Source organism: Dendrobates tinctorius, unplaced genomic scaffold, assembly GCF_039654945.1.
Source record: "Dendrobates tinctorius isolate UK_male_01 unplaced genomic scaffold, ASM3965494v1 ptg000147l, whole genome shotgun sequence".
NCBI classification, from domain to species: Eukaryota; Metazoa; Chordata; class Amphibia; order Anura; family Dendrobatidae; genus Dendrobates; species Dendrobates tinctorius.
Window position 1 is genome coordinate 8,750,001 of NW_027361814.1, and position 980,000 is coordinate 9,730,000.

The window sequence follows — 980,000 nt, forward strand, 5'->3', positions numbered from 1 at the left end:
TTTTTGGTTCTTACCGTAAAATCTTTCTTGGAGCCTTCATTGGGGGACACAGATTACTATGGGTCTATGCTGCTGCTAGGAGGCTGACACTATGCAAAACAAGAAAATTAGCTCCTCCCCAGCAGTATACACCCACCTACAGGCACCAAGTACCTCAGTTGGTGAGAAAGCAGTAGGAGAAGCATTGAAAACACTTAAGATATGTACCAACCCAACAAGGGACTCAAAGACCCAACACGGTACAACTTAAACAGGGAGGGTGCTGTGTCCCCCAATGAAGGCTCCAAGAAAGATTTTACGGTAAGAACCAAAAATCCATCTTTCTTTATCGCCTTATTGCGGGACACAGATTACCATGGGACGTTCCAAAGCAGTCCAAGGGCGGGCACTGCAATAAAGGAACGAAAAACCAGGAAGGGCTTAGGTCGGTCGGTGCGCCACCGCCGCCTGCAGAACCTTCCTACCAACAACTGCATCAGTCGAGGCTTGGGTATAAACCCTGTAGAACCTCGCAAAAGTGTGCAAAGACGACCAGGTCGCGGCCCTACAAATTTGTAAAGCCGAAGCCTGGTGACGAACGGCCCACGAAGCTGCCACAGCCTGGGTGGAATGAGCTCTCACTCCTGGAGGGGGACGTTTTTCCTGAAGTCGGTACGCTTCCAGAATGGTAGAACGAATGCAGCGAGCTATCGTGGATTTGGATGCCGGAAGCCCTTTCCGGCGAACTTCATAGATGACCAGCAAGGAATCGGACTGACGAAGTGAAGCGGTCCTGGCGAGATAGACACGCAAGGCTCTAACTACAGTTTGTGGAGAGACTTTTCAAGTGGGTTAGAAGGAGCAGGACAAAAAGATGGGAGAACGATCTCCTCATTGATGTGGAAAGAGCATACCATCTTTGGAAGAAAAGAAGGAACGGGCCTGAGGACGACCTTGTCCTGATGGAGAATCAGGTAAGGGGAACGACCTAAGGCCTCCAACTCAGAAACTCTTCTGATGGATGTAATGGCAATCAAGAAGGTTACCTTCCATGAGAGAAGGGATAAAGGAATGTCCTGGATAGGCTTGAACGGCGCCGTTTGGAGAGCGCTAAGAACAAGATTGAGATCCCACGGGTCTATTGGCGAACGATGAAGAGGAGCGACATGGGCGACCCCCTTGGAGAAAAGTCTTAACCTGCGGTAAGGAAGCAAGCTCTCTATGGAAGAGGACATTGGAAAGACTTTATCGTCGCACCAACGGAAAAAAGCCTTCCAGTACCTATTGTAAATGCGGGAAGAGGCTGGTTTTCTGGCTCTGATTATAGTCTGAATCACCTGGTTGGACAAACCTGATTCCCTCAGGATCGCGGCCTCAACGGCCATGCCGTTAAACTCAGAGACTGAGAATTCTCGTGGTAAAGGGGGCCTTGCGAGAGAAGGTCTGGAAGCCTCCAGGGCACGTCCGCGAGCATGTTCACCAGCTCCGCGTACCAAGGCCGTCTTGGCCAGTCTGGAGCCACTAGAATCACTGGGACGCCTTCCGATTTTTTTATCTTCTTGACAACTCTTGGGATCAAGGCAAGAGGCGGAAACAGATACAGAAGTTGGAACTGGGACCACGGAATTACTAGGGCGTCGCAAGCGACGGCTAGGGGGTCCCTGGACCTGGCTACGAAACGCGGAACCTTGTGGTTCATCCGAGCCCAGCGCAGTATCTTTGCCACTTCTGACATTACTTGCCTGCTGCACGTGACCCCTGATGGTTTATGTACGCCACAGCAAGGAAGATTGCTCTGATCTCCAGAAGATTGATAGGGAGGAGAGCTTCCTGTGCATTCCAGCGTCCTTAGGCCATTTTCTGATGGAAAACTGCTCCCCACCCTAGAAGGCTGGCATCGGTGGTGATGACTTGCCACTGAAGCGGAAGAAAGGATCTCCCTTGTAGAACTGACGCTGGCATTGTGCACCAAGTCAGGGATTGCCTCACTCTGAGAGGGAGGAGAATGGGGCGGTCCAAGTACAACGTGGTCTTGTCCCAGGCTGAAAGAAGGGACAGCTGGAGGGGGCGAAGATGAAATTGTGCGAAGGGCACTGCTTCCATGGAGGCTACCATTTTCCCCAGAACCCTCAAGCAGGATCGAAGGAGAATGGGCGTTGGCCGTTTGAGGCTTCGGATTCCCTTGGAAAGAGCCGCAAATTTTTACCCTCGGAAGAAACACCCGGGCTAGATTCGTGTCGAATTCCATGCCCAGAAAGGTCAGACGCTGAGTGGGGCTCAGAATGGACTTCTTGTTGACTATCCATCCGAGGCGGCAGAGAGGATCCAGGGTTATGCGAAGACTCTGAAGACAGTCTTGACGGGATGAGCCCTTGATCAAGAGATCATCCAGATGGATGATGAGGATCCCCCTGGAGCAAAGGATGGCCAAGACTGTCGCTATCACCTTCGTGAAAACACGGGGAGCGGAGGCTAGGCCGAAGGGAAGAAGCCGTGAACTAGTAGTGATTTTTCCTGAATCGCAAAACGAAGATATTTCTGATGTTGCAAACAAACAGGGATGTGGAGATATGCATCCCGTATGTCCACAGAGCAGAGAAATTCTCTGGGTTCCATTGAGGCTATCACTGTTCGAAGTGACTCCATTTTGAAATGGAGAATCTTCACGTGGCGATTGAGCAATTTGAGGTCCAGGATTGGACGAAAGGAACTGTCTTTCTTCGGGACTACAAAGAGATTTGAATAGAACCCTGAAAACCGTTCGTTTGGGGGGAACGGGAACGATCACTCCGGTGGAAAGAAGGAAGGAGACGGCCTGAAAGAACCCTGGAATCTGGGACCGCTGTCTTGGAGGTCGAGACAGGAAAAACCGTCTGTTTGGGGGGTAAGCAAATTCGATCTTGTATCCGGATGCGACGATTTCCCTGACCCAAGCGTCGTCGACAACAGACAGCCAAGCGTCCACGAGAAAGGAAAGTCTGCCTCCCACCCTGGAAGAGCTTCCAGATGGGGGTGACCCGTCACTTGGAGGAAAACCTACTGCAACGGGCCCCTGAGGACCTGGAGTATTGTCCTCTAGATCTCCAGCGGGGAGCGGGTTTGTAAGATGGTCTCTTCTGCTCCTGCTCCCTAGAGGCGTAAGGCCGTTCTTGCTAGGTAGATCTCTCTGTGGATGAGAAGGGACGAAAAGGCCTAAACGGCCGAAAACCCTTTTTGTTAAAGCGTTTTGGTCGAGACTGGGGAAGAGAAGTGCTTTTACCACCAGTGGCATCGGAAATTATCTGATCCAGCTTGGCTCCAAAAAGCTTAGAACCATGGAATGGCAGGTTGGTAAGCGACTTTTTAGAAGTGGTATCCGCATTCCATGACTTTAGCCAAAGGACTCGGCGTATGGCTACTATGTTGCTGTTAGCCCTTCCTACACACCCGACCGCATCCAAGGAGGCGGCCAACAGGTATTTACCTGCATGATTAATTAGATCTGCCAGCTCATCTTGCGGGGCTGCCGCTAAGATGCCCTTGCGAAGAACTTTTGCCCAAGCCGAAATGACTTTCGCCACCCAGACGGATGCGAAAATAGGACAGAGAGAGGTGCCGGAAGCCTCAAAATTGATTTGGCAAGCGATTCTGTCTGTTGGATCTTTAAGCGATGCCCCGTCTGGAAGGGATAGAACCGTTTTAGAGGCTATCCGGGAAACTGGGGGATCCACCTCGGGAGCCTTGGTCCACTTTGTGAGCAGGTCCGCATCAAAGGGGTACAGCACATCTAAGTACCTGCGGCCTGAGAAACGTTGCTCAGGGTGCTCCTAGTGTTTCGATAGAGTAGTATCGAACTCTGTGATTGGGAAAGGTTCGAGATGGAGGCCGAGCTCGTTTAAAGAGGACAGAACATTCCTGAGGGGGCTCTATATTCTGCTTAATTTTGAGTGTTTCGAAGATAGTCTAATTTCGGCTATCGACCGTGTCCCGTGTTTTAGATACGTTGTCTGCTTCTGAGTCAGATCCCGATTGGGAATCATTGTCTGACCTAAGGTCGTCTTCTGAGGAAGGAACCGACGAAGGACTTTGCGAGCTGGAAGATGAGCCAGACAGAGCCCGCTTCCTAGAATTCCTACTCGGTCTGTCCCTCTGAAGGTCGCAGTCAGGAGCGGACAACTCGCCGTGAGAGGCGGTCGGCGCACCGGTGGCTGTAGATAGCTGCGGCAAACGTTCTAAGACCTGGACCAGGGACTGAGAGACTTTAGTCAGATCAGAAACCGACTGAGACATTGCCACGGCCCACTGTGGTGGAGGTGGAGAGCTATTTTGGGCTTCGGTGTGCTCCTGAGGGGCCGACATAATGGAAGGACTGCAGGATGGGCAGAAGGGAGTCGACTGACCTGATGCCCACTTCTTTTTGCAATGCGCACAGGCGTAGTGAATGGCTGTGGGTCTAGAACAGAGAGCCCTTGCAGGGTTGGGCATATGTATAGAGTGTGACAGAATGTCGCATGAACTGGGGTGAAACTGCCGCAGGGAGCTAATTGCAGCCTTAGGAAGAAATCAGAGCAGAGCCTACCCAGGTTCAGAAGTGCAGCCAGGAACGCCGCTGTGTCCCCCAAGCAGAGATCCGAAGGAGAGGGAGAAACTCTCTTCCAGGCAGACAGAACGGCGATAGCGGTGGGCGGAGCTTAGCGGCTGAGCCACGTGATTGGAAGAAGCTGCGGGGGGTGGCGGCTAAGCTTGAGACTGGTAGCGCGGAGGTGAAAATAGCCCTGTAATGGGTAAAGAGCGCGCGCAGAGCAAGGAGGAGGCTTTCAAAGAGAAAGTTACCAGTTACCCCCCGAGTCTTATGTCCTACGGTGCACCGGGAACCTGTGCTGTTAAAGATAATGAAAACCCAGGGCCAATCGTGCCTGCGCAACTCACTGCTGAACCCCATGGAGGTGAGCAATGAGGAAAGAAGGGTGGGAAATTCAAACAGGGACCGATGTAAATGCTACCAGAGTCGCCTGTAGTGGTCACTGTCAGACTAGGGAGGTCTGCTTCTATCTATTTGAATGCCGGACTGGAGGGGCATTTATCCAGCTTACCTTAAATACACAGGGGCCCACAGGTAGGGAGCAGGCCGCTCGGAGAAAAGGTCCCCTGTTCCCGCACCATGTCCACTTGGTGCAGAAGACGGCGCCAACTAGAATATGGGAATGTCACCGCCGTCTTCCTCTCAGCCCTGTCGTGGGAGAGGGATGAGGAGGGGAATCGGCAGGACCGGCCACCTGTATCCGCCCATAGCACCCGACGGTGATATGGGAAAAGGTCCTGCCTGCGGTCCTGAGAGTTGCAATGTGGGTAACACCACATTGCTCGCTCAGCCGCCCAATATTGGAAAGCAGGATGAACTTACACCCTGTTTCCTGATGCTGAATCTGAAAAATTGAAAAGAGAGATTAATACACACAATTAAGCCCTAAAAAAAATAAGTGGTTAATTGTGGAACTGGGGAGATACCGGTCCGCCTCCTACAGACATTAAGCACAAACTGAGGTACTTGGTGCCTGTCGGTGGGTGTATACTGCCGGGGAGGAGCTAATCTTCTTGTTTTGCATAATGTCAGCCTCCTAGCAGCAGCAGCATACACCCATGGTAATCTGTGTCCCCCAATTAGGTGACAAAGAAAATGGCTTAAGTGGCTCCATAATACCACCATTGTCATACTTCTGTAAGGTTCTGTAGTGTTTCTGTCCACTACATGTCTGAAGAGTGACATGTAATAAGTTGCACCAGTTTGGGGGCATTGTACATTAACTCCATGACCTGTATTTTTCTGTCAATATAGATGTATGAGGGCTTGTCTGTGTGGTTTTTTTTTTTTGTTTGTTTTTTTTGTGGGACAAGTTGTACTCTTGAATGACACCATTGATTGAAAAGTGCAATTCCACAATTGTGTTTTGTGTAGTTTATTTACCATGTTCACTATATGGTAAAACCGACCTGGCAGTTTTATTCTCCAGGTCAGTACGAGTATGCAGATACCAAACGTGTAGGTTTTTTGTTTTTCTCCACGTGGTGAAAAAAATTTCCAACATTTGTAAGAAAAATATATTTTGCTAATGTCGCCATTTTCTGAAACCCCTAGCGGTTTCATTTTTTGGGATCTGGTCCTAGGTGAGGGCTTACTTTTTGCTCTGAGCGGACTCCTTTTTTTATTTTTTTCTTCTTGGGGTAGGGTATATTTTTTTTGATCGCCTCTTTTTTTATTGCCATGTTGCTGCAGCCAAAAAATCTTAATTCTGCAGTTTTTGATCACTTTTTTTTCTCGTTACTCAGTTTAACTGGATTAATTTCATATTTTAATAAGATATTTCTAAATGCAAAGATACCAAGCGTGATGTTCATTTTTTTATTTTTTTTTATTTTATTTTCAATGGGGCAAAAAGGAGGCAAATTAAACTTTTGTTGGTTTTTCATATTCTTAAATATTTTTTCTCTGTATTCCGTGACTTGAAGCATCTCTAGTCCAATTGCATGTGCTACACATAGCAGGGCTTCAGTTATGCCATGTATAACAGAAATATCATGATCTATGAAGTATTGCATAGAAACTTTTTTTTTTTTTTTATGCATATAAGTTTTTATCATCTTGGGTCTTCAATTTTTCTCAAATAGGAAGGAAAAAAAAACAACCCAGGTTCACAAGCATCCAATCATTGAAAAACAGACCACATTTAAGATGCAATATAGATGGCATCTATGTGCTTTATTTTGTTTATTTCATTCACTTGAATGTGCAAGGTTTGTATTGTTCATCAGTCTTGCTAGAAAGACACATGAAAAGCCCCATAGACTAGAATGTGACAGTGTGGCTTCCCTTAAAAGAATGGACAGGACACCTTAGGCCTCATTTGGACGTCTATATTGCACATGCGTGTTTTGTTAGTGTTTTTCATGGCTAGAACACGTGCCAATTCTAATCGGTGGGCCTGTACACATGTCCTTGTTTTATTGCGGACTGTCTATCTGTGCAAAAACCGAAGACGTGGATATATATATATAATTTTTTTTTTTTTTTTCGGTAGCCCAGATCAAGAAAGCCAATACAAAGTATATGGGTCCATGAAAATCACGGATTGCATCCGTGTGCTGTGAATTATTGACACAGCAGTGAGCAAGAGAATTTAATACAATTTTTATAGCGTCAACATATTCCACAGCAGTTTACAATTTAAGCGTTACAATTTATCTATGCTTGAAAAAATGGATGATGCTTATAACCAAAACCCTGATGCCTCATCATTTTTTCATGTACGTGTTTAACAAACGGGCCTTGTACAGAGTTTTGATCAGAGTGCTCCGTTTTAGTTCTCTGTTCTCACTGACACCAGTCCTAAGATAGTCTCTGAAGATATGAAAGAATGCGACTGCGTGGAGAGCTTTTCTTCCCATCACCATGATGGCAAATGATTTGAAAACTGCAATTCTCTTCTGAATGTATTCTCAAATTTGTCCGCAACCTGCGGCCCTCCCTACCGTTGAACTACAATTCTATAGAATTCATTTTCCCTTCACCCATTGCAGCACCCGTACATTCAGGTGTGCTGTCGTGGGTTCTGGTAAAACCGGCTAACGGTAAGTAACCTTGGTGTTTACACAACCGCTTGATTGAAGCAGTTGCTGACCTCCAGCTTAAAATAAGTCTCAAGCTACAAAAAGTCTCCTTGCTGCCCCGGCCTAAATTGAGCTTGCGTGACTTTAAGTAATGATTTGGGTTTTTGTTTTTTTCCTCCCCAGCGCGATTATGACCGGCTCTTACAACAACTTCTTCAGAATGTTTGACAGAAACACACGTCGGGATGTCACCTTGGAAGCATCGAGGGAGAGCAGCAAACCACGTGCCATTTTAAAGCCAAGGAAAGTCTGTACCGGTGGTAAGAGGAAGAAAGACGAGATCAACGTCGACAGCCTAGATTTCAACAAAAAGATTCTACATACTGCATGGCACCCAAAAGAGAATATTATCGCTGTTGCTGCCACCAATAATTTGTATATATTTCAGGACAAAGTTAATTAAAGATGGCAGTTTCTTTTTTTGTTTTTTGTTTTTTTTTTTTTTCAATTTTTTTTTTTTTTTTTTTTTATTTTTTCCCGAGGACAAAGTCTTGTTCTTGCATAGTAAGACATTGGACCCTCACTGTCCTTCCGGTAAAGAACGTGGATGCAATTCCCTCCATAGAAAATAAAACAAAAAAAAAAAGAAAATAACTAGAATGCTGGCCTGGGATTTATTTCAGGCCAGCACTCTGTTATGAATGGTGTGGAAGAGAAGGGCCCTACATCTATATCCCAAAATACACATCTGGTATGAGCTTATCTGACGGAGGCTGGTGCTCAACATGTCATTTGTAGCCTTACTTCCATTTCATAGACCAAAACAGTTACCGCAGGGAAATCAGATTTTCTTTTCCACAACTTTATCTGCTTTGCATTAATTGGATGTCCTAAATACAAGATGCATTTTGTAATTGCCTGCAACATTCCTTCTCTGGCCTTTTAGCTTTGAGCAAATTGATTCTCAAGACCCTGGTCCAGCGGCTACCAGGCAGACGTCCTACAAACATCCATACCTTCCGGAATCCCCAGCACTGCTTCTGATTCTCAGGCCCACTTCTAAGTCATCGTTGCGATATGACGTAGCGCCAGACTGGCTAATCTAAAGAGGAGCTGGGCAATGCCATGAGGCGGTTTGCAGGGATCCCATATGGCAGTAATGATACAATGACCTGTCTGCTGGACTGAGGTCATGCGAATACATTCAATCATCTCTTCTGGCCTCTTAGATAATTTTACACTTTGGCACATGCAAACTGGGCTTAAGTGTGAACCGATTTTGGATTTCATTTTTTTTCCCCGCCCATGTTTATTTACTGTATCAATAACCACATTTCATTGTGGCAAGCACTTAATAAAATAACAAGGTAAAGTGTTTTTAAATTTGATCTTGCGTACTCAGTCTTTTCATTTTATTTTTTAATTCTTTGCACACTCCATGATCACTGCTAGACACTTGCACTTATTGGTGCAGTACAATTTTCTAGGTTTTTATTTATTTTTGCATGATGTATTGTATTCCAAGTATGATGGAAAGTTCAGTCCTACACTGGCTCTAAAAGAATATTTTGGGAAATTCTTTTTTTTTTTTTTTTTGCATCAAATTTAGATGAAAGACCTTTTTATTTATCTTTTTTAAACTTTCTGTAGACAACCTAATGGTTATGCCTGTGAACTTGGGCCCCGATAAATGAGAAATATGGGGATTTTTGCACAGTATTATGCAGAACGGTTATAACGTGACCATAATTGACTAATCATACCTAATGTGCATTATTTTATGATTTATATATTTTTCTAGGTTTTTATATATGTTTTCATGTTGTTTTTTTCTGTCACTGCACTTCGACTCAATGTTTTTGTTTCTTGTTTTTTTTTTTTTAATTTGCAAATGCCAAACTTTTTTTTCTCTCTCTTCTCTTTCTTTTATTTCTTTAAAACATCAAAAGGTAGCCTCAATGAACAAATGGGTTTGATTAGGAAAATGCTTAACTCTCAATTCTGTTTCCTAAAGCGGAGTCCTAAATACAGTTTAGCTGTAGGAAACATGGACTGGTACCAACTTCGATGATTTTGTGCCTCCATGATGACAAGATGATGGGTTGACCTGCAGTCCTTGTAATAGAATCAATGGTCGGTTATGGTAATATGCAAGAACAAAATATGTACCTCATCCCTAATTATTGTCAATAGAGTGCCACTCGTCACTAAAACCTGAAATTCATCCTTTAAGGTATGATTTGATGGGGGGGGGTTAAAATCTTGTATATTGGTTGTCGCCATTTCCAAATGCAAAATTGTGGAATTTTTTTTTTTCTTTTTGGCTGTAAAATTTGACCACATACATTAAAAAACGCAAATAGGCCTATACAACAGGATTGTATATACTTGTTCAATTATTTTGACCAAAAAAAAGTTTAATAAATTTTAAATGTTTACCTGAATTTACTTTTATGTGGTAACTTTATTAATAGTTTAGCACAAGTGTAAAATTTCATGTATTAAATTTACTAATTAGAATGCTTGAAGAGAATAGGTTACGGAAAATGTCCATTTGTTTAAGCGATACACTTAATAACTAGAGATGAGCGACCTTTCTCGTGTGCTAATAGTGTTTGAGCACGCCGAAGATACTGTATGTTCGAGTCCCTGCGGCTGCATGTCTCGCAGCTGTTTGACAGGCGCAACCCATGCAGGAATTGCCTAACAGACAGGCAATCCCTGCATGTGTGGCAGCTGTTGACCTGCTGCCACGGGGACTCGGACATAGTATTCAAGCACGCTTAAGATACTAGCACACGAGCATGCTCACTCATCACTGTAACAAAAAAAAAGTCTTGAAACTTTCACATCAGCCCTTAAACTGAATATTAGGCTCATACTTCCTGTTCTGTTCAGATATTTTCAGCAGCCACTTAGACAAAGACAGCCGACTCACTGACTTGGATAGTAGTGTTTTCTAGGCATGCTCTGCCTGGGCAAAAGTCATGATGAAGGGAGGGGGAGAATGTAAGCTGTGATGCTGTGAATGGCTGGGGGTCCTGTGTTAGCTGTCATAATACCATCTGTGATGAAAATGAGACTGCTGAGAAGTGATCTGTATGGCACTGGATTGGTGGCCAGTGTGAAAACTGGAAGACTTACTTGTTTGGGACAGTTTTAACTGGGTGTAAGAACGCAGTTTGTCCAAAACTGTGAAGGCATCAACTGTTTTAACAGCTAATATCAAAAGGCTGACTGTCCCTTCCAAACAGAGAGAACAGTGAACAGGTGCACGCTAAGAGAGACGCTCTATATGTAACAAATTAAAGCTGCACTTTAAAATGCTATAAGTTTGTAAAATAAGTTAAAACATTAAGGTACTTAACTCATTAACTGGCTAATTCATGTGTGCCCAACAGCCAGCGCAAAGGTGTGTACCCCCTCTGTTGGGACCCTAACCTCACATGATACCTCACTTAGGACCCTAACCTCTCCTGGGCTAAAAGGTATGTTTTGTCGCTGACACTCCAGGGACCCTTACTTCTCCTGGGATAAAAGGTATCGTGAGGTTAGGGTCCCAACAGAGGGGATATGCCTTGTCGCTGACTGTTGGGTACATGTGAATTAGCCATTCTTGCATTCATATATTTTTTTTTTTTTTTTTTTTCTAGAGCAGTAATGCAATTCCAATTTCATATAGTCAATGTTTATGCGCTATAGCGTTTCAGAGTGCAGCTTTAATTTGTTAGTCGCATTTCTAGGCACAACTTCTTGCTGTGAAAATTAGCGACTCGGCCCACTTAGGATCATGGGTGGTTCCATACATCAAGACTCCGACCAATTATACTGTCATTGCATTTCCTAGTGACTGTTGCATATAATATCAGCGATACATGATCTGACACTTTATTTAAAAGATCATACTTTCTAATAATGCAAAGATGATTGCGGCCACTTAAAACAAGATGGCCTCTTGACAGCGCCAAGTATGAAAAGAACGCAGCCGATCAGCATTAGTAGGAACACAAGAAACTCTCACCCATGACAGCACCACGGAGAGAGGGGATCTGCCCTTCAGGGACAGGAACCTACAGATAAAAAGGGCGGTACCTCTCCTCCGCCTTCAGTTGGGTTCATGTCCCTGACGGAGGGACCCACAGTACGGCGTACCTGTGCGAAGGAGTCAGGGGCCGGCCTGTCCGGTAATCAGCAGCGGGGAGGCCCCTGTCGCGGCAGGTGCGGTGCCCAAAGCCGCCACCGCTGGGGTTGATGCGGGCTGCCAGGTGAGCGGGGGGGGGGAGACGCCGGAGTCGCCGCCGCTCCAGAAAGGAGATCGGGGCTCAGCGGGACCCGGCGGAGCGTGGGCAGCGCCATGGTACGGAGAGTACCAAGATGGCCGCTGCCCCGGAAGTAGAGAGAGAAGACCACCAAGGGAACAAAAGTGGGATGACAAAAGAAGAGAGGCTTCTTTAATAGCTCTCCCCAGGACAAAAAGCCCTCCAAGTGACAGTACTCCCAGGGTGGGGGGGGGAAGGTTATCCTTTTTTCCTTCCAGCCTGGAGGAGAATTTCAACAAACCCATGGATAATAAACCTAATGCAGGAGGGCCTAAGAATAGACTTTCTCTCCCGCCTCAAAAATATGTAACAACGCCGCTGAGATCCAGTATGCGAGGTCCTAGGCCTAGTAAAAAAAAGAGTCCTCCAGGAGGTTCCCCTGCAGGATATGGGCAGGGGGTTCTACTCCCCTCTTTTTCTAGTGACCAAACCGGACTGCACCTTTCGTACAATTATAAATCTGAGAAAGCTAAACAAATACGTCAAGAATCAAAGCTTCAAAATGGAGTTGATCAAATCTACCACCAAAGTCCTGTTCCCAAACTGCTACATGACGGTGTTGGACCTCAGCGACGCTTATTATCACGTCCCTATCCACAAAGACTCCAGGAAATATTTAAGGTTAGCCGTCTCAATAAAGGGCAAGGTGAAAGAATTCCAGTACAGAGCCCTGCCGTTCGGAATATCGATAGCCCCGCGAGTATTCACCAAAATAACAGCGGAAATGATGGCTCATATAAGGGAACAAGACATAATAATAATCCCGTATCTAGACGATTTCCTAATAGCAGGCAGCTCGGCTCAAAAATGCAGAGAACAGAGGGACAGGGTGATGGACACTCTACAAGGCCTAGGCTGGCTTCTAAATCTAAAAAAATCAAGATTGGAGCCCAGCAGGGTACAAGAATTCTTGGGCCTAACACTAGACTCAAACATTGAGGAGTGTCACCTCCCAGACCACAAGAAGGAGAAAATCGCTCAAATCACAGCAAGAACAATCCAAAATCCCTCCATGACACTAAGGAAGGCTATGTCACTGTTGGGTTCCCTATCCGCCTGCCTGCCAGCAGTTCAATGGGCTCAGTTACACAAAAGAGATCTCCAGTGGGACGTATTGGCCAACCAGGCAGTAATAGGGGGACACCTAGAGGGTCGCATTACCCTAAATTCAAGCACTATTCATTCCCTAGCTTGGTGAAAAAACCAGGAGAATCTGTCCAAAGGGATCCCCGGGGCAACAAAGATAACACACATAGTGACAACGGATGCCAGTCCCACAGGATGGGGAGCGCACATGAACAACGAGCGTATGGGGAAATCAAGAACTAAAAGCCTCCTCAAATCAAAAAGAGCTTCTAGCAGTAGGCTATGCCCTAACACACTTCCTACCCCTACTCCAGAATCACCATGTCCGCATTCTTTCAGACAATCGAGTCACAGTGGCCTATATAAATCACCAGGGAGGAACCAGGTCCCGAGCCCTAATGGACACATCCGCCAAAATCCTCAAACTGGCGGAGGCAAACCTGCGATCTCTGACAGCCCTACACATCCGCGGTACAGAGAATCAAAGGGCAGACTTTCTGAGCCGCACCCAATTACGACAGGGGGAATGGGTACTAAAGCGGTCCATTTTTCGGCAGATTGTAAAAATGTGGGGGATCCCAGACAGATCTGTTTGCCAACTTCAAAAACAAAAAAAAGTAGACGCCTTCTGCTCCCTTAGATCCCAGGGTGAATCCTCTAACTCTGGACGCGTTTATGCTCCCATGGACACAGAGTCTAACATATGCCTTTCCCCCAATCATGCTCATTCCAGCGGTCCTAAAGAAAGTCAGGGAGGACAGGGCAAGAATGATACTGATAGCCCCCTTCTGGCCCAAAAGAACCTGGTTTTCCTGGCTAAGAATGCTCTCAGTAACCGACCCATGGATCCTACCAGATCTCCCGGACCTGCTATCGCAAGGCCCAGTGCTACATCCTCGGGCACCGAACCTCCATTTAACAGCATGGAATTTGAAAGGGCACTGATGAGGGACAGGGGATTTTCAGAGAACCTGATAACTACACTACAGAAAAGTAGGAAACCGGTTACCATGAGAGCTTACGGCAGAACATGGAAAAAATTTCTATCCGCCTCTAGGGCAAAGGTTCAGGACGGGGTTCCGATTGATAAGATCCTAAAATTTCTACAAAAGGGCCTAGAACAGGGTCTGGCGGTCAACACATTAAAAGTACAAATAGCGGCATTAGGCGCCCTCTATAACCATGATGTGGCAGGTGACCCCTGGGTAGCATGGTTTATTAAAGCCGCAACCAGATCTAGGCCAATAGCCAGTCAAAGATTACCGTCATGGGAAATGAATCTTGTACTTTCAACACTGACAGGCCCTCCGTTTGAACCAATTCACTCGGCACCCCTAAAAATCCTATCACTTAAAACTGTGCTTCTGGTGGCACTAACATCAGCCCGAAGAGTGAGCGATATTCAAGCCTTGTCAGCAGGGCCTCCTTTTACAAAAATTCTAGAGGATAGAGTCATCCTAAAACCTGACCCAGCCTATTTACCTAAAGTGTCATCACATTTCCACAGGTACCAGGAGGTAGTCCTTCCTTCCTTCCTTCTGCCCAAATCCAAAAAATAAGGGGGAAGAAAAATTCCACACTTTAGATGTTAAAAGGTGCCTAGTACAGTACAAAGAGGCCACCAAAAAGTGTAGGAAGGAAGGCTCTCTCTTTGTGTGTTTCCAGGGTCCTCGGAAGGGGCTCAAAGCATCCAAGAGTACCCTGGCAAGGTGGATAAGGGATGCGATTGCCCTGGCATATTCATCCAGCGGGAATACCATCCCAGAGGGGCTGAGAGCTCATTCCACAAGGGCAATGGCGACCTCATGGGCTGAAAAATCTGAGGTATCAATAGAACAAATCTGTAAGGTGGCCACCTGGTCATCACCTTCGACCTTTTTTAGGCACTATAGATTAGATCTAGCCTCTACATCTGACCTGACCTTCGGTAGAAGGGTCCTTCAGGCGGTGGTCCCTCCCTAAGCTACCAATCTCTGTAATTCTCTCCATAGTGCTGTCATGGGTGAGAGAGAATAGCTTAGTTACTCACCGATAACGGTGTTTCTCGGAACCCATGACAGCACCCGCTTATTCCCCTCCCCTTCACGAGTATGGTGAGCACATTTTTACTGTTAGTAGAGTGTTTCCATTTAGGCACGGTGCTTTGATAAGTAAGCAGTATTATAATATTGTGTATATATTTCTGTTGTCTAACCTGGAGACCCTCTGATGCTCTGTAACCAATTGAAGGCGGAGGAGAGAGGTACCACCCTTTTTATCTGTAGGTTCCTGTCCCTGAAGGGCGGATCCCCTCTCTCCGTGGTGCTGTCATGGGTTCCGAGAAACACCGTTATCGGTGAGTAACTAAGCTATTATTTGTCTACCTGAAGAACATTCACGGTTTACGGAAATACACAATTGTTCTTCACTGGCAATTAAATAAAGGAAATAACCAGAATCTTAACATAATTGCAGGTAAAGTCTCATGATAAATACAGCATTACTATAAAGCAGTGCAACATGATATGGAAAATGGCATTTAATCACCTACATAATCTGTCCACTCTGCTGACAAGTTGATTTTAGCAGTTACTTGCATTAAATAATTGGGGAGTACCTGTGATGTTTTTGTTAGGCTGCATTCACATGGTGAGGCTTTTTATTTTTTCCATGACTTGGGGGAGGAAGCAACCACACAACCAAAATACAATGTACTTAGATAATCGAGATCCGTTGGATGCCCTGCTTAAAACCAGGCATGTGGGTAGAATTATGTCCTGAGTCAAGGGAGTGAAATTAACAGCTTGTCACAATGCAATTCAGCATTATGGTGCTGAAGTCTCTCCGAATGGCACCATATTCTGCCCTAGCACGGTTTCTCCAAATACAGCATGCAAATAAAGACCCCTGTATGAAGTCAGAGGCATAAAGATCTGTCGTGTGGCCCCACCGAGTGATTTCCATGCTGTATTATGGATTCTGAACAATCGGAGGGTTTGCAGAGCTGCAATATGAACAGCTAACATAAGAAAAAATGTAAAAAAAAAAAACTTACATACGAAAGGTAGACTCACCAAATCCTGACTGCTGCACTAGCAGGGTGCAGCAGGCCTCCATTGATAAAGGCTTAGGGCAGCACAGGTGCAACCCACTGATGAAGACAGCCAGTATCCAAGAGAAAAAGAGGAGCTGGCTGCCTAGTGGGAAAAATGCACACAGATAAGGCTTGCATGGGACATCAGTCACACTGCGGTGCAAAGTGTCTGAACAGCCTATTGATCACGTCCATAGTATTAGCAGGTGGGCTGTTCTGCACTATATACATGCATCACACAGAAAAAACCAAGCCAACATAAAGAGGCCTAGCTGCATCCTGCAAAAAAGATTAAAAGTGCAAAAAGATAAAAATAAACATACATGGGGTATTAGTTACTATTTTGGCCAAGACAGATAAGCTCGCAATCCAAACGTCAAGGATCCCCAGATTTTGCGGGTCCCTAACACTAAATCTGAACAGCTAACAATATGCTAGAGCTGCAATATGCCAGTGTTCCATGATAACTTCCTCCACCTATGGAGAAGAGATGTGACATCCATATGATTTCAGAATAAACAGAAAATGTTTTCTTCCTATGGAATCCTGTAGACTGGATGCTTCTTGGAATTTTATGGATCAGCTTTAATAGAGTATAGAATAGATGACTGATGCTGAAGGAAGCCTTCTCCGGTGACAGTCTCTTTAGGAGGACTTTGGCTTCAAAAATGGAATACAAACTTTGCGGAATAGAACATTTCTACACTTATTTACAATATACTGTATGTATATATAGAGAGATCAATTGCTACAGAATATGATCACACTTGTGTAATTACAATAAAAATCTCTTTTTCTACAATGTGTAGGATAGTTTCCTAGACGGTAAGGTATTTCTTTCCAGGAATTTCTGTGCAAATTCCAATTTGTTTCTGCTTTAGCACTAGATCACTACAGGCAATGCAGAGCTCAGCTTGTCATTTGCCTTAGGGCATGATAATATCAGGCAGTACCTTAAAGCAGTGGTTCCCAAACTCCAGTCCTCCTGGACCCCAACGGGTCATGTTTTCAGGATTTCCATAGTGTTACACATGTGAGAGAATTCCTGATGTCTTGATGATACTTCCATCACCTGTGAATACTAAGGAAATCCTGAAAACATGACATGTTGGGGCCACGAGGACTGGAGTTCGGGAAACGCTGCCTTAAAGGAACACTCCATGAAAACTGTGGTGAGCATCCTACAGGGCCCGAGAGGAACATTGCAGAACTTACGACCTTCCTTGCAGAATCTGGATTATTCGTCTTGTTCAGAGTGTTTTGGGATGCACAAATATTCAATCAATCAAATTTATTATCGCCAAGTACATATTACATATATACTAGGAATTCTTTGTGGCAAAGAGGCAACATAATATATAACAACAGATACAACAAGTAACATCTAACAAGACAGATACAGTATATAGTCTACACATGACGATTTAATTGTTGAACAGAGAGTGGATAGAAGCTGTTCATATGGCGGTTGGTGCTGCATTTGGGGACTCTGAGCGACATCCTGAAGGGAGTAGTTGGAATGAGGAGTGTCCCGGGTGAGAGGGATCGGATGAAATTTTCAATGCGTGGGATCGAATACTCTTATCATAAAGATCCTGGATTTTAGGCAGGGGGGAACCTATAATTCTCTCTGCTGTTCTGAAAGTCCTTTGTAAGCGGAGTTTGTCATGCGCAGTGGCTCCCCCATACCAGACTATCAGAGAGGAACAAATCACAGATCTGATGACAGCATTAAAGAATAAGATCAGCAGATTCTTAGACAAACCATATCTTTTCAGCTGACGCAGGAAGAACATCCTCTGTTGTGCTTCTCTTATAACAGCATCCATGTTTTTCCCCCCATTTAAGATCATGAGAGATAACACCAAGGAATCTGGTCTCTGTGACCCTAAGAACCACTTCGTCATGGATGTAGATTGGAAGTATCTCATGTTGATATTTCCTAAAATCCACAACCATCTCAGCAGTTTTTTTAGTGTTGAGTACAAGATTATTGGCTTTACACCAGTCACATATTCTTTTCACCTCCCTCAGATACAAGTCTTCAGCATTTCCCCTGATGAGACCAATCAGTGTCATATCATCGGCAAATTTCAAGATTTTTACTGAGTCTGCTGAAGAGATGCAATCATTCGTATAGAGAGAAAACAGTAACGGGGACAAAACACACCCCTGAGGTGCCCCGATGTTTGTGACCAAGGTGTCCGAAGTGAATGGTCCAACATTTACACTCTGTATCCTGGCTGTCAGGAAGTTATAAATCCACAAGCATAAGCATTGCTACCCTAATTCAGCTCTGCTATATGTGTAGGTGGCATTGCAGTGAGACTTTGCCGGTATGGTAACAGGGTTAGGCTACTTTTACATTTGCCGGGGTTTTTTTGCAGCCCTTGGATCGCTGTTCCCTGTTATAACAAATATCTGGGTAAAAAACGGCGATCCACAAATACGGTGTAGCCCAAAAACAACTTAATGTTTTTGCAGTACCATTGATTTAAATGGAGTCCTTGAGCCATGAAAAATATTGAGCAAGCTCGATGTTTTTTCAGGGCCATATACACGTCACTCCGATGTATTTTTGCGGCCCCATAGAAATCTATTGGGGTCGCAAAAACAGCCTGGAAAAACACGGCAAGTGTAAAAGCAGCCCTTATCACACTGCATACGTGTATCGACCAATACAGGATTGTCAGGTTAAGAGAAGAGCTGAATTAGTACATATCATTTTTTTATTGCGGTCCTCATTCCCTGGTGCCCGTTGTATCCCAGTGAATACAGCGAGCGTAACTAGACGGCTCATTATGGGAGGTATGCCTCCATACAGCCGTGAGCTACTTAGGTGCCCATCCTCGTTCCTTGTAGTCCGTCCACGTCACCATGTCTGCTTTTACAAATCCAGAGCAAAGTGAGTTTTAGACAGGATGCCCACACTACGCTTACACTGTACGGCATCAGAGCTGCAGTACGCAGGCGCGACATCTCCACTGATATAGCGCTGTGACACTGCAAAAGAAATGCAGTGGATACGGCGCAACTCTCCTCTGCTGTCACTAGAAGTACATTCATTTAGAGGGCACAGCTGCGGGCGGGGGCTCTGACACTACACTGGACAGCAGCTAATGAAAAGCTTTTTGAGCCCATTATAGGGGACAGCGAGTGAGTTGTGAAAAAGAATATCAAGGCAACAACCATCGCTGGACGCGGAAGCGGTTTTTGTACCATTAAACCAAAAACTGAAGAGTGATTCCTAAAAATGACAAACTATTGACAGGTCACGTGTTCTAGACAATAACTACATTGCCACTGTTCTGTACGAGCTCCCCAGGCTGTCAATCTGAAGACGCAAAATAAAATTTGGGCCTAGTTTATAAAAACTGTCTCACAGGAAAACTGAGTGTTACCCATAGCAACCAATCAGAACTCTGCTTTCAATTGTTAAACTGCTTTGGAAAAACGAAAGGTGAGTGCTGATTGGTCGCTACGGACAACAAAGACTTGGAGGGTAAATGTCCATACGACATCTTTTATACGCAGATGAAGGCGATGAAGTTTTTCAAACAGGAGATGTTTCGGGAACTGGAGTATCTTTTTTTTTTTTTTGTCATTTCAGCATTTTCCCCCTTTTTTGTTTTTTTTTCTTTTTAAGGGTTTTCCCATAGATTTTGTGAAGTCTTTTTTTTCACGGTCATTTTTTTCACTCTTCTGAATGATGAAGAAACCGCTAGCAATTTCTTAAGCAAAAATAATGGCAAAACACAACGTTGTCTATTGTAAAGTAGGGAGTGTCTCCTGAGCGGAAATAACCAGAAAAATGGACACATCCCTCCTTTTAACCACTTGGCATTATTAAAAACATGAAGCAGTAAAATTTGCTAAAAGAGACCCCAAAAACTGCAGCAAGTTGTTTTTACGTAGAATTGAAGTTTTTGTAAAATGACGTCATGTGGACATACCCTTAAGGTACTGTCACACTTAGTGATGTACCAGCGATCCCAACCAGCGATATGACGCGGTCAGGATCGCTGGTACATCGCTAACTGGTCACTAGTGAGCTGCCACACAGGCAGATCTCACCAGCGACTTCGCAGGGGTCGGGGGTCGCTACTTACCTGTCAAGACGCGGCGATCCTGACGTCCTCCCGCCCGGCTCCACGCTCGTCGCTCGTCTCGCCACAGGAAGCGCCACAGGAAGCTGACAACGAGAAACAGTCCAGGACGTTCTCGCGCAATCAGCGATAACCAGCGGGGGAGCGGGTTGTAGGTAAGTATCAGACAGCGATATCGCTTAGTGTGACAGTACCTTTAGGGCCTATGCATACGTTGCAGACTTGTAGCGGTTCTGTCGCATTTTTTTTTTTATCTGTGCTGAATTATGTCCTAGTCCCAACAAAGTGAGTGCGAATCCTCACGTCTCAGGCACACATTGTTTATTTTTTTTACTTGCAGAATTAAATCTGCTGCGTGTCCATTGTTTCAGGGGTTTTGCTGCAGATTTCACTCTGACTAATGAGTGGGGAAAAATCTTCATACAAAAAATGCAACCAATTTTATGCAGCGTTTTTCCTGGAAAGAGATGCAGAAATGATTCATAAATATCTGCAGCGAATACTTAATGTGTGAACATACCCTTAGACAATTTTCAGAATTGAGGCCCATTCCTTTGGGGCTGACTTAAAACTTTCTACTACATACAATACTCTGCTCACTAAACCCCTTTATCCAAGAATGAGTCCGAAATTTTCTGCACACCTGTTATATTAAAACTTCTGTCGGTGGCGCTGTCTCATCAGTACTTTCCGTGTGAGGTTGTTGTCTCCCCGGTCACTGCCGCGCAGGTTTGAACATGTTACATCAGTTCATTTATGACCACGGTGCGAAAAACAATGGCTGCCCCACTTGTGATTTGCACTAAAGCAGTGGTTCCCAAACTCCAGTCCTCACGGCCCCCAACAGGTCATGTTTTCAGGATTTCCTTAGTGTTTCACAGGCGATGGAAGTATCATCAAGGCATCAGGAATTCTCTCACATGTGTAACATGATGGAAATCCTGAAAACATGACCTGTTGGGGTCTACAAGGAACCACTGCACTAAGGCCGGTTTCACATTTGCGCTTCAGGGCGCAGCGATGGCCTGCGCACGGCCGTCGCTAAGCCCCGCCCCCTGCTGTGCCTCAGTCGATAGCTCCGCCTCCGGGCGCATGACGCTGCATGCGTCATGCGTCCCCTATCTTTATCACTGAGGACGCAGGCCGTGCGCAGTATGCGTTTGGCGGCGCCTGCGTCCTTTTGACGATGCGCCGAGTGCAACCAAATTGCAACAGGTTGCATTTGGCGCTGGTCGGCGCACCGTCAAAAGGACGCAGGCGCCGCAAAAATGCATACTGCGCACGGCCTGCGTCCTCAGTGATAAAGATAGGGGACGCATGCAGAGTCATGCGCCTGGAGGCGGAGCTAACGGTGGAGGCGCAGCAGGGGGCGGGGCTTAGCGGCGGCCGTGCGCAGGCCGTCGCTGCGCCCTGAAGCGCAAATGTGAAACCGGCCTAAAGGATGGCAGCATGAAGGGATTCAGGTTTTTTTTTTTTGTTGTCAGATATTGATTGAAGACTTTCTGCAAAGTATAAAGAAAGTGTTTTGTCGTGAAGACGTGTGTATGAATAGATGAAAATAGCACAAGTGTCAGCCATGGAGAAAGAGCAGGATGCCGGTCCACGACGGATGACGACTTTGAGTGGGAACGGATTCTTTTAGATAGACGAGTGAAAGTAGATTACGTCTCCTGAAAGAAGCCCTGCGAGGACGAAGATTCACGTCTGATGAAGAGGTAAAGACAGAGATGCATTTCTGGATCACAGATCAGCGGAAAATATTTTTAATGAGGGAATACCAAAGATGGTGGACAGATGAAACAATGCGTATCGAAAGCAGGGAAATGATGCTGAGAATAGAAGGAAATATCTTTTTCTGAAAGTTGATTGAAATAAATGTTACAGTCAGAGTGCAGATAAGTTCTGACTCACCCTTGTGTATGTGGGTCGGTGGGCGTATATACATATATATATATACACACACACACACACACACACACACACACACACATATATATATAAATGTGTATATATACATATCATATATGGCCGCTGCCATAACTTACCATGCTTAAATTAATGTCTCACATTTCATTTTATTGCATACAAAGGGCCATTTACTTTACAGGATCAGGATACAAAACCAACAAAGTTTTTTTGCCCCAGAGCTCACAAACTTGGCCTCAGCTTTCAGTGCTTTTTGATAAGTCTCAAAGGGCCAAAATAGATCGGCTGGTTGGGGGTATTTAAAACATTGTTAGGTGTACAGCTCTGGCAGTAATAATTCTTTTAATTTTTAAGGATTATATGAAAACTTTCATGCGAAAAGGGTTCAGCTGCAATACCACGAACAGCCTACGGGCTCATACTCACATGCAAGAAACTCGGATGAGTCTCGCACGTCAATACCCGGCATTCGGGACCGGAGTGTGCGGCTGCATGTATTTCTATGCAGCTGAACGCTCCGATCCGAATGCCAGGTATTGACGTGCGAGACTCGTCCGAGTTTCTCGCCTGTGAGTATGAGCCCTAAGGAGAAAAGTGGCGCTGCTTCTGGATTAAACCTTCCATTCTACTCTTACGGGTACCCTTTTAAAAACTAAGCGTTGACTAAAGGCACCGTCTGCTTATATCTCTGACGGTACTATTCACAGCCTATGTGAAAACCCAACTTTTTGCACGTGGCCGGTTGAGCCCTTTGACTCCTTCTTTGGCCGCAGACCTCCCCTTTTCCCTTACATTCTTTAGTGCTGTCTCACATCCCTACTAAAGCGGGATACATTTCTTGTACCCATATTGGACAATGGCGATAACTGCATGACATTTGGTTTTACATGTAAATTAAAAATTCTTCTATTAGAAAAAAATAACTAATTCATTATAGAATTTAAGCCAATAGTAAAAAAAAAAAAAGGACAAACCATATGTGCTATACAATAGACTGGCCATCAAAGTACAAGCATAACTATAGGCAGGGCTATTAGGGTCTGTGTCCATGGTGTTGGGTGCCAGGAGGAGGAATAAAAATTAAAAAATAGGCACCTATAACAAACTTTTCCTTGGCCAGGCAAGTTAGAAAGAATTAGGGCAATGAACTGAATTCTTTCTATGCCTCTGCTTTATACAAAGGCATTTGTTTGAATGGGATATACTGCCAGTATAATGGGAACATAGATCTAGTAATGAAATTGTAATTTTTTTTTTTATTTATTCTGGCAACGATCTGGGCCAGAAAAGTCATCTATTGAAAATAGGCACTGGGAGTTTTTAACTTTTTACATGGTATCGACCAATACTTAAAAGCAACTACAATTCACAGTTGATGAAAATCTACTTGAAACATGCCCACTGAATGAAATGGGATCTCTTAGTTACAGAGACTACTACCCCCCATTCTAAGGAGGATAGGCCCGTTATATAACATTCAACAGAAGTAGATATAAGTAGATATAGTGGACGACCAACGGTCCAGGTGTCTTCTCACTTGTGATGCTCTCTCTGAACTAAAACGTCCCTGTAGACGTTGTCAGGCGTCTTCCAATATAAACTCTAGAAGAGACAAACGCAAATATGGATATTAAAGAAAATATTAAAAACGCATCTATCGCTTACTTCTTTTCAATCCATGACAAGTTTAAAGATTAAATTTATAATAAAATCAGAGCTGTTTTTTCTGTTACACAGCTCCATATCTCCGGCTTCCCTACACATACTCACAGAGTTAAAGAGGACCAGTCACCAGGTGAAAAGTGCCAAATGTTTGCTCTTATTTTATTGACGCTTCCCCTGAATATTATATTTTTTGCTTTTTTTTTTATGCTCCCAAACATATAGGCTTTTTTATCTAGTGCTAATTTCTATGGTTATTACTAGTGATGAGCGAACATGCTGGGACAAGGTGTTATCTATCAGAGCATGCTCAGGTGCTATCCGAGTCCCCGCGCCTGCATGTTTCGTGGCTGCTCGACAGTCGCAACACATGCATGGATTGCCTGTTTGATAGTCAATCTCTGGATGTGTTGCGGCTGTCGAAAAGCCACGGGGACTCAAACATGTTATTCGAGCATGACGAAGACACTCTGTTAGCACCCGAGTGTCAGGAAAATATGAGTTATTTTCTAACATCCTAGGATACCAAGCTCCTGCTGCCCCACCCCCATTTGGTTTGTGCAGTGTAACACTGAGCTTCACAATGCAGCCACGCAGCTGCAAGTCACTGCTTCTGCCTCTGTGAAATTCTATCCCCCCTCCCCCCAGCAGTTGGTCACTTTTATTACCTAGTGCGGTTTCTCCTTCCAAGATGTATATTTCCTTTGTCTATGCCAGGTTGAATTTAATAACAGACAATAATCCAAGAGACAGGAAAAATATATTTTCAGAATCGGTATAATTAAAGCTATGCCCGGAAGCGTTTTGCAGCCGGTAGGGCCCTCAGAAACCGGAAAGATAGGATCTGTGCCCCAGTAGCCCACAGACATGGCATATTTGGTCTCAAAAGAGATAATTTTTTGAGGGTGTTCAGACCTGGGGAGGACAGCGAACATCCATGCTGTGGACTGAATCTTTTCTTTGGGAACTCCCCTCCCCTCATCAATACGTCATACCAGTGACTGAGATGTAGTAAGTTACATATTTTAATCGCTTTTATTTTAAAGCTGTCTGTATATACTGTATTTTGTCTCCTTTTGTAATAACTTTAGTACTTTTGTAAACCCTGCATATATATTTTGAAGTAAACTCATAAATTTACTAGTTTCGTTTTCCTTGCTCTATGATCGTACTGACACATACTCCACACCAAATCACGCTACCTGTGGGTTGGTTCCTGACCAGATATAGGCTTTTAGCATCGAACGAGGGACTGGTGGCAGCATAGCATCCCTGGTGGTATTGGAAAACTCTGGCAGTGACGGATCGGAGGTTTCTGTGTGTATTTTCAACCTGGGACTGATGATATACACCCCGCCCTCACTGCAGAGTGCCCGATAGCCAGTACGCAACAAGGCAGCCTTTCCGGCAACTACTTAACCTAGGTGCAGTTCCCTGACTGACCTGAGGGTAAGGGGGGCCCCAGAGAGCTGCAAGTTCCTAGCTGGAACTGAAAGTGGAAACAAAAAGTTCCTGGGTTATATATATATATATATATATAACAATTTGTGACACCGAGCATGCTGGGATAACACCTTATCAGATAACATTCGCTCATCACTAGTTATTATTTAGGGGGCGTACTCACAGATCCTCTACAGCGTGTCTTTAGGCTGCTCTGCATTATTATCTTGTGCACACCGTCCTCTTGGTAGACACAATAAACATTAAAGAAAAAGGCCCAAATCTCAAGAATCGTATGGCAGATTTGGAAAAAAATATATATAGAATATTAGAGAGGGAATTTAAAATAAAATAAGGGCAAAAACCGGCTACTTTTGACCTGCTGACAAGTCTTCCTTAAATGGTAGATCTATACTGCAACCATTTTTTTTTTGCTTCACTTCATCTAAAAAACAATGTGAAGGAACTCTTCTTAATTAAAAAGATCCTACATATTTTTTTTGCCTCCAGCTCCTATGCAGTTCTAGGTGTCTCCGTGGTTACAGACTACAAACAAACTCTATGTAGTCTGATCATAAAGTTATACTGCCTGCCATCCCATGCTTATAAACATACTAAATGTACTGTATATTAGCAAGGAGAAGGGGACAGATAGAAGCGAATGATTGTGTGTAGTCTGATCCTACAGAGTTTCTATTAATCTAGAAACCATGGAAGAGATATAGAAACAAAACTGAGGGTTATTTTTCATAAAAATGAGTTTTACATGCATTGGTAAAATAAAAATATAAAATATCCTTGAACGCTCCGGAACCTCAATTCTAGGGATCTATTCATATACATGTGCTTCTCACTAAATTAGAATATCATCAAAAAGTTAATTTATCTATGGGGTATTGTCAAGAGGAAGATGAGAGACACCATACCACACAATGCAGACGAGCTGAAGTCTGCAATCAAAGCAACCTGGGCTTCCAGAACCCCTCAGCAGTGCCACAGGCTGTTCGCCTCCATGCCACGCTGCATTGATGCAGTAATTGATGCAAAAGGAGCCCCGACCATGTATTGAGTGCATTTACTGAACATACATTTCAGTAGGCCAACATTTCGGATTTTAAAATCATTTTTCAAGCTGGTGTTATAAAGTATTCTAATTTACTGAGATAATGACTTTTGGGTTTTCATTGGCTGTAAGCCATAATCATCAACATTAACAGAAATAAACACGTGAAATAGATCACTCTGTAATGACTCTATATAATATAGGAGATTCACTTTTTGCACTGAAGAACTGAAATAAATTAACTTTTTGATGATATTCTAATTTTGTGAGTTCTACTTGTCACAAGGTTTTTTTAACGACAATCCAGTGAACAGAGCAATCAAAGAGGTAGGGTTTATGCAAAACCCAAGCCAAAATGGACATTCTGCAGTCTCAAGGTCAGTACTTAAGTGTCCTAATTTGGGGCATTAAAATGTTTTTAAAGGGAATCTGTCAGCAGGATTTCATCCCCCAAACAATTTATATGTGCATGTAGCTCTTTCAAAGATTAGTCCAGCAATACCTTTACATGGCTAGTCTGTTCCTCCATTACTGAGAAATCAGCATTTCTACTGATATGCAAATTGGGCTGAAGAGCTATGGTAGATCTGAAGGGTTGGGTTAGGGTCACACCACCATATTTTGTCTGATCTCAGACAATTGGGCCAATTGTGCCAATCACACTCTGATCTAACTCTTGATCAGAGTGTGATCCAGTTTTCACGGATGTGGAGAAGAGGGAAACAATTTTATCCTCTTCTCCCTTCTGTCAGTCTGCCCGAGTGCGGTTCAATGTTTTCCACAGACTCATTGACTTGCAGATGAAGGGCGGGAAGAAAAAAAAAATACTTCTATTGGGCTCAGCAGGATAGTTGTGAATCCAACACTGGGACGAGATAAAACATTTATTAGAGAGCATGAGTACCATCTGCCTGTGTGTCTCAGCCTCTTTCATCCACCAACGCCCTCCTGGTATCACTCTCTACTCTATAAAGTTCAACCGGTAGCTGTAATCTGATACTTCAGTGAGCGGACGGTCCTTCTTGTTTTGAGCAAGATGGATTTGAGTCATTTTTTCAGAGTGAATAATGAGTTCAGGAGGCAGTGCAGGGGAGAAGAGACTCATAAATGGAGAAAGAAGCATATTTCTCTGATTGTAATATATTACAAAGTTTCTTATACCTGCTATGTTTTTATAATGCAAAGATTGTTGAAATGACAGCAACTATCTAACCCCTGCAGATAGAGTAACTGACAGCAGTGCTAGGAAAGGGACGTGCTACTTTATGTCCTGTTGATATTATCGTCTTCTCTGGGCACTTCCATTATAACCCACTACAGTCATTATAGTCAAATGAACTCTTCATTCCAGTGATTGGTAAGGTGAGGATGAAGAAAATTTACAGATCAGACTTTGGCAACAACCAGAATATATTTTAAAATAATAATAATAGCAATAATAAAATAAAATATTTATAAGTTAAATCTATAAACTAGTTAATTCTTTAAAAGAATGATGAAAGAGATGCTGCAATCCACCCCCAGATATAAAGTCCCAGACAGCAGGAAGATGCCAACAGTTGCTAAAGTTAAAGTGTCCCGGGTACATATTGTTTTAGAAGGACGTTGAACAACAAAAAGGAATGTATTGAAATGATATGTACCATGTGGAGAGATGAGCGAACCTGAACTGGAAAGCCAGGTCTGTACAGGCGCTGGACTCCGAAAACGGACTTCTCCTATAAGTCAGTTTTATAGTTCAGGGAGAGGAGAGAGATACTTTTCAGCCCAAAAATGTGGGTCTCCATTGATTTCTATGGCATTTGGGTTCAGATTAAAGTTCTGGTTCTGGTACCCAAACCGAACTTTGGACTAAGGTTCGGTCGAACTCGACGAACACAAACTTCCACATGTCCCCTTTATCCCTAACCATGTGTGAAAGATAAATGACAGTTGTGCCTGACACAAGGAATTCCCTAGTGCTCTATACCGGGCTATCACATTAAAGCACCTAGCCTATATCCTGGAACCCTAATAATGAAGGTGTGAGTAGTTAAAAGGAGTTTTCTTTGGGGTTTTAATCCCTTCAATTTTTAAATTTTTGCTCTTTTATTTTTTTTCACTCCAGTTTATCCCAGCAACACCAAATTAGGGCTAAAGTACAGTGGCGAGATGCCACAGCTCATCTGTTTTATGACGATTTGCCGCGTACCTTACACCAGGAATCTAACGCTATGTTCACATTAGTGTCTCTGTGCACAGGGTATCATCTGCATGTGCAAACGCATGCCAAAACGCTTTCGAGCGTATGGTTAAGCTGCATTTTTTATCCGCATCAGCTTAAGCATGACGCCAAAAAAACGCTGCATTTTTGCATGCGTTTGCGCTTTTTCAGCGCATGCGTTCGAATTTTCAACAAATTTTGTAATGAGGCAAAAGCTGTTCCATGAGAATTTCCTTGACAAAAGCCACACCCAATGGGCGTGTCTCCTGGGGAATCTGTGTATATAGACCCAGCAGGGATTTTGCAGGTGGTGAAATCATTTCCTGGACAAGATTAGTGTGAAGAACGCATGCGTATGCAAGTCCTTACATACCAATGCGTTCCTATAGACAGTAATGCGTTGTTTTGACGCACTCATCCGCATGCGTATGTCTGCGCAAAATTGACGTCTCAAAAAAAATGCAACATGCTGCGTTCACCGCATATTGCGAAACGACGCATGCGTACACATCCGCATGCAGACGCATGTCCCATTAAGAAGTGTGGGCATCTTAATAAATCAGGAACTTCTGACTCCAACATGCCCCCTCATCCAGATTGGCATGGATTCTAGATGAATAAATGTTTTTATTGCATTTTGGGGGATGGGGAAGGTGTGGTGACCGACAAAAGCAGCATTTTGATTATTTTTATGTTACTGCGTTAACTGGCTTATGGGATAAATACTTTTATATTTTCTTAGGTTGGACTTTGGCAGACAAGGTGGGGGCAATGGAACTATCATGTTATGCGATTGCCACTTACATCACATATTGGGAAAGTGTTACAAAGCAGCCCACCAAAAAAGCTAAATTAAAGGGGTTGGCCACTTTACTTTTATATTAAGAAATGTATTAGGGATATTATTTTGGGTCATTTATTAATATAAAAGTAATACAAGTTATACTCCTGTACTTGTTAGAGTAACCTTCCTAACAGACTACACTGAACTTCCGTCCCTTACCAAAGCCCTAATACACACATCGCCAAAAAGTATGCAAAGAAAAAAGTTCTAGTTTTCCTCTCCAACAGTAGGGAGCTATGGCCAGCTGACTCCATCTTGGAATGAATAAAAATAGGGTAAAGGGCTGCAATCAGGGAATCCCTGCCTTTACTGTTATCCCCCCCCTCTTGTGCTTACACTCACTGGGCCCCAGATATAATAATGTAATGTGAGCCGGCATGCCGAAATAGTTGGTGCACATCTCAGTGCGTGGCGCCTTCCTTGGATCTCCACCGAACAGCCATGCAGGTCCAAGGGAGTCCCTCCACCTCTCCTGTGACGCTCTGATGGCATTACTGCTGGCTTGCACTCTCGTCGCTCGTCACTTGCCACGGGGACACCAGAAGTGTTTTTTTTAATAAAATGAATTAAATTTGCTTGGGTGGAGAGCAAATGATAATGAATTAAGGGTGGTGGTGAATTGTTGATAATCAATAGTGGGTGAAAGTGGGAGATAGAGAGGACATGACATAATGAATTGGAGCAGAAGGGGGGCATGTAAATATAATGAATCGGGGGAGCGGGAGGTTCAGAATGGGGGGCACTGAGAAAGCAGGAGTGTGACTAATAATAAATTGGGGAAACAGTTACAGGTTCTAAATTATAAATTTACTGGATGGGGAAAGTGGTTACTTATAGTTAGTGGGGGGCACAGTGCTGGATTACAATTTATATTTGGAATGGTGGGTTGCATAATAACTATATATATATTAAAGGAGGGTGCACGTCTCTATTTAGCTGTATAGTGTAGAAGTTGGGGGGAAAATGTTTTCTGGAAGCGGGGCTCTAGGTAACTTATTTTCTGCAGAGATAAGTTCTGACTGGAAGAAGTGATGGCAGCTTGTGCTGTATGAAGAAGAAAAGCGAAGATGAAGGATTTCAACTAGTGACATCACTGGTGAGTCAGTGTGCTACCTGTACACTGACACTATATACAAAGCTCATGTGTATAATGTCACCAGTGATCACTGTATTACCTGTATGCTATATACTACATACAGAGCTCCTGTGTATAATGTCACTGGTGATCACTGTATCACCTGTATGCTATATACTACATACAGAGCTCCTGTGTATAATGTCACTGGTGATCACTGTATCACCTGTACACAGACACTATATACAGAGCTCCTATATATAATGTCACTGGTGATCACTGTATTACCTGTACGCTGACACTATATACAGAGCTCCTGTGTATACTGTCACTGGTGATCACTGTAGAATCATAGAAAAAGGCTGTGTTCACACGTAGCGGTTTTGCGGCAATTTTAAACGCGCGATTTTGCCGAGAAAACGCAAAAAAAGCATGCCATGCATCCCCTGTGATTCCACACATGCTGTGCTAATGCTGCGGATTTTTCTGCGGCGGAATTGCATCGCTGAAAAATACACAGCATGTTCTTTCATTGTGCGGAATCGCGGGAAAATCCGCACACATAGGAATGCATTGTTCTGCTTACTTTCTGCATGTGGCTGTGCCCACCATGTGAAAAGTAAGCAGAACATTTGCGGATGGTACCCAAGGTCTGGAGGAGAGGAGATTCTCCTCCGGGCTCTGGGTACCATATCCCTGTTAAAAATAGAATGAAAATAAAAATATCGTCATATTCTCACCCTCCGACGTCCCTCGCAGCATCACCAGGCCTCAGCGATGCTCCCGGCAAGTCCCGTTCCCAGGGATGCCTTGCGACAATGACCTTTGATGAAGTCGCGGTCTCGCGTCAAAGGTCATTGTCACAGGGCATCCCTGGGAACGGGACTTGCCGGGAGCATCGCGATGATCGGGAACGCTCCGTGGGACGCCGGAAGGTGAGAAAAACACGATTTTTTTATTATTATTATTTTTAACATTAGATCTTTTTACTACTGATGCCGCATAGGCAGCTTCAATAGTAAAAAGTTGGTAACACTCGTCAAACACTATGTTTGACGAGTGTGACCAACCTGTCAATCAGCTTTCCAAGAGATGCTACAGATCGCTTGGAAAATGCTAGCATTCTGCAAGCTAATTACGCTTGCAAATCGCTAGTTTTTCCGCGGGAAATAGGTGGGAATTTAAAATGCGTTTTTCTTGCATATTTCCCGCGGAATGGAATTCCGGATTTCCCGCAGAAATTTCTGCAGGAATTCCACACGTGTGCACATAGCCTAAAGAAAAATAAATAAAAATATACATAGTTATTGGGTATTTTAATAAAAAATGTTTAAAAGGTCAGAGTAGAGTAGGGCCCTGCCAAAAGAGTCTACTTTGCCGTGGTGGCGGCTTAAAAAATATTTTGGCCAAAACAAAAGCTGATGGTGATGTATGTGATATGATGTTAGATGGGAACTGTTAATGCATGATCGGTGAGGACGTGGTGCAGCAGTGGAGTTTATCCAAGAGAGGGCAGTGGGACTGTGGAAGGTTTGAGGGGTGAAGGCAGAGCTGGGGTGGAGCCTGAGTAGAGTCTCAAGGGGGCGAGAAAATTTTGCCAGTATGGGGCCCTGAATTTCCTGGTGGCAGGCCTAACAGGGTAAATTAGTAAAAGCCAACCACACTTAAGTGTGTGGACACGAACATCTTTCCAATACCTTGGACAGAATTTGAATGTTTGATCCATGGGGGTCCCGACTGGTGTCCCCCTATTTGCATGAAGAAGTGGTCATCCATTCGGACTACCCCTTCTTTCCCTGTCCATGTATATAGAATTAGGATATGTGAATGTGTTTGTTTTTTTTCCAGCAGAAAAATCTGCTGCAAATACTAGAGTGCATAAAGTAAGTGCGTTTTTTAGTGCTTTTTTTTTTTTTTATATGTTTTTACTTTTTTCCCCCATTCATTTGAATGGGTCAAAAACACAAATGATTGACATACTGCAGATTTGAAATAAGCTTGAAGATGCAAATCAGCAAAGAAACCATAAGCAGCGTGTGCAGGAGATTTCAGATATCTTATTTACGCTGCTATTATTCTTACTGTAAAACGCTTAGTTTTTTTGCAGCAGAAAAAATGTGCAGCAAAAACACAACGTGTGAAGAATGTTCATAATTGAGTGCTGCGCCTTGCTTTCCATGTCAATCCAATAAAAAATGAATGGACCAAATTTTATTTTTCAGTAACCTATTGCACAGCAATTTATATTGCTACATTGGATTCGATAAAAAAAGGTTATACTGTATATAGAGTTGTCTCTTTTTAGTGAAATCAACTGTTTAGTACTCTACTTTCTTTGTTTATATACATTATGTGATTCTAAAAATGTTAATAAAAATATTTTAAATAAAAAATAAATGTTGCATTAATGTTCATGGGTGACCGCCATGGGGGAACACAGGACCCCGCTTCTTGTGATCATATATATATTCTATGGCTAGGTGCTAAATGTTGTTCACAGTCCCACCCTTTTAACTTCTCTTTCCAATGATGTTACAGAATACAATTTACTGTTAGCATATTTCTGAATAGTGACTGGACGACTGTAGTGTAACACCAAAGATCTGGTTTATTAGGACACTGGATACTGTGCATATACTGGCATCTGTAAGCGGCCTGTGAGTCACGTACTATAAATGGTGCTTACGATACAGATTATATTGTGCAGTTTTATTGCAGCAGCGAAGAACTTGGTGTATAGTGTACACAGCACAGATGTGATATATACAGCGCAGGTTATCGATTGACCAGATATCAATTACAGCTTGCTATGGTCAATATGTATATATAGATATATGTGTATATATATTTTTCTCTAATGTGCTGATACTAATTAGCAAGACTCCATACAACCATATTGTGTACACAGTGGAGGAAGCACTTGACATTGGCATATGCGCATGGAAGGTGATTGCCAGATCTTCTGTAAATAAAGTTTGAAGGGTTATTCTCATATTTGAAAGTTATAACCTATGAAAAAGAGTTGATACAGTGCAGATCAGTAGGGGGTCTAATTGCTGAGTCACTCATTGGTCCAGGCATGCATGCCTCCTCTCTGTTCATTTTCTATGAGACTGCTTGAGACTGATGAGTACAGAGCTCTGGAAGTTCTAAGAGTATAAAAAAGTCAAGAGATTCATCCAGAAAGGTTGGACAATTTGTTTCTCACTTATCATTCGTTTACAAACATTTTTTACATTTACAGTTTCCTATGTTACAGGATGGTAATGTATCCATAAAACTCCTCTACTGTGGCTCCATACATACTGTTTTTTCTTTTTACACACCAATGTACTTAAATAGATGAGTCTCATCCAATTATCAGAGTGAAATCACAGTGAATAACATTGGTCGAAGCGTTATCCGTTTTTTTCACGGACAGCACTCTGACCGAAAATACAGTATGCAAGTTATCACTTAAACTGTAAATAAGAATTTTATTAAACTACTTGATGTATACTTTGGGGGACACAGACAGAAAAATTATAGGGTTTTGCGATGCACGAACTGCCCAAGATGTACTAAATCTATTAAGCGTACAATGCCTCTTGAGTATAAGAATGGCGTATGAAACGTCCATCTTAAGGAGAATCTGTCAGCACAAAATGACTGTTCAAAGCAAGCACTGTTGCTCAGTGCAACCATGACGTGCCTGCACAGCACACTGCACCTTTCCACCTACTTAACGAGGCGTTTGGTGTGTTGTTCTGAAGACTGTTGGTGGGAGTTGTCTGCAGCTAACCCTCATCCTCTCCCGTTTTATTTTCCCTTCCTTCACTCACCGGTGTTCCCCTCTGTTGTCTGTGAGTGCATATTTGTGTGACTGGTATTTTCATTTATCCCTGTATGTATTCCCTTGTTATTTTGGGTTGTGTATTCTTATATGCTACTACTCCCCATTTCCATGGGTGGGGGAGGGGGACATTTTAAGGCTGATGTAGCAGCTCAGCAAAGTATGTGGTCCCGGCATCTTCACCATCAGAAGTAATCCGGAGAGCAGCAATAGCTAGAGCGCCCCATAGCTTTAGGGATAAGGAAGGATTCCCTGGACCTGGGATATCTGAGCCGTGACACATATTCAGGAATGGAGAGGTGCAGGACCAAAAAAATAACAATGCCAGATTCAGGAGACCAGTGACATTTATACAAGGTAAAAAAAAAAAAAAAACATATTTATGGCAAGGTCCTTTTTTAAAATAAACACTAGAAACATACCCTAGTCCAATCGCGAGAAGGTGAGACAGCAGCAAGGATGGAAGGAAAACCTTTAAAAATTCTGCCGAGAAAATTCCACCTTTTTTCATGACACTTGTGTTCCTCATACTCAACGCAGCGCTTCGCTTCGGATGTCTGAATGCAAATTCCCTATTTGAGAAAAAGTCTGCGATGAGAATTTGGAAGATATATAGAGAATCTCATGCACAATGCACAACTTACTTGCAATCAATTCCATTTAATACACAGTGATATGATACATATAAATCATATGACATTCACCCATGGCATCAGAGTCCAACAACTTCCCATGGTGCGAGCACATCTTATTTATCAGTTCTCGATTTTTCTTACATTTTATTCAGCGCTCAACAAATATGCAAACAATTAAATACATTATATCGCCACTTATACCATATTTTACAGAAAAAAGTCTACTCGTATTACGGAGTATAACTTTTGTACTAATTTGGAATCTTTATATATCATAATTTGTATCAATAGATTTTTGAAAGACTAAGGCTGTGTGCACACGCTGCGGATTTTGCTGCGGTTCCGCAGCGGTTTTGGCCGCTGCGGACCCGCAGCAGTTTCTGCTGCGGTGTACAGTACCTTGATTCCCTATGGGAATCAAAAACCGCAGTGCAGACGGTGCGGAATTTTCCGCGCGGATTATCTGCGGTTTTCAATCCGCAGAAAGAATTGACATGTCAATTCTTTCTGCGGATTCTCCTGCGGTTTGCCATCTCCTCCATTGAGGAGATGAAAAACCGCAGGGCAAAACCGCAGAGCAATCCGCAGGTAAAACCGCAGGTCTTTTGACCTGCGGTTTCACCTGCGGATTTTACAAAATCCGCGCGGATGAATCCGCACCTAATCCGCAGCGTGTGCACACAGCCTAATGGCCACCATTACTGGGACAGAGACAAGTTACTCTTACAGGAACTTTTATGACATCCCTTTCTAAATCCATTGGCATTAATATCGAGTTAGTCGCTCCTTTGCACCAGTGATTTACACCACTCTGACACTTGGCATTGTGCTTGGTGATGTAAGGCTAATTTCACATTAGCGTTTTTTTGCGCAGTGCATCGTGCACAATAGAAACGCATGCAAAAACGCATCATGCGGTTTTGCATGCATTTGTGGTTTTTTATGCGCATTCGTTCTCTAGGGGTTAAAACCAGTGTCTACACATTTTTACGCCAAAAATGCAGATGAACGTATGTCCATGCACACGCCTGCATTCACATAGACTGTAATGCGTTTTGTCGCATTCCGTGCGCATGCGTTTTTTTACGCCTTTCAGTGGACCCAAAAATGCAACAGGTTGCGTCTGGCGCGCCTAGGCGCACACCTTGAAAAATCGCATGCATACGAACGTGTGCAAACGCAAGACCATGCGCACGCCATGCTAAACATAGCTACGCATGATGCATGCGCATGGACGTGCACGATGTGCTGCGCAAAAAAACGCTAATGTGAAACCAGCCTAAGGCTTACATGCAGCTGTTCAACCATGGAAATACATGTCATGAAGGTCTTGTGCTAATGTTAATACACGCAAGAGGTTTGGACTCTGCAGTTATGGGGTCAGCAGAGCGTTGGTGATTCTTTCTGCCCTCTGCTCCTCAGCACTCGGTAATCCCGCTTTGTAACGTTACGGGGTCCCACTTCATAGCGGACTTGCCACGGTTCCTTGCACTTGTCAATAATAGCACTCAAAGGTGTTGGGGGAATGTTTAGGTTGAAGAAATGTCAAAGTGACTTGTTACACTGATGGCTCCTGTTAAGGCCTCGTTACATTTAGCGATGCACCAGCGATCCCGACCACGATTCGACCCGGTCAGGATCGCTGGTGCATCGCTAAATGGTTGCTAGTGAGCTGCCACACAGGCAGATCTCACCAGCGATCCATCAGCGGTCGGCGGTCGATACTCACCTGTCAGATGCGGCGATGATGACGTCTTCCGCCCGCGTCCATGGCTCGCTCGTCGGTGCCAGCAGGAAGCCGACGACGAGAAATGGACCAGGCCGATCTCGCGCGATCAGCGATATCCAGCGGGGAGTCGGGTCGGAGGTGAGTGTCACATGTAGCGATATCGCTAGCGATAACGGTGACGCTTTAGCGATATCACTAGCGATATTGCAATGTGTAAAGCCCCCTTTACAGGATGGCGGCGGTATCAGTGATCTCTTTAGAATGATTCATTATTTCACACATGTTAGAAAAGGCAGATGGCATGATGAAAGGGCCCAGATGTGACTGAATGAGAAACCTGACTTCAATGTGTGACGCTGGTCTCTACTAACGGACAAGCCGTGAGGCAGGGTAGTCAAACGTTTCAGGGTCAGATACCGAGAGAGCAGGTAGTAAGCTAAAGTGGAAAGACAAAGGCAAAGTCAGGTCACAGTCTGAGACAGGAATACCAGGAAGATAGTGGAACAGAGCACAAGGGCTAGGCAAATGGATGGCCAGAAAGAGGTCCAAAGTGAGGGAGCCATAAATCAACAAACAGAGCGCGGGAATACAAAGCAAACAGCTCCACCGAGCACATGCTACGACTGGCAGAGATCTGGGACTGACAGCTTAGCTAAGCAGCTGAGTAATCACTTAGAACTGGGAACATCATAGTTATAGTACATGTGAGCTGGGTTAACACAGAAGGAGGGTGAGACTTTATCAGGCCCTCTAAGGCTACGTTCCCACAATGAGGTTTTGGGGAGTTTCTGATGTTGCATATTTTTGAAAAAATGCAAGTAACCTATCGTACGTAATGGGTGTGAAAAATCCGCAACATCAAAAACTCACCAAAAAACTCATCATGGGAATGTTGCCGTAGCCAGTTTTTGGCATACGGAAGTTACAAAGATTTACGCAAGAGATTCTGCGCAAAAATTTGAGACTTCTTGCTGGTCCTGTTACTTTTCATACCTAAAAATGAGGGTCACATTGGGTGGAATTTTTCCCTTGTATCTTGTGTTTTTTTTTGTTTTTTTTTTAACTTTTTTACACCAGAGTTAGCATGAAACCATTCACAGGTCCCGATTGGCCACATCAGTATCCACGGGATAGAAGCCCTAACAATTACTTCCTGCCCACCAGGATCCGCGGGTCTTCTTTTTCTTAGCCGGCCTGATGAGACATGGCACACATATGATGTTGCACCAGGCTGGCTAATCCAAAGAGCCACGGAAGTCGTCAGGTCGTCAGGTGTGAAGCGGTTCTCATGGCTCCCATCCAGAGGCCACTAATTACTGATGTGGCTAGTGGACCGAGTCCACACCTTTACTGGCTAAGGGTCCATACTCATTGCCCTAATACCCAAGTAGTTAGTCTACAACTGGCTGGATACAGAACTCCATGTGACTCAAAATCAAGGCGAATATTTGCAAACAAACTCAAACATTAGCTTTTATTTTATCTGTGACTAGATGTAAATGATAAATGTCACACAACAGTGATTTATTTTTCTATATTCCATATGATTTGTGTTAAACGTGGCCAAATACTGGCAAAGTATAAAGATAATATATTACAGTGCAATCGTAATGGAAATTACTTCTACTCTGCTAAAGCAGCAATACAGAAGTGAACTTTGCACCATATTCAGACACAGGATATAGATACAGCATACAAACGGGCGTAACTACCGAGGTTGCAGGGGTCGCAGCTGCGACGGGGCACGGAGTGCTTAGGGGCCCGCCCAGTCCAGAATAGAAGCAGCCAGCGTCTCCATTCATTAACGGTCCTATGCATTGTGGGGGAGTATTGGGTGAACTCGCCAGCTTCAAAATGTGCAGTGCACATACTCCAGAGCCGACCAGTACACCGGAGCTACGCTATGTAACTGTATCGGCGAGCACAGCATGCCGATGCAGTTACATTCTGTGGCAGTGCAGGGAGAATCAATCTCCCTGCTCTGCCACCCGACCGTGGTGGGGGGCCCTCTGCCAGCGGTGGGCCCCCTCACCCGTCATTGCAGGGTCAACTGAATCGGCTAGATGCCGATACAGCTGACCGCATTGATGAGTAAGGAGGATGCGTTACGCTCCCTCTCCCATCGTCCCCCTCTCAGCGTCTGACATCACTGACACAGACACTGACAGGGGTTGCGATGACGTCAGTACTCGGCACCCGCGGTCCGAACATGTGAGGGTGCTCAGAGCACCGCAGGAACAAGGAGGAGAGCAGAGGTGACGGTAAGTATAGTATAGTATGATACTATACAGGCCTATGGGGAATGCATGATAGTATACAGGCCTATGGGGAATGCATGATACTATACAGGCCTATGGGGAGTGCCTTATACTATACAGGCCTATGGTGAATGCATGATACTATACAGGCCTATGGGGAGTGCATGATACTATACAGGCCTATGGTGAATACATGATACTATACAGGCCTATGGGGAGTGCATGATACTATACAGGCCTATGGGGGATGCATGATACTATACAGGCCTGTGGGGGATGCATGATACTATCTATACAGGCCTATGGGGAATGCATGATACTATACAGGCCTGTGGGGGATGCATGATACTATCTATACAGGCCTATGGGGGATGCATGATACTATACAGGCCTATGGGGAGGGCATTATACTATACAGGTCTATGATGAATGCATTATACTATACATGCCTATGGGGAATGCATGATACTATACAGGCCTATGGGGAGTGCATGATACTATACAGGCCTATGGGGAGTGCATGATACTATACAGGCCTATGGGGAATGCATGATACTATACAGACCTATGGGGAATGCATGATACTATCTATACAGGCCTATGGGGAATGCATGATACTATACAGGCCTATGGTGAATGCATGATACTATTCAGGCCTATGGTGAATGCATGATACTATACAGGCCTATGGGGAGTGCATGATACTATACAGGCCTATGGGGAGTGCATGATACTATACAGGCCTATGGGGAATGCATGATACTATACAGGCCTATGGGGGATGCATGATACTATACAGGCCTATGGGGGATGCATGATACTATACAGGCCTATGGGGAGTGCATTATACTATACAGGTCTATGATGAATGCATGATACTATACAGGCCTATGGGGAATGCATGATACTATACAGGCCTATGGGGAATGCATGATACTATACAGGCATATGGGGAATGCATGATACTATACAGGCCTATGGGGAATGCATGATACTATACAGGCCTATGGGGAGTGTATGATACTATACAGGCCTATGGGGAGTGCATGAAACTATACAGGCATATGGGGAATGCATGATACTATACAGGCATATGGGGAATTCATGATACTATACAGGCCTATGGGGAGTGCATGATACTATCTATACAGGCCTATGGGGAATGCATGATACTATACAGGCCTATGGGGAATGCATGATACTATACAGGCCTATGGGGAATGCCTGATACTATACAGGCCTATGGGGAATGCATGATACTATACAGGCCTATGGGGAATGCATGATACTATACAGGCCTATGGGGAGTGCATTATACTATACAGGCCTATGGGGAATGCATGATACTATACAGGCCTATGGGGAATGCATGATACTATACAGGCCTATGGGGAGTGCATTATACTATACAGGCCTATGGAGAATGCATTATACTATACAGGCCCCATTTGAAAGTTCACACCGGGGCCTATAACTTTGTAGTTATGCCACTGAGTATACAGGTATAAATAAACAATGATTTGTCCCAACTGATATCTCGTTCCACTGATGGAAACATTTATTGAACCTTCTTATTTATGGCCAACGTTCGTTATGTGCAATAGATGGATTGAAAGGTGAAATAAATTGCTGAATGAATTGTGAACAAAGTTTATATTGTCTCACACAGGACAGCAAAAAAAAAAAATCTACTGTACTTATTTCCAAATATCTTACTTTGGAGGAATATTTTCTGGCCTGCTAGACCAATCCCAGATCCAGTCTGAGTTTTTCTTCAATAGGTTTTCTAATTCTTTCCTCCGTTCAATATAATCTTCATCTGACTGTATGGTAGAAGAGAACAGACAGAGTTTTATTTTACAGACATGGTTTTAAATAAAAGGGAAACATGTCCTCAGGATTTACACCCGCAAACTGCCTCCAAACTGGACCCTGATATTTTTTTCCATAGAGTAACCATAATTTTAATTTTTATTTCGGAAATCAATAGTACACATGAAACGTTTTAATATATGGTATCAGAGAAATCTGCTTCTTCCTTCTGGATTGATTTTTCACTCTCAAATTTATAGTTAAAATTTGTAAAAATCTGTATACAGTGAAAACAAATTTTCCTATTACCGAGATAAGAGATGACTGTTGGAGCTTATAAAATTCTATGGAGGAGGGAGGAGCTAGAAGCCGACCCAGACATTCTGCTACAGTTCTCCATAGAACTTTATAGGCACCAACTGTCATCTCCTATCTCAGTAATGGGAAAGTCTGTATTTACTGAAATCAGATTTCACATGTGAATTGAAAATTCTGAGAAAGAATGGTAAGTCCAGGAGAAGAAGTAAATGGAATTTTTCTAAAAACATATATGACAAAAGTTTCTTATTTTTAAGCGTCCGATTGATTTCTGAAAAAAAATAAATAAGACAATGGTGACTATTTAAGAACGTAAGGGAGAGAACTTTGAAAGGCTTTTTTAAAATGGCAGTAAGTAATTATGGGGTGAGGCCGCCCTCCTGAACAGTGAAGATGGCTGAATCATTCCTGAATCATGTTTCCACAAGCTAAAGTGCGCAGATAAACTGAGCTCAGAACACCACCCTCCGAAGTACATGTTCCAAAGGCAGCTTGACCCATCTGTCCCGAGAGCCGTCAATCAAACTAGGAGGAGGACGGGCCATCTTGACCGTCTGGGAAACGTTGTCACTCCCGGGAATTATTATTGCCATTTCAATATTGTTATCAAACTTATTTTTCTACTTTTTGCAGAATATACCAGATGACAAAAGATCGTCACTGCAAACCTGGTTATTGGTGGATAGATGGGGAAATTCTCCTGAAAAGTAAAGTTATTCCATAAAAATATTGTGCAGAATTTACGTTTTTCAACTGTGCTTCCAAACAAAGTGAACACTAACCACAAAAAGCAAGCAATCTAATTTTGGGGATGAAGAAACCAATACACTTCCTCCTTCAGGAACGCATCTCCTGAAGGGCAGGCTCTGTGTGGGCACAACATGGAAAAGAGGTCAGATCTAGTGCCCTGTACAACATGGTCTCGCAGGGATATCCTCCATGATCTGACATCCGGTGGAACATGCCACCATTAGTGATAGCTTACTTGAAATTAAAAAAAAATCTTTTCCATGTCCTATAACGCTCATGGGTCAATCAGATGATTAATAATACACCAATGTTTGTTTGATATGGTCTGATATTTTAAAAGCATTGCTCTTAGGGGATAATATGGCGCCTCAAGGAAATTGCAAAGTGCAGTATATGAAGTGACTGCGGTAGCGGAAGGTTGCACAGAATGCATTTACATGGCTTCATCAAGAGACGTAACGATCATGGTCACAGAGGATGACAGGCCTGCTGAAGCCAGTGCAAACTTCAACTGGATGTGCATCCTCAAACGTACATTCTGCTGAAGTGTATCGCGCTGCAGAGACCCGCTGGCACCTGACGTCGGCGTGCACGTGACTGGGGGTGCATAGCAGTGAAGTCATGCTCTCCTGTCAATTGCACACTGAAGTCAGCTGCCAGAATCAGAAGAGGACGTCGCGCGGCGGGGGAGCGGAAGGAAGGTGAGTGAGTATAATTGGGGTTTTTTCTATGCAATAAAAAACAGTGGCAGAACAGGATGCATACACCAGGATTGGAAACATATATACCAGAATGGGGAACATACATACCAGAATGGGGGACATACATACCAGGATGGGGGACATACATACCAGGATGGGGGACATACATACCAGGATGGGGGATATATACAGCTCTGGCAAAAATTAGGAGACCACTGCAAAATTTTCAGTTTGTCTGATTTTTCTCTTTATAGGTATATTTTTGAGCAAAATGTAAATTGCTCTTTTATTCTATAAACTACTGACAACATGTCTCCGAATTTTCAAGTACTAAATTTTGTATTTATTTTCAGAAAATGAGAAATGGTCAAAATAACAAAAAAAAAAAATGCAGTGCTTGCAGACCTCAAATAATGCTAAGAAAACAAGTTCCTAATCATTTAGAAACAAAAATACTAATGTTTTAACTCAGGAAGAGTTCAGAAATCAATATTTTGTGGAATAACCATGATTGTTAATCACAGTTTTCATGCGTCTTGGCTGCTTTCCACCAGTCTTTCACACTGCTTTTGGGTGACCTTATGCCACTTCTGGTACAAAAATGTAAGCAGTTCTTCTTTGTTTGATGGCTTGTGATTATCCATCTTCCTCTTGATTACATTCTAGAGGTTTTCAATGGGGTTCAGGTCTGGAGATTGGTCTGGCCATGACAGGGATTTGATGTGGTGGTCCTTCATCCACACATTGATTGACCTAGCTGTGTGGCATGACGCATTGTCCTGCTGGAAAAACCAGTCCTCAGAGTTGGGGAACATTGCCTGAGCAGAAGGAATCAACTGTTTTTCCAGGATAGACTTGTATGCGGCTTGATTCATACGTCCTTCGCAAAGATTAATCTGCCCAATTCCAGCCTTGCTGAAGCATCCCCAGAACATTGTCGTAGCTGTTTTCGTTCTGACCAAAGTCAGTTCGCCAGATCACCAGTGAGTCCAAATTGTGAGGTTTTTCGCCCTTTTTGTTGCAAGCGCTTGGAGACAAAGAGACTTCAAACACACAAGTCGTGGTCAAATCACCGATCCTCCAACAAATTTCACAGTGGGTGCAAGACACTGTGGCTTGAACGCCTCCCCAGTTCTCCGTCTAACCATTAGATGACCAGGTGTTGGGCAAAGCTGAAAATTAGACTCATCAGAGAAGACTACCTTACTGCAGTCCTCTATGGTCCAATCCTTATGGTCTTTGGCAAACTTCAGCCTGGCTCTCCTTTGCTTCTCATTGATGAAATTCTTTTTTCTAGCTTTACATGACTGGAGCCTGTTACGAACTGTTCGTGCCGTGCCCTTCACCCCAGCTGCCATTTCCTATTCCTTTTGTAGGTCACTTGATGTCATCCTGTGATTGCTGAGTGACATTCAAATAAGATGACTGTCATCCCGGTCAGTGGAGAGTCGTTTTCGCCCCCTGCCAGTCTGTAGCTTTGCTGTCCCCAATGTCTGCTGCTTGACCTTGTTGTAATGGACTACCGTCTTAGAAATTTTAAGGATGGCGGCAACATGACGCTCACTGTATCCATGTGCTAGTAAAGCCAGAATAGATCCCTTCTTTTCCCCACTCAAGACTGTTCTTTTCAACTCCTTTGGCATGGTTAAAAGTTATTTTATCATTCTTATTACTTTTGGGATATTACTAGCACTTGTTTTGCCATCCAGCTTGTCCTGTTGCAAGAGGATTGTGAACACCACAACAGGGTTTTTTCTATACTTTCCTTCGTTAAATAAGATTTGGTTCAGGTGATCACCTAATCAGAAGCACATCTATATATATAATCATCTTATCATGTCTGTCTGTAACCGAAATCGCGGGTCGTTGACTGGTTGCGGCCACGAGGCCGCAACCAATCAGCGACAGGCGCAGCTGTTTGTAACGGTAAGCAGTTGTTGTAGAGATGTGTCTGCTGCGAGAACTCAGTGTGGCATTGAACTGGTCTCTAATCTAAGCTGCTGTTAACCTGCGATTTCTGAGGCTGGTGACTCGGATGAACTTATCCTCCGCAGCAGAGGTGACTCTTGGTTTTCCTTTCCTGGGGCGGTCCTCATGTGAGCCAGTTTCTTTGTAGCGCTTGATGGTTTTTGCCACTGCACTTGGGGACACTTACAAAGTTTTCCCAATTTTCGGACTGACTGACCTTCATTTTTTAAAGTAATGATGCCACTCGTTTTTCTTTACTTAGAAATTGTATTATGGCAAGAAAAAAGCAGCTAAGTACTAGAACCCAATCGAGATGGTTTGGGGTGAGCTGGACTGCAGCGTGAAGGCAAAAGGGCCAACAAGTACTAAGCATCTCTGGGAACTCCTGCAAGACTGGTGGCAGACCATTTCCGGTGACTACCTCTTGAAGCTCATCAAGAGAATGGCAAGAGTGTGCAAAGCAGTAATCAAAGCAAGAGGTGGCTACTTTGAAGAACCTAGAATATATGACATACAGTACTTTCAGTTGTTTCACACTTTTTTGTTAATTATATAATTCCACATGTGTTAATTCATAGTTTTGATGCCTTCAGAGTGAATCTACAATTTTCATAGTCATGAAAATAAAGAAAACTCTTTGAATGAGAAGGTGTGTCCAAACTTTTGGTCTGTACTGTATACACTGTGATAAAACACTCCGGGATCGCCTTTGCTGGGGTCAAAGGTCACGTGCGTTCAACATGAAACTCAGGCGCAGAGCTGGGATTCGGGTATAACTGACACTGGGTCAGGTTTATTAACGGTGAAAGCAATGCATAAAGAAATAAAACATAAAACAAATCCTTGCCTGTCCGGCACTAACTAAACAATGGACAACCTAACTACCAACTGGCGGGCTTCTCCAGTCCAGCCAAACCACAGTTGCAGTGGGCACTGCTTTCACTCACGAGTGTCTCTCACACAGACAGACTCTCTGTGTTCCCAGGCTGAGACACTCACACAACCACCTGGCATCCTTTTATATCCACCTCCCACTATCCATTAGTAAGCAGGTGCGATACTGACCAGACTAGGCCACATAGGAAAGGAATCTGGGCGAGATATACCTGCCCTCATCCACTATTCCCACATGATTCTCACATATCCCCCCCTCTGCTCAGACCACTCCGGTCGAGCAATGACACCCCCCCAAACAGTGCACTCGGGACAGGGCATCTGCATTCCCCATCTGTACCCCTGGGCAGTGCTCCACCGTAAAAGTGTAGGCCTGCAGGGCAAGGAACCACCGGGTCACCCGGCTATTCCGTTCCTTGTTCAAGTGCATCCACTTGAGAGGGGCATGGTCAGTGATCAGCCTGAACTTTCGGTCCACCAGGTAATATTTGAGGGCCTCTAGAGCCCACTTAATGGCGAGGCACTCTTTTTCTATGACTGCATACCTTTGCTCGTGTTTATTCAGCTTCCTGCTGAGATAGAGGACTGGGTGTTCCACTCCGTCCCTCACTTGTGAGAGTACGGCCCCGATACCGGTATCAGAGGCATCCGTTTGTACCACAAACTCGCTGCGGAAGTCCGGAGTCACCAGTACGGGCTGAGAGCAAAGTGCCCGTTTTAGGCTATGGAAGGCTTCTTCAGCCGCTAAACTCCATTTAATCATGACGGAGTCTTTCCCTTTTGTAAGATCCGTCAGGGGGGTAGCGATGGCTGCAAAATTGGGTATGAACCGGCGATAATAGCCGACGATCCCCAGGAAGGCTTGCACCTGCTTCTTGTTGACAGGTTGTGGCCAGTCCTGAACCGCCTGAATCTTATCAACCTGGGGTTTAACAACACCCCTCCCAATTACATACCCCAAATACCGGGCTTCTTCTAGCCCGATATGACATTTCTTGGGGTTCGCGGTTAGACCTGCCTCCCACAGGTCGTCAATCACAGCTTGTACTTTCTGAAGATGAGTCTCCCAGTCCAAGCTGTAAATGACAATGTCATCCAAATAGGCCGAAGCGTACTGCCTATGCGGCCTCAGGACTCGATCCATCAGTCTCTGGAAGGTCGCCGGTGCTCCGTGCAATCCAAACGGCATATACACATACTGAAATAGACCTTCCGGCGTAGCAAATGCCGTCTTTTCTCTGGCAGCCTCAGCCAAAGGGATCTGCCAATACCCCTTTGTTAGGTCTAGGGTCATAATATACCGGGCTTTTCCTAACCGATCTATTAACTCGTCGACCCGGGGCATAGGATAGGCATCAAATTTTGAGACCGCATTCAGTTTCCTGAAGTCATTGCAGAACCGGATTGTGCCGTCCGGTTTAGGAATTAACACAATCGGGCTGGACCAAGCACTGTGCGATTCCTCAATGACACCTAACTCTAACATTGCCTTCACTTCTCGGGAAACGGCTTCACGGCGCGCTTCCGGAATTCTGTAGGGTTTCACGTGAACAGTGACACCAGGTTCCGTTACGATGTCATGTTTCATTAGTGTAGTCTGCCCGGGTTTTTCTGAGAAAAACTTTTGGTTGTGAAGTAGAAACTGCCTGACCTCAGTCTTTTGCCGCTCCGAGAGAGTCTCTGCAACCCGTACCTCCGGTACGGTATGCGAGCAGACGGGACGGGCCAGCTCCGCTGACAAGGCAGACCGATCTTTCCAGGGTTTTATCAGATTTACATGATAAATCTGTTCAGGTTTCCGTTTACCTGCCTGGTATACTTTGTAGTTTACTTCACCAACTCTTTCCTTAATCTCAAAGGGGCCCTGCCACTTTGCCAGGAACTTACTGTCCACCGTGGGGACCAGGATCAACACCCTATCTCTGGGTGCAAACGTACGGATCTTGGCGCCCCTATCATAGATTCTTTTTTGGGCTCCTTGAGCCTGCATCATGTGTTCTTTGACGATAGGCATAACAGCCGCAATACGGTCCTGCATTTGTGTGACGTGATCTATCACCGTTTTAAACGGAGTGACCTGACCCTCCCAGGTTTCTTTTGCAACGTCTAACAGTCCGCGAGGACGTCGGGCGTACAATAACTCGAAAGGCGAGAACCCCGTGGAAGACTGGGGCACTTCCCTGATGGCAAAAAGAAAATACGGAAGTAAATAGTCCCAGTTCTTCCCATCCTTGTCTATCGCCTTTCTCAGCATCTGCTTCAGACTTTTATTGAACCGTTCGACCAACCCGTCTGTTTGAGGGTGATACACGGATGTGCGTAACGGTTCGATTTGCAACAATCGGTAGAGCTCCTTCATTACCCTGGACATAAAGGGGGTCCCCTGGTCGGTTAGTATCTGTTTTGGTATACCGACCCGACTAAACACATGCACCAGTTCCTTGGCAATCGTCTTGGTGGCAGTGTTACGCAAAGGTATGGCCTCCGGGTAACGAGTGGCATAATCCAAGATGACCAGGATATGTTGGTGTCCACGTGCAGACCGTGGAAGGGGCCCAACTAAATCCATCCCAATCCTCTCAAACGGGACTTCAATAATAGGTAGGGGTACCAAAGAGCTACAGAACCGGGGCTTAGGTGCAGAGGCTTGGCAGTCAGGACAAGACTCACAATATACACGAACATCGTGATGCATGCCTGGCCAAACAAAACAGTGTAATATCCTTTCGGTGGTTTTCTGGACACCCAGGTGACCTCCCATCACATGTCCGTGGGCCAGGTCCAGCACCTGCCGGCGGTAGGGTTTTGGCACGACTAATAGTTGCACCGGGTCTTCCCCCTTTTTCTCTATCTGATAGAGTAAATCATTCTCCAGAACCATGTAAGGATATGCCAGCCTAGAGCCAAGTTCTACGGGTACCCCATTTATCACTTTTACATTTGTCCTAGCCTGAGAAAGGGTAGGATCCTTTATTTGCTCGCTTTGGAAGTCATCTTTCTGAACTTCTAAATCCGGCAAACGGGGAGGTGGACGGCTGTCGGCCTCCTCCTCTTCCCCGGTCTCCTCCGTATCACCCGCCATGACTGAAAACGGGAACTGTAGGTCATTTCCAGCAGACTCTTCCCCCAAGTCTTCCGGGGAGACCTCTTCCAGGAGTTCGGGACCCACACGCGCCCGGGGAGAAGAATCATGTACATTATTACCCTGGGGTATCAACTGATTCTCCCACAATTGCCAGAAGTGGGAAAAATCCCGGCCCAGGATAACATCATGCAATAACGCCGGGACGAGTCCCACTTTATGTTGCACAGACCCATAGGAAGTAGTAATGCATATGACCGTGGTGAGGTACGAACAGGTGTCTCCATGCACACACGTTACAGAAAATTTGTCTGATGGTCCAGTCGGGGCTGACACCAGACTGGCCTTCACCAGAGTCACCACACTTCCCGAGTCTAACAATGCCACCACATTTTTGCCATCAACAGTTAAATCACACAAGTGTTTTTCCACCTCCTTTTGACCAGCATTCACACTCACTACCCGTGCAACCATAGACATGCAGTTTTTAGAGGCTGTGACGTCGCACTGCATGGGTTCAGTAGTGAGCGGACAGTTCGCAACAATGTGTCCCATCTCTTGGCAGCGGAAACACCTAACAGGCCCCTTGCTTAGACCATAGTTCGTTACTCTCGGCCTCGCAGTGCGGGCAGTCCCGTTTTCCTCCCCCACTGTCTTAGGGATTTTTCCATCTCCCCTACTCCCTGGAACAGTCTTACCGGTTCCACATGGAGACGATGAAGAACGAGGTGGGGTAGCGTCGTCTCGGAGTCCTTCCGCCACGGAGTAACGTTCCACCAGATCCACCAGTTGATCTGCCGTCGTAGGATTTCCATGGCTTACCCACTTCCTCAGGGCTGGCGGTAGAGCTCTCAGGTACTTGTCCATGACGACTCTCTGGATTATCTCTGGCGCTCTCAGCACCTCGGGTTGTAGCCACTTCTTCGTCACGTGGATCAGGTCGAACATCTGTGACCGCGGTGGTTTATCCGGCTGATAAGTCCATTGATGCACTCTCTGTGCACGGACAGCGGTCGTCACTCCCAGCCGGGCCAAGATCTCGGCTTTCAATTTGTCAAAGTCCTGCGCAGCTTCAGGCTCTAAGTCATAATACGCCATTTGGGCCTCACCGGAAAGAAACGGGGCAATGAGGCCGGCCCATCGTGCCTTCGGCCATTTTTCTCGCACCGCCGTCCGTTCAAACGTGGTCAGGTATGCCTCGACGTCATCTTCGGTCGTCATCTTCTGCCAGTACCGACTCACGTGAATCACTCTCGACTCGGCTTCCAGGTTAACCTCATGTAGGCTTGCCAGGCGCTGCGCCACCTGCTGGAGAAGCGAACGATCGGTAGCTGTCATGTCCACCATCTCCTTCAGCTGGGCCATCATCACCCGATTAGCTTCTTGCTGGACGGCGGTGGAATGTACCAGCGCTTTCACCACGTCCTCCATGCTCATGCTTGCAACGTGTTGCCCGCGTTCTCCACCACAATGTGATAAAACACTCCGGGATCGCCTTTGCTGGGGTCAAAGGTCACGTGCGTTCAGCATGAAACTCAGGCGCAGAGCTGGGATTCGGGTATAACCGACACTGGGTCAGGTTTATTAACGGTGAAAGCAATGCATAAAGAAATAAAACATAAAACAAATCCTTGCCTGTCCGGCACTAACTAAACAATGGACAACCTAACTACCAACTGGCGGGCTTCTCCCGTCCAGCCAAACCACAGTTGCAGTGGGCACTGCTTTCACTCACGAGTGTCTCTCACACAGACAGACTCTCTGTGTTCCCAGGCTGAGACACTCACACAACCACCTGGCATCCTTTTATATCCACCTCCCACTATCCATTAGTAAGCAGGTGCGATACTGACCAGACTAGGCCACATAGGAAAGGAATCTGGGCGAGATATACCTGCCCTCATCCACTATTCCCACATGATTCTCACAACACATACACATATATATATATGTCCTCCATCCTGGTGTATATGTTCCCCTTCCTGGCCCCATCCTGCTATACATATCCCCCATGCGGTTATATATGTCCGTTATCCTGGGCCCGATCCTGGTATATGTATATTCCCCACCCTAGTATATATACAGTGGGTACGGAAAATATTCAGACAACTTTAATTTTTCACTGTGTTTCATTGCAGCCATTTGGTAAATTCAAAAAAGTCCATTTTTTTTTCTCATTAATGTACACTCTGCACCTGATCTTAATGGAAAAAAAGAGAAATGTAGACATTTTTGGAAATTTATTAAAAAAGAAAAACTGAGATATCACATGGTCATAAGTATTCAGACCCTTTGCTCAGTATTGAGTAGAAGCACCCAGTTGGGCTAGTACAGCCATGCGTCTTCTTGGGAATGATGCAACAAGTTTTTCACACCTGGATTTGGGGATCCTCTGCCATTCTTCCTTGCAGATCCTCTCCAGTTCCGTCAGATTGGATGGTAAACGATGGTGGACAGCCATTTTCAGGTCTCTCCAGAGATGCTCAATTGGGTTTAGGTCAGGGCTCTGGCTGGGCCAGTCAAGAATGGTCACAGAGTTGTTCTGAAGCCACTTCTTTGTTATTTTAGCTGTGTGCTTAGGGTCCTTATCTTGTTGGAAGGTGAACCATCAGCCAAGTCTGAGGTCCAGATCACTCTGGAAGAGGTTTTCATCCAGGATATCTCTGTACTTGGCCGCATTCATGTTTCCTTCAATTGCAACCAGTTGTCCTGTCCCTGCAGCTGAAAAACACCCCCACAGCATGATGGTGCCACCACCATGTTTCACTGATGGGATTATATTGGGCAGGTGATGAGGAGTGCCTGGTTTTCTCCACACATACCGCTTAGAGAATTATCACCAAAAAGTTCTATCTTCGTCTCATCAGACCAGAGAATCTTATTTCTAATAGTCTGGGAGTCCTTCATGTGTTTTTTTAGCAAACTCTATGAGGGCTTTCTTATGTATGGCACTGAAGAGAGGCTTCCATCGGGCCACTGCCATAAAGGCTCGACTGGTGGAGGGCTGCAGTGATAGTTGACTTTGTAGAACTTTCTCCCATCTCCATACTGCATCTGTGGAGCTCAGCCACAGTGATCTTGGGGTTCTTATTTACCTCTCTCACCAAGGCTTTTCTCCCACGATTGCTCAGTTTGGCTGGACGGCCAGGTCTAGGAAGACTTCTGGTGGTCCCAAACTTCTACCATTTAAGGATTATGGAGGCCACTGTGCTCTTAGGAACCTTGAGTACTGCAGAAATTCTTTTGTAACCTTGGCCAGATTTGTGCCTTGCCACAATTCTGTCTCTGAGCGCCTTGGCCAGTACCTTTGACCTCATGATTCTCATTTGGTCTGACATGCACTGTGAGCTCTTACAGTGCCTACAAGTAGTATTCAACCCCCTGCAGATTTAGCAGGTTTGATAAGATGTAAATAAGTTAGAGCCTTCAAACTTCACACAAGAGCAGGATTTATTAACAGATGCATAAATCTTACAAACCAAAAAGTTATGTTGCTCAGTTAAATTTTAATAAATTTTAAACATACAAGTGTGGGGCAATTATTATGCAACCCCTAGGTTTAATATTTTGTGGAATAACCCTTGTTTGCAATTACAGCTAATAATCGTCTTTTATAAGACCTGATTAGGCCGGCACAGGTCTCTGGAGTTATCTTGGCCCACTCCTCCATGCAGATCTTCTCCAAGTTATCTAGGTTCTTTGGGTGTCTCATGTGGACTTTAATCTTGAGCTCCTTCCACAAGTTTTCAATTGGGTTAAGGTCAGGAGACTGACTAGGCCACTCCAACACCTTGATTTTTTGCCTCTTGAACCAGGCCTTGGTTTTCTTGGCTGTGTGCTTTGGGTCGTTGTCTTGTTGAAAGATGAAATGACGACCCATCTTAAGATCCTTGATGGAGGAGTGGAGGTTCTTTGCCAAAATCTCCAGGTAGGCCGTGCTATCCATCTTCCCATGGATGCGGACCAGATGGCCAGGCCCCTTGGCTGAGAAACAGCCCCACAGCATGATGCTGCCACCACCATGCTTGACTGTAGGGATGGTATTCTTGGGGTCGTATGCAGTGCCATCCAGTCTCCAAACGTCACGTGTGTGGTTGGCACCAAAGATCTCGATCTTGGTCTCATCAGACCAGAGAACCTTGAACCAGTCTGTCTCAGAGTCCTCCAAGTGATCATGAGCAAACTGTAGATGAGCCTTGACATGACGCTTTGAAAGTAAAGGTACCTTACGGGCTCGTCTGGAACGGAGACCATTGCGGTGGAGTACGTTACTTATAGTATTGACTGAAACCAATGTCCCCACTGCCATGAGATCTTCCCGGAGCTCCTTCCTTGTTGTCCTTGGGTTAGCCTTGACTCTTCGGATAAGCCTGGCCTCGGCACGGGAGGAAACTTTCAAAGGCTGTCCAGGCCGTGGAAGGCTAACAGTAGTTCCATAAACCTTCCACTTCCGGATGATGCTCCCAACAGTGGAGACAGGTAGGCCCAACTCCTTGGAAAGGGTTTTGTACCCCTTGCCAGCCTTGTGACCCTCCACGATCTTGTCTCTGATGGCCTTGGAATGATCCTTTGTCTTTCCCATGTTGAACATGTATGAGTGCTGTTCACAAGTTTGGGGAGGGTCTTAAATAGTCAGAAAAGGCTGGAAAAAGAGATAATTAATCCAAACATGTGAAGCTCATTGTTCTTTGTGCCTGAAATACTTCTTAATACTTTAGGGGAACCAAACAGAATTCTGGTGGTTTGAGGGGTTGAATAATAAATGACCCTCTGAATAAACTTTTCACAATTTAAAAAAAAATTAAACAAAGAAATAACATTCTTTTTTGCTGCAGTGCATTTCACACTTCCAGGCTGATCTACAGTCCAAATGTCACAATGCCAAGTTAATTCCGAATGTGTAACCCTGCTAAATCTGCAGGGGGTTGAATACTACTTGTAGGCACTGTATATAGACAGGTGTGTGTCTTTACAAATCAAGTCCTATCAGTTTAATTAAACACAGCTGGACTCCAATGAAGGAGTAGAACCATCGCAAGGAGGATCACAAGGAAATGGACAGCATGTGACTTAAATATGAGTGTCTGAGCAAAGGGTCTGAATACTTATGACCATGTGATAGTTCAGTTTTTCTTTTTTATCACAAGGTCATAAGTATTCAGATCCCCAAATCCAGGTGTGAAAAACTTGTTGCATCATTCCCAAGAAGACGCATGGCTGTACTAGCTCAAAAGGTACTTCTACTCAATACTGAGCAAAGGGTCTGAATACTTATGACCATGTGATATCTCAGTTTTTATTTTTTAATAAATTTGCAAAAATTTCTACATTTCGTTTTTTCCCATCAAGATGGGGTGCAGAGTGTATATTAATGAGAAAAAAAATGAACTTTTTTGAATTTACCAAATGGCTGCAATGAACAAAGAGTGAAAAATGTAAAGGGGTCTGAATACTTTCCATACCCACTGTATATTTCCCATCCTGGTATATATACACACATACACCAGAACAGGGCCAGGATGGGGGACACATATACTAGGAAAGAGTCTAAGATGGGGAACATTACTACATAATGGGGGAGGAGGTGCAACTCGTATGTCCTTATAGGATTTAGAATGCTACAAGGGCTCATTTATCTGACCTATATGCAGGGGACGTGTGTGTCTGTGTATCGGGGGGCATCCACATCTTGCACTGGGGCCCATCGGTCTCTAGTTACACCACTGGCTTCATCACTTTGTTTCTCATAACTGCTGCTGCTGCCTGAATTTACAGGATAAGGCTGCAACATCTCTGCTCCTGTAGCGATTGTTGTGATAGTTCAGAGTCATCATATGGATCTGAAAGGAGATGTCCACATTTGGGAACAACTTTATATTTTATTAAAAGCATGTATTTGGAGTTAAAAACAACAAAAAACTTTTTTGCAATTGGGTTCCATTAATATTTCTGCACTATTTACCTTTTATAACATTTGTTCTACACTGTCTACTGTTGTCTAAGGAATACGTTAAAGGCTTTTTCAGATTTCCGGCACAATCAACTTTGATGTGGTCATAAATCAGCTGAGAGAAGTTCAGAAAAAGAGAGAAAAAATGAGCTCACTGACGGAGTTTCAGTTTACCCAGTCTTCAGAGAACAATAAACAGTGTAAAGAGGTTATAGAAGGGAAAGAGTGTAACATTTTTAACACCCAAATTAAAAAAAAGACTTTTGTCCCCAAAAATAGATCTGTAAGCCAACTCAGTCCTTCACACAGGTAAGCGAATATTTAACTCCAACAAGATGTCGGGTAATGATTTGGAAGGTAAAATAATAAAACGAATGAATAAATAAAAAGAACCACCTGTTCTAGATTACTTCTGGTAGTTTTCCATTAGAGATCATTTGCTTTTCTACATAACATTATGTTGAGTAAATGAAATGAAAAGCATAAAAATAAAAAGATAAAGGCGATTAAGAGCTTCGGATTAAAGTAGGACGCATTATAATCAAAATCCAGGGAACGGACAGAGCGGAAAGCCGCATGGTCATAGTATAAAAATATAGAGGCATGAAAAAGTATCTAAGACTGCAGTGAAGCCGTTATATAAAGCCTTCGCTAACATTACAGGGAGTGTATACCATGAGGAAAAGATGGAGAATTTACCTGAGAACTGCTCTTCTCCTTACTCCCATGGGTGTCACTGTCGCTCAGTCTTTGAATGCTCTGAGGTGTCTGAGATCGTGGCGGGCTTCAAAAGTCAAGAGAGAAACATAAGAAAATTAGATAAATACTTTATAAAGTCTCATGAATGGTCCCTGATGATTCTTACAGTATAAATGCGCTTTTCCAAAACTTTTCACACGTTATATAGGCATGTCAGAAGTTTTTATCAGTTGGGATCTGGATGCTGAGATCTCAAAAACTCTCTAAAACGAAGGAGCACAAACATGCTGCTTTCCATCAAGACTTAGGACGGGCTCTCCAGACCTTCTATTGAGAGCAGTGCTTGACTGAGCGCTTCTGCCACACAGTTTTAGCAATTTTGGTGTTCTCAGCACCAAGACCCCCACTAGTCAATACATATTTTTAGGACGTATCAAAAGTTTTTACACTTTAGGCCAGATATGCAGCTTTATACGAAGTCTCGTTAAATGAGAAATTTTGAATAGAGTCTTGGTTCTTGAAATCAAACTGGATCATCCAAACTGGTGGACCAACACCTAAATTATATTTAAAGGGAATTTGTCATGATCCCACCACTCAAGGTGTCCTCATGATGCCCCTGACTGACAGCTTAGCCGCCCTATAGGGTCAAGGGTGTGCTAGGCTTTCAGTATTGTCATTGACAGCCCATTCATCCAATCTGATGCAGGGGCGTGTTCGGCTGTAAGTATTGTGAATGACAATCCAGCTGTCCAACCTGGCAAGGCATTTAGGGTTTCCTCCAGGTGTCACCCGATCAGGGTGATTACCTGGCTATTTAGCTGTATGGCAGTGATCAGAACATTGCCAGTTGTAGCCTTGCTCTGTGGTGTGTTTCTTCTGTGTTCAAATTTTCTGATCTTTGCTGCCAGACTTTGGATTTACCTTTTGAATATTCGTTTGTATCAACCCTTTTGCCTTGAAACACTCTAACCTTAGTTACCTGACCCCGGAATTTGCCTCTGACTATCCATTTGTCTTACCCCTTGTCTTTGACGTACCATCCTGGGTTTTGACCTCAGACTCCTTGATTTCTCCGCTTCATGGTTGTCCATGAGAAGTGACTCAGCGTCACAGAATTGACTATTTTGAGCAACGTTTTTCCATAAGCTTTATTAGGACACAAGGAGGTAATATAAAAAGGTTCTTTATCTACAAAAAGGATGTTCTCATCTCTCCCACAGGATGTAGTATAAATGTATTATGAATGAAGGTTCCATCTCTGGGAACTGCATCATCGGTTGGGTCCTTTCTTTCTTTTCCTCTTTGTTCAACTTACCTTGCGATATGTCACAAGACATGAACAGCTTTAAAAAACAAACAAACAGGATTTTGTGATACTCTGTTATGAGATGTTTATGCTATACGTGCATGTTTGGCCATCCAGTGGTTGTGATGTAAGTTACGGCCTTTCGAAGTTTTAGTAGCACATCACAATAACGTATCGAATTTGTATCAAGAGAAATTTTACAAGTCTGTAGAGAGTTTCTCGAAAGATAACAGTGGACACATGTTAATGTGGAGATTGGTTGTCTTTTTCTTACTCTGCTTCCACAGCAGTTTATGAAACACGATCCTCACCAGGTGGGAAGGAGGTCAGGAGACCCTTATTCTCAACATAGATGAAGGTCCTACAGGTAGACTGAGATGCCAATGCTCCTTAAACATATCTACCTACAATAAAGTCCATATGTTGACATATCGTAAGGAGAAATGTTACTTCTTGGATCCAGCTCTTTATACAGTATATAAGGGTAAGCCATAACAAGAAGTCAACTTGAACCAAACATTCCCTAATGCAAGTAAAGAGCAGAACACAACAGAAGGCGCTGTCCTAAGCATAGGTCATCGTTGTATGATTGCTGGGGTCCAGACATCCCCAATTAGTGAGCACGACAGCCCATTACAGTGAACAGGGCTGAGCTGTAACCAGAGGCAGCCACATCCATACGGACGATGCGGTCCTTGAATAAAGAATTAGCCATCTTTTTCAGTCTGTTGATTCGCGGAGTCCCACATTTTCCGTAATGCCACTTAAGTAAGTTTCACATTATTGTTTCTTCTCGTTCCGTCAAGGTTCTGAAGTTTCTTTTAGCAAAGTAATATATTCCATTGGGCAATTCTTGACATAAATAACTCCACCAACGCCAAATGGACTCCATTAAAACAAAATTTAGCGAGTGGAAATATCCAAGGACATTATAACAACTAGATCTTAGCTTTCACCATTGAATGCTACATATGACATCGTACCTATCACAGTGGGAACTCTCTCTGGAGCTACTTCTTCCAGATTCATGTTGTGCATCCAACAATATCTTTTCCATGTCCCCATTGTGAATAGAGATTGAGGCTGGGACCTGTTCTTGTCCTCCTACTGTGGGCACGCCACCATGACCATTGTTGGTAAAATGCAGTTCTACCCAGGAACCTGGACACAAGAGCACAAGGAAACTTGTTAGAGAAGTCATACTTCAAAATTATGATTTATTCTTAACCTAAGCTGGATATATAAGGCAATTTGTTTTTATCCACCATCATTTCCTAGATATAGACAGGTGCCTGCACTGTCAGCAGGTGCCGTAATAAACTGGACAAATGTATGATACTGGTCGTCCTTGCGGGGACCATAGAGTGTCGCTCACCTACCAATGCAGAAATGAATGATGCCAGAGAAACCCTTTAAAGAACCCTTTTTTTAAAGGATATTTTCTTTGATATCAGCTCTCTTCATGTACGCGCTATTACATTAGATTTTTCTGTTTAAAAGAAAAAGATGAGGAATAATACTGCGCTACCTTTTTCTTTGAAAAAAAAGATACATCTTGATTATTTTAACATTTTAGTCAAAGAAATTTCATAAACAAGCAAAATGTCTTTTCATTGTAGCCATTATTTATTTAGTCATACGGTTCCATTAAATGAAATTGTGCCTGATCAGAGGGTAAATAGAGCTCTATCCATTAGAAGTAAAGCATAATGATGGATGTACAACACAAACAAACAGCAGCGCCGCTTTCCTAACTTTGATGGATTGTTTGTTTCAACTTGTGTTTGGGACTTTTTCCAATAACAAAAAAAGGATTTATTAAAAATGTAGTAGCCCAACACAGATGGGAACCTAATTAATTCAGACCTGGTAGTATTGACAGAACTACATTCATTTCCTAAATATACCATAATAAAATGCAAAATAAATTAGTTAATTCTGCTGAAAATGAGTTCAGTTACGTTTACACTAGAGTTTGAAACTTTTGACAAATTGGTAAATTCAGTCCTGGCAATCATCAGTAAAAGATGTGACATGGATCTCTGTTCTTCATAGAAAATAAATGTGGCCCAAATCTGAGAATCCATAATACGATGCCAACAGTCCACACCTCTATTCTCCTTATAGTCTGTGTTAGGCCGGGATCACACATGCGAGAAACTCGGATGAGTCTCGCATGTTAATACCCGACACTGCCGCCGGCACTTGGGAGCGCAGCGTGCGGCCGCATAGAAATGTCATGATCCAGGCTGGATCTGACAGTTTAAATGAACAAATTGAACTTTTTTTCCTTTGGCTTGGTGCCAAAGTGGGTTGATTGCCCCCGGTGGCCATTAGAATTATTACACGTGGTGTTTCATTCTAAGTTGCCCGGTGGTGGTGAGTGGTATCGCACCTTAGTTTTAGGGTTAATGTGCACGCAATTACAAATCAAGTGTTAGGCTCTATAAAAGGGAGCCAGGTGGGTTCAATCACTGTTGGTGATATTGTGTGTTAGTCATTCACAAGGAAGCCTGGGTGAATGAAGGAGCTGAACATGAGTCCTGCGCAGCCCAGCCAGAGGGGACGAGTGGCAGCTAGGTGGTCTGCAAGAAGGGCTGGCATGGCATGGTGGAGTCACAGTTTATGGTGTTGGCAGGAAGTGCTAGCATGGCTTGGTGGAGTGATGACTATGGACAGAGTTGCACTCAGCATGTGGGACTTGGTTGCTGAGAGCTGGACTCAAGCATGCTGGACTTCTTGGGCAGGAGCTGAACTCATCTTTGGGACTCTGTTACTGGACAGCTGCAACTGGTGGTGGACTCTGCTCCAAGGCTGCACTATGGTGAAGGATCCAGTTATGGTGATGGATCTGGGTGGAGGAGAAGATGCACACAGGTGGTGGGCTCTGTTGCTAGGAGCGTACGCAACAGAGCAAAGCTAAGTGGTTTTTCCCCTGTTTTGTCATCTTTCCTCATGTGTGTTTTAGTGCAGTGGTGGGATTAGTTTCCGCACCGACCAATTCTCTAGTGAGGGTTTAGGTCAGGGCGAGCTAGGATTTTTACGTTCCTGTTGCGCGCCAGGTGCGGAACCGGCATAGGGAACGTTAGGAGTGCAGGGACACTGGCTCAGGGGAGCTCAGGAGGTCTCCACTTCCCTATTCCCTATCGCAGGGCCCACCATTGTTAATGTTTCCCAGGTTTCCCTTATTGTTTAAATTCGCCTTACTGGAGGCGGGGTTTCCAGACTTGTATATACGTGTAATGTCTAAATTCGCCAGTTGGAGGCGGTGTATCCAGCTGCACGTGTTTATTATTTAAATTCGCCCCACTGGAGGTGGTGTATCCAGGGTCACGTGCGTCACATGGGTTCGCCTTGCGGTACTCACTGCGTCCAGACATGCGTGACCGTGACAAGAAATACATGCAGCTGAAAATAAGAAAGAATTACCATTTCTCAAAAGGTCAAAAAGTCACGGTCTCTAGGAGTGCTGTCAGCACATCTGTCTAAATCTATGCAAGACATATTTAACCAAGTGTTCCAGACTAGCAGATTAATATAATAACTCTATCAGTCCGTAAACTGAAGAGATCGATACTGACTGACGGTATTGTAGGGAGAATATCAATCTGTTATATGGATCCAAACTCAATGGGGTTGGAACAAATGGAGCAATTCCAGTAAACACAATGGGCTCGGTTCATTAAAGAGGCTGTCCACTAGTGAAGCCGGCGCTGATTGGTTGCAGGGCTCGTGTGACGTCATGTGAGCCCCGGCGAGTGCCGACACTGCTGGAATGGCACCGGTACGGGAGGTGAGTAAAGGTATTTTTATTTTAACGGGGCCAAACATGGGAAATGAGTAGGAGTTGCCCTAGTAGTGGACGACTCCTTTAAGACAGGGGTTTTGCACGGCATTCTTAATGATGGAACTGCTGGAGTAAGATACGTCTTAAGTCAGCAGCATGATTCTGGCAAAATTTATGCCACTAAAGTGGTGTAAATGTTGATAAATTTGCCGGGTGGGTTCCACCGTGCTCTGTCCCGCCACAAGGGCCGTCCATTTTGTTGAAGCTGGATGGGATTGGCATAAAAACACTAAAAGTCAGACTTGTTTTTAGTCTAAATTTTGCAATATTTCAAGGTGTTTTTACACCAAAAAAGGGATAAACACACATTGATGAATTAAGCTCTTAAAAACGCAGCACGTGTCGAAGACGATGAAACTTTTCTTTGTAGTAAGATAATTATTGCAAGTTCTACACTACAGATAAACAGGTGGATTAAGGTGACTCGGGTTCGGGTCTGAGGACAATCAACGCCAGTTTTATTATTAACCTACAAAACAGTGACAATATTTACCAGGAGCACTGGGAACATAGTTCACGTCACCGGCCACATAACTTGTGTTATCAAACATCTTTCCACTCCATGTAAACACTCTGTACAGTATGTGGCAATCATCGGACCGCCAGTCACATGCCATTTGTTTTCACCATACACCGGAGGTGAGGGAACAAAAGTTCACGTATAATTAGCAATATAATATGTCCTTAGCTGTTACTAGAAAACCAACCGCCACCCAGCGAGCCGGACATCTAGAGATCTTTAACCCATTTGTTAGCTCATGAAAGGGATGGAACTGGTCGCTTAGTGCATTGCTGAAGGTTGTGTTGCTTTAACAGCCCAGAGAAAAACTTGGCTGCCCGCCGTGTTTATGCCACGGAGGCTCAGGGAGTGCCAGCAGTGCCAACGCTTCCTTGTTTACTATCTTGTTCTTAATGTAACAAATGGACAGTTTAATCCAAAGGAATAGAATGTCCTGGGATCGAATACATCTACCGTTATATATTATGAGCGCCCATCCTATTCATTTTTAAATCACGGGGCACTGAGACAGTATTTGGACAGGAGGTTTGGAGCCCCTCTGACACTGGTATTATAATAACACATGGTGGCTACAGATTTTGTATTGGGACCCAGGAACTTTAAGATACACCAATGTTTGAAAATGAAAAAAAAGACACAACGATCACTTCCCACTATAGATGCCATCCAGCGAAAAGAAGTTATCAACTATCCATAGGATAGGTCATAGGTCAGAAGGGGGCCGAAAACTGGACACCCACCCACCAACAGAGGGCACTCATCCCTGTTAGAATGGAGCGACAGTGCACATGCTCGACCGGTGCTACACTCATTTTGCATGGGAATGCTACTCGACTTTTTTTTGGCAGCCCCATAGGGCATGAATAGCGCAGCGGTCGAGCATCTGCACTGTTGCGCCATTCTAGCAGAGATAAAAGTGCCCGGTTCTGTTGATCTTGGGGTCCAAGCAGTCAGACCCCTGTTGGCAGATGATTACTTCTCCCAACACCCCTTTCAGTGTCTGTCTGGTGACCCCCCCAAAATACCTGCAACACAGGCTCCCATTTTAGCATGAACTACCCCCATAGATTTCCTGCCAGGGTCTCTTCAATGCATCTGACACCAAAAAGATCCAGATGCTATTATAGGAGCAGTATTATGTCAGCACTAGGCAGCATTAATAATCCAGATCGGATTAGGATTTTGTCTTTGCTTTTGTGCCGAAAGCTGAATCAAAACCACCTCCAAAAATATACATAGATCTTTTTTCCACATCCTAGAAAAAGAGGAGGAAGAATAAGTGTCCCGCCACTTATTCTCACAGATTTGACTTTGTGTGGATTAACCCACATGAACTTGGCCAATGCTTATGTGGTTCCGTGGAACAACACATTACATCTCCGTGCCAGAGTTTCGCCATGGATTTGTTAGTTACTTTTACAATTCACTTTCCATCCAAACTATTGTGCAAATTACAAGAGAAAGGTCTTTTTTAGATCTCAATGTGGCCGTACACATTAGACATACAGTATGCCGCTATGGAAGCTTCACACAGTCTTGGCAGTTTTGCAGAACACAAAGGGATGATACTTTGACCTGGATACATAGATGATGCAATATTGCCGAGATCTTGCTACAATTGTTGCTCTTTCAACATCACAGTGCGGTCAGTGTTGTATCAAACAAGGAGAAGTAAGAAAGTCACTCTCCATTCGGAAAGTCTATAAACCATAGTCTTCTGTCCAGCCGCTGACAATTATATCTTCATTTACTTATACCTGGATCTGGGTGATCACCCTTATGATGGCTGCTAATACCAAATAGAAAAACTTTGCACTTTTATTTTGGATTATTTCTGATACTTCCGGCTGCAGCCAGATATATATATATACTGTATTCATTGTTCCTCTCTTCCTGGACATTGCCACTTTTTTAGCCTGCAGGGTTGTCCTGGCTAATGATACTGATGACCTATCATTTTGGTAGATCATCTATATTACATTGGTGGGGGTCCGACAACCGCCAGGCGCCCCCATCAATAATCTGTGATTAGCACCATTCAGTGTAGGGCAGTGTACTTATTCTTATTCCCTGTTCGCCGACTATGTCCGGCCGTTGCTGATAACAGCTGCTCGTTGGCAGTGGCGGGAGTCAAACCCCCATTGGTGCCATTAGGTCAGACAACTCGTTTATGGGCGTATTTTTGGTCATCTGAGAAAAATCGATTCAATTATGCAAACTACACTCTGATCAGAGTTTGATCAGCGTCAGTATAATGCGATCCGATTCTCTCAGCAGAGGGGAAGATAGAGAAAAAAAAATGTCTCCATCTTCACTATTCTGTCAGTCTATGGAAAGCAGACTGCACTCAGATGTCATCCGAGTGCAGTCTGACGGTTTCCACGGACTCATCGACTTGGATGGCTGAGAATGATCGAAGGAAAAAAATGAACATGCGCACAGTCCCATAGCATAACATTGCTCCGGGTGCGATCGGCTGTTTTGTCAGATTGCACTCGGGCAGATAACATGGTCATGTGCACGAGCACTAATGAATGTTTTCATCCTGGCACATTTTGATTCTAATTTATCAATTTGGCATATGATGTATGATAAACTTTGCACAATGGACATCAGATTGGGCTCCATAAAAAAGTACTCAATGCTGGGGATTTTACATCAACCTTGCCAATGTAGTTTGCTGCGTGATAGTCACATTCATCTGATGGTTAAAAGTAATGAACAGCATAATAAAAGGCAAAAATAATCTTATTACAACTTCAAAGTGTATCTGTCACCAGATTTCACAATGCAAACTGCCTATGTTATTACAAACATCTCTTAGATCTGATTTGGCTGGTGTACTTACCTTGAAAATAAATGTCAGAATGACTGCATTGTGTCATCCTAATATTAAAATAAGCTTTTATGAGTCCAATTAAAGAATGAAATAGCTCAGTCTGATCACATATCCCTACTGACATCTGCAGCTTGTACTCAGCTGTGTGAGAGCTCAGCAGCAGTAGCAGGATGGACGGACAGTGAAAAGCTGTCAATCATAGTAGGTGGGCAGATATTCTGCATTAGCAGAGAGGAGGAACACTGAGGGGCTGTAAATAATCAAGCTGGCTGGGCAGAGATTCAGCAGCAGGGAGGAGGGACACTGAGGAGATGTCAAAGTAGGTGGGCAGATATTCTGCAGCTACAGAGAGGAGGGACACTGAGGGGCTCTCAATACTCAGGCTGGCTGGACAGAGATTCAGCAGCAGAGAGGAGGAACACTGAGGGGCTGTGAATAATCAAGCTCGCTGGGCAGAGATTCAGCAGCAGGGAGGAGGGACACTGAGGAGCTGTCAATCATAGTAGGTGGGCAGATATTCAGCAGCTACAGAGAGGAGGGACACTAAGGGGGCTCTCAATACTCAGGCTGGCTGGGCAGAGAATCAGCAGCAGCAGAGAGGAGGGACACTGAGGGGCTCTCAATACTCAAGCTAGCTTGGCAGAAATTCAGCAGCAGCAGAGAAGAGGGACAGTGAGGAGCAGCTAATCAAGCTAGGTTGGAAGAGATACAGTTTACATTTCAAAGAGGATTATACAGCAATTCTCATGGATTTTCAAAGTAAGTACCCTGGCCTCATCATATCTAAGAGATCTAGTTAATAACGAATACAGCTTTTATTGTGAAATCTGGTGAGAGATCATCGTTAATGCTCGGGCCCAGACTACCCCTGCAGAATGCTATCCAGAAATAGTGCTGCTGTATTAATAACTGCATTTATAAAATGTATCTAAAGGGTTAAAACAAAGTATTGTGGACATGGAAAACCCCTGTACACAGAGCAAATATCACTGCGCACAGAGGTTGGAAATACTCCACTGGATTTTGATGCATTTGTGTACACAGTCCTATATACAGCTTGTCACAATTAGACGGAGTGACGCACAAAGGGGTTTCATTTGGAGGCGCCACTTCCATGGAAAACGAGGCACACCACTTAACTCAGGGAAAATGGAAATGGCAAGATCCAAGTAGTTCCTTGCATTTTCTAGTAAAGGCTGGCTGTATACAGTATCGAGTGTCATGGAGCTCTGTGGACGCGTCTGTGCGTGACAAGCGGTGACATTACAGCGAGTGGGGGGGATTCTCCGGCTCCCTCTGTCCGAAAGTGGAAAACCTGGTTCAAAGTATTCTGCGATCAAAACTTTCCTTCCCAAGCACCATGCTGTCCGGAGCAGGCTCGTCATATTACAGAGGCAGAACGCCAACAGCTCCAGGTTAAAATAGCCGTCTGCTGGAGTCCTCCAGGCGGTGGTCATGGGGGGCTCCCTCCTGATATTTATAGCTTACAACCCTGCCCGTGGTGCCAATCAACTTATTAGAGGCCTACACTCCCAACTGATCACCGCTGGCTCGGATCCATGACTCTGGACGCTGATGATCCATCCTTAAATTGCCTAAATATTAAGGGTTAATTCTCATCTAAGGCTCTGTTCACACGTCCAGTAATCACAGAAATCCGTTGGAAAAAAAGGTTGTGCACACTCAACTTCTTTGTCCGCCTAAAAAAAAAAAAAAACTAATTTCAACTGGATCCGTTTTATGTTAACATTGAAGTCTATGGCAAACAAAGCCGTTATACAGCCATCCGTTTTTTACTTACCAGTACTGGATCCATCAAATGGAAGAAAATGGAGGGAGATTTAACAGATATGTTTTCCATAGACTTCGATGGTAAAAGAAAAAAAAAAAACGGATCCAGTTGAAATCATTTTTTAAAAAAAGGACAAAAAAATGTGTCTGGACACGTCTTTTGCCATGGAGATGTTCTGACGGATCATTACTGGACATGTGAGCGCAGCCTTAGGTGATGGACTATCGCCCCTGCACACCATTACTGTAGGGTACTTTATCATCTCTGTTTCTTTTTTATGAGGCCATCCCTCTGAACACCCTGATAACACTCTAGTTTACAGCGTAGAGACGTGACAAGCTGCAGAACCCCCGGAAAAGGCAACGAGAACAGTCACAGCCCACAGCAAGAAAACATTAGAAAGAATCTTAATACAATTACTTTGGAAGTAATCTTCACTTGGGTAATCCTTTGGGTGAGATAACCCTCACAATGCTGTGTTATCCCTCCACCATGCTTTACTAATAGTGTTGAGAATAGGTAGCTTTATATCAGAGGAGCAAAGGAGCTCAGATTCTGGCTGGGTAGCAGGGCAGCCCTTACAAGCTGTATTGCAAACAGCTTGTTAGCGTAGCGCTCCTTGCCTAGGAGATCGGCCACCGGCCACGGAATAGGCGATTACTTGTTCAACTGTTGGAACCCGAACTAAACGGGGAATGTTTCCCTCCCCCATTACAAAAAGGAGCGACAGATCAGACACCTGCCCGCCACTCTGCTGGAAGATGCCTCACAGGGAATGAATGAAGCGGCGGTCCAGCATGTGCTCTGCTGCTCCAGCCTATCGGGGTTCTACCAATCATTGTGGGTCCCTGCGATCGGACCCCCACAGATCAGTAAGGTATCACCTATCCTGGCGATAAGGAATAACGTGTTTTCACCGGACAACCTCTTTGTAGGGTTATTCCCAAGATAGTGAGCGATCACTTACTGTTTGTTGGGGTCCAACTGCTGGGACCCCCAGTGATCCCAATAATGGAGCTCTGGAGCCCGAGACGCAGGATAAGTTACTATCTCGGAAAAAAAAACAATATCATACAACCATGAACAAGAGATAATAAGCCGGGACAAAGCTTTCCCTGTGAAATCAGCTGTTCTCCATGGTTGGAGAAACCAGGCCCAGGGGAAAGGGGCTTCCTTGTAGAAGGACCCCTCTAAGATAATCCATATAATAACAGATATTACAAGTTAGTTTTAAGTTTCTGGGGAAATGGCCATGTTTTGGTTTGAGAAATATTCTTTCTACTATTCTTTTTTATTCATCTTATTCTTATTATTTATTCCAATTCTTAATAATAATAATAATTATTATTATTATGTATTTATTATTATGTATTTATTATTAAGTTTTATTATTATATTATTATTGATTCATTTTAATTATTTATTTTCTTATGATTAATTATTCTAAACTCACGGTCTAAATATTAGAGTAAATTAACCAAAAATCCTATTTTTTAAAATGTATAAATGGTTCCTGCAACAACCTATGATTCTCCAGCTGTGACGGAACTACAACTCCAATCATGTCAGGAGAATAATGGGGGGTCTGTCGCTGTATATTGTGTCCTTTGCAAAACAACCAGAAAACTCTTCCCTGATATGCAGGAGAAATATCTTGTAACCACAGGTCGCACACAACAATGGACTTTTCAGGAAAAATGCAAAAACAGCAGAGCTGAGCTCACAGTCCTCGTGGAGTCAGCGGAAGCCAACACATAGCACAGATGTAGCAGAGCTGACTGGGTCATTCTCCTGTTTCTCTTATACAAGTAGGATTACCTACTAAATAACAACCAATCCTCTGCAACATAGACAATCTCAGCTCTGCTACATCATTAGATTTATTTCCTGTTGGATCTATTGGGGCCAATTTTAGGAGCAGGCTACGTCACCGCTGTCAGGAATCCATCTATGCTGATGCTGACTATTAGGAAACACTGACTCCATTGCTCTAGTCTATGTCATGTCAACAAACCCTTGGGAAAAACAATCACACCTCATGGGGACTGTTGACAATTGCCAGGAAACAGAGCTGATGAATGACAAATGCAAACTGAAAAAATGGTGCTGAGAAAGCAAATAAGGCTCAATAAACACCATGCAATCTGCTATCACTGCACACATGTAGCAGAGCTGATCACACATGTAGCAGAGCTGAACACACATGTAGCAGAGCTGAACACACATGTAGCAGAGCTGATCACACACGTAGCAGAGCTGATCATACATGTAGTAGAGCTGAACACACATGTAGCAGAGCTGATGATACATGTAGCAGAGCTGAACACACATGTAGCAGAGCTGATGACATGTAGCAGAGCTGAACACACATGTAGCAGAGCTGAAGACACATGTAGCAGAGCTGAAGACACATGTAGCAGAGCTGACCACACATGTAGCAGAGCTGACCACACATGTAGCAGAGCTGACCACACATGTAGCAGAGCTGATGACATGTAGCAGAGCTGACCACACATGTAGCAGAGCTGACCACACATGTAGCAGAGCTGACCAGACATGTAGCAGAGCTGAACACACATGTAGCAGAGCTGATCACACATGTAGTAGAGCTGAACACACATGTAGCAGAGCTGAAGACACATGTAGCAGAGCTGAACACACATGTAGCAGAGCTGAACACACATGTAGCAGAGCTGACCACACATGTAGCAGAGCTGACCACACATGTAGCAGAGCTGAACACACATGTAGCAGAGCTGATGACATGTAGCAGAGCTGACCACACATGTAGCAGAGCTGACCACATATGTAGCAGAGCTGATCATACATGTAGTAGAGCTGATCACACATGTAGCAGAGCTGATCAGACATGTAGTAGAGCTGAACACACATGTAGCAGAGCTGATGATACATGTAGCAGAGCTGACGACATGTAGCAGAGCTGAACACACATGTAGCAGTGCTGACCAGACATGTAGCAGAGCTGAACACACATGTAGCAGAGCTGATCACACATGTAGTAGAGCTGAACACACATGTAGCAGAGCTGAACACACGTAGCAGAGCTGAACACACATGTAGCAGAGCTGAACACACATGTAGCAGAGCTGATCATACATGTAGTAGAGCTGAACACACATGTAGCAGAGCTGATGATACATGTAGCAGAGCTGACCACACATGTAGCAGAGCTGACCACACATGTAGCAGAGCTGAACACACATGTAGCAGAGCTGAACACACATGTAGTAGAGCTGATCACAAATGTAGCAGAGCTGACCACACATGTAGCAGAGCTGATCATACATGTAGCAGAGCTGATCATACATGTAGCAGAGCTGATGACATGTAGCAGAGCTGAACACACATGTAGCAGAGCTGATCACACATGTAGCAGAGCTGATGATACATGTAGCAGAGCTGAACACACATGTAGCAGAGCTGATGACATGTAGCAGAGCTGAAGACACATGTAGCAGAGCTGAAGACACATGTAGCAGAGCTGAACACACATGTAGCAGAGCTGACCACACATGTAGCAGAGCTGACCACACATGTAGCAGAGCTGATGACATGTAGCAGAGCTGACCACACATGTAGCAGAGCTGACCACACATGTAGCAGAGCTGACCAGACATGTAGCAGAGCTGAACACACATGTAGCAGAGCTGATCACACATGTAGTAGAGCTGAACACACATGTAGCAGAGCTGAAGACACATGTAGCAGAGCTGAACACACATGTAGCAGAGCTGAACACACATGTAGCAGAGCTGACCACACATGTAGCAGAGCTGACCACACATGTAGCAGAGCTGAACACACATGTAGCAGAGCTGATGACATGTAGCAGAGCTGACCACACATGTAGCAGAGCTGACCACATATGTAGCAGAGCTGATCATACATGTAGTAGAGCTGATCACACATGTAGCAGAGCTGATCAGACATGTAGTAGAGCTGAACACACATGTAGCAGAGCTGATGATACATGTAGCAGAGCTGACGACATGTAGCAGAGCTGAACACACATGTAGCAGTGCTGACCAGACATGTAGCAGAGCTGAACACACATGTAGCAGAGCTGATCACACATGTAGTAGAGCTGAACACACATGTAGCAGAGCTGAACACACGTAGCAGAGCTGAACACACATGTAGCAGAGCTGAACACACATGTAGCAGAGCTGATCATACATGTAGTAGAGCTGAACACACATGTAGCAGAGCTGATGATACATGTAGCAGAGCTGACCACACATGTAGCAGAGCTGACCACACATGTAGCAGAGCTGAACACACATGTAGCAGAGCTGAACACACATGTAGTAGAGCTGATCACAAATGTAGCAGAGCTGACCACACATGTAGCAGAGCTGATCATACATGTAGCAGAGCTGATCATACATGTAGCAGAGCTGATGACATGTAGCAGAGCTGAACACACATGTAGCAGAGCTGATCACACATGTAGCAGAGCTGATCACACATGTAGCAGAGCTGATGACATGTAGCAGAGCTGAACACACATGTAGCAGAGCTGAACACACATGTAGCAGAGCTGAACACACATGTAGCACAGATGATTTGATCCACATGTCATCATAATATCCTCATCTGTGAGTGTATATAGGACTGTCTGCAGATGCTGTAATACTCAAACCAGGTACCAAACTCAGCTCTGCTACATCAGTCTAATGCTTGCAGCTGTCAGGCTGCTGCTCACCCTGCAGGGGCTCCTCCTGGACGCTGTGCCCGCCGTCACTGTGGGACATGGTGCTCCGTGCTCGGCCACAGCTGCCGCAGCTGCTCCGGGCTCCGTCGCTGGCTTGTTATTGTTATTGCTCTAAGCTCCAGGATGACGTAAGCACGGAGGCGGCAGCTGATTGGCTGAATGCAGCTCCCTCCCCCTGTGCTGAGGCCCGGCCTCCCACACTGCACGGCGGCACAGGCGGCACTCTGCGCCCACTGACCGCTGCCCGGGCACCGCCGCCCCACAGCATTGTCCTCCGGCTTCTATTCTGGGCTCTGGACGGTGACACTGCAGAAATGGCGCCTGCTGGTGCTAGGTGTGCAGTCAGCTGCCGAGGAGGGGAGAGAAAGACATCATTACAGCTAGAAAAAACCTCATCATAATAATCATCTGCACAGTGCAGACAGAACTGGAACGATAATACAAGAATTATTGATCATAGCAAAAATAATAACAACATAGGAAGAGCAATAATAATACTAAAAATCACAAACTATAGCAATAATAATAATAACATGCTGCAACACAAGGATCGTAATCAGGAATAATAATGACAGCTAAAACAATAGAGACGACAAGGAAAAATAGCCATAATAATAACACGATTACTGATAATAATCAGAGAAATAACTAAAAAGTGAGAAACAATAATAATGATACAATGCTAAAACATGATAAGGGTTAACAGAAGCCATATTAATAGCGAGAACAGTAAAATATGATGATAGTGATGATAAGAAAATAATAGAGACGATGATGATATTAGCGAGAGCGACTACAATCAGCAATAATAATGACAACAGAAGCATTAATAGCAGCAAGAGAAAAGCAGGGAATAATATGGATGATGTTGTTGGTGATGATGATTACAAAAAAACCCCTGAAAAATAATAACAATGAATTATCCATCAGTCAGACATCTGGGACTGGTATTACCTTTTCCTAGAAGGCTCTGACCTTCCATCATTCACATCAGATGCAGTTTTGTAACTGTGTTGTCCCTGCCAGGGGAAGAAATGGCAGAGGCCTGCGCCAGAAGTAGCAGAGTATATGAACCCCTTACTATTTAACCCCTGCTTGTTTGGAGATCACCATAGAGCATTGCTGTCATGACTCTCTGGAAATTCGCAAGTGCGTCAGTCTTACCCGGTAAGGATTTGTTCAGATATGTTGGAAACGCTGCAGATTTTCTGTCTCTCATTGCAGATTAAGGCCATGTGCACACGATGCAGATATCCAGCGGATCCGCAGCAGATTTTTCCACGCAGAAACGCTGCATATCCACATTGTGATGTACAGTAGCGTGTTAGTCAATAGAAAAAAACAAACGCTGTGCAGACGCTGCGGATTTTGCCGCGTGGTTTTCTTGTGGTTCAAAATATGCAGCATGTCACTTCTTTTGTGCGGTTTTCCACCTGCTCCATTCTCCAAATCCGCAGGGGAAAACCACACAAAAACCGCAAGAAAACAGGAAGAAATCCGGAGGAAAAATGCAGGTCATTCAACCTGCGGATTTCTTCCATTCTGAGCGGAAAAATCCGCAGGGCTAAAAAGTCCGTCTGCACTCAGCCTAAAAGTCCACGGTGTATAAGGCTGAGTGCAGACGGACTTTTTAGCCCTGCGGATTTTTCCGCGCAGAATGGAAGAAATCCGCAGGTTAAATGACCTGCATTTTTCCTGCGGATTTCTTCCATTTTTCATGCAGTTTTCTTGCGGTTTTTGTGCGGTTTTCCCCCTGCGGATTTGGTGACAGGGGAGATGGAAAACCGCACAAAAGAAGTAACATGCTGCGGATTTTGTACCGCGGGAAAACCGTGCGGAAAAATCCGCAGCGTCTGCACAGCGTTTTTTTTTTTACATTGATTTTAAGGCTACTGTACATCACAATGCGGATATGCAACGTTTCTGCACGGTAAAATCCACTGCGGAACCGCTGCAAATCTGCATCGTGTGCACACAGCCTTACAGTAGCAGCAAAGTGAATGAGATTTTGCCCAAACTGTCTACATGCTGCACAGAAAAAAATCCCTCCTGAAATTGGCAACCTATGTTGTTAATTTTCACTGTGGACATAGACCCTGCAAAGCGTGAAATCCACATCAAATCTTCAACAAAATCTACATGGGAAACATTTTGTGTATTTGCATCAACATATGCTAGGGACTTACCCTTAGACTATGTTAACGCATTGCTTTTTTGTGCCGTTTTTTTCCACAGGCAAAACCTGCTCTGCTTTTTTTTGGTATCTTTTTGGTGCAGATGATAATGTGTGATCACTCTACAAAACATATTTAATAATGTAAGCTTAATTTGCAAAAAAAAAAAAATCAGTAAAAACACAAGGCTGCATTTTTTGAACTTTCTCATTGCTTTCTATAGTTAAAAACTGTTGCAAACGCATTGAAAGAAGAGACTTGCTGCAGTTTTCAAAAAAGCATCAGATTTCCAATTCAGTCAGGAAAAAAAAAAGTGTGCGCAAGATGTCTGACATCTCAGGGTAAAATCTGCACCAAATCTGCACCTGAGGTCACATTTTTGATGCGTTTTTTTCATGCGCATTGTATGCGTTTTTGTAAACTAAATAAAGATATATTAAAGTATTTAGCAAAAAAAAAAAAGATGTGTGATGTCATTTCTGGTCCAACCTCTTTTACTTTAGTCCAACCCATACTCCATTACACACACAGATAGACAGATAAATAGACAGATGGATGGATAAATAGATAGATAATAGATAGATGGAATGAGATAGATAGACAGATAGATAGAAAGATCGATAGATAGATTAGATAGATAGATAGATACATAGATATATATCTGTGTATCTATAGACATATCTAACTGGCTATTAAAATAGGATGGGCCCAAACAAAAAATTACGTGGGCTCAGAGAGGGAAAACCGACGGCCGGGGGCCAATATTTGTAGCCTGGGAAGGGGGTAATACCCTTGGATCTTCCCAGGCTATGAATATCAGCCCGCAGCTGTCTACATAGCCTTTACTGGCTATTAAAATAGGGGGACCCCCCAAAAATGATGTGGGGTTCCCCTATAATTAATAGCCAGAAAGGCTACACAGACAGCTGCGGGCTGATATTAATAGCCTAGAGAGGGTCCATGGATATTGAACCCCCCCCGGCTATAAACACCAGCCCGCAGCCGCCCCAGAAATGGCGCATCTCTAAGATGCGCCAATTTCGGCACTTAGCCTCTCTCTACCCACTGCCGTTTGGCGGTGGCAGCAGCATCAAACCCGCAGCGTTTCCTGACCATGGAAACACTCTCATAGCTTTTGCTGGAAGCAGCTTTTCATTTGCATAAAAAAAGGCTGCAAAAAGGCAACATGTGAATATACTCTTAGGGTATGTTTCCATGATCCGTAATCAGCAGCGATTTGGACGCAGCACATGTCCACTGCCAGCGTCGGACTGGAACACCTTGGGCCCACCAGAGAAAATCATTCTTGGGGCCCACTAAGTAGCTGCATAGAGTTAAATACCAGACCACCAATTATGCGGTAAAACACGCTAATATCCGGGTATAAGGTTGTACATGTCTTAATTATGTAGCAGGAGTTGGGGTAGCCCCCTCATAGAATATAAAGCAGCCCCCTCACATAGTATAATGCAGCCATCTCATAGAATATAAGGCAGCCATCTCATAGAATATAATACTGCCCCCCTCATAGGGTATAATACTGCCCCCCTCATAGGGAATAATGCACCCCCTCATAGGGTATAATGCACCCCCTCATAGGGTATAATGCACCCCCTCATAGGGTATAATACTGCCCCCCTCATAGGGAATAATGCACCCCCTCATAGGGTATAATGCTGCCCCCTCATAGGGTATAATCCTGCCCCCTCATAGGGTATAATGCTGCCCCCTCATAGGGTATAATACTGCCCCCCTCATAGGGAATAATGCACCCCCTCATAGGGTATAATGCTGCCTCCTCATAGGGTATAATACTGCCCCCCTCATAGGGTATAATACTGCCCCCCTCATAGGGAATAATGCACCCCCTCATAGGGTATAATGCTGCCCCCTCATAGGGTATAATGTTGCCCCCTCATAGGGTATAATACTGCCCCCCTCATAGGGAATAATGCACCCCCTCATAGGGTATAATGCACCCCCTCATAGGGTATAATGCACCCCCTCATAGGGTATAATACTGCCCCCCTCATAGGGAATAATGCACCCCCTCATAGGGTATAATGCTGCCCCCTCATAGGGTATAATGCTGCCCCCTCATAGGGTATAATACTGCCCCCCTCATAGGGAATAATGCACCCCCTCATAGGGTATAATGCTGCCTCCTCATAGGGTATAATACTGCCCCCCTCATAGGGTATAATACTGCCCCCCTCATAGGGAATAATGCACCCCCTCATAGGGTATAATGCTGCCCTCCTCATAGGGTATAATGCTGCCTCCTCATAGGGTATAATACTGCCCCCTCATAGGATATAATAATGCCCCCCTCATAGGGAATAATGCTGCCTCCTCATAGGGTATAATGCTATATAGATATATAGATATAGAGTTAGATAGATATAGATAGAAAGATAGATGTAGAAATAGATAGATATAGAGATAGAAAGTAGATAATGGATAGATATAGATAGAAAGATTCATAGAGATAGATAGAGATAGATAGAGATAGATATAAAGATAGATATAGAAAGAAATATAGATAGATAGATCGATAGGTAGATAGATATAGAGATAGATAGAAAATAGATAATGGATAGATAGATAGATAGATAGATAGATGTAGAGATAGATGTCTATAGATAGAAAGATATAGGGATAGATAGATATATAGATAGAGATAGATAATAGATATAGATAATAGATAGAGATATACAGATATAATAATAATAATAATATAGACATAGATAGATATAGAGATAAATATATATAGATAGATGGCTATAAATAAAAATAGATATAGAGATATATAGAGATAGATATAGAGATAGATATAGAGACAGATAGATATAGAGATAGATATAGAGATAATAGCTAGATATAGAGATATGTATAGAGATAGATAGATATAGAGTTAGATAGATATAGAGAGATATAGAGATAGATAGAGATAGCTAGATAGATAGATGGATAGATAGATAGAGATAATAGAGATAATAGATAGATATAATAGATAGATATAGAGATAGATATAGAGATAGATGGATAGATCAATAGATAGATAGATAAAGAGCGAGAGATAGAGATTGATAGATAATGAGATATAGAGATAGATATAGAGATATAGTGTTAGATAGAAAGATAGATATGGATATAGAGAACAGATATAGAGATAGATAGATATAGAGATAGATAGATAGATATAGAGATAATATATAGATAGATAGCTATAGAGATAATATATAGATAGCTATAGAGAGAGAGATATAGAGATAGATATAGAGAGAAACAGATATATATATAGAGATAGATATAGAGATAGATAGGTAGATAGATATAGAGATAATAGATATAGAGATAGATAGAGATAGAGAGAGCGATAGATATAGAGAGAGATAGATACAGAGAACGATTAATAGATAGATAGATAGATATAGATAATAGATAGAGATAGATAGATAAAGATAGATAATAAATATAGTGATAACAGATAGATATAGAGTAAGATAGAAAGATATAGAGATAGGTAGATATAGATAATAGAGATAGCTAGATAGATAGACATAATAGAAAGACAGATAAAGAGATAGAGCGATAGATAGATATACAGAGATATAGATATAGAGATAGATAGAGATATATAGATAGATAGCTATAGAGATAGATATAGAGAGAAATAGAGATAGATATAGAGATAGATAGAGATAGATTTATAGATATAGATATAAAGATAGATATAGAGATAGATATAGAGATAGAGCGATAGATAGCGAGAGATATAGATATAGAGATAGATAGATACAGAGAAAAGATATAGAGATAGATAACGGATAGATAAATAGATAGATAGGTATAGAGATAGATAGATATAGATATTAGATAGAGATATATATAGATAAAGATAGATAGATATAGATGGTAGCTAGATAGATAATAAATATAGAGATAATAGATATAGAGATAGATAGAGTAAGATAGATAGATATAGAGATAGATAGATAGACATAATAGATAGATATAGAGATATATATAGATAGATATAGAGATAGATGTAGAGATAGAAAGATAGATATAAAGATAGAGCGATAGAGATAGATATAGATATAGATAGATATAGATAATAGATAGAGATAGATATAGATGTAGATAATAGATAGAGATAGATAGATATAGATAATAGATAGAGATAGATATAAGAGAGATAGAGAGAGAGATATATAGAGAAATAGAGATAGATAGAGAGTGAGAGAGATATAAAAAAACAAACAAAACACAATACTCACCTCTCCTCCTCGCTCCCACGCTGCTCCCGGCCTCAGTGTCAGGAGCTGCCCCCTTTGCCAGACACACAGCGGGTGCGCGATGTAGTGACGTCATCGCGCACTGGCTGTGAGTCAGGAGCAGAGAGGACTGAGGGCGGCGCCGGCCCTGATTTACAGCTGTAGTCTGCAGAGCAGCTTACTGGGCTGGGGGCGGGGCCTCTGGGGGTGGAGACCTGAAATGATATTCACTACTTCGCAGTGAATATTCATTTCTCTTTAGCAGCGGGGACAGGGGCTCCTGCCTCCTGACACCCCCTGCTGCTCCACTGGCAGGGGCCCCCATAGCAGCTGCATGGTGTGCGACACACCACTGGCTGGGGGCCCCTGGAGCAGCGGGGGCCCTAGGCAACTGCTGGCCCTGTATGCCTGCAGGTGCCAGGGCCCACCAGATGCCAGGGCCCACCGGAGAATCCTCCGGTTCCCCGGTGGGCCAGTCCCACGCTGTCCACTGCGTACAAAGCGCCGCCAGATTTTGTACACGTGGTGATTCCGCATGTGTTCATTGAACACATGCAGAATCACCGCATCCTATACATTGGACTGTGATATTTATCTAGCGGAGACTGAGCGCCTCCGCAAGATAAATAGACATGCTGCAGTCTAGAAAGACGTGCCACATGTCCGGTTACACAGGGAAGTCAGTGGCAGAGGCGTAGCTAGGGTTTTGGTTTGGGGGGGGGGCAAAACTTCTGAGTGGGCCCCTAACCAGGTAACTTTGATTACAACTCGGTGACGCACCCTAAGGCTGGAGTCACACACAACCATTAAAAAAAAATCGGTCAGATTTTTACGGTACGAAATCGCACAAAGATTTCTTGTCCAGGGATCCGTCTGTCATCCGAATTTCTGGCGATGAACCGATTTTATTCGCATCTAAGCATCCGTTTGACATCCAATACCAATGCCTGATGCTCTTTCCTGTTGACCTGGAGAAGTCTTGCGATTTTATCACAAGTCACACTTGTGGCCCGTTTGTAATCCGATTTTTAATCGCACCCATAGACTTGCAGGCTGGAGTCACACTAGCGAAAAAAATCGAACGAATGCGATAAAAAATCGCATTGCATTCGTCCCAATGTTATTCTATGGTGCAGCTCCCATCATCCGATTTTTTTCCTTGGACCGAGACAATCGCAGCATGCTGCAAATGTCACCGATTTTCGGATCGGACTCGCCAATGCAAGTCTATGGGTGCGATTAAAAATCGGATTACAAACGGACCACAAGTGTGACTTGCGATAAAATCCAGGTCAACAGGAAAATCGACCGATTTTTTCGGTAGTGTGACTCCAGCCTAATAATAGTGGATGTAGGAGACGACTGAGCCGTTACTGAAAATAATCCCTATATAAAGACCAATATTGATATTACCACCATATGGGCAGTGGTAAATACCAGTCCTACAAAACATATAAGTGATTACTGCACAGTTACAGTTGGTGTCTTACCGCTGACGATCTTTCTGATGGAATCGTTCACTTTTCACGTCTTTTCCATCGTCTTTTCCAATGACAACTCCTCCAGCCAGGACTCGGCTACAGAGAATACAACAAAGACACGTTTCACTTCTCATATTCCAGCCCCATCACCATGTATCCCCAACCTGCACAAACCCCTCATCCTGCTGATACTCTAATGCTGAGCCGCTGCTTCCGTATGTGTCCCTATTACTGCACCTGTTGTGTGGTTCTGTGTGACCTCAATTCTAAAGCATCCCTCTACAATATAGTGATGCCGGGTGCACGTGCCCAAAAAACAGTGCCCACATTTTGTCCCCTAGAGTGTAATAATTCCCTCTGTGTGCCCCTTTGACAGTCACAGTAATCTGAGTGCCCCTATAACAATAAGTACCCACTTTACATTTAATAATGTCCTGAGTCTCCCCCCGTACAGCTCCCCTATGCACAACATAATGCCCCCTCACTGTATATATACTGACCCCTTAGTATCCCCCAATGATTTTTCCCACACTGTATGATGGCCCCCTCACTGTAATCTCCACATTGTATGATGGCCCCCTTACTGTAATCTCCACATAGTGTGATGGCCCCCTAGATAGCCTCCATATAGTATAATACACCAGATCGTCCTCAATATAGTATAATGCAGCCCCCATAGGCAGACGCTACAGTATAATGCAGCCCACCATAGGCAGACTCAATAGTATATTGCAGCCCCCAATAAGCAGACTGTTAAGTAAGGCAGCACTCCCCTATAGGCAGACTGTAATATAAGGCAGCACTCCCCCCATAAGCAGACTGTAGTATAAGGCAGCTCCCATCCCCTATAGGCAGACTGTAGTATAAGGCAGCCCCCCCTATAGGCAGACTGTAGTATAATGCACCCCAATAAAAAAATCCAATACTCACCTCTCTTGCTCCCGGCTCCTGCGCTGCTCACTGCTCCCACTCATCTCCTGACAGTGGGTGCCAGGCAGTGACGTCATTGTGCCCGCTGTCAGCGAGAGGATGATGGGAGTCTAGGAGGTCAGCTGTATCGGCAGCTGAACCTGCAATCGATGACAGGTGGGGGGCCCACTGCTGGCACCGGGCCCCCCTGCCTGCTCAGGGGCCCATAGCGGCCGGGCGGCAGAGCAGGAAGATCGATTCTCACTACTCTGCCGCAGAATGTAACTGTATCGGTGCGCTGCGCATGCCGATACAGTTACAGTAGCATAGCTTCGGGTGAGCCCCCTCAGAGAGCGGGGCCCGGGGCCACCGCCCCCTCTGCCCCCCAGGTAACTATACTACTGCATAGTTGAGATGGGATTTCATGAAATCCCATCCACTATGCTGTAACATCTGGCCGCTGCGGATTGGACGCTGCAGCTGTACCCAGCGTCCAATCCGCAGCTATTACTGACCATGGAAAGATACTATTACTATGCTCAATGGGGATCGTGAGCACAGATTTTTGCAATGTCATAGAATTAGGAAGTAATCTTTTCATTCCTTTAATATGTCATTGGGCCGCTGTAGAGCTGCACATATGACATGTCTACACTAGTTACAGCATTCTGAAAATTCACACATATGTGGATATGCCGTTATATAACAAAAACCTTCTGTACTACAATATATTATGTTGCACTTAATGTCTATTTTTACAGAAGTGACATCACAAAAAAGAACAGTTTTTTGTTATAAAGTAAGAGAACGCTTACAAAAAGGAACAATAGTACAGAAAACCAGTGTAACTGTCAAAAACAGATGGAAGCTGTAAGCTTACTGGAAATCAGATTGTGCTCATCTGCTGAAAAAAAAAACAAGAGAAAAGTTGATGAATAGTAAAACGCAAGAAATTGAACTTTAAAGAGAATCTGTCAGAATCAACCACCACCTCAAACTGATTTTCTGGTCATATTGCTCTCTTTAAAATAATGTCATCCACACTTTTACTTATGTAATACAAGACCAACACAATGTTTCTAGTACCTTTGTGTCTTTTTTTCATCTCCTTCTGTCCCTCTGTGATTCTGGCTTCAAAATCCTGAATGGACAGTCCTATTCTTATATATTAAATCTACACATTCCCAGCAGCACCCTGCCTCTCCTCAGTGCTGCAGGTCCCTCACTCACATACGGTATTCTGTGTGCTACTTGATAGGTATAGCGTAATTGTTATTTATATGCATGAGGCAGCTATTGATTGCTTTGAATGTAATGACTGTGACCCATTATTTGACCAATGTTCATTACTATTTACAAAAATGTTATTGCTAGTTCATGAGCGTTTTCAGTTAATGATCAAGTTCAATTATACATGCATAGTAGAGCTGAACATAGCTTAGCCGAGATGTGCTGTCATGACTGTCAGGGCAATGAGGATGTCGTGAGAGAGTCTATGTTTAATTAGACAGGGTAATAAGTGCATGTGTTTTTCATGAATTAGACAAGATTATTAGATGTAAATGCGGCAGATATGAGTGCGATCTTTGAAGCCGAGCATGGCTGAACGGTGCTACATCCTGGCTGTCAGCTGTTTTATTAGACAGGGTCATTAGGAGCATCTGATCATGCTCGACCATCACCATTAAGAACTACTTTACCAACTGATCCCCTGGATTTCTACACTTCCTAAAATAAATAATAGGGATGTGTGAGCGCCTTCTATGCTATCTATTCTAGATTATCGGTTTCATTTGCTGTTGACAGGCAGGATTACTGGTGTCATGCTGATTGACAGCCACCTTCCCCCAATTAGGCAGCTGGGAGCCGGCTGTCAATCAGCATGACACCAGTAGTCCTGCACTGTCAACAGGAAAAGAAATGGTCGCTCTGTTGACATGACATCAGCGGAAGTCTGTGATCGCTCTGTGCGGGCGGAGAACGGTGCCAGGCACAACAGGTAGCTTTTACCTGCCTGTAAGTGCTTAGTCACTTTTTTAAGTGTTGGATAGCCCTTCTAATTCATTTTCCATTTCAAAGCTATTGACAGACAGAACATCCTAGCAGAGTCAGTAGCTGCACGGAGATCGTGAAGCTGCAGGAGTGGAAAAGCCAGCGATCAGAGACAGACTCCTTATAAAGAAGGCAGAGATGGTTTATTGCTAAGGATGAACGGACCCGTGGAAGTTCAGGTTCTGGTACCTGACCCGAACTTTATTCCAAAGTTTGGTTGGGTACCAGAAATGTATCCGAACTTGAACCTGAACTCAAACCCCACTGAAAGCAATGGAGACCCAGAGTTTTGAACTGGAAAATTCATTGTCTCTCTCCAACGAACTTCATCTGGAGCTCCAAGCATTGCAGTGGACTTCCGGAGAAAGTTTGTGTTCGGCGTTTAGCATCGGAGTAACTGTCCGGTAAGACCGCCGAACTTTAAAGTTCAGATCTGCTCATCCCTATGTATTACGAACATTGCTTCTTTGACCGGGGTCAGACTTGCGTGTGCAAGCGAGAAACTCTTGAGAGTCTCTTGCCTCAGTACCCGGCACTGCCGCCGGCACTTGGGACCAGAGTGTGTGGCTGCATGTATTTCTACGCAGCCGCACACTTCGGTCCTGAGTGCCGGCGGCAGTACCGGGTATTGATGCAAGAGACTCGCGTGAGTTTCTCGCATCACACTCGCAAGTGTGACCCCGGCCTTCCTCCCATCCTAACGATCATGTGATTGCTGGATACCAGGAGGGAGCTGGAGCTGCTAGCACTTAGCAGACCTAGATCAGCCATTCTTGATGCTGTACTTTTCCTGAAAATGGATTATTATGCCAGCCCAATTTACAAGAGAAATCAGAAATAACAAAAAAAAAAAGCAATTTAATGTTTAAACGCAACCGGAGCGGTTCTTTACGACCTACAAAAAAAAGAAAAAATTTCAAAATAGGAAAACCACTGCCCGTCCAGAAAAACAAACAAATGTTTTTCCTAGTTATGAAAATAATGGTAACACTAATTAAAATGGCTTTCTGGTCTTAAATTTATTTATGTTTTTAAATGTAAAATATATTTTATTTTCTCTTCCCATTTACCCGTGATATTGTCAAAAAGGATTAAAAAAATGCATATATAAAAAAGGCATAGGTTCTCTGTATCATGAAAAAAAGAGGAAGAAATTATTTGAGTAACACGATGAGAAAACATTTATTCTAAAAAAAATAGGAAGATAAGAACAGTCTCTTAAATATTTAAAACTAAATGCATCTTACCCTACTAAAAAAACAAAGACTCCTATCACTGCCCTATATACAAAAGATCTCCCATGAAGAAGAAGAGATCGTATTTGTACAGTCTATGTGTCGATGGTCTCTGTCAGCGCATTGTATGTATCCAGGATTGTTCTGCACCCCTGGAAACAAGTGTATCCCAATATGACTTGAACAGAGTCTATTCTCAGGGTATGAGTCAGTGATAAAGATTAAAGGATCACACCGCCGGCCAAGTGTACGAGAGGATCTCATCATACTGATGTGGCATGTTACCTCCACTCATTATTATGTCTGACGCAGGTTACAGGTTCACGGCTCTTGCCGATTACTTTATTCTACTACATTTTAGTACTACATTACATTCTACAGGTGCTTCTCACAAAATTAGAATATCATCAAAAAGTTAATTATTTTTAGCTCTTCAATGCAAAAAGTGAAACTCATATACAGTGCCTTGCGAAAGTATTTGGCCCCCTGGAACTTTTCAACCTTTTCCCACATATCATGCTTCAAACATAAAGATACCAAATGTAAATTTTTGGTTAAGGATCGACAGTGGGACACAATTGTGAAGTTGAATGAAATTTATTGGTTATTTTACATTTTTGTGGAAATTCAAAAACTGAAAAGTGGGGCGTGCAATATTATTCGGCCCCTTTAACTTAATACTTTGTTGCGCCACCTTTTGCTGCAATTACAGCTGCAAGTCGCTTGCGGTATGTCTCTATCAGTTTTGTACATCGAGAGACTGAAATTCTTGCCCTTTCTTCCTTGGCAAACAGCTCGAGCTCAGTGAGGTTTGATGGAGATCGTTTGTGAACAGCAGTTTTCAGCTCTTTCCACAGATTCTCGATTGGATTCAGGTCTGGACTTTGACTTGGCCATTCTAACACCTGGATACGTTTATTTGTGAACCATTCCATTGTAGATTTTGCTTTACATTTGGGATCATTGTCTTGTTGGAAGACAAATCTCCGTCCCAGCCTCAGGTCTTTTGCAGACTCCAACAGGTTTTCTTCAAGAATGGACCTGTATTTGGCTCCATCCATCTTCCCATCAATTTTAACCATCTTCCCTGTCCCTGCTGAAGAAAAGCAGGCCCAAACCATGATGCTGCCACCACCATGTTTGACAGTGGGGATGGTGTGTTCAGGGTGATGAGCTGTGTTGCCTTTACGCCAAACATATCGTTTGGCATTGTTGCCATAAAGTTCGATTTTGGTTTCATCTGACCAGAGCACCTTCTTCCACATGTTTGGTGTGTTTCCCAGGTGGCTTGTTGCAAACTTTAAGCAACACTTTTTATGGATATCTTTGAGAAATGGCTTTCTTCTTGCCACTCTTCCATAAAGGCTAGATTTGTGCAGTGTACAACTGATTGTTGTCCTATGGACAGACTCTCCCACCTCAGCTGTAGATCTCTGCAGTTCATCCAGAGGGATCATGGGCCCCTTGGCTACATCTCTGAATCAGTCTTCTCCTTGTTTGAGATGAAAGTTTAGAGGGACGGCCGGGTCTTGGTAGATTTACAGTGGTATGATTCTCCTTCCATTTCAATATGATCGCTTGCACAGTGCTCCTTGGGATGTTTAAAGTTTTGGAAATCATTTTGTATCCAAATCCGGCTTTAAACTTCTCCACAACAGTATCACGGACCTGCCTGTTGTGTTCCTTGGTCTTCATGTCACAGCAGGTGCATTTATATGGAGACTTGATTACACACAGGTGGATTATATTTATCATCATTAGTCATTTAGGACAACATTGGATCATTCAGAGATCCACTTTTCAGCTTTTGAATTTCCAAAAAAAGTTTAAAACAACCAATAAATTACATTCAACTTCACAATTGTGTCCCACTCTTTGTTGATTCTTCACCAAAAATTTACATTTGGTATCTTTATGTTTGAAGCATGATATGTGGGTAAAGGTTGAAAAGTTCCAGGGGGCCAAATACTTTCGCAAGGAACTGTATTATATAGAGTCATTACAAACAGTGATCTATTTCAAGTGTTCATTTCTGTTAATGTTGATGATTATGGCTTACAGCCAATGAAAACCCAAAAGTCATTATCTCAGTAAATTAGAATAATTAACGAAATAACCTGCACAGGCTTCCTAAGTGTTTAAAAAGGTCCCTTATTATGTTTCTGTAGCTCCACAATCATGGGGAAGACTGCTGACTTGACAGATGTCCAGAAGGTAGTCATTGGCATACTCCACAAGGAGGGTAAGCCACAAAAGGTCATCGCTAAAGAAGCTGGCTGTTCACAGAGTGCTGTATCCAAGAATATTAATGGGAAGCTGAGTGGAAGGAAAAAGTGTGCTAGAAAAAGGTGCACAAGCAACCGGGATAACCGCAACCTTGAAAGGATTGTTAATAAAAGGCCATTCAAAAATTTTGGGGAGATTCACAAGGAGTGAACTGCTGCTGGAGTCATTGCTTCAAGAGCCACCACACACAGACGTATCCAGGACATGGGTTACAAGTGTCGCATTCCTTGTGTCATCCACTCATGACCAATAGACAACGCCAGAAGCGTCTTACCTGGGTCAAGGAAAAATAGAACTGGACTGTTGTCAGTGGTCCAAGGTGTTGTTTTCAGATGAAAGGAAATTTTGCATTACATTTGGAAATCAAGGTCCCAGAGTCTGGAGGAAGAGTGGAGAGGTCACAATCCAAGCTGCATGGGGTCTACTGTGAAGTTTCCACAATCAGTGATGGTTTGGGGAGCCATCTCATCTGCTGGTGTAGGTCCACTGTGTGTTTATCCCGTGGTTGTTCCTTCCCGGGGAAAGACCTGGCTAGTCATTGCTTGCGTTGAGAAACATGATGGTGTCTCCGCGGCTTGTGTTTTGCATGTTTTTACATATTTCCCATAAGGGATGGGGGCATTGCTCTAGAATCACTGTGCTGAGAAACATGTGATGGTGTCTCCGCAGTGTTGGATGTTGATCTCCAAGGGTTCATTCATCCTCATTTTTCACTGTGTTTTATCAAGAAGACCAAAGTCTGCGCAGCCATCTAACAGGAAATGTTAGACCACTTCATGCTTCCCTCTGCCGACAAGCTTTTTGGAGATGGAAATTTCATTCTCCAGCAGGACTTGGCACCTGTCCACACTGCAAAATGTACAAATACCTGGTTTAGAAACAACAGTATCACTGTGCTTGATTGGTCAGCAAACGCCTGATCTTAACCCCTTAGAGAATCTATTGGGTATTGTAAAGAGGAAGATGAGAGACACCAGACCCAACAATGCAGACAAGCTGAAGGCTGCTATCAAAGCAACCTGGGCTTCCATAACCCCTCAGCAGTGCCACAGGCTGATCACTTCCATTCCATGGAGCATTGGTGCAGTAATTGATGCAAAAGGTGCCTTGACCAAGTATTGAGTGCATTTACTGAACATACATATCAGTAGCCCAGCATTTTGGATTTTAAAATAATTTTTCAAGCTGGTGTTATAAAGTATTCTAATTTACTGAGATAATGACTTTTGGGTTTTCATTGGCTGTAAAGCTAGTTTAACAGGAGGGCTGTGGATGGCAGCCTACTTCCTCCTTGTTCCCTCCGTGAAGCTCCACCTACGCTCCGCCTACTGCGGCATGTGCCCAGCGTTTCCCTGCATACCTATCTTTAACATTGGGTACGCAGGGACATGCATTGTATGCGGATGCGTCCTCATGCGGCGATTTGACGTGTGCGGCGACCGCATGTAAACGCAAAATTCATTATAGACAAGTCATTATAGACAAGCCCATTAAAGTGGTGGTCTGAAACTAACATCGACTTAATCCTATATGTCTGTTTAATGTAATAATCTAATACGCTTCAATTAAAAGTCCCGACCCTACCATTCACCCTGTCCTCGATCTAAGCGCTTTTTGTTTTTTTACCAACTTCTTGTGTTCAAGTACATGCTGGGATACACAAATGAGATGCCATTAAGCGGCAGAGGCTGCAGTCACTGCTACTCTGCCTTCACCCTGAAACTAAGCGTCATCATCAGTGATTTCTGTTTCATGGGCTGGCTAGTCTCTGCTGCATTAAGCATGCATCGGTTTTCAATTCTGAAAAAACGCTTGCTAATGAAAAAAATATTGCCATTTTTAAAGTGTTTCTTAAACATCACAAATCAGCAAATAACATGGACTTATTTGGTGTCCCTGTAATCGTAATGACCTGCACAACACAGCGATCGAGCTGTGATCCGATAGCTGCTACTGCACAAGCGCTGGCGGCATCATCTTACTGGAGAAGAAAAAAAATTCCTCCTCCAAGATGGCGCTGTCCGCACCTGTGTGGTAGCAGCTCTCGGCTATCTCTCCAATCTGCTACTGCGCAGGTGCGGGCGGCGCCATTGTCAAATTGATTAACCTGAATAAAATTTATTTTTAGCACACAAAACATGCGATTTTGCTGCAGAGTGTTTTTTTTTAAGTATATACAGATATTCATTATGCAAACTAGGGGGCAGGTCAGTGAGGGATCAGTGACCTGTCAGCAGCCTGCATTATGAATATCTAATCAGAGCCCCACATACACCAGCCCCGCCTTAGGGCACGAGAATCTCATTAACTACAAAGTGAAAATAAAGATTAAAGAACAACCATAAGATGGATTTCATCAACCAATGTATCATTTTAATCAGTATAACGGCGCCGACCTGACACTGTCTGTAGGTTACTGTGCACAATCCTGCTGACAGGTTCCCTTTAATGGTTGCACCCAGAGTATATATATTTTAGTCACCTATACTTTGGATAGTTGATAAATTTTGACATGAGAAAACCTATTTTTTTCTTTTAATCATTATAAAAAACTAAAATCTTAGAATCATAGAATCGTAGATTTGGAAAGGACCTCCTGGGCCATCTGGTCCAACCCCCTGCTCAAAGCAGGATTCGCTAAATCATCCCAGACAGATGTCTGTCCAGCCTCTGTTTGAAGACTTCTAGTGAAGGAGAACTCACCATCTCTCGTGGCAGCCTGTTCCACTCATCTTCAGTGCCCCTTATCATTTTTGTAGCTCATCTACCCTCCTAACTCTAGGTCATTCTTCCTGGTGGCCAAAACTGAACTGCACTTTCTATAACAGGAAAGATCTTTGAACAAATTATTAAACAGCATGTATGTAAGTACTTGGATAAGAATACAGTAATTCACCAGAGCCAGCATGGGTTTGTAGCAAACAATTTATGCCAAACTTATCTAATTTCCTTCTATGATGGAATCACTGACTGGGTGTATCAGGGAAATGAAGATAAAGTGTATCTCGACTTCAGGAAAGCATTTGATAAAATATCTCATACTATCCTTATTGAAAAAATGACCAAGTATGGGATTGACAAGGCTACGGTTAGGTGGATTCATAACTGACTCAGTGATCGTAGTCAGAGTGGTAATAATTGGTTGCACATCATATTGGAAAAGTGTTTGAATTGGGGTAGCACAAGGCTTTGTCTTGGTACCAGTGTTGTTCAATATTTTTATAAATGATCTAGATAAGGAAACTGAAGGTAAATTGATCAAATTTGCAGACTTGCAAAGCTAGGAGGGATAGCTAAGGCCTCTTTCACACATCAGGTTTTCGCCGTCAGGCGCGATCCGGCGCTTTTGACAGAAACCGGATCCGGCGAAATGCAATGCCGGATCCGGTTTCCCCCCCATTGACTTGCATTTGTGCCGGATCGCGCCGGATGGCCATGCGTTTCATCCGGTTTTCGCCGGATCCGGCAATGTGTCGCGATCCGGCGTCTGGAAAAAACGGCTACTGTAACGTTTTTTGTCTCCGGCGAAAAAGCCGGACACGCCGGATCCGGCACGTCCGGCTTTTTCACACAATGAAAGCCTATGAGCGCCGCAATGCGCCTGATCCGGCGAAAGCCGGATCCGGTGGCCGGATCCGGTTTTTTTGGTCTGAGCATGCTCAGTAGCTCTGCCCACAAGACATATATAAAAGCAAGACAGTGGGACCCACAGCCACACCCAACATGCCACCCAAGAAAGCAACCAAGCGCAGCAGGAGAAGGCAGGAGACCACTGCAGCACCATCAGCACCACCACCACCCCAAATGGAGCAGCAAATGGAACATGCTGAGGAGGGGAGGCCAGCAGCAGATGAGAGACGGTAATTATCAAATCCCCCATTCCTCCAAACTAGGGCTATTGAATATCAAGATATTCATTGGCCCTTTGTTTCTCTTTATTCAACAGCCGCCCAATAGATGCAGCAGCAGCAGCAGCAGCAATGGCAGCAGCTGGAACACCACCCACAGCCATGGAGTCTGGCCATGAGGAAGACAGCACATCTTCTGGGAGCCCTCCCTCGCATCGTCAGCGTTTGACGGTAAGTTTTTATTTCCAAAATCCATCATCTCTGTAATATATGTGTATTCATTGCCTTTTATTTCAAAACAGGAATCACAAGATGAAGAGGAGCTCCCAGAAGAAGAAGGAAGGGGTGGACAGACACCTGGAGTGGGCTCACAATTGGTAAGTTTTTTGCATCAAACGCAGAAACACAACATCACACTACACACAACACATAGAAAACAATGTTCTGCAGACCACACACAGCAAACAAATGCCTACATCCAAAGACATAACATTTTTTGTTTTCTTCTCTAGTCTTCCCAATCTGGTGCTCGGCCAAGAGGTCCTCGCAGTGCCTCCCAGGGTCGTCGGCGACAGCAACGCGGCGGTCACCAGCGTGTAAGTATAAATATTTTTGCTTTGTTTTTTTTGCACTTTTTATTTCATTTCTTTTGTGGAGGCTAATTATGTTATTTTTGTCTTTTTCTTTAACAGCCTTCACAGCGTGCTCCCGACTCTGACGGTGAGGATGGAGGGATTGATGTCGACCGCCTCATCGATCTCGTCAGAGAAAGGGAGCCGCTCTGGAATATGGCTGACCGACGCCACGCTGACCTGATCGTTACCCGACGACTCTGGGAGGAAATCTGTTCGCTCCTTGTGGACCGCTGGGAGGACCTCGAAGCTCGGGCCCAGATTAAAGAGCGTAAGTATATACAGTACCGGTTGCTTGATTTAAACCAGTGTTTCCCGAACTCCAGTCCTCGTGGTCCCCACGGATCATGTGTTCAGGATTTCTATTTACTTTGGAAATCCTGAAAACATGACCCCTGGGGACCATGAGGACTGGAGTTTGGGAAACACTGATGTTGTATACTAACCACTTTGTCCTTTCTCGTTTCAGGGGAGAGAATTGTGAAGCGGTGGCGTTCTGTGAGGGATCGTTTCAAGAAGGAGTTCAATAAAGAGATGCGGGCCCCGAGTGGATCTGGAGGACGCAGGAGCAAGTACAAGTACGCACGAGCCCTGTCGTTCCTCCGGGAGACAATGTTCACCAGAAGGTAAATATTACACACCACATGTGACAAAAAAATGTTTAGATGTAACTTTTTTTTTTCAGCCAGGGCCATACCATGTCACTATTTTAATTGTTTTTTTTTCTCTTTATTCCACAGCACGGTGAGCAGCACTCGGGAGCCTGCACGATTGGACCCTTCTGAGGCGATCCCTGAGGAGACCGGCACCGAGGGAGACTTCGACCGCCCCGGTACATCTGCACCTTCCCAGCCTTCCCACACATTCGACCCATCAGTCCCATCCACCAGCACAGGAGCATCGTGGCCGCCTACATTACATGAAGCTGCTGGTGAGGAGATCGCTTTCCCTTTACCCCACCCTTCTGCCCCTGCCACCTCTAGTACACCTGCGGGTACTTGGCGGCAGCGGCAGAGGGGTCAGGAAAAGACTTATGCGCCAGAGTTCTTGCATCTGAATGCATCTTTCCAGAACTGTCTAAAAGTCTTGTCAGAGCAAATCTCCGCAGGCTATCAGCAGATCAACTCCAGCATTCTGGAGGTGAAGACACTTCTGCAAACCATGCATTCAGAAGCAAGATCTTCGCCAAACCACACCTTTTTCAGGTCTGTTGTGGAGCGCATGGAAACGCTCTCTCCTGCCCAGCAGATGCATGTAATGCATTCATGCCACGCTGCTCTCCAGCAAGTTATCTCCCAACCTCCTCCTCCCACCACAGTAGTTCCTCCACCTGCACCCCCTCCAGCCACTTTCCATCCTCCCCCTCCTATTACATCTACACCCCCTCCAGCCACTTTCCATCCTCCCCCTCCTATTACATCTACACCCCCTCCAGCCACTTTCCATCCTCCCCCTCCTATTACATCTACACCCCCTCCAGCCACTTTCCATCCTCCCCCTCCTATTACATACCATCCACCTCCCCAGCACCATCCACCTCCCCAGCACCATCCACCTCCCCAGCACCATCAACCTCCACAGCACCAGCAACCTCCCCAGTACCAGCAACCTCCCCAGTACCAGCAACCTCCCCAGTACCAGCAACCTCCCCAGTACCTGCAAACTCCCCAGTACCAGCAACCTCCCCAGTACCAGACATCTCCCCACTTCCAGCAACCTGCCCCGTACCAGACATCTCCCCACTTCCAGCAACCTGCCCCGTACCAGACATCTCCCCATTTCCAGCAACCTGCCCCGTACCAGACATCTCCCCACTTCCAGCAACCTGCCCCGTACCAAACTCCTTCCCCATACAACTTGCCATCAACATCATCTGCTCCTACAGTCCCTGCCCAACCCTCCACTCCACCACCCACCACCTCTTCTGCTTCCCACATGTCCACCCATTCTGTAGTTTTTTCCACACCTTCACCTCTAACTGTTCCTTCCCCACCACGATCCCAGTCCTCTCTCCACACTCCCAGTGTCGAAGTGTCCCGCAGCCCCTGTAGGGAAGGTGACCTGATGGACGGACGGACTAGTCAGAGTGAAGAAAGATAGGTTTGCACAGTGTAGGTAGGAGTCAGTGATTACAGTGGGGAAACAACTAGGAAAGTGTAGTGGACGTGCAGTACCTTGGGATGACCATTAGATGGCAGGGTGGAATGTGAGCAAAGGACTTTACAGCAGCTTAGGGCTTTAGAAACCGTTGGTCATGGGGGGCGTGGTGACAGTTAGAGTGACTGTTTCGAGGAACCGGGAGAGTTATAAAGACTGAGGGAGGGTTCCAGAAGGTTCCAGTCCCCAGGGGGAGCCCAGGTGACAGGAGGACCACGCCAGTCTGTGTTCCCTGAGGAGAATCCGACCAAGGGGACTGAGGAGAGGAAACGTCAGGGGGGTGGTCCTGACAGGAAAGGACCGCAGCAGAGACAAGGCTCTGGGTGGAAGACACCGTATGTGTAACGACGAAACTGACCAGTAAAGTGCTGATGGTGTACGGGCCTAAGGCGGCCACAGTAACCGAGCTGTCAGGATTGTCACAATGTGAGACGAGACGTACGTATAAATACGTCCCTAGTGTAACGTACGGTGTTGAAGCGGCCCTGGACACGGAGGGCAGAGAGAGAGATATCGCGGTGTACCGCGAGGACCTTCAGTCGGACGGTGAGCAATAAACTTGGACCTGTTGCACCCAGAATCTGCCTCATCGTGTCTCTGTTATCATCTCTGCGCGGTAAGAAGTGGGACCACCCCCTATCATCCCCCAGCTCGGCACCCCACCACCGACACTACATTTGGCGTAGTCGGCAGGATCGCCGCCGCTAATACGCTATCTTCTGTGGCAGGCCTGCAACTGAAGGACTGAGGAAAACTTGGACTGCTCTATTTCGGATTATAAATACCTGTGGACTACCAATTACTGACCTGTGGATTACAAATTGGGACGCTGTGTCGGATCTGTGTTGCTTGCAGAGGATCCAAGGCAGTAGCTGATTCTGCCCAAGATGGCGGTATTACTTCAGCGCAGAGGAGAGGTCCGGGTGTTTGCAGTTGTTCAGAATGGACTGGGACCCCCTCCAACGTACCCCAAAAGGAAGCAATATATGCCCGGAGACCGACGTTTCCATATATTGGACCCTGGCAGATGGATGGAAAGGTCTGCCAACGCCCCACCCAGCAGGAGGAGTGGCACAGAAGAAAAACTTGGCTGCGGCTGTCTGACGCCATTCGAGTGCTGCCCAACGGACGGTATGAGATGCTGCGGGTGTCGGGGCATCGGCCGCCTAGAGTGGCAATGGCGGCGAGAGATGGAGCTGCACCAGAAGTCATCTTCAGATTTACGGGCAGGCAGCGGGATGCTGAGCCGGGGAGCGGAGCCTGAGGGGAGTCAGCGAGAACGGCTGCCACCAATACCAGCAGAGGACTTCTCAGCGGAGCCCCCGAGTCCGGAGGGAAGGCCCGCAGGACAGTGGAGCAAGGAACGGAGGCTGCGGGGGAAACTGCGTGATGATGGAACGGAGGCCGCAGCGCCGGGGAAGGTGAGAGTACCCCCGGCCCTACCAGTGCCTCCGCAAGCGGCCCCCACCATTCTGCTGCAGCACGCGGCCCCCTGCGCACCGGAAGGCCTAGTTACCACGGACCCCGTGGTGTATGCAGAGCTGAGCGAGGCCCCCGCTCATGTCCCCGAACTACCCCGCCCGGAGTCACCAGTGCAGAGCTCACCCAAAGAAGACGCTGCTGCGCTTTCCCTGCTAATAGCAGCTGCATCGTTGAAATCGGCCGTTACTCCAGCTCCGTTGGAAGTAGTGGATGCGGCCTGTCCTGAGGCCGCGGTTATGCCGCTGCTGGAGTCGGCTGCGGCCAACTTAGCGGGCCCTGTGATTCCAGCCCCCGAGGACCCGGTTGTCCCCATTTGCCACCTGACCCCAGCGGCTGCTGGGCCACAGAAATCTTCGTCCGTTTCTGTCTTGCGGTCTTTTTCAGCGGAGTCCCGCCCACCGGACTCCAGGGCCCGTGCTGTTCCCTCCGTGTGGGTAGCGGAGGTGATCAGGAAGAAGGCCCGGGAGCAGGAAGTGTGGAACCTGCTCCACACTTAAGGAGAGGCTGGCATGGCGGTGGAAAGATCCCGGGGGCGGCTGGTGTACACCAATGTGGCCCGGGGGTATGGCTTCATACGAGATCAGACTGGTCAGAAGGTATACGTGAACGTAGCCTCCATACGCCACGGCCGTGCCCTGGAAATAGGGGACTTTGTCTCTTATTATAAAGAATACTGCCCCCGCGGGTATTATGCGGTGGCGGTACTGGCGGTACCTGAGGAACGCGAACCCCCGTAAAGAGGACTGTATTGGACACTCCCTTCACCCCAGGAGTTCCACGGCTGTGGGCCCCTTGCTACGGCCATTAGGAGATGGCCTGGACTGTCAGAGTTTGAAAGAACAGTTCTAGTTTTTTTTTTTTTTTTTTTTTAAATGTTTTATGTGATTAAGCTGTTTTTTTTTAGAATGTTCCTCTTACAGGATGTTATTTTACTGATTTGGAAACTTGACAGAACGGGGATACGAAGACAAGAGGGAGTGTTCATGTCCAAGGAAGGGGGAGGGAAAAGGAGTACTGGCGATGTTTATTGTTGAACGTTGAGTTTTAAAGCAAAAGAAAATGAAAAAAAAAAATTATAAAAATGGGGTACTTGTGCTATTATAAAGTTGTATGATGTATAATATGCAAAGTAAAATGCAACAGGTCCGGGTTAAGGGAAGGTCTGCGGGACCAAAGGAAAGTGTGAGATCCGGTAGGGATCTAAGAGTTGAGGTCTGGGAGACCGGGACGCCGACCATGACATGTAATTGAAAGAAGGAAAATGAGTGGGAAGACGTGAGAAAGACAGCCGTCCTAGGTCAGGTCCCCAACACCACGGACACCCCTGAAGAAGGAAAGGCGGGCGCCGGCAATGATCTGGTAGGTGAGTGGCCTCGATCATGGCGTACCGGATAGTGAAAGGTAACAGTAGGGGAGAGTAGGGGAAAGATACACGCCGTAGAGAGAATACGGGTGTACCTTGCCCAATTTGAAAGACGTTGTCATGTGGCGTGCGCGCTGGTGAGTAGCAGTAGGCTGCTCAGAGCATAGTGCTCCCAGTATGGTTCGGCCCCCGCAGATAGTGGGTTTGGCTCAACTTCTGGTCCGACAACAGAATGTAGGTGTAGATTCAGAATGACGAAGGCAGGGATGACGATTGTCGAGGACGACAATGGACAAAGGAAGGGGGAGTGTAGGGAAGGTGACCTGATGGACGGACGGACTAGTCAGAGTGAAGAAAGATAGGTTTGCACAGTGTAGGTAGGAGTCAGTGATTACAGTGGGGAAACAACTAGGAAAGTGTAGTGGACGTGCAGTACCTTGGGATGACCATTAGATGGCAGGGTGGAGTGTGAGCAAAGGACTTTACAGCAGCTTAGGGCTTTAGAAACCGTTGGTCATGGGGGGCGTGGTGACAGTTAGAGTGACTGTTTCGAGGAACCGGGAGAGTTATAAAGACTGAGGGAGGGTTCCAGAAGGTTCCAGTCCCCAGGGGGAGCCCAGGTGACAGGAGGACCACGCCAGTCTGTGTTCCCTGAGGAGAATCCGACCAAGGGGACTGAGGAGAGGAAACGTCAGGGGGGTGGTCCTGACAGGAAAGGACCGCAGCAGAGACAAGGCTCTGGGTGGAAGACACCGTATGTGTAACGACGAAACTGACCAGTAAAGTGCTGATGGTGTACGGGCCTAAGGCGGCCACAGTAACCGAGCTGTCAGGATTGTCACAATGTGAGACGAGACGTACGTATAAATACGTCCCTAGTGTAACGTACGGTGTTGAAGCGGCCCTGGACACGGAGGGCAGAGAGAGAGATATCGCGGTGTACCGCGAGGACCGTCAGTCGGACGGTGAGCAATAAACTTGGACCTGTTGCACCCAGAATCTGCCTCATCGTGTCTCTGTTATCATCTCTGCGCGGTAAGAAGTGGGACCACCCCCTATCATCCCCCAGCTCGGCACCCCACCACCGACACTACACCCCTACAGCAGTATTTCCACCACACACTACACAGATTTATAATGTGTGTATTTAAATAAAAATGACCAGTTTTATGGTTTCAGTTTTATAGTTTCAAAGCTTTATTAAACAAGTTTATTAAAATTTTAAAAAAGTTTACTAAAAAAAACATTTTTCAATAAAAGTTAAATTATTTTACACTGGTTGTCTGTCATTTCTTTCTGCGGCGAAAAAGGTTAAATACAGGGTATTTAAAAGGTGAAATGGTATTCAAAACTAGGTATATAACTGTGGGTAAATTTTAGCTTTTTGCCACAGTTGTGTTCCTGGTTGTGTTTGAAGCAAAGTATTTCACCTAAAAAGTTGTGTTTATTGTTGGTGATTTCCTAACAATGTACACAACTTTTGTTAAAAGGTGAAATACTTTGCATAAAACACAACCAGGTACACACCTGTGGCCTAAAGCTAAAAATAGAGACCATGACAAGATAGCCAACTTTGGTTGGCAAAGGTATATACTGTTGGTACAGAAGGTACACAAGTTTGGTTGGGCACAAATCTTTCACACTCTGTCATCCTGCCAGTGTACTCTGCCTTGAGGTGACATAAAGTATAGTGCAAAATTGTCCCTCATTACTGAAACCGTCACAGAACTTCTAGTGGTAATGTCATGGTAATCTTGCAAGGTGGTTTCTTCAGAGGTGTCCTCAATGGAAATGGGTTACTTGCAGATAACAAAATTGTGGAGTACCACGCACGCTTTGATCACCTCGTCCACAGTTTCTGTCTTGAGGTTGATCGCAGTCAATAGGACCCGCCATTTGGCTGTCAGAATACCAAAGGTACATTCAACCATTCTTCTTGCTCTTGTGAGGCGGTAATTAAAAATGCGTTTTGGTCTTGTCAATCCTCTGCTAGAGTACGGTTTCAAAAGGTGTTCTGACAGCTGGAAGGCTTCATCCCCTACACAGACAAATGGCATAGGTGGACCAGATGTTTGCGGCAGCGGTCTAGGTGGTGGGAACTGGAAGGTGTTTCCATACAGTTTACGCCCCATGGCAGACAGTTTGAAAACTTGAGAGTCATTGGAGCGGCCATAGGCCCCAATATCAACCGCAATAAATTTGTATTCCGCATCAGCGATGGCCATGAGGACAATTGAAAAATATTTCTTGTAATTGAAATATTCCGATCCCGATCCAGCTGGCTTTACAATGCGGATATGTTTCCCGTCCACAGCGCCCAAGCAGTTGGGAAACTGACATATCTGTTGAAACTTGTCAGCAATTTCAATCCACCTCTCTGTTGTGGGCTCTGGTAAAAACTCTTCAGCTAAGGAGTCCCACAGTGCACGGCATGTGTACTTCACAATTCCAGATATGGTGGAAATCCCGAGTCTGTACTGGAAATGCAGTGACGAAAGGGATTCTCCAGTTGCAAGAAATCTGTGGGGAATTAAAAAACAATCAATTAGTTTTAAGTCACAGCATTACATACCAAAACTCAGCTATAACACTTGGAGATACAAACTACCACCAACAAGATTGCAGTGAAAGTGTGCTCTGATGCGATCACATCCAATAAATGTGGCTTACCTTAAAGTCACCATCAGATGCTCTGTGGGTGAAACAGAGAAGCGGCAATAGGTGTCCGCTTTTCTTATGAGGTGTGCAATGCGCTCCACCAAGTAATCAAAATTCTCCATTTTCATCCTAACATATCCAAAAAATTTATCCGGGTTTCGTCGAAGGTCCATGCAGAGTGTAGAATAGACCCCACGCGTCATTCTCTTGGCTGTGATGGGGTGGATCCACAAACGTCGTCTACGATGCCTGATGCGCTGCTGTCTCGCTCTCTCCTTCTCCAGAACAATCACCCTCAAACGATTCGCCTCCGCTATAAAATCCGCCAAATTCTTCAAAATATTTCCAATGACAACATCCATCTTCGCCAATAACTTGCTCTTCTCTCCAACCTGCACTTTCTCCTCTACAACCTGTCAAAGAAGGGCTGTAGGAACATGCTATATATAGTTTTCCAGTAGCCAATCCCGTTCGGAAGGCCACAAGGGTCAATTTTAAAAACCGGATCCGGCGTAATCCGTCGAAAAACGGATAGAAAAACGGATGAACCGGATGAGACAGATCCGGTTTTGTCTGTCAAGAAAAAGACGGATCCGGCAGAAAAACGGATCCGTCACATCCGGTTTTACTAAACATTTGCCGGATCCGGCGTTCCGGCACGACGCCGGATCGCGCCTGACGCCGAAAACCTGAAGTGTGAAAGTAGCCTAACACTAGAGAAGACAATTTCTCGCTTCCCCCCTTTTATTAAAAAATAATAATAATAAAATAAATAATAATCCACCGGGTCGGCCATAATCCATAATATGGAGGTCACATGATGATCCCAATCTTCTTTTTCCAGTCTATGGAACTCTGTTCAGAAGACACAGCTCCACAGACTGGAGCAGCAGCCAGGGAGCCTTTAAAGGAGACTTTAAAGTTACTGGAATTTACAGCTGTTGGAACACTTGGAGGCTGTGAACTCTGGTAAGCTTAGTTCACAGCTTCCAGTTGTTCCAGTAGCTGGAAATTCCAGTAACCTTAGTCTCCCTTAAATGCTGACTTAAGGTTTCTGGGCCTCACCACTGCTGGGAGACCCGGTGGCTGTGAACTCTGAATTCACAGTCACAAGGTCTCTTGGCAGCTTGAGTGCCGGACTAATGAGTGCCGGATTATGCTGCCCGCACGTTAATTTAGATAACCTTACTGACCTCACTTCCGTTCACAGCAGCCAGGTCTTGAAGAGCACAGCGCAAGACCCAGCAGTCGCTGCTGCTCCAGACCATGGAGATGCATTGTCTGAGCAGAGCTCCATAGATCAGATGAAGAAGACTGAAATTGTTATGGGACCTCCATATTATGTGTTACGGAGGACCCTGTGGATTATTATCTTTTTTTAATAAATGGGGAGAGAAGGGAAATTGTTGTCGAGTTTTTTTTATACTAAAAAATTTTTTTCAAATAAAGATTTTTTTTCTTGGTGCGTTTTCTTCTCTTTTTACTTATTGAGTTAGTAATAGGGGTGTCTGATAGATGCCTCTCCATTACTAACCCATGGGCTTGATGTCAGCAAACATTACACAGCTGATATCAACCTCACAATCCCTTTACCCCAATTGCCACTGCACCAAGGCAATAGGAAGACACCAGGTAAGTGCCAGAATTCGAGCATCTAATGGATGGGGCGGCTGTGGGCTGGTCTTATGAGGCTGGAAAGGGGTCAATATCCATGGCCCTTTCCAGCCTATTAATATTAGCCTCAAGCTGTCTGCTTTGCCTTAACTGGTTATTAAAAAGAGGGGGACCCTATGTCAATATTTTTAGGCTCGCCCCTGTGAAGCGAGTCACTATAATAAATATTAGTCCCAGAAGTGGAGAAAAAGACCACAATACCAGATAGTAAAAATATATACTACTTACAGAATAAGTAAAGGGAGGTCAAACAATCCGAGATCAGATCCAGGAAATGGCGCAGTACAACAAGGGGAAGTCAGAGACGAAATCCAATTTACGAGCCTAGGTCAGGAAAGCCAGAAAGACAAAACAGTTTTCAGGGAGCAGGCACAAGAGAGGTCAGGTCACAAGCAGAGAGTCTAAGTCCAGGAAGAGAATCAAGTCAAGCTGGGTCAGGCACAGAGCACAAAGGGATCAGTCTTACACAGGTAGCAGCAAGTGTACAATTGACACAGGATGGAGGAGCTAGCATGCTTAAGTAGAAGACTAGTCAAGGAAAAGTGAACACAGATGATTGCAGCACAGACCCAGCACAACCAAAACAGGCTGACAGCCCCTACACAAAGTAACATATCAGACAGGAACAGAGTGGAGAATGTGACAGCCCCATTTTTAATAACTAGCAAAGCAAAGTAGACAGCTGGGGGCTAATAATAATAGTTTGAGAAGGTCCATGGATATTAGCCCCTTCCCAGAATAAGACCAACTCACAGCTATTTGCTTTCCCTTAGCTTGTTATAAAAAATAGGGGGAATCCCATGTCGTTTTTTTTTTTATTTATTAGCATTATTAATTTATTTATTAGTAATAAATAAATGAAAAACACAACAGCCTGGTGTCCCCCCTAATTTTAATAACCAGCTAAAAGCTAACAGAAAGCAGACAGCTGGTGGCTGATATTAATAGGCTGCAAATGCCCATGGTTATTGGGCCATTCCCAACCTACAAATATCAGCCTGCAGCCACCCCAGAAGTGGCGGCGCATCATACTTGATGAGCCAATTCTGGCGTTTAGCCTCAGCTTTTCCCGATTGCTCTGGTGGGGTGGCAATCTGGGTAATTGTTTTGGGGTTGATGTCAGCAACTGGATGACATCAAGCCCAGGAGATAGTAATGGAGAGGTGTCAGTCAGACACCCACATTACTAACCTAGTAGTAAAAATAAATAAAGTAATTTTTTCCGTGCATTTATTTGAATAAAGTCTCCCCCACACTCACTTGTTTACCCATTTATTACTTAAAAATAAATCCAGATGATTCCAACAGTAATCCAATAGTGAAATGTCCCACAATGCCCATTGAATCCTATAGAGTCTCGTTACGAGGAAGATCTCAGAATCTCAGAGCAAGACTTCACAGTTCACTCGCGGTCAGCAGCAGGCACCGAAATTCTCACGCTCTTGCCTGCCACTGACCGCGAGTAACCCTCCTTAGCATCGCTCTGAGAATGTTCTCAGAGCAAAACTCTATAGGGTTACTTGTGGTCAATGGCAGGCATGGAAATTTTCATGTTTGAGCCAGCGGATGACCGCGAGTAACCCCATTGAACCTCGTTCTCAGAATGTTCTCAGAGTAAGGCTCAACAGAGTTACTTGCAGTCAGCAGCAGGCAGGAGCGCGAGAATTTCCGTGACTGCCACTGACAACGAGTAACCCACTAGTGAACTATGAAGTCTCGTTCTGAGAATTTTCTCACAACAAGACTCCATAGAATTCAATGGACATAGTGGGACATTTCACTGTTGGATTACGGTCGCAACTGCCTGGATTTATTTTTAATTAATAAATGGGTAAATGAGAGCGTGTGGAGTGTTTATTAAATATGTATTTTTTTCCTTTATGTCTGTGTTTTTTTAACTAATCACAGACACCCCCAGGTTAGTAATGGGGGTGTCTGACTTCGCCCCATTACTAACCTTTGGGCTTGATGTGAGCGGACATTACCAAGCTGACATCAACCCCAAGTATTACGCCACTTACCAATGCACGTGGGCAAGCGGGAAGAGCCGGGCACAGCACCAGAATTGGCTCATCTAATACATGCGCCATTTCTGGGATGGCTGCAGGCTGCTATTTTAGGCTGCAGAGTGCCAAATGTCCTTCCCAGCCTGAGAATACCAGCCCCAGTCTGTCTGTTTTACTTTGGCTGGTTATCAAAAATGGGGGAGGAATCCACACCATTTTTCTAATTATATTAAATAAAAACAAAAATGGCATGGGGGTCTTTCTGTTTTTGAGAAACAGCCAAGATAAACAGACAACCCACAGCTGTCTGCTTTACCTATGCTTGTTATCAAAAATAATGGGGACCCCACGTCTTTTTTTTATTATTTTTTTTCTAACATGGTTTCTGAGATGGTGCCAGAAGTGCCCATACTGGAAAAGCCTGTTGATTGGCTGCGCTGCAGCCTATGCGCAAGCTTTATTATTCTGCCGAAACCAAACAGGAAACCATACGTACAGCAAGAAGTCCATGTTCGGTATCAGACACTAGGTACCAGACACTAGATGTTCAGTACGAGCCTGAACTTTACATTTCGAGTTCACTCATCCCTAGCTATGTTCTCTTGGCTTAAAGTGGTTGCCTGGTTAAGTAAATCCAATTTCAAATATTTAAGTGTCACTAAACCAAGAAATTAATGTTAAACCCTTTTACCCCCGAGGGTGGTTTGCATGTTGATGACCAGGCCAATTTTTACAATTCTGACCACTGTCCCTTTATGAGGTAATAACTCTGGAACGCTTCCATGGATCCCGGTGATTCTAACTTTGTTTTCTCTTGACATATTGTATTGTATGTTAGTGGTAAAATTTATTTGACATGACTTGCGTTTATTTGTGAAAAAAATGGAAATTTGGTGAAAACTTTGAAAATTTCACAATTTTCCAAATTTGAATTTTCATGCCCTTAAATCACAGAGATATGTCACATAAAATACTTAATAAGTAACATTTCCCTCAAGTTTTCTTTACATGAGCACAATTTTGCAACCAAATTTTTTTTTGTTAAGAAGTTATAAAGGTTAAAAGTTAAACAGCGATTTCACAATTTTACAACACCATTTCTTTTTTTCAGCGACCACATCCCCATTTGAAGTCACTTTGATAGAAAATACCAAAAGGTGACACCATTCTAAAAACTGCACCCCTCTAGGTGCTCAAAACCACATTCAAGACATTTATTAACCCTTCAGGTGCTTCACAGGAATTTTTAGACAGCTTAAAAAAATGAACATTTAACTTTTTTCACAAAAAATTTACTTCAGATCCAATTTTTTTTATTTTACTAAGGGTAACAGGAGAAATTGGAACCCAAAAGTTGTTGTACAATTTGTCCTGAGTACGCTGAAACCCCATAAATGCAGGTAAACCACTGTTTGGCCGCATGGCAGAGCCCGGAAGGGAAGTAGCACCGTTTGACTTTTCAATGCAAAATTGGCTGGAATTCAGAACGGAAGCTGTTGTGAATTCTCTTGCTCAGAGTTCTGAGCCAAAGCTCCCTCTGCTCCCTCTGGTGGTTGCTGAGAGTAGTGGAACTGGCCAGGTGGATGGAAGTTCCCCACCTGACGACGATAATTGGAAACCTGGGATTACTGGCTGGAAGCATATAATTGAGCTGGCTGCTCTTGGAGGTTGCTGGTGATTTCCTGGTGTGCATTTGGAGCTCTTTTGTCCCCTGCCTGATCTGCATGGTTCAGCTAAGTGATTGTTTTGCTAATCCTTTGCATCTAATCTGGTTGTGTCTTTTTTTTGCTTTCTGTGTTGCTGCTAGGGTTCAGCGTGCTCCCTGCTGGGGGCAGCGCTGGGCCCTGCTTCATATGTTGCAGCTTGTTCAGTCCCCTGTTATGTTAGTATATTTTTGCTTTGCTGCCAGTTTATACCAGAGTGCTGATCTAGCGGGGGTGAGTTTTTTTGTATATCAGTAGTGTTGGACTTTTTCAGGGTTTTGTGCATGATTGCAGACAGTATCTTTTCTATCCTGTCCTGTCTAGACAGCTCGGGCCCCACCGTTTGCTCAGTCTGTTCCCTGACTGGGTTTGTGTCTCATCTTGTCTCACCGACAATATATGTTTGGGGGCTGTCTATTCCTTTGGGGATCTGCTCTGGGGAAGTTGAGATTTCATCTTTCTGTCTTTAGGCTTAGTTAGTCCTCTGGCTGTGACGAAGCGTCTAGGGCATAGTAGGAACGCTCAGCGGCTACTGCTAGTTGTGCGGATAGGATCAGGGGTCTGCAATCCGCTTAGTTACCAACCTATCTGGTCTTCTGGTGGCTTAGCCTGTCCCAGCCATCCTCCTTGGTGACCCATTCATAACAGGAAGCCATGTCACGTTTGGAGAGTCCCTGATGTGCCTAAACAGTGGAAACCCCCCACAAGTGACACCATTTTGGAAAGTAGACCCCCGAAGGAACTTACTTCGATGTGTGGTAAGAACTTTGAACCCCCAAGTGCTTCACAGAAGTTTATAACGTAGAGCTGTAAAAATAACAAATCATATTTTCTTACAAAAATGATCTTTTTGCCACCAATTTTTTTATTTTCCCAAGAGTAACAGGAGAAATTGGAACCCAAAAGTTGTTGTACAATTTGTCCTGAGTATGCTTATACCCCATATATGCAGTTAAACCACTGTTTGGGTGCATGGCAGAGCTTGGAACGGAAGGAGCGCTGTTTGACTTTTCAATGCAAAATTGGCTGAAATTGAGATTGGATGCCATGTCGTGTTTGGAGAGCCCCTGATGTGCCTAAAAAGTGAAAACCCCCCACATGGGACACCATTTTGGAAAGTAGACCCCATAATGACCTTATCTAGATGTGTGGTGAGCATTTTAAACCCCCAAGTGCTTCACAGAAGTTTATAACGTAGAGCAGTAAAAATAAAAATTTTTTTTTCACAACAATGATATTTTTGCCCACAAGTATTTATTTTCACAAGGGTAACAGCAGGAATTGGTCCCCAAAATTTGTTTTCCAATTTGTCCTGAGTACGCCGATGCCCCATATGTGTGAGTAAATCACTGTTTGGGCGCACAGCAGATCTCGGAAGGGAAGGAGCACCGTTTGACTGGAAACTCCCCAATTCTAACTCAAACCCTAACCCTAAACACCCCTAACCTTAATCCCAACCCTAACCATAACTCTAACCACAAACCTAACCCTAACACACCCCTAACCCTAATCCCAACCCTAACCCTAACTTTTGCCCCAACCCTAACCCTAACTTTAGCCCAACTCACTTTAGCCCAACTCTAACCCTAATGGGAAAATGGAAATACATTTTTTTAATTTTATTATTTTTCCCTAAATAACGGGGTGATAAAGGGGAGTTTGATTTACTATTTTTTTATTTTGATCACTGTGATAGGGTATATCACAGTGATCAAAATTAACCAATAGGAAAAAATCTCCTATTGTTGACGGATGCCATTAAAAAGTGGCGCTGTGGTTTAATTACCCTTAACTGCCGCCGTTCAAAGGCGTATCAGCGGTCGTTAAGGGATTAAATGTAGCTTATCATTCTCCCCTGCTTGCACTGATCACCAGCAGAGCAGGGGAGAATGATGAGAGCCGTGTTCAGCACCCGGCGCCGGGGACAGCGCTTACTGTAACACTTCTTCCCTGGCGCCCTTCCGTGTGGTACTGATGCTGCACACACATGCCACACGTTTGCTGCAAGTATTACACACACAGACATCTCTGGCACCGGAAAAATCAGGACGTGTGAAAGAGGCGTTATAGCGGGTTTTTATGCTCGTCAGCTGTCACATGCTAAAAGACGCTTTTTATTGCAAAAAATAGTTTTTTCATCACCACATTTTGAGAGCTATAATTTTTCCATATTTTGGCCCACAGAGTCATGTGAGGTCTTATTTTTTTGCAGGTCAAGCTGACATTTTTATTGGTACCATTTCGGGCACGTGACATTTTTTGATCGCTTTTTATTCTGATTTTTGGGAGGCAGAATGAACAAAAACCAGCATTTCATGAATTTCTTTGGGGGGGGAGTGATTACACTGCTCTGCGTTTGATAAAATTGATAAGGCAGTTTTATTCTTCGGGTCAGTATGATTACAGTGATGCCAATTGTTTATGTTTTGGCACTTTTATATAATGAAAACTATTTTATAGAAAAAATAATAACTTTTACATTGCTTTATTTTTTTATTTTTTCGCTGATGACGCTGCATGGCAGCTCGTTTTTTGTGGGACAAGATGACGTTTTCAGCGGTCCCACGTTTATTTATATCCATCTTTTTGATCGCATGTTATTCCACATTTTGTTTGGCGGTATGATGATAAAGCATTGTTTTGTGCCTGTTTTTTTAATTTTTTTATGGAGTTCACTAAAGGGGTTAACTAGTGGGACAGTTTTATAGGTCGGGATCCCAAATATGTGTACTTTTTCTGTTTAGATTTTTTGTATTCAAATATTGATTTAATGATAGAATATATATTGATTTTTTAGTTATTATATAAAAAAATATTTTTACAATTATTTTAATTTTTTTTTATTTCATTCTGTCTTTTACACTTTTTCCCTCTATGGGACAATCATTTTGTGAAGGCTGATCACTTCTATGGCATGCTAGTCTGCATGATGTAGAGGCTGTCAGCACTTCAGTTTCTATACACTGACCTGAGAGACATCCTGACATGCACAGCGCATGACAGGAAGTCTCTCAGCTCTGGAGGCCCGGATGTTGTCATGACGACATCGGGTCTCCATAGAAGCGATCGGGACCCTGCATCATGCCGCGGGGTCTCCGATCCAAAGGCAGAGGGGCTGTCAGAGTTGACAGCCCCTCTGCCTGCTCCCGGAATGCTGTGATCGTGTTCAATTGCAGCATTTCGGGGGTTAAAGTGAGGGAGCAGTCTGTGACTGCTCCTGGCACTTAGTGCCCGGTGTCAGCTGTGAGAATGAGCTGACACCTGGCCGCGATCGGCCACACACCACCCGTGACTGCGGCCGATCACTATGACATACTATTGATGCGCCCCAGAGCCCGTGGGATACTCGGCGCCGAGCCCGTTAACTTCAATGGGAAATGCCACAGGGGCTGTGACCCTGTCTGTGGCCTCAGGTGGTCATGTAAAAAGGGTAGAATTGATTAGGGATAAACTTTATGTAGTGATTCGTGACGCCAGTTGGAGTGTTCGACTGTAGTATAGCCGGCACTGCAGATGATCCCTGGGGGAGTAGATGGTGATGGCAGTGCAGATGCTTAACCCTCTCCAACCAGGGCAGACCCCCATAGATTGTGATGGAAGTAGAAGGCATGGAGTAATAAGGCAGGAGACAAGGAAAGTCACTTTATCATTTACTGTAGTTCAGGTGCAGTTCAGAGGAGATATTACAACTCTCACCAGGTTACAGTCTTCACTCTGCTTGTGGCTCAGTGTAAGTGATGGAGTCAGCGACTTTATGCTCCGTCACAACTCTTAATAGTAAGGGTATCTTGAGAACACTGTTAACAACAAATCAGACATGGCGGCCCACGACCAGACAGGCCCTTCTGGCATTTGCCAGAATAGCAAGGTGGCCAGTCCGGCCCTGGACGTGACGTCTGAATGCGGCCGACCGAATTGTTAGAAAACCCTTGTAATGAAAAAGCATTGGCCAAAGCAAATAAACCACATGTAAAAGATACAATATTTTTTTGTTATTGACCACTTTCTTTCCTTCCAGAATAAGGTAATGACATTTATTTACCCTTACTTCCACACAATAGAAAAAAAAAAGTAATTATCAGAAATTTCAGCAGAATCCTGACCCTGCAAACCTATCCAAGGACCTATTCATGATGTCCAGTGGTTTTGATCCATTTCCATTAGGAGCCTAGAAATGTCTCCAATAATCAATTGACTTTCTAGCACCCCAGTATAATTGGCATTTCAGTCTCTATAAACCTTGTGAATGGTAATTTCTTCGCCACTTTTTTTCTCATCTCCGGTCATTTCCCAAGCGCCATTTCTTTAATATTCAGATCTTGGCAGAAATCGCTCAGTATTACTATTTTTTCATTATCTTGCCATCCTGCGGTGGAATCGGAGAGGTTAATATTATCCTACATGACAGAAGGGACATCGGGGTAATTACATTTGCATGGCGAGGCGGACGTCTCTGTCAGTAATGGGCATGGGGTGGCTTACTGGGCATCGTTCCTAGGGGCATTTTCTCTTCTGGCTGCAGTGAGGAAGGCTTTGCAGTTTTAGAAGTGTTCGCTTGATGACGTTCTTGCACTGAAATGCTAGCTGCAATGACACTGCAAAGCCTGATAGGAGGCTGGTGAATGCTGGCAATGAGCTCATTCTCCCAGGAGGGCGCACAAGTCTCTGTGCATCACTGGGAAACAGCATCTTCCCTGAGAAATCCATCCTCAGCATCCTCTATGCTTCACTTTGTGGGTGTGATTATATGGTGAGCAGCTTTCCTCCATTTGCTACATGTAGATTTTTTTTTTTGCTTTCATCCTCTCCCTGCACATTATGGAAATGCATTGACTTCAGTGTGTGGACTGTAGGACCTGCTGCTCTTAGGGATGATTTGTGCAGCCTTCCCTACAGGTAACCGAGCAGGGATCCAGGGATCTGTTATAAGGTCGGTCTCTTTTTCTGTAATCCTATATTCGTGCATGCTGTTTTATATTTCCATTTAGGATCTTGGCCGAGAAATCCTGGAATGAAGTGTTGCAATGTGTAAGGCCTGTTGTATTTTGGTGCTTTGCAGCCGTTCCACCCATAATTTGCAGCTGAATTCACCCTACATTAGTGATTTCTGTATTGCAAACGATATCCTCCTGGACCGACGATGCGATGCATTATAAACGCTTTCTTACGGGTTGTACTATACACATGTTGCGTAGATGTAACAACATTGGTTTTGATATTTTAGTATTTGCAGAATATATACATGTAGTGTTATGTAAAACTGCAGATCCCAATGGTATGAGTTGTGCCAAACGACAAACTCAGCTCTGCTACATCCTATAAGTACATAGGAAGGAGATGCTGAGCACATGATGTACAGCACTTTGACATGCAATATATATATTGTATTGGAATGCATTAATTGCGCGCATTAGTTACTTGCTGTAAAAACAGATTTGCGTGCCGCAGCTTTGTTTTTTTAGAAACTAAAAAAAAGGCCGTTATGTCATAATAATAATGTCCATATAATCCCGCCACCATACAAAATGATGTCTTGATTGCTGATTGCCACAAGCAACACTTATCCATGTCTGCAGGATTTATTTGTTCTTTCTTTTATGCGACTTCTTGATGTTTTATTATATTTACCTTGTTTGTGTATAGACCTTAAAAGATTAAGCAGTGTTTTGTCAGTGGCCCTATTATTGAGTTTACACAATTTACCCTGGACTTAGTGTTGACATTGTAGCCTTGTGTTAATCACCAATGTATATACGGATGACTGGACCGGTAGAAGTTCCAGTTCTGGTTCTGGTACCTGACACGAACTTTTTAGAATGTTCAGTTACCAGAACAGTACCCGAACTTCCACTGGAACCCGAACCTACATTGAAAGTATGGATATCCGAACTCCCCCTTTTCCCACACCACCACGGACTTACCCCCGAACACTTCTCTAGACTTCAGCATAAAGTCCGTGCTCAGTGTTCAGGCCCAAACAGTCACTGTCCGGTATGAATGCTAAACATTCCTGATCAAGTTCTCCCATCTCTAATACTGATCATTCTCTAAAGAATGTCCCATGAGGATAAGTTCTCACCACATACTCTATTATGCAGGGACCCACTGTTATTAGCCGGCCACTAAGCATCCATGTGCTACCACGTTTCACCTGCAGAGGCCACTGCAGGGGGAATGTTTAGCTGTACAATTGTATGATCAGCTGATCTGATAAAACAGAATTCATCATCTTTCCCCCATCTCACGTGACCCCCCCAACTGACCTATCCATTAAAGTAAATGGCTGCCCACTCTGTCGAGTCCCACAAGCTTGCTGCCTTGGGGTTATCCTTGACACTGACCTCTCTTTCAAATCACATATCTGAGCCCTCTCCACTTCCTGCCGACTTCAACTCACAAATATTTCACGGATCCATACATTCCTCAACCAAGAATCTGCAAAAATCCTAGTCCATGCCCACATCATCTCCCGCCTTGACTACTGCAACCTCCTGCTCTGTTGCCTCCCCTCTAACACTCTCGCACCCCTCCAATCTATTCTAAACTCTGCTGCCTGATTAATCCACCTGTCCCCACACTATTCCCCGGCCTCTCCCCTCTGTCAATCCCTGCACTGGCTCCCCATTGCCAAAAGACTCCAGTTCAAAACCCTAACCATGACATACTAAGCCTTCCACAACCTGCCTCCTTCATACATCTGTGACCTTGTCTCCCGGTACTTACCTGCACGCAACCTCTGATCCTCACAAGATCTCCATCTGTACGCCCCTCTTATCTCCTCTTCCCACAATCACATACAAGATTTCTCCCGCGCATCCCCCTTACTCTGGAACTCTCTATCCCAACATATCAGACTCTCGCCTACCATGGAAACCTTCAAAAGAACCTGAAGACCTACCTCTTCCGACAAGCCTACAACCTGCAGTAACCACCGATCCACCAAACCGCTGCACGACCAGCTCTACCCTCACCTACTGTATCCTCACCCATCCTGTTGTAGATTGTGAGCCCTCGCGGGCAGGGTCCTCTCTCCTCCTGTACCAGTCGTGACTTGTATCGTTTAAGATTACTGTACTTGTATGTATTATGTATACCCCTCCCCACATTTAAAGCGCCATGGAATAAATGGCGCTATAATAATAAATAATAATAAAATCGGTGCAGCTGCTTCCATATTGAAGGAGTTGTCTGTGATGAGGATAAGCTATAGAAGCAGCAATGCAAGAATTGGGACGTCTGGGCAGCACGGTGGCTCTGTGGTTAGCACTGTTGTTTTGCAGCCCTGGGATCCGGATTCAAATCCCACCAAGAACAACATCTGAAAGGAGTTTGTATGTTTTCCCCGAGTTTGTGTGTGGTTCTTCAGTTTCCTTCCACACTCCAAAAGACATACTGATAGGGAATCTAGATTGTGAGCCCCAAAGTGATGATAATGTCTGTAAAGTGCTGCGGAATATTCTGGCGTTATATAAGCAAAATATAATAAATAATAAAACGCCATATAGTATGCAGATTGAGGTTTCAGACAGTTACGTTCTTGGTGCATTGACAAGGAAACATGCCACCATAATACTTTGGGCCAAAAATGTATTGAGTGTTCACTGAAAGAAACTGTGTTATTACTGGGCACGGGGGAACATACAAACTCCTTGCAGATGTTGTCCTTAGTGGGATTTGAACATTACGATTTAAAAAGAGAAAACACAGTAGTTTGACAATAAATGGCTTCACCCGACCACTAACCAAGAGTTGAGAAAAAGTTTTGGTGTTATCATTCATATTCTCTGAAAAAAGGCCAAGAAAGCAAAAATTCTGTGTGTAAACTTTTGAACACAACTGTACATATCACAAAGGTTAAAGCATACCGACGCGTTTCGGCATTCAAGTCTTAGTCTTGGCTTGAACGCCGAAACACGCCGGTCTGCTCTAACCTCTGTGATATGTCAGTCACAATTTTTTAAAAAATGCAATAAAAGTGAAGTTTTGTGCCTACCTTTTTTATCACTGCAATATTCCTATTTCCAAGGTTTTCTGATAGCTGCTTATCTCTATCTCCGTATACATAAAAATGCGCACTCAATGATTTTTTTGAACTGCTAGCTTGTTTTGAGGAGGAGCGGAGGAATCTTGGAAGTAGCTGTCCATGGCCCCTTTCGTTGCGCTTACATATTATAAAGTTACTGTTTTTGTGAAATGGCGCGGGACGGTTATTGGGATTCTGGAGAACTGTTTGATTGGTGAGATACAAATTCTGGGGACCACGATAAAGGGGCCGCGGCGCCCAAAGTAAATAAGAGATTCAGTATGGCATTGTACAGATCAAGAATTTTCCTGCACTCCACTGTCAAATATGGGAGTGCCACCCTCAGCGCTTTATAGTCGCAGCTCAGAGCCCCTTTAAAACAATTCAAAAGGACCCCTGCATGGCAATAGCGTCTGTTCTGACTATTCATTGTATTTCTGTGTTTCACTGCGAGAAAAAAAAAAATGTATAAAAACAAAGGGAGCATGAGGGGACATCACAGACGCTGGGGGAAATCTGCCCCTCCACATCATCCGTATGTTGTATCTCTCAGAACAGGAGCAGCTTTGTCCGTCTGTCATTATATGGCGTCATTATACCGGTTTATTATAACCCAAGTCTGGTGAGCCTTCATGTCCTGCAGGAATCCATCCACAGGCTCGCACCATTATACAACCTATATATTTATACCACAGCTGTGTTCTTTTTGCCAAGGACCCCATCCCCTTTCCAGTTATGGATACATAAGGCTGAGTGCAGACGGACTTTTTGGCCCTGCGGATTTTTCCGCGCAGAATTGAAGAAATCCGCAGGTCAATTGACCTGCGTTTTTCCTGCGGATTTCTTCCATTTTTAATGCGGTTTTCTTGCGGTTTTTGTGCGGTTTTCCATGGCGGTTTTCCCCCTGCAGATTTGGAGACTGGGGAGGTGGAAAACCGCACAAAAGAAGTAACATGCTACGGATTTTGTACCGCAGGAAAATCGCGCAGAAAAATCTGCAGCATCTGCACAGCGTTTTTTTTTTTAAATTGACTTACATGCTACTGTCCATCACAATGCGGATATGCAACGTTTCTGCGCGGTAAAATCCGCTGCGGATCCGTTGGATATCTGCATCGTGTGCACACAGCCTAAGGCTACTTTCACACATCAGTTTTTTGCCGTCAGGCAGGATCCGGCTATTTTTAGAAAAAATGGATCCGGCGTAAATGTTGGACAACTGTAGAAACGGCTCAGTTTTTCTGCTGGATCCGTCTAGCAGGTTATTTCTGTTTCCTGGGGGCTGGCCAATTGGATCTAAGCATGCGCAGACTTAAAAAAACGGATCCGATGGCTGGATCCGTCTTGTTCTGGATCCGGCGCATTCCGGCGCCCATAGACTTTCATTGTGGCAAAAAGCCGGAAGCGTCGGATCCGGCGCTTCCGGCTTTTTCGCCGGAGACAAAAAACGTTACAGTAGCCGTTTTTTTCCAGACGCCGGAATGAGACAAATAGCCGGATCCGGCAAAAAACGGACGAACCGCAATGCCATCCGGCGCTAATACAAGTCAATGGGGAAAAACCGGATCCGGCATTGCATTTCGCCGGATCCGGTTTTACAAAAAAAGCCGGATCTCGCCTGACGGCGCAAAACGGATGTGTGAAAGAGGCCTAAGACCATCCATTTCTAAATAATATATATGTATGGAACTCCTTCATTTACATAAATAAACCTTTCATTGGTTTTAGTCCATCAGGCCATTGGCTAACGGGATGACCGTTCCATAAAATTATGGGAGGACCGTCCGCATCGCAACTTCAGTGTAGCCCTAAGGAAAACAAGATTGGGATTGTTGCAAAAATTATGGCCCCATTCAAATAAATCAGGCTCAGGTGCAACAACGGCACGAAAAGGTGAATCGGAGAATGATTCCCAATAGGTATCTGAAAAATAATTGACCTAGAATGAAAAGCAATAGATGACCCAGAAATAGAGAGAAAAACTAAATATCTCAAGTAAAATGACATTATATAACCGTACGCTTTCAGTAGCAATTAATCATGGTTTACAACATCTTCACTAACGAGCTGTGCAATTGTGTCTCCCATCAGCGACCGGAACCGATTTTATCTATTGAAGTCAAATAATGGAGGTTCCTATTAAGTGACAGCAAGCAGAGATATTGAAGATTAAAATAAGAATGTATATTGGAAAACATAACTTTATAGGAGCTATTAGGACATTATCAGCCTAGAGCAGTTACAAGGAGCATCGGTCACTGATTTTAATGGGGACTGTGTAATGCTCATTTCCCCCTGTGGTGGCGCTATAGAGGGAGATACTACTTGTTTCCAGGTTCCATTGTAGATTGCAGCTCATATCTAGGAAATAATGTAACATACAATAGTCCGGGATCAAATTATTTTTAATATTTCAACCAAGCTTTTGAATTAATGGTGATATTTAGGGTCACACGAAAGTATTTCCTCTAATTTGAGAGAATCGGACCAATTTCGCTAATGGCACTCTGTTCAGAGTTTAATCAGAGTGTGATCTCATTTTCTAGGGAAGAGAAGATGGAAAAAAAAATGTCTCCGTTATCTCCATTCTGTCAGTCCATGAAATCTGGACTGCACTCAGATGTCACCCGAGGGCAGTCCGATGGTTTTTTTCCACGGACTCATTGACTTGTATGGCCGAGTATGATCTGACTTGAGGAAAAAAAATTGGACAAGTGCACTGTCTCTTAGAATCACATTGGTCCGGGTGCGATCTGATGCTTTGCCGGATTGCTTTTGGACCAAAAATACAGTCCCATGCATGCATCGTATTCTGGGTGGATCGTTCACCCTTGTTAGTATACGTACACACAGGCAGATTCGGCCCAGAATGTCCCTGAAAGCGTCCCATAAAATAAATCTAATGCACAGCAATGTGAAAGCGACATTGCTGTGCACATGATCCGTCATATGTCACTTCTTTCTCCCACATCGGGGATTAGAAACCCTTAAGGTTCAAGAGGTGACAAGATTATTCTTCGGGCGGTTTACACCAGCGTCTACATGACACTGAACACATGTGCCATAATGGGCGTCCTGGTATCTTCTGCTACTATCAGTGACAATGATTATCACATACGATAAGAGCAGCAAACATTTACTACTATCATAGGTATCGTCCACCTTGGGTAAACACGTCTTTTTTTTTAACTTATTATTGCATGTATTTGGCTCCAAAAGCCTTCTTTGCCATTGGGTTTCATTAAAAATGTTGCACCTTTTGGCTTTTTACAAGTTTTTTTTTATTTCCCTGCACATTCAGCATTGATGTGATCTGTGATTACAAATCAGCTGAGAGGAGCTAAAAGAAAGACACATAAGAGCGTTACAAACCCTGGCATTGGACCATCAGAAGGAGCTCACTGATGGATGCTCAGTTAACCCATTCTGCAGCCAGGAATAAGCAGTGCAACCTAGAAGCTAAAGGAGGAAATCCATGCAATTTTTTTTTTTTTATTGAAATTCGGTTACAAAATAATTTTTTAGCCAAAAATATATGCATTTACATAATAAAAGAAAATTGTCCATTGATATATACAATGCAGTTATTTCATGGCAATTATGCTTACCGTGCGGGTGCTTTCAGACTCCGCGTAGCGCTTACTAACAGCTTATTGTGCCATATTAGGGATTAATAGATCTAGATTGCAAAAATGTAGAAAGAATGGCACTCACCGGGTAAAGTAGTCAAGCAGGGCCGGCCCGAGAGATTACGGCGCCCTAGGCGAAACTATTTTGTTGCACCCCTACTATTCTTGGCAGTAGATGAAAACTTGGGATATAAATTTAGGAGCAAAATAAACCACAACAACAATGATTAATTAACTCTCTCCTAACTCTTTAATCTTCTGAGAAGTTGTATAGGACAAATATATACAAAGTAATCAATAACACAAAACAAAAACGACCATAGGTAATTAAAATGTTTGTTTCCTTGCCTTTTTTTTTTTAAAAGGATGACACTAAGTCACCGAGATTAATTTGTTTAGCAACTTCAGATTCTATCGAAATTGTTGCCAACCCAACCAACCTCTCTTGCGTCATATTTGCCCTTAAATATGTACACTTTTCTTTCCATCCCTAAAACTTTTTGCCTTTTGAAAAGATTTTTTATAATTTTTTCTATTTTTTCTCTGGCGCCCCCTTTGGGTCGGCGCCCTAGGCGGCCGCCTAGTTCGCCTATACGTTTGGGCCGGCCTTGTAGTCAAGGCTTTATTGTAAAAGCATGTTAACGGGAGAGTGGGTGCTGAAAGGAAGTAACTTCTCCCGTTAACATGCATTATTTTTTGCAATCTGGATTTGCCTGTTTTTCATGAATGTGCACCTAAGGGTTAACAGTTAATTGCTGGCTGCATCTCTCACACACACTAAGTGCGGTTCGGAGGTGTGGATCTATGTGACGGTGCCCGCCTTCTATCCTTGGATTTTGCATTAATATACCTAGTCAGGCAGTTTTCTCATGTACCATTATGGCGCCTGTTACCTCTCCTCCTTCCCCCATCCATCCTTATTACTTTACTGCAGCAGTAAATCCATTACTGTCGACAGCTGGAAAACTCTTGTATTGTTGGTGCCGCAGGATCCATTTCATCCCGAACGTTCAGGCTCCTGGGCGGAAAGCGAATAGTAAAATGGTCTCTTGAGTGGATTAGTTAGAAACCATGTGGACTACTTACACGTAGAGAAGGGCCGGGATGCCATTAGATACACAAGCGACGTATAGTAAAGTGGAGAAGCCCACCTCTACTTCTACGTTCCCCAGCTTTCTAAAATCATCGGACCATCGTTCTGTCGGCAGCTATCTCGCTCGACTCCCATACCTATGAGTGCCTGCTCTATGAGAGAGCCGCTGCCGGACATCTCTGGCTACAGATTATGTCTTAGAGAACAAAAGCATCTGCAGTCCGATATCAGACATGCCGAAGACTTATCTCACCCGACTATCATCTGTCGGGGGCCCCATACACATTACACTCGTGAACACAGACAGAAAAGGGGCCCATGTGCAAGAACAACATATGGGCCCTTTGCAGCCCAAGAGCTCCTAAAAAGGCAAAATTGCACCTGCTTTGGAGGTAGAAAGGGCCTCCCTTACCTCTTGGGCCCCTGTGCGGCCACACAATTAATCAAAGATATGTAGATATCGAAGATCCTGCCTGACATTAATCTAATGTGTTTTGGAGCCTTAAGAATTTGGGCAGAAACATTAATTGCGTAACAGGTCCCTTTTTTGGCACAGTTCTAAAACTCTCTTCTACCCCTGAATACGGCTGTGAAAGATGGCTTCAATTGTTGGGGATTATTGGCCATCATGTAGTCATTGAATGGATGAGGAGCACCCAGACATCTATTGCTGCTGCCAATACATTTCCCCAAAAAATGCAAATGAAAAACCACCCTGTTGGAATATGTTTGGTGCAACAACTCCATTTCTGTCTATGAGTGTTCAGTTGCTAGATTTGTATGCTGTTTGTAAAGTTTTAAAAAACTCCCAGAGGCTCACACGGAGAGCATGTGTCTGTACTTCCTGTTTTCCTGTGTCTGTGTATGAGAAGCAGCCTGCTGTAGATGCTGCACAGAGAGAGACACACAAATGATTTATTCCAGATCTATTAAGCTTATCATATATTGTTCCTGTTTGTTCCTGAATAAAGAAGCTCTGTTATCACACGCTTGAAGAGTATCCTGAATAATCCACAGCCAAGACACCCTTTGTAGATTGGTGGCATATGGAGAAGCACTAGGGTCTGTGACACTATGTAGTGAATTTTGGGAACATGCAGAGGATTTTCTGTTAGGTATTCACTTGTGGAAATTCTGCTGCATTTTCCTGTCCAAGGGTAATGCATGAGATTTTCAAAGGAACTTGATAGCTGATATGCAGTGCCCAATCTATGGGCATCATGTATCAGACCACGGCTGCATAATCTCAGCCACAAATGATTAACTCTGAAACCTGCGAAGTTTCAGAGGAAAACATATACGGCTGTATTTTGGGGCTTTCTAATACTATGAAATAAAGATCTAACTTTTTTAAGGATTATCATCTGGGTCCTCGGGATTATTGGATATTCTGGTGTCCATTGAGTGTTAGATGTGGCAATGCCCAAATAATGTGTAATTGTAGTATTTGGGCATTACATTGTACACTATAGAGAGAAGGTTAATAGAACAACATACTTACCAATATTTGTGTTGGGGAGATAAGGACTTTTAAAGAGGTTGTCCACTACTTTTATGTTAATGCCCTATCCTTAGGATAGGGCATCAATGTCTGATCGGTCAGGGTCCGGCACTCGGTATCCTGTTGATCAGATGTTAACAGTGCTAGTGCCGGCATGAAGTACTTACCGTACTTGCGGAGCTTGGCCATCTACTTGTAGTTCACCAGGGCTTGTTACTGCACATTCACCTCCTATTGAATTGAATAAGAGGCGGATGTGTATTACCCCGCGGCAGCCATAACAAGTAGATGGCCAAGCTCCGCAAGTAAGTATATTCGGCCGGAAGCCGCTGGCACCGATAACAGCTGATCGACGGGGTGTCGAGTGCCAGACCCCAACCAGTCAGACATTGATGTCCTATCCTGATGATGTAAAAGTAGTGGACAACCTCTTTAAGTCCAGTCCCCAGTGTCTTCCAGTAATGGTGCTGACCTACCCCCAAATTTGCTGGCACTATATCTAGAAATTCCGGTCAATCGTGGCAAAGTCCAGACAGTTGACAAGTATGGAACAAGCTACAAACCACAGCAGCCGTCCCAAGACCGGCCCAACATATATGTAATCTATAAGTGAGTGAAACAATTCATGATATTTTACCAATGTAAACATCAATTGCAAATTGATCAGATGAAAAAAGTGATGTTTTAGCTGCAGCCAAGATTGGATTTCATAACAGAGCTCTAATGATGATTAAGCCGGCGGTGCTGGAAGCGCGACAGCCGGCGGCGGCTACGGCAATTTGTGTTTGTGAACAATATAGATTAACAACTTAATTTCTTGCTTTTAACATATAAATTATCGACAGAGAATCTATAGAAATTGTGACAGTCATAGACAATACCGGTCCGTTCTGCTACTTGTGGCTCGGCATTGTCATTTCCATTATAGGTTTATTCTTTCAGGATTACTGATAAGTTTCCACCTCCAATCATAGAAAATAAATAAAATATTAAACAGAATTTTAAGACTTTAAGGGTCTAGTTATTATTCCTTTTATTGCACTTTTTAATGTCTTTTATACCTTTTTGTTTGTTATTGTTTGTTTTTTTGTGTGTGTTGCAAATATAACATTCTTTTGCACCATTTTTCTTTTAATCGGCCTCTAAACCAACAATTCAATTTTTTTATTGGCGGAAGTTTTTTTTATTGGTCTGCATTGCCACATGTTTTAGATGCAATAATGACTTGCATGAACGCTGCTCCCTGGGTGGTGTAGGTGACAGAATCGGAAGATATTTCTTTCTTATCATTTGCATTTTTCTCTGCACTTAAGGGTGTTTTTAAGTTCATTTAATTTTTTAAAAAATTTTCCCTGTATTCCGAAAGTCAATTTTTTTTATACAGTATTAATTATAATAACCCATTTGGGTCGATCTCTCCCGACAAGTTCTTACAAATCTATTTAGCCATTTTATATTTATAGTATTTTATGGGAAAATGAAGCATCTATGGAAATGAGGTCTTTAGCCCCGCTATAGTCTTGTTTTTGTTTTTAAAAAATATATCATGACCTCTAGGACAATCTTCCATTTTTTAAACTATCCCCCAGACCTAGACCAGGTTTTTTTTAATGGTTTTCAAATTCAGTTGAACCCATGGAAATCAGCTGAAATGGTCTTAGCTCTCCATAGGGATCCATTACTGGCCATACACCTTAGATAGCTGACCTATCCATGTACTGTTTCATGAGTGGTGATCATAGTTTTTGATGGTGGAGGTTTTGATCAATCTGCATAGTGAAGGTTAATTCATGCTGACAGGAGCGTCATGGCTCCATCATTTCATTGATTTTGCGGGATTTTTGGAGGACAGTTACCACTGATTAATGCACTCTCTTAAGCTTACCGTACACAACTTTTGTGCCGGACTATATTTTGGCCGATTGTTCGGCCAGCAGCCATCTCAGCTTGTTCGCCTATTTCTGATGAGTGCTCCTGTGTTCGCTATGAGGGAGACACCTTCAGACATTTCTGGTGGCAGCTTATCTCAAGGAGAACAAAAGGATAGGCAGACCAAAATTGGAGATGCATCCTTAACTCACCTGACAATTAATTGTGTGGAACACAATAGATGACTATCAGCCGGACGATGGTTTTTACCGGTAGCCATCTCAGACGGCTCTCCCATCTCTGCCGAGCACTCTTGTGTTCTTTATGAGAGATCTGCCTTCAGACATCACTGGTGGAGGCTTATCTCCAAGATAATAAAAGGAACAGACCAAAATAGGACATGCCAGATCCTTAATTTCTCCAACATGGAGTCCCCAAATACATTAGATGACTGTCAGCCGGTCAATGGTTTTTGCCATCTCTTTTGAGTATTCTTGTGTTCTCTATGAAAGAGTTGACATCTCTGTTGGCAGCTTATCTACAAGAGAACAAAAGGATCGACAGACAAAAAAGACATGCCGGATCCTTAACTCTTCCAATAATTACTTGTAAATACCAAAAACCAAGCAGTCAAAAATCCATAAAATTACAATATTTATTAAGTAATACTCATAAAATATGGACATACAGTACATGGAATGGGAGGATAAACAGATGGACAAGCACAGTGATCATAGGGCCAACCACACTGCAAACACAACGCCTGGAAAAATAGTATGCAAAAATGGATGCAAAAAAGACTTTTAACAGGTCAGTGACACATAATTGTGGATAATATATCAAAAAGTATTTTGAACCATCATCATATAGCGCGTTTCGGAGCCAAAAAGCTCCTTCCTCAGGGGGCGCCCCCTGAGGAAGGAGCTTTTTGGCTCCGAAACGCACGTCGGGGACAGGACTGACCTCACTGTCTTCACTGCTTCCAGGTAAATTATTGCAGCCAATAGGATCTAATTGTCACGGTGTTTTTTGAGCACCAGCTTTGCAATGGCCTTGTGTCTTTATTGTGTCAGGGAATCCTGCCAGCCAAATCAGAGGCAATAGCACTTGCTATATGATGATGGTTCAAAATACTTTTTGATATATTATCCACAATTATGTGTCCCTGACCTGTTAAAAGTCTTTTTTGCATCCATTTTTGCATACTATTTTTCCTGGCGTTGTGTTTGCAGTGTGGTTGGCCCTATGATCACTGTGCTTGTCCATCTGTTTATCCTCCCATTCCATGTACTGTATGTCCATATTTTATGAGTATTACTTAATAAATATTGTAATTTTATGGATTTTTGACTGCTTGTTTTTAAGGTATTTTCTAATAAATGTGCAATTTTCCTGCGTTGTCCTGTTTCAATTGTGTGGATCATGATATACAATACATATTATTGATCATCATTTTTTGGCCATTGAAATTATATCTTTCTGGCCTCCACATATAATATGTCTATCACCTGCTTAATAAATAATTACTTGACCAGAGTCCCTCAGATACATTAGACTGTTGGCCGAACCCTCGCTACAGGTGGGTTGAGCCGACATTAGTTAGATGTGTTTACGTGGAGGCTTTAATCATAGGTTATCAATGCTTAAGTTCTGGCAAACCTTTTAATGCGTAAACCAGTTTCTGGTGCTTCTGTGAAATTGTTCTGATGCTTAAGGATTTTACTTTCATCTATCCATACTATGCATTTGGCTGTATACATGGATGATAATATAAACCAAAATTACCCATATATATATAATACAGAAAGTAGCATCACTGGTAACACTGATTCCTAAGAGCGCGGATAACATAATGACGCCCTCAGTCTGTCTGGATATTGATTTGTTCCAGCAGTAATAACATTACAACGTTGCAAATAATAGTAATATATGCACGGTTCAGATCCGGTGTACGGTCAATGCAGAAAGGAAGAAAGGTGTGCAAAATGGAGAATACACAGGTGGGACTGGCAACCAGAAAAGAGGCTGTCACTCCTTGTGAGACAGAAATGTGGTTGGCGCAGTTGTCACTTCCCTTCCCTCTCCTTTTGCCAGTTTATACTAAGAAGGGGACTAACAATCAACACAGGAACCTCCTCCAAGGTGTGTGGGGCAACACGGGTAAGGTGGAGGAGGTGCCAACAAGCCACTTTGCCTTGGCATGGATATTTAGATACATGTCACTAAAAGAAAGTGGGAATTAAATGATTCGTGGTTGGGGAAGGTACGACCCCTGTAAACACCAATCTTAAGAAAATAGGTGGTACATTTCTCATTTTACACTATTTGTTGCAATTTCTGAAAGTGATATTTTAAGGTGTGTGGTCTTGGTGTAAGGGGCTTTCTGAAGGCCTCCATGTCAACCATGACGGTGCTCCTCTGAAACCCAGCCTGGGGCTTGGAGTGACTTTCTATGTATACCTGGCGTCCCACTTGCCGTATGAAAAATCGGTCTGATTTTCTCGGCCGAGAACCGCAGGAGTGTTCTCCATATGGTGATCCGTATGTAATCCATTTGCAATGCAATGATGCGATTTCCTCACATCTAGTATCCGTATGACATCTATATGCAATCTGTATGCAATGCGATTTTAACATGAGCTTTTACATACAGCAGTTCTCTTTCATTGACACATCATTTTAGAACGAAAGATACTTCAAAACACATATACAGTGTGTGTGTGTATATATATATATATATATATAAATATTAGATTGATAGATAGCGATATAGATTACCACCCGGCAAATGATCTGCCGCATATTGTATAATCACAGAGTGACAGGTTAGAATAGAATAGATATATACACATAGAACATAGAATGGGTGTGTGTGTATATGTGTATATATATATATATATATATATATATATATATATATATATATATATATATAATATGTCAGTGACACACACACATATACACTCACTGGCCACTTTATTAGGTACACCTGTCCAACTGTGTGTTAAGACTTAATTTCTAATCAGCCAATCACATGGCGGCAACTCAGTGCATTTAGGCATGTAGACATGGTCAAGACAATCTCCTGCAGTTCAAACCGAGCATCAGTATGGGGAAGAAAGGTGATTTGAGTGCCTTTGAACGTGGCATGATTGTTGGTGCCAGAAGGGCTGGTCTGAGTATTTCAGAAACTGCTGATCTACTGGGATTTTCACGCACAACCATCTCTAGGGTTTACAGAGAATGGTCCGAAAAAGAAAAAAAATCCAGTGAGCGGCAGTTCTGTGGCCGGAAATGCCTTGTTGATGCCAGAGGTCAGAGGAGAATGGGCAGACTGGTTCGAGCTGATAGAAAGGCAACAGTGACTCAAATTGCCACCCGTTACAACCAAGGTAGGCAGAAGAGCATCTCTGAACGCACAGTGCGTCGAACTTTGAGGCAGATGGGCTACAGCAGCAGAAGACCACACTGGGTACCACTCCTCTCAGCTAAGAACAGGAAACTGAGGCTACAATTTGCACAAGCTCATCGAAATTGGACAGTAGAAGATTGGAAAAACGTTGCCTGGTCTGATGAGTCTCGATTTCTGCTGCGACATTCGGATGGTAGGGTCAGAATTTGGCGTAAACAACATGAAAGCATGGATCCATCCTGCCTTGTATCAACGGTTCAGGCTGGTGGTGGTGGTGTCATGGTGTGGGGAATTTTTTCTGGGCACTCTTTGGGCCCCTTGGTACCAATTGAGCATCGTTGCAACGCCACAGCCTACCTGAGTATTGTTGCTGACCATGTCCATCCCTTTATGACCACAATGTACCCAACATCTGATGGCTACTTTCAGCAGGATAATGCGCCATGTCATAAAGCTCGAATCATCTCAGATTGGTTTCTTGAACATGACAATGAGTTTACTGTACTCAAATGGCCTCCTCAGTCACCAGATCTCAATCCAATAGAGCATCTTTGGGATGTGGTGGAACGGGAGATTCGCATCAGGGATGTGCAGCCGACAAATCTGCGCCAACTGTGTGATGCCATCATGTCAATATGGTCCAAAATCTCTGAGGAATGCTTCCAGCACCTTGTTGAATCTCTGCCACGAAGAATTGAGGCAGTTCTGAAGGCAAAAGGGGGTCCAACCCCTTACTAGCATGGTGTACCTAATAAAGTGGCCAGTGAGTGTATATGTATCTATATTGCAGAGAGATAGATAGAAGAATAGCCGGTAATTCATTTGTTGGCTTCTGTAAAATCACTGTAGGAGCCAACAGGATAGGAGAGATGGATTACATACAGTAAATTCATATAGAATAGGTAGATATATAGATTTCAGTGACCAATACAATTAGTGTAGTGTGTGTGCAAAATACTGGACATGTATTTAATGAATAAAAGATTCTTTTATGGAAAAAAATGGCGTGGGGTCCCCCTATAATTAATAGCCAGCAATGGCTATGCAGACAGCTGAGGGCTGATGTTAATAGCCTAGAAAGGGACCATGGACCCTGGCCCCCCTGGCTAAAAACATCAGCTCTCAGCCGCCCCAGAAAATTGTGGCACATAGCCTTGCTCTTCCAACTGCCCTGTAGAAGTGGCATATGGGGTAATAGTTGGGGGGTTGATGTCATCGTAGAGATGTGCCTTTTCTGGGGCGGCTGAGAGCTGATGTTTTTAGCTGGGGGGGGCACTATCCATGGTCCCGTCTTTGGCTATTAACATCAGCCCTCAGCTGTCTGCATTCCAAACAACAACTTAGGTCTTTTTCACACTTCAGTTTTTTGTGATCAGCTGAAATACACCAAAAATGCAAAAAACGGATCCGTTTCAGTTTTGGTTCATACGGATGTCAGCGGACTGTTTTTTGGACGGATCCGCTGAAGTTGCAAAGGCCAGGAAATTTAAAGAAACCGCTGTCTGGAAAAGGAGAGAGAGAGAGAGATTTTTACGCCGCTTCCAGAATGCTATTGAGGGTTAAAATGCATGCCAGAGTAAATCTTCCGGGCATGCGCACTTGACAATGACAGTCCGCCGCTACAAAAAAACGTTATATAGTCTGTCTGCTCCACCCGGGAGACGCTACAATTCTAACGGATCCGTCAAAAACGGATGCAACGGACGACCCTCAGTCAAAATCCCCCGCTAATGCAAGTCTATGGGAAAAAAAAACGGATCCGCCAAAAAAGGGGCGGATCTGTTTTTTTCTAAAACTGGCAGATTTCGACTGACGTCAAAAAAATGAAGTTTGAAACGGACGTTAGTCTCATATGGCTATATGAATGGAAAAATAAAAAAGTTATGGCTTTTGAAAGAAGGGGAGGAAAAAAACAAAAACGCAAGAATTTTTTTTTTCTGTGGCTGAAAGGGGTTTAAGTTGGGCCCTAAATTGTCATATTTATGGGGAATAGAAGTGTGTCTTAAAACAGACCTGTTAGGAGAGCGGACTGGTCCTCTGTAAAGCCCATCTCTCCCACTGCAGCCTTGAGTCCACATGCAGTGTTTGCAAAGATTACTTCCCTGATAATGGATTATCCTCCTCTGAAATCCCGGCCTCCAAAAAGGAAAGCTCTGTCTGGTGAAACATGTAACGTAGGCAAGTTTCAAAGCAGGAATAAATTGACATCTGCTGCTATATAACTCCGCAGCATTCATAAAAGGAGAAAATACGCCATTTACCAAGTGTTCCTAATGCACACAGTAATGTCTCGTAGGTTCATTCAGAACACTGCATAATATACAGTCTAAATGCTAAATTACCTTACATTATTTAGGACCTTCCTCAATGTACTGCATCATCTCTCTCCATAAGCCTGCCTTATATTGAATGGTACATGTGCCATTGTTTCTACTAAACCTGTTTATATTTTACCATATTGTGCCTAAAATATAACATCATACACAGTGAAATAACATTGTCATAATAGATAACGATGCCAGAGAGTAACAGAAATAACAATTTCATATTATATCATATAGTATAGCGCAGACAATCATGAAGGACAATTATATCCTGTATAAAAGCTGAGGCAGGGAATGCAGCTGCCATTTTAGGGTAATTTAGTTGGAATAGTGAGAGGATGTCAGAGGTCACAGCTCAGAAATAGAGATAGGAAGCGAAAGCCATAAATTGTTAGACAAATACTACAGACAATGATGAGTTTTAGAGCTCGCTCACACTAGTGTATAACTCGGACGAGTGTTATCCAATATTTTATCTGGTAACAGTCAGCTCAATGTTATTTCGTGGGGCAGTTCAAATCTGCGTCTTTTTCTAATGCCGATTCTGAATGAGAAAAAAAATCATAGCATGCTGATAGTGGCACTGCAAGTCATACCATTTCCACCCATTCAAGTCTATGGGTGCGTGTAAAACACGGACTGCACTTACATGTCATCTGAGTAAAGTCCAAAATACACATACACAAACCATGGAGAAGACGGAGAAATGAAGATCTCCATTTTTCCTGCACCTGTGTTATGAATCTCTCACGTGAGAGACTCAGATCACAGTAAACTGACACTCGGCTCAAACTCAGATCAGAATTTGAGCCAAGTGTCATTACCATAATCAATCTGATTCTCTCAGAAGAGGGAATTTTCGCTCGTGTGAGCACGCCCTAATACAGTTATTTATTTTATAAAGGAGAGAGAGAGATAGCAGAGATGCCAGCAGTAGTAGTGTAGACTTAAGCTAGGATCACAGGTCAAGAATTCATCCGCTAGAACGGATCCAGCAACAATTCGTTGACAAAAAAGTTGAGCAGACACAACTTTTTTGTCCAGCTCAATATACTGGATCCATTTTTTTTAACATTGATTTCTATGTAAAACGGATTCATTAAGTAACCATCTGCTTTTCTCCCACTTGAAAAGGATCCATTTTTTTGCTAATTGGAGATGGAAAACAAAATATTTAACATATAGTACTGGACATGGGAACTTTCAAGTAATCATCTATTTGAAAGTGATCCAGTAAGCAAAAAATCCTTTTCAAATGGGAGAAAAATGTTCCACAATATAAGGGATCCATTTTTCGTAGACTTCAATTTTAAAATCAGGCAGACAAAAAAGTTGTGTCTGCACAACTTTTTTTTCACCGAATTGCTGTTGGTTCCGTTTTAACTGATGAATACTGGCCATGTGAACATAGCCTTAGTGTGATTGATCAGTGACATGGTGTATCTGACATCTGTCTTTCCTGCATTTGAATTACTATTGCATATTTTCTTTATTCATCTTAATGCACTAGAAAGCAGCAGCAAGCCTGCACCACATTTCTTAAAGAAAAGATAAATAAAATCAGTGTCCATCAGAGATGCTGTACTTGAATATCATAAGCGACTGTACAAAGTTTTTGCATTTCTTAGCCTAGTTTCACACTAGCATTCTTGGGTGCAGAGCAGGGCCGCCACTAAGCCCCGCCCCCGGCTGTGCCCCCTCCGGTCAGTTCCTCCTCTGATCGTGCACTGGTCTGATTTTGCTGCACAAAAACGCGCTGTGTTGCGTTTTTGTGCTCTGGGCGCAGTGCCAGCAAAATCAGACCAGCACACGATCAGCGTATCCAACGCTAAATATAGGATACGCTGATAGTATGTAGCCTCATGCAATCAGAGATTGAACTGACCGGAGGGGGCGTGGCTCAGGGCGGGGCTTAGCGGCAGCCCTGCGATGCGCCCAAGAACGCTAGTGTGAAACTAGCATTTGTTTTTGTGAAGGGGGATATATTTGTATTTTAAATATATAAATGAAAACTGCCCAAAATCCAGATATTTAACCTTTGATTGTTTACCTCCCAGAGTGTGCTTATCACAAAATTTTACATTCATACACACTAAATCAATACAGTGCCCTGTTTTAGGTGTAGGCTTTTTGGACCTAGCATTTCTTATGTATTTTTTGGGGAAGGGGGTTCAATTTTGTTTAAAGAATAAAAAATTAAATAAAAAAGTATACATTTTTTTCTGCATGCCTATTTTTTTACACACTTGTTTTACTAGTCCAATTTGCAAATGCCATATCTATGCAGCGGTCGGCTGCCACATATTGCTTTCTGTACGTCTAACTACCTACCTAGCATTTCTCGTTATGTCCTTTTTTAAAGGATTGAATGTTTGAGGCTGAAAAGATTGTCAAAAGTTAGTTATAGTGCTGTACAAAGTGTATTGAAAAAAAAGTGATTATAGCCATAGACAAACTTTTATAAAAGTAAAAGCCCTATTCCATGGCTAAGAATGTGGAATCCGCTAGCAGAAGCACCACAGCTGGCACCAGTAATTCAGGCAATAGTACTACTAAACGCAGATCACAATTGGTCTCTTTTGCATTTGGTATGTGTATTCGTGTGAAAGAAGTGGTATATATGGCACACCACTTGTCTCAGTCACAGAAGGATGATGTTACCTCTGACAGCAACACCATCAGTTTGAATCAGTGGTCTGCACAGAACGGCCTCCCTGATCAGAAATGACTAGCCTGTTTCACACTTCCGTTTTTTCAAATCCGTCAAAATCCGTTGTTTTCCGTAAAAAAACGGATCCGCCATTTTTTGCAGGATCCGTTTTTTTGTCCCATAGACTTCCATTACGGTTACCGCGGATCCGTCAAAAAAACGGATCCGTTTTTAAAAAAACGGATCCGTTTGCATCAGTTTCCGTCAAAAAAACGGAAACGGATCCGTTTGGCGGACACAAAAACGGAAGTGTGAAACAGGCCTAAGAGGAATAATGTTTTGACTGTTTCTTAATTTAAATAAAATGAATGAAAGTTTATCAGTGCGCTGTGTTGTTAAATGAGCTGTTGGTCATTACCAAGTTACCATCTGTTTCTATGAGGAGGTCAGTTTGACATTACTAAAGCTGTATTTATGTGAAAGAGCAATTAAGGAATTTTTTAAAGTCCTAGGTGACGTCAGAGACCTACACGTCTTTTTAGGGCAATTTGCGGCTTTGCAATTTGCAGTAAATTGATTAGCTGAAAATTAAATTTGAAAAAAAAAAAAATCATCGTACTTGGAGAATTTGCAATTAAAAACATTTGATATTCTCTTCAAATAATTTTTCAAAGCTCCAGACAAAGTGTTGGATTGTACAATCTGTAAGCCGAAGCCTCCAGCGCCAGTGGTGCCACCTTCAGTAGTAACATGTGATGCACCCTAAGACTATCTTTCCATGTTGGTCTGTGTATCATAGAGATATAGTCTCCTGTACAGCAGATGGAAACCCTTGTGACTACTTCTGTAAGGCTACTTTCAGACATCAGTTTTTTAGCATCAGGCGCGATGAGGCGAAAAATGTAAAAGCCGGATCCGGTGCCGGTTGTCACCGGATCCGGCTTTTATCCCATAGACTAGCATTATCGCCGCATTGCGCCTGATGGCCATGCGGCGCATCTGGCTTTTGCCGGATACGGCAAAAAATGCCTGTCCGGCGTCAACGGTTTTTTGCAATGTTTTTTGCAACTTTTTTTGCAGCGCCGGGACGGCTTTTTACACAGCGCATGCTCGGACACTATGAGTGTAAACCCCACAAGTGCCCGGCAAGAGAGCTCTCTCTCACCCGGACACTTGTGAGAGATCTCTCTGGCCGGGCACTTGTGGGTTAACACTCAGTGTCCAGGCGAGAGAGATCTCTCTCTGTCTCTCCTGGCACTTGTGGGGTTAACCCCACAAGTGCCCGGAGAGAGAGAGATCTCTCTCTCTGTCGCCCGGACACTGAGTGTTAACCCCACATGTGTGTCTCTCTAAACGCCACCCCTTCCCCTCCCCTCCCCCATACCCTTCCGCGGCTGTCTCTCTCGTCCCCGATGTATCTTCCTCCAGCGGCTCCTTTAAATCCTGTCCGAGCCGTATCAGACGCCGCATACACATCCGGTGTCACCGCTGCGGGCCGGATCCGGCGGCTCGGCTTTTTGCCGCCGCCGGACCCCACACACCGGATGTCTGAAAGTAGCCTAATAGAGATGAATCATATAAAAGCTCCATTTACTGGTTGAACAGGTGTGAGCTGCTAATGCAGAGGGCTAATGCTCAGTAATCCAAATAGTCTGGTAGTTTTCTATCTTCTGGAGGATTTTTGTACTTACCAGAAATATATACTGTACCTAGTAAAGGGGAGAGAGAAAAGGAAGCGGCAAAAGCACTGGAGTGTACAAAATCTGCTTCTCTAACTCAAGGACGGTCCTGCCAAATGGAAGGTACAACGTAGCCGCACATTGGATGAAAACTGGATCCAGAATATTGATGAAAAATACACTTTTCTTCCTTGTATGCAAGAAAAAAAAATACAACAATGTGAATGCGGTGGTACATTCAACTATTTAGTTTGCTGAATAATACAGATAACTCTGCGGTGACGCTACACGTTTCTCAAGGACCTTTTCCCATAATTGCCTATACGTTATAGCATGGTGGACAGCGTTTGTTTGTATTCTAGGCATCTAATATTTAGTCACATCGCATGACAGATATAGTAATATCACAAGTCCCAATAAAAGGTGTGCTCACTCCCCCCAAACAAATTATCACACTGCTATACATTTCATCGCCTTTTTCAATATTTATTCTTATCTTTTGGACACATATTTTTTTTTTTTCACTATAAATGTTAATTTGCTCTTCAGATTATAAAGTCATTATGACATTCTTATCACCAATAAATGCTGATTATCCGCTACATCTATTTTGGCAGAAGACAGAGTGAAACGTAGATGAAAAGACTTTGTATTCTGTTGACTTTGATAAAAAGTAGGAAACAGGTTCACATTAATAAAAATCAGGACGTGGGGAGTGATTAAGGTGATTAATGAGGTGTACTTAGGTCATATTGGTCGGATTTACACACCATTACATTAATTTCTAGTATAGACCCCAGTACACTAAGTCACCGCTCAGCCCTTCTGCTTAGTGACACAGTCACATGTAACAGACACAGGAACAGTGTAAACAGAGTGCTACAAAGTAACAGGAAAAGATATCAACTTGTGTATTGCAACCTTTTATTCTGAAGTATATCTCCTACATTACATCAGGGAAGAAATGCTGCTGCTTCCTAGACTTGTAAACCTCGGATGTCATCCAATACTGGTACAAGTCAATCACACTGGAGACTAGTGCAGGAGGAACATGCCAGACTACTAGTAGTTATGGTAAATAATAAGGGTAAGTTCACATTACGCTGGTTTTTTTTCAGCAGCGAAACCTGATCTTTTGGCAGGAAAGAAGCTGCAGAAAAAAAGCATGTTTTCTTTGTTTTTTCTCGCATTTTCTTTGCTGCGTTTTTTGTGTGCTTTTTGCGGCGGTTTTGGCATGCTAGATTTGCTGATAATGTTTAAAGTTGAAAAAAAATATATATCCTATTCTATAGAATCAGATTTGTGGCACAAAAACGCAGCAAAACCTGATACTTAAATTTTTGGTACTTTTTTTCAGCATTTTTTTCGCCACCCATTCATTTTAATGGGTGAAAAATGCTGAAAGAAGTGACCTGCTTCATTGTGCAACAAAAAAAACAAAAAAAAAAACATGAAAAGCATAAAATACTGATGACAAAAAAACAAGCTGTGTGCATGAGCTTTCTGAAATCTCGTAGGTAGAGTTGAGCGAAACGGGTCGAAAAAATTCAAAAGTCGCCGACTTTCGCCAAAGTCGTGTTTCATGAAACGAAACCCGACCTTAGCGTGAGGTCGGCCACGAGGTTGGCGACCATCGTGCCAAAGTTGCTTTTCAAAAGATGCTTTTGCGCCCTTTTTCAGCCAATCAGGAAGAACGGACACTGTGGGCAACGTGATGACATAGGCAGCGGTTACCACCATGTTTGTGAAGGGCATGCAAGTGATTGGCTTGCTTTGTGTGGCATCACAGGGGGTATAAAAGGGCGTGCACGCCGACCGCCATGTTACTCATGCTGATCTCAGAATAGGGAGAGCTGCTGCTGATTCTGTAGGGAGAGCGTTAGGTGTAATGTATAATAATTAGATCTGTCTCTTTAAGCAAGCCAGACTTATGGGACTTGGGGGGTGGAGACAAGAGGGATGAGAAGGGAAGGTTCAGTTTCACTTCTGGGTAGCATGGTAATGCAACTGTTATGCTGTGTGCTGGAAGACGAAGAATAAAACATATCTAAAGTTAATACCTTGAATTCTTCATAACGTGTGGATATTACAACTGGCGACGAGGATGGGATATAATCACCTACTGCTGTGAGTACGGACTCTATTTTACCGCTTCACACGCCAGCACCACTGAGAGACTCTATCATGGCTGACTACTTGCACACATTCCCACAATTTGATATGACTGATGTCATTAATCTCTCCCATAACTGGAGAAAATGGCTAAACAGATTTGAGAATTTCCTAGAAGCCATGGACATAAAGGAGGAGAAAAGAAAGAGAGCTTTGCTCCTGCATTGTGCAGGCACAGGAGTCTATGACATATACAGTACGTTACCTGCAGCAGAAACAGACACATACAGCAACTGCACTAAAGCTCTCACTGGCTATTTCAACCCCAAACAGAACATCAAATATGAAAGATATAAATTCAGGATTGCCAAGCAGCTTCCAGAAGAGTCCATAGACACTTATGTCACACGGCTGAAAGAGTTAGCACATGGATGTGCCTTTACAGATGTAGATGATGAAATCCTAACTCAAATAATTGTCACCTGCTCGTCTAATAACCTAAGGCGTAAGGCTCTGCAGCAGGATATCTCTCTACATGATTTGCTCAAAATGGCCCGTGCTATAGAAATAGCAGATCATCAGGCTACCGTAATGGAGAATGGGGATAAATTACATGTGCATAATCTCAAACAGAAAAATTTACCAGACAAACAAGCCCAGAAACAGAAGAAATGTTATAGATGTGGACAGGATTTCCCTCACCACCAGAACAAATGTCCAGCTATGGGACAAACCTGCAGTAAATGTGGAAAAGGGAATCATTTTGCAGCTGTTTGCAAATCAGCGCACTACAAGCCTCCGCTGCCTATGACAAAATCTGCAGATGTAAAAGTGATAAATCAGGACACAGAAGAAATGTCTGCGACTGAGAACTATGTGTTCACTACCTCTGTCACTGGTTCAGTACAGTCTCCCTGTGTTACACTCTCAATCTGCAACACTGACATTACCTTTACAATAGATACAGGAGCTTCAGTGGATATCATAGATGGCACTACATATGAACAATTGAAAACAAGGCCAGTCTTACAACAAGTGCAGACCAAAATCTTTCCTTATGGATCTAAAACACCTCTAGCTATAATGGGACAATTTGATGCTGAAATTAGATATAAAGAAAACAGGCAGAAAACCACTTTCCACACATTACAAGGATCGGGAGGCTGTCTTCTCAGCTATCACACTGCCTTGGAGCTAGGGCTCATCCAGATTATTCATACCATAACTGACCCTGCGGATATGGATGTACAAACTATGGTGAACAGTTTTCCCTCCTTATTTAGTGGTTTGGGAAAACTAAAGGACTCTCAAGTACACCTTCATGTGGATGACAATGTTCGTCCAGTAGCCCAGCCTCACAGGCGTATTCCATTTCACCTGAGACAGAAGGTAGAAAAGGAACTCCAATTGCTCATGGATGAGGACGCTATTGAAACTGTTACTGGTCCCACTCCGTGGGTATCTCCACTTGTGGTAGTTCCAAAACCAAAGACTCCTGATCAAGTGAGACTGTGTGTTGACATGCGCCTGCCCAACACCGCTATCCAGAGGGAAAGACATATCTCACCTACGATTGATGACATTATTCATTTATTAAATGGAGCCACCGTCTTCTAAAAGCTCGACCTCAATAAGGGATATCATCAACTAGAACTGAGTCCAGAGTCCCGATATTTGACCACATTTTCCACCCATGTGGGCCTCAGAAGATACAAAAGATTGACTTTTGGAGTCTGCTCAGCAGCAGAAATTTTTCAGGGTGCAATAAGGAGTGTCATTCAACACATCCCAAATGCCTTTAATTACAGTGATGACATATTGGTTTTTGGTAAAACTCAAGCTGAGCATAATCGTGCTCTATATGCTATCTTCGAATGTCTGCTTTCTGCTGGACTCACTTTAAACAAAGAGAAGTGCGAGTTTGACAAGGGCTCATTAGAATTCTATGGTCACATCTTCTCGGCAAAAGGAGTACAACCAGACCCCAAGAAAGTGGAAGCTATCAGAACAGCCTCAATTCCACAGGATGCCAGTGAAGTGCGTTCTTTCCTTAGAATGGCAAGTTACTGTGCTAGATATATTCCGAATTTTTCAACAATCAGCAATCCACTACGGGAACTTACAAAACAAAGTTGTATTTTTCAATGGTCTCAAGACTGTCAGGCTTCTTTTGAAACAATTAAAAATGAACTCTGCTCGACGACCACTATGGCTTATTTTGATCCAGCTCTTCGAACTGAACTGATTGTGGACGCCAGTCCCGTGGAACTGGGTGCTATTCTAGTGCAGTACAAGGATAACAATCAAAATCCTCACATCATTTCTTATGCAAGTAAGAGCTTAACAAACACTGAAAGAAAATATTCTCAACCTGAAAAAGAAAACTTGGCAGTTGTCTGGGGATGTGAACACTTTCACTTATTTCTCTATGGAGCTCCCTTCACCATTGTCACAGATCATCAAGCACTTCTTACAATTTTTGGAAATCCTAGAGCTAAAATGCCTGCACGAATTGAACGATGGGGCCTACGTCTACAGGACTACAACTATAACATTGTTCACAAACCTGGAAAATACAGCAATCCGGCTGATTATCTTTCAAGACATCCTACTAATGATGATATACCTGTGCATTCCTCCATTGAAGAATACCTACGTTTTGTTACAGATCATGCCGTGCCAAAAGCACTTTCTCTTGATCAATTTATAAATGAAACAACAAAAGACAAGACACTCTGTGCCCTAATACAAATCATCCAAAATCGAAGGTGGCATGAAATTCAAAAGGAAAAATTTCCTGATTCTGAGATTGATCTGAAAGAGTTAAAACTATTCTCAAACGTACGTGAGGAATGATCAGTCACTGAAGAACACCTCATTCTTCGAGGTACCAAACTAGTTGTACCTAAGACTTTGCGTAACTTAGTCATACAGATAGCACATGAAGGTCATTTAGGAATTGTTGGCACAAAGAAGTTACTCAGAGAAAAAGTGTGGTTCCCAAATATGGATCACTTGGTGGAAGAAAAGATTAGACGCTGTTCTACTTGTCAATTAATCACTCCATCATCAAACTTAGAGCCATTACAAATGTCTCCGTTACCCACTGCTGTCTGGGAGGAAGTGGCAGTCGATATATATGGACCATTGCCAAATGGCCAATACATTCTTGTAACAATTGATGAATATTCTCGATACCCTGTCATTTCATTTATCTCTTCAACATCTGCTAATAATGTCATACCAGAGCTGGACGACATTTTCTCGGCATATGGTATTCCAAGAGTGGTCAAAACAGACAATGGACCTCCATTCAATGGACATGTGTTTACACAATTTTCTGAATACTTGGGATTCAATCACAGGAAAATCACACCTTGCTGGCCACAAGCCAATGGAATTGTGGAACGTTTTATGCGCACTCTGGGGAAACGCATCAAGGCAGCGAGTCTGGAGCACATCCCACTGAAACAGTCATTATACAAATTCATGCGTAATTACCGCAATACGCCACACTCCACTACTAATGCTGCTCCAGCTCATTTAATGTTCAGCAGAACCCTGCGTATACGTCTCCCTGATGTGACCAGCCATCCCCGACCGAGTGACTCCTCAGTGAGATCCACAGATTTCTCCAACAAACAAGCCATGAAATGTTATGCAGACAGAAGGCGAAGGACACAGTCAAGTGCCATCGAAAGAGGGGATGTCGTGGTGGTACGTCAAAGACCAACCAACAAGACCTCACCTGTATATGGTCCTGCAAAATATTATGTTACTAAAAGGAAAGGCAGCATGATCACAGCTGAACGAGATGGACACTCCATAACGCGAAATTCTTCATATTTTAAAGTCATACCGCAGAATGATGACAATGAACTCTCTTTGGTGGAAGATTTGGTATCCGATGGTGGAGAGGATCAACAAGAGGTAGCTGGTCCATCAATAATGAACCCTCTCAATGAGCCCAGACGTTATCCTACACGAGAGAGAAGAGCTCCATCGAGGCTTATTGAAGAAGTGTAACTACAGTTTTTTTTTTTTTTTTTTTTTTGTTTCTCTGGTTTTGGAATTGAACAAATAAGACAAAACGGACACATGATTTCTTTGGACGTTTTCATGTTGTTGCATTTATCAGTAATATGGGTTATTTATAGTAAAAAAAAAAAAAAAAAAGGGGATGATGTAATGTATAATAATTAGATCTGTCTCTTTAAGCAAGCCAGACTTATGGGACTTGGGGGGTGGAGACAAGAGTGATGAGAAGGGAAGGTTCAGTTTCACTTCTGTGTAGCATGGTAATGCAACTGTTATGCTGTGTGCTGGAAGAAGAAGAATAAAACATATCTAAAGTTAGTACCTTGAATTCTTCATAACGTGTGGATATTACAGTTAGGCAGGGAAGAAGATACCAAAAACTACTTCTGCTGCTAGCAATTTTGCCTGTACAACACACCAGTCACTGTGCAGTGCAAGGGGAGGCTATATTTTGGTGCATCAGCTCTGTTGGTTATTAGGCTGCCTTTTAAGGCTCCCTGATAGCGGCATTGCTGTTTTCATACTGCTGAGCAAACTGCTTTTTTCAAAGCAATCCAGATTTTATTGTTTTGTCCTGGTGAGTTACTGAGCGTTCATTTTTTCACACACCGTACAGCGGTGTACGCTCCTCACACAGTACCGTGTACCGGCTGTTATCACGGCCAAATTGAAGCTATCTGTGTGTGACTCTGTAAGGAAAAGCCGAGGAGTTTGTCGTTCTTACAGACCTACACTCTAGGGAGATTCCAATTCTGCCCAATTCTATATACACCTTGTATTTAGTCATACACTAGGCAATTTCTGCCTGTCACATTGCGGTGTAATCTCTACTGAGCCTGAGACAATAGTTCAGCGTCCTCGAATCTACAGTGAGCTTCAAATTCTCACCAATACTCTATACAGCTTCTGCCTTCTCATACACCAGCCAATTTCTGCCTGTCACATTGCGGTGTAATCTCTACTAGGCCTGAGACAATAGTTCAGCGTCCTCCAATCTACAGTGAGATTCAAATTCTCACCAATCCTATATACAGCTTCTGCCGTCTCATACACCAGCCAATTTCTGCCTGTCACATTGCGGTGTAATCTCTACTGGGCTTGAGACAATAGTTCAGCGTCCTCAAATCTACAGTGAGCTTCAAATTCTCACCAATCCTATATACAGCTTCTGCTGTCTCATACACCAGCCAATTTCTGCCTGTCACATTGCGGTGTAATCTCTACTGGGCTTGAGACAATAGTTCAGCATCCTCCAATCTACAGTGAGCTTCAAATTCTCACCAATACTATATACAGCTTCTGCCTTCTCATACACCAGCCAATTTCTGCCTGTCACATTGCGGTGTAATCTCTACTAGGCCTGAGACAATAGTTCAGCGTCCTCCAATCTACAGTGAGCTTCAAATTCTCACCAATACTATATACAGCTTCTGCCTTCTCATACACTAGCCAATTTCTGCCTGTCACATTGCGGTGTAATCTCTACTGGGCCTGAGAGAATAGTTCAGCGTCCTCGAAACTACAGTGAGCTTCAAATTCTCACCAATACTCTATAGACCCTTTACCTTGTTTTACAGTACCATATAGCTGTTGTTATTTTGGGTACCTTTTTCCAAAAAATGAAGTATGGTGGAAGAGGCCGTGGAAGTGGGCGGGGGTTGCCAGCTGGTCCTGATGGTGGTGTTGGTGGTGGTGCTTCTGCTGGTTGTGGCAAAAGCACAATAGCACCTAAGGCAGGTGGTGGTGAGCCGGCGTCATTGTCTGGCTCCACAAGGCCTCGTAGGCTCCCTTTTCTGGGAGTAGGTAAACCGCTTTTAAAGCTGGAGCTTCAGGAACAAGTTTTGGCTTACATTGCTGACACAACCTCCAGCTCTATCGCCTCCTCTTCTGAAGTTTCAAAAAATAAAAGCACTGCGTAGTTACTGGAGGCTTCTGGTCAGGAACAACACCTTTCCTTGTGTCCTTCACCCCTACCAAAAGGGAAGGCTGTGTCAGGCCACACTACAGATTACTCCATGGAGCTCTTTTCTCATACCATGCCTGGGTTATCAAGTCAAATTGTGAGTTCCCCAGTCCAAGATGAATCTGACATGGAGTGCACTGATGCACAGCCACTGTTAGATTTATCTGCTGGTACATTCACTCAGAGCACTACATTGTCCTTGCAGTGTACTGAGACAGAATCTGACCCTGATGAAACTCAGGTGCCCCTTCCCGCATACTATACCACCATACACGGTGACACAGAGGAAGGTGCACATGACATTGAAGAAGAGGTGATGGATGACCCAGTTGTTGACCCAGATTGGCATCCATTGGGGGAAGAGGGTGCTGCTGCCAATAGCTCAGAAGAAGAGGAGCATCCGCAGCAGGCATCGACATCGCAACAGCTGTTATCTGGCAGGCCCGGAGCAGTCCAAAACGGGTTACAAAAACCAAAAGAGTTGCAGAACAGCTTGGCCAGATGGTCAAAATAGCACAGCGTGCAAGGCCTCAAAATGTATTCCATAGTAGGAAGAGTGCAGTGTGGCACTTTTTTGAACAAAATCCTAATGATCAGGCAAAGGTTATCTGTAAGAAGTGCGCAGACATTTAGCCGAGGGAAAAATCTGAGAAATTTGAATACCAGTTGCATGCTTAGACATTTAACCACCATGCACTTGCAAGCGTGGACGGACTACCAAACCTCACGTACCACATGTGCAACTGCTCCCAAAGAAGGTAGTCAGCAACGCTACATTGTTTCCCCCACTGTAAGCCCACCGGTTAGCACACCACCAGCAGCAAATGTTGAGGTGTCGTCGCAAGGCCAAAGCAGTCAGGGAATCACAATGTTATATCAACGAAAGACTGAATCTAGGCCATCAGAAAGAACACCAACTCCATCACCATCATCAACCCTCTCTCAGTCCGCCATGTCCACCGCTAGTTCCACCATATGCAGCTCTCAAGTCCAGCTCACCTTACCAGAGACTATGAGTAGGACAAGAAAGTACTCATCCTCTCATCCGCGTACACTGGGTTTGAACACCCACATTGCCAAACTAATCTCGTTACAGATGATGCCCTACCGGTTGGTTGAAAGCGCAGCTTTCCGCGAACTCATGGCCTACGCAGTACCACGCTATGACCTACCCAGTCGCCACTTCTTTTCTCGCAAAGCCATCCCAGCCCTCCACCTTCATATGAAAGACCGCATTGCTTGAGTGCATGGACAATCAGTGAGTGGAAAGGTGCACCTCACAACTGATGCATGGTCCAGTAGGCATGGCTAGGGCCGTTACGTGTCCATCACTGCGCAATGGGTTAATGTGGTGGATGCAGGGTCCACAGGGGACAGCGGTGGTGGTACAGTGCTGCCTAGCCCAAGGTATAGGAAACAGTTGGCTGTAGGCGTTCGACCCCCCTCCTCCTCCAGAAGCGAAAGCTCGTCCACAGAGCGCAGTCGCACGAGCACTCCATCCGCAGCTGCCAGTGTTGCACACGAGGTGTCCCCCTATCGATCAGCTAATGGAAAGCATCAGCAGGCTGTGTTTCAGATGATGTGTTTGGGCGACAGACACACCGCGGAGGTACTGGCCGACTACTTTCAGCGACAAACTGAGTCATGGCTGGGCAGTCTACATCTTGAGGCAGGCAAAGTAGTTACTGATAACGGCTGGAATTTTGTGGCAGCCATAGCCCTTTCAAAACTCAGACACATACCTTGCTTGGCTCACACCTTGAACCTGGTGGTGCAGTGCTTCCTCAATAATTATCCGGAGTTAACAGGCCTGCTCCATAAGGTTCGAAGACTGTGCTCGCACATCCGCCGGTCGCCGGTACACTCCAGTCGTATGCAGAAGCTGCAGCGATTGCTCCACCTTCCCAAGCACCACCTAATTATCGACATTGCAACAAGGTGGTACTCCACCCTGCACATGGTTGAGCGGCTGTGCGAACAGAGGCAGGCCGTAATGCATTTGTGGGAGGATACACGGACAGGCACTTTGAGGGCAGACATGGAGTTGACAGGTGTGCAGTGGTCGAAGCTGAAAGACCTCTGTAAAGTCCTTCAGTGTTTTGAGGAATGCACACGGCTGGTAAGCGCAGACGATGCCATCATAAGCAGGAGCATCCCACTTATGCGTCTGCTCATGCAAACTTTGACGCACATTAAGGAGCAGGCGTCTGCAGCCGAGGTAGATGAGGAGGAAGAGGAGGAGGGAAGCCTTGATGACAGTCAGCCATTGTCTGCTCTGGGACCTCTCCTGGATGAGGTGGAGGAAGAAGAGGAGGAGGAGGAGGATGATGATGGGGATGATTATTTAGGGGAGGAGGATGCTTCTCGTGGGGCAAGAGAAAATGTTGGCATGGCAAGGTCTGGTACAGGGTTTGTGCGTGACTGGAGGGATGTGGATTTGCCAGAAAGTGCTCCTCCACCCAGCACTCGCAGTGCATCATTGACACCGGGAACATTGGCCCACATGTCAGATTATGCCTTGCAGATCCTAAAAAGGCACCCCCGCATTGCCAAAATGATGAACGATGATGACTACTGGTTGGCCAGCATCCTGGATTCACGCTATAAAGGCAAATTCCAAAACATAATGCCACAGGAGAACCTTGACCTAATATTGGCTAACAAACAAGCAACTCTGGTAAACCGGTTGGTTGAGGCATTCCCAGCACACAGCAGCGGTGATGCTTCTCACACGAGCCGTAGGGGCCAGGGGCAGCTTGGAAGAGGTGTTCGTGGTGCATACATCAGAAGTGGCGTTGGAGACAGGGGTTTCATGACCATGTTGTGGACTGATTTTTCAGGTCCCGCTCACACGACTGGTAATACTGCATCGATTGAAAGTGACAGGAGACAGCAGTTGTCAACTATGGTTACAAACTAATTCTCATCCCATATCGATGTTCTCCCTCACAGGTCATTCCCATTTGACTATTGGGCCGCTAAACTGGACACCTGGCTTGAATTGGCACAATATGCCTTACAGGAGTTCGCTTGCCCAGCTGCAAGTGTGCTATCAGAAAGAGTCTTCAGTGCAGCTGGATCAATCCTGACAGAAAAAAGGACCCGTCTGTCGACCCAAAATGTGGATGATCTAACCTTCATTAAAATTAACCATGCATGGGTTTCCAAGGATTTTGTCCCACCTTACCCTGATGACACATAGGTTGCCAGAAAAATGGCTTGCTTTGGTCCTCCTCTTCCTCGGACTTGACCAATTTCGCCTTTAGCAGCAGCTGAATGTCCAAGATCAACATATGCCATTTTGTAAACCTCCCTAACTGGGCTGCACCCCCCCATGGCCGGGGTCACCACCTAGCGCACAAATCCGTGGGAGTGCCGTTGCCCTGGACAGGTGGGTAGGCTGACTCTTGGGCGCGGGCACTGGCACAGGGTCCCTCATAGTGCAATCAAGTGTCTTTGACGGTGGAGGTGCACACCCGCCGTCAGACACACCGCCGTACTATGAGGGGCCCAGTGCCAGTACCGACACCCACGAGTGTGCCCCCCTTGCTTGGGCAGGGCCACAGCATTTGCAATGTTTACCTCTCCCTGCTCCTCCGCTGTGTAGTCTGGGCTGTCAAATCCTTCACTGGGACTACCACTACAAATTTGTTGAACTAATAGGTGATGGTTAAGACGTAGCTATGCCCTGTCCCGCTGGCCGGGCTCTAGCTTCAGATGATCAATGGCTTCCATTTCTTATGGACGTCGACTCACAATGACATGCAGTGGTGGTTTCTCATCAGCTTTCACAGTTTTCCTACTCACAGACGTGTGACATTCCGGCGCACATTTTTAAATGTGCCCTCTCATGCCAATCCCATAGAATCGCCTACGGCCTGTGGCTTCTGTCTTTTGCACTCCAAAGTTACGTGACAGATCATGATAGGCAGTGAGCACCATGTTTACATCTCTCCCTATGATCAAAATTTGATGAAGATGAGTAACACTGATGGGATCAACGGTACTGCGATACAGCAACACTTTCTTCACAAAGTTATGTTTTCGCTGTCTCCACACACAAATTAATTGAGGGTCAGCATCGCCCTGAGAATTGTGACGGAAGTTTTTCCCGTGATTATTAATTCCTAGATTTCTGCAATCACTAGACTTTATGTCAGTAATTGTATGCATCTCATTTCCTATTGCGGAGAGGCTGGACTGTCTTACTGAGACAGAAATATATATGAAGATTTAAAAATACCACCAAACGTGTATACTGGTGGATGCTTCAAAAACATTTCCTTTTTTCTACTTTTTAGATTGCTGTCTAATCCATACTGAGAACACGGAGATTTTAAATGTTTAAACTATGCTATATATACCTGCTATCCAGTGATACTGTACCCTTTCTCACCTTTGTCCAATCACGTCTAATCCATACCAGGCCTGAGACCGTCTGAGCCTGCCTCCTGATCTATAGACATAGGTTTTTAATGTGTAAACTATGCTACATATATACGTGCTACCCGGTGAAACTGTACCCTTTATCAACTTTCTACAATGTTGTCGAATCCATACTGGGCCTGAGAACGGCTGCCGAGCTGTTAAGCAAGCTACAGCACCTGTGGTTTGGACACGTAAGTTTTTCATTTTGTCAGGAATGCTGGTTAGGCCTAATTCAGGAATTGCGGTTGACCTGCACTTACTGGGAAATCATCGTTCGCGGGGAATAATAGGAATCCCAGATCCCCATCACTAACGGTGTTCAGCTGGTTATCAGCACCAGTAAGCGACAAAAGCTGGTCCTTTCAGTGTAGCGCGCATGCAGCACCGGACATGTAAGGGCATGATAGACCTGTTATTGCTCGATCTCGCGTGCCAGAGCCTCACGTATCCCTCTAGTAAGCTCGACATGTACCGCGGGGGCATGCCGGAGTCTCGGTCGTTAACAGAATAAAGCTGAGAAATCGCTAGCACAACTACAAACGGACATACCACACCACACACAGAATCGACAAAGCTTGCAATCTGTCCATCTTTTCTGTAGCTTGTATGGTTGTGGTTTCCCAGGTGGAGTCCAATTAAGACACAGGCTCCACTCCTGGTGGTGCCCTTTTGGACATTCCTTTAAGGTTCAACTTTGCAATCATACAGCCCCCGGAAACCAAACACTTTGCCTTCATGGACGCAGTTTGGAGGTTCGTGGGAATAAAGCCACCCCATTGGCAGTTGGCATAATTTATTGGTGGGAAGTCCGACGGTATATGATCGTGTTCGATTTCAGAATTTTTTTTTTTTTTGGTTTGTATTTTACATTTTTATTCCAGCCTTTCTTGACTTCATAAGGGCATGACAAGCCTATATCTGTGTCTCCTCCACCTCCTCCTTTTACTCTTCCACCTCTTTTCTAAATGTAGTTGCCCTTTTCCATATGTTATTTTTGTCTACTGAGCATTTTCTCTGCTTTGGGACACCTTTAAAGGTGTTTTGTAATTGTTTTCTTTGTGTTTGTATGTGTTTGTGTTTGCCTGCCATTGTTTTCAATGGGGTTCGACGGTGTTCTTCGAACGTTCGACGTACATTCGATGAACTTGCCTCCTGTGCAACGAACCAAAACACTAGCGGGGTGGCTCAACACTACTCCTGATATATAGAAGTACATTGTTAATGTTTAAACTATGCTATATATACCTGGTATCTGGTGATACTTTACCCTTTCTGCCAGGAAGTCCACCTCCAACCAACACTCTAAGTGTATCATTGCACATGGAACATTGTCTCACATGTGTGATTATTTCTTGTGGATCTTCTTGTTATATTGTGGTGTGATCCATCATGAGCGTGTGAGTGTCTATGGGTTACTCCTGCAATTTAGATGTACATTTAAAAATTACCCCAACACTGTATACAGCTCTACGCTTGGGATACATTACACATTTACTGCTTGTTATATTATGGTCTAATCCAAACTGACCAAGTAAGAGTTATTTTCTGACTGTGGAAATAAATACTGAAATTGACAACAATGACACCAACACTGTGTACTGCTGTACTCTTGAGATCCATTACCGTTTTACGGCTTTTTAGATTGTGTTGTAATCCAATACTGAGCCTGAGAGTGTCTGTGTGTGCCTCCTCAAATATCTATGGAGATTTAAAATGTTTAAACTATACTATATATCTGTAGCGCTTATCTGAGGTACTCGCAGTGCTGAGTTCAATGAAGTTGCCCCTGTTGACTCTCTTTTGGAACTTTCTCGTATGGCAGGCAGCCGTACCCTTTTCCTTCTGGCTCCCACACGTCGATGCTGGGGCCTCCGAGCCTTAGTTGGGTACAGAGCATTTACAGCTGCTACTTCCTCCGGTTTCTGCTGCAGGAATGTCAGTGTCCCTACAAACTCGGAGACCGGAATCCAGACCATGCGCTCCAGCTAGGAGTGAGCCTTAACTCTGCACATCCTCCAGCTCCCCTTCTCACGTCCACACACTTCCCCTTCCCTGCACAGAGTGCCCTAACTTACCTCCTCCCGACCACAGAGAGCAGCTCCTCAGCAGTCAGGTTCAGAGGTCTCCCTGCTGGCCTGGAATGGGAAATGTGTTGTGTGTTGCTTGAACTGCTAGAGAGATCCTTCGTTGCTCCCAAGCATGACATCACACTCCCTAGGAGGAAGGTAATGCCACTGTGGCGACCGTACTCCTGGGGACGCCACAAGTGCACTGATGCCTAGCCACTGCTAGATGATTCTGCTGGTACATTGACCCAGACCACTACATTCCCCTCACACTCTACACAGCCAGAATATGACCCTGAGAAAACTCAGGTTCCCCTTCCCGCATACTATACCACCTTACAAGGTGACAAAGAGGAAGGTGCAGATGAAAGTGCAGGTTCCTTGAGCAGGTGGGGGGCATACTCATGGGCGACGACACTGGCACAGGGCCCCTCATAGTACGCAAAAGTGTCTCACCCGCTGTCAGACACACCGCCACACACCGCCGTACTATGAGGGGCCCTGTGCCAGTGCCGTCGCCAATGAGTGGGCCCCCCCTGCTTGCACCGGATCACAGCACTTGCAAAGTTGAAATACTTACCTCTCCTTGCTCCACCGCCATGACGTCTTCTGCGTGTCCTGAGTGATATTCTGATCAGAGAGCGCAATGACATCACGTCTGTACGCCCTCTGCCTAAACAGCCAAGTGCAGTGAGATGGAAGATGGGGACGACGAGGAGTCCAGACTAGTACAGGGATTCCCTAGCGAGGAGACTTGTTTATTTGTTTTCAATGTTGGGACAGCAATTTTTGGTGAGCACTATACTCTGGAGAATGATATATGGGGCCCACCATACACTGGAACATTCCAAAGGTGGACATCAGACACTGGAGCAGCATTTACAGGACCCATTATACACTGGAGCATTAGAAATGGGGCCCAACATATATGGAGCATTATTTGGGCCCATAAGACAGTGGAGCTTCATCCATGGGGACCAACATATACTGTAGCATTATGTGGAGCTCATCATATACTGTTTCAAACATTATATGGGACCAATGACTCTGTATGGAGAAATATATGGGCCTCATTACTCTGTATAGCGCACTATGCGGTGTCCATAATACTGTATGGAGTAATATACTGTCCGTTTTTGGATCTATTGGAGAATTTAAAATCGATATCAGTCAGGAGATGTAAAAAGTGAAGTATTTTTCATTGTACTATACCACTATTTCTCTACCGTATCGGAGCATCATGAGTTGTGGTATGTGTTAAAGGGGCGCTCTTTGGCCCAGGGCACATGAAAACCTGGAGCCAGCCCTACCCCTCCACAACTTTAGCCAAATAACCTCCAGTTTTCAGTGCGTAACTATTATTATGAAGTAAATTAAGGTTGACAAGCTTCAGTAATCAGAATTGATGTTTTTGGCATTCAAAAGGGCACTGTAGGTGTGTTTCATGTCCTCCACTCCCTACTGACTTTGCTTCCCCATTGACTTGCATTGGGTTTCGTGTTTCAGTCGGCCTTCAACTTTTCACGATAATCGGCCGATTTCGTTCTACCCGACTTTTGAGAAAGTCGGGTTTCATGAAACCTGACTCGACCCGAAAAAAGGCAAAGTCGCTGATCTCTACTCGTAGGCTTTGATGGTACTGTAAAACGCAGCTGAATATTTGCATAAAAAAGCCTGCAAAAACGCCCAGTGTAAACTTGGCCTAAAATGCATGCCATGGCCAGCGAGTAGATGTTCCTTCAAGCTGATCTACATGGTAGGTGTCACATGCAGCAGATTTTGTGATGTTACTCTGTAACAGGGACAAGTTCTGGTGAAGGCAACATTTGGGTATTTGAAAGTATTTTGGAGAACCATTAGTAGCAGCAGTGATTGACATCGGTGCCCAGTTTGTGATGCAAAGTCCAGTTTATGATATGAAAGAACTACTGCTACAAGTCCATCCTATGTGCATTCACCCTTAAGATTTTATTGTTAAGGTTCCGTTCAGTTCCACTTTGCAAGAAGATTCAAACGGAAGCAAAATGCCTATTTCCGTCCCACCAGTTGGCGAGATGAGAGGATCTGCAATGTCCACAGTTCACTTTGTGTTTATGAATAAATTATAATTGCAGCGTCTCTAATGGATTGTCTCTGGATACATGATACCGGTGTTTAAAAAGCTGAGATTGTTGGTGCTTCTGTCCCTAAACAGAACATTGTTAAGCAGAAACATGGATAAATGACACCAATTGCTTAAACAGAAGGTCATCAAAGCGGCAGGGAATGGAGTTCATGCTGTGGCTGATAAATAATGGATGTTGGCTAGCATGACATGATACGTATATTTTATATACTGCAGCGCTATAATAATATCATGGCGCATTATTTTGGACATTTCAACTGTCTTTTGGTCCCTGATTGATCTTTTTAATTGATCTGCAAATATCGATTTTTGAAATTCTGCTAAGAATCATATTAAGATCTTAACTTAACCCCTTCACGACATGATGCACAGTTACTTGTCCCTGCCTTTGATTGTGGACTTGTGAGGGAGGGCCAGGGCTGTAGTCATGGCTGAGGGCACCTGGGCTTCTAGGCCCTGGCCTCCCATCACATGAAAGTAATGTCCATTAGTCAGCATACCTGTGACTTCAGGTCCAGCATCATCAGGATCTCTTCTGCGCCACTGAAGGCTGTCTGCAAACGATTTTGCATGGATTTCAACTTGCAACTGAAAAACTTTACTGTTTTCATTTCTCAGCACATCCAAATATTTCACAGCATTAGTCACATGTCCAAAATTACACATTTCTTCCTCTTTTCCTGTACTCCTCTCACTGTCATACAGCACGTTCCCGGGTCAGACCACATCATGCGGTTCCTCAGCGTCCTCCGTGTTTAGCTCTGCCACAGTTAGACAATCCTCTGCCTGTTTAACTCGAGACATCAATCATCTGTTCCCGAAGTCAGTTGCTACATGGCAAGTGACCTGCCCTTCTGTACTGTCATAGCTTCTCCTGTGGTACTTCCTATGACCTCCAGTAGATTACAGGTACATTACAGGGACCTAGCACCTTTAACGGCAACGCAGCATCCTCTCTGCTTACACTCACTGCAGTTGGGGATTCCCTCAGCCGTTTTGCCCCAGATCTGAGGGCATTAGCCCATGCGATATGTTGCCACATCATGGAGTCTCCTACGTCCCTGTACTCTCCTGGCCTTTCCTTCTGCTCTTGCACCACACTGCTGTAGCCCACTGTATTTCTGTCTTGCTGCTTTCCTGGCCTGTTACTGCAGATAGCTGGGCTCCTCACTTATCAAAACATTGCGTGGTTACTGCTATGACTCTGGACACTTAAGTCCGTGCTATAATCCTGGGTACTGAAGCCCGTGCAGGCGGTTTGGGCACCGTGGCCAATCTGACTGTAATCAGGAAATCCCTTCTTTCTTAACTGCAGTTGACACCTCCTATGTTTTTAACTGTTAACTATAAATACTATGTGAGATTCCTATCTGAACCGCTATAGCCTAAAATGCTTCATCTAGTGGCTGAATTTAAGTACTACACTTTCCCTAGGAAAACTAGCAGCAATAATAAACTGTACATATAATAAAACATTATACTATATATATGCACCAATATGAACAATTTAAAGGGATGAACTTTACATCCCCCTACAGACTCATAAGTCGAGCCCTCATTTTTCCCAGCAGATGATGGAGAATAGTCCAATGCAGTTCCCAGCCGACTTATACTTTTCCCTCACCCAATGACTTACAGTCGCTCTCATGTATGTACATAGGGAGATATCTGCCAATCAACTGGAGTGTGGCAGGGACAAGCCACCGCAGACATCATCAGTCTAGTCAGATCGCCTCCTACAGTCCCTATGTTTTATCTGAATCATTGCAGCATTTCAGAGTAAAACATACCTGGCTGCAGTCATGCACCCAGGCTCTGATTTCTGCAGCCCACGGTTCGGGTAACGATGGGTTCCCTTTAAGGCATAAATTCAGCCAACACAAATGTCAAAATAACCATTATTGAATACCCAGAATGACACTTTTGCTTATAAAAGGAGAGGTGCAACTCACCGACCCGATGAGAACAAGAAGAGGAACATCAGAGAATTCTTTCCTTCTCTTTGCTGGAAAGTATTCCATCTGATAAAGACCCTCGGGGGCAGGTCTGCGTAGGACAAACTCATAAACTGGGCACAATTAGGTTGAATGAGAATCGCTCGACTGTTAAAAACTTTTCCGACAGTATGGGCAAGACCACATTGGAGGGGAACAGAGATACTAACAAAAAGAAGGGTAAAACTGGTGTGGCAAAATATTTTTTTGGAGACAGGACATTGTGGAGAGTATTACAGGAGATTGGAGGAAAAACAAGGAGGAGGTGAAAAACCATCTGCTTCAAAGAGAAATTTACTGGATTTTCACTACGAACGTCGTAGTCACAAAAGAGTTCAATGGACAAATTATTCTTAATGTTTTCATAGTTACACAATTCTAAGGTTGAAAAAAGACACATCCATCAAATTACAGGAAATCTGTCGGTACGGAATGACTGTTCAAACCAAGAACAGGCGGTCAGTAAACCCTTGGTGTGGCCAAACAATTCAGTGCCCCTTCCCACCAACTTATTTTCTCTCTATCTCCTTCACCTTCTATTTTGATTGACAGCTATGGCTTTATAGATCCAGAGAAGGGAAGAAAAAGATGGAAAAACAAGCAGGAAGGTGCCTTGAACGGTTTTAGCAACACCAAGGGTGCACCGAACACCTGTGCTTGGTTTGCACAGTCATTCTGTGCTGACAGATTACCTTTAAGAAGTATTGTCCTTTGAAATATTCAGGGTGCCATAGGTGAATGTATTTTACATGTTACCTTCTTTAGCGCTATGCAGCAGGTGGGAATAGATTATTTCACCTTGGATTTTGGCTAGTATTTCTGTGCGTAATTATTTATAGGCTTATGCTTATTAGATGATAAGGTTTATTCATGTTGTATTCATCATTGCCTGTATTGCTCTGTTGTGTTAACTGTACAGTTGTTATATACTGTATGTATCTTTAGCACTTTTGTATATTATGTGTCTGTGTTTGGTGGGGGATGTTGAATTTGCGATATTTCCCTCTTCTTATCACAGGCTTGTGCTGGCATGACGCGATTGGAAACACAGCTGAATAGAGGTGCTGCGGCGTTCACCTTCATGCTGTCTCTCAGTAAATGTCTGCCGCGTGCACTGATTATATGGAGTTTGTGGCTAGACTCCATGTTTGATGAATATGGTTTCCTCCACACATCCATATAAAACACGAACGTCAAAAACCGGGAAAAGTGTCATCCGTGTGTCCGTTTTTACCATCAGTCATCTGTGTTTTTCCAGTATGGATAAAGAAAGACATAAATTACCAAGCTTCTCCTGTACTTTGCCATGTAAAAGGGAACCTGTCACCCCCCAGGCATTTTTAAGTAAAAGAGCCACCTTGTGCAGCACTAATGCTGCATTCTGTCGAGGTGGCTCTGTTACTTAGCTTCCGTTCCACCGCAGAAATAATATTTTATAAAATTGTTCAAAAATACCAGAAATTTGACAGGGGGACAGGTCTTTCCCCCTCTGACAGACGCCTCGCATCCATCACTCATTTCGTATTTGGCGCTGCCTCCTCAGTGTTCCTTTGAAATGCTGGCGCCTGCGCTGTACTATAGTTTCGTGGGCATGCGCAGTCAGCGCTGCCCGACATGCCCGTGCTCTCAGATCATATCGCCCGGCCACAGATCCCTCCCCACAGTCGCTTATGATTTATTCACACTGCGGGACTGGGAAACTTGGACATGAGAGCCGCAGAGAACTAATGCTACTGGAGAAAGTCCTGCACCTCCCAGTCACAGATTGGACAGCTGAGCTTTCAATCAAGGCACCGACAGCCCAGCAAACCCATCACAGGATTGGACAGCCGAGCTGTCAATAAAGATACAGGCAACTCAGCAAGACAGTTTCCATAAAAAAGCACAGCAATGACTCACAAGGAATCGTGACACCTGTGAGGAGACTTTGCCGAGACAGAACGCCTGCTGTGGTGAACAGACGATGTGAGCCGGGCCGTCACTTCCAACACTGAGGAGCCATGCAGGGGTTGGCCTGGGCTAAGACCGCTAACAAGGCGGTGGTCAATTGAAGCGAAGGAAGCCCAACGTGCTTTGGTAGACTTTCTCAGGAGGTTTTGCGGCCTAGTGGGAAGAACTAGGGATAAGGTCATGTCTCCAGGATGAGCCAATACATTAGCTCTCACGGGAATGAGTATTTCACCCCCTTAGAGGGACATAAGCATAACCTCCAAGAAGCCTCCCTAACGTTTAAAGTGATCTTTAAGACTCATCATTTATTCCGTATTGTATAATTTACATGTGATTATCCTATTTCATATTGTTTAATAGTTTCCATAGCTGTTGCAATCTTCCGCCTTTTCGGAGGAAATAGTTTATTGGCTATCTCCGCTTTGTGTCTCTCTGTATGTTGCATCCTGTCACCTACTTTACAAATCTGCAGACGTATGGCTTTTGCCCACATCTATACATTAAAAATATATGCACACATGTGCTATACATTGACCCACCTGAGTCAATGTATTATGTGTGTACTACATGAGTAGCGACTAGCGTCACAACAATTGAATGTAATACATTTTTATAAGCAAAATATACTTTTTTTTCTCCAGCTATGAGCTACTTCTTCACCTCCTGAACTCACCATTTACTCTGAAATATTGCCCCAAATTGTTTTTAGAGATGAGATAAACTTTCAGTTCATGTAAAGAGTCAGGTAGGTTGCATGCTGCCCACAGAGGGGAGAGAAAGAGCATAGAGCAAGAGAGAGGCTCAGATATACTACTGTTGCTTTCTAGTAAGTGTTTAACCCCAGTGCCAGATTCACAGTTACACTGCTCAGTATTGCTACATAATGTCTTCAATAGTGCATCTGCTTCTGAGGGTAGGCTACAAAGTGATAGGGGAGCAGGATCTCCTCTTCTTCCTTTTGTCTTCTGTGTGTGGGAAACATCAATGATGACCTCAATGGTGCTCAATGATAACCTAAAATTAGAGACTGAGCTACAAGAGGGTAAAATTGATGAAGATCCAGAATTCAAGTCATATAATGGCCATAAACAGTTTTATTCCTCCTCTGCACTCTCAATCCACCTGAAACAAAACAGATCCAGTGACCGTATTTTACACCTGTACATTGCAAGCGCTATTACATTGTTACATCTGACAAAGCTGATCACATTACTGAATTAGGACCCAGTAATTGTGTTTGGCTTCAGGAGTAGCTTACGGAAAACATAAAGTAATTGGATGACTGGATTCAACTTCTCTTCTACTAGTGACCTTCGAAGCAAAAGTGATCCGAGACTAGATGTTCTACACAGGGAGGTGAACGTTATCAGTGGTGATATCGTGCCTGAAATACGGCTGCTTTCCTTCCCATGAGCGAGCTGCATGAAAATTGACAGATTTCCACCAACCGTGACACCTTAGGAATGATAAAGATCCTGGTTATCGATCTGTTGATGACTCTAAATGATCTCTGTGCTATGCCTGGAATATTAACTAGAAGAAGCCATCAATAAATGCATGTTACAAATGCATGAACAATCCATGTATGGGGGATGAAGCCCTATGTCCCACTGATTTCATAGGTGTTCTGTATATTGTGTAAAAAATGGGCTTCAGATAAGAGCAGTGATGATGGCATCCCGAACTCTTCTTCTGCGTGCGTTATATCAGATGGGCAATTTGGTTGAAGCTTCTGTGAACATGAGTGCGTATGAGATAATGGCCTCCTGTAAAGAGTTATTCTCTTTTCAGACAGAAAAAAAACTCCATCCAAGCTTCAACCACTGGAGGTGGAACATTGGAAAGAGCCAAGAGCGTCTGAACTAAGCGGTTAATGTAACTCTCATCCATTTCTAGAGCAGTTATGGAAACTCCGTAACTCAGCCGCTCCGGGCTTTTTTCCGTAGTTCCATCATTTGTGGTTGAAGCCACGAAAGGCTGAAATGGGAATAACCCTTTAGGGAGTTCAAGTAAAGAATACCAGGCACAACCTTTACAAAAAATAAAAAAGGGACATTTTTTAACCTATACAATCCTTGTAAACCAGACTTTCATTAAAGGGGTTTTCCTGAAATTGCAATTTTGCCCCCTATCTATGAGCCTGGGGTCCGACCAGTGGACTCTGCAGAGAAATGGAGCACAGGTGCACACGCTTGACCTCTGCTTCATTAATTGTCTATAGGAATAGATAGGGGATAAGTCTTTCGATGGTGGTGAATCCCATCTAATTAACCCCTTAACCCCAGGCCATTTTCCGTCTTTGCGTTCACGCTTTTTGCTCCCCTTCTTCCCAGAGCCGTAACTATTTTATTTTTTGGTCAATATGGCCGTGTGAGGGCTTGTTTTTTGCAGGATGAGTTGTACTTTTGAATTACACCATTGGTGAAAACATATCATGTACTGGAAAACGGGGAAAAAATACAAAGTGCGGTGAAATTGCAAAAACACTGCAATTACACATTTGTTTTTTGTTTTTGTTTTTTTACCATGTTCACTAAATGCAAAAACTGCCCTGCCATTACGATTCTCCAGGTCATTACGAGTTCATAGACACCAAACACATCTAGGTTCTTTTTTATTTAAGTGGTGAAAAAAATCCAAACTTTGATTAAAAAAAAATGGCGCCATTTTCCGAGACCTGTAGCGTCTCCATTTTTCGTGATTATTTTTTGTGCGCCAAGCTGACATTTTTATTCATACCACTTTGGTGTAGATATGATCTTTATTGCATTTTATTGCAATATAGCGGTAGCCATAAAAACGTAATTCTGGAGTTTTGACCTTTTTTCTCAATGCACTGTTTAGTGATCAGGTTATTTATTTTTTTACATTGATAGATCGGGCGATTCTGGAAGCGGCGATACCAAATATGTGCATGTTTGATTTTTTTATTGTTTTATTTTGAATGGGGCGAAAGGGCGGTGATTTCAACATATATACAGTATATCTACATATATAATATATTTTTAAAAACCTTTTTGTTTTACTTTTTGCATGCTTCAATAGTCTCCATGGGATACTAGAAGCTGCAGTTGTCCGATCATCTCTGCTACATACAGGCGATAATCAGAATAATCAGATTGACTGTATGTAGCAGAAATGGTCTCTTGCTAAGAGCGCCAACCACCAGACAGCACTCATAGCAATCCGGCTCTGACAAACAGAGGTCTGCTGGAGACCTCAGGTTGTCATGCCAACTCATCGGTGACCCGCGATTTCGTGACGGGTGGAATTTCCGGCGCGCTTCCCGGAAGCGCAAGTTAAGTGCCGCTGTCAGATACTGACAGCGACATTTAACTGGTTAATAGTCGTGGGTGGATCGCGATTCCACCCACGGCTGTTAGAGGCACATGTCAGCTGTTCAAAACAGCTGACATGTGCTGGGAAAGATGTGGTTTACCGCCGGAGTCCACATCAAAGGGAGGGAGTCCGACTTGGGCGTATTATTACGCTCAACGTCTGAAATGGGTTAAAGGGGTGGTTAGAAATTAATATTGATTTTCATTCTAAATGTCTCTTTATTTGTTTTAATATTAATTTTTTTAATATGGTTTAATTAAAAAGTCCCTAGCCTTGACTCTCTAATATTACTTCTTTATATTATTTTTTGCCTAGTTATGTTTTGATGATACTTCGTTTGATAATCCCCAGTCACTGCTGCAGCCACTGTCCCCACTCTTTAACAAAGTGTCATCAGTGACTCCCATTCTGGGGCATGCATCAGCTGTTAATATCGACACCTTACTTACACATTGACAGTGCGCTCTGTTTCCAGCTCATCACTTCTAATTAGAGCTGACAAAGGAGCGCACTGTGACAGTGCATTAAAAGGAATATTACACAGTGACAAGGGAACTCATACTTAGTATACGTTGGAATTGGCAATGGACACATGCTCAGCAGAGCAGGGACTAGCCCAGCCCCTAAAACGGATGTGACTGATGATGCCTCGTTTCACGGTGGAGGCAGAGGTTGTGGCAGTGCCTGATGACGTATCATTTGAGTACGCTAACATGAACTGAGGATTCTCAAACGAAGCGTCATCAAAACAGACATAGGTAATGAAATAAAATAAAGAAGTTACATTAGAGAGGGAAAAAGAGGGACTTTTTAATGAAACTGTATTAGAAAAACTATTATATTATTGAAAAAAATAGACATTTAGGATAAAAATCAATATTAGTTTTGGACCACCACTTTAAGTTGAATGTGGTATAACACTGATATAACCAGTTTCAAAAGAAAGCAAAAATAAGTACTACACCCCCTACACACATATGACCAAGTAGCCTCTCTGGCTTTATTACAGACCCTTGTAGTCTTCTATGGACACATACCTTAACTCTATGTCCCACTGATTTCATAGGTGTTCTGTATATTGTGTAAAAAAGTGTAACAGGCCAGAATATACCCCGTCCCAGACTATGCCCGACGGGGTATATTCTGGCCTGTTACACCGGGTCCATGCACAGAGCTTTGCCATGGGAAAGGACCCAAAACAAGAGATTTATTGATTTTGTATTGATTAATTTGACACTAAGGATTTTATACTGTAATATCACGACCTGTATGGGGCATGTATATATTTTTTGTAGAATAAAATTTAGTAAAAAATTTGCATTGACTTTATTTATGTTTCCAGAAACAGATCAGGGCTTTACTCACAAAGGGTTTCCAGCTGATTCCAGAATCCAGGTCACAGCTCATTTCTGGCCCAGCGGCTGCAGTTTGTTAATCCCATAGATGGTTTTCAGCAGATTTGGAAAGGAAGAGGTAGGGTGATTGTTCTAAATAATATTTGATTTGTAGAAAATACGTCCTGAGAATATTATGTCCTGCGCGGCGTTACGGCTGCACGATATCATATATTATGTATTAGTGTGACTGGTGGTACAATGTGCGCTGGAATCTAATGTAGCGGGTAAGCGTGGCGCGTTACATCATCTAATATAACTTGTTTTCAGAAGCAGATGACGGCTAAGTAGATTATTTTGAAGATCGTTCTGTGCATTTTTATTCCTCACTCAAGGAAGCCTAGAAAGTAAATCTTTTATATAGTGGTGTTTTTTTCACGGATTTATAAGGAATTTATGAGAAAAAATACTGAATTTATACTTATGTGTCTCAATGTTTACAGCATACCAAATATCTGTGTGGCTGCAGACTTGTGAATCTGCACAGTGTGTACAGTGCACACTGTCAGGATTGTTAGATGGCGGCTCTGGCAGTGGATTTCGCATACATGCGTTCATGTGCCGACTAGACCTGCGCTGCCTCATTCAATGCAAGTGAATTGAGCAAGGTTGGTTAAGTCTAGTCAGAATGTGGCTGAAAGTATGCGACTTGCATACTTGTGACCATATGACCCCCTGCTCCTGGGGCCGACATTGGAAAATCCTGACAGCGCACACTGTGCGCGTTGTGAGAATTCACAAGTCTGTGAGCACATAGACTGACTGCAGGCTTGAGCCCTAAGTCTGGACAAGCCCTTTAAATCTAGTTCTAGAGTATTTTTAAAAAAAAACCTTTATACAATTAAGACAACAAAATGAAAATATATCATAATAAGCAGATTAATAGGTTTCATAAGTCTCCCTTTTAATTTTTTTCTTATTGATTTGCATTATGTGCTTGGTTTGGATTTGTTCCGATTATGTGATTGTGTTTAGACCCGGATCGTCTTTGTAATTTGGCAAAGAATTTGCTTACATATGGCCAGGAGCTTAGGCTTTACTGCACTATATCATTGGGCTTGGACATGGATCTTCTTTGGAAGTTAGCTAGGACGTGGCTTTGCTATATGTCAGGGCTTAAAAAGTAAGCGTCGCTATAATTTTTATGTCAAATAATTAGTGCTCATGAAATTAAACAACTTTGCAATATATCTTAGCAGAGAGATTTGCTGTTTTCTCTTGGTGGACTCATCTTTCACTATCAATTCATGGGTAAAATACTTAAAATGTGTATTCAGTGAAGATGACAGTTGGTGCTTTTAAAATTCTATGGTGAGAAGAGGGGGAGGATATAGAGGCAGACACAGACTTTCTGCAGCAAATTCTCCATAGAACTTTATGAGCACTGACTGTCATTTCCTATTTCAATAATGGAAAAGTCTATATTCACTTAAGACAGATTTTACCCATGAATTAAAAATGAATAATCAGTTCAGGAGGAGAAAGAAGCAGATTTTTCTGATAAGGTATATTGCAAAGTTTTTTTTATTTCCACGTGTACTATTGATTTAGGAAAAAAAAAAGTTAAAAGGACGGTTATTCTTTAGCACCACTGTGTAATTGCAACTAAAGGATCTTCAAAAAGTAAAGAAGAGTGGGCATAGATATCTAAAAGTAATAATAACTGCAATATTTAATGTGGCGATGCAGTGGATATCTGCTCATCTTAGTATTGGTGCAAATGAATGACCACAACTCCATAGAATGCAAAACTGAGAAGACAGAAACAGAATCCTCCAGTCTGAACTCCGTCTTCCCACAAAACAATACACAAATAGCAAAACAAGTGCACAAATCAGAGTGGGAATGGCGCTGTCGAGTAGATGCGATAAAAGAAGGCCCTCTTCTCAATACAAGAATGCTATCATAGAACCATAGAATGTTAGAGTTGGAAGGGACCTCCAGTGTCGTGTCCAACCCCCGGCTCAATGCAGGATTCACTAAACCATCTCAGACAGATGTCTGTCCAGCCTCTGTTTGATGACTTCCCTTGAAAGAGAACTTTTAGAGGGTGGTTTATCCTTTCCCTTATTTTGGTTTCGTGTACAACGTGTTTTGGCTCATTATTTCAGCCTTCATCAGGTTTATTATCTCCGTAATTGAATATTTGCTATTCTAATAATTTGGTCAGAACCTGGCTTCAGTATGGTATTGTTAGTCTGTGTCTGTGGATTTAGTTCTTCTTTATGATTTGGTCGGCCTCTATAAATCGTCTTTATTGTTATTGGAGTGTAAAAGAATTGAAGCTTCATTGGGTATTTTGACAATTATATTCTAAAGTCAATCAGAATTTGCCACGCACATTTTACTGAATACATATGATGGAGTTATCGACTAGGAACCAGATCATAGACCACTTTATGTGCCATGAAAATGTATCTCCGTAATCCATAGCTCTATGGGGACTCAGATTCCCTGGAGTGTGTGTGAACAATGGTCCGACGATAAATGTGTATGGAGAAAAGCTTTACATTGCAGTAACCCAATGTATTCAACTTATTGGTCTTTGTATTTCTCTATATGTAGAGTTTTATTAATTGGGTCTAATTTCATTGATTTCACATGAATGAGGTAATAGCTAATGTGCAGTGTATAGCAGTCTCCTTATAATAAGTCATATAAGGCGCCGTCTATAATTGTGGTCACAAATTCAATCAGGCTTGATTCTAATTGCGCTATTTGCAGCCCTTTTCTTTCCGCCAATGGCTAATTCTAATGGACCCATTTGTAAGTCAATCAGATCCGTCGGGCAGCAGTTGTTTCCAAAACTTTCATCAATGCCAAGACTTTGGCAATTCAAGTCTAGAAAACAATAAGCTTTTGTAAAAAGTAATTCTTGCTATACCAAAATTAAGACTTAAGTGAAACTGATCTTTCAAAAAAAGGTTTGACATGTTACAGTGACTGATGAGAAGTCATGATTAGTGAAAGTCTGGACGCTGAGCCACCCACCATCAAAGAAATGGAGGGGCAGGGCTGGGCTCTATAGAAAGTTTGTGAACCCGGTTTATCATTTGCTTTTTTTTAAGTTATTTTTCTTTTTTTTATCTAGTGTTATTCTAATGTTTTTTTTACACAATATATGAGTTTTGCATAGAGTAAAAAATTACCTTTTTTCATCTTTAACTCTTTTTGCAACTTTTTAGAGCAGAGTCACATGATTTCTAAAATGTTGCAAAAGTTGCTAAAAAAAAACTTGAAAAATCTCTAAGGCGGGCAACTAGAGTAGATTTGGGACAAACTTTGCAACTTTTTTAAAAGTCACAAACATAGTCTATACAGCTCTGGCAAAATTTAAGAGACCACTTCCAAATGTTCAGTTTGTCTGATTTTTCTCTTTATAGGTAGATTTTTGAGTAAAATGTAAAGTTTTCTTTTAGTCTATAAACTTCTGACAACATGTCTCCAAATTTCGAAGCAATAAATTTTGTATTTTTTTCTGACAAAGAAAAATGGTCAAAATTTAAAAAAAAACAAAAAACCAGTGCTTTCAGACCTCAAATAATGCAAAGAAAACAAGTTCATAACCATTTAGAAACAACAACACTAATGTTTTAACTCAGGAAGAGTTCTGAAATCAATATTTTGTGGAATAACCATGATTTTTAAAAACATATTTCATGCACCAGTCTTTCACACTGTTCTAGTGCTAAAGTGTAAGCAGTTCTTCTTTGTTTGATGGCTTGTGACTATCTATCATCTTCTTGATTACATTCCAGAGGTTTTCAATGGGGTTCAGGTCTGGAGATTGGGCTGGCCATGACAGGGTTTTGATGTGGTTGTTTCTTAATCTTTGCCAGAGCTGTATACAGTGGGTACGGAAAGTATTCAGACCTCTTTAAATTTTTCACTCTTTGTTTCATTGCCATTTCATAAATTCAAAAAAGTTCATACACTATATATACATATAGATGTGCCAGTAGAAAATATAAAACACAGTAGTTTGACAATAAATGGCTTCACCCAACCACTAACCATGAGTGGAGAAAATGTTTTGGTGTTATCATCAATATTCTCTGAAAAAAGGCCAAGAAAGCAAAAATTCTGCCGGGGTATGTACAATTGTATATATATTGTGTGTGTGTGTATATATATATATATATATATATATATATTGTGAGGGATCAGCTCTGCGGTAGACACTGGTCCCCACGTTCAGTTTGTCAGTTCAAAAACAAGCGGGTGGAATATTAAATGTCCATAAACTGTCTGGCTTAACCAAATAAAACAGCCTCTTCTGGATATAATAAAATATAACAGAACAAAAATTGAAAATAACCAGTCCATGTAAAGCATGGGCTCACTGTAAATCTTCACGCTCAGACTCGAGCAGGGCTTGAGCAGCACATATAAGGCCTCCTCACCTAGCTCACACCCAGACACAGTGAGACAGTCCCAGTTGCCTTAAATCGCTATCCCAAGACCTGGATAACCCAGCTGCATAATCCAGGCTCATAAAAACACCTCTCAGCACTATATGTGCTGGAGCCTGCTTCTCGAGATCCTACATCACTGAGGCTTGGCACCTCGGGGACACATACCTCTCGTTCAAGACCTGTCCAGCTGCCACCTTACTATATATATTGTATTGTATATATATATTGCAGTTGCTTGACTTAATCAGTTTCTTAAAGATTAAGACACAGGAACTTTTTCTTTTCAAACTAAGTCTGGTTTTTCCGCAATCCTCATAAACCACTTCACCAGAAAACATAAATACAGCCTCTGTCCAGCACAAAGTAAAACAAAAAGTAACAAGTCCATACAATAGTGTTGGTTAGCCTGGCTTAGAGTCCAGCTTATTAGTCCTTTTAGCAAAGGCATTCAATCCAGGAGATCTGCAACCTCCACACACCCAGCCCTGTGTGAGAGAAATAGCTCTCAATTTACAAAGTGAACCCCACCCAGGGGTGGAGATATGGTGAGCATGCTTCTCTCCAAACTCATCAGCTGCTGGCAATCAATCTGTCATGTCCGATTAACCCCTCCCAGCACTTAGTGTGCTGGAGCATATTTCTATATGTACTAAAGCATTATTTCAAGTTTATCTCCCAACCACTAGGTATCCGACAGCCACCTTACAATGCAAACAAAAAAGGCGCAAAACACCAAAAATGCAACAAAAAAAGTTACAAATGCAATATTGGAACTCTCCCCACGAGTCTGTCTCAGGTAAAAGCAGTGCTTGTTTTAGTACTTTTGCTACTTTGCTCAGCATCAGAACCCCCCTTCTGATATTTCACTATATGTTAAAGGTTTTTTCAATTCACAGCTAAACCCTAGTCGTCCGTTAGTTGAAAGAGTATCTTTTACAAGTTTGCCATGTATAAATTCTCACTAACACATCTGAATTAAGTTGTTGGTCCTGTAAATTAATTTTGGCAAGTTCCATTTAGAGTTATAAGACAGTTGTAGAACTTTTTGTAATGTTGGGGTTACCTTTCTGATTGTTGGGGTTTGACCCATAGGACCTCATTCATTCTAAAGAATTAGGCTGTGCAGAGCTCCTTTCTCTGGATTGCTGGGGGTCAATAAGGGAGGTTCCCTATTCTAAGCCCCCCTATAAAAGCCAGTGAGGACAGCAGTTGCTAATGGAAGATTCTACTCTGGAGGACTCTACATAAATTTGAGCCTTTTAATACCACATTTCCCCAGCAGTGGCCACTGCAGGAAAACATCATAGCTGCCATTGTATCTATGTAAGCTTCTGATCACCTGCTGGTCCTCATAGGCCCATCCCTATAGTAATATCAATAAAGATGAAATGGTTGAATTGATACTAATGATCTAATGTGCACTAATGTGACTTTTTTTTACAGATAACAAGAAAAATGTAGACAATGAATAATAGGCACTTGACTCTGTGAAGCAGAGAGGCCCCCTCTCAGATCCAGTCTGCACCCTTCAAGTCACTCCACCTCACAATGTCAAAGAAGGGCACCAGCAGCAGAGTTAAGGCAGAGAGACCTGATACACTAGCTTCCTTACAGGCTGCCAATGAAGACCTGAGAGCTAAACTCACAGATATTCAAATAGAACTCCAGCAGGAAAAGAGTAAGGTGAGCACTTTCGTATGTGGCTGGATATGTGCGCAATGTGTTTGGATGAAACTGTATAGCACTTCATGTTTATTTTGACATTTGTGAAGATTCTAATATGATAATTACTTCATCTCTGACTTAAAGTCTATCTATCCTTTCTCGCCAGACAAAAAGAAAAGTATAACCTTGCTGCCCTTATTCTTTACAAGTCAAATTTGCTTTTGCTTTACATGCCAGTCTATAATGTTAAAACAACAGCCCTGAATAACATAATTTTTATAACTTGCTATCTGCTCTTTTTCAGTGAGTTACACTTCAATAGCATTCTGCCAGCACTGTAGAAGCTGGAGCTTTCTGTCCCTTACTTCCCAGCCTGCATTGTGCTTATCATTTTCTAATGACTTATCAGCAAAGAACTGAAAAGCCTACCTTTCTGATAAGCGTATATGCAGTATGACAGGGGAGTAGGAGCAGATAAAAAAAGACACTCCCCCATTTCCTGTAAAGAAACAAAAACCCACCCCCACTTCCTTTAGAGCAACAAATAACAGCCCTCACTTCCTGTGGAGAGACAAAGACCAGCCTGCTCTTTCTCTGGAGAAATAAAGACAGGACCCTCAATTTCTGTAGTGAAACTAAGACCAGCCCTTACTTCCTTTATAGAGCCAAAACCTACTCCCAACTCATGTAGAAAGACAAAGACAATTCTCACTTCCTGTAGAGTGAAAAAGACCCATGCCCACCTTCTGTAGAGAAAGAGACCTGCCTCCACTTTCTGAAGAAGGAGAAAGACCTGGACCCACTTCCTGTACAGAGATAAAGACCCATTCCTGCCTCTTTCACTTGCTGTAGAGAGCCAAAGATCTGCCCCCATTTCCTTTAGAGAGGCAAATACTAGCCCTAATTTCCTGTAGAATGACAAGGACCAGCCCTCACTTCTTGTAAAGAGACAAAGACCAGCCCTCACTTCCTGTAGAGAAGCAAAGACCAGCCCCCACTTCCTGAAGAGAGACAAAGACCAGCCCTCACTTCCTGTAAAGAGACAAAGACAAATCCTCACTTGCTGTGGAGAGACAAACACCAGCCTGCTCTTTCTCTGGAGAAATAAAGACAGGACCTTCAATTTCTGTAGTGAAACAAAGACCAGCCCTTACTTCCTTTATAGAGCCAAAACCTACTCCCAACTCATGTAGAGAGACAAAGACAATTCTCACTTCCTGTAGAGTGAAAAAGACCCACGCCCACCTTCTGTAGAGAAAAAGAGACCTGCCTCCACTTTCTGAAGAAGGAGAAAGACCTGGACCCACTTCCTGTACTGAGATAAAGACCCGCTCCTGCCCCTTATAGAGAGACAAAGACAACCCTCACTTGCTGTAGAGACACAAATATCTGTCCCCATTTCCTGTAGAGAGGCAAATACTAGCCCTAATTTCCTGTAGAATGACAAGGACCAACCCTCACTTCTTGTAAAGAGACAAAGACCAGCCCTCACTTCCTGTAGAGAAGCAAAGACTAGCCCCTACTTCCTGTAGAGAGAGACAAAGACCAGCCGTCACTTCCTGTAACGAGACATAGACATGTCCTCACTTCCTAGAGTGAGACAAAGACCAGCCCTCATTTCTTGTAGAGAGATTAAGACCTGCTCCCATCTCCTGTAGAGAGGCAAAGACAACTCTCACTTCCTGTAGAGAGATAAATACCTGGAGGCACTTCCTGTACACAAAGACCCGCCCGCACTTTCCGGAATTCATCTCGACATCTTTTCTGCTGTATACAAATAACATTGAACAACAGGTGTAGAAGCTAAAGAATTCATTTAGCTTGGAATATTTTAAGGCTTTGTTATTTACTCTGTACATATATCTTAGAAACTGAACTAAAGTGACCTATTATCTGCATGGATTTTATTAAATATTGTAAAATTTCTTACAGATTCAATGAGTCCATTTTATAAATAGATACCAGTGGAGAGATGTCAATATGATATATTGCATTGCGTATTTAATTATCAGTTTAGTAAATCAAGGTTTTGCATTTCCAAGCAGTAACATCCATTAACCCTAGCATGTGTATTGGGGGCCTTTTAAGCCCCCATGCTTACTTTTTTGCTATTATCTGCAAAATTACTTAAGTTACAATTTTGAAACTCCAGGCAATCCTCAAGTATGTTGTTGTTGGTAATATCTAGTTGTTCATATAATTTCTTTCATAGGCATTTCGGTGTAACGATGCTTTTTTGGTGAAAACCACATCTGTGCGGATTGGGGCCCTTTTAGGCCACCATGTATTTTTTATCATGTTCTCAGTAGTGTTTGTGTCTCAAGTTACTTTATTTGTACTCAGTAAAGCCTGTATTTATAGGAAGATAGGAACCAAAATGTGATTGGATGTAATTAAAATCACAGCCTGAGGAAGGGCGGAGTGCTCAGTCAGAAAGCACCTATTCAGACTAGTTCTAGATGTGCCGTAGTTTTTCTGTCATTTGTATATTAGCTTTCTGACTGAGCACTCCGCTCTTCATCAGGCTGTGATTTTAATTACATCCAACCACATTTTGGTTCCTATCTTCCTATAAATACAGGCTTTACCATGTTATTAGCCAGAGGTTAGTTCACACTATGCAGTTAGAATAGGGACCCGTTCAATGAGATCACCTTGACGTTGGTGAATGGGCTCACATCTTTTAACCAAATTTTGTGCTAAGTATCTCATATATTTTTTCTAGATTACAAAAGCCATTATGCTATTCGTATTTCACATATTTCATATTTGATATGCCTTAATGCAATTGAGTGCAACCATTTCTTTATTTGATATGTAAGCTGTTTTTTGGTATGCACCTATTCAGACTAGTTCTATATGTGCCGTCAGTTTTTTCTGTCATCTTTAGCATAGGGTGCGCAGACCGTGCACTAGTAGAATTTTGCATGCGCTGCGCCCTTTTGACGGTGCGCCGAACGCACCTTGTTGCATTTTGGTGCGCTCGGAGCACCGTCAAAAGGGCGCAGTACACGCAAAATTCTGTGTGTATGAAGTGTACAGAGCGGAGCCATGTGTGTACGAGGTGTACGGAGCGGAGCCGTGTGTGTACGAGGTGTACGGAGCAGAGCCGTGTGTGTACGAGGTGTACGGAGCAGAGCCGTGTGTACGAGGTGTACGGAGCGGAGCCACATCTTGAATATGGATCCAGTTTTAATCTCCATTTTGTAAAAAGGATATAATAGAGATAGAGAGGGTATAACAATGGGCAACTAACATGATGGAAGATCTCTCTTATATTGAGAGGTTAGAAAAGTTGGGCTTCTTCATTTCCATGTATAAACATGTTAGGTCAATATAAAGGACTCACACATGATTTATTCCATCTTAGGCTAGTTTCACACTTGCGCCGTTTTGTGCAGTGTTTCGAGCGCACATAAAATGCATGCAAAAAACGCAAAAGCTGGCAAACGCTGTAATATTTCTTCGCATCAGTGTGCGCATTACATCAAAAAACGCAGCGTTTTTATGCGTTTACAAGCGTTTTTCCATGCGTTTGTGTTTTTTATGTGCATGGGTTGTCTCGGTGTCACATTTCACAGGAGTAAAATCCTTGCAAAATTCTTGCAACAGACTCCACCAATGGAACACCAGTGGGCGTGTGTCATGGGAATTCTCTATATAGACCCCGTCTACAGCCGAATTCTTCACATTTTCTTGCATTTTCCTTTGTGAACATGGATCTGCGCTGGAAGAGTTTTCACTTCAACTTGGATCTGGACATCGCGATGGCTCAGGCTTATACAGTTGCGTGCCATCAACAAAGGGAGAGAGAGACAGCGAAGACGGCAGCGGCGGCGTTTGTGGATACATCTGATTATTGAACTCCGGGAGAGCCGTGGAGTGTACCATACCATCTACAGCGAGCTCCAGGCAAACCCAGAGAAATTTATGGATTATACCCGGATGTCCCAAGAAAGCTTCAGGGATTTGCTTGATCGTGTCCAAGAATCCATCCGGAGACAGGACACACAGCTCCGTTGTGCGATTCCTCCGGAGGAATGGCTCCTGGTCACATTACGGTATGTAATATTGCTAAACCAATGCTTGCATAATTTTCTTTGTTGTGACATGTACTATTCCAAAGCTGGCAGAATTATTGTTCTGCCATGTAGTAAACAAAGACCTGCAGAATTATTTTTATGCCATGTACTAATATTTTCTTTTTCTTTTAAAGTTTAAAAAAAAAAACATATACAATAATATTTTTTGTTCTTTCTTTGTGTCGCAGATTCCTTGCTACTGGAGAGAGCCTATCTTCACTCCACTTCCAGTACCGGATTGGAATCTCCACCTTGTTGGGAATTGTTGCGGACACCTGCCGGGCTTTGTGGAACATTCTTTGTCAAGATTTTATGCCCCTGCCCACCACTGAGAAGTGGTTTGAAATAGCAGAAAAATTCTGGACAGTCTGCAATTTCCCAAACTGTTTGGGAGCGGTTGATGCGAAACACATCCAGATAATCAAACCCAAAAGAACAGGCTCTGATTACTATAACTACAACAAAGTACTTTTCAACAGTACTCATGGCCATTTCGGATGCAGACTGTATGTTTGTTGCAGTGGACATTGGGACATTTTTAAGAACGCGGACATGGGCCGGAGGTTGTATGGCAACCATTTCAATTTCCCTATGCCACGACCTCTTCCCAACACTGAAGGTCCGCCACAGCCATTTGTAATGGTTGGGTATGAGGCATTCCAGATGTGCCAAAACCTGCTCAAACCCTACTCCAGCCGGGACTTGGACCACACCAAAAAGATTTTTAATTACAGGCTGACCAGGGCCAGAACAGTAGAGTGTGCCTTTGGTATACTTGTCTCCAGATGGCGCATTCTCAGCTCAGCCATTACTCTGAAACTGGAAACAGTGGATGAGGTGGTGAAGGCGTGTGTGGTAATTTTGTGATGGCTAAAGAGCACCCGACCTTTGAACTCGATGATGCAGCTCCTAACCCATTGCCTGAATTCACTCAGCACCCTCTCAGGTCATCTGTTGAAGTTGGCCAAATGAGGGACCAATTTGCGGCCTACTTCATCTCAGATGTAGGACGGGTAGAATGGCAAGATCAAATGGTGTAAAAAAATTTCATTGTGTGTATGTTAATAAAAAACCTGTTTTGATACCTGTACCCCGAGTGCACTCTGTCTTTTTACACTCCAATACAGTAATCAACTAGCCAGGTGTACCGGTGAATTCATGATGCTGTGTTTTGTGCATCATGAATTTACTAGCACTCCTGACCAGGTGACTATATGCACACACAAGCTGTATGACCTTTATCATCTCTACATTTTGAGTTCAATTTGTAGCGACGGTGGAGATAATACAAATAATATTTGTGTCACCTGGCCTGATGTGACAAATAGTGATTTAAGGATGCACTAGCATCCGTCACTCTTTATGACGCCTGACCATGTGACTATAAATATTATTTGTAGGATCACCACTGTGGCTTGTGTTTGAACACAGACTGGAGAGATAATAAAGTTTATACAACTTCTACAATCCCCAGGCCTGGTGTCATGCTGAAGTGAGGACGCCCAAAATAACGCATCCTGACTTCAGAATGTTATCACACATGGGCAGGTGAATACACATATGAGTTAAACTGCCGCATCGCTACAGTCTGCGTGAAATAGATATGCAGACTGAAGCAACGCTGCAGGTTAACTCATGTGTATTCACCTGCTCAGGTGTGATAACATTCTAAAGTTAGGATGCTTTAGTTTGGGTATCCTCACTTCAGCAAAACACAGGGCCTGGGTATTGTAGAAGTTGTACAACCTTTATAATCAATACCAGTCTGCGTTCAAACTCAAGCCACAATAGTGATCCTAAAAATAATGGGATCACTACTGTGTCTTGAGTTTGAACACAGACTGGAGAGATTATAAAGGTTGTACAACTTCTACAATACCCAGGCCTGGTGTCTTGCTGAAGTGAGGACACCCAAACTAACACATCCTAACTTCAGAATGTTATCACACCTGGGCAGGTGAATACACATATGAGTTAACCTGCAGCATCGCTACAGTCTGAGTGAAATAGATATGCAGATTGAAGCAGCGCTGCAGGTTAAACCTCATATGTGTATTCACCTGCCCAGGTGTCATAGTCATGATAACAGGCCTGGGTATTGTACATATCCCGTGTATTTTCCCCATCATCTCCTCAGTTCATTCCCCACACACTGAATAGAGGATGTGGTTAATTACAAGGTATATCTAGAATCACCTGGCCTTGTGTCACAAAAAGTCAATTGATGATGGTAAAAACACACCGTCATCAATTAACTTTTTATGATACCTGGCAAGATAACAATAGATATGCCTTGCAATCAACACCACCCTCTATTCAGTCTGTGCAATATTAGCAAACTGAAGACAGTAATGGTTGTGAAAATACAAGTCATATACTTGTGTTTTTGACTACACATCTCCAGGAATGACACAAGAAACATATGTCTCTAATGGAGCTATGTGTGGGCAAAAACGCAAAGTGTACGGTGCAGTGTGTGTACGGCGCAGTGTGTGTAGGCGGCGAAAGACACAATAATCAATCCGTATTTGGTGAAAGCAGAATTTCATATTTATTTAAAAAAAACAAAAAATAACATTTATTGTGAAGGACATTTGGGGGAAGATTGTGTTACTTTGGAGGTGTGGATAGACGAGGAACGGCTGGTAGGCGAGGAAGGGGTTCTAGGGGAAGTTGCGACAAAATTACTGGGGGAAGGGAGATCAGGGATGGAACGAGTGGCAGTTTGAGACACACTGGTAGGTGAGGGGGAGGCACACTCAAAGTTCTCTTTTTTTTCAGTTTGTGGGTCCAGCCTGGACCTCTTCGAGCTGCCTAACCGCCTTCCACTTTCTGACCGCCTGGAGCTGGGTGACCTTTGCTGCGTTGCATGAAGCAGAGAGTGTAGGTCCCCCTGTTGCTGTGGCTGCTGATGTTGGTGCAGCTGCTGATGGGTGGTGTCGGTGCCAGGGCTGGTTCTGTCCTGTGGAGTGGGGCGGCAGTGCTGGTCCAGGCTGTAGGATTCGGGGCGGTGGTGGTGCTTCAAGCAGGTGTGGTGGTGGGGGTGGTGTTCCAGACAGGAGCAGCGCTTGCCATAGTGGTGGTGGTGGTGGAGTGTCCAGCAGCACTCGGACTTGGGGTGGTGTAGTGGTGTCCGGCTTGGCTTGGAATGCAGGTTGGCATGCAGTGGTATGCAGCAGAAGTCGGTAGTGAGGTGTAGTGAGTCAGTGGTGGCACAGTTGGAAATGACACCACTGACTGCTGCACGTACCGATTCTGCTGCATAGCCTGCAAGTAAGCAGTGTTGCAGGCCTGCAACACACTCAGCTGTTGCTCAGGACTAAGGTGTTCCGCCATGCCCGGTTCAATTTTACTGAAAAAATGGTGCGCTGGTCTGTTGAGGTCGGCCTCCAGCCGGTCAAAGCGCTGGTCGACAGAGTGGAAGCTGTGTTCCATGTAGGTAAAACCACGTTCCATGAGTGAAAAACCGCTTTCCACTCTGTCTGACAGCACCATGAAGCTGGCATGAAAGGCCTCACTCAAGTGCATGAACTCGGGCAAGACAGGCCTGTCCGAGGCCCTCTGCCGCTGGTGAGAAGTGCCCGCATAACCAGTGGCAGAGACCTGGGACAGGGGAACACCTGATTTACCAGCTTCCTGGTCACCAGCTGTCTGTGTTGCTGACCAGCAAGCTGCTTCCTGGCTGTCGGATGGCTGGGACAGGTCCGAGGTCATCCGATGAAGGACCGCTCAAGGGACAGGTTGCAGGGTGCTGCTCCAGGTGCTGTGGAAAGAAAAGAAAAACATTCCTATCATGCATTTACAAGAAGCATCAGCTGTGGAATAGAAAAGCACAGATTTAAGTAATAATTAAATAAATAAATAAATAAATTAAATACTTACGCTCTGCTGGCAAGGACTGGTCTCAGGAGCGCCAATTTGCGATAATAACAATATTTTGTTTTGGTCCTTGCCGCTGAACCACTGCGAACCTGTCTCTCAGCACGAACATGAGTGTTGAAGTGGTCCTTCATCGAGTGCCAACATGTGCGGACTTTGTTCACTGCTGGAAAAACAAAGAAAAAACGTTATACAATGCACTGATGGCAATTATCATCATTATCAGCACACACACCTGAGTGAACTTTGCAAACAGTCAATGCGGCATCACAAAATAATTCAATACACAATGCAGTCACTGTTGATGCTGATGATACTGTTGTGTTTCCTGCTAGAATATATCTAGCAAGAAACACAACAGTACCATCAGGAACAATAGTCAATGTGGCACAATACAGCAAAACAATACACAATGCAGTCACTTTTGATCTGATGACACTGTTGTGTTTCCTGCTAGAATATATCTAGCAGGAAACACAACAGCGGCTTCAGGAAAACAATCAATGTGGCACAATACAGCAATACAATACACAATGCAGTCACTGTTGATCCTGATGACACTGTGTTTCCTGCTAGAATATATCTAGCAGGAAACACAACAGTACCATCAGAAACAAGAGTCAAAGCAGGAACAATACAGCAATACAATACACAATGCAGTCACTGTTGATCCTGATGATACTGTTGTGTTTCCTGCTAGATATATTCTAGCAGGAAACACAACAGTGTCATCAGGAAAAACAGTCACTGCAGCATCACAGAGCATGGAAATACTTACTAAACGCCTTTTTGGAAGTTGGAGAGGCGCTATCCCAGCCATCCATCAACGCTGCGGCCACCTCATTCCAGAGCTGCCGGGTCACCACTGTGTCCTTGTACTGCTGGTCACGGCTGTCCCACAACGGGATATGCTCCTCAACGAGGCGGATCAGGTGCTCGTTGTCGATGTATATGTCTTCTTCATCCCGTTGTGGAACCTAGAAAAAAAAATTATAATCTTGGAAATTTTTTAGAAGGAGAAAGAAAGAAAAATGGAAAGAAAAGAAGCAAGATAGAAGATGAAAAACAGGACAGAAAAAAAGGAAGAGAAAAAATAAATTAAAAAAAACGGACATTCAAAGACTTACAATCCGTCTCCTCGCCGGGACTTGGCTAGGCTGCTCCCGCTGTTCGGCCTCACTTGCCATGTCCGATGTCTGAAAAAGAACAAAAATCAAAAATTATTAGACATTTTTAGATGCAGCAGCTATACTTACCCAAAGGCAGGAAGACACTCACATCTCGATCTGCTTGTTCCAGTTCTTGCTGCGACGGGTTGTATTCATCCTCAGAAGACATGCTACAAGTAAAAAAAATACAAAGCATTAGTACATAATACATTTGAAAGGACAGGCAGACATATAGATTTAAGAATACTCACATTATTGCTGTGATGCAGCTTGGATCCAAATTTTCTTCAAGACAATTGCAGGCTGTCTTGCAGGATGTCTGTGGAGTAGTGGTCAGCCACTGCAGACACCTTCCTTTTATCTAGACTCCTCTCAAACAATGTTGCTTGTGTAGGAGGTGGTTCAAACCAGTGTCTAGACATTGTTTACTCAAAAATCGCATGCGCTGACAAGCACAGACATGTGCACGTCCATGCGCACGCCAGCGACCCCATAGACTGGAATGTTAATTTTTTGCGCATTCCGTGTGCACACGTGTGCATGAGCTTTTTTAACGAGGTTGGGCAGAACAAAAAATGCAACATGTAGCATCTAGCGCGTCTGGGCACACACCTGGAAAATGCGCAGCGCACGAAAACGCTGATGAACGCGTGCAAGCACTAGACCCTGCACCCGCCATTTTAAAGATAGGAGAGCATTGCGAATGCGACCGATAGCGCACGATGCGCTGCGCGATAAAATGCTAGTGTGAAACCAGCCTAAGGACCTTAAAAAGGACCAGGGGACATTCATGACGTGGAGAAAAAGGCGAATCCAGCATCTAAATAGGAAATAATTCTTTAGAGTTAGAGGAGTCAAACTATGAATGCCCTACCTTAAGAAGTAGTAATGGCAGATTTTATGTTACTATTTATAAAATGGCTGGATAATCATAGGGGTATTCCATTAATAATGCTAATAATTACGAAATGTAGAAGGTATCACCTATCTATAGGATAGGTGATGACTTCTTGATCGGTTGGGGTCTGATGGCCGGAACATAGGGCAGTTTTATCTCAGTTGAAATGGAATTAGAATGGAGAGACAATGAGCATGCGCCACCATTCTTTCTCCAGAAAGCCACATAGATGGCTTCTTCTCTGGAGAAAGCCAAATAGATGGCTGTGGCAGTCCCGTAGAGAATGAATGGATAGGAGGTCGAGCATGTGCACTGCCATTCCATTCTAAGAGTGCCTAATTCTGGTATTCGGAAGGAGTCCCAGCAGTCAGAGTCCCACCAATCCAGAAGTTATCTAACCAGAATATCCCTTTAAATAATAAAAAATGGTATGGATATAAAAAGTCTAGCACTGAATGAGTTTGATAAGTTGAACTTTAAGGACTTGTGTCTTTTTTTCCAACAGACATAACTATGTAAAAGTAATTGCTGTGTCTTGGAAACACCTTATAATTTCTGTCTAGTAGTACGATTATAACAGTCTCTTTCCTATAGCTGATATATTTTGATGACTTGCCAAACATCTATTTTTGTCTTGGTTATTTCATCTCCAGGTAAACAAACTTGAAAGAGAAAAGAACCAAGAAATCCGCCAAATTCGAGAACACGAACAGCATAAAAATATTGTTCTTGTGACCGAACTAAAGGCCAAATTACATGAGGAGAAAATGAAGGAGCTCCAAGCCGTCCGGGAAGCCCTACTGAGGCAGCACGAGTCCGAACTGATCCGGATAATTAAAATTAAAGATAGCGAGAATCAGAGGCTGCAGGCCGTGGTGAACGCTCTAAGAGACGCCGCCCCGGACAAAGTAAAGACCGTTCTTTATAACGAGGCAAAGGAAGAAGCCAAAAAAAGTTTCGAGTTTGAGAAAAGCAAAATGCAACAGGAGATTTTTGAGCTTAAAGGAGCCAAAAGACAAGTAGAAGAGGCATTGACTGTTGTTATACACGCTGATAAAATGAAGGCTGCGGAAATTAGGAGTGTGTATCACTTGCATCAAGAGGAGATCTTCAAAATAAAAAAGGAATGCGAGAGGGAAATCAGGAGATTGGTATGTGCAGAATATAATATTTAAAAGCACAATTTCTTTTTTGGTTTTTGCTTTTTTATACATTTGGTTAATTTTTTTTAATCAATTTTGAGATATAAAAGATTAATTTTAACTGTGTTGTTTTAGTACAGACATAAAATATAAATACATACATTATCTAAAAATATGGATCAATTTGTAATGAAAATATAATACACTGCAATAAGCATTTCTGCCTCTTGGTGGTGCCATAGAAAACTTCACATCCTCCTGAGTGTGTAGATCCTAAACAGCACACCGTGTGGCTAGTCATGGAATTGCAAGCAATATTTTTCAGTCGCTAGATATAATGTATACACACAATTTCTTGTGCCTTACAAGTCAACTGGTTAATGGACCTATAAAACTGTAATAAAATGTCCTAGAGAAAACAGAAAATAGGATAATGACCTATGCATAGAAGGAAACATAAAACATATCTTCAATAATTGTTGGGACTGGTGTACAGGAAAATTGCAGATCTTTGCAGATCATAGCCTGGATATTTGAAGAGGTAAGTGAAATTGGTTATAAAGATGTTTTACTTATGTAAGGTCAGATTTGGTGTAGGACATTATTAGTGCACTAACGAAGTGACAGGGTCCCATAAAGGGACTATTAGCATTATTGGGTGTCATGTCCGGCATGTCTGTCATGTCTGTTTTGCCTCGTGACCCCTGGAGCGGTGTGCACGCGCATCTCATGTCTGCTATCCTGCATGTTCCCTAGAGCCGTGTGCACACTCACCTCATGACTGTTGAGCTGCGGGATGCCTGCATTTCTGCTCTGCCTTCTGTGATCGTCTCGTCATGTCTAGAACCCCTGATCATGTGTCCTACCTATGTTACATCAGATGCTGTTTCTGCATTCATCTCTGCATGTCTGGAACTCTGATCATGTGACCTGCCTAGGTTTCAGCACTGGTTCTGCAATCATCTCTGCATGTCTGGAACTCTGATCATGTGACCTGCCTAGGTTTCAGTACTGGTTCTGCAATCATCCCTGCATGTCTGGAATCCTGATCATGTGACTGCTCCCTGTGATCCTGGAGGAACTGAACTGGAAGTTCTCCCCTGGTCCTGACCCAGAAGTGGAGGTGCTATGCCCTATATCAGACTGCCCCTTCCCATGCTCAGGGCCTGAGTATTGTGTTGCTTCCCTGCATGGCTGCTTGGTCTGCTGGGTCGCTCCCTCTTTTCTGTGCCCCTGCACATTGCTCTGTCGTGCGTCTCTGCACACGCTCCGTGCTTGTACTCAGTCTCTTGTACCGTGCCATGTCTTATGTTGTCTCTCGTGCCATGTTTGTCCATGTCTTGCTTTGCCTTGTAGTCCTTCCTTGCTCTGATTCCGTTCTGTGCTCCTGTCTAGCTTCCGTTCCTTGTTCCGTACATTGCCTTGCTCTGCCTTGTTCCTCCCTATGGTCTCTGTCTTTGCTTGCTCTGCCTCGCTCTCTCCTATGGTGCTCTGTAGTGCTCCCTGGCACACGCGCCATTCCTCCTCTCTTACTTTTGGTGCTCTTTTCCATGTCTAGTCCCAAGGCTCTGCCTTGGCCTGGCTCTGGGCTTCGGCCTACGCTCCGCTGCTAGACTCTTTCCTATTGTGCTGTCTTACACGTTTCTAGGCTAGTTCCAAGCCTCTGCCTTGGCCCGGCTCTGGACTTCGGCCTACACTCCGCTGCTTGTTCTGGTCTTGCTCTGACCTGATTCCGTGTTTCTGCCTATGCTTTCGTCCCTGGTTCCGTACTCTGCCTAAGCTCTGTCTTGCTTCTCGTCTTGCCTTGCCTTGTTGCTTCGTGTGCTCTTTGCATGCGCCTGGCCTTCCTAGCCTCCTGTTTGTGCCTCAGCCATGCCCGCCCTAGCCGTGCCTGCCTGCTTGTGCCTCAGCCGTGCTCGTCGGTCAGTGACAGCTGTGTCGCCTGCCATGCCTCAGCCAGGTTCGCTGGAGTCTTGCCCGTCTGTCAGTCCCGCAGCCCGATCAGTTAGCCAGTGCACCAGCCGTGCTCTCTGTGCTCCCTTGCACCTCACGCTGTTTCTGCACTGCGCTCTACGTGCTCTCTAAAGCACGCGCAGGCCCTCGCCTGCCCCTTGGCATACCTCCCCGTGCTTCTGTAAAAATACGCGCAGGTCTTGCCATGTACCCTGTCATGCCCTCTTGCACGTACAGGCCCTAACCTTCAACCCTGACCCTGGCGTGCCTCTCTGCACGCGCAGGACTCTGCCTTGCCTGACCCTGGCGTGCCTCTCTGCACACGCAGGACCCTGCCTCGCCTGACCCCGGCGTGCCTCTTCTGACCCTGGTGTGCCTCTCTGCACGCACAGGACTCTGTCCTTGTACTTGTCCCTGGCGTGTCCCTCTACACGCGCAGGCCTCCATCCTTGTACCTGTCCCTGGCGTGTCACCTATCACGCACCCTGCCCCGAATCCTGGTTTGCCTGCCGGATTCCTGAAACCTGCCGACCGCTGCCAGAGGTCCGGAACCAGATGACTGCGGCCTGATGTCTGGAGCTGATGTCCGCAGCCTGATGTCTGGATCCTGTCGGTCGTTGCCAGTAGTCCTGAGTCCGATGCCATCTTACCCTGCCTTGGACCCTGGCGTGTCTCTTAAGCACGCACCCTGTCTTGGACTCTGGCGTGTCCTAGCACGCATCCCTCCTAGGAACTCTGGTGTGATCCCTAACACGTACCCTGCCCTGGACCCTGGTATGTTTTCTGCACGTGTTATGACTGGAACATTTGGCGTGCCCTTGCACGCACCTTGCCGTGTTTCACTGCTTGTACCCTGCACCCGATTCCCTGTTTATGCCGTGCACCTGAATAAAGTGTGAAACCACGTTTGCTGAAGAAACTCTGTGACTTCGCTTTATGTTTGGTATCCTGTCCGTCCTGTTGCCAGACTCTCAATAGTGTCTCCTTGAGCCGGCTGTCTGGTCCAGCTGCCGTGGTGGCTCACCCCCTTGGTCTTGCCCCTGACACTCCCTGTATAGGGGGTGGCTCCTCACTAGGTCAGCTCGCCCTAGGTGGGTGGGTGCCACGGCCCAGAGGGTCCACTCATTCAAGAAAAGCGACTCAGCGTAAGCTGACGCTCGTCACAATAGGGCTGTTTATATGAGACATCTTCTTCATATGTCACCTCTATGTCCAAGTGCAGAATATTTGAGGTTTTCACCCATCACTGACAGCAGGATGATGCCAACTCTTCAGCTGAATACATCAGTTAAATACATTTCCATTCATCCATTCTCATCCATGACCCGTCCATAAGCTCATCTGCAGAATTCATGATATTCACAGCTGTTGGAACCCCCCCTACCCTTTGTACTATTCAATAAAATCCCCATTCTTTGTATACAAACCACGAAGCGGAATGGATGGCGTGGATAAGAATGCGACCCTGACCCAGTTAAGTATCCGTATAACTGTCCTTGTGTTTACACACCGATATACAGGAGATTGGCGAAAGGTCTACAGTTTTATATTAATATTGTTTTTCAGATGTCAGAAAATAAGAAATTGCAAAAAAAGAATAACCAAGGAAGAAGGGTGAGACTGATTTATCTCCTTACGCGGCATGTCAGTGGATCAAAAGAAAAAGAAGATGATTTACTGAAAATGAGAAAAAAAAACCTTACAAATTCATGTTGCGTACTATATATATTGTAAATTCAATTCACCGTAGGAAAAAATTCTATTGCTAAAGGTGTAGAAAAGAAATGCATCCAAAAATTTCCATAGCCAAACACTGAATTTTACAGATTTTATTTGTAGTTATTCTAAGGCTTTTTCCATATAGTGATCCTTTTCCTGCCCTGCAGTGAGTGGCATTTGCACAGTGCCTGTGACATGCATGGTGCGACACAAAGCACAGTTAGTCACCTCTTCTATACCTTAAAGGCCCCTTTACATTTAGCGATGCACCAGCGATCCCGACCACGATACGACCCGGTCAGGATCGCTGGTGCATCGCTAAATGGTCGATATTGAGCTGCCACACAGGCAGATCTCACAGCGATGCAACAGCGATACAGCGGTCGTTACCTTTCAGACGAGGCGATCCTGACGTCCTCCTGTCCGCGTCCACGCGTCGCTCGTCGGCGCCAGCAGGAAGCGCCTGATCTCGCGCAATCAGTAACAGACAGCGGGGGAGCCGGTCGGAGGTAAGTATCACACATAGCGATATCGCTAGCGATATCGCTGCTGCGTCACCAAATCGGTGATGCTTTAGCGATATTGCTAGCGATATCACTATGTGTAAAAAACCCTTAAGACTCAGGCTGCCCAACATCCAACTTAACAATAGAGCATGATCTATAGCTTCTGATCACACCTGTGTTTGTCAATGTACATGAAAATGATCTTATATCTGATTTGGTAATTAGCTGCCAGAGCACCTTTGGTGGTCTGGTGCACCTTCTATTCGTCTCCTTGGGTGGTCTGGTGCACCTTCTATTCGTCTCCTTGGGTGGTCTGGTGCACCTTCTATTCTTCTTGATTGGTCTAGTGCACTTTCTATTCTTCTCCTTGGGTGCACTAGTGCACCTTCTATTCTTCTCCTTGAATGGACAAGTGCACCTTCTATTTTTCTTCTGGGATTGTCTGCTGCACTTTATATTCTTCTTGTTGAGTGGTCTGGGGCATCTTATATTCTTCTTCTAGGGTGGTCTGGTGTACCTTTGATTCTTCTTCTTCTTGGGTGGTCTGGTGCTCATTCTATTCTTCTTCTTGGGTGGTCTAGTGCACCATTGATCCTTTTTAGATGGTCTGGTGCACCTTCGATTCTTCTTCTTAGATGGTCTGGTGCACCTTTTATTCTTATTCTTGGGTGGTCTGGCACCTTCAGTTCTTCTTCTCGGGTGCTCTGGTGCACCTTCTATTCTTCTTTTTGGGTGGTCTGTGCACCTCATATACTTCTTTTTGGGTGGTCTGGGTCACCTTCTAGTCGTCCTGCCTTTCAATCTTCTACTGTTCAGTGGTTGACAGCACTGGCTTTAGATGGATCAGAGCTGTCTGACGTGAATAGCTCTGTATTGTGGGATGTGCTTATCAGGTTTACTCCTTAAGTTTAGGTCCCCATACACATTGCACAAAGGTCACTGCACTGACCATCTAATGTGAATGGGAGCCTGCTGTCACTTTTGCAATAAATGATATCAGGAAAGAGATGGTTGTGACCTTTTGAAATTCAACGATGAATGCTTTTCTTCGGCATGGAGATAAGTTGCTGATAGAGGAGTCTGGAAGCGGATCTCCCATAGAAAAAGAAGGAGCTCTCGGTCGAATTGACCTTTCCTGTGTATTAAGGGAGTCGGGAGAGAAAGCTGTTGGTCAGTTTAATGAAACACTCCCATGAAAGTTTGTATCCTCGTAATATTTTCCAATCATCATATTATGAAGCACTGTGTACTTACAATTGCTCATTTTGCCTTTCTACCCAGTTAATTATTCTCTTTTCTCTGCTCTATGTAAAAACAAGAAGTCTCTTGTCCTTACATTTATCATCCCTATCTTCAACTCTTGACCAAGCTACTCCACCCCCCTCCGCTATTGACTTTTGCAGTGATTCATGATTTGTGCAGAGAAAATTGACCTCTTGTTTCTACATAGAGCCTATTCAGCTAGTCAGGTTTTAATCAAGTGATTAAAAACTGACTAGAGAAGAATTAACTGGCTAGAAAGGCAAAATGAGCAAATGGAAGTACACAGTGCTATATAATATGATGACTGCAATATATTAAGAGGATAAAATTTTTGAAGGGAGGAGGGCTTTACTCTGCACAAGTATGAACACAGTTCCTGACAGTGCATGCATGGGATTTCAAGCAAACAGAAGACAGCGCTGTCAATCATTAAAGGGGGGAGAGCTAGGTGGGCACATTTTGCATAGAGCAGAAGCTAAGTAGTAAATCAAAGAAATGCAGACCAAATATTTTGGTAATTCAGGTACGATTCTTCTCAGCGCAAGATGGCCCACATGGACCTGGAATGCATTATCCAGGACGATTTGATTAATTCTCAATACCCACAGTTTTAAGTGTGACCTAAAAATGCACTTCTTTATACTGCTGTGACGCGAGTCACTATAGTAAAATATTAGTCCCAGAAGTGAAGAAAAAGACTACAATAATAGATAGTATATATTTTTACTACTTACAGAATAAGTAAAGGGAGGTTCAACAATCCAAGGTCAGGTCCAGGAAATTGTGCAGTACAACAAGGGGAAGTCAGAGACGAAATCCATTTCACGAGCCGAGGTCAGGAAAACCAGAAAGACAAGACAGAGGGAGCAGGCAAAAGAGAAGTCTGATAATAAGCAAAGAGTCTAAGTCCGGGAAGAGAATAAAGTCAGGCTGGGTCAGGCACAGAGCACAGAGGGATCAGTCTTACCTAGGCAGCAGCAAGTCTACGATTGACATTGGATGGAGGAGTTAGCATGCTTAAGTAGAAGATTAATCAAGGAAAGTGAACACAGATGATTGCAGCACAGACCCAGCACAACCAAAACAGGCTGACAGCCCCTACACAAAGTAACATATCAGACAGGAACAGAGTGGAGATTGTGACAAGTGCCATATTGCCTCACCTCACCTATCCTGTTTTGGCCTTGCAAAATTTTCTTCCAAATCTAGTACCTATCATCTGGTCTCTCAGCCTCCACGCACTTAATAGTCTTCTGTGTTTGTACTGTGCACACACCGGCTGGTGACCGATTCATGCAGCGTTATCTGAATCCCCTATTTATTATATTGATGGCCAGACCTTACTGCAAAAGCACCTTTTACCATTCACCTTTCGTGTTCCCCCTATTTCCTCACAGATTATAAGCTTGCGAGCAGCAGGACCCTCACTCCTATTGGTATCTGTTGAATTGTGTTACTCTGTAATGTCCTTATTATCTGTAGAAGTCCCTTCTATAATGTAAAGTGCTTCAGAATATGTTGGCGCTATAGAAATAAAATTATTATTATTTTTATTATGCTGATGTGCTTAGTTCAGACCGGATTTTCGCCCTGTCAGACTCCCTTTTATTTCAGCAGACAGTGACGGTAAATGTGCGCCACCATTCCAATGGAAATGTGAAAGGGACCAGCTACGTCTCAGAAGTGGTAAAGGTCCCAGCTGCTGGATCTCCACTATTCTGACAAGAAGGACTTATGGACATGTCATAACAATGTTTAAGGGAGTCATCGACCTTGATTGAAAATAGCAAGTAGAATAGAGTGGAATCCTAAGAAGACCATTTCTTACTGTTGCATCGGATAATTGTGCAATATTGAAGATAGTTTATGAGTTGGCAGGAGGATTTACGATGTTTATTGCTTTTCCTAGAAATCCCCCAGGTTCCATCCTGTAGCCACAAAGCCATATTTTATGTTTAATCTCAAGACTTCAAGTTGCTGAGATAACAAATTAAGCCATCTAAGATTCACATAAGTCTCCCACTCAGGGAGCATGGACAGCTCCCCAGGCGGCTAAAAAATGGTAGCTGTACCATAGGGCTAGTGAAATAAATCACTGATGTTGATTTGGCTGTCAAAGGGTACAAACTCCAAATAACAACCTGCCTTGTTATTTGCTTCTTTCGAAAACCTTTGAGAATTTCATTTCGTTCTTGTTAGGCGTAACTTGCTAATCAATAGATCACAGCTACAAACCTACAATCACATCGGTTGGGTTTCTAGGAATTTTGTCTTGTTTCTTTTACATAATCAATGAGCTTAATAAACCTTCAAGAAATGTCAACCCCAGATGTATAGAGCTATAGAGGTAGAGTCTTGTGGAATAAAGTATCCATTACGGTTTACGATGTGTACATGCCTTATTGTGATGCACTACAATAAATATTTCATTGTATAGAAAGCATGGAAATTTATTGAAATTAGTCAAGTATTGGCTGTATAATGCCAAGAGTTATAAAATAGCAAATACTCACCAGCATTGCTTCAACCATGTGTATGGATTTAGCTCGTTGGTAGTTGACAGCGTTCATACAGGCACTCAGTTTCTTGTCCAAACAGGAATGTTTATTAACGCCATAAACTTCCAGCAGAAAGTAATAACCAAACAAGGAGTCCATACAGCAGTATGAGAAAGAGAGCAGGTCAGCTGCTCAATATTCAAATTTCAATACTTGGCCTCTTGCAGAATCTAAGCGAGTAACCTAGGTCCTCCACCTTGCATACATAGACCCAAAGGTGTTTGCACCTCTACTCCCACACAAGAAATGAACAGTTCAGCTGCCCATTTAAACCATCTGCACCTCTTAGATTGGATGGTGGGAATTACTAGTTCTGCCCATCTCATCTAATCATTCCTAACAAACCTGGACCAATATATTGGTCCTTTTAACCCTCTCAGCACCTCCTATTCAGGATTCTGCCAGCTGCTTATTTACATCTGTCCAAAACAGAGGGCTGGGTACCTTAACCCAACCAATCATGAACCCCATCCACCAGGGCTTGACCAAGCTGATATGACATACCTGGTGGGGCTTCCTTTTTGTTGGTTGGTAAACTTTATAGTAGCCCTCACAACCCTTTCCAATACTTTAAAGGGTCCTCACCACATGGAGAGGAATTTGTTTACCACAGTGGGTACCAACACTTGCACCTCATCCCCAGGTTTAAATTGCTTCACTTGAGTCAACGAACTTTACCCCCTGGATCGTGCCTTGAGGAGGCACTCTTTTGCCTGGCCCGTCAACTTGATTCCTTTACAGATTTAATTTAAATGAATAATACACAAGTTTTACTGAACCTTTTCCAACAAACAGACATATTTTTTCTCTGTTCACTAATGGATGACAGTTCTAAAAAACAAACAAAAAAAAACAACTTTAATGAAAAATGTTAAGAAAATTTTTTTTTCTATTCTTGGAAAAACTGAGGGTCAGTCTCTGGTCTAGTATGCAGATGTCTCACTTTCTGTAAACTACAAAAGTATAATTTGTATCTGTTGTAAATAACATGAAATTGCAACATTGTGATGTGCAACCAATCTTACAAAAATAAAATGTCAAGTTTAACAATTTTCTAATTGTGTTATTGACACATACATGTAAAAAACTAACCCTCAGTATGTGTGCAAGGGCATCACACAATGACCCATCTCAAACTTTGATGCTATACATGATGTGGTCAGAATGTCCTGATCTGTAATGACATTAAACTAATAAAATACTCCCACTGAAGCTCTTGCTCCCTGTAAAAAAGGAAAATAATAAACCACCATATACCTCACCTGTCTGACATACTATCCTACACCGTAATCCATCTCAGTGATAAATGCGTTACAATCTGGATGGTGCCCAGGTGTGACCATGTAAATTGAAGAGCAGGATACAGTGATGTGCTGCGTGTGCAGATTTAATGATGGGCGGTGATGTCATGGAGATCACTGACGCTCATTACAGCTGTTGTGTTCCCACACTTCACTGTGAGCAGCCTGATGAACTGCGGTGACCTCAAGGAGATCACTGAGAGCACAGAGTTTTCTCACAGTGATCTCAGAGCGAGGAGGAGACAAAGATGAAAGCTGCTTTCAACAGCTGCCGGCTCCTGGGATCAGCGCAAATTATACTGCTTATACCCAGGCGCTTGTACCTGTCACATGAACGGCACATGCAGGTAACACACGAACATACAGACAGCAAATATGGACGGCACGCGGACTACACAAGGATGTCGCATATGTACACACAAACATGGACCATGGATCTCAGCAGTACTGGTTTTTCCTGTACAGGAATCTCCAGGACGTGTGATGGGTCCCTTACCTGTAGCATCATAAAACGTATGGGCTGCTCTCATGAACCTTTTCCATCATTTCAAGAATTGTTCTAATTTTTCTTGTACATTTGAATTTCCCGAAATCTCAACCAGTTATTGGATTTTTGTAGTCATCTCCATTTTCTATAGTTTTTTTTTTTATAGCGTCTGAACTTCAAGCTTGCTATTGTATGGTTGTAAGAAATCTGCCTTGTAAAGTTTCTCAATTGGTGGTACGAGAAAAGAGATTTCCCAGCTAATGTACTGCAAGAAAGGAAGGAACATTGGAAGAAACAAAGGCATTACCGGATTGTGTCCAATCTCAATGACTGGCCTAAAAAGTCTGACCCTCATCCGAATTTCCGAAATATCGCATCCAGAAAATAAATTACATTTAGGCCACGGTCACATGTTCAGTATTTGGTCAGTATCTTACAGTATTTGTAAGCCAAAACCAGGAGTGGGTGATATACCTGTCTCCTTCATACATCTGTGACCTCGTCTCCCGGTACTTTCCTGCACGCAACCTCCGATCCTCACAAGATCTCCTTCTCTACTCCCCTCTTATCTCCTCTTCCCACAATCGCATCACCCCTACTCTGGAACTCTCTACCACAACATATCAGACTCTCACCTACCATCGAAACCTTCAAAAAGAGCCTGAAGACCCACCTCTTCCGACAAGCCTATAACCTGCAGTAACCACCGATCGACCAAACTGCTGCATGACCAGCTCTACCCTCGCCTACTGTATTCTCACCCATCCCTTGTAGATTGTGAGCCTTCGCGGGCAGGGTCCTCTATCCTCCTGTACCACATATGACTTGTATTGTTTAACATTATTGTACTTGTTTTAATTATGTATACCCCTCCTTACATGTAAAGCGCCATGGAATAAATGGCGCTATAACAATAATAATAATAATAATAATAATATTATATACAGAAGTGGTGACGTGCTTCTATTCTACTTTTCCTCTGATTGTTCCACTCCTGGTTTTGGCTTACAAATACTGATATAAAATACTGACCAAATACTGAATGTGTGATCGTAGCCTCTTGGAAGGCTCAATGTGCAAAAACTGAGAATTGGTTTTTCGTTAAGATGGCTTTGCATCCTCGGAAATTTACATGGCGGTAACTTTACTGCTTCATTTTGGAGAAGAATAAAAAGATAATATTAGTGACTGTCAAAATCTTAAACATTGAAAGAAATTTGGATCATGAACATTAGGTCGAAAATAGAAGGAATTCCAGAGAGAAACTTCCACCAAATGGATCACTTGGAAGGATAGATAACATAGATGTTTTATTTCTGAAAAATGGAAAGTTCTTTTAATCGTTCTACTTTGGATTCTTAATTTCTGTGATTTTCTATTCAAAATTATAGAAGGATGCGGAGTCTTATTTCTTCACATGCATTGTTGGCTGCTTCGGCTGCATCTTCTCCAATGTCTCTGCTTTCAGCTGTTCCATATTTCTGTAGGCAACATACTACATCACGGTCAGAGACAGATTTCGAATAACTCGAGCACCCTGCCCCAATCCTGCATTTCTGTTCCATTTTTCAGAGCTAAGCTGCTTAATGCTGTAACTTCACCATGATCTCAGTGTGACCCCAGAAGTATTTAATATGCCTGAAAAGGGATTGTATTAAGCAGAGCTAAGATACATTATGTGCATTCTGTAAAGCTTTGCATGGTGCCTCTGTGATTACAATGTATTTTACCGTATTAGCAGACACTTTATCATTAATGCAGCCATTATGTGGAGCACACTATGGGACTTCATGTGTAGATGATGACATTTATATATATTTATTATGTCTGTACACATATGGAAGCGACCTGTCAATCAACTAAAGCTACCTAGGGTTGAGGCAGCGCCGGACTTGTCTCATCTCTCCCTATAATCCCTGGATGGATCTTTAAACCATGTTTTTTTCTCAAATGCTGGAACAGTCCTGAACTCGGCTCCTGTTCCTGTTCTGACACCACCGGCGGGAAACTGCCCATCGCTTTGCACATTTGTTTCTTTGTTGCGCCCCCTGCTTCCAGGTCACGAGGTCTGTCCGGTCCCCTATTCTTTCCCCCGAACAACCTGGGACGCAGCCTCGACAGTTCTGGACCCAGAGCAGTACAGTTGCCCACAGTCCGACCTTCTCCTTACACTCCTCTTCTCCTTTAGCTCGCCATTCCATGGGCGATAGTTCCTGTAGTAAACGTTGGCATTCTTCTCTTCCTCTTTGGTCAGACCTCATCTGTAATATTGTGTCCAGTTTTGGGCACCACATTTTAAAAAAGACATCAACAAACTGGAGCAAGTTCAGAAAAGAGCAACCAGAATGGTGACCGGTCTGCAAACCCTGTCTTATGAGGAAAGGTTGCAGGATTTGGGATTGTTTAGTTTGCAAAAGAGAAGACTGAGAGGAGACTTAATAGCTGTCTACAAATATCTAAAGGGCTGTCACATTGTAGAAGGATCAACTTTATTCTCATTTGCACAAGGAAAGACTAGAAGCAATGGGATGAAACTGAATGGGAGGAGACACAGATTAGATATTAGAAAAAACTTTTTGACAGTTAGAGTGATCAATGAGTGGAACAAGCTGCCACGAGAAGTGTTGAGTTCTCCTTCAATGGATGTCTTCAAACAGAGGCTGGACAGACATCTGACTGGGATGATTTAGCTAATCCTGCTTTGAGCAGGGGGTTTGACCAGATGGCCCAGGAGGTTCCTTCCAACTCTACGATTCTATGATTCTATGATCCCTTGAATGATTCGATGCCAAATAAATTCGTCTTGTTCATATCGAGTAGGGGGTATTCCAGCTGTCATCCGCTTGGTACGACGTAACTCGGGTTGAGTGGTAGAATGGGGTTGGGGTCTGGAGGACGGTGGTTTGCCTGAGTTCTCTGGAGCAGCCATCTCTGGAGTTTCAGGCCCGTATACTTCCTCTGGACAGATGGTCACTGAGCTATCCCTCTCAGTTAATGACACAACTTTGTCCTCTTCATCACAATCAGGAACCGTAGGGGTGAGCGTTGCGGGAACACTTTGTACTTTCTCTCCTGCTTCGGGGTCTTGAGACAGGCAAGGCCGCAACATACTTCGGTGGACTATTCGGGTTGGTGCCCCCTCTTCCCCTTCGGGTTGAACTTCATAGACAGGACCATTGGACCTAACATGGTGTTTTACCCAATAAGGAGTCTTCTCCCAGTGGTGTTCTAACTTGCCTCGGGCTTGCTTATCTTGGACCAACACATGGTCTCCGGCCTTGAGAACTGTCCCTCGAAGAGGTGCCGTTTCATGATGCTGAAGCTCTCAAAACCTGGTCTGCACCAGCCGATGAAGGGTCTGCAACCGGTGTTGATATTCTCGGACCCAGGAAGACACCCCCGCCCGTGGGTAGTCCTTTGCTGGATCGAATTCCAACTCCGTAATCTCCCATCCTTTTTGCCCGAACAGCAGGGTATACGAGGTGTATCTGGTCGTACTGTGCACCCGATTGTTGTACACCCAGACCAGCTCAGCCACATACTCAGGCCAGTGGACTTTCCTGTCTTCTTCCAACGTTCTCAACATTTGGATCAGTGTCCGGTTGAAGCGCTCACAGGCTCCACTCCCTTGAGGATGATAGGGCATTGTCCGGGACTTCTCAATCTGGTACAGGCGGTGCAGTTTTTCCATCACTCGGGCTTGGAAACACATACCATGATGAGAATGAATCCGCTTCAGACAGTCGTACACCCGGATGAAGTCTTGACAAATGGCCTGTGCAGCCGAATCAGCAGTCTATTCTCGGATGGGAGTCACTACAGCAAATTTGGTAAAGTGGTCATCATCACTAAGCAATGTTCATATCCCAGATGAGCTGGGCTCACGGTCAAGTAGTCAATCATCAGTAACTCTAAGGGAGCAGACGTCACGATGGTCTGTGTGGGAGCTCTCTGTTCGAGAGACTTAACCAGTTCACAGCTTTGATGTGGCTGGCAGGTTTCTTCTACTGCAGTCTTCAACCAGAGGTGGTGGATTAACTTCTGCAGCCACTGAAATGTCTTCTCCGGGCCAAAGTGAACCCCTCTCTCATAAGCCTCTGTAGCTACCATGCTGATCAACTTCTCCAGGAGTAACACTTGCCAGTAGTGATGAGCGAGTATACTCATTACTCAGGTTTCCCCAAGCATGCTCCGGTGGTCTCTGAGTATTTTGGCATTCTTGGAGATTTAGTTTGTGTTGCCGTAGCTGCACGATTTGCGGCTGATAGACAGGCTGAATACATGTGGGGGATAGGGAGTCATTTCAAGGCCACCCACTGTCTCAACTGGGCAAGTTCCCTATCTTTCTGCTGGAGCTACACCCAGTCGTCTCGAGGTCGTCCCAGCACTCATTCTCCCGATGCCTCTCCGATCTGTCCCTGCATCGCCACCAATGTCCTGGCGAGGCCCCAGAACCCAGCAATCTCTTCTGCCTCCAGCTCTTCATCTCGGTCATGTCAAGGGCGGTCATGAGTCACTTCTGACAGGGCATCAGCATGTGTGTTCTTGGCCCCCTTTCAGTACGCTATATTATACCGGTACTTTGGCATGCGGGCCACCCATCTCTGCTCCAAGGCCTCCAATTTTGCGTTTTCCAGGTGGACCTGGGGGTTGTTGTCGGTGCGCCTCCAGACCTCAGACCCAGACAGGTATTTGGTGAATTTCTCAGTCATCGCCAACACCAGGGCCAGCAATTCTAACATGAAAGAGCTATAGTTATCTGGGTTTTGTTCTGAGTCATTAAGGGACTGGCTCGCGTATGCAATCACTTGCTCCTTCCCATCCTTCAGTTGTGACAGGACAGCTCCTAGGCCATGTAGGCTCCCATCGGTGTGAAGGATTAAGGGCTGGGAGAAGTCCGCATAGGTCAATATTGGGGGCTCAGTCAAAGCCATCTTCAAAGCTCGGAAGGCTTCTTCCTGGCTATCGCCCCACTGGATGGTCTGATTCTTTGCACCAGACGGCACTCCCTTTAATAACTCCAGCAGCAGATTAGAAATTTGGGTGAAGTTCTTCACAAACCTTTGGTAGTACCCAGTGAGTCCCAGAAAGGCCCAAACATCCTTCACTGACTTCGGAGTGGGCAAATCCTGCACTGCCGCTATTTTCTCTCGGGCTGGTCTCACTCCATCAGCAGATACGACATGTCCCAAGTATTCAATTTGTTTTCGAAAAAGGTGACACTTTAGAAGCTTCACTTTTAGGCCATGCTTCTGTAAACGACTCCACACTTGCTGCAGCCGTCGGAGATGCTCTTCAAAGGTGGCTGCATAGACAATGATGTTGTCCAGGTAGATGAGAGTAGCTTCAAAGTTCAGATCTCCCAAGCATCTTTCCATTAAATCGCTGAAATGTGCCAGGAGCTTTAGTCAGGCTGAAAAGCATTCGATTGAATTCACATAATGCCATGGGCAGTACAAATGCTGTCTTCGGCCGGTCATGCTCGGCCATGGGCACCTGCCAATATCCACTGGCCAGATCTAGGGATGAGAAGTATTTCGCTTTTCCCAAGGCAGGCAATGAATCCTCAATCCTTGGTAGGGGACAAGAATCCCGCACCGTGCATAATTTCAGCTGCTTATAATCGACATAATAACACAGAGTTCCATCTTTCTTTCGAACTAGGACGATGGGGGCTGCCCACGGGTTCTGGCTCTCCCAAATAACTCCACTCCGCAGCATTTGGGCCAAAATCTCCTTTACTACTTGGTACATTTGAGATGAGATCTGCTGATCTCTCTCATGGATTGGGGCAGCACTTCCTGTAGGTATCTCATGAGATATGGCTGTGGTACAAAGACGTCCTGGTAACTCTCCAGCACAGCGTCCTGTTGCACCTGTTGGGGGGAGAGCACCATCAGTTCAGCCTGCATCTGCTCCAGTATTTGACACCCCTCTTCCAGACAACTGTTCTGGGGTCATGGTAACCGCCACAGTTAATGGATCACCTTGTTTTTCTGTCAACTGGACTGCCTCCCATTGCATCAGTTCTTCCGGCATTCCCAGCACCTGCGCCACTTCACTCTCAGGCGGGAGAGTAAGATTATACTCTCCCAGGTTGCCGCACTGCACTACAACATTACCATCATGGACAATAGCTAAGGTCCAAGCAATGAGGAGTCCAGCGGGTATCTGATCCATTGCGGTTGGCTCGATCAGGACTTCCACTCCTTTGAGGGGCATACAAGCTCGTACGGGCAACATGAGCTCAGTCTGTGCAGGCGGGAAGACTAGTTTTGCAGCTGTGGGGACTATCACTTTTCCTAGAACTTTCCCTTCACTCGACGTTTCCTGGGCCTGGGTGACCCGTATCAACTGTTGAAACACCTTCCTCTGGGGAATTCGTGGGCTCCATCGGTTCAGAAAAGCGTCCGGGACTCACAGATTAAGAGGGTCTCAAGTTCTTTCAACACATTCATCCCCAGAGTCACTTTCTCCAGCACTCAACACGACTCTTTTCCGGCCCACATCTTTGCTGCACATGGTAATCTGCATCCAGACCACCCCTGCAAGCGGGATGGGCAATTGAGTTGCCACGGTTAACCTAATCACCGGACCCCATTCGGGCCGCATCGCTTCAGAGAAGTGACGTTGGAAATAGGTTTCTGGCATGGTGGTTACCCGAGAACCAGTATCAACTAGACAGTGGCCTTTCGGGGGGCTGTGCCGGCCTGCCAGGGGGTCTGTGCAGGCTCCGGTGGTCTGTGCCGGCCTGCCGGGGGGCTGTGCCGGCCTGCCGGTGGTCTGTGCAGGCTCCGGTGGGCTGTGCCGGCCTGCCGGGGGGCTGTGCCGGCCTGCCGGGGGGCTGTGCAGGCTCCGGTGGGCTGTGCCGGCCTGCCGGGGGGCTGTGCCGGCCTGCCGGGGGGCTGTGCAGGCTCCGGGGGGCTGTGCCGGCCTGCCGGGGGGCTGTGCCGGCCTGCCGGTGGTCTGTGCAGGCTCCGGGGGGCTGTGCCGGCCTGCCGGGGGGCTGTGCCGGCCTGCCGGGGGGCTGTGCTGGCCTGCCGGTGGTCTGTGCAGGCATCGTCCGATGGGACTACAAGTCCCATCGGGCGATGCCTGCTACCATGACAGTGATTGACACATTAGCCAATGATGGGACAGTAATAGTCCTATCATCCGGCTAATGTGTTGAATGTAAAAAAAAAAAAAAAAAAATTACATGCTACATACATACAACATGCATACTACATACATGCTACATTCATACTACATACTACATACATGCTACATACATGCTACATTCATACTACATACTACATACATGCTACATACATGCTACATTCATACTACATAAATACTACATGCAACATACATACTACATATATACTACATACATACTACATATACACTACATGCATGCTACATACATACTACATGCTACATACATACTACATGCTACATACATACTACATGCTACATACATACCACATGCTACATACATACCACATATATACTACATACATACTACATACATACTACATGCATGCTACATGCATGCTACATGCTACATACATAACACATATATACTACATGCATGCTACATACATAGTACATGCTACATGCATGCTACATACATACTACATGCTACATACTACATATATACTACATGCATGCTACATACATACTACATGCTACATACTACATATATACTACATGCATGCTACATACATACTACATGCTACATACATACTACATATATACTACATGCATGCTACATACATACTACATGCTACATACATACTACATATATACTACATGCATGCTACATACATACTACATGCTACATACATACTACGTATATACTACATGCATGCTACATACATACTACATGCTACATACATACCACATACATACTACATACATGCTACATGCTACATATATACTACATATATACTACATGCATGCTACATACATACTACATGCTACATATATACTACATACATACTACATACATACTACATGCTACATACATACTACATATATACTACATGCATGCTACATACATACTACATGCTACATACATACCACATACATACTACATACATGCTACATGCTACATATATACTACATATATACTACATGCATGCTACATACATACTACATGCTACATACATACTACATATATACTACATACATACTACATACATACTACATGCTACATACATACTACATATATACTACATGCATGCTACATACATACTACATGCTACATACTACATATATACTACATGCATGCTACATACATACTACATGCTACATACATACTACATATATACTACATGCATGCTACATACATACTACATGCTACATACATACTACATATATACTACATGCATGCTACATACATACTACATGCTACATACATACTACGTATATACTACATGCATGCTACATACATACTACATGCTACATACATACCACATACATACTACATACATGCTACATGCTACATATATACTACATATATACTACATGCATGCTACATACATACTACATGCTACATATATACTACATACATACTACATACATACTACATGCTACATACATACTACATATATACTACATGCATGCTACATACATACTACATGCTACATACATACCACATACATACTACATAAATGCTACATGCTACATATATACTACATATATACTACATGCATGCTACATACATACTACATGCTACATACATACTACATATATACTACATACATACTACATACATACTACATGCATGCTACATACATACTACATACATACTACATGCTACATACATACCACATACATACTACATACATACTACATGCTACATACATTCATACATATATACTACATGCATGCTACATACATACTACATATATACTACATGCAAAAAGTCCCTAGTCTCACTTTATGCCATTGCTGTGTGGGAATTTCCCACACAGCAATGGCATAAAGTGAGACTAGGGACTTTTTTTTTTTTAAGTGGCGGAGGAATACAGTGCGGAAGGATACCTACCTTCCGTCATTGGATTCCTGCAGCCCGTAGAGAACGGCAGCATCATCTGATGCTGCCGTTCTCTACCCAAGATCGTCGTGGGACACACTCGTGGACTGCTTCGGATCGTGGGTGAGTATTTTTGTGGTTTGTTATGTTAATATTTATTCCGGAAAAGACAATGGCTTCGGGGAACAATGTGACAAGTATTGGTAAGTATGTTACTCTATGTTATATGTACTGTATGTCTATGTATGTATTGTATCAATGTATTGTATGTATGTAGTATATATGTGGTATGTATGTAGCATGTAGTATGTATGTAGTATGTATGTAGCATGCATGTAGTATATATGTAGTATGTATGTAGCATGCATGTAGTATATATGTAGTATGTATGTAGCATGCATGTAGTATATATGTAGTATGTATGTAGCATGTATGTAGTATGTATGTGGTATGTATGTAGCATGTAGTATGTATGTAGCATGCATGTAGTATATATGTAGTATGTATGTAGCATGTAGTATGTATGTAGTATGTATGTAGTATGTATGTGGTATGTATGTAGCATGTAGTATGTATGTAGCATGCATGTAGTATGTATGTAGTATGTATGTAGTATATATGTAGTATGTATGTAGCATGTATGTGGTATGTATGTAGCATGTAGTATGTATGTAGCATGTAGTATGTATGTAGCATGCATGTAGTATATATGTAGTATGTAGTATGTATGTAGTATGTATGTAGCATGTAGTATGTATGTAGCATGCATGTAGTATGTATGTAGCATGCATGTAGTATGCATGTAGTATGCATGTAGTATGTATGTAGTATGTATGTAGTATGTATGTAGTATATATGTAGCATGTATGTGGTATGTATGTAGCATGTAGTATGTATGTAGCATGCATGTAGTATATATGTAGTATGTAGTATGTATGTAGTATGTATGTGGTATGTATGTAGCATGCATGTAGTATGTATGTAGCATGCATGTAGTATGTATGTAGCATGCATGTAGTATGTATGTAGCATGCATGTATGTATGTAGCATGCATGTAGCATGCATGTAGTATGTATGTAGTATGTATGTAGTATGTATGTAGCATGCAGCATGTATGTAGCATGTATGTAGCATGTATGTAGTATGTATGTAGTATATATGTAGTATATATGTAGTATGTATGTAGCATGTAGTATGTATGTAGCATGTAGTATGTATGTAGTATTTTTTTTTTTTAACATTTAACACATTAGCCGGATGATGGGACTACTACTGTCCCATCATTGGCTAATGTGTCAATCACTGTCATGGTAGCAGGCATCGCCAGATGGGACTTGTAGTCCCATCGGACGATGCTTGCACAGACCCCCGGACATCAGCACAGCCCCCCGGCAGGCCGGCACAGCCCCCCGGCAGGACGGTACAGACCCCCACAGGGTGCACAGACCACCGGCAGGCCGGCACAGCCCCCCGGCAGGCCGGTACAGACCCCCACAGGGTGCACAGACCACCGGCAGGCCGGCACAGCCCCCCGGCAGGCCGGTACAGACCCCGGGCAGTCCACACAGCCCCCCGGCAGGCCGGCACAGCCCCCCGGCAGGCCGGCAGAGACCCCCGGAAGGCCCGAAATGACGGCGCATCATGATGCGCACACACCGCGCATCATGATGACGTCAGGCTGTCAATCAACTGAACTTCCGATTCCGATGCCGAATTCCGATATTGAAAAAATATCGGAAGTCGGTATCGGAATTCCGATACCGCAAGTATCGGCCGATACCCGATACTTGCGGTATCGGAATGCTCAACACTAGTCATGATTAAGTAAGAATGACACCACTGGACACTTTAAAAGGAGGCTGGTGCTTGGCATCATTGTTTCTCTTCTGTTAACCATGGTTATCTCTAAAGAAACACGTGCATTCATCATTGCACTGCACAAAAATGGCCTAACAGGGAAGAGTACCACAGCTAGAAAGATTGCACCTCAGTCAACAATCTATCGCATCATCAAGAACTTCAAGGAGAGAGGTTCCCTTGTTGCCAAAAAGGCTCCAGGGCGCCCAAGAAAGACCAGCAAGCGCCAGGACCGTCTCTTAAAAGTGTTTCAGCTGCGGATCGGGCTACCAGCAGTGCAGAGCTTGCTCAGGAATTGCAGCAGGCAGGTGTGAGTGCATCTGCACGCACTGTGAGGCGGAGACTCTTGGAGCAAGGCCTAGTCTCAAGGAGGGCAGCAAAGAAGCCACTTCTCTCCAGAAAAAACATCATGGACAGACTGATATACTGCAAGAGGTACAGGGAGTGGACTGCTGAGGACTGGGGTAAAGTTATTTTCTCTGATGAATCCCCTTTTCGATTGTTTGGGACATCTGGAAAACTGCTTATTCGGAGAAGACCAGGTGAGCGCTACCACCAGTCTTGTCTCATGCCAACTGTCAAGCATCCTGAAACCATTCATGTGTGGGGTTGCTTCTCAGCCAAGGGAATGGGCTCTCTCTCAGTCTTGCCTAAAAACACAGCCATGAATAAAGAATGGTACCAGAATGTCCTCCAAGAGCAACTTCTCCCAACCGTCCAAGAGCAGTTTGGCGATCAACAATGCCTTTTTCAACATGATGGAGCACCTTGCCATAAAGCAAAGGTGATAACTAAATGGCTCAGGGAACAAAACATAGAGATTTTGGGACCATGGCCTGGAAACTCCCCAGATCTTAATCCCATTGAGAACTTGTGGTCAATAATCAAGAGACGGGTGGACAAACAAAAACCTTCAAATTCAGACAAAATAAAAGCATTGATTTTGCAAGAATGGACTGCTATCAGTCAGGATTTGATCCAGAAGTTGATTGAGAGCATGCCAGGGAGAATTGCTGAGGTCCTGAAGAAGAAGGGTCAACACTGCAAATATTGACTTGCTGCATTAACTCATTCTAACTGTCAATATAACCTTTTGTTACTCATAATATGATTGCAATTATATTTCTGTATGTGATAAAAACATCTGACAAACACACATAAAAACCAGAGGCCAGCAGATCATGTGAAAATATAATATTTGTGTCATTCTCAAAACTTTTGGCCATGACTGTACACACTCTGCACATACACACGTTATATACACACACTGCACATACACACATTTATATACACACACTGCACATACACATCTATATACACACACTGCACATACACACATTATATACACACGTTATATACACACACTGCACATACACATGTATATACACACACTGCACATACACACGTTATATACACACACTGCACATACACATCTATACACACACACTGCACATACACACATTATATACACACGTTATATACACACACTGCACATACACATGTCTATACACACACTGCACATACACATCTATATACACACACTGCACATACACACATTATATACACACGTTACATACACACACTGCACATACACATGTCTATACACACACTGCACATACACATCTATATACACACACTGCACATACACACGTTATATACACACGTTATATACACACACTGAACATACACATGTATATACACACACTGCACATACACATCTATACACACACACTGCACATACACACGTTATATACACACGTTATATACACACACTGCACATACACACGTTATATACACACACTGCACATACACATCTATATACACACACTGCACATACACACGTTATATACAGATGTTATATACACACACTGCACACACATGCTATATACACACACTGCACATACACACGTTATATACACACACTGCACATACACATCTATATACACACACTGCACATACACACGTTATATACACACGTTATATACACACACTGCACATACACACGTTATATACACACACTGCACATACACACGTTATATACACACGTTATATACACACACTGCACATACACATGTTATATACACACACTGCACATACACATGTTATATACACACACTGCACATACACACGTTATATACACACACTGCACATACATGTTGTATACACACACTGCAAAAACACATGTATATACACACACTGCACATACACATCTGTATACACACACTGCACATACACATCTGTATACACACACTGCACATACACATGTTATATACACACACTGCACATACACATGTTATATACACACAGAACATACACATGTTATATACACACACTGCACATACACATGCTATATACACACACTGCACATACACACGTTATATACACACACTGCACATACACATGTTATATACACACACTGCACATACACATGCTATATACACACACTGCACATACACACGTTATATACACACACTGCACATACACATGTATATACACACACTGCACATACACATGTATATACACACTGCACATACACGTTATATACACACACTAAACATACACATGTTATATACACACACAGAACATACACATGTATATACACACACTGCACATACACATCTATATACACACACTGCACATACACACGTTATATACACGCACTGCACATACACATGTACATACACACTGCAAATACACATCTATATATACACACTGCACATACACACGTTATATACACACACTGCACATACACACACACTGCGCATACACATGTATATACACACACTGCACATACATTTGTTATATACACACACTGCACATACACATGTATATACACACTGCACATATACATGTATATACACACACTGCACATACATTTGTTATATACACACTGCACATACACATGTATATACACACACTGCACATACACATGTTATATACACACACTGCACATACACATGTATATACACACACTGCACATACACACGTTATATACACACACTGCACATACACATGTTATATATACACACTGCACATACACACGTTATATGCACACACTGCACATACACATCTATATACACACACTGCACATACACACATTATTTACAAACGTTATATACACACACTGCACATACACATGCATATACACACACTGCACATACACACGTTATATACACACACTGCACATACACACGTTATATACACACACTGCACATACACATCTATATACACACACTGCACATACACACGTTATATACACACGTTATATACACACACTGCACATACACATCTATATACACACACTGCACATACACACGTTATATACACACACTGCACATACACATGTATATACACACACTGCACATACACACGATATATACACACACTGCACATACACATGTATATACACACTGCACATACACGTTATATACACACACTAAACATACACATGTTATATACACACAAAGCACATACACATGTATATACACACACTGCACATACACATCTATATACACACACTGCACATACACACGTTATATACACACACTGCACATACACATGTTATATACACACACTGCACATACACATGCTATATACACACACTGCACATACACACGTTATATACACACACTGCACATACACATGTATATACACACACTGCACATACACATGTATATACACACTGCACATACACGTTATATACACACACTAAACATACACATGTTATATACACACACAGCACATACACATGTATATACACACACTGCACATACACATCTATATACACACACTGCACATACACACGTTATATACACGCACTGCACATACACATGTACATACACACTGCACATACACATCTATATATACACACTGCACATACACACGTTATATACACACACTGCACATACACACACACTGCGCATACACATGTATATACACACACTACACATACATTTGTTATATACACACACTGCACATACACATGTATATACACACACACTGCACATATACATGTATATACACACACTGCACATACATTTGTTATATACACACTGCACATACACATGTATATACACACACTGCACATACACACGTTATATACACACACTGCACATACAAATGTATATACACACACTGCACATACACATGTTATATATACACACTGCACATACACACGTTATATGCACACACTGCACATACACATCTATATACACACTGCACATACACACATTATATACAAACGTTATATACACACACTGCACATACACATGTATATACACACACTGCACATACACACGTTATATACACACACTGCACATACACACATTTATATACACACACTGCACATACACATCTATATGCACACACTGCACATACACACGTTATATACACACGTTATATACACACACTGCACATACACATGTATATACACACACTGCACATACACACGTTATATACACACACTGCACATACACACGTTATATACACACACTGCACATACACATGTATATACACACTGCACATACACATGTATATATACACACTGCACATACATGTTATATACACACACTGCACAAACACATGTATATACACACACTGCACATACAAATCTGTATACACACACTGCACATACACACGTTATATACACACACTGCACATACACATGTATATACACACACTGCACATACACACGTTATATACACACACTGCACATACACATGTATATACACACTGCACTTACACATGTATATACACACACTGCACATACATGTTATATACACACACTGCACAAACACATGTATATACACACACTGCACATACACATCTGTATACACACACTGCACATACACATCTGTATACACACACTGCACATACACATGTTATATACACACACTGCACATACACATGTTATATACACATACAGCACATACACATGTATATACACACACAGCACATACACATGTTATATACACACACTGAACATGCATATGTTATATACACACTGAACATACACATTTATATACACACACTGCACATACACACGTTATATACACACACTGCACTTACACGTTATATACACACACTGCACATACACACGTTATATACACACACTGCACATACACATCTATACACACACACTGCACATACACACGTTATATACACACATTATATACACACTGCACATACACACGTTACATACACACACTGCACATACACATGTCTATACACACACTGCACATACACATCTATATACACACACTGCACATACACACGTTATATACACACACTGCACATACACACGTTATATACACACACTGCACATACACATCTATATACACACACTGCACATACACACGTTATATACAGATGTTATATACACACACTGCACACACATGTTATATACACACTGCACATACACACGTTATATACACACACTGCACATACACATCTGTATACACACACTGCACATACACACGTTATATACACACGTTATATACACAAACTGCACATACACACGTTATATACACACACTGCACATACACATCTATATACACACACACTGCACACACACACGTTATATACACACGTTATATACACACACTGCACATACACATGTTATATACACACACTGCACATACACACGTTATATTCACACACTGCACATACACATGTATATACACACACTGCTCATACACATGTATATACACACTGCACATACACATGTATATACACACACTGCACATACATGTTATATACACACACTGCACAAACACATGTATATACACACACTGCACATACACATCTGTATACACACACTGCACATACACATCTGTATACAAACACTGCACATACACATGTTATATACACACACTGCACATACACATGTTATATACACACAGAACATACACATGTATATACACACAGCACATACACATGTTATATGCAAACAATGAACATACACATGTTATATACACACACTGCACATACACATGCTATATACACACACTGCACATACACACGTTATATACACACACTGCACATACACACATTATATACACACACTGCACAAACAAGTTATATACACACACTGAACATGCATATGTTATATACACACTGAACATACACATTTATATACACACACTGCACATACACGTTATATACACACACTGCACATACACACGTTATATACACACACTGCACATACACACGTTATATACACACACTGCACATACACATGTTATATACACACACTGCACATACACACGTTATATACACACACTGCACATACACATGTATATACACACACTGCACATACACACGTTATATACACACACTGCACATACACACGTTATATACACACACTGCACATACACATCTATATGCACACACTGCACATACACACGTTATATACACATGTTATATACACACACTGCACATGCACACGTTATATACACACACTGCACATACACATCTATATACACACACTGCACATACACACGTTATATACACATGTTATATACACACACTGCACATACACATGTTATATACACACACTGCACATACACATGTTATATACACACACTGCACAAACACATGTATATACACACACTGCACATACACATCTGTATACACACACTGCACATACACATCTGTATACACACACTGCACATACACATCTGTATACACACATTGCACATACACACGTTATATACACACACTGCACATACACACGTTATATACACACACTGCACATACACACGTTATATACACACACTGCACATACACGTTATATACACACACTGCACATACACACATTATATACACACACTGCACAAACAAGTTATATACACACACTGAACATGCATATGTTATATACACACTGAACATACACATTTATATACACACACTGCACATACACACGTTATATACACACACTGCACATACACACGTTATATACACACACTGCACATACACATGTTATATACACACACTGCACATACACATGTTATATACACACACTGCACATACACACATTATACACACACTGCACAAACAAGTTATATACACACACTGAACATGCATATGTTATATACACACTGAACATTCACATTTATATACACACACTGCACATACACGTTATATACACACACTGCACATACACACGTTATATACACACACTGCACATACACATCTATATACACACACTGCACATAAACATCTCTATACACACACTGCACATACACACGTTATATACACACATCATATACACACACTGCACATACACACGTTATATACACACACTGCACATACACATCTATATACACACACTGCACATACACACGTTATTTACACACACTGCACATACACACACTGCACAAACAAGTTATATACACACACTGAACATGCATATGTTATATACACACTGAACATACACATTTATATACACACACTGCACATACACACGTTATATACACACACAGCACATACACATCTATATACACAAACTGCACATACAAGTTATATACACACACTGAACATGCATATGTTATATACACACAATGCACATACACATGTTATATACACACTGAACATACACATTTATATACACACACTGCACATACACATGTATATACACACACTGCACATACACGTTATATACACACACTGCACATACACGTTATATACACACACTGCACATACACATTATATACACACTGCACATTCATTTGTTATATACACACACTGCACATACACATGTATATACACACACTGCACATACATGTTATATACACATATTGAACATACATGTTATATACACACACTGCACATACACGTTATATACACACACTGCACATACACGTTATATACACACACTGCACATACACATTATATACACACTGCACATTCATTTGTTATATACACACACTGCACATACATTTGTTATATACACACACTGCACATACACATGTATATACACACACTGCACATACATGTTATATACACATATTGAACATACATGTTATATACACACACTGCACATACACGTTATATACACACACTGCACATACACATGTATATACACACACTGCACATACACACATTATATACACACACTGCACATACACATGTATATACACACTCTGCACATACACATTTATATTCAGATCCTCTAGACTCCTGCAGCTAAAGTACCTTTGGTTACGTCATGACCTCATCAATCATGTCACCAAAGGTTTATAAGCAGTCTTAACTTCAGAATAGAAATGCTGGGTATCACTAAGAGAGTTGGGGTCCTGAGAAATTGTCCAGTTTGCCTCCCCTCACCCTTAAGACCGACCTGCATTCCAACCTATTTCCTCTTTATTTACTCTACATTCCTGCAGTTAAAGGTCTTTTAAGAGAGTGGGGACCCCGGGAAATTGACCAGTTTTCCCTCCCCCCAAATGCCGGTCCTGACTGTAACTAGGACTTACTATATGAACAGGGCTTATATTTCAAACATGCTATAAAAATCATGTAAAATCATGCAAGAGAAAGTTATGAAACTTGGCAAATCCCTTAATTAGGAAATTTGTCTTCATTCCTGTAAAAAAATAGCATGTAAATGATTTCCAAACCCTCCTTTTTCCCAGTGAATTTACCGCCTTCAGCTACATTTATATCAGAATTATCGCATTTGGAGTACAGATGATTGCAGTGATAGGTCAGCTCAGCACTTGTGTCTCACTAACTCTGGGGATGAGCTGACCCATCACTACCATCATCTGTACTCTTAAAGGCAGGCCAATATACTGGGAAAAGCTGAGCTTTGGAAGTTGCTTACATGCATTTTTTACAGGAATGAAGAAAAATCCTCTAGTAAAGCGATTTGCAAAGTTTAATAACTTTCCATGCCGGACAAAATGATTAAATATAAAGATTAATGAATCTTTAATTAAGACGTTGGATTGCATTGTGACTTTTATCAACCTGGCTAGTTTAGTAGACTATTATCAGATTAGTTTTTTCCTACATGGACATATATGGTCTTCATTTTATTACACATATGTAATATTTATTCCTCATCTTTCTTAAAGGGAATCTGTCAGTAGTATCAACCCTCCTAAGCCATCTCTATGGGCGTGTAGGTCGAAGAAAGTTAAATAAAATGATACCTTAATAACTGCGATTCGATGTCTTATTCCAGAAAAACATCCATATTTTTCTTATATGTAAATGAGCTATAATAACCTCTCTTAAGAGGTTATTATAAATGAAAAGGGAGTTACCATTGTGAAACATTTAGATCAGGAGAGCGGACTGTCAGTTAGTACATGTCTCACACTGGTAACTCTTCCTTTCATTTAAAATAATCTCTGGAGGCAGATTCTCTGGGAGATCTATGTCCGGCCCATAGTTCTTAACAGCTCATTTACATAATAAGAAAAATGTGGATTTCTCTGGAATAGGACATCGGATCACAGATATCATGGTATTATTTTATTCAACTTCCATGCCCATATAGACAGCTCAGGAGGGTTCATCCTACTGACAGATTCCCTTAAAAGCACATCCTTGAAGTAGAATCTGTGATAGTTGCTGTATCTTTCCGATCATGCCAAGCTTTTCTCTCTGCTTCAGTATTGTGTGTTTTTCACCTCTTTTTTGCCCATGGTATCAATCAGTAGTTCATGACTTTCTCTATACTTCTTTAAGTTGCTCATATAACCTTCAGAGTCGTCAATTCTCTCTTTTTTTTATTTTTTGTTTTTTGCTTTTCTTTGCTTAGCAACCTGATTTTTATGGTTGTTGACCCAAGTCTCTCCTGCACCAGTTGTATGATGAAATCGGTTACAGTCTTGGAGCTGCAATACCAATCTTGACCCTCTTACGGGTCATGTAGGTGCGTAGCCAGAATGCATATCTGGTTTCATGTTCCTTTACAGTGGAGTGAATGGGTAGAGGGGGTGCCCGGTAGGTCTCTCGGGCAGCTGTATTTGGTGATACAATCATTTTGCTGTTGCAGAATAGAAAAGCCTTTGGGTGAGTAAAGTGCTGAATATGTATCGTACATCTGGTTAAACACCGGCAGAAAATGTTCCCTTGTTTCATGTGATGTCTGTGGCTTCTTTGTGCTTTCATACACTTACAATACATTTTCCTAATGTGTCCTGCTTCATTATTGTCATTTGCACCGCAATGGTGTGATCTTTCTGGGGTCTCAGTGACTTTTGGTGTACATTGTCCTCACTGATAAGTCTTATCAATATTTCAATTTCCAGTTATTTGCAGTGGATCTTTGTTTCAGGAACAGCAGTTGGAGGAAAAGGATGCACGCCGCTTTCAGCTAAAAATTGCAGAATTAAGTTCGATTATTCGGAAGCTGGAAGACCGCAATGCTTTGCTTTCGGAAGAGAGGAATGAACTGGTAGGTGTTTCTGGTTTCTGTGTGTATCCTCTGTTGGGATTCACTCTCTCAGTAAGTCATTAGGTAGTGTTCACACATGTAATGCGGTTTGGTCCAAACAGGTGCAGTGTTATTGCTTTCTTAAAACTCCATGGGCTTCAAAACCCAAAGCAGCCTTTTCTGGGCACAAATATGTCAGTGCTGGTTCACCCGAACAGATTACAGTCCTTTCTCCCAAAGCAAACTTCTAACACAGAAGAGGCACAAGCCCATCAGTCTCAGAATCACCTTTAGCCTGAGCTCTAGCAGCTTCCAGCGGCAAACAGAAGTGTTCAACTCCAGGCACAGTTCACAGTTCTCTGCAGCTCCAACACACAGACTGCTCAGCTTTCCTATCTGACCCATGCAGCCTCCATTCAGAGAAAGACCCTGGCTTGTCTTCCCCTACTACAGCTCACATTTTGGCTGGTCACTCACCAGCAGCACACTCAATTCTGTTTCATCCAGCAGATTGGACTGAACTAGTGAGCACAGGCCCTGGTTCATAACTAAAACTATCCATGTGCATCTAATCAAGACCTATAGTGCTATGATTTAACCCTAGTCTACCTGGCTTGGCTATACCAATAATTTGGGTTTTTACTTTATGTAGAAGCTTCTAAATAAATGTAACTTCAGTGGATGCAAATTTGACCCTGACTTTCCATTCATGGAATTTGGGATTTTTTTTTATTACAAACCATTATCTGGGATTGGCATTATTTCATTTGCATTTTGGGGACTTTTCCATGTTACGCTTATTATACTGTTACAATATGTATATATAGTTTCCAAAACAAGTTGCACATGGCTTTTTCAAGACTTGGAGCTTAATACAGCACCAATCAAGGTCTACAGGGTCCTACAGTATCATATGCTTAAACGTTGTGCAACGCTCCCCTGTCTTAATATTTGTGTTCAGAGCTGTAGGGACTGTGCTGCTGTACAGGCACCTAGTTGTATAAAGGCAAAAAATAGTTTGTACGTGGTCTATTGAGGTGAATGAATTTGGTCTCATATGCCAGATAACATCTCACTTGCCTAAAAGATATGGGCATCTTCTGGAGTAATTTTTTTTTAATTTGTCAAAATTAGCTAAAAATAATTTTTGGAATAAGGTTTCATTAAAACTTTTCAGACTATGTATCACAGTACATAGCAGAATTCAGTTAACAATGATTCTGGCAGTGAACTCTTTCTGACAGCAGAACCTTATCTTTCTTCTCCTAACCCATCTTCTAAGCTGACTAACAGTTGATAGTTGAACTTTGCACATAAATCAGCTTAGAAGATAGCTTAGGAGGAGAGAGACAATGGTTGCAAATTGTGCCATTAGAGCGAGCTAAGAAAAAGATTTACTGGTAACTCACTCTGTAGTCTATGTACAGTGATACATAGAGGCTGTAGAAACAATCCAAAATTATTAACGAATCCCTAATGCAAAAATGATTTTTAGTCAACGATGCATACATTGAAGTAAAAAATTTCCCTGGCGTTGTTCATGTCTTTTAAGTAATATGATGTAAAAATTATTATAATCTACATGGCTGTGATGTGTACCTTAAGATAGCTTCTTTATAGAAGTATGAGTTTTTGGGTGATTATAAGGAACCTTGGGAATTCTTGAGCTTTTGATGTACAAATTGAACCGATCATGACATTCAGATATTTGTATTGGTGTAACTGGTCTGAAATCATTGTATGCACACCCGTCCCAAGGCCAGAATCACAAGAGCGTAGATTCTCTCATATGAGAGAATCAGATCAATTATGTAAATGACACTCAGACCAAACTCTGATCGGAGTATATTCTGAGTGTCAGCTTAGTGTGAACTGATTCTCTCAGATGAGAGATTACTAACACAGGTGATGAGAAGATGGAGAACAAGATTTCTCCATCTACTCTATTCTGTGAGTCCACGGATGTCATCCGAGTGCAATCTGATGTTTTCCACGCACCCATAGACTTGTATGGGTGTGCGTAATCCGATTTGCGCAGCATGCTGCGATTCAAAACGTTATGAGAAAACAAAAACTCTGATCAGCATTGACCCATAGTATAACATTGGTCCGAGTGCTATCCAATAAAACATGCAATGTACATGATCGCGTGAGCGAACCCCAATGCTAGCCCTAGAATTTAACAGTTGGAAAGAAGAAGAGCATTCTTCCTGTAAAAGTCTGAAATGGATCAAACCTCAGGCAAATAAATATTTATCTGAATGACCTCCATCCATATTTCTCCTTTGTATTAATGGGAAGTTACACTGTGTTCTTTCTCTTTTACAACATCTGTACTCTTCTGTTCCAGCTCAAACGCCTCCGAGAAGCAGAAAGTCAATACAAACCAATTCTAGACAAAAATAAACGCCTTAGCCGGAAAAATGAGGAAATGTCCCATTCACTCCGAAGGATGGAAAACAAATTAAAGTTTTTAACGCAAGAAAATATAGAAATGGTGAGTAATGTTCAAACTCGAATAATAGGTCTAAAACTACATACTAGTCGGGTTTAGCCCCAAACCTGGGTGTGAATTCAGTTTACCTAAATATCTCATACCCCGTTCTTTACTGACTGCGTCATAATGATATCAGACTACAATCAAGTCCTATAGCGTCTGGTCCTGAATCCTCTATCTTCTACTGTATTTCTTGTGAGGAAAGAGCAGGAGTAACATATAAGGGAGCGTGACTGAAGGGTCAGACTACATTCAGTGTTTGTAGTCTGTTAGTGTGGAAACGGATACATTTGCATTGGTGGAACATTTTTAATGAAAATTACTTTTAAAGTTGCTTCATTTTTTTTGCACTGAACCAAAAAAAAATATATTTGGCTGCAAAACTGTAATTATCTTTATATCTGTGGTCATCTGTGTTTAGGCTGTAGTTAGTTATATTTTTGTTCATACATTTATGTGTATGATTTGATGTTTTCTATCTATATTTTACTTTTTAGAGACAAAAGGTTGGCACGATAAGAAGGCCAAGCTCTTTAAATGATCTTGACCAAAGTCGCGAAGAGAGAGAGGTTGACTTTCTAAGACTTCAAATCAATGAGCAGCAAATAATTATTGATGAACTTTCCAAGGTAAAACATATTAAAGGATTAAAGAATTATTCTCAGGTTTGAAAGTTACCATATATCATCCTATAGCTTTCAAGTTTCTGTTAATTGGGGGGTCTGTCACGGGGTCCTTTTCCGATATCACACAATCAACAGAGCGAGGGAAGTGTGAACAATCCCAAGACCTTTATTATAGGCAAAACTAAAAGGTCCATAAGCAATCCACCACACTGAGGATACAATAGTCCAGAACATGGATGCAGTTCAGTAACAGGATGAATGTCCAAGGAGATGGGAGTCCAATAATCCAGCCGACAGAGGATAAAATGGGTCCATATGCTACCCCTTCTCTCTGACGTGCTGTCTTCACACGATCAACACCACACAGGGTCTGACTTCCCCCCTCCTGTCCTTCCCAGTCCCCTCCCTATGTCCAGGAGTAGTCAGACGGGTAGTGGTGGTTTTCAGGCCTCCCAGACCTGACAAAGGTGCCTTGGGGATTAAGGCACTACAGGGGATTCATCAAGAGACATAGATAAAGTCAGACGGCAGACAGTAAGTGACCTAATTCAATTATCAGCCTTTTGGAAGGTAATTTAGACTCTAGACAATATGGGGAATACACGGAATGATACAGGGCAACAGGAGAACATTATGAAAATCAGTGAAATAGAAATATACACAAAATGATACCCACATAGCATATCCCACCATCACAGGGTCCGACTCCGTGGACCCCTCACCAATCTAGATAACGTAGTTCTGAATTCCATTAATTCTCCATGGGACCGGTGGAAAATCCCAAGTGTTGTATTGGCTTTCTCTGACAGTCTCATGGAGAGTGGTACAAATGTGTCACCACAGATCCATTACAGGGTCACCAATTTCCAGGACAATCCATAAGAATAGAGCACTTTTTTGCCCTGACCATATATTTTTTAAGACGTTTGTAATTTTTTTGAGGCTGAAGAAACTTATGCAGATTCATTTGATTGTAATTATCATCTTTTTACAATTTTAAAAGAATTACAGTTGATGTCTTTGTATCAGAATTATGGGCTGTAGACATGTATCACACAAATTCAGAATAATTTATTATAGTTTTCCAATGTGTCCATGAAAAATTTTGTCTGCCAGTGATTTTTTGATAAACTGGAGAAAAAAAGAAAAAGTCACGTTGACAACCCTAATCCATTCCATTGAGGCATTTCAGAGTTCTCTTCTTGGGACCGGTAGGGATCCCAGTGATCAGTCCCCTACCTGTAACCACATTGACTTTCAATTATTAACCATTTGGTTTCTTCACAGTTCAATAAATGACCATGTAACATTTGTGGCAGCCAAAGTCGTAGGGTAACCCTAACATGAAGCTTTTCCATCTTGACATTATTTCTGCAGTGACAGGGCAACCAGATAGTCTCTTAATGTAAATGCATGCTCTGTGCTGTATGTGTTGTGTGCACTTTTGGGGGCAGAGGGGAGGAATAATACTATGATAATAAAAATTATTTATTATTAAGTGCAAGTGCATTAAACTTATTATTAATGTGCAAGTGCAGAATTTTAATTTCCCCCAATCCGAAATCTGTAGCTCTTCATCCTTTAATTCTCAGCTTGTCATCAGCCATTCAATTAGACAATGGAGCTGTTTGCTTAAAGGTCATGTAAAATTGCAAATCTAATATCGCAACTGGTTTGATACCATCTGCTTCTTTCTCTCTAGACATTAGAAACTGCAGGATATGTAAAGAGTGTGATTGTAAGTATTATAGGCATTTTACTTATCGCATACAGAGATACAAGAATGACTTTTAAAGTGGATCTGTCCCGCAGCATATATATTATTATATAGATGTCTTAGACCTGGTAAGGATGGTGTATTTTTTATGAAAAGCCTTGTCAAAATGGCTGTAAAATCCTGTTTTTTCAGATGAGCATTTTATGAATTCAATTCGAGTTGTATTGATAAAATGCTGTTTTTAATAGTAGGCAAGAAATCTTTGAAAAAGGATTTTGGCTTGGATTTCTATAGTAAGTACACCAACATCACCAAGTCTGTGAGATCTATTTATTAGTGTAAACAGTTTGTATTGTGAAAACTGGTGACAGATTCTCTATAAAGGGAATGTGTCACCAGCAAATGGTGGTTTTGAGTTTCATATATTTTATTTTTAAATGGCATTTTTTTAAATTCCATATCACAATCTATAAAAATAAAATAGTAATCCTGCAATTTTCACCACCTTGGCCACTGGGGCTTTTTTTGAACTCATGCGTACTATTCCCTTCCATAACAGAAAAGTTTTCAGCAGTTTCCTTATCATCAGAGGCAGGACTATTAACACTTCTATATACACAGCTGATAACACAGGATCTGCCAGTCACAGTAGGTGATGCCACAGCTGTCCCTGCTCCCCCTCCATTCACAATAACCAATGCTCTTTAGGTGCTTCATTGAAAAAGATCAGGTCTGATTCTGTTCATTGTGACTATGTACATGTATTGTTTCCTGAAACAACAGGAAGTTAGAATATAAAAAAGCCCTAGTGTTCAGTATGAAAATTGCAGGATTTTTGTTTTTTAATTTTAATAAAAGTGATTCCTTGTGATTTGTAAGATCACTGCTTGCAGTCATAAAATAGAAATTAACATTATATGACTCATTACAACTTTGATCACCAAATTGTAGCGAGTCCTAAACTTATGGTATGTGATCATCAAATGACGAGAACAAATTTATATCCCCTGAAACTCCATGATGAAGGTCCCTTACTACATTGTAAATGTTGCATTACTCATTTTATGTTAATTCCGGGTTGCAGTTTATATTATGCTCCAGAGCTGCATTCGCAATTCTTGAAAGCATAAAATCTCCAAACAATCCCTGCTGGCTCAAGGTCTGCGTAGAGATTGCTGAAGATAAACCTTAATCCCAGTTTAGTATTTGATCAGTATTTTTCATCAGATGCTTAATCCCAGAATATTTTCTAAATGCAGAAAAAATATATATAATGCATTTGCTTCTTCTCTTCGAAATTCCTGACCTTGGCTTTGAAAGAACTAATGAAAAACAATGATCAAAGACTGACATAAGAACAAGGCCTAAATTGCTTCTTGGTAGAAGTCATCTTTATACTAAGCAACATTTAGTGATTTAATGGAAGAAAAGATTAACCCGTCCTCAGCACTTCTGGGAACAGGGGTGACAAGCAAGCTCGCTGACTGTTTCCAGTTCATTCAAGCAGAATTGTGAATGCAGCTCCGGACAACTATAAGACAGGCTATAACTTTGCAGTAATACAAGCAGTGTTTCCAATGATGAACAGTAGCTTTAAGCTATAGCACAATCCAAAGTAAAAATTGTCTGGCTCAACGAATGTTTATTTAATGCGTTATTCCAAAATGTTTAAAACGGGTTCAGCAAATCCATAAAAAAATCCATACCACCAATGCATTTCATGTACACTTGATCCCAAAAATGCGTCGGTGTAATTTTTTTAAATCAATTTGCTGTACCGGTTTTAAACATTTTGGAATAAAGATTAAATACACTTTAATAACTATTGAGCCGGATAATTTTTCTTTCCATGTAGAAGGTGCGCCCGGACAGTGGCGAGGTTCCGAGAATCTATATATGGTGAGCCGGCTGTTTTCATCTTTAGAAGCTATAGTATAGTAATGCTTAGTGGCGGACATATATGTAAAGGGATTAACCCAACTTGTCAAGTTACCACCTAGCCACAGAATAGAACCTGCTGATCATTGGGGATGATACAACTGAGACCCCCACCAATTCCAAGTGCAAGAACCTGAAAGATCCCGTTAGAATGTCCATCAGCGCGCCATTCATTGTCTCCAGGACTATTAAAGAGAGCCGCCCTGTACTATTATTCAGCACCTTGTGATTAAGATCGTAGTGGCCCAAATGACTGCACCCTTAGGCTATGTGCACACGCTGCAGATTCACCTGCTGGTTTTTTCCGGCGGAACCGCAGGTAAAACCGCAGGTAAAGTGACCTGCGGTTTTGCTTGCGGTTTTGCCCTGCGGTTTCACATCTCTACTATGTTAAAGGTGTGAAACCGCAGCGGAATCTGCAGAAACAATTGACATGCTGCGGTCTATAAACCGCAGCAAAACCGCATGGAAAAAAACGCAGCGTGAGCACTGCGATTTTGAAAACCCATAGGGTTACATGGTACTGTAATAGAAAAAGAAAAAAGCCAGCTCACCAGTAACGCTTGCAGAAACACGGAGCTCCGTCCGGACCAACATCAGAGATACAAAGAAAAAAGATTGGCTCCAGCTGCGTAAAATTCTTCTTTATTTCAAATGCTTAAAATAGGACATAATACATGATGAAAACTCTCCCAGTAACTACACCAGAACAGGATCGTGCAAGGCTGCGCATTTCGACCTACATGGTCTTTGTCAAAGCCATACTGAATTGCTGACTGAATTTGGCTATATACATGAAACTGACCAATGAAAATGCATACATGTATCACATGATAATCAATAAGGTCCTGTGTAAAGGAAAAAAATATAACAAAAACATATATTTACAACAATTTAAAAAACAACTATTAATGATAGTGCAACATCAAATCATGTCTCTTATTAAGGCCATTTGGATACCTTGTATTTAAGTGATAAATCCAAAAAGCCTCCCTTGTAAGGAGGCGCCGCCTAATGTCTCCTCCCTGAGATGACGACCTCACTTGTTCAATTCCCTGTATTTTAAAATGGGACGTATTTCTACCGTGACATTGAATAAAATGTTTCGAAGCTGCAGATGTGTTTCTCTCAAAATTATTTAAATTAGTGATATCGTGAAGATGCTCCCTGATACGGACTTTTAATTGTCTGGTTGTACATCCAACATAGAACAAACTACATGCATCACAATTGATTTTATACACTATATTTTTAGAATTACAATTTATATAATTATTAATCTTGAGTTTTAAAGTGTCATCACTATTGCTAAATTCTTTTGATATCAAAACTTGTTTGCACATTTTGCAGCAATTGGCGCCGCATCTATAAAAACCCCTATTTATGAGCCAATTATCCCTGGGTTTTTTATGTGATACAAACATACTTGGGGATAATAAATTACCCAGAGAAGAAGCTCTGCGTGACACTACATTAACACCAGATAGCAAAATTTTTTCCAATTTGTCGTCTTCATACAAAATAGGTAAATATTTATTTACAATCTTTTTGATACTTGAAAATTGCGGGCTATATTGAAAACAAATATAGGGGTTTTTTTATATATATTTTCTTTTTTATTATTATTTCTCCTTCCTACAGTTGGTGGCAGAATTAATTCCTCCCGTTTTTTCATTTGCACTATCTGCTGCGCTCTATTCAATGTCCAAATAGGATACTGACGATTTTTTAATTTATTGGTGACATGTTCCAATTCGTTTTTTAAAACATCTTCCGAACTACAATTGCGTTTAATACGCGTATACTCCCCTACTGGGATGGATTTGATTGTCTGTTTATCATGACTACTTGATGCATGCAAGATGGTATTTCCACTCAGCGGTTTGTGATGCGTTTTTGTATGGATAATGTCGCCATCCACACCCATCAGATCCAAATCAAAAAATGAAATACTCTTGGGATCACATTTGTAGGTGAATTGAATATTTATACCTATTGGAATTTAAATATTCTACAAATATCGATATGGCAGATATATCTACACCCCAAATAATTAGGGTATCATCGATATATCTGCCATACCAAATTAGACTTTCCAGTAAAGGATTGGATGTGGAATACACAAATTCATACTCCCAAAAGGACATAACTAAATTTGCGAGGGAGGGTGAGAACTTGGCGCCCATCGCCACTCCTTTTAATTGCAAAAAAAATTCACGACAAATTGGAAAAAATTTTGCTATCTGGTGTTAATGTAGTGTCACGCAGAGCTCCTTCTCTGGGTAATTTATTATCCCCAAGTATGTTTGTATCACATAAAAAACCCAGGGATAATTGGCTCATAAATAGGGGTTTTTATAGATGCGGCGCCAATTGCTGCAAAATGTGCAAACAGGTTTTGATATCAAAAGAATTTAGCAATAGTGATGACACTTTAAAACTCAAGATTAATAATTATATAAATTGTAATTCTAAAAATATAGTGTATAAAATCAATTGTGATGCATGTAGTTTGTTCTATGTTGGATGTACAACCAGACATTTAAAAGTACATATCAGGGAGCATCTTCACGATATCACTAATTTAAATAATTTTGAGAGAAACACATCTGCAGCTTCTAAACATTTTATTCAATGTCACGGTAGAAATACGTCCCATTTTAAAATACAAGGAATTGAACAAGTGAGGTCGTCATCTCGGGGAGGAGACATTAGGCGGCGCCTCCTTACAAGGGAGGCTTTTTGGATTTATCACTTAAATACAAGGTATCCAAATGGCCTTAATAAGAGACATGATTTGATGTTGCACTATCATTAATAGTTGTTTTTTAAATTGTTGTAAATATATGTTTTCGTTATATTTTTTTCCTTTACACAGGACCTTACCGATTATCATGTGATACATGTATGCATTTTCATTGGTCAGTTTCATGTATATAGCCAAATTCAGTCAGCAATTCAGTATGGCTTTGACAAAGACCATGTAGGTCGAAATGCGTAGCCTTGCACGATCCTGTTCTGGTGTAGTTACTGGGAGAGTTTTCATCATGTATTATGTCCTATTTTAAGCATTTGAAATAAAGAAGAATTTTACACAGCTGAAGCCAATCTTTTTTCTTTGTACATGGTACTGTACTATGTCTGCGGAACTGCTGCAGTTCCGCAGGGCCAAAACCGCAGCGGAACCGCAGCAAAAACCGCAGCGTGTGCACATAGCCTAAGTGATCAACAAGTTATAACCTATTTTGAAGATAGGTGAAAAATTTTCCAAATTAGGATAACCACATTAAAGGTATGTTCATACAGGGCAGATACGCTGCAAATTTTCTGTTCAGATTTTCCAAAAAGGGATTGTCCGTCCCGTGAATGTCTGGCAGCTGGATCTTGCACCAATCAGCAGAATGGGGCACTTTTATCCTCATTAGAATGGAGCCGCAATGGGCATCGTCAACCCACCAATCCATTCATTGCCTATGGAAGTGCCAAGCGATACATTCAACTTTCCGGCAGCCCCATAGAGAATGAACGAAACAAAGGTTAGCTGTCCAACTTGCCGCTCAATTTTGTAATTGGAATAAAACTGTCCCTTAAGGACAAATTCTATTGATATGTGTGGGTCCCTGAGGTCAAAGACCCACTGGTCAGTAAGTTCTCACCTATCCGGTAGAAAGGTGATAATTTGTTCTTCCAGACAAGCCCCTTTAAGTGGTAAATCTAAACTGTATGTTAGTGTGTGAAATAGCATAATCCAGCTAACAGATATTGTACAAATGTTAGATCTTCCCATTATTTGGCCAATGGCACAGTATACGCTGGTAGACGTAAAACAGCCGATATTTACAGGGAAGCAGCGGGAGGTATAAATTCCCAATGGCTTCCCCATTATAGGTAGTAATTTGCAGCCTTCAAAACATCATTCTTAATATACTTTTTATATTTCTTCTGCCAGTTACATACTGGAAAACTACTTATAACTGTGCAATAAATTTTCATCTGCAGGACCGAGAAAAGCTTTTAAGATTTAGGAAGCAACGGAAAAAAATGACGAAACTCCCTAAGGTAAAATACTTCTCCTTTCGTGAAGATTTCGGGTGATTTAACACAAACTGTTCAGTCTCTAAGAAAATAACACGGCATCGCTTGTAATTTGTCATTTTTTTTAGGTGCCACATTTGATGACTCTGAAGAGTTAGCCCTTTGACTTGTGTTAACATTGGAATCAGTCATTTATAGGTGTTACCCACCTTTGGGGATTTTTTTTATATATACATAAAATGCACGTAATTCCAGGCTAAAAATCATTTTTGCAACTGGGTCTCTCTAAAAAAAATTGCATCTGTCTTTTTTCTGAACTTCACTCGACTGATTTAGGACCGAAGACCTCATCAAAGTTGAATGTGCAAGGACACAAACAGTTTGAAAAGCCAAACGTTGCAAACTTTTTAATAAGACCCAATTGTAAAAGTGATTTTTAGCCCAAAGTACTCGCATTAAAAGAAAAAAAAAAATAACACCAAAATTTAACTCCTTTAACTCTCTAGTAAAATAGAAATGAGGGAATTTGTGTGGATTTGCATTGCTGATGGTTGAATTAACTTCTGACATACCACTAGATTAGCCATCACGTCCTATCAGAGACCCTCAGACCGCTGGGCTTCTGATTGTTCCTGGGAGCAATTGGCTTCATGTTGATCCCCATTAACAACTTTTCCGTAAACTGCGGAGCCCTCGGCTACACACTGAACTAGGAACTGCAATCAAGTGAATGGGCTCGCCACAATCCCCTGTTGTCCGAAGTGTCCCTGTGCAAGGAAAAACTTTGAAGAGGGAGTAGAGCTAAACCAGCGCCGTGGACCCAAATTCTTAAGATTATTGAGGGTCTTAGCATTCAGACTCACACTGAACAATGGCATATTACTAGAGATGAGGGAAGCCAAATTTTAAAATTCGGGGTTCGTATTCGACAGTTAGTGTCCGGTGCTAAACGCCGAACACAGACTTCTCCCGGAAGTCCCCTGCAATGTTCAGAGTTCCGGGGAGAGAGATTTTCCAGCTCAAAAGTTTGGGTCCCCATTGTTTTCGATGAGGTTCGGGTTCTGGTTCCAGTTTGGGTATAATTCTGGTACAAGACAAGTTGTAATTTTGAATGACACAATTCCTTTTTGCCATACAAAGCACTTCAAAACAAAAAAAAGAATCGAAGAGAGATGAAATGGTGCAAAAAATACAATTATGCCTTTGTTTTTAGACTTTACTTTTGTGGCATTTATTGTACACTTATGCAGATATCAAAGTTGCATAGGTTTTCTTTTCTTTAGTGGTGAAAAATAATTTAAAAATTTGTAAAAGAAAAAAATCTGGTTTGTGTCATCATTTTCTGATGCCCGTTATTTTTTTACGTTTTGGTAATAGAGCTGTGGGCGGGTTGTTTTCTGCACACTGAACTGTGGGCGGGTTGTTTTCTGCACACCGAACAGTACTTTTTATTGGTATCATTTTGAGGTACATATGATGTTTTCATCGCTTTGTGTTACATTTTTATTGGTATCATTTTGAGGTACATATGATGTTTTCATCGCTTTGTGTTACATTTTTCGGGGGAGGTCCAGCGATACAAAAATTGGAAAGTTTGGCGTTTAATTTTTGTCTTTACAATTAGATTAAATAATTTTATATTTTCATATGTTCAGTATTGCAGTATATAGTGCTGTCCGTTCCTCATGAATCTCTATACTTACTGATCCAGCCTGATGGGCATGTAACTGCTGCAACCAATCATTTTAACTACAATTTTCAGTAAGTGGAGGGTCAACAGGTTTGTGTTCTTGACCTGTAATTTGGGGAATTTCCTATTTTTCTTTATAAATAATGTAAAAGTTTTAATGACCTATCAAATTATAGGGACATATCGTGTAATAAACTCTGCCAATAATGCAATTTCCATTTCTGCCCTATAGCCGGTGGTGGAAACATTTTTTGGTTACGACGAAGAAGCATCTCTGGATTCTGATGGTTCCTCAATCTCCTACCAAACAGACCGCACTCCTTGCACTCCAGATGAGGATGTGGAAGAGGTGATCTAATTTAATTTATTATTTATTTCATAGAATTAACCCACAGACAATTTTGACTTTTAGGAAGCAGAAATTTTTTTTTCCCCCCATTTTTGCTTTGCCGTCATGTGTTTCATTATCATGTTGAATTAGCGGTATAAGGGGCTGGTTTTTACAGCACAGGTTGTGATTTTCACAATTATAAAGTATACAGCAGTTAGTATTGACTTCCTATAAATATTTTACGCCTATCATTATGCGGTATAAGCGATGCGTTACATTTATTTAGTGTAACCACATTACAATTTAATAGCTTAAAAAGGTGCATTATTTATATTTAAGTAATGTGAACTTTTTTTACACTAATTTTGTAAATTTAATTTCTTAGAATAGGCCATTATTATGAGATCAGTGGCGGTCCAGCTCTCAACTGTTTGGTGAAGTTGTAGCACTGGTGTGAATGCTGCCATCTCTTTAATGCAGAAATCAGTTCTCCGGGCGTTTGGTATTGATTACTTATCATCTGGATAGGACATCGATACAAGATCGGTGGGAGTACGACACCTGGGACCCCCATCGATCAACTGTTAATAGCTGTTAATAGCTCTGTGGCGGCCCATGGTAAGCAATGAACGTTGCTGCACTGCACAGATCCATTCAATGTGTAGCATCCGCTGTTGAGTACTGCAGAACAGGTTCTATTCTTATACATTGGAGCTAGTGTCTAATACTCGGCAATGACCATTACATCTTGACTGGATCTAACAGATAGAAGAGGGTCCTATGCAAGAACAATACATGGGCACTTTTTAGTCTAATAGCTCATCATAATGCACAATTCCACCTGCTTACCTCTTGGGCCTCAGGTTGCATCAATGATATGTCCGCCCCTGCTGGATCTGCACGTTCAGTTTTTATCTCCGGAGCTGCTTTCAGCTGATTGGAGAGAGGGCCAGGTGTCGGATCCCCGCTGATCCGATATGGATGACCTATCCTATAAAAATGCCTGGAGAATGTAGGTAAATAAGGCTCTATTGTGTCAGTGCCCAACTGATAATATTGATGACCTATCTTTACACCTTTAACATTAATGCATTCAAGTACTCCTGTTATGGATGAGTCACCGAAGGAGGAAAAAACAAAAATAATAGCTAAGTCCAGAAAACCAGAGAAGTTGGAAGCTATCGGATTGCAGACCCCTGAACCTATCCATAACAACTAGCAGTAGCTGTGGGGGGTTCCTACGGTGCCCTAGACCCCTCAATCACAGCCGGAGAACTAAATTAGCCTAAAGACAGAAAGGGGAAATCTAAGCTGCCCCAGAGCAGACCCCAAAGCAATAGGCAGCTGCCAACGTATAATGACTGTGAAGCAAGATGAAAAACACTAACACAGATAGAAAGATAGGTTGAGCAAATGATGGGGCCCACGCTAACTAAATAGGACAGGATAGAAAAGCTGCTGTCTGCAATCCGCAAAAACCCTATCCAAAAATGAACCAACAGACTGATAGGAAAAACAGGCCCTGAAGTCGCTAGGCTTCAAAACGACTATATCAGCACTCAGGTATATTCTGAAGACAAAGCCAGAGATCAACAGATCAGAGACAAAAATGGAATTCAGCTCACCCCCGGCCGGGGATGGCTGAACTCCAAAAAACAAGGCAAACAAAACCAGAACTAAAGTGTACAAAAGGCAGAGCAAAACTTAGCTTTGAGAAGCAGAAATCAGACTGGTCTCCAAGAATCCAGCAGGAAAATCGCCGGCAAGGCAGCAGGGCGTCAGCTGCCTTATATCCGGTCATCAGTTCCTGTGACCCAGTCATCATCTACCTGCTCAGCTGTTTGGTAATCAGCCTCACTACCTTCCTTCGCCAGAAGAGGGAGTTCATCAGACCTCACTGGTGAAGGGAAAAATGAACTCACAACATACTCCATTCCTTACATCCCACCGGTGATGGTACACGCACAGGTCAAGAGCCATCATCACTTGTTATGAATGGGTCACCGAGGAGGATAGCAGGCCCAGGCTAAGCCACAGAAAACCAGAGAGGTTGGTAACTAAGCGGATTGCAGACCCCTGATCCTGTCCACACAACTAGCCGTAGCCGTGGAGCGTACCTACGATGATCCTAGACGCCTCGGCACAGCCGGAGAGCTAACTAAGCCTAAAGAAAGAAAGGGGAAATCTAAACTACCCCAGAGCAGACCCCAAAGGAATAGATAGCCCCCAAACATATATTGTCAGGGAGACAAGATGAAAACACAAACGCAGGCAGAAAAATAGACTGAGCAAACGATGGGGCCCACACTGACTTGACAGGACAGAAAAGGAAAGACACTGCAATCACGCAAAAACCCTGCAAAAAGTCCAAAACGTCTGATGCACAAAAACACTGAAGTCGCACGACTTCGCCCCCACTATATCAGCACTCTGGTATATTCTGAAAGCAAAGCAAAAAGAGACCAATATAACAGGGGACAAAACAAACTGGCACATGCAATAACATATGGGCGGTGATTCAGCACAGCCCCAGCTGGAGCTGGCTGACCCACACAAAGCAGAGATAGACAAAACCAGATCAAATGCAAACAGAATAGCAAATGAACCACTTAGATGAACATGCAGGGAAAGAGCAGGACATATCAGACCTCAGGAGGCACAGGAAGAAAATCTCCAGCAGGGATAGAGGGAGTCAGCTGTCTTAAATCCCAATCAGAAACCCCGGATCTCCAATCGTCTTCCTCATTATCAGGTGGCAAGCCTCTGTCAATCAGATCAGCTCCATTACCTCCAGTAACCACCAGGGGGTGCCCAGAAAGAGAACTCTCAATCTGACCAGCTCCACTATCTTCAGTAATCACCAGAGGGAAGCCAGAGAGAGATTTCACAACAATGACTGTACTGTACATGAAAAACACGTTGTGGAAAATACTATATGTACAGCACTGAGTTAGAAGGGTTAAAGGCAACTTAAGTTTTTTTTTATGTCATAAAATAATTAATGCCATAATTACATATTACAAAATGATTATTTATTCTTTAAAAAGAAAAATAATCCCTTTTTTACCAATTAATAAGGCAGTATTTCATCCGTATAGGGCATGGCTAAGGAAGAGACAGAATTGAGATTCCGCCAGTTGACCATGGAGTACCAGGCTCTGCAGCGCGCATATGCACTTTTACAGGAACAAGTTGGTGGAACCCTTGATGCCGAACGAGAAGTTAAGGTATCTACTTTTCTATCTTATTCCATTTAATTAAATATACATTGTCATCTAATTAGAAGGCTACACAAAACAAAGAAGATTTGACAGTAACGCAATCGCTGTCAGTTCTTTTACTCCAAACGATGTTTTTTCTCTCTACTTTATGACAGGGTCACTGGTGCCGTACGTGAGGGGAGATGTGTCGCAAAGGTTGCTTTCCTGCGTGATGTGATAGCCATAAGTGTTTTCCCCAGCATGATATGTGCTGAGAGCAATCCTGTTAGGCGTCGGGTTCCTGCAACTGCACAGCAGGAATCCAGAGCCTTGCATTCAGCGGTCTCCCATTCTCCACTGACCGCACAGGAGCCTGCACAGCAGTCCCGGCGTTCCAGACGCTCTGCTCAGACCAGCTCTGTGGGTCTGGCTGTTGCTGCCACCTCTGGGCCAGCAATAGCAACGCAGGATGCTCAGCAGCAAGCCACTCCAGAGGCTAAGTCCTCCCATCGCTCTACTGGGCATGCTCACGAGACGATCTCCCATTGGAGATCGGGAGTCACATGCTCAGGTCCTTCTCGTGACCTGATTGGTCCATCTCAGGGATCTGGAAGCTTCCGGAAGATCCCGGCTATAAAAGGTTTGCATGGCTGGTCGGCCATGCGCTAGTACAGACTCTAGTTACTATCTGTGTGAATGATGATGGATGCATGAACCTGCGAATGATTCATTAAGATCCCCTCCCTCTGATATTACGTGTGTGGATAGGGACTTAGTTATAGAGTCAGCGCCAGTCAGTGGCACGCTATAGGCCACAGTGCATATCTCCACAGAACTAGCGTCCGACAGTGCGCCCCCTCTTGGGCATTGTCGTATAGCGGCTGTGTCAGTCGCCGCACTGCAGTCAGCAGCACTTGTTGGTGTCCGCGGTAGCGTGCACACCGCTGAGACCTGTGAGGTCAACAGGCTCGGCATTTATGTTTATGCCTTAGGCACCTCTGTGAATTTAACAGAGCTCGCCAGTGCACACCGGATGACGTTCAGCCCGCTTGTGCTATACCGCCATATTGTGTGTCTGCCTTTACATAGCAGCAGTTTAACACCTCTGCACGGTGGACCCCAGGCGGCGAATGCACTTTCTATTATTTTACATTTAGTGCGTTCCGCCGTCCCTAACAAATCCAGTCATTATATGGGCATGGCTTTCATGGTGGGTAGGTCAGAGATGGGCGGGACACCTACCCACCATATCTCCACCTCCTGGGTGTGGATGGACGGAGTTAAATGTCCAACTATTTTTTTTCCTCTGTCTGTATTGTGTGGAGGAAAGGAAGCCTCCATACTGAAGCTCCTGCGAGAGCTGCCACTTGTGATGTCCCAGAATTACTGGACAGGACAGTGTATGAACTTTTTACTTTCCTTTGAGCCAGAAAGGCTGTTTTTCTGCTACCAGTTTGGGTTTTTGGTTTATGAAGTAATAACCCACCCAGAGACTTTATCCAAACGTGGTCATGTGTCTACCTCGAGGATCAGCTAAGTGAGCCGACCTTCCACAACATCTATCAGTCAAATGATATAACTTCCTATCACTGTGATCTCAAGGTCTAATATCCCAACAAACCTATTGGTTGTGCCAACAGATTTATAAGCAAGAGTAGAAGCAAATTTTTTTGGCGTTCAGTAGGCACTAAAGTAATATTTGCTATCTTAATACTGATTTAGCATTACGTTCCCGTATTACTGTATGTTATTCTTTTTGCTCTGAATCCGTATCTAATATTAATACAATGGACATTAACAGGTTAACGTCAATATATCATTTTAAATTAATTTTATAAAAAAAAATTGCATTTGCCCTTCTATTTCACATTAGTGACGATGAGTTAAACTTTTCAACTATTTTCTTTGAAAACATTGTTAAGCAAATTTCCTATTCCAGAGATAGATTTTCTATTTGCATATAACATAATATAGAGTGAAATATTTATAGCCAAACTTCTATTTCGACCTGGAAACATGGCTGCAGAAATGGAAATTTGCTCACATTCCAGGGAACACAGTTGAAGCAAAGTTTTATCTCTATCCCCGTTACTTGACGTTTGTGTTGAATTGTTAGAACCGTTGTGAGGTTCTGATAAGTTGCATCGTTTTACTTTTCTGTGTCGGATATGCTCATATTCTGCAGACTCGAGAGCAGCTGCAAGCTGATATCTATCACTACCAAACAAGAATAGAAGATCTTGAGAAAGCGATGTCTGAGCAGGGTCAGGTGAGACATGGGCTTCATGCATCTTTAGATTGACCATTATTCCATCATACTTTGTCATCATCACGGATTCTATTTTCATTGCATCCCAAAATATTATGGGGGGGGGGGGGGCAGTGATCTTGGATGAACCGCTGCCCGAAACAGAAGATGCAGAGACCTGAAATAAGGAAATCATTTAGCAATTTACTATCTGAGTGCATGCATGTCAATGGTGTCGTAAGAGTCCTAGCAAGGCTTTCCTTACCAGATACCCTAGCCTTGTAGCTACAATCCCTGGATGGAAAGCATGGCCTATCATCACCCTCTGGGCACCAGCACCACATGCCCTGCCAGTCAGCCACAAGTTTAGCAAGTTTTGTGACGCAACAGCAATCTCACCAGCGAGATCGCTGTATGTGACACTGACCAGCGACCGGCCCCCCGCCGGTTATCGCTGATCGTCCTTAAATGGACAGGACATTTTTTGATCGCTGGTCTCCCGCTGGCCAGCACGCATCTTTGCGTGTGACAGGCGGGAGACCAGCGATCAGCGAGCTGGTAACTAAGGTAAACGCAGGGTTTCTAAGCAGCTCCCGCTTAGGGTCGCTGGGGAAGCTGCCTGTTTGGCTGCTCACCAGCGATCATGTAGCGACTCACCAGCGATCCTGACAAGTTGATATCACTGTCGGGATCGCTGGTGCGTCGCTATGTGTGACGGGGGCCTTAGATATGCCTCTGGATGTGATCCTGTGCAACATACCACCAGCCTTATAAATCTGCTAACTTTCATTATTCTCTTGCCCTCCAATGATGTGTCTGCTGCCCCTGCGGCACCGTACACAGCACAAGTGAAAAGCGAGGCTATATGTGTTGTCCAGAACTTTTTAGGTCAAGTATTAGATTTAATTTCTAGTGTGTCCAAGTCATTTCTTCCAATGAATAAAACGCAGCAGATAATAAAATGAATTGTGTTACTAACAGGAAATTATAAGATTTAAAGTCACCAGGTTTCCTCCTTAGTAAAAGTACTGTACTATGCATACACGGGAAAAGGGCAAAGAGCGCCAATGACCTGTAGGTAAGGCCAGCGCATGGCCTCTACAGTACCTTGCACTCAGCATGTCTGCGCAGAAGCACGATGAGGGATACGTCATCCACATGAAACAGGAAAGGACAATGATTGTAGGAAGTGAGTAGGTGCCAGATCAAGACCACAGACGCCCATCAGACCGGACCGTGACGTCTGTGACTGTAATAAGTCTTTTTTGTGAGTTACAGAGAGTATTGAGTATAGACATACATCATACTAGATTGCTATAACAGAGGGCTTACAGGTGCTGGCCATACGCTATATGGGGAAAATCTGGTGACAGGCTCCCTTTAACAGAAGAAAACAAAATGACTACAGATTTGTGAACCTTGGTTTTTATATCTTTTATATTTATTTATTTTTTCCTTTTATGCTTTCTTTTATTATACTGCATTTCTTGGTTTCTCATTTTGTTATTATTTGTCCTATTAGTTAAGATCAATAGTGGCTAATAATATGTCAGGGTTTTTTTTTTCCCTTTACATAAAAAGTTAGAAAAAAAGAATAATACAATATTTTAAACTTAAAGGGCTTCTGTAGGGACAAGCTATGGACGACATTTCCTTAGGTCATCAGTATGTGATTGGTATGGGATCCGATACCTGGCACTCCCACTGATCAGCTGCAAGCAGGTCCAGTGGCCACCGAGTGCAAGCATTATGCCAAGGTCAGACTTGCGAGTACAATGCGAGAAACTAGCGCGAGTCTCTCGCATCAATACGCGGCACTGCCACCGGCACTCAGGACCAGTGGCAGTGCCGGGTATTGAATCGCGAGTCTCTCGCATCACACTCGCAAGTGTGACCCCTGCCTTAAGCAGAGCTGCACTCCTCTGTTCTGCAGCACTCGGTCAGCAGGTGGCAGCTGTTTAATGGGGAGGTCGAGGTGTCCATAGGATAGGTCATCAATATCTTATGACTGAAAAACTTAATTCATACATTGGACCATTTTCCGATCGGTAGGGCTAAAAAGACCTTTGAAGACATTTTTGTATATCATCTTTTACAATAGAGTAATAAATGACAATACTTTTATGCCCTAATTGCTATCATATTGCTCTTCCCATTCCTATATTGGAGAACCGCAATCATTTTCTCTCTGATTCTCTGCGTTTGTTGATCAAACTACAGATCTACAAAGGCGGCGTGCCTAAATTACTGCACCGATGTGGCTTTCACATTACAGCGATCAGACTGAGACAAGAATGATGATCAAAAGCTTTCCACATTAATCTTCTGTGATAAAGACTTTGCTTTCTAGAACAAGATAATACAATTACAGAGCAGACAAGCCCAGCAGGTAAAGTGCGGAGGGCGGCAGACAAAGGAAATCCACTGGCATCCCCATATGGGGTGCAAAAGGTTGCAATTGCATCCATGTCCTTATGTCTAGGTCCATTCTGGTAGCATAACAGCAGTTTGATAGATATGCTAAGTGTACAATGATAAGATCTTAGGCTCTGTTCACATGTCCAGTGGTCATCTGATTGTAATGGATCCAGTATTAAAAAAATGGATCCATTACAAACAGAAGCACACTTTGGATTCCATTTTGCCTCCATTTTTGATTCCCTAATCTGTTTTTAGGTTGAGCTCACATGTCCGGTAATCATCCGTGCAGACATAACTATTTTTGTCCAGCTAAAAAAGTAGATTGTAACTGGATCCATTTACCCATTTACGTAAATAAACTGGAGCAAATTTAGGGAAGAGCTACCAGGATGGTGGGTGGACTGCAAAGTATAGTCGTGTAGAGGGATCATCAATATTCTCATTTGCACATGGAAAAACGAGAAGCCATGGAATGAAACTGAAAGGGAGAAGATACAGATTAGATATTAGAAAAAACTTTTTGACTTGACAGTGAGGGTGATCAATGAGTGGAATAGGCTGCCACGAGAGGTGGTGAGTTCTCCTCCAATGGAAGTCTTCAGACAGAGGCTGGACAGACATCTGTCTGAGATGGTTTAGTGAATCTTGCACTGAGCAGGGGGTTGGACACGACACTGGAGGTCCCTTCCAACTCAAACATTCTATGATTTTATTTTAACATTAAAGTCTATATAAAATGGATCCAATAAGCAGCCATCCGCTTTTCTTTTATTTGAAAAGGATCCTTTTTTTTATGCTTTCAAATGGATGATTACTAGACATGTAAACGCAACCTTACTGGAGGGGTTGGCCTCCACCGCTATGCACGCCACTTCTTCCAGCAGATCTTGGCAGCGATGCATTTCAGGAAAACAGTTCCAGTGATGTCATAGAATCATAGAATCATAGAGTTGGAAGGGACCTCCTGGGCCATCTGGTCCAACCCCCTGCTCAAAGCAGGATTCGCTAAATCATCCCAGTCAGATGTCTGTCCAGCCTCTGTTTGAAGACTTCCATTGAAGGAGAACTCACCACTTCTCGTGGCAGCCTGTTCCACTCATTGATCACTCTAACTGTCAAAAAGTTTTTTCTAATATCTAATCTGTGTCTCTTCCCATTCAGTTTCATCCCATTGCTTCTAGTCTTTCCTTGTGCAAATGAGAATAAAGTTGATCCTTCTACAATGTGACAGCCCATTAGATATTTGTAGACAGCTATTAAGTCTCCTCTCAGTCTTCTCTTTTGCAAACTAAACATTCCCAAATCCTGCAACCTTTCCTCATAAGACAGGGTTTGCAGACCGGTCACCATTCTGGTCGCTCTTTTCTGAACTTGCTCCAGTTTGTTGATGTCTTTTTTAAAATGTGGTGCCCAAAACTGGACACAATATTCCAGATGAGGTCTGACCAAAGAGGAGTAGAGGGAAATAATGATTTCACGTGATCTAGAATGTATGCTTCTGTTAATACATCCTAGAATTGCATTTGCCTTTTTTGCTGCTGCATCACACTGTTGACTCATATTCAGTCTGTGATCTATTAGTATACCCAAGTCTTTTTCACATGTGCTGTCACTTAGCCCTATTCCTCCCATTCTATATATGCTTTTTTCATTTTTATTGCCCAGATGTAGTACTTTGCATTTCTCCCTGTTAAAAACCATTCTGTTAGTTGCTGACCACTTCTCCAGTTTATTTAAATCTTTTTGAATCCTCTCTCTCTCCTCTCTAGTATTAGCTATCCCTCCTAGCTTTGTGTCATCAGCAAATTTAATCAGTTTACCCTCAATTCCTTCATCTAAATCGTTGATAAAGATGTTGAACAATACAGGGCCCAGGACAGAGCCCTGTGGTACCCCACTTGAGACATTCTTCCAACTGGATGTGCAGCCATTTACGACCACTCTTTGGGTCCGATCACTAAGCCAGTTATGAATCCACCTAACAGTTGCCTTGTCCATTCCATACTTAGTCATTTTTTCAATAAGGATTGTATGAGAGACTTTGTCAAATGCTTTGCTGAAGTCAAGATATACTATATCTACAGCATTTCCTTGATCCACCCAATCAGTGATACCATCATAGAAGGAAATTAAGTTAGTCTGACATGACTTAACAGTTACAAACCCATGCTGACTCTGTTTAATCACTTCATTCTTATCCAGGTATTGACATACATGTTGTTTAATAATTTGTTCAAAGATCTTTCCTGGTATAGAAGTCAGACTCACCGGCCTATAGTTGCCTGGGTCCACCTTCTTCCCCTTTTTGAAGATAGGAACAACATTTGCTCTTCTCCAGTCTTCTGGCACTTCTCCTGTTCTCCAAGAATTTTCAAAGATTATGGAGAGGGGTTCAAAAATTTCTTCTGCTATCTCCTTCAGTACTCTGGGGTGTAATTCATCTGGACCTGGAGACTTGAATTCATTTAGGTTAGCTAAGTGTTTCCTCACTATCTTTCTGTTTATAGATATCCTGGATTCTTCTATTCCCTTAATAGGACAGTGAATAACAGTTGATGTTGCATTTCCTTTCTGAGAGAAAACAGATGCAAAATAGGAATTTAAAAGTTCAGCCTTCTCAACATCCTGTCTTACCATTTCATCATTTTCATCCTGTAAAAATACTATAGCATCTTTGACTTTTCTTTTACTTTTGACATATCCCCAAAATCCTTTATTATTGCTTTTGACATCTCTTGCAAGCCTCAGTTCATTTTCAACTTTAGATAATCTGATTTGTGCCCTGCAGGTTCTGCAGACAGCATTATATTCTTCTTTAGATATGCCTCCCTCTTTCCATTTTATAAACATTTTTTTCTTCCTTTTTAGCATGTGCTTAAGTTCTGTGTTCATCCATCCTGGTTTCCTTAAATGCTTCCTATTCTTCCCTCTTTTCGGAATTGTTAACAACTGTGCATTGAGAATTTCATTTTTCAAGATTTCCCATCCTTCCTGGACATTTTTGTCTTTAAGGATATCCAGCCATTGGATCCCTCCAATTCTCTTTCTGAATCCCTTAAAATCTGCCTTTCTGAAATCTAACCTTGACGTCTGAGTCTTCACAGGTCTTCCACCTCTAGTTATCCAAAATTCTAAAATAGCATGGTCGCTACCTCCTAGGGTCCCAGCCACTTTTACCTCCTCAACCATTTCCTCCCTGTTTATAAGGATTAGATCCAAGGTAGCAGTTCCCCTTGTTTTCTCCCTTACCTTTTGGAAGATAAAGTTGTCAGCAACAGAGGATAAGAATTTCCTTGACCTGTTAGTTTTGCCTGAGAGAGATTCCCAACAAATGTCTGGATAGTTGAAATCTCCCATGACAACCATGTCATATTTTTTGGAGAACTTGGCCATCTGATGCATGTCAAGTGACATGCATCGCTATGCCCACAAGTGCACATTAAATGCGGCGTTCATCTCATTGACCTGATGAGAGAGGCATTAGGTGTATATATACCTCACCTTACACACGCAATATATTTCTCCACCCTCGACTAAGCCAACACGAAACGCGCGTCAGGGCTTTTTTGACGCGCACAGGCACACTTGCACTTTATGGCTAAGAACCACTCTCTCCTTTTTATGTTACTACAGTTCACTGACCATTGTTTTTCCAATAGACTGGGTGATTCATGTGATGCACCCGTGGTGCACATGTAGCAGCCTTGTCACACAGGAATTTTCCTGTTCTTACTATTACCATGGTGTGTTATTTGTGCAACACATTGTTATGCCACCTAACCTATATTTGGTAACATTGCATCAGTCTAAACATTTTTTTTTTCTATTTTTTTCTGCTTTTTTCTTCCCCAGGCATGTTCATACTTATCAGATACAATAAATGTCATCTTAGTATATACATAGGTTTACTTATTGAACTGCCTTTATACTAAAATCCATTAATTGCCTGTGCTGTTGTCTTCACAAACTGTGTCCTTACCAGCCTGATTGTCTACTATTATTGTGATTTTTGCATAATTATGACCTATTTTTTTAAAACATTATTTCAATAAAACATTAGTATTTTACTGTACGTAGGTTTCTGGACTATTTTTCCACCATCTTGGGGTATATACACTCCATCTGTTCTTTTCCATTGTTACGAAATAGAAATTGCAGCCGTTCGTTCAGATGTGAGAAGCAGCAGGATGGCATTTGCGTTTGGCACTAAGTTTAACTCGCACATTTTTCAAGGGGAATATATAATCAGAAAATTAATTAATCTATTGAAATCATTTTTTTTTTCATATAACAATTTGTATTAGTTATTTTGCAGTTTTCACACTGGTCCCTGGGGTTCTATTAGACTCATACTTTCTGTTGTTTAGAGAAGAGTTTTCAGCAGACTCATTATCATCACAGACACATAACGCCTCTATACACAGATGATAAAAGGACCCACCATTCACAATCGTGGTGTCAAAAGTGACCTTTCCTCCTCCCTTCATTATGACATCTGCACACCTTTATGCCCCTAATGTACAGGCGGAGTTCCTGAAAGAATAGTAAATTTGAGAATAGAATTAGCACTAAAAGTAGACTGCTAAGAAAAGACTTGAAGAATTTGATTTATAAGCCAGAGTCCTTTGGGAATGAAAATCTCTTTTTTTTGCATTTGGATAAAAGGAAATGTCACTGTCTATAATTTTGCACGTACAAAAAATATTATTTATTCCCAGTAACAAAATCTCCCAGGATTGTGCTCAATAGCCCCCTCTAGAGGACTTCCTATCTATTGATTTCACATATTTATTCTATGCATTTCTTTTTTTTCATTTTTTTTTATTTACAAGGACATGAAATGGATAGAGGAGAAGCAAGCACTTTATAGACGAAACCAGGAACTTGTTGATAAAGTAAGATGTCTCATTTCATTACTATGTTCTTGGTTTCTAAATAACTACTACTTAATTTTTACTGTTTAATGTTATAGTCAATAATTTCTGTAACTAGTTTATTATTCTTTATACCCTAAAATGGACAACGTTACAATAATAAGGGGCCATAGCGTGCGTGAGTCTGCAAAAATATATTGTGATTTACTCTTTTTATTCCATCGTAGATTAAACAAATGGAGACGGATGAAGCCAAGCTCAAACATGATGTGCAAGATGCAAAAGACCAGAATGAACTTCTGGAGTTCAGGATCCTGGAGCTTGAAGTGAGAACTCTAGAAATGTGTTTACTTATTTTACATTTATTACAGTATGTATCAGTAGAGGTTTTATTTTATTTTTTTCTTGGATTAAGCTTAAGGCTATGTTCACATTAGGCGTTTTTTCAGCGGTTTTTTTTTCTGCAGCAAAACCTGCACTCTTGGCATAATAGAAGCAGCGTCAAAAATGCAAGTTCTGTTTTTTCCTGCGTTTTTCAGGATTTCGGAGTTCAGTTTTGCTTCCACCACAGAAACATGAACACAGGTAATCAGTGCAAGACATATACGTTCATGAAAAAATACACAAAGAAATGTAGCAGCGGGGGGAGGTAAATTGGTCTGGAATAATTTACCTAGGACACTGGCAGTGCATTAAGTTTGTAGGACACTGTTTACTTTCACACTTTTGCTCTGCCATTGAGTTGCTCCGGCCTTGTTCAATCTCACACCTTGGTCAGCCACAGGCATTGTCCAATCTCACACCTTGGTCAACCACAGGCATTGTTCAATGTCACACCTTTGTCAGCCACAGGCATTGTTCAATCTCACACCTTGGTCAGCCACAGGTATTGTTCAATCTCACACCTTAGTCAGCCACAGGCATTGTTCACTCTCACACCTTGGTCAGCCACAGGCATTTTTCCATTTCACACATTGGTTGGCCAAAGTTTACTCTGTTCACATCACTATTTTAATTAAACTGTACTAATCCCTACTGCCATTTGAGGTGACCAAGACAAGATGGTAGACATGGGAAAATCACAAAAATGAATGGGTTTCACATACTGATGTACCGTACTTGCTTTTGTTCACAAAGAACGCAGCAAAATCTTATGCTTGCATTTTTTCATCGTTTTTTTCACACCCCCCCCATTATTTTAATAGGTAAAAAAATGCTGAAAAAACACTGAAAGAAGTGACATGCTCTATTGTGCAAAAAAAACATGCAATAACTGTGATGGTTACGTGTGACTGGACACACCGCCTCCAGCAGGGTGAATTTCTCTGACACATGTGACCCTGGGTACACTGCCTCCAGTAGGACGAATTTAAATAATATAACGCACAGCCGGATACACCACCTCCAGCAGGCGAATTTCAGAATTACACGTGTATCTGGATACACCGGCTCCAGCAGGGCGAATTTAAATAATAAAGGGAAACGCCAGGGAAACCGATACACTGGAGGGCCCTGCGATAGGGAACGGGGATGTGGAGACCTCCTACACTCCCCTGAGTCAGTGTCTCTACACTCCTGACAGTCCCTATGCAGGTTCTGCACCTGGCGCTGAGCAGGATACCTAAAAACCCTAGCTCGCCCTGCACCTAGCCCTTTCTAGTGAAAAGGACGGTGCAGAAACTAATCCCACCACTGCACTGAAACACACAAAAGGAAAGGTACAAACAGGAAAAACACGACTTAGCTTTGCTCTGTTGCTATTGCTCCAAGCAACAGAGTACGACACCAAAGTTCAGCTTCACCCCTGAAGCTCGACACCTGAATTCAGCTTCCACCTGAAGCTATAACACCAGAGCTCCCCTGAGCTGCCAGGAACTCCTCTCTGTAGTTCCTTCCTCCACCAGACTTGGTTGGAAATGAGCAATATCACCAAAAGTGATTGCAACACCTGACACTCTTTTATAGGTCAGAGCCAGAGCAATCACACCTGCTTTATAATCACATGCACTAAAGTAACCAGAGTGCAATGACCCTAACGGCCACCGGGGGCAAAACTAGAACTGAAACCACCACAGTGCAATGACCCTAATTGCCACCCGGGGCAAAACTAACTTTAAGCACACAGCTTAAGGAAAAAAAAAAGGTTACTTTTGCATTTATCTATCATAATCCAACCTGGATCATGACAATAACAAAGCGTTTTTGCTGCAGGAAAAATCTGCTTGAAGATGCAACAAAAAAGCAGATTTTGCTGCAGTTTTTTTGATGCGTATTTATTACAGTTTTTCCTGCATTTTGTGCATGCTGATAAAGTTTACTGCCCCCCAACAAAAAAATTCATGATGCAACTTCCTTAAGATTTTTGAACCAAAAACACAGCAAAAACTGATACCTGGCTTTTTTGCTGCATTTTTGCAGCGTTTTTGCACTTACCCATTGTTTCCTATAGGTGAAAAAACACTGCAAATATGCAAAAAGAAAAGCTGAAAAAAGTGACATGCTGCATTTTTCCAAATTAGTCAGGAAAATAAAACCATTGTGTTAAGCACCAAGTTTCCCCCACTGCACAGGTGGAATCTCAAGCCATGTCCTCTGCAGCCACAGAGATTCCTGCTCAGCAAAGACGTTGGTCCAGATGTCTTGGCCAGGCTGATGCTAGGCGTCAGGTTGCTACTTCTGGCTCTGCTATAACTCCATCCTTGAGTCAGCAGCAAGTAGATGCTTCTGGGACTAAGTCCTGTATTTTGGGTACTGAGCATGCCCATGGGACGACCTCTCCTTGGAGGCCGGAGATCACATGCGCAGGTCCCATTCCTGCTCGGATTGGTCCACTACTGGGAAGGTCCCGGAAGGACGCCGCTATAAAAGAACCACATGGCCGCTAGGCCATGCGCTAGTATAGACTCTTATTGTATGAGTGATGATGGTTGCATGTATCTGGTGACTGACTCATTATGACTCCCCTCCCTTGGATACGCATGGTCTACGGCTATAGAGTTAGAGTCAGCGCCTACTAGTGCCTTGCTCTACGCCACAGTGCTTCCACATCTCAGCACCTCACTCAGTGCCATATGGTGCCGTCCAGAGCTGGGCACCTTCAGGGCCGCAATAAGCGGCTGCATCCGCCAGTGCGACGCTGTGCGCCAGTCTAGCGCTTTCCTCTATTGCTCCGGGTGGTTAGTGGCATCCGCCAGAGTGGTGAAGTTCACACATAGTGCGCTTTAGTTGTTTAATTTGTTTTGTCTTGGCACCACTGTTGCGGTGCCGAGCACTAGTGTGACTAGAGGGACTCTAACCCAGTGTCTCAGGGGTAGAGTCCTGTGTCTATACACCAGTGCTCACATTGCAGAGCTCTGTGAGCATAAACAGGCATTTGTGTTTGGCGGTCGGGCGGCTCTCTGAGGTAACAGAGTCTGCCTCTATACACACTAGGTGGAGTTAACCCCGTGTGTTCCTCTATTGTACCTCCATATAACGTCCGCCATTACCGAGCAGCAGTTTGTCATCTCTGCACGGTGGACTCCGGGTTGTGATCGCAGTTTATTATATTTTATATTTAGCACAATCCGCAACCCTAACACAATGTCTCATAGACTTTGCTGGTATGGCAAAATGCAGCTGAAAATTTGCATTAAAAAATGCAAAAAAAAAGGTTGCAAAAGAGCAACGTGTGAACATAGCCTAAGTTTCCTTTTTCCAGTCTTACCAAATTCTGGATTTTTTACATTATTTGTAGAAGTCTTGGCCGAAATATCAATACTTCTAATGGTTAAGTGACTTGTAGCTTCAGCAGTCACTTTCCATGGTTATGTTTATATCAGTCTTTGGTGTTGAATTTTATCAACACATTTTATTTTGAGGTTACATAAACAGATGCTATGAAGGTAACATCTTTTTGAAGGGTGTTCCAGGGGTGACCTTCTTCCTAAATATTGCTAATGTAGCAGTTACTGGATGGCGAAACGTTACCCCTTGGATCCCGGTCAGACGCCTCTCACCCAGCCAAACCAGATCTCACACTTTGCACTGATGAGGGGGAGTACCCCGACATAGTGTCTGCAAATTGAGATTCTGGTTTGGCTTTTATCCTAAGTCATGTGACAAGGCTCGTTGGAGGGTCTATATTGATTTTTAGGATTTCTAGTTGATACTTCCTATAGGTGGCACTAGAGTTCTAGTCCTCTTCCTCTCTGAAGAGACAGTTTGCATGTTGGGGAAATGTAACATTACATTATGGCCATTAAAATGAATGGATTTCCAAAAACTGTAAAATGATAGTTGCTAGAAGATGGCAACTTGGACCTATACTGCTTAAAAGGCCATCAAGTGCTTCATGTTCCTCTGGAGGGTAGAGCAGGGTGCAAATTACCTACAGAAAGGAAAGTGTGCTGAAAAAAAGGAAAGATCACAGAGTGAGTAGAATAAACCACAAAATACAAAATAAAGTATAAAGTATGTACTATTATATAGTATGTCACCTACTTCCTAAAAAAAAAACGGAAGATAGGTGCAGAGTAAAGTACAGAAACAACAAAAAGAAAAACTTTAACTGGAATTTCACAGAATGTCTGAACATCCAAATAAAACTATCACTAGCAGAAAATACCAACAGGGAGAAGAGAAATAATATAAAGCTGCACCCGAAAGGTGATAGGCCAGACAAATAGAAGCACAAGTGGTATGCTTAACAGACAGCAGACATAATAGCAGAACCTAAACAATTGGAGAAAAGGTGTATCTGTTGTGGCTCGGTGGAAAGAGAAGCCGACTACAAGACAGAAGCTTAAGGTTTTGAACCCAGGAGCATGCCAGGTTCCTAAGAACCATGCTATATAAAGTCAATATCTCTCAGTAAGACAAATGGATTAGACTGGTCTCTCTCAGACAAGAGCTCTAAAGTGATTGAACATCTATTGATCTTTAGACTATCATCAAATACTTGGTCAACTTAAGATAGGTTCCAATTTTTTTTAGGAAAACTTGCTTTAAAATAAGCCTTTGGCCATTTCTGTACAACCATGCAAAGTATTAAATGAGTTTTCAAGTTTCAGCAAATTATAAGATCATCTATATAAAATCATTATAGGACCACAAGAGTGTTGTCATCCTCTATAACTAAACAATGAATAAACAGTTCAACAACTGTCCTTAGACATCTCAAAAGCCAAAATACACAAAATATACAAAAAAATTGCAGAAGCTTCCTTTTTTAAAGGGAAAGTACTGTGTTTGTAGATCATTAATAAATCAATGTAATGTAGCATATCATGCTGTTATAACCAAGTTTTGATTGCATTTGAAACATATTGTGTGTGTTATAGGAGTTTAAAGAAGGCACTGGGGGGCTGACATTTTGCTTTCACAGTAGTAGCACGACATTTTCAGTGTCATAATACGGCAGCCCATGGTCATAGGAGATAACAGACAGATGCCGACCATATCTATTATAATAGAGATGTCACTGCTGTGAACTGGACATGGGCTGCACAATTCACAGTAGTGGGAGTGTTCCGCTGCCATTTTCATGGAGCCCTGGGATCTGCTAACATAAGCAGTACTGCTTCCAACAGAACAGGTTCTAGATTGACAGGAGTAAAATGTGCGAGAAAAGCTCGGGCAGAGTATCAGAGACTGCAAAGACATCAAGGAGGAACAGTGTAGCATCAGCATTATCTAAGCAGGAGCTGTCAGGCAGGATCTGTGACTCATCCCTCAGTAAGATAAGATAAGGAGCTGCAGGTCTGCAGTGAATGGCCAGGCATTGTCGAGGGGGTGAGAGATACATGTAGTCTGGGTGAGAGAGACATATGAAGACTGATGAGTGAGAGAGTATCTGCTGGTGATGGCAGAACACAGGGCAGTCACCCACAAAATAGCGCTGCCCTGTGATGCTACTCTTCATGCTGCTTGAGGTCTAAAATGGAAAAAGCTCCCCTTAATGGTAATTATATTTGTAAAAAAAATATATCATTTTTTTGGTATAGAAATGTTTGCAAACATTGCAGTAATACATTTTAATTACTATTTTAAGCTTAATTTCACAAAAAAACAAACTGCAAGAAAACAGGTGGCACCTTCCATTTAGAAAATCTGAAATACCCCTTTAACATGTACAGTATGCATTTGTTTCAATGGCAAAGTAAAATGCTTTCTTTTACTTTTAGGAGAGAGAAAGAAGGTCACCTAACATTAATTTCCACCTTATTCCCTTTCCTGAAGGGAAGAGCCCCCTCCAGGTTTATTGTGAAGCTGAAGGGGTGACGGTAAGTAACGGCTCAGGTGTAATCTTACTATGTATGTAATTTTGCTATGAATATCCTTGATGGCCGTGTCCACTTCCTCTTAGGACATCATTGTTTCGGAGCTGATGAAGAAATTGGACATTCTGGGGGATAACGCCGTAAGTGTATGTCCACTTTCTAAATTGCTGTCTCTTTTGTCACAATGGCAGGTGGGCACACCAAATATCATCAGAGGGGGCTTCTAATAATTAGTTCAGTCATATAAGTAAGGTGCCTGGATGAGGCTATGGGGGAGGGACTGATCTGGGTTAGCCGTCCATGTAATACAAGCAAAGGCCAGGGTCCACCAAAGCAGAATCTGCTCATTGGTAGTGGCTGTCTGTTCTTTTTAAAATAGGGGGATTTGTTAGGTTTTATTTTATAAATCAATAGTACACATTAGAGAAATCTGCTTCTTTCTCCTCCTGGACTGATCTTTCATTCTTAAAATTCTTAATTCATGGGTAAAATCTATATTCAGTGAATAGAAACTTTCCCATTACTGAGATAGATGACAGTTGGTGCTAATAAAATTCTATGGAGAAGTGCACCTGTCATTTCAGGGGAACATGCAGCAGAATGTCTGTGTGTTCCTCTAGCTCCTGTCTAGAATGTGTGTGTTTCTGTAGCTCCTCCTTAGAATGTATGTGTGTTCCTCTAGCTCCTCCCTAGAATGTCTGTGTGTTCCTCTAACTCCTCCCTAGAATGTCAGTGTGTTCCTCTAGCTCCTCCCTAGAATGTCTGTGTGTTTCTGTAGCTCCTCCCTAGAATGTGTGTGTGTTCCTCTAGCTCCTCCTTAGAATGTCTGTGTTCCTCTTGCTCCTCCCTAGAATGTCTGTGTGTTTCTGTAGCTCCTCCCTAGAATGTGTGTGTGTTCCTCTAGCTCCTCCCTAGAATGTCTGTGTTCCTCTTGCTCCTCCCTAGAATGTCTGTGTGTTTCTGTAGCTCCTCCCTAGAATGTCTGTGTGTTCCTCTAGCTCCTCCCTAGAATGTCTGTGTGTTCCTCTAGCTCCTCCCTAGAATGTCTGTTGTTGTGAGTTCATTTTCCCCTTCGTCACTGAGGTCTGGTGAACTCCCTATTCTGGTGAAGGAAGGTAATGAGCTTTATTATCAGGCACCTGAACCTGATGAGGATGACTGGCTGAGTGGAGTCACGGACTGGATATAAGGCTGGCGACGCCCTTCTGCCCTGCGGGTGATTTCTCTGTGGACTTCTAGGACACCAGTCTGATTCCTGCTCCTCTAAGCTAAGTTTTTCTGCTTTGCCTGTTTGCATTAGTGTTTTGTTTTTGTTTTCCTTGCTTTTCTGGATTCTGCCATTCCCTGCTGGGGTGAGCTGAATCTCCTTTTGCCTGTAGCTCTGTCTTCAGAATATTCCTGAGTACTGACATAGCTTTTTGAAGCCTAGCGTCTTCAGGGCCTTTTTCACTGTCAGTCTGTTGGCTCTTATTTTCATAGGGTTTTTCACGGATTGCAGACAGAAGCCTTCCTGTCCTTTTCTATCTAGCTAGATTGGGCCCTGTCTTTGCTCAGTCTTTCTGCCTGTGTTAGTGTTTTCATCTTGCTTCACCGTCATTATATGTTGGGGGCTGCCTATTGCTTTGGGGTCTGCTCTGGGGCAGTTTAGTTTTCCCCTTTCTTTCTTTAGGCCTAGCTATTTCTCCGGCTGTGATCGAGGGGTCTAGGGCATCGTAGGAACCCCCCACGGCTACTGCTAGTTGTGTTGATAGGTTCAGGGGTCTGCAATCCGATAGCTGCCAACTTCTCTGGTTTTCTGGACTTAGCTAGCATTTCTGTTTTTTGCCTCCTACGGTGACTCAATCATAACAGAATCACCCGCCATACTGCAGATTCCAGGGTACTCAATAGCAGGAAAGAATTGTGTTTTAAAATAAAAAAAAAAGGTGTGTGTATATTCTTTCCTCTATATCTCTGAGGCCGTAGGGGGAATTTTTTTTTCTCTCAATGGAGATAAAGCAATTGTCTGATCGTGTGGAGCAGCTCGCTGCGGAAGTGCGGGGAATTTCCTCCTACCTTGCTCGTTCGCATGCTGTTGAACCAAAGATCCCTACACCTGATGTATTTTTTGGGGATCGATCTAAATTTTTGAGTTTCAAAAATAATTGTAAATTATTTTTTGCCTTGAAGCCTAACTCGTCAGGGAGCTCTAAAATTGTCATCTCTTTGCTGCGTGGCGATCCCCAGGATTGGGCGTTTTCTTTGAAACCAGATGATCCTATTCTGACTAATGTGAACGCATTCTTTCAAGCTTTGGGGTTGTTGTATGACGAACCTAATGCTATTGATCAGGCTGAAAAGACCCTGTTGGCATTGAACCAGGGTCGAGAATCTGCAGAGTTGTACTGTCAAAAGTTCCGAAAGTGGGCGGTCCTTACTACCTGGAATGATAATGCCTTGGCTGCTCTCTTTCGGAAGGGTTTGTCAGAAGCCGTAAAAGATACTATGGTGGGATTTCCTGTTCCCTCTGGTCTGGACGATTCTATGTCATTAGCCATTCAGGTTGATCGGCGTTTACGTGAACTCAGGATTGCACGAGAGGTGTTCCCACCGGTTGAACAGGCGTCTGAACCTATGCAATGTGATAGAGTTTTGTCTAAGGCGCAACGTCAGGAGTTCAGAAGGCGTAATAAGCTGTGTTTTTTCTGTGGAGATGCCTCGCATATTATTTCTGTTTGTCCTAAACGAGAGAAACACTTTGCACACACGTTTTCTGTTGGTGGTGTTCAACCTAAGTTTCTTCTGGCAATTACTCTGATCTGCTCCTTGTCCACATTTTCCGCCAAGGCTTTTGTGGATTCGGGAGCAGCGCTAAACCTAATGGACTTGGATTTTGCTAAACGTTGTGGATTTCCGATGACACCTCTGCAGACGCCTATCCCTTTGAGAGGGATTGATGCTACTCCTTTGGCTAAAAATAAACCTCAGTTTTGGACCCAGGTGGTCATGCGGGTCGCCCCAGACCATCAAGAAAATTGCAGATTTTTGGTGTTGCATGGTCTGCATGATGCCGTTGTTCTGGGGTTTCCCTGGTTGCAAATTCATAATCCAGTTTTGGATTGGAAATCTGTGTCTGTGGTGAGTTTGGGTTGTCGGTGTACCTTTAGTGAGGCTCCGGTTTTTTCCACCTCTCCTCAGTCGCATGATGTTCCTTACTATTTGGCGGACTTTTATGATGTATTTAGTGAGAATGAGTCTGCGTCCTTGCCTCCTCATAGGAGTTATGACTGTGCAATTGAACTAAGCCCGGGGTGTAAATTTCCCACGGGTCGGCTCTTCAATTTATCTGTACCCGAGCACGAGGCTATGCGGTCCTATATTAAGGAGGCGTTGGAGAAGGGTCATATTAGACCATCCTCTTCACCCTTAGGTGCTGGGTTTTTTTTGTGGCCAAAAAGGATGGTTCTTTAAGGCCTTGTATTGATTATCGTGCCCTCAATAAAATTACTATTAAATATCAGTATCCGTTACCCCTGATTTCGGATCTATTCTCTAGAGTTAGAGGTGCTTGCTGGTTTACCAAGCTTGACCTCAGGGGGGCGTATAATCTTATCCGCATTAAGCAGGGGGATGAATGGAAGACGGCGTTTAATACTCCGGAGGGACATTTTGAGTACCTGGTGATGCCTTTTGGGCTCACTAATGCCCCTTCTGTCTTCCTGTGCTTCATGAACGATATTTTCCGAGACTTTGTCGATAAATTTTTGATTATCTATCTGGATGATATTTTGATCTTCTCCAAGGATTGGGATTCTCATGTGGAACATATTCGGACTGTGTTCCGGATCTTGAGGGAGAATTCCCTGTATGTCAAAGGATCGAAATGCCTTTTTGGAGTACAGAGGATTTCATTTTTGGGATTTATTTTGTCTCCGTCAACTATTGAAATGGACCCGGCCAAGGTACAGGCCATTTATGATTGGGTCCAGCCCACTTCTTTGAAGGCCCTCCAGAAGTTTTTGGGTTTTGCTAATTTTTATCGGAAATTTATAGCAAAATTTTCTCGTATTGCCAAGCCATTGACTGATCTGACTAAGAAGGGTGCTGATGTGTTGAATTGGTCTCCGGAGGCTGTTTCTTCCTTTCAGGAGCTGAAGCGAAGATTCACTTCTGCCCCGGTTTTGCGGCAACCTGATGTCTCACTCCCGTTCCAGGTAGAGGTGGACGCTTCTGAGATTGGTGCAGGAGCTGTTTTGTCCCAAAAGGATCCTGTAACAGCTAAAATGAATCCCTGTGCTTTCTTTTCCCGAAAGTTCTCTCCATCTGAACGTAACTATGATGTGGGGAATCGGGAACTGTTGGCCATGAAATGGGCATTTGAGGAGTGGAGACATTGGTTGGAGGGAGCTACACATCAAGTTGTGGTCCTCACTGACCACAAGAATTTGATTTACCTACAGTTGGCTAAACGGCTAGACAGGCTAGGTGGGCCTTGTTTTTTACACGTTTTGATTTTGTGGTCTCTTTTCTTCCTGGAACTAAGAATGTCAAGGCAGACGCCCTCTCTAGGAGTTTCTTTGCTGATTCTCCTGTGGTGACCAAGCCTGCTACCATCTTAGGCGAAGGGGTAGTTCTTTCTGCCATCTCGCCCGATTTGAGACTTGCTCTGCAAGAGTTCCAGGAGGACAAACCTGAGCGTTGTCCCAGTGGAAAGTTGTATGTTCCTGACCAGTGGAAGAAGAGAGTGATGTCTGAAGTTCATTGCTCTGCATTGGCTGGTCATCCAGGTATTTTTGGTACTAGAGACCTGGTGAGTCGCTCTTTTTGGTGGCCCACCTTGTCTCATGATGTCAGGAATTTTGTGCAGTCCTGTGGGACTTGCTCCCGGTCTAAATCTTGTTCTCGCTCTAGTGGGTTGTTGATGCCTTTGCCTGTCCCCAGGAGGCCATGGACCCATATTTCAATGGATTTCATCTCTGATATGCCGGTCTCTCAAAGAATGACTGTTATTTGGGTGATTTGTGATAGGTTCTCTAAGATGGTTCATCTTGTACCACTTCCTAAGTTGCCATCTTCCTCTGAGTTGGTGCCCCTGTTTTTGCAACAGGTGGTTCGCTTACACGGGATTCCTGAGAACATTGTATCTGACAGAGGAGTTCAGTTTGTGTCTAGATTTTGGAGGACTTTCTGTTCCAAGCTGGGAATTCAGTTGTCCTTCTCCTCTGCTTTTCACCCTCAGACCAATGGGCAGACAGAGAGAACAAACCAGACCTTGGAGTCGTATTTGAGATGTTTTATTTCCGCTGATCAGAATGATTGGGTTTCATTTTTGCCCTTGGCCGAATTTGCTTTAAATAATAGAGCTAGTTCTGCCACTTTGATGTCACCTTTTTTTGTAACTTTGGGTTTCATCCTCGATTTTCTTCAGGGCAGGTGGTGCCTTCTGCCTGCCCAGGTGTTGACACTGTGGTGGAGAGAATGCACCAGATCTGGGACCAAGTGGTGGATAAGTTATCTCTCTCCCAGGAAAAGGCCCAGCGGTTTTCCAATCGACATAGGACCATTGGTCCCCAGTTTAAGATTGGTGATATGGTGTGGTTATCATCAAAAAATATTGCTATGAAGGTGGCTTCTCCTAAGTTTAAGCCTAGATTTATTGGACCTTACAAGATTTTGGAGATTATTAATCCGGTCTCTTTCCGTTTGGCTCTTCCTGTCACATTTAAAATCCATAATGTGCTCCATAAGTCCTTGTTGAAGAGGTTTGTTGAACCAGTTGTTCCTGGGGTGGCACCTCCGGACCCTGTATTGGTTGAAGGTAACATGGAATATGAGGTAGAGAAAATACTGGATTCCCGTCTGGCTAGACGGAGACTCCAGTATTTGGTTAAGGGGAAGGGTTATGGTCAGGAGGATAATTCCTGGGTCTCTGCCTCTGATATTCATGCCAAAAGATTGGTGCGTGCCTTTCATCGGGCTCACCCTGATCGCCCTGGTGGCGTGGTTGAGGGTTCGGTGACCCCTCCTCAAGGGGGAAGTACTGTTGTGAGTTCATTTTCCCCTTCGTCACTGAGGTCTGGTGAACTCCCTATTCTGGTGAAGGAAGGTAATGAGCTTGATTATCAGGCACCTGAACCTGATGAGGATGACTGGCTGAGTGGAGTCACGGACTGGATATAAGGATGGCGACGCCCTTCTGCCCTGCGGGTGATTTCTCTGTGGACTTCTAGGACACCAGTCTGATTCCTGCTCCTCTAAGCTAAGTTTTTCTGCTTTGCCTGTTTGCATTAGTGTTTTGTTTTTGTTTTCCTTGCTTTTCTGGATTCTGCCATTCCCTGCTGGGGTGAGCTGAATCTCCTTTTGCCTGTAGCTCTGTCTTCAGAATATTCCTGAGTACTGACATAGCTTTTTTGAAGCCTAGCGTCTTCAGGGCCTTTTTCACTGTCAGTCTGTTGGCTCTTATTTTCATAGGGTTTTTCACGGATTGCAGACAGCAGCCTTCCTGTCCTTTTCTATCTAGCTAGATTGGGCCCCGTCTTTGCTCAGTCTATCTTTCTGCCTGTGTTAGTGTTTTCATCTTGCTTCACCGTCATTATATGTTGGGGGCTGCCTATTGCTTTGGGGTCTGCTCTGGGGCAGTTTAGTTTTCCCCTTTCTTTCTTTAGACCTAGCTATTTCTCCGGCTGTGATCAAGGGGTCTTGGGCATCGTAGGAACCCCCCACGGCTACTGCTAGTTGTGTTGATAGGTTCAGGGGTCTGCAATCCGATAGCTGCCAACTTCTCTGGTTTTCTGGACTTACCTAGCATTTCTGTTTTTGCCTCCTACGGTGACTCAATCATAACAGTCTGTGTTCCTCTAGTTGCTCCCTAGAATGTCGGTGTGTTTCTGTAGCTCCTCCCTAGAATGTGTGTGTGTTCCTCTAGCTCCTCTCTAGAATGTGTGTGTTTCTGTAGCTCCTCCCTAGAATGTGTGTGTTCCTCTAGCTCCTCCCTAGAATGTCTGTGTGTTACTCTAGCTCCTCCCTAGAATGTCTGTATTCCTCTAGCTCCTCCCTAGAATGTCTGTGTTTCTGTAGCTCCTCCCTAGAATGTGTGTGTTCCTCTAGCTCCTCTCTAGAATGTGTGTTTCTGTAGCTCCTCCCTAGAATGTTTGTGTTTTCCTCTAGCTCCTCCCTAAAATGTGTGTGTTCCTCTAGCTCTTCGCTAGAATGTGTGTGTGTTCCTTTAGCTCCTCTCTAGAATGTGTTTTTCTGTAGCTCCTCCCTAGAATGCATGTGTGTTCCTCTAGCTCCTCCCTAGAATGTCTGTGTGTTCCTCTAGCTCCTCCCTAGAATGTCTGTATTCCTCTAGCTCCTCCCTAGAATGTCTGTGTGTTTCTGTAGCTCCTCCCTAGAATGTCTGTGTGTTCCTCTAGCTCCTCCCTAGAATGTGTGTGTTCCTCTAGCTCCTCCCTAGAATGTCTGTGTTCCTCTAGCTGCTCCCTAGAATGTCGGTGTGTTTGTCTAGCTCCTCTCTAGAATGTGTGTTTCTGTAGCTCCTCCCTAGAATGTTTGTGTGTTCCTCTAGCTCCTCCCTAGAATGTGTGTGTTCCTCTAGCTCCTCCCTAGAATGTGTGTGTGTGTTCCTCTAGCTCCTCCCTAGAATGTCTGTGTTCCTCTAGCTCCTCCCTAGAATGTCTGTGTTTCTGTAGCTCCTCCCCTCTCCATAACATTTTAAAAGCACCAACTGTATTTTTTTAATCTCAGTATTAGGAGAATCTATCTTCATTAAATGCAGATATAACAGATTTTCTACCCCTGAATTGAGAATAAATGATCAGTCCAGGAGGTTAAAGTAGTAGATTTCTCTGATATAAGATATATTACAAAGTTGCTTATCTTTATGTATATTATTCATTTATGAAATAAAAATTAAAACACTTTAAGCTAAAATTCTACCCAACATGAGCAAATGTAATTCCTGGTGGCATTCAATGATTTAATTCTAATATGTTTAGAGCTATCATTTTTGCTTTTCAGAGATTTAAGTAGAACTTTTAGCAAAAAAATGACATAAAACACATTTATCACATACAAAAACCACATTGAATCATTGAAAATAATAATAGTTCTGCATAATAGTCCATCAGGTAAAAGCATTTTTCCTTGATCTCCACTGAATGGGGTTGTCAAGGATTAGAAATACAAAAAATATATATACGGTACTTTTCTGATAATGTAATACATTTTCTTGATACAGGTTGAGTTCCAATACCGAACACAATCCATATAGAAAGTGTTGCCGTTACTGGAAAAATAAAATACAGACTTTTACTTTTTCCTAGCTCAGGACAACCCCTAATCTAGGTGGCGTGATTTTTTTAAAAATTTTTTTCTACATGTCTCTAACTAATGTCATGTATTTTGGCTACAGGGATTAACCAATGAAGAGCAAGTGGTTGTCATTCAGGCTAGAACGGTCCTAAACTTGGCTGAAAAGGTAAATTATTTACTACTTTTTTTCTTGCTCAAGTTGAACGGGGGTTAAATGACTATCTTAAAGAAAAACATGATATTTCAGCCTCCTACTGACAGTCGTTTATGCTATATGTGTCTATGGTGTGGCCACCTAGTGGTGATGACGTGAATTGCAGTCTGTCAAAACTTTTCCTATAGCTTGTCATGATATTATATTTATATGGGGAGAAAGTGAAATTTGTAAATTGATTCGGAACGGACACTGTCTTGTTTTCTGGCTGTAAAATGTATCCTCGTCTTCTAGTGGCTCCAGCAAATAGAGGTGACGGAGTCTGCTCTGCAGCAGAAGATGGTGGACCTGGAGAATGAGAAAGTAAGAGGCGTCACTCAGAACTGCAGATATGTTAGGACGCGGATGATTTCTTCTTCTACCGTCTCATTATTACTTTCCAACACAGGAGCTGTTTACTAGACAGAAGGGATATTTGGATGAAGAACTCGACTTCAGGAAGAAATCATTGGATCAGGCTCACAAGGTGACTGCTACATCGTACGATTATATTTTCTTTTGCCAATGTTTGATGTAAACTTATATAACAGTGGATAATACAATTGCTATAGTGATCTATTGGTTTAAAGAAGTTTAAAATTTGACGTCATTTTCTTACTATTTATTGAGCTTTATGAGCTCCAATTCTCTAATTCTAAATATTATTATTATGTATACATGTTATGTAGTAAGTTCTTCTCTGTATCTACTGTTAATGCTGCCCCCCCTCCCCCCCGGTATTGAGGAATATCACCAAGTGCCGCCCTTTATAGTTTGCCGCCCTAGGCACCGGCCCTGGTGCATATATACAGCAAGGCTAAATTCTGCATGAAGAAATACATCCAATCTCCTATTAATATAAAACCAAAATAATTATCACATAATCCTAGACTTAAACTTGATATGATGTGGTCTACAAGCAAAAAAAAAAAAAAAGAAAAAAGAAAAGTGATAAAAAATAAATGATTTACCGCATTTAGTTTTAACTGACAATTAGGTGTATTTTCATGCAAATGACAATATCAAAGCACTATTAAATATCATTACATACTTAATACTTGAAATAAGGAGAACCCGCAGAGTTTTTCCACCGATAGAGGTTACAGGAATGCTTATTCGGCATAAGAAAAACCTCAGCGTGCCTCTGATGATTGTAACACGAGCACCCATACAAGTCAATAGGTGCGTGTGAAACATTGGACTGCACTCAGATGTCATCCGAGTGCAGTCCGACATCCGTGGACACAGATAATGGAGGAGATGGAGAAATGAAGTTCTTCGTCTTCTTTGCCCCTGTGATACGATCACACTGAGATGACACTAGCATTGACATTAGCATAATCAGCCCGATTCTCTCGCACGAGAGATCATAAAGCCGTTTTTTTTTTTTTTGTCATTACTAGAACATCTTGGAGCTGGAAGCCATGCTCTACGATGCCTTGCAGCAAGAGGCTGGAGCCAAGATGTCTCAGCTTCTTTCTGACGAAGAACAGGAGAAGCTGAAGTGCGCGGTGGAGCAGTGGAAGCGACAGGTGATGAGCGAGCTCCGGGAAAGAGACGCCCAGATCCTGCGGGAGCGAATGGAGATCATTCAACACGCACAGCAGGTATAAAGATGGAAATGGTGCAGCAAGCAGATACAGAATCATGGTAACCTATGAAGGTCACGTAGAACACGTGCACGGACCCAAGGGCTGTTAGTATTCATTTCAAGTCTGGAAAACTCTCTAATGTTTCAGAAAGAAAAATAGTACGATGAGCCAGAAAAAAAAAGGGCTATCTGCAGATTGCATCATTATTACACATTGGCAATAAATAACATTGGTCCGGGCCATTCAATACCATGGCTAGGAGTCCTGTAATACTGTAAGGAATAAAAATATGTGCAATAAAATCGTACTAATGTTTTTAGAAAAAAATCCAAATTAAGAAAAAAAACCAAGTTTTTCGACCTGTATTACAAAATTATGCAGAATAAATAATATTGTTTGAAAAGTTGTGTTTTGCCCATACCCATTCCAAAAGTCACACCATGTTCACACATTCAGTATTTCTCGTTCGCCTTATTGGGGGACACAGAGACCATGGGTGTATGCTGCTGCCACTAGGAGGCTGACACTATGCACAAAAAAAGGTTAGCTCCTCCTCCGCAGTGTACACCCCACCGACCGGCAGGAAGTTCCTCAGTTTAGCTTAGTGTCAGTAGGAGGTGGACACGGGTCTTTCATTAGACCCATATCTACCTCGATGTGCGTCGTTCCTTTTCAGGTTCCAGGAGGGATACAGTGTGAAGAGTCACAACTGTACTCCCACAAAGAGGCTATGAGTACGGCGTGTACTGCCACCCCGTATCCTCTTAGTTCTCCGGGCGGACCACAGGCTGAGCACAGGTGTCGTGCCAGCGAAAACAGATGGTCCTTGCCCCCCGCCTCCCACCCACTCGCCCACCAGAGCCTGTCGGTTGGACGAGGCGCAAATATGTAGAAGATGAGCAGACAGCGTGGGATACAGAAGGTACCTTTATTGGAGCACCGGAACATAAAGCCACAAGATGACCCGGGAGCGGCGCCAAAGTAGTGCCGCAGATTCTCGCACTGCTCGCGCCGTCCGACGGTCGTCGCATCCCTTTTTGGCCCCGGCGGCGGTGCGGGCCTTCTTCACCCCACCGCCGGTATTCTTGTGAGGGTTGCGTCTGGGAGCAGGGCTATGGCGGCGTCTCCTTTAGGGGCGGACGCGGCTGCGTCGCAATTCTTCCGCGCCGCCCTGTGCTGACAGGCGGCCGCCGTTTCAAATTTAGTCCCCGGCTTCAGTTTGGGCCTTTGCACCCGTCGCGGCCACGCCCCCCGTTCATTATCATAGGCCGGCTGCGCTCCCGCCCGTTCCTAAGCCCTCCCACCGCCTCTCTAGTCTTGTGGCTGGGAAGGGGGAGGAGGCGGTTCTTCCCTCTGGTGCAGGCGGCTAGCTCCGCCTTTCTTCTTACACAAAGACCGCGCTTTTTGATTCCTCACATCAGGCTGCCGCCATCTTTGCAGCCTGACAGCCGGAGACTACAGCAGATGCCATCTTTCGGGGACACCGGACCGTGAGTAGTTCTGCAACTGCAGACTGACACCCTACCCTGCCTTGCTGTCCCCCAACCCTCCAGCACTTCCGCAGATTTTTTTCGCATGCTCCTCTTGCAATCGCAAATTCCCCTCTGCAATCCCGTTCAGCAGGATGCCGTCCAGGAGCCATCTACTGCGCCACGTGAAATCGAACCCCCCATTCCTGGCTGGGCCTCGTCCCTTTCACAATCTGTGGCAGACCTCACCAGGGTGTCTCAGTCCCTAGTTGGCCGTTCTTGATAAGTTGCCCCTGGACACTTCTGCAGGGTCCAGCAGGTCGCAAGACGTTCCATCTGAGCCAGCTAGCAGATGCCGCGAAAGGCCCAGGCAGGATCCACGGCTGGAATCCTCTCCTGGTCTCTCATCGGCACCTAGTCCTTCCCAGCAGTCGCCCTCCCGTGCCTCCTCACCCGAGTCAGGTGAAGCGTTCTCGGATATGTCCTCTGAAGGGATTTTAGAGCTGGATTCTGACCAGGACGCGGACATGAAGGTTACGGTACAGAACCTCATTGCTGCGATTAACCACACCTTCGAAATATCTGACTCCCCTGCAAAATCCTCAGATCAGGAGGTTTCGTTCAGACGGGCACAAACACCATCCAGGGTATTCGCCTTCCACTCTGAGTTTGGCAAGATCCTTGCCAGGGAAAGAGAAAATCCGTCCAGGCGATTTCAAAGAGGGAAGCGTCTCGGCGTGCTGTATCCGTTGGCTAAAGAGCTCTCTGACAACTGGTCTGCTTCCCTGTCGGTGGACGCACCCGTGTCCAGACTTTCTAATAACACGGTTCTCCCGCTTTCAGGTGTAGCGTCACTAAAGGATTCTAATGATAGAATTATAGAATCCTTGGCAAAGTCAGCATTCGCGGCGGCTGCAGCGGCGCTATGTCCAGTCTTTGCCTCATCTTGGGTGGCAAAGGCCATAGCCACTTGGGCAGAGGATCTCCGTAAGGGCATCCTAGATAAGGCCCAACCAGAGCAATTGACCGATCTGGCCAACCAGATTTCCCATGCAGGGGATTATCTGCTTTCTGCTTCCTTGGATGCCGCGTCTCGCGCTGTTCAGGCGTCAAGCAACGTTGTGGCAATCCGACGTACAATTTTGCTCAAGGCTTGGCAGGCGGACTTGTCTGCTAAAAAGTCTCTTACCAATCTGCCTATTCATGGAGCGTGTCTCTTTGGGTCCCAGCTGGACCAGATTATTAAGGACGCCACTGGAGGCACGAGTTCTCTCCTCCATAAGTCCAAACCTCGCAGACCCCCGCCAAGGCGTCAGTTTCGGCCCTTTCGGGCTTACCGCCGCTTCAATACGGCAGAGAACTTCTCTAACCAACAAAGACCACAGGTACGCCAGGATAGAAAGACGGTGTCCTTCAGACCCACTCCCTCCTGGCGATCTCACTCCTCCCAGGGCAGACCCTCCAGGTCCAGATCTGGACGGTCCACGCCAGCATGACTGTCAACGAACTCCCGAGGGTCCCTCCCAATTGGGAGGTCGACTCCGTTTCTTCAGGGATACCTGGCTGGCCTCAGTAGAGGACGCTTGGGTCAGGGAGCTTGTATCTTCAGAGTACAAGATAGTTCATTTCTCGTCCACGGGATCGCTTCTTCGAGTCCCGTCCTCCAAAAGATCCAGCCTTAGTTCCGGGGTTCTTGCATCCATCGCCTCTCTCCTCAGTTCCGGGATGATTGTGCCCGTTCCCGAATCAGAACGTTTCACAGGGTTTTCTTCAAACCTGTTCGTGGTGCCGAACAAAGGCGGGACAGTTCGCCCCATCTTCGACCTCAAATTACTCAACAGGAGAGCCCGACTGCGTCATTTCCGAATGGAGTTTCTTCGGTTAATCGCTTCCATGGAGACGCAGGAGTTCATGTGTTCAATAGACATTCAAGATGCCTATCTACATGTTCCCATATTCTCCGGGCATCAGAAATTCCTGCGATTCGCCAGGAACATTATCAATTTTGTGCACTGCCGTTCGGTCTTGCCACCGCACCCAGAGCATTTACAGAGATCATGGCGGCGTTGATGGCCTGGTGGAGAATCAGAGGTCTCGTTCTTTTTCCGTACCTCGACGACATTCTGATCAATGCTCCATCCTTTCGTCAAGCTCGCCAAAGTCTTACCTGACCAATTTCGGGTGGCTCATCAACGAAAAGAAGTCTTGTCTTGTCCCGACATAACGTCTTGTGTTTCTGGGTCTATTGTTCGACACTCGTCGATCGAGGGTTTTTCTCCCTCAAGAGAAAATTGGCTCCCTGCAACGGGATGTACGATCACGGCCGCTCATGAGACTTCCATCTCTCCGGACGACCATCAAAGTCCTGGGAAAGATGGTGGCGGCAACAGAGGCGGTCCCCTTTGCCCAATTTCACTCCAGACCTCTCCAACTCGCCATCCTATCCCGGTGGAACAGGTCTGTCCTTTCTCTGGATCGCCCATTTCGTCTTTCAAACCATGTCAAGCAGTCCCTCAATTGGTGGCTGACGTCTCCTCTCATCTCCCTAGGACGGTCATTCCTCCCCTTTCACTGGCAGATTGTGACAACGGATGCCACCCTCCTCGGCTGGGGGGGCAGTGTTCCGCAATCACACTGTTCAGGGTCGTTGGTCAACTCAGGAGTCAGCCCTGCCATTCAACGTCCTCGAGATACAAGCGATTTATCTGTCTCTCGTTCACTGGGTGAGACTTCTCAGGGGACTGCCTATCCGGATTCAGACAGACAATGCCATGGTGGTGGCATATGTCACACGCCAGGGAGGGATGCGGAGTGTCTCAGCCCTGGCAGAAATGTCCAAGATTCTTCATTGGGCGGAGGCTTCAGTCCCGGCAATATCCGCGGTACACATTCCCGGCGTGGACAATTGGGCCGCCGATTTCTCAGCCGCGAGGATCTCGCGGCGGGAGAGTGGTCCCTACATCCGGAAGTATTTCTTCAACTTGCCGTCGTGGGGAACCCCGGACGTAGATCTGCTAGCTTCTCGCCTCAACAGAAAAGTTCCACAGTTTGTATCCAGGGCTCGAGATCCTCTCGTGGTGGGCGCCAATGCTCTGGCCATTCCTTGGTCACAGTTCGAGCTCCCCTACCGGTTTCCTCCCCTGCCTCTTCTTCCCAGGCGGCTAAAGAAAATCAAGGCGGAAGGAATTTCAGTCCTCCTCTTCGTCCCGAAGGGATTGGTTCGCGGACATCGCCAACCTTCTCGCGGACGCCCTCTGGAAGCTTCCAGACTGAGCAGATCTGCTGTCTCAAGGTCCGATTTGCCACCCCAATTCTCGGCCGCTCAATTTAACGGCGTGGCTGTTGAGGCCGAGGTTTTGCAACGATCAGGATTTTCCGATCGAGTTATTCATACCATGATCTGAGCCAGGAAGCCATCGTCTTCCAAGATTTATTGCCGTTCTTGGAAGAACTAGTTCACTTGGTGCGAGATCAATGACATTCCGCCCATGTGTTTTTTCGCTCCCTTCTGTCCTGGCGTTCCTTCAAGCGGGGCTGGATGCGGGTCTTGCCCTCAGCTCTTTAAAGGGTCAAGTGTCGGCGCTGTCCATTTTATTTCGGAAGACGGCTCCCGTCCTCAGGTTAAAACCTTCCGTCAAGGTGTGGCTCACATGGTTCCTCCGTACCGAGCGCCCGTAGATCCATGGGATCTTAATCTGGTTCTCGAGGTTCTGCAAGGTCCTTCCTTTAAACCTCTCTGGGATGTTTCCCTTTCTCTCCTTTCGTGGAAAGTAGCCTTTCTGGCAGCCATCACCTCCATCCGGCGCGCGTCGGAATTGGCGGCCCTCTCTTGCCGCTCTCTTTGTATTCTACCAGGACAAGGTAGTTCTGCGGCCTCCGCCCTCTTTCCTTCCTAAGATTGTGTCCACTTTCCACCTGAATGAGGACATTGTTCTCCCGTCCTTTTGTCCGGGTCCAGCTCACCCTCGGGAGCGGTCCTTGAACAAGCTGGACTTGGTCAGGGAGATGAATGTCTACCTAACTAGGATGACTTCTTGCGGAAGACAGATTCTTTCTTCATCATTCCAGATGGGGCGCGGAAAGGTCACCCGGCCTCCAAAGCTACTATTGCTCGCTGGATCAGATCGGCAATTTTGGAGGCCTACCGGGTCAAACAACGAGTGGTTCTTCCGGGAATTAGAGCGCACTCTACCCGGGCAGTGGGTGCCTCCTAGGTGGTACGTCACAGAGCTTCCGCGCTGCAGCTTTACGAAGCTGCAACCTGGTCATCGGTTCACACGTTTGTAAAATTCTACAAGGTCCATACCTACGCTTCGGCAGATGCCAGTCTAGGTAGAAGGATCCTTCAGGCTGCGGTAGTGAGTCCGCTGGCCTGATGGAAGTTTGTTTTTCCCACCCCAGGGACTGCTTTGGGACGTCCCATGGTCTCTGTGTCCCCCAATAAGGCGAACGAGAAAACAGGATTTTTGGGTTGCTTACCGTAAAATCTGTTTCTCGGAGCCTTCATTGGGGGACACAGCACCCTCCCATGTTCTACAACTCTTGTTATTATGTTGGTTGGTTTGAGTTGTCTGTTCTGTTTTCAATCTATTCTGTTACTTCTCCTACTGCTTTCTCACTAACTGAGGAACTTCCTGCCGGTCGGTGGGGTGTACACTGCGGAGGAGGAGCTAACCTTTTTTTGTGCATAGTGTCAGCCTCCTAGTGGCAGCAGCATACACCCATGGTCTCTGTGTCCCCCAATGAAGGCTCCGAGAAACAGATTTTACGGTAAGCAACCCAAAAATCCTGTTTTGGTCAGTATTCTACACCACTTCTGTATTTTTCACCCCCTCCTGATTTTGGCTTACAAACACTGAACGTGTGAACGTGGCCTTAGTAAATACAGTTTTTCCTACAAAAAAAACCCAGGCGCATTGTTAAATATAACAATGAAAAAATAAAAATTTGCTTTTCAGAGTGAGGATGAAAAACTGATAAAAAAAAAGTTGGATTTTTAAGGGGTTAATTCAGCAAACCCAATCATCTAAATCGTTTAGTGTGGTTGCCCAGAATTGCAAAAATGTGTCTGTAATTTGTTCAGCAGACACACCTCTCTTGTCCTTGAACTCTATTCACTTCAGTCTGGAAGAGATGTAGTACCAGACATGGCCTGTGGACAAGAGTGGCGCTGTTTCAGGACAGAAAGCGCACCCTGGCTTAAAAGGGAATCTGTCACTAAGTTTTTGCTACCTTATCTGAGCGCAGCATAATGTAGGAAGAGATCCTGATTCCAGCGATGTATGACTTAGGCTGGTTTCACACTTGCGTTTTTTTGCGCTGTTTTTTCGTGCAAAAAAATGCATGCGTTTTTTTTTCCTATTTTTAACATGGGTGCGCATACACATTCGTTTGTACGCGTTTGTATGCGCATGCGTTTTTTTGTAGTGTGCGCTCGGGTGCACAAAATGCACTCTTGCCCCCCAAAAAACGCAAGCACACACAATGCCTTTTTTTCACCCAACCACCCATTATAGTCTATGGGTGCGCTGTCAATGCAAAAAAAAATGCGTTTTTTTTTTAAAAACGCGCACAAAACCGCAAAAAATGCACAAAATCGCATGATGCGTTTTTTATGTGCGTTTGCACTGCACACGGTGCGCAGCGCAAAAAGCGCAAGTGTGAAAGTAGCCTTAGCTAACTGGGTGCAGCCGTTGTGATGTAGCATGTAGCAGAGCTTAGAAAGCTGTTCCTGCCCAAACCACGGTTTTCTGATGCCAATAAGTGCTGGAGGTGGAGTTGGACCAGGACTAATAATCTTCTGCTGATAGAACACTCATTGCATTGAGACAACAGCACACAAGTGGCACATCGCCGGAATCAAGATTGCATAGAAAATACCTGTTGACAAATTCCCTTTAATGACTGCTCAAGAACGTAGCAGCTTTTAAAACCCAATAAACTGAGAAATCTTTAATATGTTCCGATAGTAAAAATAGTTTCAAACATGGAAAAAAGTAACGTACAAGCTCTGTAGACTTCTAGGTCTCCCACAGAGTCCTCTCACTATATTACATTTCTTTTTCAGAGAATAAAGGAGCTCGAGGAAAGATTAGAATTTCAAAAGCGACAAATAAAGGAATTAGAAGAAAAGGTAAAAACGAAGAGTGAAACTTTCTACAGCTTTCGTATCAAAATGGCGACATTGTTATTGACCTTTGGGTGTCACTGTGGGTGGGAAATGTCATTTTCCAAAGTCGCCCATATACCTTAGATCCCTGTCATCTTGATGGTTTGTTGGGCTGATGGCTATTGCTCCCGTTTCCCCCATACACATGCACACTTGTTTTTTCCGAGCGTGCATGCCTTGTTGATTTAGAACGTGAAGTAAGCCGCTGCTAGACTCCTCTGATTGCAACTTACCCAGGCATGAAAGGATCTTGTATTAATAAAATTTGCCACCAACTTGAGATATCTTACTAACAAAACAAATTTCTCTTTTTCTCTCTTCCCTCTTATTCCAGTTTTTATTTTTGTTTTTATTTTTCTCTTTAGCTTTTATATTATGGTCTTAGATCTTCCGCACTTTGTACAAGGTAAGAGTCCGAGCGAACGAGAGAGATATTAAAAAGAGATGCAAACAAATTATTATGTATGAAAAATGATGAATTTATGATTGGAAGCATTGCTTTTAAAGGGAATCTATCACCCAGGTTTTTGCCAACCCATCTAAGAAGAGCATGATGTAGGGGCAGAGACCTTGATTCTAGTGATGATTCAATTATTTGGCTGCTTGCTGCAGTTTTGATCAAATCTGTGTTTTCTCTGCTGAAGACACAGCGGTGCTCTGAATGCAGAGCTCTGTATGACCCCGTCCATACCTAATGTAGAGACTGAGACGCTGATTCCAGCGATATGTCACTTACTGGGCTGCTTTCTGCTAAGCGCATGCTACCTAATTAATTTTTTTTTCTTTTTCTAAGTGGCATGCGACTCCATGAGTCCCCTTGGGACAGACACTGGAGTAGCATTTCGGCCATGCAAAACACCGGCAGTTTGGATGAATTGGACGTTGTTCTCGTTCACTCACCACCACGTCCCGGGCCCCTTTCCAGTTCCAACCATATTGGCGGAGTTGATTCAAACTGGTGTAAAAACGCGAAAAGTCTCAAATATTTTGTGACTTTTCAAAGGTTTTCCGACACTTTTGTGGCACAAAAGCTTTGATGAATTGGCCCTTATAGGTCTACAGAGAGTTATGGAGTTCAGTATAAGTAATTACATACAAAGCATTTCTGTTGATCTGTAAATATTTGAAGGCATCCCCCTCTTTTTGTCTTCTGTCTCTTCTCATTTAGGGTCATCCTACCTCGGTACGACACCTTTACAGAATGGACCAGACAGCAAATGAAGCTTAATGAACTGAATGCATTATATAGCAAAGCCAAAATGTATTTTTCTTGACTCCGGCTGCAGTGGTGCTCTGCTGGCTTTTACAGCAGTAAATAAGAAGACACAGCAAAAGCTTTGCCTGGGAAATACTCAACTGATTCACGACAAATGGATCCACTTAGGTTTCCTGCTAAGCAGGTATTAAATTGCTTCTGTAAAGAAGTCCGCTCGTCTTTTACATCCATTCTCGTCCATGTGCTTCAGAGAGGGGGATAAAAAGAGAAGGAGCGTGCGTTCTGCTCTGTGACTGGTGTCGTTTCTGAAAGTGAAGTTCTGGTTGTGGTGTCTACAAAGCATCCTGGACCCATTTATCTTGGACGGTTCAATCTTGCAGCGCTCTAACCAATCGCTCGTCTTTTACATCCATTCTCGTTTCATGTGCACCAGAGAGGGGAACAGAAGGAGAAGGAGCGTACGTTCTGCCCTGTGGTTGATATTTTTTCTCAAGATGAAGTTCTGGTTGTGGTGTCAACGAAGCTTCCTGGACCCATTTATCTTGGACTGTTCAATCTAGCACCGCTCTAACCAATTGCTCGTCTGTTACATTCATTCTTGTCCATGTGCACTAGAGAGGGGGATAAATGGAGAAGGAGCGTACGTTCTGCTCTGTGACTGCTCCTTTCTGAAAGTGAAGTTCTGGTTGTGGCATCTACAAAGCATCCTTGACCTATTTACCTTGAACTGTTTAATATAGCAGCGCCCAAACCAATTCCTCGTTTTTTACATCCATTCCCATCCATGTGCTCCAGAGAGGGGGATAGAAAGGAGAAGGAGCGTATGTTCTGCTTTGTGGCTGATGTTGTTTCTGAAGATAAAGTTCTGGATGTGGTGTCTTCAAAGCTTCCTGGATCCATTTATCTTGGACAGTTCAATCTATCAGCGCTCTAACCAATTCCTCGTCTTTTACATCCATTCTCGTCCATGTGCACCAGAGAGGGGGGACAGAAAGAGAAGGAGCGTACGTTCTGCTCTATGGTTCATGTAGTTTCTAAAGGTGAAGTTCTGGTTGTGGTGTCTACAAAGCATCCTGGACCCATTTATCTTGGACAGTTCAATCTATCCAATTGCTATCATTTCTAACAGTATATAATCCGTATACATTCATTATAGAGAAAAGCACAAACACTTCACTTGTGTCCGTCCCCTACAATCTATCTTGAAGTTTCATACTGTTTTATTTTACTTTCAAGTCATCATTGCTACAGCAAACCTAAAGCATCTACTTCTACGAAACTGCAAAGCGAGAGAAGCATAAGATGTCCGAAAACCGAAAAAAAGACATATTTTCCAGATGTATTATGTTTTAAAGGTAAGAAATATTAAGTGGCTTCTACTGTGATGACGGCAGAGCTGTACGGTCGAATGCACGAGAGGGGGTTCGCATGGTGCAGAGCATCGAAACCGGAGGTGTAGAGATTGCAAACGCCCATGTGGCCTAATGCCTACCTCGTCCCAATGACCCCTCTGCCACTTAGAATGATTGCGGTATTTTAATAGTGATATGATAATTAGTGATGAGCGCAAGTGCTCATTACTCGAGTTTGTCTAGGGTGCTCGGGTATGGACCGAGAATCGCGGGTGCTCGAGAGACGTTTGAGTCCCCGCGGCCGCATGTTTCGTGGCTGTTAGACAGTGACCAAACATGTAGGGATTGCCGGTGTATGTCAGTCAATCCCTGCATGTTTTGTGGCTGCCTAACAGCTGTGAAACATGCGGTCGCGGGGACTCGAGTTCCCGCGAAACTCGGTCCACACCCGAGCACCCTAGGCAGACTCGAGTAACGAGCACTTGCGCTCATCACTAAAGATAATTTGAAGACCTGGTATGAAACTTGAGATTTGACCCAGGTACATCTAAAGGTCTGACTTTGGTGACATTGCATTGACATGTTGAGTTAGCCTGAAATTGCAGCATTTTTTGGAAAAACGACGCAAAAGAAGGGAAGAAAACTAAGGCAAAAGCTGGGAATTATTCATTTTCTTTTACCCATTGTGTTACTGAGCAAAATAGCAGATTTATCAAAATTGGATTGTTTCAGCCGTTTTGGCTGAAACTGATTCACAGATTGTGTTTTATTACCCTCTATACCTGTTCTTAGCAGAGTGAATTTTGTAAAAACCCTTTACTGTATTAGCTGCTAGAAAATAAGTAAGTTCCGTCTAATTAAAGGGGCTGTCCACATTTTTCATTTAGTTTAAGTGCTTGTAATTGGGGCTGAAAATCATTTTAGCAGTTGAGGTTCATTAAAAATGTTGCACCGTTTGCTTTCTTACAGCCTCTGAGTTGCATTGTCTGTTGCTAGCTGCAGAACAGGTTAACTAAGAATTCATCAGTCAGCTGCTATGGCAGTGTAATGGCAGAGTTTGTAACTTTTTATTTGGCTTTTCCTGAGCTCCTGTCAGCTGATTTCTGACCACATCAAAGTTGAATGTACCAGAAAGCAAAGAGTCTATAAAAGCAAAATGGTGCAAGAAACTCAATTGCAAAAATAATATTTACCTCCAAATACATGCAATGAAATAAAAAAAAGTCCTCAAAAGTAGACTGCCCCTTTAAGAGTTCATCTTCAACATAAAATAAACAAACTCCATAGCTCCTACAAGTTTAGAGAATGCATGAAAATGGAGCTACAGTTCCATCCTAAAAGTATCCAAAAAGGTTAAATCTTTTATTTAAAGGGGTTGTCCAGGAGTTGTTTTTTTACTATGGGTCTCAAAACTAGCTACTACCTACCTGTTCTTCCCAATGGTGGCAGAGAGCGGTCAATGATGATTCAGCTGCTCCACATCAACACAGCAGCTCTTACTCTTCCATTCTGCTCTGTCGACAGGGCATGACTGACGACATTATGCTGATTGACAGCCGGCTCCCTGCAGTTAGTGCTGGCTGTCAATCAGCATGACATCGAAACACCCCATCGACGGAGCAGAGCAGAAAAAAAGCCGCTGCTCTGTTGATGTGAGTTCAACGGAAGCTGGGGACTCACCGACAGGACTGGTCAGTGACCCCGCTGTGCCAGCAGGGATCCACAACTGGTAGAACAAGCAGGTAGTTAACAAATACCTGCCTGCTAGTTCTTAGCCCATGTAGAAAAGCAGGTGGTAAAATCTTAAATGGAAGGTATATGTCACCAAGGTGGCTGGCCTCAGTGATTTAGATCCTGGAACGAAGGCTCCAATAATGACAGGTTGCTCATAGGTTTTTTTTTTCTTGGACCGGATTTTAGGTCAAGAATTTAGGAACGGCCAAAGAGCCAGGGTGGGAATGGTCACTCCCATACCTTTATTCCGACTTTTGCAGCTCCTATAAGAGACTGATAAATTGGCTCTGTGTGGTGTTGGAGAAACAGTCAGTCTCGCTGCTGATCCAAAGGAGAGAATAGCAGGGAAGTGTCACTGCGAGGGTGAGATGCTGGGTGCTTAATTTGCTTACCCACTTAATCACAACCGTGTTTAAAGGTCCTTAAACCTGCCACAGGTGACTATTGATGTTATTGAAGGTGCTTTACAATCTAGTTGTTTGGAATGGTCGTATTCTGGCACTTGGATTTCTAGCTGCAATTTTATATATACAGGTGCATCTCACAAAATTAGAATATCATCAAAAAGTTAATTTATTTCAGTTCTTCAATACAAAAAGTGAATATTCTATAGAGTCATTACACACAGAGTGATCAATTTCACATGTTTATTTCTGTTAATGTTGATGATTATGGCTTACAGCCAATGAGAACACAAGAGTCATTATATCAGTAAATTAGAATACTTTATAACACCGGCTTGAAAAAATGATTTTAATATCCGAAATGTTGGCCTGCTGAAATGTATGTTCAGTAAATGCACTCAGTACTGTATATATCGGCACAGACCATTGTATTTTTCAAAAACATCCATTAATGATCCATTACTGGAGTGGAGACATTTGTCATGAGAAGCACACCATTTTAATATATATGTTGAAATTGGTAAGGTACATACGTGCACAGCCATGTATAATGCACAACAACCTCAAGAGGGCAGTATAATCAAAAGAACTTCACATTCGTAATACACAGGTCTGGTTTTTATACCAAGATCGTAAAGTTTTTTTTTATATATCAATTCAAATCATGGTACAAATCATTGTAAAAATACAAGGAGAATATAAGCAAGAGGTCATAATATAAGATGGTACTCTTATAGGGCCGTTTGCAGGTCCCTGTTCATTTGTGGACCAAGTGGCAGCAAAAGAACAAACAAAAAAAAAAGGAGACATGTCACGGAAAAATAAATGATGCTTATTCATGAATGCTGGATCAGATTTTCATCCATTTTTTGGTCCGTATGTGCAAGGGGGCTTTCACATTGTGTTTCTGCACTTGTTTGGTGGCTCCGTTGTTGGGGCTTACGTTTGAGCTCCCCGCAAAATGGAATTTGGACATATTTATTTATTTATTTTTTGGCGGTGTCATAGACTATAATGGTGCCGGTAGAGCGAATGTGCGCCCTGACGTGCATCACTGTCAGGTGGAGGAGGACACTCAGACGCAGTCTAATACACCTGAACAGCACAAGAACAGAAAACAGATCGAAAAAATGTTAATGTGAAATTATTCGACCGCACTCAGAAGAGGGTCAAAATGTATGCAAACACTGAAAATATGTATGTAATAAATGAAATTTTGGTAAGTACAGCATTGCCATATTATCCTGTCTGACCTGGAGAGGTACGTCCCAAATCCTTTGGTCCAGATAAGCAGATACAATGCAGCATGGACCGATGATGATGATGATGATGCAGCAGCGAGGAGAGGAGCCGAAGCAATGGAGGTTGGAAAGCTGGATGACGGCTGGAGGAACGGTGGCTGTGAAGGCAGAACGTCAGCTGCAGGAAGGAAGAGCTGAAAATGATTGACGGCATCCTGGTCATGGAATAGCAGAGCTGAGTATGTAGACAGATATCTTGGAAGAATAGAGAAAAGTTTATGTAGCAGTGTAATAACCTGCAGGAACGCAGGATGCAGTCATGCACGGGGAGGCAGAGCAAGGGTTAAACAGGTTTATTTACAGGGGGATGTACTCCACGCAGGGAGTGAGGGACTGTAGGGTGACGGTAAGGAATGGGGCAGAACTAGAAGGTTGGCAGGGTAGGTGAGGGACGAACAAGAGTTCAGTAATAAAGAGGTTAAACTTACCGGACTGTAGTCTTCTGTTGTGAGGAAGTTCAGGGTTCCAATGGTGGCACCGGCAACAATGGCGTGGGTCATCTTGATGCAGTCTCTGACAGGCGGGAATCCAACGGTGGCACCGACAACAGCGGCGCAGGTCATCTTGTTGCAGTCTCTGTATGGCAGGCAGATTTCCCGTAACTAAACGATGTCTGGCACGGTATTGAGTCCAACGTTAGATACTGCCGGAACGAGACCTCACTCCGCGGCGTACACAAGTCCTTAGTAGTCAGGCTCTGACCTAGCCGTCCATCTCTCTCTGAATCGCACACTCAGTGCAGTCTCTGCCTTCAACTAGGGTTACCTCCTAGCGTGGAGGGTAGCAGGGAGCTGGCAGTCGGTTGTCCACAAAAGATGGACCTGAATGCAGGGTTCTGTCAAGTATGCAGTCACTCTCGGGCAGAGCGGGTGCGGTGCTCTCTGTTTCATAGAGTACGGCACCTGGCTTAACTCCGCACACTCCGCTCTGCTGGCACGGCTCTGCACAGCTCTTCACTGCTGGCATGCTAATCCCCCCAGCACTACAGCTCCTATACTGGACAGCAGCAGCACGGCCTGTCACAGGGCCAGCATTCTCTGGTGGGGGAAGCAGACTGTGCTCTTCTCTGCTCTGCACTTACTTGGCGCCAACTTCTCCTGCAGCGCGCGCTTTTTCTTCTTACACCCCTGTGTCAGAGTGCTCTCCTTAGGCTCTCCCCGCCCCCTTCTGACAGCAGGAAACCCGGTCTCTCTTCTCCTTCCCTCCTGCAGCAGGGGAAGGTCTGCCTCACTCAGGCATCCCCCCGGAAGCAGAGGATGCAGCCTTCCTAGTTCAGGAACAGGCATGCAGGTACCCACGGTCCAATTAACCTCCTTACAGCAGAATTGGGTAGGTGAGGAGACACTCAATCTAGATGTAGAAGGGCCAAACATGTGGAGCAAATGTGGATTTGTCAGCAGACAGACTGTCCAGCTGTAGCCCAGCCCAGGATACGTAGCAGAGCTGGATGTGTAAGAAGACACACTGTCCAGATTGAAGATAAGCCCTGATTGTGATTGTGGTGGGTTTGTCAGGAGACACACTATCTGGCTTTAGCAAAGGCCATCATGTAAAGCAGAGCTTAGTTTGTCAGAAGACCAGATGTAACAGAGTCCAGCATGTCCCTGCTACTACATGTGGGGACAAATGACACTGCAAGAAACGACCTGGAAACCATCTGCAGAGACTTTGAAGACTTAGGCAAGAAAGTGAAAGAACTGGGAGCGCAGGTGGTCTTCTCTTCCATCCTCCCAGTGGATGGCCATGGAACAAGGAGGTGGAATAAGATTCTGCAGGTGAACAACTGGCTACGTCGATGGTGCTGTCAGCAACGATTTGGATTTCTGGATCACGGAGTGAACTACTTATACGATGGACTACTTGCTAGAGATGGGGTGCACCTTACGAAGACTGGTAAGCATGTATTTGGAAGTCGCCTTGCTACACTTGTAAGGAGAGCTTTAAACTAGAACAACATGGGAAGGGAAGCGAAAGACCAGAAAAAGCCATACACCTGACAAATGCTATTGAGAACTCTGCTATTAGAAGTGGAAAGGAAGAACAAAGACGAAAGAATCTAATTAATAAAAATATTGGAGAAAGAGAAACCAATCACAAACTAAAATGTTTCTATACTAATGCACAAAGCATGGGCAACAAACAAGGAGAATTGGAACTACTAACACAGGAAAAGAAATATGATGTCATTGGAATCACTGAAACTTGGTGGGACAATACACATGATTGGAATACAAGACTAGAAGGATACAACTTATTTGCAAGAAACAGACTTGATAAACGAGGAGGGGGTGTCGCATTGTATGTTAGAAACGCGTATATCTGCACAGAGATTGAAGCTTCAGAGACTGGGAGTTCTGTGGAAACTGTTTGGGTAAGAATACAAGGACAGAACAATGGAAAGGACACCATTGTAGGCATTTACTACAGGCCGCCTGTGCAAGCTGAAGCTATGGGTGAACTCTTTATGCATCAAATAGCCAAGTTCTCCAAAAAATATGACATAGTTGTCATGGGAGATTTCAACTATCCAGACATTTGTTGGGAATCTCTCTCAGGCAAAACTAACAGGTCAAGGAAATTCTTATCCTCTCTTGCTGACAACTTTATCTTCCAAAAGGTAAGGGAGAAAACAAGGGGAACTGCTACCTTGGATCTAATCCTTATAAACAGGGAGGAAATGGTTGAGGAGGTAAAAGTGGCTGGGACCCTAGGAGGTAGCGACCATGCTATTTTAGAATTTTGGATAACTAGAGGCGGAAGACCTGTGAAGACTCAGACGTCAAGGTTAGATTTCAGAAAGGCAGATTTTAAGGGATTCAGAAAGAGAATTGGAGGGATCCAATGGCTGGATATCCTTAAAGACAAAAATGTCCAGGAAGGATGGGAAATCTTGAAAAATGAAATTCTCAAAGCACAGTTGTTAACAATTCCGAAAAGAGGGAAGAATAGGAAGCAGTTAAGGAAACCAGGATGGATGAACACAGAACTTAAGCACATGCTAAAAAGGAAGAAAAAAATGTTTATAAAATGGAAAGAGGGAGGCATATCTAAAGAAGAATATAATGCTGTCTGCAGAACCTGCAGGGCACAAATCAGATTATCTAAAGCTGAAAATGAATTGAGGCTTGCAAGAGATGTCAAAAGCAATAATAAAGGATTTTGGGGATATGTCAAAAGTAAAAGAAAAGTCAAAGATGCTATAGGATTTTTACAGGATGAAAATGATGAAATGGTAAGACAGGATGTTGAGAAGGCTGAACTTTTAAATTCCTATTTTGCATCTGTTTTCTCTCAGAAAGGAAATGTAACATCAACTGTTATTCACTGTCCTATTAAGGGAATAGAAGAATCCAGGATATCTATAAACAGAAAGATAGTGAGGAAACACTTAGCTAGCCTAAATGAATTCAAGTCTCCAGGTCCAGATGAATTACACCCCAGAGTACTGAAGGAGATAGCAGAAGAAATTTTTGAACCCCTCTCTATAATCTTTGAAAATTCTTGGAGAACAGGAGAAGTGCCAGAAGACTGGAGAAGAGCAAATGTTGTTCCTATCTTCAAAAAGGGGAAGAAGGTGGACCCAGGTAACTATAGGCCGGTGAGTCTGACTTCTATACCAGGAAAGATCTTTGAACAAATTATTAAACAACATGTATGTCAATACCTGGATAAGAATGAAGTGATTAAACAGAGTCAGCATGGGTTTGTAACTAATAAGTCATGTCAGACTAACTTAATTTCCTTCTATGACGGTATCACTGATTGGGTGGATCAAGGAAATGCTGTAGATATAGTATATCTTGACTTCAGCAAAGCATTTGACAAAGTCTCTCATACAATCCTTATTGAAAAAATGATTAAGTATGGAATGGACAAGGCAACTGTTAGGTGGATTCATAACTGGCTTAGTGATCGGACCCAAAGAGTGGTCGTAAATGGCTGCACATCCAGTTGGAAGAATGTCTCAAGTGGGGTACCACAGGGCTCTGTCCTGGGCCCTGTATTGTTCAACATCTTTATCAACGATTTAGATGAAGGAATTGAGGGTAAACTGATTAAATTTGCTGATGACACAAAGCTAGGAGGGATAGCTAATACTAGAAAAGAGAGAGAGAGGATTCAAAAAGATTTAAATAAACTGGAGAAGTGGGCAGCAACTAACAGAATGGTTTTTAACAGGGAGAAATGCAAAGTACTACATCTGGGCAATAAAAATGGAAAAAGCATATATAGAATGGGAGGAATAGGGCTAAGTGACAGCACATGTGAAAAAGACTTGGGTATACTAATAGATCACAGACTGAATATGAGTCAACAGTGTGATGCAGCAGCAAAAAAGGCAAATGCAATTCTAGGATGTATTAACAGAAGCATACAGTCTAGATCACGTGAAGTCATTATTTCCCTCTACTCCTCTTTGGTCAGACCTCATCTGGAATATTGTGTCCAGTTTTGGGCACCACATTTTAAAAAAGACATCAACAAACTGGAGCAAGTTCAGAAAAGAGCGACCAGAATGGTGACCGGTCTGCAAACCCTGTCTTATGAGGAAAGGTTGCAGGATTTGGGAATGTTTAGTTTGCAAAAGAGAAGACTGAGAGGAGACTTAATAGCTGTCTACAAATATCTAAAGGGCTGTCACATTGTAGAAGGATCAACTTTATTCTCATTTGCACAAGGAAAGACTAGAAGCAATGGGATGAAACTGAATGGGAGGAGACAGATTAAATATTAGAAAAAACTTTTTGACAGTTAGAGTGATCAATGAGTGGAACAGGCTGCCACGAGAAGTGGTGAGTTCTCCTTCAATGGAAGTCTTCAAACAGAGGCTGGACAGACATCTGACTGGGATGATTTAGCGAATCCTGCTTTGAGCAGGGGGTTGGACCAGATGGCCCAGGAGGTCCCTTCCAACTCTACGATTCTATGATTCTATGATTCTATGTAAAGTAGTGGTGTGGGTACCAACTACCTGAATACTCAGGCGGCATCCAGAAGCCTGAGCAGTCCTGTGAGGCCAGGGAGCGACACGCAGAAGAACAGAGGGAAATGGCCATGGCAAGATGGAAGTCTGTCGCTGTATTCAGAGAAGTAACACATATTCCAGCAATATTCTATCAGCTTATGAGATGATATCGGCCGTTGCAACCTATAATGGCAGTGTAAACTATAAACATCTGAATAAACAGCTGGAGGTGCTGTAGGAGGAGAGGCCTCTGCCGAGTACCCGGGCCGGAACCGAGGGGACTGTCTTCCAGGTTCCTGGGGTATCTGTTTCCAGGGAGCAGAGCTAGGGGATGGACTGCTGAGACTGACAGGGCCGTTGGGGGAGGAGTCCAGAGAAGAGGGGCGGAGAGGGCCAGACTGTGTGAGTCAGCAGAATGAGGGAGAAGGAGGTGGAGACTTGGGGAGGGCCAGAGAGTGAGAGTCATGAGCAGCTTCCAGAGATGAGGACAGCGACAGGAGGGAGGCTCTCGGTGGACCACAGGGAGACGGCGCCGAGCTTACCGACAAAAGAAGACTGCTGCCTCACTCTAGCTCTCGGCTGCGGCCTACTCGCAGCCGTCCACGGCCGACGCCGCCTCACTCCAGCTCACGGCTGCGGCCTCCTCGCTGCTGCCCGCAGCCACCACCGCTTCACTCCTGACCGCGGCGGTGACCCCTCCTTTGCCACCCGCAGCTGCCACCACCCCGCTCCAGTCCGCGGTAGAGACTGGGCCAGTGCCCGCTGCGGATCCTCTAGTGTGGCCTCAGACTGCGCCTGTGGCCTATCAACCGCCACTTATCATCGCCGCTGCCAGTCCCTGTCAGGGAATTGCGGCCTCCACTCTCCCACTCCCAGGCGGTATCCCGCTGCCTCCGCTGGGGGACATCCTGCCAAAGAACTCTCCGCGGGCCTGTTGTGCCCCTACTCCTCCTTGGCGTCAGAACGCCCGAAGACTACGCCATATCTTCAGCGGCTGGGCCCAGTTGCTGTGACATAGACACACCGTGGAACAGAACGCCAAGGGACGTCAGGACGGATAAGTGATACATAGTGACTAAGGACCCATAGTTGGCCACTCCGCGGCCATATAGTGACCGGTCTTTGCCGGATTAGTCGTGTTCTCCCAATCCTTGTTTATGTGTATTGACTCCCTGCGAGGACAACTACTGTTATTCTGTTGGTTGTGTAACAATAGCCCTAACGGCATTTATCTATAAAAGTTAACGTTTAAAGTCATTTCTGTCTCGCGTCTCGTCACTGCATCCTGCGTACCTGCTATTACCACATTTGGCATAGTCGGCAGGATGCAGTCTCCGAGCGTGGACAGTGGCACCCCAGGCCAGAGCAGGGCCATAGACACAGCAAGCAACCAGGGACCCCGGTCTAGCATTTCTCTGGGTGCTATGCTAAACAACCTGGGTTCTCAGGCTCCAAAACCATGCTGTGGAGCTGGGCAGAGCGAATATGAGGCCTCTTCCGAATGCATCCGATGAACCCTGACCTGGAAGCCGAGGTAGCTCTCATGGCATTAGAAGGGGAGGCCCGAGATTCAGTAATGTTGAGGCCCCCGGGACACCGCAACACCTTTGCTAGGGTCTTGCGGATACTGGAAGAGACCCATGGGGATCCGACAGATGTGGGAGAGTTGAGGACCCGGTTGTTCACTCGAATGCAGGGAGAGGGGGAGACTATCACCCAGTATATGAATGTCCTCCAAGAGTTATACACGGCCATCGAGCGGAAGGACGGCGTAGGTGTAGGACCCATCGACATTACCCTACGCGACTGGACTCTGAGACCCGTTGATAAAGCAGGCACTACGGGGGCAGGTCCGAGTGAACCCACATTTAGCTTTCTCTGAGGTGGGGAGTCAGGCGCGTGCACGAGAGCAGGAGCAGGGAATGACGGTCCCTGTAGGGAAGGTCCGGAGTGTGGAGGCCGCTGTGACTGCTGTCGGAGAGCCCCAATGGATAGAAGAGATGAAACAAGAGCTGAAGAACATCAGAGACGAGTTGACCGAAGTGAAGAGAAGAACCAAGGTCACGTCTGGGCGGCCTAGTTTCAATCCCGGGCCCTGAGGGTCTCGCAATGCTTGGAGCAGCCGGTCCTCACAGCCCCAGTGCTATGAGTGCGGGAAGCTGGGCCACTTCGCAAAAGAGTGTCCACGGCATGGGAGGCGCCCACCCTGGCCGCCGTTAAACTAGAGGGCTCTGGGCTGGGGAGGCGCCGCTCGGTGCCAGAAGCCACGACATGGGGTGGTGGAAGTCCCGAAGATCTGGTTGCAAAGTGTCCGGTGGTATGGGAAGAAGTCGAGGGCCGTGCCGTACGGTGCCTAGTGGACACAGGGTCGCAAGTAATGACCATGCCTGCAACTTACTTTCGGCAGCATTTCCCTTACTTTCGACAGTGAGACCCCAGTGGGGACCCATGATAAAACTGGTAGTCGTCAATCAATTACCGGTCCCTGTCACCGGGGTGGTTTGGGTGCAGATGACGCTGTGTGGCAAATCCCTCGGACGCCAGGGAGTGGTCCTGACTCATGGAGAAACCAATGACAAACATCCAGTTATCCTGGGCATGATCATCCTGCGAGAGTTTGGCAATTTACTCCTCAATGACCCGACGCAAGAGACTCTGAACCAGTGGGGTTCCCGCATGGCCCAAGGGCAGGTCTTCCAGCAGTTGGTGCGGGAGACGCGAGTTCTCCAGGACTGCCAGGAGGGCGAGATACTGGGCAAAGTCATTGCGCCAACGGCTCCCCGCTCATACTGCCTCCCGGGCAGACAGTGGTGGCCCTGCCCATCCGGGCCCCGGTGCCTTTGGAGGGCGTGGAGATGCAGCTGGAGCCATGCTACTCAGAACGCCTGCCTCCTAGCATACTGGTGGCCCGCTCCCTGGCCACTGTGCGGAGAGGGATCGTCCTGGTGCACTGTGTCAACCTAGAAGACCAAGACATCGTCTTAAGGCCCCGGGTCGAGGTGGCCAAGCTGGTGAGGCCGTTGGAAGAGGTGCTGCCAGCCCCTACAGTCCAATTAAAGGGAAACCCGAGGACCCTTGGGCAGTGACTATTCGAACTCTGCAGGCTGCCGAGTCCTCGACTCAGAAAAAGGGCCAAAACATCCTGGAAAGAATGCAGGCTGAACTCTCTGGCCTGGCTCCCGCCCAACTTCTCCAGGTAGAAACACTACTGGGACAGTATCACGGGGTATTCGCTAGCCATGAGGATGATTTTGGATGCACCACAGCCATCACGCACGGAATTCCCATGGCAGGAATGGCCCCCATACAGGAACGATAAAGACAAATTCCCCAACAACTATACCAGGAGGTAGAAACTTTGCTGGCCCAAATGCTGCGGAAGGGGGTCATATGAGAGAGCCAGAGCCCATGGGCGGCTCCCATCATGTTGGTCCGCAAAAACGATGGCAATGTGGTGCTAGCAGGTACGGAGGATGCAGCGTCGAGTCACGAGACAACTACGGTGCTTTTTTAAGATTCGTTTATGGGACTTGAGGGGACTTCCCTCAGTCACGGCCTGATCACCAAAACAGGGGTAACACAGGTTGCCCACGCAGGGGGCTCTAAACAAGCAAACACGGAAATGTAGAACACGACTACTCCTGGCAATGGCCGGTCACTATAGGGCCGCGGTGTGCACGACTACGGGTCCTTAAGTCTAAAGTCTACTTAGCTGTCCCGACGTCCCTCGCCGTTCTGCTGACCTTTCGACGGAAGAGTTGCTGGGCCCAGTTGTTGAGGCGTTGACGAAAGCTTCGCGCGTTCCGGCACATTGATGACACGGGGGCCCCGCGGGCCTTGGTGGAGTCCTTGGCTGGATAGGCCGCAGTCCCCGGACTGGGGCAAGCGGCGGCGGTGAGGGGTGGAAAATGGCAGGCCACCTGCACAGCTAACGGCTGCGACGGGGAGTTTGCGACCAGCAGAGGACCGACCCCTGGTGTGGACCGGGGCGGGGCAGTGGCCGCCAACAGCACTGCACCAGCTGCGGCCACTGGTGGGAGCGGGGCGGCTGCAGTGGGCTGGAGCGTAGAGGCAGCGGCCGCGGGTGACCGCGGGTAGGCTGCAGCCGCTGGCTGAAGTGGGGAGGCGGCAGCGGCCACGGGCTGGAGCATGGAGGCAGGTCTCAGCTGCTTGTCTTGGTGCCGTCCCCCTGAAGTCCTCAGTAAGCGTCTCGTCTCTCCCTGGTAATCTACACTTGCCCACAGTCGCTCCCACTGTCTCCAGCTGCCTCTGTGTCTGTCTGCTGACTCATTGTCCCGGGAATTCCCCTTCTGGGTTCCTATCTCTAAGTTGCTGTTGAGTCCTGAACTACTCCCCCCTGCCATCTTGTGGTTATTTCTAGGTACTACATCCTCTTGTCTATCTTTCCCAGCTATTACCCTTCTGTCCCTGACAATCTCCATCCCTAGTGCACCAACCGCCGACCCGGACACTCGACTGGGACCCTCTCTCCCACAGCACCCTGCGGTTCTGCGTGAACTATAAAAAGCTGAATGCCTGTACCATCAAAGACTTGTACCCGTTGCCTCGTATAGAAGAATCCCTGTCTGCCTTGGGGAAGGCGAAGCACTTTTCAACGTTAGATCTGGCCAGCGTGTATTGGCAGGTGCCGATGTCGGAAGAAGACAGGGCTAAGACGGTGTTCATTCTTCCTATGGGACTGTTCTAATTCAATCGAATGCCGTTCGGGCTGGCCAATGCCCCGGGGACCTTTCAGTGGCTGATGGAGCGGTGTCTGGGGGATCTCAACTTCGAGGCCACGCTGATATACCTGGACGACATAATCATCTATGCCGCCACGTTTGAGGACCACCTGCGGCGGTGGGGCAGGTGCTCGGCCAGCTGCAGAAGTACGGGTTGAAGGTGAAGCCCCAGAAATGCCACCTGTTTCGCACCCAGATTGAATATCTGGAGCATGTCGTCTCTGCCGAGGGTGTTAGACCGTCCCTGGAAAAGGTTGCTGCCATTCAGGGATGGCCTACCACCGAGACGATAAAAGACGTGCGGGCCTTCCTGGGGCTGGCTGGATACTATCGTCGTTTCGTAAAGAATTTTGCACACCGGGCCCGAGCCCTGCAGGACCTGCTAAAGGGGGCTCCTGCCGGGGCAAATGGACGGAAAATCCAGTGACAACAACCTGCTGGCCCACCTGGAAAATGCCAAATTAGGGGCTCTGGAGCAGCAATGGGTGGCCCGGATGGCCAAGTTCAACTACAAGATCATCTACAAAAGAGGAGTACAAAATGTGCACGCGGATGCCCTCTCCAGGATCCGGCACACAACGCCAGGGAAAAGTCGAGATGACGAATTGGAAGGAGAAGAGAAACCGTATGCCCTCACCGCCGCCGTGCTCACGGCTGCCACACAAGAAGGACCCCCAAGGGGTGTGCTGGAGCAATCACGTGACAGATGCATCCAACAGCAGCAAGAAGATGAAGAAATTGGGCTCCTACGCCGATGGGTGACCACCGGCAAACTACCCACCGACGCCCAGAGACAGACTTCGTCTCAGGATATGTTGCTGATGCTACGCCAATGGGAGAAACTAGTCATCAAGAAAGGACTGTTGTATCGTAAGACAGTATCACGGGCGGCATCTGCAACAACTTGGCAGGTAGTCGTGCCCAGAACCCAACTCAGTGAACTGGCACGGGAAGCCCACGAAAAGGGGGCTCACTTCGGAGTCCAGAAAACCTTGCAATGGTTGCAGCAGATAGTTTACCATCCGCGCTTGCACACTGCTGTGGAAGAAACTTGTCGGGCCTGCCGCCTATGCGGGCTAGCTAAACCACCCACGCAACGGGCCCCGGTGCAAACGATTGTGACATCAGCACCCCTCGAGCTCTTCACGGTGGACTATGTGACCATTGGCCCTGCATACCAGGGGTATGAGCATTGTCTCGTCATGGTGGATCACTTCACCAAATTTGCCATGGTAAGCCCCACCCGAGATCAAACTGCGGAGTCAGCCTCCTATGCAATCTGCAAGAACTTTATCCAAGTGTACGGCTGCCCTCAACGGATACATTCAGATCAGGGAGCATGTTTCCTGGGGAAGGTCAAGGAGGAGCTACATCATCTCTATGGTATCAATAAATCTCGGACCAAACCATACCACCCACAGGGAAACGGAGCCTGTGAGCGCTTTAATCAGACACTAATTAAAATGTTGCGTACCCTGGAGAGTGACCGGAAGGCCCGCTGGCCTGATTATGTCCCTGAACTAGTGTGTGTCTATAACAACCGGGTGCACCAAGTTACCGGCTATACCCCCTACTCACTGCTATTCGGGCGAGAAGGCAAAGGGATCACGGAGGTAGAACTAAACCCGGAGGAACCCCAACCCTGGTCTGGAGTGTCGTCATGGGTCCGAAACCACCGACACCGGCTACAGACACTTCACCGCATCGTCCAGACAAAACTCCAGGACCTAGAGCACCCAGGGAGGACTTTACCTCCACCCACCGACTTTCAGACTGGGGATCGAGTACTCGTACTAGACCAGCGCCCCCAGAACAAGCTAGAACCCCGGTGGGAAGAGAGTCCTTACCGAGTATTGCGCCGAATAAGCCCCGATAGGCCTGTGTACAAGATACAACTTGAAAGTAACGGGACACTTCCCACTTGTACTGTGCACTGTAAAATGTTGCGGCCCTGTACATCCAATTATCCCGTGCAACCCGAACCCACTCCTCAGGCCCCCGAACCAATGCCCACGGTCTAGGACCTAGATGACGAAGAAGATAGCCCAACGGTACAAGCGGGCCATCCAAGGAACAATATCTCAGCAAGTCACGCCAGCCCACCAGTATCGGCCAGTCCAACACTGGCCACCACCCCAGAAAGCTCCACCACAGTCGAACTAAGACGCTCCGAGCGGTCAACAGCCAGCAAACCCCCCGAACGCTACGAACAGGATCAGTTCGTAAGGCAACAGGAACTTTTGTCTCAAAAGGCCAACCCGAGCCTACCAAGACCCTCGCCCGAGGACTGGTGAGCATACAGGATTGGGGAGTGTAGGAGGAGAGGCCTCTGCCGAGTTCCCGGGACGGAACCGAGGGGACCGTCTTCCAAGTTCCTGGGGTTTATCTGTCTCCAGGGTGCAGAGCTTGGGGATGGACTGCTGAGACTGACAGGGCAGTTGGGGGAGGAGTCCAGAGAAGAGGGGCGGAGAGGGCCAGACTGTGCGAGTCAGCAGAACGAGGGAGGAGGTGGAGACTTGGGGAGGGCCAGAAAGCGAGAGCCACGAGCAGCTTCCAGAGAGGACAGCGACAGGAGGGAGACTCTTGGTGGACCTCAGGGAGACGGCGCCGAGCTTACCGACAAAAGAAGACTGCTACCTCACTCCAGCTCTCGGCTGCGGCCTACTCGCAGCCGTCCGCGGCTGACGCCGCCTCACTCCAGCTCGCGGCTGTGGCCTCTTTGCTGCTGCCTGCAGCCTCCGCCGCTTCACTCCTGACAATGGCGGTGACCCCTCCTTTGCCACCCGCAGCTGCCACCACCCCGCTCCATTCCGCGGTAGAGACTGGGCCTGTGCCTGCTGCGGATCCTCCAGTGCGGCCTCAGACTGCGCCTGTGGCCTATCAACCGCCACTTATCACCGCCGCTGCCAGTCCCTGTCAGGGAGTTGCGGCCTCCACTCTCCCACTCCCAGGCGGTATCCCGCTGCCTCCGCTGGGGGACATCCCACCAAAGAACTCTCCGCGGGCCTGTTGTGCCCCTACTCCTCCTGGGCATCAGAACGCCCGAAGACTACGCCAGATCTTCAGCGGCTGGGCCCAGTGGCTGCGACGCAGACACACCGTGGAACAGAACGCCGTCGGACGTCAGGACGGATAAGTGATACATAGTGACTAAGGACCCTTAGTTAGCAATTCCGCGGTCCTATAGTGACCGGTCTTTGCCGGATTAGTCGTGTTCTCCCAATCCTTGTTTATGTGTATTGGCTCCTGCGAGGACAACTACTGTTATTCTGTTGGTTGCGTAATAATAGCCCTAACGGCATTTATCTATAAAAGTTAACGTTTAAAGTCATTTCTGTCTCGCGTCTCGTCACTGCATCCTGCGTACCTGCTATTACCACAGTCCAATATGGGCTCATACATTTCTGTGACTGCCATATTCATGGAAAATGACAAAATGTCTTTTTTTGCTACAATCACTGATTTCTGTGTGAGAATGGAAAGAATTTCTGCACCTTTTCTTATAAAAATACACATGTAAAACCCGGATTGCAGTTTTTACAAAGAAGAAGAGTGACATTCCGCAGAACATCGCAGCCCGAGTGCCGGCATTGTGCCTCTGACATGCAGTCATTGGTGCCAGTTGCTGAGCAGTTTTTATTTTTTCCTTTGTGGGACTTCATAGATGTCGCTCAGCATAATGTCAGAATTGCCGCTGTCTCGATCCGTTCATCTGGAAACGCTTGTAGCGAAATACTTGTTAGTCTGTGACAGAACTTTCTCAACCTCTTTACGCGGTCATGTGTGGCAGGTGAGGACGCGGCTTTGTTCTCTGAGTGCCGGACTATATCTGCAATTTACTTGTGGAGACCAGGACAATTACACTAAAGTACCGGAATCACAGCAGTGTCCACAACGACCCGCTGCTGTCCTGGAGAGGCCTTTCCTGTATCATCCTATAGTCCAAGAATCCACCGCCGCCATTACCCAGTATTGCAGCATCGCACTCAGCCAAGCAAATCAGTGAGTCAGTGGAAACGATCAGACTGCACTCAGACGACATCTGAGTGCAGTCCGACTTCCACAGACTGACAGTATGCAGAATGGAGAAGATGGAGAATTTTTTTTTCCATCTTCTTTGATCAGAATGTGATTTTCATAATTGACCCAATTCTCTCAGATGAGAGACGTCACTGTCGTCTGCACCTGCCGTAAAGGCTCACTCTGTCATCTGATTTTTGTGTACGAGCGCTACCCATCATTTTCACAGATTGCACTCGTACCTGTGATAGGACATGTGAATGGCCCCATAGACCATTTTTTTTTTCCTCAGACCATGTAGTCAGTGGAAAATATTGGAGACACGTCCGATTTTTATTCAAGTGTCAGATGAAAATCGGCCATGCAGGTCAATGGGTCAGTGAAAAAATTGGACAGCACTCGGATGACATCTGAGTGCGGTCCGAATTTCCTGAACTATCAGAGATGGGAAGGTGAAGAAATTTTTTTTTTTTTTTTTTTTTTTTAAATTTCTCCAAAAATCTAATGATGCTCATACCACAGTGTGATCAAACTCTGACCAAAGTCTGATCAGAATAATTATACACCCGTATGCGAAAAATCAGACGTCTGAATGAGCGCCTATAGTACGGATTCATCACGGCCGTGATTTTTCTTGTTCCCAAAAATCTTTTCCTCGGTATTTTGGATCAGACTTTCTTCAGTTTGGTCAGAAATGTGAACAGCGACGTAGACAATAATAGGTAAAAGTTCTATCTGTGAAAAAATGGAAAGAACTTGTATGTGGACTACGAAAACGATGGCCTAATTCTCTCCTCCATGACATATGGTCGCATACTGTAACAGGTCTCCACGCCCCAGGAGCAGTACATCGCCTGCCAAAAGACCGCATAAATGTACCTGCAGATGAAGACCCCATTCAAACATACAATGTTTTCACATATGAGAAAATTGGACCAATTATACTGATCACAGTGTGGTATGAGTGTTATCCGATTTTCTCATGCATGGAGAAATTCAGAAAAAAAAAATTCTCCCGCCATTGCCTTTCTGACAGTCTGAAAATCGGATACACTCAGATGTCATCCAAATGCAGTCCGGTTTGTTCATGGACCCATAGACTTGCATTGCTGATTTTGATCTGACTCTCCAATCAATATCAGACATGTCTCCAATATTTATCTCAACATGGACATGGAATGGACATATGAATGGCCCCGTAGACTATCCTAGGTATGAGCGCTGAAAAACACGGATAGCACTCGTACGCAAAAATCAGATGTCTGAATGAGGCCTTATCTCATTCAAGCCGCAGCACCGACAGATTGGAGTATAACTATTATATGTTAGGGTAGCAAATACGGATGACAATGTCCACAGCCACTCATTGAGCTTGCTCCCTTGTTGCGGTCTATCTGGCTTCTGCTGGAGATTGGTTCCATATTGAAGCACCATATGGCGGCAGGTGGAGGAGGAGTATGGAGACGCAGGAATTCTGCCACTCAACAGCTTAGGTTTGAGAGATCTTTTATAAATAGGACTATTAAAAGGAACACATCACCTTTTGTTATCTTATCATAATTGTAACCTGATGTTCATGCAGACACTTTTTCTTTTTCTCTTCTGTTTTTATTTTCTGATTTTTATTTTAGGAGCACAATTATGGAGGCTGCCGTCTTACCCGAGCTTCTGTTAGCAGTCACAGCCACGCTTTCCAGCAGCCACATAGATATTACAAATGATTACTATGAGAGGGCAACGTGGGTATGCTCTGTGATCTGTGCAATGAATGATGGATCATGTTCTATTTACCCATTGGCATTACCTCTCCTGTCATTGTAATCCTGCCTGTGATGATAATGAGATGGCTGTTGGGAAGTGATCTCTGCAGAACAGGCAGTGTCAGTGGATTATGAGAAAACTGCAAGATGTCAGTATTGTTTCAGGAGAGTGAAATTAAAAAAAATGTTATGCTACACTAATTTTTTTCATATATATATAATATTTATACAGTATATAGATATACAGGGTGGGCCATTTATATGGATACACCTAAATAAAATGGGAATGGTTGGTGATATCAACTTCCTGTTTGTGGCACATTAGTATATGGGAGGGGGGAAACTTTTCAAGATGGGTGACGACTATGGCGGCCATAATGAATGAAGTCGGCCATTTTGGATCCAACTTTATTTTTTCCAATGAGAAGAGGGTCATGTGACACATCAAACTTACTGAGAACTTCACAATGGTGTGCTTGGTTTTAATGTAACTTTATTCTTTCATGAGTTATTTACAAGTTTATGACCACTTATAAAATGTGTTCATAGTGCTGCCCATTGTGTTGGATTGTCAATGCAACCCTCTTCTCCCACTCTTCAAAACCACCGCTATTGGTCTGACATTATCCCACAGTGGATAGATCCCTCCAAGACTGTTGGATCTCAAAAATTGATGGTATGGTGTGGTATATGGGGTAAAGATAGTGGGGCCATTCTTCATCAATGGAAACCTCAATGCCACTGGATGTCTGAAATTGCTGCATGATGATGTGTTGCCCTCTTTATGCACTGAAGATGGCACGTTCCCCGAGTTTTTCCAGCAAGATGGTGCACCACCACATTATGGGTGTCAGGTCCGAGCATTCCTACATGAACAGTTTCCTGGAAAGTGGATTGGTCATTGTGGGCCAGTTGAATGGCCACCGAGGTCTCCCGATCTGACCCCCTTAGACTTTTATCTTTGGGGTCATCTGGAGGCAATTGTCTATGCTGTGAAGATGAGATGTGCAGCATGTGAAACAACGGATACTGGAAGCCTGTGCTAGCATTTCTTCTGCGGTGTTTCTATCAGTGTGTCAAGAGTGGGAGAAGAGGGTTGCATTGACAATCCAACAATGGGCAGCACTCAACACATTTTATAAGTGGTCATAAACTTGTAAATAACTCATGAAAGAGTAAAGTTACGTTAAAACCAAGCACACCATTGTTTTTCTTGTGAAATTCTCAATAAGTTTGATGTGTCACATGACCCTCTTCCCATTGGAAAAAATAAAGTTGGATCCAAAATGACCGACTTCAAAATGACCACCATGGTCACCACCCATCCTGAAAAGTTTCCTCCCCTCCCATATACTAATGTGCCACAAACAGGAAGTTATCACCAACCATTCCCTTTTTATTTAGGTGTATCCATATAAATGGCCCACCCTGTGTGCATATATAAATATGTGTATATATATACATATCACCAACTTTTAAAAAAAAATTGTTTACCAATTACCATAAATCTTGATGTTAAAAAATAGGTAATTTTCGGATGACACATTTCCATCACGATCTCTGTTTCTTGGTCTTAGACCAGTAGTATATAATGTTTGTGTCTGATATATAAACTCGGTTTTGCATTTGTCACCGCTCCATCTGCCCCGGTTCTCTGTTAAAGAATTATATGTAGTGGCTGACAACTTGCACATTATTATGTTGCTGCCAAGCATAAAGTATAACAAAGGCCATTGATGGGGCTTTTGGGACAGATACCCACAACATCTGCACAGCCCATCAATCACTGCTAACATAACCAACGCTCAGCAAATGGAAGGATTCTGATTTCTAAAGAATGACGCCCCCGTAGATCACAACGCTCCTTGTACCAGGGTAACAAAACTCAGTAGATAATGGTTTCTAGTTTACCTTTAAGCATTAAAAAAAATAATTAGCTAATTAAAAATAAATATTATAAATATTATTTTGATTTGTGTAGTGCTGCTAGGGAGATGGCAGCATAGTTCCCCCAGAAGTAAAAATCCCACTGCCTGCATGAACGAATATTACAGATGGCTGTGATTGTATTGATGGAAAATAATCCGCCCATGGAAAATAAAGTTTCTGTGGAACTTTGTGAGATAAAATATTTACTATAAAATTAGCACTAATGTTTTTGACAGGATAATTGTGAGCATCTATCTATCTATCTATCTATCTATCTATCTATCTATCTATCATCTAAAATAGTAGAAGAACAGCACAGATATGAATAGGGTGCAAAGACTCACAGGTACATACCAGTCCTAGTAAATAAAATCAAAAAAGATGGAGGCAGCACACCATATTAAAATTGAAAAAAGTGCTCTTTTAATGGCCCATATGGCGATGTTTTGGTCATAAGGCCGGGATCACACTTGCGATTTAAACGGCCGAGTCTCACATGGTAATACACGGCGCTGCCGCCGGGACTCAGGAGCGGGGCGTGAGGCTGCATAGCAATACATGGAGCTGCACACCCCGCTCCTGAGTCCCGGCGGCAGCGCCGTGTATTACCATGTGAGACTCGGCCGTTTAAATCGCAAGTGTGATCCCGGCCTAAGCATGGAGTTTGCTTGTGAAACGTCCACACTTAGGACCAAAACGTCGCCGTATGGGCCATTAAAAGAGCACTTTCTTAATATGGTGTGCTGCCTCAATCTTTTTTGATTTTATCTATCACTAGCTGAACTGCCCGGCGTTACCCGGGCATAGTAACTAAATGGTTAGTTATAAAAAATTATAATGATTATCCTCCATCCCATAGTCCCGTGCCCATATACCCATCATACATATCCTCCATCCCATAGTCCCGTGCCCATATACCCATCATACATATCCTCCATCCCATAGTCCCGTGCCCATATACCCATCATACATATCCTCCATCCCCTAGTCCCATGCCCATATACCCATCATACATATCCTCCATCCCATAGTCCCGTGCCCATATACCCATCATACATATCCTCCATCCCCTAGTCCCATGCCCATATACCCATCATACATATCCTCCATCCCATAGTCCCGTGCCCATATACCCATCACACATCCTCCATCCCATAGTCCCGTGCCCATATACCCATCACATCCTCCATCCCATAGTCCCGTGCCCATATACCCATCATACATATCCTCCATCCCATAGTCCCGTGCCCATATACCCTTCATACATATCCTCCATCCCATAGTCCCGTGCCCATATACCCATCATACATATCCTCCATCCCATAGTCCCGTGCCCATATACCCATCATACATATTCTCCATCCCATAGTCGAGTGCCCATATACCCATCATACATCCTCCATCCCATAGTCCCATGCCCATATACCCATCATACATATTCTCCATCCCATAGTCGAGTGCCCATATACCCATCATACATCCTCCATCCCATAGTCCCATGCCCATATACCCATCATACATATTCTCCATCCCATAGTCGAGTGCCCATATACCCATCATACATATCCTCCATCCCATAGTCCCGTGCCCATATACCCATCATACATATTCTCCATCCCATAGTCGAGTGCCCATATACCCATCATACATCCTCCATCCCATAGTCCCATGCCCATATACCCATCATACATATTCTCCATCCCATAGTCGAGTGCCCATATACCCATCATACATATTCTCCATCCCATAGTCGAGTGCCCATATACCCATCATATATATCCTCCTTCCCCTAGTCCTGTGCCCATATACCCATTATAGGTATCCTCCATCCCATAGTCCCGAACTGTGTGGTGCTGAGCAGGAAGTTCCTGGACATGTGCTGTTATGTAACTTGGCAGTGCGGCTCTGTGCGCGGCCGCTGATGATGCGTTTTTCTATGCTGGTAACAATAGAGTGCGGCAGTAATAGAGGAGGGGGTGATTCATTTCTGTCATGTGCTCTCTGCTCCTTTCTGGGGGGTAGACAATGGCTGGGAGCTTATGTTCCCGGGGATGCTAGATTTCTCCCACCCGGTCAGTGTCTACTGAGGTGTTGTGGAGTGGGAAAACTGTTGCTCATAGCAACCAATCACATCTCAGCTTTCATCTTTTAAACAGCTCTGGTGAAATGAAAGATGCTTAGTGATTGGTTGCTATGGGCAACACAAGCAAGTGTAACCTGTTGTGGTCAAGAATATGTGCCTATGAAATATACAGTGGGGCAAAAAAGTATTTAGTCAGTCAGCAATAGTGCAAGTTCCACCACTTAAAAAGATGAGAGGCGTCTGTAATTTACATCATAGGTAGACCTCAACTATGGGAGACAAACTGAGAAAAAAAAATCCAGAAAATCACATTGTCTGTTTTTTTTTCATTTTATTTGCATATTATGGTGGAAAATAAGTATTTGGTCAGAAACAAGCAATCAAGATTTCTGGCTCTCACAGACCTGTAACTTCTTCTTTAAGAGTCTCCTCTTTCCTCCACTCATTACCTGTAGTAATGGCACCTGTTTAAACTTGTTATCAGTATAAAAAGACACCTGTGCACACCCTCAATCAGTCTGACTCCAAACTCCACTATGGTGAAGACCAAAGAGCTGTCAAAGGACACCAGAAACAAAATTGTAGCCCTGCACCAGGCTGGGAAGACTGAATCTGCAATAGCCAACCAGCTTGGAGTGAAGAAATCAACTGTGGGAGCAATAATTAGAAAATGGAAGACATACAAGACCACTGATAATCTCCCTCAATCTGGTGCTCCACGCAAAATCCCACCCCGTGGGGTCAGAATGATCACAAGAACGGTGAGCAAAAATCCCAGAACCACGTGGAGGGACCTAGTGAATGAACTGCAGAGAGCTGGGACCAATGTAACAAGGCCTACCATAAGTAACACAATACGTCACCATGGACTCAGATCCTGCAGTGCCAGACGTGTCCCACTGCTTAAGCCTGTACATGTCCGGGCCCGTCTAGAGAGCATTTGGATGATCCAGAGGAGTTTTGGGAGAATGTCCTATGGTCTGATGAAACCAAACTGGAACTGTTTGGTAGAAACACAACTTGTTGTGTTTGGAGGAAAAAGAATACTGAGTTGCATCCATCAAACACCATACCTACTGTAAAGCATGGTGGTGGAAACATCATGCTTTGGGGCTGTTTCTCTGCAAAGGGGCCAGGACGACTGATCCGGGTACATGAAAGAATGAATGGGGCCATGTATCGTGAGATTTTGAGTGCAAACCTCCTTCCATCAGCAAGGGCATTGAATATGAAACGTGGCTGGGTCTTTCAACATGACAATGATCCAAAGCACACCGCCAGGGCAACGAAGGAGTGGCTTCGTAAGAAGCATTTCAAGGTCCTGGAGTGGCCTAGCCAGTCTCCAGATCTCAACCCTATAGAAAACCTTTGGAGGGAGTTGAAAGTCCGTGTTGCCAAGCGAAAAGCCAAAAACATCACTGCTCTAGAGGAGATCTGCATGGAGGAATGGGCCAACATACCAACAACAGTGTGTGGCAACCTTGTGAAGACTTAAAGAAAACGTTTGACCTCTGTCATTGCCAACAAAGGATATATCACAAAGTATTGAGATGAAATTTTGTTTCTGACCAAATACTTATTTTCCACCATAATATGCAAATAAAATGAAAAAAAAACAGACAATGTGATTTTCTGGATTTTTTTTTCTCAGTTTGTCTCCCATAGTTGAGGTCTACCTATGATGTAAATTACAGACGCCTCTCATCTTTTTAAGTGGTGGAACTTGCACTATTGCTGACTGACTAAATACTTTTTTGCCCCACTGTATATATTAGATATTTATTTTATATATATATTAGATATTTATTATATATATATATATATTAGATATTATACGGGGCTTTGTGTGGGAGTGTGTGTGGCTATGTGGAGTGGGCATGGCTTGATAAACACACACGTACATACATACATACATGCACTCATATTTATACATAGAGATCTATCTATCTCTCTGCTGTCGCCACATAAGGTGGGACGTTCTGAGATGTTTGGTCTGCTACAAATTAAATTGTAAAATTCAAATACATGCACGGAAGAGCTATGCTAATACATTGAGCATAAAAGCAAATCTCTTTATTACATCATTCGGTCAGTCTTTATATAGGTTATTAGTATTCATGCATCGTATCAATAATTGGCTCAGCTTATCTCTAAATATGTGCTGGCATTAGCATACACACTTCTAACTGGCTAAAGGGCCTGTCACACTAAGAGATATCGCTAGCAATATCGCTATAACTAGTGACGTTATAGCGATATTGCTAGCGATATCGCTGTGTCTGATACTTACCTACGACTGGCTCCCCCGCTGGTTATCGCTGATCGCGCGAGAACAGGCTGGACTGTTTCTCGTCGTCAGCTTCCTGCTGTGAGGACGAGCGACGCGTGGAGCCGGGCGGGAGGACGCAGGATCGCCGGGTGTGACAGGTAAGTAGCGACCCCCGTCCCTAGCGATGTCGCTGGTGAGATCTGCCTGTGTGGCAGCTCACTAGCGACCACCTAGCGATGCACCAGCGATCCTGACCGCGTCATATCACTGGTCGGAATCGCTGGTACATCGCTAAGTGTGACAGTACCTTTAGTTAATATTATTGACAACCAGCTTTTGGGTCTAGGTGTTCTACTATCCCCCATAGTTTCGCTTTTCTCTGTTTTCTCTATGTCCAGGATCCAGAGGAGTCCACCACTGATGTCATAGCGTCGACACAATCACAAGTTGTCAGAGTGCTAGCGTGAAATCTGACATACTGTGCATGCGCCATCACTTCGGGAACTGAATCAAGCTGCAAAAAGTGACCAGCTGCCTATAGAACGGGTAGTAGAGGCAGATCATGTCACGCCAGTACAGTTAAGGGTAACAGCAGCTCCGGATGGGCCCCTCTGAGCCCCCTTTGCTCCCCCGGTAGCTACGCTACTGGACATAATAGATCCATGTGCGGTTCATGTCTTTTCTACAGTGTGAGGCAGTGACCCCTGTTACAGCTAGGGGGCACTGTGTGTTCTCCCCAGGATGTGCATGGAGGCGTATAAAGGACATAGGTGTGCATGGCAGTCACGGGCGTAGCTGTGACTGGAATGCAGACTGATAATAAAAGTGTTAGTCTTGGATATGTTAGTGTCCAAGACAGAGGTACGGAAAACCTGCTCTGGATGTTGTGTTTGAAGCAGACTGCAGGATTGTAAGTTGTGCAGTCTGTTCCATTCCGGACCCAGGTTTTACAGGTTTCTGTGATAAAAGCCTTGCAGGAAAGGATTAGTGAGTGCTGAGTAAGTCTGAGGAGTGTCAGGGCCAGAGTGAGTTGGTGCTTGTTGCTGTGCAGAGCACAGGACAGAGTGGGGCCCATCGGCCTGGCACCCACAGCATACAGAGTGGTGCTGCCATCCATGGTGACTGGAAGCGGAGGCATATATCCTGTGCCCGAGTAAAGGACTAGCATGTTTAATGGCTGCAACCAGGTGAATATTGTGCCCGGTTGCGACCCGGAGGATATCGAGGACTGGGTACGGCTGTGAGTAGAGACTGTGATACAGAGGTGCAGGACACCCACAGGAACTAGTCAGTGGAGGACTAGCGTGGGTAGTGACTGCAATCTAAAGGATGCCATGTACTATATAGTGCTATGAACTGGTGTGAAGTGAACACTGATAATATGCACTGAAGTTATTTGCATTTGTGTGGATCGGAACCTTTTCTGTGTGAAGATAACACATTAAAGAGACTTTTATGTTTGAACTTTGTGGGTCACTGTGTGCGGTGCTACCGCTGCCTTACAGCAGTAAAGCATATTTTTTAATCCAAGAAACTGCTGGAATACTCGTCTATATTTCCTTAACTATAGTGTGAACAGACCCTTTATATACTGTAGGACTAAATAAATATAAACCAACCTAATGAAGCTCAGTGATCAATCCAGCACTGCCACATTGGTATCAAGCCATCATAATACAGTTAAGCCTGTTAATTAGGAACATAAGGCCTCCATATACTCATCAGTCAAGTCTTTGACATTTCTAATTGACACACAATGTCGTCTGCTTTGTACATCATTTAATTCCTGCTCCGTCCACATCCATGAATCAGATTATATGTGGAGTAGTGGTGTAGCCAGTTGGGTGCATAAACCCCTATATTAGCATGAGAAAGACCCCTCTCTGTAGAGATCTCCCACAGCTGCTGCGGAGTTTACAGGTTCAGCCTAGAAGTCACCATCTGCCGGCTGTCAGCCTCCTCACTTACACATCTTATCTGCCTTTTACTCAGTCCTTTACCTCCTGGGATAATGATGACCTCATACTGGTGGGGTTACTTAAATCGACCTTCTCCTTTAAGAAAATGTGCCTAAAATTAAAGGGAAGCAAAGATCAGAAAATTACCTATTGTTTAAACCTGGTTTTTAAGTTACTTTTATTTTTTTAATCTGCCAATATTTTTTTGTTTTCCATATCACGATCTTCATTTAAAAAAAATAAAATAAAATTGGTAATCTTGCCATTTTCACAGCGGCCACTGGGGCTTCTGATCGTGGCATGTGACCTCAATTGCAACTTCATATTTTCCCTTGGTTTACTAAGCAATCTTTTGGTATTGACCCTGGAACGTCTGACTGCGCTTATTCACAGCCTAGCCGTGGGTTGTGACTAGCGTCACATTTATGATCATGCTCCCGGAGCTGGCATCGGAGAATCCTGACATCGCGCACGCTGCGTGCTCTGAGTATTCACAAATCTGCAGTCATATAGAGTGACTGCAGGCTTGAACCCCAAGCCTGGTCAGCCCCTTTATCTATAGAATTTTTACAAATATGTGGGGATACTTTCTGCCTTACACTGTATTGATGCCAAGCTTGCTTTTATAGCTTGGATAGAATATACAGATACAGGGCAAAGACAACGCCAGGCCAAGTGAAGTCTGTCTATTGCATGGGCTGCCATTACAGAACTTGCATCCCAACACTCATTACTCTCTTGTAACATTCTCCAGTTCCCCAACATAACATCTTTTGGACTCCATAGCGGTGACTAATTTAGAGTTTAGCAAAAAGCTTTCCAGGACCTTGTTCTGGCATCCACATTATTACTCCATAGTAGGTGGACCTTGGAAGTATGAATTTTCATGATGTCATTGGGACCTAGTAATCTCAAGTTCCTGCTTTGGAGTATCAAAGTGGATTTCAGACCAGGATCTTGACTAACTACAACTGACCTCTAAGTGGATATAGTTGTCCTGGCTATATGGGCCCACCAAATGCCAAATCCAGGCCCAGTCTACAGAAAGCCAGACACTGAGCTAAAGGTGTGGTCAACTACTTAGATATTGATGACCTATCCTTTCGAAAGGTTATCAATATCAGATCATTGGGGATCTGACAAACTATCACCCATATGGATCCGATGCTTGCAGCTCCACTCTGATTCAATTTAATAGGAGCTGAGCTACAGTACCTGAGAACAGCCACTGTGCAGTGTTTTGTGCTGTTTTGCCCTGGTTCTGTACACTTACATTACTGCTGCAATCAACTGATCGGTGGTAATGCTGGACATTGGACCCCCAACCATCTGATATTCATGATATATCCTAAGAACAGGTCATCAGAATCCAGGTAGTGCACAACCCTGTTAGTTGTCCTCAGGGAGGAACACAAAAAATAGATCACCGTTTTCCTGGTTAGAGTACATAAACCGGTATAGGATTTGCAGTCATTTCCTTTTTGCTGTTTTACAAGTCTAAAGATCTATACTCGGCAGTATATGGGTTTATGGACCAAAGCCATCTGGTCCTTATAGAAGATACAATCCAGCCATGAATATTTCATGCAAATGTTTCTGCAGACGTCACTATCTGGATGTGGAAGGTTTTTATGATAAATTATTTATTGTTACATAATTACTGACACCGTCCAGTGTAAGGTTTATAATCTGCCCTGAAAGCAAACTGCGTACAATGTATTATAAGTCATGTAATAAACCTAGTAACTAAGATTGAAACAAGTACCAGAGGTCCTGGAAGCCCCAGGAAGACCTGAGACTTCCTGGTAGTTGCAGGTGGACAGGAGACCAGCAGAGATCCTGGAAGACCGGGAACAAGAGGCAGAGGTCCTGAAAGATCTATAGCCAGGTAGCAGAGGTCCTGGAAGACCAGGAACAGGTAGCAGAGGTCCTGGAAGACCAGAAACAGGTAGCAGAGGTCCTGGAAGCCACAGGCAGACGTGAGACTTCCTGGAAGCTGCAGGTGGACAGGAGAGCAGCAGAGATCCTGGAAGACCAGGAACAAGAGGCAGAGGTCCTGGAAGACATGCAGCAGAGTAACAGAGGTCCTGGAAGACCAAGAACAGGTAGCAGTGGTCCTGGGAGACCAGAAACAGGTAGCAGTCAGAACTCTGGAGCAACTAGAACATCTTAATACCAAGACACAGGTGTGGAGCACAACAGAATTCAGCTGACCAGGGTGAAGGTGTAGGGTACGGTCAGGCAGGGATAACAATTGGGTGGTGGTGGTGCTGCTGGTGTTAGTGCAGAAAGGCGGTGGAGGTGTGCTGTACTCACAGGAATGGGGGGGGGTGACCCGCTTCTTGGCATCGACAGGCACGAGACAGAGACATGAGATGTATTCAACAGGTTCTGCTTTTATTGGCCGCCCTTACGACGACCAGCACAATGCATGACAGGACTTTTACACTGTTCTCTCTTGCAGACAGGACCGAGTACCTTCGCTTATTGACTTTCACCGTCGAAGTGTACTTTGGCTCTTCCACCATGGCTGCCCTAGGCCAATCCACCACGGCCTTTCCCCCCGACAAAGTCCACCAAATTACAGGTCCTCACAGACCGCCGCTGCCTGTGACCAACGTCCTTAAGGGTCACCCCCCCCCCCCCCCCCGTAACCGCATCTGCTGTCCAAACTCTCTGAGGGGTCTCCTCTGTATAACAGGCCCTCCTTCCTCGTGAGCTCCCCAGACTGACTGAAGCTTCTAGAAGCTTACCTCAGTATTTATCCAGTCAGTCCAGGTAGCCCTGCCCACTGTCACCTGACTGTCACTTTTGCCCAATCAGAGTCACCTTGACCTCTGACAGTTATGTAACGCTCGCATGGCAGTTACATAACCACTGTCGTCGGTGCTCTCTAGTGACCTCTAATGGACAGACTGCCACATGACACCTTCTTTTCCTACCTCTCTGTCTTGTACTACAGACAGAGCTGTACTCAGCTCAACCTCCCCACAAAGGGAGAAAAGCCCAAATCCGAGACATAATACATTCAAGTGCTATAGCCCCTTCGTTATGCAGATTGAGGTTGAACCCTGGGGTAGGTCAAGGCTGATCATACCATTTTCGACCACCAATTTAAAATCCTCGGCAACCCCCTTTAAGATCTGATTTGCTATATTGTGGGCAGTCCATGGCCTGCTGCAGAAGAGATGCTCACGTTGCATTGTACCCTATTTTCCATTAGATTTTCCTAGAGTAGGTTATTGATATCAATAGGGATCCAACTCTCAGCACCCCTTCTGATCAGCTGATTGAAGGAGTCAAAGTGGTAGAGGGAGCGCAGGTCTACATTGTTTGCCTGGTATTGTAGCTCAGTCCTAATTACTTGAATAGGGCTCAGGACTTGAGTTGTAATTCCAGGTAGCAGTACAGAGCTGTGCTGAGTAAACAATAGAGATGCTCCACTTGCAAATCCATTAATCAGTGAATGTGATGGGCCCAGAGTCAGTTGCCCACTGATGACCTATCATTTAGCTAGGCTATGAGTTAAATAATTCTGGAAAATCCCCATAAAAGAGGTATCCTGTGTCTCTCAGTTCTGCATGAGAAATGGGAATAACAGCTGGCAGGAAGGCTGGTGGCTTGCAAGGAGTCAACAAGTGTCAGCATGAGATGTCACATCCATGTCATGACTGTGCACTCTTTTTCTGCTTCTGTCGCCGTGTGGCTTCTCACCTTTGCTGCAGGCGACATGGGTTGATAATGTAGCAGTACTTTGAAATTCTCTGGGATTTGATGTGCTGTCCAAGGAGCTTACAGCTAAACTTCTATCTCTGGTTTGTGTTAGCTCCCTACTGAATGCCCTGGGTAGGGCTGATGGCTTTTTAAGTTCCTTTATCCTTATTAAAAACTGCCAGTTATAAAGTTCTGCTTGACCTGGTTTACATCCCTGCTCTCTGCTCTTGTGGTGCTATTTTGATTATTCTGTTTCTGACCTTGGGTTGTATTTTGACCACCCACTTGCATACGATTCTATCCCTGATTTTTAACCTCCTCGTAATGACCCCTTCTTTCCTTACTCCATTGCCTCAATGCAGGGGCTGCTGTGAAATTTTAGATCCCGGTACAGAGGTTAAAGGATGAAGGTCAGGGCACTCCATGGGATCTGCCATGGAAAGTGGCTAGCGTTAAGCCTGTCCGTGAAAGCCTTATTAAGAGCTGCTAGGCTAGGAATCATAGTCCACGTGTCAATATTGTGCACATGTTTTAATTACTTTCCATGTGTGCATGAAACCTTTAACTATCTACAGGAAGTGGGGCTTTGACTTTCTGCTCTTCTGTCTGTTAAGCTGCATATAGGTATAGCAGAGGGTTGGACTTTGAGTTCAGAACATTGGGTAATGACGGTGGCAATTCTGGCTGAGAAGTGGATGTAAGGATGTTCCAGTACCTATTGTACAACAGAAAACTGATGAAGAGAAACTGCCCACCAGTGTCGGACTGGCCCACCAGAGAACCGGAGGATTCTCCGGTGGGCCCTGGCTCTGACACCTGCTGGCATATTGGCCAGCAGCTGCCTAGGGCCCCCACTGCTCCAGGGGCCCCCAGCCAGTGGTGTGTTGCTAATAGCGGCACACCCAGTTGCTATGGGGCCCCTGAGTCAAGGGGGGCCCTCCCGCTGCCAGGAGCAGCAGCTGGAGTCCCACACAAAAAGAACAGATGGTAATTCACAAAGCATGATAATCTGGACAGTTTGCGGACATATTACACTGGTATGTGCACCTATAACGCTTGTTATACGGGATGAAGACAGCAAGACCATTCTTTTCTACAGGTATATGTGAAAGGACTGGAACGCTTAGATGGAGTTTGTAGTGAAAATATATATATGTATGACCAGCAGTAAAATAACATCTGTCCTTAGACTGCAGCCAGGGCCGGACTGGGACTAAAATTCAGCCCTGGCATTTGACGGTACACAGGCCACTAGTCACATAGTGAATATATATTTTTGCACATATAGATTACAAGACGTGAGGCGAGTGTAACACGATTAACATAGTCACAGACAGCCCATTATTACAGCTCCGTCCTATTTATTGCTCTAAGGCCGAGGTCATACGAGCGTATAACACGACTGAGTGCTATGTGATAAAATATAGCATAGCACTCGGACCAGTGTTACGCTATGGAGCAGCTCAGATCTGCGATTATTTTCTCATGTCGATTCAGCATGAGAGAACAATAGCTGCATGCTGCGATTGGCAGCGACACTCGACTCACTCACACCCACACAAGTCTATGGATGCATGTGAAACATCGGACTGCACTCGGATGTCACCCCAGTGCAGTCCAATATATGCAGAGACCGGTAATGGAGAAGATGGAGAAATAACTCTGAGTCCTCCGCAGCCTTGCTCTGATCCTGTCATGCGAGAGGCTCGGAGCACAGCGCCCTGACATTCGCATCATGCGTGCAGCAGAGCTGGAGACGAGGGTCATTGGCATATGACATCCAGCGCTCTCATATCTGATGTTATGCGCTCGTGTGATTCCAGCCTTAGCTGCAGGACCAAGACATGTTGCTACTTTACACACAGAGCTTATGATCTTCATTATATAGATAATGAAGATGATGCTGCCCTCTCCATAGTGCTGCGGCTTGGTCCAAAGTGACCACGTTACCTATATTTTGATTCTATGGGAAAAATGTGGACAGAAAATTTAGCATATCTGCAAGAAAAATTGACATGTAGCAAATTTGAAGCACGCACCGCAGGTCAGATTACACTGCATAAAAAAGCCCAGTGGGCAGGAGGTTTTTATACGGTAAATCCCTTCCACATTGCTGAACTGTAAGACGCTGAGGCAACAAAAATATGTAGCGCCAAAAACTCACCAAAATCTCATTGTGGACGCAGAGCCCAAGGCTGGAGTCACACAAGTGTATAGCATCGGTTGCAGTATGCTATCGATACTCAGCTCCTGCTCTGCTGCGAGCGTGATCCGAGTGTCGGTGCTCTGTACTCCAATACTCGGGCATCACAGCACAGAAGCGGAGGAGATGGAGAAAGGAATTTCTCAGTCTCCTCCATGGCCTAACTTGGTGTATATCAGACTGCACTGGGGTGACATCCGAGTGCAGTGTGAAGTTTCACTCGGTTCACTAAGACCCATAGGCTTGTAAAGGTGTGAGTGAGCGGAGCGCTGCCAGTCACAGCATGCTGCCATTGTTCTCTCATGCCGACTTGGCATGAGAAAATAATTGCTGAACTGCTCTGCCCCATAAACTAGCACTGGGCTGAGTGCTAGCTGATAAAACATCACATGGCACTACCCCCCACGTTGTGTGATTGAAAAACAACCTGTGCTTTATCCACACTGCGCAGATCCAGTGTCTACAGTTCTGATGTCTCGTCAATGGTGCTGCGGGAGCTCAGCAGCTCATTCTCTGGAGTGAAATTGACGTGACGTCAGAAATGCAGACAATAATAGCTGTTGGGCGCAGCAGGAAGAAAATTGTCCATCAGTGGGAGCGGATGGAGGAAGCCGCGTGTGTACGGGGTGTATGGAGTGGAGCGGAGCCGCGTGTGTACGGGGTGTGTGGAGTGGAGCGGAGCCGCGTGTGTACGGGGTGTGTGGAGTGGAGCGGAGCCGCGTGTGTACGGGGTGTGTGGAGTGGAGCGGAGCCGCGTGTGTACGGGGTGTGTGGAGTGGAGCCGAGCCGCGTGTGTACGGGGTGTGTGGAGTGGAGCCGAGCCGCGTGTGTACGGGGTGTGTGGAGTGGAGCCGAGCCGCGTGTGTACGGGGTGTGTGGAGTGGAGCCGAGCCGCGTGTGTACGGGGTGTGTGGAGTGGAGCCGAGCCGCGTGTGTACGGGGTGTGTGGAGTGGAGCCGAGCCGCGTGTGTACGGGGTGTGTGGAGTGGAGCCGAGCCGCGTGTGTACGGGGTGTGTGGAGTGGAGCCGAGCCGCGTGTGTACGGGGTGTGTGGAGTGGAGCCGAGCCGCGTGTGTACGGGGTGTGTGGAGTGGAGCCGAGCCGCGTGTGTACGGGGAGTGTGGAGTGGAGCGGAGCCGCGTGTGTACGGGGTGTATGGAGCGGAGCCGCGTGTGTAGCGAGTGGAGATGTGCGTGTACGGGGTGTAGGGAGTGGAGATGTGCGTGTACGGGGTGTAGGGAGTGGAGATGTGCGTGTACGGGGTGTAGGGAGTGGAGATGTGCGTGTATTTCGGCATGGGGGGGCCCCATTTGAAAGTTCACACCGGGGCCCATAACTTTGTAGTTATGCCACTGCATGGTTGACTCTTATCCTTACGCCTTTGAGGAGAACTATAACTCCCAGCATGTACAGCAGCTCCTATGGCATGCTGGGAGTTATAGTTCACCACAGAAATGGTGATTTTCTTTTGCGTAAGTGGCATGTTAGCAGAGTGGACATAGCTTTTTTTTTTTTTTTTTTTTCTTCTTCTCTATTAATGCTTGCCTCTAAGGCTATGTGCACACATTGCAGATTCCGCTGCGGGTTTTTCCGCGCGGAAACGCAGGTAAAACCGCAGGTAAAGTGACCTGTGGTTTCACACCTCTACTATGTTAAAGGTGTGAAACCGCTGCGGAAACCGCACAAACAATTGACATGCTACAGTTTGTAAACCGCAGCAAAACCGCGCGGAAAAAAACACACCGTGAGCACAGCGTTTTTGAAACCCCATAGGCTTTCATTGTACTGTACCATGTCAGCGGAACTGCTGCGTTTCCGCAGGGCCAAAACCGCTGCGGAAACGCAGCAGAATCCGCAACGTGTGCACATAGCCTTAGCTTCTTTGCTTCTTGGGCTTCTGCTCGTGCACTGTCTCACACTCGGACGCTGCTAAATCCCTTCTGGCCCCATAGACAGGAGGAAGTGGGCAGTCCGATGTCCTGATCATGAGCTGCAGTGAAGCAGGGCTGGAGCAGGACAGAAAGGCTCCCCCTCCCGCTGCCTTGTCTCTATGTTACCTCACTGCAGCTCCTGATCAGGAGTCAGGACATCTGAGCGCGGCCACCAACTTCATCTTGTGTAGCGCGGCAGCACTGATTCTACCATAACAGCATGAAGTGGGTGACTGATCGAGCGGCCCTTTACAGGGACCGGCCATTCTAGCATTTGCCAGAAATGCCCGATGGCCAGTCCGGCCCTGACTGCAGCTCTCCACACAGGTCATGACCTATGTTATCCTGAGAAGGCAGTCACCAGTCTCACTAGGGGGCTTTACTTAGAACCACAAAGTTGAAACATTTCACACCTTCCAACTCTTTTGAAGAGAGATGCCAATTGAAGAATGACACTATCTATCTATGAGAACGGTTACACAAAGAGTTTCAGAGAAAAATAATGTATTCATTGGTAAAATAGCCATGGTTCAGTTACAAACCAGCAATTAGAATATTAACATGAGAGGCTGGTCTAGAAATTGGATCTCCATGTCAAATCTATAAATTAAGCCTTTACACAAAGAAAGATGTTATTATCACAGTGAGGGGCAGCTTAGCTGATGTGCTCCATTTCATATTCCCACCCTCCCTCGGGGACAGAATACCCGACGGCAAAGTTCGATATTTCTGTAAGTTTATATGTCACTTTTTATTTCCATTGTTATATCCTTTTATTGTAAGCACGGTACCTTTTATATTAAAGCTTAAAACTTTAATAAATCTGAACCTTGTTGCTCTAAAGAATCCATAGCCTTAGAGTTTGTGCTCCTGGTGATTGGCACCTGTGTCGGACTGGGGTGCCAAGGGCCCACCAGTAACACTGACTTTGAGGGGCCCACTTTTCACTTGCATACGAATATTACACTCCCCTCCTTCACAAATTTACCTATATCTCTACATAATAATAAACTGGGTAGTTTGGTTAATGAATGATGAGATGCTGCTTTTTCTCTACAGAGTAAATTATGCCAAGTACTGCCCATATAGTGAGGATGGGGGCCCAGAGTGCACAGGGGCCCACCGGGAGATTCCCCTGTTACCCTGTGGCCAGTCCGAGCCTGATTGGCACATAGTAGTACTTCCGGGACTCATCGCCTGTGTGTTCGGTGAGTGGTGGCAGCATGAACAAGTATGAGCGGAGTGTGTGGTCTGTGTCGGGGTGTGATTTATGCTCCTACTGCAGCATAGAACAGAGGTTGAATGCTGGACTGAGTGAGAGGAGGTAGATTAACCCTTGCAGGCGCAACCCTGAGAAGCAGGTACGTGACAAATTGGTGGCAGCGGTGGGATATACGAATATATCCTCCCTGGTAAAATCATGACAGAGTTGTATTGTTTTTACATTTTAAACTCATTTTACTGAATTCATGCTATCGGTAATATATAAAGTCAAAATTGCAGTCGTTGTGCCCCTGTGTATAAAACCGTGCACCTCACATCCTTTTACAAGCACGACTCTGCAGAGGGGATGTTTAACTACCTGACATGATTTATTACAAAATGTAATTTGGTCTCATTTTGGTAATGGAAACTTCTATCTTAGAACTTGGCATATTGTAAACTTTCTGATTGACTGTAAACTGTAACTGTTCTGTATGTTGTGTTTTATAGGAGACACCAGACATCTGTATTAACCCCCCCAGAGCTGCCATTCTCTAAACCCACCGGACTCCACTGGGACCAGAAATCAGTGTTTTCAATCATCGGATTCCAGAACTGACAGATCCGTAATCAACTCATCATTCTACTTCCCATTTACAAAAAGTTCACCCTCCTTTAAAAGAAAGTTCCGCTGAAGATGGAAGCTAAGGTTGAGATGTAGCAGAGCTGAGTTTCTAGCCAGATTATCATTCTGCCGGACATTTGCCTCCTTCTTTACACTGATCTTACTGGAATCACGCAGTGCCATCTTGACCTCTCAGTGGCTAATGTGTGTGTTTTTTATCCACTAAGCCAGGGGTGCAGAATCATTTTTCTGCCAAGGGCCATTTGGATATTTATACCATCCTTCGGGGGCCATACAAACGCCACCCACAAGTTACATCCTGACTCTGGCACTGGTGTCAGGACGTAATCTTTCATTGCATGCCCTTCAGTATTCATTAGTGAACATTGGTGTGTGCTAACAGAGCAAGAAGAAATTAAAGAGTTTGTGGCAATCAAAATACAGCTCCTTGCCCCAGAATGCTTTCCCTGAGAATCTGCCCGAGGGCCTGATAAAAGGTCATCGAGGGCCGTAAATGGCCCTGGGGCTTGAGGTTCCCCACCCCTGCACTAAGCCATCACTGTGCTTAAAGCGGAAAGCTAAATGACAAATTCAGCTCTGCTACATCTGTGACTCCATCGCCTACCTGTGAAACATGCTGCCACTCGGTGAACATAAAATGGGACTAAAATGTGTAACCTGGCCAAAGGTTTGTGTGTTGCATCTAATAGTGGTGGGAAAATGTCAGATACTGAGATGTCACTTATTAATAGAGACATGACATAGAAATAACGGGTCGGCCATGCCGAGTTCACGTCCACACAGGACACGCAAGCAGCAGATTTTATGCAGCTGATTAGTGCCTGGAAAATCCATGGTGTTTTACAGCGCCAGTATTAGGGATATGATTTTCTTATATCCTAAACTGAGAAAATCTGCAGCAGAAGTTGATCTTCAGTGTTGATTACAAATCTGCAACATAAGGTTCGAAAGAATTGATCACTTTTAATATCAGCATGGCATCCATTTTTCTCATCTGTAAAAAAAAAAGTTATTCCTACAATTAAACAGTAAAAAAGTGCAGCAAAAAGGAAATAACAGCCCCATAGACTATAATGGGGACGTGTTCTGTCCATGATAACTCCCATAGAACGCGCACATGGAGAATAGACATCAAGATGTGGTTTTATGCCACAGATTTCATCCTTGTCAGTAGGGATCGTGCACACAACCGTATTTTCGGTCTGAGGCCGATCCAATAAAAACATTGGATCACACTTAGACCAATGTTATTCTATGGGGCTGTGCACATCTCTGATTTTTTTTCCTCAGACCGAGCCGATCTGAGGAAAAATTGCAACATGTCAGAGCTTGATCAGATACTTGGATCACACTCGGCCATGCAAGTCAGTGAATCTGTGGAAACCATTGGACTGAAGTCGGATGACATCTGAGTGCAGTCCGACTTCTGCACACTCGCACAATGGAGAAGATGGAGAAATTTGATTCTCCATCTTCTCCAACGAGAGAATTGGATCACACTGTGCTGATCAGAGTTTGAACAGAGTGTGTTATGGATAATCAGCCCAATGCTCTTGGTTGAGATAATCTACAGAATTCTGACCCCAGCCTAAAGAGCTGAAAGGATAAATGGAGTATATAGTCCAAAGTAGAATACAAAAAAAATTTAATTCATGATTGTACAGTATATACAAGGCAATACATAATAAAAACATATCAGTGAAAAAGTTGTTCACAGCAAAGACCAGGTAAAGAAAAGAGAGGAGCGTAGCACCACAAATATCAGGGAGAGCATAATGAAAAAATTAATATCAATATAAAGGGACAGTGCTACATGTTCCGCATAAAATACTGCGGGTGCATGAGACCATATCTAAGGAGTTACAATTATATTACATGTGGTGAAATCCTGAGTCTCATTACCAACCTTAAAAATGGCAAAATGCACCTGACTGTTAATAGCTCTCACCCATGTTCTTATCTGTGGTGCCATGCGCACAGCCCCGACGCGCGTTTCAAGTTGGATTCCTCAGGGGGCCGTAGGGAAGAAATCCGCACTATTGTATTACACTCTGAATGCATCCTTGATAGGAGTGTCCATACTTATTGTCCGTAACAGTCCTGATACGTAGGCTTAGGACTGTGTTTTCAATATTGAACTATTATGGTTTCTGTTTTGATGATATTGTATTATAAAGCACCTAAAGGGTTCATCCACACAGGACTAATCTGCTGGGGACTTTTCACTGCAGAAAATGTGCAGTGAAATTCAAAGCAACAAAACTGCGGAAAATTTAATTGTGGAAACACTGTGGATTTCACCCTTTGCATTGCTAAAATGTTTCCAAATCGCACCCAAAGTAGTACCCCAATCAGCAACGGAAAATCCGCTATATATGTCCCATGTGGATGTTCCCTCACAGGTTCTGAGTAGAAAACGATTTGTCTGGTATCAAGAAACGGATTTAAAAATGGAACGTTTCTCCAAAAATCCAATGTGGGAGATCGCCCTCGATATAATGAAAGTGAGCCTGTGAAAAACAAACGCCATTAACAGGCAGATATGGGGTTAATCTGCTGGTTAATTGTGCTCTCAGCCTGCCTGGTGCTAGCACCGATTCAGGTTCAGTCACCGCTCTGTGTGTAGAGAGTGGTGGCTATAACTGCGCCCCGGCACTGACTGTCAGCAGCTCGCTCAGGGCTGGCTATCAGTCAGTGCCGGCTGTCAGTCAGTGCCGGGGGCACGATTACAGCTATTGCTCTCCACACACAGAGCGGTGACTGAACCAGCGCCTCCCTGTGACTAAAACCAAAACGCTACCGGGAGAAATAGTTAATTTCCTCCCGGCATCGATGCTCTAGATGCAGGCACTGTGCAGGTTCAGAACACTATTAACCTGCAGATTAACCCCATATGTGCAGGCTAATAGCACTTTTTTCACGTGACAGGGTTCTTTTAAGATATGTTATAGTATTTGTTACATTTCATCCTTGTTTTTGCTGCTTTTCACAGACTCTGTTCTTACATGCTTTTTATTTATGAATTTTTCCCTATTAATGTCACTGAGGAAAAACAATGTATCAATGATGTGACGGTTTAGGAGTCAGGGACGGCAAGAACTTGTCCATGGCAATTTATACCAAGATTTGATTTACACTGCTAAAACATCCGAAAAACACAATATACAGTATAATCTGAGCCTCTTCAGTCCGACACTTCATCCATCGGGGAGTGGCACTGTCTTTGGAAAAAAGCAGCAACGATTTGTTTTTGTTTATTTTTTTTTTTTTCCGGCAGCTCTAAACTTAGATTTTTTTTTTGCCCATCAAACAAATCTGCATTGGTCGGTCCAGGAGAATTCCCAAAATATAAGTAATCAAATTTCTTCCTTTCTGGATTATGTTGCATTTTCCTAAGATGACGACACCGCAATGTCGCCTGCAAAGCGTATTATATAGACCTCAATGCACATAGGGTTAATGTCAGCTGGACTCTCAGCAGTCTAAAGGTACTGACTGATGCACCAGCGGTCAGGATCGCTGGTGCATCGCTAAGTGGTCGCTAGTGAGCTGCCACACAGGCAGATCTCACCAGCGACATAACGGCGGTCGCTACTTACCTGTCAGACGAGGCGATCCTGAGGTCCTCCCTCCCGCGTCCACGCGTCGCTCGTCAGCGCCACAGGAAACTGACGAGAAACGGTCCAGGACGTTCTCGCGCAATCAGCGATAACCAGCGGGGGAGCCGGTCGGAGGTAAGTATCAGACACAGCGATATCGCTATAAAAACCAGTGACGTTATAGCGATATTGCTAGCGATATCGCTTAGTGTGACAGGCCCTTAATATTTATGGTCCCCCCCCCTCCCCTCCGGACAACTGATAGTTTGGAGAGATGTCGATTGGGCATGTCCCAGTTTTGGAACTTCCAATCGTTTTGTTCTTTCGGAGACGAGCCGCCGGCAGAGATGTCTGGCAGCAGCTTTCTCATGGAAAACACTTGAGCTCTCGGCCGTCACTGCCCTTTTGCACTAGCTAGATTAATGAGCCAAGACCAAATTTTATGATACATTTTCATGTCTTCTTACCAGACCTAAGTGGTATGTTTGGGAGAAAAGCGCTTTACTGATAAATGGTGCTATACTGTATAAGTAACAGACAGTGGTTAGGACATGGTGTCAGATGCATGGCCACTTCACTTGCCAACTCCTGGCAGTCCGTGGTCTTGTGATTGTGGTGGAATGGGGAGCATAACTAAGTTTTGCAATTGGGTTTCATTAAAAATTTTGCACCATTTGTCTCTTTTTCACCCTTTTGCATTTAGCTGGCTGTGGCATGAGCTAACGGAGAGTCTGTTAGCGAGCTTGTTCTGATAGAGAGTTTGTAGCTCATATTGTATTTTGCTGCATGTGTTCAAAGCTCTGCCCACGGTGATGCCCAATGGTCACACAAGTTTAAAAACAAATAATGTGATCATTGAACATCATGGCGGGCAGAATTTCAGATTTATTATTTATTTATATAGCACCATTGATACATGCCGCTGGACATCACCCAAACCTTTTTATCGGTCTTTTACTGAATGCCTCTGTGCTGATTTATGATGACACACTACATCAAAGTGTAACTGAACATTGCTAGGGTCATAAATCAGCTAAGAGAGTTCAGAAACAGGCAGCTTGAACCGTTACAAATTCCCTATTAGTACACGCTCACTGAAGGATTCTCAGTCAACTCATTCTGCATTAGTACACGCTCACTGAAGGATTCTCAGTCAACTCATTCTGCATTAGTACACGCTCACTGAAGGATTCTCGATCAACTCATTCTGCAGTTAGAAATGTGCAGGGAAACAAAGAATCTGCAAAAAATCTAAACAATGCAAAATTTTTAATGAAACCCAATGTTGAAATTTATTTTTTACCCTAAAATACATGGCATTTAAGTAAAAAAAATAAAAAAAAATCCTTTAAAAATCTAAGTCCTCCAAGATTGAGGTTTTTTTTTTTTGAAACGTTCAGATACTAAAAGGTAATCCAAACACTCTGTGAGGCCGTTTCCGATGTTGTGTCATGGCGGAGTCTTCGGAAACACTAGTATCTTGGGTTTAGGAATGGAAATAGATTCCTGGAGCGGCACATATCACTCACTCCATCAGTCCCCTGTATATACAACTGCACAGCAATTACCGCGCATTAAACCGGAAATCTTCTTATAAACCCGCCATGCATTGTGTAATGTATGTAGCTTTTCTTAATCATCCACATAGACATTTCCTAATGAAAGTCCCGCTTTTTGCCTTTTACAGTCACTTTATACTCATGGAATTTCAGAAACCCCAGCGCATGTAAAGTATAAACTAGGGTAAAAGGACAGTCATGGTGTACCATCATCCCTTTAGGGTTCTTCTGTCATTATATAAAACACTCGTAAAGACATTTCTAAGAAGCCCATAAAGGAAGATTTACCTATGCTGCTTGCAAGATAAGATCTTGGGCTTGTATGCTATGCCTGGCATCTGGCTGAAAAGGACTTTTGGGAGGGGCATTGCGAACGGCCAATCAGAGCCAGACCTCTTATCACGAAACTCCTCCCAAATATTGTTTTCAGCTTGATGCCAGGCTAGGCACAGGTTACAACACCACAATATCAGGTCCCGGCTTATTTTAAGTACACTGATTTCACTTAAAGAATAACCATTATTTTAATTTTTCATAGACTACAAAATATTCATATTCTTATTGGCAAAACCCTCATCTTTGTCTTCCTGAACTCATCGTTCAATCTCAAAATTCTCAATTTAGGGGTAAAATGTGTCTTCAGTGAATACAGACAATCCCATTACTGGAGACAGGAGATGACAGTTGGTGCTCATAAAGTTCTATGGAGAATTGTAACTGTCATTTCAGGAGCCTTGCAGCAGAATGTCCATATCTGCCTCTAGCTCCTCCTTCCCCTTCTCCATAGAGTTTGATAAGCACCAACTGTCAATGGCAAAATCTATAGTCACTCATTATACATTTTACAGATTTCACCTATGACTTGAGAATGAAAGACCAGTCTGGGAGGAGAAAAAAGCTATTTTTGTCTGATAAGATATTTAACAAAGTTTTTTTATTTTCATGTGAATTATTGATTTATGAAATAAAAATTAAAACCACAGTTAGTGCTTAAACCTCCTTGGGCCTCTCTTATGCCAGGTTTACACTACCCAGCTGGCGGCATTAAACGACTGCTGATCGGTTCTATGTTTGCCAGTCAGCAGTCGTTTAATTGCCTGTTTAGACAGGCAAACTGTGCTACAACAATCTGCGCTGAACAATCTGTAATAGTCTAATAGATCATTTAGTGTGCATAGGCTGCCATTGTTCTCGGCAGCACAAGTTATGGCCTGCAAATATGTGGTTTTCATACATGCAGTCACATGCCAACTAGACGTGCATGGCCTTACCCAATACAAGTAAAATGAGTGAGACAGTACACGTCTAGTCGGAATGTGGCAGAAATTATACAAATTGCATTCTTGCCGTCATGCACTCACTGACTGCACAGTGACTGCAGACTTATACCCCAGGGCTGGACAACCCCTTTAAAAGTCTTCTAATTCATGGTGAAGATGCTTTAAAGGTGTCCTTTTCTGGCTTCAACCTTGTTGCATATTTTTGACCTGACAGAAGGGATGATTACTGATCACCCTTTCTCGATTTGTCCATCATTTGCATCACGATTCTATATTTACGCTACAGTTTTTTTTTATTTTGAGATTGTTGCCCATCTTTTTCACATCACACATAGATACGCGAGTTTAATTGCCGGCGACATAAAGAGACACAAGTGTAGAATGAACGTCTATACAATCTTCCAATAACACCATTGTGATTCGTGTACGCCATATGTCCGACCGGTCATCATTATAGTAGTATAGGGTTACTAGAGGATTTTTGGTTTTCTCGCCATTTACAGCATGAAGAATACCCAGCTCTTTCCTGCAGTGCGAACACCGACTTCTGTGGGTATTTTCCCACATTTTGCCATTTCCACTAAGTAGCCATATCTACTTTATAGCAAGTAATCGAATGTATAGTAATGCAGATCTGAAGATCTGTGGTTCTCCAACCCCAAAATGTGCCCATTGCCGTGTGGCTGGCTCTGCTTCACTTCACCTCGCTCTCATAAGCATGCGTGCTAGGATCAGAGAGCGGTAAATATTTGTCTGGCACCTCTTATCTGTAAGAAAGGAAGGGTTCAAATCCAACAATGCAGTTCTGTGTTTAATAGCTCATGCACATAACCCAATTTCTTGGACGAGTGCCGTTTGTGGTTTTCAAAGATCGCACTCGTACCCATGATACTCTATGGGGCTGTGCACATGTCCGGTTCTTTCCTCAGACCAAGTGATCCATGGAAAAGATCAGCGAGGTGTCCGATTTGGTGATGAATGTTGGATCAAAATCGGCGATGCAAGTCTATTGGTCCGTAAAAAAAAAATCGGATGACATCTGAGTGTGATCTGATTTTCACGGACTGTCGGAATGGAGAATATTTTTTTTTCTCTCCACGCCCGACAAAAACTGATCCTACTCCGATCAAACTTTGATCAGACTCTGATCAGAATAATCAGACACCATTTTTCTAGGTTGTGGGGAAAACGTTTATGTGACCAAAACCCTAATTCAGGAGTAGATGTCAGCAGATGGTTTGGCTCAGGCTTGGACTGGCCCAGAGGAGAGCAGGAGAATCTTCTGGTGGGCCGCTGTGCAGGAGTGAACCACCACCCTCTTCTATGAGCAGTACTTGGCACAATATACTTGTGCACTGGGCCGCCATCCATAGTCAGATCAAGAAATGCCGCAGGTAATGATTTCTTGGTCTGGGACCAATCCGGTACAGCGACTAATGGATGAACCCAAAATGATGGGATCAGTTTTGGCATCGGTTTCCTTCTGACATTTCTGAACTGGGGAGAACGCACCAGATAATTGGAAACGACGTCTTACATGAGATCTGATATTGGAGAGATGTTAATAGCATCACTGACATATACTAGGTAGTGGCACGTCTTACTATGGTGGCCACGGAAGATACAGAAAAGATTCCACATGTGAACTTCCGCCAGTGACAATGATTGGAAAGCTTCTAGTAACCCACGCGGGAACATACACTTGGAATCCTAATTTGTCATCTAAATTAGCATAACAAAAAATTGAAGAGAATTGAATGAGCGTATTTTTAAAAATGTTTTTGATTGTATTTTTTGTATCTATTTTTTTCCTTTAAACCTCCCTTCTGGCAAGTAAATTGTATTTTACCCCATTCCTTAAAGCATCTTACGACTAAAATCCACTCTGCCCAATGCCAGTAATCCACTTGTGATGCGCGATTATTTGGTGTCATCTTTGGCACAATTATTATCATAATATATAATTTTTTTTTTTTAAACAAAACTTTATTTGTCACCGTTTTCCATACTTGCCTGCTAATACCTGTCCCCGCTCTTCATTCTTCACCCGCCGTCATCCATTTATGTGCCATCTACATTAATAATTAACAATTTGACCCTTTTCCCTAACCCTTCCCAAGTTTTGGGAATCTAGAATTCCCTGGACCTATAGTCTGGGAATAGTGATGTTAGCATGGCTGACACAGCATAATGGGGTTATCCACCCACGGGATCGATATTATTTTTTTTTTTTTTTCTCCTCCTTAAATTCATGTCTTTAGGGCTAAAAATCACTTTTGCCATTGTGTTTCATTACGAATTTTGCACGGTTTTACTTTAATATTCACTCAGCTTTGATGTGGTCTATGGTCATAAATCAGCTGAGAGGAGCTCAGAAAAAGACAGATAGCTGAGCGACAAAATCTTTTATCAGACCGCCAGAAAGAACTCACTGATGGATTCTCAGTTAACCCATTGTGCAGAGAGTGCAACGTAGAAGTTGTAAAAAGCAAACGGTGCAACTTTTTTTTTTTTAATAAAGTCCAGTTGAAAAAAAAACCTAATTTTGGTCAAAAATACATTTAAGTAAGAAAAAAAAATTCTATTCCCCTAAGGTGGAAAAACCCTTTTCCCTTTGCCATTCTGTCTGATCTGCAAGCAGCCTCTTATAGAACACGATTACATGAACCGATTGGAATATGTTTATGTAGGATCGGGTTATTCGGTATAACTTTTAATTTACGGTATTCATTTGAGCTCATTCCGGGCTTAGGAGTCAAGTGGGCGGGCTTAATCATTGATTAACATCTCTGTATTACATTTTTTTGCCATCCTGAACCATTTTTATCAAGCATATGCTGTCTAAATAGTATTATAAGAAACTGTTTTATCTTCCATGTTTCTTTATGTCAAAGTTTCCATAAAGGTTACGTGGCATGGTCAGTATGTATTTATATTAGGGATCATTTCTTTCCTGCTTCTTACGTAATGGGAGCGCTGCTGTTATCATTTATGTCTAAACTAAACATCACATAAAGGGGTTGTCCAGGATTAATATTAATTTTTGTATTATAGACAGCGCCCCTCCTGGCTGTGTCTGGCATTGCAGCTATCCCTATTCAAATGTGGATGAGCTGCAGTACCTAACGCAGCCTCTAAACAAAAAAATGGCGCTGTTTCCGAAAATAAAATGAGACCCTGTTTCTCCAGTCCTGGACAACCCCTTTAAGGTACAGCTTCCATCGCTGGCCCTATAGGAACACACAATATATGAAGCGTATACAGTGCACATTGTATATATACTCTGGCTGTTGTTGTAAATGTTCCATTCCAACTTTCTGTAGCCTTCGGTACAACCCCGAGTGCCTTACACTGTTGTAAACTGAACTCTTGTTCTAAGATATCCGATCCTGTTTTACTTGGGGGTTGTATATTGATGCCAAATGGGGTCCTATAGCAGTTCCACCATTAGTACCTTAATGTGGCTGGTGTGTTTTAGCACAGTTTTTCGGTTTAGTTTAGACTCAGGGAATTGTATGGATGGAAGAATATATGTATTGTACATTTTATCTGCTGTAAAAAAAAAAAGAAGTCCTATGTAAATCATGTAAAAAAACTATATTTATTGTATGGCCAAAGGCGCCCGAACCGCGTGCTTTCTCCGGATTACTATATCTTCTATCTGTAATGTTTGGTTTAGTGCTGAAACTGTAACTTTAGGTCTTCAAATGGGACTTTTTTTGTTTGCCAGTTACAAATTTTACACATATTTTTGTAACGTGATCTGATAAATATATATTAAATACTTTATATTTATTTGTAAAGTCATTCCTTTATTGTCAACCTTTATAATAAAATTGCCTCAAACTGCTGCAAATTATTTTTTTTATGCAATGAATGGAAAATTCACCATTTAGGTGGAAATGAGATAATTTCTTTCGATTTTCCAGAAAAGAACGTCTCTTAAGACCAAGTCTGTCAATGCATTTACAAAGACGTCCCGCTGTAATACTGCAGGTGTCCTGTGGTAGCGCTGCAGGGAAATTGAACATGTTTGCTGATGGATTAGAGCTAATGACTGGGGATTCTAGCAGTTGGGTAACTTATCACATGGGAACCCCTCCAGCAAGGACCCAAGGTTTCCCATCAGAAAACTATCCACTGTGTGTTATAGCAGCTTTTTATCTTAGCCTGCAATGCTTCATGTCACCAGTGATGGCGCTGCAAGGAAATTGAGCACAAGTTTTCTCATCACTTGGAATCCTAGCAGTGGGAAATCCTGTTTGTAACTTAAAGGGTCTGTCCGTCTTTGAGGCCTCTTTTCTTAAGTGCATGTAATCAAGATTAAAAATATTTTTTTTGCAATTGGGTATCATTATAAAATTTGCAAAATTTGCCGTCCTGTAAGTTGCTTGGTCCTGCCTCCATGGATCAGACTTGACTTTCTATCTGATCCAACAGAACAACAATTGGATTTGGAGCTGGAGAATTTTGGAAACCAAATCATCACCTTGACCTCTTTGCTTCAGGATCAATATTTGTAGCACTTTCGGGCGGCATTATCCTGAAGAAAGAGGTCACTTCCATTAGAGAATAATGTTACCATCAAGGTGGGTCCTTGGTATGTACCAGGGACGGACTGGGAGTAAAATTCAGCCCTGGCATTTGAAATCACATAGGCCCGTGTTGTTCCTCTCCCCTGATGCTCCGTCTCAACTGCACCCTGAGGAGCAGACAATGCGGCCCACGACTGGTCCAGCCTATCTGGCATTTCCCAGAATTGCCAGATGCCCAGTCGGGCCCGGGTATGTACAATAATTAGGTAAGTGGTAGGAGTCACATTCACATGAGTTCTAGGGTCTCACAGAAGAACATTGCCCAGAGCATAAGAATCTCTCTTTCTCCTTCGTCCCATAATGCGTTTCTTGCCTAGGTTAGTGCCCACACTTGCTCCTGGACCCCCTCAAGGTGTGAAAGAGAAAGTGATTCATCATCAGACCAGACCACCTTCCTTCATTGCTCCACTGCCCAGTTCGGAAGCTCGGGTCCTCATTGTAGGCACCACATGAGATGGGCAGGGGGATGCATTTGCTATATGGCCCAATGCACCAAACTGCAGCGCTCTGCAAGTCCTGACGCCCTTTTTATATAGCCAGCATTACATTTTTCAGAAATTTGTGCAGGCGCGGCTTTTTGTGGTTCTAGACCAAGCCGACTTACGTTGGTGTCCTTTGATTGTCCATTCCCCTATCACCAGTTGACTTGACTTGGACCACTTTCAGTAGGTGCTAACCACCTCGTACCCTAAGATCTGCCATTTTGGAGATGTTCTGGCCCAGTCAACCTGGTTATTGCAATGTATCTCTTGTCACAGTCACTCATATTCCTACAATTTCCCATTTTTGCTTTCAACATGCGAACTTCAAGAACTGACTGTACAGTTGACTGACAGGTGCCATCGTGACAAGATATTGTATCTCCTTCACCAGTCAATGAGAAAAGATACAACTAATTCCATGTTCGTTGCTGATTATGATGTAAAATCCAGACTCCAGGGTTTAAGACCCATTTTCTGCGCGAGTCTTTGTATCAGTCTCCATAGTATCCTGCATTGACAGAGAGACAGAAGGTAGAAATCAATACTTGTGTAAGGATCGTTGATCCCCATGGAGTAAAATGGTCGGTGAGCAAAGAGGAAAGATGACAAAGGACGGAATGTCGGGAAGTAGAACCTAACCTTCTGTCCATTAGATTCTGCAAGCAAATAGAAAATAAACATTCTTCCAAGCCAGTATATTATTGCAAGGAGCCATTATAGGAGGCGAGAGTTTCTGTCCTATGGAGGAATATTGTGGGGTTTTTTTTGCTGCTGGATTCAATATAGATCTGATGAATTAAAATGTGTGTTATGCTCCACCAGATGCAAAGTGCACAAGGTATAACTCTGTAGGTTTGCTCCATACATATCAATATTGCATGTATGCAGCCAAGGAAAGCTGCCTGTCTCTGCACTCGGGAGTTATATAGGCTCAGGATACAAACCATATTAATCAGGATTAGACAGGGACTACCGGGCGCAGTTCAGTTTGTTTATATGATTACGCTTTATGTTATTTTATTAATTGTCTGATGTGTTTGTTTTTTTTGTTTGTGAGACAGTAAATTGGAAGAAAGACTGTCAGAAAAGAGACATACACGTACTCCCAAGCCTTAGGCTATGGCCATTTAGTCATTCTAGGCATTAGAATAGTAGGATCTGTCTGTCTCCTTGGACATGACACTGATGCATCCTGTGTGATGTGACACTCGCCTCCAGCAGAGCTCTATACAATGGTGGGAGGTGGGGGTCTCTCACTGCAGTCAGGGTTTATGAAAACTGTCATAAACAGAGACTGGTCACAGAGCTACCTCTACACTGTACTGAATATTTCATTTATCTTTGTAATGGTGGAGAAATATGACCTATGAATACATCCATTAGCCGTGATCAGAGCAAGTTTGGACTAGACAACTCCCAAGGGTAAGACCATAGGGCGACACACTAGATTAGATTCTCTATTTGGTCCATACCTTACTAAATACATGGTTTTCTTTAACATGATTTCCACTCAAAATTGAAATTGGTCATATCTATTAATATATGAGAAATCAACAGACCCTCTGGTCAGGACAGGTATTGTGATGTGAGCGCGGTCTACAGTTCACAGATGTGCCCATTTGGCTTTCAAATTATTTTGTTATGTATATAAATATTTATTTCTGTGGAGCTATGTACAGCAACACATAGTATCTATATATCCTCAATTCACACTATGTCTACCAGAGACATACATAAAAATCATAGGGCCCCATAGCATAAGTTCTAATTGGGTTCTCCCCCCAAAAAAAACAAACAAACAAAAAAGACCCCTTAATATTCGGCCAGGTCACAGAAGAGTATATCTCACAACGTTGCAGCGATTACAAAGTCATTTTCCTCCGATACTCCTAGATTGCCCTTTCAATAACCCCTTAAAGTATGATGTCAAGTGTCACCTCGAAACATAGTATGATACCCCACAGTGAATTTTTCCACAGTACCCTCCGCATAAACAGTATGCTGACCCTACTGTAGCCTCATCCCCCCAGCAAAGTATGGTGACCCCCAACACAGTGTGATGCCCCAATTGTGATCGCCCCACAGCCCTCCATACAGTATAATGGCCCCCATGCCCCTCCACTCAGTATGATGTCCCCTATACAACAATTCACACACTGTATGATGGCCCCCACTAGCTCCCCAAATAGTATAATGTCCACAGTCAGCCTTCTAGTCAGCATAGTGACCCACAAACAATCCTCTACACAGTGTTATGGACCCAACAAAAACCTTCACACTGTATAATTGCTTGCATTCAATGGTTCCCGCAAAGCACTCCATACAGTATTATGGGCACCACATTGTCCTCCATACAGTTTTATGGGCCCGACATAGCACTCCATACAGTATTATGGGCCCCACATAGCACTTCATACAGTATTATGGGCCCCACATAGCACTCCATACAGTATTATGGGCCCCACATAGCACTCCATACAGTATTATGGGCCCCACATAGCACTCCATACAGTATTATGGGCACCACATAGTCCTCCATACAGCATTATGGGCCCCACATAGTCCTCCATACAATATATTGGGTGTCATATAGTGCTCCATTCAGTATTATTGGCCCCATATAGTGCTCCATACATAAAAAATAAGTAAATACAAACTCTCTTCTCCCCATTCCCCTGCTGCTCCAGTCTCTGCAGAGCGTCTTTTGACCCTCTACACTGCTCATCACAGAAGGTGCGCTGTCTTGATGTCATCACGCCCACTGCACTGAGACATCACAGAACTCCGTCGCCAAGGGGGAATGATGGGAGAGGCAGCTCAGCTGACAGCTCTGTCTCTCCCATCATTATTTTCAACTATATCGACATCCTGGACCAGGGTGCTGATACAATTGATAGTACATTGCAGGGGGGGGTCCCTGTCCCAGACCTGTCCCCAGGCCGCCACCGAATCACGAGCCCCAGAGCAGCAGCGTGGTCTGCCGCCATTGGTGGCATGCCACTGATGTCTACAATACCATGATCTGTTCCCTTAAAAAAGTTATTGTTGCTGACAGCATCTTACAGTACTTTATACTTATGAGATGATCGGGTGTTCCCTTTACCTATTATTGTAGCTACAGATTCATGACATTCATGTCACAGCAGTTATTCAATCTATTTATTTTTACATTCCCTATCAGTATTTCTTTGGAGTGTAGAAGGAAACCGGAGAACCCGGAGGAAACCCATGAAAACATGGGGAGAACATACAAACTGCTCGCAGATATGAACCCAGGACCCCGGCAAAGCTGCAGTGATACCCACTGAGCCACCATGCTGCCCTTATCAATAATTCTATCAATCTATAACTATCTATCCTCTCTTGATTTTATTATCTATCTGACATGTATCTATCTATATATTATCTATCTATCTATCTATCTATCTATCTATCTATCTATCATCTATCTATGTATCTACTGTATCTATCTATCTATCTATCTGACATATATCTATTATCTATCTATATATTATCTATTATCTATCTATCTATTATCTATCTATATATCCATCTATTATCTATCTATCTATTATCTATCTGACATCTATCTATCTAATCTATCTATCATCTATCTATCTATCTATCTATCTATCTATCTATTATCTATAAGACATCTATCTATTATCCATCTATCTATCTATGTATCTATCTGTCTATCTATTATCTATCTGACATCTATCTATTATCCATCTATCTCTATTCTATCTTTCTATGATCTATCTCTTTCTATCCTCAGTCCCTTGCTGAGCTCCAGTCTCTGGTTGCAGACAGGGTCTTTCAGCACCACACCCTTGGACAGCTCAGGCAGCCTCTACAAGTAGCTGCCATCTGGGTGTATCCTCAGGGGGTTATGTGACACGTTGTAGACACTGTCCCTTCCTCAAATTGAGCCTGGCAGACCAAGAAGAGACTTCACTCCGGATTATCCTGCAGTCACACATCCAGCAGCGATGGCAGAGAGGAGCAGGACTGAGGAAGGAGATCATGGAGGTGTCCCCGGGTACTTTTCCAAGCTGGGTTCTGGCAGCCCCAAGCCCAGGCAGAAGTATGGGGGCATGTTCTGCAGTGTGGAGGGGGCATTCGAGAATAAAACTATTAACTTTGATTCCCTGAGTGTCGCGAAGAAAAGTGTCCACAGGAAAGTAGAGGGGTCCGGATCTAGGGGCAGCTCAGGGGGGCTCAGCGAGTCCGGGAGTGAGTGCAGCAGTGTGGATGGGCCAGGCTCAGCGGAGGAGGAGGACAGAAGAGGTGGAAGAGGACAGGAGAAGACATCACTATGGAGTCCTCAGGTAAAGGTGCTGGAGAAGCTTCATGTACTGCACCAAAAGGATCGGATCTATCCATCTATCTATCTATCTATCTATCTATTATCTATCCATCTATCAATCTATCTATCTATCTATCTATCAATCTATCTATCTATCTATCTATCATCTATCCATCTATCATCTATCTATTATCTATCTATTATCTATCCATCTATCAATCTATCTATCTATCTATTATCTATCTATCTATTATCTATCTATCTATTATCTATCTATCTATTATCTATCATCTATCTATTATCTATCTATCATCTATCTATCATCTATATATTATCTATTATCTATCTATCTATCTATCTATCTATTATCCATCTATCTATCTATCTATCTATCAATCTATCTATTATCTGTGTATCTATCACATATTTATTTATCTGTCAGTCTATTATATCATCTCACTCTTCCATATTTCTATCTATAATATACATATAATAGTGTAGTATTATATTCTATCGAATATCTATCTAAAAAATAAGCAAGCTGAACGTTGCCACATGGCTTAATTAAAGTGCACTTTTTCTTTAGCATCTTTTTGCTGTGCTGCCTTTCTTTCTTTCTTTCTTTCTTTCTTTCTTTCTTTCTTTCTTTCTTCCTTCCTTAATACACCTGTTTATCCATCTAAATTCGCCCCTTCTATCTGTATAATTATCTTTTTCATGCACTGTATATTCTACATATCCATTATCTCCAATGTATCATATATAATATATTTATTTTTCATGTCTTTTATTTTTGTACATCCTAATAATTGTGTGTCGCTTGGTCGATGTTGCCATATTTGACTCCCAAACTTTTGTAAAGTCGTGTCAGAAAACTGTAAGGAGCTGTTTGGTGTCCCAGTGTCCAGAAAGCTTCTGTTGGGATTGTGCAGGTGTCTCCCCATGATGTCAGGGTGTCCCTGCAGACACAGGAGCAGGTGATGGGTGCATTCACCCCCTGACTGCCAGGCTGGGAGGATGGCATGTGGCAGTGAGATAGTTAAGGCCAGCATTGCAGTGAGTGCTGTGCACTGTCCCTGTGTGACCGCTGGGGGACGCTGTGGCTCCAGGGTCATCATCATCCTCCATGACAGCCCTGCCTTTTGTTTGCCCTCTGGTGGGGGGAGGTGGGCTGGCTTCAGGCCCTAGGAGAGGCCCATGGCTGGAGCTCGGAGGATGAGGCTGGCATTGTAATTGCTGCTTCCAGGGCAGGGGGAGCCACAGAGCCCTGCACAACAAAAAGGGACACATCCCCCACCCATCGGACTGGCAGCAGCAGCACAGCACCTAGGAGCTGAGCCTTGCATCAGGGACCCCACATCACAGCACCCAGGAGCAGAGCCTTGCAGCGGGGACCCCACATCACAGCACCTAGGAGCAGAGCCTTGCATCAGGGACCCCACATCACAGCACCCAGGAGCTGAGCCTTGCACCGGAGACCCCTCATCACAGCACCCAGGAGCTGAGCCTTGCACCGGGGACCCCACATCACAGCACCCAGGAGCTGAGCCTTGCACCGGGGACCCCACATCACAGCACCCAGGAGCTGAGCCTTCCACTGGCGGGGACCCCACATCACAGCACCCAGGAGCTGAGCCTTGCACCGGGGACCCCACATCACAGCACCCAGGAGCTGAGCCTTCCACTAGCGGGGACCCCACATCACAGCACCCAGGAGCTGAGCCTTGCACCGGGGGCCCCACATCACCGCACCCAGGAGCTGAGCCTTGCACCGGGGACCCCACATCACAGCACCCAGGAGCTGAGCCTTGCACCGGGGACCCCACATCACAGCACCCAGGAGCTGAGCCTTCCACTGGCGGGGACCCCTCATCTGCTGGGAGCAGCCAGGATGTCTTACCAAGGAAAGAAGAACATCCCCAGGATCAGTGTAAGCTGCAGGGAGGGGGCAGGTGGGATCACGCAGACAGCCATGAGAAGTGAGGAGTCAGTGCCACAAGGCCCCTTTACTAAAATGCAATATACCCAGGGACCCCCCAACATGGCTTTATAGGGTCTCATGTCTGTGCATGCCATATACTGGTGGGGGGGGGCATCACTCCCCTGTGCCTACAGATGGGCTGCCTGGGCCATAGGGGGAGCGCTCTGGCTTGTGTCCCTGTTAGTGTGGTCATTATTGCAGCATTTCCCAGGGTCTCCTATCTCCTATGTGAGTCCAGGCCTCAGACATCACTGATGAGCCAGTATGGAATCTGGGTCACATTATTTCCTTCTGATGAATGCAAATAAATCTGTTCAGTCTGCACTGCAGGACGAGGAGACAACAGATTATTTGGCAATTATGTCATTACATACAGTATATTGCAGCCAGAAAGCTAATAATAAGGAGAGAAGGACCAGAGGGTGATGGATGGACAGGACTGTACTGGGGGGGAGTATGGACCCTGAGGATACAGAGATGACTCCAGGCTGAGGCTCCATCTCCAGGAGGGAAGGAATGTTTACCTCCATGTATCACATTGTATCTCTGCCATCACTGGATTCTGGAGGTTGTGTCCATCCCTGACCTTCCTCCCTGTGTTTATCCGCTGATCTGACTTTATATTTAGATTGCTTTGTGCTTTTATGCTAAAAATGTATTGTTTCAGATCAGAGGAAAGGTTACATGATGTGGGAGTGTGAGCTAGATAGAAAACAGATGCCGTAGATAAAAATAGATAGAAAATAGATAGGTGATACATAGATAATAGATAGATAATAGATAGAAAGATAATAGATAGATAGATAGATAGATAATACAATTAGATGGTAGATAATACTGATACAGGGGGCCAGGGCCCATGTCTACCTTTAAAGTAGCAAGCAGATTTTGTCACAAATACATAAAGTGGTGTTTTAAGATGAACTATTGGGCGGCAAAGGAACCTTCCGTTGTTCTTGCACAGGGGCGCTGTTCTGTGTCCTCCTCTGTTCAAGATAGATAATAAAAAAGATCAAAACACAGATTTAAGACATGAGAGGCATTAGATAGAAATATATTTAGATAGATATGAGATGATAAAGAAAAATAGATACAAGGGAAGGTGCAGATAACTTGTATTATAGATCACAGTGCGGCCCGACAAAACATCAGATCACTGTTATTCTACGGAGCCGCAAACACACTGCATGTCACAGCATGGCCGCGTTTGTTGTGACATTCGGATTGCACTCAGCCATGCACGTCAGTGAGCCTGTGGAAAACATTGGACTGCACTCGGATGACATTTAGAATCATAGAATCGTAGAGTTGGAAGGGACTTCCTGGGCCATCTGGTCCAACCCCCTGCCCAAAGCAGGATTTGCTAAATCATCCCAGTCAGATGTCTGTCCAGCCTCTGTTTATAGACTTTCATTGAAGGAGAACTCACCACTTCTCGTGGCAGCTTGTTCCACTCATTGATCACTCTAACTGTCAAAAAGTTTTTTCTAATATCTAATCTGTGTCTCCTCCCATTCAGTTTCATCCCATTGCTTCTAGTCTTTCCTTGTGCAAATGAGAATAAAGTTGATCCTTCTACAATGTGACAGCCCTTTAGATATTTGTAGACAGCTATTAAGTCTCCTCTCAGTCTTCTCTTTTGCAAATTAAACAATCCCAAATCCTGCAACCTTTCCTCATAAGACAGGGTTTGCAGTCCGGTCACCACTCTGGTTGCTCTTTTCTGAATTTGCTCCAGTTTGTTGATGTCTTTTTTAAAATGTGGTGCCCAAAACTGGACAGAATATTCCAGATGAGGTCTGACCAAAGAGGAGTAGAGGGAAATAATCACTTCACGTGATCTAGACTGTATGCTTCTGTTAATACATCCTAGAATTGCATTTGCCTTTTTTGCTGCTGCATAACACTGTTGACTCATATTCAGTCTGTGATCTATTAGTATACCCAAGTCTTTTTCACATGTGCTGTTGCTTAGTCCTATTCCTCCCATTCTGTATATGCTTTTTTCATTTTTATTGCCCAGATGTAGTACTTTGCATTTTTCCCTGTTAAAAACCATTCTGTTAGTTGCTGCCCACTGCTCCAGTTTATTTAAATCTTATTGAATCCTCTCTCTCTCTTCTCTAGTATTAGCTATCCCTCCTAGCTTTGTGTCATCAACAAATTTAATCAGTTTACCCTCAATTCCTTCATCTAAATCATTGATAAAGATGTTGAACAATACAGGGCTCAGGACAATCCAACTGGATGTGCAGCCATTTACGACCACTCTTTGGGTCCGATCACTAAGCCAGTTATGAATTCACCTAACAGTTGCCTTGTCCATTCAATACTTAGTCATTTTTTCAATAAGGATTGTATGAGAGACTTTGTCAAATGCTTTGCTGAAGTCAAGATATACTATATCTACAGCATTTCCTTGATCCACCCAATCAGTGATTTCGTCATAGAAGGAAATTAAGTTAGTCTGACATGACTTATTAGTTACAAACCCATGCTGACTCTGTTTAATCACTTCATTCTTATCCAGGTACTGACATACATGTTGTTTAATAATTTGTTCAAAGATCTTTCCTGGTATAGAAGTCAGACTCACCGGCCTCTAGTTGCCTGGGTCCACCTTCTTCCCCTTTTTGAAGATAGGAACAACATTTGCTTTTCTCCAGTCTTCTGGGACTTCTCCTGTTCTCCAAGAATTTTCAAAGATTATGGAGAGGGGTTCAAAAATTTCTTCTACTATCTCCTTCAGTACTCTGGGGTGTAATTCATCTGGACCTGGAGACTTGAATTCATTTAGGTTAGCTAAGTGTTTCCTCACTATCTTTCTGTTTATAGATATCCTGGATTCTTCTATTCCCTTAATAGGACAGTGAAGAACAGTTGATGTCACATTTCCTTTCTGAGAGAAAACAGATGCAAAATAGGAATTTAAAAGTTCGGCCTTCTCAACATCCTGTCTTACCATTTCATCATTTTCATCCTGTAAAAATCCTATAGCATCTTTGACTTTTCTTTTACTATTGACATATCCCCCAAATCCTTTATTATTGCTTTTGACGTCTCTTGCAAGCCTCAATTCATTGTCAGCTTTGCTAATCTGATTTGTGCCCTGCAGGTTCTGCAGACAGCATTATATTCTTCTTTAGATATGCCTCCCTCTTTCCATTTTATAAAAATTTTTTTCTTCCTTTTTAGCATGTGCTTAAGTTCTGTGTTCATCCATCCTGGTTTCCTTAAATGCTTCCTATTCTTCCCTCTTTTCGGAATTGTTAACAATTGTGCTTTGAGAATTTCATTTTTCAAGATTTCCCATCCTTCCTGGACATTTTTGTCTTTAAGGATATTCAGCCTTTGGATCCCTCCAATTCTCTCTCTGAATCCCTTAAAATCTGCCTTTCTGCAGTCTGACTTCCGTGCACTGACTCAATGGAAAAGATGAAGACATTTTTTCCTCCATTTTCTCACATTCAAGATAATCAGATGTCGACACTTGTAATCAGAGTGTGAGTTGCATAATCAGCCCGATTCTTTCGGATGAGAGAATCCATGTTAGGCCGGGGTCACACTTGCGACTGCAATGTGAGAAACTCGCGCTTCAATACCTGGCACTGCCGCCGGCACTCGGGACCGGAGCAGAGAAAAACATGCAGTCGCACACTCCGGTCCCGAATGCCGGGTATTGAGGCGAGAGACTCGCCCAAGTTTCTTGCATTGCAATTGTGTGACCCCGGCCTTAGCGTGACCCTAGTCTAAAATGAATAGGTAGATAACACATAAATACATAGATGCAGGGGCGGACATATCAATAGTGCAGCCGTACAGGGGCCCGAGCATTAAGGGCTATTGGACTGCAAAGGGCCCTCCACTGTTCTTATACTTGGGCCCTTTTCTATCTGTGTCCGCTTCTGCATAGGTGATCGATATGACAGAAAAATAGATCCATAGATGACAGATAGATAATAAATATACAAAACAAAAGACAAAGCACAAATCCAGTATCTAGTGATTGCCTGCACTTGATGGATTATTTATAGATGGATACATAGACATTTGATAAGATATGTGCGCTACACTATAAATACATATATACTGGTATACGTATACAGCTTTAAGGGAAAGCAAGCAAAGAGAAGCACGTGATATACACAGGGAGGCAGTTTCTGTGCAGGAACACCACAAAGTTGTATTATCCACGGCCACTCGGATGGGACATTGAAAGCCATGGGCCCATGGCATTATAGGGAATCTGTCCCCAGGTTTTTGCCACCTAAACTGAGACTGCTTGTTGTAGTTTTGTTAAATGAAAATCACAGTTTTATCAGCAGGAGATTATCACCAGAGGACTAGTAAACCTGCTGCTGATTAGTCCACCCCCTCCACTACCACTGACTGGTTTCTTTCTGCCTATGCACAGTGTACACACCTGGTGACAGATTCCTTCTTACTTTTATAATATGATTTTTGACCTGTGCCCTGATGATCGCATGCTCATTAAAGGGGCTGTTCCGTTTCACATAATGTTGGGCCCCAATTGCACTTTATTTAAAAAAAAAAAAAAAAAAATAACAAACTACGCCGCCGTACTCACCTTCCCCGAGTTGACGGGTGAGTCTCGGTCACTGCTCCAGGTGTCTGGCACTTGCTGCAACACTCAGATCATTCAGTGAGCTCAGCAGCTCTGCCAGTGTAGATGGACCAACCCCATCAGAGGCGCTGAGCTCACTGATTGCCTCCTGTGAGGTCGATGAGATGTCGGCTCCGCAGCCAGTGCAGGACACCAGGAGCAGCAGTGCATTCTCTTTAAATACATCAGTATAATTCAGTAGGGTGGCTGCTAATATCCACATGCCCGGCATGAAGTAGACAGCTAATATTAGTCCTAGTGACTTTTTATTTTGTTTCTTTATAGATGGAAAGTTGTATGGAAAAAAAACCCTAAATATTTAAATCATGCAATTATGATAAATCCTAATTTAAGCAATAGGTCATCATTATCTTATTTATTTAGTCCCTTTAAATGGCATTATCTGCAAATGAGCATTTTGTTCCACAAGTGGGAATTGTGCAACCGGAGACCCTTGTGTAGTCGGGAAGAGGAACTCGTGCTCGTATGTTTGTAGGAAATGTTAATATATAAAGAAATGGAAGTTATAGTAAACATGTAAATTGTAAGATTGTGCCCCATCAGCACCCTTGTACCTACACCACAGGTTAGGGTAACTTCAGGGTATCAGAGTTGATGATTTGTGACTGGCAATCTTTGGGTATGTGCACACGGTGCAGATTCGTGTGTCGATTGTTCCGCGCGGAATCTGCTGAATCCGCAGGTCAAAATGCAGCGTTTTACCTGCGGGTTTACTGTGGATTTCTAGCGGATTTAGTGCGGATTCCTGTAATGGAATGGGTGTAAAAACGCAGCGGAATCCGCACAAAGAATTGACATGCTGCTGAAAATAAACCGCTGCGTTTCCGCGCTGAACTTTCCGCAGCATGTGCACAGCGGTTTTTATTTTCCATTGACTAACATTGTACTGTACATCACTTGCGAATCTGCAGGGCCAAATCCGCTGCTGATCCGCACACGAATCCGCAACGTGTGCACTAGGGTGACCGGATCTCATATGGGGGGGAAAAATTTCGGAATTTTGTCCGTCTGGACCCCACAAAACGATTCCCCTTTCCAGATATTGAGATAGCCAAAATTTGAGCTCGATCAAACGACATTAACCCGTGCCGCTCGTCGCTCAAAGTTTGAAAAAAATCCAAATTGAGGTATTTTAAGATTTAGGTATTTTGCATAGTCTGTTAGACTATAACGAATGTGACAACAACATTGCAGAAATAGCCCTGACCAAATTTTCGAACCATTTGTGGTATTTGAATGCAGAGTTGGTGGGATTATCGTTTTTTGATCCCACCATTACAGACAATGAAAAGTTGTTAATGGCTAATAAATTGCTCAGTAGCACAGATGAACCATCAGAGCACGCTAACCTACATGAGTTGATAATTTTACATAGTTATCTAATCTATTCTAGAGCTTTTGTTAAAGTAGTTTTTGAAACGTCAGAATATAATGCTCGGCATTTGCTTACAACTTGCAGGACATATTGCTTTGTTCTTCATCTTTTGTCAGAAGGTCGTTAAAGTCGGTTACTTCCTACCTCTTTTAATTTTTCTTTCCTAACTTTTGGATTTACAACCCTAGCGTGCTCTGATGGTTCATCTAGCTAAATGCCCCTATCAATTTCTGACTGCGGAATTTAACTCGCACTTCCCGGAAGGGCATTACTAATCCCGCACATCGGTGACCAGAGGTCTCCAGCAGACCTCTATGGTTGTCAGTGCTGGATTGCGAAGAGCACCACCCCATTGTCGGCACTCTTTGCAAGTGATCATTTCTGCTACACACAGGCATCTGATCATCGCCTGTGTGTAGCAGAGGTGATCAGACAACTGCAACTTCTTTTCTCCTATGGAGAATACTGAAGCATGCAAAATGTAAAGAAAAAGTTTTTAAAAATATTAAAATATTTAAAAAAATATAAAAGTTCAAATCACCCCCCTTTCGCCCCATTCAAAATAAAACAATAAAAAAATCAAATATACAACATATTTGGTATCGCCATGTTCAGAATCGCCCGATCTATCAATATAAAAAAATAATTAATTTGATCGCCAAACGACGTAACAATAAAAAAATTCAAAATGCCAGAATTACATTTTTTGGGGTAGCCCTCACATTGCAATAAAATGCAATAACGGGCGATCATAAGATCGTATCTACATCAAAGTGGTATCACTAAAAACGTTAGCTCGGCGCACAAAAAATAAGCCCTCACCCAATCCGATATCACAAAAAATGCAGACGCTACGGGTCTTGGAAAATTGCACCTTTTTTTTTTTTACCAAACTTTGGATATTTTTTCACCACTTTAATGAAAAAAAAAATAGACATATTTGGTGTCTATGAACTCGTAATGACCTGGAGAATCATAATGGCAGGTCAGTTTTAGCATTTAGTGAACATGGTAAAAAACAAAAAAGCAAATGTTTAATTACACTTTTTGCAATTTCACTGCTCTTGGAATTTTTTTCCCCTTTTCCAGTACTTGATATGGTAAAACCAATGGTGTCTTTCAAAAGTTCCCGCAAAAAACAAGCCCTCACACGGCCATAAAAAAAAAAAAGTTATGATTCTGGGAAGAAGGGGAGCGAAAATGGAAATACCTCTGGTCGTGAAGGGGTTAACCCTGTTTTTGACCTGATGTTCCTGACTCATGTAATGTGATAGATTTTCCTAACATAGTTTCTATTACCTGTGTAAAAGTTTTTTGCAATCCACATATTATGTGTGTGTGTTCCACTCTCGGAATGTTGGACTGGGCGACCTCCTGTATATTATGTTTGGCTTTTCTTCTGCAGAGCGACAGACTTCTGATCAGAGGAGGGAAGATTGTAAATGACGACCAGTCATTCTGTGCAGATATATACATTGAAGATGGCTTAATAAAGTAAGCTTTGCTATGCTGAGTAAGGTTTGTCTTTATTGCAGTATTTTTCCAAAGCAAATATGAAAGTCACCGTTATATTTTTTTTCTTTTTATTTGCTTAAATGCATGTGATTTGATCTAAAATTCATTTTTGCAATTGTGTTTCATTAAATATTTTGCAGCGCTTGCCTTGTAAAGTCTTTGAGCTGCAATGTGTGCTACTGGCTGCAGAATGAGTTAACTGAGAATCCGACAGTGAGCTTGTTCTGACAGTCTCATTGAAAGTTTCTAGCTGACTTATTATCTATCTTTTTTTCAAGCGTTTATTAACTGATTTATGATCACAGGCTACATCAATGTTGAATGGAGACCAAAGGACTGTATTAGCCACATGGTGCTGAATTTTCAGTTAAACCCAATTGCAAAAATTATTTTTAACCCCAAATATACACAAGAAAGTTTACAAAAGTGGACAATCCCTTTAAAAAAATGAAAGCTGTGATGATTTAGATGACAACCGCCCACTTCTCGTTTATAAAGAATCACTCCTATCAAAAGTTTAAGCTCTTAATACACTGCTCAATAACACATCCTAGATCTGAATGAATTAAAAATTCTCATTGAATACTTTGTTCTGTACAAAGTTGAATGTGCTGACAACAAAATCACACAAAAATCATAAATGGAAATCATATTTATTATCCAATGGAGGCCTGGATTTGGAGTCACACACAAAATTAAAGTGGAATGTAATGTCCTTAAAACAAGTCAAAATGATGCTCAGTAGTGTGTGTGGCCTCCACGTGCCTGTATGACCTCCCTACAACGCCTGGGCATGCTCCTGATGAGGCAGCGGATGGTCTACGAAGGGATCTCCTCCCAGACCTGGACTAAAGCATCCCCCAGCTCCTGGACAGTCTGTGGTGCAACGTGACGTTGGTGGATGGAACGAGACACGTTGTCCCAGATGTGCTCAATCGGATTAAGGTCTGGGGAATGGGCGGGTCAGTCCATAGCTTCAATGCTTTCATCTTGCAGGAACTGCTGACACACTCCAGCCACATGAGGTCTGGCATTGTCCTGCATTAGGAGGAACCCAGGGCCAACCGAACCAGCATATGGTCTCACAAGGGGTCTGAGGATCTCATCTCGGTACCTAATGGCAGTCAGGCTACCTCTGGCGAGCACATGGAGGGCTGTGCGGCCATCCAAAGAAATGCCACCTCACACTATAACTGACCCACTGCCAAATCGGTCACGCTGAAGGATGTTGTAGGCAGCAGATCGCTCTCCGCGACGTCTGTCACATGTGCTCAGGGTGAACCTGCTTTCATCTGTGAAGAGCACAGGGCACCAGAGGCGAATTTGCCAATCCTGCTGTTCTGTGGCAAATGCCAAGCGTCCTTCATGGTGTTGGGCTGTGAGCACAACCTCCATCTATGAACATCGTCCCTCAGACCATCCTCATGGAGTCGGTTTCTAACCGTTTGTGCAGACACATGCACATTTGTAGCCTGCTGGAGGTCAATTTGCAGGGTTCTGGCAGTGCTCCTCCTGTTCCTCCTTGCACAAAGGCAGAGGTAGTGGTCCTGCTGCTGGGTTGTTGCCCACCTACGGCCCCCTCCACATCTCCTGGTGTACTGGCCTGTCTCTGGGTAGCGCCTCCAGCCTCTGGACACTACGTTGACAGATGCAGCAAACCTTCTTGCCACAGCTCACATTGATGTGGCATCCTGGATGAGCTGCACTACCTGAGCCACTTGTGTGAGTCCATCTCATGCTACCATGAGTGTGAAAGCACAACCAACATTCAAAAGTGACCAAAACATCAGCCAGAAAGCATTGGTACTGAGATGTGGTCTGTGGCCCCACCTGCAGAACCACTCCTTTATTGAGGGTGTCTTGATAATTACCAATAATTTCCATCTGTTGTCTATTCCATTTGCACAACAGCATGTGAAATTGATTGTCAATCAGTGTTGCTCCCTAAGTGGTCAGTTTAATTTCACAGAAGTTTGATCTACTTGGAGTTATATTCTGTTGTTTAAGTGTTCCCTTTAGTTTTTTGAGCAGTGTATATTGCAATCATCATATTATAGTACCCTGTGTACTTACAGTTGCTCATTTTACCCTTCTACCCAGCTAATTCTTCTCTTTTCTATTAGATCTATGACACCATGTGATTAAAAACTTACTAGCTGAATCCTTCTAAGCTCTTTGTAGAAACCGGAGGTCAATTTTCCCTGTATGAGTCATAGGTCACTGCAAAAGTCCCTAGCGGGGGATCGGGGGGAGGAGGGAGCAGCTGGGTCAAGAGGTGAAGAGGAGGATGATAAATGCAATAAATGCAGGTATAAGAGACTTCCTGTTTCTACATAGAGCAGAGATAAGAGAAGAACCAACTGGGTAGAAAGGCAAAATGAGCAATTGTAATTACACAGTGCTGTATAATATGATGACTGCACTATATTAAGAGGATATAAACTTTGATGGGAAGAGGAGGAGGGCTTCTTTAAGTCACTTCGGAATAAGGTCTTAATCACAAAAGTCCAATTTTATCTGTAGTATCACCCTAATTAGTGCTTGTGGATGTTATTGCATCTTAGACCTCATTCAGATGTCCAATCTTCTCATACGAGTGATATCCGTATTTTTCACGGACAGCACACATATCCATGATAGTCTATGGTGCCATTCGCATGTCCATGATTTTTCGCTGACTGAATGGTTCACGGAAAAACACGAATTCACGAATTGATATGAGGGGTGGATCAAAATTGATAACGCACTCTGTGCAAAAATTGTACCGCACTGAGATGACATCAGAGGGAGGTCCAATTTTCACGGACTGTCAGAAAGGAGACGATAGAGAAACTTTTTTTGTTATTTTTCTTCACGTACGAGAAAAACTGATCAAACACTCTGATCAAACTCTGATTAAAAAAATCGGTCCGTTTTTCATAATACGTGAGAAAAATGGATGTCTGAATGAGTTGCAAGCCCATAGGTAGGAAGAATTGGAATGGAACATGTACCCTGGAATGTAGCACGGTCGAGCGCCGTTCCAATAAAGTCTAAGGCGCTGACAGAAATTGCTGAAACTTATGCTCTACAACTAGCAAATACTCGTCATAAAGCCATTCCATCTCCAACACTGGATATCTGATGAAGGCCACAAAGGCCAAATTGGATTATTTCTTATAAATAATGATTGATGTCAATTCTATCTGCATTATATCCTTCATTATTATCTTGACTGATACAGTAGAAGACTGGAAATAGGAAAAAGTTCTAGAAACTCAACTATGGTCATAGAAAATCATGTTCGTGGTTTTCAATAAACAACAACCTTTTTGCTTTTGGAATCTTTTTAGTTGTCAGTTTTTTTTTATACAGGCAAATTGGAGAAAATTTGATTGTTCCTGGTGGAGTGAAGAACATCGATGCTCACGGTTTGCTGGTTATACCTGGAGGAATAGATGTCCACACAAGACTGCAGATGCCAGTTTTGGGAATGACAGGTGCTGATGACTTCTTCCAAGGAACGAAAGCGGCTTTGTCAGGAGGCACAACGATGATAAGTAAGTACACGGCAGAAGCGTATATGGATGGCCAATTATTTTTCTATGTGTATAAAGGTGATCATAAAATCCAAAGCATGGGCCATTTTTGGTCCACGAAGCAAAATATTCTCTCCTGGAAATATGGCATTAAATAAAAAATGTAAATATTATAAATAGAAAACTAATGCATCTATTTTGTATATACATATTGTTCTAGTTGACCATGTCTTCCCTGATGTTGGAATCAACTTAGTTTCTGCTTACGATCAATGGAGAGAATGGGCGGATGGGAAGGTGTGCTGCGATTACTCTCTCCATGTAGACATCACCTACTGGCATGAGAGTCTGAAAGAAGAGATGGAGGCATTAGTAAAGGACAAAGGTGCGTATGAAGGCCAAATATTGAGTGCCGATAGTCAGACCTCAATCTAGCAGTGGGTTCATGTGAAGGGTCATCGGAGGAGGAGATGGACAATCCAGAGTCTTTCTCTTCTTGGACATGTAAGCCCTATGGCCCAATTCATCTTTTTGTTTTAAGTCCCTTTTTTTCTTTGACTTGCGGTTTTGGCTGATGCCTTTTTGATGGCGCACATCAAATCTGGAATCTGTCACCTATTTTTTCGACCTCTCTGACCTTTCCCGGCGCCTGCACGCTGCAGTACTCTGCTCTGCCCTCAACAGGGCAGAGCAGTGCGCCTGCGCAGGAGCCGCGACAGGAAGCAAAGAAGAGGACGTCACCGTTAGAAGATGGGAGGCGCCGTACCGGACCGCGACACCCATCGGACCAAAACCGGACCTGGTCCGCCCCTGGGAGAGTATAATTGTCATGTCTGTCATGTCCGCCTTGTCTGTTATGCCGCAAGTTGCCTGGAGCAGTGTGCACGCGCGCCTTACCTCATGGCTGCACGCTGTTGCTGGGTAACCATCCGTCTCTGTCTGACTCTGCAATCCGCTGTACTCCTGGAACCCTGTTCAGTGATCTTTCCTATGTTCCAGCCCTGCTCTGGTTCTGCAATCCGTTGTATTCCTGGAACTCCTGATCATGTGACCTGCTCTATGGTTCTACCCAGGCTGTTCTAGCGATGCTCTCTATGATCCTGGAGGATCTGAACCCAAAGTTCTCCGCTGGTCTTGACCCGGAAGTACTGGTGCTATGGTGCTATATCAGACCACCCCTCCCTATGGTCAGGGCCTGATTATTGTGTTGCTTCCTTGCATGGCTGCTTTGTCTGCTCGGTCGCTCCCTCTATTATGTGCCGTGCGTCTCTGCACATGCTCTGTGCTTGTACCCTGCCTCTTGTCTCATGCCATGTCTTGTGTTGTCTCTCGTGCCATGTTTGTCCTTGCCTTGCTTTGCCTTGTAGTACTTCTACTGTTCTCTGCCTTAGCCTGTTTCGCAATGTCTGGTCTTTGCTTTTCTGAGCCTTGTAGTACTTCTCATGTTTCTTGTCTCTGCCTGGTTTTCCATACTCTGCCCTTTGGTGCTCTCTTGCACATTTCTATGTCTAGTCCCAAGGCTCTGCCTTGGCCCGGCTCTGGGCTTCGGCCTATGCTCCGCTGCTAGACTCTGTCCTATCGTGCTCTCTTGCACATTTCCACGCTAGTCCCAAGGCTCTGCCTTGGCCCGGCTCTGGGCTTCGGCCTACGCTCCGCTGCTAGCTCTGTTCTCTCTCTGACCTGGCTCTGTGTTTCTGCCTATGTTCCGCTCCGTGTTCCGTATCTTGTCTTGCCTTGTTTCTTGCCTAGTCTTGCCTTATTTCTCGCCTAGCCTTGCCTTGTTTCTCGCCTAGCCTTGCCTTGTGTCTCGCCTAGCCTTGCCTTGTTTCTTCGTGTGCCCTTTGCATGCGCCTGGCCTTCCTAGCCTCCTGCTTGTGCCTCAGCCGTGCCCGCCCTAGCCGTGCCCGCCTGCTTGTGCCTCAGCCGTGCTCGTCGGTCAGTGACAGCTGTGTCACCTGCTATGCCCCAGTCGGGTTCACTGGAGTCTTGCCCGCCTGTTTGTGCTGCAGCCCGTCCAGCTTGCCAGTGCCCCAGCCATGCTCTCTGTGCTTCCTTGCACTCACGCTGTCTCTGCACTGTGCTCTCCGTGCTTCTCTTAGCACGCGCAGGCCCTCGCCTGCCCCGTGATATACCTCCCCGTGCTTCTGTAAAAGTAGTGCAGGTCTTGCCATGTCCCCTATCGTGCCCTCTCGCACGCACAGGTCCTAGCCTGTACTCTGTCCCTGGTGTGTCCTCTGCACGCGCAGGACTCTGCCTTTAACCCTGACCCTGGCATGTCTCTCTCTGCGCGTGCAGGACTCTGCCTTGAACCCTGACCCTGGCATGTCTCTCTGCACGCGCAGGACCCTGCCTTGTACCTTGTGCCTTGGCGTGTCTCTACACACGCACCCTATCTTGTTTGTTGAACTTTGAACCCTGGCGTGTCCCCTACACAAGCACCTTGCCTTGCACCTTACTTTGTACCCTGGCGTGTCCCCTACACACACACCCTGCCTTGCAACTTGCCCTGGACCCTGGTTTTCCCCCCTAGCACGCACCCTGCCTGGAATCCTCCCTTGGACCTTGTTTCCTCACACGCACCATGCCTGAGATCTGTCGTGCCTCCTTGCCTGAACCCTGGTTTGCCTGCCGGATGCCCGGAACCTGCCGATTGCTGCCAGAGATCGTAAGCCTGATGACTGCGGCCTGATGTCCGGAGCTGATGTCCGCAGCCTGATGCCCTGATCATGTCGATCGTTGCCAGCTGTCTGGAGTCCGATGCCATTGTGCCTTTGCCTGTACCCTGGCGTGCTACCTGGCACGTACCATGCTATGGATCTTGGCGTGCCCACGCACGCACCTTGCCGTGTTTGCTTGTTCTTACGTTTTTGCACTGCATGTTATCCTGAAGTTGTCTTAATGAAGATACCTTGAACTTACGTCTTGTCTTATCTTGCTTCCTGCTCGTCCTTGTCGTCAGACACTCATATCTAGTGTCTACTTGAGCCGGCTGTCTAGTGCCAGCAGTCGTGGTGGCTCACCACCTTGGTCTTGCCCCTTACACTCCCTGTATAGGGAGTGGTTCCTCATAAGGTCAGCTTGCCCTAGGTGGGTGGGTGCCACGACCCAAAGGGTCCACTCTAAAGAAAAACGACTCAGCGTAAGCTGACCTCGTCACAATAATATAACTCGTTTTTCTTCTCTTACAGGTTACATCGGGGGCTAATCTACAGCATTACAGAATGCTGTAGATAAGCCCTGATGGCGGTGCTGAGAGCTGATAGTCGAAAAAAGTAGGTGACAGATTCCCTTTAAAAAAAAACTATCGGAAATGCAATGATGAATTGGGGCCATATGCTCAACGTATACTATAAATGTCTTCTGTGTGGAGTCTTACCTTTGGGAACCCCACATATTTTAAGGGCCGTGGCAGACACATCTAGGATGACGGATTCATTGAAGTCTATGGAAGTTACAAAGAGACCCAAGATACTTTGCTCTGAGACTTCAGCATTTCCAGGTTCTGTTGATGTCAGATCAGTGCACTTTTTCTATACTTGACACTTTATAATTATTAAATCCTCATTCACTTTTTCTGAAGGTGTGAATTCCTTTCTTGTCTTTATGGCGTACAAGGACAGATACCAGTGCACTGATGCTCAGGTACAGTTTCGTCAAACCATTAACGTAGCTGACATATTTTGTGCCTTCTCAGCAGTCTGAATGTCATGTTTGCTCTCTTCACAGATGTATGAGATTTTCAGCATTATTCGTGATCTAGGAGCCATAGCGCAGGTTCATGCTGAGAACGGGGACATTATTGAAGAGGTACTGTAATCCATGGGGATCTAATGTAGGAACCTCTGGTATCATCTGTAGTATGGAGACGTAAGCCTTGGGGCAGACTTTTTGGGGTGGGTGAGGGGCCAGATGTTATACACTGGGGGCGAGGGGCTGGATGTTATACAATGGGGGTGAGGGGCTGGATGTTATACAATGGAGGTGAGGTGTTGTAAGCAGGTACAGAGATGCAGTAACGCAGGGAATGCAGAACAAGGATTAACAACGGTGCGATTTAATTTGGAACAATAATGAACTCCTTGCAGGGAGAGAACAGATAATTAACAGTGAAATTATTCTATAACACAACAGTCTTATTAAACTTCACTTATCGTGACTTCTCTGTTCCTTATGACAGAAAAAACTGATGGCACATCCTAGTCTGAATAGGTGCATACCAAAAAACAGCTTACATATCAAAATAAGGAAATGATTGCACTCAATTGCATTAAGCCATATCAAATATGAAATATATGAAATGTGAATAGCATAATGGCTTTTAGAATTTAGAAAAAACATATGAGATACTTAGCACAAAATTTGGCCAAAAGATGTGAGCCCATTCACCAAAGTCAAGGTTCCTATCTTCCTATAAATATAGGCTTTATCTTGTGATTAGCCAGTAGTTCACATGAGGCAGTTAGAATAGGGACCCGTTCAATGAGATCACCTTGACGCAGAACGCGGTGCACCCCTGCTTTCCCTCCCTGCCGGCGGGAACCTTCTGCCTTTTCCTGCGCCTGCTCCTGCTCTCCCCCGGGTCTCGCCACACCCATTCTCACCAGGTCAAGGGTCCTGTCCGGTTCCCGATTCTTTTTCCCCGGCAGCATTGGACACAGCCACGACAGTTCCGGACCCTGCATTGCGCAGTTACCCGCAGCCCGGTCTTCCTCCTTACAGTGTCAAGCATTATACACCGGGGGCGAGGGCCCGGATGTTATATACCAGGAGCGAGGCGCAGGATGTTATACACTGAGGGTGAGGGGACTGAAGGAAAAACCTGAATTTTCCTGTTCTTTTGTCCGTATAATGTAGGTATGTTCTTATGAGGCTGCTCAGGATTCTTGGTAATGTCATGACTTTACACACATCCCAGCATAAGCACACAGGAGCCTTATATTGGGACTCTTCCGCATTGCCAGTATACACTGGCTTTCTGCTTGTATCTAAGGGGGTTACCTCATCTGTGATTCCAAAAATGGGTCAGCCATGATGCTATTCCGTGGTATTGCAGCTCATTCTCCTTGCAATGAAGGGGGCTGACTTCAGTTAGATATACAGCCCATAGACAAAAAAGCATGACCTATTTATTCCCCGTATAAAGGAGGCTGTATGGCAGCATATTTCCTGCTATAGGATGCTATGGGCTCCCCGTGCTTCGCTGTGTTTTGCTCCGTGCAGAGCCATATTGTCCTGGGGTTGTAGACAAATTGTGGGCAAAATTCATAGAGGGGTTCCAAACCATGAAATACTGCGCCAGTAACACAGAATTAAATCTTTACTATAATTAACAAAACTCATTGATACCTTCTGTCACCCATCTGGATCTAGCACAGGTTGCTCCTAGGTCTGCATCGGAACCGGAAGCGATTATATCATATTTTACCATACTACGATGCAGTCTTTAAGTAAAGTGACCACTGCAGCCAATCACATGCCACACTGTGGCTGGTAAACAGTGATGTTGCTAATTCCGGTGCTGCTTCAGACCTCGGAGAAGCATGTGCTGGATCCAAGATGATCGCAGTAGATGAGAAGGATTTATTGTTTGCTTGTTTTTTTAGTGAATCCAAGTCACTGAGTAACTTTATGCAGCAGAACGTGTGCGTTTTCACTGACACTGTGACTGGTCCCTCTGCCCAGTTTGCCCCTTCCCTAACACCGTCGAGGGATAGACTGGGACTGAAATTTAGCCCTGGCGTATGAAAGCACACAGACCCATGCTGTACCCGCGCTTAACCAGATGGGGATATCTATTAATTACTAATATTACCCTACCTAGAGAAAATCAAGGTTTACTGCAAGACCAATATTTCTAATAATACCACTATATAAGATTGAATACTAACAGTATGATGGTCCACCCAACAGCCCCACCGTATAGTATGATGGTCTCTCAACAGCCCTCCATATAGTATGATGGTCCCACCCCAACAGCCCCCTTTATAATGTAATGGTCCAGTCCACAGCCCCTCATATAGTACGATGGTCCCACCCCAGCAGTCCCCTTTATGGTGTAATTGTCCACCCCACAGCACCCTAGATAGTATGATGGTCCACCCAAGAGCCCCCCATATAGTATGATGGCTCCCATATAATGTGATGGTCCACCCAACAGCCCCCCCGTATAGTATGATGGTCTCCCAATAGCCCTCCATATAGTATGATAGTCCTGCCCTAATAGTTTTAAGGTTAATGGTCCATCCCACAGAACCCTATATAGTATGATGGTCGCCACAACAGCACATAGTATGGTCCGACCCACAGCCCCTATACAGAATGATAGTTCCACCAACACACTATTATGGTCCCTTCACAGCCCCCCAAAATGAAAAATTCTTATCCTCACCTAGTCCAGACTCCTCATCCTCCACTGTTTCCGTCTTGTCTTCTATCCGGTGTCGCAGTGGACGCTGGCAGTGCGATGCAGTGAAGTCTTCGTGCAGCCGATATCCCCTTAGTGGAACTGGCCTCTGGCAGGCTGCAGACATGAAGGAAGCCTGTGGACTGCCAAATTAGTAAGCGATGGAGCCGGTAGCTCTGTACTCCGTCACAACTATGATTGGTATCGGTGTCCTGAGAACGTCGATACTGTTAAAAGCGTTTCAAACATTGTGGCCCACAGTCGGCCCAGCCCATCTGATATTTGCCAGAATTGCCAGGTGGCCAGGCCGGACCTGACGCTGTCCCTGCATGGAGGAGTATATGGCTCTTTAATATGACTTATAAAAGGTTGATGCTTTGCTTTTATTTAAGTTGAATTTAATAGGGCTGTATAGAAATTTATGGGCGTCCATATGAATAATCAATGTGCACTTTAACATTAGGGCTGATATCACAGCAGTCTGTTTTATCATTTATGATATGTAGGAACAAAAGCGTCTGCTAGAACTTGGAGTCACGGGACCCGAAGGCCATGTCCTCAGCCACTCGGAGGAGGTACTGAGCTTATTTCACACTTATGTAAACTTTGCTATGCTTTTACATATAAAGAATAGATCTAGATGACATGAATCCGGTTCCTCCAGGTGGAAGAGGAGGCAGCTTACCGTGCAATAACCATCGCGAAGCAAGCCAACTGCCCCCTGTACATCACCAAGGTTATGAGCAAAGGGGCTGCTGATGTGATCGCTCAAGCAAAAAGGAAAGGTACGTAAAATGTATAGTCTTCAAAAATGTACAGTCTCCATTAGGCTATGTGTACACGTTGCGGATTCTGCTGCGTTTCCGCAGCGGTTTTGGCCCTGCGGAAACGCAGCAGTTCCGCTGACATGGTACAGTACCATGAAAGCCTATGGGTTTTCAAAAACGCTGTGCTCTCACTGCGTTTTTTTCCGCGCGGTTTTGCTGCGGTTTACAAACCGCGGCATGTCAATTGTTTGGGCGGTTTCCGCAGCGGTTTCACACCTTTAACATAGTAGAGGTGTGAAACCACAGGGCAAATCCACAGACCAAACCGCAGGAAAACCGCAGGTCACTTTACCTGCGGTTTTACCTGCGTTTCCGTGCGGAAAAACCCGCAGCGGAATCCGCAACGTGTGCACATAGCCTTAGCGACTTTTTGAGAAACCTTTTCTAATGTGCTATTTTCTAAGCTCCTTGTAGCAGAAAATGTAATTTTCTTGTGGTTGCGGAAATAATTATTCATTCATAATTATTGTTTCTGGAAGGTGTTCAAGAGTAAGTTGTCACTGAACATGCGTAAAAGACTTGTATTTTGTTGTTTGACATTGCACACCAGCATATTATGGCTCCGTGCAAGTTTCAAGATGTGCGGCCCTGTAATGTCCCCTTTATGTAGTAATGTCCCCCATCCTGGCCCTTTTCAGTAATATTGTCCGACGTCCTGTCCCTTTTCATGACTGGCATGACGACATCAGCTGCCGGCCTCTGAGTCGCTGGCGGCTTGTACTGCAGTACACGTCCAGCTGATGTAGGCGCCAGTTTCAGAGACCACCCATCCCGCACGGGCCTGGTCGTCGTCGCAACAGCGATCGTTATACCTGTGTTTGCTGATCAGCTTCAGCTTAGCTCCGAAGACCAACAACATTAGGCCTCAGGGTGAGACTTAGTACCGTTTTGTATTACCACAGATAGGGCAGTGGGGAGAGGCTTCTGCTGCAGGCACTGTCACACACATGACAGTGAAGCAGAAGAGGGGGACATAACTGATCTCCAGAGAAGAACTCCTTACATATTTTTGAGTTAATAATACGAAACAAAGTGGGATCACAGAAGAGTAGTGATGGGTGAACCCGTGGATGTCCGGGTCCAGCAGGTTCGGACGAACAGTTAAAAAAAAGTCTGGTTCTTGTACAATAACAGTAGTACTCCTATCCGACGCCTGTGACCGGAGGTAAACTTTTTACCACCAGTCACAGCTGCTGGCTCATGCTGTCATCTGACAGAGTGGGAGCCGCAGTGCTCTTACCAGCGGTAATAATCTTATCGCCGATCAGAGATGCCGAGGTTTCTTGCTGTCATGCAGCGTGGGAAACACCCAATGTTCGGGGTGCCGAACCCAATTAGTAATGCAGACTTCCTGGAGAAATCTGTGTTCAGGGTCCATGACCGAACAGAAGGTGTTCGTTACGGAGCCCGAATTTTACTGTTCGGGTTCACCAATCACTACAGAAGATGAATAATTTAGGAGAGGAAGATCTGGGAAATTTATACATTTTTTCTGGATTTTCTGTGTGCTTTTTTGTTACTTTAAATGTGTTTTCCACTTTGGATAACCCCTATTCCCTGGCTACAATTTGTTTGAACAAAAAAAAAAACATGAAGTGGATAACCGCAGCGCTCAATGTGCAATCAAGGAGAATTTTTTTTTAAAAAAATCCGTTTTTTAATATCTATATAAACAGAAAAGGCCAACGCTTAGGTCCAATCCTGACCTTGGTCACGTCTTGTTTCTTTATAGCGCTATATGTGTTACAGCTGAGGTCACTATATAATCACTAAATTATGCTGCAAAGCAGTGGATTGGTAAAAGATTGTCTGAATACTGACAAATATCCAATATAATATAGTGACTGCACAATAATTGAAAACGTAGCTGAGCATGATATACAATGAAGGAAATAAGTATTTGGTCCCTTGCTGATTTTGTAAGTTTGCCCACTGACAAAGACGTGAACAGTCTATAATATTATGGGTAGGTTAATTTTAACATTGAGAGATAGAATATCAAAAATAAAATCCAGAAAATCACATTGTATAAATTATATACATTTATTTGCATTTTGCAGTGAGAAATAAGTATTTAATCCCTCTGGAAAAAAGACCATACATAGTGGTACGGCCCTGCAACAGCTCAGCTAATATTCCTCAGACTTGGCCGGTTTCACATTTGCGCTTTATAACGCTGCGACGGCCTGCGCACGGCCGCCACTATGCCCCGCCCCCTGCTGGCTCCCTGCCCGCCCCATCCGGTCATCGCCGCCTACTAGCGCACATGGGCGCTTGCGATCTGCGCACCCTATCTTTAGCATAGGGGGCGCAGATCGTGCGCTGGCCGTGCGCTAGCAGGATTTTGCCGTGCGCTGCGCACTTTTGAAGGTGCGCCCGTGTGCGCCAAACGCAGCATGTTGCATTTTGGCGCGCACGGCGTACCTTTAAAAGTGCACAGCGCACGGCAAAATCCTGCTAGCGCACGGCCAGCGCACGATCTGCGCACCCTATGCTAAAGATAGGGTGCGCAGATCGCAAGCGCCCATGTGCGCTAGTAGGCGGCAATGACCGGATGGGGCGGGCAAGGAGCCGGCAGGGGGCGGGGCTTAGCGGCGGCCGTGCGCAGGCCGTCGCAGCGCTATAAAGTGCAAATGTGAAACCGGCCTAATACACATACGAGGATGAGCATTGTAGTACTGCACATGCATTAGAGGATGACGAGACGGATATACCCCATATTCCAAATTATTATGCAAATGATATTTTTCTATGATTTTCCTAAGTGGTCGGTGCAAATGACAGTCAGTCTAATAAAAGTCATCACCCGTTAGAGTATACATCAAATTTTATTGAAGAAACCTCCCAATGATAACAGTATGATCTCCAAAATGAATAAAACCTCAAAATGCACTGTTCCAAATTATTAGGCACAGTAGAATTTCTAAACATTTGATATGTTTTAAAGAACTGAAAATGCTCATTTGAACAAAAAAGCTATTTAACTCCAAAACATCCTAACAGGCCAAGTTACATGTTAACATAGGAACCCTTCTTTGATATAACCTCACAGTTCTTGCATCCATTGAACTTGTGAGTTTTTGGAGAGTTTCTGCTTGTATTTCTTTGCATGAAGTCAGAATAGCCTCCCAGAGCTGCTGTTTTGATGTGAACTGCCTCCCACCCCCATAGATCTTTTGCTTGATGATACTCCAAAGGTTATAGGGTTGGGGTCAGGGGAAGATGGTGGCCACACTATGAGTTTATCTTCTTTTATGCCCATAGCAGCCAATGACTCAGAAGTATTCTTTGCAGCATGAGATGGTGCATTGTCATGCATGGAGATAATTTTGCTCCTGAAGGCATGATTCTTCTTCTTATACCGTGGTAGAAAGTTGTCAGTCAGAAACTCGATATACTTTGCAGAGGTCATTTTCACACCTTCAGGAACCTTAAAGGGCCCTACCAGCTGTTTCCCCCCGATACCGGCGCAAAACATGACTCCTCCATCTCCTTGCTGATGTCGCAGCCTTGTTGGGACATGGTGGCCATCCACCAACCATCCACTACTCCACCCATCTGGACCATCCAGGGTTGCTCGACACTCATCAGTAAACAAGACTGTTTGAAAATAAGTCTTCAGGTATGTCTGGGCCCACTGCAACCATTTCTGCTTTTGAGCACTGTTTAGGGGTGACCAAATAGTAGGTTTATGCACCACAGCAAGCCTTTGAAGGATCCTACACCTTGAGGTTCAAGGGACTGCACCAGCAGCTTCAAATATCTGTTTGCTGGTTTGTAATGGCTGTTTAGCAGCTGCTCTCTTAATCCGAGGAACTTGCCTGGCAGAAACCTTCCTCATTCTGCCTTTATCAGCTCGAACACGTCTGTGCTCAGAATCAGTCACAAATCTTAACAGTACGATGATCACGCTTACGTTTTCGGGAAATATTTAATGTTTTCATCCCTTGACCGAGGCATTGCACTATTTGATGCTTTTCAGCAGCAGAGAGATCCTTTTTCTTTCCCATGTTACTTGAAAACTGTGGCCTGCTCAATAGTGTGGAACATCCAGTTTTCCTTTTATTGGGCTCACATGGCAAACTAATTATCACAGGTATCTGAGATTGATTTCAGTGATCCAAAGAACCCTGAGATACAATACCATCAATGGGTTTCACTGAAAAAAAAAAAACCCTGTGACACTTAAAACCAATTTGCATAATAATTTGGTACATGGTGTAAGTCCTTTTTCATTTGCACTGTCTATGTATAAATACCTTGTATTGTACAGTATTGTTCATTGATGTCATATATATTTTAGGATCCCTTTCTCCATGTTTTAGGATCTCTCCATCACAGATATTTAGCACGTAGTGAACGGAGGAGAATATATAGAGACTAATATTATTTTATTTTTCATATGTGCATAATGCCTTTTAATATATTTAAAGGGAACATCCCAAAATGCTATTAACCTGCAGATATGGGGATCTGGGATTAATCTGCAGGTTAATAGAGACATAAAGCTGTGCGCATGCAGCACTGAAAGCCCCTCTGCTGGGAGAAAGTGAATTTTATTCCTCCCGGCAGATTCGAGCATAGGAGCGCGGTCAGACCAGCTTCAGCCACTGCTCAGAATACTATGAGTGACAGCTGTCACCGCACCCTGGCACTGACTGACAGCCGTTGCTGCACTGGTGTGCTGCAGATCCTGCAATCAGTCAGTGCCGGGGCGCGATTACAGCCTTTACGCGCTGGATACTGAGCAGCGATTTAAGTCTCACTGGCCGCGCCTCTATGGCGGGAATCCGGGGGCTGCCGGGTAGGATAAAATTAATTTCTTCCTAGCAGCCGGGCTTCCAAAGTGGCGGCTGCGCAGTCATTACACCTGCAAATTGACCCCATATCTGCAGGTTAATAGTGTTTTTTGACATGTCAGGTTCCCTTTTACTGTGTCACACTTTACGTTTATTCTCTGTATTATACAATTCCCATTGAGACTCGTCCATGTTGGGTCCTACAGAGAGACAGACAGTTTGCAGCCACTTTTCACTGATAAATAAGGGTCCTAACAGAGAGCCCCCTTCTCCATGAACTCTCAGCTCAGCAGATCGCTGCCTACATTTTATGATTTCCGTTGAGCTATTGAATGTCATGTACCATCCTAAAACCAAGTAGATTGTATTTGATTCTTCTGCCCCCATGTTTGGAGCAGCGGACTGGAATAGAATTCAGAATTATTGCAAAATTAGGTCATTTCCTGGATCATCATCAGCTGCTGCCGCTGCCTCCTCGGGCCATTCTGCATGGTACAACAATGACTACATTGTGGATGTTTCTGTTATTTTGTATCAGTGCAGTCATTTACTCCACGACGCATGAGATGGTAGAATGGTGTTATCATATGGTGATGAAATCTGTCAGTCTCTTTACATTTTGCTTTAGTCTTAATGACATTTGATGCAGGGCCTGGACAACATTTTATTCCCTGAGGCCAAACATTGAATGATAGCAAGCAGATACCTAGAAAACAGCGAGGAATAGATACAGAAATGTCAATTTTCTTTTGAATATGCAACCTATAAGAATTTGCTGAAAGTGTAATCAGTGGGTAAGTGCCACCAGTGCCAGGAGCAAGGCAAATATTGCACCCATTACCCCAATAGCAATGCACCCTGTATTCTTCCTTTAGAAAGTATTAAGGCCCCTATACAAAAAAAGCAATAATGCTACCTTTGTGCCAACCCCTAAAAAAAAATAAAGTTTATACTCACCAATTCTAAGCGACCAAGTCATCTTCTCAGTGGCACACCGAGCAGACGGGCACAGGTGGCAGTGACACCTGGACACTGACATCCAACTGTCTGAGCGTCATGTTTCCGCCAATACAGTTCAAAGTGGTGATTGTTTAGAGATCACACCAGAAGTCAGGGGTTTCGCACTGCCCTGGATGTTCGGCGCTAGCAACACCACTGCTGCTTTCTTTTTCCTTTCCTTATCTTTTCCCATCGTCGCCCATTTCCTTCCTTCTCTCCTTCATTTATTATATAGATTTGAATGAGCACAGTGTAATGCTTCATTTCCCCTGTAGGGGTGCTATAGGGATGTGATCACCTGCTGCCAGGTTCCTGCAGAGATCACACTTGATCACTAGGGTTCCTATGATTAAAGGATTACTTTAACAAAAAGATTTTGTCCTAAGCAAACATATGACTGATACCAAAGCAGAGTGTAGTGCTGTCAATCAAAGCCTTTTATTTAATCAAACATTTGGACAGGTGAGATATCAGTGAATACCTGCCTTGTGTACACAATAGTGACATTTTTGTTTTAGTAGGATGTTTTTTTTTCCTTTCTGTTTTTACAGGTACAGTGGTATATGGAGAGACTATAACAGCCGCTTTGGGCACTGACGGCTCCCACTACTGGAGCAAAAACTGGGCAAAAGCTGCAGCTTTCATCACATCACCACCTATTAGTCCGGACCCTACAACTCCTGAGTATCTCAGCTCTTTACTATCCTGGTATGTAATGACTACCGTACTTCTGACTGTGCAATCTGCTCCACGAGTTTTCATTGTTAAGTTTTTGTATTTATTGTCATTTCTTAGAATGTTAGATTTGGAAGGGACCTCCAGGGTCATCATGTCCAACCCCTTGCTCAATGCAGGAGTCACTAAACCAGCTCAGACAGATGTCTGTCCAGCCTCTGTTTGACGACTTCCATTGCAGGAGAACTCACCACCTCTGGTGGCAGCCTGTTCAAAAATTATCTCTTTGGTCGTATCGGTTAAAGAAATGTGCCTTCAACCACAGACAATAATTTTATCCATACATGATCCCATCAGGAGATGAGGAGCTGGCATATTATTATGTGTATGTAAATATATTGTCCAAAAAAATAAAGGGAACACTAAAAGTTGGATCAGCCTGTAATTTGTTCCCTTTATTTTTTTGAGCAGTACTGTATACAGTGCCTTGCGAAAGTATTTGGCCCCTTGGAACTTTGATTTTGGTTTCATCTGACCAGAGCACCTTCTTCCACATGTTTGGTGTGTCTCCCAGGTGGCTTGTTACAAACTTTAAATGACCCTTTTTATGGATATCTTTGAGAAATGGCTTTCTTCTTGCCACTATTCCATAAAGGCCAGATTTGTTTAGTGTACGTCTGATTGTTGTCCTATGGACAGACTGTGCCACCTCAGCTGTAGATCTCTGCAGTTCATCTAGAGTGATCATGGGCCTCTTGGCTGCATCTCTGATCAGTGTTCTCCTTGTTTGAGATGAAAGTTTAGAGGGACGGCCGGGTCTTGGTATATTTGTAGTGGTATGATACTCCTTCCATTTCAATATCATCGCTTGCACAGTGCTCCTTGGGATGTTTAAAGCTTTGGAAATCATTTTGTATCCCAATCCGGCTTTAAACTTCTCCACAACAGTATCACGGACCTGCCTGTTGTGTTCCTTGGTCTTCATTGGGCTCTCTGCGCATCAAACAGAACCCTGAGACTATCACAGAGCAGGTGCATTTATACGGAGACTTGATTACACACAGGTGGATTATATTTATCATCATTAGTCATTTAGGACAACATTGGATCATTCAGAGATCCACAATGAACTTCTGGAGTGAGTTTGCTGCACTGAAAGTAAAGGGGCCGAATAATATTTTCAGTTTTTGAATTTGCACAAAAATTTAAAATAACTAATAAATTTCATTCACATTCACAATTGTGTTCTACTTGTTGTTGATTCTTTACCAAAAATTTATATTTGGTATCTTTATGTTTGAAGCATGATATGTGGGAAAAGGTTGAAAACTTCCAGGGGACCGAATACTTTCACAAGGCACTGTATACAGTTGTGGCCAAAAGTATTGACACCCCTGCATTTCTGTCAGATAATACTTAGTTTCTTCCTGAAAATGATTGCAATCACAAATTCTTTGTTATTATTATCTTCATTTAATTTGTCTTAAATGAAAAAACACAAAAAGAATTGTCCTAAAGCCAAATTGGATGTAATTCCACACCAAACATAAAAAAGAGGGTGGACAAAAGTATTGGCACTGTTCGAAATATCATGTGATGCTTCTCTAATTTGTGTAATTAACAGCACCTGTAACTTACCTGTGGCACCTAACAGGTGTTGGCAATAACTAAATCACACTTGCAGCCAGTTGACATGGATTAAAGTTGACTCAACCTCTGTCCTGTGTCCTTGTGTGTACCACATTGAGCATGGAGAAAAGAAAGAAGACCAAAGAACTGTCTGAGGACTTGAGAAACCAAATTGTGAGGAAGAATGAGCAATCTCAAGGCTACAAGTCCATCTCCAAAGACCTGAATGTTCCTGTGTCTACCGTGCGCAGTGTCATCAAGAAGTTTAAAGCTCATGGCACTGTGGCTAACCTCCCTAGATGTGGACGGAAAAGAAAAATTGACAAGAGATTTCAACGCAAGATTGTGCGGATGTTGGATAAAGAACCTCGACTAACATCCAAACAAGTTCAAGCTGCCCTGCAGTCCGAGGGTACAACAGTGTCAACCCGTACTATCCGTCGGCATCTGAATGAAAAGGGACTGTATGGTAGGAGACCCAGGAAGACCCCACTTCTTACCCCGAGACATAAAAAAGCCAGGCTGGAGTTTGCCAAAACTTACCTGAAAAAGGCTAAAACGTTTTGGAAGAATGCTCTCTGGTCAGATGAGACAAAAGTAGAGCTTTTTGGGCAAAGGCATCAACATAGAGTTTACAGGAGAAAAAAAGAGGCATTCAAAGAAAAGAACACGGTCCCTACAGTCAAATATGGTGGAGGTTCCCTGATGTTTTGGGGTTGCTTTGCTGCCTCTGGCACTGGACTGCTTGACCGTGTGCATGGCATTATGAAGTCTGAAGACTACCAACAAATTTTGCAGCATAATCTAGGTCCCAGTGTGAGAAAGCTGGGTCTCCCTCAGAGGTCATGGGTCTTCCAGCAGGACAATGACCCAAAACACACTTCAAAAAGCACAAGAAAATGGTTTGAGAGAAAGCACTGGAGACTTCTAAGGTGGCCAGCAATGAGTCCAGACCTGAATCCCATAGAACACCTGTGGAGAGATCTAAAAATGGCAGTTTGGAGAAGGCACCCTTCAAATATCAGGGACCTGGAGCAGTTTGCCAAAGAAGAATGGTCTAAAATTCCAGCAGAGCATTGTAAGAAACTCATTGATGGTTACCGGAAGCGGTTGGTCGCAGTTATTTTGGCTAAAGGTTGTGCAACCAAGTATTAGGCTGAGGGTGCCAATACTTTTGTCTGGCCCATTTTTGGAGTTTTGTGTGAAATGATCAATGTTTTGCTTTTTGCTTCATTCTCTTTGGTGTTTTTTTCATTTAAGACAAATTCAATGAAGATAATAATACCAAAAAATGTGTGTTTGCAATCATTTTCAGGAAGAAACTGAGTATTATCTGACAGAATTGCAGGGGTGTCAATACTTTTGGCCACAACTGTATATATATATATATATATATATATATATATAAATCCAACAATGTAGACCAGCTCACTCCTGTGAACCACCTGGAACCTCAGCTGACCTGGTTAACTCCGTTCTGCCCGGATCTGGATGTAGGAGTCCATCCATACAAATGTGAACAACGACAAAGCAAAGTCCAGCAATAACGTGAGCAATCCAGGATGCTGTTAAAAATTTTTTTCTTTTTATTCATAAATCCATTAAAATGCAATGGTCCAAGCAGTTCAAAACAGCAATAACGCAGGAAAGTCATGCAGATAGGACTACGCGTTTCAGCGGTAGAACCCGCCTTCTTCACGGTCCAGAATCTAATCTGCTTTCCATACATGGAACCTTATATACATCCCACTCCCATCAGGGTAATTATAAACATATGTGAGAGACTTAAAAACATGTGCTATAAAAGCAAATCAAACATATAAACTATCCACATATTGATCAGTATACAACATGCATAAAGATTAAAAGGAAAGAATTCAACATATTGGAGAAAAGTACATTAAAAATGTCCGATAACCTGACCATAAGATTTAAGGCCCTGTGCACACAGTGTAGACTCCGTGCAGTTCCCCAGCAGATTTGGCCCTACTGAGAAAAAAAGACAGTTTGACTCTAAAAAATCTAGGGTGGTTTTCAGTACCAATTATAGTCCTCAGTTTAATTCTATTGTTAAAATCATCAAAAAATATCTTCCCTTGTTATCTCAGAATGATATTTTGAAAAATATTGTGGAAAATAATGATATTGCCTTTGTGGCAAGAAGAGCCCCGACTCTAGCTACATTATTATCACCCAGCATGTTCAAAGATCCGGATAAAATTTCCCCTAGCAATTGGTTAAAAACAACAGGATTTTTTAAATGCGGTGCCAATATCTGTAAGTGCTGCGGTTTTGCTAATAAATCTAAAATATTTACATCTATTTCCAATAAAAAGCAGTTTAATGTTTGTTCTTTTATAAACGGTAATACGGAGAATGTAGTGTATCTAATTAATTGCAATATATGCCGTATGCAATATGTAGGTTGTACGATGAATCCCCTTAAAACTAGAATCCGCAAACACCTATCAGACGCTAGTAATTTGCCTATGGTTGATGCATCAGTAGTATCCCGACATTTTTCAAAAAAACATAATGGGGATTTACGCGGTTTCTCCTTTATGGGCATTGAGCATGTAAAAAAACCATTGAGAGGGGGAGATTTTCATAAAAAACTGCTTGCAAGAGAAAGTAGGTGGATATTTGAGTTGGGGACTCGCATGCCACAGGGCTTTAATAACCGCCTGGATATCATTATGCACTATTGATATATTTGTATTATATAATGCTGGTTAATATTATTGTTCTATGTTTTTGTACCACTGGGGCTATGTGCACATGGTGCGGATTCTGCTGTGGAATTTTCCGCGTAGATTTTTGCTAAATCTTTAGGTAAGATGATCTGCGTTTTGCCTGCAGTTTTGGTGCAGATTTAGTGCAGATTTGTCGCAGATTTGGTGCAGATTTCCCCTGCAGTTTCCGCCTGCAGATTTCTATAATGGAGCAGGTGGAGAGCTGCAGCAGAGCCGCACAGGAGAAGCGATATGCTGCTTCTTTTATTCTGCGCCAGATCTGCGCAGAAAAATCTGCAGCATATGCACAGCCTTTTTTGTTGTACATAGCCTTAAATGGTACTGTACATAACGTGCAGTTCTGCTGCTTTTCTGCTGCAGTTCTGCAGGGCCAAATCTGCTGCGGAACTGCACGGAGTCTACACTGTGTGCACAGGGCCTTAAATCTTATGGTCAGGTTATCGGACATTTTTAATGTACTTTTCTCCAATATGTTGAATTCTTTCCTTATAATCTTTATGCATGTTGTATACTGATCAATATGTGGATAGTTTATATGTTTGATTTGCTTTTATAGCACATGTTTTTAAGTCTCTCACATATGTTTATAATTACCCTGATGGGAGTGGGATGTATATAAGGTTCCATGTTTGGAAAGCAGATTAGATTCTGGACCGTGAAGAAGGCGGGTTCTACCGCTGAAACGCGTAGTCCTATCTGCACGACTTTCCTGCGTTATTGCTGTTTTGAACTGCTTGGACCATTGCATTTTAATGGATTTATGAATAAAAAGAAAAAGTTTTTTAACAGCATCCTGGATTGCTCACGTTATTGCTGGACTTTGCTTTGTCGTTGTTCATATATATATATATATATATATATATATATATATATATATATATATATACGCACTATAGGCTTCAAAAAATAAAAGTGATTTACTAGCCCAGCCCGTAGTGATGGTGACGTTCTCAAGCTTGAGAAAGGTTCATGTTTGAACCAAAATGTTGCCATCACTATGGGCTAGTAAATCAGTAAATCACCTTTATTGCTTGGAAGACCATAGTGTGCTGCCTCAATTTCTTCATTTTGCATGTATACATATATATATATATATATATATATTCCTTGTATATATTGGTGTCTCTCATAGGCGTTAGATATAAGGAAATTGAAAATCCATCACTGTGGAACGGTCTTCTGAAAGCGGTGGTATTTTGGTACTTTTCTTGCTTCCCACAGACCATTTCATTTTGGTCCTTGTACCACACTTAGCTTTTATCAGTAATGTCCTAGGGCTCGAAAGTGGGCACCGATATTCTCAAATAATACACTTTATTGCTTTGTCCAAGTCTTTCATTCATGAGGTCTCAAGACGAGGAAATCTCCAGACCATTTCCCCAGGATATTAACTCTTTGAGCCCCTCTCATCTGTAGTTGTAGGCATGGCCTCAGTAAAATTCATTAATACCTTATTGGGGATACAAAACCATCCTTTCTTTATCTCTAGCTTTTACATGTGCCATCAAGACTTTTATATGCTGTATTATACTACTTTTTTTTAATCAAAGCGTAACTAAAGTGTTTTTTTAATCTAATCATCATCCAGGCATTTCAAATGTATTAATTTTTGTAATCTACTAGGCCAGTTCATGCTCCTTTAGAAGCTGCTTCCAGATGCTGGTCAGCAGTATATGTGAACTATATTTACACAGTCTATGTACGGGAGTTTCCCTGTCTGAGCCTCTCTGCACTTCATCCCAGTACTCGGATCACACAAAGGAATTCCGATACTGTATAGCATTTCATCATTGCTGAGCAGCAGTTGGAAGGAGCTTATAAAGGTGCATGAACTGGGCACTGAAAAGAATTGCAGCTTATTGTTTGAGAGTGAAGGAAGCAAAATAAAGGTAATGAAATGTTTTACGAAGATTTGTAATTTAGGAGAGGCTGAAAAAGAATAAAATTAAAAAAAAGGTTGAGTTACACTTGAAACAGTATGAGTAAAATGATAAAAGTTGCCTCTAGTATGATATATGGTAATGAATTCTCTGAAACATCCCAGAAGATGCAAATTTCTACCCAACCTGATAATGATAAGAGCTCTTTTTAGCAGTTTTCTGTAGCCAAGAGCCTTGTCTACGTCCTGATTTCAAGGTGTTGCGTGGTAAAGCAGAACTGTTCAATGTGACAACAGCACCAATAGAGCGGAGGAGAAATTCATTATAGATGGATGCAGTCAGTTTTACCGCCGCTACATCTACTATATAATTGTCTAATTCTGTCTGTCTGTCTGTAATGGAAATCCTGCATTGCTGATTGATCGCGGCAGTTAGGCCGCGACCAATCAGCGACATTTGCTTAGTCGTCGCGGCAACACGGCTGCATTGCTTATTGTACAGGCACATTACAGCCGTTAAAGGCATCACTGCTGCATCGCTCATTACACAGGCATAGTCCTGTACATATTCTGGCGTACAATAGATTAGGTAACAGCAGAAAAGTGACTGCAGCTCTGGGTGTAACTGGAGTACAATACATTAGGTAAGATCTGAACAGTGACTGCAGCTCTGGCTGTAACAGGAGTATAATACATTAGGTAAGAGCATAACGATGACTGCAGCTCTGGGTGTAACTGGACTACAATACATTATGTAAAAGCAGAACAGTGAACGCAGCTCTGGGAGTAACTGGAGTACAATACATTAGATAACAGCAGAACAGTGAAAGCAGCTCTGGGTGTAACTGGAGTACAATACATTAGGTAACAGCAGAACAGTGACAGCAGCTCTGGGTGTAACTGGAGTACAATACATTAGGTAACAGCAGAACAGTGACTGCAGATCTGGGTGTAACTGGAGTACACTACATTAGGTAACAGCAGAACAGTGACTGCAGATCTGGGTGTAACAGGAGTATAATACATTAGGTAAGAGCAGAACGGTGACTGCAGCTCTGGGAGTAACTGGAGTACAATACATTAGATAACAGCAGAACAGTGACAGCAGCTCTGGGTGTAACTGGAGTACAAAAAATGAGATAACAGCAGAACAGTGACTTCAGCTCTGGGTGTAACTTGAGTACAATACATTTGGTAAGATCTGAACAGTGACTGCAGCTCTGGCTGTAACAGGTGTATAATACATTAGGTAAGAGCAGAACGGTGACTGCAGCTCTGGGTGTAACTGGACTACAATACATTAGGTAACAGCAGAACAGTGCCTGCAGATCTGGGTGTAACTGGAGTACACAACATTAGGTAACAGCAGAACAGTGACTGCAGCTCTGGGTGTAACAGGAGGACATTAGGTAAGAGCAGAACGGTGACTGCAGCTCTGGGTGTAACTTGCGTACAATACATTAGGTAAGAGCAGAACAGTGCAGCTCTGGGTGTAACTTGTGTACAATACATTAGGTAAGTGCAGAATGGTGACTGCAGCTCTGGGTGTAACTGGACTACAATACATTAGGTAAAAGCAGAACAGTGACTGCAGCTCTGGGAGTAACTGGAGTACAATACATTAGATAACAGCAGAACAGTGACAGCAGCTCTGGGTGTAACTGGAGTACAATACATTAGGTAACAGCAGAACAGTGACAGCAGCTCCGGGTGTAACATGAGTATAATACACTAGAAGGTGGCCCGATTCTATCGCATCGGGTAGTTTATAGTCTCTGTTAAAATAAAAAATAGTTATATACTCACCTTCCGATGGCCCCCGGACTCTGTCCCGCCTCTCACCACGCTCCCGGCATCTTCCGGTCCCAGTAATGATTAGCGAGAAGGGCCGGAGATGACGTCACTCTTGCCAGAGCGCGACGTCATCAGCGGTGTTTCGCACAAAGCATTACTGGGACCGGAAGATGCCGGGAACATGGTGATAGGAGGGACAGAGTCTGGGGGCTGTGGGAAGGTGAGTACATCACTATTTTTTATTTTAACAGAGACTCTAGAATACCCGATGCGATAGAATCGGGCCACCATCTAGTTATATAGATATTTTACAATAAACTTAATGCCGTTCTTGAGAGACAAAGACCTTACAGTATTAAGAGAATTGAAGCCTGGAAGTTAATTATGTCTACCAGTGGGAGAAGTTCACCTAATAAAAGGCTTTTTATTCCCATAGCATTAAAGCACAATGTACTCGTAAGAAACTAGACCCATGATAGGAAATCTGATACTCTTGATAGTCTCTACTTTTAACTTCAATTCACCTACACATTACATATGTGCTGGGTCGGACTGGTCCACCGGGAAATCAGAGAACCCTCCGGTGGGCCTGCCCCCTGACCAGCACCACAACGCCTGCTTCCTTCACATTAGTGCCTGCTCTGCATATGTGATACCGTCAGCGCTCTCTCCTGACTCCCCCATACACATGAACGTCAGACCGAGGAATAATGTGTTTTCAATCAGCAAAGGACTCTGCCAGGAACCCCTTAAAAATAAAAAGATTGGGTGTTTCAATTTCTTTATCCCCGAAATACACATCAGATGGTTGATTGGTCCCTCCAATAGCGGTGGGTTCAGACAACCTTTAAATAATTTGTACGGAAGCATTTAGTCCTTGCCAGTCAATTAAAATATATCCCCACTATCACACAAAAGTGGCAGCGATGAAGTGGACGAACATGGCGTCTGTCAGGACTGTTGTCTCCTAAAGTACTAGGGTAAAGTACTGTAAACCTGCCCAGATTGATGATCATGCAATGAGCAAGAAAAATAAAAAAAAGACAGTAATGCTTTTGACACTGAATGCTCTGCAACCCATCCCGTCTCCTGTCCATGCGGTCATCATGTTCTTGCACTTTAAAGAGCTACAGCTGTCACTCGGGAGCAGAGGCGAGACTGTGAGTAGTATTTAGTGCAAAGAGCCCAGGACACTTAGCATAAAGAGCGATGATGAGCGATTGTGATCGAATAAGGTGTTATCTGAGCATGCTCTTGTGCTAACCGAGTGTCTCCGGTGTGCTCGAAAAATATGTTTGAGATCCCGCGGCTGCAAGTCTCACGGCTGTCTGACAGCTTCAGGGATTGCCTGTTTGTTAAGACAGTCACTGCATGTGTTGTGGCTGTAGAACGGCTGTGAGATATACAGGCGCGGGGGCTCGAACATATTATTCGAGCACGCCAAAGACTCTCAGTTAGCACCCGAACATGGCGGATAACGCTTTATCCAAGCACATTCACTCATCACTAATATGTGTCACCGATCACCCACCACTGCCCCCTCCAACCTCCCTCATTTCTGCCGAGGACTTTGCTACACACTTCAAAAATAGCATCGACCAAACAAGGCAAGTCTTCATTGTTCAACCACCACAACCCATTTGGATACCAGACCAATGCCCAAACCCCATAACCTCCCTCTCCAACATCACTGAAGGGGAGCTTAATTGTCTCTTCTCCAAATCGCACCTCACCACCTGTGCACTTGACCCCATCCCATTCCACCTCCTCCCCAAATTCACCACCACACTTATCCCAACCCTAACCCACCTCTTCAACCTATCATTAATTTCTGGTACCTTCCCTTCTGCTTTCAAACATGCCACAATCACACCTATCCTTAAAAAGCCTATCCTCAACCCAACTGCTATGTCCAGCTATCCCTCAATATCGCTGCTCTCATTCGCTTCCAAACTCCTGGAGCAGCACATCCATGCTGAACTTTCCTCCCACCTCTCCTCTATCTTGCTCTTTGACAATCTACAATCTGATTTCCGCCCCCATCACTCCACTGAGACGACCCTGACCAAAATTACTAACAAACTACTTACAGCCAAAACGAACGGACTACTCTATACTCCTCCTTCTAGATCTGTCCTCTGCTTTTGACACATTTGACCACTGCCTCCTACTACAGATCCTCTCCTCCTTTGGCATCAAAGACCTTGCCCTATCGTGGATTTTACTCATACCTTTCCAACCGCACATTCAGTGTCTCCCACTCCCACACTACCTCCTCATCCCACCCTCTCTCTGTTGAAGTACCCCAAGGCTATGTTCTAGGACCCTTCTTCTTCTCAATCTATACACTTGGCCTGGGACAACTCAAAAAGTCCCATAGATTCCAGTACCACCTTTATGCTGATGACACTCAGATCTACCTCTCTGGCCCAGACGTCACCTTTTTGCTGTCCAGAATCCTGGAGTGTCTATCAGCCATATCCTTCTTCTTCTCCTCTTGCTTCCTCAAACTCAATGTGGACAAATTTGAACACATCATCTTTCTTCCATCTCATAGATCTTCCTTACCTGACCTATCTATCACAATTAACGACATCACGTTTTCCCCCATACCGGAAGTCTGCTGCCTCGAAGTAACCTTTGACTCTGCCCTGTCCTTCAAACTGCACATCCAAGCTCTTTCCACCTCCTGTTGCCTCCAGCTCAAAAATATTTTCAGAATCCGTCCTCAACCCTCAATCTGCTAAAATGCTTGTGCATGCCCTCATCATCTCCTCCCTTGACTACTGCAACATCCTTTTCTGTCGCCTCCCTGCTAACACCCTTGCACCTCTCCAGTTCATCCTTAACTCTGCTGCCCAACTAATTCATCTCTCTCCTCGCTAATCCGCCGCTTCTCCCCTCTGCAAATCTCTTCACTGTCTCCCATTCCCTCAGCATATCCAATTCAAATTACTAATACTGACCTACAAGGCCATCTATAACCTGTCTCCCCCATATATCTCTGAACTAATCTCCCGATATCTTCCCTCACGTAATCTCCGGTCCTCCCAATACCTCCTTTTCTCTTCCACACTTATTCGCTCCTCACCCAACCGCCTCCAAGACTTCTCCTGAATATCCCCATCCTCTGGAATTCTGTGCCCCAACAAGTCCGACTATCAACCACATTCGGATCCTTCAGACGGAACCTGAAAACCCACCTCTTCAGAAAAGCTTACAGCCTGCAATGATCCCCGCTGCCTCCTCACCACTACCAGAGCTACCGCCTCACCAACACTGGAACTGCTGCAACCCCCCAACCTACTGTCTCCTTCCCCACCATCCTGTAGCATGTAAGCCCGCAAGGGCAGGGTCCTCTCCATTCTGTATCAGTCTGTCATTGTTAGTTTGTTTACTGTAAGTGATATCTGTAATTTGTATGTAACCCCTTCATATGTACAGCACCATGGAATCAATGGTGCTATATAAATAATAATAATATATATATTTGTCTGTCTCCTTACAGTTCAGATCTTCAGGTGACCGGCAGCGCGCACTGCACCTTCACCACAGCGCAGAAAGCCATAGGGAAGGATAACTTCACATTTATACCTGAGGGAACGAATGGAATAGAAGAGAGAATGTCAATTATATGGGAGAAATGTGTGGTAAGGATAAAATGCACATCTATAAGATCTGCAGATATATTTCTTACCGGATGGCAGTAGGTACAATATTTTCCCTCTCCGATGTTCCCCCAATTTTACAGGGACTGGCAACTTTCTGCAACTTTGTGACACTTACAAGAGGCATCAATATAGAGGACCTAAAGTCTGATTGCTCTAATAATTGAACCAATGCCCCCCAAATCCTGGCAATAAACAAACTTAGGCTATGTTCACATTAGGCATTTTTTCAGAGTTATTTTTAATGTGTTTTTTTTTTTTAAAAAAAACTGACAAACACCACCACATGTGAACATACACTTACTGTTCTGATTAAAAAAGACCCCTCAACCCTGCACCAAGGCACCCCATATGGACTAACTGTGCCTAAGTGCCACCTGTCAGCCCATCAACACTAAAAGTGGATTTGTCCCTAAATTTCATCAGGCAAACAGCATACATTATTAAATAGATATCTTAGACCTGTTGATGCTGGTGTACTTATTTTAATAATCTGTGTAAGAATGGCTGTATAATCTCCAGAAGCAGACTCATCTTAATATTACGTATAGGGACAATTTAAAAAAACAAACAAAAAAAAATTATAGAATGTAGATAAGCCCTGAAAGGCGGTGGCTGCATCTTATAGCGGCCAAAGACAGGTTTGCTTTATTGAGAACGTTTCCCTGATCTCCACCTATTAGTGCTGGTCTTAGGTGTCAACACTTCCAGCTTTGTTTCGACGCAGGACAGCGTTGATGTGTATGAAACAGACTGGCTGACAATTATAATAATCTTTATATAGCGCTAACATATTCCGCAGCGCTTTACAGTTTGCACACATTATCACCACTGTCCCCGATGGGGCTCACAATCTAAATTCCCTATCAGTATGTCTGGAATGTGGGAGGAAACCGGAGTACCCAGAGGAAACCCACGCAAACACGGGGAGAACATACAAACTCCTTGCAGATGTTGTCCTTGGTGGGATTCAAATCCAGGACCCCAGCGCTGCAAGGCTGCAGCGCTAACCACTGAGCCACCGTGCTGCCCATCGAAAGTTCATGTCAATAGCTCAACCAGCGTCTTGTCATCTGTTTTTATACACAGAGGAAAAGGCTGAAATCAGCAGCCAGCCCCCTTTATGCACATCACCGGTCACATGCTGACACAGGAATTAATCTCCTGCGTGAAAACAAAGCTGGAACAGGAATCAATTATACTAAAAAGTTTAATAATTTCCCAATACTTTATTTCAAGATGGACAAACCCCTGTAAGGACATGCTGTTGTTATAGAGATATGAGTGCTGTTTTTCTGATCAGTAGTTTCCAGGTAAATAAATACGCTATGGTGTTTGCATGCAGTTACCACTTGGTGGCGATCAAAAGTTTGTGGAAATCTGTATTACTATTGAGTTCAGGGTATATATATATATACACACACACAGGGTGGTCCAAAAGTAGGTGGACAGTATGTGTAATAGGGTTGTGAAGGGGGAGATTTATCAAACATGGTGTAAAGTGAAAATGACTCAGTTGCCCTTAGCAACCAATCAGATTCCACTTTTCATTCTTCACAGACTCTTTGGAAAATGCAAGGTGCAATCTGATTGGTTGCTAAGGGCAACTGAGTCAGTTTCACAGATAAATCTCCCCCCAAATCTGTTTTCTTTTCAGATAATTCAGATAACCCATAACGGCAAATAATTTAAATACAGATCAAAGAAAATGGATTTTAAAAGAGTATTGGAAATCTCAAAATGCTGAAACAGTTAGAGCAAATAGGGTTGAAACATTTGGTACTCAAGCCCCAAAGAGACAAACCATTTACCACATTCGTGACAAATTCGATGCCACTGGCTCAATCCTTAGGCTGAGTTCACACGTGGCGTTTTTTTCGCGTTTCCGCGGCGGTTTTAACCGCGCGATTTTGCCGCGGAAACGCGAAAAATAAGCATCCCATGCATTCCTATGGGATTCCGCAATGCTGTGCTAATGCTGCGGTTTTTACCGCGGCGGAATCGCTTCGCGGTAAAAACCGCAGCATGCTCATTAATTTGCGGAATCGCGGCGATCCCGCACCCATAGGAATGCATTGTTCCGCTTACTTTCCGCATGTGGCTGTGCACACCATGCGGAAAGTAAGCAGAACATTTGCGGATGGTACCCACGGTCCGGAGGAGAGGAGACTGTCCTCCGGGCTTTGGGTACCATATCCCTGCAAAAAATAGAATTTAAAAATAAAAAATATTGTTATTCTCACCCTCCGACGTCCTGCGCAGCCTTCCCGCCTCTCTCCACGCTCTCGTTCCAAGTAGTCCTTTGCGAAAATGCCCACGATGGCGTCCGTTCTCGCGGGATCGCGAAGTCTCGCGGTCATTCGCGCGACGTCATCGCGAATTACCGCGAGACGTCGCGATCCCGCGAGAACTGACGTCATCACGGGCATTTTCGCAAAGGATTACTGGGAACGCCTGCGCGGGACGTCGGAGGGTAAGAATAACACAATTTTTTTTTTTTTTTTACATTCTATCTTTTACTATTGATGCCGCATAGGCGGCCTCAGTAGTAAAAAGTTGGTCACACTTGTCAAACACTATGTTTGACGAGTGTGACCAACCTGTCAATCAGTTCTCCAAGCGATGCTACAGATCGCTTGGAAAACGCTAGCATTTTGCAAGCTAAATACGCTTGCAAAATGCTAGTTTTTCCGCGGGAAAATCGCGGGAATTTAAAATGCGATTTTCCCGCGGACTGGAATTCCGGAATTCATGCGGTAATTTCCGCGAGAGTTCCGGTACGTGTGCACTTAGCCTTAATGCTCCAAAAACTGGTCGACCCAAAACAGCCTGTACAGAAAATAATAAACAACTTGTTGCTGAAACATTTGTTCAGAGTCCAAAACAGTCCACCAGAAGAGTGTCTTTAGAATTGGGAATTTCACGAGCTTCCATCATGCGAATCCTGAAATCTGTTGGGTGGAAAGCTTATCGTCCACGTCTAATTCATGGTTTATTGGAGGATGATCCAGACAGGCGGCTGCAATTTAGTGAGATTATGCTTAACGGAATTGAAGAAGATCCAGTAATTTTAGATCACATTATGGGGAGTGATGAAGCTTCTTTCACATTATCTGGCCATATTAACAGACAGAATTGTATTTACTGGTATAATGAGAACATGCATTTAACATTAGAGCAACAACTAAATGAGCCTGGTGTCAATGTTTGGGGTGGTATTTTGGTATTTCAAGTTTTGGTGTTTTTGGACCTTTTTTTATGGAACAGTCACAGGAGATAAGTATCTCGAAATTCTAATGAAATAAGTTGTTCCCCAGTTACAGCAACAGCCTAATTCAAATGACCTTTATTTCCAACAAGATGGGGCCCCTCCACATTATTCAAGAGTAGTCAGCGAGTTTCTTGATGAAACATTTCCTAATAAATGGATTGGCCGAAGAGGCCTACTTGATTGGCCGCCACGTTCACCAGACTTCACCCCAATGGATTTTTTTCTTTTGGGGAGTACTCAAGGACAAAGTTTATAGTCGAAAACCAAAAAGTGTCAGTGATTTGAAAAATTACATAAGAGATGCATTTCAAGAAACTAATACCCAAAGAGACTTGTGCAAAAATGTTTGTCGAAGCGTAAGAGGCAGACTTCAAAGCTCTGCAGATTGTGATGGTAAACAGTTTGAGCACCTGCGTTGATAGAATTTAAGGGCTTTGTATGATTGTTCAGAATAAAATTTAATTGTCAATGTTATGCTTGTATTAGTAAATATAATTTTATGTATAAATCAAAACAAATGTTATTATTTTCTGTCCACCTGCTTTTGGACCACCCTGTATATATATATGTACATTGAGTATACAGTGGCATGTAAAAGTTTCGGCACCCTTGAAGATTTGTGTGCTCAGATAACTTTGACCGAGGTTCTTACCTTAATTAACCTGTTAGGGTTATGGCTTGTTCACTACCATTGTTAGGAAAGTCCATGTGTTACAAATTTCCCAACTTTATAAACACCCATCTTCTCTAACCTTGTAGAAAAAACAGCAGACATGGGTTCTTCTAAGCAGCTGCCTAGCACTCTGAAAATGAAAATGGTCCACAAAGCAGGGAAAGGCAACAAGAAGATAACAAAGCAGTTTCAAGTTGCCCTTTCCTCAGTTTCAAATGTAATTAAGAAATAGCAGTTAACAGGAACATTGGAGGTCAATATAAGGTCTGGAAGACCAAGCAAAATTTCAGTGAGAGCTGCTGGTAGAATTTCTTGAAAGGTAAATCAGAACCCCCGCTTGACTGCAAAAGATATTTAGAAAGATTTAGCAGACTCTGGAGTTGTGGTACATTGTTCTACTGTTCAGAGACACCTGCACAAATATGGCCTTCATGGAAGAGTCATCAGAAGAAACCTCTCCTGTGTCTTCACCATAAAATTCAGAGTCAGAAGTATGCAAAACAACATTTAAACAAGCCTTATGCATTTTAGAAACAAGTTCTATGGACTGATGAGGTTAAAATAGAACTATTTGGCCACAATGATCAAAGGTATGTGTGGAGAATAAAGGGCACAGAACATCTCGACAACCATTAAGCATGGGGGTGGATCAGTCATGCTTTGGGGTTGTGTTTAAGCCAATGGCATGGGGAACATTTTAGGCCAGGTGCACATGGTCAGTAATTGGCAGAGCTTTGGACACAGCACATTTCCACTGCATCCAAATCGCTGCTGGCTTTTGAACGCAGATGATTCCGCATGTGTTCTTTGAGCTGTGCAGAATCACCGCGTCCAATACATTGTACAGGTGAAATTTGTCTTGCGGAGACTCGTGTCTCCGGAAGATAAATTGACGTGCTGCGTTCTGGAAAGACTCACCCCATGTCCGTCTCCGTGGGTGTCTCTGGACGCATAGTGGACATGGAATTTCTAGAAATGCCATCCACTGTGTTATAGCAGCTGGATGCTATAGGTTGGACGCTGCGGATGTATGCAGCGTCCAACCCACAGTGTTTACTGACCGTGGCAATGTACCCTCACAGGTAGAGTGAAGAATGGATTCAATTAAATTTCAACAAATTCTTGATGCAAACATAACACCCTCTGTAAAAAGATGAAGTTGAAAATAGAATGGCTTCTACAAATGGATAATGATACTAAACACACGTCACAATCCACAATTGACGACCTTGAAAGGCTCAAGCTGAAGGTTCTACAATGGCCCTCACAGTCCCCTGATCTGAACATCATTGAAAATCTGTGGCTAGACCACAAAATAGCAGAGGATGCAAGACGACCCAGGAAGCTCACAGAACTGGAGGAATTCTCCAAGGAAGAATGGATGAAAATCCCTCAAACAAGAACTGAAAGACTCTTGGCTTGGCTACAGAAAGCGTTTACAAGCTGTAATACTTGGCCCATTTTCCTTTTTGCAATTTTTGAAATGTAAAAGATGAATGATTAGATGAATATATATATATATATATATATATATATATATATAGTTTTGCCTAAAATACTAAGGAAATGTGTCATCTTTAATGTTTGCCCTTTTAGAGATAATTTCATCTTCAACTTAACTGTTCATAATAACAGTAATTTTGATCAGGGGTGCACAAACTTTTACATGCCACTATATGCTCCTCATATCTGTGTTGGAATGTGGAACGCCTGCTGCATTGTTTTTTTTCCCATAAAATGACAACTGTTATAGCAAAAAAAACCAATGTATGCCTTTATAGTTATGGGGGCGCCATTTGTGACCATCGTTTGCAGGTTCTGTCGCCGCTGTTGTTTTTGTATTTCTTATGGAGATATTAGCACAGATGAGAACAGAATCTGAGCTGTATGCTGTTAACTCCTTAGCTCCTTCTAGTGGTGGATGGAGGAAGCCAACATTTTATCATTGCACTATTTGTCTTTTTCAGGGAATTGAAGCTTGGTAATATAAAACAGAGCGCCATCCTCTATGAAAATTATACTAAAGGGTTATTTACCCAAATCGCAAGTTATCCCTTATACATGAGATAAAGTATAATTTGCTGATCACTGGTGGTTCAAATGTCGGGACCCCAGTGATCCCAAGATTGGATTTCTGGAGCCCCAAAAACAGGGTCTGCAGTCCTGCATTGCATGAAGTAGAGGTGCGTATGCTCAACCTCTGCTCCTTTCTTTGTCTATGGGACCACTGGAAATAGCTATGGCAGTCCCATAGACAATGAATGGAGCGGAGGCTGGGCATAAACGACTGTGCTCCATTCTTTGTCTTTGGGACCGCTGGAAATAGTTGAGTGCCGTACTCGGCAGTCCCATAGACAATGAATGGAGCTGATGCTGAGCATATGCATTGATGCTCTATTCAGAGCCCCATTCTCCAGTTTCAAGAGCCCATTTTTAAGGTTTTCAGAGTCCCAATTTTTTGATCACTGGTGGTCCCAACGGTCGAATCCCATCCTCACCGATCAGCAAGTCGTTAAAAATACTCCAAAATTCCACATGGGGCTAGAAATACAAGTCTTGTGATGGGTTATATATTCTATTAGAATGATTACTTCCAGATTTCTTCCTAATTTCAGACTCCGGGCAAGATGGATGAGAATGAGTTTGTTGCCGTGACCAGCACAAATGCAGCCAAGATTTTCAACTTGTACCCTCGGAAGGGAAGGATCGCCACCGGCTCAGACGCTGACCTCGTTATCTGGAATCCCAAAACTGTTAAAATCATTTCAGCAAAGACCCATAATCTGGTAATCAGCAGTTTTATCCATTTTTATCTGTTGTTTATGGGACTGTGCTCTTGTGTCCTTTACCGTCACAATATGGGTTGTATGAAGACAGAAAAAAAAGTCTTGAATTATTTCCAGAAATAGCGCCACTCTGTGATCTGTGTCTGAAATTGCAGGCGAGCTCCATATTATTAGTCATACAGATTATTTTACAAGAGGTAACCGTGCCTAGAATGACATTTTCCTGGGCTGTTTCCTATGTAAAGGCTGTATTTTTATTATTCAATATTGGAGGTTTTATTGGTCTTCTGCCTCAGACAGAAATGTTGGAAATACAAAATACTGTAAGTATAGAGTAGAGATACCGATATGAGATTTTCAAGGAGTTTGCAGGTTCTTTGGTTTGTGAAATTAATTTTTCTTAACAAGTGAGCAACTGAGGCATATGGTCAGCGGCACACATTACACATGCCGGACAAGAGCACGCACCAAATAAAGATTAGTGGAGGGCACAGACCTCGGCTATCTTTGTCAGTCCCATTGGCGTTAGATATACATGCTCAATTACAGCTCTGTTCCAATGGGGGACAAGGTACCCTCCAGCACCGAAATTGGTGCCATCAAGGATTAGACATTCACACTTATTTTGTGGAGAAGCAATAAGTGTCAATTCTGGGGAAAAAAATCAAGTATTAGGAAGATAGGAGTGGTAGTCTGTGCTGCTGATGTGGAAACCAAGAAATCCAGAAGACGTAGTTCAGGATTGACCATGAAGTTTATTCTCAATGGATCAACTTCATCAGGAGGCCCACAATAGTTTATCTTCTGGATTTCTTGATATCCACGTTCTACCACTCCTATCATCCTACTACTTGCTTCACATGATGGGATCTCCTGACCTGAGGGTACTGCTGCAGTTCTCAATTCATAATTCCTCGGTTCTGGGTTAAACATCCCTAAAAGGTGAGCAATTATCATAGCCCTCACTTAAACTAATTAGTCCATCGGATAAGACCCTATTGTGCTTGATATTCCTTTGTCTCTTATAGTCTGGAAAATAAACATCTTTGAAACAGATCTTTAATTTTTATATCCAGCTAAGAAGCAGACTGAGCCGCAAGGCATTTAGCAAGTTCACAATAGCCTAATTCATTGACATATGTGACCCAGCTTACTATAGAAACTAGTAGTACGGCTGTAAAGATGTTAGGACAACAATAAAAATGATACCTTTCTTGTAGAAATCCGATGTACCAGTGCTGAGAATCTAAGCATTGAAGCAGTATGCAAATTAACCTGGGAGTGTATTGAGGGTGTGTCATTTGACACGCCCCCAAAGCACTTCCAGGCTATTTTGCATGTGACTTCACAGCTTGATTTCTCAGTGCTGGCACATCGGATTTCTACAAGAAAGGTATCATTTTTATTGTTGTGTTAGCAGCTATTCAGTCATGCCAGTAGCTTCATTAGTAAATTATTCCTGGTAAATCCCTTTTAGCAGCAGTACACAAGAGATTTTTTTACCCCTTCTAGCTTTTGATGCTCAGGTGGTCACTCAGTGGATGCACCATGACTTGGTAGGCGAGACACATCATCACCATAATGATTGACACTGATTTCTCCATCAGGCTGTGGAGCTGAATATATTTGAAGGCATGGAGTGTCATGGAGCGCCAGAATTGGTAATATGTCAAGGGCGAATCGTCTTAGAGAACGGGACCCTCCACGTGAGCCAAGGATCTGGACGCTTCATTCCTAGGAAAACCTTTCCTGATTTTGTCTACAAGAGAATCAAAGCCAGAAATAAGGCGAGTACAATCCAGGCTTCTCCGTATTCGAGGCGATTGTTTTATTGGCAATGTCCGTTGACGGACGAGTAATAGAGGTGTTCTCAGAATAGATATTCATTACATAATTTACATTCCCACTGATTTTAAAGCCAAACATTTGGATCATGTTTTTAGGCTTATATTAGCAGATTTGCATTTAAGGCAAAAACCCGTCTTTTGTTTTTTTTAGGTCTTAAAATGTGAAGGATTTCCTGGCACCAGCAAAGTGAATGAGATTCCTGATGTCTCATGCACACGTTGCTTATTTTTTTCCAGACAGATTTAATCAGCGTTTTTGCAGCAGATTTCATCCATACTAATGAATGGGAAAAACGCAGCAAAACACATGCAAAAGAAAAAATGCAGCAAAAACGCATTAATTTTATGTTGGGTTTTTCCTGTCAACACATCAGTATTTACAACCGATTTTTCACTTATAAATGCTGAATGTGTGCACAGTAATCTGAGCCGCTGTATGGGATAAAGTACAGGATGAGCGTGCACCTCCCCAAATGTTTCCTATGTGATGCATTGGATGTGATAGGTACCACCGCCCTGCAGCTCTGCTCCTCTCTGAATATCACTATGCATTAATGTTACTTTCAGAGATAGGAATATATAAATGTCTCTCCCCTTAAAGTCACAGTTCTCATTAGCCACATGTCTGTGCAGGAATAAATCATACTGTAGTTTTCAGGGAGCCCAATACACCCACATTCCTGACCCCTCTCCACCATGATACTGGAGGGGTTTCTTCCAGGATTTTTTTGCGCCCTCTACTACTGCTATGAGATAGAATCATAGAATGGTAGAGTTGGAAGTGACCTCCTGGGCCATCTGGTCCAACCCCCCTGCTCAAAGCAGGATTCACTAAATCATCCCAGACAGATGTCTGTCCAGCCTCTGATTGAAGACTTCCATTGAAGGAGAACTCACCACCTCTTGTGGCAGCCTGTTCCACTCATTTATCACCCTCACTGTTAAGAAGTTTTTTCTAATATCTAATCTGTGTCTCCTCCCATTCAGTTTCATCCCATTGCTTCTAGTCTTTCCTTGTGCACATGAGAATAAAGATGATCCTTCTACAGTGTGACAGCTCTTCAGATATTTGTAGACAGCTATTAAGTCTCCTCTCAGTCTTCCCTTCTGCAAGCTAAACATTCCCAAATCCTGCAACCTTTCCTCATAAGACAGGGTTTGCAGACCGGTCACCATTCTGGTCGCTCTTTTCTGAACTTGCTCCAGTTTGTTGATGTCTTTTTTAAAATGTGGTGCCCAAAACTGGACACAGTATTCCAGATGAGGTCTGACCAAAGAGGAGTAGAGGGCAATAATGACTTCACGTGATCTAGACTGTATGCTTCTGTAAATACATCCTAGAATTGTATTTGCTTTTTTTGCTGCTGCATCACACTGTTGACTCATATTCAGTCTGTGATCTATTAGTATACCCAAGTCTTTTTCACATGTGCTGTTGCTTAGCCCTATTCCTCCCATTCTATATATGCTTTTTCATTTTTATTGGCCAGATGTAGTACTTTGTAGAATCCTCTCTCTCTCTTCTCTAGTATTAGCTATCCCTCCTAGCTTTGTGTCATCAGCAAATTTAATCAGTTTACCCTCAATTCCTTCATCTAAATCGTTGATAAAGATGTTGAACAATACAGGGCCCAGGACAGAGCCCTGTGGTACCCCACTTGAGACATTCTTCCAACTGGATGTGCAGCCATTTACGACCACTCTTTGGGTCCGATCACTAAGCCAGTTATGAATCCACCTAACAGTTGGACGTCCTTGAACTACAGGTTAAGTGTAAGCAGGAAAAATATAATAATACATAAACAATAATATTTTTGGCTTCTTCAGACAAAATCCATCCATGTTATCCTTGCCGTGTATATAGTAAAATTATATGATAGGATAGCAGTCATATAGCTGCTGATTATTATGGGGCTTCTCCGAGTTCTGCATGCAGACCTATTGCTTCCATTCCATAAACTGGTACTAAATGGTGCCCAAATTAACCCCCAAAAAATAAATTGAGCCCCTCTGTTCTCCATTGTCATAAACTGATACAAATCTGAACTTAGCCTTATTATAAGTCACATTTGGATTTTCTTAAAGGAAATCTGTCAGTAGAATGAACCGTCCTAAGTGATTATATAACAGAAAAAGAAAAGATCATGCCCATAAGTATGGGAGACACCTCAATTGCATATAAAAAATCTCTTTTATTGAATCTCTTTTATTGAACATATACATCAGACTAACACAAAGTGTGTGAGAACAAAGCACAAAAGCACTTAAAAACAATTAAAAATACATATAGTACAAGAAAAAGACCTATCATGAGCCCAGCCTCAATATAAAGGTCTGGGCGAACCACACCAAGTCCTAAGAAAGCCCAGCAATACAATAATAGCTAGAATAGCAATTATTCAATGCTTTTAAATATGCAAAAGAGAAAATAAGTGCAAAAAATGAAAAAAATACTCACAGTACTATATGGGCCCCAGAGAGAGAAGAGTGATAAATCAGCAAAATTCAATCAATTTTGCTGTTCAGAGCACCAAAGAAGCACATGGGATGCATGGGCAAATAAAGAGGAAAGCGCTTTAGAGCAAAAGAGCACATGTGCCCCAAAGCATGAGTAAGCCTGGGCTGCAGTGCAAGTTGGTAGTTACAAGGAACAAGGTGTGGGATAGAGTCCCACGCGTATCGCCACGCACAGGTGGCTTCCTCAGGGAAAGATAATGTGCTTAGTCCCCAACCCCACACATATACAGTAAATACATACAATCCAATTGTTAAAGAGGTTTCCCCTGTAAAAGCAGAGTAAGAGGCAGGACACATGGTGATAAACGTGGTGGCAGACATCTTGTTAAATTGCATGTTTCCTTAATGCCAATAAAGTTTTGTGACTACACATTACGTCAGGAACATGGCGCTCAGTCCCATGCTGGAACCCACTGTGCATGTGCTATAAAGTTTCTATGAGATGTCTGGAGGACGATACCTTTCACAGTACGCAGGCGCTATAGGGGCAATATAAACCCCATAATAGACCATACTGCGCATGTGCTGCTCAATTTACGTTGAGCAATCCAATAATGAATACCGATGCTCGTACGTAAGCGCTCTAAAGGCGTTTTTACACAGGCATCGTCTTCCCTGTGCGCAGGCGCTGTTGGGGCGTTGTAAAATCCCATAATAGATCATACTGCGCATGCGCGGCACAATTTGCATTGAGCGATCCAATAATGAATACCAGTACTTGTACGTAAGCGCTATGAAGGCGTTTATACACAGGCGCTATAGAGACTTCTAAGCACCACTAAAATAGAGATAGAGGGGGCAGTTTCTAAAGCGCAGGTATTAACAATTGCGCAAGTAGCGTGCAGACACTTAACCACCACTAATATAAGCCAAAGAGGCATTTATAAGGCGTCATAAGTCCCATGAATATACCTTCACGTATGCACAGGCACTGTAGGAGCATTGTAAGGCCCCATTTTATAAATGCCTCTTCGGAAGTTTTAGAAGTGCAGCTTCAGCCAATAGCAGCAGATCAGGAAGTCTGTGAGGTGCAGCTTCAGCCAGTAGCAGAAGGTCAGGAAGTCTGTGAGGTGCAGCTTCAGCCAATAGCAGCAGATCAGGAAGTCTGTGAGGTGCAGCTTTAGCCAATAGCAGCAGAGCAGAAAGTTTATGAGGTGCAGCTTCAGCAAATAGCAGTAGAGCAGGACATGATGTCACAGAATGTGATGTTGTTTTGTTAAAGTCTCAGATATGGAATGTGTTGCGTTTAGGACATATTCTTTATACTGTATATAGGACCATGAACAGTATATGATCCCAATATACAACGTCCACCAATAATTACCATGAAATTCACCAGCCTAGGTCCCTCCAGGCAGGAGGGCCCCTTACCTACAAAGCTCTTCTATCGCTCCACAGGTTGTACATATATATGTCCACCATGGTCAGACGTACATTATCAATAACTGGGGAAGGGGAAATCACGGGCAGACGTCTTCACTGCACCCATTCATATATCTATAAAACATGTGAAGATCATTTGAAGAAAACTGGTTGAGCTCAGTGCGAGAAGACCCCTCCCTACATAAAGCATCCGCTTCCTCTTGAGACTAGCCCCTAGGGGGTTGGATAGGAGCATGTCGGGAGGAGTATATCCAGTATTATGCATTTATTTTGGGCGCTAAAGCAGACGAGAATTAGGTCAGCTCATGTAGGCGGTAATTATTCTATAGTCTGGAGGATTAGGACGCTAGTATCCTGGAGGTTAGAGCTGCCGCCTGCTCCAATTACTAACGGCATGAAATTATTTCCATCTTCATTACCCCAAGATTCAGCATAAGAATTTTCCTTTTGTGTCTCGTGTTTCCTTCAGATGGCGGAGGTGCGGGGTGTTCCCAGGGGGTTGTATGATGGTCCCGTTCATGATGTCATAATACCGGCAAAAACAGCAGCACCCACGCCAACCTCAAGAACAGCATCCTGTCCCGGAAAAGTCCAGATAGCGCCTGTCCGAAACCTGCATCAGTCCGGATTCAGTTTGTCAGGTAAATTGATTTTAGATGAAATGACATTAAGTTAAAGTGCCGTAACTTAAAGGGGCCCCATCTGATATAGAGGCAGAAGCCCCGATTCCAGCGACGTGTCACTTACTGGACCGCTTGCCGCAGTTTTGATAAAATTCCGGTAGATCTAGCAGTGCTCTGAATGCTGAGCTATGTATAAACCCACCCACACCGCTGATTGTCAGATGTACACTGTGCATAGGCAGAAAGTTACCAATCAGTGGTGGGGGCGGGGTTAGACTACCTGTGGTATCCAGGCTAGTAGTGCCCCCCTCAACCTATAATATTGCAGCCAGGATGCATTTTTAGAATCAGTCATGGCCAAAAGTATTGGCACCCTTGAAATTGTTCCAGAAAATGTAGAAAATTATCGCAATTACAGATGATTTGTAATACACATGTTATTTCCTTTGTATATATTGGAATAAACACGAAAAAAGAACATAGAAAAAATGGCAAATTGGACATCATTTCACACAAAACCCCGAAAATGGGAAGGACAAAATTGTTGACACCTTTCCAAAATTATGGGTAAACAACTTAGTTTCAAGCATGTGATGCTCGTTCAAACTCACCTGTGACAAGTAACAGGTGCAGGGGAATATGAAAATTGCACCTGAATCCAGATAAAAAAGGGGAGAAGTTGACTCAATCTTTGCATTGTGTGTCTGTGTGTGCCACACAGCATGGAGAACACAAAAAGAGGAGAAGAGAACCGTTTGAGGACTTGAGAACCAATATTGTTGAACAATATCAACAATCTCAAGGTTACAAGTTCATCTCCAGAGATCTTGATGTTCCTTTGTTCACAGTGCGCAACATAACCAAAACATTTTCTGTAACTTCAAGGGTGCCAACACTTTTGGCCATGACTATATGACAGCTCATAAGTGGGTGGCAACTATAGAAAGTAATGCACAGATGCTAATCTGCAGTAACCAGAATTGGGCACCAAACAATATGTGGCGCTGTAGTGTTTGAGCTACATGCACTGTTTACATCAGGTCGCTATCAGAGTAGATATCAGCTAATGTTTGGGGGTGCTGGGTATTGACCCACAATAATCTGATATTGATGACCTATCCTGAGCAGGGGTCATCTATATCCTTGTAATGGAAAACCCCTTTAAATCCATTTTCCATTGTAAGCATTGTCTTCAGTACAATACATAATGGCTAGGAAAAGACATGTGCCATAGGTGGAGAGGAACTGTGTGTTGGCTGTAAAACGAGGCTGGAAATACTCCATCTGCATTGCTTGTCCTATTAGCACCTGCTCTGCTTGCTTTCCCTTTTGTCTAAAAATTACAATTAAATGTTGCTCTGTTTGCCTTCTCTAGCCTCTGTCCATCTATTCTTGGCGGCAGAATGAAAAGTAAATCGTGAATCGTTAATGACGAATGGGCCGTCTGACAAATTAACCCTTTGAACATTTTCCTTGCAGGATCTCAAACAGACGATCACATACCAAGACGCACAACACAAAAAATCGTAGCACCCCCTGGTGGCCGTTCTAATATTACTTCGCTTTCATAGTACTGCGCCAACGTACGTTTAGTTTTCAGAGTTGCGAAACTGCAGAGAAGAAATCAGAAGATTCAGCAAGATGATTTTTTGTGAAAATGGAAAAAAAAAAGTTTACCTGGAGAGTAATTTTAAAGCTATAGAAGGCGCTACACTGGGAATTATTATTGATACTAGGTATGATATAGTGATATTGATGAGAAATTACATGTAAAGGCGACCTGTCTGCTCCCCTGAATTGTCTGCCTTGCAAAACACTTTTATTTCCCTTGTAATAACACTTCTGCATTGTGCTGTTCCTCTGTTATTCCTCCTGAAAGGGTATAAATAGAAAACAATGACAACTGGATATTATCACTATTATCATTCCCATCCTCAATAGGGTGAGTTGTTACAAAGTCTGAGATTATACAATCAGTGCCGCCAGTGTCAACTGTGAAGAGATGCACTGGGGGTTAATGACACCCAATTATTGACTTATTCATATATTTCCAAGAGGAGCAATGGAGGGACAACACAATGCAGAGCTCTAAGAAAAAATGTTCCAAAATAATCATTTCATGGGAAATAAGAGTATTTACTAAAACAGAAATGGCACAAGAGCGGACGGATCCTCATTAAAGTCCACTGGTCACCTGCTAAGAATAAAGGCAGTCACTTTGTGAGCTGAGACAGAATTTGGGAGAATGTAGCCTATCTGTAACATTGCTTATGGCATATCCTTAAAATCTGACTTCACTGCAGCAAATTAACATTTACATGACCTCATGTTGCAGAATCTACATATATTTTCAGGAAGTTCACTGGGGGTGTGTCTGGACCGCTTTGTGCAAGTGCATTGGGCACGCCCCCGGTGCACTTAAAGCCTGATTTGTACATGGCTTTTTCTCTAGCTTTCCCATTACCTGGCACATCAGATATTTACAAAAAAACACTCGTGTTCCCTTTAAGTACAGTTAGGTCCATGTTTAAAAATGATCAGGTTCTAGGTATAAAAAAAAAAAACAGAGACTGACTCGTACAGGTGTCAAAGGAAAATCTCCGTTATGTAAGACACTGGTTCTCTGTGAAACACATACTGTACTTGTTTTGGATCCTTCATTCTCAGGTGAAAGAGTCAATGAAATCACTCTGATGTAGGATCAAAACGTAGAAAAGCAGGAAATGATAATGTAAGGTATGCGAAGTCAGTAAACTGGATGACATAGCGTTAAAAAGTAAGTAAAAAGGCAATATAGAGGTAATATTCTTATTTTAAAAATGCATTTTAGAAAAGTCTAATAGGTGAAGGTCCCAGTGATGGATGTGTCACCTATCTGTTAAATGGGGGTCCCATTTCTTTTATCAGCTGCCATCAGCATCTGTTTTTACTTTTACTATCTATTACTGGCTGCAGAATGACTTAACTGAGAATCTGTCAGTGAGCTCATTCCGACGGTCTGTCAAGGAGTTTGTAGCTCTTCGCACATTTGATTTTTATGTCTGCACGTGGGCTGCGAAAACGGACATACGCACACCCATTGTGTTCAGTGATGGTGCGCACGTCCTTTTTTTCATGCACCACAGACGAAATGCATGCCTCACATGTGCACACTGATGACACATGGATGACATCATGTGTGACATATTCCCAGGAGCTGGTTGCTGAATTGAACTCATCATTGTCACTTGGTCTTCCTGCGATCAGCGAGACCAGGCGATACTAATGGGAGTTGGAGTCAGCAGCCACTGTGTGTGTATATTGTGTATTAAATAAATACATAAAAAACAATGTGGGTTCCCCCTTCATTTTCCTAACCAGCTGAGGGAAAGCCGATAGCTGGGGCTGATGTTTTTATTTATTTATTTTACTCATATACATTGCGCCATTAATTCCACAGCGCTTTACAGACTATTATTATTAATATTATGGAAAGGGTTCAATAGTCATAAAGGTTCCCAACATATTAATAGCAGTTCACAACTGTTTGCTTAGCTTTTACTGGGTATTATAGAGGGGACACCCCCCAAAAAATTATGTGGAATCCCCTGTATCTTTACTAACCAGCAAAGACTAAACAGACAGCTGCGGGCTGATATTAATAGGTTGGGACAGGGTCATGGATCTTGGCCCCCTCCCAGACTACTAGCATCAGCTCTCAGCGCCCCAGAAATGGCGCATCCAATGAATGCGCCAATTCTGGCGCTTAGGCTCCGCTCTTCCCACTTGCTCTGTTGCGGTGTTAAATGAGGTAATAGTTGTGGGGTTGATGTCATCTGTTTTATGGCCACTGACATCAAGCCCAGGGTTTAGTAATGGAGAGGCATCTATAAGACACCCCCATTACTATCCCCATAGTCAAATGTAATAAAGACAAACACAGAGTAAAGTCCTTTATTTGAAATAAATACTCCACAACACTCTTTAACCCATTTATTAACCAAAAATAAAAAAATCAAACTTATCCTCACCTTTCCGCCGATAATCCATAATGCTCATGACCCACGACGATCCCCAACTCCAGATGGAGTGGTGAGAGGTGACATCAGTGATGCGACCTCTCACCATGCCAGCCGAGACAGTCTGAGCTGAGCGTGAGAACCGCTGCCTGTGATCAGCGGTAATGACGTCACCGCCGGTCACAGGCAGCAAGTTGAACATGGAAGAAAATTAAAAGCCTGTAAAAGCCAAATGGTGCAAAAATTCTAATGAGACCCAATTTAAAAAAAAAAACTTTTAGCCCCAAATACATGAATTTAAGTTAAAAAAATGTTCCCAGTCGTGGACCTGATATTAGTTAATGATGACTGTTCTTTAAAGCGAAGTCTCAGATCCACCAGAAGAAGAAGCTCTATATTCTGGCTCTAGATGGGGATCCTCTACTAAAGTATCTCCCCCGCCCACATCCCCAAATTTTCCCGAAGCTCAGAGTGAATACTTAAATGTATGGTTCTCCCTTAGCTCACATAGTGGCTGCCACAGGTTTACTTAAAAGTAATTGCACTGACTAATGTCATTTTAAGAACAACTATTGCCAACAAGTAAAGTACCGTATCGTAATTCCTGGAACATAAATGGGTAATAGAGAGGTAAAAAGAAATTCAGGTTTGCTACATTCCAGGAATCAGACTAGTGACTTAGTCATTAGCTTGTGAACTGCAACCAAGGGTCAGTTCCAGAAAGTAAATGATGTTCCTTCACATGTAACTCTGCTATAAAACATGTCTTCAGCTCTATACTTTTCTTGCATGTATCTAACCCAATATGCCATCCTAAATTACTCAAAAATGCATATACAGATAAGCTATTTCTTTTGTTTTGTGACAACCCTTGGCGATATCCATCAATGTGGATTGTTGAAGTATAACCTAAAACTCTGATGAATCTTGGATTGATGATATATATTAACTAAAGGGTTATTCCCAAAGTGGAAACTTATTAATTATGCACAGGATCGGTGACAACTTGCTGATAACTGGTGGTTCAAATGCTGGGACACCCACTTATCTGGAAAACAGAGCTCTGAAATGCCCCATTGGAATGGCCAATATATATGGAACTGCTGGAGATAGCCTAGCAGCAGAATAAATGGAGTGAAGACTCCCATACTTCTCCATGGGGAAAGTCAACAAGTCTGGATGAATTGCGGCCCCGGTCACTGGACCCCTTGCGGTCACCCATCACCCAGATTGTGAATAAGTGATAACTTGCCAAGTTTGGAATAACCTTTAAAAAAAGCATATAATATGTCAACTGGGCATGTATCAGAAGTGTAGCACTACAAGAAGAAAAAAATGGGGCATAAAAAGCAGCCCAAACACCAGACTATATTGTGCCCATATCCCCTGATGAAGAAAGGACGAAACGTGCATTGGAACAACAGGAGCATGCAATCTGATGTTTATTCCAGTTGAGCAATTATGATATTGTTTTCCAGTAATCTAACACTGACTAGTATGCGGCACATGTATTTGGACTGGTGTATTAGTGCTACGTTTTTCCACTCTGTATATTTGTAGCACCATGCTTTTATCCGTTTATTCTTGTACTTAATTATGAATTTAGTGCTTTTATATTTAATAAAATGCTTTTTATGGGCACCATATATTCTGGTGTCTGGGCTTTTTATGCCTGTGTTTTTTCTTCTTGTAAGTGCTACATAGTTTTGTTTTTTGCCCAGGTTTGCAAGAAATCCTGAAACAAGATAGTGCATGATGAGTCTGTAAAAATAATTTAAAAAAAAAGTTTACCTGGGGAGTACCGAAATTTAAAGCTGTAACAGGCTCTACACATTGTATTGTTATTGCTACTGGTGTGATATAATGATATTGATAAGACATTAGATTTAAAGGGAACCTGTCACCAGGTTTGGCCGATATGAGATACAGCCGCCACCTTTCAGGCCTGGTATATGGTATTCTATAATGATGTATATCTGCCCCCATCCCGACCTGAAAGACAAGAAAAATAGCTTTTATCATGCTGTACTCACCTGTGGGATGGTCCGGTATGAGGGGTGTCGCTCTTCTTGGTCCTGCGCTTCTCTTCTTCTTGCGATGCCATCCTTCCTTCTTGCTTCGTGTGGATGACTCGTCTCTACATCATCCACACAGTGTTACACGGCATCACGCTCCTGCGCAGGTATACTTCTGCGCCCTGACTAGGGCAGAGTAAAGTACTGCAGTGCACGCGCGTCGGGGCCTCTTTTACCTTTCTTGGCGCATGTGCACTATAGTACTTTGCTCTGTCATCAACAGGTAAGAGAAATACGCCTGCGCAGGAGCGGGATGCCGGTAAGAAAGTGTGGATGACGTAGAAACGCGTCATCCACATGAAGCAAGGAGGGCGGCATCTCAAGAAGAAGGGAGGTGGCGGACAAAGAAGAGCGACACCCCACTGACTGGACTGCCTCATAGGTTAGTATAATAAAAGCTCTTTTTCTTCTTGGAGGTTCTGATATACAGCATTATGGAATGCCGTATACCAGCCCTGAAAGGTGGTGGCCATATCTCATATTGGTCAAAGCTGGTGACAGGTTCCCTTTAAAGGCGACCCATGTAATATCAGTTCTGCATTGTGCTGTTCCTCTGTTATTTCCTCCTGAAAGTGTAATGAATAGACACTAATGACAACTGAGTATTATCATTTCCATCCTCTATAGGGTGAGTTGTTACAAAGTGTGGGATTACGCAGCCAGAGCTCCAAGTATTGGAGTGTGAAGAGACGCACGGACGCTGCAATAAATTACACCCAGTTATCTATGTATTCATATATTTCCAAAAGGAACAGCACAATGGTTAATCCCCAATCACTTTATGTTAATCAAAAAGTCATAAAAGTCTTTCATCGAGAAGCGACACATTTTCAGTTACCTATTGGGCCTGGAGTAGGAGTTGGGTCAGGAATAAACATCTGTGAAAACTGCATATTTGTCAATTTTTGTAAGAAAATGAATATTAAATCTTAGTGAAATATCCATATCTTTTTTAGTAGGACTATTATTATAAGAAGAATCCTCAGCGGTCTATTTTTTCTATACATTTAACAAAAGGACAGATATAAATTTCATTAAACAGCAAAAGTGCTAAAATTAAAAATAAATAAAAAAAAAAGTTTCAGAATCATCACCATTAAAAAAAAAAAAGTAAAATAAGAAATGATACATTGATGCATCCGGTGTGAACAGAGGAGAACACACATCATTCTATTCACTGTATATGACCATATCATCATGTAGAAAAGGTTGGTCTCTAGATTTTGCCCCCCGGCCATACATTTGTAATATACCTCGGGACAATGTTTTGGATTATTTTGCTAGTCTGGACTAACATGGATTTAGTTATGACGACCCTTTCACTATTATTTCCTTCCTACTGATCGATTTTCTACAGCGCACCGGACTCCTGGATATCTGCCACCATCATAGTATTTTATATCGTTTGTTATGTCGTTACGCGATGCATGTTAGTATAACTTTTTGTTACATTATTTGTTAAGAATAAAGTTTGTTAAACATTCACTTTTTATGTCTTTTTATTAACATTCCGCAACGTTTTCCTCCCAACATTAAAGCATTAAACCCTATATTGGACATAGATGGCTCAGTGGATAGCACTGCAGCCTTACAGCGCTGGGGTCCTGGGTTCAAATCCCACTGAGGTGCGGGGGTAAGTGACCTTTGGCCGCACAGGAGGGCTTATCTTAGCTATCCCACCGCTGGCACCATGTGATAAAAACAGCAAGCTAGTCTTGCCCTAACAATTTACCGCAGGGGGGTTTATTTTAGTTTTCCCACCACTGCCACAATATGTCACAACCTGTCGGGATTTATGGATATCCCACTTTCCAGTTCCACTTTGGAACGTGCAGCTCTCCGGCGCCCCCCTTATCGTCAGGTCAGTCAGGGAACTACACCTGGCATAATTAGTCGCCGGAGGGCCGCTTGTTGTGCAATGGCTGTTAGGCCCGCTTGCAATGAGGGAGTTATAAATGCTTTGGCCGCAGCCACCTAATCAGCTAATAAAACCTGCTCAGTCACGGCACAGTAGCTCAGTGGTTAGCCCAGATGTTGTCCTGGGTTCAAATCCCACCAAGGACAACATCTGCAAGGAGTTTGTATGTCCTCCCTGTGTTTGCGTGGGTTTCCTCTGGGGTCTCTGGTTTCCTCCCACATTCCAAAAGCATACTGATAGGAACTGTAGGTTGTGAGCCCCATCGGGGACAGTGATGATAAGGTGTGCAAACTGTAAAGCGCTGCTGAATATGTTAGAGCTATATAAAAATAAAGATTATTTATTATAGAAAAGATATAAAGTGTGACCCCACATCAGGGTTTCTTGACTTCAGTCCCCTGACCTTGATCAGGTCCAGTTTTTGATATGAAGACATATCCTAAAAAAAAGTTGTTGCTGGAGGATTTCTTGGACTGACCCACTGGAAATAACCTGTCACCTCTCCAACACCCTGGACCACTAGGGATGGGACTATTAGCCCCTTAATCACCCCAGACCACCATTGATCTATAGATATAAAGGTGTTGATAGATTAATATTTTAAAGGTTTGCGTAACCCTATCTGCAGTTTGGAGGTGGGGGAGGGCTGATCTTATGGACAGATTCCCTTAAAGATATGTAGGAAGAAACAGTGAGCTCAGCGGCTCTGAAAGGACGTGACGTCGGTGCCACGGCCAATGCCAGATACCGGGAGCTGTGGACATTATCTGAAAGGGAACAACCCCTTTAAGGCGGTCAATACAAACTGTACTGTAAAACGAGCCTCCGCAATGAAAATAAAACTTTATTTAACTTTATTCCAACTTAGCTGGTTTGAGGTTCCCGGGCCCAAACACATTTAGGAACTACACTGCTGTTGCGATTCCTTTTTTTTTACCACTAGATGGCAGCGTGTTACCAAGTATTTCCAAAGAGACTCCCACAGATAATGACTGTATATGGCGCTCACTTCTCTGCAGTATATAGAGCTGATGGCGACTCGTAGAACTCAGGAAATAAAATGGCTGCGAATGAATATAAACAGCGCGAGACAGAACTACAATTTCTGTTACTTTATTCAGTATTTTAATTAAAAATGTCATTTAGTTCAATAACGTCTTCCCAGAATAAAACAAGCCGAGAGAAAAAAAATGGCATTAGAGATGATTTAAAGAAAATGTATGAAACTCCCACTGTCTGTACATTGCTTCCAAGGGGGATCAGGAGGCTCCTAGATTTGGATGGAGGATGCATAACCTGCTTGCACTTACAAACCTCAGAATGGGTGCAGCCATGTTTCCCAGGCCACAAAGAGTCCTTCCTCAATGGTTGAGCCGTCATCAGAACCAGTCCCATTTCTTGGTTGCACCTTCCTATAAGATTACAAAAAGCACGAATGTCTCGTATTAACGCCTCGACGTAGTAAAAAGGCATCTTCAGATATCATGTAGCCAGGTCGTGTTCAGATCCTCTCCCGTGATCGCGCCATCCCTGTAAAGATCGCCAAGGATGCGCACAAAGAGAGTCACCGAGGAGTCGGATTCGCAGAGCTAAGTGCTTCTTGTGTTTTGACAGATTTCGCAGCAGTATTTCACCGCTCTGTGGATTTCCGTTTCATTAAGCCTTCATTTATGCAACCTAAGAATTCCATCCATGACCGGCGAAGCGTCAGGATCACGTTCCCAGGAGCTGGATAAACTTAGTTAATGCTGCCGGTAGAAGAACAAACAGAGACGCACATGCTGAGGGTGGAATTTTCTGCTTCGTTTTCTGCATCCGCGTCTAGTGGCGCCTCTGCTTCATCTGTCGACAACTGGCCCATCCGAGCGGCCATGTCTGGAGGCTTCTTTAGCCTGGAAAGAGAATAAAACGTAAAATTATGCCAGAAGAACATTAGAGGAGAGCGGAAGATTCACGACTGCAGAAAACCCTCAATGTCTCATGTGGTATCTTCTGTTACTGCTGATTTCTACTCTGGTTTTACAACTCTTTCCCTTTGTTATTCTATCTCTGCCTTTCATGGCTCAGTTCCCGAGCACCAGAGATGGGGTCGAAAAATATAGCTTGCTTCTGTAACTCCCATTTATTGCTCTGGGATTTATTGAAACAGCACGTAGCCCACCCTACCTAGAAGTCATCATCCCAGGCTTAACCCTAACCATTTAAAGGGAATGTGTCACCACATTTGTGCCATCTGAGAGCAGCATGATGTAGATGCAGAGACCCTGATTCCACCGATGTATCACTTACTGGGCTTCTTGCTGCAGTTTTGATAACATCTCTGCTTTATATCTACAGTGGGGAAAAAAAGTATTTAGTCAGCCACCAATTGTGCAAGTTCTCCCACTTAAAAAGATGAGAGAGGCCTGTAATGGACATCATAGGTAGACCACAACTATGAGAGTCACAATGAGAAAACAAATCCAGAAAATCACCGTGTCTGATTTGGCAAGATTTATTTTTCAAATTATGGAGGAAAATAAGTATTTGGTCACCTAAAAACATGGAAGATTTCTGGCTCTCACAGACCTGTAATGTCAGAGACACCGCACTACACTTGCTCATAGAGCCAGTGCGCGTGTCCTGAGTACAGAAGCAGTGCTAAGAGTTACCTGTGGAGTGGCAGCAGAGGTGACAATGCGTGCTTCAAGCGAATAGAGTCAGGGACCAGTCAGCGCTGGAAAGTAAAGAGGCACAGGACCTGCGGACACTGAAAATGAGCAAGCTTGCACAGGACCTATGGTCATGTGAACGGTCATGTGGCTGCAAGGGGGCGGGGCTTAGCGTCAGAGAAGCCAGAGAACTCAGATTCAGGCAAAACAGAAGTCATGCCATAACAAGAGAAACTGGAGTACGCGGTGACAGCAAGAAAAATACTTTTTTATATATAAATATAAATGTTTATTATGCATACAAAATATATAAATAATCATACATGGTAAGATAGTGCACCAAGGAGCATACAAGCAAAACACAAGGGCCGCCCCTCTGGCAAAGCAATCCTGTTGTAAGCAAATACTCAGGTCAAGTGACCGAAAGAGGAAATGTATAAAAGGCTGGTCAGGGAGTTCCCATCACGGATCGCAATAGTACCGTGATATATCCTGAACAGCCAAGTTTAACAGATGAACAATGCAGCTTACCGGGATCTGAGAAGCCAGAGAGGGAGCCCCAGGGCCAGATGTCCACCCCCGACGCGCGTTTCGCGGGCTCTGAAGCCTGCTTTCTCAAGGGGATAGTGAGTGGTGAGGAATAGGACCTTAAAATAGCTCATGTAATGGGTCACGTGATGCAGAAGAGCCAATGGCAGTGGTTTGTAACGGCGCATGCGCGGTGTGCGCGCCAGGTCCTCCACACAGCCCGGGCGTCATGCCATCTCATGCACAGATGGGACAGAAAATATCCCGGTGTGCATGGAGGCATAGAGACGCCCTGCAGCCAGAGAACACAGGCGCCCACCACCGCGGACGCGCACAGCCACCTTGGCTCAGCAAAATCTGCCACCATAGAATATAATAATAAATATGGGTGAACCCAAAGGTACATAATACGTATAAGGGCAGATAATCCACCCCAATAATAATATAACAAAATAAACACCCAAAAAATAAGAAAAAGCTACAAAAAAGACAAGGCAGAATAGACAATAAAGACAAAGACAAATGCGAATAAATGCACCAATCATGACAACAATACAATATAGACAATAGACAAATAATACAAAGTGATATAAAGCTCGATACAAAAATATGTAAAAAAATAAAGCAAGCTGCAGAGGAGATAAGGAAGAAATCATCACAGTATATCCATCTGTTTTTGTATTTTTCAAAATTTCTGCAGCCGTTTCAGGTTTGAGAGTTCTAAATATATCACAGGAAGGGAAGGAAGGAATCCTATAATCACACAAAAAATTCAAAAAGTTTAAAAACAATAATAATAAAAACAAAATAAAATAAAAACAGGGACATATGGCAGTGATAGAACCAGCAGATGACAAACATAAGCCATTTTTACAGAAACTAGAACTCATAGGAAAGGTGCAAAACTGAGATGTTCATTTAGGCCCTTAGGGGCCATAGTGTCGAACAAAACAATCCAACAAGTCTCCATCTGGGCCAAAATCTTTTTATAATTACCCCCTCTAATCCCCAGATGGGGGTTTTGCACCTTTCCTATGAGTTCTAGTTTCTGTAAAAATGGCTTATGTTTGTCATCTGCTGGTTCTATCACTGCCATATTTAGAACTCTCAAACGGCTGCAGAAATTTTGAAAAATACAAAAACAGATGGATATACTGTGATGATTTCTTCCTTATCTCCTCTGCAGCTTGCTTTATTTTTTTACATATTTTTGTATCGAGCTTTATATCACTTTGTATTATTTGTCTATTGTCTATATTGTATTGTTGTCATGATTGGTGCATTTATTCGCATTTGTCTTTGTCTTTATTGTCTATTCTGCCTTGTCTTTTTTGTAGCTTTTTCTTATTTTTTGGGTGTTTATTTTGTTATATTATTATTGGGGCGGATTATCTGCCCTTATACGTATTATGTACCTTTGGGTTCACCCATATTTATTATTATATTCTATGGTGGCAGATTTTGCTGAGCCAAGGTGGCTGTACGCGTCCGCGGTGGTGGGCGCCTGTGTTCTCTGGCTGCAGGGCGTCTCTATGTCTCCATGCACACCGGGATATTTTCTGTCCCGTCTGTGCATGAGATGGCATGACGCCCGGGCTGTGTGGAGGACCTGGCGCGCACACCGCGCATGCGCCGTTACAAACCACTGCCATTGGCTCTTCTGCATCACGTGACCCATTACATGAGCTATTTTAAGGTCCTATTCCTCACCACTCACTATCCCCTTGAGAAAGCAGGCTTCAGAGCCCTCGAAACGCGCGTCGGGGGTGGACATCTGGCCCTGGGGCTCCCTCTCTGGCTTCTCAGATCCCGGTAAGCTGCATTGTTCATCTGTTAAACTTGGCTGTTCAGGATATATCACGGTACTATTGCGATCCGCGATGGGAACTCCCTGACCAGCCTTTTATACATTTCCTCTTTCGGTCACTTGACCTGAGTATTTGCTTACAACAGGATTGCTTTGCCAGAGGGGCGGCCCTTGTGTTTTGCTTGTATGCTCCTTGGTGCACTATCTTACCATGTATGATTATTTATATATTTTGTATGCATAATAAACATTTATATTTATATATAAAAAAGTATTTTTCTTGCTGTCACCGCGTACTCCAGTTTCTCTTGTTATGGCATAATCTATTGGAGTTGGTGTATTTGTTTGCTGGGAGGCTCACCAGGTGGTGATGTCATCCTGTGCATTTTTATGCACACTGGTTTTGTTTTTAAAACAGAAGTCATGTACAGTACAGTCAAACGAGGTACAGGAGGGATAAACTGACGGGAGGTCAGACAAAGCCAAAGGTCATACACAGGATCACAGTACAGTACCAGGGAGGAGACAGAGCGGATAATCAGGGCCAAGCAGAGATCAAAACCAAACAGACATAGAAGGTACCAGGCAGAATCCAAAGCGATATCCAGGAAACAGACCGAGTCATACACAGAGAATCAAGCAACCAGAACACAGCACTAACACACTCAGGGGTCACCACACAATGCCAAGGGCAAGAGTATAACTGACAGGGATGGGAGCGTCCTGAGGCTATAAGAAGCCTCCCCAGAACCAGGGAGAGGCCACAATCATAGCCCCAGGTGTGCAGGTAAGCCTGCATTGGAATCACAACCTTTAACCCCAGAAATGCCAGTCATCAGCACTGGTTCCATACATTAACCCCACATGTGCGAGTCAAACCCGCACTGAGATCATGACATGTAACTTCTTTAAGAGGCTCCGCTGTCCTCCATTCATTACCTGTAGTAATGGCACCTGTTTGAACTTGTTATCAGTATAAAAGACACCTGTCCACAACCTCAAACAGTCACACTCCAAACTCCACTATGGTGAAGACCAAAGAGCTGTAGAAGGACACCAGAAACAAAATTGTAGCCCTGCACCAGGCTGTGAAGACTGAATCTGCAATAGGCAAGCAGCTTGGTGTGATGAAATCAACTGTGGGAGCAATAATAAGAAAATGGAAGACATACAAGACCACTGATAATCTCCCTCGATCTGGAGCTCCACGCAAGATCTCACCCCATGGGGTTAAAATGATCACAAGAACGGTGAGCAAAAATCCCAGAACCACACAGGGGACCTAGTGAATGACCTGCACAGAGCTGGGACCACAGTATCAAGGCTACCATCGGTAATACACTACACCGCCAGGGACTCAGATCCTGCAGTGCCAGTTGTATTCCCCTGCTTAACCCCTTCACTACCAAGGGTGGTTTGCACGTTAACTCCCGGGCCAATTTTTACAATTCTGACCACTGTACCTTTATGAGGTCATAACTCTGGAACGCTTCCATGGATCCTGGTGATTCTGACATTGTTTTCTTGTGACATATTGTACTTCATGTTAGTGGTAAAATTGCATTCAAATAACTTGCGTTTATTTGTGAAAAAAATGGAAATTTGGCGAAAATTTTGAAAATTTCGCAATTTTCCAACTTTTAATTCTTATGCCCTTAAATCACAGGGATACGGCACACAAAAAACTTAATACATAACATTTCCCACATGCTTACTTTACATCAGCACAATTTTGGAAATAAAATTTTTTTTTGTTAGGAAGTTATAAGGGTTAAAAATTGACCAGCGATTTCTCATTTTTGCAACACCATTTTATTTTTAGGGACCACTTCACATTTGAAGCCACTTTGAGGGGTCTATATGATAGAAAATACCCAAAAGTGACACCATTCTAAAAACTGCACCCCTTAAGATGCTTAAAACCACATTCAAGAAGTTTATTAACCCTTTAGGTGCGTCACAGGAATTTTTTGAATATTAAAAAAAAAATGAACATTTAACTTTTTTTCACAAAAAAAATACTTCAGGTTCAATTTTCTTTATTTTACCAAGGGTAACAGGAGAAATTGGACTGCAAAAGTTATTGTGCAATTTGTCCTGAGTACGCTGATACCTGATATGTGGGGGGGAACCACTGTTTCGGCGCATGGCAGACCTCAGTAGGGAAGGAGCGCCGTTTGACTTTTTCAATGCAAAATTGGCTGGAATTCAGATCGGACGCCATGTCGCGTTTGGAGAGCCCCTGATGTACCTAAACAGTGGAAACCCCCCAAGTGACCCCATTTTGGAAACTAGACCCCCCAAGGAACTTATCTAGATATGTGGTGAGAACTTTGAACCCACAAGGGCTTCACAGAAGTTTATAACGTACAGCGGTACAATTAAAAAATCATATTTTTTCCACAAAAATGATCTTTTCACCCCCAATTTTTATTTTTCCAAGGGTAACAGGACCCTAAAAGTTATTGTGCAATTTGTCCTGAGTACGCTGATACCCCATATGTGGGTGTAAATGACTATTTGGGCGCATAGCAGAGCTCGGAAGGGAAGCAGCGCCATTTGACGTTTTTGGCTAGATTTGAGATCGGACACCATGTCGCGATTGGAAAACCCCTGATGTACCAAAACAGTGGAAACCCCCTACAAGTGACCCCATTTTGGAATCTAGACCCCCCAAGGAACTTATCTAGATGTGTGGTGAGAACTTTGAACCCCCAAGGGCTTCACAGAAGTTTATAACGTACAGCAGTACAATTAAAAAATCATATTTTTTCCACAAAAATGAGCTTTTCACCCTCAATTCTTATTTTTTCAAAAGTAACAGGACACTAAAAGATATTGTGCAATTTGTCCTGAGTACGCTGATACCCCACATGTGGGTGTAAACCTCTATTTGGGCGCATGGCAGAGCTCGGAAGGGAAGCAGCGCCATTTGACGTTTTTGGCTGGAATTGAGATCGGACACCATGTCGCGTTAGGAAAGCCCCTGATGTACCAAAACAGTAGAAACCCCCCACAAATGACACCATTTTGGAAACTAGACCCCCCAAGGAACTTATCTAGATGTGTGGTGAGCACTTTGAACTCCCCAGTGCTTCACTGAAGTTTATAACGTCCGGGCGTGAAAATAAAAAAATCGTATTTTTTCCACAAACATCATCTTTTAGTCCCCATTTTTTTATTTTCCCAAGGGTAACAGGAGAAATTGGACCCCAAAAGTTGTTGTTCAATTTGTCCTGAGTACGCTGACACCCCATATGTGGGAGAAAACTACTGTATGGGGACACGTCGGGGCTCGGAAGGGAAGTAGTGACGTTTTGGAATGCAGACTTTGATGGAATGGTCTGTGGGTGTCATGTTGCCTTTGGAGAGCCCCTAATGTACCTAAACAGTGGAAACCCCCCACAAATGATCCCATTTTGGAAACTAGACCCCCTGAGGAACTTATCTAGATGTGTGGTGAGCACTTTGAACCCCCCAGTGCTTCACAGAAGTTTATAACGACCGGGCGTGAAAATAAAAAAAACATTTTTTTCCGCAAAATTATATTTTTGCCCCCAATTTTTTATTTTCCTAAGGGTAACAGGAGAAATTGGACCCCAAAAGTTGTTTTGTAATTTGTCCTGAGTAGGCTGATACCCTACATGTGGGGGTAAAACACTGTTTGGGCGCATGGCAGAGCTTGGAAGGGAAGGAGCACCATTTGACTTTTTCAACGCAGAATTGGCTGGAATTGAGATCAGACGCCATGTTGCCTTTGGAGAGCACCTGATGTGCCCAAACAGTGGAAAGCCCCAATTCTAACTCCAACCCGAACCCCAGCACACCCCTAACCCTAATCTCAGCCCTAGCCCTAACCCTAGCCCTAACCCTAACCCTAGCCTTAACCCTAGCCCTAACCCTAGCCCTAACCCTAACCCTAGCGGGAAAATGTAAATAAATACATTTTCTTTTAGTTTTATTATTTTTCCCTAACTAAGGGGGTGATAACGGGGGGTTTGATTTACGATTTATGGCGGTTTTTATGTTTGGTGGCTGTCGCACGCTAAAAGACGCTTTTTATTGTAAAAATAGTTTTTGCATCACCACATATTGAGAGCTATAATTTTTCCGTATTTTGACCCACCAAGTCATGTGAGGTCTTATTTTTTGCGGGACGAGTTGACGTTTTTATTGGTACCATTTTCGGGCACGTGACATTTTTTGATTGCTTTTTATTTCGATTTTTGGGACGCAGAATGAACAAAAACCAGCGTTTCATGAATTTCTTTTGGGGGGGGTGCGTTTACACAGTTCCGCGTGCGGTAAAATTGATAAAGCGGTTTTATTCTTCGGGTCAGTACGGTTACAGCGATACCTCATTTAGGTCATTTTTTTATGTTTTGTCGGTTTTTTGCAATGAAAACCATTTTATATAAAAAATAATTATTTTTGTATCGCTTTATTCTGCAAGCTATAACTTTTTTATTTTTTTGCGGATGATGCTGTATGGCGGCTCGTTTTTTGCAGGACAAGATGACGTTTTCAGCGGTACCATGGATATTTATATGCATCTTTTTGATCGCGCGTTATTGCACTTTTTGTTCGGTGGTATGATAATAAATCATTATTTTTTGCTTTGTTCTTTATTTTTATTTTTTAAGGGGTTTGCTAAAGGGGTTAACTAATGGGACAGTTTTATAGGGCAGGTCATTACGGATGCGACGATACCAAATATGTGTACTTTTATTGTTTTTGTTTTTTTTACTTTGAAAAAATGGATTTATTGGGGAATTTTTTTTTTTTTTTTACTAATTTATTTAGCGATTTTTTTAAAATTATTTTTAACACTTTTTTTTTTTTTTTTTTTTTTTTACTTTATTACCTTGTCCCAGGTGGGACATCACTGTCCTGTGACAGATCGCTGATCTGTCACATCACAGATCACTGTGACAGATCAGCGATCTGTCACAGGCACTGCTGCAGACTTCCTCATGCCTGCGCTTTGCAGGCACTGAGGAAGCCAGCTTCCTCAGGCCCCCGAAGGCCCCCGTCGCCATCTTGGATTCGGGGGCCTGGAGGAAAGGAGCCCCCCCGCAGCAGTGCTGCACATTGCGCTGCCGTGGGGGGCTCAGGGAAGCACGGAGGGAGCCCCCTCCCTGCTGATGCTTCCCTTTAACCCCCGGTACACCGCGATCGCGTTTGATCGTGGTGTGCAAGGGGTTAACGTGTCGGGGGCGGTCCGTGACCGCCCCTGACACATTGTGCCGGGTGTCAGCTATGATAATTAGCTGACACCCGGCCGCGATCAGCGGCGCTCACCACGTGGGCGCCGCTGATCGCTGGGACGTAATATTCCATCCATGGTAGTTAGGTCCAGGGTCACATGGACGGAATATTACGTCCTTTGTAGGTAAGGGGTTAAGCCAGTACATGTCCGGGCCCATCTGAAGTTTGCTAGAGAGCATCTGGATTATCCAGAAGAGTACTGGGAGAATGTCATATGGTCTGATGAAACCAAAGTAGAATTGTTTGGTACAAACAAAACTTGTCGTGTTTGGAGGAGACAGACTGCTGAGTTGCATCCAAAGAACACCATACCTACTGTGAAGCATAGGGGTGGCAACATCATGCTTTGGGGCTGTTTCTCTGTAAAGGGACCAGGATGACTGATCCGTGTACATGAAAGAATGAATGGGGCCTTGTATCATGAGATTTTGAGTGCAAACCTTCCATCAGCAAGGGCATTGAAGATGAAACGTGGATGGGTCTTTCAGCATGATATTGATCCCATGCACACCGCCAGGGCAACGAAGGAGTGGCTTCATAAAAAGCATATGAAAGTCCTGGAGTGGCCTAGTCAGACTCCAGATCTCAACCCCATAGAAAATCTTTGGAGGGATTTGAAAGTCCGTGTTGCCCAGCGACAGGCCCAAAACATCACTGCTCTAGAGGAGATCTGCATGGAGGACTGCACCAACATACCACCAACAGTGTGTGCCAACCTTGTGGAGACTTAAGAAAACGTTTGACCTCTGTCATTGCCAACAAAGGATATATAATAAAATATTGAGATGAACTTTTGTTAAGGACCAAAAACTTATTTTCCACCATAATTTGCAAAATAAATCTTTCCAAATCAGACAAGGTGATTTTCTGGATTTGTTTGCTCATTTTGACTCTCATAGTTGTGGTCTACCTATGATGTAAATTACAGGCCTCTCTCATCTTTTTAAGTGGGAGAACTTGCACAATTGGTAGCTGACCAAATACGTTCTTTCCCCACTGTATTAGTTCTCTGTATATAACCAATTTATCTAAAAATCTCATTTCTCTTGAAGCTGGGAAAACTGGCTTTAAAAATGCCAAAAGTTGCAAACTCAGAGTTACACCTAAATTTTGCAACTTTTCAAAGCTTTTATGCCAGAATTCTGTATTGTGTCTGTAATTAATGTAACACATGATATCGTTTGGCTGATGCCATTGCTGCACGTGAGCAGGTTTACATTGTAGCAACCTAATTACTGCATCGAGTCTCCACTATACTGATAATATTATTAACATGTCATGCTTGCCAGTGCCAGAAATGATAATTCAATTACCATGAAACATTATTTTATTACCAGGACACATAATTCTATTACCAAACCATTATAAAAAAAAGAAAGTAGCAGGCAGCGCCGGATGCTCATCGCCTGCAGAACTCTTATTATCTTACTGCTGGAAAACAAGAACCAAAAAGAACATCCTACAAATAACACAAATTATTGGTTGTCTGCAGCTATAATATTCTTATTAAAGGGAATCTGTCAGTAGGTTTTTGCTATGTAATCTGAGAGCAGCATAAGGTAGGGGCAGAGTGCCTGATTCCAGGCATGTGGGCACTTGTTCAGCATCTTGCTGAAGTACTAATACAATCAGTGTTTTATCAGCAGGAGATCATCACTACAAGACTAGGTGTCTAGTGCCGGGCAGTCCAGCTAATTTGTGTAACCCCCACCCCCCCAAAACTGATTGCCAGCAATGCAAAGTGTAGACAGGACATTGACAATCAGGGGTATGGGTGGGATTATTCACTGCTACAGCTACATCAGAGAAATCAGGGATTGTATCAAAACTATGCCAAACAGCCCAGCAAGTGACACATTGCTGGAATCAGGGTCTCTGCCCCTACATTATGCTCATTATGTAGCAAAAACCTAATGTTTTGTGACCATGTCTTGATCACCCAGGGATGGTAATTTGGCTGTTATGTGTATGCAGTATGGGGAAACAGAAGCTGGACACAGAAGCTACATGATTTTTTAGTTTCATGCTCCTTAATGACACATCCTTGTGGTACAGAGGGGCTGCACACTGCACAGCGCAAAGATCTTCATATGGTCAAGTGGTTGATGTGTGTGGCCGCCAATGCATTTAGCGATCGCTCATGTGACTATTGCAGGGAATCCAATACAATGGCGTCCCTATACTCATTACATTACATGAACGCTACATCCGGTCACCCTATGTCAGCTCTGGAAGCCCATCAATCCAGTCTTACAAAATGTCCGCTGTCTTTCTTACTTTTCACGGTTAAAGATGACAAATTCTTGTTGAAGGGCATCCAGGCACTCCTGCAGGTAGTCATCCTGTTAAAAGAGAATATTTTTAGAAGAAGCATACCCGCCACCATTAATGATTTCGCTGGGGCAGGCTGAACTGCAAAATGGGGCTGTGCTTATACTAACCCTGCCCAAATCTGATGGCTTATGGGGTGTTCCTCCTGGGCGGTCCTAGCACTGCTGGTAATGACCAAAGAGAGTGCTCATCAACTGCCGCAGTGTTTTCTTTGACTGGTCTCCCTGAGGTCAGTGATTGCTTCGTGATGTTGGTCTACTAGGCATTGCTCCCACCTAGCCAGAATCCTACTCCACACTGATGAGGGACAACACCCCGAAACAGCTGTCTGTGGATGATATCTGACCTTGGTATTTCCCTTATCATATCTGTAAACTCGTAAAGAGCTGGATATTGACTTAAAGGGCCACTTAATATGGTGGTAATGGTGGTTTCCGAAAGGCGCCACTCCTTGGCTGGGTCCTTCCCCGGAGGAAGATCTGGCTAGTCCCGTGTTTGAGACTCTTAAATGAGGCTCCACGGACCTTATTTGCATATTCGTATTTCCCAGGGAGCATTGCACTGATTGAGCGCCTTTGCCGGCTGCCGCAGTGTTTTCTTTGACTGGTCTCCCTGAGGTCAGTGATTGTTTCGTGACATCAACTCAATATGGCACAGCCACCACTTTCTCAGGATTTTTAGGTGTCTATCCCGGCAGCCAGACCCCCAGCAATTGGTAAATTATCACCTACCCTTTAAGTTACCCATCTATTGATAAATAAGGAGTGGCTACAGCAATCGGATATGTTTATTATAGGTAATCATAGACAAAAATATATTATGAGAACTGGAAAATATTTTATATGTTTATCTGTATTTCGGCTATAAAAAAAAGTCATCATTCCTCCCCTTCCCCCATGGTAAACTAGGTTGAGTTAAAGTGGTTTTCCAGCTTTAGGGTACAAGTCTGCAGTCATCATATGTACGGAGAGCTGTGAGAATCGCCAAGTATGTGATTTGCATACATGTGATCACATGCCAACTAGATGTGCACGACCTCGGCCAATGCAAGTGTATTGTGCAAGGTCGGGTACAGTCTAGTCGGAATGTGGCCGGAAGTATACAAATCACACACTTGCTGTCACATGACCGCCCGCTCCTGGCAGCGGCACTGGAGAAACCTCACAGTGTGCATTGTGCACATAGAGTGACTGCAGACTTGTACTGAAAGGCAGAACAACCCCTTTAAGGACAAAACTGCTAAAAGGCCACCATACTACAATAGCCTTATTACATCTCTACAGCTTGACTATTTACCCTACAATTAAAAAAACAAGTTAGATTAGTAACTTTTTTACTATTTTTTTAGATGTATTTTACACAATTTTTTTGGTGACACTTTAAAAAATGTTTTAAACAATGTGCAAGACTATGCAGAAAATGACATAACAGTGCAATCTACTGATTCAGGACATTATTGACTCCAAATATGCCACAAAAAAACCAAAACACTTGGTATGTAGGCCCTTCAGTATTTTACTATAGACTTTGCTCCAACGACACAACAATATTTCATTCAATATTTTGCATCAGTATTTGTAAGAAAAAACCTGTGGAAGTGGACGGAGAAAAAGTGTAAGGAGGGGAAAGGTGAAACTTCTGTGTTTTGGATCTACTCCTGGTTTTGGATTACAAATATTGATCAAACTTGGTGAGTCGAGACCAAAATATTTCCATTTGGCAACAGAGTAACATCCGGCCGAGGGTTTGATTTTAAAAAATTCTGAAGATGCTCCGTGTGAATCCCGCCCGAAGGACATGCACAGACTGTCGATTTTGAGCAGCACTTACTGACTGGGAGCTGTCCTTGCTGTTGTCCCTGGACTTGTTCTTGGCCAGCCGCTTCTTCTTTTTATGGAGAGGTCTTGATTCTAAGATCATTTCTTCAAGTTCAAATGTAGGATCACAATGTAAGCGGCCTTTCTGTAGAGAAGAGAATGCTAATAAAAAAACCTTGCAAAACGAAAGGACTTGGATTATACATGATACTTAAGCAACACATTGTTATGATCTGACAGTCAAAGAATACTTGTAGGGTTTTGGGCTGTAGGGATGACTGTTATAGAAGGATTTATGTATGTACAGTGGGTTCAGAAAGTATTCAGACCACTTTAAAATTTTTCACTCTTTGTTTCATTACAGCCATTTGGTAAATGCAAAAAAGTTTCTTTTTTTCTCATTAATGTACACTCTGCACCCCATCTTAACGGAAAAAAACAGAAATGTAGACATTTTTTGCAAATTTATTAAAAAAGAAAAACTGAAATGTCACATGGTCATAAGTATTCAGACCCTTTGCTCAGACACTCATATTTAAGTCACATGCTGTCCATTTCCTTGTCATCCTCCTTGAGATGGTTCTACTCATTCATTGGAGTCCAGCTGTGTGTAATTACACTGATAGAACTTGATTTGTAAAGGCACATACCTGTCTATATAAGACCTCACAGCTCACAGTGCATGGCAGGCCAAATGAGAATCATGAGGTCAAAGGAACTGGCCAAAGAGCTCAGAGACAGAATTGTGGCAAGGCACAGATCTGGTCAAGGTTACAAAAGAATTTCTGCAGTACTCAAGGTTCCTAAAAGCACAGTGGCCTCCATAATCCTTAAATGGAAGAAGTTTGAGACCACCAGAAGTCTTCCTAGTCCTGGCCGTCCAGCCAAAGTGAGCAATCGTGGGAGAAGAGCCTTGGTGAGAGAGGTAAAGAAGAAACCCAAGATCACTGTGGCTGAGCTCCACAGATGCAGTAGGGAAATGGGAGAAAGTTGCACAAAGTCAACTATCACGGCAACCCTCCATCAGTTGGGCCTTTATAGCAGAGTGGCCCGACGGAAGCCTCAGTGCAAGACATATGAAAGCCCGCAGAGAGGTTGCTAAAAAACACATGAAGGACTCACAGACTATGAGAAATAAGATTCTCTGGTCTGATGAGATGAAGATAGAACTTTTTGGTGATAAATCTAAGCGGTATGTGTGGAGAAAACCAGGCACTGCTCATCACCTGCCCAATACAATCCCAACAGTGAAACATGGTGGTGGCAGCATCATGCTATGGGGGTGTTTTTCAGCTGCATGGACAGGACGACTGGTTGCAATTAAAGGAAACATGAATGTGGCCAACTACAGAGATATCTTGGATGAAAACCTCTTCCAGAGTGCTCTGGCCCTCAGACTTGGCCGAAGGTTCACCTGCCAACAAGACAATGACCCAAAGCACACAGCTTAAATAACAAAGGAGTGGCTTCAGAACAACTCTGTGACCATTCTTGACTTGCCCAGCCAGAGCCCTGACCTAAACCCAATTGAGCATCTCTGGAGAGACCTGAAAGTGGCTGTCCACCAACGTTCACCATCCAACCTGACGGAACTAGAGAGGATCTGCAAGGAAGAATGGCAGAGGATCCCCAAATCCAGGTGTGAAAAACTTGTTGCATCATTCCCAAGAAGACTCATGGCTGTACTAGCTGAAAAGGTGCTTCTACTCCATACTGAGCAAAGGGTCTGAATACTTATGACCATGTGAGATTTCCGTTTTTCTCACAAATAAACGCAAGTTGTTTGAATGAAATTTTACCACTAACATGAAGTACAATATGTCACGAGAAAACAATGTCAGAATCACCGTGATCCATGGAAGCGTTCCAGAGTTATGACCTCATAAAGGTACAGTGGTCAGAATTGTAAAAATTGTCCCGGTCATGAACGTGCAAACCACCCTTGGGGGTGAAGGGGTTAATAAAATTGCAAAAATTTCTACGTTTGTTTTTTTCAGTCAAGATGGGGTGCAGAGTGTACATTAATGAGCAAAAAAAGAACTTTTTTGAATTTACCAAATGGCTGCAATGAAACAAAGAGTGAAAAATGTAAAGGGGTCTCAATATTTTCCGTACCCACTGTATGTAGACCATAAGTGCAGCTTGTCGAGTGGTTGTGATGGGATGCTGGGAGTTGTAGTTTCTGAACAGATGGAGTGCGCAGTTTGTTGACCCCCTAATGTAGAGTAACAGTTCCACTGAAATCAAAGAGCGTTAAAGAAGAGTTATTCCCAATATTAAAAGTTATCACCTATCTGAAAACTAGCTTTCTGATCATTGGAGGTCCATCCCAAATTACCCCAAAGAACTGGACTCTGAGAAGCCCCAATGGAAGGAAGTACGGCCCCGCATGCATGCCAATACTACATTTATTTTCTATGGCAGTACTGTTCTCGGCAATCCCCTGGGCAGTGACTGGAGAGGTTGTGCGCATGCGCAGCTGCCTCTCTGTTCCCACAGGTTATGTCAGAACCCCGATCTCAGGATCAGTAGCGAGTCCCAGCAGTTGTACTCCATACAATCGGCAATCTTTGGGACAGCTGATAACTTTTCATGTTAGGAATAACCTTACCAGGCACAGCACCTATGTCCCCAATGCTTTACATGAGGCCATCGCTCGGCTATGAACAAGGACGAGCACTTTCTCAAACAAGAAATAGGTAAGTCCTGCAAGCCTCCCGGGGGCCGTGCATGCATAGATCGATAGTCCTGCTCTTTCAATGTGCCACCCTGGGGAAAAATTGCTCCTGTGCAAGATCTAGGACAGGGGAGAAGGTCACAGGGAAGAGTGAAACTGTCCGTCACAGACGGAAGGTCATCGTCAGCTGGTAAAGAGGGATCCCATAGAACTGTAAGTATTGGACCAAGCTCTCTGCACTTGTGAGCTCATTTGCAGAAACATTTGCTGATAGATTTCTAGAAAATGGATAAACAGACATATAATGGAAAGGCGACATTGATGACGTTAGTTTAGGGTCAAAAAACCTACTGACGGGTTCCTTTTAAATCAATGTATGGTATTTGTTTCATTTTCATATTTCCTGCGCTGTGTCCAGTCTACAAAACGCAACCATATAATGAAAAGTTACATTACTTTGCAATATATTTTTTTGTCCTTTTTTTTCCTGCTTGACGTCAATGAATGAAAACAAACTTTAAGATGAAAACATATCCATGACCAGCGGCTCCTGCTCACAAAATGAGCAGAACAAATTTTTCTCTTGTCCTGCCACGAGGCTGACAGCTCTTACATATACCGCTGATACATTGAGGTGTTATGATTTATGCCAAAGGACAAAATCTGAAAACTGCACTCGTGCACTTTTGATTTAATGGGAAATTCTGTCACCAGAAATGCAATGTAAGCCCTAATGAGAGGAAGTAAGATAAAAGGGACGTTACTGGGACTAAAATTCCTCTGGTAAGAACGGTCAGACAAAAAATGACTTGCATTTGGAACAAAACCTGGTTCCACTTTCTTCTCCAGGACATCCTCCCAGACAATATCTGATAGATAAGCTGACGTCTGAATATCCAGGAGGCAAGAGCAGCGATGTTCCGGGTTCACTGTCAATAGCTAAAAGGCAAAAAAAAACAAATTAAAAGATAAATAACATAAGCTGCTAATACTATTTACAACAATAATTATTACGGCACAAGCAGAACTGGCCAAGGAGTCAGCGGGAATGTACTCTACTTTTGTAGTAAATGTCAATGCAAATTTTTCATTTACTTGTCTTTCATTATACTATATGGGACTGCAATATAGTCTATGAGGCTGCAGTATACTGTATGGGGAAGCATTAAATTAAATGGGGCTGCATTATACTATATGAGACTGCATTATACTCTGTGAGGCTACATTATATTCTATGAGGCTGCAATATACTATATGGGGCTGCACTATATTATACTATCTGAAGACCCCGTTGTTGCCTGGGCATAGTAGCCAACTGTGGTTAGTTATAACAAATTATAATGATTATATTGCACATAAAAACTGTGCATCTAATCCTCTCCTGTGTGATACTGACTGCTGAGCCATGTATCTAATCCTATTCTGTGTGATACTGACTGCTGAGCCGTGTATCTAATACTATTCTGTGTGATACTGTGTGCTGAGCTGCGTATCTAATCCTCTCCTGTGTGATACTGACTGCTGAGCTGTGTATCTAATCCTATCCTGTGTGATACTGGGCTCCCCCTACAGTCTGTGTCAGAGGGTGGTCTATGTGGGAACGGTAATAAATTGTGTTATTTCCAGCTTTAGAGAAGGACGATAACACCATAGAAATGATAAGAATAATAGGCCTCAGTTACCACAACTGTCTACAAAGAAAACTGTTGCTGGTAGCAACCAATCACAGCCCATTTTTCATCTTTTAAACAGCTCTGGGACAGCATGGCGACTTTTGTGTTTCAACTTTTATGTGGCGAGGTTGGTGTATGTGTGGTGAAATGTGTGCTGAGGGTGGTATATGTGTTGAAGCACGTGGTAGTGTGTGGCGCATTTTGTGTGTGTTCATATCCCCGTGTGTGGTGAGTATCCCATGTCAGGGCCCCACCTTAGTAACTGTACGGTATATACTCTTTGGCTCCATCGCTCTCATTCTTTCAGTCTCCCTTGTTCACATCTGGCAGCTGTCAGTTTGCCTCCAACACTTTTCCTTTCCCTTTTTCCCCATTATGTAGATAGGGGCAAAATTGTTTGGTGAATTGGAAAGCACAGGGTTAAAATTTCACCTCAGAACATAGCCTATGATGCTCTCGGGGTCCAGACGTGTGACTTTGCAAAATTTTGTGACTTTAGCTATGACGGTGCAGATGCCAATACATACATACACTTTTTCCCCATTATGTAGATAGGGGCAAAATTGTTTGGTGAATTGGAATGCGCGGGGTTAAAATTTCGCCTCACAACATAGCCTATGACACTCTCGGGGTCCAGACGTGTGACTGTGCCTAATTTTGTGGCTGTAGCTGCGATGGAGCGGATGCCAATCCCGGACATACATACATGCACACATATATACATACACACCCACATCAAGCTTTATATATTAGATGGAGCTGCATTATACTATATCAGGGCTGCCATTTGCTATTTGGGGCTGCATTATACTGTATTGGGCTGCATTATATGAAGCTGCATTACATGAGGCTGCGATATAAAATTAAAATGATAGATTATAAAATCTTTGGAGGCTGCATTGTACTCTATAGGGGCTGTGTTATACTCTATGGGGGCTGCATTATACTCTATCAAGGACTCTGGGGAGTGCATTACTCATTGTGTACTATATAGGGGCTGCATTATACTTTGTGTATTATATAGGAGCTGCATTATACTCTATTAAGGACTATTGGGAATGCATTATACTATATGGGGGCTGCATTATACAGTAGGGAGGACTATGGTAAAATACATTATTCTGTATGGAGGACTATAGGGAATGCATTAATAATAATCTTTATTTTTATATAGCGCTAACATATTCCAAAGCGCTTTACAATTTGCACACATTAGTATCGCTGTCCCCTATGGGGCTCACAGTCGAAATTCCCAATAAGTATGTCTTTGGAATGTGGGAGGAAACCGGAGTACCCGGAGGAAACCCACGCAAACATGGAGAGAACATGCAAACTCCTTGCAGATGTTGTCCTTGGTGGGATTTGAACCCAGGCCCCCAGCACTGCAGAGCTAACCACTGAGCCACCATGCTGCCCACATGGAGGACTGTGGGGAGTGTATTATACTATATGAAGGACTATGGAGAGAATTATACTATAGGGATTGCATTGTACTATATGGAGGACTATGGGGTGCATTGTAGAATATGGAGGACTACAGGATGCATTATACTATATTGGGGACTATGGGGAATGCATTATACTATATGAAGGACTACTGGGAGTGCACTATACTGTATGGAGGACTATGGAGTGCATTCTACTATATGGAAGACTATTGGGTGCATTATACTATATGGAGAGCTATGGGATGCATTATACTATGTTCAGGACTATGTGAAGTGTATTACACTATATGGAGGACTATGGGGAATGCATTATACTGTATGGAGAACTATGGGGTGTGAATTACACTATATGGATGACTACGGTGAGTGAACTTTACTATATGGAGGACTATGGGGAGTATATTATTCTATATAGAGGACTATGTGGCACATTATATTATTTGGAGGACTATGGGGTGTGCATTATACTATATAGAGGACTATGTGGTGCATTATATTAAACAAGCAAAATGCTGCCTATTTAAACTTTTGCCCAGAGCCCCACTTTGTCTATAACCATCCTTAGTCATGAGAAATGTCAATTGGACATATCCAGTTTCAGACTGTAGATCGCATTGTTCCCCCTGAGATAAGCCACTGGCCAAGCTTCAGTCGGCGGCTTTTTCAGCTGAGCGAACCCTCCTGTGTATGGGAGCGTCTGCTGAGATGGGTGTTGAGTTGACCGAACGATTGGCCGAAGCATCAGTCGGCAGACAGCCATCTAATGTGTGTGACCAGTTTCAGAACGAGGGTCTCATCAGAGCAAACCCTCTTAGATAAGGAAGAACACTGCAATCAGCTGATCTCAGTAGGTCCAACATCTGGCACCCCTAAACAAACAGCTGATCATTGAAACAATGGTGGGAAGGTATTAAGAATGACTTGTCTTCTGGCAGTCTACAAGGGAAGTGCACTCCCGTAAAAGGAGCCAAATTCATACATTTGGAGCAGCTTTGTCCATGTATCAAAAAATATGAACTGATGTAAATTTGCACCAAAGCTTACACCAGTTTCTAGCCTCAATTGTCTAAATTTGTAGGGGGGCCCCGGGTGACCTTGCCCCTTTGCTAAACCCTGTCCACTTTTCTTCATTAACTTTAAAAAGTTTTGAGATAAGAGCAAATGTGACGAGCTCCATAAATTGTGACTTTTTTCACTCTACTTCCAACCCCCCCCTCCACATTACTGCTGAAATGTAACAGAGGTTACGGAATGTTTACACTGTTTCCATGACAACATACTATTCAAATAAACTCCCAGGTAACATTGTTGCCATGCTGGCTATGAAACCCATATTGCTGCAAAGAGTAAATCGACTTCTCAAGGACGTAACAGACATTAAGTTAGTAAAACATATGGAATACATTCAATTCAGAGAATGCTGGACCTTTTCAATGTATTGTGCCTCAGTTCAAATCATAAGAACCATGAGTTTCATTATAGTATAACTCTAAAATGGCAAGTTCCAGTCAAAAGAAATTGATCTAAAATATAAAAGCAGATTTCTGCCCAATAAGACACGTCGATCAGAGTTCATTCGAAGGCCCTTTTAGATGGACCGATGAAAACCGTGTAGGGCAAAAGATCAGAGTAACCGTCATTTTTATTTATTATTATTATTATTATCTTCAAATCAATAGTACACATGAAAATAAAGCAACTTTGTAATGTATCTTATCAGAGAAATTTGTTTCATTCCCTTCTTGGATTAATTGTTCACTCTCAATTTATGGGTAAAATCTATATTTGGTGAAGAACGATTTCCCATTACTGAGATAGGAGATAACAGTTGGTGCTTTTAAAATTCTATGCAAAGGAAGGAGCTAGAGGCCGACACAGACATTCTGCTGCACGTTCTCCTGAAATAACAGGTACAGTTCTCCATAGAACTTTATGAGCACCAACTGTCATCTCCTATCTCACTAATGGGAAAGTCTATATTCACTGAAAACAGCTTTTAGCAGTGAAATGAGAATATTGAGAATGAATGATCAGTCCAGGAGGAGAAAAGAGTGGATTTCATTAATAAGATACAGTATATTACAAAGTTTATTATTTTCACCTGTACTATTCATTTTTGAAAAGAAATGAATACGTGACGTATATTCTTTAACACAAGATCATTCATTCTCCATACTGTTTGCATATTGCTAGCACCTCATTTCCTGCAGATACAGAGATATGTGCTACCAACCAATGACTACTTTTTACACCCATATTAAAAATGCAATCTGCAGGTGAACAAATGTTTTGCTTGTCCTGATCAATGCCATGCTTACAATCGCCAGTGATGAAGAATTTGGCCAGTGTAAGAGTTTGGCCTTTATAATAGGAAAGAGTAGGTTTAACCAGATTTAACATTAGAAGCAACATACATTATTATTGATCTTTTAGACCTGAAGAGGCTGGTATACTTACGCTAAAGTTCAGTATAGCTGTATAATTATTAGCTCTAGCTTCACTCATAAAAAGGTATTTTTAATATCAGAAAGTAAAACTTTCCAAAAGCATTATACAGTCAATATGACATGGAATTTTAAAGTAAGTACACCATCAAGACCAAAAGATCTCATGTTTGCGCAGTTTGCATTGTGATATCTGATGACAGATCCTCCTTAGTGCAATACTTACCATGTGCTGGAAGTCCGCGGAGAAAAAAAAACTTCTTTCTTAGACCCAGATCCCATTTATCTCTACCACATACAGAAGTGGTGAACATTAGTCTATTAGAGTCATGGAGCCAGTACCTCCCTTAGATTTAAAAGAGATCTATACAGACACATGGCCACATCTACACCCCTTCTGGGCAGGATATGATCACCGAGCAGCCATTACGAGGAATAGTAGGAGGAAGGTGAGTAGAATGGTTTATTGATTTTATACGCTAAAGATCTGTGGCAGAACGTGAAAAATGTGCCAAGATGGCCCCAGGATGGGGGGTATATACACCAGGATGGGGGACGCACATCCGGAGTAGAATCGCTTTCTCGCTTTCGTACAGGAAAGGAGCGAGGATCGAGGACATTATTACAGGAAGGAGCCAGGATCGAGGACATTATTACAGGAAGGAGCCAGGATCGAGGACATTATTACAGGATGGGGACATTTTTATATGAGAGGGCATGTCTTCACAGGGTCTGGAACTCTACATTGGCCCAGGAGGTGGGGGCACAGGTCCAAAGGTTTCACCGGGGCCAATCGTACTCTAGTTACGCCACTGTTTGTAACTCTTTTATTTGTCTTTTTTTGAGCTCCTCCCAGCAGATTTCCTCAAAGTTGAATGTACCAGAAAACAAAAGCGAATATGTGCAAAATATTAACAAAACCCAATCTCAAAAATGATTTTCACCCCAAATACATGCATTTCAGTTTAAAAAAAATGCCTAATTTACCATCTAATTAATAAAATAAATAAATGAGATGGTCTAATTTACACATTTCATTCTCAGTGTTTCTTCTCACCATTAGATGGCGCTGATGACTTACTGTCATTCTCAAATCTCAAGGGTTAAAACACAATTTCATAAAACCAGCCATCTACGGTATTTTGCATGTAGTGTGCACGGATTTTGTGCTGTAGCTATGACATTTTCCCCAAATTGTATCCAGTATAAGACTGCCTCCTTCCTCATCTAAATACTTTGAATAAAAATATTTTCAGTTTTGCGAAACTGAATTGACTTTTTCCTCTTTTGAAGTCGGCATATTGCGCAGCTTCAAAAATCAGAGTCACAGCTGGCTGCCAAAATACTATATTTCATGCTTCAATCACGCATTATAAAACTAGTTATTTCTGGCTTTTACAGAACCCAACTTCGCAGCGGTCTACATTCTCAAACAGCGCCTGAAGTAGACACTTTATCAATGGAAGCGTGCCTTTAAATTACATCGGGCGGCAAAGGGTTAGTCCAAATTCTGCTAAATATTTTCAGGAACGTGATAAATTGCATTCATAGATTCTATTACACAAACAACAATGCTACATCAATATTAATTACACCTTGAGATCAGCTCTTCAGAATAGGTCTCAACCTACCAGGCTAGTTTCTACTATATATAACCCTATCCCATGATAGAACTTCTCCCATGGAGAAGGAAATGAATGTTTACCAAACACCATTGTTTGTGCTTTTTAATGTCCTGCTTCATGTTATATTTGACTTTTAATGCAGTTGAAGATCTTTCTTTCTGTATTATATCTCCAAATCCTGTGCCACCACTAGAGGGAGCTAACAAGCTTGCTGCAGTCCTGGGTAAAGTGCATTCCACAGACCACATGTGGCCCTTTGGTTGTTCCAGTGTATCCCACAGACCGGGACGGCCAAAGGGCTGGATACAGTTGCATCCGGGACAACATAGCAGACCCATGACTAATGTCTCACTTTCACCGGTATCTGCATCTGCTGATAATGGTGAGTATGTAAGTAGATAGACCGGACCTCGGTCACCTGCATGCTGGGTCCTGAACTAGAAGGGCTGCATCCTCTGTTCCCGGGGGGAAGCCTGAGTGGGGCGGACATCCCTCTGCTGCATGAAAGAAGCCTGAGAGAGACAGAGTTTCCTGCTGACAGAAGGGGGCGGGGAGTGCAAGAAAAGGGCGTGCAGCAGCCGGCAGATAAAAGGAGTCAGTCTGGCGCCGGCGCAGAGCAGTGCAGAGGGCAGTGCACAGAGCGGTGAGTAACGCGCTCTGCTTTCCCCATCAGAGTTTCCCGGTGTGGCGACAGGCCATATAGAAGGAGCCCCCATCGCCTGCAGAGCAGAGCCGTGCCAGCAGAGCAGAGCTGTGCCAGCAGGGAGAGCCGTGCAGAGCCGTGCACCCAGAGTGGAGCTGAGCCGGGTGTCGCAGCAGACCAAGAGAGGAGTGCTCCGGCCAGGAGTACCAGCGCCAGACAGACCAGCGTCCAGGGAGAGCACGGGACCAGGGAGAGCGCGACGCGGTGTGTGTCCAGTGACAGCCAGAGAGTACCAGGTGCCGTACACAACCTGACCATGAGTACCGCACACATGCTGCCTAAGAGAAACCACACAGGACTGACACTCGCACCCTGACGTGGACACAGAATAGTTGTCCTGACCTTTGTGACCTACAGTTAAGGAGCCACGTTGGGCTCGTACCGGTCTGTGGCCCATGCCTTTAATAGCCACAGCAAGGGACAAGGGGCAGTGGAAGATACCGGAGACTGACCACTGTTACCAGAAGACGGGGTATTATCGTCTACCTAACTCCACTAGAGAGGACACCGCGCCAACCGTTGTGGTGCAATTGAGTTTGCAGCAGGAGCTGGAGTTTAAAGGGAATCTGTCAGCCCTTTTTTGAGATATCATATAATGATATCATTCAATTGTGTGTCACATAAGGATTCTCTTAGTACTTTTGCTTCCCCCTGACCCCGCACCTTTCATGCATAAATACCTTTTTTATATCGGTTCAGATGTATGTAAACTGCCGCTGTCCGGTCCGCTGGGCGGGGCTTATTCACCTGCCCCCCCCTCCCTGTCTGGCTCTACACAAGAAGAAATGCGTAGAAGGAGCCGCAGCACCGGGCGACGAGAGCCAGCTGTAGAGACTGGAGCCGCGCTGTAGAGACGGGAGCCGCAGCGATGAGAGCAATATGGAGAGACCGGGGGGACGAGTGAGTCAGACAAAGAAAGGTATGGAGAGAGAGTCTTGCGCTTGCCGGGCACCTGTGGGGTTAAATCACACAGTGTCCGGGCATGCGCACTTTAAAAAGCCGTTCCGACGCTGCCAAAAAACATTGCAGGGAACGTTTTTTGCAGATGCCGGACGGCGCATTTTTGCCGTATCGGAAAGAATCAGGGCCGCCGCATGTCCATCCGGCACGATGCGGTGATCATTACTTTCTATGTGACAAAACCGGATCCGGTTTTCACACTTTTCGCCGCATCGTGCCGGATTCAAAAAGACGGATGTGTGAAAGTAGCCTAAGGACTGCCTTACATCTATGCTAACGATCTGCCGCCGTCCGGTTGTTATATCCTCTGCCTTTAATGCACCCTTTGTCTCCCCTGACTAACCCTTTAGCTCCCAACAGTTTAACTATTTACCTCCCTGCGTGGAGTATTCCCCTGTGAATAAACCTGTTAACCCTTGCTCTGCCTGCGTCCCGTCACTGCATCCCGTGTTCCTGCTGTTACCTTACAAGTACAATGATGAAACCGGCAGCCGCCAGCTCCCTGTGCCCTCATTGAGCCTGTGTGACTGAGTCTCTGCTCAGTTGGTGTGATCTGAAAAAAAGTGCTGGGGAGAGAAGATGGCACAAAAATAGGGTTTTACCCACATAAAGGTGTAAGCGTTAGATTGTGCTAACCTGATTAGACTTCTTTGGCGCTTGTAGCACGTTACAGCTGCTGCAGATCCACGGGTTACGCTGTAACCGGAAGGATTGTTTAGTGGAAATCCTCTGCGCTGCTGAACGATGGAAGAGACGTCAGTCCATGTATCGTTTATTAATAAATTGAGGCTTTATTCTACACGTTTCGAAGTTACCAGAACGTCTTCCTCAGGAAAATGAAGGACCACACATTACAGATCCTGTAACTTTGAATAAAGCCGCTATTTATCATTAAACCATACCTGGACTGACGTCTCTTCCATTGTTCAGCAGCGCAGAGGATTTCCACTAATCAATTCTTCTGGATAACAGCTGATGTGGTGAGGGTTACCGCGCCTGCGGTGCAGAGATTCAGTACACACGGTGTACACAGTGGAGCAGCGCATCAGATCGGGGTGAGGAGAGTTGGAAATGTGAGGAGACTGCGGGGACGTCATATTTGTGTGGAGAGCCACTGTCATGAGTAAGACACTGTGAGGACATCGTTTTTTTTTGTGGGGGCATCATACTGTGTGAGGAGCTCAGAGGACATCATATGTTTGTGTGGTGACATTATACTGTGTGGGTGACTGTGTGGGGGCCAGCATACTGTGTGTGTGTGTGTGTGGGGGGGAGCTATGGGGACATCACACTATGTGTGGACATCATACTGTGTGAGTGGCTATGGGGGCATCATACTGTGTGAGTGGCTATGGGGGCATCATACTGTGTGTGTGGCTATGGGGGCATCATACTGTGTGAGTGGCTATGGGGACATCATACTGTGTGAGTGGCTATGGGGGCATCATACTGTGTGAGTGGCTATGGGGGCATCATACTGTGTGAGTGGCTATGGGGGCATCATACTGTGTGAGTGGCTATGGGGGCATCATACTGTGTGTGTGTGGGGGGGGAGCTATGGGGACATCACACTATGTGTGGACATCATACTGTGTGAGTGGCTATGGGGACATCATACTGTGTGAGTGGCTATGGGGGCATCATACTGTGTGTGTGGCTATGGGGGCATCATACTGTGTGAGTGGCTATGGGGACATCATACTGTGTGAGTGGCTATGGGGGCATCATACTGTGTGAGTGGCTATGGGGGCATCATATTGTGTGAGTGGCTATGGGGGCATCATACTGTGTGAGTGGCTGTGGGGGCATCATACTGTGTGTGTGGCTATGGGGGCATCATACTGTGTGAGTGGCTATGGGGGCATCATACTGTGTGAGTGGCTATGGGGGCATCATACTGTGTGAGTGGCTATGGGGGCATCATACTGTGTGAGTGGCTATGGGGGCATCATACTGTGTGAGTGGCTATGGGGGCATCATACTGTGTGAGTGGCTATGGGGGCATCATACTGTGTGAGTGGCTATGGGGGCATCATACTGTGTGAGTGGCTATGGGGGCATCATACTGTGTGAGTGGCTATGGGGGCATCATACTGTGTGAGTGGCTATGGGGGCATCATACTGTGTGAGTGGCTATGGGGGCATCATACTGTGTGAGTGGCTATGGGGGCATCATACTGTGTGAGTGGCTATGGGGGCATCATACTGTGTGAGGAGCTCAGAGGACATCATATGTTTGTGTGGTGACATCTTTCTGTGTTGGAGACTGTGTGGGGGCTAGCATACTGTGTGTGTGGGGGGAAGCTGTGGGGGCATCATACTGTGTTGGGGCTATTCGGACATGTTGGGATATCATACTCAACACAGGAACATCTTACAGTGTATGTGGGGTTACGGGGACATCACACTCTGTGGGGGCATCACACTGTATGGGAACATGATACAGTGTACGTGGGGCTGTGGTGACATAATACTGTGTTGGGCTGTGGGGGAAGCTGTTGATCCAGGTACATCTATACGTATTAAATTACATACATTTAAAGATGAATAACAAAAGCAGAAAGTATAAACTTTATAAAAAGCGGTAAATGATATGATGTGACTGATAAGAATGCAGGTTACAATAAGCGCTATAATAACACGGATGAGCAGTAGCTTCTCCTCAGTATACCTAATGCTAATCAATATTAAGTGTTCACAATATATAACATAATAATAATAATAAATAGAATTACATTTGGGCAGTAGGTCTCTCATGTGGGGAAACGTGTTGCCCGCGTCTGGCTTACTGCTTATTGTTTATACACAGGAGTCAATGATAGCATAGTAAACTCCTCAGCGCCCTCTAGTGGTACAATGTTATCATCTAACTTTGGGTATCTAAAAACAAACCTAATATATTATGATATTAATCAGAGCAGAATGTTAGACCTACAGAAAACAGGGTGATAGAACATTAATTCCAACAAGTGTGTGGCCACCCAGCCGGATGAGCAATGAATGGGAGAATTAGAAACCTAGAATAGATATAAAGCCGTATTTACCAACAAGCAAATAGAGATCTACAATAAAAATAAGGGAAAATCTGCAACAAACTTTAACAAAGTCAAAATGTAGTGTCACAAAAATAAATGTTGCCAAAAATTCTAGCTGCAAAAAAGCTTTAAAAATACCCAGTAAAAGATTTTTTATTTTCTTTTATTTGCAATGAAATTGAATTTACCTTCCGCAGAAGTGCGATCATATCTTTTGACCAGACAGATGAGTATTGGACAGTGATTGTGCTAAATAACTGGACTAGAGTTTCCACTGGATTACTTGAATGGATGTCATACGGCCTCTGCGGAAAAATAAGAATAGTATGTAAGCTGCATACAACCAAATCTGTTAGCCACAGATAATAGCCTATGGTTGGCGGATGTGGTCCTTTCCCAGGTTTTCCATAGTGTCTATACACCCCTCTAGGAAGGTTGGGGCAAGAACAGAGTCATACTATTCCTAACAGAATTATTTACGCCGATTCTAGTAGAATCTGGCAGCGGATTTTACTTCCTTCTCCATGAAAATTACATTCGGGTACTAACTGTCATCCAGTGCACTGATGAAGCCGAAAACTAGTATCAACTGCCATTTGGCCTGGCTTGTGATGACATGCAGTAGTGACATGCCAGGCAGTGGGTTGTCAAGCCAGGAACGAGGCCAGCATGACCTTTTAGAGGAGAAGCTCCGCCCTCGTGACTCTTTGTAGGTCATTAGAATATATTACATGCTGTTTTTAAATTTATTTTAATGGGTATATAAAATGACCTCATTGCCCCTGTTATTGTTCCTACAGACTGGTGGTGGTTTGGGGCTTAGTACCCCCTGACAGGTGCTGACAGGGTGATATTCATCATTTACTTACCCAGCCCCTGAGCAGCTCGAATGACATTATTCCTAGTGACCACCAATCAACCTCAAACGAGTAACCAGTCCCGCCATTGAGAAATGACTGAAAAATCTCTGGAGCTAAAATAAAAGAAATAGAAAATTAGATTACAGTCATCTACAATATTTATAACAAATAGTCCAGGATTCAGGATAGAACGTGTAATCTGGTGATGTGTGAAAATGATCTTAATGTCAAATAGGGCAACATCTAAAGTAGCCACTTACACAGCATGACCTTATGTATAACATTCAGATATGACTGAGCCCTCTACAAGGAACGCTCTCACACCAGCCCCTTATTACTGACCTATACATCATAATTCCCCAGTTCAGACACATACACAATCGGTGGTCATCCTGGCACAATATAGACACCCAATCAGTAGCCTTGAGACCATTGGATGGTTACGCTTGCAGGAATTTTTCATCATTTAATGGCTGGATTAAGGTATAGGCATATGTTATATTCAGTATGCAAAATGCCTCATGAGAGATGAAGAGGACGTTAAAGGGAATCTGTCACCCATAATTAGTGCAAATAAAGTCCGTGGAGCCTCCTTTAAGAGTCTCAAACACGGGACTAGCCAGATCTTCTTCCAGGGAAGGACCCAGCCAAGGAGTGGCTCCTTTCAGAAACCACCATTACCACCATATTAAGTGGCCCTTTAAGTCAATATCCAGCTCTTTACGAGTTTACTGATATGACAAGGGAAATACCAAGGCCAGATATCCATCCACAGACAGCTGTTTCGGAGTGTTGCCCCTCATCAGTGTGGAGTAGGATTCTAGCTAGGTTGGAGCAATGCCTAGTAGACCAACATCACGAAACAATCACTGACCTCAGGGAGACCAGTCAAAGAAAACACTGCGGCAGCCGGCAAAGGCGCTCAATCACTTTAATCCTAGGTGCAATGCTCCCTGGCAAAGTAATATTTTTCAGTGTGGTCTATAGCCCAGAAGTCTTCACATGCAGGACACACTTCCGGGGCATAGACCACGCTGAAAAATACCGGCGCATGCGCAGTACCGATAATATGCTTCGCCCACAGTTGGGAAAAGCATACTGCGCAGGCGCTAGAGGCCTTTTCAATGCGCAAGCGCGGAAAACAGCGTTATCTGTGATATTCACAGATGAACATTACGTTCAGCAAGCCCATCAGGGGGGGGGAAGAAGACGACTAAGCCACGCCCATCGGACCGGACGGCGGCGATTTGCATACATCTCCACCAAGATAAAAAAGGTATTTATGCATCAAAGGTGCGGGGTCAGGGGGAATGAAAAATCTTAATAGAATCCTTATGGGACGCACAATTGGGTGATATCTTTACATGATATCACTAAAAAGGGGTGACAGGTTCCCTTTAACTCTAACGCCGCCTATTGGAAGTATCAATCTTTAAAGTCAGCATCGGCCCTTTAACAAGCCTTGCCTAGCTTAGGCTAAAAGCGAAATCAGAATCTCAATTTGCAGACATGGTGTTTCGGGGTGTTGCCCCTCCTCAGGGAAAAGCATGAGATCTGATTTGTTTATATGAAAGGACCCTGAGAAGAGTATTTTGCATGGCCTATAATTTTCCTTACCCTAGCATATCAGTCAGGCATGTCACCCTCCACAACGAGAAACTTTACTCCTTACACCCCCAATAAGAGGGCTCTCATAGAGCCCAATCAGAGCTCATGCTTGGCACTGAGGAGGGACAGCAACCTGAAACAATATGTCTGAAAATTGAGATTGTGGTATGGCTTTTATCCTATGTCATGTAGCATTGTTACATCCAATAGGTGGTGCTAGAGTTCATGTCCTCTTCCTCTCTGGAGACAATTTGCATATTTAATTTCCCAGAGGAGCATTGCATGGCCTATAAGTCTCCTTATACTTGCATGTCAACAATGTCCCTCTCCACAAAGAGAAACGTTACCCGTTATATAAAAAATATATATAGGGTACTTTTCACAATAACATTTCCCTGTCTTACTGTTTTCTAGGGTTGGGTAGAGAACTGCCTTCCCTACCCCCAATCCTTACAGTAGACACTCACTGGACATAAGTACCCTAGGATGTGGACAAAACCCATGAACCGTGATGTATGCTCCGGAGCCCATTAAGGTGACCACAGTCATAAGACTAATGTCATTCAAACCTTTCATTTTGGGCAGGTCCTGCCATCTAATTTATATTCTACACTTGCTGTTCAGGAAAAAAGGATCAGGCATGTCAAATTTCAACATGCCTGATCCTTAGTTCCCAATGCAGATTGACACCCGTCAGAGTTGTCCGAAAGAAGCTTTCTTCTCTCTCCCTATTGAGAACACATTCAAACATTTATATGTGGAGCTCAGAAAAATGGCTATTGAGTATCAAGCTCAAGAAAAGGTGGAAGAAAACATCTGAGCCTTCCGTCCTGGGTGGGAAAACTCTATATGGTAGTAAGTGCTCAGTTTCATTGTTTCCGAACTCCACATGTTAGATTGGGATTATAGGGTATACTGGCCCATTGGTTTGGGTATAGCCTTCCTTACCCATGTACGGCTTGGTCCCGGCCATTGCAGTCGCTCTTTCTCCGTCTTTAATAATTGTTGCTACATTGAAGTCTGTGAGATGAGCGTGACCTGGGGATCAGGACAGAAGTTCTCAGAAAAGAAAGAAGTACTGTTACACTGTGCAAACACCCAATTAGTTATTCACAGCACCCCTTCATGTGCTACAAGCTAATGTTGTGGAAACGCTGACTGATAAAGAAGGAATAATACTGAACCGGAAAAAAACAGCCAGGGAATCAATTATAGTTCTGTATGAGAAAAGAAAAAAAAAGGAAAGAAAACTCCCGTGAGATCTAAAATTCCCATAGTTTGTGATTACAGAATAACTGCTCTTTAATGCAATAAATCTCGGTTATTATAGCTGGCATGTTGCGATATATATAAAAAAGAGGAAATCCTAAGTCGTCTGTGCTAGAATCCAGCCTTAGTAATGATAACTTAGGAGAATTCACTCTACACCTTTTGATGCAATTTCTGACCCGGAATTAAAGAACTTAAATGTTTTTTTTGAGCAATGGGAACCCTACTGATCCCGAGAACTTTAATATAAAGGGTCGACCACTAAGCAATGCAGATGGCTGCTGCGTTTCCCCAGTACATTGCTAAGGACAACATACAGCTGATTGGTGGGAGATCTGGGTATTGTGGTAATGATCTATGCTATGGAAAGGTTATCAGTAAATCTAGTTGTGGACCACCCCTTTAAATAAATCATGGGTATAAAGTGCAACAAATGTACTGTTCAAGTTGGGTGGTTGGGGACCACTTGTGAACAGGGGCCTACCATCATTCACCTGGAATGCGGCATGCCAAACTGAGCATGCACACGCATGCACATGCGCACAACGTCTCCATTCATATGGTGGACTCTGAGATCTATAGAGGTCAGGCTAATCTCCTGAAATCACATATTTATAATTTATCCTATGGGAAAATACCTTGAAGTATGATCCTGCTTTCTTCCTATGTCTATACCACGTGACTATGTACAGGTTCTGCTATGTGCAAAAAGCTTTATGCAATGTTACCTTCTATTAATAGAGGCACCTTTGGGCTGCAAAAATCAAGTTCTTTGGTATACTATACTAAGTGTGGCTCAGGAAGTCCTAGTGTTGCAGCCATTACACAAATGTTAAAATGTGCCCATATTAAGACTGTGGGGCAGCAACATCACTGGTTGTCGGCATCAGTAGTGATGGGTGAACCCCTGGATGTTCGGGTCCGGCGGGTTCAGCCTAACAAGTAAAAAAAAGTTTGGCTTGAGTACCAGAACAGTAACTAAACCTGAACCTGGACCTCATTTAGATGAAGGGAGCCCAAACATCTGTTGTTTGCCATGCAGCCATCTGCATGACAGCCTGGCAAACACTGCCGGGCTGTCATGCAACCTTCATCTGTCAGCTTCATCATGGCTGGAAATCAAGAATAAAGGGATCCCTATGCTGTTTTTTTTTAATTATTTAAATAAATAATTTAAAAAAAATAGTGTGGGGTCACCTCCATTTTTGACAACCAGCCAAGCTAAAGCAGAGTGCTGTGGCTGGTATTCTCAGGCTGGTAAGGGCCCATGGATATTGCCCCACCTTCCTAAAAATAGCAGCCCACAGCCTCCCCAGAAAAGGTGCCAATTCTGGCGCTTTGCCCGGCTCCTAACATTTCCCCTGTGGCAGTGGCAAGTTGGCTTCATATTTGTGGGGTTAATAAAATACACCCAGAACAAAGTCCTTTATTGGAAATAAAAATAGACACCATTTTATAAATTTATTTGAAAATAACAAACCTCAGTGATGTGCAGTAACCTTGATGACTTTACCGCTAGTCACTGATGCTCATTCTCCTGTGTATTTCAGCCTTCACAGATGCATTTTGGCACCATCAAGCTTGAAAGGCAATAATCGCAGACATGGATTATGCATGGGACAATATGTCGGACAGGTGAGGAATATTGTTGTTTTTTATTTTTATTTTTTTTACAAGAGATCAGGGCTTCAATTGAATGAGTGTTACATGGGTATTTTTGTTTATTATTTTGTGGGGGTTTTTTTACAGGGGACCAGGGCTTCAAAGGAATGGGCATAAGTTGAGTATAACTGTGGTTGTTATTTTTAAATAAATTTGTAAAATTTTTGTTTCAAATAAATGACTTTATTCTGGGTGTTTTTTACTGACAATATGACTATGGGGTTAGTAATGGATAGGCGTCTTATAGACACCTCTCCATTTCTAATTGCTTGGCTTGATGTCCCCTGAAAATACAAAGGTGACATCAACCCCACAAATATGAACCCCACTTGCCAGCGCCACAGGGCAAGTGGGAAGTGCCAGGCAAACCACCAGAATTGGCGCATCTACTAGATGCACTTTTTCTGGGTGGCTGCGGGCTACTATTTTTAGGCTGGGGGGCCAATATCATGGCCCCTTATTTGCCTGAGAATACCATCCCCAGTTGTCTGCTTTAGCCTGGCTGGTTGTCAAAAATGGGGGGATCCCATGACATTTTTTTCAATTATTTATTTAAATAATGATAACCAGCCATGATAAAGCTGACAGCTGAGGGTTGCAGCCTGCAGCTGTCTGTTTAGCCATGATGGATATCAAAAATAGAAGAGACACCACATCATTTTAAAAAAACGTATTTTTTTTATATCGCAGGCGCCTGCTGATGAATATTCCTGGAGATGTCCGTGTTCGGGATCCTGGCCCGAACAGTAGGTGTTCAACACGGACCCTGAACTTTACTGTTCAGGTTCGCCCATCACGAGTCATCAGCCATATAATGAAGTGTTTGTCTTGGTAGCAAATTCTCTCTAAAAAGTTTAAAGAGTAAAAAAAACAGTAGCTAATATCATGAGAAAGGACACAGGCTCGGCGTAATAGTATCATCTGCTCACCTTGTTCATCAAGCAGGATGTTGTCAGGCTTCACATCTCTGTAATGCATCAAAATGAAGGTTATCGTATTGTTCGGCATATGATGTACATCCAGCTACTTAAATCATTTAAACCTACAATAAGTGCACTGTGGTTTATCAGAAATCAGAACTTACTGACTCTTGGCCAAATTTGCAATGGTCTACACACGTCTACTCTGGTGGAGCAGGCCAAGTGGCAAGAACATACCAAAAGTTACAACATTTTTGTGCAACTTCACGGTCCATAAAAATTTTGCAACTTTTCAAAACTGTTTTATGCAAGAAAACTAGCATTAACACTTTGAGGAATCGACTCCAAAATGTTTACATGAAAGGAGATGTGTCATCAGAAAATAAGCATATCTTTGTACCGTGTTAGCCAGTAGATAGAAAAATATTCAGAATTGAGAGTCCTCAGTGGTTGATACCTTTTAATGGCTAACTGAAAAGATGGTAACAAATTGCAAGCTTTCGAGACTACTCAGGTCTCTTCATCAGGCATTGACTAATACAAAATCTGAAGGGTCACATATTTATGCACAATACAGCACAGAAAAAATTCAATAGATAAGACAAGTGACGTGAAGCAGAATTGTGATTATGGGAGAGGGAGAAACATAAATATTGGACCAGATCATAGATAAAGAGTCCGGATGTTTTATTGTCCTCTGATTGGGGTCTCCTGATGTGTTGTGATGCCCCCACAAGGTCTTAGGAGCAAATTCCTTAATTGATGTAAAAAGACATAAATCCATGCGACACATTCATTCCAGCATTGAGAGTGTCAAAGGTCGTCACAAATTTATACTCCCAGATCCTCCTGTCTCTCTGAGATGTGAAGTTACCTTTCAATACCAGTAATTTCATATCCATGTTGCTGTGATCCAGCATACAAAAATGTTTTGCCACAGGTGAGTCTAGCATTAAGCTTTGACGTCGATGTGAAAATGCAAGATTTTTGTTTTCTATATAAATGGTCATATCAAAATGTTGCAAAAAAAAGCATTTGACATAGAAACTGATTTAAACAATAAGTAATTTTTTGATGACACATTCGCTTTCTTGTATATGAAAACATCTCTTAATTTAACTTTGCAGGACGCTTATTTGTGGCGCTAAGGGCCGCATTATTTACTAATTTTTCTTCCTTTTTGCCTAGCCATATTTAAAGGGAATCTGTCACCCCATTTTTGTCCTATAAGATGTGGCCACCTCGATCAGGGGCTTATCTACAGCATTCTGTAATGCTGTAGATAAGCCCCTGATGTAACCTGAAAGATAAGAAAAACAAGTTAGATTATACTCACCCTGGCATTCGGTCCAGTGCGATGGGTGTCGCCGTCCGATCCGGCACCTCCCATCTTCATACGATGCCGTCCTCCTTCTTACTTCTGCCGCCCTATTGAGAGCAGAGTAAAGTACTGCAGTGCGCAGGTGCCGGGGAAGGTCTGAGAGGTCCGGCGCCAGCGCACTGCAGTACTTTACTCTGCCTTCAACAGGCAGAGTTCGCCTGTGCAGGAACCGCGGCAGAAGTAAGAAGGAGGACGGCATCATATGAAGATGGGAGGTGCTGGATCGGATGGCGACACCCATTGGACTGGACCTGATGCCAGGGTGAGTATAATATAACTTGTTTTTCTTCTCTTTCAGGTTACTCCGGGGGCTTATCTACAGCATTACAGAATGCTGTAGATAAGCCTCCAAAGGTGGTGCCGGCAGCTGATAGGGCTAACAATAGGTGACAGATTCCCTTTAAAGAGCGATAATCTTTTTTGCTTTTACATTGCTGTAGCTGTTTGGCATTTTCTTTTTTTGCCTAATGAGTTTTCATGAAAAATATGTACCGGTATATATTTTTTTGTATCACCGCGTTCCAAGAGTCACATCTTTATCTGTCCATTGATGTAGCTGTAGCGAGGGCTGGTTTGTTTGGGGCAAGTTTTACTTTGTTATAGAATCATATACGGGTACATATAAATTACTGATACATTTTTATTGTTTTTTTGGGCGCAGGAATGGAAGCAAAGCAATTCTGCCATTGTTTTCTTTTACTATGCTTTTACTATGTTTTTCTATGCTGGTCCGTGCCGATACACATTTAATATTCTCATTGTGAATATAACAGATCTCCTGATTACTGCACCTATGGATTATATGTTGACTTCTTAGGTAATCTAATGCCAGAGCCATTTCACAGATATACAACTTGACTGTCTCTTCCGTAAACTGGACATTTTGCTGTAGATGATATCGGAGATCTCCCCCCAGGAGTAAGTCCACGACCATAAACATGTCCTCTTCATCTTGGAATGAATACCTGAAAATCCAAAATATATCATGACGTACAAATCAAACATTTATGGAGTAAATGGTAATGTTTAGCTGCTAGTTATTTTATTTGGGCATTGCCCATTATCATGGTCAGTTTCTCTGGTGGACTGAGGTTTCCGCATCCTGCAGATCAACGGTGCTTCAAGAGGCTGAAACTTATCAATAACTTTTTAAAACTTTTGTTACACTTTTAAGAAACCCAGTACAATGGGCCAAACATAAAATAACCCAATAACCCCTTTTGGAGGTTATTTTAACTGATTTCAATTATCTGTAAAAAAATTAACTTCAAAGATAACAATACAATCAGAAATGAAGATGTTCTGTATACAGTGGGGCAAAAAAGTATTTAGTCAGTCAGCAATAGTGCAAGTTCCACCACTTAAAAAGATGAGAGGCGTCTGTAATTTACATCATAGGTAGACCTCAACTATGGGAGACAAACTGAGAAAAAAAATCCAGAAAATCACATTGTCTGTTTTTTTTTCATTTTATTTGCATATTATGGTGGAAAATAAGTATTTGGTCAGAAACAAAATTTCATCTCAATACTTTGTGATATATCCTTTGTTGGCAATGACAGAGGTCAAACGTTTTCTGTAAGTCTTCACAAGGTTGCCACACACTGTTGTTGGTATGTTGGCCCATTCCTCCATGCAGATCTCCTCTAGAGCAGTGATGTTTTTGGCTTTTCGCTTGGCAACACGGACTTTCAACTCCCTCCAAAGGTTTTCTATAGGGTTGAGATCTGGAGACTGGCTAGGCCACTCCAGGACCTTGAAATGCTTCTTACGAAGCCACTCCTTCGTTGCCCTGGCGGTGTGCTTTGGATCATTGTCATGTTGAAAGACCCAGCCACGTTTCATATTCAATGCCCTTGCTGATGGAAGGAGGTTTGCACTCAAAATCTCACGATACATGGCCCCATTCATTCTTTCATGTTCCCGGATCAGTCGTCCTGGCCCCTTTGCAGAGAAACAGCCCCAAAGCATGATGTTTCCACCACCATGCTTTACAGTAGGTAAGGTGTTTGATGGATGCAACACAGTATTCTTTTTCCTCCAAACACGACAAGTTGTGTTTCTACCAAACAGTTCCAGTTTGGTTTCATCAGACCATAGGACATTCTCCCAAAACTCCTCTGGATCATCCAAATGCTCTCTAGCAAACTTCAGATGGGCCCGGACATGTACAGGCTTAAGCAGTGGGACACGTCTGGCACTGCAGGATCTGAGTCCATGGTGGTGTAGTGTGTTACTTATGGTAGGCCTTGTTACATTGGTCCCAGCTCTCTGCAATTCATTCACTAGGTCCCCCCGCGTGGTTCTGGGATTTTTGCTCACCGTTCTTGTGATCATTCTGACCCCACGGGGTGGGATTTTGCGTGGAGCACCAGATCGAGGGAGATTATCAGTGGTCTTGTATGTCTTCCATTTTCTAATTATTGCTCCCACAGTTGATTTCTTCACTCCAAGCTGGTTGGCTATTGCAGATTCAGTCTTCCCAGCCTGGTGCAGGGCTACAATTTTGTTTCTGGTGTCCTTTGACAGCTCTTTGGTCTTCACCATAGTGGAGTTTGGAGTCAGACTGTTTGAGGGTGTGCACAGGTGTCTTTTTATACTGATAACAAGTTTAAACAGGTGCCATTACTACAGGTAATGAGTGGAGGAAAGAGGAGACTCTTAAAGAAGAAGTTACAGGTCTGTGAGAGCCAGAAATCTTGATTGCTTGTTTCTGACCAAATACTTATTTTCCACCATAATATGCAAATAAAATGAAAAAAACCCAGACAATGTGATTTTCTGGATTTTTTTTTCTCAGTTTGTCTCCCATAGTTGAGGTCTACCTATGATGTAAATTACAGATGCCTCTCATCTTTTTAAGTGGTGGAACTTGCACTATTGCTGACTGACTAAATACTTTTTTGCCCCACTGTATATGGAGGAAGGTCCAAAATAATCATTTTCTCTGTTGTATCCACGTTATCCTAGCCTGACAATGAGGTTACTACATTAACAGTAGATCAGCAGTCTGATATTTAAAGTGAATCTATCAGCAAGCTTATTCCATGTAATCTGAGAGTAGCATGTTGTAGGTGCAGAGACCCTGATTCCAGGGATGTATCACTTAGTGGGCTGCTTGATGTTGCTTTGATAGAATCCCTGTTTTCACTGCTGTAGATGTAGCAGTTATCACGCTGCTGCAATGCAGGTAGAAGCAAGCTCCACTAGATGGCGATAGTGTTGAAGGGGGTCTGCACACAGACGGAGCAGACCTGCCGTGCAGCAGCGAGGCTACTCTGGCGCCCCTGAGGCTCAGTCGCCACAGAGGTACTGCACCTTCTAAGGTGTAGTGCCCCACCATCTAGGTAAGTTGGGAACTCCTTTCCACACTCCAACACTCGCATCCCACACAATAGGGTAGTTCTGCACATCCACAAGCGGCTTTGTACTTATAGAGTAGCAGAGCACCTTTGGTGGTTCCCTGCTTGGAACACTGGACTTGCTGGGAGGTGGGTGGAGTTGAGATATATAAAAGAGTGGGAAAGTGTAGAATTACAGGTTCAGTCTGACAGAAGGTCGGCGGAGTAGTAGGACACTCTGAGAGGAGTGAAGATCCCTGGAAGAAGGGATGGAGGAAGGAGTGCCAGCTGGCACAGGAAAGGAACAGAAGGAGAAAGACGTAGAACTGTAGCCTAAGTTTCTATAGAAAGAAAGAAGAGTACGGAACGAAGGCGGATTAGAGAGAACAGAGAGGAGACGTGGGTTGGAAGACTAACCCTGCCTATAGGTTCTCAGCGCAAGGACGGGGCCCGGTCCCTGAGGTTGTATGGACACTTATGGTTCTGCAGCAGACACCGGTGGAGTAGTTGGCTGTAAATGCACTACTCCCATCTAAGACTTGGGGCACAACAGCATCTGTATAGGGATGTGGGACTCAGAAGAAGGGAGTCCCCGAAGCAGGCTACAGCTGTCTGCCGTATGAGTAGAGAACACAGAAACATCTGTCAGGAGGAAATCCAGCGTAACTTAGAGCTTGGAGATCTTCACACTTAAAGGCGCTATAGAGGAGACGTTCAGGAAAGGTACATGTTGGCGGAGTGTTAGAGAGGAGAGCCCTGACTTGCCCAGGAGGTTGACTGAGTCTCTACCCCGGAGGACACGGCATGGAAGCGGGCACCAGTGTGTACCACGAACTGTGAGTAAAGCGTTTAAACTGTAAGCCCTGGTGTCCTCCATTCATTTGTCCACTAACATCTTCAGCACCGCTACATCTGGGTACCAATCCCCTCACCGCTTGTGCCTCTCCTCTAATCTTACATCCACACTGTCCTGGGACTACAGCTCCACCTGTGGGGAGCTACACCATCTTTGCTGCACCATACCATCAGTCCCAGTGGATCTGCATGCAGCGTCGGCCTAATATCTCACTTGCCGAACACCACAGGTGGCGTCATAAACTATTCCATTAACTACACTACTTTCTGCCATTACTTGGGTGCCCAGGGCCACGGACCGGGTCACCGCTGCTGTGACACATCCCCCTGACACCGGCCCGGTACTGAGTACCCCACAGCCCTGGGTGGAGGGCGACCCACTACCACCAGAGGGCAGCAAAATAGTCAAACAAGCCGTGACAAATCCTAGACTGTAGCGCAGTACGAAAGGAACAAGCAAACTCAGAGTCAGGGACAAGCCAAAGGATCAGTAACGGTCAGGAGCAGATATGCGAAAGACAAGAGACAAAAAGCAGGTCAGGGTCCAAGCCGAGTTCAAGTACCAGGAAGTCCAAACAAAAGGGGAAACACAGAATAAGGACAGGGAGAGAGGAATAACACAGACACGGGTGAAATCAGGAGTCACAGCATGACAAATCAGGATGAAACAGAGTCAGCTACTCACGCCATATGCAGAACTATAACTGGCATCGCCTACAGGAAGCAGCGGCGATAAATAGCAAACCTGTATCCAGACTGAGGCTGAGAAAGGTTAACCCCTGACATGACCAGACCGGGAACATGGAAAGACAGGACTCAAAACCTGGTCTGGATCATGACAGCAGTGCTTCGAAAGCTAAGCTACGTATAATCCTGCCCACACCACTGATTGGCAATGTCCTGTGTACACTGTGCATTATCAGCAAGCTGCCAATTAGGGGTGAGGGCGTGGTTACACAGATTAGCCTGACTAGCCTGCTGATAAAACACTGATTGTATTGAAACCACAACACACAACCTAATAAGTGACACACTGCTGGAATCAGGGTGTCTTGCCTTTTATTATGCTACCCTCAGAATAAATAGCAAAAATCTGCTGACATATTTCCTTTAACTACAATCTCTGAAGCAACTGTAATTTACCAACATTGTTCATGTATTTAAACCATTTCAGCCTTTATATATTAAAGTACATAGCAGAGTGCAGAATGAGGTTACAGTAAATCCGCCAGTGAGCTTGTTCTGATGACAGAGTGTCTAATTCCTATCTTGCTTTTTCTGGACTGTTAGAATTGATTTATGAGCAAATCAAAATTGTACTTTAAACTGGTCATACATCAGCCTAAAAAAATGTCCTTTGATACATTGAAGCTGTAGAAACAATGAAACCTGAATGCAGTAATGTGTTACTACTAGTGTTGAGCATTCCGATACCGCAAGTATCGGGTATCGGCCGATACTTGCTGTATCGGAATTCCGATACCGACTTCCGATATTTTTTCAATATCGGAATTCGGCATCGGAATCGGAAGTTCAGTTGATTGACAGCCTGACGTCATCATGATGCGCGGTGTGTGCGCATCATGATGCGCCGTCATTTCGGGCCTTCCGGGGGTCTCTGCCGGCCTGCCGGGGGGCTGTGCCGGCCTGCCGGGGGGCTGTGTGGACTGCCCGGGGTCTGTACCGGCCTGCCGGGGGGCTGTGCCGGCCTGCCGGTGGTCTGTGCACCCTGTGGGGGTCTGTACCGGCCTGCCGGGGGGCTGTGCCGGCCTGCCGGTGGTCTGTGCACCCTGTGGGGGTCTGTACCGGCCTGCCGGGGGGCTGTGCCGGCCTGCCGGTGGTCTGTGCACCCTGTGGGGGTCTGTACCGGCCTGCCTGGGGGCTGTGCCGGCCTGCCGGGGGGCTGTGCTGATGTCCGGGGGTCTGTGCAAGCATCGTCCGATGGGACTACAAGTCCCATCTGGCGATGCCTGCTACCATGACAGTGATTGACACATTAGCCAATGATGGGACAGTAGTAGTCCCATCATCCGGCTAATGTGTTAAATGTTAAAAAAAAAAATACTACATACATACTACATGCTACATACATACTACATGCTACATACATACTACATATATACTACATACATACTACATACATGCTACATACATGCTACATACATGCTGCATGCTACATACATACTACATACATACTACATGCATGCTACATGCATGCTACATGCATGCTACATACATGCATGCTACATACATACTACATGCATGCTACATACATACTACATGCATGCTACATACATACTACATGCTACATACATACCACATACATACTACATACATACTACATACTACATATATACTACATGCATGCTACATACATACTACATGCTACATACATACCACATACATGCTACATACATACTACATATATACTACATACATACTACATACATACTACATACATACTACATGCATACTACATGCATGCTACATACATACTACATGCATGCTACATACATACTACATGCTACATACATACCACATACATACTACATACATACTACATACTACATATATACTACATGCATGCTACATACATACTACATGCTACATACATACTACATGCTACATACATACCACATACATGCTACATGCATACTACATATATACTACATACATACTACATGCATGCTACATACATACTACATGCTACATACATACCACATACATACTACATACATACTACATATATACTACATGCATGCTACATACATACTACATGCTACATACATACCACATACATACTACATGCTACATACATACTACATATATACTACATGCATGCTACATACATACTACATATATACTACATGCATGCTACATACATACTGCATACATACTACATGCTACATACATACCACATATATACTACATACATACAATACATTCATACAATACATACATAGACATACAGTACATATAACATAGAGTAACATACTTACCAATACTTGTCACATTGTTCCCCAAAGCCATTGTCTTTTCCGGAATAAATATTAACATAACAAACCACAAAAATACTCACCCACGATCCGAAGCAGTCCACGAGTGTGTCCCACGACGATCTTGGGTAGAGAACTGCAGCATCAGCTGATGCTGCCGTTCTCTACGGGCTGCAGGAATCCAATGACGGAAGGTAGGTATCCTTCCGCACTGTATTCCTCCGCCACTTAAAAAAAAAAAAGTCCCTAGTCTCACTTTATGCCATTGCTGTGTGGGAAATTCCTACCATGATAAAGTGAGACTAGGGACTTTTTTTTTTTTTAAGTGGCGGAGGAATACAGTGCGGAAGGATACCTACCTTCCGTCATTGGATTCCTGCAGCCCGTAGAGAACGGCAGCATCAGCTGATGCTGCAGTTCTCTACCCAAGATCGTCGTGGGACACACTCGTGGACTGCTTCGGATCGTGGGTGAGTATTTTTGTGGTTTGTTATGTTAATATTTATTCCGGAAAAGACAATGGCTTCGGGGAACAATGTGACAAGTATTGGTAAGTATGTTACTCTATGTTATATGTACTGTATGTCTATGTATGTATTGTATGAATGTATTGTATGTATGTAGTATATATGTGGTATGTATGTAGCATGTAGTATGTATGTAGTATGTATGTAGCATGCATGTAGCATGCAGTAGGTATGTAGCATGCATGTAGTATATATGTAGTATGTATGTAGCATGCATGTAGTATATATGTATGAATGTATGTAGCATGTAGTATGTATGTAGTATGTATGTGGTATGTATGTAGCATGTAGTATGTATGTAGTATGTATGTAGCATGCATGTAGTATGTATGTAGTATGTATGTAGTATATATGTAGTATGTATGTAGCATGTAGTATGTATGTAGCATGCATGTAGTATATATGTAGTATATATGTAGCATGTATGTAGTATGTATGTGGTATGTATGTAGCATGTAGTATGTATGTAGCATGCATGTAGTATATATGTAGTATGTATGTAGCATGTAGTATGTATGTAGTATGTATGTAGTATATATGTAGTATGTATGTAGCATGTAGTATGTATGTAGCATGCATGTAGTATATATGTAGTATATATGTAGCATGTAGCATGTATGTAGTATGTATGTGGTATGTATGTAGCATGTAGTATGTATGTAGCATGCATGTAGTATATACGTAGTATGTATGTAGCATGTAGTATGTATGTAGCATGCATGTAGTATATATGTAGTATGTATGTAGCATGTAGTATGTAGCATGCATGTAGTATATATGTAGTATGTATGTAGCATGTAGTATGTAGCATGCATGTAGTATATATGTAGTATGTAGCATGTAGTATGTATGTAGCATGCATGTAGTATATATGTAGTATGTAGCATGTAGTATGTATGTAGCATGCATGTAGCATGTACTATGTATGTAGCATGCATGTAGTATATATGTGTTATGTATGTAGCATGTAGTATGTATGTAGCATGTATGTAGTATATATGTAGTATGTATGTAGTATATATGTAGTATGTATGTTGCATGTAGTATTTATGTAGTATGAATGTAGCATGTATGTAGTATGTAGTATGAATGTAGCATGTATGTAGTATGCATGTTGTATGTATGTAGCATGTAATTTTTTTTTTTTTTTTTTACATTCAACACATTAGCCGGATGATAGGACTATTACTGTCCCATCATTGGCTAATGTGTCAATCACTGTCATGGTAGCAGGCATCGCCCGATGGGACTTGTAGTCCCATCGGACGATGCCTGCACAGACCCCCGAAGCCTGCACAGCCCCCCGGCAGGCCGGCACAGCCCCCCGGCAGGCCGGCACAGCCCCCCGGAGCCTGCACAGCCCCCCGGCAGGCCAGCACAGCCCCCCAGCAGGCCGGCACAGCCCACCGGAGCCTGCACAGCCCCCCGGCAGGCCGGCACAGCCCCCCGGCAGGCCGGCACAGACCACCGGAGCCTGCACAGACCACCGGCAGGCCGGCACAGCCCCCCGGCAGGCCGGCACAGACCACCGGAGCCTGCACAGACCCCCTGGCAGGCCGGCACAGCCCCCCGAAAGGCCCGTACAGACCCCAGAGAGGCTGTACAAGGGCAGGAAAGGGTTTTTCTTATTCCGATACCGGAAGTCCCATAGACTTGAATGGGACTTCCGGTATCGGAATCGGCGATACCGATACTTTTTTTAAAGATCGGCCGATACCATCCGATACGATACTTTGAAGTATCGGACGGTATCGCTCAACTCTAGTTACTACTAGTGATGAGCGAGTATACTTGTTGCTCGGGTTTTCCCGAGCATGCTCGGGTGGTCTCCGAGTATTTTGGCGTGCTCGGAGATTTAGTTTTCGTCGTCCTAGCTGCATGATTTCGACTTGTAGACAGGCTGAATACATGTGGGAATTCCCTAACAAACAGGCATTCCACACATGTATTCAGCCTGTCCAGCAGTCCCAAATCATGCAGCTGAGACGACGAAATCTAAATCTCCGAGCACGCCAAAATACTCGGAGATAACCCGAGCAATGAGTATACTCCCTCATCACTAGTTACTGCCAAAAATACATGCAGGTAAGTAAAATAAAAAAATACCCCAAAGATGACCTTGTCCTTTAACATATAACAAAGTAAGAATTTCCATCTAAAACAATTTTTAAGATCTTTGACCTGATCAAAGCTCACAGTATTTTTGTCTGTAGTGCTGGTATATACAGTTCAGCAGCAGCAGGCCATACAACAGCTGCATCAAACAGTAAGGCCATTAGATTTAGACAGAAAAATTATATTGCCATAATCTCTGAAGACATATTTTTGTTTCACTATAATTATTTGACCGGGCATACTTTCCGCCCCAAGGACACCAGTGAGACAGTAGTATCCCAAAGTTCAAAAAAACAGTCCAGCAAGCTCCACGATAAAAAAAAATAAAATACAACTTTACCGCATCTACAATTTTTAGAGCAGAGTCCACTTCATCTGGAATTCTCCCTTTATGGCACACTTCCATTGTTGGTGTATTCATGTTGTAATCATTACTGCTGTTTCCAGAAGTTTCACAAGTGATAAACGCCAATATAGAACAACTGGAAACAGAGCAGCCTTGCCGGACAATTTTGCTGCCAGTCGAGGTTTTTTTTACACTCTCAAAAAAAAAATTAGTTCAAAATACATAAAAAGTATATCAAACATTTGGCACGATAGGTTCTGCTGGACTTTGGGTTTTGCCTGTCGGCTTCTGCCTAGGGCAAGAACTTGGAGTGAAAGTTTGCCTCAGGAAGAAGCCAACAGGTGAAACCCAAAGTCGGGTAGAAGGCGGTGTACCACATATTCCAATTGGAGTTAATTATGCAGTAGTTTTGCTCTGCATCCATTTTTTCTTTAAGGAAAATTCATTATAGTATTGTTGGCTGAGATCGTCTATTCAACTACTACCAACATCATTGGATTAAATACCCCGATACTGGAAGTGTGAAGGAAAGGGAGGGTGTGGATTCTCCTCTAAAGATCTTAGACACGGTTAAGTTGTTTTTACCAGATTTCTATTTATTCTCATGTAACTCAACATCATAAAGAGATTCTAAAACATAACATTATAATATAAAATGAAACCAACCACCATGTGTCCAATGAATCAGTGGTAGACGGGGTATATTGATAGCGAGCGCATTGTGACTATCATGTTACTTGAAAATCAAGTATAATAAATGGTTTTCTCCTTGCGAAACTGTTATACGTCATGTACATGGCAGGACTAATGTACCGTGCTACTCCGAGCCATGCTTCCTGCACTAGACAGAGAACAGGGAATATGTATTTCCCAGATTACAATGAATATTCACATGTCTGGGCGTGGAGAGAGGTGAATATTCATTTCTCTTAAGTAGTGGCACACGTGACCGCAGGCAGCAGCAGGAAGCTGATGGCTAACACTATGCGCTACTGAAGAGCAATGAATACTCACTGCTCTCTGCGCTCACAGTCCTGGCGTGCAGAGCAGTGAGTTTTCCGGCAGCTGTGCTCTAGCTTGTGAGCAGCGTATGACGTCCCTGCCATGTGCTGCTTACAAGCATAAAGCAGCTGCTGGCAACGGAGCAGGACGCTGCGATGGAGCATCAGGAAGGTAAGTGTAATGGTTTTTTTTTAACGTTTTCTGACGGGGCCATGAATACCAGGATGGGGGTGGGGGCCAATCATAAGGCTGGGGCATGTATACCAGGTCCAGGGTTGGGGGCCAATCATACCAAGATACTATTATTAAAGAGATATGAATATTCATTGCCTCCACCCGCAGGGCATGGAATGAAGAGAATATGCATTTCTCTTTAACAGCATGCTCGGGAGTTAGCCGCAGCCGCCGGCTCCAGTCTCCTGTGACCCGCTGCTCTGCCGATGACACTAACCCACCCCCCCACCACAGCCAGAGCCGGTACATCTGGACTATAAGACGCACCCCCCATTTTCCTCTGCATTTTTGGAGGAAAAAAGTGCGTGTTATAGTCCAAAAAATAAAGTACCATATAACTTAAAATAATCATTTATATTTTTTAACTACTAGAAATAAAACATGAAAACTACTCAGGCCAAAAGAAACTCAATGATCCCAAGAGAAATATGTGCAGAGTATTTTACAATTATTACCTATTCATCTGATAGGTAATAACTTTTCAATTGTCCTAGCAGGAGTACTCTGTCCCCTGTTCCACTCTATCTACAAGATTAGGGCAAAAAAAGATCACATGCAATTGGCCACAGAGGTCTTGTGCTTAGAAAGCGTGGTATTATATCTGAGGCCAGTGATTGGCCACAGAGATCATGTGCTTTAATATAATGGTATCATAGCTGAGGTCAGTGATTGGCCACAGATGTTACGTGCTTAGAAGGTGTGGTATCATAGCTGAGGCTAGTGATTGGCCACATAGGTCATGTGCTTAGAAGGTATGGTATCATAGCTAAGGCCAGTGATTGGCCACAGAGGTCATGTGCTTAGAAGGCGTGGTATCATAGCTGATGTCAGTGATTGGCCACAGATGTTATATGCTTAGAAGGTTTGGTATCATAGCTGAGGCCAGTGATTCGCCACAGAGGTCATGTGCTTAGAAGGTATGGTATCATAGCTAAGGCCAGTGATTGGCCACAGAGGTCATGTGCTTAGAAGGCGTGGTATCATAGCTGATGTCAGTGATTGGCCACAGATGTTATATGCTTAGAAGGTTTGGTATCATAGCTGAGGCCAGTGATTCGCCACAGAGGTCATGTGCTTAGAAGGTTTGGAAACATATCTGACGTCAGTGATTGGCCACAGAGGTCATGTGCTTAGAAGGTGTGGTATCATAGCTGAGGCTAGTGATTGGCCACAGAGGTCATGTGCTTAGAAGGTATGGTATCATAGCTAAGGCCTGTGATTGGCCACAGAGGTCATGTGCTTAGAAGGCATGGTATCATAGCTGAGGTCAGTGATTGGCCACAGATGTTATATGCTTAGAAGGTTTGGTATCATAGCTGAGGCCAGTGATTCGCCACAGAGGTCATGTGCTTAGAAGGTTTGGAAACATATCTGACGTCAGTGATTGGCCACAGAGGTCATGTGCTTAGAAGGCGTGGTATCATACCTGAGGTGAGTGATTCGCCACAGAGGTCATGTGCTTAGAAGGCGTGGTATCATAGCTGAAACCAGTGATTGGCTATAGAGATCATGTGCTTAGAAGGCGTGGTATCACAGTTGAGGCCACTGATTGGCCACAGGAGTCACACGCGCTTAGGCGACACATGATCAGCTACCCAGAAGTACCGTACATAAAGAGTAACAGGGACCGAAGCAGTGGCGGTATTGGAGTGGCACTGGCGTAAAGAGGTAAGTATTGATTACTTTATTATTCTATTTCTTTGCCCACCTATAATAAAAAAAAGTTTATTCACATACAAGTCAAAAACCCCTTGTAGAGGGCTTATACATGACAATGCAAATTCATATAAATGAGGATGGCTTTGCAATTAAATCTGATATGAAATAAAATCAGCTTACCAAAGATTCACTAAGAAGACATGCTCAATTTCCTGTAAAATTTCCAACTCTCTAAATACATTCCGAACTTCATCCCGCTCAATACACTGTTGTTTATTCATGTACTTCATGGCGTACATTGTTTCTGTATCTTTCTTCTGCACAATGCAAACCTAAAATTCAAAGAAGCAGAGTTTTTTTTTCTATTTGTACAATCTTGTAACGTGGATTTTGCTTTATCGCCTGTAACACAAATAATTTAAACACAAAGATGTTTGCACCTGTATGGAAGCAAAAATCAATTCAACAGACTTACAGTAACTCTATACACACTGCGAGAAGTCAAGGAGGGGTATGACATTTACTCAGGGCAATTGTCCCTTCCCAGAAATCTGCTTTATTTCACAGAGAAATACAAAGGCATAGTAAATATAAGGACGATTGATAGACTGTGCTATGCCTTAGTGACTCTTTTCAACTTCAGCTTTTATACAGATGGTGTTATGCTTGCATCAAGTAATTTTTTTAAATTTAACTGAATCCATTCTTCCCTCTACCCATGAAATGTTCCCCCTGCCATTGGCTGCTAAACAACCCCAAAGCCTGATTGATCCACCCTTATGCTTAATGGTGGGCAAGATGTTCTTTTCCAGAAATTCTGTGCCCTTTTTTCTCCACACATACCTTTGATCATTGTGGCCAAAGAGTTCCATTTTTACTTCATTGGTCCACAGGACTTATTTCCAAAATGCATTATGCTTATTTAGAAGTTCTTTTGCATACTTCTGACACTGTGTTTCATGGTGCGGATGCAGGAAAGGGTTTTTTCTGGTGGCTGTTCCATGAAGGCCATACTTGTGCAGGTGTCTTTGAACAGTAGAGAAATTTACCACAACTCCAGAGTCTGCTAAATCTTTCTGATGGTCTATTTCAATTAAGAGGGTTTTTATTTGCCTCTCTAGCAATCCTACAAGCAGCACTCATTGAAATTTTGCTTGGTCTTCCAGACCTTATCTTGACCTCCACTGTTCCTGTTAACTGACATTTCTTAATTACATTTCAAACTAACGAAAGGGCAACTTGAAAACGCTTTGCTATCTTCTTATAGTCTTTTCCTGCTTTGTGTGCTGCGACTATTTTCATTTTCAGTGTGCTAGGCAGCTGCTTAGAAGAATCTATGTCTGCTGTTTTTGGCACAAGGTTAGAGGAAGCTGGGTTTTTATAAAGCTGGGAAATTTGCATCACCTGGCCTTTCCTAATGATGATAGTGAATAAACCATAACCCTAACAGTCTAGTTAAGGTATGAAACCTTGGTCAGTTATTTGAGCACACAAATTTCCAAGGGTGCCCAAACTTTTGCATTGGCCCATTTTTCTTTTTGTATTTTTTTAAAATATAAAAAACAACACAATAACATTAATTTTGACCAAGGGTGACCAAACTTACATGCCGCTGTATATCATTCTGCTCAGCTTGTCTTGCTATATAACACTCTGCTAACAGATAAGACTGCACGTACAATGTGACAAGTTCCTTTTAAAGTTCTTTGATTTATATCATGGTTAGGGTGGTTTCACATTAGTGTTTCAGGGCGCAGCGACGGCCTGCGCATGGCCGCTGTTAAGCCCCACCCCCAGCCGTGCCTCCTCTGGTAGCTCCGCCTACCGGCGCATGACACTGCATGTGTCCTGCGTCCCCTATCTTTATCACTGGGGACGCAGCCCGTTCGCAGTATGCGTTTTGCGGCGCATGCGTCCTTTTGACGGTGCACCGAGCACAACCAAATTGCAACAGGTTGCGTTTGGCGCTGGTCGGCGCACCGTCAAAAGGACGCATGCGCCGCCAAACACATACTGCGCACGGCCTGCGTCCCCAGTGATAAAGATAGGGGACGCAGGACGCATGCAGTGTCATGTGCCCGTAGGCAGAGCTACCGGAGGAGGTGTGGTATGGGCGGGGCTTAGCGGCGGCCGTGCGCAGGCCGTCGCTGCGCCCTGAAAGGCTAATGCGAAACAACCCTTAGATGAGGGAACACAAACACAAGACCATATCTATCCTGAGCAGGGATGTAACTATACTGGTGCAGGGATTACAATTGCACTTTGGACCAGGGAGGGGTGGAAGGTCCCTTTGATTCGTACTAGAAAACCAATTCAATTAAAGACCCATGATAGTTGTGACCCCGGTTGGAGATTTTGCATTCGATCACACAAACTTATCCTGACATAAAAGAATCAAAAAGGAGAAATCCACTCTTCATTACCCCCTCCCCTCTAGAAAAAAAAAAGTGCCGACAACATCTAGTTCCCGATAAATCTCATAGACAATAATCAGAGAATAAAAATGATAAAAAAAATGTTAGGATCTTTTAACAATATAGTAGTTGGGATATACTAAAAGGCAAGGGCATTAGAGCTGTAGAAAAAGGCCATACAGTGACTACGTGTCCTTGTAGAGATGGTGCTCTATTCCCATTGCTCCCTTTGTTATTAGATAGTGAGCGCATGTGCAGGACTTTAGAGGAACTGTAAAGTATGGAGAAGACCGCGTGGAAAATGTACAGAACTTCAGCCCATGCACCTCTCATTAACTCTTACCCTTTTCTGCTAGGCATTCCTTTATGCTAAGTGAGACACATGTTAAATGGTACATGGCATGTATGATTTGTAAGTTTTTTAGTATTTTCAGGCTTTTTTTTGTTTAGTAAGGACCGCGCTTTGCAGTTGCATAAGAATGAAATGTGAACTCTTCTTTGTCTTTGATTGAAAGTTTTGGAGCTAAAAAATATATTTGCGGTGAGGTTATGTACATTGTTCAAAATGGCAGACATGGCCTCATGAATTTTGCACAAATTCAAAAAATGGTCTTTATTCTAGCTTTTAACCTTTTTTGTGAACTTTTAGAGGAAAAAGTTCCACACTTCACAAGACAGTGCGAAAAATAAGCAAAAATATCTAGCGTACATAAAATCACTTCAGGATTGAGGTACAAGTGCAAAAAAATGTAAGACTTTGCAAAAAGTTGCAAGTGATAAATCAGGCAAAAACAACTGGAAACCCTAAACTCTACTCACAACAGCAAACAGGTGAACACATATAAAATAGACATAAAAAAAGCAAATGGAAAGATGAATATGTTGCAAACAAAAGGTGCAAAACACCAAAAACTAAACAAAAACGAAGTACATATGCAATGATGAACTGTGGACTGGATGTCATGAGTGTGTCTCATCCTCTTGGGAGTTCTGGGGTTAGAAAATCATTAAGTATTGTGAATCGCAGGTCTTCTATTTTGCCAGTGTGTTTTGTGTCCCATATTAAATGGATTTTGTTTCCTTTGGTGCTGAAGAGGTTAACAAACCTTTCTATTCTGGTTAGAAACATGCAGCTCCATCTCACAACTGCTCCTGATCTTGTCAGAAACTATGCAGCTAATGAATTCTTTTGAGAACGTTGCTATTAGAAGTGGAAATAAAGACCGAAAACAACAAACTCTGAATGAAAATAGAGGAGCAAGAGAAACTGACAACAAAGTAAAATGTGTCTGTACAAATGCACAGAGCATGAGAAACAAACAAGGAGAATTGGAGCTGCTAACACAGGAAGAGAGATATGATGTCATATGCACCTCTGAGCCTTGTTGGGATGATACACATGATTGGAATACAAATCTTAAAAGGCTACAACTTATTTATTAGAAACAGGATTGACAAGAAGGGAGGAGCTGTTGATCTGTATGTTAGGAAAACATATCTCTCCACAGAGATCCAAGCTTCAGAGAATGGTAGCTCTGAGGAAACTGTTTGGGTAAGAATAAAAGGAGAGAAAAACAGAAAGGACACTAGTGTAGGTGTCTACTATATGCCACCTGGGCAGAATGAAGATATGGATAAACTCTTTTTACATCAGATGTCTCTGTTCTCAAAAAAGTACGAACATAGTACCACTGGAGATTTTAACTACCCAGATATTTGTTGGGAATCTCTTTCAGGCAAAACTAATGGGTCCAGAAAGTTCTTTTCTTCTCTTGCTGACAACTTTATCTTTCAAAAGGTAGAAGAAAGAAAAAGAGGATCGGCAATCTTGGACCTAATACTTACAAACAGGGAGAAAATGGTTGAGGAAATAAAGATGGCTGTGAATTTAGGAGGCAGCAATCATGCTCTCCTTGAATTTTGGATTACAAGAGAAGGAGGACCAGCGAGGACTCAGACTTTAAAGTTGGACTTCAGAAAGGTGGATTTTAATGGACTCAGAAAGAGGGTAGAAAATCTCCAATGTCTGGATGTTCTAAAGGAAAGAACTGTACAAAATGTATGGGAGATTTTGCTAAATGAAATTATCACTGCACAACAATCCCAAAAATAAGGAAGAATTAGAAGCATTTAAAGATACCAGGATGGATGAACACAGAACTTAGTCACTTGTTAAAAAGGAAAACAGAAATGTATATTAAATGGAAAGTGGGGGGCATTTCTAAAGAAGAATCTAATGCTGCCTGCAGGGAATGCAGGGCAAGCATTAGAAGAGCTAAAGCCAGTAATGAAGTGAGGCTTGCAAGGGAGACCAGAAGCAGTAAAAAATAATTTTAGCAACAATTTTGTCAAAAGCAAACAAAATTCAAAGATGCTAAAGGATTTTTACAGGATGAAAAAGGTGAAGTGGTCAAAAATGATGTTGAGAAGGCCAGACTTATAAATTCCTATTTTGCATTCGTGATCTCTTAGAAAGCAATTGTAACACAACAACTGATCTTGACAATGCCATCAAAGGAATAAAAGAATCCACACTATCTATAAACAAAGAGATGGTAAGGGAACACTTAGCTAATTTAAATGAATTTATTTCTCCTAGTCCAGATGAATTACATCCTAGGGTACTGAAAAAATTAGCAGAGGAAATCGCAGAACCACTAGCCAGAATCTTTTGAAATATCCTGGAGTACAGGAGAAGTCTCAGAAGATTGGAGAAGGGCAAATATTGTCCCTATTTTCAAAAAAGGAAAGAAGATGGACCCAGGAAATTACCAGCAAGTGAGCCTTACTTCTATACCAAAAAGATCTTTGAACAAATTATTAAACAGCATGCATGTAAGTATTTGGATAAGAATACAGTAATTAAACAGAGCCAGTGTCGGTTTGTAGCAAACAAGTCATGCCAGACTAATCTAATTTCCTTCTATGATGGAATCACTGACTGGGTGAATCAGAGAAAGGCAGTAGATATAGTATATGTTGACTTCAGAAAACCATTTGATAAAGTTTCTCATATTATCCTTATTGAAAAAAATGACAAAGTATGGGATTGACAAGGCCACAGTTAAGTGGATTCATGACTGAGTAAGTGATCGTACTCAAAGAGTGGTAATAAATGGTTGCACATCCAACTGGATGATGGTTTCAAGTGGGGCATCACAAGGCTCTGTCCTGGCCCCAGTGTTGTTCAACACTTTTATAAATTATCTAGATAAGAAAACTAAAGGTAAACTAATCAAATTTGGAGATGATGCAAAAGCTAAGAGAGATAGCTAACACTAAAGAAGACAAAGAATTTAGAAGGATCTAGATAAGCTTGAACAATGGACAGTGACTAACAGAATGGTATTTAAGAGGAATAAATGCAATATTCTATATTTGGGCAAGAAAAATGAAGATTACATCTACATAATGGGAGGAATAGAACTAAGCAACAGCACTTGTGAAAATGACTTGGGTATTCTAACAGATCACAGACTGTACATGAGTCAACAGTGTGATACAACAGAAAAAAGCACACAGCTCTAGGATGTATTAAGAGAAGCATAGAGTCTAGTTCGCGTAAAGTAATTACTCCACTCTACTCCTCTTTGGTCAGGCCTCATGTGGAAACATTTTAAAAACAGACATTGAAAAAGAGCAAGTTCAGAGAAGAGCTACCAGGATGGTGAGTGGACTGCAAAGTATGCCCTACAGGAACAATTAAAGGATCTGGGGATGTTTAGCTTGCAAAAAAGAAGGCTCAGAGGAGACTTAATAGCTGTCTATAAATATCTGAAGGGATGTCACACAGTAGAGAGATCATCCTTATTTTTATTTGCACATGGAAACACGAGAAGCAATGGAATTAAACTGAAGGGAAGAATAGATTAGATATCAGAAAAAACTTTGATAGTGATGGTGATCAATGAGTGGAATAGGCTGCCACGAGAGGTGGTAGTGAATTTTGCATTGAGCAGGGGGTTGGACATGAGGACCACTGAGGTCCCTTTCAACTCTAACATTCTATGATTCTCTGATTTTCTCTCTCTATAAAATCTGTCCAGGTCTTCTCTTCTTCACCAGCTAAAGTTTACTTCATGGTTTCCTCAAGATGATGTTCTGAGTTGGAGCTCGTTTTTGCTACTGGAGATTGTTGCGTGCTGTTTTTGGGTGGATGCTTTCCTCATTTGGTTTGTACATTCCAACCCTTCCCTATATACAGTACCTCTCTACCTTTGGTGAGTGTTTTGTATGTTAGTTGCTTTTTGTTATCCCTGTTTGTCTGTTTGTGTGTTTATACACTAGCACTTCTGTCCCAGGCCTCCTGAGGGAGGGGAAAGCTTAGGGTATAACAGGAGAACAGAAAGGCACATGACCCAAACCTCCTCACCATCAGAGGTACTTTTAGGAGCAGAGATTGTTAGGGACCCAGTCCTAGTGACAGTGCAGGGTCCCTTTCCTTAATCACGTACAGTCACAGTGTGACACTGGATTTTGCTGTCCAGTGAAAACCTAGACAACCTTTATGGGGGCAGTGTGATCTTTGCAGTGGGATCTATCTTTTTGTGTAATGCGCTGCCGGCACATTGGCACTTTATGATGGCATCTACAAAGCACAATTAAGATGGTTAACACATTGGGTCTATTTGACAATTTAGGAAGACAGCCATTGACAACCTCCGGCATGGTGTAATAATGATAATAACTGCACATTATTCTCTGTACCATTTAGGTTTTCACTATAAGAAGCAGTGATGGATGAAGTCTTATGTCAAATCACTAAACTGAACAAACTTTTTTGGCAGTGGGAGTTTCCATGACTGGTAGATAGAAAGGTGGCTGCATTTTAGGAATATCCTTCCCCTGTTTTTTGCTAAAGTTACTGGATTTGCTAAATAAGTAAAAACATTGAATGTGAATGACTGCAATGTGCAGAATGCAGCCATCATCCATCAAGTGTGGTGCTCATCGAGAACACTTCCAGAAATATCACTCCTCCAGACTGCTGTGCAAGGAACAATGGAGGGGGTTAGTTACTGCACAGAAAAACATTCAATATTGCTCAGTGACAGATACTTAATATGAGTTTTACATTGCAAGCCAGCAATAAAACATTCTGTCAGAAAATTAATCGAAAACTAGAAAGCTTTCAAGGTGCGCATGGTACCAATACACCTGCTCGTCTATCTGATTGAGAACAAGGAGCCTCAAGTTCTCCAAAACCTACTCAAACAAAACTGCTATGATGGTCTTCAAAGTGTAATTAGCATGGTAATTACTAATAATATATATGTAAAATAGTTCAACTATAGAAGGTTACCCTGAAGGTTAATGCCCTAAACCAGGTGCATACACGGAAATATGGTGTCCTCATAACAAAGGTCAGAGTTGGAGGCTTTCCATAGGCTCGTGACTGCAAATAAACAGCCCACTGGGTACTCACTTTTGCATTGCAGGTGACCAATAGGCATGACTGACAACACTGCATGTAACCACTTAGATGAAATGGTCATTGTTCACCACGGCATCTAAGGGATTAAAGTGCTGAAATCAGAGCTATCTCAAATCACGTCAGTAACTGGCGGGTGTTTGCTGTGTAGAATAGTCACAGCCTGCCGAGATGGAGTGGGATCGGTGCAAATGTCGGAAATAGGCAGATGCAAGGCAGGAGGCCTCCAAATCTGACAGGCCCCATAGGAGTCACGCGAACTTTGGCAGTGCACCCTGGGTCCGACCCTTTAAAGAACTTCAAAATTTGCTTTAAATAGGAGCCACTGGTTTGGCGGGTTAAATAGCAGCAAAAGCATGCTTGCCAACTTCCTGAGGTCTCACAGAAAAAGGTGACCTCTCAGACACCCATAAGAGATGAAAAAATTCCAGGACGCCACCTGAAACCTTCCAGAATGCAGAACGTCAAGTAGATTTCTACATTGTAACATCAGGTACATCATCTTTTTCTTGACATCCAAATGCTTGGTAAAAGGAGTTGTGACTGAGAATTGACTTCACATGAACTTTGGAAAGTTGGCAAGTATCTGCAAGAGATAAGATTTCATATGTACTTCCTAGAGGTTTCACTGGATGCACAGATCTTCCTTCTTGAGAAGAGCTGTTTTGTGCTCTTTTTCTCAGGGACTATTACCCTAAAGACTCCCAACTAGAAAAGATCTCCCCAAAGGAAAGTTCATACCTTTCGAAGGTCTATAACATGAAAAAAAAATCAATTATTATCATCTTTATTAAAGTAAGATGCTTATAGAATCAAATATGTACATACTACAGAGAAGAGAGTTTATGCTGATATACTTGATCAAGAACATTGCGGATCATAGAAGCACAAGAAGATTAAATAGATTTTCCCGTAATGAAATTAATAGGATTGAGCTGCAATATTAGTCACAGCTAATATAAAATGTATAGGACTGTGTCTGGTAAGTAAGAGTAGAGAAACAGTTCTCGCCAGATAGTCGCGGCTCCTTCAGTCAGCTGATTGGTAGGGGTCTTGAGGGTTGGACCCTCACCAATCTGATATTGATCGTATATTCTAAGGTTTGGTCATCAATGTCGAAGTCCTAGAAATATCCTTGAAAATTTGTCTAAAATCTGTCAATGCTACTAGGTTTTATCTAAAAAAGAGCATATGCCTGAAATTGATAAAATCCTTCTTTGCTCTTTAAAGCAGCACTTCAGCATTTTTTTTCACATATATTGGTAACTCACTAACAAAATTAAAGCAGTGTCATTTGTTTAGTTATACCCGAGTTGCATCTATACATTTTCACTCTCCATTATGAGAAGTTGGATTGTGTTATCTCCAGTCTGAACATCAATCCATTACATGCACTTCTTCTGCCTCCTGCTTGTAATAGGTTTCTTTTAGAGTTGAGTGACTTTAGTCAGATGGGGTTTCATGAAACAAAATTTGTTTCAGATGAAACTGGTCCGACTAGGGCAAAAAAAGTCGGAGTTTCGTCCGAAACCCGACCCCAATGCAAGTCAATGGGAAATAAAAGTCGGCATTGAGAGGATGACATTCATCCACTCCATGCCGACTTTTATTTCCCATTGACTTGCATTGGGGTCGGGTTTCGGACGAAACTCTGACTTTTTTTGCCCTAGTCGGACCAGTTTCATCTGAAACAAATTTTGCTTCCTGAAACCCGATCTGACTAAAGTTGCTCAATTCTAGTTTCTTTATGTCTCCCTAACTCTATCTTGTGGGAGCTGTCAGAAAGGAACTTACCACAAGCAGGTGAAAAGCGAGACAGGTCAAAGCTCCATCGCATAGAATGTAATGAAATTCTGCACTGAAAAACTGCATCACTTTGTATAAACTGAAACTCTGCAGTATGCATCAGAGAACAAAAGTCACTAATCAGTAAGAGTGGCCATTGGATAGGGCTTGACATAGAAAGTACTGTAATGAGACTTTACCCATGATGAGACTGTGCCTTTATATCTGAAGAGCCAGAAGCATTGTGTAAAATTTAGACTACATTACGGGGACCATATCAAAGGGGGAAGAAGAACATTAACATGGCAAATAACACTAACTTGGGAAAATTATTGAAATAGTTAAAAAGCACTCCTATCACAGTTTTTATGCTGTTAATATATTGAAATCATCATATTATATTGCACTGTGTACTTACAATTGATCATTTTGCCTTTCTACCCAGCTAATTATTCTCTTTTCTCTGCTGTATGAGGAAACAGGAAGTCTCTTGTCTCTACAGAAATCATTCCCCTTCTTAACTCGTGAAACCAGCTGCTCCGCCACTTTTTTCCCTTGCCATAGACTTTGGCAGTGACTCATGATTTGTGCTGAGAAAATTGAGCTCCTGGTTCGACATAGAGCTTAGAAGGATTCAGCTAGTCAGTTTTTAATCATGTTGATGTCATAGACCTAATAGAAAAGAGAAGAATTTATTGGGTAGAAAAGCAAAATGAGCAATTGTAAGTACACAGTGCTATATAATATGATAATGCCAATATATTAAGGAGATGAAAACTTTGATGGGAGTGCTTCTTTAGGACAAATAAAGAGCCTCAAGACTAGAGTATGCATTGCTCTATATAGGTTTGGAAAATTCTGGAGCGCTGCCATAATACATTTGTGAACTTTGTTACAAAGTTCACATAAACTTTTAAAGACTGCGTCTCACTGTAGAACTTGTGCCATTACTTCGCATTAGAGTTAGTCCTTTATACCAGGGTTCCCCAACTCCAATCCTCAAGGCCCACCAACAGGTCATGTTTTCAGGATTTCCTTAGTATTGCCCAGGTGATAATTGCATCACCTGTATAATGCAAGGGAAATCTTGAAAACATGACCTGTTGGTGGGCCTTGAGGATTGGAGTTGGGGAACCCTGCTTTATAGGCTTTACTGGTAAATTAATCCCTTTTGTAAGGATACTGCAAAGCCGAAAGAAAAGGAAATATGTTAATCGCAGTCTTCTTGACAAAATCTGGCAAGTCGGCGTAACAGAAGGTGCAGATCAGTTGGTTACTCTGTGATAAGGAACCCACATTAAAATAAAGCCAGCAAAGGCTGGATCACGAATAACGTGGGCATGCCAGACAGACTATTCTGCAGCCCATGTTCATATTTCTTGATGGAAGGATGGGAATTAAAAATAGAGGTGAAGTTTAGGAACCATGTACTTGATGTATATTACTGTGTATTAGAATTTACTGAGCAGGCTGAATCATTGTCACAATAACGCCATCCGCCAAGGCATTACAGTAACTAAGCCGTCAGCTGCTTTTGGAAGAGAGAAAACTCTTCACAAGGGACTTCTAGAAATGAGAGATTAGTCTTAGAAAAGGCAGGAAGGATTTGTACTGTTTTCAAGCTGGAACCAGAACAAAGTCTATAAGTCTGGAAATACTTAAAGTAAACTGGTTCCCAGCCAGACCAATGGGCAGCACAGTGATTAGCCTTGTAGCCAGGCAGCGCTGGGAGGTCCTGTGTTCAAATCCCAACCAGGACAACATCTTCAAGGCTTTGTATCTTGTCCACGTGTTTGTGTGGGTTTCCTCTGAGTTTTCTGGTTGCAACTATATGTTACACTGGATGTTTAAATGGGCACTATACTAAAAAAAAATCTGCATAAATCAATATTACAAGTGACTTTATGGAACATTGTAATATTCTGTATGTTCATCTTTCTACACTTATATAACTGCCGGTATGGTGAGCAGTGGCATAACTTGAAATTAGTGGGCCCTAGTGCAAAATCTCCAACAAGGATCACAGCTCTTTAATAATATTGAACATTCTTAGGTTCCAGGGCCAAGATGCGGCTGTAACTCCCTGCACCTACTATAGCTATGCCCTTGACGGTGAGGCTTCAGGTTACGCAACATTTTGAAGTCTATGGAAAAGGAAGGGGGGAAGAGAAGTGAGAAGCAGAGCAAAACAAACAATCACATCATATTGCATCGTTTTAGCAAGTATTTTAGCTTTTTGTATAGCTAGATTCACAGCTACACTGCTCAGTCCTGCTGTGTAATTTCCTCTATGCTTCTGAAGACTCTGTAGGAATCATTTGGACACACATTGCATCTTATAATGACAAGTTATTTGAAAGTACAGGTACTCTTTGATGGTAGTTTTTTTTTTAGTTTTTTTTTTGAGGGAGGGGGCACATCACATGAAATAATTCTGAGATCCACCCTTCATCTAAGCAGAACATGTGCTCGTCCACTTCCGACTTCATTGTAGTCTTTATTGCAATCATTGTATATACAGGAGATGCCATCACTAAAGTCCAATAGATCGGCTGTTCATCAACCAAATGAGTTTGCCTTTTGCTAGACCTTTGGGGTCCATTACTCTATTATAGCTAGGTTTGATCAGGTGGGCTGAGACTGACTCTCCTTTTGCCAAGCAGAGATATAAAATCTGCACCGCAAGTATTGTCTACTGTACATTTTTCTTGAAATTTGCTATTTTTCTCTGGTGCTACAGTAATATGCTGCAGATTTTGCTCCCGTAGACTCAGACAAAAAGTCTCCAATATACCTACCACGTGTGAACATAACCTTAGGGGGCTATTTATAATGGCATATTTATCAGTACAGTCTAATTCCTAATCAGTGCATGGATTATGTTGAGTTCACAGGCATCAACAGAGGCCATTAAAGGACCACTAATCAGCCACATGCAAGCTAATTAGCGGTAATTTCCCATTCTGTTTACACCCGCTGACCACAGTTCTATGTCCACAGAACGATCAATATCCTGTTTACTCCTGAGAACGATGATTTTTTTTTCTCGTTCCTGAGAACGATGGCTCAAAAACAATCGCACGTGTCAGATTTAAATGTTAAATTACAGGTGGAACAGTGGGAGTGTGCCACCAAATATGCTTCCAATATATCGATGACAATTCATGAGTCTTTTCACAAGCTTTAAGTTAGTTGGTATTACACTGCAACCAGATTATCTCATAAATCAAGAAAATTCCCCTCTATGTTGCCTAAAAATAAAAAAAAAAATATGGAAGAAAATATCACATGATATAAATATTCTTTCCAATAATTTTTTTTTGATTCTCCCTCCAATGGCTCTTCTTTCCATGGATCAAGAAAAAAATTGATCCATCGATCAAATTTGTCATTATTCACATTTTTTTAGCGGTCAAAAATTGTTTGGCCTATTGGTGGAAAAAGACAGAAGTGCCAAAATTGTCTGATATTGTAGACAAACTTCATTTGCATAGTTCCTTGAAATGGAGATTTGCTATTAATAACGACTCCCTAAATAAGTATTCCAGGAAAAGGGAGCTATGGAATTTAAAATTTAGTAAATCATAGGACAATGTTAAGATATTGGGTTTATTTGATTTGATTTAAAGTTAAATATGTGGCTTAGGTCTGGTCGATATATGTTCTGCGATTTTGAATTGTACTAATATATTCTTTTTTTTTGTATATGTACAATTTTATATTTCTATGTACGTAATATCTATTACTTCAAGTATATATTGTTGTTATACTATTTGGAATTTTAAAATGTTGGTTCTCCGTATTTTATTACCCTACTTTATCCTTCCCTAAGTTACCCTCCCCTTGTTTTGCATTCCTAAAAAATTGTGAAAACTTAATAAACACATTTGAAAAAGAAAAAAAACAACAACAGTCAACCCAGGCTACGTGGTCCATTTGTGGATTGTGAAACACAAAAAAAAAAAAATCATCGCACGTGATGGACGAGTTCTGCTCATCCGTTAGGTGTCTGATAATTTCTTTCATTGGAATGCTTGTACTCTCTCACCCCATCTAAAAGTAGCACTATACTAGACCAGAGGTCTCAAACTCGACTAAGTATATGGGCCACATATAGAAAAAATGTGAATTTGAAGGGCCGCATTCTTTGCAGGATGAGATGATATTTTTTAGTGATACCAAATTATTTTTTCTATGCGCCTTTTGAACATTTTTGGCTTGTTTTTCATTTTATTCTTCTAGTGTAAAAATAAAATTTCATACATTTTTATTTCCTTTTTGTGTCCCCTAATTGGTCACATACAGGAAGTTTGTTTTACAATTAGCACCATATAGTAATTCTGACCAACACTATAGTAATGCCCCCATTTTGTAGTAGTTTTCCCATCTTGTTGTAAGTATGATAAAAAATAATTAAGCTGCATTCAGTGCGTTAGGACAGCAATGGCTGTAAAAAGTGGCGCTATATACTTCGATATGACAAAAAACAATTCTGGGGGCGCTACTAATTAAATCGGGATCAGCCAACCGCACACTTAAATACTTCAATTTGTGAATAAACATCCATCTAGCATGATAACTTAGGCACTATATACTGTAACTCTGTTATTTAGTTATTTTAGTGGTATTTGTTTAGGATCACTATTGTTACTTTGTTACTATTGTGACATTTTTTCTTTTTCTTTTAATATACCATAACCGTAGTAGAATTTATTTAGTCTCCTAGCCTGTTTATTTTTTCTTTACCAAGCAAGCATTCTTATTCTTCCCTCAAAATAAATACTGCAGATTACTTTTCACAACTCTTATTACACTCATCTATATTCAGTGAACTCACCCTTGAGGCAGCTGTAGGTAAACTGAATTTTATAACTATAACTGTGTAAAAAGATACAGGGGATTTGTAGCTGTCTCAGATACGCTACGAAAATAATAAAAAAGTACTGTAAGTGTTGAGCATTTCATTGCTGGCCCCGTTTGACCCCCCAATAGTAGCTTTGTCCGTTTCGATGGTAGGCTCACCACTGATAAAAGCGATAATACAGTTTGTGCATTATAGACCATTAGGGATGTGTTTTCCGCTGTACAACATAAATGTTATATTTTCTTTAACCCTTAATCCACCTTGATTGTATATCTACTCATACGCCATCGCTTTATGAGATAGGAATATACATTTTGTTACTGGCTTTATACACAATATACTAACGGATCATAAATTAGGAAATTAGTGTTACTAATCTTGGTTGTATCTAGAGGAGGGCAGGCGGGGCATTTGCCCTGGGCACAGCCAGCAGGGGGAGCCACCTAATGTGGCGGTACAAGGAGTCTCCTGGGAGTTGGATTCGGCCATTCTCTGAGCCAGTTGTCAAATTGACAGACGTCTCAGAGAACATGAAGAATGCCGACACATTGCACTCAATTGTACTTGCGTCTTTCAGGCACGAATACAATTAAATACAAATAAAAAAACTGACCGTCACATCCAAACATGAATTAGGTGTGAACAGGTGCCTATCCAGAGTCGCCAACTCATATACAATCAAACAAACAAACAGCACTCTGTAGCACTATAACATGCAAACATGAAATATGAAAATTGAATTGCATTGCTGCACTAGAAATATCAAAAATTGAGAATGCTTAGCACATAAATTGGCCAATTCATGTGTACCTTGCAGCAACGTTAAGACGATTCTCGTTGCCATGACCTAACTTAATGCCAATCCTCTCTTAGGCAGTCTACAACTCTATGGGAGCCTAATGTGAATTCTCTCCTAGAATAAAGTCTATACCTCTGTGGAGGGATAGTGATCCTGCTGCGATTCTATGCATTGGCCTTTTGACTGAGAACTCCGCCCCTTAGCTTCAGGCATTTTTAATCACAGCAGGATCACTACCCCTCCAAAGAGACATAGACTTTATTCTAGGAGAGAATTCACATTAGGTTCCCATAGAGTTGTAGATTGTCTAAGAGAGGATTGGCATTAAGTTAGGTCCTGGCAACAAGAATCACCTTAACGTGGTTGCCAGGTACACATGAGTTGACCAATTTATGCACTAAGCATTCTCAATTTTTCATATACTTCAATTTTCATATTTCATGTTTGCATGCTATAGCGCTACAGAGTGCTTCCTTGATTATTTGCGAGTACAATTGAAGTCCTGACCATCAGCATTTGTGAGGTCAACGCAATATCAGTAGTGTGTTCAAGTGATATGATCTATTGATCAAACTGCTGACGTTACTCCTGTACCACAGAAAAGGTAGTTTGCTAATAAGGCAAGTGCTCAAATAGTCTTAGGTTTTATTGGGAATGGGGGTAAATAGTGTGAAGGGACAGTAGGGTGAAAGAAAAGTATGAGGGGACATTATGGTGGGGATAAAAGTGTGAGGGGCCAGTATAAAGGGGATAAGAGTATGAGGGGACAATATGGAGAGGTAAGTGTCAGGGAACAGTATGGAGGGAAAAATGTGAGGGGTCACAGCAAAGAGACTGGGTAGAGTGAAGGCAGTAAAGAGAGGGGGCAGCATGGAAAAAAATGTTAGGACACACCATGTAGGAGAAAGTAAAAAAGGGTGTGAGGAGAGCCCAAAGGAGAGAATCTTGGCAGTATAGGGGGGGACACAGAATGAAGGGGCAGGGTGAATAGGGGATCCAATTTGGAAAGGAGGAAGCGTAGTGAGGAAAACTTGAGATAGGGACAGTGTGTTGGTTGAAGCTAATAATGCAGGGACAGTGATGGTTATAACTAATAAGGGCAGACAGTGGTGGTTTTATTTCATAAGAATGAACAGTGTAGGATCAATATGTCATAGGAGAGGACATGTGAGGAAGGCATGTACCATAGGAGAGACAGTATGTGTGTCATATTCTGTGTAGAAAGCACAGTGAGGGGCAATTATTTATTCAGGGGCACAGGGTAGGGCAGATATTTTTATTCAGGAGCACTATAATCACACTGTTATTTTTAAGGTCACCGTGTCGGCATGTGCTACAGAAGACAGTAGACTGTAGAAAGTAGACAAGCGGTGGATGTAAAATAGTCATCTTGGCATCTGGACCAGATGCAGAAGAAAAGGAAGGGAATGACCACAATCATAAAAGATGTCAACTATAAGGAGATCACTGTTTATTTGTAATATTGACTATGTCTCATCAGAACTGTGGTTCCTGTATGATCCACAGTCCGATGATGATGGTTTTTTATTTTTATTTTACTTATTTATATAGCGTCATTAATTCCACAACGCTTTACAGAGATTATTGGTGCTGTCCCCCATGGGGCTCACAATCTAAGTTCCCTATCAGTATGTCTTTGGAACGTTAGAGGAAACCGGAATACCTGGAGGAAACCCACACAAATACGGGGTGAACATACACACTCCTTGCAGATGTTATCCTTGGTGGGATTTGAACCCAGGACCCCAGCAATGCAAGGCTGCAGTGCTAACCACTGAGCCACAGTGCCGACGGTTTACAACAACTTACAGTATCTCCTTTGCATTGTTAAGGACATACTGGGATTTGTAGCTTCATGCAATACAATTGTATTTGGGTCTGACCTGCTCACTGTACTAAGGTTGGTGAGGTATTCATGAACTAATGATTATTCTGGTGATGTGTTTCTGTACTGATGGTGGTTTGATGCTGCATTTCTGAACTGTTGTGTTTCTAGTGATGTATTTCTGTACTGATGGTGGTTCTGGTGGTGCATTCATGTACTGATATTGGTTATAGTGATGTATTCCTATACTGATGATGGTTCTGGTGATGCCTTTTTAATGAGAGTGGTGGAACCACTGTGCCATGGTCCATGGAGTGGCGTGACTAGGTGAGCACCTGACTCTTCACTAGAGCCCCTGATGGTGGGCTTATGCTTGGCTCCCAATGGACACCAGGCACTACTTCAGGACAGATAACGGACGCACGGCAGCTGACTCCAAGGAACAGGTAGCTGGAATGGCACAGTAGGAGAGAACAGTTGACACAGACTGGAACAGCAGGAGTAGAAGGATCCGGCTGATATATGGGCTGTCGTGGCAGAAGCATGCAGGTCCGGCAAACATCCAGATGGGACCAGCAGGTGCAGGCTGATATACAGACTGGCATGGCAGGTGCAGGCTGGTATGGCTAATATACAGATTGGCACAGTAGGTGCAGGTGGATCCAGCTGATATACAGAATAGCACAGCAGGTAGGCCCAGCTGGTAAACAGATTGGCACTGCAGGTGCTGTCCAGCTGATATACAGATTAGCATAGCAGGTGCAGGCGGGTCCCACTGATTTTCAAATTGGCACAGCAGGTGCAGATAGGTATGGCTGATATACAGATTGGCACGGCAGGTGAAGGTGGTTCAGTCTAAAATACAGACTGACAAGGCAGGTACTAGCAAGGACTGACAGGAACAAGGCAAGAGCCAGCAGGAAGGGTTAGGGATGGGCAAACACTAGAAGAACTAGCGAGTAATAACTAACAAGGGCCTGGGAACTAGAAAGCGTGCTGGGAACAGACTAACAATGGTTCACAGGCACCTCCATACAGGTGAAAGTGCCTTAAATAATAAATGTCTCTGTTGTGACTTCATTTTCCCCTTCATTACTGAGGCCCGAGGAACTCCCTCTTCTGGTAAAGAAAGGTAGTGAGCCTGATTGTCAAACACCTGAGGCTGATGATTGTGACTGGCTGAGTGGAGTTACGGACTGGTTATAAGGCTGCCGATGCCCTTCTGCCCTGCGGGTGATTTCTCTGTGGGATCCTTGGAGACCAGTCTGAATTCCTGCTCCTCCAAAGCTAAGTTTGCTGCTCGGCCTTTTGCTTTTGTGCTTTGACTTTGTTTTTGCTTTGTTTTTCTGGATTTCTGCCATTCCCTGCTGGGGTGTGCTGAATTCATTTAGCTCTGTCTTCTGAAAATACCTGAGTGCTGATTCAGTTTTTGAAGCCTAGCTGCTTCAGGGCCTTTTTCATATCTGCTGGTTGGCTTTTGTCTTTGATAGGGTTTTGGCAGATTGCAGACAGCAGCCTTCCTGTCCTTTCCTATCTAGGTAGTTTTGGGGCCCCGTCTTTGCTCAGTCTATCTTTCTGTCTGTGTTAGTATTTTCATCTTGCTTCACCGTCATTATATGTTGGGGGCTGCCTATTGCTTTGCGGTCTGCTCTGGGGCAGTTTAGATTTCCCCTTTCTTTCTTTAGGCCTATGTAATTCTCCGGCTGTGATCGAGGGGTCTAGGGCATCGTAGGAACCCCCCACGGCTACTGCTAGTTGTGTTGATAGGTTCAGGGGTCTGCAATCTGATAGTTGCCAACTTCTCTGGTTTTCTGGACTTAGCTTGTATTTCTGCTTTTGCCTCCTACTGTGACTCTTTCATAACAGAATCACCCGCCCTACCGCAAATTCTAGGGTACTCAATAGCAGGAAAGAATTGTAAAAAAAGGTGTGTATATTTTTTCCTCTATATCTCTGAGGCCGTAGGGGGAATTTTTTTTTTTTTCTCTCAATGGAGATAAAGCAATTGTCTGATCGTGTGGAGCAGCTCGCTGCGGAAGTGCGGGGAATTTCCGCCTACCTTGCTCATTCACATGCTGCTGAACCAAAGATTCCTACACCTGATGTATTTTTTGGGGATCGGTCTAAATTTTTGAATTTCAAAAATAATTGTAAATTATTTTTTGCCTTGAAGCCTAACTCGTCAGGGAGCTCCGCGCAGCAGGTTAAAATTGTCATCTCTTTGCTGCGTGGCGATCCCCAGGATTGGGCGTTTTCTTTGAAACCAGATGATCCTATTCTGACTAATGTGAACGCATTCTTTCAAGCTTTGGGGTTGTTGTATGACGAACCTAATGCCATTGATCAGGCTGAAAAGACCCTGCTGGCATTGAGCCAGGGTCGTGATTCTGCAGAATTGTACTGTCAAAAATTCCAAAAGTGGGCAGTACTTACTACCTGGAATGATAATGCCTTGGCTGCTCTCTTTCGGAAGGGGTTGTCAGAAGCCGTAAAAGATACTATGGTGGGATTTCCTGTTCCCTCTGGTCTTGACGATTCTATGTCATTAGCCATTCAGGTTGATCGGCGTTTGCGTGAACGCAAAGCTGCACGAGAGGTGTTGCCACCTGTTGAACAAATGTCTGAACCTATGCAATGTGATAGAGTTTTTTCCAGAGAGCAGCGTCAGGAGTTCAGAAGGCGTAATAAGTTGTGTTTTTTCTGTGGAGATGCCTCGCATATTATTTCTGTCTGTCCCAAACGAGAGAAACGCTTTGCACACACGTTTTCTGTTGGGGGTGTTCAACCTAAGTTTCTTCTGGCTATTACTCTGATCTGCTCCCTGTCCACATTTTCCGCCAAGGCTTTTGTGGATTCGGGAGCAGCCCTAAACCTAATGGACTTGGATTTTGCTAAACGTTGTGGATTTCCGATGACACCTCTGCAGACGCCTATCCCTTTGAGGGGAATTGATGCTACTCCTTTGGCTAAAAATAAACCCCAGTTTTGGACCCAGGTGGTAATGCGGGTCGCCCCAGACCATCAAGAAAATTGCAGATTTCTGGTGTTGCATAATCTGCATGATACTATTGTTCTGGGGTTTCCCTGGTTACAGATTCATAATCCAGTTTTGGATTGGAAATCTGTGTCTGTGGTGAGTTGGGGTTGTCGGTGTGCCCTTAGTGAGGCTCCGGTGTTTTCCACCTCTCCTCAGTCGCATGATGTTCCTGATTATTTGGCGGACTTTTATGATGTATTTAGTGAGAATGAGTCTGCGTCTCTGCCTCCTCATAGGAGTTATGACTGTGCAATTGAACTGAGCCCGGGGTGTAAATTTCCCAAGGGTCGGCTCTTCAATTTATCTGTACCCGAGCACGAGGCTATGCGATCCTATATTAAGGAGGCGTTGGAGAAGGGTCATATTAGACCATCCTCGTCACCCTTAGGTGCCGGGTTTTTTTTTGTAGCCAAAAAGGATGGATCATTAAGACCTTGTATTGATTATCGTGCCCTCAACAAAATTACTGTCAAATATCAGTATCCTTTACCCCTGATTTCCGATCTATTCTCCAGAGTTAAAGGTGCTTGCTGGTTTACCAAGCTTGACCTCAGGGGAGTGTATAATCTTATTCGCATTAAGCATGGGGATGAATGGAAGACGGCGTTTAATACTCCGGAGGGACATTTTGAGTACCTGGTGATGCCTTTTGGGCTCACTAATGCCCCTTCTGTCTTCCAGTGCTTCATGAACGATATTTTCCGAGATTTTGTCGATAAATTTTTGATTATCTATCTGGATGATATTTTGATCTTCTCCAAGGATTGGGATTCTCATGTGGAACATATTCGGACTGTGTTCCGGATCTTGAGGGAGAATTCCCTGTATGTCAAGGGATCTAAATGCCTTTTTGGAGTACAGAGGATTTCTTTTTTGGGATTTATTTTGTCCCCGTCAACTATTGAAATGGACCCAGCCAAGGTACAGGCCATTCACGATTGGGTTCAGCCCACTTCTTTGAAGTCCCTCCAGAAGTTTTTGGGTTTTGCTAATTTATATCGGAAATTTATAGCAAAATTTTCTAGTATTGCCAAGCCATTGACTGATTTGACTAAAAAGGGTTCTGATGTGTTAAATTGGTCTCCGGAGGCTGTTTCTTCCTTTCAGGAGCTGAAGCGAAGATTCACCTCCGCCCCGGTTTTGCGGCAACCTGATGTCTCACTTCCATTCCAGGTAGAGGTGGATGCTTCTGAGATTGGTGCAGGAGCTGTTTTGTCCCAAAAGGATCCTGTAACATCTAAAATGAATCCCTGTGCTTTCTTTTCCCGAAAGTTCTCCCCATCTGAACGTAACTATGATGTGGGGAATAGGGAACTGTTGGCCATGAAATGGGCATTTGAGGAGTGGAGACATTGGTTGGAGGGAGCTAAGCATCAAGTCGTGGTCCTCACTGACCACAAGAATTTGATTTACCTAGAGTCGGCTAAGCGCTTGAACCCTAGACAGGCTAGGTGGGCCTTGTTTTTTACACGTTTTGATTTTGTGGTTTCTTTTCTTCCTGGAACAAAGAATGTCAAGGCAGACGCCCTCTCTAGGAGCTTCCTTGCTGATTCTCCTGTGGTGACCAAGCCTGCTACCATCTTAGGCGAAGGGGTAGTTCTTTCTGCCATCTCGCCCGATTTGAGACGTGCTCTGGAAGAGTTCCAGGAGGACAAACCTGAGCGTTGTCCCAGTGGAAAGTTGTATGTTCCTGACCAGTGGAAGAAGAGAGTGATGTCTGAAGTTCATTGCTCTGCTTTGGCTGGTCATCCAGGTATTTTTGGTACTAGAGATCTGGTGAGTCGGTTTTTTTGGTGGCCCTCCTTGTCTCGTGATGTCAGGAATTTTGTGCAGTCCTGTGGGACGTGCTCCCGGTCTAAATTGTGTTCTCGCTCTAGTGGGTTGTTGATGCCTTTGCCTGTCCCCAAGAGGCCATGGACCCATATTTCAATGGATTTCATCTCTGATATGCCTGTCTCTCAGAGGATGACTGTTATTTGGGTGATTTGTGATAGGTTCTCTAAGATGGTTCATCTTGTACCACTCCCTAAGTTGCCGTCTTCCTCTGAGTTGGTGCCCCTGTTTTTACAACAGGTGGTTCGTTTGCACGGGATTCCTGAGAACATTGTATCTGACAGAGGAGTCCAGTTTGTGTCTAGATTTTGGAGAACTTTCTGTTCCAGGCTGGGAATTCAGTTGTCCTTCTCCTCTGCTTTTCACCCTCAGACCAATGGGCAGACAGAGAGAACAAACCAGACCTTGGAGTCATATTTGAGATGTTTTATTTCTGCTGATCAGGATGATTGGGTTTCATTTTTGCCCTTGGCCGAATTTGCTTTGAATAATAGAGCTAGTTCTGCCACTTTGATGTCACCTTTTTTTTGTAACTTTGGGTTTCATCCTCGATTTTCTTCAGGGCAGGTGGAGCCCTCTGCCTGCCCAGGTGTTGACACTGTGGTGGAGAGAATGCACCAGATCTGGGACCAAGTGGTGGATAAGTTATCTCTCTCCCAGGAGAAGGCCCAGCGGTTTTCCAACCGACATAGGACCATTGGTCCCCAGTTTAAGGTTGGTGATATGGTGTGGTTATCATAAAAAAATATTGCTATGAAGGTGGCTTCTCCTAAGTTTAAGCCTAGATTTATTGGACCTTACAAGATTGTGGAGATTATTAATCCGGTCTCTTTTCGTTTGGCTCTTCCTGTCACATTTAAAATCCATAATGTGTTCCATAAATCTTTGTTGAAGAGGTTTGTTGAACCTGTTGTTCCGGGGGTGGCACCTCCAGACCCTGTATTGGTTGAAGGTAACATGGAGTATGAGGTAGAGAAAGTACTGGATTCCCGTCTGGCTAGACGGAGACTCCAGTATTTGGTTAAGTGGAAGGGTTATGGTCAGGAGGATAATTCCTGGGTCTCTGCCTCTGATATTCATGCCAAACGATTGGTGCGTGCCTTTCATCGGGCTCACCCTGATCGCCCTGGTGGCGTAGTTGAGGGTTCGGTGACCCCTCCTCAAGGGGGAGGTACTGTTGTGAGTTCATTTTCCCCTTCATTACTGAGGCCCGAGGAACTCCCTCTTCTGGTAAAGAAAGGTAGTGAGCCTGATTGTCAAACACCTGAGGCTGATGATTGTGACTGGCTGAGTGGAGTTACGGACTGGTTATAAGGCTGCCGACGCCCTTCTGCCCTGCGGGTGATTTCTCTGTGGGATCCTTGGAGACCAGTCTGAATTCCTGCTCCTCCAAAGCTAAGTTTGCTGCTCGGCCTTTTGCTTTTGTGCTTTGACTTTGTTTTTGCTTTGTTTTTCTGGATTTCTGCCATTCCCTGCTGGGGTGTGCTGAATTCATTTAGCTCTGTCTTCTGAAAATACCTGAGTGCTGATTCAGTTTTTGAAGCCTAGCTGCTTCAGGGCCTTTTTCATATCAGCTGGTTGACTTTTGTCTTTGATAGGGTTTTGGCAGATTGCAGACAGCAGCCTTCCTGTCCTTTCCTATCTAGGTAGTTTTGGGGCCCCGTCTTTGCTCAGTCTATCTTTCTGTCTGTGTTAGTATTTTCATCTTGCTTCACCGTCATTATATGTTGGGGGCTGCCTATTGCTTTGGGGTCTGCTCTGGGGCAGTTTAGATTTCCCCTTTCTTTCTTTAGGCCTATGTAATTCTCCGGCTGTGATCGAGGGGTCTAGGGCATCGTAGGAACCCCCCACGGCTACTGCTAGTTGTGTTGATAGGTTCAGGGGTCTTCAATCTGATAGTTGCCAACTTCTCTGGTTTTCTGGACTTAGCTTGTATTTCTGCTTTTGCCTCCTACGGTGACTCTTTCATAACATGTCTCCTAGTCATTGGCCATGGACACTTTAGGATGGTGTGGTGGCCCCTTTAAGAAGGAAGGAGCGAGCGCACGTGCGCCCTAAGCACAGTGCCCAGGGATCTGCGCACTGTGCGCAGACCTCAGCCTATGGCCGGAGAGGAGGGAGGAGGAAGTGTGGGATGGGGACCACAGCGGTGAGTGTCGGGGGACAGGAGAAGCGTGCAGGGACACCGGCGCTACAGTAGTCATGTACTGATGAAGGTTCTGGGGACATATTCATGAACTAATGATGGTTCTGGTGATGTGTTCCTGTGCTGGTGGTGGTTGTGATGCTGCATTTTCCAACTGTTGTGTTTCTAGTGATGTATTTATGTACTGATGTGGTTCTGGTGATGTCTCAACCAACTGATGGTGTTTTTAGTGAGGTATTCCTGTACTGATGGTGCTCGTGGTGAAGTAGTCATGTATTGATGATGGTTCTGGTGATATATTCCTGTACTTATAGTGGTTTTGCTGATTCATTCATGTACTGATGACATTCCGGTAAAGTATTCATGTACTGATGGTGGTTCTGGTGATATATTCCTTTACTGACGGTAGTTGTGATGCTGTTTTTGTATACCAACAGTAGTTTTAGTAATATATTCACATACTGTTCTGTACACATTTAGCAATCCATAACATGTCATATAATGAGATACATTGGTTATGTTATTAAAGTATGGTGGCGTCCGACAAGTTAGGGATTACTGCATCTGTATTTAGGTTAGGAGCATTAATTATAACATTAAGCACTGTAGCATGCGAAATCCTAACAGCATGTAATATGCTCACTGTCAGGATTCGGTTCTGCTTTCTAGTTGCAGTGGTCATCACATGACCATTCATATTTGATTCTCAGATTTAAAGTCATGTGCCAACCGGCTCCTATTCCGGTTTCTTTCAATGAAGCAAGGTCAGTAGTTTTTCACTGAACATTGATATAATTAGGAAGAGAATCTAGTCAGCATTTGACTGTAAGTATGCAAATTGCATAAGAGCTCGTCACATGACGCTTACTCAAACTGCTTACGGTGTCGGAAAACTAGATTTGTCTTTGTATTAATATTTAAAATATAAAGCTTGTGGGTGCACTTGTCATCAGCCTTACAGCTTATAGATGGCAGCATAAGTTTATACACTAGAAATTCTTTGGGCGCGTCCTATGTTTTAGGCTTAATTTTGATGTTTTAGCACATTCTGCGATGAACAAGAGGGCCTTGATTACTTTTATGTGTTATTCTTTTATGGATCTGCTATAAAGAAGCAATATCCTCAAACAGTGTAAATAAGAGCGGAAACAAGTGATAGACTGCAAATCACGGTGCTGTGTATTTTAGGGAATCTGTCAGATTGGAAGTGTTGTGCAATCTACGGGCAGCGTGTTACAGAGCAGAAAAAAGTGAGCAGATTGATAAATGCTGGAAAAGATTCAGCATAACTTGTTTCTTATGCATTAAAGAGATTCTGCCACCGGGTATTTGCTACCCCATCTGAGAGCATAATACAAAATCTTAAGGACAGAACACATCTGCACCGTGGTTCTAGGCCTCTGAAACCGAACCTCAAAAGGCAATAGCCATGGAAATACACCCACCAGAGTGTAGCCATGCAACAATAGAGTAAACAATCGATCAAAGAGATAAAAAGACAGTAGTAGTAGTATCTCAGCAGCTCCCCGGAAGAAGCCCAAAACGCGCATCGGGGCAGTGTGTGCAGCATCACAGGGCAGCGATGTGTAAGAGCAATCATGATGTGTGGTTCTTGTGCTACTTCAGTTAGCGCTTTAAATATGTTTGTACATTATGACTTCATACCAAGATTATCCGCGCTGATTGAGTTGTCTGACATTGCTCACTCCTCCCTCCAGCCTCCCGGCCATGATGCTTTAATGTGGATTGCTAAGTAAAGCGGACTTTTTCACCTGGATCGGTGAGTGCTATGCTATTCTTTCCTCTTATTGGATATATAGATATATACACAAAACATGCACTATACACATCTCTATATAAAGATGTGCATTTTGGGGCATTTCCCTTCTACACTTACCATTCAGATACAGGTGCATCTCAAAAAAATTAGAATATCATCAAAAAGTTAATTTATTTCAGTTCTTCAGCACAAAAAGTCAAACTCATATGTTCTATAGAGTCATTACAAGCAGAGTGATCTATTTCACGTGTTTATTTCTGTTAATGTTGATGATTATGGCTTACAGCCAATGAAAACCCAAAAGTCATTATCTCAGTAAATTAGAATACTTTATAACACCAACGCGAAAAAATGATTTTAAAATCCGAAATGTTGGCCTACTGAAATGTATGTTCAGTAAATGCACTCAATACTTGGTCGAGGATCCTTTTGCATCAATTACTGCATCAATGTGGCGTGGCATGGAGGCGATCAGCCTGTGGCACTGCTGAGGGGTTATGGAAGCCCAGGTTGCTTTGATCGCAGCCTTCAGCTCGTCTGCATTTTTGGGTCTGGTGTCTCTCATCTTCCTCTTGACAATACCCTATAGATTCTCTATGGGGTTAAGGTCAGGCGAGTTTGCTGGCCAATCAAGCACAGTGATACTGTTGTTTTTACACCAGGTACTGGTACTTTTGGCAGTGTGGACACGTGCCAATCCTGCTGGAGAATGAAATTTCCATCTCCAAAAAGCTTGTCAGCAGAGGGAAGCATGAAGAGCTCTAAAATGTCCTGGTAGACTGCTGCACTGACTTTGGTCTTGATAAAACACAGTGGATCTACACCAGCAGATGACATGGCTCCCCAAACCATCACTGAATGTGGATACTTCACACTAGACCTTGGAAATCAAGGTCCCAGAGTCTGAAGGAAGAGTGGAGAGACATACAATCCAAGCTTCTTAAGGTCTACTTGTCTTTCCAGATAACTTCTCTTCCTAGATAACTCCTCTTCACACACAGTGTCTTAACCTAAGCAGACCTGCACCTTGCTCATGCAGTGACATGGGCGGATGGGGATGAGTCCGGTGCTGTAGCTCTCTCACTTCTATCTTGAGGTAATAAAGATGCTCCTGGCTGTACTGACTGATTCTATTAATACAGAAATCGCTTCCCTGGAAGAGCTGGTCTATACAGCTTGTCTGATTTCAGTCTGACATGAGACTCTCTAGCACACACCTTAAATGTCCAGGACACAATAACAAGTTTCCAAATATCCCCTGGGACTGAGCTAACCACTCCCTGTTTGCTATAACCATTTTAACCCCTATAGTTGCTGGCTGATTGTAAATCAACAGTGCAGCTTCTATCTGTCTATCTGTCACATAGGGATAAATTATACCATGAAAAATATTTTTTACTATAGCTGCTGTTGATAGGTAAGTATTCATTTTTACTTTACCTTCAAATGCTGTGATTGTGTGCATCATGTTGATGAATTACATTTTTTGCACATGTGGATTATCACCATATTGATTAATCACAATTTTTTCTATAGAATAATATATTTTTTTCTATTCTTCCTATATTGGATACTACTGACAAGCATATTTTCCTGTATATTTGAGATATGATTAGGATGTTTGAGCTGGGTACCATTTTTGGTCTGAGGCACATTTTTATAATTTTTATGTATGTGTTTTGTATTATTTCGATTAATAAAGAATTTAGTTTTTACATCATGCAGTTGTACAAACACTTACTGATCCTTAAAAGACTCATTGTCATAGGGGCCCTTATAATTCTGATTACTGTGAAGTGTTACCCTCTCTTGATATGAGAAATGGTCTTTGGGTTTATTATGCTCAAACAATACACCCCTAGACGAAGCTTTCCATAGTGAAACGCGCGTCTGGTGTGGTGGGTCCCTGGTCCTTTGCCCTGCTGGTAATGTTTTTTCAGCATTATTGTTTGCATACCTTTGCTAATTTATATGCATGCTCTACTCTGGTCCCATATTTGGACATTTAATGTGACTAAACGAGTCTACCAGGACTTTACTTGTATTGATATTGCTTAAACTTTGCTGTTTAATCAATGATTTACAATACATATATGAGTGTCACAATAGTCCCAGTGTGTTAGGAACTCATTAATATGAGTTTAATATATGTCATCCTGAAGCATGTAAGCCCGAAAGGGCAGGGTCCTCTCCCCTCTGTATCAGTCTGTCATTGTAAGTTTGTTTACTGTAAGTGATATCTGTAATTTGTATATAACCAATTCTTATGTACAGCACCATGGAATCAATGGTGCTATATAAATAAATAATAATAAATAAACTTTTACTTTTATTAGAGCCTGTCACGCCTGCGGGTGCTAAACTGTGCTCCTCCGCTTCTCAGCATGACGCAGGCTTTGTTCGTTCACAGATGTCATTGATAAGAAAGAAGTTGAGAACATTCCTCCACATTGACCCTACGACTGCCCAATTGACCTCATCCCTGGTGCCGTTCCTCCTAAAGGCAGAATCTATCTGCTCTCACCAGCAGAGACTCAAGCCATGTCGGAGTACGTTCAGGAAAATCTGGCTAAAGGCTTCATTCAGAAGTATTCTTCCCCTGCCGTTGCAGGATGGCTCCCTTCGTTCATGTATAGACTACAGAGGCCTGAACAACATTACGGTCAAGAACAAATATCCTCTGCTGCTTATCCCGGAGCTCTTTGACCTCCTGAGAGGAGCACGAATATTCAGCAAACTTGACCTTTGTGAAGCCTATAATCTGGTTTGAATTCGCGCTGGAGATGAGTGGAAGACCACTTTCAACACATGTTACGGACATTATGAATATTTAGTTATGCCGTTCGGCCTCTGCAAGGCGGTGTTTCAAGAATTCGTTAACAACATTTTTCGGGACCTTCACTACTCTTCTGTTGTGGTCTACCTGGACGACATCCTCGTCTTTTCTCCAGACCTATCCTCTCACAGATGAGACATTTGTCATGTATTGCAACGTCTAAGAGAGGGTCATCTTTTCTCTAAGTTGGAAAAGTGTGTCTTCGAACAGTCCTCTTTGCCTTTTCTGGGATATATCATCTCGGATTCTGGCCTTAAGATGGATCCCGAGAAAGTATTTGCCGTTCTCAAATGGCATGTCCCCTCGGAGTGAAGGCTATCCAACGTTTCCTCGGTTTTGCCAACTAAAATAGGCAGTTTATCCCTCATTTCTCTTCTTTGACTAAGCCAATCTCTGCCCTTGTTCGCAAAGGGGCTAACACCAATCTCTGATCCGCTGAGGCTGAAAACACCTTCCAGACTCTGAAACAAGAATTCTCTACTGCCTCCATGCTCCACCGACCTGACGCCAGTAAGCCATTCATCCTCAAAGTCAACGCTTCTTCTATTGGAGCAGTGCTCTTGTAAAGGTCCACTTCTGGGCGGTTAGTCACCTGCGGATTCTTCTCTAAAGCGTTTTCCTCATCTGAACGCAATTACTCCATCGGAGACAGAGAACTTCTGATCATATAGTTGGCTTTGGAGGAGTGGTGTTATCTCCTTGAGGGTGCCATTCATCCTTTCATTATATTTACTGACCACAAGAATTTGGCCACGTACAGTCAGCCCAAAAGCTCAATCATTGGAAAGCCAGATGGTCCTTGTTCTTTTGACGTTTTGACTTTGAGCTTCATTTTCAACCTGGTAATAAGAACATTAAGGCTGATGCTTTATCAAGGTCCTTCCATCCGGTGGACGTAGAGGAGAAGCCAGCGCACATCATTGATCCATCTAAGATTGTCACCGTGGCCCCTCTAAATATAATTACCCCATCACCAGGCAAGACTTTTGTGCCAGAGCGTAACAGAGCGAGAGTATTGCTTTGGGGTCATTCCTCCAAATTTGCCGGACATGCTGGAGCCAAAAAGACTCTCTCTCTTATTTCCCGCCACTATTGCTGGCCATCTCTTCACCAAGACGTCTTGGAATTTACTGCTTCTTCTTCGTTCTGTGCCAGGCACATGATCCCAAGACAGCTACCTCCCGGACTCCTGCACCCGCTACCTGTGCCATTGGTTCTTTGGAGTTATATTGCAATGGATTTCATCACCGATCTCTCTCGTTCCTCAAACTGTACCGTTATCCTGGTGGTCATGGATTGTTTTTCTAAAATGGCCCACTTTGTTCTGTTGCCAGGGCTGCCTTCTGCCCCCGTGTTGATGAAGATTTTCTGGCGCCATATCTTTAGACTTCACGGATTCCTGCAACATATCATGTCGGACTGAGGGGTTCAATTCACCTCCCGGATTAATTAAGGTAACCCTGGACTTCTCCTTGGCTTATCATCCTCAGTCCAACGGTCAAGTGCAGCGAGTCAGTTAAGTTCTAACATCCTACCTTTGACACTTCTCCAAAGCTCACCAAAATGATAGGGTCAGTCTTCTTCCTTGGGCAGAGTTTGCCTACAACAACCACCACAGTGAATCCTCTTCCAAATTTCCCTTTTTTGTTGTCTTTCAGCAGCATCCCGGCATCCCTCTTCCCGTTTCCCCTGCCTCAGGTGTACCGGCAGCGGACTCTCTGTCTTTGGAATTCTCTAGAATTTGGGAGGAGACTAAGGGGGCACTTGAAAAAGTTAGCGTCAGAACGAAGAGGTACGCGGACAAAAAACGCCTGGACTTCCCTCTGTATCATCCAGGCGATAAGGTCTGGCTATCTTCAAAATATATCAGGCTTAAAATTCCCTCCCATAAATTGGGTCCGCAGTACATTGGTCCATTTGAAATCCTGAGTCGCATCAATGATGTGGCATACAAGTTAAAGTTACTGTCAGGAACACCGCACTGCACTTGCTCACTGAGCCAGTGCGCATGTCCTGAGTACAAAAACTGTGCACAAAGATACCTGCGGAGTGGGGCAGCAGTGGTGACGATGCATGCTGCAGGCTCACAGGACCTGAAGCACGTGACTGCTGGGGGCGTGGCCTAAGCTCCACAGAGCTAGGAGCTGCAGGGAAACTCCTAGAAAGGTAACTACTGGACAATGTTACCAAGGGGCATAGACAGAGACAGAAACCAGATCAAGCCGAGGTCAAAGCACGAGATCGCACAACAGAACCAAAGGGTTAGACAGAATGGATAGTCGGGACGTAGCAATAGATCAGAAAACCAGAACAGGCAATAGACGGTACAATAGGGACAAACTGTAACAGAGTATCGATAGCCAAGCCAGGAGGTCAGAACCGGAAAAGACAATAGAACCAAAACGAGAGACGGAGTACAGAGTGAGGGGACAGACCGGGTCATACACGGGAAGCAAACAAGCAATGCAATATACAAGCACACCAGGGGCATCAGACACACAGCCAGAATAACAGTACAGCTGACAGAGAACCCAGGTAAAGAGTGAGTATAAATAGCCCTCCCAGATCCAGAAAGAAGGCCATGTACACTTAACCCTGTGAGTGCAGGGCAAGAACCCTGATCAAACCATGACCGTTACCTGCCTCCCTGTGAATCCCCAATTCTTTCCATGTGTCTCTCCTCAAACCCATGATGTTTAATCGCTTTCATTCTTCTCCCTGTCGCGCCCCTTGACCAAGCAGTTCTGACAATGTCTTTGATGTAAAGGATATACTTGCTATGAAGAGAGTTAAAGGGAGGACTTTTTTCCTGATTGATTGGAGGGATTTCAGTCCTGAGGAGAGATCGTGGGAGCCCCGAGAGAACATCAATGCTCCTCATATTATGAGGAGATTCCTCTCCAGTCTTAAAAAGAGGGGGTGTACTGTCACGCCTGCGGGTGCTCACCTGCGCTTCTCCGCTTGTCAGCATAATGCAAGCTTTGTCCTGCACTGTCCCTCGGCTGTCTTCTCGGAATCCCGGCGGGTCGGTGGTCTGCACATGCGCCGCCACGCTCCTTCTGCCTCGGGTGTTGCTGGGAGGTCTTGACCGGGTGGCTCCGCCCTGGCATGGAAGCGCCTAACGGGTATTTCAGCGCTGCTTCTGAGCAGGTAAGGTGCCTGATTATCTGCGTTGCTAGCACCAGCGTTCCTGCGTCAGGCGCCTTCATTTGTCTTCAGACCCCCTAGTTCTCTCCCTAGTCCGTGTGTCTCCTGTTTGTCTCCCGCTGTTCCCTATTTCTGGTCCATGTGTCTTTTGTGTATCTCCTGCTGTTTTCCATCCCTAGGCCTGGTGTCCTCCGTGCGAGTCTCATTCCATTTTGCTCTCTCTGTTTTGCAGTGTCAAGCTCTCGCTGGCTCCTGGTTCTTCCGATCCTGCTCCTTCTCTGAAATTCCCACCTCTGTGTTTCACCCTTAGTATTCCGGAGATCCCCGTTCTCCTCTCTGTTCCTCTACGTAAATCCCCTGTACTTCCTTCAGTCACCCCTTTGGCTCCAGCTGTTGTGGTTCTACACTGGGTGCAGAATTATTAGGCAAATGAGTATTTTGATCACATCATACTTTTTATACATGTTGTTTTACTCCAAGCTGTATAGGCTTGAAAGCCAACTGCCAATTATGTAAATCAGGTGATTTGCATCTCTATAATGAGGTATAATGACATCAACACCCTATATAAGGTGTGCTTAATTATTAGGCAACTTCCTTTCCTTTGGCAAAATGAGTCCGAAGAAAGATTTGACGGACTCTGAAAAGTCAAAAATTGTGAGATGTCTTGCAGAGTTATGCAGCAGTCTTGAAATTGCCAAACTTTTGAATCTTGATCACCGAACAATCAAACGTTTCATGGCAAATATCCAACAGGGTCGCAAGAAGCGTGTTGATACAAAAAGGCTCAAAATAACTGCCCATGAATTGAGGAAAATCAAGCGTGAAACTGCCAAGATGCCATTTGCCACCAGTTTTGCCATATTTCAGAGCTGCAACGTTACTGGAGTATCAAAAAGCTCAAGGTGTGCCATACTCAGGGACATGGCCAAGCTAAGGAAGGCTGAAAAACGACCACCTTTCAACAAGAAACATAAGATAAAACGTCAAGACTGGGCCAAGAAATATCTTAAGACTGATTTTTCTACGGTTTTATGGACTGATGAAATGAGAGCGACTCTTGATTGGCCAGATGGATGGGCCCAAGGCTGGATCAGTAAAAGGCAGACGCCAGCAAGGTGGAGGTGGGGTACCGGTATTGGCTGGTATCATCAAAGATGAACTTGTGGGACCTTTTCGGGTTGAGGATGGAGTGAAGCTCAACTCCCAGACGTACTGGCAGTTTCTGGAAGTCACCATCTTCAAGCAGTGGTACAGGAAGAAGTCGGTATCGTTCAAGAAAAACATGATTTTCATGCAGGACAATGCTCCATTACATGCATCCAAATACTCCACAGCGAGGCTGGCCAGTAAAGGTTTAAAAGAAGAAAAAATAATGACATGGCCCCCTTGTTCACTGATCTGAACCCCATAGAGAACCTGTGGTCCCTCATAAAATGTGAGATCTACAGGGAGTGAAAACATTACACCTCTCCAAACAGTGTCTGGGAGGCTGTGGTGGCTGCGGCACACAATGTTGAGCGTAAACAGATCAAGCAACTGACAGAATCTATGGATGGAAGGCTTTTGAGTGTCATCGTAAAGAAAGGTGGCTATATTGGTCACTGATTTTTTTTGTTTTATTTTTGAATGTCAGAAACGTTTATTTCTAAATTTTGTGTTGCTCTATTGGTTTACCTGGTGAAAATAAACAAGTGAGATGGGTAAATATTTGGTTTTTATTAAGTTGCCTAATAATTCTGCCCTGTAATAGTTACCTGCACAAACAGATATCCTCCTAAGATAGCCAAATCTAAAAAAAAACCCACTCTGCCATATGACACATGTGACCCTGGAAACCCCGCCTCCAGTAAGGTGAATTTAAATAATAAAGGGGAACCTGGGTAACATTAACAATGGTGGGCACTGCGATAGGGAATAGGGACATGGAGACCTCCTGAGCTCCCCTGAGCCAGTGTCCCTGCACTCCTAACGTTCCCTATGCTGGTTCCGCACCGGGCGCGCAACAGGAACCTAAAAACCCTAGCTCGTCCTGACCTAAACCCTCACTAGGGAATTGGTCGGTGCGGAAACTAATCCCACCACTGCACTAAAACACACATGAGGAAAGATGACAAAACAGGGGAAACACCACTTAGCTTTGCTCTGTTGCGTACGCTCCTAGCAACAGAGCCCACCACCTGTGTGCATCTTCTCCTCCACCCGGATTCATCACCATAACTGGATCCTTCACCATAGTGCAGCCTTGGAGCAGAGTCCACCACCAGTTGCAGAAGTCCAGTTACAGAGTCCCAAAGATGAGTTCAGCTCCTGCCCAAAAAGTCCAGCATGCTTGAGTCCAGCTCTCAGCAACCAAGTCCCGCATGCTGAGTGCAACTCTCTCCATAGTCGTCACTCCGCCAAGCCATGCAAGCACTTCCTGCCAACACCATAAACTGTGACTCCAGCACGCCATGCCAGCCCTTCTTGCAGACCACCTAGCTGCCACTCGTCCCCTCTGGCTGGGCTGCGCAGGACTCATGTTCAGCTCTTTCTTTCACCCAGGCTTCCTTGTGAATTACTAACACACAATCAATATCACCAACAGTGAATGATACACCTGACACTCATTTATAGAGCATTCACACCTGTTACCGAATCACGTGCACTTAACCAAAGAACTAAAGTGCGATACCACTCACCACCATCGGGCAACTTAAAATGAACGACACCACGTGTAATAATTCTAATGGCCACCGGGGGCAAACAACCCACTTTGGCAGCAAGCCAAAGGAAAAAAAGTTCAATTTGTGCATTTAAACTGTCAGATCCAGCATGGATCATGACAGTACCCCCTCCTTAATGAGGGACCTCTGGACCCTCAAGACCACTCCTCATTAGGGAAACACCTACAGCGGGGACACCCAAATCCTGAGTTCACCCCACCTCTACCTGCACTTCAGGTTAATGACAAACGCACCGCTGGTATTGGCAATATGTGTTCTGGAGGCACCACTCATTTCCACAGCGAAGACCTGGGGTACGAGTTTATGTATGTGTATGTTTGCTATGAGCTGATCAGACTCCACAGCACACTTTGACAAGATGTTTTTTGGTGGCCACCCATACATGCTCGTTCACACACAGGTCCGGACCTGAACGTTTATTGCCACATATTCGTTTGTCATATTTTGGTGAACTCATTCTGGACTCGACAACAGAGGCATCCCCCTGCTGTCACCACACTCACACCCCCGCTATTCACCAAGGGACACCACCCTCCAACCCTTTCACCATGAGGTCTGCTCCTCTCATGGTTGGTTAATGGCGAGGGGTGAGATTTGTCCTTACTCCCCCGCAGCACACCTGCCGCTCACACCTGGAGGAGAAGGTACAGGAATATGGAGGAAATATACACTCGCTGGTCGCCTCCACACGACCAGGAGGGGTGGCTTCTTCGGTGGTACTGAAGATTTGGCGTCAGCCCCGCGGACTATAACACCAGTCTGCTCACTACAGGGACGTACCCCTTCACCTCGGGGAACCCCAGACAGCACCATTGGGATCACCAACTCCACCCACCTTTCTGGTTATGTCCGCCTGTATGAACAAGTCCCGCTCCCCAGCAGCGACTCTAGGGGGCTTTTGCCAGACCCGCAATTTGCCAAAGCCGCCATTTTGATTTCCTGGTTGCCTGAGCAGAGGCCCCAGACCCTGATAACTGCTGCTGCAGCGGCTCTAAACACCTTTCCGCTCCCCATTCACCTCAGTGAGGCCCGGCAGCAATTACTCAGCGGTCTCCACATGGCCAAGGCTCACCAGAAAAAAATGTAGGGTTGGTGATAATGTCACGATCACGTGTGTCTGGACGCAGCGAGTACCGCAAAGCGAACCCATATGACACACGTGACCCTGGATACACCGCCTCCAGTGGGGTGAATTTAAATAATAAGACGTGCAGCTGGATACGCCGCCTCCAACAGGCGAATTTAGGTATTACACGTAAATCTGGAAACCCCGCCTCCAGTAAGGCGAATTTAAATAATAAAGGGGAACCTGGGTAACATTAACAATGGTGGCCCCTGCAATAGAGAATGGGGAAGTGGAGACCTCCTGTACTCCCCTGAGCCAGTGTCTCTGCGCTCCTAACGTTCCCTATGCCGGTTCCGCACCGGGCGACGCACAGGAACCTAAAAACCCTAGCTCGTCCTGAACCTAAACCCTCACTAGGGAATTGGTCGGTGCGGAAACTAATCCCACCACTGCACTAAACACACATGAGGGAAAATGACAATACAGGGGAAACACCACTTAGCTTTGCTCTGTTGCGTACGCTCCTAGCAACAGAGCCCACCACCTGTGTGCATCTTATCCTCCACCCGGATCCATCACCATAACTGGATCCTTCTTCATAGTGCAGCCTTGGAGCAGAGTCCACCACCAGTTGCAGAAGTCCAGTAACAGAGTCCCAAAGATGAGTTCAGCTCCTGCCCAAAAAGTCCAGCATGCTTGAGTCCAGCTCTCAGCAACCAAGTCCCGCATGCTGAGTGCAACTCTCTCCATAGTCATCACTCCACCAAGCCATGCAAGCACTTCCTGCCGACACCATAAACTGTGACTCCACCACGCCATGCCAGCCCTTCTTGCAGACAACCTAGGTGCCACTCGTCCCCTCTGGCTGGGCTGCGCAGGACTCATGTTCAGCTCTTTCTTTCACCCAGGCTTCCTTGTGAATGACTAACACACAATCAATATCACCAACATTGAATGATACACCTGACACTCTTTTATAGCGCATTCACACCTTTTACCTAATCATGTGCAATTAACCAAAGAACTAAAGTGCGATACCACTCACCACCACCGGGGCAACTTAGAATGAATGACACCACGTTTAATAATTCTAATGGCCACCGGGGGCAATCAACCCACTTTGGCACCAAGCCAAAGGAAAAAAAGTTCAATTTGTGCATTTAAACTGTCAGATCCAGCCTGGATCATGACACTGACAAGCCAGAAGGAATCACCTGCAACTGAATAGGGCGTCAGCTGTCTTAAATCCAATCTGAGAATCCTGAGATCCAATCATCATCCTCATTCTCAGGTGGCAGATCTCCACCGATCAAACCAGCCGCACCACCTCCCGTCACCACCAGAGGGAGTCCAGAAGGGGAACTCACAACTGGTGAACCAGAGAATGAACTCACAACAGTACCCCCCTTGAGGAGGGGTCACCGAACTCTCATCCACACCACCAGGCCGATCAGGATGGGCCTGGTGAAAAGCACGAACCAATCTATTGGCATGAATATCGGAGGCAGAGATCCAAGAATTATCCTCCTGACCATAACCCTTCCATTTGACCAAATACTGGAGTCTCCATCTAACCAAACGAGAATCCAATATTTTCTCTACCTCATATTCCACATTGCCTTCGACCAACACAGGGTCAGGAGGTGCTGCCATAGGAACCACTGGCTCAACAAACCTCTTCAACAGAGATTTGTGAAATACGTTATGGATCTTGAACGTAACTGGAAGAGCCAATCGAAACGAAACAGGATTAAGAATTTCCAAAATCTTATAAGGACCAATAAATCTTGGCTTAAATTTAGGAGATGCAACCTTCATAGGAATATTCTTAGACGACAACCAAGCCATATCACCCACTTTAAACTGGGGACCAATGGTCCTATGCCGGTTGGAAAATCGCTGGGCCTTTTCCTGAGAGAGTGACAACTTATCCACCACTTGGTCCCATATCTGCTGCATTCTCTTAACCACAGTGTCCACACCTAAGCAGGACAAAGATTCCACTTGCCCTGAAGAGAATCGAGGATGAAACCCAAAATTACAGAAAAAGGGTGACATCAAAGTGGCAGAACTAGCTCTATTGTTCAGTGAGAATTCGGCCAAGGGCAAAAATGAGACCCAATCATCCTGATCAGCAGATATAAAACATCTCAAATAAGACTCCAAGGTCAGGTTTGTTCTCTCAGTCTGTCCATTGGTCTGGGGATGAAACGCAGAGGAGAAGGATAACTGAATTCCCAGATTGGAACAAAAGGCTTTACAGAATCTGGAAACAAACTGGACTCCTCTGTCGGACACAATGTTCTCAGGAATCCCATGTAACCGAACCACCTGTTGTAAAAACAAGGGCACCAACTCAGCAGAAGATGGCAACTTTGGAAGTGGTACAAGATGGACCATCTTCGAAAATCTATCACAAATCACCCAGATAACAGTCATTCTCTGAGAGACAGGAAGATCAGAAATAAAATCCATTGAGATATGGGTCCATGGCCTCTTGGGCACTGGCAAGGGCATCAGCAACCCACTAGAATGAGAGCAGGGTTTAGACCGAGAACAAGTCCCACAGGACTGTACAAAATTCCTGACGTCACGAGATAAGGCAGGCCACCAAAAGCACCGACTAACCAAATCTCTGGTACCAAAAATACCTGGATGACCAGCCAATGCGGAGCAATGAATTTCAGACATCACTCTCTTTCTCCACTGGTCAGGAACATACAATTTTCCCATAGGGCAATGCTCAGGTTTGTCCTCCTGAAATTCCTCCAGGGCGCGTCTCAAATCGGGCGAAATGGCAGAAAGAACTACCCCCTCACCTAGGATGGCAGTAGGCTCGGTCACACTAAGAGAATCGGCAGAGAAACTCCTAGAAAGGGCATCTGCCTTAACATTCTTAGTGCCCGGAAGAAAAGAGACCACAAAATTAAAACACGTGAAAAACAAGGCCCATGTAGCCTGTCTAGGATTCAAGCGTTTGGCCGACTCCAGATAAATCAAATTTTTGTGATCGGTGAGGACCACAACTTGATGTCTAGCTCCCTCCAACCAATGTCTCCACTCCTCAAATGCCCATTTCATGGCCAACAATTCACGATTCCCCACGTCATAGTTGTGTTCAGATGGGGAGATCTTTCGAGAAAAGAAGGCACAGGGATTCATCTTAGAAGTCACAGGGTCTTTTTGGGACAAAACAGCTCCTGCACCAATCTCAGAAGCATCTACCTCCACCTGAAATGGAAGTGAGACATCAGGTTGCCATAAAACTGGAGCTGAAGTAAATCTCTGCTTAAGCTCCTGAAATGCTGAGATAGCCTCAGGAGACCAATTCAGCACATCAGCGCCCTTCTTGGTCAGATCAGTCAGTGGTTTGACAATACCAGAAAATTTACCTATAAATGTACGATAGAAATTAGCAAAACCCAAAAACTTCTGGAGGGCCTTCAAAGAAGTAGGCTGAACCCAATCATAAATGGCCTGTACCTTGGCCGGGTCCATTTCAATAGTCGATGGAGATAAGATAAATCCCAAAAATGAAATCCTCTGTACACCAAAGAGGCATTTCGATCCCTTAACAAACAAGGAATTCTCCCTCAAAATCCGGAACACAGACCGGACGTGTTCCACATGAGAATCCCAATCACTAGAAAAGATCAAAATATCATCCAGATAGATGATCAAAAACTTATCCACAAAGTCATGGAAAATATCATTCACAAAGGACTGGAAGACAGAAGGGGCATTAGTGAGCCCAAAAGGCATCACCAGGTACTCAAAATGTCCTTCCGGAGTATTAAACGCCGTCTTCCATTCATCCCCATGCTTGATACGAATAAGATTATACGCCCCCCTGAGGTCAAGCTTAGTAAAACAGCAGACACTCTTAACTCTGGAGAATAAATCAGACATCAGAGGTAACGGGTACTGATATTTAACCGTCATCTTGTTAAGGGAACAATAATCAATACACGGCCTTAATTAACCATCTTTCTTGGCCACAAAAAAACCCCAGCACCTAAAGGTGATGAGGATGGTCTAATATGACCCTTCTCCAATGACTCCTTAATATAGGATCGCCTAGCATCATGTTCGGGTACCGATAAGCTGAAAAGTCGACGCTTGGGAAATTTTCACCCAGACATCAACTCAATTGCACAGTCATAACTCCTAAGAGGAGGCAAAGATGCAGACTTGCTCTCACTAAATACATCAGAAAAATCGGCTAGATAATCAGGAATATCATGAGACTGAGGAGAGGTGGAGAAAACAGGAGTGTCCCTAAGAACACACTGACAACCCCAACTCACCACAGACCCAGATATCCAATCCAAAACTGGATTATGAGTTTGCAACCAAGGAAAACCCAGAACAATAGTATCATGCAAATTATGCAGCACCAAAAATTTACAATTTTCTTGGTGGTCTGGGGCATCCCGCATCGTTACCTGGGTCCAAAACTGAGGTTTATTCTCCGCCAAAGGAGTAGCATCAATACCCCTCAAAGGAATAGGCGTCCGCAGAGGCATCATGGAAAAACCACAACGTTTAGCAAAGTCCAAATCCATCAGATTCAACACTGCTCCTGAATCCACAAAAGCCTTCCTGGAAAATGTGGATAAGGAGCAGATCAGAGTAATTGCCAAAAGAAACTTAGGTTGTATACTGCCCACAGCAAATGTGTGTGCAAAACGTTTCTCTCATTTTAGGCAGACAGAAATAGTATGAGAGACGTCTCCACAGAAAAAACACAGCTTATTACGCCTTCTAAACTCCTGACGTTGCGCCTTAGACAAAACTCTATCACATTGCATAGGTTCAGACATTTGTCCAAAAGGTGGCAACTCCTCTCGTGTAGTTTTGCGTTCACGTAAACGCCGATCAATTTGAATGGCTAATGACATAGAATCGTCAAGACCAGAGGGAACAGGAAATCCCACCATAGTATCTTTTACGGTTTCTGACAAACCCTTCCGAAAGAGAGCTGCCAAGGCACCATCATTCCAGGTAGTAAGGACCGCCCACTTTTGGAGTTTTTGACAGTATAACTCTGCAGAATCCTGACCCTGGTTCAATGACAATAGGGCTTTCTCGGCTTGATCAATAGCATTAGGTTCAATATACAACAACCCCAAGGCTTGAAAAAATGCATCCACATTAGTCAGAATAGGATCTTCAGGTGTCAAAGAAAACGCCCAATCCTGGGGATCGCCGCGCAACAAAGAGATGACAATTTTAACCTGCTGCGCAGAGCTCCCTGATGAATTAGGCTTCAAAACAAGAAATAATTTACAAGTATTCTTAAAATGCAAAAATTTAGACCGATCCCCAAAAACACATCAGGAGTAGGGATCCTTGGTTCAGCAGCATGTGAATGAGCGAGATAGGCGGAAATTCCCCGCACTTCAGCAGTGAGCTGCTCCACACGATCAGACAATTGCTTAATCTCTATTAAAATCCTCCTATGGCCCCAGAGAAAAAGAGGAAAAAATATACATATATTAAAAAAAAAAAAAAAAAAAAAAACATTTCTGACTTTTTTTTTTTTTTTTTACAATTCTTTCCTGCTTTTGAGTACCCTGGAATCCGCGGTATGGCTGGTGATTCTGTTATGAATGGGTCACCGAGGAGAAAAAAGCAAAACAAGCTAAGCCACAGAAAACCAGAGTGGTTGGTAACTATGCAGAATGCAGATCCCTGATCTTACTACACAACTAGCAGTAGCCAAATCAAACTATGAAAAAACTGAACTAATATCCAATTTAAAAGAGTTTTTATTATGATAATTAAAACATGTACAAAAAATACATATGTACAGAAAAGGTGAGATCACAATTCCACTAAAGGGAAATACTGGAAACCAATGAGGTACCTATAATAATAAATATAATAAATTTTATTTTTATAGCGCCGACATATTCCGCAGCACTTTACATTTCAGAGGGGATTTGTACAGACAATAGACATTACAGCATAACAATAATCACATACAGTAGATTATAACAAATAACAAGAGGAGTGAGGGCCCTGCTCGCAAGCTTACAGTCTATGAGGAAAGAGGGAGACATGAAAGGTGGGTGGTAACAGTTGCCCTGATTGTATGGACCAGCCATAATGTTAAGTGTGTAACAGTACAGACACAGAGGGCTAATGGATGCATAAAGCATGTGGGAACATGATGCTGGGAACCTGGTTATGGTAAAACTTTTGGCTCTGCCACACAGGGATAGGTTAGGTTAATGTGTTGAGGCGATAGGCCAGTCTGAATAAATGCGTTTTCAGGACACGCTTAAAATTGTGGGGATTGGGGACTAATCGTATTGACCTGGGAAGTGCATTCCAAAGAATTGGCGCGGCACGTGTAAAGTCTTGGAGACGGGAGTGGGAGGTTCTGACTATTGAGGATACTAACCTCAGGTCATCAGCAGAACGGAGGGCGCGGGTAGGGTGGTATACTGAAACAAGGGAGGAGATGTAGGGTGGTGCTGAGCCATGGAGGGCTTTGTGGGTGAGGGTAATAAGTTTATACTGAATTCTGGAGTGGATGGGTAGCCAGTGTACTGACTGGCACAAGGTAGAGGCATCGGTGTAACGATTGGTGAGGAATATGATCCTGGCTGCAGCATTCAAGACAGATTGGAGAGGGGAGAGTTTGGTAAGAGGGAGACCGATTAGAAGAGAGTTACAATAGTCGAGACGAGAATGAATAAGAGAAACAGTAAGAGTTTTTGCAGAGTCAAAAGTAAGAAAAGGTTGAATTCTAGAAATGTTTTTGAGGTGCAGATGACAAGAGCGAGCCAGTGATCGAATGTGGGGGGCAAAGGAAAGCTCGGAATCAAGTATGACCCCAAGACAGCGGGCATGTTGCTGGGGAGTAATAGTGGAACCACACACAGAAATAGCAATGTCGGGTATAGGTACATTAGTAGCAGGAGGAAACACCAGGAGTTCAGTCTTTGACAGGTTCAGTTTCAGATATAGTGAGGACATGATATTAGACACAGCGTTTAGACAATCGCCAGTGTTTTCTAGAAAGGCTGGCGTGATGTCAGGAGAAGAAGCGTATAATTGGGTGTCATCAGCATAGAGATGGTACTGGAAACCAAATCTACTGATTGTTTGACCAATAGGGGCAGTGTACAAGGAGAAGAGGAGGGGGCCTAGAACCGATCCTTGAGGAACCCCAACAGTAAGGGGAAGGTGAGAGGAGGAGGAACCGGCAAAAGAAACAGTAAAGGAGCGGTCGGAGAGATAGGAGGAGAACCAGGAGAGAACGGTGTCCTTGAGGCCAATGGAATGGAGCATAGTGAGGAGGAGCTGATGATCCACAGTGTCGAATGCTGCAGAGAGATCCAAGAGAATTAGCATGGAGTAATGACCATTTGATTTAGCTGTTAGCAGATCATTAGAGACTTTAGTGAGGGCAGTTTCGGTGGAGTGTAAAGAGCGGAAACCGGATTGGAGAGGGTCGAGAACAGAGTTTTCTGAGAGATAGCGGATAAGACGGGAGTGGACCAGGCGTTCCAGGAGTTTAGAGATGAAGGGAAGATTAGAGACAGGTCTATAGTTAGCGGCACAGTTTTGGTCAAGGGATGGTTTTTTAAGTAGTGGATGTATGATGGCATGCTTAAATGAGGAGGGAAAAATACCAGAAGAGAGAGAAAGGTTAAATATTTTAGTTAGGTGAGGGGTGACAGCAGGGGAAAGGGACTGGAGGAGATGTGACGGAAATGGGTCACTGGTGCAAGTAGTTGGGCGAGAAGATGCAAGGAGCCTGCTTACTTCTTCTTCTGTGACTGGTTCAAAATCAGAGAGTGAGTTAGATGCAGTGGGGGAGGGAGGACAGTGCATGGTATGAGGGGATTTGGAGATAATTTCCTGTCGGATCTGGTCAATTTTTTCTTTGAAGTAATTGGCCAGATCGTCAGCTCGGAGCTCCGTGGTTGGGGCCTGTACTCTTGGATTGAGTAGAGAATGAAAAGTGTCAAAGAGACGTTTCGGGTTGTTGGACAGTGAGGTGATGAGGGTGTTGAAATAGGTTTGTTTGGAGAGGTGAAGGGCAGTGTTGTATGTTCTAAGCATAAACTTAAAATGGATGAAATCTTCGTGTAGATTGGATTTTCTCCACAGACGTTCGGCGCACCTGGAGCACCGCTGCAGGAAACGTGTTTGCACCGTGTGCCAGGGTTGTCGCCGTCTGTGTTGTGGTGTTCTATTTATAGGGGGTGCAAATTCATCCAGGGCACTTTGAAGTGTTTCATTGTAATGCTTCAATGCAGAATCAGGACATGAGAGGGAGGAGATAGGGGCCAATGAAGACTGCAAGATCTTCAGAAGTTTCTGGGTGTTAATGGCCTGTATGTTTCTATAAGTCTGGACAGTGGGGGTGACCTGAGCAGCCTGGCAGTTCTTTATAGAGAATGAAAGAAGATTGTGGTCAGAGAGCGGGAGAGGGGAGTTTGCAAAATCATCCACTGCACAAAGCCGAGAGAAGACCAAGTCGAGGGAGTTTCCGTCTTCATGCGTTGGAGAATTAGTAAGCTGCGAAAGGCCAAATGAGGAGGTTACCAATGACTTAGCACATGGAAGTATATACAATTAAATATCCATAATAAAGTGCAAGTGCAAAAAAATGTGCAAAAATGAAAAAATCCACAAAAATTTTTTTGAAAAAATATTTTTCAAAATATATATAAAATAATATATTTAGCGTAGAAAAAACATGCGATACGGATCACCATGAATTAATATGAAAAAATGTGTCCATATAATACAAGTGAGACAATGAAAATAAGTGGAAACTGGCAAATGCTGAAAAAATTCTATATAATATAAACGTTCATATTTTGCTGCAGACCGGTGCTAATATAATGAGGGTAAGTATACAATTCCACAATATGCATTTATATGCTATAAAGTAGTAACAATATAGTAGGGGTTAATTGGCTCCACCTCAATATGCACCTAAGGAAAAAATGATAATAAATACCTACATATATTAGGTATTTATTATCATTTTTTCCTTTTGTAAACATGCGTTTCTGACAATGGTATATAATATGGCATGGCCATCTAGTTTGTAATACATAGGTGCATATTGAGGTGGAGCCAATTAACCCCTACTATATTGTTACTACTTTATAGCATATAAATGCATATTGTGGAATTGTATACTTACCCTCATTATATTGGCACCGGTCTGCAGCAAAATATGAACGTTTATATAATATAGAATTTTTTCAGCATTTGCCAGTTTCCACTTATTTTCATTGTCTCACTTGTATTATAGGTGTATGGACACATTTTTTCATATTAATTCATGGTGATCCGTATCGCATGTTTTTTCTACGCTAAATATATTATTTTGTATATATTTTGAAAAATATTTTTTCAAAAAATTTTTTGTGGATTTTTTCATTTTTGCACATTTTTTTGCACTTGCACTTTATTATGGATATTTAATTGTATATATTTCCATGTGCTAAGTCATTGGTACCTCATTGGTTTCCAGTATTTCCCTTTAGTGGTATTGTGATCTCACCTTTTCTGTACATATGTATTTTTTGTACATGTTTTAATTATCATAATAAAAACTCTTTTAAATTGGATATTAGTTCGTTTTTTTCGTAGTTTGATTTGGTTAGTTTTCCGAATTGTCCTTCCTATTTGTCCATTAGTGCGTAGAAATCGGTCTAATATAATATATAAACTGAGATTGGATAAGCACTATTGTCTTGAAATTCTTTTTGACCTAGCAGTAGCCGTGGAGCCTAGACGCCTCGTCACGGCCGGAGGACTACATGAGCCTAAAGCAAGAAAAGGAAAAACTAACTGCCCCAGAGCAGACCCCAAAGGAATAGATAGCCCCCACACATGTATTGATGGTGAAACAAGATGAAGGCACAAACACAGGCAGGAAAATAGGCTGAGCAAATGATGGGGCCCAAACTAACTAGACAGGAAAGGAAAGGGAAGACACTGTCTGCAACCTGCAAAAAACCCTACAAAAATAATGTCCAACACTTCTGATAGCAAAATTAACCCTGAAGTCACTAGACTTCTCCCACTATATCAGCAATCTGAAATATTCTGAGACAGAGCAAAAAGAGACCGAACTAGTAAGGGACAAAAAGCCAATTGGCAAAATACTGATAAATAAGAGTGGAAATTCAGCTCAGCCCCCAGCCGGGGCTGGCAGACAACTCAAAAAAATTAACAGACCAACAAAATCAAGTGTGAACATTAGCAGAAAAACTTAGCTTTAGATGATTGGAACAGAGCTGAAAACCAAGAGCTGACAAGCCAGAAGGAATCACCAGCAACTGAATAGGGCGTCGGCTGTCTTAAATCCAATCTGAGAATCCTGAGATCCAATCGTCATCCTCATTCTCAGGTGGCAGATCTCCACCGATCAAACCAGCTGCACCACCTCCCGTCACCACCAGGGGGAGTCCAGAAGGGGAACTCACAACTGGTGAACCAGAGAATGAACTCATATTAGTTGCCCTATGGGAAAATTGTATGTTCCTGACCAGCGGAGTAAGAGAGTAATGTCTGAAATTCATTGCTCCGCGTTGGCTGGTCATCCAGGTATTTTTTGTACCAGAGATTTGGTGAGTCGGTCTTTTTGGTGGCCTACCTTATCTCGTGATGTCAGGAATTTTGTGCAGTCCTGTGGGACTTGTTCTTGGTCTAAACCCTGTTCTCGTTCTAGTGGGTTGTTGATGCCCCTGCCGGTGCCCAAGAGGCCATGGACCCATATCTCAATGGATTTTATTTCTGATCTTCCTGTCTCTCAGAGAATGACTGTTATCTGGGTGATTTGTGATAGATTTTCTAAGATGATCCATCTTGTACCACTCCCAAAGTTGCCATCTTCTTCAGAGTTGGTGCCCTTGTTTTTACAACAGGTGGTTCGGTTGCATGGGATTCCTGAGAACATTGTGTCGGACAGAGGAGTCCAGTTTGTTTCCAGATTTTGGAGAGCTTTTTGTTCCAAACTGGGAATTCAGTTATCTTTCTCCTCTGCATTTCATCCTCAGACCCATAGGCACTTTGAGAGAACAAACCAGACTTTGGAGTCCTATTTGAGATGTTTTATATCTGCTGATCAGGATGACTGGGTCTCATTTTTGCCCTTGGCCAAATTCGCTCTAAACAATAGAGCTAACTCGGCCACTTTGATGTCACCCTTTTTCTGTAACTTTGGGTTTCATCCTCGATTTTCTTCAGGGCAAGTGGAATCTTCGACCTGCCCAAGTGTGGACACTGTGGTAGACAGAATGCAGCAGATTTGGGACCAAGTGGTGGATAAGTTGTCCCTCTCTCAGGAAAAAGCCCAATGGTTTTCCAACCGGCATAGGACCATTGGTTCCCGGTTTAAAGTGGGTGATATTGTTTGGTTGTCGTCAAAGAATATTCATATGAAGGTTGCGTCTCCAAAGTTCAAGCCAAGATTCATTGGACCTTATAAGATTTTGGAGATTCTTAATCCTGTTTCTTTTCGATTGGCCCTTCCAGTTACATTTAAGATCCATAACGTGTTTCATAAATCTCTGTTGAAGAGGTTTGTGGAGCCCGTAGTTCCTATGGCGTCGCCTCCTGACTCTGTATTGGTTAAAGGCAATGTGGAATATGAGGTAGAGAAAATATTGGATTCTCGTTTGGTTAGACGGAGACTTCAGTACTTGGTCAAATGGAAGGGTTATGGCCAGGAGGATAATTCTTGGGTCTCTGCTTCTGACATTCATGCCGATAGATTGGTTTGTGCTTTTCACCGGGCCCATCCTGATCGGCCTGGTGGCGTGGATGAGGGTTCGGTGACCCCTACTCAAGGGGGGGTACTGTTGTGAATTCGCTTTCTGGCCTACCTCTGGTTACTAGTGAAGTTAGTGGAGCTGGTTCTCTTTCCGGGCTCCCTCTGGTGGTTACTGGAGGCAATGGAGCTGATCTAATTAACAGAGGCCTGCCACCTGATGATAAGGAGGATGACTGGAGCTCTGGAGTTTCTGACTGGTTTTAAGACAGCCGACTCCCTCTATCCCTGCTGGTGATTTTTTCCTGCCTCCTAAGGTCTTAGTTTCCAGCTCAGTCCCTGTAAGCTCAAGCTAAGTGTTCTTTTGCTATTGTTCACATTTGATCTGGCTTTGTCTATTTCATTTTTGTGTGGTCAGCCAGCTCCGGCTGAGGCTGTGCTGAATCACCATCCATATGTTACTGCTTGTGCCAGTTTGTTTTTGTCCTTTTTTAGATTGGCCTCTTTTTGCTCTGCTTTCAGAATATACCAGAGTGCTGATATAGTGGGCGAAGTCTAGTGACTTCAGTAATTTTTCTATAAGACATGTTGGGCATTTTTGAAGGGTTTTTGCATGATTGCAGACAGAGTCTTTTCTTTCCTGTCCTGTCTAGTTAATGTGGGCCCCATCGTTTGCTCAGTCTATTTTCCTGCCTGTGTTTGTGTTTTCATCTTGTCTCATCGACAATATATTTTTGGGGGCTATCTATTCCTTTGGGGTCTGCTCTGGGGCAGTTCAGATTTCCTCTTTCTTGCTTTAGGCTTATTTAGTTCTCCGGCTGTGTCGAGGCGTCTAGGATCATCATAGGTACACTCCACGGCTACTGCTAGTTGTGTGGATAGGATCAGGGGTCTGCAATCTGCTTAGTTACCAACCCCTCTGGTTTTCTGTGACTTGGCTTGGTCTTGCTTTCCTCCTCCGTGACCCAATCATAACACTTTCCCCTCTTTCTTTTTTTTCTCTCTCTCTGTTCTTTTTTCTGTCCACTCTTTCTTTCTCTCTGTTCTTTCTTTCTTTCCCCTTTCTTTCTCTCTCTGTTGTTTCTTTCTTCCCCTCTTTCTTTCTTTCTCTTTCTGTTCTTTCTTTCCCCTCTCTTTCTTTCTTTCCCCTTTTTGTCTCTCTGTTCTTTCTTTCCCCTCTTTCTCTCTCCCTCTCTGTTCTTTCTCGTTCCCCTGTTTCTTTTTTCTCTCTCGCTGTTCTTTTTTTCTGTCCCCTCTTTCTTTCTCTCTCTGTTCTTTTTTCTATCTCCTCTTTCTTTCTCTCTGTTCTTTCTTTCTTTCCCTTCTTTCTTTCTCTCTGTTGTTTCTTTCTTCACCTCTTTCTTTCTTTCTCTCTCTGTTCTTTCTTTCCCCTTTCTTTCTTTCTTTCTTTCTTTCCCCTTTTCTCTCTCTGTTCTTTCTTTCCCCTCTTTCTTTCTCTCTCCCTCTGTGTTCTTTCTTGTTCCCCTGTTTCTTTTTTCTCTCTCGCTGTTCTTTTTTTCTGTCCCCTCTTTCTTTCTCTCTCTGTTCTTTTTTCTATCTCCTCTTTCTTTCTCTCTGTTCTTTCTTTCTTTCCCTTCTTTATTTCTCTCTGTTGTTTCTTTCTTCACCTCTTTCTTTCTTTCTTTCTTTCTTTCTCTCTCTGTTCTTTCTTTCCCCTTTCTTTCTGTCTTTCTTTCTTTCTTTCCCCTTTTCTCTCTCTGTTCTTTCTTTCCCCTCTTTCTTTCTCTCTCCCTCTCTGTTCTTTCTCTTTCCCTCTTTCTTTTTTCTCTCTCGCTGTTCTTTTTTTCTATACCCTCTTTCTTTCTCTCTCTCTGTTCTTTTTTTCTGTCCCCTCTTTCTTTCTCTCTCTGTTCTTTCTTTCTCTCTGTTTCTTTCTCTCTCCGTTCTTTCTTTCTTTCCCCTTTTTCTTTCTCTCTCTCTTCTTTCTTTGTTTCTCTCTCTGTTTTCTTTTTTCTCTCTCTCTGTTCTTTCTTTTCCTCAGTACCAGTCAGTGTGCCCACAGTACCAGTAGAATAAGAGGGGTAGGAAACTAGGTGGCACTGGTCACATTGAGTCTTTCATACTTTTTACTGGTGCATAATCATATGCCCTGAGCACCCCCAAAAAGTGGGCCAGCCCCAGACAACAGGGTACAAACAAATCACTATTACTATCAGTCCAAGTGGACAATTATATTCATAAAGTTAATGATGTCCCTGTGCCAAGCAGTGCGGAGGATCAGAATACACTGAGGAGACCAGAGCAGCCGGGTATGGTGAGAATTATATGGGGCCCATTATGCTGTATAAAATAATATATGGTGCCCATTATACTGTATGAAGTAATATATGGGGCCTATTATGCTGTATGAAGTAATATATGGGGCCCAATATACTGTACGGAGCATTATATGGGGCCCATAATACTGTATGCAGTAATATATGGGGCCCATAATACTGTATGGAGCATTATGTGGGTATAGGGGATGACTTTCTGTTTGTTGTGGATCTGACCGCTGGGACCCCATGATCCTGGGAAACGTAACTTTGAAGAGCACCATGTAAATGGAGCTGTGGTCAATCATACGCACTGTGGTGCCATTCACATGTGGCTCTTCAAATAACTCCTTTAAGGGGAATCTGTCACATATATTTAGTGATATCATGTAAAGATATCACCCAATTGTGCGTCCCATAAGGATTCTATTAGGGCTTTTGACTCCCCCGACCCCGCACCTTTGAGGCATAAATACCTTTTTTATCTTGTTGAGGATGTATGCAAATCGCCATAGTCCGGTCTGATGGGCGTGGCTTTGTCGCCTTCTCCCCCCCTCCTCAGCTTGCTACACGTAATCTTCATCTGTGAATATCACAGATAACGTTGGTTTCCGCGCTTGCGCATTGTAAAGCCTCCAGCGCCTGCGCAGTATGCTTTGCCCAACTGTGGGCGAAGCATATAATCGCTACTGCTCATGCGCCGGTATTTTCCAGCGCGGTCTATGCCCCGGAAGTCTTCACATGGAGGACACACTTCCGTGGCATAGACCGCGCTGGAAAATACCCCCCACAGTTCGGCAAAGCATACTGCGCAGGCTTTACAATGCGCAAGCGCGAAAACCAATGTTATCTGTGAAATTCACAGATGAAGATTACGTGCAGCAAGCTGAGGGGGGGGGAGGTGACTAAGCCACGCCAATCGGACCGGACCATGGTGATTTGCATAGATCCCCAACAAGATAAAAAAGGTATTTATGCCTCAAAGGTGCGGGATCAGGGGAGTCAAAAGCCCTAATAGAATCCTTATGGGACGCACGATTGGGTGATATCTTTACATGATATCACTAAATATGGGTGGCAGATTCCCTTTAAGAGAGTGATGAGGGGACAACAAAGTATAGCAAAAATTCACTGATCGAGGTGAGGAGTGCTATAGTTTGTGGGCTGGTGGGATTTGTGTGGCAGGGCTGCATTTTTGTCCCAGTCCGGCCCTGTGCCAGGCCTATTATTGCCATTAATGATCCTTGTTCTGGATACTTACGTGTTGTTCTTGTATGTGCGTGTGATGGCGCTGACATCCTTGTGTTGGACACCTTTTTTTTCTATTCATCTAAATCAAAATGTCCACTATTGTACTCAGTTTTACAATATAGATATAAAAATTTACTTTGTGTGCGGGGGGGGGGTGTCATTTTGCTGTTCGCCTCAGGCAGCAGAGGGGCTAGGTTTACCCCTGCCTGAGATCGTGACAGAGCCTTGAATAATCACGATTACTCACCGTACTCTTACTGTATTTGCATTACCCCATTTTTTACATTTATATATATTTTTCTTATTATTTTTAATGTATTGCAATGAAAAATTTGTTTCAGCCTTTTCTAAAAAAATGTCTTGTGTTTTAGTTTTTGTTCAAATAACAATAAGCACATAGTCAGTAAAATCTTAAACTCCCGCTCTCACACCTAGACTGACTATAGGGATTGAGGACTATGCAATCCACATAGAATACTGTATCCCTGAGCAGTAATCATGTCTCCTGATTACACATTGTTACAAATAGTAATTGTCATATTATTCATATCTTCAGACTAGTACCAATATCCGAACATGGATATATGGAACAAAGATGGATATTTTATACACGTACTGCTTCCAGAAAATGAGAGGAGTATTTATAGAGATGCAGTTCAGCATTTTAGCACTCAAGGATTTTGGTTGTAATTGTAAAGTCAAATGAGTTTGTGCTCAAAAAGATGCACCTCATTGAATTTCATCAGTTTGGCAGATTACTTGTAAGTGACGAGGAGTAATATGCAAATTCCAAAATATCTGCACTTGAAAGATCTATGCTGGAACCGATATGCTGCGGCAGAACATTTTTCACTTCTCAAGTTCCATTGACCCGACCGGCTGAAAGTGAAGCATAAATTATAGAGTATTTTCCAACTATTATCTGAAAGGTACAATATCTGTGGAACTCACAAGCTTCCTAGTTAATAATGCTGACAAGACGATTGTTCAAGAATGAATCTCTAGACGAGAGGGATAAAAAAAAAAAGGAAAGTATTCTCCGGGAAATTAAAGCGACATTCTCCGAACGTAGATTTTTCAAATGCTCATTGAATAGGATGGTGTGATTTATTTCATTACATGAAGGCGCTCCTCTTCACTGCTGATTCTATATGAGTGAAGTGATTATTATTGTTGTGACAGACTGGTTATTCTGGGACAACAAACTAATAAATCTGCACAATGCTCACTGCAAAATAAAAGGGGAAGAAAAGGACAGAAAATAGATGATTGAAATTTGTCTTCAAAGGTCCTTGCACTGTTAAAAAATGTGATCTCATTTGATAGATATTGTGATAAGTAGATAAATAGAAACATTTTTTGATATAACCCTAAAATAATCGACCCAAGGTTCCTTCTGTTTAATTTGTTGTTCACTGCCTGTTGTCAAGTGTAATCTGTCAATAGCAGCAGAGATGATGAGAAAATTTACAGGAAGTGGGGACGAGTCTTTGTCTCTATATGGAATGGGATCGGGTACTTGTCTCTCTATAAGGGTTCGGGTCTGGTCTTTGCCTATCTATAAGGAGAGGGGTCAGGTACTTGTTTCTATAAATAGTGGGGTTGGGTATTTGTCTCTCTATAAAGAGTGGGGTCGGGTCTTTGTCCCTCTGCTCCTAGTTTCTTCTATATACAGTCATATGTAAAAGTTTGGGCACCCCTATTAATGTTAACCTTTTTTCTTTATAACAATTTTGGTTTTTGCAACAGGTATTTCAGTTTCATATATCTAATAACTGATGGACTCAGTTATATTTCTGGATTCAAATGAGGTTTATTGTACTAACAGAAAATGTGCAATCTGCATTTAAACAAAATTTGACCGGTGCAAAAGTATGGGCACCCTTATCATTTTCTTGATTTGAACACTCCTAACTAATTTTTACTGACTTCCTGAAGCACTAAATTGGTTTTGTAACCTCATTGAGCTTTGAACTTCATAGCCAGGTGTATCAAATCATGAGAAAAGGTATTTAAAGTGGCCACTTGCAAGTAGTTCTCCTATTTGATTCTCCTATGAAGAGTGGCATCATGGGATCCTCAAAACAACTCTCAAATGATCTGAAAACAAAGATTATTCAACATAGCTTTTCAGGGGAAGGATACAAAAAGTTGTCTCAGAGATTTAACCTGTCAGTTTCCACTGTGAGGAACATAGTAAGGAAATGGAAGAACACAGGTACAGTTCTTGTTAAGCCCAGAAGTGGCAGGCCAAGAAAAATATCAGAAAGGCAGAGAAGAAGAATGGTGAGAACAGTCAAGGACAATCCACAGACCACCTCCAAAGACCTGCAGCATCATCTTGCTGCAGATGGTGTCACTCTGCATCGGTCAACAATACAGCGCATGCATAACGCCTTTTTGTATGACCAAACAACTCAATCTTTGTTTCATCAGTTCACAGGACCTTCTTCCAAAATGTAACTGGCTTGTCCAAATGTGCTTTTGCATACCTCAGGCGACTCTGTTTGTGGCGTGCTTGCAGAAACGGCTTCTTTCGCATCACTCTCCCATACAGCTTTTCCTTGTGCAAAGTGCGCTGTATTGTTGACCGATGCACAGTGACACCATCTGCAGCAAGATGATGCTGCAGGTCTTTGGAGGTGGTCTGTGGATTGTCCTTGACTGTTCTCACCATTCTTCTTCTCTGCCTTTCTGATATTTTTCTTGGCCTGCCACTTCTGGGCTTAACAAGAACTGTACCTGTGTTCTTCCATTTCCTTACTATGTTCCTCACAGTGGAAACTGACTGGTTAAATCTCTGAGACAACTTTTTGTATCCTTCCCCTGAAAAGCTATGTTGAATAATCTTTGTTTTCAGATCATTTGAGAGTTGTTTTGAGGATCCCATGATGCCACTCTTCATAGGAGAATCAAATAGGAGAACTACTTGCAAGTGGCCACTTTAAATACCTTTTCTCATGATTTGATACACCTGGCTATGAAGTTCAAAGCTCAATGAGGTTACAAAACCAATTTAGTGCTTCAGGAAGTCAGTAAAAAGTAGTTAGGAGTGTTCAAATCAAGAAAATGATAAGGGTGCCCATACTTTCGCACCGGTCAAATTTTGTTTAAATGCAGATTGCACATTTTCTGTTAGTACAATAAACCTCATTTGAATCTAGAAATATAACTGAGTCCATCAGTTATTAGATATATGAAACTGAAATACCTGTTGCAAAAACCAAAATTGTTATAAAGAAAAAAAGTTAACATTAATAGGGGTGCCCAAACTTTTACATATGACTGTAAAACTACATGAAAGGTGTAGCAGAGAATCAAGTCATTAGACATTATTAGGAAGAGTGAATGCTGGGAAGTGAGGGGAAATGATGTTACGGCACCTATAGTGCTGGAAGAATGTTGATAAATCCTAACCATCAACTCAAAAAGAGTGGATGAAGTTAATGAGGAAGGAAAATCTCCTGGATATATTAGACTGGTGCACCAAAAGTTTTAATTTATAGTTGGGGATGCAGGCATCAGGACCATGCTGTTATGCAGGTTTTCGGTGAAAGGACAGGTACACTTTAAGGAATGTATTCCATTTAATGTGGGAAGAGGTTGTATCCTAAATTCCCAGGACCAGAATAAAAAATATGTTGTGGGACCCTCCAACACTCATGTGTTATTCATATGACTTTTAGGGCTTTTAAGCTTTTTGCAAAAATATTTCTGGAAAATAATTTAGAGCATAGTTTCTTAGTATTAATTCTGCACAAATCCTGTAAAGTAACATAAATAACAGATTTACTGTTTACATAAAGTAATCATTAAAATTCGAGCCGGTCACAAGCCTTTTGGCGGTATACCATCAGAGACCCCCGTTTTCATCAGTGGATGTTGATTTATTATGGAAAGGTCACACAAACCTGGAAATGGCTGTAGGATAAAATGCAAAACATCCTGCCTAGTGCCTACATTTGCTGACTGTAGATCCAGCACCGATATCCCTGCCATCCACTCTACCGTCTTTATTTACAAAAATCATTAGTGGTCACGGATGGAAGCCATGTAGCCAGCAGTATAAAGCTGTTCCACATAGAAATCCATGGGACCCTTGGCGAAGGTCTGAATAAGGTTGAATCTTAGGACCTACCGCATTCAACAACCCTTGGGATTCCCGAGATTGCATCACAGGGGTCCAATGGGGATGATTCATGGGCACACCCATTGTGGGGAAGGGGGGGGCAGCTGCCCCCCCTAGAACAGCGATGGCAAACCTGCACAAGTGCCAGAGAGGGCACGCAGAGCCCTTTCTGCTGACACGTGGCATTGCTGGCCCTAACCTGCTCTATCCTTCCTCACACGGCATTCTGCAGCGCGACTGGATGACATATTCATTCAGCTCTGCGCCGCTGTGTGGCAGTGAGAAGAGCAGGAGGAGAGGAGGAAGCGCGGGAGGAAACTGCCAGCGCCGGAGAGCTCAGAGCAGCGGAGAGGTGTGTGTATGTGTGATGGGAGTGATGGAGAAGGCAATGATGGGGATGATGGGAGGGATGGAGAAGGGGATAATAGGGATGATGGGAGTGATGGAGAAGGCAATGATGGGAGTGATGGGTAGGGCAATGATGGGAGTGATGGAGAAGGGAATGATGGGGATGATGGGAGGGATGGAGAAGGGGATGAATGGGATGATAGGAGTGATGGAGAAGGCAATGATGGGAGTGATAGGAGTGATGGGGGGGAAATGATGGGAGTGATGGAAAAGGCAATGATGGGGATGATGGGAGTGATGGAAAAGGCAATGATGGGGATTATGAGAGTGATGGAGAAGGCAATGATGAGGGTGATGGGAGGGATGGAGAAGGGGATGATGGGAGGGAAGGATAAGGCAATGATGGTGATGATGGGAGTGATGGAAAATGCAATGATGGGGATGATGGAGAAGGCAATGATGGGGGCGATGGAGAGGCCAATTATGGGGGTGGGGGGAGAAGGCAATGATGGGGTGGTGGGGGAGAAGGCAATGATGGGGGTGACAGAGAGGGAAATGATGGTGGTGATCGAAATGGCAATAATGGGGTGGTGCGCAGGAAATGATAGAGGTGGTAGAATGGGCAATGACAGGGGTGATGGGGAAAAGGCAATGATGGTGGTAGTGGAAAGGACAATGATGGTGGAAAGGGCAATGATGGGTTGATGGGGAGGAGGAAATGATGGAGGTGGTGGAAAGGGTAATTTCTACATGTCTACATGAAGGTGATCAGGATAGGGTACATTTCTACATGGAGGGGATCATGATGGGGCATATTACTAAAAGAAAGGTACAATGATGGGGCATATTACTACAAGAAGGGGACAATGATTGGACATATTACTACAAGAAGGGGACAATAATGGGGCATATTACTACAAGAAGGAGACAATGATGGGGCACTTTACTACAAGAAGGAGACAATGATGACAAGAACAAGGGGGCATTCTCTTCGTTTGGAGGATTGACAATTTCTGCACCAGCATAGAAGAGGGTTCTTCACGGTAAGAGCAGTGAGGCTCTGGAATTCTCTTCCTGAGGAAGTGGTGATGTCCAACTCGCTGAATGAATTTAAGAAAGGAATGGATGCTTTTCTTGTGAGTAACAGTATAGAAGGTTACGAATAACAGAATATTATAGGTAGATGGTTGACCCAGCTTAGGGGAAGGAATTTTTTTCCCTATGGAGAAAATTGGCTTCTACTCTGCGGGTTTTTTGCCTCCCCCAGGATCAACAATGCAGAACAGCTGCACTAAAAATAGGCTGAACTAGATGGACATAAGGTCTTCCTTCAGCCTTCAAAACTATGTTACTATGATGGGGCATATTACTACAAGAAGGGGACAATGATGAAGCATATTTCAGGGTGGAATCTGCTTGCATTCCATGCTATAATCTATCGTTCTATCTAACCATCTATCTATCAAAAAAGAAGAAAATTAGAGCAGCACAAAGAAAGAGTCCAGGTGCAGAGCCCCCCCAAGCAAATACCAAACCTCAATTATAGAAGTCCAGAGAAATTGGAGGCAGTACACCGTTTGTAGTGGAAAAAAAGCTATTTAATAAGGCCAAAAGGCGACATTTCGGTCCAAACAACAGGAACATTTCTCAAGGCTTCAAATGATGTGCTGACTCCAATTTCTCTGGATATCTATCTATCTATCTGTCTGTCTGCCTGTCTGTCTGTCTATCTATCTTAATCCAGAAAAAAGGGCAGCACTACCAAAATAATACAGCAGGTGCAAAACCTATTCAGCAGTGTCCAAACAGCCAAAATGACAAAAGGAAAAAAAATAGGCAGCACTCAAATTAAATGTGAAAAAAGTGGATACTTTACTGATCCTCAGATGGCAACGTTTCAACGGTGACCATCTTTGTCAAGCAACGTGCTCATAGTCAATACAGACTTAAATAGTAGTAACACATGTGTATAAAATTCCAATGATTAATCCGTTTTACATATTCAAAATAGCCATTGTCATAGTAACGTTTACAAGTGCTCCATTAAACATATATACAGTACATATGACCAAAGATCTAGAATACAAAGTGCAACAGTGCATATACAGTGCTTTAAAAAGACTCAACTTGCCTATAAAACTGATCATGACACAACCTATGAGGGTACTAAGGCTTATATAATTAAAAAAGTTAGTATACTTTGCTTATATCTTTGCATTGACAGGGTTAAATTTTGGTGCTCAGAGCAGTTACTGGTGGGTTTAAAACAGCCAGAATGTGTTGGGTATGGAGTGCGTGATCATGCTCCATACAAATCCACTTCTTCTTCTGTATATGTAGCGGATGCCCAAAGAAATGGGCAGACAGCAGGCACGCCCTGTACAAGCCGCGTGGTCTTCCGCCATTGACCGCACATTACTGATCCCACTGCTTTTATGTCATATGTCCTATACCGTAGATAACGCCCCAGCGTTCTGCAATCAATACTTTGGCAAATAATCCTATTTTGCTGAAGGAAGGGAAAATATAACCTTGCCATCTTTATGTGTCCACATATGAATATTTCAGTATTTACATCAATATCCACATTCAGATACATTACCTTACTGCCATCATTCCTCTCCAGCACAAAAGGGCTGCCGGATGTTATCACACTTCCCATATAGCAGCTTGCCATTGATTTGTATCTCTATACCTCTCCAATGTGACTTCTGGTTAACCCCTATACTATGCATTTCTAATAAATAATTCAAGGATTATAGATTCATCCCAATTACACCGAGATATATGATTTTACATTTGTATAATGGAGAAGAACCTCCGCAACTTGAAAACTAGTCTAGAGTTACACTGAGAGTCATTACTGCTCCGACTGAGTGATTTGAAGCCTTTTATAGGGGAGGAATGAACAGTCAGTTTTATTGAACAACTGCAAAAAACAAACCCAGCTCAGCACAGGCGGTGAACCACGGGGATAATCCTTCCCCATCTCTTGTGTTACTGCCATATGTACTATACAGCAGGTTGTATGTTCAGAGCAACAAACAATAGTATGTCAATCTGGAATATTAATTAATCCGTTGTTTAAAGTGAGGCTTGCCTGTAGTGTTTTAAGGGATTGTCCACCACCACTATTAAAGGAGTTTTCTAGATAATAAAAAAATACTATTAAAATGCCATAGAATGCTATAAAAAATAAATAAAAGAAGTTTACTACCCTGCCTCACAGACAAGTCATGAGGCAGGGTAGTCAAACAGTCTGGGGTCAGATACCAAGAAAGCACATAGTGAACTGAATGGGAAAGACTAAGGTGGAGTCAGGCCATGGTCCGGGGTCAAAATATCAGGAAGATAGCGAGACAGAGCAAAGGGGCTAGGCAAACAGATGGTCATAATGAGGTCCAAGGTCAGGCAGCAATAGATCAGCCGAGCACAGGAATACAAGGAAAACAAGCACCACCAAACAAATGCTAATACTGGCAGAAATCTTTGACTGACAGCTTAGCTAAGTTGCTAAGTAATCACTTTGAACAGGGAACACCTAAAAGAAGCTCTGCACCTCCCTATTTCAGATTGAATGGCTCAGCTGTCTATCAAAATACTGACGACTCAGCAAGCTTTTGCACTAGATTGGACGACTGAGCTTTCATCAAAATGCTAACAGCTCAGCACACCCCTGCACTAAATTGGAGCTGTCACTCACTGCGTCCAAGATTCACTATTTGGAGGAATCGTGACAGTGCCCTCTCTTCTAGGGGATGCCACCAGATGCCCATGTTTCCCAGGAAATCTAATATACTAATATAGAAGACCCTGATCAAACTATCAGCCTTAACAAAACGAACCGCAACCCAGGATCTCTCTTTGGATCCGTATTTGATTTCATGAACAAGATATTGGAGGAAATTTTGAACCCTCTAAGAATCCAAGATCCTTTGCACACCGTACTCTAAACCACCATAGACAGAAACTCGAGGAGGCAGGGACAAAAAACAGACAGCACCAAAGGGACATATTCTCAGGGACACAAACAGACTGAGGAAGTTTTAATCTGAAGGCAACCGGATTGACTTCCTCCACAATCTTGTATGGGCCAATAAATCTAGGCCGCAACCTCACCGATGGCAATTTCAGCGTGATATTTTTTGAAGATAACCAAAACTTATCCCCTACTTTGAAGCCAGGACCCGCCAAACATTTCCTGTCTCCTCTCCATTTTGGAAGAAGTTGAGCCACACAAATATTCTTTTGAACCTTCCTCCAGACATCCCCAAGTTTCTGTTTGGCCACCTCTACTCCAGGACACTCAGAACTTATCCTAGAAAATTCACCAAAATAAGGATGAAACCCATAATTGCAAAAAAAGGTGATGTTCCAGTGGACCGATTGACCCAACTGTTAAAGGCAAACTTAGCAAGAGGTAAAAATGAGGAACAGTCCATCTGCTGAACTACCACAAAACATCTTAGAATTTGTTCCAATTATTGCTTTGTCCTCTTTGTCTGACTACTGGTTTTAGTGTGGTAACCAGAGGGAAATAACAAATCAAGCCCCAATTTCTTACAAAAAGCTCTTCAGAATTTGGAGACAAATTGCTCTCCCCTTTCCGATACAAAGGAATATCATGCAATCTCACTACATTGATTAATAAAGATAACAACACATTCTGGTACCAAATAATACCGGAAACACTGAAGAGATCCATAAAAAAATGATGAAACTTTATTAATAATTATTATTAAAAAACAAAAACACAATATTAAAATAACAGAGTGCCTCACAGGGGAAAGCCACAAAATATAATGAATATACTCAATTATTCAAAAAGTAAATAACTACAAATTGGGGTACAATTTCCTACAGAAAAATACACATTGTCACAAGCTGGTCAGTGTTTTGGAACCTTGAAATAATACAGCCCCTACTCCAACCTCTGAAGCGTCCACCTCAATATGAATGGTTTCTGGAGATCTGGACGGATTAAAATTGAGTAGACATAAAATACCAAAACTTAAGATCCACCCCCTTACGTGTGAGATCAGTGAAAGGTTTAACAATCTGTCGCATCAGTTTTTTCATTCGTTTCTTCCGTTTTTTGACGGATCCGCTTTTAAAAACGCACACAGGTAGACAGACAGATAGATAGATACATACATACATACATAGATAGATATGGGATAGATAGAATCCATAGATATATCTATCTTTTGATAATCTATGGATAGATATAGATAGATAAATAATAGCAAGGCCGATGTTTATTAATTTAATTAAATAAAACACGACCCATTTTTTTCATAATTTTTATTGTACATCTAATCCAGTCGAAGCCATCGATCACCTGCAAAAAAATTAAAAAAACAAACCAACAATATACTCCATGTCCGATGTAATCCCATTAATAACGATTGTCCCACGACGATCTCCCCTATAGAGCGGTCACATCAGCAGATGTGGCTGCTCTATAGGCCTCCGATGAAACACTGACCAGAGATAGCCCTCCAGCAGTGTGTCATCGGAGATAAGCCTCTCGTTTTACAGCACTACAGCGCAAAGTGACAGGTGAACTCCGGTGACCTTCCGGCGGTGGAGTGATACAATGCAGAGGATTATCTCCATCATTGTATCACCGGAGTCCCTGGAGAGCGGTCGCATCGGCCGATGTGATAGCTCTCCACGGGAGATCGTCGTGGGACAATCGTATTAATTGAATTATGTCGGACTAGGGAGTATAGTGTTGGTTTATTTATTTTTTTTCTTCAGGTGAGTGAGGGCTTCGGGGATTAGGTGTAGATGGTGAGTATGGACTATATATGTGTGTATTTGTATTTATTTATTTTTTTTACATTCAACACATTAGCCGGTTGATGGGACTACTACTGTCCCATCATTGGCTAATGTGTCACTCACTGTCACTGTAGTTAGCATAGCCAAATGGAACTTGTAGTCTCATTGGACAATGCCTGCATACAGTTGTGGCCAAAAGTATTGACACCCCTGCAATTCTCTCAGATAATACTCAGTTTCTTCCTGAAAATGATTGCAAACACAAATTCTTTGGTATTATTATCTTCATTTAATTTGTCTTCAATGAAAAAACACAAAAGAGAATGAAGCAAAAAGCAAAACATTGATCATTTCACACAAAACTCCAAAAATGGTCCAGACAAAGTATTGGCACCCTCAGCCTAATACTTGGTTGCACAACCTTAAGCCAAAATAACTGCGACCAACCGCTTCCGGTAACCATCAATGAGTTTCTTACAATGCTCTGCTGGAATTTTAGACCATTCTTCTTTGGCAAACTGCTCCAGGTCCCTGATATTTGAAGGGTGCCTTCTCCAAACTGCCATTTTTAGATCTCTCCACAGGTGTTCTTTGGGATTCAGGTCTGGACTCATTGCTGGCCACCTTAGAAGTCTCCAGTGCTTTCTCTCAAACCATTTTCTAGTGCTTTTTGAAGTGTGTTTTGGTTCATTGTCCTGCTGGAAGACCCATGACCTCTGAGGGAGACCCAGCTTTCTCACACTGGGCCCTACATTATGCTGCAAAATTTGTTGGTAGTCTTTAGACTTCATAAGCCATGCACACGGTCAAGCAGTCCAGTGCCAGAGGCAGCAAAGCAACCCCAAAACATCAGGGAACCTCCGCCATGTTTGACTGTAGGGACCGTGTTCTTTTCTTTGAATGCCTCTTTTTTCTCCTGTAAACTCTATGTTGATGCCTTTGCCCAAAAAGCTCTACTTTTGTCTCATCTGACCAGAGAACATTCTTCCAAAACGTTTTAGGCTTTTTCAGGTAAGTTTTGGCAAACTCCAGCCTGGCTTTTTTATGTCTCGGGGTAAGAAGTGGGGTCTTCCTGGGTCTCCTACCATACAGTCCCTTTTCATTTAGACGCCGACAGATAGTACGAGGTTGACACTGTTGTACCCTTGGACTGCAGGGCAGCTTGAACTTGTTTGGATGTTAGTTGAGGTTCTTTATCCAACATCCGCACAATCTTGCGTTGAAATCTCTTGTCAATTTTTCTTTTCTGTCCACATCTAGGGAGGTTAGCCACAGTGCCATGGGCTTTAAACCTCTTGATGACACTGCGCACGGTAGACACAGGAACATTCAAGTCTTTGGAGATGGACTTGTAGCCTTGAGATTGCTCATGCTTCCTCACAATTTGGTTTCTCAAGTCCTCAGACAGTTCTTTGGTCTTCTTTCTTTTCTCCATGCTCAATGTGGTACACACAAGGACACAGAACAGAGGTTGAGTCAACTTTAATCCATGTTAACTGGCTGCAATTGTGATTTAGTTATTGCCAACACCTGTTAGGTGCCACAGGTAAGTTACAGGTGCTGTTAATTACACAAATTAGAGAAGCATCACATGATTTTTCGAACAGTGCCAATACTTTTGTCCACCCTCTTTTTTATGTTTGGTGTGGAATTATATCCAATTTGGCTTTAGGACAATTCTTTTTGTGTTTTTTCATTTAAGACAAATTAAATGAAGATAATAATAACAAAGAATTTGTGTTTGCAATCATTTTCAGGAAGAAACTGAGTATTATCTGACAGAACTGCAGGGGTGTCAATACTTTTACCACAACTGTATATAACAGTGTAGTGATAAGGGGGCCATGTGTATCAGAATGAGGATGAGGGTATATATACCAAGATAGGGGATATTAAGTACAGCATTGACCACATTTTTGCTTCAATTTTTTTTTACTAATTTCCTCCTCTAAAACCTAGGTGCGTCTTATGGTCTGAAAAATACGGTATATAATCAGCTTATGGGGGCTAAATGGTTATCTAAACTGGATATTATAGGTGCTTATAATTTGATATGCATCCGGGACGCTAATGAGTGGAACTCCACGTTTTTAACATCAGAGGACCTATTTGAAAACCTTGCCATGCCTTTTGGGTTAACCAATGCACCAATGGTATTTCAACATTTTATGAACGATATATTTTCTGATTGTATTAGAAGGTTAATTGTGGTATACCTTGATGATATTGTCATTTTTTTTTGCCCGATCTGGATTCGCACTATAAACATTATCTGTTTTGTTTTATGAATGCTCAGAGAATTCTTGATTTGCCAAACTGGAGTTGTTCATTGTTTCAGTTGAAGGGTTTAAGATGGATCCTAGAATGGTGCTGGCTAGAGATGAGCGACTTGCCTTTTTTGGGTTGAGTCGGGTTTCATGAAACCTGACTTTCTCAAAAGTCGGGTCGAACGAAATCGGCCGATTATCGTGAAAAGTCGAAGCTTCGACTGAAACACGAAACCCAATGCAAGTCAAAGGGGAACCAAGGTCGGCAGTCAGTGGAGGACAGGAAACACACCTACAGTGCCCATTTTAATGCCAAAAACATCAATTCTTATTTCTTAAGCTTGTCAACCTTAATTTACTTTATAATAATAGTTAGGCATTGAAAACTGGGGGTTATTTGACTAAAGCTGTGGGGGGGTAGGGGTGACTTCAGATTTTCTTGGGCCCTGGGCCAGAGAGTGTCACTGGGCTCTTTTAGCAAATGCCACAATTCATGATCCTCTGATACGGCAGAGAAATAGCGGTATAGTACAATGAAAAATACTTCACTTCTTACATCTCATGACTGATATCCATTTTAAATTCTCCAATAGCTCCAAAAACGGACAGTATATTACTCCATACAGTATTATGGCCACCACATAGTGCGCTATACAGAGTAATGAGGCCCATCTATTTCTCCATACAGAATCATTGGTCCCATATAATGTTTGAAACAGTATTTAGAATCATAGAATCATAGAATCATAGAATCATAGAATCGTAGAGTTGGAAGGGACCTCCTGGGCCATCTGGTCCAACCCCCTGCTCAAAGCAGGATTCCCTAAATCATCCCAGTCAGATGTCTGTCCAGCCTCTGTTTGAAGACTTCCATTGAAGGAGAACTCACCACTTCTCGTGGCAGCCTGTTCCACTCATTGATCACTCTAACTGTCAAAAAGTTTTTTCTAATATCTAATCTGTGTCTCCTCCCATTCAGTTTCATCCCATTGCTTCTAGTCTTTCCTTGTGCAAATGAGAATAAAGTTGATCCTTCTACAATGTGACAGCCCTTTAGATATTTGTAGACAGCTATTAAGTCTCCTCTCAGTCTTCTCTTTTGCAAACTAAACATTCCCAAATCCTGCAACCTTTCCTCATAAGACAGGGTTTGCAGACCGGTCACCATTCTGGTCGCTCTTTTCTGAACTTGCTCCAGTTTGTTGATGTCTTTTTTAAAATGTGGTGCCCAAAACTGGACACAATATTCCAGATGAGGTCTGACCAAAGAGGAGTAGAGGGAAATAATGACTTCACGTGATCTAGACTGTATGCTTCTGTTAATACATCCTAGAATTGCATTTGCCTTTTTTGCTGCTGCATCACACTGTTGACTCATATTCAGTCTGTGATCTATTAGTATACCCAAGTCTTTTTCACATGTGCTGTCACTTAGCCCTATTCCTCCCATTCTATATATGCTTTTTTCATTTTTATTGCCCAGATGTAGTACTTTGCATTTTTCCCTGTTAAAAACCATTCTGTTTGTTGCTGCCCACTTCTCCAGTTTATTTATATCTTTTTGAATCCTCTCTCTCTCTTCTCTAGTATTAGCTATCCCTCCTAGCTTTGTGTCATCAGCAAATTTAATCAGTTTACCCTCAATTCCTTCATCTAAATCGTTGATAAAGATGTTGAACAATACAGGGCCCAGGACAGAGCCCTGTGGTACCCCACTTGAGACATTCTTCCAACTGGATGTGCAGCCATTTATGACCACTCTTTGGGTCCGATCACTAAGCCAGTTATGAATCCACCTAACAGTTGCCTTGTCCATTCCATACTTAGTCATTTTTTCAATAAGCATTGTATGAGAGACTTTGTCAAATGCTTTGCTGAAGTCAAGATATACTATATCTACAGCATTTCCTTGATCCACCCAATCAGTGATACCGTCATAGAAGGAAATTAAGTTAGTCTGACATGACTTATTAGTTACAAACCCATGCTGACTCTGTTTAATCACTTCATTCTTATCCAGGTATTGACATACATGTTGTTTAATAATTTGTTCAAAGATCTTTCCTGGTATAGAAGTCAGACTCACCGGCCTATAGTTGCCTGGGTCCACCTTCTTCCCCTTTTTGAAGATAGGAACAACATTTGCTCTTCTCCAGTCTTCTGGCACTTCTCCTGTTCTCCAAGAATTTTCAAAGATTATGGAGAGGGGTTCAAAAATTTCTTCTGCTATCTCCTTCAGTACTCTGGGGTGTAATTCATCTGGACCTGGAGACTTGAATTCATTTAGGTTAGCTAAGTGTTTCCTCACAATCTTTCTGTTTATAGATATCCTGGATTCTTCTATTCCCTTAATAGGACAGTGAATAACAGTTGATGTTACATTTCCTTTCTGAGAGAAAACAGATGCAAAATAGGAATTTAAAAGTTCAGCCTTCTCAACATCCTGTCTTACCATTTCATCATTTTCATCCTGTAAAAATCCTATAGCATCTTTGACTTTTCTTTTACTTTTGACATATCCCCAAAATCCTTTATTATTGCTTTTGACATCTCTTGCAAGCCTCAATTCATTTTCAGCTTTAGATAATCTGATTTGTGCCCTGCAGGTTCTGCAGACAGCATTATATTCTTCTTTAGATATGCCTCCCTCTTTCCATTTTATAAACATTTTTTTCTTCCTTTTTAGCATGTGCTTAAGTTCTGTGTTCATCCATCCTGGTTTCCTTAAATGCTTCCTATTCTTCCCTCTTTTCGGAATTGTTAACAACTGTGCTTTGAGAATTTCATTTTTCAAGATTTCCCATCCCTCCTGGACATTTTTGTCTTTTAGGATATCCAGCCATTGGATCCCTCCAATTCTCTTTCTGAATCCCTTAAAATCTGCCTTTCTGAAATCTAACCTTGACGTCTGAGTCTTCACAGGTCTTCCGCCTCTAGTTATCCAAAATTCTAAAATAGCATGGTCGCTACCTCCTAGGGTCCCAGCCACTTTTACCTCCTCAACCATTTCCTCCCTGTTTATAAGGATTAGATCCAAGGTAGCAGTTCCCCTTGTTTTCTCCCCTACCTTTTGGAAGATAAAGTTGTCAGCAAGAGAGGATAAGAATTTCCTTGACCTGTTAGTTTTGCCTGAGAGAGATTCCCAACAAATGTCTGGATAGTTGAAATCTCCCATGACAACTATGTCATATTTTTTGGAGAACTTGGCCATTTGATGCATAAAGAGTTCATCCATATCTTCAGCTTGCACAGGCGGCCTGTAGTAAATGCCTACGATGGTGTCCTTTCCATTGTTCTGTCCTTGTATTCTTACCCAAACAGTTTCCACAGAACTCCCAGTCTCTGAAGATTCAATCTCTGTGCAGACATACGCGTTTCTAACATACAATGCGACACCTCCTCCTCGTTTATCAAGTCTGTTTCTTGCAAATAAGTTGTATCCTTCTAGTCTTGTATTCCAATCATGTGTATTGTCCCACCAAGTTTCAGTGATTCCAATGACATCATATTTCTTTTCCTGTGTTAGTAGTTCCAATTCTCCTTGTTTGTTGCCCATGCTTTGTGCATTAGTATAGAAACATTTTAGTTTGTGATTGGTTTCTCTTTCTACAATATTTTTATTAATTAGATTCTTTCGTCTTTGTTCTTCCTGTTCTTCCTTTCCACTTCTAATAGCAGAGTTCTCAATAGCATTTGTCAGGTGTATGGCTTTTTCTGGTCTTTTGCTTCCCTTCCCATGTTGTTCTAGTTTAAAGCTCTCCTTACAAGTGTAGCAAGGCGACTTCCAAATACATACTTTCCAGTCTTCGTAAGGTGCACCCCATCTCTAGCAAGTAGTCCATCGTATAAGTAGTTCACTCCGTGATCCAGAAATCCAAATCGTTGCTGACGGCACCATCGACGTAGCCAGTTGTTCACCTGCAGAATCTTATTCCACCTCCTTGTTCCATGGCCATCCACTGGGAGGATGGAAGAGAAGACCACCTGCGCTCCCAGTTCTTTCACTTTCTTGCCTAAGTCTTCAAAGTCTCTGCAGATGGTTTCCAGGTCGTTTCTTGCGGTGTCATTTGTCCCCACATGTAGTAGCAGGAATGGGTAGTCATCTGTAGGTCTGAAGAGTCCTGATATCCTGTCAGACACATCTTTAATTTTTGCACCTGGAAGACAGCACATTTCTCTTGAAGTTATATCCGGTCTGCAGATAGCGGCCTCTGTTCCTCTCAACAGGGAATCCCCCATGACCACCACTCTCCGTTTCTTCTTCACAACATTTTTCTTCTTTCTCCATCCGGGAGGACTCTGAAGGCGTACATGGTTGTTGTTTGTTGGCAAAGTCTTATCCTGATGTATTTCTTCATCGTTTTCCTGCGTGAGAGCCTGGTACTGGTTTCTGAGCAGTATGGGTGCTGACTGCCTCCTGATCCTCCTGCTTCTCTGGGTCACATGTCTCCATTCCTCTGTTTCTTCAGGTGCACTTCGAATTTCTTCTCTTTCTGTAACATGAAGAGATAATTCTGCTCTGTCTAAGAACTCTTCACCGTCCTTAATGATCTTCAATGTAGCTAACCTCTCTTCGAGATTTTGCAACTTTTCCTCCAACAGGGACACAAGCTTGCATTTGTGGCAGGTGAAGTTTGGCTTTTCCACTGGTAAATCTGTGAACATGTAGCAAGAAATGCAGCTCACCAAATGGCTCCTGGCCTCTTCCATCTTGAGATTTCTTAGAAACGATGAAAGATGAGCCAAAATCTTAATCTTAATCCTATCGGCGCGCGGTTTTTCCGATTTCCTCTTTTCAGCTGCAACGGCCAAAACCCAGTGATCGTTGAGCTCGCGGAGACTCTTCACTTATCCTAGAAGGCACTGGGAATATGCAAATGATCTCCTCAAGACTCTTCCCCTGGTTTTGATGAGCTCCACATAATGCTACAGTATATGTTGGTCCCCATGGATGAAGCTCCACTGTGTTATGGGCCCAAATAATGCTCCATATATAATGGGCCCCATTTCTAATGCTCCAGTGCATAATGGGCCCTGTAAATGCTGCTCCAGTGTCTGATGTCCACCTTTGGAATGCTCCAGTGTATGGAGGGCCTCATATATCATTCTCCAGAGTATAGTGCTCCCCAAAAATAGCTGTCCCAACATTGAAAACAATTAAATAAGTCTCCTCACTAGGGAATCCCTGTACTAGTCTGGACTCCTCGTCGTTCCCATCTTCCATCTCACTGCACTTGGACTGTTTAGGCAGAGGGCGTACAGACGTGATGTCATCGCGCTCTCTGACCAGAATGTCACTGTCAGGAAACGAGGAAGACGTCACAGCGGTGGAGCAGGGAGAGGTAAGTATTTCAACTTTGCAAGTGCTGTGATCCTGAGCAAGCAGGGGGGCCCACTCGTTAGCGATGGCACTGGCACAGGGCCCCTCATAGAATGGCGGTGTGTCTGACGGCGGGTGGGCCCGGTGGGCCCTCCCCTCCCACCAGCAGAGATACTTTTGCCTCCCACCGGCAGAGATACTTTTGCATACTATGAGGGGCCCTGTGCCAGTGGCGTCGCCCATGAGTATGCCCCCCCCACCTGCTCAAGGAACCTGCACATTCATCTGCACCTTCCTCTTTGTCACCGTGTAAGGTGGTATAGTATGCAGGAAGGGGAACCTGAGTTTCATCAGGGTCAGATTCTGGCTGTGTAGAGTGCGAGGGGAATGTAGTGGTCTGGTTCAATGTACCAGCAGAATCATCTAGCAGTGGCTGGGTATCAGTGCACTTGTGGCGCCCCCAGGAGTACGGTCTCCACAGTGGCATTACCTTCCTCCTAGGGACTGTGATGTCATGCTTGGGAGCAACGAAGGATCTCTCTAGCAGTTAAACCAACACACAACACAGTTCCCACTCCAGGCCAGCAGGGAGACCTCTGAACCTGACTGCTGAGGAGCTGCTCTCTGTGGTCGGGAGGAGGTAAGTTAGGGCAGTCTGTGAAGGGAAGGGGAAGTGTGTGGACATGAGAAGGGGAGCTGGAGGATGAGCAGAGTTAAGGCTCACTCCTAGCTGGAGCGCATGGTCGGGATTCCGGTCTCCGAGTTTGTAGGGACACTGACGGTCCTGCAGCAGAAACCGGAGGAAGTAGCAGCTGTAAATGCTCTGTTCCCAACTAAGGCTCGGAGGCCCCAGCATCGACGTGTGTGAGCCAGAAGGAAAAGGCTATGGCTGCCTGCCATACGAGAAAGTTACAAAAGAGAGTCAACAGGGGGAACTTCAGTGAACTCAGTACTGCGAGTACCTCAGATAAGCGCTAGAATGGAGGCCACACTACCTATCTGCAGAGAGAGAGTTTCCAAATTTGCTTCCAGGCTGACCAACTCCTTCTCCATCTGTACTTTGGGTCCTGGACGGCACTTACCAAGTACAGGTAAAGGAACTGCACGACTGTGTCTGTCATCTTTCTCCTGCGCCTGGCGCACGGCTCTGCTACATCCTGCACTGCACACTATCTACCAACTCTTTCATCTGCCCTGCGGCTATGGCCCTACCTGTGCAGGGCTTCTACATCTTAGCTGCACCACAACATCTGTCCCAGAGAAGCGACACTGCAGCGCGGGTCAATCTGATCAGAACCACAGGTGGCGTCACGTATCATTCACCTATAATTGTTATTCACCCCTTTGCATGGACGCCCAGGGCCATAGAATGGGTCATCATCACCACCAACGTGACACATCCCTCTGAGACACCGGCCCGATACCGATTAACCCCACTGCCCTGGCTGGCCACCCACACTCCATGTCAGATTCATCTTGGACTGGGGAATTCACAATTTGACTTGATAACCCAGGCATGGTATGATAGAAAGATCTACATGGACTAATGTGAAGTGTGGCCTGCTGCATCATTCACTTTTGGTGGGGGTGAAGGACACAAGGAAAGGGGTTCTTCCTGACCAGGAGCCAGCACTTGACGACTCAGTGCTTGCATTTTTTGAAACTTCAGAAGAGGAGGGCATATTTGCTGGAGTCTGTTTCGGCAATGTAAGCCAAAAACAGTTCCTGATGCTCCGGCTTTAAAAGCGGTTAATCTACTCCCAGAAAAGGTAGCCTTCCAGGTGTTCCGGAGCCAGACCATGACCAGGCTCAACACCTCCTACCTTAGCTGCTATTGTGATTTTGCCACTACCAGCAGATGCACCACCACCATCAGCACCAGCTTGCCCCCCCACGTCCGCGGCCTCTTCCACCAAACTTCAAAATGTTGCAGAAAATGAACCCAAAATAACATCAGATACAGTGGTGGCCAAAAGTATTGACACCCCTGCAATTCTGTCAGATAATACTCATTTTCTTCCTGAAAATGATTGCAATCACAAATTCTTTGGTATTATTATCTTCATTTAATTTGCTTGCAATGAAAAAACACAAAAGAGAATGAAGCAAAAATCAAATCATTGAACATTTCACACAAAACTCCAAAAATGGGCCAGACAAAAGTATTGGCACCCTCAGCCTAATACTTGGTTGCACAACCTTTAGCCAAAATAACTGCCAACAACTGCTTCCGGTAACCATCAATGAATTTCTTACAATGCTCTGCTGGAATTTTAGACCATTCTTCTTTGGCAAACTGCTCCAGGTCCCTGATATTTGAAGGGTGCCTTCTCCAAACTGCCATTTTGAGATCTCTGCACAGATGTTCTTTGGGATTCAGGTCTGGACTCATTGCTGGCCACCTTAGAAGTCTCCAGTGCTTTCTCTCAAACTATTTTCTAGTGCTTTTTGAAGTGTGTTTTGGGTCATTGTCCTGCTGGAAGACCCATGACCTCTGAGGGAGACCCATCTTTCTCACACTGGGCCCTACATTATGCTGCAAAATTTGTTGGTAGTCTTTAGACTTTACAATGCCATGCACACGGTCAAGCAGTCCAGTGCCAGAGGCAGCAAAGCAACCCCAAAACATCAGGGAACCTCCGCCATGTTTGACTGTAGGGACCGTGTTCTTTTCTTTGAATGCCTCTTTTTTTTTCCTGTAAACTCTATGTTGATGCCTTTTCCCAAAAAGCTCTACTTTTGTCTCATCTGACCAGAGAACATTCTTCCAAAACGTTTTAGGCTTTCTCAGGTAAGTTTTGTCAAACTCCAGCCTGGCTTTTTTATGTCTTGGGGTAAGAAGTGGGGTCTTCCTGGGTATCCTACCATACAGTCCCTTTTCATTCAGACACCGACGGATAGTAAGGGTTGACACTGATGTACCCTCGGACTGCAGGACAGCTTGAACTTGTTTGGATGTTAGTCGAGGTTCTTTATCCACCACCCGCACAATCTTGCGTTGAAATCTCTCGTCAATTTTTCTTTTCCGTCCTCATCTGTGGAGGTTAGCCACAGTGCCATGCGCTTTAAACTTCTTGTTGACACTGCGCACGGTGGACACAGGAACATTCAGGTCTTTGGAGATGGACTTGTAGCCTTGAGATTGCTCATGCTTCCTCACAATTTGGTTTCTCAAGTCCTCAGACAGTTCTTTGGTCTTCTTTCTTTTCTCCATGCTCAATGTGGTACACACAAGGACACAGGACAGAGGTTGAGTCAACTTTAATCAATGTCAACTGGCTGCAAGTGTGATTTGGTTATTGCCAACACCTGTTAGGTGCCACAGGTAAGTTACAGGTGCTGTTAATTACACAAATTAGAGAAGCATCACATGATTTTTCAAACAGTGCCAATACTTTTGTCCACCCCCTTTGTTATGTTTGGTGTGGAATTATATCCAATTTGGCTTTAGGACAATTCTTTTTGTGTTTTTTCATTGAAGACAAATTAAATGAAGATAATAATACCAAAGAATTTGTGATTGCAATCATTTTCAGGAAGAAAATGAGTATTATCTGACAGAATTGCAGGGGTGCCAATACTTTTGGCCACCACTGTATATGGTACTGTATCAAAAGCGTACAGCTCTATACAGTCAAAGGATGATTGTCAATCTCCCTATATATACCATCAGTCACACAGAGACGCTCACAGGCTCAGTATGGATTAGACAAGAATATAAAAAGTAGAAAAAGTGTACAGTATCATCAGATAGCAGGTACATATAGTATAGTTTAAACATTCTAAATCTTGTAGATATTTCAGGAGGCACACGCAGACGCTCTCAGGCTCAGTATGGATTACAACACAATATAAAAAGCCGTAAAACGGTAATGGATCTGAAGAGTACAGCTGTACACAGTGTAGGGGTCGTTGTTGTCAATCTCAGTATTTATTGCCACAGTCAGAAAATAACTCTCACTTGGTCAGTTTGGATTAGACCAGAATATAAAAAGCAGTAGATGGGTAATGTATCACAAGCGTAGAGCTGTATACACTAGTGTTGGGGTAATTTTTAAATGTACATCTAAATTGCAGGAGCAACCCACAGACTGTCACACACTCAGGATGGATCACACCACAATATAACAAGAAGATCCGCAAGAAATAATCACACATGTGGGACAATGTTCCAGGTGTCAATGATACACTTAGAGTGTTGGTTGGAGGAGGACTTCCTGGCAGAAAGGGTACCACCAGATACCAGGTATATATAGCATAGTTTAAACATTAAAAATGTACCGTATTTTTCCGACCATAAGACGCACTTTTTTCCCCAAAAATTTTGGGGGAAAGTGGGGGGTGCGTCTTATGGTCGCAATACACAATCTAACCTTGTGGCTGGTGGCAGCGGGAGGCGCTCTGCGGTGCGGTGGTGGCAGCGGGCGGCGCTCTGCGGTGCGGTGGTGGCAGCGGGCTGTGCTCCGGTGTAGGGGCGGCGGGTCCGCCGGCATTTCTTCGCAGTCCGGAGGCCTCCGCACTTCCCTTGCTGGCCGCCGCCATGTTGCGGTGGCCTCTGGGAGCATGGACGCCGGGAAGATGGCCGCCGGTCCGGGGACGGCGCATGCGCAGCTTCAGATCTCGTCCCGAGATCTCGGGAGACGAGATCTCGTTGCCCAGATTTGAATCTCGTCCCCCGAGGTCTCGGGACGAGATCTGATCCCGCGCATGCGCCGTCCCCGGACCGGCGGCCATCTTTCTGGCGTCCATGCTCCCGGAGGCCACCGCAACATGGCGGCGGCCAGCAAGGGAAGTGTGGAGGCCTCCGGGCTGCGAAGAAATGCCGGCAGACCCGCCGCCCCTGCACCGGAGCACAGCCTGCTGCCACCACCGCACCGCAGAGCGCCGCCCGCTGCCACCACCTTACAGCCCACCTGCCCCAGCACAGCTGCCCCTGCCTCAGCACTGCTGCCCCTGCCTCAACACTGCTGCCCCTGCCCCAGCACTGCTGCCCCTGCCCCAGCACAGCTGCCCCTGCCCCAGCACAGCTGCTCCAGCACAGCTGCCTCTGCCCCAGCACAGCTGCCCCTGCCCCAGCACAGCTGCCACAGCACAGCTGCCCCTGCCCCAGCACAGCTGCCCCAGCCCCAGCACTGCTGCCCCTGCCTCAGCACTGCTGCCCCTGCCTCAGCACTGCTGCCCCTGCCCCAGCACAGCTTCCCCAGCACAGCTGCCCCTACCCTAGCGCAGCTGCCCCAGCACAGAGCCGCTACCGCATGAGCCTGGACCACTGAATGACCCCTGTGACTACTTCTCCACCTGTGCCGGATCCGTTCCCAGGTAAGCTGAATTCGGACTGTAAGACGGACCCCCATTTGACACATTATTTTTTTTTCCCTATTTTCCTACTGAAAATTGGGGTGCGTCTTATGGTCCGGTGCGTCTTATAGTCCAAAAAATACGGTACATCTATATATTCAGGAGTAGTGTTGAGCCACCCCGCTAGTGTTCCAGTTCGTTTTGGTTCGTCGAACACGAGGCAAGTTCGTCGAATGTTTGTCGAACGTTCGACGAACAACGTCAAACACCATTGAAAACAATGGCAGGCAAACACAAACACATACAAACACATAGAAAACAATTACAAAACACCTTAAAAGGTGTCCCAAAGCAGACAAAATGCTCAGAATACAAAAATAACATGGAAAACGGCAACTACATGTAGAAAAGAGGTGGAGGAGTAAAAGGAGGAGGAGGAGACACAGATATAGGCATGTCATGCCCTTATGAAGTCAAGAAAGGCTGGAATAAAAATGTAAAATACCAAAAAACAGTAAAAATCTGAAATCGAAGACGATAAATTAGGCCAACTGCCGATCGGGCGGCGTTATTCCCACGAACCTCCGAACAGCGTCCATGAAGGCAAAGTGTTTGGTTTCCAGGGGCAGTATGGTTGCAAAGCTGAACCTTAAAGGAATGTCCAGAAGGGCACCACCAGGAGTGGAGCCTGCGGCTTAATTAGTATGTATGTAGTATGTATGTTTTTTTGTTTTTTTTACATTCAACACATTAGCCGGATGATGGGACAACTACTGTCCCATCATTGGCTAATGTGTCAATCACTGTCATTGTAGCAGGCATAGCCCGATGGGACTTGTAGTCCCATTGGACGATGCCTGCACACACACACAACCCCCGGCAGGCCCGCACAGACCCCCGGCAGGCCCGCACAGACCCCCGGCAGCCCGCACAGACCCCTGGCAGGCCCGCACAGACCCCCGGCAGGCCCGGCAGGCCCGCATAGACCCCCAGCAGGACCACACAGACCCCCGAGAGGCCCATACATACAGACCCTGCCCACACACACACACATGCACAGTCTCTGCCCACGCACCGCCCACACTCTTCCCCCCTCCCGAACTGGATGGGTAAGGAAAGAAAGGGTTTATTTTCATTCCGATATTTGTGCCCCATTGACTTGCATGGGTTTCCGGTATCGGAATCGGCGATACCCGATATTTTTGGGGTATCGGTCCGATCCAATCCGATCCGATATTTCCCGATATCGGAAGGTATCGCTCAACACTAGTTATGTATTCGAAGCGTACACCAGTATACACTGTTGGGGTATTTTTCAATCTTCATATGTATTTCAGTCTCAGTAAGACAGTCCAGACTCTCCGCAAGAGGAAACGAGATGGATACATGTACAGACGGAAAGTCGACTGATTGCAGAAATTTTGGAATTACTAATCATGGTAAAAACTCCCGGGAGAATTCTCAGAGGCAATGCTGACCCTCAATTACTTTGTCTGAGGAGACAGGGAAAACAGTTCTTGTGAAGAAAGGTTTGCTGTATCGCAGTACCGTGGAACACATCACCGTTACTCATCTCCATCAAATTGTGATCACAGGGACAGATGTAGACATTGTCCTTGCTGCCTATCATGATCTGTCAGGTAACTTTGGAGTGCAAAAGACAAGTCACAGGCCGTAGGCGATTCTATTGGATTGGCATGAGAGGACACATTTAAAAATGTGGGCAGGAATGTCACACATCTGTGAGTTAGAAAACCGTGAAAGCTGATGATAAACCACCACTGCATCTCATTGTGAGTCGACGTCCATAACAAATGGAAGCCATTGATCATCTGAAGATAGAGCCCAGCAGGACAGGGCATAGCTACGTCTTAACCATCATCTATCATTTCACCAAATTTGTATTGGCAGTCCCAGTGAAGTATTTAACAGGCCAGACTACACAGTGGTGGAGCAGGGAGAGGTAAGTATTGCAAGTGCCGGTGCCCTGAGCAAGCAGTGGGGGCCCACTCGTGGGCGGCGGTACTGGCACAGGGCCCCTCATAGTACGCCGGTGTGTCTGACGGCGGGTGTGCACCCCCACCGTCAGAGACACTTGATTCTACTATGAGGGACCTTGTACCAGGGCCGTTGCCAAAGAGTGTGCCCACCCACCTGTCCAAGGCAATGGCACTCGCACGGGTGCGTGCGCCAGGTGGTGACCCCGGCCCTGGGGAGGAGGCAGCCCAGTTAGGTAGGTGGAAAAAATGGCATATGTGGATGTTGGACATTCAGCAGCTGCAAATGGAGTAATTGGAGAAGTCCGCGGAAGAGGAGGACAAAAGCAAGCCATTTTTCTGGCAACCTACGTGTCAGGAGGGGAGGGTGGGACAAAATCCTTTGAAACCCATGCATGGTTCATTTTAATGAAGGTTAGATCATCAACATTTTGGGTCAACAGATGGGTCCTTTTTTCTTTCAGGATTGATCCAGCAGCACTGAAGACTCATTCAGATAACACACTAGCAGCAGGGCAAGCGAGCTCCTGTAAGGCATATTGTGCCAATTCAGGCCAGGTGTCAAGTTTACTGTCCCAATAGTCAAAGGGGAATGACCGGTGAGGGAGAACATCGATATGGGAGAAGTAGTTTGTTACCATAGTTGACAACTGCTGTCTCCTGTCACTTTCGATTGATGCAGTATTACCAGTCGTGTGAGCGGTACTTGAAAAATCAGTCCACAACATGGTCATGAAACCCCTGTGTCCAACGCCACTTCGGCTGTGTGCACCACGAACACCTCTTCCATGTTGCCCCCTATGTCTCGTTGTAAAAACATCACCGCTGCTGTGTGCTGGGAATGCCTCAAGCAACCGATTTACCAGAGTTGCTTGTTTATTAGCCAATATTAGCTGTAGGTTCTCCTGTGGCATGATGTTTTGGAATTCGCCTTTATAGCGTGGATCCAGGATGCTGGCCAACCAGTAGTCATCATCGTTCATCATTTTGGCAATACGAGGGTCCCTTTTTAGGATCTGCAAGGCATAATCAGACATGTGGGCCAATGTTCCAGGTGTCAATGATGCACTATGATAAAGTGACTTTCCTTGTCTCCTGCCTGATTACTCCATGCCTTCTACTTCCATCACAATCTCTGGGGGTCATCCCTGGTTGGAGAGAGTTAAACATCTGCACTGCCATCACCATCTACACCCCCAGGGATCATCTGCTGGCTATACTACAGTCAAACACTCCAACTGGCATCACGAATCACTACATAAACTTTATCCCTAATAGTGTTGAGCATTCCGATACTGCAAATATCGGGTATCGGCCGATATTTGCGGTATTGGAATTCCGATACTGTTTCGATACTTTTAGCATATCGAATACCGGAATCGGAAGATCTCATAATGCTATGAGCCAGTTTGATTTGATTCAGCCGATGAGGAATCCTAAGAAGTGTGGGTACATCCTGTTAGGCATGTAGGCATGTTAACTAATGGCATGGCTGCTGAAATGATGTCATGATGCACTATAAAAGCCGCCGCCGCCGCCATTTTGGGTTCACTCTCCTGTGAATTCAGTTAGGGACAGGATGCTGCTCTTCTGACTCTGAGGGACAGTTAGAGATAGCGATTTGCTATATTGTGCTTTACCCAGGCTACTTTAGCAACCTCGATGTGAAGCTTTCTTTTGCTTTGCAGCGCTATTCACAGCTGTCTGCAAGGTCTCTGTGTGTGAGTGCAGCTCACGCTGTAGTGTTCTGCAGCCACCTCTGGTTGTAGGCCGCTCAGCATGCGTCACTGCCTCATATATATATTTTTTTTATTGCTGCTCATTTTTACTGATTTCTCCTATTAGTGTGCATCCATCCGTATCCATCTACATTGGTTGCAAACACTATATAGGAGTAGATAGCGGAGCCTTTCTGCAGCCTTTCACTGTTAGTGCACAGTTCTCTGCACTGTTCACGGCTGTCTGTGAGGTCTCTGTGAGTGCAGCTCACGATGTAGTGTGTTCTGCAGCCACCTCTGGTTGTAGTTCGCTTAGCGTGCGTCACTGCCTCATACATTGTCCTTTTTTGCTGTAGTGCTGCTTATTTTTCCTGAATTTCTCCTATTAGTGTGCTTCCATCCGTATCCAGCTAGATTGGTTGCAAACACTATATATGAGTAGATAGAGGAGCTTTTTTGCTGGCTTGTGCCCTGCAGCCCCAGCCAGATTAGTATTAGCCTATTTTTTGGAGCCTCGTCTATTGCATTGTAGGTTACCATTCTGCATTGTAATAGCTCCAAAAAGTTTGTGAAACTATCGCTTTCACATTTTTGGTCACATCCTTTTTGTTTTTTTGAAAAAAAAAAAACACGTAAATAAAGTTCACCAAACACTCCACTTTACAGTTGTGTAGGCCATATTAGCTCATATTAAAGTGTAGTCCACACACTTTATAAAATTAGTTTTTCTTATACCTGTTAGCAGCTGTTCAGGAATAAGCACACTAAGCCCTTAGTACTTTTCTGCCTATCTTTATCAGTCTACCAAGATGAAGAAGGCAGTGAGTAAGGCATGTGGTCGTGGGCGTGGAGTTTCAGCAGGGAGAGGACGTGGGGATTCTGTGCTTGCTGCGAGCACCAGTGACTCAGCATCCCCCAGTTTTAACAGGGAACAGTCCTTTATGCGCAGCTTTGTAGCAGCTTGCCGTAACCCACTGCTGCGGGAGGAACAAAATGAAGCCGTTGTCGGATGGATAGCAGCTAACGCATCGACTTCAATTTCTTCCACATCCTCTCAGGTCCAGAGCACTGAAGAGCAACCTTCTGTCTCTTCACCACCTGCCAAATTGCCCAGGCAGTCAGAGAGCCCTGGACAGGAGCCATCTCATTCTCTACTTCTGTTTCTGAATCTCTTGGCTTGGAAAGAGGGGGCCAGCCAAGCAGGATTCTAGAATGTGAAATAGAGGGAGTATGCAGTGATGTGCAACAGCTTTGTCTCTCTGAATCTGAAGAGGCGCGTGGGCCAGTGCCTATGGTCAGCACACCTCAGTACGCATCTGATGATGAGACTCAGGTGCCACTTTCTGGTGCGTACTGTGCTGGTGAGACTACCCAGGAGAAGCCGGTGTTTGAAGAGGGTAGTGTAGATGATGAGGTCCTTGACCCATCATGGCGTGAGGAACAGGAAGGTGGTGGGAGCAGCTCTGAGGAAGAGATTCCCCGAACGGCCAAGACAGGAGGGAGAGGGAGGGGGCAGACTTGGCTGCCTGTAGCCTCCACTTCGGCACCCATTAGGAGCATTCCTCTTCCAAAACCCAAAACGGGCGCTCCCAGAACTTGCAGTGTGTGGTCCTTTTTTGACACAGTTGCAGATGACATTTGCTTTGTCAAATGCAAGCTGTGTGATCAGAAAGTCAAAAGAGGGAAAAGTGTCAGCAACCTCAATACCACAAATATGTGGAAACATGTGCGGACCAAGCATGTGGTGGAGTTACAAAGACACACTGAAGATGTAGGCCAACCTACAGCACCACCTACCACCTTTTCAGCTCGTGTTGTAGCCTCTTCCTCCAGCTCACACACAGCTGGTTCGGCTTCCTCACAGGATCGCCATGGAAGAACCTCTGGCACTGTTGTACAGAGACCCAGTGTAATTCCACCCACATCACCACGTTCCCTGTCATCCTCACACTCCCAGGCCACTCTACAGCCATCGGTAGCACAGGCATGGGAGAAAAGGCGGCCATACTCGGCAACCATCCCCGAGCACAGGCTCTGAATGCTCGCATTGCAAAACTATTGGCCCTTGAAATGCTCTCATTCAGGCTGGTGGAGACTGACACCTTCCGTAACTTGATGGCATTGGCAGTCCCAAAATACAATGTGCCCAGCCACTTTTATTTCAGCAGGCAAGCTGTCGCTGCCCTGCAAAAGCATGTGGAGGGAAAAATTAAACATGCGCTACTAAACGCCGTCAGTAGCAAGGTCCACCTGACCACCGATGCGTGGACCAGTAATTTGGACAGGGACGATACTTTTCCCTCACTGCCCATTGGGTAAACGTTGTGGAGCCGGGTACAGATCTTGAGAGTGGCGCTGTACGTGTTCTGCCAACTCCAAGGATTGCAGAAATCCAGTCTGTACACATTGACTCCTCCTCATACTTCAGTTCCTCAGAATCAGCGCTGCAGGAGCCGTCACGGTCTACCTCCACATGGACCCGTGAACGCTTACCTGTTACGACCGATATGAGCACAGCCATGGCCAAACGTCAACAGGCCATACTGAAATTAATTTCTTTGGGGAATCGAAGCCACACAGCGCAGGAGCTCTGGAATGTCATCAAGCAGGAGAGCGACGTGTGGTTTGTGCCAGCGAATCTCCAGCCAGGTTTGGTAGTGTGTGACAATGGTGAAATCTGGTGGCAGCTCTGGGCCTAGGCAACCTCACTCACATCCCATGTCTGGCACATGTGCTCAACTTGGTCATGCAGAGTTTTTTGAGGGACTATCCGGATCTTGATGCACTGCTGCACAAGGTCCGCATAGAGCGCGCTCACTTGCGGCGTTCCAGCATGGCAAGATCGCGCATTGCAGCTCTGCAGCCGATTCCGCCTTCCGAAACATTGCATCATATGTGACCTACCCACCAGGTGGAATTCAACGTTACATATGTTGGAGAGGTTGTGTGAGCAGCAGACAGAAGTAATGGAGTACCAGCTGCATCAGGCGCAAACAAGTCACACTGCACGCAGTTCACACTTCACCACCACTGAGTGGGCCTATATGAAGGACATCTGCCACGTTTTGGGTGCCTTCGATGATTCCACGCGGATGGCGAGTGCAGATGATGCACTAGTCAGCATGACTATCTCCCTTATCTGCCTGCTTGAAAAAACACTGCAAGCAATAAGGGAGGAGGTTGTGGAAGAGGTGGAGGATGAGGAGTCGCAAATGCCATCTGCTTCTGGACCCAACAGGTGGAATTCAACGTTACATATGTTGGAGTGCTTGTGTGAGCAGCAGGCAGCAGTAATGGAGTACCAGCTGCATCAGGCGCAAACATGTCGCACTGCGCACCGTTCACACTTCACCACCACTGAGTGGGCCTCTATAAAGAACATCTGCCACGTTTTGCGTGACCATGCGGATGGCGAGTGCAGATGATGCACTAGTCAGCAGGACTGTCCCCCTTATCTGCCTTATCTGCCTGCTTCAAAAAACACTGCAAGCACTAAGGGAGGAGGTTTTGGAAGAGGTGGAGGATGAGGAGTCACAAATGCCATCTGCTTCTGGACAGTCTGCGCAACGTGGTTCCTCACAAAGGCCTAGGTAGGGGACACTTTGTGAGGAGGATGAGGAGGAGTCAATGGAGGAGGAAGACATCTCTCCAGAGGAGGGAGGTACACAATGCTCTAGTAGTCAGTATGTAGAGCGAGGGTGGGGTGATGCAGAGCAGGCAGAGATGACGCCTCAAGCAGGGGACAGTGTTTCTTGGCCAGTTGGGAGTCTGCAACACATGGTTGATTTCATGCTGCAGTGCCTGAGAAATGACCGCCGCATCGCCCACATTCTCAACACGGCTGATTATTGGGTGTTCACCCTCCTAGATCCTCGCTAATGGGACAACTTCCAAAGCCTCATAACACCGTTGAACCGGAAGCGTAAAATGCGGGAGTACCAAGACACACTGGTGCATTCCATCATGTTCTCCATTCCACCCGAGAGCAGTGCTGCAAGTGCTTTACAAAGCAGCTCTGTGCGTCGAGGCAGTGGAGGAAGCTCTGCACAAAGAGGGAGCAGAGGCAGCGCTTCAGCACAAGGCAAGACCAGTATGGCCCAAATGTGGCAAAGTTTTGTGTGCCCGCCACAGATGTCTACACCATCACAGATGGCTCCAGTCAGCAGGAGGCAACGTTTCCGTCAAATGGTGACAGACTACATGTCTTGCCCTCTCAGTGTACTCGCAGACGGCTCTTCTCCCTTCAAGTTTTGGGTCTCTAAGCTGGATACATGGCCAGAGCTTAGGTGCTAGCTTGCCCTGCTGCTAGTGTACTATCGGAATGCGTCTTTAGTGCCGAAGGTGGTGTACTAACAGACCGTCGCATGTGACTGTCCTCCGATAACATTGACCGGCTCACTTTTCTGAAAATGATCAAGGCCTGGATCTCGCCGGAATTTGCCAGTCCTCTTCCAGATTAAATAATTGGTTGGCAACAGTATCCAGGTCTCCTGTTGTGTTCATGTTTCTACCACCTGAACTGTAATCCCTTGGCTCCAACACCGCCAGTTGCTGCTCAGAAGTGCCGTCTGCACAGAGAAAAACACTAGCTCCTGTGTTAGTGGGGTTCAGTAACGCCAGCTGCTCCCCTGCTGTGTGTCCGGCAATATCTCCTGCTCCCTCCACATTCATCTCAACATTAGATATTAAACTTGCTCCAATTAGGCCTCAGCCTAAACCATGATTGACCCTGGGCTCCAACACCGCCAGTTGTTGCTCAGAAGTGCCGCCTGCACAGAGAAAAACACTAGCTCCTGTGTTAGTGGGGTTCAGTAACGTCAGCTGCTCCCCTGCTGTGTGTCTGGCAATATCTCCTGCTCCCTCCACATTCATACTACAACTGATTTTAAACTTGCTCCAATTAGGCCTCAGCCTACTCCATGATTGACCCTGTGCTCCAACACTGCCAGTTGTTGCTCAGAAGTGCCACCTGCACAGAGAAAAACACTAGCTCCTGTGTTAGTGGGGTTCAGTAACGCCAGCTGCTCCCCTGCTGTGTGTCCGGCAATATCTCCTGCTCCCTCCACATTCATCCCAACATCAGATATTAAACTTTCTCCAATTAAGCCTCAGCCTAAACCATGATTGACCCTGGGCTCCAACACCGCCAGTTGCTGTTAAGAAGTGCCGTCTGCACAGAGAAAAACACTAGCTCCTGTGTTAGTGGGGTTCAGTAACGTTAGCTGCTCCCCTGCTGTGTGTCCGGCAATATCTCCTGCTCCCTCCACATTCATCCCAACATCAGATATTAAACTTGCTCCAATTAGGCCTCAGCCTAAACCATGATTGACCCTGGGCTCCAACACTGCCAGTTGTTGCTCAGAAGTGCCACCTGCACAGAGAAAAACACTAGCTCCTGTGTTAGTGGGGTTCAGTAACGCCAGCTGCTCCCCTGCTGTGTGTCCGGCAATATCTCCTGCTCCCTCCACATTCATCCCAACATCAGATATTAAACTTTCTCCAATTAAGCCTCAGCCTAAACCATGATTGACCCTGGGCTCCAACACCGCCAGTTGCTGTTAAGAAGTGCCGTCTGCACAGAGAAAAACACTAGCTCCTGTGTTAGTGGGGTTCAGTAACGTTAGCTGCTCCCCTGCTGTGTGTCCGGCAATATCTCCTGCTCCCTCCACATTCATCCCAACATCAGATATTAAACTTGCTCCAATTAGGCCTCAGCCTAAACCATGATTGACCCTGGGCTCCAACACCGCCAGTTGTTGCTCAGAAGTGCCGCCTGCACAGAGAAAAACACTAGCTCCTGTGTTAGTGGGGTACAGTAACGCCAGCTGCTCCCCTGCTGTGTGTCCGGCAATATCTCCTGCTCCATCCACATTCATCCCAACATCAGATATTAGACTTGCTCCAATTAGGCCTCAGCCTACATCATGATTGACCCTGTGCTCCAACACCGCCAGTTGCTGCTCAGAAGTGCCGTCTGCACAGAGAAAAACACTAGCTCCTGTGTTAGTGGGGTTCAGTAACGTCAGCTGCTCCCCTGCTGTGTGTCCGACAATATCTCCTGCTCCCTCCACATTCACACTACAACTGATTTTAAACTTGCTCCAATTAGACCTCAGCCTACTCCATGATTGACCCTGGGCTCCAACACCGCCAGTTGCTGCTCAGAAGTGCCGTCTGCACAGTCAACATATGCTCCAGTGTTATTGGGGTTCAGTAACGTCAGCTGATCCCCTGCTGTGTGTCTGGCAATTTCGCCTGCTCTGTCCACATTCACACTACTCCAGATTTTAAACTTGCTCCAATTAGGCCTCTGGCTACACTCTGTTTCTACTGTAATCCCTGGGCTCCAACACCGCCAGTTGCTGCTCAGAAGTGTCTTTGGCATAGGTACTCCCTCCTGCCCAGCCTGATTCCAGCACGCCAGCTGTTTCCAGGTAGTGTCAATGTCACTTTGGCACCAATACGTTGTCCTGTCGTGTTGTGGTCGGGTTAGCCGACTCTATGGTGCCTGCAGTTTAGGTGCTTCCTATGTGGGCTGCGGGATCTGGCAACAAAGGCTGTTTCCGTAGTGATAATAGGACAAGCACCCCCTGTAGGACTGTGGGTTTCGGTAACTGCGGCCGGCTCGCGGCCTTGCAACGTTGTTTTTCAGGAGTACCTTCTGCTACCCATCCGGGTTCCAGTACCATCAGCTGGCTCTCGGCAGTGCCTTTGGCTTAGGTGCCTGATTCTCAGTATCCGTGTTCCAGCAACGTCTGCTGGTCCTCGGTAGTGCCATTGGCTCTTGTAGCTTCTACTACCCCTCTGGTTTCCAGCACCGTCAGCTGGTTCTCAGCAGTGTCTTTAGCAAGGGTACTCCCTCCTGCTCAGCCTGGTTCCAGCACGCCAGCTGTTTCCGGGAAGTGTCAACGTCACTTTGACACCAATATGTTGTCCTGTCGTGTTGCGGTCGGGTTAGCTGACTCTATGGTGCCTGCAGTTTAGGTGCTTCCTATGTGGGCTGCGGGATCTGGCAATAAAGGCTGGTTCCGTAGTGCCAATAGGACAAGCACCCCCTATAGGACTGTGGGTTTCGGTAAATGCGGCCGGCTCGCGGCCTTGCAACTTTGTTTTTCATGGGTACCTTCTGCTACCCATCCAGGTTCCAGTACCGTAAGCTGGCTCTCGGCAGTGCCTTTGGCTTAGGTGCCTCCTTCTCGGTATCCGAGTTCCAGCAATGTCTGCTGGTCCTTGGTAGTGCTTTCTAGCACAGGTACCTCCTGCTTAGTAACCAGGTTCCAGTACCATCAGCTGGTCCTCGGTAGTGCCATTGGCTCTTGTTCCTTCTCCTACCCCTCCATGTTCCAGCACCATCAGCTGGTCCTCGGTAGTTCCATTGGCTCTTGTTCCTTCTGCTGCCCCTCCGGGTTCCAGCACGCCAGCTGTTTCCGGGAAGTGTCAACGTCACTTTGGCACCAATACATTGTCCAGTCGTGTTGCGGTCAGGTTAGTCGACTCTATGGTGCCTGCAGTTTAGGTACTTCCTATGTGGGCTGCGGGACCTGGCAATAAAGGCTGGTTTCGAAGTGCCAATAGGACAAGCACCCCCTGTAGGACTGTGGGTTTCGGTAACTGCGGCCGACTCGCGGCCTTGCAACTTTGTTTTTCATGGGTACCTTCTGCTACCCATCCGGGTTCCAGTACCATCAGCTGGTTCTCGGCAGTGCCTTTGGCTTAGGTGCCTCCTTCTCGGTATCCGAGTTCCAGTAACATCTGCTGGTCCTTGGTAGTGCTTTCTAGCACAGGTACCTCCTGCTTAGTAACCGGGTTGGAGTACCATCAGCTGGTCCTCGGTAGTGCCATTGGCTCTTGTTCCTTCTGCTGCCCCTCTGGGTTCCAGCACCATCAGCTGGTCCTCTGTAGTTCCATTGGCTCTAGTTCCTTCTGCTGCCCCTCCGGGTTCCAGCACCATCAGCTGGTTCTCGGCAGTGCCTTTGGCTTATGTGCCTCCATCTCGGTATCCGAGTTCCAGCAACGTCTGCTGGTCCTTGGTAGTGCTTTCGAGCACAGGTACCTCCTGCTTAGTAACCGGGTTCCAGTACCGTCAGCTGGTCCTCGGTAGTTCCATTGGCTCTTGTTCCTTCTGATACCCATCCAGGTTCCAGTACTATCAGCTGGTACTCAGCAGTTCCTCAGCCTTCTTGTACCTTCTGCTACATTTCCAAGTTCAAGCTTTTGGAAATGGTTATTGGTAATCACTCTGGATCTCCCTTAATGACGACCCTGAAGACCACCCCAAATAAGACCAAAAAGATGACCCTGAAGAAGACGACCAAGAGGACAAAGAACATGAAGACAACCACCAAGATACAGAACAACAAGAGACAGAAGACCAAGAAGCAGAAGAACATTAAGCATAAGACTAAAAATCAGAGCAAAAGATATTATCTAAATTATAAGCAGAAGAAGACTAAGCAGTGTATGGGGGTGAGTCCGCTCCTCCTCGTGGTGCCCCTGGAAAATGCCAGCTGCTGCAGGCCAAACTGGACACGGACAAATCCTGTTGTAAATCTTTTGTGACAGGCAGAACGGAAGGTGTAATCTTCAAACTTTTATAGATAACAACTACAGGAATGCCTGTCACAAATAAGAATATGATGAAGAAGAATAGGAAGAAGATGAAGAAGTAGAATATGAAGAAGAATAATAGTTGAATAAGAAGAATATGAATAATGTAAAAAAAAAGAATAATAGGAAGACGGTGAAGAAGAAGTGGATGAAAAAGATGCTGCTGCTGCTGAGGATCATGAAGGAGAAAGTGTGGGAGAGTAAGAAAGAAGGTGAAGAGCATGGAAGTAGTGAAACATACATATATGACAAAATATAACAAAGGTTAACATAGTCAATATCTTTGTAACTCCGAACGTCTTAAAAAAAAAATTTATTCCTGCTATTCCATTTGATTGGGCTAAACCTCTATGCCTTTAATGTCTCCTCCACCTCCCCCAATACATTCTACATTATTCTTAGTTGTTTTTCTTCATGTAGAATTAACCTACAAGGAAAGAAAGGGTTTATTTTAATTCCGATATTTCTGTCCCATTGACTTGCATTGGTTTCCTGTATCGGAATCGGCGATATCCGATACTTTTTGGGTATCGGTCCGATCCAATCCGATCCGATATTTCACGATATCGGAAGGTATCGCTCAACAATCCCTAATCAATACTCCCCTATTACATGACCGCCTGGGCCCACGGACCGGGTCACTGCCACTGTGACACATCCCTTTAAGATGACCGGCCCGGTATCGAGTATCCCACGGCCTCTGGGGTGCATCAGCAGAGCAAGGCAGGGTCATTATGCACTGCTCACAAACAGAGCACAGCTGCCAGAATACTGAATGGGACTGCACACAGAGAGAGCAGTGACTATTCATTGCTCTTCAGTGTCAGCCACCGGCTTCCTGCTGCTACCAGCAGTCACGTGTGCCGCTACTTAAGGGAAATGAATATTCATCACTGCTCTCTGCGTGCACAGTTCCCGATAGTATTCCGGCAGCTGTGCTCTGCTTGTGAGCAGTGCATGATGTCCCTGTCATGCGCTGCTTACAAGCATAAAGCAATTGCTGGCACCGGAGCAGGACGATGCGAGGGTGCGCCAGGTAGGTAAATGTAATGGTTTGTTTTTTTAATGTTTTCTGATGGGGCCATGCATACCAGGATGGGGATGGGGGTAGGGGCCAATTATAAGGATGGGGCCATGCATACCAGGACCGAGGTTTTGGGGAAATCATACCAACATACTATTATTAAAGAGAAATGAATATCCATTGCCCTCCATGCCCATGGGCGTGCAATGCAGTGAATATTCATTTCTCTTTAGCAGCAGGAACAGGAGTTAGCCGCTGCAGCCGGCTCCAGCCTCCTGTGACCCGCTGCTCCGCCGATGCCGTTCACCCACCTCCCCTCCACAGCCAGAGCCAGTACATCTGGACTATAACACGCACCCCCTATTTTCCTCCACATTTTTGGAGGAAGAAAGTGCGTGTTATAGTTCGAAAAATATGGTAGGTCAAGGATTGGTGGAAATGAGGAGGTATAGTGGCATGTAAAAGTTTGGGCACTCCTAATCAAACTTAATGTGAATAGTTAAGCAAGTTGAAAATGAAATGATCTCTAAAAGGCCTAAGGTTAAAGATGACACATTTCCTTTGTATTTTAGGTAAAAACAATACAGCTCTGGCAAAAATTAAGAGACCACCACATCAAAATCCTGTCATATGCAGCCCATTCTCCAGACCTGAACCCCATTGAAAACCTCTGGAATGTAATCAAGAGGATGATGGATAGTCACAAGCCATCAAATAAAGAAGAAATGCTTACATTTTTGCGCCAGAAGCAGTGTGAAAGACTGGTGGAAAGCATCCCAAGACATATAAAAGCTATTTTTAAAAATCATTATCATCATTCCACAAAATATTGATTTCAGAACTCTTCCTGAGTTAAAACATTAGTATTGTTGTTTCTAAATGATTATGAACTTGTTTTCTTTGCATTATTTGTGGTCTGAAAGTACTGGGGAGGGTTTTAAATTTTGATCATTTTTCTTTGTCAGAAAAAAAATATAAAATGTATTGCTTGGAAATTCGGAGACATGTCAGAAGTTTATAACAATTTACATTTTACTCAAAAATATACCTATAAAGGGAAAATCAAACAAACTGAACATTTGAAAGTGGTCTCTTAATTAATGCCAGAGTTGTGTAACTAGAGAGGATGGTACGTAATAAGGGACAGTGTTATACATAATAAAAGAGGAAACTATGTAACGGTGTTATACAGAATTAGTGAGTACACTATACACTAAGGGACTGTGTTATACACAATAAGTATGTACACTATATACTATGGGACTGTGTTAGACATAATAAGTGATAATAATGTCTTCCTTCACCTCCCCCTGTTCCTAAGTCCATTATAAGTCCCCCTTTCTCCAATCCCAATCCCCCACACCCCTAATTGTCCTCCTCCCCCTGTATCACATTATTGTCCTCTCCCCCACCCTATCATTGCCCATTCCACCACCTCCATCATTTCCTCCCCCACCACCCTCATTATTGCCCTTTCCACCACCACAATCATTGTCCTTTTACTACCACCATCATTTAATTTTCCCCCACCACCCCCATTATTGTCATTTCCACTACCTCCATCATTGCTTTCTCCCCTACCACCCCATCATTGCCCTCTCCATCACTCCCATCATTGTCTTTTCCAATACCACCATTGCCTTTTCCCCCACCTCTATCATTGCCTTCTCCCCCACCCCCATCATTGCCCTTTCCATCACCTCCATCATTTCCTCCTCCCCAACTACCCCCATAATTGCCCTTTCCATCATTGCCTTCTCCCCCACCACCATCATTGCCCATTCCACCAAGTCCATCATTTCCTCCTCCCCCACCATCCCCATCCATTCCTAATTCCACCACTTCCATCATTTCCTCTTCCCCCACCATCCCCATCATTGCCCTCCATCCCCCCATCATTGCCTTCTCCCCATTACCCCCATCATTGCCTTCTTCTCCATCTACACACACGCAGACACATACAGCACCATTCACCTGTCATGGTATCTGGAATTTTGGTCTGACAAGCAAAGGGTTAATGTCATGGTATCTGGAATTTTGGTCTGACAAGCGAAGGGTTAATGCTTGGAGCCTCTCTTTGGTCTCAGGGAGGGTATTTATGGCCACAGGCGAGCAACCTTCCCTGTCGTTTATACTTCATACCTGAGTGTGTCCGACCCTGTCTTTGCTAAGTGCCTCTCGCCTGTTTTCTGTGTTTGTTGTGTGTATGACCTGGTCTGGATTTTGGTTTCTGTCTCTTGGCCTTCTGATTTTGTACCGTGCAGCCCGACCCGTGTTTCTGATCTTTGGCTTCCCAAGACTACTCTCTGACTTTCTGATTTTGTACCGTGCAGCCTGACCCGTGCCTGACCTCCTGCTTCCCTGACCATTCTTGTTCTTCCTGACTCTGCACCGCATTGATTCTCCTGTGTATGACTTCTGGATTGCCCGACCATCGCTACTGTGTAAACTCCTGGCTTTCTGAGCCCTCTGCCTGTCACTTCAGCATCCCTGCGGTAAGCTCCGCCCCCTCTGACGTCACAGGTCACGTGGTGCTAGGTCCTACAGCTTCTGAGTGCTTCTGTAAGCGCTCCGCCCCCTCCACAGGTCCTGCGATATTCCAGCCTGTGTTGCTGACAGCCCCGTGGTCCTAGTTCCTACGCCGGGACCGCTGACCGGTCACGCTACCCTCCAGCAGATAAGGGTAAGCGTGATATTATAAACGACCTTATTACTTTTTCCTCCCCCCCGACTCATTTTTCTGTTACTACCTGTGTGTGAGTGTGTGGTGGGTCTGCTGCAGTCATGGACCCGATGCAGGCATTGTCAGAGCAAGTGAAGCAGCTCTCTCAAATGTTCCAAAAGATGAGTGTTGAACAGCGCAGTATGGCTCATACCCAGCAGCAGCTGGTTAATACTATGCAAGGGGCTATGTCTTCCGAGAGTAGGGATGTATCCCTTATGTCCCCTGAATCCCCGGTTAAACTGCCTGACTCCTTTTCTGGAGACAAAAAGGAGTTCAGAGCGTTCCGGGAGGGGTGTAAATTATTTTTCTCCCTGAGACCTCGCTCATCCGGGGGAGAATTTCAGAGGGTGGGGGTAGTTATCTCCCTGTTGCGAGGTGCCCCACAAGCCTGGGCATTTTCGCTAGCACCCACAGCACCAGAACGTATGACTGTGGATGCGTTTTTTGAGGCCTTGGGCAGTATCTATGATGAGCCTGATAGAGTACGCCTGGCGGAAGACATGGTGATGAGCGCACGTCAGGGTCGGCACTCTGCAGAGTAGTATTGTTCTGAGTTTCGGCGGTGGGCAGCGGAAGTCACCTGGGACGATGCGGCTCTCCGCGGTCTATTCCGTAGGGGCTTAGCAGAACGCCTTCAGGACGCTCTAGCTCTGCATCCGCCTCCTGATACCCTGGAAGATGCCATGACACAGGCAGTTCGGATGGATCGACGGTTAAGGGCCAGAGGGGTGATGCAATCTTCCTTACTGGGAGCAAGGAAGTTGGGGCCAGTGCAACCCCCATGGAGATTGGTGCCACATCCATCAGAGAGAAAGAGAGGAGACGCCGGCGCGATAAACAGCTGTGCTTTTATTGTGGAGAAGCAGGACATTGGAGGAGAGACTGTCCGTCCTGTCCCTCGACTTCCCAGCTGTCGGGAAACTACTAGGTCTGGGTAGTGATCGAGGAGGCTGCCCAGACCCGCAGGTACCTTTTTCCTCATGCCCCAAGCTGTTGCTTGATGTTGAACTGCTGGAAGACAAATGTCGTTTTTTTTCCACAGCTTTGGTGGACTGCGGTTCCTCTCTAAACCTGGTCAGTGCCAGCACCGTCTCCAGGGCCAAGATAGGGACAGTCAGGTTAGAGACCCCGTTGAAAATTGTGGCAATTGACTCCTCCCCTCTCACCCGTTCGGGGATTCGTTATGCCACCAATACCTTTGTGTTACAGGTTGGCTCCTCTCATGCGGAGGAGATGAAATGTTTCATTATGGATAATCTACCTGAAGGGCTGGTGCTGGGTATGCCGTGGCTTCAGCGGCACAACCCGGTAATTGACTGGGAAAGGGGGGTAATTGTTAAATGGGGTCTGAAATGTGATGACTGTTCCTATAAAGCTGTGTGTTGTGTTTCCCCTGCAAATACTGTCTTGGAGTCTTCTGTGTGTCTGGAGGGCATTCCGGAGTGCCTGAAAGACTTCGAGGATGTGTTCTCCGAAAGTGAGGCCGAGGCATTACCCCCACATAGGCCTTTTGATTGTAACATTGATTTAGTCCCAGGGGCCAAATTACCAAAAGCCCGTCTGTTTAATTTGTCTGGGCCTGAACGCTTGGCAATGAAGGGCATATCAGGCCGTCGGTCTCTCCAATAGCAGCGGGGTTCTTTTTGTTAAAAAGAAAGATGGTGGCCTGCGTCCCTGCCTCGACTTTCGGGAACTGAATAAAATCACTGTTAAAAATGCTTATCCCTTACCGCTGATTCCCGATCTGTGCAATCAGCTCTCGGGAGCAAAATGGTTCTCCAAACTAGACCTTAGGGGGCTTATAATCTTATCAGGATTAAAGAGGGGGATGAATGGAAAACGGCATTTCTAACTACTGAAGTGTTGTTTGAGAATCTGGTGATGCCATTCGGTCTCGCCAACGCACCAGCCGTTTTTCAGAATTTTATTAATGTGATTTTTGCGGACCTGATTGGCCGCTTTGTTGTCATTTATTTAGATGATATCTTGGTTTTCTCCACAGACGAGCAGTCTCACCTATCTCATGTTAAGATTGTTCTCCAGAGACTCAGGGAGAACCAATTGTTTGTTAAATTAGAAAAGTGTACCTTTTTTGTGCAGGAGTTAACTTTTCTAGGGCTGATCATTTCCCCACAGGGGTTTCGTATGGATCCCAAAAAGGTGCAGGCCATTGCGGATTGGGTCCAACCCCAGGACCTGAAGGGCCTGCAGCGTTTTCTAGGGTTTGCAAATTATTATCGGAGGTTTATCAAGGGTTTTTCTCAGATAGTGAAACCTATTACTGATCTCACATGTAAGGGGGCCGATACAAAAAATTGGTCCCTTCCGGCCAAACAAGCTTTTGTGAGTCTGAAGAATTGCTTTATGTCCGCGCCAGTTCTGGTGCAGCCTAATCCGTCACAGCCGTTTGTGGTAGAGGTGGATGCGTCCGAAGTGGGGGTGGGGGCTGTTTTGTCTCAATGTTCGGCTACATTAACTAATCTCAGACCCTGTGCTTTTTTTTCCAAGAAGTTCTCTCCGGCAGAGAGAAATTATGATGTGGGGAACAGAGAGCTCTTGGCTATAAAACTAGCGTTTGAAGAATGGAGGCATTTTTTGGAGAGGGCAGAACATCCAATTACGGTTATCACTGACCATAAAAATTTGGAGTACATTAACACAGCAAAAAGGTTGACTCCCAGACAGGCTCGGTGGTCACTTTTTTTTTCCCGGTTCCAGTTCTCCATAACTTTCCGGCCTGGTTCTAAGAACGTGAAGGCGGACGCATTGTCACGAAGTTTCGAACCTCTTTCTGCCCCCGATCCTCCCTCGTCCATTCTTCGACCCGGGGTGGTGATAGCCGAGCTTTCGTCAAAGTTGGAGCGGGAGATTGTGGGGGCTCAATCTTTAGCTCCAAGGGCCAAGCCGCCTAATAAATTGTTTGTACCACAGGTCTTACGGTCCAAACTCTTACGAGAGTTTCACGATTCTAAGTTGGGGGCCCACCCAGGTATAACGGCCACTTGTGAGGCGGTAAAGAGAATGTTTTGGTGGCCATCAATGTGTTCAGAAATTAAGGGGTATGTCATGGCCTGTGGGGTGTGCGCCCGTTCTAAGAGCTCTCATTGCCGGCCGGCCGGGGAATTGGTACCGCTGCCAATTCCAGAAAGACCATGGACCCATTTGTCCATGGATTTCATTACCAACCTTCCCCCCTCCAAGGGTAATACCGTCATTTGGGTAGTAGTAGATAGGTTTTCAAAAATGGCACATTTCGTACCCATGTCGAAACTACCGTCTGCCGAGGTCCTTTCTAAACACTTCCTTTCCCAAATCATTCGTCTCCATGGGGTACCTATCAATATCGTTTCGGATAGGGGGGCACAATTTATAGCGAAATTTTGGCGAGCATTCTGTAGGAAGTTGGGGATATGTTTGTCTTTTTCCTCAGCCTACCACCCGGAGAGTAATGGCCAAACGGAGCGCACCAACCAGTCTTTGGAACAAATCCTTCGATGTTTGACTTCAACACTGCAAGACGACTGGTGTGATGCATTACCATTGGCGGAGTTCGCCTTTAATAACCGAATTAACCAGTCCACCGGTAGGTCACCTTTTTTTGTTAATCTTGGATTGAACCCTCATTTTGGTGAGTTTTCGCGGTTGGACTCAAATTGTCCAGGGGTAGAGGATTCGGTTAGGCAGATCAGTGGGTTATGGTCAAGGGTTCGCGCAGGGAAGGTACAAACGTTTTGCTGATAGAAAGAGGGGTCCGGGTCAGGACTTGCAGTGTGGGGACAAGGTGTGGCTCTCAACACGGAATATAACGTTAAAATTGCCATCAGCAAAGTTGGGTCCCAAATTTATAGGTCCCCACATCATAACGGAGGTGATTAATCTGGTAACTTATCGGCTACGTCTCCCATCCTCCCTGAAGGTGCACAACGTTTTTCATAGGTCCTTGCTTAAGCCTGTAGGTTCAGTAAGAGAGGAACGTACTCCTCTACCACTGCCGATATCGGTGGACGGCCACATGGAGTTCGAGGTGCAAAAAATTGTGCAATCTCGATGGGTTCGTGGCTCTTTGCAGTACCTCGTCCATTGGAAAGGGTATGGCCCGGAGGATCGTTCCTGGGTACCGGCCAGATCAGTACATGCAGATCGTCTGGTCAGGGCATATCATGCTCGATACCCAGGAAGACCTGGGGGTCCGGAGGCCCCCCGTTGAGGGAGGGGTACTGTCATGGTATCTGGAATTTTGGTCTGACAAGCAAAGGGTTAATGTCATGGTATCTGGAATTTTGGTCTGACAAGCGAAGGGTTAATGCTTGGAGCCTCTCTTTGGTCTCAGGGAGGGTATTTATGGCCACAGGCGAGCAACCTTCCCTGTCGTTTATACTTCATACCTGAGTGTGTCCGACCCTGTCTTTGCTAAGTGCCTCTCGCCTGTTTTCCGTGTTTGTTGTGTGTATGACCTGGTCTGGATTTTGGTTTCTGTCTCTTGGCCTTCTGATTTTGTACCGTGCAGCCCGACCCGTGTTTCTGATCTTTGGCTTCCCAAGACTACTCTCTGACTTTCTGATTTTGTACTGTGCAGCCTGACACATGCCTGACCTCCTGCTTCCCTGACCATTCTTGTTCTTCCTGACTCTGTACCGCATTGATTCTCCTGTGTATGACTTCTGGATTGCCCGACCATCGCTACTGTGTAAACTCCTGGCTTTCTGAGCCCTCTGCCTGTCACTTCAGCGTCTCTGCGGTAAGCTCCGCCCCCCTCTGACGTCACAGGTCACGTGGTGCTAGGTCCTACAGCTTCTGAGTGCTTCTGTAAGCGTTCCGCCCCCTCCACAGGTCCTGCGATATTCCAGCCTGTGTTGCTGACAGCCCCGTGGTCCTAGTTCCTACGCCGGGACCGCTGACCGGTCACGCTACCCTCCTGCAGATAAGGGTAAGCGTGATATCACCTATCTGCACATTCCCCCGCAGCGCTACGCATGCACGCACACACACCACTACTCATCTCTACATACACACAAAACATATACATACAACAAAACACACACAGCACCTCTCATCTCTCCGCACGCTCTTACGCAGCTGAAGCATCACCGTCGCAGCTAACTTCCTCTATCGCACAGCCAGCCGCTGAATGATTACGTCATCCAGCGGCGCTGCTGTCTATGTGAGAGGAAGCACAGGCAGGAAGCAGGATGGATTCCTTCAGCTCCGCTCCGCTATTTTCTCTAGGCAGGGGTACTGCAGGGATCACTCCCTGCCTGCCGCACATGAAGGCAATCTGGCCAGGGGCCCCCCGGAGCCTCAGGGTCGGATAAACAGGCCAGATTGCCCTCATTATTAGCCACCCTGCAGGGGCCCCCCTCCACCTCTGGGTCCCAGTGCAGCCGCAAAGGCTGCACATGCGGTATGTCCACCCATTAAGCAGCCAATAGCACAGGGAACATTTCATAGGTAGAGGGAAGAATGGATTCAATGAAATTTCAACAAATTCTTGATGCAAACATAACACCATCTGTAAAAAAGCTGAAGTTGAAAAGAGGATGGCTTCTACAAATGGATAATGATCCTAAACACATGTCAAAATCCACAACAGACAATCTCAAAAGGCACAAGCTGAAGGTTTTACAATGGCATTCGCAGTCCCCTGATCTGAACATTGTTGAAAATATGTGGCTAGACCTCAAAATAGCATAGGATACAAGATGACCTAGGAATCTCACAGAACTGGAAGAATTTTCCAAGGAAGCATGGATGAAAATCCCTCAAACAAGAATTGAAAAACTCTTTGCTAGCTACAAACAGCGTTTACAAGCTGTGATACTTGTTTGGTGCCCAAACTTTGGCATTTGTCCATTTTCTCTTTTCACATTTTTAAAAAGTAAAAAATGAAAAAAAATAAAATAAAGGAAATGTGTCATCTTTAACGTTAGACCTTTTAGAAATCACTTCATCTTCAACTTGCTTAACTGTTCACAAAAACAAGACTTCCGAAGACTTCCATCTTTCTTTCAGCAGCTACTGGTCAGGAGGAGGGATGGATATGACCCTTATGTAAACTTTTGTTTACATATTCTTTCATGGGAATCAGTTTAGGTCCTGACAAATTATACATATGAGCTTTAGGTATTTTGGCATTAGGGACGAGATCAATAGCACAATCAAAAGGATGATGAGGAAGTAAAACCTCTGCCTCTTATTCTGAAAACACTTGTCCGAAGTCTTTCAGGTACCCCAGCAGACCCTCCAGACGAGCGGAGCAAATTTGTGCAGAACTAAGGCATTTCTTACGACAACTGTGGCTCCACTTAACACTATCCTTCTGACACCAATTAGCCAAGGAAGCCACAATACCAAACCAGCAGGTAAATTGTCCAAAACAAAGCAGGAGATGGACTCAGAGTGAAGTGTTCCCACTCTTAAGTGTGAACACCACCGCTACCAACTGGATAAGATTCTAGAGTAAGGGTGTCTTGCCAAATGCAAACATTTGAATTGGTCTTTCCAACTTAACTGTTCCTAACCCTAGTTTCAGAACCAGTGCAGAATCAATGAAGTTGGCGGCAGACCCACAGTTAATGAAAGCTAATGCAGATAAGCATTGGTTCTTAAAAAATTGTTCCATGCTTAGCAGTATTTTGTATGAGGACTAAAAAGGGAACCTTGGAGTCTGGCTGACCTCCTCAATAATCACCCAGTCTTAGGTATTTCCTGTCGGTTTGCTTGCTTGAGGGCGTGCAGAATGTAAAGTGTGACCACCATAGAGGCAGGGTCCTCACTGCGCTGTCTCGTCTCAACAGCCCGAGTGCTGATAGCTCCAATACCCATTGATACTGCCTCATGTTAGTGGATTGACTAAAGAAGAATGACTGAAGCCCCCTCTCACTCATCATGTCTCCCAAATTCTTCAATCCATTCGAATGGCCTGGGTCATGGCCTCTCCCAAGGAACAAGTTGGAGTACGCAAAGTCAGAGCGTCCTTAAGAATATCAAAAAGACCTTTGTAGACCTGGCAACTGAGAGCTGCATCAGTCCACACAACCTAAGAGGATCATTGCCAGAACTCAGATCTATAGTTCTCAGTGGTTCGGCCTCCATGTCAGGTTCATAATCTTTGCCTCCGTGCCCTGGAATCTGTCAGGTTCGTCATAGATCATCCCTAACATGTCAAAAAAGGAGTCAACAGAAGACCATTCTGTGGCTAGTGGGAACAAAGAAAATGCCCAAGTTTGATGACATCATCGCAGTAGGAACATGATTTATTCCCACCTGCTGGGACTCATCCCCTGAAGCCCAGGGTCAAAAAGTAAAAAATAGTTTACAGTTCTCCTTGAATACCGTAAACTGGGTAAACTTTAAAATTTATCAGTACGTGCAACCACTGGTTCGGTAGAGACCAACTGACTGTCAGAAGGTACAAAAGTCACAACTACAGTCGGTAGTGGAGAGCAATAGGAAACACCCATAGTACTAGAAAACTGGCTGTCACAACTTTGTTGCCAGGTGTGCCGGGACCAGGGGCTCCTTCCCTGTCCCTAACGCTAGGGGCGCCCAAGCTTGCCCAGTTCCCTGCATTACTTCCGATGATGAAGATGTCAGTGCCTCATACCTTGCCTTAGCTCCTGAATCCGCCCTCACTGTGTACACTTCACCCACCTAGGGAAGAGGGGATTAGTTGTGTACCATAGTACACCAACCAGATTAACAAGGTAATACAAACAGGGGTAACAAAAAATACCATACAATCAAATATACCCACACATGTAACAGAGGAATGCACCAGCGAGTAAAGGATGGGGTTAAACCAAAGTAGAAGAAGGAAGTGAATTACCACACACTCAAAACCAAGCAACAGTGACAGATACATCCAGCAACCACCTTCTCCAATAACCACCAGCAACAACCTCCGGCCATGCAGCAAAAGCTAGCTCTGACAATGAGTGGTAGCCAGATCATACAGGAGATGGGAGTTGCTAACAGTGCACAGCCGAGAGCCAAAATGCTTCAGGAGTTCTCAACAGAGCAGATTAACCCCTTCACTGACAAAATAAATTTACATAGTTTAATAAGAAGGTGAAGTGCTTCAAATCAGTGCAGGAGTATGAAAAATCAGACACTGCCGTTTTCTGGCTCCTCTCTGATGCGGTGAACCCATAACACTGACTCTGCAGCTGAGACTGTGAAGATTGTAACTTCTGGTACTGTCTGGCCAGATTATGGACCTTCTGGTTCATATTCGCCACCTGAACACAGAGTGCACAAACTGAATGATTTGGTGGGGAAACAAGCATATGGGCAGTCATAATGTGATCCTAGTCACTACTCACGGACAAGCCTTCCGGGGTCAGAAACCAAGAAAGCACATCATAAACTGAAGGGGAAAGACTAAGGCATAGTCAGTGATGGTCTGAGGTCAGAATAACAGGAATATAGAGGATCAGAGCAAAGGGGCTAGGCAAACGGATTGATAGAACGAGGTCCAAGGTGAGGCAGCAATAGATCAACAAAGTACAGGTGAGTACTACTTCAACAAAGTACAGGTAATGCTACAAATTCTAGAGAACTGGGACTGACTGCTTAGCCATGTAGCTGGGTAATTACTTAGAACAGGGAACACCTGCAGGAAGCTCAGCACCTCTTGGTCTCAGATTGGACAGCTGAGTAGTCTATCAAAATACAGACAGCCCTGCACGCCCTTGCACTAGATTGAATGACTGAGCTGTCACTCACTGCGTTTAAGACACACTGAGCGGAGGAATTGTGACACCACTCACCCTCAATGTTCCCCCGTAGTTCCTGTTGTTCCCATGACTTCCCAATCCACACTCGTTCCTACTTCCTGGAACCATCTTGACACACTAGAAATGTCATCTTAACCAATCACTATAGCAGAGATTGGCTGATAATGCATTTCTGACCTTTTCAATGGTGTGACGGATGGGACCAGGAAGCACAGACATTAAGGAAGCAGCTAGCCATTGGAATGGGAGCTTTGTAGGATCACTGAGGGTGCAATTTACTGTATTTAGTTTTTAAACAGGCTGTTCCATTTTAGCAAATATTTTTTTAAACCTTTGGATACACAATCAAAAGTTTACCCTAAATGGAGGTATAGGGTGCCATACAAGGTTGTCAACTTGACTCTTTATTTTCTCGGGACAGCTTATTAAAAAATCACGGACAGAAAATATTTTTTAAGGCCACAATGGAAAACTATAATATATTATGATTATAAGCGATACATATCTACAACCCATAATTCTGACGTGAAGACATCAGCTTCATTGTCAACTGTAAAATGATGAAAATTACAGTCAAAATAATATTCAAAAGTTTATAAAGCTTAAAAAAAATCACGGATGCCTTAATTTTTTTTTACGCACAGTGCAGAAAAGTGCCCTGTCCTGGAATTTCTGGACGGTTAACAACCGTGGCACCGTAGCAATGAAATAAATGAGGTCCCTTTCACGTTCTGTTAGATATCACCACAGTTCTAAATCCAGGACAGGAGATCTCAAATTTACTTACAAACGTTTGAGAAGCAAGATATCTAAAAGTTTCATGTGAAGCACAGAGTTTTAGAATTTGCTTCATTCATAGAGTGGAAAATTTTGTAGATTGTCACCACATGCTGCTTGCCTTTTCTCTCCAACTGACATAGGAACCGAGATATCCACTGCATCCCTCACCCTGCCGCGCGTTTCATCTGTCTTCTTCTGGGGGGGGGAAAGGATGTAGGAAGTGGGCGGGAAATAGTGGGAGAGGGCAGGAGAGCTATAAGTGCTAGTCCGACCTACTGCAATTGCAGCTCATTAGCATACAATTTCAACTATAGATTTCTTTAAAATAGTCAAATGGATTTCTACAAGAAAGGTAAGGATTTACTCAGCATTAAATTACATATATTCCATTAGTTTGGGGAAGAAAATCCTAATAACAGGTTCTCTTTTAATACTGTTTGCCCAAAGCCACCACTAGTCCTAGTATAATCACTCACAAAAGCGAGTCTCCTGCTCAATGGTTCTTTGATGTTGAAGACATGTTTATGAGACGATCAGTTTCCAGCATGTGCAGCTCCATCTTTTCATGCCTCTAAATGATTTTACAATGTGCAAATTCTTTTTATGAAATTAGAAAAAAGGGTTCTTCACAACTACCAGATGGTAACAGCTAATAGGTTATGTTCCATATGTGTGAGAAAAATGTAATTAAACTACATGCAGGCATCATGAGACCGGCTTGAAGAAGCGACATGTTACAGCTGCGTACATTTGGCAAATGCAGAATGCGAGCTCATTAATACCTGCTAGCTCCAGCATGAAATATTTATGAAGACCTGAGTTGCAAACACTGCAAAAGTTCAAAACAAAAATGTAATAACACACTTATGGGAACCTAATCAGCGCCACAGTTAAGACTGAGGGATTAAAATATGCTTCTCTAACTCCTGCCATCTGCTTCTGTCCCCGTGCTGGTGATGTGCTATATAGACATACTGGTAGAGGGCTCTCTCATAAGTGATCCAAGACTGAGCTGTGTACAAGCTGAAAATTTGCTTTTTCTTCCTAAAATCAAAATTCTAAACAACCTCTCCATATCCTACGACCCCGGAGATAAAGGGGCTCTTACCTTAATAAAGCCTCCTTATGTTCACTTGTACAGTACTGTATATGCTCTTGGCGGGTTGCAATGCAGCAAGTTCAGATACAGTTTCACATCTTCAGGAGATATTTCCAATTTTATAAACTGGAAATAAAATTACCCAAAATACTTTGACATAAAATAGTAATATAGTGTCAGGTCCTTTGGGTTGGCTGTACATATATTTGATGAAGGGATACAGGGATGAAGGCGAAACAAGTAGGCAGTCATTGTCAATCATTGTGAAGTGCTGCAGAACATCTTTATTCTTCGGATCGGCTGCTGCAAAGGAATGTTAGATCGGGGGGGATTCAGATTGCCAACAACATATTGTGAATGTCTCATGTGGCGCCCCCAGGGGTATGGTCGCCACACTGGCTTTGCCTTCCTCCAGGGGAGGGTAATGCCAGGCTTGGAAGCAGTGATGGGTCTCTCCAGCAGTTAACCTAATGCATGCACCACAGTTCCACTCCGGGCCACCAGGGGGAACTCTGAACCAGGATTGAGGAGCAGAGTGCTCTCTGAGGGTCAGGAGAAAGGAGTAGGAGATTGTGTGAGGAGGTCCACGTGTGCAGACGTGTGGAGCGGGGTGGAGGTTGAGCTCCGGGAGGAGAGCTCCCACACCCCTAGAGCGCAAAGACTGGAGCCTGGTCTCCACGGTGGTGCGGATACTAACGGTCCTGCCACAGATACCAGAGGAGTAGGAGGCTGTAAATGCCCTGCTCTCACCAAAGACTTGGGACACAACAGCAATTGAATAGAGAGCCAGGACTCAGGAGAGGAGTCCCCGAGAGAGGCTACAGCTGTCTGCCATACAAGTAAAGTTCTAGGAACATCTGAAGAGAGGCATTTCAGAGTAACTAAGTACTGGAGTGCTTCACACTACAAAGCGCTAGGAAGGAGACTGCACAGCCCTTCTGCTGAGAGAGAATCCTGATCTGCTTCCAGGCTAACCTGCTCCAATACCATCTGCAATCAGGACTCTGGACTGCATATACTCAGTAAAGGTACAGAAACTACAACCGCTGTGTTTTGTCTGTTCCCTACGCTTTCGGCACTGCCACATCTACACTGCCCTGGGGCTACAGCTCCACCTGTGGGGAGCTTTACCATCTAAGCTGCACATACCATCAGTCCCAGCGGATCTGTATGCAGCGCTGGCCTAACACCATATTTGCCAAACACCACGGGTGGCGTCACAAACTATTCTACCAATAACTACATCTCCCCATTACTTGGGCGCCCAGGGCCACGGACCGGGTCATCGCTGCTGTGACACATCCCCCTGACACCGGCCCGGTACCGAGTACCAGCGACCCAATTTTGGCGTCACGAACAGGATCACGGAGCCCGGTATCCACGGGTCCTGTGTTCCATAGACTGTGATTGTGAACTGTGTGAAATTGGCGCCAGTTGCCGCCATTGCCGCGCTGCTTGGCGCGCGCAGGAAGAAAGGCGGGCCTTCATGGGCGGAGCCTGCCGCAGAGCACGAAGAAGTGAAATGCTGCCCGGGAAGAGAGGACAGCGCGCGAGAGGAGGAGGAGCTGAGGCCTACAGCCCGGAGCGTCGGGCCTGCAAAGCGGCCGCCGGTGAGCTCCCGCAACCCCCGGCCCTGGCTAACGTTAACTAGGGGGGAGAGAATGTCTGCGCCACAAGCCAATGTAGCGGCGGACGCCGCTGCCAGCCCCGCGGTATTGCCAGGAGGAGCACCCACCTCAGCGGTCCCCATAATGCCGCTATCCATGCCCTACATACCGGGAGCGGCCTGGCTACCGCAGTACTCGGGTGAGTCCCACACCCTGAGTGAATTTAAAGAAAGACTGTGCAGCTTGGCAATTTTAGAAACCTGAAGAGGTTAAAAAATATTTAAAAGCCTTAATATATCGACCGCAAGTAATTTTTAAATAAAAATGCATATCAATAATATAACCGGAGATGTGTCCTTCTGTCCGAAGTATCAACACCTGTACAGAGTTTCGTCAGAGTCAGCGCATGCCACACCACGGCACCACTTTATTGAAGAGTGTTTTCAATAAAATGGCGTCATAGTGCGGACGTCGCCAACGCCAGCCCGTAATAGAGCTGGATGTGCTTCCTCGGATGCACACGCAGATGAAGTGTATAGCCGCTCACAAACTTGCGTGGTCCGTGCACCACAGTACACGCTACTGGCCAATCAGAGGCCAGCAAGCTGACATTGGCGTGCATGTTACTGGTGCCAGGGTTTATGGCAGCGATATTGTGGCACCCGTCGCTTGTACACTGATGTATATACTAGGCTGGGGGAGCATATACCAGGATGGGGGGCATATACCAGGATGGGGGAGCATATACCAGAATAGGGAGTGCATATACCAGGATGGGGATATATTCAAGGATGGGGTCCATATACCAGGATGGGAGGCATATACCAGGATGGAGGGAGCATACACCAGGATGGAGGGATGTATACCAGGATGGTGGAGCATATACCAGGAAAAAGGCGTATAGACCAGGATGTGGGAGTCCAACCAGAATGTGGGGCATACATCAGGATGAAGGGCATGGGCGGACATACCACATGTGCAGCCTGTGCGGCTGCACTGGGGCCCGGAGGGGGGGGCCACTGGCCAGATTGCCCTCATGAGCGGCAGGCAGGGAGTGATCCCTGCAGCTCCACTGCCTACAAGAGAAAATAGCAGTGGAGTGGAGCTGCAGTGATCCATCCTGCTTCCTGCCTGCACTTCCTCTCACACAAACAGCAGAGCCGCTGGATGACGTAATTATTCAGTGACTGGCTGTGCCAGAGAGAGGAAGCTGTCAGCGACGGTGATGCTTCAGCTGCGGGAGAGAGTGCGGAGAGATGAGAGGTGCTGTGTGTGTTTTATTGTATGTATGTGTGTTGTATGTGTGTAGAGATGAGTGGTGCTGTGTGTGTGTGCGTGCATGCGTAGAGCTGCGTGGGAATGTGCAGAGAGGTGAATGGTGCTGTGTGTGTGCAGGTGGAGGAGAGGGCAATGATGAGGTAATGGGGAGAAGGCAATAATGGGTTTATGGTGAGAAGGCAATGATGGGGTGACGGAGAGGGCACTGATGGGGGCAATGAGGAGAAGGCAATGATGGGGTAAAGTGGAGAAAGCAATGATGGGGTGATGGAGAGGGCAATGATGAGAATGGTAGGGGAGGAGGAAATGATGGGCTTGGTGGAATGGGCAATGATGGTGGTGGGGGAGAAGGCAAAGATGGAGGTGGTGGAAAGGGCAATAATGGAGGTGAAGGGGGAGGAAATTATGGAGGTGGTGGAATGGACAATGATGGGGGTGGGGGAGATGGCAATGATGGAGGTGGGAAAGAAGGCAATGATGATGGTAGTGGAAAGACAGTGATGGGAGTGGTGGGGAAGAAGGCAATGATGGAGGTGGTGGAAAGAACAATGATCGGAGTGATTGAGAGGGCAATGATGGGGTGGTAGGGGAGAAAGCAATGATGGAGTGGTGAGGGAGAATGCAATAAAGGTGGTGGAGGAAAGGACAATGTTGGTGATGGTGGAAAGGGCAATAATGGGGTGGTGGGGGAGGAAGAAATGATGGAGGTGGTGGAATGGGCAATAATGGGGTGGGTCAGAGGACAATAATAGGATGTGGGGAGAGGAGGACAATGAGGGGTGTGGGGGATTGGGATGGGAGAAAGGGGGACTTGTAATGGACTTAGGAACAGGGGGAGGTGGAGGAAGACATTATTATCGCTTATTAGGTCTAACACAGTCTCTTAGTATATAGTGTACGTACTTATTATGTCTAATACAGTCCCTTAGTATATAGTGTACATACTTATTATGTATAACACAGTCCCTTAGTATATAGTATACTCACTAATTCTGTATAACACCATGATTAAGTATGGAATGGACAAGGCAACTGTTAGGTGGATTCATAACTGGCTTAGTGATCGGACCCAAAGAGTGGTCGTAAATGGCTGCACATCCAGTTGGAAGAATGTCTCAAGTGGGGTACCACAGGGCTCTGTCCTGGGCCCTGTATTGTTCAACATCTTTATCAACGATTTAGATGAAGGAATTGAGGGTAAACTGATTAAATTTGCTGATGACACAAAGCTAGGAGGGATAGCTAATACTAGAGAAGAGAGAGAGAGGATTCAAAAAGATTTAAATAAACTGGAGAAGTGGGCAGCAACTAACAGAATGGTTTTTAACAGGGAGAAATGCAAAGTACTACATCTGGGCAATAAAAATGGAAAAAGCATATATAGAATGGGAGGAATAGGGCTAAGTGACAGCACATGTGAAAAAGACTTGGGTATACTAATAGATCACAGACTGAATATGAGTCAACAGTGTGATGCAGCAGCAAAAAAGGCAAATGCAATTCTAGGATGTATTAACAGAAGCATACAGTCTAGATCACGTGAAGTCATTATTTCCCTCTACTCCTCTTTGGTCAGACCTCATCTGGAATATTGTGTCCAATTTTGGGCACCACATTTTAAAAAAGACATCAACAAACTGGAGCAAGTTCAGAAAAGAGCGACCAGAATGGTGACCGGTCTGCAAACCCTGTCTTATGAGGAAAGGTTGCAGGATTTGGGAATGTTTAGTTTGCAAAAGAGAAGACTGAGAGGAGACTTAATAGCTGTCTACAAATATCTAAAGGGCTGTCACATTGTAGAAGGATCAACTTTATTCTCATTTGCACAAGGAAAGACTAGAAGCAATGGGATGAAACTGAATGGGAGGAGACACAGATTAGATATTAGAAAAAACTTTTTGACAGTTAGAGTGATCAATGAGTGGAACAGGCTGCCACGAGAAGTGGTGAGTTCTCCTTCAATGGAAGTCTTCAAACAGAGGCTGGACAGACATCTGACTGGGATGATTTAGCGAATCCTGCTTTGAGCAGGGGGTTGGACCAGATGGCCCAGGAGGTCCCTTCCAACTCTACAATTCTATGATTCTATGATTCTATGATTCATCCATAGTTACATGGTTTCCTCTTTTATTATGTATAACACCTCCCTTATTACATACTATCCTCTCTAGTTATATATGGTGCCGTCCCTTATTATATAGCTTCCTCTGTAGTTATGTACAGTGCTTTCTCTTATATAGTGTATTATTGTTACTTTTGTTTTTCACAGTGCCCTCTTTTATTACATAGTCCCCTCTCTTTTTAGATATAAAATGACTGCTGATGGAGGAGCTGGTGACCAGATGACCAGTCCATCATCTCCTCCATTAGAAAAGAAGTTTTCCCATGCTCCATCAGCCATCATTGCATTATGCAGCTACCAAGACAGGACGGTATATAATAAAAAACAGGGCTCTATATAATCCAACATGTAAGGGATGGTACTGTACATAACAAGAGAGGGCACTGTAAAATAAGGGATGGCAATACACATAATAAATGAGACTATGTAATATATATACATGTATGTGTGTGGCTATATATATATATATATATATATATATATATATATATATTGCTCAAAAAAATAAAAGGGAACACTTAAACAGGGTTTCCCTGTTTAAGTGTTCCCTTTATTTTTTTGAACAGTATATATACACTCACTGGCCACTTTATTAGGTACACCATGCTAGTAACGGGTTGGACCCCCTTTTGCCTTCAGAACTGCCTCAATTCTTCGTGGCAGAGATTCAACAAGGTGCTGGAAGCATTCCTCAGAGATTTTGGACCATATTGACATGATGGCATCACACAGTTGGCACAGATTTGTCGGCTGCACATCCCTGATGCGAATCTCCCGTTCCACCACATCCCAAAGATGCTCTATTGGATTGAGATCTGGTGACTGAGGAGGCCATTTGAGTACAGTGAACTCATTGTCATGTTCAAGAAACCAATCTGAGATGATTCGAGCTTTATGACATGGCGCATTATCCTGCTGAAAGTAGCCATCAGATGTTGGGTACATTGTGGTCATAAAGGGATGGACATGGTCAGCAACAATACTCAGGTAGGCTGTGGCGTTGCAACGATGCTCAATTGGTACCAAGGGGCCCAAAGAGTGCCAAGAAAAAATTCCCCACACCATGACACCACCACCACCAGCCTGAACCGTTGATACAAGGCTGGATGGATCCATGCTTTCATGTTGTTTACGCCAAATTCTGACCCTACCATCCGAATGTCGCAGCAGAAATCGAGACTCATCAGACCAGGCAACGTTTTTCCAATCTTCTACTGTCCAATTTCGATGAGCTTGTGCAAATTGTAGCCTCAGTTTCATGTTCTTAGCTGAGAGGAGTGGTACCCAGTGTGGTCTTCTGCTGCTGTAGCCCATCTGCCTCAAAGTTCGACGCACTGTGCGTTCAGAGATGCTCTTCTGCCTACCTTGGTTGTAACGGGTGGCAATTTGAGTCACTGTTGCCTTTCTATCAGCTCGAACCAGTATGCCCATTCTCCTCTGACCTCTGGCATCAACAAGGCATTTCCGCCCACAGAACTGCCGCTCACTGGATTTTTTTTCTTTTTCGGACCATTCTCTGTAAACCCTAGAGATGGTTGTGCGTGAAAATCCCAGTAGATCAGCAGTTTCTGAAATTCTCAGACCAGCCCTTCTGGCACCAACAATCATGCCACGTTCAAAGGCACTCAAATCACCTTTCTTCCCCATACTGATGCTCGGTTTGAACTGCAGGAGATTGTCTTGACCATGTCTACATGCCTAAATGCACTGAGTTGCCGCCATGTGATTGGCTGATTAGAAATTAAGTATTAACACACAGTTGGACAGGTGTACCTAATAAAGTGGCCAGTGAGTGTACATACACACACACATATACATATCTTTGTCGCCATACAAAGAAAGGTGGCCCAGACACATTTCTTGCACAGGGGCCCCAAGCTGTCTGTGTCCGCCCCGATGAATGGATATATACCAGGATGGAGGGACATATACCTGGATGGGGACATATGCAAAGATGGGAGACCATATACCAGGAGGGAGGCATATACCAGAATGGAGGGATTATACCAGGAAGGAAGGACATATACCAGGATGGTGGAGTATATACCAGGATAGGTGAGCATGTTCCTTTATATCTACAGTATTGTATCCCTCCTGTGGCTGCACTTTATTGCTCCTGTCTGCTCTCTGCTGCCCCCATCTGCTCTCTGCTGCCCCCGCCTGCTCCCTGTATGAGTTGTTTTTTCTTAACTAAAACCTCAGTATTCGGGCTCAAATACCATATTGTCACTCTGTGATAAGTGGGTTCTGGGTTACAGTTTGGGCACTCGGTCTCTAAAAGGTTCGCTATCACTGTTGTAGTACATTACTTCAATATAATGGCGCCGGAGTCAGCGCGTGCGCATACCACAATCTTCGGCGCCATTTTATTGAATACACTGTATATGCAAATTCACAGACACAGTGTCTTAAAAAAAATGGCGTACAATTTAAAATGTACCATTAAAAATGTTCCCCAACCGGACATAGAACAGGTTCAATAGCTAGTGTACAGTATATTCTCTGGAGCGTTTTCTAATAGGTTCCATATTGTAGGGAATTTAAACTTTGAGCCTACTTTTAACAACATTTATTTTTAGTGAAAATTGCCGCACTGCTCAGACAACTGGGAATGAGAATTTGCAGCCCTTCGCTCTTGGTAGTGTTGGAATTCGCGGAAGTCGGACCCCATCTATGATAGATATATGATCTGCATATTAAGTCGTAAAAATAAAAAAGGACAATCCTGTGGGGTCAACATCTCCATGCAGAAGACCCTGATCTTCTCCCACGGTTCCAACCATATACTAAGTATATAGTTCAATTGAGCAGAAATGACATCAATGCAGTATAGCAAAAGTAGTGATGTAATCAGAACTAGTTTTCTGAAAATGTTCCAGGTAGAAAACTGCGTAGTTCATTAACTTTTTGCAAAAATAACTGTTTTGTATCTCAGCTAAATTCATTAATGTTCAGGTGTCAGAGAGCAAAAGTATCTCCTGTTCCCTCCTCCACTGCTGCTCTGTGCATTTAATATCCATCGCTGAGAAAAGCTCTCCGCACCATGAAAGTCCTTGAGAAAACCTGAAAATTGCTTTACAATGAGTGACACTTACGGCACAGGATGTAACGGTATAATTGTGTATGCAGAACATCCAGTTACATGGATCTAACAGATTCTTGTATCATAAAGGCCACATCGCTCACTTCAGATACAAGCTTCAGCCTGTTATCTAGATTAATTTCTAGGGATATATATACACTGAACAAAAATAGAAAATCTAAACGCAGCACTTTTGTTTTTGCTCCCGTTTTTCACGAGCTGAACTCAAAGATCTAAGACTTTTTCTAGTCTGTGTTAGTGAGCACTTCTCCTTTGCCAAGATAATCCATCCACCTCACAGGTGTGGCATATCGAAATGCTGATTAGACAGTATGACTATTGCACAGGTGTGTCCTAGGCTGCCCAAAACACAAGGCCACTCTAAAATGTGCAGTTTTACAGTATTAGGCAGGTCCATGGGGGTCACAGAACCAGTCAGTATTTGGTGTAACCATCATTTGCCTCACGCAGTGTAAGACATCTCTTTCTCTTAGAGTTGATCAAGTTGTTGATTGTGGCCTGTGGAATGGTGGTTGACTCCTTTTTTGCAAGCTAAACATTGCCAGATCCTTCCTCGTAGGACATATTTGCAGTCCACTCACCATCCTGGTAGCTCTTCTCTGAACTTGCTCCAGTTTTTCTATATATTTTTTAAAATATAGTACCCAGAACTGGACACAGTATTCCAGATGAGGCCTGATCAAGGAGGAGTAGAGGGGGATAATTACTTCACGTGATCTAGACTCTATGCTTCTCTTAATACATCCTAGAATTGGGTCTGCTTTTTTTGCTGCTGCATCACACTGTTGACTCATGTGTAGTCTATGATCTATTAGTATACCCAAGTCTTTTTCACACATGCTGTTGCTTAGTTCTATTCCTCCCATTCTGCAGAAGTCAGTTTTGTTTTTCTTGCCCAGATGTAGAATCTTGCTTTTCTCCCTGACAAATACCATTCTATTAGTCGCTGCCCATTGTTCAAGCTTATCTAGATCCTTCTGAATCTTTTCTGTCTTCTTTACTGTTAACTTTCACTTCTAGCTTTGCATCATCTGCAAATTTGATTAGTTTACCTTCAGTTCCCTTATCTATTTATAAAAATGTTGAAGAATAGTGCTGTCAGGACAGAGCCTTGTGGTATCTTACTTGAAATAATCTGACACTACACATACAGTTTTCATCTGTGCAAAAAACGCAGCTTCTTATAGTTCCAGCAAACTTGATGGGAATTATAGAAATCTCCTAACCACTGTGCTTTTTTTTTTTAACTCTGCATAAACTGGTCTGCAGAGCGCTTTTGAAATCCGCAACATGTCAATTTCTCTTGCCAGTGAGCAAGAGTTTTTTGTGTGGATTTTACTCATAGATTTTCATTAGGTGCAGAAAATTCGCAGGTTAAAAACGCATGTGTTATTAGTGCGATTTGACTGCGGAAACTCACTAAAAATGCACATAATGCACACATGACTGTATTGATAAACCAAATTCCAAGAAGTATCAAAGTCAAAGGAGCTTGGCTAAAAACATGACTTATTAAAAAGGCAGCATCAAAAACATGTAAAAAAAACACACTGCAAAAGACGCAAGTAACCTAATTTACCTAATAGGTGCAAAAATGGTGAAATAAATCTACAACATCAAAAACTCACCAAACATTCTCATGGCTACAAAAAGTTGCCATGTAGCCAAGTCCTTAATGAGTTAAACTGTAAAAATTCCCCATTTCTTCTAAATACTCATAAAACAATTTAAACAACAAACAAACTTAAAATAATCCCACAATCGCCATGTTACTTTTTAAATAGGAATCGGGAAAAAACAATGTTGCCATGTCTACAATAACAATCTCTGGAACCGTGTACCTAGTAATCCCCAAATTTACATGTCCTTGCCGTGGCACTAACAATTCACTGGTAATTGCTATCTATCTGCCCGGAATAAAGGATTTGTCTTGCGGATAGACACAATAGTTTGTTACGGAGGGTCAATGTATCAAGTCTTGTATTGAAACTTCAGCACCCACCCCCATAATAATAGTGAGCAAATTACAGCTCTCGGGCTGCGTGCACTTGATTATAGAGTTTTCACGAACTCGCAAGCTCTTAATTAAAAAGTCATATTGTAAAGGCAATACAAACCACTTACAAGAACTTCATGCTCCCACCTAAGTAAATAAAGCATTTAGTAGAAAATGTACGGACCGTGCAGCCAGGAATGCTCTTGAGAAAAGAAAAAGACAAGAAAAAATTCAATTGTTTAGCAGTACCCTGCATGGCAGGTACTGCTGGGAAAAAGCCAAATGACCTGCAGCATTGCCTCCATGGTTGGCACAGCCTCAGAGGTTGGATCCTCTTCCAATCTTGGGATTGACATGAGGTACTGAGATTGGAACTGTGTTTGGCAGGTTTCAGTCTTGCCAACCATCCAGAAATTCCAAAACAGTCCATAAAGATAGGCCACTTTTTTGCCCTGTACATATATTTTTTTAAGGTGTCCGGGAATTTTTTTAAGCTGTATACATCTACTCGAGATAGACACCCAGACGGAGTTTACTATGTCTGAGTGTCCACCTCCAGTTCAGTAGTGAACATGCAATGAGAAGAACAATTAAAGGGCTGGTGGCCGAGCACCAGGGCTGTGAATTCGGAGTCGGTGCCCATTTTGGTGGACCGACTCCGAATCCTAAAATATATAATATATATACATAAAATATATAATACATTGGGTAGTATAATGCAGGATGTGCTGTAAATGTTTTCATAAAAAGTTGGGATAGATATGAAACGTCCTATAAATGTCTGTTCCGTTCCTGATCTAAGGATCTCGGTTTTTAGATTAGATGAATCTGTGCTGCACTTTATGTACATGTTCAGTAGTGACCAGTGCTGTGAAGTCGGTGTCGTGGAGTCGGAGTCGGGAGTCAGGGAAATTGAGGAGTTGGAGGTTTGGCTTACTGACTCCACTGCCCTGCCGAGCACTGCAATCCCCAAGAATCTGCCCGGGGGCCAGAAAAAAGAAGAATGCGCCTTGGGCTGGAGATTCCCCAACCCTGCCCTAAACTATAGTAAACGAGTCATTCTGTTGTCTGGGTGTAGTCCTGCTCCACCCTTATCTAGTTGCACATCCGTGCTGACACATAGTGAACTGCAAGAATTAGGTACTGTCCCCACTGAGTACACCTTGTCACCGTGTGATGGCCTTTACACTTTTTTTGATCAATATTTTGTTAATTAAGTTCCCTATGTTATTTACATGTACTATTATATATATTTACTTATTACAGGGCATTTGCTCATTTTGTTTTTAGCTTAGCTTTTTAATTGTCCACAGTATGAACGCACACCTGTGCACTGCACTTATACCAACATTTGCTTTGGCTCATTTTTTTTGCCTTTTTCCAGTTTTTTGGACTTTGTACATACAGGGTCATGGCTCCCCTTTTGGGTTGTTCATTTTGTGAAAATAGCTTCCCATGGATGGGAGACTGCACAGTCAGGACCCGACCCTGCTCTGTCCTCATCTATTTGGATGTCTGCTGACACAATGAGGCGAACTACAAGAGTTAAGGACCATCTCAATTGGGTCACCTTGTCGCGGTGGGATGGCTTTTACATTTTGTTTTAATCAAAATAATGTTAACTAAGTTCTCTATGTTATTTACATGTACTTGTTTTTTTATATTAGGTTCTGTCTAGTATATATTTAGGCAGATTTGGATGCCAAATCAAAATGACTGCTTGTCCTTGGTCTGGTACAGCAGCTATCAATGAATTGAACATTTTACCTTTAGGAAATGCATTGTAATGTTGCATGAAGCCTCGTGACAACATGATGTCATGGGAGTCTTGTATATAGTAGAGGCACCCAAGATATCAACATTCGACAGCTGAATGGTCTGGCTGAGACATAGTACCATGGTCTTGCAATTTTTTTTTTGCCCATCTCTACTTCTTCAATCTAAATCTGGCAAGTATGGCAGGTGTCATAATCCAGAGTCCTAAGTACTAAAATTTTGAGGGCAGAGACTTGAGAACAGATTTTAAGCAAATATTTATTTTATAGACCAAGCTAAAAACTGAGCTCTGAGTAACAGCACAGATTGAACCTCCAGTATGTCTACCTCTGAATGCAGCTATCAATGAATTATTATTATTTATTGTTATAGCGCCATTTATTCCATGGCGCTTTACATGTAATAGGGGTATACATAATAAAAACAAGTACAATAATGTTAAACAATACAAGTCATAACTGGTACAGGAGGAGAGAGGATCCTGCCCGCGAAGGCTCACAATCTACAAGGGATGGGTGAGAATACAGTAGGAGAGGGTAGAGCTGGTCATGCAGCGGTTTGGTCGATCGGTGGTTACTGCAGGTTATAGGCTTGTCGGAAGAGGTGGGTCTTCAGGCTCTTTTTGAAGGTTTCGATGGTAGGTGAGAGTCTGATATGTTGTGGTAGAGAGTTCCAGAGTAGGGGTGATGCGCGAGAGAAATCTTGTATGCGATTGTGGGAAGAGGAGATAAGAGAGGAGTAGAGAAGGAGATCTTGTGGATGGCTTTGTATGTCATGGTTAGGGTTTTGTACTGGAGTCTCTGGGCAATGGGGAGCCAGTGAAGGGATTGACAGAGGGGAGAAGCTGGGGAATAGCGGGGGGACAGATGGATTGGTCGGGCAGCAGAGTTTAGAATAGATTGGAGGGGTGCGAGAGTGTTTGAGGGGAGGCCACTGAGCAGGAGGTTGCAGTAGTCAAGGCAAGAGATGATGAGGGCATGGACTAGGGTTTTTGCAGATTTTTGGTTGAGGAATGAACGGATTCGTGAAATATTTTTGAGTTGAAGTCGGCAGGAAGTGGAAAGGGCTTGGATATGTGGTTTGAAGGAGAGATCAGCATCAAGGATTACCCCGAGGCAGCGAGCTTGTGGGACTGGGGAGAGTGGGCAGCCATTTAATGTAATGGATAGGTTCGTTGGGGGGGGTCACGTGAGATGGGGGAAAGATGATGAATTCTGTTTTGTCCATGTTAAGTTTCAGAAATCTAGCGGAGAAGAAGGATGAAATAGTGGACAGACATTGAGGGATTCTGGTTAGCAGGGAGGTGATATCTGGTCCAGAGATGTAGATCTGTGTGTCATCAGCATAGAGATGATACTGAAAGCCATGAGATTCTATGAGCTGTCCCAGGCCAAAGGTGTAAATGGAGAAGAGCAGGGGTCCTAGACTGAACCTTGTGGGACTTCGACAGATAGGGGGCGAGGTGAGGAGGTGGTGTGTGAGTGGGAGACGCTGAATGTCCGGTCTGTTAGGTATGATGAGATCCAGGATAGGGCCTAGTCTGTGATGCCAAGGGATGAGAGGGTCTGTAATAATAGGGAGTGGTCCACTGTGTCAAAGGCAGCCCACAGGTCCAGGAGGAGGAGGACAGAGTAGTGTCGCTTGCTCTTGGCGGTTAAGAAGTCATTGGTAAACTTTTTACCTTTAGGAAATGCATGCAATTTTCTGAGAAATAAAAAAAACAACAGATCTCCGGGAATGTAATCCATCAGACAATAAAAGACTTTCTAAAGGTGCCAGGGCTCTGGTTCTGTAACATCCTCACTGAATCTGCTTTAGCCTTTTTGAAGCTTCAGGAAGGCAGAAGGTCAGAGGATGAAAAAAGCAGGTGGAAAGCAGGAACTTGTCTACTAGAAAGAGAAGCTGTGGGAAACATTATTCTCCGTGTAATGACAGACACTTCAAAGCACAAATTTCATGCCCAGGCTCTGATTAAGCCTGAGGCCATCAAACATTCTGCAGTACAGCACATTAAATAATTATCTTATTAACATTCTCTTCAGTCTCAGAAATATGAATTTTATAGGCAGAAATTAAATCTTCAATGGGTATTATTATGTGAATAGATCCAATAGCGACCCAACTACAACAATCATATTGCACCAACATGGTAGATACTGCATTGTCAACCATCAGACTGTGAGCCACTAATGATTAGGCTTACATTGCCTATATTTCTGTCGTGATTCCACCCCTCAGTGTGTCTGGGATGCAGTTGCTGACAGCTCAGCCATCCAATCTGGTGCAGGGGCGTGCTGAAGCTCTCAGTACTTTGACAGTTCAGTCATCCAGTCTGGTGTAGGGGTGTAGGGTCGTGGGCTGGGCTGGGGGGTGGTCCCTCTGTATACCGCGCAGAGACATCACAGACAAAAGATGGAGACAGGTTTCAGGTACAACAGGTCCAAGTTTATTCCTCACCGTCCGACTGAAGGCCTCAGCAGTACACCGTAATACCTTCACGGCATTCCGTTTTCAAGCCTCGCTACGCACACCGTACTTTTTCACCAGGGACGTAAATACACATACCGTCCCTTTTTCACTTAATGACGATCCTGTCAGCGCAGTCACTGTGGCCGCCTTAGGCCCGTACACCATCAGCACTTTTACTGGTCAGTTTTCGTCTTCAATACAGTATGCTTTTTCTCCGGGGCCTCGTCTGTTCTGCGGTACTCCCTGTCAGGACCACCCCCCTGACTTCCTCTCTCCTCAGTCCCCTGGTTTGGCTCTCCTCACAGCACACAAACTGTCACAGACTCCTTGTCTCTTGAGCACCTCCCGGGGACTGGAACTTTCTGGAACCCTCCTGTCAAATTTATAACTTTCCCGATTCCCTTTAACTCCGCCCCCCATGACCAATGGTTTCTAAAGCCCTAATCTGCTGTCAAGTCCTGAACTTACACTCCTCCCTGCCATCTAGTGGTCAACCCAAGGTACTGCACGTCATCTACACTTTCCTAGCTGTTTCCCCACTGTCATAACTGCTATCTGCCTAAACTGTGCAAACCCTCCTTTCTTCTTACTAATAAGTCCGTCCGTCAGGTCACCTTCCCTACAGGGGCATGCAAAGCTGTCAGTGTTTTGATTGACGACTCGGCTGACCAATCTGAGTCTGGGAGGTTGTGGGCTGCCTTCAGGTATTCCCTATCCCAAGTGATTCCCCAGTTACTTAGCTGGGCTGTCAGTCGCAGATCTCTGTCAGCCATACATTCAGCTCTGTGTGGTTTGTCTCTCTGTGCCTTTTGTTCAGCCTGTGGATCTTTTTGCTACCTGACCTTGGACTTTATTCTGACCATTAGCTTTGCCTCCTCCCTTTGCTCTGATCCACATTCATCCTGGTATTCTGACTTTAGACAATTACCTGACTACGCCTTTGCCTCTTCCCTCTGTTTATGACATACACTCCTGGCTTTTGACCTTGGATTCCTTGATTACCCTGACTCTCGGCTTGTCTGTGAGAATTGACTCAGCTTCATAATTTCATTATGTTTTATGGTTCTGTAGGGGGTCACCCCTTGTTAAGAACTGAATTACACTGTGTCTTTGAGAAATGACGCTCCCCTCTGATTTGTGTGCACTTGGACTAGTTCTTATCCCCCTGCAGCTCTGTGTTGGTTTGAGCAAGAAGTGGGAAGTGAAGAGAGAGACTCATGCCTGGGTGAGAGAGACAGGATAATAAGTGTGTCATGACACTGATAAACTGTTAAAAGAACTAACGGCTTCAAGGGAGAAGATAGTCCTGGTTACCGCAGGATTGATCACAAGGATTGCGTCACAAGGAAAGAGTCGCATCGCACAGCCAGGTTGCTTCTCCCCAAGCAACTGTAACTTGAGAGAGAGCAAATGACGGTGGGGTACCAGCAATCCCTCAGCATTAAAAACAGGAAAAAGACTTGCCTTGGTCCTGGATGATGACAGATCCGTTAACCGGAAGGAAGAGCTCAACACAACAAACTCGGCTCCACTGCATCGGGACCAAGCAGGAGCTATCATACTTTAACGCTATTGAACTGTAAGTGTGAAACCAGTGTTCAACTGTGTTAAGGTGTAGAGCAGGCATCTTTAGCTAGTTTAGCTAGGGCGCTATAGCAGCAAGGCCCGATTATCAGAAGCCAGGTAGGAAACTAGAACAGAGTAGTTTGTAGAAATTGTTTATACTGTTTGTATTGAACTTTGCATTGGCATAGCTGGAGCGCAGCTTGTGTGACAAGTTCTAGCTATATCTACTTGTACCTGTTATTGCTATTATCATTTCAAGAACCTTTTGTCTTTTTATGCGGCATATAATCCTTTGTCTTTCAATAAAGCCAGTGTTTTGTTTCTGCCTCCTTGTCTACTGTACCATATTTGAGTCCTGCCTGGCGGTGTCGTTCAGTCACCGCTACAGTTTTTATTGGCACTAGGCATCAGTCTATTGTGCCACTCATCTGCTGGTTGGTAAAGTGGTACATGCAGGTTTTTTTTTTGCTGTGCATAGTATGCCACTTCTTCTTTTCCCCTGAGGTTCTGCACAATGCTACCTGATAGGTTATCTATTGAACTACTAGGTAGGTTTGTATATTCTCCCCGTGTTTGCATGGGTTTCCTCAGGGTTCTTTGATTTCCTGCCAAACTGATAGGGAATCTATAGGGTGGGTCATTTATATGGATACACCTAAATAAAATGGGAATGGTTGGTGATATCAACTTCCTGTTTGTGGCACATTAGTATATGGGAGGGGGGAAAACTTTTCAAGATGGGTGGTGACCATGGTGGCCATTTTGAAGTTGGCAATTTTGGATTCAACTTTATTTTTCCAGTGGGAAGAGGGTCATGTGACACATCAAACTTATTGAGAATTTCACAAAAAAACAATGGTGTGCTTGTTTTTAACATAACTTTATTTCATGAGTTATTTACAAGTTTATGACCACTTATAAAATGTGTTCAAAGTGCTGCCCATTGTGTTGGATTGTCAATGCAACCCTCTTCTCCCACTCTTGACACACTGATAGCAACACTGCAGAAGAAAAGCTAGTTTAAGAGGGTCATATTCCTTGTAGGAATGCTCGGAACTGACACCCATAATGTGGCGGTGAACCATCTTGCTGGAAAAACTCAGGGAACGTGCCATCTTCAGTGCATAAAGAGGGCAACACATCATCACGGAGCAATTTCAGATATCCAGTGGCATTGAGATATCCAGTGGCATTGAGGTTTCCATTGATGAAGAATGGCCCCACTATCTTTGTACCCCATATACCACACCATACCATCAATTATGGGTGTCAGGTCCGAGCATTCCTACATGAACAGTTTCCTGGAGAGTGGATTGGTCATCATGGGCCAGTTGAATGGCCACCGAGGTCTCCCGATCTGACCCCCTTAGACTCTTATCTTTGGGTCATCTGAGGGCAATTATCTATGCTGTGAAGATATGAGAAGTGCAGCATCTGAAACAAAGGATACTGGAAGCCTGTGCTAGCATTTCTTCTGCGATGTTGTTATCAATGTGTCAAGAGTGGGAGAAGAGGGTTGCTTTGACAATCCAACACAATGGGCAGCACTTTGAACACATTTTATAAGTGGTCATAAACTTGTAAATAACTCATGAAAGAATAAAGTTACATTAAAACCAAGCACGCCATTGTTTTTATTGTGAAATTTTCAATAGGTTTGATGTGTGACATGACCCTCTTCCTATTGAAAAAAATAAAGTTGGATCCAAATTGGCCAACTTCAAAATGGCCGCCATGGTCACTTCCATCTTGAATACTAATGTGCCACAAACAGGAAGTTGATATCACCAACCATTGCCATTTTATTTAGGTGTATCCATATAAATGGCCCACCTTGTAGATTGTGAGCCCCAATGGGGAAAGTGATGATGGTGTCTGTAAAGCGCTGCGGAATATGGTGGTGTTATATTAGTTTAATAACTAAATACTACACCCAGCACCCTGGTATGCTCGACACAGCATAAAGCAGAGGTAACAGCCAGTCATGGTGTCCTAAGAGCCCCACTACTGCATAATAAAAATTAATTACAAGAATTATTAATTACTATATGACTAAAAAAAGTCTCAAATTATGGTGCAGTCCATAGTTGTGCCACAATTTGCAGCTTTTTCATGTTTTACACCACGCTTGGCAATTTTCTTAAATACAGGCAGGGCTTAAAGGGAGACCCACCCGACACCTGACAAATTTACTATAATTTAGATTTATAATTTGCATATGGTAACTTATTGCACAAATATGTCTAATGGAATGCCTTGCGTATGTGGGGGAGGAGGACTCCCAGACAGTGAAGGGGCAGGTGCCCAGGGGACCGCCATCAGGGTTCCTGAGGGAACGATGCTGGGAGGACAGTAAAAGAAAAGACTTGACTGAAGTTGTCAGGGAAACAGGGGGCGGGGCAAGCTTAACAGGAGCAGGGGGCGCGCTGAAGTGGCAGTTAAGAGAGAGCCAGACAACAGACAAGAAGTCAGGTGAGACAGAGAGGACCGAGGGAGTGAACGGTGTGTTGTGGAGAGACCGACAGGGCCCTGTGAAAGGAAAGCTGCGGACTTACCGACTAGTGACACGTGAGAGACTTGCACCGGCGGCCGCTCCCCTCATACGAATGCATACAGCCGCCCCCGGTGTTTCCCTCCCTGCTGTGACAAGTCCACGACCTCCATTGACCGCTGCGACTAGAGACCATTCCTTTATAGCGGTCAGGACACTACCCCCCTGCCTTCTCGCACAGCTGCGGCCCTGTCATCACCGGCCCCAGGGGGCGCCACCTCACTACAGGTGGCAGTAGGGGCTCCCGTCCAGTTTGCTAAGGGACCCTGAGCAGAGGTTGGTCAACGGTTATATTTAGAGACTGCGTCATGACTCTGCTGTGAGACGAGAGTCACAAGGGGACGCCTGTTGCGCCCATCGGTACAGTTTCTTCAGGGCCTGTTGCGCCCCACCGTCATCATTTCTTCAGGGACTGTTGCGCCCCACCGTCATCGTTTTCTTCAGGGATTGTTGCGCCCCACCGTCATCGTTTCTTCAGGTCCTGTTGCGCCCCACCATCATCGTTTTCTACAGGGCCTGCTGCGCCATACCATCATCGTTTTCTTTAGGACCCGTTGCGCCCCACCGTCATAGTTTCTTCAGGGCCTGTTGTGCCCCATCGGCATCGCTTTTTCAAGGGTCCGTCGAGCCCAATTTCACCAAAGAATATCGAGGCGTCAAGGCAGCCGCATCAGCGATCTCTACGCAGCCATGCCTGTGATCCGGACAGACTGCTGGAAAGATAAGTGTACTATATGAGATAAGGACCCCCCAGTTTGGTCATACGTGGCCTATAGCAACGGGGCAAACCGGGCTAGTCGCATGCATCATAAGAAAAGTGTTGTTGGGGTTGTTGAGTCCCTGCGTGGACTGATTGTTGTTTACATTTGTTGTTAGCTCAATATAGCCCGCAGCTACAGTTTTATAAAAGTTTATTCCACAAATCACACTCAGTCTCGTGTCTCGTCACTGCATTCTGCGAACCTGCTAGGACCCTACACGTATATATGGAAACAGTTAATATTTTAAGATAATGTGCAAAATGCAATAATGAAACAAAGTGAATGCTTCAGAGACGCAGTTGAGGAAATAATGAGAATGATCAAAAGGCAATAATTGCTGATAATGAGCAGTAAAGGCTTCAGTGCAGCGGTGTCCTCACTGTGCAGTGATGAGGCAGTGACCCAGAAAAGATCAAAGTAAACAGATTTAATGTCCAAATTTTACAAACAAAGCAAACGGTATCCTCCGGATCACAGCCAGGAAACAAGACAGACCATAAATGCGTTCAGTACTGAACCACTGTATTATGCTGTGGGGTGCCAGGAGTTCTGTGTTCCCTCACACAGGCTGAGCTTTTGCAGAGCCGTCTGCTATGCACCTTGCAAACTCCTCACTGACACACCAAACCCTCTGCTGCAGGGATTTTTCCAAAGAACCTGTGGCTGTAGGCCACATGGAAAACCCAGGCCGGGCGAGGAAATGGACCACCCCACTACCTTCCTGTAGTCTGTTTCAAAAAGAAAAGGCAGGTTTTCCTAAATCTGCATTGGACAAATAGCTTGCCCAAGAACAACACTCACTTTTATTCTGCATTGCAATCACAGCTATGCCTGTGACTGCAATACACTCCCACAGCCTCAATATGCTGCTTTGCACATCCTGGGGGACACATAGCGACCCACGTATATAACCCTGGTCACTGCCTCACAAGCCTTATATCTCAAAAAATACCTGACGAGTGTTTCGCAGCTGCTTCATCTGGGGGTGGTTGGTGTGTGACTTTACAGATTACTTGAAATAGGAAGAACTCATCACGTTTGATTAGTTTCACCTTTTAAATCGGAAGTTGTTAATGCAAATACATGTTCCCCTGACCCTACATCATAATTCACTCCTGGTCATACAGACGTTAATCTTGCTGTAGTAGCATGTAAAGAAATAAATGACACTGCTTGTACAACAAATGATGAATTGATTGATAGCTCATCGATTATTCACTTCACACATTCATCCATAGTCACTTTGCATTTATTGTTATTTTTTCTCTTTTTATTTTAGGCAATGTTGACACTTTTCACCTTTTTAACGCCATTGTATAGCACTGTGTTTTTATACTTCACCTTCTCACTTTCATCTCATTCTTTTATTTGTCATTTGTTGTTTATTTTATTTGTTACATGATAACTTTTTATCACAATTATGTGTGATGTCATCTTTATTTTATTGATTTTGCGCTTGCCTTGTGATGCGGCGGTCACCCTACGGTCGTGTCCCGAGTTCTTGATACGCGTGTTCAATGGTTTATTAATTATGCACTCCAACAACATCACATGTGCCCAGTGTTGCCTTTTAAAATCTTCCTTCGTCTCTTATGTTGCACGTGTCCACTATATTACTTTTTATACACTGTGTCTATTATCCTTTGTGTGCAAGTATTGGTGTTGGACGGTGTGAGCCACTGACACCAAAAAGTGATTAACTTTCCATATAGTGTCAACTTTAATCCATTTTATTTATGTAATGTGATTGGTCCTTTCAATTTTAAACAGTCTCTACTGTAACACATCAACCACCCCTGACAAAGCAGTTGCGAAACACCTGCTCAGTGTTTCTTGGTAGATTAGCCTTTACAGCTTATTATCAGCCATTATTGGCTTTTGATCATTGCTTTACATCTCTATTCTCATTATTTCCTCTTCTGCATCTTTGAGGTATCCACCTTATTTTATTATTGCATTATTTTATTTTGCACATTATCTTTAAATAGTTACTGATTCCTCATATGCATACCATTAGCCATTACTGTTTTTTAGTATATTACCTCTCTACACTTCTATTTTTATTTTTCTCATCTGGTCTTTTGATGTTTCCATATTTCTTGCATTTTTGCACATTATTTTTTAACTATTTGTTGGCTCCTCACATATGTAGATGTTGAATCTTTCACAGTCTCTACAGGGGATTATTTTTGCCTTAGTTCTCTTGTCTGCTGTGCACATAGTTTTACTTATTCCTTTTTTTCTCCTTAATAAAGTCAGTTTATATAGTCTGACCATATTTGCCCTGCATTTCTTTCTACTGGGTTTTACTTCTACATTACAACAGCATTAACCCTTTATATAGGAGTGGCCAGACTCAGACAGAAGAGGGACCATGTGTAAGTCCAATATATGGGCCATTTGTGGTCCAATAATGCAGAATTTCATCTGTTTTGGAAGTGGTATTGACCCCCTTATCTCTTGTGCCCCTGTGCGGCTGCCCAGGTCGCACCAATGGTATGTCCGCCCCTGTCTTTGTATACGTTCATCCAGACAGTCATATCTCTTCCCTGAATGATGGAACTTCAAACAATCTCTAGTCATCCCAGAACTTCAAAAATGCATACTGTGTGGAGCTACATAAGCCGGGCAACACCTTTGTCACACCCCAGAGTGCTCACCGGCAGGTACGGACTGGGGCTGAAATTCAGCCCTGGCATTTGAAATCACACAGGCCCATGCTGTCCCCGTCCCCAAGCACCAGATGGGATATATTACTAATATTACCTTGGATGGAGGAAAGCAAGATTTACTACAAGACCAATATTTCTAATTATACCCATGGCCTACGGGGGTAGGTGACGGAGTCAGCAACTTTGTGCTCCATCACAACTCTTAACAGTATGTGGGTCTTGAAAACACCGATTCTGTTAACAACGTAGCAGACAATTTGGCCCATGACCAGACAGGCCCTTCTGACATTTGCCAGAATTGCCAGATGGCCAGTCCGGCCCTGCTCACCGGCACCTCTGAGAGGACACACACTGTAAGTGCAGCAATAAAACATTATGTTCATATGTCTTCAAGGAGAAGTACACCCAACCTTAGAACCAACTCAATACTAGGAAACCGCACAATAACTGGATTGTTCATGAGGGCATTTAGGGGATAGTTTTCTACCCTCTTATACACTCCATGTTAATGCTGGCAAATAACATCCTGTTCTTTGCAGATCCCATTTCCCTGTGTATTACATTTCATCTTTCCTACTGAACGCCATTGGAAATGGATCATCATGGCCCTTAGAGTAGCAATCATGGTACGTTACCGTACCTGTTACACAATACGTTGCCTTGTTGTCCTGCACAGTCATGTTACTTCTCAAGCAAGAAGAAGAAGCAGGGGTAAAACCATGAAAAACAAGGGAAAGGTAGGAGGGTATAATACAAAATGTATAAGATATAACGCTGGTTGTATTTAATAAACTTACTTTTTTAAAAAGAAGTCTGACCAAGTGGACACATCCCCTCCGTGCCACGTGTGGCCACCATTATATGCAGAATCGTGTATCCCATTAGGCGCCCATCAAGTCTTAAGACAGATTTTAGTTTTCTAACAAGAGTAATGATCATATCAGAAGTGCACTGGGAAAAACACCGGATCAGCAAATGCAGGAGATGGAGATGTTGCCAGAGGAGCACTTAGGCTAGAACAGATAATTGCTAGATCAAGGCAAGGTACGCTGCACATAACGTAGCTGCTTGCTCTGGAGCAGCTTCCAGAATAATGTGCTGCATTCAGGGAAACAGAGGCATAAAGTTATGCTCTCGAGCCCAGTGCAAAATCTCTGCCAGGATTCCCGTTCTACCATGTGCAATTTATAAATACTGAGAGGTATTGAGTCCCCTTAGTTGCTACCTCAATCTAAAGCTACGTATACCCCTGTAGGGTCGCTGAGTGCAATGTTCACCGTTCATTGCCTGAATATCCAGTTCATTCCCAGTCAATACATTTTGTTTAGTTTTTTGCCGTTCCCATATTGGGTAGACTAATACTATACTAAGGTACCAGACCTGAGCCTCTCAGTAGACAAAGCTTAGGCTGCATCCTATGACAATGGATAGGTATGTTTGCCTCCAGAACAAAGAAAATAGACCCCATTTCATTTTACTTGGAGGCACTGAACAAACACATTGTATCCGTATATTTGTTGTGCTAAGAGCTGGGAAAGCTTCATGCATATACCCTATGTGTTTCCCTAAGGACCATTGACTATGCAAATGCCATAAGGGGGGTGCTTTTTGGAATATGTAAGTTGAACAAACACTAATATCCAGGATACAGTTTACAGAACATAAAATAGTATCCCAAGCTGTATGGATTGTTTTGCAATGCTTTTATAATGGAATCCGATGTGGCTTCTCTCTCTGTTGGAGAACAGGAGAAGTCCCAGAAGACTGGAGAAGAGCAAATGTTGTTCCTATCTTCAAAAAGGGGAAGAAGGTGGACCCAGGCAACTATAGGCCGGTGAGTCTGACTTCTATACCAGGAAAGATCTTTGAACAAATTATTAAACAACATGTATGTCAATACCTAAATAATAATGAAGTGATTAAACAGAGTCAGCATGGGTTTGTAACTAATAAGTCAGGTCAGACTAACTTAATTTCCTTCTATGACGGAATCACTGACTGGGTGGATCAAGGAAATGCTGTAGATATAGTATATCTTGACTTCAGCAAAGCATTTGACAAAGTATCTCATACAATCCTTATTGAAAAAATGACTAAGTATGGAATGGACAAGGCAACTGTTAGGTGGATTCATAACTGGCTTAGTGATCGGACCCAAAGAGTGGTCGTAAATGGCTGCACATCCAGTTGGAAGAATGTCTCAAGTGGGGTACCACAGGGCTCTGTCCTGGGCCCTGTATTGTTCAACATCTTTATCAATGATTTAGATGAAGGAATTGAGGGTAAACTGATTAAATTTGCTGATGACACAAAGCTAGGAGGGATAGCTAATACTAGAGAAGAGAGAGAGGATTCAAAAAGATATAAATAAACTGGAGCAGTGGGCAGCAACTAACAGAATGGTTTTTAACAGGGAAAAATGCAAAGTACTACATCTGGGCAATAAAAATGAAAAAAGCATATACAGAATGGGAGGAATAGGATTAAGCAACAGCACATGTGAAAAAGACTTGGGTATACTAATAGATCACAGACTGAATATGAGTCAACAGTGTGATGCAGCAGCAAAAAAGGCAAATGCAATTCTAGGATGTATTAACAGAAGCATACAGTCTAGATCACGTGAAGTCATTATTGCCCTCTACTCCTCTTTGGTCAGACCTCATCTGGAATATTGTGTCCAGTTTTGGGCACCACATTTTAAAAAAGACATCAACAAACTAGAGCAAGTTCAGAAAAGAGCGACCAGAATGGTGACCGGTCTGCAAACCCTGTCTTATGAGGAAAGGTTGCAGGATTTGGGAATGTTTAGTTTGCAAAAGAGAAGACTGAGAGGAGACTTAATAGCTGTCTACAAATATCTAAAGGGCTGTCACATTGTAGAAGGATCATCTTTATTCTCATTTGCACAAGGAAAGACTAGAAGCAATGGGATGAAACTGAATGGGAGGAGACACAGATTAGATATTAGAAAAAACTTTTTGACAGTTAGAGTGATCAATGAGTGGAACAAGCTGCCACGAGAGGTGGTGAGTTCTCCTTCAATGGAAGTCTTCAAGCAGAGGCTGGACAGACATCTGACTGGGATGATTTAGCGAATCCTGCTTTGAGCAGGGGGTTGGACCAGATGGCCCAGGAGGTCCCTTCCAACTCTACGATTTTATGATTCTATGATTCAAGGCATTTTGATAGCTGCTCTTTCTGCATTTAGTAGTCAGTCCTGATAAGTGATTGACAGCTATCTTTGTATGCAGACTATGTAAGGAAGGCAGTCTGTAATAACTGTCAAAGCACATTCATACAGATAATGACAAATACCTGAACCTGACAGGTCCCTGTTCAGACTAGAAAATCCATTCTCTGACCCTGGTCTGTTCTTGCCTGACCGCGGAGGTTGGAACCCAAAGATAAAACAGTGGCACCCTCACTCAAAGGCAGATTACCCAGAATGTCCTTAGCAGCTTCTAGGACCGCCAGAGTAGCAGTTCCCTAAGAAGAAAAGGAATCACACACAAAACAACTGCAACCAACACAAACTACAGCAAGCTAAATGAATCAAACAAAGTCTATCACCAGCAAGAAAACACCAGTAGGGGAAGGTATTTAAAGATGCACTTGAAAGGTGATAGGACAGACAGACAGATTCAATAAAAAACACTTGCTACCCAAAACCGACAGAAACCAAGATAACAGAACTAAAACACCCAAAGTAAAGGTGAATCAGTTGTGGCTCAGTGGAAAGAGACGCCGACCATAGAATCATGGGTTAAAATCCAGAAGCATGACAGTGTCAATAACTTATTACTATCAACCTCTGGATGGACATGCCCAGATTAAGCCCAGTTAGTCTAGGGTCAGAAGGCCATAGATTCTCTAATCTGATAGAATCGGTCCAATTATGCAAATAATCATAGTGTCAGGATAGTATGAACCGATTCGTGAATCGGAGCTCTTTGTGAGGAGGCAGTGGTGAGCAAAATTTCTCCATTTTTTCAATCTGTGGAAATCAGACTGCACTCAGATGTCATCAGAGTGCAGTCCTATGTTTTCTAAGCACTAACTTACTTGCATCGCCGAGTGTCATGCTGTCACTTTTTCCTTGGACCGAGCTGGACATCTTCATGGCCCCATAGACTTACATTGATCCAAATGCGAAATGTCGGATGTTTTGTCGGATCGCACTTGGACTGATAATACGGTGGTGTGAGCGAATCCTTATGGTTAGGAAATGTTCACAAAGAGTCTTTTCATGTGGATTTTTCAGGCTGATAAAATCACATATAAAACTGAGTCAAACAAAACGGTTGTTTTATTTAATCTAATAGAGAAATGTAATATTGAAATGTCAAATATTCCATCTTTTTTTTCATTTCGCCATTGTTTTGTAAACTTGTGTCTAACACCTCCTAGGAACGAATCCCTCAGCTCCAGATGATACATATGGAAACACCTGACCTCATATTAACACTAAGAAACATATGTTCCGAGCGTGAGTAATGCCTGTGAATCATGACAATGAAACGGCACCGAATGTAATCAGCGGAATGTGGCATGTTACATAATCGGTGTTCGCGAGGGCGACCGGAGCTACGGCACGTGGCACCTTTTATCACACGTCAAGAAATGTAAATGCTTACATAAAAGCCTGATGTTACATAAAAGCCTCATGACACTAAGACTCCGGCCTCTTCTTGTCTTCTTGTTACATTTGGCTTATATGCTGGAAAAGCTTTCATCGCATACAGTGAAGAGCAAAAGGGTAACAATGTTTTGAACTTTTGACTTTCAGGCTCCATATCTCACCATCCAATACAGCTTTGATCGTGAGACTATCATCATTTCATAGGCAATCATCTTGGTTCTCTCATACATAAATTTGACTTGCAGCTATTTAGCATATGATTAGTTATGAAGATTCTTGTCACTGCATTGTTACTGTTGAGCTCCTGGTGGTGGAAAAAAATATTTTTCTTCCTAAATACTACAAAATACAACCTGTTCTCACATTCCCTAATAGCTCAGTGTATTATTAGGTTGATTCCCAAGTGAAAGGACATTGATTCAAATAGAGGAGCAGCCATGAAGAAGATTTCCCAAGAAAAGAGAAACAGCATCGATCGCGAGCTCTAGAACAAGAAAATTGCCAAATTGGTTCATGTGAGTGATGGCATATTTCAAGGAGCGTTGAGCTTTGTATAGGTATTTATTTTTTATTAATAGAAGAAATTAACTCTTGGAAAAAACCTCTATGTAAGACACTGCATAACAGACATATTTTATAAACATTAGTCGAAAGCTTTCAGAACTTTTTGAAGGAGAGAAAACATAAAAAATTAATTAAAAAAAACTATATGAATTTCGAGATAAAAAGCATATCGGTTCCTGTTGGAGGACCCACTGACCCAAACAGATATATCATCCTCTGAATTTGAATCTTCAGATATCAAAAGAATCACAGGCTTTCAGAAACCAGAGCGAGGACCTCATTATAAATCTAAAGGTAAAAGAAACAGAACGAGATGACAGAATTCATGTTCCTCGTTTTCCCGTTTTTTTCAGTTGGCTCCAGTGTCCTCCTCTGCAACTTCTTTTTCAGAGCAGATAACTCTACTTTACTACTGTATTGAGCTAAGACAAAGGTCACAATACAGGATGACCAATATTCTATTGTTTAACTATTTTACTCATTTATACAGCACCCTTAATTCCCCAGCACTTTACAGACATCATCATATATGTCCCCTTTGCAGCTCACAGTCTACATTCCCTATCAGTATGTCTTTGGAGTGTGGGAGGAGACCGGAGAACCCGGAGGAAACCCACATAAACACGGGGAGAACATACAAACTCCTTGTTGTCTTTGATGAGAATTGAACCTAGGACACCAGCCAAGCATCAGTGCTAACTACTGAGCTTCCATGCTGCCCATATGGGAGGGAAGAGATAGTTGACAATCATAATATCAATCACTCTTCAATAATGTGACATCCATATGTTACACTCCTGTCCTGCTCCGGGCTCTGCTCCCTTCACCCCAGTCCATTAAACTCTTTTGTGCTCCAGATCAGGCTTTGCAAGTTACCTGGTGTGCTCCCATTTGATCATCTAACTTTTCCTATATTAAGCCCACCAAGACTCACCTGTGTCTAGGTATGAAGACTCTTACTTTGTCTGTGCACCATGACCTACTCAGTACCTGTTTCCCAGTCTCCTACCTGTCTGCAGTCTCCAGGACCTCTGCTACCTGTCTGCGGTCTCCAGGTCCTCTGTTACCTGTCTGTGTTCTCCAGGACCTCTCCTACCAGTCTGCAGTCTACTGGGCCTCTGCTACCTGTCTGCAGTCTCCAGGTCCTCTGCTATGTGTCTGCTGACTCCAGGTCCTCTGCTACATGTCTGCAGTCTACTGGACCTCTGCTACCTGCTTCCTAGTCTCCTATCTGGCTGCATTCTCCAGTACCTCTACTACATGCATGCAGTCTCCAGGTCCTCTGCTACCTGTCTGCAGTCTTCAGGTCCTCTGCTGCCTGTCTGCAGTCTTCAGGTCCTCTGCTGCCTGTCTGCAGACTAAGAACCTCTGCTACCTGTCTGTGTCTACTAAATATCTGCTACCTGCTTCCCAGTCTGCTCTCTGCCTGCAACCTCCAGTGCTTCTAGTACCTATTTCCCTGTGTTTGGTGTCAAGTCAGCCTGTGGCCTCCAGAGCTGCTAGGCCCGCGTGCCTTACCTGCCGGCTGCACTGATGCCTATAGGCCTGTGTACCCACCCAGACCTGGGCTTGGAGGACCCACCTCACAAGGCACTGGGGATTTCTGGGGAGGGTCTAGGAGCAGTGACTATTTTGGCTGATCAATATGAGGAAGATTAAAGTGCAGTAGTAATGTTACTATTTACTAATTTAAAAAGAAAAAGTATGAACTTACCACCTAGGGGTAGTTTGGATATTTTGATTAAAGTGGTCACAGATGAGTTAAGAAAGATGACTACATCTAACCTACATATACTATCTAAAGTCACCAATGATGAAATGGATTCTCTTCTGTCTCTTGAATCAAATTGAGATCTTATCTGTAAATCTGTAAGCAGGTTGCGGGATGCAGTGACGCAAGGCAGACAGAGCAAGGGTTAACAATTTAACTAACAGTAAAGGCATTCCTCGCAGGGAGATAAACAGTTAAACTGTAAATAGAGTAAGGAAAAAGAATGGCAACGTAGCAACAGTTCACTTAATAAACTTATCGTGTCTGTAGTGTCCTCAGCCGCAGATGATCCGTTGGGGGTTGTAATACCGGCAACGGTCAGGGTGATGTCCATAGATGGGGTCTCTTGAACGATGATCCGTCTTCTGGCACCAATGGGCGGTCTCCGGTTTTAGCCGTTGAGCCCCTAGTCCATGAGCCTGTGCAGCCAAAGCAAAAAGGGCCACAGCAATCCCGGGGTTTAGTCTGGGCTGATGTATAACAGATGGCAGAGAGGGCCGCAAGCCACCGTCCTTTACCCGGCTCTCTATTTCCTGCACGTGCGCGGTACTCACAGTCACTGGGCGCATGGCGCTCTTTACTCTCACTGTCCTGCTAGTGGTACCGGGAGCAGTCAACTGCAGTCCGTCCCAGCGCAGGTGCTTGAGGTGTGAAGCATGCTGCTCACCCTCCTGCACTCTCCCTGACGGCAGGAAACTGCCTGCTGCTTCGCGCTCTTTTTGCTCTGCTTCCTGTATAAACGCGGCCCCCTCTTTCCGGGTCATGGGGCCTGTCCAGACCCCTATTCCTTCCCCGGGGCAATATGGGACGCAACCTTGAGAGTTCCGGACCTGGCTCAATAAAGCCCGGTGTTTCTCCTTACAAACTGTTGGAAAATGAGGGGAAATATAGTTCTACTGTAATGTGATAAATAATAATATATGTGTTAAAGGGACATCCAATAGTGGCAGGCATTGACTCCACTACACAAAACACAAGCATCTACTTTACATCCCATTTGTTACCTCCCTCTCCCATATATCATTGATACAAGTAATTATTGACTAAACTTGACATCACACATAAGGAAAACACCCTCTTCTCCGCTATAGTTATTGAAGCTTGGATAATTCTATTCCTCATGAAATGAGTTTACAGTCGGTACAGCAATGGGGAGATGCTGTGCCCCATCATATGCCACTTGCTCCTGGGCTGGTTGGAGGACACATTTGTTTTTCAAGATACATTTTTTGAATGGTGCCTCCCGATAATTTTTTGGGGGAAATTTTCAAAATTACATTTTCATCATTTGCTCAAGGAAGAAAAAGTAATTTAGTGAATTTAGATTCCTTTTAACATCTAGTATGGTTATACAGAAACAATGTACTATTGTACTATTGCTTTATGAATAAAAAAATATTAAAACAAACGTTACTCTTTAGTTTTAGGAAGTTGAGTTATGTGATCCCTAGGGTGACAACCAGTCCTGTACATGTGCTGATGTGTAGACAGGAAGTCAATTTCTGTCTTCCTGTCAGTTAAAAGATGACATCATCACCTAGTAAATTCTTCCTGACAGCTCTCAGATGATTTCCCTCCTAACCGAGATGTGCCAGCCTTGTCCCTCCCATGCAGCAAAAGATATGAGTGAAGACTTATGAAATTCCCACAGTTGTTTCAAGTCCTCAGAATAAATGTCAGTAGACGGATCTCTTATTGGGAGTCCTTGTGGAATCATCTTCTTGTTCATTTCGGTTTCTGAGCAATTAAATCCCACCATATCTAGGGTTCTTTCCTATTGAGCAGTGAGACATTTGTGTTCTTTCATTCATGGTGTCTTGAAGTTTTCGATTGGGACTGCTGAAGACTTTTGCCATTTTATCCAGCTTTTTGCTGCAATCACCGATTGATTTCAGCCAAGTCTTTCTTGTGGCAACACAGATATGGGAGCATCAGTGTAATCAAGGCACATGCACCAATAACCCAGTGAGCACATATAACAAACCATTCCAAAGGCAATAGACAGTCCAGCTCCTCGGCGTGTGTTAGGGATGCATGGAGAGCAAAGCAGCGCATATTCTTGCAAGAAAGAGTGGAATCCAGTTTGTAGATTTTTTTATTACTATAAACAGATTTTTATTTCCACTTCTTACTGCTAATATTCACTCCATGCAGGTGCAGGACGATGGACTACGGTATTTATCGCCAGAAATATAAAGAGTCACCTTATAAAGAACCATCATTTCCATCTCTGAAAGTTTTCAACATGTTTTCCCTCATTTAGCGTTCTAGAATATGCACAGTTACAACAAAGTAGAGCCTATTGTTCATGCTTTGGTGTCGGTATCCTTGACTCAGGACAGTTTTACATCGGAGCCTAATGTGATGTATGCTAATGATTCTATTATTCTATTAAAGTTTCAGGGTCACATACAGAATTGCATAAAAACATGAACTCCATGAGCTACTCTATTATGTGGCTATTATTTCTAATCTGATAAATTTTCTATTATGCGGAACGTTTCTGCTTGATTTCTCTATGATCCCATTGTTCCATTCTCTGTAGTGTTCCTGAGATCCATAAATGGTCTCTGTACGTTCTGGCAACTTGATAGATAATGTGATAAATAAGTTTTCCGTATATCACCTTAATAGTTCTGTTTATTACCCCATTCCAAACAAAAATCCGCCTAAAGTTTCTTCTATGTAACTTGCTGTCCACTGCCAGTTGTCAAATGTAGAACAGCAGAGGCAGATTACAGGATGTGAGAGCAGGGCTTTGTCTTTCTTCTCCTGTCATACTGCATACTGGTGTAGGAGGGTGGACTGATATGTGGACCTGTCTGATGGAGAAAGACAAAATGTAAAATGTGCAGTATACAATGCGTTATTGTAATTTGTATATATGTATGGGAAAACAGCAAGAATTAGGAAGAGACGGTGTAGCATTGAGTTTTGGCCACTAGATGGAGACATAGGGCAGTGACGAAAAGGACCTAACAGCAGCTGAAGCTAGGAAACGCAAAGTCATGGTGGGCGGTGTTATGGGGACTGAGAAGGGGAATTCCAGAGAAAGGGAATAAAAGGAGGGAGAGTCAGACAGTGGGGGGGCCTGACAGGACAGCTGCAGATGAAGGACTCATGGGGTAACGGATAGCTGGACCCAGAAGGGATAGTAAGTGTTGCAGCGGATGGACTTGACGAGGGGAAGCGCTGTGGCTGTGGGCCTAACGGCAGCCACTGTGAAAGAACCTAGAGGGCCGTCGCAAACAGGAGAAGGAGGAGGTGATAGGTACCCAGGCCAGTGTGCAGGAGCTGTCATATTGCTGTGGATGTCGGAGAAGACACCCAATGAAGAAGACCTGATTGAATGTGCTTCTGTGTCTGACTCCAGTCTTTTCGTGCATGGGAAGGGCCCCCCCCCCGGTCAGCACACGTACTACACTGGCATAACACAGAGGCGGGTTTTTATTTGTGGGCATGTCAACCATTAGACAATAGTAAGTGTAACACATTCTGGGAAGTGAGAGACGGGAAGTTCTTGAACCTATAGTGCTGGCAGAGCTCTGATAATAACATACAAGTGAAAGTGGCAGGACATGTGAATTGGGCCAGTTCTTGGACTGTGCAAGCACAGTCTATCTTGCAATGAAGGTTTGGCACAGATTATGCACGGAAAAGCCACTGAGGTATTGCAGCAGCCAGTGGATTAGCAACAAGAAATGTGGTTAATTGTTGTGCAGATTCCCGGCGATTTAAACCTTACAGTGGAGTCAGAAATCTGAAGAAAGTTATGATTTGGCCTCAAGACTCTTTCAAACAAGGGTCGTAGCTATAATAGGTGAAGGTTGCAATCACACCCAGGCCCTTGAGATTAGGGGCCTCAAAAGGTCATTTTGGCCAATATGAAAAGACTATTACTGAGCAATGAGGGGTGAAGCACATCATAGATGTGGGGAGCTCCCTAAGTGAACGAGTGATGTATAGTCATGTGTCGCCCCATGTGGTCACCTGGAGCACTATGCACGGCACTGATGTGCGCTCGCTCCATATGAACACATGAGGCTTATTCAGTGGCAGAAGACTAAGGATGAGAAGACTGATCTATAGCAAGTAGAGGATGACGGCGGGGATCTGCTGCGGCTTTACATTCTCGGCTGTACAGTCTAAGGGCAGCCCTACAATAGGTGAGTATAATCTTCCAGACCCTATATTGAATCCTGCAAAATGATGTCCAGGTGGCCGTTATCATACTACCAGACTCTGGAAAATCTAATCCCAGAAAATTTAAATTTGAGCAAACCCGAATTTTTTGGGGAAAATTCATAATATATTTGACTTATGAAGCGACTCAGTCATCACTACAGATTTACACTAAAAATGGAGAAAACACACTAAAAAAGTGAAAAAAATCCTGAATTAATACTGATTGCACTACACTACAAAAATTGGTGGCAGATGAAAGCGCAAAAAAAATTACTGGATCCAGTGTATTTTTTTTTCCTCTTGGCAGAGATCCTGAGATGTATTCTTGTGAGATACATAGTAGCCCCATGGTATCATGCCACTATTAACCCCTTCACCCCCAAGGGTGGTTTGCACGTTCATGACCGGGCCAATTTTTACAATTCTGACCACTGTACATTTATGAGGTCATAACTCTCGAACGCTTCCATGGATCCCGGTGATTCTGACATTGTTTTCTCGTGACATATTGTACTTCATGTTAGTGGTAAAATTTCATTCAAATAACTTGCGTTTATTTGTGAGAAAAACGGAAATTTGGCGAAAATTTTGAAAATTTCGCAATTTTCCAACTTTGAATTTTTATGCCCTTAAATCACAGAGATAAGGCACACAAAAAACTTGATAACTAACATTTCCCACATGTTTACTTTACATCAGCACAATTTTGGAACCAAAATTTTTTTTTGTTAGGAAGTTATAAGGGTTAAAAGTTGACCAGCGATTTCTCATTTTTACAACACCATTTTATTTTTAGGACCACATCACATTTGAAGCCACTTTGAGGGGTCTATATGATAGAAAATACACAAAAGTGACACCATTCTAAAAACTGCACCCCTTAAGGTGCTCAAAACCACATTCAAGAAGTTTATTAACCCTTTAGGTGCGTCACAGGAATTTTTTTGAATATTTAAAAAAAAATGAACATCTAACTTTTTTTCATAAAAAAAATACTTCAGGTTCAATTTTTTTTATTTTACCAAGGGTAACAGGAGAAATTGAACTGCAAAAGTTATTGTGCAATTTGTCCTGAGTACGCAGATACCTGATATGTGGGGGGGAACGACTGTTTCGGCGCATGGCAGAGCTCAGAATGGAAGGAGCGCCGTTTGACTTTTTCAATGCAAAATTGGCTGGAATTCAGATTGGACGCCATGTCACGTTTGGAGAGTCCCTGATGTACCTAAACAGTGGAAACCCCCTACAAGTGACCCCATTTTGGAAACTAGACCCCCCAAGGAACTTATCTAGATATGTGGTGAGAACTTTGAACCCACAAGGGCTTTACAGAAGTTTATAACGTACAGCGGTACAATTAAAAAATCATATTTTTTCCACAAAAATGATCTTTTCACCCCAATTTTTATTTTCCCAAGGGTAACAGGACCCTAAAAGTTATTGTGCAATTTGTCCTGAGTACGCTGATACCCCACATGTGGGGGTAAACCACTATTTGGGCGCATGGCAGAGCTCGGAAGGGAAGCAGCGCCATTTGACGTTTTTGGCTGGAATTGAGATCGGACACCATGTCGCGTTTGGAAAACCCCTGATGTACCAAAACAGTGGAAACCCCCCACAAATGACACCATTTTGGAAACTAGACCCCCTAAGGAACTTATCTAGATGTGTGGTGAGAACTTTGAACCCCCATGGGCTTCACAGAAGTTTATAACATAAAGCCATACAATTAAAAAATCATATTTTTTCCACAAAAATGATCTTTTCACCCTCAATTCTTATTTTTCCAAGGGTAACAGGACCCTAAAAGTTATTGTGCAATTTGTCCTGAGTACGCTGATACCCCACATGTGGGGGTAAACCACTATTTGGGCGCATGGCAGAGCTCGGAAGGGAAGCAGCGCCATTTGACGTTTTTGGCTGGAATTGAGATCGGACACCATGTCGCGTTTGGAAAACCCCTGATGTACCAAAACAGTGGAAACCCCCCACAAATGACACCATTTTGGAAACTAGACCCCCTAAGGAACTTATCTAGATGTGTGGTGAGAACTTTGAACCCCCATGGGCTTCACAGAAGTTTATAACATAAAGCCATACAATTAAAAAATCATATTTTTTCCACAAAAATGATCTTTTCACCCTCAATTCTTATTTTTCCAAGGGTAACAGGACCCTAAAAGTTATTGTGCAATTTGTCCTGAGTACGCTGATACCCCACATGTGGGGGTAAACCACTATTTGGGGGCATGGCAGAGCTCGGAAGGGAAGCAGCGCCATTTGACGTTTTTGGCTGGAATTGAGATCGGACACCATGTCGCGTTTGGAAAACTCCTGATGTACCAAAACAGTGGAACCCCCCACAAATGACACCATTTTGGAAACTAGACCGCCTAAGGAACTTATCTAGATGTGTGGTGAGCACTTTGACCCCCCCAGTGCTTCACAGAAGTTTACAACGCCCGGGCGTGAAAATAAAAAATTCGTATTTTTTCCACAAACATGATCTTTTAGTCACCATTTTTTTATTTTCCCAAGGGTACCAGGAGAAATTGGACCCCAAAAGTTGTTGTCCAATTTGTCCTGAGTATGCTGATACCCCATATGTGGGAGAAAACTACTGTATGGGCACACGTCGGGGCTCGGAAGGGAAGTAGTGACGTTTTGGAATGCAGACTTTGATGGAATGGTCTGCGGGTGTGATATTGCCTTTGGAGAGCCCCTAATGTACCTAAACAGTGGAAACCCCCCACAAATGACACCATTTTGTAAACTAGACCCCCCAAGGAACTTATCTAGATGTGTGGTGAGCACTTTGACCCCCCCAGTGCTTCACAGAAGTTTACAACGCCCGGGCGTGAAAATAAAAAATTCGTATTTTTTCCACAAACATGATCTTTTAGTCACCATTTTTTTATTTTCCCAAGGGTACCAGGAGAAATTGGACCCCAAAAGTTGTTTTCCAATTTGTCCTGAGTACGCTGCTACCCCATATGTGGGAGAAAACTACTGTATGGGTACACGTCAGGGCTCGGAAGGGAAGTAGTGACGTTTTGGAATGCAGACTTTGATGGAATGGTCTGCGGGTGTCATGTTGCCTTTGGAGAGCCCCTAATGTACCTAAACAGTGGAAACCCCCCACAAATGACACCATTTTGTAAACTAGACCCCCCAAGGAACTTATCTAGATGTGTGGTGAGCACTTTGACCCCCCCAGTGCTTCACAGAAGTTTACAACGCCCGGGCGTGAAAATAAAAAATTCGTATTTTTTCCACAAACATGATCTTTTAGTCACCATTTTTTTTATTTTCCCAAGGGTACCAGGAGAAATTGGACCCCAAAAGTTGTTTTCCAATTTGTCCTGAGTACGCTGCTACCCCATATGTCGGAGAAAACTACTGTATGGGCACACGTCAGGGCTCGGAAGGGAAGTAGTGACGTTTTGGAATGCAGACTTTGATGGAATGGTCTGCGGGTGTCATGTTGCCTTTGGAGAGCCCCTAATGTACCTAAACAGTGGAAACCCCCCACAAATGACACCATTTTGTAAACTAGACCCCCCAAGGAACTTATCTAGATGTGTGGTGAGCACTTTGACCCCCCCAGTGCTTCACAGAAGTTTACAACGCCCGGGCGAGAAAATAAAAAATTCGTATTTTTTCCACAAACATGATTTTTTAGTCACCATTTTTTTTATTTTCCCAAGGGTACCAGGAGAAATTGGACCCCAAAAGTTGTTGTCCAATTTGTCCTGAGTACGCTGACACCCCATATGTGGGAGAAAACTACTGTATGGACACACGTCGGGGCTCGGAAGGGAAGCAGTGACGTTTTGGAACGCAGACTTTGATGGAATGGTCTGCGGGTGTCATGTGCGTTTGGAGAGCCCCTGATGTACCTAAACTATTGAAACTCCCCACAAGTGACCCCATTTTGGACACTAGACCCCCCACGGAACTTATCTAGATGTGTGGTGAGCACTTTGAACCCCCAAGTGCTTCACAGAAGTTTATAACACTCGGACGTGAAAATAAAAAAATCATTTTTTATCCACAAAAATGATATTTTTGCCCCCAATTTTTTATTTTCCTAAGGGTAACAGGAGAAATTGGACCCCAAAAATTGTTTTGCAATTTGTCCTGAGTAGGCTGATACCCTACATGAGGGGGTAAAACACTGTTTGGGCGCATAGCAGAGCTTGGAAGGGAAGGAGCACCATTTGACTTTTTCAACTCAGAATTGGCTGGAATTGAGATCAGACGCCATGTTGCATTTGGAGAGCCCCTGATGTGCCCAAACAGTGGAAACCCCCAATTCTAACTCCAACCCGAACCCCAACACGCTCCTAACCCTAGCCCTAACCCTAGCCCTAACCCTAGCCCTAACCCTAGCCCTAGCCCTAGCCCTAACCCTAGCCCTAACCCTAACCCTAGCCCTAACCCTAACCCTAACCCTACCCCAACACACCCCTAGCCCTAACCCTAGCCCTAACCCTAATGGAAAAATGGAAATAAATACATTTTTTTTATTTTATTATTTTTCCCTAACTAAAGGGGTGATAACGGGGGGTTTGATTTACTATTTATGGCGGTTTTTATGTTTGGCGGCTGTCGCACGCTAAAAGACGCTTTTTATTGTAAAAATAGTTTTTGCATCACCACATATTGAGAGCTATAATTTTTCCGTATTTTGACCCACCGAGTCATGTGAGGTCTTATTTTTTGCGGGACGAGTTGACGTTTTTATTGGTACCATTTTCGGGCACGTGAAATTTTTTGATCGCTTTTTATTCCGATTTTTGGGACGCAGAATGAACAAAAACCAGCGTTTCATGAATTTCTTTTGGGGGGGGTGCGTTTACACCGTTCCGCGTGCGGTAAAATTGATAAAGCGCTTTTATTCTTCGGGTCAGTACGGTTACAGCGATACCTCATTTAGGTCGTTTTTTTATGTTTTTGTCGGTTTTATGCAATGAAAACTATTTTATATAAAAAATAATTATTTTTGCATCGCTTTATTCTGCGAGTTATAACTTTTTTATTTTTTTGCTGATGATGCTGTGTGGTGGCTTGTTTTTTGCGGGACAAGATGACGTTTTCAGCGGTACCATGGATATTTATATGCGTCTTTTTGATCTCGCGTTATTGCACTTTTTGTTTGGCGGTATGATAATAAATCATTATTTTTTGCTTCGTTTTTTATTTTTATTTTTTAAGGGGTTCGCTAAAGGGGTTAACTAATGGGACAGTTTTATAGGGCAGGTCGTTACGGACGCGGCGATACCTAATATGTGTACATTTATTGTTTTTTTTTTTTTATTATTTTAAAAAAATGAATTTATTGGGGAATATTTTTTTTTTTTTTTACTAATTTATTTGGCGATTTTTTTTAATTTATTTTTACACTTTTTTTTTAATTTTTTTTTACTTTATTACATAGTCCCAGGTGGGACATCACTGTCCTGTGACAGATCGCTGATCTGTCACATCACAGATCACTGTGACAGATCAGCAATCTGTCACAGGCAGTGCACAAGGCTTCCTCATGTCTGCGCTTTGCAGGCACTGAGGAAGCCAGCTTCCCCAGGCCCCCGAAGGCCCCCGTCGCCATCTTGGATTCGGGGGCCTGGAGGATAGGAGCCCCCCGCAGCAGCGCTGCACATTGCGCTGCCGTGGGGGGCTCAGGGAAGCACGGAGGGAGCCCCCTCCCTGCCGATGCTTCCCTTTAACTCCCGGTACACCGCGATCGCGTTTGATCGCGGTGTGCAAGGGGTTAATGTGTCGGGGGCGGTCCGTGACCGCCCCTGACACATTGTGCCGGGTGTCAGCTGTGATAATCAGCTGACACCCGGCCGCGATCAGCGGCGCTCACCACGTGGGCGCCGCTGATCGCGGTAGACGTACTATCCCGTCCCCGGTCATACGGGCCCGGGTACCGTGGACGGGATAGTACGTCTCATGTCAGGAAGGGGTTAAAGAAGCATTCCCATCAAAATTTTTATCCTTTTAATATATTGCAGTCATTACTAGAGTTGAGCGACTTTTGGTTTCTTAGGGTCGCGTTTCGTTTCGTGAAACCCGACTTTTCCAAAAGTCGGGTCGAGCAAGATCGTCCGATTATAGGGAAAAGTCGGGGTCGTCCCGAAACACGAAACCCAATGTAAGTCAATGGGGAATAAAAGTCGTCAGTGAGAGGAGGACAGGAAACACACCTACAGTGCCCATTTGAATGCCAAAAGCATCAATTCTTCTTACTTAAGCTTGTCAACCTTAATTAACTTCATAATACAAGTTACGCACTGAAAAATGGGGGTTATTTGGCTAAAGTTGTGGGGGGGGGAGGGCTGGCTGCAGGTTTTCATGTGCCCTGGGCGAAAGAGCGCCCCTTTAACACATACCACAACTCATCATGCTCCGATACGGCAGATAAATAGCGGTATAGTACAATGAAAAATACCTCACTTTTTACATCTCATGACGAGGCCCATCTATTTCTCCATACAGAATCATTGGTCCCATATAATGTTTGAAACAGTATATGATGAGCTCCACATAGTGCTACAGTATATGTTGGTCCCCATGGATGAAGCTCCACTGTCTTATGGGCCCAAATAATGCTCCAAACATAATGGGCCCCATTTCTAATGCTCTAGTGTATAATGGGCCCTGTAAATGCTGCTCCAGTGTCTGATGTCCACCTTTGGAATGTTCCAGTGTATGGTGGGCCCCATCTATCATTCTCCAGAGTATAGTGCTCCCCAAAAATTGCTGTCCCAACATTGAAAACAATCAAATAAGTCTCCTCGCTAGGGAATCCCTGTACTTGTCTGGACAGGTGCTGTAGCTTGCTTAACAGCTCGCCAGCCGTTCTCACGCCCAGTATGGATTGCACGTGATTGCACAAAGGTTAGAAAGGGTACCGTATCCCTGGATAACATGTATGGATAGCGTACACATTCAAAATATATGTCTCAGGAGGCAGGATCAGACGGTGTCAGGCCCAGTATGGATTGCACGTGATTGCACAAAGGTTAGAAAGGGTACCGTATCCCTGGATAACATGTATGGATAGCGTACACATTCAAAATATATGTCTCAGGAGGCAGGCTCAGACGGTGTCAGGCACAGTATGGATTGCACGTGATTGCACAAAGGTTAGAAAGGGTACCGTATCCCTGGATAACATGTATGGATAGCGTACACATTCAAAATATATGTCTATACAGCATGAGGCAGGCTCAGACGGTGTTAGGCCCAGTATGGATTGCACGTGATTGCACAAAGGTTAGAAAGGGTACCGTATCCCTGGATAACATGTATGGATAGCGTACACATTCAAAATATATGTCTATACAGCATGAGGCAGGCTCAGACGGTGTTAGGCCCAGTATGGATTGCACGTGATTGCACAAAGGTTAGAAAGGGTACCGTATCCCTGGATAACATGTATGGATAGCGTACACATTCAAAATATATGTCTCAGGAGGCAGGCTCAGACGGTGTTAGGCCCAGTATGGATTGCACGTGATTGCACAAAGGTTAGAAAGGGTACCATATCCCTGGATAACATGTATGGATAGCGTACACATTCAAAATATATGTCTATACAGCATGAGGCAGGCTCAGACGGTGTTAGGCCCAGTATGGATTGCACGTGATTGCACAAAGGTTAGAAAGGGTACCGCATCCCTGGATAACGTATGGATAGCGTACACATTCAAAATATATGTCTCAGGAGGCAGGCTCAGACGGTGTTAGGCCCAGTATGGATTGCACGTGATTGCACAAAGGTTAGAAAGGGTACCGTATCCCTGGATAACATGTATGGATAGCGTACACATTCAAAATATATGTCTATACAGCATGAGGCAGGCTCAGACGGTGTTAGGCCCAGTATGGATTGCACGTGATTGCACAAAGGTTAGAAAGGTTACCGTATCCCTGGATAACATGTATGGATAGCGTACACATTCAAAATATATGTCTATACAGCATGAGGCAGGCACAGACAGTGTTAGGCCCAGTATGGATTGCACGTGATTGCACAAAGGTTAGAAAGGGTACCGTATCCCTGGATAACATGTATGGATAGCGTACACATTCAAAATATATGTCTATACAGCATGAGGCAGGCTCAGACGGTGTTAGGCCCAGTATGGATTGCACGTGATTGCACAAAGGTTAGAAAGGGTACCGTATCCCTGGATAACATGTATGGATAGCGTACACATTCAAAATATATGTCTCAGGAGGCAGGCTCAGACGGTGTTAGGCCCAGTATGGATTTGACGGCCCAGATTACACAGCGGAGGAGCAGGGAGAGGTAAAGATTGCAAATGCTGGGGCCCTGCCCAAGCAAGGGGGGCCCACTCGTGGGCGTCGGTACTGGCACTGGGCCCCTCATAGTACAGCGGTGTGTCTGACGGCGGGTGTGCACCACCACCGTCAGAGACACTTGATTGCACTATGAGGGACCCTGTGCCAGTGCCCGCGCCCAAGAGTCGGCCTACCCACCTGTCCAGGGCAACGGCACTCGCACGGTGTCGTGCGCTAGGTGTTGACCCCGGCCATGGGGGGGGAGGCAGCACAGTTAGGGAGTTTTAGAAAGTGGCATATGTTGATGTTGGACATTCAGCTGATGCAAAAGGCGAAATAAGTGAAGTACCAGGAAGAGGTGGACCAAAGCAAGCCATTTTTCTGTCACCCTATGTGTCATCAGGGGAAGGTGGGACAAAATCCTTGGAAACCCATGCGTGGTTCATTTTAATGAAGGTTAGATCATCCACATTTTGGGTTGACAGACGGGTCCTTTTTTCTGTCAGGATTGATCCAGCTGCACTGAAGACTCTTTCCGATAGCACACTTGCAGCTGGGCAAGCGAGCTCCTGTAAGGCATATTGGGCCAATTCAGGCCAGGTGTCCAGTTTAGCGGCCCAATAGTCAAAGGGGAATGACCTGTGTGGGAGAACATCGATATGGGAGGAAAAGTAGTTTGTAACCATAGTTGACAACTGCTGTCTCCTGTCACTTTCCATCGATGCAGTATTACCAGTTGTGTGAGCGGTATTTGAAAAATCAGTCCACAACATTGTCATGAAACCCCTGTCTCCAACGCCACTTCTGCTGTGTGCACCACGAACACCTCTGCCAAGCTGCCCCCGGCCCGTACGGCTCGTGTGAGAACCATCACCGCTGCTGTGTGCTGGGAATGCCTCAAGCAACCGATTTACCAGAGTTGCGTGTTTATTAGCCAATATTAGGTCAAGGTTCTCCTGTGGCATGATGTTTTGTAATTTGCCTTTATAGCGTGGATCCAGGATGCTGGCCAACCAGTAGTCATCATCGTTCATCATTTTGGCAATGCGGGGGTCCCTTTTTAGGATCCGCAAGGCATAATCTGACATGTGGGCCAATGTTCCCGGTGTCAATGATGCACTGCGAGTGCTGGGTGGAGGAGCACTTTCTGGCAAATCCACATCCCTCCAGTCACGCACAAACCCTGTACCAGACCTTGCCACGCCAACATTTTCACTTGCCCCACGAGATGCATCCTCCTCCCCTAAGTAATCATCCCCATCATCCTCCTCCTCCTCCTCTTCTTCCTCCACCTCGTCCAGGAGAGGTCCCTGAGCAGACAATGGCTGAATGTCATCAAGGATTCCCTCCTCCTCTTCCTCCTCATCAACATTGGCTGCAGACGCCTGCTCCTTAAGGTGCGTCAAAGTTTGCATGAGCAGACGCATAAGTGGGATGCTCATGCTTAGGATGGCGTCGTCTGCGCTTACCAGCCGTGTGCATTCCTCAAAACACTGAAGGACTTTACAAAGGTCTTTCAGCTTCGACCACTGCACGCCTGTCAACTCCATGTCTGCTCTCAAAGTGCCTGGCCGTGTATCCTCCCACAAATGCATTATGGCCTGCCTCTGCTCGCACAGCCGCTCCACCATGTGCAGGGTGGAGTTCCACCTTGTTGCAATGTCGATAATGAGGCGGTGGTTGGGAAGGTGGAGCAATCGCTGCAGCTTCTGCATACGAACGGAGTGTACAGGCGACCGGCGGATGTGCGCGCACAGTCTTCGCACCTTCTGGAGCAGGGCTGTTAACTCCGGATAATTTTTGAGGAAGCACTGCACCACCAGGTTCAAGGTGTGAGCCAAGCAAGGTATGTGGCTGAGTTTTGAAAGGGCTATGGCTGCCACAAAATTACGGCCGTTATCACTAACTACCTTGCCTGCCTCAAGATGTACACTGCCCAGCCATGACTCAGTTTGTCGCTTCAAGTACTCGGCCAGCACCTCGGCGGTGTGTCTGTCGCCCAAACACATCATCTGCAACACAGCCTGCTGACGCTTTCCACTAGCTGCTCGATAGGGGGACACATCGTGTGCAACAGTGGCAGCTGCAGATGGAGTGCTCGTACGACTGCACTCTGTGGACGAGCTTTCGCTTCTGGAGGAGGAGGAGGAGGAGGAGGAGGAGGGTCGAACGCCTACAGCCAACTGTTTCCTATACCGTGGGCTAGGCAGCACTGTCCCACCTCCGCTGTCCCCTGTGGACCCTGCATCCACCACATTAACCCATTGCGCAGTGATGGACACGTAACGGCCCTGGCCATGCCGACTGGACCATGCATCAGTTGTGAGGTGCACCTTTCCGCTCACTGACTGCTTGAGTGCATGGACAATGCGGTCTTTCAAATGATGGTGGAGGGCTGGGATGGCTTTGCGAGAGAAGAAGTGGCGACTGGGTAGGTCATAGCGTGGTACTGCATAGGCCATGAGTTCGCGGAAAGCTGTGCTTTCCACCAACCGAAAGGGCATCATCTCAAACGAGATTAGTTTGGCAATGTGGGCGTTCAAACCCAGTGTACGCGGATGAGAGACTGAGTACTTTCTTGACCTACTCATAGTGTCTGGGAGGGTGAGCTGGACTTGAGAGCTGCATATGGTGGAAGTAGCGGTGGACAGGGCGGACTGAGAGAGGGTTGATGATGGTGATGGAGTTGGTGTTCTTTCTGATGGCCTAGAATCAGTCTTTCGTTGATATAACAGTGGGATTCCCTGACTGCTGTGGTCTTGCAACGACACCTCAACATTTGCTGCTGTGCTAACCGGTGGGCTTACAGTGGGGGAAACAATGTAGCGTTGCTGACTACCTTCGTTGTGATCAGTTGCACATGTGGCACTTGAGGTTTGGTGTTGTGTCCACGCTTGCAAGTGCATGCTGGTTAAATGTCTAAGCATGCAACTGGTATTCAAATTTTTCAGATTTTTCCCTCGGCTAAAGGTCTTTGCGCACTTCTTACAGATAACCTTGGCCTGATCATGAGGATTTTGTTCAAAAAAGTGCCACACTGCACTCTTCCTACTTTGGCAGACATTTTGCGGCCTAGCACGCTGTGATCTTTTGACCCTCTGGACAAGCTGTCCAGCAACTCTTTTGATGTTTGGAACCTGTCTTTGGAGTGCTCCGGGCCTGCCAGATAACAGCTGTTGCGATGTCGATGTCTGCTGTGGATGCTCCTCATCTGAGCTATTGGAAGCAGCACCCTCTTCCCCCAATGGATGCCAATCTGGGTCAACAACTGGGTCATCCATCACCTCCTCTTCTATGTCATGTGCACTTTCCTCTGTGTCACCGTGTATGGTGGTATAGTGTGCGGGAAGGGGCACCTGAGTCTCATCAGGGTCAGAATCTGGCTCTGTACACTGCGAGGACAATGTAGTGCTTGAGTGAATGTACCAGCAGAATCATCCATCAGCGGCTGTGCATCAGTGCACTCCATGTCAGATTCATCTTGGCCTGGGTAATTCACCATTTCACTTGATAATCCAGGCATGGTATGTGAAAACAGCTCCATGGAGTAATCAGTAGTATGGCCTGCGTCATCCTTCAATCTTGGTTGGGGTGAAGGACACAAGGAAAGGTGTGGTTCATGAACATGAGCCTCCAATGACGACTCAGTGCTTTTACTTTTTACAACTGAAGAAGAGGAGGCGATAGAGCTGGAGGCTGAGTCAGCAATGTAAGACAAAACTTTTTCCTGATGCTCTGGCTTTAAAAGCGGTTTGCCAACTCCTAGAAAACTAAGCGTTCGAGGCCTTATGTAGCCAGACGATGACGCAGGGTCAGCACTTCCTGCATTCGGTCCTATTTTGCTCTTGCCACTACCATCAGATCCACCACCAACACCATCATTACCAGCTGCCAACCCCCGCCCAATTCCACGGCCTCTTCCACCAGCCTTCCTCATTTTTGGTAGAAATGTAGACAAAATCCAACAAACTATATAGTAATGTAAAACAAGGTACAAGGTGTCTATAGGACAGGGGAGATTTAGAATTTCTGCACACACTTGTGGACAGTGGACACTTTTGGATTGTGTGAGGCCCACTGATATCTGAGCGCTATGTGACAGGCTCGATGGCACAGCTGTGACAAAAGTGACGAGAGGATAAGGGAGATTTTGAATCTCTGCGCACACTTTTGGACACTGGACACTTGTGGATTGTGTGAGGCCCACTGATATCTGAGCGCTATGTGACAGGCTCGATGGCACAGCTGCCTGTGACAAAAGTGACGAGAGGATAATGGAGATTTTGAATCTCTGCACACACTTTTGGACACTGGACACTTGTGGATTGTGTGAGGCCCACTGATATCTGAGCGCTATGTGACAGGCTCGATGGCACAGCTGCCTGTGACAAAAGTGACGAGAGGATAATGGAGATTTTGAATCTCTGCGCACACTTTTGGACTCTGGACACTTGTGGATTGTGTGAGGCCCACTGATATCTGAGCTCTATGTGACAGGCTCGATGGCACAGCTGCCTGTGACAAAAGTGACGAGAGGATAATGGAGATTTTGAATCTCTGCGCACACTTTTGGACACTGGACACTTGTGGATTGTGTGAGGCCCACTGATATCTGAGCGCTATGTGACAGGCTCGATGGCACAGCTGCCTGTGACAAAAGTGACGAGAGGATAATGGAGATTTTGAATCTCTGCGCACACTTTTGGACACTGGACACTTGCGGATTGTGTGAGGCCCACTGATATCTGAGCGCTATGTGACAGGCTCGATTGCACAGCTGCCTGTGACAAAAGTGACGAGAGGATAATGGAGATTTTGAATCTCTGCGCACACTTTTGGACACTGGACACTTGTGGATTGTGTGAGGCCCACTGATATCTGAGCGCTATGTGACAGGCTCGATGGCACAGCTGCCTGTGACAAAAGTGACGAGAGGATAATGGAGATTTTGAATCTCTGCGCACACTTTTGGACACTGGACACTTGTGGATTGTGTGAGGCCCACTGATATCTGAGCGCTATGTGACAGGCTCGATGGCACAGCTGCCTGTGACAAAAGTGACGAGAGGATAATGGAGATTTTGAATCTCTACGCACACTTTTGGACACTGGACACTTGTGGATTCTGTGAGGCCCACTGATATCTGAGCGCTATGTGACAGGCTCGATGGCACAGCTGCCTGTGACAAAAGTGACGAGAGGATAATGGAGATTTTGAATCTCTGCGCACACTTTTGGACACTGGACACTTGTGGATTGTGTGAGGCCCACTGATATCTGCGCTATGTGACAGGCTCGATGGCACAGCTGCCTGTGACAAAAGTGACGAGAGGATAATGGAGATTTTGAATCTCTGCACACACTTTTGGACACTGGACACTTGTGGATTGTGTGAGGCCCACTGATATCTGAGCGCTATGTGACAGGCTCGATGGCACAGCTGCCTGTGACAAAAGTGACGAGAGGATAATGGAGATTTTGAATCTCTGCGCACACTTTTGGACACTGGACACTTGTGGATTGTGTGAGGCCCACTGATATCTGAGCGCTATGTGACAGGCTCGATGGCACAGCTGCCTGTGACAAAAGTGACGAGAGGATAATGGAGATTTTGAATCTCTGCGCACACTTTTGGACACTGGACACTTGTGGATTGTGTGAGGCCCACTGATATCTGAGCGCTATGTGACAGGCTCGATGGCACAGCTGCCTGTGACAAAAGTGACGAGAGGATAATGGAGATTTTGAATCTCTGCGCACACTTTTGGACACTGGACACTTGTGGATTGTGTGAGGCCCACTGATATCTGAGCGCTATGTGACAGGCTCGATGGCACAGCTGCCTGTGACAAAAGTGACGAGAGGATAATGGAGATTTTGAATCTCTGCGCACACTTTTGGACACTGGACACTTGTGGATTGTGTGAGGCCCACTGATATCTGAGCTCTATGTGACAGGCTCGATGGCACAGCTGCCTGTGACAAAAGTGACGAGTGGATAATGGAGATTTTGAATCTCTGCGCACACTTTTGGACACTGGACACTTGTGGATTGTGTGAGGCCCACTGATATCTGAGCGCTATGTGACAGGCTCGATGGCACAGCTGCCTGTGACAAAAGTGACGAGAGGATAATGGAGATTTTGAATCTCTGCGCATACTTTTGGACACTGGACACTTGCGGATTGTGTGAGGCCCACTGATATCTGAGCGCTATGTGACAGGCTCGATGGCACAGCTGCCTGTGACAAAAGTGACGAGAGGATAATGGAGATTTTGAATCTCTGCGCACACTTTTGGACACTGGACACTTGTGGATTGTGTGAGGCCCACTGATATCTGAGCGCTATGTGACAGGCTCGATGGCACAGCTGCCTGTGACAAAAGTGATGAGAGGATAATGGAGATTTTGAATCTCTGCGCACACTTTTGGACACTGGACACTTGTGGATTGTGTGAGGCCCACTGATATCTGAGCGCTATGTGACAGGCTCGATGGCACAGCTGCCTGTGACAAAAGTGACGAGAAGATAATGGAGATTTTGAATCTCTGCGCACACTTTTGGACACTGGACACTTGTGGATTGTGTGAGGCCCCCTGATATCTGAGCTCTATGTGACAGGCTCGATGGCACAGCTGCCTGTGACAAAAGTGACGAGAGGATAATGGAGATTTTGAATCTCTGCGCACACTTTTGGACACTGGACACTTGTGGATTGTGTGAGGCCCACTGATATCTGAGCGCTATGTGACAGGCTCAATGGCACAGCTGCCTGTGACAAAAGTGACGAGAGGATAATGGAGATTTTGAATCTCTGCGCACACTTTTGGACACTGGACACTTGCGGATTGTGTGAGGCCCACTGATATCTGAGCGCTATGTGACAGGCTCGATGGCACAGCTGCCTGTGACAAAAGTGACAAGAGGATAATGGAGATTTTGAATCTCTGCGCACACTTTTGGACACTGGACACTTGTGGATTGTGTGAGGCCCACTGATATCTGAGCGCTATGTGACAGGCTCGATGGCACAGCTGCCTGTGACAAAAGTGACGAGAGGATAATGGAGATTTTGAATCACAGCGCACACTTTTGGACACTGGACACTTGTGGATTGTGTGAGGCCCACTGATATCTGAGCGCTATGTGACAGGCTCGATGGCACAGCTGCCTGTGACAAAAGTGACGAGAGGATAATGGAGATTTTGAATCTCTGCGCACACTTTTGGACACTGGACACTTGTGGATTGTGTGAGGCCCACTGATATCTGAGCGCTATGTGACAGGCTCGATGGCACAGCTGCCTGTGACAAAAGTGACGAGAGGATAATGGAGATTTTGAATCTCTGCGCACACTTTTGGACACTGGACACTTGTGGATTGTGTGAGGCCCACTGATATCTGAGCACTATGTGACAGGCTCGATGGCACAGCTGCCTGTGACAAAAGTGACGAGAGGATAATGGAGATTTTGAATCTCTGCGCACACTTTTGGACACTGGACACTTGTGGATTGTGTGAGGCCCACTGATATCTGAGCGCTATGTGACAGGCTCGATGGCACAGCTGCCTGTGACAAAACTGACGAGAGGATAATGGAGATTTTGAATCTCTGCGCACACTTTTGGACACTGGACACTTGTGGATTGTGTGAGGCCCACTGATATCTGAGCGCTATGTGACAGGCTCGATGGCACAGCTGCCTGTGACAAAAGTGACGAGAGGATAATGGAGATTTTGAATCTCTGCGCACACTTTTGGACACTGGACACTTGTGGATTGTGTGAGGCCCACTGATATCTGAGCGCTATGTGACAGGCTCGATGGCACAGCTGCCTGTGACAAAAGTGACGAGAGGATAATGGAGATTTTGAATCTCTGCGCACACTTTTGGACACTGGACACTTGTGGATTGTGTGAGGCCCACTGATATCTGAGCGCTATGTGACAGGCTCGATGGCACAGCTGCCTGTGACAAAAGTGACGAGAGGATAATGGAGATTTTGAATCTCTGCGCACACTTTTGGACACTGGACACTTGTGGATTGTGTGAGGCCCACTGATATCTGAGCGCTATGTGACAGGCTCGATGGCACAGCTGCCTGTGACAAAAGTGACGAGAGGATAATGGAGATTTTGAATCTCTGCGTACACTTTTGGACACTGGACACTTGTGGATTGTGTGAGGCCCACTGATATCTGAGCGCTATGTGACAGGCTCGATGGCACAGCTGCCTGTGACAAAAGTGACGAGAGGATAATGGAGATTTTGAATCTCTGCACACACTTTTGGACACTGGACACTTGTGGATTGTGTGAGGCCCACTGATATCTGAGCGCTATGTGACAGGCTCGATGGCACAGCTGCCTGTGACAAAAGTGACGAGAGGATAATGGAGATTTTGAATCTCTGCGCACACTTTTGGACTCTGGACACTTGTGGATTGTGTGAGGCCCACTGATATCTGAGCTCTATGTGACAGGCTCGATGGCACAGCTGCCTGTGACAAAAGTGACGAGAGGATAATGGAGATTTTGAATCTCTGCGCACACTTTTGGACACTGGACACTTGTGGATTGTGTGAGGCCCACTGATATCTGAGCGCTATGTGACAGGCTCGATGGCACAGCTGCCTGTGACAAAAGTGACGAGAGGATAATGGAGATTTTGAATCTCTGCGCACACTTTTGGACACTGGACACTTGCGGATTGTGTGAGGCCCACTGATATCTGAGCGCTATGTGACAGGCTCGATTGCACAGCTGCCTGTGACAAAAGTGACGAGAGGATAATGGAGATTTTGAATCTCTGCGCACACTTTTGGACACTGGACACTTGTGGATTGTGTGAGGCCCACTGATATCTGAGCGCTATGTGACAGGCTCGATGGCACAGCTGCCTGTGACAAAAGTGACGAGAGGATAATGGAGATTTTGAATCTCTGCGCACACTTTTGGACACTGGACACTTGTGGATTGTGTGAGGCCCACTGATATCTGAGCGCTATGTGACAGGCTCGATGGCACAGCTGCCTGTGACAAAAGTGACGAGAGGATAATGGAGATTTTGAATCTCTACGCACACTTTTGGACACTGGACACTTGTGGATTCTGTGAGGCCCACTGATATCTGAGCGCTATGTGACAGGCTCGATGGCACAGCTGCCTGTGACAAAAGTGACGAGAGGATAATGGAGATTTTGAATCTCTGCGCACACTTTTGGACACTGGACACTTGTGGATTGTGTGAGGCCCACTGATATCTGCGCTATGTGACAGGCTCGATGGCACAGCTGCCTGTGACAAAAGTGACGAGAGGATAATGGAGATTTTGAATCTCTGCACACACTTTTGGACACTGGACACTTGTGGATTGTGTGAGGCCCACTGATATCTGAGCGCTATGTGACAGGCTCGATGGCACAGCTGCCTGTGACAAAAGTGACGAGAGGATAATGGAGATTTTGAATCTCTGCGCACACTTTTGGACACTGGACACTTGTGGATTGTGTGAGGCCCACTGATATCTGAGCGCTATGTGACAGGCTCGATGGCACAGCTGCCTGTGACAAAAGTGACGAGAGGATAATGGAGATTTTGAATCTCTGCGCACACTTTTGGACACTGGACACTTGTGGATTGTGTGAGGCCCACTGATATCTGAGCGCTATGTGACAGGCTCGATGGCACAGCTGCCTGTGACAAAAGTGACGAGAGGATAATGGAGATTTTGAATCTCTGCGCACACTTTTGGACACTGGACACTTGTGGATTGTGTGAGGCCCACTGATATCTGAGCGCTATGTGACAGGCTCGATGGCACAGCTGCCTGTGACAAAAGTGACGAGAGGATAATGGAGATTTTGAATCTCTGCGCACACTTTTGGACACTGGACACTTGTGGATTGTGTGAGGCCCACTGATATCTGAGCTCTATGTGACAGGCTCGATGGCACAGCTGCCTGTGACAAAAGTGACGAGTGGATAATGGAGATTTTGAATCTCTGCGCACACTTTTGGACACTGGACACTTGTGGATTGTGTGAGGCCCACTGATATCTGAGCGCTATGTGACAGGCTCGATGGCACAGCTGCCTGTGACAAAAGTGACGAGAGGATAATGGAGATTTTGAATCTCTGCGCATACTTTTGGACACTGGACACTTGCGGATTGTGTGAGGCCCACTGATATCTGAGCGCTATGTGACAGGCTCGATGGCACAGCTGCCTGTGACAAAAGTGACGAGAGGATAATGGAGATTTTGAATCTCTGCGCACACTTTTGGACACTGGACACTTGTGGATTGTGTGAGGCCCACTGATATCTGAGCGCTATGTGACAGGCTCGATGGCACAGCTGCCTGTGACAAAAGTGATGAGAGGATAATGGAGATTTTGAATCTCTGCGCACACTTTTGGACACTGGACACTTGTGGATTGTGTGAGGCCCACTGATATCTGAGCGCTATGTGACAGGCTCGATGGCACAGCTGCCTGTGACAAAAGTGACGAGAAGATAATGGAGATTTTGAATCTCTGCGCACACTTTTGGACACTGGACACTTGTGGATTGTGTGAGGCCCCCTGATATCTGAGCTCTATGTGACAGGCTCGATGGCACAGCTGCCTGTGACAAAAGTGACGAGAGGATAATGGAGATTTTGAATCTCTGCGCACACTTTTGGACACTGGACACTTGTGGATTGTGTGAGGCCCACTGATATCTGAGCGCTATGTGACAGGCTCAATGGCACAGCTGCCTGTGACAAAAGTGACGAGAGGATAATGGAGATTTTGAATCTCTGCGCACACTTTTGGACACTGGACACTTGCGGATTGTGTGAGGCCCACTGATATCTGAGCGCTATGTGACAGGCTCGATGGCACAGCTGCCTGTGACAAAAGTGACAAGAGGATAATGGAGATTTTGAATCTCTGCGCACACTTTTGGACACTGGACACTTGTGGATTGTGTGAGGCCCACTGATATCTGAGCGCTATGTGACAGGCTCGATGGCACAGCTGCCTGTGACAAAAGTGACGAGAGGATAATGGAGATTTTGAATCACAGCGCACACTTTTGGACACTGGACACTTGTGGATTGTGTGAGGCCCACTGATATCTGAGCGCTATGTGACAGGCTCGATGGCACAGCTGCCTGTGACAAAAGTGACGAGAGGATAATGGAGATTTTGAATCTCTGCGCACACTTTTGGACACTGGACACTTGTGGATTGTGTGAGGCCCACTGATATCTGAGCGCTATGTGACAGGCTCGATGGCACAGCTGCCTGTGACAAAAGTGACGAGAGGATAATGGAGATTTTGAATCTCTGCGCACACTTTTGGACACTGGACACTTGTGGATTGTGTGAGGCCCACTGATATCTGAGCACTATGTGACAGGCTCGATGGCACAGCTGCCTGTGACAAAAGTGACGAGAGGATAATGGAGATTTTGAATCTCTGCGCACACTTTTGGACACTGGACACTTGTGGATTGTGTGAGGCCCACTGATATCTGAGCGCTATGTGACAGGCTCGATGGCACAGCTGCCTGTGACAAAACTGACGAGAGGATAATGGAGATTTTGAATCTCTGCGCACACTTTTGGACACTGGACACTTGTGGATTGTGTGAGGCCCACTGATATCTGAGCGCTATGTGACAGGCTCGATGGCACAGCTGCCTGTGACAAAAGTGACGAGAGGATAATGGAGATTTTGAATCTCTGCGCACACTTTTGGACACTGGACACTTGTGGATTGTGTGAGGCCCACTGATATCTGAGCGCTATGTGACAGGCTCGATGGCACAGCTGCCTGTGACAAAAGTGACGAGAGGATAATGGAGATTTTGAATCTCTGCGCACACTTTTGGACACTGGACACTTGTGGATTGTGTGAGGCCCACTGATATCTGAGCGCTATGTGACAGGCTCGATGGCACAGCTGCCTGTGACAAAAGTGACGAGAGGATAATGGAGATTTTGAATCTCTGCGCACACTTTTGGACACTGGACACTTGTGGATTGTGTGAGGCCCACTGATATCTGAGCGCTATGTGACAGGCTCGATGGCACAGCTGCCTGTGACAAAAGTGACGAGAGGATAATGGAGATTTTGAATCTCTGCGTACACTTTTGGACACTGGACACTTGTGGATTGTGTGAGGCCCACTGATATCTGAGCGCTATGTGACAGGCTCGATGGCACAGCTGCCTGTGACAAAAGTGACGAGAGGATAATGGAGATTTTGAATCTCTGCGCACACTTTTGGACACTGGACACTTGTGGATTGTGTGAGGCCCACTGATATCTGAGCGCTATGTGACAGGCTCGATGGCACAGCTGCCTGTGACAAAAGTGACGAGAGGATAATGGAGATTTTGAATCTCTGCGCACACTTTTGGACACTGGACACTTGTGGATTGTGTGAGGCCCACTGATATCTGAGCGCTATGTGACAGGCTCGATGGCACAGCTGCCTGTGACAAAAGTGACGAGAGGATAATGGAGATTTTGAATCTCTGCGCACACTTTTGGACAGTGGACACTTGTGGATTGTGTGAGGCCCACTGATATCTGAGTGCTATGTGACAGGCTCGATGGCACAGCTGCCTGTGACAAAAGTGATGAGAGGATAATGGAGATTTTGAATCTCTGCGCACACTTTTGGACACTGGACACTTGTGGATTGTGTGAGGCCCACTGATATCTGAGCGCTATGTGACAGGCTCGATGGCACAGCTGCCTGTGACAAAAGTGACGAGAGGATAATGGAGATTTTGAATCTCTGCGCACACTTTTGGACACTGGACACTTGTGGATTGTGTGAGGCCCACTGATATCTGAGCGCTATGTGACAGGCTCGATGGCACAGCTGTGACAAAAGTGACTAGAGGATAAGGGAGATTGGATTGCTTTTAAAAAAGCAGTTTGCGGAGCAGTGGGTAAACAGCAATGCCAGCGTGTCAGGAAGCCTTAAAAGGCAGCCCAACAACCAACACCACTGATACACCACTATATAGCCTCCCCTTGCACTGCACACACAGTGACTTGTGTGTTGTGCAGGCCAAATCGCTAGCAGCAGAAGCAGTTTTTTTGTCTTCTTCCCTGCCTAACCCTCTCCCTACAGAATTAGCAGCAACCTCTCCCTATACTAAGATCGGCAGAAGTAAGATGGCGGTCGGCGTGCATGCCCTTTTATACCCCCTGTGACGCCCACCAAAGCAAGCCAATCACTTGCATGCCCTTCTGAAAGATGGTGGTGACCCGTGCCTAGGTCATCACGTTGCCCACAGTGTCCGTGGATCCTGATTGGCTGAAAAAGAGCGCAAAACAAACTTTTGAAACGTGACTTTGGCGCGTAAGTCGCCGACCTCGTAGCCGACCTCATCCTAGGGTCGGGTTTCGTTTCATGAAACCCGACTTTGCTAAAAGTCGGCGACTTTTGAATTTTTTCGACCCGTTTCGCTCAACTCTAGTCATTACATTATACAGCACTGTGTACTTACAATTGCTCATTTTGCCTTTCTACCCATAAAAACTTTGATGGGAGCGCTTACGTAACAAGTAGCTTTCTTCCTTTAAACAGACAACAATTAGCAATATACCTAAAAGGAAAAAGAAAATTAGAGTCAACGGGATTTTTGTGGATCACTAGCTCTGAAAATAATTATTTTGACGTTATATTTATATAATTATATGGATCCCTTACAGCAGAGAATTCTAATTAAACATATAGTATAATTAAATGGTCACATTCTACATCCTTGAAATTCCTGTATTTACCCAATGAAGAAAAAAATTGCATAAATCTGGGCAAAACTAAAGGTCAAAACAATTTATAAATATTAAAAAACACAATCCGAGCTCATGCATATGGCTCAGTTTGGAACGAAGTCTTAATAGCGCTGCCATAGAGGTATATATAGGGTAAAAAATTAAAAACAAAAAAAATGTGGCATGATTCATACCTAATGATGGGCGAACCCATGGATGTTCAGGTCCGGTGGGTTCAGCCAATCATTTTAAAAAAGTTAGGTTTGGTTACAAGAAGAGTACTCAAACCCAAACCAGCACCCCATTCAGATGAATGGGGGGCCTGAACATCCGTTGATTGCCACGCAGTCATCTACGTGACTGCGAGGCAAACACGGGCTCTGATTGGCAGTAAGACCATTACCACCAGTCAGAGCGCTATGATTCCAACGCTGTCATAGAGATGACAGTGTGTGAGCCAGCAGCTGTGACCGGCAGTAGAAAGGTTAACACCGGTCACTGAGAGTAGCTTGAGCAGGCAAGGCTGATTATAGTGCTTTTTTTAATTATTTTTGGTATTTTACAGGTGACATAGACATCAATGGATTGGGCATAAAGGTTACTTTGCTTTTTATTTTTACTTCAAATAAAGGTGTCAGTATGTTTATTTCAATGAAAGGACTTTATTGTGGCAGGGTTTGTTTTACAATCTAACTATGGGGTTAGTAACGAGGGTGTCTTACAGATGCATTTCCATTACTAACCCCTGGGCTTGTTGTCATCGGCCATAAAACAGCTGAAATCAACCCCAAACCTATTACCGCACCAGTGCAAGTAGGAAGAGCCGGACAAAGCGCAAGAATTAGCGTATCTAATAGATGTGCCTTTTCTTGGGCGGCTGCAGGCTGCTATTTTTAGTCCTGGAAGGGCCAAAATCCATAGCCCCTTACCAGTCTGAGAATACCAGCCCCCAACTGTCTGCTTTAGCTTGGCTGGTTGTCAAAAATGGGGGGGACCCCCACACCAATTATTTATTTACATAACTTAAAAAAACAGAGTGGGGACCCCTCTATTCTTGATAACTAGCCATGATAAATATGATAACTGGGGGTTGCAGCCTGTAGCTGTTGGCATTGCCTGCGCTGGTTATAAAAATAGAAGCAACCGCACGTCATTCTTTTTTTATCTATTTATTTATAGCACAGGCGCCGGCTGATGAATACTCTCATCAGCCTCGCCTGCTCTCACTGCTATGAGCTAGGGCAGGTGTAGGACGGTAAGAGTAGTTCTCTGATCAGCAGATGACTGTGACCGGCGGTAACCTTTCTACTGCCGGTCACAGCTACTGGCTAACATGTTGTCTGACAGCATGGGAACTTCAGCACTCTGACCAGCAGTAACTAACTTACCACTGATCAGAGCTGCCGGTGTTTCTCAATCTATCACACAGATGACAGTGCGGGAAGCAGCCACTGTTCAGGGTGCCGAACTCAAACAGCAACATAAACTTCCTAGAGAAGTCCGTGTTTGGGGTCCATGCACGGATACTAGGTGTTTGGTATGGAACTTTACTGTTCAGGTTCGCCCATCACTATTCAAACCCCATCATATGCAAGGAGGCTATCTTTCACTAGTATAGCTTGTGGTAATGGTTGAAGGAGTTTGTGTGGCAATGCAAAGAGACGGTGCGGCTTTGTACCAATCCCCACATTTCCAATCACAGACATTGCACAATTGACCACTGCGGTGACATTTTTCTTTTATGAAAGTGATATTTCCTCATTGGCACTGATATTGCTAGCATTGTACATCTTTGGAGCTCCAAAATAGTGATGCTGTCAACTGTATCACTGTAAAAACTATAGGTACAAAAGGGGTATAGACTGGATGTCATGAAGTTTCAAGAGGTGAATACCTCCTGTGAAGAATATTGGAGATATAATTCCATGTCAATCATCTGTATACTATTGGGCATGGAATTATAAAAAAAATCATTCAGCACATGCTGTGGTAACACGACACCTGGCCAACTTCACACAAAAGATTCACACCCTCCAGCTAGCTGGTATACAACCTTCTACAGGAAGGTGGATCCAAGCCATGTCGCCAGAGTCCTTTGTTCAGCCAGCTAGGATTTCAAAAAGGAGTTATAGAAATACTATACATCCTATCTGTACATCGTATATATTTCCGAGATCCCCACAATAGGGCAAGTGCATGCCTGGGTCTCGAGTCATTCTATCATGCACAGGAAGGGAGATACATAGAACAGCCACTAGCAGGACCGCCCATAAATTAGTTATGATCTCTCCTAGGTTTTGGGAGATTTATCTCTAAACCTCCATGGGAGGGGATTTAGGTTCAACCCAGAGGTCAGGACGGGAATGACCCAGAGGGTTAATGTTTGTGTGAAGCATTTCCTATAGCTTTTTCTCTGGGAGGTCACGACAATACATCGTGTGAGTGTGAGCAGGTTGTGGGATGCAGTGAAGGACAGGAGGGAGACAGAGCAAGGGTTAACAGTTTTACTTAAAAGGGGTATACTCCATACAGGGAGGTTAACAGTTAACTGAGGGAAAAAATAGGCACGTCAGTAGTAAAAGATATGCTGAGTGAAAGAACACCAATTAAACGGGAAGCAGTTTTGATGAAGTCAACTTATCCTGTAGCCAGCAAATGATGGTGCCAATAACAGCTGGAGCTGGGTGGTTCCATTGGGATCCTGTAGGCAAGATAATCTGTCTTCTGGCGGCAGCGGTTGGTATCCGGCACCTTCCGCTGAGCCCCTAGTCCATATGCTGAGGCGGTGGAGGGGGTACTTCACAGCACTGTCAAAGCCTAACGTGGCTCGGCAAATATACATCGGGGAGTCTGTGCAAAGATACCGGTCTCGCACCCGGTCTCTCTCAGGCAGCACGCACGCGGTACTCTCGGGCCTGAAGCGTTTGGCACCTTGCTCTGCGTGGGCCAACGGGCACACTGCACATCTCTGTAGGTAGCAGCAGGGATGCTCTGGTGTGGGCCTGTGCAGCTACAGTGCTCAAGGGACTGAGCACTCACTTCTTCCTGCCACGCATTGTCTGTTCCCGCCGAGACTGTTCCGCGCGCGCTGTGGCTTTTTCAGCTTAGCCACATCCACTGCTCCCGGATGTAAGGGTTGGTCCGGTCCCCTAAGCTTTCTCCCAGACAACAAAGGAGACAGCCCTGACAGTTCCGGACCCGGCGCAAAGCAGATATCCACGGCCCGGTCCTTCTTCTTACATGAGGACAAGTCACATACAGAGGGGACCACAAGCCTCCCATGCGGCAGCCCTTCCCCCACAAGCCAGGCCTTTCATCTAACTGGTAACTGACTATATGTTCTGCTTATACCTTTTGTTCTACCACTATTGTATTTGCACATCTGACCATTACATATGTATAACCATTGTGTATATATACTGTATTGTCTAGTGTGCCTTTAAAGCAATTAAATATATAATATAATCTTGGACTACTCTTTTATCTCGATCCACGAATCCACACGTCCATTTCTAAGCCTAATCTCACATGCTACTGGGGGCTGGTTCCTGGCCGGATATTACCGTTAAAGGACCAGGTGTATATCGAACGAGGAATTGGTGGCACTCCTACCAGGCTTGTAAGGTTCTGTTTCACTGGGGCTAAGGAAAAACCTCTCAGCCTATCAGGGTTGTGGGTGAGCGTGGTGCCACGCTAGTGACGGCGTGGGTCACCTTCTCTCACTCCCCATGCCTCCCTGGGCCCGTGTGGACGGGGGGGTATGTGTAAAACTGTGCCAAGCTAACCTTACATGTCCCTAGGGGGTGCGGAATGTCACGTTGGTACAAGTGGGGAGACCTTAACACGTGATCCTGCTGAAGTAATATTGATGTCAGGCGTGGTGGCGTGGTGTGGATCCTTCACGTTTCGTCACACCTCCATATTGCTCCACACTGTACAAACTATAGGGAATGTGCATTAGACCTAAACCTTTGGAGGTGTTTCGGAGATGTAATTTTGTAGCTATATAATATACTCCTATGGGGCTCTACTGTTCCTATATATAGATTCAATTTCATAAAAAGCCATACAAGTAAATGGTGGCAAGCTCAGGTGGATACACTTTTACAAGGTGTGGTTTCTAATCTAATCTAGGGAAGAACATTTCCGTAATACAATGCTGCATGGAGGCTCATATGACAACACACAGTGTGTCTAGGGTTCTATTATAAGGCTGCAAGTTCTCCATGTGACTCCATACAGACTCCGTGCTCACCAGTCTGCAGGGTGCATAAAGTGGATCTGTCACCAGATTTTACAATACAAGCTGCATTATTAAATAGATCTATTAGACCTGATGAAGCATGTGAACTTACTTTGAAAATACATGTCTGAATGGCTATATAATCCTAATATTAAAGGGGTTGTCCAGGTTTGGCACAAAAGTCTGCAGTAATTCTAGGTGATTGTAGGCTTCTGATTCCTCACAGCAGGCACTTTGGCATTTTCCAGTCTCGGCGCCAGTAGCGTGCAGTCATGTGATCACAAGTATGCAGCCTCACTCTATACAAGTGAATTGAGCGCGGCTGCGCATGTCTATCCGGAATGTGGCTGGAAATATTCATGTTGCATACTTACGGTCATATGAACACCCAAACTCGCACTAGAAAATCCTGACACCGAACAATGTCAAGTCCGCAGTCCCATAAAGTGACCTGGACAACCCTTTAAGAAAAGCATTACATGAGTCCAGCTATACAAGGAAATAGCTGCTGAGTCCAGGTGTATTCAATCTCCGGCTACCCAGTCTGAGTGACAGATGCAGCTTGTACTGAGCAGTGTGGGATCTAAGAAGCAGCAGGGAGGAGGGACTCTGAGGAACTGTCTTCTGGAGTAAATACATCAGCATCCTCATCTGACCTAAGATTTATTTAATAGTGTATGCCGTCTGCATTGTGACATCTGGTCACAGAGCTATTTAATATTTAAAGTGTTGGTTGGATCTTCTTTATTGTATATTCATATATCATGATCAGAAAGAAAAAAAAACAAAGATTGAAAAATCCTATCTGTGCCTTGAAGGAACACAGATAACAGGACACTGTGTACCGTGTAAAAGGCAGGTAACTTCATTGTCAGCATAGCAGAAGCCATTATTTAATCTGATCCCACACAGCTATAGAAATAGATTTGTAAGCCTGAGCAACGTGCATACTAGTGAGTGGCAACGCTTTCTTAATTGTATCTCCGGTATGGAAGCCCCGGTCTGTAGAGGTGTGTGGGAGTGAAGAATGGTGAAAACCCTCACATATAGGCATCGACTCTCAATATAGTACACAAGACCTTTTGAGTGTGTCGTCTCAGAAAACGGAGGATGGCATGATGAAATAATTGGTATTTCGTGATCTCATATTCGGTGTTTTGCAAACCAATTTGAACTCTACTGAGATAGCTCCTAGATTGTCACCATTGCTGAGCATTGCTCATCCTCAGCTTCCTGGTGCATGTACAGAAAGAATATCAGAGTTATGCCTCAGCTATGTGCATGGAATCCCTGAGTTCGGCATAAGTATGATATACTATACATGCGCTTATGTGGCAGAATAAATTAGCCTTTTAGCCTTTGATGGAGAATGCCATGATTTTCTTGCTCACAGATTCCATATAAAACCATGTGAATTATGAACTCATACAAAACTATATAATATTTGAGTTAATTATTCATAACAATGTAAAGTCGGGCCATCCGATAATACGCTAGGTCTAATTTGTACAGCACATTTTGTACTAATTATTATACTGAGACACTTTGGTTTGCAAAAATGATTTTTACATATGCTAGTGGGTACCTTTATTTAAAAAAGGTTCCAGTTTCATTTTCATATCCCCTAATAAGGAACCTGAACCAAGTTTCAGAGTTTTCCCTTGTTGGAATTTCTCTCCTAGTAATACAGGCTGTATGTGAGTTCTGTGTGTATCTAACTTGCTAGCCAGAATCTTTGAAAAATCCTGGAAAACAGGAAAAGTCCCAGAAGATTGGAGAAGGGCAAATGTAGTCCCTACCTTCAAAAAAGGAAAGAAGATGGAGTCAGAAAATTACAGGCCAGTTAGCCTTACTTCTATACCAGGTAAGATCTTTGAACAAATAATTAAACAGCATGTTTGCAAGGACTTGGATAAGAATACAGTAATTAACCAGAGCTAGCATGGGTTTGTAGCAAACAAGGCATGCCAGAATAATCTAATTTCCTTCTATGATGGAATCACTGACTGGGTGGATCAGGGAAATGCGGTAGATATAGTATATCTCGACTTCAGCAAAGCATTTGATAACGTACCTCATAATAACATTATTGAAAAAATGACCAAGTATGGGATTGACAAGGCTATGGTTAGATGGCTTCATAACTGGCTCAGTGATTGTACTCAAAGATTGGTAATAAATGGTTGCACATCCAATTGGAAAAGTGTTTCACGTGGGGTATCACAAGGTTCTGTCATGGCACCAGCATTGTTCAACATTTTTATAAATGATCTAGATAAGGCAACTGAAGGTAAACTAATCAAAGTTGCAGACCATGCAAAGCTAGGAGGGATAGCTAACATTAGTGAAGACAAAGAAAGAATTCAGAAAGATCTAGATAAGCTTGAACAATGGGCAGTAACTAATAGAATGGTATTTAACAGGGAGAAATGCAAGATTCTCCAACTGGGTAAGAAAAACGAAAATTTCATCTATAGAATGTGATGAATAGAACTAAGCAACAACACGTGAAAAAAACTTGGGTATAATAATAGATTACAGACTGCACATGAGTCAACAGTGAATGTATTAAGAGAAGCATAGAGTCTAGATCACGCAAAGTATTTATCCCCCTCTATCTCTCCTTAGTTAGGCCTCATCTGGAATACTGTGTCCAGTTCTGGGCACCACATTTTAAAAAGGCATTGAAAAACTGGAGCAAGTTCACAGAAGAGATACCAGGATAGTGAGCAGACTACAAACTGTATCCTACGAGGAACAGTTAAAGGATCTGGGAATGTTTAGATTGCAAAAAAGAAGGCTAAGAAGAGACTTAATAGCTGTCTACAAATATCTGAACAACTATCTGAAGGGCTGTCACAATGTAGAGGGATCATCATTATTCTCATTTGCACATGGAAACACGAGAAGCAATGGAATGAAATTGAAAGTGAGAAGATACAGATTAGATATTAGAAAAAACATTTTGACAGTGAGGGTGATCAATGAGTGGAACAGGCTGCCACAAGAGGTGGTGAGTTCTCCTTCAATGGAAGTCTTCAAACAAAGGCTGGTCAGACATCTGTCGAAGATGGTTTAGTGAATCCTGCATTGAGCAGGGGGTTGGACACGATGACCCTGGAGATCCCTTCCAACTCTAAAGGGGGTTTTACACATAGCGATATCGCTAGCAATATCGCTAAAACGTCACTGGTTTTGTGACGTTATAGCGATATTGCTAGCGATATCGCTATGTGTGATACTTACCAACGACCGGCTCCCCCGCTGTCCATCGCTGATCGCGCGAGAATGTCCGGCTCCATTTCTCGTCGGCAGCTTCCTGCTGAGACTTCCTGCTGTGACGACGAGCGACGCTGGAGGCGGGCGGGAGGACGCCAGGATCGCTGTGTGTGAAAGGTGAGTATCGTGCGCTGCGTCGCTGTGAGATCTTTCTGTGTGAAAGCTCACTAGCGATCATTTAGCGATGCACCAGCGATCCTGACCGGGTCGGATCGCTGGTCGGATCGCTGGTGCATCGCTAAATGTAAAAGGGCCTTTACAGTCTATGACTCTATCATTCAGTAGCTCATATCAGCATACCTTTAGTACTGTACATATTTCCTCTTTATGTGCTTTGCTGCTTATCTGTAGCCTGTTTTCTCTACTGTAGCCTGTTTCCTTATGTGTTGGAAAAGAGAAACAGAACATTAAACCAGTAAGGGGCCCAAGATGGGGGGCATTGTACAAGAAAAGATGCGGGGCATTATACCAGGATGGGGCAATTATACCAGGAAGGGGCCCAGGATAGGGGACATTTTTAAAGGAAGGGGACATTATCCCAGGAAGTGACCCAGGACTGGGGAAATTGTTAAAGGATAGAGGACATTATACCATGAAGAGACCCAGGATGGGAGACATTATAAGTGTGACGTCCGTCCGCGGATCTGGACTGCAGTAGGGACAGCACCCCGAGAAACCCCGAGACCCTTAACCCCTATACAGGGATCTGGAATTGTAGCAAGGCCCAGGGGGTAGCTGTCTAGCGGAGCAGTGGACCAGAGCAGGACGGTCGCCAATATAGAAGGCAGGAAACCAAAAACGTAGTCAGAAACTGGGAGAGCGGCGGAGGTACAGGAACGGCAGGCAGTGGCAGAGTCGATAGTCCAGGCCAAGGTCACAAACCGAGATAGTAGCAGAGGTACAAAATCGTCAGGCAGTAGAGGGGTCAGGAATCCAGGCCGAGGTCAGTGTCGAAAAGCAGAGAGAGGCGGAGGTACAAAAACGGCAGGCAGTAGAGAGGTCAGAAATCCAGGCTGAGGTCAGAGTCAAACAATAGCAAATCACACAGAAGCACATAGGGGAACCAAGAATATATCCGGCGGCTTGCAAGACCAGTCCCAAGGTATTTGAGGGATCAGGTCATCCCTCACAGGCTCCCGGACTGATGATGTCATCTGGACCGCCCCCAGGACCAGGCCAGATGGTGATGCACCAACCCCTTCATGACTGACAGAGAGCGGAGCCTGCGTCCACCAGATGCCTGCGCAGGAGCCCCTTCTCTGTCGCCGCCATCACTCGGGGGCGAACCACGGTGCCTCCCAGTGGCCGAGGCAGGAGCAGCAGGCCCCGAGTCTGATGGCGATGTGACAGTCTGGCGCCTCCTGGTGGCCGAGGCCGGGGCAGCAGGCCCCGAGTCTGACGGCGACGTGATACTCCGGCGCCTCCTAGTGGCCGAGGCCGGGACAGCAGGCCCCGGGTCTGAAGGGGACGTGACACTCCGGCGCCTCCTAGTGGCCGAGGCCGGGACAGCAGGCCCCGGGTCTGATGGGGATGTGACAGTACCCCCCCTCCAAGAGGGGCCTCTGGACCCTCAAAACCCGGCCTGTCAGGGTGAAGGAGATGAAATCTCCTAATTAATGCTTTGGCATGAATATTGCCCGAGTGGACCCAAGACCTTTCCTCCGGGCCGTAGCCCTTCCAGTGTACAAGATACTGTACAGAGCCTCTCGCAAGGCGGGAGTCAAGGATACCCTGGACTTCATACTCCAAGGTACCCCTGACCGAAACAGGAGGAGGAGGGGACTGGACAGAGTGAATCGGGGAGCGATACAGCTTGAGGAGAGACTTGTGGAACACGTTGGGCAATTTAAATGACTGAGGAAGTTTTATACGGAAGGCTACCAGGTTAATCACCTCTATAATTTCGTAGGGGCCAATAAATCTGGGACCCAGTTTAGCAGACGGCACTTTAAGCTTGATGTTTTTGGTAGAGAGCCAAACCTTGTCTCCAACTCCCAGGTGCGGCCCCTTGGATCGCCATCTGTTCGCAGCCGAAGCCTGTCTAACCTGGGCCCCTTTCAAGTTCGAGTTTACCTCAGACCAAATCGTTTTTAAGCGATGTATATTTTTCTCTACCCCAGGGAGCTCCGACACTGCGGATGTAGTCCATGATTGCAGAAAAAGGGGGTAGTCTTAATGGAGTCCTGGTATCATTTATTTAGGGCAAACTCAGCTAATGGCAGATGTTCCACCCAATCGGACTGATGTTCTGACACATAACAGCGGAGGTATTGCTCCAGAGCCTGGTTGGTACGCTCGGTTTGACCATTGGTTTCGGGGTGGTAGGCAGAGGAGAAGGATAACTCAATACCAATGCGTTTGCAGAACGCCCTACAGAATTTCGAGACGAACTGGGTACCCCTCTCGGACACAATATTCACCGGAGCACCGTGAAGACGTACCACATGTACAATGAACAGTTTACTCAAAGTTTCGGAATTAGGTAACCCAGACAGGGGACAAAATGACTCTGTTTGCTGAACCTGTCCACCACCACCCAGATACATGTTTTCCCATCTGAGGGGGGCAGGTCCGTAATGAAGTCCATGGAGATGTGGGTCCATGGACTTTCAGGGGTGGGCAAGGACTGGAGCTAGCCGGCAGGGCGATTGTGGGTGGACTTGGCGCGGGCACAGACTTCACACGCTAAAACATAGTCTTTACAGTCCTTAACCACCGTCGGCCACCAAAAGTTCCTAGTTACCAGTCTGGTGGTATTATTGAGACCAGGATGGCCTGCCAGAACAGAGTCATGCGATTCTTTAAGAACTTGTAAGCGAAATGTAGCTGGGACGAACAATTTTGGGGGGGGCGTAGTGTCAGGAGCTTGTTCTGGGGACCTACGGATCTCTTCCAGAAGGTCCAAAGACACTGCCGACACAACGATCCCATTGGCCTACATCAGGACTGCTTCACAGTCCTTGGCTTGTGAGGGGCAAAAACTGCGAGAGAGGGCATCGGCCCTCACATTTTTCGTACCAGGGCGAAAGGTGATTAAAAAATCAAACCTAGAAAAGAACAAGGCCCACCTTGCCTGTCTAGGATTTAGTCTTTTATCTGACTCCAGGTACGTCAGATTCTTGTGATCAGTAATTACAGTGATCTTATGTTTGGCGCCTTTGAGGAAGTGGCGCCATTCCTCGAAGGCCCATTTAATTGCCAATAATTCCCAATTACCTATATCATAGTTTCTCTCAGTGGCAGAGAATTTGCGGGGAAAAAAAGCACATGGGCGAAGCCGAGTGAGGGATGCAGTGCCTTGTGATAGCACTGCTCCCACTCCGACTTCAGAGGCATCTACTTCTACAATAAATGGGCGGTCCAGATCAGGCTGGACCAAAACTGGATTGGCCACAAAGCACTCCTTTAGAGTAGATAATGCCTGAATTGCCTCAGGGTTCTAATTGACCACGTCTGCCCCTTTCCGGGTCAAGTCCGTGAGTGGTTTGGCAATTTCTGAGAAACCCCTGATGAACTTGCGGTAGTAATTAGCAAACCCCAAAAATCGATGCAGCACTTTTAGCGATTTGGGTTGCACCCAAGCTTTAATAGGTTGGATCTTGGCAGGATCCATGCGGAACCCTTTGCCTGAGACCATGTACCCCAAAAACTGTACCTCCTCTGCAAAAAAAAGACACATTTCTCCAGTTTAGCAAACAAGGAGTGTTCTCGCAGTCTCTGCTGCACAGAACAGACATGTTGAGCGTGTCACAGGGTCAGCAGAGTAAATCAGAATCTCATCCAAATACACAATGACATACACCCCACAAATATCTCTGAAAATATCATTAACAAAGTTTTGAAACACGGCCGGTGCGTTACTGAGTTCGAACGGCATTACAAGGTACTCAAAATGGCCAAGGGGTGTATTAAACGCGGTTTTCCACTCATCGCCATCTCTTTTGCGGACCAGATTATATGCCCCCCGGAGGTCAAGTTTAGTAAACCAACGGGCTCCCATTAGCTGATTAAAAAGATCAGGGATGAGTGGAAGCGGATACTGGTTCTTTATAGTGATTGCGTTTAATTCCCGGTAATCAATGCAGGGTCTGAGACCCCCATCTTTCTTCTCCACAAAGAAGAACCCGGCCCCAACTGGTGAAATGGATGGTCTAATAAACCCTTTTTTTTAAGCTGTCTGCAATATAGTCATTCATGGTCTGATGCTCTGGAGCGGAGAGATTACATATTCTCCCTTTAGGGAGACAGGCATCCGGAATCAGATCTATAGGGCAATCATACTCTCTGTGAGGGGGAAGCGTCTCAGATTCTACAATAGAAAAGACATCTTCATAGTCCCTGAGAGCAAACGGTATGAAGGGGGTTTAACCTTAACTTGGTTTACTGCCAAGGATATGCAATTATCCTGACACTGCGAACACCAGCGTACAACATCAGCCAGGTGCCAGTCAATGACAGGATTGTGCTGGCGTAACCACGGCATACCCAGAATAACTGCAGAGGATAAATTGTCCATCACAAAAATAACACAAGCTCAGTATGTAATGCTCCCACAGACATAGCAATTTTGGCAGTAACAAATTTAACCCCCTCCTGAATAATAGATGTGCCATTAATAGCCGTTGTTTTAATAGGGGCATTAAGTTTTAGTAGTGGTACACCAAGATTCCTAGCAGTCAAAGAATCCATAAAATTTCCTTCAGATCCACTATCCACATAAGCTTTTAAACACAGAGTTTTCTGACCAAATGAAAAAGAGATAGGTAATAAAACTTTATCCACATCTGCGGGCAGTACCTGAGCCCCTGGGCAACCATGGCCAGAGCTGCCCAGAGGCCGATGTCCCAGCAGTATGGATCTCTGACGTTCAGCTTTCTCCCTGAAGACTCCAGACTGCAACATGCTGGTGCAGGAAGATGAAAGTGATCCTCCAGACTGTGCACTGAAGCAAGTAACAGGTGTTTAGGCCAAAAATCAGCTCAGGCAGGAGAAGGAAAGGAAAAAAAAAAAGTTCAGGGAGACTGCTTTTGTATATGATGGATATATACGCAAGAAGCAGTTTTTGTGGCCGGATATAATGTGACGTCCGTCCGTGGATCTGGACTGCAGTAGGGACAGCACCCCGAGAAACCCCGAGACCCTTAACCCCTATACAGGGATCTGGAATTGTAGCAAGACCCAGGGGGTAGCTGTCTAGCGGAGCAGTGGACCAGAGCAGGACGGTCGCCAATATAGAAGGCAGGAAACCAAAAACGTAGTCAGAAACTGGGAGAGCTGCGGAGGTACAGGAACGGCAGGCAGTGGCAGAGTCGATAGTCCAGGCCAAGGTCACAAACCGAGATAGTAGCAGAGGTACAAAAATGGCAGGCAGTAGAGAGGTCAGAAATCCAGGATGAGGTCAGAGTCAAACAATAGCAAATCACACAGAAGCACATAGGGGAACCAAGAATATATCCGGCGGCTTGCAAGACCAGTCCCAAGGTATTTGAGGGATCAGGTCATCCCTCACAGGCTCCTGGACTGATGATGTCATCTGGACCGCCCCCAGGACCAGGCCAGATGGTGATGCACCAACCCCTTCATGACTGACAGAGGAGCGGAGCCTGCGTCTACCAGATGCCAACGCAGGAGCCCCTTCTCTGTCACCGCCATTACTCGGGGGTGATCCATGGCGCCTCCCAGTGGCCGAAGCAGGAACAGCAGGCCCCGAGTCTGACGGCGATGTGACAGTCCGGCGCCTCCTGGTGGCCGAGGCCGGGGCAGCAGGCCCCGAGTCTGACGGCGACGTGACACTCCGGCGCCTCCTAGTGGCCGAGGCCGGGACCGCAGGCCCCGAGTCTGATGGAGACGTGACACTCTGGCGCCTCCTAGTGGCCGAGGCCGGGACAGCAGGCCCCGGGTCTGACGGGGACGTGACACTCCGGCGCCTCCTAGTGGCCGAGGCCGGGACAGCAGGCCCCGGGTCTGACGGGGATGTGACAATAAGAGGGCAAGGACAGTGGATGTTATAACAGAACAGGGGACATTATACATTCAGGGGCCTAGGATGAGAGACATTATTACAGGAATGGGGCCACAATGGGGATATTATTACAGGAAACAGGCAGAACAGAGGACACTATTACATCGGGGAGAGCAAACACGTATGTCTTTATAGGATCTAGAACACTACAAGGGCCCATACATCTGACCAGTATGCAGGTGGTGGCTCAGGTATCATCCTTAGGGAACAAGTGTCTATACAGCCATACTCCTAGTTCCATATATACAAATGTGCTGATATTTTCCCTTTAAAGGGTTTATTCCATTAGGATTATCTCTCATGTTAAGGAGGAAGAGTTGTCCTTTGCTTGTCACCATGCTCTGTTGGTCACAGTAGAAAGCCGCTAATGTTTTGGAGGAATCAGCACAACCTTGAATTACATGGCTAATTGGTTTGATTTTTCCCACACACCCATAGACATGAATGGCCGAGTGCTATCCTATAATTCGATGCAACTTGTGCATGTTGCAATCTTTTTACTTAGACAATTGCATGGCCCCATAGAATAATATGGGAGGAATGCTAGCCCTCAAATCAATGGATTGCACTTGTCTGATTTTTACCATTGTGTGCATGAACCATTAAGAGAGGAATCTTCCAAATGCTAATTTTTGTTTCCCACCTAATTAATAAAGGCGTAAGCAAAGGTGTAATCCTGGACTCAAATGTGTAATCTTTAAGGCTATGTGCACACGTCTGGAATTCCATGCCATGGGAAATATTCGAGAAATCCGCATTTTAAATTCCCGCCTATTTCCTGAGGAAAAACTAGCGTTTTCCAAGCGATCTGTAGCATCGCTTGGAAAACTGATTGACATAGTGTTCGACATAGTGTTTGACTAGTGTGACCAACTTTTTACTGTTGAGGCTGCCTATGCAGCCTCAGTAATAAAAAGATATAAAGTTTAAAATAAAAAAAAATAAAAAATCATGATCTTCTCACCTTCCGGCGTCCCGCACAGCGTTCCCAATCCTCGCGATGCTCCCGGCAAGTCTCGTTCCCAGGGATGCCTTGCGACAATAACCTTTGATGATGTCGCGGTCTCACGAGACCGCGACGGTATCGCGAGACTGCAATGTCATCAAAGGTCATTGTCGCAAGACATCCCTGGGAACGGGACTTGCCGGGAGCATCGCTGAGGCTTGGTGACCCTGCGAGGGACGCCGGAAGGTGAGAATATGATGATTTTTTATTTTAATTCTATTTATAACAGGGATATGGTACCCAGGTCCTGGAGAAGAATATCCTCTCCTCCAGACCGTGAGTACCATCCTCAAATTTTCCGCTTACTTTTCACATTGTGGGCACAGCCACATACGGAAAATAAGTGGAACAATGCATTCCTATGTGTGCGTTTATTCCCGCGATTCTGCACAAAGAATGAACATGCTGCGTATTTTTCCGCGATGCAATTCCACCGTGGAAAAATACGCAGCATTAGCACAGCATGTGCGGAATGCCATAGGATTGCATGGGATGTTTTTTTTTTTTTCGCTTTCATGGCAAAATCGCGCGTTCGAAAACGCCGAGAAAACGCAAGCAACACTACGTGTACACCCAGCCTAAGAGTTCTCCCCTATCAAGCACCATTTATTTTGCAGGTGTCTTCTTACGTGACAGATACCAGGGTCAAGGGTCTTAGCTCTGAACTCCTACAGGCTTAAAAAAAAAATCAATAAAAATATAGAAAACAACTTCTGCTGAATAATTTCTCCTAACCCGAACCATATTATGTAAACACACATTAAACTGAACATAAGAGATAAATTAGAGTTTCTGAATTTAATCATAATATTTTTCCTTTTCCGACAAGGTGTGAAACACTCTGGAAGGTCCCTAGCACGCAGTAAACATTGTGTCTCAGAAGAGACGGCAATAGAAACATACAATGATTCATAAGTGCAGAATTTCACTTCAACATTATAATGTGTAATTGAATTTGCTAAATGTATTACAGATAGTAATACCCAGTCAATGCACTCAGTAATCACAGTGCGCTCAATTGTACTCAATATTGACTCACTGCTTGCCCACAGCGAGGTAGTTACATTTGTATAGTATTGTAAGTGCGCATTATAATTTCACTAAATCACATGGTGTGGTTGCCTTTTATACCTGTCATTTAGCTCTTATTTACCTTTATTTGTGACGACAGTTTTGCAGAATGCATTGTTTATAGGGATGCTGTAACTAGGTAGTCGGAAATTAAATTTGGAGGAGATGTCTGTAAATGTATGAAATTTCCATGATGACCTAGAAGAAAGACTTTGAGATGTCTCCTAAGAAATTCTACTCACCAAGGCAAAATGGAAACCTGTACCTTTAGCCTTAGACACACCATGCCCCGATGATGCCATAATATCAAATAACTAGACTTTATGTGGGTGGCAAAGGAGAAAGATTAAAGGGGTTGTTCAGACTTAGAGAGCAAGTCTGCAGTCACTCTAAGTCTGAAATGTGTGTGCTGATTCTCCTGTGTCGACACCAAAAGTATGCAAATTGCATAATTGCGGCCACATTCCGAATAAGACATGTCCAGCCTCGCTCAGCTCACTTGTAGCGAGTGAGGCTGTGCACGCCTAGTTGGCAAGTGATCGCATATATGCAAATCACATACTTACAGTCTCACGCCTGCCCGCTCCTGGTTTTGGCACCGGAGAAACCTGACAGCGCCCACCACACTGTGCAGTCACACAGATTGACTGCAGACTTGGAAACCAAGGAAGCCCACGTGAAACGCGCGTCGGGGCTGCTGTATATCTGGACCTATTTGGGTAAGAATTCTCCTTCTTAATTGCACTATGGCACTTTATTAATTTAGAGTGGCTCATATTGTTTAGAGTTGATCACTTATATTGAATTCACTTTATTTATCCATTAAATTCTACTCCATATGAGTGGCCATATATTTTAGGACACTTCAGCATAATATATATATTTTTATGTGGTTTATAGGGGTTTGATATACCCGGTCCTCCCCTTTACCCCTACTTTACTACTGTTCATGATGTCCTTTGCAGTATTGAACAACTTATCGTCCAAAATATTTTTTTATTATATGTATTATTAATAAAATTGTAAAGTTTGATAACATTCTAAAACAGCCTTTTGTATGCTTTTCTCTGCGATATGGTAGACTTGGAAACCAAGCCTGAACAACTTCTTTAAACAGCAGGGTCACAATATAAAATCTGTAACGAAACCTCAAACATTTCATGCAGGATTTATGTTGTTACAGCTTTATTATGTGGCAAAGGGGAATTTGGATTTGGTGGTGACTGTTATCCCTACCCCCTATAGTTACATTCCTGGTGGGCAGGACAATGACATATAATAATTGCACAGGTGGTAAGGCTGCAATGTCTCGTAATAACAAGGTCTTAAGAGTCTTCAAATGTGCCAAATTTTTCGCAAATCCCAATGGCTTATGCAGAAAAAGGTCTATTTCTTGGTTGGCTAATTTGTGCCACTTTCTTTGTGTCTACATTCTGACAAACCTTGTCAAATTTTTGAGCCTTTCCCCCTTTTAGCTAGCTTACATCTTCTCACCATTAAGTCTCACCCCATTTTCGGATAATGTACATTGTTTTAAACACATGATAAATATGGTAGGTCTTTAATTAGGTGCAACAATTTTCCCAAACATGGACCAGCTTGTTTGCTAAAGTTGAGGGACCCACAAGATAATAAAAAGAAAATAGGAAAAGGTGGGTAGTTTTATTGAGAGGGGAGATGCTTAGATGGATGTGGAATGTAGTGTTGCTCAAATGTCCTAGACCCTGCGCTGGACACTGAGTCCTCCATCTTTTGCCACCAAATCTCTCTTCTCTTTTGTGCATAGGGTTGCATCGGCTTCGGTGACGTCATTCTATCTGGCTCAGACGGCAGGTTGTTGCCTGAGTATTTACTTAGCAGGCATCTTTGCTACTACTCTGCACTCTTCTACATCATTGTGTTGTTCAGCCACATTGAACTCTGTTACAAACTCAGCTCTGCTACACAGAACTCAGTTGCTGACTCAGATCTGCTAACCAAATTTCTCATTACCGATTCAACTCTGCGCTATGCCAGTCCTACCACCAAAATACAACTCTTTTGCATCGGTTGTACATTGCTGAATTTTCTGTGTGTATACCAGGTGCCTTTATTCCAGTTCAATGAAGGAAAAAACTGGAAAAATGAGAAAAGATAATAGGGTCTTAAAAAAAAGGGAATCAAGGTGCTGGGAAATGCTCACCTGATAGAGTTGTGTGAAACACAACAGCTCAAGTAGCTGACAGTGTCGACTGCTGCAGATCCACGAGTAGATCCGAAGAGAAGTAGAATGAAGAAATGGGATTCACTGCGCCGCTGATGATAAATGATGAATGAAATCAGGAGACCAAGGCTATAAAGTTGAGTGGAGTATAGGTAAAGATCATATAAAAGGGGGGAACTAAGGTCCGTAATAGTGATGTTAGGAGTCGGATTCCTGCGTTTACTCAGCAGGGATCCAGATCCTCACATTCTGCACTCTCCTCCTATTTTTCCACTGCAGAGGAGATTGCAGAGGAGATTGCCTTGCAGCAAATCTCTCCTGAGGCTGTCCTTCTGTCCTCTTACTGGGCATGCTCATGGGACGATCTCCCATTGGAGATCGGGAGTCATGTGCTCAAGTCCCGCTCCAGTTCTCATTGGTCCATCTCAGAGATCTGGAAGCATGCAGAAGGTCCCGGTTACTATAAAAGGCGCGCATGGCTGTTCTGCCATGCGCTAGTATAGTCATGCTTGCTGCTGTGTGTATGAGGACGGATGCATGATTCTGGTGACTGACTCATTTGAAACCCCTTCCCTCTGATATTACGCATGTGAATAGGGACTGAGTTAGTTTCAGCGCCAGCGCTCCTCTGCTTCAACTTGCACAGCTGCTAGTGTCTGACATTGCGCTTGCGCCTTGCCTTTGTCGTTTGGTGGCAGTGTCCATGTCGCGCTGCAGTAGCAGCCTCCTTTGCGTTCGCAGTTGCAACGCCGCGCACACGGTAGGTCTAGACCGACATAGTGCCGCCGTCTGGGGCTACTCCTGTGACCGTATACCGTGTGTGCGTTTTTTACTGAGTACTGTAATTACAACAGGCTCAGTTATTTGTTTGCACTTTTGGCATCTCCGTGAGTTTAACTGAGATTGCTCTGCGCACCTGGGTGGAGTTTTATCCTGTGTGCAGTTCCGCCATATTGCTCCTGCCACCACTTAGCAGCGGTTATTTCACCTACTGCACGGTGGACCCCGAGCGGCGAACACACTTTATTTATATTTTTATTTAGTGCGTTCCACCGTTCCTAACAAGTGATAAGCGAACGTGCTCGGAGAAGGTGTTATCATGCCCGTGTCTTCAGTATGCTCGAATAATATGTTTGAGTCCCCGCACCAGCATGTCTCATGGCTGTCAAACAGGCAATCCCTGCATATGTTGCGGCTGTTTAACAGATGTGAGACATGCAGCTGTGGGGACTAGAACATATTATTCGAGCATGTCGAAGGCACTCGGTTAGAACCCAAGCATGCTCAAATAAATCCATATTTGAGCACAATTAATCATCACTAGTCTTTACACGTATCACTGGTGATGACAGCTTCCTCGGGGGTCAATACCAACGATACATGTGGGGTCCTTTGTTTCCCCCCTTTTATATGATCTTTACTACACACTAGAAATATAGAATTATAGAAATATCCTTGGTCACCTGGTTTCATCCATCGGTTACCATCGGCAGTGGTTATTCCAGTTCAGACACTTTTGCCATCGCAGTTCCAACTTGATCTTACTGCCGCGCTATTGCCCTCTGCATAAGAGCTGCTTAATCGAACCTCCGGGTGAGACTTGACATGTGGCTTTAAATGAGCCAACATATACCACAATTTGGCTTAAATAATTGGCCAACAAAGAGGTGGTATTAAGTTATGTAAAAATGTCTATAGGAGAGTCAAATTAATCGGCAAGCGTACGAGAAATGTTGCGCGTTTTCAGGCTGTCAAGTTTAAGCTTACGCTTTTTTTTCAAATGAGAGAGGATTAAGCAAAGGTTCTGGTCTGATTCTGACTGCTCGGATCATTAATAAAGTGTTGATGGAGACCCTCTTTAAGGACAATTGGGCATCGGCATATTATCCCATACAGAGAGCAGTCCACCTCGCGGTGCAGAATCTAGATTGTGAGCTTTCCAGGGAAGAAGCTCTGCATAGATTTATAAATAATTTTACGGAGTTCAAAGCTGGTAAATGCATCCATAGCAACAAGGGAACGCTGTCAAGTTAAATTCTGTTACATATTTTATTAAAGTCATTGCAGAAAAGCAAATTACAACGATTTAAAGGGAAATTCTCCCCGGACATTATTCTTACATGGATACAATCAGAATTTAAATATGAGCCAAGCTTCAGGGATAATAACACAACCACCTAAAAAATGTGACCCCCCCCCCCCAATCCCACAGCCTAATGTTCCCAAAATTTAGGATCATTGGGGCAAATTTACTAATCCTGACCTAGATTTAGATACTGCAAACTTAAAAGAGACAGTCTGAAAATGCACCAGTTGCCCGTGCTGGATACAATATCCGGCCATTGGTTAATGCTTTTGTCTATTTGTACTTCCAATTGTTGGTTGGCTTGATTTGCACTTTTTCCACCTAAATTTTATCAGAACATTACCAAATCTCCCACATTAACTTAAGGATTACTCCCAAAACTCCCAAAGTTTATATTATGTGGCAAAGGGGAATTTGTGTGCCCTAAAGCACCTAGATCTGGTCACTGCCCCCGATAGTTACAGTCCTGGTGGGCAGGACAATGACATATACAGTAATAATGGCGCAGGTGGTAAGGTTGTGATGTCTGGTAATCATCTATCCATTTGATAGAAAATAACTTACTGGTCACTGGGAGGCCGACTGCTTGCCTGAAAGCAATCCCAAAATTGGGTCTCAGAAACACAAAAACTAGGCACTGTAGGGCCTCTCTTTGAATGGAGTGGAGGAGCACCTGCCCAAACGCCATTGGATTAATTGACCATTGAACTGCCGGAGAAACCAAAGTGCAGACCACCACAACATTTAATATGGGGACCAGCAGAGTGCGGTCGGGGGTTCCAGAGCCTCAATCTTGGAATTAGTGGGGACCATAAGGGTCAGATCTTCAGCAATCAGTATTTTTCCCAGAAAATTATTGCAATTACACATGTTTTGTTCTACACATGTTTATTCCCTTTGTGTGTATTGGAATCACACAAAAAAAAAACTGAGAAAAAAGGAAAATTGGACATCAGCGGTATAAAGAGTGACCAAGGACCATGGACCAGATAACAAACCCCGACCCCGACGCGCGTTTAGCGGGTATTGCACACTGCGTTCTCAAGTTCCCCTTGAGAAAGCGGTGTGCAATACCAGTGAAACATGCGTCGGGGTTTGTTATCGGGTCCATGGTCCTTGGTCACTCTTTATACTGTTGGTAAGCTATGCCCTCCAGGAGCATTTATTATTGAGTTACCAACTGTTAGACGTTTCTTTGACTTTTGGTGGTCAATCTGTCTGGGCTCACCATGCGGTTAATGGCTGACCATATGTAGCTATCTTTGATATACTTAGTGACACTTTACTCCTTCAGCCTCCTGTTTTGGGTGACTTTGGTCCTTTTGTATTGTCTTGGTGTTGTGTTATAAAATTGCGCTTTACTCTTTTACATGATATTTAACAAAGTTTATATCTGATTTTACTCTATATCACCCATTACTCCTATTTCCTCCTTTTGTCCTCAGCAAAATATTGATGTAGTGGATGAGGAGCAGAAATGCCACGATTTCCCACAACTTACAGGCAACTAATCGTCCTTATAAAGCCTAGGAATTAAAGTGAACATCCATCCCATTTTTCTACAACAATCATTTTTAGCCTAATGTTTTTAAGGACAAAACAATCTCAAATCTATCTCCAATTTTTTTTTTGGTTGCTGTCTTTGCCTTACAGTTTAAAATTCCATGCTGCCACTGCCATCATTGATTGGGCGGCGCATGCACAGTGGGAGCTGGCTTCCTGTGCGCAGGAGTTCAATTAAATGGCTCTGGAGGCGGTGCATGCGCAAATTGAGATGTCTCAGTTCAGAGCCGAAATCTTGGTCTGCGCATGCGCTATTTCATTGACGTCCTGCACACAGGATGCCGGCTCCCACTTTGCATGTGCTTGCCCACACAATGATGGTGGCGGTGAGGAATTTTAAAAAGGCAGGTCATTGAATAATCGGCGATCTCTACAAGAGGAAGCTGATGGGGGCGGGGAACAAGAAGACTCCGCCCCAATGTTCCACCCCAAAGCACACAAGATATCATTTTATGAAAATTTCATAAGGTGAGCATTAAACAACGACTGAGCGGATCCCTTCATATCAGTTATCATATCAATCAGCATCACAGCACCATTATGGCCATGTCTTTAGTTTATAGGGTTCAATTCTGCTGACAAATTATCTTTAATTATAGTAACATATCGTAGCCGGATTACTAGGTTATCCTTCACCAAATTCAATACCCTTATAATTCCTTTTGGATAAATATTTAGGCTTACTGTGCGCTGCTGAGACCAGGATAAAGTCACCACATGGAAATCTTTTTAACTCTTTATTCCCAACGCGTTTCAAAGTGAAAAGCCACTTCTTCTTCAGGGAATGACATATAGTGGACAGATACAGCCTTCTCTGGTTATATACATTCATTATTTGAATTTAGGCGCCAAAAAATCCAAAAGGAATTATATTGGCGGTCACGGTTGTGAACCTCGGGCGTGCAGCAGGCTGACATTGATTTACATGCTTTTATTCGTTCTGGGAAAGGTGAGTAGATTCCATTTGAATTTATTCTATCTTCCACTCGGATAAGACCCTATTGCGCTCTTTCCTTTTCAGTTTTATCCAATACCCTTATAATGGCAGAGGCGATCGCAACCAAGAACACAAATTGTCATAAATCTGTTGTCAAAACAGTAATCAAGTAAATAAAATAAATTAAAAATGACATAGAATCTTGGCATCGGAACTTATAAACTTTGTGGAGAAGTAATAGAAAATATAATCAAGGTCCAAAAGGGGCAATAACTAATTATAATAAACCAGTTCTTCGTCTCAGGGCTTTACAGCTTTCATAGAGTGTGGTTGGAAAATCTGGATAATGATCTCAGGTCGGGACACTTTACAATGCAGTCAAGGCGGTAAAGTCATCCTTAGGACATAGCAATAGCGTTCACACTTTCAAGAAAAAAAATGCCTTTACCTTGCCGAAGCTTCCTTTCCCAATTGCCCGGAGAATCTGAAAATGATCCAAGTTCACTAGAAGGAGAATAAAATCTGAATTAATTGACTGTAATCATAATGTCATAATGTTAATGCCACAGCCCTAAACTACAGGCGTATTATCTTCATGGCCATCCTAATATAGTATGCACAGGCCCATTTAGGTGTCCTAATTTTATTTTTATTTTTTTGATGCTTTCTGCAAGAGTTGGCACTAAAGTAAAATGCAAAAAAAAGCAAAAATAATGGGAATAGGGGGGAACATTTCTCCTTGTGGAGAGTGACATGCCAGTATAGGGAGGCTTATATGCCATACAATGCTCCTTCTTGGGAATAGTGCGATATTTTATATAGTGTGCATGTATTGAAATAAATGGAAAGATAGATAGATAGATAATAGATAGATAATATATAGATAGATAATAGATAGATGATAGGTAATAGATATAGATAGATAGATATAGATAGATAGATAGATAGATAGATAGATAGATAGATAGATAGATAGATAGATAGATAGATAGATAGATAGTACATAGTATAATAAGGCAAAGGAAAGATTGTTTCAGATTCTCAGTAGACATGGACCCGCTCCATTTTTCTGCATTGATGAATTCTATGTATTCACTTATTTTATTCTGGAATGACCAGAAAGGAAAGCAACTGAACATTATTTGAATTATTCCTCCAGCAGGTGCGGTGTATTGTCAGCCATTATCCGGCCTCTTCTAACAATATCCACAGAAGAAGCTTTTGTTCAGAATTCAGAGGCCCAAGGATCACAGATTTCAACTCTCCCTCCAGGGATCCTTTTACCAGCTCCATTCCTCTACAAGTGCAGAATTTCTGCCAAGTTCAGACAATACGAGAAAAATAGAACCGTCCGTGAAACCATTAACCCCTTAATGGTGTATTAACAAAAATCCTATCTGTAAAGTAATGAGCATAGCTAGGGCTTTGCTTTATATGGTATGGTTATTTTGTGTATTAGGTCTCATACATACAGCAGAGGCTATAGAGAGGCACGCAGAGCTTAATTTGACTCTTATTTGGGGAGAATCGCTCTGTAGTGTGGCACCTGATACAGGATGAAAACTAGACACTGTATGAAAGTAAAGACATAAATACAACAGAGTTTTGCTCAGCAGAACTGGGAGATTATAGGCCAGCTCACGCGGACACTCATTACTAGAGTTGAGCGAAACGGGTCGAAAAAGGCAAAGTCGCTCATCTCTACTCATTACCACATCATAGGACATTACTACTTTAGCTTTACTATATGTCCCACGACAATCCCAGCTCTGCTTTACGCCAAATGTGAAGAGAAAATGAATGGCACTAAGGCAATAAATCCAAACGCCTATGGATAGGGATTACATACGGCTGATAACTAGCGGTTTTTAAGCTATGGGTATATGGTGCTCAGCATCAGGAAAATACATCTTGTGAACATCAAAAAAGAAGGAATAGAGATTCAGCACTCACCCGTTAGCTGTTAAACAAAGTCCTTTATTCAACTTTCATCGGTTTCAAATAAGGTTCATGGGACAGGCAGGTAAAAGAGGCATACGGGGAGTAACCAGACGATGGCCGTTTCACGTACTCAATGCTTCTACGGGTCCAAGAGGAATCGAGTACGCGAAACGGCCGTCGTCCGTTCTTTCCCCGCATGCCTCTTTTACCTGCTTGTCCCATGAACCTTATCTGAAACCAATGAAGGTAAAGCTAAAGTAGTAATGTCCTATGAAGGTTGAATAAAGGACTTTGTTTTACAGCTAACGGGTGAGTGCTGCACCTCTGCTTTACCATTGGGCTCTGCTGCATATACACCAATGTGAGTTTCCTGGCAAACTCAACTCTGCTGTTCTCCTGGGCTCTGCTTCTTTTTCTGTTCCAAAGTGCATGTTTACATATTTGGTTCTGCTGTCCCAAGGTGCCTGTCTGCATACTCGGTTCTGCTGTTCCTCACTCCAAGGTGCCATCCCAATAATCAAGTTCTGTTCTTCCATGTTACTCTAGCTGCCATACAGTATATTCAGCTTGCTTTTTCTACGCTGTATCAACACCTCCAGTCCATGCTGCTCATCCAGCTTAGAGTTTCCACCTGAACAGGTGAGCCATGAAACAAAGAAGCCTCAAAAAGCCATTTATTTCCCAGACCCTTTTATGTGACTTATAAGTAGTCATAGTTGAAGTTTCATAGAAGGGACGTCCTCTCCATTATATAAGGTAAATGACTGAGTCCAAGGTTAAACATGAGAGCCCTCATTAAAAAAAGAGCCATTAATTAATTACATATTAAATCTGGATCTGAAATAATGAAGCTGATTAAAAGGTAATAAAATGACTTGAAGAAATTGGCCTAATGCCAAAGGCAGTTCTTACTCATATATTTAAGGTACTTCACAAATTTGAACCCAGTCGGCAAATTTCCTGACATAAAATCCCAGCTAAAATCCTTATTCTTTATAAACAACGATACAGTGAACAGATCAATCACTCATATCGTTTCTAAGGTTGCATTCACACATTGCTGCCTCAGTGCTTTTTTTTTTGTTTTACACGATCGCAAAGTGTTTGTTGCAACTTTTGAAAGTGTGCTGCACAAAAACACAACGATGAATGCAGCCTAAAGTCAACGTTTAATAACAAAAAAAAAGGATTTTAATGTTAAGTGCTGGTGAGCGCCATACTGTCTATGTTGGATTTACATGGACTTTCATCAGCTGAGCACCACGCAAGTCCTAATAGAGTAAGTAGAGCGTCTGATTCCTCCTGCTCTTTCAGCTGTTTGTAAAACCCGAACCCATATTCCGGCCTCATAAAAACATCTCTCAGCACTAAGTGTGCTGGAGGCTGCTTCTTCAGGTCCTACATCACCGAGACTTGGCATCTCAGGGACACAAACCTCCGATCCATGACCTGTCCAGCTGCCACCTTACAATATATATACACACAGTGGCATGTATAAGTTTGGGCACCCCCTGGCCAAAAGTACTGTTATAGTGAACAGTTAAGCAAGTTGACAATGAAATAATCTCTAAAAGGCCTAAAGGTAAAGATGACACATATCCTTTGTATTTTAGGTAAAAAAAAAATATATATATATTCATATTTTATGTTTTAAAAATTACAAAAAGGAGAATGGGCTAATGGAAAATTTTTGGCAAAAGTGTTAATGTGGGTATAACATAATAGCCTAAACACCTAAACACATGATACATTAAGATATACAGTATATATATATATATATATATATTAATAAATATTTATATATATTTATTAAAGAAATCATATAAATAAACAAATAAATTTATAATGTATAAAGATAAATAAAAATAAAATAATGTTGGACAATACAGTACATAGAGAGAAATAATAAGTAAACAGTGTTGAAAAAATGTGAGATATTAAACAAAAAGCATAAAGAAAAATGATAATATATAATAAATTGAATGCATGATATGGACTAATGTATTAATGAAAACAAAACAAAACATTTTATTTAAAATACATATAAGGCACAAACTTAATTACACAATTGTTTATTTTCTGATCATAGTTTCCCTTTAAGGCAAATCTGGATGTCACAATGGTACAAAACATCAGCTGCTCATGAGTCATATTTAGAATTATGCCTGTGGCACCACGTAATGCGATTTAAGCTACTTGTGGCCACAGACAATTGCCTTAGGCGATATTCACTTTATGTTTGATAGATCTAATTTATCATATTTTTTTTGTCATCAAAACTAGTTGTGTTTCCCTTTTCCATCACTGCAAGGTGGGAACAATCAATATCCAGATGGACGTTTTTCCACCAAAAAAGGGGGCCGCGGGCACTGTAGGTGTCTCTCATTTCACAGATCCAAAACTTCCATTATTTTTGGTTTTCTGCTGAGATACGAGTGCAGATGTGAATTGAATATTTCTCTGTCCTTGAGGCGGTGTCACAGCGATGATGTATTTGAAAGCTTTATGCCATTAGAAATCAGTTTAAAGTATCATGTGAATGAACCATCACAAATAATGCAGATGACCCCGTAGTGAAAATGGATCCCACTTCTGGTAGGTTGTATAAACCATAACAACTTCTCAACAATGCTGTACATCAACCTTAAAAGTATTGCTAATGGAGTCAGTGGAGGGGGACTTAGCGTGGCCGTTCCATCAACCTCATTAGGTTTGAGTATCAGCACAACTCCCTGCAGTCTAATGGTAAGAAGGGACAGGGGACTCACAACACGATTCTAGCGATCTGTGGTGAGAAATGCAATTTGTGGGAAAACCTTTTTTAAGATGAGCCTGTGAAAACGCCAATGTGGTGGAGTAATTTTTCTCTTATTTTTAAAAGTTCTCCAAATTACCACTGTATGTTACCATAATCCTACATGCTAATATCTGTACAATAACATTTAGTAGGAATTAATAGTTGGAAACCTGAGGAAGTGGTGATGGCCAACTCACTGAATGAATTTAAGAAAGGAATGGATGCTTTTATTGTAAGTAACAGTATAGAAGGTTACGAATAACAGAATATTATAGGTAGATGGTTGACCCAGCTTAGGAGAAGGAATTTTTTTCCCTATGGAGAAAACTGGCTTCTACTCTGTGGGTTTTTTGCCTTCCCCAGGATCAACAATGCAGAACAGCTGCACTAAAAATAGGCTGAACTAGATGGACATAAGGTCTTCCTTCAGCCTTAAAAACCATGTTACTATGTTACTATGTTACATTATTAATGTCAAGGTTCAACTCCTCAGGGTGTCTGGGATGCAGTTACTGACAACGCAGCCATCCAATCTGGTACAGGGGCGTGCTGAAGCTGTCAGTACTTTGATTGACAGCTCAACCATCCAATCGGGTAGAGGGGCGTGCTGAGCTGTCAGTGTGTTGATTGACAGCTCGACTATCCAATCTAAGACTGGGAGGCGTCGGCTCTCTCCAGGTGTTCATTATTCCAGGTGATTGCCATGCTATTTAACTGAGCTGCTTCTCTCAGACCTCTGCCAGACATACATTCATCTAGTAGGTTTGTGCTCCCTGTTCCTTGAGTACTGTATGCTTGATCTTTTGTTGCCTGACCTTGGACTTCATTCTGACCATCCATCTCTTTAACCCCTTCTGCTCAGATCTGTTATCCTCCTGGTATTCTGATCTCAGAACATTACCTGACTATGCTTTTGTCTCTTCCTTCTGTTTATGATGCACTCTCTAACCTTCGACTCCATGACTATTCTGATTCATGGCTTGGCCATGAAAAGTAACTAGCATCAGAATTAAACCTCAGGAACCATGAGAGGGGGGTCTAGAATAATGCTTAGGGTCTATGCAGTTAAATTTATGTAACATCAAGGGCACCATAATGGGAACAAGATATGCCCCTTCACTGCCTAGAAAACTGTGCCTTTATAACTACCATGCAGCCACGGGTACATAGAGGGTGGCAGTCCACAGGTGATTTTGAGACGCTAAATTGCATCAGAGCATTGTGCAGCCCTGCACTATGTTATACCTACTGGAGCTCTGAAAAGTGGTGTGTGACACAGGGATGCATTCTTGTGCATCCTTTGAATCCTTGTATCATACAGATTCCCTGTAGATCCTGCTCAAGGAATAGGGGCATAAAGAAAAATAAACAGTAAACAGTACACTATTACCAGTTCTTGCATACAATTGCTGCACTAAATGTAGGATTCCATAATAATTATCTAATAAAGATATCTATATTTAAAGTAGATGATGGCCCAATTCTAATGCATCGGGTATTCTAGAATATGTATGTAATTTATTTATGAAGATTCCGCGCCAATATCGCTGATTGCGGCAAATCCGTGCGGCAGGAGATGACCCACGGCAACCGTCGGGAGATCAGCGTCTAGAGCCGCAGATCTCCCGACGGTAGCGGTGGCGTGCGTCGTTCAAATTCCACACCAATTCGCGGCCGGACTGCGCCTGTCGCATATTGGTCGCGGCCGGCCAGGAGCGACCAATCAGTGACGCGGGATTTCCGTTACAGAGAGACAGACAGACAGAATTAGACGATTATATAGTAGATGTAGTATGATATGTGAAGCTAGTACGCAGTATTTTAAATAATCTGTATATCATAAATGGAGTTATAATTATACAGATCAAAGGCTGGGGGTCTTGTATCTCTGCCTGCACTCCTGCTGTGGACAGGTAAATGAAGCAGGTAATCTGATGGACAGCAGACCTAAAGTATGTACACAGAGTAATTAACAAGGTGCAGACCATTGTTGGAAGGGCAAACTTTGACTGTACATCATAATTACCAAAGCGGTTCTAATCAATGCAAGGGAAGTTACCAGCCCTGAAGGCAGCTGGCATGGCTCCATATCATGAGGCCTCACATGACAATGGAAGTACAATATTTTTGAGTAAATCCAAGTTTGACACAATCATTGGATATATCTATGGTCCTCAGATACGCATGGCCGATCTTTAAAATCATTATGACAATTAAAGGGTTTGGCTCAAATTAAGATAGTTATGAGCTAGAAGATCACTAAAGGTCAGACCAACTAGACAACCTCTTTAGCAGGCACAGCTAGAGATACAATTACTAAAATATGGTACTGTTAAAGTGATTTTTTTTTATAATGTAGTGAATTATTACTTTAACAGTTTTATCCAGATAGAGGTTACTTTGTGGCATTATTTGTATTATGTGAAAAAAAGAATAAATACAATAATTTATTCAAGATCATTTTTTTAATGCAGTAAAATAATAATTGTATTTCTTTCCTCGATTCCTGTGCCTCAGTTAAGGTCACCGATACTAGGGCATTGCTTTGCTTATGGTTGCCAGGTGGTTATTTACTGGGTTTATTTGAATGTATTGTAATTTTTTTTTTACATTCTGTACATTTGTTTTTTTACTTTATATTTTTGATGATGTATCCCTGAATGACCAGGAAAGACCTTTGACATTGTTTTTTCTCTTTTTTGTGTATGTTTATTACTTAACTATGATCTAAGAGGTAATATTTCTCCTTCTAGAGAGTGACCTCCTGACATGCCAGGGTAAGGAGACTTATAGGCCATGCAATGCTCTTTTGGGAATACATATGCAAAAGTGTCTCTTTAGAGAGGAAGAGGAATTGAACTCTAGTGCCACCTATTCGAAGTGGCAATCCTTAAAGTCAATGCTGACCCTTTAACGAGCCTTACCACAAAATCTCATTTTGAAGACTTGTTTTGGGTTGTTGCCCCTCATCAGGGCAAAGCAGGAGGTCTGATTTGGCTGAATGAAAGGCCTCTGACTGAGATCTAAGGGGTAATGTTTCCCCTTGTGGAGAGTAACATGCCTGACATGCCAGTGTAAGGAGAATTTGTCACATGGACCCGTCCTGTGTGACGCGACTAGCAGGCCGGTAACTAGAACAACAGGACGTGGCACGTGATACTGTCCTGTGTGACACGGCTCGCAGGCCGGTAACTAAAACAACAAGACAAAGGGAAGGGAAACAGTTACAACGGTGAGCCCTGTGATAGGGAAAGGGGACGTGGAGACCTCCTGCACTCCCCTGAGTCAGTGTCCCTAACGCTCCTAACGTTCCCTATGCAGGTTCCGCACCAGGAATCTGTCGCCCTAGCACACCCTACACCTATCTCTTGCTAGGGAGCTGGGTGGTGCAGGCACTTGCCCCACCGCTGTACTAATACACACTAAGGAAAAACACAAACAGGGAAACACCACTTAGCTTTACTCTGTTGCACTTGCTCCTGGCAACAGAGTCCACCATCAGCATGCAGCTCTCCTCCTGAGTCGCTGCCACCAAGCTCTGTCAGAGCTAGAAGGAAATCCCCTATGACTCCTTTCACACCAGGCTAAGACAGTGCTGCAAGGAACGTTCTCCAGCTCCTTCCTCCACCAAGGATGGTTGAAATGAATACTATCACCAACGCTGATTGCAACACCTGTGACTCTTTTATAGCAGAGCCAGCAATTAACCTGCATAATAATCATGTGCACTTAACTAAAGAAACTAGAGTGCAATGACGCTCATGACCACCGGGGCAAACTTAGAACAAAACACCACAGTGCAATAATTCTAATGGCCACCGGGGCAAAAACCAACCTTAAGCACAGCTTAGAAAAAAAAAAGGTTACGTGTGCTTTTACATGCATGTCCTGATCCAGCATGGATCATGACAGAATTATAGCATGTTTAATTTCCCAGAGGAGCATTGCACGGCCTATAAGTCTCCTTATACTGGCACATCAGACATGTCACTCTCTACAAGGAGAAACATTACCCCTTATGGTGCTTTCACATTGTGATCTGTGTCCCTGTTGGGGCATACGTCCGAAATTCCCCTGAAAAAGGGGTACAGACGTGTGCGTCGACAGGTCTATGGAATGTAATGGTGAAGGCAGAGCGAACATGCGCTCTGCTGTACAACTTTTTCAGGAGTGAACACCTACAGGAGGTGGACACTCAGACGCAGTGTGCTACAATCCAGAAAAAGGTGCACGGCAGAGCGCTCGTTTACTCTGTCTTCACCATTACATTCTATGGCCCCGTCGACGAATGCAACCGAACATCGCGTGTAGAGTGATCGGAATGGCAGAAATGGTAAAATACCCTTCCTGCCTTCTTCTGTAGGTGTTTGGCTGTCTCAGAAAGCCAGGAACTCAAATCACGACTGCACAATCTCACGTGATCACACGTTTTCTGAAGCTCCGTAAAAGATACGTCTATCAGTGGTCACTAAATGGTTAATTTATTAAAACAGTCATTTAGAATCCAAAATTAACCGAGCAATATGTCTTTAAAATACTAGACAAGCCCATTGATAGACACTGTAAAACTGTAGACAAAATATAGATCTAGACGTAATAAAATAATACAATTCCTAGTAGCCGAAAATCTTGTCTACAAATTACGACGTAATTTATTTGCAGTCTCTCCGGCTGCTAGGCTTAGGCCAGTCATATTACACGAGTGCCTAGATTCTTTCCAACACTCTAATTTCATAAAGTTTATTTTATTTGCAAAGGAAATTACTTTGTGGGCTGCAATCAAAGCATTTTATGTAGGACTGTGTTTAATTGAGTAAATCAAAGTCATCTTATGCATTACAGTCGTGCTATATGACTCATGTAAAACGAGCCATTGTGTTCTCGATGACATTGCATAAGCAGAAAGATCTGAAGGAAGACAAACAGCCTTGGATGTTATGCCAGAACGAATAAGGAGAAGGGGGGGGTAGAGATGGAAGCTGCGGAAGAGTATCACTAGCTTACAGGAATGTATTCAAAGAAAAAGACAGGAGGTTGTTGCTCCATCGCTTGGTATTGGGTTCGGCGCCAGTAGGCGCAGTGACTCACCCTGCAGATGTTTCATTTTGCTCCCTCAGGGGTCTTTTTACTGAAATACTCCAGATACATTCTGTAGGGATCCTCGGCTCCTGATTAAGTACAGAAGCGAAGAGCTTGTTAGACACCAGGTCCTCCTTATTCTAGATGACTTAACCCTTCAACTGAATTATCCTTCTGGGATGTACAGAGCAATGTCTGTATTAAAATCACACAGGGGCGTAACAATTGCAGTGACAGAGGGTGTGACCGTGACCAGGCCCTTCTCGCCAACTTCAGCTGAATGCGCATCGACAAAAGATGAGAGCTGAACTGTAATCCGGCGCAGAGACCTGTCTGGTTCCTGCACCATACTACACGCCGTCGGCCAATCAGAAGCCGACAGCTGATGTCTGTGTGCCAGGCATTGGCAAGGCATGGCAGTGACGTCATGCGACACTGATGCCAGCTGCCGGCCTCTGCACCGGGTACAGAAGATGACACCGCACGTTTGGGAACTGGGAAGAGAAGAATCTTTTTATGCAGAAGCACAAAAGGGACATTTATACCAGGATGGGGGACCTATATACTAGAATGGGGCCAAGGATGGGGGACATATTTATTAGGAAGGGTTCCAAAATTGGAGACATGTATACTAGGATGGGGGATATATAAACCTGTTAGGGACCCAGGATGAGAGACATATATATCAGAATATGGACATATGTACCAGGAAGAGGCCCAGGATGGGAGACATATATCAGAATGTGGACATATATATCTGGAAGTGGCCCAGGATGTGGGACATATCCCTGGATAGGGGCTATGATGGGGGATATAAATACCAGGATGGGGGAAATATATACCTGGAAGGGAACCAGGATGTGGGACATATAAACATGGAAGGGGCCCATTGGTGAGAGATGTACCAGGAAGGGGCCCAGGATGGGTCACATATATGCCAAGATGGAAGACATATATACCTGGAAGGAGCCCAGGATGATAACATGCAGTGCCCCCTACAGTATACTGTACCTTAGTGCCCCCCCCCCCCGCAATCCTTTCCAAAATTATAATACCACCTTTGTGTGATCCCTGCAATCAAAATAAAGCTCCAAGCAACGAGTCCTCCTCTTCCCTGTACACAGAGGAGGCCAGCATATGCATTGCGGAAGCAAAATGTTGGGCTGCTACTTCTTGTAAGCTTCTGGCTCCTCGCTCTAACACAGAATCCAACTCTATCGGTGTCATGCAATTTATGATCTGTTGATGGATGTACGGTGTTGAGATTGAATTTTCCTAATGAAATTTATTAGGATCAATGCACAATGGGAACATAACATTCACAAGGTCTGGGGTGGGGAGAGGGCAAAATTAAATGCCCTAGGAATTTCTAACTCATCCTGGTTATTTGTCACCTTTCTGTACTTCACATTTTTAACAGAGACTTTAATGTCTTCCAGCAGTTTAAAGTCCTATAGGCTTTAAAAGGAGTGGCACAGCGAAACCACCGCTCGATTCAAAAGAGAGAGCACACAATTCTCATGAGTGTTGGGATCTCGGTGATTCTTCGGATTGGTAAGTGTTGATTGTTAGACAATCCTTTTATATGCTCCAATGCATAAAAAATAAAACATGAAACAACTTTGCAAATTGTATTTATTAAAAGGAATCTGGCAGCAGGTTTTCGCTATGTAATCTGAAAGCAACATGATGTAGGCTCAGAGAGCCTGATTCCAGTAACGTAAAAAAGAGGGGTACACAGCAGCACTCTGTAGAGACCAATATATATGCAAACACAAGATCTAACATTATTGCTGAATAAACTGTACTAAAAAATAAAAAAAATAAAAAAAGTACTTACAAAAATGAAGGTGAAGGGCCAATTCATGTGTGTCCATCAACCATGACAAGGTGACACGTCTCTGATGGGTCCTATCATCCTAAACATGCCTCTCTTTGACTATAAGCCTACAGTGTGAATGGGCAAACATCCTTCCCTTGAGTTACAAACCAGTTTGTAACCCATAAGAGTGGTGTCACCTTGTCATGGTTGATGGGCGCACGTGAATTGGTCAATTTATTAGCTAAGAATCTACATTTTTATACGTACTGTTTTTTTTAAAAAAAACCTATTTTTTAGTACAGTTTATTCAGCAATAATGTTAGATCTTGTGCTTCCATATATATCGGTCTCTACAGAGTGCTGCTGTGTACCCCTCTTTTTTACACGTTATGCAGTCATTGCAGTGTGCACCTGTTCACACTAGATGGAGGTGTTGGTCAGGTTTTTGGTTCTATGCTGTGACTGCCTCCTTTCTGACTCTGCACTTGTACCATCAGCCTAAGGGTGTTTTTAATTAGTACTGGCTCCTATCAGCCCATTTAAATTTGTAGGTTTGTAACCCAAGAGAGGGATGTTTTCCAGTGATGTGTCACTTACTGGGCTTCTTGCTGTAATTTTGATAGAATCTGTGCAGCTGTAGCAGTGGCAAGAATAATCAGCTGTGTATAACCCCACCCACATCTCTGATTGGTAGCTTCCTATGTAGATTGTGCATTGCTGCCAATCAGTGATGGGGGCAGGGTTACACAGATTAACTGGACTAGCTTGCACATGAGACCTAGTCCTGCAGTCACGCGCGGCTGGACACAGCGCCCCCAGCAGGGCGGATTTAGATTACTCGCGTGACCCTGGATACACCGCCTCCAGTGGGGCGAATTTAAATAATAAGACGTGCAGCTGGATACGCCGCCTCCAACAGGCGAATTTAGGTAATACATGTAACACGTAAATCTGGAAACCCCGCCTCCAGTAAGGCGAATTTAAACAATAAGGGAAACCTGGGCAACAATAACAATGGTGGCCCTGCGATAGTGAAACGGGGACGTGGAGACCTCCTGCACTCCCCTGAGTCAGTGTCTCTACACTCCTAACGTTCCCTAGGCCGGTTCTGCACCGGGCGCCGATCTGGATACCTGATATCCAAAGCTCGCCCTGCACCTAAACCCTCACTAGGGAATGGGTCGGTGCGGAAACTAATCCCACCACTGGACTAAACACATATAAGGAAAAATGACAATACAGGGGAACACCGCTTAGCTTTGCTCTGTTGCTTATGCTCCTAGCAACAGAGCCCACCGCCTGCGTGCATCTTTTCCTCCAACCGGGTCCAACACCATAGTGCAGCCTTGGAGCAACCAGAGTCCACCACCTCCATGCAGCTGTCCAGAAACGGAGTCCCACAAATGAGTCCAGCTTTTCTGCCAAAAAGTCCAGCATGCTTGAGTCCAGCTCTCAGCAACCAAGTCCAGCACCGTGAGTGCAGTTCTACACCGCAACTGCCACTCCACCAAGCCATGCAGGCACTCCTTGCTGACCCCATCACTGCGACTCCAGCACGCCGTGCCAGCACTCCTTGCAGACACAATCGCTGACTCCATCAATCCACTCTAGGACTCTCTCTGAGCTGCCCATGACTCTCTTCTAGCTCCATACTTCACCCAGGCTTGCTTGCAAATGAAGACCTATCACCAACCGTGATTGACACACCTGATACTCTTTTATAGAGCTATCACACCTGTTACCTAATCTCGTGCACAAACTAAAGTAACCAAAGTGCAATGACCCTAATGGCCACCGGGGGGAAAACTACAACTGAAATCACCACAGTGCAATGACCCTAATGGCCACCGGGGGCAAAACCACATTTTGGCACACAGCCAAAGGGAAAAAAGTTGCTTTGTGCATTTAAAACTGTCAGATCCAACCTGGATCATGACAGATAATATCCTGCTGATAAAACCATAATCGTATTGAACTACAACATAGCCCAGTAAGTGATATATCTCTGAAATCAGTTTCTCTTGCACGATATTAAGCTCCTCTCAGATTAAATAGAAAAAAACTGCTGACAGATTCCCTTTAAGTCTCTTATCATTTTGTGTCTACAGCTCTTACCAGGACCAATGTGTTTCCATGGTAATAAACTATATGCCAAGACTGTATGGTTTGCACCTTCTGTTACACTCCATCCTATGTCTCCCTCACTTCTTGCTGGGTAGCAAGAAATAGTGCATTATCTGACGCCGGTAATGTTTGTCATCCAAGCGTTCTGGTTATTTTTTTTCTCATGACAACACAAGGACACTTTTTATTCTATTGGGTTAGGTTTTTTTTAACAATTAATACTCAAAAAAAGCATGTTCTACTATGGTCCATTTTGGAGACAGAACTTAGCCATTCCCATAAATGGGACCGTACATAGAGACATCTTTAACTAGTAGAAGGGAGAAACTTGGGAACCTCCATCTGTTTTTTTTTGTTTGTTTTTTGCATATCTGAAAAACAGATGACACATAAATAAAAAAAAAGGAACACTGGTCAAAAACAGATAAAAATGGCCCAATAATAAAAAAAGGAAAATGGACAAAGATCCTAAGAATGGATCGATGGCTCCAGCTCCACTGAAATATATTATCTCTTTACACAACATTTCTAGCATTTTCTGCTGGCACAAGCACTTCAGCCTCTGATGCATGAAACAGTTACACAACCTACGCACTATTTATATCCATTAATTCAGCCTTTTGTCTTCACATTCTAATGATACTAAATCAGGCTTATTACTGGAGAAATGTTTCATTTTTCCTGTTTTGATGTCTTAAGCCTGTAAATGAGAAACTGCACTTAAAGAATAACCGTTGTTTTTATTTTTATTTCAGCAATTAATAGTACTCATGAAAATAAGCAAGTTTGTAATATATTTTATCTGAGAAATCTGCTTCTTTCTCCTCCTAGACTAATCGTTCATTCTCAATGCATGGGTAATATCTGTAATCAGAGAAGACAGATGTTCACATTACTGAGATAGGAGATGACAATTGGTGCTTTTAAAATTTCGTGGAGAGGGGAGGAGCTAGAGGATGTTCTCCATAGAAGTTTCTGAGCACTAACTGTCGTCTCCTATCTCAGTAATGGGAAAGTCTCTGTTCACTGAAGACACATTTTACCTGTGTATTGAGAATTTTGAGAACTTCAGGAGGAGAAAGAAGCCTATTTTTCTAATAAGATATATTAGAAAGATGCTTATTTTCACATGTATTACTGATCTGTGAAAAAAATCAATAAAATGATGGTTACTCTTTAAATGTATAGGAAACTTCAAATTCGCGTAAAGAAATGTAATTGCTCCTGATAATATGTGCAACGATAACTGAGCGTTCCAGTTCCTCAAAAGGGTTGGAGGCTTAAATACATTTGTTACACTGGAAAATCAGCAAAAAAAAAATCAAGGTGCTACACAAATAAATGGAACATTTGTCCAATTTGGATTCTTCCTTTTTGAGCCAGAACAGCACATCTTCTGTTGGACCATGCAATAAATGGCTGGCAGAGAAATGGCCGTGTGCCATCTCACTTTCTCACAGGAATATCAGATCTGCATAGGGTTTCGGATACTTGGACCCATATAATTTATTGGAGTCCCAGAGATGGGACCTTTCCAAGGAATATTTTACTCCTGGGAAATCTCTTTATTGCCTAAAATAAAATAACTATTTTCATAGGCTTTGAAACTTTTAACTACAGTAGCTTCAGCCTATTGCTCCTTTAATATTTTATTTCTATGTAAAGAGGATGATATTGGAAGCCTGGTTTTCTCAAAGAACAAGAAAATGAATAAATGTGGAATCAATCTTGCTGAATGTTCACCCAAGTGAAGTAATAGCGGATGGCTGCAGGTCTGTTCTCCGGGGGGGCTTTCAATAATCAAAGTCTGGAAGTCTTTCACACATCAGTTTTTTGCCGTCAGGCAGGATCCGGCTATTTTTAGAAAAAACGGATCCGGCGTAAATTTTGGGCAACTGTAGAAACGGCTCAGTTTTTCTGCCGGATCCGTCTAGCAGGTTATATCTGTTTCCTGGGGGCTGGTCAATTGGATCTGAGCATGTGCAGACTTCAAAAAACAGATCCGGTGGCTTGATCCGTCTTTTTCTGGATCCGGCGCACTCCGGCGCCCATAGACTTTCATTGTGGCAAAAAGCTGGAAGCGTCGGATGCGGCGCTTCCGGCTTTTTCGCCGGAGACAAAAAACGTTACAGTAGCGTTTTTTTCCAGACGGCGGAAAGAGCCAAATAGCCGGATCCGGCAAAAAATGGACGAACCGCAATGCCATCCGGCGCGATCCAGCGCTAATACAAGTCTACGGGGAAAAACCGGATCCGGCATTGCATTTCGCCGGATCCGGTTTTACAAAAAAAAGCCGGATCTCGCCTGACTGCGCAAAACGGATGTGTGAAAGAGGCCTTAGTTGTACTAGACAGCTGAACTTAAAACCATCGCCCATCATTCTTCTGCAATGGTCAGGCAGTAGAAGTTAAAGAAAAGTAACAATAAAGGTACATGAAGTTCAAATGATTTCAAACAGTACATACTACAAAAATAATGTGAAGAACAACTATAGATGGAGCCAGGCATTCCTTCTCTCGGGGCAAAAGGTTCACTGCGCTGTCCTCCACTTACAGTGGGTACGGAAAGTATTCAGACCCCTTTAAATGTTTCACTCTTTGTTTCATTGCAGCCATTTGGTAAATTCAAAAAACTTCATTTTCTCATTAATGTACGCTCTGCAGCCCAACTTGACTGAAAAAAACACAAATGTAGAAATGTTTGCAAATTTATTAAAAGAAAAACTGAAATATCACATGGTCATAAGTATTCAGACCTTTTGCTCAGACACTCATATTTAAGTCACATGCTGTCAATTTCCTTGTGATCCTCCTTGAGATGGTTCTACTCGTTCATTGGAGTCCAGCTGTGTTTAAACTGTTATTATTAGCTGTTATTAATTAAACTGATAGGACTTGATTTGTTAATTATGCAAATTGTCTCTTCAGAGAGGAAGAGGACTACAACTCTAGTGCCACCTATTGGAAGTAGCAATCCTAAAATTCAATGTCGACCCTTTAACGATCCTTGTAACATGACTTAGGATAAAAGCGAAGCCAGAATCTCAATTTGCAGACACTGTGTTTCGGGGTACTGCCCCTCATCAGTGCAAAGTGTGAGATCTGGTTTGGCTGTGAGAGAGGTGTCTGACCGATATCCAAGAAGTATAATTTCTCCTTGCGGAGAATGACATGCTAAGCATGTTGAGATGAGGAGACTTAAAGCCGCAATGCTCCTCTGGGAAATATGCAAATTATACAAATTGTCTCTTCAGAACCTCTTCCAGAGTGCTCTGGACCTCAGACTTTGCCGAAGGTTCACCTTCCAACAAGACAATGACCCTAAACACACAGCTAAAATAATAAAGGAGTGGCTTCAGAACAACTCTGTGACCATTCTTGACTGGCCCAGCCAGAGCCCTGACCTAATCCCAATTGAGCATCTCTGGAGAGACCTGAAAATGGCTGCCCACCAACATTCACCATCCAACCTGATGGAACTGGAGAGGATATGCAAGGAAGAATGGCAGAGGATCCCCAAATCCAGGTGTGAAAAACTTGTAGCATCATTCCCAAGAAGACTCATGGCTGTACAAGTTCAAAAGGTGCTTCTTCTCAATACTGAGCAAAGGGTCTGAATATTTATGACCATGTGATATTTCAGTTTTTATTTTTTAATAAATTTGCAAAAATTTCTACATTTCTGTTTTTTTCAGCCAAGATGGGGTGCAGAGTGTACATTAATGAGAAAACAAAATTAATTTTTTTGAATTTACCAAATGGCTGCAATGACACAAAGAGTGAAAAATTGCAAGGGGTCTGAATACTTTCCGTCCCCACTGTATATCTAAATGCAGCTTCTCAGTGTCACTCCTCCCTGCTGTAATCTCACACTGCTCAGGACAAGCTACAGCTGTGAGTCAGACTGGGTGGGTGGAAACTGAATAAATTGGACACATGAACTCTCTACAGTACTCTTTAACTGGATTCATAAAATAACCATTTGATTACAGGCTTATAAAGACATTCTGACTTAGATTTTCAAAGTAGGTAAACCAGTCTCATCAGGTTTACGAGATCTATCTAATACTGTCTGCAGTTTATATTGTGAAATCTGATGACAGATTTGCCTTAACACCTGCAGAAAACTGTTTTATGCCAATTACAGCCTTTTTTTATAACCAACACACATCGTTGAGTAAAAAAACTGAGGAATGCAAGTAACAGTTACGCTACGAGAATATATTAAAAACTGCAAAATAACTAGGAAATACTCAGCTTTGTTATGTTTGAGGTTTTCAATTATGAAGCTCTGTAAAAAAAAGAGACTTTTGTGATTTTGATAAATGTCACGTCTCCTCATTAGCAGCAGAAAGGGAAAAAATAAATGACAGCCCTGGCAGCAGCTTTATTATGGTAGTAGAGACTGTTGCTGAGCAGGTAAATGATATTTCCTTACCATACAGCTACATCACCTACTCCGTATAATTGAGCTTTCCACCTGTCACCGAGAGATAAATTCATCAGTTTTTTTACCAGTTTTCAAACTTTTCAGCTCATTGTTATTACATACCGTATATTTTTGTTTTAGAAGGGAGATTATGCAAAATCAATTACCTTTATAAATTAATAATACTAATTACATCATGTGATTATTACATATTATCTATTATCCATAGCATAAGAGAGACACGGATGTTTTCTGCAATGATGGTTTCAGTATAGGAAAGGTAACATCATTTATCTTCAGAATACATCCAAGTTTCAATCAATGGAGACAAGGTTTGGAAAAAATTGCATCAGTCTTTGTACAGTGGGAATAAAAGTATTTAGTCAGCCACCAATTGTGCAAGTTCTTCCACTTAAAAAGATGAGAGAGGCCTGTAACTGACATCATAGGCAGGCCACAACTATGAGAGTCAAAATGAGAAAACAAATCCAGAAAATCACCTTGTCTGATTTGGCAAGATTTATTTTTTAAATTATGGTGGAAAATAAGTATTTGATCACCTAAAAACATGGAAGATTACTGGCTCTCACAGACCTGTAACTTCTTTAAGAGGCTCCTCTGTCCTCCACTCATTACCTGTAGTAATGGCCCCTGTTTGAACTTGTTATCAGCATAAAAGACACCTGTCCACAACCTCAAACAGTCACACTCCAAACTCCACTACGGTGAAGACCAAAGAGCTGTAGAAGGACACCAGAAACAAAATTGTAGCCCTGCTCCAGGCTGGGAAGACTGAATCTGCAATAGGCAAACAGCTTGGTGTGATGAAATCAACTGTGGGAGCAATAATAAGAAAATGGAAGACATACAAGACCACTGATAATCTCCCTCGATCTGGGGCTTCACGCAAAATCTCACCCCGTGGGGTCAAAATGATCACAAGAAAGGTGAGCAAAAAACCCAGAACCACACGGGGGGGACCTAGTGAATGACCTGCATAGAGCTGGGACCACAGCAACAAAGGCTACCATCAATAACACACTACGCCGCCAGGGACTCAAATCCTGCAGTGCCAGACATGTCCCCCTTCTTAAGCCAGTACATGTCCGGGCCCATCTGAAGTTTGCTAGAGAGCATTTGGATTATCCAGAAGATTACTGTGAGAATGTCATATGGGCTGATGAAACCAAAGTAGAACCGTTTGGTAGAAACAAAACTAGTTGTGTTTGGAGGAGACAGACTGCTGAGTTGCATCCAAAGAACACCATAGATACTGTGAAACATGGGGATGGCAACATCATGCTTTGGGGCTGTTTCTCTGCAAAGGGACCAGGACGACTGATCAGTGTACATGAAAGAATGATTGGGGCCATGTATCGTGAGTGCAAAGTTCTGTCAGGAACACCGCACTGCACTTGCTCACTGTGCCAGTGCGGGTGTCCTGAGTACAAAGACAGTACTCACAGATACCTGTGGAGCAGGGCAGCAGCGGTGACGATGCGTGCTTCAGAGTATCAGGACCTGAAGCACATGACTGCTGGGGGCGTGGCCTAAGCTCCACAGATCTAGGAGCTGCAGGGAAACTCCTAGAAAGGTAACTATGGGGCAAAGTTACCAAGGGGCATAGACAGAGACAGAAACCAGACAAAGCCAGGGTCAAAGCACCAGGTAGCAATACAGTACCACAGGGTTTAGACAGAAAGGATAGTCAGGACGTAGCAATTGGTCAGAAAACCAGAACGGGCAATAGACGGTACAATAGGGACAAACTGTAACGGAGTAACGATAGCCAAGCCAGGAGGTCAGAACCGGAGAAGACAGTAGTACCAAAGCGAGAGACGGAGTACAGAGTGAGGGAACAGGCCGGGTCATACACGGGAAGCAAACAAGCAACGCAGAATACACGAACACCAGGGGTTAGACACACCAGAACAACAGTATAGCTGACAGAGAACCCTGGTAAAGAGTGAGTATAAATACCCCTCCCAGATCCAGAAAGAGGCCACGAACACTTAACCCTGTGAGTGCAGGGCAAGAACCCTGTTCAAACCATGACAGTACCCCCCTCTTAATGGGGGGCCACTGGACCCCCAGGCTTGTCTGGGTATCTGGCGTGGAAAGCCCGCACCAGACGATCGGCATGCACCGAACTGGCCGGAACCCATGACCGATCCTCCCGAGAATACCCCTTCCAGTGTATCAGATACTGGATGGAGTCTCCGGCGCACCCACCGGGAGTCAACAATGCGCCCTACTTCATACTCCAGCTGCCCCTCTACCAGCACTGGCGGAGCATTTGATGAGGGATCCTCTCTCACCGTCCCCACAGGCTTTAACAGGGACCTGTGGAAGACATTAGAAATTTTAAAGGAGGTGGGCAGCTGCAGTCGGTAGGCTACTGGGTTAACAACCTCCACAACTTTGTATGGGCCAATAAACTTGGGGCCCAGCTTTATAGAAGGTATCTTAAGCTTGATATTGCGGGTGGATAGCCACACCTTCTCCCCTACTGCAAATGCTGGACCTGGCCCCCTCCTCCTGTCAGCAAACCGCTTATAGTTTTCCTGGGCCTTGGAAATATTCCTCTGAACCTCCCTCCAAAGAATTCTAAGACGTTGTGTCACATCCTCAGCACCAGGACAACCTGAATCCATACGGGAAAACTCTCCAAAATGTGGGTTAAAACCATAGTTGACCTGAAAAAGAGACTTCCCAGTAGACTGACTCACACGACCGTTGAATGCAAACTCTGCCATGGGCAATACCTCACACCAGTCCTCCTGCCTGGAAGAGGCCAAACATCTCAGAATCTGCTCCAACGATTGGTTCGTGCGCTCCGTCTGTCCATTAGACTCTGGGTGGTAGGTCGAGGAGAAGGACAACGAAATCCCCAGTTTTTTGCAAAAAGCCCTCCAGAACCTGGCTACAAACTGTACCCCTCTGTCTGACACCACATTCATAGGCACTCCATGTAACCTAATTATATGCTACATAAATAAGCGGGCCAGGGTTTCAGCAGATGGTAACGCGGGGAGAGGTACAAAGTGAGCTTGTTTTGAAAACCTATCCACCACCACCCATATCACCGAGTTGCCCCTGGAAGGAGGAAGATTTGTGATAAAATCCATGGACAAATGTGTCCATGGTCTATCCGGAATTGGAAAAGGCACCAATTCCCCGGCCGGCCGGACCTGAGAACTTTTAGAATGAGCGCACACCCCACATGCAGTCACAAACTTTTTAATATCTGTTACCATAGAGGGCCACCAGAAATCCCTCGCAATTGCCCCCCGGGTAGCTGCAATCCCAGGATGAGCACTCAACACAGAATCATGAAATTCCTGCATAAGTCCGAGACGGAAACGTTCCGGTACAAACAATTTACCCAGGGGTTTACCACCAGGAGCCCGAGCCTGGGCCTCCAAAATCCCTCTCTGTAACTCAGATGAGATTTCGGCCACCTCTACTCCTGGCTGAAGAATGGAGGAGGGAGGTTCTGGAGGGGACACCGAATCAAAGCTTCGGGATAAGGCATCAGCCTTGATGTTTTTAGATCCCGGGCGGAATGTGATGGTAAACTGAAAACGAGAAAAAAAAAGCGCCCACCGAGCCTGTCTGGGGGTTAATCTCTTGGCAGGCTCGATATAGGCCAAATTTTTGTGATCAGTGATGACTGTAATGTTATAAACAGACCCCTCCAGGAAATGCCTCCATTCTTCAAAAACCAACTTTACCGCCAACAACTCTCTATTGCCGACATCGTAATTTCTCTCAGCCGAGGAAAATTTTTAAGAGAAGAAGGCGCAAGGCCTCAGGTTAGTAAGGGTAGGAGGGCCCTGAGACAAAACTGCCCCCACCCCCACTTCCGAGGCGTCAACCTCCACGACAAAAGGTCTTGACGGGTCGGGTTGTACCAATACAGGGGCTGAAGAAAAGCACTTTTTTAATGTCATGAAAGAGTTTTTTGCAGCTACAGACCAATTTTTTACATCAGCTCCCTTGAGAGTGGGGTCCGTTAGAGGCTTTACCACCTGCGAAAAGCCCTTAATAAATTTCCTATAAAAGTTGGCAAAGCCCAAAAATCGTTGCAACCCTTTCAAGTCATGAGGTTGCACCCACTCCGTAATAGCCTGGACTTTCTTAGGATCCATGCGGAACCCCTCCCCTGACACAATCAACCCCAGAAAGGATACTTCTTGCATGAAAAATGAGCATTTTTCCAGCTTGGCATACAAATGATTCTCCCTCAGTCTCATGAGAACCATCCGCAAATGGTGCAAGTGAGATTGACTGTCCACCGAGTACACCAGACTGTCATCCAAATAGATAACCACAAAACGACTGATTAAATCAGAGAAAATTACATTAATAAAATTCTGAAAAACTGCAGGAGCGTTGGTGAGACCAAAGGGCATAACCAAGTTTTCGAACAGCCCTTCAGTCGTCAGGAATGCTGTTTTCCATTCGTCCCCTTCACGGACTCTTATAAGGTTATATGCCCCACGTAAATCCAGTTTAGAGAACCACTTGGCCCCGGTGAGTTGGTTACATAGATCAGGAATTAGGGGGAGAGGGTATGTATTTTTCACAGTAATTTTGTTTAATTCCAGAAAGTCGAGGCACGGCCGCAAACCACCATCTTTTTTCTTAACAAAAAGGAAGCCCGCTGCCACAGGTGAAACAGAAGGCCTAATATGCCCTTTGCGGAGACTCTCAGTAATGTACTCCTTCATGGCTAGACGTTCGGGCCCGGACAAATTGAACAGGAGAGCCTTGGGTAACTTGGCTCCAGGGACTAGATTAATGGCACAATCAAAGGGTCTATGTGGTGGTAGCGCCTCAGCCTCTCTTTCAGAAAATACGTCTTCAAAATCTTTCAGGCACTCCGGAATACCTTCCAGATCGACAGATGACACTGACACAGATTTTACTGGGGTGACAAGGGTTGTCAAGTTACAACATAGACCGTTAGCCAAACAACCCCACTGAATGATCTCCCCTGTGACCCAGTCAATAGTTGGATTGTGACGTTGAGGCCAAGGCATACCCAGTATCAGTCCAGCCGGCAGATTATTTATGACAAAACATCTTAATTTTTCCACGTGAGTGGAACCCACTTTCAGAGAAAAGGTATCAGTCATGAAACAAATTCCCTCCTGGGTGATAGGAGAAGAATCAATTGCCACGATTTTAACCGGATCTTTTAACCTGACTGTCCCTATCTTATGAAAAGTCACAACTTTGGCATCGATCAGATTAATAGAAGAACCACAGTCAACAAAGGCGAATAAACAAGGGAAAGGAAACAATCACACGATGCCTGTATATAATACAATAATCTCAAAAGAGTATATAATAATAAAAATATCAATATCAAGAGTGTGATAGAACCAATCCCCCAAACAAGGGATGGCAGACCATCCGGGTATAAATAAAAAGAATTCAAAGATGGGTTAAAATAAAAATCACCAGGATGAAAAAGATGGTAAAAAAATAATAATAATAATAATAAATAATACAATCTGTTAAAAATAAAAATGCCTTTATTGAAATATTGGCACAACAATTAAATGCATTAAAAATATATATATATATATATATATATAATAAAATAAGATAATAGCATATACAACCACAAAAGCAATATATTTATGGACAATGGAAAAACCAGTCCATAACAAAAGGCTTAATTAATGATCCAGGTACAAAAAAGTGCATGAATAAAGTGACATAGAATATCTAATAAGTGTGCCCAGAGTGCAAAAAGTGCTGTTGTGCAAAGGAATTATACATACAAATCGCCATGAGGCGTGTGCAAGACACAAAATATAAAATACCTGTAAGCCAATTGGTGCTATATGGGTTGTATAAGAACGTGCCCCGACGCGCGTTTCGGAAATAGAATCTCCTTCGTCCCCTGACGAAGGAGATTCTATTTCCGAAACGCGCGTCAGGGCGCGTTCTTATACAACCCATATAGCACCAATTGGCTTACAGGTATTTTATATTTTGTGTCTTGCACACGCCTCATGGCGATTTGTATGTATAATTCCTTTGCACAACAGCACTTTTTGCACTCTGGGCACACTTATTAGATATTCTATGTCACTTTATTCATGCACTTTTTTGTACCTGGATCATTAATTAAGCCGGTTGTATATGCTATTATCTTATTTTATTATATATATATATATATATATATATATATATATATATTTTTAATGCATTTAATTGTTGTGCCAATATTTCAATAAAGGCATTTTTATTTTTAACAGATTTTATTATTTATTATTATTATTGTTATTATTTTTTTACCATCTTTTTCATCCTGGTGATTTTTATTTTAACCCATCTTTGAATTCTTTTTAGTCAACAAAGGCGGTAGTCCCAACCGGACCGCCTGTAAGTTCCAGTTCCACCGGAAGCAGAATTTTAGTAAGCGAGTAAAAGGGTACCTGGGAATCTGGGCAACCTCCTCGATTGTTACCCAGACTCAGTCGTTTTCCTGACGGCTTCACTGAAGAAGGGCAAGAAGGACAATTCCTTCTCCAATGTCCAGCGGATCCACAGTAAAAGCACAATTGGTTGTTTCTTCGGTGTCTCCTCTCTTTTTCCTCCAATGACGTGGCACCAACCTCCATGGGCTCAGGACTAGATGCAGAGTCTCTCAGATTGGAGAATAAAGGGGTCTCCTGCAGCATGACCCCTCTTGCCCGCAGCCTACGGTCCATGCGGACAGCCTGGATCATAGCGTCCTCCAAAGAATCCGGTGGAGGATGAAGGGCTAGGGCATCTTTCAAACGTTCGGACAGGCCTCTACAGAACAAACCCCGGAGGGCAGCGTCATCCCAGGAGACCTCCGCTGCCCAGCGTCTGAACTCAGAGCAGAACCATTCAGCAGAGTTCCTTCCCTGTGTCACACTCATCACCATATCCTCTGCCAGACGCACTCTATCAGGCTCATCATAAATGTGCCCCAGAGCCTCAAAGAACAAATTCACAGACATGCGTTCAGGAGCAGAGGAAGAGAGAGAGAAAGCCCATGCCTGTGGAGCCCCCGAAGTAGGGAAATGATGACCCCCACCCTCTGGAACTCATCCCCGGAAGAGCGGGGCCTCAGAGAAAAAAAAAGCTTTCATCCTTCTCTGAAAGACCTGAACTCCTTTTTATCCCCTGAGAAAAGGTCTGGCAATTTGACCGGAGATTCTGGGAATGCCAATGACACATCTCTATCCCCAGCACAAGAATCCCCTGTAGCGGCAGCCCCCTGTACCGTATCCACCAACTGTTGCTGGGTCTGGGCCATCGTGCGCTTTTCCACATTAAGTTTGTGGAACATTTGGGTCAGGTGCTTGACCTGACCAGCCAAAGCTTGTATGGGATCCATGAGGATAACACACTTTTTTTTTTTTTTTTCCTCAGAGGGGGAAAAAAAAACTGAAATGGTCAGCTATAATGTCAGGAACACCGCACTGCACTTGCTCACTGTGCCAGTGCGGGTGTCCTGAGTACAAAAACAGTACTCACAGATACCTGTGGAGCAGGGCAGCAGCGGTGACGATGCGTGCTTCAGAGTATCAGGACCTGAAGCACATGACTGCAGGGGGCGTGGCCTAAGCTCCACAGATCTAGGAGCTGCAGGGAAACTCCTAGAAAGGTAACTATGGGGCAAAGTTACCAAGGGGCATAGACAGAGACAGAAACCAGACGAAGCCAGGGTCAAAGCACCAGGTAGCAATACAGTACCACGGGGTTTAGACAGAAAGGATAGTCAGGACGTAGCAATTGGTCAGAAAACCAGAACGGGCAATAGACGGTACAATAGGGACAAACTGTAACGGAGTAACGATAGCCAAGCCAGGAGGTCAGAACCGGAGAAGACAGTAGTACCAAAGCGAGAGACGGAGTACAGAGTGAGGGAACAGGCCGGGTCATACACGGGAAGCAAACAAGCAACGCAGAATACACGCACACCAGGGGTCAGACACACCAGAACAACAGTATAGCTGACAGAGAACCCTGGTAAAGAGTGAGTATAAATACCCCTCCCAGATCCAGAAAGAGGCCACGAACACTTAACCCTGTGAGTGCAGGGCAAGAACCTTGTTCAAACCATGACAAGTTCCTTCCATTAGCAAGAGCATTGAAGAAGAAACGTGGATGAGTTTTTCAGCCTGATAATGATCCCAAGCACATTGTCAGGGCAATGAAGGCGTGGCTTCGTAAGAAGCATATGAAGGTCCTGGAGTGGCCTAGCCAGTCTCCAGATCTCAACCCTACAGAAAACCTTTGGAAGGATTTGAAAGTCTGTGTTGCCCAGCAACAGGCCCAAAACATCACTGCTCTAGAGGAGATCTGCATGGAGGATTGCACCAACATACCACCAACAGTGTGTGCCAACCTTGTGAAGACTTACAGAAAACGTTTGACCTGTGTCATTGCCAACAAAGAATATATAACAAAATATTGAGATGAACTATTGTTAATGACCAAATACTTATTTTCCACCCTAATTTGCAAAATAAATCTTGCCAAATCAGACACGGTGATTTTCTGGATTTGTTTTCTCATTTTGACTCTCATAGTTGTAACATAGTAACATAGTTATTAAGGTTGAAGGGAGACTTTAAGTCCATCTAGTTCAACCCATATCCTGTCCTAACCTGCCCTAACATGTTGATCCAGAGGAAGGCAAAAAAAAACCATGTGGGGTTTGTGGTCTACCTATGATGTCAATTACAGACCTCTCTCATCTTTTTAAGTGAGAGAACTTGCACAATTGGTGGCTGACTAAATACTTTTTTTTCCCCACTGTATGTGATTTGCAGTTATGCGGTCACACGCCGACTATATGTGCACGTGCTCGCTCAATGCAAGCGTATTAGATGAGGCCGGACACGTGAAGTCAGAATGTGGGCCTGAAATATTGCAATCACATGCTCCCAATGCCAGCGAATCCTCGCAATGCATATGATGTGAGGATTCAAAAGTCTGCAGTCACATAGCATTGTAAGGGAGGGACAGGACTGTAGTCGTGACCTGAATAACTGCTATATCCATGTCCAGTCTTTCCCCTAGAGAAAAATGTATCCTTCTCTTCTGCGTACCTGCATCTCCAGAATCAGCTTCCTCTGGGCACTTCCCAGGTGATAACGGTCCCTCTTCCAGGCGACCCCCAGCAATGGAGACACAGTCCAAGTTAACTTTAACATTTTCTTTACTGAGCACTTCACACGTTACATCCACAGTTGGTACATCATGACATTTCCTTGCTTCCTGATCTTTCCCTTTCTGGCTGTCGCTTCTGTGCAGTCCACGCCAGGACCGGACCATCTTAGACTGCTCCTCAGTTCCTTCCTGGCCTGACCTTGCCATAATGACATTTTGTTCAGCCTGTTTCGCCTCAGACACGAATTAATCAGTCACTAGGTTTGGTTGCCTCTGGTAAAGCATCTGGCCCGTCTGTACCGATCTCGTCGAAGCTCCAACTCCTTCATGTCTTTCGTCCAACCAACTTCTGCCCTAAAATCATCAGCCAAGGTGATTAGATGCCACATCTTTCCTTTCTTATTCTGGCCCACTGCTATGGCACGCAGTGGCCGTGGGTAATGTGGGCTGCAAAGACTTAACGTTTAGTGGCTGCCGAGACGTCCGGGCCTATAGCCCATGTGGACACTAGGGCACCCTGGCCCCGTGTGACCTAACTTCCTAACCAACTCCCCTCTTACTACCCGGCAGCCCCTTCTACAATTAACCCTCTATAACCATCCTGTCAGCTATACCTATCAGGCCCACTAGTATGCCTCCCATCTAGTGGCCCACAACAGAAGTACACTTACTCATATCTATGGGAACTATATACTAAAAGTGCCCTCCTCTAATGTCTCCAAAGGATGCGCTAACTTACCCTAAGATGTACATAAATATGCATAACATTATACAACACAATATATTACAATCTTTACAGCATGGTAACACATATATAATGTGGCAGTAGGATAAGTTAGTAGTGGTAATAGATGTTTTCCATATAGCAGTACCATGGAGTATTAACAAAGACACTATAATCATTAGCACATGTAAACATCAACATCAGAAATATACAAATTAGCATAGGAAATACAATTAGAGGAAGGGAAGCAAAGAGGTCATTATACTTCACCCCCATACAGCATGACCACAGACTTGTTCGGACAACCCCTTTAAGAGGAGAACATTTCTGAAGTTACTGTGTTTTCTACAGACTAATGCTTCTAATAAATTGAGTGACTTGATCTACAACATTAAACAAAGCTTTAATTAGAACTGATAAATTACAAACCCAGGGCTGGATCCACGGCACAATCAAACCAAATCATATTCTGATTAAACCTGATTTAATTATAACGAAATGAAAATTACTGAATAGGATCAGAATGCTGAAAATTCAGGTCTGATAATATCTTCTAGTTTGTGAGCCTTTTATCTCAAAAGAGCCAAACGATCTTATCTTAAAAGAGCGGCAAAACAAGATTAAGTACTTAGGCTTCAAACTATAGAAATTAATTGTTCCAACGAAGATGAAGACAGCTTAACTCATTTAGGGTAAAAACAAATGTGCATGGGGAAGAGGTAGCACCCTGGCCTTGAAGTTTAAGGGTCCAAACATTGGGGCTTCTGAATGCAAATGTAAGGGTGTGACAGGGGTTGTCATATGCCTCTCCCTCTCTAAACAATGCACAAAATGTGGGCTAATTTGTGACTGCTATAATATGTGGCACTGCATGGAATCATAGAATATTAGAGTTGGAAGGGACCTCCAGGGTCATCGTGTCCAACCCCCTGCTCAATGCAGGATTCACTAAACCACCTCAGACAGATGTCTGTCCAGCCTGTGTTTGAAAACTTCCATTGAAGGAGAACTCACCACCTCTCGTGGCATCCTGTTCCACTGATTGATCACCCTCACGGTCAAAAAGTTTTTTCTAATATCTAATCTGTATCTCCTCCCATTAAGTTTCATTCCATTGCTTCTCGTGTTTCCTTGTGCAAATGAGAATAAGGATGATCCCTCTACACTGTGACATCTCTTCAGATAGTTGTAGACAGCTATTAAGTCTCCTCTTAGCCTTCTTTTTTGCAAGCTAAACATTCCCAGATCCTTTAACAGTTCCTTGTAGGACTTATTTTATAGTCCGCTCACCATCCTGTTAGCTCTTCTCTGAACTTACTCCAGTTTTTCAATGTCTTTTTTAAAATGTGGTGTCCAGAACTGGACACGGTATTCCAGATGAGGCCTGACCAAGAAGGAGTAGAGGGGGATTATTACTTCATGTGATCTAGACTCTATGCTTCTCTTAATACATCTTAGGGCTGTGTTTGCCTTTTTTTGCTGCTGCATCACACTGTTGACTCATGTGCAGTCTATGTGCACTATGAGCACTAATGTACACGTTTAATGTAATGTAATGTGATTAATGTATAATATTCTTTATGTGTAACAAATAGGGAAAGTCTAGGGTTAACTATAGGACATCGGTATAGCATAGTACTTAGTGATTAAGTTAGGAAAGATTCAGTTGGGGACATACTAGATATAGGAAGTTGGAAGTGAATTATGCAGGTTAGGATAAAGATAAATGTTTGGGATTAGCCCCAACATGAGATGGGGCAGGGTAAGTTAAGAAGGGGAGCACTTACTGGTTAGTGCAGTGAGTTTGTAGTGAGAGATTAGATTGGAATATAAAGAAAATGCTAGCAGCGTTCAAGAAGTACAGACTGTTAGGGCAGTGTGAGAATGTCGGCTACAGTTTTCTCCAGACATCTCTGCAATGTTTGTGGCCTATGGCTAGAATTAGGCACTGGAAAGTGTGCCTTATTCCCTTTCCACGAGTGGAAACCAGATGGGGAGATGAGTCAGGGAGATGGGACGGAATTCAAGGGAGCTGTGGTGCCAGTTGGAGTATCCCAGGGGCCACGGGAGCCATTAAGCGAAGAAATAGCCCAGGCCAAACAAACAGAGCACATGGAAACTTTGTGTACTGTAATATCTATTGAACTTGGACAGCTAAGTAAAGTTGAACTGTTGGTTATGAAGCAAGTGTCCCCTGATATTTGTGCTGCTGTTCCTGGATCTGGAAACGTGGAGACAGAAGAGCCCCCCAGCCGAACCGTGCGTGTACTACGGCACACACACAGCACATGGGAATTGGGGCACTGTTTATTTGTTGGGTGCCAGGGTATGGGAATACAGGAGCCCTACTTACTGCTTTTTGCACCTTACACAAATTGAGAGATTTGAGAAAAAAGTGTATATAATTCTGTACTTTTAATGTAGAAGCACAAGATGCAATTACTCATTATAGGGGTTATCCGGGACTCTATTTTGTTTTTTTTTTGTCTATGGGGCTGGGAATTTACATGCATTTAGTTGCTAACTACCTGACTGTTCTGCTCTGTGACTATCTGTTCTGGCTCCTCACCTTGACATGTCACTCTCCACAAGAAGAAACGTTACCCCTTGGATCCCGGTCAGATGTCTCTCACACAGCCAAACCAGATCTCACACTTTTGCATTGATGAGGGGTGAAACACAGTGTCTGCAAATTGAGATTCTGGTTTGACTTTTATCCGAAGTCATGTGGCAAGAATCGTTAGCGAGTCCATTTTGACTTTTAGGATTTCTTCCTCCAATAGGTGGATCTAGAGTTCTAGTTCTCTTCCTCTCTGAAGCAATTTGCATATGGCTCATTTAACCTCACATCAACAGAGCAGCTCTTCCTCTTCCGGGTTGCTCTGTCAATGGGGTGTCACTGCTGGCACCATGCTGATTGACTGCCAGCTTAGCACAGTTAAACAGTGAGAAGCCAGCTTTCAATCAGCATGACATCGGCAGTGATGTCCTGTCAACAGAGCAGAGCAGAAGAGAAGAAGCTGCTCTGTCAACAAGACTTCACCGGAAGCAGAAGAATCAACCCTCTGAGCTGGAAAACATCGGCGCAGGGCAGAATAGGCCTGGTAAGTTCTTAGCACTGCAGTCAAAAAAATCCAAAGTCCCTGATAACCCTTTTAAGAAAACATATATGAGGCCTTACACAGGCAGTATATGGAATCTACTGGGTGTGCCCCCCTATATATCAGCATAAGAGACATTCTCACCTAGAAGCATTGGTGAAAGGTAAATACCTCCAAAATCCGAGATCTGATCACATTTTCTTCTGTTTGATTTTCTGTCTTTCTTCTTTGCCTTACTCACCATTCCCAGGTCCAGGGCTGAGTCTCCATTGCTGCTCCTGGAGTCTGTTATTGTCTGTAGTGTTGACATCACGTCACTGAGCTGAGCAACTCTGAGCAGCTCAACTTAGGCAGAGCTGCTGAACATATATGAGGTTGTTGAGTTTGGGCCAGTCTAGACATCTCGATTCATACTCAGACTTTGACTACTGGATTTATGAAACTAGGTGTAACCTCACATTTTTATTTTTGAAATTCGCCCAAAGTGTGTAACATTCGATTTTTATTACAGATTTTTTTCCCCAAAAAAAACCTATGCCTTATTTTTCCCCTACATTAGAAAAACACTTAACGCATGCAGAGGATGTTGATTGTCATTGAACTTGACATGTATTAAAGTACAGAATCCATGCCAAAACAGAGTGAGCATGGAAAGTATTCAGACTCCTCTAAATGTTTCACTCTGTTTCATTGCAGCCATTTGGTAAATTCAAAAAAGTTCATTTTTTTTTCTCATTAATGTACACACTGAACCCCATCTTGACTGAAAAAAACAGAAATGTAGAAATTTTTGCAAATTTATTAAAAAAGAAAAACTGAAATATCACATGGTCATAAGTATTCAGACCCTTTGCTCAGTATTGAGTAGAAGCACTCTTAAGCTAGTACAGCCATGAGTCTTCTTGGGAATGATGCAACAAGTTTTTCACACCTGGATTTGGGGATCCTCTGCCATTCTTCCTTGCAGATCCTCTCCAGTTCCATCAGGTTGGAAGGTGAACGTTGGTGGACAGCCATTTTCAGGTCTCTCTAGAGATGCTCAATTGGGTTTAGGTCAGGGCTCTGGCTGGACCAGTCAAGAATGGTCACAGAGTTGATCTGAAGCCACTCCTTTATTATTTTAGCTGTGTGCTTAGGGTCATTGTCTTCTTGGAAGGTGAACCTTTGGCCAAGTCTGAGGACCAGAGCACTCTGGAAGAGGTTTTCATCCAGGATATCTCTGTACTTGGCCACATTCTTGTTTCCTTCAATTTCAACCAGTCATCCTGTAGCTGAAAAACGCCCCCATAGCATGATGCTGCCACCACCATGTTTCACTGCTGGGATTGTATTGGGCAGGGGATGAGCAGTGCCTGGTTTTCTCCACACATACCACTTAGAATTATCACCAATAGTTCTTCCTCTCATCAGACCAGAGAATCTTATTTATCATATTCTGGGAGTCCTTCATGAGTTTTTTAGCAAACGCCATGAGGGCTTTCATATGTCTTGCACTGAGGAGAGGCTTCTGTAGGGCCACTCTGCCATAAAGGCCTGACTGGTGGAGGGCTGCAGTGATAACTGACTTTATGAAACTTTCTCCCATCTCCCTACTGCATCTCTGGAGCTCAGCCACAGTGATCTTGGGGTTCTTCTTTACCTCTCTCACCAAGGCTCTTCTCCCACGATTTCTCAGTTTGGATGGACGGCCAGGTCTAGGGAGACTTCTGGTGGTCCCAAACTTCTTCCATTTAAGGATTATGGAGGCCACAGTGCTCTTAGGAACTTTGAGTACTGCAGAACTTCTTTTGTAACCTTGGCCAGATCTGTGCCTTGCCACAATTCTGTCTCTGAGCTCCTTGGCCAGTTCCTTTGACCTCATGATTCTCATTTGGTCTGGCATGCAAGTCCTATCAGTTTAATTAAACAGAGCTGGACTCCAATGAAGGAGTAGAACCATTTCAAGGAGGATCACAAGGAAATGGACAGCATGTGACTTAAATATGAGTGTCTGAGCACAGGGTCTGAATACTTATGACCATGTGATATTTCAGTTTTTCTTTTAATACATTTGCAAAAATTTCTACATTTCTGTTTCGTTATCAGTCAAGATGGGGTGCAGAGTGTACATTAATGAGAAAAAAATTGAACTTTTTTGAATTTACCAAATGAAACAAAGAGTGAAAAATTTAAAGGGGTCTGAATACTTTCCGCACCCACTGTATCTGTCAAATTTTACCTGCATCAACATACCCTTATATTCCCAGTGCAACATTGTTACAATTTACAGATTTTCTTCCTTGTATTGTTTTCTAGTGTTATGTTAGTTTAGCAATGAAAATGAGAGTTCACTTCTTAATTAGAGCTCTGATGAAACATTACAAGCATTAAGCTCCAGAATCGTGAATCAGGCGACAATAAATGTAATTGCCTTGGCTGATAGCTGTGATCTGCATCTGGATTACACATTTACCAATGTACTTTCTGCTCTAAGCAGGAACAAACAATTGTGTTATGGGAAATTATTCGAGGTCATGAAACATCTTTAGAACTAAATCTTCCAGAAGCGACTCGTTTAATGAGAACAAAGTGTCACCATATATGTATATTTATATAAATACACTCCTCTGCACTGAAAATACAACACCAAGAAGGAAAATTTGTAGAATTATGGAAATCAAAGGATGGATAGACATGATAATGATATCCAAATGAAGAAAAATGGAAACAAAATTTTCCAAACATCTCAGTTTATTCAATACGGAGTATGAGCATCATGTGCAGAAATCCTCGCACTTACAGACTTGGTTGCTATGAATGATTGTCTGAGGAATGTTCTGAATGCACTTGGACAAATCATCAAAATCTGCTGCTGGCAGGGCCATTTTCAGTTGCTGACCAATGATACTGTTGTCATGCTGAAAAATGGATCCCTTCCCATCTACTTGTTTTCCATCTATCTCTGCTCGCCCCTGGGTCCTGTAAAGCCGGAACTGATTTCACCTCCCAAATCAATGACTGTTCATTTGGAAGGAAGGGGACAGAAAATAACTGATTTTCTTCTATCTCAGGCTACCTACTCCCTGAATTCAACTGGTAAATCTTGGTCTTGCAATTATTTTTTTTTGCAATACAACTGAATACCTAATGTTTTACGTCTTTTTCGGCCGCCTTGCCGCCTCCATTTTTTTTGTTTCATAAATAACAAAGTGGCAGAAACCAATGGAAGTTACAAAAGAAGGACCATAGGCACAGAAAGTCGTTTTGACGTTGCAGGGCATATATTTATTCTTTCTGGCATTTTCTTTTAGTGCTTTACCAGGCGCGTTTCAACGCAATCCTCTTGAAAAGGACGTCGCATGCACAAACCTTTCGGTGCTCCTTCCCATCTACTTGTTTTCCATCTATCTACGCTGTCCCATGGGTCCTGTAAAGCCAGAGCTGTCAATCAAGGAAGAAGGGGGAAGAGATACATGGAAAATAAGTAGACAGGCAGTCATTTGATGGTGACAGACACCTTTATAGCAGGATTTCTAGGAATATTCAATTATAAATAGTAAGTTTCATCGGATACTGCTTTGCAGTTAATGTGATATATTGTACTGTTTTTTCCCATTAAGAAAGGCAGAGGTTACGTGGTAATGATGAGCGTTCACATAAACTGACTGCATTAAATACTTCATAATGTGGGTCTCAGCGATAACATAAGCGCCAGCCCCGTACACCGTGTGCCGAATGTTCCACTTCCATTTGTTACATTATCAATGCTTGAGTATTCTTGACAGTCTGTTGACACATAAATTAGAGTCTGGAGAGTTCCCATTAATAATTCATATGGCTAACATCTGTCTGGTTGGAGTTTTTTGAAGTTCAGCATAAAGTACTGTATTTTCAGGATTATTCTTTTCACATACTGTAGTTCATGTGCTTGAACAAGTATGTGGAAAGCTTTTAGCTTATTAACGCTACCTGAAGTTCAAACCTTTACTAAAACTTTATAATTCTTCTCTAAGCCTAAATCATTATGTAGAACAAAGAAGTAGTACAGCACGTCCTGTGACCAGTTCAGGACATACTGTGGCATGTAAAACTTTGGTCACCCCTGGTCATCTGGTCAAAACTACTGTTATTGTGAACAGTTAAGCAAGTCGAAGATGAAATGATCTCTAAAAGGCTAAAGGTAAAGATGACACATTTCCTTTGTATTTTAGGTAAAAAAAAAATATATATAACAGGAAAGATATATATCGCTGTACTGTGTTAGCCAGTAGATAGGTATCAACCACTGAGGACTCTCAATGGAGGTCAAGATAATGTCAGAAAGACCAAGCAAAATTTCAGTGAGAGCCGCTGGTAGTATTGCTAGAGAGGCAAATTAGAACCCTCTATTTGACTGCAAAACACCTTCAGAAACATTTAGAGGACACTGTTCTACTGTTCTGTTGAAGTTGAAAAAAAGATGGCTTTTACAAATGCATAATGATCAAAAGAAATGTGTCATCTTTAACTTTAGGTCTTTTAGAGATCATTTCAACTTCAACTTGCTTAACTGTTCACAATAACAGTAATTTTGACCAGGGGTGCCCAAACTTTTACATGCCACTGTATAGTTACAAAGCTACAGTATATGTGCTCAAAAGGTGGTCTCGGAGATAAAAACTGTTGGGCAACCTGACCCACCACGACTTAGGGGTTGTCCATTTTTGGTGACAATTTTTTTGTGTAACTTGTACTTTTGCCTAAAACTAATTTTGGTAATTGGTTTTCATTAAAAAAAAATTGTACTGTTTGACATCTATAGCCTCAGTGCTACATGGTGTATTACTGGCTGAAGAATGGGTTAACTGAGAATCTGTCATTGAGCTTATTCTGACGATCCAATAGGAGAGTTTCCAAGGGTCATGTGCACACGTTAAAGCACCAGTCCAGCGTTTTATTTTGTTTTTCAGCGCTGAGGTGGCGCTTTAAATGTAAGGCCCCTACTCCTTGTCATATACTCACCTTCAGGCATCTTCACTGTTTTTTGGTGCTGCTCCAGTAACTATCGTGTGAGCACTGTAATTTTTGAGGGAAGGCTCCTGCTGCAGTTCATTGTGGGGAGGAGGCTCCTGCTGCAGTTCATTGGAGGAAGGAGGCTCCTGCTGCAGTTCATTGGGGGTAGGAGGCTCCTGCTGCAGTTCATTGGAGGAAGGAGGCTCCTGCTGCAGTTCATTGGGGGTAGAAGGCTCCTGCTGCAGTTTATTTTGGGGGAAGGCTCCTGCTGCTCCCTGTTGTTTCACAATCGGATAAGGGATTGCCCTCAAGGAGCAGAGGAAACATAAGTGAGCTTTATGTATTTATCAGTTTAGACTCTAATATGAAACAAAATAAGATTAAAGAACAGGAGGAGATGATAAAGATGAAGGAAGGGCAGGGATTTTAAACATACTGTTATTTCAGACTGGGTTAACAATCATGGTATCCTCATATGCCTTGCAGATTAAAAGTTTTGGCTCAAAAATATTGATACTTTAGTGGGTAATATACAGTACCCTGAAAAATGTGGCCATATCTAGCAGCAGAGGTTGGCACCCTAAAATACATGTAGATGGCGTCCCTGCTTCTTGAGGGCAAACCCTATATTATCCCTGAGTTTCCCTAGTCCCATGGGTAGTACGGGTCTGGTATTAATTCATGCTGAAGTACCGCAGATTGACACCAGTCAGATAGTTCTCTGAGATAGACACATATAAACAGCCTGGCTTATGTTGGTCACCACTGATAATCACAATAGATAAATCCATTTAAAAGTACAATAGATTGAAAACATCCAGCATGTGTCTATAGTACTAATCTTAATCGGCAGCAGGTCAGCCACTGATTTATGGACTAATATCGCTTATTCCAAGGGAAACACATTGTAGCACATTGTGTGATCAAATCGGGGCCCCACCTACTTGTATTTTAGGGTGCCATCCTCAGTGACTAGGTAGGGACACATTTTAGGGTTCCAACCTCCGCAGCTAGGTAGGGAAACATTTTAGGGTTCCAACCTCCACAGCTAGGTAGGGAAACATTTTAGGGTGCCAACCTCTGTAGCAGGTATGAACACATTTTAGGGTGCCAACCTCTGTAGCAGGTAGGGACACATTTTAGGGTGCCAACCTCCGCAGCAGGTAAGGACACATTTTAGGGTGCCAACCTCCGCGGCTAGGTTGGGATACATTTTAGGGTGCCAACCTCCACAGCTAGGTAGGGACACATTTTTCAGGGAATATCAAGAAGAGAACCTTACCCTCCAATATATATATATATATATATATATATATATATATATATACACACATACACACACACAATAGACTTACTGCTAAAAAACTTAGCTTAATCTGTGTATCATAGCATAGCTATATGAATTTACTTATTATTTGGGAATTGTTTAACTTCATAATAATAAAGAATTGATTTTAGGGGAATTTTTTGTCAGGCAGATGAAAAGTTTTTCATTATATTCAACCACTTTATACTTCCATGTTTATGCCAATATTTGGGCCTTCATTAAGTGCGGGAAAAGATGTATATAATAGTCTCTAACTATTATATACAGTGGTTACGGAAAGTATTCAGACCCCTTTAAATTTTTCACTCTTTGTTTCATTGCAGCCATTTGGTAAATTAAAAAAAGTTCATTTTTTCCTTATTAATGTACACTCTGCACCCCATCTTGACTGAAAAAAACAGAAATGTAGAAATTTTTGCAAATTTATTAAAAAAGAAAAACTTTCCGTACCCATTGTATGTGTACAGGCATATAGTGATATATTTGATCTAGGATTAAACAGAAAAGGATTAAACAGAAAAAAAAGTTCTAACAGTTTTCAATAACTTTCAAATAAAGTGCAAAAGTATGATTAATAAAGGTGATCTTTATGAGTTATACCTGTAGCCACATGCTAATGTCCAAGGATCCTTTCAGTTGTGGCCAAAAATATTGACACCCCTGCAATTTTGTCAGATAATACTCAGTTTCTTCCTGAAAATGATTGCAAACACAAATTCTTTGGTATTATTATCTTCATTTAATTTGTCTTAAATGAAAAAACACAAAAGAGAATGAAGCAAAAAGCAAAACATTGATCATATCACACAAAACTCCAAAAATGGGCCAGACAAAAGTATTGGCACCCTCAGCCTAATACTTGGTTGCACAACCTTTAGCCAAAATAACTGCGACCAACCGCTTCCGGTAACCATCAATGAGTTTCTTACAATGCTCTGCTGGAATTTTAGACCATTCTTCTTTGGCAAACTGCTCCAGGTCCCTGATATTTGAAGGGTGCCTTCTCCAAACTGCCATTTTTAGATCTCTCCACAGGTGTTCTATGGGATTCAGGTCTGGACTCATTGCTGGCCACCTTAGAAGTCTCCAGTGCTTTCTCTCAAACCATTTTCTAGTGCTTTTTGAAGTGTGTTTTGGGTCATTGTCCTGCTGGAAGACCCATGACCTCTGAGGGAGACCCAGCTTTCTCACACTGGGCCCTACATTATGCTGCAAAATTTGTTGGTAGTCTTCAGACTTCATAATGCCATGCACACGGTCAAGCAGTCCAGTGCCAGAGGCAGCAAAGCGACCCCAAAACATCAGGGAACCTCCGCCATGTTTGACTGTAGGGACCGTGTTCTTTTCTTTGAATGCCTCTTTTTTCTCCTGTAAACTCTATGTTGATGCCTTTGCCCAAAAAGCTCTACTTTTGTCTCATCTGACCAGAGAACATTCTTCCAAAAGGTTTTAGGCTTTTTCATGTAAGTTTTGACAAACTCCAGCCTGGCTTTTTTATGTCTCGGGGTAAGAAGTGGGGTCTTCCTGGGTCTCCTACCATACAGTCCCTTTTCATTCAGACGCCGGTGGATAGTACGGGTTGACACTGTTGTACCCTCGGTCTGCAGGGCAGCTTGAACTTGTTTGGATGTTAGTGGAGGTTCTTTATCCAACATCCGCACAATCTTGCGTTGAAATCTCTTGTCAATTTTTCTTTTCCGGCCACATCTAGGGAGGTTAGCCACAGTGCTATGGGCTTTAAACTTCTTGATGACACTGTGCACGATAGACACAGGAACATTCAGGTCTTTGGAGATGGACTTGTAGCCTTGAAATTGCTCATGCTTCCTCACAATTTGGTTTCTCAAGTTCTCAAGATTTTTCAAACAGTGCCAATACTTTTGTCCACCCTCTTTTTTATGTTTGGTGTGGAATTATATCCAATTTGGCTTTAGGACAATTCTTTTTGTGTTTTTTCATTTAAGACAAATTAAATGAAGATAATAATACCAAAGAATTTGTGTTTGCAATCATTTTCAGGAAGAAACTGAGTATTATCTGACAAAATTGCAGGGGTGTCAATACTTTTGGCCACAACTGTAGAAACCATTAGTGAAGCGTCACTTTTGGAAAACAGAAAAGAAAAAAAGAAAGTCCTTTAAGGAGAACCATTTCTGCATTCCCAATGAGATAACAATGCTATAGGTTTTTTTTGTTTTTAGACTTATGTTGTACTGTTCCTCTGTTATTCCTTTTGTCAATAGCATGTGACCCTACCCACTCAGATACTGTCAGGACTAATACGGCCATACTTTATTGACAAGGAGATTAGTAACATAAGTTGTAATTGAATTTATACATTTCCAGGAAGAATAACAACCAAGCAGAATTTTAGTAAACTGCTCCAGAATTGTAATTTCTATAAGGTATTCAGGTATTTACAGCATGTCAGGAAAGCTCATGGTACATTTGATTTTATTTATTTATAACCTGGAGAACCCACTAATATATGAAGTGCGTTTTCCAATTCATTTGAAGTTTTTTTGCATGCAAGTTAAAGGTGGTAGCTCAATGGAATATATAAAAGTTTCTTTTGCAGGTGAAAAAGAAATATAATCCAGTTTTTATTAAATACTCCATGGTCTGTTTACAGTAATGGCTTATTTGCATCAACTAATTCTAGCTTTCAAAAGTCCATCAAAGTGTGGAGAAAAGATAGAGGGGAAAAAATAATAATAATCTTCTCCATAAAATGTTTTTCACACATCTATGCAAGAAAAAGATAAGTAGACTGGCAAATCTAATATTAAAAGCTTCTCAGTGTTCACCGCTATCTTAAAAAGGCTGAAAACGTCTGTTTCTCAAATTACCATACATTTGGGAGCGAAAATAATTAGAATTAGGATGGAGAAATGAAAAGCGACCTTGCTAAATGTTTGCAAGTGATCCAACTTGACATCACTCTTAATTAAACTATTAATAGTGCGGTGCGGCACATAGAAGACGAAAGTGCTGGAAACGACCGTTTACAAGTGAAACCATAAAATTAGGATCTATCTGGCGAGATGTAGGATCAGGTTTTTTATGAAATGGCTAAAATATTCATTACTAGAGGAGTGCCTGATGCTATCACATTGGGAGGGAAGTGTGTGTGTGGGGTGTGTGTCCCGCCGCTGCCTGCCCACCCACCTCTGTGCAGTCACAGCCGGCAGGAAAGACGGTGGTTTGCGGCCTGTGCTGTAGATGGGGTGCGGCGCCATCAGAGGGCACCCGCAACCATCACCAGCACAGGCCACAAGCCGTGGTCTTTCCTGCCGGCTGTGACTGCACGGATGTGGGTGGGCAGGCAGCGGCAGGATCTGGCGCGTGTAGTCAGACTGTGGCAGGTCCTGGCAGGGGGCTGGAAGCGGGTCCTGGCGGCGGGGGGGTCCAGTGTGGGTGTCCCGGTGGTGTCCCACTTGTGGTACTGCGGAAGGGCCTGGTACCACCACCGGGTGCCATATTGGAATACCCATCACTTGAGTATTCCAATATGCGGGTCGGCATACTTACGGTCGGTGCTGTGAATTATGGGATTCGAGGACATCTAGACGGAAGTAGATGACAATTTAAGGCAATTATATAGTAGATTTATATCTAATGGGCCTTGTTGACCCTGAGTGGTTTCCTGATCAGGGATGGCAGAAGGAATGCCGGAGAACACAGTTTGGCTTTACACTGCAGTCTCGCATCCGAGTGATGCAGTCCATGATTCACTGACGGGCTGCGGGTTTCCAGACCCGAACTCAGAGCCTCAAATTAAGTTTGGGTCATGAGATGCACAGCCATTCTGTGCTTCTGGACCATAACATACAGTATGGATGTGTAATCCAGCATAGAGAGGCTATGAGCTTGATAGTTACAGAACCTTTCAGGCAACATGCTTGGTGGTTATACAATCTTACAAGAGGCATCAGGCTTGATTGGAGACTTATTGGCAACTTTTAGAACTTTCTCTCACATATTATTTATGGGTCCAGAAATCACCACTTACATTAGAGAAGCACTCCCATGAAAATTGTTATCCGCCTAATATATTGCACTTTAATAATGCATATTATATGGTGATAGAGGGCATTGTTGTGAATGCATATTTTTAAACACTTATTGATATAAACATTTCTTCTTTTGTATACTGCATGTGTTCTCCACCTGCCCACTTTTGTTCCATTTGTGGTTTTTAATTGTTTTTATTGTACACTTGGATCTCTCTAGCTATTGTATGTCAATAATAAATATAATAAATAATAATAAATTTTATTTTTATAGCGCCGACATATTCCGCAGCACTTTACATTTCAGAGGGGATTTGTACAGACAATAGACATTACAGCATAACAATAATCACATACAGTAGATTATAACAAATACCAAGAGGAGTGAGGGCCCTGCTCGCAAGCTTACAGTCTATGAGGAAAGAGGTAGACACGAAAGGTGGGTGGTAACAGTTGCCCTGATTGTATGGACCAGCCATAATGTTAAGTGTGTAACAGTACAGACACAGAGGGCTAATGGATGCATAAAGCATGTGGGAACATGATGCTGGGAACCTGGTTATGGTAAAACTTTTGGCTCTGCCACACAGGGATAGGTTAGGTTAATGTGTTGAGGCGATAGGCCAGTCTGAATAAATGCGTTTTCAGGACACGCTTAAAAATGTGGGGATTGGGGACTAATCGTATTGACCTGGGAAGTGCATTCCAAAGAATTGGCGCGGCACGTGTAAAGTCTTGGAGACGGGAGTGGGAGGTTCTGACTATTGAGGATACTAACCTCAGGTCATCAGCAGAACAGAGGGCGCGGGTAGGGTGGTATACTGAAACAAGGGAGGAGATGTAGGGTGGTGCTGAGCCATGGAGGGCTTTGTGGGTGAGGGTAATAAGTTTATACTGAATTCTGGAGTGGATGGGTAGCCAGTGTAATGACTGGCACAAGGTAGAGGCATCGGTGTAACGATTGGTGAGGAATATGATCCTGGCTGCAGCATTCAAGACAGATTGGAGAGGGGAGAGTTTTGTAAGAGGGAGACCGATTAGAAGAGAGTTACAATAGTCGAGACGAGAATGAATAAGAGAAACAGTAAGAGTTTTTGCAGAGTCAAAAGTAAGAAAAGGTCGAATTTTAGAAATGTTTTTGAGGTGCAGATGACAAGAGCGAGCCAGTGATCGAATGTGGGGGGCAAAGGAAAGCTCGGAATCAAGTATGACCCCAAGACAGCGGGCATGTTGCTGGGGAGTAATAGTGGAACCACAGACGGAAATGGCAATGTCGGGTGTAGGTACATTAGTAGCGGGAGGAAACACAAGGAGTTCAGTCTTTGACAGGTTCAGTTTCAGATATAGTGAGGACATGATATTAGACACAGCGTTTAGACAATCGCCAGTGTTTTCTAGAAAGGCTGGCGTGATGTCAGGAGAAGAAGCGTATAATTGGGTGTCATCAGCATAGAGATGGTAATGGAAACCAAATCTACTGATTGTTTGACCAATAGGGGCAGTGTACAAGGAGAAGAGGAGGGGGCCTAGAACCGATCCTTGAGGAACCCCAACAGTAAGGGGAAGGTGAGAGGAGGAGGAACCGGCAAAAGAAACAGTAAAGGAGCGGTCGGAGAGATAGGAGGAGAACCAGGAGAGAACGGTGTCCTTGAGGCCAATGGAATGGAGCATAGTGAGGAGGAGCTGATGATCCACAGTGTCGAATGCTGCAGAGAGATCCAAGAGAATTAGCATGGAGTAATGACCATTTGATTTAGCTGTTAGCAGATCATTAGAGACTTTAGTGAGGGCAGTTTCAGTGGAGTGTAAAGAGCGGAAACCGGATTGGAGAGGGTCGAGAACAGAGTTTTCTGAGAGATAGCGGATAAGACGGGAGTGGACCAGGCGTTGCAGGAGTTTAGAGATGAAGGGAAGATTAGAGACAGGTCTATAGTTAGCGGCACAGTTAAAAATAAATCAATAAATCAATAAAAAATAAGTCAATAAAAGCCTTTTTTCACATGGACATTCTGCTGTTGTGTGCATGTTTTGCTGTGTCTCTTTTCTCCCTTTTTTTTATTTAATATATTGCACTCATCATACTATTTGGCACTGTGTACTTGCAATTGCTCATTTTGCCCTTTTACCCAGATAATTCTTCTCTTTTCCATTAGGTCTATGATAGAGATGAGCAACTTTGCCTTTTTTAGGGTCGAGGCGGGTTTCATGAAACCCGACTTTCTCAAAAGTCGGGTCGAACAAAATTCGTCATCCCTCATCATTCTGGCAATGCGGGGGTCCCTTTTTAGGATCCGCAAGGCAAAATCGCACATGTGGGCCAATGTTCCACGTGTCAATGATGCACTGCCAGTGGTGGGTGGAGGAGCACTTTCTGGCAAATCCACATCCCTACAGTCAGGCACAAAAACTGTACCTGACCTTGGAACGCCAACATTTTCTCTTGCCCCCTGAGAAGCATCCTCCTGCCCAAAATAATCATCCCCCTCATCCTCCTCCTTTTCCTCTTCTTCCTCCACCTCGTCCAGGACAGTTTCCTGACCAGACAATGACTGACTGTCAGCAAGGCTTCCCTCCTACTCTTCTGCTGCAGACGCCTGATCCTTAATGTGCGTCAAACTTTGCATGAGCAGACGCATAAGTGGGATGCTCATGCTTACGATGGCGTTGTCTGCGCTTACCAGCCGTGTGCATTCCTCAAAACACTGAAGGACTTTACAGAGGTCTTTCAGCTTTGACCACTGCACACCCGACAATTCCATGTCTTCCCTCAAACTGCCTGCCCGTGTATCCTCCCACAAATGCATTACAGCCTGCCTCTGTTCGCACAGCCTCTCAACCATGTGCCGTGTGGAGTTCCACCTTGTTGCAACGTCTATGATTAGGTGGTGCTTGGGGAGGTGGAGCAATCGCTGCAGCTTCTGCATACGAGTGGAGTAGACGTTTGAGTGATGGATGTGCGAGCACAGTCTTCGCACCTTATGGAGCAGGGATGTTAACTCTGGATAATTATTAAGGAAGCACTGCACCACCATGTTCAAAGTGTGAGCCAGGCAAGGTATGTGTGTGAGTTTTGCATGGGCTATGGCTGCCACAAAATTACGGCCGTTATCACTGACTACCTTGCCTGCCTCAAGATGTAGATGGCCCAGCCATGACTCAGTTTGTCGCTGCAAGTAGTCGTCCAGTACCTCCGCGGTGTGTCTGTTGTCGCCCAAAGACATAATCTTTAACACAGCCTGCTGACGCTTACCACTAGCTGTTCGATAGTGGGACACCTCGTGTGCAACACTGCCAGCTGCGGATGGAGTGCTCTTGCGACTGCGCTCTGTGGACGAGCTTTCGCTGATAGAGGATCGAAAGCCTACAGCCAACTGTTTCCTATACCGTGGGCTAGGCAGCAGTGTTCCATCGCTGCTGTCCCCTGTGGAGCCTGAAACCACCACATTAACCCAGTGCATAGTGAAGGAAACGTAACGGCCCTGCCATGCCTACTGGTCCATGCATCTGTTGTGAGGTGCACCTTTCCACTCACTGACTGTTTTAGTGCATGGACAATGCGGTCTTTCACATGCCGGTGGAGGGCAGGGATGGCTTTTTGAGAAAAGAAGTGCCGACTGGGTAGGTCATAGCGTGGGACAGCATAGGCCATGAGGTCGGGGAAAGCTTCGCTTTCAACCAAACGGTAGGGCATCATCTCTAATGAGATTAGTTTGGCAATGTAGGCGTTCAAACAAAGTGTACGCGGATGAGAGGATGAGTACTTTCTTGTCCTACTCAGAGTGTCTGGTAGGGTGAGTTGGACAGGAGAGCTGCAAATGGGGGAAGTAGCGGTGGACCGGACGGAGTGAGAGGGGGTTGGTGATGGTATTGGTGGTGATGGCCTAGATTCAGCGTTGTGTTCCAAAACCATTGTGATTCCCTGAGTGCTTTGGCCTTGCGACGACTCCTCCACATTTAGTGCTGGTGGTGTGCTTAACGGTGGCGGTGGTCTTACAGTGGGGGAAGCGATGGAGCGTTGCTGGCTACCTTCAGTCGGAGCAGGTGCACATGTGCTACCTGAGGTTTTGTAGTCCGTCCACGCTTGCAAGTGCATGTTGATTAAATGTCTAAGCATGCAACTGGTATTCAAATTTCTGTGTTGTTTACCTCGGCTAAAGGTCCTTCCGCACTTCTTACAGGTAACTTTTGCCTCATCAGTAGGATTTTGAACAAATAAGTGCCACACTGCACTCTTCCTACTATGGTGTACATTTTCTGGCCTTGCACGCTGTGCTAAGTTGACCTTCTGGCCAAGCTGTCCTGCAACTCTTTTAGTTTTTGTTCCACGTTTTTGGACAGCTATGGGCCTGGCAGTTAACCGCTGCTGCGATGTCAATGCCTGCTGCGGATCCTTCTCCTTATCTGAACTATTGCCAGTGCCACCCTCCTCCCTCAATGGATGCCAATCCGGGTCAAGAACTGGGTCATCCATCACCTCCTCTTCAAAGTCATCTGCACCTTCCTCTTTACCTTCCTCTGTGTCACTGTGTAAGGTGGTATAGTACAGTATGCGGGAAGGGGCACCTGAGTTTCATCAGGGTCAGATTCTGGCTCAATAGACTGCGAGGGCAATGTAGTGCTCTGGGTCGATGTACCAGCAGAATCAACTAGCAGTGGCTGAGCTTCAGTGCACTCCATGTCAGATTCATCTTGGACTGGGGAATTCTGGATTTGACTTGATAACCCAGGCATGGTATGTGAAAAGAGCTCCATAGAGTAATCTGAAGTGTGGGCTGCCGCATCCTATACTTTTGGTGGGGGTGAAGGACACAAGGAAAGGTGTTTTTCCTGACCAGAACCCTGCACTGACGACTCCGTGCTTGCAGGTTTCGAACGTTCAGAAGAGGAGGCAATAGAGATGGTGGCTGTTTTGCAATGTACGCCAAAACCTGTTCCTGATGTTCCGGCTTTAAAAGAGGTTTTCCTACTCCAAGAAAAGGCAACCTTACAGGCCTTCTTGGGCCAGACGATGACGCAGGCTCAACACCTCCTGCCTTAGCTGCTATTGTGCTTTTGCCAGAACCAGCCGATGCACCACCTCCATCAGTACCAACTGCACCCCCCTGCCCACGTCCGCGGCCTCTTCCACCATACTTCCTCATGTTTGGGAAAATGTACCAAAAATACCAGCAGAGAGATGGTACTGTATTAGGAGCGTCCAGCTGTGTAAGGTGTATTAAAAAAATTAAATCTACATATATAGTTTGCTCTCACAGTATGTATTGGACCATAATCCAACATGCAGATATACGGAACTGTATAAGAAGTTTGCATCTGTATAAGTTTTTTGTGTAACTAACAATCTCCGTACATGTATTTACGGAGTGTCACACACACACACTGACTCTCTATAAATGTGACTGTAATGCGAACGGCAGATATACAATACTGTTTGAGAATCGGACAGCTCTATATGGTGTGTGTATGGAAAATTGTCAATCTCCGTCTATTTGTATAGGGACTGACACACGCTGTCTCTGTCTAGTTTTGACTGTACTCAAACAGCAGATATACGAAACTGTTTGAAAAGCGGACAGCACTCTAAGGTGTAGGTCTGGAAAAACGGAAAAACTCCTCGGCTTTTTTTCCAGAGTCACACACAGATAGCTTCTATTTGTCCGTGATACAAGGCGGTACACGGTAGTGTGTGAGGAGCGTACACAGCTATACGGTGTCTGTATGGAAAATTGTCAATCTCCGTCTATTTGTATAGGGACTGACACATGCTGTCTCTGTCTAGTTTTGACAGTAATCAAACAGCAGATATACAAAACTGTTTGAAAAACGGACAGTTCTCTATGGTGTAGGTCTGGAAAAATGGAAAAACTCCTCGGCTTGTTCTTCCAGAGTCACTGTTGTGAACTCATTTTCTGGTCTTCCTCTGGTTTCTGGTGAGGGAACTGTTTGTGCTGACAGAGGAGTTGTGAGTTCTCTTTCCAGGCTCCCTCTGGTGGTGGCAGGAGGTAATGAAGCTGATCTAATTAACAGAGACCTGCCACCTGATAATGAGGATGACGATTGGACATCTGGAGTCTCAGACTGGATTTAAGACAGCCGACTCCCTATTCCCGTGCTGGTGATTTTTTCCTGCCTCCTGAGGTCTTGGTTTCCAGCTCAGTTCCTGTCTTCTCAAGCTAAGTATTCTCTGCTAATGTTCACATTTGATTTGGTTTTGTCTATTCAGTTTTTGTGTGGTCAACCAGCCCCGGCTGGGGCTGTGCTGAATTTCCACTCTTATGTTACTGTATGTGCCAGTTTGCTTTTGTCCTTTATTAGATTGGCGTCTTTTTGCTCTGCTCTCAGAATATGCCAGAGTGCTGATATAGTGGTTGAAGTCTAGTGACTTCAGGGGTTTTTTTGCTATCAGAAGTGTTGGACATTTTTTGCAGGGTTTTTTGGCGTGATTGCAGACAGTATCTTTCCTTTCCTGTCCTTTCTAGTTAATGTGGGCCCCATCGTTTGCTCAGCCTATTTTCCTACCTGTGTTTGTGCTTTCATCTTGTTTCACCGTCAATACATGTGTGGGGGCTGTCTATTCCTTTGGGGTCTGCTCTGGGGTAGTTTAGATTTCCCCTTTTCTTGCTTTAGGCTTATTCAGTCCTCCGGCTGTGACGAGGCATCTAGAATCATCGTAGGTACGCTTTACGGCTGCTGTTAGTTGTGTGGTTAGAATCAGGGGTCTGCAATCCACGTAGTTACCAACCTCTCTGGCTTTCTGTGACTTAGCCTGGTTTTGTTTTCCTCCTCGGTGACCCAATCATAGCAGAATCACCAGCCATACCGCAGATTCTAGGGTACTCAAAAGCACGAGAGAATTGTTAAAAAAAAAAAAGTGTCAGAATTTTTTTTTTTATATGTATTTTTTTCCTCTTTTTCTCTGGGGCCGTAGGAGGATTTTTCTCTAATGGAGATTAAGCAATTGTCTGATCGTGTGGAGCAGTTCGCTGCTGAAGTGCGGGGAATTTCCACCTATCTCACTCAGTCACATGCTGTTGAACCAAGAATAATTGTAAATTATTTCTTGCCTTGAAGCCTACCTCATCGGGGAGCTCTGTGCAGCAGGTTAAAATTGTCATCTCCTTGCTGCGCTGTGATCCCCAGGATTGGGCTTTTTCTCTGACACCAGAAAATCCTATTCTGACTAATGTGGACGCATTTTTTCAAGCCTTGGGGTTGTTGTATGATGAATCTAATGTTGTTGATCAAACTGAGAAAACCCTGTTGGCATTGAATCAGGGTCTGGATTCTGCAGAGTTATACTGTCAAAAATTCAGAAAGTGGGCGGTCCTTACTACATGGAATGATGGTGCATTGGCAGCTCTCTTTCGGAAGGGTTTATCAGAGACCGTAAAAGATGTTATGGTGGGATTTCCTGTTCCCTCTGGTCTTGATGATTCTATGTCATTAGCCATTCAAGTTGATCGGCGTTTGCGTGAACGTAAAACTACACTAGAGGCGTTGCCACCTTTTGAACAAACGTCTGAACCTATGCAATGTGATAGGGTTTTGTCTAGGGCGCAACGTCAGGAGTTTAGAAGGTGTAATAAGCTGTGTTTTTTCTGTGGAGACGCCTCTCATACTATTTCTGTCTGCCCTAAACGAGAGAAACGTTTTGCACACACATTTGCTGTGGAACATGTCCGAACTGTGTTCCGGATTTTGAAGGAGAATTCCCTGTTTGTTAAGGGATCGAAATGCCTCTTTGGTGTGCAGAGGATTTCATTTTTGGGATTTATTTTGTCTCCGTCGACTATTGAAATGGACCCGGCCAAGGTACAGGCCATTTATGATTGGGTTCAGCCCACTTCTTTGAAGGCTCTCCAGAAGTTTTTGGGTTTTGCTAATTTCTATCTTAAATTTATAGGTAATTTTTCTGGTATTGTCAATCCACTGACTGATCTGTCCAAGAAGGGCGCTGATGTGCTGGATTGGTCTCCAGAGGCTGTCTCAGCATTTCAGGAGCTTAAGCGAAGATTCACTTCTGCTCCGGTTTTATGGCAACCTGATGTCTCACTTGCATTTCAGGTGGAGGTAGATGCTTCTGAGATTGGTGCAGGAGCAGTTTTGTCCCAAAAAGATCCTGTGACTTCTAAGATGAATCTCTGTGCTTTCTTTTCTCGAAAGTTCTCCCCATCTGAATGCAACTATAACGTGGGGAATCGGGAATTGTTGGCCATGAAATGGGCATTTGAAGAGTGGAGACATTGGTTGGAGGGAGCTAGACATCAAGTTGTGGTTCTCACCGACCACAAGAATTTGATTTATCTGGAGTCGGCCAAACGCTTGAATCCTAGACAGGCTAGGTGGGCCTTGTTTTTCACATGTTTTAATTTTGTGGTCTCTTTTCTTCCGGGCACTAAGAATGTTAAGGCAGACATTCTAGGAGTTTCTTTGCGGATTCTCTTATTGTGACTGAGCCTACTACCAACCTAGGTGAGGGGGTAGTTCCTTCTGCCATTTCGCCCGATTTGAGACGTGCCCTGGAGGAATTTCAGGAGGATAAACCTGAACGTTGTCCTATGGGAAAATTGTATGTTCCTGACCAGTGGAGAAAGAGAGTGATGTCTGAAGTTCATTGCTCCGCATTGGCTGGTCATCCAGGTATTTTTGGTACCAGAGATTTGGTGAGTCGGTCTTTTTGGTGGCCTGCCTTATCTCATGATGTCAAGAATTTTGTGCAGTCCTGTGGGACTTGTTCTCGGTCTAAACCCTGTTCTGGTTCTAGTGGGTTGTTGATGCCCCTGCCGGTGCCCAAGAGGCCATAGACCCATATCTCAATGGATTTTATTTCTGATCTTCCTGTCTCTCAGAGAATGACTGTTATCTGGGTGATTTGTGATAGATTTTCTAAGATGGTCCATCTTGTACCACTCCCAAAGTTGCCATCTTCCTCAGAGTTGGTGCCCTTGTTTTTACAACAGGAGGTTCGGTTGCATGGGATTCCTGAGAACATTGTGTCGGACAGAGGAGTCCAGTTTGTTTCCAGATTCTGGAAAGCCTTTTGTTCCAATCTGGGAATGCAGTTATTTTTCTCCTCTGCGTTTCATCCTCAGAACAATGGGCAGACTGAGAAAACAAACCAGACTTTGAAGTCCTATTTGAGATGTTTTATATCTGCTGATCAGGATGACTGGGTCTCATTTTTTCCCTTGGCCGAATTCGCGCTAAACAATAGAGCTAGTTCTGCCACTTTGATGTCACCCTTTTTCTGTAACTTTGGGTTTCATCCTCGATTTTCTTCAGGGCAAGTGGAATCTTCAGCCGGCCCAGGTGTGGACACTGTGGTAGAGAGAATGCAGCAGATTTGGGACCAAGTGGTGGATAAGTTGTCACTCTCTCAGGAAAAGGCCCAGCGGTTTTCCAACCGGCATAGGACCATTGGTCCCCGGTTTAAAGTGGGTGATATGGTTTGGTTGTCGTCCAAGAATATTTCTATGAAGGTTGCATCTCCAAAGTTCAAGCCAAGATTTATTGGACCTTATAAGATTTTGGAGATTCTTAATCCTGTTTCTTTTCAATTGGCTCTTCCAGTTACTTTTAAGATCCATAACGTATTTCACAAATCGCTGTTGAAGAGGTTTGCTGAGACAGTAGTTCCTATGGCGGCTCCTCCTGACCCTGTATTGGTTAAAGGCAATGTGGAATATGAGGTAGAGAAAATATTGGATTCTCGTTTGGTTAGACGGAGACTCCAGTATTTGATCAAATGGAAGGGTTATGGCCAGGAGGATAATTCTTGGGTCTCTGCCTCTGACATTCATGCCAATAGATTGGTTCGTGCTTTTCATCGGGCCCATCCTGATCGGCCTGGTGGCGTGGATGAGGGTTCGGTGACCCCTCCTCAAGGGGAGGGTACTGTTGTGAACTCATTTTCTGGTCTGCCTCTGGTTTCTGGTGAGGGAACTGTTTATGCTGACAGAGGAGTTGTGAGTTCTCTTTCCAGGCTCCCTCTGGTGGTGGCAGGAGGTAATGAAGCTGATCTAATTAACAGAGACCTGCCACCTGATAATGATGACAATTGGACATCTGGAGTCTCAGACTGGATTGAAGACAGCCGACTCCCTATTCCCATGCTGGTGATTTTTTCCTGCCTCCTGAGGTCTTGGTTTCCAGCTCAGTTCCTGTCTTCTCAAGCTAAGTTTTCTCTGCTAATGCTCACATTTGATTTGGTTTTGTCTATTCAGTTTTTGTGTGGTCAGCGGTGGAAGTTCGGGTTCAGGTAGCTGACCCGAACCTTTTAGAAAGTTCCACTAGAACCCGAACCCCATTTAAAATATTGGATACATGAACTGCTTAGAAAAGAAAAAAACGTCCCTCTCTCTCCACCACCATGGACTTACCCCAAACACTGCACCGGTCTTCAGCAGAAAGGTGTTTGGTGTTCAGGTCCGAACAGTGACTGCCCGTTCCGAACGATGAACATTACTGTTCAGGTTCGCCCATCTCTAATCAGAAGATGGTTTCCTAATTTTTTCTGGGGAGAGACATGTTAATGAATCAATAAAAAAATTGTTTTCTGACTTTTTGTATTATTTAATGCTAGATTAACTAGAAATCACTGTAATTAGAGAAACAGTACTAGAAATCTCTGCCATATTGTAATCTCTCACATAACATATAGTTCGCTTTTAGCGCTGTAGCCAGTCTCCTATGCTGGCGTAACAGGCCAATTTAACCCCCGTCCAGATTAACCGCGGGTATAGTCTGAACTTGGCGTATACTATAGCCTGTAACAAAGGGTCACACAATTGTATAAAAAATCATTACAGGTTTCATCCAGAAAGCTCGCATGATTGTTTTCTCACTTGCATTCCACCTACAATCCGCTTTTTTACAGCAGCTATTAATCATTTACTGTTTCCTATGTTACAGAATTGCAATGTATCGGTAAAAATCGGATGCCATACTGTGGCTCTGATTTTTTTGCTTTGTGCACTCATAGACTTGAATGGTTGAGTATCATCTGATTTATGGAAGAAACTCGTTAATATCGCAATTTTTTTCACATCACACTCAGGTTTGGTCAGTGGAAAAAAATCTTTCATCGGCACTGCCCCATTGAATAACGTCGGTCCGAGCGATGTCTGGTTTATTCACGGATAACACTCGGACCGGAAATATGGTGGTGTGAACGAGCCCTATAAGTGCACCATGGGACTGACTCAGTGTCAGACTGAAGAACATTGGGTCCACCAGAGAATTTGATTCTGGGGGCCCACCTCTCTCCCCCACTGAAGAGCCCCATTGCAACTGCAAGGTTTGCACTATGAACTCTCCTGAAGGAGAAGCCAGGGCCCACAGGAGGATTTTCCGGTTCTCTGGTGGGCCAGTCGAAACCAGGACTGACTTATCGAGGGGGCAGCAAAAGCTTTTCTATAGCACAAAGCCAGGAGATGAAGGACGACAGTCGCTTAGTAAATGTAACGACATCTGCAGAATAGAGCAAACAATCACCAAAACATTGGATCTAACACAAATCCAAGACTGCATTGTGGTTCACACGTCTTGTGGATTCAGGACATGTCTCGGACGTCTTGAGCCGATAAAATGTTTGTCTAGTTATAAAGGACTAGACAAGAAAGTCTTGATATCGATCATTTCATTAAGTCGCTTGTTATTTATAGAATCCAATCCCAATAAATGCTCCTTTCACAAACACTATTATCTGCCGTTAGACACAATGCCGCGTGCCAACATTTGGTTCCTCACTGTGTTTGCTTATCATCAACCTTCCCATAATAGAAGATTGGAATAACCTTTTGTATGTGTAACAAGAGAAACTAAAATGTGGAACTTCCCAGCGACACTTTAGATCGATGAGACCTAAAAGCTTCTTAAATATAGCTGTGAGTATACAGGACTTAAAGGTGATTGTCTCCCCTGAACCATCACTTCCCACATGTCCTACCACAGACATCATGAAAGGGTGGGTCTCACCTACCAGACCCCACTCTTAAGGCCCCATTACACATAATGATGTCCCAGCGATCCCACCAACGATCCGACATGGATGGGATCGCTGGGACATCGTTAGGCTGATCGCTGGTGAGCTGTCACATAGACAGCCGCTCCAGCGATCAGGACCAGCGAGCAAGCTGGTTTCCAATGTAAACAGCGGGTATCTAAGAGCCACGCGGCTCTTGGATACCCGCTGTTTACCCTAGATACCAGCGTGCACTGGTATCTAGGGTAAACAGCGGGTATCCAAGAGTCGTGCGGCTCTTAGTTACCCGATGTTTACATTGGAAAACAGCGTCCAGCGTCGCTGATCGCTGGTCTCTCGCTGCCACACGCAACAATGCGTGCTGGCCAGCGGGAGACCAACGATCAAAAAATGGCCCAGGACGATTCTGCAGAATCACCAATACCCGGCAGGGGGCAGGTCGCTGATCCCCGTCACACACAGCGATATCGCTGGAGAGATCGCTGATGCGTCACAAAATCAGCGATCTCGCTAGCGATCTCGCAGTGTGTGACAGGGCCCTTAGTTGTTTACCCTGGAGCAGCTGATTTTCATATAAAGTAGATCTGTCACCAGATTTCACAATATAAACGGCATGCAACATAATTTAGAACTCCTTGACCTGATGAGACTAATGTACTTACTTAGAAAATCAATGTCAGAATTAATTTATAATCCTGTTTAGAAATTTTCCATCCTCCAGATGAGTATTTTATGAGCTACACTAAAAAATTTTATCCATGGTCAAACTACTTTTTAGCTGTTGTGGGGAAGGTGACCTGACAGACGGACTTGTCAGCAAGAAGGAAGGATGGTTTGTGCACTTTAGACAGATGTTAGTTATGACCGAAGGAAACAGCTGGGAAAAGTGTAGATTGAGTGCAGTACCTTGGGTTGACCACAAGATGGCAGGGGAGAGCGTGAGTTCAGGACTTGACAGCAGCTTAGGGCTGTAGAAACCATTGGTCATGGGGGGCGGAGTTTCAGGGAACCGGGAAAGTTATAAATACTGTAGGACAGGAGGGTTCCAGAAAGTTCCAGTCCCAGGAGGAGCTCAAGAGGAGAGGCGTCTGTGACAAAGTGTGTGCTGCGCGGAGAGCTCAACTAGGGGACTGAGGAGAAAGGAAGTCAGGGGGGTGGCCCCGACACAAAGAACCGCAGAACAGACGAGGCCCCGGGGAGATATACCAAATTGACGATGACCTCTGACCAGTAAATTGCTGTTGGTGAACAGGCCTAAGGCGGCCACAGTGACCGAGATGGTAGGAACGTCACTAAGCTAAAAAGTATGGTGTATGTACCCGGGCCTGGAAACGGAAGGCTGTGGAAGAAGTGCGGTGTATTGCTGGAGTCGTCAGACGGACGACAAAAATAAACTTGGACCTGTTGTACCCGAAATCTGCCTCCATCTTGTGTCTGTGACGTCTGTGCGCAGTAAGTGAGGGACCACCCGCCAGTCCGGCCTACCCCACTACATTTGGCGTAGTCGGCAGGATCGCCGCCACCAATACTCTACCTTCAGCGGCAAGGCCTGTGCCAGGAGTACCCAAAAAGGACTTGAGTTTGCTCACCTGTGGATTACCAGTTTGCTCAACTGTGGATTACAAATTTGAGGCTTGCTTCCGGATCATTGGCTGTCATCAGAAGATTCGGGGCGAAGCCGGACAACATGGCTGTGGTACTCCAACGTCAGGAGGAGGCCCAGGCGTTTGCAGCTGCTCTGGATGGACTAGGGCCGTCTCAAATTCACCCCTGGGGAAGCGGTGTATATCTGGAGACTGCCGCCCCCTCATCCTGGACCCGGGAAGACGGGTGTAAAAGCCGACCATTGCCCCACCCATGAATGGGAGTTGCCCGGGTGGAGAGACCTGCTGCGGCTGTTTGGCGCCATTCAGCTACTGGACCCCGGATGGAATGAGACGTTGCAGCTGTTGGGGTATCGGACGCCTGGAATGGTGGTGGCGCCAGGAAATGGAGACTCATTGGGAGACCTGCCCAGGGAGCCTCCCCGCGGAACAGTCGGGCCTGGAGGCTGGCCCCGCCGGACGGCGGGGTGAAAACCAACGGCCGGGGAAGGAGCGGTGGGAAAGCCTGCTGGGAGCCGTGGCGGCTGGGAAGGTAAGCGTGTCCCCGGCCCCGCCGGCGGCACCCCAGGAAAACCCCAGCCCCACATTCCATGTGTCAGACAGACCTCGGGGCTCTGACACCGGCTCTCGGCCTCCCTGCCCGACCCCTTACGCTGTGGTGCCTCCCGCTCTGGAAGATGGCGTGACCCCCGCCAAGCTGACTGCCGCTACATCGGTCCCACTCCCGGTCACTGCTGTGATCGGGCCGTCCGCTGCTGTGGTGGACTCACCGGCACTTGTGGTCGCTGCTCCATCTGCGGCCCTGCCTGCAACTGATTTGCCGGAGCCCGTGGCTGCCTTGAGTCCAGCTGCGGCCTGCCCCGCAGCCACGCCAACTTCACTGCCAAAGACGGCTGCAGCCTACTCACCATCGGAGCCTGCAGCCGCTTCTGCCTCACCCCCGACCTCGACCACGGCCCGCCCACCAGACTCTGTGGCCTATACCGGACCTTCCGCTTGGGTTGCGGAGGTCATCAAGAAAAAGAAGGCCAGAGAGCGGGAGATCTGGGGGCTGCTGCATGAAAAAGGAAAGGCTGGCATGGCGGTCCCACGTTCCATCGGGAGGCTGGTGTACACGAACAAGGAAAAAGGTTATGGATTTATCCGGGACCTCGCCACTGGTGAAAAAGTATATCTGAATGTGGCGTCCATTCGTCATTGCCGGGCTTTGCAGGATGCAGACTGGGTCTCTTATTACAAGGATTACTGCCCCCGCGGCTACCACGCCGTTGCGGTGATCGCTTGTCCTGAAGACTACATGCTCCCATAAAAGGGACTCACAGAGACACCCCAAGAATCCCGGGACTTCACGGCTGTGGAGTCCCTTGCTGAGTTGGCAAAACACCGGCCGTCAGGAGATGGCCCGGACTACCGGGAATTCGACGCACCATTGTGCAGTTCACAGGACAGTTCTATGTCCAAGTTATTAGAAATGTTTTGTTTGCTGAAAGTTGTTTTCTCCTGACACAGCGGGGATGCATACGGGGAAGTACTATTGTCAAAGGAAGGGGGGAGTATGCTTGTTTTGATTTTTTGTTGGTTTAAAGGAAAAAAAAAAAAGAAAAAGGGGGTTACTTGTGCTATTATAAAGTTGGTTTAATGTATAATATGCATAAAAAGAATGCAACAGGTCCCAGGTTTGAGGGTCTGTGTGACAAAGGGTCTGTGTGACAAAGGGTCTGTGTGGCAAAGGGTCTGTGTGACAGAGGGTCTGTGTGACCGAGACACCGACCATGACTTGCTTTATAGTGAAGGACAAAGAGATAGAAGATATGGAACCAGACAGTGGTCCCAAGCCATTTCCCTGACACCACGGACACCCCAGGAGAATAGGCGGGTGCTAACAATGACCTGGTAGGCGTAAGGCCTCGGTCATGGCATTCCGGACAGTTGAGGGTGACAGAAGGGGAGAGTAGGGGAAGGTACACGCCGTAGAGAAATCCGGGTGTACCTAGCCCAACTTGAAAGAAGTTGTCATGTGGCGTGCGCGCTGGCGAGTAGCAGTAGGCTGCTTGAAGAATGGTGCTCCCAGTTTGGTTCGCCCCCACGTGTGGCGGGTTTGGCCCAACAACCGGTCCGACAACAGACAGTAGGAAAGCTTCAGAACGACGAAGGTAGGGAATACGATTGTCGGGGACGACAATAGACAAAGAAAGGAGGAGTGTGGGGATGGTGACCTGACAGACGGACTTGTCAGCAAGAAGGAAGGATGGTTTGTGCACTTTAGACAGATGTTAGTTATGACAGAAGGAAACAGCTGGGAAAAGTGTAGATTGAGTGCAGTACCTTGGGTTGACCACAAGATGGCAGGGGAGAGCGTGAGTTAAGGACTTGACAGCAGCTTAGGGCTTTAGAAACTGTTGGTTATGGGGGGCAGAGTTACAGGGAACCGGGAAAGTTATAAATAGGCCAGGAGGGTTCCAGAAAGTTCCAGTCCCGGGAGGAGCTCAAGAGGAGAGGCGTCTGTGACGAAGTGTGTGCTGCGTGGAGAGCTCAACTAGGGGACTGAGGAGAAAGGAAGTCAGAGGGGTGGCCCCGACATGAAGAACCGCAGAACAGATGAGGCCCCGGGGAGATATACCAAATTGACGATGACCTCTGACCAGTAAATTGCTGTTGGTGAACAGCCCTAAGGCGGCCACAGTGACCGAGCTGGTAGGAACGTCACTAAGCTAAAAAGTATGGTGTATGTACCCGGGCCTGGAAACGGAAGGCTGTGGAAGAAGTGCGGTGAATTGCTGGAGTCGTCAGACGGAAGACTAAAATAAACTTGGACCTGTTGTACCCGAAATCTGCCTCCATCTTGTGTCTGTGACGTCTGTGCGCGGTAAATGAGGGACCACCCCCCAGTCCAGCCTACCCCACTACACTGTCATGTTCCTGTTACATTCCCCATAGTCCAAATGTCACTGCTGTAAGTTTAGTCCTTCTTGACATGTCCATTTTTTATGTCCGTATGCGGTCCTTTTTTTAAGGACCGTAAATACGGACATACGCACACCCCCTGTATTCCATGATGGTGCGCAAATGTCAGGTCTTTCACATGCACTGAGTGTCCATGTGAAAAACCAGCAGACATGTCAGTTTTTTTTGCGCAGCGTGGACAAAATGCGTGTCACATACGTGCACACTGATGACACACTGATCATCAGTGTGACATGTACCGGCACCAGGGAACAAGCAGTACAGTTTGCGCTGTTCCCTGGCGCCGGACTGCTGCTGATGGCAACTCTCTGACTTCAGCGCGACCAGGAGACAATGATGGGAGTTGTGTTTAACAGCAGCTGAGTAACTCCAGTGTTAAATAAAGAATTAAATAAAATAAATGGTGTGGGCTCAATTTTCATAACCAATAGAGGGAAAGCCCAAGGCTCGTGGCTGACGTTAATAATCTAGGACAAGGGACAATACCCCATAAAGTTCCCAGGCTGTTAATAACAGTTCACAGCAGTTTGCTTAGCCGTTCCTAGAGAATTTATGGGGGACCCCAGAAAAAAAATGACATTGGGTCCCCCCTATAAATTCAAACCAGCAAAGGCTAAACAGGATTGATATTAATAGCCTGGGAAGAGGTCAGTGACACTGCCCCCAACCCAGGCTACCAATATCAGCCATCATCAAAAGAAAGCATTTTTGTGGATGGTTTCGGCTCTGCTGAATGAACTGAGCTGTATATCACAGTAGAGTAGAAGAGTTGAAAAGGTAGTGATTTATTCAATGTGTTTTGAAGAGGGACCCTTTCTTTTGAACCCTATGACATCATGGCTAGTCACTGATGCTGCACTCGCAGCATTCTCCCATGGTTTCAGCCTGGATGGTCGCATCATTCCACCATCTAGGTTGTAAACCAAATATTGCAGAATATTCCCTTTGGACAGATCAGGGATATGGTTGTTTTTTATTTTAGTTCTTTTATAGGAGACAAGGGCTTCAATGGAATGGACTGGGTGTAAGGGTAATATAACTGGGTTTTTTTTATAAAAAGTAAAATAGGGTGTGGACAGCACATGCACAACACATGGATATGAAACATGGGCACATGGACCATGGACAGCACATGGATACTCGGGTGTCATATACATACATACGGATGGCACATGGACACAGACCACGGATCTCACGAGTACTGTTTTTTCCTGTACAGGAGTCAACAGGACATGTGAAGGAGGCCTTAGTCTGATGATGCAGCATCCAATGTAATGCGCCGGAGATCTTTCAGAAGCTCTGGTTTCTGAGAAGTTGGGAAAGGATTCAGTGGTGTAAAGGAGATCTGTAAACTGTTCTATTAGTTTGGAAGGTCTCCTCTTTCTCAGAAGCCACCTGGAGAGTGAGGAAGAGTTGGAAAGTACAGTATAGTCTAAATTGTTAAAGTCCCCTACTTGTCACTGTAGACAATTTGCTGGGCATAAATCTGACAAACTCCATTTAATTATAGCTGACTAAAGCAAAAAAATGGATTTAAAGGGGTTTGCTATTACTTTTATTTTTTTTTATTAATGCCACGACGCACCTTCTTTGATGGTATGCGAAACTGAGTGTTAGGAGTCAGATTTCAACCTCTCCTATGTTGAAATCTAGACCCTTACATTCTGCAGTCTCCTGCGCTTCATCTGCTGCAGAGGAGATTGCAGAGGAGAGTGCCTTGCGGCAACTCTCTCCAGAGGCTAAGTCCTTTGTTCCCTTAACTGAGCATGCTCATGGGACGAACTCCCAGTTCGGGAGTCAGTTGCTCAGGTCCTGTGTCAAATCCTATTGGCTCCTCTTGGAGCCTTGGAGATTTCCGGAAGGTCCCGTTTGGTATAAAAAGCGCGCATGGCTGTTCCGCTATGCGCTAGTATTTTTCAGACTTGCTGCTGTATGTTTGATGATGGATGCTTGGACTGGTGAATAACTTATTAAGAAACCCCTTCCCTCTGATAATATGTTTGTGTGAGTGATTGGTTCCTGCCAGTAGTAGCGCCAGCGCGCCTAGCTCCATCTTGCTCAGCAGTCTAGCGTCTGCACTGCGCCAGCGTTATTGCAGCGCCTTACCAGCGGCTCAGCTCTTGCCGCGCTGCAGTTGCAGCTTATCTCTGCGTCCACTGTTGCGACGCCACGCACCTTATTTAAAGGTAGGTCTAGACGGAGCAGTCCTGTTGTCTAAGGCTACCCCTGTGACCCTGAATACCGTGTCTGCATCGCTGAGACTCTGTGACCCTGAATAGACTCAGCATTTTGTATATGCTTTTTGCCTGCAGCTCTGTGAGTGTAACAGAGCTTGCTTCAGTGCACATTGGGTGCAGTTAAACCCTGTGCACATTACCGCCATAGTGCTCTGCATCTACTAGCTGCCTTTTTTCCTTCTTCCGCACGGTGGACCCCGAGTGGCGAAGGCACTTTATTCATATTTTTTATTTAGTGCCTTCCGCCACTCCTAACACTGAGCTCTTCCATAGAAGCTGATCTGCAGTATCCGGCTGTAGCCACGAAACAGAGTATGGCGCTCCACACTTCGTTTACATCTGGCTGCTGGCGGAGGTGATCACAACTTACTAGTGGGAGCTAAAATTCATATCCTTATGGCTCCTGCAGTCAACCATAGTTTCTGTCCCACAAAAAATTGGATTGCACTCAGACCAATTTTATTCTATGTGGCTGTGCACGTCTGATTTTTCTCCCAGATAGAGTCGGTCCGGGGAAAAAAAATCATGTTCAACTTTGATACAATATTTGGATCGCATTCGGCCATGCAAGTCAATGAGTGTGTGGAAACCATCAGACTTCACTCGGGTGACATTTGAGTGCCATCTGATTTCCACTGACTGACTGAATGGGGAAGATGGAGACATTTTTTTCCAACTTCTCATCAGAGAATTGGACCACACTCTGATCAATCACTGATAAGAGTTTGATCAGAGTGTGATTAACATAACCAGCCCAATTCTCTAGACCAGACTATTATGGACATGACTAAATTAAATGGTTATTTTTTAATGTTGAGGTTGGAAAAAGGGAAATGATTTAATATTTTTTTTTAATAAGATTTTAATTTATGTTTTTAGCTCCCCCGGAGGAAAAGTCAGGAGGGGAGGAATCAAACAGATGCCAGCACTAATTTGATGATGATGATGTCATCCTGTAGTTTACAGGAAGTGAGACAGTGACTTCCTGTCTGCACACTAGAGCGTGTACTGGTCTGGTGGTCAGACTGGAGATCACATGACACAGCTGCCCCTAATGAAGGGTGCAAAATGTATTAATATAACCAAGATGGAAAGAGTACGCAGCTAGAATATTGCTGGTGAGGACTTTCCATTAGTTGTGAAATAAAAATTTGCCTGAGCGCTACTTTAAGGAATAAAGGACGTTCGGCTCATACACCGTTTTAATGACCTTTTGGAGTTTTCATATACTTACAACATATTTGTTGTTCAATTGCCTTGTGGATTGTGGAAACAAAGGAGCACACAAGTGTTCTGCCTTGCTGCTGCCTCCCGTTTGCAGTAAATTCAGTGGAGCGGCCATTATTTCCCTTTTGTACCAGTCTGCTTTTAGTTGCTGTTGCTATGATCACCGAGGTAATTGTGAATAACCTACAAGTAAATGCACCCTACTATATATTGGAGATGGTGACGTCCCAGCTTATGTGGGTTAAGTTGTGCATTCATCAATATTTTTTGTTTCAGCCTCGCATCTGTCTCTTATCTGGCATGTGCTCGATGCCCGATATATACAGACTCTACGGAATAAAAGACACTTTGGCAATCCATCCAATCCAATTAGATTTGTGCTTTGCAATGTGTGGGAAATGTTTAATAAGAGCACTGGATTTCCAATAACAATGACATGCACAATAAAAAAATACTGCAGAACAAGAGCACTACTACTCATTGTTTGGGGGTAGAACCCTCACTCCACTCCCTACAAGAGAAAATATGGGATGTAGTAAAAGTAAAATCCATGAAAAAATCAGGATCAAATTCGAGTGCTGTCTGATTTTCACGAACTGTCACATAGGAGAAGGTGGAGAAACTTTTTTCTTTCTCCACGTACAAGAAATATTGACGACGCTCGGACTATGCTCTGATCAAACTCTGATCAAAATTGTAGATCCGTTTTTCTTGTACGTGAGAAATACTGACGTCTAAATGAGGGCTAATCTGATTAAAATTCCCAACACAAAAGAGGCTAACAATGTAAGACTACAGAAGCAACACTGAGCGAAGAGCAGATGGAAAGTGTTCAAACACCATCCATACCGGTTGCTATAGAAGTGAATGAGGGGGATTTGTTTTCCCGTTCCGATGAGTCATCTGGCTGATAGTGAACATTGCATAATATCAACCAGGTAGACTGAAAACAGAGCAAGAAATGTCAGAGACTGAATGTAAAAGATGCAGCCCAGAAATGTATGGTCAGACGGCAAGGACGATACAGTATTGTACCTAGTAAAGGTATAAAAGCAAATGTACTAATGGACAAGTATTACAACATGGTTTAATAAAAAAATATTAAAGAAATTAACGGGGTTACAAACGTAATTAATGAATTGGATAATTTGCAATCCAGTGATTGACATGCAGCAGTCACAAGGCAAGTAGTGATGAGCGAGTATACTCGTTGCTTGGGTTTTCCCGATCACGCTCGGGTGTCCTCCGAGTATTTTGGTGTGCTCGGAGATTTCGTTTTCGTCCTCTCAGCTGCATGATTTGTGGCTGCTAGACAGCTTGAATATATGTGGGGAATGCCTGTTTGTTAGGGAATCCCCAAGTGTATTCAGGCTGTCTATTAGCCGTAAATCATGCAGCTGAGTTGATGAAAACGAAACCTCCGAGCACGCCAAAATACTCAGAGAACTCCTGAGCATGCTCGGGAAAACCCGAGCAACGAGTATACTCGCTCATCACTAATGGCAAGCCATCTTTTGAAAGTATAGAGAAAAATAAGCACTTCAGTCATAGGTAAGTTGTGTCTTTTTCATTTTATTAAATTTTCTGCTACTTTTTTTATTTTTATCAAAAGACTTGTCAACTGTTCGCAAGTTACGAAGTCTAAGGACTTTTTTTTCCATATTGGAGAAAAGAATTAATTGAAGCCCACCATGCTGTAGTGAGCTTTGTGTCCGACCCTTTAAGCTTTTTGCCTGTCCTTTTCACAGTAGCTTGATCCTGAAGACCTCATGTTGGCTACACTTATTGGGGGGAATGAATGTATTGCTTTCTACAGGTCTAGAACGCAGTGGACATGTAAATTTGTAACTATGTGCAGCAGTTGAGGGAATGGAGAATACCAACTGGGGGGTATCAAAATATAGATCACATGGTCCTGTGACACAGTGTGCACTGTCAGGATTCTCCGGCGCTGGGAGCGGAGGGTGCTTGCCCACAAGTATGTGATTTACAGTACATATATGCAATCACATGTCAACTAGAAGTTGCTTAATACAAGTGAAGTCTAGTCAGAATGTGGCTGGAAGTATGTAAATTGCAGTCACATGACCGCCAGCTCCTTGACAAATCGAAAATATTAACATTTATTAATGTGGTTGTGATTAGCGAGAAAGATACAGTAAACTATCATGACAATGCTTATTTCCACACACCCCCACCCCCCGGCCATGTTGAAAAACTGCTTAGAATGTTTGTACAGTAGGAAATTTTCTGTTTGAGGGATTATTACTTTTTTTTTTCTTTTGAAATTTTCCACCCCTCAGAATTTTGTGCCCAAAGCAACCACCCATTTACCCCTCTACCTTAAGGCTCACTCTGACGTCCAATGTTCTGGTACGAGTGCAACCTGTGTTTCTCACGGCTAGCACTTGTAGCTGTCATAGTCTGTGGGGTCATGCACATGTCCATGAATTATTGCAGAAAATCACAGAAGACATGCTCGATTTTGATCCAATATCCAGGATGCAAAGTCAATGGGTCCATAAAAAAAAAAAAATCGGACCATCCAAGTGCGGTTCTATTTTCACGGACTCTCAGAATGGAGCAGGTGGAGACACTTATTTTTCCCCATATACGAGAAATTACATATGACTCTCGGACCATACTCAGTCTGATCAGAATAATTTTTACCCTTATCTCGTATGTAGACAAATCGCACGAGTGAATGACCCCTTATGTGTTACAGAAGTCATTCATCCATACATGCCATAGGGTTAGCACTTACGCTGAAGACCAAACCAGGGACTCTTTCTCACTCAGGCAAGTTGGCCACCCAACCAAATCATCGCAAGTTTACCTGCAGGTTTTAGGGTAAAGTTTCTCTCCTTGGTATTAAATATATCACCTCTTCCATCATTCCCATCTTAGTATAAAAATAACGAGAAAAAAAAAAGAAAAAACTGAAGTCATTATAGAATGACCTGAAATATTATTTGCAGCCGATTTTCTGTGTTCTCCACTGGAAAGTGTATCTAACAATATAGGTGTTTCTTTACCTATTAATAGAGTTGCCTGTACAACCTGTGCCCTGGAGCAGTGATTACATATCCTTCCTATACCAGGAATGCGACATTTGCATGACCTTGCGGTACACTTCACAAGTGACTGTGATAAGCTGTGAATTGGATGCAGTAATATAGAAAGCCTATATCATGTACCAAGTAATGGATTTTCTCTAGAGAATCAGATGTGATTAGTGGCTTTTCCAGAAACTATAACTAAAGGGTAAAACGTATGCAAAAAAAAAATCACATATTCATAGATAAGAAATCTAGAAACATAATAATAATGATAATACAAATACATGTATGCATTGATAAATAAACTATTAGAGCAAAGGGAGTTTATACATTTGTCAGGACATTCTGAGCAAAAAAATGGCTACAAAAACACATGGCCCATATGCACATTACTCCTATAGGTGGCACTAGTGAGGTAGTTTCCGGAAGAGGACTTATTTGCATTTTTTTCCCATGAAGACCTACTGCGGTGGTCCGAAGTATCTCCCTTGGCGGCTGCCACCCCCACACTGGAATTCAGCCTCTCTCTTAGCCGGCTCCCACTAAAAATTGTACTCTCATCTTTCAGACCCGAGTACAAGTGAAGCTCTGACCGTGGGGTCAGAGCAATGTCAGCTGCGTGATCAGGTCATGTGATCATGCTGCTGACATCACTTGGCACGTAGAAGAATGAAGAGCATCACTGGTAAGTGCTCCACATTAGTGGCGCTGAAGACACCGAAGATTCAATGTAGGAGGTGAGATTTATTCTGTGTGTGGGGGGAGAGATTTATTCTGTGTGTGGGGGGAGATTTATTCTGTGTGGTTGGGGAATTTTTCCTTTGTGGGGGATTTAGTGTTGGGGAAGATTTAGTGTGGGGCAGGGGTGGGGAGATTTAATGTAAAGGGGTGGGGAAAGATTTAGTCTAACGGGGAACATTGGAGGAAACAAGTTTGGGGAGCAAGGGAGGGATAGGTGCAGACACACTATGGTGAGCAGGGGAAATGTATGAGGGGGATGGGTGCAGACATAGTATGGTGAGTGGGGGATATTGGTGCAGACACAGAATGGGGAGGATGGGTGTGAATGCAGTACGGGTGCGAAGGGGGAATGTATGCAGACAGTATGGAGAGTGAGTGGGGGATGGGAGCAGACACAGTATGAGTATAGAGGGGAGAAGTGTATGCAGACAGGGTATTGGGAGCAGGGGGATGGGAAGTGTGCAGACACAGTATCGGGAGTCAGGGGGATGTATGAGGAGGAAGTATGGAGGGCGAGGGGGTAAATATGTGAGAAGACAGCATGGTTAGCAGGGGGAATGTGAGAGGAGACAGTATGAGGAGGGAGAAACGTGTGAGGAGACTGAGTGGAATAGTGTGAGGAGACGGTATGTGGGGAGAAAAGTGTGAGTGGGCACAGAATAAAGACTGCGTAGTGTGGGGGAGTAGAATGGGGCAGTGTAAGGGCACAGCCAGGAGGGGACAGTATGCTAAGGAAGGAGAGTGTAATGAGGAGACATAGTATAGAGACTTGGCCCTATAGCGGTGACCCAGTGTGAGATGACAATGTGAAGAGGGGGCCCAGTATGGATAGGAGAGGGCAGTGTGGAGGGAATGTTCCATAAGAGGACATGCGCTGAAAGAATTCAGAAACCTGCTGTGACAAAGAGTGACTGCAGACTTTCATTTCAAACCTGGATGAGTCTTTTAATTATAAAATGAAGCCCTGTAGTATGCCAATCCTGACAGCAATCTTGGGCTGAGGTCACAGTTGCGAGAAACTCGGATGTGTCTCGCGACTCAATACCTGGCACTGCTGCCGGCACTCGGGACTGGAGTGTGCGGCTGCATGTATTTCTATGCACCTGAGCGCTCCAGTCCTGAGTGCCGGCGGCAGTGCCGGGTATTGAGACGCGAGACTCGGGCGAGTTTCTTGCAAGTGTGAACCTGGCCTTACAGTCACGTGACAGCTAGTTTCTCTTCCTGCTTCTCTTGGTTTTTCACTGAACCTTGAAAGGATTAGGAAGAGCAGTTAAATGTATAAACCAGATATGTGTTTGGGGGGGCATGAAACTGAATTCTTGCCACGGGTGACAGAAAACCTAGATACACCTCTGCGGCTCCATTCATGGTCTATGGGACGTCTGGGGATGTACGATGAATGCATGTCTCGTGCATATGTTCCACCACTGTTCCATTCTGATGAGGCGTTTCAGAGCCTCATACTCTTTAGCACAAGTATTCTCTGTCTCTTTCTCATGTGTTCACTCATTTCTTACTCATACCTGTTTTTGTGTGAGCTGAGTGACAACCATTGTCCCTCATTTCTCGATTTCATTGTCAGCGACTGTTCGCTTATTTTCTATTCTCAACCTTTAATCTTTGTTATTTCGCTTGGTGGCACCACCTACATGTTCTCATGTCACTACATTCCGGGTGGATTTAGAAAAATATGTATATAGGGCTTGATTGGCCAAACATATGCCAACCGTGTGTCCTCTTGGTCATTTTGAAAAGTAGATTAAACCAAGCTTGTTAATAGATAATTACGGCAAAAGAAAAAAGAAATGTACCGCACAGTATGTATTTTTTTCTTGAAGCAAGTCAATGGGCAATTTATGTAGCTGTATGCCTACATCATGTCCATATTTTTTATCTACACATTGGCAGCATTTCCCGCATATACTAAACAGCACAAGCAATTTATATTTACATTTATTGTGACCTCTGCCAAAGCCATATCCAGTAAATAAAGCGCGTCCTGATGACGGAGGAGCGTTAATGATCTTTATTTAGTTTAATTTCGTGCTCTTGAAAACTAAAGCTGTGGAGTTCATTCATCTTCCCAGCAGTTCAAGACATAGCAGACTATAAATATCCTCAAAGCTGAAGCCAAGGACATGTTACTTAAAGGACCCGTGCACCTTTACAAGAAATCCGCATATACCGTCCGCACTTGTGATTTTGTTGCCATTCATTTCACATTTCATTCATTTAGAAATATTTTGAATGCATTTTGAAACCTATATACAATAAGTCACACAGAGAGGAGCCCCTTCTCCATTCTCCTCTAGAATTCCACTTCTTACCGTCCTAGAGTAGCCATGGTCCTATTAAATCTCTGTTTAATATCATTCTTGCTCAGATTCCTAAAGCCAAGTTGTTTGCAAGTTATTGGTAAATCCATCGTCTGGACATGATGTCACAAAATGGCCACTGCTTCCATTAAAGACATTGACAAACAGAAGAAAAGATAAGAATTGTCTTTTAACTAGTGATGAGCAAACGTGCTCGGATAAGGTGTTATCTGAGCATGCTCGGGTGCTAACCTAGTGTCTTCGGCGTGTTCGAAAAATATGTTCGGGTCCCCGCAGCTGCCTATCTCGTGGCTGTTCAACAGCCGCAACACATGTAGTGACTGCCTGTTTGTTAGACAATCCCTTTAAGCGTTGCGGCTGTCGAACAGCCACGAGACAGGCTATTTTTCGAGCATGTCAAAGACACTCAGTTGGCACCCGAGCATGCTCAGATAACACCTTATCTGAGCACGTTCGCACATCATTACTTTTAACCCCTTTTTGCCATGCACTGGAAATATACTGCTCAAAAAAATAAAGGGAACACAAACAGCCTGTTGCAAACAGAATAGTGTTCCCTTTATTTTTTTGAGCAGTATATATTGCCATCATGCCTATGGTGTGGAATTGGACATGAGCCCCAATATATGTACTGAACTCATCTTGGAAAAATATAAGAATAGAACACAGAAAGAAAAACACAAAGGAAAAAGGAAGATATTTTCATACATGCTTGTAATTTTCAAGATCTCTGCTTGCTCTAATTTAATAGGGACCTACCTTCTTTAAATTCGAAAGATCAGTCCTAGTGTGATGGGCTTGTAACAGAACAGTGATCAAGGCCGCACCTTGTAAGGAGCCAGGGGCATCTTTGTGTCCATCACATAACCAGGGCAGATTTTTATCTACTAGAAGGTGCCTATTACCCTTTGCCTCCGCAGCCAGTTTTCCTTTTTTCACATTAGTATCTTGCCTCCCATTTTTCCATGAGCTATAACTTTTTAAATTTTCATCCAGATCTTATTTTTCATATAATGTACTTTAAAATGGAGGAAAAAATTCCAAGTGAGAGGAAATGGTGAAAAAAAAATGCAATTCTGAGTTTTATTTTTATGATATTCAATGTATGATAGGTAAAAAAAAAATCACCTAGAAACAGGTCATGTCAATACTATTACAGAAATCCCAAATTTGCATTTTTTTTTTTTAAATTTAAGTGGTGAAAATATTCAGAAATTTGAGAAATAAATGTAGCGTTTTTTTTTCCTTAGATATCTAAGGTCTTTTCTGTGTGGAGAACTAACATAATTATTATTAATACTAATTTGAAGTAGACACAATGTTTTGATCAGTTTTTATTGTATCTTTTTAGGGATTTGTGGCACCTGAAAAACCACAATTCTGACATTTTTCTTTTTACAGCATTTTCTGTGATAGACCGGACTTTTACAGATATGCTGATCCCAAATATGTTTATTTTTTGTTTATTTCTTTAGTTCTAATGGGGAAAAAGGGAGATAATTTAAATTCTTTTATTTCCTTATATTTTTAAATACTTTTTTTAAGCATTTTTTTTAATTTATATTTAGTCTCCTTAGGGACTTGAAAATGTAATATAGGACTGCATTCCATAATCTCTGGAAGCAGGATGGGAGGCTCATTAATCTCTTATCTTCTGAAATCCCCAATATGAGTGAAAGCTGCATCTAAATGGTTAACAGAAGGGATCGGAGCTCAGCTCTGACTGCGGCTGCTGTTAGACATAGATAACAGCGATGTAACACATAGGGCGGGAAGGAACTCAGCTCTGGTTGCTGCTGATGTTAGAAATAGATGCCAGCGATGTAACACATAGGGGGGAAGGAGATCAGCTCTGGCTGCTGCTGATGTTAGAGATAGATGTCAGCAATGTAACACATAGGGCGGGAAGGAACTCAGATCTGGTTGTGGCTGCTGTGAGACATACAGTAGATGCCAGCGATATAACACATAGGAAGGGAAGGAGCGCAGCTCTGTTAACTGCTGATGTTAGAGATAGATGCCAGCAATGTAACACATAGGACGGGAAGGAGCTCAGCTCTGGTTGCTGCTGATATTAGAGATAGATGTCGGCGATGTAACACATGGGATGGGAAGGAGCTCAGCTCTGGTTGCTGCTGCTATTAGAGATAGATGTTGGCTATGTAACACATTGGATGGGAAGGAGCTCAGCTCTGGTTGCTGCTGATATTAGAGATAGATGTCGGCGATGTAACACATGGGATGGGAAGGAGCTCAGCTCTGGTTGCTGCTGCTATTAGAGATAGATGTTGGTTATGTAACACATTGGACGGGAAGGAGCTCAGCTCTGGTTGCTGCTGATATTAGAGATAGATGTCGGCGATGTAACACGTAGGATGGGAAGGAGCTCAGCTCTGGTTGCTGCTGCTATTAGAGATAGATGTCGGCTATGTAACACAATGGACGGGAAGGAGCTCAGCTCTGGTTGCTGCTGATATTAGAGATAGATGTCGGCGATGTAACATGTAGGATGGGAAGGAGCTCAGCTCTGGTTGCTGCTGATATTAGAGATAGATGTTGGTGATGTAACACATAGGACGGGAAGGAGCTCAGCTCCGGTTGCTGCTGATATTAGAGATAGATGTCAGCGATGTAACACATATGACGGGAAGGAGCTCTGCTCTGGTTGCTGTTGATATTGGCGATAGATGTCGGCGATGTAACACATAGAGCGGGAAGGAGCTCACCTCTTGAGCTCCTTTCACACTCAGTGACCCCAGTGTTGATGTACATGTTTGTCATTTTGCACAAAGCGGTTCCAATACAGCAAAGAAAGATTTTAAAAAACTCAAATTGATTTGGAAAAGTAAACTGAGAAATTGTGTAAGTTTTCATTATGCAAAGACAAACATTTACTTGCTGTATCTAGAAAATAAGGAATGAATCAGCAACTACTAAATGAAGCACAACAGCACTGCCAATTGTGCTTTGCCCCATAACCTCGGTGATGTCTCATGAGAAGGGGATTGTTGTTTTTCAAGAAATAATAAGCTTCAAGAGTAAAATATAAAATACATTGAATTTTTAATTGCTGTACTCAGGAGTTCTGGAATTTAATTAATTTAGGCTAAGGTGGTTGAAAGATCAAGTGAGCAGAGGCAATGGCAGAACATGTGTGACTATATCCTGCCGGAGAGGCCGCGCTGACGATGCTGCTGGATTAAGAAATCTGCATTGTAGCCAGAATGAATTCTGCAACCTCAGAGGCGCCGTATTGGCCTCCATCAATGGATCCTGCTATGAGGTTGGCAACGTTTAGTTTTTCTAACCCAAAAATAAATAATAATAAAAATTATTTTCATACCACCTAATTAGTGATGCCACCAAGGATGACATTTTGTATGTTCTCTCGGTGTTTGCGTGGGTTTTCTCCGGTTTCCTCCAACACTCCAAAGACATACTGATAGGGAATCTAGATTGTGAGCCCCAAGGGGGACAGAGATTATTATGCCTTTAAAGCGCTGTGGAATATGATATAAGTGGGGGAAATAAATCAATCAATGCAACCGGCTTTTAAATGGTCCCTATACTTTCTGACAAGTTTTTCCCATTTGATAGATAATGTGATAAGCTGACGTCCTGCAAATCAATTAATGTAAAAATTATGTTTTCTTACTTCTGAAAAATCACTCCAAAGTGCCGACCACTAGGTGTCTCCATTCTCCAGAGCTTAATGTCCAGCGCCTGTTGGGAAGTATAATCCACCTCTAGCCGCAGAGATGCCAAGACGGATTACTAGAAGTGGTGGCACTGGTTAGGCTTTCTCCCTCTACAGGAAGTGAGTATTCTTGGATCTTTGTCTCTCTGCTCCTGGTCTCCTGTCAAAATTAGATATAACGGAGAGGTGGGCTTTCTGTTCACAAGAGCCAAGTAAACAAGTTCCTACACCTATAGTGCTGGAAGACTGCTTATGAAAAGGAAACACTTTTTTTTAGTCACTTTTCTTTAAAGTCTTGTGGTATTCTTCGTTGTTGTTTATTTGCGTCAAGTTCTTCAAAATGGGGCTCCCGGTTCACAAATTTTGTGCAGAGTCAAAATTGTCTAAATTTTGTTCCTTTGACACGTTTTGAGACTTTTTAGTGAAAAGATCAAATGTTTTGCAAAATAGAGCTGAAATTGCTGCCAAAATGCATACGCAAAAAATCACTCCAAGGAAGGGGACTGAAGTTTATTTGCACCAAAGTTTGTGACTTTTTTGAAAATGTCACAATTGATGAATCAGCCGAAAACATCTGGAAAGCCTAAATTTCCGCCCACAATGGCGAACATAAAAGATAACCAGCTGGACGCATATAAAACAGACTTGAACAAAGGAGCTAATTAAAAGAAAAACAAAAAAAGACAAATGAAAAACAGGTGAAAAACACCAAAAAAACTGTTGTCTTTGTGACATAACGATATTTTGTATCATAAACCGCTGTTTACAAACACAAAATGACATATAACGTGTATCCAGTGGACAGAACTGTGTGTGACGCCACAAATTGTGTCACAAAATATTAAGAAAATGTGACTCCACTCAGCAAAATAAATCACCTCTAGCATCAAAGTACAGAAAGCAGGTATTTTCTGTAATTACTTTCCATGTCCCTCGAAGTTTGACTCCCGTATGGGGCAGAAAGGTGCAAACATGAATGGGAGTCCTCTGACACTTTTGAGTTTGTGTGACCTACTTCTTCACGTTTCCATTCTCTTCTCCGCCAAGTATTAATAATGGTTTTAAACTCCTCTAACAGGGGCCATGTGGCAGGAGGATGTGTCCTCTATTATTTGCCAGCCAGAACAGGAAGAACAAGGTCACCCAATACCCAGGGAAACTAGGAGAAAGCGCAGCACCAAAAGAGTAAGGGGGAGTTCACGTTTCACAATTTGGCCACTTCTTTGTAAAGATGGATAGAAATGAGATCGACATAACAATAGAAAAAGTTGTGGCATGCACCATTGGAATCTGCCGTAGAAGCAATCTGACGCTGATGGAGCCTGTTTGGCAGTGCACACAGGCTGTCCTACTCCAGATAATGATTCCATACAGGATTTGTGCCTTTCCATACAGGTTCAATGGATAAAACCTTTTACTGTTTCCTGTAGGTGGTAGATTTCCCTTTAAGTGGTGGTAACAGTGGTCTTGAGCTAGTATGTCACATGCTGCCTGGAATAATCTGTCCCAAGGCCATGCCATGCCATTAGAGATTGTTAAGGATTCAGTGCCGGATGTCACTGTATAGGGCATGTTAGACATTGTGGCAAAGTCACTGGCAAGGTCATGGAGGGGAGATATGTTTCACTGAGGCTAATGGCTTCAGAGATTTAAAAACCTAGAAGTTTTTCCTTCCGCATACTAAAAGTCAAATGCAGCTAACAATCTGTTTAAAGGGCTGGGTTTTTTGTGTACAACCATAGAGCAGGCGGGAGGTTGTCCACCTTATCTCCACCCCAGGGTGTGGTCTGGGGCTTAAGTAGCCAGGCTCCAAAGGCAGCAGTGTTCAGTGTCTGGAGAGGAACACTCCAGAGAAGTGTTTTAGGTTTCGTTTGTGCCTGAACCGTGGACCTTGTTAGCCCTGAGCGGCTGATCCCCGCTAGCAGAAGGACTGTGCTGTGTGCTACCATTTTGTTTTTTTTGCTGTTTTTGCCTGGAGGGCTGTGTTTATTTTTTTCCTTCAGCTTGGTTTATGCTGCACTAAATAAACCAAAGACATTCTTAAAGAGACAGTGTCTACCTCCTTGTACAGCCGAGTGAGCCGATCTACCACAACATGTATTATATAAAGGATAGTTTCGATGCACTTTAGAGAGGTGGGTGATGCAAGCCATTATTTGCATCTTTTTACGGTCAAAAAAATTAGAATAAAATTTTACTAAATTTTCTTCTCTGACTACTAATATAGGATAGTGCTCAGACACATTTTTAACAGTTGATAACAGGTGGGAGGTAGTTATACATTACGGACAGCTGCAATGGAAACTACACTAGTGGCCAAAACTGTGGATACACTTGAAGTTTTTAATAATTTTAGAGGATTCTGGAACTTTCGGTGATCTTTCTTGCTTGATTACGTAATTATATTTATAGCCCAGGCACACAATCTGTTTCTAAAGATATCGGGAGACTTGTTTGGGGATATTTTGTCTGTAGTTTTTATAATTTTGACAAGAAATACTGGACTTCGATCTCTGTGAGTAAAATTCATAAATTTTTAGGTATATGTTAACTTTTCTTTATGTCCGCATTAAATTAAAAATAGTGTTTTAAGCTACAGTCGTCACTTGATCCTTTCAGTATAGGTCCTACAGGCTTTAATTTCTTTACAAACTATTGAGAATTTTTATTTCTTGTATTTTATTAATAATTAAATTTATGTTTTTAGCTGAATAATTATGTCTATTTTGAGCTCACAAATTCTTGAATGATTGTTTTTTTTAGATTTTAATCATGCCAGTCACAATGAAGGTCTGATTGGTCTCCAAAAAAGAGCACTACGGCTATGGTTTTGAGGAAGGAGGGATACAGTTTTAGAGAAATTGCTAGGAAGATGGGTGGTGGAGTCACTGCTTCTGGAGTGCAAAAGCTGTGTTGCAGCATCAAAACTAAAAGTGGAAGAGGAAGGCAAAAGGCAAGAACTCCAAAAACAGACAGAAGAATTGATAGGTTAGCCTTGCAAAACAGAAGAGCATCAGCCAAGGAACTCAACCAGTTCTTGCACGATGGATGAGTTTCGGTGTCGGATAGAACAGTACGTCGTACATAACTTGATGCCGGTCTGAAAGCACGAACACCAAGGAAAAAGCCACTCCTAAATCTTAGAGAAGAGAATTTCCTGGGCTAAAGAACATCTTAGCTGGACAACTGAAGATTGGAAGAAAGTAATCTGGATCTGGAGCGATTAAATGAGAATATCAATATTTGGTAGTGACGGAGCGCATTATGTTCAGAGAAAGCCAAAGGAAGACTGTCTTCCAGAGTGTATGACAGCTACAAAGACACATCCTGAAAGTGTGATGATATGGGGATGTATGTCCTGGCATGGAATTGGGAGAATACAGGCCATTGAGAGAACTGTAAATGCTTTGAAATATATTCATGATGTCCTTGAACCAATGTTCATCCCATCGATTCGTGAACTAGGCAAGGAACAGACCGAAATTATTTTTAAACAGGATGGAGCACCATGTCACACTGCAAGGCAATGTCTAAAATGGTTTGAAAGCAAAACAATTTCTGTGCTTTCATGGCCAGGAAACAGTCCTGATTTGTGCCCTATCAAAAATATGTGGTCAAGATTAAAGCGATTGGTTTCTAGTAAGTGACCAAGCAACAAACAGGCATTGATTGCAGCTGTTATCAGTTCCTGGTACCATGCTATAACAACAGAGAACCTGAGAAGTCTTGTTGAATTAATGCCAAGGAGATGCAAAGCTGTTATCGATGCTAAAGGATACCCTTCACGCTACTAAAGAAAGAACACATAGGGATAGCATGAAATTAACATATTAAGACGTGATATTTTGTTTTGTCCATTCTGCTGTTCTTATAGAAGTAATGAGATATTTTGTATTATGGTAGCCTTTTTTCTATGTAGAGGTGTTCTAATTTACCTTAGAATACTTGTGGCATTATTGTTATAAACAATTTGTATGATTGCATGCTAAAAACTTTATAAAATGACAAAAATTTGATGTGTAGCCACAGTTTTGTCCACTAGTGTACTAATTGAAAGCCCCTTGGTTGTATTATAACTATATTAGTCACTGTCTTGTCAACAAAATCTGCATAAATCAATAGCACAAGCAAATATAAGAAACTTTGCAATTCATCTTATAAGAAAAATATTCTTCTATCTCCACTTAGCAGCCAATTTTCTCTCCCACATACGTTCTGAGCTCATCAAGCTGAAAATCTTGTAAAATCTATTTTCATAGTTATAGTTTTATAGTTTTTAAGGTTAAAGGTAGACTTAAGTCCATCGAGTTCGGGTTATAATCTCACATGTTGATCCAGAGGAAGGAAAACAAAACATAGGGCAGACACTAATAGCTCTCTAGTAGGGGAAAAATTCCTTCCCGACACCACTTACAGCCAGGCTCGGACTGGCCCACATGGTAACATGGGAATCCCCTGGTGGGCCCCTGTGCAGATCTGGGCCCCCAACCCAACTATTTGGATAATACTTGGCATAATTCACTTGATTTGCTCTGTACAGAAAAAAGTAGCATCTCATCATTCATTAACCAAACTACCTAACTTATTATTATATAGAGCCATAGGTAAATTTGTGAATGAGGGGAGTGTAATATTTGTATACAGGTGAAAAGTGGGCCCCTCAAAGTCAATGTTACAGGTGGGCCCTTGGCACCCCAGTCCGACACTGCTTACAGCAATCATACTGGGTCCCTAGATCAATGCCCCAACATAGAATCTAGTGCCCATAATCTGTAATATTATATTTTTCAAGAAAGGCAACAGACCATTTTTGAATTTTAGTAGTGAGTTCCATAGTCTCACTGCTCTTACAGTAAAGAATCCAACTGCTCTTACAGTAAAGAATCCATAGTCTCATTGCTCTCCTATTAAAGAATCTGCATTTGTGATTATAATGAAATCTTCTTTCCTCTAGACATAAAGGCTCAGGCCTAGGTGTAAAAATACCATTAGAGAGATCTCGGTACTGTACCCTCATATATTTGTACACTGTTATAAGATCGCCTTTTTTTCAAGCTAAATAAGCCCAAGTTTAATAACCTGCCTTGGTATTTTTCTCATACAAGTTGGACAGCTAGGACAGTGCGGGATCAGATTACAGCTGTATATTAAAGTCTATAAAGAAGCAGAAGGAGCAGACTGAGAGAAGCCGGAGAGATCGCTCATGCTGCTGCTTTCTAGTGAGTGTTTTATCTCACCCCATGAGTGGATTTCCAACTAAACTGCTCTGTATTGCTTTTTTAGTGTCCCCCATGCTGCTGCTTCTAAACAGATGCTATCCAGAGGCATGAGAACAGGAATACTTCATGTCTGTGTGTACTGTGTAGGGGAGACATCATAGCAGCTTGTCTTCACCCACTAGCTCAGAGGCAACTGATAATTAGTGGGACAGCACAGAGATGAAGAAACTGATAAGAAAAAAAGCAGGATACAAGTTATATAATGGCCAGAAATAGTATTATTTCTAATGTTCACTCATAACAGCTTATTCTAAAAAGCCAGGTATGATATAAGGATATTAATTTGGGCCTTGAAATGATTGTACTGTGACATCAGAGGCTCTTAAAATCTTCAATCAATGAAAAAATATTGCCCATTTAATCGTCATCATATACAGGCTTTCTTCCTGCAGGAATCCTACTGCTAAACAAAAACAATGGAAAGTTGATCTGCTGGTAATGCCGTATATTGACGGCCAAGAACACCATTACTTTATCTTATTATTAGCAGACCATTACCAAGGACACTCTACTGAATCATTAACGGAACAACAATGCGTTTCGCTGAGTATATATTCACCTCTCATAATCCTGACTGCTGCATTATTTAGTTTCTTTATGTGTTTATTAGGAATACCTACAGACTTTATAATGTATTTTAATTATGCATGCTGCATTGAACTCTGCATATGATTTAACTATGGCAGCTGAGTAAACCATTGTTAAATCACTGAGTCATAAGGAAATCTCATTAAGTGTAGTTATTATTTCATTAAGTAACATTTCCGATAACTGCAAAATGGTACACGAGATAAAACTGGTATATTCGGATTAAAGGGTTAGGGTTGGTGGATCCATCACAAGTCACCTCCATTATGTAAATTTATAAGGTTAGGATACATCTGGCAACTATCAGTGGCTTAACTAAAGTCAGATGGGTTCCAGTGAAAAATCTGGACCTCTCCTCGCCCCCGCATGTTGGTCAGAGGTATGGGCCCTTCTAGCGTTGTAAATCCTGTAAGGACATACGAGTTGCCCCCTCTCCATTATGTGAATGTGCCCCACTCTGGGATCCTTCCTGTTTTATATTTCCCCCATCCTGGGCTCATGCTAGTATATATGTTCCCCATCCTGATATATGTTCCCCATCCTAAGCCCATCCTGGTATACTTATTCGCCATCTTGAATAAATATGTTCCCAATCCTGATATTTATGTTCTCCATCATAAGCTCATCCTTGCATATATCTCCCCCATCCTGGGCCCATCCTGATATATACTGTATGTTCCCCATCCTAAGCCCATCCTGGGATATATGTTCCCCATCCTGGTATATATATGTCTCCCATCATGAACACATCTTGGTATATACACACGTGGTCAAAATTGTTGGTAGCCCTCGTTTAATGACAAAAAATCCCACAATGGTCACAGAAATAACTTGAATCTGACAAAAGTAATAACTAAAAAAATCTCTGATAATGAACAAATGAAAGTCAGACTTTGCTTTTCAACCATGCTTCAACAGAATTTAAAAAAAAAATAAAACTCACGAAATAGGCCTGGACAGTAATGATGGTAGCCTCAACTTAATATTTTGTTGCACAACCTTTTGAGGCAATCACTGCAAATGATTCCAGCATCTGTCAATGAGACGTCTGCACCTCTCGACAGGTATTTTGGCCCACTCATCCAGAGCAAACTGCTCCAGTTGTCTCATGTTTGAAGATTGCCTTTTCCAGACGGCATGCTTCAGCTCTTTCCAAAGATGCTCAATAGGATTTAGGTCAGGGCTCATAGAAGGCCACTTCAGAATAGTCCAATGTTTTCCTCTTAGCCATTCTTGGGTGTTTTTAGCTGTGTGTTTTGGGTCATTATCCTGTTGCAAGACCCATGACCTGCAACTGAGACCAAGCTTTCTGACACTGGACAGCACATTTCTCTCTAGAATTCCTTGATAGTTTTGAGATTTAATTGTACCCTGCATGCACAGATTCTAGACACCCTGTGCCAGATGCAGTAAAGCAGCCCCAGAACATAACAGAGCCTCCTCCATGTTTCACTGTAGGGACGGTGTTCTTTTCTTGATATGCTTCATTTTTACATCTGTGAACAGAGAGCTGATGTGCCTTGCCAAAAAGTTCCATTTTTGTCTCATCTGTCCATAGGACATTCTTCCAGAAGCTTTGTGGCTTGTCAACATGTAGTTTGGAAAATTCCAGTCTGTTTTTTTATGATTTTTTTTCAACATTGATGTCCTCCTTAGTCGTCTCCCATGAAGTCCACTTTGGCTCATACAATGACAGATGGTGCAATCTAACACTGATGTTCCTTGAGTTTGACGTTCACCTTTAATCTGTTTAGAACTTTTTCTGGGCTCTTTTGTTACCATTTTTATTATCCGTCTCTTTGATTTGTCATCAATTTTCCTCCTGCGGCCACATTCAGGGAGGTTGGCTACAGTCCCATGGATCTTAAATTTGTGAATAATATGTGCAACTGTAGTCACAGGAACATCAAGCTGCTTGGAGATGGTCTTACAACTTTTACCTTTAACACGTTTGTCTATAATTTTCTTTCTAATCTCCTGAGACAACTCTTTCCTTCGCTTCCTCTGGTCCATGTTGAGTGTGATACACACCATGTCACCAAACAGCACAGTGAGTATCTGTAGCCCTCTATACAGGCCACTCACTGGTTCCAAGATTGTAGACACCTGTGATGCTAATTAGTGGACACACCGTGATTTAAGATGTCCCTTTTGTCACATTATTTTTAGGGGTACCATCATTTCTGACCAGGCCTATTTCATGAGTTTTATTTTTAAAAAATTCTGTGGAAGCATGGTTGAAAAGCAATGTCTGACTTTCATTTGTTCATTTTCATAGATTTTTGATTTATTACTTTTGTCAGATTCAAGTTATTTCTGTCACTATTGTGGGTTTTTCTGTCATTAAATGAGGGGTACCAACAATTTTGACCACGTGTGTGTGTCATATCACAAAGCAGAAGAAAATCCAGCTCAACGTATTTGTGAACAAACTTCTTTCTTTGTTCACTGAAAGTGCTCAGTAGAGGTTAAAACAGAATCAGCTATGTAAGTTACATGGTATGCATTTCAGGTGACTGCGCACAGTTAATTATGATGTTGGACATCAAGAGGGCGGCATCAGCGGGCTCCCCACCCAAACGGGTACGGTTGCAAACTCTACAACCACGATCGTTATACCCCTCACAGCTATAAAAAAAATATGCAAAAAGCATGCTGACTAGAGATGAGCCGATTGTTTAGCAGGAACTTGGTCCAGCGGCCACATCAGTGTTCCGTTGCCACCGGATGGAGTCCTGTGAGCCGCCTTCTACCAGCATTCTCGATGCCCACTGCAACTCAGGATTGTAACACCAAGCAACAATGATGTTGTGCTGGGGATTCCAGCAAGTAGGAGGCAGTTCAAAGGGCTTCCATACTGTGATCTGATCTTGGAACACTGATTTGGCCACTGAACCAAGATCCATAAATATATTCATTCATTTCTGGTGCAGATATTAAAGAAGTTGTTCGGTGACAAACATTTATAAATACTGGACAGTGCACTTGCACAGCTTTTTGAAGATTGCAATTGTTGCACTGATAGACTCAACAAATGATTGTGAATGTGATCTTGCAGATATTTAGCAAGGTTGGATCACTGCCAACTGTCAGGTGACAAGGTCACCATATTCACGCCGATTAATTTTTGCGCGGTTTGCGAGTGAGCTTTGTCATCTTATTCACTGCCTATGCAGAGTGCAACAAGCTTAACTCAGCTGCTCCACTCTGCATAGACAGTAACTGAGATGACAAAGGCTCCATTGCTCTCTCCCACAGTTTCCACTTCTCTTTTAACATGTAATTTTGCGAAAAGAGAAATAAAGAGCTGTGAGGGCAATTGTCTCGGATTTAAAAAATGTCCCTTTTTATTAGGCATTAAGTTTTATTTACTTTTTCTAACCCTAACTCGGGGTAAAATTATGTTCAAATTGATTAGGGCTAGGACCTGGGTTAGGGGTTAGGCTAGAGTTAATGGTAGGACCAGGGAGAACAATGGTTAGGGTTAGGGTTAGGACTAAAGAGAGGCATGGTACTACAATTAGAAATTGTGTTAGGCTAATAAATAGCAACACAAACGAGAAAAAATATTAACAATGTATAACTTTATTTTTTAAATTTTATGTCTGATAGTCCACAGATTTTGGTACACTGAGAACCAATGTGCCTCATAGGATCCTGTAAGGCATATCTTTAGGCTGCTGGGCATGTTTCCTTGGTAAAGACCATAAAAACTTTGCACAAAATTAAATAGCCCACATTTCTGGAACTTTTTGGCAGATTTAAAAAAAAAAAAAAATTCTCAGGAATAAGTTGGGGATAAAATAAAAGCAAAAAATGGCCACTTTTCCCAAAGTGACAGGTCCTCTCTAAGTTAAGACTAGTGCATGAAACGCTTGTCTTCGTAAACTCCCCACAAACTATATAAATATACCATAATTCCATATATACATAATTTTTTACTCCCAGTTTAAATGTGTTTCACTATGATTACAGTGTTTTATTCCTTCATAGAGGAATTATTTAAATCAGAATGGTATAAAGCCGCAGAGCAGTGGGATATTGTTATCCCCACAAGGATTACACTCGGAATATAAGGTGTAATTTTTCCTCATAGTCCTTGGAATGGTGCAGCTCATGCTGGCTAATAATCAGCATCATATTTAGGATGGAAAGTGGATAGAACATTTCTAGCAGTTAATACCATGACATGTAAAACTTTTTAGTTCTCCATATGCTGAGAACCATGAATTACAGGCTAAGGCCTCTTTCACACATCCGTTTTGCGCTGTCAGGCGAGATCCGGCTTTTTTTTGTAAAACCGGATCCGGCGAAATGCAATGCCGGATCCGGTTTTTCCCCATTGACTTGTATTAGCGCCGGATCGCGCCGGATGGCATTGCGGTTCGTCCGTTTTTTGCCGGATCCGGCTATTTGTCTCATTCTGGCGTCTGGAAAAAGCGGCTACTGTAACGTTTATTGTCTCCGGCGAAAAAGCCGGAAGCGCCAGATCCGACGCTTCCAGCTTTTTGCCACAGTGAAAGTCTATGGGCGCCGGAATGCCCCGGACCCAGAAAAAGACGGATCCAGCCACCGGATCCATTTTTTTAAGTCTGCGCATGCTCAGATCCAATTGGCCTGCCTCCAGGAAACAGATATAACCTGCTAGACGGATCCGGCAGAAAAACGTATCTGTTTCTACAGTTCTCCAAAATTTACGCCGGATCCGTTTTTTCTAAAGATAGCCGGATCCTGCCTGACGGCAAAAAACTGATGTGTGAAAGTAACCTTAACCTTCTGGATGTGTAGTTGGGAATCACCTATGTTTCCTTAGTCTATGGAGGAAAAATGAATGAAGACAAATTATAAAATCCTGCAAAAAGCTCAAGACAACTGGTCTCCAGTCCTGTCTTCTTCACTGGAAGATGGATATGTGTTATAGCACAGTTTTGGCCATGCTCAAGTTGCTTTTTTATCTTTTTAGAATGTTTTGTACAAAAAAAAAATTCTATTACTGTCTCATTTCAGACAATTCTGATCATCAGTCTGATCCATGCTGTCAGGATCCTGACAGCGCCGGCGTGCAGCCTCCGCTGAGCAGGGACTCACCCGCACTGTAGGGGGCCCGGGGTCAGGTACAGCCGGAAAGTATAGATGCACAGGACCTGTCGACGCTGAAGTTAGCAAGCAGTCACAGGACCTAAGGACCTATTCAGGAGGGAGGTCAGACAAAGCCGAGGGTCATACACAGCACAGGCAAAGAAGGTACAGAGTCAGCAAACCAGAGATGTAAACCGTTTCAGAGCAGGGTCAGAATACCAGGCAGACGGACAATGATTGGCGTGACGCACGGACAGAGCAGGGTCGGGCACACTCAGATAGGAGTATAAGCAACAGGGGACGGCTCTCCCCTGAAGCTATAAAAACCCTCCCCAGATCCAAAGAGAGGCTCTCAGAGTTAACTCCTTCACCACCTACCCAAAACACACCATGACACATAACCAGACGGGCCGCATGTCTCCCGAACCAGGAGTGGCAGCCTCATAGAAGTATATGAAGCTGTCACGCTGGGGTAGGGAGATGCATTGCCTCTGTAATTTCGTACCATCTTCGGTATTTGCTGGGACTGTTCTATTTGTTATTTGCCTGATTTGTGGTTCAATAAAGTATTGCCACACTGTTTTAGCCTCACCCTGTGTTATCTGAGTAGCTGTACACCCACAGTAAAAGAGCGGGTGTTCGTTGGGCTGATCCCTGGTACATGCAGTCTTGGCTAGAAGACTAGAGCACCCACTGACCTCCCCGTGTCTCCACAACATGGTTTGGAAGAACTTGAGTAGTTACACAGAGCTCTAACCTCAACCCCATCCAACACATTTAGGATTAACCAGATCGGAGATAGGGAGCCCGACATCTCCTCCAACAACAGGATCTGACCTCACAATTGTGTCTCTTTAGTTGTATATGAAGAAAAACATGTCACTAGTCATATTGAGGATTTTTTCAGGAAACTGCTTTCTAGTTAAAGGGGTAATATCAGATTTAGAAATTATCCTCTGTGCATGGAATAGTGGATAACTTCCCAATCATTGGTGGTCTGACCACTGGAACCATCAACATTGTTGAGAAATGGGGTTCAGAAGACGCAGTGAGAATGGATCAGTGGTTGACCATGCTCACTGCCGCTCCATTCATTAATGAAGCCGCAGTACTCGGCGGTCCTTCCACACTCTCAGATGAATGAATGGAACAGCAGCGTGCAGTGTCGACCACTGTTTTTCGGCACTCCCATATAAATGAATGGAGCAGCAGTACGCAGTGTAGATCACTGCTCAATTCACACAAGTTCTTCAGACCCCTGGTTCTCGGGATTGGGGGGGGGAGGTCCCAAACGTTGATCTCCCAGTGATTGGGACATTATCCCCTATCTCAAAGACAGGCGAGAATTTCCAAACTTCAGAATACCCCTTTAACTAGGAGGCTTTTGCCTGTTAAAAAAGCAATATTTTTCATGGGAATACACCTTTAAGTTCCCTAAGATTGGATTCTCATACATGGCATTTTGGACTGTATTAGTTTTCACTTTTTTAATTTTAATGTTACTTTAAAGTGTGTAGTAAAATATAGAGAATATTTTTCAGTTTCTGGCATTTTTATTGGGTTGTGGCATTTTCTATAATTCATTATTCTCTATATAAGATGTTTGTTTCAGTACTTTTATCATCGACATCTTTATAGAAAAACTTACATACAAAATGTTACAAGATAAGAAACTCCAAGAAAGTACATGTAAAAAATGGCCAAAAATTGGTTAAGAAATAATCTTTCTACAAGCATGTTTTTGGTTGCAAAAAAAAAAAAAATTAAAATTTTCAGCAATCCTAACATCGCCTTCTTTATAGGCAGCGAGAGCGATTATATATATATAACATGTCAGCAAAAAAAACAAAGAAAAAAGCTCAACTACCTCTTGTGAACAGATACTGGAGAGATAAACAAGATTTCTAATGGTTTTTATTTTGTCCTCTCAAGGCTCATTAGCACAGATGCTTGGATGGTGAAACAAGATAAAGCTGAAGATGAACACACAAGCCAAGAACGAGAACATAATGTTAATATGGAGAGTTTAGTAATTTTGCCCACACAGCACAATACGAAAAAAAAGCTTATAAAATACATTCTTGGAAAAAAAGCGTAACATTTCAATTAAAGGATCATCAACATCCAAATAAAACAGCGAAAATAGAAACAGTTGAGTGTTTTACTTTAAATTCTTGGATCAGAAAATTCTTAGAAATTATTCTTATGAAGTGTTTATCATTGTTATAATTCTGAATTATTATAATTATTATTATGGCAATTCACCAACAAGCAATTTTTATGATGCCACTTTTTAATTAGTTTTGCAACTGGTTTTATGCTACTGTTGTAGTCAATTTGAACAACCTGTTTCTATAGTATTAATTTTGGGGCTTTTCCATATACAGTGGCATGTAAAAGTTTAGACACTTCGGTCAAAATTACTGTTATTGTAAATAGTTAAGCAAGTTGAAAATTAAACGATCTCCAAAAGGGCTAAAGTTAAAGATGACACATTTCCTTTAAAATTTTAGGTAAAATATATATAAACACACACAGATAATACTCACGCTAAGAATCAATAGAACAAGGATTAAATGGACATCAAAGGAAGAAACCAAATGGATTTTTGAACTGGACACTTTGAAGCCAAAGGGACTCAATAACAAAGTGGAATTATTTGCTTTTGACTAATTAACTAATTAATTAACTAATTTATTAATGTTGAGCCAAGGCTATTTAAACCCACTATTGCAGGAGGAGCCGACCCTGATGAAGGAATCCGTTGCCATTCCGAAACGCATTGGATTTGGCTCCTGCAGCACTCCATGGCTCTCTGGGTATCACGTGACTGCCTCGCGCGTCACATGACCCGAAACGTCATCAAGGTCCTATCAGGCTCACCTAAGCGCTCACCACGCATGCCTGCTTCCACCGCCACGGCTGACGAGGGGTCTGCCACTTGCTTCTTCTGCCAGGTCCTACTGGCGTCTACCACATCCACCTGCCTCTGTGATCTACAGCTGTATCACCGGCCGGGATAGCGCTTCTGGACTTGTATCTGCAAACTAACAGCCGAGAATCTCCTAAAGTATATGCCATCATCATTTATCTAACGGCGTCTAAAGTCCTCTAACTATTCAGATGGTCACCTACTGGGACTAAGCTGAAAACTGCTTTAACTGCATATTCCCTCTGACAGAGACCATTGGAGTCACCTAATACCCTCTGATAGGTAATTAAGGGTTACTTCTCGGGTTATTTATTTTTATAAAAGCACTACACTTCTAGTGACCTGTAAATTATGCACTTTACTTTTATTATCACTGCGTGGATACTATTCTAAGTAGTTCTTACTCTATTGGAGTGCATTCCTGACACTGCTGTCTCTAGTCAGTGTCCTAAATTCACTATTTTTTAACCGGTTTCCTTTTTTCCTCTAGTTTGATCTACTGCATTATCCTTCAAACTGTACATATCTACCATCATATGAGTCATCTCCACATATAACAGGTATTTATTACTAACCCTTGTTATACTGATTCTTAGCAAGAGTATTATCTGTGTGTACCCATTTTACTCTTTCCCATGTGGTTTGGGAACTTACTTGCAGCTGAATCAATTATCATACACTAGCGCCGAGTTGTGTTTTACAAAATATATATATATATACACACACATTGTCATGTTTTATATTACATTATTTATTAAAAGATATGGTTTTGGGCATAAAAATGTAAAAAAAATTGCAACTGTTTGCATTTTTTTATGCAATTAAACCAGATACTCGCAATGCACAGAAGAGTTAATATATTACATTTTTTATTTGCAACACCATCATTTTTCAAAAGGCCTTTTATTTTGTTATGATGTTAGAAATCTTAAAAGTTAAGCATCAATTTTTCTACAAAATTTCTAAAACCTGTTTTTTAGAGAACCACCTCATTTTTAGAGTAACTTTGAGGGACCTATAGGTCGGAAAACCCCCAAACCAATTTAACAAACGGCACCTCTGAAGATATATAAATAAAATTCAGAAATTTTGGTTAATTAGTGCTTCACAGGAATTAACGCAAAGTGTAAGGAAAAAAAATAAAAAATTACATTCTTTTCCAGTAAAATGTTCTTTTTGGTCTATTCTTTTTATTCTTACCCAAGGTTATAAGGAAAAATCCTATAATTTATTAAGCAATTTTTCCCAAAGGCAGCAATACCCCACATGTGGTCAGAAACAATTGTTTGGGTATACGGCAGGGAAGGAGCGCTATTTGTCTTGACCTCACTTTGGAAACTACACACTGTAAAGATTTTTATAACAGTGTACTATGAAAATGAAAAATTGCACGTTTTACTACTAAAGTATTGCTTTGCCTCTACATTTTTTATTTTCACAAGGTGGAATAGGAAAGAAAATAAACCAACACTTTGATCATAGCAATATCTCATATGTGATCGGAAATGACTGGTTGGGAATGTGGTAGGACTCGGAAGGGAAGGTATGCACAATTTCGGCTGGAATAGACTGTGGACGCCTTGTCACATAGGCAGAGCCCCTGAGGTGCCATAAAGGCAGAGATGCCCAAAACGTGATCTCATTTTTTAAATTACTCCCGTAAGGAATTTATTTATAGGTGTACTGAGCATTTTGTATTTTGAACCCAAAGGTGCTTCACTTAAAAAAGTAGTTTTTTTTTTTACAATAAGTTGTTGCTTTAGCCCCAAATTTTTCATTTCTACAAGGATTGCAAAAATAAAAAATGCACAATTTGTAAAACAAATTATCCTGGGTATGCAGGTAACTCCATATATGATCAGAAACTTCCATGGGAGCATGGCAGGGCTCGAAATATAAGGAGTGATACTTGAGTTTTGGAGTGTAGACTTTCATAGAGTAGTTTGCTGGTGCCGCTTGCAGAGCCCCAAGTGTTTTCAAATAGCGGAAATCCTCACAAGTGAGTCCACCGTGCAAATGACATCAAACTGTGATTTAATCTAGACTAGTAGTAACTGGTAATGAGCGAACATGCTCAGAAAAAGTGATGCCTAACAAACAGGCAATCCCTGCATGTGCTGGAGTTGTCGAACAGCCGCGAGACATGCAACCGCGGGGACTCGAACACAGTATTAGAGCAGATCGGAGATATTTCATTAGCACTCGAGCATACTCGGATAGCACCTTTTCCGAGCACCCCTGCTTATCACTAGTAGTGACCATTTTGACCATTTTGGTGTTTTCCAGAAATAAACACCAAGTTAGCGTTTCACAGTGAAAGTTGCAAATATGGCTGCTTAGTGCCCAGTACATTGTGCCCAGCTTGTATCTAGAGAGACACACAAATCGTAAATAGTTAATTGGCTTCTTCTCGCTACAGCAATGTCATATATGTGGATTGTAACAAAGAATAAAAACTGTTCAACTCATCTTGGTCCTAAGGATTCTTCATTACAGCAGCGCTTTTAGTCCCCTACATTTTTACTGCCATAGATGCCATAGATGTAGATTGGGCACACTGCGGGGCAGAATGAAGGGGGCATTTGATTTTCCAGCCCTTAAGCTAGTAGTAATGTGGAAATCCCTTATTTTCCTATTAACAAATGACGGACTGAGTGGGAGGTTATTTTTGGGGGAGTGAGCTAAAGTTTTTATTGGTACCATTTTGGGATACATACATTTTTTTTGATCAGGTATCAGGTTTAGCAATAGTATTCCTACAATATAATACCTCTGGGGGTCTGGAGGAACTTAGTGGCCAATACCCAATGTTTATGGGTTACAGGCATAATATTTGGAATGGGGCCCAGCAGTTGAGAGGAGGATTGTGGATGCTACAAGGGTAGACATAAATGTTGTATTTAGAACCATCATATAATTTCTTGGACGCCACTGGTGATCATGTTGGAGCAGGATCCCTATTCAGCATTTCCCCATAGGACCCCATGGTTACTTGCTTTTCTAGTGCACACAATCAAGTGTTTTGTGCCTTGCTATGATAACATATTTTCCGTATAATGTAGAATGATATATAACTATTTCTTACAGTTTGGGTTAGTGGTGCTTTTTGTCATGAGTCCCTATGGCTTCCAAAGAACCATTGTTGCTGAATCCAACTAGGGAACAGTTTCAGGAGGAGAACAGCCAGGAGCACCACACACTACAAACAGCAGCTAAAACAATAACGTCCCCACAGTCACAATCTGCTAACTTATGATTAGCGTTTATCGTGAACTACACAGAGACAGATTTTTCTGTTCTGTATTTTGCAAAGATTAAAAAAAGACAAAAAAGACTTACTAAATATTTTCAGAAGTAAATAGAAATGTTTCATCTTGATAACGGCAGTATAAATCCATGTAATCAGAACGTGTCTTCTTGATGAACACAGAGGTAAATGCACAAAAAAGTAAACTGTTTTTGCCACGTTTTGCAACCAAAGTGATGTACCGAGCAAGTTTCACATAAACCAACCCCTATTTTCCAATAGTAGAAAATCTGATCTCTATTCCTCTAAGTGTGGGAAGAATTAAAACATAATTAATGACACAACATAATAAAAAAAAAATAGGGCAAAGACAGCACAAAACCAAGGCTGACAAAAAAGCCCTTTTCAGATTGAAAACGTAGTGGCACTGGCGTAACTGAAGTCCAATGGGCCTTGGTGTAAAATTTGGACCTGGGCCTCCACCTGCATATTGGTCAGATTTATGGGCCCATATAGTGTTCTAGATCCTGTACAGACAAGTGTGTTCACCCCCCATGTAATAATGTCCCCCATCCTGGCCCTTCCTATAATAATGTCCCCCATCCTGGTATAATACTCCCAGCCCAGACCTGTTCCAGTAATAATGGTCCTCCATTTTGCTACTCTTCTCCAACACATTTAAAAAAAAAAAAAATATTCTCCTTACCTTCCCCTGCTCTCACAATGTGTGGAACCCTCTTCTACAAACTTCTGTGTGCTCACTACGGGCGGCGCATGATGTCACTTCCATGCGCTGCCCATGACGGGCACACCGATGTCAGCTGCCGGCAACTGAAGCAGATCCAGTTGAAATGGGCTTTGGCATCAGTGGGCCCCTTCCGCTCATGGTTGCACTAATGGCGACCACAATTGGTACGCATTTGCGCAATGGCAATCAAACGATCATCTTCTTGGATACGTTTTTTAAAGCTCTTTTTACAGTTACCAATAATCCATCTAACTAAAATTAAGCGAATCTTTCAACATTCTAATTAGCCAGCTTCACTGAAATTTCCCAAAACATTTGATTTGTGGCTGTTACACCGCTCCGCCATACTCACCCAGCCTCCGCTCCCACGCCGCAGTCGCCCTCCGCTCCCACGCCGCAGCCTCTCTCCACCCGATGGCCGCGGCGGTCACCTGAGACAGGCCCGCGACCGATGCCTTCCCTGCATGCTATGCACATGCGCCATAGGCCGTGGCCGCGCCTCCTTCCTGCTTCTTATGCTCCGGCTGTGCCCTGACCCGGAAGCACCTTTGGACCAATGGCTGACCAGACGGGGCCATATCAGGCCGCTTCCCCCTGAGGAAGGCGCCTGATTGTTGTGTTTCCTGACACTCTGGCCTCGCTCCATCGTGCACACTCTGCTCCTGCAGTTCCAGTCTCGGCTGCTCCTCACAGCAGCTTCTCAGTCCTGCTACCAGTGTTCCTGTCATCCTACTCCAGTCCTGCCTTGTGTTCCTGCCGTCCTACTCCAGTCCTGCCTTCAGTGTTCCGGTCGTCCTACTCCAGTCCTGCCATGTGTTCCTGCCGTCCTACTCCAGTGCTGCCTTCAGTGTTCCTGTCGTCCTACTCCAGTCCTGCCTTCAGTGTTCCTGCCGTCCTACTCCAGTCATGCCTTCAGTGTTCCTGCCGTCCTACTCCAGTCCTGCCTTCAGTGTTCCCGCCGTCCTACTCCAGTCCTGCCTTCAGTGCTCCTGCCATCCTGCTCCAGTCTCAGTCTTACTCCGGTCCATCCTGAGCCGCCCCTCTCGGTACCGGCTACCGTGGTACTCGAACCCCTGGGCCTGCTCCTAACGGTCCCTGTATAGGGGTCGGTTCCAACTGGCAGCTCGCCCGGGGTCCCTCGGTGCCACGGTCCAGAGGGTCCACTCTCGGAGTTTCCCGCTCCAGACCATCTGCGCTAACAGTACGATCAGGCCATTGGCTCCGCCAGTACTACGGCTGCTACCCAGAAAGAGTTGCTATTCCTACGGGAGAATCAGGGGCGCATTATGTCAGTCATGAAGTCGATGGACACCCGTTTGTCGGCCTTACAGGTGGCCGATCCTGGAAATGCCACTCAGCTGGCCAGTCTCCAACAGGAGCTGGGTCAGCAGCAAGATACTCAAACCCACATTTTGTCCTACATGGCCTCCTTTGATAGTCGCTTGTCGGCCCTCCAGGCTGCCACTGCAGTGCCGACTCCTCCCCCTGCGTCTACTGCTCCTCCCACGCTCCGCCTCGCTAAGCCGCCTCGTTTCACCGGGGATCCCAAGCTCTGTAGGGGGTTCTTAAATCAGTGTAGTCTCCACTTTGAATGGCTGCCGCAGCAATATCCCTCGGACCGTGCCAAAGTGGCCTTCATCATGTCCCATCTGGAGGGAGAGGCCCTGTCTTGGGTAAACCCGCTGTGGGAACGTGACGACCCGGTCGTTTCGAGTCCCCCGGTTTTCCTGGATACGTTTCGTAAGGTTTTCGATGAGCCGGGTAGGTTAGCCTCTCTCACTGAGTCACTCTTTAACTTACACGAGGGCTCTCTCACGGTCGGACAGTACGTTATTCGCTTTCGCACTATTTCCTCCGAGCTCGGCTGGAATAACGCAGCTTTGGTGGGGGCATTCTGGCGCGGTCTTTCAAGTAAAATAAAGGATGAACTCGCAGGTCGAGATACCCCGTCCACCTTAGAGGATCTTATATCGCTGGCTACCCGCATTGACCTGCGCTTCCTGGAGCACGCTCGGGAGTCAGCGAGAGACAGGCGCTCCTCCAGGTCAGTTTCTCCTTTCACCCAGTCTGCCAGCTCCCGTTCAGTCGGATCCTCTTCCCTCTCTTCGGGTGAGCCCATGCAGATAGATCATCTCTGGTTGGCCGAGTTACGTCAGAGAGAAAGACGGGCACAAGGTCTGTGCCTCTATTGCGGTCATTCGTCACACTATATCCGCACCTGTCCTAAGAGACAGGGAAACGACTCCACCTAGGTCAGGTAAGGCCGGTTTCACACTAGCGCATTTTCAACGCGCGCACTGCCGGGGGTAGCTCCGCCCCCGATCCGGCTCTCTGCCCGGCGTGCCCGCCCCTTCCTTGTAGCGCCGCCTCCTAGCGGACAGCGGCGCCTGCGATCGGCGCACCCTATCTTTAGCATAGGGTGCGCCGATCGTGCGCAGGCCGTGCGCTAGTTGCGCTTTGACCTGCGCTGCGCACTTTTGACGGTGCGCCGTGCGCGCCAAAATCAAACTTTTCGGATTTTGGCGCGCACGGCGCACCGTCAAAAGTGCGCAGCGCAGGTCAAAGCGCAACTAGCGCACGGCCTGCGCACGATCGGCGCACCCTATGCTAAAGATAGGGTGCGCCGATCGCAGGCGCCGCTGTCCGCTAGGAGGCGGCGCTACAAGGAAGGGGCGGGCACGCCGGGCAGAGAGCCGGATCGGGGGCGGAGCTACCCCCGGCCGTGCGCGCGTTGAAAATGCGCTAGTGTGAAACCGGCCTAAGAGAGGCCTTCCTAGTTGATGATGATTCCTCTCAACCCCTTACGATTTCTGTGCTTTTGGTTTCAGGAGGGAGGCGTGGTTCCGAGGTGGCCTACGTGGATTCGGGCTCAGCGGGTAACTTCATTCGGCCGGAAGAGGTAGACAAATACCAAATTCCTGTAGTCACTCTATCTAACCTAATTCAGATTGCCACCGTGGATGGCAAACCGCTACAGGTGACCGTCACCTTGGTCACTGAAGAGGTGGAGTTGCAAATCGGAGCCTTACATCGAGAGAGGATAGCCTTTTACGTTTTACCTAAGCTCTCTCACGCCATTCTACTCGGTCTTCCATGGTTAAGGACTCATCAGCCTGTTCTCGACTGGTCTTCTGGGGAGATACTCCGCTGGGGGCACCCGTGCCAAGCTCGCTGCCTGACTCCTGTCCGCCAGGCTGCCGCTCCACGGTCACCTCCAGACCTCCCGGGTCTTCCTCCAGCTTACAGCTCCTACGCCGATGTTTTTGATAAGAAGGAAGCGGAGGTCCTCCTTCCACACCGGCCGTTTGACTGCCCAATTGAACTTGTTTCCGGTTCAACCCCTCCAAGGGGCAGAATCTACCCTCTGTCTCCCGCAGAGACCACCGCCATGTCCGAGTACGTCCGAGAGAACCTCGCCAAAGGTTTTATACGGAAACCCTCTTCGCCCGCGGGAGCCGGGTTCTTCTTCGTCAAAAAGAAGGACGGAACTCTACGGCCATGCATTGACTATAGGGGCTTGAATGAGATTACCATCAAGAACAGGTACCCTCTTCCACTCATTCCGGAACTGTTTGACCGTCTCAGAGGGGCCCGGGTCTTTACCAAGCTGGACCTCAGAGGAGCCTACAATCTGGTCCGTATCCGTGCAGGTGACGAGTGGAAGACCGCTTTCAACACTCGAGATGGCCATTACGAGTACCTGGTCATGCCCTTCGGTCTTTGCAAAGCTCCTGCAGTCTTTCAAGAGTTCGTCAATGAGATCTTCCGGGATCTCTTGTACTCCTATGTGGTCGTGTACTTATACGACATCCTCGTCTTTTCGCCGGACCTCTCGTCCCACAGAAAGAGTGTCTGCCTGGTGCTTCAGCGTCTTCGGGAGAACCGTCTGTATGCGAAGATCGAGAAATGTCTCTTCGAACAGACCTCTCTGCCATTCCTGGGATACATTATCTCCGACGCTGGTCTAAGGATGGATCCCGAGAAGTTGTCTGCCATCCTCAAATGGCCTCGCCCCGTCGGATTAAAGGCGATACAACGATTCCTCGGGTTCGCCAACTATTACCGGCAATTTGTCTCCTACTTCTCCGCGGTCACAAGACCCATTTCTGTGCTCACCTGTAAAGGGTCTACTTCCAAGGATTGGTCTCCTGAGGCAGAGGAGGCCTTTCTGACCCTAAAACGGGCTTTCTCCACGGCTGCGGTCCTGAGAGCGATCGACCTTTTGTACTCGAGGTGGATGCTTCCTCGACTGGTGCCGGGGCGGTGCTGTCCCAGAGAACCGCCTCTGGTCGCCTGCACCCTTGTGGCTTCTTCTCGAAGGCCTTTTCTCCATCCGAGTGTAGCTACTCGATCGGTGACCGGGAACTTTTGGCCATCAAGTTGGCCTTGGAGGAATGGCACCACCTCCTGGAAGGAGCTGTCCATCCTTTTGTCATCTTCTCGGACCACAAGAATCTGGCCTATCTCCAGTCTGCCCAGAGACTAAACCCTCGCCAGGCCAGATGGTCTTTATTTTTTGCCTGATTTGATTTCGAGCTCCGATTCCATCCTGGCAACAAGAATTCCAAAGCCAACGCCCTGTCCAGGGTCTTCCAGCCACACGACTCCACGGAGGAACCATCGCATATCATTGATCTCACTAGGATCATCACCGTGGCTCCGGTGAACTGGCTTACTCCTCCACCTGGCAAGACGCTTGTGCCAGAGAATCTCAAGCGAAAGGTTCTTCTATGGGGGCACTCCTCCAAACTGGCCGGCCATGCCGGAACTAAGAAGACCCTTGACCTTATCAAGCGTCACTACTGGTGGCCCTCACTTCGCCAAGATGTACTCGACTTTGTGGCTTCTTGTCCATCCTGTGCAAAAAACAAAGTGCCACGGAGATCTCCGTCCTGCTTGTTGCTTTTGTTGCCTGTCCCTACGGTTCCTTGGGAGAACATCGCCATGGATTTCATCACCGACCTACCCTGCTCTGCGGGCTGCTCTGTCATTCTGGTGGTGGTGGATCGTTTTTCCAAGATGGCTCACTTCATCCCTCTGCCCGGTCTTCCCTCAGCGCCAGAGCTGGCCGAAATCTTCATTCATCAAGTCTTCAGGCTTCATGGACTACCTCGACGCATTGTGTCTGACCGAGGGGTTCAGTTTACCTCCAAGTTCTGGCGTTTGCTTTGTAAGCTCATGAACGTTTCCCTCGACATCTCCTCTGCCTACCATCCACAGTCCAACGGACAAGTAGAGCGTACCAACCAGACGCTTATGGGATACTTACGTCACTTCTCTAACGCCCACCAGAACGATTGGGTCAACTTACTCCCCTGGGCAGAGTTCGCTTATAACAACCATGCTGGTGAGTCTTCGGCCAAGTCTCCGTTTTTCATTGTTTTTGGCAGACATCCTGGTGTTCCTCTTCCGATAACTCCTGCCTCTGAGGTACCCGCGGCCAATGCCTTGTCCTCGGAATTTTCTAAGATTTGGGCTGAGACCAACACATCACTCAAGAGATCCGCTGATCAGATGAAGAACTATGCAGACAAAAAGTGGTTGGATTCTCCTTCGTATCGTGTTGGCGACAAGGTCTGGCTCTCCTCCAAATTCGTCCGATTAAAACTGCCCTCCTACAAGTTGGGTCCACGCTACATCGGTCCGTTTGAAATTCTGGGACATATTAACGAAGTCGCCTACAAATTGAGGTTGCCTGCTTCGCTCCAGATCCCGAACACCTTTCACGTCTCTCTCCTGAAGCCTGTGGTGCTGAATCGTTTCCATTCCTCGCTTGATCTTGGTCCTCAGCCGGTGGGTGCCGACGACGTTTTTGAAGTGCAGGACATCCTCGCTGTGAAAAGGGTTAGAGGTAGGACTTTCTTTCTCGTTGATTGGAAGGGCTTTGGTCCTGAGGAGAGATCCTGGGAGCCTCGGGAGAATATTAATGCTCCCCGTATCCTCAAGAGGTTTCTTGTTAACCTCCGGGGGGCGGCTTAGGGGAGGGGGTACTGTTACACCGCTCCGCCATACTCACCCGGCCTCCGCTCCCACGCCGCAGTCGCCCTCCGCTCCCACGCCGCAGCCTCTCTCCACCCGACGGCCGCGGCGGTCACCTGAGACTGGCCCGCGACCGATGCCTTCCCTGCATGCTATGCGCATGCGCCATAGGCCGCGGCCGCGCCTCCTTCCTGCTTCTTATGCTCTGGCTGTGCCCTGACCAGGAAGCACCTTTGGACCAATGGCTGACCAGACGGGGCCATATCAGGCCGCTTCCCCCTGAGGGAGGAGCCTGATCGTTGTGTTTCCTGACACTCTGGCCTCGCTCCATCGTGCACACTCTGCTCCTGCAGTTCCAGTCTCGGCTGCTCCTCACAGCAGCTTCTCAGTCCTGCTACCAGTGTTCCTGTCGTTCTACTCCAGTCCTGCCTTGTGTTCCCGCCGTCCTACTCCAGTCCTGCCTTCAGTGTTCCTGTCGTCCTACTCCAGTCCTGCCTTCAGTGTTCCTGCCGTCCTACTCCAGTCCTGCCTTCAGTGTTCCTGCCGTCCTACTCCAGTCCTGCCATCAGTGTTCCCGCCGTCCTACTCCAGTCCTGCCTTCAGTGCTCCTGCCGTCCTGCTCCAGTCTCAGTCTTACTCCGGTCCATCCTGAGCCGCCCCTCTCGGTACCGGCTACCGTGGTACTCGAACCCCTGGGCCTGCTCCTAACTGTCCCTGTATAGGGGTCGGTTCCACCTGGCAGCTCGCCCGGGGTCCCTCGGTGCCACGGACCAGAGGGTCCACTCTCGGAGTTTCCCGCTCCAGACCACCCGCGCTAACAGTGGCAAATAAATTTACGCAAATCTCAATATTGGAAAGCTTGTAATTGCTCAGAAAATACATGTGGGGGTAAGAGAGAGCGGAACCCACTGACCATAAGAGCTTACGCTCTACAGGAGAGAGAGGAATCCACTGACTATAAGAGCTTACACTCTACAGGAGAGAGAGGAACCTACTGACCATAAGAGCTAACACTCTATAGGAGAGAGAGAAACCCCGCTGACCATAAGAGCTTACACTCTACAGGAGAGAGAGGAACATACTGACCATAAGAGCTTACACTCTACAGGAGAGAGAGAGGAACCTACTGACCATGAGAGCTTACACTCTACAGGAGAGAGAGAACTCCACTGACCATAAGAGTTTATAAGCTATGTGAGAGAGAGATGATCCTGCTGACCATAAGAGCTTACATTATACAGGATAGAGAGGACCTGCTGATCATAAGGACTTTTATACTCTACAGAATAAAGAGACTTTCCCAGTGACACTGGAGATGGATAATGACTGCCGTATAAACTGTGCTGCGCTGATTCAACAGTGTGGGAAATGGTGCCATGCAAGGTTTTTTTGTCAACTGTGAATTGCATATTAAAGTGTTTGAATTCGCGTGAAACCGAAAATTTCAGTAAATTCAAACTCAAACTCGATCCTCCACAGATCGATCAGTTTGTCTCTAATTCAAACAATAACGGCCCATTGTTCACGATAATTGCGTAATGTGAACGGGTCAGTCAATTGAGCGATGTGTCCAAAAACGCTCATTCATCGCGTATGAAATTATTTAGGCAAAAATGAAAAAAAAATCTCGTTCCACTTTAGAAAATTGCGTAATATAAATGGAGATTACTCAACAATTTGATTGCCAAAAAGGAGAAATAGAAATTGAAGTCCTAATCATAGGGTTGATCCCGTTCCAAGGAAATAAATCGCTCATTAGCAGTTGGAGCATTGGAATGAGTACATATGAGTGATTAGTAACATGTTTCACTTCACTAATTTGATTAAATTTTCCATGTACTTTAAAGCATTTAAATAATATTTGCAAAATGTATATTTATAAAGAAATACTATAGCTGAGAGGGAATTGAGAAGCTTTGTTTTGTTTTTTTTGTACTAGATCATTTTCTTGTCTGATTTGAATTCTAGTTACTTCTCTTTTAAATATTTATTTGAACAATTGTTATAATTTTAATTCCACAGTTTTTAGGTTTTTATTAAGCGTTCTTCTCAGATGTATATTTGCCTCTCCAATTTCAGTATGTGGCAAGAAGACAAGTCTACATAAGATGTGTGCACATGCTGAACAATGCCTTTACTTTACCAACTGTCAAGAGCAGAAGCAAAACATCAGAGATATCAAAGTGTCCGGGGACGTCCCATCATTTACTGGATTGTTTGATTTATTAATTATTGAAGCAATGTCTAAACATCTGCATAACATTTTCAGGCACATGAGATGTTTTGATCGCTTTCTATTCCGATTTTTGGGAGGTGGCATGAACAAAAATCAGCAATTCAGGAATTGTTTTTTGGTGTGTTTTTTTTTTACCGTTATGTGTGTGGTAGAAGTGATAAGGCAGCTTTATTCTTTGGGTTAGTACGATTACAGCGATACCCCATTTATATATTTTTTTATGTTTTGGTGCTTTTACACAAAAACTTTTATTAAAACTTTTGGCATCGCTGTATAATGAGAGCTATAACTTTTTTTAATTTTCCGCTGATAGAGCTTTATAGTGGCTTGTTTTTTGCAGGACAAGAAAATGTTTTCATTGGTACCATTTTTATTTACATTCATCTTTTTGATTACGTTTTATTGCACTTTTTGTTCCACGGTATGATGATAAAGCATAGTTTTTGCACCTTTTTTTTGTGGTGTTCACTGAAGGGGTTAACTAGTGGGACAGTTTTATAGGTCTGGTCATTCCGGATGTGACAATACCAAATATGTGTACTAATTTTTGTTTTTTTTTTTTTCCATAAATAAATGTTTTTATTCTATTAATATTTTTTTTGTTCTTTATTTGGGGATTTTTTAAAAAATATTTTTGCACTTTTTAATAAAGAAACTACCAGTGAGCGATTTCTGATCGGAATGTTTATAACTCATTTATTTCTCTTTTTTCTGAACTCCTTTCAGTTGATTTATGATCACAGACCACATCAAAGCTGAATGTTAAGAGAGATAAAAAAAATTGCACTGTTTGGCTTTTACAGACTATTTAATAAAATCCAATTGCAAAAATTATTTTTGGCCTCATATATGTGCATTTAAGTACAAATAAAAGTGTCCCCAAAGGTGGACAACTTCTTTAACTATTTCCTTGCTCAGTTTTTATTACACATCAATGCTTAGTTGCATTTTTGTGACAAGATAGATGGAAATTCTCATAATTTAATAGAACTCAAATAAACTTACAAACTATCTGGTAACATATGCTACAGGAGATGAAAACTATTATATAGAAGAAGTAGTGTTGTGGCCCCTGGCACTGAATTAGATTCCTGTTTTTATATTTTCCAATCTTTGAAGTGATCGAAGAAAATCTTATTAATCGCTAAGGGCAACAACAATCTCATCGGAGATTCAATCATACAGGTCAGAGGACACACAAGTGCATCCACTGAAGTACAATATTTAGTGACTATTACACCCAATCAATGCCTTAATACCGAGTAGAGCAAATAAAAATGACACAAACCAAACTGAAAAACTAGACCATGTAGATATGCAATAAATGTCTAAGGTAAGATTATTATTTGAGTTTCATACAGAATTGTTAGGCCGGGATCACACTACCGTGTGTGATGCGAGAAACTCACGCGAGTTTCTCACATCAACACCCGGCACTGCCGCCGGCACTCGGGACCCGAGCTGCGGCTGCATAGAAATACATGCAGCTGCAGCTCTGGTTCTGAATGCCGGCGGCAGTGCCGGGTGTTGATGCGAGAGACTCGTGTGAGTTTCTCGCATCACACACAGTAGTATGATCCCGGCCTTAAAAAGAGTTTATTCAAGACTAGACATTTTTTAAACTATTGGCCGAAGAACTAACAAGCAGGTAGGTGTTACCTATTTGCCTGTTGTGCCTGGTGCTGATCTCTGTAGGTACAGATCGGTCACAGACCCCTCCTGCCAGCGATTTAGCGGTTTCTGCTGATGTCACATTGTCAGAGCAGCGGCTTCTTTTCTGCTCTGCTCTGTTGACAGGGTGTGACTACCGACAGCATGCTCATTGGCAGCCAGCTCCCCATTGCATAACTGCAGGGTGTAATGGCGGAGGGTATGGATACACTGCATCACTGGCCGGGCTTACCCTGGAGGGGCTTAACTAAGTGACCACCTGGTCTTCACTAGAGCATCTGGTGGTGATGATAGGCTTTGGCCATTTGGGTAGTCACCAGGTGCCACTCCAGGGTAGTCCTTGGACCTGCAGCAGTTGACCTAGGCACAACACAAGGTACAGAGGGCAAAGACAGAGATGTGGTCAGACAGTCTGAGGTTGGGGCGGACAGCACAGGTTCAAAATAAGAAGTTGGGTCATCAGTAGCAGAGAGGTCATTCAAGACAAAGAAATCTAGCCACATCGGTAACAGGAGAGACAAAACTATAATGCATCTTGACAGGATACAAGAGACGCACTGCAACTAGGAACCTAAGTTCACTCAAAGGTGTGGAGGGAGGAGCTGCCTAATATTTCCCCTGCTGGCAGGGATAGGCCAGGGAAGCAAAACTCTGAACGCAGAGGGTTAACTTCCTGCATTGTCCTGCTGCGCCTTCCTATAGACTGGTGGAAACAGCAGGAAGATGCAGCAGTGCTCAGAGTGCTGCGAGAGACAACTTTGAAAGATGGGCTGACACAGGCTGGAGCCGAGCAGCGAACACGGTGAGTAAGACAGTGCCAACTGATTGCGAGTCACCAGTGTGAAAGTAGCTCCCTTATGTCCACTCCTTTTTGGCCACAATGAAGGAGAAACATTTCAAGAATGGTAGTGGTGCAGATGTTCTTCGCAGGCTCCCAAGATTCTCCTCAGGACCAACACCTTCTAACTGACCAAATAGAAGGTACTCCCCTGAACCTTCTTAGAGTCCAGAATGTCCTTAACTTTAAAACATCTGAAGGACCGTCAGGAACAGAAGTAGAGCCAGAAGTATGGATTTTAGTGCAGCAATTCAGGGCCACTGCTTTCAGGAGAGAAACATGGAAAAAATTTGGAATCCATAGGTTCACCAGGAGCTGAAGACTGTAATTCACTGGATTGACTTGTCTGAAAATTTTGAAGGGCCCAAGGCATCAAATGGCAAACTTATAGTAAGGTACCTTCAGGTGAATATTCTGGGAAGATAACCATACTTTATTTGCCAGTTGGAAATGAGGTGGAGAACTTCTCTTCTCCTCTGCATGAGACTTCATCAGTCTTAAGGAGGAAGGCCCGAGTTTGCTGCCAAATCTGGAAGAATTTGACATATGAGAAATCAGCTGTACTCCAGAGCAAGCAGACATAGGAGAGGGCACTTGAGGATGCTGGGAGTACACAACGAAAAATGGAGATGCTCCTGAAAAATTCCCTAATGTGGTTGTTGTAGGAAAACTTCGCCCAGGGAAGTAATTGCACTCAATCATCCTGACAGATGAAGATAAAGTAGTGTAGGTAGTTTTCGACAACCTGATTGACCCATTCCACTTGCCCATCGGTCTGAGGATGGTACGTGGAAGCGAAATCCAGCTGGACATTCAGCAGCTAGCAAAGAGCTCTCCAAAATTTTGATGAGAACTGGACCCAACAGAGACAATGTTGAGAGGAAGACCATGGAAATTAAACATGCTGAAAGAACTGTGTAGCAAGCTTGGGAGCAGAGGGAAGACTGACCAGGGGAATGAAGTGAGCCATCTTAGAGAAACGATCCACCACAACCCAGATGGTGTTGTAAACCTCAGAGAGCAGGTCCATAATGAAATCCAAGACAATGTGTTGCCAGGGGTTGGAACGAACTGGGACAAGTTGAAGGAGACCAGCAGGCTTATTCCTGGGGAACTTGTTTCTGGCTCGCTGCAGAGAGGCGATTACAAAGTCCCAAACATTCTTGGTCACCAAGGGCCACCAGAAGCGGTGAGCAATCAGCTCAGTAGATTTACGCATGCTCACATGGCCGGCCAGCTTGAATTCATGTCCGCAGGACAGAATTCTCCTATCAGTAGGAACAAAGATAATATAACTATTATTTAAGTGACTACTTGGTCTTCACTAGAGCCTCTGATAGTGAGGCTAGGCATGGGCCATTAGAGTAGTCACCAGGTGCCATTCCAGGGCAGCATTGGACCGAAGGGCCAGAGATACAAAATGAGGTACAGAGGGCAAAGACAGAGATAAGGTCAGACAGTCTGAGGTTGGTGCTGGCAGCACAGCTTCAATATACGAATCAGGGATCAGGAGAGGAGAGGTCAGGCAAAACAAGGAAAACCAGTTGGGTTGGTAACAGGAAAGACAAAACTATAACGCATTTTGACTGGATGCTAAATAAAACTAGGAAGAGACACGGGGAGGAGCAGAGTTGTGAAAGCAGTGAGTAAGACAGTGCAGACTAACCGTTTTGAGCCATGGCATGACACTGGGTCCCAGCTGTAAAACAGCATGATGTCGGCAGTCATGTTTTGTTGACAGAGCAGCCTGAAAGAGGAAGAGCTGATCTGTTGATGTTGATTCATTCATAGGCAGTAGCTGTCAATGACTGATCTGTGCCAGCGCCCGATTGTACAGGCAGCTAGTCAGCAACTACCTGCTTGTTAGTTTATAAGCCTGTAGTGAGGAGGACCCCCGCAGAGTGTCCGGGCCGGAACCAAGGGGACCGCCATCCGAGTTCCTAAGGAAACAGTACCTGGGGAGCAGAGGAAGAGAGTGGACTGCTGAGAGTGACCGGACAGCAAGGGGAGGGGCGAGTATAAAAGGGACAGGGAGCGTGCAAAGGAGTCAGTTGGTGATACGTCAGACATGGAGCATGAGGGGGTGTGAGCGAATGAGAAGGACTCAGACAGTTGAGATAGGAGACCAGCAGCAGAGGGTAGATACGCAGTGGCCCTCAGGAGAGAGGCGCCGAGATTACCAACAGGGGACTGCCTCTTCACCCCAATCCTGGGTCACGACCTGCCCCCGGTCACCCTCGGCCGTTACCGCTGAGCCCGAGCCCACCGCGGTCTGTCCGCTGCCTCTCCCGGTTGCTGCCGTCCCACTTCAGCCTGCGGTTGTGGCCTGCCCACTGCCACCCACGGATGCTGCCGTGTCACTTCAGCCCGTGGTTGCAGCCTGTCTATCACAGCCGCCTTCACCCCGCTGCAATCGGCAGTTGGGGCCTGTTCCTCAGCAACAGAGACACTCTGCACACAGCCCCAGGCTGTGCGCGTCGCCAGTAAACCGCGACTCTTAAAGACTGTGACACAATCCTGCTTGGGGACAGGAGTCCCATTGAACTCACTAACAAGCGCAACCCCGCTGTTACTACAGGGGGTTACTTCATCTCAGGACTCCATCGGGGCCTGTTGTGCCCCAACTCCTCCTGGGCGCTGGGGCGCCCGAAGACTACTCCAAATCTTCAGCAGCTGGGCCTAGCGGCTGCGACGTCAAAGCAGCCTCATCAAAGACATCAAAGCAGCCTCATGAAAGACGCCAAAACAGTCTCATCAAAGACGCCAAAGCAGCTTCATCAGCAACGCAGCTCGAACAGAGACGCTGAGGAACGTCAGGACGGATAAGTGACATTATAGAGTATAAGGACCCGTGGACGGCCATACCGCGGCCCCATAGTCACCGGCCTCGGCCGGGTTAGTCGTGTTCTTTTCAACTAGTGTTTGGTTGTATTGAGTCCCTGCGAGGACAACTGTTGTTACCCCTTTTTGATTACTTAGTATAGCCCTAGCGGCTTCAATTTATAAAAGTTTGCTTTCCAAAGTTCAAACAGTCTTGCGTCTCATCACTGCATCCTGCAAACCTGCAGTTACCTACATTTGGCGTAGTCGGCAGGATGCAGTCTCCGAGCGCGGACAACAACGCCCCAGACCAGGGCAGGGTCGTGAACTCAACAGCTGACGAGGGCCCTCATTCCAGCATTTCATTGGGGGCTATGCTGAGCAACCTGCCTAGGTTTTCCAGCTCCAATACCATGCTATGGAGCTGGACAGAGCGAATGCGGGGGCTTTTTCAAATGCATCCAATGACTCCTGACCTGGAAGCAGAAGTAGCTCTCATGGCATTAGACGGGAGGCTCGGAATTCAGTGATGTTGAAACCCTCGGGACACCGCAACACTTTTGATAAGGTTTTGCAGATTTTAGAACAGACCCATGGGGACCCAACTAATGTGGGAGAGTTAAGAACCCAGTTGTTCAGTCGGATGCAGGGGGAGGGGGAGACCATCACCCAGTATATGAATGTTCTCCAAGAGTTACACACGACCATCGAAAGAAAGGACGGCGTAGGGGTAGGACCTGTTGACATTACACTATGCGACCTGTTGGTGACTGGACTGCGGGACCCGTTGATAAAGCAGGCATTGCGGGAGCAGATTAGAATGAATCCACGTATAGACTTTTCTGAGGTGGGAAGTCAAGCACGTGCTCGAGAACAGGAGCAGGGAATGGCAGTCCCCGTGTGGAAGGTCTGGAGTGTGAAGGCTTCCCTGAACGCAGTTGCGGAGCCTCAATGGGTGGAGGAAATGAAGCAGGAGTTGAAGAACATCCAGGGCGAGTTGGCTGAAGTGAAAAGAAGGACTGAGTCTGGGACTGGACGGCCTAGTTTCAACTCTGGTCCCTGGGGATCCCGCCGTACCCGGGGTGGACAGACTTCGTAGACCCAGTGCTATGAGTGCGGGGAGCCGGGCCACTTTGCCTGAGAGTGTCCGCGGCGTGGGAGATACCCACCCCGGTGGCCATTAAACTAGAGGGCTCCGGGCTGGTGGGATGCCGCTTGGAACCAAAAACCACGATTAGGGGTGGTGGAAGTCCCGAAGATTTGGTCGCAAAGTGTCCGGTGGTATGGGCAGAAGTCGAGGGCCGTGCCGTCCTCTGGTGCCTGGTGGATACAGGGTCACAAGTAACAACTATGCCTGCAACTTATTTCCGGCAGAATTTCCCCGAGGCAGTGAGACCCCAGTAGGGGCCCGTGATCAGACTGGTATCTGGCAATCAACTACCGGTCCCTGTTGCCGGGGTGGTGTGGGTACAGGTGACGCTGTGCGGTAAATTCCTCAGCCGCAGAGGAGTGGTTCTGACCCACGGAGAAACTGATAAACAGCACCCAGTCATTCTGGGCATGAACATACTGCAGGAGTTTGGCAACCTGCTCCTCAATGATCCCACGCATGAGACCTTGAAACAGTGGGGTTCCCACAGGGCACAAGGACAGGTATTCCAGCAGTTGGTGCGGGAAGCACGAGTCCTCCAGGAATGCCAGGAGGGCGAGGCCCTGGGTAAAGTCATTGCGCCAGTGGCTCCCCTGCTTGTACTGCCCCCTGGACAGACAGTGGTTGCCCTGCCTGTCAGGACTCTAGTGTCAGGACCCTGTCAGCGTCGGCAAACTGCCACGCAGAGCAGGGTGACTTACCCACACTATGGGAGAGCGCGGGGTCCAATACTGTAGTAATGGTTCAAGCAGACAGGACCTGCGGCACTGAAAATAGTAAGGAGTCCCAAGACCTACGATCATGTGACTGCAGGGGGTGGGGCTTAGCATCCTACTGCTGCAGATGATGTAATGTACCTACTGTAGGGAAACTGTTGTAGAGGAAAGGAAAATGCAGGTCAGACAAGCAAGGGTTAGTACACGGAGAGGGCTGTGCGGTACCAGAGGGACGAGCAGAGAATAGTCAAGTCACAGGCAGAGGGTCATACACAGAGAGGTAGCGCAGTACAAGAGGGACAGGCAGAACTCGTAACAGGGACAGAACCGGATCAAAACCAAACAAGCAACAAGTTATCAGGCACAAGGCACACGTACACACGAGGTCAACTAACTCAGCCGAGGGCAGGAGTATATCTGACACCGGACCTAGGTCAAGTGAGCATTAAGTAGCCGCCCTCTGCCAGAGAGAGGCAGAAACAATTAACCCCTGTCTGACCAGGACGGGCCAAAGACAAACCCCATCCTGGATCATGACACTGCCCATCCGAGCCCCGATACCATTGGAAGGCGTGGAGATGCAGGTGGAGCCATACTACTCGGAGCGCTTACCCCCTGGCATACTGGTGGCTCACTCCCTGACCACAGTGCAGAAGGGGACGGTCCTGGTGCGCTGCGTCAACCTTGAAGACTAAGACATCATCCTGAAGCCCCGGACAGAACTGGCCAAGCTAGTAAGGCCTTTTGAAGAAGTGCTACCGGCCCCTGCTGTTCAATTGAGAGTGCAATCCGTGGACCCTTGGGCAGTAACTATCCGGACTCTACAGGCTACCAAAATTTCAACTCAGGAAAAGGGTCGAAACATCCTGGAAAAAATGTGGGCCGAGCTCTCCGGACTAACTGCAGCTCAGCTCTCTCAGATAAGAACACTGCTCGGACAGTACCATGAGGTATTTGCTAGTCATGAGGAAGATTTTGGATGTACCACCGCCATCACCCATGGAATTCCCACGGCAGGAGCAACCCCCATCCGTGAACAATATCGACTGATTCCTCCATCCTCCACAACTCTACCAAGAGGTGAAAACTTTGCTGGCCCAAATGCTATGAAAGGGAGTGATTCGAGAAAGCCAAAGCCCCTGGGCAGCTCCCATTGTGTTGGTCCGCAAAAAAGATGGCACCTTACGATTCTGCGTGGACTATCGAAAGCTGGATGCTTGCACCATCAAAGACTCGTACCCGCTGCCCCGAATAGAAGAATCCTTGTCCGCCTTGGGAAAGGCGACGTACTTTTCTACTTTGGACCTGGCCAGTGGGTACTGGCAGGTGCCCATGTCAGAAGACAGGGCTAAGATGGCGTTCATACTCCCTATGGGACTATTTGAGTTCAATCGAATGCCGTTCGGACTGGCCAACGCCCCGGGGACCTTTCAGTGGTTGATGGAGCGGTGCCTGGGAGATCTCAATTTTGAGGCCACGTTGATATACCTGGATGATATCATCATTTATGCTGCCACGTTCAAGGACCACCTGAAGGGGTTGGGGCACGTACTCGGCCGGCTGCAAAAGTACGGGTTGAAGGTAAAACCCCAGAAATGCCACCTATTTCGCATCGAATATCTGGGCCATGTCGTCTCGGCGGAGGGCGTTAGGCCATCCTTGGAAAAGGTTGCTGTCATTCAGGGATGGCCTACCCCCGATACGATAAAAGACGTGAGGGCCTTCATGGGGTTGGCTGGATACTACCGTCGTTTCGTAAAGAATTTTGCATGCCGGGCTAGAGCCCTACATGACCTGCTGAAGGGGGTTCCCACTGGGGCAAATGGACGAAAAATCCAGTGGCTACAACCCCAAGAAGAGGCCTTCCAAGACCTTAAGGCTGCACTCTCAGGTGCCCCGGTCTTAGCTTATGCGGATTTCTCGCAACCGTTCATCCTGCACACTGACGGGAGTCTTCACGGGCTGGGGGCTGTGTTGTCACAAGTTCAAGATGGCCGGGAGAGAGTGATTGCGTATGGAAGCCGCTCACTCCATGATTCCGAGCGCAACCCTGATAATTACAGCTCCTTTAAGCTTGAGCTCCTCGCAGTAGTGTGGGCCATGACGCAGCGGTTTGCAGAGTACCTGGCGGGCTCCGAAGTAGTGGTGCGGACCGACAATAACCCGCTGGCCCATTTGGAGAATGCCAAACTGGGAGCTTTGGAACAACGATGGGTGGCCCGGATGGCGAAATTCAACTACAAAATTATCTATAAAAGATGGGCCGAGAATGTACACGCTGACGCTCTCTCCAGGAATCGACATACAACTCCAGGAAGGAGTCAAGACGACGAACTAGAAGGGGAAGAGATACCGTTCGCCCTCACCGCTGCCATGCTTACAGCTGCCACCCAGGAAGTACCTCCCACGGAGACTCTAAGGGGCATGCTGGAACAATCCCGGGATAAGTGGATCCAACAGCAGCAAGAAGACGAAGAAATTGGGCTTCTCCGGAAATGGGTAACCGCTGGCAAACTGCCCACTGACTCCCAAAGACAGACTTTGACTCAGGACATGTCGCTGATGTTACGGCAATGGGAGAGACTGGTTATCAGAAAGGGACTATTGTATCGTAAAATGACATCACGACCAACATCTATGACGATTTGGAAGGTAGTTGCGCCTGGAGCCCAACTTAACGAACTGGCTCGAGAAGCCCACGAAAAAGGGGCTCATTTCGGAGCTCAAAAGACCTTGCAATGATTACAACAGAAAATTTACCATCCCCACTTGCATGCTGTTGTGGACGAGACTTGCCGGGCCTGCCGCCTATGCGAATTAGCTAAACTGCCCGCACAACGAGCCTCAGTACAAACAATCGTGACCTCAGCACCCCTCGAGCTTCTGACGGTGGATTACCTAAGCATAGGTCCCGCATTCCAGGGGTAAGAACACTGCCTCATCATGGTAGACCATTTCACTAAGTTCGCTGTGGTCACCCCCACTCGAGACCAGACCGCGGAGTCGGAGTTTGTAGAAACTTTATACAAGTTTACTGCTTCCCTCAACGGATACATTCCGATCAAGGAGCATGTTTTTTGAGAAAAATAATGGAGGAACTACACCGTCTCTACGGTATTGACAAATCTCGGACCATGCCATACCACCCGCAGGGAAATGGGGCCTGCGAATGATTTAATCGGACATTAATTCAAATGTTGCGTACTCTGGAGACTGACAAGAAGGCCCGTTGGCCCGAATATGTCCCTGAACTAGTATGGGTCTATAACAACCGAGTACATTGAGTCACCGGCTATACCCACTACTCCCTGTTGTTCGGACGCGAGGACAAAAGGATCATGGAGGTAGAATTGGACCCAGAGGAACCTCAGCCCTGGTCTGGGGTATCATCATGGGTCCGAAATCATCGGCACAGGCTGCAAACTCTTCATCGAATTGTACATACCAAACTTCAAGACGTAGAACACCTAGGAAAGAGTTCATCTCTACCTCCCGACCTCCAAAGCGGAGACCGAGTACTCGTACTAGACCAACATCCCCAGAACAAATTAGAGCCACTCTGGGAAGAGGGTCCCTATTGGGTCCTACGCCGTATAAATCCTGAAGGACCTGTGTATGAAATACGACCCAAGAAAGATGAAACGCTGCCTACCCGCATTGTGCATCGTAATATGCTACGCCCCTGTATTTCCACTGACCCGAAACAAACTGAACCTGCTCCTCAGGTCTCTGAACCACTGTCCGTGTTCTGGGACCCGGACGACGAAGACTTCCCCACAATAACCAGGGGCTCTCTACTCAATGACAAACCAACTGACACAATTAGCCTGCCCGAACCAGCTAGCCCACCACCGGCCACCGCCCCAGAAGACTCCAAACTAGCCGAACTAAGACGCTCCGAGCAGTCAACAGCCGGCAAACCCCCCGAACGATACGAACAAGACCAGTTCATATGGCAACAAAAACTGACACCTCCGCAGACCAACTCAAGTATACTGAGGCCCTCGCCCGAGGACTGGCGAGCTTACAGGATGGGGGAGTGTAGAGAGGAGGACCCCCGCAGAGTGTCCAGGCCAGAACCAAGGGGACCGCCATCCGAGTTCCTAAGGAAACAGTACCCGGGGAGGAGAGGAAGAGAGTGGACTGCTGAGAGTGAAAGGACAGCAAGGGGAGGGGCGAGTATAAAAGGGACAGGGAGCGTGCAAGGGAGTCAGTTGGTGATACGTCAGACTCGGAGCATTAGACGGAGGGGCGTGAACGAACGAGAAGGACTCAGACAGTTGAGAGAGACCAGCAGCAGAGGCGCCGAGATTGCCGACAGGGGACTGCCTCTTCACCCCAATCCTGGGTCACGACCTGCCCCCGGTCACCCTCGGCCGTTACCGCTGAACCAGAGCCCGCTGTGGCCTGTCCGCTGCCTCTCCCGGCTGCTGCCGTCCCACTTCAGCCCACGGTTGTGGCCTGCCCACTGCCACCCGCGGACGTTGCCGTGTCATTTCAACCCGTGGATGTGGCCTGTCTATCACCGCTCACAGCCGCCTTCAACCTGCTGCAATCAGCAGTTGGGGCCTGTTTCTCGGCAACAGAGACACTCTGCACACAGTCCCAGGCTGTGCGCGTGGCCAGTAAACCGCGACTCTTAAAGACTGGGACACAATCCTGCTTAGGGACAGGAGTCCCATTGAACTCGCTGACAAGGGCAACCCCGCTGTTACTACAGGGGGTTACTTCATCTCAGTACTCCATCAGGGCTTGTTGTGCCCCAACTCCTCCAGGGCGCTGGGCCGCCCGAAGACTACTCCAAATCTTCAGCAGCTGGGCCTAGCGGCTGCGACGTCAAAGCAGCCTCATCAAAGACGCCAAAACAGCCTCATCAAAGATGCCAAAGCAGCTTCATCAGCAACGCAGCTCCAACGGAGACGCTGAGGAACGTCAGGATGGATAAGTGACATTATAGAGTATAAGCACCCGTGGACGGCCATACCGCGGCCCCATAGTCACCGGTCTCGGCCGGGTTAGTCGTGTTCTTTTCAACTAGTGTTTGGTTGTATTGAGTCCCTGCAAGGACAACTGTTGTTACCCCTTTTTGGTTGCTTAGTATAGCCCTAGCGGCTTCAATTTATAAAAGTTTGCTTTCCAAAGTTCAAACAGTCTCGCATCTCGTCACTGCATCCTGCGAACCTGCTGTTACCTACAAGCCTATAGCTAAAAGAAAAAGTCCTGAATAAACTCGTTAAATGTTCTTGCTCAAACGGAGGATTTGGGGGGGGATTCTAAAGTTCGCTATGGTCACAGCCATTTGTAGCAACCTCCCTGGCTTCCTGTGAATCTCTGATACAAGTGCTGTACATGGTTATGGTATCTCGGGGGTTTGTTATTTCCACTGCATTGTCCTTTGGTGGCTCTAGATCCCCTTTCTAATTAACAGAAAACATTATAAAGATTTTGTTTTTTAATTTTACTTTTGGAAAGAGAACAGTTTAATACATCCCAGTTGTATTAAATGCTAGATTGCACTATTCATCTTTTTCCAGTTTGTTTTTTTTTTTCTTTTCTTTTTGAACCTCCAGGCAATGCTGGAAATATTGGAAGCGCACTGATAATTTTATCTATGGGTCATACAATTCCTCCCGCTTGCTGTAATATGGAGGAAATATAACTTACTATGTCAAGCAAATAACAGTACATCATCCAGGTCATGTAATGTCTTTGTAGTTGGGTTACTAGGACAGGGTCAACGATTCTGGCAATGCAGGTGCAGAATGCTTCATATACACATTAATCTTCCAATTTACCTTCAGCGACTCAGGAGCCACGGTTAGAGCTCAGAGCTGGTAGCAGCTGCCATGTTCCCAGTATTGTTCTATTGCTGTCAGTGGTTTCTGGGCAGTCGTACACCATCCATTAGGTAAGGATAGAAATTCTACTCAAGCAGCATCCTTCCTTCTAGCAAGTGGGCAGCATTTTCAAAGCAATACAATCATATTTTCACACTGCCAATTTGCAGGCGAAATCTTTCTGCCTAAGGCTACGCTATCACGATGAGTTTTTGGTGAGCTTTTTACGTTATATATTTTTGAAAAACTGTAAGTAGCCTACTTTACTTAATGGGTGCAGAAAATCTGCAACATCAAAAACTCATCAAAAGCTCATGGTGGAAACGAAGGCAGCAAACAAGTCTCAAAGTGGCCCTGCTTCTGAATCACGACTATGTAACAGTACACTAGACTTTTCTGATAGACTCTGATGACTTATTTGTTTTTCCCTTTTTTCCCTTATACCACTGAGGAAGGCAGAGTAGCTGGCGTAACACGTGGGGCTTATTCCTTCTCCCTACTTTTCTATTATCCTAGCGTAATCACCATATATAGGTCAAACGCTCATTTCTTTGATCTGGTACCTGAACTATGCATCTGTTTATTCTATATTATACCTCTGTGATATATTGGTTTATTATAACCATCTTATATTTCCATTTAATTCCTTGGGATTTTTTTTCTACCTGCTATGATTTGGTTGCATTTCTATCATTGTCTTTCTAGCCCTATATTGACCTCTAGGGAGATTGTTTGGATCTCTTCATATATTGTTTTGTAGAGATCTGCCCTGTTTGTGTACAAAAAATTTTTTGCCTCTTAAATCTTTTCACAACTTATTGTTCACTATGACTATGTAATAAAATATTTCATTATCTCTGAATGCAGGTTGCTTTATTATAAGGTTAATAGTGCCCTTTCTACACCATTTTTTCCTCTTTTTTGACTTATTGTTATTTGGGTGTATAGCACAGAAACTAAATGTATAGGCGGACCCGGTCCTTATCTCTCCCCTTAATTGATTGTACCACTAATTCTTTCTTTACAATAAATATGGGTCCATTGGGGTATTTAAAGACCTTTACCAGCAATAAGCAGCCACTGATCAGACGCAGCTTTCACATTCCGTTAAGCCAAAAGAAAAGTTGTTTCTTCCAGTTCGGACCGACTGTGAAGGCTGCAGCGGATCAGTAAATTGGTGATAGGCTGTAAAGGTCATGTGACATCCCCAACCAGAAGAGAAAGCCCGGAGACTGTCGGGAGACACAGTGGAAAGGCAAAATGGTGGGAGTCCATTGGGTGGGTATCGGTTCTTTATTTTTCATATTATGTACAAAAAAAGTGCTGGCTAGAGATGAGCGACTTTGCCTTTTTTCGAGTCGAGTCGGGTTTCATGAAACCCGACTTTCGCAAAAGTCGGGTTGAACGAAATCGGCCGATTATTGTGAAAAGTCGAAGGCTGACTGAAACACGAAACCCAATGCAAGTCAATGGGGAAGAAAAGTTGGCAGTGAGTGGAGGACAGGAAACACACCTACAGTGCCCATTTTAATGCCAAAAACATCAATTCTTATTACTTAAGCTTGTCAACCTTAATTTACTTTATAATAATAGTTAGGCATTGAAAACTGGGGGTTATTTGGCTAAAGTTGTGGGGGGGTAGGGCTGGCTCCAGATTTTCGTGGGCCCAGGGCCAAAGACTGTCAATGGGCTCCTTTAACACATGCCACAATTCATGATCCTCTGATACGGCAGAGAAATAGCGGTATAGTACAATGAAAAATACTTCACTTCTTACATCTCATGACTGATATCCATTTTAAACTCTCCAATAGCTCCAAAAATGGACAGTATATTACTCCATACAGTATTATGGCCACCGCATAGTGCGCTATACAGAGTAATGAGGCCCATATATTTCTCCATACAGAATCATTGGTCCCATATAATGTTCCATACAGTATATCATGAGCTCCACATAATGCTACAGTATATGTTGGTCCCCATGGATGAAGCTCCACTGTCTTATGGGCCCAAATAATGCTCCATATATAATGGGCCCCATTTCTAATGCTCCAGTGTATAATGGGCCCTGTAAATGCTGCTCCAGTGTCTGATGTCCACCTTTGGAATGCTCCAGTGTATGGTGGGCCCCATATATCATTCTCCAGAGTATAGTGCTCCCCAAAAATTGCTCCCAACCTTTAAAACAATTAAATAAGTCTCCTCGCTAGGGAATCCCTGTACTAGTCTGGACTCCTCATCGTCCCCATCTTCCATCTCTCTGCACTTGGACTGTTTAGGCAGAGGGCGTACAGACGTGATGTCATCGTGCTCTCTGACCAGAATGTCACTGTCAGGAAACATGGAAGACGTCACGGTGGTGGAGCAGGGAGAGTTAAGTATTTCAACTTTGCAAGTGCTGTGATCCTGAGCAAGCAGGGGGGGCCCACTCATTGGCGATGGCACTGGCACAGGGCCCCTCATAGTACGCCGTCTGACGGCGGGTGGGGGTGGGGGTGGGGGTGGTATAGTATGCGGGAAGGGGAACCTGAGTTTCATTAGAGTCAGATTCTGGCTGTGTAGAGTGCGAGGGGAATGTAGTGGTCTGGGTCAATGTACCAGCAGAATCATCTAGCAGTGGCTGGGCATCAGTGCACTTGTGGCGCCCCCAGGAGTACGGTTGCCACAGTGGCATTACCTTCCTCCTAGGGAGTGTGATGTCATGCTTGGGAGCAACGAAGGATCTCTCTAGCAGTTAAACAAACACACAACACAGTTCCCACCCCAGGCCAGCAGGGAGACCTCTGAACCTGACTGCTGAGGAGCTGCTCTCTGTGGTCGGGAGAAGGGAAGTTAAGGCAGTCTGTGAAGGGAAGGGGAAGTGTGTGGACATGAGAAGGGGAGCTGGAGGATGAGCAGAGTTAAGGCTCACTCCTAGCTGGAGCGCATGGTCCGGATTCCGGTCTTCGAGTTTGTAGGGACACTGACGGTCCTGCAGCAGAAACCGGAGGAAGTAGCAGCTGTAAATGCTCTGTTCCCAACTATGGCTCGGAGGCCCCAGCAGCGACTTATGTGAGCCAGAAGGAAAAGGCTACGGCTGCCTGCCATATTAGAAAGTTTCAAAAGAGAGTCAACAGGGGGAACTTCAGTGAACTCAGTACTGCGAGTACCTCAGATAAGCGCTAGAACAGAGGCCACACTACCTATCTGCAGAGACAGAATTCCTAATTTGCTTCCAGGCTGACCAAATCCTTCTCCATCTGTACTCTGGGTCCTGTTCGGCACTTACCAAGTACAGGTAAAGGAACTGCACGACTGTGTCTGTCATCTTTCTCCTGCGCCTGGCGCACGGCTCTGCTACATCCTGCACTGCACACCATCTACCAACTCTTTCATCTGCCCTGCGACTACGGCCCCATCTGTGCAGGGCTTCTACATCTTAGCTGCACCACAACATCTGTCCAAGAGAAGCGACACTGCAGCGCTGGTCAATCTGATCAGAAACCATAGGTGGCGTCACGTATCATTCACCTATAAACGTTATTCACCCCTTTGAATGGACACCCATGCTCACGGACCGGGTCACCACCACCATGACACATCCCTCTAAGACACCGGCCTGGTACCGATTAACCCCACTGCCCTGGCTGGCCACCCACACTCGATGTCAGATTCATCTTGGACTGGGGAATTCACGATTTGACTTCATAACCCAGGCATGGTATGTGAAAAGAGCTCCATGGAGTAATCTGTAGTGTGGCCTGCCGCATCCTTCACTTTTGGTAGGGGTGAAGTACACAAGGAAAGGTGTTGTTCCTGACCAGGAACCTCCACTGACGACTCAGTGCTTTTATTTTTTGAAACTTCAGAAGAGGAGGCGATAGAGCTGGAGGCTGTGTCAGCAATGTAAGCCAAATCTTGTTCCTGAAGCTCCGGCTTTAAAAGCGGTTTACCTACTCCCAGAAAAGGGAGCCTTTGAGGCCTTGTGAAGCCAGAAGATGACGCAGGCTCAACACCTCCAGCCTTAGGTGCTATTGTGCTTTTGCCACTACCAGCAGATGCACCACCACCCCCACCACCATCAGTACCAGCTGGCAACCCCCGCCCACTTTCACGGCCTCTTCCACCATACGCCCTCATTTTTGGAAAAATGTACCCAAAATACCACCAGTAGTGTTGAGCATTCCGATACTGCAATATTGGGTATCGGCCGATATTCCTGGTATCGGAATTCCGATACTGAGTTCCGATACTTCTAGTATATCGAATACCGGAATCGGAAGTTCCCATAATGCAATGAGCCAGTTTGATTTTATTCAGCCAATGAGGATCCTAAGAAGTGTGGACACATAATGTTAGAGCATGTTAACTACTGGCATGGCTGTGATTGGCTGCTGAAATGATGTCATGATGCACTATAAAAGCCGCTGCCGCCATTTTGGGTTCACTCTGCTGTGAATTCAGTTAGGGATAGGACGCTGCTGTTCTGAGGGACAGTAAGACATAGCGATTTGCTATACTGTGCTTTACCCAGGCTACTTTATCAACCGCTGTAGCTTTCTTTTGCCGTGCAGCGCTGTTCACGGCTGTCTGCAAGGTCTCTGTGTGTGAGTGCAGCTCACACTGTAGTGTGTTCTGCAGCCAGTCACATCCAGTTGTAGTCCACTCAGCATGCGTCACTGCCTCATACATTGTCCTTTTTTGCATTAGTGCTGCTCATTTTTCCAGATTTCTCCTATAAGTGTGGTTCCATCCATATCCAGCTAGAATATTTGCAAACACTATATAGGAGTAGATAGAGGAGCCTTTCTGCTGGCTTGTGCCCTGCAGCCCCAGCCAGATTAGTATTAGCCTATTTTTTGGAGCCTCATCTATTGCATTGTAGGTTACCTTCCTGCATTGTAATAGCTACAAAAAGTTTGTGACACTATCGGTTTTACATCTTTGGGCACATCCAGTGTCTTTTTGTGAAAAAAAAAAGTTAATAAAGTTCACTAAACACTTCACTTTACAGTTGTGTAGGCCACATTAGCTCATATTAAAGTCTAGTCCACACTTTATAAAGTTAATGTTTCTTATACCTGTTAGCAGCTGTTCAGGAATAAGCCCACTAAGCCCTTAGTACTTTTCTGCCTATCTTTATCAGTCTACCAAGATGAAGAAGACAGGGAGTAAGGCACGTTGTCGTGGAGTTTCTGCAGGGAGAGGACATGGGGATTCTGTGCCTGCTGCGGGCACCAGTGACTCAGCATCCCCCAGTTTTCCCAGGGAACAGTCCTTTATGCGCAGCTTTGTAGGAGCTCGCCGTACCCCACTGCTGCGGGACGAACACATTGAAGCCGTTGTCGGATGGATGGCAGCTAACGCATCGACTTCAATTAGTTCCAGATTCTCTCAGGTCCAGAGCACTGAAGAGCACCCTTCTGTCTCTTCACCACCTGCCAAATTGCCCAGGCAGTCAGAGAGCCCTGGACAGGAGCCATCTCTACTTCTGTTCTCTGAATCTGTTGGCTTGGAAAGAGGGGGCCAGCCAAGCAGCATTCGAGAATTTGAAGAAGAGGTAGTATGCAGTGATGCGCAACAGCTTTGTCTCTCTGAATCTGAAGAGGCGGGTGGGCCAGTGCCTATGGTCAGCACACCTCAGTACGCATCTAATGATGAGACTCAGGTGCCACTTTCTGGTGCGTACTGTGCTGTCGAGACTACCCAGGAGAAGCAGTCGTTTGAAGAGGGTAGTGTATACGATGAGGTCCTTGACCCATCATGGCGTGAGGTACAGGAAGGTGGTGGGAGCAGCTCTGAGGAAGAGATTCCCCGAACGGTCAAAAAAGGAGGGAGAGGGAGGAGGCAGACTCGGTTGCCTGTAGCCTCCACTTCGGCACCCATTAGGAGCATGCCTCTTCCAAAACCCTAAACGGGTGCTCCCAAGACTTGCAGTGCCTGGTCCTTTTTTGACACAGTTGCAGATGACATTTGCTTTGTCAAATGCAAGCTGTGTAATCAGAAAGTGAAAAGAGGGAAAAGTGTCAGCAACCTCAATTCCACAAATATGTGGAAACATGTGCGGACCAAGCACGTGGTGGAGTTACAAAGACACACTGAAGACCTAGGCCAACCTACAGCACCTACCACCTCTTCAGCTTGTGTTGTAGCCTTTTCCTCCAGCTCACACACAGCTGGTTCGGCTTCCTCACAGGATCGCCATGGAAGAAACTCTGGCACTGTTGTACAGAGACACTGTGTCATTCCACCCACAGCACCACGTTCCCTGTCATCCTCTCACTCCCAGGCCAGTCTACAGCCATCAGTAGCACAGGCATGGGAGAAAATGCGCCAATACTCGGCAAACCACCCCCGAGCACAGGCTCTGAATGCTGGCATTGCAAAACTACTGTCCCTTGAAATGCTCTCATTCAGGCTGGTGGAGACTGACACATTCCGTAACTTCATGGCATTGGCAGTCCCACAATACAACATGCCCAGCCGCTATTATTTCAGCAGGCAAGCCGTCCCTGCCCTGCAAAAGCATGTGGAGGGAAAAATTAAACATGCGCTATTAAACGTCGTCAGTAGAAAGGTCCACCTGACCACCGATGCGTGGACCAGTAACCATGGAGAGGGACGATATCTTTCCCTCACTGCCCATTGGGTAAATGTTGTGGAGACAGGTACAGATCTTGAGAGTGGCGCTGTACGTGTTCTGCCAACTCCAAGGATTGCAGGAATCTAGTATGTACACATTGACTCCTCCTCATACTCCAGTTCCTCTGAATCAGCGCTGCAGGAGCCGTCACAGTCTACTTCCACATGGACCCGTGAACGCTTACCTGTTACGACCGATATGAGCACAGCCGTGGCCAAACGTCAACAGGCCATATTAAAATTAATTTCTTTGGGGAATCGAAGCCACACAGCGCAAGAGCTCTGGAATGCCATCAAGCAGGAGAGCGATGTGTGGTTTGTGCCAGCGAATCTCCAGCCAGGCATGGTAGTGTGTGACAATGGCCGAAATCTGGTGGCAGCTCTGGGCCTAGGCAACCTCACTCACATCCCATGTCTGGCACATGTGCTCAACTTGGTCGTGCAGAGATTTTTGAGGGACTATCCGGATCTTGATGCACTGCAGCACAAGGTCCGCATAGAGTGCACTCACTTGCGGAGTTCCACCATGGCAAGATCACGCATTGCAGCTCTGCTGCACCGATTCCGCCTTCCGGAACATCGCATCATATGTGACCTAGCCAGGTGGAATTCAACGTTACATATGTTGGAGAGGTTGTGTGAGCAGCAGGCAGCAGTAATGGAGTACCAGCTGCATCAGGCGCAAACAAGTCGCACTGCACGCCGTTCACACTTCACCACCACTGAGTGGGCCTCTATGAAGGACATATGCCACGTTTTGCGTACCTTCGATGATTCCACGCGGATGGCGAATGCAGATGATGCACTAGTCAGCATGATTATCCCCCTTATCTGCCTGCTTGAAAAAACACTGCAAGCACTAAGGGAGGAGGTTGTGGAAGAGGTGGAGGATGAGGAGTCACAAATGCCATCTGCTTCTGGACAGTCTGCGCAACGTGGTTCCTCACAAAGGCCTAGGCAGGGGACACTTTGTGAGGAGGATGAGGAGGAGTCAATGGAGGAGGAAGACATCTGTCCAGAGGAGGGAGGTACACAATACTCTAGTAGTCAGTGTGTAGAGCGAGGGTGGGGTGATGCAGAGCAGGCAGAGATGACGCCTAAAGCAGGGGACAGCGTTTCTTGGCCAGTTGGCAGTCTGTAGCACATGGTTGATTTCATGCTGCAGTGTCTGAGAAACGACCGCCGCATCGCCCACATTCTTATCACGGCTGATTATTGGGTGTACACCCTCCTAGATCCTCGCTACCGGGACAACTTACAAAGCCTCATAACACCGTTGAACCGGGAGCGTAAAATGTGGGAGTACCAAGACACACTGGTGCATTCCATCATGTTCTCCATTCCACCCGAGAGCAGTGCTGCTAGTGCTTTACAAAGCAGCTCAGTGCGTCGAGGCAGTGGAGGAAGCTCTGCACAAAGAGGGAGCAGAAGCAGTGCCTCAGCACAAGGCAAGACCAGTACGCGACTATCCTCCGATAACATTGACCGGCTTACTATTCTGAAAATGAACAAGGCCTGGATCTCCCAGGAATTTGCCAGTCCTCTTCCAGATTAAATAATTGGTTGGCAACAGTATCCAGGTCTCCTGTTGTGTTCATGTTTCTACCACCTGAACTGTAATCCCTGGGCTCCAACACCGCCAGTTGCTGCTCATAAGTGCCGTCTGCACAGTCAACACATGCTCCAGTGTTATTGGTGTTCAGTAACATCAGCTGCTGTGTGTCCGGCAATTTCTCCTGCTCTGTCCACATTCACACTACTACAGATATTAAACTTGCTCCAATTAGGCCTCTGGCTACACTCTGTTTCTACTGTAATCCCTGGGCTCCAACACCGCCAGTTGCTGCTCAGAAGTGACTTTGGCACGGGTACTCCCTCCTGTCCAGCATGGTTCCAGCACGCCAGCTGTTTCTGGGTAGTGTCAACGTCACTTTGCCTCCAAAGGCAGACTGTCGTGTTGCGGTCGGGTTAGCCGAGTCTATGGTGCCTGCAGTTTCGGTGCTTCCTATGTGGACTGCGGGTTCTGGTAATAAAGGCTGGTTCCGTAGTGCCAATAGGACAAGCACCCCCTGTAGGACTGTGGGTTTCGGTAACTCCGGCCGGCTCGCGGCCTTGCAACTTTTTTTTTCATGTGTACGTTCTGCTGCCTATCTGAGTTCCAGTACCATTAGCTGGTTCTTTGGAAGTCAATCTTGAATATGTCCCCCTGGTTCCAGTAACGTCAGCTGGTTCCAGGCAGAGCCTTTGGCTTAGGTGCATCCCTCTCGGTATCCGAGTTCCACCAACGTCTGCTGGTCCTTGGTAGTGCTTTCTGGCACAGGTACCTCCTGCTTAGTAACCGAGTTCCAGTACCATCAGCTGGTCCTCGGTAGTTCCATTGGCTCTTGTACCTTCGGCTACCCATCCAGGTTCTAGTACCGTCAGCTGGTTCTCAGCAGTTCCTCAGCCTTCTTGTACCTTCTGCTACATTTCCAAGTTCAAGCTTCTTGAAATGGTTTTTGGTAATCACTCTGGATCTCCCTGACGACGACCCTAAAGACGACGACCCTGAAGACCACCCCAAAGAAGACGACGACCCCAAAAACGGCGACCCTGGAGACGACGGCTCTGAAGACCACCTCGAAGAAGACCAAGAAGATGACCCTGAAGAGGATGATGAAGGAGAAAGTGTGGGAGAAGTAAAAAAGAAGGTGAAGAGCGTGGAAGTAGTGAAACATAAATATCTGACAAAATATAAAAAAGCTTAACATAGTAAATATCTTTGTAACTCCGAACGTCTTAAAAAAAAATTAATTCCTGCTATTCCATTTTATTGGGCTAAACCTCTGTGCCGCTAACTATAGACCTGTCTCTAATCTTCCCTTCATCTCTAAACTCCTGGAACGCCTGGTCCACTCCCGTCTTAACCGCTATCTCTCAGAAAACTCTGTTCTCGACCCTCTCCAATCCGGTTTCCGCTCTTTACACTCCACTGAAACTGCCCTCACTAAAGTCTCTAATGATCTGCTAACAGCTAAATCAAATGGTCATTACTCCATGCTAATTCTCTTGGATCTCTCTGCAGCATTCAACACTGTGGATCATCAGCTCCTCCTCACTATGCTCCGTTCCATTGGCCTCAAGGACACCGTTCTCTCATGGTTCTCCTCCTATCTCTCCGACCGCTCCTTTACTGTATCTTTTGCCGGTTTCTCCTCCTCTCCCCTTCCCCTTACTGTTGGGGTCCCTCAAGGATCGGTTCTAGGCCCCCTCCTCTTCTCCTTGTACACTGCCCCTATTGGCCAAACAATCAGTAGATTTGGTTTCCAGTACCATCTCTATGCTGATGACACCCAATTATACGCTTCTTCTCCTGACATCACGCCAGCCTTTCTAGAAAACACCGGCGATTGTCTAAGCGCTGTGTCTAATATCATGTCCTCACTATATCTGAAACTGAACCTGTCAAAGACTGAACTTCTGGTGTTTACTCCCTCTACTAATGTACCTATACCCGACATTGCCATTTCTGTGTGTGGTTCCACTATTACTCCCCAGCAACAGGCCCGCTGTCTTGGGGTCATACTTGATTCCGAGCTTTCCTTTGCCCCCCACATTCGATCACTGGCTCGCTCTTGTCATCTGCACCTCAAAAACATTTCTAGAATTCGACCTTTTCTTACTTTTTACTCTGCAAAAACTCTTACTGTTTCTCTTATTCATTCTCGTCTCGACTATTGTAACTCTCTTCTAATCTGTCTCCCTCTTACCAAACTCTCCCCTCTCCAATCTGTCTTGAATGCTGCAGTCAGGATCATATTCCTCACCAATCGTTACACCGATGCCTCTACCTTGTGCCAGTCATTACACTGGTTACCCATCCACTCCAGAATTCAGTATAAACTTATTACCCTCACCCACAAAGCCCTCCATAGCTCAGCACCACCTTACATCTCCTCCCTTGTTTCAGTATACCACCCTACCCGTGCCCTCCGCTCTGCTGATGACCTGAAGTTAGCATCCTCAATAGTCAGAACCTCCCACTCCCGTCTCCAAGACTTTACACGTGCCGCGCCAATTCTTTGGAATGCACTTCCCAGGTCAATACGATTAGTCCCCAATCCCCACAATTTTAACGCTTGCCCTGAAAACGCATTTATTTAGACTGGCCTATCGCCTCAACACATTAACCTAATCTATCCCTGTGTGACACAGCCAAAAGTTTTACCATAACCAGATTTCCCATATCATGTTCCCACATGCTTTATGCATCCATTAGCCCTCTGTGTTTGTACTGTAACACACTTAACATTATGGCTGGTCCATACAATCAGGGCAACTGTTACCACCCACCTTTCGTGTCTACCTCTTTCCTCATAGACTGTAAGCTTGCGAGCAGGGCCCTCTTTCCTCTTGGTATTTGTTATAATCTACTGTATGTGATTATTGTTATGCTGTAATGTCTATTGTCTGTACAAATCCCCTCTGAAATGTAAAGTGCTGCGGAATATGTCGGTGCTATAAAAATAAAATTTATTATTATTATGCCTTTAATGTCTCCTCCACCTCCCCCAATACATTCTACATTATTCTTAGTTGTTTTCCTTCATGTAGAATTAACCTACAAGAAAAGTAAGGGTTTATTTTCATTCCGATATTTGTGTCCCATTGACTTGCATTGGTTTCCGGTATCGGAATCGGCGATATCCGATATTTTTGAGGTGTCGGTCCGATCCAATCCAATCCGATATTTTCCGATATCGGAAGGTATCGCTCAACACTAACCACCAGCTATATGGTACTGTAAAACAAGGTACAAGGTGTATATAGTATTGTGGAGAATTTGAATCTCCCTAGAGATTTTAGGAGGCTGAACTATTATCGCAGGCCCACTATAGATTACACCTCAATTTAACAGGCTGAAATAGGCAGGTGTATGACCAGGCACAAGGTGTGTATATAGTATTGGGGAGAATTGGAAGCTCCCTAGAGAATTTTGGAGGCTGACAATGATCCTCTCAGTCCAAGTATGGCAGCAGGCAGCCTAATAAGCAGGACTGCTGCACACAAAAGTGTGGAAAAATGAATGTTTGGTAACTGTGCAGAAAAGAGGAAGAAAATAATTTTTGCTTTTAAAAAAGCAGTTTGTACAGCAGTGTGCAAACAGCAATGCAGCTATCAGGGAGCCTTATAAGGCAGCCTAATAACCAATAGAGCTGATGCACAAAAAATATATCCTCCCCTGTCACTGCACACAAACTGTTGTGTTGTACAGTGGAAATCGCTAACAGCAGAAGCAGTTTTTTTGTTCTTCTTCCCTGCCTAACGCTCTCCATTAATCAGAATCAGCAGCTGCAACCTCTCCCTAATGCTAATATCGGCAGAACTAAGATGGCGGTCAGCGTGCACGCCCTTTTATAGCCCCTGAGATGCCACACAAAGCAAGCCAATCACTTGCATGCCCTTCTCAAAGATGGTGGTGACCGATGCCTATGTCATCGCGTTGCCCACAGTGTGCGTCCTCCATCATTGGCTGAAAAAGGGCGCTGGAAGCATCATTAGAAACGCGACTTTGGCGCTCTGGTCGCCGACCTCGTGGCCGACCTCATGCTATGGTCGGGTTTCGTTTCATGAAACCCGACTTCAGCGAAAGTTGGCGACTTATGAATTTGACCGACCCGTTTTGCTCAACTCTAGTGGTGGCCAATCCTTCTAAGAGAGCAATCAGATGGCAGTATCAGATTGACCAAAGCTCTCCTGACCTGTGACTGATAGCTGCATAGAAATATGGGAAGCTGTAATGCTCAGATTGGGAGAGCTGCCAGCCAGTCCATGCATTGCGGTCCTATCTTGGCCCAATTTATATAGCCATCTGGCTGTGCCCTGAGACATTTTTGCTTATGGTAAGATTTTCTATTACAAACAGCGACACCCTTCTCAGTGGGTTGTGTCTGGTGTTGCAGTTTATCCACATTCACACATGCCAACTGTGCAACTTTTACCAAAGATACGGGCATTCTAACAACTCTCCCCAGTAATGCCAATCCAGTTGTTTAAAACAAGGCTGGATCACAATCGACACTGGGAAATCTGGGATTTCAACTAATCATCAGTAGTGCTGATACTAGCAGAACTTTCCATCCCCGCCAGATCCTTCAGCTGGTTTTAAAAGTAGGGAATTCAACAAAAATGATATATAGTCCTTACCGCCCCAGTTTCGGACAACTTTATTTTCAGAGGGCACAATCTGGGATAGCCTTCTATTCAAGAAGCATAGTGAGTAGCACTGTTAGTTTAAGAAGTCATCGTGTGGGACATTAATATACACAAGAGGAGGCACAGTGTGACATTTTATTATCAGGGGGCACAGTACGTGGCACTTTGTGTTAGGGCTGGCGGAACGCACTAAATAATAAAATAATAGTAAGGTGCATTCGCAGCCAGGGGTCCACCGTGCAGGGGTGGTAAAACGGCCGCTTAGTAATGGCGGAAGTATAAAGCGGTATACAAAATATCACACGTGGGTTAACGTTACCGATTGTGTACAGGGCGAACTCTGTTACCTCACAGAGCCGAAGCCTGTTTAGCTCACAGAGCTCGGCAACAGAGCGCACAGAATGCAGTCACAGAACTCTGCCCCAAGGACACGGGGTCAAAGTCCCTCTAAACCTTCTGAGCGTGCGGCGTCACACCTACGGACGCCACTATAGATGCGGACTATGTTGGAGTGTCGAGCACGTGCACCGTGGCGTGCGGAGCCACCAGTGGACCCTGATGCCAGTCTCAGACCCTGCCTCTACCTACACCTAAGCCTGGGCGCATAACAGGCTAGGCTGCACAACACATGCGTACCAAGGGTAGGGGTTTCTTAATGAGTCATTCACCAGAGACATTCATACATGCATACAACACTCACTCCTCATAGTCTGGTAATGCAGTCTATACTAGCGCATGGCCGAGCGGCCATGCAAACCTTTTATAGCAGCGTCCTTCCGGGACCTTCCTGATGGTCCAATCTGAGCTGGTGAAGGACCTGAGCATGTGACCTCCGATCTCCAATGAGAGACTGTCCCTCGGGCATGCTCAATGGACCGAAAGGAGGACTTAGTCCTTGGAGTAACTCGCTGCTGACCAGCATGCATTGCTATAGCTGGACCAGAGGTGGCAGCAGCAACAAAACCCACAGAGCTGGTCTGAGCAGAGTGCTGGGATCGACAAGTCTGCTGAGCAGCCTTCTCTGTGGCTAGAGAGGAATGGGAGACTGCCAAATGGGAATCCTGCTGTGCAGCGACTGGAACCCGACACCTAACATTTTGATTCAGATGGTACTGTGTGTAATTTGTGTAGGTAGATATGTATTCATATATACATCATATTTTTTTACCTCTTTTTCCAGATCAGCAAAATGGGGCTGACTGGATGAAATTTTGGGGAAAACAAATCACGAAAAATTTGGAGTCGGGAACATCTGTATATGTTTTAAAATTAAATGATAAATCAATTGGCCTCCAATCAATTTGCTTACCGTCTCTAAAAATAGCTAGTGATTGGTACTATCAAACGCCATCTTGTAAATTAAAAAATTATTGTTTCCCACCTCCATGAAGATAATTAGTAGTAGTCCCTGTGTAGAACATCATGGTCGTATGATACTATTTTTGAAGCATTTTTCTCATAAACATTGGAAGCCCTTACATTAGCAGTTTTATCAGAAAATATATGTGCGTGCCAAAAAAAGGAAAAACTAACAAAATCTCTATTCAAAATGACATGTAAGATCCATGGATTTCTCGTGTGGGTCCAATTATCCATACAAACAGTGTAAGCACTAGTGCACACGGCTGTTTTTCTCTCCATCCAAGTAAAACGGTGGTCCGATTATTCTGATCAGAGTTTGATCAGAGTGTTATCAGAGTAGGATCAGTTTTTCTCAGAGGTGGAGAGAAAAAAAGGTTCTCCACCTTATCCATTCAGTCATCCATGAAAATTGGACCGCTCTTGAATGTCATCCGAGTGTGTTGCGATGTTTTCCATGGACCCATAAACTTGCATTGCCAGGTTTGTTCTGACACTTGGATCAAATTCGGACATTTCACCGATATTTTCCATGGACCGGCCGGTCTGAAGGAAAAAAAATCGGAAATATGCACAGTCCCATAAAATTACATGGGTACGCACTAGAGTTGAGCGAAACGGGTCGAAAAATTTCAAAAGTCGCCGACTTTTGGCAAAGTCGGGTTTCATGAAATGAAACCCGACCCTAGGATGAGGTCGGCCACGAGGTCGGCGACTTACGCGCCAAAGTCGCGTTTCAAAAGTTTGTTTTGCGCTCTTTTTCAGCCAATCAGGATCCACGGACACTGTGGGCAACGTGATGACATAGGCAGGGGTCACCACCATCTTTCAGAAGGGCATGGAAGTGATTGGCTTGCTTTGGTGGGCGTCACAGGGGTTATAAAAGGGCGTGCACGCCGACCGCCATCTTACTTCTGCCGATCTTAGCATAGGGAGAGGTTGCTGCTGCTGATTCTGTAGGGAGAGCGTTAGGCAGGGAAGAAGAAAAAAAAACTGCTTCTGCTGCTAGCGATTTTGCCTGTACAACACACCAGTCACTGTGTGTGCAGTGCAAGGGGAGGCTATATTGTGGTGGATCAGCGGTGTTGGTTGTTAGGCTGCCTTCTAAGGCTTCCTGACAGCTGCATTGCTGTTTACCCACTGCTCTGCAAACTGTTTTTTTAAAAGCAATCCCAATTTTTTTTTTGTCCTGCTGAGGTACTGAGCGTGCATTTTTTCACACCATACAGCGGTGTACGCTCCTCACACAGTACTGTGTAACGGCTGTTATCACAGCCACAGTGAAGCTATCTGTGTGTCACTCTGTGAGAATAAGTCGAGGACATGTTCCGTTCTTACAGACCTGCACCTACTAGTTTTGTCTAGCTTTCAAACAGTTAAATATATTTGCTGTTTGATCACATTCAAAACTATAGAGAGACAGCGTGTGTCAGTCCGTATACTTAAAAAACACGGAGCTTGACAATTTTACATACACCGGACAGCCGTGTACGGCCACGCTCCTCTCAGTACCGTGTAATGGCTGTTATCACAGCCACAGTGAAGCTATCTGTGTGTCACTCTGTGAGAATAAGTCGAGGACATGTTCCGTTCTTACAGACCTGCACCTACTAGTTTTGTCTAGCTTTCAAACAGTTAAATATATTTGCTGTTTGATCACATTCAAAACTATAGAGAGACAGCGTGTGTCAGTCCGTATACTTAAAAAACACGGAGCTTGACAATTTTACGTACACCGGACAGCCGTGTACGTGCACGCTCCTCTCAGTACCGTGTAACGGCTGTTATCACGGCCACAGTGAAGCTATCTGTGTGTCACTGTGGAAGGATAAGTGGAGGACTTGTTCCGTTCTTACAGACCTACACTCTAGGGAGATTCCTATTCTGCCCAATTCTACATACACCTTGTAGTTTGTGATACACTAGCCAATTTCTGCCTGTGACATAGCGCTCTGATATTCAGTGGGCCTCACACAATCCAAAAGTGTCCAGTGTCCACTAGTGTGTGCAGAAATTCAAAATCTCCCTTATCCTGTAGTCACTTTTTTCACACCTGTGCCATCCAGCCTGTAACATAGCGCTGTGATATTTAGTGGGCCTCACACAATCCATAAGTGTCCAGTGTCCACAAGTGTGTGCAGAAATTCAAAATCTCTGTGATCCAGTAGTCACTTTTTTCACACCTGTGCCATCGAGCCTGTGACATAGCGCTCTGATATTCAGTGGGCCTCACACAATCCAAAAGTGTCCAGTGTCCACTAGTATGTGCAGAAATTCAAAATCTCCCTTATCCTGTAGTCACTTTTTTCACACCTGTGCCATCGAGCCTGTGACATAGCGCTGTGATATTCAGTGGGCCTCACACAATCCATAAGTGTCCAGTGTCCACAAGTGTGTGCAGAAATTCAAAATCTCCCTTATCCTGTAGTCACTTTTTTCACACCTGTGCCATCGAGCCTGTGACATAGCGCTGTGATATTCAGTGGGCCTCACACAATCCATAAGTGTCCAGTGTCCACAAGTGTGTGCAGAAATTCAAAATCTCTGTGATCCTGTAGTCACTTTTTTCACACCTGTGCCATCGAGCCTGTGACATAGCGCTCTGATATTCAGTGGGCCTCACACAATCCGAAAGTGTCCAGTGTCCACTAGTGTGTGCAGAAATTCAAAATCTCCCTTATCCTGTAGTCACTTTTTTCACACCTGTGCCATCGAGCCTGTGACATAGCGCTGTGATATTCAGTGGGCCTCACACAATCCATAAGTGTCCAGTGTCCACAAGTGTGTGCAGAAATTCAAAATCTCCCTTATCCTGTAGTCACTTTTTTCACTCACACCTGTGCCATCGAGCCTGTGACATAGCGCTGTGATATTCAGTGGGCCTCACACAATCCATAAGTGTCCAGTGTCCACAAGTGTGTGCAGAAATTCGAAATCTCTGTGATCCTGTAGTCACTTTTTTCACACCTGTGCCATCGAGCCTGTGACATAGCGCTCTGATATTCAGTGGGCCTCACACAATCCATAAGTGTCCAGTGTCCACAAGTGTGTGCAGAAATTCAAAATCTCCCCTGTCCTATAGACACCTTGTACCTTGTTTTACATTACTATATAGTTTGTTGGATTTTGTCTACATTTCTACAAAAAATGAGGAAGGCTGGTGGAAGAGGCCGTGGAATTGGGCGGGGGTTGGCAGCTGGTAATGATGGTGTTGGTGGTGGATCTGATGGTGGTGGCAAAAGCAAAATAGGACCGAATGCAGGAGGTGTTGAGCCTGCGTCATCGTCTGGCTCCATAAGGCTTCGAAGGCTTAGTTTTCCAGGAGTTGGCAAACCGCTTTTAAAGCCAGAGCATCAGGAAAAAGTTTTGTCTTACATTGCTGACTCAGCCTCCAGCTCTATCGCCTCCTCTTCTTCAGTTGTAAAAAGTAAAAGCACTGAGTCGTCATTGGAGGCTCATGTTCATGAACCACACCTTTCCTTGTGTCCTTCACCCCAACCAAGATTGAAGGATGACGCAGGCCATACTACTGATTACTCCATGGAGCTGTTTTCACATACCATGCCTGGATTATCAAGTGAAATGGTGAATTACCCAGGCCAAGATGAATCTGACATGGAGTGCACTGATGCACAGCCGCTGATAGATGATTCTGCTGGTACATTCACTCAGAGCACTACATTGTCCTCGCAGTGTACAGAGCCAGATTCTGACCCTGATGAGACTCAGGTGCCCCTTCCCGCACACTATACCACCATACACGGTGAAACAGAGGAAGGTGCACATGACATTGAAGAGGATGTGATGGATGACCCAGTTGTTGACCCAGATTGGCATCCATTGGGGGAAGAGGGTGCTGCTTCCAATAGCTCAGATGAGGAGCATCCACAGCAGACATCGACATCGCAACAGCTGTTATCTGGCAGGCCCGGAGCACTCCAAAGACAGGTTCCAAAAATCTAAAGAGTTGCTGGACAGCTTGTCCAGAGGGTCAAAAGATCACAGCGTGCTAGGCCGCAAAATGTCTGCCAAAGTAGGAAGAGTGCAGTGTGGCAGTTTTTTGAACAAAATCCTCATGATCAGGCCAAGGTTATCTGTAAGAAGTGCGCAAAGACCTTTAGCCGATGGAAAAATCTGAAAAATTTGAATACCAGTTGCATGCTTAGACATTTAACCACCATGCACTTGCAAGCGAGGACACAACACCAAACCTCAAGTGCCACATGTGCAACTGATCACAAAGAAGGTAGTCAGCAACGCTACATTGTTTCCCCCACTGTAAGCCCACCGGTTAGCACATCAGCAAATGTTGAGGTGTCGTTGCAAGGCCACAGCAGTCAGGGAATCCCACTGTTATATCAACGAAATACTGAATCTAGGCCATCAGAAAGAACACCAACTCCATCACCATCATCAACCCTCTCTCAGTCCGCCCTGTCCACCGCTACTTCCACCATATGCAGCTCTCAAGTCCAGCTCACCCTCCCAGACACTATGAGTAGGTCAAGAAAGTACTCAGTCTCTCATCCGCGTACACTGGGTTTGAACGCCCACATTGCCAAACTAATCTCGTTTGAGATGATGCCCTATCGGTTGGTGGAAAGCGCAGCTTTCCGCGAACTCATGGCCTATGCAGTACCACGCTATGACCTACCCAGTCGCCACTTCTTCTCTCGCAAAGCCATCCCAGCCCTCCACCATCATGTAAAAGACCGCATTGTCCATGCACTCAAGCAGTCAGTGAGTGGAAAGGTGCACCTCACAACTGATGCATGGTCCAGTCGGCATGGCCAGGGCCGTTACGTGTCCATCACTGCGCACTGGGTTAATGTGGTGGATGCAGGGTTCACAGGGGACAGCGGTGGTGGGACAGTGCTGCCTAGCCCACGGTATAGGAAACAGTTGGCTGTAGGCGTTCGACCCTCCTCCTCCTCCTCCAGAAGCGAAAGCTCGTCCACAGAGCGCAGTCGTACGAGCACTCCATCTGCAGCTGCCACTCTTGCACACGAGGTGTCCCCCTATCGAGCAGCTAGTGGAAAGCGTCAGCAGGCTGTGTTGCAGATGATGTGTTTGGGCGACAGACACACCGCCGAGGTGCTGGCCGAGTACTTGAAGCGACAAACTGAGTCATGGCTGGGCAGTGTACATCTTGAGGCAGGCAAGGTAGTTAGTGATAACGGCCGTAATTTTGTGGCAGCCATAGCCCTTTCAAAACTCAGCCACATACCTTGCTTGGCTCACACCTTGAACCTGGTGGTGCAGTGCTTCCTCAAAAATTATCCAGAGTTAACAGCCCTGCTCCAGAAGGTGCGAAGACTGTGCGCGCACATCCGCCGGTCGCCTGTACACTCCGTTCGTATGCAGAAGCTGCAGCGATTGCTCCACCTTCCCAACCACCGCCTCATTATCGACATTGCAACAAGGTGGAACTCCACCCTGCACATGGTGGAGCGGCTGTGCGAGCAGAGGCAGGCCATAATGCATTTGTGGGAGGATACACGGCCAGGCACTTTGAGAGCAGACATGGAGTTGACAGGTGTGCAGTGGTCGAAGCTGAAAGACCTCTGTAAAGTCCTTCAGTGTTTTGAGGAATGCACACGGCTGGTAAGCGCAGACGACGCCATCCTAAGCATGAGCATCCCACTTATGCGTCTGCACATGCAAACTTTGACGCACCTTAAGGAGCAGGCGTCTGCAGCCAATGTTGACGAGGAGGGAATCCTTGATGACATTCAGCCATTGTCTGCTCAGGGACCTCTCCTGGACGAGGTGGAGGAAGAAGAGGAGGAGGAGGATGATGATGGGGATGATTACTTAGGGGAGGAGGATGCATCTCGTGGGGCAAGTGAAAATGTTGGCGTGGCAAGGTTTGGTACAGGGTTTGTGCGTGACTGGAGGGATGTGGATTTGCCAGAAAGTGCTCCTCCAACCAGCACTCGCAGTGCATCATTGACACCGGGAACATTGGCCCACATGTCAGATTATGCCTTGCAGATCCTAAAAAGGGACCCCCGCATTGCCAAAATGATGAACGATGACGACTACTGGTTGGCCAGCATCCTGGATCCACGCTATAAAGGCAAATTACAAAACATCATGCCACAGGAGAACCTTGACCTAATATTGGCTAATAAACAAGCAACTCTGGTAAATCGGTTGCTTGAGGCATTCCCAGCACACAGCAGCGGTGATGGTTCTCACACGAGCCGTACGGGCCGGGGGCAGCTTGGCAGAGGTGTTCATGGTGCACACAGCAGAAGTGGCGTTGGAGACAGGGGTTTCATGACAATGTTGTGGACTGATTTTTCAAGTACCGCTCACACAACTGGTAATACTGCATCGATGGAAAGTGACAGGAGACAGCAGTTGTCAACTATGGTTACAAACTACTTTTCCTCCCATATCGATGTTCTCCCACACAGGTCATTCCCCTTTGACTATTGGGCCGCTAAATTGGACACCTGGCCTGAATTGACCCAATATGCCTTACAGGAGCTCGCTTGCCCAGCTGCAAGTGTGCTATCAGAAAGAGTCTTCAGTGCAGCTGGATCAATCCTGACAGAAAAAAGGACCCGTCTGTCAACCCAAAATGTGGATGATCTAACCTTCATTAAAATGAACCATGCATGGGTTTCCAAGGATTTTGTCCCACCTTCCCCTGATGACACATAGGGTGACAGAAAAATGGCTTGCTTTGGTCCACCTCTTCCTGGGACTTGACCTATTTCGCCTTTTGCATCAGCTGAATGTCCAACATCAACATATGCCACTTTCTAAAACTCCCTAACTGTGCTGCCTCCCCCCCCCATGGCCGGGGTCACCACCTAGCGCACGACACCGTGCGAGTGCCGTTGCCCTGGACAGGTGGGTAGGCCGACTCTTGTGCGCGGGCACTGGCACAGGGTCCCTCATAGTGCAATCAAGTGTCTCTGACGGTGGTGGTGCACACCCGCCGTCAGACACACCGCCGTACTATGAGGGGCCCAGTGCCAGTACCGACGCCCATGAGTGGGCCCCCCTTGCTTGGGCAGGGCCCCAGCATTTGCAATCTTTACCTCTCCCTGCTCCTCCGCTGTGTAGTCTGGGCTGTCAAATCCATACTGTGCCTGACACCGTCTGAGCCTGCCTCCTGATGTATAGACATATATTTTGAATGTGTACGCTATCCATACATGTTATCCGGGGATACGGTACCCTTTCTCACCTTTGTGCAATCACGTGCAATCCATACTGGGCCTAACACCGTCTGAGCCTGCCTCCTGATGTATAGACATATATTTTGAATGTGTACGCTATCCATACATGTTATCCGGGGATACGGTAACCTTTCTCACCTTTGTGCAATCACGTGCAAGCCATACTGGGCGTGAGAACGGCTGGCGAGCTGTTAAGCAAGCTACAGCACCTGTGGTTTGCACACGTAAGTTTTTCATTTTTTCAGGAATGACTGTTAGGCCTAATTCCGGAACTGCGGTTGACCTGCACTTACTGGGAAATCATCGTTCGCGGGTAATAATTGTAATCAGTGATCCCTATCACTAACGTTGTTCAGCAGGTTATCTGCACCTGTAAGCGACAAACGCTGGCCTTTTCAGTGTAGCGCACATGCAGCCACGGACATGTAAGGGCATGACACACCAGTTATTGGCCAATCTCATGTGCCAGAGCCTCACGTGTCCCTCTAGTAAGCCGGACTCGGACCACGGGGCATGACGGAGTCTCGTTCGTTAACGGAATTAAGCTTGCAATGTGTGCATCTTTTCTGTAGCTGGCATGGTTGAGGTTTCCCAGGTGGAGTCGAATTTAACCGTAGGCTCCACTCCTGGTGGTGCCCTTCTGGACATTCCTTTAAGGTTCAGCTTTGCAACCATACTGCCCACGTAAAACAAACACTTTGCCTTCATGAACGCTGTTTGGAGGGTCATGACTCGTGGGAATAACGCCGCCCAATCAGTTAACCTGCTAGAGAGATCCTTCGTTGCTCCCAAGCATGACATCACACTCCCTAGGAGGAAGGTAATGCCACTGTGGCGACCGTACTCCTGGGGGCGACACAAGTGCACTGATGCCCAGCCACTGCTCGATGAATCTGCTGGTACATTGACCCAGACCACTACATTCCCCTCGCACGCCACACGGCCTGAATCTGACCCTGATGAAACTCAGGTTACCCTTCCCATATACAGTTCCATCTTACACGGTGACAAAGAGGAAGCTGCAGATGAAAGTGCAGGTTCGGCCCACCCGCCATCAGACACACCACCGTACTATCAGGGGCCCTGTGCCAGTGCCGTCGCCAATGAGTGGGCCCCCCCTGCTTGCTCAGGATCACAGCACTTGCAAGGTTGAAATACTGTGCAGTGAGATGGAAGATGGGGACGACGAGGAGTCCAGACTAGTACAGGGATTCCCTAGCGAGGAGACTTATTTGATTGTTTTCAATGTTGGGACAGCAATTTTTGGGGAGCACTATACTCTGGAGAATGATAGATGGGGCCCACCATACACTGGAACATTCCAAAGGTGGACATCAGACACTGGAGCAGCATTTACAGGGCCCATTATACACTAGAGCATTAGAAATGGGGCCCATTATGTTTGGAGCATTATTTGGGCCCATAAGACAGTGGAGCTTCATCCATGGGGACCAACATATACTGTAGCATTATGTGGAGCTCATCATATACTGTTTCAAACATTATATGGGACCAATGATTCTGTATGGAGAAATAGATGGGCCTCGTCATGAGATGTAAAAAGTGAGGTATTTTTCATTGTACTATACCGCTATTTCTCTGCCGTATCGGAGCATGATGAGTTGTGGTATGTGTTAAAGGGGCGCTCTTTCGCCCAGGGCACATGAAAACCTGGAGCCAGCCCTCCCCCCCCACAACTTTAGCTAAATAACCCCCATTTTTCAGTGCGTAACTTGTATTATGATGTTAATTAAGGTTGACAAGCTTAAGTAAGAAGAATTGATGCTTTTGGCATTCAAATGGGCACTGTAGGTGTGTTTCCTGTCCTCCTCTCACTGCCGACTTTTATTCCCCATTGACTTACATTGGGTTTCGTGTTTCGGGAAGACCCCGACTTTTCCCTATAATCGGACGATCTTGCTCGACCCGACTTTTGGAAAAGTCGGGTTTTTACGAAACGAAACTCGACCCTAAAAAACCAAAAGTCGCTCAACTCTAGTACGCACGCTATATATCAAAATCAAGCACTTGTGATTGTAACTAGTTGAAAAGGATGAATTCTTACTGTGCATTTCTTACTGTATTTTTTTTTAGAAAAAGTCACCATAAACTACAAGATTTCCTTTAGGAAAAGCTTTGGTTGGTATCATTAAGCTGTCCTTTTATATTTAATGATACAAAACAAACCCTTTGTGTTTGTTTCCTCTATTATTTGGCAGCAGGAACTCACAACTTGATATTTCAGTTCCCAAATGAACCAAGGAGGCTCGGAGTGTAAGCAGCATCCTACCAAAACACGCCATCATCATCCTGCTTACAATCACGGCTCAACTTGTCCTTTAGAAATTGATAAAATCCGAGAACTGGCTTATTATTAGTCATCTATATCCTAATAGAAAGCAAAATCTTGATAACATTCCCAGAAAAACAGAGGAACGTCTTTAACTTGAGTTGGTCATTTCCCAACAAAGCATTGTCGACTTTCCTATTATGCAAAAATAAAACTTATTAAATCCTAACTATGAGGATCACGCACATAAGACTGGTTCTGACATGCTGGCTAATTAGGCATAGCGAAGAAATGAATGTGCTTTTGTTAATTGTAAGGCTAGTTTCACATTAGCGTTTACGGCCGCAGCGTCGGGGACGCAGGCCGTGCGTAGTATGCGTTTGGCGGCGCATGCGTCCTTTTGACGCTGCGCCGACCAGCGCCAAACGCAACAGGTTGCAATTTGGTGCTCTCGGCGCAGCGTCAAAAGGACGCATGCGCCGCCAAACGCAGACTGCATCCCCAGTGCTAAAGATAGGGGACGCAGGACGCATGCAGCGTCGTGCATCCGTAGGCGGAGCTACCGGCGGAGGCGCGGCAGGGGGCGGGGCTTAACGGCGGCCGTGCGCAGCCCGACGCTGCGGCCGTAAACGCTAATGTGAAACTAGCCTAACATAACTACTACTATTACACCAAAATGCTTTTTTTCCAGATATCTTGCAATGTGGTATTTCCCACCAGAGAATCCTGTGAGCCATGAATGCCCCCAGCAAAGACCAGAAAAATTAGTTACAAATAAAAAATCCCATATTTTTAGACTCGTATGGCAGATTTAAAAAAATAAATGTATAAAAGCAGAATACTCACAAGAGCCGTGGGAATAACATAAGAGAACAAACTAAAAACTGGCCACTTTTGAGCTAGACAAGGGTCATGTACTGTATATCTAATAACGTAGTGGCATATCGATATGATTTGCCTTCACTTTATGATTGTGTTTGTCCCACTTCTGGAGCCCTCACCAATTTTAAGAAGGTGCTGTAGAAATGACTTAGTACTGCATCCCATTCACCTGAATTTGGCCATGTGGCAGCTTCTTGCACACTTGGGAAAACATGTAATGACCCAACCATGTGTTTATGAACCTTGCTTTGCTCACTGGGCTGGTGATAGTGTCTCTGCCACCTTGACATCATCGACGTTTGGCTCTAGGGTTAGCCCCCAAGCATGGAGCTTCCACTGGCTCCGTACCATGCCATGACTTGAGCAGGTTTACGTCATAAACCTGATAGGATTTTCTTCTTCCTGGCTGGTAGACCTTATAGCTAACTTTGCTCACTTTTTCGACCACTTCGTATGGCCCTTGTCACTTAGCAAGAAATTTACTTTCCACTGTGGGAATCAGCACTATGACTCCATCTCCAGGGTTAAACTGTCTCAGCTTTGCTGACCAGTTGCAGACCCTCTTGTGCCTATATTAGACTATCCCTTCAAATATCAGGGACAAAGGCAATAGTGTCTCTGAGGAAGCCACGCCAGAGGTGGCGATACTCGTGCGGTGTATTCCCCCTCCTGGTATTAGATCTTGCAGGCATATGGCCTCACTTTAAGACCTCTATTTTGGTTTACCTTTATGCAGTCCACAGGCGTTCTATCAATCCATTTGTCTCTCATTTTAGAGACACTATTGCCTTTGTCTGTGGTTATTGCAATTTTATGCATACAATTGTTATTTTGTTATTTTGCATATATTCATTTACATTTGGAGGCTCCATTATTTCCTTGGAGGCACTTTATTTTATGGACTATCCAGATAGTCTTTTTTGGGCACTATAAATCATATATTGTGTGCACACCGCCATCTTTATAATTAGGGGTCCTTGCATGTATGATTATCTGTGGCTATTTGTAATCAGGGCCTTCTGTTTTATGTTATATATAGCACGCAGTATACCCTATGTTTTGTCTTACTATATATTTAGACAGTCTATTTTGGGCACTGCAAACCATACATAGGTTTCATACTTTGTGTACAAAACCATTATTTCCACAAATAGGGGTCTCCATTTAAGGTCTTCTGTGGTTATTTGTAATCAGGTTTTTTGTACTTTATGTTATATATAGTGTCCAGTGCATTTCTTATTACTGTCAGCGATATACTGTCTTCATTTAACATTTGGTCTATACAGATTTTGTATTTTTTGCATGGTTCCACATCTTCATGCATTATTATTCTGTAGGTCTTTGCCCAGCACATTGGAGGGGGTTGACATCAGGTTCCTATTTTAGAACCTGTTCTCTGGGAGTGTCATCTATGGCCAATTTGTCTTGGCCTTTTTAATTGGTTTTATTCATTTTTTTCACTTGTGTATATTTTTAATAAAATACTGTATATTTTTGATAATAATTTGTTATATTTTGTTTATTTTGGGGTTGATCGCGTCCATATACACACTTCTTTTCTTCTTCCTTGCTATCATTTTTCCAGGTGTGTGGACAGCAGTCCCCTATAGATAGTTTGTAGTGCCCTCAAGTCCTCTTTTCTTTGTAGGAGACTATCTCTCACAATCAGCATTAACTCTGCATCTTCAAAGTATACACTTTTTGGGTCAAATCTACACCCAGATGAGCACACAAGACATGAGAATGGGCCAGGTCTAACACCCTATGCGTATAGGGCCCTGTTACTACCAGTTGTTCCAATACCTCTAGCTTAGTCACCTGATACAGCAAATCCGCATTTGCTGCAAAGTATGGAAACTTGGCGTTGGCCCTTGCTCTTGAGCAACCCCATTAAACACGGTGACATTATCAAAAGCCCCTTTTTTGAAAGTCAGTTTCCTTTTGGGTACCCCAGTATAATGAAGCGATGACGCCTGGTTTCCCTAAAAACATCTCGACCGCCTGGTACCTTTCCACTAGGCCAACCAGGTCATCTGTATACCGAGAATTCCTCTGGGCAACCCAGATCTGCATCTAGGAAGGGCTTGAGTGAATCTGTCCATAACCACGCACTCGACCATCTGGACTGGGGTGGAGGACACTGGCTGCAACCACTTCTGGACAAGATGTAGCAAGTCAAACATTTGGGAGTGGGGGGCTTTGTCGCCGAAATATGCCCAGTGGTAGCCACGTTGTACCCTGACAGTCATAGTTACTCCTAAGCACACAATTATTTGTGTTTAGTTTGGCACACTCCTTTGCATCCTATGAGGTGAGGTCATAAGTCTTTTAGGGTTCACCAGTTAGATAGGACGCCACACCTCCTCCCACTGCTCCAGCAGCGGCAGCTTCTCTCCCTTTTCATTACTGTCAAAAACGCCTCAACATCGTCACCCAGGGTCTTGTTTTGCAAAGACTCGTCTTACCACCTTCGAGATGTGTGAGTTATCAACTGAAGTTGGGGTTAGGGTGGTCACCTTACCACAGACTGCATATGCGAGGAAATTCCATCTGCCGCTAATGCCACAACTGTTGCTGGAGCAGATATTGCTTCTGTTAGATTTGGAACAGGTGATTGAGAAGCTCAGAGAAGAGAAGAATGACCAGGATGGTAAGCGGACTGCAGAGTATATCCTATGAGGAACGGATAAAGGATCTGGGAATGTTTAACATGAAAAAAAGAAGATTAAGAGGAGACTAAATAGCTGTCCACAAATATCTGAAGGGCTGTCACAGTGTAGAGGGATCATCATTATTCTCATTTGCACATGGAAACACGAGAAGCAATGGAATGAAAGTAGAAAGGTAGAAGATACAGTTTAGATATTGGAAAAAACTTTTTGACCATGAGGGTGATCAATGAGTGGAACAGACTGCCACGAGAGGAGGTGGTGAGTTCTCCTTCAATGGAAGTCTTCAAACAGAGGCTGGACAGACATCTGTCTGGGATGATTTAGTGAATCCAGCATTGAGCAGGTGGTTGGACGAGATGACCCTGGAGATCCCTTACAACTCTAACATTCTATGATTCAATGAAAATAGACATGTTCAGTCTTATGGCCCAAATAAAATGCATACATTACAGTCCATATACCTGCACAGATTGCGTACTCAGAAATCAGGGTTCAGCTGATTTAAGCAAGAGCCAAGATCTTTAAGTCAGGTCTCCTACAAAGCACACACTATATTCAATAATCAAAGGTTTCACTTTTTTCCTTCTGGACCACACCCAGCCATCCTATCCAAATCTTTACTGTTCATTACAATTCTGTCCCTGTCATAGCCGGTTAACCCCTCTCAGCATATAACATGCTTCCAGGTATCCAGGTTCATATCACTGAAGCTAATAACCTCAGTGAAACTCATCTCCCCTTCAGCACATTACCAGCGACCCTCTTACAATATATGCACATCATACAGGTATATATATATATATATATATATATATATATATATAAATAATACAACCCTATAGTTCTTCCTTTGGTGCCTACAAAAAGGTTAATGATGGAAGTAACAGTTGATCACATTTATTACTTGCTGGAAATAAGTGTTTTCAATTAGTTGGTGTTTATATGGAGGTGTTTCTTCAGATTATTCATGCATTATAAATCTGAATTTCTGGAAGTTATCCCATTGTGTTGGTGTTTTTTATTCTATTTATGCAAGAATTGGGTATTGAGCAGCTATTTCCTTTAATCTACCTAATATTCCTACTTATATACTGCAATGATTAGTGCATTCAGTTGTGACCCCTAAAGCTACATAGTCCCCTATATTACATAGAATCATAGAATTGTAGAGTTGGAAGTGACCTCCTGGGCCATCTGGTCCAACCCCCTGCTCAAAGCAGAATTCACTAAATCATTCCAGACAGATGTCTGTCCAGCCTCTGTTTGAAGACTTCTATTGAAGGAGAACTCACCACCTCTCGTGGCAGCTTGTTCCACTCATTGATCACTCTGTCAAAAAGTTTTTTCTAATATCTAATCTGTGTCTCCTCCCATTCTGTTTCATCCCATTGCTTCTAGTCTTTCCTTGTGCAAATGAGAATAAAGATGATCCTTCTACAATGTGACAGCCCTTGAGATATTTGTAGACAGCTATTAAGTCTCCTCTCAGTCTTCTCTTCTGCAAGCTAAACATTCCCAAATCCTGCAACCTTTCCTCATCTGACAGGGTTTGCAGACCGGTCACCATTCTGGTCACTCTTTTCTGAACTTGCTCCAGTTTGTTGATGTCTTTTTTAAAATGTGGTGCCCAAAACTGGACACAGTATTCCAGATGAGGTCTGACCAAAGAGGAGTAGAGGGCAATAATGACTTCACGTGATCTAGACTGTATGCTTCTGTTAATACATCCTAGAATTGCATTTGCCTTTTTCACTGCTGCATCACACTATTGACTCATATTCAGTCTGTGATCTATTAGTATACCCAAGTCTTTTTCACATGTGCTGTCACTTAGCCCTATTCCTCCCATTCTGTATATGCTTTTTTCATTTTTATTGCCCAGATGTAGTACTTTGCATTTTTCCCTGTTAAAAACCATTCTGTTAGTTGCTGCCCACTGCTCCAGTTAATTTATATCTTTTTGAATCCTCTCTCTCTTGTCTAGTATTAGCAATCCCTCCAAGCTTTGTGTCATCAGCAAATTTAATCAGTTTACCCTCAATTCCTTCATCTAAATCATTGATAAAGATGTTGAACAATACAGGGCCCAGGACAGAGCCCTGTAGTACTCCACTTGAGACATTCTTCCAACTGGATGTGCAGCCATTTACGACCACTCTTTGGGTCCGATCACTAAGCCAGTTATGAATCCACCTAACAGTTGCCTTGTCCATTCCATACTTAATCATTTTTTCAATAAGGATTGTGTGAGATACTTTGTCAAATGCTTTGCTGAAGTCAAGATATACTATATCTACAGCATTTTCTTGATCCACCCAATCAGTGATTCCATCATAGAAGGAAATTAAGTTAGTCTGACATGACTTAGTTACAAACCCATGCTGACTCTGTTTAATCACTTCATTCTTATCCAGGTACTTACATACATGTTGTTTAATAATTTGTTCAAAGATCTTTCCTGGTATAGAAGTCAGACTCACTGGCCTATAATTGCCTGGGTCCAACTTCTTCCCCTTTTTGAAGATAGGAGCAACATTTGCTCTTCTCCAGTCTTCTGGGACTTCTGTTCTCCAAGAATTTTCAATGATTATGGAGAGGGGTTCAAAAATTTATTCTGCTATCTCCTTCAGTACTCTGGGGTGTAATTCATCTGGACCTGGAGACTTGAATTCATTTAGGTTAGCTAAGTGTCTCCTCACTATCTTTCTGTTTATAGATATCCTGGATTCTTCTATTCCCTTAATAGGACAGTGAAGAACAGTTGATGTTACATTTCCTTTCAGAGAGAAAACAGATGCAAAATAGGAATTTAAAAGTTCGGCCTTCTCAACATCCTGTCTTAGCATTTCATCATTTTCATCCAGTAAAAATCCTATAGCATCTTTGACTTTTCTTTTTCTTTTGATATATCCCCAAAATCCTTTAATATTGCTTTTTATATCTCTTGCAAGCCTCAATTCATTGTCAGCTTTAGATAATCTGGTTTGTGCCCTGCAAGTTCTGCAGACAGCATTATATTCTTCTTTAGATATGCCTCCCTCTTTCCATTTTATAAACATTTCTTTCTTCCTTTTTTGCATGTGCTTAAGTTCTGTGTTCATCCATCCTGGCTTCCTTAAATGCTTCCTATTCTTCCCTCTTTTTCGGAATTGTTAACAATTGTGCTTTGAGAATTTCATTTTTCAAGATTTCCCATCCTTCCTGGACAGTTTTGTCCTTAAGGATATCCAGCCACTGGATCCCTCCAATTCTCTCTCTGAATCCCTTAAAATCTGCCTTTCTGAAATCTAACTTTGACGTCTGAGTCTTCACAGGTCTTTCTCCTCTAGTTATACAAAATTCTAAAATAGCATGGTCGCTACCTCCTAAGGTCCCAACCACTTTTACCTCCTCAACCATTTCCTCCCTGTTTATAAGGATTAGATCCAAGGTAGCAGTTCCTCTTGTTTTCTCCCCTATCTTTTGGAAGATAAAGTTGTCAGCAACAGAGGATAAGAATTTCCTTGACCTGTTAGTTTTGCCTGAGAGAGATTCCCAACAAATGTCTGGATAGTTGAAATCTCCCATGACAACTATGTCATATTGTTTGGAGAACTTGGCCATTTGATGCATAAAGAGTTCATCCATATCTTCAGCTTGCACAGGCGGCCTGTAGTAAATGCCTACAATGGTGTCCTTTCCATTGTTCTCTCCTTGTATTCTTACCCAAACAGTTTCCACAGAACTCCCAGTCTCTGAAGCTTCAATCTCTGTGCAGATATACGCGTTTCTAACATACAATGCGACACCCCCTCCTCGTTTAGTAGAGCAAGAAAAAGTCAAACCCATAAAAGGGAGCATCTCAATTGCGTAAGAAATATATATATACCAAATGTATGTGTAATACAAAATTTGAATTTTTATTATTCACCAAAAAAATAGATACAGAGACAGAACAAAACACATATAGTATAAAAACAATTAAAATTGCACCTGTGTGCAAAGGAGACTCAAGACCAAATGCCATACCTCAGTAAAAAGGCAATGACAAACAACAGCAGGCTCCCATAAAAGGCTCTGAATGAAAAAATATAACTGGCTTTAGAAATGTATGCCTACAAATGTACAAGCATGTATCACAAAAAACTTCTATAAATATAATATGTGCAAAAAAATTGCATATATAGTGACAAATGACAAAATTTAACAATGAGTATACAATACCAAAAGAGGGTCCAACAGCATTTGGGATCAAAAACTGGTTTGAAAAAATATCCAGTTGCTAATATGAAACAATGGTAACCCCTCAAAAGGGGGGAATTTTATCACTGAGTCAAATGTGAAGGACATATAACGAAGAGAAATGTCCAAGAGATGGTAAGACTGAATAGGTGTGTAAAAACACACTAAGGTGCAGAGAAACTGAGAATCAGGGCAATGGTATGTCCCAGAAACATGAAAAAAAGCCCGCAGCGCCACCAGGGATAAGGGGAGCCAGCGTTTGGGATGAGATCCCACGTGTACCACCATCGCCTCCTCGTTTATCAAGTCTGTTTCTAGCAAATAAGTTGTATCCTTCTAGCCTTGTATTCCAATCATGTGTATCGTCCCACCAAGTTTCAGTGATTCCAATGACATCATATTTCTTTTCCTGTGTTAGTAGTTCCAATTCTCCTTGTTTGTTGCCCATGCTTTGTGCATTAGTATAGAAACATTTTAGTTTGTGATTGGTTTCTCTTTCTCCAATATTTTTATTATTTAGATTCTTTTGTCTTTGTTCTTCCTTTCCACTTCTAATAGCAGAGTTCTCGATAGCATTTGTCAGGTGTATGGCTTTTTCTGGTCTTTTGCTTCCCTTCCCACATTGTTCTAGTTTAAAGCTCTCCTGATGAGTGTAGCAAGGCGACTTCCAAATACATGTTTTCCAGTCTTCGTAAGGTGCACCCCATCTCTAGCAAGTAGTCCATCGTATAGGTAATTCACTCCGTGATCCAGAAATCCAAATCCTTGCTGACGGCACCAATGACGTAGCCAGTTGTTCACCTGCAGAATCTTATTCCACCTCCTTGTTCCATGGCCATCCACTGGGAGGATGGCAGAGAAGACCACCTGCGCTCCCAGTTCTTTCACTTTCTTACCTAAGTTTTCATAGTCTCTGCAGATGGTTTCCAGGTCGTTTCTTGCTGTGTCATTTCTCCCCACATGTATTAGGCCTGTTTCACACTTCAGTTTTGTTGTGTCAGTTAAAATCCGGCAAAATGGCGGAAAGCGGATCCGTTGCTAATTGATGTGAACGGATGCTACCGGGTCGGTTTTTTTGACGGATCCACCGAATGAAGAATTTTAAAGGAACCGCTGCCCGGGAAGGAGAGAGAGAGAGAGGAGAGAGGAGAGAGGAGAGAGAGAGGAGAGAGGAGAGAGAGAGAAATTTTCTGTTCGCCAGAAATGATTTCAGGGTTAAATTTCTGGCTGACTTCATTCCTCTGGGCATGCGCACTTTAAAAATGCGGATCCTGCAGCACAAAAAACGTTACCTGGTCCGTCCAGGCATCTCGGCGGACGCCAAAAAATTGACGGATCCGCAAAAAAACGGATGCAACGGATGGTCATCCGTCAAGATCCACCGGTAATGCAAATCAATGGGGAAAAAAACAGATCCGCCAAAAAAAATGGCGGATCCGTTTTTTTGCAAAAACGTCGGATTTTGACTGATGGTCAAAAACGGAAGTGTGAAACAGGCCTTAGCAGGAATGGGTAGTCATCAGTAGGTCTGAAGAGTCCTGATATCCTGTCAGGCACATCTTTAATTTTTGCACCTGGAAGACAGCACATTTCTCTTGGTTATATCCGGTCTGCAGATAGCGGCCTCTGTTCCTCTCAACAGGGAATCCCCCATGACCACCACTCTCCGTTTCTTCTTCACAACATTTTTCTTTCTCCATCCAGGAGGACTCTGAGGGCGTACAAGGTTGCTGTTTGTTGGCAAAGTCTTATCCTGATGTATTTCTTCATCATTCTCCTGCGTAAGAGCCTGGTACTGGTTCCTGAGCAGTATGGGTGCTGACTGCCTCCTGATCCTCCTGCTTCTCTGCGTCACATAACCAATTATAACAAGGATATATTGAATAGTAGCCAAGGACTGAGAGCTAGCTATAGCACTAAATACTATATAACTTCTCAATATTTTGTTTTACCATTGAAAAAGAAAAATGAAGTAACTTTGCAAAAAGTCTTTATAAAAAAACTGTTGTGTTTTTGCAGCTTCCACGGTAACAGCCAAACTCTGTGTAGTCGGATCTTTCTGTCAATTCCCTTCAATCTATCACTTATTAACACTATTATAGGAAGAATTAGGGAACATATAGATGGTGGTATTACTACTGCATCTATACACATTTAGCAATAAATCCATTGATTTGACTCCTTAAAAGATGCCCCTGAATAGTAAATAATCCCCTTTAAGGCCGGGTCACACTTGCGAGAAACTCACACGAGTCTCGCGTCTCAATACCCGGCGCTGCCACCGGCACTCGGACCGGAGCGTTCAGCTTCATTGAAATACATGCAGCCGCACACCCCGGTCCCGAATGCCGGTGGCAGTGCCAGGTATTGAGACGCGAGACTCGTGCGAGTTTCTTGCAAGTAAGACCCCGGCCTTAAAGGGGTTTTCAAAAAAATCCACAGGATAGGCACTTGTGGTCTGACTACATGGATTCCTAGAGACCCCTATGGAACGGAAGTGAGTCAGAAGGGTGCAACCATTCCATTCCCCTATTCATTGTCTATGGGACTGCCGGAAAGTCCAGTGAATGGAGTGTGGGCACCTCCGCTCAATTCATAATGGTCATTCTACAGGTTCTAGAGCCAATTCTTGGAATCTCTGGGGGGTCCCAATATTTATAACCCCCAGTGATCAGCAAGTTACCGGTATCCTATGTCCTATATGCAATTTTGGCAAAATCCCAAGTCATATTGTGGCAGTGTGGTAGCAATAAAAAGATGGGAATAGTATTGTTTGATTGTTTTTCTATACTTGTCAATAATAATAAAAGCAGAAAATCAATAATGAATATTATAATAATCTCACACTCTAATCCAAGAGATCTGTAAAGAAATGACATTATGCATATAAAGTAAATTACATTTTACACATCATTACAACTAGTGACACGGAATATTAAACATGCTTAATAATTAATGAGAGTCATAAAGCCAAACAATTCTCTAACGGTTTCATCACAAGTTTCTTCCTTATAGATGCCACAAGCGTGAGTGGAAGATTTACAAAATAAATACACTCATGAACTAGAGCAAAATCTAGCAAATACCCCCACAGGGATTATATAGAGTCCATGTTTGTTTGCAGGCAGTTTATAATCTGATCTATGGCAGGTATCTATCTACCTTACTCAGGCTGTGACCTCACGGATCTTTCAGTGATGTCATCAGTCACATGATCTGCTCCGTCAGAGCTTTATCTTACTGCCCGGAATCCTAGGCTGCTTGGGGGTTACATTATTTAAATAGAGACACTAGCATTTTTCTAAAAAGGTATAATTTTAGATTACGCTTTTTGCAAAATATATTAGGGATTATATAAAAGGCTGATGTACCATATGTCATGTATGTTACCACTGAATTAAAATATTAAATACCTCCATATATAAATGACACATATCTAGGTCAACAAATCGGATACATTTCACCAAGGGTGTATGTATCATAGGGGTCTTCTACGGGACGCTTAGAAGGAGTGGTTGGTGCCATCCCCTTTGGGTGGCGAGTACAGTTCAGACCTGTCCTCTATACCGGGAACTGCATTGGAATTGGATTGGAACTGCTCTTCCCTTACCACAATGTAACACCCACACTGGCCTTGGTTAAAAAGTGTCAATTTTTTAGTTTCTAAAATGAAAAAAATATATATTTTGTTTACAAATAAGAGGTGTACAGCACAAATGTAAGCGTTTCGCATTCGGATTGACGCTTCATCAGGTATGGTTGGATGCCGGGAGAGCCAACTGACACATATGTGGCGCCGCTAGGCTCAATCGCCACAGAGGTACTGCACCTCCTCCTGAGGTGTGGTGCCCCACCATCCAGGTAAGGTGGAGACTCCTGACCACGCTCCAACACCTGCACCCCCATACCACAAAGTAGTGTAGCAAAGCACCTTCGGCGGCTCCCTGCTTGGAGTAAAGCAAAGCACCCATTGGTGGCTCCCTGCTTGGAACATGAAACGTGCTGGGAGCTGGGTGGAGTTAGATTACATTACAAGGAGTGGGAAGAGTTTAGGATGAGAGGTCAGTTGGTTAGAGAGTGGGAGAGAAGAAGACCCCCGGAGAGAGGGATAGATGGATGGAAGTGCTGCAGCAGATCCCAGTGACCTGGGTCTCCTGGCACAGGAAAGGGAGAGAGAGCAACATAGACTGAAAGCCTGACTCTCCATAGAGAGGAAGATCAGTACGGGACGTGAGGAGTAAAAGAGAACAGAGGACGTGGGTGAGAAGAGAACCCTTCCTAGAAGTTCTAAGCGCAAGGTCGGGGCCCGGTCCCCGAGGTTGTATGGATACTAATGGTCCTGCAGCAGACACCGGAGGAATAGAAGTAGTGACCACTTTATTCCCACACAAGACTTGGGGGCACAACAGCAACTGGATAGTGAGCCGGGACTTAGTAGCAAGGAGTCCCCGAAGCAGGCTACAGCTGTCTGCCGTACAAGTAGAGTTCATAAGAACATCGGACAGGAGGCACTCCAGTGTAACTCAGTACTAGGAGTACTTCACTTAAAGGGGCTATAAGAGGAGGCGTTCAGAAAGGCACATGTTGGCGGAGTGTTGGAAAGGAGTATTCCATCTGGCCTGGAGGTTGACTGAGTCCCTGACCCGGAGGACACGGCACGGAGGCAGGCACCTGTTTGTACAACAGACTGTGAGTAAAGCTTTGGAACTACATGCCCTGGTGTCCTCCACTTATTCCTGCGCCAACCTGCCCAGCACTGCTACATCCCTTGCGCCTGACACTACACCATCTACGTGTCACTTCGCTTACTCTGCCCTGGGACTACAGCCCTGCCTGTGGAGGGCTATAACATCACTGCTGCACCACACCATCTGTCCCAGAGGATCTGTCTGCAGCGTCGGCTTATATCTTCATTGCCGAACACCACAGGTGGCGTCACGAGTCACTTATAAACTTTTATCACCATAAGCACACTGAAACAACCCCTTTTACAATGGGCGCCCAGGGCCATGGGCCGGGTTACAGCTGCCGTGACATCTCCCATTGAAGCTCATCGGGCCCGGTACCGAGTACCCCACAGCCCTGGGTGTGAGGACAACCCACATAGAGGGCCCGATAAAACAAGACCAGCGTTGTACATGCCAATTGTGATTAAGAGAGATGATCCTGATTCATGAAGATGTACAGTGGGGGGAAAAAAAGTTTCTCACCTCAATACCCGCCACTACCGCTGGCACTCGGGACCCGAGTGTGCGGCTGCATGTCTTTCTATGCAGCTGAACGCTCTGGTCCGAACCGCCGGCGGCAGTGCCGGGTATTGAGGCGAGTGTCTCGCATTGCACTTGCAAGTGTGACCCCGGCCTAAGACACATGCCTTGGATCCTGGTTGTTGGTCGTAAATCAACAAGACATTCTGGATATAGAAAGATACTGGAGAATGGCAATAATCAGACTGCAGTATCTCACACACAGTGACAGCCAGTGTGATGAGCTGCAATCCCTATCCACAATGTCTTTTTTTAACAAATACATTGCCCTGTACTGTGAAGTACCCTGTCAGAGAGGAAAAGGTCTTTTACCTATCATTTTTATTGAAGCAGAAGGAAAATAATGATGTTACAGAGAGCCGGAGCCTCATCTGACACCATAAAGTCAAGATGTCCATCTGAGGAGCTCTCATTAGTTCAATATCACATGAGGCTACACAAAAACTTTCAAGTGCTTGACACAGCGGGTGACCGCACCGGCATGCCCCAGTATATATAAGCACCGTACAATGGATTATTTCCAGTACTTCGCATTTAGTATTTCATTTTACCAATGTCGTGTAGATACCGCCAGAAAATGTGCATGTGATGAAAAAGACACTTTACCCTGTGCTGTAGGACTCAGTTACAAGTTATGTGCACTTTATCAACATTTTTATTGGCACCAACAATCTCAAAGAAACGCAATAAAGAAACTTTGTCTAAAACAACGATACAGTAATATATTGTATGCAGCTCCAATGCAAAACTATGTGTCTCAGTGGTCATAGAAACCCCGTGTTCTGTAGTATTACCGCTGTCTGTAAGTTGGCGACAAGAATGGATGTTATGGAGTCACATTCAACTCCTTCAACTTGTGATTATGCTTTTTGTTTTTTTCGTTTTTCATTTTATATTTTCGCTCCCAGAGCCATAACTTTTTTTTTCCCGTCAATATAGCCATATGAGGGCTTGTTTTTTTGTGGGACGAGTTGTACTCTTGAATGACACCAGTGATTTTACCTTATAGCGTACTGGAAAACGGGAAGAAAATTCCAAGTGCAAAAAAAATGCAATTCCATCATTGTCTTTTGCTTTTTTTTATTTATCATGTTCACTAAATGCTAAAATCAACCTGGCAATATGATTCCCCAGGTCAGTACGAGTGTGCAGATACCAAACATGTATAGGTTCTTTTTTATTTAAGTGATGAAAAAAAAAATCTAAAATTTGTAAGAAAAAAAATGGCGCCATTTTCCAAGACCCGTAGTGTCTTCATTTTTCGGGACTGGGGGCTGAGCGAGGGCTTATTTTTTGTGTGTTGAGCTGACATTTTTATTGGTACTATTTTGGAGTAAATATGATGTTTTCGTTGCCTGTTATTGCATTTTATTGCGATGTTGAGGCGACCAATAAAAACGTAATTCTGGAGTTTTGATTATTTTTCTTGCTACGCCATTTACCGATCGAAATGATTAACTTTATATTTTGATAGATCGGACATATCTGAACGCAGCGATACTAAATATGTATAATTTTTTTATTGTTTTATTTTGAATGGGGCAAAAGGGGTGATTTAAACTTTTATATTTTTTTCATTTTTTGTACTTTTTATTGGCTTCAATAATCCCCTTAGACTTGACTTGAAACTGTGAGCATAAATCATGATCTCACAATGACAAGCACGGGAGTCTTTTGCAGACCCTCGGCTGTCATGACAACCTGTCGGTGCCCCGTGATCAGTGACAGCGGTGCCAATGTAGGTGTCATATGATGCATTTCTGGCTCGCGCAAATTAAATGCCGCTGCCAGAGTTTGACAGCAGCATTTAACAAGACTGTAAAGGGTTTAAAGGGAATTTATCACTAAGATTTTGCCACCTAATCTGAGAACAGCATAATGTAGAGACAGAGACCCTGATTACAGTTATGTCACTAAAGGTACTGTCACACTTAGTGATGTACCAGCGATATGACGTGGTTAGGATCTCTGGTGCATCGCTAAGTGGTCGCTAGTGAGCTGCCACACAGACAGATCTCACCAGCGACATCGCTGGGGACGGGGGTCGCTACTTACCTGTCACACTAGGCGATCCTGCATCCTCCCGCCCGCGTCCACACTCGTCGCTCGTCTCTCCACAGGAAGCGCCGCAGGAAGCTGACGACAAGAAACAGTCCAGCCTGATCTTACGCGATCAGTGACAAGCAGCGGCGAGTGGGGCGTAGGTAAGTATCACACACACAGATATCGCTAGCAATATCGCTATAACGTCACAAGTTATAGCGATATTGCTAGAGATGTCGCTTAGTGTGACAGGCCCTTTACTGTTCTGCTTGCTGTAGTTGTGATATAATCACTGTTTTATCAGCAGGAGATTATCACTAGAGGACTAGTCCAACCACGCCCTCACCATTGACTGGCAGCTTTCTGCCTATCCAAAGTAATACATGGAAAACTGCCAATCAGTGGTGTGGCCAGGTTTATACACAGTGCAGCATTCAGAGAACAGGTAGATTTATAATATATGAAGCAGGGATTTTATCAATACTTCAGCAAGCAGCCCAGTAAGTGACACATCACTGGAATCAGCCTGATGACAGATTCCCTTTACTAGTTTGTGTCATAAAGGAGCAAATGGACCTCATAAAGTGGTGTTCCCCAGTATTGACCGCTCCTAGACCAGACAGACCCTCAGCCTCCTTTACTAGGTTATGCATTAAATTGACATCCATTAATGTGTATGGCTGCCATATCTTACTATATTTCTCAAGCAGTGCGGCAATTTGAGGATACTCCTGCTAAAATCAGCTTGTCTGATATGTTAAAGGTATTTTCTTGGCAGGGCAACGCCCCCCGGTCAGATCTCCCCTATATGAACCATAATGGGAAGTTGCAAAGATTTTACTCAGGTGCCGCTGGCGTCATCTAAATAGCTGCCATGAAATATCACATTTTGCCAAATTTTCATGTATTGAGACAGTTTTACAATGTCCCATTTAAAAACAAAGCTCTCCAAAAGGGGGAAACAACAGTGGCTGTCCATCTTCTTCCTTCGTACTCTCTCATTTCCATTGCTTCATTCTACGTGACCTATTTTGCCATTGGAACCAACACATGACCATAGCATATGTGTGACAGATAGAAGCTGCACTGTTGACTTAGAATCATCCAGCAACTATAGGGGTTAAAACTGTTTTAACAGACAGGGAGTGGTTAGCTCAGCCCCAGGGGATACTGGGAGAGTTGGTATTGTGTCTGGGAGATCCAAGAGTAATATGTGTAAGGCTAAGTGCACACGTACTGGAACTCTCGCGGAAATTACAGCGAGAATTCCGGAATTCCATTCCGCGGGAAAATCGCATTTTAAATTCCCGCGATTTTCCCACTGAAAAACTAGCATTTTGCAAGCGTAATTAGCTTGCAAAATGCTAGCGTTTTCCAAGCGATCTGTAGCATCGCTTGGAGAACTGATTGACAGGTTGGTCACACTCGTCAAACATAGTGTTTGACGAGTGTGACCAACTTTTTACTACTGAGGCCGCCTATGCGGCATCAGTAGTAAAAGATAGAATGTAAAAAAAAATAAAAAATGGTGTTATTCTCACCTTCCGACATCCCGCGCATCCGTTCCCAGTAATCCTTTGCGAAAATGCCCGCGATGACGTCCGTTCTCGCGGGATCGCGATGTCTCGCGGTAATTCGCGATGACGTCGCGCGAGTGACCGCGAGACTTCGCGATCCCGCGAGAACGGACGCCATCGCGGGCATTTTCGCAAAGGCTTACTGGGACCGGGAGTGTGGAGAGAGGCGGGAATGCTGCGCGGGACGCCGGAAGGTAAGAATAACAATATTTTTTATTTTAAATTCTATTTTTTACAGGGATATGGTACCCAAAGCCCGGAGGACAGTCTCCTCTCCTCCGGACCGTGGGTACCATCCGCAAATGTTCTGCTTACTTTCTGCATGGTGTGCACAGCCACATGCGGGAAGTAAGCGGAACAATGCAATCCTATGGGTGCGGGATCGCCGCGATTCTGCAAATTAATGAGCATGCTGCGGTTTTTACCGCAAAGCGATTCCGCCGTGGTAAAAACCGCAGCATTAGCACAGCATTGCGGATGCTTATTTTTCGCGGCAAAATCACGCGGTTAAAACCGCCGCGGAAACGCGAAAAAAACGCCACGTGTGAACTCAGCCTAAGGGTATGTACACATGTTCAGGAATTGGCAGCACTTTGGACGCAGCACATGTCCGCTATTGAATGCAGGTAATTCCGCATGTGTTCATTGAACTGTGCAGATTCACCTTGTCCAATACATTGTATGGGTGAAATTTATCTTGCAGAGGCTCGCGTTTCCACAAGATAGACATGCTGCGATCTGGAGAGACGCACCGCTTGTCTGTCTCTTCGGGTAAGCCGCGGACATCTGTGCACTCATAGTGGACATGGGATTTCTATCCATTATGCTGTAACAGCTGGACGCTGTGCAAGTATGCAGTGTCCAACCAACAGCATTTACTGATCATGTGCATAGACCCTTAAGAGAGTCTCCTGACAGACTGAAATCAGATGAGCTGTATAGACCAGTTCTTACACAGAAGCAACTGCTGTAATCATAAAAGCAGTCAGGACAGCCAGAAGCATCTTTATTACCTCAAGATAGAAGTGAGAGAGCTACAGCATCGGACTCATCCCCCTTCCTCTACCTCACTGCATGAATAAGGTACAGTTCTGCTTAGGTTAAGACACTGTGTGTGAAGAGACTTTCATATATGTTGAAGAAGCATTGCATGAATAGACGGAATTCTGTGTGATGAAAAGAAGCTTGAATAAAACCCCTATGATCAATTTCAGCTCAGAACTGTGTCATAGCTGTGTGCCTGTAAACTGTTACCTCCCCTATACTCTGAAGAATTATAATTAATGGTCACCCTTGAGCAAGATTTCCTGAGTATTTCAAAAAGAACTCATGTTTCCTTTGTATCGCCTTTGTATACTGAGTGGCGTACATGCAACACTTGCCTGAAAATTATATAGAGCACGTCAAACAGATCATAGCTGAGTGTCCTCCCCATAAGAAAGTGACATTAACATACACTATATGATGGAGAATGTAAGATAAGAGAAGGGCGAAGGCACGGTGACTAAGCCAATGCATTTTCTAGCTCACAGTGTAAAATGCACATGTAAGACTTTACATAATCCATTAGTGTTACACGTATAAATGACTAATCCAATTAGTCATTACGGCTTTAGAAGTGTTCCCTCCAGCAGCACATGAGCTGAGAGCAATACACAGGAGATGTTTCATGTAGCGCTCCCTGGGAGATGGATCCTCAGACACGTTGCAGTACATATGGATGATACATCCGACCCATATAAACACATAAATACATTAAGAACAAATTAAGGTCATTAGGAGATTTGCTTGTATCTTGGTTGTGCCTAATGGGCTTATTGGTGTCTACATAGAGTGTATGGTTACAGAAAACAGATATAGATCCAACAGTATCTTATTTTATTTTATTTTTTTAGGAACCAAACAGGATACTGTGTCTTTGGGACCAATAAAAAACCCTGTTCCATGACATTCCTTTATGATCTCTTTTCTATCATTAAAAGGGTAGACAGAATAAAAAGTTAAAGGGGGTTGTCCACAACTGGACAACCATTATTGATTGGCACATGTAGGGAAAAAAAAACCCCAAAAAACTAATACCTCCCCAACTGGCCAGCTCTTCTGTACTCAGCACTGTGCCCCACCTGTCAATTTCCTGGCAGAAAAATCCATGACGATGGGCATCACATAAGCATTGCAGCCGATCAGCAGTCGCTGATCGGCAGCTGCTCTCACATTATGTATGAGCGGAAGAAGCTGTTACAGCACTGAGTATGGAGGAGCAGCACCGGTCCAGGAGGAGAGCATCAAATGTATCCTTTTTTTTTGCCTCCTTGGGTGTATTAATGAGGCAATCACCTTTTGTTGCATAGGCTTCAGAAAATAAGCAGATCCATGGGTGTTCTGTCTCCTGCTGTAATTTGTAGACACTGTTCAATTTCCCTGCAGCGCCTCCACAGGAGGAACTGAGCATTACACAGTGGTTACAGCCAACAGGATGTCACTCCTATAATTCAAAGACAGGTCCACTGCTACACTCTGCTACAGGTGATTGGTCAATGTCCCCAACTATGGATCCCTTTCAGTGATTTAGAATGTGCTGATAAGATATCTAACACCGTCTTTTCGACACCAGACATATTCTTTATTGTCAATGGCAGATGTATTAGATAAGCAATGCACATAATTAAAGCCGTTTGTATCAGTTTATCTTACTTATTCTAATAGCTATATTAATAGGAGAATCACTTGACCGATGCTGATCTGCTTCCATTTTAAAAAATGGACTTTTTTGAAAAGAGACAGAAGAATTTATGCTACATTGTCTAACAGCTCAATCAGATGTCAATGGATGTCTGTCCAATTTCGGACCTCAGTGCACGGACTGGCCGCGGCTCTCCCGACCTGAGCGTGACAGCTCCATATATCTCTACGAGATCATCACGCTCGGGTCGGGAGATCTGCCGCCAGTCCATGTATTAGTGGTCCAAAATAACATTTTAGACAAGTCTGCTTTACATCAGCACCTTTTGGAAAATATTGTTCTCTTTCTTTTTTTTTTTTTTTTTACATTTTAGAAGGTTTAAAAATGTAGTTTATTAGCCCTTCAGGGGCTTTTCAGGAATTAATGCAAAATGACATAACAGGGATGAAGAAATTTAATTTTCTCCATCTAAATGTTTCTAACTTCTGATCAGGCCGGTATAGGTGGAAGACTTGAAGGCCATAATTTGGCCATGAATTGTCCAGGTAAACACCAGGACCACACGATGAATATCTCAGGGTGCCACTGGGGTTAAAGAGGGAGCCCCCCACACACACTGTTAACCATTTAGGTGCGGTAGTCGCTATTGACAACAGTATTTAAGGGGTTAAACGGCAATGGTTGGTGCCAACACTGATCGAAGCTCATGCGGAAAATTGTCAGCTATTGTACACAGCCGACAGCTGCTGGATTGTCACCCATCGGAGGATCCTAATCTCTTATATAGCAGGTCAGTAGAAAGACATACTGTATTGGTGGTCACTAAGGGTTTTTATTAAATCTCCTGTCATCTACAGAGAGGCATCATGCCCATGAAATTCTTGGTCGCTCTCCTCGAATTGGAGGGTTCAGCTAACAGTGATCTAATGCATTCAGTTTCCTTTAGACCTCCTGTAATCCATATGGTCTGATCCATACAAAATCCATGTCATGGTCCAGCCAATACTACACACATTGTGGTGTTATGGATAAAGTCAAGGCTGCTTTTAAACAGTGTTAATACGTGCAGGAGCTTTATATTTGTAGGAAGAATGGAAACTGAACCTGTAAGGACAAAGTCAGAAAACCTTTCCCAAATTAAAGACATTTTTCTTGCATTATACTTATGCGAAGCAACGGGCAACACAAAATTTCCAGGTGTCATCTAAAAGCAAACAAAGGTGTAGTTTGCACTCTGCCCCAAATATATGTGTAAGAGGAAGGAACTAACTAGGCATGTCTCCTCCGTGAAGGGGCTGTCACCTATATTGCGGGGTAGAAAGCTTGAGACTTCAGACCGTACTCTGTGTTTGAGAAAAGGAGGCATGGCTAAGCGGACAGAGCTGCAGTGCGCGAGTGACCAGACAGTTTGGGAGGGAACTCGGAGCGCGCGAGAAACCTGTGAGGTAAAATCAGCTGAGAGGCGTCTGGGCAGAGCAGAGCCTGGAACGGCAGAGCGCTTTGACAGGAGACCGTCGACTGAGTACCGCTCAGACACAGCTGTCACAGCTGACATCACTGCCCTCGCTGAGACCGCTGACACAGCCGACAATGCTGCCACAGCCACCCCTGCTGACAGTACTGACCGTGACAGAGAAGGTCTGTGAACGGGACTTAGGCGTGTGTCGATTCGGCACAGCGAACCGGGCTGCCCATTGTAAACTGTGTTTGGGCAGTGCTGCAAACCTCCATAGTGTTGGGACACTCACCGCTGAGGATCATTTACCTGAGGATTGTGACAGACCCCCACTTCGACACAATCTAGGCAGCACCAATCACAGACAGAAGTTCAACCATGACTGGCGCCTGAGTGATAAGTTATATTTTATTGTATTGTCGTCTTTACTTGTCCCTGTTCCTTAAGTTATCCCCATTAGCCTTTTGCTGTATTAGGGAATATTATCCCTCCGTTTTCTCCCCGCATGGAGTTTCTACTGTATAATAAACCCTTTTCACCCTTGGTCTGTGTACAGTCCGTTACTGCATCCTACGTGCCTGCAGTCTCCTTACACTTGGCGTAGTCGGCAGGATGCAGTCCAAACGTACAGACATGGCAGACCAAGCGTCTGGGGAGGGCCCTAGGTCCAGTATCTCTCTGGGGGCAATGTTAAATAACTTTCCGAAGTTTAATGGGAATAACACCATGTTATGAAGCTGGACTGAGCGTATAAAGTGAATGATGAGAATGCACCCTATGGTTCCCGCCTTGCAGGCAGAAGTCGCCGTGATGGCTCTAGACGGGGAGGCGAGAGATTCAGCTATGTTGCGGCCCCCCGGGATCGAGATACCCTTAACAAAGTATTACAAATACTGGAGGAGACTCGCGAGGACCCTACGGACGTACAATTACGTATCCGTCTATTCAGGCATATTCAAAGAGAGGGGGAGACGGTGACCCAGTATTTGAACGCGCTGCAAGAATTTCACATTGCTATAGTCAGAAAAGACGGCTTGGGAGTAGGGCCGACAGATGTGGTGTTACAAGACCAATTAGTGACCGGGATGAGAAATGCATTGCTTAAGCAGGCCATGCGAGAAGGTTTGCGCGTGAATCCATGCAGAGGTGGGAAGCGAGGTGCGTGCGCATGAACAGGAGCAGGGGGTGACAGTCCTGGCGGCGAAGGTCCAGAGCGAGGAGGCGGCTGTGAATGCAGCTGCTGAACCAGGGTGGGTGAAAGATTTACGGAAAGAGATCCAATCCATGAGGGAGGATATGACTGAAACTAAAAGGAAGGTGACCTCGTCACGTACCCCCGGAAGTAAAACCCTCTCAGAACCACAACGGGGTGGAAGAGGATCTCATCAGGAAGAGCCCCCAACGTGTTACCTCTGTGGAGAATTAGGACATATGGGCCAGGCCTGCCCGCCACATGGGCGGCCACTATAGCGTCGCCCGTTAAACTAAGGGGCTCTGTGGCTGTGGGACGATGCCCGGAGCCAGAACAGCCCAAAAGGAGCACCAATAGTCCCACCAATTTAGTGTCAGCGAGTCTATTAGTACGGGCCAAAATCGATGGACGGGCCGTACACTGCCTGGTAGACATGGGCTCCCAAGTAACCATGATGCTTGAAACATACTTTAAAAGACACTTCCCAGAAACAATAAGGCCTGAGTGGGGGCCAAGGATCAAGTTGATGGCTGCCAATCAACTGCCTATCCTGGTCGTAGGGGTGACATGGATGCAGATTAATGTCTGCGGTAAGATCTGGGCCGCAAGGGAGTGGTGTTAACTGCGGGCGACCCCGTGCAAGGGCATACTGTCACACTAAGAATGAATGTACACAATTGAGCCCACATACGTCACAAAGGAGAGTGTTTCAGCAATTGTCAGACGGCCCAGGCACAAGAGGTCTCCTGTGAAGGAAAGGTATTGGGAATAGTGATCATTCCGGCTACAACCAAACTAGACTTACTGTTAGGGAATAATAGAAAGTGCGTTCGCCGCCCGGGGTCCACTGTGCAGCAGGTGTAAAAACCGCTGCTAGACAATGGCAGACGCGCTATATGGCGGTACAACGCGCACGGGTTAATTGCCACCCGATGTGCGCTGTGCGGACTCTGTTAACACACAGAGGCGCTGTAGAGAAAATGAAACAAACGCCGAGCCTGTTAGCTTCACAGGTCTCAGCTGGATTGCAAGCACGGTATATGGTCACAGGACATGGCCCAAGAGTGAGGTCGGCGTCCGTCTAGACCTACCGTGCGTGCGGCGTCGCTACCGCAGACGCCGGTAAGTGCTGCTAACTGCAGCGTGTCGGAAACTACTGCCGCTATACGATAGTGCCGTGAGATGTGACACCATCGGACACTAGTGCAGAGCTGCGGTATGCACTGTGGCCTATAGCTTGCCACTGACTGGCGCTGACTATCTCTCTAGTTCCCTGTTGTGAGTTCATTTTTCCCTTCACCATTGAGGTCTGATGAACTCCCTCTTCTGGTGAAGGAAGGTAGTGAGGCTGATTACAAAGCACCTGAGCAGAATGATGATGACTGGGTGACTGGAATTGCTGACTGGATATAAGGCAGCCGACGCCCTTCTGCCTTGCGGGTGATTACTCTGAGGGATTCTTGGAGACCAGTCTGATTCCTGCTCCTCAAAAGCTAAGTTTTCTGCTCTACTTTTTGCATTTGTGTTTTGGTTTTGTTTTGCCTTGTTTTTCTGGATTTCTGCCTTTCCCTGCTGGGTGAGCTGAATTCCTTTTTGTTCTGTCTTCAGAAAATACCTGAGTACTGATATAGTCTTTTTGAAGCCTAGCGTCTTCAGGGCTTTTTTCCCTATCAGTCTGTTGGCTCTTGTTTTGAGAGGGTTTTGGCGGATTGCAGACAGCAGCTTTTCTATTCTGTCCTATTTAGTTAGCTTGGGCCCCATCATTTGCTCAGCCTTTCTATCTGTGTGAGTGTTTTTTCATCTTGCTTCACCGTCATTATATGTTGGGGGCTGCCTATTGCTTTGGGGTCTGCTCTGGGGCAGTTTAGATTTCCCTTTCTGTCTTAAGGCTATGTAGTTCTCCCACTGTGATATAGGGGTCTAGGGCACCGTAGGAACCCCCCACGGCTACTGCTAGTTGTTGTTAGGTTCAGGGGTCTGCAATCCGATAGCTGCCAACTTCTCTGGTTTTCTGGACTTAGCTAGTATTTCTGTTTTTGCCTCCTACGGTGACTCATTCATAACAGTTCCCTATCCACATACGTAATATCAGAGGGAGGGGAATCTTAATGAGTCAGTCACCAGAATCATACATCCATCACATTCACACATAGCAAGTACAGTCTATACTAGCGCATGGCCGAGCGGCTATGCGGGCCTTTTATAGCCTTGCGCTTCCGGGACCTTCCAGACCTCTGAGATGGACCAATCAGATCAGTAGAAGGACCTGAGCACTTGACCCCCGATCTCCACTGGGAGATCGTCTCGTGGGCATGCCCAGTAGCGCGGCGAGAGGACTTAGCCTCTGGAGTGGTTTCCTGCAAAGCAGGTTACGCTACCATTGCTGGTCCAGAGGTGGCAGCTACATCCAGGCCCAGAGAGCTGGTCTGAGCAGGGCACCTGGATCGCCGAGATTGCTGTGCAGGTCCCTGAGTGGTCGGAAAGGAATGGGAGACCGCTGGATGTATGGCTCTGGATTCCTGCTGTGCAGCTGCAGGAACCCGACGCCTAACATTTCCCCCCCCCTGAGTCTCACTACGCTCAAAGGCCGCAGTGCGTGGATGTTCTCCACTGGCTCCCAGGTCTGGGCCTCTGGACCATCACCCTTCCAGTCCACCAAATAAAACTTTTTGCCATGCACAATCCTGCGTCTCACAATGGCGTTAACCTCAAACTCGTCCGAAGACAAGTCTGATGACCCGGAAGATGACTCAGAGAACCAGGCCATGTGAACAGGTTTGAGAAGGGACACATGGAAAATGTCAGAAATGGCTAAATGTGGAGGAAGAGCCAGGCGGTAGACCACCGAGCTGATTCGCTCGAGAACCTTAAAAGGTCCGATGTATCGCGGCACGAACTTGGTGTACTTGGCCCGCAGCTTGATGTTTCGTGCAGAGAGCCACACCAAGTCGCTGGGGGAAAAAGTTGGAGCGGGTCGCCGATGTGTGTCGGCAGAGGCCCTCATTCTTTCTTTAGAGGCACGAATAGCATCCTGAGTGCGATCCCAAATGTCGCGGGCCTCCACTGCCCAGTCTGCCACCCTGGAGTCAGCGGAGGACACTGGCATCGGGACAGGGACGCGCGGATGTTAGCCGTAATTTAGAAGGAACGGCATCTGACCAGTGGAATCAGCCACTGCATTATTCAGGGCAAATTCAGCCCATTGTAGCAAGGATGCCCAGTCATCCTGCCTGGCAGAGGCGAAATGCCGCAGGTACGTGACCAAGGTTTGGTTGGCTCTCTCAACCAAGCTGTTCGTCTCGGGATGGTAAGCGGAGGACAGGTTTAGCTCAATGCTGAGTAGGCTGCAGAGCTCCCTCCAAAACTGGGACGCGAATTGGGGAACTCGATCACTAACAATTTTGTCCGGCATGCCATGCAGACGGAATACATGTTGTATGAACAGTGTGGCAAGACAACGAGCGGAAGGCAACCGTGCGAGTGGCACCAGATGCACCATTTTAGAAAAATGGTCGGTGACCACCCAGATGACCGTACGGCCACCAGACTTGGGCAGACCAACCACAAAATCCATGCCAACCATCTCCCAAGGTCTATCCGCCACTGGCAGAGGGTACAATAACCCAGCCGGCCTCTGTCTAGAGGACCTGTTCCATGCACACGAGACGCATGCTTGTATGTATTCCTTAGTGTCTCGAGCCATGTGCGGCCACCAATACGACCTTGCCAGGAGTTCTGTGGTCAGCTTATTGCCAAAGTGACCACCCACCCTGGACGTGTGTGCCCAGGCGAGAACCTCCGGCCATAGCTGAGGAGGCACAAAGGTCTTGCCCGGTGGCACTGACTCGAGAGCAACTGGAGCCACGGTCGTAAAGCTCTCCGAAGGAAGAATTAGCCGTGGCTCAGCCTTCCCTTCCTTCGCTGAGACCACCGAGTGCGAGAGAGCATCCACACAGACGTTCTTCTCTCTAGAGAAAGAGTGCAAGGTGAAGCGGAAGCGGGAGAAGAAGAGCGACCACCTAGCTTGACGAGAGTTCAAGCGCTGGGCCGTTTGTAAATAGACCAGATTTTTAAGGTCCGTATACACCTGGAAGTGAAACCGGGCTCCCTTCTGGAGATGTCTCCACTCGGAAAAGGCCAACTTCATTACTAGCAGCTCCCTGTCCCCGATGGAGTCATTCTTCTCCACCGGTGAGAAGGTCTTAGAGAAGAAGAAGCAGGGATGCTTCCGACCTTGAGCATCCTTCTGGAAAAGGACTGCTCCTGCACCGACGGAAGAGGCATCCACCTCCAGGATAAACGGTTTATCCACATCGGGATGGTGTAAGATGGGAGCGCCAGCAAAATGGGATTTTAGAGGCGAGGCCTTGGAGACCTATTCAGACCAAGTGTTAGGATTAGCTCCTTTCTTTGTGAGAGCAACTAAAGGAGATACCAGTGTGGAGAAGTGATGTGTGAACTGGCGGTAATAGTTCACGAACCCTAGGAAGCACTGCACCGCTTTGCGTCAGTGTGGTTCCTGCCAGTCCATTACCGCTTGCAGTTTGGCTGGATCCATAGCCAACCCCTGAGCCGAGATGATGTAGCCCAGGAACGGCAAGGACTCCTGCTCAAACTGGCACCTCTCCAGCTTGGCGAAAAGAGAGTTCACCCGTAGACGGTCGAAGACCCTGCAGACGTCTCTCCAGTGGGAGGTCAAATCTGACGAGAAGATGAGGATGTCATCCAGATAGACAACCACCGAGGTGGAGAGCATATAGCGGAAGACGTCGTTGATGAAATCCTGGAAGACAACAGGCGCATTACAAAGGCCGAAGGGCATGACCAGATATTCGTAGTGGCCGTCCCTGGTTTTAAAGGCTTTCTTCCACTCGTCTCCTTCGTGAATGCGGATCAGGTTGTACGTCCCCCGCAGATCTAATTTCTTAAAGATCCGGGTCCCTCGCAACCTGTCAAATAGCTCAGAGATCAACGGGAGAGGGTATTTGTTTTTAACTGTTATGGCGTTGAGACCTCTGTAGTCAATGCAGGGACGTAACTCTCCGCTCTTCTTCTGCACGAAGAACCCTGCACCAGCCGGCGACACCGATTTTCTGATAAAACCTCTAGCCAGGTTCTCCCAGATATATTGAGACATAACCTCTGTCTCGGGGAGTGACAGCGGATACACACAGCCTCTAGGAGGTTCCGTGCCTGGCAGAAGATCTATTGGGCAATCGAAAGGACGGTGCGGCGGGAGCGTCTCCGCAGATTTTTTAGAGAAAACATCCGCGTACTGGTGGCAAGGTTTAGGAAGCGCGGAGAGATACGCTGAAGCTACCTGAACACTGCCCCTCAGGCACCTTCCCTCACAGTCCTTGCTCCAACCCAGTATATTCCCCGAAGCCCAATCAATATGAGGGGAGTGACAACGGAGCAAGGGAACTCCGAGAAGCACCTGGTCGATGCCATCTGGCAAAATGAACAAGGACAGAATCTCATGATGAAAGGGTGAGATTGAGAGCCTGAGTGGGGCTGTCTGGTGGGTCACCTGAGATGGTAAAGGTGCACCATTAACCACCCTGATGGTCAGAGGTTGGGGCAGTAACCAGTGAAATAGCGTGTTTCTGGGCGAAGGTCGAGGACATAAAGTTCCCCTCAGCCCCGGAATCCACGGTAACCTCTACCTCCCAGATGGAAGCCCCGCTATCTAATGTCCCTCAGAATACCAGTTTGGGAGAAAAGGGTTTCATATTTGTCTGACCACCACCTACGACCACTGGACGTGATCGTTTTTCCGACCGCAGAGGACACGTGCTACCCGAGTGACCAAACTGCCGGCACTGGTAACAACGTGCGGAGCTTCACACCAGACGTGGCTTGGGGCCAGCGCGAGACACCTCCATAGGTTTGGAGGATGTAAGTTCCTGAGCGGGAGGTCTTAGCGGCTCGGTGAAGGTGGGAGCCAAGATAACCCTTCGTCTGGATTGCGCACATTCCAGCCCACGCTCCGTAAACCATAGATCAATGCAGGTGGAGATGGCAATCACTTCCTCCAGACTTGTGGGGACCTCTCTGGTTGCTAGAGCATCTTTGACATGCTCTGCTAACCCTCTCCAAAACACAGGGATGAGTGCTTTATCGGGCCACTCTAGTTCGGAAGCCAATTGTCATGATGCCAGTGCAGGGTTTGACCTGCATGTCAGGGGTTAATGTCTTGAGCTCAGTGCAGGCTTTGACCTGCAAACCTGGGGTTAATTATTGTGGCCTCTCTTTGGTTCAGGCAAAGCTTTTTATTGCCCTGAGATACTCCAATCCCTGTCAGTTATACTTTTGCCTTTGGCCGAGTGTTGTGACCCCTGTGTGCCTGTTCGTTGTTGTTAGGAGTCAGATTTCTGCCCTCGCTATGCAGGAATCAAGACCCAGACATTCTGCAGTCTCCTGTTCTTTGTCTACTGTAGAGGAGATTGCAGAGGAGATTGCTTTGCAGCAACTCTCTCCAGAGGCTGTCCTTCGTTCCATCCTCTGAGCATGCTCGGGGGACAATCTCCCATTGGAGTTCAGGAGTCAGGTGCTCAGGTCCTGCTCCTGATTCCATTGGTTCAGCTCAGAGTTCTGGAGACTTCCGGAAGATCCCGTTTGCTATAAAAAGTGCGCATGGCTGTTCTGCCATGCGCTAGTATAGTCATACTTGCTGCTGTGTGTATGTTGATGGATGCATGTTCTGGTGAATGACTCATTTGAAACCCCATTCCTTTGATAATACGAATGTGTGAGGGATTGAGTTTAGCCAGTACCAGTGCCAGCGCGCTATTGCTCCACGGACATACCTGCTAGCATCCAAAATCACGCCTTCGCTATTTGCGGTGTTACACTGCGGTATTCTCTACGCCGTGCTGCTGTAGCAGCTTTAACGTGCGTTTGCAGTTGCAACGCTAGGCACACGAGTATTACGGTAGGTCTAGACTGAGTTAGTGCCGTCATCTAGGGCTTCTCCTGTGACCAATTACCGCGTGTGTGCATCGCTGAGTCCCTGTGCCTCTAACAGGCTCAGCGTCATTATAATTTTCCTTTGTGTTATAATACAGTAGCTCTGTGAGTACAACAGAGTTTGCTTGGTGCACCTGGGTGACATCTAACCCTGTGCACACTACCGCCAGATTGCTCTGCCACCACCTAGCAGCGGTTTTAACAACTACCGCACGGTGGACCCCGAGCGGCGAACGAACTTTATTTATATTTGTTATTTAGTGTGTTCCGCCACTCATAACAGTTGTCTTATAGCTTGCTTATATGTTTCTGATCCGGTTCTTTCCCACGTTGTGAGTTTGCCTGTTGATTCTGTACTGTATATCTGCTTCTCTGGTTTCTGACTTCTTGGCTACGTCTTGACTATCCGTTCTGTCTTGCCCTTTGGTAATTGTTGTGCTATCTCGTGCTTTCACCCCGGCCTGATCTGGTTTATTTCCCTGTCTATGCCTATTAGTAACTTTGTTCCGCAGTTACCATTCTAGGAGTTTTCCTGCAGCTCCTAACTCTCGGGAGTTTAGGCCACGCCCCCAGCAGTCACATGCTTCAGGTCCTGTGGGTCTGAAGCACGCATCTTCTCTGCTGCTGCCCGCTCTACAGGTATCTCTGAGCACAGGTTGTCTTACTCAGGACACGCGCACTGGCTCAGTGAGCAAGTGCAGTGCAGTGTTCCTGACATTATAACTGACCGTGAACCTTTTTTTTTTTTTTCTCTCCTCACTTCTGCAGCATGGACCCAATGCATGCCTTATCTGAGCAGGTGAAATGATTGACTCAGTCGCTGTAGAAGCTAAGTTTGGAACACCAAGCACTGGCCCAGTCCCAACGGCAGGTTGCGGACTCGGTTCAGGGGGTGCTTTCCACAGGCTTTCAGCAGGTGGGGAATAGAGATGTCATTTTAGTCCCACCCGAATCCCCGGTTAAGTTACCAGATACATTTGCTGGTGACAAAAATGAATTTAGAGCGTTTAAAGAGGGCTGTAAGCTCTTTTTCTCCTTGAGACCCCGCTCCTCTGGGGATGAGAAACAGAGGGTGGGGGTAGTTATGTCTCTCCTTAGGGGGTCCCCACAGCCTGGGCATTTTCTCTTTCCTCTTCTGCCCCAGAGAGAATGACTGTGGATGCGTTTTTTGAAGCCTTAGGGCTTATTTACGATGAGCCAGATAGAGTGTGTCTGGCTGAGGATAAGGTGATGAGTGTCTGTCAGGGGAAGCACTCGGCCGAGTGGTTCTGTTCTGAATTTAGGCATTGGGCAGCTGAGGTTTCTTGTAGTGATGCCGCCCTTCGGAGGCTGTTCCGTAGAGGCCTGTGTGAACGTCTGAAGGATGCCCTGGCACTCCATCCTCCACCTGACTCCCTGGAGGATGCCATGACCCAAGCGGTTCGCATGGATCGCAGACTGTGGGCAAGAGGTGTTATGCAACTTGAAACATCATTATTCTCCAGTGGAGTTGAGACCCGGACTCCTCCGATGGCTATGGAGCTAAGCGCTGTCACCTGTGAGGAGAAGGAAAGAAGACGCCGCCGGGAGAAGCAGTTGTGCATCTTTTGTGGGGAATCTGGACATTGGAAGAAGGACTGCCCCTCCTGTCCGTCATCCTCCAAGGTGGCGGGAAATGACTAGGTCTGGGTAGTAGTCGAGGAGGCTACCCAGACCTTCAGGTACCTTTTTACTCACTTGCAAAAATTGTGCTTCGGGTGGAACTGGAACTTGGTGATGGTCCTGTTCAGACTACCGCCTTTGTTGACTGTGGCTCTGCTGTTAACCTGATTGATGCCCGGATTATGACTCTTATTAAGATAGGGACAGACAGGCTTCAGGATCCTGTTAAACTTGTGGCAATTAACTCGTCCTCTCTTACCCGGGACGGTATCTGTTTCAGGTCTGAACTTTTTCTCTGAAAGTGGGTTCCACTCATGTGGAAAAATTAACTTGTCTTGTGTTAGATAACTTGTCTGCAGGACTGGTACTGGGGATGCCTTGGCTACAACACCATAATCCTACCATTGATTGGGTGACGGGGAGATCACTCAATGGGGATGTAAAGATAAGTGTTGTAACCTGGGGCCTTTTGTTAACTCTGTTAAAACCGTATCTGTGTCGTCTGTCGGTCTGGAAGGTATTCCGGAGTACCTGAAGGATTTCGAAGACGTTTTTTCTGAAAGTGAGGCTGAGGCGCTGCCACCACATAGACCCTATGATTGTGCCATTGATTTAGTACCCGGAGCCAAGTTACCTAAGGCTCAGTTGTTCAATTTGTCTGGGCCTGAGCACCAAGCCATGAAGGAGTACATAGCTGAGAGTCTCCGCAAAGGGCATATCAGGCCTTCTGTGTCACCCGTGGCAGCAGGATTCTTCTTTGTGAAGAAGAAAGATGGTTGTTTGCGGCCGTGCCTCGACTTTCGGGAACTTTCAGTAACAAGATAACGATTAGGAACACTTATCCACTTCCCCTCATCCCAGACCTATGTAACCAGTTATCTGGGTCCCAATGGTTCTCCAAATTAGATCTCCGGGGGGCCTACAACCTGATAAGGGTTCGGGAAGGGGACGAGTGGAAAACTGCGTTCCTCGCATCTGAGGGACTCTTTGAAAACCTGGTTCTGCCCTTTGGGTTAACTAATGCCCCCGCTATTTTCCAGAACTTTATCAATGTTGTGTTTTCTGACCTGATAGGCCGTTTTGTTGTCATTTATTTGTATGACATTTTGGTGTATTCCCCGGACAGTCAGTCTCACTTACAACATCTACAGACAGTTCTCCAGAGACTCAGGGAGAACAACCTGTTTGCTAAATTGGAAAAATGTTCGTTTTTCGTACAGGAACTGTCTTTTTTGGGGCTGATTGTATCTTGTGAGGGGTTTCGTATGGACCCTAAGAAGGTGCTGGCGATCGCAGACTGGGTTCAGCCTCATGATCTCAAGGGGCTCCAGTGCTTCTTGGGATTTGCAAACTATTACCGGAGATTCATTAAAGGTTTCTCTCAAGTGGTTAAACCACTCACAGATCTTACCCAGAAGGGGGTTGATGTAAAAATTGGTCGGAACTCGCTAAGGAGTCCTTCTCAGCTCTTAAGAAATGTTTCATGTCCGCCCCAGTGTTGGTCCAGCCAGACCCGTCCAAACCATTTATTGTGGAGGTGGATGCTTCTGAAGTAGGGGTGGGGGCAGTGTTGTCCCAAGGTCCGGCCACCCTTACTAATCTCAAACCCTGTGCCTTCTTCTCCAAGAAGTTCTCATCCGCCGAGAGAAATTATGATGTAGGCAATAGAGAACTTCTTGCGGTCAAGAATGGAGGCACTTTTTGGAAGGGGCGGCTCACCCTATCACTGTTATCACGGATCACAAAAATTTGGCATACCTTGAATCTGCTAAGAGGCTTACTCCTAGACAAGCCCGTTGGTCACTTTTTTTTCACGCTTTCAATTCTCCATTACTTTTCGACCAGGGTCCAAAAATGTTAAAGCAGATGCCCTGTCAAGAAGTTTTGACCCGGTGTCTCCCCCCGAGCTACCGTCCTCCATTCTTCCCCCAGGGGTGGTAGTGGCGGGGGTCTCATCAGAGTTGGAACAAGAAATTTTGAGGGCTCAGGTCCTAGCTCTGACGACCAGGCCAGGGGATAAATTGTTTGTTCTGGATTTATTGCGGCCTAGACTTCTGCAGGAGTTTCATGAGTCTAGGCTGAGTGCTCATCCCGGTATCACGGCCACTAGAGAGGCAGTAGCCAGGATTTTTTGGTGGCCTTCACTGGGGTCCGATGTCAAGAAATTCATTGCTGCTTGTGGAGTTTGTGCACGTTCCAAAAGCTCTCATAACCGGCCAGCTGGGGAACTCATACCGTTACCGGTTCCTGATAGGCCATGGACTCATCTCTCCATGGATTTTATTACCGGTCTTCCACCTTCCGGGGGCAATACCGTGATCTGGGTGGTGGTGGATAGGTTTTCAAAACAGGCCCATTTCATTCCCTTGGCAGCACCACCCTCAGCAGAAACATTGTCAAGGTTGTTCGTGCAGCATGTGGTCCGATTGCATGGGGTACCCCAGAATGTGGTGTCTGACAGAGGTGTGCAGTTTGTGGCCAAATTTTGGAGGGCATTCTGTATGAAATTGGGCTTCTCACTCTCCTTCTCGTCGGCATATCACCCGGAGAGTAATGGTCAGACGGAACGCACCAATCAATCCCTGGAACAAATTCTCAGGTGTCTGACCTCCGCCAGACAGGAGGATTGGTGTGATGCGTTATCGTTGGTGGAATTAGCTTTTAACAACCGGGTGAGTCAGTCCACCAACATGTCCCCATTCCTAATCAATTACGGGTTTAATCCTCATTTTGAGGAGTTTTCACAGGTGGATTCTGGTTGTCCAGGGGCAGAGGGGTCCGTCCAACGGTTGAAAAACCTCTGGGCTGAAGTCCAGCGTAATATCTCTCGGGCCCAGGGGAGGTACAAATATTTTGCTGACAAAAAGAGGGCACCGGGACACATGTTTCAGGTGGGGGAGAAGGTTTGGCTTTCCACACGTAACATCAACTTGAAGGTACCGTCAGCTAAATTGGGACCAAAGTTCATTGGTCCGTACGAGATTGTGGAGATAGTCAACCCGGTGGCATATAGGTTGCGTCTCCCCGCCTCCTTAAAGATATCCAATGTGTTCCATAAATCTCTGTTGAAACCCGTGGGGTCTGTCAAGGAGGACTCCGAGTCTGTTGTTCCTCTAGTGTTGGTGGAGGGTCACTTGGAGTATAAGGTTGGACATATTGTGGACTCTCGGCGGGTGCGCCGCTCTTTGCAGTACCTGGTCCACTGGAAGGGATATGGACCGGAGGATCGCTCGTGGGTCCCTGCTCACTCTGTACATGCAGATCGCCTGGTTCGGGCTTTCCATGCCAAGTACCCGGGGAAGCCTGGGGGTCCGAAGGCCCCCCGTTGAGAGGGGGGTACTGTCATGATCCCAGTGCAGGGTTTGACCTGCATGTCAGGGGTTAATGTCTTGAGCTCAGTGCAGGCTTTGACCTGCACACCTGGGGTTAATTATTGTGGCCTCTCTTTCGTTCAGGCAGAGCTTTTTATTGGCCTGAGATACTCCAATCCCTGTCAGTTATACTTTTGCCTTTGGCCGAGTGTTGTGACCCCTGTGTGCCTGTTCGTTGTCTTATAGCTTGCTTATATGGTTCTGATCCGATTCTGTCCCCCGTTGTGAGTTTGCCTGTTGACTCTGTACTGTATATCTGCTTCTCTGGTTTCTGACTTCTTGGCTACGTCTTGACTATCCGTTCTGTCTTGCCCTTTGGTAATTGTCGTTCTATCTCGCGCTTTGACCCCGGCCTGATCTGGTTTATTTCCCTGTCTATGCCTATTAGTAACTTTGTTCCGCAGTTACCATTCTAGGAGTTTTCCTGCAGCTCCTAACTCTCGGGAGTTTGGGCCACGCCCCCAGCAGTCACATGCTTCAGGTCCTGTGAGTCTGAAGCACGCATCTTCTCTCCTGCTGCCTGCTCCACAGGTATCTCTGAGCACAGGTTGTCTTACTCAGGACACGCGCACTGGCTCAGTGAGCAAGTGCAGTGCGGTGTTCCTGACACCAATGTCCGGAATCGGATGGCATAATGGCTGACCGAGAGAGACCCCTGTCTTAGGGCCAATAATTGGAGAGAGGTGTCGTGCGTGATCCATGGTCCCAAAAATACCTGCTTCAGAGCCGCGAGGAACTGAGCAGCCCCCTGAACCACGGGATCATCACGCTCCCACAATGGCATAGCCCACTCTAATGCCCTGCCAGATAAAAGAGAAACAATAAACCCCACCTTAACCTGCTCTGTAGGGAACCGTGCAGCCAGTAACTCAAGCTGGATAGAGCACTGACTCACGAATCCTCTACAGGTGGCGCTGTCACCCAAAAACTTGTCGGGGAGCGGGAGGCGAGATATTGTCGGCATAGGCGTGAGTGTGGGCACGCATAAGCCACCTCTGCGACTGCCTGAGCAGTGGCTACCGTAGCATTCGCAGCTGAGCTGGAGCTCTCGATAGCCGCCAACCTGCTCTCCAGCTGCCGAATGTACCGCTGCAGCTGCTGCAGGTCCGCCATTACTAGCCAGACCCTGGCGCTAGTATAATGTCAGGGACGGCGGAACGCACTAAATATAAATAATAGAAAGTGTGTTCGCCGCCCGGGGTCCACCGTGCAGCAGGTGTAAAAACTGCTGCTAGACAATGGCAGACTAGCTATATGGCGGTACAACGTGCATGGGTTAATTGCCACCCAATTTGCGCTGAGCGAACTCTGTTAACACACAGAGGCGCTGTAGGGAAAATGAAACAAACGCCGAGCCTGTTAGCTTCACAGGTCTCAGCTGGATTGCAAGCACGGTATATGGTCACAGGACACGGCCCAAGATTGAGGTCGGCGTCTGTCTAGACCTACCGTGCGTGCGGCGTCAGGTGACATTTAAATGGTTTCACTCGCAGCCCATGAACTTGCTAGCAGGCACTGGCAAGTGCCAATGTCAGAACACGATCGAGCGAAGAGGGCCTTTATACTACCTATGGGCCTGTACAAGTTCAACAGAATGCCGTTCGGATTGGCTAATGCTCCTGGTACTTTTCAGCGACTCATGGAACAATGTTTGGGAGATCTAAACTTTGAGGCCACTCTTATCTACCTGGATGATATAATTGTGTTTGTCCCCACGTTCAAAGAGCAGTTACAGCACCTTGAGCAAGTACTCAGCCGACTCCAGAAACATGGCCTGCGAGTGAAACCATTTAAATGTCACCTGTTCCGCACCCAGATTCAGTACCTGGGGCATGTGGTCTCTGCAGAAGGCGTATGACCGTCCCATGAGAAGATTGCTGCAGTGCAAGACTGGCCTACTCCGAGAACCATAAAGGATGTTCAAGCCCTCTTAGGGCTGACTGGGTATTATCAACGGTTCGTGAAAGACTTCACTCACATTGTGAAGCCGTTATTAGAACTATTGAAATGAGTACCGGCAGGAGCAAAAAAAAAATTGAAGATTCAGTGGGGAGAGCGCCAGGAAAAAGCGTTCCAAGCCTTGAAAATGGCTCTGACAGAAGCCCCGGTCCTGCCCTATGCTGATCTTTCTCAACCCTTCATTCTCCATTCTCAACCCTTCATTCTCCATACAGATGGGAGCTTACATGGGCTCAGAGCCATACTGTCGCAGATCCACGGTGGAAAAGAGAGGGTGATTGCCTATGTGAGTCATTCCCTACATGACTCTGAACGGAATCCAAACAACTACAGCTCGTTCAAACTAGAATTGTTTGTACTGGTATGGGCCATGACAGAAAAGTTTGCGGATGGTCCCGTCAGCAACGATTTGGATTTCTGGATCACGGAGTGAATTACCTATACGATGGACTACTTGCTAGAGATGGGGTGCACCTTACGAAGACTGGAAAGCATGTATTTGGAAGTTGCCTTGCTACACTTCTAAGGAGAGCTTTAAACTAGAACAACATGGGAAGGGAAGCAAAAGACCAGAAAAAGCCATACACCTGACAAATGCTATTGAGAACTCTGCTATTAGGAGTGGAAAGGAAGAACAAAGACAAAAGAATCTAATTAATACAAATATTGGAGAAAGAGAAACCAATCACAAACTAAAATGTTTCTATACTAATGCACAAAGTATGGGCAACAAACAAGGAGAATTGGAACTACTAACACAGGAAAAGAAATATGATGTCATTGGAATCACTGAAACTTGGTGGGACAATACACATGATTGGAATACAAGCTAGAAGGATACAACTTATTTGCAAGAAACAGACTTGATAAAAGAGGAGGAGGTGTCGCATTGTATGTTAGAAACGCGTATATCTGCACAGAGATTGAAGCTTCAGAGACTGGGAGTTCTGTGGAAACTGTTTGGGTAAGAATACAAGGACAGAACAATGGAAAGGACACCATTGTAGGCATTTACTACAGGCCGCCTGTGCAAGCTGAAGATATGGATGAACTCTTTATGCATCAAATGGCCAAGTTCTCCAAAAATTATGACATAGTTGTCATGGGAGATTTCAACTATCCAGACATTTGTTGGGAATCTCTCTCAGGCAAAACTAACAGGTCAAGGAAATTCTTATCCTCTCTTGCTGACAACTTTATCTTCCAAAAGGTAGGGCAGAAAACAAGTGGAACTGCTACCTTGGATCTAATCCTTATAAACAGGGAGGAAATGGTTGAGGAGGTAAAAGTGGCTGGGACCCTAGGAGGTAGCGACCATGTTATTTTAGAATTTTGGATAACTAGAGGAGGAAGACCTGTGAAGACTCAGACGTCAAGGTTAGATTTCAGAAAGGCAGATTTTAAGGGATTCAGAAAGAGAATTGGAGGGATCCAATGGCTGGATATCCTTAAAGACAAAAATGTCTAGGAAGGATGGGAAATCCTGAAAAATGAAATTCTCAAAACACAATTGTTAACAATTCTGAAAAGAGGGAAGAATAGGAAGCATTTAAGGAAACTAGGATGGATGAACACAGAACTTAAGCACATGCTAAAAAGGAAGAAAAAAATGTTTATAAAATGGAAAGAGGGAGGCATATCTAAAGAAGAATATAATGCTGTCTGCAGAACCTGCAGGGCACAAATCAGATTATCTAAAGCTGACAATGAATTGAGGCTTGCAAGAGATGTCAAAAACAATAATAAAGGATTTTGGGGTATGTCAAATGTAAAAGAAAAGTCAAAGATGCTATAGGATTTTTACAGGATGAAAATGATGAAATGGTAAGACAGGATGTTGAGAAGGACGAACTTTTAAATTCCTATTTTGCATCTGTTTCTCTCAGAAAGGAAATGTAACATCAACAGTTCTTCACTGTCCTATTAAGGGAATAGAAGAATCCAGGATATCTATAAACAGAAAAATAGTGAGGAAACACTTAGCTAACCTAAATGATTTCAAGTCTCCAGGTCCAGATGAATTACACCCCAGAGTACTGAAGGAGATAGCAGAAGAAATTTTTGAACCCCTCTCCATAATCTTTGAAAATTCTTGGAGAACAGAAGTCCCAGAAGACTGGAGAAGAGCAAATGTTGCTCCGATCTTCAAAAAGGGGAAGAAGGTGGACCCAGGCAACTATAGGCCGGTGAGTCTGACTTCTATACCAGGAAAGATCTTTGAACAAATTATTAAACAACATGTATGTCAATACCTGGATAAGAATGAAGTGATTAAACAGAGTCAGCATGGGTTTGTAACTAATAAGTCATGTCAGACTAACTTAATTTCCTTCTATGACGGAATCACTGATTGGGTGGATCAAGGAAATGCTGTAGATATAGTATATCTTGACTTCAGCAAAGCATTTGACAAAGTATCTCATACAATCCTTATTGAAAAAATAACTAAGTATGGAATGGACAAGGCAACTGTTAGGTGGATTCATAACTGGCTTAGGGATCGGAGCCAAAGAGTGGTCGTAAATGGCTGCACATCCAGTTGGAAGAATGTCTCAAGTGGGGTACCACAGGGCTCTGTCCTGGGCCCGGTATTGTTCAACATCTTTATCAACGATTTAGATGAAGGAATTGAGGGTAAACTGATTAAATTTGCTGATGACACAAAGCTAGGAGGGATAGCTAATACTAGAGAAGAGAGAGAGAGGATTCAAAAAGATATAAATAAACTGGAGCAGTGGGCAGCAACTAACAGAATGGTTTTTAACAGGGAAAAATGCAAGGTACTACATCTGGGCAATAAAAATGAAAAAAGCATATACAGAATGGGAGGAATAGGGCTAAGCAACAGCACATGTGAAAAAGACTTGAGTATACTAATAGATCACAGACTGAATATGAGTCAACAGTGTGATGCAGCAGCAAAAAAGACAAATGCAATTCTAGGATGTATTAACAGAAGCATACAGTCTAGATCACGTGAAGTCATTATTGCCCTCTACTCCTCTTTGCTCGGACCTCATCTGGAATATTGTGTCCAGTTTTGGGCACCACATTTTAAAAAAGACATCAACAAACCGGAGCAAGTTCAGAAAAGAGCGACCAGAATGGTGACCGGTCTGCAAACCCTGTCTTATGAGGAAAGGTTGCAGGATTTGGGAATGTTTAGTTTGCAAAAGAGAAGACTGAGAGGAGACTTAATAGCTGTCTACAAATATCTAAAGGGCTGTCACATTGTAGAAGGATCATCTTTAATCTCATTTGCACAAGGAAAGACTAGAAGCAATGGGATGAAACTGAATGGGAGGAGACACAGATTAGATATTAGAAAAAACTCTTTGACAGTTAGAGTGATCAATGAGTGGAACAGGCTGCCACGAGAAGTGGTGAGTTCTCTTTCAATGGAAGTCATCAAACAGAGGCTGGACAGACATCTGACTGGGATGATTTAGCGAATCCTGCTTTGAGCAGGGGGTTGAACCAGATGGCCCAGGAGGTCCCTTCCAACTCTACGATTCTATGATTCTACGATTCTATAAATACCTATCCGGGTCTGAGGTACTGGTGTGCACAGACAACAAACCACTGGCCCACTTGGAGAATGCGAAGTTAGGGGCTCTGGAGCAACACTCGGTCACTAAAATGGCCAAATACCAGTACAAAATAGCCTACAAACGGGGGGCTGAAAACACCCATGCAGATGCGTTATCCAGGGTTCCATATAGGCAGCCCGGCCCTAACCGAGATGAAGAGTTGGAGGCCGACGAAGTGCTGAAGTTCTGAGGATCTGCCAGGATGTTGGCAGCTACGGGGGAACAAAACCGGGCAGAATCTCAGAAAGGTGTGCTGGTACAGCCTAGTGTTGAGTGGGTACGAATTCTGCAGGAGGATGGAGAGCTCGCCCGACTTCGGCAGTGGGTGGCCCTCAAACTGCTTAGCTGGGAGGAGAGAGAAAACCTGTCTCCTGGTACGAAACAAATCCTATGGCAATGGGAGAGGCTCCACCTAAGAGAAGGATTGCTGTATAGAAAAGTCCAGTTACAGCGGTACCATCCACTGCTTAAAACAATTTTGGAAGAAGTATGTAGACTCTGTTGGAACTGTGAACTGTCCAAACCTCTGGAACAGAGAACTCCCACACAAATTATCGTAACCTCTGCCCCATTAGAATTGTTGATGATAGACTATCTGACAATAGGCCCAGCCCATCAAGGGTATGAACATTGTTTAGTCATGGTGGACCACTTCACTAAGTTCGCTGTCGTTACCCCTACTCGGGACCAAACTGCCGAATCCACAGCTTACGCTATCTGTAAAAATTTCATTCAAGTAAATGGCTGCCTGAAAATAATTCACTCAGACCAAGGTGCCTGCTTCTTAGGGAGAGTCATGGAGGAGTTACACCATTTGTATGGAATTGCGCAATCTCGTACAACCCCGTACCACCCTCAGGGCAATGGAGTATGAGAACAGTTCAATCAAACCCTTATTCAAATGTTGAGGACCTTAGAAGATCGAAAGGCCTGTTGGCCAGAATTTGTAGCAGAACTAGTGTGTGTGTACATCACACCACACAATATATGCCCTATACTTTTTGGCAGGCCAGGAAAAGAGATCACCGAACTGGAGGTGGACCCGGAGGAGGACTACCCATGGACGGGGGTGTCCACCTGGGTCCGAGAACACCGTCATCGGCTGGTGCAGATCCAGTTTTGAGAGTTGGAACACCCAGAAATGGCTCCTCTATGGGGGACAGCTATACAGGCCGGAGACTGGGTATGAGTTAGAGAAAAAAGTCCTCGAGGCAAGTTAGATCATCTATGAGAGAATACACTGTATCGTGTACAGCGGCGAGTCAATTCTGAAGGGCCTATCTATGAAATTCAGCCCGAGGGGGCCGATGATGCTCCAACTCGTATTGTCCACCGAAACATGTTATGCCCCTGTGTGTCTAGAGACCCTACGCGAATAGAGAAAGAAGAGCACGATACTCCTGAGAATCTTCTATCATTCACTAGTGAAGATGAAGATGACGAATGCCCTGAACCACCACGGGCAGAACCAGAAGAAGAACAGAAACTTGAGACCCCTGGGACTTCTGAAATTCCTACAAGGGCTGTTTCTCCAGGGCTGAGCGTGCCCCAACCTTTGTCCATTCAGCCTGATTCTGTTACTCAAGTAGAACCAAATGATATTCCCAGTTTACGACGTTCAGAGCGTTCAACAGCAGGATAACCCCCTCACCGATTTGATCAGGACAGTTTTGTGAATGTCAACGCACACCTCAAGAACTCTCGCCCGTGCAATGGCAATCACAAAGAGAGGAAGAATGTAAGGGGAAGGAACTAACTAGGCATGTCTCCTCCGTGAAAGGTCCGGAACCGTCAGGGCTGTCACCTATATTGCAGGGTAGAAAGCTTGAGACTCCAGATCGTACGCTGTGTTTGAGAAAAGGGGGCGTGGCTAAGCGGACAGAGCTGCAGCACGCAAGTGACCAGACAGTTTGGGTGGGAACTTTGGGCACACGGGACGCCTGTGAGGTAAAATCAGCTGAGAGGCGTCTGGGCAGAGCAGAGCAGAGACTTGGCTGGCATTTTTTAACGTTTTGATAGGAGACCGTCGACTGAGTACCGCTCAGACACCGCTGTCCCAACTGACATCACTGCCCTCGCTGAGACCGCTGACACAGCCGACGTGTGTCGATTTGGCACAGCGAACCGGGCTGCCCATTGTGAACTGTGTTTGGGCAGTGCTGCAAATCTCCGTAGTGTTGGGACACTCACCACTGAGGATAAGGACAAATTCCTCTTCATGACCTCATCTGAATATTATCCCTCCATTTTCTCCCTGCGTGAAGTTTTTGCTGTATAATAAACCCCTTTCACCTTTGGTCTGTGTTCAGTCCGTTACTGCATCCTACGAGCCTGCAATATGTAGGGGACGGTTTCTGGAAATCCTATTTACTTGACATGGAAAAATATCATGCTGAACATGGATGGCCCTTGCTGTTGGCATTCCAATCGAGCTGAGAAATATCACGTTCCATATTTGCATCATCAGACGGTAATCTCCCAGCATGGGTTTTGGTTAATTACAGATCTTGATATCTTAATTAAAAAGTAGAGCAGTTTCCTACTCCCCTGTCTTATAGAAAAGTAGCATGTCTGTACTCAAGCAGAATAGCAGAAGCAAAAATAAGGTCATATGGCATTTGAGTGCAATGGATCAGATTTGTAAAAGTGATGTGCAAGTTTTCTTATTGGGTGGAGAATTTGTATGCTTGCAGTAACCTTCATATTGTGGGAGCTCACAGGGACTCAATACTCCAAGGAAAACTGTATGACATCCAATGTGGCTGATTTGGAAGATCAAATATGGATTGTCACCCAGGTTTCCCACATTCCTAAAATAGCAAATGTGTCTAGAGTGAGAATAATGCAGTCGACCACCATATAATTACATGTCTGTCCAGTCATGTATTTGGGAAAACTAAATGAAAATCACACTATTGTAGATTTCGTAGTTTTGCCTTAACTAATTTAAAAATTTGAGTCTTTTAGAGAGAAGGCTATTTCCGCATTATGACAGAACTAGCTTGGACGGTCGTTGGGGCAATTTCAGAAAAAGCAAGCTGGTCAAATGTAAATATATTTCATGAGCTGATGAACACAGACAGGTGTTTATTGTATTACCAATGTACATATATAGTTTTGATAAGTAGAGGCCAAAAAATGTTTTCCGGTTGAGGTGCCACCTGCAGGTCATGGTGTCTTTCTGCAGGTTTATGAAAATGAATATTTAAACTGTATTTAGTGATAAAATCGTGAATTGTGGTTTGTTTGGCTGTTCTCTTGCTGAAGGGAGCAAGTTTACCTTTCAAATGGTGTATCATTTGTGTGTGTGGGGCGAAGTAATCAGCGAAAAAACAGTGCATGTTTACAAATGCGTTGGCAGTGTGCTTTGGGGTACTGTGGTGCCACCTGCAGGTTGTTTTTCCTTACTGCAGGTTTATGAAAATTAATGTTTAAACTGTATTTTGTGATCAAATCGTGGATGTGTGGTTTGTTTGGCTATTTTCTTGCTGAAGAGGGGCAAGTTTACCTTTCAAATGGTGTATCATTTGTGTGTGTGGGTGCAGTATGAACGGAGATACAAAGGAATCACCGAAAAACTGTGTTTAGAAATAATTGAATAGATAATGACATCAGGATGGTAACCATTACAAACATGATCCTGGTGTATCAGCGGTGATATTACAGACATGATCCTGGGGTATCAGCAGTGACATTACTAACATGGTGCTACGGGCTGGCGGAGCGCACCAAATAAGCACATGCTAAAAAGGAAGAAAAAAATGTTTATAAAATGGAAAGAGGGAGGCATATCTAAAGAAGAATATAATGCTGTCTGCAGAACCTGCAGGGCACAAATCAGATTATCTAAAGCTGAAAATGAATTGAGGCTTGCAAGAGATGTCAAAAGCAATAATAAAGGATTTTGGGGATATGTCAAAAGTAAAAGAAAAGTCAAAGATGCTATAGGATTTTTACAGGATGAAAATGATGAAATGGTAAGACAGGATGTTGAGAAGGCTGAACTTTTAAATTCCTATTTTGCATCTGTTTTCTCTCAGAAAGGAAATGTAACATCAACTGTTATTCACTGTCCTATTAAGGGAATAGAAGAATCCAGGATATCTATAAACAGAAAGATAGTGAGGAAACACTTAGCTAACCTAAATGAATTCAAGTCTCCAGGTCCAGATGAATTACACCCCAGAGTACTGAAGGAGATAGCAGAAGAAATTTTTGAACCCCTCTCCATAATCTTTGAAAATTCTTGGAGAACAGGAGAAGTGCCAGAAGACTGGAGAAGAGCAAATGTTGTTCCTATCTTCAAAAAGGGGAAGAAGGTGGACCCAGGCAACTATAGGCCGGTGAGTCTGACTTCTATACCAGGAAAGATCTTTGAACAAATTATTAAACAACATGTATGTCAATACCTGGATAAGAATGAAGTGATTAAACAGAGTCAGCATGGGTTTGTAACTAATAAGTCATGTCAGACTAACTTAATTTCCTTCTATGACGGTATCACTGATTGGGTGGATCAAGGAAATGCTGTAGATATAGTATATCTTGACTTCAGCAAAGCATTTGACAAAGTCTCTCATACAATCCTTATTGAAAAAATGACTAAGTATGGAATGGACAAGGCAACTGTTAGGTGGATTCATAACTGGCTTAGTGATCGGACCCAAAGAGTGGTCATAAATGGCTGCACATCCAGTTGGAAGAATGTCTCAAGTGGGGTACCACAGGGCTCTGTCCTGGGCCCAGTATTGTTCAACATCTTTATCAACGATTTAGATGAAGGAATTGAGGGTAAACTGATTAAATTTGCTGATGACACAAAGTTAGGAGGGATAGCTAATACTAGAGAAGAGAGAGAGAGGATTCAAAAAGATTTAAATAAACTGGAGAAGTGGGCAGCAACTAACAGAATGGTTTTTAACAGGGAGAAATGCAAATTACTACATCTGGGCAATAAAATTGAAAAAAGCATATATAGAATGGGAGGAATAGGGCTAAGTGACAGCACATGTGAAAAAGACTTGGGTATACTAATAGATCACAGACTGAATATGAGTCAACAGTGTGATGCAGCAGCAAAAAAGGCAAATGCAATTCTAGGATGTATTAACAGAAGCATACAGTCTAGATCACGTGAAGTCATTATTTCCCTCTACTCCTCTTTGGTCAGACCTCATCTGGAATATTGTGTCCAGTTTTGGGCACCACATTTTAAAAAAGACATCAACAAACTGGAGCAAGTTCAGAAAAGAGCGACCAGAATGGTGACCGGTCTGCAAACCCTGTCTTATGAGGAAAGGTTGCAGGATTTGGGAATGTTTAGTTTGCAAAAGAGAAGACTGAGAGGAGACTTAATAGCTGTCTACAAATATCTAAAGGGCTGTCACATTGTAGAAGGATCAACTTTATTCTCATTTGCACAAGGAAAGACTAGAAGCAATGGGATGAAACTGAATGGGAGGAGACACAGATTAGATATTAGAAAAAACTTTTTGACAGTTAGAGTGATCAATGATTGGAACAAGCTGCCACGAGAAGTGGTGAGTTCTCCTTCAATGGAAGTCTTCAAACAGAGGCTGGACAGACATCTGACTGGGATGATTTAGCAAATCCTGCTTTGAGCAGGGGGTTGGACCAGATGGCCCAGGAGGTCTCTTCCAACTCTAAGATTCTATGATTCTATGATTCTATGAAATAATAAAGGTGGTAAGAGGTGCGTTCGCAGCCCGGGGTCCACTGTGCAAATAACGGATCCACGCAAAACGGACGTCTGAATGATGCCTTAAACAAAGTAAATAATGAACAATGATGTTTTCAAATGCACAAGTAACTACAGATGTAGCAGAACTTCGTGTCGCTTTAAAACTTTGAACTTCCGTCCTATTTAAACCAAACCCAGCGATATCGCGCGGTGATGTCACAGAGCTCAGCTCTGCTATAGTAGCAGGTAACCTCATTTTTGCCCAGTTATACATTTACTACTTTAACAGCTGAGCTGCTATTGTATCTGTTCACTAGATGATGATTCTACAATGTAGCAGATACTATTAACCCAGCAAATACTCTGGAACCCAAACTTGCGAAAGTTGATGCTGCCATCAATTTTTTTAATTTTTAGGCTTTGCAACTGTCAGAAAGTGTCAAAGCAAAAAGCAGAATAAAAATGCAAGCCCCTCCATTGCATATATAACACACCCTTCCTTGTACTTACCATCCTCCTTCTCGTCAAACACTGGTCTTTTGGAGGAAGTGTTGGCCCCCATCCTTTTCTTCCACTTGTTCCAGTGAAACATTGATGCAGAGGTGGAGATAGCATTCCCTATCTCCTGCAAATGGAAGGGAGAGATGTTCAGAAGGCAAGCTTCAGATCCCAGATAGAGACTCAGGTAGAGACTCAGGTAGAGACTCAGCTCTTCAGTGCTTCCTCCAGGGGGTCCTATTGTGTGTAAGGGGGGCTGCACTCCTACATCCTGATCAGCACCATGGACAGCTCTGATGTAGAGAGGTACCCTGACACTGGGGTTTCCCTGCCAGCATTAAGAAGTGCCCTTGTTCCCTGTGCTCTTAAGTGCACTGCTTCTCATGCTAGCTGCATGCTGCTCTCTCCTTACTGTGGGAATTAATGGACTCAGAACCTAATGAGGCTCACTGCTGCCACCATCAGGCAATAAGGAGAACTGCATGCAGTTTTTTAAAACCCATAGTGATACCTTAACAATATTTTATATACTAAAACCAAGTAAACTTAAAGGGGTTGTCTGGCCTTAAACTACAAGTCACTCTACGTGACCGCAGACTTGTGTATCCTCATATTGTGCGCACTCTGAGGATTCTCCAACAGATGTATAACCCCAACTATACATGCGGTCACATGCCGAGTAGACGTGCGCGGCCTCACTCAATGCAGGTGTATTGAACAAGACAGGATAAAGTCTAGTTGGAATGTGGCTGAAAGTGTGCACATCACATAGTTAAGATCACATGACCGCCCATTCCCGCTGCTGGCACCTTGCAGTGTGCTCGGAATGTGAGGATTCACAAGTCTGCAGTCACATAGAGTGACCCCCAAGGCCGGACAACCCCTTTAACATTTTAAAAATTAATTAATTTCAGCTTCAGTAAAATCTTAAAAGGACTTATAGATTGTGATTTCTTAGTCTTATTATATACTTGCTTCTTGAAGTATCCAATAACCTAAAATCCATTACATTCAATGGAATGTTATATTTTTGAGTTATGCTATCATATGGGTATTCACACTGAACATACTAGTTATTGATTCGGAATCAAGAAACATGTGAAATTGCTCCCTTTGTTTTATTGGATCTCATTTATGTGACAATTGGTTGTTGCTACTTTTTAATTCTTTTCATATTAACGTTTGCTGATCCATGGTACTTCCATGGTACTTCCATGGTACTTCATATGCTGATTTACAGTTTGCACACCTTATCATCACTGTCTAAATTCCCTAACTTTATGCCTTTTGTAATGTGGGAGGAAACCGGAGTGACCGGAGGAAACCCACACAAACACGGGGAGAACATACAAACTCCTTGCAGTTGTTGTCATGGGTGGGATTCGAGCCCAGGACTCCAGCGCTGCAAAGCTGCAGTGCTATCCACTAAGCCACCGTGCTGCCCCTCTATATAGATATCTGTTGGGTAATAAATTATTACTAATAATGTGTCGGTGCAACAACTATTACTGCAAGCAAATGATTTCTGTAACTCTCGATCAGACGTCTTCCCCGTCCATAGGTATTTTGGTCGACTCCTCCTAAGCAACCTTCTCCAGTGTGTCTTCTCCAGACTGCAGGTTTCTGCTCCTTCCACAGATGTTACACAGGATTTAGATCAGGGCTCACAGAAGTCAATTCCAGTATTTTAATGCTCTGCTCTTAGCCATTCTTGGATGATTTTAGCTGTGTTTTGGTTCATTATCCTGTTGGGGGACCCGTGACCTGTTACTCAGACCAAGCTTTCTGAAACTGGGCAGCACATTTGGCTTTAGAATTCCATGATAGTCCTCAGATTTCATTCTACCCTGCACAGATTCAAGACATCTTGTGCCAGATGCAGCAAATCAGCCTCAACACATAGCCAAGCTTCCTGCATGTTTCACAGTAGGTACAATGTTCTTTCCTTAATATGATTCATTTTTGTGTCTGTAAACATGAGCTGATATGATTTGCCAAAAAGCTCTAATTTTGTCTCATCTGTCCAATCAACATTCTTCCAAGAACTTTGTGACTTGTCAATATGCATTTTGGAAAATTCCAACCTCACTATTTTATAATTTGTTTTCAACAGTGGTTTCCTCCTTTGTCATCTTCTATGAAGTGCACTTTGGCCAAGACAGCGATAGATGGTGCAATCTTACGCTGATGTACCTGGACCTTGGAGTTCACCTCTAATCTCTTCGGACATTGTTCTGAGCTCTTCGATTACCATTCATATTTCCGTCTTTTGAATTTGTTACCAATTTTCCTCTTGCTGTCATGTCTCAGGAGGTTGGCAACAGACCCATAGACTGTAAACTTCTGAATAATATGTGTGACTGTAGTAACAGTAACATCAAGCAGGTTGGAGATGGTCTTATAACCTTTACCTGTAACATGTTTGTCTATAATTTTCTTTCTAATCTCCTGAGACAACTCTCTCCTTAGCTTTCTTTGGTCCATGTTCAGTGTGGTACACACCATGATACCAAAAAGCAGAGTAACTACTTTTCACCCTTCAAATAGGCAGACTGACTGATTACAAGTTTGTAGACACCTGTGATGCTAATTACAGGATACACCTTAGTCTATCATGTCCCTATGGTTAATTTTCAATCTTTTGTACACGTACAGTGGGGCAAAAAAGTATTTAGTCAGTCAGCAATAGTGCAAGTTCCACCACTTAAAAAGATGAGAGGCGTCTGTAATTTACATCATAGGTAGACCTCAACTATGGGAGACAAACTGAGAAAAAAAAATCCAGAAAATCACATTGTCTGTTTTTTTTTCATTTTATTTGCATATTATGGTGGAAAATAAGTATTTGGTCAGAAACAAGCAATCAAGATTTCTGGCTCTCACAGACCTGTAACTTCTTCTTTAAGAGTCTCCTCTTTCCTCCACTCATTACCTGTAGTAATGGCACCTGTTTAAACTTGTTATCAGTATAAAAAGACACCTGTGCACACCCTCAATCAGTCTGACTCCAAACTCCACTATGGTGAAGACCAAAGAGCTGTCAAAGGACACCAGAAACAAAATTGTAGCCCTGCACCAGGCTGGGAAGACTGAATCTGCAATAGCCAACCAGCTTGGAGTGAAGAAATCAACTGTGGGAGCAATAATTAGAAAATGGAAGACATACAAGACCACTGATAATCTCCCTCAATCTGGTGCTCCACGCAAAATCCCACCCCGTGGGGTCAGAATGATCACAAGAACGGTGAGCAAAAATCCCAGAACCACGTGGAGGGACCTAGTGAATGAACTGCAGAGAGCTGGGACCAATGTAACAAGGCCTACCATAAGTAACACAATACGTCACCATGGACTCAGATCCTGCAGTGCCAGACGTGTCCCACTGCTTAAGCCTGTACATGTCCGGGCCCGTCTAGAGAGCATTTGGATGATCCAGAGGAGTTTTGGGAGAATGTCCTATGGTCTGATGAAACCAAACTGGAACTGTTTGGTAGAAACACAACTTGTTGTGTTTGGAGGAAAAAGAATACTGAGTTGCATCCATCAAACACCATACCTACTGTAAAGTATGGTGGTGGAAACATCATGCTTTGGGGCTGTTTCTCTGCAAAGGGGCCAGGACGACTGATCCGGGTACATGAAAGAATGAATGGGGCCATGTATCGTGAGATTTTGAGTGCAAACCTCCTTCCATCAGCAAGGGCATTGAATATGAAACGTGGCTGGGTCTTTCAACATGACAATGATCCAAAGCACACCGCCAGGGCAACGAAGGAGTGGCTTCGTAAGAAGCATTTCAAGGTCCTGGAGTGGCCTAGCCAGTCTCCAGATCTCAACCCTATAGAAAACCTTTGGAGGGAGTTGAAAGTCCGTGTTGCCAAGCGAAAAGCCAAAAACATCACTGCTCTAGAGGAGATCTGCATGGAGGAATGGGCCAACATACCAACAACAGTGTGTGGCAACCTTGTGAAGACTTAAAGAAAATGTTTGACCTCTGTCATTGCCAACAAAGGATATATCACAAAGTATTGAGATGAAATTTTGTTTCTGACCAAATACTTATTTTCCACCATAATATGCAAATAAAATGAAAAAAAAACAGACAATGTGATTTTCTGGATTTTTTTTTCTCAGTTTGTCTCCCATAGTTGAGGTCTACCTATGATGTAAATTACAGACGCCTATCATCTTTTTAAGTGGTGGAACTTGCACTATTGCTGACTGACTAAATACTTTTTTGCCCCACTGTATCATCATGTTTGTCCAGGCCATTTTCATTAGTTTGTTATTTTAAAACTTTGTTGAACCACAAATCAAAAGCAAGGTGTCACGTGTTTACAGAGAGGGGCCAGAAGACCGCAGCGTCTAATTTCACATACTCCTGCACTGATTAGAATCACTTCTTCATATTAAACAGTGCAGGTTCTTTTAGCAGTGCAGGGGTTAAAATGATCAGCTTAGAGTCTCTGAAACCTTCCTGCTTGGATAATCAAGGCTCTTCAGTATTTGCCACTCCTCTCTACTATATACAGCTCTGGCAAAAAAATTAAGAGACCACTGCCTAGTTTTATAAAAATCAGCTTCTCTACATGTCTGACAGCCATTCCATTCCAGTGTCAGTTGAATTCCAACCAGAGTGCACCTCATTCTACTTAATATGCTTCTGATTAGGTGATCACCTGAACCAAATCTTATTTAACGAAGGAAAGTATAAAAAACCCTGCTGTGGTGTTCACAATCATCTTGAAATAGCACAGCTGGATGGCAAAACAAGTGCTAGTAATATCCCAAAAGTAATAGGAATGAAAAAATAACTTTTAACCATGCCAAAGGAGTTGAAAAGAAAAGTCTTGAGTGAGGAAAAGAAGGGCTCAATTCTGGCTTTACTGGCAGAGGGATACAGTGAGCGTCATGTTGCCTCCATCCTTAAAATTTCTAAGACGGCAGTCCATTACAACAGGGTCAAGCAGCAGACATTGGGGACAACAAAGCTACAGATCAGCAGAGGGCGAAAACGACTCTCCACTTTCCGGGATGACTGTCATCTTATTCGAATGTCACTCAGCAACCGCAGGATGACATCAAGTGACCTACAAAAGGAATGGCAGATGGCAGCTGGGGTGAAGTGCACGGCAAGTACAGTTCATAACAGACTCCTAGAGGCAGGGCTCAAGTCATGTAAAGCTAGGAAAACAGTTGATTCCTTCTGCTCAGTCAATGTTCTCCAACTCTGAGGACTTTTTTCCAGCAGAACAATGCACCTTGGCACACAGCTAGGTCAATCAATGTTTGGATGAAGGACCATATCACATCAAATCCCTGTCATGGCCAGCCCAATCTCCAGACCTGAACCCCATTGAAAACCTCTGAAATGTAATCAAGAGGAAGATGGATAGTCACAAGCCATTAAACAAAGAAGAACTGCTTACATTTTTGTACCATGAGTAGCATAAGGTCACCCAAAAGCAGAGTGAAAGACTGGTGGAAAGCAGCCAATACGCATGAAAGCTGTGCTTAAAAGTCATGGTTATTCCATAAGATATTGCTTTTTGAACTTCTCCTGAGTTAAAACATTAGTATTGTTGTTTCTATTTGATTATGAACTTGTTTTCTTAGCATTAGGTCTGCAAGCACTGCATTTTTTGTTATTTTGACCATTTCTCATTTTCTGAAAATAAATACAAAGTTTATTGCTGGGAAATTCAGAGACATGTTGTCAGTAGTTTATAGAATAGAGAGAAAAATCAGACAAACTGAAAATTTTGCAGTGGTCTCTTTATACTCGCCTCAGTCATTCTGGATTGCCAGTGTTAGCTTTTTGCTGCCTGGTGTAGAGTGGAGGATTCGGTTGTTAGTAGAGGCATTTAGAGTATTGATCTTTGACTGATGCTTTGTTTTGTGGCTTTGTGCAAATTCTCATCCTCTCCTATTTGGTTTTCCTTTCTTTTCTCCCTGGTGTTCCTCTCTGTTGTCTGTGAGTGCATATTTGCATGATTGCCATTTCATTTATCCATGTACGTCCTCCCTTGTTAGTATGGTTCGTGTATATACTGTACATACACTATTACTCCCACTTCCCTTGTTGGGGGAGAGGGACAGATATACGGCTGATTCAGGAATGCAGCAGGGAACGTAGCCCCTGTATCTTCATTAGAAGTAATCCGGGGAGCAGGGATAGCTAGGGCGCTCCTAGTGTTAGGGACAGCAAAGGAGCCCCTGGCCCCGTGTATTCTGACAACAGAGTTGTGACACAATGTCTGATTTTTTGTAAGTTTCAAGTTATTTCAGTAAACATTGCTTTTTTTTACTCTAACAAAAGGAAATCAAATATTTTGTCCCCGTGTGTATGTTTCTAATGGACGAAGGGGTGGCTTGGGGCAGCACACTGTTACAATCCATTTTTGGATCTGTGTCAGTTTGGGCTTCTCAGATATAAACTTTTTTCCTTTCTGGCCATCAGGGGTTAATGTCAGTTTTTCCCCCCCAGTGGCCGCTGGTGTTACTACATGTTTAGTTAGTCTGCTGGTGGTGACCACTCCCACCTTCCTATATAAGGTCACCTGGTGCATCAGCTGGCTGTTGGTTATGACAGGTCCTTTTTGGTTACCCACCATGGTGAAGACTGGAGCTACCTGGTGCAGTGGTGGTTCAGCTTGTCGGGAGCAGTGGTGGTTCTGCTGAAGAGAGGAGCTTTCTGGAGCAGTGGTGATTCTGCTGAAAGCTGAGTTCAGGAGCCCTACTCTGCTGCACAGTGCATTGGCAGCAGAGAAAGCTACGTGTTGTTTTGTTTAACCCTGTTTGTCGTATCTCCCCTTGGTGTTTTATTAGTGCAGCAGTGGGACCAGTGTCCGCACTTACCAATACTAGTGAGAGATAGGTGCAGGGTAAGTGAGGGACAAGGTATCCTGCTCGGCGACAGGTTGAAAGAAACTGTATAGGGACGTCAGGTTAGTCCAGGACTCAGCTGCAGCAGAGTGAAGGAGGTGTCCCTTTCCCCATTTCATTTAGCAGGGCTCGCCGTTGTAATTGTTTCCCCGGTGTTCCCTTGTTTGTTTGTCCAGTTGTTTGGTGACCAACCAATCGTCGGGTCGTGCCACGCAGGGCCAGTCACATATCGTGATACTCACTTTCAGAAACTTCTGGCAACAGCTCAACTGAGAGCAAAATGAATCAGTCAGCTATGTTGGAAGTGGCTGTGTCCTAGGGAAATTATGTCATGGAGGCACATCAGGCCATTTGTGAAATCTGACGTGGATCACAGCGGGGAGCAGCAGCCATAGGAGAAGGAGGCAGAGCCCTGCCAAACTGAGGTGTGTAACACTAATCCAATCACCAATCCTTTACATTCATCAGACTGAGAATCATTTGTATTAAACATTCTCATTATTTTCCAATTGGAACGATAAAAGATTTGTCTTCTGAACCAATTAGGAAAATATCTGGTATCATTGAATGCACAATGAATTTTAAAGCAAAAGTAAACCCTACATTAAATCCTATCTTGCTGCTACGATCAGATAATTCTCTGTGACACATTTTATACGACATCATAGGATACAGGGGCTTCTTTGAAAATGCAGATGCAAAAGTATTTCATCCCATTAAAGCATAAAAACCACATCACATCAAGGGAAATTAAATGTAAAGCAACTAAGCAGCTGTACATGATGTTCTCTATGGGCGCCCATACACATATTGGTTTGAATTTTGTGGGGGAGAACTTTGCTGTAAAAAAACACAATTGGTTTACCGCAAATGGTTTTGCGGTATTTGACTACGCGGTGAGTCCAGGGGATGCACGCGGTTTTAATGTGCTTCACTTGTATTTAACGCAGAGGCAGAAAACACATCGCAAATTGTAGTAAAATCAGAAGGAAATAACCTCTATATTGATGGCCTCCCTGATGGTACTGTGTGGTCCCACCTGCACTTATGCTTGGACCTTCAGAAAAAGGAACAACGCCCCATAATCACATTCATGATTCCCCAAACTATTATTATTAGTTGATTAATGATCACCTGGTGACTGCACACAGCAGAAGAAGTCATTATCTGAATGGAGATAATTATCAGGATTATGAGGTCTGGAGCAGGTGGCAGAGCTGTGAACCTTTGCAACAGAACTTCAAGTTTTATGGAGCTATATTCCAAACATTGAAGCTTTATTTGGTGCTTTATTAGGATCCATCTTTCTTTCTTATGAGGCATACGTTAAAAAACATACAAAATCTCTGAATTTATCTGTAGGAAATCGGAGACATTTGTTCATAAAATATGGACCCATCCTACAACGCAAATCCAAAATACGGCCATGCACAGGGGTCCTAAGGAGAAGCTCCAACTTAGTATCTATTGGATTTAAATTGAACCTTAATGTGCATCAACAATTCTTCAGATTTTCTCGGATAATTTGAGTTTTTCAGTAGCAGATTTTGCAGCGTATTCATGGCCAAATCTGAATGTGGATTTGCTCCACATTTCACCCATGGTCCCATGTAGTGTAAATACTGCATTTTGTTGTGCCGAAAATATGCTGTGTTTAATTGTCCAAGCATAGCGGATAGGATTTCATGAGAACTCCTGCCCAACTGTGTGTTTTTGGTGTATATTTTCTCTAACGGCTTCTGTGTGGAACCTGACATATGCATCGAAAAAACACAGCTGCAATTGTAAGCGCAGAATAAAAGCTTTTCTGTATTAAAAAAGACACCTAAAAAAAACTGCTTCAAATCTGCACCAAAAATAGATTAAAAAAAAGGGGAAAGTGCAGAAAAACAATTCACTAATCAGAGAAGATTGTTATTACGTATTTTGATGATGGACACCTGCAAAAAAAAGAAGGAAAAAAGCAGCATTTACGCTTCAGCGATGATTATTTGGTGCAGTTTTGCTTTCGATGCTGCACATTTTCTGTAGTATTTTTGCACCCATTAGCTAATTAAGGTTCCTTACATTTTTTTTTGCTGCATTTTAGCATTTTTTTTTTAAATGAAGGATTTTGTCTCTTTTTGATATTTTATGTTTTAAATAAAAACTATTTTGCGTTGGAGACTTGCTGTTCGCTCAGTCATCTAACTTTGAAAAAAAGGCATCGATAAAGTGTTGTGCGGATCATGATCATTTTTACATCTCATTCAATTCTATGGGGGAAAATGCAAATAAAATGCATATTTACAGCAAGAGGAATTCATGTGCTGCTGATTTCAAAATAGCATCCGGCGGGTCGGTGTAAAAAGAGGATGGTGGGCATGAGATTTAGATCATTCCCATACAGGAACTGTAATGCACTGCCTTTTTGCGTATACAATCATAGAATCATAGAATGGTAGAGTTGGAAGGGACCTCCTGGGCCATCTGGTCCAACCCCCTGCTCAAAGCAGGATTCGCTAAATCATCCCAGACAGATGTCTGTCCAGCCTCTGTTTGAAGACTTCTATTGAAGGAGAACTCACCACCTCCAGTGGCAGCCTGTTCCACTCATTGATCACTCTGTCAAAAAGTTTTTTCTAATATCTAATCTGTCTCCTCCCATTCAGTTTCATCCCATTGCTTCTAGTCTTTCCTTGTGCAAATGAGAATAAAGTTGATCCTTCTACAATGTGACAGCCCTTTAGGTATGAAAATATATTGAGGAAAAAAGGCACCAAATACTCATCGTACGCACAATTTTTCCAAAACCCAATCCACATTGATTTTCAGTGTAGATGGAAAATGTGCAACTCTTGAGTTTTTTTTTTGTTATTACTGAGCTCAATGATGATGGATTGAAACAGTGATGAAAACTGATGTCAATTCTAAACCAGTTTCAATCTATCGCAAAGCAAAGAAAATATTGCAGATCCCATGCAGCAGTAAATCCGGCCTAGGGCTCTGTTCACATCCGCATTAGGAATTCATTCATCCCGTTATCAGAACAGAAACACAGAATTCATCCAATAGACCGTCTTCTCACATAACAGACACAAACAGCTCCAGACGGACCCCATCGACTTTAATCAGACCTTCAGAGCAGCTGTGAACACAGTCTAAGCCATTACCTACATAGCCCAGATTTGTTTTTAGTTTTTTTTCCCCCATCTCAGTCAGAGACACAATTGAATTGTAAAGAATGGAGAATATAAATAATGGCGACTAAGTGTGAATGCAGCCCTCAATTTCCCAATGAAACTAGAGGGATCTCCAAGAAATATTTCTGAAATATTTTATGTAGATGAAGTAAACACAGGTATTAAAGCAATTAATAAATCCGGATAGATAGTGGGAGGATCAGCCGACAGTGCAATGTGTATGGGGCCCTCCCGGGGGTCTTGGGAGAGAAGGATCCAACCTGCTGAATTTCAGTAGCTGATCCTTTCCTTTACCCCGTAGATAAGATGCTGCAAGATTTAAAGAGAACACAGGATCCTGCGTATAGGGGAATCAGGAGGGATAGCTGTCGGCCATACGAAACGTTAAATGGCTTTATAAATTTCTACAATTTTTAGCTGCTGTCCTGACAACACGATTAAACAAAGCTGTTTGGTTCTCAGATTTTTGCAAACTGTAACAAGACATATGAAGGTAGTATCCCGCCAGGGATTTCTTCAATAACATTATCATAGAAATGAGTTATTATGCTTTGCTTATATAGCACTATCATATTGGGGCACACAATCTACATTCCATATCAGTATGTCTTTGGAAAGTGGGAGGAAAATGGAGAACCTGGAGGAAACCCACACAAACACGGGGAGAACATACAAACTTTGCAGATGTTGTTCTTGGTGGGATTTGAATACAGGACCCCAGCGCTGCAAGGCTGCAGTGCTAAGCCCATGTTCATTTAAAATGAGTTTGAAGGCCATTGTTTTTCTTTTTTTCTTTTTCCTTTTCCTTTCTGCTTTTCTTTTTCCTTTTCCTTTCTGCTTTTCCTTTTACATGTTCTGCAACAGCCAAGAAGTGTGATAATGAAGGGAGCAAAAACTGAGAATATAGAAATTTATAGGGATGCAATTTGATACTTGAATTTTTAAAATAAGAGAGAAAAATAATATTTAGAAGTGGGCTCTACTTTTAATGTCTTTCTCAGGCGGATTCCACTAGGAATCCGTCTGAAAAAATGTTGCGGTAGCGCCCCATTAAAATGAACGTAGTGGACAGCAATGTAAAAACGAAATTACGGTACACAAACTTCGTCATATGTTACCTCTTTTATCCACTTCAGGGATCAAGAAGCCTGCAATGGTTTAAAGTAGTAACATGCTCTTTGCTTGGGAGGCTTCCCCTCGTTAGCTGTACTCTCTCTATAAATTCACAGCGGTGTCGCCACAAAGCCGAGACAGCAAAGCCGAGTCTTCCCAAGCAAAATCGCTACAGGAAAACATCGGTCCTTGCTTTCCTGAGGCAGTTTCACCGGCGGCTTTACCGTCGTTCTTTACTCTATATTGTGAAATATAAAGAATGGGCTCAGAAGCCCGAAGAATTATTTCTCTTGACTGCTTCATTCTTTCTGATGTGACATAAGATGCACCCAGCAATGTCGTTTTTACATTGCTACTCATTACACTCTTATTCTAGGGTTCTTTTGCGGAGCTTTTTCAGGCGGATTCTAGGCATTGTGTGCACATAGCCTAACACCAGTCATAAAACTTTTCCGAACTGCGGTCACTTATCTTTTCATGTTGTTTGCGTGGTATTCGATCTTACTATTGAAAAGAAGCATTTGTATAAACACAGGATTGTTGTGCATTACAAGTATTTTGTTTATTGCTTTGCTTAATATAGCACCATCATATTCTGCAACACTTTACAGACATCATCATCGCTGTCCCCATTGGGGCTCACAATTTAAATTCCCAATTAGTGTGTCTTTGGATGATTAAGTAAATGCAATGCCAGATCCATGATTTCACAACTCATGAAAAAATGAGTCATTTGTGTTTTTAACTGAGAAAACGAATTTAATGCCAAACTCATTAACACGCCGAGTAACTGTTCTTCAATATACACATGTAACCAGCACCTAAGCTTTTTTGCTCAAAATTGTGATGCTAGTCACTACTCACGGACAGGCTGTGAGGCAGAAGAGTCAGACATTCCAGGGTCAATATTGAGACAGTACGTAGATAACTATGGGAAAAGACAAAGGCGTAAGTCAGGTAACAGTTCAGGGTCAATGACAGGATATAGCAGAGCAGAAGCCAAAGGACAAGACAAAGGGGTAGTCAGAACACCGTCCAAAGGGTCAGGCAGCAGAAAATCAGAACTCAGCGCAACAGAATCAGGTAAACACCCACCAGTAAGCACAAACTATGTCTGGCAGGGATCAGGGGCAGACAGCTCAGTTAAATAGGTATGCGATTACCAGAACACTGAACACCTACAAAAAGTCCTTCATGCCCCAGTTACAGTTTGGACAGCAGAGCTTTCAATCAAAGCACTAAAAGCCCAGCAAGCCCCTCAGTATTGGACAACCAAACTCTCAATCAAGACACAGACAGCTCAGCAAGACAGTTTCCATAGAACAGCATAGCAATCATTCACTAAGCTGAGGAGTCGTGACAACAATTTAAACTTTCACTGCAAAAAAGTGCAAAGCATTAATCTACCCAATTAATATCTATATTAAAGGGTTCCTTAGCATAGATATTGGGGCATACGGTGAAGGAAGAAACTATTGTACCACTATGCATTTTATCAGCTCTGTTTGGTTGCAGTAATGACAGGATATAGCCAATGACTGATCCAGGGCCGTCTTCAGGGACCTTACTGGTGTATGGAGCCAGGTGAACAGAAGTAAAGAGGATGGGCTTGGGACCCAGTCCAGGTTCCCCCTCTTGTACTTCTGTTCACTGTGCCCCAGGGTATAATAAAGTATTGGGCGCCGGCACAAGGCGGCCCCTTGAAGCTCTACAACCGTTAAAGCTGCACAGCTGTGCAACTCCAAGGGAGTCTCTCTGCCTCTTCTGTGACGCACTGGTGACGGCGTGTACATGATGATGGTATCACATACATGTTGGCATATATGCGCTACTCGCTAGGATATCAGTCCAGAAAAGGAACTGCAGGGGATAGTATGAGAGATAAGATTGAATTTTTTTAATAAAATTAATTAAATGGGCTTGGGGGGAAGCAAGTGATGATGAATTGAGGGTGTTCAACGGGGGACAGTGAATGCTGATGTATTAAGGTGGGAGAGGGCAAATAATGATGAACTTGGGGAGAGAGACAGCAAATGATAAATTGAAGGTGAGGAACAGCAAATAATGAATTGAGGGTGGGGACAGGGATCAGCAAATGATGAATTGAAGGTCGGGGTGGGGAGAGCAAATAATGATGAGAATGGGGTGATGGGGAGAGAAAATAATGATGAATTGAGGGTGGGGGCAAATGATGATGAATTGAGGCCAGGGGTCCAGCAAATTATAATGAATTGAGTGTGGGGGAGAGTAAATGAAGTGATACTGGGTAATGGGGGAAAGCAAATGATAATGAATTGAGGGTGGGGGACAACAAATGATGAATTGGGGTGGGGGAGATTAAATGATGAATTGAGATGAATTGAGTGTGAGTTAGAGCAAATGATCAATTGGGGTGGTGTGGTGGTAGGAGAGAGAGGACATGATATAATGAATTGAGGGAGTATGTAAAAATAAAGAATCAGGGGAGCAGGAGGTAAAGAGTGGGAGACATTGAGGATGAGAGAGTGTGACTGGTAATGAATTGGCATGAAGTGTAAAGGTGCTAATTAATATATTTATTGGGTGGGGAAAGTGGCTATTTATAGTTAGTGAGGGCACAGTGGTGGATTACAATTTATATTTGGAATGGTAGGTTGCATAATGAGTAATTATACATTAATGGTGGGTGAACATCTGTGTTCAGCTGTATAGTGAAGAAGTTGGGGAAAAAGCAATGCTCCAGATAACTGTTTGTTATTTTATGCAGAGACAAGTCCTGGTTGGAAAAACAGATGCCGGCCTGCGCTGGATGAAGAAGAAAAGCGAACATGAATATCTTCAACTGGAGATGTCACCAGTGAATCAGTGTGTTACCTGTACACTTACACTATACACTGTATACTACTGTATGTACAGACCTCATGTGTATAATGTCACCAGTGATCATTGTATTTATTACCTCTACACTTACACTATACACTGTATACTATGTAAAGAGCTCGTGTGTATAATGTCACCAGTGATCACTGTATTACCTTTACACTATACACTGCATACAGAGCTCCTGCGTATAATGTCACCCACTGGCGGACAAAGACAGAAAAGGGCCCCTGTGCAAGAACAATATATGGGTCCTTTGCAGGTCAAGAGCTCCTAAAAATGCCAAATTTCACCTGCTTTGGAGGTAGAAATGGGCCTCCTTACCTCTTGGGCCCCTGAGCAGCCATGCAGGTTGCATCAACGATATGTCTGCCCCTGATGTCACCAGTGATCACAGTGTAGGGAAGGTGACCTGACGGACGGACATGTCTGTAGGAAGAAGGGATGCTGGGTGCACTGTAGATGGACGTTTATAATAACAGAAGGGAAACAGCTGGGGGAAAATGGAATAGGAGTGCAGTACCTAAGTTTGACCACAAGATGGCAGGGGAGAGTGTGAGTACAGGACTTCGCAGCAGCTTATGACTTTAGAAACCACTTAGTCATGGGGGGCGGGGAGACAGGAACCCAGGAGGGGATTTCCCGAGGAGAGTGATAAATAGGACAGGAGAGGGTTCCAGTCCTGGGAGGAGCTCAGGAGGAGAAGAGACAGTGAAGGAGAACGAACAGCAGTGGGGAGCTCGACCAGGGGACTGAGGAAAAAAGAAGTCAGGGGGGTGGCCCCGACACGAAGAACCGCAGAACAGACGAGGCCCCGGGGGTACCAAATTGACGACGACCTCAGACTGGTGAAGTGCTGGTGGTAGTTAGGCCTAGGGCAGCCCCAGTGAAAGAGCCGTGAGGAACGTCACTACAACAGAAGGAAGATGCAGGTACCTGGGCCTGAATACGGAGAGCTGTAAAGGTGCTGCGGTGTATTGCTACGGTCGTCAGGAGGATGGCCAATAAACTCGGACCTGTTGTACCCGAAAATCTGCCTCCGTCTCATCTCTGTGTCGTCTGTGCGCGGTAAGCAGTGGACCACCCCCCAATCCGGGCTATTACTACATTTGGCGTAGTCGGCAGGATCACCTCCGCCAATACTACAACTTAAGCGGCAAGCCTGCGTCAGAAGAATCAAAAGGACTCGAGTTGCTTTATTTGTGGATTACAAATTTGAGACTTTGTTCCGGATCATTGGCTGTCATCAGAGGATCCGAGGCGGTACAAAAACTGGACAAAACGGCTGTGGTACGCCAGCGTCAGGAGGAGTCACAGGGTTTGCAGTTGTACTGGACGATCTGGGGATATATTGAATCCGCCCCCTCATGCTGGACCCTGGAAGATGGGTGGAGAGACCGACCACTGCCCCACCCAAGAGCAGGAGTGGCCCAGGTGGAGAGACCTGCTGCGGCTGTTTGGCCCATTCAGCTACTGGACACCGGACGGAATGCGACGCTGCAGCTGCCGTGCAAAAAAGAAACAGCCAACAGCACACGAATTGAGAAGGATGCACGTTCAAAAGGTCCCAGGACCCAAAGGAACCAACGTGTAGCCAAAAGACGAAAAGGGAACAGCATCCACTCCAGGTGAAGAGGTGAATATCTTTTATTCTGCCAAAAAGAGATACGACGTTTCGACCAGAAGGTCTTTATCAAGCTGCCGTGGTCTCGAGTCTCGTCGGGAGACCTGCCCCTGGGAGCCACTGACAATACCAATGACATCGGTCGGAGAAGAGGAGCGACAATGGGCCCCGCTGGAACAGCCACCGAAGGAATCTTCAGGGAGCCTCCCCGTGGAACCATCGGGCCTGGAGGCTGGCCCTGCTGGACGGCGGGGTGAAGATCCACGGCTGTTGAAGGAGCTGCGGGAAAGCCTGCTGGGAGCCGTGGTGCCGGGGAAGGTGAGTGTTCCCCCGGCCTCGCTGGCGGCATCGCAGGCAGATCCCGTCCCCACGCTCCATGCACAAGACAGGCCTCGGGGTCCCGACACCAGCCCTCGGCCTCCCCGCCCGACCTCCCACTCTGCAGTGATCCCAGCTCCGGACGACTCCATGGCCCCTGCCGGGCCGATTGACACCCCCGACAATGACCCCGAGCCACCCCGCCCGCCGGCACCTCGTCTCGTGTCGCCGAGGCGGAACCGATCCGCGGCCCCCCCTGCTGCGCTCCAGGGTTCGGTGGCAGCCTACCCATCGGGGCCTGCCATCACGTCGGCCCCACTCCCGGTCACCGCTGTAACCGGGCCTCCAGCCGCTGCAGCTGACTCACCGGCATCTGCGGTCGCCGCTGTTCCATCTGCGGCCTTGACTGCGGTCGACCCGCCGGTGCCCATGGCCACCTTGGTTCTGGTTGCGGCCTCCCCCGCGGCTGCTTCCACTTCACTCCCGGAGCCGGCTGCGGCCTGCTTGTCGGGCTCTGCGGCCTACTCACTGGGACCCGCGGCTTCCCCTGCCCATCGCCTGGCCCCAGCTGCAGCTAGGCTGCCAGAATCCGCGACCGTCTCTGCCCCGCTCTCGAACCTGACCGCGGCCCGCCCTCCGGACTCTGCGGCCTACACCAGACCCTCCGCTTGGGTTGTGGAGGTCATTGAGCAAAAGAAGGCCAGAGAGCAGGAGATCTGGGGGCTGCTCCACGAGAAAGGAGAGGCTGGCATGGCGGCTCCATGGTCCACCGGGCGGCTCGTACATACAAACATGGAGAAGGGCTACGGGTTCATTCGGGACCTCACAACAGGCCAAAAGGTATATCTTAATGTGACTTCCATCCGCCACGGCCGGGCACTGCAGGAGGGAGACCTGGTCTCCTACTACAAGGAGTACTGCCCCCTCCGGCTACTACGTGGTAGCAGTGGTCGCCTATCCCAAAGGCTACGAGCCCCCGTAAAAGAACCCACAGGGACACTTCAAGCATCCCGGGGACTTCACGACTGTGGAGTTCCCTGCTGAATTGGCGGAACATCGGCCATGAGGAGATGGCCCAGACTATCGGGATTTCGGTGCACTGTTGTGCAACCTACAGGACAGTTTCATGTCCAAGATAAGGAAAGATGTTTTTGTTGTTTTTTCCTGATACAGCAGGGATGCATATGGGAAAGTGCTCATGTTAAAGAAAGGGGGAGTACTCACGTTTTGTTTTGAAATTTTGTGCTTAAAGAAAAAGTTTAAAAAAAAGAGGAAAAAGGGGTAACTTATGCTAGTATTAAATTATGGTTAACCGTACAAACATTATACAAAAGTTGGTTTGATATGTAATATGTATAAGAACATGCAACAGGTCCCGGGTATGAGTTGTGACGAAGACGTTGACCATGACTTTTTTAAATTGATGGACAAACGGACGAGAGAGATTGAACCAGACAGTAGTCCTTCAGTCAGGTCCCCGACACCACGGACACCCCAGAAGGACAGGCGGGCGCTGACGATGACCTGATAGGCGTAGGGCCTCGGTCATGGCGTTCCGGACAGTTGAGGGTGACAAAAGGGGAGAGTAGTGGGAGGTACATGCCGTAGAGTAGTCCGGGTGGACCTAGCCAACCTGAAAAAAGTTGTCATGTGGCGTGCGCGCCGGCGAGTAGCTGTAGGCTGCTCGGAGCATGGTGCTCCCGGTTTGGCTCTGCCCCCCGCATTTGGCGGGTTTGGCCCAACAACCGGTCTGACAACAGACAGTGGAAAAGCTTCAGGATGACGAAGGTAGGGAATATGATTGTCGAGGACAACAATAGACAAAGGAAGGAGGAGTGTAGGGAAGGTGACCTGACGGACGGACTTGTCTGTAGGAAGAAGGGATGCTGGGAGCACTGTAGATGGATGTTTATAATAACAGAAGGGAAACAGCTGGGGAAAATGGAATAGGAGTGCAGTACCTAAGTTTGACCACAAGATGGCAGGGGGGAGCGTGAGTACAGGACTTGACAGCAGCTTATGGCTTTAGAAACCGCTTAGTCACGGGGGTCGGGGAGACAGGAACCCAGGAGGGGATTTCCCGAGGAGAGTGATAAATAGGACAGGAGAAGGTTCCAGGGGGTTCCAATCCTGGGAGGAGCTCAGGAGGAGAAGAGACAGTGAAGGAGAACGAACAGCAGTGGGGAGCGCGACCAGGGGACTGAGGAGAAAATAAGTCAGGGGGGTGGCCCCGACACGAAGAACAGCAGAACAGACGAGGCCCCGGGGGTACCAAATTGATGATGACCTCGGACTGATGAAGCGCTGGTGGTAGATAAACCTAGGGCAGCCCCAGTGAAAGAGCCGTGAGGAACGTCTCTGAGAGGGAATAAGAAGGAGGAACTTCAGTGTAACACAGTACTGCATGTACCTCAAGTAAGCGCTTGGAAGGAGACTACACAACCTATCTGCATAGAGAGATTCCTGAGTTGCTTCCAGGCTAATTAGCTCCTGTGCCATCTGTAATCGGGACCCTGGACTGCATTTGCCAAGTCAAAGTAAAGGTAAAGAAACTGCACCCTGTTGTGTCCTTGTCTTCTTCCTACAAACTCTCTGGCACTACTACATCTCTGTGCCAAACACTACACCCTCTTCCTCAACACCTACCCTCTTCATCTCCTCTGCCCTGGGACTACAGCCCTGCCTGTGGAGGGCTACACCATCATTGCTGCACCACACCATCTGTCCCAGAGGATCTGTCTGCAGCGTCGGCTTAACACCTTCATTGCCGAACACCACAGGTGGCGTCACGAATCATTCACTCATAAACTTTATTCCATCACTTTATCCCTTTTAAATGGGCGCCCAGGACCACGGACCGGGTCACCGCTGCTGTGACATTCCCCTCTGAGAGACCGGCCCGATACTGAGTACCCCACTGCCCTGGGAGGGCAATCCACATTCCCTTAAAGAAAATTAAAAAAAATATACCTTAAGAGAGTACTGGATATTTTAAGAAATGTTTAATAGGTTAGAGTAAAGTAAGACCCTACGAAAAGAGTCTATTTTCTCGTGGTCAAAGGCTGAAAATTTTTTTTAGCCAAAACAAAAGTTGCTTGCTATGTATGTGATCTGGTGTTTGATGGAAAATGTTAATGTGTGATTGGTAAGGACGTGGTGCAAAAGTGGAGCTTTTCCAAGAGTAGGCGGTGGGACTGTGGAAGGTTCAAGGGGTGGACTAATCATAAGTGGTGCTGGGGATGCGGGCAGGTGGAAGGAGGTGCGCAGGGTCCTGGTCCGGTGGCTATGAACTTCCAAAAATGGATCTTGCAAACATTTTTACTCAACTCTGATTCTAGTGTATGGCAGGTGGCACAACAGCTGACCCCTGCCTATTGGTGTCCAATCGAAAGAGGTCCACCGATATGCCACCAATCTCTATGCTGGGAACCTTTTGGTAAAAAAATAATGGACCTGATGAAAGATAACTAAAAATTCTGCTGTTATTCTGGTATATCTTTTCATTCTTTCAATATTTTGGATATTATTTTGCCATTTGTTGCGAAAATGTTTTTTATGTTTTTTATTGCATGAAATACATTCTATTTAAACAAACAAATAACAAGAAGAAATGGAGGCTGATACTGATTGGTAGTCACTGCAAGAGTGCACAAAATAACAGCCAAATAACTGACATTTGCACAATGATTCACTTAATTAAGATGAGCAATGGGATTTCTAAATGCTCGAGTCTCATCCCACATAACCTACATGACAGCAGTAACAATTGGTAATGAAAAAAAGGAAAAACACAAGAACAGTAGCAATGAATCTTTCCCTTTATGATTGTACAAAGAAGCTTTCTTCTATATGAGTAAAAAATGAAATTACTGATACCAAACCAAATACTGAATCATGACATTCTGCCGAACCACAACTCGATAGATAGATAATCGATACATAGATAATAGATAGATAATAGATAGATAATATATAGATAGATAATAGATAAATTATAAATAATAGATGATAGATAATAGATAGATTACAGATAGATACATAATAGATAGATATTCAATGAAAGAAGAAAGCAGCAGTATACTAGATTACTAGATGCAGGTTGCAAGCTACAGGGCACCGACTCTGTGCCACTCCACAGATATTCTTGAATAAGACTCAGACACTTAAAAGTGCTGCACAAGGCAAAGACGAATAAACCAATTTTTGTTTCCTACTACAATTCTGCAGTGCTGCAGTTTTTTGTACATATACTATGTGTGAGATTTGGGAAAATGATATTATTTTGATTTCTGATGGAATTCCCCATCAAGATAAGTTTGAACCAAAAATACTTGCTTCAGACCACTCAGGCCCCTCCCTTAGCATGCATTCCCCAAGGCCATAAAAAGCCATGCAATGTTTCCTTTTAATTAAAATGCCAAGAAGAAGCTCTTTGAAGCTCTTAACGCAAGTTTGTGAAATCTAGTGCAGCTACAGCCAAGCTATATTTATTTTGTCTAACTCACGCACTACAGGTCACAGCAAGGCTCTGAGGTATTGAATCTGGAAAATGACCTATAATAACAGAATGGAATATCTCTGAGCCTAGCCGAGCACATTCCTGGAACCGGCATTCCTTTTCCCACACGCCTATGTCCGGCAGCCACCTGTAGCCCCCTGTGTTACTGAGTTATAAAGCATAGCTACCAGGAATTACATACGGTAGGCATATTTAGTCTCTATTAGGGATGAGCGAGTATACTCGCCAGCATTCGGTACTCGGCGAGTAATGTGATACTCGTGGTACTCGAATCCTGGCGAGTATTTCACTACTCGCCTCGCAATATTCAGCACAGTCCCTGCACCGCCCAGCACAGTCCCCGCACAGCCCGGCACAGTTCCGCACAGGCCAGCACAGTCCCCGCACAGCCCGGCACAGTCCCCGCACAGCCCAGCACAGTCCCGCACAGTACCTGCACAGCCCAATGCAATCCTGCACAGGCCAGCACAGTCCCACACAGCCCAGCATAGTCCCTGCACAGCCCGCACAGTTCCTGCACAGCCCGCACAGGCCAGCACTGTCCCCGCACAGCCTGGCACAGTACCTGCTCAGCCCGCACAGGCCAGCACAGTCCCCGCACAACCTGGCACAGTCCCCGCACAGTACCTGCACAGCCCGCACAGTCCCCACACAGCCCAGCACAGTCCCGCCCAGGCCCCGCACTGTACCTGCACAGTCCAGCACAGTCCCCCACAGGCCAGCACAGTTCCCACCCATTACTCGCATTTCCCATAGACTTGCATTGGACTCGCTACTCGTTGCGAGTACCCGAGTATTAGGAGGTACTCGCAACGAGTACAGCGAGTCCAAATACTACACTACTCGCTCATCCCTAGTCTCTATGCGCAGATAAAATCCAGCAGAACCCAGTGGCGGTGCTGCCAACCCATTCAGAGCTTCGGGTGGAAAGAAATAGGCCATCCACGATTCAGAACAGTAAATCATATTCTCAGACATGGGAGGAGTGAGGCAGCCCAGTCCAGGGGTGGCAGCATAGTGTGGGAGAGAACAATCTAGGAGATATAAGGCAGCCCCTCATTTTTCATTTTGGACTTAGTTTTCTACTGTCAGGAGGACCCGCTATCTGTCGCGGCCAAGGGAACCACGTAACTAAGATTTGGATCTATGATCCATCAGCATCTCCCTGTGGTCAAATGCTACATAACACGGTAATTGCACTCCTGACTGTAAACTTGTATATTTGTTCTTGTATATATACCTGTATGTTTCTAGTGCGCCTTTTCGGCTATTAAATAAAAAATTAATATTGGGCTGTCCTTTAATCTTGATTCATGAATGCTCACGTACACACGCTCGGTTGGTTATATTATATGCTACTGCCCAGGTTAGTTTCTGACCTGAAATAAGCCTGTTGTCGGACGGGGCTTATTTTGAACAAGGAACTGTCATGGTGTGTTTTGAGTTTTGGGTAGGTGGTGTAGGAGTTAACTCTGAGAGCCTCTCTGTGGATCTGGGGAGGGTTTTTAAAGCTTCAGGGGAGAGCCGTACCCTGTCGCTTATACTCCTATCTGAGTGTGCCCGACCCTGCTCTGTCCGTACGTTACGTCAATCACTGTCCGTCTGCCTGGTATTCTGACCCTGCTCTGTTACGGTTTACGTCTCTGGTTTGCTGACTCTGTACCTGCTTTGCCTGTGCTGTGTATGACCCTTGGCTTTGTCTGACCTCCCTCCTGAATATCCCTCCTATACCGCGCTTGCCCGTACTGTGTATGACCTTTGGCTTTGTCTGACCTCCCATCTGTTTATCCCTCCTGTACCTCGCTTGCCAGTACTGTGCATGACCTCCGTTTTGCCTGACTCTGAGTTTTCTGTAAAGTGTCCTGCCATCTCTGAAAGCAGGACGCTAAGCCCCGCAACCTTGCAGTCACATGACCGTAGGTCCTGTGACTGCCTGCTAAACTTCAGCGTCCACAGGTCCTGTGCATCTGTACTTTCTGGCTGTACCTGTCCCCGGGCCCCCTACAGTGCGGGTGAGTCCCTGCTCAGCGGAGGCTGTACGCCGGCGCTGTCAGGATCCTGACAGAAACTGGTGGCAGAATACCGTACTTTGTTAGTTAGGAACTCTGGCAGTGACAGCCGGGAGGTTAATATACATATCCCCAGCCTGGACTGGTGATATATATCCCTCCTCACTGGGAGTGCCTCAATAACTTGTACCTATAAGGGAAGCCTTTCTGTCAGCTATTTGCCCTCGGTGCTGTTCCCTGATTGACCTGAGGCAAGTGGTGGTGCCAGAGAGACGACCCCTGCTAGGTCCTTCTCTCCTCTCCCCCGAGGTGAGCGAAGTTGACACCCCTTTCCCCTGTGCAATCTGTCACAGATTGATGGCAGAGCGGTGGGATCGAGATAATACTGTGCGTGAGATTGCTACTCCCAGACACTAACGACTAACAGCAGTAGCTTTTTCTGCTGAGGTCTTAAGATCAGCTCAGCACTAGACAGTCCGAGTGCAAAGTACTGTAGGTGTGTGGGTGCTCGGGGTGCCGCTGTGTCCGTGACTGAGGGCTGAAAAGACAGGCTGCAAGTCAGACTCGACTCAAAGCCAGACAAGAATGATGGCTGCCGAGCTAGCCCGTAATGCGGAGAATGACTGTACTGGTTCTGAAGAAGGGGTGAACCAGGGGGGTCCCGCCTGGGCTCCCCAAGCGTCTCGCCGCCAGTACATTACCCTGCCGGAGGAGAACACCCTCCTACTGCCCTCCCTGGACAGCTCAGATCAGAGGCCCTCTTTCAAGCTGCCCTGGCGAGTCTCGAGGTGGGGCGCGAGGAATCCTATGCAGCCCTCATGAAAGTGGCAGAGTGCCAGGCAGATAGACAGGTGGCACTCTCAGGACAAAATGACGGCCTTGTCATGGCTGGTGCAGGACAATATGGCCCAGGCTCAGGCTGACCAGAAGCGCTGGTATGACCAGAACACTAGTGAAAGGACCTACCAGGTGGGTCATAAAGTATGGGTAATTGTCCCCATACCACAGGACAAGCTTCAGGCAGCCTGGGAGGGCCCATATCTCGTGTACCAGCGGCTCAATGACGTCCCGTACCTGGTCACCCTAGACCACACTCGTGGAAGGTCTTCCATGTGAACATGATGAGGGCCCATTATGAGCGGGAGGCCTGCGCTCTCCCTGTTTGCAACCTTCCCGAGGAAGGAGAGGCCAAAATCATCCTGGATTTGCTCACCCAAGCCAAGGCGGGAGGGTCGATTGAGGATGTAGAGGTTGGCCACCAGCTCTCCGACGACCAACGGTCCCAGCTGGCGAATACTCTACGCCTCTTCCGGGAGCTGTTCAGCAGCCTTCCCGGAAGGACTGAACAACCCGGTTCTGCATGGACTACCAGGGGGATCAACGCTGTCATGGTCACCGATGAGTTCCCTATGCCACGCATCGAAGACCTGCTCGATCAGTTGGCTGGGGCTAAGTACCTGACCATCTTGGATCTGAGCTGGGGATATTGGCAGATCCCTCTGACCCCCGAGGCCCAGAAGCGCTCTGCCTTTATCACCCTGTTTGGACTATACGAGTCCACCATGATAGGCAAGACCCCAGAGAACATGTCTGCGATCGCCGTTATTAACGGTATAATGGCAACCGCAAAAAAATGTCTGATTTTCCATTTAATTTCTCTCTCCTCTGATGTGGTCGTGGAGGAGAGAGTTAGGGTCCCCCGGTCACCCCCCCTTGGTACCTCTGTTGTCCCTTCAGGCCCCTCTGCAGTCCCCCGGGCCACCAGCTTCTTCTTCCAGGAGAAAATAACGGGCGTATGCGCAGTGCACCTGCCAAGATCAACCGGCCGACACCCAGCAGCAATAGATTTTTTCCTATTGGTTTATTTTGATCACTATGATAGACCCTATCACAGTGATCAAAGTAAAAAAAATAGTAAATCAACCCACTCTTTATGACCCCCTTTGTTAGTGAAAAATAATAAAATAAACAAAATGTATTTATTTCCATTTTCCCATTAGGGTTAGAGGTGGGCTAAAGTGAGTTGGGATAAAGTTAGGGTTAGGGTTGGGGCTAAAGTTAGGGTTGGGGCTAGAGTTAGAGTTAGGGTTGGGGCTAAAGTTAGGTTTGTGGGTAAGGTTAGGGTTGGGGCTAGAGTTGGGTTAGGGTTTGGATTACGGTTATGGTAAGGATTAGGGTTAGGGAGGGGATAAGGGCTAGGGTTAGGGGAATGTTAGGGTTGTGGATAGGGTTAGGGTTGGGATTAGGGTTAGGGGTGTGTTGGGGTTAGACTTGGAGTTAGAATTGGGGGGTTTCCACTGTTTAGACACATCAGGGGCTCTCCAAACGCGACATGGCGTCCGATCTCAATTCCAGCCAATTCTACGGTGCTCCTTCCCTTCCGAGTTCTGCTGTGCCCAGAGTAATTTACCCCTACATATGGGGTATCGGTGTACTCAGGACAAATTGTACAACTTATGGGGTCCAGTTTCTCCTGTTACCCTTGTGAAAATAAAAAATTGGGAGCGAAATATAATTTTTGTGAAAAAATATAATTTTTTATTTTAACAGCTCTACGTTCTTAACTTCTGTGAAGCACTTGGGGGGTTCAAAGTGCTCACCACACATCTAGATAAGTTCCTTAGGGGGTCTGGTTTGCAAAATGGTGTCATTTGTGGGGGGTTTCTACTGTTTAGGCACATCAGGGGCTCTCCAAATGCGACATGGTGTACGATCTCAATTCCAGCCAATTTTGCATTGAAAAAGTCAAACGGCGGTCATGCCCTTGCGAGCTCTGCCATGCGCCCAAACAGTGGTTTACCTGCATATATGGGGTATCAGTGTACTCAGGACAAATTGCTCAACAACTTTTGGGGTCCAATTTCTCCTGTTACCCTTGGTAAAATAAAAAAAATTGGATTTGAAGTACATTTTTTGTGAAAAAAGTTAAATGTTCATTTCTTTTAAACATTCAAAAATTCCTATAAAGCACCTGAAGGGTTAATAAACTTCTTGAATGTGGTTTTGAGCACCTTCAGGGGTGCAGTTTTTAGAATGGTGTCACTTTTGGGTATTTTCTATAATGTAGACCCCTCAAAGTGACTTCAAATGTGATGTGGTCCCTAAAAAAAAAATAGTGTTGTCAAAAATGAGAAATCGCTGTTTAACTTTTAACCCTTATAAATTCCTAACAAAAAAAATGTTGGTTCCAAAACTGGGCTGATGTAAAGTAAACATGTGGGAAATGTTACTTATTAAGTATTTTACGTGACATATCTCTGTATCTCTGTGATTTAACCCCTTCACCCCCAAGGGTGGTTTGCACGTTCATGACCGGGCCAATTTTTACAATTCTGACCACTGTACCTTTATGAGGTCATAACTCTGGAACGCTTCCATGGATCCCGGTGATTCTGACATTGTTTTCTCGTGACATATTGTACTTCATGTTAGTGGTAAAATTTCATTCAAATAACTTGCGTTTATTTGTGAAAAAAACGGAAATTTGGCAAAAATTTTGAAAATTTCGCAATTTTCCAACTTTGAGGGTGTTCTCCGCCACCAGTACATTACCCTGCCAGAGGAGAACACCCTCCTACTGCCCTCCCTGGACAGCTCAGATCGGAGGCCCTCTTTCAAGCTGCCCTGGCGAGTCTCGAGGTGGGGCGCGAGGAATCCTATGCAGCCCTCATGAAAGTGGCAGAGTGCCAGGCAGATAGACAGGTGGCACTCTCAGGACAAAATGACGGCCTTGTCACGGCTGGTGCAGGACAATATGGCCCAGGCTCAGGCTGACCAGAAGCGCTGGTACGACCAGAACACTAGTGAAAGGACCTACCAGGTGGGTCAGAAAGTATGGGTAATTGTCCCCATACCACAGGACAAGCTTCAGGCAGCCTGGGAGGGCCCATATCTCGTGTACCAGCGGCTCAATGACGTCCCGTACCTGGTCACCCTAGACCACACCCGTGGAAGGTCTTCCATGTGAACATGATGAGGGCCCATTATGAGCGGGAGGCCTGCGCTCTCCCTGTTTGCAACCTTCCCGAGGAAGGAGAGGCCAAAATCATCCTGGATTTGCTCACCCAAGCCAAGGCGGGAGGGTCGATTGAGGATGTAGAGGTTGGCCACCAGCTCTCCGACGACCAACGGTCCCAGCTGGCAAATACTCTACGTCTCTTCCGGGAGCTGTTCAGCAGCCTTCCCGGAAGGACTGAACAACCCGGTTCTGCATGGACTACCAGGGGGATCAATGCTGTCATGGTCACCGATGAGTTCCCTATGCCACGCATCGAAGACCTGCTCGATCAGTTGGCTGGGGCTAAGTACCTGACCATCTTGGATCTGAGCTGGGGATATTGGCAGATCCCTCTGACCCCCGAGGCCCAGAAGCGCTCTGCCTTTATCACCCTGTTTGGACTATATGAGTGAATGAGAATGAGAAATCGCTGTTTAACTTTTAACCCTTATAAATTCCTAACAAAAAAAATGTTGGTTCCAAAACTGGGCTGATGTAAAGTAAACATGTGGGAAATGTTACTTATTAAGTATTTTACGTGACATATCTCTGTATCTCTGTGATTTAACCCCTTCACCCCCAAGGGTGGTTTGCACGTTCATGACCGGGCCAATTTTTACAATTCTGACCACTGTACCTTTAAGAGGTCATAACTCTGGAACGCTTCCATGGATCCCGGTGATTCTGACATTGTTTTCTTGTGACATATTGTACTTCATGTTAGTGGTAAAATTTCATTCAAATAACTTGCGTTTATTTGTGAAAAAAACGGAAATTTGGCAAAAATTTTGAAAATTTCGCAATTTTCCAACTTTGAATTTTTATGCCCTTAAATCACAGAGATACGGCACACAAAAAACTTGATAACTAACATTTCCCACATGTTTACTTTACATCAGCACAATTTTGGAACCAAAATTTTTTTTTTTAGGAAGTTATAAGGGTTAAAAGTTGACCAGCGATTTCTCATTTTTACAACACCATTTTATTTTTAGGACCACATCACATTTGAAGCCACTTTGAGGGGTCTATATGATAGAAAATACCCAAAAGTGACACCATTCTAAAAACTGCACCCATTAAGGTGCTCAAAACCACATTCAAGAAGTTTATTAACCCTTTAGGTGCATCACAGGAATTTTTTTGAATATTTAAAAAAAAATGAACATCTAACTTTTTTTCACAAAAAAAATACTTCAGGTTCAATTTTTTTTATTTTCCCAAGGGTAACAGGAGAAATTGGACTGCAAAAGTTATTGTGCAATTTGTCCTGAGTACGCTGATACCTGATGTGTGGGGGGAATGACTGTTTCGGCGCATGGCAGAGCTCAGAATGGAAGGAGCGCCGTTTGACTTTTTCAATGCAAAATTTGCTGGAATTCAGATCGGACACCATGTCATGTTTGGAGAGTCCCTGATGTACCTAAACAGTGGAAACCCCCTACAAGTGACCCCATTTTGGAAACTAGACCCCCCAAGGAACTTATCTAGATATGTGGTGAGAACTTTGAACCCACAAGGGCTTTACAGAAGTTTATAACGTACAGCTGTACAATTAAAAAATCATATTTTTTCCACAAAAATGATCTTTTCACCCCAATTTTTATTTTCCCAAGGGTAACAGGACCCTAAAAGTTATTGTGCAATTTGTCCTGATTATGCTGATACCCCACATGTGGGGGTAAACCACTATTTGGGCGCATGGCAGAGCTCGGAAGGGAAGCAGCGCCATTTGACGTTTTTGGCTGGAATTGAGATCGGACATCATGTCGCGATTGGAAAACCCCTGATGTACCTAAACAGTGGAAACCCCCCACAAATGACACCATTTTGTAAACTAGACCCCCCAAGGAACTTATCTAGATGTGTGGTGAGCACTTTGAACCCCCCAGTGCTTCACAGAAGTTTATAACGCCCAGGCGTGAAAATAAAAAATTCGTATTTTTTCCACAAACATGATCTTTTAGTCAACATTTTTTTTATTTTCCCAAGGGTAACAGGAGAAATTGGACCCCAAAAGTTGTTGTCCAATTTGTCCTGAGTATGCTGATACCCCATATGTGGGAAAAAACTACTGTATGGGCACACGTCGGGGCTTGGAAGGGAAATAGTGACGTTTTGGAATGCAGACATTGATGGAATGGTCTGCGGGTGTCATGTTGCCTTTGGAGAGCCCCTAATGTACCTAAACAGTGGAAACCCAGCACAAATAACCCAATTTTGAAAACTAGACCCCCTAAGGAACTTATCTAGATGTGAGGTGAGCACTTTGAACCCCCAAGGGCTTCACAGAAGTCTATAATGCCAGGGCATGAAAATAAAAAAATCGTATTTTTTCCACAAACATGATCAATTAGTCCCCAATTTTTTTTATTTTCCCAAGGGTAACAGGAGAAATTGAACCCCAAAAGTTGTTGTCCAATTTGTCCTGAGTACGCTGACACCCCATATGTGGGTGAAAACTACTGTATGGACACACGTCAGGGCTCGGAAGGGAAGTAGTGACGTTTTGGAATGCAGACTTTGATGGAATGGTCTGCGGGTGTCATGTTGCCTTTGGAGAGCACCTAATGTACCTAAACAGTGGAAACACCCACAAATGACCCCATTTTGGAAACGAGAACCCCTAAGGAACTTATCTAGTTGTGTCGTGAGCATTTTGAACCCCCAAGGGCTTCACAGAAGTTTATAATGCCCGGGCATGAAAATAAAAAAATCGTATTTTTTCCACAAACATGATCAATTAGTCCCCAATTTTTTCATTTTCCCAAGGGTAACAGGAGAAATTGGACCCCAAAAGTTGTTGTCCAATTTGTCATGAGTACGCTGACACCCCATATGTGGGAGAAAACTACTGTATGGACACACGTCGGGGCTCAGAAGGGAAGCAGTGCCATTTTGGAATGCAGACTTTGATGGAATGGTCTGCGGGTGTCATGTGCGTTTGGAGAGCCCCTGATGTACCTAAACTATTGAAACTCCCCACAAGTGACCCCATTTTGGACACTAGACCCCCCACGGAACTTATCTAGATGTGTGGTGAGCACTTTGAACCCCCAAGTGCTTCACAGAAGTTTATAACGCTCGGACGTGAAAATAAAAAAATCATTTTTTTCCACAAAAATGATATTTTTGCCCCCAATTTTTTATTTTCCTAAGGGTAACAGGAGAAATTGGATCCCAAAAATTGTTTTGCAATTTGTCCTGAGTAGGCTGATACCCTACATGTGGGGGTAAAACACTGTTTGGGCGCATGGCAGAGCTTGGAAGGGAAGGAGCACCATATGATTTTTTCAACTCAGAATTGGCTGGAATTGAGATCAGACGCAATGTTGCATTTGGAGAGCCCCTGATGTGCCCAAACAGTGGAAACCCCCAATTCTAACTCCAACCCGAACCCCAACACAACCCTAACCCTAATCTCAGCCCTAACCCAAGCCCTAACCCTAACCCTAGCCCTAACCCTAACCCTAGCCCTAACCCTAACCCTAGCCCTAACCCTAACCCTAATGGAAAAATGGAAATAAATACATTTTTTTAATTTTATTATTTTTCCCTAACTAAGGGGGTGATAACGGGGGGTTTGATTTACTATTTATGGCGGTTTTTATGTTTGGCGGCTGTCGCACGCTAAAAGACGCTTTTTATTGTAAAAATAGTTTTTGCATCACCACATATTGAGAGCTATAATTTTTCCGTATTTTGACCCACCGAGTCATGTGAGGTCTTATTTTTTGCGGGATGAGTTGATGTTTTTATTGGTACCATTTTCGGGCACGTGACATTTTTTGATCGCTTTTTATTCCGATTTTTGGGACGCAGAATGAACAAAAACCAGCGTTTCATGAATTTCTTTTGGGGGAGTGCGTTTACACCGTTCCGCGTGCGGTAAAATTGATAAAGCGGTTTTATTCTTCGGGTCAGTACGGTTACAGCGGTACCTCATTTAGGTCATTTTTTTATGTCTTGTCGGTTTTATGCAATGAAAACTATTTTATATAAAAAATAATTATTTTTGCATCGCTTTATTCTGCGAGCTATAACTTTTTTATTTTTTTACTGATGATGCTGTGTGGCAGCTCGTTTTTTGCGGGACAAGATGACGTTTTCAGCGGTACCATGGATATTTATATGTGTCTTTTTGATCGCGCGTTATTACACTTTTGGTTTGGCGGTATGATAATAAATCATTATTTTTTGCTTTGTTTTTTATTTTTATTTTTTAAGGGGTTCGCTAAAGGGGTTAACTAATGGGACAGTTTTATAGGGCGGGTCGTTACGGACGCGGCGATACCTAATATGTGTACTTTTATTGTTTTGGGTTTTTTTTATTTTCAAAAAATGAATTTATTGGGGAATATTTTTTTTTTTTTTTTACTAATTTATTTGGCGATTTTTTTAAAATTATTTTTACACTTTTTTATTTTTTTTTTACTTTATTACATAGTCCCAGGTGGGACATCACTGTCCTGTGACAGATCGCTGATCTGTCACATCACAGATCACTGATCTGTCACATCACAGATCACTGTGACAGATCAGCAATCAGTCACAGGCATTGAAGAAGACTTCCTCTTGCCTGCGCTTTGCAGGCACTGAGGAAGTCAGCTTCCTGCAGGCCCCCGAAGGCCCCCGTCGCCATCTTGGATCTGGGGGCCTGTAGGGAAAGAGCCCCCGGCAGCAGCGCTGCACATTGCGATGCCGTGGGGGGCTCAGGGAAGCACGGAGGGAGCCCCCTCCCTGCCGATGCTTCCCTTTAACTCCCCGTACACCGCGATCGTGTTTGATCGCGGTGTGCAAGGGGTTAACGTGTCGGGGGCGGTCCGTGACCGCCCCTGCCACATTGTGCCGGGTGTCAGCTGTGATAATCAGCTGACACCCGGCCGCGATCAGCGGCGCTCACCACGTGGGCGCCGCTGATCGCGGTAGACGTACTATCCCGTCCATGGGCATAGGGGCCCGGGTCCCATGGACGGGATAGTACGTTGGATGTCAGGAAGGGGGTTAAGGGCATGAAAATTCAAAGTTGGAAAATTGTGAAATTTTCAAAATTTTCGCCAAATTTCATTTCTTTTCACAAATAAACGCAAGTCATATCAAAGAAATGTTACCACCATCATGAAGTACAATATGTCTCGAGAAAACATTGTCAGAATCAGCAGGATCCATAGAAGCGTTCCAGAGTTATTACCTCATAAAGGGACAGTGGTTAGAATTGTAAAAATTAGCCTGGTCATTAACATGTAAACCACCATTGGGGGTAAAGGAGTTAAACATCTAACGTAAGGCAAAGATTTGGTATAAGTTATAGAAAGTGTATAATTTCTATGAAGACGTGCCAAACGTTATTTAACGGGTATATCCAGGACTTTATTAAAAAAAAGAAAAATAGTATCTAAGCACTAAAAAGCAGATAATTGCAACTTACCTGTCTGTTGTGTTCTTCCCTGGCAGAAAGCGGTCACAGACGCTCCTGCTGGGAATGCTGAAGCTTCCACTGACGTCACATCTACAGAATGGAGGCTTCTTTTATCGACGGGGCATGACTTCCGATGTCATTGACAGCCTGATCTCCGCTGCCTAACTGGGGAAGCCGCTTGTCAGTCAGAATGATGTTGAAAATCCTGTCCATTGTGTCAGTAGAGGCAGCTGAATCCCCAGCAGGAGCGGTCAGACTGCTCTGTGCTGGGGAAGAACGGCAGCGTGCACAACGGGCAGTTAAGTAGCAATTATCTGCCTGTTAGTGCTTAGATACATTTTTTGTTTTTTCATAAAGTGCCGGATATACCCTTTAAAATGTGGCCTAGTTAAAGGGGTATTCCCCACTCTGGGATATTCATGGCATAACCTGTGTGTCTGATAGCACTGTGATAGATGACGATTCCACCTCGTGGACCCATTATTGACTTGTCCCACACCACTGTCTGTGGAGAGGTAGTAGCACATGCAGGGCTTATACATTGAATTCTATGGAAGTTTGGCAATTAGCCAAGAACAAATGGTCACCTCGCCATTCTTGACTGTGCAAAACATTTTTTCATGCTGTGTAATTTTTGGGAAAAAAATTTGAAAAAAATGGCGCAGAAAATTTGTAACATAAAAGACTCACACAGGGACCAGATATTTTGTGCCCACAGGCTCCCGTATTGTATGGTTGAGCTATAGCACTGTGGAAACCATTCAAGAAGTAAAGAGCAGATCGATTATCTCCTCACTCTAGGGTTCTCTGTTAATGAGCAGATTTCTGTAGTGCTTTTTATAATACAGAAAATCGAATTTTGTTGACTCACCTACTTGTGAAAGAGGATCGAGAGCTCGCTGAGATTGTAACCTAAAAATCATTAGCTGTAGATAAATAAAAGCAGATGGGCTTATTAATCAAGAGGCTAATTACAGCTTGGCTCTAATAACGTGGTGAGTCAATACAATATCTCTGATCTTTACAATCTACTAATTGTGGCTTGCTTGATTTAGTAAACTTTAAAAAGTTCTTCATTGTTTTTCGAAAGCTTGAAACGTTTTATCTTATAAATGGTTTGTATGTGAAAAAATAAACTGCGAGAGTTCTCAACATCAGTGGCCCGTCTAGAAATCAGTGTTCTTTTTCCAAATTTTCCACTTTGATGACCACAAAATACAACAAAAGCACCAAAATTAAAAAAAAGAAAAATAAGCACTTCTTCCCTTAACTTCCTCTTATTTTAGCCCTAATTTTTCTCATAATACAAAAAGTCTAAGAAACAAGGGCGGACATATAATTGTGTGGCTGCACAGGGGCCCAGGAGGTAAAGGGTCCACTTCCATCTCCAAGCCAGGAGGCTTTGTGCATTATGATGAGCTTTTGGACTGCAAAGGGCCCATATATTGTTCTTGCACAGGAGCCCTCTTCTGTCTGTGTCCGCCATTGCTAAGAAATATATAAAAAATCTTTTCTGTGCCCCATTAGAGCTGCCTTGTTTCCCCCTCCTACCCATCTCAAGTCCTTTGTGTGGCTGTTGAACAACTGACTGCAGCAGATGGCTCCCCCATTGGCCTTTAGCTAAGGGGGAAAAAATGAAAATAAATGTTAGTATGAAGCAAAAAATAATTTAATAAAAATAAACCAACTAAAGACATGGGTACAACAGTTAGATGTGATGGAGCTTCGTTTTTGTGCTGAAACGCGCGTCGAAGCTGGCGTTATTACAGCAGGAGAGGATAACTAAGGGTATGTGTATATAAATTACTCTATTTTAGTTTGGCTTTATCCCTGAAACTAGTCTATTGCCCATCTATATCATGTTATGCGCCTATTCACATTTTACTATATGTCCTCTTCTGCTGTGAATGACACCTGTTTTCTGTTGTACCCATGTCTTGATTTTGTTTATTTTTATAAAGTATTTTTTGTTACATTTATTGTGGTTTTTAGTCTTTTTCCATTTTCTTTCCTTTTTTGCTTATGATTTCCTATTGGTTTGCACTCTATATGGTCCTTTATTATATACCCTTAATTGTATGTCACTAGTCTTAATACCGTTTAGGGCATTAATTACTTTATGGCAAGTTAGTTTTGATTATTCTTTAGCTAAGGGGGCATGGTTTTAGAGAGTCAAAGTAGACTAACTCCTTTGTCAGCTAAAGGACTTCCCCAAGACTGTTAAAGAGAACCTTTCATGTCCACCATGTCCCCAGAACCACCAGCAGTTGTGTCTACATAGCTAAATACCCTGCCTAACAGTCGCCTTATGATATTAAACACATAAATAGATCTTTAGAAAAAGTATTTCTAAAATCAATTTATGATATGCAAATGAGGCTTTTGATTAGTCAATGTGACTATTCGGACCACTTAGCATATTATCAGTTGTGCCCCTGTGAGCGATAATAATATGACTTACAAGCATCGGCGTCATCGGCAGCGCTATACAAACCTCACGCATGCGTGGCTTCTTTCACTCACTACATTGAGCTCCTAAAGCTGGGTGTACATTTCCCGGCTTCAGAGAGGCGCACTGCGCATGATCGGAAGTGCAAAAGACCTTAAATCATGCACAGTGCACCTCTCTGGGCCGGGACACAAACATCCAGCTTCAGAGACTCAGTGTAAAGAGGGAAAGAAGCCGCGCATGCGCAAGGTTTGCATAGCGCTGGCGATTACACCTGTGCTTGTAAGTCATGTAATCACACCCACAGGAGGATGTGACAGGTTCCCTTTAAGTCACACGTACACATTAGAATAATGTGTGACAGATTCGACTAACAGTCTAATGCAGGGGATTCAAACACGATGGGCTGCATGTGGCCACTGTGGCGCCATTGTGCAGTCCACAGGCCTATGAGACGATCGCGTCCCCGAAGTCAGGGGCCCGCCAATGTCAGAACTTCTATTCAACCAAATGTGCGTTCTTAGACACACATTCAGTTGAAATGTATCGCAGCGCAGATACCGGCTCTCTGCACCACAATACCAATATCAGCCACTGGCCAATCAAAGACATCCCGGTGCGGCCATATTTGACATCATTTTTAAGTGTCCCGGCTGTTGAAGTGGAAGTGGATCCTGTTCTGTAAGATGAGACCAGGATAAGGACATTATAATAAGATGGAACCAGGATGGGGACATTACAATAAGATGGGCACCAGGATGGGGACATTACTACAAGGAGGGCACCAGGAAGGTGGTCATTGCTACAAGATGCACACCAGAATGGGGACATTACTACAAGATGCGCCCCAGGATAGGGACATTACTACAAGATGCGCACCAGGATGGGGACATTACTACATGTGCATCAGGATGGGGACATTGCTGCAAGGAGACCATTATTACATGCAAGGGAAATTATTACAGGATGGAGAATATTATTACACGGTGGAGACCAGAATGGGGGGCATTACTACAAAGCAAGGGACATTATTTCAGGATGGAGAACATTATCACAGAACAAGAACAATGATGGGAGACAGTATAACAAGATAGGGACCATTGTCACAGGATAGGCGATCATTATTAAAGGATGAAGGTCAGAATTACTATAAATTGTAAAACAGTATCACTTTATGGTGCCAACTGAAGGACAAAAAAAGGAAAAAAAATTAAAAGTAAAGTTTGCAAAACCCTGAAAAATATTTGGCCACTAAAAATGTATTTTTTTGCAAAAATTGAACTAAAAGAGAAGTTCTGTATCATAGTCCATATGATAAACACCATTAGAAAATTTAAAAAAAACGCCAAAAATTAAAAAAAAAAGGATGCTCAAAAATTCATATAGCAAAATAATGGTATAATTGAAAACTTACTCTTCTCCTTCAAAAAATGTGACTTCATATTTAGCATCCCATTTACCCCGCTTAGTTTGAGACCCCTGGTCTAATGTTTATCGGAGAACACAGAAGCACTTGGCCAAAAGAGCGCTCCTGTTTATGGGTGAGCCGGCTGAGCTGGCTGTGAGACAAATGTCCGTCCGAAGCTCCGTTTGGCTGACAGCCATGTAATGTGTATGGCAGGCGTTCCAGTATGTCATGCAGAAAATGCTTCAGAACAGCAAACAGTGAGGAAAACTGTGCTTCATGTTTCAATTAAATATTAATTTCTGGATTTGATGTTCCTTAGGATACCTTTGCTGACCCAGATTCCTCCTCTGTCTGGCAGTTTTTCACTATGTGAATTACTGTTTACAGACCCGAAAGGATCCAGATTATTTTTTAATATTTGGAGCCACAGGTACATCAATAGCTTGGCTTGGTTTTGTTATTCCTCAGACACCAAGAGGTAAGAGCTATGTGTCTAAAGGCACAGTGGCACAAACAAACAGCTCTACTACAGATTGGTGTTACTTGGCACTCTACTATGTCAGGTATTGTACCTGAATGTAAAGATTTGTATCTGTATGCATTGTGGTATGGCGACTGGTCATGTGGTTAATGGGCGGTATGTATCACAGAGGTGGGTGGCCCTGTGATGGAAGCCTGAGCTTGTTTTCTCAGCAGATCTTCTGCTGAGGGTTTTTGCTATACATTGGGAAGGCTTCCAGGTGACTCGGAGACATGGGTGGGTCCAGTCATCTACATACCCCACTCCAGGGGGTGGGTCTCAACACCCAAGATGGAGCCTGTGTATTTGTGCACGGGCGGCAGAGCTGGCTAGTCTGAGCTAGAGTGCGGAGTGTTTGGAGGATGCCTCTGAGGATAAGAGGTATCCAGGAACCTGTGTGGATGTCGTTGACATTGGAGTATGCCTCTGAGGATAAGAGGTATCCGGGAACCTGTGTGGATGTCGTTGACATTGGAGTATGCCTCAGAGGATAAGAGGTATCCGGGAACCTGTGTGGATGTCGTTGACATTGGAGTATGCCTCAGAGGATAAGAGGTATCCGGGAACCTGTGTGGATGTCGTTGACATTGGAGTATGCCTCGGAGGATAAGAGGTATCCGGGAACCTGTGTGGATGTCGTTGACATTGGAGTATGCCTCTGAGGATAAGAGGTATCCGGGAACCTGTGTGGATGTCGTTGACATTGGAGTATGCCTCGGAGGATAAGAGGTATCCGGGAACCTGTGTGGATGTCGTTGACATTGGAGTATGCCTCGGAGGATAAGAGGTATCCGGGAACCTGTGTGGATGTCGTTGACATTGGAGTATGCCTCGGAGGATAAGAGGTATCCGGGAACCTGTGTGGATGTCGCTGACAGTTAACGGACACTAATCCGTATTAGGTACAGCGGGGCTCAGCGAGGACTGTAGGTTCTATAAAGCCTAATGGTTGCCGGACGGTGCACGGGGTGCTGTATGTTACCAAGGTCCTGAAGAGAGGTTTATGATGTGTACTAATAAACCGAATTGACTTTTTAACCCTGAGTGTCCCGGGATGTTCCTCATTGACCAGCCAAGTGAGTACTCCCCGTACATAGATAGTGGAGACACGCTACAGCATTTCTGAAAATATTCCATTGCATTACACCGATGCTTCTGCCTTAGAAGCTCCGTAGAGTGGCACAAAGGAGTGCTTGTTCCAGAGGTAAATGCAGACTTTAATAAGGAGGGGTTTCCAGGTGGGTTAGTATCCCAAACCAGAGATAAAATTCCTGAAAGTTTGCAAACTTTGCTCCTTTCTAAATAAAGTACATTAGACATTTTTACACAGGGTGGTATAGAGGTTGTAGCATCCGTTTCCCTGCACACTTCCTCCCACTCCCCGGCAGGGATGTCAACTAACTCAGCGCCACGGCCCCATTCCGCACTTCCTCGCTCTCCTCCTGCTGCTGCTGCCTGGGGTCTGCGCACGGCTTGAAGCTCCCTGTACTTAAGTTGTGCAATCCTGCCCCCCTAAAGGGACATTGCGCACCATCCTAAAGTGTCCCCAGCCAGCGGCTGGGACACACTTATTATTTAAGCACCTCCACCTGTTGGGAGGTGCCTGAGCAACGTGTTTAGTCAGTTAGTCTGCATGCTTAGTAGTCCTCTGTCTGTGTGTACTTGCCAGTACCCACTAGTATCTGTCTGTACCCACCAGTACCCACTTTCTCTTTCTCATTCCTGATTGTGCCTTCCAATATCAGCCACACCTACCTGCACCAGTCATGCCAGTCTGCATACCAGCTGTACCTGTCTGCACCTGCCGTGCCAGTCTGTATACCAGCCTACACCTGCTTTGTCTTCCTGTGTTCCTGCCATGTCTGCCTGTACTGTCCATTCTTTGTCATTCCATTTCCCTGCCCCTTTGGGAGTCCACTGCCCTGTGCCTGAGGTCTGCCTTGGAGTAGCACCTGGTGTCCATCAGGAGCCAAGTCTAACCTCACCATCAGGGGCTCTGGCAAAGAGTCAGGTGTTCACCTAGTCACTCGAATCCAGGCTCTCCTCGAGATATGGCACAGTGGTTCCACTACAAGCGACGTTACAGAGGCTAATATATTATATTTGTCATAGTCCTAGTGGTACAGAGCAGCTTAGCCGTTAACACTAGAAATGAGCAGCTCAATTTGTGTAAAATCTAGCTCAAGTCGACTTTCCTAAAATCTGCAGTTTCACAAGAATTTAAACATTTTGAGATTTTATTCATGGTTTCCAAAAAAAATTTCCAGCCACCATTTCCCAGTGTGATTTTACGATCAGCAGGGTTCTCTCTCTCTCTCTTTCTCCTCTCCTCCATATGTATTTTTGGAGCAATTACAAGCTTTCCAGTATTGACATTCAATCGAAATCATTTGCCACAAATCATTTTTTTGGTGAAAATTTGGCGAATTCTATGAATTTAAACTTCCAAAGATCCATTCATCTTTAGCTAAAGAAGCACTTCAATCAAAGTTTGTATCCTCTTAATATATTGCAGTCATCGTTATACAGCAGTATATACTTACTATTGCCTATTTTTCCCTTCTACTCGGTAAATTCTTCTCTTTTCAGTGATGAAATTGATACCTCCCTCTGTTGAATGAATCCGATCAGTGGATCATTTTCAATCATGGTTTTAAAGTTTCTTCTGATGATGTCTGGGGGGTTAGGTCTTCTTCTGCCTCAGACCCTCCACTTGCCTCCTGTGTTTCTACAGATCACTGATTATTCAGTGACCTGCCTTCGCTTTTAAATTTTGTGACGCCGCCACCATCATTGGGTGGGCAGTGCGTGCGCAGTGTGAGATTCCACGTCTGGTCTTCGGGGTTTTCATTAAAATGGTGAAGGAATCGGTGCATGCGCAGATCGAGATCTCGGCCAAGATTAGACATGGAGTCTCACACTACGCACACGCCACCTGATGATGGAGGCGGCATGAAATTTCAAAACAGAGGCAGGTCACTGATTAATCAGAAGTAACACAGGAGGCAGGTGGAGGGGCTGGAGAAAATGAAGACCCAACCCCCCCCAGGCCTGCCCCGATGCACAGAAAACGTTATCAGAAGATACCTTAAAACCATGATTAAATATGAACCATTGATCGTATTCCTTCTACAAAGGTATCAATGTAATCAGTGTAATAGCGCCAATATTGCCTTACATTTACTTAAAAAAAATGTGCAAAAAATTAAAAAATTAAAATTGGTCTGTTTTGAATTGAACTTTGCTTGGGATCAAGGATGTATTGTTGTATGTGTGTATGTGTATTGTTGTATGTGTGTCCACAGAAAATGGAGGATTGGTTTGATCTCACGCCACCACTCTTTGCTGTGTGCATTAGTCACAGCCCGTGTTTGGAGCTTGCTAAATACCTGTGAGTGCACATAGCTTGAAAAGAAACAGGAATACCATAGTCAAACAGCATAATCCACCGGGCCATTATCCTTAAATGGATGGTTGCTTCCGGAGAACCATGACAATGAACCACAATGTCTTAACATCAATGATTCAATACACTAATATGACTATAAGTGCTCTTGTACTGTTTGTCCTTGTGGAATATCATTTCTTTATTCTATCTCTTCCCACTTGGTAAATTATATAAAAAAAATAAAATGTATGATGGGACTAGAGATAATACGACAATGTCACTGCTGCTGGTAAATCTTAAATATACAGCACATAAACTGCAGATACATAGAATAATATGCAGATATCCATTTAATGTCGCATCAATAATGTATACGGCTAATAACCAAAATACATCCTTAGGGTAAAATACAAGACGTGTGAAGAAAAAGTAATCTACCACCAGTATTAAAAGGATAAAGGCTATCATTTCATAATTCTCCACAATACTTCCAATTAGACGTTGCTTATGTCAGTAATACCGTAATAACAGTGAAATACCGGCAGAGTGTAATGTGCTTCATTACTATAGTGTTTATGTTGCTATTATTAGTCTTAGTTTTATTACAGAGGAAGTGAAAGGAAAGAATTTTGTATCCATGATAGCACATATTAGCTGCACTGACTCGACTTACTTTATGCAACTCCGCACAGGATATCAGAGGTACTGGAGGGGGCAAAGGAATAAAAAATGGGATTTAGCAGCAGTAAACCAGAACTTTAGGCAGGTGCAGACAAGCGTCTATTCTATCATCCGAAAGAGTCGGGTCGATTATGAAAATCCCACTCTGATCAAACTCTGATGAGATTGTGGTCATAGTGTGCTCTGATTCTCTGGGAAAAGGAGAAGAAGGAGAAAAAAATGTCTCCATCTTCTCCATTGTGTCAGTCTGTAGAAATCAGGCTGCACTCATATGCCATCCGAGTGCAGTGCCATACTCTTTTCACGCTCATTAACTTGTATGGCCGAGTACGATCTGAATATCAAATCAAGTATACAGTAATAGCTTTCCTTATAATAACACTGGACCAGGTGCGATTTGATGTTTTGTCAGATCGCACTTGGAATGAAAATAAGCTTGTCTGCACCTGCCCTTAGAGTGACAGATTTGTACATTTATAGCAGGTACTTATTGATGGCAGATCAGATAGGGAAGTACAGTAACTAAGGTCAAGTGGCTGAGCATCTATCATTTGGGGCAGTGGGAAGCCTTACTGGAATCCCTTGCCGGCAACATCCGGGTCCCAGGGCTTGGTACAGGTACTATGGAGAGTGCCTTATCATCTGGCGTACTGTGGACAATTGATGCAGAACTGCGAGAAGGAAATGTAAAGGATCCCAGGTGGACTGCGGGACTGGACGGAAATCCCAGGGGCTGAAAGAGTCAGTGGACGTAGGGATAGTCCAGGAGGAAAGGCTAGTGGTGCTGAGGGTGTGCTCGAAAGATGAGCTTGAAAGCAGCCCAAAAGAGAAAGAGCTGCTCTGTCGACAGAGGAAAAGCTAAATCGACAGCAGGAGCTATCAATGACCGCTCTGTGCCAGCGCCGTGTACCACAGGCAGGTAGTTAGTGCAGGCTACCTGCCTGAGAGTAAAAAAAAAATACTGGATAAACCCTTTAAGGATCAGAAATATTTTCTTTGAGTCACCGAAAACTATAGAGAAATCTTTGTCTGTTGCAATATTCCAGTATATAGGCTCTTACATAAGCAATGCTCATCCTGCATTTATCTAGTAGTAATGGCCACTAACAAATACGCTGCATTTTTCCACTAAAAATATTCTAGAAAACTCAAGAAAATGATCCCATCTCCACACGCTTGACAGCGCAACAATTTGCTGTTGAAATGTGCAGCAAAAAAGGGCGAGAGAGTGTGGACACCGACACGGATTTCGATGCAGTAGTAAAAGTCTGACAGTTTATTATTATTCAATTCCCTGACAGTATCCCTGTATGTCCAATCCTTGTATTTCCAGAACTGTTTTATTTGCTCATGTCAAAAAGTACAAATTGATCCAAAACTGCCACGCAAATTGCCCAGTGCACACCAATTCGACAAAGCATTTACGTGAGAACATCATTACATTTCTATGAAGTGAGGGTTTTTTTTCCCATTTTTATTTTATCTATCTCTTGGCTTCTTCGATCTATAATAGGTTTCCACTAAAAAATTGATATATGCCTGTGGCATCGGTTCAAGACTTGTTCTACAGCCCAGAAAATATATTAAATTTATAGGGCATGCTGCCCTGGATACTGATGTTCACATGGAATTACTATGTCATTTGGATGAAAAATTAAATGTTATGAAAACCGAGAAGAACCTAGAGATTTATCATGTCTCATATTTTTTCTATTATCGTGCAATTGGAACATACTGTATATCAGGATTTTCTACAACTAGAAAACATAACAGCTTACTTAAAGTGGACCTGTCATCAGGTATAAAGAACCTAGTTTTTTAGTCTTATTTTATTCTCGCTGCTCCTCTGAGTATTCTTTTCTTCATTTTTTTAAAATTCACCATACGGTTCCAGAGATATGTGCTATTCTTTTTTATTTAGTGGTAAGTTTTATTGAATTCGCAACAGGGCGTGGCTTAGCTCACAGGGTAAAAAAGACACGCCCCTAGAGAATCATGTGAGCTACGCCCAGAAAAATTAGTGAACTAAATAAAAAGGCATCCACATCTCTGTCACTGTATGATGGATTTTCAAAAAAACAAGAAAAGAAATACTCAGGGGAACAGCGGGAATTAAATAAGGGCAGAAACTGGGCAATTTCGATCAGGTGACAAGTTCTCTTTTAAAGGGTTTTCTTAAGGCCGAGATCACACTTGCGAGAAACTCGCACGAGTCTCGCACCTCAATATCCGGCACTGCCACCGGCTTTCGGGACCAGAGTGTGCGGCTGCATAAAAATACTTGCAGCCGCACAGTCCGGTCCCGAGTGCCGGCGGCAGTGTCGGATACTGAGGTGCGAGACTCGTGCGAGTTTCTCGCAAGTGTGATCTCAGCCTAACTGACATGTACAGCATATTCACATGTCATAAATTTGTTTTCAGGACTGGCTATAACCCTGTATGATAAGTTCAGGGTTGGTACACGAAACACAAATAACAATACCATATACAGTGCCTAACAAAAGAGTCAAAATTACATTGACATACGTTGGCCAAATAAGACTCCCATATAGTTGTTGTCCACATAACATTTTGATACAGTGCCACCATTAACCTTTTCAAAACTATTGTTTGTTTTTGTCTTTTCCTCCACTGCTTCCCAGAGCCATAACTTTTTTTTTCATTAACATAGTCATATAAGGGCTTCTCTTTTACAGGACACATTGTAGTTTTGAGTACCAAACTTGTACAGCTTGCTTTATATTTTGCTGGTTAAAAAATTATGAACTTTGCACAAAGAATTTTTTTGTTTGTTTCCATTTTTTGAGACCCATAACTTTTTTATTTTTGCATCGATGGAGCTGTGGGAGGGCTTGCTTTTATTGCATTGTAAACTGTAGCTTTTTGGGAGGTACACATGCTGTCTTTAATGTTTCTTATGGCATTTATTTATGAAAGTGTGGTGACTGAAAAATAGCAAGTCTAGCATTTTGATTTTTTTTTTCTTTACCTCGTTTCCGAAACAGTTTATTTTAATATTTTAAAGGTCGGACTTTTATGGAGGCAGCAATATCAAATATGTTAATTTTATTATTTTTTTAAGCACTTTATTTTTAAATTGGGGAAGTATAATGATTTAAACGTTTATATATATTTTTTTAATTCTTTTAATATTTTTTTAAACTTTTTTTAATAATTGATTTTAACTTTACTTTTTAATCCCTCTAGGGGATTTGAACTTTGTAGTATATACTTGTGATATACCCACACCTTGCCACCTCATCTGAATGTGATGTTTTGTACTTCCTGTGGACACATAAGGTAAGCTTTGTACTGTTTGACACAGACACCCCTAGTCCACATCGGAGTAGGGAGGCATGGGGACTGAGAGGATGTGGCCCACGCATTCACTGACATGGCACCACACTCGCTCACAACCCTGATATGCTGAGAGTGAAACAGAGTGCTGCCAGCCTGTTAGGACTGCCACCAGTACCTCGATAACGGGATTATATCGGGCCAAAAACCAGCCCTAGTAGCATGGAAAGTTGAGCTGAGAAACAGACGTGTGGATCCATGGATCAAGATAAAAAAGAAGCACCTCGTCAACCACCTGACGTCACTATTACGTCAGAAGGATCACATTGTGTTGTCTCCTCACTTTCACTGTGACATTCCGCACCCCGTGGGGACATGAATGGTCAGCTTGGCACAGTTTTACATAGACACTCCTTGTCCACACAGGCCCAGGGAGGCACTAGTAGTGAGAGGATGTGGCGTACACAGTCACTGATGTGGCACCACATTCCCTCGCAACCCTGACAGGCTGAGAGGCCTCTTTCACTAACACCAGTGAAACATAGTGCTGCCAGCCTGGTAGGGCTGTCACAAGTTCCTTGTTAGATAAAAGCCCAGTCCGTTAATGGGATTATATCAGGCCAGAAACCATCCCCGGTAGCATGGAAAGTTAAACCAAGAAACTGTGTGAATACGTGGATTGAGATAACAGAGCAGCCCAAGGTTAAATTATTTACACTACTGTTCAAAAGTTTATGGTCACTAAGAAATGTCCTTATTTTTGAAAGAAAAGCACAGTTTTTCCAATGAAGCTAACATTAAATGATTCAGAAATACACTCTATACTGTCATGATCCATGCTGGATCATGACAGATAAAATGCACTAGTAACCTTTTTTTTTCTTGCACTGTGGTGGTTTCAGTTCTAGTTTTGCCCCCGGTGGCCGTTAGGGTCATTGCACTTGATGTTTTCTTTGCTTTGCCTTTTGCCCCTGGTGGTCACTGGGATTATAGCAGCCTTTAGCCCCTGATCATTTGACCATTCCCTTTTCCTATATAGGGTCACATGGTCTATGAGCAGGTGTTGGTGATAGCGTCTTTTTGGGATTCCAACCACGGTGAAGGGAGCAGCTGGCTGAGATGTGAAGCCACTGCAGAAACCTGGTGAAGTTAGCAGCTGGCTTGAAGGTTGGAGCCACTGCTGAAACTGGTGTTGAACTCTGGCTGCCCGGTGTCCACAGCAGAGTGAGATGATGAAGGTAGCAGCTGGCTCTGAGGTGTCGAGCCAATGCGAAAAGTTAATCCGGTGATGCACTCTGCTGCCTAGTGCTGCAGCAGAGCAAGATAAGTCTTTTTGTGTTTCCCCTATTTGTATTTTTCCCTGGTGTGAATTAGTACAGCGGTGGGGCCAGTGCCTGCACCACCCAGCTCCCTAGCAAGGGATAGGTGTAGGGTGTGCTAGGGTGACAGGTATCCTGATCGGCGCCCGGTGCGGAACCGGCCTAGGGATCGTTTGGAGTGGAGGGAGGGAGGTTTATAGGAGGTCTCCACGTCCCTGCTCCCTATCGCAGGGCCCACCTTTGTAACTGTTTTCCCTTCTCCCGTGTCTTGCTGTTTCAGTTACCGGCCTGCGGGTCGCGTTACACAGGACAGTTACACGTGCCTTATCTTGTTGTTTTAGTTACCGGCCTGCGGGTCGAGTCACACAGGACGGGTCCACATGACATATACATTGCTAATGTGGTAAATGACTATTCTAGTTGCAAACATCTGGTTTGTAATGCAATATCTTCATAGGTGTATAGAGGCCCATTTCCAATAACCATCACATCACTCCAGTGTTCGTATGGTACTTTGTGTTTGCTGATTGTGTAAGAAGGCTAATGGATGGTTAGAATACCCTTGAAAACTCTTGTACAAGTATGTTAGCACAGCTGAAAACAATTTGGCTGATTAGAGAAGCTATAAACCTGACCTTCCTTTGAGCTAGTTGAGAATCTGGAATAGAGATGAGCGACTTTGCCTTTTTCTCAAAAGTCGAGTCGAACGAAATCGGCCGACTACAGGGAAAAGTCAGAGGTCCAACTGAAACACGAAACCCAATGCAAGTCAATGGGGAAGCAAAGTCGGCAGGGAGTGGATGACAGTAAACACACCTGACACCTACAGTGCCCATTTCAATGCCAATGATATCAATTCTTATTACTTAAGCTTGGCAACCTTCATTGACTTTATAATAATAGTTACGCATTGAATACTGGGGGGTTATTTTGCTAAAGTTGTGGAGGGGGGTAGGGCTGGCTCCAGGTTTTCGTGTGACCCGGGCCAAAGAGTGTCAGTGCGCCCCTTTAACACATACCACAATTCATGATGCTCCGATACAGCACAGAAATATAGGTATAGTACACTGAAAAATACTTCACTTCTTACATGACATGACTGATATCTATTTTAAATTCTACAATAGCTCAAAAACCGGACAGTATATTATGCCATACAGTATTATGGCCACCATATAGTGCGCCATACAGAATAATGAGCCCCATATATTTCTCCATACAGAATAATTGGTCCCATATAATGTTCCATACAGTATATGATGAGCTCCACATAATGCTACAGTATATGATGGGCCCCATGGATGATGCTCCAGTGTTTTATGGGCCCAAATAATTCTCCATATATAATGGGCCCCATTTCGAATGCTCCAGTGTTTAATGGACCCCATAGATGCTGCTCCAGTGTCTGATCTGCCCCATTTTTAATGCTCCAGTGTATAATGGGCCCCATAGATGCTGCTCCAGGGTCTGATCTGCCCCATTTCGAATGCTCCAGTGTATAATGGGCCCCATAGGTGCTGCTCCAGTGTCTGATCTGCCCCATTTCGAATGCTCCAGTGTATAATGGGCCTCATAGATGCTGCTCCAGTGTCTGATCTGCACCATTTTGAATGCTCCAGTGTATAATGGGCCCCATGGATACTGCTCCAGTGTCTGATCTGCCCATTTTGAATGCTCCAGTGTTTAATGGGCCCCATAGATGCTGCTCCAGTGTCTGATCTGCCCCATTTTGAATGCTCCATTGTATAATGGGCCCCATAGATGCTGCTCCAGTGTCTGATCTGCCCCATTTTGAATGCTCCAGTGTATAATGGGCCCCATAGATGCTGCTCCAGTCTCTGAACTGCCCCATTTTGAATGCTCCAATGTATAATGGCCCCATAGATGCTGCTCCAGTGTCTGATCTGCCCCATTTTGAATGCTCCAGTGTATAATGGGCCCCATAGATGCTGCTCCAGTGTCTGATCTGCCGCATTTTTAATGCTCCAGTGTATAATGGGCCCCATAGATGCTGCTCCAGTGTCTGATCTGCCCCATTTCGAATGCTCTAGTGTATAATGGGCCCCATAGATGCTGCTCCAGTGTCTGATCTGCCCCATTTCGAATGCTCCAGTGTATAATGGGCCCCATAGATGCTGCTCCAGTGTCTGATGTCCACCATATGCTCCAGTATATGATGGGCCTCATGGATGATGCTCCAGTGTATGATGGGCCCCATATACTGTATAATTCTCCAGTGTATAGTGCTCCCCAAAAATTACTCCCAACCTTTAAAAAAATTAAATACCTCTCCTCGCTGGGCACTGCTCTACTAGTCTGGACTCGTCAGCATCGCCATCTTCCAGCTCTCGGCACTTGGACTGTTTAGGCAGAGGGCGTAGAGACGTGATGTCATCTCGCTCTCTGACCTGTCACTATCAGGAAACACGGAAGACGTCACGGCGGTGGAGCAGGTAGAGGTAAGTATTGCAAGTGCTGTGGCCCTGAGCAAGCAGGGGGGGCCCACTCGTGGGCGACGGCACTGGCACAGGGCCCCTCATAGTACGCCGGTGTGTCTGACGGAGAGTGGGCCCTCCCACCGGCAGAGACTCTTTATTGTACAATGAGGGGATCTGTGCCAGTGCCATCGCAAGAGTGGGCCCCCCAACCTGTTCAGGGCAATGGCACTTGCCTGGGTGCGCCAGGTGGTGACCCCGTCCATGGGGGGGGGGGCAGCCCAATTTGGGGTGTACAAAAAATAGCATATGTCGATGTGTAGGCTGGACATTCAGCAGCTGCAAATGGAGGAATTTGAGAAGTCCGAGGAAGAGGAAGACAAAAGCGAGCCATTGTTCTGGCAACCTATGTGTCATCAGGGGAAGGTGAGACAAAATCCTTTGAAACCCATGCATGGTTCATTTTAATGAAGGTTAGATCATCAACATTTTGGGTCGACAGACGGGTCCTTTTTTCTGTCAGGACTGATCCAGCAGCACTGAAGACTCTTTCAGATAGCACACTACCAGCAGGGCAAGCGAGCTCTTGTAAGGCATATTGTGCCAATTCAGGCCAGGTGTCCAGTTTACAAACCCAATAGTCAAAGAGGAATGATCTATGAGGGAGAACATCGATATGGGAGAAGTAGTTTTGAACCTTAGTTGACAACTGCTGTCTCCTGTCACTTGCAATAGATTCAGTATTACCAGTCGTGTGAGCGGTACTTGAGAGATCAGTCCACAAAATGGTCATGAAACCCCTGTCTCCAACGCCACTTCAGCTGTGTGCACCATGAACACCTCTTCCATTTTGCCCACTATGTCTCGTGGGAGAACCAGCACCCCTGCTGTGTGCTGGGAATGCCTGTAACAAACGGTTGACCAGAGTTGCTTGTTTGTTTGCCAATATTAGCTGTAGGTTATCCTGTGGCATGATGTTCTGTAATTTGCCTTTATAACGTGGATCGAGGATGCTGGCTAACCAGTAGTCGTCATCCTTCATCATGCAGGCAATGTGGGGGTCCCTTTTTAGGATCCGCAAGGCATAATCACACATGTGGGCCAATGTCCCAGGTGTCAATGATGCACTGCCAGTGGTGGGTGGAGGAGCACTTTCTGGCAAATCCACATCCCTCCAGTCACGCACAAACCCTGTACCTGACCTTGGCACGCCAACATTTTCGCTTGCCCCCTGAGATGCATCTGCCTCCCCAAAATACTCATCTCCCTCATCCTCCTTCTCTTCTTCCTCCACCTCATCCAGGTCAGTTGCCCTCGCTGACAATGGCTGACTGTCATCAAGGCTTCCCTCCTCCTCTTCCTCCTCCTCTGCTGAAGATGCCTGATGCTTAATGTGTGTCAAACTTTGCATGAGCAGGTGCATAAGTGGGATGCTCATGCTTATGATGGCGTCGTCTGCGCTTACCAGCCATGTGCATTCCTCAAAGCACTGAAGGACTTTACAGAGGCCTTTCAGCTTTGACTACTGCACACCCGACAACTCCATGTCTGCCCTCAAACTGCCTGCCCGTATATCCTCCCACAAATGCATAACAACCTGCCTCTGTTCGCACAGCCTCTCAACCATGTGCATGGTGGAGTTCCACCTTGTTGCAACGTCTATGAATAGGCGGTGCTTGGGGAGGTGGAGCGATTGTTGCAGCTTCTGCATACGAATTGAGTCTACGGTCGAGCAGCGGATGTGCGATCGCAGTCTTCGCACCTTATAGAGCAGGCCTGTTAACTCCGGATAATTATTTAGGAAGCACTGCACCACCAGGTTCAAGGTGTGAGCCAGGCAAGGTATGTGTCTGAGTTTTGCAAGGGCTATGGCTGCCACAAGATTACAGCCGTTATCACTGACTACCTTGACTGCCTCAAGATGTAGACTGCCCAGCCATGACTCAGCTTCTCGCTGCAAGTAGTCGGCCAGTACGTCCGCGGTGTGTCAGTTGTCGCTCAAAGGCATCATCTTTAAAACAGCCTGCTGACGCTTACCACTAACTGTTCAAGAGTGGGACACCTCGTGTGCAACACCAGCAGCTGCGGATGGAGTGCTCGTGCGACTGCGTTCTGTGGACGAGCTTTCACTTCTGGAGGAGGAGGGTCGAACGCCTACAGCCAACTGTTTCCTATACCGTGGGCTAGGCTGCACTGTTCCACCGCCGCTGTCCCCTGTGGAGCCTGCATCCACCACATTAACCCAGTGCGCAGTGATGGACACGTATCAGCCCTGGCCATGCCTACTGGCCCATGCATCTGTTGTGAGGTGCACCTTTCCACTCACTGATTGTTTGAGTGCATGGACAATGCGGGCTTTCACATGCAGGTGGAGGGCAGGGATGACTTTTCTAGAAAAGAAGTGCCGACTGGGTAGGTCATAGCGTGGGACAGCATAGGCCATGAGCTCTCGGAACGCTTCGCTTTCAACCAAACAGAAGGGCATCATCTCTAATGAGATCAGTTTGGCAATGTAGGCGTTCAAAGCCAGTGTACGCAGATGAGAGGATGAGTACTTTCTTGTCCTACTCAGTGTGTCTGGAAGGGTGAGCTGGACTTGAGAGCTGCATATGGGTGAACTAGCGGTGGACCTGATGGACTGAGAGGGGGTTGGTGATGGTGGTGGTGATGGCCTAGATTCAGTCTTTCATTGCAAAAAACATTGGTTTTCCCTGACTGCTTTGGCCTTGCGATGACACCTCAACATTTCTTGCTTGTGGTGTGCTTACCAGTGGGCTTACAGTGGGGGAAGCGATGGATCGTTGCTGTCTACCTTCAGTTGGAGCAGGTGCACATGTGCTACCTGAGGTTTTATAGTCCGTCCACACTTGCAAGTGCATGGTGGTTAAATGTCTAAGCATGCAACTGGTATTCAAATTTCTCAGATTTTTCCCTCGGCTAAAGGTCCTTCCGCACTTCTTATAACCTTTGCCTCATCAATAGGATTTTGTTCAAAAAAGTGCCACACTGCACTCTTCCTACTATGGTATAAATTTTCAGGCCTTGCTCGCTGTGCTAATTTGACCATCTGGCCAAGCTGTCCTGCAACTCTTTTTGTTTTTTTATCACGTGTTTGGACAGCTACGGGCCTGTCAGATAACCGCTGCTGCGATGTCGATGCCTGCTGCGGATCCTTCTCCTCTTCTGATCTATTGCCAGCGGCACCCTCTTCCCCCAATGGATGCCAATCCGGATCAAAAACTGGGTCATCCATCACCTCCTCTTCAATGTCATCTGCACCTTCCTCTGTGTTACCGTGTAAGATTGTATAGTGTTGTGAGTTCATTTTCTGGTCCACCAGTTGTGAGTTCTCCTGCCAGGCTCCCTCTGGTGGTAACAGGAGGTAGTGAGGCTGATTTAATCAGTAGAGATCTGCCACCTAATAATGAGGATGACGATTGGACCTCAGGAATCTCAGACTGGATTTAAGACAGCCGACTCCTATTCTGGTGCTGGTGATTCCTTCTGGCTTGTCAGGTCTTGGTTTTCAGCCTTGGTTTGGTTTTCGGCCTCTTCCACCATACTTCCTGATGTTTGGGAAAATGTACGAAAAATAACAGCAGATATATGGTACTGTATCAGAAGCGGACAGCTCTATACGGTGTATGGAAATATGGAAATGTACGTATATGTTTTTATGGACTCACACACACACTTTGTCTCTGTATGTATTTGACCGTAATAGAAACACCAGCTATACGATACTGTTTGAGAAGCTGACAGCTCTATACGGTGTATGGAAATATGGAAATGTCCGTATATCTTTTTACGAACTCACACACACACTTTGTCTCTGTATGTTTTTGACCGTCATAGAAACACCAGCTATACGATAATGTTTGAGAAGCTGACAGCTCTATACGGTGTATGTATGGAAAAATTGAAATCTCCGTCTTTTTTTTTATGGAGTCTCACACTCACACACGCTGTCTCTGTATAGATTTGACTGCAATTCAAACAGCAGATATACAATACTGTTTGAGAAGCGGACAGCTCTATATGGTGTATGTATGGAAAAAGTGAAATATCCATCTATTTTTTTACGGAGTCACACACAGCCAGCCAGCCAGTACACGGTAGTGTGTGAGGAGCATACACCTCTATATGGTGTGTGAAAAAATGAACGCTCAGTAAAAAAAAAAGAAGTAGTAGTGCTTTGAAAAAAGCAGTCTGCACAGCAGTGTGCACACAGCAATGCAGCTATCAGGTGGCCGTATAAGGCAGCCTAATAACCACCAGCGCTGCTGCACACAAAAACATCCTCCCCTCCCCTGTCACTGCACACTAACTGTTCAGTGACAATCGCTATCAGCAGAAGCACAGATTTTTGGTTCTTTCCTGCCTAACACTCTCCCTACTGAGAAGCAGCAACCTCTCCCTATGCTAAGATCGGCAGAAGTAAAATGGCGGCCGGCGCTCGGGGCTTTTATAGCCACTGTGATGCCACACAAAGAAAGCCAATCACTGTAATGCCCTTCTCTATGATGGTGGTGGCCGCTGCCTATGTTATTGCGTTGCCCACAGTGTGCGTCCTTGCTTATTGGCTGAGAACAGGCGCTGGAAGCATTATGGGAAACTCAACTTTGGCGCTCTGGTCGGTGACCTCATGGCCGGCCTCACGTTATGGTCGGGTTTCGATCGGCGAAACTCGACTTTAGCGAAAGTCGGCGACTTATGAAACTGGCCGACCCGCATCAGGCAGGCCGACGGCGCCCCCTGGATACGCCCCTGCCACAGAAGGTAAATTACTTATTGTCAGCATTCTGCAGCCCAGATATGCACTGAGATTATGTGAAAAGCCCGGACAACCCCTTTAACATAGTCAATATCTTTGAAACTCCGAACGTCTTAAAAAAAATTAATTCCTGCTATTCCATTTGATTGGGCTAAACCTCTATGCCTTTAATGTCTCCTCCACCTCCCCCAATACATTCTACATTATTCTTAGTTGTTTTCCTTCATGTAGAATTAACCTACAAGGAAAGTAAGGGTTTATTTTCATTCCGATATTTGTGTCCCATTGACTTGCATTGGTTTCCGGTATCGGAATCGGCGATATCCGATATTTTTGGGGTATCGGTCCGATCCAATCCGATCCGACATTTCCCGATATCGGAAGGTATCGCTCAACACTATTCAGGAGTCATTATAGTGGTGTTATACAGCCAGCACCTGCCTTCCTCTAAAAGCAGCTCCGATCGCTGCTGTTTAGCCATGTAAGTACCGCTGGCAACCCACTGTCACCCGCAATCTCATGATGGGTGCCAAAACATGCCTCAGCAAGATCATGCCACATAAGAGCCAGGCAGGGGCTGCTGCAGGTCCCCATCACTGCCTTCTTATTAAAAAACAGTCACAGGTTGGGCTTCATAGGAGTATTAATAAAAATAAAACCTAAAAGTTCAAATAACTCTGTGAAAATGGGTCTGTGGGTCCATGAAAATCACCAATGGAACACTAATAGTTTCTCCATAATCTTCGAATACGGTATATTTCTGATTTATGTGTTACACTTCTTTGCAAATTATTTAAAAGTTCCTAAATCACCAAAAAATGTAATATAGAGAAAAAAAGAAACTAGAAGAAAGGAAGGAGGGGAAGGGAGGCGCAGCTGCAGTATCTCCCCTTTATGTCTGTGAATGTTTGCATGCCATGAGAGGGAAGCAGTGGGGTGAAAACACCTGATTAGATCAGTGTATAGAGCCAAGCAGGTGCCCGGGCCCCAATACAACATGTATATTAGGGCCCTGATCTAAAATTTGCACATGATAATGATGGTGTCTTGTCATGTGATAAAGGGGCATTTGTGCCACAAAGTAACCACAATAGAGGTTAATCATTCTGGAATTGTGCTACAATCACTTCTGTTATTTAAACGGGTAGAGAAATTCCCGTATTTTTTTCCTTATTGTTACTGATGAATAAAACAACATGTTTTGTATGTTTGGAAATATACACTCATGTATGTTCTTTTACCAGCAACTAGCAACATAAGTGAGATTAATAGTACTTGATAGGATCAGTTCTACTCTGAGAATAAATTGTTACCTCTTTGTGATTATAGAAAAAATATATGTGACGCCCCTGAGGCTCAGTCGCCACAGAGGTACTGCACCTTCTCCTAAGGTGTAGTGCCCCACCACCTAGGTAAGTTGGGAACTCCTTTCCACACTCCAACACTCGCATCTCACACAACAGGGTAGTTCAGCAATGGACCAGATAGCGGCTCCATGCTTAGAGGATAGCAGAGCACCTTTCGTGGGTCCTTGCTTCGCAACACGAGATGTGCTGGGAGGTGGGTGGAGTTAGATATAAAAGAGTGGGAAAGTTTAGAATTACAGGTGAGTCTGGGGTGAGTCCCAGAGAAGGAGGATCCCTGGAAGAGGGATGGAGGAAGGAGTGCTGCATCTGCCTGAGTGACCTGAGCCAGCTGGCACGGGAAGGGAACAGAAGGAGAAAGACGTAGAACTGCAACCTAATCTTCCATAAGAGAGAGAAGGAACAGCGCGCAACGAAGGAGTAGGAGAACAGAGAGGAGTTGTGGGTTGGAAGAGGAACCCTGCCTATAGGTTCTCAGTGCAAGGCCGGGGCCCAGTCCCCGAGGTTGTATGGACACTTATGGTTCTGCAGCAGACACCGGTGGAGTAGTTGGCTGTAAATGCACTACTCCCATCTAAGACTTGGGACACAACAGCAACACGGATAGAGAGCCGGGATCCAGGAGGTCCCTGATCAGGCTACAGCTGTCTGTCATATGATACAAGTAGAGTTGTTAGGAACATCTGACAGGAGGAACTTCAGAGTACCACGGTACTGGAGCTCTTCACACTAAAGGTGCAATAGAGGAGTCGTTCAGGAAAGGTACATGTTGGCGGAGTGTTGGAGAGGAGAAGCCTAACTTGCCCGGGAGGTTGATTGAGTCTCTGCCCCGGAGGACACGGCATGGAAGCAGGCACCAGTGGTTACCAAGAACTGTGAGTAAAGCGTTGAAACTGCAAGCCCTGATGTCCTCCATTCCTTCTTGCGTCCACCAGCACTGCTACATTCCCTGCGCCGGACACTACCCCATCAAGGCGTCCCCACATCTACACTGCCCTGGCACAACAGCCCTGTCTGTGGAGGGCTATACCACCATTGCTGCATCCCACCATCTGTCCCAGAGGATCTGCCTGCAGCGTCGGCTTAACATCTCCCTTGCCGAACACCACAGGTGGCGTCACAAACTATTCAATTCCATTAACCACACAACACCATTGACATTGGGCGCCCAAGGCCACGGACCGGGTCACAGCTGCCGTGATACTTTCCCCCTGACACCGGCCCGGTACCGAGTACCCCACAGCCCTGGGTGTGAGGGCGACCCATATATATAATTTATATAATATGATATTACATCAGGTATAACATTTAGAATCAGAATAGATTATGGTTGCTGCACCTTGTTAGAAAATAAGAGATACTGCACATCCCAAAGATTAATACTCATTAGTATTATGCCTGTGAATCACAGTTATGTGGCACAGGAACAATACAGAACTAAGCATAGAAATCAGCTCTCCTCTCACTCTACAGAGTCAGATTCATTGTTTTCTATAAGGAAAACAAAAAGAGAAAATACTCTCAATGTGTCACAGAGAAGAAAAGAAACATGAGAGAAGAGACAGAAAGAGACAGATCAAAGAAAATAAAAGGAAAAGAGACAGAGAGGGAGAGAAAAAGGGAGACAAAGAGAGGAGATAGAGAGAAAGGCGAGGACGTAAAGTGAGAGAAAAAGAGACAGAGGAGAGAGAGAGAAAAAAGGAGACAGAGAGGGGAGAGGAGGGCAAGAAGAGGAGGGAGAGAAAAATTGAGACAGAGAGAGGGGGGTCAGAAAAAGAGATAAAGGGAGAGAAAAAGAGACATAGAGAGGAGAGTAGAGCAAGAAGAGGAGAGATAGAGGAGGAAGAGAAAAAGGGAAAAAAGAGGAGAGAGGACAGAAAAAGAGACAAAGAGAGAAGAGAGGAGGGTGAGAAAAAGAGAGAGAGAGAGGAGGGAGAGAAAAAGAGATAGAGAATAGGGAAAGAATAAGAGACAAAGAGAGAAGAGAGGAGGGTGAGAAGAAGAGAGGAGGGTGAGATAAAGAGAGACAGAGAGAGGAGGGAGAGAAAAAGGGAGACAGAGAGGAGAGAGGAAGGAGATAAAAAGGGAGACAGAGGAGAGAGGAAGGAGAGAAAAAGGGAGACAGAGGAGAGAAAAAGGGAGACAGAGAGAAGAGAGAGAGGAGGGTGAGAAGAAGAGGGCGAGAGAGAGGAGAGAGCGAAAAATTGAGAGAGAGAGAGGAGGGCGAGAAGAGGAAGAAGAGAAAAAGGGAGAAAGAGATGAGGGGACAGAAAAAGAGATAGAGAATAGGGAGAGGAAAAGAGAAAGAGAGAGAAGAGAGAGGAAAAGAGAAACAGAAAGGAGTGAGAGAAGAGGAGGGAAACAAGGGAAGAGAGACGGGAAAAAGAGAAAAGAGAAGAGGGAGAAACTGATGAGAGAAAGGAAAAAGAGATAGAGGGAGAATAAGGTGATAAAAAGAGAGAGAGGAGGGAGAGAAAAAGGGAGACAGAGAGGGGAGAGGGGACAGAAAAAGAGAGAGAGAATAGGGAGAGGAAAAGAGAGACAGAGAAAGGAGAGAGAGAAGAGGAGGGAAACAAGGGAAGAGAGACACAGAGAGTGGAAAGCAGGGATAAGAAGAAAAATGAAAACTAGACAGCAAGAGGGAATAGAACAGGAGAAAGGAAGGAAAGAGGGAGGAAAGAGAAAGAAAGGATACAGAAAGAAACATATACTAAACACTGTAATGAATGCCATGAGTATAAGCGCAGCCTGTTCCCTCCGCACACCGCACCGTGTCTGTATATGCAGCTAGAACTACATTGCGGTTGTTCGCGTTCTCGCTTGAATATCTTTGACCCTCCTGAGCCGCCGTACGCAGCTTCTGGTTGTCTTGGTAACGCGTCGCTCTCGTCTTCTTTACGCTGAATAACATTCGCCGCCGGAATGACGCCGATCTTGCGGCCGCTCCACCGGGTGCATAACTGACCTGTGAGTACCATAGACGAGCAGCGCGGAGGACGCTGCTGCCCCTTCCCGCGGTGTCTGTGTGCGGAGTCTGCGTGCTCTGTGTGTCACTGACATCTGCACTATGCGGATTCTGAACCCTTTGATTTTTGTAGCAGTTTCCTTCCTGTGATGATAAAGATACTGCTGAAAAGTCGTCTGTACAGGGCAGGATGCACAGCGCTACCTTCCGTGGCCAGTATAAAAAATTACAAGATTTTATGATATTTTTTATTATAGATATGGAATATGTAAGAAAAAAATCAAAGTGAAAAAAAAAAAAAACAGAAAAAACAATAGCGGAGAGGGATTTTCCAAAATTGGAAAACCCTTTAACATAAAATCCTGATTGAAACCACAGATCGTTTCTGATGTCACTTTCCCTTGAAGGACTTGGGGTCATTTAAAACAAAATACTGAATCAACAAATTAAAGGGGTGTTCTAGCCTCAAGCATTTATCATCTTTCTATTGGATAGGTGGTAAAAGTTGGATTGGTAGTGATCGAACAGATGGGTGAGTGTGTTCCCCCAACCACAAGATTGACCCCTATGCACAGCAGTTACCGTCAGAGCCATGGACTGGTACTGGAGTCCAGGGAACATGCTCAACCACCGATGCATCACGGATTGGAGATAGCTCAACCACCGATGCATCACGGATTGGAGATAGCTCAACCACCGATGCATCACGGATTGGAGATAGCTCAACCACCGATGCATCACGGATTGGAGATAGCTCGGCCACCGATGCATCACGGATTGGAGATAGCTCAACCACCGATGCATCACGGATTGGAGATAGCTCGGCCACCGATGCATCACGGATTGGAGATAGCTCGGCCACCTCACGGATTGGAGATAGCTCGGCCACCGATGCATCACGGATTGGAGATAGCTCGGCCACCGATGCATCACGGATTGGAGACAGCTCGGCCACCGATGCATCACGGATTGGAGATAGCTCAACTACCGATGCATCACGGATTGGAGATAGCTCGGCCACCGATGCATCACGGATTGGAGATAGTTCAGCCACCGATGCATCACGGATTGGAGACAGCTCGGCCACCGATGCATCACGGATTGGAGATAGCTCGGCCACCGATGCATCACGGATTGGAGACAGCTCGGCCACCGATGCATCACGGATTGGAGACAGCTCGGCCACCGATGCATCACGGATTGGAGACAGCTCGGCCACCGATGCATCACGGATTGGAGACAGCTCGGCCACCGATGCATCACGGATTGGAGACAGCTCGGCCACCGATGCATCACGGATTGGAGACAGCTCGGCCACCGATGCATCACGGATTGGAGACAGCTCGGCCACCGATGCATCACGGATTGGAGACAGCTCGGCCACCGATGCATCACGGATTGGAGACAGCTCGGCCACCGATGCATCACGGATTGGAGACAGCTCGGCCACCGATGCATCACGGATTGGAGACAGCTCGGCCACCGATGCATCACGGATTGGAGACAGCTCGGCCACCGATGCATCACGGATTGGAGACAGCTCGGCCACAGATGCATCACGGATTGGAGATAGCTCGGCCACCGATGCATCACGGATTGGAGACAGCTCGGCCACCGATGCATCACGGATTGGAGACAGCTCGGCCACCGATGCATCACGGATTGGAGACAGCTCGGCCACCGATGCATCACGGATTGGAGACAGCTCGGCCACCGATGCATCACGGATTGGAGACAGCTCGGCCAACGATGCATCACGGATTGGAGACAGCTCGGCCACCGATGCATCACGGATTGGAGACAGCTCGGCCACCGATGCATCACGGATTGGAGACAGCTCGGCCACCGATGCATCACGGATTGGAGACAGCTCGGCCACCGATGCATCACGGATTGGAGACAGCTCGGCCACAGATGCATCACGGATTGGAGATAGCTCGGCCACCGATGCATCACGGATTGGAGACAGCTCGGCCACCGATGCATCACGGATTGGAGATAGCTCGACCACGATGCATCACGGATTGGATACAGCTCGGCCACGATGCATCACGGATTGGAGATAGCTCGGCCACCGTTGCATCACGGATTGGAGATAGCTCGGCCACCGATGCATCACGGATTGGAGATAGCTCGGCCACCGATGCATCACGGATTGGAGACAGCTCGGCCACCGATGCATCACGGATTGGAGATAGCTCGGCCACCGATGCATCACGGATTGGAGATAGCTCGGCCACCGATGCATCACGGATTGGAGACAGCTCGGCCACCGATGCATCACGGATTGGAGACAGCTCGGCCACCGATGCATCACGGATTGGAGATAACATTAACAGGGAGGTTTTTTTTTAATTGTGTACATGTTTTCAGGTTCGTTTTAGGATCTAAAGGATAACGTTTCTCCTTGTGGAGAGTGACATGCCAAGCCTGGCATGTCAGAGTGAGGTGACTTATAGGCAATGCATGCTTCTCTGGGAAATTAAATAAGCAAATTGTCTCTTCAGAGAGGAAGAAAACTAGAGTTCTAGCGCCGCCTATTGGAAGCAGCAATCCTAAAAGTTGATGTCGACCATTTAACCAGCCTCGTCACATGATTTATGATAAAAGCCAAACCAGAATCTCCAATTTCAGACAAGGTGTTTCGGGATGATTGCCCCTGATCAGTGCAAAGCATGAGATCTGATTTGAATTTGACTAGGTAAGAGGCTCTGGACTGGAGTCTAAGGGGTAACGATTCTCCTTGTGGAGAGTGATGTCAGGCCTGACGTATCAGAGTGAGGAGACTTAAAAGCTATGCTTTGGGAAATTAAATATGCAGATTGTCTCTACAGAGTCCTCTTCATCTCCTAAGAGACAATTTGCATATTCAGGTTCGTTTTAAAGCACCTCATTAATTCTATCGACCATGCATCTTTTGCACAGCTGCAAAATAAACTTCTATCTGAGGTTTGTCCAGCTTTGTTCGTCACCCCACGCCTGGTCTTTTGCTTACGTTGGGCTGTAATGTGTATGTTATTGGGATTGGGAGTCTTGGTCACATGAACATTCTGTACACTTCTGTATCTCCAGGCATTACTAGCCAGTGGAGTCGCTGTAACCTTGGCTGACGATATGAATTCCTCCATATTACAACGTCCCAGAACCTCTCAAGATCAAGTCAACGGGAAAGACTCCTCTGCAAAGCAAAAGCTGGAAACTTTAGACCTAAGTAAGAAGAATCTCCAGTGTCTTAGTGAAGATCTTTACAGAGAGAACCCCTGTATAAAGGTACGTTCATGTGGTTACAGCTGAGATTTTAGTATTTTCTGTCCAGAGGGTGATCACAAAGCGTGGCTCTTGCTGTGGATGACTCGGCTCAATCACAAAAGAGGCCTTTAAGGCTACGCATTGTTTTCTTTTCACGTACATTCCACCCAGAATCCTCTTGAAAAAGCTCCGCAAAAGGCGTCTCATAAAATGAACATGGTGCACAGCAATGTAAGAACGACATTGCTGTGTACATGTTCCAACTCATGTCCCTTCTTTTAACCATCTCAGGGTCTCGAAAGTTTGAAGCGGTTAAAAGAAGTGACCTGCCCGTTTTTCTACTTCACGGTGTAGAGTAAAAGATGCCGGCAGCGGAGTCACCGCAATAACGATGGCAAAGCCGCCAGTGCAGCCACTTCAGGGAAACCAACGCCAGCATTTTCCTGTACCGGCCGTAGCTCACTCAGCAGTTGCCTAAGGCCTAATTCACACGTCCGTGTTGCATGTATGTGTTCTTTCCATCTCTTCACAGATAGAACACGTAACCATTATTTATCTTACTCGTTTATGTAGCACCATTCCACAGCGCTTTACAGACATCATCACTGTCTCCGATAGGGCTCACAATCTAGATTCCCTATCGGTATGTCTTTGGAATGTGGGAGGAAACCGGAGAACCGTGAGGAAACCCACGCAAACGCGGGGAGAACATGCAAACTCCTTGCAGATGTTGTCCTTGGTGGGATTTGAACCCAGGACCCCAGCACTGCAAGGCTGTAGTGCTAACCACTGAGCCATAATCTATGGTAATATTTACTTGTCCGTGTTTTTTTGTGGACTGTGTGTCTGTGCAAAATATGGAGACCTTTCTATTCCTTTCCTGTATCGTGGATGAAAAGGGCCAATGCAAGTCTATCGGTCTGTGATACATATGTACAGCACATGGATGTCATCTGTGTGCCATTCTTGTGTCCATGTGTAACATTGGAAAGTGTAGGAAAAGTTTTGTATTTTTTTTTTCTTAATTTCTTTATCCATCAGTGAAAAATGAATACACCGACCATAGACTGATGGAAAACACTGATGACACCAGTGCCATTTTTCATGTACCGTACTTGTTTAATCCCTTTCTGACATCAGACGTACTATCCCGTCCATGGGACCCGGGCCCCTATGCCCATGGACGGGATAGTACGTCTAGCGCGATCAGCGGCGCCCACGTGGTGAGCGCCGCTGATTGCGGCCGGGTGTCAGCTGATTATCACAGCTGACACCCGGCACAATGTGTCAGGGGCGGTCACGGACCGCCCCCGACACGTTAACCCCTTGCACACCGCGATCAAACATGATCGCGGTGTACCGGGGGTTAAAGGGAAGCATCGGCAGGGAGGGGGCTCCCTCCGTGCTTCACTGAGCCCCCCACAGCAGCGCAATGTGCAGCGCTGCTGCGGGGGTCTCTTTCCCTACAGGCCCCCGAATCCAAGATGGCGACGGGGGCCTTCGGGGGCCTGCAGGGAGCTGGCTTCCTCAGTGCCTGCAAAGCGCAGGCTTGAGGAAGCCTGCAGTAGTGCCTGTGACAGATTGCTGTGATTGTGAAGGATAGTGAAGTCCCACCTGGGACTATGTAATAAAGTTAAAAAAAATTTTTAAAAAGTGTTAAAATAATTTTAAAAAAATCGCCAAATAAATTAGAAAAAAAAAAATATTCCCCCAATAAATCCATTTTTTGGAAATAAAAAAAAACAAAACAATAAAAGTACACATATTAGGTATCGCCGCGTCCGTAACGACCCGCCCTATAAAACTGTCCCATTAGTTAACCCCTTTAGCGAACCCCTTAAAAAATAAAAATAAAAAAACGAAGCAAAAAATAATGATTTATTATCATACCGCCAAACAAAAAGTGTAATAACGCGCGATCAAAAAGACGCATATAAATATCCATGGTACCGCTGAAAACGTCATCTTGTCCCGCAAAAGATGAGCTGCCATACAGCATCATCAGCGAAAAAATAAAAAAGTTAAAGCTCACAGAATAAAGCGATGCAAAAATAATTATTTTTTATATAAAATAGTTTTCATTGCATAAAACCACCAAAACATAAAAAAATGACCTAAATGAGGTATCGCTGTAACCGTACTGACCAGAAGAATAAAACCGCCTTATCAATTTTACCGCACGTGGAATGGTGTAAATGCACCCCCCCAAAAGAAATTCATGAAACGCTGGTTTTTGTTCATTCTGCGTCCCAAAAATCGGAATAAAAAGCGATCAAAAAATGTCACGTGCCCAAAAATGGTACCAATAAAAACGTCAACTTGTCCCGCAAAAAATAAGTCCTCACATGACTCGGTGGGTCAAAATATGGAAAAATTATAGCTCTCAATATGTGGTGATGCAAAAACTATTTTTACAATAAAAAGCGTCTTTTAGCATGCGACAGCTGCCAAACATTAAAACTGCCATAAATAGTAAATCAAACCCCCCGTTATCACCCCCTTAGTTAGGGAAAAATAATAAACTTAAAAGAAAATGTATTTATTTCCATTTTCCCATTAGGGTTAGGGTTAGGGCTAGGGTTAGGTCCAGGGCTAGGGCTAGGGTTAGGGTTAGGGCTAGGGTTAGGGCTAGGGTTAGGGCTGAGATTAGAGTTAGGGGTGTGTTGGCGTTAGGGTTGGAGTTAGAATTGGGGGGTTTCCACTGTTTGGGCACATCAGGGGCTCTCCAAATGCAACATGGCGTCTGATCTCAATTCCAGCCAATTCTGAGTTGAAAAAGTCAAATGGTGCTCCTTCCCTTCCAAGCTCTGCCATGCGCCCAAACAGTGTTTTACCCCCACATGTAGGGTATCAGCCTACTCAGGACAAATTGCAAAACAACTTTTGGGGTCCAATTTCTCCTGTTACCCTTAGGAAAATGAAAAATTGGGGGCAAAAATATCATTTTTGTGGAAAAAAATGATTTTTTTATTTTCACGTCCGAGCGTTATAAACTTCTGTGAAGCACTTGGGGGTTCAAAGTGCTCACCACACATCTAGATAAGTTCCGTGGGGGGTCTAGTGTCCAAAATGGGGTCACTTGTGGGGAGTTTCAATAGTTTAGGTACATCAGGGGCTCTCCAAACGCACATGACACCCGCAGACCATTCCATCAAAGTCTGCATTCCAAAACGTCACTACTTCCCTTCCGAGCCCCGACGTGTGTCCACACAGTAGTTTTCTCCCACATATGAGGTATCAGCGTACTCAGGACAAATTGGACAACAACTTTTGGGGTTCAATTTCTCCTGTTACCCTTGGGAAAATAAAAAAATTGGGGACTAATTGATCATGTTTGTGGAAAAAATACGATTTTTTTATTTTCATGCCCGGGCATTATAAACTTCTGTGAAGCCCTTGGGGGTTCAAAGTGCTCACCACACATCTAGATAAGTTCCTTAGGGGTCTAGTTTCCAAAATGGGGCCATTTGTGGGGGGTTTCTTCTGTTTAGGTACATTAGGGGCTCTCCAAAGGCAACATGACACCCGCAGAACATTCCCTCAAAGTCTGCATTCCAAAACGTCACTACTTCCCTTCCGAGCCCCGACTTGTGTCCATACAGTAGTTTTCTCCCACATATGGGGTGTCAGCGTACTCAGGACAAATTGGACAACAACTTTTGGGGTTCAATTTCTCCTGTTACCCTTGGGAAAATAAAAAAATTGGGGACTAATTGATCATGTTTGTGGAAAAAATACAATTTTTTTATTTTCATGCCCGGGCATTATAAACTTCCGTGAAGCCCTTGGGGGTTCAAAGTGCTCACCTCACATCTAGATAAGTTCCTTAGGGGGTCTAGTTTCCAAAATGGGGTCATTTGTGGGGGGTTTCCACTGTTTAGGTACATTAGGGGCTCTCCAAAGGCAACATGACACCCGCAGACCATTCCATCAAAGTCTGCATTCCAAAACGTCACTACTTCCCTTCCGAGCCCCGACGTGTGCCCATACAGTAGTTTTTTCCCACATATGGAGTGTCAGCGTACTCAGGACAAATTGGACAACAACTTTTGGGGTCCAATTTCTCCTGGTACCCTTGGGAAAATAAAAAAAATGGTGACTAAAAGATCATGTTTGTGGAAAAAATACGAATTTTTTATTTTCACGCCCGGGCGTTATAAACTTCTGTGAAGCACTGGGGGGTTCAAAGTGCTCACCACACATCTAGATAAGTTCCTTGGGGGGTCTAGTTTACAAAATGGTGTCATTTGTGGAGGGTTTCCACTGTTTTGGTACATCAGGGGTTTTCCAATCGCGACATGGTGTCCGATCTCAATTCCAGCCAAAAACGTCAAATGGCGCTGCTTCCCTTCCGAGCTCTGCCATGCGCCCAAATAGTGGTTTACCCCCACATGTGGGGTATCAGCGTACTCAGGACAAATTGCACAATAACTTTTAGGGTCCTGTTACCCTTGGAAAAATAAGAATTGACGGTGAAAAGATCATTTTTGTGGAAAAAATATGATTTTTTAATTGTACCGCTGTACGTTATAAACTTCTGTGAAGCCCTTGGGGGTTCGAAGTTCTCACCACAAATCTAGATAAGTTCCTTGGGGGGGTCTAGTTTCCAAAATGGGGTCACTTGTAGGGGATTTCCACTGTTTAGGTACATCAGGGGCTCTCCAAACGTGACATGGCGTCCGATCTGAATTCCAGCCAATTTTGCATTGAAAAAGTCAAACGGCGCTCCTTCCATTCTGAGCTCTGCCATGCGCCGAAACAGTCGTCCCCCCCAACATATCAGGTATCAGCATACAAATTGCACAATAACTTTTGCAGTCCAATTTCTCCTGTTACCCTTGGTAAAATAAAAAAAATTGAACCTGAAGTATTTTTTTTGTGAAAAAAAGTTAGATGTTCATTTTTTTTTAAATATTCAAAAAAATTCCTGTGACGCACCTAAAGTGTTAATAAACTTCTTGAATGTGGTTTTGAGCACCTTGAGCGGTGCAGTTTTTAGAATGGTGTCACTTTTGGGTATTTTCTATCATATAGACCCCTCAAAGTGGCTTCAAATGTGATGTGGTCCGTAAAAATAAAATGGTGTTGCAAAAATGAGAAATCGCTGGTCAATTTTTAACCCTTATAACTTCCTAACAAAAAAAAATTTTGGTTCCAAAATTGTGCTGATGTAAAGTAAACATGTGGGAAATGTTAGTTATCAAGTTTTTTGTGTGCCGTATCTCTGTGATTTAAGGGCATAAAAATTCAAAGTTGGAAAATTGCGAAATTTTCAAAATTTTCGCCAAATTTCCGTTTTTTTCACAAATAAACGCAAGTTATTTGAATGAAATTTTACCACTAACATGAAGTACAATATGTCACGAGAAAACAGTGTCAGAATCACCGGGATCCATCTAAGCGTTCCAGAGTTATGACCTCATAAAGGGACAGTGGTCAGAATTGTAGAAATTGGCCCGGTCATGAACGTGCAAGCCACCCTTGGGGGTGAAGGGGTTAAAGACAGACGTGTGACTGAGGTCTAAGACGGCATCTGCTTGCTGAGGATTCTATTGGGACTTAAGTGCATATTTTATCCCTAAATCGTGACAGAATCCGCTACCATTGCATTAGTAATACATGTGAATGTGATATTTTATGCCTTATTCACATGGGAAAATATCCTTATGGAAAACAATGAATGTGTTGTGGATCTTGAAATCCACACCAACCTGAATATATTGCTGTGGGTTCCATGTTGAAAAGCCACAGATAATTTCATGAATCACACTAGGAACAATCCATGTTCTGCTGGCTGAAGTGCAAATAAATCCAAATTTAAAATGGGTATTCCCAGAGTCAAAAAAGTTATTCCCTATCCTGAAGATAAGGAATAATTTACTGATTGCTGGGGGTCCGACCCCTGGCACCACCACCACTGATCCCACAAACAGGGCTCTGGATTCCAAGCATTGGATTCGGCAGTGCTACTTATTAAATAGGGTACAAATGTGGAAGTGAATGTGGATGTAAACCTGCGCTGCCGAGGAACCAATATACGATAAGAGACCAGATGTAGTATTGATGCGGTTTTATTTGGCAACGCGTTTCGGGGTGATCATACAGTACCTTTTAATCAGGTCAAATCCCAATGATGCAGATGTATGATTACCTCGAAATGTGTTGACAAACAAAACCCCATAAGATAAGTACTGTATCTGGTCTCTTTTCGTAGATTGGATCCTCGGCAGCACGGATTTACATCCACTTTCATCTCTAAGTTTGAACCTGTCATGCCCGGGTCGAGAGAGCCGCCGGTCAGTCCGTCCATTAGCAGTCCGATCTCTGTTTATACGGCTGTCTGACTGCTCCCTAATACAATTTTCCTTTCTCACCATCATGAGCTGCCTGTGAAAAAAAAAAGAGATTGTTTTCCAATGGAGGACGCTACTTTTTTTTTTAACGTTTAAACGTTCTGATTTCCTGTGTGCGTCGGCCCAGTGGTGCGGAAAACCCCTAGAACAACATTAGTGAGGTGTTAGCATCGGTTCTTGCCTGGAAATCCGTGTGCTGGAATCTTATTTTGCTGATGTATGTTCTTTGTATAGTTTGGCTGCAGTTTGTTTATTTTGTACTTTATGTGGATGGAGTAAATGTAACACGGTCTGGATAAATCCACGTTGTGCATTGCTGTTACTGCAGGTTACATGTTAACAGCGACCAGAAAGGAACAACGGTGCAGCTGTCATTGCCTCTGTGCGGTTAGTAGAGGGCCGGCCAACTGGTCCTAACACCATTATTCGGTCACGTCTCTGCCCATCCCTCTCGTTGCAGTCCAGAGAAATGTTTAGCAAATCTTCCCCATGAAAGTATCAATTACTGCTGGCACAACGACCTTGTTGTCTTGAGGCTTTTCCTGCTAGAGTAGGCATGGTAATGAAGTGGCCAAGGCAGAAAACCTTCTGGTGCTGAAATTGTTAACGGGTTCCTGTTTCAGCAAATACTTCCATTGTATTATAGAACATTCTTGTATTATAAAAAGTTATAGAATTTTTCTGATGTACTTTTCTTATCAGCTCCTTGGACTCAAAAAGCACGACATGATCTCTACAACTTCTGGGACCCCCCCCACACTTTTCCTGAGGGTATGGGGGCTGCCTCGCCGGTGTAGGGCATCTCCTGAGGGGAGTGGAGTCACAGCAACCTGACTGTGCGGAGGAGAGCAGCTGCCACATTCACTACCCCAACACGTCATCTTCATCTTTTTCAAAATTGCTGTGTGTCCCAAACGTTGGACCACCACCGGTGATGGACTGTCCATCAGACACATCCGTATATGTTAGAATTTTGTGTTGATTAGTATTTCCCTTTCCTATTTTTTATTTTAACATTAGTGATGAGCGAGTATGCTTGCTCATCACTATTTAACATGTATGAACACTGGAGACAAGGGAATCTTTTGACATTCGAATTTGTCAGCTTAGTTCAATTTTTCTCCAAAATTTGATTTGCAGTAAATCAAATCGCCATGAATAACAGGTACAGCAAAGCCCCCAATTGCCCTGAAAATACTTGTGTAACACCCTGAGGTCTCCTAGGACTGTATTAAATAGCTCTTTAACTCAAACACAGCCTTAGTAATGTCCATGAGATCTCCACATATGTAACTATGTGTAAACGGATGGTAGGTGTTTTTCTATTCTATCCCTTCACAGTCACTGTCCTGTCACTATCTGTGAAGTCTGTGCAGTGTTTTTTGGATTCATGTCCCTATGCTGTGAGCTTTAACTATACAGATTCACCACAGAATGGCTGCTGCCTTCCCTGTCTCAGCTTTTATACAGGCTATAATAGTCATTCCTGATTGATTATGCTATACCATGTGATGTGATGACTACATGACCCTATGGGGAAGCGGCCACACTTGAGGTCATGTATGTGTGGCGCCCCTGAGGCTCAGTCGCCACAGAGGTACTGCACCTCCTCCTGAGGTGTGGTGCCCCACCATCCAGGTAAGTTGGAGGCTCCTGACCACGCTCCAACACTCGCACCCCACACAATATAGTAGTTCAGCAAAACCACATTGCGGCTCCTTGCCTAGAGAGAGGCAGAGCACCTTTGGTGGTTCCCTGCTTGGAACACTAAATTTGTTTGGAGGTGAGTGGAGTTTAGAACACATAAAAGAGCGGTATGGTTTAGGATTACAGGTCAGTCAGAAGGATAGTGGGAGAGAGGAAGCCACTCGGAGAGGAGTGGGGATCCCTGGAAGAGGGATGGAGGAAGGAGTGCTGCAGCTGCCTCAGTGATCGGAGCCAGCTGGCACGGGAAAGGAAAGAAGGAGAAAGACATTAAACTGAAGCCTGAGCTTCCATAGGAGAGAAAGACAAGTACGGAACGTAGGAGTGAAAGGGAACACAGAGGACGTGGGTTAGAGGAAGAACCCTGCCTAGAAGTTCTAAGCGCAAGGCCGGGGCCCGGTCCCTGAGGTTGTATGAACACTAATGGTTCTGCAGCAGACACAGGTGGAGTAGTGGGCTGTAAATGCACTACTCCCATCTAAGACTTGAGGGCACAACAGCAACACAGATAGAGAGCCGGGACTCAGGAGAAGGGAGTCCCCGAAGCAGGCTACAGCTGTCTGCCGTACAAGTAGAGTTCTTGGGAACATCTGTCAGGAGGAACTCCAGTGTAACTCAGTACTAGGAGATCTTCACACTTAAAGGCGCTATAGAGGAGACGTTCAGAAAAGGCACATAAGTTGGCGGAGCGTGGAAGGGAGCATTCCATCTTGCCTGGAGGTTGACTGAGTCCCTGACCCGGAGGACACGGCGCAGAAGCGGGCACTACAGACTGTGAGTAAAGCTTTGGAACTACATGCCCTGGTGTCCTCCATTCCTTCCTGCGTCCGTCCGCCTGGCACTGCTACATCCCCTGCGCCAAACACTACACCATCTAAGGGTCTCCACATCTACACTGCCCTGGGACAACAGCCCTGCCTGTGGAGGGCTATAACATCATTGCTGCACTACACCATCTGTCCCGGAGGGTCCTTCCCTGGAGGAAGATCTGGCTAGTCCCGTGTTTGAGACTCTTAAACGAGGCTCCACGGACTTTATTTGCATACTCTATAGCGCATGTAATCCTCTGTTTTCTATAAAAAAAAGAAAACGGATTTGCCAGGTCCGCCAAATTTCTTAAAATGCAACACTGAGATGATTCGCTCATCTCTAACAAACGTATATATTTTTTTCAGAGCTTGCATCTGGAGGGAAATGCACTGCCCTCTCTCCCGGACGATTTGTTCTTCCATCTGCCGCACCTCGTTTGGTTGGACCTCCGAAATAATGAGATTACAGGTTTGCCAAGTACGGTAGGAAGGCACAGGTACGTTTTATATTGTAAGGAATTCATGGGCGAGTTTTAAGACAAACGTGACATTTTTAGGGTATGTTCACATGTGGCATTTCTGCTGCCTTTTTTTTACGCGGCATACTTGGTGCATGAATATGCAGGGTTTCACAGTGCCAGCACAATCAATGAGATTTCTGAAACCTCACACATACGTTGCATTTTTTTTTCCTGCGGGTTTTTGAGCCCTGCTGCGTTTTTGCAGCACGATGCATGGCAGTTTCAGCGTTTTTGCAGCGCTTTTCACCCATTTTGCATGAATGGTAAAAACACCGCTCTGGTTTTTGGCGCATAAAAAAACTGCAAAAAATGCAACGTGTGAACATACCCTTAGGGTATGTGCACACTTTGCGGTTTCTGCTGCGTTTCCGCAGCGTTTTTGGCTCTGCAGAAACGCAGCAGATTCTGCTGCGTTGTACAGTACCTTTATTTCCTATGGAAATCAAAAAAAGCTGTGCACATGCTGCGTTTTTTTCCGCGCGGTTTTGCTGCGGTTTACAATCCGCAGCATGTCAATTGTTTGGTGCAGAAACGCTGCGGTTTTACACCTCATCCATTATGAGGTGTAAAACCGCAGGGCAAAACCGCAGAAAAAACGCAGATAATCCGCAGATAAACCGCAGAAAAACCGCAGCACTTTGTCCTGCGGATTTCCTGCGGTTTTCTCTACAAAATCCGCAGAGACTAAAAACTATGTGTGCACATACCCTAAGTATTGCATCAGTCAGTGTTACAACTTGAGATATAACCAGAAGTGATGAGCGAGCGTGCTCGGATATCGTGTTAGCTGAGCATGCTCAGGTGTTGTCTGAGTGTGTTGGGCGTGCTTGAGTAATATGTTCGAGTCCCCGCGGTTGCATGATTCGCGTCTGTTAGAAATCCACAACACATGCGGGAATTGCTTGTATATTAGGCAATCCCCGCATGTGTAGCCGCTGCCTAATACCTGCAAAACACGCAGCATCGGGGACTCGAACATATTACTCGAGCACACCATAGACACTCGGATAACACCCGAGCATGCTCAGCTAACACGATATCCAAGCACGCTTGCTCATCACTAATAATCAGTTAAAAAATTTTAGCTGAAAAATATATTTTTTTTTTGTTACAAGGCGCTATATAGGTCTGACTTGGCCTAAATGTGTAAGACTCTCTGCCATTTTGTGGTTGTCAGGTCAGTGGTCACACGTATGTATGTTCCAGACACGGCTGTGTCATACAGTACATGGCACGCAGCTGGTAGCAGATATGTTCTTTATTGTCCCTATTTTCATACAGATTTTTTGTTGTTATTGTTTGATTTAGTTCTTTGTTCTTTTTCTCTTTATTGCTCATTTTCTTAGTTTGTTTGACCTCTCCTTTTATATTCTGCTTCTTTCCCTTTAATTATTCCTTTTCCCAAATTCCCATATTCCCTATTAAAGTATACCTCCCCCCTTATTTTGTTTTCATCTTTTATCCCTTTAAATATTGTTACTTGTTTACTATTAAAAAAACAAGCACCAATTGATTTGTACTTATCCATCAGTCAGTAAATATTTCTATAATATATATATGTTTATCTAATATATAAAGCTCAATGTGTATGTATGTACAGTGGGGCAAAAAAGTATTTAGTCAGTCAGCAATAGTGCAAGTTCCACCACTTAAAAAGATGAGAGGCGTCTGTAATTTACATCATAGGTAGACCTCAACTATGGGAGACAAACTGAGAAAAAAAAATCCAGAAAATCACATTGTCTGTTTTTTTTTCATTTTATTTGCATATTATGGTGGAAAATAAGTATTTGGTCAGAAACAAAATTTCATCTCAATACTTTGTGATATATCCTTTGTTGGCAATGACAGAGGTCAAACGTTTTCTGTAAGTCTTCACAAGGTTGCCACACACTGTTGTTGGTATGTTGGCCCATTCCTCCATGCAGATCTCCTCTAGAGCAGTGATGTTTTTGGCTTTTCGCTTGGCAACACGGACTTTCAACTCCCTCCAAAGGTTTTCTATAGGGTTGAGATCTGGAGACTGGCTAGGCCACTCCAGGACCTTGAAATGCTTCTTACGAAGCCACTCCTTCGTTGCCCTGGCGGTGTGCTTTGGATCATTGTCATGTTGAAAGACCCAGCCACGTTTCATCTTCAATGCCCTTGCTGATGGAAGGAGGTTTGCACTCAAAATCTCACGATACATGGCCCCATTCATTCTTTCATGTACCCGGATCAGTCGTCCTGGCCCCTTTGCAGAGAAACAGCCCCAAAGCATGATGTTTCCACCACCATGCTTTACAGTAGGTATGGTGTTTGATGGATGCAACTCAGTATTCTTTTTCCTCCAAACACGACAAGTTGTGTTTCTACCAAACAGTTCCAGTTTGGTTTCATCAGACCATAGGACATTCTCCCAAAACTCCTCTGGATCATCCAAATGCTCTCTAGCAAACTTCAGACGGACCCGGACATGTACAGGCTTAAGCAGTGGGACACGTCTGGCACTGCAGGATCTGAGTCCATGGTGGCGTAGTGTGTTACTTATGGTAGGCCTTGTTACATTGGTCCCAGCTCTCTGCAGTTCATTCACTAGGTCCCCCCGCGTGGTTCTGTGATTTTTGTTCACCGTTCTTGTGATCATTCTGACCCCACGGGGTGGGATTTTGCGTGGAGCACCAGATCGAGGGAGATTATCAGTGGTCTTGTATGTCTTCCATTTTCTAATTATTGCTCCCACAGTTGATTTCTTCACTCCAAGCTGGTTGGCTATTGCAGATTCAGTCTTCCCAGCCTGGTGCAGGGCTACAATTTTGTTTCTGGTGTCCTTTGACAGCTCTTTGGTCTTTACCATAGTGGAGTTTGGAGTCAGACTGTTTGAGGGTGTGCACAGGTGTCTTTTTATACTGATAACAAGTTTAAACAGGTGCCATTACTACAGGTAATGAGTGGAGGAAAGAGGAGACTCTTAAAGAAGAAGTTACAGGTCTGTGAGAGCCAGAAATCTTGATTGCTTGTTTCTGACCAAATACTTATTTTCCACCATAATATGCAAATAAAATGAAAAAAAAACAGACAATGTGATTTTCTGGATTTTTTTTTCTCAGTTTGTCTCCCATAGTTGAGGTCTACCTATGATGTAAATTATAGACGCCTCTCATCTTTTTAAGTGGTGGAACTTGCACTATTGCTGACTGACTAAATACTTTTTTGCCCCACTGTATGTGTGTATGTCCGGGATTGGCATCCGCACCGTCGCAGCTACAGCCACAAAATTTGTCACAGTCACGCGTCTGGCCCCCGAGAGCGTCATAGGCTATGTTGTGAGGTGAAATTTTAACCCCGCGCGTTCCAATTCACCAAACAATTTTTCCCCTATCTACATAATGGGGAAAAAGTGAAAGGAAAAGTGTTGGAGGCAAATTGACAGCTGCCAGATGTGAACAAGGGGGACTGAAAGAATGAGAGCGATGGCGCCAAAGAGTATATACCATACAGTTACTAAGGTGGGGCCCTGACATGGGATACTCACCACACCAGGGGATATGAACACACACACAAAATGTGCCACACACTACCACGTGCTTCACCACATATACCACCCTCAGCACACATTTCACCACACATACACCAACCTCGCCACATAAAAGTCGAAACACAAAAGTCGCCACTCAAAAGTCGCCATGCTGTCCCAGAGCTGTTTAATAGATGAAACATGAGCTGTGATTGGTTGCTATCAGCAACAGTTTTCTTTGTAGACAGTTGTGGTAACTGAGGCCTATTATTCTTATCATTTCTATGGTGTTATCGTCCTTCTGTAAAGCTGGAAATAACACAATTTATTACCGTGCCAACACAGACCACCCTCTGACACAGACTGCAGGGGGAGCCCAGTATCACACAGGAGAGGATTAGATACACGGCTGAGCAGTCAGTATTACACAGGATAGGAATAAATACACAGCTCAGCAGTCAGTATCACACAGGATAGGATTAGATACATGGCTCAGCAGTCAGTATCACACAGGATAGGATTAGATACACGGCTCAGCAGTCAGTATCACACAGGATAGGATTAGATACACAGCTCAGCAGTCAGCATCACCCAGGATAGGATTAGACACATGGCTCAGCAGGCAGTATCACACAGGATAGGAATAGATACACGACTCAGCAGGCAGTATCATACAGAATAGGATTAGATACACGGCTCAGCAGACAGTATCACACAGGATTGGATTAGATACGCAGCTCAGCAGTCAGTATCACACAGGATAGGATTAGATACACAGCTCAGCAGTCAGTATCACACAGGATAGGATTAGATACACAGCTCAGCAGACAGTATCACACAGGATAGGATTAGATACACAGCTCAGCAGACAGTATCACACAGGATAGGAATAGATACACGACTCAGCAGGCAGTATCATACAGAATAGGATTAGATACACGGCTCAGCAGACAGTATCACACGGGATAGGATTAGATACGCAGCTCAGCAGTCAGTATCACACAGGATAGGATTAGATACACAGCTCAGCAGTCAGTATCACACAGGATAGGATTAGATACACAGCTCAGCAGACAGTATCACACAGGATAGGATTAGATACACAGCTCAGCAGACAGTATCACACAGGATAGGATTAGATACACGGCTCAGCAGTCAGTATCACACAGGATAGGATTAGATACGCAGCTCAGCAGGCAGTATCACACAGGATAGGATTAGATACACGGCTCAGCAGTCAGTATCACACAGGATAGGATTAGATACGCAGCTCAGCAGTCAGTATCACACAGGATAGGATTAGATACACAGCTCAGCAGACAGTATCACACAGGATAGGATTAGATACACGGCTCAGCAGACAGTATCACACAGGATAGGATTAGATACACGGCTCAGCAGTCAGTATCACACAGGATAGGATTAGATACACAGCTCAGCAGTCAGTATCACACAGGATAGGATTAGATACACGGCTCAGCAGACAGTATCACACAGGATAGGATTAGATACACAGCTCAGCAGTCAGTATCACACAGGATAGGATTAGATACACAGCTCAGCAGACAGTATCACACAGGATAGGATTAGATACACAGCTCAGCAGACAGTATCACACAGGATAGGATTAGATACACGGCTCAGCAGTCAGTATCACACAGGATAGGATTAGATACGCAGCTCAGCAGGCAGTATCACACAGGATAGGATTAGATACACGGCTCAGCAGTCAGTATCACACAGCAGAGGATTAGACACATGGCTCAGCAGTCAGTATCACACAGGATAGGATTAGATACACAGCTCAGCAGTCAGTATCACACAGGATAGGATTAGATACACAGCTCAGCAGACAGTATCACACAGGATAGGATTAGATACACGGCTCAGCAGTCAGTATCACACAGGATAGGATTAGATACGCGGCTCAGCAGTCAGTATCACACAGGAGAGGATTAGACACATGGCTCAGCAGTCAGTATCACACAGGATAGGATTAGATGCACAGCTCAGCAGACAGTATCACACAGGATAGGATTAGATACACAGCTCAGCAGACAGTATCACACAGGATAGGATTAGATACACGGCTCAGCAGACAGTATCACACAGGATAGGATTAGATACACGGCTCAGCAGTCAGTATCACACAGGATAGGATTAGATACGCGGCTCAGCAGTCAGTATCACACAGGAGAGGATTAGACACATGGCTCAGCAGTCAGTATCACACAGGATAGGATTAGATGCACAGCTCAGCAGACAGTATCACACAGGATAGGATTAGATACACAGCTCAGCAGACAGTATCACACAGGATAGGATTAGATACACGGCTCAGCAGTCAGTATCACACAGGATAGGATTAGATACGCAGCTCAGCAGGCAGTATCACACAGGATAGGATTAGATACGCGGCTCAGCAGGCAGTATCACACAGGATAGGATTAGATACACGGCTCAGCAGTCAGTATCACACAGGATAGGATTAGATACGCAGCTCAGCAGGCAGTATCACACAGAATAGGATTAGATACACGGCTCAGCAGTCAGTATCACACAGGATAGGATTAGATACACAGCTCAGCAGACAGTATCACACAGAATAGGATTAGATACACAGCTCAGCAGACAGTATCACACAGGATAGGATTAGATACACGGCTCAGCAGTCAGTATCACACAGGATAGGATTAGATACGCGGCTCAGCAGTCAGTATCACACAGGAGAGGATTAGACACATGGCTCAGCAGTCAGTATCACACAGGATAGGATTAGATACGCGGCTCAGCAGTCAGTATCACACAGAATAGGATTAGATACGTGGCTCAGCAGACAGTGTCACACAGGATAGGATTAGATACATAGCTCAGCACACAGTATCACACAGGATAGGATTAGTTACGCGGCTCAGCAGTCAGTATCACACAGGATAGGATTAGATACGCGGCTCAGCAGACGGTATCACACAGAATAGGATTAGATACACGGCTCAGCAGTCAGTATCACACAGGATAGGATTAGATGCACGGATTTTATGTGCATTATAATCATTATAATTTGTTATTACTAACCACAGTTGGTTACTATGCCCAGGCAAACCCCGGGCTCTTCAGCTAGTATATCTACTATATAATTGTCTAATTCTGTCTATCTGTCTGTAATGGAAATCCCACCTCGCTGATTGGTCGCGGCAGTTAGGCTGCGACCAATCAGCGACAGTTGCTTAGTCGTCGTGGCAACACGGCTGCATTGCTTATTGTACAGGCACATTACAGCCGTTAAAGGCATCACTGCCGCATTGCTTATTACACAGGCACAGTCCTGTACATATTCTGGAGTACAATACATTAAGTAATTAGGTAACAGTAGAACAGTGACTGCAGCTCTGGGTGTAACTGGAGTACAATACATTATGTAAGATCTGAACAGTGACTGCAGCTCTGGCTGTAACAGGAGTACATTAGGTAACAGCAGAACAGTGACTGCAGATCTGGGTGTAACTGGACTACAATACAATAGGTAAAAGCAGAACAGTGACTGTAGCTCTGGGATTAACTGGAGTACAATACATTAGATAACAGCAGAACAGTGACAGCAGCTCTGGGTGTAACTGGAGTACATTACATTAGGTAACAGCAGAACAGTGACTGCAGCTCTGGGTGTAACTGGAGTACACTACATTAGGTAACAGCAGAACAGTGACTGCAGATCTGGGTGTAACTGGAGTACACTACATTAGTTAACAGCAGAACAGTGACTGCAGATCTGGGTGTAACTGGAGTACAATACATTAGGTAACAGCAGAACAGTGACTGCAGCTCTGGGTGTAACTGGAGTACACTACATTAGGTAACAGCAGAACAGTGACTGCAGATCTGGGTGTAACTGGAGTACACTACATTAGTTAACATCAGAACAGTGACTGCAGATCTGGGTGTAACTGGAGTACACTACATTAGGTAACAGCAGAACAGTGACTGCAGCTCTGGGTGTAACAGGAGTACATTAGGTAACAGCAGAACAGTGACTGCAGATCCGGCTGTAACTGGAGTACAATACATTAGGTAACAGCAGAACAGTGACTGCAGCTCTGGGTGTAACTGGAGTACAATACATTTGGTAAGATCTGAACAGTGACTGCAGCTCTGGCTGTAACAGGAATATAATACATTAGGTAAGAGCAGAACGGTGATTGCAGCTCTGGGTGTAACTGGACTACAATACATTAGGTAAAAGCAGAACAGTGACTGCAGCTCTGGGAGTAACTGGAATACAATACATTAGATAACAGCAGAACAGTGACTGCAGATCTGGGTGTAACTGGAGTACACTACATTAGGTAACATCAGAACAGTGACTGCAGCTCTCGGTGTAACAGGAGTACATTAGGTAACAGCAGAACAGTGACTGCAGTTCTGGGTGTAACTGGACTACAATACATTAGGTAAAATCAGAACAGTGACTGCAGCTCTGTGATTAACTGGAGTACAATACATTAGATAACAGCAGAACAGTGACAGCAGCTCTGGGTGTAACTGGAGTACAATACATTAGGTAACAGCAGAACAGTGACTGCAGCTCTGGGAGTAACTGGAGTACAATACATTAGATAACAGCAGAACAGTGACTGCAGATCCGGCTGTAACTGGCGTACAATACATTAGGTAACAGCAGAACAGTGACTGCAGCTCTGGGTGTAACTGGAGTACAATACATTTGGTAAGATCTGAACAGTGACTGCAGCTCTGGCTGTAACAGGAATATAATACATTAGGTAAGAGCAAAACGGTGATTGCAGCTCTGGGTGTAACTGGACTACAATACATTAGATAACAGCAGAACAGTGACTGCAGATCTGGGTGTAACTGGAGTACACTACATTAGGTAACATCAGAACAGTGACTGCAGCTCTGGGTGTAACAGGAGTACATTAGGTAACAGCAGAACAGTGACTGCAGATCTGGGTGTAACTGGAGTACAATACATTAGGTAACAGCAGAACAGTGACTGCAGCTCTGGGTGTAACTGGACTACAATACATTAGGTAAAATCAGAACAGTGACTGCAGCTCTGTGATTAACTGGAGTACAATACATTAGATAACAGCAGAACAGTGACAGCAGCTCTGGGTGTAACTGGAGTACAATACATTAGGTAACAGCAGAACAGTGACTGCAGCTCTGGGTGTAACTGGAGTACAAAACATTTGGTAAGATCTGAACAGTGACTGCAGCTCTGGCTGTAACAGGGATATAATACATTAGGTAAGAGCAGAACGGTGACTGCACCTCTGGGTGTAACTGGACTACAATACATTAGGTAAAAGCAGAACAGCGACTGCAGCTCTGGGATTAACTGGAGTACAATATATTAGATAACAGCAGAAGAGTGACTGCAGCTCTGGGTGTAACTGGAGTACAATACATTAGGTAACAGCAGAACAGTGACTGCAGCTCTGGCTGTAACTGGAGTACAATACATTAGGTAACAGCAGAACAGTGACAGCAGCTCCAAGTGTAACAGGAGTATAATACACTTAATGGTGGCCCGATTCTATCGCATCGGGTATTCTAGAGTCTCTGTTAAAATAAAAAAGTTATATACTCACCTTCCGACAACCCCCGGACTCTGTCGCTCCTCTCACCACGCTCCCGTCATCTTCCGATCCCAGTAATGCTTAGTGAGAAGGGCCGGAGATGATGTCACTCTCGCGAGAGTGCGACGTCATCAGCAGTGTTTCGCGCTAAGCATTACTGGGACCGGAAGATGCCGGGAGCGTGGTGAGAGGAGAGAAAGAGTCCGAGGGCCGTCGGGAGGTGAGTATATAACTATTTTTTATTTTAACAGAGACTCTTGAATACCCGATGCGATAGAATCGGGCCACCATCTAGTATATATATATATATATACTAGATGGTGGCACAATTCGCATCGGGTATTCTAGAGTTTCTGTTAAAATAAAAAATAGTTATATACTCAGTTATATATATAATATATGTATGTGTGTGTATATATATATATATATATATATATATACTATGTGTGTGTGTGTGTGTGTGTGTATATATATATATATATATATATATACACACACAGTTGTGGCCAAAAGTATTGACACCCCTGCATTCTGTCAGATAATACTCAGTTTCTTCCTGAATATGATTGCAAACACAAATTCTTTGGTATTATTATCTTCATTTAATTTGTCTTAAATGTAAAAACACAAAAGAGAATGAAGCAAAAAGCAAAACATTGATCATTTCACACAAAACTCCAAAAATGGGCCAGACAAAAGTATTGGCACCCTAAGCCTAATACTTGGTTGCACAACCTGTAGCCAAAATAACTGCGACCAACCGCTTCCGGTAACCATCAATGAGTTTCTTACAATGCTCTGCTGGAATTTTAGACCATTCTTCTTTGGCAAACTGCTCCAGGTCCCTGATATTAGAAGGGTGACTTCTCCAAACTGCCATTTTTAGATCTCTCCACAGGTGTTCTATGGGATTCAGGTCTGGACTCATTGCTGGCCACCTTAGAAGTCTCCAGTGCTTTCTCTCAAACCATTTTCTAGTGCTTTTTGAAGTGTGTTTTGGGTCATTATCCTGCTGGAAGACCCATGACCTCTGAGGGAGACCTAGCTTTCTCACACAGGGCCCTACATTATGCTGCAAAATTTGTTGGTAGTCTTCAGACTTCATAATGCCATGCACACGGTCAAGCAGTCCAGTGCCAGAGGCAGCAAAGCAACCCCAAAACATCAGGGAACCTCCGCCATGTTTGACTGTAGGGACCGTGTTTTTTTCTTTGAATGCCTCTTTTTTTCTCCTGTAAACTCTATGTTGATGCCTTTGCCCAAAAAGCTCTACTTTTGTCTCATCCGACCAGAGAACATTCTTCCAAAACGTTTTAGGCTTTTTCAGGTAAGTTTTGGCAAACTCCAGCCTGGCTTTTTTATGTCTCGGGGTAAGAAGTGGAGTCTTCCTGGGTCTCCTACCATACAGTCCCTTTTCATTCAGACGCCGACGGAGAGTACGGGTTGACACTGTTGTACCCTCGGACTGCAGAGCAGCTTGAACTTGTTTGGATGTTAGTCGAGGTTCTTTATCCAACATCCGCACAATCTTGCGTTGAAATCTCTTGTCAATTTTTCTTTTCCGTCCACATCTAGGGAGGTTAGCCACAGGGCCATGGGCTTTAAACTTCTTGATGACACTGCGCACGGTAGACACAGAAACATTCAGGTCTTTGGAGATGGACTTGTAGCCTTGAGATTGCTCATGCTTCCTCACAATTTGGTTTCTCATGTCCTCAGACAGTTCTTTGGTCTTCTTTCTTTTCTCCATGCTCAATGTGGTACACACAAGGACACAGGACAGAGGTTGAGTCAACTTTATTCCATGTCAACTGGCTGCAAGTGTGATTTAGTTATTGCCAACACCTGTTAGGTGCCACAGGTAAGCTACAGGTGCTGTTAATTACACAAATTAGAGAAGCATCACATGATTTTTCGAACAGTGCCAATACTTTTGTCCACCCTCTTTTTTATGTTTGGTGTGGAATTATATCCAGTTTGGCTTTAGGACAATTATTTTTGTGTTTTTTCATTTAAGACAAATTAAATGAAGATAATAACACCAAAGAATTTGTGTTTGCAATCATTTTCAGGAAGAAACTGAGTATTATCTGACAAAATTGCAGGGGTGTCAATACTTTTGGCCACAACTGTGTATATATATATTGTGGTGTAGTTAGCACTATGTCAGCTAGGGGGCGCTGTGTGGGTGTCCCAGGACGGGTGTACAGGCACATTCAGTGTGGTAACAGGAGCAGGGTCCTAAATGACCATTATGGGTCTCAAGGTGGGTGGCCTTGGGATGCAGGCTCCAGGGTGTATTGATCAGCAGAGGTACTGCTGATCTTTCTGTTACACTGTGTCAGGGAAGCCTGTGTGTGTCTATACAACCTTTAGTGATGTCATAGCCATGTGATCACCTGTGGGTGTGGTTACAGGGCTATGTAATTGAGGTGTTTGGCACATGTGAGAGTGTGAGGGAGTCTGTCTGAGTGTGGACAGACTTCCATGTGGGACACTACAGAGAGTGTATATGGGGAGGACTACAGCTCCCAGCATGTGCTGAGACTCTCAGTCCGAGTCTGAAGCCACGGACATTTCTGTTCCTTTGCCTGAAGTGAAGGTTACATTTCAGTGTTATGCTGTCTATGGTTTATGGAGTAATAAACCTGGTGAAATTTTAAAGGAACGTGCCTCATGTTTGTCTCCCGCTGCACCTAAGCGAGTCGAATCCCTACAATATATATATATATATATATATATATATATATAAACAAAATAAATATAAAGGAATATATAGAGAAAAGAAACTGCTCACAATAAAGACCATTACTGGTCCAGCTTGTATACTCGTCCTATCTCACTAATAATGATGTACTATCCTTGTCTGAGGGGATGCTGAGCAAGTGGAAGGAGACTTATAGCCATTTTTAAATCAGCCAATCCTGGCTTTTAAACAACAGCCAATTGGCTACATGAAGAGAGAAGGAAGATCCGGCACTGGAGACTTGATAAAATCCACGATAAGTTTTATTCACATAATTTCATGATAAAACCATAAAGGGGAAAACAGACCCCCCACGCCTGACGCGTTTCGAACCTTACACCAGGTTCTTCCTCAGAGACAATTGGCTACATGGAAGCCAAACGGCGTTCATTTATTACATTGTTTACACAGGCTGAGAAACATTTATGCACAGAGATTGATCGGTCTGTGCTCACAGAGTATTATGTTATCGCAGCCCATGTCTTGTTTTACATGGGGCGATGTGTAGTCGACAAGGGCATTGTCATGATCCAGATCGGGTTTTGAGTCCTGTCTGTCCATGTTCCCGGTCTGGTCATTTCAGGGGTTAACTTTTCTCAGCCTCAGTCTGGTCTCGGGTTTGCTATTTAGCTCCGCTGCATCCTCCAGGAGGTGTCAGCTACAGTTCTGCCTTCGTCGTGTGTATCTGACTCTGGTATATCCTGATTTGTCCTGCTGTGATCCCTGTCTTGCCCTGTGTCTGTTTATTCCCTCTGTCTGTCCTGACATTCCTTGTAAGTTTGTTGATTCCCTGATTTTGACTTGGCTTGCATTCGGACCTGCCTCTGTCTTTTGTCTTTGTCTTATCCGCTTCCGACCGTTGCTCATCCCCTGGCTTGTTGCTGACCACGTGTACTGCGGTGACCTCTGGTACTTTTGCTCCTAACTGTTTCTGACTCGGCTTGTCTGACCATTCTTTCGCCACCTGGTGTCGCTTGTGCTGCTGCTCAGTGTTGCTACGCTGTGTGTGCAACCTCTCTTCCCTCACCAGCACCCCCTGGTGGAGGTTGCGCTATACTGCACTGCAGTAGCATGACAGTCGTATTATAAAATTACCTATTTTCATCAGTGTTTTATAATAAAAATAGTAATTTTATTTCTATAGCGCCAAAATATTCCACAGCACTTTACATTTTAGAGCAGACTTGTTTAGACAATAAAATACATTACAGAAAAACAATAATCACATGAATTAACCGATACCAAGAGGAGTGAGGGTCCTGCTGTTTGCAAGCTTAAAATCTATGAGCAAATAGGGGGGACACGAAAGGTGAATGGTAAAAAGTGCTTGTATTGTACGGTCCAGCAATCAATGTAATATGATGTTCACGTAGCGCTGCATGAACCGGTCACTAAGGCCTCTTTCACACTTCAGTTATTTGCATCAGTTAAAATCCGCCAAAAAGGCAGACAAGCGGATCCGTTCTCAACTGATGTGAACGGATGGCACAGGATCAGTTTTTAGACGGATCCTGAAAATGAGGAAATTTAAAGGAACCGCTGGCTGGGAAGGAGAGAGGGAGAGAGAGAGAGAGAGAGATGCAAGCTCCGCTTGGAAATCTTTGAGGATGGTGACGGACACTAACATTGTGGCGGATCCTCACAAAAACGGATGCAACGGACGGCAATCAGTCAGGATCCGCCAATAATGAAAGTCAATGGGGAAAAAAACGGATCCGCAAAGAAAAATGTCGGATCCGTTTTTTTTCAAAATTGGCGGATCTTGACTGATTGTCTAAAACGGAAGTGTGAAAGAGGCATAACCAGTATGTGTACTGACGCAGAGCACTATTAAGTGCATGAAGGGTGTGAGAACAGATGACACAAGGGTCCTGGTTTTTAATACAATTTTGAAAGGGCAAAATAGAGATAGTTGTTAAGAATGGGTCACCGAGGAGGAAAAAGCAAAACAAGCTAAGCCACAGAAAACCAGAATGGTTGGTAACTATGCAGATTGCAGATCCCTGATCTTACCACACAACTAGCAGTAGCCGTGGAGCGTGCCTACGATGAACCTAGAAGCCTCGTCACGGCTGGAGGACTACATAAGCCTAAAGCAAGAAAAGGGAAAACTAACTGCCCCAGAGCAGACCCCAAAGGAATAGATAGCCCCCACACATGTATTGACGGTGAAACAAGATGAAGGCACAAACACAGGCAGGAAAATAGGCTGAGCAAATGATGGGGCCCAAACTAACTAGACAGGAAAGGGAAGACACTGTCTGCAACCTGCAAAAAACCCTACAAAAATAATGTCCAACACTTCAGATAGCAAAATTAACCCTGAAGTCACTAGACTTCTCCCACTATATCAGCACTCTGAAATATTCTGAGACAGAGCAAAAAGAGACCGAACTAGTAAGGGACAAAAAGCCAATTGGCAAAATACTGATAAATAAGAGTGGAAATTCAGCTCAGCCCCCAGCCGGGGCTGGCAGACCACACAAAAAACTGAATAGACCAACAAAATCAAGTGTGAACATTAGCAGAAAAACTTAGCTTTAGATGACTGGAACAGAGCTGAAAACCAAGAGTTGACAAGCCAGAAGGAATAACCAGCAACTGAATAGGGCGTCGGCTGTCTTAAATCCAATCTGAGAATCCTGAGATCCAATCGTCATCCTCATTCTCAGGTGGCAAATCTCCACCGATCAAACCAGCCGCACCACCTCCCGTCACCACCAACGGGAGTCCATAACGGGAACTCACAACTGGTGAACCAGAGAATGAACTCACAACAGTACCCCCCCTTGAGGAGGGGTCACCGAACCCTCATTCACGCCACCAGGCCGATCAGGATGGGCTCGGTGAAAAGCACGAACCAATCTATTGGCATGAATATCGTAGGCAGAGACCCAAGAATTATCCTCCTGACCATAACCCTTCCTTTTGACCAAATACTGCAGTCTCCGTCTAACCAAACGAGAATCCAATATTTTCTCTACCTCATATTCCACATTGCCTTCGACCAGCACAGGGTCAGGAGGTGCTGCCATAGGAACCACTGGCTCAACAAGCCTCTTCAACAGAGATTTGTGAAATGCGTTATGGATCTTGAACGTAACTGGAAGAGCCAATCGAAACGAAACAGGATTAAGAATTTCCAAAATCTTATAAGGACCAATAAATCTTGGCTTAAATTTAGAAGATGCAACCTTCATAGGAATATTCTTAGACGACAACCAAACCATATCACCCACTTTAAACCGGGGACCAATGGTCCTATGCCGGTTGGAAAATCGCTGGGCTTTTTCCTGAGAGAGTGACAACTTATCCACCACTTGGTCCCATATCTGCTGCATTCTCTTAACCACAGTGTCCACACCTGGGCAGGACAAAGATTCCACTTGCCCTGAAGAGAATCGAGGATGAAACCCAAAATTACAGAAAAAGGGTGACATCAAAGTGGCAGAACTAGCTCTATTGTTCAGTGCGAATTCGGCCAAGGGCAAAAATGAGACCCAATCATCCTGATCAGCAGATATAAAACATCTCAAATAAGACTCCAAGGTCTGGTTGTTCTCTCAGTCTGTCCATTGGTCTGGGGATGAAACGCGGAGGAGAAGGATAACTGGATTCCCAGATTAGAACAAAGGCTTTCCAGAATCTGGAAACAAACTGGACTCCTCTGTCGGACACAGTGTTCTCAGGAATCCCATGTAACCGAACCACCTGTTGTAAAAACAAGGGCACCAACTTAGCAGAAGATGGCAACTTTGGGAGTGGTACAAGATGGACCATCTTCGAAAACCTATCGCAAATCACCCAGATAAGAGTCATTCTCTGAGAGACAGGAAGATCAGAAATAAAATCCATTGAGATATGGGTCCATGGCCTCTTGTGCACCGGCAAGGGCATCAGCAACCCACTAGAACGAGAACAGGGTTTAGACCGAGAACAAGTCCCACAGGACTGTACAAAATTCCTGACGTCACGAGATAAGGCAGGCCACCAAAAGGACCGACTCACCAAATCTCTGGTACCAAAAATACCTGGATGACCAGCCAATGCGGAGCAATGAATTTCAGTCATCACTCTATCTCCACTGGTCAGGAACACACAATTTTCCCATAGGGCAACGCTCAGGTTTATCCTCCTGAAATTCCTCCAGGGCGCGTCTCAAATTGGGCGAAATTTCAATAAGGAATAAATTCTTGGACTTTGAGTGCGCTGCCAGACGGATTCAATAACCACACAAGGTTAAAAAAGTTAACCCTTTAATCCCTACGCGTTTCGAAGCATAACGCTTCTTTTTCAGGGGTTGATACATCAACCCCTGAAAAAGAAGCGTTATGCTTCGAAACGCGTAGGGATTAAAGGGTTAACTTTTTTAACCTTGTGTGGTTATTGAATCCGTCTGGCAGCGCACTCAAAGTCCAAGAATTTATTCCTTATTGAACTGTGGTACGGTTCCGCTGTGGACCGTTGGACGTGCAGCAGGCTGACTTACTATACAAGCTTTATTTTATCTTTGAGAAGGTGAGTTTAATACATTCAGTAATTGAACATTTTACCCGGATAAGACCCTATTGCGCTTTTGTTTCAACCTTCTAGTGAAAATAACCTTAAATTGGGCGAAATGGCAGAAAGAACTACCCCCTCACCTAGGATGTAGTAGGCTCGGTCACACTAAAAGAATCGGCAAAGAAACTCCTAGAAAGGGCGTCTGCCTTAACATTCTTAGTGCCCGGAAGAAAGGGGACCACAAAATTAAAACGCGTGAAAAACAAGGCCCATCTAGCCTGTCTAGGATTCAAGCGTTTGGCCGACTGCAGATAAATCAAATTCTTGTGATCGGTGAGGACCACAACTTGATGTCTAGCTCCCTCCAACCAATGTCTCCACTCCTCAAATGCCCACTTCATGGCCAACAATTCCCGATTCCCCACGTCATAGTTGCGTTCAGATGGGGAGAACTTTCGAGAAAAGAAGGCACAGGGATTCATCTTAGAAGTCACAGGGTCTTTTTGGGACAAAACAGCTCCTGCACCAATCTCAGAAGCATCTACCTCCACCTGAAATGGAAGTGAGACATCAGGTTGCCGTAAAACTGGAGCTGAAGTAAATCTCTGCTTAAGCTCCTGAAATGCTGAGATAGCCTCAGGAGACCAATTCAGCACATCAGCGCCCTTCTTGGTCAGATCAGTCAGTGGTTTGACAATACCAGAAAAATTACCTGTAAATTTACGATAGAAATTAGCAAAACCCAAAAACTTCAGGAGAGCCTTCAAAGAAGTAGGCTGAACCCAATCATAAATGGCCTGTACCTTGGCCGGGTCCATTTCAATAGTCGATGGAGATAAGATAAATCCCAAAAATGAAATCCTCTGTACACCAAAGAGGCATTTCGATCCCTTAACAAACAGGTAATTCTCCCTCAAAATCCGGAACACAGTCCGGACGTGTTCCACATGAGAATCCCAGTCACTAGAAAATATCAAAATATCGTCCAGATAGATGATCAAAAACTTATCCACAAAGTCCCGGGAAATATCATTCATAAAGGACTGGAAGACAGAAGGGGCATTAGTGAGCCCAAAAGGCATCACCAGGTACTCAAAATGTCCCTCCGGAGAATTAAACGCCGTCTTCCATTCATCCCCGTGCTTGATGCGAATAAGATTATACGCCCCCCTGAGGTCAAGCTTAGTAAACCAGCAGGCACTCTTAACTCTGGAGAATAAATCAGACATCAGAGGTAACGGGTACTGATATTTAACCGTCATCTTGTTAAGGGAACGATAATCAATACACGGTCTTAATGAACCATCTTTCTTGGCCACAAAGAAAAAACCAGCACCTAAAGGTGACGAGGATGGTCTAATATGACCCTTCTCCAACGTCTCCTTAATATAGGATCGCATAGCATCATGATCGGGTACTAATAAGTTGAAAAGCCGACCCTAGGGAAATTTACACCCAGGCATCAACTCAATTGCACAGTCATAACTCCTATGAGGAGGCAAAGATGCAGACTTGCTCTCACTAAATACATCAGAAAAATCAGCTAGATAATCAGGAATATCATGAGACTGAGGAGAGGTGGAGAAAACAGGAGCGTCCCTAAGAACACACTGACAACCCAACTCACCACAGACCCTGATTTCCAATCCAAAACTGGATTATGAGTTTGCAACCAAGGAAAACCCAGAACAATAGTATCATGCAAATTATGTAGCACCAAAAATTTACAATTTTCTTGGTGGTCTGGGGCAACCCGCATCGTCACCTGGGTCCAAAACTGAGGTTTATTCTCCGCCAAAGGAGTAGCATCAATACCCCTCAAAGGAATAGGCGTCCGCAGAGGCGTCATGGACAAACCACAACGTTTAGCAAAATCCAAATCCATCAGATTCAGAGCTGCTCCTGAATCCACAAAAGCCTTCGTGGAAAATGTGGATAAGGAGCAGATCAGAGTAATTGCCAAAAGAAACTTAGGTTGTATACTGCCCACAGCAAATGTGTGTGCAAAACGTTTCTCTCGTTTTGGGCAGACAGAAATAGTATGAGAGACATCTCCACAGAAAAAACACAGCTTATTACGCCTTCTAAACTCCTGACGTTGTGCCCTAGACAAAACTCTACAACATTGCATAGGTTCAGACATTTGTCCAAAAGGTGGCAGCGCCTCCCATGTAGTTTCACGTTCACGTAAACGCCGATCAATTTGAATGGCTAATGACATAGAATCGTCAAGACCAGAGGGAACAGGAAATCCAACCATAGTATCTTTTACGGTTTCTGACAAACCCTTCCGAAAGAGATCTGCCAAGGCACCATCATTCCAGGTAGTAAGGACCGCCCACTTTCAGAATTTTTGACAGTATAACCCTGCAGAATCCTGACCCTGGTTCAATGCCAATATGGCTTTCTCAGCTTGATCAACAGCATTAGGTTCATCATACAACAACCCCAAGGCTTGAAAAAATGCATCCACATTAGTCAGAATAGGATCTTCAGGTGTCAAAGAAAACGCCCAATCCTGGGGATCGCCGCGCAGCAAGGAGATGACAATTTTAACCTGCTGCGCAGAGCTCCCCGATGACTTAGGCTTCAAGGCAAGAAATAATTTACAGTTATTCTTAAAATTCAGAAATTTAGACCGATCCCCAAAAAACACATCAGGAGTAGGGATCCTTGGCTCAGCAGCATGTGAATGAACGAGATAGGTGGAAATTCCCCGCACTTCAGCAGTGAGCTGCTCCACACGATCAGACAATTGCTTAATCTCCATTAAAAAAAAACATCCTCCTACGGCCCCAGAGAAAAAGAGGAAAAAATATACATATAAAAAAAAAAAAAATTCTGACACTTTTTTTTTTTTACAATTCTTTCCTGCTTTTGAGTACCCTAGAATCTGTGGTATGGCTGGTGATTCTGTTATGAATGGGTCACCGAGGAGAAAAAAGCAAAACAAGCTAAGCCACAGAAAACCAGAGTGGTTGGTAACTATGCAGATTGCAGATCCCTGATCTTACCACACAACTAGCAGTAGCCATGGAGCGTGCCTACGATGAACCTAGACGCCTCATTACGGCCGGAGGACTACATAAGCCTAAAGCAAGAAAAGGGAAAACTAACTGCCCCAGAGCAGACCCCAAAGGAATAGATAGCCCCCACACATGTATTGACGGTGAAACAAGATGAAGGCACAAACACAGGCAGGAAAATAGGCTGAGCAAATGATGGGGCCCAAACTAACTAGACAGGAAAGGAAAGGGAAGACACTGTCTGCAACCTGCAAAAAACCCTACAAAAATAATGTTCAACACTTCTGATAACAAAATTAACCCTGAAGTCACTAGACCTCTCCCACTATATCAGCACTCTGAAATATTCTGAGACAGCAAAAAGAGACCGAACTAGTAAGGGACAAAAAGCCAATTGGCAAAATACTGATAAATAAGAGTGGAAATTCAGCTCAGCCCCCAGCCGGGGCTGGCAGACCACACAAAATACTGAATAGACCAACAAAATCAAGTGTGAACATTAGCAGAAAAACTTAGCTTTAGATGACTGGAACAGAGCTGATAACAAGAGCTGACAAGCCAGAAGGAATCACCAGCAACTGAATAGGGCGTCGGCTGTCTTAAATCCAATCAAGTATGACCCCCAAGACAGCAGGCATGTTGCTGGGGAGTAATGGTGGAACCACACACGGAAACGGCAATGTCGGGCATAGGTAATCAAGTAGAGGGAGGAAACACGAGGCGATCAGTTTTGTTTTTTGGTTTTTGACAGGTTCAGTTTCAGATAAAGGGAGGACATGATGTTAGAGACATCAATGATAAGATTTTCGTCAGTTTGGTCACAGGGTCAGTTTTCAACATCAGAGTTTTATCAGTATGCAAAAACAAAAACTGAAGAAGGTTTCTTACGCTTCTTTTATGAAACAGGCAGTGAAAACCATGCATTTTAAAAATTATGCACTGCACGCAAATTAGGATTTATCTGATCTTCACAGTCCTCTATTTCCCAGTAGATGGGACTCGCATGATCTCTTTTACACCTTCAAGTGTAGGTACAAAATAGGTTTCTAGTTCTCCATTAATCCATACCGTATCTACCACCTAGTTTCAGGTGCCTCTTGCCTCACCTATCAATAGTGAAGCTCATGGGAGATTAATTTACCACAAGAACATTTTTATTATACTTGCAGAATAAAAACGCATTTAAATCAGCATATAAAATTGGGGTGAGGTCAGCTGCCTGACTCAGAGTTTCGCCATAACGGCTTCTTCCAGGGCCTTGACCTCCACAACCTCACTTCCTGTTTAAATAGTTCAAAGCACCGATGTCTTTATAAACACCAGCAATATCATATAAATTCCATCACATCGAAGGGGGCATACAAACTCCGGTCATGGGAATTCTATTCAAAGATTGTAATAACGCAAATAAAATTAGAAAGTGTCAATAAAATGAAATAAACTCATGTATGTGCTGAAAAGAGATGCGCTAGGAACATGTTAAAAACTTAAATGAATCTGAATAAAACATGATTTTATACTTCATGTTTTGAGAAAAAAAATCCATATCTCAGGGTCTTTGATCCTCATCAGTGCAAAACAGGAGTCTTGGTACTAGGCTAAGTATGGTTGTTAGTGGTGGGGATCTGAGAGGTAGAATCATTCCTAATTGGAAGAGAGGTCTGAGTGATGTCCCCTTTTTTTCATATACTTCAATTAACGCAGATCAAAATCAGATGTTTTTCCGGTTTGGTGCAGACCAATCTGTCCTCAAAAAGTGCACACCATTTGAACAGCCCCATAGATTACCATTATGACAAGGCTTATCTGTGAAAAGCATGGATAGAACTCATAAGTGAAGAGCAGACGTCTGCATGAGCCCCTGTGATGATGTAAAGTGAGCATTTTGCTCGTACTTCAGGTAATTGTCGGCCTGTTTAGATATTGGTGCCTCATTTATTAATTCCTCTAAATTAGACAGAGTTGCTTTAATTGTGCATACCAGGCATTTCCTGTGACCGCACCAAATGTATCAGAGAGAGAAGAAAACGTGAGCATGCGTGCCCACCCTCGCAAGGTGGACGTAGAAAGGGCTGTTCCATAGAAACAGCAGGGCAAATGTGCTCGTTATTCCTAGAAAAAAATATTTTTCGGACTATAAGACGCACCCCAAATTTTCTGAAGGAAAATAGTGAAAAAATATAATGTGTTAAATGGGGGTCCATCTTACAGTCTGAATCCAGCTTACCGGGGGTTCGGCACAGGTGAAGGAATGGTCACAGGGGTCATTCGGTGGTCCAGGCTGGTGCAGTGGCGTCCGGGAAATCCCATCCCAGGCTGGTGCGGTGGTGGTGCTCTGTGGTGCAGCAGGGCTCCGCCAGCATTTTACACCAGGTACGGCAGTGGTGGTGCTCCTCAGTGGGGCGGCGGTGCTCCTTGCCGAGATCTGAATCTGAACATACGCCGCCCCCACGGCCATTTTCCCGGAGGCCACCACATCGCAGCATTTGATTTGCAGGGGCCTCCGTGCTTTCACGAAATGCCGGTGGAGCCCCGCTGCCCCACATAGATCCACCACTGCTGTCGCCCCACAGAGGAACACCACCACCGCCGCCACACAGAGGAGCACCACCGCCGCCACACAGAGGAGCACCACCGCCGCCCCACACAGTAGCAACACAGCCGTACCAGCCTGGGAAGGGAGGCTGCATCACCCTGCAGCGTCGGATCGGGACCGCCGCCACAGTATTTGTAAGTATATTTCAACCATAAAACTTTTAAGGGGAAAAAGTGCGTTTTATGGTCCGTAAAATACGATAAGTATTTTTTTAAATAAATTTATTGTAAAATAAATTAAATTATGACACTCACCTGTGCATAAAGGTTCAGAAGGTTGCCGTTTCGCACTGGTCCCTAATTTTTTAATTAAGTATAAATACATAATTGTTTACAATCATAGGGTCGGTTTACCTATAAACTATATTCTACGTGCTAAAGCCACTTTGAGTTCATATCCTAATTGTACATTTAAAGGGAACCTGTAAGCAAGATTTTGCTGTGTCATCTGAGAGCAGCTTGATGTAGGCGCAGAGAGCCTGATTTTAGGAGTTGTGTAGCAGTGGTCAGAATGTCAGCCCTGTTTCACCCAAACCCCTGATTGGCAGCTTCTTCTGTACATTGTTAGCAAGCTGACAGTGAGTGGTGGAGGTGGGGGTTACACAGATTAGCAGGACTGGCCTGTATGTGAGACCTAGTCCAGCAGTGATAATCTCCTGATAAAATACTGATTGTATTGAAACTACAGCGCACAGCCTAATAAGTGACACATCCCTGAAATCAGGGTCTTGGGGCCTATATCATGCTACTCTCAGATTAAATAGCAAAAACCTGCTGACAGATTCCTTTTAAATGACATTGTAATTGTTTTCTGAATACGAATGAGGGGAGTGGCTACAGCACAAAATTTAAAGGTACGTCGGCAGTGAAAATGACACATTACATTGCGCAGTAAAGGATGAAATCTGAATTTAAAATTAACATTCAGTGGATGTCAAATCTGCCAATACTGACACAAAAGCCGCTGGATATCTGACACACGGGCATGTGCCCAAAAAGGACCCGATGGTTTGAGTCACTGTAGAATTGTCTGTAGTCTATAGGTGTATCGCTCACAAATCAATGGCTGGAATATGGGAATGTTTTAAAAGCGTAAAACTTCTGCTGCATTATTTAACTCTTCCTGATGCATAATTTAGCTGAAGATAATTATCCACACTCAGTTCTCCACATAGACACCTGGTGCTTAATTCACATCGTGCAGTAAGCGCTTCCACTGTCACGTAAAGGACGAGAAAGTCAGTGTGGAGGCCCTGTATTACACGAATGCCCAATACCGGGAATAAAGGAGTAGCTCGGTGGCTCAGTGGTTAGCACTGTGGCCTGGGGTTAGTATCCAGCCAAAGGCAACATCTGTATGGAGTTTGTATGTTCTCCTTGTGTTTGCGTGGATTTTCTCATACACTCCAAAAACATTAAACTGATGCGTTAAGTGGCTAAGCGTGGATTGCCAGTACCCAGGGCAAGGCAAGTATTTTGGGCTCCCTAACCCCTGCCCCATAACTACTCCCTTCCATACTGTAAGTCCAGTTATGAACTCCTTATAACCCAAGTACATGTATTGTATTTTAAGAAGATACTGAAAATGTAAAAAAGAAAGTTATAGATTGTAATATTATTTTTTATTACACTTCTGTGTTTTTTATGCAAAAAAATGTTTTATTCTTATCCCTAACCCTAGCGCAAATCCTAGTCCTAGCCCTAACCCTAATCATAACCAGTCCTATCTCTAGAGCCGTAGCCCTAGCCTTAAAAAAGTTGGGATAGCTCCCTCAGTAGGTCTCTGTTTCTCCTTTCCCAAACTACAAGTGAGAGGCGTTGGAGTTATGGGAGAGTACAGTGCAGCCAGTGGTGTACCATCTATGGCGGCAAGCCATGCGGCTGCTATGGATCTCTTGAGTATGGGACCCCCCACCCGTCATCCTGAATGCCAATACAGTTGAAAATGTCTGACGTATCAGCGCATCGGGCGTGAGGATGTTACTACATGACACCTGCTGTGCTGAGATATGCAACGCTTCAGAATGCTTGCTGCAGAGACTGGGGCAGCAGGGGAATGAGGAGGAGAGGTGAGTATTGTTTTTTGTTTAAATCAGTTAGTACATTGTGGTGGACATAATACTGTAAAGAGGATTATGGAGTGTGCATTATACTATATGGAGGACTATGGGGAGTGCTTTATACTGTATGGATGACTATGGGGAGTGCTTTATTCTATATGGAGGACTATGGGGAGTGTATTATACTATATGGAGGACTATGGTGAGTGTATGTTACTATATGGAGGACTATTGGGAGTTATTTATACTGTATGGATGACTATGGGGAGTGCATTATACTATATGGAGGGCCATGGGAGTGCATTATACTATATGGAGGACTATGGGGAGTGCTTTATACTGTATGGATGACTATGGGGAGTGCTTTATTCTATTTGGAGGACTATGGGGAGTGTATTATACTATATGGAGGACTATGGTGAGTGTATGATACTATATGGAGGACTATTGGGAGTTGTTTATACTGTACGGATGACTATGGGGAGTGCATTATACTATATGGAGGGCCATGGGAGTGCATTATACTATATGGAGGACCATGGGGTGCATTATACTATATGGAGGGCTCTGTGGGAGCCTTTATCCTTTATTGAGGGCTATGTGGGGGCCATTATACTGTATGCTAGCAATTATACAATGTGAAAGTTTTTATGGGGTCCATCATACTGTGTGGAGGCCATTTCACTGTTTTGAGGGGTAATTGGGGCCATTATACAGTGTTGAGAGGTGTGTCGCCATTAAAATGTATGTAGGCCCATTATACTGCATGGAAGGGCTGTGTAGGGGTCACAGTTGGGAGATCACACTGTGTTAGGGTCACCATACTTTGCCGGAGAAGTTGAGGTGGGGTACTGCTGGGTCATTATGCTGTGCCTGTGGAGGGTATCATACAGTATTTGCGGGGTACCTCTGTTTGCATCATACACTATGGGAAAAAATGACAGGGGAATCAGGAGCTGCAGTAGGAGGATACTTACGGTACTTTGTAAAGGCTGCAAAGTTGTAAGATATGCTCTTCTGTGACACCGCAAAATATTTTTTTTTCTTGATGATTTCTGTGTACGCTCCTGAGTGCAGCCTTTGTCATTTTAGTCACTATTTATGCAAAGCGCAACAGTCAAGATGAGTATAACATTGGCTGCTGCACTCTGCCTAGGCTGTGTCCAAGATGACAAAGCCCACCTTGTCATCAGCTTCAGTGCTCTGCATAGGCAGCAACTGTGTTAACAAAATTCTCAGTAGAAACACATCTTGATTGCTGCTCTCTGCATAGTTTTGTCACTAGATCCCTGCACCCTTGCGCTGCTACATAAAGCAGCAGTTGTATGAGAAGGTGGTGGAATTTTGCTTCCCCCATAAAATATTTGCTCCCATCTCCCTGCTCCCATCTGACGCTACTGAGCGGCCTTCAGTAAATATATTGGCTTTGCCTAATGAGCGAGAGAAAAAAAGATGATCTCATTAGGGGCAGACACTGATATGTTAGATGGCAACCTGCGTAGAGCGCTGCGGAATATGTTGGTGTAATATGTACAGTATGTTGGAATAAGCAGCAGTAAATGAACACATTGTTATGTTCCGCTGTCTTCACTTTTCCCACAGGCACCTCCAATATCTCCTTCTGGAAGGAAATCCCATCAGAGCGCTTCCTATAGAACTCGGTAAGTGAAGTATTGGGTGGATTATGTGTACAGTAAATACAGTAATATTTACGCTCCTTTGTGTTGATATTTTAGTTTTCCTTTTTTTAATGTTTTATTATGTAAGACAATGAAGTTTATTTATATATTTCGCTCGGTTGTGTCGTTTTTTAGTATGTAGGTATTTTTGCACTTTGTGCATAGGACGCTTGACACCGCCTTCTTTTTCAGCTTGGGGTTATTAATATATAGGACTAATATAATTAAATCCCAAAACACTTTTACACTATTATATTTTGTATACATTTCGTATGTGACCTATTTTTACCCATGAGGTTAATTCATCGGGGTAAGATTACAGTGAGGTGGATTTGTCGTCATCTCTGTAGCTGGATGCTTTGCCTGCCGATCGCCCTTCATCAGGTTTATTTGCTTTTTGACGCTGATTTGATTGCAATAGAATAATGATTTAATCGCTGAGTTCCTGATTAGTAATTTGCATATTTTAATACCGGATATTGTTTACTCTTTAGACTAACGAATAAAACAAGTTGCAAAAAAGAAAAAAATCGAGCAGAATTTTGTCTTCAGCATCATTGCGCTAATGGGAAAAGTATTAACCCCATAATTCACATCTTTATGGGGGTCACTCTAGGAGAATGGTTGAAGGCATTTGAGGGTCTATTCCTATCACTGCTGCACTTTGCATGCAACATGTACTCATGTCACTTATAAATATAGAAAATAGCAAATTTTTACATTCTGGTTTGACCTGTTACAGTTATTTTAAGGTTCTATAGACATAGGATAAGCATATGATATTGTCCCTGGTGTCCAGTGGAAATAAGACTAATTTATATTATTATTATATATTTCCTGGTGTCGACTGGGTTGGAGAGTAAGTGGTTACCATGGATAAAATTAGGTTATATGCCGCAGCGTTCAGTGTAGATAAGACTAAGTTATATTCCCTGGTGTCTAGTGAAAATCAAGATACGGTAAGTTTTATTCTCTGTTGTCTGTTGGGATAAGGGTGGGTAATATTCCATTCGTGTAAAATGGGGAAAAGGATTGATTATAAATTGCCTTGTGTCCAGTGAAGATAAGTGTAGGTCACTTTCAGTGGGCACATGGATAGGTTATATTCCCTGGTGTATAGTGGCAATAAGAATTATTGGTGCCTAGTGGATAAGAGAATGCGTTATTTTCTCTTGTTGTCAGTGGAAATAATAATAGGCTATATTCCCTAATGACCAGTGGAGATAAGGATAGATTATATATTCCCTGGTGTCCAGAGGAGATAAGGATAGATTATATATTCTCTGGTGTCCAGTGGAGATAAGGATATATTATATATTCCCTGGTGTCCAGTGGCGATAAGGATAGATTATATAATCCCTGGTGTCCAGTGGAGATAAGGATAGATTATATAATCCCTGATATCCAGTGGAGATAAGGATATATATATTCCCTGGTGTCCAGTGGAGATAAGGATAGATTATATAATCCCTGATATCCAGTGGAGATAAGGATATATTATATATTCCCTGGTGTCCAGTGGAGATAAGGATATATTATATAATCCCTGGTATCCAGTGGAGATAAGGATATATTATATATTCCCTGGTGTCCAGTGGAGATAAGAATATATTATATAATCCCTGGTGTCCAGTGGAGATAACAATATATTATATATTCCCTGGTGTCCAGTGGAGATAAGAATATATTATATAATCCCTGGTGTCCAGTGGAGATAAGGATAGATTATATAATCCCTGGTATCCAGTGGAGATAAGGATATATTATATAATCCCTGGTGTCCAGTGGAGATAAGGATAGATTATATAATCCCTGGTGTCCAGTGGAGATAAGGATAGATTATATATTCCCTGGTGTCCAGTGGGGATCAGTATAGTTTTTATATTTAATGATGTTCAGTGAGATAAGGATATATATATTCTAGTGCTAATAGGTTATAATTTATGGAGTCCATTGGGGATGAGGATAGGGTGTATACTGTCTAGTGTTCAGTAGGGATAATGATAGGTTATATTCCCTGGTGTCCATAGGGGTAAGGGTAGGTTACAGTCCCTGATGTCTTGTGGAACAAAGATAGGTTCTATTCCCCATTATATAGAGGAGATAATTATAGGTTATATTCCCTGGTGTACGGAGGGATAAGCATAGGTTATGCAGTATATTGCCTGAGGTTTAGAGGGGATAAGAATTGGTTATATACCCTGGCATAGAGTAGAGATAATTATAGGATATGTTCCCTGGTGTGCAGTGGGGATGATAATAGATTTAATCCCCTACTGTACAGTGAGGAAGAAAAGATAAGTCACAATCATAGGAGTATTTTAATGATGTCAATTTATTATATTCCCTCTGTGTACAGTGGTTATACAGTGGCATGTATAAGTTTGTGCACCCCTTGTCAAAATTACTGTTATTGTGAACAGTTAAGAGGTCGAAGATGAAATGATCTCTAAGGCTACTTTTAAACTTACCGGTTTTTTTGCGGCCCGTTTTTGCGCGCCGTATCGCCGCAATTTTCAAGGTCTGCCGCAATAACAGACCGCAAAAACCTTGCGGATTACTTTTTTAATGTTTCCAATATTATGGAAGAAGTATTGGAAAAAAAACCACGTTCCGCAAAACCAGAAGTGACGGTGCACCGCAAAAACAAACTTTCGTTTGTTTTTGTGGCCCCATTGATTTTCAATGGGGGCCGTGTCCGTAAGCCATGAAAATGATCGAGCAGGCTCGATCTTTTTTCACGCCCGCAAATACGGCCCTCACGGCCATACGGCACACACCGCTCCCTCTATTTTTTGCGGGCCGATTTTGTGGCCCCATTGAAATCTATTGGGGCCACAAAAACGGCCCGCAAAAACACGGTAAATGTAAAAGAAGCCAAAAAGGCCTAAAGTTAAAGATTACACATTTCCTCTCTATTTTAGGCAAAAAAAATATTTTCATCTTTTACATTTTAAAAATTACAAACAGGAAAATGAGCCGATGCCAAAGTTTGGGCACCCTGCATGGTTAGTACCTAGTTGCTCCCCCTTTTGAAAGTACCACAGCTTGTAATCAATTTTTGTAGCCAGACAGTAGTCTTTCAAATCTTGTTTGAGGGATTTTCATCCATTCAAAATTCTTCCAATTCTGTGAGATTCCAGCTTGTTGAGATGCTCTTTTGCACACTCCTAATGCTACATTTTATGGTGAGGATGCTCGAGAGGTTTTCTTGTGATGACTGTTGTGAATTCCCTGGCTCCGACTTCTGAGCCGAAGCTCCCCCTGCTCCCTCCGGTGGTTACTGGAGGTAGTGGAGCTGGCCAGATTGACAGAGGTCTGCCACCTGATGATGATGATGACAACAATTGGAGATTTGGGGTTACTGATTGGAGTATTTAAGTCTGCAGACTTCCTGCAATCCCTGCTGGTGATTACTTTCCTGTGCATTCAGAGGTCTGATGTCTCCTGCCCTGATCCTGCATTGTTCAGCTAAGTGGTTCATTTGCTAATCCTTTGCATCTGATCTGGTTTTGTCTCTCTCTGCTTGTTGTGCGGGTTCAGTTTGCTCCTCTGGGGGCTGTGCTGGACCACCGATCCATATGTTACAGCCTGTGTCAGTTTGTTCAGTCCCCTGTTATATTGGTCTCTTTTGCTTTGCTTCCAGTTCATACCGGAGTGCTGATATAGTGGGGGTGAAGTCATGTGACTTCATTGTTTTTTTGTACATCAGACATGTTGGATTTTTCAGGGTTTTTTGCGTGATTGCAGGCAGTGTCTTTCCTTTCCTGTCCTGTCTAGTCAGTTTGGGCACCATCGTTTGCTCAGCCTATTTTCCTACCTGCGTTTGTGTTTTCATCTTGTCTCACCGACAGTATATGTTTGGGGGCTATCTATTCCTTTGGGGTCTGCTCCTGGGCAGTTTAGATTTCCCCTTTCTTGCTTTAGGCTTAGTTAGCTCTCCGGCTGTGCCGAGGCGTCTAGGGCATCGTAGGTACGCTCCATGGCTACTGCTAGTTGTGTGGACAGGATCAGGGGTCCGCAATCCGCTTAGTTACCAACCTCTCTGGTTTTCTGGTGGCTTAGCCTGTTCCTGCCATCCTCCACGGTGACCCATTCATAACAGATGACTTTTCCATGAAGGCCATATTTGTGCAGGTGTCTCTGAACAGTGGAACAATGTGCTATAACTCCAGATTCTGCTAAATCTTTCTGAACATTTTTTTGTAGTCAATCGGGGCTCCTGTTTTGCCTCTCTGGCAGTCTTAGAGCAGCTCTCACTGAAATTTTTATTTGGTCTTCCAGACCTTATCTTGACCTCCACTGTTCCTGGTGACAGCTATTTCTGAACTACATTTGAGGAAAGGGCAACTTGAAAACGCTTTGCTATCTTTTTATCGTCTTCTCATGCTTTGTGGGCCTCCACCATTTTAATTTTCAGAGTGCTAGAAAGCTGCTTAGAAGAACCCAAGGCTTCTGTTTTTTGGCACAAAGTTAGAGGAGGCTCCGTTTTTATACAGCTGGGAAATTAGCATCACCTGGCCTTTCCTAATGATGAGCATATTATATTCCCTGGTGTCCAGTGGGGATGAGGATGTAAGTTTATTATATTCCCTCTGTATGCTGTGAGTATATATCCTTGGTTCAACTTGAATACGCCACCATTTATTACGGAAGCTATTATGCCAGTGTGGACATAGATGTATCGGTAAGATCCCTCAGGCACAGGGGCCATGTACAAGCGACTACAGTGGTTGCCCTGTAAGTGCTGATCACTTTGATTTCCAAGACACAAATCATAGGCGTCAGTAATGTTTTCGGACCCCTTTATTAGAACTTTGTGCCTACGAATGTCTCCGCTGCCTTTTAGTACGTTTTCTTTCAAATAAAAAGACAAACTACGAAAACAATTTACCATTTCTGATTTTCTAAAACTGATTCTACGCATTGTGCTACTTGTACTCTAGACGGTGAAATAAGCCCCCGATCTCCGGTACGGCAGGTCCGCCGCTGGGGGCTGCGGCTTTGTTGTGTTGAAAGCAGCGAGCAGATTTTAAATTAACACCCAGCTTTTTTGTTTTAATCCCGCTAAGTACTTTAAACTTCCATAAAGCCATTAATAGATCTGTTCCAGTTCCATCTGCTGAGCCCTGACTCTGACGGGCTACGGTTTCCCCGCTTTTTCTTTCTCGATGTCGTAACAGTTAAGATTAATTGCAGCCATTTTCTGTGCTGCTGAGCATGAATGTTTGCTAATGCATTTTGGCAATTGTGTTTCACCGCTCAGAAATTTGCTTATACAGACAGTCGCCCAAATGTATTTCATACTGTGACAATATAATATTGTTTTTCTTTTCGCTGGCGCGTTATGAAAACCTGCAGAGATTTATGCGTTTCAGCGCCTTCGTGGTGGGATTAGCAGGTTAGACAGTGCAAGGGCTGGAGGTTAGTAGCAGTAGGATTAAAGATGAATTTTGATAGGTGATCAATATCGGATGGGTGGGTGTCTGACACCATGGAATAATAATAATCTTAATAATCTTTATTTTTATATAGCGCTAACAAATTCCGCCGCGCTTTACAGTTTGCACACATTAGCATCGCTGTCCCCAATGGGGCTCACAATCTAAACTCCCTTTCAGTATGTCTTTGAATCCCACCGATCAGCTGTTTGCAGCGGCCAGACATACATAGTTTAGGGTGGAGGAACACGACAGCGCCATACACTGTGTAGTAGTAAAATATTGATGCTGCAGTACCCAAAAATGGCCACTACACGGTGTATGGAGCTGCACATTCGACCTCTGATCGTTGAGGGCTCCAGGTCAGATCTCCACTGATCTAATATCAATCACCTATCCTAGGGTAGGTCATCAATATGTAATAATTCATGGAAAACTCTTTGTAATTGCACTCTTTTGTCACTGTTGCATTTTATGTTATCTTCAGAATAGCGTAAGGACATTTTTAGAATAGAGTAGGACACATTTTTCAAACCTGACCAGTGTCACTTTATACACCAATAAGTTTGTATCTCAGCGATTTTTTTTTTTTTTTTTTAGATTATTTTCTTTCGTGACACATTATACTTTATGTTAATGGTAAATTTAGGTCAATATGTTTTGCATTTATTTATAAAAGTATCAAGTTTGATAAAAAAAATTAAAAATGAGCAATTTTCAAACTTTGAATGATTATCCATTTAATCCAAATAATCACACCACACAAAATAAAGTCAATAAATCACATTTCCCTCATGTCCGCTTTAAATCAGCACCATCTGTAAAATGTCCTTAAAATTTGTTAGGGTTTTGCTGCGGTTAAAGAGGGAGCCCCCACATACTCTGTTAACCATCTAGATGCCGTAGTCACTAGTGACAGCAGCACCTAAGCGGTTAAGCAACATGGTCGGTGCCAACATGATACAGGTGGGTGTCCATTATAGTGTACAGCTGACAGCTGCTGTGCTTTTACCCATTGGAGAATGCTAGTCTTATATCTCAGGTCAGTAAAAAGACATAATGATGGTCACCAAGTGGATCTTTCTTTTGAATATGCTGTGTTATGTATAGGCAGCATGTTACAGCTACAGCATCACAATCCTAGTCGCTAAAATAGCATAACAAGTGTGTTTAAAGGGAATCTGTCAGCAAGTTTTTGCTATTTAATCTGAACAAAGCATAATATAGTTCAAGAGAGCATGATTCTAATAATGTTTCACTTATTAGGCTGTGTGCTGTAGTTTCAATACAATCAGTGATTTATCAGCAGGAGAATATCACTACAGGACTAGGTTTCACGTGCCAGCCAGTCCGTCTAATCTGTGTAACCCCTCCCCCACCACTGATTGGCAGCTTGCTTAGTGTACACAGGAAGCATCCAATCAGGGGTGAGGGCGGGGTTATTCACAGCTCAGCATTTGTGAGTGCTGCTACATATACAGCAGACAAAATGGGGATTCTATCAAAACTGGACCAAGCAGCCCACTAAGTGACACATCGCTAGAATCAGGTTCTCTTGCCCTACATTATGCTGCGCTCATATTAGATAGCAAAAACCTGCTGACAGATTCCCTTTAAAATGGCTGATAGAAGAGTGTATGGATGAGAAGAAGGCTCCCACTGCCTCCCAGCGCCTCTTTTGAAGGTGAATAGCAGGCTGATGTATATATTCTGATAATCCATGAGAGATGGGAAGAGGTGGGGGGAGAGCAATTCTCATCAATATACTCAGCTCATGTATCTGCTGAATTCTTTAAGAGCTCCTGGTAGCCACATGGCATAATTTGGCACAATTATTGTGTGCCATTTTGGCCACTAGGTACCTGTCCCTGTACAGTTTTGTGCTGCCCTTAAATACAGTATCATAAGCCAACAGATCTGCACTGGTATTTACTGGGCTAAGGCTCTTTTCCCATTAGCGTCCACGTTCATGATTTCCAGGACGGAGCCATCAGGAAAACCGTGTCCAAAGTCAAGTTGAAGACTTCATTTTAGCGCACAGACAACACCTTCACAATTTGTGTTCTCGGACTCTCCGATTTTAATCCTTATTAATGCCACATTCACACACCCGAGTGTCATGGTCCAAATACGGACTGTGGTGCACTCACCGGCCATGGGTCTCCTGACCTGATCTTTACAGCGTCATTAAAGCCGATGAGGCTAATGAGTTTGGGTCAGGAGAGCCAGGGCCGGTTCCGGGAATCACGGACTGTAACACATGGCTGGGTGAATGCAGCTTATGTTACATTTTTGCTTTTGTTTTTGTTTTTTGGCAGGGAACTTGTCTACACTGAAAGCCTTAAATCTTAGGCATTGTCCTCTTGAGTTTCCACCAGAAGATATTGTTCACAAAGGACTTGCGTCCATATTATCATTTCTACGTTCCTGTAAGAAGGAGGATCATGAATCTGGTATATCAGGTAAGATGAGATGGCCGTTACCGAGCTTTAGAGCCGAGGTATAGACTTTAGTTACACACCTACAGAACAGAGGATCTGCACAGTAGAAACCTTTCACCTCTATGTTCCCGCTGCCTCTATAGTTTTCTGTTCTTCAAACTTGACTCAGTTCATGTTTCCACTATATGATAATGTCAGTTGTACATACTTCACAGCTGTCCGTTTTGGGGATGATTCTGTCACATTTTTTGTAGAGATGGCAGGAAAATATAGCACTTTGGAATACGAGTATATCCTTAGGGTCCATACATATGGCAGGTCCATATACATAGACCTTGTACTGCTATGGGCATGCTGTATTCCGGTGCCTCCAAGAGATGAGTGACTAAATCTGTAAGTCCCTGATCCAGTAGCCAGGTCAGTACTTTTTATCTGCTGAAGATCTACCTGCTGGAATTCGCAGCTCCTTTATTGATTAGCCGGTCTGAAGCGACATGATATGTAAATCTCACCGCAAATATTACATCACCCCAGAAAGATGCATTGAAAAGGGAGCCATGGATGCCGGGAGGTAGGAGGCGGTTCATAGAGCTCCTGACTAGCGGCCATGGAGTACTGACCTGGCTGCTGGACCAGGGTCCTACACATCGATTCCTCCTTCATCTCTTGTGCCGCCATATTATTATTATTATTATTATTATTATTATGCATTTATATAGCGCCATTTATTCCATGGCGCCTTACATGTGAAAAGGGGAAATATAGGCAAGTATAGTAAACATGTGTAAGACAAGGGACACACAAGTACATAAGGAGAGGGGACCCTGCCCGCGAGGGCTCACAGTCTACAGGATATCACACAGTATTCCTTCTTAGAAGCAATACAACTGTTTCTGCTATAACAAGAACCGATGCAACAACCACTGTTGCATATTCCTGGGCTGTACAACAGAAGTTGGTAAATGGCGCTCCCTTCTCTTACATCACTTCCTGCTCTGCAGCTATTGGCTGAAACTGCCCCTCACAGACTTCCTGCTGTGCTGCGATTGGCCAAAAACTGCACCTCACAGGCTCCCTGCTTCTGCCTGACCCAACATGTAGATGTAAAATGCTGCACAATATGTTGGCACTTATTATTTTTACGTCTAATAAAATAATAATGATAATTTTATTTCTTTTGAACCAACATATTACACCGCAGTTTCCAATTTGAAAGGGAACATGTATAACCTATATCAGACATTAAAGAGTAACAGATAATTCAACAATTAAAGGGGTTGTCCACTACCAGTACAGCCCCTCCTCAATCTGATTGTTAAAATAAAAACACCTATACTCGCCTCCCATGCCGGCGCCGTTCCAATCTCCCCGCCTTCGGACATAAAAGTCAGGGCTGTTGTCGGCTGCTCAAAAATCAGCAAGGACACTGTGGTCCCTCACTACTCCAACACCACTCGGTTGGATCTTGGTCAGCAATTTAAGTATACCGAACTATTTTATAATGTCTTTTTATCCTGCACCGTGAAATACCGTAGCTAAGTTTAAAAGGGAAATGTTTAGAAATATATTACCTAGCGCAAAGTTTCCCAAACTCCAGTCCTCACAGCCTCCAACAGATCATGTTTTCAGGATTTCTGATGCCATGATGATAATTCCATCACTTGTGCAATACTGGGAAAATCCTGAAAACATGACTTGTTGGGGGCCGTGAGGACTGGAGTTTGGGAGACACTGACCTATCATGATAAGATCTTGGTATTGGTTTAACATTCAGAAATCTAGTGACAGGTTTCCTTTAATTTTGATCAGTACCTAGTTATGCTTTCTCCCCTTTTACGCAATGTGTAGCCCCCTTGTGTCTACCACTCATCCAGCTGTTGCTTTTTTCTCCCGTAATCAAAGTTAAAGAGGTTGTCCACTATTTTTACATTTATGACCTAGTTCTAGGATAGATCATCAATGTTTGATCTGTCACGGTCCGGCACCCCCACCAATCTGCTTTTATCAGTTTTGTCAGCGGACGCCGATCAGAAGTACTTGCTTGCGGAACTCGCCATATACTTCTAGTGGCTGCCACAGGGTACTACACATGCGCCCCTTATTGATTAGAATAGGAGGCGGATGTGTAGTATCAAGCCCCGGCCACTGAAAGCAGACGGTGAGATCCACAAGTAAGTGCTTCCGGCCGGTGGCTGCCGATAACAGCTGATCGTCGGGAGTGCCAGTTGTCGGACCCTGGCCGATCAGACACTGGTGACTAGGGATGAGCGAATAGCTTTGGATAAGTGCTTATCCAAATAGTTTTAGCGGTTTCCAAATAGCTGCATCAGGAACCCGGATACCTGGAGCGCTCCTGATAATCAGTGGTTCGGCACCGCAGCTGCATGTGTCGCGGCTGTGTGACATGCACAACACATGTATGGAGAGCCTGTTTGTTGGGGATATCGGGAGCGCTCCAGGTATCAGGGTTCCCGATGCAGCTATTCGGAAACCGCTCAAACTGTTCGGATAAGCTCTTATCTGAAGCTATTCGCTCATCCCTATTGGTGACCTATCCTAAGGATTGGCCATCAATGTAAAAGTAGAAGACGGCCTCTTTAAAGAATTCTCCCAGGACAGGAGCAGAGTAGCTATAATCGTAGCTGTAATCAGCTCCCTGCTCCACCAGTAACTCCATCACAGCGCTGGCTACTTCTAGCCTGCGCCATGTTGGAGACTGTGCACGCAGTAGAAGTCCGGCAGCGCCTTGCCGTTAATGCCAATGGGGCACCATTGACTTTGTTTGCCTAGGGCAACAAAATACCTTGTCTTAGGCCTGTTTGTATCATACCATTGCTGCAATGTCCCAAAAGTTAGACTGGCCCACTACCATCACCAAAGCAGCTGAAAACATGACTTTTTGGGGGCCATGATGAGCTATTGAACTGCAAAGAGCCCATACATTGTTCTCGCGTAGGGACCTTCTTCTGTCCATGTCCTCTTTTGTTGTGATTCTTCTGCTATTATTATCACTGAATTATTATCACTTCCACATTTGCTTCCACCAGAATTCCCTCCTATCGAGAAACTGAATCTTAAAGAGTTGAGGTCCAGCATGGATCTCTCCAGCGACTGGTCAAGCAATGAAGAAATGAAACGCTTTGAGATGCTGAAACATAAACTAGAAGAGATGGTTCAGAATGAGCCTCTTAATTGTCATAGGAAACCGCAGAACGTGCGGGACCCAGGAAAGGGAACTGGGTGGAAATTTCTCACTGAATCAAGGTAAACTCCATGTAACATTGGGACTATAAAAGTGAAGCAATGGAGTCCTGCAAATAGTCTCACCAGCTACTTATACCATGAAAGATTACCTTTTTTTTAAACAGGGGCGAGACATGGGGTGTTGGTGAAATATACTTGTTGTTCTCAGTTGTATGGCGTAAGCCAAGTTTACACATCTCACAATTTTTTTTAAAAAGCGTGGCAGGGCTTGTCACTCTCCACAAGGAGAAACGTTACCTCTTAGATCCCAGTCTTAGCCTCTCATACAGACAAATCAGATCTCACACTTTACACTGATGAGGGGCAACACCCCGAAACACCGTCTGGAAACTGAGATTCTTGTTAGGATAAAAGGCAAAGTCATATTGCAAGGCTCGTTAAAGGGTCGATATTGACTTTTAGTATCGCTGCTTCCAATAGGTGTCTCTAGTCTTCTTCCTCTCTGAAGAGACATTTTGCATTTTTATAAAAGCATGTAATGATCCCAGTTAATTTAGGACTGGTCAGAACAAGTGGAAGGACAACCATTTATGTGTCAGAATTGTACAAAAGTTACACTATAATCGTGATTGACAAGCAGTTAACCCTTTCCATTAGTTGTATCATTGTCTGCATTCACACTGGATTATTTTCTTATAAGTTGTGATGTATTTTGCTGTGTGTTAAGGAATTTTAGGCTTCCCCATAATGCTGGAGCTGTTCTGCTAGTGTACACACGGGGCCGTAATGGTGCAGTTTCATCTCTCCTCACTGAAGTACATGTGTCAATGACGGACTCAGTCTCCAGCTCTGGAGCCAGACAATGGACACCCACAATCCAACCAACACATGGATAGGGAATATGAAAGGCGCCCCAACGGGCCTGACCGTGGACCACAGCCAAGTCACCTCGCTCCTCCCCAAACTAACAACGGTCCTCCCAAAGTCATATAAAAACAAATGCACTGTGCCATCGATCACTGCACCAATGCTGAGACAATGGATCCCCCATCCATAACTTACTGATCACTTAGGGTGCCAGTGGTCGGACCAGCAGTAATCAGTAAGTTATGGATAGGGGATAACTTTTAAAAACTGGGCTCTGGATCCTGAAAATCCAGGCTATGCCCTGACTTGGATGGAGCAGATGATCGCATGTTCGATCCCGTAGACAATGAATGGAGCGGAGGTCAAGCATGTGCACATCTGCTCCATTCAAGACAGGGCAAAGCCCGGGTTCCCAGGATCTAGAGCGAGCCCCCTTCTCCGTTTCGCCCGAGGTCCGAGCAGTTGGACCCATTGCGATCAGTATTAGTGGATCGGGAGTTAGTGATCAGTTTGGGAATACCCTTTAACAATAGGGAAAACCTCGTCATTGAAAAACCATTTGAAGTGCAGCGCTGCCAATTGGGTTTTTCATTGAAACTGTTCTAGAAATATTTCCCTAGATTTGCTGCTTATCAAAATTTAAAAAAGAGATTTTTTTTATACACAGTATATGAGGAGGCAATTTTTTCCCACCATAGATTTTTATTGCAGATGCAGTCCCCTTCAGAAGATGCAATAAATGTCTACGGTGGGAGCACCGCTTTAAGGTCTAAACTCCATGGACCATTACCGAGAATAGAAATACCGATCACGCATTCCTCTACTTGTCATTATGAGAAGACTGTAATATCAGTTATTAGGCTTTGGTTATGGTTTTCGGGGCCTTAACACCTTGCTTTATCTTATACAGTCAGGACGGCAGCGCGTACATTTCAGCAGCTGTCCGCATTGCTGGGAACGTAGCAATTCATTCCTCAACCGGTGCATGTTAAAGACAACGCCATGTCTGGGTCTTACTGTAGAAATCACTGCTGACTTAGATTTTTTTTTATTTTTGGGGGAATTTCCTATAGACATGCCTTGCTTGTAGAAAGAAGAAAATCAGCATCTGACAGGCAGGCGGAAGAGAAGGAAAGGCTGGCCAATTTTATTCAGAAGCAAAGGTGAGTTATGACTCACGGATATGTCTTTATGATAGCACGAGACTCGTATATTATCCTCAAGGACTATTGCATTGAAACCAATTTTTAAGTATCCAATTAGGTCATTCTGAGTCTCTCCAATTCATGGGCTCCATCGATGGGTCAAAAAACCAGGCTCTTTCTGTTTGGAGGACCTGTATGACACGGACAGTCTATAGATATAATTGAGGACCCTGTAATGAAGTTGGTGTCATTGTATCAGAATTCAAAGGGTTATTCCCACCTTATAATCGTATGGGGTCAGCGGCAGTCCCCTGCACAGCCGGGTGGCCGAGGATCTCTGCACAGGAAGACAGAGGGTGACCCAGTGCTTTGGGATGTTTAGGAGTGCTGGAGGTCAATCATAAAGTGACGGCATATCCTAGCAATATGCATACCCTTTATAAAATTGGGAATCATTTTTAAACACTTGCTACCAGGTTTACCCACAAATTACATCAGATATCTGGGGTCGCAGCAGTGGGACAATCTGTGATCAGCTTATTTGAGCTACATTTTTAAGAACATAGGGATGGTCCAATGTGTAAGAAACGAGACATACTGTTTAATTTGTGATCTAACTTGATTTTCAATTATTGGAAAAAGCATCTGAAAGCCTGGAATGATTGTGCCCCATCCTGATAACACTTGGGTATGGCTCCTCAAAGGAAAATCTAATACCCTGTACAGTGACTAGCACAGAACCCAAAGGGGTAGTGCGAGGCACGAGGTTTAAAAGAGCCACCTATACCACGCATAACACAGCGTAGTGGATATGCCGCACATGTTACTTTAAAGGGGTGTTCCCATCTCCAAAATCCTATCCCAATATGTAGTAGGTGTAATTAGAATAGTAATATTAGCAAATACCTCCAATTAGAAATGTAGTATAGTTCTTCTGATTCACTATGTCTCTTTCCTCATGTGCAGGCATTACAGGACCTTAGGTATCCATGGTTTTACAAGTGACACATCCCTGAATTCAGTGTTGTAGCCGCTATCTCCTGCTATCTTTAGATTACACACCTGCTGACAGATTCCCTTTAAACAATGTCTGAACAGCATCTGAACATAGAGAAGAATATTTTTATTTACTGACAGAAAGCTGACATTTTGGAAAGAGTGCTGTATATATTTTTTTTATTTTACATAAAACCTATGCAGTCTATTAATATAATATCTCCTTCCTTATGTTTCCAATTGGCAGAATATATAGGTTTAAAAAACAAACAAAAAAAGTATATATTTTCTCGGCCGCTTCATTGGAGGACACAGGTATCATGGGGTGAAGTCTGCTGCCACAGGAGCCTGACACTAATAATGCACCTTAAAAGGAAAAAAATGTCATCTTCTTCCCACAGGCTGCATTTGGCCTACCTGCATCCAGCTACTCAGTTTAGCTTAGTGTCATGTAGGAGGCAGACACAGGTCTGTGTTCATGACTGTGTTTATTTTCTGCAGAGGCTAATTTCTATTTCTTTTCTTTTTTGGGATGATTAGCAGAGCAGGATGGGCCACTGTGTTTCAACCCACTAGCTGTAGTGTTCAGTATGTTTTCTCTGTCATTGAGATGGCAGGACTATAGTACCTTGACCAATTAGGCCTCTTTCACACATCAGGTTTTCGGCGTCAGGCGCGATCCGGCGCTTTTGACTAAAACCGGATCCGGCGAAATGCAATGCCGGATCCGGTTTCCCCCCCATTGACTTGCATTAGAGCCGGATCGAGCCGGATGGCCATGCGTTTCATCCGATTTTCGCCGGATCCGGCAATGTGACGCGATCCGGCGTCTGGAAAAAACGGCTACTGTAACGTTTTTTGTCTCCGGCGAAAAAGCCGGACACGCCGGATCCGGCGTGTCCGGCTTTTTCATACAATGAAAGCCTATGAGCGCCGCAATGCGCCTGATCCGGCGACAGCCGGATCCGGCGGCCGGATCCGGTTTCTTTGGTCTGAGCATGCTCAGTAGCTCTGCCCACAGGACATATATAAAAGCAAGACAATGGGACCCTCAGCCACACCCAACATGCCACCCAAGCCAAGAACCAGGAGCAGGAGAAGGCAGCAGACATCTGCAGCAGCAGCACCATCAGCACCACCCCAAATGGAGCAGCATGCTGAACAACGGGAGGGGAGTCCACCAGCAGATGAGAGACGGTAATTATCAAATCCCCCATTCCTCCAAACTAGGGCTATGGAATAGCAAGATATTCATTGGCCTTTTGTTTCTCTTTATTCAACAGCCGCCCAATAGATGCAGCAGCAGCAGCAGCAGCAATGGCAGCAGCAGAAACACCACCCACAGCCATGGAGTCTGGCCATGAGGAAGACAGCACATCTTCTGGGAGCCCTCCCTCGCATCGTCAGCGTTTGACGGTAAGTTTTTATTTCCAAAATCCATCATCTCTGTAATATATGTGTAATCATTGCCTTTTATTTCAAAACAGGAATCACAAGATGAAGAGGAGCTCCCAGAAGAAGAAGGAAGGGGTGGACAGACACTTGGAGTGGGCTCACAATTGGTAAGTTTTTTGCATCAAACGCAGAAACTCAACATCACACTACACACAACACATAGAAAACAATGTTCTGCAGACCACACACAGCAAACAAATGCCTACATCCAAAGACATAACATTTTTTGTTTTCTTCTCTAGTCTTCCCAATCTGGTGCTCGGCCAAGAGGTCCTCGCAGTGCCTCCCAGGGTCGTCGGCGACAGCAACGCGGCGGTCACCAGCGTGTAAGTATAAATATTTTTGCTTTGTTTTTTTTGCACTTTTTATTTCATTTCTTTTGTGGAGGCTAATTATGTTATTTTTGTCTTTTTCTTTAACAGCCTTCACAGCATGCTCCCGACTCTGACGGTGAGGATGGAGGAATCGATGTGGACCACCTCATCGATCTCGTCAGAGAAAGGGAGCCGCTCTGGAATATGGCTGACCGCCGCCACGCTGACCTGATCGTTACCCGACGACTCTGGGAGGAAATCTGTTCGCTCCTTGTGGACCGCTGGGAGGACCTCGAAGCTCGGGCCCAGATTAAAGAGCGTAAGTATATACAGTACCGGTTGCTTGATTTAAACCAGTGTTTCCCGAACTCCAGTCCTCGTGGTCCCCACGGATCATGTGTTCAGGATTTCTATTTACTTTGGAAATCCTGAAAACATGACCCCTGGGGACCATGAGGACTGGAGTTTGGGAAACACTGATGTTGTATACTAACCACTTTGTCCTTTCTCGTTTCAGGGGAGAGAATTGTGAAGCGGTGGCGGTCTGTGAGGGATCGTTTCAAGAAGGAGTTCAATAAAGAGATGCGGGCCCCGAGTGGATCTGGAGGACGCAGGAGCAAGTACAAGTACGCACGAGCCCTGTCGTTCCTCCGGGAGACAATGCTCACCAGAAGGTAAATATTACACACCACATGTGACAAAAAAATGTTTAGATGTAACTTTTTTTTTTCAGCCAGGGCCATACCATGTCACTATTTTAATTGTTTTTTTTTCTCTTTATTCCACAGCACGGTGAGCAGCACTCGGGAGCCTGCACGATTGGACCCTTCTGAGGCGATCCCTGAGGAGACCGGCACCGAGGGACACTTCGACCGCCCCGGTACATCTGCACCTTCCCAGGCTTCCCACACATTCGACCCATCTGTCCCATCCACCAGCACAGGAGCATCGTGGCCGCCTACATTACATGAAGCTGCTGGTGAGGAGATCGCTTTCCCTTTACCCCACCCTTCTGCCCCTGCCACCTCTAGTACACCTGCGGGTACTGGGCGACAGCAGCAGAGGGGTCAGGAAAAGAGTTATGCGCCAGAGTTCTTGCATCTGAATGCATCTTTCCAGAACTGTCTAAAAGTCTTGTCAGAGCAAATCTCCGCAGGCTATCAGCAGATCAACTCCAGCATTCTGGAGGTGAAGACACTTCTGCAAACCATGCATTCAGAAGCAAGATCTTCGCCACACCACACCTTTTTCAGGTCTGTTGTGGAGCGCATGGAAACACTCTCTCCTGCCCAGCAGATGCATGTAATGCATTCATGCCACGCTGCTCTCCAGCAAGTTACCTCCCAACCTCCTCCTCCCACCACAGTAGTTCCTCCACCTGCACCCCCTCCAGCCACTTTCCATCCTCCCCCTCCTATTACATCTACACCCCCTCCAGCCACTTTCCATCCTCCCCCTCCTATTACATCTACACCCCCTCCAGCCACTTTCCATCCTCCCCCTCCTATTACATCTACACCCCCTCCAGCCACTTTCCATCCTCCCCCTCCTATTACATACCATCCACCTCCCCAGCACCAGCAACCTCCCCAGCACCAGCAACCTCCCCAGCACCAGCAACCTCCCCAGTACCAGCAACCTCCCCAGTACCTGCAAACTCCCCAGTACCAGCAACCTCCCCAGTACCAGACATCTCCCCACTTCCAGCAACCTGCCCCGTACCAGACATCTCCCCACTTCCAGCAACCTGCCCCGTACCAGACATCTCCCCACTTCCAGCAACCTGCCCCGTACCAGACATCTCCCCACTTCCAGCAACCTGCCCCGTACCAAACTCCTTCCCCATACAACTTGCCATCAACATCATCTGCTCCTACAGTCCCTGCCCAACCCTCCACTCCACCGCCCACCACCTCTTCTGCTTCCCACATGTCCACCCATTCTGTAGCTTTTTCCACACCTTCACCTCTAACTGTTCCTTCCCCACCACGATCCCAGTCCTCTCTCCACACTCCCAGTGTCGAAGTGTCCCGCAGCCCCTCCAGCAGTATTTCCACCACACACTACACAGATTTATAATGTGTGTATTTAAATAAAAATGACCAGTTTTATGGTTTCAAAGCTTTATTAAACAAGTTTATTAAAATTTTAAAAAAGTTTACTAAAAAAAACATTTTTCAATAAAAGTTAAATTATTTTACACTGGTTGTCTGTCATTTCTTTCTGCGGCGAAAAAGGTTAAATACAGGGTATTTAAAAGGTGAAATGGTATTCAAAACTAGGTATATAACTGTGGGTAAATTTTAGCTTTTTGCCACAGTTGTGTTCCTGGTTGTGTTTGAAGCAAAGTATTTCACCTAAAAAGTTGTGTTTATTGTTGGTGATTTCCTAACAATGTACACAACTTTTGTTAAAAGGTGAAATACTTTGCATAAAACACAACCAGGTACACACCTGTGGCCTAAAGCTAAAAATAGAGACCATGACAAGATAGCCAACTTTGGTTGGCAAAGGTATATACTGTTGGTCCAGAAGGTACACAAGTTTGGTTAGGGCACAAATCTTTCACACTCTGTCATCCTGCCAGTGTACTCTGCCTTGAGGTGACATAAAGTATAGTGCAAAATTGTCCCTCATTACTGAAACCGTCACAGAACTTCTAGTGGTAATGTCATGGTAATCTTGCAAGGTGGTTTCTTCAGAGGTGTCCTCAATGGAAATGGGTTCCTTGCAGATAATAAAATTGTGGAGTACCACGCACGCTTTGATCACCTCGTCCACAGTTTCTGTCTTGAGGTTGATCGCAGTCAATAGGACCCGCCATTTGGCTGTCAGAATAGCAAAGGTACATTCAACCATTCTTCTTGCTCTTGTGAGGCGGTAATTAAAAATGCGTTTTGGTCTTGTCAATCCTCTGCTAGAGTACGGTTTCAAAAGGTGTTCTGACAGCTGGAAGGCTTCATCCCCTACACAGACAAATGGCATAGGTGGACCAGATGTTTGCGGCAGCGGTCTAGGTGGTGGGAACTGGAAGGTAAGGGTAAGGGTGGATAAATCTGTGTTATGAAGCTGGTAAGAATTATTTCAGATGAAAATGACACTACAGAAAAAAAGCTGAAAAATACATTTGTTTCCCTAATGAAGGCAACCAGCCCACTCCAAAGTTATACCTTATGTTGTCAGGTCCAATGAACGATAGGGTCCTACTCCCAAACTTAATAGGTTGCAGATAATCAGCTATCATAGAAAAATATACAAAGCAAGTATAATAGGAAGAAATGAGTGAAAATTTCTATTTCTTTCCATAGGACCTACAGAGGCTCCATACATCAGTACAACCATATACACAACACATATAGCGAGGAAGCATAAATGTGCTCGGACAAGGCACATTAAACCCACAAATGACTCTTACACTTTTCTTCTACGCCCTTTTTTTGTTTTCTGTTTCATTAAAACGTCAAATAATTAATATTTTTCTTGTAAGGAATAAAGAAGTTCTCAAAGATTGGCAAAAACAGACCAAACTCATTCAAGATCAGAAAGCAAAAAGCAAAAGAACAGAAAGTCATCACGAGGTATGAATGCTGAGTGATTTGTGACCTGTACAACATAGGAGGGACTTGTCCACCAGAGGGCAGTGTGGTATCACACGCATGATTGCTGGGGTTGCTGGAGGTCGCGGATCACTGACGGCTCCAAGATCCTTATTTTCCTAAATGAATGAGATTTAAGGATGTAATAGATTTGCTTAACAAAGGAGATATATGAAACAGCTGCAAACCATGTAATGCAATGAAAGAACATATTTCATTGGTCTACTTAGAATAATATTTGTAAGAAAACGCTGTAAGCTATACTTTATAGAATGGAACACAGAGAAACACAGTACAACAAATGTGAAAAAATATTCTTTTTTTTTTTCAACAATAAACAGCAAGTGCTAGTAAAAAGATGATAGCAAAACAGAGTATTTAGTTGATACATTTTTTGCAAAAAATGTATGCTAAGTCGTTCTGCCAACGCCAAGGTATACCCATCAGAGCAGTCCTATCCAATGTATTTAAAACCTGACCATGTGAACAGTACTTGCATGAGCAGGGTTCAGAGAGGTAATGTCTGATGTGGGCATGCTGTGTGAGACGGCTATATATATGTGCATGGCCAGGGTCGGACTGGGGTGCCTAGGGTCCACCAGGGGAATTGACTCTAGGGGCCCACCCCATGGCTACCATAAATGGTTTTATTATGTGTTCATTTTTTGGCCTCTTCCACTAAAACGTGAGCCTTTTAGCAAGCTGTACAGTGTGCAAAAGAGAACGCTCTCAGCCTCCTATATATCGTACACACTGTACTCTTGGCATCCTATATCACATACAGACCGCACTCTCGGTCTCCTATAACAGATAATTTCTATAAGAGGCTGAGAGTGTGGTATGTACAGTATATAGGATGCCGATATTGCGGTATGTACGGCATATTGGCCTCGTATATGACATGCAGACTGTCGGCCTCCTATTACGCCCCCTATAAGACATACAGACTGTCAGCCTCCTATTAAGCCTCCTATGAGACATGCAGACTGTTAGTCTCCTATTAGGCCCCCTATAAGACATACAGACTATCAGCCTCCTATTAGGCCCCCTATAAAACATACTTAGTGTCGGCCTCCTGTTAGGCCCCCTATAAGACATACTGAGTGTTGGCCTCCTATTAGGCCCCCTATAAGACATACTGAGTGTTGGCCTCCTATTAGGCCCCCTATAAGACATACAGAGTGTTGCCTCTGTACAGACCGCACTCTCTGCCTATGTACGGCATACAGGAGGATGATAGTGCGGTTTGTACGGTCGGTATACTGGCCTCATATGATATATTAGGCCATATAAGAGTGTGGTGCGTGTGTATCTTATCTAGGAGGCACTGGCAGACATTGTGATCTGTGATGCTGCATCATGTCATGTGTATGGCCAGGGCCAGATTTGGGATTTGGATGTTTCGCCCCCAGCAGTTTGCCCCCAGCAGTTCGCCCCCGGATGTTTGCCCCCAGCAGGTCGCCCCCGGATGTTTGCCCCCAGCAGGTCGCCCCCGGATGTTTCGCCCCTGGATTTTTCGCCCCCAGCAGTTCACCCCCGGATATTGCGCCCCCAGATTTTTAACCCCGGGCAGTTCACCCCCGGATTTTTCGCCCCAGCAGTTCACCCCCGGATGTGTGTACCCTGTTTTGCCATGTTTTGCCTATATTGCGAAATATCCGGGGGCGAACTGCTGGGGCGAAAAATCCAGGGGCGAAACATCCGGGGGCGAACTGCTGGGGGTGAAACACCCAGGGGCAATCTGCTGGGGGCGAACTGCTGGGGACGAAACTTCCTAAAACAGCCAGATTTAGGCAAAGTGGGGCCCTAGGCCAATTTTAAAATGGGGCCCCAAATGCTAACATATTGCACATCTCACAGAAGCATTTCGGTTGTAGTTACATGCTCTGAGTTCAGGACGCTGAATCAGTGTGATCGACAATATTGAAGTCGTTCAACACTTGTTTCCCGGCCTCTTTCCACCGTCTGAGAAAGAATGATGGGGACAGAACAATCACTAATGGATTAATCTGTCCCCATACAGTATCATGTTATCAGCAGCACATCTACAGTTTCCATATAATATAATGTCCCCCATTGTCCTCCATATAATATATTCTGCCCCATAGTCCTCCATATAGTATAATACACTCCTCAGTCCTTCATATATTAAAATACACTGCTCAGTCCTCCATATAGTTTAATACACTCCTCATAGTGCTCCATATAGTATAATAGACCGCCAGTCATCCATGTAGTACAATTCACTTCCCATAGTATAATGCACCCCATAGTTCTTCATATAGTCTAATGTATTCCCCATAGTCCTCGATACAGTATAGTGCAGCCCACATATAACATAATGCAGCCACCCCATAGAACATAATGCAGCCACCCCACAGAGTATAATGCAGCCCTGCCATACAATATAATGTAACCCCCATAGAATATAATGCAGCCCCCCTCTTATAGTATAATGCAGCCACCCCTTAGAGCATAATGTAGCCACCCCACAGAATACAATGTAACCCTGCATAGAATATAATGCAGCCCCCCTCATATAGTATAATGCAGCCCCTCCATAGAATATATGGCAGCCCCTTATATAGTGTAATGTAGCCCCTCCATAGAATACAATGTAGCCCTCCTCATATAGTATAATGCAGCCCCAATAGAATATAATGTAGCCTCCTCATGAAGTATAATAAAGCCCCCCTACAATATAATCTAGCCCCCCATAAAATATAATGCAGCCCCCCATAGAATACAATGTAGCCTCCTCATATAGTATAATGTAGCCCCTTCATAGAATGATGCGATCACCACCATAGAATATAGTAAAGATAATACAGCACCCCCATAGAATATAATGTAGCCCCGAATAGAATATAATACAGCCCACCTCCCCATAGAATATAATGTAGCCCCCCATATTACATAACACAGCCTCCCCCATAGAATATAATGTATAATGTACCCCCCATGGTATATAACACAGCCTCATAGTATATAACACAGCTCCACATGGTATATAGCACACCCCACATGGTATATAGCACAGCACCATGGCATACAGCACAGCCCCCCATTGGTATACAGCACAGCCCCTCATTGGTATACAGCACAGCCCCTCATTGGTATACAGCACAGCCCACATGGTATTAAGCACAGCCCCACATGGTATAAAGCACAGGCCCACATGGTATACAGCACAGCCCCCCATTGGTATACAGCACATCCCCCCATTGGTATAAAGCACAGCCCCTCATGGTATAAAGCACAGCCCCACATGGTATAAAGCACAGCCCCACATGGTATAAAGCACAGCCCCACATGGTATAAAGCACAGGCCCACATGGTATAAAGCACATCCCCACATGGTATATATCACATCATCACCTGGTTTACAGCACAGCCCCCCATTGGTATACAGGACAGCCCCCCATTGGTATACAGAACAGCCCCACATGGTATAAAGCACAGCATCACAAGGTATGCAGCACATGGTATACAGCACAGGCCTCTTCCTCCTCTGGACCCCTCTTCCCTTCTCTTCCTCCTCCGGACCTCTCTGGCCTCCTCCGGACCCCTCTGGCCTCCTCCGGACCCCTCTTCCCTCCTCTTCCTGCTCCGGACCCCTCTAGCCTCCTATTCCTGCTCCAGACCCCTCTGGCCTCCTCTTCCTCCTCTGGACCCCTCTGGCCTCCTCTTCCTCCTCTGTACCCCTCTGGCCTCCTCTTCCTCCTCCAGACCCCTCTGGCCTCCTCTGGACCCCTCTGGCCTCCTCTTCCCTCCTCCTGACCCCTCTGGCCTCCTCTTCCTCCTCCGGACCCCTCTTCCCTCCTCTTCCTGCTCCAGACCCCTCTGGCCTCCTCTTGACCCCTCTGGCCTCCTCTTCCTCCTCTGGACCCCTCTGGCCTCCTCTGGACCCCTCTGGCCTCCTCTTCCTCCTCTGGACCCCTCTGGACTCCTCTTCCTCCTCTGGACTCCTCTTCCCTCCTCCGGACCCCTCTTCCCTCCTCCGGACCCCTCTTCCCTCCTCCTGACCCCTCTTCCCTCCTCCGGACCCCTCTGGCCTCTACCATGGAGACTTTGTTTCCCCTCCTCTCCAGGGACACAGACCACCCGTCACCCACTCACTAGACTCTACTCACCGGACCAGAGCAGAGTAGGAGCGAGAGCAGCAGCAGGGAGAGCGGAGCTCGGCGGTGTCCTCTTCTCTCACACGCTGGCTGCTATGCTATTAGTCAGCCAGCTACAGAGCCGGAAAGCAGAGCGCGGGGCGTTTCACCGCCCATCAAGAACAGCGCTGACGTCACGTGGCAAGGTCCTGGGGCTGGGTGAGTCATCAGAGAGACCCAGAGCCAGCAAGGGGGTCTCCCGACGCCGCGTCAGTGCCTCAGACGGGGGTATGCCGGGCCCGCGCCGCCTCGCGCTATGGTATGTGCACGCGCGCGTCCCTTCAAATCATCGGACACGCTTTTAAAGGGCCCACGCACTTAAAGGGGCAGCATTTTTAAAGGGCCCCCAGCAACCCTCGGGGCCCACCGTGCATTTACTCGGTACCTCGCCAGGCCAGACCTAGCCTGTGCATGGCTCACAGAGGGGTGGAGACCTCCCAAAAACTTGCAGAAGCAAGAAACCAATAGAAACCAATGGTGTTGTGAACACTGTCATACCGACTTGTTCACTGTATGTACATGGCCCATGCATTTGTATTCTATTGGTTCAGGAATAAAGCCTTAGGCCGGGGTCACACTAGAGAGGAATACGGACGAGTGAGAGGCGTTAAAAGCACGCATTACACATGGACCAATGATTCTCTATGGGGTAGCTCCCATCAGCCGTATATTTCTCGCGTGTATTCTACAGTCCGTGCCAATCGCAGCATGCTGCGATTGTCAGCGTACTACGCCCGTAGTACACCAATGCAAGTCTATGGGTGCGCTAAAAATACGCATTACACTCGGACCAGATGTGTGACTTGCGAGAAATACGCACAACTTTGGCAGGTGACAGGAAATGGTCCAAGCAATTATCAGGAAGCTTAGACATGCTAATTAGCACAAAAAGCGCTCCAGACATCCAGGAAGTACGCCTCCACGGAGTACAGCATCATGGCACCCTACTACCTGAATGTGGAGGTGCTGATTGTTCTAGTGCAGGAGCGCCCGGAAATATGGGACCAATGTGATGCCCATCATGCCGACCGGGCAAGAAAGGAGGCGTCATGGAGGCGCAGATGTTCCACGATTTTGTTGATCGGCCACGTGAGGAGCAGCAGCAAATGAGTAAGTTCAACAAAACAAAGTGTTGAAACTTACCTCACATCAAAAAAGGATTTTGGAAGTAACCCCCCTGCCGACCCATAATGGAATTATTGAAGACTCTAGAGTCTCCCGTCCTTCCATAGGCCCCAATGTCAACAATTATAACCTTGTATTGAGGGTCGGCCAGAGCCAACAATACAACAGAAAAGTATTGTTTATAATTGAAGAATTGGGAGCCAGAGTTCGGCGGCTTACGCACCCGGATATATTTGCCATCAAGGGCCCCAATACAATTAGGAAACTGGCAGTCCTCCTCAAAGTCCCTTGATATCCTCAACCAGTCTTCCATCCTGGGCTCGGGCATGATGACTTGATGTAGTCTTGTCCAGATTTCGATACATGTTGACCTGACTATGCCAGATATGGTTGATCTTCCAATCAGAAACTCATGGTGGAGGGCGGCATAAGACAGGCCAGTGGCCAGGAAGCTGTAGAACAACAGAAATGGAACATTTAGAATCCAACATTTTGTACAACAACAGCTAAAAACATAAAAAACATTATAATTTGTTATATCTACTAACACACATATTTTTTCAAGCATAATGACTACAGGATATTCAGTACATAATACACATAATATTCTGGTCCATAAGCTTAAATATATGTGGACTAAGATGAGGGCAAAAAGTGGTACCCAAATAATAAAATACACAGACTTTTGGCAACATATCATGAACATAGAGAATGTGGTTGTGTAGTACATACCGTATTGTGAGTAAAAGTCGCTCCTCTGCAGATATAGCTTTGCGCATCCTTGTGTCCTGAAAGGTTATCCCAGGGCGCACTGTCTCCAAGAGTCGATCAAATGTTGCAAGGCTCATGCGACAGTATTAAAAAAAAATTTCCGGATGATCCCGCAGAGAAGAATAGAGGCGGTGAAAATGACCTCTTGTGAGTCGTTGCCTCAAAAGTGGATGGACCCACATGCGTCTCCTCCTCCGCGGATCCACTATCACTGGGTTTGTTTGACCAAAGCGGCGTGACAAAAGCCAGTGGAAGAGAACCTGCTCAGTTGTGCTGAAACTCAGACTGTCTGCCATGTTGCACAAAGAACACCAACACACCTCGTGAAAGCAAGCTCACAAATGGCCAGAATGGAGGCAGCCACCTGCTACAGAGCCAATAAATAGGGTGCAGACTAATGATTTAAATAGTTAGCAGGCCTCAAAACTGTTAAATGTCAATTTTGCAAGTTGGCGAGAAAATCTCACCATACGGATTACATACAGATGCAGACATGCGCAAAAATACGCGACCACACCTTGATTACGGATGACATACGGAGCACTATTTAGGGGTCATTCGTCCGTATTACACATGTAAACTACGGACTGTATTTTGCGTCGGTTAGTGTGACCCCGGCCTTAGGCTCCATTCCCACCATAAGTATTGGAGTTTATGACGTTGCAGAATTTCTGCTCCTATTCGGCTACATGTGTTATTTCATTACTTTTGTGAGTGTTTCTTTCACGTTTTTGACGCAGAGGTTATTTGTCTTTTTTTGGCGTGTCAGGCTTTAAATAAAGCTGCTTTGTTTTTTATACTTCCTGGTATTTGACTTTTACAAAACTTCAGTGATGCAGGCATGTGTGGATTATATGTGTTTTTAGTGTGTTTATGCTGCAGAATCTCACTAAAAACACAGGTGCCTTTATTTTACCTTCTGATTTTCCACATGTAATGCAACTCTGTGGGGAAAATCTGCACATAAAACCCAGGTGCTCCTACACATTCCACGTATAACAACTTATGCTCCGGCTCCTTCTTTGGTTTTCATGCATTATAATAGCAATAGTTCAGCAATGATACTGAAATAAATGTAAGATGGCGAGTGGTTCCACAAGGCCTTGACGGGGGTGTTAGTGCTATAAATCTACATTTATGATCATACTCATTGTCCGGGTACATTGCTGAAGGCCGTGACTCAGAACATGGTTTATACAATTTATCATCTGGACACTTTGACAAGGACAAGACCTTATTTTAACAGCGTGAGTCAAGTCTCATTATGTTGTTCCAACATGATAGAAAGTACTGGTAGTGGGGATGGCATGTATACCGTAGCATATGGCAGGACACATCGCCTTGTTTTCTACATTTCAGTACTGTGCTTGTAGGAACTCATAAGACTTGATCAATGCAAAGCAATATTAAAATGCATAAGGCCTCATTCAGACACCGGTGTTTCTCATGTAAACAAAAAAATGGTAAGTGTGTCATCAGTGTTTTTGATCCATGTGTCCTTGTTTGCTATCAGTGTGTCATCACTGTTTGATCTGTGTCCTTGTTACCCATCAGTGTTTGATCCGTGTCCTTGTTTCCCATCAGTGTTTGATCCGTGTCCTTGTTTCCCATCAATGTTTGATTCGTGTCTGTTTCCTGTCAGTGTGTCATCAGTGTTTCAACCATGTCCTTGTTTCCTATCAGTGTTTGATCCGTGTCCTTGTTTCCCATTAGTGTTTGATCCGTGTCCTTGTTTCCCATCATTGATTGTTCCGTGTCCTTGTTTCCCATCACTGTGTCATCAGTGTTTGATCTGTGTCTTTGTTTCCCATCAGTGTTTGATCCGTGTGTCCTTGTTTCCTATCAGTGTGTCATCAGTGTTTGATCTGTGTCCTTGTTACCCATCAGTGTTTTGATCCGTGTCCTTGTTTCCCATCAGTGTTTGATCCGTGTCCTTGTTTCCCATCAATGTTTGATTTGTGTCTGTTTCCTGTCAGTGTCATCAGTGTTTCAACCATGTCCTTGTTTCCTATCAGTGTTTGATCCGTGTCCTTGTTTCCCATCAGTGTTTGATCCGTGTCCTTGTTTCCCATCATTGATTGTTCCGTGTCCTTGTTTCCCATCAGTGTGTCATCAGTGTTTGATCTGTGTCTTTGTTTCCCATCAGTGTTTGATCCGTGTGTCCTTGTTTCCTATCAGTGTGTCATCAGTGTTTGATCCATGTCCTTGTTTCCCATCAGTGTTTGTTCTGTGTCCTTGTTTCCCATCAGTGTTTGAGCCGTGTCCTTGTTTCCGATCAGTGTTTGATCTGTGTCCTTGTTTCCTATCAGTGTGTCATCAGTGTTTGATCCATGTCCTTGTTTCCCATCAGTGTTTGTTCTGTGTCCTTGTTTCCTATAAGTGTGTCATCAGTGTTTGATAGGAAACAAGGACACACGGATCAAACACTGATGACACACTTATAGGAAACAAGGACACAGAACAAACACTGATGGGAAACAAGGACATGGATCAAACCCTGATGACACACTGATAGGAACCAAGGACACATAACAAACACTGAGCCGTGTCCTTGTTTCCTATCAGTGTGTCATCAGTGTTTGAGCCGTGTCCTTGTTTCCTATCAAACACTGATGACACACTGATAGGAAACAAGGACACAGAACAAACACTGATGGGAAACAAGGACATGGATCAAACACTGATGACACACTGATAGGAAACAAGGACACATGGATCAAACACTGATGGGAAACAAGGACATGGATCAAACACTGATGACACACTGATAGGAAACAAGGACACACGGATCAGTGTGTCATCAGTGTTTGATCCTTGTCCTTGTTTCCCATCAGTGTTTGTTCTGTGTCCTTGTTTTCCATCAGTGTTTGCTCCGTGTCCTTGTTTCCCATCAGTGTTTGTTCTGTGTCCTTGTTTCCCATCAGTGTTTGTTCTGTGTCCTTGTTTCCCATCAGTGTTTGATCCGTGTCCTTGTTTTCCATCAGTGTTTGTTCTGTGTCCTTGTTTCCCATCAGTGTTTGATCTGTGTCCTTGTTTCCCATCAGTGTTTGATCCGTGTCTGTTACCTGTCAGTGTGTCATCAGTGTTTGAACCATGTCCTTGTTTCCTATCAGTGTTTGATCCGTGTCCTTGTTTCCCATCAGTGTTTGATCCGTGTCCTTGTTTCCCATCATTGTTTGATCCGTGTCCTTGTTTCCCATCAGTGTGTCATCAGTGTTTGATCCATGTCCTTGTTTCCCATCAGTGTGTTCCGTGTGTCCTTGTTTCCTATCAGTGTGTCATCAGTGTTTGATCCATGTCCTTGTTTCCCATCAGTGTTTGTTCTGTGTTCTTGTTTCCCATCAGTGTTTGATCTGTGTCCTTGTTTCCTATCAGTGTTTGATCTGTGTCCTTGTTTCCTATCAGTGTGTCATCAGTGTTTTATCCGTGTCCTTGTTTCCTATCAGTGTGTCATCAGTGTTTGATCCGTGTCCTTGTTTCCCATCAGTGTTTGTTCTGTGTCCTTGTTTCCCATCAGTGTTTGATCCGTGTCCTTGTTTCCTATCAGTGTTTGATCCGTGTCCTTGTTTCCTATCAGTGTGTCATCAGTGTTTGATCCGTGTCCTTGTTTCCTATCAGTGTGTCATCAGTGTTTGATCCGTGTCCTTGTTTCCCATCAGTGTTTGTTCTATGTCCTTGTTTCCCATCAGTGTTTGATCCGTGTGTCCTTGTTTCCAATCAGTGTGTCATCAGTGTTTGATCCATGTCCTTGTTTCCCATCAGTGTTTGATCCGTGTGTCCTTGTTTCCTATCAGTGTGTCATCAGTGTTTGATCCGTGTTCTTGTTTCCCATCAGTGTTTGTTCTGTGTCCTTGTTTCCTATCAGTGTTTGATCTGTGTCCTTGTTTCCTATCAGTGTGCCATCAGTGTTTGATCCGTGTCTTTGTTTCCTATCAGTGTTTGTTCTGTGTCCTTGTTTCCCATCAGTGTTTGATCCATGTCCTTGTTTCCTATCAGTGTGTCATCAGTGTTTGATCCATGTCCTTGTTTCCCATCAGTGTTTGATCCATGTCCTTGTTTCCTATCAGTGTGTCATCAGTGTTTGATCCATGTCCTTGTTTCCCATCAGTGTTTGTTCTGTGTCCTTGTTTCCTATAAGTGTGTCATCAGTGTTTGATAGGAAACAAGGACACACGGATCAAACACTGATGACACACTTATAGGAAACAAGGACACAGAACAAACACTGATGGGAAACAAGGACATGGATCAAACCCTGATGACACACTGATAGGAACCAAGGACACATAACAAACACTGAGCCGTGTCCTTGTTTCCTATCAGTGTGTCATCAGTGTTTGAGCCGTGTCCTTGTTTCCTATCAAACACTGATGACACACTGATAGGAAACAAGGACACAGAACAAACACTGATGGGAAACAAGGACATGGATCAAACACTGATGACACACTGATAGGAAACAAGGACACATGGATCAAACACTGATGGGAAACAAGGACATGGATCAAACACTGATGACACACTGATAGGAAACAAGGACACACGGATCAGTGTGTCATCAGTGTTTGATCCTTGTCCTTGTTTCCCATCAGTGTTTGTTCTGTGTCCTTGTTTTCCATCAGTGTTTGCTCCGTGTCCTTGTTTCCCATCAGTGTTTGTTCTGTGTCCTTGTTTCCCATCAGTGTTTGTTCTGTGTCCTTGTTTCCCATCAGTGTTTGATCCGTGTCCTTGTTTCCCATCAGTGTTTGTTCTGTGTCCTTGTTTCCCATCAGTGTTTGATCTGTGTCCTTGTTTCCCATCAGTGTTTGATCCGTGTCTGTTACCTGTCAGTGTGTCATCAGTGTTTGAACCATGTCCTTGTTTCCTATCAGTGTTTGATCCGTGTCCTTGTTTCCCATCAGTGTTTGATCCGTGTCCTTGTTTCCCATCAGTGTTTGATCCGTGTCCTTGTTTCCCATCATTGTTTGATCCGTGTCCTTGTTTCCCATCAGTGTGTCATCAGTGTTTGATCCATGTCCTTGTTTCCCATCAGTGTGTTCCGTGTGTCCTTGTTTCCTATCAGTGTGTCATCAGTGTTTGATCCATGTCCTTGTTTCCCATCAGTGTTTGTTATGTGTTCTTGTTTCCCATCAGTGTTTGATCTGTGTCCTTGTTTCCTATCAGTGTTTGATCTGTGTCCTTGTTTCCTATCAGTGTGTCATCAGTGTTTTATCCGTGTCCTTGTTTCCTATCAGTGTGTCATCAGTGTTTGATCCGTGTCCTTGTTTCCCATCAGTGTTTGTTCTGTGTCCTTGTTTCCCATCAGTGTTTGATCCGTGTCCTTGTTTCCTATCAGTGTTTGATCCGTGTCCTTGTTTCCTATCAGTGTGTCATCAGTGTTTGATCCGTGTCCTTGTTTCCTATCAGTGTGTCATCAGTGTTTGATCCGTGTCCTTGTTTCCCATCAGTGTTTGTTCTATGTCCTTGTTTCCCATCAGTGTTTGATCCGTGTGTCCTTGTTTCCAATCAGTGTGTCATCAGTGTTTGATCCATGTCCTTGTTTCCCATCAGTGTTTGATCCGTGTGTCCTTGTTTCCTATCAGTGTGTCATCAGTGTTTGATCCATGTTCTTGTTTCCCATCAGTGTTTGTTCTGTGTCCTTGTTTCCTATCAGTGTTTGATCTGTGTCCTTGTTTCCTATCAGTGTGCCATCAGTGTTTGATCCGTGTCTTTGTTTCCTATCAGTGTTTGTTCTGTGTCCTTGTTTCCCATCAGTGTTTGATCCATGTCCTTGTTTCCTATCAGTGTGTCATCAGTGTTTGATCCATGTCCTTGTTTCCCATCAGTGTTTGATCCATGTCCTTGTTTCCTATCAGTGTGTCATCAGTGTTTGATCCATGTCCTTGTTTCCTATCAGTGTGTCATCAGTGTTTGTTCTGTGTCCTTGTTTCCCATCAGTGTGTCATCAGTGTTTTTCATGGATGGATAAATAAATGCATTACAAAGCTTCTTCTATACTTTGCAATGTTAAACACAGACAATGCACTGATGCCACCCGTGTGCTGTACGTGTTTATCACGGACTCATAGACTTGTATAGTCCCTTTTCATCCGTGACACCTGAAAAAACGGACATGTGAACAGCACCATACACTATAATGGGTGCGTATTGTATATGTGAAAACCATGTATTGATCAAATACGTACAACACGGACGTCTGACTAAGGCCTAAAAGGGTTTAGGGGTAAAAAAAAAAAAAAAAGTTTTACAAAATGCTCAAATAGGGTTAAAGAAATAAGTCATAGTCACCTTGCCAGTCCCCCACTACTGCTTTTACTATACAAAAGGGTGTGTGGAACATTCCCCTCAATGTGTTCTCTTCTGTTGTACATTTATTCTGTGCAGTACAGGTGATACATTACTTTGGGGCGGCACGGTGACTCAGTGGTTTGGGGTCCTGGGTTCGAATCCCACCAAGGACAACATCTGCAAGGAGTTTGTATGTTCTCCCCGTGTTTGCGTGGGTTTCCTCCAGGCACTCCGGTTTCCTCCCACACTCCAAAGACATACTGATAAGGAATTTAGATTGTGAGCCCCATCGGGGACAGTGATGAAAATGTGTGCAAATTGTAAAGCACTGCGGAATATGTTAGCGCTATATAAAAATAAAGATTATTATTATTTGTGCTTTTCATGCCGCAGTGACGGCAGTATTTTTTCATCGGTATATTTTGTCTCAATATTTTTAAGCCAAAGCCAGAAGTAGATCCAAGACACATGGTACAATTTTAAATAAAACACAAAATACTAAACAAAATACTGCTGTGTGAAAGTGGACTTAGACTGTGTTCACACCACATTTGGTGTGTGTGCAGGATAATGCTCCCAAATGGGTCCATCGACCCTTAGGTTATGGTCACGCAAGGCAGTTTTCCCACAGCATATTCCATTACCAGTGAAGGGGATGGGATTCTACCAAATTTGTACCAAATGTTTTACTAAAAACAGACTGAAACATGCTTCAAAAGAGTAATATATCGATAATAAGAAATCCAAAATCGGCAGATATAAAGTTATTTATTATCAATGCAAACGGTTCCATTCAGGACAGAGGACATCTTGGTAAAATCTATTAAAGGAATTTTTCAAGAATTTTTGTTTTTAGCCCATTGGCTTTCAAAGGTTAAAAGAACAAACGGAGGATTGCTCACCAGCCCTTGCTCCGCTGTCGGCTCTCCGCCACTGCTTACACATGTGACTGCTGCAGCCAATCCCTCCCACAGGGACTACTTGTAACTGTACCAGTTCTGGCCTTAAATGCTAAACTGTTTTTTTTTTATTAATGTGTATTGATATTTTTGACTCTTTTGTATAATAGTTGATCTTATGCAATATATAATTTTTGTTGTGAATTAATATATTCCCATAGAAATAACTTTTTTCTCCGATCCCCGGTCATTACACACACCTAGGTGCCCACCACTGCTCCTCCTTTTGCCACAGATCTGGACACATCCCATCACAAGACTAGCCGGGATAAGCAGAAGAGTCGTCCAGTCGAAAAGCAGGAAATGATGGAGAAAGCAAGGTTTGTTTCATCAACAGTGATCATATTCAGGGTGTTAAAATGTAAGCCAATCGTTAGATGCCCTGCGGTACGGCCAGATGTATGCTCGCCAGGATCTTTTTCAAAGTCCCAAACACAAAAAAATGAAAGTTGCTGTGTATTAATTATGTTGCTGCAGAACTTATTGCTTAGTTCCGCGTTATTGAGGGTCCGTAAAAATAAATAACAACATTATTTCTTCAGTGTATGTCGTAGAGAAAAATTGTATAATCCATAAAGACATCTCCAGAGAGGGGACATATTACCCTCTGTAAGGTGGCTGTTAGACACATAGTGGATGGCAGACAAACCTGGAGTAATGCTTTAGCACATATAGGACTAAAAGGGGTTAATCGGCCATGATAGGTTGATTATGAGCAGCTGAACGGCTGCTCACCATATCTCCACCCCTGGGTGTGGTTCATTTAATAAAATGAGACCTGTTTGTTTGTGTGCATGGAGGTCTGCAGATCTCCTGGATTTGAGTACCTTTGCTAATGGTCTAAGAAACTGGACTCTAAGCCAGGCAGGCTACCCAGAATTATTGTAAGGACTTTTCATTTTGTGTTGTACTTTGAGCCGGACAAGGGTTGTATTTGAGTTTCCTGCGATGTGGTTTATGGGGACTGAAATAAACCAGCCGAACTTTTAAATAGAAACGGTTCCTGTGATACCTCATGTCGCTCCCAAGTGAGTAGCACTTTTACACCTCACATTGAACATATGGAATTAATTACAAATAGGGAAGTCAGGAAGAATTGACACTTCAACCTCCATTGAAGTATGACCTCATGCCATGAGCAGGTAATTACAACAGGGGATCAATCGGCTCAGAGCCACCAAGGATTCATATACTCAGAGGCGGACAAGTACAATTCCCTTGGCAAGTGCTTCCTGACTCTCTGGAGCCAGTGGTCAGTGATCATTATTAAGGTTTGCATCGATACCATATTTATGGGAGATATATTTTCAGCATAGTGACAAAGTGACGAACATAATGCATTCACTCACATCACCGTAAGGCCAGTCTAACGCCTTCAACTTAATTTTGGAAAGTTAGATGATGCTATCCATGCCATGTTTCATCTCTATAGAAAAGTAAAATCGTGATAGGAAACATGTCAAAAATATCTTCTGCCTGGGACCTCCAGGGGGCAAAGATATCCTGAAAGTTGGAGATCTCAATCTTCTAAAGACCTAGCTCATCCCACGACACAGCTTGCTGTGGTTTTGTCTGTTGACCTACAAGGAGAGCTTCCTTCCGCTAATCTCTGAGCCATTTCTGTGACACAGATTTAGTACTTTTCTTGTTACCCCTTTTATTTCATGTGATTATATAAAACGTATTGTTTTGTTCCCATATTGTAACATTTTGTGTATTTTTTTTTTAAAACACTGCTTACGTTTCAGGATTAAATATATCAAATTTAATAGCTCCGGTCCTCTTGCTCTGTAAACTGCACCCCTGAAGCCATGCGTTATCAGTCGGGTGTCCAGTCGGCCTGTATAAATGATTGGTGGTGGCAGCTAGTTTTTCGTGGGTTATTGGTGAGCTTGGCGGTGACCTTATATATTCCATGCTTTGGAATCAGATGTGTATATACTACACGTTCATTAGGAGCCCCCTAATATCTGGCCTAGTAGTGAAAGCAGCTTCGTCCATCAATGGTCAGCCATTTGTATAATTGTCTTGATGACTGGAGGCGGTGGAGTGCTGGTACGTTATCATCTCACAACAGCGGGGAGCTATCTGCGGCATCTCCCATTTGTTCCCTGACAGCGGAGTTTAGACCTGGGAAGTCAGAAGATGAGAAAAGTTTGCAGGATTTTTTTTCAGTATGAAACCATGAATCCTCAGGGATACGGTGGCTATGAATTATATCCAAGGCTTCCATGGTGTCTGGATAAACCACATGGTTTATTGTAAACTAATCAAAAGTCCAGGGGAAAGACCACAGATACGACTAATGCAATGGATAAGATAAGAGGCAGAATCCAAATATGGGTAGACCAGACAGATGTAGAAGACAGAAACTAGAAATAACAATAGTAGGTCAGCGGGAGTGATTTGGGTCCAGTAGCTATTGCATACAGGTGGATGACACTAGTGCGATGTGCGGATTGGAACAATCACCAACTTTATGTATTCTGTAACCCACTTCTGAGCATATTGGGGGCAGACATGTTAGGCTAGAAAGCAGGTAGGTCATCACTATCCAATCGGTGAGGGTTTGACACCATCAGCTGTCATCAGCTCCGGCGGTCGGATGTAAACATCAAACAAAACCACACGGCACATCTCTGCACACCATGTAGTGGTCATTCCCGGATCTGCCGCACAGCTCCTATTCACGTCAGTATGAGCTGACCTCCACGGCATTAGAAGGGCCATAAGGCCAGGATCACACTACCGTGGGTGATGCGAGAAACTCGCACGAATCTCTCGCATGAACACCCGGCACTGAGGATCAGAGCTGCGGCTGTGTGTATTTCTATGCAGCCGCAGCTCCGGTCCTGAGTGCCGGCGGCAGTGCCGGGTGTTGTTGCAAGAGAATTGTGCAAATTTCTCGCATCACCCACGGTAGTGTGATCCCGGCCTTACACTGGTGTCATCTCCATTCTCTATTTACATGTGTTTGCAGCTGAAGCTTAAAGCAGCTGATCCTTAGACTGGATATTAGGCCACCAGACCTGCAGCAGTCCGTCGTTTTATGATATGCCGAATTGGGGAGTAACAAACCATTATCCAATATATCTTGGGTGCCTTTAAAATAATCGATCTAGTCCTCTCCTGCTCTCACTACCTGAAAACTACCATAAGATGACATCCGAGAATAGGAGGATAAGACTAATCTTTCTTGCATTTCCTTTTTTTTATTACAAATCAATCTGTCCAATCTGTTCTTCGATTTCTTCTGCTCTCTGGCATCATCCGTACCTGTTTGTAATACTTGTCTGGGAATAGGATATACAGTAAAGGGAGGTCCATCAGTAGGCAGCGACTGAAATTATCACAGTAACTGGTACTTGCTAGTCTTGATCAAAAACATATGGAAGATGTCGACCTAACGGCCTCGTAAGTACCGTAGTTTGTGGCCGCTGCACCACAGCCTTGTGAATCTCCTACCTGCCGGTTCCCCAGTGACTCCTCTGATTAGTACGCCTGTCACAGCGTTATGTCGTGTCGTGAGCATGATGTTGTACTGGGCCTACAACTCATAAGAAGCCATGGGGATGCCGACAGACAGTAGCAGGTTGCAGGGAGACCACAGACTACCAACAAGGCCAGTGGACCAAGGTTCTACAGATCTTTTTGATCAACTCTGGTATCTATCGAAGCTCCTGTCCCTCCAGTGCCGCCTCTCTGCTGTTCTTCAGAGGTTGGGTTTTTTTACAGAGTAGCCACAGTGACCTCCCATCTACAACATGTGTCTGCTGCTGCCAATCACCGGACCCAGCAGTCATGCCAAGGTAGAGACCAGTGATCGGCTACAGCAGTCTCGTGTTGTAGATGGGACATGACTGCTGGAGCCTTGTCAACAAATAAGGGTGTGGACCGGAGGAAAGGCGTTATTCGGGTGGCATAGGGCTTAAGTGGGTAAGCACTGCTTTTTCCAAGCTCTTTTTCATTTTATTTTTTTTCGTAAAATGTCCTCTTTAATTTCACTGATAACAAATTATGATTTTTTTTTTTATACGGCAGAATTAGTTTGCGTAGCTTGTCTTAGTTTCGCAGAGCACTTCACTATTATGCCAGGGTGCACGTCCATACACAGTGACATTCATGCCAGTTTGTAATAAGGGCTTTTTATTGATGGATTTTCTGACAGCCCGTTCCTTTGGCGAGTATCCCAAAAACAAAATAGGCCAATGTTGTCTGTTATAAGACAAGAAGATCATTGTGCCATAAATTAGTAATCTGTCTTATATGCATAGAGCCTCTAGAGACCTCCGACTGGAACACCGCATCAAACAACATATCCAGAGCATGCAGGAGAGGAAGAAAAACCCCAAGCGTTCAGCGCAGGAAGAAATGGAGGCAGCGAGGAAAGAATTAGAAGTGGTGAGTCACGCTCCAGTTCACTAAACTGGTGAATTGCCTTCATACATAATCATCTATTTAATCCTTCACTGAGACAGTGAGACCACAATGATAAAGAAATATGTGCTTGTAAGCAGGACAGAACTGCAGTGTGTAGCCAATTGACCCTTAAAGGGAATCTGTCACCAGGTGTTTGCTACCTATTCTGAGAGCAGCATAATGTAGGTGAAGAGTTCCTGATTCCAGTGATATCACTTACTAGGCTGATTGCTCTAAGATCACTGTTTTATCATCAGATTATCACCAGCGGACTAGTAAACCAGCTGTCATGTAGTCTACTCATGCTCCCACCAATGGTTGGCATCTTTCTGCCTATGCACAGTGTACACAGAAAGCTTCCAATTAGCGGAATGGATGGGGTGATACAGAGCTCAGCATTTAGAGAACTGATAGATCTTCAGCAAGTAAAAATAGGTTTTATTAAAACTGCAGCAAGCAGCCCAGTAAGTGACACATAGCTGGAATCAGGGTGTCTGACCTTACATCGGGCTTCTCTCAGATGGAGTAGCTAAAACCTGGTTGTGACGCTGAGTCACTTCTCTCGGAGACTCCGTGAGTAGGGATAGTAAAGGAGTCCAAGGTCAATAACCAGTAGGGTACATCATAAACAGAGGAAAGAGACAAAGGTATAGTCAAGTAACGGGCCAAAGTCAAAATACCAGTATAGTGAATTAGAGCAAAGGGGTTAAACAGATGGATAGTCAGAACAAGGTCCAAGGTCAGGCAGCAATAGATCATCAAGCAAAGCACTTGGCATGGAGAAAACAAACCACACTGAGCTGAAGCTACAGCTGGCAGCTGTCTGGGACTAACAGCCCAATTAAGTAGCTGAGTAATCAAGGGAACAGGGAGTACCTGATGAGCGCTCAGCTCAAATTGGATGGCCAAGCTGTCAATCAAAACACAGACAGATCAGCACTCCCCTGCACCAGACTGGATGACTAAGCTGTCAATCACTGCTTCCTAAGAGACACTGAGGGGTGGAATCGTTACACTGGCAACTGATTCTTTTTAACAGGTCTCCATGCTCTCGGATAGTGCATTAACTGACACACACTGCAGGATTAATGGGGAGAAGGTCATTATGGAGCAGAGCGTCATCAGAGAAGCGTCTGATGACGTGCTGTTACAGTCACCTGACTGCTGCAGCCAGCCACAGACTTCGTCGGTTCTGTGACATCTGTACAACACAGTCATCACTTCGAAAGCCAATGCCGAACATTGAGGCAGCCTGCGTTAAATACAACAGGTTGCAACAACCCATGCCTAAGAAAAAAAAATGACAACAGACACAGACAACCCCTGTAACGGTTACGCAGCAATATGCAGGCACAGATCTTGTTGGTAACGTCACCATGGAGGCACTGTACTTGGCGGTTATCCTTCTCTCCATCTATTTACAGACACTAGACATGGCAGTTTCTCTCGGCATTTACTCTTTTATATGTTGAGCCATAACGAGCAATATTCACCACTCACAAATTCAGTCCAAGTCCTCTCAGGCTTCAAGCAGCACACCTTATACAAACACGCCTGTGCAGTCAACAGTTTTTCTAGTCATTTTCACTACTGGACTTCTGCTGTGGGCCATGGTCCCTCCTTGCTGTCTCAGACCCTGAAGGCTTATAATTTGGGCCATTGCTCACTCCTAAAGACATATGCACACTTGATCTTTTAGATGCCGAGTTTTCCCAGGTGAAGGCACTTCAGGAAAACACCAGCGCATCATCAGATTTTGCTACCGTTCTCTTCATACATGCAGCCTTATTTTCCGTCTTCTCTTCTTGGGTGGTGTCTCCTAGATCTGTTTTCTTTATGGGTGCAGCCTCTCATCCCTTGTCTCTTCTAGTGTGGAGTCTCCTTGCTCTGTTCTCATCATGGGTGGAGCCTCCCATCTCTCTTTTCTTCTAAGGTGAAGTCGCTTTGCTCTCTTCACTTCATGGGTGGAGCCTCCCATCTCTTTTGTCTTCAAGAGTGCAATCTCTTTGCTATGTTCTCTTCATGGATGGAGCCTCCCAACCTTCTCTTCTTGGGTGGCGTCTCCTTGCTGTGTTGTCTTCATACATGCTGCCTCCCATCCCTCTTCTCTTCGTGGTTGGAGTTTCCTTGCTCTGTTCTCTTCATGGGTGGAGCCTTCCATCCCTCTTCTTGGGTGGAGTCTTTTTGCTCTGTTCACTTCATGGGTGCAGCTTCCCAATCTTCTTCTCTTCTTGGGTGGAGTCTTTTTGTTCTGTTCTTTTCGTAGGTGGAGCTTCCCAACCTTCTCTTCTTGGGTGGAGTCTTTTTGCTCTGTTTTCATAGGTGTAGCTTCCCAACCTTCTTCTCTTCTTGGGTGGAGTCTTTTTGCTCTGTTCTCTTCATGGGTGGAGCTTCGCAACCTTCTTTTCTTCTTGGGTGGAGTCTTTTTGCTCTGGTCTCTTCATGGGTGGAGCCTCCCAACCTTCTCCTCTTGGATGGAGTCTCCTTGCTGTGTTCTCTTCATACATGCAGCCTCCCAATGTTCTCTTCTTGGATGTAGTCTCCTTGCTCTTTTCTCTTCATGGGTGGATTCTCACTGCCTGTTCTTAGCCTCTTTTCATACCATAGTCTTAAAACCTCAAATGTAAACCGTCATGGGAGACAAGACTCAGTGGTCACTTAAACAGGAAGTGAAGTCATGTGAGTGACAGATGCAGAGAGGAAAACATTGTAAGCAGAAGAGGGAAAATGACTGCAATAATGCTCCATAACGTGTCCTGTCTGTTACAGTGCTCATGTGTTGTTGTATTCCTTAACTATTTCTCATGTTTATATTTCAAGGCTTCGTTGCTTCAAGCAGAAATATTACAGCAGAAACGAGAACGAGATGCCGCTTTGGAATATCGATTTACTGCCTTCACGGGTGAAGCTTGCCCGAGTGATGTACCAGGAGGAGGACCACAGAACGTCTTTGCAGTGACATTGTGATATATATTCTGCAACTGTTTGTTTTAAAACAAAATTCTGATTTGTAATTTTCTTCTCTCAGTACAAAAATTGGAACACAGACTCTACTGACCAGATTGTGAAATTATAAAAATCTACTTTGTTTCCATCTTGAATTTATCCTGACATGCCGGTTAAAAAAAAACACAATTCTGTCGCATCTTTTGTGACTTTGCGTTATGCTGTTTCTTTGTTATTCCTCCTGTAAATGTATGAAAACCTATTGGATATTAGCATCCCACTTGTCAGTAGGATATGACCCTACACTGTGACACTGCCGCCATTGATTGGACAGTTGGAAAACGCCCATTTAACATGTTTAAATAAATATTTATAAACAATTTGGAAACAACATTCTAAACAAATATTTTCAGGAGGAATACCAGAGGAGCAATAGCTGTTATTTGGTGGATGGTGGATCAGGTACAGATGAAAGAGGTTGTCCACGATTAGAAAAACATGGGTTCTTTTTTTTTTTAAACAGCACCACCCCTTACCATGTATTGAGTCGGGTATTGAAACTCAGCCCTATTAAAGTGAATACATCTCAGTTGCAATACTATACACAGCCCTTCATCAGGAGTGGCTCTGTTTCTGAAAGAAAGCAGCCACATTCTTCTAATTCAGGGGGACCTGTCAGCTCCACTGACATGTCTGTTTTATTAAAGGGAATCTGTCACCGGAAGTTGCAGGCCTATGTAAATGGCCTGGGTCCGGTCCGATGGGCGGTGTTTATTTTTTCTCCACCCCATCCGTGGCCCCGTCCGCGCTCTTCTCCGGTATTCTCCATTGTGCGCAAAGCAATCTTGCTTTGCGCACGCGCAGTATGTTTTGCCCAACTGTTGGCAAAGCCAAAAATCATTACTGCGCATGTGCCGGTACACTATGTCCTGGAAGTATTTCGCTGTGTTCCGGGACATAGTGTACCGGCACATGCGCAGTAATGATATTCGGCTTTGTCCGCAGTTGGGCAAAGCATACTGCGTGTGCGTGAAGCAAGATTGCTTTGCGCACGCGCGAACGATGGAGAAGAATACTGGAGAAGAGTGCGGACGGGAGCCACGGATGGGGTGGAGAAAAAAAAAGAAGAAACACCGCCCATCGGACCGGACCCAGGCCATTTACATAGGCCTGCAACTTCGGTGACAGATTCCCTTTAATAAAACAGACATGTCAGTGGAGCTGACAGGTCCCCCTGAATTAGAAGAATGTGGCTGCTTTCTTTCAGAAACAGAGCCATTCCTGATGAAGGGCTGTGTATAGTATTGCAACTGAGATGTATTCACTTTAATAGGGCTGAGTTTCAATACCCGACTCAATACATGGTAAGGGGTGGTGCTGTTTAGAAAAACATGGGTTCTTTTTTTTTTTAATCGTGGACAACCTCTTTCATCTGTACCTGATCCACCATTTTGACAAAGGAATCTATCCCTTTTTCATGGTCTCTATTGTAGAATATTAGGACAGTTGTATAATATTGTATTGTATATGATGGAGGAATTATAAGAGGTTTGATAAATAAGTAAGGACAGTAAAAGTGTGGAAAAATTAGAAGGATTTTGTATTCGGGGAAGAGGCTGATATGTTCTGCATGGTTGGTGGCCTGAGGGCAGGATTATGTAGGTAACCTGCTATTAGTGGGAATGGTTGACATCTCGGTGCGGGGCTTACTGCATAAACTACAAGTGAAGCTTTCACGTCTGCCACAAGCAAGCACAAGTCTTTGATCAATTATTACACCAGGGTTAAACCCTAGAAGCAGATTTGGACAAACCTGTTTGTGGCAGACGCCTCGGGAATGTTTCCATATGCAAGAAATACATTTTTACAATAAAAGTAAGTATAGGTTTTCATTTTTAGCTTTTCTTCTTCACTCATTGTACTGGCCACTACCAATTTGAACGCCTTCTCATGTCTCCACGGCGAATCAAGTCAGGTTCTCGCCTAAAGGAGCTGTCCCACAAAAGACAATTCTTAATATCTATCCACATGATAGGTGAGATATGGTGGGAACCCCACCGATCACTACAACTGGAGTCCTGAATGAAGCCGCGATAAAAAAAAATGCCCAGCTTCTCCATTCCAGATCTATGGAGCTGATGGAAACAAGAGTTCTCACGTGGCTGTCTCCATCGCATTGACTTTCGATGGATCTTGGCACTGGGTGTGCATAGCTTCTACCCCATTAAACTCAACCTTTTTTTGGTGATCAGACATTGATGACATGTGCTGAGGATCAGTGATAAATGTTAATTGTGGAGCAACCCCTTTAGTGTAATTGTAAACATTAAGGCCTCGATTCATCATGACTGACATAGAGGCAGGGTGGAGTGCAAGGCGCCTGATTCATTAAGAGGTGCCCGACTCTGACTAGAGCAAGTTTTGTGGTGTGATGTACACCACCACTCATCACAAGTTTGACTCGGGGGCTTCACCATGTCCTGTCCCATCCCAGCTTCGACCACTTTGTGGGAGCTGGGCTAAACTGACATGAAAATACCAAAAGTTGCAAGCATTTTTTATGACTTTTCAAAACTTTTTAACAACTGTTTTTTTAGCTTTGATGAATCGAGGTCTTTATTTCAGAGAGTTCAAAGTTAGTCACTGTTATACAGCCTTAATGAAGACCTCCTGCTACCGCTTATAGTGGAGCTAATTGTACATAGATTACACAGCTTTCCTTTCAATGCAATAATTAGTCCATATACATTAAAGGTCATAAACACCTATGACATGGAAAAAAGTGAAATTTTAAGTTTCATTCTTCAATATTCCGACCTTGTGAAAGATGCTAGCTAATCCAGTTCTGGAAAAGCATTCTTTAGACAGATGAAACTAAGATCAACATGTTCCAGAATGATGGGTGAATAAAGTATGGAGAAGACTAAGGAATGATTCATGATCCAAAACACACCGCATCCTTTGTAAAACATGGTGGAGGCATTGTGATGGGATGGGCATGCATGGCTTCCAATGGACTGGGCCACAAGTGTTTATTGATGGCGTAACCGAAGACAGAAGTATCCGCGTGAATTCTGAAGTGTACAGGCAGGGTGGTGGCCAAAGACCTGAAGGGGCATGACTAGAAGCCTCGCCAAATCCGACCACGGACATGTGGCAGGTGACGACACCGCAGTCCGTGGAGAGACGAGGGAGGTGATCCAGGTGCTAGTCCAGGCCTGACCTTGGGTAGATGACGGCTGACCCCTTAGGAGCGGATAGCTGGAATGGCCCGGGGAAATGTGCAACAGATGCAGACAGATGGAGCAGATGACAGGAACCGCAGGTGCAGACAAGACAGTCTAACGGAGAGGTGAGCACTGACGGGTGCAGCTGACTCTGCTGCCATTGAGGTGAGCACTGACAGGTGCAGCTGTCTCTGCTGCCGTTGAGATGCGGACTGGCGGGTGCAGCTGGCTCTGCTACCGTTGAAGTACTGATGGGTGCAGCTGGCTCAGCTGCCGTTGAGATGAGCACTGGCAGGTGCAGCTGGCTCTGCTACCGATAAAGGAATGTAAGGGGATAAGATTCGTTGAAAGCAGTGAAGAGCCGGAGGCAGAAAAGGGGTTAACAGGATTTACTAGAACAGGCTATTATCATACAAGGAATACTCCACACAGGGAGACAAGATCAGTAACGACAACAGCAGGATTTGCACACAAACACAATATTTGAGAAAAAGGTGTATGAAAAAGATAACCGCCTGCAGTTCTTGGGGTAAGACTAGAACATCTCCCGCCGATGTCGTAGATCGTGGACAGTGTCTCTGGCTCTGTTACGGATGAACGAAAAGCACCATCTCCCAACTGTATCCGGTCCCGCTTGGCTTGAGTGCGCTGGAACGTAGAAACAGTCCTTTATGTGGATTCCTATGGAATGGTGCCGAACGCGAACTGCATGCACGCTCGCAGGCCGTGGCAGCCTGCGACCCTCTGAAGTAGTCTCTAGGAACGGAGAAAGTCAGATTGTCTCTCACTGAGGGCGGAAAGGAGCCGTCCAGCAAGGAAGGGTCTGAAGACAGCTCAGTAGGGACACAGTCATTTTGCAAGTCAGATTGCTGGGGGACAGATGAGGAGTTAGCAGTCGGAGCAGTGGGGAGGGAGTCAACCTCCTTGTTCTCCTGTCGCCTTCCCGCCAAATCTCCCTCGTTCCTGCGCTCAGTCCCTTTTATCTCCCCCATGCCCCCTGCTGTCCAGTGCAAAGGTCCTCCCCACCCAGAAGAACCTTCCCCTGGCAACAGTGGCGACAGTCCCAATAGTTCCGGCCCCAAAGCGCACCGGAAACTGCTGAATCTGTCCCGTCTCATCTTCTTACAGGAAGCACTGGCGGGTGCAGCAGACTCAGATGCAAGTACAGGGACCTGAGAAATGACAAGCGTGTTAGGAATAAACTCACAACATTACATAGGCACTTCCATGTTGGAGGAGGCGGTTTGAATAGAAACAGACCTCCAGCTATTGGCTGGGGACACTTTAGAGGAACGCGTGCAGCCCCTTTAAGAAAGAGGAAGGGTGCGTGTGCACACTCTAAGCACAGTGCCTGGAGACCTGCTAGAAGTGTGTGCACCCCGGGCAGCAGCAGACCCGGAAGGGGCAGGACGGGAGCCTTGGCGATGAGTACACTGATGTCTCTGTAGGGAGAGAGAGACTGGAGGCAGAGATGCAGACGCTACACACAGAATGCGAAATCTAAAAATTAACTGATAATAAAAATATTCTAAAGCAGTTGTGGGAGCAGATTCTACAACCACATACAATTACAAGAGTTGGTGTGAATCCATTTGCAGCTTCTGGTCAAGCAGCCAGATCAGCAATCTCTGGCCGCTGGTAGGAAGCTGTGGGAACGTCCTCCTGGCATCCGTGGCTCTTCTTTTAGCGGGCATGGTGCAATGATAAATGTGCATCATGCCGCAACGTTGATGTCACGCTAGGTCAGCTAATCAAATGAAGACTTACGGATGCCAGGAGGTAGGAGGCGGCTCTCATAGCTCCCATCCAATGGCTACAGATCACCGTCATGGCCGATAGGTCATGTCTTGCAAATCAATTTGGACCAAGTCTACCCACAACCTTCTAAGGCTATGTTAACATACTGGGTTTTCTAGAAGAATTTTGAAGTGGATCCCGCTCTAAAATCCACAAAAAAGTCCCTTCTCAAATATTCTCTGAATATTATTTTTGTTCATTTCAATGGACGATGCATAGTGCTATGGCCAGTTTTTGTTAAACATCGCCATGGAGAAAAAGAAGAGAAATATCACTTTTTTGGAGACAGATTCCTCATAGAATCTGCTCCAAAAGTGCAATATCAAGTCAAAAGGCTGCAAAAAATTTGTGTGGGAATAAAATGTTTGAAAAAAAAAATTAAAATTGCTTCAAGACCACTTTGAAAAATGGCTAGGGGAAAAAAAGACAGGAAAAGACATAGGTTGCTAAAGTGGCTTCCTCTTGAAAAATTCACAAAAAAAAACTAAGACTAAGGACTAGAGATGAGCGACTTTGCCTTTTTTAGGGTCGAGTCAGGTTTCATGAAACTCGACTTTCTCAAAAGTCGAGTCGAACAAAATTGACCAACTATCCCGAAGTTGGTGGTCCGACTGAAACACGAAACCCAATGCAAGTCAATGGGGAAAGCAAAGTCGGCAGACTAACCCTAGAGGTGGCGAAATCTCTTTCTCTCCGGACGCTGCACATGTCATCTCGTCGCCCACAGTGTACGTCCTTGCTCAGTGGCTGAAAAAAGTCACGTGCAAGCATTCTGGGAAATCCGACTTTGGCACTCGGTTTGCCGACCGCATGGCCGACTGCACGCTGTGGTCGGGTTTCGGTCGGCGAAACCCGACTTTGGCATAAGTCGGCGACTTATGAATCTGGCCGACCTGTTTCGCTCAACTCTACTAAGGACTCATTCAAAGGTCAGGTTTTTCACATACAAGAAATCAGTTTGTGAAAGTAAAAAAAAGTTTCTCAACTTATTCTTATCTAACAGCCAGTGGAAAACTGATCGCATTGGAATGGCATCCGAGTCCTGTCCAATTTTATTTCTCGGACCCATAGACTTGACGAGTTTGAGCGAACACTCAGATCAATATCCGACATGTCTCCGCAATTTATCCTCTACCACTCAGTTCGTGAAATAGCAGGAACGGGTGAAAAAAAAGGAGACCTAGGATTGCAGAGTTTTCTAAGAAGCAGAAAAATACAAATGGTTTTTAAAGAGTAGTCCTATTCAGAAATGCTCCTTTTTGGGGGGGGGTTTTTGGAGTCATATTTTTTCCTAAAGCGTTCTTGCTGAGATTTTTTGAAGATTTTTCTTATTATTTCTGCAGTGTTCTGCAACCTTTTCACGTTACAGTGTCAAGTTTAGAGTGTATTCCAGGAGAAATTTACCGTAAAGAAGAAACGTTCCACGTCTTTTTTACCTCGCCGGAAAAAATAGCTCTAAAACTCGACATGTGAGTGGAGTTTACATTGAAATTAATAGGAAAAGTATGCAAAGTGTATCTGAACTGTGTTTTGAGGAAGAATTTGGAGCAAATCCACTTCAAAACTAAGAAATCAATACAAGCCAGAACCTATGATAGTCTGTGATTTTCGTTTAGCAGCACCCCAGTGGGGTACGGACGTTGCATCCATTAGGCTAGGTACAAACAGCCGTGTATTCTCTCATCCAAGAGAATCGGGTCAACTACAAATCAGAGAGTCAGCATAGTGCGATCTGATTCTCTCGGATGAGGAGAAGACAGAGGAAAAAATGTTTCCATCTTCTTCAATGGGTCAATGCATGGAAACTGGACTGCACTCAGATATCATCTGAGTGCAGTCCGATGTTTTCCACGGACTCATAAACTTGCATGGCCGAGTGTGATCCAAATATCGGATCAAACTTGGCATGTAGATATTTTTTCCACAGACTGGCTCAGTCCAAGGAAAAAGTCTGACGTGCACTTCCCCATAGAATAACGTTGGTCCAAACTGCACTTGGACTGAAAATGCGGCCATGTGCTTGAGCTTCAAAACTGACCAACCACAGTGAAATTATTTGTCTCCGTACTTCTCAGCTATCGCTTATTTCATGCGTGGAGCAGACAGACGAGCCAGACCACACCTTTACATGAACGACGCCTAATTCTTGTTTGCAGCCTGTCTGGCCTTTGTCTCTCAGCCAACGACTGCTCCACAATAGGTCTCCTATGCTTTATAGATAAAATAAATGGTATCACTGGATCAGAGCATTTGTTTTTGCCTGATTGTTAAAGGTTTTGACATTTCTTTGTTCTATCTGTTTCCAGAAAAACTTGATAGCTGCCATTAAAAGCTATTTTCATATCTGCACATGGCAGCATTACAGATCAGTGTTATACATATTTATAGCGATTTTAGGCAATTTATGATAACACAATTACTTCTGGGTTTTTATGGACCACCAGACCCACTCTGAACATGTTTTTGCCATTTTGCATGAGTTTCTTATGTTATTTTTATCAGGGCCGGCTCCAGGATTTTGTGGGACCCAGGCGGAAAAAACTCTCAGTGGGCCCTTTTAGCACACACCACGATTCATGATGCACACATAAGAAATATACACATAGTACATTGCCAAAGACTTCACTTACTCCTTACATTACATGAGTGATATCTATGAGGCCACGCATGTCTAGTCAGCATGTGACCGCATGTATTTAAATTACCGGCACGAGAGAATCCTGACAGCGTTCAGTGAGCACTGTGAGAATTCAGAAGTCTGCAGCCACATAGAATGACTGCAGACTCATCACAAACCTGGACAACCCCTTTAATGTTCCTAACATAAATAAAAACATGAGAATTAGTTTCACAAATATTATTTACATCCAGGTACCTTACAGATGACGTTGTCTCTGGAGTCATTCTCCTTTTCTTCTTGTCCAGACCCCATGATGAGTTTTCTCATCCACATCTCGTCTCTGCAGTCTTCCATCTTCTCCGGTCTTCTGCAGCAAATCTCCACACGATGCCCTTAAAGATAGAAGTGTCATTATAATGCTCCTGAATAAAACATATGTACAGTACACTGAGCCCCTGAATAAATAATTGCCCCTCACTATATTGTCTGCACAAAATATGACCCCACCCTGTCCCTCTTTTGGTACATACTCTTCACACTGACCTCTCATTTCCAGACTGGGATACCTTTTCACACTTCCCTCTCATTCTGTGTCCTCCCTATAGGGCTTAGTCTCTATACTATACCTTTTTATCACACTCCCCCTCCTTGGTATACTGCCCCTTCCTGGCTGTACCCTTACAGTGTCCCCCCATGCTACGTCCCCACTACTCAGTCTCTATTCTGTGCCCACTCACATTTCTTCCCCTATACTGTCGCCTCACACTATTCCCCTCCCTCCTCATACTGTCTCCTCTAACATCCCCCCTGTTCACCATACTGTCTCCTCATATATTTACCCCCTCACTCTCTATACTGTCTGCTCACACATACCCCCTGACTCCCCATACTGTGTCTGCACACATCCCATCACCCTCACTCCCCATACTGTGTCCACATACATTTTCCCATCGCTACTAATACTGTGTCCACATACATTTACCAGTTCCCCACTCACCATATTGTGTCTGCACCCATCCCCCATTTTGTTTCCTCATACATGCCCTCATACATACATACTCTTTATTTTGTGTCCTCAAATCTCCCCACACACATTAAATCCCCCATCCCCACTCCAAATTCCCCCACAGACATTAAGTCCCCCATCCCCAAGCCAAATCCCCCCACACATTAAGTACCCCCATCCCCACTCCAAATCCCTCCACACATTAAATAACCCCAATCCCCACTCCAAATCCCCGACACATTATACCCCCCATCCCCACTACAAATCCACTCACACATTAAATAACTCCTCATCCCCACTCCAAATCCCCCACACATTAACTAACTCCCCATCCCCACTCCAAATCCCCCCACACATTAAATAACCCCCCCATCCCCACTCAATCTCCCCACACATTATGTACCCCCTATCCCCACTCCAAATCCCCCTTCCTCTCCCTTAATCTTTGGTGGTTTCTTCAGCTCCAGAGTGGAGCATACTTACCACCAATGCTCTTCCCTTTTTGGCGCCGGCGAGTGACGTCAGCAGCGTGATCGCATGACCTGATCACGGTGCTGACGCCGTTCTGATTCGGCGGTCAGAGCTTTAATCTGTACAGACGCCAGTACGATTGATCCCTGGAAGCCGGCGCACAGCATCTTCTCTGCGCCGGCTGTCAGCTTGACAGCCGACACAGAAAACGTCCGACTCCCAGTCCGGGGGGGCGGCAGAATGCAGCCGCCAGGGGAGACACTGCGGACCGCCGCATTAGGCGGCCCGACTGGGCCCCCTTGCCGACTGCGGCAGGGGGGGGAAGCCCCAGGTGCCCCTCCAAGATACGCCTCTGCTGCAGGGAACGAGAGGTTTTTGAGGAGGGGGCCCGGTGCCAGTACTGACATCGAGCTCCCCTGAATCACTGGCCCCATAGCGTGCCGGTGTCACTGATGCCGAGTGGGCTCCCCCAGTTCGTCCAGGGCCTCGGCACTTGCCATGGTACACCGGGTGATGACGCTGGCCCTGATTTTTATATTGGTTCTTATTATACAGATTTATGAACAATGTACACAAGTTCGGATTTTGGTCTGATTCAGATGTCGATGATTTGTCTTGTACACAAAATTTGACAGATTTTAATCAGTGTTTGGTCAATGTGTCAGTTTTTACCATGAGAGTTTCATCAGTTTTTCTCATATGCAAAAAAAATTATAAACTGATAAAGGTTTCTCTAGTTTCTCATGGCAAACAGTCCATAAAGAAGATGGCAACCAAATACTGTTTTTTTTTTTACACCCATAGACTCGCATTGGTGAGTTTGATCCATGATTCTGATCAAGTAGCATGCAAGTCTAATATACGGTATGTCTTTTCTAATCTATATGTCTAGTTCAGGCTTTTTGACATCTCGTCTATACCTGTCGGCATATCAGGAGGTAATGGTGAACAGAATATTTGCAGGGTTAGCCGATCAGTCAGCCATTAAACCAGTCCCATAGCTGCTGTGTGGTCAAAACCTCGGAGTAATGCTCTGTGTCCTAGGGTGGGGCAGACATGGAGCAACAAAAGCACATTTGTCATTGCTAAGTTTCTCTGAAATGCCTTCCTTCAAGAATAACATCAAGATGAAATCATTGTGGTTTGTCCAAATAAATAAGAAATAGGACCAGTAACTCCCGTCGTGGTTTGATATATAATGACGCATAAACTGACCCGAGGTGCGTTTTTCAAATCCGCAACTTGTCAATTTCTCTTGCGGATACACTAAGTTTTCTGTGTGGAATTTCCCCATGTACTTGCTTTAGATGTGGAAATTCCGCAGGTAAAAAATGCACGTGCGTTTTTAGTGCGTTACCGCAACAGAAAAGCGTAAAAAGCGCATGTATTAATATATTATCAAATATAATGCTAAAATCAATACAAAAATGTAATCAGACTGCAACTAAAAGAGAAGGGATACATCACTCATAATTACCAATAACAAAAAAAATGATATTTTTAAATAATGGCACAAAAATAGTTAGCATATTGTATACAATCCTATGTGACTCAACCCAGTTACAATGGTTTCAAGTAACATATGTTCTAGAAAAATTCTGCACTGTGTAAACTGTGTCCAACCAAGGTTGGTATGGACTATAATAAATAACACTTGTGCAGGGCAACCAAATAGATTGAATAAATAGCATTAGGAGTAAGTCATCCACCCTAATCTACTGACAGTACAGTACTACCCTGCTGTATGCAGGCAGTGTCTGGTAATGTATTGAAAATATAACCACTGACCAACAGTAATTGTGCAGAGAAAAGGATAGGAATTAATATGAAAACATACTAGCATTTAAAAGAGGGCACTCCCCGCTGCCACGACGCGCGTTTCACCCTTTCTTCCTCAGGAGGGCACAGATTGGATTGTATACAATATACTAATTATTTTTATGCCATTACTTACAAATGTTGTTTGTTTTTTTTATTGGTAATTATGAGTGATGTATCCCTGCTTTTTTAATTGCACTCTGATTCAATTTTTGTATTGATTTTAGCATTATATTTAATAAAGACTAATCATGGTTTAAAATATTTTAAAATGTAGAAATAAAGTGAATAAGCGCTGAGCAAAATATGGCACCAGGATGCACTGTGGGAAGAAAATGGTGGAGGCAGTGAAATCTCTGGACAATGTTCTTCTGGGAAACCTTGGGTCCCTGTTATTCATGTAGATGTTACTTTGTCAAGTTCCACCTCCCTTATTATTCCTGGTCACGTTCACCAGGATAATGCATCTACCATATTGTAAAAAAAAAAATTCAGGAACGAATTGATGAACGTGATAAAGAGTTCAAAGTGTTGACTTGGCCTCCAGATCATAGTTTGATTGAATGTCTATGGGATGTGACAGGTTCACTTTAAACAACTCCACCATCCAGGTGACAGGACGGCAGACCATAACCAATAAAGATGCTGATGTACCCTGTCCTTAGATTACCAAGTTGCTATTGACACATTCAGTAATCTGCACCACAAGGGCTGTTGGCATTCATCCTTTACATGCCCAACTAGATCATCAAGGCTTTTAGTACCAAGATATTTGGTACTAAAGACTATATCAGGTAAGTGGCTTTTAACTCATTCACAGCCTAAGGTCCAGTGCACAACAGATTTGTCGAATTTTTGTCACAATTTTTTCTGTGTAGAAGGGTTTTCCAGCAACGTGAATGTGAATCCTGAAGTCTCGTGCACTCGTTGGTTATTTTTGACTTGCAGATTTAGATCTACAACATGTCAATTCTTTCTGCAGGTTTCACTCATACTATTGAGAGGGGAAAAATCTGCACCAAAAGGCAAGTAAAAGATGCGGGGGAAAATGAGCCTATTCTACGCAGCATTTTTCCTGCAGAAATTTCTGCTCCAAATACTTAAGGTGTGCACATACCCTAACACTGCTTGGGATGTTCACATTGACCCGTTTACTACACTGGACTGCTAGGGGTGTTGGCATTGACTTTTAAGTGCCCTAGGCTCAGGCTGCTGACATTGACCCTTTATACACTCTAGACCACCCTGAATATTATCATTTCGTTCATGACAGATAAGTGGGTTTTAACCCAGAACACCACCAGCAATATTACTACAATCCCTCCAACTTCATGATCCACCATGCAGGGAGAAGGCAAGCTGAACTTCTGCACCAGGACCACTTTTGAGTGTAGGATTTTTTTTTTTTTTAAACAAACTGAGCGTTTTAAAAAGTTAGTTTTCTTCTGGATTTTTTTCAAAGCCCATCTAGGAACCCCACTATATTCAGAGTTATTTTTTCATTTGAACAAAAAGCAGCAATCTGAAAAGATGACAAAAATAGCTTTGCACTGATAGTATATAAGTCAGCGAGATGATGTGATCTCTTCTTCATGGAAAGTAGCTATATTTTTCTTCAAAATCACTTTGTCATGTTCTATTATTAGAAGATCTGCTTTGCTTAATGTAACAGAGAAAATGAACATAATGGCTGCATCAGATGAGATTGCTGCAGGTAGGAAGACACATCCATTATGGTGCAATTACATGCTGCACCCAGCTAGATCCTACTTGCAGCTCTGTACATGACGCTTGTTCTGGAGACAATATCTCTGCAATCTGCATACAAAGAGTAATGGAGCCAGCCAAAGTTTTCTATAATAGCGCATTCATGTAATATACGCATAGCAGGGGCGTACATAAAAATCAGAAGTAGAAGTACTATTTGCACCTCTCCCCCACAAAAGAAAAAAATAACATTCAGTGGGGTCACAAAAGAGCATATCTCCCAACTTTGCAGCCTTTACAAAGTAATTTTCCTCCAACTGGAGCCCTAGATTCCCTTTTCATTACACCCAAAAAGTATGATGTAAACATAAGTGCCACACAAACACTGTATGATACCCACCCACACAGTGAATTCCTTCACAGTACCTTCCACACACACACAGTATGATGACCCTACAGTACCCAACCCAACATGTCCCTCGGAAACGTATGGTGACCCTAACACAGTATTATCCCCCAACTGTGACCCCCCACTCAGCCCTCCATGCAGTATAATGGCCCACACCTCTCCACACTGTATAAACCTTCACATGGTATATTTGCTTGCATACAGTATAAAGGCTATCACATAGCCTTCCAAATATTTCAATAGCTTCTACATAGCCTTCCATATAGTATAATGCACCCCATAGTCCTTCATATAGTATAATGCACTCCTTGTTGTACTCTATATAGTATAATGCACCTCCCAAAGTACTCCATATAGTATAATTCACTCCCTATTGTCCTCCATATAGGTTAAAGCACCCCATAGTCCTGCATACATTATAATGCACTCCTCATAGTCCTCCATACAGTATAATGCTATCCCCATAGTCTTCAATATAGTGTAATACACTACCAATGGTCCTCCATAGAGTATAATTCATCCCATAGACCTCCACACGGTATAATGCACTCTCATCAGTCTTCCATACAGTATAATGCACTCCCCGTAGTCCTCCATACAGTATAATGATCTCCCCATAGTCCTCCGTACAGTAAAATGCTCTCCCTATAGTCATCCATATTGTATAATGCACTCACTACAGTAATCCATACAATTTAATGCACTCCCCACAATCATCCATATAGTATACTGCACTCCCCATATTCTTCCATACAGTATACTGCACTCCCCATAGTCCTCCATATAGTATACTGCACTACACATAGTCCTCCATACAGTACACTGCACTCCCCATAATCTTCCATACACTATCCTGCACTCCCCATAGCCCTCCACACAGTATACTGCACTCCCCATAGTCCCCCATACAGTACAATGCACTACCCATAGTTCTCCATAGAGTATTATGGCCAATACAGTAACAAAAAAATACAATACTCACCTCTCCTCCTTGTTCCTCTGCTCCTCTTGTCTTGGCAGCGAGTGTTCTGAAGCACTGCACAACTCAGCTCAATGGGCGCTATGTAGTGATGTCATTGCACCTGCTTCGCTGAGACATCACACACTGAGGAAGAATGATGGAGGAGGAAGCGTCAACTCCCTCATTCATCTTTGCTTTCAACTGAACCGTCATCCAGGATTCCGATACAGTTGAACTTGTGATGACAGGCAGTGGGCCTGTTGCCGGCATCGGGCTAACCCGGATCATGGACCCCATAGTAGGACTGCTATTGGTGGTATGCCGCTGGCGCATAGTGGGGTATTTGCCTAAAGAGTACGTGTCTTTTGACCCAAAACTGTTAAAAGCATGGTGCTGCTGTCCTCATTCATTCCAACAAGTTAAAGTGGTTATGGTGCAAGTCATCCCCCAAAAAAAGGTGCAGAACGTTTGAACATAAGTGAAGTATAATATTTTTTAAAGGGATTGTTTTGGGATTTTTCTAAAATAATCTAAGGTTTGGAAACAAGTTACATTTTCAGTCACCTAAAGCGCTGGGAAATAAGTGGCGCTATATAAGTGAGAAAAATAAATTATTTGCCATTAGTTTTTTTAATGCCATTCTTTCAGCTCTAGTAAATACCATGTACTGTATAGTACTCTAATAATTATATACATCCAGAACCTTTACATGGGTTCTACCCAATGTTCAAATTTCCATTTAGCTGATTTTACTACCTTTTGTTGCAACCGTAGAAATAAAATCTTAAGAAAATGATTGCCGTCTTGAAAAGTGCAGTGCACCAATGACAGTAACGTGTTTTCTGTGAGTCTATATAAAAGCCCAACTTATATACAACTGTCTTTGTTTAGTGTTTTTCTTATTGATCCATTCTTTTCCTGGTAACCACGAGTTACCTCCTATTGACGACGCTGTTCAGGCAGTTATTTGTGACCTCAATCAGCGCTTTTGTGAATGCAGATCATCAATACCCCAGGGACTGGAGGTGACATCCCTGAAGCAGCTGTTCTGTTCCCTGTGGATATTATTGAGGAGTCAGGGACACGGCATAAAAACACTATGTCAACATTTCTAGGAGCAGCGAGGACTCACTGAGATACATGTCCATTTTTTTTGTACAATTGAAAAACATTTTCTGAAAAGATACAATCTACTCTTATGTTATTATTACATTTCAGATTGGGGAGAGGCTCATTGCGGCAGTCTTCAATGAAAAGATAAGTATAGAAATATCTGCTCTTCTGATATTTACAGTTCAAGGAATCTCTAGAATAAGTTACATACTTATATAAGTATGATTTACTCGCCAATGGTTGACAAAAAAGCTAAGAAACCCTAACTGGTTGGTTCTTCGTCCCATTTTATTGCCCTGTTTACCCTCTTTTTTTTTTTTCTACAGTCTGCATCTTTCCCATTCTACTACTACTTTCATTTCATTTTTTCTTTGACTATACTAATAACATACTGTAGATATCGGGTGGAGAACAATCCATTCTGTCTCCCCCAGGGTCGGACTGGGGTGTCTGGGGCCCACCAGGGGCATGGACTCTAGGGACCCATCCTACAGTTATATGCAAATATCTGTCAGTCGTTATCCCCATTATAGTGGAGCATCGGCTGTAAAACACAGGCGGCGCCTGCACATCTACTGTGCGCCCCCATAACTGGATGTATAATTATGGTAGTTTACATTAATGGGGTTCTTTGGTTAAAACAAGTTATCACCGATTCATGGGCTCCACAGGATAGGTGATCGCTTAGGTCCGACCATTAGAAACTGCACCGATTGAAGAATGAGGAAGTTTTATCCCTGATAGGACACTTATTCCCATTTTTAAATGGAGTGGCAGGTGCGATATCTGACTGAAGCTCCATTCATTCTCTTTGAGGCTTCTATAAAAAAACAAGTTCAGCCACTGAGGGAATGAATGGATCAGTGATCAAGTCAGACATGCCACTCCAGTCTAATGGGGATAAAAGCTCCATATTCTGCCGATTGGGTCCACATAGTCCGCCATACAATATTATGGGCAACCACATAGTCTTCCATACAGTATTATGGGCTCCACATAGTCCGCCATACAATATTATGGGCAACCACATACTCCTCCATACAGTATTATGGGCAACCACATAGTCTTCCATACAGTATTATGGGCACCTCATAGTCCGCCATACAATATTATGGGCAACCACATAGTCCACCATACAATATTATGGGCAACCACATAGTCCACCATACAGTATTATGGGCAACCACATAGTTCACCATACAGTATTATGGGCAACCACATAGTCCACCATACAATATTATGGGCTCCACATAGTCCTCCATACAGTATTATGAGCACCCACAGAGTCCACCATACAGTAATATGGGAAACCACATAGTCTGCCATATAGTATTTTGAACACCCACATAGTCTACCATACAGTATTATGAGCACCACATAGTCCGCCATAGAGTATTATGGGCAACCACATAGTCCTCCATAAAGTATTGTGGGCACCCACATTGTCCGCCATACAGTATTATGGGAAACCACAAAGTATTCCATACAGTATTATGAGCACCCACGTAGTCCACCTATACAGTATTATGGGCAACCACATTGTCCGCCATACAGTATTATGGGCAAACACATAGTCCGCCATATAGTATTATGGGCAGCCACATAGTCCGCCATACAGTATTATGGGCCCCATATAATGCTTCTCCATACAGTATTATGGGGCACCTGCTCCTTCATACAGTATTATGGGCTCCCTGCTCCTCCATGAAGCACATTATGGCCTCCACTGCTCCTCCATGCAGCACATTATGGCCTCCCCTGCTCCTCCATGCAGCACATTATGGCCTTCACTGCTCCTCCATGCAGCACATTATGGCTTCCCCTGCTCCTCCATGCAGCACATTATGGCCCCCCTGCTCCTCCATGCAGCATACCATGGTGTCCTCTTCTCCGACACAGCTTCCAGGGAGCATGGTGACGAGAATGATATACTATTAAACAAGGCGACAACCGTGGGGCCCTCAGAAAGAAACCTACCTATTTTTCCTCTCATTCTGGCCCTATCAGGTAGCCGGCACAGCTTACAGGGAAGGTGGTGAGATATACTATTACACTGCGTAGGCGACCACCGTGGGGGCCCCAAGTCTGGGTGCCCCCACGGTGGTCGCCTACACAGTATGTAATAGTATATATAATCTCACCACTCACCCTGGAAGCTGTGCCGGCTACCTGATGGGGCCCCAATGAGAGGGAAAATAGGTTTCTGGGGGCCCCAGAAACCTATTTTTCCTCTCATTGGGGCCCCATCAGGGAGGGTGCAGAGACAGCAGAGCAGCTCACCACGCCAGGCTAGCCATCTCTACATAGGGCAGGCCGCAGGGCAGGAGTCAGACAGGGAGCCCGGTGGAGACAGCGGTAGTCGGGAGCTGGCAGAGCTGCATGACCGAGGTGGAGGACACTGAACGCACTGGGCAGGCCGCAGGGCTGCAGGAGTCAGACAGGGAGCCCGGCAGAGAGCACACAACACCACCACCACCACACAGCCGGGCTGGCACTGTCCGGCACTGCAGGACAGCGGTATTCAGGAGCCGGCAGAGCTGCATGACCGAGGAGGAGGACACTGGACGCGGCACTGGGCAGGCTGCAGGGCTGCAGGATTCAGACAGGGAGCCCGGCAGAGAGCATACAACACCACCACCACCACACAGCTGGGCCGGCACTGTCCGGCACTGCAGAACAGCGGTAGTCGGGAGCCAGCAGAGCTGCATGATCGAGGAGGAGGACACTGGACGAGACGCTGGGCAGGGCTGCAGGAGTCAGACAGGGAGCCCGGCAGAGAGCACACAACACCACCACCACCACACAGCCGGGCCGGCACTGCAGGACAGCGGTAGTCGGGAGCCGGCAGAGCTGCATGACCGAGGAGGAGGACACTGGACGCACTGGGCAGGACGCAGGGCTGCAGGAGTCAGACAGGGAGCCCGGCAGAGAGCACACAACACCACCACCACCACACAGCTCGGCCGGCACTGCAGGACAGCGGTAGTCGGGAGCCGGCAGAGCTGCATGACCGAGGAGGAGGACACTGGACGCGGCACTGGGAAGGCCGCAGGGCTGCAGGAGTCAGACAGGGAGACCGGCAGAGAGCACACAACACCACCACCACCACACAGCTGGGCCAGCACTGTAGGACAGCGGTAGTCGGGAGCCGGCAGGGCTGCATGATCGAGGAGGACACTGGACACACTGGGCAGGCCGCAGGGCTGCAGGAGTCAGACAGGGAGCCCGGCAGAGAGGACACAACACCACCACACAGCTGGGCCGGCACTGTCCGGCACTGCAGGACAGCGTTAGTCGGGAGCCGGCAGAGCTGCATGACTGAGGAGGAGGCACTGGACGCGGCACTGGGCAGGCCGCAGGGCTGCAGGAGTCAGACAGGGAGACCGGCAGAGAGCACACAACACCACCACCACCACACAGCTGGGCCGGCACTGCAGGACAGCGGTAGTCAGGAGCCGGCAGAGCTGCATGACCGAGGAGGAGGACATTGAACGCAGCACTGGGCAAGCCGCAGGGCTGCAGGAGTCAGACAGGGAGCCCGGCAGAGAGCACACAACACCACCACACAGCTGGGCCGGCGCTGCAGGACAGCGGTAGTCGGGAGCTGGCAGACCTACATGACCGAGGAGGAGGACACTGGATGCGGCACTGGGCAGGCCGCAGGGCTGCAGGAGTCAGACAGGGAGCCCGGCAGAGAGCACACAACATCACCACCACCACCACACAGCCGGGCCGGCACTGTCCGGCACTGCAGGACAGCGGTAGTCGGGAGCCGGCAGAGCTGCATGACCGAGGAGGAGGACACTGGACGCACTGAGCAGGCTGCAGGAGTCAGACAGGGAGGCCGGCAGAAAGCACACAACACCACCACCACACAACCGGGTCGGCACTGTCTGGCACTGCAGGACAGCAGTAGTCGGGAGCCGGCAGAGCTGCATGACCGAGGAGGAGGACACTGGACGTGGCACTGGCCAGGCCGCAGGGCTGAAGGAGTCAGGGAGCCCGGCAGAGAGTCCACCACCACCACTCTCCACCCCACAGCCGGCAGAGAAAGTCCACCACCCACCACCACACACAGCCATCAGCCGAGGACATTGACATAGTCTGTGTGACTGTCTGTCTCCCCTAGTGTCCTCTGCTGGACCCCTTCCCCTGCTATTTTATACACTAGTCTGTGACTCACCGGACCCGCGGACAGGAGGGCTCAGGGCTGCGGTACTGTAACAGACACAGGAGCAGGAGCAGCAGGATAAGCGGCGACGTCCTCTGTTCTGTGTGCTGGCGCTGCTATTAGCCAGGCAGCAGCCAGCTACAGAAGAGGAAAGAAACGCGGGGCGGTGACTCACCGCCGGCGCAAACCACTGCAGGGCAAGGTCACGCAGCGGCCAGGAGAGTGACTCACTCTCATCAGCAGGCACTCAGGAGGAGCTGCCGCCGCCAGAGACAGCCAGCCAGGGAGCCGCCGCCCGACCGCACGCGGCGCGCGCAAACTAAAATATTGTGCACGCGCACTCTTAAAGGGCCCGGCCGGCTCCTAAACATTTAAAGGGGCAGGAAATTTAAAGGGCCCCCCGCGACCCTTGGTGCCCACCGGGCATTTACCCAGGTGCCCGCCAGGCCAGACCGAGCCTGGTCTCCCCATAGATTTCCCTTTTGGATTTCTTTTTTTGTCCACTATTATAAGAAGGCTTAATCTACAGATATATTGTAGATAATAACTACTTTTATTTTGCATCCATTTATGTCTTGAATATCCAGATAAAATTCAAGCAACAACTCTACTCTTTATTATGAGATAGACTCAAAGTGGATAGCACTGCCGCCTTGCAGCGCTGGGGTCCTGGGTTGAAATCCCACCAAGGACAACATCAGCAAGGAGTTTGTATGTTCTCCCTGTGTTTGCGTGGGTTTTCTCCGGGTACTCTGGTTTCCTCCCACGTTCCAAAGACATACTGATTAGAGATGAGTGAACAGCGTCGGCTCCCTCCTTATTCGGCAAGCTATAGCGCTTACCAAAGAAACTGCATTGAAAGCCCGGATACCTGGAGCGCTCCCGATAATCAGCTGTACGGTGTCACGGCTGTGTGACAGTCACAAAACACAGGCTCTCCATGCATGTGTTGTGACTGTCACACAGCCAGGACACATGCAGCTGTGGCGCCGAACAGCTGATCATCGGGAGGGATCCAGGTATCCGGGTTCCCGATGCAGCTTCTTTGATAAGCGCTATAGCTTGTCAAATAAGGAGGGAGCCGATGATGTTTGCTCATTTCTAATACTGATAGGGAGTGTAGATTGTGAGCCACAGTGGGGACAGTGAGAATAATGTCTGTAAAGTGCTGCATAATTAATGGCGCTATATAAGTGAGTAAAATAAATAAATAATAATTGCCCACTATGGAATATATACTCTAGCTTTGTCCTGGATACCGACGTCTATTTTTTGCTATTTTTCTTGAAAATCAATCATTTCTGATTAAACACGTTTATTTTAGAAATACGGTAAATTAATTTTATATTTTGGTAGACTCGACTTTTGTAAAAGCGATACCAAATGTGTTTTTTTTTTTCATTTTTAATGACGCAAAAAGGGGGTGTTTTGAACATGTGTTTTTGTTTTTTTTTTAATTTATTTAATAGTCCCTTTAGGAAACTTGAAGCTGAGATCATCCGATCGCCTGTACTATACATAGCAGGGCTTCAGCACTGTTATGTATAGCAGACATCACAATTTCATATGAACGCCAGCCACAAGCCGGCATTCACATGAGTATTGTAATGACAGGCCCACGGGTTTTCAGCAGACCCATGGCTGTCTTCCTATTGGGGCTCTATGATCACGTGACAAGGGCGCAGGCAAACAGGATCTATGAAGCGCTTCCTGCTGACGTGTGTTAAATCCTGCTGTCAGTGCCAGCTGCACACTTAACTGGTTTCCCCCCACAGTCATCATGTGTGGTGAAAGATGTGGGCTCGGTGTCCAACAGACCAGTTGGCATTGGGTAAACCTCGGAATGGGAGTTACAGGTGATTCATTTATCTATTTTTTTTAAACTCTCCCTTTAAAAAATAACTTGTATCCGCTGAACAGTCCATTAAAACTGTGATTAATAATAATAATAATCTTTATTTATATAGCACCAACATATTCCGCAGCGCTTTACAGTTTAACAGTTTCAAAACACAAGTCATAAGTAACAACGTTAACACTACAATAATGAAAGCAAAAGACCCTGCTCGTGAGAGCTTACTGTTGTGAATTCGCTTTCTGGCCTACCTCTGGTTACTAGTGAAGATATTGGAGCTGGTTATATTGACAGAGGGGTCGCGATTTCTCTTTCCAGGCTCCCTCTGGTGGTTACTGGAAGTAATGGAGCTGATCTAATTAACAGAGGCCTGCCACCTGATAATGAGGAAGATGACTGGAGATCTGGAGTTTCTGACTGGATTTAAGACAGCTGACTCCCTCTATCCTTGCTGGTGATTTTTTCCTGCCTCCTGAGGTCTTAGTTTCCAGATCAGTCCCTGCATGCTCAGCTTAGTGTTCTTTTGCTATTGTTTACATTCTGGTTTTGTCTATTTCAGTTTTGTGTGTTCAGCCAGCTCCGGCTGGGGCTGTGCTGAATTTCCATCCTTATGTTACTGCTTGTGCCAGTTTGTTTTTGTCCCTTATTAGATTGGCCTTCTTTTGCTCTGCTCTCAGAATATACCAGAGTGCTGATATAGTGGGAGAAGTCTAGTGACTTCAGTATTTTTTCTATCAGACATGCTGGGCATTTTTTGCAGGGTTTTTTGTGTGATTGCAGTCTTTCCTTTCCTTTGAGTCTTTCCTTTCCTGTCCTGTCAAGTTAGTGTGGGCCCTATCGTTTGCTCAGTCTATTTTCCTACCTGAGTTTGTGTTTTCATCTTGTCTCACCGACAATATATATTTGGGGGCTATCTATTGCTTTGGGGTCTGCTCTGGGGCAGTTTAGATTTCCCCTTTCTTGCTTTAGGCTTATTTAGTTCTTCAGCTGTGTCGCGGCGTCTAGGATCATCGTAGGTACGCTCCACGACTACTGCTAGTTGTGTGGATAGAATCAGGGGTCTGCAATCCGTTACCATCTCTCTGGCTTTCTGTGGCTTAGCTTGGTCTTGCTTTCCTCCTCGGTGACCCAATCAGAACAGAATCACCAGCCTAAACTGCAGATGCTAGGGTACTCAAAAGCAGGAAAGAATTGTTAAAAAAAAGTGTCAGAATTTTTTTTTTTTATATATATATATATTTTTCCTCTTTTTCTCTGGGGCCGTAGTAGGATTTTTTTTCTTTAATGGAGATTAAGCAATTGTCTGATCGTGTTGAGCAGCTCGCTGCTGAAGTGCGGGGAATTTCCACCTATCTCGCTCAATCATCTGCTGTTGAACCAAAAATCCCTACTCCTGATGTGTTTTCTGGGGATCGGTCTAAATTTTTGAATTTTAAGAATAATTGTAAACTATTTCTTGCCTTGAAACCTAACTCATCAGGTAGCTCTGTGCAGCAGGTTAAAATTGTCATCTCCTTGCTGCGCGGCGATCCCCAGGATTGGGCTTCTTCTCTCACACCTGGAGATCCTATTCTGACTAATGTGGATGCATTTTTTCAAGCCTTGGGGTTGTTATATGATGAACCTAATGCTATTGATCAAGCTGAGAAAACCCTATTGGCATTGAACCAGGGTCAGGATTCTGCAGAGTTATACTGTCAAAAATTCCGAAAGTGGACGGTCCTTACTACATGGAATGACTGTGCCTTAGCAGCGCTCTTTTGGAAGGGTTTGGCAGAAACTGTAAAAGATGTTATGGTGGGATTTCCTGCTCTCTCTGGTCTTGATGATTCTATGTCATTAGCCATTCAAGTTGATCGGCGTTTACGTGAATGTAAAACTACATGAGAGGCGTTGCCGCCTTTTGAACGAACGTCTGAACCCATGCAATGTGATAGGGTTTTGTCTAGAGCGCAACGTCAGGAGTTTAGAAGGCGTAATAAGCTGTGTTTTTTTCTGTGGAGACGCCTCTCATACTATTTCTGTCTGCCCTAAACGAGAAAAACGTTTGCTGTGGGCAGTGTACAACCTAAGTTCCTTTTGGCAATTACTCTGATCTGCTCCTTGTCTACATTTTCCGCTAAGGCTTTTGTAGATTTAGGAGCAGCTTTGAATTTGATGGATTTAGACTTTGCTAAACGTTGTGGTTTTCCCATGATACCCCTGCGGACTCCTATCCCTTTGAGGGGTATTGATGCTACTCCTTTGGCGAAGAATAAACCCCAGTTTTGGACCCAGGTGATAATGCGGGTCGACCCAGACCACCAAGAAAATTGTAAATTTTTAGTGTTGTACAATTTGCATGATACTATTGTTCTGGGTTTTCCCTGGTTGCAAACTCATAATCCTGTTTTGGATTGGAAATCTGTGTCTGTGGTGAGTTGGGGTTGTCAGTGTGTTCTTAGTGACTTAGACTTAGGCATCTTAGTCAATAAGAAGCTAAATTGGAGTGCCTAGTGTCAGGCAGCTGCCACCAAAGCAAATAGGGTCATGGGATGCATTAGAAGAGGTCTGGGGACACAAGATGAAAACATAATTCTCCCTCTGTACAAATCACTTGTCAGACCACACTTGGAGTATTGTGTGCAATTTTGCATGCCGGTGCTCAAGAAAGACATTACTGAACTTGAAAGGGTTCAAAGGCGGGCTACTAAAATGATAAATGGAGCTGGTTCACTACAATACCCAGAAAGGTTATCAAAATTAGGTCTATTTACTCTAGAAAAGAGAAGACTTAGGGGAGACCTAATATATATGTACAAGTATATCAGAGGGCAATACAGAGATCTCTCCAATGAACTGTTTGTACCAAGGACTGTGACAAGAACAAGGGGGCATTCTCTTTGTTTGGAGGAAAGACAATTTCTGCACCAGCATAGAAGAGGGTTCTTCACGGTAAGAGCAGTGAGGCTCTGGAATTCTCTTCCTGAGGAAGTGGTGATGACCAACTCACTGAATGAATTTAAGAAAGGAATGGATGCTTTTCTTGTGAGTAACAGTATAGAAGGTTACGAATAACATAATATTATAGTTAGATGGTTGACCCAGCTTAGGGGAAGGAATTTTTTTCCCTATGGAGAAAATTGGCTTCTACTCTGTGGGTTTTTTGCCTTCCCCAGGATCAACAATGCAGCTGCACTAAAAATAGGCTGAACTAGATGGACATCAGGTCTTCCTTCAGCCTTCAAAACTATGTTACTATGTTAAAAACTATGTTACACTCCTGTTTTCTCCACCTCTCCCCAGTCTCATGATATTCCTGATTATTTGGCTGATTTTTCTGATGTATTTAGTGAGAGTAAGTCTGCATCTTTGCCTCCTCATAGGAGTTATGACTGTGCAATTGAGTTAATGCTCGGTGTGGAGGACAGGACCTGTTCCTCCCACGTCACCAATGTGACGTAACAACACAGGCACAGCTCTCCGGCGCCCCCTTTGTCTCTCAGGTCAGTAAGGGAACTGCACATAGAGCAAATGGCCGCCAGGGAGGATGTCCTGTTACCTGCTGGGTATTGTAAGATTCGTAATCAGAGTAAAAGCATCAGCTTAATTTTATGGTTTAATTGCCTTAAGGGCGCACTAGATAATTACAGAAATATACAGTAAGCTATACAATGGAATTACAGTGGATTTACAGTCAGAGTAAAATATAACAATAAGGGTACAAGACTTAGAGATATTAAGCTGGAGGTCTATTTACCAGATTGTAGCTTGCATGTGGGTGCCGGGAGCTCTGCAGTCCACAGGTACAAGAATCTAAGTTGCCGGACAGACCCCAAAGCGTGGGCCGCTGCTCCCTTTGGCAGATCTGTCCCCAGTTCCTTCTTAGATCATCATCATCTGGTTCTTCTGTGAGAGAGTGTGTGTCTCTGCCATGTGCTGCTGTTCTTAAGCATGCTGGGTCCCTCCCCCTGTGTCAGAGGGTGGGCTAATAATCTCCACCCTTTAGCTCCCTGCAGAACTTATTCCCAAATTCTAAGAAAGGGGGTAACTTTCTACAGCAAGATCGGATCAGGACACGAGAGGTGCCAGTGAATGCGGTTTGCTTTGCCTGTCGTGTGGAGAGCAAACACGGCCCCATTGGGTCGCTGTGGAGGGCCAATCTCTATATCTCAGGTCCCAGAGCCCTCACCGACTCAGGAGTTGCACTGCCAGCTGCGCGATTTCCTCAGGGTCACACAGATATTTTTTATGAGTCTATAACTCGAAAGGTGTGCTGATAATCCCTGATCCTAGGATGGAGTCGAAGAGGCTGGGAGAGACAATGGATGTGTATTTCTGTGTCCAGCTGGCAGGTATATTCTAATTGAAGCCCCCAGGCCCCTTCCTGCCCCATGCTGGCGTGGCTCCTACTCAAGCTTTGAAGTTCTGCTTTGGCCTTATCTCATTATCATACTAAAAGGCCTTGCTATTCAACATTGGAGCACTAAATCCTGTTTTTTTCAATATGCTTAGAGGCCCCGGGGGGGGTCGGAGCAGTTAACTCCTTCATCACACTCAGGTGTAAATTTCCCAAGGGTCGGTACCCAAACATGATGCTATGCAATCTTATATCAAGGAGTCATTGGAGAAGGGTCATATTAGACCATCCTCTTCACCTTTAGGTGCTGGTTTTTTTTTTGTGGCCAAGAAAGATAGTTCATTAAGGCCTTGTATTGACTATCGTTCCCTTAACAAAATCACTGTTAAATATCAGTACCCGTTACCCCTGATTTCTGATTTATTTTCCAGAGTTAAAAGTGCCTGCTGGTTTACCAAGCTTGACCTCAGGGGGGCGTATACTCTTATTCGCATCAAGCACGGGGATGAATGGAAGACGGCGTTTAATACTCCGGAGGGATATTTTGAGTACCTGGTGATGCCTTTTGGGCTCACTAATGCCCCTCCTGTCTTCCAATCTTTTATGAACGATATCTTCCGGGACTTTGTGGATAAGTTTTTGATCATTTATCTGGATGATATTTTGATCTTTTCCAGTGATTGGGATTCTCATGTGGAACATGTCCGGACTGTGTTCCGGATTTTGAGGGAAAATTCCCTGTATGTTAAGGGATCAAAGTGCCTTTTTGGTGTACAGAGGATTTCATTTTTGGGATTTATTTTGTCCCCGTCGGCTATTGAAATGGACCCGGCCAAGGTACAGGCTATTTATGATTGGGTTCAGCCCACTTCTTTGAAGGCTCTCCAGAAGTTTTTGGGTTTTGCTAATTTCTATCGTAAATTTATAAGTAATTTTTCTGGTATTGTCAAACCACTGACTGATCTGACCAAAAAGGGCGCTGATGTGGTGAATTGGTCTCCAGAGGCAGTCTCGGCATTTCAGGAGCTTAAGCGGAGATTCACTTCTGCTCCGGTTCTACGGCAACCTGATGTCTCACTCTCATTTCAGGTGGAGGTAGATGCTTCTGAGATTGGTGCGGGAGCTGTTTTGTCCCAAAAAGATCTGGTGACTTCTAAAATGAATCCCTGTGCCTTCTTTTCTCGAAAATTCTCCCCATCTGATCGTAACTCTGACGTGGGGAATCAGGAATTGTTGGCCATGAAATGGGCATTTGAAGAGTGGAGACATTGGCTGGAGAGAGCTAGATATCAAGTTGTGGCCCTCACCGACCACAAGAATTTGATTTATCTTGAATCAGCCAAACGCTTGAATCCTAGACAGGCTAGGTGGGCCTTGTTTTTCATGCGTTTTAATTTTGTGGTCTCTTTTCTTCCGGGCACTAAGAATGTTAAGGCGGACCCCCTTTCTAAGAGTTTCTTTGTGGATTCTTTTATTGTGACTGAGCCTACTACTGTTCTAAATGAGGGGGTAGTTCTTTCTGCCATCTCACCCGATTTGAGACGTGCCCTGGAGGAATTTCAGGAGGACAAACCTGAACGTTGCCCTATGCGAAAATTGTATGTTCCTGACCAGTGGAGGAAGAGAGTAATGTCTGAAATTCATTGCTCCGTGTTGGCTGGTCATCCAGGTATTTTTGGTACCAGAGATTTGGTGAGTCGGTCTTTTTGGTGGCCTGCCTTATCTTGTGATGTCAGGAATTTTGTGCAGTCCTGTGGGACTTGTTCTCGATCTAAACCCTGTTCTCATTCTAGTGAGTTGTTGATGCCCCTGCCGATGCCCAAGAGGCCATGGATCCATATCTCAATAGATTTTATTTCTGATCTTCCTGTCTCTCAGAGAATGACTGTTATCTGGGTGATTTGTGATAGATTTTCTAAGATGATCCATCTTGTATCACTCCCAAAGTTGCCATCTTCTTCAGAGTTGGTGCCCTTGTTTTTACAACAGGTGGTTCGGTTGCATGGGATTCCTGAGAACATTGTGTCGGACAGAGGAGTCCAGTTTGTTTCCTGATTTTGGAGAGCTTTTTGTTCCAAACTGGGAATTCAGTTATCTTTCTCCTCTGCATTTCATCCTCAGACCAATGGGCAGACTGAGAGAACAAATACTATACTTTGGAGTCCTATTTGAGGTGTTTTATATCTGCTGATCAGGATGACTGTGTCTCATTTTTGCCCTTGGCCGAATTCACGCTAAACAATAGAGCTAGTTCTGCCACTTTGATGTCGCCCTTTTTCTGTAACTTTGGGTTTCATCCTCGATTTTCTTCAGGGTAAGTGGAATCTTCGACCTGCCCAAGTGTGGACACTGTGGTAGAGAGAATGCAGCAGATTTGGGACCAAGTGGTGGATAAGTTGTCCCTCTCTCAGGAAAAAGCCCAACGGTTTTCCAACCGGCATAGGACCATTGGCCCCCGGTTTAAAGTGGGTGATATGGTTTGGTTGTCGTCAAAGAATATTCCTATGAAGGTTGCGTCTCCAAAGTTTAAGCCAAGATTCATTGGACCTTATAAGATTTTGGAGATTCTTAATCCTGTTTCTTTTCGATTGGCTCTTCCAGTTACGTTTAAGATCCATAACGTGTTTCATAAATCTCTGTTGAAGAGGTTTGTGGAGCCCGTAGTTCCTTTGGCGGCGCCTCTGACCCTGTATTGGTTAAAGGCAATGTGGAATATGAGGTAGAGAAAATATTGGATTCTCGTTTGGCTAGATGGAGACTCCAGTACTTGGTCAAATGGAAGGGTTATGGCAAGGAGGATAATTCTTGGGTCTCTGCTTCTGACATTCATGCCGATAGATTGGTTCGTGCTTTTCACCGGGACCATCCTGATCGGCCTGGTGGCGTGGATGAGGGTTCAGTGACCCCTCCTCAAGGGGGGGTACTGTGGTGAATTCGCTTTCTGGCCTACCTCTGGTTACTAGTGAAGATAGTGGAGCTGGTTATATTGACAGAGGGGTCGTGAGTTCTCTTTCCGGGCTCCCTCTGGTGGTTACTGGAGGTAATGGAGCTGATCTAATTAACAGAGGCCTGCCACCTGATAATGAGCAGGATGACTGGAGATCTGGAGTTTCTGACTGGATTTAAGACAGCCGACTGCACGGCTACTGCTGGTTGTGTGGATAGGATCAGGGGTCTGCAATCCACTTAGTTACCAACCTCTCTGGTTTTCTGTTGCTTAGCTTGGTCTTGCTTTCCTCCTCTGTGACCCAATCATAACAACTTACAATCTATAATGAGGTGGGGGAGATACAAAGTACAGGTGTGTATTTACAGTGATGTATTTACAATGAAGGTCCAGCCATCTTGAGGGAGTGAGTGATAGATGGAGATAGTGAATGGGCTACACACGCACACTTACACATAGAATGACTTTGATTAGTGAACGTGATGGGCCGCTCTGAACAAATGTGTTTTGAGGGAGCGCTGTTATGAATGAGTCACCGAGGAGGAAAAACAAAAACAAGCTAAGCTACAGAAAACCAGAGAGGTTGGTAACTAAGTGGATTGCAGACCCCTGATCCTATCCACACAACTAGCAGTAGCCGTGGAGCGTACCTACGATGATCCTAGACGCCTCGTCACAGCCGGAGAACTAAATAAGCCTAAAGCAAGAAAAGGGGAAATCTAAACTGCCCCAGAGCAGACCCCAAAGCAATAGACAGCTCTCAAACATGTATTGTCAATGAGACAAGATGAAAACACAAACACAGATAGAAAAATAGGCTGAGCAAATGATGGGGCCCACACTAACTAGAAAGGACAGGTAAGGAAAGATGCTGTCTGCAATCACGCACAAAACCCTACCAAAAAATGTCCAACACTTTCTGATAACAAAAACCGTGAAGTCACTAGACTTCAATTCCCTATATCAGCACTCTGGTATATTCTGAAGACACAGCAAAAAGAGACCAATCTGATCAGGGACAAAAAGCAAACTGGCATAAACAGAGACATAAGAATGGAGATTCAGCACAGCCCCAGCAGGGGTGACTGACCACAAAAACTGAGTAAACCAGACCAAATCTCATGTGAAAAAATAGCAGAGCACACTTAGCTTGAGAAGGCAGGAACAGAACTGGAAACCAGAACCTCAGGGCAGGAAAAAATCACCAGCACAAAATTAGGGAGTCGGCTGTCTTAAATCTATTCAGAGACTCCTGATGTCCACTCACAGTCCTCCTCCTCAGGTGGCAGGTCTCTGTCATTTAGATCAGCTTCATTACCTACTGTCACCACTACAGGGAGCCCGGATGGAGAACTCACGACTCCTCTGTCAACACAGCCAGCTCCACCACCCTCACCCGAAGCCAGAGGTAAACCAGAAAATGAGTTCACAACAGAGCGCCTGAAACTATGCAAATTGTGGATAGTCCTGATTTCTTGGGGTAGAGCATTCCAGAGGATAGGAGCAGCAAGGGAGAAGTCTTGGAGTCAGGAGTGGGAGGTACGGATTAGTGCAGAGGTTAGTCGAAAGTCGTTTGCAGAGTGCAGCGGTCAGTTAGGCCGATGGACAGAAATGAGGGAGGAGATATAGGGGGTGCTGCACTGTGGAGAACTTTGTGGGTGAAAACAAGTACTTTGAATTGGATCCTATAATGAATGGGCAGCCAATGTAAGGACTGGCGAAGAGAGGATGCGTCCGAGTACCAATTGGTCAGATAGATGACCCTAGCTGCTGCATTAAGTATGGACTGGAGAGGGGATAGTCGAGTGACGGGGAGGCCAATTAATAGAGCGTTGCAGTAATCCAGGCGGGAGTGGATCAATGCTACAGTGAGGGTTTTTGATGCTTCCATGGTGAGAAAAGGGCGGATTCTAGAGATGTTCTTAAGGTGTAAGCGGCCAGAGCGGGCAAGAGATTGTATATGGGATGTGAAGGAGAGATTGGTGTCAAACATAACAGCCAGACAGCACGCCTGCTGCCGGGGTGTTATTGTGGTACCACCCACGGAGAGGGAAATGTCAGATTTAGGGAGGTTAGTAGATGGCGGGAGCAGAAGAAGTTCAGTTTTGGAGAGGTTGAGTTTCAGATAGAGAGCGGATATGATGTTGGAGACTGCAGACAGACAGTCACTGGCGTTCTGTAGTACAGCGAGGGTAAGGTAGGGGGAAGACGTATATAGTTGTGTGTCATCAGCATAAAGATGATACTGAAAGCCAAGTCTGCTGATGGTCTGTCCAATTGGGGCCGTGTAGAGAGAAAAGAAGGGGGCCAAGGATTGAGCCCTGATGCACCCCGATTGCAAGAGGAAGAGGAGATGACGTGGAGCCAGAGAACAAAACACTGAAGGAGCGGTCAGAGAGATAGGAAGAGAACCACGAGAGAGCAGTGTCCTTAATGCCTAGTGACTGAAGCCTAGAGAGTAGGAGATGGTGGTCAATGGTATCGAAAGCTGCAGATAGGCCAAGAAGAATGAGCAGAGAGTGGTCACCGTTACGTTTTGCTGTCAGAAGGTCATTGGTCATTTTGATGAGTGCAGTTTCAGTCAAATGTAGGGGGCGGAAGCTGGACTGTAAAGGGTCTAGAAGGGAGTGAGTGGAGAGGTAACGGGTAAGGCGGGAGTAAACTAGGCGCTCCAAAAGTTTAGAGATGAAGGGGAGATTGGAGACTAATCTGTAGTTGTTTTCTGTCCTGTAAGTGATGGTCGTGCACAACATACTGTATTTTCCGCTTTGTAAGACGCACTTTTTTTCCCCCAAACTTGCGTCTTACAAAGAGGATATACCCGATATACCTTACCGGGTGTAGGCCGCAGGGGTGTCCAGGTGTCTGTCGACGCTGTGGGTGTCTCCGGGTGCTCAGCGGTGTCTCCGATTCCCATCCTGGTGCTCTGCCGACATTTTGCGACAGGCCAGAGCCCCGGGGCTCCCTCTCGCTTCCCTCTGTATTAGCTCCGGCAATATGGTGGCCGCCGCCGGGGGCGGCGCATGCGCTGACGGTGATCTCGGGACTGAGATCTCGGCGCTGAGGTCTCATCTCTCGAGATCTCAGTCCCGAGATCACCATCAGCGCATGCGCCGACCCCGGCGGCGGCCGCCATATTGCCGGAGCCAATACAGAGGGAAGCGAGAGGGAGCCCTGGGGCTCTGGCCTGTCGCAAAATGTTGGCAGAGCCCCGGGATGGGAACCGGAGACACCGCTGGGCACCCGGAGACACGGCTGGCCACCTGGAGACATCCACAGCGCCGACGGACACCCGGACACCCCTGCGGCCTACACCCGGTAAATGTCGGCAGAGCCTTGGGCTGCTGCACAGACCCCCTTGGCAGCAGTACATTCCCCCTGGTAGCAGCACGAGCCCCCTGGTAGCAGCAGCACGAGCCCCCTGGTAGCAGCACGAGCCCCCCTGGCAGCAGCACGAGCCCCCCTGGCAGCAGCACGAGCCCCTCTGGTAGCAGCACGAGCCCTTCTGGTAGCAGCACGAGCCCCCCTGGCAGCACGCTGCACATCAGAGCACCCTCTCATCCCTTCCTGCGGCCTGCCGTATCACCCCACTCCTGCCTCCTCCAGCAGCGACCCTGGGACCCCGCTTCACCACAGTCACCACCCCGGGTAAGCAATAAGACGCCTGGATTATAAGAGGCACCACCATTTTATTAAAAAAAACATTTTTTCCTATTTTTCTCAAAAATTTGGGGTGCGTCTTATAATCCGGAGCGTCTTATAAAGCGAAAAATACGGTATCTATATAGGTTTCCATTTCCATTCATTTCTGGCAGCATTTAAGTAATACAGAGGATTCATCACTATAGGTTCACTAGTTACTAGAGCGGTTTAATCCATGCATGAACAGGACAACACAATATTCTGCCTGATACTCTCTAAAACAAAGGACAGAATAACATTTGATAGTCTTTAACAGAGTTGGATTAAACCCAGGAATGAAACTAGTTACCGTATGTTAAAGTTGCATGCAAGCTGAGTAACTACGGCATTCTTCATTTTATTGTACTTTATGGCGTTGCTTGTGTTAGAGTAGTGCTGTTCTCTCAGAGGGCCGAAAATAGAATTCACATAGTATAGATTAATAAACAGGCAGTGTCCACTTTAGAAAACCCATATACATGTATACACTATTAATGGATTCTGAGTTACTAGGTCCTTGGTACAGGAGCCTCATCTCTTGGTCACAGTGGAGAGCAGTGTCTCTCACTCTAGAGGACATGTCCTCTTCTTCTGCATTACACAGATCAGTAGCCTACTGATGTAAATAGACACCATATAATGCTTTATTGTGGTCAGGGAAGAATTTAGACAAAGTGGGGCTCTGGAAAAATTTAAAAGGGAACCCCCACAAAAGCTAAGATATTGCATCATCACACAGAAACATCTAGGGTGCATTTACACTGCTGATATCAAGTTGTTAAAAAAGCTCCTACCAACTATATACAATGGATTGTCGCTCATTTACTGGACCGCTTAGGCCTCTTTCACACATCAGGTTTTCGCCGTCAGGCGCGATCCGGCGCTTTTGACAGAAACTGGATCCGGCGAAATGCAATGCCGGATCCGGTTTCCCCCCCATTGACTTGCATTTGCGCCGGATCGCGCCGGATGGCCATGCATTTCATCCGGTTTTCGCCGGATCCGGCAATGTGTCGCGATCCGGCGTCTGGAAAAAACGGCTACTGTAACGTTTTTTGTCTCCGGCGAAAAAGCTGGACACGCCGGATCCGGCGCGTCCGGCTTTTTCACACAATGAAAGCCTATGAGCGCCGCAATGCGCCTGATCCGGCGAAAGCCGGATCCGGTGGCCGGATCCGTTTTTTTTGGTCTGAGCATGCTCAGTAGCTCTGCCCACAAGACATATATAAAAGCAAGACAGTGGGACCCACAGCCACACCCAACATGCCACCCAAGAAAGCAACCAAGCGCAGCAGGAGAAGGCAGGAGACCACTGCAGCACCATCAGCACCACCACCACCCCAAATGGAGCAGCAAATGGAACATGCTGAGGAGGGGAGGCCAGCAGCAGATGAGAGACGGTAATTATCAAATCCCCCATTCCTCCAAACTAGGGCTATTGAATATCAAGATATTCATTGGCCCTTTGTTTCTCTTTATTCAACAGCCGCCCAATAGATGCAGCAGCAGCAGCAATGGCAGCAGCTGGAACACCACCCACAGGCATGGAGTGTGGCCACCAGGAAGACAGCACATCATCTTCTGGGAGCCCTCCCTCGCATCGTCAGCGTTTGACGGTAAGTTTTTATTTCCAAAATCCATCATCTCTGTAATATATGTCTATTCATTGCCTTTTATTTCAAAACAGGATTCACAAGATGAAGAGGAGCTCCCAGAAGAAGAAGGAAGGGGTGGACAGACACCTGGAGTGGGCTCACAATTGGTAAGTTTTTTGCATCAAACGCAGAAACACAACATCACACTACACACAACACATAGAAAACAATGTTCTGCAGACCACACACAGCAAACAAATGCCTACATCCAAAGACATAACATTTTTTGTTTTCTTCTCTAGTCTTCCCAATCTGGTGCTCGACCAAGAGGTCCTCGCAGTGCCTCCCAGGGTCGTCGGCGACAGCAACGCGGCGGTCACCAGCGTGTAAGTATAAATATTTTTGCTTTGTTTTTTTGCACTTTTTATTTCATTTCTTTTGTGGAGGCTAATTATGTTATTTTTGTCTTTTTCTTTAACAGCCTTCACAGCGTGCTCCCGACTCTGACGGTGAGGATGGAGGACTCGATGTGGACCACCTCATCGATCTCGTCAGAGAAAGGGAGCCGCTCTGGAATATGGCTGACCGCAGCCACGCTGACCTTATCGTTACCCGACGACTCTGGGAGGAAATCTGTTCGCTCCTTGTGGGCCGCTGGGAGGACCTCGATGTTCGGGCCCAGATTAGAGAGCGTAAGTATATACAGTACCGGTTGCTTGATGTAAACCAGTGTTTCCCGAACTCCAGTCCTCGTGGTCCCCACGGATCATGTGTTCAGGATTTCTATTTACTATGGAAATCCTGAAAACATGACCCCTGGGGACCATGAGGACTGGAGTTTGTGAAACACTGATGTTGTATACTAACCACTCCTTTCTCGTTTCAGGGAACAGAATTGTGAATCGGTGGCGGTCTGTGAGGGATCGTTTCAAGAAGGAGTTCAATAAAGAGATGCGGGCCCCGAGTGGATCTGGAGGACGCAGGAGCAAGTACAAGTACGCACAAGCCCTGTCGTTCCTCCGGGAAACAATGGTCACTAGAAGGTAAATATTACACACCACATGTGAAAAAAAATGTTAGATGTAACTTTTTTTTTTCAGCCAGGGCCATACCATGTCAGTATTTTAATTGTTTTTTTTTTCTCTTTATTCCACAGCACGGTGAGCAGCACTCGGGAGCCTGCACGATTGAACCCTTCTGAGGCGATCCCTGAGGAGACCGGCACCGAGGGAGACTTCGACCGCCCCGGTACATCTGCACCTTCCCAGCCTTCCCACACATTCGACCCATCTGTCCCATCCACCAGCACAGGAGCATCGTGGCCGCCTACATTACATGAAGCTGCTGGTGAGGAGATCGCTTTCCCTTTACCCCACCCTTCTGCCCCTGCCACCTCTAGTACACCTGCGGGTACTGGGCGGCAGCGGCAGAGGGGTCAGGAAAAGAGTTATGCGCCAGAGTTCTTGCATCTGAATGCATCTTTCCAGAACTGTCTAAAAGTCTTGTCAGAGCAAATCTCCGCAGGCTTTCAGCAGATCAACTCCAGCATTCTGGAGGTGAAGACACTTCTGCAAACCATGCATTCAGAAGCAAGATCTTCGCCAAACCACACCTTTTTCAGGTCTGTTGTGGAGCGCATGGCAACACTATCTCCTACCCAGCAGATGCATGTAATGCATTCGTGCCACGGTGCTCTACAGCAGGTTACCTCCCAACCTCCACCTCCCACCACTGTAGTTCCTCCACCTGCACCCCCTCCAGCCACTTTCCATCCTCCCCCTCCTATTACATCTGCACCCCCTCCAGCCACTTTCCATCCTCCCCCTCCTATTACATCTGCACCCCCTCCAGCCACTTTCCATCCTCCCCCTCCTATTACATCTGCACCCCCTCCAGCCACTTTCCATCCTCCCCCTCCTATTACATACCAGCAACCTCACCAGTACCAGCAACCTTCCCAGTACCAGCAACCTCCCCAGTACCAGACATCTCCCCACTTCCAGCAACCTGCCCCGTACCAAACTCCTTCCCCGTACCAAACTCCTTCCCCGTACCAAACTCCTTCCCCATACAACTTTCCATCAACATCATCTGCTCCTACAGTCCCTGCCCAACCCTCCACTCCACCGCCCACCACCTCTTCTGCCTCCCACATGTCCACCCATTCTGTAGCTTTTTCCACACCATCACCTCTAACTGTTCCTTCCCCACCACGATCCCAGTCCTCTCTCCACACACCCAGTGTCGAAGTGTCCCGCAGCCCCTCCAGCAGTATTTCCACCCCACACTACACCGAGTTATAATGTTTTTTTTGTAATAAAAATGCCCATTTGGTTGGTTTCAAACCTTTATTAAAAAAGTTTTTTTAACTTTAAAAACAGTTTACACAAAAAAAAATATTTTAAATAAAAGTTAAATTATTGTTTACACTGGTTGTCTGTCATTTCTTTCTGCGGCGAAATATGTTTAAAAAAAAGGTTAAATACAGGGTATTTAAAAGGTAAAAAGGTATTTAAAACCAGGTATATAACTGTGGGTAAATTTTAGCTTTTTGCCACAGTTGTGTTCCTGGTTGTGTTTGAAGCAAAGTATTTCACCTGAAAAGTTGTGTTTATTGTTGGTGATTTCCTAACAATGTACACAACTTTTGTTAAAAGGTGAAATACTTTGCATAAAACACAACCAGGTAAAGCTAAAAATAGTAAGACCATGACAAGATAGCCAACTTTGGTTGGCAAAGGTATATACTGTTGGTCCAGAAGGTACACAAGTTTGGGGCACAAATCTTTCACACTCTGTCATCCTGCCAGTGTACTCTGCCTTGAGGTGACATAAAGTATAGTGCAAAATTGTCCCTCATTACTGAAACCGTCACAGAACTTCTAGTGGTAATATTTCCAATGACAACATCCATCTTCGCCAGTAACTTGCTCTTCTCTCCAACCTGCACTTTCTCCTCTACAACCTGTCAAAGAAGGGCTGTAGGAACATGCTATATATAGTTTTCCAGTAGCCAATCCCGTTCGGAAGGCCACAAGGGTCAATTTTAAAAACCAGATCCGGCGTAATCCGTCGAAAAACGGATAGAAAAACGGATGAACCGGATGAGACGGATCCTGTTTTGTCTGTCAAGAACAAGACGGATCCGGCAGAAAACCGGATCCGGCACATCAGGTTTTACAAACCATTTGCCGGATCCGGCATTCCGGCACGACGCCGGATCGCGCCTGACGCCGAAAACCTGATGTGTGAAAGTAGCCTTACACTGGCCAGCGATCAGTGGTTGGGATAGAATGTTCTCGCATATAATACAATATCATGTTATCAGCAGTACATCCTCTTTTTCACCCTTAAAAGCTTATGTCAATCTCTGACTTTGATATTTAGGGTCTATGATCCCTGGGGGTGCTGGTTTGCAAGGTGATCTGCTGCTAATGTTGTGCTGAGAAGCCCAGCCAAAGATTGGCCTTTAACCACTTAGTGACTGAGCTAATTTTGACCTCCATGACCAGGTCAAATTTTAGAAATCTGATCAATGTCACTTTATGTTGTAATAACGCTGAAACACTTCAATGGATCCCACTGATTCTGAGAATGTTTTGTCATGATATATTGCACTTCATAATAGTGCTACAATTTGTTCGATATGACTTGATATGAAAATATCGCAATTTTGACAAATATTTAAAAAAAAAATTCCAATTTTCAAACTTTCAATCTTTATATCTTTAAACCAGTAAGTCAGTGTAAAAAAAAAATTAATTCATATAATTTCCCATATGTCTAGTTTACATCTGCATCATATTTCAAATGCCATTTTATTTTGTTAGAATATTAGAGGGGTTTAAAATTTACTAGCTATTTCTAATTTTTTTAATCAAATTTACAAAACCTGTTTCTTTATTGACCTATTCAGATTTCAATGGACTATGAGGGGCCTATATATTGGAAACTCTCCAAAACTGGATACTATTTTAAAAACCGCAAGCCTCAAAACTTCAAAACTGTTGTTAAAGCAAACCTGTTAGCTGTTTGGCCACTATAAGATGCGGCCACCGCCTTTCAGGGCTTATCTACAGCACTCTATAATGCTGTAGATAAGCCCCCGATCCTACCTGCAAGATAAGAAAAATAAGTTTTATTATACTCCTCAGGGGGGGTCCGGTGTGGTTCAGCCCGATGGGTGTCTCCAAGTCCGGCGCCTCCCATCTTCCTGCAATGCCGCCCTCCTGCTTGCTTCATGCCTCCCCGGCATCGTGCCCCTACACAGGTATACTTCCCTGCCCTGTTGAGGGCAGAGCAAAGTACAGCAGTGCGCAGGCATTGGTAAAGGTCAGAAAGGCCCAGCGCATGCGCACTGCAGGAATTTGCTCTGCCCTCAATAGGGCAGAGAAGTACACCTGTGCAGGGGCATGATGCCAGGGAGCCATGAAGCAAGGAGGAGGGCGGCGTCACAAGAAGATGGGAGGCGCCAGACCCGGACCTGTGACACCCATCTGACCAGACCGCACCGGACCCCCCCCGGTGAGTATAATAAAACTTATTTTTCTTATCTTTCAGGACAGACTGAGGGCTTATCTACAGCATTATAGAATACTGTAGATAAGCCCTGAAAGGCAGTGGCCGCATCTTATAGAGGCCACAATAGCTAACAGGTTCCCTTTAAGAAATCTTTTAAGCCTTCATGTGCTGCACAGGAATTAATGCAAACTGAAATGAAAAAAAAATTAATTTTTACCTCTAAAATGTTGCTTTAGCCCCAATTTTTGCCCTTTTGCAAGTTGTAACATCAAAAAGTGGACCCCACAATTTGTTGCTTACTTACTTTCGAGCGCAGCGATACCCCGCTTGTAGCCAAAAAGTTCTGTTTGGACAAGTGACAGGGCTCGGAATGCAAGGAACACCATTTCAATTTTGGAACACAAATTGGCTGAAATAGATTGCGGGCTATATGTCACATTTGTAGAGCCCCTAAGGCGCCCAAACAGCAGAAATACCCAACAACTAACCCCATTTTGGAAACTACACCCCTCAAGGATTTTATCCAGGGGTATAGTGATCATTTTGAACCCAAAGGTACGACACAGAGTTTGATAACATTAGGTCGTCATATTGACTATGTTGTCATTAGTGATAAGCGCAAGTGCTCGTTAAGGCCCCGTCTCACTAAGCAATCTCGGTAGCGAGATCGCTGCTGAGTCACAACTTTTGTGACGTAACAGCGATCTCACCAGCGAGATCGCTGTGTGTGACAGCGATCAGCGAGCGGCCCCCCTGCCGGTATCGCTGATCGTTGGAAGAAACCTCTGGACAATTCTTTGGTCGCTGGTCTCCCGCTGGCCAGCACGCATCGCTGCGTGTGACAGGCGGGAGACCAGCGATCAGGTGTAAAAAATAATTAAAAAAAATAAAAAATATAGTTATTCTCACCTTCCGACGTCGTGTTCAGCCATCCTGCCTCTCTCCACGCTTCGGTCCCAGTGATCCTTTGCATGAATGACCGCGAGACTTTGTTATCCCTTGAGACCGTGACATCTCGCGGTCATTCGTGCAAAGGATCACTGGGACCGGAGCATGGAGAGAGGCAGGATGGCTGAACGGGACATCGGAAGGTGAGAATAACTATATTTATTATTTTGATTCTATTTTTTACAGCGATGGCCAGCGATGCCGGGCGCTCGGCATCGCTGTGCTGATCGCTGGTGAAGCTGTCTGTGTGACAGTTCACCAGCGATCACATAGCGACTTACCAGCGATCCTGACACCTTGATATCGGTGTCGGGATCGCTGGTAAGTCGCTTAGTGTGACGGGGCCTTTACTCAAGCTTGCATCGGGTGCTCGGGTGTGCACCTTGTATCGTAGGTGCTCAACTGACATGCTTAAGTCTCCATCCCTCATGTTTTGTAGCTGTTAGACAGTCCAATCTGAGCTTAGAAAAAAAACACAGATGGGTAGGGTCTCATAGATTAACACTGATCAGAGTGCAGTCCGATTTTTTTTTATCGGATTGCACTCGTTCGTTTTTCTCACAGATGAGTATGAGTCCTAACACGGACTACATGGAGATGGCCGTGTTCGGGGTTCGTGCCCAAACACTTGGTGTTCAGTACTGACCCAGAACTTTACAGTTCGGGTTCGCCTATCTCTAGTTATAAATATCAGCAAACAAATTTGTTTGATTTTTTTATTTTTAACAATTTTTATTCAGTACTAAAATAAAAACTATACCATTCTGGTATTGCCCCAACTGTACTGACCTGATGAATCATGATGTCTGGTAATTAGTACTGCACAATGAGCACTTTAAAAAATAAAAATCAATGGTGGAATTGTGGGTTGTTTTTGCCATTTCACCTCGTTTGGATTTTGTTTTTCTTATTTTCCATAACGTAATATGGCAAAATAAATGCTGTCATTCAAAACTATAACTCATTCTGCAAAAAAAACAAACAAAACAAACCTTTATGGGGCAAAGTAGACTAACAAATAAAACAAAGTTATGACCCTTGGGAGAAGAATTAAAAGGCAAAAAACTGGCCTTGGCGGGAAGGGGTTAGTGACCTTGTAGAAGACTAAAATTTCAATATTTGCAGATGATAATAAGCTGGATGCTCCGGTGGAGAAATGAAAAATTTACAAATTACAAAATTTACAATTATGTACCATATAGTAAAACCCAGAGTAGATGTTTCACTGAAAAAGACTAGAGTGTATAGGTGGACAGTAAATTTATCTTAAATGATCAGTGCCAGTCAGCTGTTAGCAAGGAAAATAAAATCATGGAAACTCTGTCTTATTAATTTCCTATACCTAGTCCTGCAACACAAGGAGGCATCCTCCACACCTAAAGCAAATAATATTTCATCATGATCAGCATCACAAATAGTGATTCTTTACTGTACGAGAAGTGAGACTTTGAAGATCTGTGCCCCAACATGTTGGATTCAGACACTCCTGATTCATTAATAATGCCCACAACTGTGCCTCTTACAAGGTACAATGCCTTTTGGATAGTAAAATTGCACTATTGAAAAAAAAAATGCCTTATGCAAGTGTCCTGGAAAACAGTGTCCACATTTGCCTTCTATAAAGTAATAATGCCCTGTGTGTGGACCTTTGACAGTCACAATATCCTGAATGTCCCCATAGCAATAAGTGTTCATTTAAAATTTAATAATGTCTCCTGAGTCCCTCTATGTAAGACTCACAGTGTTTGGCCCACCATTCCCCTATGCACAGTGTGATGGGCCCACCGCTCCCCAATAGACAGTGCAATGGGCCCACGGCTCCCCTATACACAGTGTGATGGGCCCACGGCTCCCCTATACACAGTGTGATGGGCTCACCGCTCCCCTATACAGTGTGATGGGCCCATCGCTCCCCTATACAGTGTGATGAGCCCACCGCTCCCCTATACACAGTGCAATGGGCCCACCGCTCCCCTATGCACAATGCGATGAGGCCACCGCTCCCCTATACACAGTGCGATGGGCTCACGGCTCCCCTATACACAGTGTGATGGGCTCACCGCTGCCCTATACAGTGTGATGGGCCCACCACTCTCCTATACACAATGTCATGAGCCCACTGCTCCCCTATACACAGTGCAATGGGCCCACCACTCCCCTATACACAATGTGATGGGCCCACGGTTCCCCTATACATAGTGTAATGGGCCCACGGCTCCCCTACACATAGTGTGATGGGCTCACTGCTCCCCTACGCTAAGTGTGATGGGCCTCACTGCTCCCCTATACACAGTATCAAAGTATCAAGGACCCACAACTCCTCTATATAAAGTATGATACCCCAACAGCTCCCGAATACCAAGTGTGATGCACCCACAGCTCCTTTGTGCATAATGCGATTCACCCACAGTTCCTCTATGTCACGCCGCACTCACCTGGGGGCGGGACCTCGGCCCCGACGTCATTTCTTCCGGAGCCGCGGTCACTCCGGGGGTCCCGCTGGGTGCGCACGCACACCTCTCGTACCTAGGTCCCTGTCTCCTCAATGTTATGTCTGCGCTTGCGCGCTTTTCTCAGTTCGGCCTCCAGGTCAGTGCTCTCTATGGTACTGGAGGACTTGACCCGGAAGCTCTCATGATCATGTGCTATATCAGGCTACCTCTTCCTAGGGGAGGTGCCTGATTATTGTTGTGCTTCCTGGCTTGGTCTGCCGCGTCCATGCCTGGCTGTGCGCTTTATTCGTGTCTCCTGCCTTCCACTCTGTTGTGCCTCTTGGCACACGCTCTGAACCTGCACTCTGCCTTGTACTTGGTTGTGCCTCCTGGCACACGCTCTGACCCTGTGCTCTGTCTTGTACTAAGTTGTGCCTCCTGGCACACACTCTGATCCTGTGCTCTGTCTTATACTCAGTTGTGCCTCCTGGCACACACTCGGACCCTGTGCCTTGCCTCTTACTCAGTTGTGCCTCCTGGCACATGTTCCATTCCTGCACTCTGTCTTATGCTCAGTTGTGCCCTCTGGCACACACCCTGCTCCTGTACTCTGTTTCACCTCCTGGCACACCTGCTGCCTGACTCAGTGCTCTGACGTGCTCCTTGCACGCATCCTGCTTCACTCACACCCGGACGTACGAAGTCTCTGTATACCACGTGTTCCCGTGTCCACGCTTTACACGTTCCTGCAGACACACTCACCCACTCGTGTCTCCTGTGAGCCGGCCACCTGGTGCCAGCAGTCGTGGTACCTCACCCCCTGGGGCTTGCCCCTGACACTCCCTGTATAGGGGGTGGTCTTCACTAGGTCAGCTCGCCCTGGGAGGGTTGGTGCCAAGACCCAGAGGGTCCACTCCAGGAGTCGTCACAGTATAATCAGGCCATGAACCCCGCTGGTACCACTGTCTCCATCCAAAAGGAACTGGATGGAGACAGTGTCAGACCAGGATCATGTCCTCGCTGAAATCCATGGAGTCCCGTTTGTCGGCCATGCAGTCCTCTGACCCTGGGAATGCTTCCCAGCTGGCCAGCCTCCAGCAAGAACTCACACAGCAACGCGACACCCAGGTCCATATCCTCAGCTATATGGCGTCGGTAGACAGTCGGCTTCTTTCCATACAAGCCATTTCTGCCCAGTCCTCGGCCCCGCACCCGCTGCCGCGCCTCGGCAAGTCACCCCGATATAGCGGGGACCCTAAGTTCTGTCGAGGATTTCTGAACCAATGCCGGTTACATTTTGAGCTTTTGCCGCAGCACTATCCCACTGAGTGCGCCCAAATTGCCTTTATTGTTTCACACTTAGAGGGGGAGGCGTTAGCATGGGTGAACCCCCTCTGGGAGCGCAATGACCCACTCGTCTCTCAGCTTTCCACCTTTTTGGACACCTTCCGCAAGGTGTTCGACGAGCCGGGTCGGCTGGCCTCTACCACCGAGTTTCTCTTTAACCTCCATCAGGGTACGCTACAGGTGGGACAGTATGCCATCCGTTTTCGTACCTTGTCCTCCGAACTCGGTTGGAACAACGAGGCTCTCGTAGGGATCTTTTGGCGTGGCCTGTCCGGTCGGATCAAAGACGAACTGGCAGGTCGGGATACTCCCACCTCTTTAGAGGATCTGATCTCTCTGGCGACATGCATTGACCTGCGGTTTCAGGAACGTGCCCGTGAATCAGCCAGAGAGAGGAGCTCCTCTCACCTCCTTCGCTCCTGCCCCAAGAAGTCGGGAAACTTCTCTGCCTAGGGTTGGTAGGAGAGGCCTCCCTAGGTGTACGTGATCCCTCTCCTCCCCTGCTCGTGTCCGTGTTATTGAATCTCGGTGCCAAGCGTTATTCTGAGGAGGCTTTTCTGGATTCTGGCGCGGAGGGGAATTTTATCACACTCGAGGCGGTTAAAAAATACCGGATTCCTGTCAGATCCCTGGAGAGTCCTCGGTCGATAGTTTCGGTCAATGGTACGTCCATGCAGGAGACCGTTACCCAGGCCACCGAAGACATCGAGCTGCAGATCGGAGCCCTGCACCGGGAGATCTCCTTCCTCGTCTTGTCTACCATGTCTCACACACTTCTTCTAGGTCTCCTTTGGCTACGGACTCATGAGCCAACCCTGGACTGGCGGTCGGGCGAGATACTCCGTTGGGGACCGTCCTGTCAGGAGGAGTGCCTGTTGCCCGTCCATCCGATGAACTCTGCCTGTCCATCCCCGGCACCTACAGGTCTGCCGTCGACTTACTGGTCCTTTGCAGATGTCTTCGACAAGAAGGAGGCCGAGACTCTGCCCCTCCATCGGCCATATGACTGTAAGATTGACCTCATTCCTGGTTCTACGCCACCCAGGGGTAGAATATATCCGCTATCCCCTGCTGAAACTCAAACTATGTCTGAGTATATCCAGGAGGACCTTGCGAGAGGTTTTATCCGTAAGTCCTCCTCGCCTGCGGGAGCGGGATTTTTCTTTGTCAAAAAGAAGGACTGCTCCCTCCGTCTTGCATAGACTACCGAGGCCTGAACGATATCACGGTCAAGAACAAGTACCCATTGCCATTGATCCCGGAACTCTTTGACCGGCTTAGAGGAGCTCGAATTTTCACCAAACTGGATCTTCGTGGGGCCTACAACTTGATCTGCATTCGTTCCGGTGATGAGTGGAAGACCGCCTTTAACACCAGAGACGGTCACTACGAGTACTTGGTCATGCCCTTCGGCCTCTGCAATGCCCCAGCGGTGTTCCAGGAGTTCGTGAATGACGTCTTCCGGGATATGCTGTACTCCTGCGTGGTAGTCTATCTGGACGACATCCTCGTTTTTTCTCCATACCTCTCCGCCCACAGAAAGAACATGCGTCAAGTCCTCCAGCGCCTGAGGGAGAACCGCCTTTATGCCAAGCTCGAGAAATGTGCCTTTGAGCAAAGGTCCCTGCCATTCTTGGGGTACATTATCTCAGAATCAGGTCTACGCATGGATCCGGCAAAGGTGTCCGCCGTCCTCGATTGGCCACAGCCCCATGGGGTGAAGGCAATCCAACGCTTCCTTGGTTTTGCGAACTACTACCGACAGTTCGTTCCTCATTTCTCCTCGTTGGTTCGCCCCATCTCGTCCCTTATCTGCAAGGGAGCTAACCAAAGGCTTGGCCTTCTGAGACTGAAGAGGCCTTACAGTCGTTGAAACAAGCCTTCGCCGCTGCTCCAGCGCTTCACCGACCTGAGGTTAGTAGACCTTTCACTCTCGAGGTGGACGCATCCTCTACCGGGGCTGTCGCAGTCCTTCTGCAGAAATCCTCTTCTGGACGTTTTGTCACCTGTGTCTTCTTTTCTAAAGTATTTTCCTCCACTGAACAGAACTATTCCATTGGCGACAAAGAGCTATTGGCCATTAAATTGGCCTTGGAGGAGTGGAGGTACTTACCGGAAGGCGCCATACATCCATTCAAGATCTTCACGGACCATAAGAACCTGGTGTACCTCCAGTCCGCACAGAGGCTCAATCCTCGGCAAGCCAGGTGGTCCCTTTTGTTCGCCCGCTTTGACTTTGAACTACATTTTCGGCCTGGCGATAAAAACGTTAGAGCGGATGCGTTGTCAAGATCATTCCTGTCGTCTGATGCAGAGGAAGAACCCTCTCATATCATTGATCCATCAAAAGTAATTACCGTGACTCCTGTCAAGTTAACCACGTTACCTCCGGGAAGAACCTTTGTGGCTGAGAATAACCGAAAACATCTCCCAGGATGTTAAAGACTTTGTGGCATCTTGCCCGTCCTGTGCCCAGAACAAGATACCCAGACAACCACCCTCTGGTCTTCTGCTCCCGCTTCCCGTTCCATCGGCTCCATGGCAGCACATAGCCATGGATTTCATTACTGATCTGCCTTGTTCTTCCGGTTGTACTGTGGTCTTGGTGGTTGTAGACCGGTTTTCAAAGATGGCCCACTTCATTCCTCTTCCCGGACTACCCTCTGCTCCTGACTTGGTGAAGGTCTTCATTTCCCATATCTTCAGAATTCACGGCTTCCCCCAGCACATCGTGTCAGACAGAGGGGTCCAATTCACCTCTCGGTTCTGGAGAGCTCTATGCGGACTCATGAAAGTGTCATTGGATTTCTTTTCCGCCTATCACCCCCAAACCAATGGGCAGGTGGAACATACCAACCAGATCCTTACATCCTACCTCCGGCATTTTTCTAATGCTCATCAGAATGACTGGGTCGGTCTACTTCCTTGGGCTGAGTTCGCCTACAATAATCACTCCAGTGAATCGTCTACCAAGTCTCCTTTCTTCATCGTCTTTGGACAGCATCCCAATGTGCCTCTACCGGTACTTCCTGTCTCGGGGGTACCTGATTCCGATTCTCTGTCTGTGGAGTTCTCCAGGGTATGGCAGGAGACCAAAACCGCTCTCGAGAAAGCACGGGACAGAATGAAATTACACGCTGACAAGAGGCGCCTGGACGTTCCTCCATTTCCCCCTGGTGACAAGGTGTGGCTCTCCCTCCACCAAATACGTCCGCCTTAAGGTACCATCTTACAAACTGGGTCCCCGTTACATTGGTCCTTTTGAGGTCCTCAGGCGGATTAATGATGTTGCTTACAAATTGAAGCTGCCTCCTTCACTCCGTATTCCCAATTCCTTCCATGTGTCTCTCCTTAAACCTGTGGTTCTTAACCGATTTCATCCTTCTCCAGGCCACACACCCCAGCCTGTTGGCTTGGGGGATGAGTTTGAGGTGAATGACATTTTGGCCATGAAGAAGGTAAGAGGGAGAACCATGTTCTTGATCGATTGGAAGGGTTTTGGCCCCGAGGAGAGGTCATGGGAGCCCAGGGAGAATATCCACGCACCCCAGATTTTGTCTAAGTTCCTCTCCAGTTTTAGAAAGAGGGGGCGTAAAGGGGGGGTACTGTCATGCCGTGCTCACCTGGGGGCGGGAACTCGGCCCCGACGTCATCTCTTCCGGAGCCGCGGTCACTCTGGGGGTCCCGCCGGGTGCGCACGCGCACCTCTCGTATCTAGGTCCCTGTCTCCTCCGTGTTATGTCTGCGCTTGCGCGCTTTTCTCAGTTCGGCCTCCAGGTCAGTCCTCTCTATGGTACTGGAGGACTTGACCCGGAAGCTCTCGTAATCATGTGCTATATCAGGCTACCTCTTCCTAGGGGAGGTGCCTGATTATTGTTGTGCTTCCTGGCTTGGTCTGCCGTGTCCCTGCCTGGCTGTGCGCTGTATTCAGGTCTCCTGCCTTGCACTCTGTTGTGCCTCTTGGCACACGCTCTGAACCTGCACTCTGCCTTGTACTCGGTTGTGCCTCCTGGCACACGCTCTGACCCAGTGCTCTGTCTTGTACTCAGTTGTGCCTCCTGACACACACTCGGACCCTGTGCCTTGTCTCTTACTCAGTTGTGCCTCCTGGCACACGTTCCAATCCTGCACTCTGTCTTATGCTCAGTGGTGCCCTCTGGCACACACCCTGCTCCTATACTCTGTTACACCTCCTGGCACACCTGCTGCCTGACTCAGTGCTCTGACGTGCTCCTTGCACGCAGCCTGCTTCACTCACACCCGGACGTACGAAGTCTCTGTATACCACGTGTTCCCGTGTCCATGCTTTACACGTTCCTGCAGACACACTCACCCACTCGTGTCTCCTGTGAGCCGGCCGCCTGGTGCCAGCAGTCGTGGTACCTCACCCCCTGGGGCTTGCCCCTGACACTCCTTGTATAGGGGGTGGTCTTCACTAGGTCAGCTCGCCCTGGGAGGGTTGGTGCCACGACCCAGAGGGTCCACTCCAGGAGTCGTCACACTCTATACACAGTGTGATGTGCCCAGAGCTCTCCTATACACAGTAGAATGACCCCCACATTGCACAATGCCCCGACAGTACTCCTACTGTATGATGACCTCACATTCTTCCTACAAGTAACATTAAAATAAAAATAAACTCACCTAACCCTGGATCTGGGGGACACACAAGACGTCAGCATTTGCTCCATCTCGCATCTCGTCTAGTGCGTCACTCCATGGTTCTGCACGCTTAGGCTGTGTGCCCACGATGCGATTTTTAAGCGTCTTTGCCGCGATTTTCGGCGCGAAAACGCTGCGAAAACATTTAAAAATCGTGTACAGAATGCCCCCCATGCATTCCTATGGCATTCCGCACATGCTGTGCTAATGCTGCGCTTTTTTCCGCGGCGGAATCGCATCGCGGAAAAAATCGCAGCATGCTCATTCTTTTGTGCGGAATCGCAAAGAATTGCCGCGATTCTGCACCCATAGGAATGCATGAGAATCGCTTACTTCCCGCATGAGGCTATGCCCACCATGCGGGAAGTTAAGCGTCTCTTGTGCGGTTGGGACCCACGGTGTGGAGGAGAGGAGACTGTCCTCCAGGCCCTGGGTACCATACCCTTGTAAAAAAAAGAATAAAAAATCGGGGTATATTTACCTTCCGACGTCCCGCGCTGCATTCCCGGGCCTCAGCGTTCCCAGTAATGCCTTGCGGCAAGGCCCTGTGATAACGTAGTCTCGCGAGATCGCTATAGCAACGCGAGACTACGTCATCACAGGTCTCGCAAGGCATCGCTGGGAACGCTGAGGCCTGGGATGGCAGCGCGGGACGCCGGAAGGTAAATATACCCCGATTTTTTATTTTTTTTAGCATTTTAACATTCTATCTTTTACTATTGATGCCGCATAGGCGGCCTCAATAGTAAAAACCTGGTCAAACTTGTCAAACACTATGTTTGACGAGTGTGACCAACCTGTCAATCACTTTCCAAGCGATGCTTCAAATTGCTTGGAAAGTGCTTGAATATCGCACGCGAAAATCGCGGCAAAATCGCGATCATAATCGCGGTAAAATCGCGGTGAAATCGCGTGGAAAAAAACGCGCGATTTCTGGGAAGGAGTCCGATTTTTAGTGTCCGGAATAAAACGCTACGTGGGCACATAGCCTTAAAGCAATCAATGTCATATAGACCATGAAAATCTGTCTACCGCAGAGCTTAACTGGAGCCGTAACTCCAGGTGGGCTTCCCCAAGAGAGGGACCCAGAGCAACCTCTCCCACCTTCCTCACCCCAGCAGCTGGGCTACTGTTCTAGATAATAGGTGCTTTTCTGATGCTAGATTCACTTTAACAACATAACTATTGGGTAAATCAGAACAATTATGACTTACAAGCAATTAAATAAATTTACCATGGCATCACGGTGTGGGCCTGTCTGTCTATTGTTACATGGGCTCTACATTTACCAGTTGTGACAAGATGCAACATGTGCATTCAGTCAACTAGAAGACAAACTTTGGTTTATAAGGAGAAAACCGCTTGAAAACATCTCACATAGTTGTTAAAGGGAAACTGCCAGCAAATTTTTACATCATAATCTGAAACTTGTGGGTTTCCCCAAAAAAGAAACCTTTTTTAAACATCCGATTTACTAACTATGAGAAATCTAGTGAAGTCACATTCAAATCAGGCTGTAAGTGCACTGTGGGCGTGCCAATACACTGGGAAGAATCCAGTATAATTCCAATCTGATTTGCATACAGATTCCTCATGATCGGCTAATCAGATCTCTACAAAAAATCTATTTTAATTGGTGGGTGAAGCGCTTATACAGCCATACTATTATTTCCATATGTAAAAACATGCTGACAGGTTCCATTTAGGTGGAAACACACGATTTTACAGTAAACTGGTGACATTATTTTTTTGAGGGATATTGTCCCAACGATGGACCCAAGGAAGGTTCAGTCCCAAGAATCGACCAATGCTTGGTCTTTGATGGCTTGGTGGCCAAATATCCAAGGGTTCCAACTTTTTATTTGTTACCGAAGGTCCACAAGAATGCCCTCGACCCTCCTGGGCGTCCCATAGTGTCTGGCATTGATGGGTTATGTGACCCTATCTGCCAATTTATTGATTTTTATCTAAAGCCGTTGGTGGAAACCTTGCCATCTTACATACGTGATACTACGGACGCCCTGGCTAGGGTCGATGGCATCTCTGTGGACCAGGGGACCCTTTTAGTCACTGCCGAAGTGGAGAGCCTGTATACATGCATCGAACACTCTGATGGCATGGATGCGGTCCGCCTCTTCCTGGGTGCCTCCGACATGGACGGCCCTTTATGTGGGCTTATCCTCGAGCTGTTGCACTTCATTCTTACCCACAATTTTTTTACTTTTAAAGATCAATTTTTCTTGCAGCGACGCGGCACAGCCATGGGCGCGGGCGCGCCGGCCGCTTCCCATGTGCTGTGCTGGCATAGATATATAGATGATATTTTCTTTCTGTGGGACGGATCGGTGCAGCAGTTCGGGGATTTTATGGGGGCGCTGAACCATAATCAATTGAATATTCTTTTGACTTATTCATTTGATGCTGCTAAAATTAATTTCCTGGATGTTACTATGTGTGTTGATCACACTGGTCGCATCCAGACGGATGTTTATCGTAAACCAACATCAGTGAATTCATTGGTTCATGCGTCCTCTGCCCACAATCCTTCCACCATAGGGGCCTTCCCGGTTGGACAGTTCTTACGGATGAGGTGGATCTGTTCGTCAGATGCTAAGTTCGAGGTGCAATCGGCCGATTTGAAGATGCGGTTTTCGAACCGAGGGTACTCCAACAGAAGCATCAAAAAAGGCTACTTAAGAGCAAGAACCACTCCACGCGGTAGCCTTTTGGAATCTCGTAACAAGGCCTCTCAATTAACCATGGAAGGACCAATTAGGTTTATTTCTACATTTAATCATCAATGGGAAAATATGAGGCAGATCCTCATTAAGCATTGGTCGATTCTAGGGCTGAACCTTCCTTGGGTCCATCGTTGGGACAATATCCCTCAATGACTGCAAGGAGGTCAAAAAATCTCAATGACCTCCTTGTGAAGAGTCACTATCTCCCTGTGTCGACTAATCCATTTGGATCTAGGGGTCCTATATCTGGCTCCATACCTTGTGGTCACTGTCTTGCATGCACAAATGTCCTGCGCTGCAGCACTTTCACCTCTTCCGATGGACGGAGACAGTTCGATATTCGCCATCGGATTTCATGTAGCAGCACAAACGTGATTTACTACGCCACATGTGGCTGCTCAAAAATCTATATCGGTCTCACGTCCAGGAAGAGGGTGCGCGAGCATGTGCGGGACATGTGTGCATCCAAGACAGTGACGAACCCCTCTCTTCTCAAAACTTTGCCTCGTCATTTTCGGCAGTACCATAATGGTGATCCCATTTCTCTTAAAATCAGAGGCATTGATCAGGTCCATTTAGGAGTGAGAGGTGGCAACTATAAACGGAGATTGGCCCAAGTCGAAGCTAAATGGATCGTCACATTGGACACCATGACCCCTAAGGGCCTCAATGAATCGTTTTCCTTTTCCTCTTTTTTGTAGGTGATCCCCACTTCTTTTCAATACCCACACATATATAAAAAAAAATAATTTTTTCAATACTTTTGTCCTATTTTTCTGCCCTTTCATTGTCCTTTGTTATTCCCCATTCCAGTTATTGGGGTTTCGTTTCATTTTTAATATATTTTTATTCATTGTTTTATTCTTATTTCTTTTTTCTAGTTTTCTTCTGGACCTTTTTGTGCCTCGTTGTATATCTATTGCTTGGGCGACCTGTTTGTCGTGTGTCCCTTTCTTCTATATACACCATTGTATGGACACCACATTTCGCATATGGATACAAGAGCTGCATTTGGAGGACATCGCACTTTTATATACATGTACTGTATATTGTATTTTTTGCATGACTATTTGTATTTATCTACTTTGATCCTTTAGTCCCACATATATATATATGGAGAAGGACACTATACCCTTCATACTGATATGGGACTTGGTATTTTGAATGCTTTCTATGCATTATGCATTTTATGAATTGTATGATCTCCGATATATGCTCATTATGCTAATATTGTTTCCTGTTACTTGTTTAACGATGCATGTGCGCCCATAGTGGTTGTATTCACTTAGTTTATGTCCATCTTTGTGAACCTTTTTACTGTTTATGCCTGCCACTTTATGGCTTTGGTTGTGCGCATGCCCGTTGTGCCTGCTTTTGCTCGGCGATGGGGTGAGCGTCTTTTCACCTTTCTCTGGGCTTTTGGGAACTCCCCTTCCCCCTGGCCCGGGGTAATGTGTGACGCTTTGTCTCTGCATCGCCGGCGCTTGCAGTGCCCAGCGCGCATGCGCCGCTTTAAACCATTCCTATTGGTTCACTGGTGATCACGTGACATAATCACATGGGGCATAAGAAGGTCCTTCACCCATCCCCGCGATACTTCCCTTGAGAAAGTGTGTCTATACACACGCGAAACGCGCGTCGGGCTTGCCCCTACCTGGCCCCGGGCTTACTCAGCTCCTGCCTCCATCCCCGGTAAGATACCGCTCTTTATATCTGGCGCACTTAGCGCTTTTGGTGTACCACTATACTTACATATTGCGGTACAGGGATCCTTAGGTGTATGTAGTGAGGTGGCATTTTTCATTGAATCATACGCACTTGTACACCACTTCATGCATGGTGGCTGTTTATTTGCCTGGGGGTCTCTGTTCTTTCATCCTGTGGTGTTGTTTCTTTCATGATTTTATCGATCATTACTTGCAATCTTACTTGTATGCATTAAATTAATAAAAATTATGACTTTTTTACTCTATCCACCCGTTTGCTCTGTTTTCCTCCTTGCATGCATAGGGGTACAAAATGAGCCTGCTTAGAAAACCTGTCCACCACTACCCATACCACTGTATTACCCTTAGATGGAGGGAGATTGGTAACAAAATCCATGGATAAGTGAGTCCATGGTCTTTCGGGCACTGCCGAGGGCATCAGCTCCCCTGCCGGCCGGCTATGAGAGCTTTTAGAATGAGCGCAGACCCCACAACCAGCAATGAATTTTTTTATGTCCGAACCAAGGGTAGGCCACCAAAAGATCCTAGCCACCACCAGACGTGTGGCTGAAATACCAGGGTGAGCACTCAGCTTGGATTCATGGAACTCCTGCAAGAGTTTCAGGCGAAGTTGCTCTGGGACAAACAACTTCCCCTCCGGCTTGGCCGCCGGGACCCGCGACTGGGCCCCCTGAATCTCCCGTTCCAATTCAGATGAGACCTCTGCTATCACAACCCCAGGGTGAAGAATGGAGGACGGTGGCTCAGGGGGCGACACCGGCTGAAAACTGCGCGATAAGGCGTCAGCCTTGACATTCTTAGACCCTGGACGAAATGTAATCGTAAACTGAAAACGGGGAAAAAAAAGTGACCAACGGGCCTGTCTGGGCGTTAGTCTTTTAGCAGACTCAATGTATGACAAATTTTTGTGATCCATAATCACCGTAACCGGGTGACTGGCCCCCTCCAAAAAGTGCCTCCATTCTTCAAATGCAAATTTGACCGCAAGAAGCTCTCTATTGCCTACGCTGTAATTTCTTTCCGCAGCAGAGAACTTCTTGGAAAAGAAAGCACATGGCCTGAGGTTGGTTAGAGTGGCAGGCCCTTGGGACAACACAGCCCCCACCCCCACGGCATCCACTTCCACGACGAATGGTTTGGACAGATCTGGCTGTACTAACACAGGAGCAGACATAAAGCTTCTTTTCAGGGTCGCAAAGGCCTCTTTTGCGAGCGAGGACTAGTTTCTCACATCCGCACCTTTACAAGTAAGATCTGTGAGTGGTTTGACCACCTGTGAAAACCCCCGAATAAATTTGCGGTAATAATTGGCGAACCCCAAGATGCGCTGAAGACCCTTAAGGTCTCGGGGTTGCACCCAATCCGCAATGGCATGCACCTTCTTGGGGTCCATGCGAAAACCCTCACAGGACACAATTAATCCCAAAAAAGACAATTCTTGAACAAAAAACACACATTTCTCCAATTTGGCATACAGATGATTTTCCCTCAGTCTTTGGAGAACGGTTCGTACATGATTCAGATGAGATTGACTGTCGTGTGAGTATATCAGAATATCGTCTAAGTAAATGACAACAAAACGACCAATGAGATCCGAGAATACCACGTTGATGAAATTCTGAAATATGGCTGGGGCATTGGTAAGACCAAACGGCATGACTACATTTTCAAACAGTCCCTCGGTCGTGAGGAACGCGGTTTTCCATTCATCCCCCTCCCAGACCCTTATCAAATTATATGCCCCCCGAAGATCCAGTTTGGAGAACCATTTTGCCCCTGAAAGTTGGTTACACAAATCGGGAGTCAACGGAAGGGGGTACGCATTTCGTACAGTAATCTTGTTCAGCTCACGAAAATCGAGGCAGGGACGTAAACCACCATCTTTTTTCTTAACAGAAAAAACCCCTGCCGCCACAGGTGAGACTGAGGGACGTATGTGTCCTTTGCAACGACTCTCAGCAATGTAATCTTTCATGGCCAAGCGCTCAGGGCCAGATAAATTAAACAGACGGGCTTTAGGCAATTTAGCCCCCGGGACTAACTCGATAGAGCAGTCAAAGGGTCTATGTGGCGGCAACGTCTCGGCCTCGCTTTCAGAGAACACATCTTCGAATTCTTTCAGGTACTCCGGAATACCTTCCAGCTCGACAGATGACACAGATAAAGATTTATAGGTTCAACCAATAGTGCAGACTTATCACATAACATCGAATCATTAAACCCCCACTGAACAATCTCCCCCGTTTTCCAGTTAATGACTAGGTTATGGCGTTGTAACCAGGGCATGCCCAACACCAATCCTGCTGGTAGATTGTCCAGAACCAAACAACTTAATTTTTCCACATGGGTAGCGCCCACTTTGAGCGAAAACATGTCAGACATAAAGAGAATTCCCTCTTTAGTGAGGGGGGAGGAGTCAATGGCCACCACTTTGATCGGAACCTTAAGTCTAACTGTCACTATCTTACAGCGTGTGACCAATTGGGAGTCAATGAGATTGATGGATGATCCGCAGTCCACGAAAGCTGTAGAGGGAAAACAACAATCGTCCACTAACAGTTCCACATGAAGCAACACCTTAGAAAATGAGGAAAAGGGTACCTGAGGGTCTGAGTAGTCTCCCCGCTGACTACCCAGACCTTGTCGTTTCCCGTCGACCGGGTTGAGGATGGACAATCAGGACACTCCCTTTTCCAATGTCCCGTTTTACCACAGTAGAAGCATAACTGCTTTTCTATCCGGCGTTGTCTCTCCTTTTCCTTCAGGGAGAGAGCCCCTACATCCATGGGTACAGAAACAGTCTCTTTTCCACTAGGGAACAATGGAGTCTCCGCCTGCATCACAGCCTGCGGTCCATCCGGACGGCCTGGGTCATGGCGTCCTTAAGTGAGTTAGGTGGGGGATGTAATACCAAGGCATCGTGTAACCGCTCGGACAAGCCTCTGCGAAAGAGTCCACGGACTGCGTCGTCGTCCCAAGAGACCTCTGCGGCCCAGCGGCGGAATTCTGTACAAAACCACTCAGCCGAGTGTTTCCTCTGACAGACACTCATCACCATGTCCTCTGCCAATCGCACTCGGTCTGGCTCATCATATATGTGCCCGAGGGCCTCAAAAAACGCATTCACAGACACTCTCTCGGGGCAGTGGGAGGAAGGGAGAAAGCCCAAGCTTGTGGGGACCCTCTTAACAGAGACATAATGACCCAAACCTTCTGACTTTCATCCCCAGAGGAACGTGGTCTCAAACTAAAGAAGAGTTTGCACCCCTCCATGAAGACCCTGAACTCTTTTTTGTTCCCAGAAAATAAATCAGGCAGTTTAACAGGTGGTTCTGGGGACACCAAAACAACATCACTCACCCCAGCCCCCAGAGACCCAGCAGCTAAAGCCCCCCGCACTGTCTCAGAAACCTGCTGCTGAGAATGAGCCAGAGCTTGCTGCTCCAGAAATAAACCCTGAAACATCTGACTCAGATTTTTCATATGCTCAGCAAGAGATTGTATGGGATCCATATTTCTCAGCAGAGAAAGAAAAAAAACCCAAAAACTTAACGGTCAGTTATAATGTCAGGATCCTGTCAGCGCCGGCGTGCAGCCTCTGCTGAGCAGGGATTCGCCCGCACTGTAGGGGGGCCGGGGTCAGGTACAGCCGGAAAGCACAGATACACAGGACCTGTGGACGCTGAAGTTTAGCAAGCAGTCACAGGACCTACGGTCATGAGACAGCAAGGGGGCGGGGCTTAGCATCCTGCTTTCAGAGATGGCAGGACACTATATAGAAATACTCAGAGTCAGGCAAAACGGAGGTCTTACACAGAGATATCAGTAAAGTACCAGGGATGAGACAGAACGGATAGTCAGGGCCAAGCAGATGTCAAAACCAAACAGACATAGAAGGTACCAAGCAGAATCCAAAGCAATATCCAGAGCACAGGCCGAGTCATACACAGAGAATCAAGCAACCAGAACACGGCACAAACACACTCAGGGGTCACCACACAATGCCAAGGGCGAAAGTATAACTGACGGGGATGGGAGCGTCCTGAGGCTACAAGAAGCCTCCCCAGAACCAGGGAGAGGCCCCAATCATAGCCCCAGGTGTGCAGATAAGCCTGCATTGGGATCACAACCTTTAACCCCTGAAATGCCAGTCATCAGCACTGGTTCCAGACATGTGCGAGTTAAACCAGCACTGAGATCATGACAGAAAGAAGGTTGTGGTCAGAGAGCGGGAGAGGGGAGTTTGCAAAATCATCCACTGCACAAAGCCGAGAGAAGACGAAGTCGAGGGAGTTTCCGTCTTCATGCGTTGGAGAATTGGGTTACAGCTGGGAATCATATCCTCCAGTTTACAGTCACTAAATACGCCAGTCCTTGAGACACAGGACAGTCTACCTCCGGTTCACCACCGGGAACAAGACAGTCCACCTCCGAGACCAGTTGCCATGGGTGACTGCGCCGCTGTGTGCACTGTGGGTGCCAGGCTATTCAGCTGCCTTGACTGTCTGGCTCCGCTGGCCTGTGTTGCCTCATACAGGTGGAGCGCTGCAGAGCCTTCTGCTCTGTACTCCTCCAAACACCAGACTGACACTGACTGACCCTGACACACCCAAACCCTATATTGCAGGGTTTTTTAACTAGCATCTGTGGCCATCAGCCAAATGGAAACCCCGGGCTAAGAATGAAACGGACTGCAACACTACCATCTATTGTCTGTTTCAAAACACCAAAAATCCAGAGCAGGTTTCCCTTAAATCTGCCTTGGACAACCAGTATGTCCAAGATCTACACTCACTTTAGTCTGCATTGCAACCACAGCTCCGCCTGTGACTGCAATGCCCTCTCATGGCCTGAATATGCCTCTGTGCACATCTTGGGGGAACATACAGTGATCCTTACATGTAACACCAGTCACTGCTTGTAATGCTTGCGCCCTGACTGGATGGCATGAGCGCGGATTGTGGCCCCACTGTGCCACAAACCAGACTACACTGGAGGGCCGTGACTAAGCAGCTACCTTGGTGTTCACTGGAGCAGAGGCGTATCCACGGGGGGGCAGCCGGGGCAGTTGCCCTGGGCGCAGCCAGCAGGGGGGCGCAGTCGGGCCGCCTAATGCAGTGGTCCGCAGTGTCTGCCCCCGGCGGCTGCATTCTGCCCCTCCCCGTCCTTTGAGTCGGCAGTTCTCTCTGACGGCTGTCAAGCAGACAGCTGGCGCAGAGAAGGAGGCCGTGCCGGCTCCCAGGCAGCAATTGTACTGGCGTCTACACAGCTGCGAGCGCAGCTTCAGGGACTCGCGGTGATGTCATCGAGGTTACTGCCGGTGACTGAGGCTGCGTTCCCAGCTGGGCTGAACTGTAGTGACCTCGGTGAGATTCCCGCTAGCACCATGAGAAAAAGTCACCGCTGGTCACTGCAACTTTCACGCCACTGAAAAGATGGACTGGATTCATTCAATGGTGTCAATCACTTATTAAATTCGGTATATATCTTAATCCTGCACAATCCTGCACACGCCATGGGCCACGGTTTCTGATGTTCGGCCAGTAGCCATTTAATGTGTATGGCCGGCGTAAGTTTTGTCTGTTTGCTAGTGCTGCTTCTTCTTGTTTTCTTTTTCTAGATAGATAATAGATAGATGATAGATAGATAGATGATAGATAATGGATAGATATATATATATATATAGATGATAGATAGATAAATAGATAATAGATATATAGATAATAGATAGACAGATATATAGAAAATAGATAATAGATAGATGATAGATAATGGATAGATATATATATATATATAGATGATAGATAGATAAATAGATAATAGATAGATAGATAATAGATAGACAGATATATAGAAAATAGATAATAGATAGATATAGATAGATAATATAGATGATAGATACATAGATGATAGATAGATAGATGATAGATAAATAGATAGATAGATAGAAAATAGATAATAGATATAGATAGATAGATGATAGATAGATTGATAATAGATGGATAGATAGATAGATAATAGATGGATAGATAGATAATTGATAGATAATAGATAGATGGATAGATAGATAGATAGATAGATAGATAGATAATAGATAGATGGATAGATAATAGATAGATAGAAAATAGATAGATAGATAATAGATAGATAGATGATAGATAGATAATAGATAAATAGATAGATAATAGATAGATAGATGGATAGATAGATGGATAGATAGATGGATAGATGGATAGATAGATGGATAGATAGATGGATAGATAGATAGAGGAACATCTTGTCCCCTGACGTTACAGAGAGCTGACACAGCTCCTGCTGGTTACTAGAATCCTCTCAGTAATGAGCCATCACTGATGTAATAATGGAGCATATACCAGAGGATTCCCCGCTGTGACGTCACAAAGCCTGCTCTCCCGGCGTGACGTCACAATAGCCAGTGGGAAGGCAGCACCGTGGGATGAGTGGAGGGGGCGTGGGAGCCGGGTGTGTCGTCATCGCGATCCCAGAGCGGCGCCGGAGCAGGAGGAGGAGGCGGCGGCCGCGGTGCTGGAGCAGCCGGAGGTCAGACGGAAGGGAGCAGGGGGCGCTGTGCACACTGTAGGCCCGCGGCTGCAGGGATCGAGGGAGGGCCAGAGCTGGCATCCGGAAGCCGGAGCGAGCATGGAGGCCGAGGACGGGCAGGAGCTGCGGGTCGGCTCCCTGGTACGGGTCCTGCTGGAGCAGAGAGTGAATGACACTCTGGTGGTGACTCTGAGCCTCGGGGAGAGGAGGTACACCGGCGTCCTGCTGGACTGCAGCAAGAAGTGAGTACACCCCCGCTGCCATCTTACATCCGTGTCCGCCCCCCCATTACTCCCCTCAGACCCCCCAGAACAGCTGAAGTTTTGTGTTCTCCTCTTACATCAACTTGTCATCAGTCCTGATTAGTTTCATAGTTCTTTCTGTTTCTAGGAAAGATGGGTGACTGGCCACCAATATGGCTGCCATTCCAGCCCCAGCCCGGGTTGTCAGTCCCCGGGGTCCCCGGAGTGGCCCCTTCTGCAGTGATACCATCGCCCTTCTCACATGTCACATTTTTCTTTTGGGAGGTGAGGAAAGCTGGATGGCCGCTCCGCTGGGAGTTGTAGTAACAGCCAGACTGGTTGTCATCCAGCTTTCCCAATAACTGGGGTAGAAAGGACGCGTCAAGGACTCGAGATGGCGTTGATTCGAGGGGCAGATGATGTCCTCCGGTTAGTGAAGTGCTTCGATGTCGGAAGGTCGATCCCTCTGACATCACACACGTTACCTTTAATATCATGAGAGCAACCGAATATCTGTGCGGTCTCCAATCCTCAGCCTCGCGTCCGCCTACGTAAAGGCTCATTCCCACCACTGTTTAGTGGCCGTATTTTATCATCCGTATTGTGGCCACAATCCCCCCCCCCCCATCTGCCAGTCCGCCATAAACCTACAGCCGCATTAGGCCTATGTTCACACGTTGCATTTTTGCAGCATTTTGTTCAATGCAAATGTTAAGCTGCGTTTCACGGTTCCAGCAAAGTCTAAGATTTCAGAAAGTTTATCAGCGTGGGCGAGAGACAAATGTAACCTTACAAAAACACAGCAAAAAGCTGCAAAAAACGCTCTGCAAAACCTGCTTTTTTTACGCTGCTTCTTTACCGCCAATAGGGCAGGTTTTGCCTGCAGTGAGAAAACAGCGCATCAAAAACGCAACGTTTGAAGAAGATACTGAAGCTTTAGGAAGAGTTCACACGCAGCATTATGTTACGGGTTTTTTTTTTATTAGCTGAAAAACCCAATGGCAAGTTCTCATTGAAATGTTATGTGCAGTTATTAATGTTCATCTTCATTGATCTTAATATGTCTGTGTTCCAAAAGAGTTGTGTCAATTACTCCTTACATGTGGTTTTCACCTTTTACTTTTGACGGTAAAAAATACGCGGCACGGTGTGGACACACAGGAGATCCCGTAGACTTAAAAATCTGCATCGTGCCCTAAATCTGCGAATTAATGGGATTATTTAAAATTCTCTCCACTATACAATCTATTGCAGATTTCCAGTACAGATTCCATACTGACCAAGTGTGACAACCTGCCACATGGCAGGCTTTTCTCTTATCCTGGCATCAGGAAAGTCCCAGACGCACATATTAACCATATCCATTAAACGCCTATTCACCTGGCAGACAAAAGGGTATCATGTAGCCTCCGTCGTGCAAACAGATGTATACTTTGCAGTGTATGTTTTCTTCATTTTAACATGGGGAAATGTCACTTTTTCCCAATACACTGGCCTCCATTTCAGTTATACATCAAGAAGTTCTCCAGTTTCTGCAGCCCGACATGAAGGGGGGTTCAACAGAGCCAACGTTCCCATCTCAACTACTTTAGAAACTCCCATAGAAGTGAATGGAGAGATAGACACATATGTGTCTATCTCCTCTCCAGCCACGGCGCCTCAACATTGGGTCCAATGCTCAAGCTGGTGAGGATCCCGAGCTGCACATGTCATAAGATGGTAATGGCCCTTTAAATGGATCCCGAGCTGCGCATGTCATAAGATGGTAACGGCCCTTTAAATGGATCCCGAGCTGCACATATAAGATGGTAACGGCCCTTGGATCCCGAGCTGCACATGTCATAAGATGGTAACGGCCCTTTAAATGTATCCGAGCTGCACATGTCATAAGATGGTAACGGCCCTTGGATCCCGAGCTGCACATGTCATAAGATGGTAACGGCCCTTGGATCCCGAGCTGCACATGTCATAAGATGGTAACGGCCCTTGGATCCCGAGCTGCACATGTCATAAGATGGTAACGGCCCTTGGATCCCAAGCTGCACATGTCATAAGATGGTAACGGCCCTTTAAATGGATCCCGAGCTGCACATGTCATAAGATGGTAACGGCCCTTTAAATGGATCCCGAGCTGCACATGTCATCAGATGGTAATGACCCTTGGATCCCGAGCTGCACATGTCATAAGATGGTAACGGCCCTTTAAATGGATCCCGAGCTGCATATGTCATAAGATAGTAACGACCCTTGGATCCCGAGCTGCACATGTCATAAGATGGTAACGGCCCTTTAAATGGATCCCGAGCTGCACATGTCATAAGATGGTAATGACCCTTGGATCCCGAGCTGCACATATAAGATGGTAACGGCCCTTTAAATGGATCCCAAGCTGCACATGTCATAAGATGGTAACGGCCCTTTAAATGCTTGCGAAGGGGGAAAAAAGGAAATAAAAAAATATTTACAGTATATGTAAACAATTAAAAGTCTTCAACCAGTAACAGATCTTAGTGGTTGGGTTACTAGGTGTTACATCATGTCCTGGAATTTATCCATTAGCTGGAAAGGTGCAAATTGTGCACCACTGGTGCCTGATATAAAGGGGTGCAAAATTGGATTATTTTTCTTTTTCATGTGTGTTTGACCTACAGGGGTTGTGATGATTAAGGTTTAGGCCTCTGGTTCCACCATTTCAGGTGACCAGATGATTAATATGCACAATATCCTTGGAAGACAATTGTGAGAAGGCATTTTCCTATTTGCCTTCTTCATAGATGATCCTGCTTATTGAACCCTCCTATCATCTCTTAGTCGCTGGTTCTAGCCTAAGGAGATGATACTGAAGCCATTTTATTACCTCCAGCTGCGGAGTGACTCTGCATGCAGCTGGTTATTACCCTAAAGGCTCATGCACACTGGCACCAAGCCGTCGAGCCGCCATGGGCTGCTGTAAAGGCTCGGTCTGACTCTGCGTTTGAAGATATTCTAGATAGAACAATGTATTGTATGAAATGAGAGCCCGATGGAGCTACTGTAAGGGCCCATTCACCTTTAGGGTATGTGCACACGTTGCGGATCCGCAGCAGTTTTCCAAGTGATGTACAGTGCCACGGTATCCTATGGAAAACAAACACCTCTGTGCACAAGCTGCGGAAACGCAGCAGTTTATTTTCCGCAGCATGTCAATTCTTTGTGCGGATTCTGCAGCGCTTTTACACACATCCCATTATAGCAATCCGCAGGTGTAAAACCGCAGGGGAAATCCGCACTAAAGGTGTGTGCACACGCTGCGGATTGCTCTGTGGAATTTTCCGCGTGGTTTTTCTGCGGTTTTCCCCTGCGGTTTGACACCTGTCATGGAGCAGGTGCCAAACCGCAGCGGAATCCGCACATAGAATTGTCAAGCTGCAGATTTGAAACCGCAGAAAAACCGCACGGAAAATTCTGCAGTGTCTGCACTGCGGTTTTCATTTTACATAGGTTATAATTGTACTGTACACCACAGCAAAAACTGCTGCGGATCCGCAATAGAATCCGCAGCGTGTGCGCACACCCTAAATCTGCAGTAAAACGCAGGCCAAATCCGTACTAAATCCGCTAGAAATCCGCAGGTAAAGCGCAGGTCATTTTGACCTGCGGATTCTGCAGATTCCGTGTGGAAAAATCCGCACACGAATCCACAACGTGTGCACATACCCTTAGGGTATGTGCACACGGGTCAAATATGCAGAAGGTTATCCTTCCAAATCTTCCAGCTGGAGAATCGGTTGTGTGTTGTAATAGCAGCATTGTTGATTAGATTTCTATAAAATCTCATCCACTTATACTGCAAAAAAAAAAAAAAAAAAACTGCTGTGGATTAAAAATTTGCAGCATGTCAGTTTATGCTGCGGGTGTCCACCTTCTGCAATGCAATAGGCGAAATGTGCTCCAAAAACTGCATAATTTCTGCAACGAAATCTGCAGCAGTTTTAACCCCTGCAGACATGTGGAAACCTCTTTTTACATACCAAAATGGTGCCGTAGTACAACCCATGTGCACGAGCGCTAGGAGGCAACATGTAAATTGAAATTTGCCAGACTGATGTGTTCTGACTATAGGATTACTCCAAGTTCTGGAAATATTCTGAATTTGGCAAGAATAGTGCTGATTTTCTTATCAAGCCGAACTAAGGCTGCATTTAGATTAGCCGACGTGTGGCCATTAAGTGACGACCAATAATTGTGCTACATGCAAGTAGGTTTAACAGCCTATTTAGACAGGCTGACCACACTTCCATCAAAAGGGGGTATCCAGGGCGATATACATCTTATTTTTTTTTTTTTTTTAACTACATGTCTAAGAACAAACAGGCAGGTAGTTGCAAACAATTGCTGCCCAGAACAATTGTGTTACGGGGGTTGTCTAGGCCTATTATATATATATATATATATATATATATATATATATATATATATTTTTATCATGGGCCTAAAAACTAACAGGCAGGTAGTTTACCTGCCTGTTCTCATCAGCGCCGGCTCAGAACAGTCACTGACCGCTCCTGCCGGCAATTCAGCATCTCAATGTCAACAGAGCAGCTCTTCCTCTTCCGGTCCGCTCTATCGACAGGGTGCGACTGACGTCATGCTGATGGATAGCAGTCTCCCTGCAATTAGGCAGTGGGGAGTCAGTGGTCAATCAGCATGACATCGGCAGTTAACAGTGAAGCCGCTGCTCTGTCAAGATGACGTCGGCGGAAAGCCATTCCTGCCAGCGATTCGAATGGTGGCTTTCCGCCGACGTCATCTTGACAGAGCAGCGGCTTCACTGTTAACTGCCGATGTCATGCTGATTGACCACTGACTCCCCACTGCCTAATTGCAGGGAGACTGCTATCCATCAGCATGACGTCAGTCGCGCCCTGTCGATAGAGCGGACCGGAAGAGGAAGAGCTGCTCTGTTGACATTGAGATGCTGAATTGCCGGCAGGAGCGGTCAGTGACTGTTCTGAGCCGGCGCTGATGAGAACAGGCAGGTAAACTACCTGCCTGTTAGTTTTTAGGCCCATGATAAAAATATATATATATAATAGGCCTAGACAACCCCTGTAACACAATTGTTCTGGGCAGCAATTGTTCTGTTTAGGAAAGGACAATGTGCTGCCCGGAAGGAATATTTTTCAGCAAGCTTAAAAATACTTTCACCCAACAAATGAGCATTTTGCTTTTTTGTTAGGAGATTGGCATCCTCTGTAGACCTGCCGACTGTTGGGAAATGAGCCTTCCTAGGAAAGCTAGATCTCAATCATCAACTGTAAAAAGACCCCAAACTGTGCAACTATCAGACCCCTGGAGCTGTTTATATGTAGAGGAAACAAAGGATTGGATGGCTGAAGATCCAATCTTTCAAATCCTTGTAGTCCTTGAGGAAGGACTCTGTGCCAGATCATGATGGCAAATCCCTTCATAATCAGCAAGATCTTTAAGCCCCCCCTATACTCAATAGATAGCTTTCCAGCTAATCATTCGGCCGACATCTTTCTCTCTTGTGTTCCCCATACACACGAATGCTTGGCTAGGGCGAGTTCTCCTGTATTCTCCATGCGGCAGCCACTGACCGTGCTTTATCTCCTGGAGAACAAAAGGATCGTCAGTCTGAAACCTGACTTGTCGGAGATTCAGAAGGCCCCCCCCATACATCAAAGGCTATGTTCACATGTCCCGTAATGATCCATTAGATCATATCCAGCAGTTAGAAAAAAAACAACTAGTCTCTCCTGGATCCATTTTTTCAACATTGAAGCCTATGGAAAACGGATCCGTTAATTAGCCATCCTGTTATTCTTTGATTTGTGAAAGATTTGTTTTTTGCTTACTGGATCCGGTGCCAATGGAAGAAAATGGATGGCTGATTAATTAACTGATCTGGTTTCCATAGTCTTCATTGTTAAAAACCCGGATCCAGCATAGATATTTTTTTTTTAAAACGGACTGAAAAGTTGTCTGTACAACTTTTTTGCCAACAGATTCATTCTAACAGATAATTACTGGACATGTGAACCTAGCCTTACCTTTCACTGGGAGTAGCCGATCTCGCTGATATCAATGTGTATAGACCAAATTCACACATCCACATTTGAAATGGAATGCACACCATTGGAATCCATACATCTGATCAGACGCCTTTAGCATAACTTGGGATGTTCCTTTGGAACAAACGAGAGAGATAATACATTAATGTCCACCAGAGGCCTGCTCTTTTGCTATAGTCTCTGGCTTAGGCTAGGTTCACACAAGCTTATTTCATGGCCTATATATAAGCCTAGCCTTGTGTCGAATCTCCCAACCCAAGCTTACAACCTCGGACACACAAGTTCGGATTGGGAAAATCCACAGTCATTTCAGGCATTGCGGTTCGTATATGAACTGTGAAATGCGCTCATGTGAACCTGGCGCCTTCTAAATTTTGGACTTTGCACAACCCCTACTACCAATGATACCTTAAAGGAGGAATTTGTCCCCCCCACTGTACAGAAGAGTGATGAAGCAATAGTGGTACCATAAATAGGCAGATAATTAGTGATGAGCGCAAATGCTCGTTACTTGAGTTTGCCTAGGGTGGTCGGGTATGCACAGAGTATCGCCGGTGCTCGAGAGACATGTTCGAGTCACTGTGGCCACATGTTCCGCGGTTATTAGACAGCCACAAAACACGACATACACAAGCAATCCCCGCATGTTTTGTGGCTGTGTAGCAGACACGAAACATGCGGGCGTAGGGACGCGAGCTTCTCAATCGAGCACCCGCGATATCCGGTGCAATCTCGCGAACACTTGCGCTTATCACTACAGATAATACATTGGTGATGATTGTGACAGCTGCCATCCTTTGTATGATCAAGAAGCTCCTTCCTCTTTCTAATAAAATGGAAAAAAGAAGTTAGAATGGTGCCAAGATTTTCCGGCATAATTAAGGATAGTGAGTGCTCTTAGGTGATTGAAAAGGTGCACCATCCTCTGACTGTGAGTCGCGTATGGTTAGGATGACGATCTGATTTGCAGTCTTTTTTTTTCTTTTGGTAAGATTACCTCCCCATGGCCCGGTGCTATATAAGGAAGCACAGATAAATGCTTATTTCTCCCAGATTTATAATACTTTGGATATGCGAGTCATACATTGCCATGTAGGGTATGAAGGAGCCGTCCGGACAATGGAGGAATTACCGAAGGCGTATGTCAGATGTCTTTAGTTTAGTTTTTCAATTCCAACTTCTGTTTAGGCTACCTTTTTTCTTTTTAAATAGATTCCAGGCATAAAAGTTTGGATCGGTAGTGAATATAATAAAGAGGTGATCAGGGCAGAGGAAGATATAAAAAAAGCAGCTGGCAGGGCCTTGGGTCTAATCAGCTTTAATAGATGTAAGCCTTGCAGGGTGACATGGGGGAAGGGTGGCAGGCTGCCTTCCAATGAGCTGCTGTCCTCTGATTGCTCCATTTACCTTCAGTCCAGGGCATTAGACAGCGTATGGCTGCATTCACACCCAGCGTTTTACTGTGTTTTTATATTATCAGGGCTTTTTAAATTATTTTTTTGTTTTTCAGAATGCTGTTGAAATATAGAAGATTGCATATACAAAGAGTATTGATTTTTGAGGCCAGGGTTCTTGTGTTTTTTTTTTTTTTCTTTGTGCAGCATGTTCTAGGTACTGTATATGTATAGGACTTGGTAAAAAAAAAAAATAAACGTTTTCAAAGAATTTTCAAAAAAGTCCTGAAATTAACTCCTTCACCATATAAAACATTGTTACGGTCCTGTTCTGAGTGTTTGTAGTACAGGCTCAAGTTAAGACCACTCCACATTTGGCAGGTGCCGACATCTGCCGCTAACGGCAGCAACCAGAGCTAGCTCTAGTCACTGCTATATTACCGAGAACAGCATATAACGGAGTTGTCCAGGCTTGACCATGTGGCTGCAGACTTGTGAATCCTCACAGCACGCACTGACATTTAGCGAGACCGTACAAGTCTAGTCTGCATGTGACTGCATGTATGCAAATCACATACTTGCGGCAATGTCCCCACCTGCTCCTGGTGCCGGTACCAGTGAATCCTGACAGCACGCACGCTGTGAGGATTCACAAGTCTGCAGTCACATAGTGACCTCAAACTTGCCCCCCATGCCTGGAGAACTCCTGTAAGTGGAGCAAAATTGCGTGGGCGTCCGTTCAGACACTCATTCGCCCCCAGTAACGCGCGTATCCTGGGAACTTCTATTCTGGTTTTCTTGTGATTTTTGTTATATACCACAATACTACGCTATTTTAGTAAATTGAACAAGCAATCAAATAATCTAAAGGTTGAAGTCTGCTATGGAAACTTAAAAACGAAGAATACATTAAAGGGAATCTGTCAGTAGCATCAACCCTATATGGGGACGCAGGTCATAGAAAGTTGAATAAAATGATACCTTGATATCTGCAATCAGATTTATTCCAGAGAAATTGATGTTTTTCTTATATGTAAATGAGCTGTTAAGGTCTATGGGCCGGACATAGTTCTTCCTGAGAATCTGCCTCCAGAGATTATTTTAATGAAACCAGTGTGAGACTTGTAATGACTGACAGTCCGCTCTCTTGATCCTCGTGTCTCACACTGGTAACACCCCCTTTCATTTAAAATAATCTCTGGATGCAGATTCTAATTGAAATCTATGTCCGGCCCATAGATGTTAACTGCTCATTTACACATACAGAAAAACGTCTATTTCTCTGAAGGAAAAAAAAAAAAGTTGCATGGTCAACTTGCTGTAAATGAAAAAGAATCCCGGAAAGTGTAACTGTAAACAAGCCCTAGTGTCCTGGATGAGCCCGCTTTATGCAGCATGTTCTTTTTTTAATTACCATATCCATATGTTATTTTGGTCAAGGGTACATTTAAAGTATGTAAAATAATAATAATAAAAATCTGAATTTGGCTGCATAGATCACACTTTTTTTTTTGTTTGTTTGTCCCTCCAGGTCTGGATTGTTCTGTGTGCCACCAGCTTCTGTTCCAAAAAATGATGACCCATCGTGCAATAGTTCCTGTAACAGTATTCTTGGAGATGCCAATTTTATACATCCTGTATCTGAAACGCCCAATCATGACACTGGTCTCCCTGTAACAAGTCACACTGATCAAGTTCCTCCACTCCTTCCACCTCCTGGGACAGCTCCACCTTATCCTCCTTACTTTGAAGGTGCTCCTTTTCCTCCTCCTCTATGGTTGAGGCACTCTTACAATCAGTGGGTTCCTCAGCCTCCACCTCGCAATATTAAAAGGACAAAAAGACGAATGTCAAGAAACAGAGACCCTGGTCGGCTCATAATGAGCACAATAAGGCTACGTCCTAGGCAGGTCCTTTGCGAGAAATGCAAAAACACCTTAAACACGGAGGAGGCTCCTAAAGATAAACAAAACTCTAGAAGTAGTAGGAGGCTTCATAATGAGGATAAAGAACGCCTCAGGGCTGAGTCAGATCCTGAAGAGAAGAAGACTGGAAAGGAGAGGAGGGAGGAAAACAGTGCCCCTAGAGACTTAGTACCTAAGAGTCCCATTAAAGACTTGGTGCATAGGAGTCCAGTCATTAAGATCTCTTATAGTACACCGCAAGGTAAAGGGGAAGTGGTTAAGATTCCTTCGCGTGTACACGGCTCCATCGAGCCTTTCTGTCTAAATAAAGCTCAAGAAAATGGAAGCGGGGACCACGAAATGTCGAAGGATGTAGACATTTGTCAAACTCCTAAACGCTTGATGGACAGATCAACGCATAGTCAGGTGGCTTCCATTCCAAAGTTAAAGATAACTAAGCCTTTGCATTCCAATGTAGATGTTCCCCCACCCAAAATCAGACTAAAGCCCCAAAGGATTAGTGATGGACAGAGTGTTTCAATCTATAAATCTGAGCTAATTGATGAGATAAACGTTCTTCAAAGTGGCAGGGAACCCGAGACAGAATCTTCTGCTTTTTATATGGACAACACTGCAGAAAGACGTTATCATGATGTCTCCTTGGGAAGCTCAGGGGAAGATGAGGATTTTAAAGGGTTTCCGCTTAACCAAGAAGGAGCTAACTTAAATCTACTTGGCAATTTTCGCAAAAGGAAAGCCGATTCTTCCAGCGCGTCGTTGTGCAGTAATGACAGCTTGGATGAGTCAAAATCTTCTTGCTTGGAGTTAAACCAGATGGCTTTTTGTGATATTCTGCCCGGTGATGATATTTCGGTGTCCTCATCTAAAGATGAACAGAAAACTGTGCCACCGCTTACGGTTAGACTGCATTCTAAAAGTGTTTTGAATTGTATCACTGTGGAAGGAAAAACGATATCAGTGGGCGATATCGTATGGGGGAAAGTTCATGGTTTTCCATGGTGGCCTGCACGTATTCTAAGTATTAATGTGAACCAAAAAGAAAATGGTGATCCATCTTGGCAAGAGGCTACTGTCTCTTGGTTTGGTTCTCCAACAACCTCTAGTTTATCTGTTTCAAAAGTTTCTTCTTTCTCTGAATTTTTCAAACTGAGGTTCAACCGAAAGAAAAAAGGTGTCTACCGTAAAGCTATTACAGAAGCCGCCAAGGCGACCAATCACCTAACTCCAGAAATTAGGGAACTCTTGTTGCAGTGTGAAACGTAACCACCATGGCAAGTAAGTAAAGACACCTTATGGAAATCTAAACTAACAGCCAAATTCTGAAAAAAAAAATGGCATCCTGCTTAGTTTTGCAATGTGTTGTCTGTGTGCATCTATTTTTGGTTTTACAGGAAATCATAAGTTTCTTCACAGCTGAATATTTTCAGAGTATTGCAATATCTTGTTTCACCAGAAAGTGATCAAGTTGGTTAAAAAAAAATAAAATAGCTTTGCGGATTTGTGAGCAGAATTTTCAGGAAGGTGATAGAATGTGAAGTATTTCACATAACCATGAGCCTTACAGAAACGGCAGTGCATAATGTAGGGCATGGGATCGCAGTGAAGCTAAAATGGGTGATAACCAGGACAGTCCATTGAAAGTGCCGCACTTCTGTTTGTCCAGTCGATGCCACTTTTTTTCTTTTTTCCTGCCCAAAAAGAGTTACTTTTTCCAGTATTCACTTCTTGTGTCACATTTATGTAGACTATATGAATGAGTGACTTCAGACTTGTGAATCCTCATAGCGTGCATTGTGCACACTGTGAGGATTCTCCAATGTCAGGAGGGCCGGCAAGTATCCGATTTGCATATATGTGGTCACATGCCGACTAGACTTGCACGGCCTCACTCAATGCACGTTTATTGAACGAGCCCAGACACGTCTAGTCGGAATGTGGCCGGAAGTATGCAAATAGAATACTTGTGGTCACGTGACCCCCTGCATCGGAAAATCCTGACAGCGGGAACTGTGCCCGCTGTGATGATTCACAAGTCTGTAGCCACATATAGAGTGACTGCAGACTTGAGCCCCATGCCGGGCAACACATTTAAGGCTACATGTACAGGATTTCCACAACAAATCTAGAGAAAGCCATAGGTAACCCCAGAACAGTAAATCTACCAAATTGTGAGGATTTTGAGGCAGACTTGTTGCTGAAGATCAGCTAAGATTAAAAAGAATGGACATGCTATGGATTTAAGAATTAGATTACCTGTTTAAATCGGATCTGTCACCAGAGTTCAAAATAAAAACTGCATGCACAAAAAAAAAAAAAAAAATCTTGGACTGAATGAGGCTGATGTATTTATTTTGGAAATTCATTTCGGAATAGCTTTATGAAAGTTTAACTCATTTTGTATCCACCTATCCTAATTGATAGTTCCTCAGTGTTCCTCCTCCCTGTTGCTGAAATCTCACACCAGTACAAGCTGCAGTTGTCAGTCAAGCTGGTTGGGTGGA

At 44.4% G+C, this 980,000-nt stretch overlaps 8 protein-coding genes and 1 long non-coding RNA gene across 18 annotated transcripts in view; 7 read left to right on the forward strand and 2 right to left on the reverse strand.

Annotated features, from left to right (window-relative positions):
* PPP2R2D (protein phosphatase 2 regulatory subunit Bdelta) overlaps positions 1 to 10,007 on the forward strand; it is a 33,860-nt gene extending 23,853 nt beyond the window's left edge. Inside the window, exon 10 of the mRNA XM_073546382.1 lies at positions 7,747 to 10,007. Coding sequence (XP_073402483.1) covers positions 7,747 to 8,026 — 280 coding nt within the window. The 3' untranslated portion in view covers positions 8,027 to 10,007. The remainder of the gene's footprint in view (positions 1 to 7,746) is intronic.
* Positions 10,008 to 21,894: 11,887 nt separating this feature from the next.
* On the reverse strand, positions 21,895 to 70,175 carry BNIP3 (BCL2 interacting protein 3). Its single transcript, XM_073546383.1, has 6 exons — positions 70,025 to 70,175; positions 57,284 to 57,461; positions 54,992 to 55,076; positions 40,534 to 40,640; positions 34,618 to 34,767; positions 21,895 to 23,675 (listed from the first exon to the last, which is right to left on the reverse strand). Exons 1-6 carry the CDS (start codon positions 70,071 to 70,073, stop codon positions 23,630 to 23,632), a joined length of 615 nt encoding a protein of 204 aa, XP_073402484.1. The 5' UTR covers positions 70,074 to 70,175; the 3' UTR covers positions 21,895 to 23,629.
* A 36,366-nt stretch (positions 70,176 to 106,541) lies between these two features.
* JAKMIP3 (Janus kinase and microtubule interacting protein 3) lies at positions 106,542 to 301,137 on the forward strand. The gene is made up of 23 exons (XM_073546384.1): positions 106,542 to 106,723; positions 159,421 to 159,660; positions 170,324 to 170,821; positions 201,768 to 201,887; positions 204,217 to 204,363; positions 204,861 to 204,992; positions 206,692 to 206,727; positions 212,644 to 212,703; positions 214,602 to 214,718; positions 217,799 to 217,927; positions 220,086 to 220,169; positions 227,402 to 227,464; positions 227,671 to 227,769; positions 233,608 to 233,706; positions 233,790 to 233,843; positions 242,096 to 242,161; positions 242,444 to 242,512; positions 242,598 to 242,675; positions 243,592 to 243,795; positions 251,317 to 251,382; positions 251,753 to 251,824; positions 252,587 to 253,989; positions 290,714 to 301,137. The coding sequence occupies exons 2-21, from the start codon at positions 159,526 to 159,528 to the stop codon at positions 251,801 to 251,803; spliced, it is 2,307 nt and encodes a 768-aa protein (XP_073402485.1). The 5' UTR covers positions 106,542 to 106,723; positions 159,421 to 159,525; the 3' UTR covers positions 251,804 to 251,824; positions 252,587 to 253,989; positions 290,714 to 301,137.
* LOC141049681 (uncharacterized) lies at positions 162,351 to 164,782 on the forward strand. The gene is made up of 2 exons (XM_073546328.1): positions 162,351 to 163,703; positions 163,913 to 164,782. Exons 1-2 carry the CDS (start codon positions 163,573 to 163,575, stop codon positions 164,589 to 164,591), a joined length of 810 nt encoding a protein of 269 aa, XP_073402429.1. The 5' UTR covers positions 162,351 to 163,572; the 3' UTR covers positions 164,592 to 164,782.
* A 5,204-nt stretch (positions 301,138 to 306,341) lies between the features above and the next one.
* DPYSL4 (dihydropyrimidinase like 4) lies at positions 306,342 to 365,791 on the forward strand. Of its 2 annotated transcripts, none has more exons than XM_073546386.1 (14): positions 306,342 to 306,695; positions 316,080 to 316,168; positions 319,544 to 319,728; positions 319,928 to 320,092; positions 323,288 to 323,349; positions 323,434 to 323,514; positions 326,617 to 326,685; positions 326,775 to 326,895; positions 333,287 to 333,443; positions 344,974 to 345,115; positions 351,693 to 351,863; positions 353,471 to 353,650; positions 358,080 to 358,251; positions 359,713 to 365,791. In XM_073546386.1, exons 1-14 carry the CDS (start codon positions 306,357 to 306,359, stop codon positions 359,802 to 359,804), a joined length of 2,025 nt encoding a protein of 674 aa, XP_073402487.1. In that variant the 5' UTR covers positions 306,342 to 306,356; the 3' UTR covers positions 359,805 to 365,791. The 2 variants fall into 2 exon arrangements, with proteins under 2 accessions (XP_073402487.1, XP_073402486.1); XM_073546385.1 differs by lacking the exon at positions 306,342 to 306,695 and adding an exon at positions 307,830 to 308,603.
* A 1,530-nt stretch (positions 365,792 to 367,321) lies between these two features.
* Positions 367,322 to 774,624, reverse strand: STK32C (serine/threonine kinase 32C). Of its 4 annotated transcripts, none has more exons than XM_073546387.1 (12): positions 774,228 to 774,624; positions 594,815 to 594,870; positions 416,147 to 416,298; positions 403,683 to 403,856; positions 401,520 to 401,557; positions 398,608 to 398,697; positions 396,061 to 396,164; positions 395,380 to 395,496; positions 384,117 to 384,242; positions 380,640 to 380,771; positions 378,756 to 378,820; positions 367,322 to 368,116 (listed from the first exon to the last, which is right to left on the reverse strand). In XM_073546387.1, the coding sequence occupies exons 1-12, from the start codon at positions 774,307 to 774,309 to the stop codon at positions 367,963 to 367,965; spliced, it is 1,290 nt and encodes a 429-aa protein (XP_073402488.1). In that variant the 5' UTR covers positions 774,310 to 774,624; the 3' UTR covers positions 367,322 to 367,962. The 4 variants fall into 4 exon arrangements, with proteins under 4 accessions (XP_073402488.1, XP_073402491.1, XP_073402490.1 ...); XM_073546390.1 differs by lacking the exon at positions 774,228 to 774,624 and adding an exon at positions 571,689 to 571,787; XM_073546389.1 differs by lacking the exon at positions 594,815 to 594,870.
* On the forward strand, positions 553,962 to 555,689 carry LOC141049708 (uncharacterized). The gene is made up of 2 exons (XR_012220420.1): positions 553,962 to 555,399; positions 555,440 to 555,689. It is a non-coding gene; the product is annotated as an uncharacterized lncRNA (long non-coding RNA).
* On the forward strand, positions 588,130 to 909,363 carry LRRC27 (leucine rich repeat containing 27). Of its 6 annotated transcripts, none has more exons than XM_073546396.1 (14): positions 588,130 to 588,296; positions 678,588 to 678,806; positions 679,169 to 679,869; positions 680,078 to 680,147; positions 833,813 to 834,010; positions 843,222 to 843,352; positions 869,005 to 869,063; positions 876,841 to 876,984; positions 880,011 to 880,227; positions 882,108 to 882,197; positions 888,432 to 888,522; positions 902,048 to 902,163; positions 906,118 to 906,244; positions 909,083 to 909,363. In XM_073546396.1, the coding sequence occupies exons 5-14, from the start codon at positions 833,855 to 833,857 to the stop codon at positions 909,227 to 909,229; spliced, it is 1,278 nt and encodes a 425-aa protein (XP_073402497.1). In that variant the 5' UTR covers positions 588,130 to 588,296; positions 678,588 to 678,806; positions 679,169 to 679,869; positions 680,078 to 680,147; positions 833,813 to 833,854; the 3' UTR covers positions 909,230 to 909,363. The 6 variants fall into 6 exon arrangements, with proteins under 6 accessions (XP_073402497.1, XP_073402496.1, XP_073402494.1 ...); XM_073546393.1 differs by lacking the exon at positions 588,130 to 588,296 and adding an exon at positions 605,285 to 605,737; XM_073546395.1 differs by lacking the exons at positions 678,588 to 678,806; positions 679,169 to 679,869.
* Positions 909,364 to 967,741: 58,378 nt separating this feature from the next.
* The window catches only part of PWWP2B (PWWP domain containing 2B), a 37,016-nt gene continuing 24,757 nt past the window's right edge, over positions 967,742 to 980,000 (forward strand). Inside the window, exons 1-2 of the mRNA XM_073546398.1 lie at positions 967,742 to 968,106; positions 977,106 to 978,774. Coding sequence (XP_073402499.1) covers positions 967,964 to 968,106; positions 977,106 to 978,762 — 1,800 coding nt within the window. The 5' untranslated portion in view covers positions 967,742 to 967,963 and the 3' untranslated portion in view covers positions 978,763 to 978,774. The remainder of the gene's footprint in view (positions 968,107 to 977,105; positions 978,775 to 980,000) is intronic.

Excerpts from the sequence above, each read along its gene's own strand:
- BNIP3 (XM_073546383.1), bottom strand. The coding sequence starts at position 70,073 with ATGTCCCACAGTGACGGCGGGCACAGCGTCCAGGAGGAGCCCCTGCAG. Across the intron at positions 55,077-57,283 it reads GAGAGTTCCCACTGTGATAG|CCCGCCACGATCTCAGACAC; the intron begins GTACGATGTCAT and ends TGACTTTTGAAG. Across the intron at positions 23,676-34,617 it reads CTTCTCGCGATTGGACTAGG|AGTTTATATTGGAAGACGCC; the intron begins GTATGTTTCTAG and ends TGTCTCTTCTAG.
- JAKMIP3 (XM_073546384.1), top strand. The coding sequence starts at position 159,526 with ATGTCAAAGAAGGGCACCAGCAGCAGAGTTAAGGCAGAGAGACCTGAT. Across the intron at positions 201,888-204,216 it reads CGGAAGAGAGGAATGAACTG|CTCAAACGCCTCCGAGAAGC; the intron begins GTAGGTGTTTCT and ends CTTCTGTTCCAG. Across the intron at positions 243,796-251,316 it reads TCATTCAACACGCACAGCAG|AGAATAAAGGAGCTCGAGGA; the intron begins GTATAAAGATGG and ends TTTCTTTTTCAG.
- LOC141049681 (XM_073546328.1), top strand. The coding sequence starts at position 163,573 with ATGGATTATACCCGGATGTCCCAAGAAAGCTTCAGGGATTTGCTTGAT. Across the intron at positions 163,704-163,912 it reads TGGCTCCTGGTCACATTACG|ATTCCTTGCTACTGGAGAGA; the intron begins GTATGTAATATT and ends TTTGTGTCGCAG.
- DPYSL4 (XM_073546386.1), top strand. The coding sequence starts at position 306,357 with ATGGCAGAGAGGAGCAGGACTGAGGAAGGAGATCATGGAGGTGTCCCC. Across the intron at positions 345,116-351,692 it reads TTATATGGGAGAAATGTGTG|ACTCCGGGCAAGATGGATGA; the intron begins GTAAGGATAAAA and ends TCCTAATTTCAG. Across the intron at positions 351,864-353,470 it reads CAGCAAAGACCCATAATCTG|GCTGTGGAGCTGAATATATT; the intron begins GTAATCAGCAGT and ends TTTCTCCATCAG.
- STK32C (XM_073546387.1), bottom strand. The coding sequence starts at position 774,309 with ATGTTTCACTGGAACAAGTGGAAGAAAAGGATGGGGGCCAACACTTCC. Across the intron at positions 395,497-396,060 it reads TCGAGCTGCTCAGGGGCTGG|AGGCCGTATGACATCCATTC; the intron begins GTAAGTAAATGA and ends ATTTTTCCGCAG. Across the intron at positions 378,821-380,639 it reads GCAAGGACAGCTCCCAGTCA|GATGACTACCTGCAGGAGTG; the intron begins GTAAGTGCTGCT and ends CTCTTTTAACAG.
- LRRC27 (XM_073546396.1), top strand. The coding sequence starts at position 833,855 with ATGAATTCCTCCATATTACAACGTCCCAGAACCTCTCAAGATCAAGTC. Across the intron at positions 876,985-880,010 it reads TCATGAATCTGGTATATCAG|AATTCCCTCCTATCGAGAAA; the intron begins GTAAGATGAGAT and ends TGCTTCCACCAG. Across the intron at positions 902,164-906,117 it reads GAAATGATGGAGAAAGCAAG|AGCCTCTAGAGACCTCCGAC; the intron begins GTTTGTTTCATC and ends TTATATGCATAG.